The following is an 815,326-nucleotide window of genomic DNA, read 5'->3' on the forward strand; positions in this document are numbered from 1 at the left end:
AAAATAAATACATTTTAAAATTTGGATTCTAATTGTTACATCAAGACTATGTTATGTAGGTACGACGTTTGTTCACATACCTATATGACAAAAATATGGGGTATTAAATTAAAATATTAAAAATTAATATTTCTTGTTTTTATTTAGTTTTTCTCCAGTCAGTAAGGCACTGTAAAATTTTGGAGGGTAATTTAATCGATAATGTGAGCTGAATATTTATACATGTGAAATTGTTAGTCCTCTTAACGAAAAAAAATTTAATACAGTGAAACTAACGTCAAACATAAGTCGGTGAAGGAACCTTGTTAGAAGAATATGAAGTCATTTTTTTCATATAAAGTGTGAAAATTTAAAATAAATAGGAAATACTTCTATGAAATGAATTAATTATTTCAAAACTAAATAAAAAAAATGATTTGTAGAACATTTGCAATGGAAGCAAAATATGAGCACAAAACCATTATAAAAAACTAAAACTATATTTTGGCGTCTTCTTAATTGTTCACATAATATGTAAATAAAATTTACCTTATTTTCATGAGAAAATATTGTGGATTTGATTTTTCACTAGCTTCGATAATATTGTGTTAATATCTCCTTTGTTTATGTGAATCTGGGATTTTGATACTCATGCACTCAGAACATAATTTTAGGCTTAAATATCGTTCATACGCAAATATAATTTATATAAAAATCCTGAAAATTTCTTTCTCTAGAGATATTTACTAGCTGAGTTTGGTTCTTCAGTTAATACTGTTTACGTCAGCTCATGCTAGAATTATTTTTTCAACTTATCAAATAGGATAAACACTTTCCTAAGTTAATAACATTATTAAATCTGTTTTAACAAATACATAGTGAGTGATTAAATTTCCATTACAAAAATATTACCAAACGGAAAATATTTTTTATTTTATTTCATGAAACAATTGAAAACCTAAATACTTTTTTTATATATTATGATTCTATGCCTGCTCATATCCTGTCACTTTAAACATCTTAACTGCTTATCACTATTATTAATTTAATCGATTACTTATTTCGTTAATACGTGAATTATTCAGCAAAAAACAAACTGTAGGTAGTAGAACTAACTTTTTTAAAATTTATTATTTACAGTCAAAAAATACATTTGTTTGTAAAATGTCTGTAATAAAGTCTGGTGCTAAAGGAAATCTGTCATATTGGCGTAGACGTTTCAGTGTTTATAAATATATGGTTGGCTAGCAAAAATTAAGTGACAAAAATGTTTCTTAGTTTAACTTCAGCATATATGACAGCAGCAGAAATTAAGAATGTTTTCTTAGAGTGAGTACTTATATAACTCATTTGAGATTAAAATAATTTATTTATTATAAAATATACCTTATTTTTAATAGAATTTAAAAAATTGGGCACCTTTTGTACTCAATTTAAATATTTTGCTGTGAAGTTTTAGTTATACACAATTTTTCATTTGCATCTTATTGTTTAATCATCAAGTTCTTGGTTTTATGGCTCTTCGTATCTAAAGTATGTTCAATTTAATTTTTGTGAAGAAAAAATTACTTTATGCTTAAGTAAATTGTTTATTATTATTTACTTGTGATTTAATTATTTTCATTAGCATACATTGTAAATGAAATAATTTAATGTAATTTATTTCATTATTAATTACGTTTAAGAAAATCCATATGATTTCAGGTTGAATAAATTATATGTAACTTAAATATCTTCATAAATAACAATGTATTTGTTTATTTCTGTTATGCGTATACAATTTTGCACCAACAATTGTATGTGTTAATTAAATTTCTTTATATGTAGTACATGTACATTTTTATTTATGAAATACATTGTCAGTTAATATCATACAAATGCATGTGCAAGTCTATGATCAAGAGAAAACGATACAATAAAATTACAATAATAATTCATATCGAATTTTTCATACCTGTAAAAATACTATAGAGAACGGCATATATGTGTAATCGTGTTCATGGACATGTTGTAGTAAAATGTTTATATTTTGGAAATAAAACAAAATAGATTATATGATATTTGAATAAACATATAATATTCAACAAATAGAATTCCAGATAATTTCCTTACCCCCAAATTATGTTTACTATGCTGTAAAACTATTAAACAATTTCCTGTGATGTCCTTCTGTGTTTCCGCGGTCTTCACTGTAGCGTGTTGTACAACCGAGACCAAACAATGGAATTCCAATATCTTGTCCCTTCTTGTCTAGTTGACACTTGTATTTTTGAAAATTATTATTAATTGTTCCCATATAAAGTTACAATTGTTAAACGCGTTAATGGTGATGTTTTACAAATTATATATAATAATAATTGTTAAATTCGCTAAGAAGACAATGAACTACCACAAAATGTAATTAATGTTAGCATGTTCTAGAGAATTTCTGAAACATTTAAGCATTATTGTGTCCAGTATTGTTAAAAAAAATCGTTACTTTTATGGTTGGTTCTGGGGAAATGATTTATTTCAGATTGAAAAAATATTTTGAGTTATTAGAAACCACAACTTTATGCTTTCTATAATGATGTATGTAAATATTTTTGTTTAAAACAATTAAATAATAATAACATTATATTACTTATACGAAACAGAAAGTTATAGAGAGTATTCCAAAAGCTTTTCATAAACATTAACTAGAAAAATTATATATTTTTATAACACGTGATTTACATTTATAATTATTTAAAAATTTTTATCCCTGGGAATAAACTATTGTCTAACGTATCACACAACAATAAATTACCAACCATAAATTAGAATTATTTTTACATGATCCATATTAAAAAGTGTGATTTAAAATAAATATAAAGTTGTCTGTGACTCGTAAAATGAAATGTACATTTCAGTTTCTATGTACAGATAATAAAGATTGTTCACTAATTAAATCGTTCACATTTTATAATTTCACACCCAAACACACAAAGTAAAAAGAAATTCTAACACCTTCAGAGATTTTTATTACTACCAAAACAATTTGATATTATGTCTGTTGACTTATTTCAAAAAATAAGTTATGATGTGACTAAAAACGTATTATGGGGGAATTTATTTTAATTATTTTCTTCATTGTTACACATTAATGAAAAATCAACATTGCAAACTATTTAACTTAAAACAGCTATAAAATAATAATTCATTTCACTTTCTCAATTTTTTTTATAATTTTATTAACAGATGATTGCTGAATTGCAATAATTTATAAAGTTTGGAAATTTTATCGTCTGAAAAAGTAAAAATAACGTTTTAATTTGCAATAATTTATCATTAGCTTTGGAACCAGTCAATTAAATTTAAATTTACTTCAAAAAATGTTATGGTATTGGAAACAAAAAAAATATTCTCAGGAAAATATAATTGCTTTGCTCTAAAATCTTTTTTTCTCCACTTGGAACACATATTACATGTTGTGTAGCCATCTTTATCTCTATTTATAGTTTTGTTGTGATTCCACCCACTATTTTACCAATTAAAAATAAATTACTTTTAAATAGGAGATATGTATATTCTTAAAAGGAGATTTTTTAAAGAGCATCATTAGTTAAAGGCCCCGAAATTCTTCAACAGGAGTGCATTTTTTATTTTTAACGTCAGAATTCTACAAAACATCCGCACAATCAATTAGTGAGGAAAAGAAAGCATCATTGGGCTTATTAAAAATATATGTTTTCTTCATCTCACCAGAATTATATGAAAATCACATTTTGTAAATTTCAAACAATGAATATAACAATAATTTTTTTCTTGGCCACTTTAAAAGTCACTAATACTAGTCGCTAATTTTTTGAAAGTTTGACGCAAAAATATTACTTAGCTAACTGGACGTTTGTTTTTTAAAAAAAAAATAAAGAATTTGGTTAAATAAAATAAAAGGCTCACTCATGAGAAATATAAAAGAACTCTGGCTTAGGTACGAGGTGGAGGTCAATAACCAAGACATTTTTGTACAGGTGTCTTGAAACATAATTTTTTTTTTAATTTTAGACAGAAAAAGACACAGGATCTTCAAAATCTTTATATATATATTTCTTGTGTGCGTGTGTATGTCACTGAACTCCTCCTAGACGGCTGGACCGATTTTGATGAAATTTTGTGTGTGAGTTCACGGGGATTAGAGGATGGTTTAGATTCACAATTGGATATTTTATCTCGATTCTGAGTTAAGAAAAACTAAAAAAAAACACGCTTTAAAAGCAAAAATTGCAACGCATTATTAGAAGCCATTAAGTTTTGCTATTGTAAGGAACTAAGTAGAGTAACAAAAAAATAAAGATCCTGACAGTTTATAGCGTCGCCATATTTGTTTCAATTTTCAATACCCTTTTTGTATATTACAATTTAAATTGCAGAAAAAAAATCATGTTTCATAGCCACACAAATAGTGAGGATGGTTTAGATTCACAATTGAATATTTTATCTCGATTCTGAGTTAATAAAAACTAAAAAAATACGCTTTAAAAGCAAAAATTGCAACGCATTATTAGAAGCCATTACGTTTTGCTATTGTAAGGAACTAAGTAGAGAGTAAGAAAAAAATAAAGATCCTGACAGTTTATAGTGTCGCCATATTTGTTTCAATTTTCAATACCCATTTTGTATATTACAATTTAAATTGCAGAAAAAAATCATGTTTCATAGCCACACAAATAGTGAGTGTGTGTCATTTCTCTATGTCCACGAGGTCTCGCCGCGTCAATTTTCTCCTTGGAGCGAACCCGTCCACTTAATTAAATAAACAGCTTTTATCGTTGAATGATTTCATGATTTATTTAATGAAAATATGCTCTCATAAAAAAATTAGTTAGATAGACATTCAATAGGTGTCTTTCTCTCACTCTCTCTCTCTGAAATGTATGTAGCTTGCTCGCGGGTCAGTAATGCAGACAATCTTTACATTCTAGCTCAAGACGGAAAAAACAGTAAATGTGGTTTACAAAGACATTTTATGAAGTGTCTTCCCGTCATTACATTTGAAAGTAGAAACATATTTACTCAAAATTTAGGTAGTAACATATTTTTATTGCAAAGACTGAAATAGAGGTGAGAAAAATTATCATTTGTGAACATAAGAAAACTACTACAACTGTATCAACTGTTATGTTATAATGTTTAAATTTCTAAATGGTGCAAGATAATACAAAATTCCATGCGGATAAAGTCGTGGGCAACAGATACGTATAGTTATAGGTGTGGGGCTATGCATGCTGATTTTTCATATACTGCATGGATGCGAACATGTAAGAATAATCTATCTATCTTACTATAATAAAACAGTACTTTTTCTGTCTGTCTGTACGCGATTTTGATGAAATTTTGTGTGTGAGTTCACGGGGATTCGAGGATGGTTTAGATTCACAATTGGATATTTTATCTCGATTCTGAGTTAAGAAAAACTAAAAATACACGCTTTAAAAGCAAAAAAACTAAGCATTGTTGATAATTAGCCTCCATGGCAACGGGCTTTTGCATTGTTGTTGTATTCTGCGTAACCATGGGAAAGGTTTTTGGTAACGGCAGTGGCGTGCCCAAGAGGAGGGGTATGTATAATGAGAAGATACAAAATGTCCAGCGTAGAAATACTTACCGCCATATCCATATCTCACAAAAAGTACATTTGGGCAGGACAATGTCTGTCGGGTCCGCTAGAAAGATATATAGAGAGATAGAGATATAAATAGAAAGATAGAGAGAGTTATAGAGATATACATAGAGAGATAGAGAATTAGAGAGATAAAGAGAGATGCTTAGTATACATTAAAAAAATTACAAAAAACAATTGATTGAGGCATTGCAACGCATGCCGGGCATTATCTAGTATATAATAATATTACATTTTATAGCAGAAAATTTTCAATGGAAAAAAAAATTAATTGAAAAAAATCAAAAAATATTAAATTTCTTAATTATAGAAACATATAATTTTGGTTACAGCAACTGAAAATTGCAATAAATCAAGTGGCCAGATAATAACCTTGATATTTGACTCTGGTCTTCCAAACGAATAACACAAATATGAAAGATAAATTTAAAAATTTAATAAAACATTGGAAATTATAAAAACATTGCTCTTTCTTTCACTTAACACCTAGACGTCAGTCTTTTAAAATTCTATAAATAATAATCTTTAAGTGACAAATAATGTGACAATAATAAAATAATTTAATAATTGAAACACCAACTACTTAATGTATTTGGAGGTTTTACGTTATATTTCCAATGGATGCACAGGAAATCAAACTCTCATAGTGGCCCATATATACCAGAAAGATTAAACGTCTTACATTTACCAACACTATCAATGAATACATATACATGCCTATAACCACGATAGGGAATTCACGGCATCTACATTTGTTTTCATTGTCGTGTTGTTAGTGTGTGCTTGAGTCTACTGACGTCTTGCTTCGCTCGTTATTCGCTATAACGCACACTTATGTCAACTACCAGTTTATCAACTATTATAGTGTTCATCTTCTCGGCTATATTAAATGAAGTTTAATAGAAAAAAATACATGAAAAAATTCAAAATAAAAATAATATTTAAGAAGCTGTTTATTAAACGTATATAAATGCAATGGTGGTTTAATGGTAGAAGAATATTTGTGAAGAATGATATATGTCCATCCAAATGAATTTTATCCGAACATCTCAAAGTATGTAAGTACTTTTTTAATTAAATATATTATTTTTAATAAACTTTTCTTTATTTACAAGTAGTTAGGTATCTAAGACATATTTACAAAGTTATTAAATAACTAGCTGTACCCTGCCACGCTTCGCTGTGGCACATTGTGATTGAATAGTTGAGAAATGAGAAACAAAACAAAGAATACATTTCATATAAGTTTAACTATGCAATACTTGTGGATATACAATATTTTTTTTTGTTTTTCCACTGTATGCGTAGATATAAAGACTAATTATCTGGTTTTCCGACTCGGGAACACGCAACATACAGTTGTCCATGTGAAAAGCAATCCGCATCTAAATCTAAACCACACAATTCTAAAGATTGACCTTGAGCTTTGTTGATTGTGATTGCAAATGCCAATCGAATTGGGAATTGCAATCTTTTAAATTGAAATGGTGTATCGGTCGGGATCATGGGTATTCGAGGAATGAGGACATCTTCACCTTTGAAAGGCCCCGTTAAAATCGTTGCTTCCACTACGTTATTCATTAATTTCTTAACTGAAAGTCGCGTGCCGTTGCAGAGTTTTGGCTGATTAATATTCCGCAAGAGCATAATTGGCACACCTATTTTCAATTTAAGTATGTGTGGTGGTATCTCTGGCAGATCAAGTGAGTTTAATAATTCCGTTGTATAATTAACTACTTCATCTGCTTCCACAACGATGTCTATTGACTTATATGTAATTTTATCACTTTGAATACTGGATTCAATAACATTTTTAAGTTGATAGACATCTTTATTCTTTGCGGCAAGGATAGCTCTTTCACTGAGCCAATCGAGATTTCTATGATTTTTTTGAATGTCAGGAAATACTTTTTCGATCAGTTCTTCTTTCGATGTTACTAAATTACAAAAATGATAGGAAAATGATATTCATCTAGACGTCTCATCGACTGGCAGCTGTCCGTTTCCAATTTCCAGTAACTGTCGTGAGAATACCTCAGCTGATGGATCATTCTGCAACTGGACACGCATATTCGTAGTCAACTGCAATGTACGTACGTGCCGCCATAGTGTTGAATATTTCAGGCAAGCATTTATTTCGTCTGCTGGTGTCGATCGAGAAATTACCGGCAATGTTTGCCTAAAATCTCCTGCGAGCAATATCAATGCATTCCAGTAGTATATAATAGTTCCTCCGGCGCCAGGCTCCAGGCGGTGGAGCCGGGAGCCGAGCCACATATCTGATTCTGATGTCACGGCAGCCATCTTGTATGAGTGTAACGGGACACCGCGTAACGGGACAAGTAGATAACGGCGGCCATTTTGGATCCGCCATCTTGGATGACGTCATTTTGTTTTCTCGAACATTCTGGCATTGTGTTATCCGCCATTTTTAATTATGACGTCACCGTTGCAGTTTCCGTTACGATCGCCATCTTTAAAAATCTTTATTTATCATCCGATTTTAATAAAAAAAAATTAAATTTATAAAAAAATTCATATAATAAAATTTTTAATAAAATATTTAAAAAAACAAGCATTTACGACACGGAGATCGGAGTCCACGGTTCGAACCCGGCAAAGGCAAAACAATTAAAAAATGGCGACCGATCAACCCTCACAGTGGCTGCAGGCAGACTGGCCCCCACCACTTTTTGTCATTCATATAAATATCGTCACCTAGTATGACGTCATGTCTGCCATCTTGTCTTCGATGCTGGAAGCCATCATCATTGTATCGTCGGCGAGAGTGCGCTGACGCCATGTTAGTTTAGTTAGTATCCACTAGAGTGCAGTAATCATTTATTACTGTGACACCCGCCATCTTGAAATTTGGACGCCATCTTGAAAATCCGTAATTATTTAGCTAGAAATTCGGGAAAAGTTCCAAAATTCATTAATAAATTACTCATTAATTTACATATTGATTCGATCCGCTCCTGTCCTCGGTTCGATACCCGATCAATGCAATAATGTTTAATTTTATGTAAAAAATAATAATTTCAATAAACCATGTTCAACATTCTTAAAGAGACTTTAAATCCTCTACTACCACCATCCTATCAGACATCAAGACCAACATATTGGTAATTCATTATTTTAATGCTAGAGATGCGGGAAAAAATTCAAAATTCATTAAATAAATTTGTTATCTATATACTGATTGCATAGATCGACTAAGTTCCTTGGTTCGATACCTGGCCGATACAAAACAACTTTAATATTTTAAAAAAGTACCACTAAAGTGACAGGTTTGAGAAAATAAAAACACCGCAAGTTCTTTAAAAAAAACTTTTATTACATACATACTACACTATTACAAGTACAAAAAAAATACACAGTCAAATTACTAAAGTTTTGTGGATTCCTCGATTCAAACAGTCTTTTTAATGGACGAAGTAAGTCTTTTACATATTCGTAAATGTCTATTCAGTTTATCTGGTTGACATATTGGTACACCACAATTTTCACACAAAGACGAATTATCGACTTAATTAAAAGGACATTGATATATTTCGTGTCGTTGTGCACTTTGAATATTTGCCAATGTTTTGTTACAAAATATACAGCTTTATTCCGATGAATGTACAGCCAGTCTATCACAATTCCTGAGGTGCCGTTTTAATCTTTCATAATGTAAAAACTTGCTTAAACACCTGTTGCACTGATATTTAATGCGTTCAGAGTTATTACTACAATTGTGTATTACATAATCCCGTAATTTCAAGTTTTTGATCTTCTCACAGTACGTGCAGTCGGGTGATGGAACACCGCTGGATGCTCCTTCCTTCATCAATGACACAGGAACTGTTGACAACCATTGTAACACTGCTGACATGTTAACTACTGAAGCCGTTGAGGTCTGCTCTGCAGAAGATGTTGCACGCGTCGAAATCTCCTGCTGTGCTGAGAGAGCAGGTGTAGCTGTAGACATCGTCATCGTGCTCTGCACTGATGATGGTAGACGTTCGATCCAGGTTGGTGTAGATAGTGGTAATGATGCCATCGAGTTCTCAAGAATAGCTAGATACCGGTCTATTATGTTATACAAGTCTAACTATCCGATCCGTTCATCACCACAGCCAGAGACGGACCGAAGTTCATATCACCAGGGTCTCACTTATATAATCTCATCAGCTGGTACAACACATGAGTCAAAACAATAACCATGTTCATTATAGTCTGCGCGCGCTTGAAGTGATAGTAAATGATGCGCCACAGTATTTGCACTGACGCAATGAATGCTCTTCATTAATTGAAGTCTCCTCTGCAGCTGGTATTGGAATCTCCGACTCCATCATCGTTGCTGTCATCGAGGTCCCCGCCGCTGACAGTAAACAGTCTATCCCGGTCGACATTGGAGCAGTAACTAAATCTCGTGAAACTTACTGAAGAGAGCAGGACCGTACTGCACCGCGGCCAGAGGTGAACTGAGGGACCACTCGTCTGAACCTCGCTTATATAACCGCGGTCTACTGGAACACTACATGAGTCAAAATATTGTCTGTATTTAAAATTAATTTTTATTACGTACCTAATAATTATAGAAATAAAAACGCACTAGTTCAAGTTTTTTTACACATTTATTTATGAAAAATTACACAAATACACATTAGGTTAAGCAATCAAGCATTTTCGCAAGCAAAGTCTTTAATGCTGCACGAACTGCCTCGTCGATTCTGGTTCTAACAGGTTCGTTGACTCCAGTTCCAACTGCCTCGTCAACTCCAGTTCCAACTGGATCGCAGGTCACGGGACCAGGAACACAGGTTTCCAGCTGGTCATCTTCTGCAACGTCGACAACTCCGACAAGACATGGTCGATGACGTCTGTGACCACGTCTACGCCTGGGCTTTGGCTCAGTGCTAGTTGGGACAGATTCACTGCCTGAACTTCGATGACGAGACGCACACCGTTTGGACATCTGCGTAGAAGCATCACAGGTCGCAACAGGTTGCAACACGTCCATGTTTGGTGTTGCACATGCAGACGAGGCGACTACCTCAGCGATGCTAGCAGGAAGGATTGTGTGTGGTCTCATGTGATAGACGACACAGTTTCCAGGTTCGCAACAATCTACCAGCTGCTGAGTCGGTTCGTAGGACACAGGAAAGTGCGCAAACCGCCAATGCTGAGCGCCTCCATCACAGGTTTCTGTATATGTACGTAGATACCCGGAATCCCAGTAGCTGTACTCGACACTGCTGAAGCTAGGTCTTGCGCTCACGTACACGTTAGCAGGATGAAACGTAAACATCTTCTTGCAGGTCGAACGACAACTGAAGGCACGTACGTAGGTACGTCATTTATAAATGCAGGCTCCTACTAACACTGTGCGTGCCATTTCTGCATTAACTGCGTGTTTGTACAGGCACAGACATGTTCAAACTTGTCACGTGGCTGCACGTCGTATATTGCACTAAGCTTGCGCAGGGAAGGACAGCCGTAGTCGGTCTGTAAGTCCACAATTTCAACAGGTGCATCACACAACTTGCTCAGCCATTTCTTCTGTTCAGGTCCGGCGACATAGATTATTTCGTTTTGAACTAGTAAATCTTCAATAGTGTTTTTCACTTGGTGGTACGGAATTTTTCCTACGTCCCACTCTAGTCCGTGATAATATTTACATATAGCCATTCATTCGACCGTTTACTTTTTTCGTCTAGTAGTTTCCACGGACACGGAGGTCGGAAAGTGCGTGTTCGAGTCTTGTCTCCGGAGGTGATGCTAATTTCCTTGAGCACGAACCCATTTTGACTCTGGAAACCTTGCAGGTTGCAGTACATCTTGTCGCTAGCAATGCTCGGTCGTAACTAAATTATCTTAGAAAACGAAACACTATTTATGTCAGAATTTTCACAAGTTTGTCTCGACAATTGTACGATGCAAGCCGATCGTGAAGTATCAGACAAAAAGCATAGGTGTTTGGCGGAATATTTCCGCTAGTCGTTATCTCGATCCTACAGTCGATGATGTTTGAATTTATTCGATCATCCTGTTTGGAAACGTCAAACACCATTAGCGGAGCCTTGTTCTTGTAACTGTCGGGACTCAGTATCGGTGACTGTCTCCGCCCATAGTAAGCTTGCTGATACTTTAACCCTACAGTGCACGATTTTTTATAAATTCAATTTAAAATTGTATTTGAGTTGCATTTACTATACAAATGACTAAAAAAATACACCAAAAAATATTTTTATAATTTAAACATGAAAAATATTAAAAATACTAATTGTTGCATATGTGCAACATCATGTAAAATATGACATGGCAGGCTTTTACAAATGCTCCAAACAATATTGCCATATCTAGAATGTAATATCATATATATTAATGAAATAATAAGCCTAATCTATAATATAGTACTAACTACACTTCTTCACTTCTCTTCTATTTGGTATGTAAGATTATACATATATGTATATACAAATAAATAAATTATTTTATTTTACCTAAAAGCTATTTTACAAGTGCTCAGTGCAATATTCTTTGCGATGTACAATGTAATTTACTATTTATAATAATAAGTGTTATGTGTATGGAGAACTACATTTAACTTTTGTATCATATAAAATTACAAAACTTATATATGATACATAATATGTTATACTAAATATTTCGTTTACAAATTCTCAATATAATATTGCCTGTAATGTGAAAAGAACGTCTATCAAATTGTAGGCTACTTTTTTAATGCACCACTACATATTTTCACTTTTATTATATTATGCAAAACAAAAAAAATGTATAACAACATATTATATACATACTAAAATTCATTTCAAAAGTACTGAATACAATATAGTTGCAAATGAACAATATAACCTTATATTTATGAAATACTGAGTCGAAAATGTAATGCACAAATAGGCTTAATATTTTCACTTCCATAATAATAAAGAAAACTCGACATAAAAACACGCATTATACTAAAACTATATACACCTTTTCTTATTAGATAACATTGAAGACATTCACAATCACTTCAACAAATCAAGTCGAACACTAACAATGTACAAAGTTTCAATCCTAGTAGTATCAGTTCAGGATAATTTTTGTCAGACTTTTACATTATGTTGTACTTTATTACACCGTGTGAAATTTCTTGAAACAATTTTTGTTTTTGTTGAAACAAAGACTTACTCCACATTTCCCACAAAAAACATAAGAATATCCACTGCAGCCAGGAATCTTGCACCGCTGCCTCTTTTCATTCCATTCTGGTAAATGCTGCATTTGATCAAGTCTGACATCGCTAGGTGGAATTTGCGTAGCTGGGCCTTTCTTCTTTTTTTCAGCAAACTTCTGATTTATTTCACTGGGTCTTCCTCTTTTGCCAAGTGTCTGCTTTCCAGTCATACATAGAACAGTTGCAACTTCAAGTTTGAAGTCTGCTAGGTTCATTGTCTTCTTGCAAGGAAGGTGATTCGTGGCAGCAACACGCCTGTACAGTAGCCAAGCATTGATCACTGACAGATCTAATAAGTGGTAAAACAATCTGAAGTACCATTTCTTTGACCGGAGAACAATCTTGTAACGTCCCACGATACTGTCTAAAAGGTCTACACCACCCATGTGGAGGTTATACTGGGCAATAATGTCTGGACACTTAACTTCTACTGTCGTCTTTTCTTTTCTGTCATATCTCTTCACTGAATGCACTGGCTGGGAGCCAACGAATGTTGAAAGAAGTGTGACACATTTGTTATCCTTCCACAGAACATTTTCTATATCAGTACCATCATAGTTTGCCACATACTCCACAATGGCCCCTCTTGGTTCTTTTTTCATTTCGTCTTCACTAGGCAGTTTACAATTTTTTATTCTGTTTCGTCTGGCAGTACCCAAAGACAGGATTCCTTGACCTGCGAAATATGCAACTAGAGGCAATGAAGTGTAATAATTATCAAAAAATATCTTATAGTTGCAGTCTCGTGGCACTTCTCTACACAATCTAATAACAACATTGCCACTTGCCCCTATGTCAGGTTCACAACTCATGCGCTTAGAAGCATCATTTTCCAATCCTGTATATATTTCAAATTTGTATGCAAACCCTGAAACACCACAAAGCACAAATAGTTTGAAGCCCCATTTGTGGGGTTTCAGTGGCATATACTGTTTCAGATGATGCCGAGATTTCGCCGCGCAAATTTGTTCGTCAACTGAAAGACATTCCTCCATTGGCACTGACAAAAACCGTTCACCAAGTTCCTCTAAAACAGGACGCAACTTGTGTAGCTTATCGAAACCATCTGCTTGTGGATCTGGAATTTGACTTTGGTTGTTATTGAAATGAAGGTTGGCTCTAATTTTCTCAAAATTATTTACAGACATTGTATTTCGTACAATATCCAAACCTATACTTTCATTCCAGTACATTCTCACGTTAGGCATTTTCACTATGGATGTGAACAAAACAATTCCAATAAATTTTGAAATATCATTAGATGAGACAGCGAACCCATGATTTATGTTTTGGGAAGCACTATACTGTTGAGTTTCGTAAGTAATTTTGTCAATTAACTTGTCTGTGAAGAAGTATTTGAAGAACTGATGTAGTGTTTGCAGTTCAGTTATTTCAGAAGGCAAGGAATCATTGCCCAAGAATGTTTTTTGCTGCGGGGGTAGGGACAGGTTACTTTTCTTCCAAATGACATGATCAGTATGTACAGAGGGATCACGTCTCACAGTCTTAGCACTGCTTATAGAGATAGCTTTGTTTGTAGAAATAGCACTCTTTGTTGAGGTAGCAGTGGGATCTCGTTTTCCATGAGTAGCATGATTTGCTGAGGTAGTATTATTTTCAGTGAGAGGTTTCTTTGTAATTCTTTTTAAAGCTGTTTGCATCGTTGGATCTGTAATGTGTGGAGCACCTGATTCTTCAACATTTATTTCACTATAACATGTTGGAGATTCAGGTACGTTTTCGTCTATAAAATCAGTAGGGCTTCTCAGAATGTCAAAATGTTGTGGAAGTGTTACATCACTATGTGTAGATATTTCACTTGAATTTGCTAGACCAGCAGAAAAGTAAGAAACATCTCTGAGGTATAAATCTTCAGTGGCATGTGCTTGTACAATTTCATTTTGTTCACGATTTGCATTATTTACAACATTATCAACAGATTTGGATGCCAATAATTTCTTTCCACTAACCTGAACAATGTCCATATGAGTTGCCTCAGTTTGTTTATGACATGATGTTGAAACCAAACATTCATTATCACTGCTGTTGCTGTCATCTTCACTATCTTCACCATCAAGTGGAAAGTTTTCAATAATTGAAAGCATTTCATCGTTATTTAAATACCGCACCTCGCCATTATCACAGTATTTAAATTTAGACATTGTGTGTATAAGAATATAACATCATAGAACTATTCACAACCACCTCACAGCTTCAAAACCTATTTACTTCGTTTTGGCGCTCAAAAGCTGGAAAATAAGCTATACTGCATGATGTTGCATGTATGCAACATGTGTTTTTTGTGGTAATATAAATATGTAATAAATGAAATATGAATTATTTAATACACCAAATTATTTATGAAAGTTCAAAATAACCATAGAAAATTTGATAAATTATTTTAATGAAGCTAAAGCTTAAATAAAAAATGTGAAAGTTGTGTATTCAATGTATTTTCATATGCATGAAAAACTCACAATTCAAAGACCCCTAGAGAAGCAGCATGTGCGATCTAGCGGGAGTTTGGTACACTATTTGCACTACCTACAGGTTGCTCATTAGACAGACAATGCCAAGTGGAGAAAAAAAAAATTTTTTTAAACAATAAATACATTTTATTATTACTGTTGCAGATATGCAACATGATGCATTGTAGGGGCGAGAAGAAATCTTCCACTTTCAAAGTCCATGTTCATGTCTACGTACGGATAACTTTCGCTGTTTAAAAATATTTTTAAATTACGTATTTGACAGTTATCGAATACGGAGCGACTCACTCCTGCATTGAGCTGTCTTCCGGTCTGAAGCCCGACGATGATGTATCTTGGTTTTTCCGTAGCGAAGCTGGACTTTACTATCCAATTGATACGCTGACTATGAGGCAAGCCGGGATAAGTTTCCAGGCTCCAGGATCGGAATGGCACATCGAAGTTCTTGCCATTTTCTATGTTCTTCAACATCTTGACTCGTTGAACGGTGCTCACTTGTATGTGGGGCAGCATCCACTTGATAGACTGTAGTGTTAGCGAGACATCTTGAGGGTTTTCTGCAGCGGCGACAATTGCATTAATGTGCGTGTTGGCTAGAAGCAGTACGAGCTCTTGTTTCGAATTAATAATTATATGCTTGTAGTCCTCAGCGAACCCAAGAAGCATGGACAGAGGAACACAAACTTCGAACTTCCCTTCGGCATAAACCGGAAGCTTATATTCATCCTCGAGAGCCCAACCGACCATCTTTGCAGCAGACAGTTCATTTGGTGTGAGCGAAAGGTAATTTTTCATAGCAGATGTTATGCCTACATCTCTCGTCTGGTCTACCTCGACACCATTGAGTACATATGTAATGCGCTCGATTAGGTGAAGAATACCATTGCAGGATATTGATGTCGTTGTCGGGTGCGTACCATCCGCTTTTGTCAGTGTGCCTCTTATACGTAGAAATGACTGCGAAGGTAAAGTACAAATATCTTGGTGCTGTACTGCAATGCTTACTTCCGATGTTAGTGCGTACGGCCCGAGCAGGAAAGGCTGGTACTCGTGCAATTCCATTTTCGTAATGCTGTCTTCAAAAATGACCGGATCTTCCATGTTGAGGATTTCGTCTTCCATATTTATTCGGCACTTGTCCAATACTGAGAAGATACTTTATGCTGTCAGGTGTTAATGCACCGATGTCTGGTAGAGAACTGTTCTTATTAACGCCAAAACGATTTCTTTTATAACTGTTCGGTGTTACAAACTTTATGCCCATCGCTTCAAGTGCAGACGTAATGTAATTTCTTCGTCTTGAAAATTCACCAATCGTCCTCGCTGGTCAACGATTCTGACGACGACTTCGTGTGCGCACTTCACGACGACTGGAACGTAAATTATACTTTGCGGTACTTCTACCAGTTTATATCCTGGCGGGACCATCGGCGAAAACTCGTGCAGCATGTTGCTTAGTCTTCCGTTGAGATACGTTCCACTTGCCAAATTACAGTTTATTCTTATGACATTCACAGGCAAAATGTTTACTGCGCGCGTAGATTCGTACGTTCTTCCTGTATCATACACCTTTGATTCGAATCCGAGCATCGTACCTATGGTCCCAGGTTTCGTAAAGTCGACATTTTCACTGCATGTTGTAGCAAGGTTCAAACCAAGCTAACTGCTAGCATTTTTGTTGCAGCAACCCAAGGTCTGATTACCATCTTTGCCTTGCTGGGTGGATCTTTAGGTTTCACCAGTTTATTAGAAATGAACAAAAACAAGGTGTGATTCCGTCTGAAATATAATTACTCCATACTGAGGAAACTTATAACAGATACAAGAAAATATGATGTACAATATTAATTACATTCTTAAACAGCTCTCAGGTATATTCATAAAAAAATTATTGGCCGGCCGTACATGGAATTATCAAAAAGTTAATTTACTAAACATACATAAACCAATAAAAAAAATACAAAAATGTTTAAACGATCCCAGGATGTATACTTAAAGTCCAGAAATTATATTTATCTAATTAACTGCATCTGACGACGTAATTTAAGAAAGTTCAAAAAAGGGTCAAAAGATACAGGAGCACCGGAGATCGGGGCTTCGTTTCCCGGAGATCACACGGGTACATGATGTTAGGGCGCTTGTGTCCTGTTGTGGAAGGGAGATGGAAATGCCAATTCGGCGTCCGGCTCTCGGACCCTGTCTGTAACAGTCCGAATCAAAACTGATCAGAACTTGAACACAGACAGTATACGGGGCAGAAAATGCCCGGAAAAGTTAAGGGGAAGTTGGGGAAAGTCGCGGATCGTCACTCACCAGACAGGGGAGTTGGCTTCTGTTTACTGATGCATCGCCCGCCAGGAACTGGATCCCGCGATTACGCGGCTGGGCGCGGTTGATTTCTTCATTTCATAAAAAATTTAAAAGAAAAAAATAACTATTACACTTTGTACTACGCAGATGGACTAAACTACTTGAAAAAGATTATAGGGATAGCATCCCTTATTTAAGCGACTAATTAGTCGGTTGCGGCCGGACGGAAGTCATGCAGTGTCTCGTCGACTCGCCGATAATCAAACGGTCCGTCTGCAGGCGCGGCGCGAAGTGTCTCGCGAAGAACCGCGTCTCGTAATTAAAAGTAAATCTTGAATTATTTTGGGGGGGAGGGGGCTGGGAGTCCGGACCGAAAGGTCCCGAAGTTCCCCGAGAGGGGATGTCTCGAAGTTGGTAGCACTGGCCGATTTAGCGCTACCTGTTGAGAGGTGTCTCAAATAAAAAAAGAATCGACTCGCCCAAGGCGTCTGCTTAAACCAAGGGTTAAAGGGCGCAGTCTAGTGCTACACTCTGGCAGCCAAGATAATAAGTTACTGTTTCTCCCGCGAGATTTCGTGGGGTGGTCCAACTTGGCACACACATTTTTTATGCGAGGCGTCCTTGGAGACGGTCGCTGCCTGCTGGGGTGTATTACCGGTCATTGGCCTTAGGCGAATTCTTAGAACTGATTGGGAAGAGGGGTGGAGAAAGGGGGGGGGGAGAAAACGCAACGACGCTGGGAACAAGCATCCATGACGTGCTTCCAGGGGAGTGAACCTAATACGTATTCGTGACAGTAAAGGCTATGGTCAGCTTGCCTCTCAGAAATGGTAACAGCTCGTCCAGAGCTGCTGTAGGCGGTTTTAGTCATGAAGTGAAGTAACGTTACAGGCCTGGGACGTGCCTGTAAGCGAGGGAAATTTTAAGCTGTCTGCCAGCAAAGTATTAGATCTGCAAAATATCAGATACATCTCTGGGAAAGGTGCTTCAGACTACTGGCACAAAGTTTAACTTAGGGGAGTACAACAGACTAACAAAGTGTAAATCGCCCTTTTGTAACCAAATTATAGAGCAAATAAAATTTCCAAAAATAATATAAAATTATAATAAAATTAGAAAAAAAAACGTGTCGAAATTCCTAATTTCCGGCACAATGTTAGAATGCTTTTTTGAGTGTTTGGATTTCCACGCAGTTGAAAGTCTACATCCTGTGGTAACATATCCCTGGTGTACTTTGCAATGTAGTCAATTTCGTAAGAGCCAACAGGTAACTGTATTTCATGAGCGGTCCCATCGCTTTTCAGGAAGCAGATCTTGCAGTTTTCCTCGTCGATATTAGGTATGGCATTATACGTTTGAAAATCTACGAGTCCGATACACCATTCTCCGTCTAAATCCAGAGGCGGGAAATGAACCGCCCGCAGCTCAGATGCGTGACCTGTCAATGTAAGTGTTATCGACATGACTAATAAATTATCATCACTGCACAACCTTTAAGTAGCAATTTTTATTTGTCAGCTAATTTTTGTTTGTTAAAAAACGAAGACACAAGTGTCCGCAGTTTGTTTGATTAGGCCTCTGTTCCGTTTCGTAATTGTAAAACAACTTAGTGGACCGGCCCAGGTACTGTCGCAGTTCTGGCGGAGGCCGTAAATTTCCAAAACTATCGTAGTACTCGGCCATTTTTCCAGACTTTACATAAGCCACCCAGTGTGTGCCTCGACCCGCCGACGTGTCTAAATTAATGATGGCACGTTCGTGAATTTTTGGCTTGCTGGGCAAAGTGTCTCGCATAAACACGCCGCGAAAGTTTGGTATTTTCAGTTTGCGTGCGTACTTTATTAAATCTATGTTGGTGAGCGGACGTTTCGGTAGGGAACTTAAAATTTTTTCATTCGTTTCTTTTTCATGCCTCGACCTGCCATGTGAGGTTGCAAGTAGAGTCCTGCGCCATTTTTTTTACCGATGGCAATGGCTTCCATGTTGGCATTGTGTCGCTGTGCTTCTTTTAACTGCTTGCGCTCATTCTTCGAAGTGTTGACTGCCCGCACTATACCGCTCGTTGCACCGATGAGGCCGCCGAGAGCACCCAATGCAGGCAAAAGCAAAGGAAGAAATCCTCCTATAATCTTCTTGTCGAGAGTCTGTAATTTTTGCTTGGCTTTTTGCACGCCTGCACCAGTCTTGCGCTTCTTGGTCTTGCGTGAGTTAGTCTTTGAATTGATGAAGCTGGCTCGTCGAGCGCCCAGTCCTAATTTCGTCTTTGCCTTCATGATTTTGGAAACGCCCCACGCTGCGATTTTCTCTCCTAGTACCGCGTTCGACGATTTACTCATATCTTCGGCTTCCTGTGCCAATATCTCGTCGGCCCGGTGTCTGGATTCCAGATCCTTGCTTAATAAATATGCGATATCGTGCTGCTTGCACTTTTCGTCGAGAGAATTAATGCCCACGTCACCGCGAGCTAACCTTTTCGCTAGTTTAGTCCCGGGGCCGCAGAATCTGTAGCCGGGAATGTGTAGCTCGAATGGCATATTGTTTATCAGCGAGTTCACGAGTCCTGCACCGATGTGTTTTTTGTTCTTACCTCTTTGAGTCATTACGCACAACTGACCAGAAAGAATAAATGTGTTTGATTTTATACAATTTCGTCAGTACAATGCAGGTCGTCAAGCAAGAAGTGTGTTTGCCCGTGCGCATTACGCAAGACGATGTATTTAGTGCGCGTGAATCACGACATGGCTTACTGTTGCCTTCTGCCGTACGTTGCATAATGGGTCCGTCCAACTGCGGCAAAACGTGTGTTTTATTGAATTTACTGGAGGAACCAAACGGACTTAGGTTCGAAAACGTTTAGTTGTATTCCAAGTCGTTGCAACAGCCAAAGTACCAGCGCCTAGCTACTGTTCTACGCTCGGTAGATGGTCTGGAGTATTTTCCGTTTAGTGATAACGCAGACATGGTACCTCCAAGCGAAACAAAAGCCAATTCCGTGTTTGTTTTCGACGATGTAATGTGCGAGAAACAAGGCATAATACAAGAGTACTTTTCCATGGGCAGACACTCCAAGGTAGACTGCGTTTACCTGTGTCAGACGTACAGTCGTATTCCAAAACATCTCCTACGAGACAACGCAGATGTCATAGTTTTGTTTCGCATGGACGAACTTAATATACGTCACGCTTATAATGATCACCTAAACACCGACATGACATTCCAGGAATTCAAAGACATTGCTGTTTGTGTTGAAAAGACGAACACGGATTCCTAGTTATAGTCAAAGACTGGCCTCTATATAAGGGCAGGTACTGACGACGTTTCGATGAGTTTATCGTCAAACATGAATAATAGCATTTCCAAATTTGGACGCAGCAGTCGAGACTTACGTACCGCTCTCAAGTCTCATGACGACGATATACGCAAATACATTATACTACTGGCTCAAAAAGTAGAAAGTGTGAAAAAGGAATTACTGGAGTATCTCGTTGCCATCGACCAGCTTGTGGAAGCCTCGGATTCTCGCATTCGCGACATGATCGAAGTATCGAATGCACAAAGACGGGACGGTCTGAGGACTTTTCAAAGTAGTCTGAAAGCAACACTATCTCACTTGTCAACAAATTCAGATTTAGCCAAACACAAGAAATAAGTTTCTGCGAACGAATAAAAGTATAAAAGGAGGTCTTGCAATAGGTTTTCAGCCAGTACAATGTCGGACCTGGCCAGTGACCTTCATCGAGCTATACAGTCTGTTCGTGAAAAATATTTACTTGCTAGACGAACCAGACTTGCACGTGAGATGGAAAATGAGGAGATATTTAAACCAATCACTAGTCGCCTCGACGAACTTTAAAACAAGGAAGAACCAGCCATCATTGTAAAGACAGAAGTTGAAGATGAAATGCAAACTGTAAAGAAGAGAAAGTATGAACCAGATCGAGAAGAAGAGGACTTAACAAGTACAGAGTCCATGCACAAGAAGAAAATACCGAAAAAGGGACATCAAGTTAATGTAATGGTCCGACCATACCTAATATCGTTTACGAGCCGGAATAATGACACGACCTACGAAGTGTACAGAAAACATAATAAGTGGTTCCTCGGTGCTAAAGAAATAGACTTTCTACCAAGAAATATCGTGCGCATAGAAGCGTTCAAAACGCGCGGGACTCCAGGTCTGTACGAATTGCAGTTTCGCAGGGAGCCTAAAGGATATTCTCACAAAGACTTACAAGAGTACAAAAGACTGCTAGAGCTAACCAATGCACATTTTCGCGATAACGATCCAGATAGTGGTGTATATAAAGATGAAGATCATGAAAAAAATCGACATTCTCGCTAATCTCTTCAGTGAACTAACAATACATGGTGAAGGTTTAAAAAAGCTAGAAAGTGGTCATATATTTGACTATGTATATTGGGACGACCCCAATGAATTAGTTGATCGCCATAGAATTCTACATGCTTTGCTTAGTGCAAGAAACTATTCACACATCAACGAAATAGTCTCCATACTTGAAGAACTGAGGGAAGCCGGCTACATACAATGAGTCGAACCGGAATCGCTCGCGAACTTCATGCTACTGCTAGACGAAAATACCTTCGTCGCAAAGTCATAGTTCGTGGAATTGATGATTTATTCCAGGCGGACCTTGTTGAGATGATACCGTATTCCCGATTGAATAAAGGTTTCAAGTACTTGTTGACAGTCATCGATGTTTATAGCAAGTTCGCTTGGGCGAGACCTGTCAAATCAAAGACTGCATTTGACGTAGCCAAGGCCATGAACAATATTTTGCGTGATGGACGTGTACCGTCGCACCTGCAAACGGACCTCGGGAAAGAATTCAACAATGTCACCTTCAAGGCTTTGATGAAGAAGTATGGCATCAAACACTACTCTACATTTAGTAACGTCAAAGCCTCCGTTGTCGAAAGGTTTAACAGAACTTTGCGTTCCAAGATGTGGCGGCAGTTAACGGCTAACGGAAATTACAAGTGGCTTGACATCTTGCCGAAACTAATAAGTGAGTATAATTGCACGGTGGATTCTACCACGAAAGTGAAGCCAAAGGACGTAACGGACAATCGCCTGCTTCAAACAGTGTTTTCCAACACGAAGAAGAAAGATCCACGAAAGCATAAAGCTAACGTCGGTGACATTGTGCGAATCTTCATGCAGAAAGGTATCTTCGAGAAAGGTTTCACTGCGAACTGGAGTCCTGAACTTTTCCGTGTGACACATGTTCGTGAATCAGAGCCTAGGACCTACTACCTCGAAGATTTGGACCACAAACCTATCCATGGCGGCTACTATGCCGAAGAGATTCAGCCTACGTTGTATCCCGATACGTACTTGGTGGAGAAGATAATAAAACGAAGAAATGGACTGTCCTGCGTCAAGTGGTGGGGATTTCCACCTCGCTTTAATTCGTGGGTGGCTGATGCGGGAATCGAGAAATCCACAAAACTTTAGTAATTTGACTGTGTATTTTTTTTGTACTTGTAATAGTGTAGTATGTATGTAATAAAAGTTTTTTAAAAAATAACTTGCGGTGTTTTTATTTTCACAAACCTGTCACTTTAGTGGTACTTTTTTAAAATATTAAAGTTGTTTTGTATCGGCCAGGGATCTAACCAAGAACCTTAGTCGATCTATTCAATCAGTATATAGATTACAAATTTATTTAATGAATTTTGAATTTTTTCCCGCATCTCTAGCATTAAAATTATGAATTACCAATATGTTGGTCTTGATGTCTGATAGGATGGTGGTTGTAGAGGATTTGAATGTCTCTTTAAGAATGTTGAACATGGTTTATTGAAATTATTATTTTTTACATAAAATTAAACATTATTGCATCGATCGGGTATCAAACCGAGGACAGGAGCGGATCGAATAAATATGTAAATTAATGAGTGATTTATTTAATGAATTTTGGAACTTTTCCCGAATTTCTAGCTAAATAATTACGGATTTTCAAGATGACATCCAAATTTCAAGATGGCGGGTGTCGCAGTAATAAATGATTACTGCACTCTAGCGGATAAGAATTAAACTAACATGGCGTCAAGCGCACTCTCGCCGACGATACAATGATGATGGCTTCCAGCATCGAAGACAAGATGGCAGACATGACATCATACTAGGTGACGATATTTATATGAATTGCAAAAAGTGGTGGGGGCCAGTCTGCCTGCAAACACTGTGAGGGTTGGATCAGTCGCAATTTTTTAATTTTTTCCTTTGCCGGGTTCGAACCGAGGACCGCGAGCTCTGTGTCGTAAATGCTTGTTTTTTAAAATATTTTATTAAAAATTTTATTAAATAATTTTTTTATAAATTTTCATTTTTTTTATTAAAATCGTATAGTAAATAAAGATTTTTAAAAATGGCGATCGTAACGGAAACTGCAACGGTGACATCATAATTCAAAATGGCGGATAACACAATGCCGGAATGTACGAGAAAACAAAATGACGTCATCCAAGATGGCGGATCCAAAATGGCCGCCGTGATCTACTTGTCCCATTACGCGGTGTCCCGTTACACTCATTCAAGATGGCCGCCGTGACATCAGAATCAGATATGTGGCTCGGCTCCCGGCTCCACCGCCTGGAGCCTGGCGCCGGAGGAACTATTATATACTACTTATTCCCGAATGGTTGAACGTATCGACCCAAATCTCGTAACGATCGATCAAGAGCTTCAAGCGATTTTTTATTTGCCATCGTGCATTCATCCCAAACAATTAGTTTACATTTTTGTAATACTTTTGCCATACCGGATGCTTTGGAAATATTGCACGTAGGAGTCTCGATGATTTGCATGTTTAATGGCAACTTTAGAGCCGAATGCGCAGTTCTTCCACCTGGTAACAATGTCGCAGCTAATCCAGACGAAGCAAGAGCTAAGGCTATGTCATTTTTTGATCGAACCATTGCTAGAATCAATCTAATTAGGAATTTTTTCCCAGTTCCTCCTGGCGCATCCAAGAAGAAGATCCCCCCAATTCCGTCATTTATCACCTGCATTATGCGATCATAAATGCCATTCTGTTCACGCGTTAATTTGGGAATGTTCGATTGGACATATGTCTGAAGATCATCAATGTTATAACTCTGTTCACGGCGTAAATCTACATAAAATGCAGCAGTCGCAGTTCAGGTTGGTGCTCGCATTCCTAATTGACTAAGAACTTTATTTGCAATAGCTAAGCACTTGTCTTCAATATTGATCAATGCTTCGTTGTAAATGCCTTCTGTTAATTCTAAGGTCATATTGGCATTTTCAATCCGTACTATATGCAAAATATCCTCAGCCATATGAGATCGATATTTTTCCCATAAGTCTGTGGGAGATGAAGGAAAGCCAGCGGTCAATAAAATTGCGAATAATGCGCGAATTTGGTTTGGATGTGCAGTGTTGCACGTCTCATTAATGCATATATTCCACTGTTGGTCATTTTCTAATAAATTCAGAGCTTGACACGAAGCGCGGAATGTGGCATGTGTGACACCGTCAACTATTTTTAATTGCTGAAAAGATCTAGGACCAGGCACATTTCCCAATAGCATGCGAAGGAAAAAAACATTCATCTTGATTGGGATGCACTGTATAAAGTCTAACAATTGTATTTTCTTTGAAAATGCTAGGTTGACCATCAACTGGCTCCCCTCATCTGCGTCGTACGAATACATTTTTAGTTACATTCCACGTGTAATAAGAGGGACCTTCTGAATACATCAGTGTTCTGGCGAAAGCGTCGTCCTGGCATAAGGTGAAAAAAGCAGTCAGAGTTGAACCAGGTGGATTAAGGGATCTTTCTTGCACATTTGCATCTGTGAAATAAACACGCTGTCCATTTTCTAAATGTACTGCCAAGTGAACCACAGCTGGATAGCGTTCATTAATGGGAAATGAAAAAATTCGTCATTCAGCCTCATTGCTGCTTATGTATCTCCCAGCCTGGTATTGAGCAATTTCATCGATATCTCGTACTGCATTTTTGTCACTATTATCTGATTGCACACTAAAAACTGCCATATCACTGCCTTTATTAACATATTTACAGATGTATTTAATGGATTTGACTGAATTCCAATATTCTACGTTTATGTGGGCTTTATATGTTTTTGTCAGCAAAGGAGAATATGGAACCACCCAACGGTTGTCTACATCAATATCACCATTTTGCATGTGTATAGTTGCCGAATTCCCACCATCTTTAGTTGATCGTCTTCTATACCGAGGATATCCATCGTGGCCTGTTACTGTGTTGGCTGTGAATGCTCGAGGATATTGCTTAGAGCATTTCCATCTACCAGGCATGGTGAATTTGGATTTAGTGTACCACATGGTCCTTGTATCATGTTTTTGATAATAACTGCATGCAAATCCTTATCGACGTCAGCCCGTGGAATCTCAGCGCATATCACATCGTCGATTTCGTCTGAAGTTATATTATTGTAGAGCCAGATTAGTATATGCGCATGTGGCAATCCTCTCTTTTGCCATTCCACTGAATACATCCAGCAGCGCACAGATCCAAATACTTCATGTTTCACGATGAAATACATCAGCGATTTAAGCTTTTGTCGGAAAACACGTGCTATAATGTCATGCCTATCGACATGTGATTGGCCAGGAAGTAACCGCTGCTGTATCTCGTCACAAGCTGTATTGCATGTGAAAGTGATAAATAAATCTAGACCTCCATAATGACGAACATATGACATTGCATCTTGAACATATTCTTGCATGTGACGTGGACTGCCAATGTATGAAGATGGCAAAATAGTTAGCTTTCCAACGTTGGTTGTATTACCGTCATTCACAACTGCATATCACAAATGAACATATTCTTCAGAGCGTAGTTTAGTCTAATTCAAACGGAGAAATAGCAAACATTCTGTTTCAATTTTTGCATACATATCCACAATATACTGGTCAAACAACTGACGGCATTTTAAAATACAATTGTCCTCGTTCCTCCGAATCATTAAGCGGTATGCGTAAAAGTTCATTGAGCTGCAATTTTTATTGATTTCTGCACCATTTACTGGATTTATCATTTTCACATTGAAATGATATCCATCGGCACCATCACAAAAGATCACTGGATATTGTAAAGCATCGTAACAACGGTGAGTTTCTGCTACGTTTATCAATTCATTATTTCTTCGATGGAGAACAATATCTCTAGGTTGGAACTGATCTCCGACTATGACAATTGCTACTTCGTCTATAATCGGAGCATTATATCTCCGGACATGTTCTCCAGCGGGAGTTTTGTCTGCATGAATAATAATTTTGTGGGTATCTGATGGCATCATATCAATTGCTGTTTTGAACAAACGCACCAAATTGTTCCTTTCGTGAAGAAGCTCCTGCAGTTGCGAAATAATGTATCTTCTTAGCATCTAGTTTATCTCTATCATCACCAATGAAGTACATTTGTAGAAATTTATGGTCACTATCTGAGAACGGGAGCAGGGAGCCAGCTTTGTGATATATTTGCCCTTTGATTTTAAAAGTTGGCATGAATTGAGCAGTCACGATTTTCGCACAAAATGACGTCATTTGGAAGCAAGAATTATATTTCCTGATGTTCGATAGGAAATGCTTCGATTCAGCGGTAGATCCAGCAAGTAAAGTTTTCAAAGGATCTGGTGGTGCAGCAAGTTGAGGCAATTTGATTTTTCCGCCGTCATTTATCACCTGCATTATGCGATCATAAATGCCATTCTGTTCACGCGTTAATTTGGGAATGTTCGATTGGACATATGTCTGAAGATCATCAATGTTATAACTCTGTTCACGGCGTAAATCTACATAAAATGCAGCAGTCGCAGTTCAGGTTGGTGCTCGCATTCCTAATTGACTAAGAACTTTATTTGCAATAGCTAAGCACTTGTCTTCAATATTGATCAATGCTTCGTTGTAAATGCCTTCTGTTAATTCTAAGGTCATATTGGCATTTTCAATCCGTACTATATGCAAAATATCCTCAGCCATATGAGATCGATATTTTTCCCATAAGTCTGTGGGAGATGAAGGAAAGCCAGCGGTCAATAAAATTGCGAATAATGCGCGAATTTGGTTTGGATGTGCAGTGTTGCACGTCTCATTAATGCATATATTCCACTGTTGGTCATTTTCTAATAAATTCAGAGCTTCACACGCAGCGCGGAATGTGGCATGTGTGACACCGTCAACTATTTTTAATTGCTGAAAAGATCTAGGACCAGGCACATTTCCCAATAGCATGCGAAGGAAAAAAACATTCATCTTGATTGGGATGCACTGTATAAAGTCTAACAATTGTATTTTCTTTGAAAATGCTAGGTTGACCGTCAACTGGCTCCCCTCATCTGCGTCGTACGAATACATTTTTAGTTACATTCCACGTGTAATAAGAGGGACCTTCTGAATACATCAGTGTTCTGGCGAAAGCGTCGTCCTGGCATAAGGTGAAAAAAGCAGTCAGAGTTGTACCAGGTGGATTAAGGGATCTTTCTTGCACATTTGCATCTGTGAAATAAACACGCTGTCCATTTTCTAAATGTACTGCCAAGTGAACCACAGCTGGATAGCGTTCATTAATGGGAAATGAAAAAATTCGTCATTCAGCCTCATTGCTGCTTATGTATCTCCCAGCCTGGTACTGAGCAATTTCATCGATATCTCGTACTGCATTTTTGTCACTATTATCTGATTGCACACTAAAAACTGCCATATCACTGCCTTTATTAACATATTTACAGATGTATTTAATGGATTTGACTGAATTCCAATATTCTACGTTTATGTGGGCTTTATATGTTTTTGTCAGCAAAGGAGAATATGGAACCACCCAACGGTTGTCTACATCAATATCACCATTTTGCATGTGTATAGTTGCCGAATTCCCACCATCTTTAGTTGATCGTCTTCTATACCGAGGATATCCATCGTGGCCTGTTACTGTGTTGGCTGTGAATGCTCGAGGATATTGCTTAGAGCATTTCCATCTACCAGGCATGGTGAATTTGGATTTAGTGTACCACATGGTCCTTGTATCATGTTTTTGATAATAACTGCATGCAAATCCTTATCGACGTCAGCCCGTGGAATCTCAGCGCATATCACATCGTCGATTTCGTCTGAAGTTATATTATTGTAGAGCCAGATTAGTATATGCGCATGTGGCAATCCTCTCTTTTGCCATTCCACTGAATACATCCAGCAGCGCACAGATCCAAATACTTCATGTTTCACGATGAAATACATCAGCGATTTAAGCTTTTGTCGGAAAACACGTGCTATAATGTCATGCCTATCGACATGTGATTGGCCAGGAAGTAACCGCTGCTGTATCTCGTCACAAGCTGTATTGCATGTGAAAGTGATAAATAAATCTAGACCTCCATAATGACGAACATATGACATTGCATCTTAAACATATTCTTGCATGTGACGTGGACTGCCAATGTATGAAGATGGCAAAATAGTTAGCTTTCCAACGTTGGTTGTATTACCGTCATTCACAACTGCATATCACAAATGAACATATTCTTCAGAGCGTAGTTTAGTCTAATTCAAACGGAGAAATAGCAAACATTCTGTTTCAATTTTTGCATACATATCCACAATATACTGGTGAAACAACTGACGGCATTTTAAAATACAATTGTCCTCGTTCCTCCGAATCATTAAGCGGTATGCGTAAAAGTTCATTGAGCTGCAATTTTTATTGATTTCTGCACCATTTACTGGATTTATCATTTTCACATTGAAATGATATCCATCGGCACCATCACAAAAGATCACTGGATATTGTAAAGCATCGTAACAACGGTGAGTTTCTGCTACGTTTATCAATTCATTATTTCTTCGATGGAGAACAATATCTCTAGGTTGGAACTGATCTCCGACTATGACAATTGCTACTTCGTCTATAATCGGAGCATTATATCTCCGGACATGTTCTCCAGCGGGAGTTTTGTCTGCATGAATAATAATTTTGTGGGTATCTGATGGCATCATATCAATTGCTGTTTTGAACAAACGCACCAAATTGTTCCTTTCGTGAAGAAGCTCCTGCAGTTGCGAAATAATGTATCTTCTTAGCATCTAGTTTATCTCTATCATCACCAATGAAGTACATTTGTAGAAATTTATGGTCACTATCTGAGAACGGGAGCAGGGAGCCAGCTTTGTGATATATTTGCCCTTTGATTTTAAAAGTTGGCATGAATTGAGCAGTCACGATTTTCGCACAAAATGACGTCATTTGGAAGCAAGAATTATATTTCCTGATGTTCGATAGGAAATGCTTCGATTCAGCGGTAGATCCAGCAAGTAAAGTTTTCAAAGGATCTGGTGGTGCAGCAAGTTGAGGCAATTTGATTTTTCCGCCAGCGCAACACATCCCTTTCGTTTCATTATTAAACTTTAGAGCTTGGCAGTGGCTACAGACATGACTCATCCGACCAATGACAACATGCTGACTTGAACTATAATCAACAGCTGGATTGTACCGGAACGCAAGACGATTGTATTCCAGATGCAGATCAGCTGTTCTTTCTGTTCGTGTTTCAGCTATCCTCACTCTTTCGCGTTCATTCCGTTCAAAACGAACTAAATTTGTTGCTGCAGAACGCGACTGACGTGCTCGCAATCGTGCATCCTCAAGCCTGGCTGCTCGTCTTTCTGCTGGTTCCACGTTACGTGTCTGGATGGTGCTTAGTCTGTTCCTCTCTCGTACGGATGCTCGCTCTTCCTCAGTCATATTTGAAAGCCGTCTTCTTGATCCTTCTGTGTGGCGAGTGTGACGGCCGAAATTTGACTTTCTGCGTGGCATTATTTCGGTTTTCACTGAAACAGAAGAAAGGAATGAGATTATAACTTCTTATGGCTCTCACAGCTCTTATATTCTCCTATCTCTCGTGATTCGCATAGCTGCAGCTCGACAACAATGAGGCACAGGATAGACAGCATTGAAAATTAATAATATATTTACTGTCCATCATGTAATTGGAAACGAATATTGTTTCTCATGTGACTGCGCCATTACTATTGCGATTGTCAGCGAATGTTTTCCTCGCTTAAGGCAGATGGCGCGGTCATTGGAACACAGCTAATAGGTAAAAAAAAAAAAACTGTTTTTTCGCACTTGTGCTATGAATGTGATGCAATTGTTGTTATTGGCGATATAACATTTTAATTTAAATTAAAAATTAAAAAAAATGGTATAGGGTCTACGGAGTTCAAAAAATGAATCGCCTAGAACCATCTACATGCAATCCCACATCAAGTGGTGATAGACCCATAAAAATCATAACCTCTACTTACGATTGATGCAATTGTTGTTATTGGCGATAAAACTTATTAATTAATTTTAAAATAGGAGTTCAAAAATGAATAGCCTAGAACCATCTACATGCATTCCCACATCAAGTGGTGATAGACACATACAAAACATAACCTCTACTTACGATTTGGATAATGGCGCAGCTCAATCGAGACACGATCACACTAAAGTAACTCATTCATATTGTATAATTAGTCCCATACCGGTACGCTTAGTCGTTTTTTAATTATTGCACCTCACAATAAAAGCATTCTCATTGTATATACCTAGCCATTTCCCGCTCGCTTCACTTGACGTAGTTTTTTCCATTGCTAAGAGAAATCCTTTGGCATGGAGAAACGTTTCCATAACAGAAAATGCGTGTTTTTTGTTTTTATTGGTGAGAAAACACATTAATAAAATGGCGCAGTTACTTTTTCGCGGTCGCGGGTATGTTGCTGACGTGAAAAGTAGATAAAAACAATCCTTGATGCGGGTTGTATTTAATGGTAAAACTTCAGCTCGATCGGTGCAAAACTTTTTGAGTTTTTGAAGCGTACACAAACCAACATAACATATATATATATATATATATATATATATATATATAGATTTAAGAAAAATCCATGGTCATGGTACACAAAGAACTTGCTGGAATTAACATTACCTGCGAAATATGACTGGCTACACATTCTTGTTTCAGTTTTTATAAAAAAAAACTCTTCCTGGTTTCTCCTTGATATTCAAGCATTGTGCCGCTACCGTTTTTTTATTTGGCATATTTTGACGTATTTTCTCCAAATTTTAGGTAGGTATATGCATATTTATAATTAGTTTACATTTTTATCTACGATTTACATACTTAAGTCATTGAGGAATGTTTTTTTTTGTCATAAATTGTTTTTAAAAAATGTACGTTATATGTGTAATTTTTTTTCTTAAAGTCAGTGGTTTTACAAATTGAAGTTCCACAATAATTTAAACCACTTCCAAGCTTGAAACCACTCGTTTCGTTCTCTTTTTTTTTTTTTTTTTTTTTTTTTTTCGCCGTATATTCATTGCTAGCGTTAGAGCGTTCTTACTCTCTAAGTCATGTTAGCCCGCATGCTTACTCTGTGGGGATGATGCCAACACACATCGTAAATAAAAGGTATGTCCATGAAAGGAATGTCCCAGATGTAAAATTTAATAATATCAACTGTAAGCGTTGTAGTGTGTTTGTTCTATGTCACGACCAAAGAGTAACTCAAACAGTTTTAGATAAGCGCATGCGCGAATAATGTTTTGTTGTTTGTTCTCGCTTGCTGCTCGAAAGAATTGATCTTAACTTAATTATTAGAGGGTGAACCTGTAAACTTTATTTGGCAACAGGTATCTTTTTGTAGAGTGATTTAACGTCGAAGTCCCTGACCGTTGGATTGGTCGTAATTGTCAAGAAGACAGAGCTCTTTTTCGCTGACCTCCACGTCCAACTGACATAATGGCATGCAATTTGTTTTCTTCTGTGCTTTATAAAAGATCGTGTCTAAGTTCCGCCCCTACCTAATGATTTACCAGAGTTGAGACACAGAATTGAAGAATTCCACTTTAGGTGGAATGTATGCCGTATAATTAATGGTGTACATATATAAACATTTGCCAGAAAACCAAGTCAGTTTACCTTAAATTGGATGTATGATTTGTTATTAAAAGTATAAATTCAACTGTTATAATATACCATTGAAACTGAGACATACTTTAATGGACATCCTATATTATTGTTTCTCGCAGCCGTCCCTAAACATCCTCTATGTCAACCACACGTTCACCCTTTCTTTCTACATAAATCTCAAAAAGCTTAAGTTTGTACAGCAATTATGTTCATCCACGATCTCACTAATGTCAGGAACACTAATTTCACAGTTATTTTATCATTTGTTTCCAGGGATGTCAGTAGTATGTAATTACCATTCAGACCTCTGGATTATGGGCAAACCTTGCATAGTTCACCACAAAAAGGAACTGTATTCAGTTAAATTTCCTCAAAAGGGAAACTTATAATTTTCATTGAAGTTCCATGCACATTTAATTTTTAAAATTATTTTTTATAGTATTTGGTGCAACGCTTGTCGTTTCAATGTATTCATTATTTTACTCAGCATATATATGCTTTTATACACATTATATAGAAGTTACAGAAACGATGACTAATGTAAAACACCTGAACTTAACAGTTTTTGATGATATTGGTGCACATACATCTCAAGACATATTAGTTTCCTGCAGTGGCGAGTCGTGAGGTTAACATGAGGGAAAACAACAACTCCGTTCACCCAAACACAAGGTGATGGGGGGGGGGAGGGGGCCCTCCCCCGGGAAAATATGGATTTCAGGGTACAAAAGGGTGCTATTAGAGTAGTTTTCTTAACTGAACATTGACTATTCCACAGGTAGAAAAATTGACATTTTTTTTTTTAAATTATAAACTATTTTTAAAAAATAATAATGTTTTGCATACATTATTCTGATAATAAAATACCTACTCTACATTATTTATATACTTAGTGGGAGTGTAGTATCATCGATATCTGGTACAAAATATATAAACAGACAACACATGGCAAAGTAAGTACTCAAAATAAAGAGAAGAAGCTCATAAAAATGTACTAGAATAGTAAAAATTAAATGTTGGTATTTTTTGTACGAACACAAAAGAAACTATCATCATACGTGATCAGAAACTCTGTTAACTGGTACGTGGTTATTCACAGTCACTCCAGCGAGATTGCAACTCTCGAGCTGGGATCCCGTATCCGCCACCCGCGGGACGCGGTCGGTAGCAGTTGGCACTGCTAGGCCGCCTCCCGTACGCCCACAAATCCCCCACGCACTGCCAGCCTTCGGTTACCCAATAGGGCGCAAGGAACTCCCAGCCAACAGCCCGCAAGAGAGATGCGCGCGCCCCGAGAGACAACCGCCGACTGAAACGCGACCTCGCCACCTGCCCTGCCGAACTGTAGCGGACATAGCCGAAGCAGTCGGCGGAAGAATTCCACCGTCTGCTTCGGCCATGTACGCTCCAGTTCGGCAAGAAAGCGCTACCTTCGTAGCTTCTACCACGTGTTTTTACAGCCAATCCCCTCCTCGATCCTTTGTACCGTGCCACCCCCCTTCCGAAAGGAAACTACTGCGGCAGCCTTCCCGCTGAAAGCGGTCCTACCAGCGCTTCTAAACCTAGCAACGCTTCTAAATCAGCATGTTTTGTGTGTCAACGAGTTCTTTTCTTATAGCGCACAGCGCACAGTATTGGGTCCCAAGAAGATAATGTAAAAAATACATACACCTAACTGCACGAGCCAAAGTAAAATACTATTCTGAATAAAATATTTATTTAAAAATATATTGTCTGGAAACTGCCTGGGCAAGCACCGCTTGCCTTGCTTGCCCTGACGAGACGCCACTGGTTTCCTGGTATAACATATAACATTTCCATTTTCATTAAACATTTATACATCTGTTATATTCACATGCGCGCACATATATTAGTCAAGGCATAATTAACACAAAAATTAAGTATCTGTATTAGTAGTATAGGAATGACGGTCCGAGATCAGGATGCAGGTAGTGGATTGTGATTGTCGGTCCGCCATCTTTGATTGTGACGTCACGGCGGCCATCTTGAATTGTGACGTCACGGCGGCCATCTTGGATAAGCGTAACGGGACACATCGTAACGGGACATAACGTAACGGGACAAGCAGATCACTGCAGCCATCTTGGATCCGCCATCTGTAAATCGAGCGCCCCACTCATGATGAAATGTTCGTCTCTGTAGCCATATTGATTTTTTTCTGTTCCGCTGCAGGCCGCCATCTTGGATACCGTCGACTTTGTTTCTGTTGTTTGTTCCTAGATAGCGCCAGCGTCGCTCTTGATTTTTTTCTGTTCCACTGGAGGCCGCCATCTTGGATACCGTCGATTTTGTTTCTGTTATTTGTTCCTAGATAGCGCCAGCATCGCTCTCGATTTTTTTTGTTCCGCCGCAGGCCGCCATCTTGGATACCGTCGACTTTGTTTCTGTCGTTTGTTCCTAGAGAGCGCCAGGGTCGCTCTGTCTCATCACATAAGGTCGATGTTCCATTACCTACCATAGTTATTAAGAACCTTATCGACATTTTAAATTTTATTTTTTATGAAAAATATATTGGAAACGCTGTGATTCGAACCATCGCAGCTCTGATCTCTAGGCTGGAAAACATATGCCTTTAACCGCTCAGCCATCGAGACATTTACCAGACCGAAGATTAAATAAGGTATATATAAAAATAACATGCATATTTGGACTTGTAATTTTTTTTAATTTAAAGTAATAATAGCACCACCTGTTCGAGACAGACCCACCATCTTGTCATTTGGCCGCCATCTTGAAAATCCGTAATTTTTATGCTAGAGATGCGGGAAAAAGTTCAAAATTTATTAAATAAATTGACAATAAACATAATGTTTTATTATATCGATGTACGTCCTTGGTTCGATTCCCGGCGAGAGTAAACGGTCGATCCTTCCTCCATGAAAGCTACCTAGACTGATCTACCACCAGCAGTACCAAGGTATATATCATCAACAGGTATGACATCATGTCCGCCATCTTGTCTATATCCGCTGGAGACCACCATCTTGTTTTTCATCTGCTAGAGTGTGCCGATCCCATGTAGTATAATTATCTGGTCACCATACTTTTGTCCTCAACTGTTGACATTGAACATTGACCTTGAAATTTGACCTTGACCTTGAAAATTGACCCTAACCTTGAAATTTGACCTTGACCTTGAAATTTGACCTTGACCTTGAAATTTTACCTTGACCTTGAAATTTGACCTTGACCTTGAAATTTGACCTTGACCTTGAAATTTGACCTTCACCTTGAAATTTGACCTTGACCTTGAAATTTGACCTTCACCTTGAAATTTGACCTTCACCTTGAAATTTGACCTTCACCTTTAAATTTGACTTTGACCTTGAAATTTTATATTGTCCTTGTCGACCATCATGGACCCGACATTTAATGTTCAGTACATGCTACCAGGAGCGACCAACTGCTGGAGTACGTCATCTTGTGTGTGTACTCATATTATAGAGTACATTTACATCTGGTTAATTTTATTTTAACCTGCTACAGTGCAGTAATCATTTATTACCGAGGTGCCCCCCCGCCATCTTGAAATTCGGACGCCATCTTGAAATCATGTAATAATGTAGCTAGAAAAGCGGGAAAAAAAATCCAAAATTCATCAAAAAAATCACTCATTAACTTACAAATCGAATCGATGGATCCCTGTCCACGGTTCGATTCTTGACCAGTGACAGTTGTAACTAATTATTAAATAAATGTTAGGTTCTGTTTTCCATTACCTTTCGCGGAGTTTATTAATCATTCGCTCTACGAAAAACAACTCAAGTCAGTATACCTGACCAACGAATTAAATCAGTGCCCATTAGCCTATTATGAAAGTCTAATTTTTCAATAATCTGAATAACATATAAGCCGTTCATGTACAAAGCCACACATATAGATCAATTGTCTTCAGTCCATGAGACCGAGTCATGTCATTATCAGACGTATAGGCTAGTCATTTCAGGACCACATGACCTTCGTAATCCATCGTGACATTTTTATACATTCTAAAGGACCAAGTAACCTTGTAAAATATTTTAGTAACACCAAGAGGTGATAAACTAGTAAATATTCAATCACTACATTTTGTACTACGCGCAATCAACAAAAGGGAAGCACTGACAACGAAAAGACAGCACCACCAACGAAAAGGCAGCACATTTGGAAGCACCATCAACGAAAAGGCAGCACATTTGGAAGCACCGTCATCGAAAAGGCAGCACATTTGGAAGCACCGACAACGTAAAGGCAGCACATTTGGAAGCACCGACAACGAAAAGGCAGCACATTTGGAAGCACCGACAACGAAAAGGCAGCACATTTGGAAGCACCGACAACGAAAAGGCAGCACATTTGGAAGCACCGACAACAAAAAGGCAGCACATTTGATAGCACCGACAACGAAAAGGCAGCACATTTGGAAGAACCGACAACGAAAAGGCAGCACATTTGGAAGCACAGACAACGAAAAGGCAGCACATTTGGAAGCACCGACAACGAAAAGGCAGCACATTTGGAAGCACCGACTACGAAAAGGCAGCACATTTGGAAGCACCGTCATCGAAAAGGCAGCACATTTGGCAGCACCGACAACGAAAAGGCAGCACATTTGGAAGCACCGACAACGAAAAGGCAGCACATTTGGAAGCACCGACAACGAAAAGGCAGCACATTTGGAAGCACCGACTACGAAAAGGCAGCACATTTGGAAGCACCGACAACGAAAAGGCAGCACATTTGGAAGCACCGTCATCGAAAAGGCAGCACATTTGGAAGCACCGACAACGAAAAGGCAGCACATTTGGAAGCACCGACAACGAAAAGGCAGCACATTAGAAGCACCGACAACGAAAAGGCAGCACATTTGGAAGCACCGCCAACGAAAAGGCAGCACATTTTGGATGCATCATCGAATAAGGAAGCACATTTGGAAGCTCCATCAACTAAAAAAGGCAAAAAGGAAGCACAAGTTACGAGATCTAAGTCTTAGTAAGAAATCATAATACAAGAAATAAAAACATTACATTCTTATAATTGAAATTATTTATTTTATTGCTTTACATTATACAAATGCAAGTAAAACAAGTCAATATTGTATGTAGCCAACATTACTCAGTTCCTTGAGTATGAAGGATATTTCTTTGATGCACGAATAGTTTCCTGCACAAAGCGAACCATGTAGTATTCTTAGCCGGTCAACCAATATGTTTGGATCTTTCCATGATGTGTAATCATTCTCTTCTACCACCATCTTCCTTGCACCTTTATAATAAATATTATGATCTCTGGTGTCTTCCGTTTTACCACCAACCTCAGGGTAACTTTCAAGTTTGAGACGGTGATTATCACAAGCTTGATCAGATTTATTTAATATATCACGTCGTTTCCATCGTTTCGGTCTCAGGACACCGCCACATTCTTCGATCTTGGCAGCTTTAGGTGCTTCATCATAGTCTATGTCTTTGTCAACAGCCTCAGAGTCACTGTAACAATCACCGTAGAAGGAATCGTCTTCACCCAATTTACCGTAATAATTCGATGTTGATGATGTTGAAGTGTCTTCATCGTCTTCGTGCTTCCTTTTTAGGAGTCCATCATTTTTACAAAGTAGGAAAGATCTACTTGAATTCGGCTGGAATATATTCTCACTTTTCACGTTAAGGATTCTTCCATTGTCTTCATTCTTCCGTAAATCATCAACCTTCTTCAATTTAAGTTCTTTGTCGAGATCGGAAGAGCCAAGAAAATTATTGTCGTAATGCAGATCACTCTTCCTTAGGCTAGTAGATTCATCGTTGTCCTCTAGCTTGTACGCAGGCTTGGCGCTACAAGTTCTGCCATGTCTTTTTAGGCTCTCTCTCCGTGTAAACGACTTGCTACATCGAACACAACTTATCATATTGCGCAGTGAATTTTTAACACAGTCATTCTTCTCGTGTTGTCTTTTATTCTTTCTCAAGATAAACTCTTTACTGCAAAACTTACACCTATGTTCTTTCGAAACAGCAACAGATCCCAAATCGGAATTCATATTAGTTACTGAGACTAATGCCAGATACCTATTGAGTGTTTTAAATTAGATTCAATACTTAAATAGAAATTTTTTCATATTTCATCAGCGAGAATTAATATATCTCATGCAAAAGTACTTTATGCATGTAGTTCTGCTTTTCAACAACAGATATCGCCACATGTCGCTTGCAGGTAAATAATATTTAGTTATTTTATGCGGGATGCGGGATGCTCACTAACGATCGCAAAAGAAGGATGGCTTCGTTAGACTCCAAGGAAAAGGAAGTTCGTCTTGCATGTTGGTGCTCCACAGATGTCTCATGGCGTAATATTAATTTGACTGAGTAATGATATTTGTTAATTCCACCTGATAAAAATATTGCAATTTTTGATTTAGTAGCAGAAATTATCGAATTAAATGTAACTCCAAATAAAATGACATGTCTCATTAGAACAAAAAAAAATCCATGCAGAGTGCGGTTTCTCAGAATAGTCAGAAACACTTGAAGAAACCACAGGAATGATTGCAAGAACACGGAGAAAACCATCATAATATTGGCAAGAATAATCAGGAGCACACGAAGAAAACCGCCACAAGTTTTCTTTGATATCATTAAAATACAAAAAAAAATTAATAAAAAATAAAAACGAAAAAAAATTCAAACATTCTGGCTTGTACTAGAACTCTATCTTTGCTCAACAATGAGAAGTTCACAAGCTAGCAGAATGTTTGAATTTTTTTTCGTTTTTATTTTTTATTAATTTTTTTTTTGTATTTTAATGATATCAAAGAAAACTTGTGGCGGTTTTCTTCGTGTGCTCCTGATTATTCTTGCCAATATTATGATGGTTTTCTCCGTGTGCTTCCGATTATTATTGTTAATATTATAGTGGTTTTCTCAGTGTGCTCCTGATTATTCTTGACAATATTTTGATGGTTTTTCCCGTGTTCTTGCAATCATTCCTGTGGTTTCTTCAAGTGTTTCTGACTATTCTGAGAAACCGCTCTCTGCATGGATTTTTTTTTTGTTCTAATGAGACATGTCATTTTATTTGGAGTTACATTTAATTCGATAATTTCTGCTACTAAATCAAAAATTGCAATATTTTTATCAGGTGGAATTAACAAACATCATTACTCAGTCAAATTAATATTACGCCATGAGACATCTGTGGAGCACCAACATGCAAGACGAACTTCCTTTTCCTTGGAGTCTAAAGAAGCCATCCTTCTTTTGCGATCGTTAGTGAGCATCCCGCATCCCGCATAAAATAACTAAATATTATTTACCTGCAAGCGACATGTGGCGATATCTGTTGTTGAAAAGCAGAACTACATGCATAAAGTACTTTTGCATGAGATATATTAATTCTCGCTGATGAAATATGAAAAAATTTCTATTTTAGTATTGAATCTAATTTAAAACACTCAATTGGTATCTGGCATTAGTCTCAGTAACTAATATGAATTCCGATTTGGGATCTGACGCTGTTTCGAAAGAACATAGGTGTAAGTTTTGCAGTAAAGAGTTTATCTTGAGAAAGAATAAAAGACAACACGAGAAGAATGACTGTGTTAAAAATTCACTGCGCAATATGATAAGTTGTGTTCGATGTAGCAAGTCGTTTACACGGAGAGAGAGCCTAAAAAGACATGGCAGAACTTGTAGCGCCAAGCCTGCGTACAAGCTAGAGGACAACGATGAATCTACTAGCCTAAGGAAGAGTGATCTGCATTACGACAATAATTTTCTTGGCTCTTCCGATCTCGACAAAGAACTTAAATTGAAGAAGGTTGATGATTTACGGAAGAATGAAGACAATGGAAGAATCCTTAACGTGAAAAGTGAGAATATATTCCAGCCGAATTCAAGTAGATCTTTCCTACTTTGTAAAAATGATGGACTCCTAAAAAGGAAGCACGAAGACGATGAAGACACTTCAACATCATCAACATCGAATTATTACGGTAAATTGGGTGAAGACGATTCCTTCTACGGTGATTGTTACAGTGACTCTGAGGCTGTTGACAAAGACATAGACTATGATGAAGCACCTAAAGCTGCCAAGATCGAAGAATGTGGCGGTGTCCTGAGACCGAAACGATGGAAACGACGTGATATATTAAATAAATCTGATCAAGCTTGTGATAATCACCGTCTCAAACATGAAAGTTACCCTGAGGTTGGTGGTAAAACGGAAGACACCAGAGATCATAATATTTATTATAAAGGTGCAAGGAAGATGGTGGTAGAAGAGAATGATTACACATCATGGAAAGATCCAAACATATTGGTTGACCGGCTAAGACTACTACATGGTTCGCTTTGTGCAGGAAACTATTCGTGCATCAAAGAAATATCCTTCATACTCAAGGAACTGAGTAATGTTGGCTACATACAATATTGACTTGTTTTACTTGCATTTGTATAATGTAAAGCATTAAAATAAATAATTTCAATTATAAGAATGTAATGTTTTTATTTCTTGTATTATGATTTCTTACTAAGACTTAGATCTCGTAACTTGTGCTTCCTTTTTGCCTTTTTTAGTTGATGGAGCTTCCAAATGTGCTTCCTTATTCGATGATGCATCCAAAATGTGCTGCCTTTTCGTTGGCGGTGCTTCCAAATGTGCTGCCTTTTCGTTGTCGGTGCTTCTAATGTGCTGCCTTTTCGTTGTCGGTGCTTCCAAATGTGCTGCCTTTTCGTAGTCGGTGCTTCCAAATGTGCTGCCTTTTCGTTGTCGGTGCTTCCAAATGTGCTGCCTTTTCGTTGTCGGTGCTTCCAAATGTGCTGCCTTTTTGTTGTCGGTGCTTCCAAATGTGCTGCCTTTTCGTTGTCGGTGCTTCCAAATGTGCTGCCTTTTCGTTGTCGGTGCTTCCAAATGTGCTGCCTTATCGATGACGGTGCTTCCAAATGTGCTGCCTTTTCGTTGTCGGTGCTTCCAAATGTGCTGCCTTTTCGTAGTCGGTGCTTCCAAATGTGCTGCCTTTTCGTTATCGGTGCTTCCAAATGTGCTGCCTTTTCGTTGTCGGTGCTTCCAAATGTGCTGCCTTTTCGTTGTCGGTGCTGCCAAATGTGCTGCCTTTTCGATGACGGTGCTTCCAAATGTGCTGCCTTTTCGTAGTCGGTGCTTCCAAATGTGCTGCCTTTTCGTTGTCGGTGCTTCCAAATGTGCTGCCTTTTCGTTGTCGGTGCTTCCAAATGTGCTGCCTTTTCGTTGTCGGTGCTTCCAAATGTGCTGCCTTTTCGTTGTCGGTGCTTCCAAATGTGCTGCCTTTTCGTTGTCGGTGCTTCCAAATGTGCTGCCTTTTCGTTGTCGGTGCTTCCAAATGTGCTGCCTTTTCGTTGTCGGTGCTTCCAAATGTGCTGCCTTTTCGTTGTCGGTGCTTCCAAATGTGCTGCCTTTTCGTTGTCGGTGCTTCCAAATGTGCTGCCTTTACGTTGTCGGTGCTTCCAAATGTGCTGCCTTTTCGATGACGGTGCTTCCAAATGTGCTGCCTTTTCGTTGATGGTGCTTCCAAATGTGCTGCCTTTTCGTTGGTGGTGCTGTCTTTTCGTTGTCAGTGCTTCCCTTTTGTTGATTGCGCGTAGTACAAAATGTAGTGATTGAATATTTACTAGTTTATCACCTCTTGGTGTTACTAAAATATTTTACAAGGTTACTTGGTCCTTTAGAATGTATAAAAATGTCACGATGGATTACGAAGGTCATGTGGTCCTGAAATGACTAGCCTATACGTCTGATAATGACATGACTTGGTCTCATGGACTGAAGACAATTGATCTATATGTGTGGCTTTGTACATGAACGGCTTATATGTTATTCAGATTATTGAAAAATTAGACTTTCAAAATAGGCTAATCGGCACTGATTTAATTCGTTGGTCAGGTATATTGACTTGAGTTGTTTTTTGTAGAGCGAATGATTAATAAACTCCGCGAAAGGTAATTGAAAACTGAACCTAACATTTATTTAATAATTAGTTACAACTGTCACTGGTCAAGAATCGAACCGTGGACAGGGATCCATCGATTCGATTTGTAAGTTAATGAGTGATTTTTTTGATGAATTTTGGATTTTTTTCCCGCTTTTCTAGCTACATTATTACATGATTTCAAGATGGCGTCCGAATTTCAAGATGGCGGGGGGGCACCTCGGTAATAAATGATTACTGCACTGTAGCAGGTTAAAATAAAATTAACCAGATGTAAATGTACTCTATAATATGAGTACACACACAAGATGACGTACTCCAGCAGTTGGTCGCTCCTGGTAGCATGTACTGAACATTAAATGTCGGGTCCATGATGGTCGACAAGGACAAAGTAAAATTTCAAGGTCAAAGTCCTATTTAAAGGTGAAGGTCAAATTTCAAGGTGAAGGTCAAATTTCAAGGTCAAGGTCAAATTTCAAGGTCAAGGTCAAATTTCAAGGTCAAGGTCAAATTTCAAGGTCAAGGTCAAATTTCAAGGTCAAGGTCAAATTTCAAGGTTAGGGTCAATTTTCAAGGCCAAGGTCAAATTTCAAGGTCAATGTTCAATGTCAACAGTTGAGGACAAAAGTATGGTGACCAGATAATTATACTACATGGGATCGGCACACTCTAGCAGATGAAAAACAAGATGGTGGTCTCCAGCGGATATAGACAAGATGGCGGACATTATGTCATACCTGTTGATGATATATACCTTGGTACTGCTGGTGGTAGATCAGTCTAGGTAGCTTTCATGGAGGAAGGATCGACCGTTTACTCTCGCCGGGAATCGAACCAAGGACGTACATCGATATAATCAAACATTATGTTTATTGTCAATTTATTTAATAAATTTTGAACTTTTTCCCGCATCTCTAGCATAAAAATTACGGATTTTCAAGATGGCGGCCAAATGACAAGATGGTGGGTCTGTCTTGAACAGGTGGTGCTATTATTACTTTAAATTAAAAAAAATTACAAGTCCAAATATGCATGTTATTTTTATATATACCTTATTTAATCTTCGGTCTGGTAAATGTCTCGATGGCTGAGCGGTTAAAGGCATATATTTTCCAACCTAGAGATCAGAGCTGCGATGGTTCGAATCACAGCGTTTCCAATATATTTTTCATAAAAAATAAAATTTAAAATGTCGATAAGGTTCTTAATAACTATGGTAGGTAATGGAACATCGACCTTATGTGATGAGACAGAGCGACGCTGGCGCTCTCTAGGAACAAACGACAGAAACAAAGTCGACGGTATCCAAGATGGCGGCCTGCGGCGGAACAAAAAAAATCAAGAGCGATGCTGGCGCTATCTAGGAACAAACAACAGAAACAAAATCGACGGTATCCAAGATGGCGGCCTCCAGTGGAACAGAAAAAAATCAAGAGCGACGCTGGCGCTATCTAGGAACAAACAACAGAAACAAATTCGACGGTATCCAAGATGGCGGCCTGCAGCGGAACAGAAAAAAATCAATATGGCTACAGAGACGAACATTTCATCATGAGTGGGGCACTCGATTTACAGATGGCGGATCCAAGATGGCTGCAGTGATCTGCTTGTCCCGTTACGTTATGTCCCGTTACGATGTGTCCCGTTACGCTTATCCAAGATGGCCGCCGTGACGTCACAATTCAAGATGGCCGCCGTGACGTCACAATCAAAGATGGCGGACCGACAATCACAATCCACTACCTGCATCCTGATCTCGGACCGTCATTCCTATACTACTTGTATTCATTATATGACACTTACAAAACATCATTCTAAAAAAATTAAATAAATGCCACTAGTTTGATGGAAACCAAACCGCTTTTTAATTACTGTTCCAAAAGCTTTAAGAAGAGGTAAACAGTACTTCAAAGGCTTTCTTCCTCTCATTTCTTATTCTTATTTCTTATTCTTGTCAAAGTATATAAAGATCGTAGTAAAAACCCCAAATAAATGCTGACTTCTTTTTGAAGGATATCGAATGAGTGAGCTAGTAAACCCATTATCTCACAAAAGTCTATGAAATCAAACTGTTGATGTGAAAACATGTGTAGAGAATAATTTTCTATAACGCTGTCATCATTTCCAGGATATTTCGTTAAAATATCTGCTAACTGCTGTAGCGAAAAATATGTTGAATTCCACCTTGTTTTGTTTGGGGATTTTCAAGAGCAACCCACAAATTTTTGTACTCTCGGCAGCAAGTGTGAACTTATTTTGTTTAGACCAGAGCTTAGAATAACTACCAGGAGTGTCTATCCGCGCTCTCCCACAAACAAAGGAGAACTGAGAGTCACAATGAAGACAAACCATCCGCATTCAGATATTCACGTCCGATATTTATGCGACACTGAGTAACGTTTCACACTGTAGCTTTACATATTTTGTCATACTTTATGAAATGATCAGGTCCACGCATTTTTTTGCCACATCTTGTTCATCGTGTTTAGTTTCAAGTTCTGTTTACAATTTATAGTATTTATTAATAGGTAGTTACATGTTTTATGTGTGTTTTTATGTTATTGTCTTTATGTTTATTTTCTGTTTGAGTATTTGTTTCCGTTGTCCTTGTTTTTTTATATTTGTTGTTAGGATCACCGCTAATGAGTGGTTCTCTTATCCTCGTGTGTTGGCCATTTTCGACGTTCTGTTCTTAATGGTATCGACGATGATGGGAGTCCTTACATTGCAGTGATAAATGTGTACCTGTTTATATTTGTCGTATCCACCACAAAAATTTTTTCAACTGTTGGTGGGCCTGTAAAAAATGAAAAATAAATATAAGTAAAATATTTTTTTTGCACAACAAAGAGTTTTCTAAAGCATTAAATGGACAGTCATAAATTTTATGACGCTTTTCATTAAACATGCCACGGAAGTTACAATTAGGTCCTGATGAACGTTCAACAAGTCCTTAGCAATACTTAACTTGCCATTTCAAATTTCCATAGTGAATAATCTGACTACAACAGATGCTACACTGATATATAACACTTTGAGAGTTGTTACAATCCATTATCACACATTCGTTTATGTCATATCATAGTAGCAAAAGTTTGGTGCTGGAATCCCGTTGGTCGATGTCGCTTTAATCATTGAAGTCACTGCAGTTAATGGTATGGATGCCATCAAGTTGTCAAGATAGTCACTGAACTTATACACCAGTCTAGTCAATCCAAACAACCCAATTTTTTCCAAATTATTTAACCTCAGTATTTTCAAGCGTTTGAATAATTTGTAGCCCGCTTTACTGATGAGTGAAAGTAGTTACGTCCTTTAAACTGTTCTTGTCCTTGCTCCAGCTAGACTAATGGTAAAATCATAAGACTGTTTTTGCGCGATCAGACATAAAAAAAAATTGAATTAAAAATGGAAACTCACCCAAGTATTGTATTATAAATTTATTTGCAACATGAACGACATGTGTTTGCTTTTTTCGGAGTTAATATGTTTACACATCAAGGGCGAGTACTGAGAGACTTTTATTTTTTAAAAAACCATTTGCTAAACAGAGAGACTTAAACTTAACATCAGAACATCCCTCCAAATGCTAATACCTCCATGCTTGAGTGATGTTTGGCCTGTGGATGCATGCTGCTTCTGTTTTTGTGCTTGAAATTGTCCGTATCAACTCAGAGAGCGTGGTCCCGCTGGCTGACTTACCATAGAGTCGTCAAACGCGCATTGTCTCAGAACTTATGGAAATGGACATAAACAAGACAAAACAACTAAAATAAATACTTTGTTGACAAGTCAGGTCAAATGACGGTGAAATATTATGAGTTTTAACCTCGTCCCCAGATTGCGACTACATGCGGTGATTTGTATACATGGGATTGTAATTCATCACACCTTGCACGCAACAGGGCCGACTGAACACAGACAGAGACTTTGTTCAACAACGTCACATGGTATTCTGACTCAATATTTCAAAGCCTTTTGGTTCATCTAAAAATATTTTTTTTATGATGGTATGTTAATTTTCTTCTAACACTGAAGTTTTCTAAATAATCCTTCGTTTCCAGAATGTAGGTATTACTATATGGATTGGATGTTTGTTATGAAGTTGAAGTCAACTTGCTAGCAATTGGATTGCAAAACACATCGTAGCTGTATAAAGGCTAATGTCCTATACATTTTTTTAATATCTTGAAAAAAAACTCGCTAGGAAGAATCGTAAAAGTTCCATAATGTACTGAATATTGATATACACACATATTACCAACACATCTGTAAGAAATTAGCGTTAAACATCATTATAACGAAAACTTGTTTTGTTATGCCGATGGGGAAAGGAGAGGGGGTTTATGTTCTCATTTTGACATCAAGTATTAACATGGCAAATATTGTACACTCCAACCCCCTCACTTCTTATCAACAAAGTTTCAAGTATGTTTTTTTTTTAATATATAACTCGTACCTAACCACTTTTCCGGCTCATTTTCTCGATTTCTGACACTAATTCAATTATAATTTTTAAGTAATCTATGAACAAAACCCGAGAAATTTACACACGTGCAGAAGATTATAAACATCAGTCACAAAAAAATAATGTTCAACATCCTTACTATTATTTCGAACGGTTTTATATATGTCCCATAAATATGATAACGTTGATACACTAAAACTAAATAGCTTCATTACCATTAATATTTATAAATACACTAAAAAAAAAGTTTTGGCTGTCGGAAAAAAGTTAGTATTGCTTCAAGACAAAGCACACCCTTAATTCGTACAGGTGATGCATTATTTCTAGCAGCTGGACTGACAGCAGGTAAGAGCTTCGTAACCACTATAGCTGGAATTACAATAGTCTGTCACCTTCATTTGTCCGTCATCCGATCGTCTATCACTTGATCTGCAACGAATCATAATATGGCTCAAAGAATTCCTTGGTAACGTCATACTTTTGGCGGACGGTTGAATTAAATTATAACCTCCAAATGTCTGCAATGGTTTTGCGTGTGACATTTAATTATATTAGAAGTTTCTAATCCTTACATAATTATTTTTAAAAAAATGTTTCGACGTTTCGACACCTTTTAAAGGTTGTCTTTTGAAACAATAATACTTCGATTCACAGAAGTATAGTATGTATGTTACGCATGGTAACTCTGAAAATGTTTAAATTAATACCAGAGTGAAAAATATTGAGTTTAATGTATCACAAGTGCAAATCTTACATTACTGTCAAACTATTCTAATGATCCAAGATAAATTTTCTCCAAAATTTAACTTTTCTCAACTATTGATAACATGTATAAGGTAAAAGTATTATGACGGACGAAAGAAGTGTTGTAAATCGCTCGGCGGCTAATGGAAAAGAAGGATGACGGAAGGATGACGGACGGATGACGGACGGATGGACAGCGGACGGACACGTCGGTCTATTGCAATTCCGGCTTTTCTGGTGTCAACCCCTAGATGCTACTAGCGCTCTCAAGCAGCTGTGTGTTGAGATATTTGTGTGTGGAGCTGAGCGTATCGATTTCTGTTACGTTTCGCACGGATGCTAGATGGCAGCACTGCTATGAAGTTATCTTTTTACAGTATAGATGGCGTTACACACACGTAAAGGAAACCAAACTGTAAATGAAAGTACTACCTTTATCATAAAGAAGCCTATAGAAATAAATACAAGATAAAAATATAACTTAAGTGAAAAAAATTATCATCGTAAACCAAACAGAAAATTACTTCACAAGACTTCTAGGATTTATAATAAAATAAATGATTTTTCAGCTGCAAAATAATTGTTCAAGTTATTTTGACATTTATTTAAACCTAGGGTTTTTCTATGTCAAATATTTTGTTATGTCCCAGAAAAGAAATCTGGTGTGCGATTTAAATTTTCATAAGGAAAACAATCGGCAATTACTAAAGGTCAATGCAAAAAAAAATTCGTAATCTGAAAAAAATATTTTACTAAGTACTACGAACGTTTATTATTGTTTCCAAAACTATCATTTTGAAATTACGACTGGATTATGGGAAAAAACTCGCTAGTGAGCAGACGACACACACACACGCGCGCGCGCGCGACACTCAAAGTAACACCAGTCAAGCTTACATAAGTAAATACAACTCTACAAAACCGATGAATCCACTACGAGCAATCGTGTATTTCTGCTCACAGCGAATTTAACTTAGCAAACAACACACCAAATGATTACGCATAAACGAATTAATTCTGATGATTCTTGACTCCATTACACTTAGTGGGTCAAAATACTTCTAGAAATTATAAACAACACAAATCTGCAAGAATAAAATTTAAATGAATTAAAATTCACTTTAAGGGTACAAATTCTAATTAGCCATTTTTTTATTTTTTTTATTTTTGTAAAAATAGACATGTCAAAATTATTCGTCAGTTTTGATTGCTCAGAGTATTAAACGGTAATCTACGTTTATATTTATGATAAGTGATAGAACTACCAAATAATGTTTTATAAGCTATAAAATTTGGTTTTAATTGATGTGCTTGAAATTTTAAGAAAAATTACAAAAATTGAAAAGAAAAGTAAGTAACACCTTAGATAGAGTACGGCTAACTTGAGTCACCGTATAAAGTTAGGGCTGTACGTATTATAAAGTTGAACAAACATTCATTAACACAAAATAACTAATGAAAGTGATGTGAGTGTAAGATTTAAGATGACAAACACCATATTACTACAAAATGTTTCTACAAGTTTTAAGGTAAGTGAGTGTATTTGCTACATAGAAACGGTTCGACGGGCACTGAGAGAATTCAATTGTGCAGAGAGATAGTCTACATTATGTTCCATCTAAGAACGGATGTCCTGCAGAAACCCTGCGCTGATTCTTCGACTATGATATTTGTAAGTTGATGATGGACAGTTGATGTTAACGTGGGCAAAATTAAGGTGTTTGTTCCATTGTACATCTTGGTATTGTTTGTAATTGGTTAGTTGCGGTAATGCGACTACCAATTTTAATTTGTTTGACATATATAGTACCTATTTTTTGTGTTGGCAATATTATTGACTTCACTAAAGCATTTATCTGATTTGAAATATTTTGATTCTTTATTACGACAAGCTTTGGTATTACACGCTCTGTTATTATAATAGACTCTCGTGTGTTTTTCCTGAGCTACTTATTTTCATGAAGATATTTATGTTGTACGTATTGACTCTATGGCATTTAACTAATGTTCAAGAATTTTATCAGTAATATTAGAAATTCAAATTGGTCAGTAACTTTATCTAAACTATGCTTATTGTTCAGTTTTTCTTTCCCGAAAAACAGTGGAATAACCCTTAAACGTGTTAGGTAGGCACCTATAAGTACCTATCATGCCTAAGCCTATTTATCCAAGCATACATACTTTTTAATTTGAATTCTAAACTAAGGTCTCATGTTTAGTTTCCATTGAGAGATTTATTAAATTAGTAAGAACACACATCAAAATAGAAATACGTAATTCAAAAAATAAGAAAAACTTTGAATACTAACTTTTATATAATTTTTTTATATATATTTCCAGTTTAAATATACTTGTGTTTCAAAAGATGGTAAAATCCAGCAAATGTTTCTTGATTTTAGTTGGAAATTGTGAGCTATAGCCCGTCCCACTCTTAGATTGCAGTACACGGCTTATGGCGCGCGCTGTTGCCAAATCTCTAACACATTACGAATTTCAGGAGATGCGTGTATTTGTAATTTGGATCGAACAAGAAGCATTTTACGAAATCATATCGTAATTTATAATATTTTATACTATTACACATATAAAATTGTAATAATACCACTTTTATGTAAATTTCAAATAAAAACTACCTATTGTAGACGAAAATTTCTTATAGTTTGCTTTTCTGTTCTAAAAATCCCATATATATATATATATGTATATATATATATCACATTTTCATGGGCCCGATAAATGCCGTATTTTTGGACAAGCCATGTCCAAAATGATAAATAAAATACAGTAATGGAAATTCTCGGCCGAGTAAGTTATGGGAAAAATCCGAACAATTGGTTCGAAATGGGGAAGATTTTTTGAAAAACAGGAAAATCGCAACAACTCCCATAATATGAATAATATCGAATCCGTTTTAACGTATGATAACTCGGATTACCTAATGCCGAAAATTTTTTTCTAAATACATTTTTGATACGACCAGCCATAACTGCATGGGTTCGAAAAAAAATTTCACCGGACAAAAAAACGTAACTGCCTTAGTAGACACCTTATCAAATCTGTTTAAATTGTTTGTAATAATATCATAGTTATTTTTCAAAACTTTGTCTAAAACAATGTTTGATAAGATGCTTGGTGTTGAGAAGGATAGAAAAGTAATTCAAAATTTTGTACCATATTCGCTATTGAATTCCTTCGTATTTATTTCATACATTTTACATATTATGTTCAAGAATCGATTATAATATTTTTTCTTGACTAAGGAAGCCATGTATTTGAAATTGCTTGTAGGACAGAACCCCACTTATCTAAACACACGACCCTGTTTCCTCTTACGACGGCAGCGCGCGCTCTTGTACTGATAAGACACATCTTTAACAGCTATTTCCACGGAAACTGTAGAAGCAATTGAGATGGGGCTGCTTTTAAAAATTAATTCAATTCATTGTGAACATTTTTCTCGCTTTCGTACCCCATCTATCTTTAATAGAAAAAATGTTTTCCGTGGGTCAACGTTTTGATGTTTCAGTTTGTGAGAAAATGCATTTCAATATATTAAAAAAATTATTTAAGTGAAACCTGTACAGTTTTTTTCTTAACATTTGTTCGGTGGCGTCCTAAGGCATTAATTTACTAATAAAAAAAATCTGAATGAAATACACATGTAGGTTTTCTTTTTTTGATGTGAAACATATCGGAATACTTCAAAACAGTTCGCAGCGAATAAGTTATGTTTTTTAATTTTTTCGGACACTTAAAATATTGTTAAGTATTCAAAATAAGCATTGCCTGATGCGTATTTTGATTCTATACAATATGAAAAAAAGCTTGGTCCAAAAATTAAAATTTTAAATTTCGTTTGATATTTGGCAACAACGCACGAAGAAACAAGGACAGTGCTAACGGCAATCGACGTGTGTTAGAGAGAAAGAGAATGCGCCCATTTACTTCCACACTGCAATCTAAGAGTGGGATGCTCTATAGTCTTTCGTACTCGCCAGAGATAAGTAAACATGAAGCCTCGGTAACGAGCAAATTCATGTGTTATCATGTTGTTCATGTTGCAAGAAAACTTATAAGAAGAAACTCAAACACGGAAGTTAACATAGAATTCTTTAAAAAATATCGAGCTTGATATTTTAGAGAAAAATGGTAAAAATTTCCCCCTTTTTAAAACCTAGCTTTCATACTGTTTAAACTGTTAGTAATAACCTAAATGAACAGAACCCAACCCAGGTTAGGTTCATTTTTATTATTTCCTACAATTGTTTCTCAACGTAATTGCCTTTTTTGCGCTTCGGGTAGTTTCTGAACATTTATGATGCAGTTCGCCACAGAGTGGCTTAAAAGAACAAAAAGTAAAGTCAGACAACTTTATGGGCTACAGGTAGTTTCGGAACAGCTACGATGCTTTTGTGTGAGCCAAACACAATTCAGGCTAGGTTAGGCTAATTTTTATTTATTTATTTATTGCAACTTTTCTCAGAGTTAGTGCATCTTTGGCACTTCAAGTATTTACGGAACAGTTATGATGCATTTATGATGATTTTATTTAATAAAAATTCAACGTAAACAATTATCAAGTTCACTTTGGAACTACGCTTTCATTATCTGTAATTTACTTTTGATCATGCGTCATGATAACCAACTGCAAAATCTTAAAAATTGAACGTAAAATATTTGATTTTAAGTGGTTGTCTTTCGGTTTTTTTTTCTTAAAAACCGCGTTTGTATCGTTTCGAATGTCACTTGTTTGGCAACATTGATCATTGTTTCTCTCGTGAAGTTCGTTGTCCAACATAACCTAAAAATACGGTAGAATGTGTACGTTCGCAAAACTAAAAGTAAATAAATAAATTAAAATATTTTTCATCAAATTAAATACTTTATTTAAACCCAGTTTTATTTTTACTATCGTAATCAACGAGTGTGGAATATACGTTTCACATGTGTCTTATGTGTGTTTTCGTGAAATATTTGTGCTTGGTGTGTCTAAATCACGTGGAAAGTTGCGGTGTGTTAACGTTATGTAGTTGGTGACGGCATAAAATGTTTTTATTTTGTAAAAATTAGTTTGCTGGAGGTTTTTACTATTTAAAAAATTTTTTTCCCAAAGAATTATCCTGAGGATAATTATATGGGTCTGCAAATTTTCGAAGTTTTCGATACTTTACTTCTGCGCAGGTGCACCGTTCTAAAGCATTAACGTTTTGTTCACGAAATTACTCTTACCAAATAAAGTTTAGTGAGAGCTAAGATGTTAGCTCATCAAAAAGAGAAATAATTCTTATGACTTTTTAGAAGCAAATAAACAATTTGTATTATGGACCAGGAAAACAATATGATGGAATTATATGTGATTTGTAATGGAATTGGTAATTTTTACTGTTTTACGTATTGTACCTAATCATCGTGTCTATTGGTTTATAGCAAAATGATATGAAATCAAATCTTCATGGGGTTGTTACGTTTTTTTTTTTTATGAGCCTTTCTTCAGATTCCTTTTCACCAGCACTCTTTTTCTTCCCGTCACTGTTACACCCCACTTGGCGCGTAATGAGCGTTCTGTGACTTCATAAGGCGCGAAATGAAAAATTAATGCTCATGATACACCGATTTAAGTGCTTCAGAAAAGACTAAAGGGAAGTATAAAGCTTAATATAATGATACGTTTAAAAACTGACTGTCGCTTACTCTTCTTTTACTAACTGATAAAATGTTATAATGCTGCTGAATGAAAAGTTATATTATTTTACCGTATATAAGTACATATTTATAAAATATTTCTTAAAATTTTCTGCACGAACCCGAACCAATATTTTACTTATATGAACCAAAATTATTTTATATAGGCCTATGTTACTCTTTCTAAGATTTTGAAAGGCAAAATTTATACAAAAAAGTACAATAATATATATTATTTTACTTACTATATGCTAGTATAGCTCCCCTTTCCCACCTTGAACCCGAAATTGTCATCGTTTTAAATATATTTTAGCCACCTTTGCTTTAAATTTATACATTTAAGTTACACACACACACATTTATATATATATATGTGTGTGTGTGTGTATTTAAAGCATAGGTGGCTAAAATATATTTAAAACGATGACAATAATATATATATTATATATATAGCCAGAACACGACAAAAAGAATACACGTCTTATTTTAAGTACCGTCTATTCTTTCATGATACGGCTTCATATGCACCCACAAATTTTATGGTTACCAAAATATTACTTGAAACTATCAACAACCAAAATGTGGGGGAAAGCAAGATAGTTTCTTCTTCGTAAGAAAATTAGTGGAATCATTATATACGGCGCATAAGCTAAAGGTTTTTTTCATACAAATAACTGAACCATAACTTATCAAAGAAAATAAATATATAGTTTTATCTAATATGTTAAAGCCATTTTTGAATGAAAATGTGTTCACAAATAAGAAAAAAATATATTAAAATTTATAATACATATTAAATTTTTAAATACAAGTCACGTTCTTCGTTCAAATTCCACATTTTTATACAAACGTAATTAATAGGGATGCTTTCTTAAAACATACACAATCTAAAGTGTAGTAATAAGTGAAGGTAGTTCAAAATTTTAGTGAAAATAAATGTCAGTTAAATCTATTCTCATAGATAAATATAACTTATTTTTAATTAACGTTTCACTTGCCATGTGAGTTACACTGCCCAATACAAAACTATACCCAGAAATAATTTAGAGCAACTACTTATTAGCTATGTAATTTTAAAGGAAGTCTCTTTCTCCAAGTACAGAAATACTACAATATAAGGTAATTTTTTACAATAATATTTTCATAAAATTAATATACAGTTTAACTATATTCATATATATATACTTCACTTCAATGGAAGTCATCATGAAATCTTGCTGACTAACGCGCAAACCTTTTGAAAACGCCAATTTAAGTTATAGCATGAAAATAATGAAAGAGAATAATTTCGTAAAAGAAGCGTTTGTGAGGAGGAAAATCAAGAAATAAATGGCTCTATCATCTCGAGAGACGATTTCGTATCTATTTTAGCTGTTCACGAATGATTAAGTTTCAATTTCCAAGATTCTTGGCCAGGCGCATTTTTTGTCTAAACTACTCGCTGAGTATTACCTTCCGAGGCCTTAAGAGAACGAAATCAGCGGAGGAAAAAAGGTGTTTCTTCAATTTTTACTCAACCGTCTTCTTCCACCTTCCTTGTTAGGTCCTGAGGATATCCCAATTTCTGGGACTCCAAACTCAGAACAGTCGCCATTGCATGCTTGCTTCAACGAATTCACATAAAGTTTGAAAGACCATTTAATTACAAATCGAGTCTATTATATATAAAATATTATCAAGTGACGTTTAACTTTGGATTAGTATTTGCTCACTGAAATAAAATAATGGTCGATAGAATTTTTTCAATAACGTTAGATTAATATAAACAAGCCTACTTGAAGAGACTTTTAACATAGTACAGATGTTTAAAAAAAATATATTAAAAATTTTGATGAGTTAATGTTAATGAGGGCGTTTTAAAAAATTAAGAATATATATTCTCATTATGTTTGGTAAATGGTTCTTATAAAGGTTTCATACCTAATTAATTTATTTACAAATAAATATAATAATTTGTTTCATTTTTGTGATCTTCATCAGAGTTAAAACTCCTAATTAAAATTTTAAAAAAAATTTCTGTGATTCCTAAAACAAAAGTTCAACTAGCCTACCCAAAACAGAAGCATTAGAAAAGTTTTTGTTATCGTCCCTTCATTCTCATATTTGAGTAATCAAAAACTGTTACAGTTTTAGTCGTGGAAACAAACCCCAAAATAAAATAAAAACTTTTAAATTTGTGTGTTAGTAAAGGATCGATGATATTTTTCACATGGTGAAGGTTTTCTTCCGGATTGTTTTGAGGCAAGGTTCTCCGACCTCTTAAATTTTCCTTTTTAAATACTATTTCTGTTTGTTTTTTAAATTAGGTTTTTATTATAATTTACTTAAACTGCCATAGTAATTAATTTTCTTTTAATCTTTCAAATTTACTGTGCTAAAAGGGGATGAAACGTTGCACAAAAAAACCTTTCACAGACGCAGCTTTAACACAGAAGCCAAGAGGTAAGGCCTAGTTAATAACTTGCTACGAAAACGTACGACAATGATTTAATTATAATATGGTTCAGGTTTTATTTTCTTATTGAAAAGAACATTAAATTATCTTGGTTGTATTTGACTTTTAATTTTAGCTTGTAACGGGGCGTACGACCGTTACGTTAATTCCAGTGTTATAGTGTATCATATTCAGAAAGAATACAAGAGCATGAAATAATCGCCTAGTATAACCAACACCCAGTGTAAACGAGGGCCTGCTTCCAGTCTGTCAACTGCACTAACTGCGCAGATGGTAAATGAGCCAAGACGTCGTCCGGGACACTCTGCTATAAACTCAGTCTGTCGTCCACCCAAAGCGAGGATGAAACTCGGAGTGGCCAATGGCGGGGGAGTTGGCCTGTGTATAGCACAGCACACCAGGCGGTATTATAGTATTAATATTTATAATAGTGTATTATTATTAACTATTAGATTTTATAACCATTTTTTTTTATATATATACAAAAATAAATAGCGCGTGTAACTCAGTACACGTGACAAAAGTGAAACTTCTTGACCAATTCAAACCTCGGTTCGTCAGTATATCGTAGGGGTAAAACGTAAGAGAGAGAGAGAGAGAGAGAGAGAGAAAGAGAGAGGGAGAAAGAGATAATGAATAGTGTTTCCTAAATAAACATGAATTAACAAATTTATTACTCAGTTCAAAATAATTGGTCAGGATATCAATAATAATTTATTAATCAAAAATTATTAATCATAATTTAATATTACTCACTGTTGAAATACTAACTTCTTAAAAAAGAAACTGCGCATGTTACTGTTTCTTTGAATAATTCTGATATTTGGAACACGCCAAATCTCTGAAGGAAATATGAAATAATTAACAGGTTGTGCTGTCTATGCGGGAAATGCAGGCAGGAACTATCTCAACTGCGCTCTTTACGTTGCTGGTTGAACGAGGAGGAATGTGAGGGCGGTGGAAGCAAATGTAAAATTCCAGTCATTCACAGTTGACTGGTTAGAAATTATGTGTGTATATATATTCTGAAACAAGCACATGCGCACACTCTCAGTTTAATTCTTTCATTTGTCTACTTCTCTCGGTTTTTTTTTGTGGAGGACGAATCATCGCACAAAGAGGAAAATGAAAAAGAGCTCAGCAACGTATATAGCGTATTGTTTAATTTTTATCTCTTTGGCCAAGCACCTATTCTGTCTTCCTTTCGCGCCAGAAAATTTTCACAACAGTATTTCACGTAAACGTTGCTTTAAAATTTGGCTTTGAAATTTTACTTTAATTGCGTGCAAAGAAGTTTCACTTCAACAAAAAAGAAGAAAAACCAAATTAGTTTTAAAGTTATTATCTTTAGAATAGTTGAAGGCATGCAATCCCCCGCAAGGTAGATTCTTTTCTAATCTGTTCAACTCGTCATCTAGACCATTCTCTGTTTCCTGTAATTCTCCTACGATATTAATGCATGCCATTTGCATATCGCATGTATGTATGTGCCCAGTGTATTCCCTGTGTCTATACAGGTTTTACCTGGGCCAAACTAAGCTTAGTTTATCTATTTTATTTTGAGGATAGCGGTGTTAGTCATGTCTTCAATTGCTTCCACGAATGACCAATCCCCGAACAAAGCACACAATGCATAAGACCCTCTTCCTGCATGGCTAATCCGTAGCATTACTATGCGTACAGGTTAAGGGCCTGAGTCGCACCTTTGAATATCTATATTCAAAGGTCGCACCTAGGTCCCTCCCTGATCCGGAGGGCCTTAGTTTTAGTTGAGTTGGGAGAAAAAATAACAGAGCGCGGAGACTTGAGATCCAGATGAGTCTCTCGTAGTCCGGCCCTGTTGTCTCGTCACCAAAGTCGTTCCGTGGGTACTGATGGCCGAGGCGGCGCCCGAGCGAGTATAGAACACCGCTGCGTCCTCCGGGAAGCTAGTCGTCGCCGGGCGAGTGAACGAGTAGTCAGTGGTGAGAGAGACCTGACGAGCGGCGAGTTTCCATCGCTGATTAGCGGCCGACGTGGGCCGGGCGACCTAACTCCGGCGAGCGTCTGGAGTCACACTCGCCGTGCGAGTGAGGATTACTCGCCGTGCGGACTTGGTGCTACGTCCAGGGCGCTCTTGGATCTGTCGCCGCGACGAGTGGCGAGTGGAGCCACCGCACTGACGACCAACTTCATCTCTGGAGGAACCCGGGGAGCGGACCAGGGCGTGTTTCAGAGCGAGCAGCCGTTCCGGGGCTCCACACTCGGGGCGAGTTGGGCGTCGTGGCGTCCACGCCCCCTTCGCAGCGAGTCTGCGAGCACACAGGCCGTCACACCCGCGCAGACTCGGTGCGGTCAAGTTCCGCAACTATTCCGAATTCATAGACAAGACTTTAACGTAATTATACGCAGGGCCACGTCAAGGGTGAAAGAGATGCCATTATTTGTGAATGCCAGTCAATTAATTACAATCACTTCAGCCTTGTGGTCGAACTCTTTCATCCAAGTGTATATATTCAGAGGCCCCACAATAAATTTTTAGTGTAACGGTCGATTCAAGCGACGATGTTAAACTTTGGCGTCAGAAAATACTCACACGCCAGCGAGTGTAAGTAATATTGTGTATTTTTTTTTTCGATACAGTTACTCTCTAAATAAGTCAGAAGTGCGCCTCGGCTACATATAAGTATGATAAGGCTTAAGTTTTGGAAATTTATTTCAATAAAATATTTTTAATCAGAGGCATCTTGTGTTTTGCAGAGCTCCCCCTCCTTTGTTGGATCATATCCAACGAGCAGTAAGCCGGATTTGTCTATTTGTAACAAAGAGATTTTATTTATTGTCTTATTTTAAGTGGCGAAGTTAAGGCGTACCGCCTTGTCTTACACTTAACCACATACATCTTTACTAATTAGGTTCATGCAAAGTAAACCTGATAAATGTTATAGCCTACACGTACCAAATATTGTCACAAATACATTTAAATAAAAACTGAATTAACAAATAAGTAAAAAATATGAAAATAACAAAAAATTAGCATATAAGGTACACATGAGCTACCAAAAGTATAACATATTACAGGCCTTTTTAAAAAAAAAAAAAGAATAATGGTTCTTTCAGACGAAGGTTTTTCTAACGGGCTAATCAAGTGTTTAGCTCGTTGGTAGCAGAAGGCGTGGGCGTGGGTGAGTGGACAGCGCTAGGCGCGATGGCGATCGCACACGAGAGAGTCGCGTACTTGCTGGTCAGCTGGCGACCTGTGCGGTTGTGTCGTTCAGGCGGCGCGGGTCTCGGTAGCTCGGCGCTGCGGCTGTCGGCGAGACACGGTGCACGCGTCGAAGAGTCGCTGCGTCTGTTGTTCCTGGAGCACCTTTAGCCCATTTACATCGTTCGGTTCTACTGAAAGTGAGTGTAAGATTACCTGAATAACATTTTTTTTTTTAACCTAGCGATCCGTTCAGTTGATGGCAATCTCAAATTTGTTAATGATTTGGATTTGTTTTAGAAATTCATAACGCCAGTTTTTGTTAAGGGTCTTTAAAACCTTTACCCATTGGTACTCTGTAAAATTTGCCATTGCGACTCGACTGTGAGATGTTAGCAAGTCTTGAGAAAATGTATATGTTTACAAACCCAGCAGCAGCAGCAATAAACATAGCAGCAGATGTTTTAGTATAGATCTATCATGAACATAACATATTTTTGCATTTGGTGGACTGTGCACATAAAGTCTTTTATGCTGAAGGTCACACGAGTATTTTTTGGCGCTGCTCTCTTGATCATGCTGGTAGGACCCATTTAACTATGTTTTCTACTCGACCTTACCTCACCTGTGTTTGGCAGGGCCTGAAGCTATTGTTTACGGAATTACAACTTAACAACCAGCCTGAGTGTTAGACATATAATCGTTAAATAATTATTCATTATAGTTCAGCCTTTTTTCTAGGTTTCAGATTATTAAATTTAGGTTTTTGTTTCACATTAATTGTCAACTGCACACAGGAGCCGCTAAAATGCAGGCAAATGGTAGTTTTCACGTTGCAAAAAAATCCAGTAATGGGTTTTGTTATCACTCCTTGTTTTATTTCCTGGTGCGTTTTGAGATATTCGCAAGAAACAACGAAATTTTCGGACATTTTTTGGTTTTTCGCTTAAAATTAATTATCAATTCTTCAGAGGCATTAGATAATGTACTGGATACAGCTTAGTCCGAGGAGAATATATGGGCAGAAGATAACTTTTGTCATTAAAGTTGCTGCAAAAATTTAGCCTTTTTGTTGTCTTTTAGAATATAAATATTGGGTCTGCTCTCTGACAAAGCGTCATACTTTTTTAAAATTGTTATACTTGTAATTGATTTATAATACGGTATAATTCTTTTGGAACATTCTGTATTCCAGCGTCAACCGAGCCATTTACGTTTAAAATTTTCAGAGGATTGTGACGCTGAAAATTTCATACGAATGGAAGATATCTAATGAAAATTGATTTTAAACACGTGCTTACTAGCAACAAGTAAACACTTTAAATTTTAATAGTTTTGCTGTCACTGCCTTTAATTTATACTGAATTGAATGGTGAATTAATTAATTTTACTAATTTTAAAACGACACTCATTGTGGCTAAGAGTGACCCAGGTAGAACTATTTTGCTGCAGCTCGCCTTGAAGGCCAGTCCTTGCACGACATTGCGACACCATGGCTTCTTCGTTCTGCACACCTATTTTTCTTCACGCTGGTGAGATGTACTGGCTGTCGGCAGAATATTTCCAGTCTATCTTACATACTTCTATATTCCCACGCAATGTTGGTTGGGCACAGCTGGCTTTACGATTTTTGGTACCCATTAGCTGCTATCTTGAGCTTTGCTTTTATTTCGGTGAATTCTATCTATAAAATAAATTTAAATTTTCTTAAAATATTCTTTGAACCCCTTTCAATTTTTCTTGTTAGAAACAAAAAATAATTCATGCTTGTTTTGCTAAAAATTATACTTTATCAAGTGAAAAAAAAGGGAACGTTTTTATGCGATAACGACACGTGGATGAGATATGTTCGGAATATATGTTGCTAACAAAATAATTTTAATTTTAAACTAGTAAAACTTCTAAATTTCAATAACGAGCTACTGAAAATTGAATTTTTGGTGGCCACTTGCTTAAAAGAGGTGCGCTTTCTTGTTTTTGTTTTTCCTTTGGTTACAATTAAAGGTCTTATTTGCTTTCTAATGGTATTGTTTCTTTGGGAAAAGAAACGATATGAAATAAATTTAATTTTATAATTTATTATTAGTTTAAAGATTAAATTAGAAACTAAGAAAAATTGATACAGGGAACACATGCGTCTGTACAGTATATTTATTTTTAATTTATTGTTAGAAATATATGTGGCTAATTAAATAGATTATATTTTAACAAGGAAGTCGCGTATTTACTTGTACCAGGCCACTGAAATTGATCTTTGTGCTCACCGCTCGCTGAAGGTTCGCCACGACTCTGCTAGTTTTAATGTTGGCCTGCCTATTTAGGGGTGAATCTATATTACTGAGGCGGGATGATAAGTGCGGTGCTCACTAGTGTTTCTAGCGCAGTGTCGCCTCTAGGCGCAAGACTCTGAACTGGCGCGCAGTATTTTAGTCGTGCATAGTACAGATATGAAATTTTACCGGTAACCTTAACATTATAGGGAGGAGAAATGAGGATAAAATTTTAATGTAAGGCCCTTGGGTGATTTCAAGAATCTTTACCGGACGTTTCATGTCTAAACGTTATTCTTAAAACACGTGATTAGCTATTTTCACTCTCTTAAATATTAAGTTTAATTAACAAATACGGAAACAGAACTACTCATCTGAACTCACCACATTCTTAGATGATTTTCGTAAACTGACATATCGGATATCTTGAGCAGTTTTTAAATCGCGCGGTTTCTTCTGAATCCCTGCACCTGTACGTGTGCCCAAGTAGGCGGGGACCTTAAGGCAGTTAACAAAATTAATCTCACCATAGCCATCCCTCAATGGCGATGGTTGGTGACTGCAACCATCTCCGGGCCAAAAGAACCATCATCATAACGTGTCAATGGAAATCATAACAGTGTAACCGTCAGGACACTCCCGTCCTTCTTGTATATCTGTTCGAGCTCAAAACCTGGCTATGAGATCCACAATTTTATCCCTATACCTGGTAAATGTTGTGAACGTCATTTAGAGCGTTTAAACTATTTCTTGGAGTGCTCCTTTTTCGCCTCTTTAACCCGTTCTCATGTTAAGCATACCTCAGTTTCGCCGTAGAAAAAAATTGAGGAAAACTTTCCACCCGGATTATTTTTTATTACGTAACGACTCAGGAGGGTTGTGAATATGAATACTAGTTTCTTTTCAAACACACAGTTTACTCAGTTAGAGAAGTTACACTGTTAAAAAAATCTCACGTTAAATTTACGAAGAAATTTAGTTACATATTATCCAAGGATCTTCGTTTGTTTGTCGTCATCTTCGTAAATTTACGGGGACTAAATTTTATTTCTAAACGTGAATCCACAAGATAAATTTTGGATTTAAAAAAAATAGTTCAGACTACTGGAAAAGCACAACTATTGCCCCCACGTGTGTGTCTGTCCGGTTTATACCAAATAAACAATACGCGGAAGTTAAACCACATCGTTGTTTTTACGAAGAATCAGCCATCTGAAATAACGAAGTAACTCTTCTTTTATTGCAGGTGTATCCTTGTCCAGGTTGGCTCGTGGACAAGATATGCTTTGCTGCCTCTCCGTCTCGCCCTTGTTTTGTTCCTGTATCACCAACTTCTCGTCAACCTCGTTCACCACAAAAACTGCATCTCCGTTCGACGAACCCCAAAACTTCTCCCCTTCCCTATTATTTTCTTCCCCTTTTCGGCAAAAAAAAAAAAAAAAAAACTTTTTCCCACTCGCATCCAGTATAGTTTTGCTTTTCTTATATATATTTTTTTCTTTCCCCGCTTCTCACACGCCTTACCCAACCAACTTTCTGATAGAAATCTGCTCAACTTTGAATTTAAATGAGATAAGGAATTTGATTTCAGCGGGTCCGCGCATCTTCTTCGGGCTGCGGTCTGGCACCGAGGTGATTGAAATTCGAGGCGGAGTACCTTTATTAGGAAGCCCTCCTACTCCACCGGCCCCCCTTCCCCCACACCGCAAAGTGAGATACAAAAAGAAAGACGTCTTCTTTGTAAAAAGGAAGGTGTACCCCCCCACGTCGCGGAGGAGGGGTTTCATTTGGGTATTTCTCCCGCAATCGACGGCGGGCCCGCGTCTTTGATGTCGTCCGTCGGACGACGGGAGGGGACAACCCTTCGTTGGCTTGAGTCTTCCGAGCGTCGTTCCATCCTAACACTGTTTGATCACCGTTTCCCTGCAATACGAAAAAAAAAAATTAAATTATTCAACTAAAACAAAAAACAATCTTTCTGATTGACTTCCCGCTCTGGGCTCTGCTGTGGTTGATCATCACTAATTAAAATTTAAAATTCTCATGATATAACATTCCTGCTCCACGTTAATGGAAAATAAACCTTACCTTGAGTGCGCTATGTCTCTTGCTAAGAGAAAATTCATCCATGAAATCTTGGTTTAACTTTTTTGTTTTTTTTTTGTTTTCAGCGATGTTTTATTGGTTCAAATAGTAATTTCAGTACTGTTGGCAATTTAATGCTCAAAATACTGTTATAAATCAAAAAAAATAATTCTATGAAAGAAAATTATAATAAAAAATATTAGTTCAAAAAAAATATTTGCTTTGTTACAGTTTGCTGTTGAGGGAAATACATAACTAGGAATGGAAAAATGCCATCTGTGTTTCATTTGCTATTAAGAATTAATTATTTTCTATACTAAAATATATTATACAGTTGGCTTCTTTAAGTATTAAAAAACATAATTTAATAGAGTGCCGGAAAAAAATAATTTTAAGCTTCTACAAATAATTTCCCCCGTGAAGTTAAAAATTTAAATAATTTAAAAATGGCTGCTATTGCAGTAATTATGAGAAAATATTTTTTTCATAAAAAAATCACAATTTATATTACCTACCTCAACGAAGTAAAAATGGTAATATCAAACGATAAACATAGATCTGCTAATTTTGTAAATTAATTTTCATGTATTCCATTAAGACAATCATCTGATAACATTCAATATTTATTTACTCAGACAAAACTGAAAGACTCAATCTTTATTTAAATCATTTTTATCATTAAAAAAGTTTGCATTATTTGATATTTAAAAAAATTGTCCCTTTTGGAGCATAGCACATAATTAAATGGAATGCTTTGTTATCAAAAAAAGACAGAATACTACTTATAGTTTAGTGTTTAGAATTAAATTATTATTTTCCTTTCGTAATGACTACAACAACAATAATACTTGTAATAGACACTATTTTACTGTGTTAGAAAAATTCAGTATTAGTTTAATTAAGAATATTTTTTTTAAACTAATATAATTACTATAGCGTACAAACTATGGAGGCTACCTTAGAGTAGGACACTCTGTTTACGCACGTTTACTATGGGGTGGGGGTGGTGGTGCCGCGTCGACCCATTTTATTTTTATTTTCATTGTTTGTCAAGTTTCCTCTGAATAAAAAATATAGAAAATTGTGACTAGCCTGTATTTCATACTGCTGACCAATACCTTTAGATTTCAGTTTGGTCTCCATGATCGCGTATTAAGTAAAATAAAAGTTACAAAGATTTTACTACTTCATTTAATGACGCGATTTCAACAGAGTTCTATTAGTAACGTTTTTGAAAACTTACCCAAGCATAGTTTATCAGGTAGGAATATTTAAAATTCTTAAGAAAAATTAGTAAAACCATAATCGAAATGTAAGCTTAAGCTTGCCTTAAAAATGTTGTTTCAAAGATTTTAAGGGCTCGGTTGTACTGAACGCCGAACTTCTTCAGGTCAACAGGTTTAAGTAAACATGTTAACAAACACGAAAGTGTACGGCAGGTGATGTAAAGTATGTTCAACTCCAAAACCGTTTGTCTACTGTCATCGAATGAATGTGTTGTTGATCCCATTTATTTCAACGAGTGTAACTCTTTTGCAGAATTACCGCAAACATCAATTTTAAAATAATAAAATATTCACCTACTGAACTTGTTTTTTTTTTTGCAGTCAGTAAAATATTACATGAACTTGTACCAGGAATATTCTCCATCTTATATTTTCACCAAGGACTGTTTATACACTGAACACTCAACAGTAGAGACCGGAAAAATTCGCAGATTAATTTCGTAATACACTGAAATCCAAATAAGTTGATATTTTTTTTGTTGCTTCAGTGATTGGGCCACAGTTTATCTGAAGGATTCCGGGCCAGAGAAAACCTTCAACAACAGAAACTTTGAACGAAAAGCTCCTCAACTAACAGGTGTCACGAGCCAGTAGCCAATGAGCAGGTGTAATTTTCTTGAGTATTTAAAGGATAATGGAGACCTTCTTAGAGATCAATGAAACAGCAAATTTTTCCAGTCCCTTCTCATTGGTTAAGGACTAGTGAAATCTGTGACGAGATCGTATCCCTGTGAATAGATCGCATCCCTGTGAATAGATCGTATCCCTGTGAATAGATCGTATCCCCGTGACGAGATCGTATTTCTGTGAATATATCGCATCCCTGTGAATAGATCGTATTTCAGTGATGAGATCGCATCCCTGTAATGATATCGTATTCCGCCGATCGTGTCCTTAATGAGTTGAGTGTTTGTACAAAATGTGTGTCCTTTTCGTTAAATGTGCGTAGTCAATGCTGTAGTCAGGACTGAAGGTTTTCAAATTTTTGGACCTTTTGGTCTTGTAGTAAGCCTAAAATTTTTTTCAGGATTCTTGGTTCTGTAGTAAGCGTAAAAACATCCTTAGTTATTTTCTTGTAATAGATTATATTCATATTGTAGATCTGACAGTTTGGAGACTTTGTCTTGTCTGCTTGAAATATGTATTTTTTTTTTAAGCAATGACAGGAATCGTCCAGTAGGCCTCGCGGTTTGGATACTTAAATTAACGAATGACAAAAAAATATTTAAAATTTCAGCACCGTGTTTTATAACTAGTATTATACATTTGTAAGAAAGTTTCGGCCATTTTAACATAGATTATTGGTTTTTATTTTTTTGTTTGCATTATTTTATATGAATCACTAAAAAAAATGTCTTTACCGTGTGCTTAGTTTAATTAAACTTACAGTTTTTGTTGGTCAAACTTGGGATTGATAAGTGTTTTTTTAAAAACATATTTTATCATCAATTTTTTTTCCTATTAAGTTTAAAACTTTGGAATTGTGGGATGAAAACACAAAGATTAACTGGTTCGCCGTATAACCTGTTATCGTGTAGCTGGTGAAAATATTGTTTCGTTTGGAAAAGTGGTAGGTTAAGGTCACACTCAAGATACCAATGCTATAAATATATACTCTATCTGAACTGTAAAGAAAAAGAAATATATAAAAAAAATATTAATATACATACCCTCTTAGGGCCCCTTTGTCAGCTTAAACCGTTAGTTCATCCTATTTGCTCATTCCACCCGTTGTTCTTCTTTGTGCTCTTTTTCTTCGCTTCCTCTCCGCCCCCTTCACGAAGAAAAATAATGCGAATCGAAATTAAATTTCGAAGCAGGGAGCACGGTTAAGCACAAGGGAAGGGGGGAAGAGGAGTGCTCGGGTGGGTCCAATAAGGTGGAGAAGTGGGGAGGGGAGAGAGTTTTGTCCTCACCTCACCCCCCTTTCCCACCCAAATTGTTCCTCCTCAACTTTATTTGGGCGCGTGAGTGATGAGTCGTCGACTGGCTCCGGTGCTACCAGGGTGTTCTCATGTAGGTGGAGGGGAAGGAGAGAGGGAGTCACTAGGGGAACTCTTAAGGGAAGGGGTCAGGGCCCCCCAAACCTCCCTCCCCACGTGAGAAGCGACAAGGACAGGCGGGGGAAACAATTTGCAGGCGTCGTTGTCTCAGCGCGCCATTAGGGAAGGAGGTAATGTATGCCCTACCCACCCCTCTCTTCTTTCAGTGCCCCGCCGCCCGTTTTACACGGTCTGAAACTGCGTCGGTGAGACGCTTCTGTGCGTGTCAAGAGGAGGGGTGATGGGTCTGCGAATACCAGCGAATGCGGTGTTAATTTTGAATATACCATATAACTCACCGACCTTAGACTTTTATTTATAAACTTACAGAATATGGTTCGAACGAATTGATCTTTTTTTTTATACGAACACCAACTTTTAAACAAAATGGTGATGATAGGTTGGTCGGTCCGGAGGCTTGTTTGAACAACTAGCCATTGCGAGGGGAATCTGCGGTGGTTCGTAATTGCCTTCTGCAGCATGCAGGCGAAAACCATTCCCGGTCCTTAACATGGGAAGGGAAATTTTCAGCAATTGAAAAGTTTCCTACCAGACCAGTAAAAGAAACCGTATCACTTGGGACATCAGTCAGAAGCCCTTGCCAATTAACAAACAGGTCCGACATTTAAACAAATGAAGGTGGTAAATGGGTGATTCTCTGTAAACACATAAATCGCTTTCCCATCCCCACCTTTTCCAATAAGTGTTGCTGTATCATAAATTAAAATATATCTCAGAACGCAAGAATAAGAATATTCCTTTTAAGTGCAGTCGTAGTTACAACGGTATAAATTATACAGTTTTCTATCAAAAAGATCCCAAACCAGTATAAAAAATTCACCTGTGCTGTCCTATTTCCATAATTAAAACTGTGATATTTAATTGTAAGATATTTATTTATAATAAAGTATTTTGTGTGCAATGTTTTAAAAACACAATTAATTAACTTACTTTCTTTCGAAATAAATAACTCCTAAAAACGATTTATTTCAAATGATTCATTTGATAAAATCTTGTTCTGGACCTGCCAAAAATTCAATACCAAAAATCGTGATACATGCCTATGTATAGTCCACAGTAACCGGGACATGAAGTTGAGCGCTTTGAACGAGGCAAAAATATTACCTTACAATAATCATAAAAAATTACTAGAGGACTTGCGGGGGATATAGCGTAGAATGTTTATCGAGAAGTTTATGATGTGAACTAATAGGATTAATTATGAAAGATAAAATGAACATATTATTTTTTTTGTTACGGTCACAGCACATAACTAAAACGACTCAGTCGTTGAAACCCAGGTGGCACAGCAGAAGCATGAAAGTCGTTTGACCGTTAGGCACTTGGCCGACACAGTGTAATTTTTTTTTTGTACTTTTACAAGAAAAGCTTTTGGAAACTCAGTTGTCAACAATTGCACTTGTAATCTTACAAAGCTCTGCCTTGCAATTTTACAAATGATACCGCTGGCAACTGAGTTTCAAAGGATTTTCCTCGTAGGAGTAAAAAAAAAAGGCAGTTTTTCAAGTGTATGCAACAGAACGAAAGTCATTTTGCCGAAAAGTCATTTGACCGACAGGCGCTACACCGACATGAATGTCGGCGTCAGGGTGAGAACTAAAAATGACGTCATACTGGAGAATGCGTGACAGATTGTCTTTCTGCCGCCACCAGCATGAAAGCAGCAACGGAAACACATTCATAAACTGCGGTGACGCATTCGATTATCGGACGAAATTGATGGGCTGCGCTTAACGCGTGAACTCCCATCAGACCAAAGGTCGTAACGAGGATGGGAGGAGATCGAAGCGAAAACTCAGTGGCCGGGGAAAAGAATGGAAACGGTCGGGAAGTGAAGGAGGGGCGGATGAGGGAAGAGAATGAGGATGTCTTCTTGCGGAAGAGAAGAAGGGGGAAGACACCGAAGCGATTGAAATACAAGGGTTACTTTTACAGTGCGAGTTTGCTGGCTCCGAACGGTAAAAAGTGGAAGGGGAACTTTTCTGGATTCCAGACGGAGACACGATTTAGTCCGCAGTTCCAGAGAAAGAAAGAAACTGAGATTTATGAAAGCATTAGTTTTTTTTTTTTTTCGTGTACGACCCTGGAACTGAATAACTGGTTTCACATTCTAATAATTTAGTGAATCAACCACTGAATACCGGTTTTGATCACATATATATTTTCCTGAGATACGCTGCAAAATTTGTGCTCTCCGGAAAAAATAGATTAATTTCGTTTTCCTTTACGGGATGTGAAAAAGTAAAAAAAAAAAAAATAAAAAATCAACGTGTCAGAAGAACTAAGGGTTTAATCAATTAGTATGGTATTCTATATGTTCAATGCTGTCATTTAACACGTCTTCAAGTCAAACTAAAGAATTCGGACACACTTTCCGTCAAAAATTAACAATATATTTTCCACAATGTACTAGTTTTTAATGGGTCAATTTTATATGTTAATAATCAAATTTCTCCCGTAAATTTATAATGCCTGTTCCAGGTGTATGTATCTATCTGTACACACTCCAAAATAAGTTGATAGCAAACATTTAAGGAACTGTACTGAAATTTGCTAATCTAATTTATCTGCGTAGCTTTTTTTTACATTAGCCAAAATCCATTTAAATTAACTTGTAAATAAAAGTAATTTCTAGGTTATATGTCCAACGATAAAATGAGAAAATATGCATAACCAATAAATTAATCAACTATTTATAAGGCATGACTGGGTACATTCGACAAAAAAAATTAATTAAAATGGAAGAAAGTCAAAAACATTAATTTCGTTTCACGATTCGCCTCTTGTTAAGACGGTCTGTTTCGCATTATGTTTGATTCTAACGGCGATTTTTCGAGAAAGGGAAAAATTAATAGCATGCGTTGGCCGCAAAGCCGTTGGATTTTCCCGCCTTCTGCATTCCATTGCATGACATTACCGCTTCATTAATGGGCGTCAATTTATATCACTTAATGCCAGGCACAGGCACCATACCCAACTAAAGGTCCGAATTCGCGAAGCCATTGTTGGTTTAGTTGGACATGACTCCAAGAACACGCTTCTTAACAGTGCTTATTTTTAGTATTATCAAAAATATATGTAAAACTGTATGTTCATCTGTATTAAAGCCCTAGGTAAATTATTTCAAGCCACACGCGCGACCAAACAAATATTTTCCCTGAGTTGTCACGAAAACTACTTATTCAAAAATTCTCTACCCGGAAATGTACAAACAATTTTTTTTTTAATTTTATTTACTTAAGAACTGTATGTAGTTATAATTTACTAAAGGAATAATAGTAATAAGATTTTGTACTTGCACTAAATCTTTTCAGAGGATTACATACGCGTTTAATGTTATTAATGCCTTCCGTTTATTTTCAGATAGTTAATTTACAGTTAAAACAAATATTTTATCATTTAAAAATATTATATAATGATATTTTTTAAATATCTTTGATATTGTGTTATAATGTGGTGACTTCTACGCTCAAAGCTGTTGACAGATGATGGTCTACTATTGCCAGAAATGTTTATATATTTTGCATTAGAGTTTTAAAAACTTACAAAAGCCATATGATAGCATGTTAGTTCAATGAATTTATAATCAATATAATGACTAAAAACAAAAATATTGTCTTCATGGAAATATTCATGGTCGTAGTAAAACAAACAGAATTGGCTTAAACTTTACCTTAGAAAAATATAGGTGAGGCCCAACATTTGTGGCCGAAATTCCAAATTTCACACAATGCGTATGAGTGTACTATGTTCCAAGTAGATGTCAATCCAGTCTGACTTGATTTGAAATCTTTGTACATGGTTAGACATATTTACAAATACATAGCCGTCATAAAAATGATAAAAATAAACAGTTTAAAAAGACAAAAAGTTTTAAATATGTTTACAATGAAGCATTTACCATTCTTTAAGCTAACAGAATTATACTCATATGATACTTTTAAAACCATATTTCATTATAATTAGAGACCTGCAAAATTTGCGGGTTCAATGACCTCCAGGATAGACTCTACTACACTCTACACACTCGGGAAAATGCCACCTGTTCATTGGCTGCTAACTTGTGAGTCGTCTGGACTGAGTGTCTGTGATTCGACACTTCTTTGAGCGAGGGTCTCTAATTGGCCCTCATTAATCCAGATTAACAGTGAACAAGTGCTAGAAGCAGCGCTAAGGTATAATTATTTGAATTGTAGTATATCACGAAATGAATCCGCGAATTTTGCAGGTCTCTAATTATAATTAAAAGTGCTGCAGGAATAGATAACGCTCACTATAGGCCTATATATATAGTCAAACTAAATGAATGTCGGTACCATAATTTCATACCTTTCTTCTTGGTGAATACAAAAAGAAAATATTTTTTTCCTTATATCACTCCAAACCAAAAAATTATGTAATACTTATTTTGACAGACATATTTTAGTCATCTTATTGATCTTTACCATTATTACAACTCCATTTCTTTGAACAGAGTGAATTTAAATAACCAAATGTGTTATTAATTTATTCCGAAACATGATTTTAATGACGAGTGGATTAAGATACAAAATTTAACCAAAAGCCATTCCACAAATTTTATCGACATTTCCATACCTTGAATTTTATTTCATCACAATGCTAATATTTAAAAAAAATGCCTGTTCATTCAGCAGCAAATTCCTACCTATGAATTAGACATGTGAAATATTAAACCAGTATATTTGGGGTAACAGTATAATGTGTGTGGTACTTCACTTGATCAAAATCACTTAGTACAGCAGAAAATATTTTGAATCATATGCTTAAAGATCTCGCTTAAACTAAAAACATTTTAAATTCTTCTTTTTAATCGCACAAAAAAAAAATTAAACCACATATAATATGGCTAATGACTAAAAATTAAATTATCGTAATTATTTTACAGATTTAATAAATTAAATATTTGGCTTTTAGATAAGATTTTAAAGAATAATTAATTAAATTGTGAATATATATTTATATATATAAATATATATATATATATATATATATATATATATATATATTTTTTTACCATTTTCAAACCAGACCTATCAAAAACAATCAGCAATAATCTCATTTTAGAACCTTATTGGCCATCAAACTGGGTAAGCAGTTGCAGGATAAGTGATGATATTTTTAAGAAAAAAATTAAAGTACAATTAACTCTACTTAAAAACACACACGACATTCATTTATAAAATAATGGGTTTTAAATAAATTACTTAAAATTTAATTTGTGGTAGGAACATGCTACGCCATTTTCATTTATATACATACGCCTTTATTTATCAATTTATTAATTTCCCTATGTTTTCAAATACCTTTTTTAAAAAGATTTCTTTTAAGGTTTTTTTTGACTGCAAGACAGTAGTTTCTCTGATTTTCTAAAAATAAATATCACTGAACTTCATAAATTAGTAAAACTTGTCGCAATGTAAAAATATTTAAAATTAATGCTACCTATTAAATTTTTCTATGAATATCCAATAAAATTTTTACTTCTCATTTTATGATGCGTAAAGGTTGTGATTGGCTAGTTTTTGTTATAAAAAGTGCGTGATTGATTTGGGGTTTTATATAAATGCATTTTATTTATAAAGCTTTAATTTCCTCATTAATTTTCTTGCAGAAATTATTAAGGTATGACTCACTGGCCCACATGTTTCTTTATTTTATTGTGAACTAAAATTGTACTGATCAAAATTATACCGTGTTATATAACAAAAGATACTGATTTCAAACCCAGTACTTCAAAATGAGTATTTTAAAACCTCTGTACTTTAAGGTTATCAAATTAACTTCTGGCTCAGACAAAACTACAATCCAACTTTGATGTTTCCCTGTAAAAGTTACTTTTAATGTCTTAATTAACATACTAATGAGATACATTTTAACTTTGATCTTTGTAAAAAATATATATTTGAAAGAAAATTATTTATGGTTGGTGAAACACGTAAGATTATATAGTATAATTATTTTCAACCCAGTACGCATATGGAGAAAAAAATTGAAAATTTTTAAAAAACTTTTTGGCTGTGTAATTTGCCAGGTTGTAATTGCAAGGTACAAAAAAATGATAAAAAGCTTAAATGAAAAAAATATATATGACCCGGAATTTTTTTCTCATTTGGTAATACGGCACGGCATTGCGTTCGAAGTACATCGCAATAATCCAAACTTTCACGTAATTCGCAAAGGAGTCGTTGGGACACGTTAAAAACTGTATTAAGGCTATAACTCTACTTTAAGCATTTATGCTAAACATTTTGGCTTTGGAAGAGCTGTTAGAAATGTTCTTAATTTACTTTAAGGTCAATTTGAATGTCATTAAAAAAAGTTGAAGAGAATATTGACGCGTGTGGTAACTAACCCAAAAGAAAACAGAAAAAAAAGAATATTGCTGCCCGCAAAAAAAAAAGAAGAAGAAAGGTTAGTAAAAGCCTCTTCGCTCAGTGTCACGTATGAATTAATTGAATCTTCGCCGTCTCACCAAAATCAGCCGAGAGGTAATCTCATCTAATTTGCTAACGACCTTCGTCGAGTTTTTAAGTTAAAATATTCCTTCCTTCCCCTTGCATCCACCCAGCAGTCCTCAGAGGCTGGCCCGCAGTTCTTGTCTACATAAAGGTGAGCCTTGGGATCTTCTAACCGACTGCCTCGAAGTGAAAAGAAGGTGGAAGGGACCTTTCACGCCCTCCCTCCCCCACACCTTCTTTTCGCACTCTGCAGCTACAAGCGAGATGAGATAAGAAAGAGAGAGAGCTCATGCAAAGTAATAAACTGGGTGATTCCGCTTTGGAAGAATGCTCAAAGGTGATGATGGCAGACGAAGGCGTCAACAGATGTTTCCGCAGCAGCTAGGATATCAATTATAACAAAAAATCTATTCCTCTGAGTAAATTTGGATCAACTTACCAAACTTTAACGTTAAGATAAAGGAAATGTACGCTTTACCACAATTTTTATAACAGTGCCAACCAGTTGAAGATAACTGTCTTTTAACATCGTTTGTCATTAATAATTTATTGAAAAATAATTTAACAAAAGGTGAAAGAAGTTTTTAAATAGAATAATAATCTGCTGAAGGCTATTAAAAGCGGAAACAAAAAAAATATGTTTAATAACTTGAATGTAACGTTTTTATGTTTTTTTGACTTAGAATTTTTATGGGTTTTTATTTTTAGTGTCATATTTATAAATTTTGCACATGTATTCTCCACAATTTTAATGTTTCATGCACTTGCCTACGAATTAAAAAAAACTATCATAAAAAACCGTTTTGAAATGTAATATTTAAATTTCGATTGGAAGTGAATTCTACAGCATAATTAACAAAAATTATATCTCTGCTGGATAAATATTGACTCACATCAATTACATTTACATTACAAAGTTAATGAAAAGTAGGTAAATATAATATTTTTAATGTCATGTTTTTAACACAGACACTACTATTAATGATTTTGAACTGAAGAACGTCTGTTTGGACCTATTCAATAATTTCATGATTCAATTATTTGGCCTATTCAATAATTTATTATTGTAATAAAGTTAAGCAACTTTAGTCAAAAATTTTTGTATAGCTATTGGGCATTGCGCTCTTGAAGATGAAGTAAAAGAGAATATAGGCTATATATATCATACCTATATATAATAATGTATTACGCACACACACATATACACACATATATATACATTATTAACCAGTACTCACACAAAAAGTTTTATTAATTATTATACTCCCTCTTATAGATGTGGTCGACAACCCTTTAGCCAGACACGAAAACAAATATCAAGAAGTTTCAGACAATGATCACGAGATTATAACCCGAGTACCATCAAATACGAGTCCAGAAATTTATCACTGCCCCATGTAGCTTTGTACATTTTCTATTGTACTATTTGGATAATATTTGAAGCCTTTTATCAAATCACTAACAAGCTCGTAGACAATTTCCATCAACCACTCATCTTATAAATGAGACCACGTTGGTTAACTGCCGACCTTCTTAGGGGTTCTGGTTTTGAGTTTCGGGTAAAAAGAAGAGTGTAAATATGTAGATATCAAATATAATAAGACAAACATTTAAAAAAATTGGTCATTTCATTTGTTTGATTCGAGGCAGGGTCGAACCCCATATTTTTCGCTAGTGGCAAACGTGACGAACGTTGCCGTGGTCGATGAGTTTTCTCATTGTCTTCTCACGTTTTCCCATCCCATCCATTCATTCAATGATATGTTTATCATCTTTAATCACCTCGATGTTGGCATTGCGTTAATCTCAAACCATTCCATTAAAAAAAAAGGTTTGACAATCTACGGTTTTGAAAATATATAAGTAAGACAGCAGCCAACAGCATCAGATCTTAGTTGCACGGCCAATCAGGGAACTGATCGCATGTCATTGGCCGCACCCGTTTTCCTGCCTCCACTATCAGTTTGTTTGAGCCTTACAAGAGCAGATGTCAGTTCCTGAAACGACGTAACTGTTTTGTCGGTTTCGTCTGTGCTGTAATTGTTTGTCCAGAATATTTGATTAGTATCATAGTTCATCTGTTTGTCTCTGTGTTGTCCAGATTATCTGTTTAGTATCATTGTTGGGTTTGTGTGTTTGTCGCTGTTGTCCAAGTTAATTTTTTGGTCATTATTCACTTTTCCTTTTTGTAAATGTATCGTCGTTGTTAGTCAACCGTGTAAGACTGTGTTGTGGTATTTTTTCTTACTATTTCCTTCTATGAAATTCTCTGAACTGTCTATGCATTTTTTTACATCGGTTGATGTTGGATTTTTTTGTGTATTTGTGCATTCATATTTAGCGTCGTTGTTGTGGTTTATTTATGACAAACAATGTAAACCAGTATTTCCATGTGTCCAAAAACGCATTTTAAATAAAATAATTACACTAAAACAAAAAAATATTGAATTTTATCTTTGCAGTACAGGATATTTTTTTTTTTTTTAACATTTCAGCATCTGGATACACAGACAAAGAAATAATATAGTAACAAAGAAAACACAGATAGGCCTAAAGTTGGTATTGAGAAAGACTAGATAGTTAAAATGGTTTTATTGATACAACGGTAACGCAGAAATAAAATGCTATTACTTTACACAATTTCCTATGTTCTCATTTTGGTGCAGTAAAATAGATCGTCTTTCCACTTAGGTGATGACTATTTTTCATAAAATTTGTAACAGCATATTCTTACAACATCTACGAAACATGCATAGTTATATGTTTTGCCTTTTGAATAAAATTTATGACGGTGTTTGAATCTTGAAGTGCTTTTTCGTGATCGTTCAATTTTCATTTATCAAGAGGCTTATTATTTCAAGTCATCAGTTGTATAAAAACGTTTCAAAAAAAACTGTTTGAATATTAATTATATAATATTTTTTGCATGAAATAAAAACAAATCTACTTTTTTCAACATTATAAAATTTAAAATGCTTTCTAAATAGTACAATATAATTCGTTGCTTTAAAATAAGTAATACAACGTCTTCCACAAATTTAACTGTGTATAACATAGTGTTTTAAAAATACATTTTTAATTATCTCAAAATAAAGATACATATCAAATACAAAGTAAGACCTTTAAAATTAACAAAACTTATTTAGTGAATATAAAAAAGTAAATGTTATATTAAACAAGTCAAACTTTTTTATAACTAAACAAACAATAGTATAAAGAGACTTAAATAAATAAGCTTGTATGTGCATATAAAACATGATTTTGTTTTACATTTATTGCGTTCATTGAAGTTATACCTGTTTACGTTTTGGTAACGTCTTTTAAATTTATTTATTGAAAATAAATTATTTCCAGCGGTCACAATTTATTAAAAATTTTAATTTAGCAGAACCTACTGGATCATTTCATAAACCTAAATCATACCCTAGTTCTGGAAAAAAATATTTATAAACCACTCATACTTGCGTATTATATATATATCACAATATCATGAACATCAATGAACATAATCATAAAATCATATGTGATTAGTGAAATCAATGTGTCTATTACATTTTTTTAGTTAGAGCTCACCTGAGTTAAAACATGTAGTATTAAAAATGCTTATTTTGACAGTAAATTTTGTAACTCATATAAAACTCTCAATATTAAAAAAAACATTTAAATAACCTTTCAAATAACGTGAAAAATAACATGTTGAATCTAAATAGGGTATACTCAAATCATTACGGGAAAGCAGTACAGCTACAGAAAGTGCAATGAAAACTTTCCAGAGTACTTTATTTCAAATAACTATTCAATCGGCATAACATAATGCTTAGTCGTAGACGATTTACCTAATACAGTGCACAAGCCACAAATTAATTATTTTAAAATTATTATTAATTTAAAAGAAAATGTTTTCAAGTTCTCTGGTAATTTCAATAATACATTAAACGTAAAGGCGTTAAGGTAATAATTGCAACGTACATGAAAGAGTCGCAAAATTGAAATGATTTTTAAAAGAACAGAAAACAATTGAAACAATTATAACGATATTTCAATCTTCATGTACAAAAATATTTCAATTAATTTTCAATCCTATGCGGGAATCTTTGATTGTGGCTGTGTGCATATAGGAATACGAGCTTCATGAAGTTAGCCATATGTACGTTATCACATCTATTATTATTATTCTGTGAAAGGTGTGACCTATATAGCACCATTATCAGCTGCTTATGGTCCTCTCCTCTTCTCGGAAGACCAGCTTAACAGTCCCCGAACCTCTGCGAAGTGTAATATCGAGGTTGGTCACTGATATGTTAGGGCAGTTTCACACCAAAAAAACACCGGGGCGGGATAATTGTCAACTTTCTTTGGCACATAAGGCCACTCTGCGTGGCTTGTTTGTCCTTAACGTCGTGATGTCAATTTTTTTTTTAATAATCCTTGATATATTACACATATTTAACACTGTACACAACACGTGATAGTCATTTTCCGGTAAGCAAAAGAATGCACGCCAATTAACGACGTACGTCAGTGCATTGGTCGAGTTGGTGACATGTCTTCTGAATTGTTTATCGCTCGCCAGGCGCTTGTTTGCCGTGGTCCTGCCTGGAGATTGCGACGCAACTACATCCCCGGTGACTGATACCGTTTAGCACGAAGAAATGATTGAATTTCAGTTATAATATATCAGTCTAAGTTGTAAATACGTAACGCAAAATAAATACTGAATTAATGCAGAATTTAATTCTTACACTGACATTTTATTCTCGTTGTACGTCTTGTCAAAATAGAGCCATTAAAAACGAACAGTGCCAATTAATACCTGGAAAATGTAATTTCATGATAAACGCCGCGTATTTAAATAAAGAAGTATGCTCTAAAAATTTATGTTGGATTTTTTTTTTTTTTTTTTTAGTTTTCAATTGATTAATAAATTCAAAATATTTAGTTACAAACATTGACACATTTCCGTCACTAAGATGTGAACACTTTCCTGGATATGTAACAAACGTTTCGGAGTCTGGCTTTGTTGGCAACAAGTGGCTTTGAAGAATTATTTTAATAATTTCAGTGCCAGCATATTTTTAAAATTTTTTGCTTTAAGTAACTGCATATAAATTTTTTTATGGTTTTCATATGGGACGAATGTACGCCAACTAAATTTTAGTTTGAAATTATTTAGTAATGCATCTAAAAAAAATCTTATTAAAATGTTTTTAATGTATTTTCCTTGTCCATGCACACAGGTCAAATTGCACAGCTTATACCTTTGTGATACATATGTTGGTCACAGTTTATTCGTGTCACTATTTCCGGAATAAATAAAGCCTGTGATTAAAATACTTACTTTATTGTTTTTGGGAAACTGAAAAAACAACGTTTTTAGTATTTTATGTGATAAAAAAACCCGCCCTTCTTTACTCGTCTCGTTCTCTAAACAATCCACTCAATGGAGGAGTGACGCGCTGGTGCCATTGGCCGGTGCTAATTTTGTTTGCGAAGGGGGAAACAAAGAAGGCGACAAGAAAGGGTCGGTTCCTTTGAAAAGGACCTGGTCCGTGCTTTTGGCCGTATCCGAGACAAAAAAAAACAGGACGCAGGAACGCGTCCAAAGCACATGGCCACTCATTGGTTCTTTTGTCAGTAGTCTATGAGGCGGAAACTAGTTGAAAGGAGGGTTTTCAGAGAGGAAAAGAAACAGTGTTGATAAGTGAGCCACTATTTGAAGTAAAACAGTTATCAGTTGAACCACTACAAATATATCATGTTTTTTTATACTCTGCATCAACACGAACCAAACATACACTCTAACTGAATGGTTGAGCTATATTTGCCATCAACAAATTAAAATATGCCAAGATGAAAGCACAAATTCATGTTCTCTTTACCTACCTATGCCTAGTATTCGGCAGGCCTAAGGTTCACATGCGTGCTGTTTTATAGGCAATTAAATTTCCCTGTCTTTATTTCGTGTTAGTCACTTAATAAAGTGTGTTTGAATGAAAATCAAAATTTAAGTTCAGAGTCTAATTTTAAGATAAACATACCATATTCTCTTAAAAATTGAGGTAAATACAATCTGGTTTTGACTGAAAATGCACCCTTAGTTTAATTTGCAGCTCTTTATATTTTATTAAAGTTATATTTAGGGTTCGCAAAAAGATAGCATATGACCAGCAGAGTCTGAAAAAATATTGGACACTTATTTGCATCAAGTTAAAACTATTTACTTATAATTTACGTAAGTGGTAAAAAAACCTGTTTGGTGTTAATTTGAAATAGCAATATAATGAACAATGGCTTAGTTGCTATTTTTAATTTATAATCAAGAGTCGCCTATATTCCTCTCAGTTTAAAAATATTAAGAGAATATTTAATTAACGGTCCAAATGATAACTTATATATAGTGTTTTTCTTTATAAAATATTTACTTATATGAATCTCGAGCATGTTCATTGTTTGCAGTTATTTATAAAATTTAGTACTAATCAAAGGCTTTATATTACATCTATGATGTTACTGGTAATTGACGTTATCTATGGAGTGTCTGAAGTTCTTTATACTCGGTAAATTAAAATTTTCAGACTCCAGTTTAAAATCATCCGCTTACTGCTAATGCATACTATAAAAGGGATTTAGTTAAATTTTATTATTGTGGTTGAGTGCTTATTTCTGAAATTCATTCAATTTGGGCTTATTTTCAACATTCAAGATGATTATGACATATTTATTCCTAATGTTATCTAAGGCCAGCAAAAAAAAAATCACATAAAAATAGGTAGGCCTATAACGGTGGTTGCTCAGACGTGAATCTATACTAATATTATAAAGCTGAAGAGTTTGTTTATTTGTTTGTTTGTGTGTTTGTTTGTTTGAACGCGCTAATCTCAGGAACCACTGGTCCGATTTTGAAAAGTTCTTTCAGTTTTGGATAGTGCATTTATCGAGAAAGGCTATAGGCTATAATATATTATCAATAACATCAGGTATCCTTACTAAAAGTCCAATAAGGTAACCCAAGGTGTAAAAAAATGACCCGAAAAAATCCTTACACGGCGTGCGCTGCGAAACCTATTGATTATAGAACAAAACAATGTACTACCACTTTGCAGATCATATAATTGTCTTCAAAAAATATCGCGTAACCATATGCTATTTTAGTTATCTCACAATTAGTGTTTTCTTTTATTTTTTAAAATAATTAAAATGCTGTCGCTTCAAAAACTCTTTATTGTGTACCTTGGTATTAATCCTTATAAAAATAAATTACTGGTAATTCAAGAAAAATTCAATACCTTTCTAGAACTTTTTGAATTATTGAATTCGGACGTTTCATTCAAAAGATATCGTGATATTTAAAATGTAAGTTTTAGTGTTGTAGCCAAATAAGTATTAAGTATTGCACACGCATGTATGATGTGGTGGGCGGTCATTAGGGGCGAGGGGGCGGTAGCCTCTGCGATATGTATATATATGTATATAATTTGATAATATTATATATATATAAATTTTATTAGTTTTCATTTTCTGACAGTTCACATGGTGTTGATTTATTTTTTGATAAGTAATGTGTGCCAGATAAGTGATGATAATGGGTCAGGAAGATAATACATATGGGACAAAGAGGAGTCGTGGAATTGACTGGAGTAAGAGTGTAAAACCCTGCTGTAGATCTCAATTTTGGTTTTTAGTTTGGTTGATTGAAAAATTTGTGGTGTTGACTCATTGGTAGGGACAAAATTATATGGTGAATTGCGATATAACCGAAATAACACCAAAAAGCAAGTTAATGCACCAAGTGGACCGTTAAACCGATCGCCACGGGTAAACAGAAAATCATATGTCATAGACATACGAACAGTATATTGCGTGTCATTTTGCCTATGCCCACCACACTGTCATATGGCGCTACCCATTTGGCTTTAACTCGCGGACAATATATCACCTTGTGTTCAACCCGGGCGACGCCGGGGATTGCAGCTAGTATAATATATGCCCTAAAACTTCTCGTATAAATAGCTTAATCAAAAACATATTATGAAATTAATCCTCATATTTTAAAAATAATTAATAGCAACCAGACATTATAAGTGTTGTATTCAACGCTTTATTAAAAAAAATTTGATTCGAATTTGTGGCCATCGAGAATTATAAAATATGTGTCACGTGTTTATTATTGTCACAATGCCTACATAAATAGTAATTTTCAGAACGTAAAACACAAAATGAATGAACAACTTGTGAGAAAAAGGCTCTCGCCAATTTTAATTTTGACAAGTAGGTGACTTCTTTAAAGAAATTTCATCACAGCGGCTCAAGGGGACTTGATCACTCAGGTAAAAGAACAGTTTAGTTCCGACTTAGCACTCTTAAATTTGGGACGGGCAACAAACGGCCCTGGGACCCGTGACATTTGCCACAATACCACAAAGTTGTTAGCGAACGCAGTCTGCAAAGCTGTACGTCAAGATGATGACTTATACCTTCCTAATGAATCTCACCGCCTAATAAAGTATATTTTTTAAATTGTGTGTTTCACTTGGTTTTCCACTAACTTTAGGTTATTGCCGAGTGAGTTGGCTGGCTGACCACACAAAAGCTACAGCATTATTTAACTTCACCCCCACCCCTTATTGTCCATCAAATATTCTATCATCAGAGTGAGCTGAGCCTACAGACCGGGCTACGAACGGTTCAACAAAAAATGAATCCCAAACGCATCAAGGAGTTGTTCCTTGTTCCAGGTAACTGACGCTCTTGGAAATGATGCTGGATTATCAGTAACAGCTTTGCATTCCGTTATAAGCAGAGCGTGGAACATGCACGGGAAATGCTGAAGACGCGCGTGTATGCTGTATTCCTGACAGTCCCTTTTTTTTCGGTTTCTTTAGTACACCAAAAAGAATACTACTGTGAGGTTATTTAGCCTGAAGGTCCCGGCCACAACAAGGACTGCTGCAGACTCAGGTTAGTAAAAGCTAAGCAAAAACTTCGCAGGTTAATCAAGCGGTTGAATACTTTGCCTCCAATCACGACAGTGCAAGCCAGCCTAAGTGTTTATCGATCTTTTGGACAATATTAGATTTTACATTTTCCAGTTAGCAGTCTTCTACTGTAGGAGACCTCGGACAGTGACCTCGAAAGAATAAGTTCCTTAAATATATATTACTGTGATTTTGTGTTCAAAATGAGGGTAACTCATAAAAACACATGTATAACTGTGGCTAGATTTTTATCAGCAATTTTCGCCTTCGATGAATTAAGGTTAACAATTTCAGCTAATGCTGTTAAAAATTTCATCAGAACGGTGCCTAGATACAATCCAGGGATCTGAGATCTTCCTAAATTTAACGATGTGTTCGTACATTCTATCGTTCTGATTTTACTTGCTTCAATACGCTCTCAAAAAACAAAATTCAGAGTAACATGTTTTAGTAAATTCCATCATCAAATGCACCTGTTTGAAGGATTCATATGAGAGATTGAACTTTTCAACACAAATTATTTCATTCGATAAATTAAAATATTTGAGATTCCTGAAGAACTAGACTAACTAAATATGCACCAGTGTTTTGTTTTGCACCCAGAAATCATGAATTGGTCAAACTTAAAAATTTCATCAAGTTAACTACCAGAAAAATGGGGTCGTATAGGTAAAATCATGATAACAATGCATTTTTCTGGTGTGTGTACTTTTGAGGAAAATTAGAACTCGAAGTTTTTTTTAGGTGCATTATTCGTTGAAAAGCCCGCTTGTTGAATCGACCGTAATTTCCGGACAGCGCCCAGAGACGCGCAAACGACGGCGCCCGAGCTCGTTGTTGCGTCGCATTCCCCCCAACTGCGAGGACCTCGAGGTGACGAGGGTCCGACCGCCACCTCACATCTTCCGGCGCCGCAGCGACAGCAGCACCAGCAGGGACAGCCCGCCACGCAGACCGGCCGCCGACGAGCTGGTGCCTTCGCCGCCGCCCGCTCCTGCGGCCAGCCCGCCGCCACCCGCCGCCGCCGCCTCGCGCAGCGACCCCTGGTAGCCGTTGTAGAGGTGCGGCCCCGCCTCCGGGTTGGCGTCGTTGTCCTCGTCCAGGTCCACGTCGTAGCGGTCCGGCGCGCCCTTCCCGCGGTTCGGCAGCTCCATCTCTGCGGGAACATTCAACACACGTCGCTCGTTCTCTGCCAGTGCGCTCTATCTGTGCGGGAACATTCAACACACGTCGCCCGTTCTCTGACAGTGCGCTCCATCTCTGCGGGAACATTCAACACACGTCGCTCGTTCTCTGGCAGTGCGCTCCATCTCTGCGGCGGGAACATTCAACACAGGTCGCTCGTTCTCTGGCAGTGCGCTCCATCTCTGCGGGAACATTCAACACACGTCGCTCGTTCTTTGACCGTGCGCTCCATCTCTGCGGCGGGAACATTCAACACAGGTCGCTCGTTCTCTGGCAGTGCGCTCCATCTCTGCGGGAACATTCAACACACGTCGCTCGTTCTCTGGCAGTGCGCTCCATCTCTGCGGGAACATTCAACCCACGTCGCTCGTTCTCTGGCAGTGCGCTCTATCTCTGCGGGAACATTTAACCCACGTAGCTCGTTCTCTGGTAGTGCGCTCCATCTCTGCGGGAACATTCAACACACGTCGCTCGTTCTCTGACAGTGCGCTCCACCTCTGCGGGAACATTTAACACGCGTCGCTCGTTCTCTGACAGTGCGCTCCATCTCTGCGGGAACATTCAACACGCGTCGCTCGTTCTCTGACAGTGCGCTCCATCTCTGCGGGAACATTCAACCCACGTCGCTCGTTCTCTGACAGTGCGCTCCATCTATGCGGGAACATTCAACCCACGTCGCTCGTTCTCTGGCAGTGCGCTCCATCTCTGCGGGAACATTCAACACACGTCGCCCGTTATCTGACAGTGCGCTCCATCTCTGCGGGAACATTAAACACACGTCGCCCGTTCTCTGGCAGTGCGCTCCATCACTGCAACAACACTTAGCACATAACTTAGAAACGTCTTAACTTAAAATATCATAACTTAGAAATACCCCGATTCTGAACTTTCATAACTTATATACACGCAACGTCATAACACAAGCTAGAACAACAGAACTTACAAGAGGCATTATGTAGAAAATTATACCACGAGTGTATCTATGAAATGTGTTTCTAAGTTGTATATTTCCACGTTGTGACAGCATTCTCTACCGCCAACTAATGTCATCGGGTTACGAATCCATAAGGAGTGGGAAAATTGTGACGTATTTGAAGTCACATTTCACCTCACCAACAACACATTTTAAAACCCAAAACACTGCGAAAATGTGGCTTGAACATGCCTGATGATGGTTAAGAATTATTTCTTAGAATCTCCGACCTTTAACACCATGAAGTACAGTCCTCTAAAACTGTTTCCACAAAGCAAACTCTACGTTTCAGCCAATGTCTTGGGTGACCTGCAAACATGGTACAGACCAACTGGACAAAATGTGGCCATATGTAGAATCCCTGCAGTATTGCATGCAACCTATTTGCTAATATTAACATGTTTTAACAATTCCCTAGAGTTTTTTTGAATCAATATTTCAGAATTACAAACAACTTACCTGTTTCACTATAAATACGCGATATTTGACATTCCTCCTAATCAGCGTAATAAGACAGAAAAAAAGGTTCAATATGCTCCACTTGGATGTGTGTATTACACATTTTTGTTCAGTGACTAAATCTCTCTGATTGAAAAGTGGTTTTCTCTAATTTTCAAGTGGTTTACACCGTTAAAGCACACACTTGTAGTAACATCTACTGATTCACCAGTCTGTAACAAGACGTTAACATAAATTTCCAAACTCTGATTTATAATTAGACAGAAATTTTTCAGCTTGAGTAAGGAAAGGACCAATCATGCTAAAGTTAAAATTTGTGGAGTTAGTGATAGGAATATTATTTTCATGATTAAGAGCGGGAGCGATTGAAACGTATAAATATCATCTTGATTTTAACTAAAATGTTTTGTCCATTACTATACTCAAACGTTAATTTATCCATTTTTGCCTTATTTGAAGCAAAGCCGGCAATTTATTAGAATTACTGACGGTAATAGTGACTTGCTACTATAAATATTTTTCCCTGTTAATTCATTTGCGTTTAGTAATAAATTATTTTTTAGGAATGACTAAAACAGAACTCATACTATCAATACACGTTTTTACATGGAATTTTGATTGAATTTACATGGCCTTTGATATGTTACTTCTGCTTAAACGAAGGCAAACTTTTTCAGTACTAAACGATGCAAACCAGTCGAGACGTCTTTCATTGTTCATCGCTCCGCCTAGGAGGAGAGGAAATGTTGCTTCTCAGTCGTTCACCCGATGTTACGAACAGGTCAAACCTAGGTCTCTATATGTAAAAAAACCTTTATGGACTCATGCCAGATGGGACACCGACTCCTAGCTAGTGCAGAATTTCTCTGCGGTAAAATAAACTCGTCACCGTAACGTTACGAACAAACCAAACTCCACCAAATTTTAAGGTTCTTTTCCTCTAAATGGTTCAGTTTTGAAAATGTAGTCGCAAAAACTTCATGGATCGCGAAGAATTTTTCAGTTTTTTTAAGATTATTTCTTCAACATTCTTCATACTAAGATATTTGTTTTCCTAATTACTCTTATTTTGGTAATTTAAGCGCACGAAATGTGCAGATAGGCTCTCTGGACCATGGAGGAAAGGAGTAAGGGAGTAGGTGTGTGCCATATCTTCCACGTTAATAATTAAGTCAAAATGAAAATTACTTTCCCCTCCCCCCTCCTTTTTCTATCTTAATATAAAACTATTTTTGGTAATAATGAGGTTTTACACTTACTCCTTGCAGATGTGTTGGTAATATAAGTGGTTAGCAACATTTACTACATAATAACATCTTTATGATTCATTCCAGTAAGTTCTTTTCAAGCTATTAAACAAATTCATTGTATATTTACTTTTGTACAGCTACTAGCCTTGTGTCAGATGGGAAAGTATTTGAAGATTATTTTTGATGATTCACTAAAAATGCTTATACAACTGACTTTTATTTACAAACATAAGCCTAAACACAAAATGCCATATTTTTATCTTTAAAAATGACAAACTTCCATACAAAATTTCATCCCTTATTTAACCTTCTTTAGGGATAAATTTTCAAAAATCTTTTCTTATTACTCACCTACGTTACTTAATAAATTGCTATACAAAACTTCATGCTTCTCGACCCACTGGTTTAAGCTGTGAGTTGTCTGTCATTTACTGTATCTAACAATTTTTCACCCTTTTGGGTTTGAAACTTGAAAAATGGCCAGATTGTGGTTGGTAGCTTTAATATGTATTCTTATGCTTGATTAGATTCGGAGATAAAAAAAAATATCTTGAAACCATATTTACCATTTGATGGCCCCTTAAGAGGTTGAATTTCTCAAAATGGTAAAATTGTGGTTGGCAGTATTCGTATGTTTATTATTGGAATCAATATATTTTATTATTCTTAATTATGTATGGAGATATAATGAATCATCTTAAAAAAATTTCCACACCTTTTCACCCCTTTGGGGATAGAATTTCAAGAAATACCTCTTTAGTGCACCCCTAGGGTACTGAAGGAAAATTTCCTCCAAATTTCTAATATCTAGGTCCATCGTTTTAGACTGTGCGTTGTCTGTCTGTGTTAAGATTTTTTTTAAGTAGATGCTTTGTTTTTCTATTCAGTTCCTAAAGGCCCTGTCACGCTGTCAAATGTTCGCTTCCCAATATATTGTTTTAAATAAATTTCGAGAGTTGTTACATCACCGAAAAGTCACTAGGACAGCCATGTTTGATTTACAAGTAGGATGACTTCAGTGTCCATCAAATATTTTCTAAAATAATTTGGATTTTAGATGCGATCGGCCAATCAAAATGGTGCCTACCTTAAACGGAATTGACATCGGTTTCCGTCTCAACGATTCTTTAAACGAGCACATGGGCGGTTAAAGAGGTTTGAAAAAGTTAATTTACTGAAATAATAATATGAATGTCGTATGCGAAAACAGTTTATGCGTAAAAATGAAATCATGTTTAACATAATTTTAAAAATTCCAGAAAAAATAATTTCATTGTGTAATGAATATTTTTGTGATTTAATTTTATTCATGTCAAAAAAATGGAATAGGTAGTTCACAAATATAATAAAAATAAAAAAAACACTCCGTTCAGCACTCTGATGAATTATTTAACATCAAAATTGAGAGAGAAAAAATTGAAAAGTTTGAAATGGCTCAGACCAAAAATGAACTTCGATGGTGGAAGTCATTTTCCATCAATACTTCACCTCCAACTCTGATGTCAGATATAGTTGAGAGACAAATATTCGACAGTGTGACAGGGCTTTAACCAGTTGACTTCAGCTTCAGGACAAGACTCCCGACTCCACGGACAAACACCCCCCACATGTCGGACCCGCTGTGCCCCAGGGTAACCCAAGAGCACGAAAGTAGTCCAGGAAACCAAGACTTAAAAAGCCACAAACCTGTGAAAAATTTGTCCAAAGCTGAATTTTTGCACAGTTGTAGATTTGACTATGATTAATAACATACCGAAAGTTTACCGCTGTAGACCTTGTGCGTATCACCGAAAATTTGCATTTAAGTCCTAGATGACAGTGACTTACATCAGTCCATTAAAATGCTACCCATTTGTACAGTTTTTAATTTAGACTGTCCATAAAACTACTAAAATAATCTTGAGACTCTAATACAGCTATTAATGTGGTAAAAAGCATAAATTGTTAATATTAAATATGTGATATTAAGCGATTAATTCATGACATATAATTTTTTATCTTTGCCACTCAGATAAAAATACTATTTACACCAATTTGAAGAGTACAATACGAAAAATGTCTAAATAAATGTTTTTGGTTATACCTTTAGCTTTAAGACAGTATATTTATAAAGAGTTTAACGTAATTAGTTGGCTCATTAAAGCGGCCCGAGCGTTGCAGTGTACTGCGGCCTTACTGATCTCTCACGGCCACCGCCGTTCCAGCGCGGCATTGCGACACACTGCGTACTGCGACACTCATTCAACTCATCAACGGGTCTTATTTAGGGATAACTTAAAACATAGCTAATTCATATGAGAGGGTGTATGTTACATGTAATGAGATATGCATTTTTTTCTTATATGAATGTTTTTAGATACAATAAAATTAACAATAAACGATTTCTGCTTGGAACTTGTAAATGAAAAACTCTAGAGGACCTCTGGTTTTATATCTGCATGAATTTATTCTGTTTCAAAAATATTATTATTAAAAATTATTTTTTTAGCAACAAATTTTTTTTATTTCTGATACATCGTTTTATTTTCGATCAGAACAATGCAAAATTTTAATGTAACCTGTATTCGACAAAATGAAAAATTATATATTTACTTCTTTAAAATCTGTTTACTACATAAAAATTGAATAAAACGATACATCGTAAATGTACTCTAAGTTTTTTTTTTTTTCACTTTTACAACATAATTCCTATAATAATAGGGTTTTTTCCCAGAAAATATATAAAACACGAGTTGTGTTTTAAAACGTACAGGTAGCATTACATATTCAGTTTTTTTTTTTATAAGTTAATGTATTTGAGTGCTGCGCCTAGCTGACGTCGTTGGATTGCTAGTGGCAAAGAGCGGTGGTGGATGTTTTTGCAAGAGTTTTACCATATTTTATGACCCTACCTGTGAGAGGGTGTTCGTACCAGAAATCCTAACGGTTAAGGAAACTATCCATTCTCTGTAGTCACGTACGGGTGTGCTACTCTCGCAATATCGTCAAATATCTTAACTTTCCGGGACGTTCGGTCATTTCTCGGTTAGCTCTGGTTTCACCATAGTAAACGGAACAAAATCTTGTCTGTAGTGATTTCATATTCCTATTACCGTAGTAGTATGGCGTTTGAGGACAAACCAAGTTTGCTGTATACTGGGAGCCTACTTAAAAAAAAGTATTTATAGAGTTATTAAATTATTTACGAAACACAATTTTGTGGATCGTTTGGGAAATTATCATTTAGGACTTAACTGCTCGTTATTGGTGTGATCACAAGGGATCAACGGTAAACTTTTGACATGTTACTAAGAAACGTTTATTCTACAACTGTACAAAGTTTCTGCTTTGGGATAATTTTCCATGTTTCTTAACAGCGAAATTCGTCCCGACCCCAAGCCGACTTCGGCAACCTCACAGTAGTACACACTACACGGCTCGGATAGCTTCAGGGGTCAAACAAATTGTATGAATCCCTTAACAAATATACCCATTTAAATAAGAATAAATATGCAACAACGTTTATTGAAAGCGATTTCCATTTTGGGCTCTTTAAGTTTATGTAAAATGTATTTATATTTCCTAAAAATTGAATGAAAGTGAATTCGTTAACTTTAATGATTTAAATTGTCTATTTTATAGAAAGATATTTAAACATTGTACTTTTTATCACTATCCTCAGATAGGGAAATGTTTCTAGATTATTTTGGGTTCCATACTGTCAGTCTACTCCATAAACTGCATTTGCAATATCCATTATTGTGGATCGTTGCAAAAAATTGACATTTTGGGCTTAACTGCTCGTTTTTGGCTTGGCGCACAAGGTTTGCAACGGTAAACTTTCGATATGTTACTAACAAACGTTCTTTCTACAACTGTACAAAGTTTCTTCTTTGGGATAATTTTCCATGTATTAAAAACCTTTGTTACTATACAGCGAAATTCGTCCCGACCCGAGCCTACTTCGAAAACATCGCAGTAGTAGCCTATACACTACGCGGCTCGGATTGCTTCAGCGGTCAGACTAATTGTATGAGACACTTAAAAAATATACCAATTTAAATATGAATAAATATGCAACAACGTTTACTCTAAGCGATTTCCATTATGGGCTCTTTAAGTTTATGTAAAATGTATTTATATTTCCTAAAAATTGAATGAAAGTGAATTCGTTAACTTTAATGATTTAAATTGTCTATTTTATAGAAATATGTTTAAACTTTGTACTTTTTATCACTATCCTCAGATAGGGCAATGTTTCTAGATTATTTTGGGTTCCATACTGTCAGTCTACTCCATAAACTGCATTTGCAATATCCATTATTGTGGATCGTTGAAAAAAATTGACATTTTGGGCTTAACTGCTCGTTTTTGGCTTGGCGCACAAGGTTTGCAACGGTAAACTTTCGATATGTTACTAACAAACGTTCTTTCTACAACTGTACAAAGATTCTTCTTTGGGATAATTTTCCATGTATTAAAAACCTTTGTTACTATACAGCGAAATTCGTCCCGACCCGAGCCTACTTCGAAAACATCGCAGTAGTAGCCTATACACTACGCGGCTCGGATCGCTTCAGCGGTCAGACTAATTGTATGAGACACTTAAAAAATATACCAATTTAAATATGAATAAATATGCAACAACGTTTACTCCAAGCGATTTCCATTATGGGCTCTTTAAGTTTATGTAAAATGTATTTATATTTCCTAAAAATTGAATGAAAGTGAATTCGTTAACTTTAATGATTTAAATTGTCTATTTTATAGAAAGATGTTTAAACTTCGTACTTTTTATCACTATACTCAGATAGGGCAATGTTTCTAGATTATTTTGGGTTCCATACTGTCAGTCTACTCCATAATCTGCATTCGCAATATCCATTATTGTGGATCGTTGCAAAAATTGTTTTTTTGGGCTTAACTGCTCGTTTTTTGCGTGACGCACAAGGTTTGCAACGGTAAACTTTTGTTATGTTACTGAGAAACGTTCATTCTACAACTATACAAAAATTCTTCTTTAAGATAATTTTCCATGTATTAGAAACCTTTGTTTCTTTACAGCGAAATTCGTCCCGACCCGAGCCTACTTCGACAACATCGCAATAGTATACACAACGCGGCTCGGATCGCTTCAGCAGTCAGACTAATTGTATGAGACACTTAAAAAATATACCAATTTAAAGATGAATAAATATGCAACAACGTTTACTCTAAGCGATTTCCATTTTGGGCTCTTTAAGTTTATGTAAAATGTATTCATATTTCCTAAAAATTGAATGAAAGTGAATTCGTTAACTTTAATGATTTATGTTGTCTATTTTATAGAAAGATGTTTAAACTTTGTAATTTTTATTACTATCTTCAGATAGGGCAATGTTTCTAGATTATTTTGGGTTCCATACTGTCAGTCTACTCCATAAACTGCATTTGCAATATCCATTATTGTGGATCGTTGCAAAAATTGACATTTTGGGCTTAACTGCTCGTTTTTGGCTTGGCGCACAAGGTTTGCATCGGTAAACTTTTGATATGTTACTAAGAAACGTTCATTCTACAACTGTACAAAGTTTCTCATTTGGGATAATTTTCCATGTATTAGAAACCTTTGTTTCTTTACAGCGAAATTCGTCCCGACCCGAGCCTACTTCGACAACCTCACAGTAGTATACACTACGTGGCTCGGATCGCTTTAGCGGTCTGACACATTGTACCAAGCTCTCAACAAATAAACTATTTTAAAGTTTAAGAACTTTGCAACTACTTTTATTTAATGTTTTCACATCGGGCTCTACGTGATTTTGTTATACGTATTTTCGTTTGTGCCCTTTTTTTCAGAACACCTCTTTTCTAATATTATTGAATAAATATCACATTTAGTCAAACGTAGTGAAAGATTTTTAAATTTAATCATTGAGAATAATGTTTTGAGTAAGTTTTGGTTTGCTATTCTGAAAGTATACTATAGTAATTAGTTATAGTGCCATGTTGTTGAGTGGTCAATAAAGTATTATTTAGGACTAACTTCTCGTTTTTGGTGTTCCGCGCAAGGTTTGCGGAGGTAAACATTTCAAATGTTGCTATAAAACTTGAATGTTACCACTGTTTTAAATTTCAGTTAGGAGCAAATTTTACAAAGATTAAAAATCTTCGATTTCGTGGGAGTGAGAGTGGCCACAGCGCTTGCGGCTGTGGCTCTGTCGCAGTGCGTAGACGACATTGATAAGCTCGGGAGTCTCTAGTGATCCTATAAACTAAGCTAGACTTTTGAGAGATATGTCCCTGTAAAGCTTAAGAACTATACAACAACTTTTGTAAAAGAATTATTTGCGTAAGACCCTTTATTTTTAAGTGAATTGTCTTTTTATTGCCTTGACTGATGTAAAAAAACTTAATTCATTAATTTAACATTTTTTCTTACCTTTAATATTAACTTTTAGAACTTTATTCTTTATAAATGTGAGTAGTAGTGCTTTAAGATTATTTTCATATAGCTATCGAGAGTCTACGGTTAAAAGTGCGAAAATGGGAAGCATTTTAATGAACTGCTGCAAGTCGCTGTCATCTAGGAATTAACTGCAAATTTTCAGTGATACGCACAAGGTCTACAGCGGTAAACTTTCGGTATGTTATTAAGCATAGTCGACTCTACCACTGTGCATAAATTCAGCTTTGGACAAATTTTTCACAGGTTGAAACCTTTGTTTCCTGGGCTAAAGGTCCTCTCTCCGGGAAACCCCCTCCCTTCCTTCGGCGCGTGCGGTCCACGGCCACCCCTTCTGCTCTTTTGAAAAGGGGGGGGGAGGGGGATGGAACAGCTTTTAACGACCGCCGCGGAAGGGGCTCGTAAAAACACCGGGCAGCGCTCGTAGTTTCTGTTGGGGGGGGGGGGGGGAAGCCGCCAAGTGTTGCGCCCGGTCCGCGCTACGAGCAGTTGCGAAGTTCACGGCCAATTACCCGCCGAGGCCCGTTATAAAACCCTGGCCTTCGGCACTTCATCCCCTCGCGCCCGGGAGTGGTGGAGCGCAACAGTTCCATCCGCGCACCCCGGAGGCATATCACACCATGTCACATAAACCACTTCCCCCCTTCCCCCCTGGAGAAAAGATTAAAAAAAAAAAAAAAAAAAAAATTCAAAAAGTACCTCATTTACTAACTCAACTATTTTCTACCAAAATATGTGAAATTTTGACACAACACAGATATTATTGCTGAATGCAACTAGAAAGAACGTCAAACTGTTGTCAAGTTTATGGTCAATGATGCATTTCGCCCGAAAGTGGACATAGTGTCTTATGCCTGCATGATACAAATTTTTTAAAAACGTTGGATTTAAGCTTTTCCTACAGAGAACATTAAATTTTAAGAATCACTGTCACAAATTTTAAATGTCCAGTTACAAACTAAATTGTTTCTTATCTAACCTTAAATTAAACGTAGAATATATACGAATTTAATAATACAAGCGGTGGCTTTTTTTAAGTAAGTGCCGTTTCGAAATACGGCCGCTGCAGCGCGGCGGTCGGCGTACCGCGCATGCGGGCTGTGAACCTATGTCTGTTGGCAAGCCACATACGCCATTACGGAGACATTCGACCGTGGTTACGTTTGCTTGTATCTAAAATGTCTTCACCGATTGAGAATCCCGCCGACTGTGAAATACGCGCTGTGGTTCGTTTTCTTAGTGCTAAAGACGTGACAGCCACTGAAATTCATCGTCAGATCGGTGAAGTGTACGGAGAAAACTTTATGACCGGGAGAATGGTACGTGAATGGGTTAGAGTTATTAAAGAAGGCCGCCCGAATGTTAATGATTAGGAACGAAGTGTACGGACCTTCTGTCATTACTGATGATTTGGTGCAGAATATTGACGGAAAAGTGAAAGAGAACCGATGCCTTACGATTTCGTTGTTATCTGTTGAGTTTAAATCAGGCGGCAAATTTATATGAGGATGGGGTTCAAAATCAAGTTGTACGTATGATAAGTGCCGAAATATTAATGGAAATTTTGTAAAAAAAAAAAAAATAATAGTTTAAGTAACCGGTTCTTATGTAAAAATGAAATCATTAAGAAATTTTTTTATATTTACAAAACGAAACTTTTTTTTAATATCACGCGTTGTATAGTTTGTTAGAACACACGTATACACCACGGGCTGAATCGCGCATCATTGTTATTGTTTACATCTTGAATTAGTGTAAGCCAAGAATGCATTCAAATTTGTCGTATTTCTAAGATTTTAGTTAAAAATATTACTTCGTCTTACACAATAATATCATAGTTAAACATAGCATTTTTCCACATAGAATATTGTAAATTTATAACTGTGTTAGAATTTTGGAAATCAACCAAGTAGTTTTCTAGTTTACTCCGTACAAGTATACTTAAAAACCCGTCCTCTCTGTATATATATTATTAGTGTACATTCTAGACTTAAATAGAGCCAATTAATTATTTGCTAAGAAAATGGTTGAGTTAAGTTGCTTTGTTCTGAGCAATCAAATCAAAGTCATAATTCAACATTTTATAGATTATTTGTAGAGTTGGTGATTGAATCATAGCGAGAGTTTGTGATCTCCTGCTCATTTTGTGAAAGCATTAAATAAAAAATTGCTATCCAAGCAATACTACTCATGTCTTAAAGTTTTTTGGAGTTGCGAAAACATTTCTTTTTTAAAAAGAAACTAATGCTGTCCAGTAGATAATCATTAAGTTAGAACAACGTTTCTTTCTGATCATTTGTGAATCGGTGAATGCGCAGCTGCTTTAGAAAATCTTTCCAAGTGCAAAGTTTTTTGAAATCTCCATAAAAAAAAATTCACGCTCACCGGGATCCCAAAGAAGAATTTTTTTTTGGGTCATGAAGAAGCTACTTTGCTTTAAAATTGAACGAACGCGTTTCGAGGAAACACAGAGGAAAGTACGTGATCGTCCCTGTACAGCTAGAAAGGATATGCTGTGTAAGTTACACTCAGATTTCCACCAGACTGTGGTACATTCAAACGAGTCGCGTCGCTTCTACTTCCCCACATCATGCGATAGTCAGAATAAAACTTTTTTTTTTTACGTTCTGGAGCAGCGGCTTGGAGGACGCTGGAACGATCAAAAAAGTTTTCTGGACCGCGTGTCCCCTACCCGCGCGCCCACACAATTTAATTTTTTCACGATTATTATCATTAACATTATTGTTAACGAGAGGTCTCCGTACTGGCAAGAAATTTTCAAGCAGAAACAGCTGTTTTTTTTTTCTTCTCTTGTTCCACTTTGGAGGGTTCGTGGTAATAACTCCGCAATGAGCCCACATTAAAACACTTTCTTGTTTTGTCCGTTTATCCGCGTAAGTTAATGCTGATAATGGTTCTTCCTTGCGTGCAATGTAATAAATGCAGGTAACGAAGACGCAACAAGGGGAAAAAAGGAGGAAGCAAGAGAGAAGTGGAAGCAAGGAAGAAGGAAGACGTTATCCCGCAACATTTTTACGAGGCTGAATTGGTCTTCACGGCAGGGTACTTTGCAAGAATTCCGAAAAAAAGAAAAAGAACAGGGTAGGAAAGGGAATGAATGTGGAACTATAGTGACTGGGTGGGATAGTTTGGGAGATTCAGGAACTAGGAGGAAAGTCTTAACCGCTGGAGCAGTTCAAAAGCGAAGGGATAGAAGAATTTGCGAGTCGAGAGTATTCACTACACCGCCAATCCTATTTCCCTGAATGTCCTTCCCACCTTCTTCGCAGCGTCGGCGTCGCTCTGAAAGATTTCCTTAACGCGGATGTAAAGTAAGCGTTCCTCGTGAAGATTTATTTACCTGTAAAATATAAACGAATTTTTTTTGTAAAAAACAAATACTTAACCAATGAAAAAAAAGTATGGTGCTAGCAGAATTTATCGATCTAAGATCAAACGACCTTGTTTACTGTTTACAAAAAAAAAGTTAGAATTTATTTACATAAGTATGCGAAAATACTATAAAACCTACCTTCCATTTGTTTTAACTGTTTGACAAAATCATTTTATTTAGTAAATGAAGAAAACTGTTTCATTTTAGGAAGCTTTTTTTGTTAAAAATATTTTCAGTTTACGTTAAGATTATTTTATCTTAAATGATTTTAATGGACTTAATTTATTTATTTCTGGTTTTTAATAACTTAGCCATATTATCAAATATCATAATAAATATGAAGTTTTTTAATAAAGCACAATAAAATAGAATCTTAATGACTATATCTGTAGCTGTAGCAACACTCTTAGCGTCTAAAAAATTATCAATAGTTATTTTTTTTAAACTAAAAAAGATTTTTAATAATGTAAAACGTATTGCGTATTCCAAACAGATGCATTCCGATGCATATGAAGACAACGTGTGTAACTGTACTTTTTCTTTAAAACTAAAGAAATATAACTTAAAATTTCTGGCTTATGACATGAAAAATATAATGAAAGTGGCTATGATTATCGAGTTTAAAACTAATACTACTACACAAACGAGCGCAAAGCGCACAAACTTATGTTTTCGAATCGTGTATATAAACAATTATTTAATTAAATATTAAAGGAGAATTGCTTTGGTTTTTCATTATTAACTTTAAGCCTTTAGATTAATTATGTAGCATTTTTGTTTATTTTTTTTTACATTTTGATGTAAATCTAACCAACTTGGAGTAAATTATATCTTAATAGTTTTATGTATAAAACATAAGATTAATGAGCTAATTATTGACTAGTCTATAAGCTGTTGGTTTTTCATTAATGATGTAAAGCTTATTTATTTTAATACAACTTAAATTTTCAACGAGAATTATATGCTATGTACTCACCATTGACACACAGCCAGATATTTTTACTATAAAATATTCAGTCACACTTATTTAGTTCTTAAAATAATAACTTTTTTAAAACAAAACTTAGATTAGTTAATATTTTAGCCTTCTCATCCACCGAACATTAATTCATATTACTGACATAATAAATATTTTAAAACTGAACAAAAAGAGGAAAATGGAAGAGTGATTTTTCAAAATAGATTATTTTATGATGTTTGTAATTATTCCATGGTTTATGACAACATTAATACCGATTGCGTAGGTTAGACATGACTCAATTACAGTGTCGTAAGAAATATTTTAGATTTATAATTTACAATTCATCTGAAAATCAGAGATCGAGTCTTAAATCAATAAATAAAACTTAAATAAAAATTTCATGTCAAACTAGTTAATAAACAACGTTAAAATAATATTTTTCAGTAGTATATAAAAGGGCCTCAGAACCAATGGTTTAAGGAGAGGATTAAAGATTTACGCTACCATCATGGATTCTGACGTCACGGTGGCCATTTTTGTTGTCAAATTTCATGAAAATTCCTCACAATTACTGAAAATTCCTAGAAATGTTTCTATTTCGAGGAAAAAATTCCAGTTTTGAGGGAAAATTACCCGTTTTAGCCCTAAAAAAAATTAAAAACTCTAAATTCGGAATGCCTGAAAAGACTTTTGCCTTTGAAAGACCCAAATTCCTAAAAACGACTTAAATTTCCCACCAACAAGCTACACTAAGGTGCCACACCCGCCATTTTAAATTATTACATTATTATTGCAATTTTCGTTAAGGCCGCAATCTTAAAAATTTTTTATGCTAGAAAATCGGGAAAATTTTTTAAAATAATAAAAATTGTAATTAATCAAATTTTAATAAAAAAATTCCACCATCTTCGATTATGACGCCTCGTCCGCCATCTAGAAAATTCGCCATTTTCATCCAAAAAATTGGGGAAAATATCTTAATCAAAAAAACGCACTTACGTCATGCAGTTTTCAGGTCAAACCCGCTGAGAGGAAAAGTAAAAATGGTGACTGATCCTTCCTCTACAGAAGACACTGGAAGACTGACCTCGCACCACTAATGCCAAGGTATATATATATATATATATATATATATATATATATCGCCAGCTAGAATGATGTCAAGTCCACAATATTTTTTCCTTCTGCTGGAGGCTGCCATTTTGGATACAACATATTGTTTTCGTCTGCTAGATGCCACTACTGCCATATTAGTTTAATTTTCACTTGCTAGAGTGCAGTTATTATTTATTGACCAAGAACCCGCCATCGTGTCGGCCATCGTAACCATCATCTTGGAATTTCGTAATTATTAACTATAAATTCGGGAAAAATTTCAAAATCCATAAAAAAATTGCAATTTATGTACTGAAGGAACCGATTGATACTTTTCCTTCATTGGATACATGATCAATGGAAAAAAATATTTTATGTAAAAATTTTAATTTCAATAAATGAGATGGAAAGACCTAAAAGAAGCTAAGGTTTCTATTGAACTAGCCTCCAGTAAGCTGTTGATGACACATTGGGTGTCATACTGGAAATTCGTAATAATAAACCCATAAATAAGAAAATAATTCTAAATACCATCAATAAAACCGTCTATTAATGTAAGATTCACACAATATATTTCCGTAATTGGTTTGATGCTCGGCCAGTGATAAAAGTAACTAAAACTTAAAATAAATTTTAAATTATGTTCCCCGTTACCCTTCCTGGGGTTTATAAATCATTCACTGTAACGACTGTATACAAGATACCTGTCCGACGAAATAAATACGTTGTCGCTGTGCCTACCATGGAAGTTTAATTTTTCTATACTTGGAATACGTTCTAACCAGGTATTGTTCAATATTAAGCGTATAGACTAAACTTTTCCAAATGAAGAGATATTTTTTGATGATACACGAAAAACATTTTAAACAGGCTATGTTCATTCAGGCGTTTATACCAGGCATCTCCGAACCACGATAACAATCATGTCTTGAGTAAAGACTTAACTATCCACAATCAATGAAAAGGAAGAACATTTGGAAGCACAATCAAAAAGGAAACAAAATCGTAACCACAGCTATTGAAAAGGAATCAAAATTAACGAAAAGTAAGCACAATCGGAAGCACAATCAATGAGAAGGAAGTACATTAAAAAAAAGGAAACACAATTGGAAGCACAAACAACGAAAAGGAGCGCAATTGGAAGCACAATCAACGAAAAGTAAGGACATTAAAAAAAGGAGCCCAATCGGAAGCACGATCGACAAAGAGGAAGCACAAACAACGAACTTATAATAGAAGTGAAACTTATTTGGGAATTATAACCTTGACTTGTAAGTATATCGTAAAGGGTAAAGCGGCAGAGGGAGATGGAGAGAAAGACAGAGAGAGAGAGAGAGAAGTAGAGTAAGAAGAAAATTTTCTAAAAATATCACAGCATGGTTTGTTTTGGCTTTCATTTCTTTTTCAAGTATTTAATAATCATAACCTTTTTTGTATATATTAGACATTTTATTAAAATTATAACGCATTTCAAAATAACTGCTCAGTATAATAATTATCGTTCAATCAATAATGATTAATAAACAAAACATGATACTCATTGTTGAAATACACTTTAAAGAAAAACTGCGCAAGTTAATGTTTGTTCAAACAGTTCTGCCATTTGGAACACCCCAAATCTCTGAACGAAATATTACATTCATAACAGGTGGCGCTGTCTATGCGGGAAATGCAGGTAGTGTCTCCACAGCGCTCTCTAAGCTGCTGGTTGAACAAGGAGAAACGCGAGCGCACTGGTAGCAAATATAAAAATGCAGGCTTTCACATCTGGCTGTATACGATGCCTATGTATATTATCTGAATAAAGCTCATGAACATACACTCTGTCTCATTATTTCGTTTATCTATCTCTTTCGATTATATTTTTTTTGGGAGGGACGAATCATTGCACAAAGAGGAGAGTAAAAACGAGCTCAGAAACCTTATATAGTATAGTGCTCTCTTAATAACTCTTTGGCTAAATAGCTATTCTCTGCCCTTTTCGCGTGAGAAAAATTTCAAACTTTGAATTAAAATATGACCTTGAAATTTTACTCTCATCGCGCGCAAAGAAGTTTCACTTCAAAAAATCATAGCCCTTGACGTGGGTTATTCGGTTCACCCAAATTTCCAATCTCGGACTGTCACGACACAACAGCGACGTGAGACCCGCGCAGCTCAGTGCGGGTGGTCCACTGACCGTAGAGGCGGATGTTGCCCTCGGCGTCGCCGATGGAGTTCTTTGAGATGCACTTGTAGCCGCCGAAGTCGGACCTGCGGAACTTGCGTATCGTCAGCCTCATCTGCACGCTGTAGTACGAGCTGTTGATCTCCGTCATGTTGTACTTGTCGTTCGCAATGATCATCTCACCTGGAAAACACAGGCGAAGCATTGCGGTTCACTTGCGAGATATTCAACATATTTATAAAAAAAATTGGTTGTCTGTAAAGTCGGTTTACGGACGATAGTTTAACGTGAAAACGTCATAACAAAACATTAATGGAATAATTACATACTTTTATGAATAAAATTGAATAAATTTTATTGAGTTATCACTATGTTGTATGGATACAAAGGAGTGAAATGAAATCTACAATTTAATTGGTTAATTTACTTTTATTTGCACTCATTAATTATTTTTATTACTTTAACGAAGATATTATTTTAAATATAACTTTTATACGTGTATGCTATTTAACTTCTTCCAATCTGTGTTATTCTGTTAAGGATAGGACGATGATAGGAAAAAAAGGAAACGAATGGGAGTGTTTCAAGTTTAATGTGCCTCGAAAAAGTCAAATCGATGGTTGTTCCAATCGAGTGGAAGAGAGATAGATGCGGCGCAAGCGTACAATGAGCGTAACGGGACACAGCGTAACGGGACAATGTGCTTAACGGGACAATTTTTCGTGCGTGAAGCCTGCGTTCATCGATTTATTAGACGTTGTTACGTCAAAAGATCATATATTCTAGCTTCCACGGGAGCAGATACAAAAGAGTACAATGTCACAAAAAGTTAATTTGCTTGTAGGTTATAGCCCCGACCGAGGCGAAAGGCCTACTGACGCTGCCCTGAAGTTGGTTACTGCAGTGTTGACCGAAACGTCCGTTAAACCTTTCGCCTATAACGTGGTAAGAACACACCTGCCAAGCTTCTTCAGACAATAGCAACAAATATTGTGATCTTTATTTATGTGCCAACACATTCAAAACTTGACGCAAAAAATGAATACACACTTTTTACGTGTACCTGCATGTATATAAATACTTTTTCGTTGTTTATGCGTCAGTCTATAGCCTTACCACGGAATTTCAGATCGAAATATCTCATTAGCACGATCAGCCATTCAGGTTACTTTTTTCTTGGTCGGTTTGTGAGATTTTGTCTCACAATATACGAACATTAAAAAAAAAACTAAAATTATATCACAATATAAAATGTTTCAAATGTAATAAAATTACTTGTATATGAAGATGCTTATGATAAAGTAATGTCACAATTTAAAATAACTATATATATTTTTACATTTATTGTAACGGTTAAATTCCCTTTGCGAAAGAGAAAGCTGCACAGCCAATTACAAAAGTATATAAAATTTAAATGATTTTGTTTGCCGAAACGGAAAATAATAAAATAAAATAAAGTAATTATTCTCTCTGAAAACATTATTTTCCCTGCCTCTTCCTAATAATAAGTATATTTCATTTACAAATCTTTAATTAAAACTAAATTCTTTTAATCTTTACTTCAACGAATGCTAGAGTAAATGAACCACTTTTACAAAAGATAATCGGGTTTGAAATAAACATATCACACAATTATTTTGGCCAAGAGCCAGGATTCAGAAATATATATATATATATATTTAAACAGTATCATTTACTCATTTCTAAAACGGTATACATGAAGAAAATATATTTATCTGTGGTCACTCGGTAACATTTATCGGAGGTTATTGAAATGGTGCAAACAAAAATTTAACATAGATTTGCAGCATGAAATTGTAAAACAAATACTTAAAATTTTAACTAAAAAAGTTATTATTAAAAAATTTTCATTTTCATTTTGTTGTGATAATGCAGTGAACACTTGGCTTGGCAAGCGTGTGCACCAGTCGTACTGAGATTTGCCATTCATCGATCCACAACTAAGTGCATTTTCAGGAGGGGCCCGGGTCAGGGAGAGACCTAGATGCGTCTCAGGCCGAATCCTGTAGAGACATAGTCATGCTGGTATTAGCCATAAACGTTTACCGAAGTCTCCCTCCCAATTGCTTTACATTTAGGCGCAACACATTATTTAATTGTTATGAAAACTCTTTATTATTTTTAATGCACCGGACTGGTACTATGCCAAACACAACGAACGTTTGACGAGCGCGATTAAAAAAATCCAGGACTCCAAACTGATGGTGAAACATTTCTATAATAGCACCTTTAAATAAAAGAAAAATACAAAAAAATATATTTTGTAAATGTTCTACGAGTAAATATATTTTAATTAGGAAAACAAATACGGGTATTCAAAGGTAACATTAAAAAAATTGGTTGTCTGTAAAGTCGGTTTACGGACGATAGTTTAACGTGACAACGTCATAAAAAAACATTGATGAAATGATTGCATTCTTTATGAATAAAATTTAATCTTTTTTATTTTAATAATAAAAGAATAAATACTTGCAATTATACTAGTAATCAGATTTGTAAAATGCAAGAAAAATTAACCTTTATTGCCGAAATTGTTGTTGTAATAAGCAATGAAAATCACATTAACTTTTCACTTCACTTTATAAACAGTCGAGTGGAAGAGAGATAGATGCGGCGCAAGCGTACAATGAGCGTAATGGGACACAGCGTAACGGAACAATGTGCGTAACGGGACACTTTTTCGTGCGTGCAGCCGGCGTTCATCGATTTATTAGACGTTGTCACGTCAAAAAAAAACTTATTATAACTTAGCTCTGAACGTGAATGACATTCTGATGTCGGTACAGACGAATCGTGAGCGCATCGTAAGCCGCCTGCAACCAGACCTCAAGCAGGGCCTTACGCACCAGTTCGGGACTTGTGCTTCGCACGCGCGCCGATGGATGGCACTGCTTACTTGCGGCGAGCTGAAGGAACACAGCTGCGTTACCCGGCGGGTTACTCGTGTGTGGTTCGCGGACGACGACGGCCGGACGACTCGGCCTCGCGAGTGCGCGGTCAAATGGGGCGGCGCGAGGCCGCTGATGGGAGACTCTCGCCCCTGTTCCGTCGTGGGAGGTTGCCAGATTTCTGTGAGTCCAAATTATGAATATATGTATAAGGTTAAAAACTGTTTCCTGTTTGTTGATTCGGCACGACGTAACCAGTCTAGTTTAGCTGTTGGAGCATTAAAGTTCCGATGGAGCTATATATATTTTTTTATATGTAAAATTTTAGCTTTCTGTATAAGGCATTTTGTAGGAAAAATTTCGTGAATGCGGAAATGATGAACCATGGTGCTGCCCTCTGTGACGAAAACTCACAAAGCCGAATGGAAACTGTATAGTATTGTTATGACTGGTGAGCGACGCGTGTCAGGTACTATAGGGACCACGAAAGTAGCGAGCTGCGTCCTATAGTTCCGACAACAAACATTGCTCGGCACGGATCGGCAGAACGAAGCGGTGGTGGGGGAACTCGCACGGAACTCGTCACGGCCCGGCTGTATATTAGGCGTTCTGAAAATATGCAGCGCAGTAATGAAAGCGCGACATTTAATTGTGTACCTGTGAAAACGTAAAAAAATAGGAATAATTGCATGTTTTTACATTGAACACATGTAAATAGAAACCAATAATTCTAATATTATGTGATTGTAAAGAAAATTTGACTTAAGTTTTGGAAACTCACCACAGTGAAGGCAGTGTTGGTTTGATCCACAGCTCACGTAAAACAAGAGTGTGGAAAAATGGCACCTCTCAGTCATACGAAACCAGGCGATAGGGAAACATTAAAGTATTACCAGATATCGATAAGTATAAGAATAAATACCAGCTCTTACAAAAGGCTGAGTCAAACACGATGTAGCACTGTCAGTATCGCTATTTTAACACTGTTGTCCGTTACACTGTTACGTTAATGAAAGTAATTCATCATCATCACCACTGTTATCATGTAAACTTATTAAGAACTGATCCATTGCCAAGTCTATTATGCAATCTCTCTTCCAATATTCATCTTATAATTTGCCAACATGATTACAGTAGCCTACTCAGTCATCCTTTGGTATGGAATTAACTGCGTCTAGTGTGTGCGTCTGAAGTGCTTGCGCGGAAAACTCTCTCATGGTATTACCTCCTCTAATGCACCTTTTCATCTTTGCCCACGCTAATTCAGTAGCATTTAACTTATAGGTACATGTATGTTGGGAGTCAAATGTCACGATGTCCTACTTTTTTAAAAGTTGATCAACCCGAAATATTTTCTACTTTGATTTGTGTTTTTTTTCTACTAGTTCCATCAACGTACATTTCAGTAATTTTTATCACACTATACACTTCTGCATTTTAGCCATGTAATCATTTCTTTTCTTTTTTTTTTGTACTGTATTTCGAAGGAGGCTTATCGTCTTGTTTGAAGTGATATGGAGTATTGTCCATTACTACAGCAAAAGATGGCGGTAAGTTTGGTAGAACACTTTCGGCCAGCCATTTTTCCAAATTAGTAGTATTTAATTTCCCGTGATTATCTCCGACTGTCGTATCTGACACGTACATTAATAATCCCCCTGGGAGAAATAATCTACATATTGAACCAACATGAACCAATAATAACATCTTTGTTGCATTTTCTTTAGTTACTCGTGTTACATAATATTTTGCGTTGCCATCATTTCTGGAATGTGAGATTAGTATCCAACCACGACTCATCAAGGCAAAACACTTCCTTACTTCCGTACTTACAGTCTATTACGAGTGGAGTACTTGGAGCGCCACGCCACTATATCAGCTCGTTCGTTCAACAAACGTCGCCTGTCTTCGCACCGTTTACAGACGAAGCCCATTCTTCGCAATAATCTCTTGAGCGATTAGGTGTTCCACTTCCAACCTATGTTTTCCTTTAATACGGGAATCAGTTTGCGTACTGTTGGGACATTTGGAGCGCAATTTGTATTGTTTAGAACATATTTTTATGGGCAATTAATATAAAAATTGTGAGCGCACTAAAATAAAATGCAACACGTATGTTTACATAAACTAAATTTAAGGATGAAAAATAATTTTAGTGTCATACGTTTTGCATCGGTTTCAGCGACTTGTTACTTTGGTAAAACTTTTGTGCACAACTTTAAACCTCATGTGCAAACAATTAGCGCACTACACAACGTAATAAATTTTGTACTGGCGTTTGGAAATAATTTTTGAAAGATAAATTGTTATTCGTGTCAGTCAACTCTTTTGGTGAGTTAATAGATTGAATATGTTCAAATATTGACACAAAAACCAGACCACTTTAAAATTATTATATATATAGTCTAATACACACACAGTAGAATTGATGGTAGTGGAAATAGTACTTTTTTTCTGTATTTGATTTATTAGCTTGATATTTTAGAAACGATCCAGTATGTCGCAGTTAATGGCGAGTAAACCTGTTTAGTATCATTAACACTGCGCAATGAAACTTTTACTAACCGCAACAACCATTGTGGTTACGCATTTTGAGAATTATTACCCGCAAGGATAATTCTGCAGAGTATGGAAACATGGAAATAATAACTAAAGAGAAATTTTGCTTTTTTAAGCTACATTGCTAATACATATCACATATTGATTATTTAAAACATGTTTTATAAAGTAGCTAACCCAATCAACATTTTTACTTTAGTTATGATTTGACTTATTAACCATAAGCCGCTACTAAGCCTGTTTTGAACTATCATTTACTCTGTATGGATTTTTTACTTAAATGGTACTCTTACATTAAATTGATGTTATAATAACACAAGTGCTACTAAATATTGTATTTGTATTAGTATAATTACTTCCCGCTACACATAATGTAATAGCGTTATTTTCTATTTTTATAATATATAGCCTTCTCTTGCAATTAAAACTCTATGGGACTCCGCGTGTTAAACTTATAGCCTTTGTTTACCTCAAAAAATGTTTTTTTAGATTTTTTTCGGTCCATAAAATTTGGAGCACAGAAATTAAGGAAGGGTAGGAGGTATGAATATTTACTAATTGACACTTTTAGTAATTTTATAATATTGGAAATTAAAGCTTCCCATTCACGTTTAAAATTTGCCATTTACACGTAGGCAAAAAATACCTTATTGCTTATCCTGTTGTTTTTAAAAATAAATAATTATTAAAATAAAGAAAGGTATTTGTTGCGTTTGTGGTGCAAAACTGTGGATTTACCAAGATATATTTTATTTGTATGTATAAATCTTTTTGGAATACAGCTTCGGGACAATTATTACATGTAACTTAACCATTTGTATTTTAACGTAAAATTTTAAAATAAAGTAAGCCGTTATAGTGTTTGTGATGAAAACTGTACCATAACGAACATTTTTTAAATCATGTACTATAAAACTTTGATTTAAATTGGATACGCTAATAGGAACAAAAATAGTGAGAAATTAGGGTAAAAGACTCGTGAATATATCTTATTAAGATGGAATGAACTTTCTCGCATAAAACTCAATCATTAATACAATTATATTTCAATTGTGAGCTCTTGTGAATAGTTACGCAGTTTTAATTACTCTTAAAAAATCTTTTTCGATACAGCTAAAAGGCGATGTTAGATTTCGATGTACCTATTTCTTCTGGAAATGTTTTGGAAACTTCAGACTTTTGGAACCTTTTAAGAACATAATGTATATAAAATTCTATATGTTCTCCAATATTTAAAAAGGACCTATTAATATTTCCTTATATTTTATGCAGCGAAAATTTTTTTAACTCAAAGCAGCCAGAATTTAATAGTTTAGAACGAATTTAATATTATGTTTCCTAAGGTATTTATGCATTTTTTGACCTTCAAACAGATTGTTCATCCCTTTCATTACAACGTGGCATTAAAGTTTTTTTTCTTTGGACCAAGAGTAGTATATGAATGACGGTCCTGCGCCTGGCGCCGGCGCGTGGATTGATGATTGTCGACCGCCATCTTGGATTGTGACGTCACGGCGACCATCTTGGATGGATGTGACCTTGACCTTTGACCTTGACCTTTGACCTTGACCTGGAATTTGACCTGCAAAAATCGACAAAAATGACCAAAATTGGGCAAAATGTGCCCAAAAATCGCCAAAATTTCAATTTTTTTGAAAAAAATTTCCGCCAAAAAATCTCAAATAATTCCACAGTTCAAAAATTAGGATTTCGAAAATCCTCAAAAGTCGCTTTGCCCTAGAAAAAACGAAAACTCCTAAAAGCTGCTTAAAACTCCTAAGAGCTAGCCGCTTATAAGCCGCCGACCTTGAAAATAAGGATGTCATGGCAGCCATATTGGATGATGTCGTCACCGATGCATTTTTCGTTACGGCCGACATCTTTAACTTTTTTATTTATTATCTGATTTTAATGAAAAAAAATTTAAAAATTATAAAAAATCCATTTAATAAATTTATAATATATTTTTTATAAAAAACTAACATTAACGACACGGAGCTCGGAGTCCTCGGTTCGAACCCGGTGAGGGCAAAAAAAAAATGGCGACAGACTCCTTCCTTAATGGTGGCTGCTGACAGACTGACTCCCACCACTTTTCTTAAAGCAGATATATCGTCACCTAGTATGATGTCATGTCCGCCATCTTGTCTTCGTCTGCTGGTAGCCATCATCATCTTGTTATCGTCGGCGAGAGTGCGCTGACGCCATGTTAGTTTAATTCTTATCCGCTAGAGTGCAGTAATCATTTATTATTGCTGTGTCACCCGCCATCTTGTCATTTGGCCGCCATCTTGGAATCGTGTAATTATTTAGCTAGAAATTCGGGAAAAATTCCAAAATTCATTAAATAAATTTATAATCTATATACTGATTGATTAGGTCGACTAAGGTACTTGGTACGATCTAGGACGATGCAAAAAAAATATAACATCAATTTAACATAATAGTAACAGGTTCGAGGAATTAAACACCACAAGTTCTTTTACAAACATAATATTTATTACATAATTTCTATTCTACTACAGGATCATTTGCGAAAGCCAGCAATCTTATAATCATTTAGTTCTGCAGTGGTGTGAAATGACTAATTCTTAGCTCCAATCGGTTTATACTAGACAGAGTCCAGCCAGAACCTTTACAGACATAGTCCACCTCTTCTTGACAGAGTTTCTGGATACCGTTTTTAACAGTTTGCTTCACATCGTTAGAACTGTAAATTACTGCAGCCGATGTCTTGAATGCACACTTTTTCACTTTGTCATCTAACGGATATGGCTTTCCATATAGACAGTCCAACCACAAGTTATATTTTAATGGTCCGTTTGTTGCTACGTCATCAGTAAGCTGATTGATTATGTCCTGTCTGATATCATCAAGAAAAGTACAAATATCCTTCGACTCACCGAACGTATTTAGATAATAGTAGTCTTTCAACGTTCCACGAAATACAGTCTGCGCCAAGTAGAAGCCATTATCGTTCACTTGTAATGCTCCGAACACAGTCTTAGGTTTAGGTCCATGTTCAGTCGTCATAGCAATCGGTTGCTGCGCATCTGTTTTTTTGATTGTACGCTCACGAGCCTTCAATCTAAAGCGAGGAGTCGAAATGTCTGCAGGTAGTTCAGCAGTAGGCACACGGACTTCACCTTTACATATTTTCGCATGTCGTCGCAAACTATCAATTCGAGTAAACCATTCATGACAATCATCACATCGAAACTTTATACGAGAAGGATTCTTTTTGCATTTGCTCCGCTCATGTCTTCGTGCATCATGGGAAAATGTGAACGACATATCACAGTAGCTGCAAGGATACCGTGCCGATGTAGACGAACCTTTCAGACCCGATCCAGATATGGACGTTGCAACAGTAGTACCATTTCCAGGCATACTCTTATGAACATCGACGCATCGCTGTTGCACCGAAACCTTTACTTTCTGCCGCACAGCAGGACCTTTACATGTCTTCATGTGCGTTTTCATATTATCTTTTCTGGCAAACTGCTTATGACATTTCTCACAAACAAACATTTTATGATATAGGTTCTTGGCACATTCTCTATTCTCATGTCGTCGAGCATTGCTGTTGTTTGAGAAAATCTTGTCGCAGTAACAGCACCGATGTTCGTTAGTTGTTGTCGATTCGGCATCCATTGAAGTCTCCATCGATGGCGAACCAGCGTTCGCCGAGTTTTCCTGCACAGCCAGCACTACCGGGATTAAAGTCTCTTCTGCTGGCGGTACCACGTCTGTTGAAATCTCCTCCAGTGTTGTCGACGTGGTTGTCAACGGAATCTGCTCCTTCTCCGTCGTAGCTGTCGTCAAGGTCCCCGTAGACGATGGTACAACCTCCATCGAGTTCGACGTTAAAGTCGGTAAAGATGCCATCGAGTTCGCAAGAACAGGTAATTACGTGATTAATGCACCAGAAGAAATAAACTAGGTGATCCTTACACCGCCGACGTCAGTAACAAACTGAGCGCCCTGCTGTCTAGGACTTGCTTATATACATGCACCGTATGGAATAATACGCTAGTCAAATCAAGAAACATCTACAATAATAATTTCTGGCTTGTACAAGAACTCTATCTTTGCTCAACAATGATAAGTTTACAAGCTAGCAGAAACTGTTTATGCATTTTTATTTTTTTTATTTTTTTATTAATTTATTTTTATTTTTAAATATTTTTTCTTGTAATTTTATGATATCAAAGAAAACATGTGGTGGTTTTCTCTGTGTGCTTCCGATTAATCTGGTCAGTATTATGATGGTTTTCTCCTTGTGCTTCCGATTATTATTGTTAATATTATGGTGGTTTTCTCAGTGTGCTCCTGATTATTCTTGACAATATTTTGATGGTTTTTCCCGTGTTCTTGCAATCATTCCTGTGGTTCCTTCAAGTGTTTCTGACTATTCTGAGAAACCGCTCTCTGCATGGATTTTTTTTTTGTTCTAATGAGACATGTCATTTTATTTGGAGTAACATTTAATTCGATAATTTCTGCTACTAAATCAAAACTTGCAATATTTTTATCAGGTGGAATTAACAAATATCATTACTCAGTCAAATTAATATTACGCCATGAGACATCTGTGGAGCACCAACATGCAAGACGAACTACCTTTTCCTTGGAGTCTAGCGAAGCCATCCTTCTTTTGCGATCGTTAGTGAGCATCCCGCATCCCGCATAAAATAACTAAATATTATTTACCTGCAAGCAGCATGTGGCGACATCTGTTGTTGAAAAGCAGAACTACATACATAAAGTACTTTTGCATGAGATATATTAATTCTCGCTGATGAAATATGAAAAAATTTCTATTTAAGTATTGAATCCAATTTAAAACACTCAATTGGTATCTGGTATTAGTCTCAGTAACTAATATGAATTCCGATTTGGGATCTGACGCTGTATCGAAAGAACATAGGTGTAAGTTTTGCAGTAAAGAGTTTATCTTGAGAAAGAATATAAGACAACACGAGAAGAATGACTGTGTTAAAAATCCCCTGCGCAATATAATAAGTTGTGTTCGATGTAGCAAGTCGTTTACGAGGAGAGAGAGCCTAAAAAGACATGGCAGAACTTGTAGCGCCAAGCCTGCGTACAAGCTAGAGGACAACGATGAATCTACTAGCCTAAGGAAGAGTGATCTGCATTACGACAATAATTTTCTTGGTTCTTCCGATCTCGACAAAGAACTTAAATTGAAGAAGGTTAATGATTTACGGAAGAATGAAGACAATGGAAGAATCCTTAACGTGAAAAGTGAGAATATATTCCAGCCGAATTCAAGTAGATCTTTCCTACTTTGTAAAAATGATGGACTCCTAAAAAGGAAGCATGAAGACGATGAAGACACTTCAACATCATCAACATCGAATTATTACGGTAAATTGGGTGAAGACGATTCCTTCTACGGTGATTGTAACAGTGACTCTGAGGCTGTTGACAAAGACATAGACTATGATGAAGCACCTAAAGCTGCCAAGATCGAAGAATGTGGCGGTGTCCTGAGACCGAAACGATGGAAACGACGTGATATATTAAATAAATCTGATCAAGCTTGTGATGATCACCGTCTCAAACATGAAAGTTACCCTGCGGTTGGTGGTAAAACGGAAGACACCAGAGATCATAATATTTATTATAAAGGTGCAAGGAATATGGTTGTAGAAGAGAATGATTACACATCATGGAAAGATCCAAACATATTGGTTGACCGGCTAAGACTTCTACATGGTTCGCTTTGTGCAGGAAACTATTCGTGCATCAAAGAAATAGCCTTCATAATCAAGGAACTGAGGAATGCTGGCTACATACAATAATGACTTGTTTTACTTGCATTTGTATAATGTAAAGCAATAAAATAAATAATTTAAATTATAAGAATGTAATGTTTTTATTTCTTGTATTATGATTTCTTACTAAGACTTAGATCTCGTAACTTGTGCTTCCTTTTTGCCTTTTTTAGTTGATGGAGCTTCCAAATGTGCTTCCTTATTCGATGATGCATCCAAAATGTGCTGCCTTTTCGTTGGCGGTGCTTCCAAATGTGCTGCCTTTTCGTTGTCGGTGCTTCCAAATGTGCTGCCTTTTCGTTGTCGGTGCTTCCAAATGTGCTGCCTTTTCGTTGTCGGTGCTTCCAAATGTGTTGCCTTTACGTTGACGGTGCTTCCAAATGTGCTGCCTTTTCGTTGTCGGTGCTTCCAAATGTGCTGCCTTTTCGTTGTCGGTGCTTCCAAATGTGCTGCCTTTTCATTGTCGGTGCTTCCAAATGTGCTGCCTTTACGTTGTCGGTGCTTCCAAATGTGCTGCCTTTACGTTGTCAGTGCTTTCAAATGTGCTGCCTTTACGTTGTCGGTGCTTCCAAATGTGCTGCCTTTTCGTTGTCGGTACTTCCAAATGTGCTGCCTTTTCGTTGTCGGTGCTTCCAAATGTGCTGCCTTTTCGTTGTCGGTGCTTCCAAATGTGCTTCCTTTTCGTTGTCGTTGCTGCCTTTTTGTTGTCGGTGCTTCCAAATGTACTTCCTTTTCGATGCCGGTGCTGCCTTTTCGTTGTCGGTGCTTTCAAATGTGCTGCCTTTTCGTTGTCGGTACTTCCATATGTGCTGCCTTTTCGTTGTCGGTGCTTCCAAATGTGCTTCCTTTTCGATGCCGGTGCTGCCTTTTCTTTGTCGGTGCTTCCGAATGTGCTTCCTTTTCGTTGGCGGTGCTGCCTTTTCTTTGTCGGTGCTTCCAAATGTGCTGCCTTTTCGTTGGCGGTGCTGCCTTTTCTTTGTCGGTGCTTCCAAATGTGCTGCCTTTTCGTTGTCGGTGCTTCTAAATGTGCTGCCTTTTCGATGCCGGTGCTGTCTTTTCGTTGTCGGTGCTTCCAAATGTGCTTCCTTTTCGTTTTCGGTGCTGCCTTTTCGTTGTCGGTGCTTCCAAATGTGCTTCCTTTTGGTTGATGGTGCTTCCTTTTCGTTGTCGGTGCTTCCTTTTGGTTTTCCTTTTTTGAAGGTGCTTCCTTTTCGTTGTCGGTGCTTCCTTTTTTTGTTGATGGTGCTTCTATTTTTTTATGTTGTTTTGACTAGTATTTTAGTAAATTGATCTTGATTTGACTATCGTATTATTCCATACGGTGCATGTATATAAGCGAGTCCTAGACAGCAGGATGCTTAGTTTGTTACTGACGTCGGTGTTGTAAGGATCGCCGAGTTTGTTTCTTCTGGTGCATAAGTCGCGTAATTACCTGTTCTTGCGAACTCGATGGCATCTTTACCGACTTTAACGCCGAACTCGATGGAGGTTGTACCATCGTCTACGGGAACCATGACGTCAGCGTCGACGATGGTGGAGCAGATCCTGTTGGCAACGTCGATGTCAACACTGGAGGAGACTTTAACAGACGTGGTACCGCCAGCAGAAGATAGCTTAATGACTACTGAGCTGGATGTGCAGGAAACCACGACGATCGACGATACGACCTCAATGAAGACTTCAATGGATGCCGAATCGACAACAACTAACGAACATCGGTGCTGTTACTGCGACAAGATTTTCTCAAACAACAGCAATGCTCGGCGGCACGAGAGGAGCGAATGTGCCAAGAACCTATATCGTAAAATGTTTGTTTGTGAGAAATGTCATAAGCAGTTTGCCAGAAAAGATAATATGAAAACGCACATAAAGGCATGCAAAGGTCCTGCTGTGCGGCAGAAAGTAAAGGTTTCGGCGCAACAACGATGTATTGATGTTCATAAGAGAATGCCTGGAAATGGTGCAACTGCGGCAACGTCAGTATCTGGATCGGGTCTGAAAGGTTCGTGTTCATTACCACGGTATCCTTGCAGCTACTGTGATACGTCGTTCGCATTTGCTAATGATGCACGAAGACATGAGCGGAGCAAATGCACGAAGAATCCATCTCGCATGAAGTTTCGATGTGATGAGTGTCATGAATGGTTTACTCGAATTGATAATTTGCGACGACATGCGAAAAACTGTAAAGGTGAAGTCCGTGTGCCTACTGCTGAACTACCTGCAGAAATTTTGACTCCTCGGTTTAGGTTGAAGGCTCGTGAGCGTACAAGCAAGAAAACCGATGTGCAGCAACCGATTGGTATGACGTCTGAACAGGAAAATAAACCTAAGACTGTGTTCGGCGCATTACAAGTGAACGATAATGGCTTCTACTTGGCGCAGTCTGCATTTCGTGGAACATTGAAGGACTACTATTATTTAAATACGTTAGGTGAGTCGAAAGACATTTGTAATTTTCTTGATGATATCAGAGAGGACATAATCAATCAGCTTACTGATGATGTAGCAACAAACGGACCTTTGAAATATAACTTGTGGTTGGACTGTATATATGGAAAGCCAAATCCGTTCGATGACAAAGTGAAGAAGTGTGCATTCAAGACATCGGCTGCAGTAATTTACAGTTCTAACGATGTGAAGCAAACTGTTAAAAACGGTATCCAGAAACTCTGTCAAGAAGAGGTGGACTATGTCTGTAAAGGTTCTGGCTGGACTCTGTCTAGTATAAACCGATTGGAGCTAAGAATTAGTCATTTCACACCGCTGCGGAACTAAATGATTATAAGATTGCTGGCTTTCGCAAATGATCCTGTAGTAGAATAGAAATTATGTAATAAATATTATGTTTGTAAAAGAACTTGTGGTGTTTAATTTCTCTAACCTGTTACTATTATGTTAAATTGATGTTATATTTAATTTTTTTGCATCGTCCTAGATCGTACCAAGGACCTTAGTCGACCTAATCGATCAGTATATAGATTACAAATTTATTTAATGAATTTTGGAATTTTTCCCGAATTTCTAGCTAAATAATTATGGATTTTCAAGATGGCGGCCAAATGACAATATGTCGGGTGTCACAGCAATAATAAATGATTACTGTACTCTAGCGGATAAGAATTAAACTAACATGGCGTCAGCGCACTCTCGCCGACGATACACTGATGATGGCTTCCAGCAGACGAGGACAAGATGGCGGACATGACGTCATACTACCTGACGATATATATATGCTTTGAAAAAAAAGTGGAGGGAGTCAGTATGCCTGCAGCCACCGCGGGGGAAGGATCGGTCGCCATTTTAATTTTTTGGCACTCGTCGGGTTTGAACCGAGGACTCCGAGCTCCGTGTTGTAAATGTTTGTTTTTTATATATTTTATTAAAAATTTTATTATTAAAGTTTTTTTATAATTTTTAAATTTTTTTCATTAAAATCGAATAATAAATTTAAAGATGGCGGCCGTAACAGAAATTGCAACGGTGACGTCATAATTCAAAATGGCCGATAACACAATGCCGGAATGTTCTAGAACACAATGACGTCATCCAAAATGGCGGATCCAAGATGGCCGCCGTGATCTACTTGTCCCGTTACGTTATGTCCCGTTACGCTGTGTCCCGTTACGCTTATCCAAGATGGCTGCCGTGACGTCACAATCCAAGATGGCCGCCGTGACGTCAGAATCAAATATGGCGGTCGGCACCACAGCACCACAGCATGAAGCCTGATCTCGGAGCCCCATTTACATACTACTAACATTAAAAATAGAAGGACCATCAACATCAACAAAAAGGAAGCACATTCTGGAAGCACAATAAAAAAAAGGCAGCACATTTGGAAGCACCGACAACGAAAAGGCAGCACATTTGGAAGCACCGACATCTAAAAGACAGCACCGCCATCGAAAAGGCAGCTCATTTTGGAAGCACCGACAACGAAAAGGCAGCACCGTCATCGTAAAGGCACGTACCGCAAGTCCGGGTCATGTCAATATCAGACATATAGACCATGAACACAGTACACACAGGAAACGGATCGTACACACAGTACACACAGGAAACGAAACGTACACACAGTACACACAGGAAACTGAACGTACACACAGTACACACAGGTAACGGAACGTACACACAGTACACACAGGAAACGGAACGTACACACAGTACACACAGAAAACGGAACGTACACACAGTACACACAGAAAACGGAACGTACACACAGTACACACAGAAAACGGAACGTACACACAGTACACACAGAAAACGGAACGTACACACAGTACACACAGGAAACTGAACGTACACACAGTACACACAGAAAACGGAACGTACACACAGGACACACAGGAAACGGAACGTACACACAGTACACACAGAAAACGGAACGTACACACAGTACACACAGTACACACAGGAAACGGAACGTACACACAGTACACACAGGAAACGGAACGTACACACAGTACACACAGGAAACGTAATGATCACACATACAGTAGCGGAAACACACACAGGCTTAGTTGGAAATCAGAATACAAGAAATAAAAACATTAGATTTTTACTTTTAATATTTTATTACTTCTCAACATTACACAAATACAAGTAAAAGAAGCCATTATTGTATGTAGCCAGCTTTCCTCAGTTCTTTGAGTATGAAGGATATTTCTTTGATGCACGGATAGTTTCCTGCACAAAGCGAGCCATGTAGAAGTCTTAGCCGGTCAACCAATATGTTTGGATCTTTCCATGATGTATAATCAATCTCTTCTACCACCATCTTACTTGCTTGTTTATTATAAATATTTTTAATATCACAATCGTCCCAGTGATCATAATAAGCATTATCAGATTTATTTATTATAACACGACGTTTCCATCGTTTCGGTCTCAGGACATCGTCACATTCTTTGATCTTGTCAGCTCTAGGTGCTTCATCACAGTCTATGCCTTTGTCAACAGCCTCAGAGTCACTGTAACAATCACTGTAGAAGACATCCTCTTCACCCAGATTACCGTATGAATTCGCTATCGATGATGTCGAAGTGTCTTCATCGTCTTCATGCTTCCTTTTTAGGAGTCCATCATTTTTACAAAGAATGGAGGATCTACTGAATATAGGCTTGAATGTATTCTCACTTTTCACGGTGTTGATACTTCCATTAGTTTCAGTCTTCCTGAAGCCATTAGCATCCTTCAATTTATGTTCTTCCTCACGATCGGGTGAGCTAATACCATCACGCTCAGGACAAGGAAAATTATTGTCATAATGCAGATCACTCTTCTTTAGTCTAGTGGATCCATCGGTGTTCTCTATGCCGTAAGTAGTCTTGACTTTACATGTTCTACCATGTCTTTTTAAGCTGTCAATTCGTGTTAACAACCTGCTACAACGATTACAGCTTAACATGTTGCGTAGTGGGTTTCTAGCACAATCATTCTTCTCATGACGTCTAGCATTCCTTCTCATGACAAAATCCTTGCCACAGTATCTACAGCGGCTTCCTTCCGATTCAGCTATAGATAACAAACCATGATCCATGGTAGCTTCTGTGACTAATGTTAGATAAAAACTGTCAGTTTTCTCCAATTGGAACCATTTCTTAAATAGAGTTTTTGAAATATTTCATCAGCGAGAGTTAAGTTATCTAATGCAAAGCAAATTGATGCAAGTAGTTCTGGCTGTCGTCAACAGATGGCGCCACGTGTTGATTGCAGGTAAATAATATATATTTCATTAATGTGGGATGCGGAACGCTCACTATCGATCGCAAAGGGAGGTTGGCTTCGATAGTATCCAAGGAGAAAAATGTTCGTCCTTCTTGCTAGTGCTTCTCAGATTTCTCACGGTCCGCCATCTTGGATTACGACGTCACGGCGACCTTCTTGGATGGGTGTGACCTTGACCTTTGACCGAAACTGCAGGAATGATCGCAAGCACACGGATTAACCATAAAAATATTGATAATTATAATCAGGAGCACACGGAGAAAACCATCATAAAATTGGCAAGAATAATCAGGAGCACACGGAGAAAACCGCCACAAGTTTTCTTTGATATCATTTAAATACAAAAAAAACGAAAAAAAATTAAAACATTCTGGCTTGTACTAGAACTCTATCTTTGCTCAACAATGAGAAGTTCACAAGCTAGCAAAAAGTTTGCATTTTTTTTCGTTTTTTTTCTGTCAGCAGCCACCATTAAGGAAGGAGTCTGTCGCCATTTTTATTTTTTTTTGCCCTCACCGGGTTCGAACCGAGGACTCCGAGCTCCGTGTCGTTAATGTTTGTTTTTTATAAAAAATTTATTATAAATTTATTAAATGGATTTTTTATAATTTTTAAATTTTTTTTCATTAAAATCAGATAATAAATAAAAAAGTTAAAGATGTCGGCCGTAACGAAAAATGCATCGGTGACGACATCATCCAATATGGCTGCCATGACATCCTTATTTTCAAGGTCGGCGGCTTATAAGCGGCTAGCTCTTAGGAGTTTTAAGCCGCTTTTAGGAGTTTTCGTTTTTTCTAGGGCAAAGCGACTTTTGAGGATTTTCGAAATCCTAATTTTTGAACTGTGGAATTATTTGAGATTTTTTGGCGAAAATTTTTTTCAAAAAAATTGAAATTTTGGCGATTTTTGGGCACATTTTGCCCAATTTTGGTCATTTTTGTCGATTTTTGCAGGTCAAATTCCAGGTCAAGGTCAAAGGTCAAGGTCAAAGGTCAAGGTCACATCCATCCAAGATGGTCGCCGTGACGTCACAATCCAAGATGGCGGTCGACAATCATCAATCCACGCGCCGGCGCCAGGCGCAGGACCGTCATTCATATACTACTACCAAGGTTTAGGATTATATCAAGATGATTTAAATTACATTCAAACGAGTTTGATACTATGAAAGTTTTATATTTTAATGTCATAATCGCTTTTGAGAGTAATAGTTTGTTTCATCAAAAAAATTTGCACTAAAATGTTTTTGATATTGTTTAGGATTTTTACCATAAATTAAAACGTATTTGATAGTATACCTTCTAAAAAGTAATGATATTTTTGTTTTGTTTTACAACTCTTGTTATTTACACTCCTTAAAGTAATGGTTGGTTACACAAAAATTTACATTAGACAATATTTAGAAAGTCAATCAAAAATAAGAAAGGATTGGGTCTTGGTAGGGAAGTTATATAGTTTTTTATTTCTACCCCAGGTTTTTTCAACCCTTTGAATAATAAAGTTGCTTGGCTTCTGGGTTGTAGCCGCGTCTATGGCGAATATATCACCGAAGTTTCGGTCGACATTGAAGTTGCCATCATCAAGGTAGAGTTATCTACTGAGGTTATTACAATTTCTCCTGTCTTTTTAATACTCTCGTCTGAGAGGGGAATGTTTCCCGATTGGCTGCAGCTGTGAGCCAATCCCAGCTTTCCTTTCATCTGGTTGGCCTGTTGGTTGGGTTAATCGGAGCTGGGCTTAAGTGATTGGCTGGGGGTGCTGGAAAATCTGTGGCCTCTTCTCTTCTGATTGTCTGGGCTGTTTGGCCAACCAGGGGTGATCTGTATTTTGTTAGATGCAGAGCTATGTTTTGAGGTTTTCCGAAGAGTGGATCTCATATTCTGCTTAATTTGTAGCTATCTTCTCTATTTATGTTTGCTGGGTGTTTTAATAGTTCTACTGTTTCTCGAATGCATGTTTTCTTGTATTAACGGATTTTGTGGAATTGGTCGAAATCAATGCTGTGTCTGGTTTCTATAAAAAGTTCTGCTATAGCTGGTTTTGTTATAGCTGGTCGTAAGTTTTCATGTTTATAGCCGCCGCTAATATGGTCTTTAACCCTTGTGATTATTAATCTGCCAGTTTGTTCCATATGTACCTTGCCACATGAGCATGGAATTTTGTACACACCAGCTAGGTTTTCGGCTGAAGTTTATCTTTCACAGATATCAGAGACCCCTCAACCTTGCTTATAGGTTTGAGAATTAAATGAATTTCATGCATCCTAATATTTCTTGCCACTTGGTCTGAAATTCCATTTAAATAATGAATGAAGGCTATATTAGGAAGATGGTCCTTTTTTTTTGCTGTTGAGGTGTCTGTAGTTTTTAAATCATTAACCTGTATTCATATTTATTCTACTACAGGTACAGAATTAAATTGATTTGGTCATGGGACAGTACGTAGAGACATTGTAATATCTAGGTGCGTGGTTGTTCTATGTATATACGTCACATTAAAAATGTTGAATTTCCACAACAATTATTAAGTTTATATTATTGAATAAAGTTAGGCGTGCTGTCATTATTAGTGTTTGTACATATGGGCTTTTAAGAATAATTTAATCAACAACAAATTTTTGTGAAGTCCATCGTCAAAGAGCTAACTGATATGCTTATAATAGCAATTTAAGTATCTAATAGACCAATTGCATGACAAAGTTAGAGGTAGGGCCCTAAATAGTCTTGAGAATTCTAGGGTAAATATAATTTTCTGAAGTGGAGACTATTTAATGGGAAAAATCTTAAAATGGTATGTTTTACAATTATAATTCTTTGACTAGCCCACAAACCCCAACCTAGCAAAACTGGTCAAAAAATAATTTTACAGTATTTTAAATGTGTTAACCTATCCTAAGGAACTGTCAAACTGTCAAACCGTTAAATTTATGTGCAGGATATATATTTGAAAATCACAATGCTTCATTTACAAAACAACAACTGCGATTTATTAAAAGCAAGAAACACATATTTTAATTTTTTTTCGCATGTTTCGTGATTATAGACTTCTTCCTGTGTGAATTTGACGTAGTTTGCTTTCAGTCTATGATACGTGATTTTTAACAACCAAAACGTAAAACATAAAGGTAGTACTTATTTCTTTGAACACGGCTTAAAACGTCACGTAAGGTTACAAATTTACGTGGAACATGCAGCAGGATGTAAATGTTTTATTATTTTAGTGTGGAAAACTTCAAACGTTCTCGTTCTTAACTTGTCCATGCACTCTTTCAGTAGCAACGTAAAAATGATATAAAAACGCATATTTATTTGGAAGACATGGCATACGCACAAAACATTCAGCTTAAATCGTTGAGGACTTCATGATTTTTAATACCTTTCCGCAGCAATTGAAAAATCTCTCACAGAAGTGAGCAACTTTTTTTTCTTTGCACGCGTTCTTATATACCTACAATAGCCATAGCTTAGAAATAAACAAACATTGATTCCATCCTGGAAACAGAAGTGAATAATGGTTGCATTAAAATTCTCTGGTTAATGATATTATACCGTTTTTTCTTCAATAAGATATTATAGCGTTTTGTCGCAATCAGATATATAAGCGTTTTTTTAATCAATAAACGTGTGTATAACAATTCGTGGTGGCTATACCGTTTAGAAGACTTTTAATTATCTTTAACAATGGTGTTGTCATCACTATTATTATACAAATACTACGCTGTCCTCGCGTGATAGAATTTTAACTTAAATTTTTTTTTTTGGGGGGGGGGGGGTTTAAAACTTTAAAATTTAAATTTTGTGAATTTTTTCGTTGGTTGCCGATCAATATCTACCTCCTGATAATATTTTGAGTTTAAATCTCATATTTAAGTGGGTTTGAATTAGTATAGTTGTGTAAATAGTCAGTCAGTTAGTGTTTATATTTAATAACTATTTCACATATTACAAGAAACTCAAATGTTCATATTTTTACTGTACACAATTTCAGTGAATAAATTTGTTATATATTATAAAAAAGATAAACGTAGGCATACTAAACTCTTCCAAACACTTCAATAACTTTTTATTGATAAGTTCTCTTTTATGACACATTTTTATTCTTCAAAATATTGCAAGCAACTTACAGCAACGTCTATAAAGAGACGTATGAATTTTCAAAACGCAAACGTAAGTTCAGTATTCAAATTGCCTAGAATTAGTCATTCTCTTCGAAAAAAAACATATTTTCTGTTTAGTACAGTGGTTTTTGTTTATTATTTTGAATAATACGAACGTAAAAGTATTTTTTGCTCTCGTATATTATTTGGGAGTCACATCTGTTTCGAGAGAAAAGAAGGTACGGAGTGTACCGTAGCCGCGAACAACGGAAATGTGATTTCCACACGCCTACGTTGTCTAGAGCACGCGAAGGAAGATCGACTCTGTTCAACGACGACGGTAAGAAACTGTTCTTTGAGAGGGGAGGGTTGGGAGGAAAATCTGACGGGGGGAAAAAAAGTAGTTTCTTTTTTTCAATAAGCAATTTATTCTTTTCCCTCCTGCATGTCGACTGTGCCCTGAGAACCCGCCTCTGAAGTATTCTCATATCTGCAGTAACCTTCCACCGAGCGAAGCGCACTGCGCATGTGCGGATAGAGAGCCGGCTTCACACGGAAAGAAGAGGGGGAGGGAGAGGGAAGGAAGGAACGTCGAAAACTACGTACATTATCATAGGAATGTTTCCACGGAGGGAGGAAAAAGAAGGGAGGGGGGAGGTTTACGTGCGGCGAAACGGCGCGCTCGAGGCAAAAGGAACGAAGGTAAATATTGGAACGCCGGGAATTTCTTCCCTGCGCTGCCCGGGACACGCAGTTAGCAGGCTTGTCATAAAGAAGTTTCAAAAACAGCCCCTATCCACCCGCCGGGATTTATTATTATTTTTTAAAAATTTAACGTTTGTCTCATCGACACAAAGACATCACAAAAAAATAATGCAGCAGCAAAAATGAATATTATAGAGTAACCTAAAACCCTAGGAATTTGCCGGTAGTAATTTGTGGCGATCCAGGATGACTTAGGCGGGATTTGACCACGGGTTATCCCAAATGCCACACTCAGGTTATTTCTGAGGAAACTGAATGTTTTGTCCAAACTAAAATGTATATATGTCTATCTTTATCGGTGACAAAGTAATATTAATAGCCAATTTGCAACTTTATAATTGTTTAATGATTCTTGTTAGTTCTATATACATATAAGTATTAGACTTTTACCTAAAATAGCTTTGTTCATTTTTTTGTAAGAGTAGTTCCCAAATACAATGCAGGATGATATCTGACATAAGAAAACGTGATTTTGCGCAAAATATTTTTGGCATTTTAAAAATAAACATAGAGAATTTTGTTATTCGCAATATTATACCATGTTTTAAACTTTCCCGATATAGCTTTTACCAAACTGTTTGCTTTTAAAAGTCATTTTAACTGGGATGTACTTTTTTTTTATTTATTGAAGGGCAATATTTCTTTACAAAACCGCTTATCCTGACAATTGGGCAATCAAATTTGCTGCGAACTTTTGCGGTTGTTTTTCTTAATGTTTAAATGTAATAATTTTATTTATATGTACTTATTAAAGTTTTCTTGGATATTTAATACCATTTATGTTTTCCTTGTTTTTTTTTAATTCATCACTCGTTTAAATAGAAAGAGTCTACATGTAAAACCAGAAATACCTATGTTGAAAACTTTTTGATTAGTAACTTGCCTAAAAAAACCTCTGGAAATGCATTAAGAGTTTTGATTTTTTTTTTGTTTCCTGTCATGTATGTACGTGTTTGGATTTCCACTCTTTACACACATGACGACTAAACAGTTGTCACGCATGTTGCCTTTGTTCTCGCTTTGTGTGTGTTTGTTTGTTTTTTGGGCAAGGGGGGGGGGTGGGACCAGACAGGCAAGTGAAAGCAAGGGAGTAAACACCGAGAGATGACGGAACGCTCTCTGAATGGTCCCGTGCAAGTACTATTTAAGACCTGTTGCGTCGTTGGCGCGGCCGCAAGCAGACCACGTCAAGCGTCTGTCTGGCTGCAGCTTGTTCGCCAGCGGCCGCCGTTCGCTTGAAAAACACGCACATTCAGAACCACACTGTCAGATATCGCAATAAATTTTAATGACATTTAAATGCCGAGAATAAATGAAGATTTCTTCGTATTTTCAGATAACTGTATCCGCAGACAAACTACACCGTATTTTTACTTCAGAGCTCGGTTGTTCGTTATAAACAGGGTAAACTCACACGTAGAGACTTAAAGAGTGTTCTTTCCAATGGTCTTTTTTATAATTTTTTATTTTGTTTTTAATTTTTTCTGAGATTACTTTGTTTACTTCGAAAAACTTCTCATAGGGATATAAAGTACGGCCAGTTAGGTAATATTTACCTATATATATACACACTAAAGTTACAGAAAAATTAAAACTTTACAGAATATTGCATTTTTGGCTATAATTAATTGTTCACCTACATACGCCAAAGTTGATCACAGCACTGAAATATTTTAAAACAATTTTAAAACATGTTTTGAAAAATATAAAATCACACAATCACTTAAACCTTCTAATTTTGGATTTTTTTTTATCAAAAACTTACAAATAAGCCATACAATGTTTTTTTTTTTAGAGATTGAATAGAATTTTTTCATCAATTGCAAATAAATCATCTTTATTTATTACACCTACTGTTTTCAGGACTTCCGGATGAACACAGATTTGAATATTTTGTCCCCTTCAGGCACGTAAGCACACTTTAAGAACGTGGTAATGTCATTTAAAATAAAGAGCTTTCATAAAACTGGTATTAATTTACAGACCGAAAATTTTTAAATTAAGGTAACTCTCCCCCAAATAAAATTGTAATGCATTTTTTATAGATATTTATACAAATAATGGCATTCCTTTTGTTATTTATGAAATAGTAATTTTGGTTTAAAACATTTGAAAGTTTGAATTTAAAACGTTTTGTTAGTATTATTCAATTTTACAATCAGAATTTGAAAAGTTAATGAATGCATTTAGCTCATGCTTCATATTCACGTATCATCATTGTAGATTTTTTTAGTGCTTTGTGGTGGATTTAAATTCATCTTAACTATATTTCTTACTTTTATACAAAGACTTAGTGAGACAACTTAGCGCTACTAATATTCGCGACTAGATGACCTGGTGAACTTCGTAACACCTAAAATTGATTTGATTTTAACACTTCATAAGAGATATCAATACTAATCAACCTTCCAAATACAATTCATTCAGATCGATAATATTAACCGCATCGTGTACGGTTTGAGTTTCGTTTGGTTATTAAATGAAACTCGTTTGTAATTCAAATGAATTCAATGTCTTTTATTTACATGAAAGATAAATGCAGTTAAAATTCAATGAAAATTTTACTGGTAAACTAAGTTTTTCGTTTTGTTTTCCGGCGCGTAAATAAACAAATATGATGGCATCCCGACACGCGAACACGCGACATATAGTTAGTTGTCCACGCGCGAAACTCTGGAACTCCTAGTTTATTCCACAAACTTCCAGCGACTGGCCTTTGTTATTTGTTGATGGTCATCGTGAAGGCCAGACGCACGGGAAATTGCAGCCGTTTAAAGTCGAATGGCAAGTCCGTTGGAATCATCGGGATGCGAGGAATCAAAATATCCTCTCCTTTGTACTTTCCCTTGATAATCGTCGCCTCGATGACGTTGTTCATAAGCTTTTCAACAGCAAGTCTCGTTCCATTGCATAGTCGAAGTTATTGATGTTAGGCAAAATGAAAATGACTGAGCTTACTTTCAATTGAAATTATGAAGTGGTAATCCAGGCAATTCCAGTGACTTCGAAAATTATTTGGGATAGTTGGCTACCTCAAACTAGTTGATAACTGTGTCAACCGATTTGAAGGAAATCAACTGTCCCGGAATGAGATTTGGAATGGACGCGTTGAGATCATCAATATCTTTATTTTTCACCGCCAATATGGCTCGTTCGCCATATGCGCGTCGGTGCAAACGGTCATGTTCATTGGCCGTGCACGCTGGCGTCGTGTTTAACGTGCACGGACTCGTTGCATTTTGAACATATTCGCTTGTCGGTCATTTTCAGTCGATCTAGAATTCAATTCGGACATGCCAGTACAACTGTTTTCATTATCCGTCGCTCGCTGGTCATCAGTGCGGTTCGCACGTGAAGTAGCTCGCCGCGCATTTGACTGACGTCGACGGCCTGTGTCATACTCGTCCTCTCCTTGGCATTGTAATGAGCACTGTAAAAACTACACAAAATTGTTTTCACAGTCACTCAAATCTGTCTAACTTACCTTGAGAACTTTAAAATATTGAAATCCTCAAACCAATGCCTCGAGTCTCGCTAAAACACATTTGAATGAATTTGTGGTTATGTCTAAGCCTCTGTAAAGTCAATTTACCTTAACAGAATGGCTGATAAAAATGTTCGCAAAATGTAATTAAATTCGCTTTAACAAAATATTTTATCAAAATCCACTACTTTTTTTTTTTACAAAAAAAATTATGTAATAGATTACACACAACCACTCTGAATGAATAACAGTTATGTACAGCGCAGCTGTCAAACGATATGTCCGCCACGAACGCCATTTATTGAAGGTAATCCGAAGTGGCAATTCCCATACAAAATTACCAATTGCGATTTTTCCACCCATTTTTCGGCTTTTCCTTTGGGTTCTCGTGAAACAATCGTTAATTTCGTCCAAGAAATTGGAGGTATAGCGGTTTCACGGGGATTAGGCCTTTCTATCATGCATTTTGATACCGCTTGTAACAAATTTTCCAATCTAATTTTTTTTAGCCAACATGGCATAGGACTTAGGTGAGGCTACTTATTGAGTCATCACTTGTGAACTGGTGTGACTATCATGATAGTTGCAGTCGCCCGCGTGAAATAATAAGTTATATCCTCGCGGCACTTACATACTAGAGCCAGTTAGTAAATATTCTGTCGCAATAAGGTATTTAAGGACTGGGAGATATGATTTTTGCCTTAACATGTCAACATTTGGGATAAATAGTTAAAAAATATAAATATAGCAAAATTATGGAAAAATCCAGGATGGCGGAGCCTAACCCCGCTTAATTGTATCCAGTAGTTCACAGAAATGGCTGCAAAACCAAGATTTAATTTTTTATATTAGCTATAACTTACTGTACCCAGATTTGGTGTTAGAGTGAGTGTGAGCGTTTGCTGCAGGTGAAAGTACTTTTATGAATATACGAAATAGTTTTAGAAGATAATTTATTACTACTTTGTATTGGGTGATGAAATAAAAGAATGGTTCATGTCTTTCCAATGAAACTATTTTTGTATCTATGGGTCCTCTAATAATACTTGTACTGTAGCGCGTATATTACAGCTGCGTAACGGCCAGTTGCGAAAAAATTTTTGACGTGACAACGTCTAATAAATCGATGAACGCCGGCTGCCCGCACGAAAAAGTGTCCCGTTACGCACATTGTCCCGTTTCGCTGTATCGCGTTACGCTCATTTTATATTGCTCTTTGCTAACCTAAACCTCATAGCATTGCGACCGAGTCCGTGGCATAATTCTGTTTTCATGCATTTCAATGTAACATTTTCATCGCTCTTTGCTAACCCGTTCCTCCTAGCATTGCTGCAGAGTCCGTGGTGCAAATATATAATTTTTGACTACATCTTGGTGTTGGATAAGCCATTTTCCTTCACATCATCCTTGAAACACTCCCATTATTTTCCTATTTTTCCTATCATCGTCCTATACTTAAAAGAATAACACAGATTGGAAGAAGTTAAATAGCAAACATGCATAAAAGTTATAGTTAAAATAATCTCTTAGTTAAAGCAATAAACATAGTCTATTTGAATTAATGAGTGCAAATAAAAGTATATTTATCAATTAAATTGTAGATTTCATTTCACTCCTTGTTTGTATCTGTACAAAATAGTGATAAATCAATAAAAATGATTAAATTTTATTCATAAAAGTATGCAATCAATTCATAAATGTTTTGTTATGACGTCACTTTAAACTATCGTCCGTAAACCGACTTTACATACAACCGACTTTACATACAACCAACTTTTTGTGATTAAATTATTAATTTAATATATTTTAAACGAAAAAAATACATAGTATGAAACTGCTGTAAATATTTTGGTACTAATTAGGCTTTTATAATTGTACGTTTATTAGGCTTCAAGCTCGCACTTTATTTAAAAAATAACTACCGGGGTGGAGTATTAAACCCTATTAAACCCCAGCTGAATCCAAGCTGTTAAAATGCTGTTAAAGGGTCGTCGGTGAAATATCACTTCGTACACTCGCAGCACTCCGCTGCAGGGGTAGCGAGGCACATCTGCTGCACAAGTTACCTCGCTCGTCCTAAGTTAATGATATTACAGGGGCTGGAAGACAACGCTTAAGTGGAATACTGTGGCTACAAATTAGTTGCATCCTGATAATGTTTACTTCACAAATGCATTACAGTTTATTCGCGTTTTCAAATGTCAAATATAAGCAAGTACAACGGCCACAACAGGTTTTTCTACAGAACATCTGAAATGTTCAAAACGGTATTAATATTCATTTAAAAAATTTTTAAACTTTCTTACACGCAGAAAAAAAATTAGTAAAAAAATACAAGGTGGTTTTAAATTTTTTATAGTTTTAAATGATTAGAATGATATTGAACACTACTCGTTTTGAAACGTGACACTACCTCATCTTTGCAACAGTTTCATACCATGTGTTTTTTTCCGTTGACCCTTTTGTGAGATAATTCTAGTAAAGCATACAACAAGTATAACAGGGGAACCGAAAACGTAAACAAATCTTACAATAGCTGAATATGTTTGACGGTGTCATAGGAATTGTTAAAAAATTAATATAGTGTTCAAATAAATTTCCACCGATAAAAGGGACTCAAAAATGTGTTAGTATGTGTCAAAACCAAACGTTTTTACAGTACAAATTTTTTGACGTGATAACGTCTTATAAATCGATGAACGCCGGCTGCACGCACAAAAAAGAATGACTCATTGTCACGTACCGCCTGAGCCGAGCATGCAAGAACCGGCCAACCACCGTGCGAGAAAAACTTCTATAATATCAAACATATTAAGGTGGGCTTATTAACTAATTGTTCGTGATTATATTTAAACTAATAATTTAAATTAAATTTGCAAAAACTGTAAATAATATTTAAAAATTAAAAAGTATGCAATATTTCATCAATGTTTTCTTATGACGTTATCACGTAAAATTATCGTCCGTGAACCGACTTTACAGAACACCCCCTTTTTTTTAAACAATCTATTTTTCTTTTGACTAGAACAGCTGCAACGTGCACAGAAATTATGTAATTTTTAACTGCCACCATTTAAAAATTTTAGTACACTTTTTGGAAAAATGTATTAAATAATTTTTGTAACGTGACAGAGTTAAACGAGTTAATCCAACGGGCTAGGTTTCCGAGTAAATATGCATCACAACAGTTTTAACTTTATGTTGGTTATTTTTTCATACAAATGCCTGCGAAAAATTATATGAGAATAAATTAATCTCTTACAAAAAGTGAGAGCAAGAATAACCTCGTTAATTAATATCACTGGTAATGAAAACCTCTGATGCGGAATAATAACCGTGTGGTTAGTGAGGATGGACTAAGTCCACGGTCCAGCTGTTAAAATCTTTAATTAAGAAGACCTTTAATTCCACTCACTAATTTCGCACCAAAAATATATACTTTTTGCTCCACGTATAATTTTTTTTTTTTCGTGCGGTGGACTTACGTTTCGTAATTAGCAAATAGCTACGAAAATAAAAAGGTAAAATTGTAGAAAATAAAAGAAGGCAGTTCACGACTGCGATTTTGGTCGCTTGGTCTGAGTGAGAAGCCAGGAGGTGAAGAGAAACGGGCTTGCGGTTTTTTGGAACATTCCTGAAAGGGGAAGAGGGTGAAGAAGATGTTACGCGCTTTGGGCCCCGTGGATGGGAAAAAAAAAAATCCAGACCGTGGATGGGGGATGATGTTTGGAAGGAGGTGGATGCTGGATTACCCTCTTCTACGTAGCTCTGAATGCCATCTGGTTCGGCAGCATCCCGTTTCCAATCTGCAGATGGACCACCCCTCCCTCCCGTCCTCCACCACGGAGGCCTCCGCGGGAGGCGTCGTCATTGTGCGTTTGAAAAGGGCGGCGTTCTGCAGACCTCCCCCCCCCCCCCCCCCCCAACCATGGAGTGCGGGCGCGCCAAGGGAGCTGTTGGCGCGCGCGCCTCCGAAGCTTGCCTTCCGCTCGGTGGCTCTCCGAAGCCCGCTGCGAGCGGGTCAGCCGCTGCTCCGCAGCCTCAGCATCCCTTGCCCGCCCCTCTTCCTTCAGAAACCCAAAACCCTGGCCGCCCCTGAAAGCTCCGGGTGGCGGGCTGTGCGGTGGTGCGTCCAGAGACGTCACCGGCCAGTGACTCGCTCCACCTCCTTGTCCTCGAACAAGTGCGGAGAGCTCCGATAGAGAGAGAGAGAGAGAAAGAGAGAGAGAGAGTAAAAAGAAAAACTGGGGGCACAGACTGCGTCGACTTGCGCCACTGAGATCTGATTAAAAAATTCCCCTTGAGTCCGAGACACGCGGTCGGATGGATAAAGAGACAGGAAAGAGGTTTAAGGTGAGATGGAAGCTGACTACGGAGGTTGTTCTCCCTTCCTTCCCCGCATCCTTCCTCGCGTGGTTCCGATGGAGAAGAGAAGGAAAATAAAAAAACATTTAAAAATGAATAAATAAACATACAAATAAAACTGATTCACACTCGGCGCTCCTCGGCGCGGAGACCCGTTGGCGCGAGAGAAGGCGCAGAGCGTGAAACTGACCCGTGCGTGGCGCATCGGAGCGTTAAGCCGGGATGCTGTTGCGATGCCGGGCCCACCGGTGTCACAGGAGCCTTGATTCACCGGCGAAGGAGGTGGAAAAAAAAAAGATATTCGCTCGGGATAAAGAAACCTCTGAATGCGCTGACAGGACGGGTCAACTTTGACAGCGAAAGAAGCATAGAAAAAAAAGGTACTTCCATGAAGAATAGTTAGGAACAATTCTCTATAATCATAATACGTGCAATAAATTTAGTTAATATTCATTAACATGAGAACTTCATTTTAAATTGTGTTTTTATTAAATATTTTGATTTAAGATGCTTTTAAGAATTAAGAATTTATTTTAAATACCTATTTTTAAGTCTGTTTAACCAACGACATGAAATGTGAAAGTCTAGATTATTTTTGTTTGGAATAAAAATTATTATTTTTTTTAACTCGTAAAATTGGCACCTTTTTCATTTTAATCTATTGCGATTCAAGAAATTTCAAAATTCTTTTCACCTTTCACCACTAAAGTTATCATGTGAGAGTAAGTTTCTCAATATCACATTTTTTCTCCACGTACCCAAGCCATTACTAATGTAAATTTCAATTCGGCAAGCAGGAGAAATGGTTAGGGTAACGTTATCTTTTTGATATATATTATCAAATTGGAAAATATTACCCACACATCTACTCCTTAAATTCTTATCTCCGTGGCATTAGGTAACAGAGAGAGCATGAAGTTAGGAATATTTTCAGGAGACGGCATGCTGTGACGTATTTTGTCACTTTTTTCCTTCACCATCACCATATTTTCACCCACAAAATATTGCGGAAATGGTGCTTCACCACGTCTAACTATGGTTGGTAAGTATGAATTATAATCTCCGTAGTTAAACACAGTCACTTTCATAAACCAAAAAAAAAAAACCTTTCCACAACCCATACAACACAATATAGCCAATTGTTTGGGCACCTTACCAAAATGACACTGACAGCGTATTGAATAAAAAAAGTCTTCATCCACAGTTAACGTGCAAATCATGCAGATATGCTCCTCCCCATCTTCACAAAGTTCAAAGATTGCCACTTTGTATAATTTTCTATGCTTTGTACAAACATCAGCAGGAATGGTTCCGTTATAAAAACTATAAATTAGTGCAGGGCCGTCGAGATAATCTAAGGACAATGTCACACGAGCAAAATGATAGCTACCTCTCAGCAGCACGTAGCTACTGCTTTGGAGCGCTTAGCATGACTTTAAAAGAAATACTTTTAAGACTTTAACAAAAAAAATATTTTTTATTCATTTAAATATTTAATTTTTGGACTGGTTGACTGCCGAATAATTCGATTTGCAGAGCAAAAAGTTACTATATACAATGAAACATCTCCGGTGAAAGCGAACAATTCTTGAAAAATACTAAACCCTGGCTTTGGACCAAATTTTTGACAAGGATTTTTTTTTAAAACACTGCTATACTTGTTTAAATTCCTTAAAGAGTTAATACTTACAAAGTTTCCATTTGGCTTTGTGAACTTTGTTTCGTTCTAACCTCAACAGATGGCAGTACCGTGGTTACATGATACTTTCGTTCCATTTACAAAATTACTCCCACCAAATGCCGAACATCGAGAGCTAAGGTGTTACACATCAAAAAAACCCTTGAGTTGTGCCCCACCCAGATCGACTGTGTCGGAGGCGAGTGATTTGACCTCTCGACCATGGAGGACATCCCTGGAACTTTAAGTAACGACATACAAATGCAATAACACAAATGCCGCCATTTAAACCAACACCTTTATGAGGGAGGTGGGTCGTAATTGAATCAGTCCGTGCTAAAACAGCTTCAGACATTAGTCACTCCGGTTGGGAATTTTTTTTTCTTCATATTTTATTGGCATTATAAGCATTGTCGGTATACTGCCAAAAGTGACTTAAGTCAAACAGAAGCAAAAATGAAATTTAATTATAAAAAGTGTAAATAAAAAAATTACCAAGTTAGTATCGCAAACAGTATGTAAGGAAATTAAATGTCACTATTCAGACCAAGTATCAATAGCTGATATAGGCTATTGCTTATAAAAAATTAATAAAGTCAACGTATTCAGTTTTGCCCCTTTTTGACTAGGTCACATTTTGCAGGATACCAACGATATGTTTTTTTTAAAAAAAAAACAAGAACATATGTATTTATTTCAAAGTCGTAATAAATCCAGCCTCTTTATTCACTGAAGTCTGTTACATATTTTGTTGGAGTGGGAAACACAGGTCCGGAAAATATAGCCCAAATAATTAAATGCAATTCCAGAGCTAATATTTATAATATAAGTTAAATTATAACAATCTATATGTCTCTCCGCAGATTGATCACACCTTCCTTTGCCCACTTTTTACCCTTTCCACTGTTGCTCGGCTCGACACTCGCTCTACGTAGTGCTCGTCTCAGCCCCAACACACTGCGTCGCACCACTCACTCGTCTGCGCCGATAACACCGTCCCTCGTAACGTCGCTCGTCGCTCACCATTGCTCGCCAAGGGGTCACTCTACTTCTTCACTTCACCCCTCTCGACTCGCGGGTCATCCTTCCCGTTTATACAACTCTCAGACCCGTCCTGATAGATCTCGCAGCCCTTAGAAGATTCGCGTCATCGGAATTTCCGACTTAGCTCTTGAAGTTGCGAGAACAATAGCGTCCCCAGTTACGCCACTTCACGCAGACGGGGCCGTCACGACGTGCCGAGCTCTCGAGAGATGGTAGAGAGACGGAGGCGCTGCTGCTAATGGGATCACCGTTTAGCGCAAACAGAGGGACGGGCGCTACCCTTCCTCAGGCTGGCGCACGCTCTGACTGGCCAGCCTCGTCGCTAGCGTCCTCGTAACAACATGAAGTGATTGAACTGACGGTTAGTTTATCAGTGTATCTTCGCGTTCAGTACAGCGATTTCCTTGTCATTACAAATTTTATGTAAGTTGTACTTCATAAGATTTGGGAATTTATTTTTGTGCCAGATATATTTTTAAAGTTTTAAGCTTTTCTTTAAATCAGGAAAGTTTCACTACAAAACCTTTATCTTGGGAAATTTCGTAGGAGCTGCTCAATAAAAGTTAAAATTTCTGCGTTTCCATACCTGAGAAATGATTACATGTTCACATTTTCAAACTATCGCTTCACACAGATATGCAATGTGCAAGAATAAAAATAGAACCTAGTTGTAGAAGCCGAGCCTAGATGGCGGGATGTTTGCAATGGAAGTTATAGAGAGAGGGAGAGTGGATGTAGAAAACACACCGACGACCGCGTGGGGTCCCTAGCCCCCGGCGTTTTAACGGACGACCCTCGGAAACAAGGCCCCGGTGCTGCTAAAGAGAGGGGGACCGGTGGACCCCTCCTCCGGTTAATTATTACGATTATTTGCATATTTGTGCCATCAGTCGCGTGTCGCGTCCAGCGCCTGGCGGGACACTCCCCTTCCATGTCTCCCCTCTCTCCCTGCCCCCAGCCCTTCTTCCACCGAAACCACCCCTGCTCGCGGGGGAGGGGGTCCGCCGGGCATCAGCCCTTCCACCCGACGCTTTCCCGTCCGGAACCTCTTCCGCGCATGTGGGGGCTTCCGTGGCGCGTACAGCGGTCCCGAATGCGGCTGCGCGCGTCGCAAAAATACCAACCCAGTAACAAAAACAAAAAACATTTTGTGGATTCGTTTTAGACAGGCTTTTCGTTTAGTTCTGTCCCTTGATCGATCTGAAATTCCCTCAAAATTTAAACGAATCCAGTCATTTGGGGTTCGCAGGCTTTCGCGGCCAACATTAGAAGTTGCTTGGCTTCTGGGTTCAACCGCGTCGAAGGCGGGGATCTCCCCCCACGTTCTGCTACTCTGAGGATGGCGACTGCCATCGAAGCGCCTAGGGCTCAGAAGCAAACAAATTGCAAAGTCGATACTGTATCAGGCCTATGTCGTCTGCGAACTCCTTAACTCACAGAAGTATCACCTTATTTTGTTTCCTAGATTTTTGTACAAAATAAATAACTTTAAAATGATATTTTTTACATTGAAATAAAATATAAAATATTTTTTTTATAAAGGAATACAAAATTGGCTACCAAAATATTAAGTTACTAAACCAATTTGTTTGTGCATTCTGACCGGTCATTGGCCAAGCTATAAAACTGTTGCAAGGCTAAATATTTTTTTATGAAAATTAAAGTATGTTATTTACACTAAAATATTATAAGTAAGTTGTGTACGGAATTTTAAATGTGGGTTATTGCAAAGGTATTATTAATTATTCGTGACACTAGTTCTAACAAAAAAAATGTTTTAACAATTTTTTATGCATTTGTGTGAATTTTTGTTCTCCTACAGGAGATAACACTTAAGGAGATTGAACTGTTGTCAAACCCATTTAATAATTCTGTAAAAGTGAAAACTATGAACAAAAAATTATTTTTAACAAACAATTTTGTCGATATTACTTAAGCAATAGGAAAGTTATTTAGGTAGCCAATTATCAATACACACACAGACAAAATAGGTAGTAAGGTAACGAATAAAAACAACGTCATAATTTATGCAAAAAAAAATTGTAGAGTGTATTTATCTCTCCGAAAGGAAACAACGCACAAGTGATTGCGCATGCAACTGCATATAGTTATTTCCCTTCTTTCAATAATAATGAACGTAAAACGAAAACTACAGGATCAACTTGGAAGCTAAGAACAACCAGTGATACGTGTAAAACATTCGATTAGTTTGTGGAAAAAGAATATTTAAAAAAGAAAAATGTTACAAATAAAACCGTTAAAGTTTCGCTCCTAAAAGTTAAATTAATTTTTCGTCTTTCAATATCGCAATTTTCTACTATTTGGATAGAGGAAGATAAACTGAAAATTTAATTCTCTCGCAGCTATCTTGATTCGAGTACTTATCCGCAGGTATGGATGTGTATAATGATTTTAAATTATGAATGATCATATTATATCTCTCAGTGTAGAAGCTAACCTGGGTGGAATTCTTCCAATTATTTCCACAAACATCCAACAGTTATTATTTAAGTTAACCAGAGAGTTTATCGCCACACAATTATAGTAATGGTTCAAGAACAGTTTCATTTAAATTATGGTTTATTCACCTTTTGGAAAGATACAGAAATGTTTTGAAATATTGTTGTTAATGTGCGTGGTTTTCTGCAATAACTGGAAATGGTAACAAATTAATAATTTTTCCGAGATATAAAAAAAAAATATTTTCACATTTATTTTGCGGGGGCGATAATAAATTATTTTCAATGACACAATCAATATAATTGTTTGAGTATAAACATTTCATTTACATCACAATTTAATAAATTACTATTTTAAAAGTTGTTTTTATAACGTAAGTAGAGGGTGAACCCCACTAAATGTTTTAAAACAGCTTTACAACAAATTGTATTAATATAAAATTGATTGGAAAGCATAAACACTACATAAAAAATTACTAAAAAATATAAATACAAAATCATTATAAATAATAAATTTAAAGGATGTTTACAGAATTTATATTCTTTCATTTTATGTTCGAAATGATTTTTTAATAATCTTTGCTTTTACTCTGGCTTATGATCTTTTTATTTTTTCAATAAAGAATCATATATTTTCAATAAAAGAAAAATAAACTTTAATAAATATAGTCGGACATATACTGGCAGTACCTACTTAAATACTGCTTTTAAAAATTAAATTTCAATGGATTTTATTTAAACAGATATTAAATTATTTTGCAGTACCATGAAATATAAACTATTTAATCAGTTTAATTGAAGAAGTTTTCATCTGGCCTATCATGGTAAACACTTTAAAATTATCTAAACAAATAATAATATAGCTAGAGCTTGAAGTAGTTACAACACAAAAAAAACCCAATAAATCCAATAAAAAATAATAATACTAAATAATTTTTACAGAAAGTACAATACTTATTATATTACTTGTTTGGCTATGTTTCACTACTAAAATAATGTTTTAATTAGCAACACATGTTTTATACTTGTTTTCCCTAATTTTACTTAAAACATTATCAGAGTTATTTTTAATTTAAGTGAACTATGTAAATGGTCACATTGTTCTCTGTTTATTTTCAGGAATATTTCATTTATTGAATTTTTCTCTTTGTTTCTTTGTTTTTAGCTAATAGTTTCTGTAATGCCGTTTATAAATGTCTGTGATCTATTGGTTATTAAAAGTTTTGCTATTTCTATGTTAAATAACGTTTTTTTTAGTTAATCGGATAAGTCACAACTAATGGCCGACCAATACCAGGTGCCAGGTCAAATGAAATATCGATGTCAAAAAAAATACACCAATCGGCCGTTGATGACGGGAAAGATACGAACGCAAGTCAATGCTATGATATGTGAGCAATTAGAAGTCAGCTCATATTTCATTATTTAACCAATTTAATCTTTTTTTCAGATGAATATATTATTTGGCATGGGCAATCATAAATTAAATTTTAAATTACACAATAAAAATAATTATTTCAGTATAAACTGTTCATTTACACAAGAATTTAATACAACTATTTTTTTATTGTTTTTAAAACGGAAGGAAAGTGTGAACAGAGCTTTTTAATTTGTAAAATATATTGGCAAGGAACTACGCCATATTTGAAAATTACTAAAACACACAAGTACATAATTTAAGCAGTTTCTGCTAACATTCCAAATTAGTTTACGCCAAAGGTTTGGTTCAGAGCCGCGGTTTCGTCCTCGACCGGAAGCGAGGTACCACGTGCGCGAAACTTCCAACCGAGCCGTCACCGCCAGCGGTGAATAATTCAACCGCGAGCATTTTTCCTTCGCCCAACAGAATTTTTAGATTCCGCCGGCCACCGTACACGCATTCACTCACATGACGACGTGATTAACCATTGATGCAATCATTTATTCATTGACTTTGATGACTGCGCAGGGGGACGGGGGAGGGGATTGGGGTAAAAATACTTGCCGGTGCACGTTTCTGCAAACAGCGTCGATCGATTGTCTGATGCCGCCTGTGAGTATACCTGCTACTTAAACATCTAATCTATTACCAGCCTAAAAGGTTAATAAACCGGTTTATAAAGAAAATAACAAACACGAACAAAGAAAAAAAAACCTGCGTTTTAACTTCTAAGTTCTGGCTGTATGTATTTATCGTTATCTTTTATATATTCCCTGTCTCAAACGTGCCTTCATGTATAGGATGAATAAATATTTCGCCTGATTTGATATATCTATAAGTCTTCTTCATAAAAGCTTTGCATAGTTATTTGACTTTGAAATGTAAAAAAAAAAATTAAACACTGTCCTCTCCGTTACCATTATTTATATATATATATATATAACTAAATCGATATAATGCTTTTACCCATCACGGATTTCCTGTTCCATAAACTATAGCCATTTCTTACTAATGTGTCTGAAAGTCTTTGTGTGTGCGAGTAAATATGGCAGGATCATAATATAAAATGTATTTGAAATTTAAAATGGTATCTTAGTTTGTACTAATTTTTTGAGATTGACCTAAGTTTGTTCATTTATGGTTTTTTTTTTAAGAAAACCTTTCTTCTTTTTTTTGTTATTTTAGGCGTGTTTCAGAGCCGGTGTTAGTGCACATGCGAAGCACCAGGAGCAACCACCCAGGGTCCCGCATCGCTAATTTTTTTTTTTCCTTGTTTGTCTGGCTTAAATTGAAAATTATTGATAGTAATGGGGTGGAAGTATTAAATTGACAGTACTGTGTAATTAAAAGTGATGGTTGATACAATTCGATTTCAAATCAGTTTCAACTATTTCGTATAAGAAAATATTTCAGACATTTATAGCTTCACATAATGATTCTATTTCACAGATTTTGAACATAAGTAGTTTTAAAACTTACCCATTAATAATTTATCACGAAAGAATATCAAAAATTCTCAAGCGAAATAATTATTGAATTTAAATTTCCACGTCAGTGAAAAAACGTTGTTTTAAAGGGAAAAAAATGTCTATAATTTTCCGGAGAAGTAAGTGGCCCAGTGATTCGCAAAGTGTTGGCCCACAGCTGCTAGTCACACCATTGACTTTTCGAGTCATTTGGAATGCACTTTCAAGGTGCGTCGATGAATTTTGTTCTCGATTCCCCTGCCTTCTCTCTCCTGTGTGTACCTACTCGTGGTTCACCGTTTTCCTCTCCAGTGAACCGTGTCGTACATTTAAGGGTGCATGGCCCCTTCCATGTCATTATTTTATATTGACTTCAAACACGGTTAAACGTGTAGACATTTTGAGTGGTCGAACTTAAAAAAAAAGTCAAAGTAAATACATGTAGCGCATACTGATTGCATAATTAGCTGGCGAAGTTTAATTTTCAACCTTTTTTGCAGTAGAAATAAGGAGAATCAAATGTAATAAATAACTGAAACTTTTTGGGTTTAAAGGTATTGCTGGTGAGTACTTCGTAATTTGGTTAAAAAAATTACCGAAAAAGTTGTTTTTATTTTATTTATCCCTTTGAAAACATACAAATTGGAAGGATTTTAAAAGGCTAGGTAATATTACATTTATTTTCTGTGTCAAGTAGCTAGAAAAATTGACTTGCAACCAAAAAAAGTTTCTATTTATTATTCAATTTCAATCTCCTTATCCAGACTACACTTTAATGTTGAAAATGCAACTATGCCAGCAAATTATGGAAAAAGTGTGCGATATGATAATTGTGTTAATGTGAAAGTTAAGCTACTCGAACAATCAGCCAGTTTAACCGCGTGGAAAGTGAATATAAAATAATTTCCGGGAACGGGACATTCACTTTTAAGGGAAACTAACATTCACCACCCCCAAATCTGTCCTGAACAATTTCCGCAGTTCACCGATTGCTAGTGCAACTTCTCAGTCAAAACCAAAGAAAGAAGTCATTTTGCGAGGGTTCGTATATTTTCACAATTTAGAGTATTTGAAACGTGTTTAAACCAGCACAACTAATATCTCATTTTATTTACCCTCCCAGAAAAAAAATTAAATAATATTTCCAAAGAACTTATTTATTTAAGAGACATAACATTTCTACCATCCACTTTTAAAACAGAAAATAAAAAACATGCACGAAATGAGATTTTTCTAACACCTGTTTTAACTAAGAAATGAAACTGCACCGATAAAAGCGAAAAAGAATTGAAGAAATACTAAACCACCTCTTCGGAAGAGGATTTTTTTTAAAATACTACATATCTAGTTACAATTCATTAAAAATTAATACTATAAAGCTTCCTTTTATATTATTGAACATAGTACGCGCCATCTGCCACAGATGACAGCACTGTGGTTGTTACTCATTTTCGTTCCTTGACTTCCATTGCATTCACAAAAAAATTTTACTAAAAAATTTGTAGGCAACATTGTTATTTTTCACTTCTTTTTGTGACGTGACACTACTCCCAATTATGTCAAATAATTAAGTTTATGGCGGCGATCAAACTCACGGTGGTTGTAAAAATTCATTCGATTAAACATCATCCAGACGCCTAGTGTTCCATCGCTAATACTTGCTCAATTATTCACAATGAAAAAGTTGTTAATTTACAACTTCAAAGATGTACACCAGCCTTGGTAAGCACAGTAGACCACAAGCTGTATAGATTTCTTCAACTTTTTTTTTGTCTTAATGTCAAATTCAGTCTCACTCTTCTATAAACGGGCTGGTTTTAGTAATGAATTTTAAGTACTTAAATTTTTCCTATAAATACTTAATATTTGAAGTTTGTGAAAATTTTGTCTACTTATGCCAATATCAACGAAATAAAATTCTAAAAATATCTCATTACTGTTTATAATGTTTTTATAATATTGGCATTATAGTACTGAAAATAAAATTTATACTTTTTTAATTTTATGCTTTTAAATATCTTGCAGAAAATTGAAAAAGAATTGTGTGCGTAAAGTCCACGCGCGACAGAAGTGAAGTTTCTTGCTTATTAGGCATAGATAGAGATAAATTAGTAGTTTTTTTTATGGAACAATGGATAATAATTGAGAATAGTAACGATGTGGGTATGAACTCAAATAAAATAAAACCTGGGAAGAAGACAAACACAAGCAGTGTTACGAGAATTCTGTAACATCACTGCTGCGTCATTTCCACATCTCCCCTGCCGTCTCCCTATCCGGCCGTTACAACTATCATATAGCATGCAACGCTACGTTCCTACCTCCCCCCCCCCATCACCTTTTTTCACGTCTACCCATTCGACCGCTAGTGCATGCGTTGGTGTGTTTCGTCACCGCTGACGCACTCTCCTGCTCTAACGGTTCCCTCACCACGTACCTAACTATTCCCCTCATGCGATCGGAATTTTCGTAACGCTCGAAAATTGTAGCCCCCTCAGCAAAGATATTTCACATAAAAATCTTGATTACAAGGCTTAATGTTCGAAACCAAAAAAAAATAAGTGCTTTTAATTGAAAACATTGAGTTTGAATACCTGATGCAGTTGACTTAATGTGTTAAGTGTTTGAATGCCTATAAACTTACCGGTATCCCGGGTCCAATAGTTGATCGCCTTGGGCGACGCTTCCACGTGACACTGCAGTGTGACATCAGTCCCCGTGGGCGCTCCAACCAACTGGTTGGGTACTTGGATCATTGGGTGAACTGCAACATAACATTATGGTTGTTTCACGTTCTCTAGATCTAAAAAAAAAAATGTTTATCTTTTCCTACATTACTTATATTTCGTATTTTGTCATGTGTTTATCTGTATACGTATTTATCATTCATGTTCAGGGCTCGATTTTAGCGCCTGTCCGCCTGCCCGGGACAGGCAAAATCTCGTCCGGGCAGGCAAAATAAAAAAGGCAACTGTCCGGTGGACAGGTGCAACTTGTGACGCCGAGGTTATTCGCATGCACTAATTCAGCAGAGGTGATAAATAACATTTATGCGACCACGGCCGCAAATAAAACGTCTTTGACAATATCTATAAATAAACAATAATGGCTGCTCTTTTGTGACGGACGACTCTGGTTATTGTATACCACGGGATAAAAAAGTAGGTTATGTACAAACCGTGCTGAAATCTTCTGAATCATAATTCTTAAAATCTTACGTTCACGTCATGATTCACGTAACATAGTCGTATTCGTATGCTAGAGATGCAAAATGTCTCACACCGATGATGTTTGTTTTTGTTGCCATGTATTAATATTAATTTCGTTGCAGTGCAGCCAACAATTACGTAATTTACCGTTGTATACTTTCAAAATATAATTTTTTTAAAATATTGTCTTTATAAATCGTGACTTTACTAATTCCTTGCTCTACTTTAACATAGTTTGTTAACAGAAAAGCGTTTTCGCGTGGTTAACATTTCACGGCGTACTCCAGATACAGCTGACAGTGGCCGCAGTGACTGCGACTGCTTTAAAATTCGCCTGTCAACTGTTGCATCAAAAAATAAACATTACTTGTTTACAGAGGACACGGTAATCTTTTACAGTTTATCTTGTCACGGCGATTGTTTAAGTATTTAATTAACTGCGTTACACAATGTGTAAATTCATTACTGGTGCTTCAAAACCACCAGAAAAGAAAAGAAAAACGGACGAGGACAAGTCAGAATATAATGTTAAATATGACAAAATCGCCAGGTCCCGTACCTTTTTAACGTCTTGGTGTTCCGAGTTTCTTTGGCTTCGTTACGACACAGAAACAAAACAAATGTTTTGCAAAGTCTGCGAAACGCATTCAAAATCATCTGGATCAGTTTTTGTTACGGGCTGCTCAAGTATGTGAAGACTGAAGTCTATAAAGACAGACTGGCGAAACTGTCTAAATGATGATACACTGTCTGCCCTCATGCGTGTTCAAATACAGTCACCTTCTGAAAGTGAGTTTGATCCAGCACCAGCAATAAATCTCTGGTATCATAATGTTCAGAGAAAACTTCGACCCTTTCAGCCTCCTTATCGAAGATGTTAAAGAGAGAATCAGCAAAGTAATTCGTGCAGTGACTCAGACAGAGACTCGTCTGAAAATGATGATTAAATAAGGATGTTAAGTGTGTGATAAAAATAGGTGCAAAATATAGCAAAAATCCTTTTTTCTCACTTTTTCAGCGACTTTGAATTTTTTTTTATTTGGGTAAAACAGCGGACAGGCAAATTGGATGGCGGACAGGCAAATTTTCGATTACACCTGTCCGTTGGGCAGGTTAAAATATTCCTTAAAATCTAGCCCTGTTCATGTTTTTTTTTTTTTTTTTCGGTATTTTCTGTATTTATTTTTTATATATTTATTTATGTTTCGTATTTGTAAATTGTTAGCGGGTTTTCGAAAATGTAGGTATATTTTCCCTAAAAAAAATAAATGAGACAGAACACCCTATTGGTGATATTTCAAATTTTATTCTTTTTAAGTATTTATTATTATAATCTCTTCAATAAAAGTAAATTTTACTTATGTGTGCTCCGGGCGATGTATTTGAAATTTCTTTAAAAGTGTATACTGAGTACATTAAAACTTAACATTATTTTAAAATTTCTTATAGTAGTACATTATCATCAATTTAAGTGAAGTGAAAGTATGTTCATATTTTAATAAAAAAAATTTAAATAATGTTAATAGTAACATGGAATATTACATCATTTAACATTATTTGAAAATTAACATGGACGCAGAATACCAAATTTATTTTTAAGTCGTATAGTTGTCATTGGGTGTAACACAATAATAATTAAAGAAACGCGGACTGTCTGAGCAGCTGTTTATGAATTTAAAATAATGAAATGTGATGGTTTTTGTAAAAATTTTAAATATCCGTTTAAAATAATTGAGAATAACTAAAGATTGTAAGAAAAGTATATATTTTAAACAATTGTTAAGTTTAAAAATGTAACACTCTAAAATTTAAGTATATTTCTATTTGCACTTTTATTCACGCGATTCCTCTTTCCATTTATGAAACATATAAAAGGAAACCAATTTATAATTCACTTATATTTCCTAATATCATTCCGAAATCGAAGCATTTAAAAAATTAATAATGCAAAGAGATAGTAGTTATTTTAATGAACTGTGAAGATACTTAACCGATAAAAGTTCCTTGACGTACTTCGCAGACTAGAGTAAGTATACGCACAGTCGTAAAAGTGTTCATGTTTGCATATGAAAGAAGTTTTAATGGAATATTTTTAAAAATTTTACGTCTTGGAGGCCATTAAGAATATCGCGTTCGCAGTAGGTCTCACAGTGTCTAAGATAAATATAAACAGGAAAAGCATGGCTCACACAAGTGATTTCTTTGTGGGGTATTTTGAAACGGTTGCACGACTAGTAATTGTTTTAGTTATGTGTAGCATGAAAGTACCTACAACGTCAAATTCTGTCGTAGTCCATTTTTGAAAGAAAACATAATCATCGTGTGTTATCATACAGTTCTGCTACGTCTTTTTGTGGAAAAAAGAGAGTATCAGAAAATAACTAAAACCTTTACTAGTCAACATTTTAAGTTTTGTAAAAAAACTAATTTTTTGCTAAACAAAATGGGCATGATTAATTTCTAACATTGACTTTAATAATTCCAAACACGAAGTTAAACACTTATGCAACTTTCCAAGTTTTACCAAAATATGTTTTAATTAATTTTCATCAAGTTATAATATTTATTCACATAAATGTATTTTCCCATTTTATTCTTTTTAATGTGAGAAATATAAAAGCTATAAGATTTCCGCATGTGCAATTTATTTATAACTTGTTAAATTTGTTTACGTGATATGATTACTTATAAATGTATGTTTATTTACTATGAATTTTTATAAGAACAAATGTCAGCGATATTAAATATAAAGTATTTAATGGGTTTATCTCAAAATATTGAAGCCAGAAAAGGGACAAATAAAAAATAAATTAATTGGTTGTGATTTCATGAAACCGAAGATGATTGAAATTCTCATTTTAATTTCTTATAGGAAAATTATTCTGCTATAAAACGGCATTTGAATTTAGAACATTTTTATACATCAATTAGTTTAAATGTAAAAAAAGTTGAAAATATTTATAAGTTTTAAAGGAAAAATTACTATTAAAATGAATCATGTGTCATGAAATGTGCCACGCATTGCAGAAAGAATGACAGTTGTAAAACATCCTGCCCTATTCTTCCTTTTATCTCGAAGCCATTTTGAGTTTCCCCCTTATTTATCTTTTTAAACTAAGGCCCCAACGATTTGCTAAAACTCAATCATTGTAAAAATTTATACATTCTATGTTACCAGCCAAAATATAAAAAAAAATTGTTATAGTTTCAACACTAAAATAAGTACTAAATTATATATGAACCATAGTTTGGTACCATATATCTAAAGTAAAAAAGGCAAATTTAAATTATAAAATTTATTTTTATCAAACGCTTCGCATGAGCGCAGTAATTAAAACATTTCCTACTTCCATTATATTTAGATCTCTCGGTGTTTATTTGTAGTATTTCAGAGAGGAGTTTTCTATTTTTTATTAAAAATTACGCATTGCAGCCTTGAAACCTTGAAAAAAAAAATCAATCTCGTCACTTTCCTGTCAACGAAAGACGTTTTCCTTCTTTTTTTGTGACTCTTTCTCATCCAAGTATAAAATAAACAATATGAGCAGATAATATAACATAATATATGCAGACTCAATAAAAAAAAATTATTAATATTTTTTTAGGACGAAATAGATCATGTCGCTAATGATCCGACCTTCGATTATTAATGTAGTCGTGGGGTTAGGAGATGCAAAATACCTTAGGGAGAGATGGGGTTTGGGTGGAGGGGGGAAAAAAAAGACAAAATAAATGATGGGTTGAGCATCAGGTGAGGATCGAAGGGGGGGGCGAACGAGGCCGCTGTGAGGACGAGGAGGAAATGGGCGGGTAAAGGATCTTTCAGACAATGTGTGGTGATTAATGGTCGCGCCCGGGAGCTGTCGCTTGCCTCTCGTGCACAGTGAAGGTAGCAAGGAAGGAAGGAAGGGCTCTTCTTCCTAAGCCGCCAGCACGATCACGCTGCCTAGCTCATACGCCGCGGGCACCGCCATAGTCCAATCGCGACCCGTCGGTCCGAGGAACATTCACACGTACCACACTGATACACTGTAAATATATATATATTAATATATATGTATATATGTGTGTGTGTATGTGTGTACGTACCACACTGCTACACTGTAAATATATATATATTAAATGGAACAGAAATATTCTTGTAAAATTACACAGAAACAACTGTTTTCGCAACAAAAGTGTTCGCAGTAGTACTGGGTTCGGATTCTCACCCCCTGATCGTTTATGCTGTGTGTTGTGCCAGTAGCTACCATAGCTCAAGTTGTTCGTAATCCGTTTCCTGAATACCTTTTTTTTCCGGTGTTAACCGCGCACATTAAAAGGAATGATGACAAAAAAAATTAAAGTAAAATTGTTTGAATATTCGATTATGTTTTCCGTATTCCTGGATAAAACATTGTAAGAAATACTCAGTATTAACACAAAAACCTATTTCAGACATGCAAAACTAGCCATAGTCATGTGTTGTACAAAGTTCCAATAGGCTAGACATTTTTTTTAAACAACAAACAATTTTTTTTCTGTGCAGAAATTGCATTAAAAAAACATGATTTTAAATTAAAGAAGGCCCCTCTTTATGGTGAAGATTTATTCGTAGCTCCACATTAACTGGATCTTCTTAGACATGACGCTGAATTCCGACTTCAGAATTCTGTGTTACCTTTGTAATAAACGTAGTAGACGTGGCAGGAAGAAGCTGTACGCTCAACATACTAATGATTTTTGTTAGTTCATGTTAAAAATAATTTTATCAGTACTGGATAATTCAAAAACAATTCCATTTGTCTAAGAAAACACTTGAGCAATTTTCAACCAGTAATCTTCGTAGGTTAAAGTTGAGTAATTTTAACACTGGGCAGAGTCTTCACAAATGATTCCATGTTACGAGCACGCTAATGACCATAAGCGTGTTAATTTCCTACAATTATGACGTAATATCGCGTTTAACACTGTACTCTATGACGGGTTTCAACTCTCAGAGAATGGATTCTGGCGGAGAAATACGTATCAGCTTATATGTTTATTGTATCCTACAGTTAATGAGTTCGCAAATAATACAATGATAAATTAGTATTTTAATTTTCTATTTAGATTTTAAATTTGCATTATCGTTTAGTAATAAATCTACACACATATATATATAAAAGTTTGTTTTGTGAATTGATTAATTTCAGCAGAATAGCGATGGGGAACGAGGACAAAAAAAATAAAATATAACATAGATTATTCACTTATTTAAAAAAGATTTTCCACATAATCCATTGCAGTTTGGCACTCTTTGTATAGTAATATATGTGGAAATAAATGGATTAAACTTTTATTTTTAAGGTAAAGTTAGTAAATACTCATCATTATCAGAATCAACTCGTAAAAATTTAAAAGTAATTAGTGAAAACTTTTTTTATTGAAGCATCACAAATGATTTGAGTTCTTCTGATTCCAAAATGCAAAATTAGAAAAATAAAAATGAGAACAAACCCCACAGCGAACAAGCCTTAATAACGCAGCTGATGTCGAACAGATGGACCCAACGATGAAACTAAAACACGTATTATGGACAACACAAAGACGACAGCACAGAAGAATACATTAAAACTTATAATATCAGACAGCACAAGAATTCCGTGGAAGGAATTCAGTTGTGAAAAAAAAAAGTACAGACGAACACAGTGAGCTACCAACTAATTGAGAGTTTCAACAAGAACCATAAAAGCAGATAGACAAAAAATCTGGAAAACGCAGAAACCATACAAACATAACGATGAAAATTAGCAGGTATTATTGAAAATACAACGACGATCATACCAACTAACATAGTAGTTTTCCTATGAAAAAGCAGTTGCTTGCGTTATTTTCTGTTTCTTATTTTGCATTCTTCAAATTTTTCCATGACAGACAATGCAATATATACACAGTGGCATATGTCCAAAAAAATGTATTCAATCATAATTCCACATCGCATGATTCATTTAAAGAACATAGATTACACACGTTGATTCTCATGGAGTAACCACTTCTCGTAAGAGTTTATTACTTACTTGATTTGAATTGAAATGTGTCATAAAAATGTTGGTCCTATTCCCAACATTGACGAAAAGGTAGAAAAATTGTAAATGCCTTACAATGAACCGCTTGTTACGGTTGGGTGATGACTGTGAGACACTAGTTATCTTTATCGTGCTTGCCACTACATTTATTTAACACAGAAGTGTGCAGATACGTATGCGGTACATAAAACGCGAGGCCATGTAAATGAAAATAGACGAAAACCTTTATGAGCATCTTTAGTAAATTTGGTATGTGCAATTTTGATGTTCATCTGTATTTATGGGACCTTATAAATCATCACTGTAATAACATCTTGACGGGTTATTATTGTATCCGTTATTTTCTAATGTGTCTTATTTCTTTGTGTTATGCACCAAATGATGTAAGGAATAAGCTCTGTGAGTGTCAGTAACTCCTTGTGGATTATCCTGTACATTATGTAAGCGCTTTTATCAAAAGACGTCACTAGAAACTCTTCAAAAAACTTTTATTAATAACAATCTTTGCCGATAAAGATATAATTTTTTTCCCCCCGCCTAGAGCAAAAAAAAAAAAAGCTTCCCGCAAACGCTAACAGAGACTGAAGCGTGTCGTTTTCTCACCGCGAATATTTCGTGCTTGATTCTTTGTATCTCTCCTTGTCGCTTGCCTTTCTTTTTTTTTTTTTTGTTTCTCTCTCCTTATAAAATTTTTTTTCTGCGGTGTTTCGAAGGGCCATGGGATGAGCGGAGAGCAGTTAGTACGCAAAAGAAGCCAGCCTCTCAAAATTCACCCGGGCAGGGCATATTTTACTTTATATCGTTCGTCGAGGGGTGGAAAGAGGAAAGGGAGAGAGAGAGAGAAAAAAAAAAACGAAGGCAGTGTGCTGAAGTGGAATAAGGCCCTCCAGTTGAAAGAGAAGAAAAAAAATATATATATTCCAGAGAGGAAGAGGAGCGTAAGAGAGCACGGCCGCCTGGCCTCGCGTGGATCCTTCACCGGTGACTCCCGCCTACGGAAAAAGGATGATTTTCAATTTCGCACTTGTCACCGTTTATTTAGTGCTGCGCCGAGCCGGGCCACATTTTCCTTTTCATCGTGAAGGGGGTAAGTGTGTGTGTGTGTGTGTGTGTGTGGCTCGTGGACAAATGTGGGCCGAGAAGAGGGGAGGACCTTTGTAACAAATAGCACCACCCCCCCCCCTTCTCAAGCGGCTGGTGGGATAATACTTCCAGGAGGAAGCGGCGCGCCCAGACAAACTTCCCCCGGGATCGCTTGGTTTTTGCAGGGGGGGGGGGGGGGAGTGTGTCTTCGACGCGACTACGAGCGGCAACTCGGGCCTCTGGTCGGCTGCCGCTGCCGCCGCTGACAAATGGACGGCACCACCCTCAACCCCGGACCTGCCCCTTTGCCATCCTCTCCATGGAGCAGCGTTTTCTTTCGCCTCACCCTCGTGCAGCCGGCTTTGAACACGCTTTTGATGCCACACCCCCCGGACCGCCCTTTCCCACGCTCTTCTCCAGATTCACGCGAGACCTCCTCTCGACGTGTCGACGGGACGCCCCCTCGCGCGGAAGGGAAAGCTGGCGCCCGTGGGGCGAATAGTAAACTCCGGTATCTGCACACTGTTAGAAATGGCAGTAAATCCACGGACTTTACCACGAGGACTCAACCTGAATGGAACCGAGAGTTCTTCGTAGTCTCGGACAACGGGGGTCCTTCGTGAAACTCACGCTGGTTGCCGCTGACTTCAGAGTAGGTAGGTACTGTGTTTATTTGTCCACAGCTCCTCAACCATGAACTAAGAGCCCAGTAGCCCCGTTCCTGTACTACTCATGACTGTAAACAGTCGCGCAAAAGATAATACCCACGAAAACTTACGTGAAGTAATTATGAAAAATTTAGCTTTCATCGGCACCGGTTTTGTAGGGTATTCATATGGCACATGCCTAAAAGTTTCTAAGGTTCGTATACGTGAAAAGTTTTGAAACATTTATCAAAAATATTAGGTAGAGTTCGAAGAAAATCTACCAATTTTAGCCGTTACCATGGCGTGACCTACAGAAAATTTATATATATAGTTTTTCGTTTCATGGTCAAATGACCCCAAAACCGCCGTCAAACCAAAAATGTATATATATATGGACACGATAATTGCCGTAATTTTTCACTAATTACTTCCAAACTTATACATAAAATAGAGTAATGGAAAACCTCGGTAGAGTTCGTTACCGGACAAAATCAGACCAAAGGGTTAGAAATTAGAATTTTTTAAACAAAAAAATTTGTACAACTCTCATAATATGATAAATATCGAATCTGATTAGACGTAACTCGTAGGAGTAATACAAAAACTTTTTTCACCCAAAATGTTTCACGGCTAACATAAATTCTCAAGTGATGGAAGGAAAAAAAAATAGGTTTCGGAGGACAAAAAATATTTATAACTTTCTTTGTAGGCACGCTATCAATTCCATTTGAAGTATTGTAATTTTAACCTAAAAATTTGTCTGAAACAATTGTTATTAGACGAACTATTCCTAAAAAAACGTTGAAAAATAAAAACAATGAGTTTATAAAGTAATTAATTTCGTATAATATACACTATTAAATCCGTTCTTATTTATCGTAAAACCTTTAAATATCATCCACAACTTTCGTTTGAAATAATTTTAATATGACGAACCACAAAGGGGTGGAAAAAATAAGGGTTGAAGGACAAGCACGCTATTAAATCGGTTTAGACTGTTTTTAAACCCTATAAATATTATATAAAGATTTTGTCTCTAAAATTTTTTGATACAAACAAACATTGCTGCAGAGTGTAGAATATTAAAGAGATTAATGGACAATAAATTCCTAATTCTTTTTAGGTCAACTATAAAATCTACAACAACAATTGTTAATCTTTTAAAAATTAAAAAACTCTCTTGTAAAACAATTATTGACCAGTATTCCAATTACTGTAAGGGGTTAAATAAAAACCAAGGGTTGGAACAAAAAAAAACTTCCGTAAATCTTTACAATAGAATCCGATATTATTTATTTTATTCTTTCGAAATATTATCTAGAACTTTTGTCTGCAAGGGGTGTAAATGACAATGGTTGGGAGAAAAAAATTTCATAACTTTCTTTTAGTGGTTATACTATCAAATTCGTTTTAAAAAATTCAAAACATATTTTAAAATATTTGACTTAAACAATTTTTGATGAGACGAGCTACTTACCTCAAAAACAGGGGTTAATATAAAAAAAATTCATTTTCATAAAATTTGTTCGAATTTATTTTATACTATTCTCAAATTTTTTACAAACTGGGTGCAAAGAAAGTTAGTGCAAGATTTAACAAAAAAGTTTTGAAGATCAAAAAAAATTCATAACTACCTTAGTAGGCGTAAGCTCTTTAATGCTGGATGCACTGAGTTAAAAACATTCGAAACGTTTTTGCTGCATGGAATATAAAAGCGACTGTTTTTTGTTTTTCATTTCTGATAGTTGTCAGTATGTATTCCTTCAAACAAAAAAGAAATTTAAATGTATATTCTTAATGTATTTCTCTAAGTGATTAAAAATCAAATCCACGCGCTTTAAAAAATCTAAATTTCATAAAAATATACTTAGATATCAAAATACATAACAACCTTCCTGAAACAAACTCCTATTTCAGAAATGTTCTGTTCAAAATATACATTGCTTACATTCGTACAAAGTTCATTTTCAATTTTCATTTGATCACGTTAAGCTTCAAAGCGTAATACATTCACTCTTATTGGTTTATTTTAAGGAATTTGTATTTGCAATAGCTTCATATCACGAAATAAATTAATTATGATTATTTTTCGTGCATAAATGTTAAAATTTACGCCCAAACATATATGTCTATTTAAAATCACAAATAATTGTTATTAATGCAGACCTTTACTTAATTTGTGCAAATCTCATACAAATTGGTTTTTAAAGAAGAATTAAATTTTTGTGAAAAAAAATATTCCCTCAATGAGCTTACGAGGATAAAATTTTACAGTGAAAATAAATAATGAGACATAGAAACCAGCTACCGAAAGAGCCTGTCCCATTTCGCATACCTTAGTTTTAAACAGTAGGCTAACTCAAAGATATGATCTATTTTAAGAGGCAAAAGCTTTTATATATTTTTGTTATGTAATCAGAATAATGCTTGTTCCTTTAACTTATAAAATTTATCTTTTGAAAGATGGCCCAACAAATATATGATTTTTTTTTTTTTTTTTTTTTTTTTTTTGCGTTTTCATGTTATAGGTACCTTTAATCTAGAACAGTGTCTTCAGATATCCCACTATAAAACGTTTTTCGTTTTGTAGCAAATATTTCCAAATGTATGCTACATTCTATCTGTGGTTTGTTATTATAAACGACGAATATTCATAAACATATTTACTTTAATATTGGCATAGCGGTCACACTCTGTTGTTCGTTGGTAAATTTTTCTATGTTTCAACGTCAAGGAAAAACATATACTGTAGCGGTTATTAGGTGGATTCATTTCACTACAGGTTGTAATATTCAACTTGCCTGTTCATAATCAAGCCATTTTAGAGTGCGCATTGGTCGATAACAATATCATGCCATTTGTTGAGTCGCAAGTATGATCTTCTGACCACTTCTTCTCGTTAATTACTGTTTCAGGTCATCAAGGGTGGGTCAAGATCACTGTAGTCCAATCATTGGCGTGAAGTTAATTTCTATGTGTCTCAGTTCTACATTGATAGCCAAAGAATACGCGTAACTATAGTGGCTCTGGCCATAAATTACGATAGAAGAGCCTGCATATGAGACACAAAAAAAATTTGTACATATACAAAAGATTCTTGGAAAAACAGTTGCCCAGACATAGTTTGTAATACTGCAAGAATGATATTGAACCTTTGTAAAACACATGGCTATAGTTATAGTATGAATCTTTAAAATAATTTTTGACGTGATAACGTATTTTAAATCGATGAACGCCGGCTGCACGCACGAAAAAGCATGACTCATTGTCACGTTCCGCCTGAGCCGAGCGTGCAAGAACCGGCCAACCACCATGCGAGAAAATCTTCTATAATATCAAACAGGTTAAGGCGGGCTTTTTAACTAATATTTCGTGATTATATTTAAACAATTTATTTAAATTAAATTTGCAAAAACTGAAAATAATATTTGAAAATTAAAAAGTAGGCAATTTTTTATCAATGTTTTCTTATGACGTTATCACGTAAAATTATCGTCCGTAAACCGACTTTACAGGTAACCCCGTTTTTTTTTACATAATACTGAGTATTACATATGAAAACTGGGTTATATTTTTATATTTATTGGATGGTTCATTCAATATTTTTTAACCACGGAAAATGTTTAAAAGAATATTAAATAATTTGACTTATTTTTATTTTGATATACTTATTAATGAGCGCAGTTTAATACTGGAAAGCTATCCAGGGAACGGTTTACAAATAACTTTAACTATTGGAGGTAGTGGGACCCGAATCGGGATCCGAACCCAGTTTAATGCAACAACTATTTTGCAAAGATAATTTTTTTTCACCAGATTAACAAATATCTGTGATTTTTACATAAATATTGTTACGAGTATAATGTGGGGGAATAGGATTCGTAAGGGATGGTCTAATTAAGTTTCATTAAAGTTTCATTAAGTTTCCGTATTTCTGTGTCGTGTGATGTACCCTCGCTATTGAACAATCGCATCTTTGTATCTAGTAATATAGCAATATTAATGACTAATATTTACACTACTAATAAATAATTGTATTTAAAAAGTCTGATCACTAATCACTTTCATTAAAAAATGTTTATTCGCACGTCACTCAATGTCTGTCAAATTCCACAGTTCGCACTCCTCACTGGAGCTAGGCTCGACAGTGATTTGCCCCTTACCTCACGCCTCTCCTCAGACACAAAGCCTCGCACCACTCAGTCGCACTCTTGCGGTCCCTTCGCTCCTTGTCGCGTCTCTCACCCTCTTCGCCGATTTCGCACTTCCCTTCACTCGCGGAACTCTACCGAACTCTCGGAACTCCCGCGGAAGCCAGCATCGTCGCTTATATACCCGTGGCGTCCTTCTTGAAGGGACGAGAGCGGCTGTGACGTGTCGCATCATCCCGGGCCGACCCGACGCCCGAAACACCCAGAACAGCGACGCTTATTTACGCCACTCCTCGCGCGGCCTTTTTAAGCCCGGAATTCCTAAGCTGCTAAAGATGACAATAGCCCAAGGCGGGTCGGTGCACGGGTATTGAAGGGGGATGGGTAGCGAGGAATCCTGTAATCCGGCCAGGCACGCGTAGCATGCCTTACGTCAGTGGACGGCGCGTGACGTCAGTGGCCGTGCGGGGCCGCCAGCCAGCTCCTAACCTGGTGCGCGTTATGGTCCCGTCTGCGTTAGTAACAATATCTACGTTCACGTTGTCAAAAAAAAAAACAGAAATTTACAGTGTTGAAAAGACTTGCAGTTGAAAGAAGGTTGTCTGAAGTGACACGGGCGGAAGACGCCATGACAGAACCGGGTAGCGAAAGACTGAGCGACGCGCCGCACTTTTTGACGTCTAGAGGTCGCCGTGGGGAAGTGATGGAGACTGAAATAGATTAAAAAAAAAAAAAAAAGAATTTCCGACGACGGCTGTCTACGCTGGAATCGCGGCGCGTCCCGAAGGCGGACGAGAACGCGGGGAAAAGGAGGATCCGAACAGGTGTACTCCCGCGAGATCTCTCTCTCTCTCTCTCTCTCTCTCTCTCTCTCTCTCTGCTCAAGAAGACATCCCAAGGAGCTAGAGGGCAAAGTCACCCTTCTCCACTCCTTGTCTGCTCCCATAAACCCGCCGCAGGGGAGAGAAAAAAGAACGAAAAGAAACCCACATGCCGCATTCCATTTCCGACCGTCAGCCCTGGTGGGTACCGCTCTTCTATCTCGGCACTTTGGCGTCGATCAAACTACGCTACACCGCGTGTCGTCGATGTCTTTATCTGTGCATTTCACTGTGAAGTTAACTTTCCTATCCGTAAACAACCACAGTGCATTTAATATAAATTCAATAACACTTTACTAATATATATATATTTATTTATTGTTTCTGTGAACGATATAAACGTCAAGCTGTACCTCGACCCGCAGGTTGCATAATACTACTGCATTTATTTCGTTTGTTGTATTGACACTTGTATTTAAGTTTAAAAATAATTTGATGGGGATGAATTTTTAAAATTTATTTTCAGTAACGTGCGATACGGTTTTTGCTGTAATTTATTTTAACGAAATATTTAAGAGCGCCAAAAGTTTACTTAAAACTCAAGTGTATGTTCAGCAAATATTTTTCACCGCTAAACTAACTGGTTATTGATGCCATAAGATAACACCAGTGCTTACTCCGCTTATGAGTGCTTCTAAAAATGATCCTGGAGGAATAGGGTAGGAGTTCCTTGAATGAAAAGCTTAACTTTTACCGGAATGTACCATGTACAATACTCAACGCGTGCAGATATAGTCCGACCTTGCGGCCGGCATTAATCAACGTTCCCCTCCCAATATGCACCCTTGAAGGGTAGTGTGGGAGTAACTTCCTGTTCAGTTTTAAAATAATTCCAGAGCTTTTTCATATACGGATCTGTTAGGGATCCCTCCCTGTTGTAGATTGGGAGAGTATTAGAGCTTTGGAGCCGACCAGAGTCCAGGGCCACCAACCCAGCATAGTCGCCTTCTCAGCCCCTCTACCACTCTCAGCTAACCAGACAGTTGGCTGTGTCCTGTGCCCTAAGACTTTATCAGCACTGATGGCGCCTTCCCCAATCCCCCACATCACGCTGGGACCCCTCAAAACACCCAGTGGACCCTTGGTTTGGTGGAGGCCTATCCAAGCTATCCATGCTAATACCGGAGCTGTGTCGTCGCTCACAACGTCGACTCCGCATCGCGCTAGGGAACCCTTGGAGCCTGCTCCAAGCGATCGGAGCACCACTCCCAAGTATGAGTCCTACCCAATCAGAATCCAGGGCCTTGTATGAAACCTCAGCGGGACACCGTTCAATCTTTCATGGATTCTTCCCGTACTACTACCAACTTGGCGTGGATTCGGCAGACTGTTCGCCAGCTGCTAACCGACTGCCACGCTTCAGAGTTACTCCACAGGATGTCCTCGTCTCCTCGGATTACCCTCCGACCTGCCGTACCTCGGCCCGGAAGTGCCTGAACTCATCCGGCGGCGATCGCAGGAAGCCCTTACTAGAAATGACAACCACGGTGCGTGCGCAGGAGGGCCTCTGGGTTGCCTAGGTAAACCTCCCTCCCCCCCACCCCAGATCACTGAACTAGGGGAACGTATCACAGCTAGTCGAGCGGTTTAAAGCTCTTTTTTAAGCCCGGGTGCACCCGAACATAGGGGCGCCTTTCAAGGTTCTTCTATTACTATAGGCCTGCTCATCCATTCACTATGGGGCCCTTTAGGGCCGAGACGCCGGGGCTCGGCAGTCGAACCCCCCCCCCCCCCCCCCGCCCGAAAGGATAAAATCGCATCTGCTGTTGCCCGCAGATTCAGCCAATCCACCATTTCTGGTCACATACATGCAATTGAGGACGCACTGCTGCAGGGTTACGCCCGACATTGTCCTCTTCAGCTAAGGCGATGCTATGACCAGAGGTTGAGGCTACCCATCCCAACATGGTCACCACGATTATCCCCCAACAGCGGTGCCCACGTGGAGGCAGAGGATTGCCACTTGGTGTGGAGAGGCTATATATTCGCATCCTTGCACCCATTCCGTGATCCAGTTGGATCATGTCTCGGATACTAGAGCCGGCAACAGCTCCGACACCTCAAGGGACAATCATCTTCCCCGCAGGGTCAGGTCCACTCCCGCCACTCAACGCGTGCAGTTGATTGAACATGGAAACCGACGCGCTTGAAAAGGCCAGTTTCAACAACAGAGACGAGCGAGTTTCACAGAGTTAAAGTACCTACTCGCTAAATTATATTAATTTCCCTTGACTTAACGTTTCTCAGCTTAACGAGTATACATTTTTGTCCTAAGTTAATGTTCGTAATTGAAGTTAAATCGTCATGTAAATGTTAAAATATATATTGAGTACGCGAACATATGTTTCGAATTGAATCAAACTATGTTGGAAAGATTCGAAGCTATAAATTCAATTCCTTTGAAGAAGAAATTGTATTGCAATCGTGGTTTTTGTGTATATGTGTTTACCAGTTGTTGGGGTAAAAGTTTATTGAATGCTTATAATTAGATGATTTCTGCTTTTTAAGAGTTATGGTTGCAGTAAGGGTTATCGGGAAATCATTTTTAACATTTAATGATACATACCTACATATTTTAGGTGGATATAAAAACTGGTGAATTCTAGGCGGAGTCGTTCTCCAAAGTCGCTGGGTCAACGCTCCAAGAGGTATGGGTCCATGCCCGCCAAAGACGGCACTTCTAGCTCCACCTAACAGACGATCACGTGACTGAAATGCCAGAGAGCGATACGGGCGGATTTCCCCTCTCGGGCACATTAGGAGCTCGGTTTAACTCTTCTTCCCCGCCCCCCCCCCCCCTAGCCCTTTCTTCCACCGGCCCTTGCAGCCCTTCTCACCGTGCTCGGATTGCAAATCTCTGGTAATATTTTTTTTTTCTAAAAGCTGCAAAGCGAAATAGGAAGGACTTTTTTAGAATTTATTTTCAACGTCCACGACCAAAACACCCATATTTCTCAGTAGCTCTAACCGCCAAACAGAAATGACCTGATTTTACGCTAAGCTATAAACCTCGCCTTAAAATATGGACTGAACCAAATCTATAGGAGTAAAAAATATCATTAAAGTTATTTTCTTTAATAAAAGCACTGCCAATGTTTCAACAAGTAAAATATAAATTGTAAAATTTATCTCTCAACCCTAAAAATGACTAAATAAGGAGCGTGTTCACTAACAGTGTATACTAGATGCCCCGCATGTTAATACATGATTATGACTGGTTGAGCATGGCAGTGGGAAAAATATTTTTGTAGAACACTGAATTATAAACCACACATCTGATTTTTCACGTACAAGCGTTCTTTGAATGAATCTTGCAATCGGAAGAACTGATTTTACATAATATATTGCAGGTTTACGCTGGTTTTTTTTCTACAATATACGTTAACCAACAGTGGCATGTGTCCAAGATATAAAGTTAAATCACGATAAACATTCCACTGCTGCTGATGTTCATAATCAAATTCTCATTGATACCCATTCGTCAGAATCTCATCACTGCCCGAAAGTTTCCACGGCTGAATAAATAAAATAACGGAATCAAAGTTCGATTCTCATTAAAATGTAAATACAAAACCTAACTTTTATTCCACTACCCTCTTTTTTACAGAGAACTGAGAAATAAATTTCAATATGCTGCTAGCATTCAGTTATAAAGCTAACCACCTGTCTTTATTTAACATCGTTATTATAATTTAAAATATAATACAACATACTCCTTTATTGGTTCTGATGTTAGTTGTTTTTTTTTCAAACATGATAGGCTACTATTTTGCAATCGGTTTTTCAAACAATTATAAATAAAAAATATTTTTTAATATTTTTAATTTAAAAAAATCAAATAACAGGAACAAATAGTTGAAATCAATATATTTTGGTACGGCTTGTTACTTATATACAATTATTTTACTAAAATATTTCCCTGAATTGTTCTTTATTAAATGTGAACTGTCAACACAATATTTTGGAAACGATATTGTTAGTTTAATTTTGTTTCTTGATTTTTTATGAAATTATTTTTGAACAAATAAAAGTAACACTAATAAAATTGTAAGTTAAAATAGAGGAATATTTGTAAGTTTTGTGATACGGGATTCCATTTCCAGATGTTAAAATATTTTTTTTCTTTGCGTTAGGCCTACGGGTTGATGTGAACGTAGTAGGAATATTCGCAACCGTAGGTCGGAACGCAGAAAAATACAGAGGGAGGATGAGTTTCGAGAAGTCGTGTCCCGAAAACTTGTTTGGCTTGTTTCCACACGCGCGCGCTGGTATCGGAGAGCCGACACCCTCCTCGAGAGAAAACATGCGGGGAAAGTAAGGGAGGAACTTCAATACCGAAGTTGCGGCCGAGATACGGAATCACAAACTCGTTAGGCACTTTCCGCAAGAACCCTTCTGCGTGTCCTACTTTGAGTGGGAGTTCCTGCTTCTAGCACTGGACGGGGGGAGGAAAAAAAAATAATCTTAGCAAGAAAAAGTGCTTTGATAAAGGAACACTGGAAAAATATCATAATTCAATTTTACATTTAATGCTTTGCCTAATTAAGTACACGTACGTACAAATCATTCTCTATTACTGACAAGCCAATAGAATTTTTGTCACGCATAATTTGAAAAAAAAAAAATTAAAATAATCTCAGACGGTTGAAGTTATTTTGATTATCGGTCTTAAAGCAGGCATGTTTACAAGACCAACCCTTTTGCTTGATTGGCGATAGGTAGTTTTTCTAGCATTTGTACGAAATAATTTCTCTGCTTTTTTGTGTTCAATTTAAATAAGGAATGTCAATGAATGCAATGAATTATAAATAAATATTCGGGCTTTGACTATATAAGTGTTTTTTTCCAAAACATTTTTAAAAAGGGAAGTTCACAGATCTCTGGGAAAATAACTTTAGAAGCGAAAACAAGCTGTTTTTATCGAAACAAATATTTTTAATGTTTCTATCTAGGTTTCTCCTCATTGTCAAATAATACTTTATACATTTTATATGGAGATAGAACTGGAAGTTCACCCTACGTGCAAACTCAAAGTATATAGCAACCAATTTTTATAAAGAGTTTGACATCCCTTATTTTTTTGTTTTTAATCGTTTTCTAATTGAGTAACTGTTTATTTAACTGCTTTAATTTTACTTTCTATTTAATTGTATCTGAAAGAACACTTAATAAATAAAAGTGTTTAGATTTTTCTTCGTCAATAACTCCCAAAGTTCTCCTTGATGGAAAACTGAAAACAGGAAAGGGCTGAGGTAAAAAGAAAACGCTCTGAGTCTTTGAGTGAACATGACTGTAAGGCATCTAGTAAAACTAAGTCATGGAACTTCTCCTTATCATGACTTAAGAGACGCGACTCTAAAAACGATGTTTGTGCCAACCCTTCTTCGTGAAACTTAAACTTTTAAGTTGCCTGCGCTCGTATGCATGAAGAAATACAAATAGCCATTTATTTTTGTGTTCTTTGGTCCTTGCATTCCTTTCTCTTTCTCCTCCCTTTAGCTTCTATCCGGCAAACCTTCTTGAACATTCGTTCACTGCGAAACTCTAGTCTTCAGTTCTTCGCTACCAAAAGGAAAAAAAAAACAGCTTGGAAAGTTTGTCCCATCTCTGGAAACTCCGGTAAGTGCTTCATTCCAGGACAATACTTCACTTCCCCGTGAAAAGAAATTATCCTTTCTACCCCATTTGTTACCATAAATAATTTCAAAATTATGTGTTATAGTAACCATTGTAAAGCTTACCACTTTTTTGTATTTAACATTGTTATGATAATTTAAATTTTAATAACACATTAGCTCAGACTATATATGGTGGAAATTAATACTGCTTACAAAAATATGATGTATTTCTATTTTCAAAAGTTTTATTTAGGAACATCGACGAATTGTATAAATTATTGATCAACAACCGTAGCGAATGTAAACGGTGAAGATAAACAAAAATACATAACAAGTATACAGTTTTTCGAAATGGAAAAACCACAAATAAAAAGTAATTACATACGGCAATTTTTAAAAATTTAATTTTTATATTATGATTGTAATTTTGATAAAAAAAAAGTACAATTAATTAATCTGATGGCTTTAATTAAAAAAATTATGAATTTAATTTTGATGTATTTTATTCGAATTAAATTATTTAAACTGTTTATTATTGCGTAAAACCACTAAAGTACACTTATTATCAAGTAATAAAAATTTGTAATGTCCTTTGACATACATATTTTTGAAGATAGACCTAATAAAGGAGACAAACTTTATACTCACAAAATCTATTGAGAATTTTTTTTTCATGTGTACGAAATTATTATTTAGCTACCCACAAAAATATTGGTCAGAAATACCAACATTAGAATTGTGTAACCAATAAGTGACAGTTTGATGAACTTACTGACCCGATGTTTTTCAAGAGCGGTCACTTACCTTTTACAATCCCACTGTAGCGTCATGTGTCTCCTACTGGTAACACGGTACCCAACACTCGAAGAAGCCCAACATTTAGACACAGAATTGCTTCCATTCAGGCAATATAAAACATATAGGTATGAGTGGTGAAGTGATGAGGTTACATCACTTGCCTCCCAACCAAGTGATCACCGGAATAACAGAAAAAAAGTACTTTTATAAAAGATTCCTTTGGAAACCATTTACCAACAGGTAGTATGTAACTTTGTTCAACACATGGCTATGGTTATCTTTACATCTATGAGATAAGTTTATCGAGATAATACTAAGTATATCTTACGAAAATTGATCATAATTTTGTATTTTAATTGACTTTTCATTGAAGCAATTTTTTTTAATCCATCGAAAAATTTATCAAATAATCAATCATTGGACATTATTTTGTTTTATTATGCTTATTAATAGGCGCATTTTACACTGGAAAGCTATTTAGGGAACGGTTTACAAATAACCTTAACTATGGGAGGTACTGAGACAACACAAAATTTAAATGCTCGGGTAAGAAATTGAACCCAGTATTACTGCGAACACTATTTAGTAGCGTAATTGTTGTTTTCATGTATGTACAAATATCTGTAATTTAAACATGAACATTTATGTTTTATTTACAAAAAAAATTTACAGTGTAGGGGAAAAAACCTTCGGTTTTTCTTAAGTGGGGAACACATCGGACGAAGTCTTGGGCTGGTGTACGTTCCTTGAATACTCACGTTTCCCTCCCACATATTCATAACTTCAATGTTTAATTATTATTTCATCACCTCTATAATGACTCCTACGTGTATGATACTTGAAGCCGTAACTCATTCATGCGACACAATAGGCCTCCTTCAGACACTACAAGCTCTGCGTAATTCCTACGTTACAGGTATGCAGGATTATTTCATAACGACGCAAAGACTTGTGTATTATCGAGGCTTCTGCAAATAATATTTTCTTTCTCATGGCACGAGCTATTGTTTCTTGATCTTTAAACCTAGTCTAATACATAATAGCACATTATTATTATTTAAAATATTACTTTTAGTTTCAACCCATTTATGATTTTCCACAACTCACTAGTGGACTGTAAGCGAAATATCACTGAAACCCTCTCCATATGACCAAGAACTTTGGTATGCTGCATGGAAAATCCCATTTACATGACTATATCTTTAGTGGCCACTGGTCAAAATGGCAAATGTTGATTCAGCATTTGTTAATGTTGTTTATACATTTTTAAATAATTAATTTAAAAATATATTTTTTTAGTATCTTAGGTAATGCAATTGTATTTATATCTTCAACGAGTGTAAATAATTTACACTTTAAAGAGTCTTTAATAATGAAGATTTTTCTTTATGTCTAAAATGTAAGGTTATACAAATAGATTGCATAAATATTTGTGAGTGTATGGTTAACACATGTCGTGTTCAACTAAACATTAAACTTAACAGTTATATATATATATATATATATATATCTTATTAATGTTTTAATAAATTATGTGATCTTAAAAGCAACATCAAGGCGAATTATGTATATTTTATTACAAGCGTAAATAATAACAGAGTTAACCTTAATCCCCAATGTTTCAATTAAAGGTTGGAATGTAACTTCTTCACAACCGCGTCTGCATGAATATAAATTTAAGCTTAATTGTTGTACAAAGTTCGTATTAACTGCAAGTGATATATTTATATGGAACATAACAAGTTTGTTTGGTACAAATTAGGAACTTTAATAGACTTTTCACTCACAATGAACGTGGACCATCATCCTCTTGCTGACAGACGGGGGCACTCCATTGGCTGCAATGCACAAATAGGCGCCCATCTCAGATCTCGTCACCTTCGTCAGAGACAAAACTTCTCCCTCCACTGAAGAGACTGAAAATACCACCAAAACACACATATATGTCCACAGTTTAAAAAATTTAATTGTAATTCTGATCAAAGTAGGATCAGTAGTATAAAAGCTATCCACATACATGCCCAAGTTTTTCTTAAACCAATAAACTCAAAATTACAAAACTAAATTGTTTAGCTAAAGATTTTGGAAAGCAACATGTTTTTTTCGGCAGAATGAGTAAAAATACTGAAGAATGGTTTAAATATTATTTTGGATCGCTTCATAACATAAGTGTCAAAAAAAATTCCTTTCGGCACAGCCTACAGGCATAAGTAGTTTTAGAAGTAACTTTTTCTTCTGTAAATATTTTAGAAACTTCTATAAAATTCTGGAACAAATCAAAAACTTAATGTACATTATCTATTTATGTTCTCCAATATTACAAAATGGTCCATTAAATATTTGCTCATTTTTCATGCACACTATTTTTCATACCTTGAACTAATGAGTGGTCGTATAAAAATTTGCTTTAGACAAATGTTTGAGATAATATTAAGATGGTTAAAAATAAATTCGAATGAATTTGAAAGTAATAAATTTTGAATTTTTTTTTCAATATCAACCTCTGTTTTTATGGTAATAATTCTTTTCATCAAAAATTGTTTCAGCAAAAGTTTTAGATGAAGTTGTGAATTTATACAATAAATTATAATGAGTTTGATATTTAATCTATTTGAAAAAGTAATATACATATTTCTTTAATTTAATGCAGTTTTTTTGGACAAACGCTTTTAGAGTTGCACTGCAATGGCTTATGTCAAAAAAAATTAATTAAATCAAAATTCTACATTACATGAATCATTTAAAGAACGTATCATTTTTTACATTCAACCACATTTTTGTAATACAGTTCAGTAATGCAATTCTTGCAGTAATGGTTTGTTGGATAAAAAATTATTTTAACAAGAGTTTTAGTCAATATTTAGAATGCTAAACAAAACAAAAAAGAATGGATTCGGTAGTAGGTATTTATGGTTGGGAATTTTTATTTATTTTCTTATTCAAACCCAAGGTTTCTTCAACCCTTTGCAATAATGGTTTGTTTTATAAAAAATTATTACAGACCAAAGATTAAGATAAAAATTATAATATTTATAAACAATTTGAACGGATTTGATAGTGTGGCTAATAAGGGAGCTATACATTTTTGGTCATTAAACCCCTGTTTATTTCACTCCTTGCAGTCATTGTAGGTCGTATAAAAAATTATTTCAGACAAAAGTTGTAGATAATAATTAAAGGTTTTACAATAAATGTGAACTAATTTGGCAGTGTACATGGTAAGGCAATTATTTTTTTATTCTAACCTTGTTTTTTCAAACCTGTGCAGCAATGGCTCATCTTATCCTAAATTGTTTCAGACAAACGTTTTAGATAAAAATTGAAAAATTTACAATTTGAACGGATTTGAAAATGTACCTTCTAAGGGAGTAATGAGTTTTTTTAGTCTACCATTATTATGTTAACCCTTTGCAGCAATGGTTCGTCTAAAAAAAATTGTTTCAAATAAAAGGTTTCAATTAAAAAAATTAAAATTAATACATAATTGGTAAGAATTAAATGTTGTTCCTACGAAGAGAGTTATGATTTTTTTTCCTCTAACCATAGTTTTCTCAACCCCTTGCAGTTATGGTTGGTCGTATCAAAAACATTTTAAGACAAAGTTATCACACGTTCAAATTAATTTGATATTTTTCATACTATGGGAGTTACAGCGATTTTTATGTTTAAAAAAAAAAACATCCCTTTTGTCGGATATTGCCCATCAACGAACTAGACTGAGATTATTCACTAACAGATCTTATATCAGTTTAGAAGTGATTTGTGAAAAATTGCGTCAGTTATCGTGTCCACTATGTATGTATGTATGTATGTATGTATGTATATATATAAAAAAAAACTTTTGAGTTGACGATACTTTTGGGGTCTGTGGACCATGAAACGAAAACCTATGTAAAAATTTTCCGAAAGTCGCAACATGGTAACGGCTACAATAGGTAGTATTTCTTTGAAATTTACATACAAAAAGTGTCTTTTAATACATGAGAGTAAAATGGATAAAAATAACAGGGTTTTTAAACAACTTTTTCCTTATAGCAAAGCCATACAGACCCAAAATATTTTTAACACAGTGATAAATATAAATTAATTACATGTAAAAGTTTCAGATAAAAACTTTACAATTTATTATTAAATTAATATTAGGTAACTGTAAACCAGGTATAAAAATATTAAGTATTCATCTGAAAATGGAAACAAACTATTATGTATAAATAAAGTTACAAAAAAAGAATCAGAAAATTTGTTCACAAAACTGAAACCATCTTTAAGAAAGTATAACGTAAGTTTATGAGAGGAAAAATAATTAAAACTAATTAAACCTTACTACAGCAACACAGATTCCTTTTTACTGGAGTGGGAAAAGAGAGCACTTGAATATTACAGTTTATTAAAGAGTGAAGTTTGCTCTTTAATTTATTTTTTTAAACTCTGGAATGTATTTCATATGATGTAAAACTTTTCATTAATAATAAAAATCAACTTTTTACAAGCATGCTTTTCTCATACATAGTCCGTGCAAATTACTGCCGAAAGCAGTTACAAATTTGTATTACTCTGCAAACAAAAGAATATTAAAATTTTTAGCAAACAAATTCGCAAAGGTAAAAGAAAAATCTAAGTACTTGAAATGACAACTGAGTAGATTTTCAGACATTTGGTAGAAGAAAGTAGGTAAACAAAAACAAATTTTGATGCCTAAAAAAATAAAGCTTTTCGCGTTTAGACTCGGTTGGTAAATTAAATTATACTTCCATCAAAACTAGATTCATATAAAAAATACACAAAATAATAATAAAAAATTGTAAATTATTCTAAGTGTTATTGGTAAAACCGTACGATTGATTACTGAATGGGGCTGAATTTTCCTGAAATTATGCTTGGTAATTAGATTAACTTCCATTTACTTAGACTTACATTATTTTTACAGTGAGAAAATCATGATGTACTTAGTAATGTAAACTGGAAGAATACAAATTTTTTAAGTAGACATTAGTTTAATGTATCTCAAAAGAAAGTCCGTATGAAATGGGAGAATTCGCTCCAAACAGGTGCAGGTTTTGGTATGTTATATAGTAAGGATAATCCAAATATGAAATTAAGAAAAATTTCGTTCGTGTAAGTGGAGTTGTTAAGTGAAGTAAACGGTCGAATAGCCACGCACCTCTGGTTTTGGAGGAAGGTCCTCCCCGGAGAATGATCTCCCCGCCGTCTTCCCGCCTCCAGACCACCTTGGGCTTGGGGTAGCCTCTGGCCTTGCACACCAGCTTCGCGGACCCGCCCTCTGGGACCATGAGGTCTCCCGAGGTCTCCTCGTAGATTATGTCGGGCGGGATGACCACTTCCAGGAACGCCGTCTGCAGGATTCATTCAAGGCCACAAGTCCGCACGCTCTGAGGCCGAACACAGTTCATTCCTAAATCACATTTGTCTCAAATATCCACTTCGAACCATACAAGTCATTTTACTGCTCAAAAAATAAAATATTCAATGTTAACACTTTGAATTGATTTCCTGTTTGATTTACATTATTCTTTCTTTTGCAAATAAGTGAAATATTAAATTGGAAATATTTAGGTATATATATATATATATATATATATATATATATATATATATATATATATATATATAGAGAGAGAGAGAGAGAGAGAGAGAGAGCAGGGAAATATTTATAAGATGCACGCCTACAAATTTTTGTAAAAAAAATATCAAATTATATTTATGTACACAAAAATATTCTCAAAAAGACTAATTAAAATATATTATACTACATAGAAAAGTAAAATAATTATTTATCTGGTATCTATAAGTAAAAAAAGGGCCAAATTTTTTTCAATGACAATAAAGAATTGTTACTCATCTGAAGGTTTTAAATAATTTTAAATAAAATGGTTTTAAACACGTTCATGCAGTAATGGTGCAATGCTGTATAAAAACATATGCGTTTTTTTTTACCATAGTTAATAATCATTTTATGTTCTAAAAAAACTATTGTTGTAGTTTAACTTTTCCTAACTAGTTTTAAAACTGGCAACAATCACATATGTTAGACCTACCCGAGAATCAACTTGCGATGATCATTATTTCGTCCTCTGCGAAAAATTTAACAAAGGCGAATTGAAACTTTATATTTTAAATATAACAGAAAAATAAGTATTTTGATAAATTACTGTAAATATGAATCACTGTTTGTTTCAAAACATTTTATTGACTCAAACAAGTTTTGTGGTCAAAATATATTTATTATAAAATGCTTTGTCAGCTATTTCTTTTTATATGAAAAGCTTGAACTTCAACGTTCCAAGACTCGATAAAATGAAGATTCTTAAGCTTATATCCTCAGATCAATTTTTAAAATGTTACTTAGTTTTTAGGAAATAAGTTTTAGCGGTACGGAATCATTAGGTAGAATGTAAAATATTACAAATATACAGGAAATTGACATAAAACTGTCTTTATTATAAATTAAAGTATAAAAAGTAAATTCCTATCACCATACAGAAACACGGCGAGAACTGTCACCTTAACTTTTGTTTTTACCTTCAGTGACATAAATACTTAAGAAGCATAAATTAAATTTTATCATAATCATATTCTTGATGACACAAGCAGAAAAAAAAATGGACACACCTTATGACACTTAAGGTAAGATTATTTATGTGAATAATTCTTTACGCTTCCCAAAATAATTTTAAATTACCGTTGATATGTGACAACTAGCAATACAGACACACCAAAAAAATTTAAACCATGATCGTACTAGAGGAAACGAGTCATAACTACTTCTCAGCTTCTAAGTTTTGACTAATTTCGTGAAAATGTTGATCATCCTGAAATTTCGGCATGCCTTGTTGCAGCCTTATCCGAAGCCTTTTTTTCCCCTCGCACAGTGTCTATCTATACGGCCATTCACAGCCTAGCTGTGATTGGTCCCTGTCGTTGGCCGTGATTGGAGTGGAGGTTCATTCTGTTTTGCCAGACCCTCATCCAATCGTTCCTTAGCACGATCTTGGACCACGGGCTTGAAGATCTCCTCAACACTACATGATAAGTAGAGACCGGAAAAATTCGCGAATTCATTTCGCGATAGGCTCAAAAAGAAATAGTTATATCTCAGTGCTGCCTCTGCTATTGGCTCACAACTCACATGGATGACTCTGGGCTAATGAGAAACACCCAACCATAGCTTTATCGAATCACAGGCTGCTACGTTGGGACGTCTCGCAAGACAGCAGCCAATGAGTGGGTGACATTTGACCGAGTGTACGTAGAGCTATGGAGTTCATCCTACAGGTCATTGAACCCGCGAATTTTTCCGGTCTCTAATGATAAGTATGCTGATTCGGCGAGCCGCCCCTCGCGCTCTTACTCTCGCAGATGCCCAAGAAGTGACGACCAACGACGAGGCTACGGATCTGCGTCCACCATGCCGGGAAGAGGCAGGTGCGTGACCTCGGCGACCAATCACAACACAGAAATGACAGAGTACATAAAAATAAATTACAGCACATAAAAATATATGTATTAATATTAGTAATATTTGTCAACAGTTGGTTTATTAAACGATTTTTTTTATTAAAAAAAATTATAATATGTGTCCGTCAGCGAGAATAGAAACCCGAGCGCCCGGACCACTGCGCCTTTGGCCAGAGTGCAACTGTGCTAAAATTTTAAAAGGCTTTTTTTTTCTCGTAGTTGGCTATCCAGTGCGCGTTATTATTTTAAGTGGTGAACATGCTGTAGGTGTACTACTAATACACCGAGTCTCATCCCGAAGTAAATTTCCGATGTCGTGTCCCCCTGTTCTGAAAAAAAAAACTGGTTCAAAATGATAGAAACTGATAACACAATGAAGCAGTTTAAACTTTTTTTTTTCAGGCAAATATAAATGAGCTGTAGTTTTTTTCACAGTTTGCGTTTTTTTCCGCCCCCATTATTTTTGGATTTTTCCATCTTTTGGCTAAAATTCTAATTGTGAAAAATTAACGCCAATTTTTAGCATTTTAAGGCATAAATAATTATATCTCGTTGAAACCACATATTTAATAACTGTCTCTAGTCTGAAAGCGTCGCGGGGAAATAACTTGTTATTTCTCGCGAGCGACTACAACTTTCATGACAACCACACCAGTTCACAAGTGTTGACTTTAACCGGTAGCCAAATCTACATTCTATGCCATGTCATATTAAAAAAAAATTGTTTGTGCGTGGAGTCTACGGGTGACAAGAGTGAAACTTCTTGCTTAGTAGGTATACATAGAGATAAATTATTAGTAATTTTTTATTGAAAAAGAAATAATAATTGAGAATAATAAGAACGCGAGTATTATTTCAAATTAAAAAAAAATTGAGGAGTAGACAAAAGCAAACGGCGTTATGATAGTTCCGTAGCATCACTGCTGCGTAATATCTACCTCTCCCCTTCCATCTCTCCTTCCGGCCGTTACAACTAGCACATTATGTAGAATGCTACGCTACGTACCTATCCTCCCATTTTACGTCTTCCCATTCAACCGCTAGTGCGTGCGTTGAAGTGGCGTCGCCGCTGACGCACTCTCCTGCTCTAACGGTTCCACCACCACGTACATAACTGGTGCGATCGGAATTTTCGTAACGCTCAAAAATTGTGTACCTCTTAGCAGAGAAGTTTCACTTTAAAAAACAAAATGAGCACGTGGGCTGTATTGCAAGCGGTATCAAGATATCTGCAACTGCCATGTGGCGAGACAGAGAGAGAGAGAGAGAGAGAGAAAGAGAGAGAGAGAGAGAGAGAGAGAGAGTGTGCCCCTCGCCGCCCGAGGGAATGCCCTGCTCACCTGGCTCTTCATGGGGTCCGTGTTGACCTGGCACATGTACTGGCCGCGGTCCTCGCGCTTCACTCCGCGCAGGTTCAGCGTCCACGTGTTGTAGTCGTTGTGCGTGACGGACAGGCGGGCGTTGTTGGTGATCACGTGCTCGTGGATGGCCAGGATGGCCTTGGTGTCCGCCTTGATCCACGCCACCTGCAACGCGCAGTTCCGTACAAGGGGGCAACTTGCAACGCGCAGTTCCGTACAAGGGGGGCAACCTGCAACCTGCAGGAGTGTACAAGGCCGCTACCTGCAACGTGCAGTCGCAGGTAACCCCGCGGCGCGCCGTTCCGTACAAGGGGGAAAACCTGCAACGTGCAGTTCTGTATACAAGAGGGCAATCTGCAACGTGCAGTAATGTACAAGGTGGCAACCTGCAACGCGCAGTCATATACACAAATAAGGTAACTTGCAACGCGCCGTTCTGTACAAGGAAGCAATCTGCACGAGCAGATCCGTACAAAGAGACAATCTGCAACCCGCAGATCTTTAAAGAGGTTACTTGTAACGCGCAGTGTATTACATAGAGGCAACATTAACTAGGAAGGTTTTTTCCTTTAAGGAAATCACCAACAAGACCCAATTTTTTTTTTTTACTTGAAAAGTGCAGTTTATAACATAGAGGCAACTTTAACTAAGCAGGGTTTTTTTAAGGTAGCCACCTGCAAGCCCAATTTTTTTTTTAACATATTCAATCTGCAACGCGCAGTTTTATACAATTAAGTAACCTGTAACGGTTAGTTTTTATAAAATGAAGCAATCTTCAAAGTACAGTTCTGTACAACGAGACAATCTACAATGCCCATTTCTCTACAAGGGATAAACATGTTTTAGCATAATTATTCCATTCCTTTCGCGGATTTTAACGTTTAATTTCCCCCAGAGTAGTAATTATCTTATATATTTTTTTTGAGTTATGTACCCAGCTCTTAAATAGGCTACATAAATTCGGGGAATAGTATTACCAAACGAAAGAAAGTTACAATTTCACGAAAATTACACCATTGGCTAAAGAAACAATGACATAGCTCCCAGAAATATAAAATAAAGTTAAAATATTTTCAGTCCCTCAAACCCGTGTATTTCATGAATTTATGAACATGAGTAAAAAATATTAAACTTGCGTTTTAAATGCATGGTTTTCAAAGTAAAATATATTTTTGTTAGACTACAAATCATCAAATACACATTGTTTTAGTTGGAAAACTTTTGACAGCCTTTTCATTTTATTAGATACTACAGAATTCATTATAGTTCACTAAATCGATAATTTTTTTGTCTACTAATTTTTACTTGCAAATCGGAAGAGACAGTAGGATTTAAAAAAATTCCATTATTTCATATTAAATATAGTATATCACGGAAATTTATAAATTTTAAGTTAATTGAGAGACGTCAAATGTTAATTTCTTAAGAAAATTAAATAAATGTAAATAACTATTTATTTTTTGAAAACATTTATTTTATAAACATTATTATTATTTTAATGTTTCCTCAAGATATTTAAAGAAGTGTGAGTATCTAATAAGAGAAGATTTTAATTTACAATTACGATCGTGGAGAGGAACACCTTTATTGTTTTGAAATCCCTCAGGCTTAATGTGCGTAAAGCAGTGCACATAGTTTTGAATTACGTTTTGTGTGGAAATGTTGCAATGTTAATGCATTGATTATATAGAAACTGTTGGCTGACTACTAAAATAATTGCCAGTAAATAACTTAAAAAAAACTCGCATTCCTTCTACAACGAAATTATCCTCAAAAAATAGTATACACTGTATTTTATTCTAAATCACATAATATTGAAGCCGATATCGAATTATAATGGCTTGAAAAATTCCAATAGCCTACTACATAGTTATTTAAATGTAATTTTAACTTGCATATCTTGGATATAGGTATTTCCTTCTTCACTTCCATTACATTAAGTCGTGATAACTAAAAATGTGTTGCCTGCTCTAATTTTGTTTACTGAGAAACGCAAGTTACTACAAAATATAGATTTTTTTATACTCTGAATTTGCAGGCACTCGCATAATTCGATAAGGTAATGCAGGAACGTCATGGCCTTTTGATGAAAAAAATGCATATATAAGGTTGGAATATATGAGTACTTCTAAAATTCTTGGATTTCCCTCCATAAAACAGCGTATCATAATTCCTACTTGATAATGAAATACTTAATACTTTGTAGGGCAATAAAATCCAGTGGAATGGTGAGGTAAATTTAAAAAAAAAAAAAACAGAAAAATATTGAATAGAATATTATAATTATAACCATTGTAACACTGAACTCAGAAATACTTTTTTCCGACTTTTATCAATTTTTGCGGAAAAGCCGCTACCCTCCAGAGTAACCACTTCTAGGCCGGGCTGCTGGTCTTGCTTGGCGTTTACAATTTTCATGATTTATATGTGTTTTTAAACGGCTTATGCACTGTATAATGAAAGGCTAGGAAAATTAATACGTTCAAACCTGTCAAACTCATTTACTACACTTGTTTTATCTATTACCGAGTTGTGTTATATGTAATTAGGTAATAGTCACAGACGTGATGTGCACGTATGTGGCAGGCCCTTTATGCTGTCCGTATATACTTATGGTTTTAATCTTATTTTAATTTCTATTGATCTCAATGTTAATATCCCGCAAAAACATGAAACTTTTTTTCTAGAAAGTTCTCGGACGTGCGCACTTTTATTTTTTGTTCTCGCCATACTTGCCGTACATTTGATCTGTAACGAAGTAAATGTGGAAGGGGGAAATTTAGTTTCCTAGGCGATGTGATGTAAAATTCATTAAAAATTTAACAACGCGAACAACGTGTCTGTAATCTGCAGCGACGAAGTCATTAGAGCATACAAGGACGTGCTTTGAGAATTGTTCTGGAGCGATCGTCCCTGCAATCTTTGATTTACATTATTTAAAACGTTCATTTTTTAAAGCTGCGTAATGTTATTTCAGGAGTAAAACACGAACTATTGCAATGCGGGACGAAACAATATTGTACCATTATTTAAACGCTTAAACGGAAATACATTAAATCTTCCTTGCGGCCATACACAGCATTAGACAATGGCTTTGTTTCCCACAGTTCCTCCCCTCTAATCGTGTGTCACGTGGCACTGTAACGTCAGAGGATGGGTACCTCAAGTCGTCCATTCTTTAAAACAATGCCGAGGCATGATAAAAGTACTCCAAATGTGTCTTCAACTAAATTTCTTGACGCAAATCACACGTAGTTTCCGCACCCGCTGCTAGAATTTTCTGCCGAAGCAGTGACTATAAAATCATTCTATTCACAGAAAGGTTTAACTATATAATGGAACGGCTCCAATAAAAGCGAAAAAAAAGGCCTGACGGCTTTTGGCCTGTTTTCCGACAACGAATTTTATTTAAATATCGCCCACATTGTTTAAATACATAAGGTTTCCTTTGTTTCGCAACACCAGCCACAGGTGGCAGCACCGTTCAATGTGACTTCCGTTCCATTCACGAAATTACTCCTACCGAAGACCGTATTCGGAGAGCTAAAATGTTTACACGTCAAGGAAGATGATGAAACACATGAGGTACATGCTGTGTGAAACGGTGGGCAAGTGAAACCAGTCAATCGCAATGGTTTCCGAAGCCCCTCCAAGGACAGCCGCGATGTGTTCGGAGCTCGGTGGCGGTCGACGCGGGCTCCGGGGGGTGCTGGCCCGACCGCGAGAAGGCGAGTTCACCAGGGGATCGATTACGGAGCCCGCCAGTCGCCGAACAAAGCGGGAACTCATCAGCTTAATGCGCCTCGGGCGCCCGCACCAGGGTGCGGAACGTCAACTCTGGACCGCCCGCGACGCTTGGCGAAGAGAGAGAGGGCTGATCCACCCCTGCAGTCCGCTGGCTTTACAGCTTTACGGTCGGGCTCCTCCCACAAGAAGAAAGATGGATGGGAGGGAGGGGTAAGAGCAGAAGTCATAAACAAGATAGCGAGAAGGGGTGAGTGAGAGCCACTACGCAAACTAAAAAAAATTGTGATTTGTTAGGGGGAGGAGTACCAAAGTCCCGTTTAGGGATAAACAAGTACCCCCCTTTTTGAAAACAAAAAAAAAAAATAACTTCGCTTTTATTTCCTCCGTGGCTTCAAGCTCTAACTGCGCTGCCGTTAATGGAGTAAAGAGGTGAAAGAGATCAGCGTGTGCGAACGTTGTCTGTTCTTTATTGCCCTGCGACATGCGATCGGAGCGGAAATAGCGATTCAATTAGAACTGCGTGGTTTTATTTTTTTTTAATTTTTTTTTCTAGTAATGGTGGGTAGATCAACCCGCGAGATGCGAGCTGTAACGGTGCTACCGCTTCAATCACTCGCACCTACCTCCGAACTAAAACCCTCGATGAGGTTTATTTTTTTTTGCGACTATCTAATTACTTCGAGACTCTGGCAACGTAAAAAAATGATTAATGGGTATGTATTAAATATATAATAAATACAAAAAATAAACATCTACAATTACAAAATAAAAATTTTCGTCACTTATCATTGACCGGGAAATACTAGCAGTCGATTACTGGGACTTTCGTGTTATGAGACTTTTCGCAAATAAAATTAATATGAACCACAGTTGATTTTATTTAAAAAAAAACAATGCAGATAGTGGAACGTACCAGGAAGCTTGACTTAAGAAAACTCGAGACATTGTTTATTAGGCAATCAGTTTAATAGTCTTCCACTCTTAATTGTTTTTTATTTTCAAAAACTAATAAACATTTTCAAAGGAAAATATTACCTCAATAATTATCTGTAGTTATTCACATCACAAAATAAATTGATCTAGTTGTAGCAGGTGCGGCAGTGAAACTGGTGATTTGGCAACCTTGGGAATCAGAAAACGGTAGTGGTGCCATCTGGACAAAAAACCTTTGTCATTGACCTTGGTATCGGTGTTCAGTCAAGATGGCGTCGTGGACCGGTGAACAACGCGCTTTTTCCGTGAAGGCGTTTTTCAAAAAATAAAAATGAAAGCTACGTGGCAGCCGGAAATTGTTGGAACTCATGAACGACAAACCTGGCCTGTGCGACAAACTGATCATGAGCGATGAGGCCCATTTTTGTGTGTCAGGCTTTGTTAACAAGCAAAACTCTATATACTGGATACGTGAAAACTCCTTAAATGCTTTATTAAAAGCCATTTCACAGTCAGAAAGTGGTAGTGTGTTACGGCGCATTATCCTTTGGAATCATTTGTCCTTTTATTTTTTTTAAGACGATCACGGCAATGCTGTTACTGTGAATACAGAACTTTATGCTCACATGTTGAACCATTTCCAAGTGTCACAGCTTGCTGATCTTGTAACTGCACACACATTTTTTTCCAGCAAGACGGGGCTGCACGCCATACCTCGCAGATTTCCATTAACGCGCTTCAAAATATCTTTCCTGGTCATCTCATCACCAAGAACGGGTACATTTCCTGACGTCCAATATCCTCTGACCCTCCAGTGTGTGTGTGTGTGTGTGTGTGTTTTTTTTTGTTTAGGTTCATTGGAATCTGAAATCGTCCTGTGTGACCCACCACGCACCATCCAGAACTTGAAAGATCCAATTCGGGATTAAGGTAATCGAATCTCAGTGCCAATCCTGAAAAATGTGATGTCTTAACTTATGTAAAAGGCTTGGATTGTGTGTGAAGGAAATTGGGGCCACCTACGTGATGTAATTTTCTAGTTATGGGACATTTTGTGCCGTGAAATGTCTGTGAAATTTTGTATTTTGTTCAGAAACATTCCTCACAAGTTGGAAGCATTGTAAATTCATGTTGTAACTCTTTATTTCAAAGTGAATAAATTTGTATCGCTGGCGGTGGTTTCAAAATCGCTCGTTTCACTGCCTGATCTGTTTTTCGGGAAACAACGTGAAACCTAAATCAGGATTCTTGGACCGGTATTCAAGCCCAGGTGAATGGTAGTTGGGAAAACGTAGAGCAATGGATCATACAACGAGGCAAACACATTTGTTTGACCAGGAAAAGCATATTTTAGAGGATAATGGAAAACAGCTATATATATATATATATATATATATATATAAACTATATACAAAATGTCTTCAACGTGATATTTATAGCAATAAAATAACTAAAGGTTAATTCCTTTAACTTAGGTACAAGCACGCGCGTACACACACCCACACACACACACCTATATATATATGTGTGTGTGTATATGAATTAAACAACTTTTTATCCGTTGGTGAGTGTATGATAGTCTGAGTGATCAGGCCATGTAAAAATAGAATAATTATTTTCAATGACCAAATGTAACAATTTTCGCTGACGAGTTCGTTTCGATTTTGCAACAAAGTAATTACTCTGTAAGAAATTTTCAGCTCTAAATTTACGAATAATGATGGTTACAAATTATCCAGGGATCTTCGTAAATTTACGGTTGCAAAGTTTACTTTAGTTGAACATGAATCCACCAAAATAATCTTGGTATATAAAAAAAATTACATAGAACTGGCTAAGACTCGTGAATAAACACACCTATTTCTTCCACGTGTGCGTTAATCCTATTCATATCCCAAAGTTAAACTCGAAATTTGAAGAGCGGCGTAGTTTCTACGAAGATCAGATTATCTTAAATCACAAAGAGAACTCTTTTTTTATTTCAGGTGCATTCTTCGTTGACAAACCGTTAAGTTTACTTGTAATTTCCAACGGTGCACGTGAAAAATCCTGTACGACGGGTACAGAATCACCTTCGTTCAGTTCAAGCTTTGTGCCACTTCTGATCGGGGATCCGCCCATTTCTTTTCATCGGCAATTCGCAAGCAAGGCCGGTCGGCCTCGACTCTGCGGCCACGTCGCGGCTGAAGACAGCGAGAGGACTGTGAGTGGATCTGTTAGACGGTGGTGAAAGATTATGGTGGGAGGAGAAAAGGGAGGAAGGGATGCTAGATGGCTGCAGAATGGACAGAGGAGGACCGAAGAGTAAGGGAGAAAGGGCTATTTAGATGTAAAGTAAGGTTTCTGTTCGGGGGGGGGGGGGGGGGAAGGAGGAGATCCAGTTAAGGGCTTCTTTTTCCGTCTTGGCGAACTCGATCCCAAACATCTCTCTCTCTCTTTTCTCCTGGTGGGCCGAGAGTGGGAAGGAATGGGCCCCGAACCAGGGCTCCAGTGAGGGCTCGAAGAGGAGAGACGGGAGGGAGAGAGAAAAAGAGGGGCTCCCGTCGGCGGTTCCGCCGAGACGTCGGGGTTGGTTGATGTCGGTCGCGATACAGACGAGGCGACAGACGCGCGCGGGAGATAAGTCGGGAGAAGTCGCTATCCGCGGCGCGCCGATTTCCGACGCCCCTTCGTTGCGGTCGACCTCGACGCTTCTTGCGACGAAGCGGCGGTATAAAAAAAAAGTGTGTGTGTTTCCTGAAAACTAAACCGCACGATTTAAGCCATCAAAATAGCCTTTCTTTGTTTGTAATAATACAATATATTTGTAAATTCACAAAATGTTTTGAAGTAAGGTGCGTCATGAAAATGAAAAAAAAAATAAGAACAAAACTTTACGATGCACACGTAACTTTATTTTCACATGATGAAAACAAAAGCTACATATAAATAAGATTATATACGTGCTTCTAATTCTTATACTTCAGTGATATATATATGGAATACTGGTTCATTTAATTAAAAATATTTATTGATTGTGAATACAAAATCATATTAATTGTGTTAATAAACTTTTTTTAAGTGTATTTACATAAGTAATGTATGTAAATTATATAAATTAATTAGCTGTTTAAGTCATGAATTATTACTTTATTACTGAAGAAATAATTTAACAATATAATATAAACATTCAGCATATTTATTGATTTTCATTGTTAATTATAATTTACCTCTATTGTTTTACTAAATTAAATAATTAATTTTATAACTAATATAAATTAATAACGAAATCGGTATGGTTATTAAATTTTTTATTTGATGGAATTTATACTTTACCAACCCTATTTATAATATCACTCCAGTTCTTTTATTATTTTATTTCTATTAATTAATTGTATGCAAAATTGAAGAAAGTGCATTACAGAAAGGAGATAAGTCCACAATTTTAAAAAAAAATAGTTATGACTAGGAAACCATTATTTGGCCTTTACTGCATCGTCCTGTGGTGAAACGGAACATGTCAATATGTCTGCAATGCTTTTAATAAACACACATTTATCGCGTGCAGTGCAGAACAGAGACAAGGTAACTGCGATCTCCTTGTTCACTATAGAACATTAGAAATTTCTCTTTGGAATGCAACTGGATGTAAAAAAATCGCTGCTTTTTTGTTTTATCTCTGTGTTTTGTTATTAAACAGTGTTAAAATGTCCACTAAGATGAATACACCAATCGATGAAAGTAGAAATAGAAAACGAGGCCATAGTGAAGAAATGTATAAAAGAAATGTTATTAAGAAAAGCAGAGTTATGGGTAAAGAGTTTGAATTTGGGTTGGGAAAACTGTTGAACCCCGTGCAACAGGTAAACCATGTGGGTAAGTGAGAGCTAAATTACCTGTTAATTGTTTGAAAACATGAAACATTTTAGTTTTGATAGTAGACTTAATTGTGTGTTAAAATTGGTTGTTTCAGATGCCGAAAGCAGTGTTTCACTAAACTTTCTGATGACGATTACATCCATGAAATCCAAAGCATGAATGCATTCTCTACAAAGGATGAACAGGACATTCATTTCCAGAGATTAAAAGAGGTGCAGACAATATCACGGAGAAGACCTAGGGTGCAGAATGGAAAACCAAGAAAATCTATGTACAGATATTATGTTTTGCAGAATAATAATTTGAAGGTTAGTGTTTGTAAAGCAGCATTTGCAAGTACATATGGTATTGGAAAGAAGAAAGTTGAGCGATTATGCAGTCTGCTTTCTCAAGGAAAGTCTCCCAAAGATATGAGGGGAAAGAATTAAAAGAGCAATGCTCTTCCAAAAGAAACGTGCCAGCTCATACATGACCACATTGCATCTTTCCCAACTAAAGTCACGCATTATTCAAACACTGAAACCAGGTATTTGGACGCTCGTCTTTATGTTAAAATAATGCATGAAATGTTTTTGGAAAAATATCCTTCAAGTGGTGTAAAATACAAATACTACAAGAACTACTTGCGAGAAAACTTTTCCCTGAGGTTTGGACGACCACAGGTTGACACCTGTAGCAAATGTGAGGAGTTGACCGTCAAAATAAAAAACACAACACTATGTGAATCGGCTAAGAGGGCAGCTGTTGCAGAACTTTGTGTGCACAAAAGGCGCAGTGAAAAGTTTTATAGTAAGATGAAGGAGGTGGAAGAAATGTGTAAGGAACGAAACGATGTTCTTGGGATTTACTGTGACTACATGCAAAACCTACCATTACCACATATACCTGTACAACGGATATTTTATTATAGACAGCTGTGGGTTAACAACTTTTGCATCCACAACCTAAAAACTGGCAAGGCACGATTCTATACATATCATGAAGGCATTGCTTGAAAGTCTCCAAATGAGGTGTATTCATTTCTTACACAATACTTAGAAACAGAAGTGTCTGAACAAGTGAAAGAAGTGCACATTTTCAGTGACAACTGCGGAGGGTAAAATAAAAATGATACAGTCATCAGGATGTTACTTGCACTAACAGATTTAGGTAAGTTTGATAAAATTGCACACTACTTTCCGCAACACGGACATTCTTACCTACCATATGACCGTGATTTTGGTGTTGTTAAGCGGTTAATCAAGAAAGTAGACAGGATTTACACAATCTATTAATACATTGAATTAATTTTCCAAGCTAGCAAACACAACAAATTGTCAGTTACAGTGATTACATCAGACGACATCAAGGATTTCAAGCGATGGTGGCCTCAATATTACAAGAGAGTGTGCTCTTCTGTGGATACTGGTAGGGGAACACAAAGAGAACAGAAAGTACTGTTCAACCCAGCACAGTTCAGCGAGTTTGTGTATTGTAGAGATTTGCCTGGATCTGTTTTAGCATCCACATTCATAGGCAACGACATCACAAAGCACATCTTCCACCTAAGAAAACCAGGCACGTGCTGTCCACCACTGCCATTTCAGAATGCATACAGTGGCAAGGTTCCAATAAATGTTCGTAAATTAGAATATATTGCTAAAGTAATACATTTAATACCATCAGAGTATTCAATGTTCTACAATAAAATATTGGAATGGCCCACTTCTGGAAGAGACATGAACAGTGATGAAGTGTAGGAAGAAAATAATTTTGTACAAACCTGTGAAGCAAATGCAAAACAATGACTGAAGTTTTTGTTTGCACTACTATCATAAAACTTGAATAATCATTAACATTATAATATAACCAATATGTTATTGCTGAAGAAGTGTGTGTTGTTTTAAAAAGATATCTTGACATGACTTATTCATGTTTAAGAAAAACTTCAAAATCTAGTTATACAAACAGCTATAATAATGCGTGTGTGTTTTTTTTCCCCACCTGGTACTGTCATGTAACACACAAGACAACATTAGTTCCATAGCAGTAAAAGTGTACTATAGTAAAATAATGAAGACGTGTTAGTGTAGTGCTCTTTGTTAAAAAAAATTCATAAGTGCTTATACCTTTTTATGTATCGTATTTCGTACTTGCCAAATACAGGAAGTATTTAAACAATGTATGTTAGGCTAGTTTAACACTTTGGTAAAATGCAAACTTTCAAAATTGATATGCTGGTTAAGAGCTATTTACTGTATGAAGTATAAAAGTATTTACTTCACAGCAGAAAAGGGATAAGTCCCATCACTATTAATTATTGTAAATGACTTATATCTATCATTGAAATGCATATTAGCCGAGAAATATATCACAATTCAAGTGTTCTTTAAGGCAGTAAATCTTGGTTCCCTAACTTTTACAAATAAAAGAATTAATCAGTTTTTCTTTATTATCTCTGAAGTGGATTTTTGTGACTTAACCCCTTTCTGCAATGCACGATTCAGTTACTATGCCGACTAAGTATAACATCTAACGTGAGTCTTTTTTAATATTCAGTATAATAGGTATACAATTACAATAAAAGTAACGGTAATATAACAAAAACTATTATGTTTGTATAAAGAACTTATGTAAGCGCTCACACCATGTCAGTGTACTCAGGTGGTTTAAAGAAGTAATTTATAAAACCATGTTCCTCAAAGATAACAGGTTACTGATAGACTACAAAAACTTTGAAGAAAGGCAGCCTTTTTAAAATATGTATTTTCCCTTAAACATCCTGCAGATTTCACGGTATTATTCTTGTAGTTTAAAAAAAATGGGAAGTTTTTTCCAAAAAAAAAACTTTTGGAACGTAACAATTTTTATTTTTGCTATGCAGGCTAGGCATGAATTTTAGCCAGCGAAAAATATATGTGAATAAAGGCATTTATTATTTATTTTTTGTTTTGAAGCTTAGTAATTAGCGAGGTCATAAGAGACGAAAACATGCACCACTAATAAGGCATGTCGGGGGAAAAAAACAGAATATCGCATAGCAAGGAACGATCCCAAGATTGACCATCAAAACCGATCGGCATTCGTGCCTGGAATTTTTTGAATCTGAGTCCATGATCGAGTTTGATACCTCGCTTCGTGAGAGTTTAAGTTTGCTAGGTACGGATTAACAAATATTTTTGTTTTGTTTTTAATGATAAGAGTAAATAAAATATGTTTATAGAAAATATAGGTGTTGACAGGTATTATTTACGCTTGTTTAAGAATTCAGGAATCTTGGGTATATATTGATCTTGTAGGGGAGAACCCAAGATAAAAAATATTGTTCTCTCAATTTTTTTCTATAATAGCTGTCCTTAAAAATATTATATAACAAAATTTATTTTGACTTTTGGAATCCGTTTTTAATGTATCACTTAAAACATATGTCTTATACTTTAACAGGCATTAATAAATCTCACTTCCAATAAAAAATGTAATAATTTTGTTGCTTGCACTCAAAAATGTAAAATTAGTGGTAGACTTCTGAAAAAAAATTTGGTTAATTTTAAGTTTTCTCTCAGGAAATGAACATTTTTACCTTTTTAAAATAATTTGAACGTAGGTGTTTATATGGACAATGAATGAGTTACTGACTGCAGGGAGAAAATACGTTCACAATACAGTCAATCAGTGTTCAAAACTGTCGTTTTCATAACAAAATTGCGGTATTGTTTCTTAACGGTTTTATCTATTCTTTAGGGTGCTCAATCCGCATTTCAAGTTTCAAAATGTTGGCTCATTTTTCAGTTTTTCCTTTATATATCGAAAACTATGCGTTTTTCAAGTTGGCCGCTCTATACAGATTTTAAGTAGACAAAAGTTCCTAAAAAATGCATTAGTCAAATTATATTTTCTGACGAGCAGTTTCAGTTCTAGAGCGCACTGACAAACAAAGTATTTTTAGCCATACTGCGAAATCGTCAATAATGCCCACTTCCATCCCCTACAACTCGAAAAATATACGTTTTATCAACAAAACCCCTTTCACCATGCGAAAGAACGTTAAATTCCCCCTCATAAACAGTGGCGGACTTGCCTTAAGGCCGACGAAGCTCAGGCCTAGGGTGGCCAGATATCTGCTCGGCAACAGTGAACGCTAAGCGATTAAGTTCAATTAATGTTACTAAAGTAATCAATTTAATGAAATGGTTTTGCATTATATTATAATGTGTAAAAATAAAATCTCTAGACCAACAAATTTAATATATTAACAGAATGCAATGGTTATTTAATTTCACATTCACTCAGTTCACCTCTCGTCCTTAAATGTGATGGCAGATTATTTATTCCCTTATGTCCGAATGTCCGTGAGCCGATTCAAATTGCATTTGCCTGCCCTGTATATTCCACGATAACCCAGTCCCTTCCCCCTTAATGTGCGGTACTTTCATTTCTTTGTTGCTCATATTACTCCTTCATGGTTCCCCCCTACCCTTTCCAACCCGTTAGAGCGTCTCACCACCCATCTGCTCTTTTGTTAGGTTAGTGAGATCTGAATAACCAACGCGTCTTGGTCGAATATGTAAAGCTACGATATTTTCACATTTTTCATTGGCGTTTCCAAATTTTTGTTAATTGCGTGCAAAATGGCTCGTTCGTAATGTGTTCTTTGGAACAAGCTGTTAGAAGATCGGACACAGACGAGTGTTGTGAGAAAAGCCAGTAAGAAAAGACAGCATGGTAGGATTGTCATATTTAAGAGGAACACAGAAATTGTAATACATGGCAAGTGCAGGAATAATTACGAGACAGAAAAGTTTATTAATGCTTATTTTAAAAGGGTTCAAAAAAATCCCGAATAAAAACCGCTGCGTTCAAGTATCCCTGACCTTGCCTTTAAAACTCACTGTTTTTTTTGTGGAGAGGAGTGGCCTCTGGACTATGCCAAAAAAAAAAAAAAAAACAAAGCCTCCCTCAAAACGTAATTTGGTTTACCCTGCGAGGAAATTAGCTGTTAGAGAAAATGCGCTCACACTCGCGAAAAACCGAAATGATGAATTTGGGTAAAGTATCTTACAACGTGTAGAGCCAGTTACTTACATGGTAGCAGTTTATGTGCAATACCACTTTCTGTGCATAAAAAAGCTGGTGCTCTCCATGAAATTATCAGACCCCCCCTGGAGATGATGTAGAAGATGCTACGCAAGCAGTTTACTGTTTGCTAGAAAACAGTGACGAAGATTGTCAGTTCACCATGGAAGAATTGATGGACCAGATTGAAAGTTATTTCCGTCGCAATTCAAGCAGTGTCAAAAGACACCTGCTTAAAAAGGTACAGGGACGATATTTTGTTTACAACTAGCAAACCTCTTGTTGCAGGCATTATATCCTACCGTAAAATTGGCCATCGTATCCTACTGAGTTGAATTTTTGTAAAAATGTACGTCCTTTTCGTTAAATGTACGTAGTCACGGTTATTATTTAATACAAAGTTGTTTTTGTTATAAAAACAATTTCCCGTAGTAAATTATGGTTAATACAAATCTCCCAGAATAAAGTAAAAAAAAAAAAACAATGTGAAGTTTTAACTAAAATAATATTGATGTCGTTTGGTTGCTTCATTGTAAGCTGGGGAAATGAGAGCATATAATATATTTTTTTTTCTTTCAAAATTATGGTAGTACACAATTTTTAAGGTAATTTCTAAACCTTTGCTTTATTTTTCTCTGTTAACTTATTTTAAGTGTAATGCGGTATAAAATATATTTTTTTACCTACAAGTGTAGCCTCCTTAATATGTACTGTACTATCTCTAAAAAAAAGTACTTTTTTCTATATAAAATAGTCTGCAAGTTGTAACTCTATTTTTTGTATTTGACTTAGGAATTATATAAAAAAATTATTTTTTTTTTTGTAATTATTTCTTTAATACTAACCTCGTTATTGTAAAAGGAACAATTATAGTCCCTTCATGTTTGTATTTCTGAGGTTTATTTCACTGTGTGTATAAAAACACAGGCTTCGAGGCTCTCGAGGTTGTAATGTCTTAGCTGGCAGCGCGCAGCTGAGCCTGCTTGTGTATGCGCCCTCTAGAAAGAAGAGTTTGAATGGGTAGGGGTGGAGGGATGACTCTGGCTCCTGTTCCAGTGTGTAATGCTGCTTTTAATGGTGTTCTCCAACTGAAAATGGCCCCATGTTGAGGGTTGAACTATTCTCGCTCACTGAGATTTGAATTCTTAAGACGTCTGCATGTACAGTAATTTTGTTTATTTTAAGCCATGATCAGTAAGAACTTTCTCGAAAAATTTACCATGTAATGTATGACCGTATTAAAAAGAGTTAATCGTTAGAATATTTCTAATAAATCCATGATATCTTTTCTAGGTTATATAATATCTAGCCAAGTTAGCTTAGGTAATTTTCTGTTGCGTTGAATTAGGTTAGCATGTTTACCACAATTTCCTAGTTTTTTTTTAAAAAAAAACTGGGTCGATGTTATAAAGTAGGTAAAAAGCATAACACGCGAGTGAAATCATCTGGCTGGCTCAAGAATTAAAATTTTTAACATGTGACCTGATTATCAACCCGATGTTAGACCCACAGAATAAACGAAGCCTAGGTTACAACTACTAAAATAAGCGGGCCTCAAAAGTAAAGTCATACATAATTGCCGAGTAATAAGGAAATGAATAATTATAAGTTTTTTTCTAATGTTTTGTAATTATCGTTTTTAGGATACACAATTTTTCTCTAAATAAATCAAATATAACCACTGAATAATTAAATTATCTCCACCGGCGTCATGGTATTAACACTGATTATTCATCTTTCTTTCAGGAAGCAAGGAAGAATACATACAACCATTAATTAATTACATTGTATCCATTCACTTACTGGTCAGCTTGTTGCTGAAAATTTGTATGAATACTAATTGTCAAGTTCACCAAACAGATCCGAATTTAGATGAAAAAAAAATATTTAATTAAGATACCTGTTAAACCAAAATCTGATATAATTGTTCAGTGTTATACATGTACCAGTGCAATGTAAACCTAACTGTGGTGTTGAATAAATTAATAATATATATTCTTTATCTGTTTATTTAATTAGCTCAGCTTAGTTCAGCACTGCAGTGAAACATGGCATGAAAATTAATTTGACCAAGTCAAACACACTGTAAATACTTCACACTGTAACCACAGAATAACGAATTTTTAATTTCTGTTGACAGTAATAATTAACTATTCGTCAATAAAACTGCTGATATATTAAATGAACGTATATTTCATTATTGAATTCGTATAACTAACAAAACAAAAAATAAAATCTTCTTAATTACATAAAAAACAAAGTTTGCTAATTGAACAATAATTATAATTAATTTCTCCACCAAAGTTCTAAACTGTTACCATTCAACTATTAGCCACAATAGAGTCTGTTGCACCTAACAAGCAGAACGAGCCTGATTGGCCAGACCATCCTACTATCAGGGCCACCCACACGGAACAATCACAGATCTGCTGTGAATGATCATAAACAAATTAATAATGTTCGCAGGCTTTCACGGCCATTGTCTGAAGTAGCTTGGCTTCTGAGTTGTAGCCGGGTCCTTGGCAAAGAATTCACCGAAGTTTCGGTCGACATTGCAGTCGCCATCAGGTAACTGCTCCCTGATGATGGCGACTGCAATGTCGACTGAAACTTCGGTGAATTATTTGCCGAGGACACGGCTACAACCCAGAAGCCAAGCTACTTCGATCATAAACAAATACTGTGCCAGAACACCAGGTTTTAAGCTGTAAATCACCCTCGAAGATGGCTGAAACAAAGCATGTCGAAAAGTCTGGGAAACTATCAGTTGTAAAGACGTGGCCTTAGCCCAGAATCGAAGAGTTATTTAAATTATTTTTAAGTGATTCATGCAATGGGACATTTTATTTAATACAATTTCTTGGGAATACGCTATTGCAGTTTTCCGCTGTCATAGGAAAAATTCATAAATGCAAAATAAGAAATACAAATGAAAACATAAACCGTCAGAAAACCAACCTTAATAAGCTGATGTCAAACAGATACACACAACGAATAACCTAATCAGATATTATAAAAAAACACAACGACGACAACACCGACGAACGCATTAAGTTGCCTATGACAACACAGTTGTGACTTTTCGGGAACTGTCATTTGATCCCATCATCTGGCACAAACTGACTGATATTGAACACTGAAGAAAAGGTTTTTTATATATGTTTATATTTTTATATTTATAAATAAGTTTAAATATTAATATACATGTGGTGACGACGCCACTCCAACGCATGTGCTACCAGTCGAATGAGAAGACGGAAATGAGGAGGGAATAGGTACTTAGCATAACATGCTATACGCTAGTTGTAACGACCGGAACAGAAAAAATATATATTTATATATAGTGTTACATATAGAAGATATGTATTGTTATAGGTTGATATATTGAAGATAAAATCTAATATTGTGATAAATTAAAAACAAAATTGTAAAAAAAGTACCAATGGGTATCGAACCCGAGCCAGCAGATTTCCATGCGCTTGACCACTGCGCCACGCCCCTGACTTAACAAAACTTTAAAATGTATTCCTGAAAGAGCACTTCAATTTAACTAACAAATTCGGAAAAAAATTAAGGCACCGGTACAGATTTATCAAGCACCCAAAAGAATAAAAAAAAATATTAATCTGGAATTTTTTTTTTTTTTTCAAAAATTGTGATGAAATAAGGAATGATATCATATATTATACGCAACTCCCATTTAACACAGTGCTAATGATGGGTTCAACTACTACTAGCGCCGTTAGTTCGCAGGCCGCCGCGAGCTTCACTAAGCCGACGAGACACGCCAAGGCAAAGGATAGGAAGTTGCCAGACCTTTATATATGACCGTGCTTACGAATGAGACTACCATATTTATTTTGTTTTATTTGAGATCATTCCCACATCTTAACTATTCTCAACTATTCCCTCTTGTTCAATAAAAACCTTCAAATAATGTATCTATATCTGTACTTAATAAGCAAGAAGTTTCACTTCTGTCGCGCGTGGACTTAGCGCACAAACAATTTTGGCCACAGCCATTTATATTGTATATTGAAAATTTGGCTTTGTTAAAGCACGCTGTTTAATTCAATATAGTACACGAAGTTAATAATAATTAGCTTCTACAAACAATTTGTCGGGTCAAGTCATTTGGGGATTTTGTAATTATATCATTTTTCGTAATAACTACAACTGTAATTCCACTGTCAATAAACACTATGTTTCTAATAGTAAATGCAAAAAATATTAACATGGTCCAAAAATTTTGAAACCAAATTAGGCTTGTTTCGTTTCTATACCGCCCCTTTTTAAGGAGAATTGTGCAGGGGAAAAAATGTTTGTCTTCTAGGGACGGGTTTGTTCACGTTTACTTACAGCTTGTCAAAATGATGGCATGTTAGAATTTGACCAGATACAGAGGTACGATGGTCATGGTTAGAATCCCGCCTCTGTCGTAGATTTATTAAGAATAATTAAGTTCATGAGCGGTCCACCAGTAAGCCCTGATACAATAAGAGAGCAATACTCAAAATTTAAATAAAAATATTAATTTAGAAATAATCTTTTATTCAATATATTTCTTCAATATCACTAAAAATAATATGTATGGGTTTAAACTTATACTTGCTGGAGCCAAATATTTTGCTAACAACAATATGTGAAAAAGAAATCATATCTAGTATCCGTAACAAAATGAAAAGTTTTAGCTTACGAAATATGTTGTGGATCAATTCCATACACATATTTTCAAATGCAAACAAATACTTGATTGAAACAACCAAATAGTTCTCTCGATCGAAGTGATTCTATGACATTATTTTTATAAATGTTTTCCTTTGACTTCTTATTTAAGAATGTATTCAAAAAAAAATATCAGTTCGCAGTAGGCACTTACTGTAGGCAAACCTCTTTACCGTGATGAAAATATCCTTAGTTTTGCAGCGTAAACAGACCCACGAAATGGATCGATATCTGCCGAGGACCGCAATAGCAGCGCGGTGGTAGGAGGAAATAAAGGGAGGGGAAGAGGACTGTGGACACCGAGTGGGGAGAGGAAGATATTGGGAAGAATGTGCCCAGGGGGTGGGAGGGGGAGGTTGAATGGGGAGAAAACTAGAAACCAGCCAGTTTATTTCGCGAGCCTGTCACTTGCAGCGCGACACCAGGGCACAACGAGCCCCCTTGCATCCATACTTCTTTTCCCTTTAAACGAGTCAGAGGGGGTTTTTTGGTAGGGGGTGGTTGTGATTTTGGCGAAGGGGGAGGAGGATGGTGAGAGAATGGGAGAGTGTTCAGAAGGGGGCGAGGGTATGGATAAACAAAGGAAGAATAAAAACAACAAAATTCGCACACGGCGTTCCCTGGATCAGTGGGATAATCCCAGGCAATCTGCTGCCCCCCCCTCTTCTTTTTTCAACCCCTTTCCGATTCCCAAACCAAGCGCCCCCCTTACCAACAAACCCTCAGTTCCACTAGGGGGAGAAAAAAAAAGTGAGCTGTGCCCTGTGTACGGGCCTACGCTTTGGCCTTCGGCACGGGAATAAAACCGGAAGTTCGATCCGCAGTGATCTCGCCCGGGACCGCCCCCCCCCCTCCACCCACCGTTATCCTACCAAATTTCTCCACCCTCTTTCCCACCTCAACAAAATTGAATCGGTACACAGCTTCGAAACCACGAAGCTCGTCACGTAATCGGTGCAGAAGCGGTATCGGGATCGACTTCCTTTTCAAATTTTAAATTTCAGAAAGCCAGAAATAATATTAATAAATATTTTGATTTCACCTAAAAATTAAATGAGATATCTAAAAAAAAAAAAAACGAAAACCGCAATTTCACATGAGTTCAAAAAACCAATTATATTGGGCTGTATGTAGAAAAAAGTTACTGCTTGTAATTTAGCTTCTACTGTGGAAAAGAACCTTCTAAATCACCATGTACACTACTCATTTAAGTTGAGAAAAGTATTATGTCCAGCTGTCGAAGATCCTACATGTCATATTATATTCTGCAACAATTTCTTTATCTACCATTTGCATTTGAAATAATTGTAGCAGAAAGGATTCAGATGGCTGGTACGATACGAGATAAGAGAACAGAAAAATGCAAAAAAATAAAATAAAATCTGTAAGGAATCTAAAGAAAATATAGCTAAGTTATAATGACTAAAAAATTATATAACAGTAATGGAAGATTGGTTTTTCGCTAGAATGACAACAAATGTGTTGCATTGGCTAACAACTTGTTCATTATGGGACCAATTTCATCTTATCTAAAATGCTAATCTTAAACAGTGAAACAATAGATTGACTAGCTGTTACACAATAATTTCCGATAAATAATTACAACCAATACATTGGGGGCATTGACCACCATGTCTGGCATTCGAAAAACCATGGAATAATCATTAAGGAAAAAAAGTTGTACTGGTGCATTGTAACTCGGGTAATTGATATAACAATGATCAATGCTTTCTAACTTTTTATACTTATTCATGTAGTTATTTAAATCTCCAAAAAACATGGTTTAAGAACTATCGCAATCAAGAATCTGAACATGGGCAATGGAAGAAATATATTTAAATGCTAGGCCATAAAGCTTTCCATTTACATCCAAGCCAAAAAACACACCGGACGTTAAATTTAAAAGAAAAGGCGTTTCCAATTCATATGGTGCAAAGAAAAGCCACTTATAAATTTGTACAAAATTCAACGTAATTTCGTGCACCAGTTTTTTTCCTCATAGTTCCATAAAAAATGTGTTGAATGATTTGTAAACGTTTTAACATTTGCTATCGAACTTGAGAAAATAAATTATACGATACTTTACATTTTTAAAATACAGCACAAAATTCTGTGTAAAACATAGTATAGTAAAGCATTGTTTGGTTTTGTATGTAACGTATGTTTTTGTTCATATGTACAGTGTAACTGTTGGTTACTTTTGTTACATATGATGTAGCAAAACGTAAAGTACGTTTTTCTTAAGTTCTATTCAAACTTTTTTTTTTTTTTTTAGGATTTTGTATTTTAAAAACTGTTTGCACAGCTTGTTATGCATTAGCATGGGACATGCAGAATTATTTTTATTTCTATACGTGTATCAAACATACAATGTAAATTATGGAATCATATAAAAAAAATAAAGAAAAACTAATCTCGTAAATTTGGTACCTATTATTATAGAAATATAAAAATTTAATTTATTTCATGGTTTTTTAAGCTTTCTATTTGTTTTTATCACAAACTATGGCATATTTGGCCATTTTACTAACATAATTTTTAAATTACATATATTTTTCTGCATTTTTGTTGCTTCCAAAAATTAATAATATTAATTTGGGCATTAATAGGTTAAGGCTTTGACTCGCAAAAAAAGTAATCTTTTTTATTTCGTGATTTTTTTTGTTTACTTGATAATTTTTCATTTAAGTGTTTTTGTTAAATGTATCACGGTGGGCGAAAAGAAGAAAATTTGATTTTCAAGCTTCTATAGCACTTTAATCGATGAAAAAATCTGTGTATGAACAAATGTTTAAAATTTTTCTGCACAAAATTTTGGAATTCTAATAAACTATTCCACCTATGAAATGTGACCAAATTTGCATACGAAAAAGAGGGGAAAAACAACTTTGTTTATTTTTCTAGCCCAATAATAAGTGATGGCAAAGTTTCATGCTTTTTTATGCTTTTTTTTTTTAAGTTTAAGCTTGATGCCAGATTATATTGTCCGTTGAGAAGTGTCCTTTTCAAGCGAACACATTCAACACATTCGAAATATTAACAATTAATCAAATTTCGGTAAATTTTCTGGATAAGTGGTTTTGTTAGCATCTTCATTGCGTCAGCAATTAAAAATAGTACGAAGCAATAGCACATATATGAACTAAATGTCCAGGGTTATAAGGGTGTCACTCTATACGAATTTTTTAAAGGCAGAATGTAGTTTTAGCAAGTAACCTTTAACCTAAGAAACTCATTTGCGTACAGCTTTGCCACGAGCAGCGTTTATTTACATTTCAAAGGCTACTGGGATGAAGGTCTAAAATAAATATTAATAATAATAATGCGTGAACCTGCACATTTACGCTACAGAATATATTTTTTTAGTGAATAGACGTTAGTACTTGTAGCGCTGGAATTAAAAATACTGAAATACTGAGAGACTAATTTGCTTTTTAGAGGCAAGTTATTGGTGTGTTTGTGGTTTAGCTAGCTAGCTATAGTAATAAAGTTAAAAACTAAACGTAATATTAATCATACAGAGAGGATCGGATGGTAATGAACGGAGAAACCGATTTATGATATTTTTATTCGTAACTAAATAAACACTCTATGCTTTAAATTTATACAAAGTGTGATAGTCACATATTTTAATCCTAAAAAAAGAATAAATAAAGTCTCCGATATTTAAGAAATACGTTTGGTTAGTATTTACACAGTACTAAAACGAAAGAACAAGGAACGTTATTGTATTTCGTTGTGCAGCACACAAGTACTACCAAAGCTTTCGTCTAGAATTTGTTAGAGTTTTTTCTCATTAGGAGGAAAACACGAATGTCATTTATTCATAGGAATCTTTGGATGATTTCTTTAATTTTGTCGCCGTTTGTACAGAATACGCATTCACCATTTTATTACAACATTTACAAATTCTGTTTTTTATTATTCATGAATAACGAATATTTCTCGAGAACTCGCAGAACCCTAAATATAGTCTTGATAATGATTGTAGTCACAATGAGAATGACGACAGTGCCATTTTTTATAGATGTATTGGTAACATCTTCGTTTAACATTACTCATTTCATTATATATCTTCAAAATTCTTCCTTAAAGATATTTTAAAGCTGTTAAAGGAAATTATAGCATAATTCTTTACACCCACGTTTTATTTTTTTTACCCGTTGCTAAATACAATGACTTCAACTTTAGAAGTCAATAGATTATTACCAGGGGGTGGTGACATGTATATAACTTAATGGTAAGTGTGTGAAACCGTTTTTCTCCTCCAGATAATTGAGTCACACTGGCTGAAGTGTAGTATTTGGATTGTAGAAACAGTTTGAAAACTACTTCTTTTTTATGAAATTTACTGTTTTTAACTTGGATATCGTTCTTCATACTTATTGATCATCACATAAAGTCATCGAGCACTATTTCCCGCAATATTTTGGGCGGGACAATGTGGCGATGGCGAGGTTAAAAAAGTGACTTCAGCTACGTCTCAGCGTGCCACCTCATAACGATCTCTAACTCCATGAGGTAATTGTTCCGTATCACATAGCCAATGTTAATCACTTAATACTGATGGCATGATCCTGTACGATGCTAGCTGTTTTAATCAAGTACGTCGAAAGATCCTAGACATAAGAAAAATACTACAATACAAAAATGTTAGGAAATGAAATAAAATTCTTATTTTTCTTTTTCTGTTTCATCTGATAATAATATCAAAATTCATTGTTAAATGACAATTTTTGTAGTTTTCAGGAATTTTACATGTACTAAATTAAAACAGCAAAAATCATGTATCACAGGATCAATGCATTTAGTATCATGCCATTAGGATCAAGGAATATATGAGTAGCAGGCAATAGACCGAAAGTCATTTGACCGTAATTTCGGTCAAATGACTTTCGGTCTAGCGCCTTTCGGTCTAGTGCCTTTCGGTCTAGTGCCTTTCGACTAAATTGCTTTCGATCTAGTGCCTTTCGTCTAGATGTATTTCGGTCTAGTGCCTTTCGGCTAAACTACTTTCGGTCTACTGCCTTTCGGCTGGATGTCTTTCGGTCTAGTGCCTTTTTAGTCTTGTGATTTTCGGCTGAATGACCATCGGTCTAGTGATTTTCGGTCTACTGCCGCGTCTGCGGATAGATTTGGATACGCTATACAAAACCTTTGCCCTCCACGAATACTACCTCCATGCTCACAACGCTCATAACAGCTTGACCTGTGCCTACTAGTCACCGGACGCGCTTGTCATTTGTCAAGCTCGAACCTCCGGGACACGGCGAGAAGGCCGGTTGCTGGTTCACGACGCGTCGCGTGGCCAAAGAAGCCCGCTCCCGGCGCTCCAGGTGAGACTGGCAGCCGAGGGTCCCTCCAGGGTGTCTCTGGGAAGCTCCAGCTGGGGGCATTGTGCCGTCCCGAAGACAGCGCTGGCGACACATCCATCATCCTCCAAGGAAGGATGGGGGAGTGAAAAAAAAAAGGGCCTCTTCCCCTCCCCATCAGGTACTCCTTCTCCTCCCATACACACGTAGAGGACGTGCACGCGAAGAGCAATGGATGCTGTGAAAATGGACCGGAACAGTCGGGGTCGCCATCCTTCACCCCCGCCTTTCCCCCTCTCCCTGGGCGGTGGGCCACCAAGTCACGTGACTTCCCGCGAGCCGCTAATGCTTCCAGACAGTCGGAGATCCTCCTCTAACCCCCGCACCACCCTTCCTTCCTACCTTCCTTCCTTCCTTCCCCAAACAACTTGCATTTCGGCGTCTGTCTGCAACCCCTTCCCGATGCTTCTAGCTCTCAGCTTTCCTTTCCTCCCAGGAGAGGTGAGGACTTCGTGCCGACGTGCGATACTTCACTGGCGGTCTGCTCCGTCGCAGCGCGAGAACCGACCTCTGTCTATGTGAGTGCTGTACAGATCATTCTTGGGCTAGAAATACTCTGTGGATTTTTCTCGTAATCACTTGAACGCTCTTGTAGATGTGGTGACAAAACAGGTTTTTTTTTTAGTTATACATCTTTAGGCGCGTTATGAAAAAAAAACATTATGAGAGTGAATTTTTACGATGCACACGTACCATGTAACGGAATTATCACAGGATGAAAATAAGGCTACAAACAAATTAATACCATATGTGTTCTTTTAAATCTTTCAGTTTAGTGACTAATATTGAATACTGCTCCTTATCATGAATAACATATATTTATTGCGAACATTAGTGATATAAATTTTATAAAAGATTTCAAGTCAATTTATATAATTGAGGTATTTAATATTCGCATTAGGCTATGACTTATTACATTATTGTTGAGTAAGTCATTTAAATTAATAAATTGGAATAAACATTTAGCATTTTAATTTTCATAAATAATTAAAATTTCTCTCGATTATTTTACTAAATAAAATATTAATTTTATACACGTTGTTTATTTAGTGTGACCATAAAAGAATGTCCCAGCTACAAATGTTAATAGTATCAATTGTAAGCGTTGTAGAGTGTTGGTTCAAGGTCGCAATTAAAGATAAACTCAAACAGTTTTATATAAGCACATGCGTGAGTACTGCTTTTTTTTGTTTTCTCACTTGTAGCGCCTCATACGCAAAATGGCAAATCCTGAGCGTAATTTATCCATTAGGTAGAGGGTGAACCTGTAAACATTATTTGGCAACAGGATGGAGCCCCTCCCCTCTTTGTACGTGAGTGGTTAATCGTCGATGTCCCTGACCGTTGGATTGCCCATAATGGTCGAGACTACAGAACTCTTTTCCTCTGGTCTTCACGTTCACCTGCCATAACACCATTCGATATATTTTTTTTCCTTTAGGGCTTTATAAAAGATTGTGTCTACTTTCCACCACTACCTAATGGTTTTCCAGAGTTGACGCATAGAATTAATAAGAGGCAATTGCTTCCATTAATCCGGACTTGTTAACCAAAGTGAGAGAAGAATTTGACTTAAGGTTTCATGTGTGCCATATATTTAATTGTGCACATATTGTACATTTGTAAAAAAAACTAGGTTAGTTTACCTGTAATTGTATGTATTATTTTTATAAAAAGTTGTAAATTAAACTGTAATAATATACTTACCATTGAAACTGAGTTATTCTTTTATGGACATCCTGTACTAATCTTGAATACTAAGTGCTAATTTTTTTAATTAAATTAAATTTATGCTTTACAAACCGAATTTTATAATATCACTCCAGTACTTTTTATTTCTATTATTATTTGTATACCAAACAAAGTTAGTTTTTTATCACGCAAAGTAGGTAAGTATAACATATAACGAGCGTTCGTAAGAAAACGCACCCATTCAAAAAATAACGAATATTATCTTCAATTGTTGATCTCTTCGCGTGTAGCCACGCTCTCTACTAGACGTTTGATTATTTTATTCGAATTTGAGTTACAATTCCACTTTGCACGAATAGCCTACACACCGAATAGCATGAAAAGACTGGACCGCCAACATTTAAACTGAGCTCTTGGCTACAAACACACTGCTACTAAACCATGAAAAAGCGAAAGTTTTCTCGTGAACCTATGCTGGTTAAGCCTCCGTGTTAAAATACTGAAATCTTTAAACATTCAAAATATCCAAACAACAATATGTGCTAAGCTATGCTAAAATTAAATCCAAACCCAATGCGTTTGAAGACCTATAGTAAAGCGACATTGCTGTAAAATATTAAAAACTGTGATACTGAAAATAATAGTTACGTACAGACCTTTCAACTGTCGGATAACACGTTTAGCCGTGGGCTTTGAACGCATGCCCACAAATCGTAATTCGTCGTTTCTTACATGCCACCTAGCTATATAGTTAGTTTCTTTTAAAATAAATTAAATAATGGTTCAAAATGTAAAACATTAATGCATTTACATTATCTATCTGCATGCAAGCTCTTTAATTAAATTAATGGGGACGAAACGTTCTCAAATATTCGCATGCCTTGTTCGTAGGAACGCAGGGTACATTTCTGCGTGTTACTCTTCAAACGACTCATCATAGGAAGTTTTCTGGAGTAGTACTCAGTATTTACCAGTTACGTATTCAGTTTCAAGTAACTAAAAGTTAGTATCGTAGGGAAGTTTTAAGCTAACATTACGCCTACCAAAAAAATAATAAAAAGACGTTTAACTTCGCGTACCAAGCACTTTGGGGTTTGTTTCCTCTCACAGTAAAGAAAATAATAGACCTAACGAAGATTTTCCCAAGCACATTGCACATTTAACCTCATTTTAAATATGATTGATCTTCCAAGGACATTATATATATATAAACTCATTTCACTAGGAATGGACATGTGAACAAATAAGAAGCTACAAGAAGTAAAATACTTCTGTATTTTTCACTAACCAAGCCTCACCAACGCAAAAAGATAAAGAAAATATTGCAGAAAGATCATCTACGATCGATACAATTTTTTTTAGAAAATTTTTGAACCTTTTATATATTTTTTAATATATTCGCAGCACACTATAGGGTAAAAATCAATTTTATGACATGGTAAAATTTTATTCAATTAAAATCATGTAACCTACTTCAAAAGTACGAATTTGGATTTTCTTGGTTTTGAAATTAGTGCATGCAGTCCAAGTTTTTGACAACGAATAAAAATAATAGATTTGCGTTTAAAAAACACACTTTTGCCACCTTCTGGTTGTCCTTGAAAATCATCAAAACCTTATGAATCTTTAAATGTTACGATTATAAAGTCACATGAACAGTCTTCTGTAGTTAGTTTAAAGTTGAAACACCTTAACGTTTTTACACATGTTAAGTTGCTTTATTTTGGTTAAAGATCAAAGAAAAAAATACTTAACAATATTAAGGCATCATCATTCTTCATTTAAATAAATTACTTACGCGTTTTGAAACTTTGGAGTATAGTAATTTTGAAAACAATACCTAATTTTTCTAAACAGATAGTATGTTTATTTGTCATAAATTAAAAGCCTGAAATTTGGACGTTCGTAGGTCGTAAATAAAGTTTGTTTATCAATGACAAGGCATTCGTTCTTACAGACACGTTATTACATACGATTGAAAACTAAAAGTGGACATCACTTTTCGACGTAATCATCAAACGCATTACTGAACTTGTCATAAAGTTTAACAAAATTTAAAATAAATTATTTAAAAAAAAATCCTTTCTTCTGGAAATGAAACCAGTCTGTAACGTTATCGTGAAATGCATAGCCATCGTCGAAGTGTGTGGACGCAAGCCACTGTTTCGTGTGCCTGAAGAGGCGGTAGTCACTCGACGCGAAATTTTAGCTGTAGGGAGGATAATCGGAAACATCCCTACGGATCTGCTGCGAAATATCATGGGTGCACCGAGTGTAGAGCAGTTGACAATTATTATTGCGAACCAGCCCGATCCTGGAAGTTAGTTGGCCCCGACGCATACCTTTTCTGGATGGCTTGTTTTGAGTTTCCACAATTTGGCAGGATTTTCCCTGAGACCGTTCATTTTGAACTGATGAAAGTAATGAGTCAACTTAAACAAAATATCCTGTTTCTCCTCCTTAATACCTACTGAACAACTGCTCTCAGCGTCACAAGAATGATGTGGTTATCACTATGGTTGAAAATATTCCTAAGGGAAATTTTCCAAGCGCAAGAGGGTCCCCTCAGAGGCTATTTGAATCCGGGGGGGACCGGGCCACTCGCTTCGCCCCCTCCCCCTCCCTGGTATTTACGTCCATTGTTATCACCACTCCTTTCTCGCACATACGCGAAAGCAGTTCTTTTTACGTACTATCCTCATTTTGTTAATAGAAAACTGTTTCCAATATTTAATACTCAAACCCTTAACAAGATAACTACAAGCTAACATTACTTACGTTATAGCAAGACAGTAATATTTTTTCTGAAGCTATTTATAATAGGTTTGTTAATACATTAAAATTTTAAGTAATTTTTTTAAGTTGCCTCCTGTTTCGCGTTTTATTAATGTTAAAAGGGTGGGAAACTGAGGAACCGAATCCAAGCACATCAATAAAAATAAAGGGAGTGCGTCGTTTACCCTACAGGCGTTTGCCCTAAACGCATTTTCGAAGCATATTCTTGCATTCCTCATTCTAAACAGGCGTTTGCCCTAAAAGCGTTTGCCCTAAAGGCGTTTGTCCTAAAGTCGTTTTCCCTAAAGGCGTTTGCCCTACAGGCGTTTGCCCTACAGGCGTTTGCCCTAAAGACGTTTGCACAAAATGTTTGATAATCACATTCGGACCAAGTTCCGGCATTTGCCCTAAAGGCGTTTGCCCTAAAAGAAGTTTTTCGACAGTCGTTTGCCCTACAGGCGTTTGCCCTACAGGCGTTTGCCCTAAAAGTTTGCGAATTTTCAAGAATCCGAAAATGAATGCTTGCCGGCGTTTGCCCTACAGTCGTTTGCCCTAAAGGCATTTGCCCTAAAGTCGTTTGCCCTACAGGCGTTTGCCCTACGAACCTTTTCGAAGATAGATGTCCTTACGTGTGTCGCCCCTGTTGACAGATGTTGGAACCATTCTCCAAATGAGTACAAAGTACAAAATTCACAAATTAGATGGCAGCACATACGGTTGGCTTTCCCAACGTTGAAGTCTAAGAATGCAGCTGGTAATTGAACCTTACAACAGATGGTGCGCCAATTTCAGTGACTGGATTGTATTTTTTAAATCATTTTTTAACAGAGAGGTTGATGATTTAAAATTTTCCAAGGAACTAGCGAACGAATTAACTTAATTTAATATTGCTGCTATATATAAAACAAGCGTTAACAAAAGGAGCTTACAAAATTTTATTATCCTTGCCTGCTGGAATTTCCAATAAAAGTCTTCCTAAAAACGATGACCCTAAAATAATTTAATGCAGAGGATTAAACATATGCATTTATAAAAACATTTTCAGTGTTTAAAAGTTACTGTTAAAATAGCCTTCGAGACCTTCATGCCTATTTTCAATTTTTATATAACATGTGCCCAACCGAATCAGTCGTTTCATTAATATGTTTGTAGAATGCGGTGAAAATACTTCCATCGAGAGTGTACATATTTTGCTAATTCGCCCAGACCATCTATAGCTTAACCCCTAATAAGTTTTAAGGGAACAAGTGAAGTATAATAAAAGACTGATTTTATGTGTGACAGCCAATGAAATGTACAACTTTTCAAAATGCATTTAATCATATCATCCATATTGCCACAATATTTGAATGAATGTCATAGGTATGAGTGTAAACTAGGAACGATTTTGATATGTCGTGGAATGTACAATAATGAATTACGTAAAAGTATAATACGCAAAGAAAGATCATTAAATATAACTCTGTTTCAGATGCTAATGAATCAGCAAAAAAAGTGCAGTTTTAGTTAATATATTTTCAAAACAATTTAGTTTCAAAATTGCTATGATCTTGTTTTTAAACACTGAATCAACTTCTCTATATTTTTAGCAAGTGAAGCTTAGCAAAAAAAATAATTCACCGAATTACATATTTTCAAAATAAACTGTTGCAATTTTATTTAGTTAATTACATATTTGTCACATGCCCACAAACAGTGTTACGACTTTAACAGTGGGCATGATATATATATATATATATATATATATATATATATATATATATATTCAGTATTTGGTTAAATGTACGCAATAGGTTTATCCAACCCAACTTGCTTGCCTTGGTCGGCAAATATGTTGGATGTTTTCTCTGTTAGAACTCTGGGTATCGTGTGTATGGAGTAATCAATTCTTTCTTCACTTCTGCTAATGAAATTTATATACCCACTTTTATACCCATGGGTATAATATAATATAAAGCAGAAATTGGGAGTCGTGTGGGGCGGGCTTACAGGACAGCAAACCATAACAAAAACTGTTAGCATAACAATAATGTATCAAAAATAGTATTAGTTGTGCACACGCAGTTCAACTCCACAAATTAAGTTTGTACGTGACTATAATTTTTTTTCTCCTGAGATCGTTTTTAGGTAGATTTCGCAGAGCGACTTACAGAAAATTTCACGATATTTTCTCCGATCTAGGTCCTATGAATTTCAGTATTTCTAATTGAGGTAAATATGAATGTCTAATGTATTGTTGGATTGGATTTATATCCCATACATATTGTTGAGCCAACAATTAATTTGAAATTTATTGTTACATTGGATATTCTAGAAATATTCATAAGATTTTACATAGTAATTGAAACTTCTGGAATTTTTCAGAAAATTTTTTTTTATATATAGGTAGGCCGCACGGTGAAATCTACCTTTCCGACTGGCTGCCATCGCGGATTTTTCATTTATAATTATGGGATATATGATTTCACACTATTATGCACACAGACGCTTCATATCTAAAACAATGTTGTTCAAACGAAAGGTTTTTAATTTTTTAATAAGACATTTTTTTTGTGACAGATATCTCAAAGAAAACAAAACCAGTAATTCGGCAGAATTCTATACGAGCCTCGTTGCCAAATTTAATGGACGCAAAATAATAAATTACCTACACACAGACACAGCGAGGCTCTTTTCAGCGTAAATGTTACATGGCAGGACAAGATTCAAGAAAGGTTTAGCTTGTAAGAAGAGTCCTCTCAAAAAAAATGTCAGGTAGGAGCCCTGGTTCAATAAACAAGAAAGTCATTCGTAAAAAGATCCGACACTGCACAACTCGGCGTAAACTGTCTTACCAAGAAGATAGTCGGTTGAAACTAAAACGGCGTGAACTCCAATCGACTAAACCAAATGTTGACTATGGATCCTCATCAGGGTAAGTTACTGATGTACAAGGGTGTGATCTTCCTGAAAATGAACTATTAAGTAAGTGTGAACATTACATCGCGTTACTGCAAGTCACTTTGTAAGAAGGAAGAAATATTGTGGAACAAACAAATATGCATACAATCCCGCAAGGAAAGTCGTTCTGTGTGCGGTGGGCTAAAGTCACATTATTATTATTGAGAAATACCATTACGTATCTTCATTATTTTATTTTGGGAATATAAGTGGAATCCACTATGGAAATATGGGAAATATTATGGATATATTTAAATGTATATTATATTACGGATATAGCTTATTTTAAGAATCATGCCAACCAATGACTATTATCGGCCAACTCTTATAACTGAACGTCAAAATTATCTAACACAAACATTACAAACTAAATGCAAATTATGGAAAACCCAGAACAAAACGAACTGGAATAGGTACTTCTTCATTGTGTACTTCAGCTGTATGTTGTGTATACATTCCAGAATAAATTAGTATGAACAATATGTAGGAGTTTAACCGCATTAGTAGGCCTACTATTATGCTAATTAAGAAAATGTATAACAGCTAGTATTTGCGTTATTTACCTATATGCTCGTAATATTTTAAGTAATCATAGCGCAATGCGCGTCTGACAGCTGAAATTAAAATAAGTAAAGCCCCGGAAAAAAATTTAACCTTTTTCCAGCGATATTTTTGTTAAATCGCCAATACTGTTTTTTTATTATACGATTTTTTTTGTCGAAGACCTTACATCACCTAATGTTCCGAAATATTTTACAGAAAAAATATTCGATAACATTGAACTTAGCGCAGGGAACCATCTGTTGGTGAATCTAGGAAGTTCATACCACATGAATTCCCACCAAACCTCGATAAAGGCTTACATAAGTGCCATCTAGCGACGGTTTTGTAAACTTTGCATTTAGAGGGAAAACATTTATTTAGGTACTGCCACCTGCGGAGGAAATATAAACTACAAGAACACTGTTGTAATCGATACATAATTGAAAAAACCTACATTACCCAAAATAACCTAAACTTCGCTTACCCTAAAGTCATTTGCCCTACAGGCGTTTGCCCTAAAGGCATTTTCCCTACAGGCGTTTGCCCTACAGGCATTTGCCCTAACGGCGTTTGCACAAAATTTTTGATAATCCCATTCGGACCAAGCTCCGGCATTTGCCCTAAAGTTGTTTGCCTTAAAATAAGTTTTTCGTCAGTCGTTTGCCCTACAGGCATTTGCCCTACAGGCGTCTGCCCTACAGGCGTCTGCCCTAAAAGTTGGTGTGGTTTCGTTAATCCAAAACATAAGTGCTTGCCGGCGTTTGCCCTACAGTCGTTTGAACTAAACGGCATTTGCCCTAAAGTCGTTTGCCCTACAGGCATTTGCCCTACATTTAGGGCAAACGCCTGTAGGGCAAACGATGTGTACCCAAAATAAAGCTCTTTCCGTAAAAACGTTAAGACGGGATACAATCTTTCCTGGTATATGGCCAACTAACTGGATGTATGCTGGCTAAATAAACACGTTTGTTAGTGCATGTTTACTGACGATTATTTTATTTATTTCTATAAAGTTTTCAAATAAACACGAATGCACAGAAGAAAATATTTATTTTGTCTTGTAAAATATGGTTTAAAATTTAAAAAAAAAAATACATTTTCAAATAACGACCTTCAAAATGTATTATAAATGCACGTAAAAATTTTAATGTAAGATTTAGTTTAAGGCAGTAACCTAAAAAATACTCAAGTGAAGATGTGGTAAATGATAATAATAGAATTAAATTTTAAGTAAATTATACGATAGATTTAAGGAGCTGTCATAAAATAAACTAATTAATTTTAAGGCGATAAAACAATGTCAAAATTTTACGTAGGCGGAATTAAAACAAAGTCACACAAACAAATTTTAGTATTCAGTTTTAATTTGAATCGAATCAACGTGTTTTATTTCCGTCTTTAATCAACCTTTTACGTCAACTTTTCTTCCCCTATTAATTTCCCAAAGCACTGCTGTGAATAGCTTTACACGGACGTAAGCTATGTTGGAATACGGTATACATTTATAAATATATATATGTGAAAAAAAAGTCTTTTGACACAGTACTCGTATTCAGTGGTGCTCTGACCTTTGATGTAACGATGATAACGCACGCCGGGTATACCAGGGCGCAGAAATACGCGCGCGGTTTTTCCCTCACTCTGTTCAATGGACTTAGCGGGAAGGGAGGAGTTTCTGCGTCGTGCACGGTAGCCAGTGTAGTTTGGCTGGTTGTTCCAACGCGGCGCGGTATCTGTAAGGTTTTTGGGTGGGACGTTGGGAGGAGGTGTGGAGGAGGGAAGAGGAGTTAGGAGGGGGAAGGAGTGAGGGTGAGGAGTGCGCGCTGTTCGGAAAGGTCCTCCCTTGTGCTTGTTTGCATATGAAAGCTTTGACGCCGGTCGACGTCCAAATAGCACTTGACGCCCTGCAGACGGGAAAGAGGGGGTTGCGAAAGGGTGGGACCGCCTGGGCAAGAGAGGGAAGGAAGGAATTCAACGGCGTACTACCCCCATCCTCCCCTCTTCCCTATGGTCTACACCCCTTCTCGAAATCCCTTCCCGATCTGGTACCGACGTCAACTACAGCCAGCGTCAGGCCCTTCCTTCAGCCCTCCCTCCCTCCCCCACTACTCCAACAATCCCTTCCCGAGCGCTAGTCCCTGAGTGGAGGAAGGGGTTTTTAGGGCGCCGGGGGTCCCGAGGAATAGGACCTGCATGCAGATCTCCCAGACACTCTCGCTGGTAATGGAGCCGGCTGCGGGCACGTACCAGCTACGCACTACGGAGGGAGCGAAGGAGGGTGTTTTGAGACCGGGAGAGGAGAAGTGGATTACGATCCCACCTCTGTGCACCGGGGCGAACGTCCGACGCAGGCTTTCGCCTGCGGCTAGTTATAAAAAAAAAGGTGGTGCAATCAAAATTCAATATGTTAAAAAAAACCTCGGGGAAAATTTTTGCATAAACTCATTAAAAATATACATAAATTTTAAATTTAAAACATTATCATACTATCTGCAAATAATAATTTCATTTATACTCAATTATACTGCCAATCATTATATTACCTTAGGTTAAATTTTCTGAAAATCTCTTTACATAAATTAAAGTGTTGTATTTTCAAAGTACCAGCCACCTCAAAGATCAATTATAAGTAAACTAAGTATTTTTACTGACACCTAAGATGAACATCAACACAAAATTTCTATTTATTTTTACAGTATGAACATCAATATGTAGACGTTGTTTTAAGAAGAAAATAGAATGATTTTGTTGCAAATAAGGAAAAATTTGTAGTTAACCAAAATAAAGGTTTTAAAATATATCTTTAATGAAAAATAATAATAAGAATAAAAAATATTATTTAAAAAATGGTTGTTTGCAATTTAAGTACAATATCGTGTAACTATAACAGAAAATGTAATTATATTTTGACTTCTTTTCTTTTACTAACCAAGTTTAGTTAAAATATGTAAAAAATTTAATGCTCTTATTTTACCATATAGGGTTATTCCAGGAGAGACGCTGCACATTTTGAAAATAATCATTAGAAAAAATTTATTGGATATAAATTTGACATACATAATGTTATATACACAATTTGTGCTATACCTTTTAGCATAACGATATGTATCGAAATAACTAAACAATGTATAGGGCTTGTTTTTTTTCAGCAAGTTATCTATATGAGTGATGCCGCACTTAATGAGGAGAGAATGCCGCACTTTATTTGATTTGTTGAAGGTTAAGTTTTCGCTTTTATTCTCTTCCACATTCATTACACAATGTGCCGTACAAAGTACATGTATCCATGAAGCCACTTTGCATACAATCTGCACTGAACCCAGTCAACCGTGGAAGTGTGTAGTTTTGTAGTTGTTCTCCCAACATTCACACAAATATTTTATGTGTTAATACCAGTTTAAGCCATAAAAAAACTTTGATTTTTCTTGTAATATTCTTTACGAAATGTTTTCTTCCTCTTCACTCCTTTAGAAGAAGCCACAGGTTGGGTCAATTCAGGTGATGCTGATATGGGTTTGTTTATTTTCTTTTTCTCTTTCAATCTTCTAAATTCTCTCATGAGGTAAGAATTTATGCAAATTGTTTAAATCTTCGTTTCTGATGAGGGGTTAGATGTGGTCGTGGGCTAATGTCATGGAGATACTTTGTTGAAGTTTCTTTAGATGTGGAGGGTGTGGAATCTGTTTTACTCTATTTTTTTACTCTGGAATAAGATTTAATTGGGAACTGTAGAGGACTCTGGTGACTGAATAGTACAATTTGGAATAGTAGGAGCATTAGTGGGGCTATGTCCATCAATTACTTCAACATTCTCAGGTCCATCAGCATTATTAACAGCCTATTTTAAGAAGCCGAAGATGCATCAGAATTTGAATAAAAATTGCCAGGAATCGCATCAGAATTTAAAGGGAAAATTCCAGTAACCTAAAATCCTGAAAAAAAATTACCAAAAGTGGCAGCATTACCAATCACCTGCCCTGCTTGATATCTGGTTATATTCCGGCTTGGATGCTCTCGCATCCACATGCCCAAAAAACCAGCGATCCAGTGGTTGGAATGCTTGAGTTGTATGTCTGGGCAAGCAAACTATAACTGCATCTTCATTTTCAGCAATTTCTCAAATATCTAGGGCACTTAGATGAGAAGTATGTCCATCAAGAATGAGCAACGTTTTTCCTGTTGGTTATCTTGGTACAAAATGTTCTACAAACCACCGATTAAATAATTCAGCACTTATGTAGGAAGATTTGGATTCATGAAAACATCTGAAACAGCAGGTAGCCCCTTTTGTTATAAGTACAGGAGGTAAGTAAGTATCTTCCTTCTGCTTTAAAACATCATATTAAAGTCATGTTTTACCTTCTTTCTTTTGGTGTCAATGTATGGACATTTCTAGTACCTTAACTTGCTAACAGTTTCCCTGGTTTATTAATAAGAGGGAATCCCGATTCAAAAACATTAAAAATATTACCTGGTTTTTCCACATTAAATAAAGTATTCTGTACCTATTCGTTTGTAAATAATTATAACAAATTAATTGTTGACAGTGCGGCATATCTCCTTAATTTTTGCGCGGCATCATTACTAAAGTTGAAGGACATATGCCACGCTTAAATACTTGAGTAAGAAAACGGATCATACATCATGCTTTCACATCACAAGATTCACAACACAACAGAGAAGTAAATAAAACCGTATTAAGTGATAAACTTATGAACATAAATAGTAACAAGGCTTTATAATATCTTCATTAAAGTTTTTCGGGCCAAAACTCCTTGCTTTATGTAATAAAATTCGACTATCACAAGCTTAACGAAGCAGCTATCCGGGAGTACCAACATGGCGTCGCTGCGTGGATACAAAACGCACGTACTGCTCGACCGGTGCTGCGATCTATTTGGGAGTGCAGTAATTACCATGGGAGCGGCATCGTACCTGTCGCGGCGTCTCTCCTGGAATTACTATAACTGTTTTTTAATAAAGGTAAATTTATAAACACTGTTTGCATTTACAATGTTTTTGGAAACTCATTATTTGACGTTATTGTAGAATAATGTCATTTTAAGTCTAAGTAAAATGTGATTGTTGGCAAACCAATGTCAAACAAAGAAAATTTATATTGGTTAATATGATCGCAGGAAACGACACATTGAAACTATTTACTTAATATTTTTTACTAAGCGTTATTATAAAGTAATTTTTATAAATCGATTTACATAGACACGTGTTTGATAAACAAAATCACATACATGATTTAAATTACATTCATAACAAACAATACAAATTTTAAGAAATAAGTTACGTAGTGTCAAAAAAAATTGTTTTAATGTAGAAATTTACATTTATAGTATATCCACAAATACAATGAGTTTTTGTTGTATTCGGTTTTAGCATACTGGCTCTTTACTTATCTCTACAATTATTGTGAAACGCCCTAAAATTATTTATAATTTAAACAGTTAAAATTGTTTAATATAATTTCGATCCTCTAGAATATAAATTAAAAATCTTTATAATTATTTTACTATTTGCCCTGTTTAAAGCAAATGTTTACTTAAACTATTATTTGTAACAGATACAAACTAATTTTAATATTTACTATTTCCACTAAGCAAAAATATATTTCTTAAGGAATACTTTTTTGACAAACACAATATGTTATGCTTTATATGATTTCTATGACACTTAAATATGGATAAAGTTATTTTTGTTATATTTTCTGTAAATAATATTAAATAGAAATTTCAAAAACAAAAACAATTAATTTTTGCATCTTTCAAAACACATGTTCTAACGAAAACGAAAGCTAACAAATACTTAGTCCTAAAAGTATAAACTAAATTTCGTTTTCAACTAAAATAGTTTTGTTTTGTAATTCAACAGACAGTTTAAGCATCGAAATAATTTTAAAAGAAATCTGAATTTATTAATTATAATTGTCAGTTTTTTAAATGTTATAAAAAGTAAAATAATTTAATTATTTTAATGAAATCAAACAATAATTTCTTTTCTTAATTTTGGATCAAGAAAAACCAATTTTTAATTGTAAACACTTCATTACATTTTTAAATTACGACGAGTCTAACTACATATTTTTGAAAAAAAATTAATCCAGGTAAAAATGCTTTCTTAAAATTTACAATTAACCAGTAAAGAGTGTAATATAATATTTAACTATAAGTATCTCATTGAAGTAAAGATAGTTGCGTTACACTTTGTGAGCTTGAAATATTAAACCCTGAGTTTAAATAAAATCACTAAATTACTTTAAAAATACTGTTTCGTATATAGAAGGCTCTAAAAAATTGAAAATAATTATTTTTTTTTAAATGATTCTTGCAATGGGGAATTACAATTAATAAAATTACTGTTTCGCAGATAGAAGTTTCTTAAACTGCCTAAATAATTTTTTCTTCAAATGACTGTAGCAATGTGTAATTAGATTTAAGAAAATTCTTTGGATATACGCTATTGCAGTTTTGAACTGATTGTCAATAAAAATCTTCAAGAATGCAAAATTAAAATTAAAGTACAAGCCCACAGAGAAAATGACTAAATTAGCTTATGTCAAACTTTAAAAATTAGACAGCAGAGAATATTCCGTGGAAGGAATTTAGTTATGAACAAATAACAGCACAGAATATTACAATGGACTAGCAAGGACGAGACAGTAATGCAACAAAATGATTAAACGCAGACACAACGAACAAACGAACCCAACGATGATACTAATTAGGTATTGTGGACAGTAAGGCGACGGCAACAGAAACAAAGACTCTTAGCTTCTTATGACAAAATAAATTTATATTTAATTAATTAATTTTGTTTCGCATTGGACTTCACAAATAGGCATAATATTTCTTAATACTTAAACCAAGCAACTTTAAATGGTTGCAAAATTAACTTTCTAAAAATTTTATTTCAGTTCACATTGTATTCTTATTGCATGGAAATTAAAATCACTCTTCATTTATTGCCAATTTCGTTTAAAGATCAAAACTATGCACACTTTAGCAGCACTAGGCAAAATTTAAAGAAAATAGCTAAAACCTTTTACAGTATTAAATGTTGTTTGATTATCATGTCGAAAGTCATAAAACATTATAAACTATAGGTTATGCACGTTATTTCGAATCATCCAAAGCATTGAAGACAAAAAATTACTTTCTTTCATTTTTCTTGAAATACATACTTAACAATAACGTCATTTTCCGTAGAGAGAGGTTCGGTAAACGTGACGATTGGATGTTTCCTCAGTTGAAGTCACCATGCGAAGGTCGCCCAGAATTGTTGGTACTGCCCACTCACGGTCGTGAAATGCCTGCTGGTATGACATAATCGTGGCAGCTGGGTATCTTGGAGGAGTAGGGAGGGTTTCAAACCTTCGTTAAAGGAGTGGGGATGGCGAACACCAATCTTCTCCTCCCTTCCCCCGTGTCACTCGCCTTTCCCTCACCACGAGTGTCACAGGGCCCGCACTGTCATAATCGAGTTCCGCTGCCCGTTATTATTTCGACATCAATTTAATTTCAAGGCATGGCGGGCGGGCGCAATATACCACACGGCTACGCGGACGGTGCGAGAGGCAAAGTGAGAGAGAGAGAGAGAGATGAAGAGAAATTGGGGATGGGCTGAACCGCTCATCCCTCCTCCCTCTTTCTCATCTCGTTCAACCCCTACCCCCCCCTCAACTTTCCTGAACCCTTACGCGTGCCGCTCAAAGCCACTCCGCAGGGAATCCTGGCGTTTGCACCCCTCCTCCCCCTCCTCCCCCTCCTCACCCTCCTCCCCCCCCCCAAAAAAAATGCCCTACTGGTGAAAGGAGGGGAAAAAGATCGAGAGTATGGTGTTATTTTTTCCGTATTCCAAAAACCATTCCGCCTTAGAGGATAATAAAAAGCGATATGCAACCCAGAGGTGGTGAAAATAATCATTCTTGCAGTGGAAATTTCAACCCCTTTCATTTAATCATCATTCCAAAACGCTGATATATTTATCAAACATTAAGATTTAAGCTTCACCGGCTCGGTTCTTTCTGAATTATCATACAAACTCAAATGTTTAAAAATTTATTTTCATTAATAGTTTAAACAAAAATGTATGTTGTCCTAACGCAATCACTTGTACAATAGTCACGAAACCCTTAAATAAAAAGCATATTTTTATAACATAATAACGGTTTTTCAAAACCAACCAAAATCCGCGAGCCATCACCAGCTCCAAGAAACATGCATGATTCGTGCCATAAACTATAGTTGGCACGCAGTTAACAGGTGGGATAAGAGACTTAATTTATTATATAGTCCGATTCTGGTCTCCTGCGCAAAAACCCATAATTTGCAAACGATTTGTATACAAAACTTCAAATTCTATTGTTATAAAAAACCACGAGAGTTGGTCAATAAATAACAATACACCGATAAATCCAAGATTAGATTTAAAATTTTTAATGTAAAGTTGTAATTGGTCAGAGAAAACATCTAAGTGCACATATAATGACGGACTTACAAAGTGACACGAATTATTTTTTTTAACCAAAACAACGCACCCACGTGACAAAATTTTCGATTGTTCTATGGGCTCAGGAACCACCCAATGATGAACTAAAAAAACAACATATTATAAGTACACAGCATGAGCGCGTGGTCTACATCCGTGTTATTTATTCTGTGGACGGAAGGTGTTATCGATGGGAAGCTTAAAATGTTTACACTTCCATTCAGGGGCAGCGTTCACGCATGTTCTTTTTTTTAACATGTAAATGATTTTAATTTTAAATTCCATTTATAGTGTATGTGATGTATTTGGTAAAAAGTTTTATGTTGATTGGTTAAAACATTGGTAATTCTAAAAGAAAGCCACGTTTGTGAAGAAAAAAGAGCGCGTGTGTCTCAGTACACGTGATAAAAGTGAAACTTTTTTGGCAATTCAAACCTCGACTCGCAATTATATCTTAAGGGGTAAAGCGACAGAGAGAGAGAGATAATGACAATTATTTTTTTAAATAACCAAGCACGAGGTTTCTTGGCTTTCATTTCTTTTGCAAGTATTTAATAATCCCTACCTCTTTTGTATTTATTAGAAATTTGATCAAAATAAATATATATTAATAAATATGATAAAAAATATAAATTCAAAATAACTTCTTAGGATATAAATCATTATTGTTAAATCAATAATTATTAAATAATAATTAATATTACTCAATTTTTAAATACTCACCCCATTTAGAATGATTGTGCGTGTTACGGTTTCTTAAAACAATTCTGTTATTTGGAACATGCCAAATCTCCGAAAAAATTATGAAATCCGTAATAGGTAGTGCTATCTATGCGTGAAATGCAGGGTCTGTCTCAGCAGCGCTCTCTTCGCTGCTGGTAGAACAAAGAGGAACGCGAGCGCGTTGGTAGCAAATATAAAATTCAAGGGACTCACAGCTGACCGTATAAGTTACCTAAAACTATTTTTTTTAATGAGCATGCTGACACTTTCTGTCTTATTCTTTTGTTCATCTATCTCTCTCGGTTATATTTTATTTTGGGCGGGGGACAAATCATAGCACAAAGAGGACAGCGAAAACGAGCCCAGAAACATATAGAGCATATTGCTCTCTTTAGATCTCTTTCGCTAAGAACCTATTCTCTGTCCATTTTGCGTCAGAACCATTTTACAACAAGGTTACAAGAAAACGTAGTATTAAAATTTGGCCTTGAAATTTTAATTCCATTCACCCAAAGAAGTTTCACCTGAAAATTTTCAAAAATATTAGTATTTTTCTACAGGTGTAACTGTGTCGCCCGTAAAATTGTCTTTTCCCTCCCTCATGGTATAGCACCTACAGGTAGGCTTCCCGCAGCACGGCACTTTCTGCAGCGGTTGTGCGACATCGTGACAGTACAGACATTTCCGCATTTTTTTATGTCATCACACATGGCACAGAACCCCTTCCGGAGCGAAGCGTCGGAATATTCTTCTCGACGGTGCTTGGTAACTCGCCCAACGAGTGGTACAATCTACTTGCCCAACGAGTCAAACTCGCTTGGCGAGTAAGTTGCGAAATCTCGCTCTTCAGTTTTCGATGGTATTGAGCATGCTGAATGACGGAAAGAACTCGGCGGAGAGGAAAAACGAGTTAGTTGTTGGACGAGTGTCAGGGAAGTGAGTAGAATGCTGTTATCCGTGGAAGACAGTCACAAGAGATCACGAGGAAGAAACAGGTATAAGGGCAGGGCAAATGGTTTTGGTGTCTACAGGTAGTTTCTGATGTCATTATCTTTGGGAAGTAGAAGGAAGCAAGGTATAACATTTCGGTATGCCATTGCTACGACCGCATGACATTGCGCTAGTGGTGAGACTGTTTAGCACCTTGCGAATCGAGCGAAGTGACTCACGAAGTTGGTTTGGATGAGTTAGCTTGCTCATCAGCCACAAGTGCAGAGTCTGGGGCGAGTCGCCGCTGTATTGTCTGTGATGACTTCGGGCGGATTCTCGAGCACAAGGAGTGTGCCGCCGGCAGCGAAGACCGAGTGGAAGAACAGTGCTACTGGGCAAGCGAGTAGGCGACCCGAAGAGGACTTGATGTGGAGTTCCACTAGGAGTCGTCGACGAGAATATTCAGTCGAGTGACAATCCTGGTAGTAATTCTTTTTCAGTGAGGGTCATACTCGTACTCAAGACCTTTTTAAGTTTTTTTTTTTAGGTTGAAATATTAAGTTACACATTAACTTTCAGTTATAAGCTTAAAGTCTTAACTCATTTAATTTTACCCCAGTGGTTATTTTATCAGTATTATATATTTAGATATTGCAGTCGTATTATTTTTGAATGAGTGTATATTTAATTTTGAACAATGTTAGTAATAAATTTATTTGGCTGGAAGCATATTTAACTATTGAGTAAACATACATAGCCGGTTATGTATGATGATGTAAATATTTATCAACGGCTATTTGAATATTGGGTTTGAAAAACGTTCTGCGTAACTTACTTATTTAAAAAAGGGTATTTTAATTAATTTGTGAACCAGAGTGTGGTAATGAAGAAAGAGTCTGTAAGGACTGAATGCTTAAAAGGACTGAATGCTTACTTATGTTTTGAAAATATTTGTTGAGACACTTATGATTAGGGGTTTAGAGGTTCTAATTCTGTTACTTTAATTATTTTCTGTTATTTACCTGCTTTTGCGGTTGAAGAGCGAGTAAAGATTTGAAAGGAAGAAGCACTGACACTAACAAGAAAACACGTTCAATGTCGGTAATCTCGTGTGACTATTTTGTTGTTCCATTCTAATTGTCAGTAAATTGATCTTGGCAGGATACTTTTCGTTTGATGATCAAAAACTATTCCTGATTTTTTCTCTTGGGGGGGGGGGGGGAGCAACAATTTTACCAGTAATTTACCATTAGTTTATCATTTTAACGATAAGTAAGGTTAAGTTTATACATTAAAAATCTGTGATATTGTAAAAATTGTCGGTTCGGTTCGTTACATTAAAATTCTTTTTAATATTTTAAACGTTTCGCTAGGTTTAGCTACATTAAAAATACTGTAATATCATTTTGTTTGCTTAGGACTTAGCACTTTAAATGTAGTTAGCTTATCGTAGCCAACCTAGTCTAGCCAACAGTTCACACTATTTTAAAGAATTTTAATGTAATTCTCTAAACACTTTTATGAAGGGTTAACTCATATCTTCCCGTGCTTTTATACACCATAACTAAAACTAAATATATTTTAATAGGCGTTAAGTGGCACTACTGAAGTTGCGCGAGCGAGCTGCGAACTGCTCGGTCCTTGGAATGCACAGATGTTCGTGCCCGCACCACGCTCGTGCGGGCGCCGTGGTCCCCGCGCGCGCCGCTAGAGGGCTCCCCAGTTGGCGCCATCACTCAGCAAACCGCCGCACGGAGCGCCACTGCTGCATCGCGGCGGGGGCCATTATGCGCGCGTCACCGTCGCCGGCGGGGCTTGCACGCGCCGCTGCTCCCGAACGCACGGCTTCCGGCCGTGTCACGGGCGGGCGCGACGACGAAATGTCCCGAGCCCTCGCCGTTTGCATATAAACAGCTGCGGGCAGATGTTCCGGCTATGCGTCACGGCAAAACCAGCCCCCCCCCCCCCCCCCACCAGCGCTTCCTTTCCCCCCTCGACAAGTCCAACGCGGCCGGAAATGTTTTGCTTCGTTGCACGTTTTCATAAAGCACAACCACACATGCATTATACATAAACGACCTAACGCAACGTATTATTCCATGTCCGTAATCAATTGAGACATCACTCTCGAATTTCTTTTTTTTTTCTCTCTCCCGAAAATAGTATTTCCAGCTGTCTGGACGCCTTCGCGAATTTCAATTTCTTACGCTACACTGCGTTCCTTGACATTTCGTCCTCTTTTTTCCTGGTCGCTGGTGGCACATATCTCGCAACGTTCGAACTTAATTTCCACTCTGTGCCGTTTACAATCTAGCGATAATTTGCAGTGGCCTGATTTTGTATGGACTACCACTTCGCTCAGTCCATGCAATAATTTAGTAGTTGCCTCCACAATTGTGACTGAAATGATTCTAGGGGAGAGGATAATTGTACCTACTTTTATGTATACTGGCGACATCCATCGGTTCTCCTTCGATCAGCACAGGCCGCTATGTCGCAGCGCCGCCTTAACAGGGCGAGTGCGTCAGTGGGCGCAACCAGAATGCGTCTCGAGTACAGCGCAGTGCAACGCAGCACAACGCCACGAACGGCTGACGCAACCAATGTATCGATTTTAGCCCGAGCGGCAATCAAAAAGAGTGGATTCTTTATATTAAATGTGTTAGGTTGATAATTGAGTGATGATAATACAATGTTTTTTTAAGCACAGACATTGAATAAAATGTAACTAATTTTGACTTGGCGCGATTACGCTCAAAACATGGCCTGAACTACTCCGCAGTTCAAGGCACGTTTTGCGCGGAATCCCGGTGACTTGGTATTTGGCTAGTTCAACATCAACCATCACCGGGGCTAGGCGCGTTTCGCACTGCGGACCCGCTAAAACTTTGTCATCACTGACCACATTTTCAGCAATAGTGTAAGTGCTTAAATCTTTATACATCTGCTGCGCGGCTACCCTCTCATGGCTGACTTTAACTCACCAGCCGCTTAACTTAATCATCTCTGCCCACGTGAAGTATGTTCCGTTTAATCCCTAATTTTGTATCTTCAGTCTGGGTTTCAGACCTCATATAAAGGACTCTAATAGCCAAGACTTTGAAAAAATTTCGCCGGCACGGGGCCATCACGTTATGTGATCATTGTAAATAACTCTACTTCCATTTAGTATAGACCAAAGACTTTCAGGGCCCGTCTTTTAGCCAACGTGGCGTTTACCTGATTTAAGATAGATAGTGAGTAGTATGTTTTAGGAGCTTCGGACACAGGATCCAAGGTGTGGAACCTGTGGAGCCGACAGCCAACTTAGATTGTGACGTCACGGCGGCCATCTTGGATGGTCGTGACCTTGACCTTTGACCTTGACCTTGAAATTTTACCTTCAAAATGTGTCAAAATTGTCCAAAATTGGGCAAAATTGGCCCAAAATTCCTCAAAATTCGCAAAATTTCAATTTTTATAGAAAGAAATTCTGCCAAAAAATCTCAAAAAATTCTATAATTAAAAAATTTGGATTTCGATAATCCTCAAAAGTCCTTTTGTCTTAGAAAGAACTCAAAATCATAATAAAAAAAAGCTTAAGCATCCTTGTCTACAGACTCCGATAAGCCTCTGACGTCATATAGGATTATGACCGCCATTTTGAATTATGACGTCACCGTTGCAATTTCTGTTAGGTCCGCCATCTTGAAAATCTTTATTTATTATCCGATTTTTATGAAAAAATATTTAAAATTTATAAAAAATTTGAATTAATAAAATTTTAATAGAAACTATTTCAAAAACAAATTTACGACACGGTGCTCGGAGTTCTCGGTTCGAACCCGGAGAGGGCAAAAAAAAATGGCGTCCGATCCTTTCCTCACAGTGGCTGCTGGCAGACTGGCCCCCACCACTTTGTTAATAGCATATATATAATCAGGTAGTATGACGTCATGTCCACCATCTTGAAAATCCGTAATTTTAATGCTAGAATTCGGGAAAAATTTCAAAATTCATTAAATAAATTGGCAATAAATATACTGATTGATTCGATCGATTCCTGTCCTTCGTTCGATCCTTGACCGATACCAAACAACTTTAATTTAAAAAAATACCACAAAAGTGACAGGTTTGAGAAAATAAAACACCACAAGTTCTTTTAAAAAAACAAATAATTGTATTACATAAATTCTACACTACTACAAGTACAAAAAAAACACATGACACATTACTAAAGTCTTGTTCAACCTAAACAATCTCTGTACAAGATTTATTTCCGCAGTTAATTTTTTGCTGTTCAAGACACTGTATAGCGGTTAGACCTGTTTTACGAGGTCGATTAGCGAAACACTTAAAGCATATTTTACACACATAAATCTTATGTTGATGTTTTGTAACCTAGGGTCTCACAAGTCTGGAGAAGTTTTTGATGTAGCAGTAGTGAGCAGCACCGCTTTCAGTTGTCACAAGCAACAAATCGAAATGATTCTTTCTTTCTTGTTTGGTTACCCGAATCGGACACACATTATTATCCGCATTTAGAGCATACACATTAACTGAAACTTCAGGGTTATTTTCCTCAAAAATGTTTATCTGATTTAATGGTGGCGGATAGTACAGACCATTAAAGTTGTACTTATTCTCCAAAGCATAATACCTCTTATCAACACTGTTTTGATGACTTCCCTCCAGAAATCTTGCCAAAATACTCCATTTAAAACAAAACTGATCCTTCAAATTTTGGCATTTGACTAGGTACTGCTCTTTTGTTGACTATTGCCTCGGGTAAAGCAATAAATGAGGATGTCTGATGGTATGGAAGCAAACTAGCACTTGTTTCGTTTCCTATGCACATAATCTTGTGACTATCCAGACTGTTACAATGCGAAACAAACTTATCGCATTTTATGTCTTTCGAGAGATTGTCGAATACCTACTGCAGGTTTTAAGGTGTCTTTTCAAGTTGCCATGTCGTACAAATTTTTTTTTGAACATTATTAAAACAAACCGCTTCTTTCATGTCTGCGAGCATTTGAAGTGGTAGTAAATGATGCACCACATCTTTCATTGACGTAATGGACTTCCTTCATTAATTGAAGTCTGGAATGCAGATGCACGTACTTATCATTGTCTCCTCTGCAGCCGGTATCGGGATCTCCGACTCCATCAACGTACCTACCATCGAGGTCCCCGCTGCTGACGGTAAACAGTCTATCCCGGTCGACATTGGAGCAGTAACTAAATCTCACGAAACTTACTGAAGAGGGCCGGTCCGTACTGCACCGCGGCCAGAGGTGGACAGAGGGTCCACTCGCCTGAACCTCGCTTATATACCCACGGTCTACTGGAAGACTACATTAGTCAAAATATTGTCTGTATTTAAAATTAATTTTTATAAGGTATCATAAAATTATAGCAATAAAAACACACAATTTCAAGTGTTACACATTTATTTATAAAAATTACACAAATACATATTAGGTTAAGGAATTAAGCATTTACGCAAGCAAAGTCTTTAATGCCGCACGAACTGCCTCGTCGACTCCGGTTCTAACAGGTTCGTTTACTTCGGTTCCAACTGCCTCGGTGACTCCGGTTACAACGGGTTCGCTGGTCACGGGATCAGGAACACAGGTTTCCAGCTGGTTATCTTCTGCGACGTCGACAACTCCGGCAAGACATGGTCGATTGCGTCTGTGACCACGTCTGTGCCTTGGCTTTGTGTCAGTGCTAGTTGGGACAGATTCACTACCTGAACTTCGACGACGAGACGCACTTCGTTTGGACGTCTGCGTAGAAACATCACAGGTCAACACAGGTTGCAACCTGCCCATGTTTGGTGTGGCACATGCAGACGAGGCGACTACCTCAGCGATGCTAGCAGGAAGGATTGTGTGTGGTCTCATGTGATATATGGCAGAGTTTCCAGGTTCGCAACAATCCAATAGCTGCTGAGTCGGTTCGTAAGACACAGGAAAGTGCGAAAACCGCCAATGCTAAGCGCCTCCATCACAGGTTTCTGTATATGTACGTAGATATCCGGCATCCCAGTAGCTGTACTCGACACTGCTGAAGCTAAGTCTTACGCTCACGTACACGTTAGCAGGATGAAACGTAAACATCTTCTTTCAGGTCGAACGACAACTGAAAGCACGTACGGATGTACGCCATTTATATACGCAGGCTCCTACTAACACTTTGTGTGCCATTTCTACATTAACTGCGAGTTTGTACAGGCACAGAGACGTTCAAACTTGTCACGTGGCTACACATCGTATATTGTACTAAGCTTGCGCAGGGAAGGACAGCCGTAGTCGGTCTGTAGGTCTACAATTTCAACAGGTGCTTCACACCACTTGCTTAGCCATTTCTTCTGTTCAGGTCTGGCAACGTAAATTATTTCGTTTTGAAATAATAAATCTTCAATAGTGTTTTTCACTTGGTGGTACGGAATTTTACCTTCGTCCCACTCTAGTCCGTAATAATATTTACAAAGCCATTCATTCGACCGTTTACTTTTTTCGTCTAGTAGTTTCCAAGGATACGGAGGTCGGAACGTGCGAGTTCGAGTCTTGTCTCCGGAGGTGACGCTAATTTCCTTGAGCACGAATCCGTGTTGGCTCTGGAAACCTTGCAGGTTACAATACATCTTGTCGCTAGCAATGCTCGGTCGTTACTAAATTATTATCGAAAACGAAACAGTATTTATGTCAGAATTTTCACAAATTTGTCTCGACAATTGTATGATTGTATGATGCAAGCCGATCGTGAAGTATCAGACAAAAAGCATAGGTGTTTGGTGGAATATTTCCGCTAGTCGTTATCTCGACAGTCGATGATGTTTGAATTTATTCGTTCATCCTGTTTGGAAACGTCAAACACCGTTAACGGAGCCTTGTTCTTGAAACTGTCGGGACTCAGTATCGGTGACTGTCTCCGCCCATAGTAAGCTTGCTGAAACTTGGCGTACATTTGATATGCGAGAAGAAATCTTCCACTTTCAAAGTTCATGTTCATGTCAACGTACGGATAACTTTCGCTGTTTAAAAATATTTTTACATTTCGTATTTGACAGTTATCGAATACGGAGCGACTTACTCCTGCATTGAGCTGTCTTTCGGTCTGAAGCCCGACGATGATGTATCTTGGTTTTTCCGTAGCGAAGCTGGACTTTACTATCCAATTGATACACTGACAATGAGGCAAGCCAGAATAAGTTTCCACGCTCCAGGATCGGAATGGCACATCGAAGTTCTTGCCATTTTCTATGTTCTTCAACATCTTGACTCGTTCAACGGTGCTCACTTGGATGTGGGGCAGCATCCACTCGATAGACTGTAGTGTTAGCGAGACATCTTGAGGTTTTCTCCGTGTGCTTCCTATTATTCTTGTCAATATTATGGTGGTTTTCTCCGTGTGCTACTTATTACTCTCGTCAATATTATGGTGGTTTTCTCCGTGTGCTCCTGATTATTCTTGTCAATATTTTGATGGATTTCTCCAAGCGCTTCCGATTATTCTCGACAATATTTTGATGGTTCTCTTTTAGTGCTTCTCATTATTCCTGACTAGACATCTGATGGTTTTCTCCGAGTGCTTCTGGTTACAGTTGAGAAGTTGATCTTTGCATGAAGAACTTTTTACCTAATGAGTTATTTCATTTTTTCCTGTGATGCAATTAAATTGATAATTTCTGGTACTAAATCCGAACTGCCAACATTTTTATAAGGTAGATTTAAAAAAAAAACATTACTCAGTCCAAAAATATTTGATAAGATGAATAAGAAACACTATCACGAATGACGAACTTCCTTCTCCTTAATGTCTAGCGAAGCCTTCCTTCTTTTTCGATCGTTAGTGAGCATCCCGCATCCCACATAAAATAAATAATATTTACCTGCAAGCAAAATATGTCGACATCTGTTGATGACAGTAAGATCTACTTGCATCAATTCGCTTTGCATTAGATAACTTAACTCTCGCTGATGAAATATTTAAAAAAATTCTATTTAAGAAATGGTTCTAATTGGAAAAACTGACAGATTGTGTCTAACATTAGTCACAGAAGCTACCATGGATCATGGTTTGTTATCTGCAGCTGAATCGGAAGAAAGCCGCTATAGATACTGTAGCAAGATTTTTGTCATGAGAAGGAATGCTAGACGTCATGAGAAGAATGATTTTGCTAAAAACCCACTACGCAAAATGTTAAGCTGTAATCGATGTAGCAGGTTGTTAACACGAATTGACAGCTTAAAAAGACATGGTAGAACATGTAAAGCCAAGTCTACTTACGGCATAGAGGACATCGATGGATCCACTAAAGAAGAGTGATCTGCATTACAACAATAATTTTCCTTGTCCTGAGCGTGATGGTATTAGCTCACCCGATCGTGACGAAGAACATAAATTTAAGGATGATGATGGCTTCGGGAAGACTGAAACTAATGGAAGTATCAACACCGTGAAAAGTGAGAATACATTCAAGCCTATATTCAGTAGATCCTCCATAATTTGTAAAAATGATGGACTCCTAAAAAAAGCATGAAGACGATGAAGACACTTCGACATCAACGATATCGAGTTCTTACGGAAATCTGGGTGAAGACGATGCCTTCTGCGGTGATTGCTTCAGTGACTCCGAAGCTGGCGACGTGATCGAAGACTGTGCTGAAGCATCTAAAGCATGCAAGATCGAAGACTGTGATGGTGTACTGAGACCGAAACGATGGAAACGACGTGTTATAATAAATAAATCTAATCAAGCTTGCGATGATCGCTGGCTCGATGATGAAAGTTACCCTAAGGTTGGTGTTAAAAACGAAGACACCAGAGATCATAATATTTATTATAAACGTGCAGGGAAGATGGTGGCAGAAGAGATTGATTACACATCATGGAACGATCCAAACATATTGGTTGACCGGCTAAGACTGTTGGTGGCATCTGTTCGTAGAGGAAACTACTCGCATATCGAGGAAGTATCGTCCATACTTAAAGAACTGCGGAAAGCTGGCTACTTAAAATAATAATTTGTTTAAATGACTGTCATGTGTCTACTATTGAAAAATAAATGAATTATTTATATTTAAAAAAATTATGTTTTATTTCTTGTATTCTGATGTCCAACTAAGCCTGTGTTCCGATACTGTATGTGTGATCATTCCGTTTCCTGTATGTTCGTTCCGTTTCCTGTGTGTACTGTGTGTACGTTCCGTTTCCTGTGTGTACAGTGTGTACATTCGGTTTTTTCCCTGTGTGTACTATTTCTTCATTTCTTTTCCTGTGTGTACTGTGTGATCATTACATTTATTGCACGTAAATTGCATATATTGCGCGTACATTTCGTACATTACGTGTTGGAGCTGATAGAGCTTTTGGAGCCGAGTATACTTGTATCCTTGTAGCTTCAAAGACATGTAGTTTCGTAGCCACGCGTTTTTTTAGCCATGCAGTCTCGCAGCCATGTATAACTCGTAACCAGCTAGATCATTTTTAGACTCGTAGCCTTGTGGCCTCATAGTCTCTTAGACACGTAGCATTCTAGCCAAATATCATTGGAGCTGTTGAGACAAAAGGCAGTTGGAGCCAATGACTGTAGGATCCAATGACTTTGGAGACTTTGAATATTGGAGCCAATGACTGATGTAGCCAATGACTATTGGAGCCAATGAATATTGGAGCCAATGAATATTGGAGCCAAAGACTGATGGAGCCAATGACTATTGTAGCCAATGAATATTGGAGCCAATGAATTATGGAACTACAAACTGATAGATTCATAGACTGATGGAGACATTATATCCTAACTTAACATTGACGATCGCATCCTACCGAGTTGCATGTACGTGAAAATGTACCTCCTTTTCGTTAAATGAACTTTCGTTTTGTAGAATGTGCTTCCTTTATATTGATGGTGCGTCCAAAATGAGCTGCCTTTTCGTTGATGGTGCTTCCTTTTTTGTTGATTGGGCGTAGTGAAATATGCAGTGACTGAATATTTACTAGTTCAAAACCTCTTGGTGTTACTAAAATATTTTCAAGGTTTTTTGGTCCTTCAGTATGTATAAAAATGTCACGATGGTCTAATTGAATATAATTAACTCACGACGAAGAAGGTCATGCGGTCCGGAAATGACTAGCCTATACGTCTGATATTGTTTATGAGCCGGTCTCATGGTCCGGAGACACTTGGTCTATATGTATGGATGGCTTTGTGCATGAACGGCTTATAGGTTATTCAGATTATCGAAAAATTAAACTTACATGTTAGGCTAATCGGTACTGTATTTAATTGGTTGGTCAGGTATATTGACTTGAGTGGTTTTTCGTAGAGTGAATGATTAATAAACTCCACGAAAGGTAATGGAAAACAGAATCTAATTTTTTTTAATATTTAGTTACAACTGTCACTGGTCAAGAATCGAACCAAGGACAGGAACTGATCTTATCAATTTGTAAATTAATAATTGATTTTTTCGGTGAATTTTGGAATTTTTCCCGCATTTCTAGCCAAATAATTACATGATTTCAAGATGGCACCCAAATTTGAAGATGGTGGGCACTTCAGTAATAATAAATGATTACTGCACAGTAGCGGGTTAGAATAAAACTAGCATGATGGTAAGACGAGTACACACACAAGATGGTGTCCTCCAGCAGACGAAAACAAGATGGTGGCAATGACCACTAGCAGGCGGTAGCTCCTGGTAGCATGTACTGAACATAAAAATGTTGGATCCATGATGTTTGTCAAGGTCTAAGTCAAAGATCAAGATCAAGGTCAAGGTCAAATTTCAAGGTCAAAGTTCAATGCCAACAGTTGAGGACAAAGTTATGGTTACCAGAAAATTATACTAACATGGTATCAGCACACTCTTTCAGACGAAAACAAGATGGTGGTCTCCAGCGGATGAATACAAGATGGTGGACATGTCGTCATACCAGCTAACGGTATATATACCTGTATACCTTGGTATTGGTGGCAGTAGATCAGTCTGTAGTTGGCTTCTGTGGAGGAAGGATCTGCAGTTTTTTTGCTCTTAGCAGTTTCGAACCAAGGACAGGAATCGAACTAATCAATCGGTATTCTAATAAGTAATTTGTTTGATGATTTTTGGAATTTTTCTCGAATCTCTAGCTTTAAAATTACGGATTTTCAAGATGGCGGCCGTCACGAAAAGTACAACTGTGGTTTTTTTAAGATTTTTACTATTTAATTCGATTGATTAATTTTTTTAATGATTTTTACAATTTTTACCGATTTTCTAACATAAAAGTTACAGATTTTCAAGATGGCGGACATTACGTCATACTAACTGATGATATATATGTTATGAAAAAAGTGGAGTTGGTCAGTCTGGCAGCAGCCACCGTGAGGGAGGTTCGGTCGCCATTTTTATTTTTATTTTTGTTCTCACCGGGTTCGAACCGAGGACTCCGAGCTCCATATCGTAAAAGTATGTTTTTTTTAAAAAAAAAATTATTAAAATTTTAATAATTGAATTTTTTTGTATATTTAAAAAAAATTTCATTAAAATCGAAATATAAATAAAGATTTTAAAGATGGCGGCCGTAACAGAAATTGCAACGGTGACGTCATAATCCAAGATGACAAATTCCATGATGATGTCAGAGGCTTATCGGAGGCTGTAGACATGGATGCTTAAGCCTCTATATGGATATTTCTAGCCGCTGAGATTTTTAAGGACTAAAAACGGAAACTTTTCCCTCGAAACGGGAATTTTTCCCTCTAAAAGAGAAATTTTTAATTTATCAAAATTTTTGAGATTTTTTTGTTAAATTTTTTTTCCAAAAAAATTGAAATTTTGGCGATTTTTGAGGATTTTGGGGCAAAATTTTGGACAATTTTGGCAAATTTTGGAGGTAAATTTTAAGGTCAAAGTCAAAGGTCAAGGTAACACTTATCCAATATGGCCACCGTGACGTCACAATCCAAGATGGCGGTCGCCTACACAGGCTCCACATCCTGGACCCTGTGCCCGGAGCCCCCAAAACATACTACTATAGTGCATCGTATGAATAATTTGGCCCAAGTCTAAAGTTGTTTTCTTTTTGTGTATCCGCAAGTATGCGATTTAGGTTTCTTGTTTATGTAGTGTTGCTTTTTATGTTCAGTCAAGCCACCGCCTTTGTGTAACTGTTTTTTCATTACGCATCGTTTTCGTTTTAATGCAGCGCGTCGCTGACGTCTGCCCCATTAGCATTATAACGTAAGGTCTGAGGGACCTTAATTAATCACCAGCCGAATAAGTACGTCACCATAAGTCACGACCACGAGATCACTAACGCGTGATGCGACGAGGCGAGGCTCCAGGATCAAGAAAGGCCATGTCTTAAGCAGTGAACGTACGAGGATCAATTATCAATAAAGACAATCGTACCCGAGCTACCTCAATAGTCATTCGGTATTAGCAGTCTCTGTTAGCATATGCCAGAGGTTCTCCGTCGGGTCAACACCTGCAATATTCCGGCCACGTGGCAGTTATATGCCCAAGAAGAGTCACAGGTCTACCTGCGGACTACTTCGCAGGCCCGTTATTAAAGTTAGTTGGCGCCCTCATCAACATCAACATCAGCAACTACTCAGCAGAAGGCAGAAGGTCGTCAATACATGCCCCTAAACGAATGCTTACAGAATATGTGTGTGAGTGTGTGTTTCGGAGGAATAGGTGACAACATAAGCTTTCACTTCATTAAGAAAATGGCCAAGGAAGTAATGCCAATTAGTACATTTTCAAGTATCAGTGTAATAAAACTTCTACAATTTAGATTGTATCCCTCAGTTGAAATATTATCCCTGTGCCATATTCCTCTGTTGAGATCGTATCCCTGTTGTATACTACCTTGCTTTGTACCTTCTAATAAATTCAAGCAAAGGGAAGAGTGGGTAAAGTAGTAAAGACCAGTCTTTATTGGTGTTTTTCTCAAAATCTTACTAGCTTAACTCAAAAAAATTAAAGCACTTTATGGAATCATGAACATTTACTTTCAAACAAAAGTTTAACTCACAAAAAATGCACAGATAGTTACAGTTTTAGTCATTAGAAAAAAAAATATTCAGTGCTCAATGCAAGTTACTTTGCAAGAAAAACTAATGGCAGCAACTGGTCAATATGTTATTCAGGTATTTCAATAAATTATAGGATATTTTGCTTTAACAAACATATATTTTTAAAATCAAGCGACAGGGATTTGATATAGCTTAAAATGTTTTAATAAGTTTGTATTTAACGATATGTTTTATTTGCCTTAAAGTTTTATATAAGAAAGACAATTCTATTGCATTTTACTACTTAATAATACTTAAATGACATAGTCCCCGTCCTATCGTGCTGACAAGTTTCAGTGCCTGTACATGGTTCAGGCACACGTTCTCAGATAATTTGTTCTTTGCTTATCCTACAACATAACAAAGTTGCATACTCATAATATATTTTTTCTCTTAATACTGCAAGCTCGTGAACTACCTGTGTCAATCTGGCTTCGAAAATCCAATTCAATGTCGAATAAATTATTTTACGTACTTGCTGAACTCCCATGCTCAGGTATAGCTGTGGTATCAGAAGTGCGTCGTGAGTATGCATTAATGTGTTTGAATGTGTATGCGTATTTGTATTTTTTTTTTGTTTATGTCTAGGTTGTATTTTCTAAAATATCATTTCACATTACAGTTTTGATATCTTTAAAATTATATCATATTTCTAAACAACCTTTATTAAATTTTATTTTTTAATATCTTACACGTTAAATCAATTTTACCTTATTTTGTGCTGTTTCTTTTATAGGGATTTTTTTTTTTAAATTTAGTATGCATTTTATTGTTTGTAAGTATATTTCGTTTTTCCTGTCTATGGCTTTTATTAATTTTCTCTTACGTGTACCTATCTGCACTGTTAATATTTATGTGGAAAGTTTAGGACAAGCTGGCATGCCTTAAATTCGAAACATGAAACAAGCAAATAAAATAAAACCTAAACGGCGTTATAAGGCCCCCGTCTCTTCCCCTTAGATCTCTGCGCTACTCTTCGGTCGCGGATGGTAACTGTACTGAACTAAGCATCTTGCCAGGAATTCGGCACTCTCTCGATCGCCATGCAAACAGTCTGCAATTGGCTTTTCATTTGTCACGGTTTAATTAGCTGTACAACATTTAACATAGTTTTGCTTATAAGAACCTTATACCACATTTGCTTTTCAAAGGTTTTGTATACGCGAACACACAAAAAATAATGTGGTGTAGTGTTTATCATGTAACTTTTCTCAAATTTGCAAGTTATATCAATGTTCTTCGTATCATTCTACCACCGTTGATCTTCCAACAACGTTTGCAAAAAGATTCACGCGTTGGCCAGTGATCATAAATAAACATCATGTGAAGTTTTGCAAGTGAAAGTTGGGACATGAATACCACTGGTACTACTATTGAAAACTATAAAATTTGAAACAATTTACATGAACACAGACTAGACTGTATATCAAATAATATATCGAAAATTATTACTTTTAATATTTTTTTGTAAACTCAAATTTATAAAAATTTAAGTTTTACTAAAATAAACAAAAATGTTGCCTACTTTATCTTTAATTTATTTGTAAAAATAGATAAGTAAATTTATTGTTCATGTTTGGTAAACATTTTCAGGAAATTTTGCAGTGTTTAGTTTTTGTAAAATTAATGCTGCTTAACTGATTATCAAAAATATTTTAAGTTATACTTCTTTAAGCACGTTATGAAAAAAATTATGAGATTGAATTTTTACGATGCGGGCCCACCATGCAACGAAACTGTTACAGGAATAAAAAAAGGCGACATACAAATAAAAATTATTCATGGGCTTTCAAATCATATACTTAGTGATTGATATCGAATACTGGTCTATATAATGGAAAACGTATATTTAATGTGAATATTATTGATTGAAATTGTATCTATAAATTTTTTCAAGTCTATTTATATAAGTGAGTTTATGTCTCTGGATGTATAATTTTTTACATAATAAAATATAAATTATTAACATATTTTCTAATAAATGTTTAAAATTAATAAATTTTAATAAAAAATAATCTTTTTTATTAATTTTCATTATAAATTTTACTAAATAAAATAATAAATTTTATACAAATACATTAATATAGAATAGTTTATATATATTTTAATTTATTTTATTTTATGGAATTTAGACTTTACTAACCGAATTTATAATATAACTCCAGCCCTTTTGTTATTATATTCATATTAATTATTTGCATGCAAAATTAAAGTTAGTTTTTCTTTACGCAAAGTAAGTATAACCTCTAACGCGCGTACGTAAGTACACGCACCCGTTATTATCATCATTATTTAGTTACACTTATTCGTTTTACTACGCAGGGGCCCACAACACAATAACAACTCTTAACACAGAAGCGCGCTCTGGAACAGTAGACGGCGCCCTTCGCGTTGTCGCGGACACGAAACAAACATGTTCGTCGCGTATTTGCGAACGGAACGAACCGCCGACCCGGTGACGACGATGACAACGGGTGTTGAAGAGGGACTGGAGTGTGTGTGTGTGTTCGTGGGTGGAAGGAAGGAAAGGAGGGAGATCCGACGAAGACCCATTTTCCGTCCGCGATCGCTCGCGCCGACTCGGGGACAAACCGCTTGTCACCCGGTGTTTCGGGAGCCTGCTCCCCGGGGGAAGGGTGGTGATGCTAATATCCATTAGTAACGTAACGCCGCCATTGTTCCCGCTAACTCCCCCCCGTGATCTCCTCGCGGGGTCCTGGGCTTAACCAGTTTTCCAACACGCGGGTGCCGACAATGGGGGGTGCGGCCTCCCTTAACCAGAAGAGGTTGCGGAGGGAGGCGAGATGCGCCTCCGACCGTGACGTCACCTGATGAATTGTTGCTGCTCTAAGTCCGCGGGATTCCGAACCTCTATCCCCTCCCCCTCCGACCCTATCACTCTCTCTCTCTCTCTCTCTCTCTCTCTCTCTCTCGCTTCGACGCACGGACCCGTCCGCCTCATTGTTCGCGGACGACGACGACGCCGCCACAGCGAAACCCCTCGCGACAATGGGACGTCTCCCGCCTGTCGCGCGCCCCCATAACAGTCCCCGGCCCGCGCGGTTCTTGTGTTCCGCGACGCGACACCGGCCCGGAAGAATGCTCCCCCGGCAATTGCTGCCAACTGTGCGCGACGGCTTCAGCAGCAAAAACTAACAACAAATGAAAAATATTCCCCTAAACTTTTCAACCTGCGTTCATGGTGCCTCTGTGGAGCCTATAGATTACCACTCGTGATTCATTTTAAGATTCTTTCACAAACCGCAATTGGGATAAAATATGAAATAAAAATGTGACCGAAGAAGCTTGGATGCCAAAATTTGTCCAGCTGAAGGGAATCAGAAAATTAATATACAGTAAATGACCATAGCGCTTTTAAACAGGACAAGTTTTATATACTGCATGCATTACTTTGTACAAATTGCAGTATACGTTTAGTTTACGTTTGGAGACAGTATTTTTTAAAAATTATTTTTAAATTGACCTAAATACGTTGAAAATACATTTTTCCAACGTTTTTTTGTGGAAATAGCGCCTAAAATGTTAACGGATTTGAATATATCTAGTTTTCTCTTGTGACGTAGTTGGACGATAAGAACAATACATATACCGTATACCGGCAAAGTTTACCGTTGTTTAAGTTAGCATGTAGGCTAATGTTGCGGCACCTTCAAGTTGATTGCAGACTCGCATTTGATTTGAGTCATCTCAGGCTTAGCTACGGAGGTGGGGGAGGAATGAGCTTGCGAACATAGTCACAGAAATGTGATATTTATGCAGTTACAATGGTTTCGGTTAAAAATAAACAAATTTATTTAATTTTATCTTCCCATGGCAGATATATGGATGTATAATAATATATTTGTTTCAACAAACTATAGTGTTTTTTATTTACGAATATAACATTTTTCATTCATAGGTCTAGTTATGAACTATTTACAGAATATAAAAATTTAAGTATAATAATGTGGAATTATTTATACAAAAAACGTATAGTAAAAAAACAGAAAAACACCGGTTTTATCTTCAAATGACCTTCAAATTTAAAAATAAAATTTAAGATTAATTTTTTTTGTCCAACAGGCGAATAATTCATCACAACTTTGTATAACTGAAAGCCTAAGGCGCTCTCTTCTTTCATTTTCGTAATGACTATATCCAAAAATTTTCATCCCTATATCCTAAAAGTTTTGTCATAACTATATCCTAAAATTTTCGTAGTGACTATACCTATCCTACTAATTAGGAATAGAAAATTTAAGACAAATAATTATGTTATTACTGATAAAAAAATATGACAAATGATATCAAACACCGCATGCTTTTAGTTTTACAAAAAAGTTGTGCATTATTCGGCTGTTGAACAAACAATTAAATTCAAAATTTATTGTTTAATTTTTAGTTAATTTAACAATAAAGACGTTTTTATTTCATTTTTAACTATAAGTTTTTTTTTAAGTTTTTAGTCTAAATAATTGTTGCCATTTTTGATACAGTTATCATTATCATATTTGTACTTCGTTGTTTACCACAGATTATTAGCATTTCAGCACTACCATAGAAACTGCAAACAGTGCTTTTTGCTTGTCAGTTAAAAATTAAACAATTAAATAACAAACTTTGATGGTTTTGAAAAAAACTAATTTAAAGGAAAACTGATCTAAAGACGTAAATATGTTGTGTCGTACAGAAGAAAAGTTCTGCTCTGTCCGATATCTTGTTAAAGATTCTCGGGAACCGGCCAGGGTAAATGTTTACGGGAGGCTGCCCCAAATGACGTCGGGCTCTTTGTCTACTCGACCCCTTTCACCCTGCAACCCGCCCGAACAAGGCAAATAAGCCAGGCCAATGGACTCTTTATGGCCACCCTTTCCACACCCCATAGACGCCCACCCTGCGGAGACAATGCCCACCCCACCCCCCAACTCTCAGGCCGAGTGGATCGAAACGCTCGATTAGGAAAGAGAGTTGTTTAAAAAGGGGGGAGGGGGAGGGTGTGTGTGTCGTGGTTTGCAAAGCCGCGCGAAGGATAATATTTGCGCACTCCCGGCGTCTACTGTTTACCACCTCGTCTGGACGTGGTAGATGAGCTCAAACAGGTTTGATCATTTTCCCTCGTCCGTCGGCTCACCATCCTGTCGCATCCGTCCGTTTACTTCTTCCCCCCTTCCCCTCCTCTCTTTGGTTTATTCCTCACCCCAACCGTCTCGTCGAACACGAACCGATTTTTCTTACCACCCGCCAGCTCTCGAAGGAACCCCCTCCGCCTCACCCCTTTTTCAACCCGGCGGCTTTAAACACCGTTGCAAGTGACGACTCCCACGATGCTTACAAGTTCCTTCCCCGAAGGATCTGCCCGTAGCAGAAGGGGGAGGGGAGAGGGGGGTTGGCATTCTTACAGCCCCTTTCTCTCCGCCAACACTGCAACCCGCCAACCACGGCTCTGAGCTCTTCTCTTTAATAGAAAGCTTATGAAATTCTTACTTGAACAACCAGCAACACAAGAGCGGCGCGTTTCCCGACAGAAGTTTGTTCTTTGGCGTAAATAATTTCATCCACCCTTTGAAAATAAGTTATTTTGTCTCTTTGTTATCTTGTATTTCCATGTTAATATTCAAGTGTTTTCTCCATTTTCTAAAAAAATTAAAAAATTGATATTAATTGACAATGGCCTTTTTTTTTATCGAATCAAACTACAAGTAAATAATTAACCTTTATAAATACTAAGATATACATAGCTATTGGCCAACTTGGGTTTAAGCTTGTCCCATTAATATCGAATAGTTATAGTAATAGCATAAGAAAATTACTTAATTGTAATTCAAGAAGTGACTTGAATTTCACTTTCACGTAGCCTAAAGTCCAATTCATAGAAAAGAAATAGAACAGATTCACTAGTGAACTTACTTTTTAATATAAATATTGATATCAATATCAGTTTATAAAGATAATTGTAATCAATTATCATTTAGTGATATGAACCAATAGAGCTATACAATCTGTTCATTATTGTATTTTATTTCTTTATTGTGTCATCAAATAAAACTTTGATGTTTTATTTCATGTTTCATGTTTCTTTTAAATACGTTGAAATGGTTTCACATTTACTAAAATACAATCAGTCATTAATACGAGGCAGTGAATTTGCATTTTGTATACAATTTACCACTAATACTGCCTTTAAATGAATTTTATCGGTATTGTTAATAAATACTCCAATACACACACCTCGGTCTCACACGTCATGTTGAATTTTTCAATTTCTCGTCATTACTGCTATTTAAGAGCTAGAACCTAAATTCTAAGAGAATTATTTTCAACCGACATTCAGTAAATGTTATATAACGGGTGTTCAAAGTAGCGCAAGTTGTCGTTATTATAATCTTTTGTGCGAATTTTTACCCCGATTAAATTACACTAAGTGAATACCTTTTTGAAAGTATGCGTTGCAGGACAACAGATGCAACGGAGGTTTTGTGTTAATATTTCATGAAAAGCCCTTAAGTAATAATGAATAGAAAATTAAAAAAAAAGAATAACTGAGCGAGACTTTAATAATTCGTCAACAAAGTGCAAAAATCTAACCTCGGTACACGGTAACGAGCAAATTCGAGTGTTCCGATGTAGTTCATGCCAGCAAATAAACTTATAATATGAAACTGGGACACAAAATCTTAGGTAAAATTCTTTAAAATATGGCTAGATTGATAAGTATACTGATCAATAAAATAGTCGCTTTTCAGGTACCTACACACCAAAATTCCGAGACGCGAATCACACACATTCTGCGCTTGCCGCTAGAATTCGTTGCCTGAATCGTAAACGTTGCTTGCCACCATCAAACGCAGATAGCAATAATTACCAGCATGATACAACCGGAAATTTTTAACTGTAAGAGACGGCTCCGATAAAACCTGGGTTTCGTCCCTGATTTGTGACAAGAAATTTTACAAAAATTCTGCCTATATTTTAAAAATTCACAAAACAGTAAATAATTTAAAGTTTGCGCACACGTTAGAAGTTATAGGACTCCTATGGAATTACTAAATAATTAACTTGAAACCTTACAAAACATTTATAGGATGAAGTACATATATGTGTTTTTTTTTGTCCAAACGACTGAAATCATTATGAAAATACTCCCTACAAACAATATTTAACATTATTGAGCTGAATCAACACTATTGTTACATAATACTAAATTATTGAACTGAAAAAGTAAAAAGAGAATTTCCAGTTGCGAGATTTAAACCACGTACCGTGTGGATATTAAGCGTGCGCTCTACCGTTGGTTTGCATTGAGAATATTTGTTATATTTATTTAATGCCAGTTTCCTTAGGTACTTTTAAACTTGAGATTACGTTTTGCTATAAACTATTTTAGTTTGCCAAATATATTCCGGGGTATTTTCACTATGAAAAAGTTTCAATTGGTACAGTAATACGTTTTGTATGTCCCCTATTGTTTACGAAAGTGACAATATACGGGTTATGTTTCTACACGTCGATCCACCATATTAGCTTTATAATTCCGTTCATCGACTTCCATTACTTTATCACGTGATTACTCATACCAAATTCAGTATACCAACAGCTCAGATGTTCACAGACATAAAAAAAAAATTCTACATGGCGTGCGAGATGACCGAGCCGTAAGTTCAAAGCGAAACAGTATACACACACAGTAGTTACAAAACATATAGAGAAACGACACCACAGAAGTTTTTTTCTTACGTTACAAAAAAAAATAAAGAACAGTTACACCTACACAGAGACAGGGGTGCTGTGTATGTGCGATAGAAGTGTGCGCTAGACCAATGCTATGGGTGCAGCTATACGCTGGGAGGTGCTTTCAAGTGCCACTAGGGTGCCATCAGGCCTAGAACTCAGGCAACAAGGGTGCGTCGGCATGCCAACAACGGCGCATCGTGAGAGTTCTACTCAAGTCACAAATTTCCATGCAAAGTGTTGTTGGATAGAAAGGGGGGGGGGGGTTCTTTCTCCTACTCCGCCGCTAGCCTCCGCCGCTAGCCTGCGGCGAGACGTGGTGTAGCATTTATAAATATAATCTTGTGGGCTCCGTCAGAGATTTTTTTTACCGGGGAAAATATTACGAAAAATGTTTACCTTTGCATCCTCCACCCATCAGAGATTTACCATTTGCTTGCTCACTCTCTCTACCTCTGTATGAAAATTAACATTAGATGAAAACACAATTTCAAACAAATCGGGTTAACGTTTTCCTATATATTTGGGCTACATCATTTAAAAGTACTTTACCCTCATACCCTGTTAAGTAATGTCTTATTAATTTTTTTAAAATATTTGTGGTAATCCAGGTGCACAGAAACTGACTAATAAAATACAAAAAAGAAGGATTCGAGCGTACCTTAGATACACCACGTCTTCATGGAGTAGTTTCCAAAGTCTTCACAAACCCGTTTAAGGCATTAGAAGAAATGGTCACATCTACACAAGTAATACAGCTACTCTTAGAAAGAATAACAGCATCGCTGTAATAATGAGTCAAACAAAGTAATCACTCCAATTTTAGTTACATATACATGCTATGGAAATTTTTGTTGATTGTTCATGCCTTGCCAAGTAGGTTATGTTTAATTAGCATGCATGGCCTAGGAATAACAATTCCTAGACATTTTTCTTCTGAAGTTACTTTATGAAATTTCTCAAATATACTCGAAGCAATATTACTACATGTTTACGGTTATTATTAACAAATTACTTGGAGTCCACACTATTGGCTGATAACAGCTAATAGGGCCAAAATGTCCACTAACAACACTATCATACAAATTTAATCAGTAGTTTACTAATGATTTTATCTATATAATACTTTAAAAAATCGATATCAAGACAAATCTATGTTCGTGGCAAGTAAAGTGTTTAAGAATTAAAAAAAAAATAGTTTTTTCAAACTTCTTATAAATAATTCCGAATTTATATAAATAAACATAACTGTATAAAACATTTATAACGAACGAGGCACAATCTAAGATTATAATTGTCGTTTCTATTTTTTTTTTTAATTGTTTGAGTTTTAAACACTCTTAAATAATATTATATCTATAAAAGAAACTCTCGATAAAAAAAACACTTAAAATTTTCTCAAATGTTAACTCATTGCAATAACATATGAAAGTTTTAGATGTAGTTATTTTTACCTTCCGAAAACTATCACCTGTTTTTCGTAAAATTTGCCTAATACGTTTTCAAAATAAGCGTCCTAAGCCAACAATGTGTTTTACATACATACATCATAATTTTGTAAAAAAAAAATGTTTTTATTAAAGTTGAAATGATTGAAAATGAAAAAAAAATTGAAGTTGTGTCCGGTTTGTAAACGTTAATTAAATCAAATTCATGATATTAAGAACAATTTTCAATTAGTTTTCATTCATCCACTATCCTTCCGTGGTTTTTTTTAATAACTGGCCAAATTTACCAACTAGAAGTATCATCAGCACACTTGTCGGTCAAACAGCCAGATCAGCAGGGTTTGGTTCATCCCCCCTTTCTTTACCAACACGCCATCTTCCGAAACGAAGGTCCCACTAGCCGCAGACATCTTGGCCCCGTCGCAACAAACAGAGCGGCAAATATAGTGGCTTGAGGTGGTGTTTGGGGTCGAAAGAGTGGGTGAGAGGGTGCGGTTTTGAGGGGTGTGTCACAAGTGCGGCAGTCCGTGAGAAGAGTGAGATAGATAGAGAGGCAGAGATAGAGAGAGATATATATATAGAGACAGAGACTTGTTTGAGAAGGGGCTGGAGACGTACCCTGGCTGGAGTGAGGTCGGAACTCACCCTGTATCCGCCCAGGTTGTTGACCACGCACGTGAACATGGCGTCGCGGCCCTGGGCGATTGTCACGTTCTCCAGCGGGAACTGGAAGTCGGGCTCGAAACCGAGCGCTGGAACAAAAAATATATCACCACTGTGAGGTGTCTCACCCTTAGTTTGCAGTACGGAGAAACTGCCACCCGTAGTTGCCACATTTATACTACCATGCGTTTTAACACTAAAAACCGTATTTTTTTATACCATCGTAAGTAACAAGCTATTTTTTTTTAATTTGACTAGTTTATGATTTTTGTAAGTAAAATAATGCCTTTTATCAGTTTTATTACAGTTTTCATTCTGATATAAAACAATCAATAATTAACGAAGTATATATTATTTCAAGAACTAACAATTTGTAGCAACCTAACACTAGTTTTATTCCATTAAATAAAAAATATGCTTAAACATAGCAAATTTTTTTACATACAATGATATAATTTTTTTTTAGAAAAAACTCTCGTCCAAAATGCCGTGTTTAAGTGACCTCTGTTTATATAATTTATGAAATACAACAAGAACATCGTACTTCCAAAATTCTCATTCCAAATTTTCTCTTACAAATCACAGTATTTCAGATACATTTAAAACAATTTCCATTACATTGTTAAATTCTGTCTTAAATTTTTGTGCTGCTCTATGGTGTACATATCACCACAGAGCACGCACCAAATAAGGACGGCGCTAATGGCATAAATGGTGTGATGGAGAGAGAGAGAGAGAGAGAGAGAGAGAGAGAGAGAGAGAGAGAGAGTAAATTCCCATTAAAATGCACACTGCAAACAAACATTAAAAGTGTTGGGATTACTTGCCTTTTACTAAAATACGAAAATATTACTTTCTCATCCATAGTTGAATTTTTACAACTTTTGAATTAAAATGGCCAGATCCTCGGTGGCCTTGATTTACAATCTGTCACGTTAATGAGACGTAGATTGTGGTTTGAGTCTCAACTCTCACCATTAATGAAATTAATGAGCACCAAATATACACCAAAATAATTATATAAAAAAAAAACGTTAGATTTTGTGTGACACCGTGCGATATTAAACACCCCGGTAACCTTAAATAAATTCAGTTACCCAAAAATTTAAATAAGTTTTACTGTCCGAAAATTGTGGAAAAAATAATTTCCTAGCACTGAAAAGCATTTAATATATTTTAAATGTCGATTGTGTTTAAAAATTGTACGTGCCATAAATGTGGAAATAAAATTTTAAGTGTGTTCCATAGGTCCAAAACCAACGAAAGAAAATACGATTATTTTTTCATACAATACATCTCATAATAGTGTAGACATAATGACGAATAGTTTGCACAAGTTGATACTAGTATTCTTCGTGTTCTTAATTTTTTTTTTTTTGCAGTGATGCTGAATATTTGTCAAAAATGTTGAAAACAGCCAAGTTTGTTAATGATTTACAGTTAATTGGAAAATAAATAATAACAATAAAACAGCATTTTTATAAACATAACTAAGTAAAAAATGGTTTTAGTTACAGTTTTAAATTTTGTTTGATTTACAGAGAAATGTTGGGATGGTGGACCCAGATCTATACTGTATACTGTTTATTCGTACAGGATGTTACCAAAATACGGGTTTAAAGTGTTGGTACATATGCAGGAATTGAAGATGACATATAGGCCTAAATGGCAATGAATATACAGAGTGGACTACGGTTTTTACGTAATTATTACTGATTTTGTTTCCTAGTTACGAAATTGCAGTGTCAGATAGACTCCGCCCATCTGAAGCATTATTTTGTACGTTTCACCCTCAAACCATTGACTTTGAAGCCCATTAAAAACTCTTACAGTTTACAAGTTATTCCTTATGAAGTGATTGTATATAGCAACATCTAGCGTGTTAAACCAGCGACACGCCTTAACATACGCTTAAAAGCAGATACTAACGAAAAACAGTTTTATCTACTGTAAATATCCATAATATCTTGAGAAAACTTGCTCATCTCTTACTAACGGAATATTTTGTGGGATTAATTTTTCCTTTTATGTTCGTGGTAATTATCATATTGGATGTATATTAGGTTCAGAAATTTAAGGTCATCATTATTATTATATAGAGGAGTAATTCTATATTCTTGTTTATTTCTTAGTAAAAACAAAACGATCATTTCGGGTTATAAATAGTTGATGAAAGCTAAATTTTATTTATAATTTTTAAATTATTGACTTACTTGTTATAAATTTATAAATTTCGTCACATTCCCAATTCAATGAATTGAATAAAATCCTAAATTTCTACTTTGAGCCAATTTTTCTTTTGAAATGATATGTCTACGTTATCTAGTTTACGTTGCAATACGTCACAGCACGTGCTTGCATTAAAACTTGGGAAGCTGAACTTAATATGAAAAAGTTGATGGGAAAACATTAACTGTAGCTTATACAGCACATTCAGACGTAACATTTCTGTAAACATTTAGTATATATTTTCACTGTCGGATTCAAAGATTAAAGAAATCGTTTGGAAGAAAAATGTTTATAAAAGGGTGTTCAGAAGATATAATAGCCTACTTACTACTTATTTCTTTGAGTGGTTATAACGTTATTCGCGTTGACCCTTAAGATTCTGTTAGTTTTATCTAAGAATAATTTTGAATTTGCTCAAATGCAAAGGAATGACTCCTTTAAGATTTAAAAGCTATTTCGCGCGCAAAAAATTTCACCATCCATCCTCACATTGTATGTGAATGCAGTATAGCAAATACAGTTAATCATCTCTTTCTTCCCAATAGTCATACATTACCCTAATTTTACCGTTCGACATTCATGTCATAGATTTACACACCAGGATTATAATTTAACAGGTGAGTATTATAATGCTTAAATCATTTATGACATCCTATTAATACCTAAACAAAATTCAAAATAAAATGTCGTTATGACTAATAAAATCGCTCAGAATATTTTCTAACAAAAAAATTTATGAACTAAGAACTGTTTTTATTTGACACTTTAAGGACTTCTCCAAGAATTTCTTATTTTTTACATTATAATTGGGAGATGTAAGCAGTTTTTGCGTAGTAACTAAATAAATTACATTACGCTACCAAAACATTGATAAATACAGACTTTTAACTTACGCTTTTTTTTACAAATAGCCCCTCTAATAAATTATAATTTTTTTTTGATGGTGATTCCAATTGAAGAAACACATAAGACATCTCGAGTATCTACATCACCGCTAGCATTAAACGTTCTACAATTCACTTAAGACCAATTACCACAAAACAACGTTATCCAGCATTCATTTCTGTATCTTCCATTCCGATGCCTAATAATATTATTTTACCTCATTTTACCTCAAATTAAGTCTTCGAATTGAGATGGGCACTAAAATAATTTACGGTGATAATGGGGGATCTAAACGTTATTTCTTATTGATATTTACAATGTCGCGTATGAGGGAGAATGAAAAAATCGGTGTTCAATTCAAATGCTCATTGTGATGCTATGATGGTCAAGTTTAAAATTTAATAAACAAAGTCTAGCTTTGGAGACTTCTTTTTAAGGTGTCATAAATTTATTAACATGCAGTAACCTCGGAGAGATCTTCCGATGTGAAGTGTACTGTGTCACATAACTGCCAGGCACGTGATGCACCCTTTCAAAAGGGACCGAAGGGAAGACGGCGCGAGAGCTGCTGGTAAACACCTGGCGTCGCCGCGTGGCCTCGCCATTCATCACCTCTCCGTGACCTGGCTCGCCTGGGGGGTGTTGGCAGGGGTAGGCAAGTGCGGGGGTCGGGTTTAGGAAGGGGCGAAGGGTGTGATCCCCGGGTTTCGGCGGGGTTGTCACTCCTGATCCCTTTCCCTCGGTTATCCAGCCGCCGCGGATCTCTAACCCCGAACCTGCCCGACGGCTCATCCTCCCCTACCTTCTCAACCCCCCCCCCTCCTCCTCCACCAAGGTTCCACCGGTTTCCCCCTCATCAGAACACCGCGGCGATCGAAAACGCTTACAGACGCCGCTCCGCTTGTTTTCCGAACCCCCTCCTGGCGCTCGGCGATTTCTGCCGGCCCGATCTCCGATACTTTCCTCGCGCTGCCTGCTCTCATCCCCTTTGCGACGGAGGGTGAAACTCCCCTCCGGGAGCGAGGCGTTGAAAACATCGCCAAGCCTTGCGGCGGGAGTTCCCTCATGCTTGGTTGCACCGTTAAAAAAAAATAAATAAAATAAAAGGAAACTGTAACGTTACAAACAATTTTTTTTGTAAGTACAAAAAAAATATAGCCATTTTTATGCATTTCGACAAAGATAGCTCTTTGGTCCACCGCTGGTTTGTAAGGTCTGCAGGCGATGTTTTGCAGTGTCACAAGACATGCGAAGGTCCTGGAAGCGACTCTCTGTTGACGAAATTCTAATGAGCTACTTGTCACTCACTAAAATTTATTCAATTGGTCGCAATAATCCATGCCACAATTTTTTATTTATTTTTTTTTATTTAGGGAACGAGCATGTAGTTACGCGCTGGGTTTGGCGAACGACAAACCCAAAAATTACTATAAAAATGTCCGGATGGTATTTGAAATTAAGTTACCATCTACCAGCAGTGGGCGCAAGATCCCGAGTCCATGTATGAGCGCTCACAGGCGTTCGGTATCAGTACAAAAAATATACTTTGACTCAACTTGTAATTGTACAGATGATACAAGATTTAAAAAAATAATTTGTAACATTACAAACATTTGTACCTTTATAAAAAATAATTCAGTTCAATTAAAAAAATTTTACTGTGTGGGAAGCGCGAACAGGTAGGTATAACGGTTTACAGCTACAAAACATATATGACTATAGATATGCAGTTTTAAAATACCAACTAAAACGGCAGAAAATACCGCCCGGCCTGCATGTACACAGTAAAATTATTTATTTTATAAAGTTACATTATAGGCAAGCTGCGCCGTTAAAAATTAACATAAAATAACTCACGAAATATTCAACGAATAATGTGTCTAAAAAAAAGGTGTGATCATCGTAGTTTCTGATAACCATATACTCGGAGAAATATGCCTAATTTGAAATTTAGTCCAATATTCTGTTGTAAACAGGATAAACATGCAAGAGGAAGGAAAATAAATACAATAAAACAATAAGTTTTCATAATCTGTTTGAACACTCCAAGTTGATAGATTATTGATTCTTGTGTATAAACTCATTAAGCAAAATTTACGAAGAGATTTGAGAGTTTACAAAGTTCTCTGTGTAATCTGTGCCTGGTGTTGCTAGTAAACCCAAGGAACAAAGGTTTTTAGCAGTTTGTCAAAAAATTTCTTTCTTCGATGCTACGAATAAAATACAATGCTTTACCTAACACACAACTGTGAGACGCGCTAAAATAATTAAATGAATGCTGTAATTACAAATATACACGTATGATCATAATTTGTGTTACTATAATGCTTGCTTGAATCAGATAAATTTTCGTTTACTCATATTGCTGTTTTTATTACCATAAAATAATATATTTTTGCTAACAACATTAATTTTTTGCTCATATATTTACAAATATATTTTAATTGGTTTTATTTTAACACTTCATTATAATAAAAAATATATAACAAATTACTGACGTACAATATCATGAATACCGCAGTAAGATGGAGGCATATGTTTTTATCATATCGAACAAATGTGGGAAATTAATTTTGCCTTGCATATATGTTTCCTACAAAGGCCCACACAATAATCCGTGAAAAGCTTGAAGTAAACGCTTTCTTGTGTTATTAATGTGCTTAAATAACAGGAATGAAATTATTTTTCAGCTTGATGGACGTTTTTAATGAATAAAAGTAATATTAAATTTAAAAAATAAAAACTTCTTATTAATTTTTTAACCAAATAATTAAATAAAATGTGTATGAAATAGTCATTTTAGAGAAACAATTTAAGAATAAACTATACATGTGTACCACAAAACTTAGCAAGAATAAGTTCCTTTAATTTTCCATTATTTCTCTTTGAGTTTTCTTATTAAAAATAGTACCAGGGCGACCTAGCTTCGCTCGGGGTCTTATTGTTTTGTATAATCGTAGTTTTTCATGTAAAATACAGATAATCTTGACATGGATAAATATATAAACTTGAAAAGAAAAACGTTAATGTAGGCCTAATATAAATTTTCATCCAAATCGTTAACCGATTCGGAGATACGAGAGATGTAAGTTTTTTTATATTTATAAAAAAATTGTCTTGTATGTATATATTTATCAAACACTTTAAAATTTTATGTTTTATGGAGTGAACGGAATAAATATTGAGTTTACCAATTAGAGTTTACCTATATCTCTACCTTTTTCAAACTCTGGATATAAGATTGAAAAGGTTACATATATAGGTAATATTTTATATATATATATATATATGAATATTTTGCAACCCTCACTATACTTCATACCTTCATACCTTTAATAAAACTGCAGACGGTTAAATAAAAAAATCACTAATGCTCATAGTTCAAAACTTTATTTTAAATAAATAGCTATATGATGGTTTTGTTCATTTTCACTTCACAGTTATCATTAGTTATAAATTGTGTAACTTAACCTTATACTTCCTTCGATTTTCATTTTGGAAGAGTTCTTTTAATGTAATTGGTCACTTTACTCGTAAAAATCCCACATGCAACATGCAAAGCATAAGAGATTATGATTTTAAGTCCACAAATTTAAAAGTTTGGCCTTGAGATTTATATACTGTGATGGCAAATTAAGATCTTACTGGAAATGGGTGTCGCTGCATGGTGCATCCCAGTTGACCTTATGTTGAGTCATTGGTGTTACACAGAATTTTCACAATGGGTCTTGAGCCGTTACATAGACATTCTGATACATCCAAATAACGCTACAGTAATATTAATGCATTATTTTTCAATTTTATTTCGTATGGAAGAAACTCCGAAATGTTGACAGTATTAAATGATTCTGTTGTAAATTAGAGTGCTCCTTCGAGTTGGTCTTTCATCGGGTCAATACTATAATATATTTTGTACTCTCCGGGAAGTTTGGCAACTATGACATCTTTAATTCTGTCAACATCTCTATTGAGGGGCGTGAGTATCGCTCTGTCTTTTAGACCCTCATAACTTTCACTGACAAAGCTGTTACCAAACGCTTCGTCAATTAGATTGTTGTTTGAAATGATATTTTGCAGCAAGTCGATTTCTTCCATTATATTTAATGGAAGTTCGCCGTTGCTTAACTTAAGTAAAAAATCAGCGAATTGCCGTTGCTCTATATCAACGCGCAAGTTTTCTTCTATTGTAAACGTCTTAAAAAGGGACTATAAGGAAAATCGCTTAATAGAAATATCTAATAACTCGGCTTTATTGGCTCGCGGCTGTACAGGAAGACATTGGCGAATATCTCCAAGTACTATTACTTTTACACCGAGAGGGAGATCCACATTTTCAATGGATTGTTAAAGTTTATTAATGTTCTGCAATCCATATTTTGGAAGCATCGGAGTTTCATCCACGAGAAAAAAAAAATCTATTTCTGCTAATTTTCTGGCTTTCGAAGAGTCAGGTATGATACGTGAAACTGAGTCTGGTGTTAGTGGTACTTTTAATTCGAAGGTTTTATGAGGAGTACGACCATTAGGCAGCAATATGGAAGCAATACCGGTAAAAGCCAAACATTTCACTTTGCACGGTTTTCCAGTGAGCATGTAGTAAAGAGTTTTATAGATGGTCTTTCCGGTATTCCCTGGACTATCAATGAAAAAGCATCTTGTTTCACCATTTGTATCATTACAGCTTGAAGAATGGCATTAACGATTTTTATTTGTTATCCTCTTAGTAGTTGATACATTTTCTTTCCTAAGACTGCTTGCTGATTCATCCGTGTTCAGAGAATTTTGAATAACTTCAACATCATGATACTCAATGTTCTCAAAGCCAGTGTTTGTACCGAGTATTTGAAATTTCTGCCTTCTGTTGCTTCAGTGTTTAATTTATGGGAAATAATTATGTAGGCGCAATTAATTACATTTTCTAGAGACTGCCCTTTGTGCCAGGCTGCATGTATAAAATCTTAAGCCAATTTTTCTTTAAGTGTTTTCCATAGTCGCTTTGGGTATTGGGGAGATCCGTCAATTAATACTTGTATAAAAAGGCTTATGCATTGCTACGGGAATTTTAGATAATGCAGATTCTTGTTACCTTTTTGTCCATTGTTTATCGTCGTAGGCTAATCCACGCACTAAACAGTTTTGCTTATATGTCTGATACTGGGTGTGATTCACAGTTTGGATATCTTCGAAACTTGTTGCATATTTTACATGATACAACAATCGCAAGTGGTATAGTTCCGGTTGGGCGACGTAAATTAACATTGTGAGTCCTACCAATGACTCCTAATTGACGTAGTATTTGCTCCCTTTTACTTGATCTTCCCACCTATATAATATGTTCAGGGATATACAATAATTATGATATTCTATATTATCAAAATTATCATTTAAATGATTAAATTCTCTTTTTTTTTGTTTGATTTTGTTTTTTATGTTCAAAGTATGCCTCTAAAGTGGATCCTCTTTGGCCAATACAAGTCAAATATTCCTGAATTTTATCTAAGTTTGCGATCTGATATTGACCTGGTAAATGGATGTCCAATCGTTGAACAGTGTGATTTTTTTTATATTTAAAAAGCAAATAATCGCTTACATGCGTCTGGCGGGGTGACACAACATCCTTCAATGTATGTGTTCGCCTTAATTTAAATTAGCGTTCTTTGTTCTTCTACAGCTTTGATATTTGCGCAGTCGTGTCCATTATAAATAAATTTATTAAGATATTTCATAGCAAAATTACTCCCTAGAATAATTAATTTTTTTCAATTAATATATGACGACTGTCTTGTGTTATACGATGACCCTTTGTATATTTGGGATAAACTGCTTGTTCATGTGAAAATCGGAAACTTTGTGGATTCAACTGTGGGTTGTATCATCGTCGGTAATTTGGTTTTCCATCATGTTAGAAAGATGTTACTTCCTTGAAGGATTTAGGAAAGTCAAATCGACACTTTATTCTTCCTTTTTTAATCATACTCGTTGCATTAGGTTTAACTCTCCACATGGATTGAGAGTCATCCATTCGAGTACGAGTTCTCTGAACTCTAAGTTATGATTCACAGGTATTTCATATGAAATAAAGTCATCGAACTATTCTGGTTGATGAATATTGTCATCAGATATCATAATGACAAGCAAATGCATATGTGGCAATTCTCTTTTCCGAAATCTATTTTTTTATCCAAATATTCTATTATTTGGTCAAATTTCATATTATCAACTTAGCCACGATATCAGGACGATTCTGTGGAAGCTGCTACAAGGTTTTCCCGTCCTCTAAATTTATTTGCAATTTTTGTTTTATTTTCGACGTCATGGTGATAAATAAATCAGGCGATACGAGCCGTCAAACAATAGCCATTGCATCTTCAAAATGCAGAGAACTAGGAAACGAGGAAGGTAAAGTAATTTTTTCACCAACTGTGGCATATTTGTTTGCTAGTTCACTATGAACCAGGTTACTCCCGTATATTGTTCGGCGCGAATCTTTTTTTTTTATTAAATTTTATCTGTTAAATAAATTCACGCTCTACATGAATGGAATGTACTTGTCCACTAAATATTGTTGACACTGAAACGTACAGTGACATATCCCCGTCAAAGGAAGCTCCGGAGCCTGCTACGGAGATAAACACGAACATGAATCGATACACAGAAAGTCCCCTTCAGGTAGGAGAAAAGGTAAAGAGTCCGCGGAACCCTAAGCCCTTTAAGAAAATAATCCCTGTAAAAAGAAGGGAAGGGCGGTTGCGGGAATTTTGGATAGGGTAGGATTTTCAGGCGGTGAAATGGAGGGGAGGAGGTTAGGAACACGACTCTGGCGCCGATGATGTCCGGAAACTGAAGAAGGGCCGACGGTGATGAACATGCGTTCGTCGCAAAATAATCTGCCACCGAAATGAAGTCCATTAAGGGAAATTTGTCGTACAGCTGTTGTTGGTACTTCCACACTAAACTTGATGAACTCGGGTCGAAACGAAAGTCTGTTTTGTGCCGGCTCAAGCCGAGAGTTAAATGACTGCAGCTAGCGTATGGCGTTAGTAGCTGAAAATCTGTACCATAACTATCCTGACAACCGGGTAAAATTTTGAATAGGTAATGGGCTCAACTCGCTAATCGGTATCATTTATATAGACAATGTTTTTATTACGTTGGTGAACAATCGTTTCGTTATCTGGAAAGCTTTGATCAGCATTAAGTGTAAACACTGCCCAAACCTCATTACAGGCGGTCATATCAAACCTTCTGCGATCAGCCTACTCTGGCAGTCTAAGTAAAAGATTAACGTGTGGTGGAGGTATTCCTTGGGCAGACGTTAGAATATTGATTTCCTCCTCTATCCCTCACATCGTTAGGTATCCCTGTACATAAACATTGTGCGCTCGAATAACGTGCTCCAATAAATCCATCACTGAGATACTTATTCCGGAATTAAGCTGATGATTAACTCTTTTCCGTACAGCATCTTCAGGATCTAAAAAAGTATAGTTGGCCGTACAGTGGTCGCTCAAAGACACATTCATCGTTCTGCGTCGGATGAGTTGTCATATTCATTTTATGATATATTTGTCCACAAACAATAAAACTACAAATACCATAGCTATTTTTAGTTCTGTCATCTTCCACGTTGAAGAACGCTAGCGAAAAAGATGCGTTTTTGTTTCTTATTTTTCTGTGAAATTTTTCCGAATGTGGGTAACGGTTCAAAAACAGATTACTTATTCATTTGACAATTTTGGTAGCTCCATTAAAATTCGTCCATGCAAACAACAGTCACCGTGAGAATTTCTATTTATATGGTTGGACCTTAGACACATGTTTCTCAGGGAAATGCAGTGCACCACAACGGATACACAAAACTTCAAATGGTCCTAAGGTGTGATATGGCACATCCGCACAAACGGTGGATTTTATATAATGATAACTAATTCATTTTTAAAGCTCTGCACCGTCTTGTGTCTCGACGTCTTTGTTTTTCTAACCGTTGCTCTTGTTGTCCATTACTTTCAGTGGCAATACGTTGTGACGCACGCAATCGAATACGTTCTTGTAGAAAATGTAAATAATATGACTTTTTCTTTATTTATAATGTTAGAAAAGTTTTGTCAGCATCTTACTTCTGCAGCATGCGTGGGTCGAACGAATGTCAGCGTTTCTGGAAAATAAACCTAGGTAAGGAGATTTTCATCAAGGTTTTCTTGAAATGAGTCTTGACTGAAAGAAGTTCGAGAAACCTTGTTAGGATGACTTCCTCCGAGATTTTCTTGAGATGAGTCTTGGCTGCGTGAAGTTTGATTAAAGTTAAACGTTTTTCCTGAAAGGTTGTCTAGGCATTTTGAAGTACGCTCATATAAACAAAGATATACTACATACAACACTTAGATAACAAGACACGTTGATTGCTAAACCCAATCTATATTAATTAAAAATTTTAATGTTTGTTTGTTCAAAATAGCTAATCTCCAAAATTCTTCACCGATTGCTTTGAAGTTTTGACACAATGTTGCATTCGTATACGCGCGTATTTTTTGTAATAAACAATTTAAAAATTTATAAAAAATTAGCGCTTGTAACTCAGTACACGTGGTGGTTAAACTTCTTTGGCAATTCAAACCTTGACTCCTAAGTGCTCTCTTTCTATCACTTTGGAGGCAAAAATGTTTATAAACCATGGAGACAAGAAGTTAGGAAGTTTATGTTTGCTATCATGACCATGATAATACTTGAAGTCAATGCTAACGAGCTATAAAGCAACGTTTAAAAAATTTTTTTTTGTGTTAAATCGTGTTCTTCCAGAGAAGACACCTTATAGATATATTTGGAAAAAAAAATTTCATACTTATTATTTTCATCCAAATAGTTAGAGCCATATACGAGATGCCAATATATATATACGCCTATATATAATAATTTCTCGTTTAATAGTATTAGAATTTTTTTTTTCATTTATTTCTGGTGTGAGCTTCTCTGTTTTAAGTGTGTTGCACCCGTTCCATCTCATTCTTTTGTATTTACGATAAACAAGATAAATGTTTATACTTTTTGAATAGCTTTACTATCAGACACACACACACACACACACACATATATATATATATATATATATATATATATATATATATATATATATATAATCATTTTGCAATAAAAATTTGCCAAAGTTTTTGTTTTTAACTTTAAATTGCAGTAGGCCCTACAGATAATAAACATGAAATATGTTAAGGTTTACGGTGTACTGCATAGTGAAGAATATTATTTTTTAAAAAGGCGCTTGTTAATAATTTTTACCCAGCATTTCAAAAATCTCAAAATATTGAGGGTTTTGATAGATGAATCAAATATAACTATTTTTTTGTAAAAGAAAATAATTTTTTTTATTAAGTAGGCAGTAGTTTTGTCTTTGAAACTAGGAAGTTTCACTTCTGTATTTAATTTTAGTCCCCTTACCAGTGATTTTAAAAAAAAGGTAAAATTAATTTTGGCTGTTAAAATATTTTAAAAAATTTAACTTTGTTCCACCGTTAGCTGTAATCGAATAAATTAGAATCGTATCTATCTTCACATTCATTGATTACGTTTTCGTTATTTGGTTTAACTGCACGTGCAAATAAAATAGGTATGCTTGTAATGTGAAATATTTTCGATTCTTCGTGGTAAGTCACTTTGCCCGAGACTCCTGATTTGTATGGACATCCCGAACAACTGCAAAAAAATTGCGTTTGCTCGTGATTAACATACAAGTCAACAGGAAAAATGGACTGGTTAATTACGTTGAAATTTTTTTTATAATAGAGGACGAAGATGTCTCTGCCAATAAATATAACATCGGGAGATAATATATGAGAATAAATGAAGTGTTTTGTATTAATTACGCGCAAGTTTCATAATATATTTACATACCAAACATAATCAAACTTCTAAAAATTTACAATCAACAAAGTTCTTTGCTTATTATTTGATTCTTACAAAATCAACTGTGATATTTCAAAAATTCATTATTTTTACCGAATTAAAAAAAGGTGGAGTTTTTCAGTTCGACAAGTATGCATGTGTATATTAAACTATATGTTTATTTTTTGTTTATGTTCACGCACACAGTTTAATTGGGTCGACGAATTAGAACGATTCATTTTAAAACCAACTCTTTCTATTTGGTTGCGACACTTCGTAAAAATAATTTCTACTAGGCCAAAAACATACTAGAGTGTATGTGCGTAATGTTTTATACAACAAAATAGGGAACCCTACATTTCACTGGGATGAGAGCCACATCGGAACTGTCCCGAAGTTCTCTGAAGTTTGCCGATCTTTCGTGAAGAAAAAAAAAACATATTGCAAGGCTTTATTTATATTACAGTCATAGAGTAGGTATCGTAAATAACGCCAACCTAACAAACCTTTCATTGCAGTACCGATAACTTAACCTATCCTCTCGGTAAAAATAAAGAACTATTTTTTATTACTCTGGCCGAAACTAACCTAACATTTAACTTCGGTAACCTTCGAAACTGCTCGAGTAGTAGTTGTTGTTGTTGTGAACTATAGGCTAGCCAACAAAATAGCACTGAGTTTCTAAGTTTTAATCTTATGTGAAAATGCACACAGATGATTTCAAATGCCCAATTTGAATTTTTTTTCTTTCTAGTGCAGTTACTGCAGGGTGTATAGGGCGGATTCTCCACTCTAGAGCACCACGCGGACACACACAACTATTTCCACTACCGCCTTCGTTAATGCCCCGGCAGCGGCGGTATAATTTGTCGCTACTTGGGCAAAGCTGCTGGGGTTGCGCGCGCGAGCGGAAAGGCGCGTCGGGGATTGGTTGAGACAGCGCGGAAAGGAATCGGGAGAGGGGGAGCTCGGCGACGAACAAGTGCCTGCCATCACCATCCCCCCTCCCTTCCCTAAATTTTCCAACACCCCCCTCCCCCAACGAGTCTATGTACCCTTCAAGCTCCGCTCGCACTTCGCCAACTCTCGCCGCAATAGCGAGGAGGCCTCGTGGTAACAGCCAGACTTAATTCTCTCTACCACCCCCTCCCCCACCATCACGAGGGGTCTAAGAAGCTTGACGCGCGCAGCAAGAACTATAAGTTTGATGCGGAAGGGTGAGAGGGACAGGGAAGCCCTCTACCGGAGCTAGGTTGACATTCTTCAACGCCCCCCCCCCCCCCAAAAATTCCCCCCTCCCATAATCATGAATCTCGCTCCGCTGGACTTGTGTCTCACCGCTCCCGTAACGTCATCGCAACGTCAAAATTGTCTCCGCCGGGCTGCTCTCCAATAAACCGAAATTGTTTCGGCGACGAAAGTTTCCCGCCTCACCCCTTCCCTCTCCCCCAAACCCCTTTTACCACCTAGAAAACGTCAGATTATTATATACTTTTTTGTTGTCGAACTTTTAGTTTGAGACAAAATCCGCCTGGGAATAATAATGATAATTTTCTCAGCGCAAACGCTCCAAACGTTGATTGGAGGAATTATTGACACACAATAATTCTTCTCTGTCACAGCTTGAACAAATATCTCAGGGAAGTGCCATGGCTGCTCGTTACCAACATTCCCAATCACCGTGATGACGCACGGTGCTATAGTGTAGCTGCGTTTGATTGGTGGTCACAACGGTAAGATATGGTGGAAGTTGATAGTTTTCTCTTATGGCGAAGGCCACGCCACGATACTTTGTTTACTTAGTGACGTATAAATTTCTTACACGCTTATGCAGTGTTACTAAATTTAAAAAGAAGGCCTTAGAAATATTTACTGTGGCCTACGCTGCGTCGTAGCCACAAAAAGGTTGTACTGTTTTTACGTATTTTTCAAGGTTTATATTATTATCTTTTAGATGGTTACTGTTTGTAATTTTTATGATTGCCAATTAAATTTTGGTAAACGTGAATTCTGGTATGTAATTTTTGGAAGCACTGTGTAGGCAAGTTGATAATAATTTTAAAGACTCTTAGAGTTTGAGAATTTGTGAGGCATTAACATTTTTAATTTCAAGTTTTAGTGTATAGATTTTATTAGTTTTAAATCCTATTTGGTTTACTAATTCTGTCTGTGTGTCTCAAAGAAAAGACCAGTGGGATATATTCGCGCCGGCCTGGCTGGTAGGCTACGGAGAGGTGGAGAAGTGTGGTGCGTGAGAGTCAGCTGATATACGCCGCTGCGACTGGGCGCGCGGGACTGACTTAAGTCGACGCTGTCTGAAGAGTTTTTCCGCGAGCGCGGCGGTGTCGAGACTCGATGGTAATATAATGTTAAGGGGCCCGTCTGGTCTGGGTGTATGTGTGTTATTGAGGTGGGATGATAAGCGCGACGCTCGCTGGAGCTTCTAGCGCGGTGTCTCCTCTGAACTGACGCGCAGTCTTCCGTCGTGCATAGGACAAATGCGAAATTTGAGCGGCGACCATAAAGTTATATGGCATTAAAATTGAGGGAAAGTTGTAACGCAAGTCCCTTAAGTACTTTCAAGTATCTGTACAGGTTGTTTTGTGCCTGAAAATTACTTTGGAATCACGCCTGTTAGTCTTTATTAACTCTTCTAAAAATAGAGAAATAAAAACTTAATCTAAAATCAAAATAAATTTTCGGCCATCATTCGAATTCTTTAATGGTTTTCGCAAACAGACCTCACTCGGATATCTTGGGTAGTTTTGAAATCGCGTTGTTTTTCCTAATTCTCTGCTCACCGTATGAAGTGCCAACAGTGATATAGATTATTTCTGCTTCGACAACACCGAATAGGTTATGATGGTGCTGCGATATATTCTGCACAGCAAGAATGTGGAAATATTTTTCCCCCTGGGTTTCGCTGGGTCATAAGAGTGTACCTGGTGTTGGATGGCTTTGCACGGAATTTGGCATTATGTGATGGGCTAGCTTAAGCTTGTTACGTTTGGAGAAAAATGCCTGCAAACGCTATGCTGGTTTCAGCAAGTGTGTCTCCTGGTCGTTACCATGTGAAGAATCCAGTCCAAGTGTCTGCCATCTGCAAAATGTCATCGTGGAAAGTTTTTTATTGAGTCCCAAATTTATTTGGTTTTTAAATAAACTGTTCCTGGAAATGTTTGCTGCAGCGAATACTTGTTGAAGACTTGGAATATATATATATATATTTTTTAATTTAACTCATCAATTTGATTTCGAACGTGTATTTATAGCACTTTAAATTTTATTTTTGTGGACATGTTTGGTTTTATGGGTACTCTCCTCATTGTACTTAAAGATGGTAATAATTTGTAGATTCATCCCATAATAGGCATAAACTCAATCTACTTTTACTTTCTTTCTTCTTCTGCTTCGGGCCACAGTCTAGACTGAGTACTCAGGACCGATAAGAAACTCGCGTCACAGGAATTCTAGTCGACGCGTCTCAAAAGTCAGGAGCCAACGAACAGATCATGTGTGCTCGAGAGTGGGTTACACTATGCGCAGTCCAACGCCACAGGTTACTGAAACCTAGAATTTTTTTTTTTTCCACCAGTCCATATCCATACTTTGCGACAGCCGATGTCCGACTTCATGCTGTCCGACACGCGTAGGTCCGAAAAAACTCTCCTTCCGGACTGCAGGTGAAAGAGTTACTGCGTGACGGGCAAACCCTCTGAGAAGCACGCGTTCTTCAACTTACTTCTCCCGCCTCCTGGTCTCCCTCCCCTCGTGCTCTTTCGGAGGGTCTTCCCCAAGAATGTTTTTTTATTTTATTTTTAAATTCCCTCTGCGAACCCGCGCCGGGTGAAAAACGATCGCCCATACTTCTCCTTCGCTCCGCTGGGCGCCTTTACTTTGCAGAATTCCTCCGCGCTTCCCTTAGTCCACGTTCCGGAGGAGATCTCTCCGCGGGTCTTTTCTTTTACGAACACGCTATCCACCACGAGAGAGATAGTGAGAGATGGAGGGTGGGGGGCGGGAGGAAGTTTCTGTTTCGTCATGGACCGTAGCGAAGATTGAGAGTGACTTTTTTTCAATTTATTCGTTGGGTTTTTTTTTATTCCTCTTCCTTCGGGAGGATGTGCGGGAGACTTTGATGACGGGGGGTGTTTCGAATCCGACCGCAGCTTGTTGGGGCATGATCTCGGACTTGTCATCGCGGCGCTTGGGCTCCTGGGATCACAATCCTCGCACCACACCCCCTCCCCCTCTCCAAAAAAAAACAAACGAGGGAAGGAGGAAGGACCGATCACCCGGACATCGCTGATTCCTCGGAGGTCGCTCGATACTTTAATCCGCCGCTGCGGGTCCCGGCGGACCAGGGCTCCTCCCGGGTGTGCGCTGGTCGGCGCGCTCCAAAACAATCTCCGACGATTGCCCCCTCGCGCCGAGGCGCGTCCAACTCCAGTCGCTTTCGAGGGATCAGATCCCCGAGAGAAACATCCCTCCTTCGGGAGCGTTCCCCTCGCCGAACCAATCGGAGCCGACGGGAGATGACAAGGATGGGAGGAGGCTAGCTTCCTCCCCCCCCCCCTTCCCACTTCGCACGAACAGGAGTCGGTAGCTGGATATAGATGCTTCCCGATGTCTCATTCGCTGCGCCGGACCTCGATGTACCTTTGATCCCCCCCCCCCCCACAAGCCTTCCCCGACTTCACTCTGTTGCCGGACGTTCGAGACGCAAAAACAACAGTATCTGACACAGAAGACCCACGGCTAAAACATTAGTTTGGGCGCCGGTGTATCAAAAAAAATAAGACATGTTCACACCATTGAAATGTTAATTAACACTATCACAAACCATCACATTATTATTTTTTTGTAGCAGGTATAGTTCGCATTTACAACAAAATAACACCTTTTTTGTACAAAATAATCGATGGTAAACTTTATTGATTTTTTATCCATATTATTTATGTTTAAAATATGTATTTATCCCATGCCTGGTAATTAAGATGACTTAAGAATTAAAAACTATCAGAAAATCTAGTTAGGGGTGAGATAGAAGTTTGACAATAGTAAATCCTGCCATTCCTTTAAAAAACATTTAAAGCACATTTAGATTTTGAATGCTTTAGGGGAACTTGCCCAAGTGCCGGACACCTAAGGCAAAACAATTGATTTCTTAAAACCTTTACACGGATGAAACAAATTTATATTACTAGCGATAGGTGGATATATGAGGTACAATTTTATACCAAAATAACCCGATCAAAAATTTTTTTAACAGGGTTATTTTAAGATTACAAATACCATGCTAATCAAGATATTTCAAAAACCTGTTCCTAGTACCGGACACTTTATTCTTAACACATAAATACTATATAAAGTCAACATACATTACATATAGACATAAAAACTTTAAGTAACAGTTTTACTTAAAAGTGATTTTTTTTTTGTAATTGTTGGCACACACAAAATATGTTATTTGGTCACTGTCAGCACATGCAACATGAGCCCAACCACAGCAGGTACGACACTGAACCCAGTCCTCTTCAAAATTCTCTCCACAAAGAACACACACAGTCTTTTCGTAACCATCATCCGTTGTGTTCTTTTCCTTAACTTCTCTGTTGAAATCAAGTCTTTTTTTTTTTTTATGCGATTGTGTTTTCTGAGTTGGACTTCATTTTAGACATTCTGTTGGCCTCACTTGTTGCATTATTTTTATTTAATAGTTGTCCTTCCTTATCTTTCAGTTTCTTCTGCTTTTGTTCTTCTTTTAGTTTTTTCAGTCGCTTAATTTCTTCTTTGTCTGCCAGCAGTTTTTTATTGGGTGTAGAAGTCAAAATTTCACTTTTTTTTCCTCTCCTTTTCCTTGAAATGATCTTCCTCTTCAAATCATCAGCAACTGGAGAAATCTTCTCAATGGCATTTTGGAAGGCCTTGGAAGTGGAGGGAACAGCCATGTCAACCAAATGTGTGTGCTGAGGTGGTATTGCCACTTGCATGTTGAAAGTTGAAGCTCTAGTCTCTTCAAGATGTTGGCCAGAGACATCACAATGGCCTACTCTTTTTTCTGGTTCTGTCAGTGGACCTACACTGATGTTCGATGCTGGGAGAAAGTCTAGCTCAGTGAAAATATTTTTATTCAATGGGTAGATCCCTGTACATTCTAATCCTGATTTTGCTAGATCCATTCTGCATATTTTTGAGAAAGCATTTCCTACCAATCCACAGATATCTTGTTCAGTGATTTTCAAACCTTTTCTTCCATACTTGGACATCCATGTCTCACATGCTGAATTAAATGCATTTTTGAAAGGTTTCATGACTGCTCTATCCAATTGCTGGAGCTTGTGTGTGGTATGTGGGGGTAAACTCAACATATGAACATTATGTTCCTTGGCATACAGAATGACTTGCAGGTTTTTGTGAGTGCTATGACCGTCCAATACCAACAGAACTGGACTCTGTTCTGATGGGTGAACTTTCTCAAAAAATGACTTCAGCCATTTCAGAAATCTTGATACTGAGATACAACCACTTTCTTGAGCATCAAATGTGCTTCCATCTGGTGCATCTTTTGTCAATACTGTGTTCATTCGAATCCTGGGAAACACAAAAAGAGGGGGGATAAACAGATCCCCTGCAGCATTTATGCAAAGCATCACAGTTATGTTCTTTACACGTTCACCCGATGTGAGCTAGCTAACTTGTTTTTTTCCCTTTAAGAGACAAAACTTTCGATGTGTTAGAATGTACAACACTGACACCAGTTTCGTCGCAGTTGAAAATTCTGCTTGGAGGAAAAGAATACTTTCTTGTCAGCTCTTCTAATTTGGCAAAAAAAGTTGTTCACCTGTTCCTGGTTAAAACCATGAGCTCTCTGTAGGCTTGTGGATTGAGCACAGCGCAGAGAAAATTCAGAATGGCGTTTAATGAATCAACGATAAAATTTGTTTCCTGCAGTCTTTTTCTTTTTGTTGAACTAATGTGGCAATTTCAAGTGCTCAGCTAGATCGTATGCCAAGGTTAACAGTTCTTTTTTATTAACTGGCAAGAAACAACTGTCCAGGTGTTTAAGATGTTCAACGAGATCACTTTCTAAACTGTCATTAAATGTGTTTCGAAATCTACCCATTGAAGGTGAGAGTTTAACAGAATTACATTGTTTGATTGCACATACACGCTCTCCTAGTGTGCTTTTAGGCACAGAAAAATGTCCAGCTGCTTCTCTAATACTGTAAATGCCCGCCAAAACACCATCTAAAGCTTTTTTCATTTTATCTTCATCCCATTTTCCTTTTTTGGCTGCTGCCATCGTTCAAAATATTCCTGAAAACAAACAATACTTATAATGTGTTTTTTTACGATATTTTATTTCTGTCCGGTACTGGGAACATAGCCACTGTCCGGTACTGGGGCAACGCGATAGTTTACAAAACATTGCAAATGACTAAAACCTAAGCGAAATTATCTCAATGTCAATACTGCTTTTTTATCTCTAAACATGTGGAATCTCAAGTAAAATATGATAAACACAATTTACTTACCTAAAGAAGGTAAAAAATTGGTTCAAAAATTAACTGTGTAGTATGAAAAACAAACCCTCCACACTTTCCAACGAATAACTCAACTACGGCAAGAGATGCGACCAAGTGGCGCTATCTATACAATTGCTTTGTGTAACTCTACCTGCCTATGACATTCAAGTGCTGTTATCTATCGGAGAAACGTGTAACCTTGTACTGTCCGGAACTGGGGATCGTCCGGTACTGGGGCAAGTTCCCTATATTTATTCAAAAAGGGCAAAATCATTATGGTAAAATAAACAAATATCAAATTAATAGACAAAAAGAAACAAAATGTTACGTAACTGCTCCCTGATTATGACGACTGCTAAATTTAACTAAAACATCGGTGATACCTTGAAATGCCCCTCGTGCCTCAAAGTTAAATTATTTTAAATTAATTAAAAAAAGAGCCGTGGAAACTGCTGGGTAAGAAAAATGAGACAATTAAGTTATTGACCAGAGGTGGCACGAGGTGGAGAACAAGATAATTTGGAACTCCCTGACACAAGCAACTGGGGAGCTGGTGGATCTTTTAAGGAAACAAGGTATATCATAAATAAATTAACACTACACAAGTAGCTTGGTCTATAGGTTCCCTGTTTTATTATTAAGGAATTTTGTGTTCGTATTATTCAAACCTGACAATAAAAATCTTAGTAAATAACAAAGTTAAAGGGGGCGCCCCAGGAGTAATTAAAACAGTACATGTTACACCTTAGCAAAAATTATTACATAATTAAAATTTAAAAATTGCACCAAATTTGAATGTCCCAACAATTACATCGATGATTAGTTTTATTGATTCTACATATTTTTGAGGAAAGCACTGTTCGCTGGTAGGCTATTCTATCGATTAATGTAGTTCGTAGCTAGAAAGTGGGGGGGGGATGTTGATTTCACATTACCACCCGGGTCTTCAACAGATAACCTTGGGTCGCGGAAACATTTCTTCTGACGTGACCCGCAGTGGAGGTGCAGGACCACGAGCTGGGAGCAATTTGTCTCTCCAGCACTTCGACCCTGTCAACCAGGGTGTAGAGTTCGGAGCTCACTAGGTGTCTCACGCCGACATCAGGATGCGCGGACGAAACCGGAATTTTTAGAATTAAATAAGAAGAAATAAAAATTTAACTACGCATGACTTTTCTAAAAACTACCTCTGCCTGGCTACTGTACAAACGGGATCACATCCCTTAAGCAAACTGACTACATTCTCGTGCACGCGAAAATCACCGTTCCCGCAAAAAGCCTCTTAGCGCAGAGGACGTAGATGAGACGAGGTCAGTAGCCGAGGTCAGAGGGCTGAGTGCCCCGCAATCGGCCAAAACCCCTAATTAAATCGGGCGGTAAGGCCCCGGGTCAAAGGAGGGGGTAGGTTCGGTTCTAAGCCGAAAATTTCCGAAGGAGTCCGAGGCGGTCGTGGCAACAACACGACATGCGCGCTCTCTACCGGACCGAAACGAAAACAAAGAACAATCGACTTCTCCGGGCCGCGAGAGGAAAGCATAGTGCCTTATGGCACCGCGACGCTGCCTTCTAGCGGCGTAAGGGGGAACTACTTGAGGTGGTGAGCAGACTTGCCACCAGGTGTCATGAGGGTAAGCTCTGCACGCTGGCGACCAGGCCCGCGGTTACTTTTTTTTGCCGCTAGATGTCAGGGATGTGTCTGTCGGACCCGGGAGAAGGTTTTTGCATCAGGTCATCATCCCGTCCGGTCACTGCTCCTAGCTTGATTTCTCAGAACTGAAGTTAGGAGGAGAGAGAGGAAGGGGGGCAGAAATAGCCACTAAGGTGGGAACGCAGCTCCACTGGAGACTGCTTCGTGACGAGACATGCTTTTCTCAGCAGCCCTCTACAAGGTAGCAGCTTGCAGCCCAGGAGCTGCTCAAAGCAGTTTTGGTCATGCAGGGAATTAAAATTACAAACTCGGGACGTGACTGCAGGCGAGAGAAATTTCAACCGGGCTGACCATGTCCACATTAGACAGCAAAATATCAGATTGGCCCCCTGGGAAGGGGCTTCGGTCCACTGGCACAAAGTTTAAATCCGTGGCGTACACCGGCCTAACAAAAAGTAAATCACCCCCATTAACAACCAGATAAATTTAAAAAAAATAGAAACCCCGAAAAATTTTAAAATTATAGAAAAAATTAAAAAAAAGTGACGAAATGCCTAATTTCCGGCACATACTCCCCCGCTTGAATGCGGAGCATATAGGGAAAATAAAACAAACACTTACACTGCTCAGTAAAACTAGTACCAGGTTCGCCTGTATTCTACTACTTATATTCTAACACCTTTGAGACGCGTCCGCCTCTCAGGCACAACATATCGATAACCCTTAAACAAACTTATTAACTAAGAGCTTATTAACTAAGTGGCCACTTAAAACTAATACAACGTAAAGCTAGCATTCTTATTTCTAGTACCATGGATTTTTAAGACCTCGAGGATTTCTGGCATGCCTAATATTAGAGAGTCCCCTATTTTAGGGTAAAGAAAATTAAACACATCTACTTTAAGTCAGCATGTGTTTTCTTTAGATGGGAGATGTGCGCTCTGGTCACGAATTCTCCCGAACTGGGGTCAGCTAGGCTAACCGTCACTGGCGTTAAAAATCGCTGTATTTGAAAAGGACCTCTCCAGCGGTACGCCAGCTTAGCGGAAAACTTATCCACTGCCTTGCTGAGTGGGTGTGCCTTACAAAGCACAAAATCGCCTACCCTGTAAGGGTTAGGAGATCGGTTTTCGTTGTATTTCTTTTTTCTGCTCTCATGAGCCAGGTTGAGATTTTTACGAGCTCTTCTCCAAATCTCCCTGATGTCTCTCGGATCATCGGGCAATAGGTCATTCAAAGACCAAAGATTTGAAAGAGGGGTATTAGGTCGGTAAGTGAACATGAGTTCGAAAGGAGTACTTTTGTGTCCTTCATGATGTGCATAATTAAAGGCCATTTGCAGCCACACCAAATTCGAATCCCATTTATCCTGCTCCTGCGCATGGTAAGCTATTAAAGCAGACCGGAGATTGCGGTTGAATCTCTCAGCATGCGAGGGCTGTGGATAATAAGGCGAGGTTGTGACGTGCAGAATGCCATGTGAGAAGCACATGTTCTTAAAAATCCTAGCCGTGAACTGGGTTGCATTATCTGACACTACTATAGACGGGACTCCCGACGTCTTGAAGATCTGATTACGTAGCGCAGATACAGTGTTTTCTGCGGTGGCTTTTCGCATGGGGATGAGCCAGACAAATTTTGTGAAAGCGTCGATACACACCAGCAGCATAGTGTTTCCTGTCTTTGAGCGCGGGAAAGGCCCGACAAAGTCGATAAACATTTTTTGCATGGGGCGTTCGGCCACATCTGAAGATAAATAACCGAAACGAGTGTTCTGCGCTGGCTTGGTTCCGATCCATGGACCTCTGGAAGCGTGCTGGGCCCATAACCCAGAGGTCCGTGGATCGGAACCATGCTCTGCTACCAATTGAAATGCCCCTCGTGCCTCAAAGTTAAATTATTTTAAATTAATTAAAAAAAGAGCCGTGGAAACTGCTGGGTAAGAAAAATGAGACAATTAAGTTATTTACCAGAGGTGGCACGAGGTGGAGAACAAGATAATTTGGAATTCCCTGACACAAGCAACTGGGGAGCTGGTGGATCTTTTAAGGAAACAAGGTATATCATAAATAAATTAACACTACACAAGTAGCTTGGTCTATAGGTTCCCTGTTTTATTATTAAGGAATTTTGTGTTCGTATTATTCAAACCTGACAATAAAAATCTTAGTAAATAACAAAGTTAAAGGGGGCGCCCCAGGAGTAATTAAAACAGTACATGTTACACCTTAGCAAAAATTATTACATAATTAAAATTTAAAAATTGCACCAAATTTGAATGTCCCAACAATTACATCGATGATTAGTTTTATTGATTCTACATATTCTTGAGGAAAGCACTGTTCGCTGGTAGGCTATTCATTCGATTAATGTAGTTCGTAGCTAGAAAGTGGGGGGGGGGGATGTTGATTTTACATTACCACCCGGGTCTTCAACAGATAACCTTGGGTCGCGGAAACATTTCTTCTGACGTGACCCGCAGTGGAGGTGCAGGACCACGAGCTGGGAGCAATTTGTCTCTCCAGCACTTCGACCCTGTCAACCAGGGTGTAGAGTTCGGAGCTCACTAGGTGTCTCACGCCGACATCAGGATGCGCGGACGAAACCGGAATTTTTAGAATTAAATAAGAAGAAATAAAAATTTAACTACGCATGACTTTTCTAAAAACTACCTCTGCCTGGCTACTGTACAAACGGGATCACATCCCTTAAGCAAACTGACTACATTCTCGTGCACGCGAAAATCACCGTTCCCGCAAAAAGCCTCTTAGCGCAGAGGACGTAGATGAGACGAGGTCAGTAGCCGAGGTCAGAGGGCTGAGTGCCCCGCAATCGGCCAAAACCCCTAATTAAATCGGGCGGTAAGGCCCCGGGTCAAAGGAGGGGGTAGGTTCGGTTCTAAGCCGAAAATTTCCGAAGGAGTCCGAGGCGGTCGTGGCAACAACACGACATGCGCGCTCTCTACCGGACCGAAACGAAAACAAAGAACAATCGACTTCTCCGGGCCGCGAGAGGAAAGCATAGTGCCTTATGGCACCGCGACGCTGCCTTCTAGCGGCGTAAGGGGGAACTACTTGAGGTGGTGAGCAGACTTGCCACCAGGTGTCATGAGGGTAAGCTCTGCACGCTGGCGACCAGGCCCGCGGTTACTTTTTTTTGCCGCTAGATGTCAGGGATGTGTCTGTCGGACCCGGGAGAAGGTTTTTGCATCAGGTCATCGTCCCGTCCGGTCACTGCTCTTAGCTTAATTTCTCAGAACTGAAGTGAGGAGGAGAGAGAGGAAGGGGGGCAGAAATAGCCACTAAGGTGGGAACGCAGCTCCACTGGAGACTGCTTCGTGACGAGACATGCTTTTCTCAGCAGGCCTCTACAAGGTAGCAGCTTGCAGCCCAGGAGCTGCTCAAAGCAGTTTTGGTCATGCAGGGAATTAAAATTACAAACTCGGGACGTGACTGCAGGCGAGAGAAATTTCAACCGGGCTGACCATGTCCACATTAGACAGCAAAATATCAGATTGGCCCCCTGGGAAGGGGCTTCGGTCCACTGGCACAAAGTTTAAATCCGTGGCGTACACCGGCCTAACAAAAAGTAAATCACCCCCATTAACAACCAGATAAATTTAAAAAAAATAGAAACCCCGAAAAATATTAAAATTATAGAAAAAATTAAAAAAAAGTGACGAAATGCCTAATTTCCGGAAATTATCTCAATGTCAATACTGCTTTTTTATCTCTAAACATGTGGAATCTCAAGTAAAATATGATAAACACAATTTACTTACCTAAAGAAGGTAAAAAATTGGTTCAAAAATTAACTGTGTAGTATGAAAAACAAGCCCTCCACACTTTCCAACGAATAACTCAACTACGGCAAGAGATGCGACCAAGTGGCGCTATCTATACAATTGCTTTGTGTAACTCTACCTGCCTATGACATTCAAGTGCTGTTATCTATCGGAGAAACGTGTAACCTTGTACTGTCCGGAACTGGGGATCGTCCGGTACTGGGGCAAGTTCCCTATATTTATTCAAAAAGGGCAAAATCATTATGGTAAAATAAACAAATATCAAATTAAAAGACAAAAAGAAACAAAATGTTACGTAACTGCTCCCTAATTATGACGACTGCTAAATTTAACTGAAACATCGGTGATACCTTCGCCTTCGACACTTCTACGACCCTGAAGCCAAGCAACTTCAATGGCCGCGAAAGCCATCTTCGGCTCTGGTATACGATTTTTAAATGTTCATTCTTTGGGAAATAAAATTATAGAAAAAATTTAAAAAAAAAAGTGACGAAATGCCTAATTTCCGGAAATTATCTCAATGTCAATACTGCTTTTTTATCTCTAAACATGTGGAATCTCAAGTAAAATATGATAAACACAATTTACTTACCTAAAGAAGGTAAAAAATTGGTTCAAAAATTAACTGTGTAGTATGAAAAACAAGCCCTCCACACTTTCCAACGAATAACTCAACTACGGCAAGAGATGCGACCAAGTGGCGCTATCTATACAATTGCTTTGTGTAACTCTACCTGCCTATGACATTCAAGTGCTGTTATCTATCGGAGAAACGTGTAACCTTGTACTGTCCGGAACTGGGGATCGTCCGGTACTGGGGCAAGTTCCCTATATTTATTCAAAAAGGGCAAAATCATTATGGTAAAATAAACAAATATCAAATTAATAGACAAAAAGAAACAAAATGTTACGTAACTGCTCCCTGATTATGACGACTGCTAAATTTAACTGAAACATCGGTGATACCTTCGCCTTCGACACTTCTACGACCCTGAAGCCAAGCAACTTCAATGGCCGCGAAAGCCATCTTCGGCTCTGGTATACGATTTTTAAATGTTCATTCTTTGGGTAATAATGAAGATATTTAACTAAATGTATCATGAGGCTGCAGGCCAAAAAGGGAACTTCTTTTGTAAGTGTATAGTGCCTAATGTATTTAAAGTGCTTCAGTACATATAATAATTGTGCAGCTGGGTAAAATAATAACTATTCGTTACTTTACCTTTTGTACTTTACAGTACATAGTTCTGAAAACTTCTAATATCTAGTACGACATTTATATGTTACCTGTAAAGGGACATAGCTTCTTTCACGATCAGGGCTTTTCTTTGATAAAGAAAGAAATTGACAACAAATAGTGTTACAACCCTGGAAGCATAAAAGGAGGTTATTGAAGGGTGAAGAAATATTTCAACATGTCCATTTTGTAGACTAAGAAACATTGCTTTCTGAAGAAAAACAAGAAAAAAGAATTAATAAAACCATTTCATAATGACTATGAAGCTAAGAGATTCCACTAGGAGTGGCTGGAAGACCAATATAATGCGAACGGCATTAGAGTTTCCACATTAAATCAAACATACATCGGCATAAATAACTCAGCTTATTATACCTGGCTAATCCATCTGGCGTTAAAATTATCGTGCAGTCTTTACACAAGTCTTAGAACAATTGCTTTTATGATAAAGTATTCATGATACAGCCCAGAAACCTTGAAGGGCTGGATTTTTGAAATGATGGAAACTTTAGTGATAGCGATGACAAGTGGAAACTGTTGGTGGTCATATTTATGTTAGTAACAGGTTTAAGTGCACCATTCACTTTTGTATTATTGCTGTGATGCAACTTTATTCAAAGTGTTTTATTGAGTGCAGTTGAGGGCAGTGTATGCAAAGCTTATGGACATTAACAAAAACTTAACATGACCTTGCAGTGTTATAATTAAATACAACCGTGTCTATGGCTGACAATAAACGTTATGACTATATTTAATGAATTATGGCTAGTATATTTTCTACGCTGCCTGCATTGAATAGCACATTTAATATATGCAGTTCAGCCATATACCTACATTGTACAGAAAAGAACATGGTATGTCCAAAATAGTTGTATATATTTAAATGATAGTAAAAATTGTTATTTTTCATCCAAAATGTTCTTATTATTTCTTGCAAGAAAAAAATGACTGAATTAAAAAAAAACGAATATCAAATAGTCATTTTTTTAAAGGGAGACAGATTTTTTTTATATTGTTTGTTTTCCAAGAAACCACTAAATATTTTTGAGGGGAAAAAATATGGAATCAAAATTTCCTTTATTTCTTTTGTGAAAATCAAACGTCTTTAATGAAGAGGTAATACAAAGTTTCTTGTACAATAAATCTTGGTTTTATGATGGTCCAGGAGAGAAAATGCCTGGCTTTTAAATAGCTTACCCCATTGCAGTACTCCGCAAATAATGAGGTAAGACATATTTTGTCATGGCAAGTGTTTTATTTTTTATATTTCTTTACAGAGTGTTTCTCAGGAAAAATGAAGAGAAAAAAACAGGAAGCAATGGTCGCTGTGGAATAAGTGACCCATCAGCTCTGGTAGCCCCCCACCAGGTCTCAGAGTTCAGAGGGAGATAAGGCAGCATTCACCCTTGACGGCGCTCTCTTCGTCCCGGCTTGAAGGGATGGTACTAGGTCTAGGTCCCGAAACTTACACGACTGGCGAGGGAAAGAAGAAAAAAAAAACAGGCGAGTGGTCGGTTGGGTTGGAAAGAGGGAAATGTGGAGGAGGGTTGGTACGCGACCTGGCTGCACTTCAGGCACGTCACTTCGCCAGAGGGAACAACCGCACGCCCTGTGAATGACTGCCCCTGATCACGCGTCGAGGTAACCCGAAAATACCGTCTCTGTGAGTTTTTTTTATTTGTTTTAAGGAGGTTGTATCCAAAATTATTTTGCTTGAAATAGTTCTTGTTTTTGTGAATGATTTTTAATAGATTCACAACAAAACCATTTTTCAAAGATTATTTATACTAAACAATGTATTAATCATTACTTTTTATGAATTTAAATGCGAATTTTTGACGTTGCAACGTCTAATAATTCGATGAACGCCGGCTGAACGCACGACAAAGGATGACTCATTGCCCCGTTACGCTCATTGTCCCGTTACGTTCATTGTACGCTTGCGCCGTATCTATCTCTCTTCCACTCGATTGGAACAACCATAGATTTGACTTTTTCGAGGCACATTAAACTTGAAACACTCCCATTCGTTTCCTACTTTTCCTATCATCGTCCTATCCTTAACAGAATAACAATAGATTGGAAGAAGTTAAATAGCAAACGTGTATAAAAGTTATAGTTAAAATAATATGTTCGTTAAAGTAATAAATATATTTGAATTAATGAGTGCAAATAAAAGTAAATTTATCAATTAAATTGTAGATTTCATTTCACTCCTTGTTTGTGTCCATACAAAATAGTGATAAGTCAATAAGAATGATTCAATTTTATTCATAAAAGTATGCAATCATTTCATCAATGTTTTGTTATGACGTTGACACGTTAAACTATAATCCGTAAACCAACTTTACAGACAACCACTTTTTTTTTTATGTAAATCGTAGCATGTATTAAAAGCATGAAAATACGTGATATACAGTTTTGGATTAACCGTTAGTATGTATTCTTCGTCGTAAAAATTATATTTTAGTAGATACATCGCTTATTTAAATTATTAAATGACGAAGTTTGAAGAGGATTACTACATACGAACGGTTAGTAAAAAACTGGATCCCACATGATTTCATGCTACGATTGACATAACAATTTGCTTGAACGTAAAAAAAAAACATTAAATATAGACATTTGTTGTAGACTTTATATATAACAATTAAATATTTTTTATAAGTTTATTTAAAATCAAGTGCAAACACACGAAATATAATAACCTAAATAATTGAGTATACTAAATCCTAAAGTTGGCTTGCATTCCAAGGAAATTTTTTTACTTATTAGCCCGGTATTCCCAGAGACAAATATAAGGGTTTTGGTGTTGAAAATGCTCCACCTGTATCGTGACCGTATGCCTAGTGTCCGTTAGGACAAGGCCAGTAACTTATTTTATCCATAGATTTTCTGTTGCCCAAAGTTCACGCATGCGCAAGGCCCACTTTTTCGTTGATTTTGTCCATATGGCGGACTCGCGTCTGGCGCCATTAACTCGTATACCTATAATTATTTTTGTGATCATCGAGGTGTGCTAAATGAAACGTTATAATAACAAAACTATCCTGGATTGCATTTAAACACCTTAATGGGCATACGAGTAATAATAACAACTTTAAAAGTACTTGAGAATATTAGAAAGACCATTAAATTTTTTGTGCATGGGTGCTGTTATCTCTAGTACTTGTATCGTAAAAATTGTATCGATGGTTTTGAAATGTTTGCTAGAATGCTTTGAAACCAGTTTCTAGCCTCGCGCAGGGCATTATTTATTAAAGTGTTTGTCGTTTTATTCCCTTACTCGGATTCGGTTTGGAGGGGTTCTGGAATCTGGCCCGTAAGTTAATTTACGGTTTTATCCCAACAAGACAGTTACCTCACCCGAACGTCTTGGAATACTGCCCTTAGAGTCCATTTCGACATCAATAGGTAGCTTCCAGTCGAAATCGTTACTATCATATATATATATATATATATATATATATATATATATATATATATATATATATAAATATATATATATATAGGGGAGAGCAGGGTAAAGTGGCCATCCTAAGATAAAACGATACATAAATTTTATATTGTAATTAAAATTGAAATATAAAATAACCCTTCATATAATATATTTTTCGTAAGATCAAAAAAATATTAATTTCTTTATGTCTTGGGAACCATTATTTTTTTATTCAATTTTTAAATTAATTGTACTAAATGGCCACTTTGCCCGCATATGTCGGGCAAAATGGCCATTGACTGGCCATTTTACCCGACGTATGTAAAATAATAACACAACTCATTATAATAATAAATATAAAACGAAGGTGTGTATATACAAATTGTTAGCGAGTTCAGGAGATAGAATTAAAAAATTAAATGTTTCCACAATATCTAAATAAAATAATATTACGAACTAAAAACCCAACAAAACCTCATTAAAAAAGCAATTGCATTTACACTATGTTAACAAACAGAGTGCTAAAGTTTTAAGTGTCTTCAAATAAAATGTCTTGACTTTACTTAAACAAGAAACAATTAAAAATTAAAACCTAACCTATTAAACATAACTTAAACAGTTTAGCGGCTACAGCCTTCACATAAAAAGTCACCATTTTCCTCTTCGCAGCAAGCACACTCTTCGTGAGCCCAGCGGTGACATCCGGAACACCTAATCCACACTTAATTTGTTTTTGAGATTGAATATGCTTCCAAACAATATAAGCAGTCAGCGTCATCGCTCTCACCTTCGTCCTCTTCGTTGAAAAGGCTTCGCCTACTTTTGGCAGGTTTTTTCATCATTTCAATTATATATATTTTTTTTTTTGGATTTGAGATTTGTTAATGTTTTGTTTTGACTTGTGTTACTTGTTTTGGTTCTTTTTTTGTTATTTTGGCCTTCCCTTATAGACTTCTCCTCCAAAAGTTCTCTCTTGTACGGACTCCAAGTAAGAATCTCTGCTTTACCTTTCTTACGGTTAGTTTTGCGTTTGGTGATGTTGGATTTTGGCAAAGGTAATATATCTCTTGGAGATATTGCAAATGATGTGCTTGGTTCAGAACCCGTCACTGGACTCTTATATAGACATTTGCTAATGTTTATGGACTTTCCACTCTTAGTTTATCCATCTTCACAGCCAGCTACTACATCTTCACCTCCAGTAATTGTATCTTCACCGCCATCAACTTTGTATTCACCTCCAGCAGCTGTAACTTCATCAACATAAGCTGTATCATCATCAGCAGCTGTACATTCACTGTCAGTCATCGTACCTTCACTACCAGCAGCTGTATCAACTACACCACCCACTGTTACATATTTTCCTTGAGCTATTTCTTCACCGCCATCAGACATTGCATCATCGTTACTGCAAACTTCTACAGGATTAACATTGGCCAATGAAATATCCGTGGGTTCTGCAGCGAACAAATCTGAGTCGGAAAATATGTTAGGGTCCAGCGGAACAATACCACATTTCCGAAATCCATTAATAGCTGTAGTTGGCAAAGCTGCTCGTAAAAATGCTTCTCCAAGCAGCTTACTTACTTGGAACTGAGTAACAACTCTCCCAGGGTTGTTACGGAGAAACTTCAGTATGAGTTGAACTCAAGCGCTCTGCGCATGTGGGGTCACGTGGCCTCCCGCCTCTTTAGAGCCCGCCTGTCCTGGCCGTAACCGCCAATCAGGCTTCTAGATATGCTCTCCATTGTAGGCAACAATTCGATATTTGTAATGCTAATTTCTTTTATCTTAAAGAAACTAAATCACGGGATAACATTTCCGGCCACCTGCGCTTGTTTCTGAAATGTGAGCCGTCCTAGAGATACTGCCATTTTATCTGCCAAGCCTCTCCTGCTGACAAAGTTTGGTGTTAGGTCGTAGCCTACACGAAAATACACACACACATTGCCATATACGTTAAACATTTATAGTGCAGATTAAAAGAATTAAAATGTTCAATAGTTTCTTTTATCATTTAGTAACACATAAATAGAGCTAAGTATACAGTTCGGGCAAAGTTAACATACGGTCGGGTAAAATGGCCATGTAGTCGGGCAAAGTGGCCAGCCACCTGGCCACTTTGCTCTCTGAGACGCCATTACACAAAAACTAGCGGGGGAAAAAACCTATGACATCTTCTACAGTTATTAATATGTGGTTATAAATTATAAAACTAGCTCTTTTCGGTAGGCTATATTGTCACGTGTTCCTAGCCGGTGCCACCGCCATTTCTGTCACGTCTCACTTTCAGAGGGGGGAGAGAATCGTAGCTCTTTACATAGAAACAACTCGCTTGGCATCAACTAGTCTTAACTTCATAAAATACTTTACTGTACCTAGGATCATAGGTTCGTCATCCCGTACAGGATGTCTGGTGAGAGCTGAACTAAGGAGATTTTGCAAAATAACATAATACTAAATTAAAATTATTTTATTCTTAAAGTCAAATAATCAACATCATTCTTGACGAACATTTACACATCGGGATTAAAATTTAAAACAATACTCTTCTTTACTTCCTTAACGATTGAACGACCTTACAAGAGAGAGAATGAGAGAACTTCACTAAACACTTCCCTAGTCCTTCCGAATACCTCAAATCATAATTAATACTTAAAATTAAAACAAAGATAAGTCCATACTCACATTTTCCGAAAAGCCTTTCTTGATCGATTACTTAAAACTAACGTAGGGGCCTCTCCTGCCCTTGAAATCCCGAACGAACATTACATTTTAAAAACTATGACGCGTGACCCCTGACGAGGGCCATAGCCTCCGCCCGAAAGCTTGACGACTACATTATGACCTAACTTAAATTAAACGACTCGTGGCCTCTGGCGTCGACCATAGCTTCCGCCCGAAAGCTTGAATTCCTACATCACGAACGAACTAACAACTCGTGACCACAGGTGAGACGCATAGCCTCCGCCTGAGTGAGCCTGAATTCCTACATCACGAACGAACTAACAACTCGTGACCACAGGTGAGACGCATAGCCTCCGCCTGAGTGAGCCCCGAGTCATCACTCACTTGCGCTTAAATTCGCGCGCCCTGCCGCGCCTACCATAACAAAAGCTCGTTATTGAAGTCAAATTTACTAAACAACTAACTAGAACATCTGGGAAGACTACCCCCCCTCTACCCCAATGTGCAGGCCACACCGCGCGGCTTGTTACGACAGCGCGCCCCAGTAACTGCGGCCCGTGGCTGCGCCAGCGCGCGGCCAAACAAACAAACAAAATTCTGCAAGCCCGCAGCGCGCCGCGCCGGCCCCGTGCCCCAATTACATGGTCACGCCACTTGCGCTGACGAGTGAACAGAGCAGCCAGCCCAGAGTCCCGTCAGTAAAGTCCCTAAATTTGATTTCAACAACCCTGCAAAATTTCAACCCGCGACATAACCCTCCCCTCACAGAGCTCGAGCCCCATCGAGCTACCTCAAAATTACAAATTGTCTTTTTCCATTAAACCATAACTATAAATTCCTCATTTCACAAAAATAATAATTTTCTTAGTTCCTTGCTGTCTGAACATACATCTAGATTCTGCATAAGATTTATTTTAAAACAACAAGTATTCATAAAATTAAAGGTAAAACTTTTATCTGGTTTGTTCTCACAGGAACCTTCAGAGGCTCGAGTTCTCAATTCAAAAAAAATTGTTCTGTTAGTGAAGCTCTCTTTACAAATTAAATTACTGTTCTTAGTTTCTCAGTATTCGTTAAACAATGTGCAAATTCTTGATAATTATTATTATTTTTTTTTTTTCGGTTTCCGTTTATTACCATACTTCTTTCGTTCTTCAAAAAAAATTAAGTGTCCTTACAGTGTTTCAATTAATTAAACTCTTATCTCGTGAAGGTTGGTGCAACTCCTCGAAGTCAGTGTTGTCGAGAAGAGTAGCTCCCTGGGCTGGCCATCAGCAAACACCACTCAACTCCAACAGCTACTGGACTGGCTTCCAGGGCAGCTCACAACTTCTCCCCACATCTGCTTCGGAGTTGTGCCATCCTCATCACGAACAGATTACAATTCTGAAACATCATCAACAGGCATTACCATCACGCCTGACAAATACAAAACTAACTACTAAACTGCAATCGATGGGCAAGGATGCAAACACACAAAAAAATAAAATTAATTAATTCAACTGCTAACATAAAGTATCCCACCCTTAGCATAATCTAATCAGGCAAATAATTTGATAGGAAAAACTTAAGGAAGGGAAACATGACCTCCAATGATTTTCCCTAACTCTTGAGTCTTGATCTTCTCTATACAGCAAATAGTCCCCACGAAGTAACTGGGTTGAAGGTCAGTTCACATGACCCACCCATAACCTCTTCTACTCTTCTTTTCTTCTGGGGGCAACCACAATGCCCACCAATCTCTCTCCATGGTGCCGAACCAGCTATCCCATGAGAGTAAACAACGTAGTCAATAGAAGCGCAGAGGGGAAACACCAATCTCTGGCTTGTCGAGTCATAAAACTGCTTTATCTTCTTCTTCTTCTTCTTCTGAGTAAAACATCTGATTAATCTTGCTACTATTCTTCCCAACAATAAAAAAAAAGTTCATCAGGTATCTTCATAAAAAAACATTCTAACTAATAATAAGTCTTCTTTTTCTTCTTTTTTTTTTCTGTTAGATGTAATAGAAGGCCATGTTAGGGAGGTTATAGGGAAAAAGAGTGGCCAATTCCCACCCCATCACCCACCTAGATCATGACTAATTAACTTTTAAATTTTCTATTTCAAACAAATTAAAAAAAAAACCATTTTTATTCAAATTTTTAAATTATAGCTACTTTTCCTTCATAACCTCAAAAGCAAATCAATAATTCTAAATGAAATTGTGATTTACTGCATCCTTGTTCCATCCGATCTGTTTGTTTATAACCTTTCTTGTAAAGTATAAAATTTTCAAACATTACTAATTCAAAAAAAAAATTAAATTCTGGTGTCCTTTGAGTTACAATTAAATTTACTATTTCTTAGCTTGAAATAATTTAAGTTTTCAAAACTATTTCATTGTCTAATTCACAACACCTAAAAATCAACTCAAAACAACAAATCATCAAAATCAATAAGATCATCTGACCTACCTATCAGTACTGTGAACTTGAACTGTTCGTACACATTTATAATAAGCTATTGTATTTAAATTCCAACCTAAATAAGGTTTTAAAAAAAACTACTAATCCCTCTGTAAATTAAGAAAATTAACTTTAAAAATTAAACTTAAGGTATTAGTTCTTTTTGACAGCTACCACAACTCACTAGTTCCATTACATTACTATAACCTAAAAAGTTCTGTAAATAATGTTTATAACAAAAAAAACTCCAGTTACTGTCTTCCATAAAAAAAAATAAAACTTTACATGACCTTATTAATCTCCACTTGTAAGTCCATGGCTGCCAGCTTTCTCTTCTCTTGAATCTTCAGTCTTGGCTCTTGTTTCAGTGATCTTGTATCTTGTCTCTCGAACTCTTGTCATCTTGTAAACTGGACTGCTGCTCAGCTCATCTTAAGGAATCTGTAACAGTTTCAAAAATACATGTTAATTTAAATTACATAATTCCTGTTCTTTGGTCCTAAAAAAAACAATTGTATTATTAGTACACATTACCCTGAAACAACATTATTATTCATTGTTTATTACTTAAAAAAAATGCTTTACCATAAAATCCTTTTTTGTTCTTTTCATTAGGCCTATTTATTTTCCTTCTTCTTTATTAAATTCTGCTTCAAATGTTAATCCTAACTTAAGACCTACCATCTATTTATTATTCATTACCTACATTATTTATGTTACCCTAAAATTCCCATAAGTTTCTAATACTTCCTATCAAAGACATTCTCTCTAAAAAAAAATTTACTTGTGACTCTTAACTTAACAAACTTAAAAAAAACTTTTACACTAGACTTAACTTATTATTCATTCTTAGTTACTAAATTTCTATTTGTAAACTTTAGTACTTACAAACAAAAACTGCCTATTTCTCTCTACCTCTTAATCTCTTTCAATTATTACAATAATAATGTTACCTGGCATCTTTAAACTTTCTTCTTTTCAATTAAATTAGACATCTCATAACAATAAAAATTCTGCCTATACTCTTCTTATGGGTGTCCAACCCAACAACAAAATTTCAAATTCTCAAGTTTCCTTATATTTAAATTATGCAATGCACATAACCTCTGTGGTGCCTGTACCCTTTTAGGCCTACCACCTTCTCCTCTCACAGCATGACAACTCTTATTCCTCGGGGTCTGTATTCACTGTTACAAATCAAATATCTCAAAAAAAATTAAAAACAAATTTATTATTTTAAGAAAACAAAAATTTACATTGAATTTACTATGGAGCCTGGAAATCTTAATGTCTCACAGCAGCTAACATGACTAAATCCCATGGAACCCCAGGTTTACATAACCTGTGCCCAAAAATTTAAGCATACCAGGCTTTCTCTGCACTGGTTTTACAGCATCACACACTATTTAGGGCCCCTGATCTGCCATCAGTCCCAAGGAGTTTTCCCACAACCCCTCTCTACACAAGCGCCTACCGCATTCCTCTCAATTGGCTATCGGTTTTACGGCATTCTTTTGGGATCCGACCATCAAGTTAGGGCTAATCGAACACTAAACCACCATACTTCCAAACTAATGTAAATCAATTAAATTTTCTCTGTAATTTCTTAAAATCCAAATAAAAATTATTCAAACATGCCCAAGAAACTTTCAAAAAAAAAATTCATAATCTTATCTTCAAACCCTTAAAATAAAAATAAATAGATTACTCTGTTTTCTCCTTAATAACTGTAAACTGTCAACAAATATTATGTCGTAAATTTAACTATGCTTACTGACTCTAAATCATAAAATCTCATTCGTCCTAATTAATAAACAACCAATTTCCTTGAAATCTCACTGTATCTCTCATACTCAAACTCCACTGGCTGAATATCTCAATAAATTCAAAAACAATTATCTAAACTCTTAAAGAAATTCCTCCCCAATTATTCAAACTTCTTCACATTATTTTATTTCATTACTTAAAACACCTTACTCAAAAAAAAATTAATTAATTATCTAGCTATCTTCCATTATTATTTATTTACCGAACAAAACTTTCTCCTAAATTAATTTAGTAAAATTCAATTTCACATTAGGCAAGTACACTAACTCTCTACAGCAATGTTTCTCATTTCCCTCCTTCCTAACTGAATCCAATCTTACTTAACCTCCATGGAATTTACCTCACAAAATAACCAAAAATTTCACTGTAGTGCCTATCTGCTATAGGCCCACTACACAGGGGGCTCTAACCCCACCAACAAACTTCATTGAAATGGTACCCTATCCCATACAGGATAGCCACTTCGGTACTACCATGGGGAACTCCTGCCCCAAACTACTCACAACTCTCAGGATTCTCCTGACCCTTAATTCCGTAGTCAGCCCATCTCCTATGGTCTGCGCTACAATTCCCTTTCTTCCCAGGGACACAACGCCTCACCTTAGGGTCCCTCGCCCTAATGAAAACATTAATTTTGTCTCTCTGTTCTTTTGGAGTAAATTCCCTCTACACACAAAATCTAGCCTTCCCAGTTTTCTTAATGCTTATCGATTTTATAGTGTACCTCCTTAATAATGTTTACAAATCCCAAAAAAATATTTTTAAAACCGAGGTAGAATTTAACTAACAAAAACATAAACAACTTACAACGAAACACTTCTAGCCTATACATCATACACTTCTTAAAATAAATTACTTACATACTGAAAGTTCCTCTTCTCCTAAAACACACTTAAATTTAAATTTATTTAACCAATAGTCTATTTTCTTATCGCTAAGTTACCGTACAGCTGATCAAAACAAGGTCACGGCCTGTCCACGTCTCCGTATGAGCCCGTGACGTCACCGAATTCCATCAGGTGCGCCAACCCTCGCTTGCGGTTCCTCCGTTCTCCGCTAGGTCTCAGCACCTCCCCGTCACGTGTTCACTCTGCCACGTCCACTGACGTGTCGTTCTGAAACAACTCTCAACATTTTTCTAATTAAAACAAAACATCACTATAAATTCTATAACTCTCTTTTACATAAACTCTCGTTTTCTCTTTAATTCCTTTTTACCGTCTATCCTTCCCTCGACTGATTTAATTCGTACGTCTCGTCTCCTAAGCGCACGACAGCAAAACAAACTTGACTTGAAAATAATTCCTATTTACGAAAAAAACTTTATTTTAAATTTTAACTCTCTTAACCTACAATCTTAAAATGAACTTCAATTAAATTAAACCACTTGCATTATCTCTAATAAGCATTTAACTTATAACGTATTCTCCTCACGTAATAATCCCCGATATAAATCTACAATAAATTCAACGACTTAAAACAACTTATCACTATAAACTTTATCCTTACAAGTATCCTCAAATAAACATCTGTTACGTCAAAAAAAAAATCTCAAAGACTTCCTCCACTATAGACTAAAATTCCGTAATCCTCTCCTCAAGTAAACTCTTAATAACCTGCTATCAGAAGCTGAAACTAACTTAATAATAAACATAAAAATCTACCTCTCTCTCTCTCCAGAAATAGAACCTATCCGGCGAACTCTACCATTTCTGTCACGTGTTCCTAGCCGGTGCCACCGCCATTTCTGTCACGTCTCACTTTCAGAGGGGGGAGAGAATCGTAGCTCTTTACATAGAAACAACTCGCTTGGCATCAACTAGTCTTAACTTCATAAAATACTTTACTGTACCTAGGATCATAGGTTCGTCATCCCGTACAGGATGTCTGGTGAGAGCTGAACTAAGGAGATTTTGCAAAATAACATAATACTAAATTAAAATTATTTTATTCTTAAAGTCAAATAATCAACATCATTCTTGACGAACATTTACACATCGGGATTAAAATTTAAAACAATACTCTTCTTTACTTCCTTAACGATTGAACGACCTTACAAGAGAGAGAATGAGAGAACTTCACTAAACACTTCCCTAGTCCTTCCGAATACCTCAAATCATAATTAATACTTAAAATTAAAACAAAGATAAGTCCATACTCACATTTTCCGAAAAGCCTTTCTTGATCGATTACTTAAAACTAACGTAGGGGCCTCTCCTGCCCTTGAAATCCCGAACGAACATTACATTTTAAAAACTATGACGCGTGACCCCTGACGAGGGCCATAGCCTCCGCCCGAAAGCTTGACGACTACATTATGACCTAACTTAAATTAAACGACTCGTGGCCTCTGGCGTCGACCATAGCTTCCGCCCGAAAGCTTGAATTCCTACATCACGAACGAACTAACAACTCGTGACCACAGGTGAGACGCATAGCCTCCGCCTGAGTGAGCCTGAATTCCTACATCACGAACGAACTAACAACTCGTGACCACAGGTGAGACGCATAGCCTCCGCCTGAGTGAGCCCCGAGTCATCACTCACTTGCGCTTAAATTCGCGCGCCCTGCCGCGCCTACCATAACAAAAGCTCGTTATTGAAGTCAAATTTACTAAACAACTAACTAGAACATCTGGGAAGACTACCCCCCCTCTACCCCAATGTGCAGGCCACACCGCGCGGCTTGTTACGACAGCGCGCCCCAGTAACTGCGGCCCGTGGCTGCGCCAGCGCGCGGCCAAACAAACAAACAAAATTCTGCAAGCCCGCAGCGCGCCGCGCCGGCCCCGTGCCCCAATTACATGGTCACGCCACTTGCGCTGACGAGTGAACAGAGCAGCCAGCCCAGAGTCCCGTCAGTAAAGTCCCTAAATTTGATTTCAACAACCCTGCAAAATTTCAACCCGCGACAATATTAAATAATTATGGCATTACTAAGCATTTACACATGACCAACAGTAATTATCACTTACTTTACATCAGAAATAATAAAAACCGCAAAACCTTAATAAATCAAATAACTTTCACTGAAAACAGGCTGGGTGCTCTCAGAACACTAATGGCGTCTCTTACAAATGTTTCACATCCTCGCCACCAGACTTCAGCACTCACCAGCGGAGTAACAGCCGATGGCCACTTTGCCCGCCCTGGCCATTTTACCCTGCTCTCCACTATGATAGTAACATGATATAACTATATATAGTTATAACATGATATAACTATGTATAGTTATAACATGATATAACTATATATATAGTTATATAGTGTGTTGTGTAACGTGTCTCAAATTTCCTCAAACTCAAATTTCAAAGTTTTTCACAAATAAGTAACACCCATATGTCCCCAAATGTCACTTGCCAAGTATCATTTTTTTTTTTTTTTTTTTTTTTTACCGAATACCGACAACCACATGAAGTGGAAGAAAAATACGTATTCCATTGGTCTCATCGACAACACTATAGACCTTTTCACTATTGGATTGCAGTAGGCGGCATATGACGCGTTCTGTTGCCAAATCTACAACACATCACGAATTTAAGGAGATGTTTTTGTATTGAACCTTATTTGGACGCGATGGGTGTAAAATTTTGTTTCTTTTTTTTTTTCCTAATCTAAATTAAAACTAAGTGTGTTTGGGAGAGGTCTGGATTAGGGACAGACTCTAAGTGCGTCTCAGGCCGGAGCCTATACGCTCTAATCATGCAGGGGTTAGCCATGCGGGAGAGGGTGCATGCATTGTGTGCTAGGAGGGGATTGGCATTCGACAGTACATCAGTTAGTGCGCCTGACTGAAGAAATCACAAGCGCATTTAACGTACAAGATTACGTTGTCGTTACGTTTATAGATGTAGAAAAAGCCTTCGACAGAGTATTTCATGCGGGGCTAATCTACAAACTCTACCAAACAGGATTCCCGGACTGCTATATCAAGCTAGTCGCATCATACTTAGCAGGCAGAACCTTTAGAGTATTTACCGAAGGAGCTCTATCTGACCTAAAACAAATACGAGCAGGTGTTCCACAGGGAAGCATCCTAGGCCCCGTGCTATTTAATGTTTATGTCAGCGACATGCCACGCCCCGCACACCGCCTAGTTAAGCTGGGCTGTTATGCAGACGACACCGTGCTGTATAGCAGGTCCCACAACCTCCAGCTAGCTACGAACAGACTGCAAGTCGCGCTCACCGAGTTTGAACGATGGTGCACGACTTGGCGCATCAAAGTAAACACAACTAAGTCAGAAACTATTGTGTTTACCCGAAAAAATCTCCCGCCAGCACAACACAGGCCGCAATTACGTTTGTTTGACGAACTAACACCACATAAGGATGTAGTGAAATATCTAGGCGTATACATGGATAGGAAGCTACTTTGGCGCCACCACATTGACACTAAGCGAGTGCAAGCGCAGGCTAGGATTAGTGCACTATATCCAGTCATGAGCAGGCGATGCGGCAGCAAGGTTAAAACCGGCCTACTGCTGTACAAAGCTCTAATTCGCCCAATAATCACATATGCAGCCCCAGGACCACGTCCTGCAGTGCAAATACGCAACATTGGACTAGCCAATGATTGACATGCTCAGACTGGCAGCACATTGTGACAGAATTAAATCATCCCGCACCACCCACACACACCAGCTATTTGGCCCGGCGGGGCTCTAATTAACTTTTTGGCCCAGCGGGGCTCTAATGAATCTAGTCGCGCTTTTGGCCCAGCGGGGCCTTAATAAATACACCATCACACAAATTACCCATTCTTATAGAAATGTTTATTTCTTAATTATTAAGTGAGCAGACTCACTATCAATGAATAGGTGTCCGACCATGTGCCTGATCACGTCCTGCGGTGCAAATAATCAACATTGGACTAGCCAATGATTGACATGCCCAGGCTGGCAGCGCTATGTGTCGGGCATACATGGCCGTGGTAACTGGGGCAACCTGGGTGCTGCGGCCATATAACTTATAGTTGTAAGATGCACCTTTTATCTTTCAGCTCACCTGGCTGGCTGCCAGCCTGGCGGGAAACGACGAAAGTCGCCCCCTAAAACCAGTCATGCCCAAACCCCCAAATGCGGACAAAAATGTCCAAGTGCCCGCCCTTGCTTAGTAGATATTTTCTACTCTTCCAACTCTTCTTCCTGAGCCATCCTTCTATCCCCGTAGCCAACCCGCATGTAATTAATGCATGAAATTTTGCATCCCGCATGTAAGTGCCCAGGGTTTTCCCTGTGTCTATGCAGGTTTTACCTGGGCCCAACTTATCTAGTTTTAGTCTAGAATAGTCAGTGAGGGGAGTTAGTCATGGCGCCAATCGCTGCCATGGCTGGCCAATCCCCTCCTAGCACACGATGCATGCACCCTCTCCCGCATGGCTAACCCCTGCATGATTAGAGCGTATAGGCTTCGGCCTGAGACGCACTTAGAGTCTGTCCCTAATCCAGACCCCTCCCAAACACACTTAGTTTTAATTTAGGTTAGGAAAAAAAATAGCGCAGGTGCGCTGTGATTGGCTGGAGCTTCCAGCCAATCACGGGCCACTACGGTGGTCGGTGCGCCAGGATGGATTTCGGGCGTTTGTATTTTTGTGTTTCGTCGGGATCATTATTCCCGAGTGAGCAAACATGCGGATTTAAACTATTTACGCATTTATCGTAAACAGTTTGTGTTGTACGAGTGTAAAAGTCTTGCAAAGTTTCCGACTCGGTTTCACGATGCAAAGCTTCTACAGGGCAATAGCGTGGGGCGTCTAAAGCGATTAGAATACACCTGTTCTGAATTCGCTGTAATTTTAGTAAGTGTGTAGGGGCAGCTGTTGCCCAGACAGGGGCTGCATATGTGATTATTGGGCGAATGAGAGCTTTGTACAGCAGTAGGCCTGTTTTAACCTTGCTGCCGCATCGCCTGCTCATTACTGGGTATAGTGCACTAATTCTACCATGCGCTTGCGCTCGCTTAGTGTCAATGTGGTGATGCCAGAGTAGTTTCCTATCCATGCATACACCTAGATATTTCACTACATCCTTATGTGGTGTTTGTTCGTCAAACAAACGTATTTGCGGCCTGTGTTGTGCTGGCCGGAGGTTTTTGCGGGTAAACACAATAGTCTCTGACTTAGTTGTGCTTACTTTGATGCGCCAAGTCGTGCACCATCGTTCGAACTCAGTGAGCGCGACTTGTAGTCTGTTTGTAGCTAGCTGGAGGTTGTGGGACCTGCTATACAGCACTGTGTCATCTGCATAGCAGCCCAGCTTTACTAGTCGGTGTGCGGGGCGTGGCATGTCACTGACATATACATTAAATAACACAGGGCCTAAGATGCTTCCCTGTGGAACACCTGCTCTTATTTGTTTTAGGTTAGATAGAGCTCCTTCAGTAAATACTCTAAAGGTTCTGCTTCTAAGTATGACGCGACTAGCTTGATATAGCAGTTCGGGAATCCTATTTGATAAAGTTTGTAGATTAGCCCCGCATGGAATACTCTGTCGAAGGCTTTTTCTACATCTATGAACGTAGCAACTACGTAGTCTTGTACGTTAAATGCGCTTGTGATTTCCTCAGTCAGGCGCACTAGCTGATGCACTGTCGAATGTGTACTGCGAAAGCCGAACTGTTCATTCGGCAGTATGTTATTCTCGTGAATGTGTACATTAAGTCTGTGTAGTATAATACTCTCCACGACCTTAGACATAGTGCTTATCAGACTGATAGGTCTGTAATTATGTGGCAGTGTTTTGTTTTTGCCTGCCTTGTGGATGACTATAACTCTAGCCTATTTCCACTGCGAGGGGAAAATATTTAACATAAACATTGCATTTATACATTCGGCTAGATATTCTAGTGTTTCGTTCGGGAGTTGTTTGAGAACAACAGCCTGTATGCCGTCATTCCCGGGAGCTTTTCGCGGCTTCATTTTCTTGATAGCACGCTTTATTTCTTGCGCCTGTTTGAGCAGGGGCGCAGAATTTGTAGGTTGTCGCAATTTAACACGGATTTCGCGGTAAATTTGCGCTGTGAATAGCCTGTCGCAAGGCTGCATGTTTGGCTGGAATGCTGTTTCCAGTGTGTCAGCGAAAGCTTGTGCCTTGTCACGTGGCTGGAAGACTACGCCATTATTTGTTTGTAGGGGCGGGATTTTATCCGATTTGTTTGAAATTCGCTTCGTCATTGTCCAGGCACTTCCGTCCTGGGTGTCGAGTCTTGCGATTTTAGTTTCCCACTGGCTGCTTCGCCAGAGTGAAATTTCATCGGATATTACTGTTTGTAATTCATTTATTCGGCGTTTCGTCTGCTGTGTGCGACGCCGTGTGTATTCGCGCCGCAGTCGATTTTTTTGTGAAATCAAGCTGCGGATGTGTTCTGGCAGCTCGTCGTGTGCTAACCTAACTTCCTTTTCTGGGATGCACTGGCTAATACCATCCTGGATTTTATTTGTTAACTCTAGGATCGCGGAATTTAAGTTGCCACCATTTTCGATGTTTATTTCGGTCGCGTCAGGGAAATTTATCGTTAAGTAATTTTGAAATCCTTGCCAGTCCGCATTTTTGTAGTCCCTGATTTTTCGTGGTGGGTTGGAATGCACGTTGGCATCATCGAAGATCAAATGGACTGGAAAATGATCCGATGACATGTCGTGTACAACCTCGAGTTCGAATCCCGTGTTGACACGTTTGTTCAGGGCAATATCTAAAATATCAGGCTTGTCATTTAGTCTGCCGGAGTCATGTGTGGGCTCGGGGGGAGCATGTACATGATAATTTCTATTAAGTTGGTGGGTGTAGAGTAGTCTGCTGTTCGCTGTAGTGCTCCTGCAGTTCCACTCTATGTGTTTTGCGTTTATGTCACCTACAGCGAGGAGGCTCGGGGCCGCCCCGTACAGAGCGTCCAGATCCGCCTCGCTGAGGGACCTACCTGGTGGAGCATACATGGAGATTAATTTAATCGATTGTCTATTTATGTTTAAGTTGATACCTACAGCCTCGAGGTGTTGTAAGTCGGGGAGCTGGCAAACAGAGTGTTGTACACTTGTGTGGACAGCAAGAGCCACTCCGCCGCCTCGTGCATCGCGGTCGCGCCTGTATATTACATAAGTCAGTATAGTCAGCCTATCTGTCGGCGTTAGGTGCGATTCATTTATCGCAGCTATTTTTATTTTATATTTATCCAGATGGTTTATTAGTTCCGGTATTTTATTTTTAATGCCGCGTGCATTCCAGAATAGGAGGAATGTAACTTAAAACTATTGGCCAGAGTCGTGTGACAGCTCGGGTCCAGATTAGTTACTGCCATTGAGCTTGGCAGCAAGGGTTTGGACGAAGCCCATGGTGGCTTGTATTTTGTCCGCCAGAGGGACAGATTGGTCGCACCAGATTACCATGAGCTGACACATGGGTATTATGGTCGCTGCAAGGTTCGAGTCGGTGGTGAAATTCTTGGATTGCTCCAGGACTTTCATGAAGTCCGAGAGACATAATTGCGTGGCCAGCTTTTCGCGGGGCGCGGGCGGGGCAGTTGGCTGCACTGGGGCCTCTTCAACCGCCATGGTCTCCACAGGCGCAGGAGCTGCCTGTGGCTGTGCGGGCGCGGGCGTGTGCCTTGTCGGGGCTGCTGGGGCAGTCTTGGCTGCCAGCAGTTTGTCCTGGGCAGGCTGGTGGGGCCTGTCATCCGCGGGCTGGTGGGGCCTGTCCTCCGCGGGCTGGTGGTATTTGCCCTTGTCGTTTTTGTGGCCAGTGGCGTTCTGTTTGTACGTCCTGGGCTAGGGCTGTTTCTTCCCGCGCTGCCACGGGTTGTTTGCGAGAACTGGCTAGTCCAGCTCATTGTAGCTGGGCTCCCAGTGGTGCTGCAGGGGTTCGAACCTGCTCCCACTGGCCTGTGCCAGATTCTGACCAAAGGTCGGGGGCGAAGGGCCCCAGGGGTTGGGTCTCGGGGGGCCATGGTGGCCCTGTGGTGCTCGCTGCAAGGGGGGGGGGGGGGGGCTGTTCGGCAGCCCTCTGGTTCTGTCGCATGTCGCTGCGGGATTGTTTTTCTCGCTGCTGGCGGACCTGGGGGGGAGGTGCCTACGAGACTTTGTTTTGTATGCCCTGCAGCCCTTGTAGTTGCTGCAGTGTGGCTCCTTGCAGTTGGCGCATTTCTTGTGCTCCTGCTGCTCGCCAGTAGGGCAGTCGGTTGCGCTGTGTGGGCCGCTGCACCACCTGCACACAACCTCCGCGCAGCAGCCTTTCCCCACATGGTTGAAGCGCTGGCACCTGCTACATTGGGCTGGTCCCTTTGGGCGGCGGTAGTCATCTACGCGGATTTGCATACCAGCAAATTCGCGCAGAGACTGTATCCTCTCGCTGTCGCACGATTGCGGCACCTCGATAACTAGCGCGTCACACTTCTCGCGTCTCTGCCTGTTTTCCAGGAACCAGTGGTTCTGGACTGGAAGGTTGAGGGCGGCGAACTCCTCTTGGAGGAAGTCCGAGGGCGTGTGGCGGTGCACGCCTCGCAACACGAATTTTTTTGGCACTTCGTGGTGCTGGAGAAGCACCGAGTGCTGCGCGCCTATGGCCTGAAGGGCCTTGATTGCTCGCGTGTACTCCGTGATGGTGGCGGTGTGGACCAGTATTTGGTCCTTCCCGCGGTTTGAGCAGGTGAAATGCTCAGTGAGGGCGTTTTACAGCGTGTGGTAGACCCGCGGGTATTGGTGTCCCTGGTCCAGGAACACGAACAGCGGTTTCACGCGTGGGGCCTTGGGTGCTGCCGCGGGTGGCTGTTGAGATTTGAGGGGGGGGGGGGGGGGGGCGCCTGCTCGGTCGCGGGAGAGGTCGCCATCTCGTGGTGCGACCTCTTCACCTTTTTCGTGGCGACGGTCTGCCAGTCGCCTTGCGTCTCGTCCTCCTGAGGGGAGGGCATTGCTGCGTCCATTTCTGTCATGCTGTAGTTCGCGTCAGTTCCTCACACTCGTGAGCACCCACTGACCGTCCCCCGGGACTAAGTTAGCCGGGTTCAGGCTAGGCTGAAGGGGATCTAACTCCCCGGGTGTCTCAGAGCTCGTCGGTCGTAAATAATACCGTTACCTGTTACCGTCACACTCTCTACCTGCCTGCGCACTCTGGGTGCACAGGCTACCTTTCAGGAAAAACACTGGGTAGCACTGAGAAGTGCTACACACAGCTTTAGGCGCGGAGCTCCTCTTCAGACGTCCGTCCTCGGCCAAGGCTCAAGGCAAACTCTCTCCTTTTTCTTTTCTAAAATTTTGTTTTAAAATGATTTCTGACGCTAAACGGTTGCGGATGGTGCAAATAACTTGGCGGGTCGTGGGCTCCACGTGGCGGCATGCGGCTCAGGTTGCACCCTGCCACGCTGCAGGGATAGGCGGGTCGCGGTGGTAGGTATCCGCCTGCGCCTGACGCCACCCCGATCTCGGCGACATAGCGGGGTTTGATGTTATACACTGCGCCACTGGCCATCTTCGCAAGAAAATGGTGTTATTTTAAGACCGTATTATTTTATTTACTTGTGTAAATCAGTATTATTAAACAGTGTTATATGAGTATTGTTTTAGCTGTGTAACTAAATATCATTTTGCTGGTATAATGCTTTTCACGCTTTAGTTTGACAAAGTAATTATTTGTCACATATTATTATTTGAAAAACTATATCACACACCGTATTATTTTTATATAATTATGAGACCACGATCGGGTTAATATGTTGAGTTGAACTAAGAATAAGCTAGTTAAAAAAAAATCAAACATATCCCCTACGTAGTATATTAATAGTTTTTTTATCTTCACTTTGAGACAATATAGTTATAATGTAAAGAATTACTGTGAGGAAGGTCTGTGACGTTTAATTTTCGCGTCACTTGTTACACATTGTTCTTTCATTCGACGGCAGAACATTATCAATGTCTATGAATACATTGCAGTATGTCTATGTAATCTATTGGCAAAATTTGTTACACCGTAACTCAATGATAAGGTGATATTCGCCGAACTACAAAATTAGTCTAGAAAATGCTAGATCACCTCTAATCTATATATAATATAAAATTATATTAAACAAATTATTTAATATAACAAATCCTAGTTTAGATATTAATAAAAAAATGTATAGTTTGAGTGTTTCACAGTGTGTAACGGTTATTTTTAACAAAGCAATATTGATTGATCAATAATTATTATTGATATCCTGATCTGTTATTTTGTAGTGAGTAATAAATTTGTTAATTCATGTTTATTTATTTATTTCTATTTGAAACCAATTAATAGTAATTAAAAAAATTAGGATTCTTAAATGCTTAAAAAATAAATTAAAGACTAAATTCCCTGCTGTGTTATCTTATTTAATTGTATAACTGGTTTTACTGAGTAATACTAAGTCATATTAAAATGTGGTTTAAAATAAAATTTATCGAATTTGAGTTACATTAAGAATGTCGAGCAATTGTAGTTAGAATTGTTTTCGTGCTATATTTATATGTTGAGTTCTGAAAATCTTAATATAACATTTTAACGTTTGATTATTTCACCAGGGAGTAATATTTATTGTTAATTAATCATTACTGATTTTTCAATAACTATAAATTATTTTAAATAATTAATAATTTTGTTAATTCATGTTTATTTAGAAAAATTGTCTTGTTTCTCTCTTTTTCTCTCGCTGCCGTATTGTTTTACCCCCTAACAATGTACTTACGAGTTGAAGTTTGAATACCAATGAAGTTTCACTTCTACCAAATGTACTGAGTTACACGCGCTCTTTTTTTTTTTTTTGCATTTATGGTTGCACACGAAGCATTTTAAGAACTCATATAGTAAATTATATTTGATTCTGTCACGCTTATAAATTTGTAAAAAAATTGCCACTTTTTTACTCTGTTAACTTTCAACAAGAAAACGTTCACACACATTTATTGGTACGCATTCATACGATGCGATGATTGTAAAGTAAAGTTGATAATGCAATTAATAACACGTAACTTTTAATCACTAACGCTACCGCTGACCAAAGTTCACCAAAGCTTTCTTAATTGCTTATTCACACTCAAGTTTTTTTATAAATACTCAAATACTTTTAACACATTCTCGCGCTCTCTCCCTCGTAGCTACCGATGTAGTTTATTTTCGGTGTTCCACCTTCCATAGTCAACATTTACGTAATCCACATGAAGACAGAAAAATACAATCACGTAAATGAATAGATAACCCATCAAATGTGTGCCTGTAACGAGCCACTGGACACGACGTATCCATTGATCGCGAGGCACGGCAAAAACTGGCAGGCTGGTTTTAGGGAATGCGTATCGAATAAAATAGCTGAACTAAGGCAGCCTTTGTCTATGAACTTGTTTGCAGGACAAAACCCTACTTCGTTAAAATAGGGTCGTGTTTCCTCTTACAATTTAATTTGGGAGCGAGCCTCTTTTACAACGCGCTCTTGCGCTGATTAGACGAGTCTTCACAGCTATGGGCACGAAAACTAAGAATACAGATGGTGTTACTTTTAAAAATAAATTCCATTCGTTGCGAACATCTTTCACCATTTATACCCCATCTACCTTTGATAACAAAAATCTTTTCCGCTGATAAACATTTTTGATATGTCACTTTCTGAGGAAATGCAGTGAAGGATTTTTAAATAATTACACAACTGAACTTCTTTTTAACTTGAGAGATCTTCGGGGGTGTCCTTAAACATGAAATATTTTAAGAAAAAAATCTGAATTAAATATATGTGTAGGTTAATTTGTTTTGATGTGATATATTTTTTTAATACTTCAAAACAGTTCCCAGTGAGAAAATTACATTTTTTTAAATTTGTTTTGGTACTTAAAATGTTATTAAGTATGCAAACTTTATATCGTCTGATACGTATTTCGTTTCCATACAATATGAAAAAACGCTTTGACCAAAAAAATACTATTTATATTCATATGATATGGGGGAACAGGCCACGAAGAAACAAGGAAAGCGCTAACGGCAGTCGGCGTGTGTTAGAGAGAGAGAGAAAGCGCCAATTTACTTCCACACTACAATCTAAGAGTGGGATGCTCTACATACCTAGACAGTAAGTAACACATTACGAATGGAACGTGGTAGCGTAGTGGAAAGACAATGCATTCGCACTCCGGAGGTTTGGGCTTCGAATCTCGGTACGGTCGTCGTAATTTCAATTTTCCGTTGGTTTTCCGAAATCATTCAAGGAATTTAATAGGCCAGTGGGAAAGTGGTCCAGGGATCAATTCTTTGGTACTGGGGATATTATATGTTACATTTCAAATACGTAACAGAACTATTATTTTCTGTTAAAAGTTCTAATCATAGCATTGGTGGGTTCCAAAGCAAATATAATATTGGTCATTTAACCTTAGAGTACCATAATTAAAAGTTTTTATTTAAAAAAATAACATATGTACTAAACTAATAAGAACAATTTTTTTTACTTCAAATTGATAAGCTACCAAATATTTTTCAATCGTTACTTTATAGTTCTCTTCAAAGGCAGAAGTGAACGCTGTTGCCGCGTTTCCTTCGGTCACTTCCTTGACCGTGGGGGAAGGGGGGGTTAGGGTTTGCCACGTTTCACGAGACCTTTTTTTTTCCCCATAGCGTGATCTATGAGAATTTTAGCCGTCAGGCGTTTCACAGCGCGCGTGCTGGCCGCTCGTCACTTGTCCGTCAGAGCTGTTGTTCTCCCTCTTCTCTGGTGGTCCTTCTCTCCTCTCTTCCTCTCTTCCTCTCTCCCTCTCCTCCTCTCCACCCCTTCCCCTTCTCACTGGTTTTCGACCTTACGCCCGCCCGGCGTGGCGCCTCTAATTAATTTCCTCCGCCGACCTCTTGTCGCTGCTGGCTGCCGCATACACAACGACGTATATTGGCCCTGCGGGGTCGTAGCTCGCAGGGGTGCCAATATGCCGGAAACTCCCGAATACCAGCGCTTCTTCCCGCCCCTTCTCCCGTGCCACCCCCAAGTCAAAGCTTCCAGTTTTGGATTGCGATTGGTTTTTTAATTGATGCTCCACGGGGTGTTATTAGACTGGACAATATTCCGAAATTGTACACGATAAGTTCTATTTGCTACACATAAACGTCATTTATTGTTTGTTTGTTATTTCAGCAGATATGTGTTACGGAGATACTAGCAAAAGCAAACGAACTAGAACTTTTCGGCACCAAGGTTCATTAATTTTTTTTTTGTTTGCGTCCAAAGTTATTTGGAGACATATTGTACCCAAACAACTGCATCTATATTTTATTAATTATTTATAAACAGTATTTATTTACGTTTCGGAACTATTTAATCGTTGAGATATTCCAATACTTTCCTGTAATTAAAAACAAACACTCTAAAATCATCACACCTTATGTCATGAAATGGACGATGGCAAAAAAAAATTTTTTTATCTGTTTATACATTATAAACATGACCTGCACCAGTATTCGTGATTTAAAAAAAAATAAGTAAATTTTCAGCTACATTTACGTTTTGTGTAACGTATGACTTTGGGATTGTTGCGCTTGGCACCATTGCACTGTTTTGAACCGAATGTTTGTAAACAATTTTGTATGTAAAAACCTTCTTCTCGATTAATCGACTGAAACGGTGTAACGTGTATAAGAAGCACCGTAAATAATTGGAGAGTGTTAGCTAACTGAGATAGCATCCATCATTCTTTTGATGCTCAGGGCGTACTACAAATTTGTTGGCTAGAGATGTAATAAGGGCAGTACTTGAAAGCATTGTAATTAGACGTAGTTCATAAACACGTGTACACCAGAAGTCCTTGAATTTACCTTTGACCTCCATTATTATTAACAGTTACTAGACACCAAGCCTATCATTCAAAAACTGTGTAACGGAGATGTTATAGCTAAACTTTAAAAGAAAACTTAACATTTATTTAATTTAAACAACATGCATTTTAAAGTATGACGGTAACATTTTTTATCATACACTGACTTAAAGCTAAGATTGACATTCTTAATCTCAGTGGTATTGATTGAACGTTTCTTGTGTCGGCCTAACTATTAACATTAAACCGAAAAACCTTAGTGTTGTGGGTCAATAAACCTAAACATTTGTGGTAAGAGGTTCCACTCTTATCTCCAGAACATTAGCCTGCTAGAGCTGACACAAAGAACTTAGTGATTTAATATAATATATTCCATTGTTATTGCGAATGATTTAATATTTATTTTTTAATTGAGCTAACCATTTTTATACTAAAAACTGATAACTGTTGAGTGTGCATAATGTGTGTAGATTTTAAAGAAAAAATTGCAATGTCTTCTCTCTTATTCGTATCTGCGCATATAGGCTAAATAAATTAAACAAATTTTATTTGTAAGTTTATTTATTTTTATTTTGTGTCAGAGTATTGTTAATTTATCTTACCCTACATGTTTCTTAGTTGTACTGATGCATATTTTTCTCATCACAAACTACTTTAAGTAACCGTGATAATTCAGCTCAAGGTTTGATATTGAGTGAATTTAGTGTTATTATTATTATTAGCATCCATAACTAGTATAATATTATAATTTGCCTTACAACAGAAGTGCGCAGCAGCAGAAACAAAATATCTATATCGTGTTTGTAAAACTGGTTCGTTAAATAACTGTATGAATAATTTTATACTTTTTATCTGTCGTGATACAAAAGTGTTTACTGTCCAACTTTGAGGTCTAACTGAAAGTAATCTGAAAGTTTTCTACTAATAAGATTTGTAAATAACTGTTTTTCATAGGCTTGGAAATTAAATACATAATTATTTCAAACAAAATTTTAAGAAGGGATTTTTATTGTATATCTTTTAATGTAATTAAGTTGTCGGGCTAACAAGGAAGTAGCCTCTGACACGTTGCCACGTTGTTCATATAGATGGAAAACTTTAATTAATCACTACACTAATACAGAAAGGCAAGAAGTATATAATTTTTTTCCTGTGATTTTTACGGACTTTGCAGAAACGGTTTACAAGTGAAAATTTAGCAAATACACAAAATACCGGGGCATATTTAATAATACATTTATTTGCATATGTAAAGTTTAAAACACTTTTTTTTCCTCACCTGTAAATTTTTTCAATTGGGGCGTGTTATATTTTTGTGATATACGATTCAAATATATTAAAAGTTTAAAATTCTGAGGGGAAATATATCCAACGTTAAGTCCATGACTTTGTGTCACAAGTTTTGTTGTTGCGTGTTACGCGCCTGCAAATTTTCAACTAAGCACTTCACTGCACTGACACGAACCTAGGCTACATCGTTCGAAATTTTTACGTTAAATTTCCGAGTTACAGTTAACAATTATCCAGAGACCATTGGTAATTTACTATTGCCTACAGCACTGCATTACCTCACTTTCAACTTGAACTCAAAATTAACTTGTTTGGAGTACTAATAGAAAACTTCCAGAAAACTTGTCAGGTAAACAACTAATGCACTCATTTTCTTTTCGCGTGTCAGTTTGTCTTTTTTTTTTTTTTTTGCAACGGGACACATTACCCGAAACTGGAAATCGTAATTTGGCATATCATTAGTTCCTTTGAAACTTCAGTTGCCTAGAAAAACAAAATTAAAAATTCTTTTATTTAAAAGGACGTTCTTCGTTCAGTATAAACCCATGTTTCAGCAGCATAATTTCAATAAAGATACACTGTTTGACTCTGAAAATGCCTGGTTACATAAAAAAAAGCGTGAAGTTTTTTTAAAAAAAATTGGTTTATTTTATCCTTACAAAGAATTCATTTGGAAATAAGTTTTCAAAACAGTTGCATGTGAATCTACATAAATATCAGTTTAATTTTTAAGAAACCTTTTTTGTGCAACACACAGAACTAATTGTTTATCTCAACAAGAAAATACTAACGTCCACCAAATTATAATTAGTAAGGATTTACAGCTAACATTCGTATGTTCCACATTCGTGTATTATAAAATGTACAATATTGTTTGAAGTCATAGTTATTTAAGCGTGTTATGAAAAATGAGGAGTGTTAATTTTTATATGCGCGCGCACCATGCAACGAAATTTTCACAGTATAAAAAAAGGCTACATATAAATATATATACTTTTAAATCTTATACTTTAGTGATTGAGATTTAATATTGGTCCCTATCATTGAAAACGTTTATTTATTGTGAATTTTAGTGATATAAAGTGTGTTAAAAATATTTTAAATTAATTTTTTAAGTGAATTGATATAATTGGGGCAATTTTCCTTATATTAAATTGGTTTCATTTGTAAATTATAAGTTATTACATTATTATTTAATTAATATAAAATCAAAAAATTAGAATATTCATTGAGCATTATGTAATGATTTTCATTATATATTAAAATTATATTTATGATTTTACTAAATTAAATAATAAATTTTATACACGTATTCCTATTAATATTGAATACTGAAATTGTATTTAATTTTTTTTATTCGATTGAATTTATAATTTGAAACAGTTATTTTTAATATCACTCGTATTTTGAAAATTTTATTAATATTAATTATTTGCATGCATAATTAAAGGTAGTTTTTCATTACGTAAATTAAGTATAAATTCTAACCCGCGTTCATGAGTACATTCACCCATTTTGTTAGTAGCGGTCACTAGATTGTGCCTATAATGCTCTTATCTATATCTATATATAGACCAACATTGTAAAATATTACTTAGTACATTCATTGAAATATAAGGTTTACTTTTGAGTCTAAAATAATACTTTTCGTTAAAAATAATTAAAAACTGTTGTATAAGTAAACTTTTAGTGGGAATAACAACATACTACTATTTAGAGTATATGTAATGACTCTCGATTTTATAAGATTTTTTTTGTGAAACGCTATGATTTTTTTTAACGTGGTCTACATACTACATACTGCATGTGGTTTCATTCACGAAACGCAACACTCTGCTAGCGTGGTAAATGTACGCTTCAGAGAATATAAAAAAAATCGAAAGCGACACCAGCTCTTTTACCATCGAGCGCTCCCCCATTTGTATTAATTTTCATAATGAAGTTACAAAACATGAAACTGACTGTTTTGAAGATCGCGCGGTATGCAGGGTTCATTACGAGCAAATTTTAAACGAAATTTTAATTAGGTTAAAGAGAAAACACTGGTGCTTTTACAAGCGCCCACTTAAAGCCACGCACAGTTTGTCAAGGTCGTGTCCAGTTTAACTGCGCGAAGTGTAAATAACATGACAAAACGCCAAATCTGAGCTTCACTTTATGCGAGCATGTGTTTGCTTTGGGTACTGAAACTGGGGTTGTAGGTTTTTTTTTTGCGAGAAAAAAAATCGTAAATATGTTGAACGAGATGTTATCTGCACTATTAAGGCTAATTCAGTATTATACCGACAAACAATAGCTGGAAATTCACCATAAAAAATATTTTGAAGACATGAATACGATATATGTTCTAAAGTATTTTCCGGGCCAGGTATACGCGTTTAAATCAAGAGCAAATAATACAAAGTTTATTTGAGATATAACACTTAGCGTGGGGATTAAGTTTGATCTTATTAATCTATATTTTAATCGCAAACCTTGTTACTTTAGTAAAATTATTTCAATGAAATAATTGCACTACCCATATTTTAAAATTATTATTTTTTGTCATTTTGTTACCCACAAATATGTGAATTAAATGATATTAAAACAGCGGTGATGTACAAATTTATTCACTCAAACATTATCTAGACACTCAGCGTACCATATTAAATATATTTTTTCTGTTATTTCTAATGCAGCAGTGTCTCAGCTCCAATTTCATAAGACGTATAACAGCACTGGGATGCACTTTAGACCGTAAGTCGCAAGTATGCGGTTGTAACTTAACTTAATCGTTGTGAAACCGCATCTGAGTTTTCAAACACATTCTAAATATAAGTTTATATGAGCTGCATACATATTTGTGCATCACTTGAAGGCATATACTTTTTTTCCTCTCCAACAAATCTTTAAGATTTTGCACTTTCTGAAGTCAATCTTTGGTGAATTATTATGTCCTGATTATAAAATTACCTTTATTTCGTCAGAAAACAACTTTTTTTTTGTGGTTAGTTTTCTTAAGTATATTTTGTTAACTTTTATGTAACTGCATATAATTTTATTTTTTAAAAAGGAAGGGATAGTGAGAAACTACTTAAAGAAAATAATTAAATTTATATTTACTTTCAAACTACGAAGTCTATTCCCCTATTATAATTTCATTATCTTTTCGCCCCAAAAATGTTACGTCATCCTCCTTGTCCAGCTGATAAAACATATCATTAAAAGTTCAAGTGATTTGCGTTTCGTAGTAACTGAAAATATTATTTCACAATAAATTGATTTTGTAAGGCATTTTATGGTTATAGGACATGCATCTGGGAGCAATATTTAAAATAAACTTACTTTGCTTTTTATCTCTTTAGAATAGTGGATAGAATAATATAGAATACGCGAGAAACTCCAGGTATGTACCTTACATTTTGCTGCTAATTTGGTAACTTCTGTAGTGACATTAAAAAAAATTATATCAAAGGATAATATTCTACACGCAAAACTAATTTCAACAGTTAATTTTTTTGTAGTGCACTTAATATTTCGTGCGGTTGGCTCGTTTGGATTTATTTAATTAACTTTCCTTTTATCACTTAACTCATAGTTATATTATATATTTTCACCCCAAGACTACAGTGGATTTTGTAATCTTTGCTGATTAGACTACGGGGAATATTAACAGTGCGTTTTAAGCTTAAGTTCAGTGAATTAATATTTATTAGGTAGATTTTATTCTTATGATATTTAGTAAAATAATTTTAATGTTCTTAGCAGCGAAGTAATAACTACGTAAAGTTTTGTTAAAATGTAATTTTTACAATTATTGGAACCACAATGATAACACTTTCTAGCAGTACAATGTAAAACTAAATTAAGAAACACACATTAAGTTTATTATTAAAATTTCAAGTGATGGAACCCATGGGTTTTTAACATAAAATAATTACCCAAAAATGTTTGAGATAAAATAAAAATATATCTATATTTAAATGAATACTATAAAGTTCAAACTAAAATCATTTTAAAGTACAAAATGCTAATTTTGTGAATAACCAATTTGCTGACTCATTTCGAGACGAGCTAAAATTCTAAAATTTGTACCCGATTCCTCCATCTTGGAATTGACTCGCGGTTAGTGAGGGTACTTCAGTGCAAATAACACACCTGCCACTAAATTCGTGCCGAATAATGAACAACCTTCTCGAAACCCTTAACATTTTTAGCAGCTTATGAACAAATGACTTTAGCCTTATTGTACTAAGTACAGTGTAGTCTATCCTGCAGATAATTGAATGTCGAGAATTATCTGGTCACTGGTTGTTAGAGGCCACTTCAAGCTTGCCGCCTGGCGCGGACTGGCCAGACTGTAATCCGCCATTTTGAATTCACGTTCAGCCATCTAAGTGTTTAGTATGAAATTAAGTGTGAAAACTTGCTGCCATACAGGTGTTGTGTAAAACAATAGCTGGAAGCAATGTTTTATACTTTTTTTTAAATATGTGTGGTTCCAAAAAAGCTTTCATCTGTTACAAAAAATTAAGGAAAAGCAAAAAAAAAAAGGCACATTGAACATTGCCATTTTTGTGTTGAACACAATTATGTAGAACTTTTTTTTTGATTTCGTGTGAACATTATTGTTATTTTTGTTACGAGGACGCTAGCGACGAGGCTGGCCAACCTGCGGGAGGGGTGTGGTGCAGGCAGCACCCGACCATCTGCGGTAATCCGATTACCAGCGGCGTCTCTCTATCTCCCGCTCGAAGGTTTGATAAGTGCATAGAGCCCCGTCTGCGTGAAGTGGCGAAACCAGGACGCCAATTTTTTTTCTCAGATTTTCGAGTGTTAAGTCGGGGTTATCATGGTGACGCGACACTTCGAAGAGCTACGAGACCTTTCCAGGGCGGGGATTGAAGAGGGTCAGTGACCCCTTGGCGAGCGATAGGAGGGCGACGAGCGAGCTTCATATGCGGAGGCTGGTGCATCTGGACTGTGTCGTGTGCGGAGGACGAAGTGAGCAGTGCGAGGCAGTGTATTGGGACAGAGGTGCGAGGTAAGAGACGAGCTGTAGGGAAAGCCACTGTCGAGCCAAGCTCCAGTGGGGAGAATGAATAAAAAGTGTGATCACTTTATGGACAGACATTTAAATCGATATCATTTAATTAAAATTGTAAATATTATTTAACAAATACAAATATATTTAAGTACATACGATATATTTTCCGGACCTTTTTTCCCCAAACGTAACAATATCAAAAACAAATTAAATAATTTAAATAGCCACTTTTATTCAGGTACAACACAAATGAACATTTTTTAGTTAATTTACATAAGAAATAGCCTATTTTAAACAGGAACTAGGATAAAGCTCTCAATAGAACAGCAATTAAAACATTGCACAATTAATTACATTTTAAACAGTTTTTGATAAGTGACCCATATTCCAAATTATGTTCGATATAAATATGATCGATCCCTCCACAACGTCACCCATAATATTATCATCTAAGTAATTCTAATATTCAATGTTTGCGCATGACCGTTGCATAAAGTATGAAATATAAGGTCAGCTAACACACCAGATAACAGCCTAAACGGCGAAAAAGACAAAATAATTGATGGTGAATTATTGACCTGAAGCAGTGCGGGCACTGCTTAGCGTTCCTTCCCCTCCTTTCCCCTCCCCTCACCACCTTTCGCCTTCCTCTCCGACTTCCCCTTCCTACCCCCCCTCTTCATCCCTTCCCCGCCGCACCACCAGCGCACTCTGCCGTGTATTGTTCCCGGCCTATATAACCTCGGCACCCAGGCTATTAAGATACTTCATTCGCCTGAACGACTTACCCCCACCCTGGCTTGAAAGGTCGTTGGCTGTTGACTGGAAGAAGGAAGATGAAGATGGCGCAATGTCAGGCTGCCTTTCGCTCCGTGCGCTCGCAGTTCGAGCCGGTTTACTGGCTCGTCTGCCCACTTCTGTCTTAACTGTGGCTGCCTGGGCACCTGTGCTGGGTTGACGAGAGAAGTCTCCCGCCCCTGGGGGCGCATGCGCCCCTGGTTAATAATAACCCAGGAGTTACCAACATTTAAATGCGGGCCGCAGGGCCCAAGCACCCAACTCTAGCATGGTTGATTTTTCATCCCCTCCAACTCTTCTTACCTGGACCCTTCTTCCCTCTTGTCCAGTAGTTACCTGCTTGCTTAATGCATGTTAATTGATCCCCGCATGACCCGGCCCAGGGTTTTCCCTGTGTCTATGCAGGTTTTACCTGGGTCACATTAGCTAGCTTTTAAGCTAGGCGACCAATGGGGCGTCAGTCATGGCACCAATTGCAGCCATGGCTGGCCAGTAAACCCCAATAAGCACACGATGCACGCGCCCTTGTCCTGCATTGTTCAAAACCCGCATGGTAGAGTGTATAGGCTTCGGCCTGAGACACACTTAGGTCCTCCTCTAACCTGGACCCTTCCCTACACACTTAGAATTAACTTAGGCTAGGAAAAAAAATTATTTGCCGCAGTCTATCGGTCGTCAGACTCGAAGGCTGTCACTTAGGGCTGGCGTCGCGTTGGTATGTACTCGGCTGTGAAACTTAACTTTTGTAATTTTCAGTAATTAGTATGTTCTCTTATTCTTGCTGGCGCGTTGTGGCCGCGCTTTCACCTTTGGATTTTTGCCATGTTTAGTAATGTTTGTAAGTCATATTGGACCCTTCAGGCCATTGCTTAGTTTAATTCTTTGCTTTAGTTTATTTTGCTCACGCCGAGTACTACCTGCAGCTTCTGTAATTTTGTTTTCCTGCGGTTGTATATGGGCACGCCATGATGGCTTTGGACACTTCTTGTCAAGCCGCGTCGTAACGGAAATAGTAATTGTATGTAATTGTAAGTGTAATTTCTTTCTTTCTCGTTGTTGCCTAGCGGCCCATATAATTGTGCTACGTTAAACGCGTTGTCAGCTGGCCCCATTTATCGCAACATTGTTTTAACTTCTATCCGTGTATTCCCACGGGAAACGACATATTATATGCATTGTATGCTATATTTGTTATTTGTTACTAATAAATTGCCTTGCTTGTTATTTCGCATTTAGACTTCATTTCTTGCAGCACGAGCGCAACACTGTCGTGGGTCGTACTGGAACGACCCCTTGTTGTTTATGTTGATTTTCAGTTGTATCCCAGAAGGTGCGGCTACAGACCTTTTAATTAGCATACACCCTTATTAACAAGGATACCACCCCACTCATGTGTCACCTATACTATTTGACACACAATCGCATTCTTCGTTTTATTCAATGTCATGCCCCTTAGTATCATGGCGTATGGTTGTCTCGCCAGGTAAGATGAACGCATTTATAAAATTAGAATTCCGAAAATTATCTCTAGTATTATCCAAATTTGCTTTAATCACTTTTTGCACACACTTCTTGTCTTCATGCATTGATCTTTGAGCCTTTTTAATGATAATCAATTATAATGACTAGACCCTTTTAAATGGTTTATAAAATTCCTCCGATGTTTTAATGTCATTTTCATAAACAAAGAGTTAAGTACTATTCCAGTCCTCCAAACACCCAGTTAGCAAGGAGGAAACTAAATTTTTCAAAGCTGAAGAACGTGCATATTTTTCGCATATGTTCTTGTGCCTTTTTGTGAAACCAAAATAGCAAAATGTTAATGACATAATAACTATTATCCTTCATATATTCCCCATCTACCACATAAATGCCCTTGGGGTTGTATATATCTACATAAGCATTGTTAAATTTATTCAATATTGTAAGAACGCTAACCCAACTTCTATTGCTCCTTATGTTTACAACCATGTGAAAATAAGTACTCAACATTTTATTTACATTCGAATGTAAATAAACACACGTTTTTTGAGGCGTATGTCACAATACTTAGCACTATTTTTGCACAAAAAAAGTATTTACTATTCACGAATTTCGGTGATTGACTCCGAACGTACACTGATGTGCACATTTAGTCTCTGTTGATCAGGATCGTGTAGTGTTAGGTGTGCTTGACCAAGGAAATACTATATTTTGGTAGTTTATCCCCATGGAATTCGATATTATTCCAGTACATCCACATGTTGATGGATACGTTCAATTTTCTTTTAATTAGGAGATGTAAATATAATGTTTTGAACTTACGCTCCTCAGTCATGGAGAAGAACCTGCCTCTGGTTTTCCAATAAGAAAAGAAAAAAGAATCAATAATCTAGCTTTTTCCGAAATTTTTGCCACGAACATGTGGTTCTAAGGCGAAGTTTATTTTGAAATCAGTAAAATTAAGGGTTCTTTTATAAACTGCTGTAATGGTAACTACTAATGGAAAAATAGTTAAGTGAATAAATCAAATTTTTATTCTGCGACTGGAAGACAGTTATTTTTATTTATTTTTTTAAATATAAGAAAAGATAAATACCGGAAGGAAATGGTCTTTATAAAAAAGGTTTAACCACGATTAGGTGACAAGCAAGTACAGACAAAGACACCCAGAGAATCTGAAATAATTATTTTCGCCTAAATAAATTCATAAAATTTCACTACAACTGTAACAAAGATGTTTTCCAAATGCTATACGGTAAGCTTTATAAGTATACCCCTGACAAATGCGGAAGACGAATTAAATGCTATAGAAGAGCAATGAATAGTGACTTGAATAAACAAATACTTTTGGGATTTTTTCCTTCAAATTTTCCTTTCTATTTCCGCAAGAATTTTCTGCGGGAAAAAAAAAAATATTCATTTTAAGCCACGAAGGAAAAACTATTCTTAAAGGGCAAAAACGTTTTCAAGTTTATATTTTCGAATTGGTCTCTCTCTCTTTTTTTTTCTTTTTTTTTTGCTGAAAACATTTTTAGTCAGCCTTAAATCCTGCATTGCAGTTCCATTTTCCTCATAAAATAGCAGAAGAGGAGGACTGGGAAAAATATATACATACATATACACGAAGATAATATCCGTAATATTTTACTAATTTTTTTTTGCTTGCCAGGAGTTCCGCGCTCACTGGGAGAAGCAGCGTGTGGCGGGAAACTCGAGTGCATTAAGAACCTTCTCCATTCCACACCGCCCTGCTCAAACAAATAAAGCCTGATTACATTCCACCTCGCGAGGGGTGTGGAGAGAAAAAGTGAAACAGTCTTCCAAATTATCTTTTTTCAACCCCCCTAACCTCCCCTCCCAAAAAGCCCTTCCTTTCCCGGATACAACACTTCTCACTGCGGCTTGAAGTAGTCTCGCGGCCTCGAGAATAAAATGTTACCTCTGCCACGGACGATAAAGTTGGAGGATTGCCATCTGAATCCGCAAATTGTCTTGAAAGTAGAAGAAGCTCCCTCGACGGAGGTTGGCGGAAACTGCAGTGTTTATTCAACACGTTTATCCGATTCCGTTGATGTTAAAAAGGTTATCACTATTACCACCTCTGTAACCGAGAATAAAGAATGACTCAAAAAAAAGAAACAGTCCAAGTGGCGTAAGAAAGGAAATGGAGAAATATTTAATATTTGTAAACAATATTCCAAAATACTGACGAAAAGCACTATTTTCTTTGCTGTCACAGAAATGACTTATGCTAAGAAAACTTAAATTTGTGTGACCATTTTTGGTACTAAAAGAAAAAAAATACCACAGTAAAGAAAAAAACACTAAAAAATACTACTTACTACGTTTGATTTCAGTTTTTGTAGCTTTCAGAAACTCCTCATAGGCCAGGTGCGGCTGTTTCGATTATTTCAAGTTTAAAGCCTTATAATAATTCAACATGGTATGCGATCAGATATAAAAAAGTTGATGCGTGTACTTATGTAGGTGCGTTAGAAGTTATACATACTTGGAGTAGTAAAAAAAAATAACTTCAATTATGTATGCAAATAATTAAAAGAAATAAAAATATTAAAGGACTGGAGTTATATTTTAAATACGGTTGGTAAAATATATAACCAATCAAATTTAAAAATTTAAATAAATATTTAGTAAAAAATTTAATGTAAAATAATGAGTAAAATTGATTAATTTTGTAAAATAAACGAGATATATTTTTATTAATGAAGAAAATCAATAAATTTGTTAAATTCTGATTGTAATTTATTAATTTTAATAATTAAATACATAATAATGTAATAATTTATAACGCAATTTGTTTAATGATACTTACGGGAACACAACCTCACAAACACTACCATGAAAACGGCCAGGAGACTACTGAACCTTCCTCAGACACTCCCTGCCAGTGACAATAGAAGCTTACAAGCAAACTGACATTGTTTTTCATACTGGAACATAATCTCAATTATATAAATAAACTTGAAAAATTTTACAATCATAATTTCTATTTCTAATATTTACAGTAAATAAATATTTCTGAATTATATGGACCAGTATTAAATATCAATTACTTAAGTATGAGATTTGAAAGCAAATATATATATATATATATATATATATTTATAATCTTATTTATGTGTAGCCTTTTTTTCATCATGTAATAATTTCGTTGCATTGTGCGTGGGCATCGTAAAAATCCACTCTCATCATTTTTTTTCATAACGTGCCTAAAAAATATAAATTCAATAATGCATATATTATTGTTTCAAGTTTTCCGACATATTAAATCAATATCTAAATTATAGTAACATATTTCATGGTAAAAAAATTAGTAACGTAAATGTTATGTCAACATGATAATCCCAAAACGGAGGGCTATAAGGCTTGCTTATTTTGTTGTTTAAATTTGCACATACTTACACAATAATAAGTTTTAAAGCAGTCTTCAAAATTTGTCAAACACATCTTGCACAATTTTTTCTCCCGAAGGCACCAATACATATTTCATTGAACCATATTTCATTCGGCCAGTGAACACATGATGGATTAATATAAACTCATATTTGTATTTCTCAATTATTTCTTCATATAATTATGATACTTTAAAATAGAGTGTCGTATGTGCTCATAAATCTGAATGTTGCAGTATATTAATTGCGTGATTTGATTTAATCCTGCGTGGAATTCACAAGAAACTTCGTTGCATGGACCGACTGTTCAAGCAAACGTTTTAGCGTTGGTCATGCTATGAACATGGTGGTCCCTTTATTTGCTCCAGATGCGCAGTGAGTTAGAGCCAGTTGTGAACTTTGTCCCTTGAACACTTTTGGGTGTTGGGGTTGACAATGGTAAAGGAAGGGGGGGGGGGGAATCTGTGGGTCGTGTTCTCTTGCCCTACCCCGTTTGCCCTTCAACCCTGACTAACCGACACCACCGGAATTTCCTCTCTCCCTCCTTTGCGTTTGCCTCACTCGTTTCTCCAGTGGCCGCACGAACAAAACGTGTAATTAATTCCCTTTTAGAACGGCCGGGGAATTCCCTTACCCCTCCCCCCCCCTCACAAACCAAACAGCAGTTTTACGTGTGCTTGTCACCTAGACGGCAAAAAAAAAAATACAATTCTGTTCCCAGTCTTCGGAAATAGTTGGAAGTGGAACGTTCTAAGCGTGGACCGTCAAAATACGTAGTTCTATTGTTCTCGTAACTCAATTTTGTAAACGGTGTATCGACGTTCTTAAAGGTAAAATTCATGGGTTTAATTTGATTTATTTATTTTGGATGTCTTTTAATAATCTACAACCATGCAAAGTTTTCGAATATGAAAAATTAAACACTTTAATGTACATATAGTTTATATTTTATATATTATATATAATTTTTTATTTTTAAATTTTATATTTTATATAATTTATATGTACATATAATACAAATTTATTTATTATTTTAAGAAAATAATTGCGGACAAATATTTTAAGTGAGTTGGTTTACGTTATTTTTATCTATAAAACCATTTTTTAAGAGGACGTTTAATTTATTTCGTGAGATTCCATTGTGGTTCTGTGTTTTTAAAGTAATATTTCGTGAAATAGATGTGTTGATAGGCTGTTCGGTTTTATTTTTTAATTAGTTGTTTTCAATACAAAATTAAGAAGGAAAAGTATAATTGAGGATAACTACAAATCTATCAATAATGTCTTATATCAGCTCAGACAAACTAGCAGAAAATCAGTTAAAATATATTCCATAAAAATTATTTATTTAATGTTTATTGAAATTTAAAATGTTCGTTTCAAATGCACCTATGTGAACGATAAAAATGCAAGAGTCTAGCAAAATCATGGTTATTTGGCATAAACGTTTTTTTGATCAAAATTTTATAGCTATTTTTAGCTCCTGTTTTAACATTGGTTCTGATATGCTGCAAAATAATATACAGTACACAGAGATAAGTAAAATAGCAGGAGCATTTAAGTACTCAATTACCTACAAATTGGTAATTCACAAATGCCAGAACCAAGCTCATCAGTGAGATACTTGCAACTCAGAGCTTAGCATTACAAATTAAACAGACACAAACTCCGTAGATTGTACCTGACAAGAAGTAAACAAGGTTTTCAATGATGTGCAATTATAATCAGTTGTTTGCAGACACTGAAACTTTATTATCTGATAAATTCTCATAACATTGCTACAGGATTATGAACGTGGCAAATAAACCTAGAGCTAGAATTTAAGCTCCGTGGTTATTTATAGTATGGCAGAACAAATTAATTTTTCACATTAAAACTTTAACTATTTGTAAAATCAGATCTGTTTCATAAATTTTATTTGTGATGAGGTATTTTTCTTTGTTTGTCGGAATAGTCTACGGATATGAAGAAATTATACACTGTATTTTTTTTTAGGTTTGAGACTGTAACTTATATTTAAAAGCCGAAAATTAAATGCAAATAACTGTAATAAAATTTTTAAAAATGTGGTGAAAATTTAACATCCAAAGCGGAACCAAAATAGCTTAGCTATCCATTTTATTATTCATATTTCTTGTGACCTGAAAGTGACTGTAGCTTTTTATCGTAGAGTGACTTGCATAATATTTTGATAAAAGAAATGATTTAAAAAAATGATATATAATTAATGAACGTTTTTGAACAAGTTTAACCAGAAAAAAATATAAACGATACAGCAGTAGCTACTTCAAGTATACTAAAGATTATTCCATGATACTCATACATTAGATCGAACTACCTTATATCTATATAAATGAATGTTAATGCAACTGTTTTAGCTTACTGGTATCACTCTTACATTTTAATAGAGTATAAGGTTTTGATAGTGTAGCATGTTTTAGCTAGGCGTTTTCCTAGTGCTTGAAGAAATAAAAGCTCTAATAGTTTTGGCAAGATGATTTCCATTTGCAGATGTTCGGATATTGCTGGGCGTAAAGTTAAATGGTTGCCGGGCAAAGCCGAAACGAGCAATCTTTGTCAAGGAACAAAAAATGCATGAGGACGGAAAAACCTGCAAAGTTGCAAGCCTCGAACAGGAGCGCGCAAGTTGGAATTTCGCGCGCGTTTCGTGCCACTCCATTGGCTGAGAGAGGACGCGCGATCGCAGAGTCGTGGTTCAAACTCCTCGCCAGAAGCAGGCGACGTGCCGGTTGCAGACGCCAAGATTTGGCTACGCCGCACCAACAAGCAGTTTGGTGCACAGCACGCTTCGTGGTATGAAAGTCACAGTCCCACAGGGATGTAGCTCTTTGGGCGGGGGGAAGGGGAGATACGTGGTGTTCGGACCCACTCCCTTCCAATATTAAAAAAAAAAAACATCGAAAGAAATAAGAAAAATTACAGCAACTGTACCACAAAAGATTACAGAGAGATTATTTTGGAAGGACTACTGTAATCCTTAATTAGGCTGCAATAATGTATTTGCTCCGCATTATAGCCCGACGTGCCTCACACACGCGTAAGCGGCAATAATTGTATTTCTAAGTAGTCCATATTTAATGCCGATTTGCGCACTTGTTACTGCAAGCAGGTACTTCATACAAACTTGACACCTATGTTTCACGTGATAAATTAATAAAAATACTTGTATTGATTACTTGTTTTAATGGCATCATCAAACATTGATTTAAGAACCAATATTAAATATAATTAAATAAAAACCAAAATATTAAATTTCAGATTTTTTCAGACAAAATTATTAGGTACTTAAATTGAATGTGTGGGTGTTTGAGTTCTAAAAGTATTCTATTCTCGTGATTTTAGTGTAATAATAAGTTTCGTTTAAACTTGAACTATTTTGGAAGGACTATTGTAATCCTGAAGTAGGCAGCAATAAAAAATTTGATATAATGGCTGTACTGTACCCCCTCCTTTACAAAATCGTGGCTACGGCACTGGTCTCAGGCAGTCGCTGGTTAATAATACAAGGAAAGTAGACAATTATGCCATTTTTTTTACTTTGTTAGTTATTTTTGGAAACATATTTGTGCCATTTCGTTTTTAAATTCTATGTTTTTAATTTAAGTAAAATTTAAACCTTTTTATGTGTTCACAACATTATTATGAATAATTGAAACAAAATATTTCTTACAAAAAATATACATTTATTATTTTCTCATCCAAATTTCATATGCATTTAGGAAATGTAAAAAATATTATTGTTTGAAGAGTGTATAGGTTTTTGGAGAAATTAGAGTTTCCGTAATAAAGATTATTTTAAGATACTTCTAATGTTGGAATTATATTATTTTGACTCATATAAAATATTTTATTTGCATGCGCTTATTAACCTCTGCAGAATATTATTTATATGTGTAACATATAGCATCTAGTTTTGCTATGTATCAGCCAGCTAGTTTTATTATTTTAAATCCTTCTTAGTCATGATCATGGGGAGAGTTTGCATTTAGTTAATTATCCAGGCCAAATTCACAGAAACGTCACGCTACATTCGTGAATAGATATTTCATTTAATATTTTCAATGAGATATCGAAAATAAACAAACCATTTTTATTACGCTGCATTGAACTGATTTTATTTTGTACAATGGTTCGTAATTAAATGTTCGATCGACCAATTTTAACTTTGCTCACCAGCTGCGAGTAACAAAAAAGAAAATATTTCGGGAGAAAGGAAAAAAAAATATTAAAAGATGCATTCCCGTCTCATACTCCTTCCTATAGCTATACGAACTTGGCCTATAAATAACGTAAAACGGCGAAGGGAAGTTCACTTAAAGTCGCGGCGTGCAATTTAGATCTTAATCGTTGTTGATTGCGAGAAAACAGCGGCCGCTGAGAGGGAGAGAAGGCAGACTCCACGCTCCACGCTCCACGCTCCACGCTCTGGCCGAGACTGGAAGAACAGTGGGTGGGGAAGGAGGGGGGATGAAAGGGCTGGTGTTAAAGAATCGGAGCCGGGGCTAGCGAATGGGAAAGTGTTTGACGAGGGAAGGGGAAATAGGCTTCCTCGAAGGAGTGAGAGGGTGGCGTACAGTACGGCGCACTCTCGGTTAAAAGCATGCTTTGTTGGGAGCGAGAAGCATTAAAATAATCGCGTTTCGTGGAAAATTGGTTGCTGAGTCCCGATCTGAAAAAAAAATAATTGGTCAAATTCTCACCAAATGAGACGGCAAAAAAAACTTTGGGAAAGGTTTAATATTTTGTTGCTTTTTTTTTTTTGTGTATAGGTATACATTCTACTGTGATTATGAGAAAGTCACACTCTCATATTGCATTATAGCATAAATTAAAAGAGATAACACGCCATTACCTGCAAAAAGTCTACTTTAAATAGAAACGTAGTCCAAAAACTTTGGCCCGAATTTATTTTTTTAAAATTATATTCTTGTTTGAAAGGTGTCTTGTAAAAATTTATTTTAATGATTACGTTTCCCTTCTATCTTTTCCGAAACAATTGTAATAAATTTGACTAAACCAAATTTTTTTTTCCTCGAGTACTATATGTATGATAGTAAAATATTAATACCTGTATTTGAAAACCTTCACCAATCGTCTTGCCTAGTCACTATCGCAAGATAATTTCCTGAAGTTTTTTACTTACGTAAGTTAGTACATTAAAAGTTAAATTAGAGTGAACATTTAAAAAAACGGATATCAAATTGTTATTTTATGGCAATATATCATCTTAGGTTCAAATTAGACAATCGTTTTTAATAATGCTGTTTAAAAAAATATCATTTTAATTGAAAGCATATATTTTTATTCAAGATGTGCTCTTACAGATTTTCCTCCTTTGTAACGTTTATTCGTTGTTAAAAAATTTGTGAGACACCCATTGCTCGTATATGTGTAGTTTATTTGTTAATCTAACATAAAAAAATATTTTATGGCTCGGTCATACTCACAATGTAAATTATTTTACTTTATAGTCATTACTTTTGTGTGAAGGGTTTTCCTGTTAATTTATAATGATAGCTTACTTGCCATTTTTTAAAGGTTATTTACTAAATGCATGGAAGTATTCATAATTATTATTACTTGCTTGGCTTTTTACAAAACTAAATAATTTTGAGTAAATATCTGGTGAGAAAATTAGTGACCCAACACAAAATAAAATGAGCTATTGAAAAATAACAGGAAAATTCCTTAGTAAACAATTATGACAAAAAATTAAATAATTGACGTGTTAGACCAATATTTAAGACGCATATTTCAAATATATTTTTTTTTGTATTTATTTTTTAACATTTTAAATTTCATAAAAAGCCTATTGAATAAAATTAGGTAAAAGTTATTACTCAATGGCCTATTATATTTAAAATTAATTAATGAAGTCAAAATCTAAAATTTTTGCACAACTAGAAATGGTACATTAAAGATAATTGTAAACATAGCATTTACAACAACATACTTGGAATGAGCCTTTTAGGGGATAGAAATGATTCACAATAAGCGTCTGAAGAGTATTCTTCCTCTGCTTATAATATTTTATATATAGCATTTAATCCAATAGTTATAAAATATAAATTAATTTATTCAAATGAAATATACTAACATATTTGTGAAATATATAGTAATATAAAGCGTAAAAGCCATAATTATAATCAAAATAATAGGGTTTTCCAAGTTGTCATATACAGTTAGATATATATTAAATGTTGATTATTATTTTGGAACAATAACACTGTGTTGTACTGCTACCGAATTTTTTCCCTAAGAAATATTTAATCACCGACACTTGTGTGTTGGTACACCAAACAGTGTGTATGCCGTGCTTATTAAAAAAAATTGGTTGTCTGTAAAGTCGGTTTACGGATGATAGTTTAACGTGACGTCATAACAAAACATTGATGAAAAAATGATTGCATACTTTTATGAATAAAATTGAATAATTTTAATTATAATAATAAATGAATAACAACTTGAAATTATATTAGTAATCAGATTTTTAAAATGCAAGAATAATTAACCTTTATTGCCGAAATTGTTGTTGTAATAAGCAATGAAAACCACATTAACATTTCACTTCACTTTATAAACAGTCGACGAAACAGTTCACGTGTAGATGACTTGTAATTAATTTTAAAAACTGGCGATTAGCTATAAAGTTTAAATATAATTATGAACAAGTTTTCATATAAATAAACTGTAATCAAGTTTTTATCATCAATTATTTGAATCACCATAATTTTTTAGTCAATTGTAACATAACATATTATTACTGCACTCGCCGACAGATGTTACTTTTTTAAATAATGAAATAATAAATACTTGAAATTATACTCGAAATCAGATTTTTAAAATGCAAGAATAATTAACCTTTATTGCCGAAATTGTTGTTGTAATAGGCAATGAAAACCACATTAACTTTTCGTTTAAATATAATTATGAATAAGTTTTCATATAAATAAACTGTAATCAAATATCTAACATTACTTATTATTACTGCACTCGCCGACAGATGCTACTTTTTTTAATAATAAAAGAATAAATACTTGAAATTATACTAGTAATCAGATTCATTTTCTTCCGTACATTTGACGTAGAAATTATTTAATATTACACATTTATAAACAAAGTTTTAAGTTTTCACTTCTGTCGGTGCGACGCAAGCATACAATGAGCGTAACGGGACACAGCGTAACGGAACAATTTGCGTAACGGGACACTTTTTCGTGCGTGCAGACGGCGTTCATCGATTTATTAGACGTTGTCACGTCAAAAAATGCGTGCTCTTTCGGAGAAAAATATTCGTTGCTCGTATCTCGGATATCGTGAGGTAGCATCCCTCCCCAATCGGCCCGAGAAAAAAAAAAAGGTCGGAGGCTCGCAGTAGTGTTGACCTTCCATCTCGCTGATTGGCTGCAAGTGGGCCGGAGCCCTGAACCTTCCCCGCCCAGGGCCCTTCTCAGAGAAAACACGCGCTGCCCGTCTTCCCCTGTGGACTAGGCAAACACCTTAACACGGTTAAGGGCACTGTGGTGCGGTCAAGGGGAAGCGAGGGGCTGTTCGAGTGTTCCTCCCTGAAATGTAGCCGACACGCGGACTCTTCGTTTCGAATCGATACAGAGAACCCTCGAAAAAAAAAAACCTTTTAATGGCATATTTCGCCACTAGTACCTATGTATTCGGGACTTGCCATTTATGCTAATAACCCTGACCGAAACTTCGCGTAGGACACAAATGACACACGGATTGTAGGCCAAGAGCAGAGACGATAAACCAAATCTTCACTTATGCAAACCATTAACAACATAAGATTACAAATTCCAGATCCTTGAACACTAAATTCTGCCAATTTGAGAATTCACGCAAGAAAAAATTAAGCGAAAATCCATGACAAGTTTATCAAAAAGAGTAAATATTTCCTTTGCCTAAAGATATAGACTTTAGTTTTTAAGCCCATACCACCAAAAAGTTAATAAAATATAATGCAATTCTCCTTTCTGTATTACATGTGTGTAATAATTTTTTTAAATTAAATGTTTAAAAAGTATGGCATTTATAATTTCTTTAACAAAAAAATTGTTTGAAATTTTGTTAACATTTAGCAATTTTATAATTAGTTTTTAATTGGCAAAGCATTAAAGTATCCAACTACTTAATTTCGTTTAAAAATGTTAATGAAAAATTTACAAACAATTTTTTTTAAGAAATAGGCTTAGTGGATCGAGTGTTAGATATATTTGGATACTTGTTATATATTTAAAAACATAAAAAAAATTAAAAACAATTGAAGAATTTAGGAATACGTCATTTATGCCCTAAATACAGTATTGGTGCTTCTGAACACCAAATTATATTTTATATAGCTTACCTTAACCCGTTCATACTTATCGCCACCCATTTTAAATAAAAACATTCGAGATTAATTATTGTTTTTATCATGAATGACAAAACATAAATAATAAGCACATGCATTTAACACGGAAGAATGTTTAGAATAATTAATTTTTAACATGCAGACAATTTATTTAAAATGAAACGTTTCAGTTAGTCAATTCGTAAAAATATTGTGCTATTTTTATACAAATAATAATAATAATTTTAATAATCACTACACCTTCTTTGCTTGAAAAATCTTTACAACTTTGCGTGGCAGTCAAATGGATTCACTTAATTCTACATAAATAAATGTATACAACGAGGCAAAATCATGTCTTACTCCGAGCAATGAAAATACTCATTTAAACAGAATGAATCAGTTATAAATCCATACTTAAATTATAAAGAGAGAGTGGGAGAGTGTGAGAGTTTGTTTGAGATCATGTTAAAATATAAAAAAGTCATGTTTACCTAAAATATAGCAAAATTTATAACTGAAACGGGAGAAAAACGACCACATGAATTTGCGTTATTGGCTATCCCTGAAATAACCGTCACGGTGGTGCAAACTTTAGTTTGAAGTAGACTATTTTACATACACTAATATATATTATACATGCATATTTATCACTAGTTAACATTATTTTCGGATACTAATCCAATATTTCTATTTTTTTTTCTTTGCCATCCTATCGACACAGTATTGGTTTGGAAAATTATATTATTAATTTTAAAACTCAATTTCGAAAAAAAAACTATTTGGAACGAGATATTAGCTTACATATGATGTTTTTATAGTAATTCCAAAAACATCGCTTCCTGTTCTAAAAAAAATTTAATTACTACAGTTAATTTATCATACAGAACGATTCTTTTGTACCTTCTAAAGATTGGTTACAAATTTAATGGAAGATTATCATAATTTAACGTCGTAAGTATGTTCGTAAAATTTTTGTCAGTTTATAGACTTTTAAAGATGTAGGCAGCTTTTCATTAGAAGTGTGTTGAAGCTAAGCGAACAGTTCATAGCTCTGTGTCCTAAGCAGATGCTTGGTTTGTTTCCACGCCGGCGTCTTTACTAACAACGCTGGGGGTTTTCACGGTGATGAAACGGACACCTTTGAAATCCAGCTCTGCTTCTAGAGTTCAAGAAGCACCTCTGCATCTTATGACAACCGACGACCATTGTTTAAGCGAAGCGATTGCGAGAGAAAAATGCAAGTTGGGGATGGCAACGGAAGAAGACTCCCCTCATTATGATGAGTGATACCTAACTTGAGGCAATACCGGTAATGAGTATGCCAACAGTTGTCAAGAAACAGAAGGGGGTTTTGCAATGCTTGGACTGGCTCAGAATACTCAAAGACTTAAATCCACAGACGACGCATAGTTAAAATGGAGACAAACAAGTACTTCTAATTCTGTGGTTGAAAATAATTCTCAAACCAATACGAACAGTTGCACTTATCTTTTTAACATGAGTGGCAAGTTACCTGCCACCATTCTCTTATTCTTCTTCAACTGTGGTCGTAGGGTATTAGAGCCTCTCTAACCTACAATGATCCATTCAATACATCCACCCAAATTCTGCACCACAACTTAACCAATTACAATTAATTTTGTTCTCTCCTTATTTCACAATTTCGGGAAATACAAAACAAAATTATAAATTTTGGCATTTATGAATCATATAAAATTAAATAATCGCCAATTTTTTTTCCAAAATATTTGTTAACGCTAAATAATATGTTAAAAATAAATTTAAAAGAATTTCTTTAATGTTTAGTCAATGATTTCACGTGACTTCGTGCATTTGAGGGTAGATTTAATCGTAATTCACGGATTCTATCCATCCGCCTTCTTCTCCCTAAATTTAAAAGGAAAATAAGCAAACGCAATTATGGCATGATTAATTAAGTTTTCAGTTTTATTATTTTATTTATAAAAAAAACAAAAAGCCTTAATTATTTTCTGGTATTTTTAATATATAATGCTCTTATTTATATTAAGAAGCCAGTTTTTTTAATCTATTGGTAAAACATTTTAAAATAACAATTATTGTTTTCAGAAACTATTATTTATAACGTGTTCCAAAAAAATGAATAACCATCAACTGTTTTAATTTGCAGGAAAAAAATTAGAATGAAATATTTCGAACACTTAAATACTTAATATATATTAATAATTTATAATTCACAGAAAAATATATATTCATTCTCCTACTGGTAAGTTAAAAACATGTAGCGTAAAACATTAAAAAATTAATCATCATAGAAGAGATTATCTATTTGGTATCGTTTAATGGAGAATAAAATAGGCATATATATATTTTTTTTTTTGCTGTTTTATTGGAGGTGAAAGGAGCTGGCGTCCAACGGTTGGCGCGTACTGCCACGAACCGCGCACTCGACGCACTCCGACTGCCATCGCAAGAAGTCGACGAGAACAGCGTATTCTTTGATTGTGGGTTGGGGGGAGGATGGGGTGAGCTTTTAGCGCAGATTTGAAGACTTGGAACAATGGGTTGGCGGACTGAGGTGTAGACGTGGTCGTAAGTGTTGCGAAGGGTTGAGGGGGGGGGGGGGGGTATCCGAGGGAGGGTTCGGGGGTTAGCGTTGGCGATAAGAAGTAAGGGGGGCGGGAGAGAATGAAAGCGGAGGGAGGCCCGAGCGTGAAAACAATCGCGCCACTGCGAGGGACCGAGATGGATGTCGGCCGGAGTTCCCGCGCCGCGGATTAGCGGGTTCGGGGGCCTAAACTAAAGCTACAAGTCCGCACCGAGCCAATTCCTTACTTACTGTTTCGTTAATAACTACAAGCCAACATTCCCGGTCACAAATTAAAAACCTTCTAGTTTTTAAATGTGGCCAGTTTCACAAGTTTGCTGCGATCACTCTTCACCACTGGAGTGAACCACGACAGTTTGGACACCCCACTAGGAGCAGCGTTTGACATTTTCATACCAATTACGCAACTCACACGTAATCAAAACAGTTGCTAATACTTTCAGGTGATATCCTCAAAATAAAAAAAAATAAAAAGTTTAATAACAAAGAAAATTTAGAATGGAGGCAAATGAGTAGGTACAGGCTTTCCTATATTTAGACAGTATATTTTAATTTTCTCGCAAAAAAAAATATAAGCAGCAGGGAATGTAACCAAGATTAAACATGCCAGTGGGGTGATTAGAATAAACAAATAATAAAATAGCTCTAAAATACCAAAAGTTAAAAATAAAACAATGATGACTAACATTAGTTGGTCAATTAGCAAGAAAAGAAATATTAAGTGGCTTCAAAATAATAATGACATACTAAGGGCCTTAAAACTCAACTGCAAGTACTCGCCCTAACTAAAAAAATTGTGCTAAAATACAAACACTATCAGATTCTTGCTAAAAAAAATTCAGATAAAAACATTTAACACAAAATACTTTGACTATAACGGGGCCTCCATTAGTTCTCCTTAAGCCGGCAATATAGTCCACTCAATTTTCATGTCAGGGGAGGGACTCCTCGTGCTAGTCCATAGGGTCCCTCCTGAGATTGCCGAGAGCTGGTTCTTCCACCATGACAACGCGTCAGGTACTCCGCCTTGGCGACCAGGGAGATTCTGTCCAAGGAAAAAAAATCCAACGATGCCAAACCTGCGTACAGCCCAGACCTGAATCCGTGCGACTTTTTTTTTCTGTTCCTTCGGCCGAAGAGGGTTATGAAAGGACGCCATTTTCAGACCGCACCAATCATTCAAGAAGCCACGACGAGGTACCTCCGCAGAATCCCAGTGAATGAGTTCTCAGGGGGCGTGCGAGAATTGGAAAGGATGCGGTTCCTACTTTGAAGATTTTTAAATATAAGTTATGTTGTCTGCAGTAAAATTGTCTTTGCCATTATAAATCCAATTACTTTCAGGAAAGACCTTGTATTAGACGCCACGTAAACATAGGTGCCGATTGAATGTTTTCAATGCTGTGGGCTTGTTGTTGTTATGATAGCACTATTTTCAATTACACGTCTTTGTTTTCTAAGTTTAGATCGATTAAGTTGGTTTTTATAAGAACTTTGGAATCATTTTAAAAATACACCTTTATTTTTTGGAACGCTTGTTAGGTTTACCTAAGATTTTTTTATATTATTGTTCAAGATCGAATACGTTTGAGCGGGAACCGTTTACTGGTCTCTTTGACAGGTGTGTCCCACTAGAAATTCTGCAGTAGTTTTTTTTTTGTAAATGCAACACAATATAATTATGTGAGTTTAGTTTTATCGGCATGGTTTTGTAAAAAAAAATTGCATAATCGGCTATGGTTTGATTTTCGAATATTTTGCAATTGTTTGAAAATAATTTGCAAATGTAAGTGATTTCGTCATTAATTTTTCATGCTTAGTATCACAGATATAAATAAATTAAACTACTTAAAACCATATTAGTATCGCACGTGAGTGCATGGGAAATTCTATAGTTCTTTTCTCACTTGAAATGAAAAGATAATACAATTCTAATGCTTGGGCTTGTACCCAATATTGGTTATTTAATTTAAATGTCACAACTTTTGTTTAAAGGCTATTCTTTTAAATTTATCACTTTTGCTCTCTTTATTTATTTATTTTTATTTTTTTAGCAGATATTTACATTGTTAAAAATTTTCACCTTAATTTTACGAAGAAAGCTGGTTACAAATTATACCGCGATCTTTGTAAATTTACGATTATCTTTGTAAATGACCGGGTAATGATTTCACTTGCATTTAGAACGAAACCACAAGTATAATTATGGTATATCACTGAAGACATTCAAAACTTTTTAAATCACAGCAAGAACAATCCTTTTCCCTTACACTTACACATGCACTGTAAAAAAAGGTTGTTGGTTCTTTTACAAGATTAGTCGTTGGAAACTCAGTTGCCAACGTTATCACTTGTAAAATTTCAAGAAGAGCTTTGAGCCATTTGCAATGTTATAAAGCTCTGCCTTGCAGTTTTACATTTTATATCGTTGTCATCTGAGATTCCAAGGATTTTCCATGTAAAAGTACAATATATTTTTACAGTGTGCCTCTTTACCCTGTTTACAGAGTATCACGAAACTAGAAAGTTGAAATACGGTGTAGTTTTACGAAGATCCTTCTATCTGGAATTACGAATACTTCTTCGTTTATTTCAAGAAATTTCTTTGTTTAAAAGTATGTAGATTTACGGTATTTTTCTAATAGTGTTAACGTTATTTGTGATCTGTAAAATGTCACGCTAGTAATAAGATTACGAAAACTACCGTGACTTTTCACAGTTATCAAGTCAAACTGAACCAATATCTGTGAACAGCATTCGCGACCCAGCCGCAAAAATAATGCCAGCTAGCTTTGGCAATTAATTTACAGGAACAGACCTTAGAAATAACAGTGCCATGAAAGTAAAATAAACAACATGGCTTTTGAAACCGAGCATTAATTCAACTTGGCCCCTATTTTCCTCTCTTAAGAAAAACAATTATTATTCATGGTGAGAAAGGGAATGCTGTGCAAGTACTTTTTAAACGTTGACGTGTTCCTAAATTTTTTTATTACTTCTTCAAGAGCTATTCGTGCATATCTTCGCAGGAGAATGAATTGTTAATATTGCTTGCACCATTTTTTTAACATTCTTTATTTTCTACCGTGTAAAACGCCACAGTTGCCGGTAGCGAAGGAGGAGGGGGGGGGGATAGGGAAACTTCATCCGTTTCCGAAGCGCAGACCCAGGAAGTAATATCGTAAGCAAATTGTTTTCTCCCCCCATCCACCCACCCCTTTCTTTGTTTTTAACGTACGCGCCCACCGAGCTCGCTGCCAATAAGATAAGCCTCTGCTTCTCCTTAACAATTTTTCTCTACCTTCTCTATCATCTACGCACACAAGCGTACGCATACACACATACATTCAAGATTTTCTTATAGTGGCAGAGAAAGGCGGTGTGTCACTTGAATGTGAGTATTCCGAAAGGGGAAAAAAAGTTTAAAGTTGTTGGTAAAATATTATAAATTTTTATCTTAAATACACGTCTAGTACAATTAATTTCTGATAGCACAAAACCTTACCTCCAAAATAAGGTCACAGAACAAAAAAAAAATTCTCTCTTAGCAGACAATGTCCAAAATCCTTCTAAATTGTTAGAAATTTTTATAAACATTCTTAAAAAACGAGTTCCAGAAACAATAAACATTGTTTCCGGAACTCGTTTTTTATAACTACAAACATCATTACAAGGGGCTAATAAATTTATTTAGTAGCCTACTTATAGTTTATGTCAGTAAATTATTTTCTTTTGAGTTTTCACTAGTGACACAGCACAGGACCTGGTTACCTGGTCCGGGCCAATTTCATGTTCGTAGCCAGATCACTCTCATTGAGAATATTCTTAAAAAAAACATTCAAAACATTTTGGATGCATTGAAAATGATGTTTATGTTAAAATGTTCGTGAACATGTAGGATATTTAGTACCTTAAATTTACAAAATGTTATAGATGTTTCCAGAATGTTTAATAAATTTTCTGAATGTTCCAAAACGTTCCAAACGTTCCAAAAGTTTTACTTTGTAACGTTCTATGATTCAATGGAGTATTCTATATACTACGATATATCTAAATAATTTCACAATTGTGAATTTCGAAATCTACCTGCAGCTGAAGGTGAATTTATTTATGTCTGGAATCCACAGCCAGTATTTTTATAACAGCGTACTTGTAGTCCATAGAGTCAGGCCATCGCGTAAAGCAAGTGTACATTTGCGGAGGAAGGGGAGGAACAAGGTGTCAGTAGTGTAGACATTAAGACGGTTAACACACATTATACCAGGGATAGCTAACGAGCTAATGCTAGCTGGTGAACCCTTAAGGTGTGAAAAAGGAGTAAGTATGATTTTAAGATTTATATTTACATCTCCAAATTCAATAAAGCGTATTAAGTGATATTCGGTACCAATACTACATATACAACTACTAACCCCAATTTTTATATTTTGTGAATTTGAAACCGTAATAAATGAAAAAAAAGTTAATTGTAATTTGAATAATAATCATATTTTCGATTAAATTATTAAGCATTGTAAACTATTTTGTCTACCAATAATAAACATACGAAAACTACCACCTACAATTTTACCATTTTGCGAAATTCCAGCCATAAGCTGTGAAAATGGGGTGAATGTGGTTTTAAGATAAATTATTTAAATTTCGAATTTAATCAAAAAATTGATTAATTAAAAATTCGGTACTAATAATACACATACAAAAACTACCAAAAACTGTTCTACCATTTCGCTTTATTCAAACTCTAAGGTTGGTAAAAGGATTGGGTATGTTTTTAAAACAAAAAAGAAACGGGATACTTTCAAATCTATTAGAACTAGAAGTTAGGTACTAAAGAAACCTGCACATATAGTTAAGTATTGCTAGGGACCGTAAAAATTCTCGGGTTCAATGACATGTAGGATGAACTCCATAGGTCTACCTTTGAATATATATACTGTATAGAAGTCGCCAGCCCAGGTTAAAATTTCTAATACGGTTTTGAGGTAGTTGGTTAATTCACCGCCGCAATCGCCACCATCTCTAGGGCATCGACTTGTGGTGGTCCCTAGCGGACAAGTGTCCAACTCTTCAAAAACCCTTTCCCCCTCCTGTTGAACGACGTTGAGCTGCAGTGAATGATTGATGAGGGGTGCGGGGAATGACAGCGGGCGACAGCGCTGCGCTCTAACGTGTAAATAACAACTAAGACGATACAGGGCTTTACGGCAGCGCACTGCAGCGGTGAAGTTCACAAGCTGCTTATCATAAGCTTCTGAAAAACGTAGAGTAAATCCTATCCACTCGCGACTTCTATAAAGTATATATATTCAAAGCTTCTACGTACACTAGGTCAAATGTCACTCACTCATTGGTTGCTGTCTTGTGAGACGTCCCAACGAAGCGGCCTGTGATTCAATACAGCTTTGGTTGGGTGTTTCTCATTGGCTCAGAGTCATCGAGGTGAGTTGTGAGCCAATAGCAGAGGCAGCACTGAGGTATAACTATTTGTATTTTAGCCTATCGCTAAATGAACTTGCGAATTTTTCCGGTCTCTACGCATTGCTTATTTTTTGCGTTTATAAAACTTCGTTTTTAATGGGTTGAAAATGGGGTAGGTTTTCATTTATTTAAAAAAAAAGTCGTATCTCCGAAACTATTTCAGTTTTAACTAAATTAAATGTTATAAATAATAAACGAAAAATTATTATCTTACTAAATTGCAAGATTTATCTCCTAAAGGTTGTAAAAATGTAGCGTTAGGAGTAAAGAATAAAATGCATATTTCCGAATTTACTAGATTTAAGTTAGCAAGTTATGTTCTGTAGTAAAGTTTCATAGCTCCATAACAAATAAAACTGGATTTAAGAAACTTAGCATAAATAACGTAAATAATTAATTATGTAAAGTTATTACCTTTTTTTTCGATATTCGACCTTAAAACCGATGAAACGAACGTAAGTTTTCATAGTGGTAAAATATGTATTAAAACAAATTAAATGAAACTAAAAATCTGAGCAAGATTAAGATAATAATTCTGATTTAATATTAGTTTTAACCTTTATCATTTTCCTATATTCGACGTAAAAGGGGTAAAGAGGTAGTAGATTTATTTTATTGCAAAAGTCGTACCCCTGAAGCTTATCAAGCGGGATGTAAGTTACGTGGTATTATTTACAGAAATACAACATCTACCAACAGTTTATTACAACGAGGTGAAATTCTACATTTAAAGAGTAAAACTTTTAAAATATTTTTGTAACCTTAAAAAATAATATTTTTTATCAAATTAAAATTAATTTAAGAATAGGAAATATCTATTAAATATACCTTAACGTGCCTTCTCTTAAACATTTTCCGAAAAATCACCTCTTAAGTTGTAATAGGAGTCATTATTTAAAAAATAAAAATTTATGTAATCTATAAAAATTTTAATAGGCAAAATTAATTTTAACTTATAATAAAAATTTGATTATAATAATTGTTTGGGAGTTCAAATCTGCGGTAAAAATAAAGAAAAGGGTTGAGTTTGGTTTTTTTTCGGTTAATATATATTTCCATTATTACTTAGTTCTTAATTTTAACATTGGCATCCCTGTGGGAAAAGAGGTGAGGGGTAAAAATTATGGGAAGTTTCGTTTAGGTAATACTTAGTAAAATATGAGTCACTAATATGATGTATAATAAATGTTATATCTGTATTTTATATTTCAATTAAAGATGTGATTTTGTCAAACAATCTTTAATTAATGGGAAGTATTTGTAATACCATGAAATTATTTAATAATTCTAAGAATATGTTTAACCATAGTAAATAAAGTTTAAGTGTATATACGATGGCATAAACTTTGTTAAAATAATTTAATTTAGAGTTTAAGAATTTTTTAAAATCATTTATATAATGAAAAGTAGATAAGTGAAACAGAATTTTTAAATTCAGATAGTTAATCTATACTAAAAAAAGGTCTTACGAATAACGACTCCAAAAATTTCTCTCTTAAACAGTTACGTTGTGAAATAAATATTTTATGCATCTGAAAATGTATTTTGTCTATTTAATGAGTAAAAATGTTTGTAATTAATCACATGACTTTTTTTAATGGTAAGATTTGAGCCATACTCAGAAATTGTGCGAGCGAAGCCGCAGGATATATTAGCTAATATATATATATATATATATATATATATATATATATTTTTTTTTTCATTTTTAAAGGGAATCTTCAGTGTAGTTAATGTCACTCGACAGTTGCCGAGGTAGATGTAGGTAAATTTGTATTAAAGTTTTAGTGAAGAAAAACATAACTTTTTGACTTACGTTGTATGTGTAATAAATGATGGGATTCATGACCATTTATAACTCCGAGTAATAGGCTGACTGACGTTTCTTTTTTTTCAGTTAATCTGTGCGCCTACATGTACAGAAGTTTAAAACACCCAAAATAGTAAAGATTCATCTGGAACGTACTGTAGTGGTTGGGAAACTTATATGGCAGTGGCGTCTCGCCTTGAGCGAAAACAATGCGTGGAAATATTCTTGGCGCTGTCGATTACTTCGGAACTTTATCAGGGCGATCTCCGAGGAATAGGCTATTCGCACTGTCGTCGCCTGAACGCGAGAGCGACGGTGACGTAGCGCGTCTTTACGGCCTCGCGCCGCGTCTGCAGATAATTAAAGGACAGTTACTCCCGAAACGCCTAGCGGGGAGCTTTTAATGGGCCGAGAGAACGCGGGCGGCATTACTCGGCAGTTTGTCCGCGTCGACATCCGAGAGGGAAGATGACATTCATCCAGCGGGGCTCCCCTCCAGTGTTATATCGAATATAACCGCGCGGAGTGCGCCAGCGGCGGCAGCAGCCCAAGACACGCTCCGCATGCAAATTCCCCGGTTAAGTTCGCCTGCGCCCGTCGTTTTAACGGCTGACGAGAAGGGTGCGGGTAGTCGTCCTGGGCTCCTGCGAGGACGGGAATGAGATGCCAACGTCCTGGTACCACCAGCCTTCCCCCTCGTTTCCGTCCTCGTCCCTTCGCTGCGGCTCCTGTCCGGGACAGCCTGACGGATGCAGGAGATCACAGCGCCTGCGTCCTCCGCCTTCCCGAACTGCCCCGGGTCCCGCTGGCCGCGTCGTCGCTCGTCCCAGAGGCCCCGCCGGGCATGCCTCGGTAATAGTCGCGTGGCGAACCGTCTTCCGCGCGGCTGGGCAGCGCATCCGGTGTGAAAACAGAACCCACACATCGCAGGAGACTGAGTGAATCAACCTCTTTAATAACGAGACATCGACCTTTTTTTTTTTTTTTTTTTTGTTTCGGTTTCACTGGTCTGCTTTAAAATCGGCCCTGACACAATATCTGCTGATTCTTATGTAAAATGACCTCCTGAATCTGAATATGACCACCGTTTCCCCGCCCCCCCCCCCCCCCAATCACACACGGGTTTTAGGGATATGACCCCCCCTCCCCTCTAATTATCATTCCCACACCTATTGTTATTACTTGTCGATGATTTTGGAGGGATGAAAAAATATTAATTTAGCCTTTGCATTTATTCTGAGGAGCTTCATAGATGAAACGTTCCAAAAACTTGAATATTTTTAGCAAAGAAGTAGATTTGGGAAGATTTCCCCCCCCCCCCCCTTAAAAGGTAAAATAACCATAAAAAAAAAGATAAATTTTTCCGATTTTTTCACAATTTTTTTTTTCACTTGGAAAGAATAATAATAAAAAGTAAAATAATTATTTTTATTAAAATATATTTTTATTATAATAAATGTAACAAGAAAAAACAAAAATTTTCCTCTTGTAACCTGAGGTAGAAGTTTCACGTACCAAAAACCAGCAGTACTCTGTCAACATGCTCGCAATTCACTTCCCTGAAAATCTCCTCTAGAACTTAGTGATGGTTTGTTGAAACTGTTCCCCTTGTTCATACAAAACTGTTCTTAAATTTTCAGGGAAGAAATTCAGGTGTGAGGGTAGGAAATGCATTTTAAGAGACATGTTACACCCAATGGCCTTGTACGCTGACAACAATTCCTCGACATCAACGACATAATCATCGCTTTTTCTGCTACCAAAAAGTTCTCACACACGATTCGGAACGCAAACCAAACAATTACGTTCAATTTTTATGTCTGAGTGGGTATGAATGTGTATAAATGTTTTTGAAAAAAATATTATAAATATTTCGTAGCTCACTGAAAGACTGTTAAAATTCCTTCAAAAAGATACATGATTAAGTTATTTTAGTCGTAATCTACTTATTATTCTATTCGTAGAAATATTATTTTTTTAGTTTCGTCTCATATTTAGACGGATGTGTGTCTATGTGTTTCGAGGTATGCACTTGTGTGTGTGTGTGTGTGTCTAAATGTGTTGTGCGTATTATGTATGTCAAGGCTTTTGTCGGTTCTTGTTTCGATGTATCGAGCTGTGTGTCGATGGTCTGGAGAGTATATAAACCCAAGCCGTAAAATTGTGGATTTAAAACGAAAATCAATTATCAGAGGAAGCTAATAGGGGGAAAAAATTATATTTAAGCTAACTGTTCACGTTTTCCAGTATTAGTGACAGGCCATGTTCTTGCCTAGTTTAAATGTTTCGCAAGTAAGTTACTGTGACTTAAAATGATCTCATTGTAAGTAATTAGTAATTGAAACTGTGCCCATCCACCATTAATAAGACAAATGAACGGTGTTGAAATTTTTTACGAAAGAAATAATTTTTGATTGTTTAAACTCAGTTTCCTCCTGCACTAGTGATAAAAATTATTTTTTAATAATATGTATGGTGTCTTTACTCTAATAATTTTTGCAAACGATACGCACGCTTACTATAAGGTGGTTTGAAATATTTATATATAAAGTCTAAAAGTTTATATGTGTTCAATAAACATCTCATTACTTTTTTTAATATAGTAAAGCATTAAATAATCATAGAATTTAGATTATTTTCAGTATTTCGCAACATCCTAGCTGCTGCAGATTCCTGATTTACAAATAATACTGTGAAATGAATAAATATGCCAACCAAAATTTAGATATATTTTTAAAGATTGAGCTTGCGGATGAAAATTATTTTAGATATGTCTGCAGTTGTAGCGCAATAAATAACGCGGTAACCTACTTTCATGCATTCACGTCAAAAATTTAATTATAAGTAGTAAAATGTAAACTTGTCTATGAGTAATAATTACTTATTTATGTTTTGTGAATTTTTTCCCTCCTTAAACATGATGCTTTCACTGAAAAAATATTCAAATTGGTTGTCATGCTTTACTACATATAATTATGTGTTAAATAAATCTACAGAAACGGATATTTAAAACATGCATAAGAGTTTATTTGGTTTGAAAAAAAAAACTTCTTTCAAGTTTTGCAATACACGAGTTTGTAAGTAAAAACCCTATATAATCTCCAGGGCGAATTCCAGATGCTATACTGAGATGAAAATCCCTCGCACGAAATAAAGCTTTCTCCCAGACCCTTCCCCCCCCCTCCCCCCCTTACTCTCTCAGGAGATAGAAATATTTTCATTAGTTTTCCTCCTCGGTGAAGCGAAAAGAAGAACACAAAGGGAAAAAGGAGTGCAACGCTGTAGGTAACAGGCAGCCTCGCTGGAAACGACGCGAACAAGAAAGCTTGCCCTGATACAGCCTCTGGTGTCGCCGCGAACGAAGCATTCGACCCTTTAACATTCAGCGCTGATGAGGGTTAAAGAAAAAAAAAAACAAATTTGATTTATCCTTTGGAGATTTTCCGCTCCCCCTCTTCCAAATTCAGAGATCTTGCGGGGAAGCAACGAGGTCACTCTCTTTCCCCACAACCGCGCCCATTATTCGCGCACGAACAGGTTTCCAATAAGCTACGGCCATCCCGCACCAGAGCCAATCAGTCGTAAGGAGATTCTGCAAACTCCTGCTTGCCACCAAACACACTCTCAACGGCGCCCAACTCCAAGGAAGTTGCGTTGCACGCAATCAGACGTAAATGAACCACGAGGACAGTCTACAGAGAAAATACCAGAAAAAGAGAACGAGTTGAAAAATAATTGAATAACTTTGTTAAACTTATTTTTTAATGCGAAAATAGCAGTAGTTATAGTTTTTAACTAGCCGGTCGTGCATAATGTTGTTTAACTTACAATACATTATTTTTTTTTCGCGAAATGTTTAGAAGGTAGGATCTTTAACGTAAATTAACATATAAACTCTAAGTATAAACATCGGTTTAGTAAAAATGTTAGTTTAAAATTCAACATTAAAAGTAATTTTTATGTCTGCCACATGTATATTTGAAAGGGATTGAATGTAATGTTACGTTCGTGTGTATCTGATAGGCACACATTTCCTCGGGTGTTAATTGCCTTTGAAGATAGCTTCAGCAAGGGTTGCTGAAACGTCAGGCACACCGCAATTGCCATGGATGTGACCTCAACCCACAAGCTATGAAGTTGGCTAGTAATTATGCATACGAAGGCTTACAACCTAGTGTTAAACTTACATTAAGCCAGCTAAAAGCCAAAAACTTGTTTATGAAGCAATACTTCTTTAGGCGCGTTATGAAAAAGTTATGATAATGAACTTTTACGATGCGAGCTACCATGCAATGTAATTTACATAGGATGATAAAGACGGCTACACACAAATAAAAATAATATATGTGCTTTTAAATCATATACTTTAGTGATTTATATTGAATAATGGACCATATAAACATAAACGATTAATATTGTGAATATTAGTTATACATATTGTGTTCATAAGCAGTGTCTTTTCAGTCGTATTTATTTAAGTGAAGTTGTTCTCGTATTTATATTTTATTTGCGTTTAAATATAAATTATTACATTTTTTAAAATAATTAAATTTGTTTAGATAAAAATAAACCTTAACCATATTTCTGGATTTTTATTCTTTACTAAAACGTATAAAGATTTAAGTAAATTAAATAATTAATTTTATACACGTTTTGGTATTAATAATGAATACTAAGTATATATTATATATTTTAATTAAATAGAGTAAATATTATATAAATGTTTAAATAGTATAATTACAATTGTTTGTAGTATTAATTCAGTCATTTATTATTTTATTTCTACTAATTTTTGGATGTAAAATTAAAGTGGTTTTTTTAATTACGCCAAGTAAGTTTTTTTTCTAACACGTGTTAATAAGTACATACACACAAGCATTTTTGTGATAATTCAGTTGTTCTCAATTAATTAACAAATAAATTCTCGCAGATTTACACAACTCGTTAATTGCATGATACCCAAAGATTAACTAATCATGACTGTTATGTTTACTTCTTTGTATTGTAAAATCAATAAATTCTTAACTTTTTTAGAGCTCCTTTTAAAATCAACATCTGTTATTCACCAGACAGCAAGATATATTTTTTTTAATTTTTGCATGTTCTTATGTACGCGCGTTAGACGTTAGACTTACTTGGCATGATAAAAAAAACTATCGTAAATTTTGCATACAAAAAAATTAATTAAAAAAATTAATAAAAGTACTAAAGTGATATAATTGATACGGCGGATAAAGTAAAAATTCAAAAAATATTAAACATTTTAGTAAATACTCAGTACGTATTCAATATTAATTAAAAACATATAAAAATTAATTACTGAATTTAGTAAAAACTAATATAAATTTTAATTATAACTGAAATTAAATAAATATGCTTCATGATTTATTATTACTTATTAATTTTTTGATCTGTTAAATAATATTTTAATAATTTATAATGCAAATACAATATACATACGGGAACTAACATTACTTTTTATAAATACAATTAAAACAATTTATAAACACAATTTTTAACACTAATGTTCACAATAAATAAATGTTTCTAATGATATGGTCTAGTACTCAATATCAACCACTAAAGTATATAACTTAAGAGCCCATATGTAAATATTATTTGTAGGTAGCCTTGTTTTCATTCTGCCAATTTTAATTGGATGTTGCGCGAGCACCGTAAAAATTCATTCTAATAATTTTTTTTCATAACTCGTAATATAACTTCAATAAATGTTTTATTATTTTATTACAGTATGGTTTTTGATCCACACACTTGTAAGTGGAAAATTAAATAACAGCATTGTCATATTTTTAGAACGAAATATTTTAGCGTCTTTGAAATGTATTATTAAAGGCGCACTTTTTGGTTCATTAGGCTTACTTTGCACACTTTGCTACCCGTGGCATGTGTCTAACTTCATATTCCCACGTTATTTACGAGAAACTCCTTAAAGGAAATTTACTTGAAACTTTGTATTAACAAAGATATACCTATTTTAAAACTTATAAAAAAAATGAAGTAGTAAATTTATTATTTATTATTTTAAGGAATTATAGTTTGTTGCAAATGATTTTTTTAATAATAGTTTACAATGGCTAACATTTAAAATCGCAAGTATTTTAACATAAAAAATTTATGTTTATTTTTTGACTATAAACAGTTAAATTTTATAAACAATAAATAAAATATGGATCTATTGAATCAGCTTACAAACAATATATGTAATTTTACTTACAATTACTATTTAACTGCGGTAAATTTAATTTAAGGTCAAGTATAAAAAAATAACTTTCCGTATACTGCAAAACTTTATTTAAATACGGAATTTGATTCTGGCTATTAATTTTTGTAGTTATTTTAGACAGCGTATTTGAAAACCTCTCTTAAAATGTGATTTACTAATGCGTAACTTGCTTAAAGTGATAATATTTAGATGTATATTTTGACCACAACTTTTGTATTGTTGGCAATTTGATTTCACTTTTAATTTACATGTTTCAACACTATAAAGTGGAAACATAAGTGTAGTACCGCAATGGTAATGGCTTTTCCCAACGATTCATATTCGATAATAAGGATACATTCACTTACGAAGGACCAATATAACTTTCAAGCATTAAACGCACACGTTTTTTGCTGCTATATCTTTGCTCCTTTTATAGCCAATTATTTTTAACGCGGCCTTACATTTCAGGTACTTGTCGAAGGAGAAAGGGGAAAATGACAGCGTCATTTCAACGTGGTAGCGGCATCACATAGGATACTTGGATTATCTTCAAAGACCACTTCCATGAAAGGTAAATAAAAAAACTGTAACCATTTTTAGTATTAATATTCATTTTCGTTAAATAATGTCTTAAGTGAGCTTAAGATATGTGACTACACTTGTTCTACCTTTACAGCCTGCGTGGATTTAGTGACATCGTATTCTGTGTATAATGAAACCAAACAAATGACTTTATTCCTACGTTAGGGTCATGTCCGGATACATTTATATTAAATACATAATTTTCGTTTTGGTAAAATTAAAATCACTTATGTGACTCCATAAATGAATGTTTTCTTCAAAGGAGACCCTTAGACCAAAGTCAGAAATTCAACAAAGCTATTTTATTGTAGCCTTAGTAGATGCACAAGCTAATAAGAAGCTGATCAAATAACGAAATTAAATTTAACAGATAAAATGTTATACTAGTGGCTACTTCATGGTTCTCTTATATAAATTAATGTAATATTTATTTAAGTGTCTTTTTAAAAAGGATTGTTAATAATTTTTATTTTAAAATAATTCTACTTTAAATTTTCATAAAACAATTTTAATAATTTCACAATTAAAAATAAAATTTTTTAGAGAGGTATCTTTTATCTTGTATTTTCACTTGTTTTTGCGTTCTACGTAGGCAAGAGAATAATTATCTTTCTTTTTTTCAAACGTTGTGAACTTAATTATAATATACGTGAAGCTGAAATGAAAATGATTCTGGTACCTCTCGTGTTTATCTTCTTTATCCTGAGCAGTTAAATAAAATGGTAATGTCTAACTTTGTCAAAGGTCTTGTTATAGTCTAAAAAGCAGTCGAACGGTGGTTGTTTGACATGTGAACATCTCTGTGCCAAAAAAAAAAAAATTGAAAGAAAAGAGAACTTCTCTCGTTCCTAAAGTGCTCTGAACATACATAAAAACTATTTTTATTTTCATCATAAGTGCTCGAATTGTAGTATGTAAGCAAGGTCACGGGGCGGGGGTTACGTTTCAAGTTCCTGGTTCAATATTACATGTTAAGCTTTCATTTTTAGTCCAGCACTAAATAGTAATAATGTACAAGTGGCGAAATATCGCTTGATTACTGCATTGAAACTCAGTATATGGAGTGTATTGTGATTCACACCTTCAACGATTCCGCAGCGACAGGTGTTTCAAGCAGTTCCAGAAAGACGTTCAATGCCGAGGACACGAATTTCGCGCGAGCGGTTTGTCTGGCCGTGTCTCTTATGGCGAGATCCTCGTGAGGCACTTCGGGAAACGTTGTGAGGTCTTGGGGTCTCAGCTAGAGTGCTGCTACCGCCTTGCACTGATGACTGTTAAGGTTGTGCCTCCCATTGCATGTCATGATTTTATATTTATATTAACCACTGATCAACTTTAAGACTTTTTCAATTGTTTAACTTTGACGAAATTAAAATATATACAGCGCATACTTTTTGCACGATTAGCTGCCAAAGAACATTTTTAACATTTTTGGGTTGTACAAACAAGGAGAATTTAATTTATTGCAGAACTTAAACTTTTTAGGTTTAACTGCAATGTCACTGGATACTTCATGATATGGTTCGCATATCTTTCACAAAAACTCATTTCAGGTTTCTTGGCTGTCAAAATCGTAACAAATTTGAGAATTTTGAAATGCCAGGTAAAATAAATTAATATTTTCTGAAAGAAATTCAAACTATTTCTTGAAGTAGCCAGTGGCATTGCAGTTAAAACTAAAAAGTTTCAGTTTTGCAATAAATTAAATTCTCCTTATTTGTACAACACAAAAATAATGTAACTTTGACAGCTAATAATGTAAATTGTATTCGCTGTATATGTTTTTATTTTCTTGAAATTTAAACAATTAAAAAAGGCTACACGTTTATCTGTAAATACTGTAAATATAAAATCTTGACCTGAAATGGGAGGTACCCCCTTAACCAGCAGAATTTCTGGTGCCCCACGCAGAGATTGCAGTGCAAATGAAAACGCCGACTACTGTTGCCAGAAAAATACACCACACTTGTTAACATTAAAATTCTTATTTTGTGAAGAATCTTTTATGTGTAATAGGTTTTAATATTTTTTAACTTTACTATTTTTTGACTTTGTTAAAGACCATAAAATAGTCGTTTGACAGTATTATTACAGAATTATACATTATGAAAAATAATTAAATCATAAGTTATAAGAAACTACTTGTTACAGTAAGTTGCTAATAATTATGTCCTATGATCAAACAGAGACAACGTATTTAATAATAAATGTAATGAAGAATTGATGAATTAATGTTGAAAACAAGATGGCGTATTTCAGTTACGTTTCCCGGGAGGTAATAATTGAATGCTATGATACGATGATTTAGTTTTAAAATTTTCATTTCAAATTTTTCCATACATAATAAAATTTTGAAGTTCATTTTAAAGAATTTAATTTACATTATAAAGTTATTTCTAAATATGTTGTGGTATTTGGCGTATCTCTGGCAACAGAGCACGCCGAAACAAGAACAATGGTAATAACATTGGGAAAAAAGATATTAAAAGCCCATTAGAATGCACACATCAAAATAAGGATGAAACACGATATGGAATACGGAAACGTGTAAGTGATCCAAATGCCACATTTCACCATCTCTCGGTGTCACGCATGCATAGGGATAGGCGCCGTTGAGCAACGCACAAATATTGCTCACTCGAACAATTTTGGAACTATTATTCTCTGTAAAACTATTCTCGAAGACAACTTTCTGCTTAGAGAGCAGTACAATTTTACCAGCTCTTTACCAGTTTCATAATACATAGTTTTAAGCGTACACGCAAAAACAAGCAATCCAATTTACGCCTGCCTTATGCATATATGCAAAAGGAAGCTATTCAATATATGTAAATGTATTTATGAAGAGACTCGAACTGTCTAATTCGCAGCTCCAGTCTGTTCAATGAAGTTAGCATCCAGCCAGAGCCTTTCTCCCAAGTATTCATTTTCTTCCAGGCCGAGTTTCTCGATACTTTCTCTTACAGACTGCCCTACTTCGTCGGAATTGTAAATAGGAGTATTCGTTGACTTCAAAGCACTCTTGTACACGTTGTGTTCGTGAGGCTTTGGTGTACAGCACACACAGTTCTGACTATTGTTCTGTTTTTAATCTCTATATGTCACTAACTTATCTGTAAGCTGATTAAAATCTGATTGGTATTGCAAGAAAAGTGTAAATATATTTTGACTCACTATAAGTTTTTAAATAATATCTGTCTTTCAAAATTACGCAAAATGCAGATTTCACCAAGTAGAACCTATTATCATTAACCTGTAACGCAACTAGCAAAGCCTTACTTTCAGATTGATTTATGATCAGAAGACTATGGTATCGGTTGATGGTCATTGGATTTATTGCTAAAGTCTGTGCGCGTGCGAGTCTCCAACCTAAACTGATAAGTCTAAATGTACACAGGTCTTTCCAAAGTAAACAAATAGACTGCACTTTTGTAAAAAAAGAAAAGAATTTCAGAATAATATTCCCATATTTTTTAAAATTATTTTTGTTAGTTACGTAATGACTAGAGACCTGAAAAATTCGCGGATTCATTTCGTGATATGCTACAATTCAAATAATTATACCTTAGCGCTGCTTCTAGCACTTGTTCACTGTTAATCTGGATTAATGAGGGCCAATTAGAGACCCTCGCTCAAAGAAGTGTCGAATCACAGACACTCAGTCCAGACGACTCACAAGTTAGCAGCCAATGAACAGGTGGCATTTTCCCGAGTGTGTAGAGTGTAGTAGAGTCTATCCTGGAGGTCATTGAACCCGCGAATTTTGCAGGTCTCTAGTAATGACTTTCTGGTGTTTCGGAAGAAATTAAACCAAACCAAATAAAATAATGAAAGTGTACCGAAATATTTATTAGTGGCTTTTATGCACCGTTCTGCAATTGTGTTAGTTGTTATCCTTGAATGATAATAATTACAAAAAAGAATTAATGTATAAATACAATTCAAGATAGTGAACTTAAAAGAAAATAGATTTTGAAACCAATCAGAGGAAATCTATCTTAATAATGTTTTATTGTAGATCTGTGCAATTTTGCTTCATAGTGAAGCCTATAGCTGAAGTTTTTTACCTTTTTTTATTAAATATTCTTACGGAGACGATATATCTTTAACTTTAATGAGCTCTGACGTCGAGATGTTTTGCCTCCTCACGCAGTTCTGGCGCGCTTTTTTCGTCACCCGTGGTCTGTATTTAGGTTTCTGCTGCTCTTGTAGGTATCTGCAAGTCACTAAAATTCAAAAACTGTTAATACTAGTAATGACAAATAGCACTAATGACAGTGAAACTTCAAACGTGTGTGAATTGTTACACATTTTCTTTTTTCATGTGTTGTATACATTAGATATGTCAGTATGTCTAGACGATGACATTGGACCTGCTCGATCATGTGTAAATTTGTCTGAAGCAGACTGCGATTATTGCTACTCTTGTACCAATTCTTGGTATACACTTTATTTCATCTCAACAACGCTGTTATTGCGATATTGTTTAAACTTTTTGCCGCATTGCACTACCTTTGCAAGTCTTCAAGTGTATTTTCAATTTCATGCGAGGTGGATTATTAACACATTCTCTTCTCTCATGCCACCGGTTATTGCTCTTGTTCGAGAAATTCTTTCTAACAAAACTGAATCGTTTCTCTTCAGATGTGGTGAATCTCAGGAGCTAATCGTAGATTAATTCACCAAAATCGATTAAGATAGTGTAATTGTAGGCATTGGGTCTCCTCTGATGGTGAAACTGCTCCTTTTGAAGTCTCTGGTATCGGTGTTGCTGTATTTTTTTGAATAATATTTATTATTTGGTACGTATATTATTAAATAAGTAGTTTTTTTTCTCTCGTGAGAAATATCTTTGGCACTTGCGCCCTTGTTGCCCTGCACACCTCCTCTCCCATTTCAACATCATCCAAACTCCGCAGCGTGCTAGGGTAGCAGCGTATCGCCAACTCGGGAAGCAGGCAAATGCGAAGCGCACGGGAAGGAATGCGAATATTGCCAACTTCTGCTGGCGGGATATAGAGTGGGGGTAAACTTTTCGTTTGTTTATCCTCTCCCACTCCTTCCAAAGCCCTCCTTCAAAAAAAACCTAGCCTTCCCCCACCCCTCTCTCCTACCCAAAGCATTCTGTTCCGGGGGTCGCTTATTTGCCGCGTCGTCGTTGTTGTTGCTTCCGTTTATCGACCGGCCGGGACCCTCCCCCCCTTCCCCCGATTCTCCTTTCCCTCTTTCATGTGCTTTGCGTAGGGGGTTGAACACGCCATGCGGTTTTTTTGGCGGGAAGGGTGAAGTGAGGAAGGTTTTCGAAACCGCGCAAGTTGCCAAGATTATGAATTTCTGGTAAAACAATAATTAAATTCCTTTTCGACGAGCAGTCGAAGCTTGTTGTGCTTAGCATACGTAACCGGGTTAGCGAAAGTGGGTTTCCCCCTTGGTGAGGGAAGGGAAGTGGGAGGGAGGTTTCCGTTGACGGCTGGTCGGGGTGGAAGGGGGAGGTAGGGGAAGTGACAGCGAAAAAGAGCGTGCAAGGATGAGTGAAGAAAGCGCGTCACTCGTGCCTTTACTGTGGAAGGGTTGGAGGGGGGAGGGGAGTGTTCGGAAATATGATTAAGCAGCGGCAGAAAAAAAAAAGAGAGAGGCCAGAAAGGAAGTTACGCGTCAAACAATTTCTGCCCCTGCTCTCCCTTTTTTATTTTATTCTTCCTCAGATCTTCGCGACGGCTGTATAAAGAACTGAGAGTTTATCGTTTCCTTAGGTTCTCCTGGATATGAACAGCGTGAGAGCACATATGGGAAAGTTAATAGGAAATAAATTTTAGGCGTATTTAAAATTCATTTTTTTACTGCTTTTCTTTCATACCCAAATCCAATTATTTAGTAATTTTAGCTCTAATTATTTTTTTCTTTTATAATATACCAGAATATTTATGCTGAATGGAGGTGTACCAAATATCACATGCAATATTATATATTAAATTATGTTAATACACATAATACTGTGTTTTAAGTAGAGGTTTTTTTTTAACGTAAGGACAATTGTGGTTGAAGTTAAAGTAACTCTTTTTCTCTCCGGTTTGGAATATTGACACTTATATTTTACCCACTCACCAAAAAAATCTAGATAGTTTACTGTATAGTTTTTTGTTGTTATCTAAGTAAATACGTGACTTCCTATGACTTTAATGACTGCATAAACTTAATAAACATGCTGGGGTTGGAATAAAAGGCAAAATACTTTCTAATGTGAGAAATTAAATGTGAAAATTATATGATATATCTGTATAAATAAATAAAATGCGAATATAGCTTTATGTATGCTTAGTATTTATTTTTGTGTGAATAGTCATGATAAAATAATAAACATTTCAATTGAAATTAAATCATGTGTGACATAATTTCCTTAAATTGCCGTTTATGAAATACATAAATATCCTGTAACAAATCTTTATTATGCACTTAGACGCGCTATTTACCGTGAATTGCACTCAGCGAAACAAAGAAATGCTTTGACAATCATTAGATATTCCTTTATAACTTTTTGTCAAACAATTTATGTTGCAACTATTCAAATACACCGTTACGAAAGATAAACATAATTTTACCAAAATAGGTAAATAAAAATTAAAAATTAACGAAAAGGGTTTATAGAACAAAAAAATCTAAAAAAATTATTTGCTTTCTATTATACAACAGCTACATGCAACATATACTTAAAAAGAACACATATGCGTAAGCATGAGTCTTTTGATTGGCACGGGTTTAATGTAGTTTGAACAAAAGCAGTGTGTTAGAATTCACTAATTCATATTTTGGAGTGAGTTATGGACGAAAATAAGATCCATTCTTCTCATGAGGTTATTGTTGATTGATGTTTAAATGTCAGCACTGTTAGATGAAACATGTCAGAAGATGATGGCTTATAAAGGAAAGGTCCAGGTGTCAGTTACATCAATTTGTTAAATATATGTTATTAACAAAGAAGTATTGTTTCACTCAGGGCCGGCGCGTCCATATGGGCGAACTAGGCAACCGCCTAGGGCGCCAAGTAGCTGGGGGCGGCACAGCACGACACATGACAGCTGATATAATATGTTTAACGATTATTGAAACTAGATGAAAATGGATTTTTGTAACAGTTTGGAATGTTTATATGGATATAAGTAATTAATTAAAGTCCACGGTGATCTTTTTATGATTTGTAATAAGTAAAAAAGTAAAAAAAAAAAAACACATGCCTGCTTACATTTGATTGTTGAGAAAATATTAGGCTTACGTGATGTATTTTGAGGCAAGGAATTTTTTTTTTGGGGTGTCCGGCGGGGGGGGGGGGGGGGATATTAAGGTTTTTCGCCTAGGGCGCCAATTTACCTTGCACCGGCCCTGGTTTCACTTGTCCAATAGAATGTACAGTCAGTGACACGAGAGCGTATGGTCGATAACTTCAAAATTAGGCATCTAGGCTAGGCAAGGGTGATATATTCGTATTCAGTGATGACGATATTATAGTGCATAGAGGTCAGATGCATTTGCAAAAATTTCTACCTGTTTTGTGACACCTTGAAGGTGCTATGATAATGAGTAAAAGCAGCAGGTATAACGTGAATTGCTACGGCCGCAGCATCAGCATCCAAGCTGGGGACGAATTATCAGAAACGTACAGCTCACGTTTTCACAGAACGACACTTAGAACGCCTAGAACAAACAGACTTCTTGTACAATTATCTGCTTATCGTTGGCATGCAGCGGTCACCCGCATCTCGTAGGCCATACAGCGCTTCGCCACTTTTGCATAATGCAAGCAAGACGCTGGACTGCAGCGCAGCAATCACAGCGGGCACTCACAAGACCCACTACTCCTAGAATTGAAGTTATTTTTTCAACAGGAGTAGTAAAGTGTGATGATACCTATAAGCGTAGAGTGCACCTAAACATCGGCTGAAGTGGTCGCAGCATTTCCTTTTTACGTAAATAAAATTCCGCGAACTTGTTTGCTTATCGCAAAGTCGTCCGATTATGCCTAAATAACCGCTTTGACGAAATTCCGAGCATTCATACCTCCATTGTTATCAGTAGTCGGTTAGCAGCAGCGTACTAGATGCTTTAACCTCTGTTAGAACTTCATCCCATGTGCATCGTTCGCTCATCATAGTGCACTGCAAGTTCGGCTGACGTGGTCATAGCATTTTTTCATATACCTACAATCATTCATGTACCTAACTTGGTTGTTAACGACGAAGACACCTCTTCTTCGATACCTCATCTTTCGTGGGTTAAAACCCAAGTAATATTTTCAATAGCTACGAGGTTATCAGTGCTGGCTTATACCTAGGATCATTCTTGTACCTAACTTGACTGTTTACGACGAAGACGCCCATCTTTCGTGGGGTAAAATCCAAGTAATGTTTTTAATCGCTACTATGTTATCAGTGTGGGCTGCTGTCCGGTTTCAAAACGACTATAAAATAACCAGTGGGAAGTGACATTACATCACTTAACGTCCAACACTTAAGCAACAAACATATACAAAAGACTACAGAGCCGCAGAACTTTATCGAGTCACAATGGCGTTACAGAAAAAAAAAAAATCAAAAGGTTTTACAGTAGATGACTTTACGAAACGTGGGTTACGTCGACCGTGTGGAGCCCCCTTCAACGTGAGCCGATACTTGACGTTTGATCGTGAATATCGAGCTTTTGTATATGTTTGTTGCTTAAGTGTTGGACGTTAAGTGATGAAATGTCACTTCCCACTGGTTATTTTATAGTCGTTTTGAAACCGGACAGCAGCCCACACTGATAACATTGTAGCGATTAAAAACATTACTTGCATCCAGTACAGCAATTAAACGTTGTTAACGATGTACCAAATTGGTAGCGTACATTTTATCGTACGTATGATACGATCTAAAGTGATTTCCAGGCCTCCGGTAGGGAGCGTAGGATGAATCGGCGCATAGCACGGCACACTAGTATCACTTACAGTTAAATCGCAAGGCGTGATGATTAGAGTTATGTGCACATGGGATGCAAAGCTCCGTTATCACAAACTATGCTTAGGAACGTGCTTATCATGTCTTGAGCAATGCTTGAGTATGCATTCGCTTCTGTCGAGTACGTGCACCTGCGACGTTTAGGTACGGAGCAGACCATACAGGAATATGCCACGTCTAAATGAGATATTTCTTAACTTGAACTACTACAATATATTATTATCATTATTAAGCTAACTACCTAAATATCTAGGATCATGGAGGAAACCGGTATATCGTGACATTTGCAAGGAGGTACACGTAAGCTTGGCATTCGTTGCTAAGCTAACATGCACTTTGAAATAAAATGAATATGTATGAGGAACAAGTTTTTTTTTTATTTTTAGGAAGAAATACCTTTACACATTATCACATATACGATTAGGATGCATTACTTTGGTCGGTTATATGTTCCGCGCCACGATGCTTGCTCGCGCAGAGCTGCTGCATACTGCCTCATGCGCTCCTCAACTCGCCGTTGTTCTCCCTGACGCCTCCTCTCTTCCTCTCGTGCGCGCTCTTGCTCCTTCCGACGTTTTTCCTAGGCGTACCGATGAGCCGCTTCTCCAGAGTTTCCACTGTTGTTTCCCCACATGATGATTTTGTCAAGGGTGTATGTGCTTGGTTGCTTGTATAGCTCCTTGTGATTATGTCGATGGTATATGTGCTATTGATTAAGTGTACAGGTCCTTTCCTCAATTTATACAATTTCGACAAGTATCTAAAATGAACCATTTGGTGAATAATAATGCTGAATAACGAATTTAGGTAGAACAAAGTATTGTGCGGTAAAAATAGGACTATATCGATGATGTCAACGTGTAAAACCCAATTGATTTCAACTGAAAAGGAAAAATGGTGCGGATAATGCATACAGTTTTATATTTTATTTCGAGAGTGATATCATCACTGTGTTAACTTTCCTGTTAGCATGCGCAATCATGCTTGGTATGAAAAAACAAAGGTAATCTTCAGCAGGTGCTCGTTACGGTACAAATGCAACCAAAGATTGTTAAAACTCTAACTGCAAACAGCCTGGAATGCTGAGCATGCATGGAATCTTGCTACGTGACCTGCACTCTTACTTGACTATGTTATGTTCTGTGGAGGTTCGGTTCTGCCGAGCTATTCCGCTACAGCGTTGCAGCGTGCACTCATGTCCGCAAAGAAGTTTACCAAGCGGACCAAGCAAAAGCGTTGAGAGAGTTAGGTTTATATTGAATCATCCATCCACACCATAGTTAGGTAATGAACACTTAATTATATCTACAAGTGAACATGTGGTTTACCGTAGGTATGACCTTTGAATATATATACTGTATAGAAGTCGCGAGTGGATAGGATTTACTCTACGTTTTTCAAAAGCGTATGATGAGCAGCTTGGGAACTTCACCGCTGCAGTGCGCTGCCGTAACGCCCTGTATCGTCTTAGTTGTTATTTACACGTTAGAGCGCAGCGCTGTCGCCCGCTGTCATTCCCCGCACCCCTCATCAATCATTCACTGCAGCTCAAGGTCGTTCAACGGGAGGGGGAAAGGGTGTTTGAAGAGTTCGACACTTGTCCGCTAGGGACCACCACAAGTCGATGCCCTAGAGATGGTGGCGATTGCGGCGGTGAATTAACCAACTACCTCAAAACCGTATTATAAATTTTAACCTGGGCTGGCGACTTCTATACAGTATATATATTCAAAGCTATGACGTCAAATCTTATCGAACAATGTTGTATTGTTTTATTTTCCCGAACTATAAATAATTTAAGAAAATCCCCATCGACCGGATAAGATCGATTAATTAACCCCGATAACATATTTAACTGAACCACAGGAAATGGAATCAATACCATTTAAGTTCAGCGATAACAGCGTTATCGCCGTCGCGGGTGGTCGCTCTAACGTTACAACAATTTGCTGATATCGATGTTACTACCTACAACCAAAATGCTTACAGGTGTTTACAGGTTAGCAGTAAAGAGTTTCTGCTCTCGCATTCTCAGAGACCTAAGGTTAGGAGCTTGAATCTAGGACTCATTTTCACATAGCAAAACCTAGAATTCCTTCAATAATCATACTTTTACCGAGTCCACTATGCATCAGAGCCGTTCCTCCGCTGCATACATTAGTATCATCCTCCTCTTCTCCTGGTCCACCATTTTTAAGCTTTGCCCCGTACGCTCTTGTGTCCCCGACTGTACGTTTCTTCAATGAGAGTTTTTAAAATCATAAAAATTAAGAATGAAGTCTAGGTTTGTGCACATGTGCCCAACTGAAAGTACAACAAACACACTAGAAATAATGGAACATTAATATTACTTTTCACTGCCGTCATCAAACTTAGAATTGAAAGCAATGTTCTTTTAATTTTGAAGGTTAGGTATGCCGAGTTTGAAATTCCAAGAACAAAAGTCCTGAAGGAATGAGAAATAAACAAATTTTGAGGTTAATAATTGAGAATTAATATCATAAAGATAAAAAATTGTAAAACTTTAAATAAAATAAAATTAAAGACAAATTATTTTCTATTAAGAATTTTTTTCCATCGCTTCGTCTCTGGACCAAGATAGTGTGTGGTTTGTTGACCACAGCACAGTTGCAATCGTGCGTAGCCAGTGTGTCAATTTGGATGTGTTGGTAGCCAGTGGCACGAATTTATTGGAAATTCAGAGATAACAGAAATGAAAGGGGATATGACTGGTGATATTTTAAACCACAAATAAAATTGAAAACGTAGCTTGAAAAATCAGCAAAAAAAAAGTTCGTTATTGTTTTGAAATTTTGTGTTTTGTTTCTGTAGGAGGGCAAACGCACTGATGTGTTCGAGTGACAAAAATAACAACAAACCTAATTTCAACGGTTTCGCATCATGTTGGCCTGAATGAATTTTCAAACCCTTAATTAAAAACTAATACCATTAGATTTTCCTACAAAATTTTATCAATCAATGCAGTAAATGAGGGCTGGTCTCGGTAATATATTTACTTAAATATTTAAAAAAAAAACAATGTTTAGTTTTTACGGTAATCTCTTGATATAATTTAAAAAAAAAGTGTGAACAAGCTAGCTTTGAAACTAACAATTAAATTTTTTTACTAACCCATGCCTGTATTTGTGATGACAAATTGTTTTCTCTATTAACACCACATAACATAAAGAGTATTTTATGCACAGAATTATTATTATTTCGTACAATTTTATCAGACGAAGATGTTGCAGAAAGGCTTTTAATTAAAAAAAAATTGAATTAGAATAAATAGGTATCACAACTCATCTAACCAAGATAACAATTAATATTGTGTTTTTATTAATTTTCCTTTCTGCGTACATTTGTTGTTCAACACATCAATTTGTACATGGAAAGTGAATACAATACTACGACAAAGTTAATCACTATTATTTCGGTACAAAATAAATAAAATAGATGAAGAAAAATTTATTTTAACTATTTCAGTAAAATACTACAATCTTTAAATATTAAAAACCTTATTTATAAGTAAATATGGTCCCAGGTTGGATGGAATACACACATTAATATAAGGCTGAAAGCAAATACAATTCTTAGTTATTACAACGAGCAAATTAAGTGAAATTTATTATCTTTCTTTGAATTTATACAAAAATGTTAATGCAACCGGCATAAAACTACAAAAGTAGCTTACTTCTGCATGTTTTCCGATAAGTTTTCAATAGTGTTATTATTTAAGGACACGCGTCCCAATTTTTCTGCAGATAATATCAAATATTGAAATAATCATTCAGTAAATGTCAAAACTTACAAAACCTGAATACTTAAGTCAGCTGTTCAGGATGTGAGTCAAATGATTGTTTGATTTATACTTTGCTGGACAGATGGCCTAGTTTTTAGCTACAATACTTGCGCATTACCTACCTCTTCGTTAATATCGAACGATATATATATTTTTTCTTTTAAAATCACAAACAAAACAGCCGATCTCACGAACCTGAAAACATTTTGTAATTTCCTGTGGCTGCGAAATATATTTATACATGTGTATATGTATATATATGTCGCTCGTTCCCCTCCCTTAGCCGGAGCAAATTGCTGGAATTGTTGTAGTCCTAAAGCGATCCCTCCCACGCGCAATTCGTGTTCCGAATACTCTCGCAAAAAAAAAAAAAAAGTAATGGAAGCGTGATGCGACACGCCAATGGTCCACCTCCCCCCCTTCTCCCCCTTCCTAAAAAAAACCTCATCCCCACTGTCTCAGTCACTCGTCACACCAAACCCCCCCCCCTCCTACACGGCACACGGTCACAACATCGCCACCCCTCGCTGGACCATGTCGGCGTACATGCCGCATGGCAGAAAACACGACGGACAAACAAACTGTTCCGCCAGATAAATTAAAACCGCGCTAATTTATCAGAGCGAACAAGTAATGCACGGGCCATTAATAGTAAAACACACACACACACACCTCCCCCACTTTCTCTTCCCCCCCCCCCCCCACGTGGCACGCGACTGTCGGTCATGGAGAAGGGGGCGAAATGTAAAAAAAAAAGAAATAATAATAATAATAATGAACGCAACAATTCTGGCGCCGCGTCCGTCACAGAATTTGCCGGACGCGCAAACTGCAAACATTTTCCCACCCGAATCTGCATGCATAATGTCGTTTGGCCGTGCGTGAAAGATACGCCACATACATGTTGTGTGTGTGTGTGTTTGTGTTAGTGGTGGTAGGGGTTTCGTTGGGAGGGGGGAAAGGGGGTTGGTGAGAATGTGTAAAACTGTTTACAGCCGACCATGGCCAGTGTTGCGACAATGCAACTGCTGCGGCGCTCCAGGTCGTGTTTGTGCAGTTGTTGTGTGCTCTGGCCCGCGGGCGGCAGCGGGTTGATAAAGGGGGGGGGGGGGGGGGTTTGTGGAAAAAAAAGGGCTAGGGGAGGAGAAAAAGGGGGTGAAAATTCTGTTTGGAACGGGGGCTCCGCGCAATCTGGATGGCACTGCAATACGCGGGTTGACATTTCGAAAATTTTCCCAGGGACGGCAAATATTTGGAGTGCAAATACCGCTAATGTGAGTGGACTGGATCCAACGCTGGAAAAAAAAAAAAAAATCTGCGATGGTTTGTTGCAGCCTCAACGAATGTGACTAGAAAATTTACTGGAGAAATTTTTGAAGAATATTTTTTTTTTTATCGGCTAGTCAGATGTGAATCAGTGCACAAGAACGTTCTATGTTTATTTTTTTTTTCAAACAAAGAGATTATTTTAACTACAAATATAGCTTACTTTCAGGATTTTGATGAACCACGTCAGGAGAAGACAGAGCTTCAAATTTTTTGAGCAATAATCGGTTTTTTTTTTTGGGGGGGGGGGGGGGGAGCAGTTGATGACGGGAAAGTTTTGTATAGTAAGTATTGAACACTTCGCAGTTAAATGGGTTGACAGAAATGATGAAAATAATTAACCCCTTAGGCTATTAAATAGCTTTTCATCTTGAATGCCATTATTTTATATCTCCAGTTATTTTTATCGCCCCCATAGCCACTCCCAAAGGATCGCCAATGAACCACATAAAGTAAAATATGAATTATATATACTTGTATTAAAAATATTGCATGTTGTGCTAACTCAACAAAAGTGTTTTGAATATTATCGTTTTGCATAACTATACGAATGATAAAACAATGAATGTAGAGTGACTGGAAACGCATTTTCCTCAATAACAACATGCCCGTACGTCAAACAAATGTCAAAAATGTCAAACTATGTCAAAATTAATACATCGTAAAATTTTCTGGTTATGATAAGTATTATAAATGTTTTCTTTTTTAAACAAACTAGATCATATTATTGTCAGATTTTAATTATGATTATTTTTAAATAATTCAATTTACAATTTTTTTATAATAATAAAAAATTAGTTTATTCCATATTAAGTTCGTTATTTGAATGTCACTTCTTTGAAACTGTTTACTTATTTGTTTAAGTGATATCAATAATTAAATCCACTGCAGTTAGAGTTAAAAATGTTTTTTATTGTATGTAAGCGAAAATAATTATATCCTGAAAAATAAGAACATAATGTTGAGCCTAAATATATTTAGAATATAAGAAAGATAACACGACAATACATGGTATACAATTTTGAAATTATTTCAAGCATAAATATTGCGTCATTTCTTATTCTGATATTCATATTATAAAAAATATAGTACATGATTATTATGGCTTTGAAATAGAGCGATAAATTCTGTAATCTGTTCTCAACATGTGGCTACATATCAGGCAGCGTTAAGGTAAGACACGGTTAATTAAACTTGCGGTTAGACAGAAAATAGCGTTTATTTTGTACCGATGAGATTGTTACAGGTAACATTTCTGCCGCTAGATGCGCTAATAATTCGTTTTTGTGAATGTATTTAAATGGAATATTCCAGTATGAACTTGTAAAAAAATTTCACAATTGAATCAAAAGTATCGTCATAACATCTTTCTTTACTGCTAAAAATCGTAATTCCTTAGCTATTTTCAATAAAAAAAAATACTGAAAAAGATGATAAAAAAACGTTTTAAATCGTTTCGTTTTCAAACAGTACCTGCAGTATCTATTAATAAATCACTAAATACCAATAATCTCTATCTAGAGCAGTGGTTCGCAACCTTTTTCAGCTGGCGACCCACCCTTCCTTGTCGGAATACCCCCACGGTCCATCGGTCCATGGTGGAGTAAAAAACCTTATTTGTATTGTATCCCTTCCTTATGTATGCATAAATTACCGTCAAATATTGCATATATATATATATATATATATATGTGTGTGCTTTTTTTTTAAAATACAGATTGATTATTGATTAACAATTTTTTTTTCTTTTCTGATTTGAAAATGGTTGACAAAATATAAACACTTTGTAGCAAAACAGTTATTTATTTAACAATAGATATATGTTTGCACACAATTAGATTTGTTTCGATTTTTCTTATCTTTCTCTGATGGTTTATTCGATGGTTTCTGAAGGTTTTAGGATCGAGTCGCGACCCACCTGTAACCCTTCCGCAGTCCCACTAGTGGGTCGTGATCCACCCCCACCGGTTGGGAACCGCTGATCTGGAGGATTGGTCTGACATTGCCGGCGTGATCTCGCAACCAGCCTCCTCACTTCAAACGCCGCAGGCACGCCATGTGCGCTCTGTCCCCGCGCTCCGGTTAAACGAATAAAGTCCCGCCACAGGACCGGCTGGTCATCAATCAAACCCTCCCCTCCCCCTCCCCCCTCCCAAAACAAAACAAAAATTAAAAAATCCCCCACGTGACAGCGCGATGTCACGGCCGCTGCACTCGTTACCGTTGCCGAGATACAGCTCGCCTTTGCCACGGGCACGATCGGGGATGCTAGGGGGAAAAAGGAAGGGGATGGGGTGCTTGTAATTCTGTTTGGGGGGGGGGGGGTTGTATGAAAAAGGGAGTTGCCGTGTCGAAGTGGCAACACTGAACGTCACACCTGCTGCCCGTGTTCCACCGTTCGACTCCGTTCGAAAATGAAACATGAATTCACAAACGACAGTAAATAGTTGTGTTGAGTAATTCTCGGAATTCCTATCAAAAATATATATTTTCCGTTTTCATTAAATTCAAGTGATTTGATCTAATATAGTATTTTATATGAAATGGTCACAAGTGTAAGTATTTTATATTATTATTAAAAAAAATTGTTTAATTTGCGAATGTTTGCATTATAACAGAAAATAACTGAGCTCAATTGCGGATACGCAATTTGGATTTAATTGATAATAGTACTAGTACTTCCGATTGGAAGAGTGCTATAGACGACATCTTTTGCGATGCTAACCGCACGGCCACGAGGCTATATTGGAAATAATAGTTTCCGATATTATATTTATGAAAATTTTGTTTTGTGTTGTGGAAGTTTTAAAAACCTATGTAGTCCGCCATGTTTATTTCTTATAGTGGTAGGCGGGAAATTAAAAATATGTTGTTGGCTGCTAGTCGGCCGCTATGTTTATACTAACTTCGAGATCGTCGAGAATGTTTTACGCTTTTTCGCAATTACACATTTAACGACGCAGTTTGTTCGTCATGAAATTAAACGTAGAATTTAATAAAAACACCCTTGCAGTTAATAAAATAAGTATTAGTAAGTTTAACAAAGAATTTCGGCTTTAATCTCCAACCCAGACGCTCGTGGTGCGCTGGGGCCGAGATTGAAATTCGTCGAGAATATTTTACATTTTTATGTCTTCCAGTGCTCAAAATGATATGCAATTGTGGCTCCGGGCACGAAATGTTATTTATTATTCATTAATAATAACGCCCCTCGCGATAAACAAAGGAAAATATGTATTAACGAGTGCCTGGTTTCCGCGGAAGACAATGAGCGTAACGGGACACATCGTAGTGGCAAAATGTGCATAACTGGGCACTTTTCGTGCGTACAGCCGGCGTTCATCGATTTATTAGACGTTGTACCTCAAAAATTCTTCACCTTTGAATTCTTATGCGTTATAGGCTAGACAACTATTCCAATAAAAGTAATTATGTCACCAAAATTGTTTTTGCTGGTAAAAAATATTTTTACTGCCGTGAATTTTAAAAAAAAATGTTATAGAGGTTGCAATTTTGTTAATTAATTTACAAATATTGCGTTAATTTAAGTACTGTCTGGTTAACTAAAGATTATGACTATATTGTAGAATTTTTTCTGGGTGTTTTTGTAAACTCATAGGTTAAGCCTTAGTTTCACCGTGTGGGCTCACTAGCCACGTAGCAAAAATTCTCAGGTGTGGTAACGTTTACAGTGGCTATCTTAGTGCTGATAGTGTCAAATATACACTGCGAGTTTTACTTACTCGATTCACGCGAATGTTTCGGTTAAGTAAAGTTACAGTGCATTAAATTTTCATTTTTTGTTGTGTAAATATATTAACTCTCGGTATAAGCCATTTGGTAAGAGTAATTAGGCGGAAATGGAACATAAGTCTATGAACGGAAATGTGTCACAAGGAATGCGGACCCACGTGTAGTAAACTAAACACTTATATAGAAACTTTCGTAAACATTGGGGTACATACCAAACATATTTGTGTCTCAATTAAACTTTGATAGTTCAAATACGTTTGGAATGTATTTTATAAACTAAAATAGTCATAGTAGAAAGTAATCACAACGATTATAATACATATTCTCCTTGCAATATCTCAAACATGCTCGGTAGAACAGCTGTATAGCGTGCGCTTTGTAACCTTAAGGTGCGAGTTTCAAAAATCGTTTAAGAAGTCTACTTTTTACTTTTTAATATCATTAAAACATAAGAATAATGTTGAATCAGTTAAATAATGTTAAGTTTGTCTATATAAATTATTTAAAGACTGATTTTAGTCGTGTGAGCGAAAACAATATACAAACATATACTTAGAGTTTTAATATGTGTTTTAGAAGTATAATTTATAACTTGTGCGAAAATTTTATAGTATTAACTGTTAAGTTAATTTTAACAAAATGGGCATTATTTTAATACATTTCATTCTCGAATATCAGGTCCCAAACCGGGGTTTTATCGCAACCGTATCTAATAGTTGAAAATTTCCTCTTTTACGTGCTGCTATTTGCTATCTGCGTTTAATGGTGGCAAGCAACGTTTACGATTCAGGCAGCGAATTCTAGCGGCGGGTGCAGAAGGCATGTGTGTGATTCGCGTATCGAAATTTTGGAGTGTTCCTGAAAAGCGAATATTTTATAGATTATTATGTTTATCAAACTATGCATTTTTAAAAGAATTTTACTCAAAGTTTTGTGTCCGAGTTTGGTTTTAAATGTATATTTGCAACATGAACAACATGAGAACTCATGAGTTTGTTCTTTACCGAGGTTAGATGTTTATACATCACTGGCAAGTACTGAAAGACGAGCTCACGTTTTAAAAAAAAAATATATTTTTTTTATCGAAAGTAAATTTGAAATGGTAAAACCAGTGTTGCCAGTTTGAAATATCATACACTAAAAAAAAAAGGTTTTTCTCAAAACATATCATATTATATAATTGTACTTGCTATAAAAGAGTTTATTTTTAATTTGTTATCAACAGAGTCAGTGACGCCAAAATGAGAGACGTATTGGGAGGGCATGAATAAAAGGTAAAAAGTATGTGTATTAACTCATGCGAACACAGGTACAATTCACGACAGAAAACACGTCAAAGCAATTACATGTTGACACTAGTTCAAAGATGCAAAGTTGTAAAACTGTTATATTATTTGTTGTTAATATTTACCTACATATTACCTTTGTGGGGAATTTTACAGTTTGCAGGATATTTTTGAAGTATGGTTGTGTGGACAGGTAACTTCCCTCCCACCCAGGTGGTCTAAGTTCACTTCTCGGCGTGGTCGATTAAGAATTTTTTTTTTAATTTTTTTAAATGGTAAACATTCTGGACTTTTTTCTCTCGGTATTCCCGTTTACTCTATCCGCCATCGCTGCATTCCTATGTCATCACATCTCATCGCCTCTCATCGGCTCTAATGCGATCTCCTTGTCGACGAGACATTACGAACATTTACACATTCATTCTTTCATTCAAAACGGAAAACACTTCATATAACTTGATGTGAAGCCAGTCTGTGAATCACGAAAAGTCCCAATAGCATCTCTTACTCGGCCTGTGTCCATTACCCAGGGATTCACGCTTTATGTAGCGCCTATTGTAAGTGAAAGCGTGCAGGAAATCATCTTACGTAAGTATGAAACGAAAAAGATCTCTAGTTACGCAAATTTATTGAGAAAAAAAAAAGTCACTTATTTTTGTGGCAAATGAAGCAGCTGGGTCTATTTTTCGGCTATTTGTACACCGAAGGAGATTGTTGAAAATAACAACAACAAAAAAGTAAAACGTATGCACAAAAAACCAATACGAAGAAGGCAGATAATTATAAATTACCTTATATAGAACACACGAAATAACATGGGTTTCAAAATATCTGATATTGATTCTTTCTAGTTGGAAACATTTGTTTTTGGTTCTTCTGTTCATCACAGAACAGTATTGACAATCAAGCGAATCGCAGTGTAAATATGGAGAAAATTTACCTTGTAAACAGGGAAACAGGCGACAATATAAAAATATACAGAAAAATAACCACTCGAAAAATTACAATTTCTCGTTGGTAAATAAACAAACAAAAGATATTTAGTTAGTTAATTTGCCCTTTAAAAAAAAAGATTTATTCAAGGTATGTTCAGTATGAAATTTTGCAAGTGTAAACTTAATTTTAATCACTACAATTCGTTTAAGCGATCTCAATGTATATTTAAAATTATTTTACAATTTTTGAGCAAACTGTACTGCAAGAATAGTCTAGTTCAGATTTTATATTTATTTGTTTTTTTAATTATAGTTGTGTCACCTAATATTTTATTTGTGTTAATTACATGCTCTTTGGTTTAAGTAATGCGTATCTATGAAATACAAACAATATGGTATAATATGAACATTAAAATCCAACAATATGAGAGACCCCTCTAGAGACAATTGAGTTTTACAACGGTAAAGTAATATTTTGATGGATGTTTTAATTATGTAACATTTTATGGTCAGTAATTGTTATTTTTAATTTAATGTTAATATTATGTTTTGGTGTTATTGTTGAGTACCTGATTCAAAAGTTAAATGTAAATTAAGTGTAACTGTCACTAGATTCCGGCCAATGAGGAGCCGCCTTGCCAACAAAGGCATAAGTTTGAAATAATTTTAAAAAAAGAGTTTTTTTATGATGGCTTCGATGGGACTTGCATGTAGTATATCAAAGAGATAAATATCAACAAGAATGTAAGCTGGAAATAGTCATCCGCACAAATGGACGATAAGGATTGATTGAATTAAAGTGTATAATTATTGGTAGGGCTTTATCAAAACGATAAAGTAATTAGGAGTACATATTTTTATGTGAGTAACATATGCCTTATTTTCCACCATTCATATTTGGTATGGAATAATTGTAAAATACACTTCCTAACATTAAATTGGATCTATTGTTGTGATTTGAGACTTTTAAAAGACTGTAAAGTATTTTTGAACACACAAAATCTATAAAAAAAAATATTATTTTTGTTAAATACCCATTAACATACGACTTGGTGATCTAGAGGTCCAGGGAGACGTTTCTCTGTGTATCTACCGACCAATCAATAAGAAAACTGAGAACTAGCCGAGGTAAAAATACAAAACTGTGTAAAAATAATAAATCCTAGACTTTGAGAGACATTTGTTAATTTGGAGTAAATGTGCGCAACCTAAATCCAGACTTTTTTTTAAACTACATGTGTTCTGGAGTGCCAACATCATTGTAGGTTTTATTATAATAACATTAACAGTAATTCTTGTGCTGACAGAGATAGAGCTATGTATTTTAATTAATTCAATTTATGATTTTGGATTCCTTTTGTTCCCTAGAATAAAAAAAATATGTGTGAGCTAAATCTTAATGTTTGAGAGTAATTTGTTTTATAATAATAGAAATGCCCATGTCCTATGGTATTATCACACACTCAAGCTTAATAAGGGAAGAATCCTGGCGCCCACAAATAGTAATAATATTCAGCACAATAAATAATGTCACTACACCCGTAAAAGCAAAAGTAGTGGAGAAACATATTAACCAGTTTCATATTAACAGGTAACAACGGATTATAATAATAAAAAGGAGTCATAGAGAAAGAAGGGACAGTGGCTATATCCTCGACAATACTTAAAAAAAAAAAACAATTTAGCACCACTAGCAGAACTAAACTAATTTTAAATAAATAATGTTAGCCACATACGTCCTGTTTCCGAATTTAAGTTTTCAATTTATATATATATATATATATATATATATATATATATATATATATATATATATATTCTAGGTCGAGTCTTATTAAGATGAATAAATGATGTACAAATGTGTAAAAGCTTATTTTTTTTTAGTACGCTGAAATTTTAGTCTAGTAAAGTTAAGTGAAATACCTATGATACGTATTATTTGAAATTTTTCTAAGTTTCAGAATATGATACATTTTTTTAATCCGTAAAATATTTTTTTTTCGTCAGAAAGAATGAAATAAAAAATAATTATAATGAACGTTTTGTACTCACCAACTAGTTTCACGCTAAAAAGCGTTAAAACACACGCCCAGACTTGCGCCATTCTGAACTGCACGATCTGTAGTTGTCGCTGTCCAGTCCGTCATAGGCCTCATCTAGCACTTCCTCTCGACCCGCCGAGACCGCCACCTGTCACACAAACACAAGCATCTCGTTTCAAAACCGCGCGTCACTTCAAGCAAAGGGAAATGAATATCCACACGCGTAATTTTCAGTTAAGTTAATGCATAATGACAAAAATTATTATTTTTAAACCATATAAAAATGTTCTGTGTATATAAATATTTCACGAATACAACTGCGAAATTCTGATGATAATTTCTAAAACATCAAAGCCAATATCCTTGTGTTCTTGAACAAACCCATGAAAAAAAAAAACTACAAATTAATTTAAAAAAAATTTTAAAATACTTTTCACTTTAATTACTTTGTAATGTGTAATGGGATTCATTTTGTTATTACTGAGAGCAAAATATATTTATACCCCTGTGAATAACTTGAGTTACTTTCTTCACCTATTGCCTGCAAAATTTTCATTAATGTCAACTATTTGGTAATGTCTGTTTGATTGTTTTACAGGTTTTTATTTTATTAGATCGCAAAATTTATTGTGTTATTTAAAAGTTTTATTTTTTCTAAATTTTGATTTTCAACGTAGGTTAACGTTTCTATTTTTACCACGCTGTATGTATGAATGAATGGACTATGTAATCTTTCCATTCAATTTCACCCACTTATCGACGTCCGATTGTGTTGAAATTTTGCTTACATGAAAAGAACCTCTGACAATGCAATATTTTGATAACTTAAGACCTATGAGTTAAGAGTTTGTTGGGGGGGGGGGGGGAGGTCAGAGGGTCAAATAAACCTCATTTCGAGCTATGGGTAATAACCATGCTTTTTGTGTATCCATGAGTTCAGGGCATGGTGGGAATTTGTACCGTGGTCGATGTCCCCTAGGTGGGGAGGCAATTAAAGACCCGCCAGACAAGTGTAACATCAAACATCGGTAACGAGCAAATTCATGGGTTCTCATGTCGCAAATACAACTATAATGCAAAACTCGGACACGAAATTTAAAGCATCATTCTTTCAAATATGGCTAATTGTGATAACTATATACGCAAATTGTGTTTTCAACTACATTTCTTGAAGCGAATCACACGGAGTTTCCGCACCCACCTCTATAATTCTCTGCCGGACTAGCTACGTCAACTATTGAATCATTTGATTAAAGGTCCAAAATTTTTAAACTATATAATGAAACGGCTCCGGTAAAAGCGAAAAAGACTTGAAACAACACTAAACCTCTGCTTTGGACCTGATATTCGTCATGGAATTTTTATTATAATACTGCTCACGTTGTTAGAATCAAACAAACAGGTATCGATTTCAAGTATCCCTTTGGCTTTGTGAACTTTGGTTCGCGCCGTCCACCGTAGAACGGCAGGACCTTGGTTGCACATTTTCCGTTTCTTTCACGAAATTACTCCGTCGTGTACCGGGAGTTGAGACGTTACACAGGGAGCGGTCGCTTGAGACGGAGTGCAGGACGATTTATTTTATTTATCGTGCGCGCGGATAAAATCGCAGCGACGAAGGACATTGCAACTGCCCGCCGATTTTCGGAACCTTGAAACGGTACGGTCTACGCACGTTTCTACCGCACCCCTACCCCGCATTTTCCTTTTTCACGTATCATACTGCACGTGAGACCTGGTGGAGAGGGGCTGTCTTATCAAATATTTTCGCGAGAGAAAAAAGAAATCGCCGCGCATCCATCTCGCAGAGTTTTCAATAAAAACATGAGAGCCCTCGTGATGGGCCTTGTGAGACGACGAGCACCCAAACCTCTCCTCTCATTCGTCGCCCCCTTCCCCCCTTCCTTCTTATTCTCTCCCTCTTGCGTTACGTACTTATGAATACAAATGCGAGAGCATACGTTAAGGCAGAGCGGAGGGGCACCTTCGGCCGGGTTTAAGAAGGGGAGGGTACGGAAGCGGCGAGGAATGGAAGGAATACCCGGATAAGTGAGTGCGCATATAAACACATACATAAAGGACAAGGAAGGGGCGGACAAGGATATTGCAAACACAGGAGGGGGGTTCCCCGGAAAAACTACGGCTGGACTTGCATGCCGTACGGCCCAGAAGGCAAGTGTAGTTGTTCGTTGAATAACGAGGGGAAACATACTATTCAGATCTGAGTTCTTGCATTATTTTTTCCCCCTTTTGTAAAAGTGAAAGCTAGGTAAGGTTAGGAGTGTTACGTAAATAAATTTCTCGCAACAAAGAATTTTTTTTCGAGGTAACTTGATTAATTTAAATGTAGGTAAATGTGTCTTAAATGAAAGGTGGGTTAGTTTAGGTTAGTTCATTTACATTAATGATGCTTAGATATCGTTATATACGTATTGTAATGATCGAAAACATTGGTTCTTTAGTATTTTTCCCCCGAGAGGGAAATTTTTATATCGTCCAATGAATAGTAACAAAAATTTAGTTTGGTTGGTTTGAACGAGTAAAATTTAAAACATTCTAAAAAATGTTATAAAAAGTAATTTGAATGACGATTTTTTCATTCCAACGGCGAAGTTGCACGAGCGAGCGATGAACTTTCGGATATGTTCGGAGACTGATCGGAGGTTAGTGAATCGTAGGGTACACCTTCACAATGCGATTCACATGGCGCCTTCTCGCTCCCAACGACGCCGCGGGTTTACGACCTGCTACGTACGACGTGTTCCTGCTGGACTCGGGGGAAGCACGTCACGCGGCTACGCGCAGAACGGCGTAAAATAAGACGTGACGCCTGTAACTTACCGCGTGCTCGTAAATAATGCTTCACGAGCCTCATTTGCATTGGACGAGTCTACTGGCTGCTCGTTGGGAGGTAATACTCGTGGAATCGTCAGTTGCTAGCTCAGTGAGTTTGATTACTACCGGTTCAGAAAAATTTTTGGTACCATCAAAAATATGTTGAACATTTCTCTAAGCTCTAAATAGACAAGTGAAGATAAAAAGCTTTCTTACTTAGTTAAATTTTCAATTATTCTGCAACTCTCCTTGCCCTTCCAGAACAAGAACAAGTAACGTCAAGTAACGTCAAGTGACGTCAAGTGACGTCAAGTGACGTCCCCAACACCCTGTGGACGGTAACTGGCAAAAATTAGAAAATTATTTACTTAATTTATTTCGTGCAGAAAAAATGCCGACCCAAACACCGCCCAAGATTCAAGTGGAGGGACAGTTAAAAATATTATCAGAGTATCCCAAAGCAGACATAAAACGTGAGCGGACTACGTTCACTACACAAGACCTTAAGTAGGGATATGCTAAAAAAAAAAATGAACAAAATACAAATTAACGCAAGCGTATTTTGAACGCCTTTAAAGATCTTACACACATTTACAAATGACTTGATCAACTTCCTGTATATAAAAAAAGACTTGTCACGCAAAATTACGCTGTTTATTAAAAATACGATGTATAGAAAGTAAACATGCAATAAAAAAATATAGGCGAAAAAACCTTATTTAAATAGTTCAATAAAAATTATTGGCCAATATGAACTTTATCACTGAGCAGTGGATACTGTAGGGCCGCGACGTCTTGGCGTGTCGTTTTGCGGGGAAGCGGGGAAGAGTAAATGAGAGGGCAAGCAGCTGCGAGCGCACATCAGCCGCTATGCGGATCATAGCAAAAACATCAGGCGCCACGCTCTCAGTCTGAATTGAACAATGGAGCCCGACGCAGGACATCCAAGATACAATAAAGTAATACATAGTGGGGAGAGGGGAATTATAAGTAGTGTAATCCAGTGTTGTGATGAAAAAGCTGCCAACAAATGTCTGCTAGTACCTCTTGCAAAAGCAGCCAAAAGAGCTGCGTGATACACAGGTATAGGCCTAAGCCAAAGATCAGTTTCGCGCATCCGAAAATACAACATAGAGACGCCAAATAAAAAACAAATAAACCAGGAAAAAAATGGTAATTATAACTTTAAATAATAATACTTACATTATAAATTTCCCCCCGTATTTTCACCCGAGGTTTGTTTTTTTTGCATTTGGCAATTTTCCAGACTTTCTGCACCGCTTGTTAGAATATTTGTTAGCTACAAGTGTAGCCGATATTGCTACCCGAGGATGGTTTGTTAGAAATATGGTTTTCGGCCCCCTCGAAATGACTAATGCTTCTTTCAGACTGCTATCATGGAAAAAATACCAACCCGAGTGCATAAAAGTGGTAAGGTTCTTGACGTGCGTGAAAGTGTCATGTCGATCGTCTTCACGTTTCAGCCAAACCAAATGGAAAAGAAAGCATCAGCGAGGGAGTTAGCTGCAAGTCTTAATTAATTGTGTTTCCTACAGCAACCCACAATATATTACAAATTTAGTTCTTAACTTTTAAAGTATTGTATATCTATGTTTAACTATGTTTAACAAAGCTGCTCAGTCGAGCAAATAGTGCACTACCTTTTAATAATAAATTACCATAAAGCATTATCGCATCTTTGTATCATTAAGATCTGCGCTGTGTTGCACCGTACGTGAGATTGTTCTCGACCAATGTTTTCGGAACGGCATGAAGACTTCCAGGCCATTGCTATCTGCTGAGCAGGCAAGGCGGGAGGTGTCGATTACAAGGTCGCTGAGCTCTAGGGAGTCGACCCGCCAAGACGTCGCTAGACAGAATCAAACTAAAAAAAAGTTAATAGAGTTATTACTATTCTTTAATAAGGGAGGTAAGATATTTAATATAAAATAAGGAAAGGTCGAAACAATCGTCACTCAATACTTCGTAAGCACAAACCACAGCGATTGTGTGGTTAATTCGAACCCACGACCTTCGCAATTTGAGCGTGATGCGTACGCGTTCACGACCACCAGAGTAAAAACCTTTTTTCAAAATGGTTGGACTATATACTCTTTGTTCTTGCTACGCCCAAAAATTCTAAATGTTGATAATTATGCCGAACCTTTGAACGTCTCATTTAATTACGGCTTGCCTCCCCTTTTTAAGATATTGGGATTGTCTTTGCTAGCTCAGTACAGTAGTGAGTTAAATGTTAAAGAGTAAACTGGACGCAGCAGCTCGTAGAAATGGGCGCAGCAAATTTTTGACACGCTTTTCACTAAAAAAAAAAAAAAAAATAAAAGAAAAGTGTTTAATAAAATCATGTCCCTACGAACTCACGTGGTAAGGCTTTCCCAAATCACGCCTTTAAAAAAATACGTGATTAATAAAGACGAATCACAATTTTAAACACCCACTTGAGTTTAAAAAAAAGCACCGAGTCGGTAATCCAGTGCTTCGGGAATCACTATAATCTTGGAGGTCAAATCACAATCCATTATGGTTTCGTAAAAACTGCATTCTTTTTTACCGACTGCATTTCATTGGGGCTGTCCGAAAAATCTAGCAGGTCATTAGCAGACAGGTAGCCAAAAACCAAATCAGCGTGAAAATTAACGTGAATTACCCATCACAGCCCGGTACTAATAAATTACGAAACCGTCAGTACAACTCGTACACGTGGCAAATAGTTAAATTCACGCACTGAGGACAGGCTTGTGAAAGTCGCTGCCAGTATCGCGGTGTCACTGGTAAAGGGCGTTGCAGCTGTTCTCGTTACCACGTGTTGCGTTGTCGGGGCCTTCGACGTGCTGGCCAGCGCACAGCTCGTGACGTCATGTCTCGCAGAGCACCGGCTCGTAACAGCCGCGGCTCGCACGTCCGTGTCTCGTAACAGCCGCAGTTCGCACGTCCGTGTCTCGTAACAGCCGCGGCTCGCACGTCCGTGTCTCGTAACAGCCGCGGCTCGCACGTCCGTGTCTCGTAACAGCCACGGCTCGCACGTCCGTGTCTCGTAACAGCCGCAGTTCGTACGTCCGTGTCTCGTAACAGCCGCAGTTCGCACGTCCGTGTCTCGCAACAGCCGCGGCTCGCACGTCTGTGTCTCGTAACAGCCGCAGTTCGCACGTCCGTGTCTCGTAACAGCCACAGTTCGCACGTCCGTGTCTCGCAACAGCCGCGGCTCGCACGTCCGTGTCTCGTAACAGCCGCAGTTCGCACGTCCGTGTCTCGTAACAGCCGCAGTTCGCACGTCCGTGTCTCGTAACAGCCACGGCTCGCACGTCCGTGTCTCGTAACAGCCGCAGTTCGCACGTCCGTGTCTCGTAACAGCCGCAGTTCGCACGTCCGTGTCTCGCAACAGCCGCGGCTCGCACGTCCGTGTCTCGTAACAGCCACGGCTCGCACGTCCGTGTCTCGTAACAGCCGCAGTTCGCACGTCCGTGTCTCGCAACAGCCGCGGCTCGCACGTCCGTGTTTCGTAACAGCCGCAGTTCGCACGTCCGTGTCTCGTAACAGCCGCGGCTCGCACGTCCGTGTCTCGTAACAGCCGCAGTTCGCACGTCCATGTCTCGTAACAGCCGCGGCTCGCACGTCCGTGTCTCGTAACAGCCGCAGTTCGCACGTCCGTGTCTCGTAACAGCCGCGGCTCGCACGTCCGTGTCTCGTAACAGCCGCAGTTCGCACGTCCGTGTCTCGCAACAGCCGCGGCTCGCACGTCCGTGTCTCGTAACAGCCGCAGTTCGCACGTCCGTGTCTCGTAACAGCCGCGGCTCGCACGTCCGTGTCTCGTAACAGCCGCCGTTCGCACGTCCATGTCTCGTAACAGCCGCGGCTCGCACGTCCGTGTCTCGTAACAGCCGCGGCTCGCACGTCCGTGTCTCGTAACAGCCACGGCTCGCCCGTCCGTGTCTCGTAACAGCCGCAGTTCGCACGTCCGTGTCTCTTAACAGCCGCAGTTCGCACGTCCGTGTCTCGTAACAGCCGCGGCTCGCACGTCCGTGTCTCGTAACAGCCGCGGCTCGCACGTCCGTGTCTCGTAACAGCCGCGGCTCGCAAGTCCGTGTCTCGTAACAGCCGCAGTTCGCACGTCCGTGTCTCGTAACAGCCGCGGCTCGCACGTCCGTGTCTCGTAACAGCCACGGCTCGCCCGTCCGTGTCTCGTAACAGCCGCAGTTCGCACGTCCGTGTCTCGTAACAGCCGCGGCTCGCACGTCCGTGTCTCGTAACAGCCGCAGTTCGCACGTCCGTGTCTCGTAACAGCCGCGGCTCGCACGTCCGTGTCTCGTAACTGCCGCGGCTCGCACGTCCGTGTCTCGTAACAGCCGCGGCTCGCACGTCCGTGTCTCGTAACAGCCGCGGCTCGCACGTCCGTGTCTCGTAACAGCCGCAGTTCGCACGTCCGTGTCTCGTAACAGCCACGGCTCGCTTCTCCCTCCTCGACTCGAGTCCGCGCGGCGAGCCACTGTTGCTCGTGACGTCACTCGCCTCGGCGGTCGCGCTCCCAAGTGGCAGTTGCATGCAACAACGGACCCGCAAACCTAAATTACTAAAGCCCACAAATTCAGCTTACAATATATCAAAATATTAAATAATGAATTTTTAAAAATTGGTTGTCTGTAAAGTCAGTTTACGGACGATAGTTTAACGCGACGTCATAACAAAACATTGATGAAATTATTGCATACTTTTAAGACTAAAATTGAATCATTTTTATTGAATTATAACTATTTTGTATGGATACAACGAAGGAGTGAAATGAAATCTACAATTTAATTGATAAATTTACTTAAATTTGCACTCATTAATTCAAATATGTTTATTACTTTAACGAAAAAAATATTTAAACTATAACTTTTATACATGTTTGCTATTTAACTTCTTCCAATCTGTGTTATTCTGTTAAGGATAGGACGATGATAGGAAAATTAGGAAACGAATGGGAGTGTTTCAAGTTTAATGTGCCTCGAATAAGTCAAATCAATGGTTGTTTCAATCAAGTGGAAGAGAGATAGTTGCGGCGCAAGCGTACAATGAGCGTAATGGGACACAGCGTGACGGTACAATGTGCGTAACGGGACACAGCGTGACGGTACAATGTGCGTAACGGGACACTTTTTCGTGCGTGCAGCCGGCGTTCATCGATTTATTAGACGTTGTTACTTCAATAAAATTACAACCTATTTATATATAATTACGTTAATAAAAGAATTTATAAAAGGGGAAACAAGCTTTTACAATTATATGGGCCCGAAGGTAAATCGCACATTAAATGGCTGTATGGCCACAATTGGTACATGATTGGGTACCGAAAGTGTAAAACATAACGGCTACATGCGCGCACAAGTAAAATTGTTACTATTATTTTAGGATGTTATCTTCTAGCTGTTATTATTTATTTATGATATCTGAAGCAGTAAAACTAAAAAAAAATATTGTGTTCCCTAGGTTAATTATATTTCTAATGAAATGCGTATTTTAATAATTTTTCTTAAAATAACTGAAATATTGTGTGTCTGCATATATTTAATCATTTCACACTTAAATTTTTGTATAAAATAATTAAGTAAGGTCACGGAAATATTTCCTTTTGATCCACGATGGAAATCTAAGCCTATCACTACTTTTAAATGCGAGGACAACATAGCAAACCAGCAAAATCACTTAGAACCAGCAACCATATCAAAAATTCCCTTCGAAGCATCTTGCGCTTAGTAAGTGTGTTTTTTTTTTTAAATTCTATTTGGTATAGTTTAACGTTGCATTATCATGCACAGAGCATTAAGGTGGTTGGACCTCCAAGATTATAGTGGTTCCCGAACCATTGGATTACGAATCGGTGCTTGTATTTTTAACTCAAGCTGTTGGGTGTATAAATCGAGCCCATGACCTTCGCAATTTAACCATGACCCGTAAGCGATCACGACCTCCAAGTAAAAACCATTCTCAAAATCTTCTTTGTTCTTGCTGTGCCAAGAAGATTTAAATGTGAATAATTATGCCTAACCTTTGAACGTTATCATTTAATTTCGGCATGACTCACCTCTTTAAGAAATTATACAGTAAATATGTGCTCAATAAATTCATCTCCTCCTTCTATTCACATTTATTAAAACGAATATGCTCATTAAAAGTAACATTTAGAAAATTAATTTTGTATTCAATACTCTATTCCTCTTATAACAACGCAATATATGTAACTAACCGTTAAAATCTAATGCTGAGCTTGTTAAACAAAAATCATGCAGTTTTCTAGCACTTGAGGACAAAGACCCGAAATACATAACGCAGACAGGACCACGACGCACGCCAGGTTCGGAGCTGGCTGGCGGCCCCGCACGGACATTGACGTCACGCGCCGTCCACTGACGTAAGGCATGCCACGCGTGCCTGGCCGGATTACTAGGGACGTCGCTACCCTCCCCTCTGCCGCTCCACTCGCACCGTTCCGTCTCAGGCCATTGTCAATGACCCTTTTAGCGGCCTGGGAATTATGTGGGTTTCCTGAGGCCGCCGCGTGGAGTGGCGCGAATAAACACCGCCTTTCTGGACCTTTTTGGGCGTCGGGTCGGTCCAAAGTGACGCGACTCTTCCAACTCTACCCCCCTTCAGTCGGTTCCAGAAAGTCTGCCAAGAGTATAAAAGCAGCGACGCCGGCCTCTGCGAGAGTTCCGAGCGAAGAACGAAGAGCGGAGCAGCGGAGAGAGTATCTCCCCCCCCCCCCCCCCCACCACCGGGGAGTGATTTTGGCGATACCCGTGCGATCAGAGAGAGATGAAGAGGGCAAGTGGCCCTTGCTGAGTGAACCAGACCTATCGGGAGGCGAAACCTGCGAGTGAAGGCCTGGCGAGCCAGCCGAGTGCGACGAGCGATAGTTGGGGACTGTGCTGCGGCGCGGTGTGAGTGACTGTGCGAAGGAAGCGGACAGAGCGAGCCACTGTCGAGTCAAGCTCCAGTGGAAAGTTATATTGTTTCTATTACCAGTGTAAGACCTATTGTTGTGGACAGAGATCTTGAGCGCATTAATTAAATTTATGGTGTAGACTTTAGTAATAAATAAAACTGAACCAACTAATTCGGCTATACCTTACTAGCACAGTTTTCTCTCCACATTCTACTCGTAACAATATGTATATTTTATTATTTTAGTTTGACAACCTATTAAGCTTGTTTATATGCCAACATAAGATCATCTATAATGTATATAAATTTTACTCCGGTCTGCGTTTGTTTTTTTGAAGTTTTGATTTTTACTGCAGAAAATTAGAAATTTTTATAACCATACTTTATTCCCCTACGGTTGAACTAGTTTCACCATCCATGCTTCTACTGAAATCATCCAGCCTATTTAAACGGGACGCAAAATTGTTTCATCTCCAGGGTAGTTCTCGCTGACGGAAGGTTACAAATCATATCTTGCGCACCACCGGGATATTTAGCACAAAATAATATGCGTCATTTTCGTAATATATATTTACCTAAATCAAAGTACCTAGCAATAAATTTCCGGTCGACGCCACTAGTTTATAGCCGCGTCATTTACATACGCAAATGATCGCCATATCTTTCCAAATATCCGATAGATTACTGACGGAATATTAACACCGTTTCTTTTTTTGCCGTCAATTTCACTGTGATTATAAAAAAATACCTCATTTATTTACAACGTCCGGCATTGAGTTCGCTTTCACGTGACTTTTTAAGCGTTAATTACGGACCGTGTTCAACCACCGCAGTAGCATAGGATGGGGGGTAGAGATAATTCTGTCGGGTCTACTCCCCATCACTTAATGTACAACTTTTAAAATTAAAAATAAAATCCGAAGAGTAAAACTTTGCATTGGTTACAACTTTGAAAGTGACCAGCGCGTATCGCATAACTTGTAAGGTTTATAATAAATTTTATTACCAATAGACAATATACTCTATGAACTCATATGCCTAACTACAACAAAATTAACTTGGACGGTAATTTAGAGCATGAAAAATGTAAATGTGACCAATAATAATCACCCATATATACTTATATCATATAACTCTAAATGCGTTGGTGCAATTTTAATACCAGAAATTTTATGTACCTACGTTTATAAAAGATTCCTTTGCAAACCAGTTGCCAAAAAAAATAGTTTTTAATACCGCAAGAAAGTTATTGTAACTTTATATAGCACATGGATAAAGTTATTTTTACTTATTTGAAATACGTTTTTTGAGATTGTACTAAGTACCTATTTATTACGAAAATTGGCGGCTAATTCTATATCTTAGTTGATGTTTCATTCAAATTTTAATTTTCTTAAAACCACACAAAAGATTATCTTTTAAAATAATTTAACTTCGATAGTTTTATTGTGCTTACTAATGTGCTTAGTTAATACTGGAAAGGTATTCAGGAAAAGGTTCTCAAATAACTTAACTAATGTAGGAACTGGGGCAACAAGAATCATAGCCCGGGTAATAATTCGAATCCAGGAAAACGCCGAACACTTTTTTTAGTGATAGAGTTGTCATTATGTAAATGCAATAATATGTGTAATTTTACAAGAATATTTTTGTTTCATTTACAAAAAAAATATTCATTGTATCGTCCTGGTGCTCGGGCCTCAGAAATTATGCCATCATACCTAACCCCGCCCCCCTTTCCAACCGTTCCCTTCCCGGCTAAATAAATTGAAATTAGTGAGGTAGGTAGGTAACTGCTCCCTGATGATGGCGACTGCAATGTCGACCGAAACGCCGGTGAATTATTCGCCAAGGACACGGCTACAACCCAGAAGCCAAGCTACATTATTTAATTCATCAACTCTCGTTACTGCTGGGGTTTAGTTATTAATTCAATCCAACCTATTCCTTATAATAACAATTTACATAGCGTGCGACACTAAATCCAGTTGTTTGTAAGTTTGTAAGAAGGGGATGCGCTAACCATCAAAAGGCGCCTAAATATACTAGAACATTTGAATAACTATGCGCTCTCTTAACGATGTAACATAATAAAAAAATTACTATAGTTGTAAAATCAGTTAGCAGGCTTGAGATGTTTTTTGGCATCTGTAAATTACGCCTATGTTCTCTGGGTGGCACACTCTGTGTAGCTTGCAAGTAAAGCTTCGGAAATTTACGAAGAAAAAAAATTGGCAGTTTTCCAAACCGTTTTAATTGAGCACTTTTACATTTCTAATCTCTTTAAAGTGTTGCTACTGTCAGTGAAGAAAGGGAGCAAGGGATTGGTTTTGCTTACTACCCGTACATAATTGATTTCCATGTTTTATAATATATATATATGTATATATATATATATATGCAATGATAATTATATTTGCTCTCATGAAAATAACATTCTCGCATAAGTACGTTTAATTTTTTTTATATAAATCCTGAATCGTGTTTTTATTTTTTAGCCCAATCCAAAGCTGCCCTGCAATCGACCCTCACTGTCTGAAGATTCCTAACCCCTGCTGCAGCGTAGCGTGACGCGACTTGCGGCCTTGTTCTCCCGCGACGCGATAAAAGATGTCTCGTGGCGCCGCGAAATCCAGAGATTGCTTTCGGCCTGTAGAGCTGCGAAGGCACGCGCCGACTTTTCCCCTCACCCTTCTTCAACGTCGCTTCACTTCCCCTCCCACGCATGGCGTCCTCCTGCTTCCCCTCATTCCCTCCTTCGACAATCCCTCCCTCCCCCTTCGCTGGTCCAGTGTCTCCGACCGCGTGACGTAGCGTTTATTGGATTCATCGTGTCCGCGTCCCGGCGCGCGCGGACAAAAAAGGCCAACTGGCTCCCTCCCTCCCTCCCTCCCTCCCTCCCTCCCTCTCTCGGTCCAGTCAAACACCACCCCTCATCTCCCCTCGCCACATCCCTGTTTCGCGACACCCTCTGGAAACCGCACGCCCGCGGTTGTCCGATGTTCTCCGCCTCCTGCGCGGAGGGACATTCCGCCGCGTCTGACGAGACGCGTGTCTGGTATACCAGGGCCCTGGTTAAAAATGGCCACCTTTTTTTTTCTTTTTTTTCTTTTCGAGAACGCTGCTCCGGTATTTTCCTTTGTCCCGGTTACGTTTCACTCAAATGTTACGTGAATGTATAAATGGACGTTTCCCAATGCCAAAGAGAGCCAACAGAAACAACTAACGACGCAACATATTTTAATACAAAAAAAACACACACACACACTAAAATAAACAAAAAAACTGCAAATTTGTAAATTCGCATGCGAATGAGGTTTCGAGGCCTAGAATCTGTCTTTTCTTTGAGCCGAGACGGGTCAAAACGGGAAGCGAGGACATAATACAGGAGTGTAAAAACAACTGTGGTATTCGTAAAAAAAAATTAATATCACATTTTGACCTAGTTATTCCACCTTGTTATATATATTACTAGTATTATAATTGTGAAAGTTTGGGGGTTTGAATGTTTATTTCTCTATCACGTTCATTTCCGGGATTAACTCACAGACTACATATAATTATAAAATTCCCTCCCTAATGGAGTGGAAAAAAAGGGCAAAATTCTGTTTTACAATATAAATTCATAGGAGGTAAGTAAGTAACAGACATACAAACAATCAATCTTCATGTCCGCCACACGGTCATATAGGCATGGAGCTAGGAACTGTCAGGGAAGCTGTGGCGTAGTTGAAGTCACGCTTTAACCTCGGCATCGCCATTTTGTTACATCCAAAATATTGCAGAAATAGTGCTTGATAACGACATATTATGGTAAGTTAAGTATTAATTAGAATCTCCGTCGTTAAAAAAACAGTCACGTTCATAAAAAAAATTAGTCATTTAAAACTTTTTCCACAATGCAAACACTACACTTGAGCCAATAATTTGGGCGTCTAGCCAACATGGCGCAAAATTAATGTAAAGAAGAAAAACTTACCATGTAGTTATGAGAACTTGTCCTCCCCCTGGTCATAATTAGGGACACCTGTATTTCGCGAATACATTACGTGTCAAGGTATTTCACAAAATATTGTAGCTATTCTCCTGTGGTTATTGGCTGAGGTCGGTGAGAGGTGTCGTCCCGCTCTTGACGGGGGCCAATGAGAATGTGGTCACCGTACTGCTGCACGCTCACAATTTGCCATGACTCTTAAAAAAAGCTACAGTGTTTTGTGAGATACCTTGACATGAAATGAAATCGCGAAATACAGGTGTCCCTAGTCATAATGCCAGGTCTGGCCAATTACTCTCCTTCTCCTTGGCGAGGCCCGTCGCTCAGTGAAGCTCGCGGCGGCTAGCGAACTAACGGCGCTAACACCAGTTTATTTTTTTGAATTTCCTCAATTCGCCCTGAATTTGAAACGCGCTATCGTTTGTTGCGTCCGTCACGTCTTGCCTAGGGGTTAAGTACCTGCCTTCGCACAAAGTGAAGTTGAAGGTTAGCTCTCCCGGTATTGCTGATGCGAAACCTTGAAGCACGGAGATTGTGCAATGGTATCAGGCTGCGCATCACAGAGCTGGGGAGAAACATACTCTCACGGACCGGAGTAGCTAAAGGAGAGAGCATGTTGATTCCCCTCATCCCTTTAATGCTCAATAATTTGCCATTACAATTTTAAGAGGTTGCATTTCCCGCTAAAGTTAGCAATTACAATGACAGTAAGTCCCAGGCCAAAACATTGAGATGGGCAGGAATTCATTTTGAGCATTTCATGCTTCTCATGTGGCCAACTCTATGTAAGTTGTTAAAAACTATCGAGTGCCCAAAACTTATACATGCTGGTGGAAAAATAGTAAATTTTAAAATCATTTCTACAGAAAAATAGTGCTTTAAATTGTGAGTGTCAATGTAAATTCTGCGACTTTACCATGTCAGGGAAGCACAAAACTCAGACTTACCTATCTTTTTTTATAATTCACTTTCCTTCTCTATTATACATTCCCTACCTTATCAAACTTTAAAGTTCACAACAGACGAAGTTGTGGACAAACGCGTGTTTTAAAATTAGAAATTAATTTAAACTAAATTTTTTAAAAAGGCTTACACATAACGGCTTTAGTAAATATCATTATTAAACGGTTATGTTATTAATTAATTATTTTATACACCTGACCATTTATTGTGTCTATTTCTTTAGTAAAAAATGTTTGGAATAAATCACATAATTTTCATGCAATGGCAAACTATCAGCATACGCTGATACAGAGCGAGCGAAGTCGCGTGTTCTTAGCTATTATATATATTCACCATTTATTTAATTCTAACTTCACATCACATTTTTAAACATTATTTTTATCTATTGCCCTAATTTTAACAAAATAATGTTAAAGGACTTACAGTGTGCAAAAACAATAATAAAAAAAGACTTTAAGGGAACGAATATTTAAAAAGTTTATACTTTTTAAATATTAAGCAAGAATCTCTCACTTACAGATAATTTTTAATTTGTTAAAAAAAAAAACTATTTTATAGAACGCTAAAAATATTTGTTAAGGTCGAGTCTTTAGCTGTAGTAATGTTTTTTACGTTGACTAACGTGCAATTCTCTACGAACGATAGCTATTCAGACCGATATAATGTTAAATTTCATGCACCGAAAGCCATTTAGCCACGGAGACTGCCATCAATGCGGTTTTTAGATTCAAGTCTTTTAAATAATTTAAAATTTAATTTATACTTCATTAGGCACGTTTGAGATTGAAAGTTTAGTTTGCAAATAAAAGCGCACGCACACTGCTTAAAGGAAGATTTGACATTTCGAACTTCACCGCGCAGGCGCGTTTATGCTATGCCCATAAGCCGGAAGGCGCCCAGACAGCGGACCCACGTGTGGCAGCATTCATGAATATCCGGCGACGTACGAAGCCTAGTGGTGTGCCAAATGAAGCTCTACATTACTAAAAACAAAAAAAAATACTAATATATGATTAACCACGAAAACTGTGTTTGAAACAAACATGAATTCAAAGATATTTATTCCAGTTGCATGGTCTTTTTTTAATATTTCGAACGCTGCACAATCTTCCATTCAATTTATGAAATGGAAAGTCACCTTTTTAAACTATTATAAGTGCGTTCAACTTAGAAAAAATATATATATATATATATATAATTTTAACGCATGTAGGCCTTACATAATTTCAAACATTTTTTTTTTAATTTGAAATATTAGGGAAATTGCGGTCCGCGAGCTTCCTTTTTTTCCTTTATTATATATATATATATATATATATATATATATATATATATATATATATATTGGTCTCGCTCAACCCCACGTGCAAAGAGTCTGCTTCACGGACAGAGGGAGACTGCCACAAATCTCTCGCTTGCCGCCGTAGTGGATTCTGCTCCGCGTGGGAGGTTCCCCCATCCCCCTCATTCGCGAAGCTTCTTGAGCGAGGGGGGGGGGGGGGGACTGGTTGAGGAGGAGGAGGAGGAGCAGGAGAGAAGAAGGGAGGAAGGATTCCGCCCCATTTGACGCGGAAACCCGGGCTCTTCCGCCGGCGCGCTCTATTACCTCATATCCGGTTCCCGAGCGCCGAGCTGTCCGGACAGGGACCGCGCGCCAGCTCACTTCCCGCGGGACAGCGGCAGGCAGAAGCTGGGAGCCTTACGTCATTGGTATCCTCAATCATCTTGTCTCCAAAAATTTCGTATTTTTCTCACTATTTTTTAAATATACTGAAAATATAACCAGCGTTACATGTTTATAAATTATTTTTTAAATATTAATTAGTGAATATCTTAGATGTCGTTGTACGGCATTTGGTAGGAGTAATTTCTGTGAAAATGGAACGGAAGTCGATGAACAGAAATGTAACACGAAGATGACGGGCACACGTGTAGCAACGTAAACCCGAATTATAGTCACTTTCGTAAACAACGGGGTACAGACCAAATGTATTGGTGTTACAAATGGAACTTTATGATAGTGAAACTACCCTGGAATATATTTGGTAAACTTAAATAGTCATAGCAAAAAAGTAATCCTAAATTTAAAAAAAAAACGTGATAAAAATGGCAAAACAATGTAATAATACTTATTCTCATTCAAAATTCCTAACAGCCTTAGTAGCACAGTATTAGAGAGTGCACTTGTTAACCTCAAGGGACATGGTTCAAATATCGTTTACTGGGATTTTTTTTAAATTTTTTTGACAGCATAATATTAATATTGAATAATCCCAATAAGTTTAAAGTTTGTTTATTATATAGTTAAGAAGATATTTCAGCCTTTTAAGCCAAAACAAATATACAAACATAAAGTTACTGTTAAAATATGTACCTAAGAAAGTTTCTGGTTTCTGGTATTTGAAAAGCGAACAGTTTAATTTTTAAGTTTATTTGTCAAGCTCGGATTTATTTTAAAGACTTTCACGTTTAATTTTTTGTCAAAGCTTCGTATTTTAAGCTTATTTGCAACATAAACAACATGAAAACACACGAATTTGCTCTTTACCGAGATTAGATGTTTACACATCACTGGTGATTACTGTAAGACGCGCTCACATTTTTTAAAATTTATATATATTTATTACATCCCCATCATAAACTAAGAGCATGTAGTCGTGTTGTATACAGCTTAAAATTAATCGTTTGAGTGTATCCTTTGACGTTTATTACTTTTTTTTGAATACCATTCTTAAAAAAATATTGGATTTCTCAAAATCGAAAAAAAAACTTATGTTTTTAGGATTTTGGTACAACCTACTTTTTCATGAATTAAACACAAAATGGCTAAACATAAACGATTAATTTAAAACTATACTCAACACGATTACATCCTCTCAGTTAACGCTAAGGTTAAAATAAAAATTTTACTTTAAGTTTTTAGAAACTATTAATAAATACTTTAAAAAATATTTAAACCTTTATAAACATTTAATGTTAGTATTGTTGGAAATTAATTTATATATAAAATTTAAAAAAAAAACACGAAATTATGGAAGAAAAATAATTAAGGATACTAACCCCTTAAATGTACGTTTCGAGTCTATGTTAAGAGGCCACTCCAGTGTTTCAGGGGCACTACGCAACCCGCGTTAACCTCATAAGATTCAATGCTATTTTCATTTTGCTTATAACTTATTAACTAATATAGATTTCGAAATGATGCTTGCTTGATATCTAAGACAACGATGCTCTTATCAAAGCCCCTTTCTTTAAAAACGTGCATTAATTATGGTTCAAACCTAGACAATACACTTATACATATTAGTAAAGATTAGTATAAAACGATAATTTATGCACGTTTTTGAAGAAAGGGGCTTTGATAAGAGCATCGTTGTCTTACATATCAAGCACGCATCATTTCGAAATCTATATTAGTTAATTAGTTACAAGCAAAATGAAAATAACATGGAATCTTATGAGGTTAACGCGGGTTGCGTAGTGCCCCTGAAACACTGGAGTGGCCTCTTAAGGGCTCCGCCTACCTGGGCACACATACAGTGTGCAGAGCTTTTTTTTTTAAAAAAAAAAAGAAAAACTTGAAGCTATCCGAATGATATATGTTTACGCAAAACACATTTATGAATACGCTAAGGACGAATAAGTTATCATGTTATTTGGGTTTTAAATTGTATTTTAGGGGAGCTTAAAATGGTGTTTTAGAGATGAAACGCCCAGTACAGATTCTTGAAAGAACTCAAGGGACTGGCAATTCCTCCTTTGTCTTAATTTAGCCGCCGTGTAATGTTATTTTAACCGCTCAAATCTCATATGTAGTTGTCCTAGCACGACGAGAAAACTGCGCGCCAGTTCGCATTCTTGCGCTTAGAGGCGACACCGCACTAGAAGCACCAGCGAGCGTCACACTTATGATTCCACCTCACCAAATCAAATAAACCGCTGGCCAAGTCGGCCCTAAAAGAAGAAGAGATAAAACAGCAAAATATGGATAATTTTTTTGTAGGAGATATTTAGCCCCCAATTTTTTTTTAAGTTTCAATACTTAGCTACGTTAAGGCATGACACATAATTAATTGAAATGCTTGCAGTAGATAGACTGTTGCTTAAAGCAGTTTAACCTGTGAAGTCATGGGTGGTAATTATTGAATATATATTTTTGGAATGCTTACAAATGTAATATACATATGTACTCGGTTACGGTCTATAGAACTTCATGATTCTGCGATCCTTGCCTTAACGAAAATCATATTGGAATATTAAACGATTAAAAATGTTGTGGCACAGAACGATTTGAGATCAATATTTCTTTTTTCGGTTCCTATCTCTCCCCCTTAATGTAGCGCGCTCCCACAACGAGCGCCGCGTGCGGTGGTGACGTAATAGCTTAGAAATATTAGTTTGGAAGTGACTCTTCTTGTCAGTCGACACGATGAGTCGGGGCGATGACTCATCGGTACGTAACAAAAAAAATACAACGCAGCAGTGGGACTCTCGTTTGGGTAAGAGGGGAAAGAGGAACATTGTGCGCCCCACTCCTCACTCTCCGGCAGGCGTTAGAGAAGAGTCGTTAGTGCTGCATTTTTCGTCTTGCGGGAAAAGACAAAACGTTTTCTCTTCCAAAAATTAAATTCTAATACAATTAGAAATGTAAATTTGTGTATAGACAATTTTAGTAGCGTGTGCTTTTACCATGGTATCGTGTACTTTATTGTTTAGTTTGACGTTCGAGTGGCTGATTGAAAGGCGAAGTTTTACTTCTAACGCGTATGGCAGCTATGCATAAATTATGTATATTTTTTAAATTATTTTAGACATTTACGCTAGAGGTGGAATATGTTTTGCATGTGACGTCAGAGAGCTCCTAGCCTATACGACGGAAGTGAAATAATTAATTTATGATCGAAATAATATTTTTTTTTTCACGTGAAAACATTGATAGTCGGTCGAACTTTCTTGTGTGACAATATACCGTCAGATTTGAATCACTAATAACTACGAGGCTAGCACAATGCGTCAAAAATGTTTGAGCCCACGACAGATGGATCATGTCTGTGCGTGTTTGTCGCGCAGTGTTTGTTTCGCCCGTGACGTCATCGTACCAGCGTAGACACATGCGCGTTGAGTGTTGCGAATTAGCTTAGTGAAAAGTTATGAACTGGTGTGGCGTGAAAACTCGTTTAGCCAGGACGTTGATTATTTTATCATTGTGAAGTTCTTGCGGAGAACTACTAGGATCAAAAGTGAGACAAATAATTACAGATCTCGTCTCGTAAAAATCGTAAATATGCTCGGTAAGTGTCCAGTGCTGAGTGATTGCGAGATCTTCAGCGACTGAAAGACTTCATGCTCGCGCAACTCGGTGTGATGTCCGTGACGATTCCTGCTCCGACAACACGCGGCAACACCAACAACCAACATCGATCTGACTGTCACTGGACACTTGAACTGGATGCACTGTGAGGTGCGGGCTACGTGTGTTACTTCGGCTAGAGCAGATCCTTGCTGCATGCGATAAACTTGTGATTCACCTATTCTCTCACCATTATCCTACTACTCTGTGTTACCACTGTATTAAAGAGATTTATAAGTAAACTATACATCTTTGTTAAATACAATGTTATGATTTTAGTCCGACATTTTAACGAAAAAAATTATGGAGCGGACCTGAGCAACGCTTTTCTCGGTTTTTTCTTTTAATGAAAACATGATTAAAATGTAGAAGGCATTTTGAAAAAAACGAATGAGCTAATTAATGACAACTCAGACCATCCGCGAGGACTCTAGTGATTCCTCTTCGACCAGTCTCAGCTTGAGCCCGCAGACCTTGGACGAGGAAAACGAAGCAGGGGCGATGTTTTCAACTTGAGAAGCACAAATCCCGGGGATTTTTTTTTTAAACCTTTGTTGGAGGAGAATGTAGAAGAGGGAAGGGATTTTCGGGTTTTGTACATTTTGTGCCGGAGAAACTTGGTCACAAAATTATGTGCGGGCGCAATGTACGGGACGAGTAGTCAGGAGTGCCTCCAGACACGCGAAGGGTTGGTGGTTTGTTCCTCGTAGGTAGGGGAAGAGGGGGGAGGAAGGGGCAGTTAATCGTGCTGCTGTACTTGCCGGTCGAGGAGAATAGGGCGCTGGGAAGGGAAGAAGAGGGGTTGCGCTGACGTCCCCTGGCCCCCTCCATTCCACCACGCGACCCCTCCGACGAGTCGGCGAACTGTGGAAGCGATCCGTCTCCCCTTCAGCCGGCGTCGCGTGATCGGCCGGTAGCATCCGTCTTGGGGAGGAGCACGCATTCCGTGGCGAGAGTTCCATAAATCACGGTCGCGATACGGCCGGCGACCCCGCAGAAACTTCCATGGACTCCAACCCTGCCCCTTTCCTCCCTTCTGGAAGAGGGTCAGTCTGCCCTTGCCGAGGAATCATTTCCTCCTTTCCACCTCCAAGTCGGCTTCTTTCTAATGCCGGAAAATAGCTTCCGAGTGCCTACAAGGGCGCACGTACGTAGAAACCGAAAAAAAATATCGTGGATTCATTTCGTGATGGGCTAAAATTGAAATACTTATACCATTGTCTGCTACTGGCTCGCAGTTTTCATGCCAGTTCGTGCGGACCAGTGAGAAAACCTCGACTTAGAGAATTGTCCGATGCGAGAGACTTAAACGGTGAAGACTTTTGAGTCAGCAACCAACGAACACTGTTGTAATTTTCCCGATTATGGAGAGAGCTATGGAGTCTATCCTGAAGGTCATCGAACCCACAAATTGTTCCACTCCTGTCACGTACGAGGTGCAGAGCTTCAGGGGAAAAAAAAACACCGCGCCATTTGAAACAAGCTCAACTCATTAGACTGGTGTCTGCTTGCGAAAAGCATTAAGGAATACGAGGAGGGCGGATAATTAGTTCTCTTTTTTTTTTCAGAACCGTATTTTCAGGAAAGTAAAATGGATAAAAAACGCGTGTTTTGTACTACTCTGTCTCCATTGTTCCGCCATATGATGTTATAGTTACCGCTCGAATCCCACAGTTGCCCTGTTCACGATGAGAAGCCTGGCTCTTAGAAGAAAGGGACGCGAACTTCGAGTCACCAATTTTTACGTCCCTTTGCGAGAATAAAGTAATTCCCAATAGCAATCTGCTCTTTGATGGAGAAAACCAAACTTTTGACAGTTCTCCAGAAATACCCGATCGAAAAAGTGAGGCCAAACTTATTTTCCCGGTAGCGTTGCACACAGAATCGCTAAGGCAGCATGGGCTAGGGGTTAGATGGTCTGAACAACGATGGTGACTCGGTTTCGATACCGGTATGTAACATTACTTTTCAATTTTAAAATATTTTACTCGATTACTCGAATATTCATGTTTATTGATTGAAAATAAAATAAAAGATATTTGTTAATTTATACATTAATATGAAAACAACTGTATCACGCAAAATATTGTTCACTGAAATACTGGGTTTGGATTCTTACCCGGTAATTTATGCTTTTTATTGTCCCAGTACCTTCAATGATTCAAGTTATTTGTAAACCATTTCCTGAATAGCTTTCCAGGATTAACTGTGCACATAAGCATCTTTTACATGGTTTAAAAAATTATGCTTGAGTGAAACATAAATTAAAATATCTAGTTTTGCGCCAATATTCGTAAGAATTACTCAGTATTCTCTCATAAAGCGGTTTTCATACATGTAAAAATAACCATAGCCATGTGCTTTACAAAGTTAGAATATATTTCTTGTAGGATAAAAAACTTTTTTTGGGAAGTAGTTTCCAAAGAAATATTTTACAAAAGTACAAAATTTGTTCTACGTATATTGTAGTTATTTTCTTTGGTTCCAGATAGCTGTATATTTTTAGCAACTTCGATGGATTCCGACTTACGAGTTATAATTTCAGATGTGAACATAACACGCATGAGAAGAGTGTTAAAATAAAAAGTTTTAAAGAATATTTTTAATACTCCAAGACGATACCTGCGTGGTCAAATACAAGGAATCGCCTTTAGTATGCATATTTTAAAGAAGACATCCGTAGACATACGAAGATCTCTGGTTAATCTGTGATCAGGATATTCTAAATTATTTACGTATTTCATGCATCATTGTATGCCCAGGAAGCCTAGTGAGTTTTCTTATGTTGGTTGCTTCAAGTTAAATCCCTTAGTCAGCTTATTAAAACCTCCTTCCCCCTCTCAAACCAAGAAAATACTGCAGATATCCATACTTGCAATCAGCGATAAAGCCACATCAAGAATTCGTACGGAACGCTATAGGCCTTTCACATTGGCAGGACTGGCAGAAATTAATTACACATTCATCAAAACACAGTGAAAACTTAAATATATGCCACACTCAAAAAGTTATTTTAATAAATATAAAATTTCGAAAAATTGTATAGCTTGAAAGCAGTATTTTTTTTAAATATTTAATTGCGTCTATGTTCATGTTCACTATCGTTATTTTCATCATTTTTATTTGACAAGGAGTTTATGCAAGTAAAGGTTCAACACTCAACATATGATAAGACTCAGTGTTCATTAGCACCGAGTTAGATCCAAACCATTTTTAAAAAAGTTTATTAAGATACATTAGAAATAGGGTTGTGTGAATAATGTTTTTTTTGTTTGTAGGATTTAGTCGTATAGAAGGCGAATGTTTCATCTAAGTTTCAGTTGACTAAGGCGAGATGATATCTAAGACCCCCAGTAGAATGCAACCTGATGATGATGACTGATTTGTCAACCAAAACGTTTTTAAAATCTTCGAAGTCGGCGTGGTTAAATACCATATTCCAAGAAACTTCAAGCAATAACCACGAAAGTGTGATATATTTCAGGTTCTTTGGATTAAATATTTCTGGACTGCAATTAAAACAGTTTTTTGCTGTGGAACATCTTAGCTCTTGGCATAAGGAATTTGGTAGGAGTAATTTTTGAATGGAACGGAAGTCACATGGAATGTAAATGTGTGACCACGGTACTGTCATCTGTAGCCGTCGGGTGTACAAAAGTTTACAAAGCTAAATAAAAACCTTAAAGTTTTAGATGTTAATGAATTTTAACAATATGGGTCGAATTTTAATGGAATTCCTTGCCGAAAATCAGGTCGAAATACGGGGTTTATTTCAGTAGTTTTTCAAGATTTTTTTTTCGTTTTCATCGGAGCCGTTTCATTGAATAGTTAAACATATCGCTCTGCAAATCGAATTATTTGATAGTCGACGTAGACGATCGGCAACGAATTCTAGCGGCAGGTGTGGTAACTACGTGTGATTCGAGTAAAGATATGTAGTTGAAAACACAATTCCAATAAGATGTATATTTATCACGCTCGGCATTATTTTAAAGAATATTACGTAAAATTTCGAGTCGGAATTACGTATTATAAGTGTATTTGCAACATGAGAACACACGAATTTGCTCGTTTCTTGGGTTAGATGTTACACATTTCTGGCGAGTACTGAAAGACTCCCTCACTTTTTTTTTTATCACGAGGGTGGGTTATTTTCTAACGTTTTCAAAGCACCGTACTGAAAAAAAACAGAGCTCTAAATTTGCCATCTAAAACGACACAACTATTCAGTGCTTTATCGCAATGATATTTAGCTCTTGAATCCTCAGTATCACGTAAAGACTTCGAAAGCTATCGCGTATAATCTGCAGGCCCGTTCACGGGTGTCACGGAGGTGAAGATGATACCTAAAACCATAACACTTTTCGAAAAAAAAATTTCAGACCAGCTGTGTGTTGAAACTTTGTAGCACTGTCTGTGTTTCTTTCGCGATTGGCTGGGTTTATTTCAGGCACATGTCTAACTCCAGCACACCAGTCACAGCCATCGAGTGTTGAAGCCAACGCGCCCCCTAATTGTCCGGCCAGATAGTATAATGGCTACGTTTGCAGATTGAAAGAAAACAATTGCTATTCAAACGCTAAACAGTTTCTTTCAACTTGAGAACAGACACCCCTTCCATAGTACATATACATAGACCTCCATAGTCAGTCTGCGCTTCATAGACTAATAGCTCCATGGCTGTTCCACGGTTAAAAAATATCTCCAAATCAAATCCGCACTCCATAGACTAATATTTCTATGGCAAATCCGCGCTTGATGAACTGAAACCTCCATGGCCAGTCCGCGCTCCACATACTATACCTTCATATCACGTCCACGTTTCATAGATTAATAACTCCATGGCAAGTCCGTGATCCACAGACTATTATATCCATGACAAGTTCGGTCTATTTAAATTAATACCTCCATGGTCCACGCTCCACAGACTAATATCTCTATGACTAACACCTCCATATATCTACATCGCCAGCTCGTTTTACTCGTGACACAATTTTCAACGCCCGCAGACTCGTTCACGTTCTATCTGATGTTCGTCGTGACATCACTATGACGGAGATGCGGTTCGCGATAACCCGAGTCCCGCCGGCCGCATATAATTACGGCAGGGAGGAAACACCGTTAATAAACGGCGGTCCGATACGGATGGCAAACATATTACAGTCTGAGGTCACCCGCCTTTCTCCCCTGGTTTCCACCCTTAATTCTAAAAAAAAAAAAAAACAGCTTCCTTTTTTGTGCCTTCCGATAACCCCGACAACTAAAATTTTCCCCCGAGCGAGAGACATGAGCGGCGAGGGCGAACGAGAAAGATAAAGAGAGAGGGAGAGAGAGATAGAGGGTGCAATTTTGATTAAAATACCTTTCGGATTCAATTTTCATACCGTCGGCGCGGTCGGCGTGGGTGGTGTGTTGGGGAGGGAGGAGAAAAAGGGGGTAGTGGTTTTGTGGGGGAGGGGTGGTAGGTAGCTCATATGCGCTTCACAATTAGCCCGGGCGAGAAGGGACTAGGCCTCTGTGAGCGACGCGCCCTCCCACACGAGATCTGCGTGTATAGGCCCATACACAGCTCCGACAACCCACTCCGACAACGTACCCCCCCCCCCCCTCCACCTACACCCAGCAAACACGCATACACACTCTCACATGTTTTAATTAACAAAAAAATAAATATCCGCGGAAAAGAAGCGGGCATACTTCGCATGATGACGGCAAATATGAAAGAGAACGTGGTCTCCCTGCTTCTGTCCGTCCCAAATTTCTTTTCTTCTTTTTTTTTAAATTTTGGAATACACGCACACGCGTGTATGAATTCGAAGTTTTCACAAGCGTTTGGGACGCGCCCCGGAAGAACAAGTGGCTAGCGGGATGGGACTGGTTGATGCGCTACAATGAGATCAGAAACAGTCTCCAACGAGAGTCCCGCATGGTCCGACGTCAAATTTGTTTGAGCACGAAACGTAGGTAAAATATAACGAAATAGCTTATCAATATATCTGTGTAAACTGCGCACTAATCAAGAGCTGTGATCCGTACCTACTTTCAACATGATTTTTTTTTTGAGAACTATGTTTCAAATTTTTTATTTTTTATATTATGATTAATTGAAAAAGTAATGTATAAATGCAACCGTCATTTTAAAATATATGTTACAGTTACATACATAACTGTATTTAAAAAATCAAACGATAGTTCATACCATACTTGTGCGAAAAAGAAATTGATCACCATATCTAAAATGTAGTTCCTTCAAGGAACCACGTTACTAGGTATGGAAAGATAACACAAGGGCGTAACGAAGTAAATTTTTTTCTGACTTTCTACGTGAATTTTGAATTCAGATTTATAATAAAGGAATTTTTTTTTACTAATTTTCCTGGGAATTTCTAAAACATATTTAGTTTTCAACAACTAGCTCGAACATCATGAAAATAACTATAGCCTTTAACGCCGATTGTAAAAACAATTTTTCGTTTATGATGCTATTAAGATTATTGATTATTCTATGCCGAAATGTAAAAATTATTTGATTTAGGACAATGGGTGACCAGAAATAAACAAATTTTTTTTTTTTTGGGTGATTCATGATAAGTAGATATAGTTTTTATGTTTTTAGTATTTATATCAAGATATACATATTTATTTTCACGCCTTTTGTCATTAGGACTATATTATAGGCTTAGCATATTAAAATTGTTGACGAACTAAAAAGAGGACTCGAATAAGGTTAATGTGTTTCCTTTAATTCAACAAACATTTATGTAGAAAATATTAATTTGGACTAGTACTAATCCTTGCTCAAAAATAAATTGAAGTGTCACCAGACTTTCAGATATATGCGCCTACTATTTTTTGTGTCCGTTACCGGCGCAGCCGTTACTATAGGATCAAATAGTTTCAAGGCTAAATTCACCGAGAACCTGGCCATAAAATATTTAAATAATTTTTTAGACATTCACAATTGCTAGTTACACTGTTCCTATGTAATAAGAAACCACAACAATTGACTAAATAAATTACTATTCAAACACACAGAAAACAAGCTAAAATCTTCAGATGTCAACGGTTAAAACCATAGACAGAACGGAAAATTCTGTGGAAGGAATTATTCACCATCGTTGTGGTGTACAGAATATTTGATTTGTCACGTCACTGGGTTCGCCTATGCTGTCGTTCTGTTGTCCTCGTTATCTGATTAGTATCGTCGTTAGTTTCTTATGTTTGTCATTGTATTGTCTAAAGTATTTTTTTAACTGACTTGTTGCATCTGGTCATTGTCTGACCACTTTGTCAGCCTGTGTTGTAATACTTTTGTGACTAATTCTTTCTACGGAATATTCTGGAATACAATTTTTTAACTTTTTAAATAGGCTTATTTTGAGTGGTATTCTCTGTGTTTGAAAATTAATTTTTTGTCTGATACTGAATTTGCTTATGGCATAACCAACAAAGATGTACCTTTAAAAAATCTTAAATCAAACTACCCTTTGCAAGAACAATTCAAAGAACGTACCTACCCGTGAAAGGTTGTCCGAATTCTTTCAACGATTATATAACTTGGCGTATCTACAAATAAATTTATTTTGGCAGTCATTTGCTTGCGTATACTATTTGAACACGTACTATAATCAGGCAATTTAAAATTTACACACATTCAAGTTAATTATTGACTCGTACTTTCACAACAGACTACATCGGAGATTCTGTAAGTATCCTTACAACTATATGAAGGGTCAAAAAAATAGCTGAATCTTTAAAGAGGCACTATTTATTCAAGGGTTCTTTAGGGCACAAGGTCATTTAAATAAGTATTAAAAAAACAACATACTTGGGTGTGTTAAAACGTCCCCGAGGTCCAAGAGGTTCTACAAATATATTTCGCGTGTCATGATGACTTTTTATTTAAAAAAAATCTTATGGCCACGAAGCGTGCTAGGCGCAACAGGACAGCCAGTTCAATGGTGGTAACAAGTATGGAAGTTGGTGTATGTAAGTCAGTGCTATTTCTATACTTTAAAGCAAAATTATATTAAGTTAAAATTAAGTGCGACAATAATTACTTGCAGGTGGGTTGTTACTAAGTTAGTTAATGAATACTCACTAATATGATGGAATTTTTTTACGATTCTTTCCAGAAAGCTATTAAACAAACTTTTTGCATATTCGACGTTACGCAGCTACAACTTGTTTTGCTATTAAAACGTTAAACAACTGTTTTCAACTTGAGATCAGACACCCACTCCGTAGTCCATATACAAAGACCTCGATAGTCAGTCTGCGCTTAATAGACTAATATATCCATGGCTGTTCCACGCTTAACAAGTATCTCCAAATCAAATCCGCACTCCATAGACTAATATGTCTATGGCATATCCGCGTTTGATGAACTTAAACCTCCATGGCCAGTCGGCGCTCCACATGCTATACCTCCATGGCACGTCCGCGTTTCAAAGATTAATAACTCCATGGCAAGTCCGCGCTCCAAATACAATTAATTACCTTCATGTAAGTCCGTGCTCCACAGACTAATATATCCATGAAGAGTTCGGGCTGTTTAAATTAATACCTCCATGGTCCACGCTCCACATACTAATATCTCTATGACAAGTCTGCGCTCCGCTGACTAATATCTCCATGGCCAGTCCACGCTCTATGGACTAATAACCTCCATGGCCAGTCCGTGCTCCATAGACTAATAACTCCATCGCCAGTCCGCGCTCTATGAACTAATACCTCAATGGCCAGTCTGTGCTCCACAGACTAATAACTCCATCGCCAGTCCGCACTCTATGGACTAATACCTCCATGGCCAGTCCGTGCTCCATAGACTAATAACTCCATCGCCAGTCCACGCTCTATGGACTAATACCTCAATGGCCAGTCTGTGCTCCACAGACTTATAACTCCATCGCCAGTCCGCGCTCTATGGACTAATAACCTCCATGGCCAGTCTGTGCTCCACAGTCTAATAACTCCATCAACAGTCCGCACTCTATGGACTAATACCTCCATGGCCAGTCCGTGCTCCATAGACTAATAACTCCATCGCCAGTCCGCGCTCTATGGACTAATACCTCAATGGCCAGTCTGTGCTTCACAGACTTATAACTCCATCGCCAGTCCGCGCTCTATGGACTAATAACCTCCATGGCCAGTCCGTGCTCCACAGACTAATAACTCCATCGCCAGTCCGCGCTCTATGGACTAATACATCAATGGCCAGTCTGTGCTCCACAGACTAATAACTCCATCGCCAGTCCGCACTCTATGGACTAATACCTCCATGGCCAGTCCGTGCTCCATAGACTAATAACTCCATCGCCAGTCCGCACTCTATGGACTAACACCTCAATGGCCAGTCTGTGCTTCACAGACTTATTACTCCATCGCCAGTCCGCGCTCTATGGACTAATAACCTCCATCGCCAGTCCGCGCTCTATGGACTAATAACCTCCATGGCGAGTCCGTGCTCCATAGACTAATAACTCCATCGCCAGTCTGCGCTCTATGGACTAATACCTCAATGGCCAGTCTGTGCTTCACAGACTTATAACTCCATCGCCAGTCCGCGCTCTATGGACTAATAACCTCCATGGCCAGTCCGTGCTCCACAGACTAATAACTCTATCGCCAGTCCGCGCTCTATGGACTAATACATCAATGGCCAGTCTGTGCTCCACAGACTAATAACTCCGTCGCCAGTCCGCACTCTATGGACTAATACCTCCATGGCCAGTCCGTGCTCCATAGACTAATAACTCCATCGCCAGTCCGCGCTCTATGGACTAACACCTCAATGGCCAGTCTGTGCTTCACAGACTTATTACTCCATCGCCAGTCCGCGCTCTATGGACTAATAACCTCCATGGCGAGTCCGCTGCACGCGGAGCCGCGCCACGGAAGCAGCACGACTGATTTACGTGCTCTCCTTTCGGCCGGCCGTTCCTTCGTTCGTTCGGGGAAGAAAAAAAAAGATATTTATAAGCGCGCGTCACGAAACTGCCCTCTCAAGCGCGGCCCGAGCCAGACTTGCGAGCACGCTACCGGAGGGGAAAAGGAAAGATGAGCGGATACTTTGAATCCCGTTAGGTGAAAGTCTTCCCTCGTTAACGTGTGTTTTCACACGACCAAATTAATTTTATTATTTTTTTTATCGTCGTCAATATATATTAATAAATATTCCTGGAGATTAAATTTGTTGTTTTGTCGCAGATTATTCCCACTATTTATCCGCTTGGATGAGTATTCCAAGATGTACGGGTAAGGTAGCGAGTAAGCAATGCCACCGTAACCTAACTCGCGGGTCGCAATCCGGAACGTGTCCAAACAGAATCCCAGTAAGGAAACATATCAGCAACCGTTTTTAATAAACTGTGCCCTGTGCGAGGCTAGAATCAGTTGCACATCGTGGAACGAGCACGCTGCTCTACATGTCTCAACACAAAATTTGTTTGTTTACGTTTACATGAGAATAATTAAAAACCAAAAAATATCAATGTGTCTTCTTTATACTCGACAAATATTATTTTTAATTCTAATCAATATTTGGTATTATAATTTTGAAACAAAAAAAATTACACTTCATAGATGATATAAAATTAACTAATTATTTACACACATACTTATACATATATAGAGTTAAAGTTTTATTTTTATGTTAATTAAAAACAAATGGCCGCAGGGTTACTTTAGGTAAAATAATTAAAATAAAGGACCGAGCTATTTATTGGAAGTTATTTAAACAATTACTTATACAAATAATATTTATCATATTTTACATGAATTAAAGTGTTCATAAACCAACAATACATTTTATAACAAATAAAATAAAATAAGTTCTCCACTGCAGCGTTATGAACTTGCTAACACATTCTTGCTCTTGGGAACTTTGCACTTTTCTACCTTTCTACGAGGACGCACAGGACTTGGAGAGGATTTCGAAGCTGTTATTATAATTTTCTCAATTAATTATTAAGCTGCGATTATTATTTATTTTTTTTGCTATGACCATTAAAGCACACAAAATTTATCCGAGGATAGTGTCGTTTTCATTTAGCACACCAGCGCGCTTGGTACGTCCCTCGATTTTGACACAAGTGAGTGTACGAGTTCATGGCACCGGACGCGGGTCCACCATCCGGACGAAATCAACGAAAAAGTGAACTCTGCGCAAGGTCAGTATTTGAGTGACATACAGGGCACAAATTCTCCTTATTGAGGCGTCTTCTCGTAGTGCAGGTTTGCCGTCCACATATCCAGCTCAGGACGTGATGTTGCTGCATGGAAAGCTCTCTCTGTACTGTAGTTGTACATCGAATGTCCTTCAACCACGGAATTCCTCCACCTTCCAACATACATTTTTCCTTGTGCCTTTCCGTCAGTAATGAGTTGCAATAGCTCAAGCATTTTTAACTCTCATAATTTTCCCTTGATATTGAGTTTTGCTTTGCTTTACTTTAATCAGAATTTATTTTTGCTTTACAAATGCCTATGTCTACAAATATATATTCTGCTTAAGAAAAATAATAAAATGATGGGAATAATTCGTGATGAATATGACATAATTTAACTATATAAAATTATTATTACTAATAAACGAATGTATGGGAATGTAAAAAAATTACTGCAAACCACCATATGGGTAAAGCGGTTTATATAATTTTCAATATTTAATAAGTTTTAATAATCAAACTTTTTATAGTACTAAAATATTCAAAGTTTAAGAAATATTTTTGATATTATTGAATTATGGTTATATTAAGGTGTAAAAAAATATGTATTATTTTATTTTTCTGAATATTTTTAACTTACAAAAATGAGCACACAGGTTATTTTATTAAAATATTAATACACAGCATGATGAAATATATTAGAATAGTTATTACACTATAATTATTTTATTCAACTGGTCACTTTTGGTTACATTTTTCTGACAGCTAACCAGACCAAGTGATTCTTTGTGTTTAGCGATATAAACAGCAACACTGCATCGAATAGCGTTATAGGTAGGGACCTGAAAAATTCACGGTTTCGATGACCTTCAGGATAGTCTACACATTCCTCTGTACACTCGGGAAAATAACGCCAGTTCGTTGGCTGCTGACTTGTGACTCGTCTCAACTGGTTTGCCTGTGATTTGTTACTTCTTTGGTTGAGGATTTCCCATTGGCCCAGAGTCGCCCAGATGAGCAGTGAATCATTAGTAAGAGCAGCTTAAAGGTATATGTGTATGAATTTCAGACTATCGCGAAATGAATCTGCGAATTTTTCCGGTCTCTAGTTATAGGAGATATGGTAGTTGTTGTTCACGCACGTATAAGCCACGAGGGTCACGCAGGGAGACTGGAATAACCTTCATCGATGTATGCCAAGCACGGAGCGTGTGCGCGCGCCGAAATTCGAGCAAATTAATATGACGTGCGCACAGCCCCGGGGATCAGTTTGCAAACAACACCCCAGTGCGCGTGTGCGAACAGGGACAAATGCAACAGTAAACTGGTTAATTAATGAGGAATGTAATTAACGTCGAAACTAGACAAATATTTCCTTTCGCAGCGACTTGTTGGTTTATTACTTTTATATCAAATTATACGTGCGTGGTTCTCTCAGGTCCTGGCAGAAACAAATCAAATCGCACTATGTGTTTCCCGGACTATAACATTACCCCATTGTCCTTGCGTAACTCTAAGTAGGTAGCGTGAAGTCATGGATTATGTTTTATTCCCACACTTTGTTAAAAAATATAACTAGAAAACTTTTACGACGGCAATGGTAAAACAACGAACTGAATTACAGTCATGGCAATTGATAATATTGGTTATTTACGAACCCAGTAAAAACTCTGATCCAGAATAGATTGAATTAAAATAAAATTATAATTTTAACTAAATTATTTACATTTGATAAATGTTAAAAGGTAAATTTAGAGGCATGAATTTTTCACGAAAAGATTCCGAGACTTACTGAAAGCTAAAAAAAAACTGTAGCATCGTCTGTGTTTTGTTATTGGGTGAGTTTCTTTCAGGCACATGTTGATCGTTACAACATCAATCACAGTAATTCAGTGCGGAAGCAAACGCGTCCTGAGTGGCTCGTTCAAATACGACAACGTCTTCTCCCGTAGACGGCCACCAATCACTAGTAAGAAAATCTTGCGCGGGTGTACCTTGTTGCATTCTAATAGGTGTTCAGATTTTTTCGCAATATTGCCTGCCTCTAGTTATACCTATTTTTTTAAATTTAATTTACGTTTTAAATTCTAAATGTATTGTTATAAATGTTGGTTAATTAATTTTAAGAAATGAGTAATGAACAACAGTGGGAAAATTAAAAAAAATTATAGTTATTTACGAATGTTCTAAACATTATTATTTTTAAATAAACGTTTTCTGATTAAGTGATACAATTTTTAGATTTCCTAAAATTAAAATAAAACACATTCTTACGTCATAAGATTCAAAACTTGTTTCAAAAGATTAAGATTTTTATGAACACAAAATTGCTTTGTATTAAATGCAGTATTAATGATACGCGAGTGAGTCACATCATATCGGCTACATTTCGCCTTCTGATAACCAACGTACCAGATTACGTCGTGGGTGTTACAAAATGATATCTCATGTTCACGACTTACAATTGGTAAAGTCGAGACGTCACAAGTTCACGACACCAAACTAACTGTAGCGCAATAGGTACATAATTTCTGTGGAGTATTTCGTTTCATGGTAGGCACCAACAGCGGCACAAATCTGCAGGGTCCTCTAGAATAGTAAGAAGAAAAAAAAGTAAGTGGGGTTAATCTTCAACCCAAGGAATTTGGGTGGTGTGGACGTCCAGGCCTAAAAGATGTACATAAGTGGAAAACTTTATAATATTTAAACAAGTTTTCCTTAAGATATAATTTTGTCGATATTATAACGTTTATCATCCCCGTTTCCCAAATACTATTGTTCCCATATGAGGGATTTTTAATTAAAGGGGGTGCGAGTCTCCCCCCCCCCCTCCGGACCTTCTCCATGGGGAACTAACCCCAATTGGCATCGCGGATAGCGACCAAAAGATTGAGCATTGGAACTTTTTGATGAAACGTCGTCCGTACAGTCGTAAAGTCGTCAACGTCGTCAGAAGTCTGCCATAAGAGTGCCCCAGCCACCTGTACTACCAGGGAGCGACTCGTGTGCAGTTTGCGCACAAAATAAACCGAAGTTAAAAATGACCCGAAACTGCGGGAGCGCAACAACTCCAACGCATCGCGGAGCGCACTGGAGTGGGAAACGGAATGCAGATTAGGAGTCGCTTCGCGGAACAAGTGTGCTCGAGGGACTCCGGCTTTAATTCTGAAGGGAATCAGATAATAAAAAGGGAACGAAGCCACGAGAGACGCACAGTACTGGAGCGGAATAGGGAAACAGCTGTGGTGGAATAACGCGAGATAAAAAGTAATTTCGCTAACCGACTACCTGCAGCTGTAAACGGTACAAGATAATTCGCATGACGGATGCAGCCCTTTTTATTTTGATAAAAACGGTCCGAATTCGAAGAAAATACGTGTATTGCATAAATTATACTAAATGAGATTGTCTTCGCGCAAGCATGGCAACAAGCTTGGAGATTCTTATTACTTAAATTATACAGTATGAGTCTGAACTCGACCGACAATTTTTGACCGCTGGTTGATCCCAAAAAATAAGTCGAAAAATTGTTTAAGACTCATGGTGTAAGGGGTTTTTATAAGGCAGGTATAGGCCTACGTCTTTAAGGTTGTAGCTGGAAAACTTTTTTATTGTAAATAATAGAGAAAGTATTTAAGTTAGAATACTGAGCGTCTGGATAATGTTTAATTGAATGAAGTTCTTTAACAGTTGCGAATTTTGTTATTGCAGAAAATTAATCTCATTGAAATAATTTGGGTAATATATTTATTTTTCGCATATTTTTGTGTCTTTGTCTCCCCTAATAATTTCAATTAAAATTATTTTGTAACAGTGACAAATTTTGCGATGGTTTTAGAGCTTCATTTAACTAAACATAATCCAGAAGCTCCATATCAAATACTTAATATATTATTTACAGTAAACACGTTAATCAAACTCCAACTTCAAAGACGTTCAAAGCCTTGGGAAGCATTTATAGACCATAATTCTTATATAGGTTTTCAACTTATTTTTTCGTGATGAAGCTGCAATTGATGTTGGTCAATTGAATTTAGCATCATCATGTAGGCCTATAAGTGTGAAAGTTGGTATATTTGGAAGTTTGTCCCTCAGTCCCGTCTTACCTACTGCCAGCACATTTTGATGATATTTGGAACAAGGTAGCGCGTAAACTGGATTAACATACAGGCTGTAAGTCACTATGATATTATATCCCTAAGAGGATTAATGTAGGAAAGCTTGAATATGGCTTTACAAAAATTAAGTATTATTTTATATAATAACATACCAATACTACATACACCTTTTTGAAGAGAAACCTTTTACGGAGATAAACTGAGAAATCTGAGAAACAGAGAATCTGAGAGAAACGGAAGTGAGTAGATAATGGAGATAATGTGTGTAAAGTATTAAACGTATGTAACGAAAATTGCTCGATGGCTCGGGGTTTAAAAAAAAAGGCTGGAACAACAAATAAAGTAAGAGTAAAACAAATGTACAATTTTTCACGTTTTCCTTCACCATTTTTGTTTGCTACCTTGAACATTTAGTGTAAACTTTATTGATTTCGTCGTTCAATATAATTATTAAATATTTTCAAATAAAACTTATTCACAGTCGGTAGCACAAATGACAGTGGTGTTAAATTTAATGCGTTCTATACATTCGTATGTACTCAAAGGAAGTTGTTCTCAACGGACAACGATAGGAATAATAATAAATTATAGCTTATGTGAGTGTTTAATATGACGAATAACTAAAAATGATATTGTCATGTCAACAATATTTTATCAGTTTGTGGGCACAGAAAATCGTAACCTTTGGTTACGTTAGGTAAGATACAGTGAAAAATTTAAAAAAAATGGCGTGAGCTAGTGGTTATGTTAGGTTACGTTATTTTATTTACGTCAAAAATAATTAACAACTTTTTTACGGGACAAAGTAGTAACCTACTCAAAAATTGCCATTTTTCGGATTTCTTTCCACGGATGAACACCTACTCTGTAAAATTATTAAATATTCTAGTATTCAGGCCCAAATAAGATTGAAGTAAGTTTTTATAATTTAAATAACTTATTTAACAGCTGTAAGGTAAGTGGAAGCATTGGCGTTAGAGCGTGACGAAAGTGTGAAGGGGGCACAGGTGTTGGGCGCTCGAGAGCATATGTTTCCATTTCAGCACACTTTCATAGTCGCGCACCTGAATACTTGCATACTTGCTCAATCGCATACTTGTTAATTCGCATGATTTCACGCATTCTTTCTTTAACTTTTCACGCCTCTTATCTTGTGAATTTTCGCTTCTAACGTACGTGGCGGCTACGCGCCCGTGTGTTTTCTGTACGCTTTCGATCCCCATCTAACTTTGACAGTAAAAACCCTTGCCGCGGATCAAATTCTTCATGTGTCAGGCTCTGAGGAAATGTATTTTTATGATTTAAAAAAAATTATATAACTGAAATGTGCAGCGTTTTGGTCTTGAGTTTTATCATGTTCTGAATTTAATACATACGCAGGTTATTTTTGTTTTATTTGATACATTTTGGAATACTAAAAACTGTTTCTAGGAAAAGGTTACAAATTTAAATTTAATTGGCCTCTTAAAATTCCTTTAGGTATGCAAAATATTATCGCCTGATGCTTACTTCGATGCTATACAATTTGCAAAACCAGTTTGTCCAAAATTAAAATTTTAAATTCGTATTATATATGGCAACTGCGAACTAGAATCAAGGACACAGCTTACGGCAGTTAGGTTGTGTTAGAAAGAGAAAGAAACCTTTGAGCCCAACCACTAGATATTAGCTCTTACAATATATTACTTATAGATACATTGATTGTGATAAATAACCCATCAGCTATTATCATGCAGACAAACCAGTACAAATTAATTCACTTTACTATCGTATTCCCTTATTTGGTGGTGTTGCATACTAGAAATACGGTATCTCATACTCATTTATATAGAACATGAGCTTTTTTTATTACAAAACTGTATTTTTGTAGGATATTAATCTTATCTGCTAATCAATTAGTCGGCAAGAAGTGAAATTATCATTAAAACTTTGGATTTGAACCTCCCGCCCGACTTTTTTTTTCTGCTGGAAGTTATGGGCCCACCTAACAGATAGCATCACATGTCGCGCAAAACATGGTCTCGGTTTCCACTGTAAGAGTCGCACTTCTACATCTCCCTCCTTGTTCTGTGGGCAACACATTCTATGGACCGAGCAGTGGGGGTGAGGGGAGGGGAAACTGAACCCTGAAAAAAACCCTCCGACTCTCGGCAGCGACCGTTATACACTTCACTTGCGAGGTATCCGGGAACCAAACCCGGCAGTTGAGTGACATGAATACTCGACTACTCAACCATTTGTAAGGTTTTTTACCAAACCATAGCCCTAAAGTTTTGCCATCTATGATTGGCTGCCGTTCTGTTTGAATACCAAACGCTTTTAATGTTAAGTTATAATGTAAAGAAAGTGGTAATTCTCTTAAAATATATTATTCATAAATCCAATCAAAAAAACTATTTATATAATGCTGTAGAAGGTTTTGATAACGTCTCTTGTTAATGTGTGACCTTTCTTTGTGTTACATTTTGAAGTACAAATAAGACTATTTCTTGTACAAGTTGTAACCATGTTATAAATCGTAGAAAGACACCTTCTTAGGTTGTTTCTGTTTAAGTTCGAGGTGTTTAATTGGCGACAGTTAGGCACTGGAAATTCATTTTCATTAAAGTACCCCTAACATTGAATGGAAAAATTAAATAATATCACATTAAAATATTTTACTAATGTTTGTGTGTGCTACAGAACCTTTCACGTGCGTTTCTCGCTCGTTATCACCGGTTTATTTGCTATTTTATACAAGAGATAATTTTTTTTTTGCAATTATGCTACAAGATATGAGCACCATATTGAAGAACAAAGGGAGAACATAACCTTATTAAACAAAGAAGGAAGGGTTAGAGTTTTTTCTAACACAGTTATTTTTCAGTTTTCTTTAATTTCTTGTTAACCCTTTTCTGTCTGTTCGTCCACGGAAGTGGACGTATTTCAATGATACGTGGAGTTTATCAAACCTGGAGTGTGTTCGTTAAGGTGTACCTACATTCTAGTGAACATCATACCTTATGGCTGTAAAATAAAATATAATTTACTTATATTAATTATTATGAATTTATTTTACATTAAAATTAAAATCGAAGAAGTTTAGTTATCATAAAAAAATTAATTTATGTATATCTTAAGAATTTTCAAAGTGTGGCTGAAATGGGTAAGGCATTCTGTGAAAATGTGTTCAGTATTTGCACAACCACCCATCAGAGCAAATGTTTGATTTCCTCGATTTCTGTAACCACCGGCGACGAGCGTCGTGTCTTCAGTCTCAACAACTGGTAATGACTGAAATTCATGAACTCTGAGTCAGTGAATCCAAATGGTTTGGAATCCACGATGATCTTACAGGTCCCGTCACCTTAAAAGCCCTGCGCAAACTTGGGCTTTCGGAACAAAAAAAATATTTTTATGAGGTGCGTTCCAAAAGTAATGAGAGTGGTTTCTGGTGAGGCGTGTCCCATCTAGGTGGCTAGGAGGAGGAAGGGCCCTCAGGTGAAGATTCCGGCCTCCCTTCAGCAGCTTTTTGACTACAAAGCAAGGAAGACAAAGAGTCGCAACTTAATGCTTTAACAAACATCCTTATTATTACTTGGAAATAATCAGAGGTCTGTGCGGTATTTATAAGCAATCTAACAATCCAAATGTCGTTGTTGTTTCAATAGTAAATGTTGGCAAACCTTGATTTTTTTGCGGTGTTTCGTCACTGGGAACATTCACAATAAATGTATAATACTATCTATTTTTTCAATACGGAACAACCAAAACACTATGTTAAAATGCTTTATATTTGGTTTCAAAAATTAAAAGAAGAAAAACTGAACAGCTGAAAAATGTGGAGTTCAAAACCATAACCTCAGTTTCAATTTGTTTTAAATACATATGGGCACACATCTACACAAGTGCGCGTGGCAACCATGCTTATTTAATTTCTAGTAAGATAATTCAACATTATAAAAAATTATTCCAACGTAAAATATTATGCCATTATAGGCTACTCAATGTGCCAATCCGAAAATACACCATTCCATAAATTCTGAACCAATAATGTTTTTAAAAATTACTTTTTTATTTAAATTATGTTTAAGAAATTTGCAATATTTTCTTTCTGTTCAAAACTTAATTTTTGATTTTGGCATTTTCAAACACCAACTCAGTTGCCCCTCCCGCCCCCCCCCCCCCCCCCCCCCTGTTTGTGACCTTCAGTCAAGTGAGTTTCAATTACCCGTGTGTGCTTTATTTTCTGGTCGTCCCAAGGCAAGGCGCAGTATTCCTTCCAACAGCAAAATGCAATTAAATTTTGAGTGACAATCAATGAATCTGGAGTGAAAAGTCCTTGAACGATTGCGGAAGGGATGTTTGAGGGTGAGGCTAGAGATCGCCTCTTCATGTATCCTTCACCACGACGACGCGTCCTGACACTCTGCCCTATCAATACGCGAATTTCTGGCTCAAAAAGACGTACCAACACTTCGTCAGCCACCCTACAGTCCAAATCTGGTTCCTTGCGAATTTCAATTCTTTTTTCTAAGCCGAAATTACATTTAAAAGGGACACGTTTCTGTACAAATCGAAAACATTCAACAAGCTGTGACGAGCGCTCCCCGCAGATATACAGGAAATGACTTCACGCCCATTGCTGTGAAGAGTGGGAAAATGGCGGGAGCTTTTGTATAACTTCTCAAGGATCAATCATTTACAAGGAGATAAAATTGAATTGTAATTTGTTTCTATATATAAATATGCATTTTTGGAAACAACTCACATTACTTTTGGAAATTACCTAGTATCTTTAAACAACTAAGTAATATTTATATTTTAATCACTGCGACAGTGTATTTATTCAAAAATATATGTATAAAATATTTCAGACTTAAATTATCGTTAAAATCTAAATCATTTAGAGGTCGATAAGGGGTTATAAGAGTGAAATGGAGAATCGACGAAATGCTTTGGTAGAGCTCACGGGAGTAAACAAAGAAAATCAAAGCAGCGTTCCTCAAATGTGAAAAAAAAAAATCAGATTCGACCCTCCCAAGCATCGAGCAGGTTCTTTCTGGCGGGACTGCGAGAGTGATCTTCCAGCGCAACGACCTCAGCCCTCTCTGACTGAAGTCGTCGGACCATTTTTTTTTTCCCCAGAAGAGAGCACGACCATCACGCACGGGGGCGACAGTAGCGTCCGTCCGTCCGTCGCCATCAATAGCTGCGCTCATAAATTATGCAGCACTGACGCGACCCCTTAATGAGCAGGACGCTCATTTACATGCCGCGCGCAGTTTAAATGGTTCGCGCGAAACTCCCCTCCTCACCCACTCGCGTGAGGAGGGGGGTGGGTGTGGTGGGAAGAGGAGGAGGAGGGGAGCGACAGTAATCTTGTATTCTGTTTTATGAAGTGAATTACGAGTCCATTTTTTTTTTCCCGTTCCCACCCACTGTTGTGTCGCTGTGGTTTGAACTGCGGCATTAGCGGCTGAAGGGGCTGGAGGACCAAAGGGCCATGGAGGGACAGATGCAGGCTGCGGAATGTTGTGTTAATGAGAGCCGCAGCCGGCGTCCGTGTTACGTGTCCCGTTTCGGAGGAGGGCCTGAAATTGTTGGTGACAATTATTATTTTTTTTCATCCCTCCCTTTCCAAAAAAAAAGAAAAAAGAAAAGAAAAAAAAGAACCTCGTGTGAAATGTGTTTCGGCCAGAAAAATGTTTCGAACAGCACACTAACTAATTCGTTTTATTTCCGTGGCTTTTTTTTTTAGACATAACTTTCCCGTCTGGTTTCGGAACAAACTACAAAAAGCAATCATAAGTTTTTTCAGTGGCTCCCAAAAAAAAAATAATTTAACGTTGGTTTTCGACGGGATCTTTGAAGCTCAATAGTTAAGTTTCTGACACCCAAAGAGCACATATGTTAAACGAGCTCCAAATAACTTCGATCTCATAAATTATGAGAGCATGGTTTTTTTTGGCGCCAAAAGAAAACATATTTTATAGTGAGAAAAAAATAGTGGCCTGCAGGTAAAAGATTTGCTACTAAATGACCCTAAATTCCGGCATCAATATGGTACAATTGTGGCCTTTCGAATTGTCGCTATAAAAACAAAGTTTATTACGATATCTTACTGAATATAATTAAGGAATAGAATAAAATCAGGCCAGTAGGTTTAATGATTTTTTTAAAATTTGTGTTTAGTTTTATTTTATTACTAACGTTATTTTCAAAAATTTTCCGAAATGACAAGCAGGAAACACTTAATATTACCTTCGTAGCAACTTTTGGTTGCGCTAGCGTTAAAATGTCTTGCAGGACTACGTTGATTAGAACGTTAATTTTTGTTACGTATGCAGCTCACTGAAAACTACGTTGATCCCGCATTAGCCCAATATTATTTTATTGACTTGCAAAAACTTTCACTATCTAATTTTCCTGTAAAGTATTTGCTGTTCAACGTCGTAAAAACAAAATAATTAAATCCATTTTCCAACAGTATTTTTTTTAAACAATTTTATTGCCAACAACAATCCAACAAACTTAAAGTTCGAAAAAAAATTCCACTTTTATATTCTGTCATCAACTGAATAAATGAGCAAATGGTTAGTATTTTCCATATTTCCCAGTAAAATTCAATTAAAGCAAACATTCGTAGCAAAAGTTTTAGTGGTTAACGTTGTATTAATATATGACTTTAGTGAACGAAACCTACAGTAGCTATATGTGAATTCGTTTGAGACAAAATACAAGTTCATCGCAAAAAAAAAGATTGAAAACTCACACACACGTGTATATATATATATATATATATATATATATATATATATATATATATAATAGTTTCAAAATCATAAAGTAACGTTTGGTATATACACTTATGTTTTCGAAAGTGACTATATTAGGGTTTATGTTGCTACACGTGGGTCCGCCATCTTCGTGTCACATTTGCGTTCATCGACTTCAGTGCCATTTTCATGAAATTACTCCTACTAAATTCGTATACTAGAGCTAATATGTTTACCATATTAAAAATCAGTAATTCCAGCGCCTCTTTTGCATAAGTATGTAAATCTTATTTACAATAAATTCAATATAATTTTTAACAAGCTTTTCAGTTTTTCATTCAAGCCATATTCTACCGACTTCATTTTCAATTTTTCATCTTACCTAGTTTACGAGTTATAATTCTAGATTACGACAAAATTGTGTTTCGTTGTATGGAACACTTTAAAGCTATATGGGTCAATATTTATGTGAGTGTCCAATGTGCTTCTATTACTAATGTAACACACTTTCATAAATTAAGACAATATAGTATATATCCTACTAACCTTATAAACAAAAAGGTAATAATTCACATAAGAACACTAAATACTAAAGCAGTTACGACGTTGGAAGAAAATTTGTTTAAGATGATAGGGCTGCTTTACTTAAAATTTTCTTAATAACTTTTTTCATAAATGTTATTTTATAATTTTTCATAAATGTTAAATTTTTAATATGGTTTTTAATTTGTGAAAAAAATTACAAATATTTGCATAAACTAAATATCTAAAAATGACTTAGTAATTAAAACTAACAAGCTGCTACCAGATACTTGAATGGCTAATAAGCCAAACAACTAAAATAGTACATTCTAATTCATTTTAAGAAAATTAAATAATCAAATTTTGTAGCACATTCAAAACTAATAAAAAAGCAAAATAAACTGGATACTGAAAAGAGTATTCAATTGAAACCACCGCGAATTAAAGGTTTTCTTAAACGACTACATTACTGCATTTTCTAAATAGTATATTAGGGTCCTCCGCAGAATTAGTTTAAATTAAAATTTATAACTGGTCAAATTTTAAGTTCACAGATGGCTTTCAAAAAAGAACGATACCTCGCTGGAAATCAGATCAAGTTATTGTGAATAGCTTATGAGATTTTTTTCATGGTCGATGCGTGTAACTGCAGGTGGTGGATTTGAAATGATAACAGCTTGTTAAATAAAAATAAAATTGGTTCATTTTTGATGACATAAAACTACAGCGAAACGGGGTGTTCCTAAGCGCCATTTCCGCTGTGACATCTCCCCCCCCCCCCCCTTCCAAATTTTATGTTTGAGCGAGCACACCCGTGTGAGTTACGGACTCGCTTCATCAGAGCATCCTACGAGCTGAAAAAAAGTCTTTGGACCGTAAATTATGAAAATAACTTTAATTACAAATAATCAGATGTGTCAATGAAATAAAATTTACTGAACCCCTTTACATTTTTTATGAAAAAAATTATTTTGTGTTTGCTGAATTTTTTCGTTTGGAAACCTATGTGTGATTACATGAGCTAAATTTTTCTTGTAAGTAATGTTTTGCGAAGTTTTTATCGCCTATGTATGATATTTATGTATTTATTTACATGACAAGTGACGGGCCAGCGGTATACCGCGTGCAGATGAATCTTAAAAGTTATACTGTGTTTGCTATGCCACAGACGACACACACCACAACTAAGCACAAAGCTCAATCCATACCGGCTGCGGAAATTATTAAGTCCAATTTTCACTTTGTGAAGCAAGGGGAGGGGGTACTCTTCCTCATCTAATTATATGGGAGGGGAGGCATTCACAGAGATTTAAAATAGTTTTGTCAATGGACACTTTGGAATTAGACAGGGGTCCGCCCCCACCCCCTTTTTTTACACATTTCCCTGGGACGAGTTAGAATTACGAGTGAAACTTTTTTATTCAATAATAAGTATAATGATGCATATATTTAGGAAACAAATAAATGAAGTGACTTTAATAGTGGATGTGATTAAGTATTTTATACGATAAAAATTCATTTTTCTTGGCATATGTAATGTAAAATTGTTATTTAAGATGGTTTTATTTTAAAAAATTCTACCCACCGTACGATTAAGTAATGTCGTACATTGAATTGAGGATTTTTAACAATGTAAACCATTATTACAAATGGTCAAGCACGAATTTACAAGTTATTTCTCAAAATCTCAATATCTCGGCGCATGGTTATTTTAAGTTAAAACTTTCATTGACTGAACGACAAATCATGATACTTAGTAACTGCTCCCTGATGATGGCGACTGCAACGTTGACCGAAACATCGGTGATATCTTCGCCTTCGACGCGGCTACAACACAGAAGCCAAGAACTTAAAATCATGATTCTCCCATTGGTGCCACACAGTTATCTAAATTAACCACATTTTAAAACCCGCCCATTGATGTTGTAATCTCTGATCACTTAAACCCTTTATATTTTCTTATGGTAGATTTTTTTTGCTTTATTTTATTGTTGAAGCATAACAAGGCCTCACTGATGTATTCAAATAAGTTTAGATGTAAAGCCATTTATGCTAATGCAGGTACAACATGACTAACATTTCTATTTAAAGGGGGGATAAAATGAAGCCTTTTGTTGTGTGCATTATTTAATTTGACCAGTTTTCGCATAGAGAACATCATCCGAAATTTAAACGAATTAAATTTCACAAGGTAGGGGTATTCACGTTTAATATAATCAGAGTATAAAATTACACACAACTACGGGACTTCAAAGACGACCCTGACATTATTTAAACATTCTCTACGGTTATTGTCATTAAATATTTCGTTTCTATACAATAAATTTATTAAACCATGCTTATAATATTTGTTCGTAAAGAAAGACAAACAAAAATGCTTTCAGTGATAATAATTGATTTCTTTGTAATGGTTTATTTTATGATACATATTCATCTGCTTTTAAAAAGTGTATTTTTTAAGATAAATTATAAAAATCAAATCTAAAAAAAATTAGCTTTATTTATATCTCAAACACAGTCAAAACAATATTTCATATCTGTGATCAAAAACTACAAAAAGGTCTTAAAATATGGCTGGGTATACATATAAAAACATAACCCAAACTAAATCCCCAAAAAAAAATTTCTTTCAAATATTATAAATTCAATTATTAAGTAATGCGCTGGCAGCAAACGTTGTTATCATTTGCATCTAAATAAAATATGCTATGGTCATCTAACTAACTAATTCATGCATTCTACGACATGATTTGTTGTTGCTGCCATCGTAAAGGGTGGTTAGTTAGCTAACTGACTGAATCTTTTGTGTTTTGGCGCGTCGGTTTATAACGGGCCAACCATGTAATAATAATGGCATGTCGATGATAAATACATGTACCAGTTGTTAACCGTCGTTGGAATAATGGCATGTCGAAAAGTAATAATGAGTGTTTCGTAGTTCCTTCTCGAAACAAGGAGAAGGTAAAAAAAAAAAAAAAGGAGTTTCTTCTCATCTATCTGTTCTCCCAGGTGGCAGGCAGCTGGGCTAGGGAGTACCGATAACAGGAGAACAGAAGGGATGTGGAGGTTGGACGCCTGGGAAGTGCGCTTGGTATGTAGAACGTCGAGCGGGCTTCATGGTCCATTTGAACGCGGGTGGTGGAGGGGGGGGGGAAGGCCTGAAGGGGCAGACAGGCTTCTCTTCCTTCCCCTTTACATTCTCAACAAACCGCTCCCCTTCACCCACCCTCTTTTTTCACCCCCCCTCCGGCGCTGTTCCTTCGACCGCTTTCCGCCTCCGCGAAGGCCCGAGTCAGCAGTGCGCGGCCCGCATAGCCAATTGTTCTGGGATCAATCAAGAAGGTGGTAGGGGGGGCCCTCTTCCCCTCCCCTGGTATGTTAGGCCACCCGGCCGGCCACCCCCGGACAGATAGCGACCTGGGCAGGGATTTCCGCCGGCGGCTAGCGTCCGCGCGTGCGAACAGCGGCTACCAGGGCCGGGGTCCGCAACTGGAGAAGGAACAGTATCACGGTAGCAGTTTGGGTTGCGCGCGCAAGATATGGCCGCCATGTTTTCGAGCCTACTGTTTCACGACAGCGAATAAGATGGAGGAGAGGTCGTTCGCAATAACATTGAAATTAATATTATTTTTTTAATTTTACGGATGCACAGCGAAAAAAAAAATTAAATTATAACACTGTGCCATTTTGGTGGAACTTGAGAACTTTTCATTTTTTGGGGGGGAAAAATAGTCTACGTATTACCAATATATGGAAATTCTTGCTTTAAAAATAAGTAATGCAAAGACTTTGAAAAAAAAAGTAGCAGTAAATATATGTAAAACTAAAAAGAAATTTTTTAACGTTTCGTCATTAGACTTGTTTAACTAAAAATTGTACGTACATCATATTAATTTATATGTTGATAAACTGTGTTTACATACTCCTGGTCAGTTGTCACGGGTTAATAATTTGCTGTTCGGTATATTTATTCACTAACACTACTAACATATGTCCGATAATTATTGAGATTTAATTGGCAAAGTATTAGTGATAATATTTCAATTGTGAACTGGTTTCGAACATGTGTGCACATTCGTACGCATGTCCTGCTATGTACATATATTTTTTTTTAATTGTGAACCAATCCTTTTTCCCGTTCCTCACGTTGCCTTGTGGCCGGTCTATGAGGCCGAGCAATCACGACGAACATTCTCATCACTGAAGAAGAAAAAATTGGCCTTTTTTCCATCGGAACGCCTTCCTTTACACTTTTTAAATTTTACGTTACAGCCGCAATTCTCTGAGGTTGTTATTAATTCAGGAAGTAAATTGAAGTGAGCTTCAGAAAAAAAAACTTTTTTAAGTACCGCTGAACAACTTTAGAGGAGAACTCCCAAAATGTGATTTTCAATGTTAGATTGCTTTTAATATGCATTGTTTTCATTTTTAATGCTAAATACTGGTTTAAAATAAGAGTTAAACGAAGCCGACCAAAATAGAAAAAAAAAACTTTTATAGTAAGAAATGGTACAACGTTTAGATGTGGAAACTTTCAAATTAAATAAACGACTTTTTTTCTTACTATTGAATATTAAAGATCAATATTAATTTCATGAGCTTAATTGTTTTAGGATAAGAGCCCATCTTTATAATATTTATAAAGACAATTAAAGTTACGGTGATCATGAACTACTTTTATATTATTTCTTAAGAAATTAATACCTTTTTCATAAAAACAAAACCTGTTCATTGGAAAATTGATTCTTTGTCAACGAATAAATACATATTATTATTTTCAGACTTACTGCTGTAGTTTAATGTTGCTACAGATTTGAAACACATATGAATAAAAGGAACAACTACATAAATGCTTTTACTTCAGGTGGTAATCTTGTATGGAGTGCACTAGCTAGTAGTGTTATTCTTTTGTAAACGAAAGAGAACGCGAAAAAATTTAATGCGTTTAAAAAAAAGAAGAAAAACAGGTTACCAGATACCGCTAAACAACAAAAAAATTAATTTCAAAACAATACTTCGTGGCTTTAATTTCCTATAGTTTGCGCGAAAACTTCCACCGACACTTCCATTTTAGATTTCAGTTGCGGTTTAAATTACTCTATAAAAACATAGCAGCCAGTAACTGTGTCGCATATATTCCATAAATGAGTGCATCGAATCAGAACCGAGTACACGAGAAAAACATTTCTCAGAACAAAATGTTATGAAACAACCCTGTACTAGCATTATTTATAAAAGACGGTGTAATCTAAATGGAGAAGAACATTTTTGACACGGTTACCAGTTAAACAAAATTTAAGGCAATTGAAAACAATGTAACTATGACATAGATCTCAGAAATTATAAAAAGAATATATATTACTAAATAAATGCAGGTTTTTAGAAGTGTTTTTTAATTAAGTATTATATGGAGGGATGTGTTACATTTAGGTAAACAAATATTAATGGAAAACTTATATTAATTTAATTTTAATTCAATTTTTTTCCGCGTAGTTAATAAATACCTAACTCACGACTAAATCACTCATGGTATTCGACACCATTGCTACTTCAACCTCCCCAGACTTATCTAATTTATCGAGTCAGCTAGATCTAAACACTAGTGTTTATTTTTTGCTTTCCACAAGCATTGTATCTTATATATTTAAACTGTCGTTGATTTATTTCATTCACATTTACCGTTAAAATAAATATATTTAATAAATTATAAAATAATGGTAATAGCTCCTGATGCATGTTGAGGAGAAGTCAAAAGTTACTCGTAAAGTAGGATAATGGTGTTATTACTTTACCTCATATACCTGTTTGTGAAAATAAAACATCTTGATTTTATTTATTGACATAATATTTTTTGAAAACCACTGAATGATAAGGTATTATATTTCTGAATGATAATTTTAAAAATTTACGTTTAATACATTTGGCTTCTGGTAAACATTACTTTTAATCCCTTTCGTACAGCCGATAAAAATGCATGTCAAAATTATATATTTAAGTTGAATATTCAAGCATATAAAACCAAATACTTTGCAGTCAATTTTGTTACACCATTTTCCATAGTAAAATTGTTGTATCCTTAGGCGTAAATTACCGAAATAACAACAACAACATTATCGTTAGTAGGCAAATACTAAACATCCTGTATGAGAAGGATGGGAATTGAGAAACGACTAAAATATTTTTTTAAGGAAAACGGAATAACTCTAGGAACCCCGTTGAAGTATGGTAACGTCCACATGGATTCCCACAGCAAACTTTTCCAGAAATCGAACCTGATTCACTTTGAAAGAGGGTTAATGATGACGTAGCTGAAGCCTTCTAAGACTGCATCATTGCGTTTAGAGGCGAAGGATTCTGAATCCACGTGCGGAATTCTCAACTCCCCGTGAAGGGAATTAGCCAGAACAATATCACAGCACAGAAGAACATTCTGGACCGACGATGACGAGTCAGTTGAAACAAAACCGTAAATACAAACAGTATGTGTGTGCCTGGTGACGGGTGACAGGTCTTCTTTTACGAAACGTCAAAACTGTCTCGTCTTGCGAAGCCTGGTGTGTTCGTCTGTCCTTTCACCGTTGTGTAGTCAGAATACCTTTTCTTTTTAATTTCATTGCGGGTTTCCCGTGTGCGTCTCTATTGCCAATGTATTGTCCATAGACAATCTGTTTGGTGTCATCGTTGAGTTCCTCTGTCTCTCGCTGTGTCCAAGGTTGTTGTTTGTTTGTTTGTATTTATAGTTTTTATGCCACTTCCTCGTCGTTGTCAATCTGCTGTGATAGTGTCCCGACTAGTTCCTTCAACGTAATTCACTGCGCTGTTTTTGCTTTTAACAATTAAGATCGGCTGATTTTAGCTTCTTTTCTGCGTGTTTGCGTATTCAGCCTTCTTTTTTCGTTCTTCGGTTTTCCTCTATGACATATAGATAGTGCAAACTAGCAATAGCTTAATCCGAAAATAATTGTTTAAATCAACCACTTGCATCGGTAAATTTCCGATAACTACGGGGTAGAAGAACTTTCTGAAGTGTGTGGCGCAAGGCAGGAGGTGCTGGGGTTGCCGTGTGAAACATTAAGGGGAATGGCGACAGGACAAGGCGACAGCGTCGTGTTAGGAAGTTAGCGGAGGGATGGGAGAGGCAGTCGAATGGAGGTAAGAACACGCACCCCTCTGGGGCTCGCGTCACTGTAAGCGTCTCGGCGTCGCGACGCCTCGACTTCCCGAGGGATGCGTCCCACGGCTGAACTTGTGAGTGCCCTTCTCGCCCTTCACCCCCCCCCCAGGCTCCCGAGGTCAGAGGGCGAAGACAAACAAGAGCTCGACCTCTGAAGAAGGCAACTTTCGAGCCGACGAACAGCAGGTAGCGCGGTTGCAAGGCCCTCTTCGGCCATGATCAGCGATCACTTTAGTCAAGACACTCTCGCTGAGATGGAAACTCTACCAGGGTCAGATATCCTAAAACCAGCACCATTTGAAACCTGAGAAAAAAATCGGAGCACCGCGTTAGGCAACATCCTTTTAATTTACAAAAAAAATCATCGATTTACCACTACTTTAGTACACTGGAGAAATTGTAGCCTTTAAAAAAAATGGTGCTAAGCAAGACATGAGATTCATAAGAGAAACTGTTGTGTGACAACAATTGTGTGTGACAACAATTTGAGATGAGATTCATAAGAGAAATTGTTGTGTGACAACAATTTTGTGTGACAACAATTTCTCCTATGAATCTCATGTCTTGCTTAGCACCATTTTCTTCTTTTTTTTTAAAAAAAGGCTACAATTTCTCCAGCGTACAGAAGTAGTGGTAAATCGATAATAAATATGTTTGTGTGTGTAATATATGGATGTTTGACTTGAGCTGAAGAAATAAACTTTCTTGAAATAAAAGATTTTCTACTTTGTGCTGGCTCATTGGCAGCAGGGACAAGATTATTTGGTAAATTACGATACAATCAAAATAACAATGAAAGCATGTTAGAACACCATGTAACACTGAAATATAAGTCAGTACACCATAAAGCACCTAAATGCAACATAATTCATGAAATTCATCAGCTTATTTAATCAAAACATATTTTAAAACACAAAAACTTAAAATTTTAATATATTGACTCAAAAAATTTAATTTATTTAATATGAAGTTTTGTCCCAAAATAAATGTTTATACTAGAGTAAGAAAATAATTAATTTTTATTTATTAGTAACTCATTTTTACGTTACGGGATTGGTACGTTTTATAAAGACATAATACTTGTCTGATTCATATTTTAGTTCCGAGTAGTTCTGTTCTAGGCGTGCTCATTACGAATTATTATATTTTAAGAACGTGTCATGTTACAGTCAAAATGACAATGTTTTAGAGAAATAAATATAAAAAAAACATTTAAGTGCCATATTTGTTAAATAATGTGATAACTTTGTAAATAATTAAAATTCTTAAAAAATAAAAAAACACCATAATTTCAAGGTTTTAAAACGAAATGGCCTAAAAATATAACAATAAAATATTGTATATAATTATAATTATCAGGCATATGACTTTTTTTGCAAAGATATTTGTTCAGTTCCCGGCTATGGCTTGGTTATGCTTACCGTGGAAATTTAGGTGCACATTTTTTTTTATGAAAAAGAAGGAACATATTTTTATGCGTACAAAATATTCTAATTTTTTTCATTTGTCTATAATTTTTTGGTTTTCAGACATTTGAAACGCCAATCAGACATTTACCACTACTGCTTACAAACACTGGAATTACTGATAGTTGTTCACTTTTAGCGAGCAGCAAATTAGTTTTTTTATAAGATCAATAAATGATTCACGATTATTTTTTATTAATTGGTGACTTGCTTATTTTTAGTTGATTACACTTTCCTTGGAAGTGGAATATTTGGTATAATTGTATGGCTTCTAATCAGTTCTTTAAAATAATTATCTGCGATCCCGGTATCATTCTGTCACTGTTGTTCTGTCAACACTGTATTGTGAACAACTTCGTGTTGGTTGTCGGTATTCGCAATCAATCATCATATGTTGCTTTGCAAAATTCAGTTGGGACATAATTACCACTGTTACCAACTTATTTTTTGACATGTCAAATTTTAGAAGAGCCACATTCCACGATGACTCACGATGACTTTGGTATCAGTTGTACAAAACCGGTGAATATGGTGTAGTGAAACAGTTGTTTTCATATATTACTACGAACGCTATTTTTGTATCCCACACATCTTTAATATAACAGAACGTTTTCTCTTCCATTTACAAAAAAAAAATCACTTATAATATTATTTTATTTCCCGTTTCCAGATTCATATAAAAATATTTTGAAAATGGATTGGATATTAGCTGGTAACAGTTATTTAACAGCTGTGGATAGCGAGTGATCTTGAAGCAATTAGTCAGGCAAAATGTTTTGACTATTTATGCACCCCAAAACTTGAAACAAAACATACCTAATTAACAAAAGTGGGAGGAAAAAACAAAAGTGAAGCCTTCAGTTCGAATGGTTGTGGGTCGAGTCGCGATAGAGTGGCGTGTGGATCCGACCAGCAAGGCCTCGTGTAATTACGATGCGGGGGTTGTGGCACTGCTCTGCACGACGAGAAGCTCGTTGGTAGCGGCCGTGCCATTGGTGGAGGAGAGTGGGTGCTGCGGGGGAGGGGGGGCGGGAGGAACTCCGTACCCTCGGCGATGTAAGGCGAAGGCCAGCCCGAGTCCATTTCACATCCAATTATCTCGTCCGCTTGTATCGCCGGAGGTAGGGCGGTGGGTTGTAGAGAGAGAGAGAGAGAGGGAGAGAGGGAGAGAGAGAGAGAGAGAGAGGGCGGTTCGTGTTGGTCTGAAGGAGGACGGGAGATCGGAAGCTCGCAGGACTTACATAGGTGGTAATTATAGCGTTTGAATTCGGTCTGGGTGAATTGGAAGGGGTAGGTAAATGAAGGCTGGGGGAGGTTGATGTTACCCCTATCCCACCCCTCTCCCCTAACCAATCCCTTTTATCGTATTTTCCGAACGTCCGTAACTCGCGAAGGCAGAAAGGACGAGTGTGGTTGTTGGAAGGTCACCGCATTCTGAACGTGTTGATAAGGGTGTGCAATAGGGCCAATTAGCGGTCGCTAACTGAGGGCAATCATAAGCCTTAATGTGTAGGGTGGTGTGTGTGAGGGAGGAGGGGTGGAGGAGGGGTAACAGACGAACTCACGTATCGACACGCCTCACGGAACTCCGCGCTGCAGGCACGCGATCACAGATAACCACGGGCTCGCGAGAAAGGGGAGGAAAGCAGGACTAATCATCGCGATCCTCGACTCCTTTGCCTTCCTTCCACCCCGTGGCCCCTCCCCCTTCCCGCAGATCAGAGACAAGGGGCGAGGCCGACCGCCGATTACGACCGTTGGGAAGGGGGGGGGGGGGGCGTCAGCACTTGATGACCTACCATTTAAAGACTTGGTCTTGCACACCACACCAAAAAAATTCTGTACTTTCAAAAAAGATTCCTTCGGAAACTAATTGCCACGAAATACTTTGTAATACTACAAGAAAGATGTTGTAAACTTGTACAAAACTTGGCAATGTTTATTTTTGCATATACGAAATACTTTTTTTTCGGCCCAGAGTCCTACGGATGAAAATGCGACCCGATAACTAGGGGCCAGGCAAAAATATGAACGCCTGTTAGACTGCAAAAAGGTATACCCGCACCAGCAGGTTTCTAAGAAAACTGAAACGTAATTTTATGCTTTAATTTTTAATGTTTAATTCAAGCATAATTTTTCAAACCATGGGAGATATAATCGAATATTTAACAATTGGATTTTATTTTGTTAAATGTGCGCATTTAATATACTGGAAAGCTATTCAGGGAACAGTTATCAAATTACTTTAACTTTTGGAGGTACTGTGACAACACAAAGCATAAATACAGTACACTCCCTATTATCCGCAAAATTAAGTGGCAGGGCCACCGCGGATAGTGAAAATCGCGGATAATCCGCAAAAGAGCTGAAAATGGAAAACAAAAAAAAAGGAAACATTAATTTCAACTTAAAAATCTAAAACTTTATGTAAAGTAAAAGTTACAATTAACGGTAACAATATTTAAACGATTTTAAAATTATAGTTTTTTACTGAATAATTAACATACAATACATTTCAGTAATGTAAACATAAAAGTGCTCAACCGTACGACTAGAAACAAAGTGCGACAGAGACAAAAATAGCAACGCATGCCAACTTACTGCGTGAGTTCCGAGAAGGCCTGTGGCATTTTACTGTATACTGCACACAATACACTCGTCAGTAGAGTTAAAATTTGCTTACTTGCAGTGGCGAGGCATGAGGTTTACATGAGGGGAAGCAATAACTCCGTTCTCACCAAAACATGATGTGGCTGGGGGGGGGGGGGGGGTCTGGGGGCCCTCCGCCGGGAAAATATGGATTTCAAGGTACAAAATGGTGCTATTTAAGTAGTTTTCTTAACTGAACATTGACTATTCCACAGGTAGAAAAATTGACATTTTTTTTAAATACATTATTTTTGAAAAATAATGATTGACTTACATTATTCTGATAGTAAAATACCTACTCTACATTACTTATATACTAAGTGGGAGTGTAGTATCATCGTACGCCCACAAATCCCCCACGCACTGCCAGCCAACAGCCCGCGGGAGAGATGCGCGCGCCCCGAGAGACGACCGCCGACTGAAACGCGACATCGCCACCTGCCGTGCCGAACTGTACCGGAGATAGCCGAAGCAGTCGGCGGAAAAATTCCACCGTCTGCTTCGGCCATTTTCGCTCCAGTTCGGCAAGAAAGCGTTACCTTCGTAGCTTCTACCGCGTATTTTTCCAGCCAATCCCCTCCCTGAACCTTTGTACCATGCCACCCCCCTTCCGAAAGGAAACTACTGCGGCAGCCTTCCTGCTGAAAGCGATCCTACCAGCGCTTCTAAACCTAGCAACGCTTCTAAAACAGCATGTTTTTGTGTCAACGAGTTCTTTTTTTATAGCGCACAGCGCACAGTATTGGGTCCCAAGAAGATAGTGTAAAAAATACATACACCTAACTGCACGAGCCAAAGTAAAATACTATGTATTCTGAATAAAATATTTATTTAAAAAATACAATGTCTGGAAACTGCCTGGGCAAGCACTGCTTGCCTTGCTTGCCCTGACGAGACGCCACTGCTTACTTGTAATAAAATACAGATTTACATATGTGCTGTATTTTTTCGTAGCATGCGCGGATAATAGGGAGTTTACTGTACTTAAGTACTAATTTGAACCACAATATTACTGCAAACGCTTTTTTTGTAGTGATACAGTTGTTTTCAAGTTAATTTACAACTTTAAAAACAACTGTAATTTTACAGGAATATTTCATTTCCATTTGCAAAAAAAAATGCAGGAATGATTTTAGTTTTTTCCCCGGTTCCAGATTCCTTTAAATAAATAATTTGAAAATAGAGTAGATATTACTTGGTAACAGTTATTTAACTGATGTGGATAGTGAGTGATCGTGAAGCAACTAGTCAGGCAAAATGTTTCTACTATTTTTACACGCCAAATTTTATACAAAACATAATGTGCTATTTTTCCCGAAACTAAAATAACATGAAAATACCATAAACTAACATGTTGGACTAGATCGCGTCTTAATAGTCACGCGTGTTAATATAGCAGTAGATTACTGTATTTATTAATAAAGTAAGTATGCTAGTGGCTGAGTACCTTCACCAGAAGTGATAAAGTAAACGCAAATGAACAAATGTTTGATCCATTGTTTACGTTCAGTTCGAAAACTTTTCCCTCGTCACGTTGCTGCCTCACTCTGGGCATATTTATGAACTGTATATATGTATTATTTCCCTGTAGCTTGTTGGTTTCAGTTTTATCAAAGACGAATCATAAACACAGATGTGTAAGTATTCGACCGTTCCGAACACGAATGTAAAACCACTATTAGTTCTCAACACGTAAACAGAAGTTCTATTTATTCTGATTCAGATTTCGTGTTTCCGGGCGCTTTATTAAAGTTTCATTGAGGTTGACTTGCGGATCGCGGTCATTTTGGCTGATAATTCGTCGTCAAGATATCAAAAAGGGTTAATACTAAACTCGACGTAGCCTTTGACTACCTAAGCCACATCTTGGTGTTTCGTCCAATCATCCGGAGAATTATAGTCTTTAAAGAGCATTGAAGGTCGTTTCCTATCAAGCATGTTTCACCGCACTGCTAGCAAGTAGAGGAAAAGTGGGATACGCTCTACTTACGATGAGAGTTGGAAATAACTTGCAAAAAAAATTGTTTGTCTGTAAAGTCGGTTTATGGACAATAGTTTAACGTGACAACCTCATAACAAAACATTGATGAAATGATTGCATACTTTTATGAATAAAATTGAATCATTTTTATTGAATTATCACTATTTTGAATGGATACAAAGAAGGAGTGAAATGAAATCTACAATTTAATTGATAAATTTACTTTTATTTGCACTCATTAATTCAGATATGTTTATTACTTTAACGAAGAGATTATTTTAACTATAACTTTTATACATGTTTGCTATTTAACTTCTTCCAATCTGTGTTATTCTGTTAAGGATAGGACGATGATAGGAAAAGCAGGAAACGAATGGAAGTGTTTCAAGGATGATGTGAAGGAAAATGGCTTACCCAACACCAAGATGCAGTCAAAAATATATATTTACGCCACGGACTCTGCAGGAATGATAGGAGGAACGGGTTAGCAAAGAGCAATGAAAATGTTACATTGAAATGCATGAAAACAGAATTACGCCACGGACTAGGTCGCAATGCTAGGAGGTTCAGGTTAGCAAAGAGCAATATAAAATGAGTGTAACGGGACACAACGAAACGGGACAATGTGCGTAACGGGACACTTTTTTGTGCGTGCAGCTGGCGTTCATCGATTTATTAGACGTTGTTACGTCAAAAATATATACTTTTTTTGAAGTGAAACTTATTTGGGCGCAATTCGAGTAAAATTTCATGGCCGAAAATTAATGCTACGTTTTCGTGAAACATTGTTGTGAAACTTTTCTGACGCTAAGACAGAGAATAGGTACTTGACCAAAAATATATAAATAGAGCACTATGCTTTATACATAGATGGGCTCGTTTTTCCTTTTCTTCGTTGTGCGATGATTCCTCCCCTGTCTATAAAAAAAACAGAGAGAAATAGATGAATGAAAGAATAACACTTAAAATTTGCGCATGCGCTTGTTTCAGAAAACAGATATAGGTATCCTGTGCAGTCAGATGTGAATACCTTGAAATCTATCTTTGCTACAGGGATCTCGCGTTACTCCTGGTTCAACCAGCAGCTTGGAGAGCACTGTTGAGGCATTCCCTGCATTTTGCGCATAGATAGCGCTACCTGGAATGAATTACTAATTTCGTTCATAGAATTGACGTGACCAAAAGGCAGAATTTTTTGAAGAAACAGTAACACGCACATTTTTTCTTTATGGGTTGATTATTTCAACAGTGAGTAATTTTTATTTTGATAATTGTTTTATTTCTTTCTTTCTCTCTCTCTCTCTCTCTCTCTCTCTCTCTCTGCCGTTTTACCCCTTACGATATACTTACGAGTCGAGGTTTGAATTTACAAACACCTTTTACTTTTATTACGTGTACTAAGTTACACGCGCTCTGTTTTTTGTTGTTTTAATTTTTTTCATACCTCAAGAACATAGGCGTAACCTCGGGGTAGTCAGCCTATTTACAAGATGTACACAATCAGTCTAAAAGTATACTAATGTTCTCTCCCGTGGTGTAAAAATCCCTTAGAGTAAATATATAAGAACAGCTGTGAAGAGCCTGCGTGCGCATTATCGAATTCACTATTCAGGATAAAGGGTTCATGCCACAAAATAAAAATCGATGGGAGACGTACTTTTGTCATTGAATAATACAAGTAGTATCTGTCTGAGTCCTATAAAGAGTACTACTACTAGATTATTTTCATCAATAAGTGAGAAGTTTATCTTAGGCATTTTTAATGTAACTGCACAGCATACATTCAATTTATCACAGGTACGACTCTCCAGGTGATTGCACTAACTCCTTACACTTCTTATTTCAGAAAATACCAAACCTCACTTCAAACCCCTCAGCTCGTGAAAATCTCCACAAAAAAAAGTCACTAGTGTTCCTTTGGGAGCTAAACTTTTATTGCGCTTGAAGGGTTGTTGAGGAACTTCAAGTTTTCAACGCCGCATAGAAGCCAGAGTATTTACCTATATAAATAAAAAAAAATTTTTTCGACACGTCAGAATGAAAGGTTAAAACATGCAATTTCTTGTCTTGCCCCACTTCACCCCTTTTTCATCGACCCAGAACTCCTATTTTATTATTTTCAAGAACGAAGAAGTTCTGTAGGTTTAGAGGGAGAGAAATGTATATGCATGGGGAACGCATTACGCTTTTCCTCCCCCGGAATTTATAAATAATTAAGCCCATAATTCGTCGTCAAACCCGGCGGCGCGCGCTTTGAATACAGGAGCGTGTTGGCGTTTTAATTAACACAGTCATTTAACTTGGAGAGCAGTAGTTCTCTTTCCCATCCTCCCCCCTCGTCATCCACCCTTAAATACCGACCTTTCGCCCGTCAAAACTCAACGAAACTATTGTTTGCGCAGTAGGGCGTTCATTTTCTTGTTGTACGTGGCGTGACTGAAATGCACAACAGACTGAAAAAGACCAGGCGAAATGTATTTTTTTTTTTCACTATCTACATAAATTCAGTTTACACACTTTTTCATCAGCCAATATAGTCACTAAAAACATAAGCTGTATTTTTCATTAAACATACCAGGAACGTGTGCAGAATTTCATTTCTTGTTGGTAGAAGGGTTGGGGGGGGGGGGGGGGGGTGGGAGTTAAAACCAGTCCGTTCACTGTTTGCTTTGATATTATTTACTTTTATTGTTGAAAATAATAATTTTTTTTTAGGATTTTGAAGGCGGTATATCCTCCCACCTACTCTTGCGTACGACACCGAAACAAACTACATCATTTGTTCTTACGTTGAATCAGAATGTTGGTTTATGCAATCAGCGAAAAAAAATCAGTTAAAAATGAAATAGCGTTATTTGGTGGCTTACGAGCGTAAAAACTTTGGAATTAGGGATCTCCGCTATTTTTGTGAGTCGCTGTCTTCTGTCGACACACAGAGGTGTCCGATCGTGTTAAAAAAAATCTAGCGTATGGTTTGAACCAAAAAGCCTATAAAGTAAAAAAAAATTAACTTTTACGAAAAAAAATCCCTTGGAATCTCAGTTGCCAACGATATCACTTATAAATATAGAATGCAAAGCTTTGTACCATTTTTAATTTTCCAAACCTTTGCCTTGCAGTTTTACAAGTGACATCCTTGGCAAATGAGTTTCCAAGGATTTTCCTTTTAATTTTCATAAAAATTTTACAGCGTACGATTTATCTACCACCGATCAGCTCCCGAACACACCTATCCGAAGATAAACGTTCTCGCGGTCGGAATAATAATAGTATTAATAATAATAATAACACGCTCAAGCAATGTATGTAAGATTTCATTCCATTTTTATGATTTTTAATTCTTTATTTAAAATGAAGTTTTACAAAGCTATCACTCTGTTATTTTAGTTATGATTACCTAGCTAAGCGAAAACCTACCCTACTGGAAAAAAATTGTGCGTATTCTTACGTATGCGCGATAGAAGTTATACTTATATTGTAAATAAAAATTAAATTATTTTAAAATTAATGTAGCCTAATTGATACAAATTTCGGGACATTACGTTTGGCACAAAAAAAATGTTTTACAGCACAATGAATAAATAGTTATTTGTATCTATATATAGCTACATATAAGCTATAGTACCTGGCATTCTCCAGGCATAATGCAATGTGAAAAGGCTTCTTCGTCAATCATATGAATAAGTTCATCACTGACTCAGTGACTCCGTAACGCCGCATGAATTATGTTTTCACGCTGTGTATATCTGTTTAATGTATTTCAAGTTGTTGGCCTCCACTTGCAAATATGAATCTGCAAACCACTGTTATGACAATTTTCCAGCACTTATGATAGGATTATATTAATCGCGAATACATGTTAAGGCACATTTGAATTGTATAATGCTAATGTTGTTGCCGATCTCTATCCAATTGAGCACCTTCATAGGAACCGCACTGCCAATATGGTTTCTATCCTTGTGTGCATTTAATCTAATATACAGCAAGGAAGATTATTGAATGACCAGAGACAAATATCACTCAACGTAGTTTTCTAGAGGTTCTTCATTAAAATATTTTTATTAAAATTTTTTTATACATATTTAATATATATATAAGTCACAAATAAATTTTCATAAATCATCATTCTTAACAGACACCTTACAAATAACTAGTTTTTTTAGAGTAACTAAATTATAAACATGTAATATTTTATTTCAGAAATTTTAAAAAAATTGTATGCGGGAATGCTAGTACTATTACTTTTCAATCAGATGTTGTCGAATATTAACCTTATTTTATACGTCAAATGTACGAAATTTCATCAATAAAAACAAAGATTCCTCTTTATAGGTAAAAAAAAAAGTTATATGCCTACCAAGTTTAAAATAAACAATCAAACAAACATTCTCAGCTATGCATCAAAAGTTATTGTAACGAATAGTTAAATAAATAATTATACCCGGTCACACACACGGTTTGCAGAGAGCTTCAGAAAAAACCACGCGATATGATAACTGCTCAAGATATCTAATTAGTGTATGTTTTCGAAAAAAACATTAAGAAAACCACGAGGGCTGGGTGGTTCTGTTTCCGTGTTTCGTTTGTAAAGTTCGTTTTAAGGAGAGTGAATGTAGCTGAAACGAGTGTTTTCAGAATTATTTTTTTTTTTAATTAAATACTCGGGAAATTTACATGATCATTACATATTTAGCTTAATTTCCCTGCCATAAAAAGTTATTATTATCTACCGGTGAGAACTCTTAGTTCCCGTATGCACGAATACGTGAAGACTGCCTGCCTGCTCAGAGGCGACACCGCGCTAGAAGCACCCGCGAGCGTCGCACTCATCATCCCGGTCACTAGCTCACTTACACTCCTGACCAGACGGGCGAGTGTCTCGACTCGCGCGGCGCGCACTGCATCACTCTTGGTCTGCCTGCTCGCGGTTACGCGATCACTCACCAGCGACGTGTCTTCCACACGCTGTTTCGAAACTGCCTGTCTCAAAATGAGTCAGTACGCCTCAAATGTCACTTCTTGCATCTCTTTCCACAACTCTATCGTGCTTCAGTATTTCTTTTAGATTCAACTGGTCATAATATAAAACTAAAATACAAACATTAACACTGAATTTAAGTTACTATAGCTCTCTGAGTACCAGTGGATCAGTGCTAGCTGATGATTTTCTGTCAAAAGTATATATTGACTCATCTTTTGAACGTTAGCGAATAAGCATAGCAATTAAAGTCCTCTAATATATATTTTTTTTAATGCATGTACATATAACACCTTGTGAATTAATTTAATCATAGAATGTTTCAAATCACCTGTAAATAAAATAAAAGCATTGGCTGAAATTTCATTTTTTTTTTTGTAAAGTAAGTAGTTATTTTTTGTTACACATTGTTATTTTTTCAAGATATATGCAGAAAATTATATAAAAGAATATAATTTTTGTGGTGTTGTAAAATTATAAACAAAAATAAACACTTTAACCCCTCATGAATGTTCTAAAGTATTTCTTTGCATTTAAAATGATATATTTACTTAAATTTAATTTGCGCAATTAGTATTCTTTTTTATTGTTGAAAGTTCTTAAGTATCTTAATATGCAACTTGAAGTAAGAAGTGGTATCTTTTTAGTTTCCAAAATACAAATTTTATTGCTGGGGTAGTATAAATTGCTATACCAACTTTCATTTTCCAGTTAACAAACGATGACAATTTTTAGGATTTATGGAAATGCCACATGCTTGGCTTCGAAGCTAGAATATGAATATACTTGTGGACAAGATTTTGCATTAATATACGGACAATACTTTAAGCAGTGTAATGAAATTGTCACCGATAAATAATCATTTAAGGTTTATATAACATTCATCAAAGTTTTTATAAGTGAGACTGACTACTTACGACATATACTAAGCGTTATTGTAACATTTCACAACAAATGCAGGTACATTAAAACTATGATATTAAAACTTTAAATCTGTGCACCACCTAGATAGGTAGTGGAAGACAACGCGTATTGCTCAGTAATTGGATTGTAAATGTATCCCGTCAAAACGTAAACATATACGAACATAGCGGCAGGCCATTTGCGTTCCGCTATCTCTTTATATGAAGGTAATTAAATACCTAGCGGTGAAACTGCCCTTGTAACACGGTATAATTGATCAAATTGAGTTTCAAAATGTTTGTAATTAACACACATTCCTGCTTGGTAATCAGTCAACACCCTAACGGTTCAAATGAAAAGATATGTTTCAGTGAAGTAAAAAAAATGTTTATCGAGATGGGTAAACTAATTTTACATCATACCGCATGGATAAACGCCTGGCTTAAACTTTCTCATAACGATCTACTATACAAAAGCTACTTTAATTTGAGAAATTCATATTTTATTTTCATTACGGATGTTTTTAGTATTAAAACGCTTATAAATTTTTCCTATCAACATACAAGTTCACAATCTCCTGAAGTCATATTAAGATTTTAATTAACTGTCATATATTATTTATATCAAAAATTGACTAAAGTTTTTTTCTTCGTTGATTCGTCTTACAAAAGTAATAATACTTTTCATAGCTAGTTCATTTCATAATAAGTTATTAAAACCCCATTATAGTTTATAACATTTTATGTTTTAAAATGGCATAATTTAAAATGGTTTTACCTTGAAGTTTATTCGATTTCTGACTTAGTATATAAATGGTGGATATGGCGATGGAGCTGGAGTGTGGATGTGAATAGGTTCAATGACCGACCGTAATGAAGTTACAGGGGCCATCTCGAATGACCATGACCTTGACCTTTGATCATGACCTTATCTTTGACATTGATTTTTGACATCAGTCGCCATCTTGAATTCGAACGTCCCATTCCTGAACGTTGCACTTTTCATTACGGCCACCATCTTGAATTCAACCATCCTAACATCGAACACCCCGATCCCCCGAACGTTGCACTTTTAGTTACGGTAGAGATCTTGAATTATGACGTCATGTTCGCCATCTTGGATCCGATGTAACATCCATTTCTTAGATTTTGATGTCATTTCCGCCATCTTGGTGTCAAATTTCCAATTTTCTGGCCACCAACAGGATTGGCCTTGCCACATACTGGAAGTGCATTCCTGACCAGTGAAGAGACGTGGCTGGCCACAAACTGAACATGTTAGCCTGACAAACCGACTGGTCGTGTGTGCCTGGCCAACCGACTGATGTGTATAGCCGCTGACTTGAGGTGTCTAGCCTGACCAACTGACTGGACGTGCGTGTCTGGCCAACATATCTAACGTTCCTAGACAACCTACTGGATGTGGCTGGCCACTGTTTGGACGTGCCTGGTTAATCGACTGTCGTGTGTAATTGCCCCGAAAACACATTTCAAGGCATGCAAATTACTCGCTTCGCCTTCTAAGAAGATGGTTGAAATCGAGAAATGCTAGTTATTTCCTTGGGTCTACTTGTAAAATGTATGTAATAATTATTTTATTTGTAATTTTGTTACTTTCTCCTCCTTGAACCTGTTGCTTCAATGTTAAATTTAAATAATTAATTTTTGCATCGAGTAAGTATAGAACCAAGGACAGGAATCGATCGAATCAATGAGTAAATTTATTATTGATTTTTTTGAGAATTTTTAGATTTTTTCCGAATTTCCAGCTAAAAAATTACAGAATTTCCAAGATGGCACCCAAAGACGGCTAACAAGATGGCGATACTAAAGGTAATAAATAATGACTGCACTCTAGCTATGGCACTAACATAGCGGCAGCGCATTCTAGCAGACGAAAACAATATGTCGGATCTAAGATGGTGGTAGAGCTATCTAGCGGATGAAAACAAGATGTCCGCCATGAAATTATACTGGCTGACGTATTCTCTACCTTGGCATTAGTGGTGGGAGGTCAGTTTGCCTGTGACTTCCGTATATAAAGTAGTCGTCACTTTTTTTAATCGAATGAACACACTGGGTTTAAACCGAGGACTCAGTTTTGTGATTTTTTTATTAAATTTATATAAGTAATTATAACATTTTCCCTGATTTTATAGCTTAAAAATATGGATTTCCAAGAGGACGGACGTGACGTCACTATTAAAAATTACGGAAGGTTCTAGAATCCAAGATTGCGAGTGTGACATTAACAAGAATTTTTATTAAAATTTGGTTTAAATTGTAATTAAGTATTTTTATGTGATTTAATTAAACTCTTGCCACGAATCTAAACGAAAACTAAAATAGATTAAGTAAATAAAAAAATTCAGTCAACAATGTTTTTAATATTTTTTTTAGTATTGTTAAACAGTATTATATGAGTATTGTTTGGTCTGCGTAACTAAATGTCTTTTGCTGGTATAATGCTTTTCACACTATAGTTTATCAGGGTAATTATTTGTCACGTTTTATTATTTGATTAAATATAGCACACACCATATTGTAATTTATTATGAGCACACGAGCGTGTAAATATGTTAAATGCAACCAAAAATGTGATGGTTTAAAAAATATTAACAAATCCCATGCGTGGAATATTGTGTTTATTTTCACTTTGTGTCAATACTGTTATAATTTAACGAATTACCGTGAGGTAGGTCTGTGCCGTTTAGTTTTCGGGTCACGGTGCAACCGACATGTTCTTTCATTCTATGGCAGAACATTATCAATGTCTATGAATACATTGCAGTATGTCTATGCAGCCTATTGGCAGAATCTGTTGCAATATGACTCAATGATAAGGTGATAATTGCAGAACAACCAAATCAGTCTAGAATAATGCACGATCACAACTAATTTATACATAATTTAAAATTAAATTAAAAGCCAATCTATTATAATCATTCCTTACTTTATATTTATTAAAACGTTTTCTTTATGGTTTAAGTATTTCAACACTAAGTAATATTTATTGTTAATTAATTAATATTAATAAAAAATTATTTATATCCTGACCTGTTCTTTTGAAGTGAGTAATAACATTTATATAACATGTTTATATTTCTATTTGAAACAAATCAATACTAATATTATAGGCCTAAATGCGAAAGTAACTCTGTCTGTCTGTATGTCTGTTTGTTTGTTACCTTTTCCCAGCTAAACGGCTGAACGGATCGTAATGAAATTTGGCAAGGAGATATATTATATTCTGGGGATGGACATACGCTATCTTTTGTCTAAAAAATTAATCTTTAAACAGATTAAAAATATATATATTAATTTTATGCAATGTGTGTCATAGATACAAACTGTTAGTGTCATTCCTCTGTGTCTGCCGAGCAATAGCTTTCAATCCATTACGTTACGTTTTGCTATTGTAGTGAATTGAGAAGAGAGTAAGAAAAATTAAAGCTCTGCATCGTAGTACCTCAATACACAAGTAGATGTCACTGTTAGTTCTTTTATTAATCGTTACTCTTTTGTCTAAAAAAAAAATCTTTAAGCGGGTTAAAAAATATGTATCTTAATTTTATGTAATGTGTATCATAGATATAAAAACTGTTAGTGTCATTCCTCTATATCTGCCGAGTAATAGCTTTAAAGCCATTACGTTACGTTTTGCTAATGTAAGGAATTGAGTAGATAGTAAGAAAAATTAAAGCTCTGCATCGTAGTACCTCAATACACCAGTTGATGTCACTGTTAGTTTTTTATTAATCGTTTTATATTTTGCACATCCTAACTAATATTATAAAAGCGAGTGTTTGTTTGCTACGCCATGAAATTTTACAAAGAGATAATTTATGGGCTGGAGAGTGACATATGCTCATTTTTATGTACGGTTCCAGTGGAATTTTGTAAATACCTCTAAAAATACGTATTTTTCTATTGTTACATTTTGTTTGGTTGATCGCAAGGTAAATTTATTTATGTACCTATGTTATTTTATTTAATTTCTTCTATTTATATTTTCTCCCTACCTAGCGCATCCATAATTCTTTTAAATATCTCGTCCATGTTTTCAATGTCATTCGAGTAGTACAATATTTTTTTTTGTCAAATTGGTCAGTATTAATACTTTCTGTTTCATTTTGAAAACATGCGTTTTTTAGGTATTATGACAAATAAAAAAAATAGTTTCACTAACATTCTCAGGTTTTTATTGTGTGGATAGTTTAAAGTTTAATATTATGTAGGTAAATAAATTCTTAAACTTAAAAATTTCTTCGAAATTTATTCATGTTGGTAGGGCCTACTAATTTTTTCTATATTTCAATACTTTTATTATGTTTACAGTACCTACGTATTTGCAAGGAGTTTGGTTTAGTGTTTATAATTTATCTTCTGAGCGTCAAGCGTCTCTTAGGGCTGCCGAGACCGAAGACCAAAAAAATTTGTCAATTATGTAATATATTGTTGAAAAATTTGACTTTTACTATTTCAGGTAGGTTGATTTTATTTATTAATTAGAGTAGTTACGTGTAATTGCCTTCGACCTTTATTTAATATTAAAAATTATGTTTTGTTGAGTGTGAGATAATTTTATTTATGTATGTTTTAATTTCATTTATTTTTCTTATATATATATATATATATATATATTCTTACCTACCTACTTCTATTAAATTTCAGGTGGAAGTTAACATTGTCATTCGAATAGTACAAATGTTTTTGTCAAAATGATCGTTATTTATACTTTTTGTTTCATTTTGGACTATGTTCTTTTTTTACTTAATTCAAAGATTTGTGGTGTGTTCAGGGAGTGAAATCTCTATTAATTTCTATTTTTCATTTGGATAAGCGGAATATGGCCACCACAGTTTTACATATAAACAAATCCTACAAATGTTTTAAACATTATGACTTAAATAAAAAATAAATTCACAAACATCCTTTTTTTTGTGTGTTTATAGTTTGAAGTTTAATATTATGCATGTATGTAAATTCTTAAACATAGAGTTAATTATTATTTTATTTAGAAAATTATTCATAGGTAGGTAATAGGTTTTTCTATTTGCCAATATTGTTATTAAGGTAGATAGGAGTACAGTAAATGCCTACATTCTTATATTCCTTTATATCTCTTTCGATTTGGAGTGTTTCCGAGCCATTCGGGGTCCTCAACATCACAAACCCCCCCCCCCCCCCCCCCAATGGGTCAAAGCACCAAAATTTCGAAAGTTTAAAAAATTTTTAAAAATCTTTCTTTTTCGATTTTAAGTGTTTTCGAGCCAATCAGGGTCCTCGAACCTCCCACCCCCCTCTGGGGACAAAGCCCCAAAATTTCGAATATTTCAGAAATTTCAAATATCTATTCTTTTGAGATGGAGTGTTCCGAACCATTCGAGGTCCTGAACCTCCACCCCCCCTCCCCCCTTCCACAAAAGTGAAAGCCCCAAAATTTCGAAAAATTTGAGAAAATTGTATTAAAATCAAGTCATTATGAACTTAAGTGTCCGGGGCATGGTGGAAAATCTACCCATATACGTCTTCTCCATCAAAATTTAGGGGAAGGGGGATAAGGAAGGAAAATGCAAAAACGCAAAATTTCGAAAAATTTCAATTTTTTTAAAATATATACTTTTTTCGGTTTGGAGTGTTTCCTCCCCCCACAAGGATTCAAAGCCCCAAAATTTCGAATCATCAAAAAATTTCAAAAAACTATTCTCTTTAGATTTTGAGTGTTTACAAGCCATTCAGGGTCCTCAACATACCCCTTCCTCTAGGGACAAAGCCCCAAAATTTCCACAATTTCAGAAATTTCGAATATCTGTTCCCTTTCGAGAGATAAATAGAGATAGAGAGATACATAGATATATAGATGTACATAGAGATAAATATATATTTAGAGAGATGGATAGATGATTTGTATATGTGTAACTACTTCAAACATATTACAAAACCAAACTTAATGAGGCGTTGCAATGCATGCCAAGCACTAGGTAGATAATGGAATCTTTTCAATATTAGTAATATCTTATTTTTCAGCTTTTTCTATTGTGCTTTATATTGTCTAGATTACATACAGACCACCAATTTTTAGATATATACTGGTAAATAACTATACACTGGCAGAACAACGTCTGTCGGGATCTGAAAGTGATATAAATTATTTTGCATACTTGACATTCAATTTAAGAAGACAATTACTAACTACATCTGATTTCGAAAAAGGACCCCCTCACTCTGTGTTCAGCCCGGGCAACGCCGGATACTATAGCTAGTTAATAATAATTACAAAAATGTTAGGATTCTAAAATACTTTAAAAATAAATTAAAACCAAAATTTCCCACGCTGTTTTTTTGCTTGTTATTAAATTGTATAAATGGTTTTGCTAAGTTGTAATATTATACATTTGGCTGACAATAAAATTCTATATAAGTTCAGTTACTTTTTAAAGTGTATAAAAATTGTCTTAGAATTGTTTTCGTGCTTATTTGGGGTCCTGAAAATCTTAATGTAACATTTTATGGGGTGATTATTGCAACAGTGAGTAATATTTATTGTTAATTAATCATTATTGATATCCTGAGCAGTTATTTTGAAATGAGTGATAATTTTGATCATCCATGTTTATTTAGAAAAGTGTTCTTTTTTCTCTTTTCTTTTTCTTCTCGCCGTTTCACCAAACACGATATACTTGCGAATCACGGTTTGAATTGCCAAAGAAGTTTCATGTATATCACATGTGCTGGTTACACGCGCTGTTTTTTTTTTTTTTTTTTTTTTTAATTGTGAAACTCGTAATAGACGGTTGGGTTGGCAGAAGAGAGTGGAGAGGGTGAAGGCAGTGTACCTTGAGAACGTCAGATACGTTTTCTAAAGTGAATATAGGGTACAGTGTGCGGAGCTTCAGACAAAAAAAAAGGTGATTTAAAAACTGATCAAAATATCCGAGTGGTGTCTTGTTTACGGAAAGCATTTAAGAATACGCTGAGGGCATATATATATATATATATATTGCAACTGTATTTTTAGAAGTGAGAATATTGCTTAAACGCGTAATTTAAGAATAATATTTAGTAATTGAACATCCGGTACAGATTCTTGAAAGCACTCGAGGGACCTCCATTAAACCTTTATCTTTTTTTATCCACCATGTAACGTAATGGTAACCCCTCAAACCTTGAAGTTACTCTAGGAACGGCGAGAAGCCTGTGCGCCAGTCCACGGCATTGCGCGTGGAGGCGATACTGCGCTATAACCACCAGCGAGGATCGCACTTATCATCCCGCCTCATTAGCACAGCTACAATAATGACTAGGTGGGCCTCTTAATCTCGTCGGTACTTCAACACATCCAATTTAATTGGTACTTATATAAGCTATGTGATGACGATGCTGATGATGATGTTGACGATGATGATGATATCAGTCATCGACACGAAGTACTGGTTTTGGCGTGCCTGGAAATGACTACTAGTGTTGGTTCTGGGATGGCTAGCTAATGCATTTTTCAGCGTGAAGTTGAAGGGACAACACACAAACCTTAAACCTTCATTAAACCAGGAAGTAAATTTACCGCGAACAGAAAAAAAATCACTGACCCGAGTGGAAATATAACCCGGGACTAAGCCAGGGGTAGTGAGCTTACAGTCTGGTCGTTTGAGCTATAGAGGAAAAGTAAAAATTCTCTGCTACGTAGGCTTGAAATTTACTTCAGAAATAAGTACTTATATGGCAACGTTTCTGGCTTTGGATTGTATCGAACCTATCACCACGCGCACTGAAACATCAACAGCAGCTCGGAAAACGTCACAACGAATCAGACACGCAACGGCTGTCAAATGTTAAAACTGGTTTTTCGAGATAAACGTTAAATCCATTATCGATGGGGTCTTCGTGTCACTGAATTTTGCGCTTCCGCAGGCGATTTTCATTTGTTTATTTCACTTTGCAGATAAAATACGATACACATTTTATACGTGACGCGAGTGGTAAACGCTTTGTAGCCTTGTAACTAGATTTGTTCAAAATGCGTTGACATATCGCGTCCTATTATTGGTGCATGTGCGATTCATTTCCAGTCACGCTTTGGCGGTAGCGCGATTGTTTCAGAAGATAATACAAAATTATTTCAAAGCTTTACTCTTCCTCTGTTATGATTGGTTATGGATTTTTTAAAATTTTTGTTATATTATAATAAATGTATTCATGGATCTAATGTAAAACATTACTCTTTTTTAAAATTTACCATTTTTGACAAATAGTTTTCAGAGATATAACGTGTTGATAAAAATCGTATTGTTTATGGTAATATTTTTATCTTCCGACATTAAAATACAGCTTATCTGATTAGATGAAACTCTTTTAATATTTATGGATCAGCTAAAATACGAATCTTCAATATATTTTTCAGATTTAATATGTAAGGTTTATTTTTATAGAACATGAAATGGTAAACTTAGAAATAATTTGTTATAATGTGAATAAAACGATAGATGTAAGCGGTAAAAAACAAGTTTTCAATAATTTTTTTCTATAAAATTTAACAACTTATTAATCAAAGGCGATATTTTACTTGTGGTTTTAAAGCAACAAAAACTTAAATCAGTGAGACTTTTTTGGTAATAATTTGCCCATTCTTTGTAGTGTTATTTGACATCCTTTATTTTGCATGTTAATAAAAACAATTTTATTATTGATTTGAACTTCAAAGTTTCAATAAAAACGAGAAAATAAACAAAAATACTGTTAAATCAGAACGTCCTGAAAAGTAACTTGCAAGATAAAATATTTTTAACGATGTCTTAAAATGCTTAAAACGTTTGCAGCCATGTAACTGTGCTGAGTAAAAGCAAAAGAGTGATTTTTTTTCCTTGAAGTTATACCAAGTGGGGTGCACTTCAAAAATGAAGTAGACAATGAAAATACTCGCAAAGTCTAGCTTACAATAGACCACAAATTAAGCAGCACTATAGAATAGTTTTCTTTTAGAATTAACTCGTTTAAGCGTTGTATCACAAAATATAAAATCGTGGTTAATAGCTATGTAATAAAATTAGTAAATAGTGATTTATTCTAGAAGAAAATTTACTACAAGTTAGTTATAAAGGGACTTATCTATTAAACTTTCAAAGTGTAAGACAGTTTATAACCATTTTTATTATAGTGAAAATGAACAGAAATTTTTTGAGGTAGTTTACCACAAATATACAATAAAAAATTTGTTAAAAAAATATTGTTACAATTTTTCTTACCTAATATTATAAAGTGCACTCAATGTGTCGCAGTTGGTTGCATGCGAGCAGTTGTCGGTTCGAATTTCTGGCAAGATATGGAGGTGTATTGGGTGTTTTTAATCGAAAAATAAAGTATTTAATTTTTTTTTCATCCCCACACTACAGTCTGTAAGTCTGTGGGATGGAAAATGACCTACTACTTACAAAAAAAATATATTGATTTTTTTCGTATTTTATAAGGACTTGAATCATTTAAAACCGAACGCCTGAAAAAAAACTCAATAAGATCTTGTCGAAGATTATTTTTTTAACGAGTAGGGAGTAAAGCACATTTTCAATTAAACTCAAATATATCTTATTCAATTGATTATTGGACAGACTTTCCTCCTGAAATTTGCTAAGCTACATTTTAATTACTTTCCTGTAACTTTGATTTTTTTTTAATGTTTGTGCATTCCATTATAACTCAAGCTCACACATTTTTTTAAGGAGTGCTATAAATATAATTCTACCTATTCTTTCAACAACAAAAAAAAAATACACCCGTCCATAAATACAAGAAGAACAATAAGTTTAGAATTTCTTGAAATACTGAAGAGCAAATATCATTTACTAACGAAAAGAAATCGTTATCTAATGTGTTTGGTTTTTATTAAATTCACTTGAAACCGTATTTCGATTACAAAGGTGGAGCCCGCATGAGCCGCACGCTGCTACGTGTAGCCCGCTTAAGGCTGTTGGATGGTCGGGCGCTGGCATCTTGCCAGTATAGGAAAATCAATGTTAACTAAATTACATTTTATGTAGGCACTAAATAAGATAAAAATGTGAAATTAAAACCAAAACGCAGATAATGCAGGTATACACTTGCGTTAATACCCACTTTTTTAATAACATTTTCACATAGTTTTTAAATGACTTGTTTATTTTTCAATACTCTATTGTAAACAGGCTGCCCGTTTTATATATAAAATGAATAATAAGGCATATTCTTCAAATTATTTAGATCAAAAAAGTTTCAAACCGCATGTCTCTATCTGTAATAGGAAAGCTATAATATTATATTTGTTGTATTGAAATAATTTGTGCAGGGGCAAATATCTCAGATGAGCGATGGCTAGATGGGTGAGGGGGGAAGGAAGGGAGGCAAGCTGTCAGGTAGCTCCTTGGGGCCTGGAGGGGGCCAGTACTAATCCCTTCCTGGAGCTGTTTACAGTTTGTACGTCGTGACTCACCACAGCATCGAAACTCTGGTATATTTTCCCCCCTTCGTTCTTGACAAATACTCAGTTTGAATCCTAGACCCTAAAACAGATTTTGCGAACTGGTATACCATATCACCTCAGTTGGGCCACCAAATTATAAGTGTATATTACAATTTTACTGACGATGCAAATAAAATTATGTAATTTACTATGTGTGCAATTTGTGTGACACTGATTATAAACCAGTTATAATGAATAGCCAAAGTTATTAAAACTTCAGCATAACATTCGTTAACTGCTTTATCTACACATCGTGGACTTAAATATGATTGAAAACATGTATCATTAATATTATATGGTAAACAAAATGTTAAATATCTGAAAACAAATTATATAGTCATAGCTTTTAACTAGGGATCGGTAAAGTAGGATATTTTTTCCAAACTTAAACATAGTAAGTAGTATACGATAAAATATCTCTATCGGATCCGTATACTTATTTAGAAATGAAATATTTATTATATTTAGCAGATTAAGTGTGATTACGGACGCAATCTAGGCGAGTGAGCGTACAGACAAATAAAAAAATTGCTTACAAACCGTTAATACATTGGGCCTGCGTGTTATCTGACAAACTATTTTGCAATGTTTGAATGATTTCACCTTAATCGCGCAAAGCAAGTATTTTTGGTAAATCAGCCAGAAAACCACGTAATTATTTATTACGCTCAGTTGCGTACATATTTAAATAAAGGAGGAAAAAAGTATACCCATACGGAATTAAACGTTAAACGTATATGTTTCATTGCTCCAGTTGTCTGTATATTATAAATATATATATTAATATACGATAACTTATATTGCTGTAAATATTTTGCAGCATTGCGAAGAGTATATATTGGGTATAAATTGGGTAAGCACTATCATTTTAGATTAAGAAATATAAATTAAAGTTTAAGTGAGTTGTTTTATTATTTTTATGGCGTATGTCCAAAAGACTTCACTGAATCAAGATTCCCCATTGCATCAAACATTCAAAGAACGTATTATTTGTATAGTTTAATAACTTTTGTCTGATTAGATTGTAAAGTTTGGCCCTAAACCCCGGCCAAACTAAACAACTTCCGCAACCCGCGACACAGTAAAACTCCTATATTGCCCCGTACCGCGAGCGCAGGTAAACCCAAAAAAATATTAAAACCAAAAAAAAAAATGGCAGGCTTAAAAAATACTAATAAGATTGCGAACAGTGAGAGGAGGCAGCAAGTTAAAAAACGCAAAATGTATATGGCAACATTTAATAAATATATATATAAATATACCATAAAATCGTTTCATCACAAATCGGCGCCTCCATCATAAAATACATACCCTATTACTACTTATTAAAAGAAAATGCTATATAATAAAACTAAATAAAAATACTTTAACAATTCCCTCAAAAAGTATAATTTGATCATATACTTCGGAGCTCCGAAAAATTAAAGGTAATTACCAAAAAGGCATTAAAAATATATAAGAACATAGTAATACAATAACAAATATAGATACGCACCGGGCGTAGCACTACTGTAAATACCAATTAACACAATGAAATCTAGCAAAAATTGACACACATTAGCATCCAAATCAATATATCAAAAATTTAGCTAATTACAAATTATGGGTTAACAAGCACTTCTCAGTTAAGTCATTTTCTAACGGTTGACGCCTTTTTTCTTCCATGTCTGGTAGGGATTGGATGAACAGGCTGAACGTAAAATCACAGTTTCAAAGTTATTGGTCCATTAATTTAATTCCCAAAAATCCACAAATTATAGTTTCGCACCAGGGGTCAAAGGGGTCAACGGGGCGGTGGCACTGCTGGCTCTTACTTGCTTTTTTGACGTCGTGATGTCCGGTCACCAAATTCACTCGTTTGCTCACGAGTGTTCTTAACGGCAAACCCTTGCCATAACACGTTACCTTAGCTGCGGGTGATTGTACGGCTATGATGAATCCTTCGCCATACCGTCTTGGAGTCTTGGCGCACATAATTCATCCTTGGAAAATCCTCGCGACATTCACACACGCCTCACCAACCCCTCGCTTTTCATCGTACCAATGCGTTCTAAATTATATATATATGAACCCCGTTCATATTCAAAAAGGAACACTCGTATTCAGATGTTCGATCGGCAAGTCACCTCGACGTGGAACCATCACCATGGCCAACCCGCGTTTAACTCACGTCCGCGCCCGCCCGGGCCCACCAGGCGAATGCCGCTCGCAGTCTCCCCTGACGTCACACACTCAGATGTTCACCACGCACGCCGCCTAGCGCAGCGATTACTAAAATATTCGGTTTTGTCCTTGAACTTTCCAGGCCAATTTAATAACTTAAAATCTTAAAATTAAAAGTAATAAGACTAAACAAGAATTACAACTTCCTTATTTAAAACAAAACATAACAAACTTAAATCCAAAATAAGTCATATTACCAGGGCATCCGAAAAGGTTAATAAAATAAGTTAACCAATTCTGCCAAACTAAACATTATCAAAGGTAGAGGCTGTAGCACACATGCTACAAGATATTCACTTAGTTTAATAATAATAATGTTTGTGATTAGTTTTGTGAAGTAAACGCAGCATTAATTCAAATATAACAACTCGCGTATAAATTATATAACTATAACTTGTTCTACGTCCTCATATATATCATGATAATGTATGTATATAATGTAGGCATGTGTGTATTCATGTAGCGTAAACTTATATTGCCGAAATAAATATCGATGTGACGCACATATGGTCCCGGTCCAACATTTTACTGTACACTGTACAAATACAAATAATAAAACAACTCAATTAAACTTTAATTTATATTTCTTAATCCAAAAATAATAGTGCTTACCCAATTTAAAGTAGGCCAATATATAGTATGAAATTATTATGTTTGAATTTTTTTGGTTAATCACAATTAACAGCCATTATTCTGATAAATTGCAAGTCCCGTGTATGTTTCAGTTGCACTCATAACACAAGTCATCTTCATATTAAAAATATGGATTATTTTACAGGTTTACTGATCGACGAAGTCAGAATAAGTAGAGAATTTTGGTTCAGTAAAATGCTTCCAAAACTTCAGACATTTTACAAGTAGTGTCTTCTGCCTGAAATAATAGATTCGCGGAGAGCTCGAGGGCTGAGCATCAAAGATCCGCCATACATTCAAGATGCAAAGAAGAAACTGCAGCTTGACAAACATAAAACAAGAACAAAAAGTATTTGATGTGATTTGGGAGGTAATGTGTAGCTTAGATACCTATGCGTGTACTGTATGTACAGATATGTAGGCCTATTGTATATATTGTAGGTATGTTTGTTTTTGAATGCCTAAAAACGGTTATTAACAGATAAAGTAACTAATAACGCAATTAAAAAGACTACGTGTTTCTCTCTCATCTCATTTTTACATCGCACATTCTCTGATCAGCTTCTGTAAAAAGCATTTCGGTGAAAAACAATTTTCAACATGTTTTGGCTTGTTTCTGAATTAATAATAACTACACACTAACGTAATGACTTCTAAATCACATATAAAATAATAATTTATTTGCTTATATAAATTATAAGTAGATTTCTTCAGGCTTTGCCGACTTCGGAATAACGATTACTAGGTACAAAGATTTGTCTTAGGTCGTGCAAGTGTTTCAGATTATGTCTGTGGTAAGAGAAAGGATTTATGTTTCTTGCAGGAATGAACAGTAATTTTTTTACAGAAAAATTAAATAAAAAAAATTAAAAATTACTTTAACACACTTTGTAATACGTTGGCGTATTTAATTTTGATTCGAAGGCATAAGAATTTCATCGAAAGGGAAATTTGCTAGCGAAGAAATTTCTTGCTCATTATGGTGACATTCGAAACCGTTTTGATGTATGCTCGTATAATAAATGTTTGTATCTACAATATCAGTATAAATGCAAATTTATTAGAATTACATAATTATATGTATATATATATTTGTGTAATTATAATCACGATAAAAGGTTAAAATAATATTACAAAGATTATATGTATGCTGCATACTGTACATTTTATTCAGCTTGCAAATTATTTTTTACTCTCCTGAACCATACAATGATAACACAGTTGCCTATATTTATTATATGTGGTTTTGAAATGCATTGTGCTATTTCATAATCGCAATTTTGTCCGTATATAATTTTAGGGCAGCTCATTTCTGAATAAATTATTGTATTAAATATTTAAAACTGATTTTCACGACACAAAAAAAAATCCTTCAAAAAGTTAGAGCGTCCCTGCCCATTTCTATCCTTCCCCACGTTCAAGTACACAAATACAACAAGATGTAACCAAACCAACTACGTTGTCATTAACTTGACTGTGGATTAAAGGAAGGCTTCATTGTTCAATGTCTTCACTTCAAATTCAAATCGAAATTTCGGAAGTTAATTGCCTATAATGTGCAATAAAACGTAAACGACTTCAACTATTTAAGTATTATATATATATTTGGGAAATAGTTAAGTACTGTTCTTTACTTTTATTCTTAAACGCTTATTATTTACAGATAGGCTTACGAAAAATATCTGGATGACCAGTTATGAAAAAATATAGTAAATAATATAACATTTACAGCACAGTACGTACGTGCTCTTCTAAATTGACGATTGGTGGGAGTTTGTACGAAGTAGAGTTTAGTTCAGGTACAGAAAATTACGGATCTTTTAGCCATCTCTGCTAGTGTCAGAAGGATCATTACAATGCTGAAATACGTTTCGCTGTAGAAGACTCACCAGCTTGCGGAGGGTGGGGTCATGGGTTCGAGTTTCTCGTGAGACATGCATGAGCATGGTGGGAGTGTTTAATGTAAGGTTGATGTTTGATTACTAAGCCATCCTCATACCCTCCACAAAGTCAGCCTACGGACTAAACAAATAAGGGAAGTGTTTTAATATTTATTTACACACACGATTATTTCACCAGTAATAACTTGTAAAAATTCAGTGGTGGAATATTCACTCGCGCTTTACATACCAAATGGCAATTTCAGCCTTTGTGGTATATCTGCTTCTGGTTTAGATATTTTTTCAGGCCAATGATGTATAATTCCGCCAAACGTTAACAATAGTATTGCCATGCAGGAAATGCCATGTGACTACCACAAGAAAATGTTTTCAATCGGAAGATGCAAAATACGCATCAAAGTAGATCTAAGCCAGAAGTAGATCTTACAAACACGTTGAGGTTACATTGCGGCACCTATAAACAACTGTAATACCACAGTCGTGTGACATATTTACAATTAAAGTCAAAATTCAAAATTATTTTCAATCATTTTTTTGTTGTGTATTACACCAAATATTACATAATTATATGGGGTAATTTAGTATTGATATAACTTAATGCCACATTAATTACTTTCAATCTCACAGACGCTGGAAATTTGACAAGTATTGCATTTTTTTAAAAGTACGCGTACAGTATTATAGTGATCACGGAAGCGCCTTAGATAGAGAACTGCAGTATGATTGGTCAAATACGAAAGATTCTAAGATACCAGACAGGAAATTACCTGATAAATCCATGCCACCTGCGTGGCATAAAAACTGATAAAGTGGATATCACACATCATAGCAAGACATACAAAATCAATTATGCCACAAAGCAAAAAAAAAAAAAGTAGGTATATCTTACTCGAGGCAACTACATTATGCATATAAATTGAATGGCGACCGAAAGAAAAACACCGCTAATTGAATAAACTTTTCATGTAGGCAATTTTATTTAAGTTTTGCATAAACGAAAAAACTGCTAATTAAAAAGTTCAATTAGCGTAGCCTTAAAAACGACGCTTTTATTATAAGCAACTGTGATGCATTTATAAATTAGAAATCCCAAATCCATTCGTTAATTTTTTTTGTGGTACAAATGTGTACGCCACGTGACTGAAAGCTTCCCGACTACGCACAGGGATCAAGCCTTGATTCTGCGTTCAAACAATAACTTGTTTTTGTCGGAGATATACACAGAGACATACTCAGTAATGCTAGAAATACCGAAGGTAAATTGTAGATACGCGTAGATATAGGCCCTACATAAATAAATACACGTATGGGTTGCCTTCCATTACTATTTATGATTTATTTTACTGCAACATCGGTAGGCAGACTACGTAGGGCCTAAATGTCGCTGCGCGAACTTTCGGTGTTATTTTTAAAAGACCTTCTAGTTTCAAATGATGTCGCACATAGAATGTGTACGACGCCTTTTACAGGCATGTTCAACGGAGAAGTTTATCAAACAAGCAAGAGAAAATAAACACATATGGCACTGTGAAAACTTAATTATATGTACCACTTTGCAGATTTCGCAATATCGAAGTATTTATTTTTAAATTCTGTGTAGCATTTTGATATCTATAACTTATTGAATTAAATTATTGAAATCACAAATTCCACCATTTGTTTTTCCTGAACTCCACATAACACCTCGACTCGCCCCAGTACAGCAGCATGAGATGCTTCCTTTCCTCTTTTCAAACAGGGATTACGATAATCCCCATTAGTGAAGCACCCAGTTGTGTCTTTATATATATTCAAAGGTTGTGTTGAGGGTCGACAAGGCGTGTCATTAGCCTGGAGGGACAAAGGTGGATTATACGGCCAAATTCGCCTGAAAATTCAGAAGATGCTACTTGTCATACATCCGTGCATTTAGATAAGCAATTTTTCCTATTTTACTGGAGTTCTTGGCAACCAGCGGGGCCCGACCAAGGAGCATGTAAGAAGATCTGGAGTGGACATGTGTAGGGTGAGAGCGAAGCCAGCCGGTTGCGAAGAAGGGATGAAAAGAGAGAGGAAGAGAGCGTATTTCTACTGCAAACACAGCCCCAGCCCACTTGTCCTTGAGGTTTGAGTGGCGCTGGTGTGCGGCTACAATGGTGATTTCCTGTAGCGCATATGGCTGTACAAATCGATGGAATTCCAAGCCGGATGGCATTGCTTTTCACGGGTAGTAACGATTTTGTTTTTTCATTTGTTAACTAAATTAATTCCCAAAACTTTTGAAGCATCAGAAAAAAGTGGCAAATGTTTTAAACAGAAGTAACTACTAATCTTCGAACTTTTCGACAAACCTAAGAAAACTAATTAACAAAGATAAGTTGTTTCAGATGTAAGTACAATTCTTTACTGTTTTCATAGATTTCCAAAACGTGACGATCAACGACAGCTCTGGGAAAAAGCGACAAAGCGGAAAAATTGGACTGCGTCTCCGAACCATGCATTGTGTACAGAGCATTTTGAAGACAAATGGGTCTTAAGAAGCGAAAATCGAACTCGATTAAAGGATGGTATGGTGTTCGGTATATTAAGGTTTCCCTCGAAGGAACGGTTTCACAATGCTTTTAAGATATTAGTTACATCCCAAAATAAGTTTAAAACATTTCTCTTAAAAATGTACTTCGTAGCATTAAAAGACGTGCCTTAATTATTTTGCAAATTTATCACTGTTATGGTGACGATGTTAGGGGTTTTCGTATTTTTTATAGAAATATAGTGCAGTATTAGCAACTACGTTAAGAACTGTTATTTTATTCACACAGAGAAAAGAAATACAAAATGCTAAAATTTGGCGTCTGTCTTTTTATATCCTATAGAGGCTTGTTATTATATGTGTGTTGTAACATGTATAAAAATGTTAAATATATTCAACAATATTTGGTAATTATATATATACCAATTTAAAAACTTTTATGTACGCTACTTGAAACTTTGTGAAAGGTTTCCAGTCTATAAAAGCCTATTCTATGATTTTTTTAAATAATTAATTCTTATGCAAACAATTCATAAAATTAAAAGTTTCTTACATTGTCAGTATATGCATAGCATTACAGTTATTCCAAACAATTCTCTACAGAGTTTAGCTAAGGTTTGCATGTTACGTTGGTTGAGTAAGTAGACTGGAACATGAACATAATGAAAAGACTTTTAACTTCTACTAATACACGTATATTACAAGAGATTTGTAATAGATTAAATGAGATGAGTAAGAATTCATTTTTATAAACGTTGTGTATGAAATTATAAATTTTGAGACGTATAATAACAAAAAGAAGTGCGTTCCGAACACAAATGTCGGTAGTGTTACCCACTGAAACATTATTCCCACTTCAACTCTCTGTAAAAATAAAAGTATGGGGTTGAATGCGTCAAGAGGGGTATATAAATAAAATTTGAGGCTTCTTCCTTATTTAATACGCTGGTGTCCCCCACCTATAATTGCAAACAAAAATTTTTCCTCGATGTTGTAATTTACTCTGCGTATTCCCAAAAATTTTTGGCAGTAAATAAGTATTTAATTTTTAAAAATGCAAGTATTCATGTCTTGAAAAAAAAATTAAAGTGGTGTGAGGGAAAATGTTTACAAATAATCCAGTAACATTTTCAGTTTTATTGTTTTGATAGTTTCGGAGTTGTTGCGAGTTTAGTTTGGAGGATTTTTCGGCCGCGCGAGGCGAGTTTGGCTCGTTTCCGTTTTCTTCCAGCGTAGGAAGCAGGGAACAAACGCCGATACCCGGCTTCACCTCGCATCCTCTGCTGGCCTTCCCTTGTCCTCTCCAGATGTATTACTGTATATTAGCTCCATGGGCCCGACCAGTTCTCTGCACCGTCCGCATACTTTTCTCCGTCCTTTTCGCGTCAAAAATTGCATTATATTTCGGCCTTTGGCCTTCGCACCCAAAGAATTTCCAGTCTTTCAGTAGACTCCAGTGATGTGTAACGTCTAACCTCGGTAACGAGCATATTCACGTGTTCTCATGTTACAAATACGCTTACAATACGAAACTTACACACAAAATTTAAAAGCAAATTCTTTAAAATATTGCTAAGCGTGCTAAATATACGCAACATTTTGTTTTCAAAACCTTTCTGAACGCAGTCACACGTAGTTTCCGCAGTCGCAATAATTTTTCTGCCAGAGCAGCTACGCCGACTATCGAATCATTTCATTTCAAGAGCGACATTTTTAACTTTTCCAAGCCATGGCTTTGGACCACGGCTTTGTTTTTGACAAGGAATTTTATTAAAATTCTGCCAATTTTGTTAAAATTCGTTAAACAACTAATTCTTCACAGTTTACCTTTGTCTTTGTGAATTTTGGTTCTCGCCAACTGCCACAGTTGGCAGCACCATGGTTACACATTTCCGTTCCATGCGACATCCGTTTCATTCATGATATACCGAGAGATAAGATGTTACACAATAAAAAAAAATTCTTAAAATTACTTATATTATTTAAAGTAAAAGAAAAAATAAATCATGTTTTCCAAAATTTTGCTAATTACCAGAAGCGTACGAAGATTTTTAATTCTTGGAGCTTTGGTTAGGGGGGAGTATAAGAAATTTTTTTCTTCTGTTGGTTTTAAAATTATTTCCGTTTGTTGGTGTAAATGATACATTTCTGTAGATTTTTTAGTTTTGGGGATATATATATACATATATAATATATATATATATAATCACCTTCCTACCACTTCTGCGCACAGCCCTGTTAATAATTAAGTATTCGCTTTCTCACCTCACGAAATGCACCCTGAATCAGGCGAGTGTAAAGCGCTGAACTGGCGGCTTAACGGATCCCCTGCGCGCTTCTCGTCACATGATTAAAATGAAAGGTTGATGCTCTACGAAATTCTGTGTGGATCTTCGGCGAGCTCTGATCCCATTTAGATTAGACATAATCTGTAACTGAAATCCGCTTTAATTGCAAGGTACCGCCTTCGAAAGTGGTTCTGCGGCTGTTGGATTTTACAACTGACACCGTTTCCGTTCAACGAGATTTGCGAACAGCTGCTTATCTGCTCCTCGAGAATTTGAGGTTATAACTTGCCAGTCTGTTTAAAATTTAAAAAAGTATTGTTTAACAGTAAAACTTAAGAAATTATATGTGTAATCGCTTATTAGTGGCTTACAAAAATAGAGTTTTCTACAAACGTTACATTTCTAATGAGTATCTTAAATGTATATTATTACAAAATTTACAATGCCCTAAATCAATAAAAGGCAGAGAACAATACTATATATATAGTATTACTAAACTTAAAAATACCATATTTTTTCCGTGCCTTAAAAATACCAGAACTGTAGGTACCTTTATTACGAAATATTATTGTCAGAAAAGGGAAGATAATGTTAACTTTTAGTTTTATGTTTTTGTCTTACAAACGCAATGATAATAATGCTTACTTATTTAAAAAATACTGACCAATAATAAAAATAATAAAAGTTCGATTTCAGCCTAAAGGACTCAGGATTGTAATTTTTAGGCATGGGATAAGTAGCCTATTAGAAATTTATTTATTTGTAAACTTGGTCTGAATAATCTCTCTAATCCACTAATGAAACAACTAACCGACGACATTTTTTGCGAGATCCTCGTCTTCGCAGAATCGAACTTTTGGGACGTATTCCCGCACGGAATCGAACACCGAACCCCTGCGACCTCTCTCCGCTGTCACCCCAGGACGGATCCGTGTAAAGACAACCATCCCGCTCACTCTTGAGCCAATTACGTAAACGTAAACGACGACGCAACATGAAGCCGCTTGACGGGCTGTTGGGGGTTAAGCAAAAAGTTAGGAGGGAGGCTGGTACTTGAAGTTTGGAAGCCGCTTAATCAGCGTATTATCACCGCAGACAAGAGAGCAATGAAGAAAATAGAGATTTAACAAATTAAATATATTCATTGCTCTCCCTCCCCGTGTAATAGGACGCAAAACGAAAAGAGACACCACCAACCACATAACGTAAAACCAAAGGAATTTAATTTTATCCACTAAAGATATAACTATCTGTGTCGGGTACTGAATTCTTCTAGCTCTGGATTATTATCTTCGCAAAAAATGTATGAAAAGTTTTAATAAAATATTACTTTACGGAATAACGTGATTTTAATAAACAAAATAACCAACCTGACGTTGTAACATTCACTTATTTGCACCTTTACATACACTAAAACTTTGCACGTGTCTTATTTATCATGAAAAGAAAGTAACATTAAAGATGATAAAACACACATATTTCGCTAGCTTTGAAATTGAATGACACTTTTATGTTGGTATGAACGAAATTGTTTAAGATTATTTGAGCAGAAAAGACCCTATATAGTTAAAGCACCCTGACCTTGACTACCATGTTGATTACCTCCTTCGACCACTGAGCCAGGATAGCCGTAGTCCGCCTCAGCTTGTAGTGACTTTATGCAAGATCAGTAAAAATTCGTTTCAAATAACCATGTGCGCACTTACATTACGTAGTGCAAGGTGACACAGAAAAACGGGAACTTTTGGCAGACAAATAAATATAGATTATACGCAACAACAGAAACATTTATGACAGTAATTGAACCATCACAACTGTTCTTTTAAGGAACAACAATCAAAATCATCAATTTTATTTATCGGTTTGTGATTTTTTCTTGTGGGGCTGCCTCAAGAGTCGGGACTACACAACTCGGCCGAGGACACTGGAAGAACTGAAATAAAGAATTGGACAAAATTCGCGGCATCACAGCTGAGATGTTGCAGGGATCAATGGCGAACCTGAACAACGGCTTAGAAGAATGTGTACGTAGATAAGGATGCCATCTGCTGGACGTAATTTTCATGGTCATAACTGATAATTTAGATTGTTGTTCCTTAAAAGGCAAGTAGTAATGGTTCAATTACTGAGAATGAAATTGTGTGTTGTTGCGTGCATTATATTTGTATTTCTTTGCCGAAAGTTCCCCTTTTTCTAGGTCATGTTGTATAACATGTTACGAAGCTTCTGAAAATGTAGCGCAGTCAAACATTCAGCCAGTATGCTTTCATTCTCAAGATATTTAACGACAAAAGGACCATGTGTTCGAATCTCAATTCTAACTTCTGGCACGCGCTGTTGAAACAAAGATACATAAACGAATTGACTTTAACCACTATTCATTCTTCGGGTAGTTTACCGTTTTTCTAGTCCAGCAGACATTGCTTGTTTTTAAACCATTAATCTATATTATTTTAGAAAAAAGCATGTTTAAAAGTTCATTACTCTCGATATAAAAGAAAATTCCAAACAAAAGCGCGTTCGGGGAATATGAGGCTTTATTTTACGCGGCTTTAGAGAACAGAGTGCTTTTCTCGAAAAAAATAAATACTTGTACCGTAGTGTTGATGGTCGATTATTTAGTTCGAGGTTGTTCGTAATCCCACTGCGTTACAGCTAGATGCTCGCAGAAGGTGTGTTTGTTTTCTTCAAAAGTGTATACCATTCGTGAAATAGGAATGCAAGCAATTTTGTAGGATGCATTTGCGGGGTCTTTCAGTTTGTTAGGATTACTGCTGCCTTAGAGACAAACATTTTTAACCATCACATTTTTTTTTAGTTATCAATTTCCACTGTTTAAAATAAATATTTTGCATTCTTGAGAGAAACTGAAACGTAAGGACGAGTCATAAATGTGAGGCATAAAATATAAACTAGCACTGTTGAATTTCACATATCGAATAAATATTTCTATACCTACACAAAATAAAAAATTTCATTTGTTCTGAACACAGGTATTCCAGTTGACAGAATATCAATTAATTATTTTTTTTGAAACTTCCTTTAGTAGTTTTGAGACCAATTTGGAAATTGGTGGCCAAACAAATGGGCCTGTATTTTATGTACATTTCAAAAATAAAAATGTATTATCGTTTATTTTGGATACCGACAATGTTTTCAAATAGGGCAAGCTTGGTCACTCAACTATCAAGGGTTTTACGGTTTTAATCGAAACATTTTTTTGCTTGTTTTCTGCCAGAAATTAAAATCGTTTGCAAGTCAATTTTTCAGCAGTGCACAAGACAGACGAATTGAGAGTGAGTGAGAGAAATAGGGCAAGTATTATGCTGAACCGCAGGACAGCATGGTAGGTTGAAGGCTTAGTGGGATTTAGACTGAATCCATACGATGATTTGAAACCTTTTGATAAGTTTGCTTATATCTGGTATTTATTATACAGAGAAATGTAGCATGCTCTAAGAAGAGGTTTATTTGGTGTTTTATAATAGTGGCAGGGTTTGCACCGCTTCCGTTTTGATCAAAGAATTTGTTTGTGGTGCTTCTGAAGTAGTTAAAGCTGAAAGAAAATTAATTAAAATCTTTCAGTAAAGAGAAGTTTCGTGTATGAATTTACTTTTCCTACAGAACGCTATCAATATCTTTTTTTATTTATTTCAGTTTAAATTTTGTATGTAAATCTTTAAGTGTTCATCTATTAGGGGTTCTAAAAGTCCCCGTAGTCACCTGTAGCTTCCCTACATGCGCTGCAAATTATTTTTTATTTTTTACGTTTGTTTTACTCCTCGCAGCTTCACAAACATCACAGAACAAGGGAGTGAAGGAGGCATCGGGCGAGTTTTATCTCACATATTAAATATGAGAAATTAAAACAACAAAGAGAAAAAATATTAATCATCTGTGTCATTTTCTCATATTAATATTTTCTGACAGCCATTCTGCTAAGTAAATAAAAATCTTTCTTATTAAAAAACATTTGTTGTAATGAAGTGTACAGGCTATAAAATAGTTTCACCTTATTATCCATAAAAAAAATTTTATCGGAAAAATAACCATTATCTATGTGGTTCACCTGTACAGCAACAAAAATCTACGTACGTTTTACAAAGAAACAGTATTTTTTTTTAAACATATTGCACTTGTATTTTGGTAACACTACCATGAAAACAATGTCAGTTCACAAATTTTTCAATGCACTTCTGCAGAAGATCCACAGTTTATGCAGTGGATCCATGTTAGTGATAAACAGGCGAACGCCAATAAAGCCAAAGTTAATATATTCTACTGCTCTACTTAAATTACTTATAATTATTTGGTTTCCAGAGAATTTTAGTGTTATAATTAATAACGCGTGCGGCGGTTTGGGGGGGGGGGAACTTGTAGTAGTACAGACACTCACAAATTGCGTGAATTTGATTTAATACAATTTCTCGGACATGCGACATTGCAGTTTTGCAATGTTTTTCATGGGAAAAATTTATAAATGCAAAATAATAAATAAAAATGGAAACATAAACCTACAAAAAAAGCCTAGAGCAGCTGATGTTAAACATAAATATCAAACGATAAATACACAGTAAAGAGACCGGAAAAATGCATCGATTCATTTCGCGTTATGCCAGAATTCAAACACATGTACCTTTATATTGCTTCTGTGATTGGCTCACAGTTCATTTGAAGGACTTTGAGCCAATGAAAACTCTTCAATCAATGAAGTATCCAATCGGAAGCATCCCAGTTGACAGATTTCTCACGTCAGTAGTCAAATATCGTGTGGTATTTGCCCGATTATGTAGGGGATCTTTGAGTTTATTCAAGAGGCCATTGAAACCACGAATTTTACCAATCTCTACTAAAAAAGTATTATGGTATTTAATACAGTTGTGGTATTTAATTTTTATTTCTTATTTCGCATTTATGAATTTTTCAATGACAAACAGTGCAAAGCTGCAATGGAGTATGTCCAATAAATTGTATTAAATCAAAAATCCCTATTGCATGAATCGTTTAAAGAACGTTGCGTGGATTTGTTTTCCAACGAACTAGGTCAGGGGTCAGCAAACCGCGGCTCGCGAGCCGCATGCAGCTCTTTTCATAGGATTTTGCGGCTCTACAACTAACTCTGCTGTCACAGCACAAAAAAAAAAGCCTGAGAAAATCAAACGGCACAATCACAACGCATGTCCTCAACATGCACGCTTGCACCCTTTCCACCGAAAATTTTGTAATGACTACTATATTTTTTAAATTTACGGGTGTTTATCCTGAGTAACCTTCATTTTTAAGACTTTATGTTAAATTTATGAATAAAATCTTTCGATATTTCGTTTTTGTATCGTCATAAAATTAAATGTAAATGCAGAGAAATTACATGTTGCAATTCTCTAAAAAAAATTAAGAATCTATTTACATAATATTTGGCTCAACTCACTGGAAAGTCTGCCGACTACTGTTCTAGGACTGACAGAACGCAATGTGATATTTTTTCCCCCCCTTTTTGGTGCTTTATAAGAGATCGTGCCTACGTTCCGCCGCAAACTTGCCAGAGTTGAAACACAGAATTGAAGAGGCTATTGCTTCCATTACTCCGGACGTGTTAACCAATATGTGGCAATAATTGTACCTACTTGAGGTTGGACTTGTGCACATATTGATCTTTTGTAAGAAAAACTAGGTTGGTTTAACTTCAACTTGATGTATGATTTGTTGTAAATAGTTTAAATTTAATTTTCTTAATATACCATTGAACCTAGAACATTCTTTTGTTGACATCGTGTATTATAAAAGCTACTTTCTAGCGTTTGGGCTCAAAACTACTTCCGAAAACTGGGTCTCAGTCTCGGCAACTATAATTTCTCCCTCGTGCCCTTCTCGTTTACTCCGGAAGGGTAGCTCACAGCTCACAGCCGGGCTGTCAAAGTAGCATCGGGGGGTGCTGCCGGCACCCCAGCGCACTTGGTAACGAGCAGTGCCCGTCGAAACACTTGGCTCCGGGGCCGGTAGGTGGTGGTGGAGGGGGGGGGGGAGGATGATTGATGGATGGCACTTGGACCTGTCCCTCGCGCGATAGTGTACGGGTGGGAATATAGGGGAAGGGGGGGGGGGGAGACGGCGTGTCGGTTCACCGCACGTCTCCGCTCGCGAATATCCATCCCTGCCCTTCCCATCCAACCCAGCTGTCTCTCTCTGTCCGGGTAACACTCGCTCGACCGCTAACGATCGTCGGGGAAAACGTACGGTGCGCTCCCCCCCCCCCCCACCACCCCACAGACACGCGAGATATCGACTGATCGCCAATTTCGCACTCTACGACTGGCTTCCCCCCCCCCTTCACCCTTCCCTGGACAGACTCCCTTCCAGCCGGCTCGTCTCCGTCGACGGAGCGGCAATTAGTATCGGCGCGCGGCACGCCGGACTAACTATCAGCAGACTCGCTTGGATCCCTGGGCCTTTCCCGTCGAGGGGAGACTGCGGTGGCGTCGCATTGCCTCTCGCAGTAAACCGGAGGTGAGACTCGCACCTAGCTTTTCAAGTTCTTTTTGAGCCCAGCCGCTGGAGAGTAACTTTCACAATATATGTTACTTAACATAGCTACAGTGATTGCGAGAAATAACGCATCAGCTATTATCATGCAGACCATCCGGTAAAAAACTAATTCACTCATTTGGTGGTTTTGCATACCAGAAATACTGTATCTCATACTCATTTATAAAGAAAATGACCTTTTTTTTTATTACAAAACTGTATTTTTGCACGATTAAAATCGTATCTACTAATCAATTAGTCAGCAAGACGTTAAATTACCATAAAAACTTTGGATTTGAACCTACCGCCCGAGGTTTTTTTTTATTTGCAAGTGGTTATGGGCCCACCCAACAGATGGTGTTACGTGTCGCGCAAAACATGATTTCAGTTTCCACTGAAAGAGTCGCGCTTCTGTTATCTCCCTCCTTGTTCTTTTGGCAGCACAGTGGATGGACCGAGCAATGGAGAGAGGGGAGGAGAAACGGGTGAACTCCAGAACAAACTCTCCTACTCTCGGAGCGACCGTTACACACGTCACTTGCGAGGTATCCGGGAACATAAACCCGGCAGTTGAGTGACATGACTACTCAACCACTCAACCACCGCGGCCTTTCGAATTTTGCGTTGTATTAAACCTCTGGATTCACTGTAGCAGTACAGCTGTTCTCTGCGCTGTTAAATATTTCACACTGATTCCTACTAGTGTCATGTACTTTTCGCGAAAAAAAATTTCAGACCGCTTTGAGTTAGTATCCTGTAACTGTCAGCACGCCAGTAAATAGCCATCCAGCGCAGTAGCACACGCGTCCTGAAAAACTCTACCAAGTAAGGCAACGGCTTCTCTTGCAAACAGTCACCAATTACCAGGTAGCCATCGCTAGCGCGGGAATACCTTATTGCTGTCTAACGAGCGAATTATCCTGCGTTTATATCGCGGAAAAACACATGACCCTAACGATTATAACCACAGTTTTATCAGGTAAATAGTAATTGAAGGATTTGCTTTCTGCTTCCGTAGCTGACACTACAGAGCGTGTACTTAAACATTGATTCGCTTTCAGCACCGAACGGCTGGCGGAATTGGAACAGCCTATGCTTGCCGGAAGGAAGGTTTCCTTGGCAGCGCAGCAAAAGTCAGGGACTTGAAAGACGTAAGTATTTTCCATTCGCACGATGAGAGTTTTGACAAAACGAGATTTTCTTCCCGTGAAAAAAAAAGAAGGGGAGGGGGCAATGGGGGGTAGGGAGAACATCAAAATACTCTCTTTTTTTCTTCCTCTTCCTCGTTTCTCTGGCTTCTTCTGTCGGTTCCCTTGGGGGGGAAAGAGTCCCCTCCGCAGAGTGAAGTGAAAGTTACACTGCAGAAGGCGTCAGGGTAAAGTCCAAAAAAAAAAAATCTGAAAAGAGCGTTCACTTCTTTGGATACCCGCCGTTCCCGAACAAGCCCTTCCTTCGAGGTCTCGTAATAACACCGTCCCCGCCGCGGGCGCTATGCATACGAATCTGCGGATGGCTGGTTGTTCCACGCCGACCCCAATCTCCGCGACGCAAACACACGAGAGTTTCGGTGGGTCGATGAGGAGGGGGAAGGGAGGTTCTCTCGCGATAGGAGCACACCCACCACCACCACCCGGATCAAAACCTTACCCTTGCCCCCTCCTCCACTTGTTAAAGAGTCATCGACTGGGTTACCGATCAGGGTTGAACTGCAGGGTTTGAGATTGTGTTGCCTCTTCTGGCCCTCTCTCCCGGTGAGCTTTAGTGCGCGCAGCCCAGGGAAACACAGGCATGAAGTCTTCCCCGCTCTGGATACGCAGACAACCCCTGCAACGAGCAGCGAGCTCTATGTGCTCCGCCACGCTGTAAATTTCTTCCATTCCTCTCTCTCCCTCTCTCTCTCTCTCTCTCTCTCTCTCCTTTTTATATTTTATTGCCCTTGTCAGCTTCTGTCTGGTCCCGCGCCCCAGGGACCCGACGTCGCAAAAGGTTTCCCGAGTCTCGAGTCGTTCCACGCATAAGTCACTCCCCCGCCCCCACACCCCCTTCTTTTATTCCCGTCTGGGAAATTCTTTCCTCGCGTAAGTCTTCTGTTTTATTTGCCGGAAGAAGGCTTGTTACGCTTGCTAATACTTCTATAAATTCATAAAGTTCTTTACAAATTATTATACAGTGCTCACAGTGTTCGTTTCTTTATTTTTTTTTCTCTTTTTTTCTTTTGTATATGGTTATTTTCGAGTAATATATTAAACTTTCTGATAATGCTTTTTAAATTGAAATAACTACAGACACGAAAAATAATTAAACATATGAAAATAATTCCGAAAATACCTCTACATCATTTCAAAAACAGAAAAAAAATATATTTTATAGAATCTTTACTTGTGTTATAAAGCTTATGTGAGATGTTTGTTTGTAAGAAGAAAAATTCATTGAATTTTATAAATATGCATTGTTCTAAAGGTGCATTTGCAATTTAATTTAAAAAAATATATTACGGAGATTAAAGCAATGCTACTAACAAAAATGAAGAAATTATCAAATTGACTGCATTCTTGGCATTCGTTCCACGCCATTTGAAGCGATACCGTTAAAATGATTAAACCAATGCATGCCGGCAATGTCACGCAAGCCAGTACGTGGTGCACTTTTGCATTATAAATATGTTATATTAAATGCCTGTATATTTCCCAATTTAACATAATTTTCTGTTCTTTAACCGGCAAATATTTATATATTTATTATATCAAATCAACATACTATTGGTTCAATAAATTTGAATTTTTATACCAGTCAACAAAAGATTAGCAGTTTCAGCTGCTTAAATATCACTTAAAATCACAGTTGCGATTATTACAACTTAATTACGGCCTGTTTTTCTTTCCGGCGACAGTTCTTCACAGCACATTTCATATCGATGGAAATTATCATCAGCCCAGACCGATAAAAGTAAATAATTTTTCGCACTTAACATCTCATCATTAAATATTTATATAAAATTGTGTTAAAATTTTATATCTTTATTTTGGTCCCAAATTTGTTAACGAGATTTTTATTGCAATGCGTTAAGATAATTTTATCAGAGGTTAGTAATAATAATATCATGCAGTATCCAGTAAGATTGTTTTTTATATGATATTAAGGGTCCATTTGTAGTCCAGTATTTTTTTAAAGTTAAAAACCAAAACATTTTAGTGGGATACAAACCGTTATATTTGATAAAAAAAATAAGTATTTTCATTAAAAAAAATGGTGTCTCCAAATTAATCTTCAAGTATAACAATGTTTCACAAAAAAAATACTCAATGTTTATTTTACTGTTCGTTTCCATTTCTGAAATGTCGCAAAAGTGCTCTCTATGCGCAGACTTGGACTCTACACGCGTCTCCGCTGAGGGGCGAAACAAGGTTTACGTCACTTACCGCCTCCCCTCGCTCCCTTTGCCCTGCCTGACATCCCACAAGGGCCAACGTCGGCACGCAGCACTGTCCAGCCGTGTGGAGGCTGCACAGAAAACTATGTTATGTACTTTACAAAAGATCACTTTAAAAACCAGTCGCTTAGAAATAGTTTGAAGTACTTCAAGAAATACGTCGCAACTTTGTTCAACACATAGCTATGGTTATTTTTTGGACATAAGAAATACGGTTTTTTTTTCTCTCTCGAGATAATACTGAATATTTCTTACGAAAATCGGTGGCATTATTTTATATTTTTATTTGATGTTTCATTTAAGCGTATTTTTTTGAAGCATGGAAAAAAAATCGGATATCAACGATTTGACTGAAATTTGTTGTATCGTGCTTATTACGTGCTCAGTTAATACTGGGAACCTATTCAGGGAAAGGTTTACAAATAACTTTATATCTATTGGAGGTACTGGTACAACACAGGGCATACATGCCAAGGTAAGAATCCAAGGCCCGGTTTTTACTGCTAACAATATTTTGTAGTGATAAGGATATTTTCATGTAAATGTACGGATTTACAAATATCCGTAAATTTACATAAATATTTCTGTTTCATTTACAAAAAAAAATTGACTGTGTAGCTGAGGCCAAGGTTAGTAGAAGGGGAGCTGTTTGTAAAAATCGTCGTAAAAAAATGTCACATACCACAGATTTCCAAAAGAAATTGTGTTCAGAAGCCAATGGGGGCAACGCTGCAAACGACAAGCTAAATTCAATCCTGATACTTCTAAAGTTTATTCAGATCATTTTATGGTCGAGGACTATGAAAGAGATCTACAGGCTGAACTGTTAAAAACTGAACCGAAGAAAGTTTTGAAGAAATTTGCTGTACCATCTCTAAATTTGTTGGCTAAGGATCATATTCACCGGGAGGATACAAATTCTGTAGAACGTAATTCTCGGTACAATTCAAGACAAAACAAAAAAAAAATGCAACAGATCTGATAAAAGAACCGCAAGAAATAATTGTAATTGAATCTAGCAGCCTCAGTGCTACAAATAAGGTAAAGAACAAAATCTGAAAAAAGTAAATGAAATTCTGAAACATAAAATATTACTTTTAGAAAATAAATTTCTCTCAGAAGCCAAAAATTATAAAAAAATTAAAGAAAAAAAATAATAACCTGAAGAGAAAGAATGTAAAAGATTCTAAAGAATCAAAAAAATGTTTCCAAGTGCTGTCGTCGTTGTTTACGAAAAATCAAATAGGGTTGCTTCTAGGAATAAGGAAATATGTGATGTGGACTAATGAAGAAATATCTTTGGCGTTCGTATTTAGGTACCTAAGCAAAAGTTGCTATCTTTTTCTGAAGAAAAAAAATTAATATCCCTTTGCCAGGTATATCCACGCTTCAGAGATGGACATCATCTTTGGAAATGCGTGAGGGCCTACTTCAGCACATGTTTCAGTATCTTGAAGTTGCCGGATCAAAACTGATAGATAAATAACGGATAGCAGTCCTGCAATTTGACGAAGTTAAAGTAAAGAGAACTCTGGAATACGATGTGAAAAAAGATGAAGTTGTCGGATCTTTTTAATACATTCAAGTTGTAATGGCTCGAGGCTTGTTTTCTAAATGGAAGCAGCCACTTTACATAAATTTTGACACAAAAATGACGAAAGATATTCTTCTGTCAATTATTGATAAGCTTCGTGGTACAGGGTACGTGGTGAAAGCCATAGTAAGTGATCTTGGGGGAGGAAATGTAGGCCTATGGAAGGAAATTGGAATTAGTACAGACAAGACATTTTTTAACCACCCTAGTGCAGAAACCGAGAAAATTTATGTGTTTGCTGATCCGCCACATCTTTTGAAACTCATTAGGAATTGGTTTTTGGATACAGGGTTCAATTTACCTGGTAACATATACATTAATAAAGGACCAGTCGAAGCCCTTTAAAGGCAGAAGAATCCTCAGATCTCAAAATATGCCACAAACTAACAAAGACACATATATCGGTGGAAAAAACGCAGCGGCAGAATGTAAGGAAAGCAAGTGAATTATTGTCACGAACCACTGCTATCGCTTTGAAAACTAAACTGCCCGAAATTGACAAGAATGTTGCACAAGTAACTGCAGACTTTATTCTCCTGTGTGACCAATGGTTTGAGACCATGAACTGTTATATAACCTGTAATATTGGCGAACCATCCCGAAAAGCATACGGCCAAGTATTAACTGCTTAATACGAAATTTTAAACAAAACTATTGAAACAATAAGTAAATGGCGTTGCTGCGGGAAAAAAACTATGCAACTTTTCCAGAAAGGTGTCATTGTATCTACGAAATCATTACAGCTTCTTCATAGAGATCTAAAACTGACACATGGTATTAGTTACATATTGACCCATCGTCTTAATCAAGACATTATTGGAAATTTGTTTTCTAAGATTCGCACCCGTGCAGGATTAAACGATCATCCCACGCCTTTAGACGCACTATACCACCTCAGGAGGATAATTTTAGGAAAAAACCAAGGTGTGCTACGGACGAACACAAATACAACTGCTGCTTCAGATGACACGAAATTTGTGGCAAGCAAAGTGCTTAAACTTAGCGGTCTTTTTGATTCAGTAAGTGAAACTGAAAAATCAAAAACAAATTTTCTTAAAGAAGAAGTCAAGTCTGAAGGAAACGTTACTGCGGATGATATCATTACAACACAAACAGAATTTAAATTTTCTACTGATTTAGAAGAAAATGCTTTTGAATACATTTGTGGTTGGGTGGCAAAAAAAACTCAAATCAGAGTTCTTCTACTTAAAAAATTTGGTTGTCTGTAAAGTCGGTTTACGGACGATAGTTTAATGTAACGTCATAACAAAACATTCATGAAATGATTGCATACTTTTATGCATAAAATTGAATCATTTTATTGAATTATCACTATTATGTATGGATACAAAGAAGGAGTGAAATGAAATCTACAATTTAATTGATAAATTTACTTTTATTTGCACTCATTAATTCAAATATGTTTATTACTTTAACGAAGATATTATTTCAACTATAACTTTTATACATGTTTGCTATTTAACTTCTTCCAATCTGTGTTATTCTGTTAAGGATAGGACGATGATAGGAAAAGTAAGAAACGAATGGAAGTGTTTCAAGGATGATGTGAAGGAAAATGGCTTACCCAACACCAAAATGCTGTCAAAAATATATATTTACGCCACGGACTCTGCAGCAATGCTAGGAGGAACGGGTTAGCAAAGAGCAATGAAAATGTTACATTGAAATGCATGAAAACAGAATTACGCCACGGACTCGGTCGCAATACTAGGACATTCTGGTTAGCAAAGAGCAATATAAAATTAGCGTAACGGGACACAGCGAAACGGGACAATGTGCACAACGGGACACTTTTTCGTGTGTGCAGCCTGCGTTCATCGATTTATTAGACGTTGTCACGTCAAAAGTAGCAATGAGGCGAATACTCAAAGACCAACTGCATCATCGTGGGTCAAACATATGTCTTATGGGAGATTGTGTTTACCGTATGAACTATGGTTACGTCAAGCAAAACAGCTTGAGTGTGAATTCCAAATTTATCAAGGTAAAGAACTTCTAAAAGGCCCAGGCGTCGTGACGAAACTGGTGGAAAATATTGCTCCTTCCTTAAATAATATTCCAAAGAAAATTATCATAGCCTTTGTTCTTCAAAGAACATACATAGGGATGAAGTGTCTTTGAGAAGAATCCCGAAAATCTACCAAGAGAACTTCTGGTGCCATGTCAGACGACGGGAGGAAAAAAATTTAAAAAATACAAAAAAATTGTTACATGAAGTACTTAGGCATTTAAGACCTGAATTTCTATGCTGCATGAAATAGCTGACTTATAAAGTGACATTCGGAATATTTTATTACGTCTGGTTTTGATCAAGAATACCGAATTTTTATTTATATGGTGCATATCAACTAAAGAATTTTTTTTTAAGTTACATGTGTGTTAAAGGAATCTCTCAAAAACTCAATACTGAATGAATTGTTTTTTAATTTTATTTTTTTTATTTTCCAAGAGTAAAGAGATAATCCGACATCGGAAACTACGGACGATCAATGAGCAAACTAAACATGCAACGGTTGCAATGTATGGTGAGTACCGAGATATTTTGTTTCCACATATGATTGTTTTTTTGTGTATTTATTGCAAGGTACTCACAATCATCAGTGATGTGAAATGGTTTTTTTTTATGTACATAATAATTTTTGTGCTTATCATATGATTGGAATCTTTGTTTTTTCGCGTGTAAACTTACATTATTACGATTTGGGGGGGGGGGATAATATTTATAATAATGGCAGCCATATCAGTATTATACCGAGTATAAATATAATGGAACAATTATGGAAGGGTCATTGTAATAGTAATACAACAACGTGTTCGATCTATGAGTTTATTTGAAGACGCGACACTTGCTGCTGTGGCCGGACGCGGCGGACATATAACGGGCAGGCAGCTGCGGGACTGCTAGTGACGTCACCCACCCTTGGCCGGCTGGCTACACAGCGCTTACGAGACCGAGGCAACCTCCCTCCACTAACCTTGGCTGAGGCTAGTTCTGAGGTTCCGAGCGTAGGCTCCAGGCTGTGAATTGTGGACGACATCCGACGCTCTTCGCCGTCTTGGACTACGGTCACCGTTATCAAAACCTTTGACCTGGGATTTCAAATCGGACCTTTGAGTACGATACCTCAGTTGAAGCAAGTCACTTGGAGCGGAGTTCGACACACCAATTATGATTTCACGTGTATCGTCTTAGCTCTCGGTGTACATTTGGCAGGAGTGATTTCTTTTATGGAACGGAAATTCCACGAAACGGCAACTTGTAACGTAGGAGCTGCCATCTGTGGCGCGGAAAGAGCGAACAAAAGTTAAAAAAAAAAGCCAAAAGGATACTTAATAAGTAGTATATTAACTGTTAAAAGAAGAATTTTAACAAGTCGGACAGTATTTTAATATAATAGCTTGTTGAAAATCAGGTTCAAATCAGTTTTTTTCATATTTTTTCATATATATTTTTTTTTTTTGCTTTTGTCGAAACCATTTCATTATTAATTTTAAAATTTCGGTCTCCTAATCAAATTGTTCAATAGTCGACGTAGCTGCTCCGGCAACGAATATTAGCGGCGGGTGCGGAAACTACGTGTGATTCACGACGAATTAATAATCCCTTCATTATGGAGGCAATTGCAACTATAAACCTGGAATGTTAATGTACTGATCACGCCAATCATTTTGGATGTTATAAAGTTCCTTGCTTATTCTATTCACATACGCCTAGGCTGCCTAGTGAGGTGACTTGAGTCGGTTATCCCTCACGCGCAAAACCCTTGTCCCGCAAATTCCGTGAGCCCTCATCCGGCTGGGAATCCGACAGATTCGCGCCATCGGCCATGGCGTCACCGGTCTCACGCCAAAACTATAAAGCTTCGGCCACGCAGGGCGCAATGCTCGCTTATGTTCGCGATGTCCGCTACGCGAGTAAAATATAGCCAGCTGCATCCCAGATGTCGCTTGCCACACAAAGCTGTGTTCGCTCTGTTCGCTATGTTGGCGATCCTGGTGACGTCACTGGGTGTATGGTTCTCGGCTGTTTTTTTCTAAAACGTCACTGACTTTGCGCGTGCGCAGATAATATAACCAACGTCTGTTTTCGCGAACTGCACTGTAATTCTGGGTTTGCTTTTTAATAAAGTTTTGTTTCTCTCAGTATTGTGCTCTAAATGGTCTTTTCGACGGAAAAAATCATTGAAGAAGTACGGAAATGTTTATGTTTATAAAATAAATAAATGAATATTCAGGACAATGTCTGTAATTTTATTTCAAGGGAATGTTATCAAACTGAGTTGTATTTATTCTGAAATAATCCATAAATTTCGTTTCTTATAACTTTTTTTTTGTATTTGCCTAATGAATTATTTTTTTTACGTTTAAATACGGCTAGAGCCAACAAGAAATAATAATAGTTTAAATCTCACGACATGCATCTCTCCGACATCAGAACTAGACTGAACTATCCGGCCACCTGGTGCAAATTAACATAGCATACATAGTGAACATAGCGAACATAGCTTAGCTTTTTGCGGGACCTCACCTTAAGACGTGTAGCCTGCCCCTCGAAGAGGATATAACACCGGCGCTGGGACACGCGAAAGACAAGGAGGATGTGCGGGAGGAAGGGTGACGTGCCGACGAAGGGTGCGGCACACAAGCTGGCCACCTCGGTCAGGGCACGGCCTGTTTACAGACCCCGGATTAATTGCGACAACGGCGGGTTAATTAAACTGGCCCTTGTAGCGCAGTCCGGCCTGGCTCGCGCGTCGGGAGGACCCCCTCTCCCTACCCCCCCCCCTTCCCCCCCAACAGCAGCATGCCATGACATAGGAACCTTCCGACCTAACCATCCTCTTAACTGCGTGTCTTTCTGAATGGCTTTGTCATCGGTGAATGTTCCTTCAAACTCTCTCTCGCGTTGCGAAGAAGCTAGGGAAGCCTATGATATAGTGACAAAAAATTTTTTTTTACATGAATAAGTCTTTAAAATTGCTTCTATAGTGGGAGGCAATTATAAAAAAAAATGAATGATAACAAAATCGGGGGATACAATTTTGGTGTTGCAGCTATACATCTATCAACTCCATCCAAAATTTAATTACACCGCTGAATAGCTAAAGGATCAAAGAATTCGTTACGCTGAGTGAGGACATTGACGCATCGCGCGCGGTGGAGGGAGAAGCGCCGCCATTTTGAGGTCATTTTGCTGCGTTTCGAGATTTACATTTAGTAGGCCTATAACTTTTGACTCGGAGAAGCTACAACGTTCGTTTGGGTTTCAATCGTCAGATCTGGTCAGAATCTATCGATTGCATTTATAAAACATATGTGTAAAATAGTTACAGTGAATATATATTATTGTGTTAACATAAAAAAAATATTTATAATGTCTGCCTATACGCGATTTCTTTGAGTTCAAACATGATTAAAACATACATAAAATAGCGTATTTTACATTTTATATAGAAAATATTACCTGTAACGTACACGTATTCACGTAACACACACGGCCGTGTCCATGACACAGCCACACCCGGTTTTTTTTTTTTAACTTTCATATTTAGTGTTTTTTTTTGTCACGAAAATGTTTTGCCATACCAGCTGTGTCTTAAAACATTGTAGCATTGTCTGTGTTTCGTGGTTGGCTGGTTTATTTCTGGTACATATCTACAGTCATATCACCAGTGTGGATGCAAACGCGTACTGAATGGTCCGGTCAAATGGGGCAGTGGCTTCTCTTGTAGAAGGCCATCAATCACAGGGAAATAATCGCTGGCGCGGCCATACCTTAATTGCATTGCAATGAGCAATTAATTGATTTTTTGCGAAGAATCTATGCCAATATTCAATTATTTTTATTATACTTTAAAATAAATACATATACGTCATTTTGGAAGGTAAACTAACTCGGCTGATATACTAACTCTCTTGGAATCTGAAGTTACTTCTAGAACATTTCATAATAGTGCGTAGGTGTTTTAGGCGTTGAGACACCAGAAATAAACTCCGTTGTTGACATTACAAATACGCACTTAGCACTTGAAAGAATTTAGAAAACTATTCTGCTCAGATATGTAACAACAACATTTATAGTTATTAGAATGTCAAATACTGTAGGAATTACTACTGCAAAGTAACATATTAGGAAATTAAACTAGAAAAACGTAATAGCGAAGTAACATATTTAAGGGTTTAGGTATCTTATATCTAATTCTCAATTGACCTTGCAAATAAACAAATAAGTTTGTATTTATTAATTTTAGGATAAACTGCAAACCGTTTTAATAAGAATAATAGTAAGTTGTAATAACACATATAAACAAAAATGTAACAAGCTTAAATAATTTCTATCGTCAAAATGTGTTAAAATATTCACATCGTAGTCGAAGTGCTAGCACGCGGTAAGTCGTCAATAATGCACATTAATTGAAAATAAACTTTGCTATATTCCCTCTAAAAGCTTTTACATAGATTAGCTATTTTAATTTATTCATGCAATAACTTTACTTTTTTCTTCTCGTTATATGAACCAGTTTATTGTAATAGGTTTAAATAGTGCGGATAAATAAAGTTTGAAAATAATTTTTTTTCTTTCAACAACTGGTTTCTGGGCCTTGTCCAACACTACATCATACAAAAATAAAACATTTACATGAACAAAAAACTATTCCCTATTTATCATTTCAGAATAATAAGTGTTAAAACTATGTTTACAAGATTACAAATAATTTAGGACTTACAAAATATTAAGTTGGATAATACATTACGAGATAAATACAACTAATCGGGAAACATAAAATAAATGACATAAATCAAAATTTTAAAAATGAAACAAAAATGTAATATAGTAAAAAGTTGTTTTACTATTACTAAACAATATAAGTTTTAAGTTGCTCTTTAATCAAATAATACCTATTAATTGTCCGAATAGCGGTAAAGATTTACGTATTACCATGTTTTAAGTAGGTAAATAAACTGTTGGTCTCCCAAGTGATATGAAAAATTTTTATTAATAAAAATTAAATTGATTATTCAACGTTTATTTATTTATACGTATTTTTTCTGGTAGAGCTTATAATGAACGTAGCTTCGTGAAAAATTATTTTCACCCCAAGGTTAAAAAAAACGTTTAATATAACTCGCTTACAATTTGTTCCCGACAATCAGAAATCTAATAATTTAATGTTATAAGTTGTGATAGTACATGAAAAAACTACATAGACAACTTCTACTATTGAAAACACCCTTAGTTCCATCGCGTTACAAAAACGTTAATTAGGTGTACGGTAGCATTACAAAATACGATCAGTTTACAAAAATTAACTTAGGGGTGGTGGATACAGTATTTTCTAGTGACCAGTATCAGTGTCCTTTGTTATATAATAAACTTTAACCAAGGTTAAAATATATAGTTTTAAAACTAGAATTTGAATGAATTAAAATTTTTTTCAGATAAGAATTATTTTCAAATATGCAAGCTGGAGGACATACAATTTAAGTACCTCAGATTTCCCGATAAAAAAAAAGGATTGCCTTCACCCGCCACTATTTTCTTTTTTAAGTTAAGATTTTTTTTGTAGAAAAATAAAGAAAACAGGAATGTAAAGGATAAATTTGTATGCGTAATTCAGCTGCGGAAACAGAAAATGAAATTAATTTTGGCAACTTTGAAACAATATGATATAAAATTGTTTATGTTATGAATATTTACCTGATATTCTACAAATAGCGTAGGCCTATAATATGTTCAATAAAACTGGTGAGTGGATTTTAAACAAAAAATAAAGTGTATTGCTTAGGTGTAAATTTTAACAGCCACTGATTTTAGTCGCGATAAAGGTAATGACATGAAATTTCAATAACTCGTCAAGGCGCTTGAGATCAAGTCTTAACTAAGCGTTCTAAGTTTAATCAGTAACTGCAATGGTGCCGAAGAAATAGGAGTTGATATCATAGTTTTTCAACAATAAAATATAGTTATTTTTAAGTGCAGTTTTGCATCACAAACACATTCAGCTGCTTACTTTATTTTCATATTTGACGTGGAAATACAATTGGATACTTTATACGAAACAATTGCTCCCGGGAACAATTTTCCTTAAAGGTTTAAACATATTTTAAAAATCTAAGTTATTTCTGTAATTCTGAAGCTTTGCATCACAAAACAACCAATTTATTTCCTCATTTTAATAACTTATGTCAAAATACAGCTGGACACGCAAAAAGGAACGATTTCCGAAACACGGATACGTGCCTACACTCCTTATTGCCTCCATTCTTGAAGAGTAGGTACCTCACGGATGTCGCAGTTCCTCCCAGGCTTCTCCAGGACATGCTGAGTGCTTTTTTTTTTACTTTTCTGCCCCCGCGAACTCTCCCAAGAGAGAAAGTCTAACAACACCCACTTTCATTCCCGAGTTGTTCGTTTATCAAAATAGCATTAACCGCCGCGTTCTGGTCGGGGCGCTTTGTGTGACGCCCCTGCCTGCTTTCCTTTCTTCCCTTCTGCCGCCTTCTCTCCTCTCCGCTTCGTTCCGCCCCTCGTACTTAATTTCGTCGTCGGAAACGAGGTCCCCCGCCAGACCTCCGTGAGGCGTCGCTCTTAAGCGGGACTAAGATAATATTGTTTGCTTTTAAAACATTCTTTGTCTTGGCCTGTTCCATTCTTTATCCGGGCACATTGCCTCTCTCCCAAGGCCATTTTCTTCCTTTCCCCCCCCCCCCTCGTTTTTTACCATGGCCCGCATCGCTAACTATCTTCTGAAGAAGAACGACTTCAGCGCTCCTTTTCTGTAGCGTTGTTTTCTTTATCTTCGGGAGCGGTTAAGTTTCTCGAATCCATTTCGCCGAGTTGTCGAAGAGGTGTTCTAGAAGTCGGTCCTTATTCTTGGTCGGCTGCTACGTAACCACGTGACTGCCAACTCGGTCAGTAAATGTGATCTTCATCACATTTTTCTATTCCGTACTATGAAGAAACATTTGTTAATTTTCAAGCGAGTTCCCTTAGACGGAGTAGTTAAACGTGCTTTTATTTGTCTTTTAAAAAACTCGATTAAAAATTTTTGCCTTAAAAATACATTAATTTACTCTCTTTTTTTGAACTTACAGTAGTTTTTGTTGCTAACTAGGAGTTTTTATTTGTACGATATTATTTAAATTGAATATTTTTCCCTGATACTTTGAAAAGGATATTTTTTTGCATCGTAAGTATAAAGAAAAACATTATGAGTAGTAAGTATATCTTTATGGAGTTGTACGAAGACATTCGAAGCATTGTAAAATTCATTAACTTTCTGTACCCGGAAAGTGCACATCAATCAATAAATCTAAGGGGAAATAATCAGAAGGAATTGTTACGAATATCTTTACAGATATCACAAAAACATATATTACAACGCTGAAGAACAACAAAAAATATTAACAAGTACTATACCTCATCTGACACTTGTACCAGCTTCGATGATAAGTTTTTATTTTATTTGCAGGAGCCTTAATGGGAGAGGGTGGTATAAACCGAAATATGCAAAATTGGCTTCATCAGTTTTTATGCCATAACAATTTTGAAACGTTTGGAAATGAAAATTTGCCTTTTATTTAAGTCGGAGATCCCGCAGTAGGAGATTTTCAAAACTTTAACGTAGTGTCTGTAGACAGAATTATTACAGTTAGTCTTAAAGCCAGTGACTTGACAGGGTATACTAATTGTAGCAGCCAGTTATAATAAACTTCAAGCGTGCTGATTTATTATGAACTATGCTTTAGGAATATTAATTTTTATGGCCTAAACCGTTTTGAAACCGTGCTGGTTTCCTTTGACCGCAATATCTGCCCCCTTAAAAGAAGACATCGACTATTCTAAGAGAAGAAAATAGCTTTGAAAAAGCGAGAAAATACACACACACACACACTCTCTCTCTCTCTCTCTGTCTCTCTGTCTTTCTCTCTATTAAAGGTCTTTTTCACGATAGACGATGTTAACGTAAAACTAAACTACCGCTTCATGCCTACCTGGCGACAAGTCCTCGCTACGTGAAATCCAAGCTGCTAACTTTATTTAGGAACGCGGTTGGTGGTTGCCTTGCTTTTCTGGACCACCAGAAGAGCCCATGAATCTTTGCAGACGCCACTGATTTAAAAAAAATTCGTTGCACAAGGCTTTGCATCAATGACAATTTAATGAACGATAGTGTGTTACAAGTATTTTTTTTTAATATCAGTTATCGAATTACATTATTATAGTCAAAAAAGTAGAAATATTGTACATGTTCAAACACATTTTTGTGGAACTAACAAGCTTTACATATTCTGTAACTCCATATTTATCACGGTTTTCCTCAGATAAACTTTTAATGCAATGCAGTATATTTTAAAACACATTAAATTTACATTTGAAGAAGTATAGAAGTATATTAGATAATATTATTTAAATCTAAATATTATTTCCTCTGTGACAAGGAATAGTCATAAATATTGTACGAAAGACTAGATGGAGTTTACTCCATAGCCTATGCATACGCATCACGCCCGCAATCTGTTTCAAACAAACCGTGATGTTAGTCACGAAATATGTTTCTTTATTAAAAAGTCTCCGAGAAAATGAGGAATGGTGCAAACATGTAAATACGCATCGTCTAAAAGACTTTGTTTTTAAAATTAATTTATGTGCCAGGTTTGCATCTAACCACATATTTCCTCGTTTAAAAAAACATTAGGTACTTCAATACTCAGAAAATTCGTAAAAAAATGTTATCAGTGAAAGAATATCATACCTTAAAAATTGTATTGCTTTAAGAGATTAAAAACATTTTTCCTAGTATTCTCAAACAAACCTCAATAAAAAACTGTAAAACTGTCTGTAAAGTCGGTTTACGGAAGATAATTTTACGTGATAACGTCATTAGAAAACATTGATGAAAAATTGCATACTTTGTAATATTCAAATATTATTTACAGATTTTGCAAATTTAATTTCAAAAATTTGTTTAAATATAATCACGAATAATTCGTTATAGAAATAAACTAAAATCAAATCAATGTCAATAAATTGTTAATTTGAAATTGTAGCGATTTGAACTGTGCGCGCCGCATCAGCTTCCGGCACTCCGCTCCCCTGCTCCTTCTCCCTCCTTTCTCCCCCTCCCTAGTGTTTCTATGTCTACTCGTTCACCCCCTCCTCTTGTTGATTGGCGCATGCGCGCGCTGCGGCGCGATGTTATAAAATCTGTGTTTGTTGGTCAGGAGGCCTCTTTCTTCCTTGATTTTTTGTCAGGCTCGGTTGTCAGCGGTTGTAGTCTACGAGCATGTAGTCGTTTAGGTCAACTTAGACCTACGTGTGTGTGCGACCTCAGGGGAAACATGTAAGTTGGAATTGAGTTATGTGTGAGGCGGTGGCCCTTGCTTTAATGTAGTCATATATTTGTAATTTGTTTGTCTAAATTCCCTTTCGGCCGCCACCTGGAAAATTATAAGTTTGGATTAATGTTTTAACGTGACTTAACGTAATCTAACTTGGAAACTTAGTTTTGTTTTTTTTTGGTGATTTTCTTCCCCTGAGTCGTCGTCGCATCTGTTTTGATCTTTTATTTAATTATGTAAATCTTTAAATGTAACTGCGTCTTGCAGTAGCTTTGTCATCGTAACGCTTTTAACTGCACTTTGCAGTAGTTTGAAAAATGTAAAATGTTTGAATTGTAATACTAGACACTACTCTTACTTCACGTCATCTTCGTTGTTTAATGGGATCGTTACACGGTGTAGCCGGCTTACCATTGAAGCCCGTTTTGTCCTATATCATTGTTTTTTGATTATTGTATTTAAACTTTGCCTAAAATTGTATCGACTTAACAACATCAGTAATTTATTGTTTTGATTTAATTGTTTGAATAAAAATGTCTGTGTACCTGAAACCTTTTACCTTGCTTACCCAACTGCTCCAAACACGTAATCCGCAGTCCTAGCCAGGCTCTGGTCTTCCTTCAATCCCTAATAGGCCCCAACCTATTTCAAAATGACGAATATGAACAAATATCATCAAATTTTTTAAATTGCTGCTACTGAAAAGCCCGCATTAACCTGTTTTATATTACAGAAGATTTTCTCGCACGGTGGTTGGCCGGTTCAATTTGTCATTTTAGGCTCATTGTTATGATATGTGTGAGGTTAAACAAATAATTTTTAATCTTACATAAATAGCTACGCACAATCATTTTTTTCATTGAATACTAAATAAAATCAGTTGACTTTTTATACGATCGTTTATATGAGATAATATTTTTTTTAGTTAAAATTGTAACTATTATTACTGCACTTGCTGACCGATGCTCCTTTTTTTAATAATCAAAGAACAAATATATGAGATTATATCGCTAATCAAATTCTTAAAATGCAATAATTAATTACCTTTTTTGCTGCAATTGTTGTAATAAACAATGGAAACCACATTAACTTTTCACTTTACTTTATAAACAGTTAACAAACCCGTTCTCGTTTAGGTTGTGTGCTGCCGCTGTCTCTCTTCTACTCGGACGCATCGGCCGATGGAGTGGAAGAGAGATAGATGCATCACAAGCCGAACGCTTAGGACTATCGTGCCTCTCTATCGCTTGTTCCGCGCTCTCGCTTGCACGCTCGGCTCAGGCGGAACGTGACAATGAGTCATGCTTTTTCGTGCGTGCATCCGGCGTTCATCGATTAATAAGACGTTATCAAGTCAAAAATAAACGACTAAGCACCCAAACATCATCACTGCTCTGATCTGATATCTATATTTACGAAAACTATCAGAAATTGTGGTCAAAACACAAAACTAAAATGCTTTAACAAAATCACTGCTCGGATACTCATTGTTGTGTAAATATTAAATTTATGGAGCCAAGTTGTTACGAAAAATTTCGTTATTTTAGAGAAGGATAGCTTAGAACGTATCTTTGGTCGTTAAAATACTTAAGGATCTTTTGTACATTTTGCATTTCATAAAATAAAATATAAAATAAAAAATTTCTAGTGAAGTACAGTTGAAAGTGAACTTCGGCAGACATTCAAAACAATAGTGAATTACAAGCGTTGAGATAGTACAAGAAAAGTCACGGTATAAAGAATTTAAAAAAACCTAAGCTGTATGGGGGTCAGTAAAAATATATTCCTGCTAAAAGGAAATGTGATATGCACTGCTAATGCCTTATTTCAAAAAACTGATAGGCTATGATAGTGCTGTGAAACGGGATCTTTATCGAAATCTGAAGGATTTGAGGGCAGAAGAAGAGAATCAGCGGAAATTTTGGGGTTTCATTAAATAACTCGATACAAAATTGAGAGATTGTACTTTATTTTTATGAACTGATTACCACTTATAAAACTCTTATTCGTGCAAACTTAACATAAGTTTATGTGGTTGGATGGATGAATCTTTCCCCCTCTCAGAGTCAAGAGTATTTGATGACATGAAAAAAGTATTACACATCAAAAGTAGCAGAATGATATACAGAATGTCGGAGTTCCTCATGGAAAAACTGTGGAATTCATCTTTTATTGTTTGAAAAGAAGAAACAACTGTATTTAAGTTACTTATAAAACAATTATTATTCAGGAGATATTTCACAATTTGTGTTCTTTCAGCATGTCACTGCCTAAACGTTTAAAAACTGTAATGATTTATGAAATACTTACGCTATAAAAAATCACAAACACACTGTTTGAAAGGAAGTAAGATTGCCTGTTGGATAATCCTGTTTTCAATTTTCAATCACTCTTAAAGTTTGCCCAATTCAATTCAAACATTAAAAAATATATATAAATTGTATTTTGAAAAATTTTACGTGTAATGTATTTCCAAACATAAACGTCACATCAAATTTCACAGTAACTGAATTTTACGTCTTAATTTTCAGCAGATTGTATTTTTTTTTGCGAATGAAGAATCATATGGAGTAAATGAGAACATCCTACGATCTACATATATTACAACGTGTAGTTAGGCTCACCATCAAAGCAACGGTATTTCGTTGCATTTATGTCTCGCACTAAAATTTCTCTCTCATCGCGCCTAAGGAATTATTACTTCAAAAATATTTCAATCATTATTAATTTATATTTAATAGAAATATTATATTGTTATAAACACCATAAACTGCAACACATGTATATCGCCAATGCTGAAAATTCGAAGTAGGCAAACTCATTTAAGTATAAAACCTATGTAAGTGTTTCTGGCATACTGCAGGACGCAGTGAATTCAAATTGGTAGCTGATTTGTGACAGTGTCCGGAAAGCCATGAACAGTTACGACGCCCATTTTTTTTTCTCGCGTGTCCTAAAACCGGGTATTTATTTATTTTTTTCATTTGTTAGGAAATGACCGATTTATGCTCGCAATGATGCAATTTCTTTGAATATTGTCTGTATGTGGGCATTAAAGTGTTGAACTGTTACCTCAATGATTTGAGAATCTGGATTATGGGCCACGTGTGCTATCCAGGGCCGGGCCGTTGAGTTTTTCATATTTCTGCATGTTGCGGAAGGCATTGGTGAGCCATCGTAGGATCATATACACGCGGCGATGGCAACCAGCACCTTCGGACCATCAGCATACGCAGGTTTCTGCCCAAATTACTATACCTGTGCAATCAATACGATTTAAGAGCCATTTCTTAAAATATTTTTAATATATATTATTTTTATTTCATTAGGCTTCGTTTAACGAATTAAAGGCACATAATTTTCCTCTGAAACTAACCTTGTTTTTAACGCACTATAATTAAAAGACACAAATTAACAGTGATCGGACATGAAATATCACATTGTGTATGTTCCCCAGTTATCCGCGTTTCATTACCTAGTTCATCTCCGGCAGCGAGGCCTACATTGTGATTCGCGTCAATAAATGTAGTTGAAAACATAATTTTCGTATATTATCTATCACGCTCAGATTTTTTTTTAAAGAATTTCACGTCAATTTTTGTGGCCGAATTTCATATTATAATTGTATTTTCAACATGGTAACACGTAAATTTACTCCGTTACGGAGGTTAGATGTTACACATCTATGACGAGTACTAAAAGACTCGCTGACTGTTTTTTTTTTTTTTTTTTTTTTTTTTAGTGGTGGTGCCCTGCACGGCCGGGCGTTCTCCTCTTTTGCCGCGTTTGAATTATCGCGGCGCGATGGCCGCGACGCGATGTCGGGGTCGCCGCGGTCGCTCCTCGAGTGGTTCTGCAACCTCTATTCCCTTCCCCCCCCCCCCCCGCCCCTTTTGAGTCCAGCCAATCATGCGGTCACTCGATGTCCCGCGAGGGACTTGCTTCCGCGTGAGCCTTCCCGCGCTTTGAGTCCCCCTCCGAGGAGGGTTGTTAACCCCGTCCGCGGGAACGGGTCGTCACCCTCTCCACTCCATTCCTCCCTCTCTCTCTCCCTCTCTCTCTCTCTCTCTCTCTCTCTTCCTCTCTCTCCAGGTCCGCCGCGCGCTGGGACGCAGGGAGAGCGAGCACAAAAGGTTCTGGAGCGTGTACGCGCCGAGTGCCGGTGACAGGTCGCACACACACACACACACACACACACACACACACACACACACACACATACTCACACGTACATCTGCACACCTACACTCGCCCAGGCAACACCAACCCCTGTCCGACCCTCTCCTGTGGCACTCTCTCCCCCTCATCCAGCACCCCGATAACACGGAGATCACACTTTTTTTTGTGGTACTTCTGCTCTCGCGCAAGCTGCACTAACGAATCATGTTACGTGCGCATGTGTGACTTAAAAAAAAAAAATCAACTTGGTCAAAGTTCGTTATTTGTTTTCCGTATTTTATTACCCAGTGGAAATTATTTCATGCTTCTTGAAGGGCAGGAAGTGGTATACATTTTCATTTAAATAATTTTTTTTTCTGAACCCCTGTCTGAATAACCACAAGAAGCTTTATTTACTTTTTTTATCGTTGTTATTATTTAACCTTTAATTGACTTTATTTGGTGGGTAAAATAATTTTTTTCAACATCATTGTAGACCCCTGGTTTATCACACAAACAAATAATACGTAGGGACGGTTTGGTTAACGACAACCTGGATTCTCAATCGGCTGATTTCGAACAGAACCACCCACGAAGTTTATGAAAACATTTGCAAAATATCAGTGAATACTGTATATTACTGTGTGAGAAGCCACTTTACTCACGGCTACTATTTTAAGCCAATTTGTCTGTGTGTTAGTTTCAATAGTAATGTAATTTTTTTCATACGTGTGTTAATTTTTTTTTTTCAAAATCCCTTTTCCCACATACTAATAAAATTTCCTGTATCTGACACTGAACATAGCTGAAGGGAAAAGATCAGCGAGCGAGAAGTTGACTAGGTGGGAGGGTGAGAGAGTGAGAGAAAGATATGCTGAGAGAGTTAAAAAGTGAGAGGGCAAACGGGCTACAGGAAACAGTGACGTTCTAGATTCGTGCAGGAAACAGTAACACCATCAGAAAACCCGCTGGCTCGTGAAAAAGTTTCCCAGGTTTTCCAATTGTTAAAAAATATTTGCTTGAGCTTATGTACCACGTTATAATTCATACACTTTGTTTTACGTTAACGTATCTATTAGAGGCAAACTTTTAGTTTTAAAAAAAACTAACAGACAGCGCTGGGTTCGTAATGTTATAGAGAAACCACAAAATATTAAATATATCTGACGCCATGTTTGTTCCAACAGAATTTTCTTTGCTAATAAATTATAGGTATTTTGTAAGTTACGATTAGGTCTTGTTGTGACAACTGAAGTTTTACAAAGTGTGTTACAGGATAATTTCACTATCATATACTTTCATTTGGCACACCAATACGCTTAGTATTATCCCCGATGTTCACGAAAATAAATATACACTGGTGCATGTTGCACACACACCGGTCCGCCATCTTGACGACTTCGGATCGTGGCAATAGCATATTCTGCATGCATTAGAATTTGACTTTCAACCTGTTAAATTTCCTTGTGTAACGCACGCTCATTTCATTGTATTTCCGTTCCATACTAAAATCTCACCCTCAGCGCCCCAGAAGAAGTATAATTACAAAATTACCCAATTACGACACTGGCGGGAATCGAACCGAGTAGCCTGCATGAGAAGCAAGCCCACTCGTCCTAACCGACTCGGCGTAGGCAGCTGTTGAGCCTCGGTGTTGGCACACTGTCTCATAGTTTAACAATGTTTTACGCGTCGTGCGGTTCTGCCGCGCGGTTTCAAACGCCAGCCCACGCCGTGAAGCGATATCGATTACTGCTAGGTGACGTGAAATAATTGGTGACAGGTGAGTCATTTCTCTCCCGTTAGGAGGGAGCGGGGGAAGTCAGTGCAAATTCAAGCGATTTATTAACAATGCGCCCTGAAACGACTGATACTCTCCCAGCGGCTAAAAGTGGCGCAGCAAACAGAACACCAAAACTACCCGCCGTGCTGCTAACATTAACATATATGTGCTGAAGTATTGTTGTATTCCATTAAACCACTCCACAACTAAGTAAATGGCGTACAAAATATAGCGTTGTTTAGGTACTTGCTATAAGCCTTATTTAATTCTGTATTTAGGTATACTTTGAATTTTCCACACGTGGTTTTCATTCAAATTAACCGCAAAAAAAAAATAATGTAATGTCATATAAATTTAATAAGGTGACTAATTTACTCATGTGAAACCATAATAAAAACAATTTTTCACAAACATATTATGTGCTGAGGTTTATTAAATATAAATTATTTATATAATTATGATGCGTATAGTTGTTTTATGTAAGCACAATTTTGTTTTACGTGTGATGCATATTAGTAGTATAAATATTGTGCACAAATGCATCGTATTGCATGAAACTAACGCTGGGTTATTTCTAAGGCTGTTAATAAATATTATTTTGCAGGCACGATTAATAAGCTATTCAAATAAACTGTACTAATTTTTGATATATATTACTTGTCGGAGTGTAGGTTTATTATTAATTTTTATCACTTTTATAATTTATGTTAATGTGCGACTCCTTAATGAAACGGATCTTAAAAGAAATTAAACAAAAGAAAACCACTTTTTTTGTTTCTCTTTAGCCTAAACGTTTTCAGGCTGTGAATCTTTCTCAGTAACAGTTGCGAGATAAATTTGCAATACATCTTCCTTAAGTACATCTTCCTTACTTTAGAATTGCTGAAATTAAACGAAACAACCTTGTTTCCGTTTCTTCCATTAAATTACCCTTTTAAAAAGAAAGAAGTGGGGAAGGAACCAAATGTGAAAAACTTTTTTATTAATGTGGCTTGGTTTTATATGAATGTTTAAGTTGTAGTCGATGAAGTAAATTATTTAAATAAATATACCCATATTGTAGATATTAAACTATTGAACTTATTATACTGATATTTATTATATTGTGATATCAAGATTACCTATATTTGGTCAAGCAATTTCAAATTGTTATAGAACAAAGAATCTTCCTTTTCAAAATGTAAGTAAGCTTCAAGATTCTTCGTACGCTCATTACTTCATTTCAAATAAAAATATATCTGTAACTCGGGGGCATAGGACACTATGTCCGCTTTTGGGCAAAATGAACTTTTAAAAATAAACTTGACCACAGTTTGACGTTATTTCTTTTGTCATACATCACTATGATCTAGTTCTAGGGTATGAGAAAAATTTATATAATTTAGTTGGAAAATAGTTGAGCATATAAGTGAGGCAATATTTTAAAATTATTTTAACTGCTCTCTTGAAAAATATGGTTTTGGTGACATACTGTCTAAAACATCAGAGGTACAGACATAAGTGCATAACTTCATAGTGGTGCTCTACGCCTCAAGTAATGGCTGATTGATCAGATATTTCGCGTCTCTCCTAGGTCATCCTGTTTTGATTCTCGACGTGGCCAAACAGACGTCGCCAGTGTTTTTTTTTTCCTCGGTGTGCTCCTCGTCTCTTTTCCACTCGCACCACTTTGCTTTGTACATTCGTCGTCTCTGACGTCCACGATGTCGACCAGACCCCAAGCAGTTGTGTTACGCTCTTTGGTAGATTGCAGGAGGGTTGGAGTGATTCGTCGACACCGTCGGCTAATCCGACCCGCACCCAAACCCACCTCCGCGTCGCACGTGTAACCAACCGCCAGTCACGGTGTCGAGCTCGTCAGCAATCACTTGCCCGCCCTTCCTGTCCCTCCCGGCTGTTCGCAGCAGGGGGGCACGAACAGACAGCTCGCAGCGCCGAGGGGGCAGTTTATTCGAGCTGTCAGGACTCCCCTGCGGCGGTAGGCAGACACGCAAGGCACGGAGGGTCAGCGTGGCTGCCTACCGACCCAGGGGGTAAGGGGAATATCTCGCGCCAGACCCCGCCCGCCATCTTCAGTCATGCGATCGCTTCTTTCGAGCATTCCCCGCTTCTTCCCCTTCGCTGTTCGCGGCGAGTCCGCACACAGTCATTTGTCTCCAGCCATCCTCGTCCTCTTCACCTTCTCTCCCCGTGGAACCCCGCACCCCGAGTGGCGCTCTCAAGTTGCGCACTTCCTAACGAACTAACTCTCTCTCTACGCGAGACACTCGTCCCTTTCCCCCGATTGTCCGCCAACCCCTCAGCCCGTCTAGGTCCCAGCAGAGCACTTGGCCTATCCGGGATGCAGGGGGGGACGCGTTAATTCCTTCCTAAGGAAAGTATGTCCGTTTTGGAACTCTGCGTGGGACAAGGATTAAATCCTCGCCTCCGGTGCTTCAAAGTGCCGTTTTCGGGTCCGAATGGGGTCGAGTCCATTCTCTCCCCTGCTGCAGAGCCAAACCGCTCGGGTGGCTACAGCGGTTGAAAGTGTTGAACTCGTCAGAGCTCGCGTAAGTGGATTCCTCATTCTTTCATTCAAACCGCTATTTCATTTTCCGCGAGAAAAGAACAGCGAATGTAAGAAGGACTTAAAAACGGCGTGATAGCGAGAGGCTTAGGTTCTAGACGGGTGACGACTTCGGCTCTTGTAATTAATATTATCAAAATCCGACAGTATAGTTAATGTCGTGCCTCTATTTAGTAGTCTTTGATTAGGCAGCGACATAACAACACGTTACATCAATTTTTCTATGTTAAAGTTAAACATCAAAAACAGGTATAATCGATGACTAGTTTAAATAATTCTTTTGTTAAGTGATTTATAGAACCTACTTTGCTAGGATCATGAATGTATTTTTTTAAGCAATCTTCACTAATTATTGCTTCTAATAATTTCTCTGAATTTCCAACAGCTCTTGCATCGTACGTAAGACAATGCATGCACTGAAGTCTTGCAATATGGCTGAGAAAGGTTAGCTATCAGGACTTTGATTCCACTACCCGAGAAATACGCAACAGGTTAAACTCTGCTAGAGCACAAGTTGGATATGCTAAAAATGCAACCGAACAAATATTTTATGGAAACTTCGGGAAACTTAAAAAGAAAAAAAAAATATTCTTTTCGATTCTATTCCTTTAAAAGTATTACTTTTAAACCCGTTTTCACACCATGAAATTATCTATCTCAAGATTTATCCCAATTAAGGATCTATATTATAACATGAAGGTGCGCAAAAGGTTTCTGTTCTTAAATATTGTCACCTCGGTAGCTATTCGGCTTGAAGCGAAAAAGATAACTGACAGAATTTTATTAATTTTCCTCCGGTTTGTGTAAGCTGAAACTCCATTAAAATTAATTGAAATATCAAATGTCCTACAAGTGGGGCGTACATGAAATGCTCATGTCACTGTGCAAATGTAATTTGATAGGTATGAATTAAAAAAGTCAACATTTAAATATTATTGGTTGTAATTAAAGCTACAGTTTTTGTTTCCTACATGATGATGATTATCACTGTTTTTATTTAACAGCACAATCAAAAAATAATCGATTAAATAAAACAATCAACCAATGTAACCCAAAGTTTATTATTACTCCACACAGAAATGTATGTGAAATAAGTAAAAAACTGGGTACAAAGCTAAAAATTCACTGTTGTAAAAATAATAGAGTATTTCCAAACGAAAGTTAAATCCTTCAAAAACCTGTTGAATTAGTTTTATTTTTGTCCTATGATGAAGGAAAATTGTGTTATTTTTTTAAAACTCTTCATTATAAGTATGAAATTAGGAAAAATTCTCGCAGGTAACAGCAACGGAATGTTAAAATTTCTTAGTACGATAGTAATTTACGGGCTTGATTTTTTTTTTTTAACCTCAACATATTAACATTATTTTCGTTGTTGAAAGTAAACGTGAGCAGAAAGTCGAATTAATCGAGAGCCTTCAGACGAGCTCGATAGTGATCCGATTAGGTGAGGGTCGAACTCGAACTCAATAAGGTGTCGCCTAGGGCCGTTATTTCGAAGATTGCGCTTGCTGCCCGTCATCCAACCTGCGCGTAACTGCTGATTGGTCGTGGCCGAGGCGTGGGTTGGGCAGGGGGGAGGGGGGAGGGGCTCCCGGGGTGTGACCTCACCTGCCCCCATCCCTCAGACTTCCCCCCCCCCCCCCACCGGTTCACCCCCAATCACCAACCACGTGGGCCGTGATTGTCCAATCAATTGGCCGTGTACGAGAGGACGCGCTCCCTCGAGTGTAGTTAGCACACAGTGGCGTGTGTCGTAGGGACCTGGAGGAGGGGGTTGCGTGCGGTGTCCGTTAACCTTCTCCCCCCCCCCCCCTCCCTCCCACTCGCTTACGGATGACCGCAGAACTGTATCTTCATCCCGACTGACCGATACTGCAAGATACAAATCACTGCCGATACCTATTCAATACCTGTCCGGGAAGGGGGGGGGGGGGATTTCTAATATATTGCTTCTCCATTTATTGGTCAAATGAGAATGGTTCGGTGGTTAGTAAAGAAGGATTTCACACAGACCTTTGTGAACATTTTTGGTGAGGATAATTTTGTTCATGTATCGTTTCCTTGTCGCTTCTTTATGTGAATTCACGTATATTTTCCACGTTTCAAAGGCGATGTTTATCTTTTTTTTTTTTAATAATTTTAAAATTAAAGAATACCATAATGGTTGTTAATATAAGCTTTTTCTAGTTTAATTAAAGTGCTTTAGGCCTCGCCCTCTTGCAGTTTCGATACTGGTTGCAATAAACTTCCTTGTACAATTTTTTTTAAGCAACATGGTAAATGACGTAGCTTCTACTACTTTTTGAATCAAAACCTGTGAACTGATGTGATTATCATGATATTTGAAGACGCCCACGTAAGTTATTTTCTTGTAGCGCTTACAGACTGGACCCTAATAGTAACTATGTGATCATACCGATCGTACAGTACCGGTTGTAGCATACCGATCTAGCATAACGATATTATCTTATAGAACTTATAATATCAATCGTATAATACCGATTGTATCCTATTTTATCCTATCGAGTTGAATGTGAGTCAAAATATACATCTTTTTCATTAAATATGCGAATTTAAGTCTGTAGTCAGAACCGAAAATGTAATAGTTTAGCACCTCAAGGTCATGTAGCAAGCGTAAATCATATTTCAGAGATGTTTCGTTCTATAGAAAGCGTAAAACATGTTTAGTTATTTTGTCAATATGCGTGTAATAGGTTATATCCATGCCATAGGTCTGGCAGTTCGGGGACTCTTGCTTGTATGCTTTAAATAGGTCATGGCTTGTTTGAAAGGAATTACCAGTTTCAAAAAATAATGTCTTGTGGTTCAGAGATGTTTGGTCTAAATGCCTGGTATTTGTCAGGAGTTGTTTGAAAGGCATGTCAGTATCGACGTAGAATGCGTCATGGTTCGGATACGCTTGGCCTATATGCTTGTATTGGCACTCTAGTAGTCATAAGGAGCGCCCAATATGTCCTCTAGGCAGGCATAGTTATAGTTATATATTTATTCATCGGAGCTGTGAGGATGATAAGTATGGCTGTCGAAACATAAATGAACAAATGTATACTTAAAATAACATTTGTGCGTAGTTGGCTGATTTAAATATCTGGGACTCCAATTTTCTAATGCAGGAATCGAGCCAAGTATTATTAAGCCCATGATGTAAATATATAAATTTTTTAGTAAAATTTTATTCAAAATATTGTTAAATTTTAATTAAATAATTATCTTTAACCCTCAACAGGTTCTATCTGTGAACAACAAACTATGTGGCGTAAGTTATTTTTTTACTAGATTCATATTTTATATTAATTTTGATAACATTTTTACCTTTTTTTATTTTAGGTAAAACGAGCTTAGTGTAAAATTTCTCTTGATATCTCAAATATTAGCTAAGGCCAAGGCACAAGCCTAGCAGGCGTATTCTTAAGCCACTTCGCGGACGTTTCAAACCACACACAGTTTTAAAGGGGGGGGGGGGGACGTAAAAATTCTCTTTCAAAATAGGAAAAAAATGTTACTGCTTCTTGACGAATTTTTATTTAATTTGGAAGGTCAAAATCGACATCACGACCGCATGTTGTATCAGATTGGCAACATAGTTAAATCTTAATGATCTAATTACTCTTAGTTAAAACAACAATTAAATATGTATAGATATCTTTAAATTTTTTGTCGTTTTACTTTATAGCTGGGATACATATTGATTGTAAAAACTAAACGAATACCCAAATAATATCACGCCTACTATGCAAATATTAAGGGAAATAAATTCGAGGTTGACTGGGTAGCCGAGCTGTCAAAGGCGCTGTTACGCGCTGGCAGGCCGAGGGTTGTGGGTTTAAATTCTCCGAACTCCATGGAAAAATTTTACTTTTTTAAATATTTTAAGGAACCACCATGATGACTAACATAAAGTGAATTTTACAACAGTAGTATCCGATACTGAATATATATATATATATATATATATTTTTCTGTACACAGCGACAGTATATATATATATATTGCTGTACACAGCGACAGAATGTTTTGCATTTGACACTAGTATTCTTGATTTGCAAACCACGAAACATCGAGCAGTATTGCGGATGCTGAAGACGAAGGTACCCGATGTCGAGGACAAGGTAGGTACCTTATTATTGGCATCAAGGGTGGACGTGCCCAAACACGGCCAAATCCTTTCGAACGGACAGCCTCGGCTGAGAATGCCAAAAAATAGTAGTCCCATAATAATAACGTAATGCTCATAACAGTTTTATTCCTACTACTTATATACAAAAAAATCGGGCACATTAGTATTATGGTTTATAAACTTTACTTAAATTTCAAAAATTAAATTTCCTTTCGTTATGATACCACCTGTTGCTTATGAGCATCATGACATCAATCAACACGGTAAATTAAGAATGATAAATGATGTAGAATTTCTTTACTACACGGACACATGCAGGTTCATGCAGCTATGCCCAAATATTTTTCATTACTGCCATCAAACTGTCAATAAATGTCTTGCAAGGTATGATTGATGCAACGTATAGAAAGAACCCAATATTGTATAATGAGTAAATGGACGAACCTTTTTTTATATACATTCCAGCAACGTAGTATACTAACCCACTGAGAAGTCGATCTTTCGCTCCTTTGCCACAGGAATAGCTACGGACTGTCATGAAACTGTGGTGCCTTAACATTCAACCAGGCGTGTAAGCCCTCAGCAATCAGTAGAGATGATGTGGTTGCACCAATCATTGGCCTCCAATACGTTCATGCATCGTAGAGTACGTTTAACCTGATCTTAACAATTTTTAAATTGACTTGTGATAGTTATGTCTAGAGGCATTTTTTTTTGTGTGTGTGGAAAGATTTCGCGACCAGCTGTGTGTTAAGTCATTGTAGCATAGTCTGTGATTTGTGATTGACTGAGTATATCTCTGGTAAATATATACTGTCAACACGTGAATCGCTGCAATTTTCTGCGGAAGCAAACTCGCCCTGATTGGCCTGGTCTGGTTTGGCAATGGCTTCCCGCACAGACGGCCTCCAATTACAACGAAGAAACTGTTTTCCGCGGGCATAATTCATTGCATTCTAACAAACGCTCAGATTGTTTTACGAAAAATGTATGCCCCTAATTATTACTGTCAACACGTGCACAAAATTTAACAATGGCCTGTTAACCACATGCTCTTTAACGGCCATAAAGTTTCCTGTTCGCAAAAAAAAAACCGCGTTAGAAGTTATACATCTTTTTGATTTAAGGCATTAAACTATTTTAAAATTTATAGTTACAAAAATTATTTAAATAAATTCTGAGTATTCTTTATTATCATAATATATATGACATTAATTATTTAATTTAGTAAAATAATCGACATGATTTATAGCTAATGAAAATCAATAAATATGCTTTGTGTTTATTTTAATTTATAAATTTTAATTACTACTAATGAATTATTATTAATATAATGCAAATACAAATAAATTATACTCGCGTAAACATAACCTAACTTATATAAATGCACTTAGAAAAGTTTAAACTACAAATGATATCACTTATTTTCACAATGAATTTTGTTTTTAATTATATGGGCCTGTATTCAATATCAATCACTAAACTTCTGAATACGATTCACACGTAGTTCTGCACTCACTGCTAGTATTCGCTACCGGAACAGCTACGTCGACTATCGAATCATTCGATTTGCAGAGCGAAAGCTTAAACTATGTATATAGTGAAACGTCTCCGATAAAAAATACTAAAAAAATCCTTAACCCCGGCTCGGGCCAGTTTTCTTACAAGGTATTTTACTAAACAATTGCCCACCTTGTTAAAATTCATTAAAAGTTTAATATTGTATAGTTTCCGCACACGTTGGATGACTATAAAACATTAAGTATATAAGGATTGTTGTACTATTATAAAGTTTTATTTTTATTACCAATGCGAATTCATTGAAATTCATTTCCTAACAAACATTATTAATTTAATATTTATCTAAGTAAAAATAGAGGATATATGCATTTCTAGTTTGAAATAAACAATTAAATGGGCTAAGCTATGCATTTGATTATAATATAACAATATGATAAAAAATGTATATATATATATATATGCTTAAAGAATAATTTCTAAAGTTCCGAAATCTGGAACTTAAAAAATAAAATAAAAATTCCACTGCCAATTTTTGAACAATGTTCCCTCAGCTTATTAACCGCGCTACAAAGCGTTACATAAGAATGTAAGGATAATATGTATTATAATTATTAAAATACCAGTATCCTTAGGTTTTTTAAAACTTTTAATTAGTCTGTAATATGACTATTTATGTTAACTAAATAATATATTCCAGGGTAGTTTCACTTTCGTAAAGTTTCATTTGGTATACCAATACGTTTGGTATGACCCCTGAATACATATGGGTTTATGTTCATACGCGTGGGTCCGCCACCTTCCTGTGAAAATTTCGTCGCATGGTGCGCACGCATCGTAAATATTCACTCGCATTATTTGTCCATAACACGCCTTGGAAGTCTAACCTTGCCGGAAACCCAAAGAGGATCGCAACGTCCTCCGAGATTCTGCATTATTTTTAAAGCTCGCCTAATTAATATGTTATTGATATGCTCATTAATAATTGACCTAATTCCACAAATTGAAGTTTATGTTTTTTTCTTATACATTCTTGCAGTTCTACTCCGATCTCTATTAAATCTTGCACACTTAACCTTCAAAACAAGAGGAAGGCTTTCTTCGTCTCCGTGACAACTGCTATTGCGCCGTTTGATTTTTTTTTCCTCCTGCATTCGAGGAAGCGGCTGTGAGGTACCCACGAGGAGGGGCACGTTTAATGAGACACGCGAGTACATCTGGGTGTTTGTGACAAACATTTCCTCTCACGGATCTCGAACACAGAACCAACCCTTCGCACCGAAAGTCGGCAGGGCATCCAACTGCGCTACGAAGCTCGATTATTGAGAACACGTCAGAGACTCTCAAGGGCGTAAGAATATTTTCGAGGGTTGCCGCTGCTCACTTTTTTTTTTCAGTCCGAAGCACGCCGCCCCTTCAACAGGAGTTGGGGAGGGGAAGCTTCGATAGAAACAGAATACCTACCGCGCGCGGAGTGAAAAAAGGATATTTGTCCGGATGAGAAGGGGGGACTGTGCGTTTCTTTTAATTTCAACTGTCAGCAGCACGCCCTCGGTTTGATTTCAATTACACGAGTTTGTGCGTTCCAACGGCGGCTGGGACACACACAGCCAAAAATGAAAAAAATAATGTTTTGCGTGCGCTACCAAATTTTTTTGACGTGCCACCCAGAAAATGCGTATATATAGGTATATATTTGCATTGTGAGTGTAGGTGGCCCAGGTTTGTCCTGATTTAGGTTAATTGGATAAAAAGTTCATTCATACGGATATAAAGCTCCTTTTTTGTTGTTGTTGTTGCATTTCAGTGATCGGGACAGCTGTGTTTGTAAACACGCATGGGTTTCGTGTTGAAACTTTTTAAGCTTGTGATTTCATAAGCTCAAACGTCAAAATATATATTTTGACACACTTTTATAAGCTTTATTTATAACTATCAAATCTTGTAGTCAATTTTAACCTACTTCTAATCGTCGCGTCGATTTGAAACTTTGAAATTGTATGTAATCCGGATTATAATACAATATTTTCATGAGTATGATTCGAAGAGCGAAAGAGGGAGCATAGTGGCATAGGGGCAAAAAAACTATGTTTTTGCTATTTGCAAAGAAAAAAACTACTTTCGAGCTATTTACAATAATCATGATTTTGTGTATCCACGAGGTCAAGGCATCGTGAGAAATTTGTGCGTGGGTCAATTGCCCGCCCCGCCCCCCCCCCCCCCCTTTTTATAAGGTCAACCCCTAAAATTTCGGAAATTTCAAAAATAGATTCTCTTTCGAATTGGTGTTTTTCTTATCTAAGAGGCCGGGGCGTCGGGGAAAATGAACCCGGGGTTCGACTTCCCCCCCCCCCCCCCGCGCCCCTCCTCGAAGGGTAGTCTTTTGCCCCCGATTTTTTCGAAAGTCAGGAAAATTGAAGGAAGTTGAATTTGACGTGCTCCCGAGGTCTTCAGGCAGCATCGGACCCCTTCGGGTGGGGCTTTGGGTGGGGGGTGGGGGGCTAATTGCCCCTGAATTTTCGGGAATCTGAAAATCGATTTTGTGGTAAAAGCCCTTTTAAACTAATATTAATTTTCTCAAAACTCTTTAAGTAAAACATGTTCTTTCGTTCGCCGGACTAAACAAAAAGGTTTTAGTGACTGTGTTGTGTTGTTTCACTCTCAGGAGAAGAAAATACGTCGGGAAAGGGGGGGGGTCAGATGGTCAATATTAACTAAAGAGTAATAAATAAAATTATATGTAAAAAAATTTTAAAAAACAAACGTTTTGTTGTAAGAACTAAAAAGTAAAAAAAAAAAAATCTTAATATTTAAGTGATTTGTTCAACAACGATAGAATGAACTGGAACACTGTTTAACGTAATTTTTTATTAAGCTTAAAATAAGAATCAAATAACAAAAAAAAACTGTTAATTTTAATGGAAAAAAAAGTGTTGCGTGTTCTCTTATTTCATTGTAATCATGACTCTATCCTTATTGTCATTAGTGACTTCTGATATCAAGCACCCCACGCTTTATTTCATCAAAATTAATTATTTTGTTTATTTTTTGATTATTTTAAGCTTATTAAAAATTCCATTATACAGAATTACAGTTCATTCTATCGTTGTTGAAAAAATTACTTAAACTAAAAATTATTTTTTACTTTTTTATTTATACAACAAAAAATACGTGATTTTTAGTTTTTAAAATAAAGAATTATAATTTATACCTTCTAAGAATATTATGTTTTTGTCCAGTAACAATGCATATAGAAGTTCATTCTTACACATCAGACAACGCCATATTTCATAACGTACTCCAAAGTCTAAGTATATTATTTTTATTTTTTAACTGGTTTCTTAGAAATTCATTCTAGACGTGTATTAAAAATCATAAACCTAATTCCAATATGTTACCTTAAGACTTTTACTTCCTCTATTAGGCTTTATTTTTTATGATATTTCTGTCATTATAATAGCATGTATTATTTCCGGGCACTAATTCCTTTCGTTTCATTTCATTTAATATTTCTGAGAAATATTCCCAACAAGCCAAGAACATTAATTCTCTAAGTTTCAGTTAGCGTTTCTTTTTTATTTTGTTCTTCATTACGAACAACTAAGCTCTAGGTAACGTGAAATGAGGCAATTTATCTGCAGCCATTATTCCCAAAATATTCTCATTAACTCTCGAGGAAATGGCAAACGCAAAACTCACTTAATAATTCCACGCCATTAGCAGCAACCATTTTAAGAAAATAAATACTCTCAGCTGAACCGTTGAAAATTTCTTGTTATCTTACAATAATAAGTCTACAAGTATAAAGAAATCAAGAACTTCTCTACAATTTTCATAAGAGAAATTAATTAACGTAATTATATAACAGGATAGATGAATAAAAAATACCTGCAATAATTTAAAACCAATATGTAGAGAATTATATTTTCTTTAAAATTTATAATATTTTATTAAGGATCAGTAGTTTTTTGCAAATATAAAATAAGTTTGTTTTGATTCACTTAAATTATAACATACAAAATGTGTGTAAATATCGTTTACTTAATAAAAATCTATTTAGGATGGTATATTTGATAAACACATTTTTTTTCTTCAGAAATATTTAAAAAATATATATTTCAGTAAGAAACGGAGCAGATTTTCTACACAATACCTACCCAAAAATCAAAATGCATCACAAACTGGAATAATTACAGTTTCGGAGCTGAAAAAGAACGTTCGCAATAAACTACTGTGTTATATGTGCATAGAAAAACACATATTTGATGACCAAATAACTACTTATGATTGGAAAATAATTTAGCACACCAAATATTTCACTTATTCATCTTGCCCGTCCTTATAATAATATAAGATAATAATAAAGTGGTTTCACACCAGAACACGATCCTTGAGGTGTTAAAAATGTATTTTCTTGGGCTTTCACTTCATTTCATTTTATCGTTTCTTATTAATAACCACTAAAACGAAACAGGTAGTTTACCAGAAAACTTCGCATTGAATGTTAACTGCATTTATATTTCTTGTAAATAAAAGACTTTGAATTCATTTGAATTACAAACGAGTTTCATTTGCGTGATAATCAAACGAAACGGGTAATATTATCAATCGCAATGAATTGTAGTTGGAATGTTGAATAGGATTGATATTCGCTTATGAATCAATTTAAGGTGGTACGAAGTTTACCGGGTCATCTAGTAGTAGGTATATAAATGTTCCTTCTGCGCCTGGAGTAAGGGCGTGTAGCGTGGAGCGGGTCAGTGACCGATCACGGCGAGGTCACAAAATTCCTCAAAATACCTCAAAATTTCTAGATATTTCCCTATTTAGAGGTAAAATTTCCCGTTTTTAGGGAAAATTTCCCGTTTTCATTTCCAGAAAAAATTTAGAAAATTTGAATGTCCCCAAAGCAGCCTAAATTCCCCATGGCGAAGCCGCCTTAAGCAGCTGAGATCAAGACCTTTAACTCGACCATCATGGTTGCACTTTTCGTTCCGCCCTCCATCTTGGATTCTAGAACGTTACACTTTTCGTTACGCCCGCCATATTAGATTCTATATTGTTACATTTAATGTTTCGCATGTTTTCCTGATTCAATTTGGTCGTAAGTGCGTTTTTAAATAAAATTGTGTTAGTATTTTTTTTTTTAATTTTACCGTTAAAATCGGATAATAATTACCCATTTTCAAGATGGTGGTTGTAACGAAAAATTTGCAACAATGACATCATGCGCATACAATATGGCGACCGTAATAAAAGTTGCAGCATTCTAGAATTTAAGATGGCGGGCATAATGAAAAGTGCAGCCATGAGGTCAAGGCCCTAATCTCAGCGGCTTAGGACGGTTTAGCCATGGGGAATTTAAGCCGCTTTGGGGACATTACAATTTTTGAAAATTTCTTGAATAAAACCGGAAAAATTTTTCCCTCAGAACGCCAATTTTGCCTTCGAAATAGGGAACTTTCTAGGATGTTTTAGGAATACCGAGTCATTTTTGAAGAATTTTTACGTCAGAGCGATTGGTGATTGACCCACTCTAGCTCCACGCTCCGGCTCCAGGCACAGGAGGAACATTTATATACCACCACTCCCTAATTAAAAATAATTTATAATTTTAATGTTAATGATTTCCTAAGTATTTTCGTAAAAGAATTAAATCTCAGTAGAAATAAACTGAAAACTTTTTGTTTTAGGCGTAACAATAGTAACTGCAGTTTTAATATATATGTATCAAATATCAATTGAGATACTGGAATGTGGTTTCGCTCATAGAAACCTCCCTTTAGTCTCTCCATTTCACATAATTTTATTTTCGTCAAAAATAAAGAAAAACTTCATAATATTAATTTCTACTTTCGCGAATATAGTGCTAAACTGAGGAATCTATTTGCAGGAATTGCAAATGATCAAATATATAACAAGCCATTACAATTCATTTCTTGTTTTATTTGGCAGTCTTAGCCTTTTTTGTTTTCAAATTGAGAGAATACAAAAAATACAAATATGAAAAAATATTTCTGAGCTGTGCTGATTTCGCACAAAATGTAGCAAAAATATCTGCCATGGTGAATTTTATTCTTTAAGTTTTTTATCTTAAAAATTAAAGCTTTTTTTGGGTTTTAAGTGCAAGAGTTTCTTGTGCAAGGCTAAATTTTTATCGGAAACAAATCATTGTGTCACAAATATTATCGTACACAGAATGTTTGGCTCAGTGAAATCGACCTTTCGTAACCCACACCTTTTGTCACTTTTCTAAAGGATGTTTGCCTTAGAATCCAGATTACTATTTAAATTAACCTCGTTTATTTAATGATTTGTCATTATGTTAAAGGGAAATTATTATGCGTAACTATCAGTTAAATAGCCTCAGTTCAAACGCTCGACGGGCATTTCTCGTAATGGCCGGCCACCCGAAGTCCCGCTCGAGAGCTCGGAACAACCCACGAACTTGTCAGGGATAATTGAACTCAGAAGAGGCAATCCGCAGTGGAATCCGCAATCGCAGTCTCCCCTCTACGTGTGTTTATTAAAACCCTGGCGCCGCCGACCCGAAGGAAGAGAGCTGATGGGAAGAGGGGAAGACCGAAGAAGGTCCATAGATGAGAACACTGCCATTCACCCCTCCAGGCTGAAAATAAGGGCACCACCCATTCCCTTGGCTAGTCCGGAGACCCACCCCCTTACTTCCCCCAAAGGCCTTTCCCGCTCTTTTCCACCCCCCTAGCCGATCCTCGGAGGAACTTTAAAAGTCTATTAACGTCAGCCCAGCGGAGAGAAATAGGAGCGAAATTGCTGCTCATCCCAGGGTTCCTTATAACGCCTCACCCCTTACAGCAAAGACGAGTTCCCCACCCACCACCTCCTCCTGGACCAAGGAGATTATGTGACGAGAAGGGGCAACGGAAGACAAGGAGGTTTGTCAGGAAGAAAGATAAGGGGGGTGGGAGCGCTGTGTCGAGGGGAGGGGAAGCTTGAATAAATGTTCGCGCACTTTGGCCAAATGAACAGCAAGGAGTGCAGCGAAAAGACGCTTCCCTAGGGGCGTTGCTTCGGTTAAAGGAGGGGAGGGGGTGGAAGGACGTGGTGTTAATAGCTGTGAGCACCACATTCCAGGACGGCGGGGTAAAGACGCCGAGTACTACACCCTCTTCCCTTCTCCAAGCCGCACAGGGTGAAAACAAAGCAAGACTTACCCAGGATTAAGCGTGCCCGCGGAGTAGTCGGATACAGACCGCGAAAATCTTTTAAAATTACTCTTTATTTAACTCGTAAATATAAATGTCTCATAACGGGGGTATGAAAATTATGTCTTCGCACAAAACGACTAAACACTAAATAAGGAGTATGATATTCCAATACGACCTCACTTAAGATTTTGGAGATTAAAATTGTTCGTTTCATAAAAACCAGATTTGGTAACTATAGGTATTTGACGTAAACGTAGTTTTTTATAAAGCTATTTAACATTCGCCCATTATAATCATTCAGTGATATATATTAACCGATATTAGTATTGGCTGGTTGTGGTAAATATCGCAAGAAAAAAAAGTTTTATTCATAAAGTGTTTATATACAAGATGATATTAAATATCCTTAAAATAATTTTAAGATAAAATTAAATTTAGATTTACTGTAGTTTAATAAAAAAATTATTAATTTATGTTAGTGACAGTATCTGGTGTTCCTAAGCAAAACCAAAACATTTATTATTCTTAACGTTTAAGTCTGGTATAATTGTTTAAGGTAAGATGATTCAACCCAATTAGACTTAAACTAAATTGACTTTGAAAAATAAATTTGGTGATTTTAAGCACATTTTACGTTGCACACAATGTTTATTACTCTTTTTACGTCCATACTGAAAATCTTGTGATTTGTGTTACTTGCTTACCTGCCATAAAGTCTCAACCATTTAATAATTGGACAAGAACGAAGAAGTACGAACTTAGACAAAATTTATTGTAAAATACATGCAGAAAATGTTCTTCATGCTTTAGGCATTGACGTGTTTATTTATGAAAACAGGGTTAAACTCCTTATTAATTTTATTTCTTGCGTTTATAATAACCTTAAAATATTAATCATGACTAGTTATTAAATTAAGATGTAATTATCTAACATATCTTAAACAACTTTTAGGCTAAAGTCTATCCATTGGTTACTTTTTGTCTGAGTGATCACTTTACAAAACTACCGTACTTTGTATGTTAAGGCCTTGCACATACTCATTTGTATTGAATGTTTTCCAATCAAGTTTAAATCAGTTTTTTTTAGATTTTTCTTGAAAAACTTCATGTTTCTAAGATTATTTTTTAAAGAGCTTCATTTATTTGGTTGTATCCATTTGTTGATTTAGAGGATATTCAAAATAAAATTTTCTTAGTGGGATATTTCGCAAAACTACAAGAGTGCATGCACACTGTCACATGAATATCAAGTCGTTTTGAGCAAATTAAACTTTCAAGGAAGTATTGGCTGTAACGGGATAGTAGGTTTATGACTTTTATTGATCTTTGTGGTATTTGTGTCCCGCATTTCAAACACTTTTGTGGCAAATTTCGTGATTTGCACTTATCACCTAGATAAAATTCCTCTTTTGAAAAAGCCTTTTTAAAAAAAAAGCCAACTGAAAAATGAATCCCCAAAAGATGAGTATTGGTGATATCTAATCATACAAAGTGCCTTTTGTTAGTAAAGTGATCACTCAGACAAAAAGTTACTTAAGGATAAAGACCTACAAAATTAACTTAAAATTAAGGCGTCTGTTCATTATATGCAAACAAATTTCACATCCTCTCTGGTTTTCAGACGCTATATATATATATATATATATATATATATATATATATATATAATATGCATATATATATGCAAATTAATATATTTATATATGCAAATATGTATAAATAATTTTTGCTTCTTGCTTTAAAAGAACACGTTCATGTAATAAAAATATGGCGTAATATCACGAAATAATTTTACTTTGTAGCATTGGAAATGTTGTACAATGTAGTATTTTCAAAACATTTTTTTAATATAATCTAGCATTTTTATTGTATAACTGACTCAGCCACGCTTGCTAACATTAAGTATATTATTATTTATGGTTCTATCACACGCAAAAGATAATTATAAATAGGCTAGTCTTTTTTTTTACTTATTATTTGAAGCCACGCTATTTCGAGCTCATAGGAGCCGTTAATTCAAACTTCCCCATCGCGGCGCGAATCTCTTTCCACGGCTCGTTTTCCCTCCCACCTAGCAGCGCCTATAAAGAAAACGGATGAGGGAAGCGAGCTGAAAATATCAATTACCACTCCCTGCGTATCCGCAGAGGTTAAATAGAGAAGGTAGGCTAATACCGGGAAAAGTTGGCTGAGAAACCATGCAGAAAGCAGAAGTATTTTTTAATTATTTGCAGGAAAAAAATCTTTTTCCTAAAGTTCAATGCAGTAGATAAACATTTTTATTCACAGACGTATGCACATTCATGCATATATGTTTGTTAATATATTCGAAGATTGTGTGTTTGTCCTTAAAATATTTTGAGTTGATACACAAATTTCAACTTTATTCAACTCAAATAATCTTCTGTGCCACTGTCTGGTTTGCTTAATTATTCATAAACCAACACTTTCCAAAAACCTTCAATAACTATTTAAGTGGTTAAAAAATTATTCAATAATATATTTTTTAAAAGTCAAAGATGTCGTTATAAATCTCCTTGAATTAATTTGATAAAAAATTTACATACTACCAATCATAATTCTTGTACAAACCTTGATAAGTTGCACAGTTATGTTAATTAAAAAAACACACCTAAAGAATTTTGAATTTTTTGTGGATGTTTTAAACAAACCACACATATACAGGAAGTTTTAATTTTTTGCAAAATGTCTTAAATGCGATATTTCACGTGAAATTATTGTATTTAACATACACGAAAAACGCATAGATATAAAAAGAGCATTTTCCTTAGCTAAATTACGAGTGGTATTTCCAGAAGTGCTTACATTTATGGAATACTAAATATTTGATACTACTTTTTTTAATGTTTTCACGTTAAATTTACTACAAGGAAAGCTTAAAATTTACAAAGATCTCCGTTAGCTGACTGAGCCTGAGTTTAATTATTTTTAACATAAAATCACAAGGTTAATCTTGAAGTAGAATAAAGACTTGAAAAACATTTTATGTCTACAGTAAAAGATTTTCTTCCTCCCACACACTTTTTTTTACCGTATTTGCAACGAATTACAGAATTATAAAGTAGGAAGTCGGCTTGGATTCTACAAAGATCCGGTCGTCTGTAACTTAAAAGAAGACTTCGTTCTTTCAGCAGCATTCTTAGACGAAAATTCTGTACAGTTGTTGTAATTTCTAACCATGTTCAACATGGCTGAAAAATTAAATTTTAAATGACACATTTAAACTTACTTTTTTAACTCATTCAAAACAAGGATAGCATTCTGCAGTGAACTTTAAAAAATGCCTTCCTTCTATTAAATTTTTGTCAGTGCACAAAGATCCACAGTAGAACACTGCACGACAAATGGACTGTACGTGACAGCTCGTTTTCTTAAGTGAAGAGATTGCAAATGCGTATAATTTTTATTTATTTCTTGTGTTTGTACAGACATAATAACTTTTTTGGGATTGCCAGCATTTTAATGACAAATGTTTTTTTTTAATATACTGCTTTAAAAGGAAAATTATAAATACAAATTATAAACTTAGTTGAACCACAATTGCAAGCTTCTTAATTACTCTGATCAATCAAATGGTTAACATTAAACTACATGGTCATGTCTATTACAAAGGTAAATGTTTAAATTTCCTTTAAAAAAGATATAATTCTGTGAACAACAGTAATTTGCGATTGTGCTAATATAACTCAAAAATAGAAATGTTTTGGAATAGACCAGTTAATAGTATTTCCAAGTCAATCGTTAAGAGTCATCTTGTCATCAAGAAATTCTTTCATTTCAGTGGATGACTTAATCATTACATTGGTGCAACATCGATCTCATAGCTTTTGGAGACTGTACGCTAATCTCTGGAAACATGCGTCAGGTGATAGCTGTTTTTAACAAACAAGTGTGTCAGGTAGAAACACAAAAATAACTTTATGTACTTCGTATTGATTTAATTATTTATATTGTTTTGTCCTACGTAATCGCTAAATGTGTACACTTTCTAAGTTCTGTAAAAACATGGTAAAAAATTAATTTGGACTTAAAAAAATCGTGTAATTATTTGCTTGAATAATAAAGTTAGAAACATTAGTATATTCAAGAAGCGAGGATATTTTTTATTTTGTAAGATATTCAAATGTACACTTATCGTTTAAGGGCCCCTCCTCCCCTTGTCAGGGGGGTGTATGTGTGTTAGTAAGGTGGAATGATAAGTGTGATGCTCGCTGGTGCTTCTAGTGTGGTGTCGCGTCTAAGCTCAAGGCTGTTAACTGGCGCGCAGTCTTCTCGTAAGTGGTAACCATAACATAATATGAAGGAAAAATGAAGATAAAGGTGTGATGCAAGTTCCTTGAGTTCTCTCAAGAATCTGTACCCAGTGTTTCATGGTTAAAACTTATTCTTAAAATACGCGTTTTAGCCATTTTTATACTTCTATAAATACAGTTTATAGAGGAAATACGGAAACAGAACTCATCCGCCTCCAGCACAATCTTGCATACACTTCGTGAACAGATGAAACTCTGATATCTTGAGCAGTTTTCAAATCACGGGATTATTACTGAAGTTCTACACACTGTATTTGTGCACACGCACTGCCGTTAATATCTCAATGAATAATCTTCATGTTTCCAAACATAACTGTGTCAAAAGCAAAGGGGGGTCGGGAATGTAAATCACAGCAAGTTTGGTTCCTTTAAAAATTAACGAATTGAAAAGAACAGCAATTGCAAACTGCCTCTTAACGAAAACGCATTTAAGGGCAAATGTTTAAGGCAAAGGAAAAATTATTTTAAGAAAAACACGTTTCGTGCAAAGCCGATCAGTCAACGGATGTTCATAACTAGAATATTTTAGGGCAAAGAACGAAGTTCACAGCAACGCTTTAAGGAAAACGAAAGATTAAGTCAAGCGCATTTAAAGGCAAACAAAATGTGGGGAAAATGCCTAAAAAGGCAAACGAAGTTTAGGGTAAACGCCTGTAAAAAGCAACTGACATTTAGTACAAACGCATTGTTGGGACTTTTTGGACATTAAATACTTTTAGGGCAAACCTGTAAGGGGGCTACCTATGCGCTCTTTCCTGTCCTGCGGCCCAGTGCAGTTGATCAGGAACGAAGCAGGAGAGACGACGAGAACACTAGTCACAGAGCACGAGATAAAGTTAACGGCGTGGCAGTTAATGGTGACAACTCGGCCGTAGCAGTTATCTTCGGCCACGTGTAAATGTGTGAACCCCCCTCCCCCCAAACACCCTCTCCCCAGCCCCAGGGTTGTTTAATTAAAGACTGAAAAACTTTTCATCATCGCCGCCGCACCCCGAAAGATGGCTGGCTGGCGAAGATGGAAAAGGGTTGGTCGCCTGAAGAAAGAAGAGGGGAAATGGAGGAAACTTTTATTAGCCATGTTACGAGTTTTCTGGCGGGAAGATGGTGTCTCAACACCCCCACCCCCCTCGATACCCCCTTCACCAACGACCTTCCTTCCAGACACCCCCTATCTCCTCAGCTGTTTCGGAGGCCTGCTTCAAAAACAACAAACGAGGATAGAAGTGGGGCCCTGTGATAGCTTCACCACTCGGGGTAGAGAACTTCAATCCTGTTTTTTTTTTACTTTGACTCTACTTCGCTTATTTTCCTCGCCTCTTTTTCTTCTTCTTTCTCTCTCCTCTTGAAAGTGGGAGAACTTTGAAGAAAACGTTTTTTTTTTCCACCTCCCCAGGAAGGAAAAGTGAGGTTATGAAACTACGGGTGCTAACGGCCACTTGTTGCAGATGCCACACGTTTCCTGGCTTCCCACTATCTGTCCATTGGCTTGGGCCAACCCAACCAAAAACCCTGTTTTTCTCTGAAAAGATATCTTATTCCGGTCTCTCACAACCGGGTCGTAAGGACGAATCGAGACTCACGGAAGCGAGTAGTCGGATATTATTGATGTGATTCCGAGAACTGTATGTGGTGCCCACTAATAGTAGAATCTCTAATTACTAAACAAGGTTTGTTATGAATTATTCTTCATTTCTTTTCATTCGCTAACATTCCACATACATTATTGAATATATTAAAAAAATATTTATATCTTATTGTAAAAAATTTTTTGACAAACAAAGTTTAAACATTAATTTCTCGAAAGGTAAAAACTTTCAGAAGACAAATTTTAATGGGCAAATAAATGTTTAAATAGTTACAAACAAATCGATATTAAAAACGAGTGAGCATTATATCGTTATATCCCACGAATGAAAACCAGAGTAAAAATATTTTCTTGCCACTGAGAATGTGTCACCTTTTAATTACTTTGCAAATTTTATCTAGCACATCAAGACCATTAACTACTTCCAAAACAGCTGTTTTCTCGTACTAACAAATTTTTCAAAACATAAAATAACACCAACAAGAACAAGGGAATATCAAGAACAATATTTACCGACCATACGAAAAAGGGGGTGGGAAAGTAAGGTCGCGACAAGCTGATGCATATTATGGCAAAGAAACACGATAAGACTCAATAAAAAAAAAAACACTTCAAAGACACGTAACTGGGCATAATTTCGACAGTGGCGGATCGAAAAGGAATTGAGAAAAAAAAGTGACTCAGACATTGAAGTTACATTAAAAGGCACGATCACCAAGTACCAGAAAACACAGAGCAAACTGTACTTACGTTAAGCCATCATGTTCGGCCAAGCATCAAGGATCCGAACCTTATGTGAACCCTGCCATAGCGCGTTGTGCGCCGGTGCAGAGGCAGAATGGGGGAGGGGGTTATTCTAGAAAGAAACGAACAAGTGACGCCGAAAGGATGGAAGGGGAGGAGGGGAAGAGGGCGCCGAGCCCGGGAGTCTCGAAAAACGTCGAACGATTCTATTACCCTGTTTCAGATAGTCGTTACATTTAGTAATGTTTATTTAAAATGGTATTAAGAACTTCCATCAATCCTAGTATTCATTTTTAATGAGAAAAGACTGCCAAAAATGAAGATTTTTTAAAAGTTAATATATATTAATGAAGGCCTTTCAAATGGTAAGCCTAAATTACAAGTTTGATTTATACACTTTAGCGTGGAGATATAAGAATTTGTTTCAGTTTCAAGACTTTCCTTGCACATTTGGTTTTGTTTCACTACCTTTATGCTTCCATTTAAACTGTTGTCTAATTTAAGATATAAAATTAATTGGCATTGTTTGGTCATGCTTACTATTTTCACTGGATCTTATCAATGTTATAAATGCCCCGTCATAAATAAAGGAGCATGATTTAAATTTCCTTTCTAGCTAATTATTAAGGCATGTGAAACAAAAAATAATTGATTTTGTTTACAATTAGGTTGATAGTTACAAATATTTGACCGTGTGTTCATTTATACTAATCACTTGTAATTTTGATTAACATGTTATGCTTTTGGTAAAAGTAAATTTTTATTAAAATAATTATACTGATAAATAACACATTACGCAGCTGACAGCAACAAACACGAAATCCAACGCATCAGCGACAGGTTAAGACAAATTAGAGATTAAATAACTTTGCCTGCACAGTCTATTAGCCGTATCAATAAAAAATTTCAATTTGTAATATGTTTACATTGTCTTTGAATGCCACCTAAAGTTCTATTAAATAGAAACTTTTAAAATAATTCTGGCTGATAATATCCCTACATTTATCGCACTCCTGCTGCCAGGAAAAAAATAGCTTTTCTTTTCTTTTTTTTTCCTTCCGGAATATCTGCGCCCTGGGAACAGATGACGCGATGTCCTGGAGCTTTGTTAAACTACTTCTCCCCCTCCCACCACCGTTTGCTATGGAGGAAAGTCTGGAACGAAGAAACTAATTTCCTTGTTCACAAACATCAATTTGTCTCACCTCTGTCGCGGCATTTATCAGCTGCGAAGTCATTGTCTTTTTCTCTCACTCTTCCCACCTCTCTTCCCTCTGCAACTCTCATCCCTCTGCAACTCTCATCTCGTCCGTTCGAGAGCGAAAAAGGTTCTTTCGCCGCCCTCGGAACGGAGGGTGGATTCTGGAAAAGGGCTGAAGGGCGCCGCTTCCAGGAGCGAGAGATTTGACCTTAATTTCACTTCATACATTTCTGAGTGTTTCTCTCCAAATTTACCAGGTACCTAAGTATTTGAATTTCATGGGGATGATAAAAAGGTAGTCTATCTTCGGCGCATCGTTATATTCAATGGCATGTTCAAGAGCACTTACTGAGATGTGTGGGCTTATTTGGGTTGGCACTTCGCTTGAAAACTTGTACACTTAAAATTACTTAGGTTCCATTCAGCCGATAGTACTAAAATGTTATAGTTTAAGTCATTGGTTTTTAATATTTACAATTTTTGTATTCTTTTTAAATTTGTTTTTTTATATATAAATCTTTTCTTCTTAATTTATGCCTAGGCCACCAACAAATTTAGAGTGGCCATCAATTTACTCATTATCTTGGAAATTTTACTGAAAAAGTTAACCAAAAAAGTTGTTTTTTTTCTTAAATAATACGTGATAAGAATTTTTTTTCAAATAACTAGAATCATTGTTATTGCAAATCTGTGAACGTCATCGCCCGAAAGGCATTTATTTATCTTGAATAGTGTCGATAAAAATAAAATATTTAATCACCAAACCACTGAACATGCTAATCAGTTTTTGGCGTGATTCGATTTGTCTTTATTGTTCGTACAAACTTGTCCACCCGCTTTCGTTAGGGGTTAAATTAAAAAAAATATATGTACGTATTTCATTAATTTTATTGAAGAGCAATAATATTAAGTTTTAAAGTACATATCTAACAAATATTTTATTATAATTCAATACAAACTTTGGCACTCATTCTGTTCCCATAGGGGGTTGAATTTCGAAAAAAAATATGAAATGCGTGTTTCATTAATTTTGTGAAAAACCAAGAGCAACAAATTACAAGCAAATCCATCCGGATTTTTTTTTTATTTTCAAAAAAAAATTCCATACAAATTTGTCATCCTCTTTCTACACTTAAGGGTTGAGATTTAAAAAATATATATAAAATACAACGGGGTGGCGCAGTGGTAGGACACCAGCCTCGCACCTCGGATGGCCCCGTTCGAGTCCCTGCGATCGTGGTATCGGTTTGCCAAGTGTCACGGAATAACTCCAGGGAAATGCTGTTGTGTATCATTGGCACACGCCACGTCCGAATCCTCTCCCAGTAACCTCGCTGGCGAAGAGACCCGAAAGGAATGTCAACTTCACAAATACGGTCTTTCTTGTACGATGTAACTTTAAGTTGCAGGTAGGCCATGGTCCTATCGTCCGGCTCACAGCAGACGGGTATTGCAAATGTAACAGAAACATTCATATAAAATTACAATTATATTTGTACATTTACATGAAAGCAACTGCGTCAAATCAAAATAGTGTTCGCATTAATTCTTCTCCGGGCATTTTTGCTTTGTGTGGTCATCTCCAAAAGCTCGAGTTAATTCAAACCGTTCTTCAAATAGCTTACCAGTATTAACTGCGCGCATTAATAACCATAATAAAAAACAAAATAATGTCCCATTTTTTAATATTAGGCTATCTTTTCCATGGTTTAACAAAAATTCTTGAAATAAAATTCATTTAAAATCATGCGCCAATTTACGTAATAAATACTTAGACTTATCTCGAAAAAAAACGTATTTAATATATGCGGGGAAAAAACAACCATACTCATTTGTTGCACAAAATATACAAAGTCTTTCTTGTGGAATTACAAAATTGTTCCTTGGCAACTGGTTTCCAAATGAATCATTTGTAAAGTATAGAATTTTTTTTTCTGGCGTAGTGTTAAAGTTTCCGTGTGATCGTGTTGAGTTGCCGGCGCCCACCTGGCCCACCGCCTCTCCGTCCGCCCAGCGACCCACCGCGGGTGGGCCTGGTGTGCCTGGTGTGCCTGGTGGGCCTGGTGTGCCGCTCCAACCACGGCCTGTGATGTGGCTTCGTCGGGGAAACCGCTGGCCATTCGCCGAAGGGGGCTTTAGTCGCTAGCACTGGTCCTCCAAACAGGTGTCTAGGTTCAAACAGATCTCACGCTGTGCAAATCTCTTTAAAAAGAAAAAAATCCTGCCACTATGATCACAGCCTGTGATGTTAAATGCGTGAAATTATTATTAAAATAATTTGCAAGTTTTTGATTAAAGCTTCATTTAGTGGACAGAAGGAGGAGACATATATTAGTTTGTAGTGTTGGTTCTCAGGGTATTGTTCATGCTATCTCTATTAGGTTTAAAATGAACTGACTATATATATATATGTATGTCTGTTTTACGAACAGGAAAATTGTTGCTCACCACTATAAGTTACTGCAGGGGCACAAATCTGTAGGATGAGGGGCAAAATCTACTCCCAAGTACGTGAATGGAACTGACTTTATGTATGCTAGTAATAAGTGTAAAAACTTTAGTATATTAATACAAAATGCGAGCGAGTCTTTCAGTACTCGCCAGATATGTGTAAAAATCTAACCTCGGTAACAAGCGAATTCATGCGTTCTAATGTTGCAAATACACCTATAATGGAAAACTCAGACACTGTTTGTAACGTAGATTTTTTTTTTTCAAATAACGCCGAGCGTGATAAAGATATGCAAATAACGTTTTCAACTCCATTTATGGATGAAAAGCACGTGTAGTTTCCGCAACTGCCGCTAAAATTCGTTTCCGGAACAGCTACATCGATTATCAAATCATTCAATTTTCTGAGCGAAAAGTTTAACTATATTATTAAACGGGCTGCAATATTGGCGAAAATGATTTTAAAAAAATACTTTACACCGACTATGAACCTGATTTTCGACAAGGAATTATATTAAAATACTGCCTATCTTGTTATAATTCACTAAACAGTAATACTATGAATTTTACTTTTGGCTTAGTAAATTTTGGTTTTTACCATTCGTCACAGATATCAGTACGGTGGCTACACATTTCCGTTTCATGTGACTTCAGTCGCTTTCACTTAATTACTCCAACTATATTCCGTGTGATGAGAGCTAAGATGTTTACACGTCAGAAATCTTTAAAACGTAATTTTTTGCCTTATTGTTAAATTTATCATCTCCGTTTCACGTTTTATGTGACCCAGTACCCCCCTTACCTACGTTCTGCTTCCGTAACACCCTCTTCTTTCCGGAATCTTCTCCCAACCGTATGGAAGCAGCGTAGCGTTTTCATACGAGATATATTTATATAATAAGCCCCGGTCGGTCATTAAAAAAATATACATATATACTCATGCGAATTTTTTTTATTAATAGTTTTAGTTTACTTCGTATCTACTTCACATTTTCAAATAATCGCCATTCTGTTCCAAGCATTTCTCGCAACGCTCTAACCCATTTATTTAACCCCTCTGCATAGAATAGATCGGACGCCTCGGCCATAGGCATCATGGACATCGAATACGCAATGCGTGTAGCCTACGTACAGACGTTTTGTAAACATCTCCGGTAATAGTTTAAAAAATCTACGACTCAAGTCAAAAAATGATGGCTACCTTTTTTTGCGGCATCATTTTGGGTTGATTCAATGAAACGAGAGTCAAAAATTACAGCAAATGTTACAAAAAATTACGATTGCCAACTGTTTTTTTTTTATTTCCACACGTTCAACTTCTATGCAGAGGGGTTAAAGAAATTGATGCAGCATTACGAAAAGTGCTTGGAACTGATTGGCGATTGTGTAAATATTTGGAGTAGAAATGTAGTAAACTAAAACTGTCATAATTTTTTTTATTTCAAGAGTTAATTTATTTTTAGTGATCAAACGGAGATAACTTAACGAATATCCCTGGTATTTTTAAGTGTTTTTTTAACGTGATAACATCTTATAAATCAATGAACGCCGGCTGCACGCACGAAAAACCTTGACTCATTGTCACGTTCCACCTGAGCCGAGCGTGCAAGAACCGGCCAACCACCGTGCGAGAAAATCTTCTTTAATATCAAACAGGTTAAGGCGGGCTTTTTATCTAATTGTTCGTGATTATATTTAAACAAATTATTTAAATTAAATTTGCAAAAACTGTAAATAATATTTGAAAATTAAAAAAGTATGCAATTTTTCATTAATGTTTTCTTATGATGTTATCACGTAAAATTATCGTTCGTAAACCGACTTTGCAGACAACCCCGTTTTTTTTTTTCACGGAAAAGAGTCACATTTCGGACGCACGCGCGCAGTTAATTCTCGACGAGGGAAAAAAATCCCGGCTTGCAGTGAGTATGACGCGTTCCGTACTTGGCTTCGGCCGACGGCTGTATCGCCCTGGGCGTGTGCGGTACCGTGACTTACCCCTCTCTGCCGTGACTTACCCCTCTCTGCCGTGACTTACCCTCTTTCTGCCGGGAAGGAGGGGCCGGGGGGTTTCCGAAAAGAGGGAGGAAGTGAGTTAACGCACTCAAATTAAACACACGGGGCAGTGAGGAGTCGGGCTTAACGCTGCGTGGAGGGGGGAGGGGGCAACTGAGCACTCACTCGACTGCTTGCCGACCAGAAGCGCGGGTCGGCCCAGCGACGAGGGCTTAACTCGATGTTCCCTCAAGCGGGGCAGAGGGAAGAAGGCAACTGGGCTTGAGAGTCGAGAGCAGCTCTTCAGAAGACAGCACACTGCATGAAAGTAATTAAGTTATTATTTTCCGTTGTTCTAAACAAACACGCACGATGTTTTGGAACTGATTAAAGTGAGCCATGTAGGTACGTACATACTATTGCAAGAGACACGCGCTTTTTTTTTAAACACAAATTCGAGATATTTATTTTTGTAGTACCCCAGAAAACACATCAGGTCTACCAGAAATAATTTAGCATATAAAGAAGCTATGATGTCGAAAAAATAGTAGAATAAGAATAAATTCTATTTCTATAAAAATTTACGACCATTTCATATTACCATCACGAGAATTATCACAAAACAGGAATTTGTAGCAATGGTAGTGTTTATAGTAAAATAATAATTAAATGAAAAATAATATTCTAGAAAACAAAGTTTCGAAAACGGACTAATAAAAAGTATAGAATAATTTCTCCTAGTCCCGTAAATATTTGTATCCTCATACAGATTCCATATACCATATAGGCTGTCCTAAAAATTTGTGATTGTTGGTTTTTAACACCTATGAATTAACTTGTGATATTTAAAAACGAAAAATATGGGGCGCATGCGATCTATTATATTAAGGAGTCAAGGTAGTAGCTGTCATTCAGAAAACTTCGTTCAGAAAACTCACACAACAGTTCATATAATAAGCAGTGCAAAAAAATTCTTGGTGAACTATTCATGCATCAAATATATATTGTAGTTCATATAATATGCTGTGCAATAAAATTGTTAGTAAACTACTAATGCAGCATCATTGACTATTGTATGCGCCCCACGTTTTTCGTTTTAAATCGTACAAGTTAATTCACAGATGTTAAAAATTAACAGTCCAATAATTTTGGGACAATCATTATGGGGTTAGAAATCTGTATTGGGTTATAAATTTGTACAGTACTAGAAGAAATTATTTTATACTTTTAATCCGTTTAAAAATTAAGTTGTTTTTATAAATATAATTTTTATTTAATAATTATTTTCTGCTTTATAGCAAGGCGTGTGTGCGATTTTGCAATTAATTTGATTTAATTTTTAGTACAGATTAAGTATCTGATTTTATTCCTAACCCCGTGCAGATTGTAACTGAGATTTGTGATTGTGAATTTTTAATACCTATAAAAAACCTTTCAAGGATAAAACTAAAATGAAGGGCGCTTGTAATAAATAATAGTAAGGAGTCAAGCCGTAATGGACGCACCAGACAGTTCGTGACAAATTCAATGCAACGCCATCTATTGAAGATGTTCTAAACTGAACTGTTATCAGCGCCATTAGTTCGTTAGTCACTGTGAGCTTTGCTAAAAGGAAGGGTCTCACCAAGAAGGATAGGACATCGTCAGACCTTACTTTACAGTATGACCATGTGGCGGACATTTCTCCTAGTATTGTATGCGAGTTCTGCATTTTGCATCCCCCATCACTGTACTGTTCTGCTCGTAGCATAATACCGCGAATCCGAGAGATTTCCTATACAAAACCAAACAAATTTGTAACGAACATACAAAATAAATGAAATGAAAGCGAGTTAATATTGCATTGTCATGTTCTGTGTTACATTAAACGTTTCAAGCTCATCGGAAAGTTAGTTAAAAATCTATTGCAAAATTTTTAGCGAACATACGATCAGGAAAACAAGAGAGTAAGTTAATAAAAACGTTTTAAACTTTACAAATATGAGTCCATTAAAATAATAGGATACACATTTATTTAACTGTCAAATATTTAATATACTTATCTCAGCTCTTCGTGTGAGTATAATCTAGATGAGCATTACAAAATACATATACATCCATCATATGTAGTACAAAACCAATTAGATTTTTATACTATCTTTTATTCCTCTATTAGAAAAAAAAATACGTTGCTAACAATAAATTTAATGTACTCTTTCTCTTTTTTCTTAGCTACTGAGAGAAAACATAATTTTCATTTGAGCTGCCAAAGACATTAAATAAAATAAAACTACTACTAACTTAAAAAAGAGAGTTACTCTACGATAAAATTATAACTTAAATAACAGCAAAAACAAAAAAAAATTAAAAAATGTTAGCAGTCACACTCGCTTTATAATCATGTCGAGGAGGCAGCTATCTCAGCGGTGTTGGAAGGCCACGCAGATGGGTTTTTTTCTTGGCAAGCTGATTCTGCAATGGTTTGGGGGGGGGGGGGGGCTGAATTGTATCCCCTTGGAAAGGGTACCTTTCAGACTTATGGTGGCGGTAGTGTAGCTGGGTAGGAACTGGAAAGGTACCCTTTCCGATTTCTTAAAATGTTTCGGTTTTAATGCAAATATGCACTGGAAAGGTATCCTCTCGGAAAGGGTACCTTTCAGGATTTTCTGTGCAATGACACAACAGAAAATAAACTGGAAAGGTACCCTTTCCGATTTCTTAAAACGCAAATATTATTTTCTGCTTTAAAATCCTGAAAGTTATCCCCTTCGAAAGGTAACCTTTCCAGTTTGCAACATGTTTGTGCTCGGAATGGTTAAGTTAGGTTAGTTTAGTTTAGGTTAGTTTAGTTTAGGTTAGGTTAGTTTAGGTTAGTTTAGTTTAGGTTAGTTTAGGTTATTTTAGGTTATTTTAGGTTAAGTTAGGTTAGGTTAGATTAGGTTAGGTTAGTTTAGGTTAAGTTAGGTTAGGTTAGATTAGGTTAGGTTAGGTTAGATTAGGTTAGGTTAGGTTAGGTAAGGTTAGGTTAGAGGGGATAACTTTCACGATTTTAAAGAAGAAAATAATATGCATTTTAAGAAATCGGAAAGGGTACCTTTCCAGTTTATTTTCTGCTGTGTCATTGTACAGAAAATCCTGAAAGGTACCCTTTCCGAGAGGATACCTTTCCAGTGCATATTTGCATTAAAACCGAAACATTTTAAGAAATCGGAAAGGGTACCTTTCCAGTTTCTACCCAGCTACACTACAGCCACCATAAGTCTGAAAGGTACCCTTTCCAAGGGGATACAATTCTGTCGTCCCAATGGTTTCACATTGCTTTCCGTAGTACGGGGGCGAAGGTACGACACAACAACACCCAATTAGGGAAGGAAATGTTACACAAGTGAACAACATCCTCAACCAGACCCGAAAATTTATTTCAGGAACCTTATCAGTCAGGAGCTTTCACCACTAACTGCAAAATATCTCATACCAGCTACATAAAAAAAAGATGTCATATTGAGGGCCCCACCTAATTGGAAATACAAGCGGTGTGTAGAGCTTCAGAAAAGGGCAGCTCAGTAGTTCTGTTTCCTGGTTTCTCTTCGATTTGTATTTTTAGAAGAGTGATAAAAGCTATAATGTTATATTGCCAGAATAATTTTTAGGCATAAAACACTCAGTAAAGTTTCTTGTAAGCGTTCAAGGCACTTGCATTACACATTTATCTTAATTTCCCCTCCAGTTCATTGCCTTGCGCTTAGAGGGGATAGCGCGCTAGAAACACCAGCGAGCCTCACACCTATCACCTCGCCTCAAGCACACACACACCCCAGGCTAGATGGAGCCCTTAAATGAAGTGCATTTTTGTAATTTTAAGCACGATCCAGCGGCAAACTTCATGGCACTAGTTAACAGTCCTATCGGCAAACAACATTTAGCTTGAATGTTTTTTTTTTGTTTTCAAATACCTCTTCAATACAGCAAACAACACATCGCTCACGGAAGAGAGAAACGTTTTATCTGTGTTCTCGTGTTATTGAAGTCTATAGCAAATGCTATAGGTCTCAATACCGGACACTCTCCTAAAATCATGGAAACAACTGAGTTCATTGATCCTAGCGACAGTTGTTTCGTTCTCAGGATTGAAGGAGATTTTTATAGTTAAATATTTCTGTATATATTAAAACAATTAGAGTTTATTTGTGTAAACAGATTTGAAGAGCTATTTATACGACTCTAATGTATCTCTACCATATGGTTCTAAATAATAGTTCCTTGGGTTACAATAACTGCATGGACATACGCCATTTCGGGTTTATCCTGGTTGTCTGTTTGTGCCTGATGGCGGGAGCAGATGTCGGTTCCTGAAAAGTCGCATCTTATTTGTCATACTGTATTCCTCCGTGCTGTTGTTGTTGTTGTTGTTGTTGTTGTTGTTGTTGTTGTTGTGTTTTCTAGATCATCTGTTCTATTTCGAAAGAGATGTTATTCTGTGCATCGCTGTATTGTGCAATGTTGTTTTTTTCTGTATTTACTTTTCTTTTATGCAACTGTCTCGTCTTTCACTGTGTCCGTCTGTGCTGTGATTTGTCTCACAAAATTCCTACCACTGAATTACCTGCGCTGCCTAGGCAGGCAACACTTGACATCAGCTGATGTCGGCGCTTGTTCTGCGTGTGTTTATGTATCATCATTGCTGTCCATTCGTGAGGTCTTTCTATGACAACCAACGGTGGCGTATGCACATTTAATTATTTTGAATCAATAACCCTCATTGCAATAATAATTCAAAGAAAGTAATATCCCTTGGTGTTTAAATACATTTATGTTACACGAGCCATTTGCCCAATGGGAAAGTATTTGATCCTAGTTTATTATTTTTATGAATTGCCAAAGACCCTTATATAACTGACTTTTATTTATAAACAGAAGCCTAAACACTAATTTTCATATTTTATAACTTCAAAAATGATAAAATTTCATCCCTTATAAACCCCCTCCCCTTAGGGGATGAATTAACAAAAATCTTTCATTTCTTTTTTTAGTGCTCGTCTACGTTGTATAAGGAGAACACATAACCAAAAATTTTCAGCCTTCCAGACCCTCGGGTTTAAGCTGCGCTTTGTCTGTCAGTCAGTCAGTGTAAGAGTTTTTACTTAGTAGAGTAATGATATTTGCTTGGTTACTATTTATTTGATAACGTTCGCAGGCTTTCACGGCCATTGTCTGAAGTAGCTTTGCTTATGGGTTGTAGCCGCGTCCTTGGCGAATAATTCACCGACGTTTCGGTCAGCATTGCAGTCGCCATCATCAGAGAGCAGTTACCTACTGCAGGTAATTGCTCCCTGATGATGGCGGCTGCAATTTCGAACGAAACGTCGGTGGATTATTCGCCAAGGACGCGGCTACAACCCAGAAACCAAGCTACTACTATTTATTTGTTTATTTTTAGCAAATATTGCTCATGTATTTCGGAATTACGAACAGCACCACGGTAGTTCCGCGCGATCGACACAACGCTAGCCGGCTAACTTCGCGCGTGCTTTCCGACCATCAGAGAACTCGTGCTTGTAAATTGGCTTGACGCTAGCCTTGGCGCGCACCGGGGGGAGGGTGTGGGGCGGGTGGCGTCCGGGATCGCAGGGAGGCGAGAAACGGCGTAGGGCGATCAGAAAGGGCGCCTCTGATCAGAGAAAACGACGGGAAAAGCGGCGTTCGACGCAGTGGTTCGATTGCCGCGCGATCGAAATGTCTTTAATAAAACCTTACTTTTGATGTCAAACGGCACATGACCAGGGTTAGTCAGCCAGATCGAACAAAAAACAAAAAAAAAATCACTTTAAGCTAACAAATATTTAACATACTTAACCATACCTTAATTCACTGGGAAATTCAGAAAGCTAAGCTTCTTATTTTATATTAAAGGAAATTAATCTAGTTATTAAGTTCAAATTCGCTTGAAAATAAACGAAAAAAATTTAATTATAAAATACAAAAGAGTTTTATTTTTTAAATTATATTACTAAGCAGTTTGATGAATGCTGCTGTTTTATTCTCACAACTCGAGTCGTTTTTTATATAAAACCTACTATAAATTTCAAAACCATGAAAAAATTTGGCTTAAAATGTGAGGCTTTTTATACTTTGAAGATATTTTTTGTTTCAATTCCAAAATCAATTATTATTTTTTTCTCTAAAAGAAAAAAAATTCACAATGGACAAAATTCAGAGAAAGTTTGCTTTCGAAGAATATAATGGCAAGAGAGCATTTGGTAGCATTTTATATCCACGTTAATACAAAGTGATAACCATCTTTTTTAATGGGGTGGATGACGTGTTCGTTCGTTTGTGACAAGGTTTTTTTTTTTTTTTTTTTACTGTTTTGGCGAACGCTAAAAATTCAGAGACCTACGGTTTCCACAGGAAAGATAAAAAATGATTATACGAGGGAAGCTCTACCTATACACGAGGTTCCGTAAGTCTCCAAGGCTGGATTATTAAACGAGTTAAAAACATCCAGCGGAGCCGTATTATTACCGCGTAATTCTTCCGGCTGGAAAAAAGCGGCCAAATATTCTCCATGGGCGTCAGAAAAAGGCTCTAAAGCCTACGTGCCCTGTCAACTGAAGAAGAACGCCGCAAGCGACAGACGTATTAGTGTCTCCGTCCAAATGAACAAACAAAATTTAGTCCTTGAATAGGACCCAACCATTTTATGTTTGTAGTATTATTCAAACTAAAACAATAAATACGCAACGTAGTTATATAATAAACCCAGAAATGTTGTACAGTGACGACTGATGATATGTAACTGAGAAAGTGGTAAGTCTTTAAAAGTGAATGCAACAAATTCCAGTTTGTTGAAAAAATAATAATTTTTTTTTCGAACAGATGTCTGCAAATGAACACCACTTCTAGTCTCAAAATTTTCTAATTGATAATAATGATAATATTCATCAATTAGCTCCAATGCATTGTACCTATCTTGACCGGGAATGGATAATAGAGTGGTGAGTATTGTGGGGTGTTTCCCCAGGATTAAAATGTCAAAATTGGGCAAAGCTTAAAACAGTCTATAAAATTTAAAAACCTAATTTTGAACATGCAATGCTTTCATTGCTACTAGCTGAAAATTTTAATTCCTTAAGGCAGCAACTCTTAAGTGGTGTGAGCTGCAGAAAATAAACAATATTTAAGTGGTCTTCAAGTTGAATAATGACAAAAAATTAATGTCACATTGTTTAGAAAAATTGCAGGTTTAGACATTTTCTCATTAAATATATTTTTATAATGGTACAAGAACGAGGAACATCTCTTGCATTGTATGTATAATCTATGGTCAATAAATTAGCTGTCAGTCCTTGGCAGGTAATAAAAAATAAGGTTTGATTAGCATCTGACTGCCATAAATACTGCATTTCACAGAAAAGTGTATATAATTTCAACATTCTGTCAGAGAGCCTCAAGAATGCCACATTGAAACTATCTAAGAATGACCATTAATGTTGTTGCTGCAGAGAGAATCTTCTTTAATATATCGTAACTAATATCAATAAAATATATAATATTGAAGCATAGGAAATTATAGTTTTTAGTATAAAGTGATGGTCAAAAGTTATCTATTTGAAGTTCTTAAGCCTCACAAACTTACATCATAGATCTTGTTTGTGGAAAGTGAAGTAATAGAATAAATTGACTGCAATCTTCGTTATTTTTTTCTAAAACTAAAAGAATATAATAATGAGTTTAGAAGTTTGATGTCTCGGAGACATCCAGGTCATGAGGGGTGAAATTGTGAGATTCAGCATTGACATAATTCATCGGCGTGGAAAATTGGGAACAGGATTACATAGAGAAATTTCGAACGGCTCAATGAAGTGTTGGTTTCCGTTGTTTAGCTAGTTCAAGTTTTTTTTTCGGAGGTGAAGAAATAATAGTTTAAATGTGACAATAATGCAGTTCATATTTTTTTTAAATATTATTTACAGTATAACCTATCACATATTTTAACTTTCAACTGCTGGAGGATATCATCCACAAGATTCTTTACCAGTCTTCCAAGTGTGTTAAATAGTATTTACTTTTATTTCACTAAGCTACCAGTTTTTAGGGAGATATTTCTGCAGAACAAAATTATTTGCACCGAAGTATAATATCCAATGCTTTCCATATAACAAATGTTACTGCATAAACATGTAGTAATAACTCGACACGTGGAGCGATTGCATTATCGCGTCAGTTTAATTGTGTTGCAATTTTTCACGATGTTTCACTACGTTTGCATTGAAGATTATTTTTGTTATACTTTAAACCTTATATATTAATTACGTTATCTTTTTTTTAAGTAAATAAAATATTCATGATGATAGTGTTTTGGTTGATTTCTAGGCTGGGAAACACATTATACTTTACTTCTATAGTTTAGTTTTCGGATATATATTTTTTTCATGAAGAGCTAGAATTACGCAACCAAATAGCGGGTGGAGCCGAAGCTTGAGAACAATTACGTGTCTGACCCTGCCGGTAACCTTCCGCGTATCGCCACTGCAGCAGTGGAACGGAGCGGTGAAACGTGTTGTTAATAGTATTTTGTGACGGGAGAAGGATGTCTGGTGATTGACACGACCGCAATCTAGCGGGTAAAATAAAATTATAACGGCAGCTAACTCTATCAGACGAATAAAATGGTGGATCCAATATTTCTGTAATCACATTTTACTTGTTGGTGTAATATATATATTCCTTGTTATTAGGGAGGGGGAAACAATCAACCATTAGCCTCCATGGAGGAAGGACACGTCGCTATATTTTTGCCCTCACCGGTTTTGAACCGAGGACTTCAAGCGTTTTTTCATTAAAATTTTATAAGAATTGTAAATATTTGTTTAATTTTATAAAAAAAATATGTGTTTACTCTAGCCGGGGATCAAACTTAAGGACCGCGATCGATTAGGTTAATTAAATATTGGAAATAATTAAATTTTTTATAAAAATTTTGGCATTTTCTTGGAATATTTTTGTCGAAATTTAATGATTTTCAAAATTTATGTTGAAAGGTTATCACGCGAACTCTGATGGGGATTCTGAGTAAAATAGCCCCTCTCTGAGAACAGCCTTGATGAGTGCCTCGCCGAAGCAGCCACGTGTCTGCGGTGTTAACGCTGTTCCGCCGAGGGGGTTGCTAGGGACCCCGGCGGCCGGTCTAGTCCAACCCCGCGGGTCGAAGCAATTGAATGACGTCGCATCAATCATTCAAGCGCTCGTCGGCAGGAGCGCAGTCGACGCCCTTCTCGCTTCGGGGTTCCTGACCGCGTTGGAAACGTTTTCCAATTTCCCTGCCCCCACCTCCCACACCCCCCCCCCCCTTCCTCCGACACATCCCAGGGAAACCTCCGGCGCAGTCTGGCAACAATGGCGGTCGGAAGGGTAGAGGCGATGGCGCGGAAACGCCAGGCCAATGTTCCGTTATGCGCTTCGTGTGTACTCTCTACCCTTGCGCGGTCGCTCTCGGCGGTTTGTCGAGACGGGCCTGTTTGACTTGCCTATTCGCCTATTCCCATGTGTGTGTGTGTGTGTGTACACGAACTGCGAGACTAGCATACGCAGGATAAGGTTGTTCCGGAAATTCGTCCAAATGGGTCCTCTTGGCTTCCCTCCCCGCACCATTCCAGCAAAAATTATTCTTCCTGCTCAAAACACGCGCAAATTCTTCACTAGCGACGGGCCAAGTGTTTACAAAAATTCATTAATTTAATTTCTTGTAAGAAATAAATTTTTATCTCTACTCACAGTACTGTAACAATTTTTTTCACATTGTACTAGCTGTAATATAATTATGGGCATAATTACCCTTGAAATTTTTGAAATATTTTTCTAGAAGGGTTTAACATATTTTAAGTGTTCTTTTAAAAGAGCACCTTTTTTTTACTTTCAAGCATCCCAACAGTGTGGAATAATTTATACTGTCACGTCGTAAAACATCGTAAATATTAATAATAAAGTGGTGTTATTACTTAAAATAAAAATTGGTTGGGGTGGTGTCGGGACACACGGCCGTTGGTTTAACGTGAAACGTCATATGTCAGCAAGTCACTTTTAGTGTAGTGGATTGAAATGAAAACGAGACATTGACTGCGTACTATAACTTGAAGTACAGAACAGACCCCGGACGGTGCTATCCACACCCGATACGACCACTGACACAGGCACAACAGCGGCGGAGGAGTCCACCTAACGAGCCGTGGCAGCTGTGTGATGCTCCAGAGACAGTCTCGCTCGCTCGGCGCCGGACACTGAGGTTCCTTAGCCTCCTCTCGCCAGCTGGTTCTTGCACGGGCCGAGGCCGACATATTGTGTTTTAATGCTTTTTATAGGCTTTCTTTACATTTCTACACATAAATATTGTTCCACAATACACTATTTCTGGCTTAAATCAATCGATCCAAATAACCTCCGTACACAACCCCCACGAGTCACCGCGCTGTCACGTCTGAGTCGCGAGCTGCGCTGAGTAGAAAGGAGCGAGAGCGCTGGTTATGACCAATCTGCCCGCCAGCGACGCAAACTCAAGATCGTATCAGCGAGATGACTATACCTTTACGTCAAATAATCACACCATACCCACCTCTCTAAGACTTATAGTTAGCGAAGTTACGGCAAGACGATTTAGACCTTTTCGTTACGGTACAAATTTCTGTTCTGGTACCCGTAGGTATGTTTCTGTTTGATTTCAAAGACGTTACACATAAAAACTAATGCATTGTGTGGATGAAAGTGGTAAGTAAGCTAAGCACCAGCGGAAATGGTTTGATTCCGTGATACATGAAGACTCGAGGCATACGAATTATTCGTTCGACTTCTCTCCGGCGAATCGATTTTAAAGAAAAAAATTTGATTGTCTGTAAAGTCGGTTTACGGACGATAGTTTAACGTGACAACGTCATAACAAAACATTGATGAAATGATTGAATACTTCTATGAATAAAATTGAATCATTTTTATTGAATTATCACTATTTTGTATGGATACAAAGGAGTGAAATGAAATCTACAATTTAATTGATAAATTTACTTTTATTTTCACTCAATTCAAATATGTTTATTACTTTAACGAAGAGATTATTTTAACTATAACTTTTATACATGATTGCTATTTAACTTCATCCAATCTGTGTTATTCTGTTAAGGATAGGACGATGATAGGAAAAGTAGGAAACGAATGGGAGTTTTTCAAGTTTAATGTGCCTCGAAAAAGTCAAATTGATTGTTGTTCCAATCGAGTGGAAGAGAGATAGATACTGCAAGCGTACAATGAGCGTAACGGGACAAAGTGTAACAGGACAATTAGCGTAACGGGACACTTTTTCGTGCGTGCAGACAGCGTTCATCGAATTATTAGACGTTGTCACGTCAAAAAAAAATGTAAAACGTGCTATTTCGCCCCGTCGATATTCTCCATCTGACCGGGGGGTTTGATTCACCGACTGCCGTGGCGGAAGGACGCCCCCTACGTGCGCGATGCGGCTGCGGAGAGGAAGAGTTATCACCCATCGTCTGTTAGCCCGCCGAGGAGCCGGGTGGCGAACGGGGCCGGAGCGATGGTCCGACGACGAAGAGATGCCCGCGGCCGGGAGATTTCAATCAACGCCACGCGGTGGGCTTGTTTGCGTTCGCAAAGGAACCTAGGGGAGGTGAAGCCGACGATACTAAAGGGAGAGCAAAAAAAAGAGCGCGTGTAATTCAGTACATGTGATAGAAGTGAAACTTATTTGGCAATTCAAACCTTGACTCGTAAGTATATTGGAAGGGGTAAAACGGCAGAGAGAGCGAGAGAGAGAGAGAGAGAGAAAAAACAATTTTCTAAATAAAAATGAATTTACTTATTATTACTCATTTCAATATAACTGCTCAGGATACGAAATATTATTGATGAATCAATAATAATTAATTAACAAAAAATATTACTTTGGAAATAAGCACACCATAATATGTTATAGTCAGTTTTTCAGAACCCCAACTACAGCATAAAAACTATTCTAACCACAATTTATACACGTTATAAAAAGAAAATTAATTTTTATAATTTTACTCTCAGCCACATTTATAATAATACTTTTTATTACCCAGGAAAACAATCTATACATTTTAATAACCAGATACAGCGCGGGGGTTTTGGCTTTCATTCCTTTTTCAAGTATTTTAGTATTATTATTTTTTTTTGTAATTATTAGAAATTTGTTTCACAACAATTTGTCACGAAAACGTTGCATTAAACTTCAGCCTTAGAATTTTACTCGCAATGTGCCCAAAATAACTTTTATTTTAAATATTCAATGGGTGCGTGATCCTTAATCGCGTTGGAAATGAAACCTCACATATCCTTAAAACTTTGACACTTTGAACTAAAAAAACTAAACATTGCCGTACACCATGGGCGTAGTCCCCAGTGGTGCAAGTTGCCCCCCCCCCCCCCCCGAATAAAGAAGCCCCTAACTGAAGGGGCACCGCTTGCGCTTTCAAAATCGCGACTGTGAAACGGGGTTGGTAAACGCAGACGTCAGAACCGAGTTTTATGGAAAACTTTCTGTAAGTTTTAAAATTTTACTACTTATTAAATGTATTGCAAGCTAAAATATTAAAATATGTGTAGGATGCAATATGCATATGACTTGGTTAACGCCACCAGAAACTCTGGTTCCACGCGGGTCACCCCTCACCATGCGAATTTCCATGGGCTCCCCATGCGAATCCTACATATTTGCGCCCCTTCCGTACACATCAACTGATTAAAAAAACACACAAACATTATTAAACATGTCTATACAAAGTTTCACAGTGATAATTTAATTTAGTTGGATTTTTTTAAATGCGAAGTCTTTTTATCGTTTCCAGTGTAACTATTCTTCTGTGACGCCTGCTCGAGAGTTGAGAGTGGAGCGCTAAATATTCCCCCTCCCCATCACCACCAGCGAGCGTCCCACTCCTGAGCTCTCACGAGTCATCGTCTCGACTTCCGTACGAAAAGAAGTTTCACTTCAAAGACCCTTAGAAATAATTCAAAATGGTTTAAATTAGCTGGAATTTACAGTGTCTTGAAAATGTTAAAACTTAATTTTTTTTTTAAATTACACTCCTGGCTCGCAAACATACGCACTGCGATTCCAAGCAACTTATTTCTCTCTCTTTATTTATGAAATTTAAGTTCTCGGTACATGGCATTTGGTGGTAGTATTTTCGTGAATACGACAGAAGTCAAGGAACGGAAATGTGTAACAACCACGGTGCTGCCAACTGCGGTGTATGAGGCGAAGCCAAGTTCTCAAAGACAAAAAGAAAATGTATATTACAGATAAAATGGGAATTATTATATATTTATTGTTATTAACACTATTTGTTTCTAGCTCATGGTATGTTTATTTTCACACCAATTCTTGTGAACGTCTTGAAGCGTAGCTACTTAGTAATTGGTCTCGCTAATGTAAATGTCTGATATGTTTCACAAAACTTTGTATTTAAACATACCATGCATTATTACAATTAAAATCTTATACGCTAGACAAACAGGAACCCAAAAAAATTACATATTAGGAAACTATATTAAACCACCTACATGGTTGGTGTCTAATCATGACTTTATTTTCACCCTTGGGTCGTGTACGAAATAATTCTGTTCTTAGATCAAAGTGGCGCAGATGTGGGACACTCGGGGTTACTTTCAGAGTGAAGTTAGTAAAATGTAAGCAAAAACCATTCTAAGTTAATCAAATGGAGGAATATTATACTTTGCTTCAAGTCACGACTGTGCAAGCCAGCCTTAGAATCTAACCCCGGAGTAATGAGCTCAAATTCCGGTCCAGTCCCCTTGATGTCAGTTTTTCTAAAATTTCTTAGGCGAATACTGGGATGACTCATGGCCGAGTCTTCCCCCATTTACTTGCTTTGAGTTATGGTTGTGTGTACATCGACCTTGCTTTCGAAAATACTGTTGCGAACTAACGTGGGGAGAACTGGTTTCGTAAGGGATAGCCCAATTATTTTTATTACAGTTTTAATAATTACTAAAATTTACATTACTAATAAACAATTGTACTTAAAATTGTCTGATCACCAATCACTCGCACTTACAAATGTTTATTCTCAAGTCACTCAATGTCAGTCAGGTTCCGCAGTTTGCACTCATCACTGGAGCTAGGCTCAACAGTGGTTCGCCCCTGTCCACACACACAGTCTCGTGCCACTCAGTTGCACTCTCGCGATCCCGTCGCTCCACGTCGCGCCACTCTCGAGGGGGTCTCTCACCCTCTTCGCCGATGTCGCACTTCCCTTCACTCGCGGAACTCTCCGAACTCTCAGAACTCGTTCGGAACTCCCGCGGAGGCCGGCGTCATCGCTTATATCCCCATGGAGTCCTTCTCGAAGGGACGAGAGTGGCTGTGACGTGTCACGTCATCCCAGGCCAACCCGACGTCCGAAAAGTCCAGAAAGGCGGCGTTTATTCGCGCCACTCCCCGCGGCGGCCTCGGGAAACCCGCATAATGCCCAGGACACTTTAAGTGTCTGCAAAAATATTCTGTGTTGGGACGGTGAGTGGGGAGCCGAGAGGATCGCGTAGCGAGGACCCTTGTAATCCGGCCAAGCACGCGTGGTATGCCTTACGTTAGTGGACGGCTCGTGAGTCAATGGCCGTGCGTGGCCGCCAGCCCACTGCGAACCTGGCGCGCATCGCGGTCTTGTCTCTTGCGTACGTAACAATACATAAAGGAAAAGAAAATAAGTATACCTACAGGACCCCTACCTCAATCTGTCTTAGAATTCACCAGTGTCTCAAGGCGTTCGCCTACCTATGCACTCATACAGTATGAAGAGCTTCAGAAAAAAAACTGCTCGAGATATCCAAATTGAATTTGTATAAGAAAAAATTTTTAAAGAATACTTTTATGGTGGATGAGTAGTCCCGTTTTCATTTTTCATTTTAAAATTTTGTTTTTAGATTATTGGTAAAATGGCTGAAACGCGTGTTTTCAGAAAAATTTTTACCCATATAAACCCCGGTAGAGATTGTCGAAAGCACTCTAGGGACTTGTAATACACTTCTTATCTTCAATTCTTCGCCATATAATTTAATGGTTACTGCTCAAATCCCATATTTGGCATATGCACGACGAGAATACTGCTCGCCAGTTAAGAACCTTGAGCTTAGAGGTGACACCACGCTAGAAGCCCCAGCGAGCGACGCATTTATCATCCCGCCTCGCCAACACAAATACACTCCTGACTAGACTCCTTAATTGGCAGAATGCCATACGATCTGCTTGTATAAGCGGCATGTCATACATTACACTACAGAAAAACTATAAGCCATCCTTCGAAGTTAGTATGTTCACAAATACTGAGCTGTTATTTTAAACCTTGCACCTGGGGTATTGTTAGGGGTGTAGTTCACACCAGCGTCGAACTACTCAGCCCCCCCCCCCCCCCCCCCCCATTTTTTTCACCTACAAGAGTACAACATTAGAGGAACGTGTGCGATTCACATTTCAGCTGTTTCGTTCCCCCTACCGCCTTCCCAGCAAAACCTACGTCACTTCAGCACAAACACGCTGAAAGGATTCATGTGTTCTCCGTCACTTGACCACTTTATTTGAAGGGGAGGTGGGGAAGTTGTGGGCGTAGGTAGAAGAGGGAGGTTCAGGGATGGTTTTAGTGGTCACGGGAGAGGAGTTAAAAGGGGTCAGGTGAGCTCGGACCATTTGACTAGCCTTCACCCCTTGCCCCCTCCTTCGTTGTAGTCACACCTAGTGGGCATACCGCACGGGCTTCCGCACAAACGAATTCCCGCCTCCACACTTTCCCTTCCCTTCACCAATTGGCACTACCAACCCTCGCCGACACCCCACGACTCTCCAGAGAATGGAAGGACAGACGCTTCAGGCTAATCACGAATGTGTGTAGTTGGTGTATCGGCGCGGGAGAAGAGAAGGAGGGGTAGATTTTTCGTTTGTGTTGAGGGTCACTTGACTGGTTTGGTTCTGATCCGTCCGCCCAGAAAGGGAAAGGAAGAGGGAAACATTTGGACCAGGTTACCTCCACCGACATAACATTTCCTGATAATTATACTTTTTAAAGTCAATAATTTGTTTATCCGAATAATTTTACACATAAGATAATAATTGGTGACGAATAGGTATACACTTGTGTCCGAACCACACCTTTTATTCACGGCAGACGATTCCTTAAGAAAAAAAAAACGTCAGACATAGTTGTCGCATTGTCTTATAATTATTGTACCCTAAAAATTATAATTTAATAATAATGTATTAAATAATTTAAAAACTAACTCCAAATTGAGCAAAAATTTTGCAAAAAATGTTTCTCACGACTGAAATCTTAAACCACTTATTTGGTTTGTCACAGTTATAGTGTAATTTTCGTGTAATATCATTAGCAAGTACATAGAGTTTTCAACATTAAATTTCGTCTTACTGATACACGTTCAGGTAAGCAATTTTCACGAAATACGTACGTAATAATCAACTTTCCTGCTTACTTTCTACGGTGTTTTTCCATGGAAAACACCGTAGAAAGTAAGCAGGAAATTTTAGAAATGGCAAACTTAACATGTTATGTAAACATTTATAAATAAACTTTACTGAAAAGATTACATACCTTAAAAACAAAAACATGAGTACTTTACGCTTTCCATTTTTTATTATAACAATTCTAAGGTAGGAGGGTACGTAAGCACCACTTATAATTTAAATACCAAAGCACATTTCCTGAAATGTGTAGGGGTGAACCATCATGCCGCATCACTAATACTAAGGTAAATATTGGGGAAACAATCCTCAAATTCGCCAGAGAGTAATTGTGAAATGCTTGGTAAATTAATCCAAAATTACAAGTAGGAAGTATGGTCCTAGAAACGTATCACTAACTACCCTGCAAAACATAATTATTTCGGCACCAGAAGTATGGGCGTGTTTGCGGAATTTTCTTTGGAAAAGGACTGAAAATACCGTCCCCCTAGAACGAAGCTTCGTCGGCAAAGAAAACTTTGCGAAGCAAACCTAGTTGAAGAGGCGCTGTTGCGGATAGCATCGAGTGAATCGAATGTTGTGGTGGTGGTCGCCTTCATACAACTGTTGTTCTCGTACTTGCGATTATTTAATTCTGTTCATAACCACCATGCAGATTGTTGTGCGTTGCCGTATTCATGGAATCTGAATTTTGCATGTGACACTTATGAACACTTTTTGGAGGAGAGGAAAAAAAAAAGGTCCAACCCATCCTTGCTCTAAACTGTATTAGTGAAAGAGAAATGTTTCGTTGTAGCTCTCTGCCTGATTGCTTCGCCGGCCTCGGCGCACGATGGCCAATATTGTCACAAAGAGCACCAAAAGCGGGAAGAAAAGCCCCGCCGGTCATACATTCGGAAACAAGGGTACATGTGTAAGGAGCCGTGAGTAATTATTTCCCCGATAGCGTTTATCTCGTTCCTTTGTCACTCACTCGCAGCTATCCCGTCGGGACAATGAATGAGGGGTCGCGCGTTTCGCATCATCGGGTGTGCGGATCGAGCCGGCCGCCCTATCGACTTCGGCACACATCGGGGCTAATCAGCGGGGCCCAGTGTTTTCCGAATTCCATCAATAATTTAAACCCGACCCCAATTCCCCCTTTTTCGCCCCTCTTCTCTCTTTTCTCCCCTCTGCGACCCTGCTGCCCCATCGCAGAATCCCCGCGAAGAACACAATCAACTTGTTCCATACGGGATGAGCTTTGCACGCGCCGCATGGCGTGAACAAAAAATATATATGGCGGGGAACGAATGTTCGCGGATAATAGTTTAGGGCCTCTGGCGATGAAATGGACTCCTGGGGCGTAGGGAGTTGGCTATTGCGCGGATGTTGCGGAAGGAGGGGGGGGGGGGTTGATAGTTCCCAGTTTGCTTTGTGGTGGGAACGCTTTTATAACAGGATGATTTCCAGAACTGCTCGCAACGTTGAAATTGTCTAACTCAATATTCAGGAACGAAATTTCTTTTTTTCTTTTTTGTTTCCTGCCTTTTTTTTTTTGTAGGCTTTTACATACAATCTGCCATCCATGCATTCGAGCGTGTTTCCAATACGTTCGCGCCAAGAACATTTAAAATTATGCATTTTAAAACCTAATTTTCTTTTATTCCATTGGAGAGTTTTAAAGCTTGCTGCAAAATAGAATGCTAACAGGAATGTATATCAATTTTTCTTAATATGAATTATTATTCATATTTTTCAGAGTTTTGTTGGAAAGTTTTGAAGTGGCTAATTACTACAGCTATGGAAATACTGTTCATTCTTCATGATATAATTATTTCAAATAAATAATTTAAAGAGAATTTTGTGGTTCCTATACAAGAACATTAATATGTGTTACTCATTTATTTATTTATCTTTTATGTAGGCCTAGCACAAAATCAACTGGTAAAATACTTAAACTCTAGTTTACATATTTTAGAGGTTAATAGTATTTGATTCAAATATGTTTTAAAACTTGGTTATGAGGTTAGGTTTAAGTGATAAACATGTAGGTACAAGGCTTAAAAAAATAATAATACTTTTATCAAACTTAATTTGGCGTTATTCATTAATATTTCCTAAATAGAACGGGAATTAAGAATTCGCCTTTAAGTTAGACCAAGAACAGGTGATATTTCTAAACATCGCAACTACATCAAAACCACAGTTGATTCATAAAACGTATGTTTTAACGCAATGAGTTATGGCTGAAGTAATAAATTGAATATTTCGGAAAGTAGAGCAGAGCCTTGCGTTGTTGCCACAGGTGAACTTTGCGTTCATCCAGGCACTTCCACGCGATGAAAATATTAAAATCATTTATTCAGTAATCACCCCATGGATGGCAGTGCAATATTAATGTATATTCAAGTTTTCACGGCCATTGTCTTATTAACTTCCTTGGTTTTCGAGGTTGAGCCGCATAGCAGTGGTAAGTTTGCCAACGTTTCGCTTTGAATTTCAGCAGGTATCTTCAGAGCTGAGAATAAATTGAGAGCTATAAGGCGGTACTCTGATACAAATTCACGAAGAACGTTGGTTACAAATTATCCAGGTATTTTCGTAAATTTATCGACATATCCGTAAATTCACGGTGACAAAATTAATTTACTTTGACGTGAATACACAAGTAAAATATAGGTATATAAAAACTCTTCGTTTATTTAAGACGAATTATTCTTTGAAAATTCCGTATATTAACTGTAATTTATAATAGTGTAGGGTTGTACGTATACGATTCAAAGACATTTCGTCAGGTAGCCAATTACCAAAGGCCTCCTTAAAGTGCGTTCTCACAGGACATGATGAAATTTTTCATAATAATTAGTATAAGTTAAGGGTAATTTATATAAATTCAGAACTATACCAATCGTTCAATTGTTTTTCTTCTTAAAATATTTTCAACGAATTTTTATAGTTGTAATACCTATATATAATTGCTGTAAAAATTCGCACAAGTAAAACAATTAAAACATTTTGCGCGACATTTAAACCCCATTTTATTACACTAAGTATCAGTTAGAAATGTTTGTGACAGAAAAACTACTTCAAGAGAGGTATAGTGTTTAATTTCAAAGAAATATATCTTCAAACATATAACTAATGAATAGAAAATGAAAACAAAATCCACATAGTGCTCGAGACCCCACTTAACTACCTGAAGAAGACCCTTGTCAAGAATACGTACACGAATACATACAACTCTCCGAACTTTCGATCGATTCTCAACTCTGACGATGCCTGCTTCAGTGCAGAGCGAAACGTCGGTACATACTACCACTGTGTTGCGGCTCTCTCTGAAGCCGATACGGTTTACAATTATCAAACTCTTAGTTTTGTATTTGCGCCGCTCATTTACATAAGGCGTTTGAAACTGCGCTTAATGAGGAATCTGATGTACAGAATATTTAAACGATATTTATTTTAGCCGAGAAGAAACTCACTAAGACATAAAAAAAAGCACGAAAATTGGCGAAGTAATTCGCTGTTGTCGCTCTGCGTTAAAAATTATGCTCTTAGCGATTTATTCGCCAGGGACGCGGCTACAACCCAGAAGCCAGGCTACTTCAAAAAATGGCCGTGAAAGCCTGCGAACATTATGAATCATGCTCTTGTTTGCTTGTATTGATTTTGGTAAACACTGAAAAGTCAAAATCCAAATGGTTCTAGCAATTTTCGAACCCGGGTCCTTTGGGATGAGAGTCCATTTTAAATGTTTGTGATACGAATTGTAAACGAGTCGTAGCTTATTGAAAACATATTATACCTACATTATTATACATTAAATACAGACTCGAAAAAAAAACAATACATCTAAAAGAAAAATAAATAAATCATAAATTTTTTTCAAGGAAAAAATTTTATGATCAGTAAATTCCATGAATATGAATTCCTTTTTTTTCAGAAGACATTCATAAAAAAAGCTTAGAGAGAGTTGAGGTGACAGTAACTTTAAAGCAATGTGGTGGAATTCTTGTCTCTTAAAGTCTGTCAAGGTGATTAAATAACAAATTTTTGTTTGATTTCTTTGCATTTTATATGTATACATATATAACATTTTTTTTCGCACAATACCACAAGGCTGGGTTTTGAAAAGCTAATAACTTTCCAGATCTAAAATCAATGCTACCGTCTAATTCTTAGCATAGTTATAATTTATTTCAGTTTTAAAATATTTTAACTTTCAACACACCAGTAAAATTAAATAAACTCATGTGTTGGGCCTATAAATTTTAAATTTATCATGAAATAGCCAGGAGCATTATATTCAAATCTGTTAGTTTTTGTATTACATTTTGTTTTCCTAATATGTTCAACCCAATAATTGTTGAATGTTAATGTTTTAATTATGCTAACTGTATTCAAAATAAGTATTTTTTCTTCATTTCATGTAATTTAAGTTACTTGAAAATCCTAAAAATCTTACGTTCTTCCATGAAAATTTTAAATAGTGACTTTATTTTGAAGTAACAAATTTGTATATTTTGGTCAAACTTTTAAGGTTAAAAAATGTCAACAAAAACCCTTTACCATTTGGTGCTGGAGACAGTAACTGAACAACACCTATTACATAAAAAAATTATTGCAAATATGTTTTGTCTACTTTGAGTAACTACTTAGATGAAGTTCGTTGAACTTTAGCGGAGATGAACATTGGCACATCTTTGTAGTTCCGAGCGCTCACACTTTATTCCATAAATATTTTAAGAAGATTGGAAAGTTTCGCCGCTGGCAGTTACGTAACTTGTCTGTTCGTGTTTCCATCAACAATGAAACAACTAATCTTGTAAATTTCTCGCTGAAAGTAACAAGAAAAAAAATCGTAAATTAATTCCAAATAATAGTGAAAATATTATTTACAAACGAATTTACAGTAGTAAATTAGTACAGTCATTTTTAAAAAAAAGTGATACTTGATTTACGATTCATATGGAGTTAAATGTCTAACATGTTCTTTTTATTTGAGAGTAAGCGCCTTATTCATCCTCATCGCACATATTAAGCCAGTTTAACAGCCTTGAACTAGATCTGTTAAAGAGACACAAACCTTACCTTATAACACTTTTTTTAATTTTTTGACGGATTATAGTAAACAGAAACAATACTGTACAACATGAATAATAATGTCCTTTAGATTAAAATATGTGTTTTTGTATTTGTTTGCTGAAAATGAAGAATCTGTAATTTTTTTTATTTTACCACGCATTATTTCCCCAAAATTCCACATTTTAACGTATTTTCTCTGTGCTGGAGTAACAATTCCAAAATTGTTATCAGACAGATTAAGAGATTTTTCAGAGTGGGTAAAACTCAGCTGTTTATTTTCAGTTAGGTGCCGAAATTCACACAATTTACATGTCTCGACGTGGGCATGCCGTCCCGCACGCACTAATACTCATGGCATTTTGTTCACATCCTCGGCCGGCCAAGCTCGGAAATATTTCCACGCATTCTAAAACGAATTTTTCATAATTCTAAATAGTTTTCACTTTTAGGAAGTTTTTCCGAGTCATAACAGTTAATTCAGGGTCCAGAAGAATTAAGATTTTTTTTTCAAGTAAAAACTAGGTTGAAATACCAAGAATTCACATATATAAACTATATAACCTATATAACGTATAACCTATATAAAACCTATATAACACATATAACTGACACGCTGACTGACTGACTGACTGAGAGCAGTTCTGAGAGATCAGAGAGCGTGTTCATTTTCAGATGTTTCTTCCCACTGTCTTACGTTGCTGATTGAAGTGTTGTTGGTTGAAAAATTCTAGTGACGTTAAGTGTGAAGTGTTCAAGTGTTGTATTACCTTCAGTGCATTATAAAGTCTCTTGAGTGTAAAAATAAGGCGAACCTATGCGTTTGGCGAACTTAACACTGAAGACTCAAAACTGTAGCTTTTCACCATTAGTTAGAAAAGGTTTATTAAATGTACTTTGGATGTAGAATTGGGGACCAGGATAAGTCTTGGAATCCACATATATGCTACAATTGATGTTCCAGGAATCTGAGCAACTGGTTGCAAGGAAAAAGTAGTACCTAGTAGTAGTAGTAGATTGAAATTTGCAGTGCCTATGTTCTGGCGTGAACCGACCAATCAGGTAACGCGGGTTGTTACGTTTTGTTCGACAGATGTCAAGGGGTTCCCAAGTATAACACCGCTAGTTGTAATACGGCATGCACCAAGGAAGATTACCAGCCCGATGACAGGCTCACTATACCCATGCACCTCTCTCTCTTGTACTAACGGTGCTGTGGTCTCTGCTGAAACGCCCGCTGCCAGGGTGTGTTGATGAGGGAGTCGTGGGTAGTTGACACAGTCCGGTCACGAGAGCGGTCAGCAGCTCCAACCCAGCAGGCCGCAACTCTTAGCGACTTGTGTCTAGCCGCTGATAACTGTGCCGCATCTTCGGCTAGCCTCGGGTATGCTCGGCACACCCGACACTCCTGACGAAAAAAGACGGCGCGGAAGGATGGACAACTCATGATAACCAATGGTCAATTAGGTTAGGTTAGCTACATTATAAATACTTTAAAACATTGTGTACGGTTGATTTGGTTAGGATAGCTACATTAAAAATACTGTGAAATCATGTAAACGGTTTCCTAGCTACATATTAAAAAGTTATTTGCTAAGCAACCATAAAATGATTTTACAATATTTTTAATGTAGCTATACTTACCTAATATAACCAACCATCCACAATGTTTTAAAGTATTTATAATGTAGCTAACCTACTGAATAATTCTTTAGATTACTTCTTGCTAATTTTAGGAATAACATCTTATAAGTTAAAGGCAGTTTATTTGAACACGGTAACTAAAAGTGTGAGCGCACAAAAAATTGTTGTGGTTGTTGTGTCGTTCATGCACTGTCACACTCACGAGCAGCGGCGTGAATTCCCGAATGAAGCCGAAGATGCGGCACAGTTGTCAGCGGTTAGACACAAGTCTCTTAGCGTCGTCGCCGATCGTCGCGCCGCGCAGTGGTCAGCTCGCGTACCAAAACAAAACGACGAAAGTTTCGGTACGACCCGTCACACAGCGTACCATGAAGCACAAATATTTAGCCTACTCCATAGAGACGTGTATAAAATATAACATGGAAGAGTAACAATAGAGTAACATTATAAATACAGCTACATACGTGGAACGCGCCTTGATTATTAAATTAAAGTGTTTGTTGTATTCATCATTCTTCAATGTGGGCCTTAGGCCAGTTGCGATTATCCATGCATATAATTACTGAAAGGCTAATATCTCAAAAAATTTAGCTCCAAATGAAATACGTTGAAAATGTTTACCTTTTTCGAAGTCTAAGTTTGCGTCATTGGGAATCTTTTGATGATGTTTTGAATTGTATACTCACGCCCTTTCAAAAATATTCGTTTAAATATTTTAAATATGGAAATTTATAATTTTATTAAAAAAAGTTGGTATTTTGGTATTTTATGTACATAATATATGTATGTATGACCGAACATTTTTTTTGGTAGATTTGCGTTTTGTAATCACGCTTTTTTGAATGTTGTTATTATATTCTTCTTTTGTCATCACTTTTGTTGCTAAAATATCAGGAATAACGTTAATTTGCACCATATTAAAAGAAATCTATTTTTTGTGTATATTAAATTAAAGTCTTTGTTATATTCATAATTTTTCAACAAGCGCCTTAGGCAATTCACAACCTCATCATTTTACATTTGATTTTGCTTGATACCATTTCGATGTAGTTCGTTACTTCATTTCTAGGAACACTTGTTTACCCTTTGCACTGTTATAGAAAGCTATACACTTTTACAACCTATTAAAAATTGATTTTTAACAATATTTTTATATGCCAATACAACGAATACATACTATTTTGTATAACTGCATTTCATTCCGTATTTAGTGGAAGCAAGTTATTTTACTTTCTATTAAACACAGACTATTTCACAATTTAGGGATGAAACTGTGTACGCTCACGAATTACTGCATTTTTATCACTATTTATCTTATTTTTCTATCTCAATATTGTATAGCGAAAGCATGGTTCACAAACAAAAAAATGTATTAAATAATTGAAGCTATGTTACATAATGTACTTTAATATAATCTCAAGAGTAATATGGCCGCAAAATATTTTTTCTTATTATTATTTTACTTTGTCATGTGTTAGTTTTCCTGTAATTAAGTGACGTATTATTTTATCCGATGTTGCATTCTAGAAATTATTGAAGTTTGTATACAAACATGACTCTAAACTTAGCATGGTAAAATTTTGTTTGTAGAGTTTTTCATTTCACAAACGTCTCGTCTACCAATAAAAAAAATCTCTTACTTCTTTGTACTCTTTATATGAAACCATTTTGCTTAAAAATACTATCACATTTGAAAGAGCTCTGTACTATACCTTCAAAATACTAGTTTAAGTAATACAATTTTTCTCACTTTCTCTCTCAGACAGATGTATATTTGAGATATTGGTGGAGGAAAGCATGCAAACCTTTTGCTCTCTTTCCTCCTCTCTTCCTTATACTTGCTAAACATACTTCTTTATAGTATATATATATATTTATATATTTATATATATATATATATATATATATATATATATATATATATACACACACACACACACGTGAAGTCTGGAGAGATATTCTATTTTGTAACTGTACGTGAATATCAGGTATAAATTTCTGTGCGCGTTTAATTGTATATTAATTTCGACCGCGTGCATGACCTCATACTAAGCATAATAAAATGCGAGTTTTGATAGTTCAAAACTTTGAAACACTAACTTTCAGTTTGCAATGACAGTACTATTATTGCAATTCATTACAGTCTTTTTAAAATAACCAAAGAAGTTTTTTTCGGTGCAGTAAGACAGTGGTACAAAGACAGGTTTACTTATGGTTATGAGCAGAGATTTAAGACAACTGAGCTTTTAATATTATGTTGGCTCCGAACCATTTGAAAAGCCTTGTCGTTTTTCATAAATTTAAGACACTACATGTAATGAACACTCTTGTGTGTTACATTAATGTTATCAGAACACGCAACATTTTGATTTACTGATTTATTCAAACAGCATTATTTCATACTTCCTAACCAGGGTGTAGTATGTATATGTATAGTAAAAATTTCCAAAGGATTTTAGTTCAGAAAAGGTCTTGAATTTGTCCCCAAGCTTTTTAAAGACATTCTTCTGTCTAGTTGAATCGCTGAGAAAACGTAACAGGTGAGCTTAAAAATGATTTTAAATATTACTCTATTTATGTTCTCTTTTCTATTAACTAAGATAATTTTTTATTTTACATACACACTTTCGTTGAATTCTCGTGTCTTCTTGCAGTATTATATAGTTATTACTTTTAAAGTGCAAATAAAAAAGTAAATAAAATATATTTTTATTTACTGTTATTCTTATCACTTTGTCATTTACAGGTTGAATAAATTTTTTTTCTTATCGATAATCTTAGCAGATTCTTAACAATTATTTTTAAATAATACGCGAAAAAATTACGAAGGTAATATTATTAAATGTTAAATTTACATTGAGAAGTTTGAGTTTGTACTCCACGGAGTTCTTCTTTCAGTTGGTTCCACTGAATAAAAAAAACTACTCTAGGACAACAAATCGGTTTAAGTAAACATATATATTTTTATAATTTTATAAATAAATTACGTTAGTAAAACAGATTTTAATTATAAGAGCTAAAAATAAATTTGTAACGCCATTAGGATAGGCGTGTACGGCCACTACCAGGACAGTAACTAAGCCATCCAAGCGAAGCTGCTAAAGCGCAACTCAGTGGCGCTGGAAAGTAAACTGTCGCAAGGAGGGGCGGAGGTAGGCTCGCTCGCGTATCGCGAAACACTCCCGCTACCCTCCCCCCCCCTAAAAAAAACCTTAACGGGGTCTTCTTCCGAAACGAGTGTTGACGAGAGGAGGGGTAGGGATGTTAATGAAAATTGTTTGGACGGGCACGCCATTTCCTGTCCGTGCCTCCCAAACCAACCCCTGCTCGCCCCCCTCCCCCCTTGCACAAACGCCGCTGCGCGCAGATTGCTGCGGTGTGGCTGCGAAGGTCGGGTGTCGCGTGTAAATCAACAGCAGAGGGTGCAAGGGGGTTGGTCGGCTAGGGAGGGGGGGCGGGTGGCAGCGAGTTATCGTGTCCGACCCCAGGAGGGTAACATTTTGTTGTTGTACTCTCGCGTCACGACCGAACTGGATCACGTTATGGGACTCACCTCCTCCCATATCACAGATCAGCTGCAAGTCAAAATTCTTTAAAGATTTCCTTGTGTCCCTTAGTTAAGATAAACAAATTTCATGTCCACGTGTAACTAAAAAATACTTTTTTTTCGTTCACTCTCTATCTCATGAATTTTTTACACAACTCCACGCACTCGAATGTATACCTAAAATTCATGTGGTTAATTGAATTTTGGTGTCTTGCAGGAAGTGGACATCATTGGTAATGAAGAAAAGATCAAGATTCTCTGTGTCTGCGGTGAGTAACAAAATCAATTTTTAAATTCCCATAGCGTTGCATTGCCCAAAATATGACTAAATAACTTAAAATTTTAAATTTGAAGCTTAGTTCAAAGTAGAAAATATACGCTAATATCTTTTTTTTTACTTATTACACCTACAGAATTGTGAAGAATTTTTAGAGGGACTCGTAAGTAGTTGTAATCCCTGAAATAACATGAAATGGAGCAGCGATGATTGCTTATTTTGGAGAAACGATAACAAAATGAGAAAATCCACCAGCCATCTGCAATATATCTGTATTTCTCAAATGATTTGAACCTGTTGGAAATCTAGCCAATTTGACCTTAAGGGCAATTTAGTTGTTTTCCCAATATATCACTGCAACTATCTATATGTTTCCTATTAAGGTTTATAAAAGGGTTTACGCCTAAATGCCTTAAATCAGCTAACATAGCGGGAGATAGCTTAGAACTTACTTGCTAAATTTAGGCTAACCAGTCTGGAAACAGATTATGAAATTTTTTAGCCAGCAGAAAAATGTTAATTTCACAAAACAAACAGTTAAATTTGCGGTAAAATAAAAACGCTGAAAATTAATTAATTTTTAACGTGACACCTACTTTTTATAAGCCGCAAGCAAATATCGTGTATGCTATCTGTTTAGTATAGTACGACAGTAGTAATATTAGCAGCTTATACAAAGATTTGCACATATTTTTGTTCTAAAGGGAGTACATTTACATGAACATACCTAGGAAAAATTTGTTGTGTAAGCTTGCTGTACTACGTCTTATACACACGCTTTTATGTAATTCATTTCACGGAATGTGCGCTTCTCTTAATTATACAATAAATATGCCAAACACTTCTTTAAATGTACATACTAGGAATTTGAAAACACTTCTATTGATAAAGGTATTGTGAAAAATGTATTATGTTCCCAAAATAATATTTTGAGGCAACTGCATATTTATTACTACATACTTCGGTAGCATCCTTCAGCGCAGTTTCATCATATATCCAGAGAAGTAACCAGACAGAGATATATAATTTTTCTAGAATCTTTTTACTTCATAACACGAACACCATTTTTTTTTTTCCATTGTATGTACAGAAAGTTACGATAGTATGGGGGCACTTGCTTATTTTGGCTTCGTTTCTAGATGCACATTGTGAAGTAGTTACACACTTATTAGATTGCGCTGCAGTTTTTTCCCCTAAACGTTTTACTTTCCAGCTATTTAAAAGCTATATGAGAATTATGGTACCCGTAAGCTATACAAGTATAACAGATTCCTGGGAATAATAAAATTTAGGTTCGTTTCAAATAAAAAAATTTGTTGTCAAAGTTCCTAATTACTGCATTTTTAAGCTTAATTTTGTCATTACAATACAAAATCTGATTACGTTTCTGGTTGCGTTATAAGAACAGCCTTTAATAATTCTTGTGTTACTAAGATACAGCCACTTAACGAAAAAGAAAAGAAGTAAAAACACAAAAACCAATTACTTAATCACCTTAACGTGAAAGTTTTGCAGTGTGGGTTAAGATGATAGAATAGACTAGCAAACTAACAGATTGTAAATTAAATAACAGCTACTTACAACAATAATTCTTTCTAAATATTGATTGGATTTTTCATAAACACCCACTACACTTTCAAGAAAAGGATATTTTTCTTTAGTTTTAAGAAATTTTAATTATACTATGATATTTTACAATCTTATTTCAGATCTGTACTCATTAATCAAGGTAATTTAAACAGTTATATAAAAGAAAATGTTCACCGTATTCAATATTTCACTATGAAGAAATCTTTTTTAAACAGTGCACCTTTCACTTTTACATGTTATTTTGACTAAGCTTTTATAGGGAAACATAAACAGCTATTTGCTTGAATGTACAAAAGAATGAGAATTTTTTTATTGTTTTTGGTTATTCTAAGCGTCATAATATTGTAAATTCACTGCAAAGCCCAGCTAGTTTCTAAATTTCTATGGATGATATATTGTTCTTTCAGAGATATTTCATCAATTTATTTGTCTAAATAACAATTATTCATGTGTTACTTTAATATTTTTTAGTACAATTGCAACCAACTTGGAGTAGAGAAGTTTAAAGGCCACTGTAAAGTTTATTTATTAATTACCTTAGGTAATATGTAAATTTATGTTCAATTTATACCGTGTATGAAAGTTATGAGCTACATATTTTTACTTATTCTTACTTCTTTACATACTGTTCATTGCTGCTCTAGTGTGCAATATCTTACTTATTATCACATGGTTGGTTACGTAAATTAGTTTTTTTTTCAAATACCACGTAAAAATTAATTTTGTTTTTTAGTACCTAACTGATTTTGTTGATGTTTTGCTTACCCCTTCTCCAAGCCAAAAACCTATTCTAATAACTTTAACAGATAACACTGATCTTAGATAAAAGAATTTATGCACCATTTAACGAATTATGTTTTTAAGATACGAAATATTTTTTCCCTAATTTAAAAAGTTTTAGCTCGATACCTAGATATTACTGTTGAACTATTTCTAGTACACCATATTTTATGCAGCTAGTTTGACCATAAATGTTTGTGAGTGTTATATATACCGTGTAATTTATATAAAGGGAAGTAAAATTATCATATAATAAATATTTAATTTTATTAGATCTGTTGTACTTACATAAAATAAACCTGCACGTTTACACATCCAATAATCAATTTTACTTCCTTCTTTCCCTTGATATTAGGTACAGCGAATGTGTTTGTGACTAACTTAATCATTCTAATTATATTTTCACAAATCTAATTCTATGTGTTGAGATAAATCATTATGAGAGAGAGAGAGAGAGAGAGAGAGATATGTTACACACAAAACGATATTTCATGATGCATAAAACAGCTATTACTTTACCGTAACTAAATAACGATTCGATACGTAGTTTGTGGTTTTCTGACCATCGGATCCGTAATGGAGTTGCACGCCATATACATTTTATACGGGACGGCTGCACATCGCGGAAATGGAAACTGTGAGCTGATAGTTTATGCTGCTGTGACCTCAGGCACATAATTTTGAAACTGGGACATCAGACAGATGGGTGACATCCCATTTCAGACACAATATTTCACCCAATGTGTCGGGGTTGAAGTCGATATTCAATTTGAGCCCGCCAAAACTATAAAAAAAATGCATTTCATGGCCATGTGTAGATGTAATGTTTTGTAGTATGTTTTGTTCACGTATGTGGACTTATTTCAGAAAACACTTTGTGCATAATATGACAGCACAAAGATTCGTGCTTCCAACACTACTTTGGTCAAACCACCATGAACTCCCAGCGGTCTTTGAATTCTTCCATGTGTTCTCTATCTGTTCATGTGCCGCAGTTGTTTTTATAATAGCGTTTTTTTTATAGCGTTATATGATAATATATCTTTCAGGTTTTTTTACAAAAAGGTAATAGAAAATAAAAAACATTTTAACGGCAACTTTTAATGAAAACTTATTTTATGTAGGAAGTAATATATATTTTTATTAATTCAGTGGTTTAAATAATTTTTTTTTAACTTAGCTTAAGAGAAATGGTGTAAAAAATATCTAAGTTTAAAGTTTGAAGAAAGTTTAAACTACTTTACTTGCAAATCTCCAACATAAAAAATTCTCTGATAGAAATATTGAAAGCCTACTATACTTCACAAATTCGTTTTGAAATAAACAAACATTAAAAAAAATATCTAACCGACCTAAAAAAAATTTTACACTAAAAAGCGAAAAATAAATATACAGATTTAATCCAAAATACAACAATGCACATAATAATTTTATTTATTTTTGTCTTATTTCGTTTAGTATAAAGTATTATAATTACTTATTAATCAATATATCTACATTTAATGATTTATTTATACAATTGCAATGTGACGGTTCTCGTCTAAAACTATTACCTATCATTTTAATAAAATATAATTATTGGTAAATGCTTCCTACTTATCGGTTTCAAGTGGGTGCCATTTTCACCTCAGCAGCATGAAATGATGACTCTTAGGCATTAACACCTGAAACATTAATAGATTCCATTTGATTTGAGAGAGTTCAACAAAAACATAATGTAAATTCCTTAAAAAAATTCAGGATTTCCCTCGATTTCCATGCGATCCCCGCTTGGTGGGAATGGGACCACCTCGAGAGTATACCCTTTCAAACAAATAAAGAATTTTAAAACCGATCCCCAATTGACGGCGAAATCGGTGAAAAGACATAAAAAAATACATACATTCGAACATAGAACCTCCTCCTTTTTAGAAGTCGGTTAAAAATTAAGTGATTGAAAAATTGGTCAGTACTCAAAATTGACTATAATTTTTGTTCAGCATTTGTTAAAACATTAAGAAGACCATTTTCAGTAAATGTGTTTGTCTTTAGTAACTTCTATCCCTGCACGTCAAATATACTGTAGCTCCGAGCACACTGAGAACTAAACTATTTTCCGAAAAGTTAATTAATGTTGATGTGATGATGGCAACTCATCAAATGTAACTAGAACCAGTTGTTGCATTCTGACAACGTACATATTATGTAGAATTAAAAGTATTTTTTTATTAATTAAGTGTAATTTGTCTGTAATATTATTTCTTTAATGATGTTAGAAGTTAGATACACTTTTTTTCACTGTTTTAAATTATTGAAAGAATAATAACAGATATGTTAAGTTAAAAAAATTCCCTACAAGAAGATTAAAATATATTTCATTTCTCTATTCCTTTTTTTTCATCTCTGCATTCATTTTTCAGGTAATTTTAGTTAAATGCCTTAAGAAAAAAAATAGGTTTTTAATAATTTTTTAATTTGTTATTTTTTCTGCAAAATTTAATCAATTTTGTTCATCTAAGTCATTTGATGGCAGCTTTATTTCATAGTTATATTATTGCGTAATATATATGTATATATATATATATATATATATATATATATATATATATATTTTAAATACTGAAGCAGTTCCTTGCAGAAATTTCGAGAACTTCGTGTAGATGCCGCAATAATACTGAAATTAGTCCCACCTCCTACGTGTCTTGTATTGTGACTTAAATTGTTCGTGGTTTAAAGATTATTTAGAAACCTTTAGCAAAAATATATAACCTACCTGGGTCCGTAACAATTTATTATATTGCAATTATTTTTTACAGAGCATGGAATAAAAAATCTGTCTTCATATGTAACTATGTTATTTTATAGTTTATAAAAATGCTTTGCGGGGATTCCGCTAGTACCTGTACCAACGCCCGTCAAGAGCCACAGACGCAATGAAAATTCTGTCGCTGTTCCCCACGCGCCGCTGCACACGGCAGCGCATCTGTTCACTCAAATTAAAGCTGATTGGCTAGGAACGGTAACACCTCACTCCCCACCGCCCACTAACATCGGTCGCAGCCCGGCACAACAAGCACGACACACATTCCCGCACAATGCGGGCTGCTCCTCTGCATTAGCTCCCGGTCGCCCGGCGCTGCACAATGACATTAGCGCGTGACACGGAGGCGCGCGCGTTCCGTTATTAGCTTGGACCGCGCGTCGATAGTTCGACAATGGCGCGCGGCGGTTATGATCCTCTTGCTCGCTCGCCGTGCGGAAACGCGTGTCTGACGTGCGTCTGTAGCTTTCCTGGCGAACGTTGCCGAACACGCCGTCAGAGAGAGAAAAAAAAATAATTTTGAATTCAAGCTTCTTTGCAGGTGGGGTAAATCGAGGCAAAGACGTGGTCAGAGTGAGGCGTAACGAAAAAAAAAAAAAATAACGGAGGGTGCAACGATCAAGTCAAATGTGTTAATGCATTGATATTTGGCCGCCATGTTTGTTTCACTTGCGCTTCTATGGTGACACCAAGCACCGAGCTTTGTTGCTTGCGCCTACGTCAGTTGCGCACTACACACAATATTCTGAATATTTTTAACCCTACCAAATACTGAATTTTAAGGTTTATGTTAATTTGATAACACATTACATCAGCATTACTTGTACTTGTACTAACCAACATTAACTCTTGATCCCCCTATAATCGCGAATTTATTTATGCCTGCAGCAACGTTAGTGAGCTAACGTAAAACTACAACCAGCCTTTGAAGTTTCGCTTCATACTAATATTTTAAAAGTTGGTTAAACTGTGGAATGAAATAAAGCATGACTTTGTCGAGAAACCAGCCCAAGGATGTTCTTGAATATTTCAGGGAAGTCATAGTAAATCTTCATCCTATTGGCAAGACTTACTACTGCCATTATTTTTTCTAATAAATTTCATACATGCGCTTGAGCTGAGTGCCTAAATTTAAAATATGGTATACCTATACATTTACTGCATACTGATAAGATTGGTGTTTACAGATTTGTTAGTCAAATCCTTCCTGAAAATGATCATTTGCACTCTTGATTCATTTTTGATCTGAAACCATATATGCAATCATGACTTACGCTCGACACGCAAAACTGTTGCATCATTAAAGATCACGATGGTGCAATGGCTCAATTTTCCGATGCCAAATGTAACGGCGGCATTCTTCGATTTCTGACACCACCAGTATTCGCAAATGGTACAAAGTTCTGCCTCGCAGTCTTACAAGTGTTGTCGTTGGCAACTGAGTTTCCAAGGACTGTCCTTGCAATGGACCAAAAAAAAATTACAGTGTAGAAGTTTGGGATTTGATGGAGGATGGGTGCGGGACTGGATTTTGCTTTGAGTTCGTGATTCTCTCACTTGAAGTTTGAATTACGCCTTTATTTCGCTCAGCAGTGTTCTACCCTGAAATATGGACGGGTCGCTGGATGCTCCTGCCCTGACTGAGACTCGAGCACAGGACCCCGCCGCCCGGCGCGCGACCAGGCGAGGCTCGTGGCCTGCTGGACTACACTCTCGCTAGTCTCTCATAGACAGAACACTATCCGAAAGTAACTACCAAGTACTGGCCTGACATCAGCCCAGAAAAAAAAAAACCTTCCTTCCAGCTTGCCGAACACCCACTCTGAGCTCTCTGCGCCGAAACTACTAGTCGGCTCGATGCTAGCACGCGGCGCGCGATGAGGGGACAATCCAAAAACAAGTTGGTGGTTTCTTGTGGTTGGAGGTCAGCGACCTGGGTGCTGCGTAGACAGTTGTACACAGTCCGACGCCTTCGCAGCCTCACTGCGACGTAAACCCTCCAATCCTGCGTTCACTTACAACCACATTTCAATTACGTTTCAAACAAGTTTCCATTGCTGTTCGAAGACTTTATTTTAAATACAAAATTTTTTTTGTTACTACGAGTAACTAAAACTATTAACAATAGTTATTCAAGAATATTATCTCAATACAACTGTGTGGCTAATTCCGAAGAGAGATTGAGAATCAGAAATATAATACTAATATGAATTAACTGCAGTGTGAAAAATGGGTCTAGCAAACAACATATTGTTTTAGGGATTTGTGCAAAGGAAATACATCAACGAACCAAAAAAATCTATAGTTCATGACCGATCGTGAAACACATGATAAAATACAACATGCTATGACTTAATAAATCGGAAGCAGATCGCAATTAGAACCTAGTAATTACCTACAGGGAAGAAAAAGATGCAACTGTCGTTTCTTTATCATGTATGAGATACCTACGAAATAAACATAAACAAAGTGTGTGGAAGATTTTTTAGGCGAGTTAAATAATTTATGTCGTTACAAGAGAAATATTTATTACTATAACAAACTCTAGCTAAATATCAACTTTTTGAGAATACTCAATTAGAAGGTTAGTATCATGTGTTCTACATTGTGAAGGTTCTCGTATTTTCATTAATAAAGGTAGTTAATAATATAGCGAGCTTATCACTTAAGGTAAAAAGTAAGAATTGCATTTAACAAGACATAGCAAAAAGTTTAGTATTATTAGGTTTTATTTACTTATATATGCGGGTTAGTACAAATAAAATTTTAAAGCATATTTTGCCTGTCTGCCAGCCTTTTTAAATATTGAAGTAAATGCGATTTCTACGTTCCTAAGCGAATTAACTACAAACCTGTATTCTAGCTCGACAGAACTATAAATTTACGGCCAATATAATTTTTTATGCTATCTTTATAAAGGTTTTAAGTTAAAATCAATATAAAATGGAAAGTTAAAAAAACACCCACCACTTACGCACTTTACACGCGTGGTAAAGTAGAGTTATGTAGAACTAGGTTTCCTTTCGGAACGACAGCGGACACACGGGGCGCAAATGTTTGTCCTGGATTGTAGGACACCTTGTAAAATTAAACAGACAACAGGTCCGCGCGTGGGTTGGAACAGGACGTCCGTTGTTTTTTCATCCGCGCGGCATCGCGGGCAATTAATCACTTTCGGTGACGCCGGCGTCGGACCGGAACTGGACGCGACGGGGCAGACAGGCGGGACCTCGCCAAGGTCCGGTTTCCATGGCAACACAGTGCGTATTGCCGTCGCACCCGTGCAGGGTTGGGCCCTTGTCCGGTTCTCGCTTGATGACGATGATGATGATGACGATGATGACGGTGACTATAACTTAAGGCGCCTCCTCCTCCCCCCCCCCCTGCCAGCCCGGGCACACTTAACGGTGGATGTGCAGACCTTCAGGTAAAACCACGCGATTTCAAAACTACTCAAGATATCCGAGTATAATCTGCTTACGAAAAACATTTAAGAATTCGCTGAGGACCAGTAGGTTGTTATGTTTCCGGATAAAGTAAAAAAAAAAAATAATAATTATATTTTTAGAAAAGTTAAAAATGGTTAAAATGCGTGTTTTCGGAGCAAATTTAGGCATAAAAGGAACCGGTGCAGATTCTTGAAAACACTTAAGGGACTCGCATTACAACTTTATCTAAATTTCTCCGTCATATAATGTTACGGTCGCATAGTTATCTCGTGCACGAAGGAGAAGACTACGCGCCTGTTCAGAGCCGTGCGCTTAAAGACGATATGAGCTAAAAGCACCAACGAGCGTCGCACGCATCATATCGCCTCACTATTAAATGTACACCCCTGACTAGGCGGGCCCCTTTACCCTATTGTCCTAGCTTGGGGACGTAGATCTACATCCACGATAAGTTAAGTCTCAATTAATTCATTTTTTTCATCTAGTCCAGTTGAAGTGTTTTATAACCTGTTTTCCGATATTTAAAAAAAAATATGTTTTTCAGCTTTGTTTCAGGTTAACTATTAAGTTGATAAAGGTAATTTATTTTGGATTTGTTTGATTTTCTTTGGATGAAGTATTTCTCTTCTCGAAAGAGTTTCTCTGTGTTTAACAGAATGCTTTACATCGTCGAAACTATAAATGAGAGTATTTATAGTCAAGAAAACGCACTTCTTCTCTTGGTTCTCGAATGGATACGGTTTACTATTTACAAACTATATTTTAAACGTCCGTATGTTGCTACTTCATCAGTAAGCTGATAATAATTTTCTGCTTGATATCGCCAAGTAAAGTACAAATGTCTTTTGACTCACTAAATATGTTTAGAAAACCATAGTCTTTCAAAATTCCACGAAATGCATATTTTGCCAAGTGGAGCCTATTATTATTTACCTGTAATGCACCGAGCACAGTCATGGGTTTAATTTCATGTCCAGGTGTCATCGCAATCGGTTTCTGCCTATCTGTTTGTGTGCTTCTACGAATACGAGTTTCCAACCTAAACCGAGGAGTCAAAAAGTCTGAAGGTAGTTCCACAGTAGGCACAGGGACGTCACTTTACAGTTTTTCGCGTTTCATCTCAAATTGTCAACACGAGTAACCCAAACATGGCACTTATCGCAGCGAAACTTCATACGAGAAGAATTCTTCATACATTTACTCCTCTCATGCCTTCGTGCATCATGAGCACATATCGCAGTAGCTTCAAGGATGTCTATTCGATGTAAAAAAAATTCAGATTGATGTAACTGCTGACACATAGTTGAAAAAAGGACATACACTAGACACACAATGGACACAGAGTCTAAAAAAACACACAGTGCCATGCAATGCACACTTTGGACATGTAGTGGATACATAATGCACATACTAAATACATTGTACACGCAATGCACGCTATGAACATACAATGGACACACAATTCACATACTAAACACACACTGGACATGCAATAAACATATTAAACACTCACTGTACATGCAATGCACACAATGGACACGCAATGAACACACAATCACCATACAGGACACACAGGTCATACACTCTACAAAAAGGACACACATTCCACAAAAAGAACACACTGAACACACGCTGGACACACATTCGACAAAAAGGACACTTAAACACTGGACACACAGTCGACATGCAATGACCAAAAATTGGACACACTTTAGTCAATAAATGACTGCAGGATGTATAAGACGGGGCTAAAGGTACTTAGATCATTCTACGTAGTTAGATGATTCACTGTTGACTGCCAGGCTTGCTTGATAATGTGGCATATGCTGCAGACTTGACTTCGCACATTTAACCAAAAGGGCGAAAATTTACACGACCATTCAACTCGGTAGGATACGATCGACAAATTACGACAGGCTACAAATGCTTCCAACTTTCTTTGGCTCCAATTGTCATTGGTTTCTAACTGCTCCAACGACATTTGGCAACAAGTCTACAAGGCAATTTGGTTACGAAGCTACAAATCTATTAGACTACAAGCCCACAAGGCTGCGAGGCTACGAGGTTACAAGTCTATTTAATTGATCTCATAGTTTAACTGGCGCACTTCACTCAGCCACATGCGTTTTATCCCAGAACTACCCATTAAACCTCAGCACATTTTTTAATATTTTTCGTAAACAGACTACACTCTGATCTTGAGCAGTTTTAAAACTGCGTGGTTCTTTTCTGAAGTTATTCATACCATATTTTTTGCAGAAGTAGGCGGATTCTTGGTAAGCTTTCTCCCTCGCCCTTTTTTATGACTCTTTGGCTCTAGTGTGTGAGTATGGTCACAGGGAACGTCAAACCCGCGGTACCAAGACAACAAGCGAAGCGTGAAACCGTTTGAGCCCAGTCGAAGGTTCTCAGACCTTCGCGACGGAAGAACTCACTCGCGAGTGCCCCCCCCCCCCTCCTTCAGACTTCGGGAGAATGCGGGGACGGACTGAGAAGGGGCATCGTCGCTAGTAACGAATACGCGTGGTTTGGCAGACAGGCGGTACGGCCGCATTCCGCAGCATCCAGCCTGCTCTTCCAGCGATGCGAAGGGGCAGGAAGGTTCCTGGAGGAGAGGGGTGGGACGCTTTTGTGAGCATACGAGAGAGGGGGGGTTTTTAGGCTTTTGTAGAGGGGGAGGGGCAGTTGTTCTGCCCTGCACATTCTGCGGTCACGACCTCTCGTCTTCTGACCCGCCCCGGATAAACGGCAGAACGACTACCTCCCGCCCACCACCTTCCTCCAGCATCCTTACATTTCTCCAATGTTCGCTGTCTTTTCGCGCATTCCTAACCCCTTCTCACTCTCGTTCTCTCTCTCGCTCTCTCGCTCTCTTGACGAGAAAGCGCCTACCGGCTCCTTTGCCAAAAAAAAAAAAAAATACCTCGGGGTTAGACTAAGTGGGGACCATCTAAGTATTCATATGAGCATGGAAAGGTTGTGGTTACGTTAATGCTGGTTGTAGGAATCCCGGCGAAGACTGGACTATTATTTACCTGCAAGTGGGAAGCTAACCGAGAGTTGCGATAAGCTTTTATTAGGCATCCTTGTTCATCTGAACTGGCTTATATACCATCTTCATCCTTGTATGTTTGATAAAGCAGGCGAGTGCTAAGTTCCCGACAAATGATTCACACCCAGGAAACTTAACACAAAAATGGTTTATTCGTACTTGTAAGTCACAAAAAAAAAATTCTGTTCGTATGAAAAGTCATGGAGGTTTCTTAATTTTTTTATTAACTGATTTATTAACCTGTTAAAACAATGGATTCGCATCGATAATCCGTATTTGAGCTTCTGTCAGTTTCATGTGGCTGAGTGAAATGTGGCAGTTGTAAACTTCATAATTTTGCGAATTAAAGACCCTAAGTTTCTATCATTATCTTAAATTTCGATTTTTTTTACTGGAATCCTGGAAATGATTCCAGACAACTGGTGGAAGGAACGTTTACTATACGTCACGTTTAGTCACTTGCACGATTACATTGCTCGAAGGTACCATAGCGTGTCTCCGACTCTAATTACGGAGTTTTGCTTATAACGTGAACATATTTTCAAAACATTGGAAGATTTGATGATAAAAATTCAAATGTTTGTTTTGTTTCAGTATTGCCTATCTGTCTTCTAATTTGTTACAGCACCATACAAAATCTATCCCAATAATTCTTGGTGAAATTTAGCACGATGTTAACATACCTATGCGATGAAGTAACATTACTTTATTTTTCATCCTGATTAGTTACAGGTCGTAATCATCGCTCTGAAACTGTTCCACGGTAACAAAGTCACGGCCAAAGCTATTTATAAATATAAGAATTAAGGATATCGGCATGGCAAACAACAAACTATAAAGTCCTTCCTCGGCGCGAAAAAAAAGTTAATGTTATAAGTATAATGGGTGCAGTGGAGCGTATTGAGAGAAAATGCATTATTTAATAATGGCTTATATATTTATCCAAAACCTATATAATTAGAGATGCTGAGTGATCATGAGACGATGATGGCGCTTTTTTTTCGAGATGGCTGGGAGGGGTTAAAGGGAACACCTCGAGGAAACCCAAGGGCTTACGGCAACGTCTGCCACATTTCCCACTTGTGAAAAAAAAATCCGTGTCTGACCTCGCCGGGAATCAACGACCCGATCGGTCTTGGTGTAAGGCGAGTTGTCTGATTACTCAACTTTCGTGAGCCCCGTATAAGAGATTATGAGTCCTAAAACTAATTCTTTTTAAAGATATTTCGATGACCAATGATTTTGGCTCAATGCATTTTTTAAAAATATATTATACGATTCTACTGTTTGTATTGCAGAAAATAATTACTTTAATATAATATGTGAGATCAGTTATTTGTATGTGTCGTTTTCTTCGGAGATTATTCTGCCTCTACATTATCATTTGTTGATTTTTTCGGCAAAATTGCTTGTACAGCAATCTCTGTGGCTGAACATACTTTCCAAAAGACCTGGAAAAACTGTACGCTCATGCGACATGGTGTGCAAGCATCCTGAGGGGTCAGACCTGGAAGGAAAGGTGACCAAGTAGAGCGATCACGGGGTTTCGCGCATCGCAGACGGCGCTATTGACTCGCCGTACGACTCGCGGCGACATCTTCTCATCCACCCTTTCGACGACCCCTTGCGATCCAGACATGCATCTATTCCCGACCAGGAGAGTGAGCAGGTTCATACGCCCGAAGCGAACAAGTCTGCGTGGAAGGTTAGCTTTGCACGGACGTCACAAACGAACGTATTTAGAAGGGATGAAAAGGAATTGGGGGAGGGGGGGGATGAATTTAACACCCCGAGGACACAAATGTTTTTTTTTCGCACTTTTAATCTCCTCTCCACCGTGCGTTCTTTTTTCCAGCAACACCGACCGCAAATAATTACTTACATTCCACTGCAGTTTCATAAGAAGTACGGCGAATTAACTAAAACCAACTTGCTTCGGGGGAGGTAGAACTTTGCAAGTGACAGCTTTCATTTATCTCGGGGTATCGTGAGGGACTGGTTTTTTATTAAGTTTTGATTTGCCCAAAGCGGATTGCGTTTTTATACTGGCTTTGTGTTTTCTTTTACTTAAATATGCTTTCTTTTTTAATTCTTTTAAGAAGGTCAAAAGTTTAAACTGGGGCCACACATGCCTTTAAAGCTTTTCCCGCCGTTGGCACTTCTAGTGTTTTCTAGTTCATCCCGATTTATAAACGTACTTTACCTGAGCTTAAAATAAATCAATCGCTTACGTAATAGTATCTCAGAATAAAACCTTTTTTGCACAAAAATATGTAATCATTAAATATTGGTACAAAAAAATTAAATATATATTTTAAAAGTTCCATATATATATATATATATATATATATATATATATATATATGTAAACAATTGATGTTATGAAATGACAATACTGACTCTGCAAATGGAGATGAACAAACTTAATTAACTTCCACGCTAATACCTAATCAAATCAATTTACTTATGAGGCTTTTAAAAGCCACGTTAAAAAATAAGGTGCCATACCTTACAAATGATTTTAAGAATTTATAACGTAATCAAGAAGAATTTATTATTTTAAGTGTTATTGATTTTGCCATTTAAATTAGTTTTTTTTTGCTTGTTTTCCATCGGCAGGAATTTTGAACAACGAAAGTCTTCACGTATTGGACGCTTAACTATAAATTAACGGATTTAAAACACTGATACAAACTTAGTGTGAATTCATAACTTCGTTAAAATTTGCAAGTAATATTAGCAGTATCGCACAATTGCACAGTTTCCTAAATCAGTGTTGAAACTTAGTTGAAGTAGTGCACTAAATAGAGAATGATCCCTGCTATCTAAAGTTATTTTTAAGTATTGGGGAAAAAATTCAATATGTCTTGATAACACACTTGGAAACGTGTTGAAGTCAACATTCTTGACGTAGTTAAACTGTTACATTTGATGTTGTCACTTACGTAGATAAAAAATAATTAATTTTCTCTCGGTTTTTACATCCGTAATTCTGTTTAAAATAACAGATTTAAATAGTGTAAGATGAGTTAAAGTAGTAATTTATAAAGGGTTTCATTAAAGTATCGTAAAAATAAGGCTTCTTATAAGGAACTACTGCCCTTCTTCAGGCCGGTTTTATCAACAGTTCGAGAAACGCAACAGCGTAATCTCTCAACGCACGCCTAACGCTATATATATATATATATATAGCCAATCAAAATAGTGCATCGCGAAAGTGGAAATGACACATCCGTTCCCATCTCAACGATTTTTTATAATTTCGAAGAACACATCGGTTATTAAAGAGGTTATCAATGTTAATAAAACTAAAATAATGTTAGTATGAATGTCGTATGCAAAACGATTTATTTGTTAAAATGAATTTATGATTCTATTAATTTAAAAAAATCACTGAACATTTATTTTTAATATGTAATGACTATCATTGTGAGTTAAATTTGCCCTAAAAAAATTTAAAATCCACAAATAGCATTAACAAGTTCAATAATTTAATCCAACACTACGTTGCATTATTTAATTCCGAAATCAGATTAAAATTTAAAAAGTTTTAAATAACTCAGCCCAAAAATAAGCTTTGATGGTGTGTCATGATTTAAAAACATATTTGAGGTTGTCTGTTCAAATATATTTGAGGGTGAAATATCGGAAGCCATTTTCTGTCCAACATCATCCCACCAACTCTATTGTCATATATGTTGGTGGAAAATATTTTACAGTGTGACAGTGCCTTTGGTCTACTCGGATAGGACTTGTGCGGTGTTGCCTGTCAGCTGCCGTCAGCGAGCTGGTGTTGACGCGGGGAACAGACGCTTAGAGGCACAAAGCGACCCTTTACTGTACTTGGTGCTCTACCAGAGCGTCTGTGTGCTCATTGTGTGCGAGAGTGTGTGTGTGTTTGTGTGCGTGCTCCGAGCGGAGGGTTGTCATAGGTAAGGAAGGACCGTCGGAAAGGGTTGGTAGGAGGTTGATGACGCGTTTAACACCAGGATGAAGAAGGGTAAGGGGGGACCTTTCCCGCTTCCCCCCACGACACCACCGAGCCAACTAACGCCCCCGCCGAACTTGAAAGGATTTGTAGTGAAGGTCGGGTAGAGGATGTGGGTAAGGAGGGGGAGTTGTAGAGGTGGCTCTGCGGGAGGGTGGGATGTTGAATCTAAATCAGCCGCCGATTACACATTACAAAAGTCGCCCCGTCGAACGGAGGTGAGACGTAGAAAACGTACGGAGGTGATCATACCCAACACAACCGATCTCCTCAGACATTTACACATATCTTTTTTTCTTTTTTTTTTAAAACAAGCTGTAAAATATTCGATGCATTGTTTTGCTGACCATTAACATTGAATGTCTCGTTGAACGATCTACTTGAACCATTTTTGTATCCACGCTACGTTGGCACCTTCTTGATATGGTTTGAATAATGAATGGAACAAACTTTTGTCCTGCTTTTTTTTCTTTGGTTGATCTAGTAAAAATAAATGTTTTATTTTACGTTGCTTTGCTTGCTAGTGTTTTAAATAAAACTTGTCTCTTATTTTTTTTTCATTATTCATTAAAATAAAATATTTCACTTTTAATTTGATTGAAATTGTTTTACTTCTGTCAAACATTCATGTAGTCATTTTTTTTCCCTCCAAACGCTACAGGTTAGGATGAAATAAGGAAAACAACTCTTTTTTTTTTGTTCGAACATTGAATAAATTTTACGCCACGTAGCCCTGGCCAGGACTGTTATCGACGAAGACATTTTTCCGAAGACCTCGCGGAAGATGAATTTTTCATGCGTTGTTTGAAGCAGACGCGCGCAGCTGCTGACGTTTGGTGAAGGACGTAAATAGATTCTCGGTTAAGCGAATGTCAACTCAATCGCGACGTTTCTTTAATAGAAAAGAGTGCACAAAACACTTCATATATTTTACCTGTCATCCCTCGAAGCTCACCTTCGCCTGTTGTGTTTGTTTCTGCATCGTAGTGCACTTATTTTATTTAAACTAGGAAATTTTTAATTTCTTTCGATGTTATACAATTTGTACGCTTATATGCGGTCAGAGTGTTTACCGTGACATTATGTATGCTTAGTTATTTAATACGCTTGAAAATCGTCTCAGCGTATTTTACTTCATTTCACTTGGAACAATATTTTTAAATTATATTTTTGTATTATTATACTCTAATTTTCCGTTAATATTTAATATTGTTTTGATTTGTATATTTTGAAAACTATGATTTAGTTTTATAAAGTAATTAATTAATATTTACTAAGTTTTAAAAATTGGTTTTATTAAAATTTTATTACATTTTTTAATTACAATATATTATGTGGCCCGTATTTATTATGTGGTTATTTTTATTTTTTGTGTTATAAAAAATTAAAATTTTATTTTTTGAATTTTTTTATGTTTAAACTCTTGAGTATTGAGATATAGAATAAGAGAATTGGAGTAGTCTATGTATGATAATTCCATTAAATAGCTATGTATTATTACTATTCAATAACGTAATACAATTCAATAACCCGTGGCTTCGCTCGAAGAGTTTCAGAATATTACTAATATTTTACCATTTTAAGAAAAGTGGTTTATTCCAAATATTTTTAACATTTTTGCTAGAGAAATAGACAAAGTGAATTATCAGGTGCATTGAAGATTAATTTCACAAAGAAGTTTAAGAATCATATTTACTTAAGTCGTTATACGCATGCTTTTTATTTATTTATTTATTTATACATTTGCTTTTTAGTATAGATAAAATATCTGATTTCATAACACGGTTTTTCGTGCAACTTCATCTGCGTGGACTTCAGAATTAGATCCAGGGGGTAATGAATAAACAATAAAAATGAATTATAAAAAGTGATAGATTATTCTTACTTGTATTGCAATTTTGCGCTTCATTTACATGGTTGATTTTTAGAATTTATACTTTTTCTTGACACTCATAATTGAATTATATATATATATATATATGTGTGTGTGTGTGTGTGTTGGTGTGTGTGTGTAGGTGTGTGTGTGTAGAAAAAAATAAATGATTTTGTATTTTCCACCAGTATGTATACGTTTTGGGCACTCGATACTCTTGAACAAGCAACATGCAGTAGAGCTTATCATGTGAGAAGTAGGGAGTCCTACCCAAATTAATTCCTGCCACCTTCAATGTTTATTCCTGGGACTTATTATTTTGTCATTATGAAAAAATACATTGTTTTAGATTCTACAAGGCGTTAAATAATTTTAAAAAAATGTTTTCAGCAGCACATGAGAGGACTTATTTTATGCCGATTATTTGTGTTTTGTGCAAATAAACCTACTAAAGTAAAATAAATAAACTTTCGAATGCTAACTTAAAATCTGTACCAAATATAATTCTATAATATGTACCAAAAATATTTTGTGAATATTAAAAGTAGCTCTTGACAGCCGTAACTAAGAATATAGGTTTTAAACATAATAAAATTTTAAATTATACATATTTCGAATATTTTTTCCCAGTAAATTGATCCACGTGAGCTTATTTCTTGCACATATGGTGAATTAGTATGCCTACCTTTCTCCAGTGGTGTCCATACACGCAGCAACACACTCCATTTCTTATTACTTCTCTCTGAAACAAAAAAAAAACACAATCTTGGTGTAATATTCTGTGGCCCGGTAGACACCACGGCTTTATTCAACATCTAAAATTAATTAACTTATTTATATATGTATTGTCCATTTCACCACAAAAGTGTTTTTAAAAAGGATATTGGACACGTAAAAATATAAGTGCAATGTTAAAGATCAAAAAGGTTATATAAAAATCAATCAAATAGGTATAAGTATAGACTCTAAATATAAAAATAGATACAAGTATTTACAGATAAAATTAAAATAGTAATACAGTTACAAATAGGTTCTATATTTTTTACAGTCAAAAATATATCTAAACAGCTTGAAGAAATTTGTTATTATTATAATGTCGCTAATATTCTTTGTGAGATTTTATGTCTTGATATTCATTCAAGTGAAACTTCTTTGGGCGCAATGAGAGAAACATTTAAAAGGCCGAATTTTAATGCAATGTCCTCGTGAAACATTGTTGTGAAACGTTTCTGACGCGAAAAGGACAGAGAATAGGTACTTGACCAAAGAGATGTAAAGAGACTACTATGCTATATACTTTACTGGGCTCCATTTAGTTCTCCTCTTTGTACGATGATCCGTCCCCCACCCAAAAATTATAAACCGAGATAGACGAACGAAATGATAGAACAGGAAGCGTGCGCATGCGTTTGTTTCAGAAAATATACATATGTATCCTATACAGTGAACTGTATATGCCTTGTATTTTACATTGGCTACCAACGTGCTCTCGTCCTTCCTTGTTCAACCAGCAGCGTAGAGAGCGCTGTTGAGACAGTCCCTGCATTTCCCGCATAAATCGCTCTACATGTAATGAATTTCATATTTCGTTCAGAGATTTGGCTGGTTCCAAATGGCAGAAACATTAACGCGCACAATTTTTCTTTATGGTGTACTTCAACAGTGAGTAAGTAGTATTTATTGTTAATGAAACATTATTTATTGATCAATAATTATTGTTATCCTGATCAGTAATTTTTAAGTGAGTAATAACTTGGTTAGTAATTGTTTATTTAGAAAATTGTCTTCTTTCTTTTTCTTTCTGACGTTTTCCCTTTACGATATACTTACGAGTCAAGGTTTAAATTGCCAAAGACGTTTCACTCCTATTACATGTACTGAGTTAGATTGGCTCCTTCTTTTTACGAACTTGTACTTTTTTTTTAGGTACCAACTTTTATTTTAACTTTTGTGAAATGGGCCCCTGGCGTGCAATGAGCCAGTCGCGGACAAGCGTAGTTTCACCGAGAAATGCGCGGGCCGTCGGGGTTATGAACTGACTCGTTTAAAGGTGACGGCGCGGAAGACGTCGCGTCGCCGAGTGTGGTCGCCAGCTGGGTTTAGCTCGGCAGCCTGTTTACCACGGGCTACCGACAACATCTTTGGCTGAAAGGTAAGTTAATCGCTTCAATGTTTTAAAGTTTACAAAGGTAACTGGGATTTTCGCCCATGCTGATGAATTCGACACCCCGGAAGAAATCGAACTAATTTACTTAATTTTTTTAATGACCCCATCCATCCTCCATTTTAAGAGAACTTTAAAAGCATGCCTCTAAGACTAATTTCTCTCTGAGTGCCTACAAATTAGTGTAGCAAAATTTTGGGCAAAGCTTTTTATTTGCAAAGTAATGTGTAGTTAATAAAGTTAGGCTGCAGCGGTGAAACTTTAACGCACATAATTTGTTACCGAATATTTGGCAATTTTAGTAAATTTTTGGAAGGAATTTCAGACTGACAGTTATGAGTGAACTGTCCCATTTCACTGGTTTTCTGCGCACTTTCGTTAATGCCAATGGTGACGCAAATAATTTCCAATTTGTAGAGGCCAAGAACGTTTTTTGCATTTCATAATAATTCTCAAAACAACTTCTCGCATGAAATTTAAGAGGTGTAAGGCCACGATATGGACTTGATGCATAGTTTTTTGCAAGTTTATTTAGAATCTTTCGGCATTGGCATTGGCATTGGCATAGAAAGTACGTGGTGTGTTTTTCATATCCTTTAACATGCTGTGTAAATTCATCCATTTGTTTTTCATCAAAGTTTTTTTAAACTAAAATCAACAATAAGCATTTATTTAAAAAAATTTAAAACTGCAATGTAAAAATGAATTGACGAAGGAAATATAACTTCATATAAGACTATAACAAACTGTAATAAAATAAAACTGAGTAATGTGAATAAATACGTTAAGAAATATATATATATATATGTGGTGTTTGGGAGCATTTACAGCAAGTTATAGCATAAAGAGGATTTGCTACTGATAAGAGAAGGAAGTTTTTAAGAGAAGGAAGTTGTAAAGATTTGAGTCATAACTCTTTTTTCTTTGAGAAACAATGTCTTGATAAAATAGTTGGGTTCCATAAGCTCTTATTCCTACGAAATAAACAAATAAAACCGAGGAAAAGTTTTAGTTAATGTATTCTTCCTTTTTTCGTACAAAATAACCCGGAATCTTGCTCATAAGCGCGTGCTGTTTGATATTTCGTAACAGTTATTTACTACCAAACTTTACTAATTCTCTACGTCTAGGTAATACGAAAACACTATGATAGCAATAAATAGTGCAGCTCAATGGAAACATTTTTTAATCCTTAGTATTTGCATGTTGGCCAACTGCAGACTGTGAAGTTGTAATTTATTTTCTCAGCGTAATTTTCTCCTTCTGAGCTGCGGTGAAAACGAATAGGCCTATTCATGCTGTTTCAACTACTTTCAAAGTGTCTCACGTTATACAACGTGTCTCAAATAAGTTTATTACTCAGAAATTGAAGTTAGACTTTGACATAGTGTCTCTTTTTAATATAATATACGTGTGTAACTGAAATAAATACGTTCAATGCTTTTTTCTCTTGTACGTAAATGACAGCAGTAGTAGTAGCAGTAGTATATATTTATTTCATGGACCCATTGTCATGTTGTCATGTTGTCGATCTGTGCATATGTTTGAAATATAATGCAAATAACTGAAATTTAAAATTTTGAACTTTAAGGCTCTCAAAGGAAAACTGTCATCGTATATAATATAATGAGACATATTTTGTTAAACAATACTTCAAGCTTTATCTGACGTTGGGTGCGATTTGGATGTAAACTAATGTCAAAAATTCCCTTTTAAAGGATTTTTTTAAAAAAAGCACACATACACAAACACACCCACACCCTCATATATATATATATGTAGGTGTGTTTGTGTATGTGTGCTTTTAAAAAAAAAATCTTTTAAAAGGAAAATTTTATTCGTGCTCTTTGATTCAGATATTTATATGTATCATATTTATAGTTTTACGAAATATGTATGACACTGTTGAGCCTTTTTTTTCGATTATGTGAAATGCTATTGGTGTACCTTCAAGTGAAGTCTAAGGGCGGGATTCATAGTCGAGGGCTTGTTTGGCGAATAAGTAATACTTTATAAAGTAGTGCTTATGCTTCAAGTAGTACTTATTCCAGTAATGAATTCATATACCTATACTTGACGAAGTAATACTTGAACAAGCACTTTTTATATTGGCCATGCTGTACTTGATGAAGTATCTCAAAAAGTAAAAGACGAATTTTGTGCCAACGTAACGCAAGCAAATATACTGCTGTAAATACATAGTTTACCTGTTTGAAAATAAAAATGCCCACGTTTCAAACCATATATGCGATTAAAATAATTAATAAATAAGATTATATTTATACTTTATTTGATAGTGAACTTGACTAACATAAATATGAACATGTATTAAAAACGAATTTACAACTACATAAATATGTTTTTAATGATTGTGTCGTTAAATTATGTTGGCCATCTTGTGTCTGTGATCTATATAGAGGTGTAAAAGAAACCAAAAAAGTGTACCCGTATGTATTCGTTACTATAACAATTTATACTCGTTATTATCGTATCGTTACGTTACTCGTTACTTCTGATACCGCATATGCTATGTTATGTTGCAGCAACGAATCGAGTCGTATAACGTACGCGTACTGTACGCGGCGTATAGTATGACGTCGCGTAAATAATAATAAATAGAATATAAACAATTAACAATATGTGATAATTAACTGTTTTTGATAACCAAGAAACAATAAAATCTCATTAGAGCGCCTTTTTTATATTATCTCTTTTACGATAAGAACAAAAAAAAACGTGAAAATACGCGATGATAAAAAACAAAAACATACATATTTCTAATTTGTAAAAAATACTTTCTTACGTTGTTTCTGTTCCAATCTCAAACTTTGTCTACACACACAATACCTTTAATAAACAGTAAAAAACTTGGACGACGAATTTCCAAATTATACTTTACTTAATAAACAAACATCGTTCTTTGTAACGTAAATTCATCGAATATGCGCGCGCATGCGTAAAACATACGAAAAATGCGAGTAACGAGATGGATTCGTGTGTAACGTTTCGTTACTCGTTACTAAATGGCGCACCCGTTACTCAGTACCGAATACATACGGTTTGCTACAGCTCTAGATCTATAAGCGGGTGAAGTTAACCACGTGGTAGCGAAACAACACACTAGCTGCAGAAGAGGTTATGTACGTAGCCTGTATTGTTTACAAAACTAAGCGGCAACTATTTGTTTCGTTTCTTTTCCCCAAATTAAAAATTGTTTACTCTCTCAATTTTAATTTAATATATGGAAAAATTAACGGGAATTAATACCTTACATAACTTATTCCTTACAACAAACAAATCCGTACCAGTACTTGAGTCACCTAGATAGCCGACTTCATGAAGTATTACTTATATCAATGAATAAGCATGGCTTAGGCTATTTGATTATGAATACTTGCGAAACAAGGCAAACTTATTTCATGACTGTGAATTCGTATTGAGCAGTACTTATTTGACGCAGTGCTTCGTGAAGTATTACTTGAAGTAGTCCTAATAAGCAGTGCTCTTTTTGTTCGCTATGAATTTAATGCCATACTTAAGCATGCATATAAGCGGTACTTTTTTCAAGTATTGCTTATATCACCACTATGAATTCCGCCCTTTGTTATCTCATTCTTTGGTTATCTTCTCCACTAACCTCTTTGTTATTTCAGGCTCCAAAGTAACAGTTGTTAGGAACCACGTTAGTGGAAACCTCAGAAAATTATTTATTTTCATACAATATAATAACTGATAGTTCACGCATTAAAAAACATACCGCACAACATCCTTCATATTGATTGAGTTTTAATCTTTAATGATAGCTCTGACAATAAAATTTAAAGCCAAGGTGTCATGATGAAGGACCAAAGAGGACTTTAATATTGCCATCAGTTAGATTACATGGTCAGTACACCTGAAATTCTCAGGTCGTGTTGTAAAAAAACTTTAGTCATTTGTGGATTGGTTCTTCTTTTGTCAAAATCACACTGAGAGTACTTACAAACGACAGCATTGAATACTTAATTTTCTCATTTTTTTTCGTTCACTGAGTATGATCTAAAAGGGAATTAGCGCTATGCTTTTTTTTCAGGAAATCTGCATTTATTTTTATCACAGTAGGAAATATTTCTGAATTTAACTTCTTTCATTTGAAGTTTATATATTCGCAAATAGCGATTTCAAGTTCAGCACGTGCATTGGCATATATTTACCTCTGCTTTACACTTTTAGAAACTACAATAAATTTGCATACATTACAACGATTAATTAACTTCTAATAAACGAAGAGTATTTTGATTTTTGAGTTGTAAGTTTCGTTATAAACTAAGCTAAACTAACACGTGGACTAAAGAAGAATGTTGTGAAAAAGTTTTCAAAAAGTTTGATAATATACCAAGAATATTATTTTGTATTCTTAGAGATCGGATAATTTCGCGAATTAATTTCGCGATAGGCTAAAATACAAATAGTTATACCTCAGTGCTGCCTCTGCTATTGGCTCACAACTCACCTGGATGACGCTGGGCCAGCGAGAAACACCCAACCAAAGCTTTATCGAATCACAGGCTGCTACGTTGGGACGTCTCACAAGACAGCAGCCAATGAGTGGGTGATATTTGATGGAGTGTACGTAGAACAATGTAGTTCATCCTGGAGGTCATTGAACCCGCGAATTTTTCCGGTCCCTATGTATTCGTGTTCTAAGAAAGTGATCTCGGTGTCCGTATATTTACGAAGATGACCGTAAATTTAGGGAAGATCCGTGGATAATTTAAGACCATCATTCTTCGTAAACTGAAGGTGAAACAGTTTATCAGTGTAAATGGACGCACCATCTTGGAAGGAAGGGGCGGACTCAAGAATACTAAACGGTCGAGCCGGTACGTCAATCTGTGTACGATAAGCTAACATGCGGTGTTTAAAATTGCTACGTCATCTCACTAGTGATAAAAAGAAAATTCAACGTCGTGAACTTGAATTTCCCAGTAACTGTGAAAATGTATTCACAGCCACGCTGCAGCATTTTCGTGGCGAAGTATTGCCATTCCCGAGGACATACGCAACATTTCGACTTTTCGCGGTCTGTTTTCTTTCTTCAGCAAACAGCCGACACGTTTCCATAGAGCTCTCAGTTCCTTGTTTTAACTAGCTTATTATTCTGAGCAGTAAATAAATATCGTATGCTAAGTTCAACTTTAGATACCGTTTAGCGACCCTTGAATAAATTCATGAAACGTGGCGATAAGTTCAGATAGAAGAAACAAAGGAGTACATCCAGAAAACCAATCGGCTAAAGACGAACTCAGTCAAGCTTTCCGCAAAGTTACTACTACACGTAGTAAATTTACGTGAACTATACAATGTGATAAATTTTGTATTTCTTCCTAAAATGGTTTTGGTGTTTGCAATATGTATTTTAAAGATATTTGAAGTTTCGTCGTTTAACGATAAATTATACGATATACTTTATCGGGTGAATTTGTTGAATTAAACCCACAATATCTAGATCGTAAGTCAAAACATATTGACATATTTACCATCACACAAGGTGAAAAATGTTCAAACAAATGCAATATAAAAAGTTAGCATATGCTAATTCAAATTAATATGGTCAATATAAAGATATACATTTGCAGATACTTGATAGTTTTAACATTTTCTAAGAAAACAATTTACAAATACCACAAAGTGACTTATTCGGTCATTATTAATCAATGTATGTGTATTTTCACATTAATAACAAAATTGTTTTTTATGCATTATGTTCTGTAATATTATAATGTACATTCAGGTATATTGACGTCACTTTGATATTTAATATTATCTTAAATCTTGTTCCAAAGAAAAGTTTTATACGACCACGTATTAGTGCAAGGGATGAATAATAGTTTTTGGAGGTTAAAAATGTTGCATACCTTACCTACCTTAGTAGGTATAATATGAAATTCGTTCTAAGCTATTCAATTTTGGATACATTGATTTAAAACACAACATTTTTCGCTGCTTGGAATATTAGGAAATGTTTAATCAATCATTTTGGAATATCGGATAACATACAGTATGTCATGTACATTAAGTTCTCAAAATGTTCCAGGAGTATATAGAAGTTTCCAAAACATTTCCAAAAGAAATTGGTACTTCGAAAACTACCTAGGCCAGTAGGCTGTGCCGAAATGGATTACATTGTTACGAACGTTAGCAAGGCCACGTCACGCGCAGGTGCAGAGCTAGCTGGGCTGCATCACATGCCGCCGTAACATGAGATGTGCTGTGCGCACCTGGGTCGCCACTTTAAGTCCCTCCAGCCCTCCGCTCCCCCCGCGCGACACTGTTAGTTTGACATCCGAAACCTGCCAGCTGCGGAGTTACGTGAGCCGTCGACACGTGTTTTCGAGAGATTTCTGCCGTCGGGATGGCTCGCGATGACGCGACTGGCCCCGGCCGCTCTCGTGAGTTCTGGAATTGCGCCGGGGCCTATATATATGCCCGGGGAGTTAGTTAGGAGTGTTCAGTCTGGAGTTCTCCCGCGGCGGAGTTTCCGGGCGATAGTGCCGCGGGTGCGGCAGAGTGGCGAAGTCCTTGGACGACGGTTCCAGGGCAGGGAGTGAGTGAGTGAGTGAGTGGAGTCGGGAGTTTTCCCGCGGCGGAGCTTCCGGGCGATAGAGTCGCGGGCGCGGCAGCGGCGGAGTGTGGCGATGGAGTCCCGCGGCGGAGAACCACGAGGGGTGCTGCGGCGAGAGTTGCGCCAGAGGTGCGGCCCAGCGAGGTGTGTGGAACGAGTGACTGGCGAATAGACCTTTCTTTAAGTGTAATTAATTGTTTGCCATTTTAGAAGATTTTTGTATGTGACATAAGTAGTGGCAATAAATAAAACTGTGTGTGAAAAAATCTTTAATTGGGCTATCCTTTACGAACCCGTGGTAAATCTTAACAATATTTATTGAACAATAGATAATAATTGGGAATAGTAAGTTTGCGGGTACGGTTTCAAATGAAAAAAAAACTTTTTCTGCGCCCCTTTTGAAGGTTTATTCCCACGTTGATAATACCTTTTATCTGCTTCTGCCTTTTTATGATTTTTAGGCATGATGTTAAATCACGATCTTCAGCTGCATAAAAGATAAGAAAAAACACTCCAATCGAACATAAATTACACTAACAGTCTATTTTGCTAGTCAATAAGTCCTTTTGACATTTTAAATCACAGTGTTCACATACCAAAAATAAATTACAAATATAAAGCTAAACTCTTAAGTCCATACATTTTTTTTTACGTTTTCAATCACACTATTCTTATAAAAATTAACGATACTTATATATGAAGTAAAAGCACAAATCAATATTTGTTTTTTTCACATGAATAAATAAATAATTGATACCGTCAATCGTTAATCGCTACGGAAACTGAGACTGAGGAGTAGACAAACGCAAGCAGCGTTACGATAGTTCCGTAGCATCACTGCTGCGTCATTTCTACCTCTCCCCTTCCATCTCTCATTCCGGCAGTTACAACCAGCATATAGCATGCTACGCTACATAACCTTTTTTCTGTCTTCTCATTCGACCGCTAGTGCATGCGTTGGAGTGGCGTCGCCGCTGACGCACTCTCCTGTCTACCGGTTCCCCCACCACGTACCTAACTCGGAATTTTCCTTACGCCAGAAAATTGTAGCGCCATCAACGAAGGATTTTCACTTTTAGAATGGTTTTTTTTTTTTTGTAAATTTTTGAAGATTTTGTTTACACTCTTAAGACGATTTCTTGTGAGATCGTATCAAATGTAGTCATCGTAGCATCTGTAAACGTATTTCATGTATCCGTGAAATTACAAAGATACGCGTGTGTTTGTGTCTATGTGTGTAGCAAAGGCTGGGAGATCAGACACTCGAGCGAGCAAGCGATACGGTTCGACCACAAAAATATATATGTATATCGTGTGTTCGCTGAGGCACTTCCTCCCAGATTGCCCAATCGGCCGTGCGGAGCGAGTCGGAATGGCCGCCCGAGTGTGCAAGCATCCTTTTTTGGCTATCCGCAAACTTACCCGGTTCTCTCCCCCTCCCCCCCCCCCCTTCCGCCTCCAGCATTTCCGAGGGAATATTTGCCAATCTCTGGTCGAACGAGGGCGTACAGACCCTCGCAGCTGCGTGGCTTTATATTCGACGGAACGGTGGGCCCACCACTAGGAGCGCCGTCACGCGGCACAGACAAAACAGTTTAACGGAATAGTATCCTAAATTATTTTTCTTGTATGATTCCGTGAATTTCGAAGTGAAACTTATTGGCCGAGGGGGCAACAATTTTTAGCGTCACGAAAATTTCGATAGTAGATATGAGGGGCATAGATAAGGTGCTAGGTGGGGGGAACCAGGAAAGGAGGGGAATTGTTATGTACTTTTTGGGGGAACTGGTAGAGGAGGAGAATGCAGAGGAGAGGCAGAAATAATGTAGCATACTAGCATACTTGCATGCTTGCAAACTTGCGCAAAAGCATTTTTTTAGCGATCGCATACTTGCATTTATATTTTTCTGATCTGCGACCTCAGCCAAAAATTATGTTTTATATGCCTAATAATATAATAAGCAAGAAGTTTCACTTCTATTTCGTGTGGACTCCACGAAAACATTTTTTATTATGATTTTAAGTAAATTCATAATATAATCCTATTTCATTGTCTTTAAAAGTATTTACTAACTAAAAAAAAAGCCCTTATTTAATGGTTTATGAAAACGTAAAGCAAATTTGAATGTTAGTCCTGGAATGTATTGAAAGCATGAAATCGTAATTTTTACAGTTCGTATGGAGACATTTTCGAGGATCTCTTTGTTTGTACTTACAATATCATTCGTATTTCAATAATAATTACGTTTTCCCAAAATGCTGGAAATATGTTTCCTATTTTTATGGAATCTCATTAACAAATGATATACCTACTACAAATGAAGAGCTAAGGACAAATTTTACATACAACCGTTAATCCAAAAATGCATGCAACACAATTTTATACTTTCAATGCATACCAGGACTGAAATTTGCCTTCGAGTCCCAAAAACCGTTAAAGAAATTTTTTTTTTTCAAGTTTTTGAACCTGTTAAAAACGGTTCTGTGATATGAATTCCTAGAAGCAAATTAATTAACGATAATACACCTGTGTGTGAGTATGTACAGGTAACCATATTTGAAAACTTTTCCTTGATTTAAAAGAATGTGCTAGTCAGGTTACACGAGAATCGATTGTCTACAGCTCGAGTAGTCGATCGCAGTGTTTGTGAGTAATTTTTCTGTGTTTATTGAGATGGGTCTTAAATTGCAGACCGAAAGTTATCATACCCCAAAAATATACTGTTCAGCCATTTACTCACACAAAACAAATCAAATATATAATTTTTATTTACCTGTTTGATTTATGCAGCTGCATGACTCACTTTGACAATTTTTTTTAGCTAGGATTTAGTGGCATTTTACCAGACAGTCACAAGCAATCATAGAAATAACGTCGTTTTGAAGTTATTTCAAAATCTTTTTCGTTCGAATGAGAAATAACAGTGATAGAAAATTGTTCATAATACATACACATAGGCCTAACCGGTTGAAGTTATACATATCCCATTGAAGTAATTCAATGTGACGAGTAGCCACAGTCTAAACATGTGGTTTCACAAGCGCAGACTAACAATGTTTATCTGTATAAATGTAGAAATTAATTTATTTTGCCATTCTTTGAGTATCTTTGCGCACTGTAACTCGATTTTCCTCAAATGATCAAGTTGAAACATAAGCAACTAAGTATTTGTCGGATAAAGTAATTTTATCAGAATTAATAAATGGATGAATTGCTGATACTGAGGTCATAAATGCTCTGTCACACAAACTTTCGCTTCCAACATCTTCTAATATATTGTATTAGGTAAATGAAGTTGGAGGGTTATGACGTCACCAAAAACGTCGCAAACCCAGCTTTGTTTGTTTGACAAATTGGATGACTTCGAGTTTCAATCAATATTTTGCATATAAGATGGGTTACAAAATAGTGCCTAACGAAAACCAAAATGACATTTGTTTCCGAACCGAACATCTGCTTCACAACGAATTTTTAAAATGGCGAAGAACACGAGGGTGATTAAAGATGTTATAAAAGTGAAATAGATAAAATAATGTTTGTATGAATGTCTAATACGATATATTTTTTTGTAAAAACATTAGGATTCTTAAACTTTAAAAAAATCTTTAAAGACTTACCTATGTAACGAAAATTATTGTGAGTTAAATTTATGCATGATTAAAAAAATTTTAATGCGCAAATAACATATTTGAAAATTCTATCCAGCGCTATGATATATTATTTAATTTCAAAATGAGATTAAAATTGAAAAGTTTGAGTTAACTCAGACCAAAAATAAACTTTGATATTGTGACATGATATAAAACATTTTTGAGGTTGTGTGTCCAAATTTATTTGATGAAGAAAATTGTAAGCCATTTTCCGTCTCATACTTCCCCTCCGAATCTATTTTCAAATGCATTTGGAGACAAATATTTGACAAGTCATTCAGCAGAACGCTGCAATGGTTGTTTAACGTGTTATATATACCGACACGTACTCGCGTGAACGGCTGAATCCACCAAAACAAGCTCCCTAGAGCCGTGGGGGAAACGGTTACGCCATTTCATCGAAACTTGGAGATGTTTGAGGAGGAGCTACAATGAGAGGCTGAGGCAACCCATCCCAGCATCATTGCCACCCTCCCTCCCTTAACCTAATTGGGCTAACCTGTTGTTGGCTCAAAGTAATCTCCATCCTGCGATTATCACGAGGCGCTTAACCAAGTATGTCACATCTCTGGGACTCCTCAGACAAACCCAGAGAGCCTGTGATCAGGACGAAGTCCATCCGAACCTCTGCTGGCTTTCCAGGTTAGTACCGGAGGGGTATCGGGGAGGGGACCCCTCTGGACGTGCTCCAAGCGATCAGAGCCGCCAGCTGCCAGTGCGAGTCCTCGCCGTGTGACCAGGGCCGGCAGAGAGAATCTCAGTGCAGGTCACACCACACCATTGCCCATATTTACCATCCACTTGTGGGCTTGTGTGGTCTGCTAGCCCGTAAGCTAGTACGGTAACTGCCACGGTCCAGGGTGCAGGAGACGCCTCGGTAACTGGTCCCCTTGAGGACAGCCCCTCGGATACTCCACCGGCTTCGGTGCCCCAAAGCTTACAGCTTTCTTTCACGCCCGGTCGCATCCGTTTCCAGAGCAGAAGCCAAACCCAGACTAGCCTTTCCCACTACGCCATAGGTTCTTCACGATGAGCCAATAATTTTGGGTCTTGAGGGCCCGGCAGTAATGAACCCCAGGGTAAAGTTTCCGCACCATCTGCCGTTGCTTGCAGAGAGGGCTTTTCCACCTCACCAGGTACCTCTGTCCAATATCTGGTTATATCGAGGGACGACGACTTCCTAGCAGAGCTCACTTTGGCAAACACCCTTGGTACCATGAGGAGATAGTGAGTTACCTTCCAAGCACTCTTTCCGTAATTCTGCCTTGGATTTGATTCAGTACCACTCCCAAGGCAAATATCTGAAAGTGTGACAGTGCTGTTAGAGTGTGTGGATGGTAGGGGGGAAAAGGAGTGCCCCGAGAAAGAGCTAAGGGGCAACGTCCAACACGTTTCCCACTAAGAACAAATTGCTGTTGGAATCCACCATGACTGAAACCCGGATCACCATGATGGGAGGCAAGTGATCCATCCAAGCAACCACGGTGGTCACAGTTCGACGTGCCTACCCGACCGAGCTGAAGCGCGTAACAGTATTTCCAGCTACCACAAACAATGTTAGAAACCAATCTCGTTGTTACGTGGCCGCTACGGCACGCCACTTGGGGAGAAGACTAGCCCAATGGAGACTCTAAAAGCTGGTAATTTTTTACTTTCTGTGCTGCACAGACACAGACCCAGTGTTAGGAAGTCTCGTGCCTTATTAATTTCTTATTCAGTTAATTTGTTTTTTTTTTTTTTTTACCTTGTACATAATTTTTAATTTCATTAAGCAGAGTTTTTTTGTACTAATTTACCCTTAGTTTTTACAACTGCCGAATTATGGACATACGATGGTGGTCACCGGCTGAACTACGAACAATATAATTTATTACAGTGGAAAAAACCGTAATGTTTGGCCCTGTCGTGTATGTCGTGTATTACGCCATGCCGTTACTACCTTGCAACAGAAAATTGTACCAATGATAAATAAAGAGATTTTCGATCCGAACCAAACCAAGCCGAGGGCTGGTGTCCTGTCTCGCCCTGGAATGGATTAAAAAAGGGCGGGCACCCCCTAGTGTGACCACGCGCAAGAATGTGTCGCCGACGAAGTGGAGTTCGTGTCCCGGGGAAGCCGCAAGCATTTTTTCGGGTCGACGCGTAGCCACGGGGCGTGGGTGTAGAGTTGGGAGGGGGGGGGGGGGGGGAGAGCGGCGTCGCTGCGAATTTCCGATAAGGCCTTGCCCCGATGACACGGGGGGGAGGTGTCGCGAGCCCTACAGCGAGAAGGAGAGTGTCGTAAGGGACCCTCGCGGTGTGGGCGGAGGAGGGGTGGGGGATGGTTGGAATGGAGGCGAGAATTCTGCGTGCCTGCCTGACGCCCGGAATGCTAATATTGTGTGCCAAGACAACAGCCGTGGGGAAGTCCCTGGAGGGCAAGAAGTCTACCCTCGTCGCGCTAACCTCTCCTCCTCGCCCTCTTCCTTCCTTCCTTCCTTCCTTCCTTCCTTCCTTCCTTCCTTCCTTCCTTCCTTCCTTCCGGCCTCAGCCTTACCTCCCCGCCTCCCCTCGCCCCTCTCAGCGGGACGTCCTGGGCGTGATGAGGCGGCGAAGGTCTGTTTATGACGAGTAATGCGACACGAGCCAGGTCTAATGAACACGCCGGCAGGGTGCACCGAAAACAACGACCACAATCCGCCTTCGCAGGCTTCTTGCGAGCGGAATATCCCAGAGCACACTGGTGGCTACCATTGTTTTGCTTGGTTATTTTTTTTTTATTTCGTTCGGTATCATTTGCACCTACAATAGCGCCGAATCGGTTTATTACCAGATTTTTAATTATAAACCAAGCATTGTAAGTTAATTGTATTAATAACCAATTCTAAATGAGAACGACCACACATCCTTCTGCCATATTTGATAGAAAAACAAATTTTAAAATTAATTTTTATGCGGATTGCTGACTAATTTCATTTTATAGTGTTTTTTTTAATAAAAACTACATATTGCAATTTTTACGATTGTTTTTAAAGAGTTCCTTTCAAGTTATAAAACAGAAGCTAAGCATTGTTTTGTGTTGCAGTTATGGCTTGATTTGCTTGCTTATCCCAATGACTTTACTATTTATGTCGTTGACTCACTCCGTTTACTAGTACTTCAATGTTGTAAACATAAATGCAAACGTTAGAAGAAACAAATTATTAAGAATTATTATCATATAGTATTCCGGTATAGGTTTACGATATAAGTATAGCTAAAGAAGAAATATAATATAACGTGTTTTATTACACTGCGCATTTAGGAACATATGCATAGGTGCTTTTTTTAAAAAAAAAAAAAAACTACATGAGTTGACCTTCAGAAGTGAACGTAATAGTGGAATGCATTCCAGAGCCGAGCTACAGTCGTCGAAAGGTATAATGACATAAGGATTCTTCTATGAAGGTGTGGGAGTAGTATGTTTTGGGGGCTACTAGATCAGGCGCCAGGCGGTGGTGCCGGTGCCGGTGTCCGCCATCTTGGATTTGTGACGTCACGGCGGCGAAAATTACTCAAAATTCCTCAAAATTGACTCAAAATGACTCAAAATTTCCCGTTTTAAGAAAAAAATTCCCGTTTTCGAGGGAAAAATTCCCGTTTCGAGGGAAAATTTCCCGTTTTATTCCTTAAAAATCCCAGCGGCTGAAAATTCCTAAAACTGGCTTAAGCATCCTTAACTCAAGCCAACGTTAAGCCATTTATAGGAGTATGACGTCACCGCTGCAGTTTCCGTTACGCCCGCCATCTTTAAATTTACTATCCAATTTTAATGAAATAGAAAATTGTTTTAAATTTATAAAAAAATTCAATTAATAAAATTTTAATAAAAAATATTTAAAAAACATACGTTAACGACACGGAGCTCGGAGTCCTCGGTTCGAACCCGGTGAGGGCGAAAAAAACTAAAAATGGCGACCGATCCTTCCACCACGGAAGTCACCTACAGACTAACCTACCACCACCAATAACAAGGTCAACTAGTATGATGTCATGTCCGCCATCTTGTCTTCGTCTGCTGGTAGCCATCATCATCTTGTTATCGTCGGCGAGAGTGCGCTGACGCCATGTTAGTTTAATTCTTATCCGCTAGAGTGCAGTAATCATTTATTATTGCTGTGTCACCCGCCATCTTGTCATTTGGCCGCCATCTTGGAATCGTGAAGTATTTAGCTAGAAATTCGGGAAAAATTCCAAAATTCATTAAATAAATCACTCATTAATTTACAGATTGATTCGATCAGTTTCAGTCCTTGGTTCGATACCCGATCGATGCAATAATGTTTAATTTGATGTAAAAAAATAATAATTTCATTATTCCATGTTCAACATTCTTAAAGAGACATTAAAACCTCTACTGTCATCATCATCATATAAGCCATCAACACCAACATATTGGTAATTCATAATTTTAATGCTAGAGATTCGGGAAAAAGTTCAGAAATCATTAAATAAATTTCCAATCAATGTACTGATTAATTAGATCGACTTAGGTCCTTGGTACGATTCTGGACGATGAAAAAAAAATAACAATTTAACATAATAGTGACAGGTTCGAGAAAAAAACAAAAACAACACAAGTTCTTTCACAAACATAATATTTATTACATAATATATATTCTACGACAGGATCACTTACGAAAGCCAGCAATCTTATAATCATTTAGTTCCGCAGCGGTGTGAAATGACTAATTCTTAGCTCCAATCGGTTTATACTAGGCAGAGTCCAGCCAGAACCTTTACAGACATAGTCCACCTCTTCTTCACAGAGTTTCTGGATACCGCATTTAACAGTTTGCTTCACATCGTTAGAACTGTAAATTACTGCAGCCGATGTCTTGAATGCACACTTCTTCACTTTGTCATCGAACGGATATGGCTTTCCATATATACAGTCCAACCACAAGTTATATTTCAAAGGTCCGTTTGTTGCTACATCATCAGTAAGCTGATTGATTATCTTCTGTCTGATATCGTCAAGAAAATTACAAATGTCCTTTGACTCACCGAACGTATTTAGATAATAGTAGTCTTTCAACGTTCCACGAAATGCAGACTGCGCCAAGTAGAAGCCATTATCATTCACTTGTAATGCTCCGAACACAGTCTTAGGTTTAGTTCCATGTTCAGACGTCATAACAATCGGTTGCTGGGCATCTGTTTTTTTGGTTGTACGCTTTCGTGTCTCCAATCTAAAGCGAGGAGTCGAAATGTCGGCAGGTAGTTCAGCAGTAGGAGCACAGACTCCACCTTTACATTTTTTCGCATGATGTCGCAAACTGTCAATTCGAGTAAACCATTTAAGGCACTCATCACATCGAAACTTCATGCGAGAAGGATTCTTCGTGCATTTGCTCCGCTCATGTCTTCGTGCATCATGGGAAAATGCGAACGACGTATCACAGTAGCTGCAAGGATACCGTGGTGATGAAGACGATCCTTTCAGACCCGATCCAGATACAGGCGTTGCAACAGTAGTACCATTTCCAGGCATTCTCTTATGCACATCGATGCATCGTTGTTGCGACGAAACCTTTACTTTCTGCCGAACAGCAGGGCCTTTGCATGCCTTCATGTGCGTTTTCATATTATCTTTTCTGGCAAACTGCTTATGACATTTCTCACAAACAAACATTTTACGATATAGGTTCTTGACACATTCGCTCCTCTCGTGTCGCCGAGCATTGCTGCTGTTTGAGAAAATCTTGTCGCAATAACAGCACCGATGTTCGCTAGTTGTCAAATCAGCATCCATTGAAGTCTCCATCGAGGTCGTATCGTCGATCGTCGTGGTTTCCTGCACATCCAGCTCAGTAGTCATTAAGCTATCTTCTGCTGGTGGTATCACATCTGTTGAAATCTCCTCCAGTGTTGACATCGACGTTGTCAACGGAATCTGCTCCTTCTCCGTCGTAGCTGTCGTCAAGGTTCCCGTAGACGATGGTACAACCTCCATCGAGTTCGTCGTTAAAGTCGGTAAAGATGCCATCGAGTTCGCAAGAACAGGTAATTACATGATTAATGCACCAGAAGAAATAATCTAGGTGATCCTTACACCGTCGTTGACAGTAACAAACTGAGCGACCTGCTGTATAGGACTCACTTATATACATGCACCGGATGGAATAATACGCTAGTCAAATCAAGAATCATTTACAATAATACTAGAGTCAAAACAACATTAAAAATAGAAGGACCATCAACGAAAAGGCAGCACATTTGGAAGCACCGACAAAGAAAAGGCAGCACCGCCAACGAAAAGGAAGCACATTTGGAAGCACCGACAAAGAAAAGGCAGCACCGCCAACGAAAAGGAAGCACATTTGGAAGCACCGACAACGAAAAGGCAGCACTGCCAAAGAAAAGATAGCACATTTGGAAGCACCGACAACGAAAAGCAAGCACCATCAACGAAAAGGCAGCACCGCCAACGAAAAGGAAGCACATTTGGAAGCACCGACAAAGAAAAGGCAGCACCGCCAACGAAAAGGAAGCACATTTGGAAGCACATTTGGAAGCACCGACAACGAAAAGGCAGCACCATCGACGAAAAGGAAGCACATTAATTTGTCATTGACTCCAATATTCATTGGCTCCAATATTCATTGGCTCCAATATTCATTGGCTCCAATATCCATGAGCTCCAATATCAATTGGCTCGAATTGCTCCAAAAGGTTCCATCAGTCTTTTGGCTCCAACAGTCTTTTGGCTCCAACAGTCTTTTGGCTCCGATAGTCATTGGCTCAAATAGTCATTGTCTACAATATTCATTGGCTCCAATAATCATTGACTGCAATATTCATTGGTTCCAATATTCATTGGCTCCAATATTCATTGGCTCCAATATTCAATGGCTCCAATATTCATTGACTCCAATATTCATTGGCTCCATCAGTCATTGTCAACTACAGTCTTTTGGTCCCAAAAGTCTTTTGGCTCCAAATATATTAGGCTAGAATTCTTCGAGTCTAAGAGACTATGAGACCACATGGCTACGAGTCTAAAATGATCTAGCTGGTTACGAGTTATACATGGCTTGCGAGGCTACAGAGCTACGAAGTTTCTAGTACACAGGTTTACATGACTGCGAGGATACAGGACTACAAGTCTGCAAGAGTAATTGACTACGAAGGTACTCGTCTACATGACTCCAGTTACCGCATCTGTCTTCGACGGAATTTTCTCTTTTGCTCCAACTGCTCCATCAGCATTATGTTATAAGATTACAAGGCCTCTTGCTTACGTAGCTTCAAGTCTACGAGCCTCCAATGCATCATGACTACGAGACTACGAGCCATGAGGTTACGAGTCTATGCGATTGCGAGTCTTCTAGGTTACGTGATCGCGAGGCTATAGGACTACGAAGCTTCCAGAACGCATGGTTACGAGACTACGAGGCTAAAATTCTACGAGGTCCCAAGACATCCTGGCTACGCGACTACGAGCCATGAGGTTACAAGACTACGTGACTACGAATCTTCAAGTTTACGAGACTGCGAGGCTACAGAGCTACGAAGCCTCTAGTACACAGGTTTACGTGACTGCGAGGATACAGGACTACCAGTCTGCATGAGTACTTGACTACGAAGCTACTCGTCTACAAGGCTACAATTACAGCATCTGTTTTCGTCAGAATTTTCTCTTTTGCTCCAACTGCACCACCAGCATTATGTTATAAGATTACAAGGCCGCTTGCTTACGTAGCTTCAAGTCTACGAGGATACTTGGATACGTAGCTTCAATTCTACGAGGTCCTAAGATTTCATGACTACGCGACTTCGAGCCATGAGGTTACGAGATTACGCGACTACGAATCTTCATATTTACGAGACTGCGAGGCTACAGAGCTACGAAGCCTCTAGAAAACGAGTTTACGTGACTGCGTGGATACAGGAATACAAGTCTGCATGAGTTCTTGACTACGAAGCTACTCGTCTACAAGGCTCCAATTGACACATCTGTCTTCGATGGAATTTTCTCTTTTGCTACATCTAAACCATCAGCATTATGTTATAAGATTACAAAGCTACTTGCTTACATAGCTTCAAGTCTACGAGGCTCCAATACATCATGACTACGAAACTACGAGCCATGAGGTTACGAGACTATGCGATTGCAAGTCTTCAAGGTTACGTCATCGCGAGGCTACAGGACTACGAAGCTTCCAGAACGCATGGTTACGAGAATGCATGACTAATTGGCCGCATGGCTACGAAACTTTATGTCTCTAACTGACTACAGTAGCACTATTCAGTGGTGAGAGTTAATTTATTTCATGCAAAGGTACTTGCTGCAAGCAGTTCCGCTTTTCAACATCAGATGACGTCACGTTTTGCTTGCAGGTAAAATAATATTTATTTTATGCGGGATGCGGGTTGTTCACTATCGATCGCATAAGAAGAATAGCATCGATAGTCTTCAAGGAGAAGGAAGTTCGTCCTTCCTGCTAGTGCTTCTCAGATTTCTCACGGTCCGCCATCTTGGATTGCGACGTCACGGCTGTCATCTTGGATGGGTGTGACTTTGACCTTTGACCGAAACCGCAGGAATGATCGCAGCACACGGATTAACAATCAAAATATTGATAAGAATAATCAGGAGCACACGGAGAAAACCATCATAATATTGACAAGAATAATCAGGAGCACACGGAGAAAAACGACACATGTTTTCTTTGATATCATAAAATTACAGAAAAAAAATATTTAAAAATAAAAATAAATTAATAAAAAAATTTAAAATAAAAACAAAAAATACATAAACAGATTCTGCTAGCTTGTAAACTTATCATTGTTGAGCAAAGATAGAGTTCTAGTACAAGCCAGAATTTTATGTAATTTTGTTTTTATTTTAAATTTTTTTATTAATTTATTTTTATTTTTAAATATTTTTTTTCTGTAATTTTATGATATCAAAGAAAACATGTGTCGTTTTTCTCTGTGTGCTCCTGATTATTCTTGTCAATTTTAAGAATTAAACTAACATGGTGTCAGCGCACTCTCGCCGACGATAACAAGATGATGATGGCTACCAGCAGACGAAGACAAGATGGCGGACATGACATCATACTAGTTGACCTTGTTATTGGTGGTGGTAGGTTAGTCTGTAGGTGACTTCCGTGGTGGAAGGATCGGTCGCCATTTTTATTTTTTTTCGCCCTCACCGGGTTCGAACCGAGGACTCCGAGCTCCGTGTCGTTAACGTATGTTTTTTAAATATTTTTTATTAAAATTTTATTAATTGAATTTTTTTATAAATTTAAAACAATTTTCTATTTCATTAAAATTGGATAGTAAATTTAAAGATGGCGGGCGTAACGGAAACTGCAGCGGTGACGTCATACTCCTATAAATGGCTTAACGTTGGCTTGAGTTAAGGATGCTTAAGCCAGTTTTAGGAATTTTCAGCCGCTGGGATTTTTAAGGAATAAAACGGGAAATTTTCCCTCGAAACGGGAATTTTTCCCTCGAAAACGGGAATTTTTTTCTTAAAACGGGAAATTTTGAGTCATTTTGAGTCAATTTTGAGGAATTTTGAGTAATTTTCGCCGCCGTGACGTCACAAATCCAAGATGGCGGACACCGGCACCGGCACCACCGCCTGGCGCCTGATCTAGTAGCCCCCAAAACATACTACTTGTGGGAAATGTTCACCATTTCATTTAGATCCAATCCTAAGAATTGTGATGTGAACTTAAAAGCATAAATCGCCGGGACAAGCATGTAGTTTTATGTGAAAATAGTAGAGTTTGCTTTTTTTTTTTTTTTTTTTTTTTTTTTTTTTTTTTTTTTTTTTTTTTTTTTTTTTTTTTTTAAGAAATCCAAATTGTTAGTGTACAAGTTGTGTAAGGGATCGCGTCATTCAAGATAAAACTTAGTTTTAAAAAGTTTGCAGTTGTTTTCCAAGGTAGCATACAACATAACAGACATCAAAATTGTGTCGTGTCAATTCTGTGTGTCTTTTTATACTCGCTGACACAAAATTATCAGGACCTCAAAGATAACAAAACGTCTAGTAAAGGTTTGTTCTTTTCACAGGCCTATGCTATATTGACTATCCAAAATACTTTTTGTTCATAGTAATTCTCGCCATGTAAATATAAAGTATGCCAATAGTCCGATAACTTTACACACCCCAAAATCAGCTGAAAGGGAACAGTCTTTACTTTATCTTCCAAACCAGTGCTTGATAAGTGTCATGAACTAAGGTTCGCCGCAGAGTTCCTCTGTTCGCAGTAAAAATTTACGAAGGAAAAAAAAAACTATCCATTCGTTGTAATCAAAGCAAGATCATAATGTTAAGAGTAAACTAGAGGTTGGGCTCGAGGCAGGCCAGTAAGTCAGTCCGAGACCCAAGAGCAGGGGAGGAGGGTTACGTGCCGCGTGTTAGAGAGGCCAGGCCTCGCTACCCTCTTTTCCCCGCTTCACCCTCAAGCAGATATATGTCATCCATCTCGCCGTCCCACCTGGAGAATCCTACAGGCTCTCAGAGGCCGCCGCTTGAAGTGGCGTGATAAGGACGCCATTGTTCTGGGAGCTTCGGGCGTCCAGTCGACCCTTGGTGACGCGACACGTCAAAGGGGGTGCGAGACCTACCAAAAGGAGGAGGGGGCTATGGGCATGAAACGGCGATGCCAGCCTCGGAGTCAGTGAAGAAGGCGAGAGACTTTTTTTTTTTTTTTTTGCGAGCCAGAAGTAATGGGCTTCGTGTACAGCGACTATTTTTTTTTTTTTCGAGTACTGTGTCGTGGCGCGGACTGTGAATATCGCGACACAGTGTGTCGGGACCGAGATGTGTGGTAAGAGACGAGCGGTAGGGAAAACCGCTGTCGAGCCGAGCTCCAGTGGGTCGAGTGAACGGTGATCTGAACGAAGAATCGATTTATTTGTGAATGGAATTTTTTAGTGTTTTAATTTAATTAATAAAATAAATATTAGTAATAAATAAATGTGTGTATAATTAATTGGCTATCCTTTCCGAGCCAGTTTTCCCACTCGTAACAATATTTTTTTTTTTAAATTAGAATTCAATAAAATTAATTTTCTTGTAAGAAATAACTAAAACACATTAATTAAAAAAATAAAGAACATTGATTATAAAACAATATCTTGGATTTTTAGGTGAATTCGCGTCACGGTGGTAGTGCGTATCGACGTTTCACTGCGTCGCAGCAGGCAACTCTAGGTTGCTTCTTCATGTAGCGAAAATGAAGTTTCGTGATAGGCTACCTACAGAAAAAGACCTCTTGCGAATTTATATACAGTTCTACCCCCTCCCCAGCTCTCAGTTGATTCTCAACACTGAAGATTCCTGCTGCGATTCGGAACCTATTTTCTGAACAAAATACGCTTGTGCGCTCAATTTCCTTATTGTGTGTCTGTTTGCGTATGTGTGTTGGATTCGTTTATGAAAAGGTGTGTTTGTGTTCTTCCTATAAACACTTGGTCCCTTAAAACCTATTTCGATGAAAATTCATGCCTAATGTTTTTTTTAATTGTTAAAATGTTACTTCTCATTTAATTGTTAAAAATTGGTGTTTAAGTTTGCTTATGCATTTTTTTTTATTCTGAAATAGCTCGTAAATTTAGCATCACAAAATAAATAAAAATAACAAAAACCTTTTTCAATTTCATTATAGAATTTTTTTTTTTATGTTTGCAAAGATTCGGATTACACCTCCTATCACGACAATTCCCGGTATTCGGTGTACACCCATATGTTCAGTTGAACATTTTTTCCCCCCTTAATAGTAACAGTTATATCAACTTCCACGATATTGCATTTTTCTCCAGGGACAACCTGCATAAGTCTTCAACAATGTTCGTTACGCTCACTTTCACTGTGACGCGGCTAGAAGCTCGAAAGCCAAAAATTATTATTTGAGGTTTTTTTTTTTTTTTTTTTGTTTTTTTTTTTTTTTGTAATTCTAAAGAATTACTTGTTTCAAATTATATAATTTTCATGGTGTTGGAAACTCTGGCACTATCATATCTACAATTCAATGTTAAGGTAATAAAACTAAAAAAATAATATATTATTTGTTCAAAGTTTTTAGGTATACATTTTGCGGGTTAGAGTAACCGCTCTAAATTACACGATATGAGCTGCGCATTCCGATTGAAACGTAACAGAACAACAGCCCTGAAAAAATAATCGGTACCTAGACCTCACCCCCACCTTGTCACGTTGGCACCACGTACTCTCACGACTTTCCTCCCCAGATGGTTGTCGGCAGTCGTTTGTCTTCCCACTCACCCACGCCCTCCCAGGTAGAGTGCCGGCTCGCCAGCCTTTATCCCCCTCTTCCCCGCACTCCGTTATCTCACTCGACCCCTTTATCTGGCGTCTGGAAGGGAAGCCTACAGCTCACAGGGATGAGAGCCACACCCCGAACAGTTCCGAAGTTGACCGGAGTTTTCCGATCGCTCGTGAAAAAGATCTATATTGCAAGGATTTACATATTTCACGGTCATGGAGTATTTTAAATAACGCTAATCTAACCAACCTTCCACGTTAGTTACGAGTTACGATAACCTAACCTAACCTAACCTAACCTAGCCTAACCTCCCGGAAAAAAAATAACTATCTACTATATATTACACTGAGCGAACCTAACCTAAACTTTTACTTCAGTAAACTTCTTCGGAACTGTTCTTTAAATGTGCTTCCTTTTTGTGAATGTGTTTCCGAATTTGCTTCCTTTTGTGAATGTTCTTCCAAATGTGCTTCCTTTTTGTGAATGTGCTTCTAAATGTGCGTCCTTTTCGTTAAATGTTTTTAGTAAAGTCTGAACTCAGAACTGAAGACTTAATGGTTCAGCACCTCTTAGTCCTGTTGTAAGCATAATGTATTTTTCAGGGATTTTTTATCCTATAAAGTAAGCATATACATGATTAGTTAGTGGCCTATTTTCTTGTAATAAATTATATGCATACCTTATGTCTGTCAGTTCGGGGATTCTTGTCTTGTCTACCTGAAAAATATAATATTTGTTTGAAAGATATTACAGGTATCGTCCAAGAAGGCGTCGCAGTTTAGATTCGCTTGGCCTATGAGCTTGTATTTGTCACTCTAGTAGTCGAAAGGCGCATCGAATACGGGCTCCATGGTAGAATTAATGATATCGAGTAAAACATTTATTCTGCTGTGGCAGGTATCGTGTAGTGAGTCCTTGTTTGCAATGAGCTTGTATTTGTCACTCTAGTAGTCGAAAGGCGCATCGAATACGGGCTCCATGGTAGAATTAATGATATCGAGTAAAACATTTATTCTGCTGTGGCAGGTATCGTGTAGTGAGTCCTTGTTTGCAATGAGCTTGTATTTGTCACTCTAGTAGTCGAAAGGCGCATCGAATACGGGCTCCATGGTAGAATTAATGATATCGAGTAAAACATTTATTCTGCTGTGGCAGGTATCGTGTAGTGAGTCCTTGTTTGCAATGAGCTTGTATTTGTCACTCTAGTAGTCGAAAGGCGCATCGAATACGGGCTCCATGGTAGAATTAATGATATCGAGTAAAACATTTATTCTGCTGTGGCAGGTATCGTGTAGTGAGTCCTTGTTTGCAATGAGCTTGTATTTGTCACTCTAGTAGTCGAAAGGCGCATCGAATACGGGCTCCATAGTAGAATTAATGATATCGAGTAAAACATTTATTCTGCTGTGGCAGGTATCGTGTAGTGAGTCCTTGTTTGCAATGAGGATGATTAGTGTGGCTGTCGAAACTATTATGAAAAACCGGTTGATAAAATTTTAATTTGTATTCTCTCTTTTATTTTAACACGTTGAGACTTCGGCATACTGAGCTCAGGCATAATGTGTGTTATACCAGATGAAGGCTTGTTATAGATTTGTTGTTTCATATTTTTCTTATCATTCTTTTTTTTAGCATATGACCTGGGTTCGACAATCGTGTTCGTGCATTCTTAAAGTTTTAGTTACAAAATTATTTTTTTTAAATATTTAAAAGAAGAATTACTTTTCCGAATAGATACAAAAATTTCATTAAAAGAAAAGTTTTTTCTCAACCGATTGATTAAAACTATATTATAAACATCGTGACTATCGTAGCCTATATGCAATGTGGATGTGATGGAAAGAAAATTTCGTGTTTAGTTGTTTGTTTCGGTACGTCACGCGGTTATAAACTAGGTACATGTTATCAATGATACGAATTACATTTTTTTCTAAATGGATCATAAATATTCATGTAAAATTACTTATATTTGCACATTTACATTCGTTCTCGGAAATTAATGCTTTGTATGTCCCAGTGCCTCCAATAATTAAAGTCACTTGTAAACTGTTCCTGAAAAGTTTTCCAGTATAGGCTAAAACCAAATAAAGTCAAATTGTTGTAAGTTCGTTTATGTTTTCCATGGTTTAAAATAAATTATGCTTTAATGAAACCTCAATTAAAATATAAAATTATGAGCCAATTTTTTGGTAGAAGAATTCAGTATTCTCTCGAAAAATGTATTTCATATGTGCAAAAATAACCGTAGTCATGTGTCGTACAAAGTTACAATACCTTTTTTGGCAACTGGTCTCGGAATGAATCTTTTGTGAAAGTACAGATTTTTTTATGTGCATTGCCACCTTTGCACCTCGCTGCTGAGGTTTCAGCGTGGCTCGTCCTTCCAGCGAGCCGCTTGTTTGCAGGGAAAGCCAGACGGGGCGCGCGCGCGCGCGCGCGTGTGTCGCTACATCTGAAAATATCGATCACCGAGCGGTCGTAACTACGCCGCCGAGCAGGAAATTAACGTTAGTGCCTGACGCGGCTGAATGACGCATGCAGCCCTGCGCGGAGATGCACCTGGCCGCATTAACTCAGCGTTCCGATAAACGCCCGGCGCGCAATCTCGCGCGCGTATCGCCGACTAATTTCGCGTCGCGACGGGTAACGGGGACTGAAAACTGGCGATTTCGGGCGTTTGGGAGGTGTGACGTCGCGATAGGGTGAAAGTGGCTATAATTTGCTACCCTCCTGTGAAGGGAGGGGGGAGGGAAGCCGCAGATAGAGGAAATGACAACTATGAGCATGCAAAGTGCGTCACTCTCTTGCGTATGTTTCCATGGATATTGAAAACAAATATTTTTTAATGTTTTATTATTTAAAAATAGTTACCCGTCTTCATGGTCAACTATCAACGAAAACATGTTACACCCTGAAAGAATTAATTTGAAATAGCTATAGAATTATTTAACAGATCATTATTATCCTGCAGTAAAAAAAATTCAATTCGTCTTTCTTTGATGTTCATTAACAATGTACTGTACAAGCCTGTATGTGTAATTTCCCAAATTTATTAAGGCAACAAAGCGTCGTGTGAATATACTGTTTTGAGTAGTCGTATGAAGTCAAGGCATAAGACTATTTTTCTACAAGGCCACCTTACCTAAACTACTCAGTGGTTAATTGGTTAGATTAAGTGTAGGTCTAAAAGCGTTTTAATGCGCCTAGCTACATATTTATTTTTGTAAGTATGTTGTTATAATTTATATCCGCGGTATATTCACCATACAGAGGCAAGTAAAACTAAAATAGTCTAAAGTTTACTTTTTATTATAATATTCAAAAAATTATCGTGCAAACAAAATGTTTATTGGAAATTTAAAAATAGGCCGTAGAATAAATCGCACTTAAAATTATAAATGCGAAAAAGAGTGTGATGTTTGTTACTCAATAACGTCCGAACTGCTGAACGGATTTGGTTGAGATTTAGCATACAGCTAGCTCATAACCTAGATGGGTAGCATATTTCTATGAAATTCCATCCCTAATAGAGTGAAAAAGGGCTAAATTTATTTGTACACTGACAAGAATAAGGAATTCTTATTTTGTATGCATACGACGATGAAAATTTTTTTTAAAACGCCATTTAAATCATTCACATGCCTTAAAAACTTATCATGATACACCAATCATCTCGAATCAATTTATGACAATCAAAGCTACAACCTCATAAAACTTAATTAAACTTACTCTGTGATGCTCACGCAACAGTAAAAACACAGAAGAAGGGCAAGTTACTTCAGATTTCAACATCTTGCCGACTAACTGGAAGTTTAAAGTTCTTAGAATACTAGTTAAATCTGACGCTACATGCACACTTCGGACCAGCATTTTCACGTGGGTTTTCTTTTATATTAAATTAATTCAGTTTGTTTTGCCTATTTATACTCCGTTGCCAGTAACTGGTGTGATAAAATAATTATTGGATGGGCAGCCAATATCGTGTTATGGTTTAGCCACTTAAAAGAAAAAAAAATTATATTTTCCTCCCCTCAATCCATCTGTTTGAACTGTCAGAACCATTCGTCAATACTGCCTGGTGATTTCCTGACCATCCGTGCGCTCCTTACCCCCCCCCCCCCCCTTTTTTTTCCCAACCCGTTTTCCCACAACTATCCGGGCACACTTTTATGCCCGGCCACGCTGCCTCATTATTTGTTTTGTCGTCCGCACACCGCGCAGATCTCCCGAGCCCTCTGCTTCGCCTCTGTGAGCCATTAAAAATAACTGTTCTTCCATTAGTCGCTGATGATTCCTGTCATTCGCACACCTCCCCGCCCCCGCCCTCCGCCAACCAGCCCACTCCCCGCGGGCTATCATTGCTTAATTAGCGCCCAATCGGGCGAATGTGCTGTCTGGCGCCTCCAAAACACTCCCTTCCCCCCTTATCTACTACTCAAGGGTACAGAAATCGAGAACTAGCCCTGCAAGCCACGAGACTAAAAGACCGGAAACTCAACTTTTTTTGACGACCACGCTGACATGTATGACTTTACAAATGAATAATAGTGACCTAAAGTAAGAGACGATAGAATGTATAAACCAAAAAAATCGATTTCCAACGTGTTTCGAGATAAATTGAATGCACGAGATAACTTTCATTAAGTAGAACAGTAATAATATCAATAATAATAATTTAACAATATCAATAATATCCCGATAACTCTTTTTGTTAAATATTTTAGGCCTGCTTGGAAGACGCTCGATGAAATTTCAGTTTAATTTAAGTGTTCTCCCACCACTGAATCAGCATTCTTACGTTAAAAATTAAGTAAATTACATGTGATGAATTTCATTTTATATATTTATCATAGAAGCGATCAGGTGGTATTCCACTACATGAAAAAAAAAACACATTTAACAAACAATAATATTAAATACTCAATTTTAAGTTTTGCTTAAATTTTTCATTTAATATATTTATTTAGTTTATTTCTAATTATTTCAATCAATAGTTGATCTAAATACTATCCTTTCTATGAATTTATCAAATGTCTAGTTAACTATAGTGGCACTATCTGTTGTGCATAGTTTATACTGATTGCCGAGACAGAGAAGTAGTTTATTTAGCGCCCACCCGCTAAATAGCAGCTTTCACAATACATTATTAACATAGCTAAATTAATTGTGAGAAGTAATGCATCAGGTATTATCAGGCAAACAGACCATTGAAAATGAATTCACTTTGTTTTGGTAGCCACATATTTTGTGGTGCAGCATATCAAAAACAAATGCATCTCTTACTTATTTATAAAGAACATAAATTTTTATTACAAAACAGAACTATTTTATAAATAATTAACGCTTATAAATTAAAATAATTATAATATTTAATGATTTTCATTATTAATTAAAATTTATCTTGATTTTTTACTAAATAAAATTATTATATTTATAAATTCGTTTGTATTAATAGTGATAAATTAGTAATTTTTTTTAATTATTCAGTTTGATTCAATTTTTAATTTAAAAACCGTATTTATATTATTACTCAAGTCCTTTTATTATTTTATTCATATTGGTAATTTACATTAAAATTTAATCGAGCCTTTTATTACGCTAAGTAGTAAGTATAACTTCTAACGCGCGTACATAATTACAAGCACCATATTTTTTTAATTAAAAAAGTTATTAGAAACTTTTTTTAACGACGTTGAGACACAGCTCTGATGTCGATGCAAATAAATAGGATAAAAAGGATTAAAATGATAAATTTAGAGATGTCCCTCATTGGACATAAAATATTTTTCAAAAACACATTTAAATTAGTACGGACTTCACTTTCAATCTCCTCGGATTTCAGTGACATATGTTTGTCCTTAGGACGAAACATCTTTGAACAGTGCAACAAATTTTCAATATTCTCTGTTTGCCTTTCTCCTGTTATTTTCTAGAATTACTGGCACAAAAAGGTACATGAAGATCGCTAAAGGTATCATAGGTAAGCCAATAAGATAACTGCATGTAAAAGAACTGACCTTGAGATGTACAGAAAACACTGTAGGCCTATACGATTTTAGCAGTGGAACTTTTCTTGTATGGCAAAGTACATGCTTAAGGGCGTACATAAATATTTATAAAAAAATTACCTTTTTCAATATTTTAACTTCTAAAAAAAAATACATTTTAGGGAACCATTGAGAATAAAATACTCAGATTAACAAAAGTTTCTTTATTATAAAATCTAAATAGCATCCTAATAAAACAGAACGCTAAATATTATAAAAATTGTAAAAATCTTATAACTGAATACTTGGACACTACGTTTTATAATTGGTACTAATACTGCTTCATTATGCTCATTTAATCATGTTAAATGTCCCAGGTTACTACATTGTAGCTATTAAAACTTGATGATTAGAACTGAAGATGAGATTTATGCCAAAAACATTAAGTACAGCAGTATTCCCTTTACTGCTGCCAATTTATCATATCGTTACCAAGCTGGAGAAGTGATAAAACGTTGCCACCATCTTGTAACGCTAATCAAAATTTATTGGCTTGGAAAAATAACTAAATTGTGATAAATACTGCATTAAAAATTAATATGTTAATATAAACTTGACCACCAAATACATATATATACATATATATACATATATATACTTATATATACTTATATATACTTATTTATATTGTGATAATTAATTATACGAGAAGAAAAAGTACCAGTGGCTTTATTAGTGTTACGCAAAAATGTAGCAGATATAAATTTAATTAATATTTTTCAAACTTTTAGAAACTAAATATATTTCCTGTTAAAGTGACTGTGTTTGTACATTTTAAAATTATTTAGACGGTGAAGAACACTTAGTTTATTTTCCACCAACTTATTATTCGTGAAGATTTTCGTTTGGCGTAGAGGTTTTTCTGAAACACTTAACGTGATCCTAGATTGTAATCCTGTGTTTTCAAACAAGCACATCAGTATGTATGCATCCAAATATGCACCTAGCGTTGGCAGGATGTATGGTGTACTGGGAATTAGGCACGTGGAAGAGTTTTGTTATTACTACTAAGGTTGACACTTAAAAAATACACATTATTTCAGGACTCGCCAGAGATTCATGTGTTCTCGTGTTGCAAATACACTTACAACAGAAACTCTGGCACAAAATTCAACGTAGAATTCTTTAAAATAAAGCCGAGCGTGATAAATATATGAAAAGTATTTTTTTTAACCTAATTTCTTTACGCGAAACACACGTAGTTTCCGCATCCGACGCTAGAATTCGCTGCCGAGGCAGCTACGTTGAATATCGAATAATTTGATTAGCAGACCGAAATTTTGGACTATACAATGGAACAGCTACGATAAAAGCGATAAAGACTTGAAAATAATACTCAACTCTTCGATAAGGAATTTTATTAAAATAATTCCCATCTTTATATAATTCATTAAACAGTAAATAACATAAAGTTATGTTTGCGCCATTAACTACAGATAGCAGCACCATGGTTGTTACACATTTCCGTTCCTTGACCTCCGTCGCACTTACGAAATTTCTCCCACAAAATTACGTATACCGAGAGCTAAAATGTAACACACCAAAAACGTTCCGTAGAAATTTCATTTCAGGTGTCATCTTGCACGTGCAAGTAAGTTTACGTTATCGTACAGTCTGTGTCAAAAATACTCTTCTTTTTGGAAAAGGCCGTAAAGGTATATGAAAGGTATATGAAAGGTAACAATCATATTACAGCAGTTTTCAAAATTCACATTTTAAAAATAAGTTTCACTTGCAGCTTTCAAAAATGTTTACGTATAATGCTTAATGTTCTTCTTTGGGTGCGCAGCATACATCTACACGATAGTCAAACTCATTCCATGCTTCAATCAGCATGGCTAGTCTTACAGCATACCCTGCGGTTATGCATGTATTCAATGTATCATGGTTTCAGATATTAACTAGTTTCGTTGTGAAAAATTAAGGATTTCGTTTTTGTTTCGTTCAATTTTTTCATCAGTGCCGTTAATAAACATATAAATTCACTCAAAATGTGGCACATAACACATTTTAGGAAGCAAACCCGAAAACAAATTATTGAAACTACAAGCTAAACATACATAACGTCAAGTAGAGTGCGAAATAAAAGTTTTCGAGTTTTTAATTTTTTTTAGCTTCTAACATATTTTGGGATGTTAATTTTATGGATCATTATTTTCTTACTACTAAAATATTTGTACTTTCTTTACTTTTCAAGTGTGCTACGAAAAATAAACGATACGCTACAAACTAAATATTTTATTGTACATAGTACAAAATTTGTTCTAAAAATGTATAAACAGTAGTCTGTACTTAAAGATTTATGAATTTAATTTTACATTTTAATAGACAAAATTGGTATTTCATGTGAATTTCGTTGAAATTCACATTCTGCCCCACTATTCGCATCTCTTGCGATAGGTATATCTTGACATGGGAGCCAGTGCGCCGCGCGATTAGTCCAACCGCCTCACAATGGTGTCGTGAGGGAAAGGGAGATCCAGGCGCTGGCCCTATATCTCTATTCACCGGCGGCTAACTTCTTCGAAGAAGGCATCGAGAAGCTTGTGTCACCATATGACAAATGACTCAATTATTTTGGCGATTGTGTTAAAATACCTTGCTGAAATTTTGGTAGTAAAATTTTTATGTTATGTAATTTTTTTTGTAGCCTATCGGAGGCTGCAAAAAAAGTCCTCGTATGTACATGTGTTACCCGGAGTTCCATTTTAAATAAATTCCCGATTTTTTTGTTGTTTTGAAAACCGAAGTCTACTAACTTGCTGGATGAATGGAAATGTGCTTTGAAAGCTCTCGAGCCAACACCAGACACCCGCTGAATTAGTTGAGTGCAAAGTTACGTCACACCAGACGCGAGACCGCAAAGAAGTGCATCATGGTTCGTTCCGTTGCGGGTCGCACGGGTAAGCGTGCTTCGACCCACGAGCCGGTGTAGAGTGTTCGCTAGGCCGCACGTGCGAGACATGGGAGGTCTTCCGTGTCGCCAGAGGAGTAATTCGCGTGCTCACGATTCAACTTCAGTCTCTGTCTACTCTGTTCAACAGTGTTTTTCCTGTGCTAAATCTTATCTCTCAGCATACGGGAGCGATTTCGTGAATGATACGAAAGTCGCACGGAACGGAAATGTGTAACCACGGTGCTGTCATCTGTGGCGGATGGTGCAAACGGATGTTCACAAAGCCAAACGGAAACTATAGAGAATTAACTATTTAATGATTTTTAACAAGTTGGGAAGTATTTTATAAAAAATTTCATGCAAAAAAAATCAGCTCCAAAGCCTTCATCGGAGCCGTTTTATTATAGAGTTTAAAATTTATATCTAAAAATCGAATGATTCTATTTTCGGCGAAGCTCCTCCAGCTGCCAAATATAGCCGGGGGGGGGGGGGTGCGGAAACTGTGTGCGATTCGCGTCAAGAACTGTAGTTGAAAACATAATTTTCGTAAATTTATGACGCTCGGCATTATTTCACACAATCTACGTTAAATTACGTGTCCGAGTTTCGTATTAATTAAAATAACATACTAACTTGTTTGTTACCGATTTGAGATGTTGCACATCTCTGACGAGAACTGAAAGACACGCTTACTTTTTTGGGGGAGGGAAGAAATTAAATATTTCTATTAATTTAGGAGTGAAAAGTATATCACAGTTGATTTCAAAACATGTTTTTTTAACGAATTTTCGTTATAGAGATTTAACACATTAGGAAATATTAACTATGTATGTCGTTAATCTAGTTGTGTATTTCAAAAGCATAAACATTTTTAATAATTGAGTAACATAAAATTATTTTTCTTTCTAAAGAATATAAAAATATTTTTATCATACCTTTAATCTTCGATCATTACACGTTTGTTAGTGACATTATTGTAGATTTGTATTTATTTTCAAAAATGATCTCCATAAGAACACGGGTAGTACCAAGACTCTTATATAAAATACAAAATAATTTAGAGCAGTAAATGTTTTCTTATCTTTAAATTAAATCATATATATGATTTTCGATTTTTTTTTAAATGAGCAGTAAACAAAGTCTTTCAATATTCATCATTACCAGACAACTATTCACCGTACTTTAACAATTTTATTTCAAATTTTATTTTTGAAAGTAGGTATACAAAAGTATATAAAGGAAACAGGATCAATTTTGATCGTGACTAAGCTAAGAGCCCATTAATGGATAATATACATAGGGGATTTAAATATCAGTTCTTACCACGCCAACTCCAAGTAGGCGTACCTTCATAGTTACTGCTGACCTGCTGTTGATCAGCACGAGCTATGCCACCCGGGCCTGCTGGGGGGCCTTAAACTAACCTCCCAACTTTCGCGCCAATCTCCCTTCATTCCTTTCCACCCTTCGCTTTGGTGACCCTTCCTCCCTGCCCTCCCCCCCCCCCCCTTTTCGAGGTGAAAGTTGTCAAACTATTTTCTTAATGGAATTCCTCTCTTCGATTCCTGATTAAATTTAATTAATCTCGTCAACACGCAAAATCGGAGAGCTGGCTCTTCGGCGTCGGATCGCCAGAACTTTCTTCGACGCACGCTCCTTTTAATTTAGCTTGTTTCCAGGAGCATAGATGGGGAAGGAGGGGGGGGGTAGAGTCCGAGAAGTGTGCGGGAAGGGGGAAAGGAGAATGGAATTCCCCGTGGAACCTGGGTAAATAACGCCAGCCCGCCACGGATCCACGGAAGTCCTTCTGCGTGCCTCTTTGCGGAGCGGTTTTTGTTTTCCCGCGTCACGGCTGTAAAGCACGATGACGTCTGTAAGCATTATTTCACCGACTACGTGTAGTCCTGAGGCGGATACAGGATTGACTGAAGAGGGGCCGCAATCCAGAATACCTTCTCCCCAACAACCCAACGCACCCGGTGGACCTGTGGAGCTACTTCGTATATATTAACGGATAACTACACTTTTTCAGGCATATGAATACCCCATGACACTTCATAAATTACTATAAAAAGATTTTTACAAATTTAATGTGTATTTAATTACTCGTCAGTAATATGTAACACCCAACTTCGGTAACTATATAACGTATATAACGTAACGTATTCCGAGAGCTGAGATGTTTACACATCCGAGAAAAAAAAATAGGACAGTATAAATAGTGTAACAGAGAAACAGTTTAAAGGTTTGCCCAAATTAAAAAGTTGAAATAATCATTTATCTGTATTTGGTAAGTATTTAAACTATTTGAAGCGCAAAAATTTATTTCCGGAGTTATTTCTTCCAGTACTTCCAACTCTTCTGGGGATGGGGTTTTAGAGGACATCATGCCTCCCCTGTGGGTACGCCTCTGCGTATCGAGAATAGTACCAATTGTCTACATATCTTTCTTCCTGTCTTGATCTGTCAACGATGTTTATTAACATCTTCATGTGGTGGTCAAGTGATCGTAAACGAAAATAATATGATTATTTGCAAGAGTGGGTTGAGAAACAGATAACACTGTACTAATTTTGAAACCTGTCAAATTTTTCACAAGCTACGTTACACAGAATTTACTTCATTGGTATTCATTTAAAATTTAAGAACAATGTGAGAATAATGACTTCAGAAGCTTCAGGACAAGTTTGTAAGTATCAATAGAACGAGGAAAGAAATATATACAGTAATTCAAAATTATTCTAGCTAGGAAGATGGTGGAAATAGTTTTTTTTAATTTTTTTAAAAAATGATTAAATGGATAAAATTATTTTAAAAGATATTGGTTAGGGAAACAAGAAAATTTTGAAAGCTAATTTGGTGGGCACTCTGTGACTACTTACGGGCATAATTATTATGTCTCGTATATTAATTTATAGAAATATATTATCAAGTATTTTGAGAATATAGACCCATAATTAAAGTCACATACATTATTACTCTTAAGATTCAAGTTACCAAAGTGGTTAATGGTATTCAAATTGGTTAATGATATCTAAAGCACCAAGGTTCACACGCGTGTTTTAGACAGTAATATTTTTAAATGCATAACCAAAATTTCATAATACGCTTCAAAACAGGCTTGCGTAAATCACCATGCGATTTTCAACATTCCAATAAAACAGAGAAAAGCAGCAAACTAGTGGCTGATCCTGTGAAAACCGCAAGACACGGCTTTTTTGACGTGACAACATCTAATAAATCTATGAACGCCGGCTGCACGCATGAAAAAGTGTCCCGTAACGCACATTGTCCCGTTACGCTGTGTACCGTTGCGCTCATTGTACGCCTGCGCCGCAATTATATCTCTACCACTCGATTGGAACAACCATCGATTTAACTTTTTCGAGGCACATTAAACTTGAAACACTCCCATTCGTTTCCTACTTTTCCTATCATCGTCCTATCCTTAACAGAATAACACAGATTGGAAGAAGTTAAATAGCAAACATGTATAAAAGTTATATTTAAAATAATCTCTTCGTTAAAGTAATAAACATATTTAAATTACTGAGTGCAAATAAAAGTAAATTTATCAATTAAATTGTAGATTTAATTTCACTCCTTCCTTGTATCCATACAAAATAGTGATAATTCAATAAAAATGATACAATTTTATTCATAAAAGTATGCAACTATTTCATCAATGTTTTGTTATGACGTTTTCACGTTAAACTTTCGTCCGTAGACAGACTTTACAGACAACCAATTTTTGTTGTGTGTGTCCTAGAAATAAATCCACCGTAGGAGCTCTAACGAACACTTACAATGAGAAGGAAATGAACGACCTTGGAAGCCTGCGTTTTTAATTAATAAGAATGAAATGAATAATAAAGTAGCGTAACGGTACGATACTGGACTCACACTGCAGAAGACTCGGTTTGGAAAAAGGTCCGGCTATACTGATTTACATTTTTCATGGTTTCCCCAAAACTACCTTCAAACAAAAGCCAAGATTCTACCTTTAAATTATAAATAAACCAAACTAAAAAGTTTAAAAAAAATAATAGTTTTAAAAACTAAAAACACGCTTTATATAGAAAACCAAACTAAAAAAATAGAAAATAAATTTTAATAAATTTTAATTAAGAATAGTGTTCAAATTTTTAATAAATATAAATTAATAATAGTGTATATAAGAAAAAAAAGGAATTTATTTAAAAAAAAGCGTGGAGTGCTTTTTAATATACTATCGAAATGATAATCCTTCTACTTATATATGTCAATAAAATATTTATAACTATTGACACCATGCACCCCAAGCTTTTTTTAAATAAAATACATTTATATACACTATTATTATTTTATATTTATTAAAGTATTTTACACTGTTCTTAATTCAAATTTATTGAAATTTATTTTCTAATTTTCAGATTTGTTTTATATATAAATCGTGTTTTTTTTAAACTTTTTTTTTTTTTACTGAAGTTTCACTGCAGCATATTTTTAAACCATGGAAATTATAATTTATTATTCAACAATTTGAATTAATTTTGTTTAATTATGCTTATAAATTTACGCAGTTAATACTGGCTAGCTATATGGGAAAAAAAATTACTTTAACAGTAACTTTAACAAATAACTTTAACTATTGGAGGTACTAAGTCAACACAAAGCATAAATGACCTGGTAAGAATCTGAACCCAGTATTACTGCGAACACTATTTTGTAGTGATATAGTGGTTTCCATATAAATGTACAAATTTAAAAGTGTCTGCAATTTAACATGAATAGTTTGATTTCATTTCCAAAAAAAAATGTATATATATTGTAGTCAATTGTGTAATCCTTTACCAATATACGTGGCCTTTAAAGTCGTATATTACCTTCTCTAATGACCTCGTTATCAATAAGACGTTGTTATGGTAACTTTGAATTTTATAACAGTTAAGAAAATACGAAAAGGAACAAGAGTTGTGAAAATAAAATGAATGCCCATGGAGCCGTTATACTGATATCTTAAGTTTTTTTTGTGATTTTCTAAACGTAAGTTTCAAAATTAAAACCGCGCAATAACCTGTTTATCGAGATATTTTAATAAAATGTCTTTAAATGAACTACCTACATGTAATTATATATTAAAAATTTGTACTTAAAGCATATAAAATTGGGTGAAATTTTACCAAATTAAAATCTTCGCTTATCAAAAATCGAATGTTTTATAATTGATAATCTTGACAAACTTTTCAGTGAGACTTAGGGCTCTGTTTTCTATGTAGTCTTCCATTTATGCACTCTGTTTTTGCTTAACATCATTGTTAATCATCATATCTATTCCTGTTTTTGAAAAGTCGTAGAAAAATCAATATTTTCATTTTATTTCAAGACGCACTTAACACGGGCACAAAACAATTAAAACCTTGAGTTGTCAGATACAAGTTTCTCTCCATAAGCTTTCCTTTTAAAACTGCTTGGAAAGACAAAATAAATGTAAGATTGCTGATTGGTTGTTTTGTTATAGAATCGTCATCCAAGTATTCGTGATAAAACATATCTCACCGAATAATAATGAAACTAATTCATGGAAGTGCGTTTTATTTTCCACTATTTTGCTTTTATTTCCAGCTGATTCCTGTTCGCGGATTTTCACTGCTTGCGGTGAAACATAACAAAAAAAATATATGAACTTTTAAGCTTTAGATTGTGCTGTCGGTTCCACGACTCTCGCTTATTAAAGATCTTCTCTTGCGAGGAAGACAAAGACCCCACACTGCTGAGCTTGCTCTGCACTTGAGAGTATCCCTTCATCATTAGCAACTACGCTGAATACGGCGTGGGGCGGGAATGAATGGGACATTGTGCGCGATTTTCTGAAAACAAACCGAGAGGAGAAATGCTGTTCACATTGGCAGTGTTCAGTGCCGACTTCATTGTCATGTTTGGAGCAGATGTGATTCTCTTGTGTCGTCATTTGGTATTGATTTTTTTTAACCCCTGCATATTGAGTTCAATTTCACTGACTTACAACTCGAATCATTAAAAAAATGAACATTTAAGACTTAAACAAAAATATTTTATGAGGGAACTATTAAAACATTGAACTACCTAATTAAACAATTTTTATTTCATTACGAATAACGTCATATTTCCGGAATAATAATTTTTAACTTCCATTAATAAAAAACTGAATATTTTTTTTTGGGTTTGGATTCCCAGCAGTAATACTTATATATAATTACTATTAAAGAAATTTCGTCGCAGAAAATCACTGTGTAAACAAGTATCTATTGTAAACCTAAGTAGGTTTTTTTTTAAGGGTTAAGTTGCATGGAATTTGAGAATAACATTTGAATCAAACAATACGTTTTGTCGTGTTAAAATAAAGTTTAAACGATATGTAAGATAGTCAAATATGAAAATTAAAAAATTAAATTGAATTTTATAGAGGTATCGTATATTATTTAGCTTTAGAGTTACAAAAGAAAGAATAGAAAGAATTATATTACTTGAGTGCAAATTGTTTACAGTATTCATATAGTTATTATACGGTGGTTCGTAAACTATTTCCATTAAAAATATATTTTTTTTCTAAACATACATATAGATTAAATTATAATTTAAACGTTTTTTACGAAATACGTATCACGTTTGAATTTTTTTTTTTTCGCATATGGTTTTTTCTTGATAGCTTTTTTTTTTGTTCTTAGAGCAGCTGTTGGATGGAATGCAATAAAAAATACCAGTTTATTTTCTTCCAAGTGCATCCGAAAAGAGAGAGAGAGCAACAGAACTAGGCAGAATGCTAGAAGGGGGAAGAGGAATAAAGTGTGTAATTCAATTACGGACACGATCCTTCCTCCCACCCTCGCTTTTAAAAACACCCTTTCGCCGATTTCATTTCTGGCCGGGGACGGCTTCGCCTTCCTTCCTTTCTCTCTCACTTTCCCTCTCTCTCTCTCCCTCTCTCCCTCTCTCACGAAATTCCCTACAATAATAACACGACAATAAGGGCGGGCGGTGGACAGAAGTGGGGTTTACCCATGTCTCACACCCTACCCCCTTTCCCCTTCTCTTGACCACGGGTCTTGGGCCAGAGATACACGCCCTTTCTCCCGGGCGAAATAAAGGGTGAACTTGAAAAAAAAAAAAAAAAAAAGGAGGTTTAGGTCTACGGAGAAAACTTTTTCGCACGTTGTTTGAACACCGCGAGAGGGGGGAACACCGGAGGATCAATGGCCGAAACACCCGGTGCCGCCGCCAGAACCAATAAAACTCGCCAAGGAAGGCTAGTTTCTGCCACCTCTAGTAGTGCAGGGGAGGGGGAGGGGTTGTGTAAGTGGGGAGGGGTGGAATGGGGTCAATTTTCAATCCCGCCACTGCCCCACTCCCACCAACCCTCCCCTCGCTCTCCCCACGCGACAACCGCACCGCCAATTTTACGTCTTTGTTACCTCGCCTTCGCCTCCACACACACATATATATATAAACACTCGGGCGGGACGTCTCGACTCTCGCAGCTGGCGCCGGGCGCCGCCTCGAATGTGCCACGTCGTAATCGTCTCTTCCCTCCCGCTCCCCCCCGCCCCCCCCCCCCCCCCCGCGTTGACCCCTGGACCGACGACACCCGGTGTCGAAGCCGCGCCGTAAACCCGGGGAGTGAGCCCCACGACGCGACCCTTGTCCATGGGATGTTTGCCGGGTCTCCTGGCCGCGGCAGGGTCGAGGGAGGGGGGCCCGGTCGCCCTCGAAAGACACTTAGGTACATCTTGCCCTCTCCGCTTGTTCGGAGCCGCGGGATGAGGAATGACGGTTCGAACTCTGCTGCTCCTCGAGGGAATTCCAAATTCCCAAATATCACCCGTGTTATTTCACCCAAACAAACCAAAAATAAATAAATAAATAAACACACTTCTTAATCACCACTATTGATTCAATTACTCAACTGTTCCCGTCAGGTTTGGATCAAGCCCCATGCACAGACCAAAAAAAGTTACTTATGTATTTAATTAAGTTAGTTCTTTACTGACACAGAAAATATGCATGAAATGGCGCCTAGCATGCGAGGATACCCTTAATACATTGTGAATCATTACATTGCTCCAGTCATATCGGCTCTTTCATGTGACACATAAGAAAACGAGACTCTGGAAAAAAACTCAGTCTGAAAATAATAAGGAAAATTTCCCAAGACACATGATTTTCTAAAGCATTATTTTTATCCTATCAATGGGATGAGGAGGAAGGTTCCTGTTCTCTTTATATCTGTGTGTACATCACATCTGTGACAACTGAGTACATAACAACAGTAGACTTATATTTGCATCTTGAACATAAACATTATAGCTACCTAATAATGTGAAAAAGTTATAAAGAATTATGTCCCTCAGAAAAACCTTATTTATGAAGGTTGATTTAAATGGCATAACTGGTGCAGACATAAAGTAAACTACACACTGTCCTGAAACATTGAGAAAGTATAAAGTAATATAGAGGATAAAGTTTATTATAGTCTCATATTGTCCTATGTTTTCAGGGTTTAAGACAATTATCTTGGGAAAGTTCACAAATTAGAGGATGATTATGTCTCAAAGCTTTCCAAAAAAAATTTCTTTGAGTGCTTGAAAATGAAATATCGTAGAGCGTGTAGCTGGGAGTCTTCTAGTAAGGTTCCCGTTGGAGTATATAATGACTTCCACAGAATAACCAATTAAGTAAAATAGTTAATCAAGTAAATATAACTTAAGCTTTTCAAAACAACCAAAACTCAATTTATAAGTACCAGTAAAAAATATAGGGAAAGGGGCGACATTGGTGTCACCGGAGACTCCAGACGGGCTCGTGGCTTTGGAGCTCAGCTTCCATTGCATAGGTGACGATATGAGCTGTATGTGATCACACAGGGATGCCTCCGTCGCACCCTTATCCATACATCTCCTAGCAAACGCAGCATTTCCAAGCAATGCATTGCATCCGATTACTATTACTGCTAGCACCACCTGTTGACAGCTGGTCGTACTAATGTGCACGCAGTCGTGAAGTTGACGAAGGGTTCAGCAAAACGAAAATAACAACGACCGTTGGTAAAGACAATTATAAAATTTTAATTTTAGCGTGGTTGTCATAAATTTTAGCGATCAAAATAAACCGGCTTTACACTGATGGTTGGAAGGCGGCCAGGTGGTATAAAGAAACAATGAAAACAGAGCTCTTTAAAGGTTTTTTTTTCCTGAGTCACAAAGCCTGATAATAAACGTGGAAAGTTTCATGAATTTCTTGATCAGTGTCCTTCACAACTGCGAAATTCATTATAATTGGCTGTCAAAAACAGACTCAGCCGAACGTTCTTCTAAAGACAATTACACAACTGCATTAGTGTGCGAACATAGGCCATTTTTTTCTTGTTGCGCTACTACAGTGTTGAAAATATAACACCGACAATGTCCTAGAAATAGTTTTTTAAGATTAAATCTACCGAAATGAAATTCAAGCAAAATAAAATACCCAAAAAATACATTTATATCGACTTTGCGCTCCACATTGCAGCAGACATATTTGCCAGAGTTTTCCTTCAAACAACCAGTCACATATCGAGAGGTCTCTTTCTATTGACTCTAGTTCCCGTTAATCTAGGCAGGACTCTCCTCCCATTTGCTTTTGTCAATGTTCTCATTGATTGTTGTTGGTCAATCGGATTAAGACTCTGTGTTGATTCTCTCCTCTTGCATTCTGAAGCCACACAGGGTTTAGCTCCAGTGGGTCATGCAATGAGTCAACAGCTATTTGTGCTAGAAGCTTATTATAAACAAAAGAAAAGGGATAAAAGCTTTAATTACAAAAATGAACCTACATAAATGAAACCAAATTAACTATGAAAACTGGCAAACTAAGGCTCTAGTACCACAAAAAAAAATCTTTTCGAGAGTATATAATTATGCTTCTTAATAATTACAAAGTTGACTATTTTGTTACATTCATTAAAATTAAAATTTTTAAAGTATCTGAGGGGACAAAGTATCGTAAAATTTACAAAAACAATTGGTCAGAATGCCGAGTACCGATCAGATATGTACATACGGTGTTGGGTACAAGATTTTATATTCTTACATAGTTGGAATTTGAAGTGACTTTTCTTGGAGGATACATCACGGATATTATCGGCCGGGTTTGATTAATCTGAAAGGTGAGGTTGGAACAACAAAGTAATAGACCTAATGTTAACTCTCGGCCCTCATCTCCTGCTGTTGTTTGGGGGGGGGGGGGGGCTGTAAGCTCCTCTGGTCTTGGGTGGCCGGCTCTCTCACTCTGGGAGGGTCGTGCTGTTTCTGGTCGGGGGGCTGAAAGCTCCTCCTTAAAAAGTGATACCTCCTCCATCTTGAGGTAAAACTTAGATGGTTTTTTAGTGGGTAGTCACCTTGTATTGGGTGGAGTCCCACACGAAATGCCACTGGTCACCTGGCATGAGTGCGTAATACATTTTTTCCGCTCTAAAAAAAATATATATATATTAAGTTAAGAGCCATTAACATCGCATCCAACCCAAGGATTGGTGTTATCAGAACCAGCAGATTCGAAAGGGTTAGTCGCGGCATGAATGCTTCTGCTGCGACCCAGTGAGAACCCACCGCTTCGTGGCAACGTCCACCACGTTTTCCCACTGGTGTAAAAGTTCCGGGTTTGACCAAATTGGGATTCGACCCAAAATCATGTTGGGTGGTATGCGAGTAACATGACCATTCAAAAACTGTGGCACATAGGTTGACGGTGAATCGGGGAAGTTAAGGTTTAATGTGATTTTATTAATTAGTGTTTAAGTAATATTGTATTTTAGAATACTTCGACCAAACCAAATAAAATTTGGTTCAAAATTTTTGACGTCATAACGTCTTATAAATCGATGAACGCCGGCTGCACCCACGAAAAATCAGACTCATTGTCACGTTCCGCCTGAGCCGAGCGTGCAAGAACCGGCCACCCACCGTGCGAGAAAATCTTCTATAATATCAAACAGGTTAGGGCGAGATTTTTAACTAATTGTTCGTGATTATATTTAAACAAATTATTTAAATTAAATTTGCAAAAACTGTTAATAATATTTGAAAATTAAAAAGTATACAATTTTTCATCAATGTTTTCTTATGACATCACGTAAAATTATCGTCCGTAAACCGACTTTACAGACAACCCTCTTTTTTAAAATAAAACTAGGCAAAATGTAATTTTTTTTAATATCTATATAACATTTTTTTAGCAGTAATATAAATTTTCCATTAAGAATTAATAAATAAAAATAGCGTTTTTGGGCTATTTGTAAGATAGCAGACATTCGCGGCATTTGCATGATAAACTATCTCACTTTACAAGGTAAAGCCAAGTCGCAGTGGTATTTTGTACCAACGTTTCACTTAGCATCGCAGCTGGCATTTTTAGGGATAAGAATCAGTTTCAGGTAGCCAATCACATGAGGGTCTTCTATTGACGCTAGTGCAAACCAACCAGAGAATCGCTATCTTACCACAGATTTCTTTATCGGCCAATCATGTTTTGCCTTCGAACTAGACCTCCTGTTGTTCAGAAAGCAAGAGTAAAGAGTCCACGCAGGTTCTAACTCCGATTAACCAGCAATAACCAATGAGAACGAGTCTATGCATGGACACAAACCAATGGCAGGAAATTGGCTGGCACTAGAGTCAGTAGCAGAACGCCTCTTGATATGCGGTTGGCCAACTGAAGACGAACCATAGAGCCATTCCATCTGAAGATATCTGCTGCAATGCATAGAGAAACGTCAGTACACATTACCACTGCGATGTCGCTCAACCTCTAAGGCCAAGAAGTTCATTTAGAGAGTTTTTAGAAATTTTCGTTGTGCCAGTGTACCCATTGTATTCAATATCCCCTTCAATGGTGGGACATTGACGGCCTTAGAACCCTGTCAAGGGGTGGCGTGATAACAAGGTATTTCCAGGAGTCTCTTTAACGCGATAAGCCTTTCCTTCAGGAAATTCGTGACCTAAGTCGCGCCACCCATCCGACCGTTGTGCGCGTGCCTTATCTCCAGGTGGTAACATTTTTTACTTCGCCTGGAGTTCCAGCCATTCTTTACGTCCACATCCTTCGTTTATTTTTTCATGGGTATGAAAAACGGAAATTAAAAAAAACACTTATCTATTACAAAGTACCACAACTACAATTATCAAAATTGTCAAATTTCATAAGTGAACACAATGTATAGAGTTGAAATCTGAAGTTATGTTACCCAAAATATTATAGTTAGATTAAAATAATAAATTATTTACAAATAAAATGCAATATTTTAGTACAATATTAAGGTCTATATTAATTATGGTCATTTAAAAATGTGTAGGTCTTCACAGAAAATAACCTCATTGAACTTTACAGTGATAAAAATATTTTGTTTGCCCTGTATGAAAACGGCATTTATTATTTAATCTTATGTATTTAATTGTATTAGAAAATAAATTTATTGTATTTTCTTCTTTTCAATAACTTTTTTAAATCTCAATTTCTGTATTTTTTTGTTTTGTTTTTGAACGTAACTATTACTATTTCAATAAATATACGATTCCCGTACTGTTAAGAGTAAGATAACTATTACGATAGTATAAACGGCCTAGATCAGCACAAAACGTCCATTGACTTCATTGATATATATATTAATATTTTTTTCTAAATTTAACGTTAACGTTTCTTAAAGTAAATAAATTTTAGAAATAGATTCTATAGCTATATCAAATACGTACATTTTATTCCAGCAATATATTGCTTATTTTTTATTTCTTACCTACAGTAATGATTCTTTAAACTTTGTTTCTTTATATATCTTCTTGGTAGCAAACCTACGAGGAAATTCGCACTTAATACATACCACAAGTACGTTATTTTCTTTTTTATATAATCCTGCTATTTTCATTTCCTTGTAAATGTTCTATTAAATAACTGGTTTCCAGGATGAAAAAAAAACATAGCTAATTATTTTTTTAAACGTCTTATTCGTAAAATGCCTGCAACATTCTGTTCGTTGCTATCAAGCGTAAGATTTGAGTAAGCTCAGGGCCGGATTTAGAGGTCTGGAGGCCTCGGGGCCCCAAATTATTTTCCAAATAAAATAAACATTTTTTTTTCAGTCGAGTTTTCCAATAAATAATTCATTGTGAAATCAAGTAGATTATCTTAGTATTTAAAAAAACATACATAAATAAATATAATCGGAGACAAGAAATATATGAAATTAAATTTTAGTGTTGATGAATATAATAATTATAATATTTAACAATAATATAATCATGTATGTACAAAGTACTGTAGGTAAAGGTAAAACAGCGGGGAAAAAAAGAATATCAAAGGATTTGTTGGGGGCCCTCCCCTTAAATCCGGCACCCGAGTAAGCTTAGTTTCAATTGGCTGCGATTCATTTTGCCAATGCCCTGATTGATCGTGGTTCCGTTCAAAAATTGGAATTTATTTGTGGGAACTGAGGAGCGAGTCGGTGTCGATAACTCGAAGCGCGCCGGCGCGGCGGGTCGCTCACGTCTCCCGCGGCTGTGGTTCGCGACGTCTCGGCGGCGAGTTGTTCCCTCGGGCGCGGGTGAGGAACTGCGATAAGGACCGTCTCGCGCGGCGCGCGGACATCGTAAAGATCCGCCACGCAGTTTTACGAGCGGCGTACCCAGTCGATACACACGCACACACACAGAGGCAAGCAGCGCCGCCGAGGATAAGCTGCGCGAAGGCCGGGAGAGAAGTTTAAGGGGAAGCTCGGAACTAGCGCCTGGGTCACGACAGCAGATTACCGCCACCTTGGAAGTTAATTTTCTTTTCTTTTTTTGTCTGAAGCTATACTTCTTTAGGCACGTTGTGAAAAAAAAAAGTATGAGAATTATTTTTTTTCACGATACAACAAAAATTGACAGAATGATATAAAAAAAAGGCTTAAATAAAAATAGAATTTTTTTTTTAATTTTAATCTTATACTTTAGTTATGCATATTTAATACTTGTCCACATTATTAAAAACATTTATTTGTTGTGAATATTAGTGATAGAAATTGTGTTCGTAAACCTTTTCGAGTGTATTTATATAAGTATGTATATTTATGTCAGTTTGCTTGTAAGCTTCTATTGTCGCTGGCAGGGAGTGTCTGTGGAAGGTTTAGTAGTCTCCTGGCCGTTTTCATGGTAGTGTTTGTGAGGTTATGTTCCCGTAATTATCATTTATTTGAATTTGAAATTTTTACGTTATCATTTCATAAATAATAAATGCTTATAAATAAGAACAAACATTTGGCATTTTTTATAGATTTTCATTATTAAAATAAAATTTATCTCGATCAGTTTACTAAATTAAATAATTTCATAGACGTGTTTATATTGATATTGAATACGTAGTATTTACTGAAATATTAAATTTCATAGAATTTTTACTTTACCAACCGTGCCTATTTATAATATCACTCCAGCCATTTTATTGTTTTAATTCTATTAATTATTTGCATTCAAAATTAAAAATAGTTTTTTTACTACGCCAAGTAAGTATAACTTATAACGCGCGAACATAAGTACACGGGGAAAAAACCATTTGTTCGAAAAACTTAGCCTGTAGCTCTTGCTCGCTAGGGGACCAAGTGGCTGAGTGGACCAACCTACGTATCACACGTTGTTTCACGCACGCCGGCCGATCACGCGAGGGGTTCTTGGGTAATGTATGGGTGTAAAAAAAAATTTATTTGTTGATGTGTAATGATTTTAGCTCTCGGTGTACGGCATCTGGTAGGAGTAATTTCGTGAAAACGGAAAGGAAGTCGGTAAACGGAAATGTATGTCACAAAGATGGAGGACACACATGTAGCAACATAAACATGTAGGTCTATATAGTCATTTTCGTTAACATTAGAGGACATACCAAACGTATTGAAGTGCCAAATGAAACTTTATAAGTAAAATAACCCAGAGTATTCATATGTGGTAAACTGAAATAGTGATATTAAAAAGTAATCAAGTTTTAAAATATCTAAGAAAACTGACATTACAATAATTATTATACCTGTTCTCCAATTAATCTCCCAAGAGCCTTAGTAACACAGCGGTAGAGTGCGCGCTGGGTAATCTCTAAGAGCGTGGTTTCACTCTCGTCACTGGATTTTTTTTTAAATTTTAATACCATAATAATACAATTATTATAACGTTCAATCAGCAAAGTAAGGTTTCTTTGTACAAAGTATATACAGACTGATTTCAATAGTTTAGGTAAGCAAAACCAATTATATAAACATGTACTTAGTGTTATAATATGTGTTTAAAAAAATTTCAGGTTAATATTTTAGTAATGCCATAAAAGTATAACTTCTAACATGTGTGGAAACTTTAATTTTTTAACTGTTTAGTAAATTTTTAACCAGATGGAATGTATTTTAATAAAATTCCTTGTCGAAAAAAAACAGGTGCAAAGCCAGGGTTTTATCGGAGCCGTTTCTAATAGTTTAAGATTTCCTGTTTTTCCCTTGCTGCTAATTGCTATTTGCGTTTGATGGTGGCAACCAAAGTTTGCGATTCAGGCAGCGAATACTAATTTGGTTTTTAAAAAACGACAATTTTATTCATAATGCCCGGCACTATTTTAAAGAATTTTACGTTGAATTTAGAGTCCAACTTTCGTATCATAATTTTATTTGCTACACGAGCAACATGAGAACACATGAATCCGCCGTTATTGAGGTTAAATGTTTACACGTTCACTGGAGAGTACGGAAAGTCTGCTTATATATATATGTGTGTGTGTGTGTGTGTGCGTGTGTGTGTGTGTGTGTGTGTGTAAATACACACACAAAAATCTGTCGTATATTATCAAATGAAATTCGCATGTCGATCTTGTCAAAAACAAGTCGTTAAAGCGTGGGGGATAGTAGGTTGTTTGGTAATTAAAAAGTAAATTTTAAAATAATAGGCGTATGTAGTGGCGGGACACGGCCGCAAGTTTTTAACACGAAAACGTTGCGTAAATGGGAACTTAAAAAATTTTACAATTAATCAAATAAAATGTTTACAAAATGTCTTTACCCATTGGATTCATAACATCGTCAGTAATACCTCCACTTCTACTAGGCCGCAGGTGTTTCCTGTCGGTGATGCCTCCACTCGCGCTAGGCCAGGTGACGTCCGCAATCTTAGCTTCCTGCCTCTCCCTGCAGAGTGTGGTATGTTCGGCACCACAGAGTAGACCTTCTTGGAATTATCATAATGTTTTCTTCCTTCTAATCGTCGTGTCTTGCGATTCCGAGTGTATAAACTCCCCAAATGCCTCAATATTGTAATTGTTTTGCAGTATTATTCGTAATTTTTCTCTCATTTATTATATCGTAAACTTTTTTCTTAAATTTCAAACCATTGTTTGAATAGTTCTCTATTTTCTGCACAAGATTTATTTTATTTTATTCAAATTGGTGATTGCGTGTGTCGAATATCAGCTCTCAATTTACACGAGTCACCTGTTACCTATTATTCTTAGTCACGCGTAAATATATTTTTAAAAAACGTGTTGATAATGGCGCATGCCTAAACCCTTACCCTACAATTATGTATATGCAGCTAGTATGTAATAAGCCCGGTGAATGTTTCATAAAGTTTTAAAATCTGCCATATTTCCGTTTAACTACACTTTTCAAATCGTCAACCCAATTTATGAGACGCATTCACGTCAAACGTTTTGAAAACTACGGTCAGATCTTTCAAGACGGTCTGGGTTCGGTTCCTGGTGGGGTTGAACACGAATATTTTGGCAAATGTGAATCGTGGCAGGCGTTTCCGTGGGTTTTCTAGTGTTGATCTGTTTCCCTTGTCCACTGATTCCGTCAGTTCTCTTTTGACGTCTCAGACCACCCCTCCTTACCCTTTTTTTGTCGTCTATAATGACCTCTCTGTCAACACGCTTTCATTTTTAGTTTTTTAAATTAAATATGGTGTTCTGGCGGCAAACATTTTGAGGTTCAAGTTTGAAGATGGGTCAAACGTGAGTATAATTATGGTACCTTAATTAGAAGTCTGTGTCTATACATAAACTTGGTGCTTTGATTGAAAGGCGTTGTCTTCAAACCAGCCGTGTTTAAATATAGCCAGTAAATAAAGTTGCTATAACATTTATTTTTCGAGAAATTAAACTAGTTTTGTTTACTGTGCTGAATTGTGGTTTATTTCATCCCATGCACAGATCCATACCAAATTTCTCTAATTTACCGTTCAATAATGTTTCAGTCATGAAATTTTTAAGCGAGCAAATAATTTTGTTTTGATTCGCTCCTTAAGAAAATACTACTAACATCTTGGCTGACCTTCGAATGTAATACGCGAATAGTGTTTGTTACTGGGAAGGAACTATGCCGTAAAAATGAATAAGTTCTTTGCTGTTTTTATGAATAAATAAGCATGTTTGTGGTTTAGGGGGGGAAATGCGTTGCCTGCTTTACAAGCTAAGCCACAATGAGGCTGGCATCCAGGCTTCTGATGGACATAAAATCTCAACTTTCCCTGCTCCTCCGACACTTACACGATTTTCTTGGGCGATCTAAAACTTTTTTCTGATTATTTTGAGACAAGTTATGTCATTTCAAGTGAAACTCCACAGATCGAAACAACCAGAGACATATTTCGAAAACAAAGTTGCAATATCTACAAAGTAGCTATAGCCGTGTAAGATAATTCTCTCATTTTTAGTCATCGTCTGATCTAAAAAGTATGTCTCAGTTCTAAACCAAACTCTGGGAATTTATTTTAATGTTGAAAAAAAAGTGTTTAAAAATTTTCCGAAAAATTCTATGATGAGGAAACATTTCTCATTATATGTTTTTTTTTTTTCAGCTTTTCACTACTTCAGTATATAAAAACTGAAATAGTTAAAGATAAACTGAGCCAACAAAAGAAAAGCATTAGATTTTCCGCCAGTATTTTATTTTCAATCTGCTGAGTCTGTTTAAAAAATGTACTTATGTGAGTTAAAAAAATTTAAAATTAAAAAAATTGTCACCGTGAATACTGTTGTTTGTACTGGATTAAAAAAAAATCACATTACTAAATTTTAAAAAAATATATTTTCACATAATATATATTTACATTGGTGTACCTACATAGGGAAATAAACGTTATAAAGCTAGAAAAAATTATGAAATTTTACAAAAGTTCAGATTTAAAAATTATGGAATGGACAAAAATAACCACCTATAAGTAAATAAAAAGAATAAGGTATAGCTAAAAAATAAATAAACATTTGCGCTCTTACTATGTTTTAAATTTTTAAATGGTTTGACTTGTATTGGCCAATTTTTAACTAACTTCGAAGATTAAAAAAAAAGTTTACATTACAGGCCTAGTTATAATAATAATTATGACATGAAATCCATACCAGTACTTATACTCTATTTGCTTAAAACAACCAGTAAAGCAAAAAATAGAATTAATTTTATTAATGCTGGAATAAAAGTGCAACTCCTTTTTGAGAATCATTTAATGACTGGTATTTTGAAGAAATAGTTCTAAAAAAATTTAATAGGTAGTTTCCAAATTGGATTTGTATGACATGGTATTAATTTTAATTTTTAACATATTAATTAACAAGTTCCTCTTTTACACATTATTCAAAATCGATCAAAAGTTGAAACGGACCCCGTTATACGTATACACACATAACATTTACAATACAGTAGGTATCTTCAATATTTAAAGTAAACCGTTTCCTGAATAATTTTCCAGTATTAATTGCACACATTAATAAACACGGTAAAACAAAATCAAATCATTGATGAAAAAAGATTCAATTTTTTAATTTATCTTTTTAGGAACGTATCAATGGTTTTTCCTTCCCAATACTCCGTCGTAATACTTCCTGTGAATTGTAAGAGCTTCCTTTTTTTTTAAGTTAATTTCGTTCAAAAGCTCGGCGTCAAGTTAAGAGGAGTTAGAGTTTAAAACAAAAAAAAAAAAGCTGCCACATTCAATAAACATCAGCGCCGCCCGCGGTTTTGCGTGGCGGACGGCCATCATTAATTCAGCCGGAGCCGGTCAAGATTAGTCTCCCCGACGAGCGTCATTAACTAACGCTCGCTCCCGAAGCGTGTTTGCGTGCCGGGAGAGCCGTTCCACGGGGGGAAACAGCTCTGGCCGTCATGAGCTGCTTCACGACAAAAAAAAATAATGTATGAGCACGAACAATTTTCGGTTGCAGTATGAGTAGGATCTGCGGATTAACAAACGGCCATTCCCCTGGATACTTTGCGTGTTCCCGAGACTGATTTCAACGTTGCCCTTCACAAATGTAACGTAAACAGCAGTGCTGGTTTCATCTCGCAGAGGATCGAATCAATTAAGACTTCGGTCACGTTACACTCCTGAAGGCACGAAAATGTTTGTTTACCCACGATTAGCCGTTCCGTAACACCATACGTTTATTTTTTTGAAAGGGTGAATGATTTGGCTATCTTAAGTTTGTATGGCCGGTTTTTTTTTTTTTTTTTTTACAAAATAAAGGCCGCACCGACTCAAATACGTCAACATAACGTGGTTTACTGAAATATTCAATACATCAAAATTTCAGTTCTTCATCTCGAGAGGTACCTACCTTGAAAGTGTTCTTGCTACACCGTGTCAACTAGCTAAAGCATGGCACTTGTTAAGGGGCCCGCCTCGTCAGGGGTGTATGTGTGTTAGTGAGGCTGGATGATAAGCGCGACGCTCGCTGGAGCTTCTAGCGTGGTGTCGCCTCTAAGCACAAGGCTCTGAAATGGCGCGCAGTCTTCTCGTCGTCACAGGATAACTGTGAAATTTGAGCGGTGACCGTAACATTATATTGCGGAGAAATGAAGATAAAGGGGTAATGCAAGTCCCTTAAGTGCTTTCAAGGGTCTGTGTGTGTTGTTTCATGCCTAAAAATTACTCTGAAAACATGGGTTTTAGCCATTTTAACTCGTCTAAAAATATAGTTTAAAACTTTAATCCGAAATCAAAAGTACTTTTCGGTCCTCAGCGAACTCTTAAATGCTTTTCGTAAACATACCCCATTCGGATATCTTGAGTAGTTTTGAAATCGCGTTGTTTTTCCTGAAGCTCTGCACACCGTATGTGTGTCCAGGTAGGCGGAGCCCTTAAGTACGTACATTTGAAAACTTACTGAAGCACTAACCTGTCAAATTTTTTTCGTGCCCGCCAAACGCTCGCGCATGAATCTCTTGTGTGCGAATGAACCACGAAGTTGGCGAAGCGCTCACATTCAAGTAGTCACGTGACCCTTACCTCTGCGCACAGAGTCCAACGGAGGATTCAGACCATGAAGCAGCGCAGAAGGTATGGGAGATGTTGAGCTCTCTCTTTTTATTCCCCCCGTATAATAAGCGTGGAATCGGTTAAATCGTCAGGCGATACATGTTTCTGATTGTTCATGAGAGTATCTCTCTGCCGTTTCATCAGAGTTGTAACGTTTTTATTGTATCAGTAAGTCTTTTCATCTCGTAGCGAAGACGAGTCTTTGGACAAACACGAGACGACAAAGCCGTTATTGACTGAGACAACGCACGCCCTAAACCAGTGAACCTATAGATTTGAAATTCGGAGGAAATTTTCCTTGATTACCTTAGGGGTGTACCAAGTAAGGATATTTTTTTTTTATATAATTCCATCCCTAAAATTGTCAAAAGTAGTGGTCACGTTCATATGAAGAAACATTATTATTTTTTTTAGGTTACTATGATTTAATTTTGTAAATAGAGGTACTCTCCAAAACAAATACACGTGTTTCTTTCTTTTTTAATTCATCTCCTTCGGGGTCGTTAAAGATAAAAATTTACGTTTTTGTCGGAAATCCCCATTGCAACGATTATTGCAATGTTGATTTTACCTCCTTATCTGTGGCAAAATGTTTGGTGGGATAATATTGCACTAGAAAATGCTAGAAGTAAATAGTTCGGAGACTTTTTTTTTAACGAAATCTGGCCCTTAACAACTTACGCGTATTAAGTATTTTTAACGGCCGTAATAAGGACTGACTATCCATATTGCGGGGGTAATTTCTTTCTTGCCCTGACGTCAACTACCGAAAGATGATTACGCTTATATCCGCGCTTCCTGCCAACGACCGAGCAAATAATTAAACGACACGAGTCCCCCAAACTGGTGGCTGGGGCAAAAAGGATTTTTTTTTCTTTTTTTCCCCTAAAGTCTCTTGGGACATCGCTTTCGGGGATGGGATTCTTCTTCGGGTAATCCCCTTCCAGGACCGGAAGAATGCCAGCATTACCGTAACGTTGGTTAGCCCGGCCAAGCCACGCATGCTTGCACGGGTGTGTGTGTGTGTGTGTGAACGAGCGCTTGTTATGTGCCTACCTGTGCCCCCTGGCGCGTGTGCGCGAATCAATGGCGACAGTCCAGGACATAAAAAAAAAATTCCCTAACCCCCAACCACTTTCCCTCCGCGAAGCCCGTAAATCAGAAGGGGGCGCTACCGGTTTTTATTAAAACCCATTACTTTCCCTTCCCCCCCACCAAAAGCACAATCTCTTCCCATCCGGATGGAGGGTCGAGTTTTCACGGTCTACGGCAAAGAGAGAAAAAAGGGGGGGTCGGAGGACAAGGGTGGTTTTCCCTGCACAATGAGAGGACGCGATCCCCTGGGAACTCCTGGGCAATGTGTCCTGGATGCGTTTCCTGTGCACGGAGATCCCCCTGGGATGTGGGAGGCTAGCTGAGCATACGTTCGTGAGAGGCCGTTCACTGTTTTTTTTTCTCTCCCTCCCTCTCCCTCACTCTCTCTCTCTTTCTCTCGGCGTGTTACTTATTAATGGGGCCACCTGTATTATGCACGCGCGCGGATATAATAGAAAAGAGAAAAAAAAAAAAAGCAAAATACAGGATGAATGACGAGAATTTACCCGCCACTTTAAACCATACGTCATCCCCCAATGTAGGTCCTATTCTCAGTACTGACAGAGAAATGCAACAAATTTGGCAATGTCTTAACAGTAAAACAGCTTATTGCGTTTGAGAATGGATGAAGCACGTTATTTACCAAAGGACTTCTCAGGTTTTGAAAAATCTTTTTTTGTAATCTGGCTGGTTGTACGCAGCTGTGATGCTCAACTGCAAACAAAGCGCTATGATAACGGATCACCTACGAATGGGGTGTTATTGTATGCGTAATTTTTCTAATTTTTCGGATTACTCTGTGGATATTTTAAAAAGTGTGAACATTAATACGACATGTTTTCCTCCAAATTACTTCAGGAATTAACTATGTGAGTGACTCTTCCAAAGGTTTAAGTTTCGCGTTAATGAAACCATTAACGATTAATGTATTGCGAAACCTCTAAGGTACTGAGTCGGATTTCAGGGTGAGTTGGAGTGATACCATGACCTTCGCGCTATTAGCTTGACCCCGGAAGGACCCTGTGGAGTGAATTAATGAAACGTATGGTGCACATTGAGGTCATTCTGCACGTATGAATGATAAAACGGTGAGATGGAGCAGCGTTGGTGGGTTTAACGGGAGAATGTACTCCGGAGAAATGCATCAGAACATTTAAACTTCGGCCACCTTTTCCTCAATTACATTCACTATTAACCTATAATTATTTTTAATGAACGTTTAACAATTTTGTTTAAAGCACCCGTTTTCTTTTCAACAAAGTTAAATATTAGTCGTGTTATTTCAGACATCAGAAGTTTACGATAGTTTACCTCCATCCCTTAGCTACGCCTCCTATCCACCCCCCCCCCCCCTCCACACACACACACAAACACATACATAATTCTTTCACCCGCTATAGATGACATTAATTCCGCGCGGTACTAGGCCCCTCTCTCTACAGCAGTTGTGTTGGGGCTCCCGCTTCGAAGCTTTTAACTTCTGGGTGACTTATTATCGAGCACTGTGTCGGAAACTTAGTTACGGCACGCAATCCCGTAAATTTGGGAATTATTTCCAATTTTCTCCTATACAGCTCGTGTGATAATGTAATGTTCAAGTTTTCTTCGTGTGTCTTCGCCTATGCTTATTTTGTTGGATATTTTGGAATTTATGGATCATTTGACCATTGGTTTTTTTATCTAGTGTCTGAACTTTTTTTTTAATTCACCAAATTTGGGATCATTTGTTTGAAAACCTCAAACGTATAAGTCCAACATATAAGCCTAAATTATGGGGAATTAAAAAAATGGTGTAAACACCAGGCAAAAAAAAAACCATAAAAACCCTACTCTCATGATAATTATTTCCCCTAAATAATAATAGTTTTATGTCTGAAACTTCGAAATCCATCAACAATACTCGAAAGGTCTGTCTGTGTGACGTTCTTATGTGGGTGCTTATTTTTTTGTGTGTATTTGTTTTGTGTGTGTATGTGTAAACGAGCGCTTGTTATGCGCCTCCCTGTGCCACGGGCGCGTGTAGACGAATGAGTGGCGACAGTCCAGGATATAAAAATTATATTAAATTTTAACATTTGAGTTGCAATCACATAGTATTGTTTCACAATTATTCTCAAATAATAAGCATATTATGCTTTTAGTTTTGACCTAGTAAAATATGATAAAATTGATCCTTATTTATTTATTTATTGAAACCAAAATAGAGGTATATCACTGTTAATGATAAAATTTAACAACTATTCCAATTAAGGAAATATGATGATGATAAAATAATATCTGCTAATTATTTTAACGATTAAGCTCCGTTTATATTTTTATTTATGTAATTTAAATAAAACATATTACACCCTAAAGCCAACGGCACCACGTATAAGTAAGAGTTTACTTTTTTTACAAATCATACAGATGCGTTTGACGGTGGAAAGCAAGCTAGTAAGCTTTACCATTCAGGCAGAGAATTAAAGCAACGAGCACAGTAAGTATTTGTGTGATTCGTATCGAGAAATGCCGTTACTTGAAAACCGAATATTTTATTCATCAGTATATTTATGGCGCTCGGAATTACTTTAAATAATTATACATGAAAGTTCGTGTCCGGGTGATTTTTTATAGGATTATTTGTAACATGACAACACATGAATTCGCTCGATATCGTGGTTGGATAGTTAGATGTTTACACCTTACTTAGAGACCGGAAAAATTCGCAGATTCATTTCGCAATAGTCTGAAATTCATACACATATACCTTTAAGCTGCTTTTGCTATTGGCTCACTGTTCGTCTGGGCGACTCTGGGCCAATGAGAAACCCTCAACCAAAGAAGTGACGAATCACGGGCAAACACCAGTTGAGACGACTCACAAGTCAGCAGCCAACGAACTGGCGTTATTAGCCCGAGTATACAGAGGACTGTGTAGACTATCCTGGAGGTCATCGAAACCGCGAATTTTTCAGGTCCCTACACATTACTGGCGAAAACTGAAAGACTCGCTTACATTTGGATGTTATACTTCTTTAGGTGAATTATGGAGAATTAATGAGATTGAATTTTAACTATTCGCGCGCACCACAGGAAGGTGGTGGACCCATATTAATTACTTTCATAAAAATTAGGCGACATACAAAACGTATTTGGATGCCAAATGAAACTCTATGATAGTGAAACTACCATGTAATATTTTTGGCAAACTAAAATCGCCATAGTATAGAGTAACTTCAAGGGTTGAAACATAATAATACTCGTATTATGACAATAAATATTCTCTTTATATGCTTCATAGCGCTATGGTTATAGTTCCCTGCTAATAAGCTAAAGAACGTTGTTCATAACTCGGCTGTCAATTTTTTTTAATTACAAAAATCTGGACATTACTAATTGTGCTTTAAACAAATATATGCATGTATTGTATTTGTATACCATATTTCTGTAATATTTATTAAATGCATACCTCAGTCCATTCGATTGGATGTTTTCTACTAGGTTGACATAAATCCTCTATTTTTTACTTAAAGTAACATTAAATATAACAACATTTGTTAATAACTGAATTTGCATGAATTTTCGTAGGCAGCAAAACACTTTATAATACCGGTATTACAACTATACTTTAATAAGTACTTAATAATTTATAGTCATCTGACGTGTGCGGGACGACATGCTCTTCCGGTAGCAACTTCTAGCCGTGGGTGGGGAGTGGAAAACTACGTCGCGTTCAGAAATTTAGGTTTTATGTACTTATAATGAATACTGGTTGATATAAATTAAAACATTTATTTAGTTTGTATATTAGTGATAGAAATTGTGTTTTTTTTTAAATATATTTATATAAGTGAGGTTATGTTTCCAAATGTGTAATTTATTTGTAATAAAATTGTTAAATTATTATTTAATAAGTAATTAAACTTATATATTTTAATAAACCTGCAGCATATTTATTGGTTTTCATTATTAATTTTAAAAATCTAGATTATTTTACTAAATTAAACAATTGATTTTATACACATTTTTATATTAATATTTGATATTGGGTATCTATTTTATTAATTATTGTTACGATAAGTTTAAAAAAGTGTCTTGAACAAAAAATAAGTATAACTTCTAAGGCGCATGCATAAGTACACGCGCCTTTTTTCTTTTTCTGTGGGTCCTCGGAGGCACCCCAGTAGCGGACATCTGACAAGGCAGTGGATCGTTCAGCGCGGCCGGCGCGCGGCGGTCACACATCGGCTAGGGGCATCGGCGGGCAACCCCCCTCCCCCCAGCAAACATCACCCGCGCGGAATATGGAGGGGGAAGGCTGTCAAGACAGTTATCTGCGAGGCCGGGTCACGAGATGCGTGCCGAGCGCCTCAGCTAGCCAGTGTTGCCAAACTTGGCAGGCTGTTATCTTTCGGCGGGAATTTCGAGTTGAATTTCTTTTTCTCTCTTTTTTTTTTTACTCTTTTTGTCGTGTCGTTTTCATTGACGCCCTGACACACTTTCACCTTTTTGTTTCCAACAGTATTTGACCTATGAGTTGAAAGGGAAATGTTAGAAGAAAAATGGCTTCCGATTTTCTCCCCAGCAAAAAAATGTTGAACAGACAACCCTCAAATTGGATTCAAATCATGTCATACTATCAAAGATTTTTTTCTAGTGTCTGTTATATATTTTTTTCTTTTTTTAGAATTTAATTATGAAATTAATAAATGCTTCACAATGCTGGATGGAAATTTTTTAACTTGTATGGTTATTTTTTTTCTTTTTTTAATTCGTCATTTTAGATTTTTTGTAACAGAAATGGAAGCCATTTCCGTTTTCGCTAGGCACGATTCTGCTTGGTTAATTCCACCCGATATTCCAAAGCATTTTAGAACCTGATCTATATGCAAAATATTTCATGGAATTTAAAGTCATCCAACTTGTGGGCTAGATACGTGTTTGTTGACGTGATAAACCTCCAAAATTATTGGAACAATCATATTGGGAGGTTACGGAATCAAAACTTGGACAGTGTGACAGAGCACACAAGGAGCGTAAACGAGATGAGCTTGACACTTTTTTTTTAGTTGATGCAGATCTTTGTTCGTAGGTCCGTTGTGGACGAACGGTAACACGTATAAAAAAAAACAGATTGAACCGTCGTATCAGATTTGGTGAGATCTAAAATATCGGTCTTACGATTTATCGTATCTAGGTTGGTAATACCTTGGTTACAGCCAACTTCTTATCTCCTGAGTAAATTTTCTAATTTTTTTACGAATGTTACATATATTATCCATTCTTAACTTACGTTTGCCCTATTGAAATCAATAACATCTATAATTTTTGTTCAATTGCGATTTATCGTAGCATAATCGGTTATTAGTAAAAAATAAGTTATAAAAAAATATTTTGTTACTTATTTTATTTTTAATATTTTCCCCGTGCTTATATACAATATAAATTTGCATATTTGAAACAGTTTGAAGTGTGTATATTCCTGCAAAATATAAGGACACCATATGTCGTATGAACGTATAAAGAAATAAATTTGGTTTATTTTAATAACTATGTATAACACAAAAAAAAACCTTTATTTCCCCTTAAATATACAGCTACAAACCCAATGTGAGGGTTTGGGACGAATCCCATGAACGAGCGAAAGCGACTTTGTGTATATATCCTTCGTACAACTATAAGTAATAATTGCTTAAATATAAGGTTTGGATAGCTAATTTCTCTCAATTTTTAAGATTGACACGATGTGGAAGAAATCAGCTTTAACTATCACTTTATGTGAATATCGTTAATCTTCTCAAGTGGAAAGTATAGAAAATGTATAGGAAGATTCAGAATTCGACTTACAAACTTCAGCTGCAGGTTCATAACGAAACAAAATTATAAGTTGAACATATAAATACAACTTATAGCCAAACGTTATTCCCAAGGCTGGTTGGTACACGTCTCTGAAGTTGGAGCAGAACAACAATTTCAACGGGTAGCAGGCACTAGACCAATAGTCATTCGACCTAAATTTCTGATAAACGACTTTCGGTCTTTTGCTTTTCGGTCGAGTGCCTTTCAGCCAACTGCCTGCGGTCTATGTTTTTAGAAGAGAGAAAATGGCTAAAAGTACGTGTTTTCGTTTAAGTTTAAAAACTTAAGCCGAAACCAAAAGTACTTTTCAGCCCTCAGCGAATTCTTAAATGCGTTTCGTAAACAGACCCCACTAGGATATCTTGAGTAGTTTTGATACCACGTTGTTTTCCCCTGAAGCTCTGCGCACCGATTTTATAAAATACCCAAGAAAAGCTATTTAATTTTACAAGCCAATAAAAAAAGAAGGAAATTTGGCTACAGTTAATTTTCCTCTACAGCAAAAACACTCCGGCGTTACGTTAAAAGAGAGAGAGAGTGAATAAATCTGTATCTCGGAGGCATAAGATATATTTCCACTTTTGGGTAAAATACATTTTTCAAATACAAACTTCACCAACCGTTTAACGTTCTTTCTATTGGCATACAACATCATGATCTACGGTATGTTAAATATAATATATTTTGGGTATAAAATAGTTGTTGAGTACTTAAGTGAGGTACTATTTGAAATTATTTAAACCGCTCTTTTGAAAAAATGTGGTTTCGGTGACATAGTGTCTTATGCCTCCGTGGTATTTAAAAATAAAAATGAGGTGTTGGTAGCGTGAGAAATGATGAGCCGAATGGGATGTAATCCGAGCTATATATTTGCCGGCACGGCCCTCTCCGCTCGGGCGATAAGCGCGCGGGCTCGGGACGCGGAATTTAAAGATAAGTCTCCGGAAAATTGGAAGCTGGGGGATGCCCGGACCGGCCGGGACAGCTAGGGTCGGTGTCCGCGCGAGCTGGCCAGCACGCCCCCTGCGCCTCTGGGGGTGCAGTGACGTCCTGTTGCAGGTGGCAGAAGGGCATAACCTTTGAATATATATACTGTATAGAAGTCGCGAGTGGATAGGATTTACTCTACGTTTTTCAGGAGCGTATGATGAGCAGCTTGGGAACTTCACCGCTGCAGTGCGCTGCCGTAACGCCCTGTACCGTCTTAGTTGTTATTTACACGTTAGAGCGCAGCCCTGTCGCCCGTTGTCATTCCCCGCACCCCCCATCTATCATTCACTGCAGCTCAAGTTCTTTCAACGGGAGGGGGAAGGGGTGTTTGAAGAGTTGGAAACTTGTCCGCTAGGGACCACCACAAGTCGATGCCCTAGAGATGGTGGCGATTGCGGCGGTGAATTAACCAACTACCTCAAAACCGTATTATAAATTTTAACCTGGGCTGGCGACTTCTATACAGTATATATATTCAAAGGCATAACGCAACACCTGTCAGCGGCGCCCGCGGAGGGGAGAGAAGTCGTGTCACCGCGCGGGAGTCGTCACAGGGGTAAGTAGCAAACGGGAGGGGGGGGGGGTTGATGTGAAAACAAACAACAACCCCTATTCCCTTCCACCCCTTAGTGTTCGACACGGAAACGCTCGTCCCATCCATCGCGTTATGGACCGTGTCGCGTCGAGCTACAAGAAGGGGAAGGGGGGTCTCTGCGAGAATGGTGTGCGGTTGGTTGTATGTTTTGGCGGCGCTCTTCCCCGGCCGCTGTTTTGACGCTCCTGCGCTACAATCAACATTACCATGCAAACATGATGATCATTCCGGCCAATTTATGGCCCCGGGGCACCTCCGCGCTCCCTGCTGGCTCGGCGGGGCTTGTAAACTACCTCCCCCCCCCCCCCCCACTCTTAGCTAATTTACCGCTCGCCTGATACCGGGGGGGGGGGGGGGACTAGTTCCGAAGGCTTGGTGGAAAATAAACCCTCGAGAACAGGTGATTTCTCGTCGGGTCACAGGTTCACGCGGTGATTTCAATCGCAGTTGGGCGTATCACTTGTGTACTTTCAGAAATAAAAAAAAATACTGTGTTTATGCACCCCAGTCACCTTGAAATACCACATTATAAGTCCCTTTCTAAAGTTTCATTTTGGGAGTTATTTTATTTGGCTTGACTGTTACCGGCAAACGAGATCAGAGACTGATATTCATCAAACAAATCGGGAATGTTGGGTAAGAATTCGGCCTGTTGACGGGAACCATCCCAACATTTTCCGGGAATTTTTTTTTGGGAAAAAATAGAAATCGGAAACCGGGAAGGTCGTGGACTAGGATTCGAATACGGATCCTCTGGAATTTGAGTTAAGTGTATTGACATTCCTTCATAACGCTCCTACGTTGCGAAATAACCAAACAGCTACGGTAGAAGGATGGAATCAATGGAGATGGAAACTATTCAAATTAACTACTTCTAAAGGGATACCTGGATGTCTCATTCTCAAATTTTAGTACAGTAGGTAAAAAGTAATAAAAAATCTTTTTTTATAGACTGGGTGGAGCAATGTCTCCGTAACAACCAGAGAAATCGTTTTCTGTATGACCAAATACACTATAGACCAATAAATACACCGGAGTGGCCATGCCCCCATGATTACATGGTAAATGTGAGAAGCCGGTTTATTTTCAGCTAATTGTTGTGTCATATTGGTTAAACGCCCAAACAAAACATTGGCCAAAGTGTAGTTTTGTATTGTGGTAATTGTTTAAAATTACCATTAGACATGAATTCGCGACAGGACTATGAATGTCTTTAATCTCGGGTTTGGTGTAAATTTGGCTGAGGATTCGACATCACTTAAAATTCGTAAACTATGCAAGCTTCAGAGTTGAAGTAAATAAATCTTAGTATAACGGACTTTGCTCGTGGTCGTTACGTATGACTCACCCGGTTAACATTTGCAGTGATGACGTAATGAGTAGGGACCGGAAAAATTCGCGGGTTCAATGACCTGCAGGATGAACTCCAAAGTTCTACGTACACTCGGTCAAATGCCACCCACTCATTGGCTGCTGTCTTGTCAGACGTCCCAACGTAGCAGCCTGTGATTCGATAAAGCTTTGGTCGGGCGTTTCTCATTGGCCCAGAGTTATCCAGGTGAGTTTTGAGCCAATAGCAGAGGCAGCACTGAGGTATAACTATTTGTATTTTAGCCTATCGCGAAATGAATTCGCCAATTTTTCCGGTCTCTAGTAATGAGCGTTGGTGGGGAGCGTCGAATTGAAGTCAGTGAGAGCTGTGTCTCCGGAAGTAATAGACCGATTTGCGTGATTTAAACATTACGTTGCTCTTGAGTGAGCACTGAGTGCTGCTAATAAATAGAGTGGAATAACTTTAAAAATGACTAACTTTGGTTTTGTAGCCATTAATTGCAAAATGACTAGCGAAAACAGGTTATGTTGTAGAAAAGAAAGAAAACGAGCAGAAGCAATTAAAAAATGCAGAGAAGTGTCGCAGGTATCGAATGAGGCAAAAAGTAGCCGACGTAAATGAGCCAGTGGGGCAAAAAGAGTCCCTGAACGAGGCACGAAATTTGCGCACAGCAAGCCTCAGCCCTCTACCTCGCGAGAAGCGACGGGGTGGGAGAAGATTCGTGATGAACGTGATATGCTCTCTGATGATGCTGATGTTGATTTGGAGTGAGTTTAGCCAGTTTTTGTGAAAGCTGGGCCGATTTTGTCGCGGTTGGTGTCGCAATTTTTCTGACGTGGTCCCTCAAGACGTTCATCGAATTCAAGTCAAAAAATAAAGTAATATCAATTTTGTGAAAATATTTTATTTATTTCATACACAACATTTCCGTTCAGCGCGGTGGAAATTCGTAAAACAATACCCATAACTTTTATGAAAATAACTTTTTTTTAACGAAGGAGATTTTAATTAACACTTACTAACCATCATCAGACGTTATCAAGTACCATTTCCGCAATGTTTTTAGAGGAACAATATGGCGATGGTGAAGTTAAAAAGTGACTTCAACTACGTCACAGCATGCCATCTCCTGACGATTCCTATCTCCGTTCTGATACCCGACATCTCCAAGATTTCAATGTGAAATCCTGGCGTAGTGTTGTTTTCACGTCAGTCCTATAGACGGCAAACGGTATTCCCAGTATGAACCATGGTGGTATTAGTCTTATTACTTCTTACCTCCATTGTTTGAACCTTTTTTCTGTTTAATGGATATGGTACCAACATTACGACAACGAAAATAACTTTCGTAATCTTAGAATTTTTTTTTAATTTTACAGATTTAAAGAGGAAAATAAACCTTCAATGTTTAAAATTTCGTTAAAAGATGTAAATCGTTTAACACCAAAAAACATAATACCTAATTTAACGATTTGTGTATTAAATATTTTTCTAGTCACACCTCTTGCCGCTAGGTTATTTTTCACACTGTCACCTGATTTGTTATTATAGAGCTGTACAGTATTATTGTCTCCTGTATATTTCGTGTGATCGTATGTATGTTTGTATGGTTGTATGTTACTTTGCCCGACGAAAGTTTTCGAACCGTTGCTTGGATTTACATAAAATTTGCTAGGAAGGCAGGTATAGCTTATGAAATTTTTTAAGTTTGTGTATGAGCAAATATTTTGAGGTTTTTTTATTTATGTAATAAATCACATGTAGCTTTCAAAATCGAAAAAAATTCTTTAATTTTGGCTTGGAATCCAAAGAGGATAGACAGTATCCACCATAGAAAGTATCATCCTGCATGCCTCAAAGTGAACTAAAGAACATTAATCCTAACAGAATTATATCTACTACTTCTGTTTGAATGTATTCGTTGCGTTAACTTTAGAAAAATATTTATTATTATCAGTGTTTCGTATATTTTAGTGGTTTGGTTGTAAATTATATTGTAAAAAATTGTTACTGGGTTGGCTCTATTTCAATTCATTTTTTCCTTGGCTATGTTGTTGGTTTCTTTTTATGTATATTTAACTTTGTAATAAGTGATACTAACGTATCTACATTTATAATTTCCCTCGAAATTGTTTTCTTATTAATTTTGTAACTATAAGTTAGTATGTTGGTAGTATTTTAATTAAAACTGTTTCCTTTGTTTGTCCTGATAATAAGTGAGTAGGTACTAACTTTGGCCAGAACTTTTCTATCTTTAAAACGGAACATCGCAAAGTCTCAGTTAGGGCTTAACTACCAGTAATAAATAAATTGGTAAATTTTTTACCACCACCGTAATTGTAGATTGTAGAACTTCAAAAAGCCATTTATCTCAAACATGTTTCATTATTTGTGACGCTGGCAACTTGTTGGGTTGAAGTTGGCAGGCCTGGTTCGGCACGAGCAGCTTACGTTGAAATTTCGGAGCAACACGCGACGCGCCTTTTAATATTCATCAGCCCGTGTAATTCTCTGAGATAAGGGTGAGGTAGTAACACTTGCCTGATGTTTAAAGGGCCGGCTTCCAAGAATATGTCATCGCGAGATCTTCCTGATAACAGCTGGGGACAAAATGCCACTTATCTTATCTATTTTGTTTTCACTTGTTTGCAGGCATGCCTAACCGAGTCGATAGTTCAGCTCATGGATCTCTCAGCGTTTACTTGATTTTTAATTAAATTTGTTAGGTGCAAAACCTTTAAATTAAAGTTTTTTTAGATTATATACAATACTAGCTAATAATCCACGGTATCGCTCATGCAATTATTGGGTATTGCTAATATTTCAAAATTGTAAGAAACGTATCTAGTCATAGCAAAACTGTTATATATTGATGTGTTCTTAAGTGGTATGGTAATGCGTAATTCTATTTGATTTTTTGTGAATATTAAGAATTCAATATTTTAAATTAAATTTTATTGTTTTCGAGGATACATTTATAACCTTAGTGTAATCACAACTCCTCGTTTTTTATGAGGTAGCCAGTTTTAAACATTGTGAAACACTGGCTTATTTTATTTTAATTGAAATCATGCTATCGTTTACGCTCACAACTTGTAATAGGTAGATTTACAAGAAAGACTACCTATGGTGCGACTTCCGGAAAATATTTATGTGATTTTTCGTTTCGCTCGCGCTATTTCAGAGTATTGCTAAAATCTTACCATTCAAAGAGAAGTATGCGATTGATTCCACAAATATTTACTAAATAAATAGGCACAATAAATTTGTCTGGTGCAAAAAATATTTATTTAATTACAAAACATTTCAAGAATGATATTGTTTTTATCATGTATATGCTTAGATCTTTTAATTTTTAGTATTGACCACGTATTTCGTTTTAAAACTTCTGTTTTAGAGTGTTTTATGAAACCATACTTACCTCCTCCTCATTTCATCAGTTAGACAATTTAAAAAGATTATAAACACGCACAGATTTAATTTTAACTATGATTATGCTATCGTTTATGCTAACAATTTAATTTACGATGGTTAAAAGCTACGCTTAGAATAATTACATAATTTCATTTGATTACAAATACGTCCCATTATTTAAGGATATTTGATACATCACATCTCTATTTAAAATAAAGAGTACAGAACTCAGATTCATTATCCAATTTATAAATTAATTAGTAGTTGGCTTAGTATTACTTAAATTAAATCCCCAAAAGTTTTACCCTTCTCCTCTTTTTCCACAAGGATGTCCAAGTAAAAATTAAGAACTAAGTCAATAAGGTAATATCCTTGAAACAAACAAAAACCAAGCTTTTTTTTTTCTTTTAACCACAGATGTGAACTCCAAAATAATAATAAAAAGCTAACATTTATATTGAAGTTAAATTTATCTTGTCAATACCGATTTATTGTATTCCTTTTTTTTTAATAGCGTTAACCCCTATCGCAACTTACGAGATGATAATTCTAGGAAAGTTTAATAAGATACATTTTTCTGATCGTATTTTTATTATAATTTCCAATATCTTAAATTAAGTTTGATTTTCAATATTTCACCTTTTATAAAGTATATCTTCAGCAAATTGTAAAATAAAGGTTTGGTAGTTTTTTGCATGTTTATGAATCATACTATAACTTACATGCTGATTGAATAGCTTAGACAGTTTCAACGCGAGTAGAATTCAGACAGACAACAAACCTGTGACAACGCAGCAAACAAACAAACACAACAATGAAAATAAACAGGCATAATGGACTGCAACCGAATAACACAGTACGTTTCCTGCGACAAAAACAGTTCCGAAGTTTCGATAACTGGCATCTGTTCCCGTCATCAGGCACAAACAGACGTAACAGCTGTTTTTTCATAGGCGACTTACTGTGTTCGTACGTGCTTTTGTTGTTGTGTCGCCCATAATCATCATTTACATCAACTGATTTAGGCTTGTTATATGAAGGTTTGTGTTTTCAATTTTATTTTATTTTATTTTATTTTGGATTCTTAAACAGTGCAGAACTGCAATGGCGTGTGTCCAAAAAATAATTGTATTAAATCATTCTCTGTAGTTCCTAGGCGTATATTTTCACAGTAATGGTTAGCTTTGCTGCAATCGAGTTTTCAACGGGCCAGGAAGTCAGTATCCTGCAACCGCGGGAAGACCGTAGTAATGAAGCATTGTTAAATTTAGCGATAAGACACTTAAAATTTAATGAAACTTTTCGATTTGTGACTTTCTAAGTTCTGAACTCCCCAAGTAGCAGCCACGCGATCTTTGTCGCTGTTGTTACGCAAACCATAACTATTTTATTTTTTTAAATTTATCTCCCGTATCATAATAGAAAGAATACCTTAAAAACTGTTTGAAAAAATTAATTTGCATATTAAATGAAAATCATTTTGAAAACACCTTTTCGTTCTCTGTCATGATCAAGGTACTCGTATAGTGTATCAATAGAAAAAAATACAGCTTATTAAATGAGCGTTGAAAATTAAAAATAAAATAAAAACTATAAACTAGTTGTTATTTTTTTCCTATGTTACCTGAAATTTATCTTGTTTGTGATTTGTTTTCAGTTCATCGCAAATTGTCCTGTAAACTTCATTAATGGCGTTAGCTGGCTGTAAATGCTCCATTTTAACAGCAAAATGTACATTATACATAACATTAAAATTGGTTTTCTATGTCAGTTTTAACGACTCATGTTAAAGACTGTGCTATTATTATTACTATTATTTTATATACACAAGTACATAATTCAGCATTTGGCAGTCTTACATTTTTTTTAGTATTGTACCACAGAACAAAAACACAATGTCTTAATTTAACACCGAAAATTTTATACCATGCTTTCGAGAACATTACACAGAAATTTGATGAATAAAAAATTGATTGCAAAACCCTTTAGTATATTAAACAAACTAGACAAAATATTTTTTTTAAAAAATACTTAAAAAATTGAATCTGTACATATCTCATCTTATGAATTAAGTATCTTTGGTAATATTGACTGGGTAGGGTTACACTTCTAGGGCTATGCCTCTGTGGATGTGGAAGGAATCCAGCTAGCGTTTCCGAAGGACAGAAATCGAATAAATTATTTTTTCCATACACCTTTTTCAATTCATTAAATTTTTAGGCGTGCCGAAAACAGAGTGAAGATTGCAGAAAGGGTGAAACAAATTGATAGGCTGTTAGCTGGATTAAGAGCCTCCTCCCAAAATGGAATCATCAAACTTTTTTTTTTTTTTTTTTTTTAACCTACTGGTGGTCCATATGAGCGCAAACGTTTACTCTTTATCGATCTACTTGTTTGGCGTCCAAATTCGAATGATGATGCGAGAGGTACAGTTCCATACGTCATGGAGCCGATGACACGAAACGACACTTATCATTCGGAACGTTCCTGCCGTCATGATTCATTCAAGAGAAATGGAGATTGACGGGAATCTCCCAGCGCGCCGGTTCCGAAGATAGAACCTCCCCCCCCCCCCCTCAAACCACTCAAACCGGACGACGATGGTCGCGTTTGCTGAGAGCCTATTTACGTCGCTTGTTAACGAGGCAGTGGGGGGAACTCGTACGCCGCGGAGGCCAGTGGTGGGCGAAATCTATATTTAAATGTAGATTAATAGATTCTCGTTATTTTATTCGATTCATCGTTTGTTCAATGGGGGAAATCGATTTCCGACCCCCACCCTCATCCCCTACACGGTAATTGTTTTACGTTGAATGACGCTCAAATATTTTAGCTCTTTAGAACCATCTCTTCCTGTAAACATATTTCATAATTTTACTCGCCAATCATGAATTAATGCTCATAATGGCTTTGAACAGACAATTTGGCAGGATAAAAAGAAATATTCAGTGTTTCCGTATGCATTATCATCTAACGTTTTCTTAAAATTAGTACCAATGGGCTGCTGAACGTAATAACCCACTGTTGTTCTGTCGACAGTTTTTGTCAGTGTTAGTAAACCCACAGCGATGATTGCTTTGCAAGTGACAGTTGGGAAATTGGTACCACTGGAACTACTTTTGATAACTTACGGGTTTAAGACGAGTTACATGTCTTGATGTAAGTTTTTTGACATACGCCATTGCTAAGAACTTTTTCTGTTGAAGAAAACCTAATAAATAAAATGAATAAATAAAAATACCCAAAAAAGACAAAAAAACACACAAAATTAAGCAAACAATTGCTGTTGTCAACAACAAACAAAGAAAAACAATGTAAAATATACCAAGAAAACTAAAAAAAAAAATGTGTGTGTTTTTTGTCTTTTTTGGGTAATTTTATTTATTCATTTTATTTATTAGTTTTTCTTCAACAGAAAAAGTTCTTAGCAATGGCGTATGTCCAAAAACTTACATCAAGACATGAACTCCCATTGCACAAATCTTTTAAAGATAACACGAGTTACATGTTACAGACTGTGGAGAGAAGCACCATTAATTTATTGACTAGTTTACCAGACCACACGTTGCTGTGGCTCAGTCAGGTTGGATGGGAAATAAATATTAGAGATGCAAATATTTGAAGTAGATACACACATACAAAGCATCTTTCTAATTCTCTATAATTCTCTTTTTCTATAACTATCTCTTTCTATATATTTCTCTCTAGCTCTCTACACCTCTATCTACATATATATTGTCACGTGCACCTAGCCGGTGCCACCGCCATTTCTGTCACGATCCACTTTCAGAGGGGGGAGAGAATCGTAGCTCTTTACATAGAAACAACTCGCTTGGCATCAACTAGTCTTAACTTCATAAAATACTTTACTGTACCTAGGATCATAGGTTCGTCATCCCGTACAGGATGTCTGGTGAGAGCTGAACTAAGGAGATTTTGCAAAATAACATAATACTTAATTAAAATTATTTTATTCTTAAAGTCAAATACTCAACATCATTTTAAAGAACATTTAAATAGCGGGATTACAATTTAAAACAATAATCTCTTTACTTCCTTAACGATTGAACGACCTTACAAGAGAGAGAATGAGAGAACTTCACTAAACACTTCCCTAGTCCTTCCGAATACCTCAAATCATAATTAATACTTAAAATTAAAACAAAGATAAGTCCATACTCACATTTTCCGAAAAGCCTTTCTTGATCGATTACTTAAAACTAACGTAGGGGCCTCTCCTGCCCTTAAAATCCGAACGAACATTACATTTTAAAAATTATAACTAAACGACTAGTGACGAAGGCCATTGCCTCCGCCCGAAAGCTTGAAGATGACTACATTATGACCTAACTTAAATTAAACGACTCGTGGCCTCTGGCGTCGGCCATAGCTTCTGCCCGAAAGCTTGAATTCCTACATCACGAACGAACTAACAACTCGTGACCACAGGTGAGACGCATAGCCTCCGCCTGAGTGAGCCTGAATTCCTACATCACGAACGAACTAACAACTCGTGACCACAGGTGAGACGCATAGCCTCCGCCTGAGTGAGCCTGAATTCCTACATCACGAACGAACTAACAACTCGTGACCACAGGTGAGACGCATAGCCTCCGCCTGAGTGAGCCCCGAGTCACCACTCACTTGCGCTTAAATTCGCGCGCCCTGCCGCGCCTACCATAACAAAAGCTCGTTATTGAAGTCAAATTTACTAAACAACTAACTAGAACATCTGGGAAGACTCCCCCCCCCTCTACCCCAATGTGCAGGCCACACCGCGCGGCTTGTTACGACAGCGCGCCCCAGTAACTGCGGCCCGTGGCTGCGCCAGCGCGCGGCCAAACAAACAAACAAAATTCTGCAAGCCCGCAGCGCGCCGCGCCGGCCCCGTGCCCCAATTACATGGTCACGCCACTTGCGCTGACGAGTGAACAGAGCAGCCAGCCCAGAGTCCCGTCAGTAAAGTCCCTAAATTTGATTTCAACAACCCTGCAAAATTTCAACCCGCGACATAACCCTCCCCTCACAGAGCTCGAGCCCCATCGAGCTACCTCAAAATTACAAATTGTCTTTTTCCATTAAACCATAACTATAAATTCCTCATTTCACAAAAATAATAATTTTCTTAGTTCCTTGCTGTCTGAACATACATCTAGATTCTGCATAAGATTTATTTTAAAACAACAAGTATTCATAAAATTAAATGTAAAACTTTTATCTGGTTTGTTCTCACAGGAACCTTCAGAGGCTCGAGTTCTCAATTCTAAAAAAAATTGTTCTGTTAGTGAAGCTCTCTTTACAAATTAAATTACTGTTCTTAGTTTCTCAGTATTCGTTAAACAATGTGCAAATTCTTGATAATTATTATTATTTTTTTTTTTCGGTTTCCGTTTATTACCATACTTCTTTCGTTCTTCAAAAAAAATTAAGTGTCCTTACAGTGTTTCAATTAATTAAACTCTTATCTCGTGAAGGTTGGTGCAACTCCTCGAAGTCAGTGTTGTCGAGAAGAGTAGCTCCCTGGGCTGGCCATCAGCAAACACCACTCAACTCCAACAGCTACTGGACTGGCTTCCAGGGCAGCTCACAACTTCTCCCCACATCTGCTTCGGAGTTGTGCCATCCTCATCACGAACAGATTACAATTCTGAAACATCATCAACAGGCATTACCATCACGCCTGACAAATACAAAACTAACTACTAAACTGCAATCGATGGGCAAGGATGCAAACACACAAAAAAATAAAATTAATTAATTCAACTGCTAACATAAAGTATCCCACCCTTAGCATAATCTAATCAGGCAAATAATTTGATAGGAAAAACTTAAGGAAGGGAAACATGACCTCCAATGATTTTCCCTAACTCTTGAGTCTTGATCTTCTCTATACAGCAAATAGTCCCCACGAAGTAACTGGGTTGAAGGTCAGTTCACATGACCCACCCATAACCTCTTCTACTCTTCTTTTCTTCTGGGGGCAACCACAATGCCCACCAATCTCTCTCCATGGTGCCGAACCAGCTATCCCATGAGAGTAAACAACGTAGTCAATAGAAGCGCAGAGGGGAAACACCAATCTCTGGCTTGTCGAGTCATAAAACTGCTTTATCTTCTTCTTCTTCTGAGTAAAAATATCTGACTAACCTTGCTTCTATTCTTCCAAACAGTAAAAGTTCATCAGGTATCTTCATGAAAGAAACATTCTAACTAATAATTCTTCATTTTTCTTCTTCTTTATTTCTGTTAGTTGTAATAGAAGGCCATGTTAGGGAGGTTATAGGGAAAAAGAGTGGCCAATTCCCACCCCATCACCCACCTAGATCATGACTAATTAACTTTTAAACTTTCTATTTCAAACAAATAAAAAAAAAAACCATTTTTATTCAAATTTTTAAATTATAGCTACTTTTCCTTCATAACCTCAAAAGCAAATCAATAATTCTAAATGAAATTGTGATTTACTGCATCCTTGTTCCATCCGATCTGTTTGTTTATAACCTTTCTTGTAAAGTATAAAATTTTCAAACATTACTAATTCAAAAAAAAATTAAATTCTGGTGTCCTTTGAGTTACAATTAACTTTACTATTTCTTAGCTTGAAATAATTTAAGTTTTCAGAACTATTTCATTGTCTAATTCACAACACTTAAAAATCAACTCAAAACAACAAATCATCAAAATCAATAAGATCATCTGACCTACCTATCAGTACTGTGAACTTGAACTGTTCGTACACATTTATAATAAGCTATTGTATTTAAATTCCAACCTAAATAAGGTTTAAAAAAAACTACTAATCCCTCTGTAAATTAAGAAAATTAACTTTAAAAATTAAACTTAAGGTATTAGTTCTTTTTGACAGCTACCACAACTCACTAGTTCCATTACATTACTATAACCTAAAAAGTTCTGTAAATAATGTTTATAACACAAAAAAAAAACTCCAATTACTGTCTTCCATAAAAAAAAATAAAACTTTACATGACCTTATTAATCTCCACTTGTAAGTCCATGGCTGCCAGCTTTCTCTTCTCTTGAATCTTCAGTCTTGGCTCTTGTTTCAGTGATCTTGTATCTTGTCTCTCGAACTCTTGTCATCTTGTAAACTGGACTGCTGCTCAGCTCATCTTAAGGAATCTGTAACAGTTTCAAAAATACATGTTAATTTAAATTACATAATTCCTGTTCTTTGGTCCTAAAAAAAAATTGTATTATTAGTACACATTACCCTGAAACAACATTATTATTCATTGTTTATTACTTAAAAAAAATGCTTTACCATAAAATCCTTTTTTGTTCTTTTCATTAGGCCTATTTATTTTCCTTCTTCTTAATTAAATTCTGCTTCAAATGTTAATCCTAACTTAAGACCTACCATCTATTTATTATTCATTACCTACATTATTTATGTTACCCTAAAATTCCCATAAGTTTCTAATACTTCCTATCAAAGACATTCTCTCTAAAAAAAATTTACTTGTGACTCTTAACTTAACAAACTTAAAAAAAACTTTTACACTAGACTTAACTTATTATTCATTCTTAGTTACTAAATTTCTATATGTAAACTTTAGTACTTACAAACAAAAACTGCCTATTTCTCTCTACCTCTTAATCTCTTTCAATTATTACAATAATAATGTTACCTTGCATCTTTAAACTTTCTTCTTTTCAATTAAATTAGACATCTCATAACAATAAAAATTCTGCCTATACTCTTCTTATGGGTGTACAAACCAACAACAAAATTTCAAATTCTCAAGTTTCCTTATATTTAAATTATGCAATGCACATAACCTCTGTGGTGCCTGTACCCTTTTAGGCCTACCACCTTCTCCTCTTACATCATAACTCTTATTCCTCGGGGTCTGTATTCACTGTTACAAATCAAATATCTCAAAAAAAATTAAAAACAAATTTATTATTTTAAGAAAACAAAAATTTACATTGAATTTACTATGGAGCCTGGAAATCTTAATGTCTCACAGCAGCTAACATGACTAAATCCCATGGAACCCCAGGTTTACATAACCTGTGCCCAAAAATTTAAGCATACCAGGCTTTCTCTGCACTGGTTTTACAGCATCACACACTATTTAGGGCCCCTGATCTGCCATCAGTCCCAAGGAGCTTTCCCACAACCCCTCTCTACACAAGCGCCTACCGCATTCCTCTCAATTGGCTATCGGTTTTACGGCATTCTTTTGGGATCCGACCATCAAGTTAGGGCTAATCGAACACTAAACCTCCATACTTCCAAACTAATGTAAATCAATTAAATTTTCTCTGTAATTTCTTAAAATCCAAATAAAAATTATTCAAACATGCCCAAGAAACTTTCAAAAAAAAAAATTCATAATCTTATCTTCAAACCCTTAAAATAAAAATAAATAGATTACTCTGTTTTCTCCTTAATAACTGTAAACTGTCAACAAATATCATGTCGTAAATTTTAACTATGCTTACTGACTCTTAATCATAAAATCTCATTTGTCCTAATTAATAAACAACCGATTTCCTTAAAATCTCACTGTATCTCTCACACTCAAACTTCACTGGCTGAATATCTCAATAAATTCAAAAACAATTATCTAAACTCTTAAAGAAACTCCTCCCCAATTATTCAAATTACTTCACCTTATTTTATTTCATTACTTAAAACACCTTACTCAAAAAAATTAATTAATTCCCTTCCATTATTATTTGACCAGAAAAAACTTTCTCATTAATTAATTTATTAAAATTCAATTTCACCTTAGGCAAGTACACTAACTCTCTACAGCAATGTTTCTCATTTCCCTCCTTCCTAACTGAATCCAATCTTACTTAACCTCCAGGGAATTTACCTCACAAAATAACCAAAAATTTCACTGTAGTGCCTATCTGCTATAGGCCCACTACACAGGGGGCTCTAACCCCACCAACAAACTTCATTGAAATGGTACCCTATCCCATACAGGATAGCCACTTCGGTACTACCATGGGGAACTCCTGCCCCAAACTACTCACAACTCTCAGGATTCTCCTGACCCTTAATTCCGTAGTCAGCCCATCTCCTATGGTCTGCGCTACAATTCCCTTTCTTCCCAGGGACACAACACCTCACCTTAGGGTCCCTCGCCCTAATGAAAACATTAATTTTGTCTCTCTGTTCTTTTGGAGTAAATTCCCTCTACACACAAAATCTAGCCTTCCCAGTTTTCTCAATGCTTATCGATTTTATAGTGTACCTCCTTAATAATGTTTACAAATCCCAAAAAAATATTTTTAAAACCGAGGTAGAATTTAACTAACAAAAACATAAACAACTTACAACGAAACACTTCTAGCCTATACATCATACACTTCTTAAAATAAATTACTTACATACTGAAAGTTCCTCTTCTTCTAAAACACACTTAAATTTAAATTTATTTAACCAATAGTCTATTTTCTTATCGCTAAGTTACCGTACAGCTGATCAAAACAAGGTCACGGCCGTCCACGTCTCCGTATGAGCCCGTGACGTCACCGAATTCCATCAGGTGCGCCAACCCTCGCTTGCGGTTCCTCCGTTCTCCGCTAGGTCTCAGCACCTCCCCGTCACGTGTTCATTCTGCCACGTCCACTGACGTGTCGTTCTGAAACAACTCTCAACATTTTTCTAATTAAAACAAAACATCACTATAAATTCTATAACTCTCTTTTACATAAACTCTCGTTTTCTCTTTAATTCCTTTCTAACGTTTATCCTTCCCTCGACTGATTTAATTCGTACGTCTCGTCTCCTACGCGCACGACAACAAAACAAACTTCACTTGAAAATAATTCCTATTTACGACAAAAAATTTTTATTTTAAATTATAATTCTCTTAACCTACAATCTTAAATTAACTTTAATAAAACTAAACCACTTGCATTATCTTTATTAAGTATTTAAATTATAACGTATTCTCCTCACGTAAAAATCCCCGATAAACTCAACGACTTAAAACAACTTATCACTATAAACTTTATCCTTACAAGTATACTCAAATAATCATCTGTTACGTCAAAAAAAAAATCTCAAAGACTTCCTCCACTATAGACTAAAATTCCGTAATCCTCTCCTCAAGTAAACTCTTAATAACCTGCTATCAGAAGCTGAAACTAACTTAATAATAAACATAAAAATCTACCTCTCTCTCTCTCCAGAAATAGAACCTACCCGGCGCCTCCACCATTTCTGTCACGTGCACCTAGCCGGTGCCACCGCCATTTCTGTCACGATCCACTTTCAGAGGGGGGAGAGAATCGTAGCTCTTTACATAGAAACAACTCGCTTGGCATCAACTAGTCTTAACTTCATAAAATACTTTACTGTACCTAGGATCATAGGTTCGTCATCCCGTACAGGATGTCTGGTGAGAGCTGAACTAAGGAGATTTTGCAAAATAACATAATACTTAATTAAAATTATTTTATTCTTAAAGTCAAATACTCAACATCATTTTAAAGAACATTTAAATAGCGGGATTACAATTTAAAACAATAATCTCTTTACTTCCTTAACGATTGAACGACCTTACAAGAGAGAGAATGAGAGAACTTCACTAAACACTTCCCTAGTCCTTCCGAATACCTCAAATCATAATTAATACTTAAAATTAAAACAAAGATAAGTCCATACTCACATTTTCCGAAAAGCCTTTCTTGATCGATTACTTAAAACTAACGTAGGGGCCTCTCCTGCCCTTAAAATCCGAACGAACATTACATTTTAAAAATTATAACTAAACGACTAGTGACGAAGGCCATTGCCTCCGCCCGAAAGCTTGAAGATGACTACATTATGACCTAACTTAAATTAAACGACTCGTGGCCTCTGGCGTCGGCCATAGCTTCTGCCCGAAAGCTTGAATTCCTACATCACGAACGAACTAACAACTCGTGACCACAGGTGAGACGCATAGCCTCCGCCTGAGTGAGCCTGAATTCCTACATCACGAACGAACTAACAACTCGTGACCACAGGTGAGACGCATAGCCTCCGCCTGAGTGAGCCTGAATTCCTACATCACGAACGAACTAACAACTCGTGACCACAGGTGAGACGCATAGCCTCCGCCTGAGTGAGCCCCGAGTCACCACTCACTTGCGCTTAAATTCGCGCGCCCTGCCGCGCCTACCATAACAAAAGCTCGTTATTGAAGTCAAATTTACTAAACAACTAACTAGAACATCTGGGAAGACTCCCCCCCCTCTACCCCAATGTGCAGGCCACACCGCGCGGCTTGTTACGACAGCGCGCCCCAGTAACTGCGGCCCGTGGCTGCGCCAGCGCGCGGCCAAACAAACAAACAAAATTCTGCAAGCCCGCAGCGCGCCGCGCCGGCCCCGTGCCCCAATTACATGGTCACGCCACTTGCGCTGACGAGTGAACAGAGCAGCCAGCCCAGAGTCCCGTCAGTAAAGTCCCTAAATTTGATTTCAACAACCCTGCAAAATTTCAACCCGCGACAATATGACTACCTCTCTAACTATCTCTCTTCTCTATATATCAATGTATATCCTATATCTCTATATATGTCACTCTATTGCAATAGAAATATAAAAAATCCAAGTTTTAATTACTATATTTTTACTTGTCACAGGTGGGACATAAGTGCCTAAAAAACACGCGCGTATTCAAATGCAACGTTGTGTCAAAATTTCAAATCAATCGGTGGATGGCTTTCGGAGATTTAAGATTTTGGACGAACGAACATTAACAATTTTTATAAAATTATCCATTTTCTAAAGGTATTTTACAGGTTTTCTTTTACGTAAATCGATTCGACAAGCGATTATACAAAGGCGGAGACCACCTACCGAGGGCTGGGGATGCTGTCACTACAGTCACTACCCCACCCCGCTCCTCATCGTCCTCCTCCGTTAACCGCTCCTCAGAGCCCGCTCATGTCACGTCAGGCCAAGTGGCGGGCTCATGTTTCCCTCATCGGGCTTTTGATGTAGTCGAGCCCAACACGGGGTCTGTTATGTGTCTCCCGTGACCAGACCCTCTCGACTGCTTGCCTGCCGCGCGCTCGCGCGTGTGTGAGTGTTATGCGCGCGTGTGTGTGAAAGAACGTTCCAAGACTATCGACATCCACCCCCCCCCCCCCCCTCACACACTAACACACACACACACACTCATTCCTTAACCAGTGCTTCTATGAATGATATTTTGCTGCGGAGTAGATTGACCAAAAAATTATCATGGACGTAGGCAATTGCTGGTTTCATGGAGTTAGGAATAGTCAGGAGGAAGGCATGCATGTGTCGTAGTTGAAGTCACTTTTTTTTTTAAATATTCCATCGCCATATTGTTCCGCCCAGAACATTGTGTAAATTGTGCTTGATTACGTCTGATGATGGTTAGTAAATATTAATTGGAATCTCCGTCTTAAGATTACACTTTCATAAAAAAAAGTCATTTAAAACTGCTTCCACAATGCAAACACTAAGACTCAACCAATGTTTTGAGTGTCCAACCAATATGGCGGAACAACAAATTGAAGGAAAAAGACGGCTTCACACACTTACCATGTAATTATGTAGTCGTGGTAATCTCCTGGCTGTTTGACACTGGTTGCCTCAAGTATGGAAAACACAAATTAATATATGAACATGAGTACAAGCCAAAATCAGCTGATGTAAACATAACAGATAATTCCGTGGAAGTAACCTGGTCAGATCAGCACAGGCGAACACAGTGAACTAACAACGACGACAAAATCGCAAAAAAATAACAATGAACACGAAAGTAATACAACCTTGGAAAACCCAGCGATGCAATTAAACATATAATCTGGACAACTTAATGACGAGCGAGAGAAGTGCTTTGCGTACATATAGTTTTATTTTCAAGCTAAATTTGAGGCAAACATAAACACTGAACATGTTATTTGGTTCATACACTCGGTCTCGTAGTACAGTCATGAACGATCGACTTTCTGTGTACACAAAATAATACATTATTACACACCTGCATGTATAAGTTTAAATACAAATTATTTAAAAATACCTTGGCTATAAATATTACTGGTAAAATATATTTTCTGAAAACGTAATTAAGGCCTTTGCTTTAAATATTACTTTTATAACATATTTCCTGAAAACGTAATCAAGACCGTACAATATTATATTACAGTTCTCCTAAACTTAAATTAAAACTGAATTTCACTAGCTGCCTTGACTGTCGTAAATTCATACACACAGTAAACAAGTTAGTGACAGCAACAATATTTAAAAGTTCTCAGAAAATAATTTCATTACAAACAATTTATAAAATTATAAAATTATCCTCGCAACCTGAGATAGTTTCCTGTTTAACTTGTTTAGTTGTCTGCAAAAATTGCGATCACAAAAATTGTAACATGAAATCTGAGAAAAATGATTATCTGTTTATGTGTGTATTTTCTTTGTTATAACTGTACTAGCTTACACGTACCCGCTCGCAGTAGTGCGTTTAAATTTAAAAAAAAAAAAAAGTCACTCGCTCGCCTTCTATTACAGCGTCACAGACGTGGCGCGGAGCAGATAAGTCCTCGCAGCGAGTGGAGCACTCGCTGGCTGTCTGCACTCGCTCCGCGATGACCTCGCTGCTTTAATCTCGCTCGTCGCTGCAGAACATCCGACGCCCGCCCCCAGACTCCCCTGCTGCGTCTCAGCCGTCGACTCGCTCGACGATCTTGGGAAATGACGAGTAGAACTCGCAGCTGCACAGTCTCCAACTGATCCAAGTTAACTACCTCGTATATGACGCTCGTGTTCCGTACAGCAGCGGAAAAAAAACTCCTTGGAAACGCTCAGTTCGCTCGTCACTCGTCCTATTTAAGTTCTATGGTTGAGAGAATACTTAAATATTTCAGATGCCCGCACCTCATGCCTGCCGACCTTATTTACACAACTGCAAATGAAACGTTACTCGTCTCCAACAGAATCCTGTAGCAACAAACTTAATTTCTATTAATTAGTTTATAAACTCTGTGCCGTTAATTAGTAAATTCGACACGATATATTTTAAATTTTTATTATGATTTTAAATTTTTGTGTGGAAATTTTATTTGCTCTACTATAGTGTAATTTTAATTTGTTAGTCTGGTGTACTCCTCTGAGTTAAACTTTGTCTCAGTGCTCTGAAGCCCCTTTCCCATCGGCGTATCTGACTGGCAGACCGCTTACCATTTCCCCCGCCTTCAGTCACGCCTCAAGCCTGTAATATTATTTCTCTTCGTGACCCTAACTGCATAGGCAAGCTTGTAGCTTGCAGGCGACCAGTTCGCAGAGACGAGCTGAGATTCGCCTTTTTCATCACGTCTTAGTGTTATATTCGCCCCTCTGCAGCCACGACGGGGCGTAGTTTCCCATCAGCGTTGCATTTTACCCCACCTCCCCCCCTTCTCAGTTCCAAGTAAGACCAATGACCGGTCGTAACCCCCTGGGCACCGGTGACCGTTCTCAAGGTCTACCCGCAAAAACGAAGGCGCTAGAACTGATCGCAGGAGCCACCTAGCGACCAAGTCGCGAACTTCTCCACTTGCCTACCCTCTAGGGCACCAGAGAGCAGCACCGCTCTCCCTTGAGTTATATGGACGCCAGGCGCGAGTCGATTCTTTTCAACTCAGCCTCCTCCGACAGAGTTCTCTACGGTCGCCCAGTGTGGCCAACTTCAAGACTCCTGCTAGATTTTTTTTCTCCGCCCGCAGTCGGGCAAGTTGGGTATTTTTCGGCGGCCCAGACACCCCCCCTTCCACCTGTTAGAGCCGGTGGGCACTTTTAATTACGAGACGCCGTTTCCCGCGACTCAGATCAACTCGCGTCGCGTCTGCAGACAGACCTCCATCGAGTATCGGCGAATCGGCAAGACTTCATCCGACCGCTAACGACTATGTAGTCGCTTTGTATAAGGGATGCTATCCCTCAAGTCCATTCTAGTAGATTAGTCTGTCTGCATAGTTTAGTTATTTGCCTTAGAAATTTTTCTCTTTTAAATTTAATAATGAAGAAATCATCCGCGTCCTGCCGCGCAATTCGCGAGCTCCAGACCCTGGCTGACTCCACGATGGCAGCGTGCTGGGCAACTCCCCTGTTTTGGTGAGTGATAATTCGCGAACCCCCTTTTTTTTTTCTTAGATTTTTTTTGGGCATTTTCTGCCCCATAGACTGCCTGTATACAAGTTCTAATCAGTTTTGATTTGGACTGTTGCAGACAGGGTCGATGACGGGGAGAGATTGATTGCTCTCATCTCGTGGCCACCCCCCCCCCCCCCCCCTTTCTGTTCCGTGGTTCACATTCGAAGAAACGCTTCTACTACCCGACGTGATCGTTTGAAGACCCCGGGTGGTAATGTAAATTCAACATTTCCCCCTTACCTAGCTACGAACTATTTTAAGCGGATGACCAAACCACCAGCGACCAGTGTTTTTCTCAAGAAAATGTAGAGCGAATAGAACTAATTATCAATGTTATCATCGGATCCATACAACTTTGGGTGTGAAACTTATAATGCAAATGTTTATATGTCAAACTAAGAATGTAAAGTGTTTAAAGATTCGCGGGCCGGCCCCATTTTCGTTTTTCTTTTTGTTAATCTTTGAAAATTGTTAAAACCTTGTGTGTGTAAAATAATGGAAATAAGATAATTCTTCAGGGCAAATAAAACAGGGAAACTATAGATCAAGTTAATCGTGTAGTTTTTATTTATTGATTTTATCGATCCACACCAACTTCCTCCTTGCTTGTTACAGGAAGTTCCTAAATTTTGTTTGTTCCCCAACTCGTGCCGCCTCTGGTAAATCCATTTATTTATTTAACTTATTTTTTTTGTATCCAGCAAGTTTCCAAGGCTCCTTTTAATTAATTCCAAATAATTCAATTTTGAGGCACGAGGGGTGTTACAACTTGGTAGCAGAGCGTGGTTTCCTTGATCTATAGGCATACTTGAATAATATAAGCATATCTAAAATAAAAATAAAAGTAAAAAAAAATTTTAATTAATTTTTGATAATAGCAATTTTGTAATAATATTGTAAACTGATCGCTGGTACACCCCCTAGTTATAATGAGTTAAATTTTTAAATTTTATCTTGAGTTAAATCTCCGTTTGGACTTAGGCTAGCGCGTAGCGCGCGAGACGTCCGGCAGCCAGCCAGCTGTCCCCCCCCCCCCCCCCCCCCCCGCGCATCCCCGAACGTGCTGTTGACAAGGTCGTAGCCACCCCTCCCTCGTCCCCGCGCGCTGCTTATCTCTCACGGCGCGCGTGGTCGCATCGAGTTCAGTTCACCGCCCTGTGCATTCTGCGCGACCTTCACAGACCACTGTCCGCCCGCCGTGGCCTTGTTCTGTTCTTTTCTCGAGCAGCAGAAGTACCAAATTAATGTTGACTAAACTAATATATTTTTCATTATTCTGGGCACATACTTCCGACCCGTCGGAGCAACTAAGATATTATTAAGCTAAGTTAAATTAAGAGTATCTTGTGTAGAATTTAAGGTACTGTTTCAACCATAGTTTTAAGTCTTTGTTGGTTGGCCAATCAACGTAAATTTTGTGTATATGTTTTGCTGTCCTCGTAAGACTGGACCAAGCTCCACCTACGAAAGGGACACAATGCTCACGCCGGAGTATCTCCGCCGTGACGAGCTGGAGTACGAACTCCGATTTCGAGGTTTGTCAATCCTCGGTAACATGCCCATGCTCAGGAGAAGATTCCGAGCGGCGTGTGCCGAATAAATTCAACCACAAGTCACTAATCTCGCTGACTTGGACTCTTTGGAGGAATTTAACTGTGTTTGTAGTAAATTTCAGGAACTCCACAGTTACACTAGTTCTATACAAAATGAGACAAATAAAAACAATATCTTACGTGCGCTAACTCGCTTGAGTCACATTGGCACGAGGTTTACCAACCTCACAATAGTAGCCACCAACAAATTAAATGGGATCTACCAAAAGGAGATCGAGAAATGTAGGCAACAGATTCCTGGTCTAAATTTCCAATTGCGGAGCAAACTAGCCGCAATCGACCAAAGTACACTTGAACCCGTAGAGGCAGTGGCAGGATGAGTAACTGACAGTCAAGTACAGGAACCCCCAAAACAAATGCACACTGGAGGCAGCCCAGTCCCTACCCCACCTACTTTACCCTCCCCACCACCTTCACCCCCCATGACATCACGTCGCCGGGCATTGACTTCGACATTCACACCATCTCATTTTCCATCCGCGACTGTCATGGCGACTGGTACTCACCCGAGCACCAATGTCACCTTCGCCTATCCTACGCATTCGCTCTCAGCTCATCCTGTTTACATGCCCCAACCCATATACCTACCCTCCACCTCACCTGCCATTTTCAACCCCTATCATGAATTCCGGTCAGCCTTCTCATCCCTCCGTACCTCTCCGGAAGCCCTTCCCACCTCCTCGGCCAGTGGAAGTTCAGTTTCGCCACTGACAGCCTTTCCTTCCACCCTGGCAGCTACGCTACCACAACCAGCCCCTGTGCACCCTGGTGGCAGGATAGAATCACAACTTCCTTACCCCAGCCCCGCCACCACATACCTGCCATTGGGCCCGCAGGTATACCAACTTCAAAACCAAACTCAACCTCCACCAGTCACACCTCACGCCTCTAATCTAGCACCGAACCCAGTACCTGTGGTTCCTACCTTCAATCAGACAACTGGAGGTAGTTTTTACGCCAAGATACCTAATCCCATTGAAAGACTGCTGGCTAATTTTAAGGAAACCACAGGGTTGGAGCCCAGGAGCCTAATCGACTTCCTAAAGAACTTGTTCAAAATCAAACAAAAGGCAAACCTTCCAGACAGGGAACTCCTAGAAGTTATTTTCCCCTTCACACAACCACCCTTGAGCGAGCGAGTGATGCTCGCCATTGAGCAAAATTATTCTTTTGACCAATTTCATGAGGACATTCTAAATTATTTTATTCCAGCCCGTTTGATGACCAACATCAGGTTGGAATGGTACAACAGGCTACAACAAAGAAATGAAGCCTTGCCTAATTACATAGCAGACATCAAACTAGCCGCTCAAATTCTTCGGTTGCGAGTATCTGAGAGTGAGATAGTCTCAAACATCCTCGATGGAATTAATCCGCAGGAACGATCGCGGGCAGTTTTACAGGCCCGACCACAAAATTTTGCCGAGCTTGATCGCTTGTGCATCTCCAACACAAATGTAGAATACGCAGACCACCAGTGAAATAGAGAAGCTAATGTCTACGCCCACAACAATACCAGAGTAACAGAAAATAAACAGCAGTATTATAACAAAAATTCGCAACACAAAAACAGCAATGAACAAGTCGCTAAGCCTCAAAATAAAGATGAACGGATACCTGTCTGCAGGTACTGCATAAAACCCGGGCACTACATTGAACAGTGTCGCGCAATAAACTATCGCCCAAACTATCAAAATTCTCAGAATCCAAAAAACGTGTAAACCGCTGGCCAGAAAAAATTTTTCTGAGCCAGCCACCCAAACAACCATTAGGAATTTTTCCCTTCACCAAGGCCCTAATAAAAACTACGAACAAAAAGTTCAACAAAACACCGCTTCCCCACACAGAGGAAAAAACAAAAGAAGAAAACAGAAACAAAGGCGAGCTAAGAAAGACAAAGCTCGTCAAGACAAGCAAACGGAAAACTGTAACACGTTTAGGCCTATGTGCAGACAATGTAATTGTCCGCGAACCACGGACAAAAGAACATGTCATAATATTCTAGCTAATATACCCACAGTTTTGCCCTACGCCAACACAATAATTGGAAAACAAGAAGTTCCAGGCCTAATAGATACTGGATCCGTGCGATCATTCGTGTCAGGCCAGCTATTCAGGAAATTACAACAAGACCGTTTGATTCAAAAGGTAGAGCCAATAAAAATAAAGTGTTTTACAGCTGCTGAACAGCCTTTGAAGGTAAATCGTATTGTTTTTGTTAAAGTAAAAATCGATTTGTTTTCTTGGTCTTTCCCATTCTTAGTAGCAGATGATTTGGCCACAGATTTAATTTTTGGTTCCGATTTTATTGCAAAAACAGGCATGATAATTGATTTGAAAGCACGAAGAATTCACTTTAAATTTAACAACCAAGTTTTTGTTTCTTTTGTGTCACCTGATGCAAAATGTCAGAGCAAAGTAAATGCCATTCACACAGAGGCTAAAGGTGATAATAACATTTCACTAAACCATCTTAACTTTGAACAGAAACGAGAAATAGAGAAGTTATGCAGTAACTTTCCCGACGTTTTGAGTGAAAAATTAGGGCGCACCCATCTCACCCAATATGAAATTAAGCTTTTGGACAAAACCCCAGTTAGGTGTCACCCTTACCAATTATTAGGACCTAAAATGCAGATAATGCGGGATCACATACAAAATTTATTGGACAAAGATGTTATCGAACCTTCCACTTCCAGTTTCGCCTCCCCGGCATTTTTAGTACCCAAGGACCAAGGCCAAGGTCACCGCATGGTGGTCGATTTCCGCCGCGTAAATCGGCAAATTGAAGTAGAGATGACGCCATTACCAGACCTAAATTCGGCATGTCACTGGTTTAGTAAAGCCAAATTTTTGAGTGTCTTTGACCTAAATTCGGCCTATCATCAAATACCACTAACACCAGAGTCAAAACACGTCACAAGTTTCTGCGTTCCGTGGAATCTGTATCAATACAAGGTAGTACCCTTTGGCCTAGCCACAGGCGCCCAAGTGTTAACACGACTTCTAGACCAAATTTTCGGCGACCTGAAATTCAAATTTGTTTTTAATTATCTTGATGATGTCGTTGTGTATTCAGAATCCTTTGAAGAGCATATGGCTCATTTGCAAGAAGTCCTTAAGCGCCTACGTAAATCCGGCCTCACTCTTAATACAAAGAAGGTGAAATTTGCAGTGCAGGAAATTTCTTTTCTCGGACACCTGATTTCAAGTCGAGGAGTGACCATTGACCCTAATCGCACACAAGCGATAAAGGATTTCCAACCCCCTAAAGATGCTAAGGGCATTTCCAGGTTTATTGGCATGGCAAATTTTTACGCCAAATTCATACCTAATTTTGCTGAGCATGCAGCACCACTGAATGCTCTACGTAAAAAAAATTCCGTTTTCAATTGGGGTCCAGAACAGGACAAAGCTTTTGATTTTCTAAAACATGCAATAGCGAGCCCTCCAGTACTTAGAATGGCTGATTTCAGTAAACCTTTTATTTTGCAAACCGATGCATCCAGTGTGGCCATTGGGGCCGTGTTGTCACAAGAATTCGATGGCTGCAGGCAGCCTATAGCTTTCGCCTCCCGCACCTTAACGCACCAGGAAAGAAAAGCCTCTTCGGTGTATGAACTCGAGTGCCTCACTGTAGTTTTCGGCATAGACAAGTTCCGGCCCTATTTGGAACATAAATAATTTCTGCTGGAAACCGATAATCAGGCCCTTGCTTGGCTTTTGGCTCACCCCAAGCAATTAGGTAAATTAGGACGCTGGATTGTCAAGATTGCTTCTCTGAAATTTCAAATCCAACATATTCGTGGTTCACAGAACATCGTGGCAGATACTCTTTCTCGAATGTTCGAGAATCCTTCCAACTCCGAGATTCAGGAAAACAATCCTATGTCCTGCCACGAATTGTTAACAGATTTTCCTCTAGCATTTTCCGACGTACAATCAAATCAAAATTCTGACCCACAATTGTCCGACATAATTAACCAAATAAAATCAGGCTCACCTCCAAAATATTACAAACTTTCAAAAGGCATACTTTACCGAAGGACACAACAAGCAAAAAATTTCAGAATAGCCCTACCTCAAAATCTCAGGGACATGGTTTTTCAATATTACCACTCGTCACCTTTAGGTGCACACTTAGGAATTTTCAAAACAATTGAAAACATTCGCAGGAATTTTATCTGGAACGGAATGCACAAGTATATAACGCAAAGGGTGAAATTGTGCAAATTATGTGCATTGATTAAACCTGCGCAGCAGACCCAGTTCGGCTATTTAAGTTCCGATGTGGCCGAAAGGCCCATGCAAAAGCTTTTCATAGATTTTGTGGGACCCTTCCCAAGGTCAAAAGACGGAAATTCGATGCTTCTAGTATGCGTAGATGCATTCTCAAAATTTGTGTGGCTAATCCCTGTTAGAAGAGCCACGGCCGAAATCACCATTCGAGCCCTCCAAAATTATATTTTCAAAATATCCGGAGTACCTTCCATTATTGTCTCCGATAATGCCACAAACTTTAAATCGACTCAGTTCAAAAACATGTGTTTTTCACACGGGATTCAGCACGTGACCACGACTCCCTACTACCCCCAGCCTTCGCATGCGGAGCGTTTCAACCGAAACCTCCGGTCTGCCTTAATAGCATTCCATGCGAACTCGCAGGATAGGTGGGATTCCAATCTCGTGTGGTTGCAAATGGCTTTCAATTCCGCCAGACATGAAAGTCACAAAACAACACCGTTTGAACTCATGTTTACGTACCAGCCCAACACCCCACTCTCTAATCAATGGACGTTAAAAGAGTTACTGCCAGACGACCCCAGGAACATTAAGGAAGTCTGGAGTAGAGCTCGTAAAAACCTGAACTTGGCCCACGAGGCAAGCAGGCAAAAATATAACAAAAAACGCTATCCCAATCCCTACAGAGTAGGAGATTTAGTGTTGTGCAGAGCACACACACTCAGCAAGGCGATCGACAAGAGGTCAGCCAAGCTTTCATATCGTTGTAATGGCCCCTGGCAGATCCAGCGATACCTCACGCCAGTCACGGTCGCGTTAGCCGACCCCAGCTCCGGCGAATATCGTGCGCGCGCACACATTTCTCAGTTGAAGAAAGTACACCCCAACCTAAAATGAGAGCACTCTTCACTGTGTTTCTTTATACAAGGAACAGCGTTCCTACTACGGCATGCCATACTCAACCAACGTGTTGATACAAAAAAAACCTAGGTCATAATCATAAGTAAAATAAAAAATCCATGGTACTAGTTTATAAGAAATTTAGGTTAAGAAGTGTTACACTAAGTTGTCTAGTTTAAAGGGGCGCCCCTAATTCAATAAGTTAGCTGTAAGTTTTAGCTTTTAGTTAAACACGTAAGAATTGTTAGCCATTGTAAGTAGTTTACTACAGTAGATCCTGGTACAGGGTAAGTTTCTGGAACCCAGGTTTTTGGTGGCTCAAGTGGGCCACCCTGACTCCGTCTTTCATGGGGGAAGTATGTGCCGTTAATTAGTAAATTCGACACGATATATTTTAAATTTTTATTATGATTTTAAATTTTTGTGTGGAAATTTTATTTGCTCTACTATAGTGTAATTTTAATTTGTTAGTCTGGTGTACTCCTCTGAGTTAAACTTTGTCTCAGTGCTCTGAAGCCCCTTTCCCATCGGCGTATCTGACTGGCAGACCGCTTACCATTTCCCCCGCCTTCAGTCACGCCTCAAGCCTGTAATATTATTTCTCTTCGTGACCCTAACTGCATAGGCAAGCTTGTAGCTTGCAGGCGACCAGTTCGCAGAGACGAGCTGAGATTCGCCTTTTTCATCACGTCTTAGTGTTATATTCGCCCCTCTGCAGCCACGACGGGGCGTAGTTTCCCATCAGCGTTGCATTTTACCCCACCTCCCCCCCTTCTCAGTTCCAAGTAAGACCAATGACCGGTCGTAACCCCCTGGGCACCGGTGACCGTTCTCAAGGTCTACTCGCAAAAACGAAGGTGCTAGAACTGATCGCAGGAGCCACCTAGCGACCAAGTCGCGAACTTCTCCGCTTGCCTACCATCTAGGGCACCAGAGAGCAGCACCGCTCTCCCTTGAGTTATATGGACGCCAGGCGCGAGTCGATTCTTTTCAACTCAGCCTCCTCCGACAGAGTTCTCTACGGTCGCCCAGTGTGGCCAACTTCAAGACTCCTGCTAGATTTTTTTTCTCCGCCCGCAGTCGGGCAAGTTGGGTATTTTTCGGCGGCCCAGACACCCCCCCTTCCACCTGTTAGAGCCGGTGGGCACTTTTAATTACGAGACGCCGTTTCCCGCGACTCAGATCAACTCGCGTCGCGTCTGCAGACAGACCTCCATCGAGTATCGGCGAATCGGCAAGACTTCATCCGACCGCTAACGACTATGTAGTCGCTTTGTATAAGGGATGCTATCCCTCAAGTCCATTCTAGTAGATTAGTCTGTCTGCATAGTTTAGTTATTTGCCTTAGAAATTTTTCTCTTTTAAATTTAATAATGAAGAAATCATCCGCGTCCTGCCGCGCAATTCGCGAGCTCCAGACCCTGGCTGACTCCACGATGGCAGCGTGCTGGGCAACTCCCCTGTTTTGGTGAGTGATAATTCGCGAACCCCCTTTTTTTTTTCTTAGATTTTTTTGGGCATTTTCTGCCCCATAGACTGCCTGTATACAAGTTCTAATCAGTTTTGATTTGGACTGTTGCAGACAGGGTCGATGACGGGGAGAGATTGATTGCTCTCATCTCGTGGCCACCCCCCCCCCCCCCCCTTTTCTGTTCCGTGGTTCACATTCGAAGAAACGCTTCTACTACCCGACGTGATCGTTTGAAGACCCCGGGTGGTAATGTAAATTCAACATTTCCCCCTTACCTAGCTACGAACTATTTTAAGCGGATGACCAAACCACCAGCGACCAGTGTTTTTCTCAAGAAAATGTAGAGCGAATAGAACTTATTATCAATGTAATCATCGGATCCATACAACTTTGGGTGTGAAACTTATAATGCAAATGTTTATATGTCAAACTAAGAATGTAAAGTGTTTAAAGATTCGCGGGCCGGCCCCATTTTCGTTTTTCTTTTTGTTAATCTTTGAAAATTGTTAAAACCTTGTGTGTGTAAAATAATGGAAATAAGATAATTCTTCAGGGCAAATAAAACAGGGAAACTATAGATCAAGTTAATCGTGTAGTTTTTATTTATTGATTTTATCGATCCACACCAACTTCCTCCTTGCTTGTTACAGGAAGTTCCTAAATTTTGTTTGTTCCCCAACTCGTGCCGCCTCTGGTAAATCCATTTATTTATTTAACTTATTTTTTTTGTATCCAGCAAGTTTCCAAGGCTCCTTTTAATTAATTCCAAATAATTCAATTTTGAGGCACGAGAGGTGTTACAACTCCGTCTCAGTTTCCTTGGATTGCTTGCTACTAAGATCCCGAACTATGGTGGTAATGCTCATGTCCATTAGACGTTAACTCGTGCAACTCCGCATTCGCGTTACTCGTTACCTCTTCACTCGTTCCAGACGTCGATGTCCAAGTCCAACTGAGTCTTCTACCCTGTCCGTCGGGCAGCGTGACGTTACTTGGCAGCGGTCGGACGGCAGTCGGTGCGGTGTGAAGGCAGCTTCGGTAGTAGCTTGTGCTCGGGCAGTAGGCACACGCACTTCTCCTCTGCTTCTGCTTCTGCTTCTTGTCCTGCTGGGGACCCACATTTATACCAGCAAGCCTCGTAACGAATGTTTCTTTCCATAATTTCCTACACAGTAATCGCTGCCTGGTCACGTCGTGATGACGTCAGGGCCCCGGCGCAGGCAGCCAACTTCTGAAAGTGGCGACGGGCCCGTGCGGCGATGTTATATGTGGGCGGGTAGCCTGCCACCAGGCGGCATGCAAGGCGGCTAGCCTGCCTCCAGGGGGCAATACTCGGCGCACACCTAAGCCGCTTACATAAAAACTTTATACAGTACGTTACACACGTAACAAATGGGTTGATGCTTTTCATGTTTACGCTAAAATTTTACGCGTATGTTAGCTGTATATATAGTCATTTTCGTCTACAAATCAAAAGGTCTAAAAATCCAAAAAAATTTAAAAAGAAATGTCATAACTCGTAAATAGATTAAAACAACATGCTGTTATTAAATAAGTTGACAAAGTACTGCTGAATACTGCTGTAAAATAATTAGAGAGACTAAGTACTGCTGTAAAATAAACAAAGAGAGGACAACAGCAGCATACAGAACTTTTAAACCAATGTGTATAACAGATTATGGGCAGTAATAGGATTAGCCTTAATATAATTTTGAATAATAAATAATCGATTGAAACTAATCATTTAAAACCATCAGTAGTCTACCCTAAATAATAAATACCAAATCAGCCTCTCATTGTCCGTGTGTGGGAAGTCTGGGAGGATTTCGACCTCGACACCACGTATATTTCTCGCTGGAGCTTCACGTCGGCGATCGGCGCGCGCCCCGTGCTCAGGAGGAAAGTGCGACCGTGCGGGGATTATAGCCCCGCGCGCCCTCTCGCCTGAATTATTCAGGCGCTCGGAAACATAGCAGTCGTCGCGCGCACGAGAGATCCGAGTGATAGCGGCCCGCTCGAGCGTGCTGAGTAGCGCTCCTATCTCCTCTGTTTCGTGGAATTCGTTCTCGCCACGATATGCCCGTTGGATGGCGAAGCACGTCTGCCTCCCGTCGAGGTGCGATTCTCACGGGAGCTGCCAGCCTTTAGGCCCCACCATCTAGGATTTTTACATCTTTTTGGAGTGAATCTTCTTTGGGTGCATTGAGAATAAAATCTAAAGGCCTAATTTTAATGCTACTTTTTTTACCCCCTTTAAACATTGTTGTGAAACGTTTCCGACGCGAAAAAGTACCGATAATAGGTACCTGGCCAAAGAGATATAAAAAGAGCAGTATGCTATATACGTTACTGGGCTTGTTTTCGTTCTCCGTAGTGCTATGATTCGTCCCCTGCCCAAAAAGAAATTGAACCGAGAGATATAGTTGAAAGAGAGAATAAGACGGAGTGTGTGCGCATGCGCTTGTTTCAGAAAATAGATGTAGGTATCCTATACAGTCAGCTGTGAATGACTTGAATTTTATATTTGCTACCAGCGCGCTCGCGTTCCTCCTTGTTCAACCAGCAGCGTAGAGAGTGCTCTTGAGACAGTCCCTACATTTCCCTCATAGATAGCGCTACCTGTTATTAATTTAATATTTATTTCAGAGATTTGGCGTGTTCCAAATGGCAGTACTGTTTGGAAAAATAACAGCAACAAGCACAGTTTTTCTTAATGGGTGAATATTTCAACAGTGAGAAATATGTATTGTTAATTAATCATTATTAAAAAAATGATTTTCTTGCTCGCTTTCTCCCTCTCTCTCTCTCTCTCTCTCTCTCTCTCTCTCTCTGCAATTTTAGTTCATACGATATACTGTTTGAATTTCTAAATAAGTTTTACTTCTATTACGTGTACTGAGTTACACACGCTATTTTTTTGCTATGATTCTAATTTTTTTAACATTTTTATCCCAATTTTCGACATGACATGGCATAAATCATATCACCCAGACCTTATGTACCTTGTCCCAACACATATTAACTAACAGGCTCAAGTCTGTAATGCAAAGAGTATGGACAATATTTTTTTTTTCTTTCATTTAGTTGTAGTTCGGCCGTTTAGAAAGTGAACACGTGTATCCATGTTAAACCTGGAATGAGGTATGAAGTAGTTACGGGGAGAGGGACGGTCCTCCGACGGCGGTGCGGCCTTTGTGCTCCGCGACACCCTGTGAAGCGGGCGGGCCCCCACAAAGAGGACCAGGCGAAGCCCTTCAAGAACTGCTGGCTCTCCAGGAAGGTCCTGGCCCGGGAAGGTCCCTGCTCCCGCTTCGCCCGGGGCGCTTCCGCCGCGCTCCTCGACCAATCAGGGCGCGCGTCCGCCCCCCTTCCCCCTTCTGAGCACTTTCCAGCCGGGAACTCGTGCGGAGCGCCCAGCTTCAGGTGCGTGCACTCATGCAGGTTCGCGCGTTAGAAGTTATACTCGCGTGGCGTGATAAAGAAACTTTAATTTTGGACGCTATTTATTAATAGAAATAAAAAACCCTGAAGTGTTATTATAAATACGGTTGGGAAAGTGTAAATGCAATCAAATTAAAATATTTGTATCAATAATTACTTGGTAATACACAGGTAAAAAAGAATATTATTTTTTAAAAAATTAGTATCATGATTGAGATAAAAATTCATTACATATCAAATTTGAATAATATGCTAAACGTTTATTCTAACTTATTAACTTTGATTATTTATAAAATAATCATGTAAAAATTTATTATTGATAATAAACATTAATTTATATGCCTCGCTTATATAAATACACTTGAAAAAGTTTGTTAATACAATTCCTATCAGTAATATTCACATTATTTACATGTTTTTTTTTTTTTTTTTTTAGTTATATGGACCAGAATTCAAGATCAGCCACTAAAGTATATGTTTCAGAAGCACATAGGCCTATATAAGTTTTATTTGTAAGTTGTCTTTTTTCATCCTGTTAATTTTTGTTGCATGCTGCGCACACAGCGTAAAAATTCGTTCCCATCATTTTTTCAGAACGCGCCTAAAAAAAGTATAACTTCTAAAAACACGTGATTTAATAACTGCTCAAGATATCCGAGTGGTGTCTCTTTACGAAAAAATTTTTAGAAATGAGGGAAGGTGAGTAGTTCCGTTTCCGTTATTCATTTTCAAGCTGTATTTTTAGGAGTGTGAAAATGTCTAAAACGCGTATTGGTTTTTCAGAATAATTTTTAGGCATAATACACCCGGTGTAGATTCTTCAAAATTCTCAACGGACTTCCATTACTTTTTTATATTATTCATACGCCATACAATTTAACGGGTTGCACTTAAATATCATAATTGCCCTATGCATGACGAGAAGACTGAGCGTCAGTTCAGAGGCGACACCGCGCTAGAAATACCAGCCAGCGTCGCGCTTATCATCCCGCCTCACTGACACACATACGCCCCCAATAGACGGGCCACTTTAAATGATGTTATTCGTAAAATGTTTGTTTTCTATGATTTTGTGTTTTTGCGCATGATTTAAGTTAAATAAAAACATAACCACGTATATTTTTTCTACAAGCACCACTTAAACTGCAATTTATTTGTCAAAACTCGCATCTATTGAAGCATGAAATTGTGTGGAATATAGATTTTAATTAACTGTTAGTATATGCAAGTAGTGTAGGATATCCGGTCCGGAAACAGGATTCAGGATGCGGTTGTGGTGTCGGCGTCCGCCATCTTGGATTGTTACGTCACTGCGCCATTTTTGACTCAAAATTCCTCAATATTCCTCAAAATTGACTCAAAAGTCCTCAAAAATGAATCAAAATGACTCAAAAATTCCCGTTTTAAGAAAAAATTTCCCGTTTTCGAGGGAAAAATTCCCGTTTCGAGGGAAAATTAGGATTTCGAAAAAACCACAAAAGTCGTTTTGCCTTAAAAACCACAAAACTCCTAAAAATGGCTTAAAACTCCTAAGAGCTAGTCGCTTTAAGCCAGTTTAAGGATTATGACGTCACCGTTGCAATTTCCGTTACGCCCGCCATCTTGAAAATCCGTAATTATTATGTTAGAAAATCGGGAAAAATTTAAAAAATCATTAAAAAAATTAAATAATCGAATTAAATAAAAATCTTAAAAACCACTGTTGCAGTTATCGTTACGGTCGCCATCTTGGATTATATAAATGTTGCATATTTCGTTACACCCGCCATCTTGGTTGAGTACCATGTCATTCTTACACTTTACGTTACGACCACCATATTGGTACCTATTAATGTTGCAATTACCGTTATGGTCGCCATCTTGAAATTAAGACGCCATCTTGAAAATCCATAATTTCTATGTTAGAAAATCGGGAAAAATTCCAAAATTCATCAAAAAATTAACTTAATAAAATTATGATTGATTATATCGATTCCCGTCCTTGGTTCCAAACCGGTGAGGTAAAAAAACCAAAAAAAAATCAGATCCTTCCTCCACAGAAGCCACCTACAGACTGACCTACCACCACCAAGGTATTTACAAGGTATTTACCATCAGCTGGTATGATGTCATGTCCGCCATCTTGTCTTTGTCCGCTGGAGGCAACCATCTTGTTTTCGTCTGCTAGAGTGTGCTGGCGACATGTTAGTATAATGTTCTGTTCACCATAACTTTGACCTTGAACTTTGACCTTAACCTTGAACTTTTACCTTGACCTTGAACTTTGACCTTGACCTTGAACTTTGACCTTGACCTTAACATTTGACCTTGATCTTGAACTTTGACCTTGAAATTTGACATAGACATTGACCTTGGCCTAGACCTTGACCTTGAACTTTGACCTTGGCCTTGACCTTTGGCCTTGACCTTGAACTTAGACTTTGACCTTGAAATATGACTTTGATCTTGAACTTTGACTTTGACCTTGATATTAAACCTTGACCTTGAAATTTGACCATGAAATTTTAACTTGACCTTTAAATTTGACTTTGACCTTGAAAATTGACCTGGACATTGATCTTTGACTTTGACCTTGATGTCCATCACGGATCCGTCATTTTATGTTCAGTAAATGCTAGTGGTCATTGCAACCATCATGTTTTCGTCTGCTGGAGGACACCATATTGTGTGTACTCGTCTTACCATCATGCTAGTTTTATTCTAACATGCTACAGTGCAGTAATCATTTATTATTACTGAGGTGCCCACCATCTTGAAATTTGACCGCCATCTTGAAATCATGTAATTATTTAGCTAGAAATGCGGGAAAAATTCCAACAGTCTCCGAAAAAATCAATTATTAATTTACAAATTGAATCTATGGATCCCTGGCCACGGTTCGATTCTTGACCAGAGACAGTTATAACTAATTATTAAATAAATGTTAGGTTCTGTTTTCCATTACCTTTCGCAGAGTTTATTAATTTTTCACTCTACGAAAATCAACTCAAGTCAATATACCGGACCAACGAATTAATACAGTGCCGATTAGCCTATTATGAAAGTCTAATTTTTCAATAATCTGAATAACATATAAGCCGTTCATGTACAAAGCCACACATATAGATCAATTGTCTTCAGTCCATGAGACCGAGTCATGTCGTTATCAGACGTATAGGCTAGTCATTTCAGGTCCACATGACCTTCGTCGTTAGCTAATTATATTCAATTAATCCATCGTGACATTTTTATACATTCTAAAGAACCAAGTAACCTTGAAAAATATTTTAGTAACACCAAGAGGTGTTAAACTAGTAAATATTCAATCACTACATTTTGTACTACGCGCAATCAACAAAAAGGAAGCACCAACAACGAAAAGACAGCACCACCAACGAAAAGGCAGCTCATTTGGAAGCACCGCCATCGAAAAGGCAGCACATTTGGAAGCAACGTCAACGAAAAGGCACGGACCGCAAGCCCGGGTCATGTCAATATCAGACATATAGACCATGAACTCAGTACACACAAGAAAAAGGAATGTACACGCAGGAAGACGGAACGTACACGCAGGAAAACGAAATGTACAATCAGGAAAACGGAATGTACACGCAGGAAAACGGAATATACACGCAGGAAAACGGAATATACACACAGGAAAACGGAATTTACACTCAGGAAAACGGAACGTACACGCAGGAAAAACGGAATCTACACGCAGGAAAACGGAAAGTACACGCAGTAAAACGGAACGTACACGCAGGAAAAACGGTATGTACACGCAGGAAAACGGAAGGTATACGCAGGAAAACGGAACATACACGCAGGAAAATGGAATGTACACGCAGGAAAACGGAAAAATCACGCAGGAAAACGGAATGTACACGCAGGAAAACGGAACGTACACGCAGGAAAACGGAACGTACACGCAGGAAAACGGAACGTACACGCAGGAAAACGGAACGTACACGCGGGATAACGGAACTTACACGCGGGAAAACGAAATGTACACGCAGGAAAACGGAACGTACACGCAGTAAAACGGAACGTACACGCAGGAAAAACGGAATGTTCACGCAGGAAAACGGAAGGTATACGCAGGAAAACGGAACGTACACGCAGGAAAACGGAATGTACACGCAGGAAAACGGAATGTACACGCAGGAAAACGGAACGTTCACGCAGGAAAACGGAACGTACACGCAGGAAAACGGAACGTACACGCAGGAAAACGGAACTTACACGCAGGAAAACGGAATGTACACGCAGGAAAACGGAACGTACACGCAGGAAAACGGAATTTACACACAGGAAAACAGAACGTACACGCAGGAAAATGGAACGTACACGCAGGAAAACGGAACGTACACGCAGGAAAACGTAACGTACACACAGGAAACGGAACGTACACGCAGGAAACGTAATGATCACAGGCTCCAATATTCTTTGGCTCCAATATTAATTGACTCCAATATACTTTAACTCCAATATTCATTGGCTTCATTTTTCATTGGCTCCATCAGTCATTGACACCAACAGTCTTTTGGTTCCAAAAGTCTTTTGGCTCTAAATATATTTGGCTAGAATTCTTCGAGTCTATGAGACTATGAGGCCACATGGCTACGAGTCTAAAATGATCTAGCTGATTACGAGTTATACATGGCTTGCGAGGCTAGAGCTACGAAGCTTCTAGTTCACAAGTTTACGTGACTGCGAGGATACAGGACTACAAGTCTGCATGAGTACTTGACTACGAAGCTACTCGTCTACATGGCTCCAGTTGCCGTATCTGTCTTCGACGGAATTTTCTCTTTTGTTCCAACTGCTTCATCAGCATTATGTTATAAGATTACAAGGCTACTTGCTTACGTAGCTTCAAGTCTACGAGGCTCCATTACATCATGTCTACGCGACTACGAGCCATGAGGTAACGAGACTACGTGTCTATGAATCTTCAAGTTGACGAGACTGCGAGGCTACAGAATTACGAAGCCTCTAGAAAACGAGTTTACGTGACTGCGAGGATAGAGGTCATCAAGTCTACATGAGTACTTGACTACGAAGCTACTCGTCTACAAGGCTCCAATTGCAGCATCTGTCTTCGTCAGAATTTTCTCTTTGCTCCAACTGCACCACCAGCATTATGTTATAAGATTACAAGGCTACTTGCTTACGTAGCTTAAAGTCTACGAGGCTCCAATGCATCATGGCTACGCGACTTCGAGCAATGAGGTTACGAGATTACGTGAATACGAGGCTACAGAGCTACGAAGCCTATAGAAAACGAGTTTATGTGTCTGCATGGATACAGGAATACAAATCTACATGAGTTATTGACTACGAAGCTACTCGTCTACAAGGCTCCAATTACTAAATTTGTCTTCGACGGAATTTTCTCTTTTGCTACATCTGCACCATCAGCATTTTGTTATAAGATTAAAAGGTTACTTGCTTACATAGCTTCAAGTCTACGAGGCTCCAATGCACCATGACTACGAGACTACGTGCCATGAGGTTACGAGACTATGCGATTGCAAGTCTTCAAGGTTACGTGATCGCGAGGCTATAGGACTACCAAGCTTCCAGAACGCATGGTTACGAGACTGCATGACTAATTGGCGGCGCGGCTACGAAACTTCATGTCTCTAACTGACTACAATAGCACTATTCAGTGGTGAGAGTTAATTTATCTCATGCAAAGGTACTTGCTGTAAGTAGTTCCGCTTTTCAACATCAGATGACGTCACGTGTTGCTTGCAGGTAAATAATATTTATTTCTTATATGCGGGATGCTCACTATCGATCGCATAAGAAGGATGGCTTCATTAGTCTCCAAGGAGAAGGAAGTTCGTCCTTCCTGCTAGTGCTTCTCAGATTTCTCACGGTCCACCAACTTGGATTGCGACGTTACGGCGACCATATTTGATGGCTGTGACCTTGACCTTTGACCGAAACCGCAGGAATGATCGCACGCACACAGAATAATCATCAAAATATTGATAAGAATAATCAGGAGCACACGGAGAAAACCATCACAATATTGATAAGAATAATCAGAAGCACACGGAGAAAAACGACACATGTTTTCTTGATATCATAAAATTGCAGAAAAAAATATTCAAAAATAAAAATAAATTAAAAATATTTAAAAAAAATTAAAAAAAATCATAAACTGATTCTGATAGCTTGTAAACTTATCATTGTTGAGCAAAGATAGAGTTTTAGTACAAGCCAGAATTTTATGTATTTTTTTAATTCACGTAGTCTCGTAACCTCATTGCTTGAAGACGCGTAGTCATGATGCATTGGAGCCTCTTAGACTTGAAGCTACGTAAGCAAGTATCCATGTAATCTTATAACATAATGCTGGTGGTGCAGTTGGAGCAAAAGAGAAAATTCTGACGAAGACAGATGCTGCAATTGGAGCCTTGTAGACGAGTAGCTTCGTAGTCAAGTACTCATGTAGACTTGATGACCTCTATCCTCGCAGTCACGTAAACTCGTTTTCTAGAGGCTTCGTAGCTCTGTAGCCTCGCAGTCTCGTCAACTTGAAGATTCGTAGTCACGTAGTCTCGTAACCTCATGGCTCGTAGTCGCGTAGACATGATGTAATGGAGCCTCGTAGACTTGAAGCTACGTAAGCAAGTAGCCTTATAATCTTATAACATAATGCTGATGAAGCAGTTGGAACAAAAGAGAAAATTCCGTCGAAGACAGATACGGCAACTGGAGACTTGTAGACGAGTAGCTTCGTAGTCAAGTACTCATGCAGACTTGTAGTCCTGTATCCTCGCAGTCACGTAAACTTGTGAACTAGTAGCTTCGTAGCTCTAGCCTCGCAAGCCATGTATAACTCGTAATCAGCTAGAACATTTTAGACTCGTAGCCAAGTGGCCTCATAGTCTCTTAGACTCGAAGAATTCTAGCCAAATATATTTAGAGCCAAAAGACTTTTGGAACCAAAAGACTGTTGGTGTCAGTGACTGACGGAGCCAATGAAAATTGAAGCCAATGAATATTGGAGTCAATGTATATTGGAGTAAATGAATATTGGAGCCAATGAATATTGGAGTCAATTAATATTGGAGCCAAAGAATATTGGAGCCTGTGATCATTACGTTTCCTGCGTGTACGTTCCGTTTCCTGTGTGTACGTTACGTTTTCCTGCGTGTACGTTCCGTTTTCCTGCGTGTACGTTCCATTTTCCTGCGTGTACGTTCTGTTTTCCTGTGTGTAAATTCCGTTTTCCTGCGTGTACGTTCCGTTTTCCTGCGTGCACATTCCGTTTTCCTGCGTGTACGTTCCGTTTTACTGCGTGCACATTCCGTTTTCCTGCGTGTACGTTCCGTTTTCCTGCGTGTACCTTCCGTTTTCCTGCGTGTACGTTCTGTTTTCCTGCGTGTACGTTCCGTTTTCCTGCGTGTACATTCCGTTTTCCTGCGTGTACTTTCCGTTTTCCTGCGTGTACATTCCATTTTCCTGCGTGTACGTTCCGTTTTTCTGCGTGTACCTTCCGTTTTACTGCGTGTACTTTCCGTTTTCCTGCGTGTACATTCCGTTTTTCCTGCGTGTACATTCCGTTTTTCCTGCGTGTACGTTCCGTTTTCCTGAGTGTAAATTCCGTTTTCCTGTGTGTATATTCCTTTTTCCTGCGTGTACATTCCGTTTTCCTGAGTGTACATTCCGTTGTCCTGCGTGTACGTTCCGTCTTCCTGCGTGTACCTTCCGTTTTCCTGCGTGTACGTTCCGTTTTCCTGCGTGTACAATCCGTTTTCCTGCGTGTACATTCCGTTTTCCTGCGTGTACGTTCCGTTTTCCTGCGTGTACATTCCATTTTCCTGCGTGTACGTTCCGTTTTCCTGCGTGTACCTTCCGTTTTACTGCGTGTACTTTCCGTTTTCCTGAGTGTACATTCCTTTTTTCCTGCGTGTACGTTCCGTTTTCCTGAGTGTAAATTCCGTTTTCCTGTGTGTATATTCCTTTTTCCTGCGTGTACATTCCTTTTTCCTGAGTGTACATTCCGTTTTCCTGCGTGTACGTTCCTTTTTCCTGCGTGTACATTCCTTTTTCCTGTGTGTACTGAGTTCATGGTCTATATGTCTGATATTGACATGACCCGGGCTTGCAGTCCGTGCCTTTTCGTTGACGTTGCTTCCAAATGTGCTGCCTTTTCGATGGCGGTGCTTCCAAATGAGCTGCCTTTTCGTTGGTGGTGCTGTCTTTTCGTTGTTGGTGCTTCCTTTTTGTTGATTGCGCGTAGTACAAAATGTAGTGATTGAATATTTACTAGTTTAACACCTCTTGGTGTTACTAAAATATTTTTCAAGATTACTTGGTTCTTTAGAATGTATAAAAATGTCACGATGGATTAATTGAATATAATTAGCTAACGACGAAGGTCATGTGGTCCTGAAATGACTAGCCTATACGTCTGATAATGACATGACTCGGTCTCATGGACTGAAGACAATTGATCTATATGTGTGGCTTTGTACATGAACGGCTTATATGTTATTCAGATTATTGAAAAATTAGACTTTCATAATAGGCTAATCGGCACTGTATTAATTCGTTGGTCCAGTATATTGACTTGAGTTGATTTTCGTAGAGTGAATGATTAAATACTCCGCGAAAGGTAATGGAAAACAGAACCTAACATTTATTTAATAATTAGTTATAACTGTCTCTGGTCAAGAATCGAACCGTGGACAGGGATCCATAGATTCAATTTGTAAATTAATAATCGATTTTTTCGGAGACTGTTGGATTTTTTCCCGCATTTCTAGCTAAATAATTACATGATTTCAAGATGGCGGTCAAATTTCAAGATGGTGGGCACCTCAGTAATAATAAATGATTACTGCACTGTAGCATGTTAGAATAAAACTAGCATGATGGTAAGACGAGTACACACAATATGGTGTCCTCCAGCAGACGAAAACATGATGGTTGCAATGACCACTAGCATTTACTGAACATAAAATGACGGATCCGTGATGGACATCAAGGTCAAAGTCAAAGATCAATGTCCAGGTCAATTTTCAAGGTCAAGTTAAAATTTTAAGGTCAAGGTCAAATTTCAAAGTTAAGGTCAAATTTCAAGGTCAAGGTCAAATTTCAAGGTCAAGGTCAAAGTTCAAGGTCAAGGACAAGGTCAAAGGCCAAGGCCAAGGTCAAGGTCTATGTCAAATTTAAAGGTCAAGGTCAATGTCTATGTCAAATTTCAAGGTCAAAGTTCAAGATCAAGGTCAAAATTCAAGGTCAAGGTAAAAGTTCAAGGTAAAGGTCAAAGTTCAAGGTCAAGGTCAAAGTTATGGTGAACAGAACATTATACTAACATGTCGCCAGCACACTCTAGCAGACGAAAACAAGATGGTTGCCTCCAGCGGACAAAGACAAGATAGCGGACATGACGTCATACCAGCTGATGGTAAATACCTTGTAAATACCTTGGTGGTGGTAGGTCAGTCTGTAGGTGGCTTCTGTGGAGGAAGGATCTGATTTTTTTTGCCCTCACCGGTTTCGAACCAAGGACGGGAATCGATATAATCAATCAGAATTCTATTAAGTTAATTTTTTGATGAATTTTGGAATTTTTCCCGATTTTCTAAAATAGAAAATTACGAATTTCCAAGATGGCATCTAAATTTCAAGATGGCGACAATAACGGTAATTGCAACATTAATAGGTACCAATATGGTGGTCGTAACGTAAAGTGTAAGAATGACATGGTACTCAACCAAGATGGCGGGTGTAACGAAATATGCAACATTTATATAATCCAAGATGGCGACCGTAACGATAACTGCAACAGTGGTTTTTAAGATTTTTATTTAATTCGATTATTTAATTTTTTTAATGATTTTTTTAATTTTTCCCGATTTTCTAACATAATAATTACGGATTTTCAAGATGGCGGGCGTAACGGAAATTGCAACGGTGACGTCATAATCCTTAAACTGGCTTAAAGCGACTAGCTCTTAGGAGTTTTAAGCCATTTTTAGGAGTTTTGTGGTTTTTAAGGCAAAACGACTTTTGTGGTTTTTTCGAAATCCTAATTTTCCCTCGAAACGGGAATTTTTCCCTCGAATACGGGAAATTTTTTCTTAAAACGGGAATTTTTGAGTCATTTTGATTCATTTTTGAGGACTTTTGAGTCAATTTTGAGGAAATTTGATTCAAAAATGGCCGCCGTGACGTCACAATCCAAGATGGCGGACGCCGACACCACAACCACATCCTGAATCCTGTTTCCGGACCGTCTATCCTACACAACTTATGCATTTTGCCGAAAATGTCTTCATTTTTAGTATATGATTCGTAAATAAATATAAATTAGGTGTTCTCATAACCCTGAACAACTGAAGTTTCTATGATTTTACGAAAACTAATTTTTTTTACATACGAATGATTTATACTAAAAATTAAGATTTTACGTCAAAATTTTATATATGAATGGTTATTCCACATCATTTCATGCTTTTCAACACATGCCACGAACAATTATAATATTTGCCTATATTAAGTATGGACCTATTATGTTGATCATTTTTATGAACATTTAACCATTATTTTAACGAGCAACAACGCTAAATATTTTAGGTTAATGCTTTAATCGCAGTAGTACGGAAAGCACGACGCGAAGAACGCGTTGTGACCGAAAATATGACATTATTTTGAACGTAAATTGATTTTACCGCAAGACAAACCGAAACAAATAATGACATTTAAAATGTTTCAAGTCATTACATTCGCACTACGCACATACTACAGCCTTGGATGTTTATAAGTTTCTTAAAACGGACCTGCTTGAGACAATTAATCCCTAGAAGTATTTTTAAGACAGCGTATTTAATAAACATGGTTTGTACCCTCTCGTTCAATCAAAAATTAAGGAGTGTTTAAAAATCCCTTAATTCATCGCCTTCATCACTATCGAGGGATAGAAAACTGTTTATAATAGCACACAAGCCCTGAATGTAAAAAGTGGTAAAAAGTTAATGCACAAAAATAATTTTGTTATTCTTCACCTCTTTCAATTGACCAGGATTATCACTGGATCACATATATAACCCAAGCCCTAACATTAAATTTGATAATAAAATTACATTTTCTTTACAAGTTTACAGTAAGATAGTAAAATATAAACACTCGCTTTTAGTTTACAGGTGGCATACAGAAAAGCGAAAAACGAACCCAATTATTTATATTGTAAAATGTCATGGCGTGGGCCGAGATTCTCTTATTGTACTGGGCATGCGCAAAGCGTTTTTTTTGCTGCCAAGTCATAAAAAACATTAAAATACATGCATTTATCCATTACTTTCACGCTATCAGTGTTTATTAAGAGGTTTTCAAGAGTTATTAATGAAATTTAACAACTTTTAAGGGCTTCATTCAAATAAAGACAAATTAATGGTTTTTTAAATTATATTAAGAAGGCATATGAAATCTGATAAAACAATAATTTATTCATAAAATCGCAAAACAAAGATATTTCTTTAATTAGCAATGCACCATTTAAACCAAAATTCGGAAAAACAAATTTTCACACTCGTTTCATGAACATCCCACCCGCTACGCGATGGGAATAGAAAACACTTTCGGGAAGTCTATAGCGTCCGGCATTTTCGTCGCTCTGACGTCACGGATGCGTCCCCACCATGTTTGAAATTTTTATTATTTACATTTTCATTTTGAGGTTTTTTCCCCCCAAAACATTTGGCATGACAAAACATTAGGTCTATCATCCCAAGCTTTTATACCTGGTTGCCATCTTATATTTACCCGCATGCTGCTGTCTTTAACAGCTGCTATGTAATGAATGTTTGTCCCACACGGGTGACTGCACATGACGGGGTAGTTACATGCACTACGCCACGAAACTCGACACTAACTTTTTCACAAATAACAGCATGGTGTTCTTTAAGCATAAATATATCTCCTTGAGATTTTCGTTTCGAAAGTAAACATAACTAAATTTTACATGTTAAATTGTGTTTTAAATGTTATAAAAATATTTTAGTTATTAATTTTCTTTATGTATGAATACAACTTAACTATCCCTTATTTTATTTCATGCAAAGAAAAAAGATTCCAAACAATTTTAAATTTTGTTAACGTTTCTCGTAACAGATCTTTCTATTTTTAAGCTAACCACGAGTGAATGAATGCATTGTTTTTTGGTTAGGTTTTTTTAAATCATCTCTTGGTTTGTTAGCTGAGAAAGAAGGTTAAGATAAATGGTAATAGGCCCTGTGTAATAATAGGAAGCATCCGATGTGATTTCTAACGCTGGGAACGTAAATTTTTTTTTTTGTGTCTGTGCGAGTCCCTTTCTATTGCCCTACTCGAGCGAGGAGAAAGAATTAGCCATTTTTCCTTCCGCTCTCTTCTTTAATGACGAGTTGAAGGAAGATTGGTTGTCGGAAGAGGGGGAAGGGGGAAGGAGCGCGATTACCCTAGGGAGGAATGAATCTTCTATCGATTACAAACGGGGCATTGGCTTCCTCACTTCCAACTCAAAACTGGGAATGCCCCACGGGCTCTAGAAACTCACTGAAGTGAACTTTGAAAGCCGCCCAGGGGTGTACATGTGATTGAAACACTTCTTCTTTTTTCACTCTCTCTATACGTTTTTTCCACGACGTAGGAAACCTGCAGTTTTATTGTGTTTTATCTGATGTTTAAAGTTCAGAAGTTCATCTTATCAAAATGTTAACAAAGTTAGACTACCGTTAATTTATGGGCATACTATGAATAACATGTGTGTATTGAATAAGCTTATATAAAAAAATTAAAAATCCCTTTTGGCATAGTCTACAAACCTAGGTAGATTTAGAAGTACCTATTTCTTATAAAATTATTTTGGAAACTTCTATAAACTTCTGGATCACTTTAAGACCTTAATGTACATAACATCTTTATGTTCTCCAATATTAAAAAATGATCGATCAAACAATTTTTTTAATTTTTCATGCAGCGAAAATATTATGAATGTTTTTAACTCAATGCATCCGGCATTGAATAGCTTAAATAATTCTTTTTTTTTTTAACTTTGAAAGGGTTATTTACATTCTTTGCAGAAATAGCTAGTTACATAAAAATTATTTTAACAAAAGGTTTAGGCAATATTTAAAAAGTTATACAAAAATATGAATGTATTCGATATTGTACATGTAGGTACCTACATTATACATGGTAGCGAATTTTATTTATTTTATTTTTACAACCCCAGGTTTTTCAACCCCTTTAAATAATGGTTTGTCTCATAAAATTTTTTTTTCAGACAAAAGTTTTAGAACATATAAGATTTACAAACAAGCTGAACGGATTAGATGGTGTACTACTAAGCGAGTTACGGATTTCGTTTTGTATTTTATCCCCTCTTTATCCACCCTTGGCAATAGTTGGCTGTATTATAAATTATCTCAGAAAAAAGTTTTAAATAATATTTATAGATTTTAAAAAACAATTTGAACTAATTTGATAGTGTGCTTACTAAGTGAGTTATGAATGTTTTTGTTATTCAACCCTTGTTTATTCCGCTACTTGGAGTAATGGTAGGCCGTGTAAAATATTATTTCAGACAAAAGTTATAAATCATAATTTATGGTTCTACAATCAATTAGAAGGAATTTAATAGTGTAAAAGGTACGCGAATAATGAAAAAAATATTTAATTCTTCCCCTGTGTTTTTCAACCTCTTGCAACAATGGTTCGTCTTATCAAAAATTGTTTGTGACAAAATTTTAAATAATAATTATAAATTTACAAGCAATTTGAACAAATTCGATGGTGTGCCTACGAAAGGAGTTATTATTTTTTTTTTGTTCCTCCAACCCTTGTTGTTTCCACCCCTTGGATTTATGATTGGTTGTCTCAAAAATTTATTTAGACAAAACTTTTGGCATTACTCTTACGAAATATAAAATGTTCAAACGGAAATGATATTCGTCATATTATAGGAATTATTATAGCGGTTTTTCAGTTTTTCAAAAAACAATTTCCATTCTGTTTGGTCGGTTATTGCTCATTAACAAATTCGGCTGAGATTTTCCATTACATTATTTTTGTATAATTTGGTAAGTGATTCGTTCTAAATTCCGGGAGTTATCAAGTCCAAAAAAATTATATTTATATAACTTCTTGAGTTCACGATAGTTTTGGGATCAATGGACCATGAAATGAAAAACTATATAAAAATATTTCGGAAGTCATACTATGGTAATGGCTACAATGTGTAATATTTCTTCGAAATCTTCCTAATATAAAGGCTTATTGTAACCGAAAATCTACTTAATATAAAAGCCTATTATAACCGGAAAAAAAATATAATATTTGTGTTTATCTTTAAATACAGAACTTTAATCGTGTTTTGACTCTAACCATCAAATTGTCTAAACTGCCTGTATTTTAAAAGTCTTTAATATGCAGTCATTAAAAGTTGACGTCGTACCTCCTCTTTATTTAAACAAAAACCCGCGCCACAGCCCTGTCCGCGGCACAATATTCCAGCCATGGCCCTGGTAGTGCCACCACTCGTCACCAGATGGCAGTTGTAAATATAAAGAGACAATGTATTATAGTTATGTTATATATGTTATTATTGTAAATATTTATGAAGATTATTAAGTGTGTATTGTAAGTATGTTTTGTAGACTTGTAAATAATATTTTAAATGCAAAATATCCAAAGGGATAGGAATATGTAAAATTTTAACACAAATGATTGTAGAAGAAACGTGTATAAATTGTGCGGGCTAACAAGCTAAAAAGAAAAAAAAAATCAATTGCCTATAATTGCCTAGACAGCTCTCCTCTCCCAGCCAATCTGGGAGAATACACATCATTATAAGCTCTTCTCTCTCCCAGCCAATCTGGGAGAATAAATTCCAACACAACACAGCAAACAGTGGAATTATTGGAAGACCTCTCTCTCCCTCTTTCTCCTTCTCCTCAGCTAGCGACTCCAAGTGAGACCGCGGGCAATCCTCTGCTAGCGACTCTTCGTGAGACCGCGGGCACCCCTCTCTCCTACACCCAATATTCCTGCTAGCCACTCCTTGTCAGCACGTCCTCGGTCAGCTGCACTGGGCCGAACGGTCCACTCCCGCCTCAGAGTGTGAGGTTGCTCTACCCAAGAGCTAGCGCCGGGCAAACAACACGACAACTGAACGACCGAGCGACGTCCACCCCGTCTCCACATCTTCACCAGAGACGAGGCCGCGACAAAGTTATATACAACAATAAATTGTTAGATTAGTATTTCATGCAACATAACCAGTCTGGTAACTAGTATTGCTGATTTTTGCCCAAAATAAATTTAAAAATCTGCCCTTTTTAAAAACCAAAAAATGATTTTTTGGCATTATGAATAGTCTTAATTTATATGGTACTAGTCTGTGTTTATTCTTAGAATTTAATAAATGAAAATTAAATAAACTCGTTTTCATTTTAAAGTGAAAAGGTAATTTTTTCCCCCTGCATCTAGAATAACAGTTTAAATGAAAAGTATAAAAAAAATCTATATAGAAGAAATAAACTTTTTAACTCTCAACGGAAAAATATGGGTGTTTATAAGCTTGAAGCTTGTCTGTCTGTGTGTCTGTGGCATCGAAGCTCCCAAACGGGTCAACCAAATTTAATCCGGAATTTTTTTTTATTTGAAGGCTGGTTTTGTCAGAATTGTTCTTAGCTATATTTGCTGAAAATATCTTCATACTTTTAAAGATCACACTATCTCTTTTATACAATTTGGTGCATTTTAGCATTGAGGTGTAAAGTCATTCATCTATGGTTCTAAACACACACACGTTGTAAAAATAGCTAATAATATAACTCCGCGTTTTATTGCTGTGTATATATATATATATATATATATATATATATATATATGTATATGTATATGTATATATATATATGTATATATATATATATATGGAATCAGGTGGTGGTCACGTCTGCATGATTACATGGAGTGTGTGAAGCCTTTTTTTACTCTACAACTAATTGTTGCGCCATATTGGTTAGACGCCCAAAACATTGGCCATTGTGTTGTGTTTTGCATTGTGATAACTGATTTAAATCACTTTTTTTTATAAAAGTAACTTTTTTTTAATGTCGGAGTTTCTAATTCAGACCTACTAGCCATCATAAAACTTACGAAACACCATTTATACAATGTCTTAGGCGGTACAATATGGTGACGGTGAGGTAAAAAGGGACTTCAACTACGTCACAGCATGCCGTCTCTTGACGATTCATAACACCATTATTAGAATACAAACATATATATTTCTGCAAGAACATTAAAAAAATCACAATTAAATAAAGACTTATAATCTTAGGGTCGCTATCAAACTATGTGCGAGTTTTAACTCATTACTATCAGCAGTATTATTTAAGACTTAATTTAGTCGTGTCGAGTTTTTTTTAAATCGTTTATTTACGTTTTATTCTAAGATTGTTTACAAACAATTTTTCATTTTATGTTTGGTCATTTACCATTTTACTTTCTTGTTAGTTAAGTTCAAAAGTGATTTTAGGTACTAATTTGTAATCAATAATTGTTTGTTTTTTTACGTGGATGTCTCAGCTGCCGTTGGTACGAGCGAAGAGCGCTTTGTGCAGCTTCGGCTATGTTCGTCCTGGACTCCTGAGTTAGTTGAAATGAAAAATCAAATTGGTTTCCTGTATTTTTTTTTATTGTTTATCTTAACGTGAAAAATTTTACTCGCTCGTTATAGTGTTGGTCGAACTTACTTGGGGGGACAAGATACCGTCAGATCTGAATCGCTAGTAACTACAGGACTGAGAATGCGTCAACAATGGGTGAAGCACACAACGGACAGATCATGTCTGTATGTGTTCGTCGCTCAGTATTTATTTTCCTTATGACTTCAACTTACCATTGTAGGCTCATGCGTGATTGTTACAATCGATAATTAAATTACATATTAATACGAAACACTTGTTATGATTTTATTCCGACGTTTCACGAAATTTCAACGTGTGGACCCAAACTGTTTTTTTTTTTTTTTTTTTTTTTTTTAAGAAAATTCGGGTATCAGTTTTAGTTTGTATGCCTTACATACCACTTTTACGCATATTTGTTTCAAATTTAAGTGGAAAATTTATGTAATGTAAATGTGCAGATAGTTCTTTTTTTTTAATTTTAGTTTTCACGGCAAGAAATGATGTCTCTTCCGCGCCATCACGACATTGCTTCCGATGAAGCCATTCGATCCCCCCTTCTCCCCTAAGAGGAGAACGGGCGGGGGGGAGGGGTGGTGTCAAAGGTCAGCTCGTGTTCGCAGTCCCGATGAGTTATCGCCAGGAGGGGTTGTCCTTTGGAGAAGGGGGTGGAGTCGCACTGCCTCTCTCTTGAAACAGTCCCTCCTGGCACTCCCGAAATTCATTAGCATTATCACATGAGCGGGCGGACGTGTTAGGGGGCGGGTCTCCGCGGTCGAGCCGGTGTGGGGGGGAGGGGATGGTTGAATGATAGGCCGAGGGACAAACACGGGTAGGGACGACTGACTTCGGCGAAGGACGAGTGGATGGTGAAACTGTTGGGAAAGAGGAGGGGGGGGGAAGGAGTGGTAATAATAAAAAAAAGGACGCCCAGCAGCGCTGAAGGAATGAAGTGGCGAAAAGTCAACCCCCTCCTTTCCCCAACCGAAAAGGCTTATTTGCAGCGACGGGTATGTGCAGAAAACGGTGACTCCGGCCTGGTAGAGCCGGTGGAAAGCCTCCTCTCTGCCCGCTGCCCAACCACGGGCCCGACCTCGCTGCGAATTTATAACGCCTATTAAATTAGCAATGGTAATGGGGTGACGGGAAGGCGGGGCGAAGGCTGGGGAAGAGCTATCAAGTACCATCTAGAAGCCACCCCCCCCCCCCCCTTCACCAACTTTTTCCAGTCTTCCTTCCAGCGACCCTCCCTCGCCCAGACGTCCAGACCACAAAACATCCTCCCACCCCTTCCCCCGGCTTCTCTTCTGTAAGACGCCCAAATGCTGAGTCCGGGCTTTCTTTCCTTTCTTTTCTATTTTCTCCAACCCTCGCGAGAGAACTCGTTTCATTAAATGATTCCCGCTCCGCTCCTAATAATACGCCATCGGAATACCCCGGGAAACTGCTAAGAATAAAATAACACTTCTTCTCCCCCACCCCCCCCCTCTCCATAATTTTCGCAACGAAGAATGGCGGGAGTTTTGGAAATTTGTTGGAGAGCGAGGTGACGGGTTGGTTGGGAACGGGGAACTCATCCAGGATGTGTCGACCAAGCTGATGGTCAGCTTTGCTACTCCGTTGCACGTCGAATGTAGTTTCAAAGTCGCAACTGCACGTTCCATAACAGTTCACCGCATGATTCATTACGAGTATTCTTACCTTTTTTTTTTTAGCGTGATTAAAGACATTTAGCTCATATTGTCACAACACATGGCCACAATTATTTAACTGCTTTTATTTCGTAGCCACTTACTAAAAGCGGCTATCTCGTTGAAACAAATCATAATAATTTCGCTATAAAAATGTTGTCATTTTAATAGGTAAATATAGGCTATATCTTTTTTACATAAAGTAAATGAATTTTTTGTAAGCACTCGCTGTCCTTAAATCTAGCATTGACCGGTGAGGTATCAAATTCGTTTCAATAATTATGTATATGTAGGCTACGTGTTTATATATATAGCATGAAATGTAAGCTAAATATGTGTATAAATGCAAAAACGAAGGTATAAAATAACTAATTTCCTATGGTCACATAAATCTAAACATTTTTATAAAATATTTACTAACAGTTATTTGGCTGAAAATAATTTTATGAGCATAATAGTCTAGATTCATTTAGTTTAATATTACTAGGTATAAAAAAACAAACAAAAAAATATTTACCTAAATTAACTAAGCCTAAGCATATGTTAAATAATCATATGAAGTAGCTAGTATATAAGAATATAATAAAATGTAGACTAAATTGGTATTATAGAGCCTAAAACTTACAATGTAAAAAAAACTTTAGCAATTTCACAAGTAAAGTCCTTGAAAACTCAGTTGCCAAACGATAGGCCCTATCACTTGTAAAACTGAAATTCGTATCTTTGTTCCGTATTGTACTTTTACAAAGCTCTGCCGTGAAGTTTTACAAGTGACATAATTGTAAACTGAGTGTCCAAGTGTTTTCTTCGTAAAATTACTACTATTTTTACAGTGTATGTAATGATATGTGTAGGCTATACTAAAAAAATTAATGAATACTACGTAAATGTATTACCAACATTATATTCTAGTGTGTAATTAAGCTGCAATAACACATATGAACTATTAAAAACATTATACATGGTTACGTGGTCGGCACACGCGTCCGAAGTGAAACTTCACAGATAAGAGGGATAGGTATTTTTTGGGTACTCTGATATTTTTAACACGCGTAATCTTGCTTTTAAAATATACCTTTATTTTCTAGTGATATTTCAATTTTGTTTTTCAATAGAATCTGGGAATGAATTAATGCGTTTATGATAGCTAAAATGTGATACATAACCCTATTGGAAATTTCTACACAAAATATCACAATTCTAATTATAACTCTGGATCCAACCTCAAGGACTATAATTGAGAGTTACGAAAGTATGCAAAAGTATGAGAAAGTATTTAAACCTTTACAATAGTATTGGAAAGTGTAACAAATCATGTGCTGCTGCTGCCAGCTGTAACGGAACGTAAAGATGTTTCAGTTCAAAAAACTTATATTTATTTTAAACCATGTGCCACAGAGCATGTTTGTTACACACGTAACATAACGTCACACACGTTAAATACGTTACCTTCTCACTTCCGTTTCCCTGTGATTCTGTTATTACTCTACCAGCTGTTCAAAGCTTCAAAATAACAGTCCGTTATATAAAGCTTTTTATTTTTTTTTTAGATATTTTTAGTTATCATACTAGTAAAAATTAAATCGATTAATTTTCAACGTGGAATTCATTTACAAGACACGGTGACTAACGTAGAGAGGATTAATTAATAAAAATCATCAAACTTGCATCTCTCAAAAATAATACAATTTGTATTAAAAAAAATAGCATTGAAGACGATTTCAGTGCTGCATAAAGTTAAATGTAAGAACTGATTACTTTACTTTATAAACCTGCATTGCAATAGTAACGGTCACAAATATTTTTTTTACAGTGTGGCTCTATTTTGTATGAAACATTATTCTGCGTGACATTGTAGGTAACTTAAGTGTGGTTATTTTATTTTAGCCAATAATTTTTCCACAAAGGCACATTGTCGCCCTAATGCACAGAGCTTAGAAGGGTCAATACTCTTGTGGTGCCTATAACCTTATCACGTCTGTTCGCTCTGTCCTCTTCGCAACTGGCAGTCCGACGAAAGGAAAGCTCAAGTCCGGAGAGGCTTCGAGCTTCAGCGCTCAGTCCACTGGAGTCTCCGTGGGAAGGTTGTCCTCTCTGGAAACCCTTCCGAAGCCGTTTGCACCTCACTCCCTCTACGTCCCTCCCCCCCCCCCTCACTTTCTCTACACAATCCCCTTGGTGTTTTACATCATCGGCGCCGTGGTTGTCGGAGAGGTTGAATAATGAATGAGGTAGCTAAAACGGCGTTTTGGGAAACGGCGAAGGAAGGAAAAGTTAAGTACGCCGGGATCCTTCCCCCCCCCCCCTTTTTCCCCGACTTTACGTGACCACCGCGTGCTGCCAAAAGGAAGCAGGGCTTTTCGACTGAGCGACGTGTTTCAAAGCTCGGGGGAATTCGTATGTTCTGAAGTGCTCTCTGCAGTCTCACGTCCTGTTCTAGTTTACCAAGACCTGTACATCTGTACATCTAATTTTATTTTTATTTCTGCTGTTTTCAAAAGAAAATTCTTTCTCAGTGTGAAGAAATTTTTTTTCGTAAATTTTTTTTTGTTATTAAACTATTTATAAACACAACTAAACATCGAAACAAATTGCGTGGCAAACCCAAAGCATTGTGTGCTTTTAACTCTAAAGTATGTGGACCAATAACATATTACAGAGCTGGGTAGTTTGTGTTGAAAATTTTAACAGAATGGCATCCTGAGACTATCCCCCCCCCCCCCCCCCCGAACAATTTAAATTCTCGTAGCAGATTAAGTATCATATGAATACAGGTAGGACTTGACTTGTGATGTAAACTGTTTAATCTGTGAATCATTCACTCGTAAAACGTGCATGATCCGAAAAAAAAGAAGGTTGCTGCTATGCTTTTGATAGACGTACTGGGAAATAAATCTTGCAATAGCTCAGCATTTCCATTATGGATAATCCTTTACGTCTTCTGTAGAGAAACAACTTTTATCTGTATCTGTTATTCCTTGTTTATTGCTAAAATATATATTTTTTTCTTTGAAAATACAAAATGATAAACAGATATTTTAAAAAAAGAAAAACTTATAAGTTACCGCACATTAAGGAAGATTGAAACGTGGAAGATATCAACCACTCTCTTATAAATGCGGTTCATAAAATGAAAATATAATACTAGTTACAAATTTATATGTAAAGTAAGAGCGTTTATCTACAAAAATTCAAAACAATAGAAGCAAATGAGAACGGTATTGTTCAAACAACTTTAAAAAAATCCGCGAATTTTTTTTTATTTAACTTAATCACCGTTCTGAGTTTCTTTGAGTAAACAGCTAAACAGCAAACACTTACGAGTTTTCTATACTTCAAACTCAATGAAAGCTATTATACCTATATCAGTAAGACGCGGACAAAATATTAATGTTTACAAAATTCTTCTAGGTAACAAACTTTTAATGCATATTTAGTTGACCCTAAAATACTTCAACTCATCAAATAAATAGCCAAATAATTATAATACCGTTTATTAGTTCAAAATTGATTCTTAAGTTAATGTAGTAAATTGTTTAACTTTAAATAATTAATAAATATGTCGATTTTTTGTTGCCAAAATAAAAGTACCTATTTATTTAAAGAAGCGCTATGTTTTAAAATCGAAAATATTTTAATAACTACAAATAAATAACAGCCAAGTTATATGTAGCCCCCAATTAGTATTTGATCCTATTGCTGTTTTTGCAATCATTCAATTGTAATATTTTATGTTCAATTATATCTACTAACATAAAAATACACCAGCAATTTTATTAATTGATGTTTTAAAAATTATTTTTAACGATTAAATATGAACATGTTCGATTCTTGAGAAAAATTAATTATTCTTAAAATAAGTTATATAGGACTGTTTTTCGTTGAAAATTTTATAACGAGGAGAGTATTTCTGGAGATATTGCTGAATACATAACTAATTGCAATATTAATGAGCTTATAGTTGTTGCACATTTATCACAATTTATTTTTATTTATATCTTCAAATACAATTTTTTTTAAATTATCTGTAGAAGTTTTTACTCCATATTTAACCAGAATATGATAAGTTTAAATTCTTCATAATTTCTTGACGTTCTATTTATAAAATAAGAAACCTTTAATTGTTCTGTTGAAATAATATTGTTATATGAAGCGTAGAATGAAGGTTAAGTAATAGGATATCCAATGAACTTTCATCAAATTTATTTTACATTCTTATTATTTTTTTTAAAAATGTTACACACTACTGAATTTAATTACAAATTTGTAGTGTAGATTAGGAAAAAAAAAAAAAAGAAATATTTCTTCATTCATGACTGAAAAACTGATTAAAATACTGGTAACTAGCTACAAAAAAAACACTGTATTCAATTAACAAATAAATTTTAACAGTTAACCCAGCAAAATTATTTTACATTTTATCCAGGACTTACTTAATACGAGAATAAAACTTTGTATGTAATTGTAATCAACCAAGGTTCCAGAAATTTTATACGATGAAAGTATGCCTTTCGAAAGAGCTACATGGAAAATAATTTTTTTTTCTGAGTCATTGTAAATTTTAGTGGGTCCGTTGTATTCCATGAGTCGGTTCTCCTTTATAAACTACCATTTACTTTACTATATGGACTCCGATATGTATTCAGTATTGGCTTATTCAGCCTCTCCGTGATAAGCCCTTTGTATTTTTGGGCCCCCGGAGGCGGCAGTCCCGACGTCGCCAAATTCGATTCCGGCGGAGAATGTTATCGGGAACGCTTCGCATGGTGGTATTTTTTTTTTCTTTCTTCGGAGGGTAAAGGGGGGGGGAAGAGGATGATGTTCTCTCGGGAGACGTAATGGTTCCCTCATGAGCTTCTCTGCGGGAGGTTGTTTATGCGTGTGCGCGGTAGTATGTAGATGCCGCCCGCGCACGTATACGCCAGCACGCTGGGGGGGGGGGGGGGGGTCTCTAGGGGTAGCGGGTTTGGACGTAGGTAGCTGGAGGAAGGGGGGTAGAACGCTCTGACGTCCAGACAAATACCGGGGCGGAGAGTTCTAGATGTTAAACCCCACGCCCGCCGCGCCGCTCGCCTCTATTTTCGGTCCCGCAGGGAGCGACTGGGCCTGATCAATATTGCGTTTGAGGGCAGGGCAGGTCCTCCCGGAGCGAGATCAAAGGATCAGCCGGGGCCGGAGTCCTCCGGGGGTAAGAATCCCCGGACGTCCGACCCGGCTTGCAGTGGGGCGCGGGGGTTGCTGCGTCGCGCAACAGTGCGGAGGTCCTAATCTGCCCGGCACATGGGGAGGGGAAGGGGGGGGTAACCGACCGGGAGAAGCATTACCATGGGAGCGCATCCTTCAGACTCGCGCGTTGATCGATGAAGTTTTAAGGAAAATACTTTATCAGAAGCTGTATGTCTAAAAGTATCTTTCTTCATAATAATAATATTATTCCACCTAATTTTGTATCATTAAGGGCCCCGCCTACCTCGGGCACACACACACACACACACACACACACCAACACACACACACACACACACACACGAGGTGCGTCAAGCTTCAGAGGAATAAAAAAACGCAATTTGAAAACTACTCAATTTATCCGAGTGGGGTCTGTTTACGAAAAGCATTGGTTTTCGTATTAAGTTTTGAAACAGTATTTTTACAAGAGTTAAATTGGCTAAAATGCGTGTATTTAGAGTAATTTTTTAGGCATAACACAGCCGGTACAGTTTTTCAAAGCACTTAAGGGACTTGCATTTCACCTTTAACTTACTTCATTTCTCCGCCACATAACGTTACGGTCACCGCTCATGATTTCATAGTTGTCATATACACGACGAGAAGACTGCGCGCCAGTTCAGAGCCTTGAGCTTAGAGGCGATACCGTGCTAAAAGCACCAGCGAGCGTCGCCTTTAACCATCCCGCATTACTGACACGGGTACACCCTAGATAAAGCGGGCCCTTTAACTTCGATTTCGTTTTTTCCTGTTCTAGCGCCAAAGAAATTTGTGGTATAAAAAGGAGGATTAACGTTGTTTAATAAATCTATATATTATGTTTCCAAGCTTGCCTGGTCACGAATGTCTTAGAAAATGTTAAAAATAAACATCATAGAAGAAGAAAAACATTTTGCAGAGAACACTTTAGGTGGAAAAAATATGTGAGTGTTTCAGTACTCGCCAGTGATGTGTAACATTTAATCTCGAGTTGCGAATTCACTTGTAATACGAAAATCAGGCACCAAATATAAAGTAGAATTCTTTAAAATATTGCCGAGAGTGATACATATCTTCGTAAATTGTGTTATCAATTATTTTTCTTGAACCGAATCACACTCAGTTTTCGCACCCGCCACTAAGAATTCGCTGTCGGAGCCAAATTTTGCAAAGCGAAATTTTTAACTATGCAGTTATAATGAAACCGCTCCGATTAAAGCGAAAACGACTTGGAAAGAAACTATCCCCAGCTTTGTACCTGACTTTCGATACGGAATTTTATTAAAATGCTGCCCATCTTGTTAAAATTCATTAAACAGTTAACGCTTTAAAATGTATCTTTGTCTTCATGAATGTTGTATCACGCTATCTGCAACAGATGGCAGCACCATGGTTGTTACACATTTCCGTTCCTTGACTGTCGTCGCATCAAGAAATTACTTCCACCAAGTGTTGTATGCCGAGGGCTATGATATTACAAATCAAAAATTGGTCTGTATATACGAGGCGTGTCCGGCGCTAGGTCATTAAAAAAAGTAAACTCATGAAAAAAAAATTGGTTGTCTGTAAAGTAGGTTTAAGGACGATAGTTTAACGTGACGTCATAACAAAACATTGATGAAATGATTGCATACTTTTATGAACAAAATTGAATCATTTTTATTGAATTATCACTATTTTGTATGGATACAAAGGAGTGAAATGAAATCTACAATTTAATTGATAAATTTACTTTTATTTGCACTCAATTCAAATATGTTTATTACTTTAACTAACAGATTATTTTAACTATAACTTTTATACATGTTTGCTATTTAACTTATTCCAATCTGTGTTATTCTGTTAAGGATAGGACGATGATAGGAAAAGTAGGAAACGAATGCGAGTGTTTCAAGTTTAATGTGCCTCGAAAAAGTCAAATCGATGGTTGTTCCAATCGAGTGGGAGAGAGATAGATGCGGCGCAAGTGTAAAATGAGCGTAACAGGACAAAGAGTAACGGGACAATTTGCGTAACGGGACAATGAATCATCCTTTTACGTGCGTGCAGCCGGCGTTCATCGATTTATTAGACGTCACGTCAAAAAGTTTTATTGAAAGTTTTAGTTTACTATATAATCTACATCACATTTTCACATAGTCGCCATTCAGTTCCAAGCAATTTTCGCAACGCTCTGCCAGTTTCTTTAATCCCTCTGCATAGAAGTTCGCCGCCTGGGAATGGATCGGACGCCTCGCCCATAGACATCATGGACTTCGAATACGCAATGCGTGTAGCGTAAGAATATGTGCTCAGTAAATATATTCGGAAAAAAGTTTAAGCAGTCTCCGTACTCGCGTCAAAAAATGATGGCTACCGTTTTGTGGAACGGAAAGGGCTTCATTTCGGTTGCGTTAACGAAACGTGAGTAAACAATTACAGCAAATTGTACAAAATCTCTATTGCCAACTGGTTTAATTTCCAGGCGGCTAACTTCTATGCCGAGGGGTTAAATAAATTGATAGAGCGTTGCGTAAAGTGCTTGGAACTGAATGGCGACTATGTGAAAATATGATGTAGATATGTGGTGAAATAAATATTTCAGAATAACCTTTTTTTCATGAGTTAATTTTTTTTTTTTTTTTACCAAACGGTTCTTACTTTCAGGGCACATTGTATAGTGTTCTGCAAATAAAGTTCGTGTGGGCTAGCAAACAATTGTTACTTGACCTCCTGGTTGGTGTTTGTCGAGTGAGTTTTTTTTATCAACGCATAGTGCGTCTAGTATATTTTTTCGATTCAGCCATTGGTACCAAAGTGTGTTGGGACGTCTTGGAACAGTTTTGTGTACACGTCACTCCAAGGAATTGACGTCGTGTTCTCCTTTTCTCGGGACCGGAATCAAGATGTCGCGAGTCAAACTTGCTCAAGCGATGTCACGGTGAGTATGCCGAAGAACGGTAGATTCTGGCCACCGCTTTTTCCCAGGCATATCGACATGTGCGTTTGCGTAAATTTGGAAGAATCCTCTTTTAGCATACGTTACCGTGGTGCAACTTTCGTAGATCCCTAGATTAAAAAAACCGTCAAACCGTATTTTTGCAAAAATTACTTCCGTACATAAAACATAGAGATGTGGAATTTTAATCGAGTTCGTTAATGGGCTAAATCGGTCCAGCTAGGTATAAATGGGAAATGTATTTTTTTAACGTAAAAATAAACCCTTACTTCTTAAGTAGATAAAATATGGCATTAATTTTAATTTATTAATACGTCTTATTGGTAATATATAACTTTTATTTTAATAAAGTTTTTTAATAACACAACGCCCTTAGTAGGTACAGTATCAAATCCATTTAAAGGTATAGTAACGCGTCTAATTACATTAAAAATATTTTGTTTGCAAGGTGTTACCAAAACGAAGTCACAGGACCAAATAAAAGATCGGTACTCCCATAGTTCACACAATAACAATCCCGTTCAAAATCATTGTAAATATTAGAAATATTACCAAAACCTTTTCTGTGAAAAGTTTTTGTTTGTATAGACAGCGACCTTTAGTTTATGAGGTAAATAAATTTGTTTAGTGATTAGCTTATCGAAGTCAAAGTGTATGTTGTTTTTCACGGGTGTGTTCACTAGCGACACAGCACAGAACCTATCTATACGCTGGGGAAAATAATGCAAAACTCACGGCCATTATCAAGAACGTAAAAATTTCCAAAAAATGTTAAAATAATAAATAAATTTTTCACCTAAAATTTTAAACGTTTTGGCTGCACAAATAATCCGAAAATTCTCGCTTGATCCTTTCGAATAATCTGGAACATAAAGTTTTCATAACGATCCAAAATGTTCTAGAAAATTGCATAGGTTTCTATGGCTTATATAATGTTCTAAGGTTGCGTATCCGGAACATTAATTTTCCATGATGGATAGAAATGTGTATATAATCATTCCGTGGTAGATAAACCTACCTGCGCGTGTTAACGGAGGCGAATGAAATATTTTGCCCTTGGAACTCTTGGAATATGTTCAAAGAACACGCACGCGTTTGACGATCTGGAGAAATCATTTAACAAGGTGTCGTTCGTCAAATCAATGTGCTCAAAATGCAGAACGTTTACCTAAAGAACATTTTAGGCGTGCATAGAAGTGTGTGCAATATCCGGGCTATTATTTTCAGCATCCTTGATATTCCGCCAGTTTGAACATCTCGATGTTTCGCAAGCTCCTTTACACCAAGTCACCCGTATGCGGATCCTCGTATGAACCCTGATCGCTGTGGCGTCGCCTCCATTTCGCGAAGGTGTATGAGTGCCGAGTCGCTGTGACAGAACACCGAGCCTTCTTCAGTCTTGGAGAGCCCGTTGCCTCGTCGATTCTGTACACAACAGTGTGATGCTTGACCCCAAATATTTAGTTTTTGATGTGCGACTATTTATCTTTTGGTATACGGCATTTGGTAGGAGCAATTTCTTGAATGGAACGTAAGTCGCATGGAACGGAAATTTGCAACCACGGTGCTGCCATCTTTGGCCGAAGGCACAAACAAAATTTTGCATAGCCAAAGGAAAACTTTTTAATAATTAATGTTTAATTAATTTTAACCAGATGGGCATTATTTAAATAAAATACCTTGTTGAAAATTAAGTACAAAGGCAGATTTTTTAAAAATTGTTTTTCATTTTTGTCGGAACCGTTTTATTACATCGATTAAAGTTTTGGTATTCTAATAAAATGATTCGATGGTCGCCATATCTGCTCCGGCAGCGAGTTATAGCGACGGGTGCGGACACTACGTGTGATTCGCGTCAATATATGTAGTTAAAAACACAATTTACGTATATTTATCACGGTGGGCAATATTTTCAAGAATCGTACGTTACTTTTCGTGTGTGAATTTCGTATTGTAGGTGTATTTGCAACATGAGAACACGTGAATTTGCTCGTTACAGAGGTTAGATGATTACTCATCTCTGGCGAGTACTGGAAAGTCTCTCTCACTTTTCCCTTGTGACCTGGATGTCACAGCAGGCATGTCCAGGATTAGGAGCCTCTTCGCCCCCCCCCCCTCCCTCAGGGACTTTTTCTGAAATAGAAAATATATATATAAAACACAAACAACAAATTTCTGGAAAAAAATTATAACAGGTTAGTTGTTGGTTTTTCATTTTGTTAATGTGTGTAAAAACCTGGCTGACAAGCACTATTGATTAAAACTGGTTAAATCAGTTAGCCATGCTAAGAATTCGGCGTCTATGTATTTCCACAAGCAAGCTGAACAAATTGTAAATAGTCCTTAAAAACTAATTTTGAAATTTGAAAAAAAATATATATTTTTTTTTTCCTCACTTATGTGATGGCACCATGGACGGTCTTTCCCCATGAGAAAGGTAAAATTTTAGAATAAATCTCCCCTCCTCCAACTACTCGTTTCCGTCTTTGAACTGTATTCGCCCGTAGATGCAACCAACTGAAATATTACCTAATGTTGCAAATGCTACAATGCATAAACGCGCAACGTGGGAAAAGCTTCATAAGGAAGATGATAATTTCTCGTGTTTTCGGTTACCACAAGGCTAGACTCTACAGTCTGGGTATCGTGTTTTCACTAGCTTCTGATACCCGGGCGTTTACTTTGCCGCTGGTACGCCGTTGGATCGTATCACACGACTGCCTCTGGTCCAATTGCACGAGGCATACAAAATATAATTAATTTAATTTTTTTCACTGAAAGAAATATCTAGAATAATTTACTTCTAAGATTAATGGTCGCAATCATTAATTATGAATGGTATCGATGTGTTTAAGAAAAGTTGAGAACTTGAATTGACATGTTTAGATAGATTGACATTTTTTTTAAATATTTTTTAATAAACATACTGCCGTATCATCAAACACTACGACAAGAGGTATGATTAAAAAATATTTTAAAGATAAATTGTTAAATTATATATTATATTTCAAATATGACTAATTACTTTTTTTAAGAAATTTGAAGCAATTGAGGTTAATTTTTCCTCCTTAAATCGGTACGATGATTAATAATTTTTTTTTCCAAGAGAAAATAAAGTTATATTCATTGTAAAGTCGTTACCACACGAATTAAACAGATACATTGTTCATACTGTGTGCCATCTGTCGGACTGGCGTGACAATACCATTTTTGCACACTAAAACCTTGTAAATGTCTCTAGTATATTTTTGGTATCATTCTTGAAAAAAAAAATTCCTGTCTATGATAGTTGGAAGTCTGGCGCAAGTCATTTGCGTCAGCGAATTGGGTGCTATATAAATAAGGAGTCGTGGTGGGAAAACGAGGGGGTGGGGGGGAAGGTTTATTGTCTCATTCTGGCCGTAAAGGGATGGATGAAAAGAAGAATGTTGGTAGGTGGGGGTGGGGGAGGGGAAGGAGAGGGAGACCAGGATGAAGGTGAAGGTAGGAAAGGTGGAGCGATGAAGGAGGGAAGGGGGGGAGGAAGAAACTCGAGACAAATCGAATCACTCGCCGCCTTGAGCGTGAAGTGCCCGGAACTGTCACTCGCAGGATCGTTACTGCTGCTTCGAGGGGTTGCCTACCCAACCCCTTCTCTGGCTAGACACACACACACGCGCATACGTACACTCGTACGAGCGCCGCTACTGAAATAACTTGATGAGGAGTAAAAGGAAGGAGGGGGTAGGGTGACGAGGGCAACTCGAACCCCTGGATCTTATGTCAGCCCTTCTGTTTTACTTTTCCGTAGCGAAAAGGGTGGCGGCGCTTCGGGCAATGAATAATTTCCCTTCCTTCGGCGCCCGCGCGCAACGAAACGCGGCCCCGAACCATCTACTTTCACGATTATTTCTGAATCCTGGAATAAAGAAGCGGGGAGGGGGTGGAGGTACTTTATTCATGCAGGAGTTGGACGAGTTTCGGGCTGACACCGCGCGAAGCTAACTATTTAAGGGAGCGAAGGAGGAAAGACAGCGATCAATTGGGGAACACGAGAATTCGACGTGTTTTTTGAAAGAAAAAAAAAAGCTTTAATTAGAATCCCGGCAAGGTTAAGGCTGTCGTCTGGCTGTAACTATTTTTTTCCCGGCGTTATAAGTGACGTGTGGATGTCGATATCGAAGTGTTAGGCATGTCGATGGGTCGATACATCTAAATAATTCTTAATTTGTTAACAATTTTTCAAGGTTTTTTTTAATATCCTGAATTTTTACTATGGTTCCTGGTGAACTCCTTAATAAACGTTTTATTCCATTCGCATTAAAAACATTGATTTGCGTGTATTTATTTATTTTTGTTTCTGGCTGCCAGAAATGTTTCGCTCATGAAATTTGCAAGGGGGGGAAAATGCTGCATGTGTGTCACATGCATTTCTTTTATCGTCAGTGAAGCAGAGAATCTGCATAAGTTTATTTTTAGGGTTAGTTATAAATAACGTATTGTGAACCACACGGTGGAATAAAAAATATTTGTATTCGTGTAAATCAGAAGTTATCAAAATTCTGAAAGGGCACCTTTTGAGAACTTCTAATTTCTAATACATATATGTTTAAAAAATACTAACCATGTTCAAAAATTGAAATAGGCATTTCGAGAATAATATATCTTGGTGCCAAATAGTACGTCTAAACATTACATAATATGTCCCAGCTAATATAAATACATAAAAATTCTAATGCGGCCGTTGTTTCTTTTTTCTAAATTTAATTTTATAGTATATTATTTTACTCACGTCCGTCTCGTCATTAGAGCCGGTAACACACAAACGAGACGCAACAGGAATGTGCGGAAAAGAAATCTTCCAAGCTCTGCATTCTCCTGAAATTATTTCGGGGAATCCAGGATGGTATGGTCAGGCCAGGATTCGATCTCAAGTCCTCTGTTATGCAAATTCAGAGTCTTACCTATTCCCCCCCTAACTCCATACCTTCAATAGTTTATAACAACAGGGAAAAAATTCTTGGTATTTAAAAAATTTGATGGTAAAATGGCATAATTTTCTGAAAATTCATCCTCTTTTAAACATACTAATTCTGCTTGAATATTCAATGTTATACTTTTTTTTACTAATGGTGACTAATAATATACAAAATTAAAAATTTCTTGAAATTAATAAATAACTACATTAAAAACAAATAATTAATAAAACATTACCTGAAATTTACACCAAGTAGAAAATTTTGGAGGTATGACATAATACACTATTTTGTTCACGTTAAAAAGCTTCCATAATTTTGTAATAAATAAAAACCAACAAATTTATATGGGACACACTTTTACTTATAAAAATAATAATTTTTGTTAGTTAATTATATAAAAATATTACTGTACGGAAACTTTTTATTATTAAAAAGTATTCAAGCAAAATATAAATATATATATTAAGTAATACATCCTAAATTGTTGAAAAATATGTTTTGGAAAGATCGCTCATCGCTCATATTTTTTCCATCATAAGCTTTATCTCCATAAGAAGGTAATTAATTAAACTGTGACCTTAATAATAAGATTTTTTTTAGACTTTTGCTACACGAAGCGATTATCGAGAACGACTCTTCAGTATTCATATCCACTAAGTCCACATTATCGTCGAGACAGACCTAATTCGCTCCCATCGACAAGTTAAAGATTCCTACGATCAACGTCATGTTTCGGATGTCGCACGGCTGTGCTAAGAGCGTGGAAGCGCTGGAGGCGACACTGAATGGTGCAAGAAATGACACATCGCCTCTACGAGCGAAGACTAAAATGTAGAGGCGCAAACCATGTCCCACCTTTGCCGTTTATTTTTCGTGCCTGAAAAAAGAAAGAAAAAAATGAACTTTTGTGTGCGTCGCCGCCCAATAAATTACATTGTTTATATTGGCACTATCGTGTTCGTTATCCGCTGGTGAAATAATATTTTTTTAATATAAAAAATATATATAAATTAGTGCACCACAAATGTTTCTCCTCGTTTATTTCGCCAATTTGCACCATTAGTTTCACAGTATCGTTTGGCCTGATTAAACGGCCGCGCAGTTCACGCAGTCGGGGACGGATGGTTATCTTCCTTCCCCCATCCGCCGATTTCAATCACCGCCCGACGCTTTCTGTTAACAAGTTTCGGGGAGACGGCCGCGCGAATGGTTCAACTACTAATGGACGCGATGACGTTAATGTGATTTGCCGGCGACCGGGCGTGTGTGACGAGTTCGTGACTAGTTGAAACAACTCGAGCTGCCCCGTGGAACATTTTCACGGGCAAACGAGTGTTTTGTGTTCGCCGGAAAAAAAAAGTTTTTGTTTTTAAGTAATTCAATTCTGTTTACTAATTTTTTTTTATGTTTTTTAAAATAAAATTTTAGTTGGTATATTGTGGCTTAAACCAATCACCAAATATTTTTTTAATTAGTTTCACGTTCTTAAAATAACCAATACTACAACGTGCATACAAAGAAATGGGTGAAATTATTGCAACAAACCATGTAACATGCTCCTGCACAGTTAACAGTTACAATAAATTTACAGAATTTTCAATGAGGAATGCAGTTCAAAATTAAATGTAGCCTAAGCATGGGTTGTCCTTGCGTACCGCTATAACACCGCAGCTCCATGGAGGTTATATGGCATGGTAGCCCTCGATTCCCCGTCCTTGAAGAAGGTTTCATTTTGGAACTGCAGGGGTTGGGTTCGAAGATATGGGTGTCGAGAGAGGACATCGCGCAAATGCATTTCTTATGGGAAGACGGTGTAGCAGCCGGGAATCGAGGCCGAAGTGGCCGAGACTGGCCTGAATGTTCCAGAATGTTGAATAACGTTGTAAAATATTCTATAACGTTATAGAATGTTCAAGATTATTCCTGAATGTTGCGTAATGTTTTGGAATATTCCAGAATGTTATAGACTGTTACAGAATTTTGTAAACATTGTGGGTATCAAATTAAGGCGAATATTTGTAATTATTCTGAGCATAATTTTAACCAAAATATTTTTTTTTTCAAGTGGAACAGATGACATAATCTGAAATAAAATGAAATAGGCCCGTGTTTTACAAAAATTACAGTTTTTTAGCAATTCTCTAAACGATGGCCTAAAACCTCATAAAAATCCCTTTTGTAGTTTGGAAAACGAGGTAATAAATTTCGTTTTGATACTATTTAGAGATAATTCTTCAAGGCTTAGCGTATTGGACATTGAAGTCGTTTAAGAGACGGATACTCTAAACACCATGGTTCAAGGAAACTGAGGAAGAACCTTGACATGTCTCACATTGGAGAACCATCCCAGCATTCTAATGCCTGGTGATCATTTCGGTGAACCTCGGATTGAAAACAGACTCTTGCCGTCTGCGAAAGTAGCGCCGGCGGAGTGATCTCGGGCGCGGTGCGAGGCAGTAGCCGATGGGCGAGCGCGGGCACCAGCACTCGCCGTGCGACCTACGACAGGCAAGGCAGTCGGGGCCATAGGCGTGCCCAGACATTTCCATTAGGGGGGGGGGGGGGGGCCTGCTAAATTTTTTAATCAGAAGCTGAATTTAGAATGTTAAATAGCCTAAATACATTTACTCATTGCCGTGTTTATATTTTTGTACAGTATCAACGAGATGTTTACTAGTTAATATTTATATCCGTATAAGTTTAACAATCTTGAAAATATGTTTTTTTTTTCTTCCATAGACAATGTTTAAAGGGTACTTACACATTTTCCCCCCCTCGAATTTTCCAATATCTTGGTCTAGATCTACCTTGAAATGAACTGCTTTTTAGTGAATGCAAACACAGCAATTCAGACGACAGAACTTTAACAAACCTCTTAAAATATGTTTTTTTTTTTGCTTGGCCATGATCTCGTGTTTTAAATAAACTAAGGCGGCTGTATTTCCAGAACGATAAAATGTTTAAAAATATAGTTAATTAGCACGCTGCAACACAAAAAAACAGTTTGAGTGTCACAGTGCCAGGAATATACGAATATTAACGAACGCATGAGAGGAAATGCCGATCTGAGTGATTACATTAGGGGGGGCCATGGCCTATGGTCGGGGCACAGTTGCAGACGAGGAGGCTGGAGTGTTGTCGTCGACGAGTGCGGCGGGCCACTGTGTACCGGGGACTACCAGGAGCAGGCTCTGGCCAGCAAGGCGCTACGGGAGGCCAAACAGTGAACCGGCGACGGTGGCTTAGCCGCCTGGTCCACATCCCGAACGGGTGGACTCAAGTGTCCGCAAACAGTCGTGGCTTGTCGCGTGTCGCCGAGAAGGGAAGACGCCGACCATCACGCCGCGACACCGCCATGCCACTGAATAGTCCAATGGGGGATCGTACACGAATGAAATCACTTGATGTAAGTTTTTGGACATACACCATTGCTAAGAATTACTGATAGATGCAATTTAAATCTTTAGTATTGAGAGTAGACTGAATTTCAAGCTGTAGTGCCGAAATTTCATTGTTCAAATGTGATTTTTGGCAGTGATATGCGGCAATTCTTTCACTCAGAAGCTTTTGGCTGGCTTTCCGGGTTATTTTCTGAGCCTGTTTGCTGTTGACCGGGGATTTGATTGTGAGTTCTCTAGGAATGACTCCCTTACTGCGACATTTACTGAGAAAAGTCAAGTTATTCGAACATTGAAATAAATCCATTAATTTATTTTCCAACTTCCTCAGAGAAATATGCATACCGGGTCCATACCGGGCATTGATGTTATCTTTAAAAGATTTGTGCAATGGGAGTGCATGACTTGATGTAAGTTTTTGGACATACGCCATTGCTAAGCAATTGCGTATGTCCAAAAAGATAACACGAATAACATCATCGACTGCAGTAACGACCGCGCATTTACTGTCGTTTCCGCTGTCAACATCGCAGGGATGTTAACTGTACGCTTTCAGACATCCAGTGACGAAGAAATAACGTGATACTGGCCAAATGTTTGAAAATTTTGTATCATTTACGGTTGGTTGTATTTAGTAAGGGTATATGGAATATTGCGTTATTCATATTACTGTCTACCAAAGGTAATTTATTGATTTTTTTTTTAAATTTCCTTTTTGTGTGTTCACATATTGTCCATGAATAGCAAATAACAAGATACAATAAATATTTTGTTTAATTAAAGGTTTAATGTAATTACTAACTAAAATACTGGGCTTTGGGGAGGAGGTGGGGAATTCATTGTATTTTTAACAAAGTTATAAAAGCTGCTTAATACGTCTGGACATCGTTTATAGCATACTTACTACTAACGACTGATGGTGCTTAAATACGGGAGTTTAAAATTTTAATTTATCGTGCGTAAATGCCTAAGCCAGGCGGGGGAAACAGTGTGCGTTCTTTTACAAAAAAAAAAAACATGGAAAAAAACGAAGGGGGTGGGGGGGTTGGCGTTACCAGAGGTATTCCTCATCCCTAACCGCCAAATACTCCTTTTTTTTCCGCACCTCTCTGTGCGATTAAAAAAAAAAGGGGGAGCCACCGCGACTATCCACCCCCCCCCCCCCCCTTACCATCCGACACAGACGTTTAAACGCATTCCGATCCTCCGATCGGCTGGAATTCCATTTGGCGGCGCGCGAAACGCCGCCTGCTGTGCTGTGTCGCCCGCTTGCGGGGCACCCTGTCCCTGCGACTGCCTCTCGGGGCGGGAAGGCCGGCCGCATTCTCGCGCGAGTCCGCGCAGCCAGCTCGCAGCGTCGCACCAGACCACAGACACGAAAGAGAGAGAGAGAGAGAGAGAGAGAATAAAAAAAATAATGTGTGAGCGAGACTTTCACTGCTCTCCAAGAGAAGTGCCACATCTAACAACCTGCGGTAACGAGCAAACACACGTGTTCTCGCGTTGCAAATAAGCACACACAGTGAAACCTCATTAATTCTGATATTAATACAAAACTCTCATCAGAACAAAAGTATTTTTACAATCAATAAAAATTACACCCCTTAGTAATTAGTTTAATACAAAAATATGATTGTTATGTAATAGAAATGTTTTTATTCCAAAGGTAGATAAATTACATCCAGCGTAAAGTAATTAAGGATAATTGTACTGTTACAAATTGTACTTTGGCACACCAATGCGCCCAGTACATCCCCCAATGTTCACGGAAATTAATATTTATGGATGAATCACTCCAAGTTTCCGAGACTTCCACAGATGGCAGCACATTTCCGTTCCAATCGAATTCGTTACATTCAAGAAATTATTCCTTTCAAATGACATGTACTGAGTGCTAAAATTTTTACACATTCAAAATTTTATCATTTCACGAAAGATTCCTTTGGAAACCATTTGCCAAGAAATACATAATTTGTAATAAAAGCCACACAAAAGGTATTGTTAATTTGTACAATAATAGCTAGGATTTTTTTTATGAATGAAAAATAATTGAAAGAAACATAATATTGCTTGTCGGCCTTACGAAAATTTCGGATAATTTAAAATTGTTATTGATGTTTTATACAAGCATAATATTTTTAAACCTTGGTAAAGATAATCGAATATTCAACAATTATACATTATTTGGTTGTATCATGCTTATTATGTGTGCAGTTAATACTGAAAAACTATTCAGGGAAGGTTTACAACATAAAGCATAAATAACCTGGAAAGAATCTGAACCTTAATATTACTGCGAGCATTTTTTGTAGCTACAGTTTTGCATTCATGAAAGTGTACACTTTTACAAATATATGTAATTATACATAATTATTTAATTTCCACATACCAAAATATTTAATATTGGAGCCAGTAGCATATGTGTGATGCTTCAGACATGTTCTTTAGTTCGCACAGATCTATAAAAATTAACATTAAATAATTTTAAGATACAGGCTGTCTTTAATTTACATCAAAAAAATCGCTTAAATTTTTAGTGATAATCTTTCCAATTTTTTTTGACATAAAAAAGTATTTTTGTAACATGTTTTCTAACATTCAATCAATATTCTCAAACCCTACTTAAACACTATTTTAATAGCTTCGTATATCAATGTAACGTCTATTAGCTAAAGAAGATTTCGTAAAATTATATGAGATGTAGCTATGTTTAAAAAAATGTTCACACACGTCAAAAATGTCAATTATTTTTAAATTAATTTTTTTTAATGGAGTGGGTCTTTATCTGACTCCGAAGGTTTTAAAATTATACATATATCTAACAGGCACCCTTTCACTCTTTTGAATGATGTAATCGGATTTTTTCGGATTTGTTTCATCCTCAGTGTTAACTTTTTATATGATAAGTTGGGGGAAAACCCAGAAAGGGAAACATATGATAGTACTTACAAAAACATATTTTAAGGGCCCCACTTACTTGGGTACACAAACGGTGTGAAGACTTTCAGAAAAACTACGTTTTTTAAAAACTGATTGAGATACCCGATTGGTGTCTGTTGCAGAAAAAAAAATTAGAATATTCTGAGGGCGGGTCCGTAGTCTATTTCAGTTTTTCGTTATAAACTCTATTTTCAGAAGAGTTAAAATGGCTAAAACGCCATGTAGAATTCAGGCATGAAACATCTAATAAATATTTTTGAAATCACTTAAGGGACTTTCAATAAACCTTTATCTATTTCTCAGCCATATATTATCTTACGGTCACTGCTCAGATACCTTAGATACCTAACCCCTGCGCGACGAGAAGACAGCCTGCCTGTCCGCAGCCTTGCGCTTAGAGATGATACCACACTAGAACAGCCAGCGAGCATCGCACTTATCATATCAAGCCTCTTTATTACGAATACACCCAGGACTAGGCAACCACCCCCCCCCCCCCCAATTTTTTTTACGTGAAATGTCTTTAAAATCACACAGAAGCATACGGGTACCAGAGCAGAAATTTGCACCGTAACGAAAATGTATATATCGTCTTGCATTAATAATTCCCTAATTATTGGTCTTGGAGACGTAAGTGTGGTGTGGTTATTTGAGGTATATAGTCATTTCTCTGATACGACCTTGAGTTTGCGTCGCGGGCGGGCGGGTTGGCGGGGAAGGGGAACCGTGCGGATTGGTCACAACCAGTGCTCTCGCTCCTTTCTACTCAGTACAGCTCGCGACTCAAGACGTGACAGCGCGGTGATTCGTGTGGTTGTGTATGGAGTTTATTTGGATCGAGCGAGTTAAGCCAAAAACAGTGAATTTTAGACAATATTTATTGTAAAAATATACAGTAAGCATATAAAAAATATTAAAATACAATATGTCAGCTTCAGTCCGTGCAAGAGCCAGCCGAAAATATAAATCACGCCTATTGTTGGAGAGAGGAGATTGTGGACCACGCACAGGGACCTCAAGTGTCCGGCGCCGAGCGAGCGAGACTGTCTCTGGAGCATCACACAGCTGCCACGGCTCGCTCAGTGAACTCCTCCGCCGCTGTTGTGCCTGTGTCAGAGGTCGTATCGGGTGTGGATAGCACCGTCCGGGGTCTGTTCTGTACTTCAAGTTATAGGACACAGACAATGTCTCATTTTCATTTCAATCCACTACACTGAGAGCGACTCGCTGACATAAGACGTTTCACGTTAAACCAACGGCCGTGTGTCCCGACACAGCCCCGACCAATTTTTTTTTCTTTTGAACTGTATACTTTATTCCTAGAGTTTGGTCATTTGTATCAGAGACAGCCTGTGTATTATACAATTGAATCTGTATCAAAATATGAATATTCACTTATAGTGTTTTGATGCAGTATACTGGTTTTCTAGTACACTGTAAATCTTAAAAAAAAAAAAATATTTAAAAAATTGTAATTATTTAAACAATGCAAAAATATATAACCATTTTTTATCACTTTAATTATCGCTTTTCATAACTTTTATCAACACTTAAAGAGTCTTTTCGTGAAAATATTTCATGAAGACTATATTATATCTTTTTTTTTCGTGGCATTGCATGTCTTCCACAGCCAAGTCACTAGAACTGGAGGTAAACCACACAACTCAAAGGATTGAGCAACTAACCTTGAAAAATTACTCTCCACTTGACATTGTAAAAAATAATTATTCCTTTTTAAATTGTATGGAATCAGCAAAAGTTTGAAAAATCGTCTTCCCAATTTAAAGTTTGTGATTAAAGAAAAACAATCTATGCAAATTTTTAATTTTTTCTTATCCCGATTTTAAACTAAACGTCTAGCATGAGTTCTTGTGTATGGAAAAAAATTTTAAAAATCATAATTAGTGTGATTTAACTTCATTATTTTTATTATCTACTGCTGTTACGGTTTCACATAACATCTGGAAAGTGGATTTTGCAAAGTTTCAAAATAGTGGTTTGACAAATGTCTTTTTAAGTATCGGTGTGTATTGAAAATACAGGTTATTCTCAAAAATACACACAAAAGACTTGTGACTGAGCTTTGAGACTGCATGTAAAGTAACAAGAACTTACTGAATATTGATCTGTTTAAGGAAGGTCGTGAACGCAGTTAATGGCCCGTTGCTTTTGAAATTAAAAATGCGTACGACACGTTATTTTTTAGTGTGTCATGATAGTTTAGCGTTTTAATGCTACCCATTAGACGTAAACTACACAGTAATGTAATTCAGCGTTACTGGCTGCATACTATGCAGGTTTTATCAAGTACATCTGAAATTAAACCTACATTTTGCATGACAACTGCTAACTTTAGTGTGTTACTCCAAGGTGATCTGTTTTGTAAATTATTACAGGCTGATTTATCATTTATGCCCCAAATGTGTTATTTCACCTCAGAGTTGCTACATATATGAGAAAGAGGTTTGTATTCTTACATTGAAAGGATATGATATTAACCAATACACTTACATTTTGTTAAAAAAATTACTATCCGGGATATTTTTGTTCATCTCATGAATAATATAAATTTTTTTATGAAAATTATATGTGGAATTTAGTTTTGAAGTACCATAAGTTGTACACATTTTCTCTATTTAGTTGAGATAAACATTTGTGGTTACAATATGTACGTCGAATTAAAAGACAGCTTGTATATATGAATGTATAAGTATGCTACCATTTCTGCGAGTGTTTTTCTTTTTTTTAATTTTATCTACTTATTGCTGAATTATTTCAATCATACTAAAATGAAATAATAATTTCTTTTTAAAAAGAAAAGGGAGCTTTATAAACTTTTAATTTGAGAAAGTATAGTTATAGATTACTTTTGTAGTAAATACTAGTTCACATGCATGATTTTAACTGCAACACAATTGAATGAGTATCCCTAAAGGTTATATTTTTAATACCTTGTAATATGGGTTGTAAAATTTGAGAAAAAATTAAATTAAGCTAACTGTGAAAGCTTGGTGTGAAGTATTTTACATATTACTTCCAAACTTATCCTTAGAATTATTCAAAAATATCTCTTCTAAAAAAATCTTAACCTTGGATATGAAGTAGGTTTAAAAAATTACAAGTCATTTGGATTTAAAAAAATATGTGTGTGTGGATATGTACACAGGTTAGAAGTTATATTTACAGAGCATTACTAAAACATACTAAAACACTAACATACTATGACACTAGGTAAATGTTTGTAAATTTGTTTTTGTTAAACGACTTAAATCAGCCTGTTTATACTTCCAACAAAAAAATAACCTTATTTAGCTGACTCAGCCTTTAAAATTTATCAGGAAAAAAATTTCATTTCGAGATTATTTTTTCAAGATGGCGTAGAAGAAATGTAACAATTAATTTTTTGAGTCTCAACATTGTGGGGTGTGCTGCGCTATCTCTTACTTTCGATGTTTACCACAGGATTATCTTAATTTGAATGCCAGCATTCTGAAGGACGACATCTCGCCAATTTCTCTTGCCTAGTTTATTCCAGATTCTGTGCAAGCCTCTCTTTCTTGTAGGATAAATTAATATTGTTCGTACATACATAATGCCTACTCTCAATATGATACATGCATTAAGATAATTATCGCTTATCGTTTGTATTCACTTCTTTCTCGTCTATAGCAAACTATTATTTTATATATTAGTATGATGAAATTTGTAACCGCTAGTGTTTGCACTGTTAGATTAAATCATAAACCATGATATTTAAATTTTGCATGAAATTTCAAATAAAATTGTAACTGTGAACAAAGAAAAACCACTTATTTATATACATATATTATATATATAATTTACTTTAGTAGGATTCGCTGTAAAAGGAATTTACCGATAAATTAACGAGATAAAGTGCTAATATAAAACAAGTTTTTGTATTTACACTCTCCAAAATCCAAGTAATATTTCCAAACTTCTTACACGAGAAAATCTTAAATGATACAGTTTGGAACATACCATAATAATGTATGCTATTACACCATAAGCATCGCCAACTTTATTTTAGTAGATTTTTATCGCTTGAACTTGAATTTTTTTATTGCTTATTACGAGGAACTCTTAGAAATTCGTTTAATGTTGACTCTTGATTAACTATGTGTGTTTTACAATACATAAATATATTAATGCTCTATCATTAAAAGGTTAAAATCGAAACTTCTAGATAAAATTATTTATGGGGAATATAACGTCAATTTCTTTTGGTTAAAAATCAAGTCATTTGCTAGACTCTTAAACAATTTAATTTAACAGTGTAGTAAAAAAAACTGTAGCAACTATGGCTGAAAATATAACATAACAATGTTAGAACTGGAAAATCATTAGTCAAAAATGTACCGGCGTGCAGCACGCATTTGTCATTAGCTACATGTTCACAATTCGTTTTGCACATTATTAGCTGCTTAAACTATGTGGTGTGATAACTCTGTAAAACTAATATCCAAATAAATTTTAAGTACTATTAATTCAGATAAATTATTTCCCAATAAATTTGAGCCGCGCGAATTTTTGGTTTATTTTTTGGTTTAATAAATAAATCACAAGGTTAAGTTTCAATAACTGTTGAGGTGTTAACATGAGGATTCGTAAAACCTTTTCCCACGTTGTAAGGGTAAAAAAGTACTTAAAAAACTCAAAAATGATACCACATTAATTTTTTTTTGAAATGGAACACACATATTCATGTAACATTAAATAATTTTGTACATTTCATGTAAACATCTTTATCACTCGCAGTAATACTGGGGAAACACAAATTATAAATACTCAAGTAAAAATCTCGAGCCCAGTATTTGTGCGAACATTATTTAGAAGTGATATATAGATATATTTTTTTTTTCATGTAAATGAACAAATTTACAAATATCTGTTTTTTTACATGAATATTTCAGTTTTATTTACAAAAAATACAGTTTGGGAGCTATAACAGTAACAGCGCGGCGTGACACAGTTGGCGAGTAACAGGTCGCTTATCAGGTGGTTTGAAGCTCACTTTCACCTCGGCGGTTCCGTGGAACATACACTGTTAAAAATTACTATAATATTATTATGGACTTAATTTTTTTTTTAATGTTGCTTATAAGTTCCAAATAAATTGATATTCGTAGTCTTTCAATGTATTTGTTCCGCTGTAAATAGGACGAACATTGACTTGCACATTTTAAGAAAGTTTTCGCCTTCAATTTTCGAAGATCGCCGGTTAGAAATTATCCACAGATCTTGGCACATTTTACGAATATCTTTGTAAATGTACAGATACTTAGTTCACTTACTGTTGTTACTTTGCACATGAAGTCACAAGAATGATACTGTCATGTAAGGAAAGCAATTAAAAACTGGTTAAGACTCGTGCAAAAACAATTTTTTCCGCGTTAGCATTTGCCCTTTTTTATACTAAAAAATATATAATCTGAAAGTTGAAATGCAAAATTGTTTCTATGAATATCCCGAAATTTCAAAAAATACTTCGTTTATTTGAGGCGAATTCTTCGTTGAAACGTCAGTAATTTTTTTGTAATTTTTAACAGTGTGGATGGAATTATTGTTTTTGCTGTACTCTTTAGTAATTTTGGATGGTTTTTTTGAATCGTTTTAAGTCGTTCCCTTGTCTGAATTTCAACGATAGTAAACTCAATATCCACAAAATTATGAACACGTTCATAAATTTATGAAAGTAACAGGATAGTTTGTTTCCAGGTTTATTTTTGATTCTATGATTAAAAACAATTTAGAGATTTACAAAACACACAAGAAACTAATTTTACCTATCAGTTTTTCTTTAAAATAATTTAGTTCCCTCCCCCCCCCCCCCCCCCCCCCCCCCCAATAAATTTAGATATGTTATAAAAAAACGTGGTTTTTATTTTGCTGTAGATTAAAATGAAAACTTTTACATTCGCTATACTTCTACGATTGGTCCATAATTTATGTGGAGAGTCGGAGCCAATAGTAAAACCTGTAAAAAATAATTATCCTATCATAGGCAGCGCAGTCAGCAGGAACAGGTGGCATTTGCCCGAGTATTTAGATGACCTTGGAGTCTATCCTAGAGGTTATTGAACCCATGAGTTTTCCAGCTACAGTTCATCTCTTTCAATTAGTTTCGATCTTCAAATTCGACATTGAACCTTATACGACGATGGACTTAAGTCCATCGTTGCCTGTTAATATTTGCGAAGTACAGTTAAAATTTTCATCATTACTCCTGATAACATTTTTTTAGCATACCTATTTCAAGCCAATTTTAAAACCACAACCCATGGAATTACATATAATGCTTAGCATTCACTCATAATTATCTGCGAAGAAATGACATTTAAAAAAATACTTCCCCTAAATACAAATGCAATAAAATGTAATATTTAGGCCTACTTCCTTTTTACATTTTTTAAAGTTTAAACATACAGGAGTTGAGAGTCTGTGTGTTTTTTTATTCAAAATTTGTATTAAGGTTCCTTTAAAAAATAGCCGTAACTGCTGATATCGTTAATTTAAAAATAAAAAAACAAAGATCATTATTCGAAGTGCATTAAAAATCTAGGATTTTTACAAGGAATTTTTAAATATTTGAAACACTTATGATAATAGTATAAACAAATTAGTTTAGAAACAAATTTAAAATATAAATTTTCAAAAATAGTCTTTAAAAATTAAAACAACACTGCTTTTAAAAATTTTGGATAAAATTGAAAATACATTTTACATTCGCGTAATATTAAAATAGTTTAGTAGCTAACAGCTCATTTCTAGGTAACATTTCTTAACGATTTCCTTCGATATTAACGTAGACTACTTATTGCAAAACTAAACTTACGATGTGTAAGTTATTCATATAACTGTAACACGACTTTCTCATTGCAGTGATTATACTGCATCCTGTATAGCATTCCCGCTAATATGAAAATGTTTTAAGGCTTGTGTGCTGAAACATGACTGTCCCACGCACAGAAAGTGTTTTGTTTTATTTAAATAACATTTTTAATTATTATTATTATTATTATTTGTTGACATTTTTATGTTTTGTTCTATTGTTGCGTTTTTGGACGTATCTGCAACTACCATACTCTATGGTGTAATCCGAGTGACTTCAAAGCTCAATTAGCAAGACCCCTCTAGGGAGCAATTGACTTAAAACGGCAAATTGAACTTTTTATGCATAATTTGCATAACAAAACTTTCATTGTTGAAAAATCTTTTTTTAAATTTAAGGCATTTTAGCGTATTAATTTGTATTGTTAATTGTCTGTGTTTGATTTTGACATGATAATTAAGTCAACAATCTTAGTGTCTCGGCCAATCAGAGGCCATGTTACTTAAGATAAGCGTCATTACTGAATTAACGGTAAGAGTCTTGGAACAACGACGATGATGGCTACATAGCCCGGGTTTAAATCCCCTCAAAAATCAACAGAATTTACTAGCTGGGTAGATCATCCTACTACTAGGATGTTTAAAACGTCGTATGAACCTATATTACATGTTGTTTAATTAGTGCACGTCCCATATGACGTGTATTTAGGAGTGATTTACCGTGAGTAAAATACCGACTCATGATGCTATCCTAATTGAACTGTTTTACTACTTACAAGCATCGTAATATTGCCAACGGACTTATAAACATTGCATTTTATTGTTGAGCACGTTAAAGAACCTATTGAGACAAACATTTTATTAAAAACAATTACGTATCTTGTTCTACACTTGATTTAGGTCTTACAACCAGAGGTGAACTGAGACAGAGCTCTCACGATGCTTTACCGCAATTATCTATTGAGTTCAGCCGCGGTATATTAAAATTAACTTTAATCACGAACACAACAAATAAACCTTAATTTTCTCACGCTAATTTCCGATTGTAAATTGAGATTCAACAGGCATATTTAATTTGAACTATATGAACTTTTGTTTTATTTCATCATGTGTGCAACATAACTCCAGTAATTTCAGAAGATATGAATGGTATACCACTGGTCCAACCATAAATTAATTATATTTTATTTGATTAAAGAATATTTGTGTTAACCATATGTTACCCTGTTGTTATATTACTGTCCGTATGTATGTTTTCCCTATGATTTCAATTTGTCTGTTGTTTAGTCTCATGCCCTTTGAAGATTTAAAGTGTGAGAATATTTAATCTTTCTCTTATGTACCACACTACATTAGCCTTGTCCTAGTAAGGAATTTAGTTGTGCATAAGGGTGGCGCCCATATATCAATTTTAAAAAAATAATCAAAGAACATATATTCGACAGAGCAATAAATAGCCAAAGAAAACTATTTATTATTGAAACATCATAAACATAAACTAACTATTATATTATACTATTAATATCTATTTTCACTTGGTTAGAAAACTTTTTTGATAATCACGTAGAAACTACGTTCCATTGTCCCGAAAAAACCGGATGGTATTTAATAAAAAAAGCTAGCTGGAATCTAGACGTGAGCTATTTTGAACCTTACTAAAATCATTAAATTATTTTAATTTAGAATGCCTAGTGTTATGTTATTCCCCATAATTTAAAACGAAATATAAGGCATGTGCCATTATAATGAAAGACTAGTATAGGCCTATATGTCCCCATGCGAATAATCGCAAGGTGATATTTTATTGAATTGTCACGTCACGTAATAAAAAATTTATAATTGATCTTTGGAGCTCACCTTATATTGGTTGCACTTGGTTGTAGGAAAATATGGGTTTGTGTTACATCTTCGGCTCCCGTCATCGTACCGAGATAAAATTTACACTAGTTTTTAATTCTAAACGTTGGCTTTTAAACACAAAAAGTTTAATTAAAATCGGTTCAGTAGTTTTTGTACGATACTAGAAGAAACAAACAGACAAATAATCATAAATTTAGATAATCGATAAAAAAATATATTTCCATTTAAACTATTTTTAACTCAATATTAAAAATATATATCATGATACCAAAAAAGGGATGGATATATTTGAGTTCTTGTTGTATTAGTAAATATAATAAGGGAAAAAAATATCTTAAATATATTTCTGTTTCTTGCAGCTATAAAAGGTCTCTTATACTTTAAGAAAGCTCTTTATTCGGTTTTGTCTAATTTTGCTATCAGCTGGAGCTGAATATTCAACACCCAGATTCGTTGTCTGGCCGGCGAGAATTATTCAGTCCATTAAACTACACAAAGTTTTCACTCGGCGGCGATAAGTGCTGTGTACAACATGTGGATCAAATCCTCCCGTCTTGGTCATGAATATTCATCTAGGGGGAAGGGAAGGGGGGAGGAATGGGGGAACCTCGTAATTCTATCAGCGCCTCGTTATCGCGCGAATTACGGCGACGGAAGTTGCAGGGGATATTAACACGTCGCTGGGGGGAAGAGTTCACCAGCGAATTCCGTGTCGGTTGGCGCCACGAGTAATCTTGTGGAAGTAACAAAATGAAGTTAGTTTGGTTCGGGATGCGCAGTCCTTTCTTTGCCGCGTCAACTTACGCGGTTTTCGTATAAATCATAGCTCTGAATAAAGTATTAATTTTTTTTTAACTGTATTAAATAGGCCTACATATTAACAAAAATTTAAAAAAATGCGTGCACAGAAAAAAAAAGCTTTACTGTTACGAGAGAGTCCTTTGCAAACCAGTCGCCAAAAAATAGTTCGTAATACCACAAGAAATAAACTGTAAATTTGTGCAAGACATTTCTTTTGGTTTTTTTTTTTTTGCATGTCCTATTAAATACGTTTTAGGAAACAAAACTGAATATTTCTTGTCGCGCTAACGAAAATGACATCTATACACGCTTAAATTTTTGAAGCCATGGAAAAGGTAATTGTTATTCAACAACTAGACTTTATTTTGTTTTATTATAGTTTTTAATATGCGTAGTAAAACAGTACAGCTATTCAGGGAATGGTTTACAAATAACTTTAGCTAATGTAAGAATTAGTAGGCCTACTACACATAGCATAATGCCCGGGCAAGAATCTGAATCCGCAGTAGTACTGCGAACTTTTTTTTTCGTAGCGATAAAGTTTTTTTTTTTAAATATAAATACAAATTTACAAATATTTGTATTACATGATTATTTAAATTACATTTCTACAAAAATTAAAGTGTGGTTTTATCATTATTTATTTTAAGTAACAATGATTATTTTTATTCTATTCTTGTAACATGAGTAGGCTACAGAAATAATTGTGCATAATTTATTGATTACTTATTTCACTTAAATGCTTGTTTTTTAAAATTAAATATGCAAAAGTAACAGAAGTGATTTAAACATTATTATACACAAATCAAATTATTGTTAGGAGAGTTAATAAGAAACTTAGGAAGGAATCTAATTTTTGTGTCAATAAATAAGTGATTGTTATAAACCCGCACCTTTATTTTACCTATTTATTTTAGTTTGTGGGTGAAATAATGCAATGTTCATAGCAAATACATTTCTTTGAAAAACTTTCCAGAATAGTTATATAGGTAATTGCACCTTTAATTTATCTGGGAATATTTTGGTAGAAAACAATATACGACTATCAACAATCACATCAATTATATTTTTCGCGTAGGCATTATGTGTTAGTTTAGTTAAAATCAATAATATTCCTACTCGTGATATCCAAATTTTTAAAGCCCCCGTGAACACATAGACCTATTCGTAATTATTATAGCTACCATTAGGTAAGTCACACGCATGCAGTAATAAATAGTTGAAAGTATTATATTGCGGTTTCCTCAATAAACCGCTTATCATAAATCACTTATACTTATATACCTATTCATTCTCCTGAAATGTTCCAGCATTTGGATCTCATCTAAACTATAAAATTTGTTTTCCCTGCTTTCTTTCGTAACTGAGTTCCACAAAATTATTTTCTTTTTGGTCGAAACAGGAGAAAAAAATTTTCTGCGTCGGGTTTCAAACATTTCATTGAGCAGAGCTACAGGAATAAATTAGTGTTTGTGTGTGTACATGTTGTTTTCAGTGTACTTATTTTCAAGTTGTGTGCGATCGAAGCCTGGCCGCACTCACCTGCGGCGCCGGGCACGGAACGGGCGTCGCGCGGCCTCCCCCCACCGAACTAACTTCCCCCGGGGACGAACACAAACCTCGCGGAGGGCAGCAGACGTGTCGGAGCGCGACAGACAGACCTCCGCGGTAAAGTGCTCGCGCGGACGGCCGGGCGCGGACTGGCTCCTGCGGGGCGGGGCGACGGGTACCGGCGTCGACCCCAGGGGCGCATGCGCGCGCGCGCCGCCGCTTCCCCTCCTCGCGCGCGAGGCCACGCCCCCCCTCCCCTCTCACGCCGGCGGCCGCTGGGTATCTGTTGCTCCTCGGTGCACGGCGCGGAAGCGATGCTCGCTCACGCCCGCCTGCACAGGAATGCAATTTCATTCCAGCGGGACGGCTCGTCCCTTCCCCTCCCCCCCCTCCAACAAAGTTTTTTTTTTTACCATCCATACCCCTCCCTTCAGGACCTCTTGCTAATTCCTCGTGTTTCGCCGAAAGAGCTATTTTTTTATTTATTTTTTTATCCCCTCGGGTCATGGTGTTCACGGGTGCGTGGTTCCGTTTAAAGCCACACTTGCTAGGAGGATACGGGAAATTTTGGGAAAGGGGAGGGGCAAGGTGCTGGGCGGTTTTGGACAGGAAACATCTCCAGGGAGAGGGTTTCTAATAGGGTTGAAGTGGTTTCGCATTAATACGTTCTCACACAGACGCTACTACCCTTCTCGCCCGTCATGTTCACCTCCCGCGTCTCTTGTATCGTCAACTCCTCCTTTAACTCTCGCATCCCCGTTTCCGCCTTACCGAAGCCATTCTCCTTCAAAGATATTTTCGCGTTGACAAAAGGAAGTTTGTTAGTTAATTCTTTTGACATTCATGAAGTAGGTAGTATAGGTTTTTGAGGATAAAAACGAGCACGAAAGCTGTAATCAAGCTCTCTGTATAACTCGTTTCTTAATTACCTATTTTGGTTTAAACAGGTCATGTTTTTACACATGATTTTAAATTCTCTGAATGATAATAAATATTGTTTTAAGTTTATAAATTTTAATGCCTATTTATATTTAAACCCTTCCATAGACTTCAACCCTGTATCCCCATTGTAGACAAATTTTAATTATCTGTTGGAATGAAGCCTTTATCGGAAAAAAATAGAATCTAACAAAAACAACTTTATGAAAATGAGTTTCCTTGAATAAAAAGGCTAAAGTTTCCAGGGAGGGGGTATTATCATTGAGCTAGAGATCTATTAACTAGCTAATCCTCCGAATTCGTCGGCCAGAATCTCCTCTAGGCTAATAAAAATATCTGGTAACCCGCTTTACACAACGAGGACAACGGCCAGAACTCTTCCAGACTTCTTGGCACCAGTCCAGTTCAGTTGTCAATGCGGTGTCGTCAATGCTTACACACATGTTGTAACGAGGGGCAGGGTTGAAGGACAGGCCGCGCGCATGCGCCACATTTCACAGGTTGTGTGAAGGGTGATTAGGTGTGATCTTCCCAAGAGACGCGCCAGTTAGGCCGGGTAAAGGGTGATGTCGAGATCTTCCCAGGGGACGCCAGTTAGGCCGGGTAAAGGGTGATGTCGAGATCTTCCCATGGGACACGCCAGTTAGGCCGGGTAAAGGGTGATGTCGAGATCTTCCCAGGGGACGCCAGTTAGGCCGGGTAAAGGGTGATGTCGAGATCTTCCCAGGGGACGCCAGTTAGGCCGGGTAAAGGGTGATGTCTAGATCTTCCCATGGGACACGCCAGTTAGGCCGGGTAAAGGGTGATGTCGAGATCTTCCCAGGGGACGCCAGTTAGGCCGGGTAAAGGGTGATGTCGAGATCTTCCCAGGGGACGCCAGTTAGGCCGGGTAAAGGGTGATGTCGAGATCTTCCCAGGGGACGCCAGTTAGGCCGGGTAAAGAGTGATGTCGAGATCTTCCCATGGGACACGCCAGTTAGGCCGGAAATCTAACTGTATATGTCCCACTGCTTGGCAGATGAAACACTATGGACGACCTCCAGTTCTTGAGGACCATGGGTCTTTTTTGAGCTCTGTCTGGACTTTATGCTTCCAAATTGTTTCCACAGAATCTTCTTTCCCACTGAGAAGTCTCACTGAGTAAGAAACTTTTCTTGACAAGAGAAACATCGTAGAAGATATTCTGTTTGATAAACCTAAAGGATTGAGCTCTGTTCAACCTGGTACTTGATTCTGCTTTCCTTCTTGTTTCGATTTCCCTCTACATACCGGGCAGTGCCACTGAATATGTCCCAGTCTCTGGCAGACATATCATTCTCATGTTTTACGAACATGTAAATTTTTCTCCTGCTCATCCTGTAGTCGTAATGCTGTCCTTTCTTTGGCTTATTCCCACGATTATGGCATTCCTGCTGGAAATTTCCCAATTCTCGACTTTGATTGACCTCCAGGCCTTAGAAACTGTGAAAAATTCATTAGCTTTTTTGATGTCCTCTGAATATCTTCTTAGTTAGTGCTGGTTCTGGTTTCTTCTCGTTGTACGGTTCTATCTCAGTTCTCCTCGTCCATATGCTTATGTTCTTTGAGGCAATGCATACCTCTCCGATTTCCAGAACATAAACATAAACAAAGTCCTCGCAACTCTTCTAGTGGTGGAGTTACCCCAATATCCTTAAACCCATCTGAAAACTCAAATTAGTAGCTTGATTTTGACGGTACTCAGCAGGGGTCTGTGTACAAGTCGCCCAAGTGTTGGTCGCTGTTCCTCAGTTCAAGATATTTTACCAGCATTGAAAATTCCTTCTGGTTTGTAACTGGTATTGTCTGAAGCATCTTGAGAAAAGGTCTCCAAAGGGACGCGAAGAGTGCTGTGACTTTCTCTTCTTCGTTCCAGCCATCCACTTCTGCAGTTGTCTAGCAATGTCTTTTGTACACTGCCCATGAAGATTGTGGCTTGAATTTTGGATTATCATTAGTAGATCCTTTCACCTTGACTTCACTTGATACACTCATTCGGTTTAGAGCAGCCGTTCTTATTTTATCATTTAGTGGCACTCCTCGTTTACAGCTGCTGCATGCTGTTCATTCGCCTGTTCAAACTGACATAGCTGCTGTTTATCAATTGCTGCAATTATTTGCTTAGGTTAGGCTCTATGTTATTCCAAACCTGTGCATTACCTTCCAACAGGTTTCAGACATCTTATTTTTCTTTAGCTCACTTCGCATGCCTTCCTGTGCAGCCACCAGTGTGTTTCTAAACTCTTCTTGTGTCTTCTTCATGTCTTCCTGGCTCATCTTCATTATTTAATTTTTCGTATGCTCCTGGCCACTCTTTACTTCATCCTGCATGCCCTCCTGGCCACTACTTTATTTTGCTTTGCCTCATCATGGCCTCCTGGCCACTCTTCATTCTCTTGATTTAATAATTAATGTTTACCTGGCCACTCTCCAGTCTCTCTTCAATTCCTTTAATTTCTTCCTAAATACAATAAGAAGAGCCATCAAGTTCGTTTGATTTTCGGTCACTTTCTTCCTTGTCAGCATGCACAGACGACCTAATTAATGTCACTTATAAATAAACTCAAACCTAACTACAAATTCTAAAACTAACTTTTTATGAATCACTAGTGAATTTTCATATTCATATATGTTTCTTTTAAATTCTTACTTAATTCTCAACTTTTAAATCAGGGCTATCCCATTTCTGATACAAAACATTATGTAGTTGTAGAAACAGGGTCTGAAAAGAATTGCCGAATTTTTAACTAAGGTTAATTCAATATCCAGCCAAACCTAAACTTACTTAACTAGCCTAGGTTTACCTAAATTAATCTAACCTAGCCTAACTTAAACTAACATTGTCTATACTAACATAACCTAACACTGGCCTATACTAACATAACCTAACACTGGCCTAACCTACCTAACCTAAAGTTACCTAACCTAGCCTAACCTAACTACCTAACATACAATTACTTTACAGTAATTAACATAGCCTAATTTTATCTTACATAACCTTGTCTAATTGAACCTTACCAGAACTTGCCTAATCTAATCTAACATAATCAAACATAACATACCATACCTTAAAAAGCAAAATCGTACCTAACTCGACCTAGACTATTCTAACCGTGTATACCCTAACATAAAACAATTTTACTTAGCTTAGCCTTATCCTACTTAACTTACGCAAAATAAAGCTTATCTCATAATTAACATTACATAAACTAGCATAACCTTACTTAACCTAGCCTCCTATAAACTAAATTTACTTATTCTAACCTAAAAGTACGGAAGGTAGGGATTCACTTATGAATTATTGTAATCCCATGGTGCTAATCTCTTTGTAATGTGCGCTCGCACATATTTAAATGGTAATGCAAAGTTTTCTCTTTTCACTGATTACAGTTATATTGAATATAATAATATTTAATATAATGTTGTCACTTCTAGCTGAGCCATTTTATATGATTTGTCACTGTGATATATGGACTGAAGTAAGTGCCCAACACTCTTTCTCAATGAGCGAAGTTTATTTTATTTTATTTTTACTGTAAAGTTTGTTGTATAAACGAAATTTTAAAGTTAAATTGTAGTTATGTGCACAGCAAACCGCTTAAAGAAACTCGACATAGTGAAGTCTAAATTCTGAATCCGTAAGGCTGGAATAGTCAAGGTTCAGAATAAATTGTATGTTATTTGTCGTCTTGTGGAGTTTGTCAGTACACACTCACACACACACACACACACACACATATCTATATATATATATATATATATATATATATATATACATACATACATATATATATATATATGCAAGGGTGTACATGAGCAGGAATACAAAATTACAATATTATATATATATATATATACAAAATAACAATATTATAATTTTGTATTCCTGCTCATGTACACCCTTCCATATTTAAGTCCGTTAATTTTAGATGGTGTAACCCAACCTAAACTTACTTCACCTTATTTAAGCGAGCCTAACATAGCATAATCTAACATAGGCTAACTTAACATTACCTAACCTAGCTTAATGTAACCTTACATAACTTTGCATAATGCAACATAACTAAACCTAACGCACCCTAATCTAACCCAGCATAATTTTACTAAACTAAAGTAAATATTCCTACCTTACCTAACATAGCCTTATATAAACTTACCTAACCTTTCCTAACAATCTTACCTAACCTAGCATAACCTTATATTACCTAACCTTATATTACCTAACCTAGGTAATATACTATATTAATTTAACCGTAATTAGCACATATTAACCTTACCTATCCTAATTTCCGTTATATAACCTCCCTAAACCCATGCTGAGTAGTCCAGCTAAAAACTTTTAAAATTTTAAACCCAAAACCTTACATCAGTTAATAGTTTTAAGCATTTTTAAACATATTTGCAGTAAATATTCACTGATAATTTTTTGCACAATTTTATTAAATAGGGGTTTAAAATAATAAACAGCCAGTGTAAAAACTTATGTATTAAATTTCAATGTCAACTCGCCCTGCTAGATCCTTTGTTTACTAGCTTTATTAAGCCATTACCACTGTGACCACTGTTTGAGAAACGTTTTTTGATTCATATGTATATGTATAAAAAACTAAGCTTCAGTTTAAAACACGTATTTAATACTTCCAAGAAACCTTTCTTCAAGATTAAAGCCTTTGTGGATTTTGCTATAAAAGTATCTCAGTGAGATTTAAAGATTGAACACGAGCATAATGTATCTGCGAGCTATTCTTCAAGGGGAAAAAATGTTAACATTAATGCGATTTACTTTATTTTTACTTACCGTCTTTGATATCATTCCTGATAGAAAAAAAAAGTATTATTCAAAGGTAAAGAAAGATAATATTTTTTCTTCAGTATTTGCTTTTCGCTTTGTCCATGCAGCTAAAGGATTTTTATTTTGTCAATACGTGTAAAACCATGATAAAAAGAATCTTCAAATATTTTGTACGTTGTTTGCCTTTGTCATCTTTGTACTATTTTTCTACACTTTTTATATTTACATGTTTTATTTCGGCTCGTTTAACGTGAGCTTAAGCACGTTATAATTTGACTTCCGGGAACGGAAAGAGTAAAACGTGTTAACATGAGAAAAAGAGGGAAACGGGAGAGGTGAGAATGAAAGATGTAGAGCGATTGGTACGAACAAGGATAAAGTGAGAAACACTCGGACAATTTTGTATGAAATAAGAATTCCTTAATTTAAGTTTGTCGAGAGGAAGGAAAGCAATGCATAAGAAACGAGGAAAGAAGACAATACGGAAAGTGCTTTTTGGTGGTATTGTTCGGTTTGGAAACAGAAGTGACAAAAGACAGGACGGGAGGGTATGTGGTTTCGCCGGTGACACTCATTATCTTCGACAGTGGTGTGAATAACAGGTGAATACATGCCCACATTCTACCTGGGCTTTCTTTTAGTCGTGACGCCAGCATAGTGGGGTAATTTAGTACGCATCGGCAAAAAAAATAGTTTGTTTGCTGTACAGACGAACGATTGTCAGCTGATTAAATACTTTTGCCTAAATTTTCAACATATGGGTACGATGCCGAATCGTGTAATGATATTATCCACAACTACTAACAACTAAAACATTAAAAATATTTTTCATGCGATAAAGAGCAAATCCGTGGGAATCGTACCACTTTTTTTTCTTCAAATTAAACTGCTCTGTCAGAAACACATTCTCGTTTTTATAAATCTAATAATGCGATTTCCTAATTCAAAAGGAAAATAAAAATTGTAAATAGAAACAAATTTTGCGTGGTTAGTAATGCCCATGCTGTTTCACAGGGACGAACTTATTTATTGTTGTAAGTAATTTTTTTTTATTCTTAGTGATCGTAGTTTTATGATTATTCTGATGATTTCACAGCTAGGCCTATATTAAAAATCATAAAGTTGTAAAATTGTTAATATATTATTACCTAGTAGGTACCTTCAATTGGTTTTAATGGGCGTTCTTCAAATATCAAAACAATCGGTTTTCTTAAGTATAACGACTAAAATGACATTGTTCGGATTATTTAAACAGTGATAGGTTTTGATTTTGGTCATGGCCTCGTAAATGTTTTGTGTGTGTAAAATGTTTTCAGCAGCATGTGCGACATTAGACTCATTGTACAGTGAAAGTAATCAAGTCAGTGATGATTCAAAGCAATTTTTTGACTAATGTAAACGTTCTTGTTTGCGTGAATTAGGTTAGATAGAACTAGGTACAAATTTTTGGGCCTTAAATTTCATATACCATTTTTTTATATATTTATATATTTCCCCGTGCACGGACAATTTCCGTCAAACGCTTGAAATTCAATTATTTTGTTTCCTTAATAACACGTAAAAATCATTCTTGCTAAGATTTTGTTTCATTCATAGAGGGGTTGTATAATAAATTTAAGTCCTTATCTTCATATTGATGGCAGTGTTAATAGGTGTGGACAGACTTGTATTTAAGGTAAAATTGTGCGCAACTGTAGACAGGGTTGATTGATAGATGTTGATTCCAAGTGTCTATATTGACCGGAAAGCATTGCAAAATTCCTCGCCGAAATAAATTTTTGCAATCACACGCCACTGCACGTAACATTCATATCGATGATGAGGGAATGAATGCGAGTCTTTTTTTTTTTGGTGGCCTAATAATTGAAGGTGGTGGATGCAATTTGTAACGAAGGCTTTCCTGACCGTAATAAAAACGGAAGTTCCCCGGGGTGGTATGTTTGGGAGGGGAAAAAAAATCCATCCGCTGGTGCAAGCGTTTCATTAACCTAAGAAGTTGTGGTGTGAGTAAGGGCTGGAGGGGGAGGGAGTACTGCGGCAACGATGACGTCACCGGTACTAACATCGACAACCACGTGGTGACAACGGAGTGTAATGTCACCGCAGGGAAGAAGCCAGATAGATGGTTGTGTGGCGGAGGGTATGAAGGGGAAAGGGATTCCAGTGGACTGTTAATTATCCTCACACGACACCCCCCCCCCTTGTGCCCTCAATGTACGACGTCCCCCCCCCCCTCAATAAAGGATGTGTGTGTAGGGGAGGGGGGGTTGAAGGCCCTGGAGAGACGCATCTCAATCACGACCCACCCCACCTGGCCGCCAGCGCGGTCGAACCTAATTGCAACCTGTCCCCGCCCAGTCACGCAAACAAACAGCACACCCTGTGTAGTGCGTGTTTACTTTTGCGTGAGAGGGGGTATGGAGCGCCTCGTCAAACTTGGAGGAAGTAGCCTTAATTATTTTGCTTCTAATATTCCGTAATTCTGCACCTTATTTTAAATAAATTCAAACTATTATCATATTTTTATTGTTTACAAAAGGTTATTTTTTTTAATACTAAAACTTGAAAGACAAATTTTCATGTCAGTATGAAAAATTAAATCATGTGGTATACAGCTTTAGATTAACTGTTCAAATTTAGCTTTCGTCTTAAACTTATTTTTTTATGTTGTTCATTAAATCAATAGAAATGAGATTTCCCGAAAACCTCGAAAAAATTAAATTTTAATGGTTTTGGGAAATTCTAAATTTTATTGATTTAATGTATGATTTACTTTAAAATAGAGAGTTTAAAACGGAGGTTTCATACATACTAATATATAGTGCACTGGGTTTCAGTGTATTTTTTTTTTTTTAGTTACTTAAAACCAGCTGGCAAATAAATCTTCCCTCAGCAGGAAATTTAAGCGCTGCTTCCAAAGGTTGGCTTTATAAATAAATATCATAGACCTGTCTAAAAATGATTTTTAAAGAATAATCTTTATACTGCTGCATTTATATTAACTCGGTACATGCACAACGTTCAACTAAGTCACCTGTTCTACGTGACTTAACAACGTTCTAAAATTCTCGCTTTATTGTATAAGCTAAATAAAGATAACATATGTTTAAATCCATGAAACAGGCTGAAAAAAGAGGCCATAATCTCAGTACGTCCAAACATCTGTAGCTGTATCTGAATGTTTCGTAACCTATTTCCGGCTTAATTACTAGGAACGTTGTAGACGCTTTTTTAGAAAAACACGTTTCGCCGTCATGCTCCGTTTGCAAACTAATTACACGCATGCTGTTAAAATAAATGTAATTAAACTTTCACATACAGCGTAGAGACGTTCCCAATTAATTCATGCAAATTGTAAATTTTCGTTGGGAATATTATTACTATTATTATTATTTTGTTTGAATAAAATTACTTTGAAAGTTTTATGGTGGCCTGCTCTTCTGTTATGTTTTTTTTTAACACTCAGCGAGAATCCTGACGCAAACAAAAAAAGATTAATTTATGTGAAACATCAGCTTGTTGGTTTGTGGAGTGGTTTTGATTTCGGAAAATATATGTAAGTATCAGTAATAGATACTAATTTTTGACAAAATAAAAACAGTACGACCAAGTTCACAAAATGTTTTTCAAAAAACTAGAAAAAATTAATGTCACCAAAAGAAAGATTGATAAGTCATATAGTCGCTGTAGTGCTTCATTGGGTCATATTGCTCAATACGCTACCCGTCACTTATGTAGCTGCGTGGTCTGTTTTAAATCAGATTCCGTAGACACAAAAAAAAAGGGTTTAGGTTTCGAATATGCTACACGTGAACCCTAACCAGTCCCTTATTTTTAGGGAACTGATTTTGGTGTCCCATCCTTTGCCGATCTGTAGCCCAAATTCCGCGCAATCGCAGAGTTCACTTTTTCAGTGATTTCGTCCAGATGCCGAGGCCGCGTCTGGTGCCATTAACTCGTATATAGTCATTGTTCTGATCATTGTGCGACGTGCCAAGCGTATTGGTATGTCAAATAAAACTTTATAATAGAAAAACTATCATAGAATACATTATTTACACTTAAATGGTCATAAGAAATAATAGCAACTTAAAAATTACTTGAGAAAATTAGAATGGTGGTTCCATTTTTGTGCGATAGTGCTGCTATCTCTTGTATTTTTGCCGTAGCAACTGTATCGATGGTTGCGAAACGTCCGCTATAATGCGTTGAAACCAGTTTCTAGCCTCGCCAGGGCACCGTTTATTAAAACGGTAACCGATTTGTTTCCTTACTGGGATTCGGTTTGGACACGTTCTGAAATACGGCCCGCGTGTTAGTTTACGGTTGTATTCCAACAAGGCAGTGCTTATTCGCTACCTTACCCAAAAATCTTCGAATACAGCCGTAAGTGCCAAAGAACAATCCCTTCACGAAATTTTTTAACTAAAGTAATGTTATTTTATGTTTGTTAAAATGTTAATTTTCACGAATTCGCATTGATAAGAAAAAATCAAATTTATAATAATATTACTATCCTTTAATACCTAATCATTTATTGTTATCAAACTTATGCGTAAACTATAGAGTATTAACTTTTTAATGAATTTTATTAAAATGGGCAGTATTTTAGTAAAATTCCGTTTCAAAATCAGGTGTAAGCCGTGGTTTAGTATTTTTGCAAGTCTTTTTTCGTTTTGATCGGAGATGTTTCATTACTCTTTCACTCTGCAAATCAAATGATAGGATAGTCGACGTAGCTGCTCCGTTAGTGAGTTCTAGCGGCAGGTGCGGAATTACATGTGAGTCGCGTGCAGAAATTTAGTGATTGATAATAAATACTGGTCCATATAATTAAAAACAGTTATTTATTGTGAATATTAGTGATATAAATTGTGTTTATAAACTTTTTCAAGTGTGTTTATATAGGTTTATATGTTCCCGTATGTAAAATTTATTTACATCACAAATTATTATACTATTATTTAATAAATATTGTAATTAAAAATTAGAATAAACATTCTTAATATGTATTGATTTTCATTATGGATTAAATTTTATCTCGATTATTTTACTTAATTAATTATATTCATAAGTTTTTATTAATACTTTAGAACCCAGCAGACGTTGTCCTGCTTATGTATATTTATTTTATTTTCAAATAATTGCTAGTATTTAATGTTTATTGAGACACAAGATGTCCAAAGATAGTTTAATTGCGTGTGATACAAATGTAATTTGCCTACAATTAAAATAATAGTTGTTATTCATATACCCTAGCACTTATATTTATACTTGCTTACCAATTACTAATCAAAATCACAATCACTAGGTATTTGTTATCATTAAACTTACTCACCAATTACTAATCACAGTCACAATCAGTATTTGTTATTATTTGTTTTTATATGTTCTTTGAGTAACAGCAAAATAGATATGGTATAAATAATTGACATGTAAGACTTACAAAGATAGTTTAGATGCGTGTAAAATTATATCATTGGTGAATACTGGATAGCGCTCTTTTTTATAAAACTATCACTACTAGTTAGACAATTTTTGTAGCCGAATATTATGTAATATTTAAAAGGAGAATTTTTTATTAATTCTTTATAAAAGAGAAAATAAGAAAAACTTTTCAGAGATATTTCTATTGAGTATTGCTTACATGTAAATCTTATGGATATCAGTACACAATATAATTATCTGAAATTTTATATTCTGACTTTGTTATAAGTTCAAAAAATCCTTTTACTGCAGCGCTGTACCTTAATTATTACGAAATTTACAATATTTTTTTTAACGTTGTGATTATAAAGAAATATTAAATATCTACTTAAATTTTGCCAGCATTATCCATGGAATTAGTTTGATGGACGTTAGACAATCTACCTGACGTAGTTATAAGAAAAATGCAAGTTTAAAATATGTAATACAACCGATACGATCAAATAAGCACGATGCTAGAAATTTTCACCTTGAATTTGCGAAAAAGTTAGTTACAAATTACTCAGAAATCTGCGCAGATTTGCGGATATCGTCGTAAATTCACGAGTACTGAGTTTATTTCACTATGAGCATTAAGTCTCTAGAATATATTTTGAAGTATTGAAAAAAAATTTAAATACCTGGTTAAGTCTTCAGCAAAAACACTCTATTCTGCCTTCCGTGTGCTCGCTCACCGTGTTGAAAGCTAAACACTCATTTCGGAAGTCAATTTCCGGTGTATTTTCTACGAACATCCAGTTAACTGGAACTACGAAGAGGTAAAAAGTCCGTGAATGTGCTGTGATTTCGAAGAGTGCAGCGTTGCATAACGAAGTATTGAGTATGTGCGTGCAAAAATAACAGAAGTTGAATTCTAGATGTGTGGTTGTGTCTGGTTACATTCAAACTTTGTTCCCCCCCCCCCCCCCACCCGAACCCACCTTTTTTTCTCTTTTTTTTTCTAATTCATCGACAGCGTGACAGTTGACGAAGCGTATACTCGTCGGTTCTCTGTTTGCACAAGAAAGCTTCGGGTGTAGGTTTGGTGGGGGAAGGGGGGGTTATTTCAGGCGCAGAATTAAGGGGGGGGGGAAGAGGGAGGGCCTGGGGTGGAATGGGGGTTGGAAGAATTTATGGATTATCGTTGTTCCGACCCGGCGAGCGACGGCCGGAGTCACGGCTTGTGACGGTTTATTAGTATGCGAAATTTCGGGTGAGGTTTTAGCAATGAGGCAATCCATCGTGACTTCCCCCCCCCACCCCACCTCCCCCATTACCCCACCCCCACATACATCCTTCCCCTTGGACTGCAGGGGTGGAGGACTGATGTTGGCTTAATGGTGCACAAACAAAACAAATCCGCTTAGCCCTTAAATGTCACGGGTGAATTTAGTGGCACCGTTTTTGAACTTCGATTGACGCCAGGAATTTCATGTAAGCGCTAAAAAAAAAAAAAAAAAAAACCAAGTGCTGAAAAATATTCACTTTCCCCCTCGCAAAAACTTTATTTCTCGCCAGAAAAAAAAAACTTTTATGTTTAAAACAGAATGCAAATAGTCACACGCTGCGCGGACGTTTATTACGAAACCAATTTACGTCCAGAACGAAAAGAAAAAAAAATTCTGCGCGACGCATGCTATGCCACGTGTTTACTCATTAACTTTCCCCCGGTGATTTACGGATACGGAATGAAGTGCGTTTCGCTGTTGCGTGCGTGCGCGGTAAACAAGCGTGTAGGCCAGGGGCTGCCCGTGTGCGCTGTTTGCTGTAGTTGTTTCACGGTAATGGCGGCGCTTGTGATAGCAAGGCAAACGTTCGCGCGTCGCAAAACTATTCGTCAGATTTAGAAAGTTTGAGGTCGTATATGTATATGCATGATTTTTTTTAGTTGTGCAATTTTAACGCTCATAAATGAAAACCATTTCGTATGGTTTTCTGAAATTAGAATTTGAACAGCTCATATATCTATCAATTCTGAGATATTTAAAAAAAAAATTTTGCGTCATAAAAAAATTGTTAAGAGAAATTAGTTATATGTAGGTGTATGTATTGTTTAACTGTATCATCATAAGAAATTGTCTTTATTCGATTCTGTTGTATTTGTTTCGTCGTTTACATTTGATTGTTTTTTCTCCTTTATTTTTATTTGTTTATTTTTTCATTAGCTTCTCGTTATGTTCCGCCAATACTGAGTTTTCCTTTTTTTACCGATGAAGTGTAAATTTTTAAAACAAGGAAATGTTTAATCTGATAAAATGTTTTTGACAACTTTAAAAATAAAACACAAGTATCATAACATAATATAAAATCGTTCCTATATGTAGAGCTTCGTGTTGGATGGATCCTGATATAGACTGTTCGGAAACAAATTCAATTCGTATTTATATGGACTGTAGTTTGTACGAAGCACAACACTTTATGTTTATGCCATAAACGTTACTTTGGCTGTGTTTGTAAGCTAAACTTAAAAAAAGAAAAGAGACCGCGTGTAACTTAGTACACGTGAAAAATAAAACTTATTTGGCAATTAAAACCTCGACTTGTAAGTAAATATTAAGGGGTAAAACGACAGAGAGAGAGAGAAAGAGGATACTTTTCTAAATAAACATGAATTAACAAAATTATAATTTCTTAAAAATAAATGCTCGGGATATCAGAAAATGTTTAGTTGCACAGCTAAAACAATACCCATTTAACAATGTTAAACAATACTGATTTACAAGTAATTAAAATAATACGCACTTGAAAGAACACCCGTTGCACGATGTTAAATAAGCTCAAACCCCGCTGTGTTGCCCTCTGCCCAAATACTCCCTTACTAGATGCTAGCAAGTCTGGATGGCGCCAGACGCAGGCGGGTCCCTACCGCCACGACACGCCTATCCCTGCAGCATGGCAGCGGTCAACCTGAGCCGCACGCCGCCACGTGAATGACGCCTGACGAATTCTCTGCACCGTCCGCAACCTATTATTCGTCCTTTAAGAGGCCACTCCAGTGTTTCAGGGGCACTACGCAACCCGCGTTAACTTCATAAGATTCAATGCTATTTTCATTTTGCTTATAACTAATTAACTAATATAGATTTCAAAATGATGTTTGCTTGATATGTAAGACAGCGATGCTCTTATCAAAGCCCCTTTCTTCAAAAACGTGCATAAATTATGGTTCAAACCTAGACAATACACTTATGCATATTAGTAAAGATTATTATAAAACCATAATTTATGCACGTTTTTGAAGAAAGGGGCTTTGATAAGAACATCGTTGTCTTACATATCGAGCAATCATAATTTCTAAATCTGTATTAGTTAATAAGTTATAAGCAAAATGAATATTAGCATTGAATCTTATGAGGTTAACGCGGGTTGCGTAGTGCCCCTGAAACACTGGAGTGGCCTCTTAATTTTCAGTACGTCGGCCGTCGTCTCTCGGGGTGTAAGCATTTCTCCCGCGGGCTGAGGGCCGGGATGTGCCCTGCGACCTTTTAGGTTACCGAAGGCTGGGAGTGTGTCGGAGATTTGCGAGCTGACCGAGGGCCACTCAGCAGCGCCATCTGCTACCGACTGCGTCCCGCGGGTGGTGGATACGGGATCCCAGCCAGAGAGTTGCGACCTCGCTGGAGTGACTGAACAACCAACAGCAGTCCGCGGACCACTGGCCGACCCGGTGGATGAAGAAGGTCGGCGCGCAGCTGGAAGCAGTTTCGTCGGCGAAGGCACCGCAGGGGAGCTCGATGTGCCCTGGATGCGGCCTGAGAACTTGCCGAACTGCGGAATGCTGCGCGCGCAACGGAACAGAACAGCGCCGGAACTCTGAAGGAAGACAGCGATGGACTTCGGCTGGGGCCACTGTGAGGCCAGTGGTAGACCTGGGTGGCGTGACCTGCAAATGGCTCGGGGATATCCGGAGGACATGAGGGTCTGAAGGTCACGCCCTCACCGGACTGGGAGACTTACCCCCACCCTGTCCCTGAAGATATTACTGTTGACTGGAAGAAGGAAGATAACGAATCAGTGGGTTTACCCACTTGCAGGGCTTGCCTTGCCGCATTCTGCAGCTGTGAATATTGAGAACCGAGGCTGTTCCGCTGGCCTAGCCGCGGCTCCGAAGCTAGGGGAAGGGAATATTTGCAGTAGCCCATTTCTTTTTACACGCAGCTGACTGGGCAGCTGGGCGGGTTGACGACAGTAGTCGCATGCGCTCCTGGTAACGCATTCTAGGATTGCTCGACAAAATTAATGCGGGCCTAAAGGCCCAAGTTCCCAAGCCCCGCATGATTGAATCGTTCTGCCCCGCCCCAACTCTTCTTGTCTGGACGTTTCCCCCTTTGTCCAGTAGCAACCTGCTTGCTTCCATGCGTGCTATTTGATCCCCGCATGACCCGGCCCAGGTTTTTCCCCTGTGTCTATGCAGGATTTGCTTGGGCCACGTAATCTAGCTTTAAGCTAGGGCGACCAATGGGACTTCAGTCATAGCGCCAATAGCAGCCATGGATGGCCAACGAACCCCATTAAGCACAAGATGCACGTGACATTTTACCTCGTGGTTTAAACTCAGCATGTTTAAGGTGTATAGACTTCAAGCCTGAGACACGCTTAGGTCCTCACCAAATTTCGACCCCTCCCGCAATCGTTTGGATTAACTTAGGCCAGGAAAAAAAAATTAAATTGTTTCACAACATTTCACGAAAATGTTGCATAATAATTCGGTCTTGAAATTTTGCTCCCATTGCGCCCAAAGAATTTTCACTTCAAAAAGTGAAATTTTTACACCGATGCATGTGAGTAGTATAACATAGCCGGTCCGGAAACAGGCCTCAGGCGGTGGATTGAAGATTGTCGACCGCCATCTTGGATTGTGACGTCACGGCGGCAAAAATTCCTCAAAATTCCTCAAAATTCCTCAAAATTCCTCAAAAATGACTCAAAATGACTCAAAATTTCCCGTTTTCGAGGGAAAATTTCCCGTTTTCGAGAGAAAAATTCCCGTTTCGAGGAAAAATTAGGATTTCGAAAAACCACAAATGTCTTTTGCCTTAGAAAGAACACAAATTCCTAAAACTGGCTTAAGCATCCTTAACTCAAGCCAACGTTAAGCCATTTATAGGATTATGACGTCACCGCTGCAGTTTCCGTTACGCCCGCCATCTTTAAATTTACTATCCAATTTTAATGAAATAGAAAATTTTTTAAAATTTATAAAAAAATTCAATTAATAAAATTTTAATAAAAAATATTTAAAAAACATACGTTAACGACACGGAGCTCGGAGTCCTCGGTTCGAACCCGGTGAGGGCGAAAAAAAATAAAAATGGCGACCGATCCTTCCACCACGGAAGTCACCTACAGACTAACCTACCACCACCAATAACAAGTTCAACTAGTATGATGTCATGTCCGCCATCTTGTCTTCGTCTGCTGGTAGCCATCATCATCTTGTTATCGTCGGCGAGAGTGCGCTGACGCCATGTTAGTTTAATTCTTATCCGCTAGAGTGCAGTTATCATTTATTATTGCTGTGTCACCCGCCATCTTGTCATTTGGCCGCCATCTTGGAATCGTGTAATTATTTAGCTAGAAATTCGGGAAAAATTCCAAAATTCATTAAATAAATCACTAATTAATTTACAGATTGATTCGATCAGTTCCAGTCCTTGGTTCGATACCCGATAGATGCAATAATGTTTAATTTGATGTAAAAAAATAATAATTTCATTATTCCATGTTCAACATTCTTAAAGAGACATTAAAACCTCTACTGTCATCATCATCCTATAAGCCATCAACACCAACATATTGGTAATTCATAATTTTAATGCTAGAGATTCGGGAAAAAGTTCAGAAATCATTAAATAAATTTCCAATCAATGTACTGATTAATTAGATCGACTTAGGTCCTTGGTACGATTCTGGACGATGAAAAAAAAATAACAATTTAACATAATAGTGACAGGATCGAGAAAAAAACAAAAACAACACAAGTTCTTTCACAAAAATAATATTTATTACATAATATATATTCTACTACAGGATCACTTACGAAAGCCAGCAATCTTAAAATCATTTAGTTCCGCAGCGGTGTGAAATGACTAATTCTTAGCTCCAATCGGTTTATACTAGACAGAGTCCAGCCAGAACCTTTACAGACATAGTCCACCTCTTCTTGACAGAGTTTCTGGATACCGTATTTAACAGTTTGCTTCACATCGTTAGAACTGTAAATTACTGCAGCCGATGTCTTGAATGCACACTTCTTCACTTTGTCATCGAACGGATATGGCTTTCCATATATACAGTCCAACCACAAGTTATATTTCAAAGGTCCGTTTGTTGCTACATCATCAGTAAGCTGATTGATTATCTTCTGTCTGATATCATCAAGAAAATTACAAATGTCCTTTGACTCACCGAACGTATTTAGATAATAGTAGTCTTTCAACGTTCCACTAAATGCAGACTGCGCCAAGTAGAAACCATTATCGTTCACTTTTAATGCTCCGAACACAGTCTTAGGTTTAGTTCCATGTTCAGACGTCATAACAATCGGTTGCTGGGCATCGGTTTTCTTGCTTGTACGCTTTCGTGTCTCCAATCTAAAGCGAGGAGTCGAAATGTCGGCAGGTAGTTCAGCAGTAGGAGCACAGACTCCACCTTTACATTTTTTCGCATGATGTCGCAAACTGTCAATTCGAGTAAACCATTTAAGGCACTCATCACATCGAAACTTCATGCGAGATGGATTCTTCGTGCATTTGCTCCGCTCATGTCTTCGTGCATCATGGGAAAATGCGAACGACGTATCACAGTAGCTGCAAGGATACCGTGGTGATGAAGACGATCCTTTCAGACCCGATCCAGATACAGGCGTTGCAACAGTAGTACCATCTCCAGGCATACTCTTATGCACATCGACGCATCGTTGTTGTGACGAAACCTTTACTTTCTGCCGCACAGCAGGACCTTTGCATGCCTTCATGTGCGTTTTCATATTATCTTTTCTGGCAAACTGCTTATGACATTTCTCACAAACAAACATTTTACGATATAGGTTCTTGGCACATTCTCTATTCTCATGTCGTCGAGCATTGCTATTGTTTGAGAAAATCTTGTTGCAGTAACAGCACCGATGTTCGTTAGTTGTTGTCGATTCGGCATCCATTGAAGTCTCCATTGATGGCGAACCAGCGTTCGCCGAGTTTCCCTGCACATCCAGCTCAGTAGTCATTAAGCTATCTTCTGCTGGTGGTATCACATCTGTTGAAATCTCCTCCAATGTTGACGCCGTCGTTGCCAACGGGATCTGCACCTTCTCCATCGTAGCTGTCGTAAAGGTTCCCGTAGACGATGGTACAACCTCCGAGTTCGACGTTAAAGTCGGTAAAGATGCCATCAAAGTCTCAAGAACAGGCAATTACGCGATTTATGCACCAGATTAAACAAACTAGGTGATCCTTACACCACCGACGTCAGTAACAAACTGAGCGTCCTGCTGTCTAGGACTCGCTTATATACATTAACCGGTTTGAATAATACGCTAGTCAAATCAAGAACCATTTACAATAAAACTAGAGTCAAAACAACATTAAATATAGAAGCACCATCAACAAAAAGGAAGCACATTTGGAAGCACCGACAACGAAAAGGCAGCACATTTGGAAGCACCGACAACGAAAAGGCAGCACATTTGGAAGCACCGACAGCGAAAAGGCAACACATTTGGAAGCACCGGCAACGAAAAGGCAACACATTTGGAAGCACCGACAACGAAAAGGCAGCACATTTGGAAGCACCGACAACGAAAAGGCAGCACATTTGGAAGCACCGACAACGAAAAGGCAGCACATTTGGAAGCACCGACAACGAAAAGGCAGCACATTTGGAAGCACCGACAACGAAAAGGCAGCACATTTGGAAGCACCGACAACGAAAAGGCAGCACATTTGGAAGCACCGACAACGAAAAGGCAGCACATTTGGAAGCACCGACAACAAAAAGGCAGCACATTTGGAAGCACCGACAACGAAAAGGCAGCACCACCAACGAAAAGGCAGCACATTTGGAAGCACCGACAACGAAAAGGCAGCACATTTGGAAGCACCGACTACGAAAAGGCAGCACTTTTGACAGCACCGACAACGAAAAGACAGCACATTTGGAAGCACCGACAAAGAAAAGGCAGCACATTTGGGAGCACCGACAACGAAAAGGCAGCACATTTGAAAGCACCGATAACGAAAAGGCAGCACATTTGGAAGCACCGACAACGAAAAGGCAGCACATTTGGAAGCACCGACAACGAAAAGGCAGCACATTTGGAAGCACCGACAACGAAAAGGAAGCACATTTGGAAGCACCGACAACGAAAAGGCAGCACATTTGGAAGCACCGCGAACGAAAAAGGCAGCACATTTTGGAAGCACCATCGAATAAGGAAGCACATTTGAAAGCTTCATCAAAAAAAGGCAAAAAGGAAGCACAATTTGCGAGATCTAAGTCTTAATTAGAAATCAGAATACAAGAAATAAAAACAATACATTTTTATAATTTAAATTATTTATTTCTTTACATTATACAAAAGCAAGTAAAACAAGCCATTATTGTATGTAGCCAGCTTTCCTCAGTTCCTTGAGTATGAAGGATATTTCTTTGATGCACGAATATTTTCCTGCACAAAGCGAACCATGTAGAAGTCAGCCGGACAACCAATATGTTTGAATCTTTCCATGATGTGTAATCATTTTCTTCTACCACCATCTTCCTTGCACGTTTATAATAAATATTATGATCTCTGGTGTCTTCCGTTTTACCACCAACCTCAGGGTAACTTTCATTTTTGAGACGGTGATCATCACAAGCCTGATCAGATTTATTTAATATATCACGTCGTTTCCATCGTTTCGGTCTCAGGACACCACCACATTCTTCGATCTTGTCAGCTTTAGGTGCTTCATCATAGTCTATGTCTTTGTCAACAGCCTCAGAGTCACTGTAACAATCACCGTAGAAGGAATCGTCTTCACCCAATTTACCGTAAGAATTCGATGTTGATGATGTTGAAGTGTCTTCATCGTCTTCATGCTTCCTTTTTAGGAGTCCATCATTTCTACAAAGTAGGAAAGATCTACTTGAATTCGGCTGGAATATATTCTCACTTTTCACGTTAAGGATTCTTCCACTGTCTTCATTCTTCCAAAAATCATCGACCTCCTTCAATTTAAGTTCTTTGTCGAGATCGGAAGAGCCAGGAAAATTATTGTTGTAATGTAGATCACTCTTCCTTAGTCTAGTAGATTCATCGTTGTCCTCTAGCTTGTACGCAGGCTTGGCGTTACAAGTTCTGCCATGTCTTTTTAAGCTCTCTCTCCGCGTAAATGACTTGCTACATCGAACACAACTTATCATATTGCGTAGTGGATTTTTAACACAGTCATTCTTCTCGTGTTGTCTTTTATTCTTTCTCAAGATAAACTCTTTGCTGCAAAACTCACACCTATGTTCTTTCGATACAGCGTCAGATCCTAAATCGGAATTCATATTAGTTACCGAGACTAATGCCAGATGCAAACTAAAAGTTTAAATTAATAACCATTACTTAAATACAATTTTTTAAATATTTCGTCAGCGAGAGTTAATTTATCTTATGCAAAGGTACTTGCCGCAACTAGTTCCGCTTTTCAACATCAGATGACGTCACGTATTGCTTGCAGGCAAATAATATTAATTTCTTTTATGCAGGATGCGGGATGCTCACTATCGATCGCATAAGAAGGATAGCTACGATAGTCTCCAAGGAGAAGGAAGTTCGTCCTTCCTGCTAGTGCTTCTCAGATTTCTCACGGTCCACCCTCTTGGATTGCGACGTCACGGTGGCCATAATGGATGAGTGTGACCTTGAACTTTGACCGAAACCGCAGGAACGATCGCAAGCACACGGATTAACCATCAAAATATAAACAAGAATAATCGAGAGCACACGGAGAAAACCACCATAATATTGACAAAAATATTCAGAAGCACACGGAGAAAAACGGCACAAGTTTTCTTTGATATCATAAAATTTCAGGGTAAAAAAATTTTTAAAAATAAAATAAAATAAATAAAAAAAATAAAAAATACATAAAATTCTGTCTTGTACTAGAACTCTATCTTTGTTCAACAATGAGAAGTTCACAAGCTAGCAGAATATATTTATGTATTTTTTTTTTTTTATTAATTTTATTTTATTTTTAAAAATTTTTTTACCCTGAAATTTTATGATATCAAAGAAAACTTGTGCCGTTTTTCTCCGTGTGCTTCTGATTATTTTTGTCAATATTATGGTGGTTTTCTCCGTGTGCTCTCGATTATTCTTGTTTATATTTTGATGGTTAATCCGTGTGCTTGCGATCGTTCCTGCGGTTTCGGTCAAAGTTCAAGGTCACACTCATCCATTATGGCCACCGTGACGTCGCAATCCAAGAGGGTGGACCGTGAGAAATCTGAGAAGCACTAGCAGGAAGGACGAACTTCCTTCTCCTTGGAGACTATCGTAGCTATCCTTCTTATGCGATCGATAGTGAGCATCCCGCATCCTGCATAAAAGAAATAAATATTATTTGCCTGCAAGCAATACGTGACGTCATCTGATGTTGAAAAGCGGAACTAGTTGCGGCAAGTACCTTTGCATAAGATAAATTAACTCTCGCTGACGAAATATTTAAAAAATTGTATTTAAGTAATGGTTATTAATTTAAACTTTTAGTTTGCATCTGGCATTAGTCTCGGTAACTAATATGAATTCCGATTTAGGATCTGACGCTGTATCGAAAGAACATAGGTGTGAGTTTTGCAGCAAAGAGTTTATCTTGAGAAAGAATAAAAGACAACACGAGAAGAATGACTGTGTTAAAAATCCACTACGCAATATGATAAGTTGTGTTCGATGTAGCAAGTCATTTACGCGGAGAGAGAGCTTAAAAAGACATGGCAGAACTTGTAACGCCAAGCCTGCGTACAAGCTAGAGGACAACGATGAATCTACTAGACTAAGGAAGAGTGATCTACATTACAACAATAATTTTCCTGGCTCTTCCGATCTCGACAAAGAACTTAAATTGAAGGAGGTCGATGATTTATGGAAGAATGAAGACAGTGGAAGAATCCTTAACGTGAAAAGTGAGAATATATTCCAGCCGAATTCAAGTAGATCTTTCCTACTTTGTAGAAATGATGGACTCCTAAAAAGGAAGCATGAAGACGATGAAGACACTTCAACATCATCAACATCGAATTCTTACGGTAAATTGGGTGAAGACGATTCCTTCTACGGTGATTGTTACAGTGACTCTGAGGCTGTTGACAAAGACATAGACTATGATGAAGCACCTAAAGCTGACAAGATCGAAGAATGTGGTGGTGTCCTGAGACCGAAACGATGGAAACGACGTGATATATTAAATAAATCTGATCAGGCTTGTGATGATCACCGTCTCAAAAATGAAAGTTACCCTGAGGTTGGTGGTAAAACGGAAGACACCAGAGATCATAATATTTATTATAAACGTGCAAGGAAGATGGTGGTAGAAGAAAATGATTACACATCATGGAAAGATCCAAACATATTGGTTGTCCGGCTAAGACTTCTACATGGTTCGCTTTGTGCAGGAAAATATTCGTGCATCAAAGAAATATCCTTCATACTCAAGGAACTGAGGAAAGCTGGCTACATACAATAATGGCTTGTTTTACTTGCTTTTGTATAATGTAAAGAAATAAATAATTTAAATTATAAAAATGTATTGTTTTTATTTCTTGTATTCTGATTTCTAATTAAGACTTAGATCTCGCAAATTGTGCTTCCTTTTTGCCTTTTTTTGATGAAGCTTTCAAATGTGCTTCCTTATTCGATGGTGCTTCCAAAATGTGCTGCCTTTTTCGTTCGCGGTGCTTCCAAATGTGCTGCCTTTTCGTTGTCGGTGCTTCCAAATGTGCTTCCTTTTCGTTGTCGGTGCTTCCAAATGTGCTGCCTTTTCGTTGTCGGTGCTTCCAAATGTGCTGCCTTTTCGTTGTCGGTGCTTCCAAATGTGCTGCCTTTTCGTTATCGGTGCTTTCAAATGTGCTGCCTTTTCGTTGTCGGTGCTCCCAAATGTGCTGCCTTTTCTTTGTCGGTGCTTCCAAATGTGCTGTCTTTTCGTTGTCGGTGCTGTCAAAAGTGCTGCCTTTTCGTAGTCGGTGCTTCCAAATGTGCTGCCTTTTCGTTGTCGGTGCTTCCAAATGTGCTGCCTTTTCGTTGGTGGTGCTGCCTTTTCGTTGTCGGTGCTTCCAAATGTGCTGCCTTTTTGTTGTCGGTGCTTCCAAATGTGCTGCCTTTTCGTTGTCGGTGCTTCCAAATGTGCTGCCTTTTCGTTGTCGGTGCTTCCAAATGTGCTGCCTTTTCGTTGTCGGTGCTTCCAAATGTGCTGCCTTTTCGTTGTCGGTGCTTCCAAATGTGCTGCCTTTTCGTTGTCGGTGCTTCCAAATGTGTTGCCTTTTCGTTGCCGGTGCTTCCAAATGTGTTGCCTTTTCGCTGTCGGTGCTTCCAAATGTGCTGCCTTTTCGTTGTCGGTGCTTCCAAATGTGCTGCCTTTTCGTTGTCGGTGCTTCCAAATGTGCTTCCTTTTTGTTGATGGTGCTTCTATATTTAATGTTGTTTTGACTCTAGTTTTATTGTAAATGGTTCTTGATTTGACTAGCGTATTATTCAAACCGGTTAATGTATATAAGCGAGTCCTAGACAGCAGGACGCTCAGTTTGTTACTGACGTCGGTGGTGTAAGGATCACCTAGTTTGTTTAATCTGGTGCATAAATCGCGTAATTGCCTGTTCTTGAGACTTTGATGGCATCTTTACCGACTTTAACGTCGAACTCGGAGGTTGTACCATCGTCTACGGGAACCTTTACGACAGCTACGATGGAGAAGGTGCAGATCCCGTTGGCAACGACGGCGTCAACATTGGAGGAGATTTCAACAGATGTGATACCACCAGCAGAAGATAGCTTAATGACTACTGAGCTGGATGTGCAGGGAAACTCGGCGAACGCTGGTTCGCCATCAATGGAGACTTCAATGGATGCCGAATCGACAACAACTAACGAACATCGGTGCTGTTACTGCAACAAGATTTTCTCAAACAACAGCAATGCTCGACGACATGAGAATAGAGAATGTGCCAAGAACCTATATCGTAAAATGTTTGTTTGTGAGAAATGTCATAAGCAGTTTGCCAGAAAAGATAATATGAAAACGCACATGAAGGCATGCAAAGGTCCTGCTGTGCGGCAGAAAGTAAAGGTTTCGTCACAACAACGATGCGTCGATGTGCATAAGAGAATGCCTGGAGATGGTACTACTGTTGCAACGCCTGTATCTGGATCGGGTCTGAAAGGATCGTCTTCATCACCACGGTATCCTTGCAGCTACTGTGATACGTCGTTCGCATTTTCCCATGATGCACGAAGACATGAGCGGAGCAAATGCACGAAGAATCCATCTCGCATGAAGTTTCGATGTGATGAGTGCCTTAAATGGTTTACTCGAATTGACAGTTTGCGACATCATGCGAAAAAATGTAAAGGTGGAGTCTGTGCTCCTACTGCTGAACTACCTGCCGACATTTCGACTCCTCGCTTTAGATTGGAGACACGAAAGCGTACAAGCAAGAAAACCGATGCCCAGCAACCGATTGTTATGACGTCTGAACATGGAACTAAACCTAAGACTGTGTTCGGAGCATTAAAAGTGAACGATAATGGTTTTACTTGGCGCAGTCTGCATTTAGTGGAACGTTGAAAGACTACTATTATCTAAATACGTTCGGTGAGTCAAAGGACATTTGTAATTTTCTTGATGATATCAGACAGAAGATAATCAATCAGCTTACTGATGATGTAGCAACGGACCTTTGAAATATAACTTGTGGTTGGACTGTATATATGGAAAGCCATATCCGTTCGATGACAAAGTGAAGAAGTGTGCATTCAAGACATCGGCTGCAGTAATTTACAGTTCTAACGATGTGAAGCAAACTGTTAAATACGGTATCCAGAAACTCTGTCAAGAAGAGGTGGACTATGTCTGTAAAGGTTCTGGCTGGACTCTGTCTAGTATAAACCGATTGGAGCTAAGAATTAGTCATTTCACACCGCTGCGGAACTAAATGATTATAAGATTGCTGGCTTTCGTAAGTGATCCTGTAGTAGAATATATATTATGTAATAAATATTATTTTTGTGAAAGAACTTGTGTTGTTTTTGTTTTTTTCTCGATCCTGTCACTATTATGTTAAATTGTTATTTTTTTTTCATCGTCCAGAATCGTACCAAGGACCTAAGTCGATCTAATTAATCAGTACATTGATTGGAAATTTATTTAATGATTTCTGAACTTTTTCCCGAATCTCTAGCATTAAAATTATGAATTACCAATATGTTGGTGTTGATGGCTTATAGGATGATGATGACAGTAGAGGTTTTAATGTCTCTTTAAGAATGTTGAACATGGAATAATGAAATTATTATTTTTTTACATCAAATTAAACATTATTGCATCTATCGGGTATCGAACCAAGGACTGGAACTGATCGAATCAATCTGTAAATTAATTAGTGATTTATTTAATGAATTTTGGAATTTTTCCCGAATTTCTAGCTAAATAATTACACGATTCCAAGATGGCGGCCAAATGACAAGATGGCGGGTGACACAGCAATAATAAATGATAACTGCACTCTAGCGGATAAGAATTAAACTAACATGGCGTCAGCGCACTCTCGCCGACGATAACAAGATGATGATGGCTACCAGCAGACGAAGACAAGATGGCGGACATGACATCATACTAGTTGACCTTGTTATTGGTGGTGGTAGGTTAGTCTGTAGGTGACTTCCGTGGTGGAAGGATCGGTCGCCATTTTTATTTTTTTTCGCCCTCACCGGGTTCGAACCGAGGACTCCGAGCTCCGTGTCGTTAACGTATGTTTTTTAAATATTTTTTATTAAAATTTTATTAATTGAATTTTTTTATAAATTTTAAAAAATTTTCTATTTCATTAAAATTGGATAGTAAATTTAAAGATGGCGGGCGTAACGGAAACTGCAGCGGTGACGTCATAATCCTATAAATGGCTTAACGTTGGCTTGAGTTAAGGATGCTTAAGCCAGTTTTAGGAATTTGTGTTCTTTCTAAGGCAAAAGACATTTGTGGTTTTTCGAAATCCTAATTTTTCCTCGAAACGGGAATTTTTCTCTCGAAAACGGGAAATTTTCCCTCGAAAACGGGAAATTTTGAGTCATTTTGAGTCATTTTTGAGGAATTTTGAGGAATTTTGAGGAATTTTTGCCGCCGTGACGTCACAATCCAAGATGGCGGTCGACAATCTTCAATCCACCGCCTGAGGCCTGTTTCCGGACCGGCTATGTTATACTACTTATGTGGCAGATGTATCAATGTATCATAATGACATAGCTATTTGGAAGTGAATAGTCCGGATGCAATGTTGCATCCATGCCTTCGCTGGGAATGGAGCCGCAGAGGAAGTCGGCTTTGTGCCCAGCATGCTTTTGGCCGTCGTCAACCGGCCGGCGCGGAGCAGGCGGTGTCTGCAGCGGCCGCGCAGAATCGACATGTGTGGAGCCGGTGTCTGTTCGTCGCTGTTTCACGGGGCGAGCCCTGGGTCGGGCGCCGAGTGATTGGACCGGACAGGAAACAACGGCGTCACGTCCCGCGCTCGGGGTAGAAACTCTGACTGCCGAGACTGAGACCTAGCTTTTTTTTTTAAGGAGTTTTTTTGGCCCCACCCGCTTAATATTATCTTTCATTATATACTAGCTAATACCAGGCAGACTTTGCAATGCCTCGATCAATTTTTTTATTTTCTAATTTGTTTAAAGTAGCTACACTTATACAAAGCATCTTTCTATCCCTCCCTCGAATTCTCGATCTCTATATTTATCTATGTTTATATCTATATATCGCAATATCTCTATCTGCATATATATCTTTATCTCTATATCTCTATATATACATATATATAATTATATTGAAATCATCAGCTGAGCTATTAGCAAATTGTGTCTCTCGGTATAAATGTTTTAAAAATAATTAAATAAAATAAATCAATCAATCTTAAACTATGATGATTTTACTTTAACTTCATTGGGTAAAAACCTGTAACTCAAGAGGACATACTTGCTTAGGCTAGCAAGAGGTTTAATCTTACAGAACCAGTTCACTTTATACAATACTTTTAATTCTAGGATCGAAACGAATAGGTCCGTCATCCCGTACGGGATGTCTGGTGAGAGATGAATTAAGGGAGATTTTTAAAAATAACTTAACACAATGAGTAATAACCAGGCTCTTTGTGTATCTATGAGGTCAGCGCATAGTGTATATTTGCCCCGGGGTCGACTGTTACCTCTGGGGGGGGGGGGGGGGAGTTGAAAACCCAGAATTTCGAAAAATTTTCAAACTTAATGCTTTTTTCGATTTGGAGAGTTTCTGATACAAAAGTTCGGGTTATGGAGAAAAATGTGCTAGAGTAAGGCGGGAGAGGGAGTGGGTCGTATTGCCCCTAAATTTTGAAAATTTTAAAAATATATTATTATCGATTTAGTGTGTTACAGAGGTTAGGTTATGGTGAAAAATGTGTCCAGGGTTTGATTTTCTACCTCTTTGAGGAAGGGGGCCGTAATGCCCCTAAATTTCGCAAATTTGGAAGATATATTCTTTTTGGCTAAGAGTGTTTCCGAGATCGGGTTATAGTGGAAATGTTCCCGGGGGTCGTTATTGGCAATACGGGTACCATATCTGAAATTATCTGGCCACTCTTCCGGCGTGATCAAGTGTATTATACGGACATTCCATCAGTCCATGTTGATTTCGGCACAGATGGTGTACATATAATTAAACCAATAGCCATTCAGTTTCCAGCGAAATACAGCTATGGGACTGCTGAAAGGCGAATTTTGCCATTAATACTGAGTTTGGCATCTACCGTGGATAAAATACAATGCTGCAGTGTAGATTATGCAGTTGTTAATTTGCAATCGGGTCTTTTGGCTGCCGGACAGACTTATGTAGCTCTTAGTCGCGTAAAGTCACTGGATGTTCTTGTTGTCTTGATTGCTCTAAGACAACGAGAAAACTTCCACGAAATGTTGACGCATTAGCTGGAATAACTATATTACGTGAACATTAATGACTAATTTTATGTTCGTTGTAACAAATAAATACTTTAATCACTCTTATTTGTTATTTTTTAATTTGTTTCAATCACTGATTAAATATTTTTATTTTATTTTGAGACTAAAAAGAATAAAATAACTTATACTTTAAAAATCTTAATAGCCTGCTTTTATCGTTAAATGAATTAAAAATTAAAAATTTTAATTTAAATTTTAGTTTTTTGTCCAACAGCCAAATAATGTATCACAACTCTGTATAACTGAAAGCGTGGGGTGCTCTATTCTTTCATCTTCGTAGTGAATATATCCTAAAATTACTGATAGAAAATTTAAGACAAATTATATCAAGAACCCCCTTGGCGTAGAAGAGATAACATAAATTGTTCAGTTATTTGTGTGTATAAGTAACATAATTTATTTAAAAAACCTTTATACTTTAATTTTTTTAAGTCACATTTGTTTCTTAGTATTTTTAATCAATTTCTTATCATTATTCAAAACTTTTAAAATATTTTACAGGAAATATATTAAATAAATCGGTTTGGAGAGAATTTGTCACTTAATAAAAAAATTACCATGAAATTTTTGAAAAGTGGTATTTTACCTGACTTTCGTTCAAAACTTTTTCTTGAATATTTTGACCAAAAGTTTTCTTGTGTGATTTCAGAGTCTTATTTTTTCTAGCCAACAAAATGCTGATTTCTGATTTGCACACAGCTAATGGGAAATGTTAATATTTAATAGTAAATTCACATTTTTTCCAAGAACACATGCGTGTCATAAAGGCAAGGATGTTTTTATAAAATTTATATGTAGCGGTTATGATGTTCTTTTTTGGGGGGACAATTTTTTTAAACTAATCACAGATCAATTTTGTCCATGGTAAATATGACAAGGCTTTCTCAAAATTAATAATTTATAATACTTCAGTATTATAACACTTCATATACCTAACAGATGTTGTACTGTACTTCCAAAAATTATATTGTTAATATAATTTTTTAACAGCGCTAGTTGTAACATTTCACACCGGATACTTTTGACGAAAGGTTATTTGGTTATAATTAAGGTAGCATCAAATTACTTGTACTTTGCGCACGTGAGGTTTTTCAGTGACCTGCAAACTATTATTTTTTTTTTCAGTACAAGAAAAACCAAACAAAAACCTTAAGTTGTAATTATTAATAAGTAATAGCACTATACCAGCCACTTTATTATCAACTAAGTGAGGATGTTTCTCTGTAGCCATATTCGTCAACAAATGCTTGGTTGCTTTTTAATCGTGTACCTCGAAAACAGCTAAGATATCATAAACTTTAAAAATTTTCGAATGATAGGTTAAAAATTATATTTAAATGATTTACATTTAACTGCTTGTCACTTAATCTAAGCTATGACAACTGATTTTTGACGCTTTGCTGAATTTTTTTTAATAGCCGGGTTTAGCAAATGTAATGTTTTTCTCAATGGTTATACGTGGGGACGAAAATTTTTAAATAAGATCATAATTTTTTTTTCAAAAACATGAAGCTATAGAGAGATTTGGTTTTTATTTTATTTTATTTTATTTATTTATATATTTTTAATTTTTAGAGTAGTATAAGCACAACAGTAGAACGCAATTGTATCCGTGCTCTGTGCGGAATGAGTACGTAGATTTAAATTGAAATTCATGAGTCCACGGAGTGGGACCGTTGAAAGACTCCCCCCTCCGGGAATGAAAATCACCGTACCTAGCAGTATTTATTGCTCGGCGCCATTTCTAAGGTCCCTGGATCGACGGGAGCGCCTGTGTGAAATGGCCCCTTCCACCATACTCGCGCGGCGGGCGGGCGGGTTGCCTAACACACTCCCGGGCAGGGGGAGAGCATTAGAGCGACCCTTCACTGGTACACCCCTGCCTGGTTCAGGGAGCGGCTCGTAGCTATTTACGCAGCGACAATGATAAAGTATCTTCCAAAAACCATCCCCCCCCCCTCATTTTCTCTTCCACCCTCCAAAGAGTCGACACATAAAGCAAATTGGCTAGATCTGCGCGCCATGGGCCGGCCCTTTTGATGTACCGTTCGCCCCAGCCACTAAGTTTCCCTCTTTTTTTTATCATTATTATTATTATTTCTAACTCGGTTTCCTTCACAGCTCTCCTTCCTTCTATTTCTCTCGTTCTCGTCCTTGTCCCCTCTTTCCCCTGTTCCCCTCATCGTTATTCGACGTTCCCTTGTCCTTACCAGCGGAAAAATAAATGTAGCTCCTTCCGAATTCATGAACGGACCCCGGCGCTGGCTCCCCGTTCACACGGAATTCCGGCTCGCAAAGTTGGTGAAACTGCGTGCGGCGCCAGCGTGGGCCCGCGTATAGGGAAATGAGCCCCTCGGTGGAAAGGGCAGGGACGGGAAATGGAAAAAAGGGGGAGGGGGTGTTCGGTGAAGGGTAGGGGTGGTAGCGGCGCCGGCCAAGAGGGATAAATAGAATGAGGACGTACATTCGCATAACCGGCCGCCCCGGCTATTTGCCGGACTTTTTGGAGGGGGGGAGGGGAGGGTTGATTTTAATTTCACCCCGCCCTGGCTCGCGAACAAACGCAGTCTATTTTAAATATTTGCTCGTACCTGAGAGATGAAACGGAAAAACCCAGCCTCCGAGAATAATTTTTAAGTAATCCTATTTATTTATTTTCAAATTCCCTCGTTTTAAAAAGTGGTATTATAAGTAAATATTGGCAGTGAATTAAATTCATACACGCGTGTAAGTTTCTGGAAATTATATTTTCTTTTGCAATCGACCAATGTTTGCGATAAATGTACAATCTAAATTTTTGTTTACGTTCGCGTTACAAAATTTCATAAATTAATTGTGAAATGTTTTTTAAGCTTCCTCTTCAAATTAGTCTTTTTCTCTTTTAATTAAAACAGTAGGTTTAAAAATTAAACGAGATAATTGTATTTCACTATTTTACTATTCATTTAGTTTTAAAAAACAGGATTTTTTGCAATGGACTTAAGCGAATATGCGAAAACCCATTTTTTTTATTAAATTATGAAATAATGTGTTCGTTATCTTTGTGATGTTAATTTTTGGTTTGAACTCTTAGTTACGATTTTTATATTGATTTACTAACGATTTTGTATCATGTGAATGAATTTACCTTATATGTTAACTCATATATTAAAAATATAAAATGTCTTCTTCCCCCTCCCCTTATAAATGGCTTAATTATTTTCGTTGATTTCAAAAGGTATATCAACTGTATGAATATCATTATAATCTGTGTTAGTGATTCCCTAATTGTGTGGGAAACATTTCAATACGATTGCTTGCACAGCTACGCCAAAAATTCATTACAAATGGTTAATTTCAGAACTGCTTAATTTTTCACCAGAGAGTACTTTGAACTCACGACACTCCCCACCTTGAAACATTATCTAACCAGTTAATCCTGAATAATTACCTGCATCCCAATAGAATGAATCTCGCATTGCCCGATGAGCAATATAGAGAAGTGAATATCCAAGATTTTTCGCATAATTTTTGGTACCAGCATGGACTTCAATAAATCGTGTATTATTTGGGTCTATATTTTGTGCACAGACTGTTCCTAAAATTTTCCGCACGTACGGGGTTGCGTATGATTCGCCAGCATAATGTTTTGTAAGTTTTATTTCAAGAGTTGCCGAATAACTTTGATTCACGTATTATGGTTGTTTCTGAGCCCAGAGATTTTCAGCCTATATGCAGCCAAGTAATGAAATTAATAAAGAGCATGTGTCATAGCAGCCTCCGTTTGTATTAAGAAATCGCTCCCTGCTCTTTTACCGCAGGCCAAATATACATCAGAATAAATAAAAACATTTGACTTCAGTGCTGTAAATTGCCTTCCATTATCAACGTATGTATAAATTACTTATCTAGCACATAGTAAGTCTACCGCCCCTTTTACTTTTCAGAAACGCTTAGAGTGTGTGCTCGTATTCAAATTAGGAATTATAAATTTGGCGCTGTGATGTTGTGGGACAAAATAGACGAATTTTCATTTTTAAAAAAAATAAAATTTAGTAAATTTTATATAGGTTATTTTCAAGTCACTCACTGTAAAAACTGATTTCTATATTTTCCATGAGTCACCATAATCATAAGTGGTATTTTTGTAGTATCATACATAAGATTAAGCAGTTCCCCGCAACTAATAACTTAATCAACTGGTATTAAATACACGTTTGTAATAAAATGTACTCGTGCCAAGACTTTTTTGTGGCCAGTGAGTTAAGTCAAAGATTGAAAAAAGTAGTCAGAAACACATCATAAATCTAAAAAAAATTATAATGGCATTGAAATTTTTGATGTTTTGCTTTCGTTTGTGATAGCGTGAATTGCTCTACGTAACTATTCTAAAATCAATCTTTTGGACACTTATTCTAATGATTTTCAACTAGAGCGTAACTAATATCCCGAAAATTATGAGATATGATAGCGTATTTGAATAAATCGTTTGTCTGGCCCTTGATAGGTTTAAGTGGCCTTGTGACTGGAGTGTGCGTAATCGAAATACGACCTTTTGACCGGGACTTGGAATATTGATGCAGTACCTCTATGGTGAAGCATTTAACAAACGTGTACAAAATTGACGTGCTGCAAATTTGTATGAAATACTATTTAGACGTTTTCTGTCGTTCCAGCATACCTGATCAAAGCTATTTGCTGCAATCAATTTCAGTTGTGTTCAGAGATGGGTGTTAATGGTGAGCTCCATTCCCACGTAACTGATATTTTTGTGATAAACTTACTTTATATTTATACTTATAATGTTTGTTATCTGTAGTTTGTTTATTTTTAAAAATCAGTTCTCTAGTTATTAAAACCGTTATTTAAAAAATTCAATTCAATTTCATAGCAAAGAAAGTTGCTTTTTTTGCAGTCAGTGGCGTATAGTCATATTAACACATTGACTTAATTTATGCTTTTAAATAGATAAGAATTTCAATTATGTACTGTGACACTTCCTACATTTTACGCAAAACTAAACACTTTTTTTAATACTTTGCGTGTTTCTAGAATGAACTTGTGACGAAATGCTACGAAATAGTTTTAAACAGGAGTATGCTGAGATATGTCCTAGGCAGCTAGTAACGTCTGCCACGTTTCTCGCGTGTGAAAATGGGGGTTACCAGAGCTCAAACGCATTTCGCACAGTCCTACCACTCCCCCCAGAGACCACTTTTGAAATATGCAAATGATTTGGAAACACATTTGTACACGTAATTATTTAAACTAGCCTGTTTAGGCTTATGGGCAAGCTTGTATAGGGCTGCGTAGTAGTGCTTATTTACCATTATGCTCTTTTTTATTATTTATATAGACGTATCATTGGTAGCGCGTTCAATAGAGTCGGAAGCACACGATTAAAACTTGGAATATCTAGTGAATAAATATACTACACACAGAAAAACAATATGTACACTAACAACTGATTCCTTTGAAAACCAGTTGCCAAAGAAATAGTTAAAAATACAATAATTTATATAAATTGTTATTTTGTACAACACATGACTATGTTTTTTTTTTTTTGCATATATGAAATACATTTTTCGAAATAATACTTACGAAATAATAATTTCGAAATAATTATTACTAAAAATTGCACAAAATTTTGTATTTAATTTGATGTTTTATTCAAGCGTACATTTAAAACAATGGAAAAGAAAATCGAATATTCAACGATTTGACTATATTTTTTTTACAATCGTTATTTATGTGGGCTGTTAATACAGGGAAGCTATTCAGGGAACATTATACAAATAACTTTAACTATTGGAGGTACTGGGACAACACAAAGCATAAATGCCCGGGTAAGAATACGAGCACAATTTTACTGCGAAAACTATTTTGTAGTGATGCAGCATTTATCATGTAGGTAAATGTACAAATTTACAAATATCAGTTATTTTACATGAATATTTTTGTTCCATTTAATAAAAAAAAAGTTACAGTGTGGCCTAATTGCAAGAAACAATTCCAGAAGTTAACTTTCACGAAGTGATTTCCAGAAACCATCGTGAACCGAAATCTGGATGGGCGGGACCAAGGATTCGAACCCAGATCCACTCTAAAGCGGATCCGCCGTCCTAAACAATAGCCCACCTTGTTTTAATGTGTTGAAAAGGGGGAGAGGTGGAGAATCGGTTCGACGCGTAGCAATTTATTTTCCTCTTTTTTTTTTTTTTTATATAACTTTGACAATTCTAAGTTGGCCTGGAAATATGCTCTCCCTGATAAGCCGGCAACTTTTCTACGTCGAAGTGGATGTTGGACTGCGACGCTGGTGAAGTTGCTCGAGAGAAAAGGGGCACAGCGAGCTGGGGTCCGGAGGGGTTGAAGGAAAAGGGTAAACAGGAGCGGAATTTACGAGGCAACAGTTCTGCCGATAGACAAAGGGCGGTGAAAAGGGGGGGGGCGGGAGGTGTTCCTGCAAAAACCCGGGGCGATCGTGAAATTCACCCCTCCTCTCCACACACCCTTTATATTATTATAGCCCTATAAAAGGAAAGAAGGGAAAAAAAAGAGAGAGAAGCCGCTATAAGTGTGGAACGAGGGAGAAAAGGAGGAAGACTTCGGTTACAAATTTATTTATGGCCGTAGCGTGAAAAAAAAAAATAAGATGAAGGGGTTGAAGGTTGTTTTCCGATGGGAATAGAGGGGGGAAAGAGGGGGTTTGAGCAGAGGCTGGCGCGCTGCGATAGAGGGGCAGCGAACTTGAGTTACGAGAGGTTGCAGTTTGAGGTGAACCATCTATCTGACCCTCAGAAAGGAAGGGGGGAGGGGGGTAGGCCCGAGAACAGGGCCAGCTCTGACACCTGTGTCAACTGTTGCTTCTGCGACAAGCCTCTGGTAGATCACGGAGGCCACGTATAGACGGCTTGCCCCCACGTGGTGTCATTCTATTGCAAATACGTCAGCTGTTCGTAAAGTAAGCACCGTTTGATCATTAAAAAAATAATAAACTCGAGAGAATTAATTAATTTTTACCGACAGTTTTAGTTTACTGCATATATGCTTCACGTTTTCACATAGTTACTACTTAGTTCCAAGCACTACTCGTAACGCTGCACTAATTTCTTTAACCCCTCTGCATAGAAGTTCGCCGTCTGGGAATGAAACGGACGCCTCGACCATAGGTATCATGGACTTAGAATACGTAAAGCTTATAGTATATTGGTAAACCAATCTTTAAAAAAAATTATTAACGTGTGTTATTAAAATTGTTGTTAATTGTTAATCGCACAAAAAAATTATTGTGATATTTTTTGACATAAATTGAGTGACGCATAACTATTTAAGTAAAACAATGTCACTTTTTTTAAATGTGTAGCATCCGTGATATTTTCAATTTTGGAATACTTCTGATATTAACTTGAAATGACTTATCAGAGCATAACGAAAAGTGCAACACTCAGGATAGTGGTGTTTGGTGACGGAGATGGGGGATATTGAATGCCTCACTCCTCGCTGCATTTTCCGTTACGTTTTACAGAAATTCAAAACTAAAATAAATAATCTTTTTTTAATTTATAAATAATTCATAAACTATTAACCATTCTTTATAATGAATTTATTCTAAATCATCAACACAAACACGAAATTATAAACGCTTTATTATTTAAGGTACTAACCCCTTAAGGAAGATATATATGTATCAACCAACAGTTTCAAAATAAATAAAAAATTAAACATTTAATTTGAATTTATTTTCCTTAGTTTAAGCATACATCAATCGTAAAAATATTAGGGAATACCATAACATAGTCTATTTACAGTATTATTTCAGTTTCAGTTTCATGTAGTCATCAACAGAGAAGAATTCAATGGTAAACGTCAATTAATTCACAGGGAAAACAATTTTTATCACCCAGTTACTAATTATGTCATGCATTTTACTGAATTATAACCTGTGCTTAAACGGAAACCAAACTGTGATTATTAAATAATGGTACATTGTTTTATCCTTGTAACTGTTGAAAACAAGATGGCGTATTTCGGCTTATATCTCCCCCCCCCCCCCTTTTAAAGTCTTGGTCTCTCACACCATGTTAGGTATATCATTTTTTATGTGTAACACTTGGTATGAGTAATTTCGTGAATGGAACGGAAGTCAGTTGTAACGGAAATGTGTAACAACGATGCTACCACATGTGGCGGATCGCGCGAACCAAAGTGCATAGAGACAAAGGGAAACGTTATAGTATTCACTGTTTAATGAATTTTAACAAGATGGGCAATATTTTTTTATAAAAATAATTGTCGAAAATGAGGTCCAAAGCTGGGGTTTAGTATTTTTTCAAGTTTTCCGAAAACCTTAGAAACCTTAGCCCACATGCTTTCATGCATTTTAGCATATGCTAGGACAACATAAAATTTCTCTTGAATTTCTAAAAACCTTTTAAATAAAGACTTTTTTTATAAAAACCATTAAAAAATTTAATATGGTATGATTATGAATTTATTAAAAATTATACCCAAAAAAACTAAGGTGATATTCCAAGACGTTAAGATAAGGTAGTGAAAATAGCGGTCTTGTTGAAATACAGCCGTAAACATTCTCGCGGGCCATATTTCAGAACTTACCGAATCCCAGTAAGGAAAAATCGGAACCGTTTTAATACACGGTGCCCTGAGCGAGTCTATAAACTGGTTTTAAACATTAAAATGGACGTTTCTCAACCATCGATACAATTTTATCTTTGAAAGATTTGTGCAATGGGAGTGCATGACTTGATGTAGGCTTTTGGACATACGCCATTGCTTAGCAGATGTATGTCTGCAGAAGAAAACTACAAAAAAACACAAATGACAAAAAACACAAACTAAGCAAAAATTGCTGTTGTCAGGATTTAACGCCACACAATATTCCACAACATGAATATGGTCAACAAACAAGGAAAAAACAAAGAAAAATGGACTAACAGAACGAAAAAAAAAACCACAAATGATGACAGCACAAAAATTCCGAACCCAAAAAAATTCAACACAACAGTTGAAACGAGACAAAAAAACACAGCAAAACGAAAAGTCGAAACAAACACAATAGTTTTCCAAAAAAAAAATAAGAGAAACGAAAAAAAACCCACAAATGATGACAGCACAAAAAATATTGAACCCAAAAAAAAAATTCAGCACAACAGTCAAAACGAGACAAAAACACGACCAAACGAAAAGACGAAACTAACACAACAGTTTTCTAAAACAGAAACAAGCGACGTTTCGGGAACTGCTATCTGCTCCCGTCCTCATGCAGAGACGCACATGGTACGGAAACACAGGTGCGACTCCATAGCAGTTCCCGAAACGTCGCTTGTTTCTGTTTTAGAAAACTGTTGTGTTAGTTTCGTCTTTTCGTTTGGTCGTGTTTTTGTCTCGTTTTGACTGTTGTGCTGGTTTTTTTTTTTTGTTCAATATTTTTTGTGCTGTCATCATTTGTGGGGGTTTTTCTTTTCGCTTTTTTTTTTTTTGTTTTTTGGAAAACTATTGTGTTTGTTTCGACTTTTCGTTTTGCTGTGTTTTTTTGTCTCGTTTCAACTGTTGTGTTGAATTTATTTGGGTTCGGAATTTTTGTGCTGTCATCATTTGTGGGGGTTTTTTCGTTTTGTTAGTCCATTTTCCTTTGTTTTTTCCTTGTTTGTTGACCATATTCCTGTTGTGGAATATTGTGTGGCGTTAAATCCTGACAACAGCAATTTTTGCTTAATTTGTGTTTTTTGTCATTTGTGTTTTTTTTTTTTGTAGTTTTCTTCTGCAGACATACATGTGCTAAGCAATGGCGTATGTCCAAAAGCCTACATCAAGTCATCGATACAATTGTTACGGCAAAAATCCTAGAGATAGCATCATGACCGCACAAAAATGGAAACGCTTTTCTATATTTATCAAGTACTTTTTAAGTTACGATTATTTTTCGTTGTGGCCATTAAAGTTTACAAAATGTATTCCAGGGTAGTTTTGTTATTATAAAGTTTCATTCGGGACACCAATACTGATGTACACTTAAGCGATTACTTATAGACGAGATTATGGCGCCAGACGCGGGTCCGCCAACTGGACGAAACCAACGTAAAAGTGAGCTCTGCACATGCGCGGAATTCGGACAACAGTTTTTCAATATGAGAACAAAATCCGTTCTCTAAAAATAAGGGACTGGCCGTGTGATATCGTGCACTAGGGGTAGTGTTAGGGTACACGTATAGCATATTAAACACATTGACCCTTATTTCTGTGTCTTGGAATACCGGCCCTAAGGTTTACGAGGAGAATAATACAGAGCACTGCCGATGCCGCCTTGAACAGGAGGACATTGAACTATGTACCTTGACCCAATGCCAGCGCCTCTGGCTGGTGCGTGAGAAGGGTGGTTGAGGGTTGGGGAGGGCGGAGGGGGTGGTCTCGCTCGCCGCGGCGTAAACCCGGCACGTGACTGGGTGGCTGCGATTAGGCCCGGGTCCTGGAGGGGGGGGGGGGGGGAGACGACCCCCGGGAGACGCTCCTTCAGCGGCGGCGCGGACTGAACTCTGTCGACGCCACTCGCGCCCGAACGACAAGACTCCCCCCCCCCTCTACCCCCGGCGCCTCCGCGCGGCAACCTCCTTCGACAGCGCGATTTTTCCCACTGCTTGAAACCACTACGTACGTGACCATACGATGTCCATAAAAGAATGCCCCAGTTTCAGTTTTGACTATTTAACACAAATGGTACATAAAATACAAAGTAAACTACCTAACCTAATTTTTTCTCTCAAATGTTCAATATCCAACCTCCAGACCACTGAGGTTAACACGTCCGGAGTAATGGAAGCAATAGCCTCTTCAATTCAGTGTCTCAACTCTGGCAAATCAGTAGGTAGTGGCGCGGCGGAGCGGAGACACGATCTTTTATATAAAGCCCCAAAGGTAAGAAGAAAAAAATTCGCCTGGCTTTATGTAAGGTCAACGTGGAGGCCAGCGAAAAAGAGCTCTTTCGTCTCGACCGTTACGGCCAATCCAACGGTCAGGGACTTTGACGTTCAACCACTCTCGCGCAAAGAGATTCCAATGGCGAGGGCTGAAATAACATATTCACTCGTAACAAATTGCAGAACAAAAATGCATTACGTTTAGGAGTTGACATTTTGCGTAGGTGGCGCTGAGAGCGAGAAAACAACAAAGCAATTTTTCAGCATGCGCTTATTTAAAACTGTTTGAGTTACTCTTTAATTATGACCTTGAACCAACACTACAACGCTACAGTCAGTACTAATAAAATGTATAACTGTAACATTATTTTATGAACCTATTGTATAAATTTAAGAACATATGTTAAGAATTATGTCTACGTAATAAAACCCTAGCATTGACTGACAGACAACACTGATTAAACCGGTGAGTCAAGAAGTATGAAATGTTGCACATTAGTTCCTTTTATAACGTATGTGAGCACTAAGAAAGGATTTTTGAATATTAATCCTCTAAGAGGGTTAAATAGAGGATAGAATGTTTTGTTTTTTTTTTGTAAGTTATAAATATGAAAATTGGTGTTTCGGCTTCTGTTTATAAAAAACGTCAGTTGTATTTGCGTTTTTGTTAAATCATCATAAATGAGGATCAAACTGTCCTATCGGGCGCACGGCTAGTAGAATATAAATTAGTGAGATTAACAACCATAAAAGTTTTATTCTAAATTATTATGTTAGTTCAATACGGGGGGAAAAAACTAAATATTTACAACAGATGTTTTCTCTCTGTCGTTTAACTTTTTGCATCCGGCGTGGGTTTTGTTTCGGAAATTGTTAATTTTCCTATGTTGTCTACGTTTAGCAGGTTGTCATTCGCATGTTGAGGGTGTTTTTTTTTTCTCCTCTGGACGCGAGGAGAACTTACTTCTCGTGTTGTTACGCAACCTACACCACCCTTTCCACCCACATCAGCCAACTCCGTCACGGCTAAACACCAGAAAGGGATGGTTAGGGGTGGTTTGTGAGGAAGTTCCACCGGAACGGGAAGTTGCGAACTCGGCGGCGGGCAGTTCTCGCCCGCTCTGGGTTTCGGAAACGCGAACCAGGATCAGGATCACCGTCGCGCACCAAGTGTTTCCGGGCGCCCACGAGAGAGCGCGCGCCCGTCTCATGTTCCGGCAAGAGAAAGCTTGGTTCATGATAGCCCACAGTTCACACGGATGAAAAGCCACAACAACCCGAAAAGTTCCTGAGTTTACCGAAGTAAAAGGTTAGCAAACGTTAGGTTCGGTCCGGGAGGGTAGTTAGGTTAGTTTAGCGTAGTTAAAATGAAAGGATAGTTAGGTTATGTAAGCGTTATTTAAAATACTATATAACCGTTAAGTATATGAGGGGTTGTTAGCAAATACCCCAGTAGTAAAACAAAATCGAAAAATGAGTTAGATGCGCCATCATGTAGTGTTCGGTATTAAGCACGTGATTACACAATCGATTCTGTCAACAACAAAAAAACACCGTTCTGTATATATAAGCCTCTAACAATACAGCGATTCAGAAAAACCTCCAAAAGTCTGAAATGTTTCTAGCAAGAACACCACTAGTCATTGGTGCTTCATGTAGCTGCCGCGAGAGCGCTCTGCTCAACTTGCGATTACTCACTGATACACTGATACGCTACACTTTATTAGAAATACTTTCGTTACTCCTTGGTTCCAAGTTTTTACATTAACATGGACCTAAATGGTCCAGAGTGGCAGCGAAAGAGAACAAGAAAGACGAAAGAGGAAACAAACACTCGTGATGCCAAAGTGTGTGTAGGGAAAATAATACGTTAACCACGCCGGGAAATTGGTGCCAGCTCGCATGACTGGAGACGACTTCAGGTTCGCAGTGTTATTGATTCATTATATTATCATCGATGCATTATCATAAGTGACCATAGTTTTCAAAGCTAAAAGAAGTAGATTATTTTGAAATAGCTCAGACGTCATCCTTATCTCTATTTGTCTTTAAGTCTTTCTCTTACAATTTTAGAGAAAGAATCCTACAAAATATACTTTCTTTAATTCAAATTATAAGTAAATGTGCAAACCAAATAATGTATATTTGTTGTTTACGTGGTTCCTATTTTGTTTATTTCACAAACTTACTTGGTTTTATTGCACAACTAACCAGAACAAAACCAGTACGATTGGTCACCTTAATTATCATCATTGATATGATTTCTTCCTAATATTTCTTTGATATCTATGTAAGATGCAGTGTCCAATCAGTTTTTCGTTATAATTTTATCAGTTTGTTTCTTTTTTTGGTTAGGTGTTCGAGACTGAGCTGTTTTGAGAAAGTGGGGGACGATCCCCGGTGCAAAATCATTGATGACTTTAACAAAATGATGTCGAATGACACCCAAGATAGAGAGAAATAGAGGATAGAGAGATTAAAAAAAAGAAAAAATGTAATCAGTTTCATATATTACCACGCAATCATATTGGATAAAATAAAGTTCAAAGGGTCAACAGGTTTAATTTGATTGCTCAGCATTATCTAGAGCTGCAACAAAGAAGTAAAAAAAAAAGCAAACGATGCGAGAGAAGTAGTAGGAAGGCGGAATAAAATGTTATCGTAGCGATGTTTTCCATCCCAGGCGGCCGAAGTTGCGTACGCCTGATTGTTCATTGTTTCGCTTTGTAACTTTCCGTTGGCTGTAGGAAGCTGTAGAAAGGAGGGATCGAAGTTCAGAGTGCCAACAAGGCAGAAAAAAACGAAAGGTTGTAAAAAAAAAACAGCAACTTTCTCCTATTTTCTACTTCTCCAAGCCAGCGAATTAAAGCTATTTTCCTCCACATGGGTCCAGAACGTGTAACGCAGGTCTGCCAACCCGCTTTCCGAGCAAGGGTTCGTACGTAACCACTTTTACTGTTGCGGGAATGGCGTGCGTGTGTGTGTGTATTCTGGCGAAATACCTACTCTTCCCTTGCTTGTGCTAACTTTTCTGAAATATGCACGCTAACGTAGGCTACTCGGGCGGCCTTATTCATCGCATTGGAAATTATTGGATGCGAGGTTCGAGGTTATGGAAAAGGGCTTTTTACGTTCCAAAAATAAACGAGAACTTTGTTTATAGAATCAGCCCTTACGAAAATATGCCGTCATGGGTTTACCGTTAAAAAAAAGAATAATAATAATACTGAATTTTTTGTCACATTTTTTGCGAATACTATTATTTTATTCTGACATTAACATTGTACATAATTTGCAGAAAGTTAACTGCGGCAATAGTAAATGAACACGCTGGATTCACTTGATTATACTGACTTTTGTGGATTATAACCAGAAATTAATGCGAATTTTGGTTGGTCTGCAGTGATTCGCTATGGGACTTGCAAATTTAGTGTGTGTGTGTTTTTTTTTATATTTTATACTTCCCAAACGTGTGTATATTAATTTAATTCCAAGTTTTTCACTGGCTGCTGCCAAAGTAACTTACTTTAATTGTCACATACGATTAAAGAAAACTATAGTGAGGTGTTTGTTTTTGTCTTTTGTATTTGTATTTGTATTGTTTGTACTTCAGGGCGACTCATGTAACCTGTGCACTAATTACAAAGGTAATTAAAAGTAGAAATATTTGCAGTTTGTTATAACGCGTGATTCAACATGTATACTAATATTGAGGTCGCAGGCCCAATAACACCAATAATTTACGTACAAATGTTAGTTTTAAGGGTTCGGCATGGAAGTATTGCTATCGTGTACACTTGTCCATCACTGTCTTTTTTTTTCCTAAACTTTTTTATGTGTAGTATCTAATCTCTAAGTAAACGGCATTTAGTGGGATTAATTTCGTGAATGCGACGTAAGTGAAGAAACAGAAATGTGTAACAACCCTTGTGCTGCCATTTGTGGCGGATGGTGCGAACAAACGTTCACAAAGGATAAAGGTAAACATTACTGCATTAACTTTTTTGTGAATTTTAACAAGATGGACAGTATTTTAATAAAAATTCCTGTGGAAAATCTGGCTCAAAACCGAGGTTTAGTATTTTTTTTATCTTATTCGCTTTTATCGAAGCCTTGTTATTGTATCTACTTATAGTTTAAATTTTTTCTCTGCATATAGATTGATTCTACAGTGGACGTAGCTGCTCCGACAGTGAATTCTAGTGACGGGTGCGGAAACTACGTAAAATTCGCGTCCATAAATGTAGTCTAAAACACCATTTGCGTATATTTATCACGCTCAACATTAGTTTTTAAGAATTCTAAGTTAAATTTAGTGTCCGAGCTTTTATTATAGAGACTCGCTCGTAGTTTTTTTTTAAGTTATACTTCACGCAAGTTATGGAAAAATGATGAGTCAATTTGTACGATGCGCACGCACCATGCAACGAAATTTTCACACAGAAAATGGTGGACCCAACTGTACAAACATAAACCCAATAAAGTCACCTTAATAAACTTTAGGGGACATGCCAAACGTATTGGAGTGCCAAATGAAACTACCCTGGAATATGTATGGTAGCTAAAAAGTCATAGTAAAATGTAATGTCAAGATTTTTTTTTAAATTTCAGTTACACTGGCATTGAAATTTTATAATACTCATTCTCATTTTGATATCTCAGCAAGCTTGGAGCGGCCGCCGGTTGAAATCTCGTCACGAGGAAAATAGTTTATCTAACTTTTTTTTTATTAAAGGATTGATTGTACAGATTGTTCTTTGAGTAAATATATGAATACGTTTAATTTGTTATCTTATTGTTATAATGCTGTTAAAATAGATAGCTCGGATGAACAGTTGGAAGGGCTCACTGCCTAAGAGGGGCGGCCGATTGAAGCCAGCTGCCGTCGGATCACTGTCACGCTCGTCAGCCACGACGTCACTCACTCAGCCGCCCCACTCTTTCTCTCCTACGTCCCTCCCATCTCCCCCCTTCCATCACCCCCCCCCCCCCAACCCTCAACGGGCACTTTTCGCCCACGCGAGGCTCGCTGTTTCCGCCAATCATCGCGCGGGCACCGGACCGCGGCGTCCTTCCCTTTCCCCTCCCCCCCTCTCATCACCCTGATCACCGACGACGCGTCATCAACCGATCACTGCCTGCACCGAGCAGTGGAGTCCCGCAGCCGTGTCCGTCACGGTTGGAGCGCGGGTTAAGGCCCTGCTACACCCATCGTGTTCCATTCATCGTTTCGTTTTGTTGATCCCAGGTATTTGCGAGAGAAAAAAAAAAATATTTTAAAAAAATTGGGACAATAGAGGTAAAATTGTAGGCTTTTCCCAATTCCGGAAGCACAAAAATTGACTTATACTAAACTAATACGGCTTAATTAATCAAGCACATTCTATAACTATGAATAAGATAATAAACACAGCTTATTCATTAAAATAATAAACTGGTAGGTAAACTGAGCCTTAATACTAACGCTCATTTACGGAAAGAACAATATATATTATCATCATCCAAAAACAATAATTTACGGATTTTTGTTATATAAGCCCAAAAACTCAAAGACTGTTCAAGGTGACAATATTATCTGACAAACAGAACCGATAGGATCGATAACTATTAAAATTTTTACTCTGGTGGGTTGTTACGTGTTGCATTTTGGTGACCGCAATTCCTCTGGTTTACTTTAATATTTTTTTTTTGTAAACTGTTACTAAACAATTTTAATATTTTGCTGTTTTGTCTAATTTCAAAACACTGGGTTTATAGATCTGACGATTATTTGTGGTAATAGTCTTTGTGGTTTATGTAAAAAAAAATAGTTTCTACCGAAAACCAACTATTTATTTTTAAATTAACGAGCACGTTCCTAAACCATTTCGGACAGATAGGACCGCAGTGTTCACCCGTTTCTACAGCCATCTCCATATACAAATGCCTCACTACGCGCAAACGATTCAATTTTTGAAGTAGTTAAAAGAAAATACAACGATTTAATCTCGGTAGCCAATTTGTTGAGCGTCACATGTTAATGGCAAAAAAAAAATACATGTACACTTAAATAACTTTTTTCAGTTTGACGAATTTTTTAAATAATTAACTTATATGTTTCACGCCTAAAAAAATTGAAAACAAGAATGCTAATCAAAATTACTTAAATATTTTTTAAATTTATTTATGTTTATTTTATATATATTTTTTAATGTTTATATATATAATAAATTAATATAAATTATCATTATTTAATTTTTATTTTAATTAAATAATTTTATATTTAAAGTTTGGCGCTGGTTGTAGAACTCTGTACAATTAAACACTATCCAGACAGCTCAAACTACAAATGCTTATATCACCCATGAGAATCACTTTATAACGTTAAATCAATAACATGATTGTAACTTATTTTTTTACTTGGTGAAACTGCAGCCAAAATGTATGTGAATTCAGACTTATTCTGAATACTATTGCAAATCGTTAACAAAGGAACTTTTAAAAAAAATGTTTTTATTGTTTGCCCTCCCCCCTAAATAGTTCCAACGTGCGATTTCAACAATTTAATTGCGTCCACTGTTATTGCGAAAGAGCTGGACACATTATAGCCGGATAAATAACAGTTCACTAAAGCCGTGTACGAACTAGCCGGGTTGTTCACGTGACCTGATTTGTTGATACCTCTATTACCTGTGCACTGTCTGCCGGTCTGTAATCATCTCAAGCTCCTGTCTCACGCTTCAAGCTAGCCAAATAAAATGATTTGAAACTAGCCCAGTCCGTGTCTCAATCCAAGTGAAGCTCTTTGCAAGAATTTATGAGTTAGCTATTGCATGCGCTCTCATGATTTCCTTTCTTTCTTTGAAACACAGACAGAATATAAGTAAGTAGTTAATTAAACACACAGTTGTTATAGCATTTTTATAACTTTTTAATGGCAACACGCGATACAAAATTTCGCTCTGAATTTTAACCGACATTAATGGACAAAACTACTGTTTAAACAATTACTACCTAAGCATGTCTAATATGTACTTGTGCTGGAAACAAATAATCCACTACCTTTAAGTAAAAGAAACTCGAGTAAAAATTAATAAATTGTTTTTAAATAATATTTAGTTTTCGCAACTAACGAGACGTCTGTGACGATTTGAAATTGAACCGGTGGTTTTGAAAATTTCTAGGTCGGCGTGAGAGAGTGCTAAAGAGAACCACACGTGAGTGCTAGGTATCGAAACGTCGCGAGACGAAGAAGTCATGACGTCATACTGAGGGAGCGAGAGAACGACAAAGAGTTATTTCAGCCGACTGAATCGCGGCCCCGAAAGTTTGAACAACGGGCGATGTTTTGGTTTTCATGCGTTGGCATCCTTGTGCCCGTCACTCCCTGGAGCAAGCGACAAGAGCGAATTTGCGGAGAGATGCGGAGATAAGTAGAACAAAAAAAAAAGACCTACGCAAAGAATCTATCAGAAATATCTGCTCGGCAAGAGTCGAAGAAAAGGAAGAAATTCCGGAATTCACGCGGGTTTGCAAACGATGAATAAGTGCCTCAGCTTTTCTGTGGCTATTTTCTTTCCTTTTTTTTTTCGGTCCCGAAGCAAAGCGATTTGATGATACCGCGAGGACGCACACTTATATATAAAGTATTCCTCCCTCTCTTCCGTCCATGCCATTCGCCCTCCTCGCAAAATACTGCCGCCTCCCTCGACGGAGGAACTTTTCTCCCAGTTCATCTGCGACGGTTTCCAGGCCAGACAATACGGAGGAAATTACGAGTCGTTATCTGGCGATGAGTTGGATGTCCCTCCTGCCAGCCTCCAAGCTTCCCCTCCCCATACACTGGCGAGGTAGCAACCGTCACTCCACAGCCTCTTTCTTCCCCTTCTTCTTTTCGCAAGGCGCGGGGGGTTTTCTTCCAACTTACATCACTCACTCTTTGTGTACAGCGTCACTGCGGACGGCGGCCATCTTGGACGATCACGGCCCGGGGGAAGTTCTGAAGGGCGATAGCAAGTCGGCAAGACTTTAATTTTTATTTTTTTAATTATTTCGCGAAAACACTCTCCTTTCTGGACTCCTGCGAGAAAAGTTTCACATCTAAACTGTTTTGTAAAAGTGTCCGATTAATATCTTCCAATCGCATTGGGCGTCGTCGTGAAAATGCGGAGCAATTGTGCCCGACCGTCAGCCCTAGCAAATAGCGAACTGGGCAACATATTTAAATTAAAAACAGAACGCAAGCCAATTTATTGAAGTAATAAAATAGAACATCTTGGTATTTGCTATACCTATATTGTGGTTGATGGTTAACATGAATATCTTTGACGTTCTATTGGCACACATTATTGCTGTTTACAAATAAAACCTTAAAATTGTCCTTTACCGTGAAGGATACTTAAAGAGTGCATCTTAAAGGAATTCAGCCATTTCTGTTGACCTTTCAAATAGTAGCAAGCAGGGGCGCAAAACTGTAGCATTCTCAAAAAAGGGGGTGGGGGTAAGCAGAAATGTGCGGCTCGAGAGTTTTGCGCGTGTTTTTTAACCTACAGAAGTCATCTTTGGATAGGATGCTTGTATGTTGTATACTGCCAAAATTTTAGCATATATACATACAATAAGAAGAAAACTTTAAAATATACAGAAAATTTTCCATAAAACAAAGTTTTGACGTTCACAGTCATGATTTGGCAATAGCAAGCGGGGGCCTTCGGGAATCTACGCCCATGGTTTCAAGGACGCTCAAAAAATCAACGATCTAACCTTTCGAGATAGTCGAGTTGCGTTCATCCTTTCATGCATCCTTGTGGTCTGTGAGGAGTTTCTGGCGCTATCTCTTAGTAAAAACATAACTATGGATTGTTGTCTACTTCATTTTATGTTTTTTTTTATTACGGTCAAATAATCATGTAAATAGTTTGAAAATTTAAAATTCAATGTAAATAAATACAGTGTAAAAAAACCGTGGGCGAGTTTTTCATACTCGCCAGGGATGTGTAAACATCTAGCATCGGTAACGAGCAAATTATGTGTTCTCATGTTGCAAATAATCTTAAAAATACAAAATTCGGACACTAAATTTAACGTATAATTCTTTGAAATGGTGCCGAGCGGGATAAAAAAAAATGATGAATAAAATATTTGCTTTTCAACTAACAACATTTATGGATGCGAATCATACTCATACTTTCACTACCCACAGCTAAAATTCGCTGTCTGAATCGTAAACGTTGCTTGCCACCACCAAACGCAGATAACAAAGCAGCAAACAACAACGGTAAATTTTAAATTATTAAAAACTGCTCCAATAAAACAACCTGCTTTGGACCTGATTTCCGACAACGAAATTTTATGAAAATACTGTTTATCTTGATAAATTTCACTAAACAGTAAATACTTTAAAGTTTCCGCATACGTTCGAAGTTATAGTTCTATGGCATTACTAAAATACCAACAGGAAATATTTTGGAACACATAACACTTAGTGTATTTTTGTGTTTGCTTAAACGACTGAAGGAAGTCTGTAAAACTTAATACAAACCTTCTTATATTGCTGATTTAACATTATTATACATTATTAAAATGTTATTAAAATGTAAAAAAAAACTTTTCCAGTGACGAGAACTAATATGGTTACCTAGCGCGCGTTCTACCGCTGTTCTATTGAGTCTGTTGGAGAATCAGAAGTAGAATAAGTATTATTACATTGTAATGCCAGTTTTATTACTTTATTTAAAAATTAGGATTACTTTTTATTGCGACCATTTTATTTTACCCAGTATATTCCAGGTCAGTTTCACTATCATACAGTTTCATTTGGCACACTTATACGTTTGGTATGTACCCTAATGTTTAAGAAAGTGACTATATACGGGATTATGTCGCTACACGTGGGTCCGCCATCTTTGCGTCATATTTTCTTCCATATACTTCCGTTCCATTTTCATGAAACTACTCCTACCAAATGCCGTATACCGAGAGTTAAGATGTTTACACAACCAAAATGTGTAAACTGAAAGAAATGATTGCTGAAAAAATTCATTTCAGTGTTGTTAACGCCAGGTTGTGTTAGCATGACATAATTCGGATATCTTTTACGGTTTGTTTCTCACTGAATTCAGCTTATAAATTAAAGAATCCTTCAATTAAGGCTTCATCGGTAAAGGACACATCCTCACTATTTGGAAACAGCATATGCTTAGTACTTTAAAGTATATTGTACACAGTTGTATCTCTTTGCTAATGTTTCATTTAAAATCATTGCTTACAATTATAACTACTGCATACACTAAACAGTATTTAGAATGTGTATACATGCAACCGGTACTCACAAGCCCAGATGAAAATATTAGGTCTTACTTTGCATAAAGAGAACAACGAATTCAGGATGTTTGTAAACATACTAAAATCATGTTTAGGCGCTCTGGCTTTACTCTGTGCTAATCAGTTTTAATCTTAAAGTATTTTTATGACTGACAGAAATTTAATGAACTATATCGTGTAATGATAATAATTCTTCAATTCGCCATCAAGATAAAGGGAGGAAACAGCAAAATAATGATATTTAGTTTCTGATATCTAACCATTATTATTCATGGCTGACAAAACATGATTGCTTAAAATAACATGACATTTAGGTTTTTATGTTTAATACTCCACCTCTGGTTTTGAATGGCAGTTCATCCCTTGATAGTAAAAAATACTCTACAGACGAAGTTTTTTCTCTCCACGAATATGGATAAAGAAAATACTTAAAAAGCTTTACTTAAGCGGAATGTTAAAAAAATAATTATCCACTTCTCTTTTTTTTAAGTGGAGGTGGGCTTTTTGTTGTAGTAGGAACATTTTAATCTAAAATATCACATAAAAATAACAGTCAAATAATGCCATCGCATAGTAAGAATATCGTATGAATTTAGCAGGTCAGTTTTCCATGCATCATATGATGCTGAATAAAGAGTGAAATAAGTAGGTTATATCTAGAAGACAGGCTTACTTTAAACGAGTCAAAACGGCTTTCACGACCACGTTCACGAAAACGAAGTGCCTGACGTTTCGGCATGTCTTGTTTCAGCCATCTACAAGGACGAGTTACAAGAGTTGTTACCTGGCCTCAGTCCAGAAGCCAAGACGTTATTAGGTTGTTGTTACTGGACAATGAATAATCTCCATAGGAAAGTTGTTAAAATTTGAAGGTAGGTACGAGATTTATTTTAGTGTTATAAGTGGTTTTTAAAATTGCCAACATATCTACACCAGAAATTTTTTTTAAATTATTTCTGATATAATTTTATAATTAAGATCAATAACGAGGCAAAAACGACAACATAAAAAGTATATAGAAACTAATAGTATAATAATACCAATACAAATAGCTCTGATTGGAACCACACGAAACAAGAAAAGGCCGAAAGTCTTTATTTTGCATAATAAGGTTGTTGGATGTATCTGCACCTCGGAGACATGAGACACCGTGTCCACTTTTGTGCCGAAATGCAATTTTAACAATAAACTTGACCACTGTTAAACGTTATTTTTTCTATTGTCATAAAAACATTAAAATCTACGATATGTCAAAAAAAAATCACATATTTTGAGTGAAAATTATTTGAGTAAATAAGTACGTCACTGTTTAAAATTATTTGAATTGTTTTCTTGGAAAAAAAAAAGTATGGTACAGATATGTGCACACACAAGTGCGAATGTTTTTTTTTTATATAAATCCAGGCGGTTAGGTAAAAAAACATAAAAATAAACTAGAAGATTAAACCAAAGGGCTTTTTCCCTTGAAATCCAAGCCGAAGTATCGGCTCGCTCAAACGGTTTGGAGGGAGGGGGGGAAGGAGCGCGAATTACAATATCCCAGCGGCGCCGTTTGTTCCGATCGTTTGGTTCTCCGAGCTCGGGCGTTGCGGGGCGGGGAGGGGGGACTGCGAACCTCCGACGGCGAGCAAACGGCGCCGGAGCCGTCGGAGGCGTCCCGACGCCGAGCGCCGCGGCGGTGTAGGGCAGGGGGGAGGGAGGGAGGGGGCGCTGTTTTATCGCCGCGCGGCTCCGAGGAAATGAAGTGGCGATGCGAGTTAATGTTGCTGCCGGCCGGCCGGAGGGCTCTGCTCGGAATGCCGGGGTCGATTTGCGGGCTGGTGGAAATGGGGAGCACGGGTTGGAAATCCAGTCGAAAGCTACCCCGTAATGACCTTCTTAAAAATTTTTTGTCTACATTCTGAAATAACTAATCAATTAAAAAATACATCTATAAGTTTGTCCTCATAAAAGCAATCATAGTTGTAATAGGAATAAATAATTAACACAAATCAATTTTTTTTTAAAGCAAACAATAGGAATTTTATTTCATAAACTAGCTATTCTCGCGCAATCTCAGGGTATTGATGATATGTTACCGTACATAAAAAAGTATGAGTTCCATTTCCAAAAATTTTTACTCGTGTGTACTGATGCGTGCGTCTTGCCGTCGCTATCATTCCGAGCTGGAGCGTATTCCCGCCACAAATTTCAAAGAATGTTTCAGAAGTTTCTGAACTTCCGTTTCCAGGTTTCTGGAACGTAGTCTCTTCATGGGTTTTTTGGAACCGTCTAGAACATTCAGGAACATTCTGGACGGCTCTCGGCCAATTCGGCACACCCGATTCCAAGCTGCTTCGCCGACTTACCACAGGACGTCCATTTGCGCGATGCCCTCTCTGGCCGCCCATGTCTTCGAACCCAACCCTTGCAGTTCCAATCCGAAATATTCTTCATGGATGGGGGATGGAGGGCTACCATGCCATGTAACCCACATGGGGCTGCGTGGTTATAGCGGCACGCAAGGACAAACCATGTTATAATGTATTATACAATTTTTAGAATTTTTAGAAAATTTTAGGAAATTAGGTACAGCTAGGAGTTGCAGTGGAAATAGTTCGCAATGGTCATAAAATAATGCGTGAGGAAAAGCAACCCAAGGCAAAATTCCGTCTTCGAACCAGCGATCTCACAAACGCAAGCCAGTTACGAATGTAACGGAAGTCGATGAACGTAAATGTATCACCCACGTGTAGTAACATAAAACCGTATATGGTCATTCAGTAAACATTAAGGAACTTACCATACGCATCGGTGTGACAAATGAAATTTTATGATAGTGAAAATACTGTGGAATATATTTTGTAAACTAAATATATTCATAGTAAAACGTAATCATAAGTTTTAAAATACTTAAGAAAACTGGTATTAAAATAATTATAATTCATATTCTCCTTGGAATGTGTTGATGGGATCGGTAGCACCGCGGTAGAGCATGCGATTACTGATCTCAAGGAACGTGATCGAAACTCGTCACGGTAAAAAGTATTTTTTTCTGAGTTAATTACAAAACAACTAACTAATATGATAATATTATACAACATTAATGTTTAACCAGTTCAGTAAGGTGTTAATGACTGTTTTTATCATTATTTACAGACTGATTTTAGTCATTTAATTAATAACAAACCTATAGAAAGATACTTAGTGTTATAACAATGTTTTAAAATATTTTCAGGTTAATAACGTCTTACGTGTGAGAATACTGTATAGTGTTAACTATTTTAATAAGATGGACAGCATTTTAATAAAAATTTTGTCGGATATTATTTATGAATCCGGGGCTTGTGATTTATCCAATTCTTTTTCGTTTATCGGAGTCGTTGCTAATAGTTTAAAATTTCCGTTTGTCTTGTGCTGCCATCTGCGGGTGATGTTGGCAAACAACGTTCACGATTCAGGCAGCGTATTATAGCGGCGGGCACAAAAGTATGTGTGTGATACGCATCCAGAAATTTTTGTATTTGAAAAGCGAACATTTAATTGATCTGTTTATTAATCACGTTGGGTATTATATTAAAGAATTCTTCGGTAAATTTTCTGACCGTATTTCGTTGTTTTTTTTTTCCCTAAACTAAGTTTTAAACTAAGTGAATTAGGGAGGGATCTGAGTTAGGGAGAGACGAAATGCTGGGTTTAAGCCTTTTTTTTTTTACTTTTTTTCCTAACCTAACTAAAACTAAGTGTATTTTGGAGGGGTCCGGGTTAGGGAGGGACCTAGGTGCGTCTCAGGCCGAAGCCTATACGCCTAGTCATGCTGGGATTAGCCATGCAAGGAGAGGGTCGCATGCATCATGTGCTAGGAGGGGATTGGCCAGCCATGGCAGCGATTGGCGCCATGACTAACTCCCCTCACTCTTAAATCTAGACTATAACTAGAGATAGGTTGGGCCCAGGTAAAACCTGCAGAGACACAGGAAAAACCCTGGGCACTGTCATGCGGGGTGCAAATTTGCATGCATTAAGTGTAGGAGAATACAGGAGACAGAGGATGGTCTGGACGAAGAGTTGGACAGAGTAGAAAAGAGTCTACCGTGCGGGGGGTTGGGCACTTGGACTCGTGGTCCGCTTTGTATTTTATCCAGTACTGGATTTAGTGACCAGGGACGCAAGCGCCCCATGGTGGTGAGTGGCTACACTGACCACTCACTCCGCTGACAGTCAGACCACTCACTCCGCTGACAGTCAGACCACTCACTCCGCTGACAGTCAGACCACTCACTCCGCTGACAGTCAGCACCTAGAACTAAAGAAGAAAACGTAAATAACACAAGAAATATGTTACAAGGGCAGGAGACGATATGTGACGCAAAACGGTTGCGGACGGTGCAGAGAACTTGGTGGGCAACCTGCGAGCCACTAACTATTCGAAAATAAAATTGTGGGATTGTAAGAATTGCAGGTCACCGCCAAAATTTTAATTCCGAGGGACGACCTTCCGTCAAGTGTTAATTATCTCTGCCCATGGGACGTACGTGGGGAAAAAAAATTCCCTCTTCCCCTCGGTCAATTGTTAACTTGAAAGCCATGTAGTCATCGATTTCCCATTCACTTTCCCCACCTTTCCCCAACACCAATTTTTTTTTTGTCACGCTACCTTCTACCCATCAAACTATTTCCATTTCTCCCACTTCCCCCCCCCCCTATTATTATGCAACCCACGCGCCTGCTTGCGAGACCCTCCTAGCTCTGGGTCAAACAGTTTGCTTCCCTTCCCCCTCTTCTTCTCTTTTTCCATTCTCTCTCACCCCTTCCCCTTCCAATTTTCACGAGTTTTCACTTTACTTTTCCTTCCTTCGTCGTGGCCCTGCCTTTCGCTTCCGCCGACGGTCTTCGCTGTTCCGTCCCTGCCTCGCCGAGTAGGCTAGAGGGGGGGGGGGGGGGGGTTGTGCTCGCTCGCCCCTCCACCGACCAACCCCCTCCCTGCCTTGTCGACGGAGATGGGCTCGTGCGAGGGGAGGATATCCCGGGGCGTGTTTCGGCGTAAAATTTCCCGGGCAAACACGACTCGCGTCGGGATTAACGAGATCGGTTCCGCGCGGGTTCCGGCATCGCCTGTTTAAGAACATATCACTTCCGTGGGAGCGGCTTGGGGGGGAGGAGGAAACGAGTAAGGAATGTATGCGAGAGAGAGAGAGAGAGAGAGAGAGAATAGCAGTCCCGCAGCCCTGCAGGCTGGGTTCGTACATGCACAGAGCGATCTGCCAAGCGGTGTACAGAGTGTTTCAAAATCGACGGTACATACGCTTGGAACACAACTACGCTGTTAAAAATAACAGCAAATTTACGGACTTCCCAACGAATAATTCGCCTGAAATAAGCGAAGAATTTTGGTTCGTGATTTCAGATAACTGGATCTTCGTGGAAACTACACTCCCGAATGTCTGTTTTTTTTTGGTATAAACAGAATAAACTCACACGTGGAAGAAATAATTGTGTATATTTGCAGAAGTCTTTGCAATTTTTTTTTATAGTTTTTGCTTACACACCGAGATTATTCATGTTGGTTCATGTTTGAAGTGAGTGAAATTATTACACGTATATTTACGAAGATAACGATAAATTTACGAAGACCCCCTTGATAATTTGTATCCAAAGTTCTTCGTAAATTTAAGGTCAAATTTTTCAACGGTGCAGACGCAAGCACACGTCGAAAATCAACTGGCGAAGCTCTAGAGGGGTGTTTTTTTTTTTTCCTCTTCAGAAAACGACGTGAACGGGCAGTTCACAGCAACCGTCTTGTAATTTGTGCTGCGGATCGCCAGCGAGACGTATGGAGGCTCAACACTCGTCACATATGCACGGGCTCGCTGGCAGCACAGAGACAGTTGCGTCAGTTTCGAGCAGTGGTTGTGACGTGGGACCTAGTTTGGTTCGGAAGGTGCTGGTCACGTCGTCCCGTTTATTTCTGTCCTAGTTCCTCGACACGTCACAACGCAGCGCGTACCGCCCTCTCTAGCGGTTCACCTGTTTGAGTCCCGAGCGCTAGTCTAGCTGTGCTCTATCGCTCCCCTTATCACATGTTGTTACGCGATTCATTATGCAGTCATTGAATCGCTAAACGTACACAGAAAAAAAAAATCTATATTTTTTCAAATGATTCCTTTGGAAACAAGTTGCCAATAAAAAAGTTTGTAATACCACAAGAAAGATATTGTAACTTTTACATCACGTGCAATGGTTATTTTTTCATATATGAAATATTTTTTTTTTTTTAGATAATACTAAGTATTTCTTATGAATACTGGCGCATGATTTTATATTTTCATTGACGTTTCATTCAAGCATAAACTTTTTAAACAATGGAAAAGGTAATCTAATATTCATCAATTTGACTTCATTTTGTTTTATTGTGCTTATTAATGTACGCAGTTAAAACTTCACAAAGCAACAAAAAAGCATAATTGGCCGGGTATCAAACCGAACCCAATATTGCTGCGAAAACTATTTGGTAGTTTTCATGTAAATGCACAAATTTAAAAATAGCTATAATTTTACATTAATATTTCTGTTCCGTGTACAAAGATAATTACACTGTAGTATCCATTTCTCAGCGGAGAAATCTGAGTACGTGCAGAAAATTTAATGCTACGTTGCGGTCAAACACAAATAGATACAAGTAACGTCAGAGGGATTATAATGGAGTGCGTCGAGTAACCAAGCGTGTTTAGATCGTAATACGACGATCATTCTATTCATTGTATCACGGGTTATTAAGATTAATTTCAAATAAAACTGAACGGTTATCTGATATAGAAGCCAAAATAAGGGCACAAATTTTAAACCATAAACTTTATATATTTGCGCTTTATATTTGGTTATATTTACATCAAGTGTTATTAATGCTTTAACAATTGATCTTCGGTTCGTGGGATAATTAGTAAGAATTCTTAACAAATAGTGCTACTGGCGCGCGGTCACAAAAATTATAAAAAGAAAACGTAAATTAAGTAAAGGGTAGGGGACTAAAGGATTTCCAACATAGTGGTATGTTAAAAACAATATTTTCAAAATCTATTTTAAATTTAAATATTTTGTTAAGTATTGTAAAATTTGGCAAGTTTAGAATTTCGTTTATTTTTGCTATCATTTACCTTCGTGAAGTTGATTTAAGACTCAAGTCGATGGGAAGTACGAGCAGAAAGCGTGCGAGAAAAATAATAATTCCCAAAGCGTAAGAACTCAGACTCTGTCCCACCATCAATAAACCCCTCCCCCCTCTTGTACTTTTTTAACCGACTTCAAAAAAGGAGGAGGTTATATGTTCGACTGTATATATATTTTTTTATGTATGTTCGATTTCTCCGTCAATTGTGGATCGATTTTCGAAATTCTTTTTTTGTTTGAAAGGATATATCTACTCTCGAGGTGGTCCCATTGTCTCCAAGTCATTATCTTATGCGAGGATCACATGTAAATCGAGGGAAATCCTGAAATTCTATAGGAATGTACACTGTGTTTTTCGTGAACTCTCTCAAATAAAATGAAATCTATTAATGATTCAGGAGTTTAAGCCTAAGAGTCATCACTTCATGCTGCTGAGATGACGTTGGCAGCCACTGCACTCCTTAACTGTTAGAAGTTATGAGATTATATTGCAATATTCGACAGAAACTACTTAGAAGTTCTTGGATAGACGCGTGGACGTGTAATACAATAAACAAAACACAGAGTCAATACACTAAGAACTAAAAAATAACAAAATAGAGATTTAATTCAAAAGACAACAATGCACGTAATACTTTTTATGTAATTTTGGCTTATTTCGTTTAGTAAACAGTATTACAATTACTTATTAATTGTCTTAATCTTTCAATTTCTCGTAATGCTTTTTCATCATGTGGTTAGTTAAGTAATTTATTTGGTTCTAAATCACAAAGTGCAATACGATCTAATGTTTTCACTCGACTTAGGGCAACATACACCTGACTTTTGGCCATGTTTTTTTTCCCCTAAGTAAATGACGGCTTTATTTAGTGGTACCTTGAAGCTTATGCACTTTTACAGCCCAACTTAGGATTGTGGCATCATTCTTTTTTCGACAAACCCATAGCCTTTTTTTCTTGAAATGTTGCTGATACATGTGCTATTTCAATTAAGTCGTCCCTGTCCTTCACTTCAGTGCCAATAGTCTCATCATCAAATTTGATGCAAACTGCATCAGGCTGTTCACCTGCTTCTAATTGATCACGACGAAGAGCAGGCCACATAAACTAGTGTGGGATTCACATAGCACCGTTGACGAGATATGTTACGCCTTAAAATTACTCTCGAACCTATGTCCACTTTTAGCACGTGCAACAGACCACCACAGTTATTTTCATCAGCAGGAATAACATTAGTTGGTAGTGTTTTTCCGTAGGTTGGGCCTCTCTCGACTCATCGGTAGCGTGCAAGGTGTAAACATGACTTGACTGATGTAGTTGATCCGTCATTTTAGAGTTATAGTCATTCACCAATCTGATCGTTGGAAAAATTCTAACTGCAGCGCCACCTGCGAAATCGCCAACCTGTTCAACTCGCCGCCTTTCACACAAAAGTTGCAATTGTGAGATTGTAAACTCTCCACACAGAAAATTATTTAATAAATCGACAAACTCCACAATGTTATTTGGACGCATATCGAATGTGTGTTCGCAGAAGGAGAACTGTTCCCATAAATAAATTTCTGAATTTAACCAGGAAGGTTGTTTGAAGCATCAACAACCTTTAACTGGTGGTAACTACATAATATTGCCAAATAACAATACATGGAAACCTCCAAAAAATAAACTATTGTTTTTGAACTCCTGCACGCGTAAGTGGATTATTCACAAATTTTCGTAGGATACCATAAATATTTCATCCACTATTAAACATTTTATGTAACGCCACTTATGTCTTTGCCGTTCCAAATATTGTCCACTCATTTCACGATAAGTCATGGTAGTGCCCTTTTCTATTGGAAGAGAAAAAACTGAGTGTAGGGTTCTACCTTAATTTTGCCGTGCCGCAACACCCGTCAAAGCCGCCACTTCAGTAGGCCTGCACATGAAGCTAAGTTAGCGACAATTTAATTGTTGTAGTACTTAAGTAACCTATATATTACTTACCTATATTCACACTAAAATGGAAAAATAAACAAACTTTTTAAAAAATTTATATATAACCGACTTCAAAATTTTATCCCTATACTAAAAAGCGAAAAATAAAAAGTATAGATTTAATACAAAATACAACAATGCGTGTAATAATTTTAATTTATTTTTTGTCTTATTTCGTTTAGTATACAGTATTATAATTACTTATTAATCAGTATATCTACATTTATGATTTATTTATACAATTACAATGTAACAATTTATTATTGTCCAAAACAAATACTTATTATTATATTATAATATATTATTATTGGTATGTGCTACTTACTGATCGGTTTGAAGTCGGTGCCAAGCCCGAAACAAAAAAAAATTAAATATATAAACAGCTTAAATTTATACTGGAATATAACTCTAACGAAATACCTAAATAAATAGATTTTTATTAACGATTAATCTACCTAAATAAACCTCAAGAACTATGTGAAACGATATAAACATCTTAAATTAATACCGGAATAAAAATATAGTGGAATACCTAAATATTTTGTTAATGATTAAAGATTATCCTATAGATAGCTATGTTCAACAGTCATGTTATGCTAATCTCTCAACTACGTTATAACGCATCTAAAATTCAATAATTCGAGACGACTGTCAATGACGTCTGCTCGCTCGTGTCTGTCCGCTCGAGTTGTTTTGCTTACGACGAGACAACCACACACGCTTACGCTCACATGCGCGGTGAGACTTGCAAAGTGGCGGGAGCGGGCTTAGTCCATCTTCCAACTACCCATTTGGCTTGTCACTGACTTTAAACCGATCAGTAGGTAGCACATACCAATAATAATATTTTATAATATAATAATAGGTATTAGTTTTGGACAAGAATTGTCACATTGTAATTGTATAAATAAATCATAAATGTAGATAGATTGATTAATAAGTAATTATAATACTGTATTCTAAACGAAATAAGACAAAAATAAATTTTAATTATCACACCCATTGTTGTATTTTGGATTAAATCTGTATTTTTTTATTTTTCGCTTTTTAGTATAAGGATAATTTTTTGAAGTCGGTTATATATATTTTTAAAAAGTTTGTTTATTCAGTTAAGTGCCTAATTTCGTGTCACATAGGGTGGGTTCAATGATTAGCCTTCCAGTTCACAGGAATGAAAGCCACAACAACAACCCGAACAGTTCCGAAGTTAACCGATGTAAACGTTTAGGTTAGGCTATGGTAGGTCAGTGCAATATAGCCATGCGCTTGACCACCGCGCCACGCCATTTTAAAACATTTTAAAACATATTTTTGAAACAACTCTTCAACTGAACTAACAAATTTGAAAAAAGAAATTGAAGGCATCTGTACAGATTAGGCATTTACCAATCACTCAAACGAATGGCAAAATAGTAATCTAGAAATAAAATTCAAAAAATGTGACTGAATTAGGAATAATATCATAATTTATACGAAAATCCCATTTAAAACAATTTTAATGATGGGTTTAACTACTACTAGCGCTGTTAGTTCGCAGACCGCCGAGAGCTTCACTAAGCGGAAGCAGAGTGGTCAAGTTGCCAAACCTATATACATGACCGTGAGCCAGGCCGAGTTTTTCTGCTAGTAGTTATGGGCCCACAAAACAGATAGCGTCACATGTCGCGCAAAACATGGTCTCAGTATCCGTCGTATCCATATCACCCTTCTTGTGCTAAGATCGCGGCTGTTATGGTAACGGCGCACATTTCCGGCACGCCCAGCTGCGGTGTTGTCTGAGCATGGGAGCAGCGCGTTGTAATTGAAACGATATAAGTATGAACGCTTGCAGCACACCATATTCGATGCGATTCGTATTGTGTCTAGGCTTTCAAGTTGCAATAAACCCTCCGACCAGTAGCGTAGCCAGTATTTGTGAATTTGGGGGGGGGGGGGTATGAAGCATGGTCCCCCTATTAAAGCGGGGGCTCCCCCGGAAAAATTTGGATTTTAAGGTGTAAAATAGTGCTATTTGAGCTGTTTTCGGTACTTAACTTTAAATATTGTAATGGTAAAAATATTTTTATTTTTTTAATAAAAAAATTGTTTCAGTGATGAAGTAAGAAATTAACTAAAGATATTTTAATCAATCCAAGTCCCTTTTCCGCGTTCACTCAAAATCATAAATCATGCTTGAAGCTCAACAATACAAAAAAAATGAATAAAAATGGTTGGGTTTCGGCATAACTGGCCTATTCCTGGAAACAATTAGCTTTAGCTTGAAGAGTTATCCAGTAACCACCTGCTTATAATTACCGCGCTGGTTAAATACAATAGGTGTAAGATATTTGAAAGCTTGGGACCCGTCACGGCGTCACAACCTTATAGCTTCTGCTCGTGACAAGGGTAGGGGAAGGGAAGGAGAATCGGTAGGGCTCGCTTACTCTTCCCCTCCAGTGCAGTGGCCGGTGATAGCAGTAAGACACACCCAGGCTTTTAGCTAACCTGCTTTCAGATAAGAAAAAAATTGGGGCTAAGGGGGGGGGTTAAAAACCCTAACCCCCCCCCCCCCCCCCCCCCCTGGCTAGGCCCCTGCCACCGACATTCTTCATTTATCAATATTATTTATTATATTTTTTATATTTAATTATATAAATATTTTGCACTGCAGGGCATTAAATATATCTTGCAAAGCTTTGATTATATTTGCTAACAAACTCCAGCTTGTAAACGCCTGTAGAGAAAAAAAAACCGATTTCACGCGGGCAACTCAAAATGTTATAATTATCTTTACTCCGCACTGAGACCCCACGAAATACCGTTATGTAATGAACTAAGCTGGTAGTGCCTACTTACGTATCATAAAAACTCAATTTCCTGTCTGTACATGCAACTGTCTGGCCATGAAATTGTCTGTATTACGTGATTGAACCAAATTTAATGTGCAATATGGTGTAGTAGTCTCTCATCATTAATTAAAGATTTAAAAAAAATTTCATCAGTATTAGAAATAATACTGTTACATTCGATTGCTTGTTATTTCCTTTAGTTTACATTGAGGCATGTGCTGTCGTGATCTCTATGGTCACCGTCCTCTTTGGATACCAAAACAGAAATTAAAGTAATGCGTTTGATTTTGAAAACTACGTGTGTATTTATGAAATACTTATATCAAAAACGCCTCTGCCGTATTCGCTCACACACGGATTAAAAATTCCATTGGCCATGCCGGCCTGCCTACCTTCCAAACAAATTTATGAAATACAATCAACGGTTTTGAAAGCTATTGTGGACAAAGTCACACACAAACATGCATACGTACAAAAGCCGATCGCTAAAGTTGTTACGATGACCTCGCTTCGCTCAGTCGATAAACCACGAACACAGAAATACGAAAAGAGTTTAAAGTTATTTTCTCTCTTTGTTAAGCCTACACTGGGAAAATGAACTACAGTTGTATTCTTCGTAGCTGCCTTACGCAAGTAATATCTAACTGATCCGTACATAATTATTGGCATAGTAATAGACTATTTTACTGTTACAACTTTTCACCTTAAATTTACGAAGTACACTGGCTAAATATTATCCAGTAATCTTCATTTTTTTTCTAATATCTTCGTAAATATACAGAATTGTAGTAAACAAGCTTCATGTAAAAAAAATTGGTTGTCTGTAAAGTCGGTTTAAAGGCCCTACACACGCTCCGACACGACAGCCCAACCGTCGGGACAACCGCTGTCGGCCCCGCAGGTTGGATCGTGTGTAGAGACGTTGTGTCATGAAAACTGTCGGACCCAACGGTCGGGCGGTCGTGTCGGGCGAACCATCCAACCTCCAACCGCCCCACCCCTATCTCTGACAGGTTGTAACGTGTGTAGTGTTGTTGTCCCGACTTGCAAGCCGACCCGACCCTTCAGTCTGCTTTTAGGAGTCGTAGTGTCCCCACGCGATGTCTACGGAATCTGAAAAAGGTGTGATTGTGGAAGTTCTTGAGTTATGGAAAGAGTGTCGGTGTCTATGGGACTTGGAAGACAAAAATTATTCAAACAGGGACCGGAGAAATGACTGTTATAATTCATTATTACAAATATATAAGAAATGTATGCCGGAAGCATCAATAAGTACTATCAAGAAGAAATTGGAAAACATGCGAACTGCTTACAAAAGAGAAGCACGGAAGGTAAGTACATAAATCAGCATTTTTATTAAAGCATTTTAAAACCATTCCTATAATTATCTATAACTTTATTTACTTATGACATCATATAGATCACAAAAGTGTAGTATGCAGAATAAATATGTATAATTTACGAGTATATTAAAATTTCTTGGATTCACATATGGTTTTATCTGTAGTAATTACTTAATTTTGTGCAATTAACTGTCGCTGGTTTTCAGCCTAGGAATTAAATGAGAACAAAAAAATTAATTTTGGCATCTTTTTTTTAATATTCTTATAAATTCCATATAAAACAAATGTCTTCAGACATCTGTAACTTAGTAATCCCTTGTTTACGATAGTTAAATAAACCAATATACAATTAAATGTCATGATGATGTACCACATGATATATATGTATTGAAAAACTTTAAAAATGAATTTTGAATATTTTCGTAACTATGTATTGATAACACATTAAAAAGTACTTACATAGTTAATTGTAAGTGAAATTTTAAAAAAAAACTTTGGAATTTCAAATTAAACAAAACCAGGGGTCATTATTGTAAACATGAAAGATAAAACAGTTCACTTTTTGGTGCAGGTCACGGCAAGTGAAACTACCGGATCTGGGTCTGACCAAGTATACACAACAAAGCTATGGTATTTCGATCTATTGACATTTCTTGATGAAACGGCAACTGTTACCGGGGGAACAGAGACTTTAGAAGACGAATCATCGCAAGACACTGAGGAGAATGTAAGTAACTTTTTATTGTTTTTTATTGTAGAACTCTAATCATGTTTTCTTGGAAGGGCACACTCCCCTCATTACTGAAGTAGTTAGTGAAGATTTGACGCACTTCCTTTCCTTCTTCATACCGATCCCTGGAGTTAGACTGAGATAGTGACACCATGGGTGCCACTTCTCGCCACTCGCCCGGATGACATGCACAGTTGCTAGTATCCTCTCGATCAAATGACGACTCAGTTACATAAAAAGTGTTTTTCTTTATCAAGAAATTATGTAAAACACAACAGGCTAAAATGATCATGTCAACTTTTTCCATGCTTAACGAGATTGTGGTATGGAACACCCTAAATCTAGTAGCTAAAATGCCGAAGGCATTCTCTACAACTCTTCTCGCACGAGAGTGTCTATAATTATAAATGCGCTCTTCGTGTGATATGTTTTTCAAGGGATACGGTTTAAGAAAATGTTTGTTGAGGCCAAAAGCACTGTCACCCAGGAATACATAGGGAACGTTGTTATTAGTTCCAGACAGTGGGCTAGGAGGTGGTAAGCCTAGTTCATTTTTTAACAGTTTCTTGTAGAAAAGAGTGTTTTGGATTACTGTAGCATCGGAGACACACACATTTGTACCTGCATGTACATAAAGGAACTCGTATTTTGCGTTGACAAATGCAAAAAGTATTTTACTGAAAAATTTCTTGTAATTGTAGTACAAGCTTCCACTTCTTGTTGGCTTTACGATCGCAACATGCTTTCCATCTGCAGCGCCAATAGCGTGACTGAAGTTCCACCTGTTTGAAAATTCTCGTTCTATTTCTTTCCACCCATTTTCAGACGATGGTATCTGAAATTTAATAAAAGAATAAACATTAACAAAATGTCAATATTTCTATCATAATTATAAATCATTATCCGAATATTATTTATGAATTTGAAAATGAATTCATAGCGTGATATTTTTAACCAGCCCTTTAAAAATGGCAAACCACAACCCAACCTCAGTTTAATTCAACGGTCTGTTTTATTAATAATAATTTTATTTTTCAGGTAACTGTTGAGCCAAGTGAAATGGAAGGTTCCACACAGACTTCATCTCATATGACTCCTTCGCAGCAACGTAAAAGGCTTCGAACTTCATTGGAAAAAAAGAAAGAGAGTCTAGTGAACACGGCTCATGCTTTGCTATCTTCCAAAGATGATAAGTGGGAGGTCATCGGCAAGTCTTTAGGTTTGCAGTTGAAGGAACTAAGTACTGACCAACAAGACATAGCCCAAAAGTTGATGGCAGAACTAATATTCTACGGAAAACGTGGTCGTTTAACTGATAACACTTATATTAATTTAAATCCCCATCATTTCAATAATTTACCCCAACACTTTCCTTCACCTTCCCCTTCTCGATGTCAGTACCCGTATTCATCAACTCCTTCACCTGCTTCATCTATGATGACTACAACACATGTAACAGCAGCAACACAACAACCATCTAACATTTCAAACCCCACAGTGGATAACCAACCATTCGGTTATTATACATGAAATAAATAACTGTGAACACTTTGCACTTACTTCTTAATTCAACTGTGCAAACTAATGAACAACTTTCTTACTATATGATTTAATAACACAAATGTATCAATGTATTTGTGTATTTTATAATTTTTAGCTGTAATCTTTATGTATTACCTTAGTTTTTTAAATATATTATGTCAAATAATCATATGTGGGTCATTTCTTTATAATACCCCACCAGTAAAAATCACCATGATTTATGTATTTAATATGTCGTTATCATTTAGAAATATATCTGTTACTGTATATCATTACCTTAATGTATTCCTTTAAGGTGTTGTATATGGCTTGGCAAGTTTCGGGAATGATAGATGACAATAGTTGTGGAGATATTGCAGCACTAAACTTAAGGTCTTCTAGTGATCTTCCCGTAGCTAAATAACGGAGCGTTACAACAAGCCTCTCCTCAGCAGATACGGATTCTCTCATTACCGTATTTTTCTTTTCTATGAAGGGTCTGACCTTACCAAGCAGTTCCATAAAAAAATCCTCATCCATCCTCATAAAATTACGATAATCGTCTGCACCTAACTCCTTCACAAGTTTCATATGGGTGAAACACTTCCTCTTTAGCAACCAGGCCTTAGACCACACACTTCTCTTCTTTCTACGTCGATCATCTGTAAGAATCACCGCACTCAAAGCTACACCAATTTTTTGATGTTTAGATAGATAAGGAGCCATTGAAAGAGAACTTCACACGTCAAGCACTTGTTCTAGAGTGGTCTGGCGGTGGTCGTCAACCCGAGCGACCTTGTTTGGTTGGTGCGTGTGTGGGGGAGGCCCCGACACGACGGTCGGGACCAACTGGTCGTGTCGGGCAGTCGTGTCGGAGCGTGTGTAGGGCCGTAGTAGTTTAACGTGACAACGTCATAACAAAACATTGATGAAATGACTGATCCAGAAGAAAATGAAATATCATATTCGGCCTGAGACTGAGCCGTAATAGGTTTTTGCAACCAAACCATTAAGGCATTAAAAATATTATATTCTTTGAGGAATAATTTTTTTTTAATTTTTTTTATCTTTTGTATGATAAAATCTACCTCTGCATATTTTTATGAATAAAATTAAATAATTTTTATTGAATTATTACTAATTTGTATGGATACAAAGCAGTGAAATGAAATCTAAAATTTAATTAATAAATTTACTTTTATTTGCATTCATTAATTCAAATATATTTATTACTTTTGAAGTGTCGCACGCACCGTATTTATTTTTACAAGCACAAAAAAAAATATTGCAGTGGCCGGGATTCTATCCGTCAACTTTTGGATTGGTAGTCAGCGATGCTGACCGCACGGCCACGAGGCCATGTTGGAAATAATTGTTTCAAATAAAATATATATAAAAATTTTGTTTTGTGTTGTGGAAGTTTTAAAACGTATTTGAATATTCAACATTACTTTTAAATAACCTTACCGATTGTGCTGAAATTCGGTGGACGATCGTTAAATTACATAATATTAATAATTCAATCGACGAAAATATGGTTGTAAAGTCAAATCGATGGTTGTTCCAATCGAGTGGAAGAGAGATGCCACGAATGCGTACAATGAGCATAACAGGACATATCCGTAGTGGGACAATATGCGTTACGGGACACTTTTTCGTGCGTGCAGCCGGCGTTCATCGATATATTAGACGTTGTCACGTCAAAAATTGTTAAAATATGTTCCCCTTTTTTAAACCTAACTAAAATTCTCTTTAACACGATGGTACTATTGATTTCCCAGGGCTAGCCGAACTACAGGAGTACCGATTACGTCGCATGTAAATGCCTTAACGCTGAGCCTGTGACATTTCTCCCTAGACTGAACTGATTTTTGACGTAATAATCCTTGAGGCGCGTTCAGGGTGAAATTTTAGTATGCATCAGAAATGTAATGAAATAGGCGTGCATTACACAACGGAAATTTAAAAGTCCAATGCGCATGCATGCAGAAACTTCTGTAGCCACGAGTCGAAGTCGTCAAGATGGCGGACCCACGGGTGTAAAAATGCACCCGTTCACATTTCGTTAACATAAAAGGGGTCGGTGTACTAATTATAATGATGTGACAAAGTAAACTTTATTCTAGTGAAACTCTCCTGGAATACATTTTTAAACTGGAATAGTCTTATCAAGATATAATCGCAACTTCGAAAATTCCTTTTAATTTATTAACCAGGAAAATTGTGTTGTAAAAAACATGGCGTCAAAGATATTTAACATTTCTTTAGTTCTCTAAAGCATTACGAACACGGAGGTAGATTTTTAGAATTTTTCACTCTGAAAGTTGCTGTCAAAATGATGCATTAAAACAAAATTAATTTGAAACATTTTAAAACCCATATTATAACACTAAGTATATGTATATTTGTTTTTTTCTTAAACGAAATTGCCTGTAAATACTTTCTACAAATAAACTAATCTTATTGAGCTGATTCATATTTCAGATTTAACAGTAAAATTTTCATTACGAAATTATTTCATTCAATATGGTGTCGATTATATCTAGGGTAAAAATTTGTGTCTATACAGAATGATGAACGCTGCACTATCTCTACAGTATTGACTAAGAGTAGTTGACAAAATTGTAATGCCAGCATTTTAACGTATTTTTTATGTTGTCATTATAAAGTATTAAAGGATAGTTGTACTAATGAAATATTTATTTTTAAAAATCTATGTGCCGTGTAAATATTGCGATGTTCACGAAAGCACTATATACTGATGAATCATGAGGGACGGGCGTATTTTCGTGATTTCTGATACTTCCGCAGATGGCAACACCCTGTTTATACATTTCCGATCCAATCTACTTCCGTACCATTCACGAAATACAATTCATATGTCAGTAAAGCGCAGATATCTTGATTTAATTTATTACGTGAATTTTTAAGAGTTTTTGTGTATTTGTTTACGGTTAAATGTGTTACACTTAATTTGAGGTTCCAAAGATTAAATAATTATTACAGTCTCGCTGAATGTTAGGTTATTTTTGTGGTGATATTGTATTAAAGTTTACTGCACATTTGAATACACGTACATGTACGGGTCAGTACATAAGGATTGTAAATAGAAGTCAGTTCATAAGTACAATACATATTTTAAAATCACTCTCCCACGCCCAGCAAATTCTGTCGGGTTATTGGCCCATTTAAATCGTGTGAATGGTTGGTTATGTTGTGAAAGAGTGGTTAGGTTAGGTTAGCTACATTAAAAATACTTAACACCTTTTTTGGGACAATTAGTACTTAGGGATGTATGTCCCGTTCAAGGTAATTATTTTATATTTACGTTTCACACTGTTAAAAATTCCGATGTTTTGAGTGGCTGAACTTTCACAAAAGGAATATATATATATGTGTGTGTGTGTGTGTGTGTGTGTGCGCGCATATACATATATATATATACATACTCATACATACTCATATGTATGTGTATCGCATACTTTTCGCATGATCAGCAGGAAAAAGTTTCGTTTTTAATCATTTTGTTCAGTGTGGATAAGGAGAGTTAAATTGAATATAAAAATTGAACTTTATAGTTTTAAAGACAATTTTACTGACTTCTATGTGATGTGGTTAAATTCTTTAAGAGAAATAATTTATTCTTCCTATACTTCTAAAATTCTTAGAATTTTCGTGTTTTTAAACGCTAAATAATATAAAGAATTCTGAAACTAATTTATACCATATCACAAAGATTCCACCAGCATAACCTTTTAGAATTTTCCAGATAATTATGCTAATAATTTGTTAAAGTTTCGGCCACTCAAAATGTCTACAATTTTTAACCATGTAAAATGTAAATATAAATAATGATTTGGAATGTAACATACCTCCTAAAGTATATTTCGGTAATAATTTATAGAATGGCATATATATACTATAAAATTACCAAATATTTTTATTTTCAGGCCCAAATTAATTTAAAATGAGTTGTTTATGTGAAGCTTATTGGGTAAGTCGGGGATGGTAGCATCAGAGCGTAACGAAAGTGTGGACGGGGTGATAGACGCTACCTGTGTTTCCATTATAGCACACTCGCATACTTACGTACCTACTTGCATACGCATACTCTTGCACACTTACGTACTTTCCTACTGGCATACTGGCATACTTGCATATTTGCACACATTCTTGTACATTCCCTTGCCTGTATGTTGAGAAGTTTCTCTTTTAAGGCGTGTGGCGTTCATACCCCAATATGTTTCTTCATAGTAACATATGCAAACACGTTAACCTTTTCAGTTTCCAACATGGCCTAAATGAGAAAAGCGTAATTTGTTTATACATCAGAAGATCTGAAACATAGTGGTGGAAGTAAAAAAATTTGCAAATTTGAGTCGGCTACATTTTTCACCTCTGAAAGGTTCAAACTATTATTCGGCATGGGAAACTACTTTAGTCTTCTAAAGCCCCTAAATTAAAAAAAATATTGTTTTTGTCATTAACTTTAGGGTGAACATAGGAAAAACATACCTTTAATGATTATCAGTTAGGCAAGTAGGTTTATTTTTAGCCCACAAAATCCCATCCTTCCTGTCTTATAAAAAACAAAACAGAAAACATGAGCTTATAATTTGATTGTCAGATGATGATGTTAACCAAAATTCAAACTTCATGTGAGTATATTCACAGGAAAACATCTGTAACGTGTTTAATCAGTTAATACCATTCGAACTATGTTTCTGAACACTCGGAATGTGTGATTCCTGTCTTGACAAAAATCACTAGTTTTTAGTTCCGTCCAAGAGTGCTTCCTTTGTTCCTATACACGTGTTGAAGTGAAACTTATTTATAGCTGTTAGATTTAGTCGAGGTGATGACGCATCAGAGGGAAATTAAAAGTACACCGCACATGAGTGGGGTGCTCGATGGCAGAGAGGGAGATTGGGAATACGGTGTGCCCCACTACTCACTCTCTGGAAAACTTTAGTGAAGTAACGGTACATTTTTTTTTTGCATTTTTGAAGTGAAACTTCTTTGCTGAGGAGGCTAAAATTTTCGAGCGTTACGAAAATTTCAATCGCACGAGGGGTATAGTTAGGTAGTTGGTGGGGGAACCGATAGAGCAGGAGAGTGCGTCAGCGGCGACGCCACTCCAACGCATGCACTAGCAGTCGAATGGGAAGACGGCAAGCATGCTATTTGTTAGTAGTAACGGGCGGAAGAGAAGTCGGCAGGGGAGAGGTAGAAATGACGCTGCAGTGATGCTACGAAATTCTCGTAACGCTGGTTTTGTTTGTCTACTCGTCAGTTTTCGTAACGCTTAACGATTGACGCTACTATATATTTATTGACGTGAAAACGTCTAATAAATCGATGAACGCCGGCTGCACGCACGAAAAAGTGTCCCACTACGGATGTCCCACTACGGATGTGTTCTGTTTGCTCATTCTACGCATGCGTGGCATCTCTCTTCATGCTCATTGTACGCATGCGTGGCATCTCTCTTCCACTCGATTGGAACAACCATCGATTTGACTTTTCAATCATATTTTCGTCGTTTGATTATTAATATTATGTAATTTAACGATCGTCCACCGATTTTCAGTACAATCGGCACGGTTATTTAAAAGAAATGTTGAAAATTCAAATACATTTTGAACCAGCAATGGTGTTTTACAGTTACACATAATAATTCAAATTACACCCGAGATCTTTTGCACAATGTTTTAAAAAATATTGTAACACATTATAAATAGGTTTGGTGTATTTAGGATGCGTATTTGTTATAAAATCGTGTTAATATTATACCCCTACCGTGAACAAAGTTTATATATATATATGGCATTTGAAACTACATCATTTTAGTATGGCCTCGTGGGCGTGTGGTTAGCGTATCTAACTCATAAATAAAGGTTGTCGGTTCGAAACACAGCAACTGCGAAAGTTTTTTTTTTTTGTACTTGTAAAAATAAATATGGCGCACGCAACAAGTAATAAATATATTTGAATTAATGAATGCAAATAAAAGTAAATTTATTAATTCAATTGTTCATTTCATTTCACTCCTTTGTATCCATACAAAATAGTGATAATTCAATAAAAAATTATTCAGTTTTATTCATAAAAGTATGCAGAGGTAGATTTTATCATGCGAAAGATTGAAAAATTAAAAAAAAAATTCTTCCTCAAAGAATATAATATTTTTAATGCCTGAATGGTTTGGTTGCAAAATCCAATTACGGCTCAGTCTCAGGCCGAATATGATATTTCCTTTTCTTCTGGATCAATCATTTCATCAATGTTTTGTTATGACCTTGTCACGTTAAACTATCGTCCGTAAACCGACTTTACAGACAACCAATTTTTTTTTTTAGTAACTACAATATATTCATTCACGTCGAATATAGTTATTGATTCGTGCAATTAAATTATAAGTTCCATTACTTTTTACGTGAATCGTGTGATTTAAAATATAAAAACAAATCGTATGGACTTAAGGGGTCAGTTAGCGTTATAAATGTTTATTTATTTATTTATTTGGGTATGTGAATACTCAGATTTGAAACGTTAAAATTACTTATAGACTTGTGAGATTGACTTAAAAAGTGGAATTTATGTTTGAGTGGAATTTTTTTTTTTAAGTTCTTACATTTTATTCAGCTGTATATCGTGATTTAATATCATGCCCAAAACTGATAAAAATGCATAAGCAGATAATAGGTATGATCAAATGAAACGTGGAAATAAACTGCAAAAAGAGGCGCCAAAGAGTGCCAGTGAATGGTTACGAGAGTACATGGTGCGGAAAAAGGGCTTTTCTTTTGAATTTGAGATCATACCCGCATCATTAGTACTCTCAATTATCATCTCTTGTTCAATTAAAAAATACTAATAGTTTATATCTATGTATACCTAATAAACAAAAATTTCACTTTATTCATAATAATAATTTAATTCAATTACATATAAATGTGAAAATATTTAGAGAATTCTCTAATAGTGCCAATGTGTTTCTTAGTATTTCATTGAGTACTTTATTAATAATTGTTTATCTTTAAAGTGAATTCTAAAATGTTTTATTTTATTGTTAAAGTTGATTACTGAAGTAATAAGTTCACTTCTAACGTTTAGTTTACTGAACTTGACACAGTAGCTGGAGTGAAAAAATATCTATCTCGTCCATTAGCTGCTGTAATTGTTTTCCTCCCTTCTGGATAGTAAAAATCGACAAAATAGGATTGGTTTCCCTAGCTTTGGGTTGAAATTGCAGTTAGAAAATTTTCTCCCTCTAGAACGGAAACTGCGGACTTAATGATTTCGCCTTTCCGTAGTTCAAGACTAAGTTTTGAAACTTCGTTCTGCTACTTTGAACGTTTACCCTTAAGTCTAAGAATTAGAGACAATAATGAAACAATTACGTGCAAGTTTCTGTTTAGTTGGAATTAAACTTTTTTTTTGTTTTAACCTAGCATCGATGGAACTACTGCAGTACTGTTTGCTAGCTAAGCAGCTGTTAAAGAGGACGAGGTATAGTCACGCACTCACCGAGTTTCCCTGAATTATTTCACCACATTTAACTGAAATAATAAAAAACGTTGATGTTAAGAATACAAAAAAAATGTTTTCGAGTTTATATTTTATTAATTAGGTACAAACCAATTCACACAATTCGTTGTTCAAGTTCGTCTTCTGTTAATGTAATTTTTAATGGAAGACCATTGCATGGTAGAACTTTTCTGCCTATCTGCCTATTCAGCTATTCCACCAGACAATCTGTAGACTTGTATTCATTCTGCTTACTTTAATTTATACCTTACTGCATCCACGCATAACTGAGCCCAGGGTTTTCCTTGTCCATGGTGCAAGTTGTATCGAGATCCACCTTAGCTATAATGAGTACAGAATTAAGAAAAGGAAGTTGGTCATGGATATAAATTAATGCTATCAAGTCCGGCCAATCTATGGACAAAGCATGCTATCCTTCCTACGTGGTTGTTCCCAGCATGATTAGGCGTATAGGCGTGGGCCTCAGACGCACCTATGTTAATCGCTAACCTGAACCCCTTATAAACAAATTAAACTTTAGCTTTAAGTTGTGTTAAGGAAAATATTATTGAAACGATGTTTTAAACCAGGAATGACCAACTAGTGGCCTTCGGGCATATATTCGTACGGCTCGCCTATAGAATATTTCAACAAATATAAATATATTATAATGTTTATACTTTCGTGCATTTGCGTGGATACCGGGGGGGGGGGGGGGTAGAAGGGCCCAGGCCCCTGGAATTAAGAAGCCCCTTACTGAGGGAACCCGCTTTCACTTGCTTAAGCGTGACTGGAATGGCTTTGATAAAAGTAAACGTCAAAAATATGCTTGTATATTTTAAAGTTTTTTTTTTGTTTATTGTGTGCATATATGCTAAAATTGTGTCAGTGTAAAATATATAAGCGTCCTTTCCAAAGATAACTTGTTTCGATTAAAACCCACGCTCCTGCTGCAGTGTAGGTATTAGCCATCATTGTTTTAAAAATGTAGAATAGAGTTTTAGAAACCACAGTATCTCCATAAAAATAATTTAAAATACTATTCATATTCACGTATTCTATATTTCTTTAGTAGTAATTTATAAATTTTAAGTTTTCTGTAAAACAAATAACGAGACTTATTTCTTTTTGTTTCTTCATCACATACCTTATATATTATTCACTGTACAAAAGGTATAAGACATAGTGTTTTCTAAAACAGATAAAGTTAATTCTGTTATGTCTGGCCCTCGTATTAGATCGAAAAATGATATCTGCCACTAAAGAAAAAAAAAAGGGAAGCTTGTCATCACCGGCGTAGCGCGACTGTGGTGCCCTGCTTATCTTTTTGTGTAACTACGAGCTCCAACTGGAATGCGAACTTTTCCGAACGCAAAACCTGCGAGCGTAGTACGTCGGAGCGAGTGACGGTTTGTCTGGCCGCGTCGCGTTTAGAAAGCCGGCCCCCGTCCTTCAAGTCACGTGACATTTAAATGTCGAAGTCCCTGCGAGACCCAGTCGTAATAATAATTAACATGTTCCGCATAGGTCACGTGGTTTGGAGAGGCCCGAGCTGGGGCTACGCTGTGTTTCGAATAGCCGGTACGAAATTAAACCAAAAAAAATATTAAAATAGGCCCACAGCTGGACTAATCGCTCAGTGAAACCACTAAATAGACGATAATAAAATACTCTAAGGACGGCACGCATGGAGGGTCATCAATTACTACGGCCAAATACAATGGACAAGATACTGCGATTTAAACACTACATGTTGCCTATCTGTGCTTGGCTTGAAATATATATATATATATATATATATTTATATATATATATATATATATATATATATGTGTGTATGTATATATATATATATATATATATATATATATATATGTGTATGTATGTATGTATGTGTGTGTGTGTGTGTGTGTGTGAGCTAGTCTTTCAGTACTCGCTAGTGATGTGTAAACATCTAACATCGCGAACATGATAACACATGAGTTTACCCGTTACCGCGGTAACGGGTAAACTCATGTGTTATCATGTTCATGTTGCAAATGAACTTATAATACGTAATTCAGAGACCCGAAATCCTACGTATATGTTCTTTAAAATAACGCAGAGCGTCATAAATATACTGATAAATTAAATGTCCACTTTTCAAGTAAAAAAAATTCTGGACTCGAATCACACGTATTTCTGAGCCCGCCGCTAAATTCGCTGCCTGAATCGTAAACGTTGCTTGCCACCATCATGTGCAGATAGTCGCACGAAACAACCCGAGTAGTATGTAAATGGGGTTCCGAGATCAGGCTTCAGGCTGTGGTGGTGGTGTCGGCGTCCGCCATCTTGGATTGTGACGTCACGGCGGACATCTTGGATTGTGACGTCACGGCGGCCATCTTGGCTAAGCGTAACGTGACACTTTTTCGTGCGTGCAGTCAGCGTAACGGGACACAGCGTAACGGGACACAGCGTAACGGGACATAACGTAACGGGACAAGTATATCACGGCGTCCATCTTGAATCCGCCATTTTGTATGACGTCATTGTGTGTTCTCGAAAATTCCGGTGATGTGTTTTCCGCCATTTTGAATTATGACGTCACCGTTGCAATTTTCGTTATGGCCGCCATCTTTAACTTTTTTATTTATTATCCGATTTTAAAGATTTTTTTTAAATTTATAAAAAAATTCACTTAATATAAATTTAATAAATTATTTATAAAAAAATTACATAAACGACACGGAGTTCGGAGTCCTCGGTTCGAACCCGACAGAGGCAAAAAAAAAATAAAAATGGCGACCGATCCAACCCTCACAGTGGACGCAGGCAGACTGACCCCCACCACTTATGTCAATGCACATATACCATCAGGTAGTATGACATCATGTCCGCCATCTTGAAATTCGGACGCCATCTTGAAAATCTTTATTTATTATCCGATTTTAATGGAAAAAATTCCAAAATTCATCAAAAAATTAACGTTATTGAATTATGTTTGATTATATCGATGCATGTCCTTGGTTCGATTCCCGACGAGAGTAAACAGTCGATCCTTCCTCCATGAAAGCTACCTAGACTGATCTACCACTACCAATACCAAAGTATATACCATCAACTGGTATGACATCATGTCCGCCATCTTGTCTTCATCTGCTGGAGACCGCCATCTTGTTTTCGTATGCTAGAGTGTGCCGATACCATGTAGTATAATTATCTGGTCACCACACCTTTGACCATGACCTTGACCTTGAAATTTGACCTTGACCTTGAAATTAGACCTTGACCTTGAAATTTGACCTTGACCTTGAAATTTGACCTTGACCTTGAAATTTGACCTTGACCTTGAAATTTGACCTTGACCTTGAAATTTGACCTTGACCTTGAAATTTGACCTTGACCTTGAAATTTGACCTTGACCTTGAAATTTGACCTTGACCTTGAAATTTGACCTTACCTTGAAATTTGACCTTGACCTTGAAATTTGACCTTGACCTTGAAATTTGACCTTGGCCTTGAAATTTGACCTTGACCTTGAAATTTGACCTTGACCTTGAAATTTGACCTTGACCTTGAAATTTGACCTTGAAATTTGACCTTCACCTTGAAATTTGACCTTGACCTTGAAATTTGACTTTAACCTTGAAATTTTACTTTGTCCTTGTCGACCATCATGGACCCAGCATTTAATGTTCAGTACATGCTACCAGGAGCGACCAACTGCTGGAGTACGTCATCTTGTGTGTGTACTCATATTATAGAGTACATTTGCATCTGGTTAATTTTATTTTAACCTGCTACAGTGCAGTAATCATTTATTACCGAGGTGCCCACCGCCATCTTGAAATTCGGACGCCATCTTGAAATCATGTAATAATGTAGCTAGAAAAGCGGGAAAAAATCCAAAATTCATCAAAAAAATCACTCATTAACTTACAAATCGAATCGATGGATCCCTGTCCACGGTTCGATTCTTGACCAGAGACAGTTGTAACTAATTATTAAATAAATGTTAGGTTCTGTTTTCCATTACCTTTCGCGGAGTTTATTAATCATTCACTCTACGAAAATCAACTCAAATCAATATACCGGACCAACGAATTAAATCAGTGCCGATTAGCCTATTATGAAAGTCTAATTTTTCATTAATCTGAATAACATATAAGCCGTTCATGTACAAAGCCACACATATAGATCAATTGCCTTCAGTCCATGAGACCGAGTCATGTCATTATCAGACGTATAGGCTAGTCATTTCAGGACCACATGACCTTCGTAATCCATCGTGACATTTTTATACATTCTAAAGGACCAAGTAACCTTGTAAAATATTTTAGTAACACCAAGAGGTGATAAACTAGTAAATATTCAATCACTACATTTTGTACTACGCGCAATCAACAAAAAAGGAAGCACCAACAACGAAAAGACAGCACCACCAACGAAAAGGCAACACATTTGGAAGCACCGACTACGAAAAGGCAGCACATTTGGAAGCACCGACAACGAAAAGGCAGCACATTTGGAAGCACCGACAACGAAAAGGCAGCACATTTGGAAGCACCGACAACGAAAAGGCAGCACCGACAACGAAAAGGCAGCACATTTGGAAGCACCGACAACGAAAAGGCAGCACCGACAACGAAAAGGCAGCACATTTGTAAGCACCGACAAAGAAAAGGCAGCACCGCCAACGAAAAGGAAGCACATTTGGAAGCACCGACAAAGAAAAGGCAGCACCGCCAACGAAAAGGAAGCACATTTGGAAGCACCGACAACGAAAAGGCAGCACCGCCAAAGAAAAGACAGCACATTTGGAAGCACTGACAACGAAAAGGAAGCACCATCAACGAAAAGGCCGCACCGCCAACGAAAAGGAAGCACATTTGGAAGCACCGGCAAAGAATAGGCAGCACCGCCCACGAAAAGGAAGCACATTTGGAAGCACCGATAAAGAAAAGGCAGCACCGCCAACGAAAAGGAAGCACATTTGGAAGCACCGACAACGAAAAGGCAGCACCATCGACGAAAAGGAAGCACATTAATTTGTCATTGACTGCAATATTCATTGGTTCCAATATTCATTGGCTCCAATATTCATTGGCTCCAATATTCAATGGCTCCAATATTCATTGACTCCAATATTCATTGGCTCCATCAGTCATTGACACCTACAGTCTTTTGGTTCCAAAAGTCTTTTGGCCCCAAATATATTAGGCTAGAATTCTTCGAGTCTAAGAGACTATGAGACCACATGGCTACGAGTCTAAAATTATCTAGCTGGTTACGAGTTATACATTGCTTGCGAGGCTACAGAGCTACGAAGTTTCTAGTACACAGGTTTACATGACTGCGAGGATACAGGACTACAAGTCTGCAAGAGTACTTGACTACGAAGGTACTCGTCTACATGACTCCAGTTACCGCATCTGTCTTCGACAGAATTTTCTCTTTTGCTCCAACTGCTCCATCAGCATTATGTTATAAGATTACAAGGCCTCTTGCTTACGTAGCTTCAAGTCTACGAGCCTCCAATGCATCATGACTACGAGACTACGAGCCATGAGGTTACGAGTCTATGCGATTGCGAGTCTTCTAGGTTACGTGATCGCGAGGCTATAGGACTACGAAGCTTCCAGAACGCATGGTTACGAGACTGCGAGGCTACAATTCTACGAGGTCCCAAGACATCCTGGCTACGCGACTACGAACCATGAGGTTACGAGACTACGTGACTACGAATCTTCAAGTTTACGAGACTGCGAGGCTACAGAGCTACGAAGCCTCTAGGTCACAGGTTTACGTAACTGTGAGGATACAGGACTACCAGTCTGCATGAGTACTTGACTACGAAGCTACTCGTCTACAAGGCTACAATTACAGATTCTGTTTTCGTCAGAATTTTCTCTTTTGCTCCAACTGCACCACCAGCATTATGTTATAATATTACAAGGCCGCTTGCTTATGTAGCTTCAAGTCTACGAGGATACTTGGATACGTAGCTTCAATTCTACGAGGTCCTAAGACTTCATGACTACGCGACTTCGAGCCATGAGGTTACGAGATTACGTGACTACGAATCTTCATGTTTACGAGACTGTGAGGCTACAGAGCTACGAAGCCTCTAGAAAACGAGTTTACGTGACTGCGTGGATACAGGAATACAAGTTTGCATGAGTTCTTGACTACGAAGCTACTCGTCTACAAGGCTCCAATTGACACATCTGTCTTCGATGGAATTTTCTCTTTTGCTACATCTACGCCATCAGCATTATGTTATAAGATTACAAAGCTACTTGCTTACGTAGCTTCAAGTCTACGAGGCTCCAATACATCATGACTAAGAGACTACGAGCCATGAGGTTACGAGACTATGCGATTGCAAGTCTTCAAGGTTACGTCATCGCGAGGCTATAGGACTACGAAGCTTCCAGAACGCATGGTTACGAGAATGCATGACTAATTGGCCGCATGGCTACGAAACTTTATGTATCTAACTGACTACAATAGCACTATTCAGTGGTGAGAGTTAATTTATTTCATGCAAAGGTACTTGTTGCAAGCAGTTCCGCTTTTCAACATCAGATGACGTCACGTTTTGCTTGCAGGTAAAATAATATTTATTTATTTTATGCGGGACGCGGGCTGTTCACTATCGATCGCATAAGAAGAATGGCATCGATAGTCTTCAAGGAGAAGGAAGTTCGTCCTTCCTGCTAGTGCTTCTCAGATTTCTCACGGTCCGACATATTGGATTGCGACGTCACGGCTGCCATCTTGGATGGGTGTGACTTTGACCTTTGACCGAAACCGCAGGAATGATCGCAAGCACTCGGATTAATCATCAAAATATTGATAAGAATAATCAGGAGCACACGGAGAAAACCATCATAATATTGGCAAGAATAATCAGGAGCACACAGAGAAAAACGACACACGATTTCTTTGATATCATAAAATTACAGAAAAAAATATTTAAAAATAAAAATAAATTAATAAAAAATTTAAAATAAAAACAAAAAATACATCAACAGATTCTGCTAGCTTGTAAACTTATCATTGTTGAGCAAAGATAGAGTTCTAGTACAAGCCAGAATTTTATGTATTTTTTGTTTTTATTTTAAATTTTTTATTAATTTATTTTTATTTTTAAATATTTTTTTCTGTAATTTTATGATATCAAAGAAATCGTGTGTCGTTTTTCTCTGTGTGCTCCTGATTATTCTTGCCAATATTATGATGGTTTTCTCCGTGTGCTCCTGATTATTCTTATCAATATTTTGATGATTAATCCGAGTGCTTGCGATCATTCCTGCGGTTTCGGTCAAAGGTCAAAGTCACACCCATCCAAGATGGCAGCCGTGACGTCGCAATCCAATATGGCGGACCGTGAGAAATCTAAAGAAGCACTAGCAGGAAGGACGAACTTCCTTCTCCTTGAAGACTATCGATGCCATTCTTCTTATGCGATCGATAGTGAACAGCCCGCATCCCGCATAAAATAAATAAATATTATTTTACCTGCAAGCAAAACGTGACGTCATCTGATGTTGAAAAGCGGAACTGCTTGCAGCAAGTACCTTTGCATGAAATAAATTAACTCTCACCACTGAATAGTGCTATTGTAGTCAGTTAGAGACATAAAGTTTCGTAGCCATGCGGCCAATTAGTCATGCATTCTCGTAACCATGCGTTCTGGAAGCTTCGTAGTCCTATAGCCTCGCGATGACGTAACCTTGAAGACTTGCAATCGCATAGTCTCGTAACCTCATGGCTCGTAGTCTCTTAGTCATGATGTATTGGAGCCTCGTAGACTTGAAGCTACGTAAGCAAGTAGCTTTGTAATCTTATAACATAATGCTGATGGCGTAGATGTAGCAAAAGAGAAAATTCCATCGAAGACAGATGTGTCAATTGGAGCCTTGTAGACGAGTAGCTTCGTAGTCAAGAACTCATGCAAACTTGTATTCCTGTATCCACGCAGTCACGTAAACTCGTTTTCTAGAGGCTTCGTAGCTCTGTAGCCTCACAGTCTCGTAAACATGAAGATTCGTAGTCACGTAATCTCGTAACCTCATGGCTCGAAGTCGCGTAGTCATGAAGTCTTAGGACCTCGTAGAATTGAAGCTACGTATCCAAGTATCCTCGTAGACTTGAAGCTACATAAGCAAGCGGCCTTGTAATATTATAACATAATGCTGGTGGTGCAGTTGGAGCAAAAGAGAAAATTCTGACGAAAACAGATGCTGTAATTGTAGCCTTGTAGACGAGTAGCTTCGTAGTCAAGTACTCATGCAGACTGGTAGTCCTGTATCCTCACAGTCACGTAAACCTGTGACCTAGAGGCTTCGTAGCTCTGTAGCCTCGCAGTCTCGTAAACTTGAAGATTCGTAGTCACGTAGTCTCGTAACCTCATGGTTCGTAGTCGCGTAGCCAGGATGTCTTGGGACCTCGTAGAATTGTAGCCTCGCAGTCTCGTAACCATGCGTTCTGGAAGCTTCGTAGTCCTATAGCCTCGCGATCACGTGACCTAGAAGACTCGCAATCGCATAGACTCGTAACCTCATGGCTCGTAGTCTCGTAGTCATGATGCATTGGAGGCTCGTAGACTTGAAGCTACGTAAGCAAGAGGCCTTGTAATCTTATAACATAATGCTGATGGAGCAGATGGAGCAAAAGAGAAAATTCTGTCGAAGACAGATGCGGTAACTGGAGTCATGTAGACGAGTACCTTCGTAGTCAAGTACTCTTGCAGACTTGTAGTCCTGTATCCTCGCAGTCATGTAAACCTGTGTACTAGAAACTTCGTAGCTCTGTAGCCTCGCAAGCCATGTATAACTCGTAACCAGCTAGATCATTTTAGACTCGTAGCCATGTGGTCTCATAGTCTCTTAGACTCGAAGAATTCTAGCCTAATATATTTGGGGCCAAAAGACTTTTGGAACCAAAAGACTGTAGGTGTCAATGACTGATGGAGCCAATGAATATTGGAGTCAATGAATATTGGAGCCATTGAATATTGGAGCCAATGAATATTGGAGCCAATGAATATTGGAGCCAATGAATATTGGAACCAATGAATATTGCAGTCAATGACAAATTAATGTGCTTCCTTTTCGTCGATGGTGCTGCCTTTTCGTTGTCGGTGCTTCCAAATGTGCTTCCTTTTCGTTGGCGGTGCTGCCTTTTCTTTATCGGTGCTTCCAAATGTGCTTCCTTTTCGTGGGCGGTGCTGCCTATTCTTTGCCGGTGCTTCCAAATGTGCTTCCTTTTCGTTGGCGGTGCGGCCTTTTCGTTGATGGTGCTTCCTTTTCGTTGTCAGTGCTTCCAAATGTGCTGTCTTTTCTTTGGCGGTGCTGCCTTTTCGTTGTCGGTGCTTCCAAATGTGCTTCCTTTTCGTTGGCGGTGCTGCCTTTTCTTTGTCGGTGCTTCCAAATGTGCTTCCTTTTCGTTGGCGGTGCTGCCTTTTCTTTGTCGGTGCTTACAAATGTGCTGCCTTTTCGTTGTCGGTGCTGCCTTTTCGTTGTCGGTGCTTCCAAATGTGCTGCCTTTTCGTTGTCGGTGCTGCCTTTTCGTTGTCGGTGCTTCCAAATGTGCTGCCTTTTCGTTGTCGGTGCTTCCAAATGTGCTGCCTTTTCGTTGTCGGTGCTTCCAAATGTGCTGCCTTTTCGTAGTCGGTGCTTCCAAATGTGTTGCCTTTTCGTTGGTGGTGCTGTCTTTTCGTTGTTGGTGCTTCCTTTTTTGTTGATTGCGCGTAGTACAAAATGTAGTGATTGAATATTTACTAGTTTATCACCTCTTGGTGTTACTAAAATATTTTACAAGGTTACTTGGTCCTTTAGAACGTATAAAAATGTCACGATGGAGTACGAAGGTCATGTGGTCCTGAAATGACTAGCCTATACGTCTGATAATGACATGACTCGGTCTCATGGACTGAAGGCAATTGATCTATATGTGTGGCTTTGTACATGAACGGCTTATATGTTATTCAGATTAATGAAAAATTAGACTTTCATAATAGGCTAATCGGCACTGATTTAATTCGTTGGTCCGGTATATTGACTTGAGTTGATTTTCGTAGAGTGAATGATTAATAAACTCCGCGAAAGGTAATGGAAAACAGAACCTAACATTTATTTAATAATTAGTTACAACTGTCTCTGGTCAAGAATCGAACCGTGGACAGGGATCCATCGATTCGATTTGTAAGTTAATGAGTGATTTTTTTGATGAATTTTGGATTTTTTCCCGCTTTTCTAGCTACATTATTACATGATTTCAAGATGGCGTCCGAATTTCAAGATGGCGGTGGGCACCTCGGTAATAAATGATTACTGCACTGTAGCAGGTTAAAATAAAATTAACCAGATGCAAATGTACTCTATAATATGAGTACACACACAAGATGACGTACGCCAGCAGTTGGTCGCTCCTGGTAGCATGTACTGAACATTAAATGCTGGGTCCATGATGGTCGACAAGGACAAAGTAAAATTTCAAGGTTAAAGTCAAATTTAAAGGTCAAGGTCAAATTTCAAGGTCAAGGTCAAATTTTAAGGTCAAATTTCAAGGTCAAGGTCAAATTTCAAGGTCAAGGTCAAATTTCAAGGTCAAGGTCAAATTTCAAGGTCAAGGTCAAATTTCAAGGTCAAGGTCAAATTTCAAGGTCAAGGTCAAATTTCAAGGTCAAGGTCAAGGTCAAATTTCAAGGTCAAGGTCAAGGTCAAAGGTGTGGTGACCAGATAATTATACTACATGGTATCGGCACACTCTAGCATACGAAAACAAGATGGCGGTCTCCAGCAGATGAAGACAAGATGGCGTACATGATGTCATACCAGTTGACGGTATATACTTTGGTATTGGTAGTGGTAGATCAGTCTAGGTAGCTTTCATGGAGGAAGGATCGACTGTTTACTCTCGTCGGGAATCGAACCAAGGACGTGCATCGATATAATCAAACAGAATTCAAATACGTTAATTTTTTTGATGAATTTTGGAATTTTTTTCATTAAAATCGGATAATAAATAAAGATTTTCAAGATGGCGTCCGAATTTCAAGATGGCGGACATGATGTCATACTACCTGATGGTATATGTGCATTGACATAAGTGGTGGGGGTCAGTCTGCCTGCGTCCACTGTGAGGGTTGGATCGGTCGCCATTTTTATTTTTTTTTTGCCTCTGTCGGGTTCGAACCGAGGACTCCGAACTCCGTGTCATTTATGTAATTTTTTTATAAATAATTTATTAAATTTATATTAAGTGAATTTTTTTATAAATTTAAAAAAAAATCTTTAAAATCGGATAATAAATAAAAAAGTTAAAGATGGCGGCCGTAACGAAAATTGCAACGGTGACGTCATAATTCAAAATGGCGGAAAACACATCACCGGAATTTTCGAGAACACACAATGACGTCATACAAAATGGCGGATTCAAGATGGACGCCGTGATATACTTGTCCCGTTACGTTATGTCCCGTTACGCTGTGTCCGGTTACGCTGTGTCCCGTTACGCTGGCTGCACGCACGAAAAAGTGTCACGTTACGCTTATCCAAGATGGCCGCCGTGACGTCACAATCCAAGATGGCGGACGCCGACACCACCACCACAGCCTGAAGCCTGATCTCGGAACCCCATTTACATACTATTAACCCGAAATTTTAAACGTATAAACTGCACCAATAAAAGCTAAAAAGACTTGAAAATGATCCTAATACCCGGCTTGGACCAGAATTTGGACAAGGAATTTTATTTAAATCCTGGCCATTTTGTTAAAATTCAATAAACATACAATACTGTAAAATTTCTGCATACCTACAGAAGATCTTTTTCTATGGCATTATTAAAATATTTACTTGAAATATTTTAAAACACATATTATGTTATTAATAATATATTTGTATTTGTTAGAACGACTGAAATCTGTCAGTGAATTTTTCCTTCAAACAAACCTTGGCGGCTTTATTAAGATTATTCAACATAATTATTAATTTCCATGACGAGATGTGAATCACGCCTTCTGAGGTTACGAAGTTCGCTCTTCACCGCTGTGCTACCAAGCCTATCAGGTATTAAGAAGGATAATATGTATTATAATCATTTAAATGCCAGTTTTGTTATGTATTTTAAACCGTGAAGTTACTTTTTACTATGACTATTTTAGTTTGCCGAGTATATTCCAGGGTAGTTTCACTATCATAAAATTACATTTGTCACAGCAACACATTTGGTATGTTCCCTAATATTTACGAATGTGACTACATACAGGTTTGTGTTGCTGCATGTGTGTCCGCCATCTTGTAAACACATTTCCGTTCAATTTATTCTGTTCCATTTTCCCGAACATACTCCCAATTATACCGTATACAGAAAGCTAAGATGTTAACACATAAGGAAAAAAAAAAACATTGATAGATAAGAAAGTCTTCATCGTTGATGGGTTCATTCAGACCTACCTGTCGACTCGAATATCTAACTGCGTGTTTTTTTTTTTTTCATTAAAAATTCCATGATCAACAAGAAATATTTACATTAGAGTGGGTAAAACGCTCGTTTACGTCGTCTGACCTCGTGAGGTGCGTTTCAGAGTGGAACATAACGCGTTTTATAAGCTCGTCTGTTTGTCTGTTTGGTATGTTAACGTGGAAAACTGTCGTAAAAAGGGGGAGAAAATAACCAAGGCAATTTTATCATGAAAAAAAATTTTTTATTTTTTTTCAATGTCCAATTTTTCTTAGATTTGATAGAATCACACTCCGCCATGATAGGTAAGCACAATACGTAATGACCAAAGCTGTCAGCTTAAGTATCTCATATATCTCCTAGCTTATTGATGGTTAAAGAAAAAAATGTTTATAAACATATGAACTAACGTATTTGTACATATTAAAAAATTATCTATGTATTAAGGTGTGATCCCTTGTGAAATATTCGTTGCGTTTCGTAAACCATTTAGGTAAAAAAAGTCACTATAATTACATGTCCATTATTCAGATTTTAAGGCACAATTATGGTTGATATAGCCATTTATGTGAAATATGCAAGGCATTTTTCACTTCTGCGAGTCTATGTAGAGTTAAGATTATAACTCAAAGCAGGTGAAATATTATTTACAGTCAAATTAGTTTTACTCTTGGCGCACATTACCTATGTTTAATTAAGCCGTTTTGTCCTTATAAAATTAAGGACTGTTGTTCTGAAGACTATTTTTTTTTCAAAGTGCGCTGCTACTCGCGGTTCTTTTTAGGACCTGGACAATTATTCTCGGCCGTCCCGACTGCCCGCGAAGTTGGTGTTTATAAAGAACGTTAATTTTGAAAGCCAATGCCCGCCACTCAACGAATACTGCAGGGAGAGAAGAAGAAAAAATTATTCAACCCCGTTTCCACACGCCGCGCCGGTAATGAACTGGGGTCTGGGCTCGCGTCGTGGGTGGCCTCACGCCCCAGGAGGGGAAAAAAAAGGGGGGGGGGAACTTTCGCCGGCCGACGCGCGCGCCATCTATCAACGAGCCGCGCAGTTACTACGCGCCTGGTGTGGTCTTAACTCCACGCGCTCTTCTTCTCTCTCTCTCTCGGTTCTGCTTCCTCCCATCTCTTCTCTCTCTCTCTCTCTCTCTCCCTCCCTCCCTCCCTCCCTCCCTCCCTCCCTCCCTCCTCAGACCGCTCAGTTCATTATATCCCCCAGGGAGGCGGGAAGGAAGGAAGAACAAAATGGCGGAGTAATTGAATAACAGCCCTGCTACCTGGTGGCTAGCGGAGTAATTAACGTAAGTTATAACCTGCGGTAGGGTAAAGTGGGGCAAGGCTCGTCGGGCGCTGAAGTAAAGATTGCAGTTAAGGTTCCCTGTTGGGGGGGGGGGGGGGGGAGGTTGCATGGCCGAGAGGGAGAGAGAGAGTGGCGAATAAAAGAGGAGAACTGGAATTACCTTAAAGGCTTTTTTGCAATGAGAAAGAAGAGTTATTAAATCTTACGCTAAAGGAATTAAGAGTTTAAAACGCCCCGGAAAAAAAATCAGCGTGGAATTCTCTGAATCTCAATTATTTTAAGTTTGTAGTTCAGTGCCGTTACCATCCCTGCGAATACTTACAATAAGAAAAAGACACGTTTAGTTTGCTGGGTAATTATGTTTTGTTGATTCAGTTCGCTCATAGAAGGTTATAAGTTTTAAGTTTTCTATGCCGATTTTAATACACTATTCTTTTTTTTTTTCAAGCTACTTTTAAGTAGACAGTCTACCAATGACAGTGATTGGCGCATTATCGTTAATTAGTAACAAAATTTTTTCGGTGATGATGATCCTTGTTTCTTTGTGCGTGGCTAAAACTTTTTTGCTAACAACCTCAACGAAGTTCCTATGCAGTTTTTGCGACTCTTAATCTTTACGATGTGCTTGCTAGCTAGCCAGACCGATGCGTCATTTGTTTTAATAATATTATCATATAAATAATAATTATGTTAAATCAGCTCAGTCTGGTTAAAGAATGTTTGTAGGAAAGATTAACTAATTGATTTCAGTCGTTCGAGCAAAGACAAAATTACAAACCTATGCTTAGTAATATAATAAGTGTTTTAAATTTTTCAGGTTATTATTTTAGTAATACCTTTACAGTTTAACTTCTAACGTGTGCGGAAACTTTATAGTATTAACTTTTTAATAAATTTAAACAAGATAAATAGTATTTTAATAAAAATGTTAGTCCAAAATCAGGACCAAAGTCGAGGTTAGTAATTTTTCCAATCTTTTTCGCATTTATCGTAGCCGTTTCTAGTAGTTTAAAATTTCGGGTTGTTTCATGATGCTGTTTGAGCGGGTTGGTGGTAAGTAAGGTTTCCGATTAAGACAGCGTATTCTAGAGGCGGGTGCAGATAGTAGCCCGTGACTGATTATCTTACAGAAATTTTGGTATCAGTAGTATATATTGGCCGGTCCGAGATCAGGGTTCAGGGTGTGGTGTTGGTGTCGAGCCACAATCTCTGATTCTGACGACACGGCGGCCATCTTGGATGAGTGTAACGGGACACCGCGTAACGGTACTAGTAGATTACGGCGGCCATATTGAATGACCTTGACCTTTTACCTTGACCCCAGCGGCCATTTTGGATCCGCCATCTTTGATCAGCCATCTTTAAATCTAGCGCCCAACTCATTATGATGAAATTTTCGTCTCTGTCGCCATATTGATTTTTTTATGTCCCACTGGAGGCCGCCATCTTGGATACCGTCGACTTTGATTCTGTTGTTTGTTTCTAGATAGCGCCAGTGGCGCTCTTGATTTTTTCTGTTCCACTGGAGGCCGCCATCTTGGATACCGTCGACTTTGTTTATGTTGTTTGTTCCTAGATAGCACCACCGTCACACTGTCTCTTCACATAAGGTCGATGTTCCATTTCCTACCATAGCTATTATGGTCCTTAACGACTTATTAAATTTATTTTTTTATGCAAAATACATTGGAAGCACTGTGATTCGAACCAGCGCAGCTCTGATCACTAGGTTGGAAAACATACGCCTTTAACCGCTCGGCTATCGAGACATTTACCAGACTGAGAATTAAATAAGGTATATAAAAAAATAACATGTATATTCTGACTTGAATTTTTTTTTAAATTTTAAGTAAGAATAGCACTACCTGTTCAAGACAGAACACCATCTAGGATTATGACGTCACCGTTGGAATTTCCGTTACGCCCGCCATCTTTAAAATCCGAAATTTTTATGTTAGCAAATCGGGAAAAATTCCAAAATTCATCAAAAAATTAACTTAATAGAATTCTCATTGATTATATCGATTCCCGTCCTTGGTTCGAAACCGGTGAGGGCAAAAAATATAAAAAAAAACCATCCGATCCTTCCTCCACAGAAGCCACCTACAGACTGACCTACTGCCAATATCAAGGTATATATCGTTACCACCAATGCCAAGGTATACATCGTCAGCTGGTATGACGTCATGTCCGCCATCTTGTCTTCGTCCGCTGGAGACTGTCATCTTGTTTTCGTCTGCTAGAGTGTGCTGGCAACATGTTGATATAATTTTCTGTTCACCATACCTTTAACCTCGTCTGTTGGCATTGAAAATTTTTCATTGACCTTGAACTTGAACCTTGACCTTGAACTTTGACCTTGGCCTTGAAATTTGACCTTGGCCTTGAACTTTGCCCTTGTCCTTGAATTTTGACCTTGACCTTAAACTTTGACCTTGACCTTGAAATTTGACATTGAAAATTGACCTTGACCTTGAAATTTTACATTAACCTTGAAATTTGACATTGACCTTGTAATTTGACATTGACCTTGAAATTTGACCTTGACCTTGAAATTTGACATTGACCTTGAAATTTGACCTTGACCTTAACGACCATCATGGATCCGTCATTTTATGTTCAGTACATGCTACCAGGTGCTACCACATGCTAGTGGTCATTGCTACCATCATGTTTTCGTCTGCTGGAGGACACCGTCTTGTGTGTAGTCGTCTTACCATCATGATAGTTTTATTCTAACCTGCTGCAGTGCAGTAATCATTTATAATTACTAAGGTGCCCGCCATCTTGAAATTTGACCGCCATCATGAAATCATGTAATTATTTAGCTAGAAATGCGGGAAAAATTCCAAAAGTCTCCATAAAAATAAATTATTAATTTACAAATTGAATCGATGGATTCCTGTCCACGGTTCGATTTTTGACCAGTGACAAATGTAACTAAATATTAAATAAATTTTAAATTTTGGTTTCATTTCCGTTCGCGGAGTTTATTAATCATTCACTCTACGAAAAACAACTCAAGTCAATATACCTGACCAACGAATTAAATACAGTGGCGATTAGCCTAACATAAAAGTCTAATTTTTCAATAATCTGAATAACCTATAAGACGTTTATGTACAAAGTCACACATATAGAACAATTGTCTACAGTCCATGAGACCGAGTCATGTCATTATCAGACGTAAATGTTAGTCATTTCAGGACCGCATGACCTTCGTCGTTAGCTAATTATATGCAATTAATCCATCGTGACATTTTTTATACATACTAAATGACCAAGTGACCTTGAAAAATATTTTAGTAACACCAAAAGGTTTTAAACTAGTAAATATTCAAACACTACATTTTATACTACGCGCAATCAACAAAAAGGAAGCACCGGCAACGAAAATACAGCACCGCCAACGTAAAGGCAGCACATTTGGAAGCACCGACAACGAAAAAGCAGCACCGCGAAAGAAAAGGCAGCTCATTTGGAAGCACTGACAACGAAAAGGCAGCACCGCCAACGAAAAGGCAGCACATTTGGAAGCACCGACAACGAAAAGGTAGCACCGCCAACGAAAAGGCGGCACATTTGGAAGCTCCGACAACGAAAAGGCTGCACCATTAACGAAAAAGCAGCTCATTTGGAAGCACCGACAACGAAAAGGCAGCACCGCCAACTAAAAGGCAGCACATTTGGAAGCACCGATAACGAAAGGCAGCACCGCCAATGAAAAGGCAGCACATTTGGAAGCACTGACAACGAAAAGGCTGCACCGCCATAGAAAAGACGGCACATTTGGAAGCACCAACAACGAAAAGGCAGCACCATCAACGAAAAGGCAGCACATTTTTCATTGACTCCAATATTCATTGGCTCCAATATTCATTGGCTCCATTAATTCGCTGGCTCAAATAGTCATTGTATACAATATTCATTGGCTCCAATATTCATTGACTCCAATATTCATTGGCTCCAATATTCATTGGCTCCAATATTCATCGTCTCCAATATTCATGGACTCCAATATCAATTGACTACAATTGCTCCAAATGCTCCAACAGTCTTTAGAATCCTATAGTCATTGGCTCCAATAGTCATTGGATACAATATTTATTGGCTCCAATATTCATTGGCTGCAATATTAATGGGCTCCAATATTCATTGGCTCCAATATTCATGGGCTCTAATTGCTCCAAATGCTCCAACAGGCTCCAAAAGGCTCCATCCGTCTTTTGACTCAAACAGTCTTTTGGCTCATATAATCATTGGCTCCAATATTCATTGGTTCCATCAGTCATTGACACCAAGAGTCTTTTGGTTCCAAAAGTCTTTTTGACTCTAAATATATTTGGCTAGAATTCTTCTAGTCCAAGAGACTATGAGGCCACATGGCTACGAGTCTAAAATGATATAGTTGGTTACAAGTTTACATGGCTTGCAAGGCTACAGAGCTACGAAGCCTCTAGTACACAGGTTTACGTGACTGCGAGGATACAGGACTACATGTCTGCATGAGTACTTGACTACGAAGCTACTAGTCCACAAGGCTCCAGTTTCCGTATCTGTCTTCGACGGAATTTTTTTTTTTGCTCCAACTGCTCCATCAGCATTATGTTATTATAATACAAGGCTGCTTGCTTACGTACCTTCAAGTCAACGACACTCCAATGCATCGTGACTACGAGACTACGAGTCATGAGGTTACGAGTCTATGCGATTGCGAGTCTTCAATGTTACGTGATCGCGAGGCATTAGGACTACGAAGCTTCCAGAATGCATGGTTACGAGACTGCATGTCTAATTGTCCGCACGGCTACGAAACTTCATGTCTCTAACTGACTACAATAGCTCTATTCAGTGGTCAGAGTTAATTTATCTTATGCAAAGGTACTTGCTGCAACTAGTTCCGCTTTTCAAAATCAGATGACGACACGTGTTGCTTGCAGGTAAATAATATTTATTTATATTATGCAGGATGCGGGATGATCACTATCGATCGCATAAGAAGGATGGCTTCGTTAGTCTCCAAGGAAAAGGAAGTTCGTCCTTCCTGCTAGTGCTTCTCAGATTTCTCACGGTCCGCCATCTTGTATTGCGACGTCATGGCGGCCATCTTGGATGGGTGTGACCTTGACCTTTGACCGAAACCGCAATAATGTTTGCAAGCACACGGATTAACCATCAAAATTTTGATAAGTATAATCAGGAGCACACGGAGTAAACCATCATAATATTAGCAAGAATAATCAGGAGCACACGGAGAAAAACGACACATGTTTTCTTTGATATCATAAAATTACAGGGAAAAAAATATTTAAAAATAAAAATACATTAATATATAATTTAAAAAAAAATTAAACAAAAATACATAAACAGATTCTGCTAGCTTGTAAACTTATCATTTTTGAGCATAGATAGAGTTCTAGTACAAACCAGAATTTTATGTATTTTTTTTTTTATTTTTTATTAATTTATTTTAATTTTTAAATATTTTTTCCCTGTAATTTTATGATATCAAAGAAAACATGTGTCGTTTTTCTCTGTGTGCTTCTGATTATTCTTATCAATATTATATTGGTTCTCTCCGTGTGCTCCTGTGTTCTTGGTAATATTATGATGGTTTTCACCGTGTGCTCCTGATTATTCTTATCAATATTTTGATGGTTAATCCGTGTGCTTGCGATCATTATTGCGGTTTCGGTCAAAGGTCAAGGTCACACCCATCCAAGATGGCCGCCGTGACGTCGCAATCCAAGATGGCGGACCGTGAGAAATCTGAGAAGCACTAGCAGGAAGGACGAACTTCCTTCTCCTTGGAGACTAACGAAGCCATCCTTCTTATGCGATCGATAGTGAACATCCCGCATCCCGCATAATATAAATAAATATTATTTACCTGCAAGCTACACATGTCGTCATCTGATGTTGAAAAGCGGAACTACTTGCAGCAAGTACCTTTGCATGAGATAAATTAACTCTCACCACTGAATAGAGCTAATGTAGTCAGTTAGAGACATGAAGTTTCGTAGCCGTGCGGACAATTAGACATGCAGTCTCGTAACCATGCGTTCTGGAAGCTTCGTAGTCCTAAAGCCTCGCGATCACGTAACATTGAAGACTTGCAATCGCATAGTCTCGTAACCTCATGGTTCGTAGTCTCGTAGTCATGATGCATTTGAGCCTCGTAGACTTGAAGCTACATAAGCAAGTAGCCTTATAATCTTATAACATAATGCTGATGGTGCAGATGGTGCAAAATAGAAAATTCCGTCGAAGACACATGTGGCAATTGGAGCCTTGTAGACGAGTAGCTTCGTAGTCAAGTACTTTTGCACACTTGTATTCCTGTATCCACACAGTCACATAAACTGGTTTTCTAGAGGCTTCGTAGCTCTGTAGCCTCGTAGTCACGTAATCTCGTAACCTCATGGCTCGAAGTCGTGTAGTCATGTAGTCTTGGGACCTCGTTGAATTGTAGCTACGTATCCAAGTAGCCTCGTAGACTTGAAGCTACGTAAGCAAGTAGCCATTTAATCTTATAACATAATGCTGGTGATGCAGTTGGAGCAAAAGAGAAAATTCCGTCGAAGACAGATACGGCAACTGGAGCCTTGTAGACGAGTAGCTTCGTAGTCAAGTACTCATGCAGACTTGTAGTCCTGTATCCTCGCAGTCACGTAAACTTGTGTACTAGAGGCTTCGTAGCTCTGTAGCCTCGCAAGACATGTATAACTTGTAACCAGCTATATCATTTCAGACTCGTAGCCATGTGGCCTCATAGTCTCTTGGACTCGAAGAATTCTAGCCAAATATATTTGGAGTCAAAAGACTTTTGGAACCAAAAGACTCTTGGTGTCAATGACTGATGGAGTCAATGAATATTGGAGCCAATGGCTATTAAAGCTTATGACTATTGGAGCCAATGACTATAGGAGCCAAAAGACTGTTTGAGTCAAAAGACTGATGGGCCTTTTGGAGCCTGTTGGAGCATTTGGAGCAATTGGAGCCCATGAATATTGAAGCCAATGAATATTGGAGCCCATGAATATTGCAGCCAATGAATATTGGAGCCAATGAATATTGGAGTCAATGAATATTGGAGCCAATGAATATTGTATCCAATGACTATTTGAGCCAATGATTATAGGAGTCTAAAGACTGTTGGAGCATTTGAAGCAATTGTAGCCAATTGATATTGGAGTCCATGAATATTGGAGACTATGAATATTGGAGTCAATGAATATTGGAGCCAATGAATATTGAAGCCAATGAATATTGGAGCGAGCGAGTTAATGGAGCCAATGAATATTGGAGACAATGAATATTGGAGTCAATGACAAATGTACTGCCTTTTCGTTGATGGTGCTGCCTTTTCGTTGTCGGTGCTTCCAAATGTGCCGTCTTTTCGATGGCGGTGCAGCCTTTTCGTTGTCGGTGCTTCCAAATGTGCTGCCTTTTCGTTGGCGGTGCTGCCTTTTCGTTGTCGGTGCTTCCAAATGTGCTGCCTTTTAGTTGTCGGTGCTGCCTTTTCGTTGTCGGTGCTTCAAATGAGCTGCCTTTACGTTGATGGTGCTGCCTTTTCGTTGTCGGTGCTTCCAAATGTGCCGCCGTTTCGTTGGCGGTGCTGCCTTTACGTTGGCGGTGCTGTATTTTCGTTTTCGGTGCTTTCTTTTTGTTGATTGCGCGTAGTATAAAATGTAGTGTTTGAATATTTACTAGTTTAAAACCTTTTGGTGTTACTAAAATATTTTTCAAGGTCACTTGGTCACTTAGTATGTATAAAAAATATCACGATGGATTAATTGAATATAATTAGCTAACGACGAAGGTCATGCGGTCCTGAAATGACTAACATTTACGTCTGATAATGACTTGACTCGGTCTCATGGACTGAAGACAATTGTTCTATATGTGTGGCTTTGTACATGTACGTCTTATAGGTTATTCAGATTATTGAAAAATTAGACTTTTATGTTAGGCTAATCGCCACTGTATTTAATTCGTTGGTCAGGTATATTGACTTGAGTTGTTTTTCGTAGAGTGAATGATTAATAAACTCCGCGAAAGGACATGAAAACCAGAATTTAAAATTTATTTAATTTTTAGTTACATTTGTTACTGGTCAAAAATCTAACCGTGGACAGGAATCCATCGATTCAATTTATAAATTAATAATTTATTTTTATGGAGACTTTTGGAATTTTTCCCGCATTTCTAGCCAAATTAATTACATGATTTCATGATGGCAGTCAAATTTCAAGATGTCGGGCACCTTAGTAATAATAAATGATTACTGCACTGCAGCAGGTTAGAATAAAACTATCATGATTGTAAGACGAGTACACACATGATGGTGTCCTCCAGCAGACGAAAACATGATGGTAGCAATGACCACTAGCATGTGGTAGCACCTGGTAGCATGTACTGAACATAAAATGACGGATCCATGATGGTCGTTAAGGTCAAAGTCAAAGATCAACGTCAATGTTAAATTTCAAGGTCAAGGTAAAATTTCAAGGTCAATGTCATATTTCAAAGTAATGTCAAATTTCAAGGTCAAGGTGTAAGTTCAAGGTCAATGTCAAATTTCAAGGTCAAGGTCAAAGTTCATGGTCAAGGTTCAAGTTCAAGGTCAATGACAAAGTTCAATGCCAACAGACGTGGTTAAAGGTATGGTGAACAGAAAATTATATCACTATGTTGCCAGCACACTCTAGCAGACGAAAACAAGATGACAGTCTCCAGCGGACGAAGACAAGATGGCGGACATGACGTCATACCAGCTGACGATGTATACCTTGTTATTGGTGGTAGCGATATATACCTTGATATTGGTGGTAGGTCAGTCTGTAGGTGGATTCTGTGGAGGAAGGATCGGATGGTTTTTTTTATATTTTTTGCCCTCACCGGTTTCGAACTAAGGACGGGAATCGATATAATCAATGAGAATTCTATTAAGTTAATTTTTTGATGAATTTTGGAATTTTTCCCGATTTTCTAACATAAAAATTGCGGAGATTAAAGATGGCGGGCGTAACGGAAATTGCAACGGTGACGTCATAATCCTAGATGGTGGTTCTGTCTCGAACAGGTAGTGCTATCATTACTTAAAATTTAAAAAAAATTTCAAGTCAGAATATACATGTTATTTTTTTATATACCTTATTTAATTCTCAGTCTGGTAAATGTCTTGATAGCCGAGCGGTTAAAGGCGTATGTTTTCCAACCTAGCGATCAGAGCTGCGCTGGTTCGAATCACAGTGCTTCCAATGTATTTTGCATAAAAAAATAAATTTAATAAGTCGATGAGGACCAAAATAGCTATGGTAGGTAATGGAACATCGACCTTATGTGATGAGACAGAACGACGGTGGTGCTATCTAGGAACAAACAACATAAACAAAGTCGACGGTATCCAAGATGGGGACCTCTAGTGGAACAGAAAAAAATCAAGAGCGCCGCTGGCGCTTTCTAGAAACAAACAACAGAAACAAAGTCGACGGTATCCAAGATGGCGGCCTCCAGTGGAACATAAAAAAATCAATATGGCGACAGACATCATAATGAGTTGGGCGCTAGATTTAAAGATGGCTGATCAAAGATGGCGGATCCAAAATGGCCGCTGGGGTCAAGGTAAAAGGTCAAGGTCATTCAATATGGCCGCCGTAATCTACTTGTCCCGTTACGTGGTTTCCCGTTACACTCATCCAAGATGGCCGCCGTGACGTCAGAATCAGAGATTGTGGCTCGACACCAACACAACACTCTGAACCCTGATCTCGGACCGGCCAATATATACTACTGGTACCTACTTAAAAGGCAAATTTTTTTTTGTCAGCTCGTCGTTATTTTAAAGAATTCTATGTTAAATTTTTCGTGTGCGAGTTTCGTAATATTAGTGTGTGTGTACATAAAATGAGGAAACATTGATTTGCTCGTTACCAGGTTAGATGTTACACATCTATGGCGAGTACTGAAAGACTCTCTCACATTTTTTTTTTTTTTTCCCCACTCGTGACTCTTGCAAGGGTTTTCCCAACACACTGTCGGACTCTGTTGGTTTTCAATGGTCCTTCAATCTAATACTTATTACTTCGGAATGTGCCCATGGACATACCAGCTGCTCTGGAACCAGACCACCCTGCAAACAGCCGCGATGCATGAGACGTTTTACAATAACAACGCCGACCTAAAGCGTATAGGGCTTACCCTGAAACTCATCCATCTTCCAGCCCGATCTTAGCTACTAACATGCACGATGGAGGTCTCACAGAACTGTGAAGGGGCTCACATTGGCATAGCGGGATATGGAAACTCGCTAGAAAAAAAACACAGAATTATAAAATACAATGAAAGAAACCTTAAAATTACAATTTTAAGAATTGTATGATTATTTCTTGAGAGGAGCCCCTACTCTGGAAAATTACCCAACAGTGGCCCGTTCTACAATGACACGTAAACGGAGACGGATCTCCATGAACATTTCACTATCGCGTCTCTGCTGCTTCCACAATGCACGGAAACGTAACAAATGGCAAACAATGAGATTGCATTTCAACTTACGAAATAATAATTTATTTTAATATATATATACCTATATATTACGAGATCATATCACGGGCAGAATTTCCATACATAATAAAAATAAACGATAAAGTTATAATAGAATACTAGACATTCTTGCACTTGAAACAGTTTTTAAAGTATTTAGAACATAAGCAAACATGACCAACCTCCACAGCCAAGTACGGAGCAACATAAACCGAAGAGTTCAGCATTGCCGAGCTAATCCGTCTCCGTCAGCATGTCATTGTAGAAACTCTTGCTCCGGGAGATACGTCTCCGTTTTCCGTGTCGTTGCAGAACGGAGACGGGAATGCACCACAACGCCGAAAAATGTCATTGCAGGATTGCCACAAAGGTTAGGTTAGGTTAGACTAGGTTATCTTAGACTAGGTTATCTTAGACTAGGTTAGCTTAGACTAGGTTAGCTTAGACTAGGTTAGCTTAGACTAGGTTACCTTTTACTAGGTTAGGTTAGACTAGGTTAGGTTAGACTAGACTAGGTTAGGTTAGACTAGGTTAGTTTAGACTATGTTAGGTTAGGCTAGGTTAGGCTAGGATAGGATAGGCTAGGTTAAGTTAGGTTATATTACGCTAGGTTAGGTTAGATTTGATTGTGGTATTTCGGCGTTAAGGCACACTTAAGAAACACACACAAATTCATTAAGTTGTTATTTCGTCGTGGTACACAGCAGTTTTCTAGCTGTTGGCGTTGTGGTCAATTTCGACATTCGGCGTTATGGTATTTCGGCGTTGTGGTAACGACCCAACGCAGACGCTAAACTCTTCGGGCGCGACGGGAACAGCTTCGCCGCGGCGGGGGCTCGGCCAGGCGCGGCCACGCGTCGTCCGCCGCGGAGGAGACGGATGGGTGTGTCGGGGCAGTGTGGGAAGGGGAAGGGTGGCGGCTGTGCCAACTCGTTAAACCCGCCGTAATAGGGCAAACAGCAGTTATCCCCCCTGCCCCTATCCCCAAACCAACACTTCCGCGCCATCTCGGCCCGAGCGTAAACCACGAGGGCGTCTTCGAGTACACTCCAGCCGTGTGTGTGTGTGTGTGGGTAGAGAGAGCATTGGGGAGGAGGGGAGGAAGACGTAGAGATGAAGGGGTTTGTTCCCACCACTGAGACACTTCGGTAATTATCAGCCTCCATGGTCTCATGCGCATTAGTGTTCTCTTTGGTATGGTGGGGGAGGGGTGGAGAAGGGCCGAGGGAAACAATCACTTGCGTGAACGTAAATCTGCGTTGGTGCCGGGGAGGGGGGGGGGTGTTTATCCTTACGGTAATCAGCAATAAAAACTATAGCTTAGATGATTATGAGTTTGCGCTTTCAACACACACAGAAAATTGTTCAAGCTCAGAAAATCACAAATTTTCATCTTGTAGTTTTTTTTATTATTATTTTTATTTAAGTAATTGGCTAAATCAAAGTATAACTTTAAATGTGATAATTTCTGCCCACGAAAATACAGAAAGGAAAAAGTTAAAATTAAAGGTGAGAAACGTAATTATCTGCGTGTAATGAGGTTAGACTGTGTGTATTGTTTGCGCATTTTTTTTTTAAATTTACTTTAAAAATTGTCTATATACATCACGTTCGGAAATACAATGGGTGGAATGGAATGCCAAAATAAGAGGTTTTTTGCTAAGGAACAAGTGTCCGAAAAGCAACTCTGCAAAGTTACGGGCGCAGACATTGGCAAGGAAATTTTAATTTGGCGCGCATCTAGGCACTACTCCATTGGCTGAGAGGACGCGTGTTTGCAGCGCAGAGGGAAACAAGTCCAACATTCTTGAAATATCTTCCAAGTGCCGCCCCCCCCCCCCCTCCCTTCCTAGTCTACAATTGTGATGTCCTATGTTCGAATATCTTGAATTCTGAAGTTGTGTCACTAGAGCGCAGTAAACTATTTTCAATCTTGTTTTTGAAGTTATACTTCTTTAGGCTCGTTATGAAAAAATGATGAGAGTGAAATTTTAAGATGCGCGCGCATCACTGTAACACAAAATTAACATGTTGAAGCTGCGCGCGCACAATGTAACGACATTTTCATAGGAAGATGGCGGATCCACGTGTATGAACATAAACCCACATTAGGGGACATACCAAACGTATTGGTGTGCCAAATGAAACTTTATGATAGTGAAATTACCATGGAATTTATTTTGGTAAACTAAAATAGTCATAGTATGTAAAGAGTAAATTCCAAGGTTTAAAAAAAAAAACATTATTATGTTATTACATCAAATACAATACACAATTTCCTCGTAACCTTCTGTCAGAGCAGTGGTTATACTGCGCGGTCAATATGCTGAAGGGCTGTGGATCATAACTGGACAGTATTTTTTTTTTTTAATTTTTTTTGAAGTTTTACTTTTTTAGGTGCGTTATGAAAAAATGATGGGAGTGAAATTTTAAGATGCGCGCGCATCACTGTAACACAAAATTAACAGGTTGAAGCTGCCCGCTAAACCGCTCATTAAGTCTCGAAAAATAGCTACCAACAAAATAGAAATAGAACCTCTATTAGTCGCGCATGTTAGCACGCTCGTCGCCTCTGATCACTGTTTTCATATTTATAATATTTATCCACATGTTTCTAGTTTCTACATTCACAACACGTGTTTTAGTTTCATACAAATGCGAATTATATATGTGCTAATAAATTATATTCAGTAGGTAGTGATTTAAATTGAATATTTTGATTAATATTATTTACTATTCGTAAATATTGGTAAAAAAAATTGTGCTTAAATACTTTTTCATGTGCTCCATTAAATAGAGGTTAACTATCCGTATGTATTATGTATTGATATAAAATATTTTTATTTAATATTATTAATACTAAATATTATTTAATCATTAATGTTAAATATTTATTATTGTTTATTTAAAATTTACAAAATAAAGAAATAAATTTAATAAAACATTTAATAAAAAATTTGTGATAAAAATTAAAATCGAACATTAAATTAAAATATTAATTTTTAATATGTATTATTAAATTTAATAAATATATATTTAAAAAATTAATGAACAAAATTAATGAAAACTTTTTGATAACAAAGAAAAGTGAATATTAAATTAAGATAATAATAAAAATATTTAAAAAATGAATAAACTTAAATTAATTTTTTTAATTTATTATTAAATTTATTTATTTTCTTTTAAAATGTTAAATAATCATTAATAAATAATTAAATTAAGAATCTTATAATATTTATTACAAATTATGTCATATATATTTATTATTTTCTAAATGTTATTTATTTAATTTTTCAAATTTAAACTGAACTTTTTTGACTGATTTGGCTATCTTTTTCCAGACCTTTTTTTATTGTAATTAATTATTTTCATGCAATTAAAAACTATTTTTTAATGTTGCCAAAGAAGTTTAACTTCTCACGCGCGTACATAAGTACACGCACCCATATTTTTTTTTTTTTTGTTTTTGTTTTCATGGATGTTTTTCAAACGAGAACCTTAAACTCGAATATGGTGAGTGTTTTGTTGTTGTTCTATGGTACCAAAGGACACAGATTGGGACAAAAAGTTCAATTTGACCACTGTACTCGGACCATCGCCCACGCCACGCATGCCGTCAGAGGGTCACGTGGGCCAACCAGTGACACAGTTCAGGACATTGCAATTGTAGACGGGTCCTAACGCAGCCGTTACAGTGACGAAGTATGTTGGTCACGCACTCTTGTGAACATTTGTGGCCCATCATGCAGAAGTTTACAAGACGACGTGTGAACCAGCGTCACGTCTCACGTAGGCGTGGCTCAAGTGTCCCCGAAAGGACGAATCAGAGAGGTTTTTGGGTCTGACGATCGAGGGGTTCACGTGACCGGACCGCTGCACAGTGGGAGATTTTCCCGAAAACGTGGTCAAAATGCAAATTTCGAACTTAAAATCCCCACCAAACTGGCGATGTGGTAGTAATGTTAGATCATCCCTGCATGGGAAACCGGATATGGCAATGAGAAATTCCCATATCCTGAGGTTTCACGGCAGTTGACAAGTGAGGGTCGAGTGCGTTGGGCGGACCTAACTATGTTGAAGATAATTCCATGCTGTACTACAGTGAATGTCGCGGCCGTAAAAATTGATATTTTTGAGTTCTGAAAAATGGATGCAATTCTTGGAGGTATGGCGTCTATATCACTGCCTTATGTTGTTATATATAAAGCTGTAATGTTTTTTGTTTTATTTTCTAAAGCGACTTTGTGAACATAATGAAAATTTAGTTTTATCATATTACATCGAGGCTTTTAGTTGGGTATGCCACATTATGCACCCTTCTTTCGAAATATGGCGTTTAGTTTATTGTTTTAGTAATACGAATATACAATAACTAGCTGCTAATAGGTGCTACCCTTTGTGTACGATATTTTTTCCTTCATTGCTGCACTGGTGGCGACTCCCTGAGGCTATGGCGGGTCTAAGCCGACCCATCATTGTCGACAATGTGCATAGCCCGTCTAATACCAGATGCCTTTTTTCTTATTCCTTCATAAGCTTCGCTAATTGTCAGTTCATTCTCGACATCGTCATCGATGTCTGTTAAAGTCTGGAGAAGTTTACTAGTGGTGGTCTAGCCTTTCAGAAATCTTTTATGTAAACCACATGTAGTGTTGGTATAGTGAGATTTTTTATTTATACGGAATTTTTTACTACTGGTAAGAAACAAATCTAAAGTCCTTCAAAGTTGTTCACTAAGAAGGACAATTGTTTTAGATTTTCCAGCTGTAAAATAACTATTATAATTATATGATGGGTGGGTACACACAAACCCATAAGGAATGTATTAAGTTTATGTATTGTGTTGTTTTACAATTCAATTATTGTTATCTAATGAGATGAAGAAACTTCCTAAATTAGTTCACGAGACTGTATGCAATGATGGGATGGAATAAATGGCAACAATTGAGAAATTTGAGCGAAGTTTAACAGCCTAGGTCTTCGGTGCCAGTGACTGTGATTTGGGGTAGAATCGAAGCATGAATGGAATACAACAGTGAAATGGGAAGCACTCCGAGAAAACTAGCTCTTCTAGGGCCAAATCAGTTACATTTCCCCCCTTCAGAAATTCCGGATCGACCATAACCAAGAATCAATCCCGCGAATAAGACATTATTCCTAAGGGTCTACTGTTGCGAACGCAAATGAGCACTGAACAAATAACTTGTAAACGAATTCACCAAAAAAACCCAATGTAATGAACAATTTTTGACATCTTAATTATGGTATAATTTTGTTGACTATTTCTTTGGTATTTTCTTTTTTCACTATAACAGAATAGCATAAAAATATCAATGCATTTTATTACACTATTGTAATTATATTCAACAAAATGGTATTAATAATTTGTGAATATTATGTTTTTAATATAAAAAATGTTAATAATCTATGTTACTCTATTCATACAGAAAATAATCCAAGAAAGTACTCCATTACTTCAAACCAATTTCCCTCTTTCCCCGACCTGAACTTTTTTATCCGCCCAATGATTTTAATAAGTGCTATTGCATTGCAGTCATACAAAATTTTCATTTTAGGATCAGGAGAAGAAGAACTGGCATATACTAGGAGGGAGCTATTCTTGATGCTGAAGGGCTTCTTAACTACAGATACAAGAACTAGTCTGGAACACCTACAGAAATTGTTGTCCGAGAAACGGGGTTGCATTATAACAATACCTGCGAGTGCAAGGCCTGCTTTGTCCACGTTTTTTCTAAGCTAAACACTAAATGGAAAGAATCTTCAAGAAACATTGACTATTTTCTGAATAAAAATCACGCATGGCTCAGCAAGAACATTTGTATTCCGGTAAGTAATCCCAGTTCTGGAGAGTCGGCAAAGAAACGTGGACGCCCTTCCGTGGAATTTTGTTCAAGTAGTGAACGAACGAAACGAAGGAGAACAGAGCAACTACGTACAAATGTCGATGTTGTCTTATGCCATTCAGATGAGCCTTCGTTCGTCTGGTAATTTAGATGCTGCCAAGATAGTAAAAGACATAACCTCAACTACCTCAACAAGAGCTTCGAAATATCGGAAGCGTCGTTATAGTATGCAAGTCGAGAAGACAATATCTGCAGATGAGGCTTTGTCTACAATGGTTGAAGCTAAATTGAGTAGGCATTAATACAGTGTAATTCGATCAACAGCGCGAAAACACAACTGCAAATTGTATCCCAGTTATGAAGCAGTAAGGGAAGCGAAATCGAGGTGTTGTCCACCGCGTACGAGTATCACAGTTACTGAGAAAAGTGCAGAAGTGAAGTTACAAAGTCTGTTAGATCACACATGTCAACGTATTTTACTAGTTCAAGAAGAAGTGATACAAAGTTTACATCCCGAAGATGTGCGTGCATTAAGTTTAATTTGTAAATGGGGATGTGATGGGAGCTCGGGAGACAGTGAGTACAAGCAAAGATTCAACAACGATTCTGATTCGGATGCAAATGTGTTCTTGACATCTTTTGTACCACTGCAACTTGTTTCTTCTGAACCGAAATCTCGGGACGAAATTGTTATATGGAAGAATCCGAGGCCTTCATCTCCCAGGTTTTGTAGGCCAATCAGACTGCAGTTTCTCCATGAAAACACTGAATGCATTGTAAGAGAAAAAAACTATATCGAGCAGCAAATTGAATCACTTGTTCCACTGACTGTAACAATAAATGGGAATGAGATATCTGTTACATACAAAATGTTATTTACCATGATAGATGGTAAAGTGTGTAACGCAGTGTCATCAACGACATTTCCGTTGCGTTGCTATTTATGTGGAGCAACGTCCAATAATTTTAATGACATTAAACAGGTCGTTAAGAGGGAGATAAACGAAATCCACCTTTCATTTGGTATTTCAACATTGCATAATATGTGGATTCGTTTATTTGAATCTATATTGCACATGTCATACAAACTAACTATTGGAAATTGGCAAGCACGTTCTGAAGCAAAAAAAAATTGTCAAAGACCGAAAAAAATTGATTCACGTTAAATTGAAGTCGGAGTTAGGTCTGGTTGTTGATCGTCCGAAACCTGGCTACGGAAGCACAAATGATGGTAATATTGCTCGACGTTTTTTTGAAAACTCTGATGTGAGTGCATCAGTTACGGGTGTAGACGTAACTTTAATAAAAATATTCTACGTAATCTTGCAAGCAATTTCAAGTGGTCACGACATTAATGTCAATAGTTTTGAGGATTATTGCTAAAAACTGCAACAACATACGTAGAAAAATATTCTTGGTATCCCATTCTGACAGCTATACATAAACTACTAATTCACGGACCCAAAATAATATTGTCCGCTTTGTTGCCAATCGGACAATTATCGGAATATATTTAAGATGCTAGGCATAAGGATATGAAGAGATATCGTGAAGGATTTTCTAGGAAATGTTCCAGAATAAAGACAATGGAAGATGTTTTCAGTTGGTTATTCGTATCTTCAGATCCGATGATTTCTAGTGTACGAAAGTTCCCTCAGAAAAAAATGAAGCAACTCTCGCCAGATGCCACACAACTACTGGACTGCCCCCACTCCCTTGAAGCATCAGGAACGCACGATGATTCTGACAGTACAGATTCTGATTGAAAATATTGTTTACACCGAAATGTTGCCACAATGTAATTTATATTGTTGTTATTCACTGGGAAAAATATTTATTGAGGGGATGCTTAAGTGCTTATTTGTCTGCACAAAATTTTGCATTAACAACAAAATAATTTGACAAGTGTGGACTTCCTACAAACTTTGTTTTTCAGTTTGTGGTAGCTTTTTAATGTGTATTTGTGTATTTTTCAATCGTGTATATTTCTTTTTCTATTCACTTACTAGTTTCTGTATTCCTTATCGTTTCTTGCTTCTTAACTATTTAAATACTGTAAATATATTCTCCAGTGATTATGTCAAATACACTCAAATAATGCGATGTGTACAGTATTGAAAATATAAATATGCAAGTAAAAGTAATTTTTGCTGTTATCTTTTATTAAGTAACTTTTAAATGAGCAATTTTCAATAAAATTACAAGCATTTAATATGCATATTATAGACTACAAATTATATGTAAGTTATTTTTGTTATTTTAGCCTCTATAAGATGAACGGCCATTAACTAATTGATTTTAACATTAAATTCGTAATCAGCGACCTCGAAAACCCCTATAATGAAGTTTGTATGACATAACATTGGTTTTGTATTTTTGACCACGTTTTCGGGCAAATCTCCCACTGTGCGCCGTGTCCCACCCGTGGTCCAGGGAAGGTGTTGCTGAGATGCTGTTCGCAACACGCCTGCAGCACATGTGCGGGCTGACCTCGCTGCGACGTCAGCGCGAAATATTGGGACAGAACTCGACGGGTGACGGCTTTTACTATTGTGGTAGATATAGACCTGCAAAATTCGCGGATTCATTGACCTCTAGGATAGACTCCACAGTCCTTTAAATACTCGCGGAAATGACACATGTTCATTGGCTACTGACGCGTGAGACGTCTCAACTAGGCTGTCCGTAATTCGGCACTTTCTTGGTTTAGTGTTTCCCATTGGCTCACAGTTCCCCGGATAAAATGTGGTCCAATCGCAGAAGCGGTAAGAAGGTATAGTTGTTTTGATGCTAGCCTATCGCGAAATGAATCTGCGAATTTTGCATGTCTCTAGTGATAGATTGTAGTAAAATTGAAGTATAACTACAGTTAATGTCGAGACCTTATTTCATAACCTCTCATACCCTTCAAGTCACCAAGTAAGACATTCAGTAAAGGTAGCGACATAACACCATGTTGTTCCTCACAGCTAATGGGACGTATCCTAACAACTCTTGCAAGGATGCGCATTTAACAATATTCTCTCGAAGCCTCAGGCTATGCTCCACGTTGTGGAACTAGAGCTGTTACCAGAATTCACTCTTCTCGTAGCGACTAGCGACGTAGTCCCAGGGAGAAGAATTTTTATTTCGTTCAGAAGAGTTTATCATTGGAAGACCATTGATTATGAATGGCAAAATAAAAGAAAATTTATTAATAAATAACACAAAAAAATTTAAATCTTAAACAAGCACTAAAATTATAGCTGTTGGTCAATTTCTGTAAAGGAAATGCACATTTTATTTATTTAAAGATAGGCTATACTACATTTATAAATACTGAAAAATGGATTAATTCAACATAATAATAGCAAACTTATTTTAACAATATGTGGTCAGGAGGAACATTATCACTAATTATTTTCATTGTAAAGATGCTCCAACAAAAAAATATATATATTTTTAGTGGAAACCAGCATAGTGCAGCAAGGTTATACTGTAGTTTTTTTTTGTAGGACTCGAAATTCTGGTATTCGGCGTACCAGGATGATAATTTCTGCTACCAAGTAAAAGGGGGTGATCGTAGTGTACGTACCGGATACATGGTATGGTTGACAACACTGCTCAGAACAACTCCCGACCTGTTTAAATGTTTTACAGTAGTTTCTTCAGGGAAGACGTTGGTATGAGAGGGGAGGGAGGGGAGACAGCGACGAGATACTGGCGGGTGTTGGAAGTGTGTCTGGGGGGAGGGGAGGGGGTGAGGCGAATGTGAGGCGACGCGAAGAGAAATTCGAGTCCCGACACGACTCGTGTGTTTTAATATTCTGTTTCTTCTCGGGGATGCGAAGACGTGATCAGAAAGCAAGCCGGCGTCGTCGCCTGGGCCCGGGTCACCCCGTGACACCTTGCCAATACTCCCACCCCCTCCTTACTTATCAACCCCCGCCGTGCGCCGGAGTACAGTCGCTGCTCGTGCAAGCGCGAGAACTCTGCGTGGGCCAGGGTCTCCACTTTTTTTTATAAACATTTCACCATCCCGTAGCATTAATTGTTTGTGGAAGAATCTGCCTGTCTATGTTCTCTGAGGGTGTAAAAAATTTACTAATTTCATTTCACTTCTTTGTTAGAGTTTAGTACTTTTGGACGAAATTACGTAGTTTTTCAAACACTAGCAATTTTGCTGGGGGCCCTGTATTAAATGTTTCGCAACGCACAAAAAAAAATCAGTTTTTAATTTTTTATTGTGGTTTTTTTATACGTACGACTATTCGATTGGACAAAAAATGGCATGTAGATTTTTTTTTCCTTTTTTTATTTTCTTTAGGCCTCTTTCTCAATAAAATATAACGCTTCACTTTTTTTCAATTATTTAATGAAAATTTTGCCATTCATTAAGTATTAAAATTATTGAATTAATACTCATTATATGTATTTCCTTCAAATTGCTCATTGAGTGATAAAAACATAGGATCTAATTAATTATTATAATTTTAATGACCGGGCGTACTAAGCCAAAAATTATAACGGTTTCAAGATACTATCATGAAAAATAATAAATAATTATTTTAATAATATTTTGAAAAAATATATATATTTTTTTACGCCTTTGAGCAGTATTATATATAGATCCTAGTGAAATTGCTAGTCCTTTAAAAATCTAGACTCGACAAAACGTTTAATTACATGTCTAGAGGATGACAAAATTAAAGATACGAAATTGTATCGCTATTGGTTCAGCAGTATCAACGTTAACTTGGAGATACACGCGCATTTACATAGACTCATACACTAAGGTGGTATCGTAAACAATTTAATTTTTATTTTGGAACATAGGTTTTAAAAGGCAAACCTTGTGCGAAAGTTAGAATTTCGGGGAAAGGTTCAGGACCGCGATTACGCCAGATTGGCAATTATTCCGGATTATCGAACGTCAATGTAATTTTAACGGAATATTAAATCTAAATTGTAGCACGACAGAAAATTAATAGGTTCGTGTACACACACACACACACACACACACACACACACAGATATATATATATATATATATGATTTAGAAGTTATACTAACCTGGCGTAATAAAAGACTAACTTTAAATTTGCATGTAAAACGTTAACTGAAATAAAATAATAAAGTGCTGGAGTGACATTATCAGTAACGTTTTTAAACTATAAATTTAAATTAAAAAATATATTAATAAATATTCAGAATTCAATATCAATATAAACACATGTGTATTATTAAAATTTTATTGAGCTGAATAAACGAATATTAATTCTAATTTTGTTAATTTTGATTATTTATTAAATAATATTTTTATTTAAACCTTATAATGCAAGTAAATTATACATACGAGAACATATTTATACTTGAAAAAATTTATAAACACAATTATTATCACTAATATTCACAGTAAATAAATATTTGAATTATCAGTACCACTATTCAATATCAAACACTAAATTATATTTCTTAAAAGCACAAATATAATACTTATTTGCATGTAGCCTTTTTTCCATTATGTCAATTGTAGTTACATGCTGCAAGCGCATTGTGAAAATTCTTTCTCATCATTTTTTCATGACCCATCTGAAGTAGTATCACTTAAGATAACTTTTTTAAATACACATGAAAAAGTTTATGGACACAATTTATATAACTAATATTTACAATAAATGGTTTTAATGACATAAACCAGCAATTTATATCACTAAAGTAAAAGATTTAAAATAACATATATAATTTTTATTTGTATGTAGCCTTTTTTCATACAGTGTAATTTCGTTGCATATTGCGTGCAAATCGTAAAAATTCACTCCAATCTTTTTTTATAAAGCTTCTAATGAAAACTACTAAAAGGGAATATTGTGCAACATAATTTTTTTTTTTTTTTTGTGAATGAAACAAAAATATTCTAGTAAAATTACAGATATTTATCAATTTGTACATTTATGTGGAAACAAGTATATCACTAGTAAATAGTGTTCGCAGTAATACTGGGTTCGGATTCTTACCCGGGCACTTCATTTTTGTGTTGTCTCACCAACTCCAATAGTTCAAGTTATTTGTAAACTGTTTCCTGAATAAGTACATTTCCAGTACTAACTTCTCACTTTAATAAGCACGGCAAAACAAAATAAAATCAAACTGTTGAATATTCGATGGTTTAAAAGGATTATAATTATGCTTGAATGAAACAAAGACTATACTATAAAATTATGCGCAAATTTTCGTAAGAAATACTCGTAAAAACAAATTAATAAATGCGAAAATAATGATATAGCCATGTGTTGTACAAAGTTACAATATCTTTTTAATATAGCATTACAAACTATTTTTTTGCATCTGGTTTCCAAAGAAATCTTTTTAAAAAAAAAAAACTTTTTTTTTCTGTGTACTGAAATGATCACCGACAATAGCGATAAACTCGGAGCGAACTAAAAACGCTGGCAACAAAGTAAGAGACTATTGTACAAGGGAAAAAACCTGGAATCAACCGGATATATATATTCAGTATATTGATATATTACATATTCATTATATATATACACACGCTAGCAGCTGGAATGGTGCAGAATTATATATATATAGTTTCCCGAAGTATAAAATGTCGAAGTTAAGACCTTCCACTGTATCTCGCGTTCGTCGGGATAGCTCAATGATCCGGGGAAGGAGGGGGGGGGGGGCTATCCGTATTGCAAAGCGATGCCTCTCAGTCGCACGTGGAAAGCCGCATTGTTCCGCCGGAGAGCGGGCGCGTCATAGAGTCTCCGTCCTCGAAGACAAGACGACGGCGCTCGTGCCGGCGGAATCTCCCGCGGGGAGCGCATCTTTGGAGAGGGGTGGAGTTGCCGCGTGCTGGATCAAACCAGTGATGCCAACTCCTTTAGAGTGTTCCCCCTAGGACCAACTTCAAATCCCCCTATATTACTATTAAAAACCCCCAAAGTTGTAATTGTTTACCCATTTGAGAGCTAAAATTATTTTTGCCACTTGTGTTGCTGTTCTTTCTTCACTTTGTTTTCAAGTTATACACTTTAAATTCACGCCCTCAAAAATTTTCTTAAATAATGTACCCACTAAAAAATCCCCCTAAATAAATTTACCCCCTAAAAAAAACAGCATTGCAGCTTTGTTCCCCCTAAATTTGGGGGGAAAACCCCCAAGTTGGCATCCCTGGATCAAACTGCGCGTTCGCGAGTCCAGTTGCGTCGCAGATGCGGCCGCGTACAGTCAGTCGCCTTCGCGCGCGATGTCGCAGCTCGTGGACGGGGGGCGGGCGTCGGTGGCTCGGTAAACAACCGTCTCCACAACTGGTCAGTTACACCTTTCTGCCTGAGTCGTCTTTAAAATCATACCTAGGATGCACATGTGTCAGAGTAGGAAAAGTCGTAATTTGCCTGATTTAACTTCTTAACTAGGTATGTTTGCACTGTAATTTTTTTCTTTTTAAGTGTAACAGAAATATCCATGTGAATATTTGTAAATATGTACATTTACACGAAAATAACTGTATCACCACAAAATAGTGTTTGCAGTAATTATGTGTTCGGGCATTTATGATATGTGTTTTCCCAGTACCTCCAATAAATAGTTAAAAGTTATATGTAAACCATTTTCTGAATGCCTTTCCAGTATTAACTGCGCGCGTTGTTAAGCATGACCCAACAATATAAAGTCGAATTGTTGAATATTCGATTATCTGTTCCATTGTTTTAAAAAAATTGTGCTGAATGAAACACCTATTAAAGTATAAAATTATGCGCCACCTTTCGTAAGAAATTCTCAGTTTTTCTCGGAAAACGTATGCAAAAACAACCATAGCCATGTGTTTTACAAAATTTAAAAAAATCTTTCGTGTAGCATTAAAAACTATTTCTTGGAAACTGGTTCCCAAAGGAATCTTTTGTAAAAGTACAGAATTTTTTTTTCCCATGTGCATGCGAACTACAAACACCCGGACAAAGAATATGCTGCAAATTCTAAAACAATAGGTGTATAGAAGCCGCACTTATAGGCGTAAGTTTGATTCGAATCTTGGTCTCGTTTGTTTTCAGAATTAGTTTTCAAAGCTACACCAACTATGACCGTGTCCGAACCTCAGTACGCAGTTATGTACTTGCGACCTTGCGTACTTCAAAATTTCTTGTAGCATACTTGACGAATCCGGACAGGTTTATCTGCCTTTTCACACGATTTTAGTCGACGACAGGTTGATTACATTAATTTTTTCCAACAAAGAAACTGTACTTAAAAAAATTTATAGTTGAAATTAGTATTTTAAAACATTCCATTAGTGTCAAAGTAATTTACGGCATTTTTCTTTATGATTGTATCTTTATTTCATAGTTACGATCGGAATTTATTTGCATATATTTGTTTTATCTTCGTTATAAACATATGTAAATGTTTTCTATTCAATTTATTAATACCAGTCAGATGCAAAGAAAACTAATCTTAAATGTCATTAAATTACTTAATATAACTTTCAAATGTTTTTTTTTTAAATGACGACGTTTTTGTGACATGAAGTACGCTAGAAGTACACAGATTCTTGCACTAGCATAATTCAATTAGAGTTCGAACACTTTTTGTGGTGGTACTTCCGGGACAAGTACGTGTAATAATATACTTCAGGCTTATTCTAACACGGCGTAAGCCTCCCGGGGTAAGACGAAGACGTTGGCATAATCGAAAGGAAGGTATTTTTCAACATGTTGTAGACAAATACTGGAGAAAGACTAAGGTATTAATGCGATAGCGAGGTATCGTTAACTGGGTTAATCCAGACGTTAAATGGGTTAAAACGGACGATTTTTAATGTCATCATAAATGTTTGTGTTCTTTCGCTCAATTGTTAGATTTTATTTCAATACTGGACTGATTTTTGGTAACCGAGTGTACATTTTGCCTTATCTGACTACTCGAGAATTCTAGCACTGAATATAAAAGTGTGTGAAGGGCAGACATACGGTGTGAAGAAACTCCGCAATTTGAAAACTGCTCAAGATACCCAGTATTGTATGTACACGAAAAACATTTAAGAATATCCTTAGAACAAATGAAGAATGAAAAATAAAATGTTGAATCCATTTTGTTGGTCCAACAATATCTTTCCCTACTGCTACTGTTCCACCATGTACAAAACTAACGTATTGTTCTGGTGTGGGTTGAGACTACGTCTGTATAGTTGAGGGGAGTGCTTGACGTTCCGGCGTGCCTTTTTGTACAGCCATCTTCAAGGGCGATCGACAGCCGTGGAGTCGCATCGCTCTCATTTTGGACCACAAAGTCGACGCCGCCGACATGAGCTGTGAAATGGAGGTCTTCGAGCGACCGGTCGCCTCTGCTCAAGGTAAGTGAGCCTCCAACTCAGCTTTGAATTGGTGTCACCCAAGTGACTAGGGTACTCGGGGGAACCGAATCAATTTTCAGAACTTGGAATTTCGGTGTCAAGAATTCCCGCTACCTTCGGTACTAGGTAGTCATTTTTTTTTCTATTAATGGTGTAGCAGTCAGTGATTGAAGTAGTACTTAATAGTTAATTCTGAAATATTAAACCAGTTTTAGTGACCAAAAGTAAAAAGATAAACATTTGTGTTACAAATTTTTTTTATTTCTCAAAGTATCTGTTAACGTGTTACTCTCAATCTTTAACTTTGAAAAATAAAAAATTTAACAAATAATTTTTTCAACGCTTGCAAAATCACAAATTGATTAACTTAATACAGCATTTAATCTTTATATAAAAAATTGGTTGTCTTTAAAGTCGGTTTACGGACGATAGTTTAACGTGACAACGTCATAACAAAACATTGATGAAATTATTGCATACTATTATGAATGAAATTGAATCATTTTTATTGAATTATCACTATTTCGTATGGATACAAAGAAGGGGCGAAATTAAATCTACAATTGAATTGATAAATTTACTTTTACTTGCACTCATTAATTCAAATATGTTTATTACTTTAACGAACAGATTATTTTAACTATAACTTTTATACACGTTCGCTATTTAACTTCTTCCAATCTGTGTTATTTTGTTAAGGATAGGACGATGATAGGAAAAGTAGGAAACGAATGGGAGTGTTTCAAGTTTAATGTGCCTCGAAAAAGTCAAATCGATGGTTGTTCCAATCGAGTAGAAGAGCGATAATGGAAGAGAGATAGATGCGGCGCAAGTGTACAATGAGCGTAACGGGACAATGTGCGTAACGGGACACTTTTTCGTGCGTGCAGCCGGCGTTCATCGATTTATTAGACGTTGTCACGTCAAAAACTTAAGAGAAAATGTATCGTTATTTAAGGAATATCGGCGCAACAACCACAGACACCAGCACACACTGCAGTCCGAGCACCGCCTGACTGAGCAGCGAGCAGACTCACTCCCCTCACCCCGCCCACTACCATCGCCTCGCCAGAGAGAGTCAAATGAAAGTGCCCTTAGCGCGCAACAAAAAACGAAAATTTTTATGTCGATGTCGAGTCCCGAAAGTGCCGGTTCTTTTACTAAATCAAGAATACCGGGAATTCCCGGTACTTTCGAGAGGGGGATCTCCCAATTCTGAACCCTACAAATGGGTCAGTGAAACTCTCCCACCTTCTCGTGGCCATATGTGAACTTCATCATTACTCAGAAGAAAAATAAATTATTCTGTAAACTTTCACAAAACGTACCTTTCGAAACAGTTTGCCAAGAAATAGTTTGCAATACTACGAGAAAATTACCGTAAATTCATACAGCACTTTGCTATGGATTTTTTAAATTTTATTTTAGAAATACGTTTTTGGACACAATGCTGATTATATCTCGCCGCGCTTATGAAAACGGGTGCATAATTTTAAATTTCTATTGATGTTTTATATAAGCATAAATTTTTTAACAAATTAAAATATAATCTAATATTCAACTATTGTACTTTGTTTTATTATGCAGTATGCAGTATTTAGTGTGCAGTTAATACTGAAAAGCTATTCGGGGAACGGTTTATAAGTAATTTTCACTAATGTAGGTACTGGGACAACACAAAGCATAAATGCCCGGACAATAATCCGAACCCAGTATTACTGCGAGCATTTTTTTTTGTAGCGGGGTAAAAAGTATTACTTTACTCCAGAACAATCATTATTTAACACGTTAATTCATCAAATGCATGTTCGAAATTAAAATTATCAATTCATCATTCATCTTACCCCAGGGAAGGTTACACAATGTCACTTACATGAAGGAATTTGAAGGCATATATACAAATTGTTTTATTTATTTCAGTTATTGCTGGAACATAATATATGCTTCTACCCAAGAAATGAGTCTAGCGCAATTCTGACAAAATAAGCCGCATACATTGTGTTTCCAATATTCGCATATTACGTTTTTAATTAAATAAAGCAAAGTATTACTTTTGAATTTTCTTTTAAGAATGTAAAAAAAGCATAAAATATGCCAGAAGAACTGGTACCACGTATATCAAATATCGTGTTTATAATTTCCAAATATACTTACGAACTTAGATATGAAACGCAAAAATTATGTTTTATATATTACAACCGAAAATCTCCCCGAAGGCCAAAATTACAGTAGTCTGCGACGTTATTTTATATCATTAACACTCACGAATAGATTTAACTGTTTATTAATTCATCACTTTAACAACACGTTAAATGTATACAAATGTATGGGCTAAATACTGTAGTGGTCTAACACTAGTATATTTAAAATGTTAAAAATATGCATTAGAACTCTTCCTAAACTTTCATTATGATACAATGTCATTATTTACAAGCACCACAATGTCCGATTTCTCTCTAAATCAACGTAGAAGTTTTATTAACTAACGTGGTTTCGCGAACACACGTCCGCCATCTGAATTGAGGAAGACTTAAAGCTCGGATCTGGTGCCTAATTCCGGACTGCTTCCTTTACTTCAAATAAAGGACGCCTTCAAGAAGGAAGGTTGAAGGTTGTTTTTTGCATTGTAGTCGAGTCTGCTTTATTTTTATTTATTTTTTACTTTTTGGGAGCGTAAAATAAAAAGGCAGATTCTAAATATGGCTGCTCGATTGTCAAAACCATTGCTTAGTCAGAGCATTCTCCTTGGTAAAATCGCGAAAACAAGATTGAATTACGTGAAACTTAAGGCGCGCATACACGGTGACACTCAACACTCGGTGTCGACACTGAGTGTCGTAGTGTCGCTGTACCGCTGTACCGCCATGTTTTTTATAAATTTCAGTGTCGCGGTTGCCGGCGTGTGGACAGGACGTGTCGAGTGTCGGTGTGTCTCTAAGTGTCGGTATCTTTGTGCTGAAGTTCAGTCAACATGTAATTATAAGCTCCCAAACTTTTTGGTTTTTGTATCCTGTTTCTCATCCATGCTGTCATATTATTTTTTTCGTTTACGCCTTTTTTTTTTTAATTATCAAACAACTACGATCGCGGCAGCACGACGTCTATCCATGATTCTAATGTCGATGTCGCACTTTTCTGTTTCAATCAATACACTCGGACTGTACACTGCTCTAAACACTTAATGGCAACATATAATAATTGCTTGTCGTGTAGACGCCAGTGACACTAATGTCTAGACTTGTGCCGTCGTGTATGTTCACCTTAACAGTAAAGTATCACGATACGGTCTCTCGGGCTATGAATTAAATTGGAAAAATTCCTTAACTATTGGTATCAGCACAAATTTTTATGATTTTTTTCTGTATCGTGTTATGTTCCATACATAAAGGAATAGCAGTGGTAACCGTTTTTTATGGGTTCAGTTTCCGTTCTGATATTTCTATCAAAATAGCTCAAACTCGCAGTATGAAAAAAATATATATTATGGATTTTCCAGTTTTGTTATAAATTTGAATAAAATAAAGGTATATATATTTAGTGAAAATTTAAGAAAATTCAGAAGGCTTCTCTAGACTTTTGTCGAATCAGTTGTCCGTGTTTCCGTGCGTTATCTTTGTGACTAAAATTTAAAGTTTATTTCTCTAATATTTTTGATTCTAAATAGATGAAAAGAACAATTTATTTCAATCCAATATATGAACTATTTCCTTTCCAAAATTTATCGAAATTGGTATAATAATAAAGACACGATTGAGCAACAAACTTCCAAATTTAAGTAGGATGTGTTAATTCAAGATCTTCAATAATACCTCTCTCGCCACTCAATAAGCTTCAGAGTCTAGCATAAATAAACTACGTTTGAAAGTTATGTGAACTATCTCGGTGATACAAAATATAGACGATGTTCTATTGTTTATTTGTGGTAGAACTGTATGATAGTCAAGAACAGATATTGAGTATACGTACTTATATGTAGGGTCATATATCCGTGTGAAATATTAATGTGAAAACCACGCTATTTTATCATGAATCCATATGAAAATCCAATGTTTTTATCTTGATGTGTTCACGCTCTTTGTTTTAAGAGAAGCAACAGCATAATTTTAAGAATTTACATCAGTTTTGGTAGTTGGACACTGAGAAAGACCGTACCCTATTTTAATTTGTTTATTATTAACACCCAATATTTTACTTTTTAATGTTTACACTATACGAATTCAACCCATTTTAACGGTTATATAAAGCCTTATTGTTAATCCAGTTAACGGACTAACCTCTATTCCAAATCCTGTTGCAAAGACGTGAGTGAGAACCAAACATCCAAACTTTCGAATTTATATGTTACTAGCTAATGCCCGGAATGCCTCATTCATTTTTTTTCTTTTTGTAATTTGTTTGAAGTAGGTACACACATACAAGCCATATATCTCTATATCTCTCTCCTCTATACATCTGTCTACTTATTTATCTCTCTACCTCATTCGCCATGCCTCCTTTATCTCTCTTTATCTCCCGCTCTCTTTTATATTTAATTCAATTCTGTCGTAGGTGCGCACTCATACACCGAAAAAAAAGAACTGTCTCCAAACTATATGAAATAAACACGTTTGTTGATACAACTCGCACGCCACCCCTGGTTTGTGTCACACATGAACGGAAAATTCGCCTTTTTTTATCTGATTCAATTCAATTTTGTGATGCGTGCACACGCGTGCACCGAAAACACGCGAACTGCTGCTAAACCATGATAAATACAGAAGATAACGCTTGCCACCTGTTGTAAAATTGTTGTACTAACTCGCACAACTCACCAATGTTTCATCGCAATCGGATGAATTGTACAGGAACGTATAAGGGACAAATTAACAAACAAACATTCATTTCTTTTTAATGTACATAGACTAGGACTAGGGCTTGGAATAGGACTAGTTTTATAAACAATCACGTTGTTTTTAGACATTAATTCAATACTGACATGTAATTACGTACTCTGCATTCTTTATTTCCCGTTAGTACTATTGCCTTACAGTATGTGTGTCTGAACTATTACTAGGGTTGCTAGCTATGCACATTTTTTTTTTCGTCGTGAGTCACAGTCTATAAATGTCCAAGAAATTAAAACCAACAGACATGCCAGCAGAGTTCTAGGAATCAGTGCTGGAGCGCTCGACTCGTAAGCTCAACCAGCCGGCAGTTAAAGGACGTCGTAAAGAGCTGGGCGCGCACGACGTGGAACTTCTCCGGGGGGTATTTGCTGCGAGAGCGGCTCTTCCGAATGAAGACAGGTTGTAACCCGCGTCCAGGCGGAACCCCGCCGATAAGACGTCGCGACGTCCCGGCGTCCTTGCGCGACGAAGAAAACAGCGGGCCTTTTATCTCTCCGAGGAGAGATGCTCAGCGGACTGCACTCGATGCAGATTACGCGGGCTTCTCGTCCCGCGCTTTCTGATATTCGACCCCCTCGGAGGGGTGAGGGGGGAGAGTAGGTGGCGAAGGGCAGGATAAAGAATCGCCCCGACGTATACACTCCAGGGCCGTACAGAGTCTCCCTCTTGTAGGGTGATGAGGGGTGGGAAGGGAAATGAAAGTTAATTTCGCGGGAGCCGTTTAAACGACGGCAATTTTTCACAGCGGGCGCGAGGAATAACGTCTCGCGCGCGCCTTTAAGCAGCTCTCTCTCTCTCTCTCTCTCTCTCTCTCTCTCTCTCTCTCTCTCTCTCTCTCTCTCTCTCTCTCTCTCTCTCTCTCTCTCTCTCTGTTCAGTGACCTTGAGGGATTAGCATTATCTCGTCGGTGTTTATCGTGGTACGCGTCGTTTAAGGTAATGGTGTGTTTCTTCTTTCCAAGACCAATTAACTTTATATTTCATATACATTATTAAATGACTGGCAGGACTTGATATTATTATTTGTTTCAAATCAAAATAAAATGTGAACACGACAATTTTTTTTTTTATTAAACATCTTAGCTCTCAGTATATGGCATTTTGTAGGAGTCATTTCGTGAATGGAACGGAAACACACATACATATATGTACACCTACGGATCTGTCATCTTCGTAAGATGGCGCGCACCAAAGTTCGCAAAGCCAAAGTGATACTTTGTAGGATTTACTGTTTAATGCATTTTAACAAGATGTGCAGTATTTTAATAAAATTCCTTGTCGAATATCAGCTCCAAAGCCAGGATTTAGAGTTTTTTCAAGTCTTTTTCGCTTTGATCGGAGCCGTTTCGTTATATGATTTAAAATTTCGGTCTTGAAATGGAATAATTTGATAGTCGACGTAGCTGCTTTACCAGCGAGTTCTAGCGGCGGGTGCGAAAACTACGTGTGATTCACGTCAGTAAATTTACTTGAAAAGGCAATTTTTGTATATTTATTTCAAAGAATTCTGCGTTAAATTTTGTGGTCGAGTTTCGTATTATAAGTTTATTTGCAACATGAGAACACATGAATTTGCTCGTAAAATGTTATATCTTTACACATCACTGTCGCGTACTGGATGACTCGCTCTTTTTTTTTTTTTTTTTTAATATTCTAGAACGTAACTTTTTACATACTGACTACAAGAACGTGAAATTAAAACAATGTTTTTAAGACCACTATTAGGACAACATATCAATTTACTTATTAATTTATATTTAGTAAAATAATAGTAAAATTTTCGTATAATGAACGCTTCTTAATGGTTCAAGGTGCGCGAGGCTTTATAATGGTATGAGTACCGTGATAACGGTACGTTTAATAACCCTTTCTTCACAAGGGTCAGATAGGGTTAACAAAGGAATATTTAATTGCACTTGATTTTTCTTCTTTTTTTTTTTGTATCAACTCGCCGATAGCACGCGGCACAGACTAGGGGGGTATTGCGGACGGCCATGAGCTGTGTGGAGTGAGGAACCGCGAGATTCGTACCCGGTCTTTTCCGTGGTGCGAGTCCTGCATCTGGTAGCAGTGTTCTTCCTGCCTCAGCGTCACCGGGATCACGCGCGAAACGGGCTATAAAGATGGGCTTACGATTTAAAAACGTAAGAATTATAACCTTAACCTATATACTCCTACAAGCACATGGTTAGGTAATTCCAGTTTTAGAATCGAATTAGTCGTCGTTAATTCCAGCCAAAAAAAATAAACGGGTGAGAAAGTGATCATGTTATTTAATTTGAATTTTTGTATTCGTAGGTATCGTCAGCACTTTAAAGTGAAATTCGGTTAATTTCTGACGATTACTTATTTGTTCAAAGTAATATTATTATGCATGGTGGAATTGGTTATGCACCTACAAGAAATACCAGGTACATAGCTACACTTGAACCTAAAAATCGCAACGTTTCAGCTCGTAAACTGGAATCCGTACACAAATCAGAATCCGAGGATATATACCTTTAACATATAAATACCAGTTCATGTAATACTAATATCATCTATTCCAAGTTACCATTATATGGCTGTAGGCCTACAAAATTTTCAATTCCTGAAATCTTAAAACCAAAATAAATATTCCAATCTGAGATTTTTTTTAATTTTCGTGCAATGTTCTTCTAAGTATTTTATCATTTCACTAGCTGCAGTACCCGGCTTTGCCCGGGCCGAACACCGGGTGATATATTGTCCGCGAGTTACAGCAAAATGGATAGCGATATGTCCAGTGTGTTGGACATTAAGAAATGACACATAATTACTGTTTGTGTATCTGTGACCTATGGTTTTCTGTTTACCCATGGCGATCGGTTGAAAGGTTTAGAAGTTGATGCGCTACAGCGCCATCTAGCGGCGAGTTACAAAAAAATGGTTAGCATAAAAAACTTCTCCATGATAAAAACACTTCGATGTGCCAACTTTCATGGCGATCGGTCAAACGGTGTAAGAGTTTATCGACGTCATACATGCCAACATCCAATTATATATATTCTTATATTTCGAAATTTTAGGGCTTTCACTTTTGCGGAAAGTGGATGTTCAGGACCTCGAATGGTTTGGAACACTCCATCTCGAAAGAATAGATATTTGAAATTCCTGAAATTGTCGAAATTTTGGGGTTTTGTTCCCAGAGGGGGGCGGGGGGGTTGAGGACCCTGAATGGCTCGAAAACACTTAAAATCGAAAGAGATAAATTTTTTAAATTTTTTAAACCTTCGAAATTTTGGGGCTTTAAGCACCTGGGGGGGGGGGGGGGTGATGTTGAGGACCCCGAATGGCTCGGAAACACTCCAAATCGAAAGAGATATAAAGGAATTTAAGAATGTGAGCATTTACTGTAAACTCCTATCTACCATAATAACAATATTGACAAATAGAAAGCTTATTACCTACCTATGAATATTTATCTAAATAAATTAATAAATAACTGTATGTTTAAGAATTTACGTACATACATAATATTAAACTTCAAACTATACACACGAAAAAAACTAAGGATATTTGTGAAACTATTTTTTATTTGTCATAATGTTTAAAACATTTGTAGGATTTGTTTACATGTAAAACTGTGGTGGCAATATTCCGCTTATCCAAAGGAGTCTAGAAATTAATAGAGATATCACTCCCTGTACACACCACAAATCTTTGAATTATGTATAAAAAAAAAACATAGTCAAAAATGAAACAAAAAGTATAAAAAACAACTAATTTGACAAAAAAAATTATACAACTGGAATGACAATGTTAACATCCGCCTGAAATTTAATAGAAGTAGGTAGGTAAGAATATATATATATATACGAAATTATATGAAATTGAAACATACATAAATAAAATTATCTCACACTCAACCAAACATAATGTTTAATATGAAATAAAGGAAGATGGCAGTTACACGTAACTATTCTAATTAATAAAAAAAATCAACTTTCCTGAATAATAAAATTCAAATTTTTCAACAATATATTACAAAATTGATAAATATTTCTGCTCTTCGGTCTCAGCAGCCCTAAGACTCTTAACGCTCAGCAGATAAATTATAAACAGTAAACCAAACTCCTTGCAAATAAGTAGGTAAGTAGTATACGAATGTATGTCCGGGGACTGGCTTCTGGCTGTGTCGCCCGGTGCCGAGCCACATCTCTGACGTCACGTCCATCTGTGACGTCACGGCGGCCATCTTGGATGAGCGTAACGGGACACAGAGTAATGGGACAATGTGCGTAACGAGACACATTGTAACGGGACAAGTAGATCACGGCGGCCATCTTGGATTGAATTTTGTTTTCTCGAACATTCAGGCATTGTGTTATCCGCCATTTTGAAATATGACGCCACCGTTGCAGTTTCTGTTACGGTCGCCATCTTTAAAATCTTTAATTATTATCCGATTTTAATAAAAAAAATTAAAATTTATAAAAATATTCATTTAATAAAATTTTAATAAAAAAATTTTAAAAAATAAACATTTACGACACAGAGCTCGGAGTCCTCGGTTCGAACCCGGCGAGTGCAAAATAATTAAAATGGCGACCGGCTCCTTCCTCAATGGCGGCTGCAGGCAGACTGACTCCCACCACTTTTTTTCAAGCATATATATCGTCACCTAGTATGACGTCATGTCCGCCATCTTGTCTTCGATGCTGGAAGCCATCATCATTGTACCGTCGGCGAGAGTGCACTGATGACATGTTAGTTTAATTCTGATCTGCTAGAGTGCAGTAATCATTTATTATTATTGCTGTGACACCCGCCATCTTTAAATTTGGCCACCATCTTGAAAATCCGTAATTATTTAGCTAGAAATTCGGGAAAAGTTCCAAAATTCATTAAATAAATCACTCATTAATTAACATATTGATTCGATCGATTCCTGTCCTCGGTTCGATACCCGATCGATGCAATAATGTTTAATTTCATGTAAAAAATAATAATTTCAATAAACCATGTTCAACATTCGTAAAGAGACTCTAAATCCTCTACGACCATCATCCTATCAGACATCAAGACCACCATATTGGAAATGCGTAATTTTAATGCTAGATATTCGGGAAAAAGTTCAAAATTCATTAAATAAATTTGTAATCTATATGCTAATTGATTAGATCGACTTAGGTCCTTGGTTCGATCCCTGGACGATACAAAACAACTTTAATATTTTAAAAAAGTACCACAAAAGTGACAGGTCAGAGATAATAAAAACACCGCAATTTCTTTCACAAAATAAACTTTATTACATACATACTACACTACTACAAGTACAAAAAAAACACAGACAAATTACTTAAGTCTTGTGGATTTCTCGATTCAAACAGTCATCTTGTTGTATGGACTAAGTCCTTTACATGACTTTAAATGTCTATTCAGTTTATCAGGTCGACATATTGGTACACCACAATTTTCACACAAAGACGAATTATCAACTTCATTAAAAGGACAATGATATATTTCTTGTCGTTGTGCACTTTGAATATTTGCTAATGTTTTGTTACAAAATATACAACTTGATTCCGATGAATGTACAGCCAGTCTATCACAATTCCTGAGGTGCCGTTTTAATCTTCCATAGAGTATAAACTTGCTTAAACATCTGTTGCACTGATATTTAATGCGTTCAGAGTTACTACTACAATTGTGTATTACATAATCACGTGATTTCAAGTTTTTGATCTTCTCGCAGTACGTGCAGTCGGGTGATGGAACACCGCTGGTTGCTCCTTCCTTCATCAATGCCACTGGAACTGTTGACAACCATTGTAACACTGCACACATGTTAACTTCTGAAGCCGTTGAGGTCTGCTCTGCGGAAGATGTTGCACGCGTCGAAATTTCCTGCTGTGCTGAGAGAGTAGGTGTAGCTGTAGACATCATTGTCATCGGGCTCTGCACTGATGATGGTAGACCTTCGATCCAGGTTGGTGTTGATACTGGTAATGATGCCATCGAGTTCTCAAGAATAGCTAGATACTGGTCTATTAATCAAATCTAACTATCCGATCCGTTGTGAACTTCTCTTTGATGTGCAAAGTTAGAGTTCTAGTACAAGCCAGAATGTTTGAATTTTTTTCGTTTTTATTTTTAATTTTTTATTAATTTTTTTTTGTATTTTTATGATATGAAAGAAAACTTGTGGCAGTTTTCTCCGTGTGCTCCTGATTATTCTTGCCAATATAATGATGGTTTTCTCCGTGTGCTCCTGATTATTCTTATCAATATTTTGATGGTTAATCAGTGTGCTTACGATCATTCCTGCGGTTTCCGTCAAAGGTCAAGGTCTCACCCATCCAAGATGGCCGCCGTGAGGTCGCAATCCAAGATGGCGGACCGTGAGAAACCTGAGAAGCACTAGCAGGAAGCACGAACTTTTTTCTCCTTGGAGACTATCGAAGCCAACCTTCCTTTGCGATCGATAGTGAGCGTTTTTCTTGTATTCTGATTTCCAACTAAGCCTGTGTGTTTCCGCTAGTGTATGTGTGATCATTCCGTTTCCTGTGTGTACTGTGTGTACGTTTCGTTTCCTGTGTGTACTGTGTGTATGTTTCGTTTCCTGTGTGTACTGTGTGTACGTTTTTTTCCTGTGTGTACTGTGTGTACGTTTCGTTTACTGTGTGTACTGTGTGTACGTTCCGTTTCCTGTGTGTACTGTGTGTACGTTCCGTTCCCTGTGTGTACTGTGTGTACGTTCCGTTTCCTGTGTGTACGTTCCGTTTCCTGTGTGTACTGTGTGTATACGTTCCGTTTCCTGTGTGTACTATGTGTACGTTCCGTTTCCTGTGTGTACTGTGTGATCCTTACATTTATTGCACGTAAATTGCATGTATTGCGCGTACATTGCGTACATTACGTGTTGGAGCTGATGGAGCTGTTGGAGCACTTGAAGCTAATGGTCAATTGAAGCATAGGAGCAAAATGTAGATGGATCTGATGACGCGAATTGTAGCTCTTGGAGCCTGGCGTATATTGGAGGGATCGAATTTTTTTTTTTCGATCAAATGATCCTCTTTTTTAATTTGTAGATTTGACTCTAGTATTATTGTAAATGGTTCTTGATTTGACTAGCGTATTATTCCATACGGAGCATGTATATAAGCGAGTCCTAGACAGCAAGTCGCTCAGTTTGTTACTGACGTCGGCGGTGTAAGGATCGCCTAGTTTGTTTCTTCTGGTGCAGAAGTCGTGTCAATTAGCTGTTCTTGAGACCTCGATGGCATCTTTACCGTCTTTAACGTCGAACTCGTTGGAGGTTGAACCGTCGGCTACGGGAACCTTGACGACAGCTACGATGGAGAAGGTGCAGATCCCGTTGACAACGACGACGTCAACATTGGAGGAGATTTCAACAGATGTGATACCACCATCATCCGAAGTTTCATCATCAGCAATGGATTCTTCAACTAATGAAGAGCGTACATTGCGTCAGTGCAAATACTGTGACGCATCATTTACTATCACCTCAAATGCTCGCAGACATGAAAGAAGCAGTTGTTCTCATAATGTTAAAAGAATACAATTTCAGTGCAATAAGTGCAAAAAACTAATTTCACGTCTTTATAGCTTACATCTTCATTATAAAAAATGCTCCGAAAAAGTTGAGTGCGAGTATAATGGCCATGATTATTGTTTTGACTCTTGTGTTGTACCGGCTGATGAGTCTATATAAGTGAGACCCTGGTGATATGAACTTCAGTCCGTCTCTGACTGCGGTGATGAACGGATCGGATAGTTAGACAAGATTAATAGACCAGTATCTAGCTATTCTTGAGAACTCGATGGCATCATTACCAGTATCAACACCAACCTGGATCGAAGGTCTACCATCATCAGTGCAGAGCCCGATGACAACGATGTCTACAGCTACACCTACTCTCTCAGCACAGCAGGAAATTTCGACGCGTGCAACATCTTCCGCAGAGCAGACCTCAACGGCTTCAGAAGTTAACATGTAAGCAGTGTTACAATGGTTGTCAACAGTTCCAGTGGCATTGATGAAGGAAGGAGCATCCAACGGTGTTCCATCACCCGACTGCACGTACTGCGAGAAGATCAAAAACTTGAAATTACGTGATTATGTAATACACAATTGTAGTAGTAACTCTGAACGCATTAAATATCAGTGCAACAGATGTTTAAGCAAGTTTATACTCCATGGAAGATTAAAACGGCACCTCAGGAATTGTGATAGACTGGCTGTACATTCATCGGAATCAAGCTGTATATTTTGTAACAAAACATTAGCAAATATTCAAAGTGCACAACGACACGAAATATATCATTGTCCTTTTAATGAAGTTGATAATTCGTCTTTGTGTGAAAATTGTGGTGTACCAATATGTCGACCTGATAAACTGAATAGACATTTAAAGTCATGTAAAGGACTTAGTCCATACAACAAGATGACTGTTTGAATCGAGAAATCCACAAGACTTAAGTAATTTGTCTGTGTTTTTTTTTGTACTTGTAGTAGTGTAGTATGTATGTAATAAAGATAATTTTGTGAAAGAACATGCGGTGTTTTTATTATATCAGACCTGTCACTTTTGTGGTACTTTTTAAAATATTAAAGTTGTTTTGTATCGTCCAGGGATCGAACCAAGGACCTAAGTCGATCTAATCAATTAGTATATAGATTACAAATTTATTTAATGAATTTTGAACTTTTTCCCGAATATCTAGCATTAAAATTACACATTTCCAATATGGTGGTCTTGATGTCTGATAGGATGATGGTCGTAGAGGATTTAGAGTCTCTTTACGAATGTTGAACATGGTTTATTGAAATTATTATTTTTTACATAAAATTAAACATTATTGCATCGATCGGGTATCGAACCGAGGACGGGAATCGATCGAATCAATATGTAAATTAATGAGTGATTTATTTAATGAATTTTGGAACTTTTCCCGAATTTCTAGCTAAATAATTACGGATTTTCAAGATGGTGGCCAAATTTAAAGATGGCGGGTGTCACAGCAATAATAATAAATGATTACTGCACTCTAGCAGATAAGAATTAAACTAACATGTCATCAGCGCACTCTCACTGACGGTACAATGATGATGGCTTCCAGCATCGAAGACAAGATGGCGGACATGACGTCATACTAGGTGACGATATATATGCTTTGAAAAAAAAAAGGTGGGAGTCAGTCTGCCTGCAGCTGCCATTGAGGAAGGAGCCTGTCGCTATTTTAAATTTATTTTGCACTCGCCGGGTTCGAACCGAGGATTCCGAGCTCTGTGTCGTAAATGTTTATTTTTTAAAAAATTTTTATTAAAATTTTATTAAATGAATATTTTTATAAATTTTAATTTTTTTATTAAAATCGGATAATAAATAAAGATTTTAAAGATGGCGACCGTAACAGAAACTGCCATGGTGGCGTCATATTTCAAAATGGCGGATAACACAATGCCGGAATGTTGGAGAAAACATAATGACGTAATCCAAGATGGCGGATCCAAAATGGCCGCCGTGACCTACTTGTGCCATTACAATGTGTCCCGTTACGCACATTGTTCCGTTACGCTCATCCAAGATGGCCGCCGTGACGTCAAAGATGGACGTGACGTCAGAGATGTGGCTCGGCACCCGGCACCACAGCCAGAAGCCAGTCCCCGGAAATATATTCGTATACTACTTAGGTACTGTAAAAAAATAACAATATTGACAAATAGAAAATATTAGTAGGCCCTACCAACCTATGAATAAATTTCGAAGAAATTTATAAGGTTAGAATTTATGTACCTACGTAATATTAAACCTATGAATAAATTTATAAGGTTAAGAATTTATGTACCTACGTAATATTAAACATGAAACTATCAACACAATAAAAACGTAAGAATGTTGGTGAAACTATTTTTTTTATATTTCCAAAATGAAACAAAGTATAAATAATGACAAATTTGACCAAAAAAAATTGTACAACTCGAATGACATTGATAACATACAAGTGAAATTTAAAAGAATTATGAGTGCCGTAAGTAGGGAGAAAAAATATATATAGAATAAATTAAATACAAAAATGGGTGCGTGTACTTAGGTACGCGCATGAGAAGTTATACTTCTTTGGCATCATTAAAAAATGGTTTTTAATTGCATGCAAAAATATTGCGTGGAGTCCCTTGAATTTGATTTGTAATTGATTTTTAGTGAAATCATATTGTATCAAATAAAACTAAAAAAATAAAGGAAATAAATTTGTAACGATTCATAGATTGATCTTCAGAGAGAGAGAGAGAGAGAGAGAGAGAGAGACCTATTGAATGTCTATAAAACTAACTTTCTTATAAGCGCAGATTTTCATGAAATAAAACATTAAATCATTCAACGATAAAAGCTGTTTATTTAATTAAGCGGACGGGTTCGCCCCAAGGAGAAAATTGACGCGGCGAGACCTCGTGGACATAGAGAAATGATACACACTCACTATTTATGTGACTATGAAACATGATTATTTTCTGCAATTTAAAAAAACGGTATTGAAAATTGAAACAAATATGGCGACACTACAAACTGTCAAGATCTTTATTTTTTTCTTACTCTCTACTTAATTCCTTACAATAGCAAAACGTAACGTAATGGCTTGAAAGCTATTGCTCGGCAGACATAGAGGAATGACACTAACAGTTTGTATATCTATGACACACATGACATAAAATTAAGATATATATTTTTAACACGTTTAAATTTTTTTTTTTAGACAAAAGATAGCCTATGTCCATCCCCAGGATATAATCTATCTCCTTGCCAAATTTCATTACGATCCGTTCAGCCGTTCAGCCGGGAAAAGGTAACAAACAAACAGACAAACAGACAGACAGACAGAATTACTTTCGCATTTATAATATTAGTAAGGATAACATGATGCAAGTAATTCCATTTTTCCTACGCCTTTCGTACTGCTTGCCCAACGAAACATTATTTCTCGCCACGACACATTCTAGTATGCTCTGATTGGCTACCCTTAATTCTTAATGATGAAAAAAAATAACCATCTCTGTTAAGTCTTTAAGTCAACATATGGTTCGCCCACTAACCATCATAATTCCTACACGACAATCATAGACCATTTCACTAGTATACATAGGGTAATATGTTAAGTAGGCCTACACAACTAATTCTTAATTTTCAATCGTAAAACCACCTTAGCTCTGGGGTCTCCTGAAGAGGTGGAGAGACTACATCCCCTTTTCCCCTTACAGTTCTAAGTGTGGGTGAGCACAAGGGCAGTATGCCACCCCAGGGCACCTTTAAGCTTTTAAAAGCGCATCGCAAATCACCGGGAATGTGGGCACGGCGCAGCTTGTGAAGAGGAATCGTGACATTTATACACACGCCAACGCACATGCACGCACACTTTTTTCCCTTCTTCTCGACGCGACCCCTCGGTGAAGCACCACACATCACTTCCGCTCGATCAGGGACAACGGATATGTTCCGTAGGCGATTTAGCGATGAAGCGATCTGTAGCGAACGAGCGAAAAAAAAAATATATTTCCGACCAACGTTTAGTTTGTGAGGTTGGCCACACTGGTGCAAAGGCGATCGCCACTATACATGGCGTGTAGTTTTGAGTCCTGAAACGTTGGCCAGTCAGGACTGCGCGTGCTTTTTGTAGGTTAATGTCGGCCAGAGAACTGTTTTTCAATGTCACACAGTGTTACTGCAAGCAAGACCCTAGTCCAAAATAATATTAGAGGGATTAAAACAAAAATCTTCTCCAAGCCGCAACTGACATTTTTTAAATATTTTCAGCTACACTGCTGTGTGTATATTATCACATTTTTATTAACTCGCTTTCTTGTCTATCTGATTTTTTTTGTTTGTTCGGTATAAATTTTGCAATAGATTTTAAATTAACTTCCCTATGAGTTAGAGACTTTAAACTTTGAAAATTGCTCAGAACTGGATGACAATGCACACATGAGATTAAAAAGCAGTAAATTATTTTTCACCAATATATTTAAAAAAACGCATTTTTTTATTTTTAAATCTTACAAGTATTTACGTAGGTATTAAATTTTCAGGACAATCTGTATAAAATGATTTTTGATAGCTCCGTACAGATTTTTCAGGAAATTTGTTATTGTGAATTTTTAATACCTATGAAAATACTTTTAAGATTAAAAATTAAAAACGTAGGATGCATGCAATAGATAATAAATAGTAAGGAATGTAATGAACAGCTGTCGTTGAAAAAACTCACTCAACAGTTTATATCATTTGCAGGGGAATAAAAGTGTTAGTGACTTAGATTAACTATTCATGCATCAATCATCTATCTTTCTTTTTTTTTAAATCTTACAAATATTTTAAATTTAATTTTTATAACTTGTATTAATTTTTTTAATGAAATAATTTTATTCAAATGTTGGTACACTTCAAAATAAAGTAAACCCACAATTCTGATGATGAGTTTTGAAAACGTTAGAAACGCCTTGAAATAGCTTTTTGAAGGGTTATTATTATTTCACAGTACCCAAATACCTCCCGTGATCCACAGCTGATGGTAAGACACTTTCCTCTTGATCCGATCGCCAGTACCTTGCCAAATTACGTGGAATATTCATACCCAAACTTCTCACGTATTCTTAAAAATGATATACATTTGGTAGACAGTCCTCAGGTGAGGAAATAAGATAAGATGATAAACCTATAATTAATATGTATATAATGTATCATCTTGAAAGATAAGGGTTTTAATATTATTTCATGCAATCCACTGTGTGGTATGGCTTATAAGTGGCCTAATAAGCATTTAAAAAACCTGTTTATCGCTTAGTTGTGTTATGGTTAAACCACGTGGCATTTGAAAACATGATTTAATGCAGACCTGATACTGATACTATTAATGGTGTTCAACCTTGTGAAAGGGGAAAGAAGGCGATGTTGGGAGTTGAAACTTAAAGGCCAGTCAATAAGAGGCAAAGTAAGCACTTTTTACCAGCAGACCTGAAAACTTGATATACTGTAAGGGTAATTCGAGGACGCTGAATCGAACAGTGTTAATTTTTCTGAAATCGGACGTGAAGTTTTTGGATAAAAGGGTTAAATTTTGTTTGACTCAATTTTCTCAGAATCTAGGCGTTTAAGCGAAAAACGTTTCAAACAAAAGTTGTGTAGAATTAAAAACTACACATAAAAGGTTCCCAGGTCCATCTTCGTATTTGTAAACATGAGCGAGAAATATTGGAGAGAAAGTAGTAAAGCGTAATTGTAAAAGTGGGGCTAGTGTGCGGGCGAGCGTACGTGTGAACTAAACACAAACGAAGGGATGCAGGTTTTACCTGGGCCCAACCTATCTCTAGTTATAGTCTAGATTTAAGAGTGAGGGGAGTTATTCATGGCGCCTATCACAGCCATGGCTGGCCAATCCCCTACTAGCACATGATGAATGCGACCCTCTCCCTGCATGGATAATCCCAGCATGACTAGGCGTATAGGCTTCGGTCTGAGACGCACCTAGGTCCCTCCCTAACCCGGACTCCTCCAAAATGCATTGAAGCTTTTGGAGCATTAAAGCTTTTGGAGCATTTGGAGCTGTTGGAGCTTTTGGAGCTGTTGGAGCATTTGGAGCTGTTGGAACATTTGGAGCTGTTGGATCTTTTGAGCATTTGGAGCGGTTGGAGCTGTTGGAGTCAATGACTGATGGAGCCAATGACTATTGGAGCCAATGACTTATGGAAATAAAAACTGATGGATTCAAAAACTGATGGAGACATTATATGCTAACTTAGCATTTACGATCGCATCCTACCGAGAAGAATGTACGTGAGAATCTACCTCCTTTTCGTTAAATGAGCTTTCGTTTCGTAGAATGTGCTTCCTTTTGATTGACGGTGCGTCCTAAATTTTCTTCCTTTTGGTTGATTGTGCTTTCAAATGTGCTGCCTTTTTAATTGTGCTTTCAAATGTGCTGCCTTTTTTGTTGATGGTGCTTCCAAAATGTGCTGCATTTTTTATTATGCTTCCGAAATGTGCTACCTTTTTGATTGTGCTTCCAAAATGTGCTGCCTTTTTGTTGATGGTGCTTCCAAAATGTGCTACTTTTTTGTTGACGGTGCTTCCAAAATGTGCTGCCTTTTATATGGGATTCTTGGTCCCTTGTAAGCGTAAAAACATGTTACGTTGGTTTAATTGAATATAATTAGCTGACGATGAAGAAGGTTCAGAAATAACTGGTCTATAAGTCTGACATTGTTTATGAGCCGGCCTCGCGGTCCGAAGACGATTGGTCTATATGTATGGATAGCTTTGTACATTAACGGTTTAGAGGTTAATCTAAGTATCAAAAACTATACTTTCGTGTTAGGCTTATCGGAAACGTATTTCATTCGTCGAACATTGTCGTATATAGTCTTGAGTTGTTTTTCGTCGAGTGAATGATTGATTAACTCCGCGAAAGGTAATGGAAACCAAAATATAATATTTATTTAATATTAAGTTACACTTGTCATTGGTCAAGAAGCAAACCGAGGACAGGAATCCATCGATTCAATATGTAAATTAATGAGTTATTTTTTCGGTGAAGTTTGGAATTTTTCCCGAATCCATAAGTCAATAAATACCAATATCCAAGATGGCAGTCGTAATGGCTTATAGGATGATGGTGGTAATTGATTTTAAGCCTCTTTTATGATTTTGAACATGATTTATTGAAATTATTATTTTTTATATAAAATTAAAATTTTCTGCATCATCCAGGGATCGAACCAATTAGAGGAATCGGTCGAATAAATAAGTATATTAGTTGCAAATTTATTTAATGAATTTTGGATTTTTTCCCGAATTTCTAGCTACATAATTACACGATTCCAAGATGGCGCCCAAATTTCAAGATGGCTGGCACCTCAGTAATAATACATTATTACTGCACTCTAGCGGGTTAGAATTAAACTAGCATGATAGTAATGTACTCTATAAGACGAGTACACACACAAGATGGTGTCCTCCAGCAGACGAAAAAAATATGGTGGCAATGTCCTCTAGCAGGTGGTAGCTCCTGGTATGATGTACTGAACATAAAATGTCGGATCCATGATGGTAGTAAAGGTCAAAGTCAAATTTCAAGGTCAAGATCAAAGTTGAATGCCAACAGTCGAGGTCAAAGGTATGGTGGACAAAAAATTATACTAACATGTCGCCAACACACTCTAGCAGACGAAAACAAGATGGCGGCCTCCAGCGGACTAAGACCAGCTGGCGGACATGACGTCATACCAGTTGACCATATATATACCTTGGTATTGGTGGTGTGAGGTCAGTCTAGGTAGCTTCTGTGGAGGAAGGATCTGCTTTTTTTGCTCTTACCGGTTTTGAACCAAGGACGGGAATCGATCTAATCAATCAGTATTCTAATAAGTTAATTTTTTGATGATTTTGGAATTTTTTTCATTAAAAACGGATTAAAAAATATTTTCAAGTTGGCGTCACATAATTCAAAATGTCGGGTTCTGGTGTAAGATGTTTTTATTACTTTTTATTGAGAACTTTTTAAATATATTAATAAATTACTGGTCTACTCTCGCCGGAAATCGAAACGAGGACCGAAATCGTTTAAATAACTAAACATTTGCAGTAGGCAATATTTAGAATATTTTTTAAATTTTTTTTGGCATTTCTAGCATAAAATTATAGATTTTCAAGATGGCGGCCGTAACGAAACATGCAACATTAATAGGATCCAATATGGTGGTTGTAACATAAAGTGTACGATGATATCGTACTCAACCAAGATGACGAGGCATAACGATACATGCAACATTTATATAATCCAAGATGGCGACAGTAACGATAAGTGCAACAGTGGTTTTTAAGTAATATTTTATTAAATTTTTATTATTCAATTCGATTGATTAATTTTTTTATTAATTTTTTAAAATTTGTCACGAATTCATAGCATTAAAATTACGGATTTTCGAGATGGCGGACATGACATCATACTAAGTGACGATATATATACTTTGACATAAGTGGTGGGGGGAGTCAGTCTGCCAGCGGCTTCCTTGGAGGAATGTTCGGTTGCCATTTTTATTTTTTCCCTCACCGGGTTCGAACTGAGGATTCTTAGCTCCATGTCGAAAAATAATGTTTTTTAAATATTTTTATTAAAATTTTATTAATTGATTTTTTTATAATTTTTTTTAATCGGATAATAAATAAATAAATTTAAGATGGCGGCCGTAACGGAAATTACAACGGTTACGTCATACTCCTTGATGACGTCAGCGGCTTAGAGCGGCTAGCTCTAAGGTTTTTTAAGCCGCTTTTAGGATTTTGTGTTCTTTATAAGGCAAAGGACTTTTGAAGTTTTTCGAATTCCTAATTTTTGAATATTTGTGGAAGAAAACGATACATTTTTCCTCAAAACGGGAATTTTTGAGTCATTTTGAGTCATTTTTGAGGAATTTTGAGGAATTTTTGAGTCCAAGATGCGGTGACGTCATAGCAATCGGCAGGCTCCACAGCTCACAGTGCCACAGCCAGAAGCCAGGGCCCGTAGCCCCATTTACACACTACTATGGTTGGTTTTTTTTTCCATTGACCTGCCAACACCAGTTGAATACATGTCGCGCAGTTTAAGAACACACTGTATACCTAGACTGAATAGAGTGAGGCGTAATGCCCGTAGAGCCGTGTTACAGGCGCGAATACAGCGCGACAGTTTCTGTGCCTAGCACGTAGAGACGTAGAGACGCGAGACGCGCGAGCCACTAACACGTCCCTTATTGTTTCCATTTAAATAACAACTCATAAGTATTGTTTCAAGTTCTTCAAAAAGCTAGTATACGTCTTTGAAGTTGGAGCTAAACCACTGATATATTGAAAATTATAAAAAGAAAAAAAAATTCTTGATGGAACACTGGGCGTCTCGATAGTGTTTAAGTGAACAAATTTCTACAACCACCGCAAAACCTATCGCAAAACTTCATTGAAATAACTGGGGTTAAAAAAAAAATCAGACGTGTTGTGTGTACATACATAGGTAAAACAATGAAAATGTGACATGTTTTAAACAACTCATGTAAATTTGGTGTGAACGTTATATTTTTTTACGTACAATCATTTTGATTATTTTTTTTCGTAACAAGGACAAGCTGTAAAAAAAAACGAAAATATAACATTATTTTTACTCCGAGCGGGTGGGTGAAACGTGTTTTCCACTTTATCGTATGTGGGTTTTGTTTTTTATTATTTTATTTTTGTCCGGCGATATTGACGGTATGAAACGGACGCCCCATCAAAGGTTCGGGAAAATGGTTGCGAGCCCTGGCGTAACTTCATTACTCGCCGCTACGTGCCGGCGCCATTAAGGCCCCACCGCGGGGCTTCAACATGCACGGGGTCAGCTTACCGGCCGGGGCGCCGGCGCCATATTCCTATACATGCCATCAGCATATAGATGACACTCCCGTCGGCCGCGTCAACACTGCCGCTTGCGGAGCTCCTATACAGATTCACACGCTCCGAGTCAGACACACGCCCCGACAACCCGCGCTCGTGCTCCTTCGGCATTTTCAAGTGAAACTTCTTTGGGGCGCGATGAGAGTATAATTTTCAAGGCCGAATTTTAATGCAACGTTTTCGTGAATTCATATGCGAAAACAACAAAGAATTAGCCAAAGTATAAAAAGGGCACTATGATATCTACGTAGCTGTGCTCGTTAGAGTTTTTTTTTTGAAGAAGCAGTAACACGCACAGTTTCACTTTATGTTGTAAGCATTTCAACAGTGAGTGATATTTATTGATTTTATCATTATCGATTGATCAATAATTAATTTATATATTGAGCATTTATTTTGGAGTCATTTATAATTTTGTTAAATCATATTTATTAATTTATTTTTATCATATTTCTAATAAAAACAAAAAAGTTAGTATTATTTTTAGAACACTATCCTCTCTCTCTCTCTCTCTCTCTCTCTCTCTCTCTCTCTCTCTCTCTCTCTCTGCCGTTACGATATACTTACGAGTAGAGGTTTGAATTGCCAAAAATGAGTTTAACTTCTGTCACGTTGACTGAGTTACACGCACTCCCCCTCCCCTCCTTTTATGTTAATAAACATTGCGGTAAGAAGTGAGGGAGTTGGTGTGGCTAAGATTCGCAATGTTATGGAGGATTAAGCTTCTTCATCTGGCAATTTTCAATATTTTATACCGTTTCCAATAAAGCTCCAGTGCTAATATTTTCTTTGTTTTGACATAGCATAGACCTTAGCTTTGGCTACTTGTTGAAGTCAACACTTGTTAACTGGTGTGGACTAGAGCCTGTTAGTAAATATGTGGTTGCAACGAGATATAGAATGTCTGCTTTGGCATGCCAGCTATGAATAATTAATTCAGAATTAGAACTGGAAAAATCAAAGATGATGACCTCCCACATCCCTCTCCAATCTGAATAGCGATACTAATTTAGTTATAATAACGTTTCACACAAATTTCTTGCAAATTTGTTGTTATCGTGTTAGTACACACTACAGAATGTAATTTTTAGAGACTTCAATGGAGTTAATTTCAACATATTAAACAAACTTCTACCGTTTTATCATTTCAAAGCTACGATTTGGTTTGCTAACCACTTGACAAACTTCAGAACAAACACTCACTCCATAGACTTATATAGGTAAGTTGTGAGAATATGCGAGAAAAGTGATGAGAACGATCCTGGCGGCATCAGCTGTACCTAGCGTTGTAAACAATGATGTTAGTGCAAGTTTTTAAATTTTTATTTCACTCATATCGCTATAATATGTATATAAATTTTAAAATCTTTGAAGTTATACAAAAAGTTCATAATAGCTTTATGTTCAGTACAAGAACAGTTGTTTTAATTAAAAATAGAAGTATGCCTTAGTCATGGCAGTATAACTTCTTACCTCCATGTATTAAGTCACCCATAAAAACGTACACAAATTTGAATTTCACAACATATGCTAACAGCTCACGCCGCTAGGATCGCTGTAGTTGCTTCGCCCATGTTTACCTGACTTTTCTATATTGTCATCTACAATATTTTATGATATCTCCATGGTTTAAAACGTAGCATGTAGTTTATGTAAGGTCTGTTACGTAAATCAATAATATTATATAACTGTAACAGAAATGTGTCTGTTTGTTCGAGCGAGACGAAAAAAACTACTGGACAGATTTTGATGGACTTTTTTTTTGTTTTGTTTTTAAAAGCTTATGATTATATTTAAAACGTAGTATTTGTTTATGTAACTACGAACAGGGATTCGGAGATAAAACATTAAAACCATAATTTTTTCACAACCAAATGCAATACATACAGTGAGTATGTTGCCGCCACACTGTCATATAATATTAGAGAGACTTTCCGCTTAGTGAAGCTCGCGGTAAATAGCGAAATCACGGCGCTAATGACAGTTTAATTTTTATATTTGTCAATATATGGCGTTCCCTTGAATATGAAACGCGCTATCTCATTTTATGTGGGACCGAAATATCTTAGTGAAATCGACTAAATGTATGTATTAGAATTTTATGTTAGACAAAGGCAAATCATGTATTGCTAATCATTTAACTGTCTCATGGATATTGCATTTGGGTCCATTTATTGTAATACTGGCGAACCAAGTATTTTCGAGCAGATTTTTAATCATAATTTCCAGGATTTTATTACTGTGTAAAGAGTTTCTTCAACCCATTATTAAATACATAAGTGCATAGTGACATTGTCAGTAAAAGTGCAAAAAAAAATTTTATGTTTTCGTTCAGAATATTTTGTGTTAGTGAAGTCGGATAATCAATTATTTTTGTTGGTGGACATCCTGCATATAATTTGCGGTTTGAGGGCATATTTTCTAAGTAAAATAATGACGTCGGTGTGATGAGTTGTAACCTGGTATTAAATATGCTGCGTTCAAGTTGCCAAGCCTGATAAATATATGCAAATGGTTTAATCAACAATTTTCTGAACGCGAATCACCCGCCGATAGAATTCGCTGCTGGAGCTGGAGCAGCTACGTCGACTATAGGACGATTTGATTAGCAGACAGAAATTTTAATTTAAATAATGAAACGGATCCAATAAAATCGAACAAAAGACTTGAATAAATACCTAACCTCGGCGTTAAACAAGAAATTTTATAAAAACACGGCCCATTTGTTAAAATTCATTAACCAGTTAATACTATAAAGTTTCCGTTCATGTAATTACTCCTCCCAAATGCGGTACACGGAGTCACTGTTGTTGTAACTTCAGTGTTGCTGGTGACAGTAGCGGTCGCTCTGCCCTGGTAGCTCCGGGGTAGAGTGTCCGACTCGCGGCTGGCAGGGTCTGGGTTCGCGCCCCGCCCGCAGCAATGCGGAGTTTTTTCACACGAACTTTGCGCGGAGTTCGTTGCTGGGAAACCCCGCACAACGCTGGAGTCGGACCGGTAGGAGCGGTTAAGGGTGGAATAAAAAAATCCTCTGAAGACGGCTTCCGCAAGGGAGCGCGTTCTTTACGTGCTGCCTTGCGGGAGCCGTTGGCAAGGGGGTTTCTCCCCGGGGCGGACGGAGTTTTGTAAAAAATTGCAATATTTTTTTTAGTTTATCTTAAATATATAAAATATATTGTGGTTTAAATTTTTATTATGTATTTTATTTTTTATTATTATTTTATTATTATTTTTTTCAGACGTCTCACCCCAAACTTTAAGGCTTTTGAAACATTTCAAAAATTATAATCAAGTAATTTTTTCAAGTCTTTGGCAATGAAACTATTGAATTAAGTAGTATGTAAATGGGGCTCCGAGATCAGGTTCCAGGGGGTGGAGCCTGTGGAGCCAACCGCCATCTTGGATTTGTGACGTCACGGCGGCAAAAATTCCTCAAAAATGACGCAAAATGACTCAAAAATTCCCATTTTGAGGAAAAATTTCCCGTTTTATTCCTTAAAAATCCCAGCGGCTAGAAATGTCCTGATAGAGGCTTAAGCATCCTTAACTCAAGCCTCAGTTAAGCCTCTATCAGGACTTGACCTTGACCCCGGCGGCCATTTTGGATCCGCCATCTTGGATCCGACATTTTGGATGACGTAATTTTGTTTTCTCGAACATTCCGGCGATGTGTTTTCCGCCATCATGGATGATGACGTCACCGGTGCAATTTCCGTTACGCCCGCCATCTTTAAAATCTTTATTTATTATCCGATTTTAATTAATTTTTTTTAAAAAAAATAATAAAAATTTAATAAAAAATATTTAAAAAACAAACATTAACGACACGGAGCTCGGAGTCCTCGGTTCGAACCCGACGAGAGCAAAAAATAATAAAAATGGCGACCGATTTTTCCCTCACAGTGGATGCAGACAGACTGACTCCCACCACTTTTTTTTTCAAAGCATATATATCGTCACCTAGTATGAAATCATGTCCGCCATCTTGTCTTCGATGCTGGAAGCCATCATAATTGTATCGTCGGTGAGAGTGCGCTGATGACATGTTAGTTTAATTCTTATCCGCTAGACTGCAGTAATCAATTATTGCTGTGACACCCACCATCTTGAAATGTGGATGTCATCTTGGGAATTCATAATTATTAGCTAGAAATTCGGGAAAAGTTCCAAAATTCATTAAATAAATCAATCATTAATTTACCTATTGAATAATTACTTGGTTCGATCTAGGATGATGCAAAAAAAATTAAATATAACATCAATTTAACATAATAGTAACAGGTTCGAGGAATTAAACACAGCAAGTTCTTTTACAAACATAATATTTATTACATAATTTATATTCTACTACAGGATCACTTGCAAAAGCCATCAATCTTTTAAATATTTAGCCCTGCATAGGCGTGAAATGACTAATTCTTAGCTCCAATCGGTTTATACTAGATAGAGTCCAACCAGAACCTTTACTGACATAGTTCTCCTCTTCTTGGCAGAGTTTCTGGATACCGTTTTTAACAGTTTGCTTCACATCGTCAGAACTGTAAATTACTGCAGCCGACGTCTTGAATGCACACTTCTTCACTTTGTCATCTAACGGATATGGCTTTCCATATAGACAGTCCAACCACAAGTTATATTTTAATGGACCTTTTGTTGCTACGTCATCAGTAAGCTGATTGATTATGTCCTGTCTGATATCATCAAGAAAAGTACAAATGTCCTTCGACTCACCGAACGTATTTAGATAATAGTAGTCCTTCAATGTTCCACGAAATGCAGACTGCGCCAAGTAGAAGCCATTATCATTCACTTGTAATGCTCCGAACACAGTCTTAGGTTTATTTTCCTGTTCAGACGCCATACCAATCGGTTGCTGCACATCGGTTTTCTTGCTTGTACGCTCACGAGACTTCAACCTAAACCGAGGAGTCGAAATTTCTGCAGGTAGTTCAGCAGTAGGCACACGGACTTCACCTTTACAGTTTTTCGCATGTCGTCGCAAATTATCAATTCGAGTAAACCATTCATGACACTCATCACAGCGAAACTTCATGCGAGAAGGATTCTTCGTGCATTTGCTCCGCTCATGTCTTCGTGCATCATGGGAAAATGCGAACGACGTATCACAGTAGCTGCAAGGATACCGTGGTGATGAAGACGAGCCTTTCAGACCTGATCCAGATACAGGCGTTGCAACAGTAGTACCATTTCCAGGCATACTCTTATGCACATCGATGCATCGTTGTTGCGCCGAAACCTTTACTTTCTGCCGCACAGCAGGACCTTTGCATGCCTTCATGTGCGTTTTCATATTATCTCTTCTTGTAAATTGCTTGCGACACTTAATACAGCCAAACATTTTACGATATAGGTTCTTGGCACATTCGCTCCTCTCGTGTCGTCGAGCATTGCTGCTGTTTGAGAAAATCTTGTCACAGTAACAGCACCGATGTTCGTTAGTTGTTGTCGATTCGTCATCCATTGAAGTCTCCATCGAGGGCGAAACGAAGCTCGTCGAGTTTTCCTGCACAGCCAGCACTACCGACATTAAAGTCTCTTCTGCTGGTGGTATCGCGTCTGATGAAGTCTCCTCCAGTGTTGTCGCCGTGGTTGTCAACGGAATCTGCTCCAACATCGTCGGCGCTGTCGTCAAGGTTCCCGTAGTTGATGGTACAACCTCCATCGAGTTCGACGTTAAAGACGGTAAAGATGCCATCGAGGTCCCAAGAACAGCTAATTGACACGACTTATGCACCAGAAGAAACAAACTAGGTGATCCGTACACCGTCGTCGTCAGTTACAAACTGAGCGACCTGCTGTCTAGGACTCGCTTATATACATGCACCGTATGGAATAAACCGATAGTCAAATCAAGAACTATTTACAATAATACTAGTGTCAAAACAACATTTAAAAAAAAATAGAAGGACCATCAACGATAAGGCAGCACAGTCATCGAAAAGACAGCACATTTTGGAAGCACCATCAACGAAAAGGCAGCACATGTGGAAGCACCGACAACGAAAAGGCAGCACCGTCAACGAAAAGGCAGCACATTAGGAAGCACCGACAACGAAAAGGCAGCACATTTGGAAGCACCGACATCGAAAAGGCAGCACATTTGTCATAAGCACCAATATTCATTGGCTCCAATATTCATTTGTTCCATCAGTCTATTGATTCCATCAGTCTAGTGACTCCATCAGTCATTGGCTCCTACAGTCATAGGCTCCAACTGTCTTTTGTATCATCAACTCCAAATATATTCGGCTAGAATTCTACGAGTCTAAGAGACTATGAGGCCACAAGGCTACGAGTCTTAAAAAAATCTAGCTGGTTACGAGTTATTCATGACCGCGAGACTGCATGACTAAACGAGCGCATGGCTACGAAACTACATGTCTATGAAGCTACATGGATACAAGTCTACTCGGCTCCAACACGCAATGTACATACAGTACACACAGGAAACGGAACGTACACACAGTACACACAGGAAACGGAACGTACACACACAGTACACACAGGAAACGGAACGTACACACACAGTACACACAGGAAACGGAACGTACTCACAGTACACACAGGAAACTGAACGTACACACAGTACACACACACAGGAAACTGAACGTACACACAGTACACACACACAGGAAACTGAACGTACACACAGTACACACAGGAAACTGAACGTACACACAGTACACACAGAAAACTGAACGTACACACAGTACACACAGGAAACGGAACGTACACACAGTACACACACAGGAAACGGAACGTACACACAGAAAACGGAACGTACACACAGTACACACAGGAAACGGAACATACACACATACAGTAGCGGAAACACAGGCTTAGTTGGAAATCAGAATACAAGAAATAAAAACATTAAATTTTTTTACTTTCAATATTTAATTACTTCTCAACATTACACAAATACAAGTAAAAGAAGCCATTACTGTATGTAGCCAGCTTTCCTCAGTTCTTTGAGTATGAAGGATATTTCTTTGATGCACGAATAGTTTCCTTCACAAAGCGAGCCATGTAGAAGTCTTAGCCGGTCAACCAATATGTTTGGATCTTTCCATGATGTGTAATCAATCTCTTCTACCACCATCTTACTTGCTTGTTTATTATACATGCTTTTAATATCACAATCGTCCCAGTGATCATAATAAGCATTATCAGATTTATTTATTATAACACGTCGTTTCCATCGTTTCTGTCTCAGGACACCTCCACATTCTTCGATCTTGTCAGCTTTAGGTGCTTCATCTCAGTCTATGCTTTTGTCAACAGCCTCAGAGTCACTGTAACAACATAGGCGTGCCTACAGGGGGGGCCAGGTGGGCCATGGCCCCCCCTAATGTAATCACTCAGATCGTCATTTTCTCTAATGCGTTCGTTAATATTCGTATATTCCTGGCACTGTGACACTCAAACTGTGTTTCAGTGTTGCAGCGTGCTAATTAACTATATTTTTAAACATTTTTTCGTTCTGGAAATACAGCCGCCTTAGTTTATTTAAAACATGAGGTCCCTTAAAATGGCCTATATCTTATACTTGAATTCGATCAGACAGTTTACACGCGGGAATGTTTATTGCTCTCCTGCATCTGTGACACAACAACAAAAGTTACCAACATGTATAAATAGCCTCCAATATCGCTGTCATAAATACGTGCAGACTGCAGCCTATGAAAAGTTAGAATGCGATTGCAGCTAGTAAACACAAGATAATCTTTCTTCTCTCTCTCTTTCTTTAATCTTTTTTCTTCCTGGATTTGAAAACTATCAGCGGGATTTCTACCCGATATCCGTGAGAAAACTCATTCAACCTGTCACGATTGTTGTTTCGTTTAAAACAGTGACTTCGACTTCGCCAGATCAGGTCAAGCACAGTAGAAAAAGCTCGTGTGGTGTGCCTTTAAAATGTTAATATGAATGAGTGCTTCTTTTGCAGTGGTCCGTTATTTTAGCGATGGATAGGTATGTATGTTCGAATTTTTTTAGTTTAGATTAAACAAATATGTATTTCTTAGTTTTCAACTACTTAACAAAAATATGCACCCAAGAAAATCAATTATAAAAAAGTGCAATTAGTTTCATTCTTGTGTCGTGTGAGGATCATTTTAAAAAGGACGAAATAATGCTCGAAAAGTATGTAATTTTCTACCAACCAGGTACATATCATAAACATTTTTTGTAAGTGGTAAGAGAATAAGATGCTCCGAGTTCGATTTCCGGCGGAATCACTCCCAGTTTTTCGCACGTGATAGGAATCGCGCTTGTGTGATGCCACAATTAAGCGTGTTTTCTCGGGGTTCTCCTATCCCTCTCAAAAATTATTTATTTTAGTAGCAAAAACTGAATAGTTGTCAAAACTTAAAACTAAGATGAATCAGACTTCGTTGAAAATGGAAACAGTTTGATTTTTGTGCGTCGTTTTGTTATTACATAGTACATACATAACAATAGGTACAAAATGACTTAAATTCCCCCCCTAATTATTTTGTAATCACGTAAGGGACATTCCTAATAATATATTTCTGTAAATCAGTGTTCGCCTGTAGCCTATACCTGTTTATCTGTAACCGGCCCCCATAGTGTAATCGTTTAGGCGCTGGTCTGCGGTGTGAGGGGTCCGGGCTTTAAATCCTAGCTTGGACATAGTGTCCTTCACTTAATATCACACTTATCGGCTCTTAAGATGTTGTTGTTAAAGGGCCGTAAAACACTGACAACTAATAACTAAACCCTCGATACAAAATACACATTTAATTTAAAGGAGAAATATACATCCTGGAATTTGTAATTCTTTATTTTGGCTTTCGTTACGTATAATAAAACCCCACAGTCACATAATTATCTGATTTTCGATTTCCAAGATATTAGGCTAAGGGAAGGCTAGCCACAACTTTTCCTTATGGCTGGGAGAAAACTTGAGGCGCGGTATGTATTTTATAAGATTATAAGATTATAATATCATACAAACGTTCGATATGACTGTACATAATTTTGATATATTAATGCAGTCTGTAGTTACGTGCTGACTGTGTGTCCAATGACTGCGTGTGTGCTATTTTTGTGCTAATTCAATTGTAGGTCTGCGCCAGCCTGATCTACAAAGCAGGTTAAAGATTATTATATGTGCACATTTTCATGGCCATGAGAGGCGAAGTCAAGCTGGCTACTAGCTGTGTCCGAATTATATGCAATGAGCCCTTGTTCAAAAAACGGAAATTAATGATTAAGCCACTTTGCATGTAACATTAATGCATAACTTGTACGGTAGTATTTTACATAAGGGCGCCGTCTGCCTCGCGCGCAAACGGTGTTGCAGAGTGTTTGTCGTACTTGTTTGTTACAAAATTTAATTCACGTGCG

General features: G+C 37.0%; 1 protein-coding gene across 1 annotated transcript; it reads right to left on the reverse strand.

Annotated features, from left to right (window-relative positions):
- Positions 1 to 83,174: 83,174 nt before the first annotated feature.
- LOC134542320 (lachesin) lies at positions 83,175 to 671,428 on the reverse strand. The gene is made up of 10 exons (XM_063386470.1): positions 671,361 to 671,428; positions 529,184 to 529,240; positions 345,528 to 345,665; positions 233,901 to 234,007; positions 169,216 to 169,401; positions 165,561 to 165,753; positions 162,187 to 162,315; positions 140,610 to 140,729; positions 100,199 to 100,369; positions 83,175 to 83,434 (listed from the first exon to the last, which is right to left on the reverse strand). The coding sequence occupies exons 3-10, from the start codon at positions 345,577 to 345,579 to the stop codon at positions 83,175 to 83,177; spliced, it is 1,218 nt and encodes a 405-aa protein (XP_063242540.1). The 5' UTR covers positions 345,580 to 345,665; positions 529,184 to 529,240; positions 671,361 to 671,428.
- Between the last annotated feature and the right edge of the window lie 143,898 nt (positions 671,429 to 815,326).

This window comes from Bacillus rossius, assembly GCF_032445375.1.
Source record: "Bacillus rossius redtenbacheri isolate Brsri chromosome 4 unlocalized genomic scaffold, Brsri_v3 Brsri_v3_scf4_2, whole genome shotgun sequence".
NCBI lineage: Eukaryota > Metazoa > Arthropoda > Insecta > Phasmatodea > Bacillidae > Bacillus > Bacillus rossius.

What these genes read in the sequence shown, in the direction of transcription:
- LOC134542320 (XM_063386470.1), bottom strand. Translation starts at nt 345,579, where the DNA reads ATGGCGCAAGTCTGGGCGTGTGTTTTAACGCTTTTTAGCGTGAAACTA. An exon ending in CGGACCCCATGAAGAGCCAG is followed by an intron (nt 165,754 to 169,215) that starts GTGAGCAGGGCA and finishes TGAATCCTGCAG; the next exon opens with ACGGCGTTCCTGGAAGTGGT. An exon ending in GGGCAACATCCGCCTCTACG is followed by an intron (nt 83,435 to 100,198) that starts GTCAGTGGACCA and finishes ATGTTCCCGCAG; the next exon opens with AGATGGAGCTGCCGAACCGC.